Source organism: Sus scrofa, chromosome 4 (assembly GCF_000003025.6).
Source record: "Sus scrofa isolate TJ Tabasco breed Duroc chromosome 4, Sscrofa11.1, whole genome shotgun sequence".
Lineage (NCBI taxonomy): Eukaryota > Metazoa > Chordata > Mammalia > Artiodactyla > Suidae > Sus > Sus scrofa.
Window position 1 is genome coordinate 121,260,564 of NC_010446.5, and position 969,474 is coordinate 122,230,037.

General features: G+C 40.8%; 1 protein-coding gene, 4 long non-coding RNA genes and 1 pseudogene across 11 annotated transcripts; 2 read left to right on the forward strand and 4 right to left on the reverse strand.

The window, feature by feature from the left end:
• Positions 12,781-66,327, reverse strand: LOC106510222. Its single transcript, XR_002343579.1, has 4 exons — positions 65,315-66,327; positions 64,719-64,942; positions 62,817-63,014; positions 12,781-17,473 (listed from the first exon to the last, which is right to left on the reverse strand). It is a non-coding gene; the product is annotated as an uncharacterized LOC106510222 (long non-coding RNA).
• On the forward strand, positions 56,746-75,361 carry LOC110260377. Its single transcript, XR_002343581.1, has 3 exons — positions 56,746-58,100; positions 65,345-65,416; positions 74,395-75,361. It is a non-coding gene; the product is annotated as an uncharacterized LOC110260377 (long non-coding RNA).
• LOC100515376 lies at positions 173,333-178,955 on the forward strand (annotated as a pseudogene).
• LOC110260376 lies at positions 192,050-847,704 on the reverse strand. The gene is made up of 4 exons (XR_002343580.1): positions 847,567-847,704; positions 846,747-846,901; positions 299,515-299,676; positions 192,050-194,241 (listed from the first exon to the last, which is right to left on the reverse strand). It is a non-coding gene; the product is annotated as an uncharacterized LOC110260376 (long non-coding RNA).
• Positions 927,386-942,583, reverse strand: RWDD3 (RWD domain containing 3). Of its 3 annotated transcripts, XR_002343583.1 has the most exons (5): positions 942,453-942,565; positions 931,031-931,341; positions 930,084-930,574; positions 928,152-928,267; positions 927,389-928,052 (listed from the first exon to the last, which is right to left on the reverse strand). XR_002343583.1 is itself a non-coding variant. In XM_013988180.2 (4 exons), exons 1-4 carry the CDS (start codon positions 942,535-942,537, stop codon positions 927,938-927,940), a joined length of 807 nt encoding a protein of 268 aa, XP_013843634.2. In that variant the 5' UTR covers positions 942,538-942,583; the 3' UTR covers positions 927,389-927,937. The 3 variants fall into 3 exon arrangements, 1 of the variants encoding a protein (XP_013843634.2); XM_013988180.2 differs by lacking the exon at positions 931,031-931,341 and having other exon boundaries at positions 942,453-942,583; XR_002343582.1 differs by having other exon boundaries at positions 927,386-928,052; positions 928,152-931,341; positions 942,453-942,562.
• Positions 949,798-964,193, reverse strand: LOC106507459. Of its 5 annotated transcripts, none has more exons than XR_002343587.1 (5): positions 963,392-964,193; positions 960,578-960,779; positions 958,359-958,451; positions 955,737-957,410; positions 949,798-951,112 (listed from the first exon to the last, which is right to left on the reverse strand). It is a non-coding gene; the product is annotated as an uncharacterized LOC106507459 (long non-coding RNA). The 5 variants fall into 5 exon arrangements; XR_002343585.1 differs by having other exon boundaries at positions 949,798-949,986; positions 950,868-951,112; positions 960,578-964,193; XR_002343584.1 differs by having other exon boundaries at positions 960,578-964,193.

Here is a 969,474-nt window from a genome sequence, read left to right on the forward strand (position 1 = left end):
GGCAGCTGCCCGCTGTTCTAACATAGTCCTGCTTATTTCTGCAAACGGCACTGCCCAGTAGATATGCCAGTGTGGCTGTGCAGGTGTTTTGTCCTTCCGACAATCTCTGTCAATTGCTTTATCACGGCAAATAAGCACACGATCTTAGTAATCTTTGTAACAATTAGGTGTTTGCTAGGATAACACATCTCACAGCCACGGAACACACACACACACAAAATAGATACACACACTAAGTAAAAACATTAGCCTTGCCACCCCCTGAAGTTTCAGCCCAAGTTCCCCTCTCCATCCACTTTCCAGCAAATTGCCACCACCCAGGCCTTCCTAATTAGAGATCCTGGAGTTGCTCCAGATCTAGGGTACAAATAAAACAAGTGACGGGAGTCTACCTTGACTTTGTGCCCCTTCCAACAATCTCTGTGCTTTCACCTGCCGTTTCCCTCTCAACTGACAGCCTCAGTCTGAGGCTTTATGGCAGCCACATTCCTATGCCTTTCCCCATTGCAAGACAATTGTCAGAGTGAAAAACTCAGCCCTAGATGATTCTAGCCAGGGGAAGATAACTGTAATTCTTTACATTTTCAGCAAAAGCAGGTGGCAGCGTATCTTGGTCCTTCAAATACCTAAGGCCACGCAAGCCGTCACCTCTCAGCTCGCCTTCTCCAGGACCCAGCATAATGAGTAAGTTGACTGGCGATCACAATTTTGAGAGTAAACTGCCAAACATCCGTCTGCACCTACTGATGCCTGTGTTATCGCCCTGAAGTACTTCTTCAGGTTTTGAAGAGCGGTGTGAGAGGGCCCTGTGTTGTTGGGAGGGACACTTCTCAGTAGGGCAAAGTATTTCATCCCCTGCAGCTAAGGTTTTGCAGATCTCTCCTGATGAAAGCCGCTAAGCCGAGGCTTGAAAATTCACCCAAAGCTATGGAAACAAAGGACAGGTGCTAATTGAAGCAGGAGAGCCTGTGTTTCTATCAAAATTGTGAAATTAAAAAGCAAAAAACAAAAAACAAAGCCTTCAGAATGTGATTGCAGAAATCTCACTAGTGGCCACAGGAGAAAGGATATATGTATTATTTATATATAGCACATATTGCACATTAAACACATATTAAATATATCTATAGTCTTTTATTGATATAAGTGGTTGCACACTATTTGGGGATCCCCCTAGTTTTTGAAAGTTAGCTTCACCCCATTTAGCTTTTACGGAAGACTTACATCAGCAGAGTCGTGCCTTGTTGTTGGGGAGCAATTGGTGCCAGGACCCCTGAGAATACTAAAATCTGTGGCCACTCAAGTCCTTTAAATAAAATGGTGTATTATTTGCCTATAACCTACGCACATCTTAGATTCTATAAATCATTTCTAGAGTACTTCTTATACCTAATGCCATGTAAATGGGATATAAATAGTTGTAAATATAATGTAGATGCTATGTAAATAGTTATTGGTGTGCTGCAAATTCAAGCTTTGTTTTTTGAAACTTTCTGGATTTAAAAAATATAGACTGTTGATTCACGGTTATTTGAATCTGTGGATGTGGAACCCGTGGATATGAAGGGCAGTCTGTACCTGATTTTGCTGATAGAAAGCAATCCAAAGAGGGTTTTCAGGAGTTCCTGTCATGGCACAGTGGTTAACGAATCCGACTGGGAACCATGAGGTTGTGGGTTCGATCCCTGCCCTTGCTCAGTGGGTAAAGGATCCGTTGTTGCCGTGAGCTGTGGTGTAGGTCACAGATGCGGCTCAGATCCCACATTGCTGTGCCTCTGGCGTAGGCCGGTGGCTACGGCTCCAATTGGACCCCTAGCCCGGGAACCTCCATATGCCACGGGAAAAGCGGCCCTAGAAAAGGCAAAAAGACAAAATAAATAAATAAACAAAGAGGGTTTTCATTTTTTATGGAAAACACAAAAGCCGCAACAGCCTTCAGTACCTGTTTTGCAGCCAGCCCCTATACATCAGAGCAGCAAGCGTGGCACCTCCAAGCTTCTTCCCAGGAACTGCACCCAGCATCTCAGCATCCAGCCCCATACCTCTGAACGCTTGTCTGTGAGCATCTATTGTGCTTTATCGCCACTTATTTTGTGTATCTTAATGAGACGTGCCCTTGATAACGGCTTCTTCCGTGTGCAAAAGGTTTCATAGGCACACTTTCCTTTTGGATAGCGGGGGACACCTGCACACCTTTATCACGGCTGTTGAGTTGCTGAACGCCGAATCCTGGGATCCCTCCATGTCTCTCTTATAGAAAAGCCTCGTTCTACATAATATATTTATAACCATGGTCCTTATTGTTATATAAAAAGTTACGTCCTGTACTGGATTCCATTTCTGCAGTATAATCATTGTTCCTGCAGCTAAAAAATCCTAGTGCAGCTTCAAACCAGCCTAGGAACTTTTTTTTTTTTTTGGTCTTTTGTCTTTTTAGGGCCGCACCCGTGGCATATGGAGGTTCCCAGGCTAGGGGTCTAATCGGAGCTGTAGCCGCGGCCTACGCCAGAGCCACAACAACGCCAGAGCCAAGCCATGTTTGTGGCCTACAGCACAGCTCATGGCAATGCCAGGTCCTTAACCCACTGAGCGAGGTCAGGGATCAAACCTGCCACCTTACGATTCCCAGTCGGATTCCTTTCCTCTGCGCCACGACGGGAACTCCAATCCAGCCTAAGAACTTTTAAGCATACCTGTTTTCTAGGGCACCGAAAACTCAAATGTAAGAATTTTAATAGTCAAACTCTAATGTAAAAGACTGATGAAATATAGTGAATCTGGCAAAAGAGATATTTAGAACTCAAATTACCCTGACCATTAATAACATGATTTACAAAACGTTTAGAATTGGTCAACAGCGAGAAATTGCAAATAAAGTGAGATAACATGATTAAGGACATTTCTCTGTAGCTTATTAATAAGCCTTTGTGTTTGCTTAATGTGACTAAGGAGTTTACATTGGAAATGGATGTTATTTACTTGAGAAGACAAATGTAAGCTATCACGTGGAACCAGGATTGCTTTTCCTCTCAACATTTTTTTCTATTCATAGGGTTTCTTGCTATAGGAGAATGAGTTAACCAAAGTTCGGGAGAGTGTGTGACATGGACATTTTAACCATCAAATCTCTCATATGTAAACTGATATCTTATGGTGGAGCAACCTACCAAAGAGACTTCTATTCATATGTGTATGTATGTTTTTTCCTAAAAGAGCCTCAGCCACTGTGAGCCAAAGTGGTGTGTGTTCTTGTCCTCGGTGGATTCGGCCCAGCATCACACCCCAGGTCTTGATATATCACAGAGAGAAAAAGTACAGGCTGGATTGAACCATGCTAAATTAGATATTAAAATCTTTTTTGACGTTTCCGTTACGGCTCAGTGGGTTAAGAAGCCGACTAATATCCATGAGGATGCTTGTTCCACCCCTGGCCTTGCTCAGTGGGTTAAGGATCCTGCGTTGCTGCAAGCTGCAGAGTAGGTCACAGATGAGGCTCAGGTCAGGTGTCGCTGTGGCTGTGGCCAGCAGCTACAGCTCCTATTTGACCCCGGGACTGAGAACTTCCATATGCTGCAGGTGTGGCCCTAAAAAGAAAAAAAAATCATTTTTTATTCATTTCCTCCTCTTGGCTTCAAGGTAACAACAGCGAAAGAAATATTCAACAAAGTTTCCTGCTTGGGGCTCACAATCCATAAGAGTGATGGGAACTGAGTGAAACGTGGTACCAAACAAGGAAACGATCTGAGGGCGATTACCAGGTAGAAGTACCACTTAACCCTTTACATGATTTCTAGGTCTGACTCACTCATTGCTTTTTCAAAGCTGGCAAACTTATTTAAAGATCTGATCTTTCCAATGGACAGCAACTCCTTGGGAAATAATGCAATGACAACTCCTGAGATAACTTTGGCATTGGGAGAAGGCAGGAGGACTTCCTGGGGTCAGGGACCGGGATGGTGGCTGGGGCTTCAAGGGGGCAGAGACTACAGAAGCATCTTTCTGGCTCCAGGACAGAAAAGGATGCTCTGGGGAAGTATAACTGAGGTTATGGAAACAAACTTATCTTTGGTCCTGATTCCTGACTTTCTTGCTCTCTGATCTAGGGAAAATTATTTAGCTGCTCAGTGTCTTTAAGCATAAATGAAGGATAATTATAGCATCTGCTAAGTAATATAATTGTGAGGATTAAATGAAATAATCCATGTGTCCATCTAGCCAATTTAGCACACAGTAGGTGTTCGTTAATGTTAGATACTGTTATTACTGATTCTATGAATTGCACTGGATCAGAGTTCCTGTCGTGGCTCAGCGGTAATGAGCCCAACTAGTATCCATGAGGATGCAGGTTGGATCCCTGGCCCCACTCAGTGGGTTAAGGATCCAGGATTGCCATGAGCTGTGATGTAAGCCACAGATGTGGCTTGGATCCTGTGGATGTGGCATAGGCCAGCAGCTGTGGCTCTGATTCGACCCCTAGCCTGGGAACGTCCAAATGCCCACAAATGAGGCCCTAAAAAGCAAAATAAATAAATAAATACGTATTTAAACCATGCACTGCACAAAAGCAAGTGGGGGAATTGTCCTTTTGAGTATATTCTCAGCTAGACTGTAACAGGGTCTTTTTCTAACCAGCATTCCAGCTACAGATAGAGAATATAGTCGCTCAAACACAAGCCTTAGGGCAGAGAAAGATGAATGATTGCTTTTCTGAAGGGAAATTGGATCCTTCTCTTGTTGATATCACTGAAGCCCAATAAATAATGCCAAGAGGGCCTCCAGTGCCGCCAGTGAAAACAAGAGGTGTATAATGCTAGCTTTGAGATGAGTCATTTGAAAGCGCCATGAAAAAGAGTCATTAGGACCTCTAAAATGAATCTGGAGGCTTCCCAGGGCACGAGGCTGACCTTCTCTGGGAGATCTGGTTCTTAAAAGCAAACACCAACATCTGTTCTACCCTTGTAGAATGGCAGTGAGCAATAACATAAAAGTGATAAACAGCAGTTAAAGCTGCAACCAGTTAAAGCATCTCCTCCATTCTCGTGAATACCCTGGGGCAGATTTTAATGCCCGAGGAAGGAGGGTGCTTTGAGGAGGGGATTGGCCTGAGTCCCCTGGGTCATGCCCCTGGGTCCAGAAAGGCTGCCTACGAGAACACTTCGTGAAAATAGAGGTGCCAAGGCAGCCAAATCGGGGACCATGCCTTACCAACGGAGCTTGAGAATTACCACCTGGGGATTCGAGCTGCTTGGTGATAAGCGCAAGGAGAGGTGGAAGGAGACGGAAAGGGAGCAACAGCGCCTCCTGGCGACGAGGAGCGGCAAGAGCTGCGGCCACAATTACTGAGACTCTCGCACCTGCTTGAGAGAAGGCAGGTCCCAGAAGTGCACCAAGTTGGGCAGAGATGGACTGTCAGAGTGATGCCCCCAAAGTGTGACTACTAGGCAGGTGGATTGGAGGATAGAGGGCCACTCCTTCTCCCTAGAGACTCTGCGAGAATTCGCCCCATCCTGAAAACTTATTCATTCAGACACTTCCCCCTTGGTAAATGAGTGACAGGTATCACACACTGGCAGCTTCACCAGGGCTGGTATCTAGCATGTATCATTTCCTTCTTTCCTCAGTTTTCCATTGTCAAATCATCCATTAAATTGGATTGGGCCCGTGTAAGCCAGCCTGTCATGGAGTGCTCAGGGGAGATTACTCTGAAAGGAACAGGACCCTGGCTGTCAGGCAGGTTAGCAGAAGCTTCTCCACTCAGCTTCTCACCTCACAGGAGTCCTGTGACATCGTGAGGGCAAAGGCGCCCAACAAGCTCCCCCTCCTGGCACAGCACCCTCTCTCCCAGGAGCAGAATCTGTGATTACCCTGTTCTAGTCTCCGACTGTATTTCTTTCTCTTTCTTTCTTTACCCCCCCCCCCCCGCCCCCGCAAAAGGAGAGGGTGGTAGGACACAGATGAGGTAGAAAGCTGGATGTGTGTTTGTGGTCCTTTGTTATTTTAGGTTCAAGTCTCACAGCATAATCTTCTGACAATTTCCCCAACAACTGTTAGATACTTTGGGAGAGAATTTTAACTGTGAAACCTCACCTGGGTTTTCCATCCAAAATCATCTTTTTTTTTTTTTTCTTTTTAGGGTCACACCTGTGGCATATGGAAGTTCCCAGGACGGGGTCCAGTGGAGTTGTAGCTTCTGACCTATGCCACAGGTAGGGCAACGCTGGATCCTTAACCCACTGGGCAAGGCTAGGAATGGAACCCGTGTCCCCATGGATGCCGGGTCAGGTTCCTTATCGCTGAACCACAGCGGGAACACCAAAATCATCTGTTTACATCTTGGAAAAGGAAAGTCCCACCCAAGCAAGCTGAATTAGCTCCCTGCTCTTTAGAAAGAACTGAAATATATTTTTCTTGCACCACTTTCCAGAGGAAGGTGGCCCCTCACCCAGGATGTGATGGCAGCATTGTCGTCAGGAAGCATGAAAAGCAAGCCAACTTCAGAGAAATGGGAAGCTGGCAGCTCTCAGGCTCCGTCCTGGATGACATTTCGTGTGGGTGACAGAGCTTCTGTGTTTCAAACAGGAGCCCCTAGCCATTGGGAACTGACTGTTGGATTTGGAAGCAAATCTTGGGGCAGAAAGTCTCAAACTAAATACATGTGCCCCTTGTCCTAGGCTTGGTCTGGGTCTTAGAAAACCTTATTGGTGAATTCACCTACAGCCAAGTCTTAAAAAAATATATGTCACTGTAGTTGCACAGGCTAAAGAGGCAATGGTTAGCTTCTCTTGTTTCAAATGTAAATTCAGAACTCATAGAAGATACAATCACCCTATACTCTCTTACATTTGCATTGTCTTTCTAAAGGTAGCTTCTACAATCTCCTCTGTAAGCAAAATCTTAATTATATGTTGAATAGGCCCAAATTGTGCATTTGATTATAGCTGCTTTAATCTGTTCCCTCTTCCCCATCCTTAATGCTTGGTTCAAAATGTTGTGATCTTTCTTTTGATTTTGACTTGGTCTTTTCATTCGTGTCTCTATCAATGGACTTGCCCCATCAAACCACCGTCTATAAGGCTGAAGATGCCATCTTCCTCCAAAACAAAGTAGATCATGGTATGTTTCTTTCCCAAATCCTTCACTATCTCCCCTTTGCTTATGACCCACTGCACGAGAGTCCCTTTAAATGAATCCCATATGCCAGTCAAGCCAACTCGGGAATCCCATGAAAAGTCACCGTGAGCTGTTCTCCTTCACCGTATGAATCCTTCCTCAGTGTTCCCTGTTTGGATTTTCTGGATCCTCAGCTCCTTGCTTGGCCCTCCCTCTATTGTGTTGCTGGATGGACCGCTCAGTTTTAGATCTACTAAGCTGGCTTCATTGTTGGCCTTTCCCCAGACATGATTTCCTGGATTCCAACTAGCTTCGTGCACTACAGTATTGCTTTCATTCATTCGTTCATCCATCCATCCATTCATTCACTTAAAAATAGGGACAAGCGCTATCTTTAGTATTGAGCATAGAGTGGTGAATGATTTACCTTGGTTAAAATTGAACTGCTTACCCTGTAGCAGAGGATAAAGATCACTCTTATTGTGTCAAAGGATATTCACAGAGGAGCTGATGTCTAAGCTGAGGACTGGAGGATAAGCAGAAGGTAGAGCGAAGAGAAGGGGAACAGAATACCAATGCCCAAAGAAAGAGCTTTCCAAAGGCAGAAACTAAATCAGAGAGAGTAAATGGCAGGAGATGACAGCTAAGGGTCGGTCCCATCAGGACGGGCCTTGCAGACCATGAAGGGATAGGACTTTGCCCTGAGGCCAATGAGAACGCCAAGGCTATTAGACAAGGAAGATGCTAATTAATGTGAACTGTAGTGAAATGACTCTAGTTTTGTATATAGAAGAATTTGGAGTGGGTAAGACTGGGGCCAGTGATAACAGATAAATGTAACCACTGTCAAAAGTACTAGCAGTGACCTGGACAAGCATGAGGACAATCTCAATGCAAAAATTGCATGGATGTGGCCTGTGTAGGAAGTGATTAAAGCTCTGAATTAAAAGAACTTAAAGATAGAAAGGAAATGGAGAGTTAGCAATAATAATACAAAAATTCCGATGACTAACATTTAAGTTCTTCCACGTACAAAGAACTGTTTAACTGCTTTGCATACATGGTCTTGTCTTGTATAAAGTCTATGGGATGGGTGCTGTGATTATGCTATTGTCAGATGAACAATCTCAGGCACAGAAAGGTTACATCACCTGACCTGGAACTGGGATGCAGGCTCAGGTAGTTTGCTGATGATCCTATGTTCCCAGGCGCTATGCTAGCCTCCCTCAGAGAGAAGAGCCGTACCTGCTCCCAGCCCTGGGGCAGGCAGATCCAGCTTTTTCTCTCTTTTTCTTTTTACAGCTCTACCTGTGGCATACGGAAGTTACCACATAAGGGGTCAAATTGGAGCCCACGCCACAGCCTCAGCAATGCGGGATCTGAGCCACATCCGTGACCTACACTGCATCTTGTGGCAACACCAGATCCTTAAGCCACTAAGAGAGGCCAGGGAATCAAAGCTGCATCCTCACAGGCACTATGCTGGGTTCTTAACCCGCTGAGCCACAATGGGAACTCCCTGGTGAGAGTTTTGAATAATTAAAAATCTTTTCGTATTGAATGCACAACCACCTGTGTTGCTGATAAGAGGAATATGTTCAAGTTTGAGGTGCCCTTGACATTGTCTAGTTCAACCCCTTTACAGGTGACTTTGTAAGTGAGAAATACCATACAGGCTAAGTGATATTTTCTAAGGATACCTAGAGAATGATACCAGAACTGGGACTATTTTTGTTCTCTTAGCTCATTGTCTTTTTTATTACAACAGAGCTGGCTCGAATGCCCTTTTACCTATGAGCTCTTCACCAATCTCCCTTCCAACGAGCCCTCATTGTCAGTGCTCTTGGAGCTTTTCCTTTTATTATGGGCACGGGCACTGGGCTTCCAGATGGGAAGGTCAGTGTTCTTTTTGTAACTTCTTTTGCAAGCCCTTGACAGCTGGCACCGTATGCCCAATATCATCGTGTTTCCCCCAACGTCTAGCACAGGAACAATACACATCAGGCTTCCAAAAGGTAGGCTGATTAGAACAAAGAGTGTGGACCGTGGGAAGCATAGGCTGGTGCTGAACTCGTCTGTAAAGTGGATTAGGTGTGTGACCAGTGCAGTGTCAATGACCTCTCTTTATCTAGAACTCAAGGGCCAGTGACCTTTAGACAGACATTGCTGTTGATCATAAAAACTCAGAGCAAAAATATAGAACAGTTTATTCTTGTCAATATCATTCTAATAATACTGACCATGAGACTCTTTTGACATGTATAGGGTCCTCTTTATAACATGCTTAGCATTGATTCAACCAAGGACAGAGAGATTCAGGTGGAGAAAACTTCAGCTCTCATAAATCCGAGTCCTGAGTTTTTTTATCAAGGGCTTTAAAGAATTAATTTGTCTACATCGTTAAGGATTTTTGCAAGGAAAAGAACATTGGGAATGCTGAATAAATATTTAGTCCTTATTGTGCAGGTTAAGGGTTTAAAATTCTTTGAATTTTTTTGGCACATCCGAGGCATGTGGAAATTCCCAGGACAGGGATCAAATGCACACCACAGCCGTGACAATGCTGAGTCCTTAATCGCTAGGCCGCCAGGGAACTCCAAAATTGAATTTTTAAATGTTAGAATTCAATGGGCACTTGTAAAGAGTAAGTCTGGAACGTCTCTAGCAAAAAAATATACATTTTTGATAGATAATTTTCTCTGTCTCTTACAAGTCTTTCTTCCTGTAGTCTCTTCTTCTTTTAAAAAGTCAGTAAGAGAACACATCCAATAACTAACTAATCCTGAGCTGTGTACACCTCCAGGGCCGTATGTAAGTTATAGGCCATCTTGTCGCAGGAAAGTGGCTCCTTCAGAGCGTCCTGCAAAAGCATGAAGCCCTTTTATTGGATTACATACATCCAGACTGTGTGCAAAGCTCAGCTTTAAAGGAATTCTGTTTAAATCTTACCTTCCTCTCTTGGCAGCAGAAACTGTGTTCATGCCATTGGTTAACGTAGCTGATATTCTGTGGGAAATTTCCCCCTAATTGGCCATTTCTTTTTCCTTTATTTTTTTTTTTTTTCCCTAGGACTGCACCCATGGCATACGGAAGTTCCCAGGCTAGGGGTTGAATGGGAGCCGCAGCTGCTGGTCTACACCACAGCTATAGCAACACCAGATCTGAGATGCGTCTGTGACCCACACCACAGCTCAGGGCAACCCTGGATCCTTAACCTACTGGGCAAGGCCAGGGATTGAACCCCCACCCTCGTGGATACTAGTCAGGTTCTTAACCCCCTGATCCACAATGGGAACTCCATTGGTAGTTTCTTATCTTCAAGCTTTGTTCTGGTGAAGCCTGCATGCCTCTGTTCCAGTCTTAGGGCAGTGGGAAGTTCTGTCCATCTGACAAATACCAACCAAGAATGTTCCAGTTTTGTGTAATGACCCTGTTCTGTCTTCTGTCAACCTCAGCTGTCCTCGGGGATGGGATGTCACAGCAGAGCGGGGGACCCCACACCATGATTTGCGATCACCTTCTCCTCTACAAAAGCAAGTTGACGCATCCATTTTTTTTTGCTCAGTGACTTTATCAGCACCCAGAACTTCATAAAATTCAACCAATCTAAAACAGTGATAGCTAGTGTTTATTGAGTGCTGACCACTTGCACACTTAATAGGAATTGTATATACCTATTTAGTTAAGAAGATGCTATTTTGGTTTTCTTATGCAGCTGAATACAAATTTCTAATTTTGATGAGACTTCAGGTCAATGGAATCCCTTATATTCCATCGTCCAAAATCACACTTATGTTGTAAGGTCCGATTTAGGCAATCTCTTTTTTTAGAGCATTTCCTCAAATTCCTACTACTAAAAGTGGCCTAGTACTCAATTTGTATCTCTCACGTGGCATTTTTTTTTCCCCCACTGTACAGCAAGGGGATCAAGTTATCCTTACATGTATACATTACATTTTTTTTCCCCACCCTTTGTTCTGTTGCAACATGAGTATCTAGACGTAATTCTCAATGCTATTCAGCAGGATCTCCTTGTAAATCTATTCCAAGTTGTGTCTGATAACCCCAAGCTCCCGATCCCTCCCACTCCCTCCCTCTCCCCCCAGGCAGCCCCAAGTCTGTTTTCCAAGTCCATGATTTTCTTTTCTGTGGAGATGTTCATTTGTGCTGGATATTAGATTCCAGTTATAAGTGACATCATATGGTATTTGCCTTTGTCTTTCTGGCTTCTCACGTGGAATTTATAACATATTTGTACACATCTCCTTTTCCAATTTTGCCCATATGAGCCTTAGAGAATCCCAGGGGAAATTGAAGGTGTTGACATTTTATCTGGGTAGTGCAAGTCTATGGCAATAAAGATGAAGAAAAAGAGAAGAGAACCAAGAAAAGATACGTTAATTCAAATCTATTACAATTGGCCTTCTGTATGCAAGTTTTTGCATTTGCGGATTCAACCAACCTTGAATCAAAAATACTTAAAAAAAAAAAAAGAGCAAAACTTGAATTTACCGCGCACTGGCAACTATTTACATACCATTTGCATTGTATTTGCAACTATTTGCATAGCATTTACATTATATTAGATATAAATAATCAAGAGATAATTTAAAGCCTGTGCCTAGGCTATATGCAAATACTACAACGTTTTATGTAAGAGATTGAGCATCCCTGAATTTTGGTCTCTACAGTTGTGGTGGGGGAGTCCTGGAACCAATCCTCTGAGGATTCCGAGGCGTAAATGCACTTCGTGATGAGACATGGCAGGTTTCTCAGCTCCAATGTGTACTTAGCACCGTGGGACTGCCCTAGATTTCAGAGAAGAGTCACACCTCAGAGTGATACAATGTATGGATTAGAGAAGGAAGGGAGAATAAATCTGTCTGACTTTCTCTCACCTCCTGTTTCTTATTGGGCAAGGTTTATCTTATGGGAAATAGTTTTTCATCTGGCTCTGCAGTAGCTAGCTTCTCAGGGAGCCAAATCCTACACTCTCATATGGGGTGTTGCATCTAAGCATGAGAGTGGAGGGAGATTTGATGAAGATGGGTAGTCAACAGAGAGGATGGAGACAGCCAACAGAGTCAAGAAAGCACACAAGGATTGTGTCTATACAGAGACACATTAAAATTGTTTAAAGTTTATTCTTAACTGAAGAAATATTAAGTGTTCGGCATAAAAATATCTAAAGTGTACCAAAAAAACAAAAATAAGAAATAAAATTATTGGAGTTCCCGTTGTGGCACAGTGGAAATGAATCCGACTAGGAACGATGAGGTTGCGGGTTCAATCCCTGGCCTCGCTTAGTAGGTTAAGGATCCGGCATTGCCGTGAGCTGTGGTGTAGCTTGAAGACTCGGCTCAGATCCTACGCTGCTGTGGCTCTGGTGTAGGCTGGAGGCTTCAGCTCTGATTAGATCCCTAGCCTGGGAACCTCCACATGCCGCGGATGTGGCCCTAGAAAAAAGACAAAAAAAAAAAAAGAAAGAAATTATCTATAATCTCAGCGTTCCTGCCATGGTGCAGTGGGTTTCGAATCTGACTGCAGCATCTTGGGTTGCTGTGGAGGTGGGGGTTCAATTCCTGGCCAGGTGCAGTGAGTTAAAGGATCTGACATTGCTGTAGCTGAGGCTTCAGTTGCAGCTGTGGCTCAAATTCAGTCCCTGGCCTGGGAACTTCCATATACTGAGGGAGCAGCCCTAACATTTAAAAAAAAAAAAAATTATAATCTCATTTTCTACTATAACAAGTGCAAACTTTTGGTTTATATCTTACCACTTGGGTTTATATCTTTTTTATAATTTATGCACATGAATTATTTATAATGGCATCCTACTGAACACAATTTTTGTGGGTCTTTTCACTAATTGTATCATAAAATTCTTGATATTATTCACTATTATTTCACTACTTAAGTTTTAAAAGCAACATAGTATTATAAGAATGTGCCATATTTTTGATAAATGTTCCATTTCATGGTACATTGATTAATATATAATTTTTTAGCTCCTAAAAAACTACTAAAAATCATGTGATGGACATTCTACTGCTCCCTTCAGGAGAACTTCAATGGTCTATCTTCTCAGTTGAAACTCCTGGAGGTAGATTTGTGTCATAGAATGCGAATACTTTTATTTCTTTTGATACACGCTGCCAGATAATATTCCAGAAAGAATTTCTAGTTTAGGTTCCGCTAATAATTAATTAGAAGTCCTATTTTTATGTACCAATCTTGTGTCTCATTCCTAGACATTCATTCTAAGTTGCTCGATGAAAAACCATATTTCATTGTGATTTTAAAGTTGCATTTCTTGCTTACTAGTGACGATGAATATTTTGTATATATTTCGAGACAATTAGTTTTTCTTCTTTTGTGAACTGCCTATCTGTGCCCCTCATCATGGTTTTAATTTATGAAGATTATGAAGTTCTTTGGGGGCAGAAACTCCATTTTATTCCTGCTGGAGCTGGTTTCCATCACTGCAGAGCCTTGGATCCAGCCCAGGCTGGGACTTCTAAGTATTTGCAGAATGAAATGATGATCCACCATCATGTTTTTACTTAGTTACTAATAAAAGAGAATTAAATTAATTTCGCACCTTTGTATGTAGGGACCAACAAATGCCATTTTTCTCCACAGAAAAAGTTTTTTTTTTTTTTTTTCCTAAAGAAAATTTCTTAACTTCTTTTCAACAATAACACCATTTTTAGCCTGAATGGATAAATACAAGATTGGACAGATTCAGCTATTTTCAAGTTTTTTTTTTTCCTTTTTTCCTCAGCAACTGTCAGATTTTTCTATTCTTACAAGCTATTTTGGGGATACTCAGACACAAATAGGAATTTATTATCTCATTTCATTATAGAAAATGAAAGCACTAAAATAAAACATCTCAAAAACTCATCTCTGAGAATATTCTACAAACTTGTGCTTTTTCTGGATGATATTACACAACTGAGCCCACCAGGAAGATAATACTCAAACTTATTTTGAGCCTAATTGTTCTTAAACTAACCTGCTTCTTCTTCTTCAGAACATTTTATTTTCAGCAGAACTTCCATTTTCATTGAATCTGGGGTTGAGCAAGTGACAGAGATGTGGAGATTTTTAGAAATATTCTTACAGGTGTTGCATTTGAATACATATGCAGAGGGGTATGTATATGGAGATATACAAATATGCATATATTCTTTTTAGGCAGGTTGTTTTTCTCCTTAACTTTTCTCAAGTGTTCCATGTTGTGCAGAAGAAGCGGGAGCCACCATTTTCCAAGGAAGCTACTAGGTCTCACGTATACACATGTGTATACAACTCTGTGTATAAGACTCTAAAATTCTGGAATCAAATTGTTGTAACACTTTGTTTTCTAAATAAAGTTATAAATGATTAAAGCCATGTGTTGGTTGTGTAATTTGGAAAATAATAAAATCATATCGAAAGCTTGCAAGTCCATCATTTAGAGATAATTGTCAATAACAACGTATTATAGTTCTACCATTTTTTGAATAGAATTTTACCATTTATTTTCTTTAGAGATATACACATCGCATATGTATATATGTTTTATAAGAAAACCATAATAAGAGTTGAAGATAATATGTATTGATATTTTTTCAGTTAAAAAATAATATACGCTCACTACAGAAAGTTTGCTCACCAACTATCACTTAAATGCTATTGCTGACTATGTAAAATTTAAATTGTCTTCTAAATTTTTCTTTTTCCACTGTTATTTTTAAATAACTTTTAAAGATCACTTTTAGATTGAAGGGGACAGGCAATGCTGACTGTAGACATTCAACCTTATTTATTTCCTCCAAATTGTCAAATCTACTGTATTGGATCCATCATTTATTCATTGACTTGAAATACCACCTTTATCATGTACTAAAGTCATATTTGTGTCTGGGATTTTTATCATATTAGTGTTACCATAAATTCATAGTCACTGACTTCAGCCAGTTTCTCATTACTCATTTTTATATCGTCATGCTTGGCTTCCACTTCCATTCCCTTCAGGTATTAGTTTAGGACTTCACTACAGCTCAACGCCGCCTTCTAAACCTTCCTGTTACTCCCTGAACCCCTTCTTCATCAACAAGATAAGGCTACAAGTGTGTTTTTTTTTTTTTCCTGCAACATCCTCCATGAGTTCCTAAGGCTGCCATAACAAAGTATCATAAACGTGGTGGTTTATGACAACAAAAATTTACTGCCTCAGTCCTGGAGACTAGAAGTCTGAAAGGAAGACACGAGCAGGGCCATGCTCCCTCTGAAATCTGTAGAAGAGCATTCCTCTTTGTTCCTTCTGAGCTTCTGGGAATTCTCAGCAATCGTGGCATTCTGTGGCTTGGAGAAGGATCAACTCCAGTCTCTGTTTCGGTTGCCACGGGATTGTCATTTCTCAAGTGTCCTCACGTCTTCTTCCTTCTGGGCATCTGTCTCCAAATTTCCCTCCTTTTATGAGAACCCCAGTTATATTGGATTAAGGACCCACTCTACTCCAGAATGATCTCATCCTAACTCATAATGTCCACTATGGTTCTATTTCTAAATAAGGTCACATTCTTAGGTAGTGGGGCAAAGACTTCAATGTATATGTTTATGACACAACTCATCTCAGTGCCTCCTACATCCACTCTCATCTTATTCCCCTCCCTTTAAATCAGAGGATAAGATTTTATTTCTGTTCAGGTTAATTCAGTGTTTTTTATTCCAACTCCTCCTATCTCCTCTGAGAATTTGGTCCATCAACTAACTCTTCTTTTTGGCACATTTGTCTTCTGCCCTCCCACTAACAACTCTCCTGAAGTCTAAAAACATGCTCAAGTCCTTTATTTCTACTAAAAGTATCTGTCCTTTTAACCTGAACCTTCCTCCCCTTTAATTATAATTACCTCTTTCTTCTTTCCATATCAGATCCGTCCACTTTTATCAGTAGCATTGACTTTTAATTGACAGTGTTCACAAAGAATTGGTATCTTTTTTATTCAGTGTGTGTCATTTGGTGTCCAAGAGTTAAAGGCAATCAAATCTATTTAGCTTAGATCTTTTCTTGTTAAGGAACCTAGTTCTCCCTAAGAGCCTAACTGTGTAGGCCAATAGTCTTGATTAAAAAAAAAATTATGATTGTGTTCTGAATTTTGGAATTGCTCTTAAATTGAAGTAATAGAAAGTTAGACGCATTACATTATAATTAATTGTTTTGTCATCCTTACTAAACTCTAAGATAACTGAGACTTGGGAACATGATTAAATCATCCGTGTATCTCCAGAACCTGGCAGAGAATGTGGAATCAATTAGATGACCAATAAATATTTTGGGAATCAATGGACTCATGGCTAAATCCATAATGTCTTTCCCAAGATAGCAAGGGTTATAAGGTGAAACAAATTTGTCCATTTGAAGACCAGTTTTATGCCCTGATCTCATTAATTTAGTAGTTTAACCAGCAGAACAGACTGGCAGTTATTAAAGCTATTTATAGCAGGAAATAAAACTGCATTTCCCAAACAGGTATTCTATGCAACGTTGTTTTATGGGATTTTACATTAAATGAAGTAAAAATAAATAATTAAAAAATACTTGGGTGCATGTAAGTTTAGGAAAGATTTCTTTATGCAGAAATCCTTGGAACCTACATATTATTTAAATTTGTGTTTGGTTGCACATGCAGAACCCTGACTGTAGGAATAAACAAGTAGGGGTTTATTTTTCTCATGTAGGAAAATGAAATGCTGAAACAGGGATCCACATTACATAACCAAACGTGGGTCCACTCACCCTGGACCCTCCATGACATCGGGGCTGTGGTGAAGGAAAAGCAGTGTTTATGGTAAAGCACTGCACACACGGGTCTGGGACAGGTGCTCAAAAAGCCTGAACTCCCCAGCGGTTTTCAGCAAATCATTTTTAAAGGCCAGGTGAGGGAGGCGGGATCAGCTCGCCCACAGTTCTCTGATTGGTAGATGGTGAGGTAACGGGGGCTGGATCACAGAGGTTAACAGCATTAACCCTTAGGTGCCAGTAGGTCTGGGGGAAATGCGCTCGTGGTCATCAAATAGTTAATTCCTTCCTTTGGATGCGGGCCTTAGCATCTGTCAAAGGACTCAGGAAATGCGCATCTAGGTACCTCAGAGAGGAGCTACAACAGAGTATACGGGAGGGAGGGGTCTGTCCCAGAAAGATGCTTCGGGGTCCTGCTGGGTTCCGTCCTGAGTGGACCAGTAGCTGTCGGAGGCCAGCAGCAGTCAGGCTTCCTCCCTCACTCTCTTGCTCGTTCTTTTGCATACCGTGGGGCTCTCTTCCTCAAGGTCATGCTCATGTGGCAGCTGCGGAACTTCTGTGCATTATATTTGCGTCCTAGGCAGGAAGAATAGGGAAGCGTCAAGAGCAAAAGGTGGATGAGGGCAAAATATGTCCCTTTACTTCAGAGAAGAATGTTTTTACCAGCTGCCCTCCTACCTAACTTGTGCTCCTACCTCATCGGCAGGAAGTAGGTCATGAGGTTATCCCTGCTCCCAGGGAGTCTAGAATAAGGGGTATTTTTAACCAGCACATTGATAATCCCACATGAAATCAAGGATTTCTCAGTAAGAAAAAGAAGAGGGAATGGATGTTGAACTGGCAACCGTCAGTGTCTAAGACTAACATACGCCGGGACCTCCCAAGAGAAAATACGGTCATATGAAGTATTTTATTTTATTTTATTTTATTATTTTTTTTGGTCTTTTCCCATTTCTTGGGCCGCTCCCATGGCATATGGAGGTTCCCAGGCTAGGGGTCCAATTGGAGCTGTAGCCGCTGGCCTGCGCCAGAGCCACAGCAACGTGGGATCCGGCGCATCTGCAACCTACACCACAGCTCACAGCAACACCGGATCCTTAACCCAATGAGCGAGGCCGGGGACCGAACCCGCAACCTCCATGGTTCCCAGTCGGATTCGTTAACCACTGCGCCACCACGGGAACTCCCATATGAAGTATTTTAGCACCATCTTTTCCCGCAGTTCTTTGGTTCATCCCTTCTTGCTGGTTTAAAAAATCCGTTGATCAGACTATCTAGGGACAGGTTTCTGAAGAACAGGGCTTATGTCATTCTTGGGTAATAACACTCTAGAGAGGTCTAGGTCAGCTGATAAAGACATTGACATGTTGAAATTTATCTGAAGTGGGGACACAAAAAATCCCAAGGAAGGAGGTGGTTGAGGTACGAGCTCTGAATGGGTTGGTGTGTGTATGAAAGGAAACCTACGGTCATTTACTATCTCTGGGACTTGGCTTGTTCTGGGTGAGGCCATCTCTCCACCGCAGCAAGGCCTCTGAGGTCAACACGGTAGAAACGCAGAAAATAAAAAGGCATGATTAACACACAGTAGAAATGCAGAAAATAAAAAGGCATGATTAACACAACAGTGCATAGCCATATAAAAGGTATATTGTGTGTATTTTAAAACTTTATGTATCTAACTTTATTTTTTCACTTACCATCATACTTAGTGAAAGAAGGACCGTGCCTGTTAAGACACATATCTTTTACCTAGTTACTCATATTTTTACTGCTGAGCTTTTATATAATATTGCGACTTAAGAATAGTCCTCATTTTACTTATACTTTTCCTATTCTGGACACCTGGATGGTAGGTAAAATGTTTCCATGTTATCAGCAGTGCTGTGATTGCATCCTTGTACTCGCCTCCTTGGGTACCTGTCTTCAGGTACTCTGGGTCCCCTTGCCGTAGACAGACTTCCAAGATGGCGCCCAAATGCCTTGTGCCTTGGTGTACACAGCCTAAATGAGCCTCGCTCCTGGAGTAGGACAAAGATGTGAATACGATGAAGTTCATTCCCACAGTAAGGATACCTGACAAAGATGAGATGTTTTCTTTCAGGTGTAGTTAATGTTTTAAATCCGTTGAAGTTAAGTTAATCAAAAGAGAGGTTCTCTGGGATAGACCTCGTTGAATCAGGTGAGTCCTGAATAGGGACAGGTCCCTTTCTGAAAACAGAAATTTGAAGCATGAAGGAGATTCTTTTACTGGCCTAGAAGAAGCAGGTCACACTGTTGTGACCTGCTTATGGAGGAGGTCATGCGGAAGGACCTGGGAGCAGCCCCTGGACACGGATTGAAGTTTCTGGCCAATAAACAAGGAGAAGATGGAGCTGTAGTCACACAACCACAAGGAAGTCAGTGCTTCCAACAGCCAGTGATCTTGGCAGAGGGACCCCCTGAACCTGAGATCAAGACTGCAGCCCTGCCTGATGCCTTGATGTTAAGCTGATGAGACCTCGAGGGACCCAGGTAACCCAGACCTAGTCTTCTGGTCCATGGAAACTGAGATTACACACTGGTGTTGTTTTAAGGTGGGAACTTTGTGGCAACTTGTTACACAGCAAAAGAAACCTAATACATAGCGTATGCACATTAAATTGTAGAAGATGACTTTGATGAGATAACCAAAGTAATTATGACTGTGTATAATGCACCGTTTTCTTTAAGCAGAAGAAAATGAGAGAAATGAGAGGTCTAGTGTTCTCATACTGTTACTGTCTGGCTTTCATTTAAAAAATTTTCCTATCTGACAGATGATGTTTAAATGTAAAGTTTTCTAATTACTGTTTAGACCTAATACATTCCTGGAGTTTCCCTTATGGCTGGTAGTCAAGAATTTGGCATGTTCACTGCTGTGGAACGGGTTTGATCCCTGGTCGGGGAACTTCTGCAGGCCATGAGTGCGGCCAAAAAATAAAATAATTAAATTAAAATGACAACAAACAACAAAAGAAATAATATCCACATTATTGACTCCTAAAATTTTGAAGGCCATGAGATTCCATTTGCAAGCTAAGAGTTACCCTATCATGGTTTCATTCATATGTAAATATATGTATGTGTAACACACACACACACACACACACACACACACACACATGTGCATATTTCTGTGGGGGGTTCTCTGGTCCAGAGATTTGAACACAAAGAATAGCATCCATGGTTAGGATGGTCGTTCATGCTCCGGTTCCCCGCACGTCACCTAGTGAGGCTCAGACACGCACCACCATGGGCAGAGGTTTTGCACCACAGGCGAGGGATCCCTAATGATGAGACTTGGAGCTTCTGCTGGGCAGTTGGCCATTTACTCCTCTTCCCCTTTTGAGAGACAGACAGACAGACAGACAGACAGACAGACAGAACTTCATGCTTAATGTGAACAGATTCTGGAGGAATTCTGGAGAGAAATGCCCTCGATGGTGTAAGCAAATATCTGGCATGAGAGGGGAACGCTGTCCCTGGGTGGTCTCACTCTTGGAATACAAGCAAATGGCTCTAGAGGGGATCCCTTTCTTTTCTTTTCTTTTTTTTTTTTTTGTCTTTTGTCTCTCTTTGTTGTTGTTGTTGTTGTTGCTATTTCTTGGGCCACTCCCGCAGCATATGGAGGTTCCCAGGCTAGGGGTCGAATCGGAGCTGTAGCCACCGGCCTACGCCAGAGGCACAGCAACGCGGGATCCGAGCCGCGTCTGCAACCTACACCACAGCTCACGGCAACGCTGGATCGTTAACCCACTGAGCAAGGGCAGGGACCGAACCCGCAACCTCATGGTTCCTAGTCGGATTTGTTAACCACTGCGCCACGACGGGAACTCCGAGATCCCTTTCTAAATCTGACCCAGAGCAATTTACTTCCTCTAACTTCCCAGGCATGTTTGCCCTTCAATCCTGAAGTCCAGGCTGTGTAGAAATAGGAGAATATTCATGGAACATTGCCTGCCAACAGCTGTTTAATTCAAATGGTGAAATGACACCATAAGTTACCCGTGTGGGGATGCATGCGTGTGTTTGCGTATAAAACCAGCACTTCTGTGTCACTGCTTCCTGTACCCCAGTACTACTTCAGGGACTAAGTACTTTCAAGTTGTCTGGTTGTTTCTTCGATATTTAAATGCCACATCTCTAAATAGCCCGCATATTCTATCTTTTCAATGTGTCTCCTGACTTCTTGTTATGGTAGATCAAGATAATCAAAGCTCTTACATGCTCCCCCATCTCACTCCCATCTTGTAGCTCTTTCTTTCTTTCTTCTGGAGAATGTGAGTAACATAATTTGATAATATTAAAGTTAATATTAAATTTAATGTATGATCATTGGAGTAAAATAAGTACTCAGTAGGTACATGTCCACAACCACAAGAGTATTGTTCAGGGCTAAGTCACACAGTATACTGTGCCGGTGTCTTCTTTCCGGGATTACTCTTGAATGTTTTGAAGATTACTATTTCCTCAATTTCTCCTTTTCCTTATCGTTTCTTATTTATTTATTTATTTATTTATTTATTATTTATCATTTGTCTTTTGAGGGCTGCACCCGCAGCATATGGAGGTTCCCAGGCTAGGGGTCCAATCAGAGCTGTAGCCGCCGGCCTCCACCACAGCCGCAGCAACGAGGGACCTACACCACAGCTCACGGCAACACCGGATCCTTAACCCACTGAGTGAGGCCAGGGATCGAACCCACAACCTCATGGTTCCTAGTCGGATTTGTTTCCACTGTGCCACGACGGGAACTGCTCTCTATCTTTTTAAAGAGCTATTGGTTTTTAAAGTCTTATTAAGATATAACTGGCGTGCAATAATTTGCATATAAAGTGTACAACTTGATAAGCTTTGAAATATGTATCACAAACCTGTGAAACTATGGCCCCAGTAAAGATAATGAACTTAAGCGTCGACCCCAAGGATTGCCTGGGCCCCCTTTTAATCCCTTCCTCTTCCCGTCTTTGCTTTCTCTCCTTCTCAGGAAACTACTCATCTCCTTTCACTATAGTTCAGATTTTATTTTCTAGAATTTGTATAAATAGAATCTCACAGTCTATATCTTTTTTTGGTCTGCTTTGTGTCACTTGGCGTAATTATTTTGTGACTCATCCATGTGGCATGTCTTGATGGTTCATTTCTTTTACTGTGGAGCAGAGTTCCAGTCTCTCCACATCCGGTTAGTCTTTTAAACTATAACCACTCTAAGAGGTATGCAGTGGTTGCTCTGTGATGCATTTGTATTTTCTTCACGGCCAGTGCTGTCACGCATCTTTCCATGTGCTTATTTGCTCTCCACATGTGTCTGCTGGTGAAGCATCTATTTAAATTTTTACCTATTAAAAATTTTTTGGGAGTTCCCATTGTGGCTCAGTGGGTTAAGGATCCACTGCTGTTTCTGTGAGGATGTATGTTCAATTCCTGGCCTCACTTAGTGGGTTAAGGATCCGGCATTGACACAAGCCGTGGCCTAGGTTACAGATGCGGCTGGGATCTGGTGTTGCTGTACCTGTGGTGGAGTCCTCAGCTTCAGCTCTGATTTGACCCCTGGTCAGGGAACATTCATAGGCCACCAAAAAAAAAAAAAAAAATTATTATAAATCTTTGGTATTCACATATTATGGATATAAGTCCTTTATGAGATAAATGATTTGCAAATACTCTTTATGATTTTCAAGTATTATCTTTCAGTCTATGGCTAGTCTTTTTGCTCTTGACAATGTTTTTCAAAGAGAAGTTCTTAATTTTAGAAAAATCCACTGTGCTGATATTGACTAAGAATTCTTTTCCTAAAACAGGATTACAAATTTTTTTTTATATCTTTTCTTCTAGAAATTCTATTCCTTTCAGGTCTATTATCCATCTTGAGTTACTGTTTGAATATGCAAGTAGAAGCACTTTTTGGGCTATATGGATATCCAGTTGTTCAAGCACCACTTATCAAACAGGCTATTTATTCACCAATGACTTCATCTCACCTTTGTTGAAAATCAATTACTTACATACACATAGCTCTATTTCTTGACTCTCCATTCTTTTCCACTGACCTGTTAATCCATCCATCTTTTTGTCAATATCATGGTGTCTTGATTATTTTTATAGCAAACTTTCTAGCAAGATATTATAAGTCCTTTTTGTACTTTGATAAGTTTCTGGGATTCTCTTATTTTGGGTGTTGCATGCTTCCATTTGACTCACTCTGGTCCAAAGATGGAACTGTTGCAACGCAAATTTTTTTCAAGATTTTGATATAAGAGTGACAGGCTAGAAGATGAATAGTCCTTATATAGCAGTCTTCTTCCAAGTGTCGCCGGTGGAGCATCCATGTTAGAATCAACTTTGATGTGTGCGTGCGTGTGGGCGTGTGCATGCATGTGTATGCGTGCACTATTCCTGTGCTTATGGCTGATCTACCGACTCAGAATCTCTAGGAACAAGGGCCCAAGAATCTGCATATTTAGTAGGCTTTCTGAGTGATGCTTTGGACACTGAGGTTTGATAATCGCTGAGGCAATGATGCCTGAAAAAATCCTTTCCTAACTGTCATCCATTGCACAGATGAGTGAAACAGATGTCATTATTTAGGTGGAAAGGAAGAACATTTATATTTACCTGGTTATTCATTTACTCACTTTTTCATTCATTCATTCATTCACTATGAACAGACAACAAAGACTAAACGTCATGAAGCAGCTTGAAGAATTGGTGGAATCTAGTTCCACAGACAGCTCTCCGACTGTCAGGGGGCGAATCGGCTGCTGATGGTCCCAGCAGTTGGGGAGCAGAGCAACTCTGTGCTGGTAAGGATCCCACAGGCATCCCTACCCCTAGGCTTATGCAGATTTATTTTAAACAGTCCCACACTAAAAGAAAGCTAAGTTATTTAAAGCCTATTTAGGACGGGAAGTTTTGTAGCCTCCTTCATACCATAGTTCTAGTGTTTAGAACTATTTTCTTCCACTACAAGTGCCTGATTGTCAAAAACAGATACAATTTCTTGCCATGGAAAAAGCAGGGATGACCTGGGGCCATGGCGCCCCCTGGAGAAATAGTAAGCCTCTCATGACGGTGGTTCCCTTTGTTTTCAGTCTGGTGTCTTGGTAACTGTTCTCTTGTGCAACAGAACATGTTAAAGTTGGAAGTGGGCTCAGTACACTGGCCTCATTCTACAGGCCAGGAGGCTAGGGTTCAGGGAAGCCAAGTGACATATACCACGTCACACAGATAACAAGTGACGATCTATGTGGAAAGCAGATATAGCAGCCTCTGCATTACTCTGCTGAAATAATTAGCATGGGGCTTACTAACGACCCAGAGCAAGTAAGGATGCTTCTTATCGCAGAAGCATGGCAAGAGCTCTGTAGTAAAAATACAAGATAATGCCCTGAGTCCAATCCTTTGTGTAAATAAATAAGCAAATAAATGGGAAACCTCCAAACTTCCACTCCTAACAATGAAGAGTTTTAATTTTTTTTTAATGAGTACATCCCTAGGGGAACATGTGTATATGGCCTTATATTGTACACTGACTAGGAAAGGATCCACAGTTCCTCAGAAGATCCATTCCCTTGATTAGTGGGAAGTGAGGTGAGTTAATTAAGGTTACCTTAACACTAATTAGTCAAGACCTTAATTATGCTTTCAGGGCAAGAACATAGGCGTACTTTGGTTCTTAGTGACCCAGTTAAACAAAGTGATGGGATTCTTGTCTTCTGTCTAACAGTGATTTGTGATAAGGAACAAAGGGAGAAAATCTAATCCACTGGGGTTGTAGGAACCTTCTTAAAACAGAGTCAACCAGAGAGCAGCAGTGGGCCTAAGATTTCAAAAAGCATCCTCTGTAGCTTCTGAGCTAGCCCTGCAGGAGAAAGGCCAAGGGGTTGAGGCCTGGCTGACTTCGTCCTGGAGAGCTCCAAAGAAATTCACTCATCAGACCAGAAAAATAAATGGATCAGAGTATAAGAAATAACGGAGGGCCTCAAGTTCAAGGGGGAGAGCTGGGGGAAGTCATAACAAATAAGCTGAAGACGAAGTGGGAAAAGCCCTTTCCCAGCCATGGCTGTGTGTTTCGCTGACTGAGGGTCTTCCGCAGGCCAGGCTTTTGGTCTAAGTGGATGGGAAGTTATGTCTGGTTGGACAGACAGGTTTGCAGACAGACAAAGTACACCGCAACATACTAAGGAGGCTGGTTGTAAGTCTGTCTCTCCCACCAGACTGTGTGCAGGCTGGACTGCATCTTGTGATTCACCAAATGCAGCATGAAAATGGGATTAGATTCTTGCCAGCACCAGTATTCTCTTTCCCATAGCTGTAACCTCTCACGTTTCCAGGGTGATGTGTGAACAAAGCCATTCTAACTTGGCTCTACCTAGAAGAATTTTTGTCTTGGGTGGTGTCATTTAGGCATGAGAAAAAGCAATATGCCAGCTCAAGCCTGGCTCAAAAGACTAAATTTGGAGAAAGCTGTTGTATTTGTATGTGTTTCTAGTTTTAATGGATTATATCCATTGTCCTTCTTTGCAAAATACCGCAAACCCCATTTCATAAAGGCATTTCCCTCTATCACAAAAATGTTAATAGGATAATTTATGGAAACATTAATTTGTGCTCTAAGATGCTTCCTTTGGCATGAATTCTCTTTCTTATGTACCAAGATTCAGTGATTCCTTGTCTGAGGGCTTTTTGCATGGTGGATACAAAGGCAAGTCATTTTGTTTTGGAAAATCTGAACTCAATAAGAAGGTGGTCCCGGGTCTTCTTGGAAGAGGGTGGTAATAAAAGTGAATTTGAGGGTGGGCTCGCAGGCTGAAGCATCCTTGTGGGTGTGGGTGGGGATGGTGGGGGAGTGAGAGACCGGGTCGGGGCTTTGCAGTTTCTACAGCTTGCACACACCCTGCCTTGGGTGGCCGTAGATTCTCTGAGCAGAGTCGCTGTCTGGTGCTCCTAGGGACTTGGAGGTTCTGTGCTGTTGGAGTCCCCACTCTTAAGGGACCCAGCTGGCTCAAACCATGAGCACAGAGGCAGTGAACTTCCCATGCAGGAAATCAGAACGCCCTCGGGGGAGCTTGGCCATGAAGGATCTCAGAGTCTTTGCACAGCAGTGGCTTCGATGATAATGAAGACTGAATTTTTGCCAGCTTTTTGGCAAAAAGCATGTATAAAACTTGTTTTGGACAGGGACGAGCAAATGGGACGTTACGCCTGCACTGTGGCTTAAATTTTCACATATTACTGCACTTGTGTTCAGTAACATGCAAATTCAGTCTTTGGTCCTGAATCGGACAGTGTGTTCTCAGCAGCCTCATTTCTGTGTCTTGCAGTTCTTAACACCTTCATGCAGAAAGTGCCCCCATCACTGCTGGAAAAATCTCCTTTATAATCCGGATATCTGACCACAGAGACTCAAACCAGCTTTAGATAATGTGGAATCATTTCAGACATCCTTTGAATATCCACAAATTTAACTCTACCTGTGGTATTTTGGGGTATAGTTTATGGCTTTATCTGATATAACCACAGCAGTCTGTTAATGCTGGAGGAAAATCGGGCTGCTTTGGACTTTATAGGAGATGGGTATCTGAATAGGGTGATACGGAAAGCCATGTATTCTGTTTTATATGAGCGATTTAGGAGATTTTCAAGAATAATTTTTGGTTATTAAAATTTTGCCTTTTGGGGCTCTAGACATTAGTCCCTTAGGAAGGAACTTTACTGTTCTCTAGATATCTTTCCTAAATCACATAAGCATTGCCTTGAGAAAAGAACTGCTGAATTTTTCCAATTCTACCCAGATGATATTACTATAATCACACAATGAGATGCCGTGAAGTTCAAAGACTGGAGATGTTACATCTTCAAGGAAAAGGCAAGTAAGCTATCTGGGAGCCATAAAATCACAAGAAAGGGAAGCCAAAGAAAAAAAAGAACAGATTGAGGCAGATCTGACAACGTTTTCTGGTTTGAATCTTCTGTCCTTTGGGCTTGGTGTTCCATATATCTCCTTCCGTTCTTGGTAGGCATCCCCCAATTAAGTGTCTTTAAGAAACACTAATATCAGCTAACAAATAACATTCCCATAAACGGTTGTGGAACCTCAATTTGCTTCCTCAATTCTCCCCACGTAGTTCTGGAACTGCTCTCATAACTTTAAATATCCAAGATGTTCTGCTGGCTCCTGAACTTAACTTTGCAGCCATGATCACTCTCCTGTCCTCCAGATTGTCTCTCTCTTCCTATTTATTTATTTCTGTATTTATTTTTTGTCTTTTTAGGGTCTTACCCACAGCATCTGGAGGTTCCAGGCTAGGGGTTGATTCGGAGTTGTAGCCACCAGCCTATGCCACAACCACAGCAACGCCAGATCCAAGCCATGTCTGCGACGTACACCACAGCTCACAGCAACGCCAGATCCTTACCCACTGAGTGAGGTCAAGGATCGAACCTGTGTCTCATGGATGCTAGTCAGATTCATTTCTGCTGAGCCATGATGGGAACTCCTCTCTCTTTTTTTAAAATCCAGTTACCTACCTGAAAAATCCCCTGGATTTCTAATAGTCGCAAAACTAATAGGCCATTTCCCTCCTCCAATCTCACTTGCTCCCCATTTCCCCTTCTCAGCAGTCCTTTCTCTCAGAGTTGCTCTAGCCAGAAACCACACCGTGTTTTCTAACTCTGCTCTCTTTTCTATCCTGGCATTTAGTGTGCCAGTCAAGCCTGTCTAGCATATCTGCAAAATACATGCCAAGTCAGCCATGTTTTTCTCATTTTTCTCACTAGTCTCCATCTGAACACCCATTATCATTTGTCTGAAATACCACAATAGCCTCCATACCGGTCCCTCTGCGTCCCCTTCTGCTGCACGTTCCCTCCACATTCCGTCCTCTCCCGGGAAGTTATAGTGAAGCTTCAGAAACAAAATTCAGATCGAGTCCATCCCTAGATAACACCTCCAATCACTTCCCATCACACTCAGAATACAGTCCAAACTCCCAAACATGTTCTGAAAGTTCCTACATGACTCAATGTCTGTTTATCTCCATGATTCATCTCTTACCAATCTCACTTGCTCACTGGTTCCCACAATGACCTTTCTGGTCTTTGAAATGCCAAGCTTAGTATATTAAGGCCTTTGAACTCACTTGTCGGTGTACCTGGAATGTTCTCCCCAAGGTTCCTCACATGGCTGATCCTTTTACATTTTTCAGGTCTCAGCTCAAGTGACATCTCTACCACATCGGTCCCTTTGTGTTTTTTTGTTGCACCTATTGATATCTGAAATAGACTTTTCCTCTCATTGAGGACATATTACCTGGTCTTTGCTGTGTCCTCAGCATCTGGAATGGTGAATGCACACGGCAGACTCTCATGAATAAACATTAAAGAAATGGATGAAATCACCTAAGGTGTATCTTACTTGGGTCCCTCAATATATTTTTTGAGTTCTGTTGTGGCAGTCCTAACTTTTCTCTTGCTTCGGTCCCCTTCAGGGGTACCCTCAGCTGAAATCACTTTTGTCCTCATAGCCCCATGGGATGGGTTTCTGCAGCCCATTCCTTCTCTCCCTCTGCCCACCCCCATCAACCCCTACCACAGAGATGCAGGCAATGCATGCTTCTGGCATTGCCATTTCCCAAGTTCCTTCTAGCTTTCTAGAGTTAGATCAATGAATCCAGAGAGCTTCTTCCACACGATCCTAAGGAAAATGGCTTTGCTTTTCATGGCTAAGATCAAACAATCTGAGCCACGATTTTAGTGGCCCACAGAACCGTCAATGAGTAATCTTGTATTTTATTGCAACCTTCATTCTCAAGGATTTAGATAGGAGTTTAGGGTGGGGGTGGACCGGGGTGGGGGGGGCTGAGAAACAGATCAGTGCTCTGTGCCCATCACACCCCACCCCCTGCAAACTGGATCTGGTCAGTGTCTGGGGTTGACACTTATAAGTCGCTTGGCTCCTCACGCAAAGAGCTTCCACAGATTTTCCTCTCCAAGCTGCCAGCCTTGCCCAGAAATAGCTGGATCCCACCATAAACACAGTTTAAGCTCCAGCTGTTACCCCCAGTTCCATGCCAAAGTACTGTTAGAATTCTGACACGGAACTGATGAGCATGCTCTCAGAGTTAGAAACGATTTCACGAGGGAGATGATATTTCAGCTTGTTTCAGAGGATAGGCTGGGAAGTTTAAAGCCGAGAGAAAAGTGAAGGCAGAGTGAATGGCATGTGCGAAGGCATAGGATTATACAATCACGGACTTAAGGGAAATTGTTTGGGTGAGAATATAAGCAGAGGCGGGAGAATGGGAAGAGATGGGGCTGGTAAGGGAGACTGGCATCAAACTGTGTAGGACTCGGGAATCGTTCTGAGGAACCCAGGTTATAACAAATAGGTGAGCATCCCCGATACATTTTTAAGCCAGGGAGTGATGTTATCGAGATGTTCTTCTAAGAAAGAAACTCTGGGGAGTTCTCATTGTGACTCAGGCGGCTATGGTGGCCCCTATGTAATAAATTAAGAGTGGGGCTTATGGTAAAGGATCAGAGGGATCAGACAGGGTCAGGCCAGAGAAGATACAAGACTGGACTAAGGGGATAACCATGATGGGCGTGGGAAAAGGATAAGAAGAGTCTGGTGTAAAGGTCACTTCAAAGATAGAACAGAGCTGAGAATGGCTCGCAGGAGTCATGGGAAGTAAGTCGCAAGGATGATGGCTCAAATCTTGTTCTTAGGAAACTGAGGGACTCACAATGGTATCAATCAAGATCAGTAATCCCAGAAGAGACAGAACAGAGAGGGCGAGACGAAAAGGGTTTCCAGACTGTCATAACAGGGCCCAGAAGAAAAGTCTTACATTACAGATGTAGCAATAGGGCTGGAGTCAGAGTCCCAGTAGGGGCTGGAAGACTTGCGAGCCGTTGATACTGTTGATGGAATTGAGGGCTGACATGACAGACGCGGCATAAGAGCAGTTTGTCCTAAGGATTTTGATCCATATTGAAAAGGTACGTGGTCCTCAAAGAGTTCCTGATCCTTGTCTGACATCTTCCCACCCTCTGCGGCTTCCCTTAGCAGGCTGCTGGCATCCTCACTCTGATGCCGACAGAGCTCTTTGCCTTTTCAGTCTCATCGCACACACACGGGGTCACCGTTTGTGCTCTGGAAAGAAGATACCAAGGTTTCGAATTTTGATTTTCAAAATGTGTTTGAAGCAGAGCGGGGCTAGAGTGCTGAACTGGGAGTCAAAGATTTTGGTTCTTGTCCTGTACTTTCTTCTCCTTCCTTGCTTCCCTCCTTTTAAAAAAATTTTGGTTTCCTCATCTATAAAATGGCAATGGGTAGTGGTGTCAGATTAATATTTTGGTTACCTTGCAGGAATCAAATATAAGCCTCAGTTGGGATGGTGGTTATAAACTCTGTTCTGTTTCTATGTATGTAAAGCACAGTAGCAGCAAATGTTACCCAGTGGAATTAGCTGGAGTGTTGTGCAGAGTGCTCCATGATGCTTGGATCAGACAAACACACTTCCATCCTGGTCAATTCTGTGTAAAATGGGCAAGTGACTGAGAGCAGAGGCTCTGGAGCACGTTGTTCCAAGGTCAAGTCACATTCACCTGGTTATTGGTGGGATGATCAGAGTCAGGTTATGGGACCTCTTTAAACTTGCTTTCATTATTGATAAGAGAGAGATAGTAATTCTTCCTTCACAAAGTTGATATGATAAAGCAGACGATCTAAGTAGTGAGGATATTGGTCTTCTCTCTAACACACTTAGGTATAAGAAATGTCATATTATATTTCTAAATAAAAATGAAATCTCACACTGAGCAGCCATTCACCAGGATAGTGGGACCATCATTCTCATACATACGTGTCCTTGTCTGCTTCCAGCCTCAGATAAATGTTGCCTAAGAGTCTCAGAGTCTTATTTTGCAGCTGCAAAAACAAACGTCTTAACTCTTGAATTCATTTGTGGTATTATTTAGATGCTTAATGTCTAAGTCCACATGATGCATTCAGCTATGAGAGGCTCTGCTAGATCTGTGTCAAGCTTGGGTGTGTCTTTGCTAAGGCTGGGAGTGTAGGTAAGAGCTTGCACTAGTCTTAGACTGAGAATTGCCCTATCTCGTGATGCTTTCCTTCAACCAGACCCACACCTTTGGTAAATAGCTTCCACTTCATTCTTCCTAATAGAATTCTGATTTTTTTTTTCAAGCATTAAGTTCTCAAGAGCTTCATGGGTCACTTTCCAAACTCAGAGGGATGAATGTTAAGCCAATCATGATGATTTCATTCCCATGTCAGCAAAAGACATGAACACGTGAAAACACTCTAGTCAATGAAATAGAAGAGTTCTGGGAGCACCTTGGAATGTTTTCCTTGTCCTTAAAAAGGGATAAAACTTGTGTTTATTATCTTTAAATATTGTCACGGAAGGATGTGATACTTGGAGCCATTGTAGTCATATAGTGACCAAGAGCAAAATCCCAGGAATCAGAGAGAAAACTGACATCATTGAATTGCTAAATTAAGTCTGGAACTGCCTACTGCCAGATTTTGTTAAGTGATGTCATTCATTTTCTGTAACTTAAATAACTTTAGTTGGAATTTCACGTTACTCTTAGACAAAAAAATCTTGGTTGATAAGCCCCATCACTGTTCATGCTTGTTTACCATGAGTACAGAGTATTATTGATAGAAAAATATAATTCCAAGTGTTCAGTAGCTGCTACTTTTTTCTATTCACAATATATTTTAAAGCTAAGACTGTAAAATAATAAAAGAACATTTAAATCTGTTTAAGGTAAAGACTTCTACGGTATAAGTTTCTGTATCATCTGAGCATGGTACCCTTCTGAAATGAATGTGATAGGAAGTGGGAAAGTCAACAATTTCAACATATATTGAGAATAAAAAACAAAGTAACATCTTTAGGATTAAAGAAAAAAATGCTGCCATGCTTTCTCAGATTTTCAGTTTTACTATGGAAATGACAGAGTCTGGAAAGGGAAAGCTCTTCCCTATAGGTTAAATAAAGAATGGACAATTTTGAAGACTCAGGTAACCGGCAGTAAAAGTCATTCTACCAATGACTAATCTGCAATTTTCCAAGTGCTTGAGATAGTGCCAGTTTTATTATTATCATAATGTAATTGATAATAATTTAATTATCAAATCAAATGTAATTACTTGATTAATATATTTGCTACATGAAAAAGAGAAGTAGAAACAGGGAGTGATATGTATTCATTCTCAGATACAGGTCAGAGGTAATGAAATCAAACAGCTGGATTTTCCAGGAAAGACCCTATTTCTAACCTGGATTGACTCATCCAGTTCTATGTCAGTGACTCAAGTATGACATGGTGTAGACCATAGGTCATGTGACTCATTGTTTCTATGGTTTATTTCCAGAAACTCTATCAGTTGCCCAGAAACAACTACAATTTTATAAATCTCTTACCTTCCCCCAAGTTCTTTGTGATTGATTTCCTTTTCCCAGTGCATTTCCCCTACAAGAGCAAGCAAGGAACAGATACCTGGAGATGGGGAAATTCTACCATTGAAATGTATGGGTTTTTTTTTCCTGCCTTCTGTTTCCTTCCTCTTCACCCCTTATTTTCGATTGTAGGTGCTGACTCAGGTACTGTCCTCCCACAAACCTAGACTGGGCTGGGGAGCCAGGTAGGGGCAGATGTTGGCTCTAAGAAATGGCCACCTTTTCTTCTATGACTCTGATACGAGATATTTATTGATACCAAAGTAAAAACAAAGGACTACACCTATTATCCAATTTCTCTGTGTAAATCCAAAAAGACATTATTATTGACTGGGTTCTATATCAAGTCAGGCAAGTTATCCACAAATGGGCTGAAGATAATAAACTTTTGGAGGCATAGGTATACCACACAGCAATCTCACCATTCCCTAGAGCCACAGAGAAATTCATTTACCTCACATAGGTGAACCTGTCTGTTCCCCAGAGAGCATTTTGTTCATCTCAGCTCGATACAAGATCAGATCCATTGTCAGCAGTAACAATTTGTACTGTGTTTTTTTTCCATTGGGCTCAAACTTAAAGCATCCCTGAGCGGAAAATAAATGGCAATAGCTATATCTCAATTTTTTACACGGGCATGAGAGGAGGAGGGAGGGAGAAGCTTAGAAAGAGAAAGACCTTTACCTGAAGTCATAGGTCTATCCAATCAATGATAAGACAGGAAACTGAAGCTAGGTCTCAAAAAAACTTGTCCATGTATTTCCAAAAATATTCCATTTTCTTACTTGTTGTAGGTAGATGATAATCCTTCCCTCACTATAACTCACACAGAGACAGAGAAGAGCCCCTTGGCATTTGAAAAGAATTTTATTTTTGCTGAATTTGGGGCTGGCTTTGCCTGGTTCTCTAATAATGTGAGAGACAAAGTCAAAAAACATTATTTTTCTATTAAAGCAAAGGTTTCTACATTAACTCTGAACTTCAAGATACCACACAGAGCTGAAGCTAGAAAGAAGTTGGAGTGACAGTGACACAGAAATGAAATGAACTGAAATTGCTACTGACAATAAAGCAGGAAGTGGTGGTAGGCAGTAAAGTCTTGTCCCTGAAAATTTTACAGCATTGCTGATGCTGGAGGGAACAGTAATTTAAGACAGTTATGGACCTAAAAAAAAAAAAAAAAAAAAAAGCAATAATGTTCAAGTCAGACCCAGTCTGTATGGCTGTATGGATGGATATTATTTGGTTTAAAACTGTGCAGAATGTATTTACGACTGGTAAAAAAAAAAAAAAAAAAAAAAAGAGAGAGAGAGAGGCTGACCTTGATGCAGTGAAAATTTGAAATGGGATTAGAGGTCCTTGTACTTGGATTGCTGCTAAAGACAGGGGAGCAACAGTAAAAGAATGTCCTGGTGCTAAATAGGCATATGTGTGTGCAGTTCCATCCACTGAAGGCTTAGAATCAACAGACGCCTGCATTTTCGGGGTAGATTTGAAAAGCTCAAAGGAGGCAGAGGTGGCATTCTGAGAGTTCCATGTGCATGTCCCTAGTGTCACCGAGGGGGGGATGACCTCCTCCATCTGGGGGATCGCTACACAGGAATTTGGCTGCAGAATAAAGAATCTGGATGCATGCAGAAGAGTCTATGCTAAGTGAAATAAATCAAAGACAAATACCGTATGATTTCACTTATACTTTGAATCTAAGAAACCGAAACGAATAGACAAACATAACAAAACTGAGAGTTATAGATGCAGAGAACAAACAGGTGGTTGCCGGAGGAGTGGGGGTGGGAGGAGGTGAGAAGCAGGCAAGGGAGATTAAGAGGTACAAACTTCCAGTTGCAAAACAAGTGAGTCACAGGGATGAAATGTGCAACGTGAGAAATATAGTCAACAACGATGCAATACCTTTGTGTGGTGACACACCACTACTGGCTTCTCGTGGCAAACTTTTTGAAATGAATAGAAATATTGCATCACTACATTGTGCAACAGGAACTGATATTGTTGTAGGTCAATTATACCACAAAAACAAACAAACTTTTAGAAAAAGAGATCAGATTTGTAGTTATCAGGGGCAGGAGGATAGTGGGAGGAGGAACCGGATGAAGGAGTCAAAAGGTACATACACACTTCCAATTACAAGATACATAAGTACTCAGGCTGTAAGGTGCAACATGATAAATATAACTAAGACTGCTGGATGTTACATATGAAGGTGTTAAGGGAGTGAATCCTGGAATTATTTTCTACTTCTTTAATTTGGTTATCTGTATGAGATGATGAATGTCACTAAACCTGTTGTGATAATCATTCCATGGTGTGAGTCAAATCACTATATTGTATACCTTAAACTCATACAGTGCTACATGTCAACTGTATCTCGAAACTGGAAGAAAAAAATTGGTACATCAGGACATCCGTGTGCATCCCAGTCCTGGCTCTTTCTTTTCCTCTCTGTGTTACCCTGGGCAAACTATAGTCCTTTTCTGATTTTCAATCTGCCATCTATAATATGGGATTATGATTATACTTAGTTTATAAGACTTAAGGGGTGAGTGAAAGAAATTGAGGATGTTTGGGCAATATACCAAACACTGTAGAAATGCCAAAAATTGCCCCTATTAGGTAGGCTTCCTTTAAGGGGATGCAGTGTTCTCCCTTCTAAATACATATGGATTTTTCATGTAGGCACTTTATATCAGGGACTTGGATAAAACTGCAAAAGAAGCACAATTTGAATCTTGCTGGTTTCTATGTTAAAATCTTGTCCACTCATTTCTTCCTTCCCCCTGTTGTCCAGAGAGCCAGGTCAGAACAGAGGCAAAGTGAAAGATGATGTGGGTGGGGTGAAGAAAATGACGTGAAGGCCCAGGGTCTAGGGTGTATAAAAATGCAAGAACTATTATCTATTTGAGACCTGAAGAAACAGTTTTGGCTCCAACTTCAGCTCAGCCCAATTTATATGGAATATATCACACATTTATAGTGGGATGTGAGCATATTATCGTATGTTTGATATCATGTCCATTGTATGTGTAGAAACTTAGAGGAGGTTCAAAAGGCCTGGTGGGGAGGTAAGGAATGGTTTGTTCACCACAGTTAAATCAGCATTTGGGAGTTGTGTTAGCAAAGAAAATGGAAAGAAGTGTCCAGCTAGACCACTCTGTGTGTGTGTGTATGTGTGTGTGTGTGTGTGTTTGTGTGTGTGTGTGGTGAGAAAGGAAGTGAGCAGGCATCACTCAGCAGCAGCTGGAGGATGTTTTAGAAATTCACCTACTTCTGTTTGTTATTACAGAACATACAGTGAAAGTGACATTCCAGTGATGGTTTCTGTTCCTCCATGTGTTCCCAGCCTCAGCAAAGGTCCCAGAACATAGGAGGCCCTCAGTAAACACTGACTGAAGAAATGAATGAGGTCTCTAAGTCAGGGAGTACCCAGGGGTTCCAGAGAAGGCAGAGGGAGGGTGGTGTCTGGGTGTCTTGAACCAGGCCATATGCAATGACTGGCCTGAAAGTTACCCTGGCTGAGGTGGGGCAGGAGGGGAAATCGAATTTCTGCCAGGGAGCCTAAATAATAATAATAACATTATCAGCAATGATATTATGAGTTCACTGTCTGCTAATTCATTATCACATTAGCACTATTACCATAGCCATTTTCTGGACAAAGACTTAGAGAAGTCACATTTTTTGCTTAAGGTTTTTGCATGTGGCAGAACTGAGATGTCAACTCGGGTTGACTGGGCTTCAGAATTGACAGCTTTTCATGACTACACTCTTCGAATCTTCAAGGGTTCCCACAAGAGGAAAACAGCCCCAATACAAAAGATCTCCAATGAAAACCTTAATAAAGGCAGGAAAGTGACCCGAAGAGACGATAATAGAAACCAATTTCCTGGAATAGGAGGTTAAGGTAGAGGTTAAGATACGAGGGCAAGAAAGGAGACGGATCTCTTGAACTGGGACACAGAACGTAGGTTGTGCTAGAGCAGGACGGATTGGATGCCCAAGTTCAGACTGGAGGTCCTATTTAGGAGAACAGAGCCACCACTGCAGAGATAAAAGAGCACTGGATCCCGTGTTCCACACACACGTACCCATTGGAGTGGCAGACATTCTCCACCATACTTGAACCCTGCCCTTTCTAAGTCTGGTCACCTCTCTCTCCATAAGGGGAGTCATTCTCTAAATAGGTCTATACGGTGATTTCAGCCATAACAGCTCATCAGAAGCGCCCGAGGAGCTCATGAAACTATCCACACATGGGCTTCACCTCACACCAATATAATCAGACTCCCCGGCATTATTTCTTAAAAAGTCTTACAGTTGATTATACTGTGTGGCCAAGGTTGAGAATCATTGATGTAGATCAACACTTCTGATAAAAGTAACCATTATTCACCTAAATTTGGCTTATTGGTCCTAAGCAATATGAATGTATACATTTGTATGTTTATGTATAGTTTCAATAGCTTTTTGGATTATAAATGAAGATAAGTTTGTAACAGTAAAGATTTGTAAAATGCAAAAATCTAAAAAGAAAATGGGAGTAACCAGTGATAATTAATGTCCATTTTAATAACCTACATGGAATTTAATTTTAATTTAATTTAACAGAAGTAAAACAAATATAACCCAAAGATTTGCTGAGCTGCAAATAAATGCTTCTTCAAAAGAAAAGATACTTATCATTTCTTGACAATGTGATAGAAAACTGAAAGGCTCACAGTACCACAGCTGAAATTTCTAGCTAAAAGCCCTTTTGAATGCAGAGAGAAATGTCTGAGAAATTAATAGAAATCACCAGAAATAAAAAGTGAAAGCAAAGCTGAAAGACACAATTAAAGGCTAATGTTAATGCTAAGGCTGCAGATAGGCCAAAATTGGGTTATAATGACCCAACTTCTAGTGGAGAAAATGTTCTAGGCTTGTGCAAGACTCAGGCTTGGAACTGAGACCCCTAATAAAAAAAAGGTATGTGAGTGCTTTACCCTCAGTGAAAAGGTGAGCTAGAAAAAAATAATTGTCTATGTTAACCTGGATTCAAGGTCAAAGAAATTTTTTGTCTAACAATTTGTATCTAAGACCCAATGCACACAATTTGTGTGCCTTCTCAGATCTGATTGGCCTTTCGCATCTCTGTAGCCCTTAGTTGTTTCCTCATGGCGACACCCTCTGTTGCCTCTATTGTATCAGCTAGAGTTGCCACCACCCAATCTTTTGTTAATGGTTCTTGTACTTTCCATGAGAGCTGCAGGAGTTCCAGAGACCAGGGCCAACCCAGCAGCACTCAAAGAAATGTCCTGGACTCATCCACTTCTGGACTCAGATGAATCAACATGCTTCATCGTTTGGGAAATTGGATTTAAAAAATGATTATAATTTGACTTTTGATTCATAACACTCTGAAAAACCTAATGGAGGCAAAGAACAAACCTTTTAAAAAAAGAACCCATAACCTATATATTGTAAGATTCTCAAAGATAAACCATGCAAGACATAAAGTTACAAGGCAAAAAATAACAAGCAAAATGCACACACACAAGAGAGGAAGAGAGAGAGAGAAAATAAGCTAACAAAAAGCATGGATTAGGAGGGAAAAACAAAAATGAGACAACCCAGTAGATGTGGCCTTCAGAATGAGCATATTAAAAGGTGAATTTACAATAGAATTTTGAGTTTCCCCCAGAAGCAGACTCTATGAGAAGGACTCAAATGAAAGTAGTTCATGTAGTGACAGCCCCAGGATATACCAGTAGAGGACTGGGAAGATTAGATGGAGAGAGGAAAGGAAGCAGTGGGCAAGGTTACTAAACCGGTTTCCACTTTGGACCAGTAGCTCCAGTGTCACCAGGAACTCTGCTAGAAAGTGTAGAACATACCTCAGAATCATCCCAACTGAGAGACAAGGAAGCTGAAGGTATGTAGTCACCAACTTCCTCTTCATCATGAGATGAAAGATGTTTCTGGGACCATTGACTCTCCTATCTTTTGCTTTTTGCATGGGCTGAGTGCACTCCTGGGGTCAAGAGAACATTAATCAGAGAACTGCAGGCACCCAGTAACAGACTCTGCCTTGTAGAGGTGCATGTCAGAGGGTTGCATGAGCAGGATTATCAGGACTTGACTGCTAAGAATGTTTAATGAAATAAAGGCTGTGATAAAAATAGTTAAAATAGGAGTTCCCATTGTGGGTCAGTGGTAATGAACCCAACTAGTATCCACAAGGACGTGGGTTCCATCTCTGGCTTTGCTCAGTGGGTTAAGGATTCGGCATTGCCATGAGCTGTAGGTTGCAGACACGGCTCAGATTCCACGTTGCTGTGGCTGTGGTGTAGGCATGCAGCTGCAGCTCCCATTTGACCCCTAGGCTGGGAATTCCATATGCTGCAGGTGCAGCCCTAAAATAAAAAATAAATAAAGAATCCTACTAGTATCCATGAAGATGTGGGTTTGATCCGTGGTCCTGCTCAGTAGGTTGAGGATCCAGCGTTGCTATGAGCTGCAGTGTAGTTTATAGCCATGGCTCGGATCTGGTGTTGCTGTGGCTGTTGCATAGGCTGGCAGCTTCAGCTCTGATTCGACCTGGGAACTTCCATGTGCCACAGGTGAAGCCCTAAATACATATGTGTGTGTGTGTGTGTATTTAATATTTAAAATAATAGTGTGGTATCATTAAGAAAATGCCCAATAAATAAAATAAACTGAATAGATCTTTGGGGGAAAAAAAAATCGAGATATCAAAATCCAAGCAGATGAGTTAAATAAACTAGAGAGGGCTACAGAGACATTTGGTGAAATCAAATAAATATTAAAAAATTATACAAAATGCAATGCAGAAGAAATTCATGGTAGAAAAATACAAAAAAGTTAGAGTGAAAAATTTTAAATGTATTTAAAAGGAATCCAAAGTAACAGAGAAAATGGGATAGAGGAAGTATTCCAAGAGATAATGGCTGAGAATTTTCCAGAATTATTAAAAGATAAAAAAAAATTCACAGTCAAGAATCCTCCCCAAATCTCAAACAGAAGCAATAAGAAATCCATTTATTAATGCACAATTGGGCATATCCCAGACACTGCAGAGCACCAGAGATAAATGGGAAGTGGTACAGGCGGTCAGAGAGAGAGGAAAACCAGAGCAGATCTCTCAAGAGCCAGGAAGAACAGAAATACAATGTCTTTGAAATGCTTGGAGAACTTGCTGGCAACCTAAAATTGAATTCTCAGCTAAACTATTATTCAAAAAAAAAAAGAATAAAATGAAGATGGTTTCAGAAGAACGAAAATGCGAGTTTACCACCAACAGAGGTGGTTGTACTTCACCAAAGATATTTCCAAAAGACTACATAGATGGAACTAGACCCCAGAATGAAGGTTTTTTAGATCAGAGGTCAAGAAACGGAGGCCTGCCCTCCAAATCCAGCCTGTAATTTGATTTTAGAAGACCTGAGAGCTAAGAATCTGTTTTTAAATAGACTTTGTATTTTAGGAGAGGTTTCGGTTTACAGAGAAATCGGGCAGTTCCCCTTGTGCACTCTATTCTTCCCCACCTTCCCCCAGTCTCCCTCATTATGAAGGTCCTGCATTAGGTTACAACTGAGATAGACAACCAAGTATTGATACGTCGTGTACACACACATACCTATAAACGTAACACATTAGTAGCTGCACACACACACACACACACACACACACACACACATGCATGCAAGCCCATACATATGCAAATGCATGCCCACACTCTAATTGTCATGTCTTCTTAGAAAATTGACCCATTTATCATTATGTAATGTCCTTGTTTGTTCCTGGCAGGGAAGTTTCCCTCCAGGGCAGGGCTTCCTTACAAAAACAGAGCACTCTGGGTGTGTTCAAAATAGTTACTTTCCCCTCTCTCTTCCCAAAACAGGAGGGGATTTTCCCTCTGATATGACTCCCAAAAGTAGAACTCATGAAATTTCAGAGACATTCCTATGACTGGGCCTTTAGGAATTTTTAACTGCAACTAGTCCACACTCAACCTTCAGCAGTTTATCAGTTGCCATTTGCATGCACCTACCAGTTACTGGGTCCAGCTCCTGGTAAGCTGTATTATATTAAGCCACTAATATATGGGGGTTAATTACAAAAGATAATTTAAACTTACTTAAATACGGCCAACTTTCTAGGGATTGGTGGAGGGAAAATGGAAGGTGAAATGCCCAATCGATTCAAGAGCAAACAGGAAAGGAGAAAAGAATAAGAAGCATAGAAAAAATAGGATAAATATATAGCATAAAGCAGTAGAACTAACTCAAAATATAATAGCGAGCACAATGAATGTCAGCTGGGTAAATATGCAGGTCAAAATATGAATGGTTTCCAGTTTGGATAAATATATATGTTCTTTTCAAAATACAACGTGAAACATTTTAGATGCATACTGGTGAAAAGGTAAAGGATAAATGTTAGGCAAATACCAAACAAAATAATCTGGTGTAGGTCAGTAAAGCTATCCAGCTTGCTCTCTACCAGGCAAAATTGAATTTAAAGTAAAAATACTTGGGGGGTAAATAATATCAATAGCCAATGGTATAAGGTACAATTTCTACAGAAAGATGAAGAAAATCTAAGTTTATAAGCACCTGAAACCATAATCATCATATACATATATGTGTAAATTTTTTTTTTTTTTTTTTTTTGTCTTTTTGTCTTTTTGCCATTTCTTGGGCCGCTCCTGCGGCATATGGAGGTTCCCAGGCTAGGAGTCAAATCGGAGCTGTAGCCACCGGCCTACACCACAGCCACAGCAACTCAGGATGCAACCTACACCACAGCTCATGGCAACACCGGATCCTTAACTCACTGAGCAAGGCCAGGGATCGAACCCACAACCTCATGGTTCCTAGTCGGATTCGTTAACCACTGAGCCACAATAGGAACTCCTAAGATATTTTTAATATGTACTGTAAAATTGACAGATATTTTAAAATATATAGTAAAAATGACAAAGTTTTAAAGAGGAATTACTAAAGTAACATTCACTATAGGAAGTTTCTTTTTTTCTTTTTTTAAAATTTTTTTGCTTTTTAGGGCTGCACCCACAGCACATGGAAGTTCCCAGGTTAGGGGGTGAATCGGATCGAACCCGCATCCTCATGGATACTAGTTGGATTTGTTTCTGCTGTGCCACAACAGGAACTCCCTCATTATAGGAAGTCTTTAACTCATTTGTGATGCTCGATGGAAACTGCAGACAAAAGCACTTAGTAAGGACATAGAGGATTTGAACAACACAGTGAGCAAGTCTGATGTAATGGGCACATGACAGCTCTGCAATAAGGAAGAACAAGTCTGACTCTGTACTGGATCCCTGGCCTCGATCAGTGGGTTGGGGATCTGGCGTTGCCGTGAGCTTCGGTGTAGGTCGCAGACGTGGCTTGGATCCTGCATTGCTGTGGCTCTGGTATAGGCTGGTGCTACAGCTCTGATTAGACCCCTAGCCTGGGAACCTCCATGTGCCGAGGGAGCGGCTCAAGAAATGGCAAAAAGACAAAAAACAAACAAAAACCCCCGAAAAACCACATCCCCTCTGGAGTCTGGCATATATATCCACAAGAGCTTCTTGCCTTTTTAATTTTACCTCCTCCCCTCCCCTCTCTTTTTTCTATTAAAGAAACTAGCATCCAACCTGGGCAAGACGGGTCTTTGGGACACAAGTCCACCATCTCTGTCTGCTGACTTTCTAAATAGTCACTCTTCCTTATCCCAACAGCTTGCATTGTGATATACTGGCCCGTCATGCAGTGAGCTGTACCAGCTTCAACCCAGTAACAGCTCTACATCCAACAGTTAGAGAAGGTACAATCTTCACAAATACCCTTGGAACACGTATAAGAAACGTCCACATTCTACGTCATGGAGCAGGTTCTTAAAAAAAAATCAAAGGATTCTTGTTAAACAGATGATCTTTTCTGTTTGAAATATATTAAATGTAGAAGTCATTTAAAAAGTCTATTTTAAAATCCATTTGGAAATTATAATGAAAGACACTTCCAAATAATCTTTGGTTCCAAACAGGAATAATGATGAACATTAGAAAATATTTAGAACTAAAAATTGGTAAAAAAAAAAAAAAATCCATTTTAAAATTACAGAGTTCTCGTCATGGCTCAGAGGTTAATGAACCTGATTAGCATCCAAGAAGATGCAGATTCAATCCCTGGCCTCGCTCAGTGGGTTAAGGATCCAGCGTTTCTGTGAGCTGTGGTGTAGGTCACAGACGCAGCTCGGATCTGGCGTTGTTGTAGCTCTGGCACAGGCCAGTGCCCACAGCTCTGATTCGACCCCTAGCCTGGGAGCCTCCATATGCTATGGGTGTGGCCCTAAAGAGACAAAAAGACAATAAATAAATAAATAAATAAAATTTAGGAGATGTAGGAAAGTATTATTTAAAATAATTTTAACACTTTTATTACTTATGAAGTTTGAAAATGAAGATCCTAAGTTTTCAACTTCAAGCAGCTGAAAACAACGGAAGAAAATCAAAGTAAGTTGAAAGAATGAAATAATAACAATAACAGGGAAATTAATTAAATAGAAAATAAAAGATAAAATAGAGAGGCTCTGCAGAGACTAACACTCACTTTTTGAAAAGTCTAATAAAATAGGCACCCCCGGCAAGACTGAGCAAGGAAAAAAAAAGAAAAAGAAAGAGAGAGAGACTCCATCACAGAAGAATATTATCAGTGAGAAGAGTCCTAACACTATAAACAGAAAGAGCAGATATTTTTTAAAAGAAGATATTATAAACAAGTCATTCCATTTGAAAACTTAAGACAAAATGTTTGATTTTCTAGGGAAATGTAACTAGCCAATAGTGATTCAAGAAATTAAAAACCTGTCATCCTCCATGATTAAAGAAAATAAATCAATAGTTAACATCTAAGCCTCACCCTCTCCACCCCCATCAAACCTAGATATCTGAGCCAGTGAAATAAGGCAAAATTGCCATCAAAATCTTGGCTTTTTTAAAAAAATCTACATGGAACTTGGCAAGATGATTATAAAAAATATATACACATGGAAGTTTAAAGGCTAAAATAGCCCCGATAATTTTTAAGAAACACAATCTAAGGAGACCTCCTTCCATATACAAATACTTAGTATAAACTGTAAATGACATAAAGCTATAAACACTAAAGGCAGTGTGCATTGTTCTAGGAAAGATAGACCCGAGGAACTGAACAGACACTTGAAATAGATCAGCGCATGAATGGAAACCTTCTCCATGGCAGAGGCAGCATGGTCTCGCAATGGAGAAGGATGGCCTAGGGATTAAATAGTATTCAGACCTTTGGTCATCAGTATAGAGAAGAAAATTGAGAATCCCCGTCTCGAACCAAAGACTGTAATTAATTCTATGTTGATTAAAGAGCTAACTGTGATAGCAGCAGTTTAAAATGTTTTGGAGGAATTATAAAAAAAATTTATGTTTCAGAAGAGGGAAAGGTACACATTTTAGTCAATTATTTGTTTACTTGGTCATATGAACCCAAATATTAGGATGGCCTAATAATATTTACTAATGTAATATTTTGTTATTATTTTTTTCTGAACTGGTTTTTCTATGTTACAAATGCAGAGCCTTGGTGGATAACATTTACTCAGACCTTGGAGGGACTACTATTGTTCAAAGAATCAATAACATTTCATAGCTCAAACCAAGTAATTTTAAAACAGAGTTGGAATAGGTGGAATTCTTTAACCCCCAGGTGTAATGTTTTTTTCCTCTAAAGCATGGGGAAAATGAGTCTGAAATACCCCTTAAATCGAGGGACAAGGTTGTAGTATTTAGATATATCTTTTGAAAGAATAATAAAATTCGTTTTAAGTGAGCCATTTAAAAAATTAAATTCATTGATTAAATCATATATAATATCATTTATAATATACCTGTGTCATATTCTAGATTTGAAGCAGAGTTTTACAGACTATTTACTTGATGTCCATTACTCTTAATCCTCTTTGATTTAGTACCTCACATATAAATACAAATTTGAAGATTAGCATGTAATGCTTTTGATATCATATTTTTGTCAACAACATGACTGAATATTTTTATGTAAATATTAATGACAAACTTGATTGCAATAATATTTAAACATAAAGCCTATTTTTTATAGTCTGTAGTTTTACAAACACAGGATTTTCTGTGTATGCATTTTTACATTTGAAGAGACAAAACCAAAATAAGGGTGGGAATCATAATTGCATTCCTCATAAAGGCAATTTCATTAATGTATTTATTTGGAGGTAGCTTTATTCTACTAATAATATTTTGCTAATTAAAAAATGGGAACCCCCCTATCTTTTCACAGGCGAATACAATAGATCACCATATTTTCACGAATGTTTTTAATGTGGCTATCTTAGCAACACTATTTCCTTAAAATACCTGCAGGATACTGGCTGCATAAAGGCAAGCAACTTTAAACGTTATTCATTCATCCAGGCATCGAGGTTTTTTTATAGTGTCCAACCCATAGTTTTTGTTTTTTGATTGACATGGGTGCTTCTGCAAACGCCTTTACTAAGATCTGCAAGGAATGTGAACGGAAGATGGGAAAAGACGATAGATCAGTGTAGTGAATTTTCATGGGAATATTCACCACCACAATTTCAAGATCTGGCTTCATCATGAAGGAGAGGAAAATAAATACACTACTTTTGTTTGTTTGTTGGAAGCCTTTGTTATTTTTTTACTGATGCAAAGGTGAAAACAGTCTCAAGTAATTTTTGAGATATCTGGTCTATTATAAAATGATAGAATAGTGCCTAGAACTGTATTGAAGGATCTTTTTGGTGAACCTTCCTCAAATCTAGTCTCCATTTCTCCCAGTTTTCTTTAAACCAAGAACATCTTTACATTTTGGGGAGGAAATCTGCTCCTTCCACTTTCCCAGCCACACAATCTGGATGAGACTGAGTGTACATCTTGCTTCATGCGTGTGTCTTTGTTGTCTAAGATCAGAGTACAGACATTCCTCCACTTACAACGGTTGGACAAGTTTTTCGATTTTATGATGCTGCAAAAGCTATGCAAGTCCATAGAAACCATATTTGGAATGGTGAATTTTCATCTTTTCCCAGGCCAGTCGTACACCTGTGGTGCGTCTGGTGATGCTGGGAATGTGCCAAGGGGTAAATAACCGATAAACTTAGTGCCATTCTGCACCCTACAATCATTTTGTTTTTCACTCTCAATATAGTATTCAAGTTCCATGAGATATTCAGTACTTTATTATAAAATAGGATTTATGTTAGGTGATTTGGCCCAACTGTAGGCTAATATAAGTGTTCGTCTGAAACAGACTGTCAGATCTATTTCTCAATAAAGACAGCTTTGGGTAAGCAGAGAACTGCAATGGGGAGTCTGCAACCCCTTGCAAGCACCCCCTCATCCCCACCCTTCACCCTTGCGAGGGAGGTAGAACCCTTTTATAGAGAAGATAAAGTTGTGTGTCTGCATTTGCTGGGGGTGCTTTTGTAAATAAAGAATCCTTGACTTTTTTTGGCTGAGTCATTTCCAGGAAAGAAGAAGAGTCTTTCTTCATCCTGTTGGACCCAACTAGAGTCTTGGGGCATGACACCTCCCATGTCTGGGCTCCCAACTCTATTTAAGTGAAGTTTCCATTGCCTACTTTTTTTACATAAGTTTTCTGACCGTATTTAAGGAAGGCTAGGCTAAGCTATGATGTTTCCTACATGAGGTATACTAAATGCATTTCAATTTACGATCTTTTCAATTTATGATGGGTAGGATGTAATCCCGTCGTAAACTAAGGAAGATCTGTACTGGACTCTTGCTGCAGTGCTCAGATTAAGGAAGGACAAATTCAAGGTCAGACCAGTGAAAGGAAATGACGTACAGTAGCTACCAGAAGAGACTCTGGCTTCTCTGAGTGTGAGGATGTGGCCCCTAGAACGGCTGCAAACATTTTGCTGAAACTGTCAGAAGAAGCTGGAACTCTCAGAGGACTACCAGGGCAGCAGAGGCACATAGCCACCAGAGAAGCAGAGTAGAGAGGATGTGAGAAAGAAGATCCTTGGAGATTTGAGGTTGAGATCTAGCCTCATTCTGACTTTGCAGTATTTAAATTAGTAAACCCTTTGATTTTTAAGTCCACCTGAGTTTAGAGTATCATATTTAATTTTTTTTTTGTCTTTTTGCCTTTTCTAGGGCCACACCTGAGGCATATGGAGGTTCCCAGGCTAGGGGTCTAATTGGAGCTGTAGCTGCCAGCCTACACCATAGCCACAGCAACGCGGGATCCAAGCCACGTCTGCAACCTACACCATAGCTCCCAGCAACACCGGATCCTTAACCCACAAGGGCAGGGATCGAACCCACAACCTCATGGTTCCTAGTTGGATTTGTTAACCACTGAGCACAATGGGAATTCCATATTTTATTTTAATTTTTGTCACACATTGCCGAAACATTTCTATTACAAAAGCCACATGGATATTTTGACTCTAAGAGCGAAAAGGAACAAATACCTCGATTCTAATTCAAAGATTCTTTGGTCTTAAGGGACGGAAAGATACAATTAGAGAATCGAAATTACTGGAAAGATGTGGAACCAAACTACTAAGGTAAGTAGAACCAAATGGAACCCAATTGCTAGAGAAAAAAAGCAAAACCTTTTAACCTTACTTGACAGGACTTCCAGTCCTGTCTCTCTCACCTGCCCCCAGATTCATCTCACGTCTCCTGACATATCTGCTTCGACTTCAGCACTTAAATTCAGTAGATTTACTTGTATACCTTGATCGTCTTTCTCCAAACCCTCATCTCCAACCGCCATCTCCTCCAGTGTTCTCTTTCTTGATGTTGAATCAACTATCAATCTTTTTTTTTTTTTTGCCTTTTGTCGTTGCTATTTCTTGGGCCGCTCCCGCGGCATATGGAGGTTCCCAGGCTAGGGGTCGAATCGGAGCTGTAGCCACCGGCCTATGCCAGAGCCACAGCAACTCGGGATCCGAGCCGCGTCTGCAACCTACACCACAGCTCACGGCAACGCTGGATCGTTAACCCACTGAGCAAGGGCAGGGACCGAACCCGCAACCTCATGGTTCCTAGTCGGATTCGTTAACCACTGCGCCACGATGGGAACTCCCAACTATCGATCTTGTTACACTAACCAGAAAACGTGGAGTCATTTTCCTTACCTTTCCCTGGTCTTTAAGCAACATTCAATACATTACCAAACCCAATGCTTTCTGCCTCCAAAATATTTGTCAAATCACTCCATTCTATGTCACAACTGCCCGTCCTCAAGTCCAACTCGCTAATCTTGAATCTTGTCTATTGCAATAGCCTCCTTTTTAATTTTTGCTCTTTTGTTTTTGCTTTTCTTTCTTTTTTTTTTTTTTTTTTTTTTTTGGCCAACCCACAGCATGTAGAAATTCCTGGCCAGGGACTGAACCCATGCTGGAGTTGTGATCTGTGCCACAGCTGCAGCAATGCCAAATCCTTAACAGGGAACTTCCTGATTCCTGCTCTTTCTACCCTCCAATCCATTTTCTACATTGTAATCAGTGGTAATTTTAAAACCTTTTCATAGATTTCTATTATTTAGAATACTAAATGAAACTTCTTTCCATGGCCTAAGGGATTCTGATCTGGTTCTGGCCTTCTTGGGCAATTTTGCACATATGTGTTCCTAAAATAAATTCAAAGTCTTCGTAGTGTCCAGACCATCAGCTTCTTTTTAAACCATAACTTGAAGGAGAACTATTTCTGGTTCTGAGCTTTGCTTTGGGGAAGTTTTTTTTTTTTTTTTTTTTTCTTTTTGCCTTTTCTAGGGCCACTTCCCATGGCATGTGGTTGAATTGGAACTGTAGCCGCCGGCCTACACCAGAGCCACAGCAACGCGGGATCTGAGCCGCATCTGCGACCTACACCACAGCTCATGGCAATGCCAGATCCTTAGTCCACTGAGCAAGGCCAGGGATCGAACCCGCAACCTCATGGTTCCTAGTCGGATTCGTTAACCATTGTGCTACAATGGGAACTTACTGCTGGGGGAAGTTTTTAAATTACTAGTTCATTCTATTTTTTATAGATCTACTCAAATTTTCTATTTCTTCTTGGGTCAGTTTCAGGAATTTTTATTTCTAGGAATTTGTATATTTTACTCTAAATTATCTAATTTGTTGACATATAATTGTTTATAGTAGTTCCATAAGATACTTTTTATTTCTGTAAGTTTGCTAGTGTTACCACCTTTTAATCACTATCCTGTAAAGGTAATCGTTATCATACTTTACAGGGGAAGCTGTTTCTTAAGCCTGTATTCCTGAACACTATAGTTTTAAGTATTCTCTAAATTTCGCACAAATAAAATCATATAGAATGTATTCTTGTCTGGCTTCTCCCCCTTCAATTTTATGTTTGTAAATTTATCCTTGTACCTATAGTTTGTTCATTTCATTGCTGTGTATAATTCCATTGAATAAATATAAACATATCTCATCTTACTGTGCTCTGCAGATATTTTTTGTGGTTTTTAGAAATTAAAGGTTTGTGGCAACCCTGTGTCCAGCAAGTCTACAGGTATTGTTTTTTAACAGCATTTTCTCACTTCATGCCTCTACGTTACATTTTTGATAATTCTCCCAATGTTTCAAATACTCCACTGGCAAAAAATACTATGACTTGCTGAAGGCTCTGATGATGATGGTTTGCATGTTTTAGCAATTAAATGTTTAAAATTAAGGTAGGTACATTATTTCTTCAGACATAATTCTATTGCACACTTAATCAACAAAAGTATATTATAAACAAAACTTTTATATGCACTAGAAAACCATGTGACTTGCTTTGTTGTGATATTCACTCTATTGCAGTGTTCTGGAATCAAACCCACATTATCCCCCAGGTATGCCTGTATACAACAATTTATCTTATTTAGTGACATTTGGTTACTTTCTTGTTTGGGGAATATTAAAAAAAATTGCTGCTGTTAAATGTTCTTGAATGTGTGTTTGGTTGCTTACAAACATGAGATTATGTTGGGTTAGACATAGGAATTATCTGCTGGACATAGGATTTAAGTCTGCTAAACTTTAGTAGATAATGCTAAAAATTTTCCAATGCGGTTATATCAGCACTCCCATCAATAGTATATAGAGATTTCTATTGCTCTATCTCCTCCCAAAACTTAGTATTGTTTTTAAAAAATATCTTTAATCATACCAGTTTGGGTACAGCATCACATTCTGGTTTTAATATGTATTTATCACCAAAGTTGAGCTCTTTTGTATTTGTCATTTAGATTATTTCTTTTGAAAAGTACCTTTTGAGGCCTCTGTTTATTTTTCTTTTGGGTTATCTGTCTTTTTCTTAGATTTGTAAGAGTTTTAATATGCTCAAATGTGTCTTTTATTGTTTATATATGTTCAAAGTGTTTTATCCAACTGTTTAATTTATAATACCTTACCTTTTGATGAACTAAGTTCTTAATTTTAATGCAGTTCAGTATTTGATGTTTCTTTTTGGTTAGTGTTTATTGGTTACTCTGCTAAAAATATATCTCCTTACTTATAGTTTATGATGATATTATATTCTAGATATTAAGTCAGCAACTCATCTAGACTTAATTTTTATGTATGGTTTGAGCTAGGGATCAAGTTTTATTTTTCTCCATATCAACAGTCAATTAATAAAGCACATTTATTAATTGACTGTTGATTCAAAAAGCATCTTTATCACACAATTTAGCAATACTCCACAAGCTTTTTTTTTTTTTTTTTTTCTTTTTTGCAGCTACACATGCAGCAAATGGGAGTTCCTGGCCTAGGGGTCGAATCGGAGCTGCAGCTGAGGCCTACACCACAGTCACCCCAACACCAGATCTGAGCTGCATCTGCAACCTATGCTACACCTTGCAGCAATGTCAGATCCTTAACCCACTGAATGAGTCCAGGGATGGAACCCACATCCTCGCGGACACTGTGTCAGTTCTTAACTCCCTGAGCTACAACAGGAACTCCGGAATACTCCACATGTCTTAAATCAATTGTCCATATATGCGTAAGATTGAATGTGGCCACAGATTTGAAGAAACAAGAGCACTGAGAGATGAACAGAATCTCAAAATGGAAAGACAGCTATAGCCAGAGGAAAAGGCCACAGGGTAAGAATTATGACCTTAAAGAAACACGGGCCCTGAAAAGAAGCCGTACAATAAGGAGTAAGCAGAGAAAAGAAAAATCCCGATTTTTGCCTCCTCTTTGCCCCGAAATCCTGTTCATTTGGAACCTAAATGGAAACCAGAAAAAAAGGAGCTTATGTGATTCATCCTGCTCAGGCAGAATGGTAAAGCAAGAACACAGATGCCAGATGGAGGTTACTTCACACAGCCAAGCACGTTTTCCTCTCAGCATCCTCTCCTTATTTCTCCAGGTGAAGTATTTGTAATCTCTTTCACAGGGGACACCCAATGTATTCTCTCTGAAGGCGTCTTGTCATAGAGTGGGTCAACTCAGGCAAAATCCTACCTGCCAAGTAATCTTTAGCTACCACCAGGCTCTTCATATAAGGTAATGGCAAGAGGGAGTGGTGGTGAGGAGAAAGGAAAGAGCCGTAAGAGAAGCAATCAACTAACATAAAACATAGATACCATGTGCTCTACTTCTATAGCTGGACAGGAGGCTTAAGCTGATCATGATACCTGGCTTTTGCTATAACCCATTCTGTGTTCCCATTATTATCCATCTCACCAGGAGAGGTTTCTTAACCGGATGAGGTGACCCAAACGTCCATATCTGTTAAGATCTGAGTCCTTGGTGATTCCGTATTTATTGCATTGCCATAGTTTTCCCCAGTTCAGAGTTATTGAGCACAGGGAATATGTAGATGCCCTAGTGAATTATCTGGCTCTAGTCAGTTTCTACCCATTGGGCAGCAACACCTCAATTTCAACTTTTAATTGTGATCGGTCATCATGGACTATGTTGTGATACCTTTTTGTCTGTTTGTTGCCTGGCATGGAGGGTTGAAATTTTAGAGGGCAGTTTCAGTTTTTAACGTAACAAGACTAAAATTACGACTCTTGGTTGATACACAGTGTCACTATTGGACACCAGCCTTCCTCTACCATACACCAACATTCGCCAACTGCATTTCCAGGAAAAGAAAAATTCCTTTGGTATTTTATCGCTAGAATACTGAGAGGGCCATTTTCACCTCTACAGCTTGATTCTGGCTGTAGGAGAGTGGCACTAAATACTGGCTGCTGGTTTAAGATTATGCTTCATGGAGTTCCCATTGTAGCTCATTGGAAATGAACCTATTATCCATGAGGACACTGCTTCTGTCCCTGGTCTTGCTCAGTGAGTTAAAGGATTTGGCATTGCCATGAGCTATGGTGTAGGTTGAAGATGAGGCTCAGATCTGGCATTGCTGTGGCTGTGGCGTAGGCTGGCAGCTATAGAATATACTTCATTCTCTATGTTAGACCCCAGCTTCCCATCATCTTGTTTTCTAGCTGACCACCATAACTGTGGGCTTCAGCAGGCTACCACATCATTCTGTTTATCCATCTGCTTTCTGATAGGGAGACACGGTAAAGCTGGTGGATTATGTGGGCATACACCCACTGGCATACATCTTTGGTGGTAATAACTGTCACCCACTGTAACGTTACGTCATGTAGAATGCCATGGCTACAGGTAAGGTATCTGGAAGGACAATATTGGCAAAAGTGCTGTGGACAGGAAAGGGGTTTCTGTATCTGAAATACAGGCCTATGTCTGTGAGGACAAGTCACTCTCTTTTCCATGACAGAAAATCTTACCGCCATCAACTTCCACCAGGAAGCAGGCCAGTCTGCTGAGGATTGGTGTCGTATGGACCTGCGTGTGGCAGGTTGGCCACTTGGCATGTGGTAACAAGATCAGTCTTTATGAGTAGAAATTCATGTTATTGAACACAGGAATAGCCTTCAATCCCACCCCTCAGAAACACTATACTTAGGTCACTTGAGCAAGCACTGGGGGGGGGGGAGCTGCAGAAAGAAACGTACTGATAAGGAAATACTGACTTGTCCATCTGGTTATTGAAAGCATTCTCCACAGTAGATTGGTTCCTGTGGGAAAAAATATTTTCACACTCTTCTTTCTAAAAGAAGATCTATCGGAACTGCTCTCATAAACCACCACTCTAACAACTTATTCCTTTCATGTCCCCAACTGTTTAGACAGCCTGTTGGCTCATGAACCGGGGTGTATCTGCACTTAAGGCAATCTTTCCTTCCATGCAAAGTGGACACACAGCTGTACTACCTCAATTTCTGCCCACAGAAAATGTTTACCATCGTGGCTGTCTTGCAAGGCTACCCCTGAGTTGGGTTATATTTAAGTAACTATCAATTAGCACGCTAACCAGATCTACCTATAAACCTTCATTTTGCTTTTTCTTCCCCTTTGACTGGTCATAGAGAAATCCTGTGCCGTGTCACATGTGGATCATGGGAAAATTGGGAAGCTAAGGAAGCAAGTACCTTGGACATCTAAGCCACCAGCCAATGCAGATGACTTGTGCCTTCCAAATCTATTTGGGCACCAAGTTGAGTATATCATGTTTTTTGTACAATGCAAGGCGGCAGCGCACATCTAAGTTGATGGTTTGAGGAATCAGATAACATCTAGTTTATAGATTACAAATCACTAGGGTCCCTTGGACAAAATTTCAAGCAACACCAGGATTCAGTAGCCAGTCAAGAACTTCTTCACAAAAGAACTGTAGTTAGCATAAGGGCATAGCTCCTTCCCATATCTTAGTGGGCTGAGCTGCAATTTACCTATCGGACTTGTGGAAAGCTTCATAGGATGTCTCTGTCTGCTACAGACACTTTCAGGGCCACTGTGCCCAGAAAGGTGTAATGCAAATGAAAAGGGCAGCTTGGACACAGAAAAACCCGAGAAGCCTCATAAGTTACCAAATAAGTTTCTGTTTCTTCCCAAACACAAGGAAGCTCAGCAAGAGTTGTGCTTCTTTCTTCATGATGGTCACAACCTGCAGCCACTTGCTTTCCATGATAGAGCAGATATCCTGACAGTTCTCAGACCACTGGACCCTCTGAATAGGAGGCACTTCTGAATTGCCATTGTCCTCATTTCCTACCTTCCGGCATGCATTTATCTTACTACAGCATCCAAAGTGCTTGCCACTTTGTGTTCATTAGATGTAGTTAGCATAAAGTCACAAATGTAATGAACCAATGTCACGTTCTGTGGGATGGCAAGATGATCAAGGGAATGCAGGGCTATATCACGACAGCTCAGGAGAGCTGACACAACCCTGGGACAAGACCATGAAGTTATACTGTCGCACCTGTGAAGGCAAACTGCTTCTGATTATCTTTGTTGGAAGGTATGGGGGGGGGGAAGCCAGGTCAGTCAGGTCAATTGCTGCATGCTAGCTGCCGGGGTCTGGGTTGATTTGCTCCATTAAAGATACCACATCCAGAAATGCACTGTGATTGGTATCTCCACCTGATTAAGTCTGTGATAATCGACTTTCATTTTCCACGACCCATTTGGTTTGTGAACTAGACACCCAGCTATAAGAAATTGGGATATTATAGGAATATATAAAGGCTTTTTTGATGGTTTTACTAATCTCCATAATAACCGAGGGAATGCAAAATTGCTTTCGGTTTACTTTTCTTCACCGATGGGGAGGAAGTTAGGGAGTTTGTGGGCTTTCACTGGGCATTTTCTACCATCACAGATTTCACTCAGAGTTTCTCCTCCTTCCCAACTAGTACCCTGATTTTAGCACATGACAGCTGAGCCCTGTCTCCACTGCCACACCGCAGCACTTACAACCAGGCTCTGGGCTTAGTTTTCCCCAATAGGTCCCCAGTGACTATGGAAGATGAGAGACCCTTCTGAGCTATTATTAGGGCTTTGTGACTTTCAGCTCTGATTCAGAATCAGAATTTTTCCCTAGGTAATTTTTATGTGGTCATCTGAAGGATCCAGCTGATCTCATGTTCATTTATTATCATCCTTATTGTTGTCAAGGTTATCAGCATAGCCCATTTGTTCTCCCAATGTCTGTTCTTCTATTGCACCAACTGAAGTTCGGGAGGGCTAGTAGGAGTGGAAGGCTGTTTACTATTCCAGGACTAAAGGGGCAATGGGGGGGAATGGGTACCAGAACTAGAAAGGGTAGTTGCTTGGAGTGGGGTAGCTGACAGGAGCTATGCAGTTTCTGACAGAGGCACACAGTCACCAACTATAGCACAACAGGGAGAAAACTGGGGGAAAAAGTACCTAAACTCATTCTCTCCCATCCTCTATTATCCTACCTCCCATTGGCCAAACCAGATAAGAAGCCAGAGGATAAGGGAGCCCATTAATGCAGTCCCGATGGATTGATCTCTTGATGTACAAACTGAAAAAGAGGAGGGTGGATTTGGCAGGGCAGAGCTCTCTCATACTTCCCAATCCTTCAATTGGTATCTTTTATTTTATTTCTTAGTTCACATGTTATTTCTCCAAAGTTTTCCCTAAAGCCCTAAATACAAAAGTATAAAAAGCCTCAACAGTCCTCACTCTGAGCATATTGTCGTTTTTCTTCCTTCCTTCTTTTCTTTCTTCTTCCTTCCTTCCTTCCTCCCTTCCTCTTTCTCTCTCTCTCCTTCTTTCTGTCTGTCTGTCTTTCTGTCGGTTTAGGGCTGCACTCTCCGAATATGGAAGTTCCCAGGCTAGGGGATGAATCAGAGCTGCAGCTGCCAGCCTGCATCATAGCCATAGCAACATGGGGCCCGGAGCATAGCACATCTGTGACCTACACCACAGCTCACAGCAACACCAGATCCTTAACCCACGGAGCCAGGCCAGACATTGAACCCACGTCCTCATGGATACTAGTTGGGTTCCTTACTGCTGAGCCATGATGGAAACTCCTATTGTTTTCTTGATTGGTCTTTTACACTATGTGTTTATATGTAAAGTAGTTCTATAAGTTAAGTTCTATTAGGTCTATAGGTTAATTTACACAATGGTTTACCATTTCATATTTTTTTTTTTCACATTTGACTACCTGGTGCCTTACACATAATAGACACTCATTCAATGTTTGTTGAAAAAGGTAACCAAAATAATTAGACCCACGTGATCTATGACCTAAATCTCCACAGATACATCATCTCTTTAGAAAATGTGTTCTCAAGTGTAAAATCACTGACATTGGCACAAAAGGCGTAGACCACGGCATGCTTCCAAATCATAACCAATCCATGTGCATAGTCTCCACCCTACCTCACGTGGTAGCTAAAGTACTTGGTGCAATTTGTGTACCCTCCTTGGTTTCTTAAGCTCTTCTGAGAATTGTAATGTGTTTTTCTGACCACTGAATCTTCTCATTGAAGTACTTGGTGTGGCAACTTCTTGGCGTACTAATGAATACGATCCTGAACTACTAATGAGCATTTCTGAAGAAATGAATGAGGGTTTCCAGAATTTTGAAAGGTTTTACAGAGCTAATTGATGCATCATGGGGAGCCCACAGAGAAATGTGGAATAAGAGTGAAACTAAAAAGTAAACATTACAGTGTGTGCCAGACAGAACGTGGGATGCTTTACATATATTAGTTGGTTAAACTTAGGAAATGTATGACTGTTCGTGCGAAAACATCAGGACCTGGGTGCTAAAGCCCATTTCTCTGGGTGTCTCTGTACAACAGATGGGATTGGTGGAGGGCAGTAGGGAAAGCATTGCTCCTTTCCTTTTTTAAATTTACCTCCCAGTGATAAGTGTACACGGGTCCATGTCATTTTGCATTTTTAGTAGGTGTTTGGAGGAAGCTGGATTCCAAAGAACAAATAAACAAATTGAAATAAGTTATTTTAAATACCACTGTTGTGGAGTTCCCATCGTGGCTCAGCAGAAGCGAAAACGATTAGGAACCATGAGGCTGCAGGCTCCATCCCTGGCCTTGCTCAGTGGGTTAAGGATCCAGTGTTGCTGTGAGCTGTGGTGCAGGCTGCAGACGCGGCTTGGGTCCTGCGTTGCTGTGGCTCTTGCGTAAGTCAGCAGCTGCAGCTCCGACTGGACCTCTAGCCTGGGAAGCTCCATATACCAAAGGTGGGCCGTAAAATAAATAAATAAACATTACTGTTTTTAATACATACGTATATGTGTAGGTATATATATTACTCCCTCTCTCTATATATATATACATACATATAAATACACACACACACACACACACACACACACACACATAGATCTTACTACTGAGTGCCTCAGTAGGTTAAGGATCTGGCATTGTCACTGCTGTGGCACGAATTTGATCCCTGGCCCAGGAACCTCCTCATGCCCCAGGCACAGCCAAAAAACAAAAGATGAACGTAAATAAAAAATCTTGTTAATAAATTTTATGAAGTGCCTAATGTCAACAAAATATTAGTAAAATAAATACAGGCAATATAACATTAAATAATATTCAGATGTAAGTAAATCTTATTTCCAAAGGCCATCTTCATATTGTCTCAAGATTCAGCTGCTCGGGTTTAGTAGCTGTACATTTTATGAGCTCTGATTGGTAGTACTTAGATATAACAATAAAAATAGTAATTTCATTCATAGATAAAAGAAGGATCATTCATCTATTCGCTGTGAAACTATTCAGCCCTAACATATGCCAGCAGCAACATATTAGGTATTTAATCAGGAAAGACAAGAGTTGGATTTACAAAAAAGACATATAAAGTCTCTTTCTTGGAGAAGTTAGGACAAATTCAACATTGATTAAACATCATGGATAAATGCCAGGTAATATGAGAAGTAATCACACACACACACACACACACACACACACACACACACACATACACACAAACAATAACCACTGAATAAGAACATATTTTATCTCTGGAACTCTGCTAGATGCTTTATCTATATGATGTCATTTAATCCTCGGAGACCCTGTAAGGTAAGGGTTCTCTCCGTTTTAGTTACAAGGAAATTAAGGCACAAAGAAGTGAATGAAGTAAGTAGCCTGGTGTTACGCAGGTCTGCTGATCCTGGACTTAATCCCTAATCTTCCAGGTTTCAAAGTCCACACAGGTTCTCCCTGGGCTACGGTTCGCTCCCCAGCGCAGGGTAGCACATCAGTAAAATGCCGCACCCAAAACGAAGCACCTTCCAGATGGCAATTTAGGATTAAGCTTTTCTTTGTTTCCAGGCTGTTCTTTGTTTCTGTCACTTCTGAAAGAGGGGATATGTGAACTTCACTTGAAGGAAAATTAGGGATGCGGAATGGAGCTGATGGTAAAGAAGAAAGACATTCCCAGAGAAGATGAGGAAGGAGCAATGCGAGAAGTGAGACATTAAAACAGGGCCTGACGTTAGTGTCAGTACCTGGAGCAATGGATCAAGATTGGAGGGATGCTTGGAGCAAGTAAGGAGCGACCGCCTGGTGGAAGAGGTCGGCGCGCCAACTGTCCTGGAAATAAAGGACGTGGGGGTGGAGGCAGGGGACAGATCTTGTCGTACAGGAAGTACGCGAGGCAACGACCTCAGGGTCAGGGTCAGGAATCAGAGATGAAGCATCGGTGATGGAGGACTGTCCTGGGCCAGAATCAAGGACATGGATGCGAGTCACTCGATTTTCACAGTGAGTCAAGAACTGAGTATAAAGAAGAATCCTAAAAGGGGGGGGGGGGGCTAGAACTAATGCTTATTCAGCACCATCGATCTTAACATTAAGAGATGCTAAGGCACTATTTCACAATTGGTGCTTTTACCTCTGACCACAAACCACCAACCTGCATTTGTTATTCAGAAATGAAGGAAATCAACTTCAGAACCCTTAAGGAACTTGCAGATATGCTTATGTCTGCTAAGGTCAGGACAGACACTCAATCCTGTATGCTTATAATACTCGCGTTTTCCCAAAGAGCAAACAAGTATTTCGCATGGAATATTAGCAAGGGACTTTCTGAGCACTTCAGGGAGTATGAGAATGTGTCAGGTCCTGCCCTCAGAGGATATGCAAACTAAACCACAACTCAAAAGAAAGATGCCAGAAGTTCAGTTTTCCATTTCTCTACCAAGGTCTAAATCACAGTCCTTGTCTTTGAGTAGACCACTGAGCAATATTTGATAAATATTCTATAAAATGCAGTTACGTCCATTGTGGTAGAGGGCTTTCTTTTCTAATGTGCAGCGTCTTCAGTGTAATCTCGTTTGGGGAGGGGAACAGCCTCTGCTCTGTGAAACTGTTCCAGAGGCTTCCCACCCCACTGTCTCCTGGCATTTAGTGATAGGATGGACACGCGTGTCATTGTCATCACTCCATCTTTGGGTAACACCTTTTTTTCACTGCCGGTGATGGACCGTTGTTCCACAAAATAGACTATGGTTGCTTTTTAAATTTATTTTTAAAAATGCTTAATTATTGGGTTTTCTCAAGGCTGTGATAACAGAGGTTTGTGACACAAAGAGCCAAGCAATGTACTTGGCTCACTGTTAAAACCTTCCTTGAAGAAACAGATCAAAATCGACAGCAAATCTAGCCCCACCACCTTTGAATTAAGTCTGCTGTTCACAGAACTGAAGGGAAATAGAATAATTCTCACACATCATGAAATAGAATGTAACCCTACATTGAGCTGTATTTCCACAAAGCCGTAGCTCAGAGAGATATACTTTTAAAATAAAAGGGAATAAATGTAAAATAAATTGTTTGAGCATGATACTTTGCTACTCTAAGAGTGGGGAAGCTTGACTCTTCATGTCTCTTTGAGGTATGACGCATGTGCTGTAAAAATTCACAGTTTTTGTTCAAACACAAATTCCTTTTGCTTTCATCTCTACACATTTACTTTAGAAAAGGGGTCATTAATTCTCTATTTAGAAATTTGAATGTTGACATCAATATAAATTTAAAAATAATCTCCAATAATACCATAATGAAGAAAATGAACTTGAAACTGGTAGAAGATGATAGAAACGTCTCGGCAAAATTTATTGGATCCTAGTCTATTGGAACTAAATAAATACAAAAACGTCATTTTCTCTTATAGTCAACTAACTTTAAGATGAAAACATAAGCTTCCTTCTTTTTACATGGTAACATTTGTCACGTCTTAAGTATCTTCCTACTCAGCGTTGACTTGTAGCCTCATTTTATGACCCAAGGAGGTTAAGTTTTATATGCTCACTGAGCAAGGTCCTCACCATATTTACCCTTCTGACTTTCATGTGCATACACACACACCACACACACACACACCACACACACACACACACACAGAGTATACTCATTCAGAAGAGCCTCATTTCAAAAGAAGTGGTCAGAGAAAATGATCATTTAGCCACAAATCCATTACTTTCCTTTTCCATTATTAAAAAAAAAAAACAACCCTTACCTGTCTCTTTCCCCATCTATAATCCTCTTTCTTTCCCTTGATCATCAAACTCTTAAAGGGGAGTGCGAGCTTGCTATGCCCACTTGTTTAGTCTAATGAAACAGTTATGCCTGAGGTCCCAGATAATCTTTATTTCCCAACCACATGACACGTCTTTCCTTGAATCCTCAGGTTTATTTAACACTTTTAACCAACGCTTCCCTTCTGAAACCCCCTTCTGTCTAAATTTCTACATTAACGCTTTCTCAGCGTTTACGATTGCCCCTGGCTCCTTAGCCTTCTTTGAATCTCCACTTGGACTACTTGTCCTATAAAACGTCAACCTTCTCAAGGGCTGTGCTGCAGCCTTCTGCTATCCTCTCTATGTGATTCCTGCAAGACCTCACCCCTAATATACTCACTCACAACTTATATGTCAAAGACCCCAAATGAATATTCCCAGGCTATAACCAGTCTGCTAAGAGCCAGAGCCACAACTGACTTATTGGGCTTCTCTATCTAGCTGCTCATTTCAAAGTCGCCAAGACCAAAACTGACCCCCAGCAATTCTGTATCATATATTCTCATCATTGCGAAGGTACCATACGTTAGCCTCGTGACGACTAGATAACCTTGGGGAAGTTATTTTTCATCTCTAAGCCTTGGTTTCCCTGATGTAAAATAAAAACAATAGTAATTTCCATAGGTGTTTTTTTTTTTTTTTACAAGGATTTAAAATCAGTTATGTGTAATCCGCAATAATGAATGCTAACCACATAGAAGTTACAATCGAATGCAGTAAGCACTAATACTGTCCCATTTTATAGCAGAGGAACAGGAAACAAAATGAGGTTAAGTAAATGGCCCAAAGTTATCTAGCCAATTTGTGATCAAGCAGGATTTGAATGAAATCTGGGTCCAGAGCCTGGCCTTTTAATTGCTCCATTACCCTATGTGATCTTATACATAAAGTATGTGGCACAATCCTTAGCACTTACTGGATGTATCAAACCCACAAAGATGGAGAGGAGTATTTTAAATGTTCTGGAAATCTGCATTTTAAAGCACTCCCTGGTGAATCTAATATTCAAACGGGGTTAAGAACCAACATAGTAGACTCTCAAAAATGTTTGTTCCTTTTATCCAAATGAAAATAATTGAATCAATTTGACCCTGTGAACATTTTCAGAAATGCTGTAGCCATTAAGCCTAAAGTACCTTTTAGTAGGGCTCTGTTAGAAATTCATTTTTTGAAATGACAATAGAAGAGCAATAATAAAGACACACACATATATAAAAAAGCCCTCAGTATTCATATAACCAGGGGCATTTAATACATGCATTGTGTTTTCATTTGTATTGCATGATTTTATCCTTAGGAACAAGAGCTTTAAAAATATTAGGCTTGTGTGTGACTCAGAAAAATCTCTTTCTTAAGATCATTAGGCTGCTGGGTAGATACTCCATCTGGCCTAAAAATGCTTCATTTTACCTTTCCCCATCTACCAAATCATATGTTTTCTCTCCTAGCTATCAACACTTCCTCCAATTGTTTCTCATATGATGAGAGTAGGATATTTCACCCTTCAGCATGTATATATGCAGAAAAACAAACAGACTGAGGACATACCAAAGAGAAAGCAATGCAGTAAATTCTCTTCTCTTTTCCATGAATCCTATTAGTGGGTCTGAGTGTGTGTGTACATATATCTCTTATACTCGCCTCTAGTACATAATTTATTGTTCAGATATAGCTAGATTTTTGCAAGATATAATGCTTGCTTGAAAGTAACAAGATATAATGCTTCCTACCACAAAGAGAAAGAGAATTTGTTGTAATAATTTGGGCTGTTTCAGTGAAATAAAGAAGCGTGTATAAGATGTATGGTCCAAAAGGAATAGGAATTAGGGATGCTCTGGGGTTGACAGTTTATCAGAAGGCCACCAGGATGAACCCCTGCAACCTTTCCTCTCAACCTGGTGTCATTCTCCTTTGGTTCCAATGTCCCCAAAGAGAACCTCATTGGCTTAACTTAGTTCTCACATCCATCTTTGGGCAGAGTGCCTATGGCAGTTCCACAAAGACGATATACTGTGAAGGAGAGGTTAGTCTATCCAAGAACACTGGGAATGCAGCTCACTAGAAAAAAAACAGCTGGATGAGGGACCCTCCAAAGTATAACTATCCCTTCTTGTTCTTTTTCCCTATACGTTATTACAAAACATTGCGTGTACTCCCCCATACTACAGAGTGAGTCCTTGTTGCTTATTTATTTTATGTATAGTCATGTGTATCAGTTAATCCCAGACTCCTGATTTATCTCTCTCCCGCCCTTTCCTCTTGGGTAACCATAAGTTTGTTTTCTATGTCTGTGGGTCTATTCCGTTTCATAAATAAGTTCATTTGTATCATCATTTTTTAGATTCTACATATAATTGGGGTCCTATCTGGTTCTTAAAGCAAGTTAAAAATATCTCAATTAATGTTGATGTTTTATATTGATTTCGTCTGTGGTGTCTTCTAATTAAGGTTCTTAAGCCTTCACTGAATATCTCCAAGTACGTTTTTGTTTTCGTTTTTGCTTTTTAGGGCCACACCCGCGGCATATGGAGGTTCCCAGAATAGGGCCTGACTTGGAGCTACAGCTGCCAGCCTGTACCACAGCCACAGCAATGCAGGATCAGAGCCATGTCTGTGACCTACACTACAGCTCACAGCAACGCCAGATCCTTAACCCCACTGAGTCAGGCCAGGGATCGAACCCGCAACCTCATGGTTAAGAGTTGGATTCGTTTCCACTGCACCGCAACGGGAATTCCCCCAAGTACCTTTAAATGGAATGTTTATTTGTTCTACTTATTGTATCAGAGGTATCTCTATGGTTTTCCCCTTCACAGTGAATTCCATTTGTTTCAAATATCTCTAAATACCATTAAAACATTCTGATTGCTATGAGGAAAGATAGTTGTTTTCTCAATACCTGTTCTCCTCTTGAACACATGATTTTCAGGCCTCTCAGAAGACTTTATTTCTCAATCCATCCTGCAGCTCGTTGCAGTCTTGTTCTGGTAAAGAGATGCTGCTGTTGAAATTTCTTTTGGATGAAAAGGACATGGCCTTTCTTCTCCCCTTTGTGAGCTGAAGCCACATCTTGGCCCATGAGGGTGAGGGACTCATTCTGGGCGGAGAGAAGCAGAAGGACAGATATTGTCTGGGTCTCAGATGACCGTGGAGCTACCATACAAGCGAGCCATGAACTAATTATATCAGGACTTTTAAGTGAGAGAGGAATAAATGCCTTCCTTGTTTAAACCATTATTATTTGCGGTATCTGTTATATAACTATGTATCCTCACTAATGCAATTAGTATTCCTAATTCCAATGCAGCGTACCTATATACATACATATTAAATATAATACCAAGTGATATTGATTCCAAGAACCATAATATAAATTCAATATAATTTCTTCATTGCACAACACATGTTGGTCTTTGTCTGTGTAAGTGTGTGCTTTCTAGATGTGTGTGTGTGTAACTATATTTTCTAAGCTTGGATTCAAGACTATTTGGAATTTTAGATGACAGAATGTAGAGGTTAGGTATTAATCATTTAAAATAGCAGCGCTTTTGTTCCTTAAGAATTATGTATATTTATTTTTTTCTATTTTTTAGGGCTACACCCATAGCATATGAAAGTTCCCCAGCTAGGGGTCGAATCGGAGCTGCAGCTGCCAGCAGGTTCCACAGCCACGGCAACACCAGATCCGAGCTGCGTCTGTGACCTACACAACAGCTTGGGCCACGCCAGATCCTTAACCCACTGAGTGGGGCCAGGGATAGAACCCTCATCCTCACGGATACTAGTCAGGCTCGTTCCACTGAGCCACAATGAGAATGCCAAGAATTACATTTTAAACCACACTGTTCTTTTTATACGAAAGATCGCCTGAATAGGATTTCTACTTCTGAGACAGAAATCAAAACCCTGGATTTTGCTAAAGAGATTTTAAACCAATGAAAGGAGGACTGTTCTGCATAGCAATATCCGAGAGGCCTTCAGTTTGGATGAGGTTACCACCATGGAGAGTACATTTCACTTCAAAAACACATTCACATGTGTTCCTTAGTTTAATCAGCTACCCTCTGGAGACTGAAGCAGAAACTAAAGGACGGGAAGAGAAACAGGAAAGTTATGGTGACAGGAGAACCCTAAAGAGGAAATGAGTGTTCCACTCAACCTGGATATTTTGATAAAGACATTCGTTTAGACCAAGGTCTGGCAATCTATGGTCTGCTGGCCAAATCCAGCCCAACACCTGTTTCTGTACAGCCCATGAGCTAAAAATGATTTTTATATTTTTAAAAGGTTGAGGAGGAGAAGGAAGATGCAGGATCAGGGGAGAAGGAGAAGAAGGACCAGCAGCATCTGCGAAGAGAGCTGTGTGGTCCATAATGCCCAAGATGCTTACTGCCTGGTCTTTTATAGATAGATGTGCTGATCCCTGTCTTAGACCCGATAACCTCAATGATACAGAATTTGCTGAAGTGGCATATGTAATCACATGGGTTATCCTTGTGTACAGTCAGAATCAGAGTGTGTGCTGAATGGATGCTGTGTTTTCACTGACAATGAGGACAAGGGCTGCACATCACCTATTTACCAGTGGACACTATAATTTGGTGTGTAGTATGGTGAAAGCAGTTGAGGTGAGAAATACTTGGAAGTGGAGTTTTATTTCTCTTTAAAGCTATAAAACTATAGTGCAGGGCTTGTACAATCTCACTCAAAAGCCTTGTTCAATATGCTGATTCGAGCTTGCTATTATGTCTATAGCAAGCTTGGATCAAATTGGCATCATGGCAAGTGTAAATTCACTTACCATTTCCCAGCATCTGGCACATGGCATATTTAATTAATGTTTGTCGAATAGATAAATGAATAATTAGCATTGTTATTAGAGGCATTTATTCAAAGACTGTTGCTTCTCCTGCCTGGTAAAATAGTAACCTCTGTTGGCAGTCAGTCGTTTTATGCCAGATATTTCCTTTCTCTCTTCCTCATCTAAGGAATATCTTTCTCATGTATTTCCTTTGTTTCAAAAACCTGTGAAAAAAGAAAACAACAATCAATTATAATTGACTAAAAAATAATTTTTCTATTGTGTGAGCCACCAAAGCTTCCTTGTCTTAAAGGAAACATGTCAAAAGGTGATCAAGAGGTTAAAGAAAGACCACTGGTGTTGGCGTTTCTCAGGGTGATAACGAGGCGTGTACTGGGGTTTTCTTCTGTGGTGCAATTGTATGGTAGGTACTCCTTTTTGCTGATTTCAGGAGTTGATGTAACACAAACCTCCGTCTCATGGGCAGGCTCTGTTCACAGATTTCTCGTATGTGATAAGCTTTAAACACTCATGATCCCCTTTCCTTTCCCAATGGTATGTCCCACTTTAATCTATAAAGTAAAGGGAGACTATACCTGAAATGGAATTTAAATGTTTTTTTCTAGGACCAAAGCATATCCTAAGAGACACTTCAGTCGATTTCAGGAGTTTGAGCCTAAAGGAGTGCTTTCTTCAAGGTAAGGTCAAGGCTGAGGAAAAAAGGAGCAGCACAGCTGTGTAGTTCTCTGTTGTCCAGATCAAGTCTTTGAACATTTCCTTCTCTTCATCAAAGGACCACTGAGAAGGTAACACAGAGAAAATAAGATCCACAAGACTTTGGCTAATGTCACAAAAAATAAAGATTAGGATCAAAAGTTTAAAAGGACAATCTTGGCTTAAAAGATAAATATAGAAAATCTGTCATTGCCATCCGTAGTAGGTGAGAGGTGTTTAATTTATTTGGTGTGTTGGTCTACGGACATCTGGGCCATACTTGAATTATAAGAGTTCAGCATAAAAGAAATAACACCTGCTTGAGGCAGATTATTTACAAGAAAATTTTTAAAAAGTCAATAGAAAGAACAGGTAATCGAAGGAGAAATAAAACTGACTCTTCAAAGAAAATTGGATTTTTTTTTAATTTTGGAGGAGAAAATCAAAATTTAAATAAATAAGTACCGATCATTTCTTCAGTCACTCAACAAATGCTAATTGAATATCTGTTGTTAAGTGAGAAGTGGGCTAAGTGCTAAAAAAAGGCATGACAAAAACCCAATTTCTGCTTTTAAGGAACTAAATAATATTAAAATGGATATGGGAAATCTACAGATCCTATTCTTATTTGCAATAGCTAAATTTCTTCCTCTCACTGTGGGTCTTTCTAGACAGATTACCATTTGGTTTCATTAAATTAACCAATCTGGGTGCATATAATTAATTTTATATTCATTCACTAACGCAATGGATAGAAATTCCTTGTGGGCATATCTCAAAGTTAGGAAATAAACAAAGATGAAGAAGACATTTTCCAGGAGTTCCCACTGTGATGCAGTGGGTTAAGAATCTGATTGCAGCAGCTCAGGTCACTTTGAAGGCTCAGTTTCAATCCCCAGCCCAACACAGTGGGTTAAGGATCTGATGTTGCCTTAGCTATGGCATAGGTTGCAGCTGCAGCTCAGAGGTGATCCCTGGCTGGGGAGCTTCCATATGCCATGAGTGTGGCCATAAAAAAATTAATTAACTAAAAAAAGAAGAAGACATTTTCCTATCATGGAATGTATAATCTAGTCAAGTACATATGTGCTCAAATAACAAAGTATTTAATGAAAGGTAATATCATATTGCTAATAACATTGCTAACAATATCTAAGATTTATGTAACTCTTACTATATGTTTTACATATATCATTTTATTTGATTTTTGTAACAAGACCATAACAAAAGTATAGATTTTATCTCCATTTTATAAATGAGAAAACTGAAATGAAAGGAAATTAGATAACTTATCCAAACTCAAGGTAGAAGCTGATTCAAGTGGCTCCAGATTCTGTCCCATTAATCATTATATTCATAGGAATTTAGTGGAGGAAGAGATTATTTCTGATTAGAAGATAAAAATGTTTCATGGAGTTATCATTGACATAGATTTAAATATATATATATATATATATATATAATTTCATACTCCAGCTAGGAAGAACTGGTTTGTAGCAGACTACCCTCCCACTGAGAGCAAAAATAAAAGATGGATACAATTTTAAAATTGTTGGAACACACCAGAAAGCAATAAAGGCAACCAAAACTTGGAGACCCTGGATTCCAGAGAGGAGGAAAATTAGTTAAGTGTGTTATTCTTGGCAGCTTTTCCCTTTGAGTCATTCCTTAATGCATATGCAGTGTGGGTGGAAAGGCTCAGAAGCTAAAAGCAGACATATGCAAAGAAGCAGAGAATTACAGTGCTGTTTGAAGGTTAAAAATGGAGTTCAAAGTCTAGCAAGATTTGACTACATCAAATCTTCTAGGCATTTGGTTAAACCTGCTAAAGGAGTATATAGTAGGAATAACAAAAAATTAGAAGACCAAGACCAAAACCAGTTACATGTAGCTCAATCTCTGATTGCATTAAGGTGATCAGCTTTCTCACTAACTGGATACCAAAGCAGCACAAGAAAGAAGATGAATGATTCTGATAGATAAGTCAGTAAAAAGTATTCAAAATGATTGGGAACATAGGAAAGAGAATAAGCAGTATCTCATAGATAGAGAACTTCATATATGTGATGCCAGACTCTCAGGACTAGAAGAAAGACCTGAATAAAAGTTCCAAATTATCTAAAACTGATGAAAGATATTAAGCCACAGATTCAAGAAACACTAGAAGACTAAACAGGATGAAGACAAAGAAAACTACACTCAGACACAGTATAGTAAAACTAATAAAAAGCAGTGACAAAGGGAAAAATCTTAGAAATAGAGGGGAAAAAAACAGATTACTTTCAATAACAACTTTACAGTTCTTATTTCTTAAGCAAAGAAAGTGGAAGCCAAAGGAGATAGTCATGAAAACCATAAATGCTTAAAAAAAGATTGCTGTATTAGAATTCTCCTCCTAGAAGAAATATCCATCAAAATGAGAGCAAAAGAGAGTTCCTTACAAACAGAAAACAATACTGAAAAATGGAATCTCTTAGAAGTAATACTAAAATATTTGCTCCAGCAGAAGGAATATCATCTCATAGGGAAGAATGGAAGTGCAGAAGGGAAGACTAACAATGTACATGGTGAAGATGTGAACCCATTCAAATAAATAGTGACTATAAAAATCAATTATAATGACAAGAGTAACACAAAATAGGAAAGGGTATTGGAGTTAACTTAGATCTAAATAAAGCAGAGTGAGGGGAATAGTAAAGAATAGATTTTAATGAAATAGAAAACACAATAGAGAAAACTCAGCAAAATGTTTTTTTTAAAGGACAAAAATTGGTAAATACTTAGTAAGACTAACCCACCAAAGTAAGTAAAAAGTAACAAATTACCAATATTAGAAATGAAAGCAAGGACCTTATAACAGAGGTTGCAAAACGTTAAAAGATAATCAATAAATACTGTGAACACTTTTTTGCCCCAACATTGGAAATTTATAGAAAAAGAAATCAGAAACCTATATAAAAAACTATTTTCCAAAATAAGAAAGAATAATTTCCAACTGATCTTTGAGGCCACCATAATTGGTGCCAACTTGACAAAACAGAATTTACCATCCAAGATTTGTTATAAACATGGATTAAATGCATTAAATATCTTAAACTGATATTGGTATGTCAAAATTGGCAATATAATATAAAAGATAACAATACATTACTACCATTTTGGATTTTTTACAGGACTACATATTTTGCTTAATTGAAAAGAATTGATGATGGATTTCTAATTTTACAGTGGAAAAATCTGACAGACACAGCTTTAACCAAGTGATCAAAGTTAATATCATCATTTGTGGGCTAGCCTAGTTCCTGGTGCACTGAGGACACAATATTACTTCTGAGGTATTCTCAGCAAAATACACAGCATGGATCTAATCATGGGAAAATATTAGACAACCTCAATTGTGGGATTATTTACAAAATAACTAGTAGGAATTCTTAAAACACTTCAATGTCAAGAAAATCAAAGAAGAACCTAGTTAAATTTGTAAATAAAAAATACAAAGGATACTAGAGATAAATGCAATGCATTTAGGATTTTATACAATAGATAAATAAATAAATTTAAAATGTCATTATTTGGAGAATTGTGCACTGGAAAGTTTACTTGATTATAAAAACATCTTTATTCTTGAGAGATACACTCTGAAAATTTTAGTGATAAAGTGTTATGATGTCTCCAACTTACTCAAATGGATCGAAATATGCATACATTTTAGAGTTAGAATGAGAAAAGCAGAATATGAAATGATTGCAGAAAAATGTAAACAATTGGTGAATCTGGCTAAAGAGTTCTTTGAATTGTTCTTGTTACTTCCTGGTAAGTTTGAAATTTTATAAAATGACAAATTTATGTATTAGTCAATATGCTTCACCACATTAACAAAAGAAAGGAGCAAAGTCTCGAGATTATTTCAATAGGTGGTAAAAATATACTGACAAAATTCAAATTTTATCCATAATAAAAGCTTTTATGAACTAGGGATAGAAAGATGCTTTTTTAAATTTTGATAAAGGCTAGCTACAAATTATTAGAGCAAATATTGCACTTAATGATACATTTAGGAAGATTTTCCCTAAAATGGCTATTACTACTTCTAATCAAAAATACAGAAGGTCTTAGCCAATGAAACAAATCAAGAAATAGAGGTAAGGATTGGAAAGAAAAAAAAAAACTTTTATTATTCTTATATAACATCTGTGTTTACTGTAAAAGGCAAAAACAAACAGATCTATGAATATACTAGTTAAATTAATAAGTGGGTTTGGCAAAGCTTCTAAATATAGTGTCAATATACAAAAATCAATATATCTCCATCTACCATCAACAAAATAATTAGAAAAAAGAAATATTTTAAGTCATATTATTTACATAGCTGGATAATATTTTTTAAAAATTTATTTTATTTATTTATTTTTTGCTTTTTTATAGAGCCGCACCCACAGCATGTGGAGCTTCCCAGGCTAGGGGTCTAATCAGAGCTACAGCTGCTGGCCTATACCACAGCCACAGCAATGCAGGATCCAGACTGCATCTGTGACCTACACCACAGCTCATGGCAACACCAGATCCTTAACCCACTGAGTGAGGCCAGGGATTGAACCCACAACCTCATGGTTCCTAGTCAGATTCGTTTCTGCTTCGCCACGACGAGAACTCCTGGATAATATTTTAAATACCTACAAATAAACCTGAAAATGGTATGAAAGATCTCTAATACAAACTACAGAATACCATTTAGTCATATTAAATAAAACCTAGATAAATGGAGGGATATACCATGTTCATGAACAGTAAGATCCAATATTTTAAGATGTCAATTCTCTGTGCATTGATGTATAAATTAAAATTCCTTCATTGTGTAAAGTGACAATATGATTCTAGAAACTGTGCACAAAGTTAAAGGGCCAAAAATAACATTTTATAGATAATAAAGTTGGGAGATTTACATTACTATACATTACAATTAATATAAAGCCATTTAAATTACACTAGTGTATTAGTGGTACAAGTACTGAAAAACAGATTAGATGATCAGAACAATTCAGAAACAAAATTATACATAGTTTTGGTTACTTGATTTATTACAATATGAACTTGTAGAACTGGGTCTTTTTAATAAATGGTCCTGATCCAATTGAGTGTCTGTTTGAAAAAAACTAAAACCCAACTTCTACCTCACACTTAGATCACAGCTTATATATTCAGAAGGTAAAAAACTGAGATATCTATCTAAAGCTGTGCTGCCCAAAAAGTAGCCCTTAATCATACGTGTCCATTTAAATTAAAATTAATTAAAATTAAATTAAAAACACATTTCCTCAGTTGCACTGGCCATATTTCAGGTGCTTAATAGCTACATGTGGCTGGCAGTCATTACACTGAAAAACAAAAATAAAGAATATGTCCATCATTGCAGAAAGTTCTACTGGTCAGTGGAGGTCAGAAAGTTCTATGGTGTCAGTAAAGGATTACATAAGAAATTATCTTTATTGTAGGGCTAATATACCCACCATAAAGGGAAAGTCGACCTATAACATAAAGAATTCTTAAAAATGAGGTATAATTGGAAAAAAAAGATGGACAAAATCATGAAAAATTTATATGAAATGATATACAAATGACTTCTAAATATATGACAAAAATGTTCAATGTCACTCATAAAGAGAAAAAAAATACATAAAACATACTGATGTATCATTTTTACCTGTCAAATTACTGGCCAAAAGATTGACCATAGTCTCTGTTCAAATGGGCAGAGGAAAAGGACATTCCACACATTACTAGTGGGAATGCAAAATGACACACTTACAATGAAATGGAATTTAGTATTATTTATAAAAATTATATATTTTTTTCTCTTTAAAAATTTGATAATTATATATATTTTAATTGAAATGTAGTTGATTTACAATATTACATTAGTTCCAGACATACAGCTTTGTGATTCAGTATTTTTACTGATCATACTCCATTAAGAGTTATTACAATATAATGGTTATAATTTACTCTCTGACCCAGCAATTCCACTTCTAGGAATTTAGCCTGAAGATGTAACCCGTAAGAATACAAATGAACATATGCACAAGTTTACTCATTATAGCATTAGCAAAAAATCTGAAACAACTAAAATACCATGTAGAAAGTTCAATATGCTCTGGCACATTCACACACAAAGGTACATAATTGTAGTTACTAAAAAGCAAATAAATAAAAATAATGCTAGAGATGTCTTTAAGGTAACATAGAGCTATTCCTGGGCTGTGCTTCTATGCAGAGAAAATGAGGTGCAAATTAATACATATAATACACTACCTTTCCTCTAAGAAACAATAAGAATTTAGAATATATAGGTATCTGATTAATTGTTTTAAGGCAAATACAGTAATAACGAACCAGAAAGTAATGCAATTTATTATCATATGAATTAGGTGGAAGGAGTACAGATGTGACGTGATTTCTATGAGTATATATTTTATAGTTTTGATTTTGAGCTATGTGTTTTGCAAAATAAATAAATAAATCAACGATAGAGATGAAAAGAAACCTCATACTGAAGACAAGCAGAACCAAAGAAATTTAATTTCATATTTCATTGAAAAGATAACCACAAACAAGAAAAAATTAATCTCTGTAACTTTGAAATGCTGTCTTCTGTATCCTCCCTCCGAGGACACATTCTAAGGATAAACTGCTTTGGTTAAAAATAGGAATGCCCAACAAAAAGTGTGAAATAATATTCTATAAATACATATGTATTTTCTTAGAAGTACGCTAAAACTTTGGACTGCAGAGTTAAACTGTGGGCATTTTTATATCTCATGGCCTTTTGAAAAATACATTTTTTTTTTCTTAAAGACTGTTACAGTGACCCTGAGTTTACATGCAGTGCAGAGTCATAATTGACATGTTCCAGGACCGAATATATTTGTGGATCTTAAGAATGTTCAAGAACCATATAGACGGCACCATGGGATGAGAGACTTGCCATAATGCAAATTGGGTTTCCACTGTGGCTCAGCAGGTTGCAAACCCAATTAGTATCCACGAGGATTTGGGTTCAATCCCTGGCCTCGATAAGTGGGTTAAGGATCTGGTGATGCTGTGGGCTGTGGTGTGGGCTGCAAATGCAGCTCAGGTCTGGCGCTGTGGCTGTGGTGTAGGCCAGCAGCTGCAGCTCTGATTCAACTCCCTAGCCTGGGAATTTTCATATGTGCAGGTGCAGCCCTAAAAATAAATGATAGTAATAATGCAAATTTGTGTGTAGAGTAGCATAATTGAAGACTGGCTCCTGTTTTTTGCAATAAGCTCACCTGGGCCACTTCCTTAGCCTCATAATAACATGACTTCATTTCATGTAATTAGTATTTTTCTCATAACATTATGGTAGAATTTTACTGAACATGTGTGTACATGCATTACACAATAAAGTTATTTACTGACTAGCATTAAGCCTTTAACTTCACATCCTCCATGGGTAAAAATATTTATTATTGATGAGATTAAATAGGAAAAATTAATCTGTGCTATGAAGTCCATTTATATTATTTTCTGATTAAGTGAACCATTAGTGAGACTATTTGGATATTCCTAATCAAAATGATAGTTGATGATGACGTGGATTGAGCATGGTATCTACGGATGTCTGATTATACTTTGCATTAGTAGAAAATGACACCTACTTAAAGAAAAACGTCTCAGTTTGATCTCTTCAGAAGCAGAGCCTGAGGAGTTCCCTGGTGGCCTAGATGTTAGGGATCTGTCATTGTCACTGCTGTGGCGTGGGTTTGATCCCTGACCCGGGCCAGGAAACTTCCACATGCCACAGGCACAGTCAAATACATACATACATACATACATACATACATACATACATACATACATACAGCAGAGCCTGAGATGGGAATTCTTACACAAGCAATTTATTGGAGGAGTGCTCTCAGGGATTTACTAAAGGGAGGAAGATAAGGGAAAGGAAACCAAACAAGGACATGGTTTTAGAGGAAATCTACACTCAGTCTGATCTTACTGGAAGTGCTGGAGAGTAAATCACTTTACAGAGTTTGGTCCACCTGGAGGCAGCAGGCTGGGCTTTGAAATACTCTGCCAGTTGTTGGCCATGGATGGGCCAGGCACCTCCTTTGACCAAGGGAAATCAATCCTCTGGAGAAGGTGCAGAGGTGAGCTTCAGCACCCAATGCCTGCATTAGTTAGGGTGCCAACTCATTAGGCCACTAAAAGGAAGCTCAAGGAGCACTAACAACACCTGCTATAGGAAAAAGTGGGGAGTAATTTTAATCATCAGTTTCCTTGACTACATTATGCTATTAGTTAGAAATCAGCTCCCCTCTTGAGTCCTGCTAATTGTCATTCTGAGCTTTGCTCCTTCTGCTCAAAACTTATCTAGAAACACCTAGACTTCTTTTTCTGCATCATGCTCATGGAGCACAAAATAGGAGCTGTTTCACCCACAAATGAGGAGCTGTTTCACCCACAAATGAGGAATTGCTCAGCAATTATATTTTATAGGTAGGTACTCCCCTTTTATACAATGTAAAAATAACACTGGAATATAAAAATTAAGAAATTTTGAATCCATTTGGATCATTCCTCCACTGATAGGAAAACTGTACCTGAGTTTACTATTACTTTGGAAGCCTAGGAATTTTGTGGCTGATAAAATGGAATCTGAGAAATGGAAAGCTCATTATTTATTCAGGCTTTATTGTTAATAAAATGTTATGTTTATTTTCATACATTTTAAGTTCATCCATTCTGAATGGGGAATATAAATTTAAATTATAATGTATTGAGCATGGTGCTACTTATTTCCCCATATCAATTCTTCTCTTTTTCTATTTTAATAGAGCTCCTGAATTTTAGCTAGGTAGATAGCTACCTAGAATAAAGATTGTATTTTCAGTCTTTCTTGGAGTTGATCAAAACATGACTATGTTTTGGTCAACAGGATTTTATTAGAAATGCTATTTCAACCTTGAATCATGACCTTCCAAGGAAGATGAATACTTTTGTCTCCTTCCTCCTCCTTTCTCCTTCTGCCAATTGGAACGTGGATATAGTGGTGATTACCATGGATGAAAGCAAGAGCTAAGGATGGCAGAGCAATAAGATAGAGGAAGTCTTGTTCCTGACACTGTCGAGCCTTCATATCAGCCCTGGGATTCTTCAATCTAGTTTGTTACATCAGAGAGAGGTAAAGTTCCACCATGTTTAAATAAGTTTTATTTTGCCTTTAGTCCAACAACTGAATCTAAACTCTAATTTGATTGGTCCATCAAGTCTTCTTCAGTGATATCATTTTGTATTCTGCCATTCCTAAAGTAGTGGCAACGAGATAGGATGAATCCCCTTCTTTGGAAACAAATAATTTGAATAATTTCAAGGAATATTTTTGATCAGTTGGTTTAATTTAAATAACTATTTATTATGAGTTGGGGATAAACCTATGATCAACAAAAATATTATTTTATCAGCAGAGACAATCAACTAGTTTGAATGAGAACCAACTATTGTTACACTAGGTCACAAGGGGTACAGGTTACTTCATGTTTATAAAAGGCTCTGAGCGTCAAATACATAAAAACACAAGGTATCTTAATGCATGTACTTTGTGACAAAGGTTGTAAAATCAAAGATGACTATAGCAATTATGCAGAAAAAATTCATCTAGAAACAAAGGAAAAGCATATATGTTAGAGGAAATAGAAGTGTGTCTACAAATTACCTCTACCTATCTCAAAGTCACATATTATTATGTGGAAGCATTACAGACTCAAACTTCATGGAATAGGGTATTTGAATACAGAACATCTTATTAAACATCAGTTTGCAAGAATAACAGACTTTTGAAAAAATAATGTTTATGTTTATTGCCCTAATTCTGGGACATGTATCAATCTAGAGAGAGAGAGAGAGAGAGAAAAAAAAAAAGGAGCTTTCCCAGTAGAAACTGCAAGTTTTCCAAAGGACAATATTTCAAAAGATGCCATCAAATCTAGAGGTTACATTATTAATAGGTTGATTTTAAAGTATTTCTTCTTACATAACAACACAATTTCATCCTCAATATACCTGGTTCCAGCGAGGAAAATAAAGTTCTTTGAGGAACCAAGCCATCTTAATGAAACATAAAGTAGGAGGCACGGGGTGATTTAAAAACTGAGCTGAGTCATTGACTTTAAACTATTTTTAACAGGATATAATATAAAATAAATTTTTGTTGAGTCAATAATTCACCCAAAGAAATTTGAGAGAGGAAAGAAAGTAATAGTGATAGTAATTTTTCTAAATTAGAATGTGACCTAAAACAAAATTATTAAGCTTCAAAAGAAAAGAAACTTTAGGGAGTTCCTGTCGTGGCTCAAAGGAAATGAATCTGACTAGTATCTATGAGGATGCAGATTCGATCCCTGGCCTCACTCAGTGGGTTAAGGATCCAGTGTTGCCATGAGCTGTGGTGTAGGTCGCAGATGTGACTCGGATCTGGCAGTGCTGTGGCTGTGGTGCAGGCCAGAGGCTACAGCTCCAATTTGACCCCTAGCCCAGGTACCTCCATATGCCATGGGTGAGGCCCTAAAAACACACACACACACACAAAAAAAAAAAAAAAAAAGAAAAGGAACTTTAGTAATGCTCATTTTTATTTTATGAAAAGTGTTCAAGCAACATTCAAATATTTAAAAACAACTTTTCACATTCTGTGGACTAGATTTTCCAGCTCAAGTTTATAAATGTATTGAGCTAGGACTACACGACAGGTGCTGAGCAAATCATGTGCTAGAAAGACGAATAAGACAAGAAGCTTCCCACTAAGCTTTTGGGGGTAAAAAGATGCACATTGTCGAAGTGTCAACAGGTGCAAGCATTCTAAAGAGCAGTCTGTCAGTAACTTGTTAAATTGGAAATATAAATACAATGTCACCCAGCAATGACCCTCCTATAAGTTTCAGGGAAATCCTGATGTGTCCATTAAAAAACAATCACTAGAGTATTGTTGGACCACACCCCAGAGGCTTGCAAGTCCTGTACTTGCTTCCCACTAGGCTTTTGATCAAAGAAAAATCCCAGAGTCTGTGACAGAGACATTAATGGGTTCATGGATGGGGGATCTTACATGTCTGAAGCAAGGTCTTGGAGCAACACCCCATCCTGTGTATGACAGATGGAGGGCAGGACCCGGCAGGGGTCTTTGTTACCAGGGAGAGAGGGAGGTTGCCAGTTATAGAGGGAACTGACATGGGAGTGACTCATGGGTTACCAGGGAAACCAGCAAAGGAGCAAGCTCCTCACCACCTCTTTGATAAAATATCTTTATGGAGATCTGATCTAAAGATCAGAACAATCACTAGGGGCACGTTTGTAGGCATTTACTGCTTAGACCCTATGACTAAGGAGGAGGGTCCGTCGTGTGCATAGCATGTAGGTAAAGCAGGGACTGACGGAACACAGGATGTACAGAGAGCCCAGTAGCAGCCACTGTGGGTTGCCTGACCATACAAGGATGCCCCACACTATTACCTGTAGTAACAGAACCTTGGGGACAATCTCAGTAACTGCTATTAAGAGTGGCTGCTCGTTCTAAGTGAGCACTCTTTGTAAAAAACTGTCTGGCAATCAGAGGCAAAGAAACTAATATATCGACATAATAGACCATTAAAATAGCTCAGATTGACAGAGTAAAAACAACCAAGTCAATCTAGAGTATAATAACATTAAGGTCAAATAAAAACATATGCATATAAAGTAATATTGCATGTCCACAAGGACACCTAAAAATGAAAGAACATAGTTTAAACGTTTTAGAATGAATGACAGAAAAGAAGAAAATTGAAGTGCAGAATGGGAACAAAAGGGGATGGATAAATTTTTAAAATAAAGGAAAGAAGAATAAATAAATGAGAAAGTCAATAGAGGTTTTTTGTTGGAAAATGATGGTATTGGATTGTTGCTGTGGACAGAATGTTTGTGGCTTCTCCCCAGATTCACATGTTGGAGCCCCAGTCTCCACTGTAATGGTATTTGGGGGTAGGGTCTTTGGAATATAAGAAGGTTTTGAGGTTGGAGCCCTCGAGGATGGAATCAGTACCCTTATACTACGAGACAGGAGAGGGATGATCCTTCTCTCCACCATGTGAGGTCATAACCAGGGAGCGGGGCCTCATCCAGGACCTAACTAACCGTACTGGCCTCCTGATCCAGCCTCCAGAACCATGAAGAATGAAATGTTTGTTGTTTGAGCCATCGAGGCTCTGGACATATTCAAAATTCTGACACTCATCACTAATATACTCATAGTATTGTCTAAGATCTAACAAATCTCTCCTTGTCCTATTTTAAAATACTAATTAGATTTACAAGGAGATCCTGCTGAATAGCATTGAGAACTATATCTAGATACTCATGTTGCAACAGAAGAAAGGGTGGGGGAAAAACTGTAATTGTAATGTATACATGTAAGGATAACCTGACCCCCTTGCTGTACAGTGGGAAAAGAAAAAAAAAAAAAAAAAAGAAAAAGAATGTGTCACTGGGTCACTTTGCTATATAGCAGAAATTGGCACGACAGTGTAAATCAACTATACTGTAATAAATTAGTTAAAAAAGAAAAAAAAGAAAAAAAGAAAATACTAATTAGCACATTTATTGAGAGTTTATTATATGCTAGGTATAATTCTAGGCACTTTACATACACTCAGTCATTGGGCCCTCACATCAGTTGTATAAGGAATATTTTTCTTGAAGGTCAAGGAACAGAATCCCAGGGAAGTTAAGACACACACCTTAAAAATTGTGGAATTGAGATTCAAATCCATGTGAATGTCAGCAGATACTCTTACCAGGGGTGTACTCAACAGGCCCTCAAATATTTGCTGAATGAAGAGCTATTTATCTGCTGAATGAAGTGTTGAGCTGTTGGAGGGCTCAGTGTAGTCAACATGATGACGTGTCCACCAACATAATTCTGGAAACACTTACAATTCATGTTCTTAGTATTTCCACTGCAAGCCTCTCAAAGGTCTCACCATCTTGATTACCCTGTGGTCTGATGACCAGTCTGGCTGGTGCCACTGCATCTAGTAATTAAAAATCCTACCTGGAGTAGCTTTGAGGTATGCATGGGTGCACCTTAGTGTGTCTCCTGGGTCCCTCTCCCTTGCAGTTTAACTCATAATACTCTGTGGAAATGATCTCTATGTCCTCTTCTGGTGATGAGGACAGGTGCATAATTTTTTTCTCCAACCTTCTCTGGTCTTGGGCTGTGTCACTTCAAATGCAAAGTGTGCCATTTTCCCAGCAGAACCATCTTGCCCGAGTTCTCAGGCTAGTCTTTAGTCCTCCTGTCCCATTGCTGTCTGTCCATTAATAGCAAGTCCATTCCTTCCTCCAACTGTATAGAAACCAGGTACCTACTCCCAATTATGGAAACTCCAGGAAGGACTCATATCTGTTTGAAATTCATAAAGTTCATAAAGACCTTCTTGTACCTATTGTTCTTTGCAATCCCCATAGAAAAGCATGGTTTTTATTTTGTTTATATTTTAATTATTGTTACCACAGGAATGAAGGTGTTACAAAACCGTTACACTCTAACCTGATGTTTAAATGTCTTGCTTGTTTTAATGGAAGTACTGACAAAATACAGTCTGGTGACACAATTATAGCCCGATAATTTTTGCTTTTTAATATCTTGCAACTCATATTTTGATTATTTCTCCTCTCTGTGGTCTTTCAAAAGTTTCTCTTCTATAATAAGTTTGATAGTGAAAAAATAGAGAGGTGTTTCCATTGTGGCTCAGTGGTTAATGAATCCGACTAGGAACCAAGAGGTTGCGGGGTTCGATCCCTGGCCTTGCTCAGTGGGTTAAGGATCCAGCGTTGCTGTGAGCTGCGGTGTAGGTTGCAGATGTGACTCGGACCCTGCATTGCTGTGGCTCTGGTGTAGGCCGGCAGCTACAGCTCTGATTAGACCCCTAGCCTGGGAACCTCTGTATGTTGATGCGGCCCTAGAAAAGACCAAAAAAAAAAAAAAAGACCAAAAATGCATATGTTATACTTAAATCAATAAGATATTGTCTTACTAAAAATGAGACAAAATGTTTAGATTTAACCTTTAAAATACCATCTATTTTTGTGGAATTGTTGTCATCATTTACTATAATTACACTTTTAATGTAAATAATTAGTCTTTATGTTGTTCTCCCAGCTCTGTTGCATGCTATTGAAATTTTTCAATAAAATTGCCAAATCAGTGGAATTTTATTTGCCAATTTTTTAAGTCATTGAGATAAAAAGGAAATGATAGGCATATGATGTATATTAACAAATGAAATCAATAGATGTTTATGATACAACATGGATTGTTCTTGAGAAAGAGGACAGAGACAGAGAGAAAGTTTCTGGATCTGACAATCAGAAGGCTATAATCTTTTTAAATATATAAGGAACAGAGAAATAAAAGTGGATTTATTTTTTTTTTTAAGGGTTGCACCTGTGGCATATGGAAGTTCCAAGGCTAGGGGTTTAATGGAGCTGTAGCTGCTGCCTACACGACAGCCACAGCAATGTGAGATCCAGCCACATCTATGACCTACACCACAACTCATAGCAACACTGGATCCTTAACCCACTGAGTGAGGCCAGGGATCAAACCCACATTCTCATGGATACTAGTCGAGTTTATAACCTGCTGAGCCACAAGAGGAACTCCAAAAGTGGATTTTAGAGGATAAATAAATTATTCTTAGAAAGGTTAAATAAGATGCTAAAACCAGTAGGTGCAGGATATGAAATACAGCCCAAATTAAGCTCCGAACTTCTGTGTCATTCTTCTTTCCATATATTTATTAAGGAGCTCAACAGCTATTGGAACAAATTTTGGACCCAGAGATACAGATTTTGTGAGTCATTGGTTTATAGAAGCTAATTGAATTTGAGGTTGTGGATATGCCAATTAAAAATAATTTCAAATTCAAACAAGGTATTAAAGGCATGCCATAATTACGTTAACATGACTCTCATACACAAACCCTAACATTTTTAATAATTTACAGATGACATATCAGTTTTCTTTGATAAGAGGTATTTGGTTGCTGACTCTAATTATTGGATATGAAAGACTCTCTTTTTTCTCCTTTCTTTCCTTTCCCTTTCTCCCCTTCCTCCCTCCCTTCTTTCCTTCCTCCCCTCCTCCTCTCGCCTTTCTTAATATTCTTTTTTTTTTTTTTTGCATTTTAGGACCACACCTGTGGCATATGGAAGTTCCCAGGTTAAGGGTTGAATCAGAGCTACAGCTGCTGGCCTACACCACAGCCACAGCAACTCGGGATCCCCAACCCGCTGAGCAAGGCCAAGTATCAAACCCACATCCTCATGGATACTAGTCGGATTCATTTCTGCTGAGCCACAAGGGGAACTCCTTCCTTTCTTAATATCCTAATAAACAACTATAAAACAAATTCCTGAAACTATAAAACTGACTATTATTTACATTTCTCTGTCTCGTCCTCCTGTACCTGAAGTAACCACTCTCTTGAACCCAGTTCAATCCGTTGCTATCTCTTTTACTCTTAATGGATATTATTAATATTTAGTATTTCAGTTATTTCCAGTTTCAGGCAGGTGTGAATAGTTCTGTGATGAGATTTTGTTACATGTGTGTAGCATTCCTTTGGGGTGCTGTGATGGTTAATTTTTATGGGTCAGTCTGAATGGCCATGGATATCCAGATTGAACAGTGTTTCTGGGTGAGATCAGTATTTGAATCAGTGACTCAGTAAAGGAAGTTGCCCTTCCTAACGTGGGCAGGCATCCTCCAAGCCTTTGAGGACCTGAATAGACCAAAAGGTGCCTCGCTGATTAAGCTGGACATTTTATCTCATCTTCTCCTGCTCTTGGAGTGGGATTTACATTCACTGGCTTTCCTGGTTCCCAGTCCTTTAGACTTGAGCTGAATTATACTATCTCCTTTCTTTGGGTCTTCACTTTGCAGATTGAAGATGATGGGACTTAGCCTTCATAAGTGATTGAGCCAAATCCTTATAATAAATCTCTCTCTCTAAGTATATGTGTATACTAATACAGGCACATACACAGAAGTGGAATTTCTAGATAATAGGGTAAGCTTATGTTAAGGTTTAGTAACTAGAGAGTGTCTTCCCAAGGTAATTGTACTGATTTACATTCTTACTAGTAATGAGAATTCCAATTGCTCCTTCACCTCATCAACTTGTAGTATTATTTGACTAAAATTTCATTTGGCTAAATGTTTAATGATATTGTCTTACAGGTTTTATTTGCATTCTCCTGATGATTAGTGAAGTTAAACATATGTTTTTCTTTTGTATGTTGGACTTTTTGATATGATTTTTGGTGAAGTATCTCTTCAAATTTCTTAATCATTTGCCTATGGTTCATCTTCCTTTTTCTTATGGATTTATAATAGCTTTTTAAAAGAATAATTTAGTGATGAGTCCTTTGTTTTTGTTTTTTTGTCTTTTTTTTTTTTTTTCTTTTCTAGGGCCGCATCAACATAGAGAGGTTCCCAGGCTAGGCGTCTAATCAGAGGTGTAGCTGCCAGCCTACACCACAGCCATAGCAACGCGGGATCTGAGCCGCATCTACAACCTACACCACAGTTCACGGCAACACAGGATCCTCAACCCATTGAGCAAGGCCAGGGATCGAACCCGCAACCTCATGGTTCCTAGTCGGATTCGTTAACCACTGCGCCACAACAGGAACTCTGAGTCCTTCATTTTTATCTAGGATTTTCATTATAAGGAGGCCACAAGTACCAATCTTTTCTATTATAGTTTAGGATGTGTGTGCGTCCTCTATATGACACACTTTCTTCTCCCAAGATCATAACCATATTTCTCATATTTTCTTATAAACTTTGGTTCAAAGAAATCTTCTTTCCAGTTTTGGTTTTCTGTTAATTAACTGGCATGCTTTCTGGTTTTTTTTTTTTTTTTTTTTTTTGGATTTGGTTTGATTAGAAATTGGTTGGTGTCAAGAAGGGTGATATCATTAAAAAATGAACAAAAATATGTATAGAAATTCTCATAGATTTGATACTAATAGTAAGTGATGTTTTTAACTGAAATGTTACTTAAAAATTGTTATTGTCACTTATTATGTCCCAGATCACTGTATAAAATCCTAGGAATGCCATGAAAAATAAACATAAATCCTCATCTTAAAAAAGGGGTGATACCAGGAGTTCCCGTCGTGACACAGTGGTTAACGAATCCGACTAGGAACCATGAGGTTGTGGGTTCGATCCCTGGCCTTGCTCAGTGGGTTAACGATCTGGCGTTGCCGTGAGCTGTGGTGTAGGTTGTAGATGTGGCTCGGATCCCGCGTTGCTGTGGCTCTGGCATAGGCTGGTGGCTACAGATCTGATTTGACCCCTAGCCTGGGAACCTCCATATGCCACGGGAGCAGCCCAAGAAAAAGGCAAAAAGACCAAAAAAAAAAAGGGGGGGGGTGATACCAGGAAGTTCTCACTGGATCACTTTGAATCTAGAAGTTGCATCTTTCTTCCCCGATTCCCTAGTTGATCTCATCTAGTCTTGTGGCTCTAAAACCTCCTCTATGATGATGATTCCCAAATTCATTCCAGATATTCTGCTCAGACTCATCAGGTGAGTTCCAGTCTCACATACTTAACTGTTTTATGACATCTTCAATTTGCTGCAGTGGGGATGCGGTCAGGGGTGTCTAAGGCCTACCGTGAACAATTTACATGTCTCTATTGGCATTGATGTAATTATGTGGAAACCAACCACATTATTTATAGTTCACACAATAAAAGATTTCAAATATTAACTTATCTAAAATTCTGCATTCTCTCCAATGCAAACCTTTCTATTAATATACTGCCTCTGGGTGGGCATCTTCACTCTGTGTGGGTAGATGTCCACGCTCTCTCCTTTCCTGAGGGCTTCACTGAGCACTGCAGTGGGTATGAGGTTTTCACTAGACTCTGGTCCATAGCCTCGGACTAGAGGCTGGAAAGCTTGGTCTTCCTGTATTAGAAGAGTGCAGGGACTTCATGTGTTTCTATAGGAAGAACACGTGCCACTCAGCTGTGACACCTCAAGGTTCCTATAGTGAGTGAACCATTTATGTCAGTTATGTTTGAAAAGTGAACATGATAGGTCTGCTCCTCCCACCCCACTTTTGGAAAATTTACGCATATGTAAGTTAACCAACCCTAGAATGTTCACCAGAGAAGAGACTAGCTCTTCTATCTCTGCCACCCCCAACCGTCTAGCTATCAGTATCATGTATTTTCACATTAAGCAACCTAATATGTCAATCCTCATAAGATGTCGTGTCCTGCACTGACATAGGATGCTCTTGGGGATTCATGCTAAGATTCTAGGGCTGGAAGTGGATCTTAGAATCAATTCATAAACAAATACTCTATGACTGACTGTCCCTTGGAATTTCTAAACCTAATTGCCATTTTAGTGATTTTCATTCTTATTCTCCAATCTGTTTCCTTATCTAGTCTTTCGCATTCCAGTAACTGGCACCCTGCTTCACGAGTCAGATTACAGGAGATATCCCCAAATCTGCAAGATATCTTATATTCCACCCCCTCTCCATCCAACCCACTAGTAAATGTTTTCGATTCATTCTCCTACATGTATTTCAATACGCACCGCCCCCCCCCCCCCGCCGCGCTACTGCCACCCTTTTAATCCAGGCCACCTTCATTTCTCATCTAGATTGTTGTCTTATCTCCACTTTTCCCCACCTGCCCACCATATATTAATTCAGTTTCATACAACCTTCAAAATGGTAGTTTTAAAACGCAAATTAGATAAACCTAGTTTCATACCTAAAACTCTCCCCTGGCTTCGCACGGTATTTAGTGTAAACTCCAAATTCCTAACACAGTCCAGAAAGTCTTTGCTTCTTCACCTCCTGCCACTTTCCCCTTAACTCACTAGGTTTTAGCTGGACTGGTCTTCATTCAAGTGCTTAAAAAAGCCCTACTCTTTTTTTAACCAATGGCATGATGCTATTTCTCTGCCTCCAGTCTGTCCTGATCACTTACTTCTCATCGTGATACCTATTTATTTTATTCATAGTCGTTGGAGACCACAGAACAGAAGAACTCTGCAGAAAGCAAATATCTATGGACTCTAGAGTACAGAGTCTCCTTCAAAGACAAGATAAAGGACTTACGCATTAACCATGTTATTCTCTAAACAGCTGTGCTATGTCCTAAGGATACCCCTTTTGATATCACTAAGAAGATAATTTCATTATTGCCTATGCCTGGCCCTGCCTTCATTAATCCCATTAATAATAATCTCATCACCTTCCTTAATAAAAATCATGTCGGCTAAAGCCTAGGTGCCTTTGTTCTGTGGAACAGAGTGCCTCCTGGTCCCCCACTTTCTAAATCTCAGAGTCTTCTGTGTTCTGTTATACCACACCGTCTCTCTTCCAGGATTCCCTGTTTCCCTGCAGCGCTGGACAGGGCACATAGGATTTAAAGAATCACTAGTTTGGTCAAAAGAACTCAAGCATGCTTGAAGCATGCATTTTAAATTTCATGTCTGTCTTGCTGGGATTAAAGGGGATAGACTTGGTCAATATTCGGGGCCCTTCCCCCTCAGGCTAATGGAAAGATCCAAGGCACTCTGGAGGCACTGTCATCATGGCCCAGGCTGCTCCAGTTCCCCTTCACAGCTGTGACCACCCAGGGACCTCTCCTTTCTGAGGACCAGCATCCTCTCCAGGATGCTGCCAGGTGCAGTTCCACCACCACTTCTTCTGCAGCCTGTATTAATCTCTCCTTCCAACCTCTGAGTATTGCTTTTCTTCTCAAAGAAAGCTTTTCCTTCTTGTTTTTCCAGAGAGACATCCTTTCCACTTTCTTGCTAGAATACCTGGTATAATTTCCTCAATTGCTTTTGGCATTTGGAGCAAAAGCTAGAAGGGGAATGGCACATGGCCTAGTTTTAACTTTTTTCCCTGCCGCAAGCTTGTCCTGGACACTGATAAGGGAAAATACAAGGTTAAAAAGGAGTAAATTAATATTTTAAACTGTTGTGCAAAGTACGGTCACCACCAATGTTGGGGTAATTTGTTTATTGCCTAATTTCCTCAATAGACTGCTAGTATAATGAGGGGTGGGGCCACATCTGTCTTGTATATCATTTGCCTTTAGTGCTTGGTGAATGTAAATTGTAATAAGTAAATAGTTATAGAATGCATGAATTAATATGATAGTCTACTTTATCGACTTCATCAATGGATGGCTAAATCTACAGTGATCTTTTAGGTGGAGCTAGGAAGACTTTGCCCAAATTAAGCCACCTGGAATCCCATCAGATAGACTCATTCTGTTGAATCATGAAAGGTTTGATGGACTTTTATTAAAATGGAAATATTTACAGAAGAATCAAAACCTAAATCTGTTATTAACATTTTAGCAGATTCAATATATGTAGTTCAAGGCAGTGTCCTGCAGAACAATGGCACAGGTTAAGCACCTAGGAGAAAGTGGGTCCCTACAGAGAAGAGAGGGATCTGCATAAAACTAATTCTTTCCAGGAGTGCACTCTTCCTATGCTTGCAGCCAGGGACTATCTATCATCTGAGAAATGTGTGCATGCATGTATACACACACATACACACTACCATCAACCAAGGCAGGAGAGCTCATAAAATAACATCCAAATGTTGGCGGCCCATCTTGTAAGGAGAGCATAATTAAAGGTAGTTATAATATCAATATAAGGTAATCAGAATGACATAGCATAATTAAATGGACCCATAACTGATTATAAATCATTCCTGACCAATATTAATAGCTGACTGATTTCTGATTTATTTTTATTACTGAAAAGCAGTCTACCCAGAATACATAAGCTATTGATTATCAAATCTGAATATCACATAAAGTGAAAAGGATATTTTATTAAGCACTTACTATGTTCTAGGCAGTATGTTTGGAATTTATATATGCCCTGTCATGGAATCCCTTCCACAATCCAAGTCAAAATTTTACTTTCCTTATTCTATAGTTTATGTTCTCACCCAAAGCACAAACTGATTGCTAATGTTCTGTTGAACTGGTACTTTGAGGACTGTTAGCAAAGAGCTAAGCCAAGAAGAAGTGTAATGAGATTAAAATTCAAATTTGACGCATTTGTTCAAAATGAATGCGTGTACAAGATTAGATTAATAGAGACCTAGATTAGAGTCTTTTCATTCAGAAGTGACCAAGGAGATTTAGTCAACTGTCAACTCAGTATAAATCAATAATGTTATGAAGCTGCCAAGAAAAAACGAATGCTCATGTTGTTGCACTCATGGAAGACAGGTGTCCCCTTAAGGGACGAAGTAATTCCACTGGAATCTATGCTGGTCCATCCCCATCTGTTACGGTGTGTACTGCCATGGACGCCAGTATGAGAGGGACTTTGACAAACTTGGGGGGGGGCATCATCAGGAGGACAGGCAGGATGTCGGCGGAAATTTTATGTGATCAATGGTTGAAAGAACCAAGAGAAAGAGAAGGACGTGTAATGGGAATATTGAAGCAATAACAACAACAAAAAAGTCAAAATAGCGTAATAGCTCCTTTTAGCTGCATTACATGTTTCAGTAATATTGTTTGATTCTCACCATAACCCTGTGAGACCGGTGCTGTATGGTTGGTCCCATCGGAAGATTTAAGAAAAAAAAAACAAAAAAGTAACTCTTAGAGAACATAGATAACTTCCCTCGGATCTCAGATCTCAAATATTTTGATCTTTCAAATGTTTGAATTTTTTATGTGCAATTGTGCTCACTTTATTATGTATGCCTGTCCAAGCAAGTCCTAACTCCCAGATTGGAGTAGAAGAGCTAGATTAATAGAGACAAAGATGTTGATTAGACATTTAGAGCACATAAAAACGTCTGAGGATTAGAAGCATTTAAGAATGGGATGGTCATCCTTCCGAGACTGAATTCTTCCTCCTTGGAAATCACTTGTCAAGTGTGTGGGATGTCTGTGTAAAGAAATGTGCTCTTTGGTCTCCATGAATCTGGGGGTGGGGGTGGGAAAGTAGGTATGACATGTGAATTGTGAATTCACTCTGGGAAGACTGTGTACCGAGGGTTCATCTCTTGTAAAAGACGAACCACAGAGCATCTCTGTGGCTACAGCCTTCGGATCTACCTTCTCTCTTCATGACTCCGTCCCTTGGTTACGTCACTCATCACGCTACTGTTTGAGAGCCCCGAGTATTCCAACCGGTCCCTGGCCCCAAGTCGCTCACACTTATGTCTAGAGAAGTAGACAATTATTCTGTGATGCCACGAGTCCTGAGACAGAGACGGGGACCAAATTCTGAGAGAATGTAGAGTTCATTAATATCTCCAGTGAATTCAACCAGAGGAGGAAAAATATTGGCAGAGGAGAGGCTGAGTTCACTAGGGAAGAGGGAGTAAAAATTTGCCAAGTGGCAAAAGAGGAGTGGGGAATTTCAGCCACACTTCAGCTCATACATAAGAAAGTTACAGAGGTAAAAAGAGCTGGAGAACACAGACATACAGAAACATTGGTCACAGACCCCAAAGGGCATGCTACGAATTTTGGACTTTGTCCTATAGCCGATGGGAACAATTAAAGGACTTTTAAGGGGGGCCGCTATGCAAAATTATGAAAGTACATATTCTGGAAAAATATCATAAAAAAGCATGGCTGTGGCTTAGATTTTTTTGCCCCTTTCTCCTCTGTGTTAGTGTGAATAATCAAGAACCGACCTGACTGCCTTTTTGACTCCACAATAATCAGCCTTCTAAAGACCACCTATAATAAGTTATTTCAGAAAAATCCATCATGAACTTATTTTGTGTAGATGCTAATTATAATGCCTGGTGACAGCTAAGAAAGGAAAGAGCCAAGGTGTGTTTAACCAGGTCAAAATTTCAACCTCTGTAAATGTTAGAAATACAACTTCTCCAGAAGGGGGAGAAACTTACAGGCAACCTTTAAAAGTTCTGATGTATATCTTTTCCATGAGGTCTTTGTTCTTGTTGGTCGCAGTCAGTCTGCCCCTTCCGCAGGAACTTTGCCAAACCATCCAACAGGGCTCTGTTTGGTTCACACTCTTGGCCCCGTTCCTAGGAGACTGCTCGACCCGTGGGTCAGAGGGGCCCCCGTGAGCTTATTCCACCCCCCGGCTGGTGAGCTTCCCCGCGACTTGCTGGGCTGAGCTTCATTAAGTGGGGAGAATTTTTGAGACTCCAGTTTTCCATGTCAAAGTCAGAGCAATGTTAACCTTCTCCCAGCAATAATGGATAAGAATGGGTAAGAAGAATATGGCCCTTTCAAAAGAAATTACTACAAAGAAACCTCATAATTAAAAAAAAAAACTTTCTATCACCTAATGCCATTGCCTTCCACCCCCCGCTCCCACCCTCTGTTAGCAATATCAGAAATTGCCCCTCTCTCTTTCCTTATTCCCGACTGACTCCACATTTTTTGCTCTCAGCCTCCTTCGACTGGCTTCCGTATTTACAATACAAAGTTCTGCCCCCCCCCATATGGCCTGTATTCTCCCAATTAAAATCTTGACACGGCACCTGAAAACAACCTGCTCCCGATGTGGGTTTATTCTAACATTTTAGTACTGCTTCGTTTTGGCCATGCCCATGGCATGGGCACGTGGACATTCCCCGGCCAGGGATCTGAACCCCGGTCTCAGCAGAGACCAGAGCCACTGCGATGACAGCACATGATCCTTAACCTGCTGCATCACAGGAGAACTCATTAATATAGCTTTTTTCACATCGATGTCCTCCTGTCTCTTAGAGCTGTGATGCAATTTACATTCATATGATGGTAAAATGTGTGGGGGGGCCTCTACGTTCTTTCTTATTTAGGTAAACCTAATTTCATATGCTCAAATTGGCTTTAGGGCTGCCTCCTATTTGCTTTCCTCTCAAATGTCAGCTCTGTTATTTAGAGGCTAAACAACAACAACTAAAGAGAAACTTTCACTTCCCTTCAAATAAATGGTCTGATTTCATCTTTAGAAAGGTGTGTGACAAGTCTGGAATCAGCAACAGTGAAATCAGTCTTAGAGATGAACTTGTCAGGCCACCTGCTGGGCGGGAGAAGGGAGAAATTTTGGTTGTGTATTTGCTCTCGCCATGGAAAGTGGTCATGAACACTAACCAGCATCATCTCTAATTACTGCTGTGATTAGTATCAAAGAATTGGGTCCCAGGAGGCTTGCTTTCCTGAAGAAAATACGATGCCATATGTTACAAAATTTTTTTTTCGTACAGTTCTCATATGTTATTAAAGTTTTCTCTGTCCCAGAAATGGTCCTATCTAAAATCCTATCTAAAATTTCCCTTTATCTAAAATCTGTTTCTAAAAATAGCAAGTTTTACCAGTTGTTCCGAATTGATCTTTCTGGAAAATAAACTGCCATTTCGCTTTTCAAGAAAATACCCTATTCTTATTTGAGGTGTATGCGTAAGATGTAATTCATTTAAAGACAAAAGAAGAGAAAAAAAGAGGGTTTGATTGATGCCTCAAGGCCTTTTCTCAACATGGAGTCTGCTTGTCAAACAGTGTTTCAGTAATTAATACAGTTTAAACCTGCTGCACTAAATATTTTCTCCTGAATAAAATATTTTCCTTTATGGGAGAGACCAAGGTTTCTTAAATACAAGGCAACACGAATTAGTGAAAGCATACAGTCCTGGAAACTAGTTTTCCTGACAACTATATTGTATACTGGTTGTATCTTTTAAAAAAATAGACCTTATACAATGGACTTGACGTAGTGCCCAGCAAGTGTAAGAATTTACTGCCTATTTCTTCTAGAACCCTGCTTTTGAGAACTATGTCTAGATACTCATGTTGCAACAGAACAAAGGGTGGGAGAAAAAATGTAATTGTAATGTATACATGTAAGGATAACCTGACCCCCTTGCTGTACAGTGGGAAAATAAAAAAAATTAAAAAAATTAAAAAAAATATTACCCATTTTAGACTTCTAGAATCTACTACAACATGTAAAGACCTTAGAAGTAGTCACTCCTATTCTTAAAACAAGAAGTATAATAAACTAAAAATTAATTACTTTTCTTGATTCATCAGAGATACAATGTCGCAGGGCAACCTGCCACCCTGAAACCTGGTGGGACAGGTAAAATTAGAAATTCAGAGCTGAGATTTGCTTACTGAGAGCAGAGGCCACTGGAGCAATACTTTGATGAATTGCTGGAGGCTAAGTATGGGCAAGTATGAGAGTGAGAAATTCTTGGGGAATCCCAGTCTTAGGGGAGCCGCACATTTTCAGAAGTTTCACTTTCTGGAACCCCCCAAGTTCTCACGTAGAAGATCTGAAAGAGATCTCCTTGTGACTCTGGCGAGGTTTGAGCAAGCTTTGGATCATATACCCAGAATCTTCTCCCTGGCAAAGGGCTCTTCTCCAGGGGAAAAGACTTGACCAGCTCCGCATCCCACTAGAAGGAAGAGCATTCTTCTCATTCCAGCCTCCTGTAGCCCTCTTGTTTCATCTAAGAAGGGAAAAATGCCTAAGAAATTATTGTGAGTGCCGCAACCCAAGGACGTAGGCCAACTGAGATTTAATCATACATTAGAGAATGCTTCCCCTCTCCCACCTTCCTGCCACTCCAAAAAGGCTCCAGTAGAGCAGTGGGTTAGAAATGACAGAACGCTCTTTGAGAAGAAGTGCTTAGAGATGACCAAGGTTGGCAGGGGAGACCAAAACAAAGATGCTAGAAGAGGGAGTTCCCTTCGTGGCTCAGCAGTTAACAAACCGGAATAGGATGCATGAGGATGCAGGTACAATCCCTGGCTCCCTGGTCTCACTCAGCCGGTGAAGGATCCAGCGTTGCCATGAGCTGTGAAGGTCGTAGATGTGGCTCAGATCTGGCATTGCTGTGGCTGTGGCTGTGGCTGTGGCAGCAGCTGTGGCTCTGATTCCACCCCTAGGCTGGGAACTTCTATATGCCATGGATGTGGCCCTAAAAAGCAAAAAAAAAAAAAAAAAAGATACTAGAAGAATTTAGAGCCTCAGGACCCAACAGTCACAGACAAATAACACTAAATATCACACTAAAGGCCTATTTACTTCAGTTCCTACTACTCAGTACATTGTGTCTGGTTTTCAATGAGAAATAAAAGGCAGGCTAACAGGCCAAAAAAAAAAAAAAAAAGAAAGAGTTAAATGAGTTTTTAAGTTATGCAGAAAATTGACTTAAATGCATATTTAAGTAAAAGAAGCCAGTCTGAAAGACAACATATTGTATGACTCCAATTAAATCTTATTCTGGAAAAGGCAAAAAACTATATAGACGGTAAAAATTCAGTGGTTGCAACGGATTTAGTGGGGTGGGAGGAAGCATTGAGTAGCTGAGACACAGGAGAATTTTAGGGCAGTGAAGTGATCTTGTATTATACTCCAACAGTGCATGCATGACACCAGGCGCATGCCCCAAGCTGTAGAACTTTACAGCACAGTAAGCAAAATATTAAACAAAATAATAATAGTTTAGGAGGTTTGGGGATCCCAGCATGGAATGCAGAATGTGATAAAATAATCCATCTCCTTCTAAACATAGAAAACTGTCTTAGTGACGTGAGGAAAGGGAAAAGGTGCTGACCTAAGTAACTTTGGCCATGAAAGAAGCTTCTAAGACTGAGAGTGAAAGAAATTAATCATAAGCACTGCACACTCGTTGACAAAGTCATCTCCCCCAGTGGTACAGGTTGACAATTCTGACGCCACTCCATGTGGCCACTGCAAGTCCACAATAAATTTAGTAGATGGTAGATGATGGGAGCCAGTTCTCTTAGGGTTGGAGTGGGAATTTACAGATAAGCAAGGGTTGGAAGCTAGAATAATCCCTGGCTCCAGACCTGGAGACCTCAGTATGAACGCATAGGTAGCTTAATATGGGGCAGATAATGACATACAGAAATATTTGTAGCTGTTTGTGTATTTGCATGTGTTAGCATACACACATGAAATTCCTTGCTCTGTCAGTTGACAGGGCCAAGAATCAAGGACACTCCAGTATCCTTAAGTACAGTTTGCCCCGTGGTCTTGATTTTAAATATTCTCCAACAAAAGATTTTTAAAATTTATTTTCTATTTTTATGTTTATTTTTATTTTTGAGAAATGGCAAATTCTAGAATGGAGCAAAAAATATGCAAGATGAGATCCTAGAACATTTGTAGAGCTAGAAAATAAGTAATATTTTTTAAAATTATTATTAGTAGTAGTCTTTTTAGGGCTGCACCTGTGACATATGGATGTTTCCAGCTACGGGTGAAATAGGAGCTATAGCTGCTGGCCTACACCACAGCCACAGCAACATGGGATCTGAGCCATGTCTGTGACCTACACAGCTCACGGCAACGCTAGATCCTTAATCCACCGAGCAAGGCCAGGGATTGAATCTGAGTCTCATGGAACTAGTCGGGTTTGTTAACCACTGGGCCACGAAGGGAACTCCCCAAAATAACCCCTTAGTATAAAAGTATGTCATGACACAGGGGCCAAATGAAAGAGATCCCAATAGATAAAGCTGAAATGATTGAGCAGTAAAATAGGTAAAACAGTAGTGGTTATAATCTAGACTATAAAATAACTATCCAGGGTCTTTACTGATATGAATAGGAGGTTAAAAAATTAATGAGCAGAAGAGGAAATCTCCCACTCACAAGAATTCAAAATAATGTACGTCTTCTTTCAAGACGAGCATCATTCCCAATTCAGTAGGTGTGTAGCGACTGAGTTTCCTTTTTCAAGGATTAAGAAGGGCAGAAAAGAGTAACTTTAAAGTGGACAAACCCAGAAAGTACAACCTCTGTCAGGTGATCAACCTGAACATCAGTCATGACAAGTCGTGATGATAACATGTCACCATGAGATATGATGAAAATAGCGCTCTATTTTTGGGTCATCTTCCAAAGCGACCATAACTCCAGTCTAATCATTAGAAAAACATCAAATAAACCCCAATGAAGGGAAACCTAAAAAAATACCCAAAACAAGGCAAGTCTGAGAATCTGTGACAGCCAAGAGGAGACTAAATAGACAATGTGATGGAGTATCATGGGTGGGAATCCTCAAATAGACAAAGATACTAGGTTGAAATGAAGGATGTCTGAATGAAGTATGGAAATTAGTTAATAGTGTCAATACTTGTTCATTAAGTGTAACAAATGTACCATACTAATATGAGATATTAACAATAGCAGAAACTGAATACAAGGGTGTATAAAAGCTATGTTCTCAGTCTTCCAGTCTAAAACTAAATGAAATAAAATAGCTAACTAAATAACAAACAGAATAAACTAAAATAAACCAATAAAATAAAGGAAATAACTAAAAATATTTCCCTGTAAGGAGTGCAATACCCAGCCCAAGGAATGAATCCATACTGTGAATTGCAAGCAGCAGTGGGAGATTTCATATCTGTATGGCAATGGCCAAGTCAGAGTGTATTTATGTGGATGTCACGGCATCTGCCACTCAACCATGTGGAAATGGTTTCATAAATGACCTTTGAAAAATAAGTTGCAAATTATGGAGCCTTTGATTGTCTTCCAGTGACACGAGAGGTGCCATGGTTGGGTAAAATGCTCTGGGTAATGTCTTTTTTGCCAGAGCATATCAATTGGATCACATCTCCTTGCCGTTAACATTACAGGGGCACAAGAAGAGGATGGCAAAACAAGCGTGTTAGAATTGATATCTGCAATAAGAGGTTAAATATGGACACTTGTTTTTCCAAATGTAAATACATATCTCGGGTATTTTAATATCTATTAAAACTTTTTTTATGTTTTAATATAAAACTAATTTTATTATATATTTTAGGAAAAAAACCCCAGGGAGCTCCCGTTGTGGCTCAGTAGGTTAAGAACTGGACATAGCGTCCATAAGGATGTGGGTTCGATCACTGGCCTTGCTCAGTGGGCTAAGGATCTAGCGTTGTTACAAGTTGCAGTGTAGTTGCAGATGTGGCTGGGATCTGGCGTTGCTGTGGCTGTGGTGTAGGCCCCAGCTGCAGCTTCGACTTGACCCCTGGGCTGGAAACGTCCATATGCTGCAGGTGCAGCCTTAGAAAGAAAAAGGAAAAGAAAAAAGAAAAAAACAAAGGAAAACCACAGATTACACAGGTGTGTAAAAAAACTGGGGGTTCTTTTCCATTTGCTGTGTTAGAAATTGATGTTTTTGTGTTACTTATTTTGAGCTGGCTCTATTGTCTAAGAATCACACTGCTAATTGTTGCAAATTATGTTTGCATAATGTAAAGAAAGCATCTTCTTCTTTTTTTTTTTTTTTTTCTTGCAGAGAGCAAAATCAATTTATCACCCTGCAAAGGGCAGTAAATGATGCCTGCCTTGTGGACAGAAGGTTGAAATTGCTCACACTACTCTGGTTATTCAAATTAAGCTGCTGGCCTTTGCTACACAGGCAGGTGTTGCCTAGAGGTACAGCCATGTATTCTTGCAAAAATCCACTAAAATACAATAGCTACGTATATTTCCAAAAATGTTTCTTTTGGAAAATAAAAACCTGTGGAATTTAATGATGTCTAATGTGCTGTAAATACGTTTTCTACTTATTCCACTTGGAACTGAAGAAGACCCATGCGAGGAGAATCTTTTTGTCTGCCCTTCACCTGGAATCAGCAGCCCACAGTTTGATAGTTTCAACTATCCACCTCAGCTTCAATCTGCTTCTTCTTGTCCTCTGCCCCACAGAACAAAAATAGACCAAGTACTGTGCATATTAAAGGAAAACTGAATTCATCTGATTTTAGAGATACTGTATAACGACACAGAAAAGCTAAAAGTGATTATTTGAAATTTTGTTTTGAAGACTACAATATTTTCAAATTAACTTTATATCAAGATTTTGTACGTAACCGACAACCATCAACCCATATTATATTTTCCCTGCCCAAGCTCCCAGACCAAGCAATCAATTGTCATTTAAACTAAAACTAGCCAAATACATTTAAATCCATTATTTTACTTCCTGCTAATATATTGATTTTTTTTTTTCGCATTTCCAATGGTTTGCCATTTTTCTATGCACGGATGGGAAAAATGCAGTGAAACTGAAACCTCTTGAGGTTAATAATTTCGTAGCTTCTCACTGACACCAAACACAGAATGATATTTTTATCTTGGAACACTCCTTTGACTTTATGGCCTAGTCACCTTCTATGAAAGACTGAATATGTTTCAACTCTCAAGTCCTACAACCCAAAAGATGCCTCTGCACTGTTTTTCTAGGAGAGAAATTACCTTCTTAAATGCCCTGAATAAATCCTCTCTTCCTGGGCCACACCTTCCCCTGGGATTTTAAGGGCCAAGTTTTAAGTTTAAAATCAATGTTACTGACTTGAGCTCTGAGTCACAGCGTCCGGGTTTTCAATTCCATCAGATTTCCTGAAAGGAAACTGCTGTTCCTACTTCTCTATGAGTAGTAGAGTGAAGTTTTAAACCATCCTATTCATACTGACTCATGAGTATATCACTCTGGGTGACGAATGCTAGGTTAAAAAGAGAATGAATTTTCCCCCTAAACAATTCTCTGCCCATTTTGACACCTGGTTTGTGCTCCCACAGTCAGGTCTCCAAAGCCTCCATGGCCAATATGCGTAAAGGCTCTAAGTGGTGGGATATGGATGGCAAATATGCGCATGGAAATATATACAGCACTAGACATCAAGGAAATACAAATTAAATCACAATGATACGTCATGGCGCACTTCTTCATTAAAAGAACAGACAGTAGCAAGTATTAATAAGAACATGGAGAAACTGTCACTCTCAAACACTGCTGGAGAAAATTTTAGATGATACTTCTATTTAAAAAAGCAGTTTGGCAGTTTTTAAAAAGTTAACCATACGGCTACATATGGTCCAGCTGTTGCACTCTGGACTAGTTATAAAACGAAAGGAAAGTGTATGCTCTTACAAACTCTTGTACGTTAGGAAATAACCCAAATGTCCATCAAAAAGTGAATGGATGACAAGTCATGGTAGATCCTTGCAATGGGATACTACTCAGTAATAATCAGGCTGAGTAAAAGAAGCTTGACTAAAAAGAATACATTCTCTATAATGCTATTTTTTTTTAACATTTGGTAACACTTACGATAATGCCATTTGTGGAAAAGAATAGCCTTTCTCCACTGAATTTCCTTTGGACTTTTATCAAAAATAAGCTGTCCATCTTTGCAGAGTCCATTTCTGTACTCTCTATTATGTTGCATTTCTTTATTTGTTCCTCTTGCCACTAATACCACACTATCTTTATTACTTCAACTTTACGTGTCTTAAAATCGGGTAGTGCTACCTCCCCAACATTGATTTTCTTTTTCAGAGTTTAACTTTTCTAACTCATTTACATTTCAATATGATTTCTAGACTCAATGGCTCAAGTTCTACCTAAAAAATCCTATAATTTAAAGGGATACTTTGAATCATGGCAGCAATTTTAAAAGAGTTGATATTATAATAATACTGAATCTTCTAGTCCTGAACATTTATTTAGATCTTTAATTTATTTTGGCAAAGTTTTATAATTTTCACTGTAGAAATGTCACATATCATTTATCAGATTTATCTCTGTTTTTAAATATTATAAATAATATTTTTATTTTAATGTCTGATCTTTTGCTGATAATGTTTAAATATACAAATGATATATTATTTTGATCTTGTAGCCTCCAAAATTGTCAAACTCACATATTAGTTCTAATAGCTTATATGAAGATTCCATCATATTTTCCAACTAGAGGACAATGTCATCTATAAACAAAAACAATTTTTATTATTTTCCAATCTTCCTTTTCAATCTTTTTTTCCCCTTAACTATTCTACTACTCAGAACTTCCAAACTCAGTGTTGAACAGAAATACTAAGGATGGATAACCTTGTCTAGTTCCCAATTTTAGGGGGAAAGCTTTACATCTTTCACCATTAAGTATGAAGTTAACTATACATTTTTGTCTTTTATAAAGTTTAGAAAGTGTTACTCTCTTAGTTGATGAAAGTATTTATTAGGCATGATGCTGCCTTTTGTCAAATGACCTTTCTGCATTTGTTGAATGATCATATGGTTTTATTTTTTAAACTTATTAATATGGACAATTTCATTGATTATTAAGTGTTAAATAAATCTTTCCTGGAATAAAGCCCATAATTCCTTTTTAAGTATTTTAGGATTTGAATGTCTAAAACTTTGTTCAGATGAAATATTGCTTTGTAAATTCTTTCTCATGTTTTTGTACCAGGAAAATTCTGCCCTCAAAAATTGAGTTGGAAGATCAATCTCTTCATTTTTTTTCCCAATTTGACAATATCTGTCTTTTAATCTGAGCATTAAAACCATTTAAATGTAATATGCTTATTGATATGTTAGGTTTAAATCTATCATCTCGCTGCTGATTTCTATTTGTTCCATTTTGTTCTTTATTCTTTCATTTTAGCCTTCTTTTAGAGTAATTGAATATTTTTAGTCCATTTTATCTCTTCTGTTGGCTTATAGTTATTAACCATAACACTCTGTATCATAGATCTTTAATGTATGTTAGTCTAGGCACGGGAGAGATTATACCACTTCATGTATAAGGATTTTATAATGGCATATTTCTATTTACCCTGTGCGGCTGGCCCTCTATGCATGCTGTTGTATATACAACTAACCAATTATATTAATAAAATAGGTTATTAATACTCATTATAAACTTTCAATGCAATGGTACTATTTTTATTTACATAGTCAATTATCTTAAAAGAGATTTAAATATTAAGAAACCAGCTTTTGTATTTACCCATGTAGTCACTATTTCTGGTGCTCTTCATTTGTTTGTATAAATCAATATTTTGAACTGATGTTAGTTTCTTTCTTTTTATAGTACTTTCTTTAACATATTTTTGGTATGAATTTACTGGTGATAAATTTTTTGTATGGCTGAAAAAAGAATCTCTATTTCACATTGTTTTTGACAGATATTTTTTCTAAGTAGAGAATTCTTGGTTGACAGGTTTCTTTTTTCTTGTGAATATATTAATGATATTGCTGTGCTCTCCTCTATCTTGTGTTATTTTTGATAAGAAGGCTGCCATTATCCTTTTCCCTATTTCTCGGTGTGTAATGTATGTTTTTTCTCTAGTTTTTTTTAAATGTTTTTCATTATCAAGTTTTTCATAATTTGATTATGAATTACATTTATATGGTTTTCTTCAAGTGTGTTGTGCTTAGGGTGCATTGAGCTTTTTGGATCTAAGGATTTATAGGCTTTTTAAAATTAATTTGAAAAATGTTTAGCCATTATTTCTTCAAATATTTTGTTTTGGGAGCTCCAATAACATTCTTAAAGGCTACTGGAAGTTGTTGCACAGATCACCGATATTCTCATAGTTTTCTATCTTGGTTTCATTTTGTGTAGTTTCTACTGCTATATCTTCAAGTTCATTACTATTTTCTTCTGCAATGTCTAGTCTGTAATCAATTCCATCTAGAGTATTGTTCAGATCAGATCTATAGTTTCTATCTTTAGAAATCAAATTTGTATATTTTTAAACTTTTATAATACAATTATAGTTACAGTTTTAATGTCATTAAGGCTAATTCTAATATCTATGTTGATTATGGATTGGCTTTCATCGATTGATTTTTTCCCTCCTCATTATGGATGTTATATTCTGCCTCTTTGCATGTCTAGTAATCTTTGAATTCAAGATGTTGTGACTATTATAATTTTTTTGTTCTATGTTTGTATTCCTAGAGGTATTCATGAGATTTATTCAGAAATACGGTTTGGTTACTAAGAGATAGTTTGATATGTTAGGTATTTTTAAAAAAGATTAATATCCACTAGATGTAAGAACAGAGCTGCTTTTAGTTTAAGGATAATCATTTTCCACTGCTGAGTCGAGAACTTTCTGAACACTCTACCAGTGTGCCCTGAAGAGGTTTTCTACTCTGGGTAATGGAAATAGGCACTATTCCTATTCCAGTGTGAAAACTGAGCATGGGTCCCTCTCTATTCCTCTGAGATGATTCTATCCAGCCTTGGGGAGTTTTCTCTCAGTGTGCACTGATCAGTAAATACTCTGCTCAATATCTGAGAAGGAGCCTCTAAAGTGACTGGAATTTACACTCTGTGTAACTCTCTGTTCTCTGGGATTCTATTTGACAAAATCTTTCCATGCTCTTCTCCCCAAATTTTCAGTTCAGTTTACTCAACTTGGAGAGTTGATAGGCTTTACCTGAGATTTCTTTCTGTGCACTGTAGTCTCAGGATGCTTCAGGCAGTAGGCTGGGGAAATCACAACACGCTTTTCTTGTTTTCCATCTCTCAGGATTTACTGCCCCTTCTTAGCCGGTATCCAGAGTCCTGAAAATGGTTTTATCATGTATTCTGTTCGATTTTGGTTGTTTCAGGCAGGAGCAGAGTACATCTGTTCCTTGGTCTATCATTTTTGATAACAAAATGTGCATCCCTTTTAAAGCATGTAAATTGATAACCTTATGCCACTTTATATGTCAGTACATCAACTATGGCAAGTCAAGCCTGGGTTTTATGATTTGCACACTTTGAGTAAACTCTGTGCAGAACTGGAGCTTCTTACATGCTTTCATATCACTGGTTGAGTGTCTCAATCACATACAAAAAGGGCTAGTCCCCACTTGCAAGAGGCCAAGAACTCCTATTTCAATACATATCAAGTATTCACAATGAGAACTTAATGCAGATTTGAAGGGTATGTTGAATAGCGCAGGTTTTCCAATTTTATGATGGAAAAATTGAAACTACTTCCATTAATTCTCATGAAAAAAATTCTATCAGGTAAATCAGGCCACAAAATTTAAAGGAATAAAAAAATGGGAATGAAAAATTAGGTCATGCCACAGTAGCTATAAATTGTGGAAGAAAAATATCCTGATTGCTCAGCTCAAGTTTGAGCTTTAAATCTTTTACTAGCTTCTTAGCTTGTCTGGCATGTTCTGAGTCCTGGCAGGTGGCTCTCCACAGGGACGAATCTGGGAACATTCAATTGCACAGAGAGCTACTAATCCCTGGAGGTTAATGGTGCGGACTGAACTGATTGTCTGGCATTACCCACAGCCCTAGGGAGCAATGTTTGGGACTCAGGACCAACTCAACAGGATGGAAATGGGGTTGTAGGTATTGTCACCAGCTTTCAACCCCAGAGGCTATCCAAAAAGACCTAATGGACCTTGATAAAAGTTAGAACGGACTACTGCACTTGTTCTTAAAACCCAGAAAACAACCTTACTTGGCCATCATCTTTCTACTCTTCCAATAATAAGTTAAGTAAAAAGCAGGATGCACAGGTACAGGAAAAATAAATTATCTACTAGAGCAATGATATAGTAAACATTTCTCCCAAAGTACCTCTAAGGAGAGCAAACCTGATCTAAGCCCATCTAAGAAGTTTCCTTGCTTCTCTTGCCATTTAGGGAAATAGATTATGCCATCAACCATGGAGGAAATTTATTTGATGCCTCATCTTTTTTTTCATGAAATTTCAAGAGCATTTTGCATTCTGCCCTATAATCTTTGTGTGTGTGCTTTCATATAAAGTCTTCAGTTGCTTACTGTTAAATACTAAGCTTACTCTACCTCCAGAGCATTGGACAAAATTGTTACTCTAGGAAGATGCACTGCATTGATCTTGTGGTGTCATGCACCTAGCACATGACCAAGTGCCCTTACATATACACATAATTCAATCTAAGAAGATCTCTACAAAAATAAAGTACATCAGGCCCAGGAAACATGCTTCCTTATGCTCTGCAAGAGCAGTCTTATGCCTAATCATTAATGAAGATGCACAATAATTATTTTTCAGTTTTCTCACTGATTAAATTTTTCCTGATTTTTAAGCTGTAGAATTCGACTCACAAATACCCATATTTTGCTTAAAAAGAAACAAAATACCAGCACTGTGATCTTTATGTGTATTTAGTTTTTACATACATGTATGTGTATGTATGTGTGTACTTTTTTTTCCCAAGGAAATATACTCAAAGTACGTATATTATCTTGAAGAAAATAACCACTGATATATTACAGAGGTATTTGCTTTATTTATTATTTTCTAAATGCCTTTGTCATTAAAGGTTCTCTCAGCTGTGAACATAGAATTGACTGGAATATTTTTTGAGAATCATTAAAATTGCTTTAGTTAGGCAAATTTCAAGTATATGATTTAGTGTTATCAACTATAGTCACCATTTTATACATTAGATCCTTAGACTTTATTCATTTTATAACTGAAAGTTTATACCCCTTTACCAACCTCTCCCTATTTCCACTACCTCCCCAACCCCAGCCCCAGGCAAACACTTTTCTACTCTCTGTTTCTATGAGTGTGTTTTTGTTTTTAAGATTCCAGGTGTAAGTGAAACAATGGAGTATCTGTCTTTCTTTATCAGTTTTATTTCACTTAGCCTAATGCCCTCCAGGTTCATCCATGTTGTCACATATGACAGGATTTCTTTCTTTTTAAGGCTATTATTCCATTGCTTTATCCATTTTTCTGTTGATGGGCATCTTAAATTGTTTTTGTATCTTGACTATTGTGAATAATGCTATAATAAACATGGAGATACATAGATATCTTTGAGATAATGACTTTGTTTCCTTGAATATATACCCAAATGTAGGATTGCTAGATCATATGGCAGTTCTATTTTTAATTTCTTGAGGAACCACATTATTTATCCTTATTATTATCCGTAATGGCTATACAAATTTGCACCACCAACAGTGTGCTAGAGTTTCCTTATCTCCATATCCTTTAGGGCATATGTTATCACTCGACCTAACAGGTGGGAATATCTCATTATAGTGTTGACTTGCATTTCCTTGGTCATTAGTGATGCTGAGCACATTTTCATGTATTTGCTGGTCATTTGTTATATCTTCTTTAGAAAAATGTCTGTAGGTCCTTTGCTCATTTTTAAATGAGTTGTTTGTTTTTGTGCTATTGAGTTGTATGAGTTTCTTGCATATTTTCAATGTTAACATCTTATTGGATACATGATTTCCAAAATTTTCCATTTTGTTGATAGCTTCCTTTGCTGAGCTGACGATTTTGAATTTGATGTAGTCCCATTTATTAGGTTTTGCTTTGGTTTAGGCTGCTGATTTTTAAATCTACACAGGAGTTTTGTTTGTTTTTGTTTTTATTTTCTCCTGGCCTTCAGAGAAAATGAATATATATATAAATTATATACATGTATATATTTTGTATATAAAATAATATACATCTTGTTGTTGAATTAAAGTAATCTGTATAAAGCCAAAAGTATATTTAACTTTAATAATTCCTTAGTAGGAGTTTTGGGAAAAAGTCATTTAAGATAAGTTTTTAATACCGTGTTGTATTTTCCAACATTGACTTAATATAATAAATTAATCAAAGAGTCCAACTTTAAGTTTGCAAGAGTCTAGTCTTTCTAGACATTTAAATTACCTAAATGCTAGTTTCTTTTCTAATGTATGAATTGGCTGCTCACACCACTCAATGGTGCCAACATGTGTAGATTTCTTCAGGAGGCTTTTGGGAAGATTTTCTATAGGTCTTTATACTTTTTCAATACAAAACTCTAGACATGCTATAAATTCAGGCTGCTCTGCCGCAGCACAGAGGGAGAATACCAGTGTGAGCACTTAGAAACATTTAAAATATGTCTCTTTCCCTCTTTCTTTGTCGCGTATACTTTTGTTAGGACTGTCTCTTAGAAATCAAGTCTTTCAAAGGAAACTATCCAGATAGTGCAAAAAAAAAAAAAAAATAAGGAAGAAGAAAGAAAGTGTAAAGAAAATACAAGGCCAAAGGATGGTGAGAAAAAGAAGCAGGTCATCTGAGAAAATTAGTAAGAAGAGTGATGAGAAAGAGGGAGAAACACAAAGCATTTTGTAGGGGTTGGGAGTCAAGGTCTGAATACTGAAATTACTTTGGAGAAAATGGATAGAAGACTGTTCCAAATAGATATAGAAATTAATTCTCTTTTGAAGAGGGAAATTTATTGCCAGTTTTGGGGAAAAGATCCCTCAGCATTTTTCAGGTTCCATGAAATTTCCCAGCTAACATAATTGTGAGAACCACAAGGCAGGAGGAAGGGAGAGTCTGCTTGGGGTTTGCTTGTTTTTGTTTCAACTGTTTCTAGGGGATGTGAGAAAAGAGCATGTCTTCTGTTTGGACACCATAGACATTAGTAATATGTATTCTCTTAACTTTTATAGGATCATTTCGAAATCGAGGAGGCTAAGAGATTCAAAAAAAGGCGAGGGCTACAATGAATATTTGGGAGAACTATTTTGAACTTGTAAAAGTGATAACATCATCTATTTTTCCCTGGATGGTTCATTTATCTGTGAAGCTCATGAAAGACAACCTGTTCACAGAGAATTCCTTTCTGGTTAGACAGTTCTGGCTTTGCCGAGGGGCAGTGAAAAATTTAAACAAAAACACGACTAAATCTAATCATCAAATCTAAAATTTCATTGACCTTCCATCTTTGGTTTCATCTAGAAATTTTTCCTCCACGTCTCAGTTGTTTACTAAAGGTCTGGAGGTTCACAGGTGTTTTGACCCATCTTGGTACTTGGAGTTTTTAATTCCTTTGTCAAAATGGAAATTTTCTCCTATTTCTTATTTGCAGAATAAAAGGAATAATTTGTTATGACCTGAACTTGTCTTTGTTTAATTCTTCTACCAATATATTATAGTCAAGACTCTTTGGTTGTAAATAACAGCAGGTAGCCAGAGCCACCTTAAACAAACAAGGAAAATTTATTTTAGAAGGATATGGAGGTGATTCAAATAACCCAAGAACAGAAATGCAGGTGGATCTCAATAGATAATGAAAACCAGGAACAGAAAAGTTATCAGACACCTCTCCTTGTCTATTGTTTCTAGTTTTCTGTGCAAATTTTTTTTATTCTCTGCATTAAAAAGTGGCTTTCTCACTGCAAACCATGGCCGTAACAGCATTATTCACAATAGGCAAAAGGCAGGAGCAACCTAAGACAGATGAAAGGATAAACAAAATGTGGCATATACATACAATGGAATATTATTTAGCTTTAGAAAGAAGGAGCATTCTAATATGGTGCAACATGGATGAACCTTAAGAACATTATGCTAAGGGAAATAAGCCAGTCACAAAAGACAAAGACCGTATGGTCCTACTTACATGAGGTTCCTATAGTAGTCGAATCCATAAAGACAGAAAGTAAAATGATGGTTGTGGGGGCTGGGGTCAGGGATGGAGAATGGGGAGCTGCCGTTTTATGGTTACAGAGTTTCACTTTTGCAACATGGAAAGAGTTCTGGAGATTGGTTGCACAACAACGTGAATGTATTCAACACTACTGAACTGTACACTTAAAATGGTTGAGATGATAGATTTTATATGATGTGTATTTTGCCACAATTTAAGTATTTAATTTTTTTTTTTTTAGGGCTGTAGCTGTGGCATATGGAAGTTTCCAGGCTAGGGGTCAAATCAGAGCTGCAACAGTTGGCCTACGCCGCAGCCACAACAATGTGAGATCTGAGCCAGGTCTGCGTCCTACACCATAGCTCGTGGCAACACTGGATCTTTAACCCACTGAGTGAGGCCAGGGATAGAACCCACATCCTCATGGATACTAGCTGGGTTGTTACTGCTGAGTCATGATGGGAATTCCACATTTTGCCACGGTTTTAAAAAGGAGATAATGATTGTGGTAATGAACTGGCAACAGTAAACATGGATTTATTAAATCAGAAAAATTTTGCTAAATTGTGCACACACACCATATACAAACGAATGAGAATCAGCCTCTAGTGGGTAACAATAAATGCCAAATGGCTCAACATGATTTTTTGGTGAAGGAATATTACTAAATAAAGAATACAACATTTTTTTGAGGTAAACAAAAACCAAAACAAAACAAAACAAAAAAGCACACACACACAAAACCTGGTTTTCTCTGATTTACTACTTGACATAATGCAAATGCCTCCCATCTTAGCATCTGACTTTGAAGAGTATATTTTAACCCTTAAGAAGACTATAATCTTCTTCTGAATTCTAGAAATCTGATCAAGTGTTTTCAAGAGCTTACTCATAGTCCAATAAGGTCTGACCAGGAAGTATGGTGTCTCACACAAACATGGTTGCTAATTGGCTCACCTTGTCGGGAAGGTGTAAGAATGTCAGCCCTGCTGGAACCTGGGAGACACATCCCAGAGACCAGAAACCTTGGGTCCTCGTTTGATTACAGGAGCCGGAGGGAACTGAGGGAACCCCTAAGACAGCAGCCTCATTTCCAGAAGGGGAAACTGATAGAAATAACCAGGAGACGAAGCCTCACTGGGCATCTTAGCTGATTTCAGCCCCTCAACATGGAAATGGAGTTAACGAACAAAATGTAAAACAAAAGCAGAAAGCTGAGAACTTGAATTAGTTCTCACTTGGTGCAAATGAAAACCAGGGGACCAGGGACCCAAACCCCAAGATCAGACACAAGCATGGAAGTAAGAACTGAAAAGAAAGACTATGAACCAGGGAGCAAGAAGCTGAGGAGTTGGGGAGAGACTGTCAAAAAATCTGGGTTAAATTCTATCTTGTTTAGAAGCAGCCCCTATACCAGCCCTAGCCACATATATCACTGTTTCTATCTGTTTGCAGCCAATATGGCTGAAAACAACCTGCCTAAAATCAAACTGGTAAAACATAGTTAAACATGACTCTTCTTTGTAATTGGTTATTTATACATTATTAATGTGGAAACTTTGGAGGTGTTTAGGATGTTAATGCTTCATTTTTTCAGTTTTTAGAATTGGGGAGATTTTCCTCCAGTTCTTTGAAATTTTATCTTCAGCTTTTGATGTGTTTTCATCCACTCATGTTTGCTTGTCTTATTTAGCAATACCCCTATGGTTTTGTACAAAATCGCTAGAAACAAACTAGTCTAGAATCTGTTTTAATTAATTATGTGCTCTTTTGTAATTATTGTATATACTAAGGAATCTGCAGGAATAAAGACATGATGTAGTGAAAAGCGGTTGAAAAGAATTAAGACATCGAAGTCTGTCGATCATCTAGAACATTCTGCATTTTTCAATCTTAAAGTCTTTCCATTATCGAAATAATGTAAGGATTAGCTGGGTCAGAAAAGCTGGCATATATTTCTCTTGTCCCCTTTCTATAGTGAAGGTATCAGTAGCTTAGAGTCATCTGCTATCAAGAGTTTTACTTATATATCATTTTATACACCGTTAAGTTGACAAATTTAAGCCTACACTTAGAGCTGTCTGAGAAGCCACTCCGGGACTGTACCTGTTTTTTAGTATAGTTTCAATTCTGACAGTAACATTGAGTAGTAAAAATACTTCTCTGTATAATTTGCTGAAATGCACCAAAAACGTACAATCAAAATGGAACACAAAATATGCTTAAGTAAATGAAGCTAAAAATCACTGGCTAGAAATGAATCTAAACATTGAAAGAGCAAAATTACATAGAAAGAAGAAAAATTTTGTTAAAAATATAAATAAGATTGTGAAAATTATACCAAGGTTCAAAAAAAAATGTCAAAATAATGTTAACTGGTGGTTGGAAGCATTGATTTTAGAACAATTACCTCTTAGACAAATGAGCAGAACAGACACAATTGCCTGTCTATGAATTAGGAAGGAGGAAGAAAAGAAACTTTTGTTCCTTTCCCCCAACTTCTGAAAAAAAATGACAAAAAGGCTTAATGGCTCATGAAAGCTCACAAAACTTCTTCGATTACATAAAAATTACTACGATGAAAAATCTTTATCAGATAATATTTTTTGACCAATTTATCCTTTCCAACAATTTGACTTTGAGAAAATTGTTTTAGGTCAATTTATTTTTGACAGTACACTTAAATTCTTGGTATTCTCAGCAGCCCATTTCCCTCTGGCATTCTCTCTTGTTAAAAGCCATTGATTTAACAGGAAGACTTTCCCATTAGGTTGTTGGAATAAAACTGGGGGAGGAAATTCTTGTAAGAATTCATCAATAGTTAACAGTTAGGAGACACTTGAGATCATCCAGTCCAAATCCTTCACTGTATAACCGAGAAAAAGCAGCCTGGGAATTTGTGGTATCCTGACAAAAGTCACAGGAAAGCAAAGGCCAAAGTGGAACTGGAGACTAGACTTCTTGCATTTCCTACAATTTTTAACGAATGGACAAACTTCACACAATTCAATACTAAGGGAATTCTTTGGCTTGAATTTAAAAATCTGATTGTAACATTGTTGCCCCATGCTAAGAAGGTGGGTGATGTGCTGTTCTGTCTGGTTCAGATATTAGGATAATAATAAAAATGAACACTTATGTAGCTCTGATCATCTGCCCAGCACTCTGCAGAATTCATTTGATCCTCACAATAATAGTATGAGGCAGATAACTGCTGTTATTCCCATTGTGAGAGAGAGAATGCAGAGATGCTCTCACTAAAATAGTCCTTCTCCATTACCACACCCCTTGTAATAGGCATTGCAGATTCTTCCATCAAGCAGTGGCGTCTGAGTTTACCCTGTGATACGCTTTGGCCAATAGAAGGCTGTGGGAGTGATGTGGCAGTTCTTCGCCCAGGACTCAAGATCCTTGGACTTTCCAGCACTCTCTCGCCTAAAACACTGCCACAACTATATGCTCAAGCCTGAGTGATCCCGCTTAAAAGGAGGCACCAAGCAGAGGAGATCTGCCCCAGCCAAAGCCATCCTAGGTTAATTAGCTTTTGTCAAAAATACATGAGACAACCAAGCCCAGATCACGGGCTATATGGTTGATGGTTGTGAAGACACGTGACATACTGTTCCAAGAGCATGGACACTGGAGTCACTCACAAACAAGCCTAGCTGAAATTAGAAGAAGCATCTCATCCAACTGAAAGATTTACCTGTGAGCAGGGATAAATTCTTTATTTTAAGCTGATGAGTTTTGGGTTTGTTATATCACAGAGTAATACATTCACTTCTATAAATGAAGTACTGAGTGATGCAGTAACTGGCTCATAGTTCCAACGCTAGAAGTAGCAGGGCTGGGATTTGAACCTAAGCATTGTGACTCTAGCCTCATGCCCTTATGCTCTTATGCCATAAAGCTTGGCAAGTGTAAAGAATATAATGTGAAGATTAATAGCTGATAAATTGCCATCATCCGTCCATCCATTAATCCTGAACTGTTTAGACTAACAAACTGGAACAAGGAGTTCCCATCTCTTCCCACTTTCAGACTGAAGTTTGTGATCTGTCTTGTCTCACATTGCCTCACTTCAACTCCATTCCAATGAACTGAATGCTTTTCTCAACCATGGTTCAAAGGCTGTCTAAAATCTCTTTCCTCTACATATTTTAGGTTCTCTGACTGGGGCCTTGAGAATTAGACTGACAAAAGATAAATTAACCCCAGAAAGAAAAAACACAATTTATTAACCTGTTCCTTACTCTTACTCATACATGTGGGAGCACTTAGAAATGAGTATTTCAAAGGGGTAGTTAGAATGCTCTTAACAAAGGAACAATGCCATGCTCCTGGATTGAAAAAATTAATATTGTAAAAATGGCCATACTACCCAAAGCAATCTACAGATTCAATGCAATCCCTATCAAATTACCCGTGACATTTTTCAAAGAACTAGAACAAACAATCCAAAAATTTATATGGAGCCACAAAAGACCCAGAATTGCCAAAGCAATTCTGAGGAACAAACGCCAAGCAGGAGACCTAACTCTCCCAGACTTCAGGCAATATTACAAAGACACAGTCATCAAGACAGTGTGGTACTGGTACCAAAATAGACATACAGACCAATGGAACAGAATAGACAACCCAAAAATAAACCCAGACACCTAAGGTCAATTAATCTTTGAAAAAGGAGGCAAGAACTATAACGGGAAAAAGACAGTCTTTTCAGCAAGTATTGCTGGGAAACCTGGACAGCTGCATGCAAATCAATGAAACTAGAACACACCCTCACACCATGCCTGAAAATAAACTCAAAATGGCTTAAAGACTTAAATATAAGATAAGACACCATCAAACTCCTGGAAGAGAACATAGGCAAAACATTCTCTGACATCAACCTTATGAATATTTTCTCAGGTCAGTCTCCCAAAGCAAAGGAAATAAAAGGAGAAATAAGCCAATGGGACCTAATCAAACTGAAAAGATTTTGCACAGCAAAGGAAATCAAAAAGAAAACGAAAAGATAATTTACAGAATGGGAAAAAATAATTTCAAATGATGCAACTGAAAAGGGCTTAATCTCTAGAATACACAAGCAACTTATACAACTCAACAGCAAAAAAGCCAACCACCCAATGGAAAAATGGGCAAAAGACCTGAATAGACCATTCTCCAAGGAAGATATGGCCAACAAGCACATGAAAAAATGCTCAACATCCCTGATTATTAGAGAAATGCAAATCAAAACTACCATGAGACACCACCTCACACCAGTCAGAATGGCCATGATTAGTAAGTCCACAGATAACAACTGCTGGAGAGGGTGTGGAGAAAAGGGAACCCTCCAGCACTGTTGGTGGGAATGTAAGCTGGTACAACCACTATGGAGAACAGTATGGAGTTACCTAAGAAAACTATACGTAGAACTACCATATGTACCAGCAATCCCACCCTTGGACATATATCTGGACAAAACTTCCCTTAGACACATGCACCCACATGTTCATTGCAGCACTATTCACACTAGCCAAGACATGGAAACAACCCAAATGTCCATCGACGGATGACTGGATTAGGAAGATGTGGTATATATACACAATGGAATACTACTCAGCCATAAAAAAGAGTGAAATAATGCCGTTTGCAGCAACATGGATGGAACTAGAGACTCTCATACTGAGTGAAGTAAGTCAGAAAGAGGAAAACAAATACCATATGATATCGCTTATATCTGGAATCTAATATACAACACAAATGAACCTTTCCACAGAATAGAAAATTATGGAATTGGAGAATAGACTTGTGGTTGCGGAGGGGGAGGGAGTGGGATGGTTGGGGAGCTTGGGGTTAATAGATACAAACTATTTCCTTTGGAATGGATTAGCAATGAGATCCTGCTGTGTAGCACTGAGAACTATGTCTAGTCACTTATGACGGAGCATGATGATGGGAGAAAAAGAATGTATACATGTATGTGTAACTGGGTCACCATGCTGAACAGTAGGAAAAAAAACCGTATTCAGGAAATAACAATTTAAAAAATTTAAAAAAAGGAACAACGCATTTTTTCAGATATGACAAAACAAAGGAAAAAGACTTTGAGTTTCTAAGATGCAAATTATGGACCTGCAAATACAGGGAAACAAAAGGAAGACAAAGGCTGCTTAGTAAAGTTGGTCTATAGATTCTTTTGGTTGCTGCCTTTGGGCTGATAAGGATCTAGAGTTGTCTCTGGTGATTGACTTTTGTCCCACCTGGTGGAGAAGGGAGGAGGGAAAACTTTACAAAACTGGGTCCTGCTTTTAGACAAGCAGGGGGTGAGCAGAGATCTTTTCTTGTATCTGCTCCTTCGAAATTACCTTTAGCACAAAATTATCCTTATGCCAAAGTCTCATGCTTGGGGATTGCAGTATTCTGCTACCCTTCACCATTTATGCTGCTATTGGCTGCCAACTGCTTCTCATCCAGGGGAGGATAATGACAAATAATCTGCTATTGATCAGTTCAGAACCATCTTTTCTGACAACTCTACCTGCTCAGGAAGGCTTTTACTATGTGACAGGTGCACTTATTCCCCGTTTCGACTGTAACTTCCTAAGCCGCATCACCTTTCAGTAAGTATCTCACCATTTGTCCTGTTTCTCTAAACCCCTCTGGTTATCGGCCAGTTTTCTTATCTCAGTACTGCATCCTCCATTCACCAATAAGACCCACCAAGATCTTGGGTTAAATTGTTTTTATTTGATTGAAATAACCCAGTTGGCTTAAGCAGAAAGGAATGCACAGCCATCCTCACGAGGTATCTGATGGAGTCCAGTGGGGGACACAGCCTCAGAGGGGACAGAATATGTTTCTTTCTAGTCTGTATTTTCTCTCCACAGACATGGCTTTGACTCTCTGATGCACATTACAGAAGACATGGAGCCAGCTGTTCCCAGTTACATAGTAAAGTCCTGCCACTTTGACTGACTTCACTCAGTGTGGTTCAGAGGCCAATCATCTTTGAAGAAATCAAGCAGGTCAAAAGGGAGAGAGGACACCAATGGTCCCAGATACATCCTGTATCTTTGCTGACTCAGTCAATCCTGGCCAGAGGGAGAGGGGCACCAGGTGCAGAATGGCCAGCAGGGACAACTGATGTTACCATGTGGGTGTGGGAACCCTTTGGCTATTGATAAGGGTTGTTAGACAACTTGGCAGATGTCTAACACACTATCTTTGCTGGATACAATCTTAGCCATTTTCCTGACTAGAGCAGGGAAAGCTGAGTCATAAGGAGGAAAATGAACAAAAGAAAACAACGTTACAGTTGATGATCTCATATGACTTCCAGGTGGTGCATCTGTGTAACAACTGTCGAGTTGGATACTATCCTTGAAACCCAGTTTTACCTATAAAATGGGATTCATGGACTTCCTTGGAGAAGGCACCCCCAGGCTTATCTCACTCTTCCTTTAAAATTCCCCTCCTATGTTCCTCCTAGATCTATGCTCTCTCTGTGGGAAACAGGGCAAAGCCCTGGATGTAAATGGAGAGTCAATACTACACACTCTGGCATGCACTTTAATTTTTTTAATTAAAAAATTGTAGTTTAATTTTTTTTAATAAATTGAGGTTTCTCAGCCCATATTGTCAATCTTTCATTTACAGTTTGGTATTTCTCTGTGGCCTCAGTCCATTAACTATTCCAGCATTACCCTGGACCACCTTACTCTCAAAATATGCCACATCTTTCCACACTCTTAGAAGGAAAGGGCACTTCTCCTTTGGTTCTCACGTTCGTTCCCTGCAACACTTGACCTAGGCTAGCACATAGTAGGCATTCATTAAACATCTGTTGAACCACAATTCCAGTGAGCACCAGCTCTCTGGTATGAACGGGTCCACAAAGGAATCAATTGTGGCGAGTCACAGAATAGGATTATCTTTTCATCAGAGCATAATGTTCATTCTTTGATCAGAGGAGTTTTTTTTTTTTTTTTTTTTTTTTTTTCTTCCCCTGACAAAGATTTAAGCACACTGGGTGCTTTCTTTCAATTAATGCTAATGGCAGGGTTTCCAATGAATGCAGCAAATAAGAAGGATAAGAGACAAAGACAACTTCCAAAGCTACTTTTATTAAAAAGTAATCTGCAGCTTATCTTGGGTCTTTTGACGTTGAATAGCCAATGATGCTATTTGAATATTTTCTCCACCAGTATCTCTAAGGTTTTGAAGCCAGGGGATCACTGAACTTCACCCTCATCTCTGGCCCAGCAAAACATGCAACACATACCACACAGCCCCCCTTCCTCCCCAAAGTCCCTCCTCTGCTGCCCTTTGCCCCTGCTCCATATTTATGAGGGGGGAGGTGGTGGCTGTCACAGCCTTATTATCTGTTTCTGCAGAGTATCCCCTTTGGCTTTTATGATTTCTCTCTTTATTCCTTTTTCTGCAGCCCAAATCTGATTTTTGTGTTATTCTAAGCTAAATCTGCCAAACTATGGGGTGGGCTACCCTAAACTGGAAAAGGGAAATGCCAGCATGTGCCAACACAGCATGTGTAATTGTAAATATCTACCTTTCTGCACCTGAAGCCAATAGCGAGGCTACCTTTGCCAAATGTGGCAGTGGCTTAGCTGTGGGAACTGGGTCAAGTTGCTGACCCTCTCTCAGCCTCAGTTTTTATGTCTATAACATGGGAATAACAGTACCTAGGTAGAATATGAAAATCAAATAATTGTATAAACATCTTATTCTACATCTGTCACATTGTAAATGCTAAAAACATTTCCCTTATTTAATAAAAGTAATTTTCATTTTAAAAGTTATTATTGTTGTTGTTACTGTTATTGTGAATAATTGTATCATGACTTTGCCTTCCGCATAATCCCATTCGATGAACATTTAGTGAGTTTAAGTGTAAAATCCGGTGCTGGGTCCTGCAGGAAATAGGACGATGAGTGAGACGAGGGACCAAGTGAAAGGAGATTGGACTCTGAGGGGGATGAGATAAATATACAAACTAACCAGGTTATTAGGCAGAGGATGGCAAATGCTAGAAAGGAAGTACAATCCAAAATGAATGTGAGCAAGCCATCTCGAATGGCTGACTCTGGTGAGGCCTTATTGAGAAGGTGCTATTCCTTGTCCTTATGCTCCACCTGTGAAAAATAAGATGGGGAGAAGGAAACTAAGGGAGGAAAAGCCCTGCAGTTTGAGAAAACAGCAGGAGGCATAAAATGAATGGTTTATGAGAGAAATGTTAGATAATTGTTTTCCATTCATGTAACACTTGCGAATTAATTAATTAATTAATTAATTTATTTATTTTTGCTTTTTAGGGCCACACTCGTGGCATAGGGAGGTTCCTAGGCTAGGGGTCGAAGTGGAGCTATAGCTGCCAGCCTACCCACAGCCACAGCAATGCTGGATCTGCACGAATCTGCGACCTACACACAGCTCACGGCAATTTGGATCCTTAACCCACTGAGCAAGGCCAGGGATCGAATCTGCATCCTCATGGATGCTGATGGATTTGTTAACCACTAAGCCACGATGGGAATTCCTTATTTACTTATTTTGACAATGATTCACACGCAAATGGGAAGGAAAGGACAAAAGCGAATCCCTTCTGATCAGCGTTTTTCCAAAATATGTTGGCTGATAGGGACTCCAGGCAAAATGATTCTAGAGTCATGTAGGTACTGATGTTGCAAGGCTGTGCCATCCTTTTAGATTCTGGCAATAGTTCCCTTAATATCTGCAACCTGACTACTAACACGTCATATATCTTAGGATTTTCTTACAGAAGCATCCTTTTTTTCTTCCCCCTCAAAATCCTGTATGACATGAGCTAGGCTAAGTTATACTGCAGCAACCACCTGAAAATCTGGCTTCAACAACAAAAAATTGATTTCTCAGTCATGTGCACCAAGCCCACAGCAGGCCAGCGGAGGGGGCGTGCTGCTCACTGCTGTCACTCAGCAATTGCAGGGACTGAATCCTGGTCAAACTCACGCTCCTCTCACAGCCAAGGCGGGAAGGGGAGGTGGCTCTTATGGTTCCACCCGGAAATGTCATGTGTCACTTCATTCACTTTTTTTTTTTTTTTTTTTCTGGTCTAGAGTAAGTCATAGGACCCATCTCATTTCAAAAAATGAGGAAATGAAGCTTTCCTGGGGAAGGAGAGGAAAATGTGGATATTTGCAAACAGGTCTAATAACTACCATACTTAGAGGACACAAAGTGAAAGGAGCCTACAGAATTTCACAGGCTTTAATACATTTATATAAAATACCAATCTCCCAGAAGATGTTACAGAATGCAGACTGTCATTCTTATTTGAATATAGGACTTTTTTTTTTTTCTCAATAATTTCATGGCACTGTTGTTTCATGGAATCCAAGTTAGGAACTTTTTATATACACTAAAGGCTGTTTTTAATTCACTTCATCTAGAAATAGGAACAGAGTTAGGGTTGGTGTTCACAGACCTGCAAAGCAGTCTGCTAATCCAAACTTGTCACCATTTGTAATCACCTGCTCTGGGCCAAATCTTACATCGTTATTTTCACGTGTAGTTTCCCCATTCATTCCCATAAGCAACACCAGAAAGATAAATAACATGATTCCCATTTTATAGTTGGGAAAGTTGGAATCAAAGAGATGGGGAGCTTGCTAGTAAGTGGCAGAGCTGGGGTTTGAATCAGGACCGTGTGGTCCTTGAACCCAGGTCCTTTCTTTTAGTGTTAAGGGGAGGATGTTACCAGAACCTCCCTGGGATGACTGGAGTGTTAAGAGTTCTTCAGTAAACAGAATCAAGAGGAGATCGATCGATCTATCATCTATCATCTATCTATCTATCTATCTATTATCTATCTATCTATCTATCTATCTATCTATCTATCTATATCTATCTATCATCATCTATCTACTTGTAATGGGGGCTACAACTCTGAAATTTATAGGGCAGACCTGCAGGCTGGAAACTCAGGCAGGATTTGTATGTCACTGAGGCAGAATTTCTTCTTCTTCCAAAAACCTCAGTTATTTTCTCTTTGACTAACTGAATGAGACCCACACAACCCACATGGCGGACAGAGGCTGATCTTCTTTAAAGCAACTGATTGTAAATGTTAATCTCATCTACAGAACACCTTCCTGGTCATGTCTGGACCAGCATGTGACCAAACCTCTGGGCATCACAGCCTTGCCAAAGTGACACACAAAATGAACCGTGACCACTCAGAAGATGCCCTTAACAGAAGTTAAACATAAAAATAGGCAAAAACAGCCATCTAAAGTCTTTGCTTGATGTTCCATTCAGGAGAGAGTTGCTTCTGGTGTTGCGGGGTGGGGTTGTGGTTCTATTCCTGTCCCTTGTCATTCAAATTACTCCCATCCTCAAGTCCAGCAAAGCTATCAGGAGGTTCTAACCTGGCTCCCACTTCTCAGAAATGATGCCCCCAGGTTAATCAGACCTCTTTGACCGACTTTGTTTCATTCGCCCTTCATCTTTCTTTTTCTGTTTTTCCAGTATTAACTCTTTCTATTATGTCCATTTTGAAAAAATTTTTTAAAAGTAGTACCTTTTAAACAGAGTCTTGCTCAGAAGCCTGATGTGTAAAACAGATGCTCTGATCTGCTCTGAAGGTGGATAGAGATACTGGAACGCCATCCTTGCCCTGGCCCACCTCCACCCCCCAATTTTACAATCCCATCACCTCTCCACGCCATGTCAGCAAGGAACCAAGTCCACGGTTCCCCTGGCTAAGATCCCATCCCCCCCCCGGCCCCGCCCCGCACGCCTCCGCAAGATCCCCCAGTCCAGCTTCCTGTCCATCCCAAGCCATCACTGTCAACGGGGCTCCTGGCTTCTGCTGGGGCCCATCCTAATGCTCTCTTTCCCCCTGTGCATGTTTGCAGCTTATTACCAGTGACTGCCGCAGAGCTTGTCATCAACTACCCAATATGACTCTGTTATGGAAGAATTTCCAATAGCCGCCCGGAAAATACTGTGCTTCAGATCAATGACTTTTCAAGTGGCTTAGCGCCGCGTCGGCTCCATAACCGTGCGTCAGACAAACACAGCGAGAGCGAGTAGTTTTTGTTTGTTTACAATAGTTATAATTTTCTTGTACTAATAACACATTTACTTCAAAAGAGCCTCACCAAAAGATGATGTTGAAGGGCTGGCGGCCTGTAGGCTGAAACCCCACAGGGAGAACACTGTTATTTTGGAAAACAAAGGCCCCCTTCTCCCTGGCATGAGCAGAAAAGGAGCAGTTCCCAGAGAGCAAGACTGCCTTGCGATGTCATTAAAACATTCATGTTTAAGGTCTAAGGTGGCCCCTCCTCCATAAAAGTTCTACCAACATTTTGGAAATCTCCCTTTTGCAAAATAAACATACATCTTGTCACCCCCTGCCTTCTGAGACTAAATCAGTAAAGCAGGTTTGGTGTCCAGCGTCCCAGTGACTACCCTTCGTTCCTCTTCTGAAAGGGAGCCAAGGTCCTCTGAACCAGGTGTCAATGGTAAGAGTGAAACTGTTGAATTCTTCTCCTTTCCGGTGCTAATACTTGTGTTATGCAGACCGAGCGGTCCCTAGGCAGGCCTCTCACCTATGCGATGTGCTCTCTCCAATGCTGAGTCTTGTCTTTGCTCCTGTTGCTCCAGTTAAAGCAGAGAACAATGCTCTTTTTAATAAAGAGGCTTGTTTTCAACCCATGGCTTGTCAGAGCTGGATTGTGCCAGCAAATTCCTTGCCTGGTCTCCTCTGCCCACTGACTGAGGACAGGCAAGGAGGCCATGGAGTCCCTGCCCCCTTGGTCCCGAGGTCGTGCTTAGTTGATTTGGGCAGGTTGGCCCCTTAGGACCCTGCAGGACAGTCGTCACCTAGGAAATCATACGCTGAAGTCAGATCACAAAGACCAGGTGTCCCCAAAGACTAGATAAAGCCCAGAGCCTATTTTAAAAGTATAGCCAGGTCCCAATCCCTGCGGGAGAGAGCACTGGGCCAGGCAGGGCCCTTGGGCTGGAAGGGGGGACCTGCCACTGTGCATAAGCTGGGGAACTCGGTCTCATTTTTTAGGACTTCTCTGCTTCTTTTGAAACACAGCAGGACCCTATGGTCCTCTCCCCACGCCCCATGTCTTCCCCCTGCCTCTTGTCTATAGAAACACTTTAGTCGAAGAATAAGTTTAATCAGGGAAGTGAAATAATGCAGAAGCAAAGGAAAACAGTCAAATGAGCCCAAATAACAATAGTCATTAAGGAAAGTCAAGGACCTTCACTTCCTTCTCAAGGGCTGTAGATAATATTCTGAGCCATGTCTTGTGAGCTGTCTTACAGATACTGAAACCTCCATCAGAGAGAAAACGTTAACCACATAATGACCAGAGTGTAGCCATGACATAAGCTGCCACAGTTCTGAGAAGAGGCCCTAAAGAAATGGGAACAAAGGGACCCTGGACCTGAAGATTAATGGTACTTAAAACAGTCCAGATGACACTGGTCAGACCAGCGAGTGAGCAGTTTCGAGAAGACGGTAAGAGCTGACTGCAGTTTCTGCACACAGCCCCTCCGTTCACCTATAAAAGGTCTTGCCCACCCATTGCCAGGGTGGGGGGTAGGAGTCAGCCTTTGGACAGGAGTCTGCCCTCCCACTGCCCCCCGCCACCCTAACCCCTGCTGCTGGCATCCGAAATAAAGCCAAGTTTCCTTTCCACCACCTTGCCTCTTTGCTGGCTATAGAAGGGCGAGCAGCAGGACCCCACTTATGGTAATAATTTCATGGACTTTTCTATACCCTTCCAGAAACAATTTTCCATCATTGTTTTTTACTATCAGGTCAACATGTCCACTTATGAAGTTGTTTAATAAATATTGCTTCCCCCCCTTCCCCACCATTTCTGACATATCTGTAGAGGAAACCACAGTCAGGCTACAATGAGAAGACCGTCGAGGACCGTGAGAATAGGTTGATGACAACAGCAAACATTTTTAGAAGGCTCATGGGACTTGTGCCAGCTCTCATTTTAAATGCTTTATGTGAAGAACTAGACATGCAGTTGTGCGCAGTGTTCCCTGAGCGAGGGGATGAGTAGCTGGAATCTGGCAGGAGCATTGCTTGCCGTGTCGTGTACCCTAGAGAGGGGCCGTGTCCACGCGGAAGGGTCCCTTCGTCCCGTTTCCACAATGGGCTGCAGGCAACTCGCAGCTACGGTCCTATGAACTCATCCATTGCATCCCCACAACAGTGCTTTGGAGTTTGGTTTTCAAATATTTTCAAATATGAGGCAACTGAGGCTCAGAGAATTTAATGAAATCCCCAAGAACACCAAGGAATGTGCCAGGATTGGAAAATCCTGGTCCAAGCAGAACCCACAGCCCAGTGACCAGCAGCAGCAGGATCCCTGGCCATGACTGCATCAGAGAGTTGTCCCTTTTTCTCCTGTGATGGCACCTCAAACATCTTCTACAGCACCTGCTTCGTTGTTCATGCTCCCCCTGTGTTTAAGGTAAACGGCCCCTCACAAAAGTTTTATGATATGCTGTAACAGATATTCTAAATGCTTTCTATTCTTAATCTTTAAATTACATTTTTTTTTCAAGGGATGCCAAATCTTATGCAATCAACTACGTCCAGAAAGAAAATGGTCATCAAAAGTGGGGAAAACACAGGTTCTCACAGGCAGCTATGAGTAACCAAAATGTATCTTTTGCTCTTTTATTCAGCAGCCGTAATCTTACCTCTTTTATGCACTGTGCCATATACACTGCCTGGGTGCACCGAAATGCTTTCAAAATCTGGGTGATAAGTGGTTTTTATCTAAATGTAAAAATGATACCTTTGTCCTCAGATAGTTGACATAAAAAGGTTTCTATGGGGAAATCAAGCCGTAAGAAGGACATCAATGTGAGTACGCCACCTTGTGGCAGATGGTTGATTTTCAACCTCTTTGGATCTCTTGGTGGAGAATTTTAAGGGCTTCCTGGCTGTTGATTATCTCCAGCTCTTTCCGGAGGCAAAGGCTCGACATGAATTTAGTCCTGAGAATCAGCCTCTGTCTCTGTGTGTGATCGTGTGTGTGTGTGTGTGTGTGTGTGTGGTGTAGCTTTTAAGGGTGCTCTCCATTCACCAGTTTTGGATGGCATATTAAGCACACCATGCCTCGTGGCCAGGCTTACCCCAGTTCTTCAGCTCTGCTCTCCCAACCTTAGGGGCCACCAACACAATGGAAAGTATAGAAGCAGAAGGAATGTACAAACTTCAGCTCAACACACTAGAACCTGTTTTAGGACACTGTACAGTTGTCACATACTCAAGTATTACTGGCTAAGGAAGTGTGTTACTATTAGAAAGTGGGTCTTGTTCAAGTAACAATTAAGCATTTCCTTTTTTTCCTTTTTTCTTTGATTCAAGTAGTTGATTTACATAGTTGCTTTACAATGTTGGGTTAGTTTCAGGTGTACAGCAAAGCGATTTAGTTATACATACATATATATGCATATACATGTATTTAGTTATACATATATATCCATATACATGTATTTAGTTATACATATATATCCATATATATGCATAGTTATACATATATATGCATATACATGTACAGTTATACATATGTATGCATATACATGTATACAGTTATACATGTATATGCATATATACATGTATACAGTTATACATACATATATGTATATATGTATGAATATATACATATATATTTTTCATTCTTCTCCCTTGTAGGTTTTTATAGGATATTGAGTATAGTCCCCTGTGCTATGCAGTAGGTCCCTGTTTGTCTAAATCTATTTTGTATACAATAGTACATATATACGTTAATCCCAAACTCACAATTAAGCATTTCTATCAAGACTTTCCACCTGCTCCCAGGGCAGCACCCTGAAGTCAGTGCCTTACAGTTACTCAGTCATGTCAAAGCTTGGTAGTAACTCTCAGAAAGAATTGGCAAACATAGCAGTCGCGTCTGCAATTATAAATCCCTAACAGCCTGGGGAGAGACGAGCCCGGGGGAGGAAAATGCCTATAACGGCAGGCAGATTTCTTCCATGAAGGTCTCTGGCAAACACAATCATCTCAAGAAAAGAAAGGGGATTAGCGTTTAAATATATAATAAAAAAAAGAACTGAAAAGTAATAAAACTTCAAAAGCTGCAATGCACGGTGTTAACGCCATGAATGTTTCTAAGATATTTCAAAGTCACGAGAATGAATACTTTGAGTAATTTACTGGAGTCAGAGAGATAAGAGCCTTAAACATACTCATTCTTAGTAAGAACAGGCTGCGGAAGGTGTTGATTTTTCTGATGGGGAAGGAGTATATTTAAATGAGGAGAGTACATTTTTGAAGCCTCACAGATTTATCGTTGTGAGGCTTTTAACGTAAGGTGGGGGGTGTGCCTCTACATTTACGGAAAGGAGAGGAGCTTCAAGAAAAGAAACACCGAGGAAAGGAAAGCAGGTTATCTGAGGGGATTGTCTCACGTCATCCAGAGCGAGAAGAAAATAAATCTTACCCACCTCAGAAGACACGTGCAAACCCCTCCAAGCCCTGGGGCAGAAGGACAGAGCCCTGGATGCTGGACAACTCAAAGCAGGCCTCGGGAACTCTGTGAATAACTTACCTGGGGAGAACCGAGTTTACTCTGACTTAGTGATACATGTGTCACAACAAGGGCCTTTCTAGAACTCACCTTTCCCAAGGCATCACCTGCACCATCTGCAAGCCTGAGAGGGCTTTCCAAAGGAGGCACACCACTTTTTAAGGATGAGAGAAAACTAGCAGGGGAAAGAATAGAAGCTATCACACGCGAGGAATTGAAATGTAGACTCACAGCCAGACACTGCAGACCACAGGAAAAAAAGCCCTCAGGATGTGAAAACCTATTACTGTCTAATAAAATGCTTCTGGCCAGTGAGTCTTAGAATAGATAAAAATGAAGCAATAATTAGCAGGATTTTAAATATCCCTCTAACACAGAGTACAAAGATTTTTCCTCCCTCAGGAGGTCTATAACCAAGGATGGACATAAAACTGGAGGGAAATTCTGAGTTTCCAGTGTCTGAGTGGCAGTCGGAGGAAATTCCCTGGTCTCTGGGAAGAGAAAGGGGAACTGCCCAAATTTTCAGTCAATATTTATCTCTCAGGTTCATAAATCTTGCTCCTGATCTCAGCAGACGTCAATACCTCCCAATTATGATAGGCAGGTACCTCCTGGCCTTTCTATTTACCCAAACTCATCCTGGAGTGAGTTGCCCATTTCCCACGAGCCTCTCTCTTAGGTCATGGGTGTAGACTGAATAACTGCTCGCATACCAAAGGTGTGAGCTGAGTTGCACCCTTGCTGGAGCTCAATGTTTGTTTGAATCACTATTCCCATGTGTTGGCTTTTCCATTTTAGGCTTTGGGGGGCGGGTATTCAGAGGGGAAGTGGGGCTGAGGTATTTCTAGGGAGCATTCAAAGCACAACAAGAGGGAGAGGTGTGGGAGGCAGGAAGAGGCAGAGGAGAGGAAAGTATACAGCAGTTAGAGAGTGAAAAAGGACCTAACTTTGAGTTGCGTTTGTGCCACCCAATGGCTACCAATTAATCACTCGGCTTCTGTGCATTTGAACGGTTGCCTCTGTTAAATCAGACTGAAAACTGGCCTCACAATGTTGTAGCGAGAGTTAAATGAATCCCAAATATGGAAACGATTTGTCAACCAAAGCAAATGAGGCATTGCCATTTGGAGCCTTGGAAAAATATGAGGTTGAATCAGTCCCAGAGATGAACTCATTAAAAAGAAAAAAACAAGGCAGCTTTCTATCTTTTTAGGAAAAAAAGAGAATGACAAAATTTCATTAAAGCTGTACTTATGTGTTAGGGACATGATACTTGAAGAACATTTTTATGTACACATTTATTAGACATCACTTTCCTCTCGGTTTAAGGGCTGAGTGGAAACCACCAAACACCGTGGCCTGGCAGAGTGGATCAAGGTTGCCAATTCTTTCTCCCATCCTCTCCAAAACAAATTTTTCATTTACGAGCTGTAAGGATCCTTATATCTTTAAAGTTCAGTTTGGTGTGTTGAGTTGACTTGAAGAATCTAATTTTACCATGGCAGAGAGAAAATAGAAACATGAGGTGATTAAGCCTCATCATGTGGTTTTCTAGGTAAAAGCTGCAGTTTGCCACGGAAGTGAGGCAGAATTCCAGCTCGGCAGCCTGTTGTCAAAGCGATGGCCATTGGATCTTATGCACATTGTCCCCCAGGATGACAAAAATTACTGATGTCATGTGACCAGATAAAGAGGGTCAGTGTTTGTTGGTTTTATCCCAGCTATGTTTAAATGTACAAACATTTCTTTCGATTCTCTTCATTTCAATTCTGGTAGCAGTCTGCGTTGCTAGGAATAAGAGGTCAGCCGACTGGCACAGAACTGGAGCCATGTGCCCTAGTCTCGGTTTATTCTTAGATAATCCTGGGTGATCCTGTTCACTTTCTTGCAACTGTATTTCTCAGGAATACAAGCTGACCATCATTTGCCCCATCCACATAGAAAGGATGCTTTAAAGATTAACCACTTCATAGACTGAACACGCTCTGCACTAGCCTGATGAAAAGCACCGGAATGAGTTTGACGTTTTAAACAGCACTCTGAGGAGTTCCCGTTGTGGCGCAGGGGAAATGAATCTGACTAGGAACCATAAGGTTGCAGGTTCGATCCCTGGCCTCCCTCAGTGGGTTAAGGATCTGGCGTTGCCGTGAGCTGTGGTGTAGGTTGCAGACGCAGCTCGGATCTGGCGTTGCTGCGGCTGTGGCGTGGGCCAGCAGCTACAGCTCCGATTAGACCCCTAGCCTGGGAACCTCCATATGCCATGGGTGCGACCCTAAAAAGACAAAAGACAAATAAATAAATAAATAAATAAAATAAAAAATAAACAGCACTCTGAGCCAACTTTACAGTCAGGTTTGTGAGTGAAGCTCCATTGAGAACAATGGTTCTTTGTTTCCATTCCAAAGGGTCTTTTATCTTTTCTTTTTTTACTTTTTAAATTTTATGGGTGTCTGGTTGACTTACAAAGTTGTGCTAGTTTCAGGGGTACAGCAGTGTAAGTCCGTTACACACGTATGTATATCCGTTCCTTTTCAGATCCTATTCCTATATAGGTTACTCCACAGAATCGAGTAGACTTTCCAGTGCTATGCAGAAGGTCCTGGTTGCCTATCTATGTTGTATGTAGTAGTGGGCATATGTCAGTCCCAAACTTCTAATTTGTCCCTCTCCCCAACCACACGTCCCCTTTGGTAACCACAAGTTCAGTTTTGACATCTTTGAGTCTGCTTCTGTTCTGTGAGTTCTTCTGTAGCATTTATTTGTTTTTACTAGATTCCACATATTGGGGACCCCTCCTACACTGTTGGTGGGAATGTAAGCTTGTGCAAACACCACGGAGGACAGTATGGAGGTTCCCTAAAGAAACTAAATATAGAACTGCCACATGACCCAACAATCCCATTCCTGGGCGTATATCCAAAGAAAACCAGAATCCAAAAAGATACACGCCTACCAAGGGGTCTTTGACGGTTTACTTTCGATTTTTAAGATTTACTAAAAACATTTTAAAATTAAATGTATCCAATTTATTTATAGTCCATGCAAAAATTAGACACAAAGGAAAGAAAAGGTAAATTTAAAAAATTTTTAAATTCTAGGAGTTCCCATCGTGGCGCAGTGGAAATTAATCCAACTAGGAAGCATGAGGTTGTGGGTTTGATACCTGGCCTGACTCAGTGGGTTAAGAACCTCGCATTGCCGTGGGCTGTGGAGTAGGTCACAGATGAGGCTTGGATCCTGTGTTGCTGTGGCAGTGGTGTAGGCCTGCAGCTGTTGCTCGGATTTGATCCCTAGCCTGGGAACCTCCATATGCCATGGGTGCGCCCTAAAAAGCAAAAAAAAAAAAAAAAAAAAAAAAAAAAAAAAAAAAATTAAAATTCTAGTACTTAGATAAAAACTACTGAGTTTCCCACTTTTCTTTGGTTCAATATATTTTTAAAAATTATAAAAGCAGTACATCCTTTCATATGATGTACACGGTACTAAGGTATTTTAAGAAAAAGCTTATAATTTGCCTTTTCCCACATTCCTGATGTCATCAATATTAGCAGTGTGGTAGAAATCATTTAGCACTTTCCTCTATACTCAAGTATATATAAACAAACACATCATTTTAGGCTTGAGTTAAAAATTGAGTCATACTATAAGCATTATTCTATAATGTTACACTTTTGATACTATTACAGTTAAAATTACCTATATAAATAAGCATGCATATGTATGCATTTAAATCATTCTTTTTCAATTAGCAGTAAAAAGTTTGGTTGTATGTGCACAATTTTTGTAGTGACTTACAACAGCAAGTATTTATTATCTCACGACTTATGATTGTCAGGAGCCTGGGAGCAACTTGGTTGGACTGCTCTGGTTTAGGGTTTCTCATAGGGCTGCAATCAAGCTGTTGGCTGGGTCTCCAGCCATCTGCAGTCTTCTGCAGGCTTGACTGAGGTAGGAAGATCTGTCCCCAAAGCAGCTTACTCATATAGCTAGTGGCCGGTGGCCTCAGTTCCTCGCGGGCAATTGAAAATATGCATCCATCTCTCTTCATGTTCACCTCTGCATAGGGCTGCTGGAGTGTCCCTATGACATGGTGACTGGCTTTCCCCTGGGTAATTGATCCAATAGAGAATAAGGTGGAAGAGTGAGTGTCTTTTATGACCTACTCATGGAGGTTTCACAGTGTCATTTCCAAGGTGCAACTTAAAGAGCCTCTAAGTAGTTCTCCTGTTTTGCTAACATAAAAAAGTGCTAAAAATTACCTTTGTTCATGCTGGCGTTTTTATTTATTTTGACTCCCCAAAGCAGGATTTCTTATCTAACATTTCAACAGAAGCGGTTGCATTACTTTTCTGGTTGGTGTAGCAATTCCTTTATCAGCAAATAATGTAGGGAGAACTTTTTTACACCCTCACAGACACGGATGTTAAAATTTTTACCAACGGTGCATGTAGCCATACCTAGATCATTTCTATGCATTTATATACTCTATAGACACATCTGTACATGTAGATAAAATGGGAGCATGGTCTCTTTTTTAAAACAAAAAATGAATTTTTATGAATAATCTTTGCAACTTGGTTTTAAAATGTATTCATCAACGTATTGTAAACACGTTTTCCTGATAACCTATATAAATTTCCATAATTCAGCTTAATGGCTGAATAGTACACTCATTTATAGATGGATCTGTTTATTTAATTAATCGGCTACCGTTATGAATGTAACTCGACTCTCATTTTTTGTTATAAAAATATTGCATCAAATATTTTTAAAAGTACAATTTTGAGTACCGATATGATGATTTCTCACTTTCTTTTATAATAGGACACTGGGACAGGTGCTACACTAAATAGGTCATAAACTTGTGAAGTGCACTTACAAAACCGTCATTCCTTTGCGGATGAATGGCTAAGAGTTCTTATCAGAGAACAAATAAAAGTTGCTACCGTCGATAAACATAATCATATTTTTACCTTTGATTATTGTGGTTTCTATTCACCAGAAGACAAAGCTGTTCCCTCCTCTCTCTATCACTACCAGGTACCTAACTTTCTAGAAAGGATGTCACTGAATTTGCAATTATCATGCATGTTTCTAAGGCATCTGTTGGAAAACCAGGGTGCGAGCAGTCTTGGAGGAGACAGGACTAGCTAACATCCGTTTAGTCTTTACCTTGATGCCAGGTCCTCTGCTAAGGACTTTGTAAGCACTCTCTCACTCAAGTCTCGCAACAACTTATGACTATGAACTATTGATAGCTCTGGCTTTCTGATCAGGAAAACGCATCTTAGAAAGTGTAGCATTCATCCAGAATCTTGCAGCGGGTACATGGAGCACAAACCACATGGATCTGCCTAGAAGGCCCCAGTTTGTGATCACTACCCACTTCTGCTCCTCAGGTACTAACACTATGAAAATTGCCTGACGTTGAGTTTTGAAGATATTTGCAGTGTGCAATAGTCTTAGGAGGTCTTCACTATCGCAGTAATTTAATGCTTCTCCATCTTCCCACATGCCAGCTTTGTCAATGTCAATTTTTTTCCTTCTTTCAGGCCTGTTTTGCTTTGTCAATGTCAGTATTTTCAAGGGCAGATTTTGTGTACAGGGAAGATTATTCGGAGGTTGAGTATGGTTAAAAATATATTTGAGTTATTAGATGTAAAATTTTGAAAACTTAGCTCCTCTACAATCTTATATTTATAAGTCTAGCAAATTTAGCAATCACTTTTCTGAGACCTTTGATTAATGTTTAGTCCCATTTACAAACTAAGTTAATTAAACTCCTTTGAACATTTTAAACTAAATTTATAAATTAAATATATTTGACTTATTTAGATACTTCAAATGTGTGATTTAAAAACAAACTTTCCAAAATACTTAAAATACCTCTAATGGCGCTGATAAATTAAACCTAGAAATAATGTGAACCTTAAGTTTTCTTAAATGTGCTAATACTTCATACACTTACTGTAATTGCCATAAAAAGTAAATAAAATTTCCAGTCAATTGCCACTTACACATTTTAAGTTGGATCACAAATTTTACCTGTTTTCTAATAGACTAAAATACTTTAAACGTAAAAAAGCCAAGCGTATTTCCTTAACTCATAAATATTAACACTTTGCATTTGATTATCTTAAATGTACCTGTAATTAATTCTCTGTTTCCAAGTTTTTAAAAAATGCTACCAATGAAACAATTACATCATCGTAAGCAGTAACATAGGATAATTTCTTAATCAAGAGTGAGTATGGGGAGATACAGGCTAGCATGCTGAATGAATGATTTCTAGTGACCAGATGGGATACCTAAAGCCTTATTCCCAGCCATTATGTCATGGGCATCAAAACATTAAAAAAAAATTGGTCTCATAACCTGAGTATCCTTCACTGTCATCTCCTCAGGGAAGTCTGTTACTACCTGCTACTTCCTTTGAATGGCTCTGATGTACATGTGTATATGTACACGTAATTACACTCCTCAAAGCAGAGGTATTTAATTTAACTCACCAGTTAAATTCATTGTAATGGTGGCCAGGGGATAACAGCAAAGGATGTCTATAGGGAGAAGAAAAGTAACTATACGTTGCTAGTTAGAGATTCCCGAAGAAGGAAACGTATGAAACCAGAGATTCTCTATTGCCCAAGGAGTTCCTTTCTACTGGGAAGGAGTCCAAGAGCACTGGCCTTTTAGAACAACCCACAAGCAAGTGGTCAGAATCTAAGATTCCAGTTCTGAGAGACTGGAAGGGAGATGAGGACGAAGGAAGATGCGAAAAGCCGGGGCATCAGACCACTGCAGACTGGCTGGGACTAGAGAGAGGTGAAGGAGCTGTCCAAGTCACCAAACAGAAGCTCCATCTTCCGGTTAGGAAAACCAATCAGAATAAGAAGGGATGTATGATGTTTATAACTATATTTGTAATTCTGTCCTATATAACAAATAAGCCGTTCGGTTGTAAGTTCCAAGGCTGATGAATTGCAAGAATATAGCTCAAGTGTTTTCCAGCTTTTCTCATTCATTCATTACTGGCCTTTAAATTCAGGCCTAGTCCCTTATTGTCTCAAGATAGATTTTGAGTCAGAAGGGGCCCCAGGAAGAATACATGACCCTTAAATTAGAATAACTCAAGGAGTTCCCGTCGTGGTACAGTGGTTAACAAATCCGACTAGGAACCAGGAGGTTGTGGGTTCCGGTAAAGGATCCGGCTTTGTCGTGAGCTGTGGTGTAGGTCACAGACGTGGCTCAGATCCTGCATTGCTGTGGCTCTGGCGTAGGCTGGCAGCTACAGCTCCGACTGGACCCCAGCCTGGGAACCTAAATATGCCGCGGGTGTGGCCCTGGGAAGACAAAAAAAAAATAAATAAAAATGAGTAACTCAAGATTATATACAAACATGTGGAAAGATTATAGATAACCCCAGGGATGGTGCTATTTGCCATGGGGCTGGCTGCTGGCGGCAGGGCTCGCCCCATCACTAGGCACACAGGGATAGGCAGACTGGGCAGCTATGAGAACCAGGAAGGAGGAGACCTGTAGAGAAGCTAAGCTGAAAAGAGGTGTGACTTCCAGCCTGAAGACACAGCCCCTGAGGGGATGCTGCAGGAAGGGAAGGAGAGGGACCACGACTTCCCTCGCTGTCCTCTCTTCCTCCAGTACTCAGCCAGAGCTCCTCACTGGTTCAACCCAATAGGGTGTCAGACAACAAGGCAATCCTTGAACTTGTCCCGATTAGCCAGCCTCCCAGAGAGCAGAATGGAGAAGTGAGGAGAGTTTATCTAGACGTTTAAACAGAAGGTAAGCAAAACAGCTATCATGCGTTAAGCATCCTATCCTCACATAATTAACTCTAGTGATGAGAATGAGTGCCTCTCTTGGTGTATCTTTATTGTTATTATATTTATTATACTTTGAGAGGGAGAGAAACCTTTCTCAGAAGCTTTCCAGAAGATTTTCCCATCAATTTCCATCTCTGGCATGTTTTAACCACAAGGGAGAATGCAAAAGTTAGGATCATTCTCTGCATTGCGGCATGGGGCATTCCAGAAATCACCCTTGGGTGAGCAATCAACAGTGTGCATGTTATCAGCAAAATGCATTTCCTTGGCAATTTTAAAAGATCTAATAAATGGCTAAAAGGCTGATATTAAAAAGTGTTTCGGGGTGTGGAACAGCTAGAACCCTCATATACTGTTGGTGGGAGGGTAAAATGATAGAAAATAATATGTGAGTTCTTAGAAAGCTAACGATACTTCTACTACACAATCCAGTCATTCCATTTGTAGCTCTGACCCAAGAGGAAGCGTGTTAGTACAAACTTATATGCCATGTTCATAGCAGCCTTATTTGTAACGCCTCAAACGGGTAACTACATAAATGCTGCTCAACAAATGAATGGATGAACAGATTGTCATATATACGTGCAATGAAATACATCTCAGCACTGACAAAGAATGAAACACTGAAACGCACAACAGGGATGAGTCCCGGTTCTGCTGAATGAAAAAAGACGGACAAACAGGAACACATTGTGAATCTATTTAATATAAAACTCTGGAAAATAAACGCAAACAAATCTATGGTGACCGAAAGCAGCTCTGGGGAGAGGGAGAGACAGGTCGGGGGTTACAAAGGACAAAAAGAAACTCTGGGGCGGGGGGGATTGGATTTGCTCCTCACTGCAATGGTTTCACTGGTCCATATACATGTCAAGACTGATCAAATTGTTCACACTGAAGGCATCAAAGTGTATATATTAGAAAAGCCACATGAGAGGCAGTTGATTATATATTATATCTCGACAACGCTATATTTTTAAAAGAAGTAAATCTGATAAAGGAAAACCTATAAACAAACCCTTAGAAATTTTGAAATGAAAGCGTTTTGTAAGTCAAGGTATTATCTTGTGTAGTCATAAAACTCAGTTCACAGAGATTTGAGTGGATGAGGTCAGTTTCCTCCTTGAAGAATTCTCAGTAAAAAGTCTATGAGTCTTCAGCCCCAGGCCGGCCCTTGTAGTGTCACAGAAACTGGCTGGGGAACAGCACACAAAGGAAAATTAAGAAATATCCTTCCTTCCTTTCTACCTTCCTTTCTTCCTCCCTCCTTCCCTCTCTTCCTCTCTCTCCTCCTTTCGTTTTGGAAAAATTATGTATGCAAGCAGTTTCTACGGTACTTCTTATTAAATCTGAGTGTTGGGCCTCCTGGATTGGGGATTTTTATTTATCTTTTTTATTTTCCATCTTGTTTTCCTTTTGGCTACCTTCCAAGGGATTCCCTCATCTTTATCTTTCGATTCCTCTACTGGGTTTTTGATTCCATCTAAAGTGATTTTATTTTCCACGGGTTTATTTTTCTTTTTTGAATATCTCTTTTTAAAACCAAATCTCAGAGTTCCCGACATGGCTCAGCAGTAACAAATCCAATTAGGATCCACGAGGATGTGGGTTTGATCCCTTGCCTCACTTAGTGAGTTAAGGATCTGGCATTGCCCTGAGCTGTGGTGTACGTCACAGATGTGGCTCGGATCCTACGTTACTGTGGCATAGGCTGGCAGCTGTAGCTCCAATTGGACCCCTAGCCTGGGAACCTCCATAGCCTGCAAGTGCAGCCCTAAAAAAAAAAAAACCCCAAAACAAAAAAACGCAACTCTCTTCTTGTTCTATGACAGTAACAATTTACTTATATTGCTAACGATGATTAATTATAGGGATATTTTTTCTCTTCAAGTTCTTCTATCTTTTCAATGTCTCTGTTTCTTCTAAGTAGTTTCTAAATTTTGCTTGTTTTGGATGTCATATTTCCCTGCAATTTTCCATTGTCTGATAATCTTTGATGACTCACCTTTAAGAATGGCTGTTAAAGGAGTTCCCGTAGTGGCTCAGTGGTAATGAACTTGACTAGTATTCATGAGGAGGAAGGTTTGATTCCTGGCCTTGCTCAGTGGGTTAAGGATCTGGCATTGCTGGGAGCTGTGGTATAGGTTGCAGACACAGCTCGGATCCCATGTTGCTATAGCTCTGATTCAACCTCTAGCCTGGGAGCTTCCATATGCCACAGGTGCAGCCCTGAAAAGCAAAAAAAAAAAAAAAAAAAAAAGAATGGCTGTTAAAGATGGGCTGATCAGAAGTTCACAGTGTGAGATGAGCCCATCAGGGGTATTTGTTGCAGGGGATCTGCCCAGACCGTCCCACTGAGGAACTTCAGACGTACCCTTTGTCTTTCTTTTGGGGCAGTCAAATTCTGCAGGGAAGATGCCCCAGTTTTCTCCCTCTGGCGAAGGTCTGGCTGCCCGTGTTCTGGGAACCACAAAGGGGAATTAGATCAGGGATCCTACAAAGACATTCACATATGCTTTCTATTTTCAAGATAGAACCTCAAGACTCTTCCCCCAGTATGGAGACCCTCTGTTTGACTGTCTCCAAGGAATAAAATTTTGGTCCTTCACTGTGGTGAGAGAGGAGCAGATGTTCAGCTGCATGGGCTTGGGAAGGGGATCTGACTATTAGGTTTTTCAATCAGCCCTTCTTATCAGAGTCTCCCCTCCCTCCTTCCATATTTACAGAAGGGCTGAGCCTTCAGAGGATTCTATAGTATCAAGGGTGTTGGACTTCAGCTTTCTCTGTTGTCAGTTTATAATCCTTTTGTTTTGTTCTGTTTTTTTTCCAGATATCCAAACTCTTTTACCATTTATTCATCTGTTTTCCAACTTGCAAAATATTTTTGCTGCTGTCTCCTCTCCAAATCACCCTATACTTAGGTTTACACCTTAAGAAATGCCTTTTCTGATGATTAGGTTTGGTTTCAGAAGGGAGTGACATCAACTCTGTGAATTTTCAAAAAAAATTTTTTTTTTGAGGCAATGCCTTTTTCACATCTGTGGGCATAATCCTGTCCACCTCCTGTGGCTTGTCAAGTGATGGAAGCCCAACTAGCAGGTATCCCTGGTGGACTTTGACCAGTTAGATGGTAGAATGAATGAGAAAGTTTGGGTGGCTCCTGTAAACCTACAATTACTAAAAGACAAAGGGCTTAGATTGTGTCCTTTTCTCATCTTTACATACTGAATATGCATGAGGCAAAGGGTAAGAGTGCATATTTTAGCAATAATCACTGGCAAGGATTCAAATTGAAATGTCTTAATTTTTGTATAAAATTCATATGTATATGAAATATATATATATGGAATTTGTATAACAGGGTTGGTTATGTTAAAAACAAATTTGGGGTGAGGGCTGGAGCCTGGACTGGAGCCAAGCTCTAACTACATCCTTGCCTCATGTTGCACTTTATGTTTATGGTGAGAATGCACAGATTTTGGTGTATGAATGTGGACTCATTCATAATAAAACATCCATACATGGGAACACGATTAAATGGCTCTTCAGTACCACTTGGGCATGTTCTCATTATTCAACTATTTCCTTCTCACTGAAGACCACAAATCCTAAAACTTAATCCAATTGATTGGTACCTTTAGCTAAGCAAAATCTTGACATATTTTCATGGTTTTAGAATTTATTGCAGCCTAACTACCTATTTGTCTTGAGCTATGATTTATTGTAAAGCTCTTAAAATGAATAGACATATCTTGTAAACAAAGCTGCTATGAAATCGAGGTATATGTATGTCAAATGGATAAAGAATAAGTGATATGAATATATACAAGGGAATACTACTCAGCCATAAAAAAGAATGAAATTTTGCCATTTATGGCAACATAGATGGACTTGGAGGGCATTATACTAAGGGAAATAAGTTGAGGAAAAATACTGTATGATATCACTTTATGTAGAATCTAAAAAAAAAAAAAAAACACAACAAAGTAGCAAATGTAACAAAAAAGAAGCAGACTCACAAATATAGAGAACAAACTAGTGGTTACCAGTGGGGAGAGGTAAGAAGGGAGGGGAACTATAGGAGTAAGAGATTTAGAGGTACAAACAATTATGCATAAAATAATATATAAGGGTATATTTTACAACAGGGAATAAAGCCAACATTTTATAATAACTATAAATGGAGTGTAACCTCTAAAACCTGTGAATCACTATATTGTACACCTGTAGCATATAATATTGGACGTCGACTGCACCTCAATTTAAAAAATAAGAACTAAGCTACTATTAAAAAAAACCTCACATGCCCCCTCCAAACAACAGCAACAACAACAACAACAACAACAAGAGATAGCCAGGACGACCTGTCATTTAATAAGGAGAGTTAGCCGGAAGCCTCTGAGGGCTGCAGAGCTGTTTTGCGAATTTATATAGAGAAACCAAATGAGGTTGTTTATAAGAAACTTGTTCTCAAATTTAGTAAAGATTTTAGGCAGGAACTTGGCTGCTGACGGCACATGCACAAGTAGATGTAAATGTAATTCAACCATTAAAATCGAAACCCACAGAAGCGAGGAAATTCCCAGTTGAGGGAGGAAATGGGGTCTGCAGAGCTTGCTCCAGCCGCGAGGCACCACGGGGTGTACTGCGGACTTGGAGACACCCCGTAGGGTGAGGCATTGAAGGCATCTTTCATGTTGCATCCCTAACTTGCAGATTTCTGAGCATTTATGGATGTGCACACTCCTTGTAAAGTACTATCTTTGGGGAGCTGGTTGAGAAAGAAAAGAAAACTTCTGAGTTGTTCCTTCCGTATTGCAAAGAGGCTGGGGATGAAGGTACGATGGGGAATTCATAATCTCATGAAAGAATTTGGGGTCAGTAATCTGAAACATCAATGTCTTGGCTAAATACTCCTTCAGGATTTCATGCATTCCTGATCCATATGTGCAGATTTCAGTTCAGGCAAAGCTACTGGACAAAGAGGGACGTCGTGTAACCCAGCAAGCTCTGTTCAGCCTGGATGTACAGAGTTTGATTTCTTATTAACATGAGAGCTATTGGGGATGATGGAAAATCATTTTCCACTTCCACTCTTCTCAACTTTGGTAAAATAAAATCGCTATTTGGCTTATGCATGAGTCCATGGTGGTGGTGGTGAATAGAAAAACTCAGAAGTGACCTAGTAACACCACCTTGCATATATTTTGTGGCTAAAAAAAACCCTTAATTTTAAATACACATTTAAAAATTATCTTAATCTTGACATGCTTTTAAAGCTATATAGTACATATAATATCTCCAGTAAAGAGCAGAGGGAAGGGAATGGGCCACCTGGAAGGAAGTCTCACTTTGGCTTGAAAATGAAAGAATGTTGGGTGGACTCACAGAACACATGCGCATGTACCCAAAAATATGCATGCATGTACACACGCAGCTGGAGCAGTATTCAGAGATCTGGAAAGCCCCTGAGCCATACTCAAGGGGAAAAAAATAGTTCTTTTCTACTTTTTTTCCTTCCCACCCCCCAAAAAAATTCATCATATACATTTGGGCATTCCAGATTTCAATTTGAACTTAGTCAGGAGAAGAGTCCTGGTACAGGGAGAAGGATGAGTGACCTCACCACCAATAATCTAGGAATGCTTTTGATGTCACATGAATAAACACATTTTTAGTAAGTCAAGGAGCCCATGTGGCCCCCTCATGATATAAACAAAATGTGACTATATACACTTTAGTTCTTAAAAATGACTCCACCCCTATCATCTACCCTAAAAGAAAAATGTTTATAATAATACGGATATTGACTTCTCCTCTCTGGTCAATAACAAGATTTATTGTCCCACTCTTCAGTCAATTTTAACCTCTTTGGGTCAACAAATCTTGATATTGATCTCAACAGAAGTCAATACCCGCTTATTATTACCTCCACATTTAGTCACCTACCAACAATTCTTATGGGCATTCCTTGACGGGCAGAAGTGAATACTTGCTATCTCCTTTCTATACAAGATACATTTCTGCGGGGGTCATATGTAATGTCCCTTTTACAAGTCTAAGTTCAGATCTAGTTCTAAAAACAAATGAGGAGAAAAGATAGATGGGTTTCAATATCTGTAATTATAAACGAGACAGAGGTTTAGTATTTGCTTATCATTTCCTAAATAACAAAATAATGATCTTTTATGTTAATTATCTCTAGTCACTTCCTACATCAAAGATGATTAGACAAGGTGATATTTTTCACTCACCAAGGAAAGAACACAAAACCTATTTTTAAGAGTGAAATCTTAATCTGACAGTATAGAAAGGTTAAAATACTAGACTATTTAAACGCTTTCAAAAGCAAGAAAAGCAGACAAATCACACATTCCAGCAATTACCCAAATGTCTGCCAAGCTCTAACATCTAAATGTTGAGATATTTGAGATGTGTAACTTCCATCCTAGACAAAGATATTCTAGGTTAGCTATCTAAGCAGTCTTCGGGAAGGGATTTGTGTTTGTTTGTTGGTTTGCCTGCCAACTGGAAAGAAATGAAGATCAAGGAAGCAGCCTTGCCTGGACTTTTTAATGAATGTGATACAAGTTCTACCAAAGGCAATTATTAAACCATTCCCCAAAGTTGTCTGTTCCACTTACAAATGCAGTCCTGGTTCCATAATACCTCTAGGTGTAAAACAGCATCATCAGCTGTCTTGCTAACCTCACCTGCTGAAATATTAAAAAGGAAAAAAAAAAAAAAAAAACACCAGTATGTACAAACCCAGGGGCAGACGAAACTAAATACACTCAGGATTGTAAGGAATTAATTTTTCAAATTCAATAAATAAACCTCTATTGCGTATGTATGCTAAAATGCTCAAAATTAAAATTCAGGAATACTTATCTTTTGTGCTGCCCTAGAAATACTCTGCCTTCTCTAGATTGACTCACAAACATCATAAAGTCTACATTTAAAACCCATGTCTAGCTGCAGGCAAAAGGCCAATAAATAATAACAACAAAAAGGGAAGAAAGGAAAAGACAAATGGAGCGGGTAACACAGATCGCTTTATCACCAGCCCAAGTGTGCTGCTGCCTGGTTCTTTCTATTTTCCAGATAATATAATTGTGAATCAAATGTGAAGAAACTGAAAATGGAACATTAGGAGAAGAAAGAACACTTAAGTTCTTAAACATGTGCTAATTCAGAATTCAGATAAGCTTTCATAATAATTTAAAGCGGTTTTCTAAAAAAATGTGAAAGCGGGTCCTTTCAATAGCCTCTACTAGCTTGTTAATCAATTTTTATAAGCTTCATCTAAGAGAGTTACTTTTTAAAAACTGGGCCACTAATTTCACATGGTGCTTCCCGAATAAATTCATTAGCTTCCCCTACAAGTCTTAGTTTCTACTTGCCAAAACAACCTGCCCCAAAGTGAAAAATGCGGTAGGGAAAAAGAAAAGGAAGCCTGCTCTTTTATTGACTTCAAACTCCTTTTGAAAATGTAACTTAAGCACTTAGTTTGTGAGTTTAAATGTAACTTAAGCACTTAGTTTGTGAGTTTAGTCATCTTGCAGGTCTATTTCTCAATCCCTCTCCCTCCCACTCTGAAATCAGGAAAAACAAGGATGTGTGCCCTGCCACCCCACTCTGCAAGGCTGGACACGAGAGAGAGGGTGGATAAGACAGCCATGAAATGGTTATACAATATGATGTTTTTAAGGCTGATTTGTAATGGACTTAGAAAGCATGGAATAAGAGAAATGATTTATCGAGCATATCGCTACTGACATTTTGGAAGGATAATTCTTTGTCGGAGCTGGGAGGAGTACTCCTATGCCTTGTAGGATATTTAGCAGATTCCCTGGCCTCTGCCCCCACATGATTAGTAGTGTACTACCAGTCTCTTTCCAATTGTGACAATAAAAATGTCTCCAGAGATTGTCAAATGTCTCATGAGAGACAGAATCATCGTGCCAAGATAGACTACTATAGGTAGAACATCAGGAAATATTGCAAAATCATCTACCACTATACTCTTGACAGACTGGCCAAATGGATGGCCATCTTGGACTAGATAAGCAAAGAGGCAATTATTAAACCACCATTCCAGCCAACATGGTTCATTCTGCTTATGAATTGAGTCCTAGTTCTAGAACACCTCTAGATATCAAACAGAATCATCAGCTTCCTAGTAAGTTAAAATACAGAATAACCGATCTTAAAAGCCAAGTTTGCAAGTTCAGAATGAGAATAGAATCCTAGAATTTAGACCTGGAAGCAAACTTGGAGAACATCTATGCAAACATCCTCGACATCCCCCGTTTTAAGGCTGGACAGTGAAGGTCGCAAAGATATGACTGCCCAACATCACATAGCTATTTAGTGGCGGAGATAAGAATCCACATATTTGAACTCTGATTCCAGATTCTTTAAGTTACACATGGAACTTTTCCAGCCCCATTTACATATGTAAATTTAAAAGATGATGATAGTATAAATAAAATGTGCTTCGAATTTTTAAGCAGAAGATCTCATGGCTTTGATTGCCATCTCAGATGATAATTCACCTAGACTTGATCTTCAGTGCTAGGCATGTTCACCTTGAAATCTACTGTAGAGCACTTTGTTGCTTTCTTTTGGAAGATGACTTGGCATAACTAATAAAATATTATTAGACACTTTCACTTAAATATTTATTTAATCTCTTGAAATGTATCTCTTCCCCAAATCTCCATCCAGATTTAACTCTTATGATTCTCCTAGATTAAAAACTCACATTGCCTTTTCTTATTTCTTTTTATTTCTTACTGTTTGTTTTCCAAACAATTTCTAACTCCTCTTCATTCCTTTTCTTCATCAGATTTTGGAAAAACAATTCTTTCTTTTCATAGCCATTGCTAGCACGCTATAGCGTCCCTATCAATATGTATGCAGACTAATGAGCTATGCCAAATATATTTTGCCATAGTTACTCTTTTTTCCATCTACTACCCAACTCACCTTGCAGATGATCACCTGAGGATTCTTCTTACAGTGTTTTATGCTATGAATCTACCAATAAATATTCATTGAGCAATTCCTGAGTCAAGGCAATGTTCTAGGCATAATTGCTCATTGGGCGTAGTGAGGTGTGTCATACGGAGGGGTGATTTGTAGACAAAGAAGTTTTGGATGGGGTCCTTACTTTCAGAATTTATGCTTCAGTTGAAATGCCTGGTGCAATAAAGCAAAAGGCTTAGTGGTAGAGCAAACATATATGCAAATAGGTACATACAGAAACTTGGCATTTTCCATTTCAAATTCCTGAGATAATTTATCCTCCCCAAATTTTGATTTAAGGACAAATCCTAATGATAGCTTGGAAAGACTTTAAATTCCCATTCGTGATCATCTCCACAGTGGTTTTTCCCATGGGTGCTGGGAATCAATTTTGCAATGGCATCAGCCCATGTACAGTCATAGCTGATGTCACCATCTGTTCTTGGCAGGTCAGAAAGGTAATTACATCATGTCCCCAGACTGACCAATGAGCACATGGCTAAGGCCATTTTGAAGGGACCTTTCTAGTTCTTCAGAAACTATTGGCCCAGATCCATATCTATTCAGGGCTATTTCCTCATAAGTCATTTCTCTGCCAGTGTGTTGTGTTTTGGGTTTGCTTTTTGTCTTCACATTAGAGATGAACCCAGGCTCTTAAAGAAAGGACTGCAAAATTCCACCTGGGAACTTACGTGAAAACTCTTTGAGGGAAGAGACCATGCCTTGATGTGGGCTAAACTTTGGATAGTGATTTAGCATTCATGTTTAATAGGTGTCCTTTGAGTTAAAGCTGCACAGTGTATTTAAAATATGGTTGGAGGAGGTCCCGTTGTGGCTCAGCAATAAGGAACCCAACTAGTATCCATGAGGATGTGGGTTCGATCCCTGGCTCAGCTCAGTGGGTTAAGGATCTGGCATTGTCATGAGCTGTTATGGAGGTCACAGACATGGCTCAGATCTGACCTTGCTGTGGCTGTGGCTGTGGCTGTGGCTGTGGCTGTGGTTGGCAGCTGCAGCTCCGATTTGACCCCTAGCCTGGGAACTTCCATATGCTGCAGGTGAGGTCTTAAAAAAATAAAATAAAATAAAATAAAATAAAATAAAATAAAAATATGGTTGGAATTGTCACTCTATGTGTAAGACACATATTTTGGTGTGTGTGGCCTGTCCTAACTTTTCTAGGGATATCCTCTTCATATCCACATGGTTATCATGGGAGTAATTATTTTACACAATATAATTTTACCCCTGGGTTACAGTTGATTGGCTCAGCAGTTAGACTCTGATCCAAACTGGGCTGCTGAATTCTTTCCTTGATATTTCGAGTTTTTGAGTGAGAGTTTTGGCAATCTCTCTTGTAATGGAAGATTTCAAATGTAAATTAACCTGGGAGCTCCGCAGTGGTTACACCACGAAATGGAGCCCACAGGTTTACACAGAGAGAAAGAAAAATGGAACAGATAAATAAAAAGGTATCTTGGCCAGAGATAAAGACACTCTTCTACTCCCTGATAGTTCTGGTCGTATCTGAGGCCCACTGCGTCCCTGATTTTTCCATGGCTTAGAACTTCCTTGTATTCCATGGATGTCCCATTATTCTCCCATTTCTGTAAGCTTTTTAAGTTGAATTTTGTCACCTGCAGTTAAGATATGTATTAGAAATACTTTCTGCCATTTCAAACCCATGGGAGCAAAATGTAGTAGCTTCAAATAAAAAGCAGTTTAAGAGCCAAAAAGGGCAAACTAGCTCTACGCTCCTGTGCTACTGTCCTTTTGCCCCACACATACAGCCCCACAGGCAAAAATACGTAAAGTCCAGATGCTATCTCATTAAAAAGGCCACAAGTATAATGATTATTAAGAAGAGGAAAATTAGCCTTTATCCCTCATTATCTGCTTCAAATTTTGCTTGCATCCCATTATCATTGGGCTATAAACTCATGGGCCTGGTATTTTAGGACCCTTACAAGCAGCCCCTAGCACCTCTGTGGCAGGACTCCACCACTTCTACAAATTTGCTCCCTGCTTACTCTCAGGTTTGTGATGGTTTCCTGCTTAAGAAAGAGGCCCTCTTCCTCTAAGCCCAATGAAACTCTTATCCTTCTAGGCCACTTTTAGTTTCCACCTGCTGGGTATTGATCCCGGAGAGATCTCCTCATTCTCTGAAATCCTGTAGCTCATTATTTCAATTACATCTTTAACATTTACTACATACAGTTAATGAACTGTCTCAGAGGTGTTGATTTTAATTCCACCTGGGAACTTACATGAAAACTCTTTGAGGGACGACACCATGCCTTTTACCTCCTCTTACTACACACTCCTCCTGCCCCGAACCCAGCGAAAGTGAGCATTTGGTCGAGTGTTTCATTTGAATTAACACACACACGAGTAAAAAATATGGTATATTCCCTAAGGGAACCAATTATAAATTTTATACAAAGGGGCATTAAAAAGTTAAATGAAAAAGCTCAGATAGCAGAAGAGAAAAAAGTTTAGCTAACAGCTGCTACAGGAACATTTGAGAATGAATGATAGATATAAATCTTAAAGGAAACAAGCATGTGAGTAAATAGAAGGCATGGTGGCTAAAGACAAGGCCAAAACAGCAAATCCTACTTCACGGTTTTTTTCTTTTCCTAAATCAAGGGACACCCATGCATCCTCCTCACCCTCTAGACTGTAAATTTCACCTGGCCAATGATCACATCTGCTCTCTTCATCACAGTACAGCCAGTCTGTGCACATCAGTCAGGTGGGATTCAGTTAACATTTCTGGAATGAATGAATCATTACATAATCAGAATACATTTTGCAGTAAGTATTTCTGTAGAGGTCACAGGTTCATTCTAGAATTTTCAGAATATGTACCCAAATTCTGTAGTGACGACCAGGGACTAACTGACATAAGTAAAGTATTAGAAATATCACTGATGAAGTGTAGGCAGGGGGGGGGGGGGGGGGGGGGGGGGGGGGGGGGGGGGGGGGGGGGGGGGGAAGCTAAACTAGTGAATAAGAAAAAAAAAAAAAAAAAAAAAAAAAAAAAAAATATCACTGATGAAATGTGTATGGTCAGGGGAGCAAAACCTCTGTGCCATGGAGATTAAATTCACATCAGTTGCAGACAGGAAGACTGACAGCTGCCATTAACAAGGGGCTTTGATAAAAAAAAAAAAAAAAAAAAAGGAGTGATGAAAGCAACAAGGGATAGCTTGGGATTGGACCAATGTAGAAAGCAGAGGACATAGAAGCTGATGTGATGAGTGGCATAGAAGGGACTGGACTAGAACCAGAAGGATGTTCCAGGGCTCCTCCTAGTTAAAGCCTTTATCAGTATCTCAAGGAAGCAGGTATGTTGATTTTATTAATCATAGGTCATGCTTCAGAAACAAATAACCTCCAAGTCTAAGTGGTCAAGACTATAAAGCTTGATCATGTTTCATGTTGTTTGAAAGATCACATAGGTCTTATCTCACCTGCTCTTTATTCTATAACAAAGATCAAAATAGCTACTGCTATATGGAATCCTGCAAAGCTAGCATTGCCAAATATAGCAAATAATGCTACAAAATACTCAGTTGGATTTGAATTTCAGATAAATTATTATTATCATTTTTAGTATAAGTATGTCCCATGCAATACTGGAACTATACTTATACCAACATTTTATTTATGGTTTATCTGATTCACATTTCACTGAAGGTCTTATATTTTTTTATGGTAACTCTTTGCCATACCCATGAGTAAAGAAAAAGGGAAATAATGTGACCTCATGAAGGCTGTTAAATGCTCAGAAGCAACAAATAAGACAAGGATGTCCACTCTCACAAATTTTATTCAATATAGTTTTGGAATTCCTAGCTACAGGAATCAGAGAAGAAAAAGAAATAAAAGGAATCCAAATTGGAAAAGAAACAAAACTATCACTGTTTGCAGATGATATGATACTATACATAGAAAATCCTCAAGAGGCTACCAGAAAATTACTAGAGTTCATCAATGAATTCAATAAAGTTGTAGTTACAAAATTAATACCCAGAAATCACTTGCATTCTATACACTAACAACATTCCCAGGCAATTTACAGGCTTAGTGTAATCCCTATCAAATTGCCAATGGCATTTTTCACAAACTAGAACAAAATTTTTTTAGATATTTATGAAAACACAAAAGACCCTAAATAGCTAAAGCAATCTTGAAAAAGAAAAACAGAGATGGAGGAATCAGGCTCTCTGACTTCAGACTATACTATAAAGCTACAGTCATCAAAACAGTATGGTACTGGCACAAAAACAGAAATATAGATCAACGGACTTGGATAGAAAGCCCAGAAATAAATCTACACACTTATGGTCAACTAATCTATGAAAAGGAAGCAAGAATATACTATGATATACTATGGAGAAAAGACAGTCTCTTCAATGAGTGTGCTGGGAAAATTGGACAGCTCAAGTGAAAGAATAAAATCAGAACATTCTCTAACACCATATGCAAAAATAAACTTAAAATGGATTTAACAACCTACATGTAAGGCTGGATACTATAAAACTCTTAGAGGAAAACATAGGCAGAACATTCTCTGACTCAAATTGTAGCCAGTATTTTCTTGGATCCACCCCTAGAGTAATGAAAACAAAACAAACCAACAAACAAAAAGTGGTGCCTAATTAAACTTAAAAGCTTTTCCACAACAAAGGAAACCATAAAAAAACAGAAAGACAAACCCCAGAATGGGAGAAAGTCTTTGTAAATGAGGCCACTGACAAGGGATTAATCTCTATAGAAACATCTCATACAGCTTTATACAAAACAAACAAAGAAACCAAACAACTCAATTAAAAATGGTCAGAAGATCTAAATAGGCATTTCTCCATAGAAGACATACAGATGGCAAATAGACACATGATAAATACTCATTACCACTAATTATTAGCAAATTGCAAAATCAAAACTATGAGGTATCATTTCACACCAGTTCATCATCAAAAAGTCTACCAACAATAAATGCTGGAGAGAGGGTGGAGAAAAGAGAACCCTCCTACCTGTTGGTAGGAATGTAAGCTGGTGCAACCTCTATGAAGAACAGAATGGAGGTTTCTTAACGAACTAAATATAGAACTACCATATGATCCAGTAACACTACACCTGAGCATACATCCAGAGAAAACTATAATTTGAGAAGATACATGCACCCCAATGTTCATTGCAGCAGTATTTACAATAGCTAAGACATGGAATCAATCTAAATGTCCATTGACCTAGGAATGGATAAAGCATACGTAGTATACAATGGAAGATTAACCATAAATAAGAATGAATGTCACTTGAAACAACATGGATGGACCTAGAGATTATCATACTAAGTGAAGTAAGTCAGACAGAGGAAGACAAACATCATATGAGATCACTAATAAGTGGAATTTAATGGGGAAAAATGATACAAAATAACTTATTCACAAAACAAAAACAGACTCTAAGATTTCAAAACCAAATTTATGGCTACCAAAGGGAAAATATAAGGGGGAAGGTATAAATTAGGAGGCTGGGATTAACATATACACACTACTATATGTAGAATAGATAAGTAATAAGGACCTACTATATAGTAGAGGGAAATCTATTCAATACACTATAATGACCTATTTGAGAAAAGACTCTGAAAAGGAATGGATATAGTTACATGTATAACTGATTCACATTGCTGTGCACCTGAAACTGACACAACATTGTAAGTCAAATATCCTCCAATAAAATTCTTTAAACACATAAATGCTCAGAAGTAATATTTAACATTTCTCCTCTTCACTCATTGCCCAAGAAGACACAGGACACTCTGACATCCTTTGGATAAGAGACAGAATCCTTTCTTAGAGACAGGCTTAGCAAGAAGAAGCATCAGGATTATGACGGTAATAAGAGCTACGACAGTACCAAGTAGGAATGTAAAGTTTATCTAATAGTGTGGGGATGTTAGGGGGTGGGGGGGTTGTACCTCACAGTGATCTCTTTCTCATCTCTGAAGATGAACTAAAACAGCTCTTTCAGTTGTGTTAAGGAGAAGTATCTGGAGCAGGAAGACCTCCTGCTGTTTGCAGTCTCTCCTTCTCTGAGCTTCCAGAGGCACAGCTATTCCTGCCACTCTGCTCATAGTTGAGGAACCACATGAGTTTGACAAAGAGGGCTTGCTTCTGTTAGGGGGATTGTCTTAGCTCCCCCACCCACTTATTTGAGGACAAGTCTCCTGACCTAGTGAGTGAGCAGCGAATGGAGGATGGAATTTTCTAAGAAGGAGAAGGAAGTGGTTAGGCGGAGGCTAACATGCTCTGAGAAGTTGATGTTTGCCTGTGGCCCATGGCCTCTTCCATCTCCTCCTTGGAGATAGCCTTCCTTCTTTATTTATTGCAGGCTCTTCTTTGCAAATATTTTTCCTATTAAAAGCAGTCTTCTTCATATTTCACTACATTTCAAAGGATATTTTGCTAGGGGAGAGGGCAACGGTGGGTGGAGATAAGGGCTGGTGATACACAGGGTTTTCCTGGTCCCTAAAGCCCCTCTAGTTTGGCCCAAGTTTTACATATATTCAAAATTCTCGTTGAAAAGTCAATTTCTAACTTTTCTTGTTCTTTTGTATATCCTAGAAGTCATTGTTTACTTAGTAAGGCATGTGAAAATTCTCCCAGTTGATTTCCAGGGTCAATCAAAATAGAACTAGATCTGAAATAGCACAAAATATGATGAATACGTATCATCTACACTAACTTATGTTTGGCTGGGTTTTTGTTTGTTTGTTTGTTTGCTTTTCCAGTACAAGGCTGTTTCTAATATTATTTTCCTACCACATTATAATGTGCTTCATATTCAGAATTGCCTAAACAAAACATTTAGCCAATAAAGTGAGATAATGGGGAATTAAATGGTTTTCATAGTGATGGGAACAGCATCATTTACAGATTACACTGCCAATTAAAGAAAGAAAATTTTTTTTCTTTTAAAAAGAGCAAGGTGAGGAGTTCCCGTCGTGGCTCAGTGGTTAACAAACCTGACTAGGAACCATGAGGTTGCGGGTTCAATCCCTGGCCTTGCTCAGTGGGTTAGGGATCCGGCATTGCCGTGAGCTGTGGTGTAGGCTGCAGATGTGGCTCGGATCCTGCATTGCTGTGGCTCTGGTGTAGGCCAGTGGCTACAGCTCCGATTGGACCCCTAGCCTGGGAACCTCCATATGCTGTAGGTGCGGCCCTAGAAAAGGCAAAAAGACAAAAAAAAAAAAAAAAAAAAAAAAAGAGAGAGAGAATGACAAGGTGATATTTATAAGTTCTTTAAACACAAAGTCATCCCCAACTTATGATATGGTACAATCTCTTAGGATTTCCTAACTTAATACCAACCACACAATGATAGTCCTTTCATACTGAATATACTGGTACAAAATAAAACTTAACACATTGCCTGTCACAATTTAGTATGAACCTCTGGGTGAAAAGTATAGTTCATCTGAAAACACACAGACTACCTAAAATCCCCAAACTATGTTTTTTTCAGATTGAATTACTTCATCACAGTGTTGTAAGCACTAAGCAAGAGAAATGAACCATATGATTTTTTAAATTTGTGATTACTGGAGATTGACAAAATGATGTAAAATAATGGGACAGAAATTTGCAGATGTTAAAAATATACATATTTAAATAACCTAAGTGCTTCAGGCTACAGTAAAGCTTACCTGACCCTATTGAGAACATGTTTTCGTTTTAAGTGTATCATGTATTGATAATTTCAGCTTTCTTTAAAATGGAATTGATCATTTTCACCTTTATACCTGTGTATAATTTATTTCTGTTTGTGTTTTTTTAATAACAAAAGTAAATTATTCTGTAGTTGAGAATGAAGATTCTAGAACTAGGAGGAGCATTTTAAGATCATCTAGTTCCAAGGTAGTAGAATCTGGTTCAGGTCCTTCCAATCCTGACTTCTTTGCTCTGGCAGATATTGCTGATCAATAGAAGTCTTTTCTGAAGAGCCAGGACTCAGCATGACAGCCCTGACCACAGCAGTTCAGATCATCACTAGCGACAGGTGACTGGCAGAGAAGATGGAACCCCTTGGTATCATTGCTGAATGTCCGGGATCTTTATCTTAAAAAAGAGGACGCTGGGTCTTAGATAGGTTGCAGGATTTGCCAAGGTGGGGCAGAGCCAGGAGGGGGTCTCTTTGGATTTACGGATGAATGTTCACCCACGTTACCCCCTGTTTAGGGAATTTAATTTAATGTAGATATTCTTAGATGGCCTTTTATTTTTGCATTGCTTTATGGATACAGAACCCTACGTAGCCATTCTCTCTCCCAATAATGTTAGAAGAGAAACAAAGCATGAAACAGAACTCTTGTTTATCAGACACAATTAGTGAAAATAGTACTCTTATATCATACACAATTAGAAAAAACATAAAAACAGCATAGAGAAATACTCTTTTGTGAATCATTGTTCTAAGGACTTGTTCTAAGCAGTCTCAGTTGTTTAAAGTGGTTGGGGGAGAGGTGAGAGAGAATGAGACCCGTAGCCTGTGAAATGACAGAGTCTGTCTCTAGAGGACCCAGTGTGGTATTGCCAAGCCTAAGACTGGTTTACTCAGTAATCTGTCATCTGAGGACAAACTGGTCTACCATAGAAAACAGGAGGGAACAGAAGGCACCCACATGCCTGTTCAGTGGAACAAGAAGGGAATCTGTGCTTCCCTCTCTGTTCCTTTCCTCTGTATATTGTCCTACACCATGGACCATGGAAGCAAGCCTAGCACTGATTTCAGTTTTGAGTCAAGTGGAGTGTAAACCCAAGAACAGCTGATCTTAGCAATACCTGTTTCTTGTCTTAGAAATACCTGTTTTATAGTTTTAGCTTCAGGTGGGGAAGCAGAACACACCTCTGTGCAGCTTACCAAGGCATCATTGGTAAGCAAAGAACTGAGGTTTCAGCATCATCAGCTTTCTATTGCTATAACTTTCTCCCGATTCTCTGCTTCCCGTTTCCTCCCCACATCCCCTACCCTCCTAGTTTGGTGACACACTCTTCATTCCTCTGAGATATGCTCTGCATGTGCCTCTGAGAGCCTGTGTACTAAAATTTGTTAGCAGGTATCAACTGTAATGGTATCTGAGAGCACCATGAATGCTGAACTATAAACAAAATATGAATGTTGTCTTCCACAGGCTATTTCGCATTGTAATAAGCATTTGTATCTTAAGCCAAAGGAACCAGAGATGGGGGGTTTGGTCTGGTGACACACATGTTTTAAGGACCACTTCCCTTTGAACGTCCATTACAAGCACAGTCCCACCTTCCTAGCAGGCAACACAGTTAAATGTAAGCTCAATAGTTGTCATCATGTAGGTCAAACAGCCTTGATGGGCTTGGAGAAGAAACGGTCCCAATGAGAGACTCCATTATAAAGGCTGCAGTGAACTCTGTCGCCCGAGAAATAACTTTGCAACTGATCTCGACATGAGAAACCCTATAATTTTGTTTTGTGGGTGAAATGGTTGCTCTGTCCCCTCATCAACCCCACCCTGAGGGATAAAGTCTCTTTTTTGAGACCTTCTGCTTCTGATAACATGATGCTCAACCCCCCACAAAGACCTTTCATCCCCCACCTAAGGCTGAATCTCCGAGCATTGACTCAGCCAAAGGATCACTCACACGTGCTGTTTAATCATGAGTCCTTTGCTCCCCTTCATTCCCAACCAGGCTCTATTTCTTGTGTTCCCAAACACACTTCGGTAAAGTATAAAGTGTGAAACAAAAGTGAATACACGTTATTTCCAAGATCTCATCATCTCAAATTTACATGGAGCCCAGAGAAACTGACTTTAGGTAATCAGATTAGAGTGGAATGGATTATAAAAAGTGAGTCAAGTTGTTTGTGTTTGCCGGAGACATAACCCATAACCACATATTCTGGAGATCCCTGTCATAACATGCTTATATTTCTAACTAGGGATTTAAAATGGCCCTAAGAATAAGATGGAAAAAACAGCAAAAGGAACACATGATGGTTTAAGTTCTGATGATTGTATGACTAAGAATTCAAACAGGATAAACTCTAGCAGTACTGTAAACTGTAGGCAGACTAACAAAATAAAAGGACAGACCGACTCATGTGCTTTACATTTGGCAGAAAGACTGCTGAAGTTAAGAAGCTTACAGTGGGGAGCCCCTGCAGTGGCTCAGTGGGTTAAGACTCCAACTAGTATCTGGGAGGATGGGGGTTTGATCCCCGGCCTTGCTCCGTGGGCTAAGGAACTGGTATTGCTGTGAGCTGTGATATAGTTCGCAGAAGAGGTTTTCAGGTCTGGCTTTGCTGTGGCTGTGGTGCAGGCCAGCAGCTACAGCTCTGATTCAACCCTTAGCCTGGAAACTTCCATATGCTGTGGGTGTGGCCCTAAAAAGAAAAAAAAAAAAAAAAAAAAAAAAAAAGAAGAGGAATAGAGTGGAGTAGAACATGGATGACAGGAAAAAATACAAGGCAGAATTGTCTACATTTCCTCAGTTTAAAAGGGAAGGCGACATCTCCTGTGCGTTGAGAAGGAACTCCTTACTAAGGCGCCGCCGCAGCTCTCTCTCACCGTCCCCTGAGCTGGACAACATCAACTGAGCAGCGGCCACGAGGTGTGTGTCGATGATGCAAGAGACAAGGAAAGTGGACAACGGCGGAGGGACCTCTGCGCTTGTGCCCTTTCCAGCCTCTTCCACACCCTGGGTGTCCAGTGTTAGTAATGCTGATAAAATGGCCTTTCACCAAAATGAAAGTTAAGTCACGGATTTAGGAGACAAAAGGCATTACATTCCGTGTATGTATATTTATTCCTCCTTTAAAAGCAATGTTTGAAAGACAGAGAGCAAAATATTTAAAAATGCAAATTTAAAACGAACATAATAAGGAAAGGAATCAAGTTACAAGGAGAGACTTGGGCCAACGAGACGCTGCCATGTATGTCCCCTCAGGACAGTAGTCTGAGAAAGAAAAATTTTCTCTACGCCTAAGCCTTCATGGACCCAAACTGAACAAGTGCTGGTAGCATTATGCCTTGAGATATTTTATCAAGGAAGTGGTGTTTCCTTCTATACTGAAGAAAACCACATTCTTCCTCACACTCACTTAAAAAAAAAAAAAAAAAAAAAAAAAGAAAGAAAGAAAAAAAATCACACTTCTATTCAGAGCCCAAGTTGTCATCAGAAAGGAAAAGGTTGGAGTTCATTTATCATGTGCATTTCTATGGCTACAGAGATAATTGGGTTGGTCCCATCTAGGCTTCCGCTTCTCTCGCATTTTAATTGAAAAGCCTCCTGAGTGTTAGAAGCAGGGAGCTGGCCAGATTCGAGGAGACGTCACTTCGGCAGCAATGGACCAAAATGACAACCGGAAGACAGGCTACGCAGCAGGTGGGATCAGGAGCCTGTTGTGCGATGGCTGGAAACTGACCAGCGTGGGGGCGGGGGCCGGTACGCGCGTTCTGCGCCTGTTTCTTTTTTTTTTTTTTTTGGCTGGAGAATTCTACTGGGTTTCTTGTCTGGCTGCTTTTAATTTAATATACTTAATCAAGACATTTCCATCTGGGTGGGTACCTGACTGCAGGACCGCTAGCAGCCTGCTCAATTTCAACAGAGTCGGGTTGATTAAAATAAAGGGCTCCAGAGCAAATGGCATGGGAGGCAGCAAAGAGTAAAACCAGCCTGTAACTTTTGGGTGGTGTTAAAATGGGCATCCATTTAATAGCATTTTCATCATCCAGCCCGTCCCTATTAAAACTTCGCAGGTTTGCTTGGTCAAGTTTTATGAGTGAGTGGCCTCACCCAGAAGGCTCAAGGTGTGCTTAGGAGATTAATTCATAAGCTCTTCTAACTCTGAATCTCCAAGGTTTGTTCTGTCTCTGTGCTGTTTGCATAATGCACTTTTGCACAGCTAAAGCGCTCCCTATAAAGGGATTATTTTCATATGCGGCACATTAAAAATCTAGCTCAATTCACAGATCCCATTCTGTGTTTATGCCTGAGATAACAGGTGAGAAGTATTCATTACAAGTGTCCATGAAGCAAACAGAAGAACAAGAAGGTTTGGGGGAGAGAATGTACCCCTACTGAAATTAATTCCCCAATGGTTTTATTAAAGCCTACAAATTGCATTATTTTCCCATCATATTTGAAATATTGCCCTCCCTTAATGCCTGCTCTAACCCAAGCCATGCCATCTTCCCTGGAGTGTCTAGACACGGTGTCTTAGATTTATGTGTATGATCTCAGTGTGTTACAACATCACTCCTGACTAATGCATTATTACAATACTTACAGATATTCCCAAGTGCCACTGTATTGATTAGAAAATCACCAATCTGCATACGCACACCATCTGTGCTGCTGAGAAGCAAAAAAACAAAAACAAAAACGCAGGATGGGATGACATTTGCCTTATTCGAAGGAAGAGTCAGAAACCACTAATAGAACGAAGAGGGAATTCTCTTTGGCAAGAAAGGGATTTGGCTTTTTAGAATTAAAAGAAACAAACAAACGCACACAATATGAATTTTTATAGAAATATCCAGTGTAAATCCAAAGTGTTTATAAAACTTCGTGTCCCTCTCCCCTTTCTGGTTGACGAAAGCCCAGGTCTTGGCATGCAAACAGCATGCTTAACTATTTAGATCCTGAAAATGATAGCATATCAGGACCACTGGTGCCATGAAATTGATAAATCTCAGCTCAGCTGCAGCAGCCCTTTGGTGGAAAAGCTGCCTGGAGTGAGCAGTCGGTTGTGTCTCAGTGGAAAGGCCGAAAGCGTGCCTGCAAAAGATGAATGAGGCACTCACCTACTGGGCTGAAATGCTTTTAAAGGACAGGAATCTGTTTATCTTTGATTGATTGTTCAGTCTGATACTTTCCTTTATAAAGTTTATTGACTACAAGAACATAAATCAAAGAAAAACAAATCACAGGTTCAATTTTGGGGGCATTGACATCCTGCCATCTCGGCAGCAACGGCTCCCACAAGTCAAGGGGCAGGAAGAGGGATGCAAGGAACCAGGAGAAGTCACATGATGGGAATGGGTACCAGCAAAGCCCCGCTCTTAATATTCTCTTAAAGGCCCCTTAGATGGCGAATATCTTGACGCATACAGCAGTGCCAGGCATTTAGGCTGCTGTCGAAATATGAATGGTGAAAAAAGAAAAAGGATATTTTTAAAGAACTAATTGCAAGTGAGTGACACTCGGATCCACCTTTTTTTTTTTTTTTTTTTTGGCTACTCCCATGGCTTTTGAAAGTTCCCTGGCCAGGGATGGAGCCACGCCACAGCAGTGACCCAAGCTGCTGTAGTGACCTCGCCAGATCCTTAGTCTGCTGCGCCACAAGGGAACACCCTCAGATCCACCGTTTTTAATGCCCCCTAGTACTGATCACTTGGTCCCCAGTCTTATTCATTTGAGTATATTTATTTTAATCCCTCCAATTCTTAAGAAAAAAATTAAAAATACTAAAGCAAGCACTTTAATGATCTTTGAGTGAACTGAAAGGATGGCAGCAGGCGGCTCTAACCACTTTGCTGCTCAATCCTGCCCCATCTCAACAGAGGGGACTACGACCTAACCGGCATTGCTCTTGTCTGCAAGGACCATGGGCTAAACTCTAACTACGCCATAACCCAGAAGGGTTTGTGCCAGTGACCCCAAGAAAGCATCACTTTGTGTCTCCCTTTAAACTAAATGTGCAAGAACTAAAAGAGGTACAGAAAGTCCTCTGTTAGTGTGGGCGTGGACCTCTCTCCACAGCATGGTCAGGTCAATAAGCAGCTTTCCATTGTGAAGAGTTCACGGCACCATTCTCAGAAGCGGTCCTTTTGAAATATGCCTGACCTGAAAAATAAAAACAATTGCAATTGCATTCTTCATTCCCTATGCATTTTTCAAGATGATGATTTTCTCTTTTTCACATTTCAGTCAGCTGAAAATGACTTAAGGGACATTTCAGGGTGTTGTAGTCTTTGGGTTCCAGAAGCCTCTCTCTGAACACATTTTCTGTATTTCATGGAAAAAATCTCTGGGAGCGGGGAGGAAGATGGGGGGAGAGGAGGAAACATAGACCAGTTCTAAGTGAGTGTGTGTTAAGAATCGCCACCTACCACCCACCCTAGGCTCTGTAGTAACAACTGAGACTCAGAGAGTGACAGTAACCAAAATGACAGTGGCTGGAGAAAATTGAGAGAAGGAGTTTGCTCCTGGAAAGAGTAGAAAGCGCATCCCTGCTCCTTCTCTGCAGGAACTCTGAGCACCTCACAAAGCATCCCCAAGAGCAAATATCACTTTGCAGTGGTCACCACTGGCAGAGCCACTAATGAGGCCTAATTGGGGCGACAGGGTTTGCCTGTGGACACTAGCATCTCTAAGTCATCCCAATTAAGGAACAAGAGACAGCAGGGTGGGCATTGTTTGGGTACCGGTGCCCTGCCTGTGTATGCTGTGAGGAACAAGGCCAAAGGCTGAATGCCTTCAACCACCCAACGTGTGACCTAATTGCTAATTGATGCACAACCTTGGGTGGCCTGCAGCTTCTTAATGATGTTTCAGACAGTTTGGGGTCCTAAAACAACAAGCTTGTTTTGGAACAAAGCCAACAATTTATCTTCATTTATCTGGTGTTTTACCCTTTTAGGAAAAAAAAAAAAAAATTACATCCTGCAGGATGGCAATAAGAAACACTAGGCTCTAAACTCTAAGTCAAGAAAGCCATTGTAGTTAATAGGTAGAAAGTCTAGGGAATGTGGTGTGTAAAGCAATGACAGAAAAGGTATTTCTGGAGCATCACGAGGTGCAGGGAAATAGAGAAGTGTGTAGCACGTTACAGTTTAAAGATGAGATCACAGCAGGAAACTTTTAAAATTTGTAGAATTTATTTCAGACCCCACCACCTATGAGAATGGCTTCATTATCACACTCACCACAGTTCACTTCCGGTCTTCACATTTTCAGGGAACTGTGGACTGAGTAGAAAAGTTTTAGATGAGTTACAAAGATGGAGAAAAGAGGGCTAATTTTGAAAAGATGAAAATAAGGATGAGTTGAAAGTTTTTATTCACTACCTTTTTCATTTAACAAACATTGTTTAACTGCCTTCTATGCTCCAGAAGGTAGCCAGCTAGGTACCCAGGGCTTGTAGGATGGACCAAACAATATAATCTCTGACTTCACAGAATTTACATATGAGCAGAAAAAAGTCATAAAATGCAAAGTAATAATGAAAATGATAATTAAATTTTATTGTTTCATAGTATATGGTAGGTAAGGAGAGTTTATTAACTAAATCTAGAGGTCAGGGAGTTTCCTGAAGAAGTCGAGTTGAGCCTGATTTTGAGGAGGTTATCCCTCTGGTTCTTGGACTACAATTAACTTATAGTTTCCCTTAAAAGCATATAAAATGATATTTGGATTTCTTTTAAAATCTAGAAGTAACAAACTATTTAACATCATTTAAAAAATTCATTTGATTTCTACATAATGATGGATATAAATGGGAAAAGGTGAAGAATATGAAAAGAAATAAACTAGAAAGAGATAGTAGAGAAACAGCAAAGAGCGACAAAGAAAGATAGAAAGGGAAGGAGGAAATACAGCGAGAGAAGAAATATACCCAGAATACTAGGAATACTCATCAAGAGACAGAAGAAGAAAGTAATTGTCAGACAGATAGGGAAGAAGAACGAAATAGAAGGGAAAAGATATAGACGAGGAAAAGGACAGTGAAAAAAGTATTGTAGCCCTTAGGGCAGTTTCTAGTCTGACATGAACTGATCTGGTCAAATCCTCCTTGTTTCATACATTGTATTTTCTGGTAGTAGTTACAATTCTTCCTTAATGCCTTCCCAAATGCTAAAAAAGCTGGTCAGCTGCTGTTTACAGCTCTTCAACTGAGATAGGCAAATAATGCCCTTCTTAAATTATTTCCAAGAAAATAAAATAACAGTCTGGGAATTACAGACATATTTTTGATGACCTAAATTAATTACTAGCATGCTCATTGGTCAGCTCACTTATTCCGTAAATATTTAGTGAGCATATATTAGTTTGAAATATTAGGCAAGATACTACTATAGAGTAAGCAATAAGCTCCATTAATATTTTAAATATAAGTATCCAGCATATCATATTAAAGACACCCTCTACTTTTGCTCCTTCTCTTCTCCTCACCACTCTATTTTCACTCATATGCTTTAATATCCTCCCTTCTGTTCTGACTGATCTAATTTCCTCCCATCTTTACATGCATCATTCAAGATTCATGTTCTCAAGGGAATTTTTCCATTAGGACTTTTTTTCCTTCAAAACAAAGAGAAACAAAAATAAGACTTGTATCCACTTTTTCTTCAGAAACCATGCAAGCCATGTCTACAGCCATACCACTTTGAATGTGTCCAATCTTGTCTGATCTCCAAAATCATGCAAAACGAGAATGGAGTAAAGTATTCAGAGAATTAAGAGAGAAAACAAACAAACAAACCTAGTATTCTGTACGCTGAAAAATTATCCTTCAAAAGTGGAGAAATAAAATCTTTCTCAAGCAAACAATAATTGAGGGAATTCATTTCCTGTAGACTTGCCTTGAAAAAAATGATTAAAAAGTAAGTTTTTAGAGAAAAGAAAAATAATAAACTTCAGAAACTTGAAACTACATGAAGAAAGGAAAAGCATCAGAAAAAGAATAAGTGAAAATAAAATAAAAATTTTAATTTTTCTTATTCCTTATTGATCTAACTGCGTAATGTTTATATGTAAGTGAAGTGAATGACAACAGTGATCCAAGGGACAGGAAGGAGAAATTAGAATAATTTATATTTTGCTATTATAAGGTACTCATACTGCCTGTGAAGTGCTACAGCATTATTTGAAAGTGCACTTGTATAAGTTGTAAATATGTATTGCAAACTCTAGGGCAACCACTAAAAAGAGCAAAAAAAAAAAAAAAAAAGACATATTACTCATATACTAAAAAAAGGGAGAAAATGGAATAAAACTAGATTATATCATTTTTTTTTTTTTTGTCTTTTTAGGGCCCCACCCATGGCATGTAGAGGTTCCCAGGCTAGGGTTCTAATCAGAGCTATAGCCGCCTGTCTATGCCAGAGCCACAGCAACGCAGGATCCAAGCTGCGTCTGCAAGCTGCACCACAGCTCATGGCAATGCTGGATCCTTAACTCTCTGAGCGGGGCCAGGGATCGAACCCAAAACCTCATGGTTCCTAGTCGGATTCGTTAACCCCTGAGCCATGACGGGAACTCCTATATAATTATTTAATCAGATAAAACCACAAAGGGCAGAAAAAGAGTGGAAGACAAAAATAGGCACAAAGGAGGGCAGCAAAAAGAAAAATGGTAACAGAGGTGGTAGATAGTAATATAACCATATCAATAGTGTTTTGAATATCAATGGTCTCAATGTACCAATTGAAAGGTAGAGATAATCACAGTAATTAAAAAAACAAAACCAAAAAAAAAAAACCTTCCAAAAAAACAAGTCCAAGACCAAACGTCCTCACAGATGAATTCCACCAAACATTTAGAGATGAAGTAACACCTATTCTTCTCAAACTAGTCAAAAATATTTCAGAGGAAGGAGTGCTTCCAAACTGATTCTATGAGACCAGCGTCATCTTGATACCAAAACCAGACAAAGACATCACAAAAAAAAGGAAATTACAGGCCAATAACACTGAGGAACATAGATGCAAATATCCTTGAAAAGTATCAGCAAACTGATTCAATAACACATTCAAAGGATCATGTACAATGATCAAGTGGGATCTATACCAGGAATGCAAGGATGGATCATTACCTGAAAATCAATCAGTGTGATGCACCACATTAACAAATCAAAGCATAAAAATCCTATGATCATCTCAACCAATGTAGAAAAGGCTTTTGACAAAATTCAACAGCCATTTATGATAAAAACTGGATATAGAGGAATTGTACTTCAGCATAACTAAGGATGTGTATGATAAGCCCACAGCTGACATCATACTCAATTGTGAAAAGCTGAAAGCATTTTCTCTAAGATTAGGAGTAAGATAAATATGCCCACTCTCACCACATTTACTGAACATACTATTGGTGGAAATCCTAGCCACAGCTAAGAGGTATGGCACATGAATTATTAAATTGATTCACACACTTCTGACTTTTTATGCTTTTGAAAATTGCAATATTTTAAAACTTTTGTCTTCTGAGAGTTTGTTGCTAGTGTATATACACACAACTTTTGTATATTAGCACATATATATATATATATATATACACACATATAGTATGTATGTGTGTGTGTGTGTATGCACACACACATACCTTTGCCAAGTTCACTTTTTGTGGCTTGTGTATCCTTTTGGAGCTTATTCATACATAATTATATTCTCCAGGAGCAATGAAATTTTATTTCTTTTCCAAATCTATTATCTTTTATTTTATTTTCTTGCCTTATTTCACTGACTAGGACCTCTAGTGTGATATTGAATTGATATGGTGATATTAAGCATCCTTGTCTTATGGCTGTTCTCAGAGGAATTTTTTTTTTCAATAATTCACCATTAAGTATAATGTTTTCTGTAGGTTGTAGATACTATATATTAGATTCAAAGCAGATCATTCTGTATCAAATTTGTAACTTCTAAACTATAAATAGATATTCACTTTTAACAAATGCTTTTTCTTTTTAAATTGATTGTTGGTGTTGCACATACCTATGGACATACCACTGAATTGTATACTTTATTTTTTAATTGATTGTTGGTGTTGTACATCTTTTTTTAATTGATTGTTGGTGTTGCATATACCTTCAGAAACCACTGATTGTATACTTTATTTATTTATGCATTCTGGCTGCATCCTTGGCATAAGCAAGTTCCCAGGCTAGCTATCAAATCCGAGCTGCAGCTGTTACCTATGCCATGGTTGCAGCAATGCCAGATCCTTAACCTGCTGCACCACCAGAGACCTCCTCAAATACTTTTTCTACATCTATTAAGATGATCATGATTTTTTTTTCTCTTAATAAGGTAAGTTATATTTATGAGTTTTTTAATATTAAATCCACATTCAGATCCCTATTTGGGTGAATTATCCTTTTTATGTACTGCTGGATTCATTAGCTAATAATTTACTTATGAACTTTTTGAGCATATGTTATTAGAGAAATTGATCTGAATTTTTTTCTTATAATGTCTTTGTCAGATATTACTGTCAATGTTATCTGGTCTCATTAAATAACCTGCAAAATATTTTCTGTTTTCTGGAAGAGTTTGTATAAAACTGTGGGAATTTTTTGTTTGTTTTATTTTTAAAATTATTTGAAAGTCTGGCTCTGTTGCCCCCAGACCTGAGCACACACACATATAGTCCATCTGGTGTAATTATCAACTTAAAAGTTTGATATGGGTGGCATGTTACTTCCATCTCTTCACTCGCATCCCAGGTTTGTTTCTCTAGCCTTGTGTAAATCAATGAATGCAAACAAGTCTCGGGCATAAGAAAGAATCTGCCCAACATTGCACACTGGACGTGGTCAAATCATAGTACTGCACTCTTGGGATTCCTCAGCATTTTTAATTAATACCACAGAATTCAGCGAACTATCTTATGTTAATCTTTACTTTAGAATGTATGCTGCTGTTCTTTTTCTTGACTGGATTGAAAGTTTCTTTCTACCACAGCCACAGCAACATGGGATCTGAGTCACATCTGTGACCTACACCACAGCTTATGGCAACAATGGATCCTTAACCCACTGAGCGAAGCCAGGGAGGCACCCTGCGTCCTCATAGATCCTAGTTGGGTTCGCTAAGTGCCGAGCCATGAGCCACCAAGTGAATTCCCGCTTTATCACATTTTTGATGTAGCTGAAGATACATGTAAGTCTCTTCATGCATTTTAACGGATGACATTATTACATTGTATGAATTTACAAGAATTCATTGATCTGGTTTCCTTTGGATGGACATTCAGTTTGAAAGCTATGCATCACTGAACATTTTTAGGTTGACATGTATGTGTGTTTCATCCAAAAGAATTGCAAAGGATCCATATTTCAGTATATTCTATGTATTTGTGCTTTAAATATATTTTGGTCAAAACCTTGGAGCAGATTCGATTAATTTGATTTATGGAAATGTTTACTATTTAACTGAAATGGAAAACCAGTCATTGTTGTCAAAACAAACAGTTATCAGACTTATTTTCTGTCAGAAATATGTAACTTTATTTTTCAGTTCAAACAAAAGTGCTTTATACTCATCTCCATGACAACCAGCTCACTTTGGAATTCTATTTCTAAGACAGATGGAAAGGGAAAAGAGTAGATAAACAGATAAAGACACAGGGCTATGCCTTGTTTTGTCACTAGAATGAAATAAGGCCATGCCCCCTTCAAAGTTATTTAACTGTACTTACTGCTTGCAGTCCCAGGACCTACCCTCATGAGCTATGCATTCTTGAATTGTCTCTCTGGGCAAACCACTATTATAAGGTTCGAAAAGGAGAGAGATATTCTTTCTTTTTGAAAAGGATGATTATGGAGGAGGGTAGGATAATTAAAGAAAATGGAACTAGGTAGACCTCTCTTCTAAGGACTCCCATATCTAAAAAGGTACCGTGGAAGTTGAGCACCTTAAATGATGGCTCCCATAAAACTCTCTATGTCTGCTTATTCTTTAGAATGCCGTTGTATCTCCTCGCTGCATGAATCCACCAATGGGAAGAAAACTGCACTCCCATGTACACTGTAAGGTGAATATTTGGGTTGAAAAGTGTCATGTATCTTCAGCACCATGAAGTGTTCTCAAGTAGCTTTCCAGAATGTTTGACCCAATTTTCACTCTATAATTAGAACATGAGAATTGCCATTTCACCTTCTTTTCTACACTGCCAGATTTTAAAATTTGAAATCATATGCTGCATGTACAATTTTGTCACATTGTAATTTAAATTTGTACTTCCCTAGTGAATTATGATGTTGAGGGTTTTTTTTTTAATGTTTATGGTCATTAAGGTTACATATTCTGCAAATTGATGGTTCATATTCTTCGTTTCCTTTTAGATTAAAAGCTTTTTACTCATTGATTTATTGTATGTTTTATATAGCCTTGATATTAATCTTTATCTGTCATACATGTTGCAAACGCTTTCTCTCAGACTGTGGCTATCTTCCTTTTTTTTAGGAAAATTTTTATATGAGAACAGGTTTAGGGTCACAAAAAAGTTGCAATAATTGTACAGAAAATTTCTGCATCCCTCACAGTTTCCCCTATTATCTTATATTAGTGTAAGATACAGCTGTCACAATTAATGAACTAATGTTGTATGTTATTACTAAGTAAATTTCATACTGTATTCAAACTTTCTTAGTAGTGTACTTTTCTGTTCCAAGATCCTATCCAGGATGTCATATTAATTTAAATTGCCATTATTTTTGTTATTATTATTATTATTGATTATTATTGTTATTGTATTATTGTTATTGTTGTTGTTATTACTGTTATTGATAACTGTAATAATTTTGAGGAGTACTGATTCCTCAATTGGAATTCACATGGTGCTTTTCAAGAGGTTATACTGGAGTTAAAGGTTTTAGGGGGACAATTATAGATACAAAGCACCATTCCCAACACATCAAATGAAAGTTATGTACTATCAATGTAACTTATCATTGTTAGTATCAACACCAATCACCTAAGGTGTGTTTTTCAGGTTTCTCTCTTGCAAATGACTTTTTTTTTTTTAAGGGCCTTTCCCACGGCACATGGAGGTTCCCAGGCCAGAGATTGAATCTGAGCTACAGCTACTGGCTAAGACACAGAGACAGCAACATGGGATCCAAGCCACATCTGCGACCTCCACCACAGCTCACAGTGAGGCTTGGATCCCCGACCCACGGAGCAAGGCCTGGAATATCAAACCCGCATTCTCATGGATACTAGTCAGGTTTGTTTCCACTGCGCCACAATGGGAACTCTGTAACTAACTCATTTTTTTTCCTCCCTTTCCATGCACAGCTCTTTGGAAGGAATTCACTATATGCAGTCCACACTTTAGTGGGAGTTATATTCCACCTCGTTAAGGACAGAATTTATACATAAATTACTTGATTTTTCTCCACATATTTATTTATTCAGTTCTTTTTTGGTATGAGTATGGACTTAATGGATATTGATTTTATATTTTATATTATAATCCAATGTTACATTATTTATATTGTTGCTCAGATTGCTCCAGTTTTGGCTGCTATGACTCTCTTTTTTTTTAGTTTGAGGATTTTTATTCCAAACATTTGGAAAAAAGTTAATGTGATCACATTTGTTGATATTTTCTTTCATGGTTTGTGTGATTTCACGTAATGTTTAAGAATTTCTGGGGTTCCCGTCCTAGCGCAGTGGTTAACAAATCTGACTATGAACCATGAGGTTGCGGGTTCGGTCCCTGCCCTTGCTCACTGGGTTAAGGATCTGGTGTTGCCGTGAGCTGTGATGTAAGTTGCAGACGCGGCTCAGATTCAGCGTTGCTGTGGCTCTGGCATAGGGCAGTGGCTACAGCTCTGATTCAACCCCTAGCCTGGGAACCTCCATATGCCACAAGAGCGGCCCAAGAAAATGGCAAAAAGACAAAAAAAAAAAAAAAAAAAAAAAAAAAAAAGAATTTCTATCCAGTCTTATCTTCTTCTAAATATGTAATATTTTGCAAATTGAAATGTATATCAGGAAATTATTAATTTCAGCTTGAATTTTTCTGTATAATGTGAGGCAGTGATCCAATGATTAATTTTTGCATACTTGACAAATTTTCCATGTATTCTGTATTTAATAGGCTATCCTTTTGTTAATTATTTATATCGTCATGACAGATATTATTATTTTTTGTATATGCATAGCTCTGGTTCTGGACTTTCCTATTCAGTTTGTCCATTTGTCTATCACTGTATCAATATTATGTTGTCTTAATTATTACTGAAGTGTAATAAGTTTGTTTACAGTGCACAAGTACTCACACTTTTTCTTCTTTAGAATGGTCTTAGCTGCTATTGGTCCTTTTCTCACACAGATGAATTGAGTACCAGCTTGTCAAAAACTACAAGACACCTTGTTAGGAAGCTAATTTGAAAAGTATTGATTTCTTCTTTTTTTTTCTTTTTGAATAAAATCCTATATTTCTATTAAATATTATCATGGTCATGACTAGGCATAGAAATGCTTTTTGATTTTGTATGTCAACATTATATACAGAATCATGATGAACTTTTTTATTAGTGTAGTGGTTAACTTAATTTATCTAAATTTATCTATATTTATATAATTTCTATCCCTGCCCACAAGGCAGGCACCTGACAACCAGCAATTATTTTCTGTCCTATAGTTTTCTCTTGTCCAGAATATCATACAAATGGAATGATACAGTATGCAGGCTTTTCAGTTGACGTCTTTCACTTAGCATAAAGCATGTCAGAATCAACTAAAAAAATAATAAAATAATCTATGTTTAACCATGTTATTTATAAATAATGACAATTTGGTTTCTTCTAGTCTAATGCACATTTAGTATTTATTTATTTTTATTTTGTTCATTCACTAAGATTTCCAGTACAATATTCAACTGTGGTATTTTACTTGCAAATATTTTGGGATTTTAGAGGTAACTTTCTATAATTTCTGAATTAATTATTTCATGATAAGGGAACGTAATTGGTATTATTTCACTCCTCTAATAATTGAGAGTTGTTTCACAGCCCAGCATATGTTCTATTTTGGGAAATATTCCATGTGTTCTTGAAAAGAATCTGTACTTACCAGCTGTTGGTATAATGTTCCATGAATGACAATTAGGTAAGCTGGTTAAATGTTTTTAAATCATTTCTATTTCTATTGATTTTCTATTTGGGGTTTGTTTGTTTGTTTTGTTTTTTGGCTGCACCTGTGGCATATGGAAGTTCCCTGACCAGGGATCAAATCCAAGCCACAGCTGTGACCTACTCCACAGCTGCAGCCATGCCAGATCCTTAACCCACTGCTCCCGGTCAGGGATTGACCTAGTGCTGCTGCAGAGACGATACAGATCCTTAATCTCCACTGCCACAGTGGGAACTCCCTATTTATCAACTACTGAGTGAGAATGCTGAAATGTCAAGCTACAATCGTGAATATATTTGTTTCTTTCCTCAGTTTTGTCAGGTTTTTATTCAGATATTTGAAGCTCAGGGTTTAAATGCAAACTCATTTAGGATTGTTATGTCCCTATTACTATGAAATATCTCTTGTATGTGTATATTTACCGTTATGAAGTATACATTCAGTGATTTTAATAGTGTCTTATGATGAGTGTGTGCATAACATTTCTCTTTGCATCTATGTCTATGTCTTTATCTATCTACATCTGTATCTATACTTCAAGTCAGGTTCTACAGACAGCATATAGAACCTGGGTCTTGCTTTCTTCTGAGCCTGTCTAACAACCTCTTCCTTTTAACCGCTGCGCTTTTTCCTTTTACATTTAGTGAAAATACAATTGCTGTGGCTAGGTTTAAATCTGCAATCTTGTTACTCTTTTCTATTTGTTCTACTTATATATATTTTTTCCTTTTCTGGTTTTTGTTTTAGTTTGAGCATTGGAATGAATCTCTTACTTCCACTATTGGCTCATCAGCTGTAACTCTTTTATAACCTTAGTGGTTGCTCTAGGATTTAAAAGGTGTATGTTTAGTTGATCATAGCCTACCTTCAAATAGGACTCATTATACAGAATGTAAAATCTTACAATTGCTTTCTGTTATTTCCCCTTCGTATTTCTTTATGCTGTTGCCGTCATATTTTTAAAAATATGTTACAAATTCCACAAGAACATTGGTATTATTTTTTGCTTTAATCAATTACCCAAATGAGAAAATGATTCTTCTACGTTTGCCCACATGTCTACTGGTCCATGTTATTTCTGCTCTCTTCATTCCACTGCGTAGCTCCAATTTTTCCATCAGGTAATACTTGCTTTCCGTTTCAGGAATCTTCTGTAACGTTTTTTGAAGATTTGCTGGCAGGCAGATTCTCTCGGCTTTTGTTTATCTAGAAGTTCTTTATTGTTCAAAAATTTAAAAAATTGTGATTTGGTATTATATTAATACGTTATTATTACTTTTTATTTAGAAATTTTAAAATGCCATTGTTTTCTGAATTGCTGAGATATTTTATCATTTTAATTTTTTTCCTCCGAGTATAATGTTTCTTATTTTTATTTGTCATTTTAAGAGTTTCTCTTTATCAGTGGCTTTTAGGAATCTGATTATGTGTGGTATTGTGTGTTTTTGTTTTTGTACATCCTTCTGAGATGGATCTGTAAGGTTTTCTTTTTAATTGAGATATAGTTGGTGTACAATATTAAATGTCAGGCATACAACATAGCGATTTAAATGTTATATTCTATTTATGGTTATTACAAAATACTGACTGTATTCCCTGGATTGTACAATTTATCCTTTTACTTTATTTATTTTATCCATAATAGTTTGCTCCTCTTAATCCCCTGCTCCATCTTCCTCCTCCCCTCTTTCTTCTCCCCACTGGTAACCACTGGTTTGTTCTCTACATTTGTGAGTCTGTTTCTTTTTTGTTATACTCACTAGTTTGTTTGATTTTTTAGAGGCTACATGTATAAGCAATATTATACAGTATTTGTCTTTCTCCGTTTAACTTATTTCACTTAGCATAATACCCTCCAAATCCACGGGTTTATAAATTTATCTTGTCATTAAACTTGAAAAAATGTTAGCCTCTACTTCAAATACTCTTCCTGTTCCCACATGCTCCTTTTCATTGACAAATTGTACATGTGTTAGAGCAGCTGACATTGTCTCATAGGTTACTGTGGTTATGGGTTCATTGTTGTTGTTCAGGTTTTTTGTTTTTTTTTTAATTTTGAGCTTCACTTGAAAAGTTTCTATTGCTATATTTTCAAGTTCATTGCTGCTTTTTCTTCTGAAGTGCTGTTAATACTGTTTTGTGAAATTTTAATTTGTTATTTTGTATTCCATTTCTAGTAGCTCAATTTGGGCCACTGGAAAATCTTTTTCTCCACATTATGCTTATGGTTTTCTTGAATTATTTGAGCATACTGATCAACATCTTTTGGTCTACTTCCATTATCTCTGTCATTTCTCATTAGGCTTTTATTAATTGATGTATTTCCCAGTTATGAGTCAATTTTTTCTGTACTCCTGATGTCCAGTAATGTTTGGTTGCAAGTCAAACATTGTGAATCTCACATTTTAAAATCCTGGATGTGGTCGTATTTCATTTAAGAAGAGGCAAGTTACTTGAGATTAGTTTGATCTTTTTGAGTCTTGTTTTTATTTTAGGGGAGGCCTAGAGTAGGATTTATTCTTGACCAGGTTCAGCGCTATTAATAAATGGCCACTCTCTGAGTTCTCAATTGAATGAATGTCCTGTACAGTCAGGGAGGTCTCCTCCACCTGGCTTGTGGAGACTTGAGTGATTTCTTGTTTTGCGTGAGCCCTAGGAATTGTTTTGCATCCACTCTGTAGTTTTATTTTTCTAAAATTTGCTTTTTCTGACTTCGCAGAGTTTCTACATAGGGAAGGTGAAGATTAGACTTCTTTCAATATTCAAGAGGGCTATGTGTAGATTTCTGAATCTCTTTCTGTTTATTCCTCCTTGTTTGTACTATGCCTTGAAAATTCTTGTCTCCCTAAAAGCTCATCTCTGTCTTCTCATTTTGGTGAGACTTCTGGTGTCTGAGTTCCCCCTGCCTGCATAATGTCTGGAAATTCTCCAGGCAGAAACCTGAGGTCACCATGAAGCTCTTTTTATTTTGTTTTTTTCTTCTCAGGAATGATAGTCCTGTGATGCTTAGTGTTCAGTTTATAAAAACTATTGTTTTATAAGTTTTGTTCAGATTTTTAGTTATTTATGAGAAAGTAAGCTTGGACCCACTCCTCTCTCATGGCCAGAAGTGGAAGACCACTGGAATAGTGTAAAATTATTTTTTGTTGTTCTCATCGATGTTGCTCCCGTGGACAGCTTGGATACATTCTTCTCATCTCAGCCATAGTCTGTGTGTGATCACTCTTAATAAAAAGATTATGTTTAGCTAAAAAATTATAAAGTGTTTTGTCAGATTTTTTTCTCTATTGTGGGTTTGTGATTAAGCCTCACAAGATAACGAGGGAAGCTAAATAGTGTCAATTTGGAGTTTTTAATTGAATGTCTATATATTGTCATATGAATAGGTTTTGCTCTAATTCTAACTTCTGGAATGAGAAAAAATCAAGAATCAAGTGAGAGACACTCTTTTACATCTGGTCTTCATTGTATTCTACCAGAGAGCTAAAAGCAAATGCAATTTCAACGCCATAGTTGGTACTGGAATTTAAGCACCAAATGGTGCCTCAGTGTCTGAGGAGATGCTGCTTATGCTATTTCTAAAAACATATGAATTTTATTTTGCCTCGCAGAATGTTGAGTTAAAAAAAAAAATTCTGGAGTCTCAATTGCTCCTTAGTAGAAACTCTCGTTTACTGTAACTATTTCAAATAAACTTCCCAAGAGACTAAAAACTATTATAAATAGATGACAATATCTTGTGGCATGATCTTATGCTAGTACAGTTAAAATGAACACTGTCTTTCATAGACAAAAATTTTAAAAATTCTACCCATAAAACACCTGGGGGAGAATTGTAAACATAAGACCATTCTGTTTCTCCCTTGCCATTTAAAAGGTATTATTTTAACAATAAACTTTATTTAGATCCTGAAATAGTTTCAGAAGATGTACACAGTTTTGCTTTCAAGGGCCACGAGCAATTACAGATGCCCATTTTTAGTACAAGAAAAAGCTTTCAATCCTCTTAGTTCAATCTCCCCCATATAACACCAACCTCTTCTAAGGTGGGAAACTAAAGTATATCTAAACATTTCATTTTCTGAAGTAGAACAAAATAGAAAATATTCAAGTGAGATTAATTGTATTCAAAAAAGAAGAGGTGGGGAAAGAACCCTTATTTGCCCTTGGTACCTTGGTGCCATAATTCCACTTCCATTAAGAGGGCTCATATTCCTTCGGATTCAGTCTCTCAGATCCCTTTGCTAACAAAAACCAGAGTCCAGCAAGACCCCAGAAGACGAAGAAGAAAAGAAGGCGGAGGAGGAGGAGAAGGGGGAGGAAGAATAATCCCACAAATACAAATAACAAAACATACAAACAAAAACAAAAACACACCCAGGAGTTCCTGTTGTGGCTCAGTGGTTAACGAATCTGACTGTGAACCATGAGGTTGCGGGTTCGATCCCTGGCCTTGCCAGCGGGTTAAGGATCTGGCGCTGCCGTGAGCTGTGGTGTAGGTCGTAGAGGCGGCTCGGATCCCGCATTGCTGAGGCTGTGGGTAGGGCAGTGGCTACAGCTCCGATTTGACCCCTAGCCTGGGAACCTCCACATGCTGCGGGAGTGGCCCAAGAAATGGCAAAAAGACAAAAAAAAAAAAAAAAAAAAAAAAACAAACCAAACCCAGAAAATGCAATGAAAAGTAAGCAGCAAAAACATCTGAAACAATTTTCTACATTAAACTGTAAATTTCTTTTGACCCCTAGTAATTGTTTTAGTTTCATAACAGTGTTGATGACTAGTGAGTTTGGGGCTTGGCTATGACGGTGGGTCATGGCAGGCGTGAGAGGAAGGCTCAGAAGCATCATAGGTTTATGTACGTGAATACAGAAAAGTGCATTGTGAGCATCCTTAATTTAGGGGAGAATAAAGAATTTGAAGATTACTTCAAAGGGAATTCAAAACTGTGTATTTGAAATCCATGATAAGAAAGTATGTGCTTTCTGAAGGAACAAAGTTTTCAGGTAAAGTTTCTACCATTGAGATTTTCACTGAGAGGTATTTTGAAACTCGATGGCAGAAAATGTGCAGACTAGAGATATGTTCATTCTCTTGCTCCTCTCTATCTAGAGACGAAAGGTAGTATGACTGCTTTCATATTTGGTTGAAATGCCTTGAGAAAGCAAACCTTTTTAAGAGAGCTGCTTATCGGCTGCTTATTTCAACTAGCTTGACCCTCCTATAATCGTTTAGCTTTTAATTTCTTCTCGCAGATATTCCATTCCCATCTGCCTACCAGTCCCTACTAATCCTCCCAGTCTCAGACCACTAGACAGCTCAAAAAAACCCAACGCTGAGTGAGACCCCTGTCGCTGTGTAATTAAAAATGATTGCCACTGTGATTGCACTACACTCATAGGAGGCTCAGGAAGGGTTAGTCACCTGGATTATAGCGTACCTCAGTTTTCTAAAATGGTAACACGGAGATTCAGCCTGAGGCCAAGGTCAACTATTTTCAAAACTAGGCATTATTTTCTCTGAGAGGGGTAATACATAATCACTGAAGAAAATGTGGAAATTCAGAGTTAACTCTTTCTGTCCCATCGAACCTAGTTTTCTCCAATTAAGGCCGGATGGCATACAGACTCTCCAGTTACTGTTCTAATTGGGTCTTTCAGGTTTTAGGGAATGCCAGCATGTACTCTTAGGTAGCAGACGTGACAGACGTCACAGGGGGTGAATCTAGAAACTCACCAGCATTCCCCAGTAGAAACCAGAGAGAACTATACCCCTGCACATGGTTTCTGGAGCCTTAAATGCATGCTGAGAGAAAAGCATATTTATCTAAACTAAATGAGGCTATTTACTTGACTATAGAGGTCAAACAAACGATAGGCTATACATTTTCTAAGATTCCAAGGTTAAAATTCTCTGAGGCTAATTTGATTCTCTTTCATTATTACCACTGACTTTGGAATCAGTAGCCAGATTTGAATAACACAGTCACAGGCAAAGAGAAAAGAATCACCTTATTTAAGCCTCTGATAGAAGACTGCTATTGAGTATGGTAGGCAGCTTTCTTCCTCTTTACATTAACAATGGACTTCTTATATAGCAGAGGAATTTAATTTAGAAGGAAAACTTTGTGACTAAAGAGTAAATTGGACTTTTCAAGAGGATGGCAAGAAGCTTCTTACAAGATGAGGTTTCCAGAACTATTAAGACTTCATATACTAATAAATCTTTTGGAGCTAGAAAAGCTGGAAAATTGATTGCGATGATTGTTGTACAACTATAAATGTACTAAAATTCATTCAGTCAAAGAAATAAATCAATCTTTCGAAAGTACAGGGATTAATATAGACTTTCCAACTCTATTTTCTTCTAGACCAGTACATAAAATAAAGCAAAATGTATTTATTCAAAAGTATTTATTGAGGAAGTTCCCATCATGGCTCAGTGGTTAACGAATCCTACTAGGAACCATGAGGTTGCGGGTTCGATCCCTGGTTGCTCAGTGGGTTAAGGATCCAGTGTTGCCGTGAGCTGTGGTGCAGGTCACAGACGCGGCTCGGATCCCGCGTTGCTGTGGCTCTGGCATAGGCCGGTGGCTACAGCTCCGATTCGACCCCTAGCCTGGGAACCTCCATATGCCATGGGAGCGGCCCTAGAAAAGGCAAAAAGACAAAAAAAAAAAAAGTATTTACTGAGGGTCTCTTCATGGTCAAGCCCTAAGCGAAAATCTGGGGAACAAGGCTGAATATCCCTTCTCATCATCTTACAGTTTGGTTGGGGCGAGGCATTAATCAAACACTAACCAACATGAAGACACAAATGAGATTAGTGCTCCAAAGAATATGCTCATATACAAAATAAGTTTCTTTGGCCATTTACAAACCAGCTCTAAAGGAAAGGCACGTGGCCACCGTCCTCACAGCTCAAGGCTACTGCGACCTTACTCTGCGTCGCACACTGTCCTGAGCATGTCGTATGTATAACATCATCTGATCCCCACCGCAGTTTCTACAAGGTGGGTCATTTTTTATGACTTTGTACTTTTTTATTTTATTTTATTTTTTATTTTTGAATTAAGGTACAATTAATTTACAATGTTGTGTTAGTTTCAAGTAGACACCAAAGTGATTCTGTTATACACAATATAGAGATACAGATATTCCTTTCTCAGATTCTTTTCCATTATAGATTATTACAATATATTGAGTATAGTTCCCTGTGAGGGGGGGTCATTTTTATCCCTAGTCTAAGGGTGTAGAAATTGAGACACAGAGCGATAACTTAACTTGCCCTTATTTTATCGTTTGCCATATAGCCTAAATGAAAGATGGCTTTCATAATTTCCATAAATTCAGTTTTATGCAAATCTTACTACACTGTTCCTATTTTTTTCCCTTTTAGTCGCAGAATGGTAAAAACTTGAGACCAGTGCTACCTGTGGACCAGTGAAGGAAAGCCAGTCTTCGAAGGCGGCTTTTAGGACGAAGACATCCCAGATCAGATGGTTTAACATGACTTTCTTCCCAAAGACAGAGGAAGAGTCTAGACTGCATTTAGAGGACAATTCCAGACTTCTAATACCATAGTTTTAAATGCATTTTCAGTAATAATAATATATGGAACTGACTCTCAGTTCTGACTCTCAAGGTACCGCATTTTGTATTCTTTCAACTTATTATAAACAAACAAAAATAAAAGATCCCAAAGCAAAAGATAACGTATAAGATATATAGAGCATCTCATGGTTCTTCTATACCAAATGGCATTTGGAGTTTTCTTACATATCCCTTGCAGAAAGCATTTGTTCATTTACTTGGGTTGTTTGTGATACGGCAGGTTAAGTAGGAATAATAAAAGGAAATATTCCCTATCACTTGCAGGTTTTACCCACTTTGAATATGGTTACAAAGATGAGAGGATGCTAGAGAGAAGAAAAAGCTCCAACACTTTCCAATAAACTTTTAATTTTACTTTAATGGGAATTATTGATGTGAAGGAAATGAAAATTGATTACCAAATTCCCAAGGATTGAGAACAGTCTGCGAAAAAGACATTCCATTTCTGTGGACCTGGGATGAAAAAGTCCCTGACAGAGCCTTCCTTTGGTAGCCTTCAATTTATCAGACCATGTTTGGGGCCCAACTCCCTTGTCAGTTCCAGGAAGGATGACAGTGATGCAACAGACAAGCCACCGGAATGTCTCCCCACAGTGGGAAGCCACGCCTAAAGTTTCTTCAACAAACCCTCACCAAACCTTGTTTCTGGAAGACCTTATATAAATGACTGCTTTTCCCAACTGAGATTGGCTGCAACAGGAACTGGTGATAATGACATGATAAAGATTGGGATTAGGGACCCAAGGTCCAAACTTACCAAGGGTAACAACACAGGGGGTTCCCTTTGCTTCTGCCCCATGCAGTGAACTTGCAAGTTCATCAGGCGAAGCCAGCCATAGAAGGTAGGCTGGCAGGTCAGATGTATCCTATTGCTAGGATTTCTTTCTCTATTTGTATTTGTTATGGACTATAAACCATGATGACGCAATAAAGGGCTGGGGCCATGAATTCCAATTGGCTGTGCGTTATTATTTCATGGAGGGGCAAGTCCAACTGTAATGAATTCAGACGACAGAATGATTTCAGTTTCACTGCATTGCTCTGCTCCCTGGGAATTTGTGGAAGAAGAGTGAGGGGGCTCCCATCATAAATCCAGACATACATGCAATATGAAAATAGTAGGTGAAGCTTTAAATCAATATAGATGTTAGACCAGTAAAAATGTTGGTCACATTATTTGGTGAAAAATATTAATTAGCTAGGAAAAGTTGATGATAAAATTATTTCTAAAAAAGATGAAACTGCTCAAATACCTTTCTTTGTGCTTATTTGTATCTGCCTGAATATAAAATGCCATTGGTTCCTCATCTTTAATGCCTAGGGGATTTATAAGCATATTGCTTCAATAAAACTTGGTTCATCTGTACAGTACGTGGATCAGATATGCATATTTAATTACTGTGAAAGTAATTTACTTGTACAGATGGTGGTATTAGAGGGTCTTACTTCAATTTAAATTACTTTCATTGGAAAAAAAAAGTGTTCCTTGGAAATGATTTCCAAGTAAAAATTTAACTTTTATAACATATGGAATATACCTGCCTGTAGTAATTATACATGAATAATCCCACACATGCAAAATAAACATTATTGTAAAAATTTGAAACAACTCCCAGGGACTAGTATCACAACAAGATAATTCAAGACTCTTTCAGATGCAAAGCTTAGGGTGCAGTAAACTCTAGACTTGCAGCCAAAGGATATAAACAAGCTTTACGAAAAAGCATGCAGATCTAGTTTGTAGGTGAAAGCAATGAGCAGTCTCCTTAGCAGAGCAATGCAACCTCGCTCATCCATTCATTAAAACCCCTCTCACCCCTCCTTCCTGCATGAAACTTGAAGGAAATTAGGAAATAGTCTGTAAGTTGGATCCCTGGCAGACCTTAGAGAATCACAGGGACCCTTGTGTCCCCTAGCAGGGACTTCAGTCACTTTGTACTCCCCTCCCTAGAAAAGAAAAGGCTACCTTCCCACCGCAGCTTGGTGCCTTCTGAAATGCAACATTCATCCTGTTGAAACAAGCACTCAAATAAAAATCATCGCTTTCAAAGGCAAACCCGTCACGAAGAAAGACAAATGGCTTATAGCAGATTGTATCGATTATCCCACAGTCGCTGGGTATTAAAAATCGGGAAAATATAAATGCTTTTGCAAAAGATATTGTTTTCTATTATGAGATTATAAAAATGTGCCCATGTGTTTGCTCATTCTTCACTGCAAGTATTTCTTTATTAAAGCACTGTATCTCAGCGGCAGCGCATGTACCATCCTCTACTCTGGTTGCTATGGTAAGTAGTCATGTTTTATTGAAAACTAAATGGCCACCACCCACACGAATGGTTCCCAGGTGACCTTAGCTCCCTCCCCCACTTTTTTTTGGAGCTGTCCTGATTTTTTTTTTTTTTAGATAACTGTGAATTTTCTACTTACTTAGAGTTTGACAAAATCTGCTGTCTTCTCTCAAATTTATCTTTTAAACTGATTCTATTCATCATGGGCCATGCAGAACAACAACAACAACAAAGTCCAAGTTGATAACACAGGAAGTAAGGGAAGCAAACACCACAGGCATATGTATGTACTATAGCAAACAAAAAATATTTTATCAACACCTCATATGTTATACACATTATAGTTTACAGTGCTTTTCCATATACTTGATTTTATTTAAGAAACCTATATATTTTTTTGGCCATGCCCATGGCATGTGGAAGTTCCCGGGCTACGGACTGAACGTGCACCATGACAACGCTGGATCTTACCTACTGAGCCACAGGAGAACTCCTGTTTATGAATCTTTGCTTTATTGGTCAAGTCAAATCAGCCTTAAAAATCTTTGTGATTGCACATCTGTACGTATACACAAAAGAAATATATACTATAATGCTTTGGAGATCTTACTGCAAGCGTCATTTACATACTGAAGTGAGAATACAAACAAATTTCGGTGGTGCGCGTGTGCTTGGGGATTCCATTATAAGATATCTCTGCAATGAGAAGCCATATCCATGAAGCAGATATTCAAACATGTCACTAGGCTGTGTGTGCGCATGTGTCTTTTGATATATCTGTCTGTCTATCTATCTAGAGAGAATGTGTCAGATGTTGGTAATCTGACTGATTGCCTGTGTGAAAACTTTAGAGCAAAGTGGGGGTTTAAGTGAGGTCTGTTGGTCTGTTCTTTCTTCATCATGACTATTTGGTGTGGGTGTTACCCCCCCCCCCAAAAAAAAAATTCTACCAGAAATGTTTGGATTATAAAGACAAAACTCTCCAGTGACCATGAAAAAACCAAAAACTCTCCAATTAATCCACACAATCTGTTACTGTAACAAATTCAGCTAACCATTTCTTCCCTCTGCCATGTTTCTAGTTTTGCTTTAACTGCCTCAAATTTGGCCTGACAGTGACTAGGCTAGATTGCACACTTGGGCCACGGACCTATGACTTGCAAAACAAGACTTCCTATTATTTGGGGTTAGCGGAATTGTTATTTTCTCACCCAGGCTGAAAGACGACAACAACCATTTCATAAAGAAGCACAATGCAGGGCGAGGTGAAGAAGAAAAGATAACGGGGAGCCGAGATGAGAAGAGTGTCGCTTCATCACGCTGGTGATTCTCTGATGGGGCCCTGGCCTTCCCCTGCCCTGTACAGAATGAACGGGCCCACAGCGACGGCCACAGACGCCTCAGCAGTGGTAGGTGAGGACAGCGGTGCTGCTGGGACACACGGAGGGGACAGCTCTCATCTTTAAGACGCAAAGGAAGGAAGAAGAAAAGAGCTTGACCCAAGATGGTCAAGAGTTTCAACAATCTTCCCTTCGTTCCTGTTTATTGCATATTTTCAGTTGTAAGGGATGTCTCCCCCCCCCATAAAATTCTCTTTATTGATTTTTCTATTAAAGCAATTGAAAGCAATGCAGTATCATTTTCTGGAATAATAGAGCCATAGAAGCATGACAGCAGGCACCTCACTGGGGAAAATAATATGTAAACGGCTATACAAATTAGCTGCTTCTAATACAGTTAATAAAAGAAAATAAAGAAACACTTGCAGATGGAGTAGAATTAAACAATACATTAGTGCTCCGCGTACAAGTTTACTGGAGTCTTTGCTTTTTAAATAAATGACCATCGCTAAAATGATCCTAAACACCCCATTAAGGAATTGCTAATAGGTGCAGACTAATGAGGCAATAGAAAGTATAATTGGAGAACATGCTACCTCAAACACGGGGCATCATACTAGGATGCACGACCAAATGCCAATGTCTGTTCACAAAATGTAAAACGGTTAACCCTTCCCAGTGAGAAAAGCGTGTTTACTCCATTTAGTCATTTATTTGTGTGTTCAGTCAAATTGGATTTATGACTTCCTGTGTGTAAGGGTTAAGAGCTGTGGAGATTTCAAAACGGGGGGAGGCATCAGTGGAACTAGAGCAACATGAAGAGACAGGATTCTTTCCTTGTCACAAAGAGCAAACGACTTCATTCAGAGCCACAAAAGCATGAGAGGCCCTGGCCTCAGAAAGAGAACAGATAGGAGTTCCCATCATGGCGCAAAGGAAACGAATCTGACTAGGAACCATGAGGTTGCAGGTTCGATCCCTGGCCTCACTCAGTGGGTTGGGGATCTGGCATTGCCATGAGCTGTGGTGTAGGTCACAGACGTGGCTCGGATCCTGTGTTGCTGTGGCTGTGGTGTAGGCCGGCAGCTACAGCTCCAATTAGACCCCTAGCCTGGGAACCTCCATATGCTGCAAGTGAGGGCCTAAAAAGCAAAAAAAAAAAAAAAAAAGAGAGAGAGAGAGAATGGATAAATGGTCATGGGAGTGCATCCCAACCATAAAGCTGCATAGAATAAGTGACGACCATACTTCACATGTGTGACTTTTCATTAGCACACGAATTATTTATTTAATTATATTTAATTATTTGAATTATTTATTTTCATTTTAATTAATTATATGTAATAATTAATAATTCAAAGCTAATTTTAGTTAGTTATTTTAATTATATTTATTTAATTACACATCTGCATAGAATAAGTGAAGACCACCATACTTTGCATGTATGTCTTTTCATTAGCACACTAATTATTTATTTGTCTATTTAGTTATTTATTTAATTAGCACACGCCCACTGTGACCTCATGTTTCCCCTTGGACCTTGCTTGTCACACTTGCCCTACATGGACCTCATGTGTCCTGTTCCATTAGCCACATCTTCAACCCTGCTGTCACCAGAGGAACTGAGTGCAGTTTTGCGTTTTGATAATAATTCTTCAGTGTCCAATTCCTGACCCGCCCCTGATTTTCAGCTTCATTACTCTCACATTTTGCAGACAGGTAGTAGTGATTTGCCCTGAAATGCCATCAAGATAAAATAAATGAAAACAAATGTAATTCAAGAGACAACACGGTAAGTGCCATTAGAGATAGATAAACAGAATGCCATGGGCCTTGGGGCTGGAAAATGCCACTCTCGGGGAACTCCAGGCAAAGGCGATTCAAGACACACAATGACGTCGGAACTTACGTCCAGGAATTTAAAGTGTGGTAGCAAAAAGCCGCCTCAAGTTATTTAAGGGAAAAACTTTGATAAGCCTAACAGAAAATTCTGATCTCCAGAGCACTTTGATAGCTTAAGAATGGTTTATATACTAAGTATAACCTCAAACCCAAGGACACATGTACAGAAAATTCTCAGATTTTGTTCAGAGGATTTTACAAATGTGGAGATGGGCTTTGCGAAGTAAACCAATTGTTTCAGCTTGAGTGCTTTCTTGCATGTAAGCTGAAATTATTCAGTTGGAATTAACCCTCCTAGATCTGGATCTGAAGGGGTTGGGGTATTTTGATATTCACATCAATCAGGGCAAAGCACAGCTTGAATAAACCACGGGGCTGTGTCCTCAGGCATTTGGAAGCCATCTTCAATTTCACCAGTTACATGTTTCTTAGGAACAGGGGTATGAGAATCTTCACTTTTAAATCACTGCAGGTGACTCTCAATCAGGAGGTTGGTGGATTTTCTACAGAGAAGCAGTACATCTGTCTCTGCCTCAGGGACGAAGGCTGGCCGGTCGAGGAAGCGGACAAGGAGAGGCTGTCTGGGACTTCCCTGACTTACCTGGTTTGTCTAGATGTGTCTGAGGAAGAATCCCATCAACAGAGCATTTGCACTAAAAACCCAAGACAGGAGTCCCCTGGTGGCAAGGGGGTTAAGGATCCAGCATTGTCACTGCTGTGGCTCAGGTGGTTGCTCTGGTGTGGGTTTGAGCCCTACTCTGGAACTTCCTGCCTTGGGGGCAGCCAAAAGAAAAAAATTAAAAAATGCCAAGGAACATAGGGTTTAGTGCTCAGTGTAGTGAATGGCCATGAGAACTGGACGTGTGAGGCCAGGAAGGGAGCAGAGAGTCATGCAAGCAATGATTGTTGAAGAGAAAGGGAGCCAGTGGGAGCAAAGGAGAAGGTGTGGTGGAGCAGGTGCAGCAGGACCTCAGGGAGCTTTTTCCTTGAAGGACTCGCCTCCCCCACCTGCACCCCTCTTTTTCTCCGCTATTTCACGGGTCCCCGATCCGCCATCGCCGTGCGTTCTGGAGACTTGAAAAGCCTCGCCAGCCTCCAGATGCTCAACGACTGCCTGGCAGACAAGAGCTACATCAAGAGGTATGTGCCAACACAAGCAGATGTGGCGGGATTCGAAGCAGTGTCCCGCCCACCACCTGCCGCCCTGTGTCATGCCCTACGCTGGAATAATCACATCAAATCTTACGAAAAGGAAACGGCCAGCATGCTGGGAGTGAAGGGAGCTTTGGGCCAGCATGGCCTTGCCGATGAGCAGGATGCCCCAGAAAGCGGAGCTGCAGGTAGTAAAGCTGACTATGCCACTGATCTCCTTGCATCTGATGAGGAGGAGGAAAGTGAAGAAGCCAAGAGGCTAAGCAAAGAACGCCCTGCACAGTATGAGACAAAGAAAGCCCCAAACCAGCACTGGTTGCCACGTCTTCCATCTTATTAGACATGAAACTTTGGGATGATGAGACAGATGTGTGCAAACTAGAGGAGGCGCCAGAAGCATTCCAGCAGACAGCTTGGTCTGGGGCTCTTCCAAACTAGTTCTGGTGGGGTATGGAATTTAAAAACTTCAAATATAGTGTGTAGCTGAAGACGACAAAGTTGCAACACATGTGCTGGAGAAGCAGATCACTGCTTAGGAGGACTGCCTGCAGTCTATGGACGTGGCTGCATTCCACAAGATCTGAAATCCATCGTGCACTGTTGCCCTTCAATAAAGCTTGAAAGACAAATAACAAACCAAACAAAAAAGACCAAAAAAACCCCCAACCAAACAAACAAAAAACCAAAAAAACAAAACCAAACCCCAAAACCCAAACCTCAGGGAGCTAACTCTTCCTTGAGAACAGCTCCTTGTGTGGAGAACCGAGCATCCCCGTGGAAGCCAGACCCTTCTGTTTAAATGAAAATCATGAGCAGAGATCTGAATAAATCCTGGGGGTGGATGGAGACTGATTGACAAGATCTTACTTCATTCTGGGAAAACCTGATGGAATGATTGGCTGAAGCATTCATTCATTCACTCAGCCATCCAGCTCCTTCAGCCCCTATTCTAGGCACCCGGCAAGGCTGCGTGGATTCGTTGGAGGAAAAGACTGGCAAATGAACACATTTTTAGCTGAGGTTCTCTTTGTCATGAGTTATTTTGAAGTATGAAAATAATAAAGCTGATTGGGTGTAAGAGGATGCAGTTTCATTTTGGAAACACATTGACTCGCCAAAACAAAATATTGTTCAACAGTAAACAAGTAGTGTAATTCAGATTTAATTGCCAAATAAGTCAATTATCCATTAACTTTGAAATGAAAGAAATGATGAACATAGGTTATTGATATCTACGGATAGTCCTCAAGTAACTTTGTTTCTCTTTCAACATAATTTTTCTTGGAATTAACTGGTGAAATTACTGCATTGGAAAATTATCATCTACATGATTAGCAAGAAGTAGAAAATCTAAAATTGTGAAACAGTCAAAAGCTAAACGAGTGGAACAGTCCACAGACAGGAAGCAGGAAGATAAAACCTGGATTGTCTTCGGGGATGATGCTCTTAGTTTCTGCCTAAATAATGACTGCTGCTGGTAGCAAGACCCTTGTGGGCCTGTCTCCTGACCCTGACCTTTGCAAGTCAGACAAACCAGGAGTCTTCTCATTTCAGGGGCAGAGAGGACCAGTAGGAACCAGCCCCTCTTAGGGAAGAAGGAGTCAGGTAGCCTAGATTTGCCCAATTACCATCAAATCGGTTGTCGAAGGGATTCTAACTACAGCAGAGTCTGTTGTTCACTTGTTTTTCTTTCCTCATCACTCCCTTTTTTGGTCTTCTTTACTCTAGGCCCCAGTTTCACACCTGGGGCCAAGAGAGAAGGGAGATTGCCAATAAAAACTGAAAAGATGTATGTTCGCTAGAGACTCTTATACATTAGGGAACGAATACCACAACTTGGGTGTCTATTTCAGAAAGGAAGGAAGGAAGGCAGAGGGAGGGAGGAAGGAAGAGTTATACTTCAAGGCAGCCATAAAAACTAAGAAAAACATCTGGTCATTCAGACACCAAAATACACTGCTCATAAGATTTGGTCTTCACCCATGGTTTCTGGCACACATCTCCCAAAACTCTTAGAATTTTCCAGTGAAAAGAGCAATGGGAGCATCTCGTGTTATGATATGTGGTCTCCTGTCCTCAGCTCCTGAAATTCCTTCAGAGCCAAAAAGGTGAAATGAGTCCCGTTATTCCTAACAAGCCCCTTGCACCACAACTGGGTTTATGTTAATGAGATGACTTTGGAAAGCACCTAAGGAGGGAGGCTGTTGCCAGGGGAACCAGCCTTGATTAGAGGGTTGGAACTATCAGTCCCACCACTGATTCCAGGGAGGGGAGAGGGGCTGGAGGTTGAATCAGTCACTAGGGGTCAGCGAGTTAATCAATCATGCTTATATAATGAAGCCTCCTTAAAAACCCAAAAGGATGGGATTTGCAGGGCTTCTGCGCTGGGGAACACTTAGGAGTGCTGGGAGGGTGGGACACGCTCACCGGAACTGAGAGGGCTTGGAAGTTCTGTGTCTGTCCCCCACGCCTTGCCCTTTGCCTCTCGTCCATTTTGGCTGTTCCTGAGTTATACATTCTTTTATAATAAACTAGTGATCAGGTGGAAGAAAGGGGGGAGGGGAGAAATAGAGAGAGAGAGAGAGAAAGAAAGAAAGAAAGAAAGAAAGAAAGAAAGAAAGAAGAAAGAAAGAAAGAAAGAAAGAAAGAAAAAAGAAAGAAAGAAAGAAAGAAAGAAGGAAGGAAGGAAGGAAGGAAGGAAGGAAAGAGAAAGAAAGAAAGAAGAAAGGAGAAAGAAAGAAAGGGAGAGAGAAAGAGTTCCTGTTGTGGCTCAGCGGTTAGAGAACCTGACTAGCATCCATGAGGATGTGTTCAATCCCTGACCTCACCCAGTGGGTTTCGGATCTGGTGTTGCTGTGGCTGTGGTATAGGCCGGTGGCTACAGCTCTGATTGGACCCTAGCTTGGGAACCTCCATATGCCGCAGGTGCAGCCCTAAAAAGACAAAAGACCAAAAAAAAAAAAAAAAAAAAAAAAGAAAGAAAGAAAGAAAGAAAGGTAGATGGGGGAGGGGAGAGGGGGGAGGCAGGAGCAGCCCCAGCAGGTGGCAACTATACCACAGGTGAAGCAGGGGAGCCTGGCTAAGCGCCGGGCTGTACCAGCTTGGACAGGAGAGGATGGAACAGTCTTCCTGCAGGTGTATGAGCCATGCCTGTCAGAAGCCATATTGTGCTTGGCGACCTTATTTCTGAACACATGTGAGAAGCCCTTGGAGAGTTCCAGAAATTCTTTAGCGGTGGGGAAAAGGTTTGTGATGCTTGAGGGCTCTCTAACAGCAGGTGGGAACTGGATCAAACAAGCTAAATATGGGTTTTGAATGTCAAATGATCAGCCCACTGGATCTCAAGACTGGCTGGGAAGCAAAGGTTGCCTGGCACGTACATTCAGGACCTAAAGGGATGAAATGCGAATATTATGGCTCTGCTGAGTAGTGCAGAGAAACTATTTGTGCAAATGTTTTAGAACTAATTCAGCAGAGAGCTGTAGAAGCTCATAAAATAGCGAGACCTTTAGCACAGAAAGTTTTCAGTGGATGCTGTATTTATTTAATATAAAGAAAGAGTAAGAGCCTGAGAACTAAAAGCCATATTAGGCAATAAATGCTAGAGTAAATTAAAAAATAATTCTGGAAGCGAACAAATGTCTAGATAAAAATTTCTGTAGCAGCTAATGTGAAAGAGGCGCTTGGCTAACAGAAATCAAAGACGGGCCTCAACTCGGGGCATTATCCATGACAGAGGCTTTGTCAATAAGAATGTTAGAATTTTATTGGAAAAAAAAAACACCCAGAAAATCAAGTTATTTACTCAGCACTTGATAATATTATATCCTGATATGTTATTTATCTATCTATATATTTATCTATTTGTTTGTCTTTTTGTCTCTTTTAGGGCCGCACCCACAGCACATGGAGGTTCCCAGGCTAGGGGTCGAACCCGAGCTGTCGCTGCCGGCCTACCCCACAGCCACAGCCACATGTGATCTGAGCTGCATCTGCGACCTACACCATGGCTCATGGCAATGCCGGATCCTTAACCCACTGAGTGATGCCAGGGATCAAACCCACGTCCTCATGGATGCTAGTTGGGTTCGTTAACCACTGAGCCACAATGGGAACTCCATGTTATTTATTTTAGATTTTGCCACAATTCGATTATTGTCCTTCCATTTCTACTTTTCTTTTCCCTTTCCTCATCCTCCCTCTTTTTCTTCTTTACCCTTTTCCTTTGCTCTCTCTCTTTCTCCTCCCTCCTCCCTTCCTCCCTCTCTCTCTTCCTTCTCTCAGAAAAGGCTAATCAAAGCCCTGGTTATCTTTCTCAGGAATCCACAGTTTACCCAAGGACTCTTTAAGGGGCAGTTTTACTCCCAAAGTCAGAAAGCTTCTACACACCTAATATGTAGTAAGAGTCATTGACAGGATAGGATCAGGATTTGAAGATAAAGAAGCAATCCCTGGTTGGCCATAGGGGAAAAATTATCCAAGCAAAATGAACATATGTCAGTGATATCTAATCGAAATGGCATTGCAACATAGGCCCTATTTACTGGACTCAAATATCTATTCCTAAAATGCTTAATGTTGTCCTATCAAAAAGACAACTAAGGCGTTCCCGTTGTGGCTCAGCAGTAACAAACCCAACTAGTTTCCATGAGGATGTGGGTTTGATCCCTGGCCTTGCACAGGGGGTTAAGGATCTGGCATTGCCATGAGCCGTGGTGTAGGTCACAGACACAGCTCGGATCTTATGTTGCTGTGGCTGTGGGGTAGGCCGGCAGCGACAGCTCAGGTTCGACCCCTAGCCTGGGAGCTTCCATATGCCTCGGGTGCAGCCCTAAAAAAAAAAAAGAGAGAGAGAGAGAGAGAGAGAACTAATATAAGCAGTTATCTGACTTTTATTTTATTGACTCCAGTGAGCTCCATGGATTACCTTTACCCATGGATGTGATATACTCCTTACTTTTTACCCAAGCTCTTCAAATGCTCTTGGGCCAACTGAAGCATTAAAATATATATGCCCATGCTTTCAGTTCAACTGAGGCTCCATCAGGCTTTGTCCTACAATTTAACAAACCTCAAGATTCTGGAATGACACAAGAAACAGGAACCAAGGTATACACAGGAAAGGTTATGTCATTTGGATTTAGTTTGCCACCGAATTCCAGCATTCTTTCATTCTTTTGTTTTTCTTTATAGTACTTACCACTGTTTAACATACTATCTATCTTACATCTTTTTCTTACTGTGTGACTTTTCCGACTACAAGGTAAGCTCCATGAGCGTGGGGATGTGTGTATTTTAACTGCTATTAACTCTTCAACTTGGGCCTCACACACAGCACGTGATCGGTAATATACATTGAATAAGTCTAGCACACTTTTTTGAAACTTAAGATTATCTGGATGTGTTCAAATACATGATAAGCCAATAAATGAAATTAAAAGAAGAAAGTTGATAATTAGAAATTGCTTTAAAATACTTCAGAGAGAATCATTTTTGTGGGGAAAAAAACTTTGACGTCATTCAATTCGTCATTATGAGTTGTTTAAAAATGTCCGTGTGTGTGTGTGTGTGTGTGTGTGTGGTAGAATATGGGAATATGGACTGGAAAAAAAATGCCCTAGTTGTGGTTATTACAGGTCTTTGCTTAAAAAACATGTCCCGGAATTCAGATGCCTCTCACCATTCCAAACTGACTTCTTCATATCGGAGAGGATTATTAATCCCCAAAGCATCTGTGAGGTCAGATTACCAGGCAGTATTTGTTCACCAAATGTTGAGTGAAAGGCCCTTCAGTTACATATTAAGGGGATAAAACAATGCAAAGGACAGCTACCTCAGGGAGAGTAAAGGAGGAGCAATGAGTTCTCTCTCAAACAGAGTAATAGAGAAAAAGGAGGAGGCAATGATAGAATAACGGGATTCTTCCGTAAGGAGGATGAGCTGGATCTTAACAGAAGGATGGGAAGAGCAAGGACCTACCAGGCTGCCAACCCAGTGTGGACAAAGGCATGGTTTGGTGAACATACACGGAGCTGTTTGGGACCCAGGAACTGTTTGATGTGACTGGAATGGAGAGTGTGTGTGGGCATATGCAGGTTTATTAAAAATGGAATCGTTTTTCCTGAGTGGCCAGGAGATTTGAGCAGAGACTGTGCAACACTCTGCCTCAGAGACTCGGTATAGGAAGAGGTGCATTCTATGTTGCCTTCTTAGTCCAAGGTTTTATGATCCTCTGTAGCAAGTGCATGAGAGAACAAGGCATTCTGAAGTCAGAGGAGAGTGAACGTTGAGGTTTAGAATTCCCATAAGCAGAAGCAATAGATAGAGGCATTTTACAGTTGGTCAGCTTATCAATGATTAAGTCAAGGACCTGAGTTCAGGGATCCAGCAGAGAACCACATGTTAACATGGAGCTCAAAGGAGCGGTAGACTTTTATTCCCAATGCAATTGAAACATCTGAGAACCCCTGAGCTCTGTTATTCTCCAACCCTTCACAATGAGCTTAACATAATGAATACATAATGAAGATGAGTCATTATGTTTCTGTTTTGCATTCTAGAATCAACGATATTATTTTTTCAGCGAAATTAAGTTGCTCTCTTTATAAGGATTCATAATATGCAAAAGGCGTCTCTCAAATTCTCATCTAAAACTAGCGTTCTTATCAAATTTACTGAGAGAAATGGTATACCTTTCTCTGGCTTCTTAAATTATCTTTTTTTCCCCCCAGTAATGACTGTGATAGTAATACATAATGACTGCATCCATTTTTAAGAAATACAAATAAGTACAATAAACTAGAAAAAATATCCCAAAGACCACAGCTGCTATTATTTTGGCATATTATCTTCCTGGCCTTTTTTTTTTAATGCTCAATGAATAGTCAGCATGAAACAAGGGTTAGAATGAATAAACACAGAGGCACATACACACACACAAACATCCCAAGTGCATCAGCTCTACAAATTATTTTTACTTAAAATGTATCATTTTCACATCAATTATGTTTCTTCAGAACATAATTTTGAATTGCCAAATATAATTTTAATGTACACATATGCCATAATTATTTAACCCAGTCTTGAGTCTTTGGTTATGTATTTTTTAAAATTTCCAAATTTTTCCTTATTTTCCACACTAAAAACATAGTAATATAGTCTACATAAATACGTAGTGGAGTTCCCGTCGTGGCTCAGTGGTTAATGAATCAGACTAGGAACCATAAGGTTGCGGGTTCGATCCCTGGCCTTGCTCAGTGGGTTAAGGATCCGGTGTTGCCGTGAGCTGTGGTGAGCAGACGCAGCTTGGATCTGGCACTGCTGTGGCTGTGGCGTAGGCTGGTAGCTACAGCTCTGATTAGACCCCTAGCCTGGGAACCTCCATATGCTGTGGTGTGGCCCTAGAAAATACAATATATATATTTAGCACATTCACTATCATCTCCTGATAAAATAAAAGATTTGCCAAACTTTAAAGGTTTGGACACACTTTGCCAAATCACATTTCAGCTGAGCATGAGTGAGTGTTTCCCTGCAGACCTTCCAACATTGGATATTATAACTAAAAAAAGAAGAAAAAAAAATCTTTTACAATGTGGCATATGATCTTAATGTTTTCTTGACTAGCTATTTTATTATTATTGAGATTAAACATTTTAAATATGTTTATTAGCCATTTATATTTATTCACTGGTAACATAGGTGTTTTTTTAGGAACTTCTGTTTTGTTGATTTCTAAGAGCTCTTTGAACGTCAGAGATAGCAAGCTTTTATATATCACATGTGACAACTTAACTGAGAGTCACGAAAATTCAGTTCTACCCATCATGGATGTGATATAATGTGAATATATTTTGACATTTACATCAAGCAAATTGTTTCTAAAAATGATTTATAGAAATAGGAAGACTTCAGTTTGAAAATAACATATTCCACAATTCTCATGGGAAAAAAAAAAAAGCAGGTCTTAATTATTCTCCTAACAATTTTAATATTAGTCTTTAAGTTATAAATAGCAACAAAAAGGAATTCCTAAAAAGGATAATTAACTTCATAAACCTGCCAGCAATCAAAATGAAAATCAGAGGCAAGATATTGTTCATCAGGAAAGCCATGGCTAGGCGTTCCTGTCATGGCTCAATGGAAGCGAATCTGACTGGTATCCATGAGGACGAAGGTTCGATCCCTGGCCCCGCTCAGTGGGTTAAGGATCCGGCCTTGCTGTGAGCAGTGGTGTAGGTCGCAGTCACAGCTGGGATCTGGAGTTGCTAGGGCTGTGGAGTAGGCCGGAGGTTACAGCTCTGATTCCACCCCTAGCCTGGGAACCTCCACATGCCGTGGGTGCGGCCCTAAAAAGATGAAAAAAAAAACCAAAAAACAAAAAAACAAAAAAAAAAGGAAAGCGATGGCTAGGTTTTTAGTTGTCAAACCAAATTTCATTCAAAACTGTGGGAAAATAGGACTATTAGCACATTGAAAATATGTACAAGAGCAAAAAACCATGACTTTGTGTAGATGTAATTAATTTTATTTTTTTTCCAGACTTTTGATCAAGATTGTATTGTCGGCGTTCCTGTCATGGCTCCGTGGTTAATGAATCCGACTAGGAACCATGGGGTTGTGATTTGATCCCTGGCCTCACTCAGTGGGTTAAGGATCTGGTGTTGCCGTGAGCTGTGGTGTAGGCTGCAGACATGGCTCGGATCCTGCATTGCTGTGGCTCTGGCGTAGGCCAGTGGCTACAGCTCTGATTTGACCCCTAGCCTGGGAACCTCCATATGCCATGGGAGGAGCCCAAGAAATGGAAAAAGACAAAAACAAAAAAAAAGATCTTATTGTTCTAGAAAGAAAGTTATAGATTAAAGATAAATTATTATGATAACTTTATTGGAACATATATATTTAATGATGCACTACCAATATTTTTAAATTAGATTTGGCTGTAGACCTATAAGTTGGGTTTCTTGCTCTGTTTTTCTGCTTGATTGGTCAATTACATGCTTCTTTGGCCACGGTACTTGTGTAAGATTTGACTTTTAGAAACAAGATATTCAAACAGAAAGTCAGGACCTAAGCCATGTTCCAGAAATATCTACTCTACAGCATTTTAAAATTCAATCTGAAAACTGCATTAACCATGCATAGGTTTTTTGTTTGTTTGTTTGTTTTTGTCTTTGTCTTTTTAGGGCGAATCCCCTGTGGCATATGGAGGTTCCCAGGCTAGGGGTTGAATCGGAGCTGTAGCCACTGGCCTAAACCAGAGCCCAGCAACGCAAGATCTGAGCCACGTCTGTGACCTACACCACAGCTCACGGCAACGCTGGATCCTCAACCCACTGAGCGAGGCCAGGGATCGAACCTGAAACCTCATGGTTCCTAGTCGGATTCGTTTCCACTGTGCCACGATGGGCACTCCCACCATGCTTAGTTTTATGTTTTCCCCCCTCAATTACTCCTTCGTAAGAAAAACCTTTGGAGTACCAGAAGAACGCCTTGCAGGTAGACAAGATTTTTCCTCCTGCTTTTTTTTTTTTTTCTGAGTCCAGTTCAGGCCCTCAGTTAAAAACATCTGCCTGGCATAGTTAAACAAACTGTGGTACATTCATTCCATGAAATACCACTCAGCAAAAATGATACACAACTTGACTGCATCTCAAGGTCATTAAGCTGAGTGGAAAAAAGCCAGCGTAAAAGGTCACGAACTGTACGCTTCCATTATTGATATCACATTCTTGAGATGAAAAAATTATAGAGATGGAGAACAAATTAGCCAGAGGTTAAGGATGACAGTGGGAAGGGAGGGGATATGACTCAAGGGGGCATGAGGGGATGGTTCTATATCTGGATTGCTGTCATGGTTACATGAATCTACATACATGATAAAATGGCACGGAACCACGCATACATTACACTAAGGTCATTTTCTGGGTTCTGATGTTACATCATAGTAAAATAGGAGGTAATTATTGGGGAAGATATGTATGCAAGGTCTCTCTCTGTGTACTATTTTTAAAGCTTCTTTTGAATCTATAATTATTTCAACATAAGTATTTTTTTAAAACATCCACCCAAATGGGAAGGGTAGTAGAAGAGACCCCTCCGCAGGTTCAAGGGTGAAGGAATCAACTTTACCAGTCCGAAAGCCAAATCTGTTTTTAAAAGTGAAAACAAAACAAACAGAAAACTGCGTGCAGAAAGTGTTTTGAGTGCTCTTTCAAAAGTATATGTTCCTAATTCTCATTTTTGAGGTTTAAGAAAAAGTATGTGCATGTATAATTTTTCCGAACAATTTTATGATCATATTTTAATGTAAGTATTATATCATACATATTATATTTTGTATTTTAACTTATTGTAGACGTTCTTAGTAAATACACATTATGGACCCTTTATTATATATATTATTTTCCTTAGTAAATGTATCCTTCTAAACTTAGGAAAGATTGTCACGGTAGCCATGAAAGTCCTTCAAAATTCTAAAAGGTTTCTTTCCAATCTCTGAGTGGAATTATCTACTCTAAAATATAACCAAGTCATACATATATATACATATATATATTCTTTTTCTCACATTATCCTCCAGCATGTTCCATTGCAAGTGACTAGATATAGTTCCCTGTGGTATGCAGCAGTTTGCTATACAGCAGAAAGTGATAGAACACTGTAAATCAACTATAATGGAAAAAATAAAAATCATATTAAAAAAATAAATAAAATTGAAAATAAAATAAAATATAACAAAGTATATAAAACTAAAATTTTCATTTTAAGATATAGTTCAGCATGTTAACTTTCAGGTAACTGAATTTAAATAAATTTGAGGGGAGTTCCCATCGTGGCTCAGTGGTTAATGAATCCGACTAGGAACCATAAGGTTGCAGGTTCATTCCCTGGCTTTGCTCAGTGGGTTAAGGATCTGGTGTTGCTGTGAGCTGTGGTTTGGGTTGCAGATGCGGCTAGGATCTGGTGTTGCTGTGGCTCTGGCTTAGGCTGGCAGCTATAGCTCCGATTCGACCCCTATCCTGGGAACCTCCATATGCCAGGGAGTGGCCCTAGAAAAGGCAAAAAGACAATAAATAAATAAATAAATAAATTTGAAATCTTTATTTGAAGATATAGGTTAGACTTTTGCGTAAATTGAACTTATATAAACATGAAGACGATTTAGAAATTCAGTTAAGGATGTCAGTTGGCTTTGGTGTGTGTGTGTGTGTGTTTTGTGTATTTGTGTTTAATTTGCATAATGTGGCCAATTATGCAATTTGCATATTCTATTACTTAATAGTTGGATGACCTGGGGCAAGTAACTGTAAACCCTCTACATTTCGGGAATAATACCTGTTTTACCTTCTTTATAAGATACAACACTAAACAGAGGTTATTGTTGCTAGTAAAAATAACTGTAACAGAGCTCTTCCTTCAACCCGGGGAATGTGATGTGTTAATAAAGAATATATTTCCCACTCTTAAGGAAAAATTTGAATTAAGCACAAACCAAAGTGTCCCCTGATTAGATCCAATTAAATATCATCAAATGAAATACTTAAACAGAGTAGAAATCAACGACAACAAAAAAATCATCCTCTATGTCAATAACTCAGGACATGTATTTTCCTTCTCTTATGCCAGCTGTAATTTCCTGCATCCTGGTTGTGAAATTATTTTCTTCTTTCTAGCATCCAAACTTTCAAGTTACGCTTACTCGTTTAAAACTATTTATTGATGCTAATCTTAGGTTATCCTTATTCATTTGAAACTATTTATTGACTCTAATCTTAGAAAATAATGGTCACAATTTTTTATAATAGCAAAACAAATGTAAACAGACTATGTATTCAACAAGTGGAGAATGGATAAATAATATATTTATTATAATCACATGCATGCTATTTTCAGAAGCATAATTTTTTAAAAAAAGATATGTATACTATCATTTCAACTATATAAATATGGTCCAAAAATTGCGTCAAGATCCATTCTTTTTTTTTGCCTTTTATTAGGGACATATCTATAGCATATGGAAGTTCCCAGGCTAGGGGTCCAATCAGAGCTACAGCTGCTGGCCTAAACCACAGACACAGCAACACTGGATTCAAGCCACAGCTATGACCCACACCACAGCTCGAGGCAATGCCAGATCCCTGGCCCACTGAGCAAGGCCAAGGATTGAACCCATATCTTCCTGGATACTAGTTGGATTCATTTCTACTGTACCACCAGGGAACTCCCCAAGATCCATTCATGATGACAACGCTCAACGAAGTGATTATAGAGAGAACACACCTCAATATAAAAAGAGCCACAGGGGACAAGCCCACAACTAACGTACTCAGTGGTAAAAGCCGAAAGCTTTCCCTCTAAAAATAGGAAGAGGACAAGGACGCCTATTTTTTTCACTATTATTCAACATAGTGTTGGAAGTCCTAACCACAGCAAGCAGTTAGGAAAAAGAAACAAAAACCATCCAAATTGGAAAGAGAGAAGTAAAACTGTCTATATTCACAGAGACATGAAGGCTACACCAAACACTGTTAGAACTAATAAACAAATTTAAAGTTGCAGGATACAAAATCAATCTACAAAAACCTGTTGCATTTTTGTACACTAATATGCACTATCAGAGAAATTAAGAAAATAATCTCATTTATAACTGCATCAAAAGGATAAAATACCTAGGAATAAATTTAACCAAGGAAGTGAAAGATCTGTACAGTAAAACTATTAAATATTGAGGAATTGAAGAGGATATAAAGAAATGGAAAAAGGAGTTCCCATCGTGGCTCAGTAATTAACGAACCTGACTAGCATCCATGAAGATGCGGGTTCAATCCCTGACCTTGCTCAGTGGGTTAAGGATCTGGCATTGCTGTGAGCTGTGGTGAAGGTCGCAGACTCAGCTCAGATCACTCATTGCTGTGGCTCTGGCATGGGCCAGAGGCCACAGCTCCGAGTGGATCCCTAGCCTGGGAACCTCCATATGCTGTGGAAAGATATTCTGTGCTCATGGAATGAAAGAATTAATATTGTGTGTGTGGGGGGGGTGGCTTTTTAGGGCTACACCCCCGGCATATGGAGGTTCCCAGGCTAGGGGTCTAATTGGAGATACAGCACAGCCACAGCAACACAGGATCCGAACTGCCCCTGCAACCTACACCACAGCTCACAGCGATGTCAGATCCTTAACACACTGAATGAGATCAGGGATGAACCCACAACCTCATGGTTCCTAGTCAGATTTGCTTCTGCTGCGCTATGACAGAAACTCCAGAATTAATATTGTTAAAGTATCCATACTACTAACGCAATCTACAGATTCAGTACAATTCCCATCTAAATTCCAGTAGAATTTTTCACAGAAATAGAGAAAAAAATACTAAAATTTGTTGAAACAATAAAAGACCTGGAATAGAGAAAGCAATTTTAAGAAAAAAGGACAAGCTGAACACATCACACTCCCTGATTCCAAACTATATTACAAAGCTAATAGTAACAAAACAGTATGGTACTCGCATAAAAACAGACACAGAGATCAATGGAACAGTAGAGAGAACTCAGAAATAAACCCACACATACATGGTTAGTTAACATACCTTAAAGGATCTGAGAACATTCAATGGAGAAAGGATAATCTGTTCAGTAAATGGTGCTGGGAAAACTGGACAACCACAGCCAAAGAATGAAACTGGACTATCATCTCACACCATACACAAAAATCAACTCAAAATATACTAAAGACTTGAATAGAAGATATGATACTTTAAAATTTCCAGAAGAAAGCATAGGTGGGAAGCTCTTTGACAATGGTCTTAGAAATAATTTTGGATTTGACACCTAAAGCAAAGACAACAAAAGCAAAAATAAACAAGTATAACTTAATTAAACTAAAAAGCTTCTGCCCAGCAAGGGAAACCATCCAAAAAATTAAAAGGTAGCCCTTGAATGGGAGAACTTATTTGCAAACCACGTAACTGATAAGATGTTAATATCCAAAATATACCAGAAATGCAAACAACTCAACAGCACAAAAACAAGTAACCCATTTAAAAATGGGCAAGAGACATAAGTAACCATTTTCCAAAGAAGACATATAAATGGCCTATGGGTATGTAAAAAGTGTTCAGCATCAGTAGTCATCAGAGGAATGCAAATCAAAACCACAATGAGATATCGCCTCATACCCATTAGGATGGCAATTATCAAAAAGATAAAAAGTAACATATACCTGTCAGGATTTGCAGAAAAGGGAACCCCTGTACACTGTTGGTGGGAATAGAAGCTAATAGCCATGATGGCACTATGGAAAATACTATGGAGGTTTCTCAAGAAATTAAACAGAACTACCATGTGATCCAGCAACCCCACTTCTGGGTATCTATCCGAAGGAAATGAAATCATTATTCTTGAAGAATCATTATACTCACTCAATGAGCATTTGAGTATAGATACTCAAGATAAAAATATCTATACCCAAATGCTCATTGCAGCATTATTCACAATAACCAGGGTATATAAACTTAAGTGTCTGTCAACAGCTGAATCAATATCATATATATATATATATATATATGTATAATAGTAATCTCTCTCTCTCTCTATATATATATGTATATACACACATTCCATCTATCATGCACACATACACACACACACACACACACATATAATGTATATATACATTTGAGTTCAGCCTGAAAAAGGAAGAAAGTCCTATTACTGCGACAACTTGGATGAAACTGGAGGGCATTACACTTGGTAATATAAGCTAAACGGAGAAGGAAAATACTGCATGGTTTCATTTCATTTAGATGTAGGAACCAAAAAAAAAAAAAGTCAACCTCATAGAAACAGAAAGTAGAAAAGTAGTTACTAATAGTTACTAGGATGTGGGAGTGAAGCATACAGGGAGAGTTTGGTAAACGGGTACAAACTTTCAGTTATAAGATGAATAAAGATTGCAGAGTCTAATGTAAAACACCGTGACTGTAGTTGATACCCCTGTATTGTATAAATGAAATTTGCTAAGAGAGTAGAACTTAGATGTCCTCACACACACACACACACAGTAAATGTGTGAGGTGATGGATGTGTTAATTAACTCAATGGGAGGAATCCTTTCATGATGTACACATATATCAAATCATCTACACTATAAATATCTAACAATTTTATCTGTCAATTACAGCTCAAGAAAGCTCTGAAGAACTACAAACACAAGCACACCTTTAAGTAATATAGCTATTAAGACTACAGCTGAAACTGAAGGTTGAGAAGAGTTGCTTCGGAGTAGTAAGAATGTGAAGACAACCGGACATAGGAAGACGGTTTCTCAAATTTAGCTCTTCTCTGCCGTAGGATTTTGTAGTCATGCTTACGCACTACCTTGACTAAAAATAAGACCTTTTAAAAGGCAAATGTATTTAAGAAAACATGTGATTTTTTAAAAAGATCCCAGAGTTCCCATCGTGGCGCAGTGGAAATGAATCCAACTAGGAACCATGAAGTTGTGGGTTCAATCCCTGGCCTCACTCAGTGGATTAAGGATCCAGCTGTGAGCTGTAGGGGAAGGTTGCAGACGCGGCTCAGATCTGGCATTGCTGTGGCTGTGGTAGAGGTTGGCAGCTGTAGCTCCGATTTGACCTCTAGCCTGGGAACCTCCATATGCTCTGAGGGTGGCCCCAACAAAGCAAAAATAAATAAATAAATAAATAAAAGATCCACCGAGGCCTAAATCAGTCTTAAAAAGAAGTATTTTGGTAAACAAATCTAATCCCAAAGACTTATTATGATCTGCACAGCTCCTGTACCCTCTTAAAAAATTATCCCACGCTTCCTGTGATTTCTTGCCTGCCTGGACCTCAATGATTCTGCTTTTAGTTCAGCGTGTGAATCTCCATCCTGAACGCTGTCCTTCCATAGCCTCAGCGTGGGTTCTCCTTTGATCCGCTGATCCCTACCCTGTCCCCAGTGCGATGAACTTAAGTCTTGAGCAACTGTGCTGAAGGCTTGCCCTGGCTGGGCTTATTACTCAGTACGTATCATCCTCACCATTCAAGAATTAGGATTAGCTCCTCGTCAAGCCACATCTTTCAGAAAGGACTATGAAATCATGAAGAAATCATGGTTCAGCCTCCACTGACCATCTCGAACTCCTTGCATTAAAATAACCTCTGACCTCATCAACAGAGGAGGGAACCAAATGGGAAGAATTACATCAAGACCATCTCACTGTTTAAACAAAGGAACAGTGACCCATTACAGTTCCTACAGCTCGCCTTACACTACCCATCCCCAGGGAACATCTATTAAGCCAACAGAATGATGGAAAGTGTCAGTAACACAATCTTCTTAAGTTCTACTTTCAACCAGGCCAGAAAAAAGGGCACAGGCTTCTGATTGATATCATTTTAATTACACACTCTTAACATGCCCACTTCTAATAGTTAGCAAGGTAACTTCTGTGTCCATGAAGACTGCAGATGATGCTGCAAAGGTATATCGAAGGGGATGATGCACAGCACAAATATTTACAGCAGGCTAAGCTATTGGTTACAGTACTCATTTCTAAATGAATTACCTTGTGGGTAGTCGTAAAGCTGAAAACTAAGAAATAAAGGTCAGATTCCTCCTGTGAGATCTCCCTTGTAAAATTATCCCAAATGTAATAACACCACATTATTGACTTAAGCACACTTTCCAGTGACATGCCAGAGCTGACCTGTAATTTTTATCCTACATGATGCCAGCCCTAATAAAATGACACTTGTGAATGTAAATTAAGCTCACAAAGGGGACAGATTGCATGATTCTGGTTTCTTTCAGATGCCTGTAGGCTATCACAGGTTCCATATGTGAAGTAATTATGTTCACTGAAGGAAAGAATAAATGCTGTCAAATTGTGTACTGAGAGAGAAAGCAGCTATTATATTTCAGTGGTCGCTAGAGCATTGCCCCCAGACAGTAGCAAGATGTATAAGAAAATAAAAACTGTGCCAGCCGTATATTACACATCTGCCTTTGTGTTTGTAGCTCCCTTTAAATGCATATTATACGAAGCCAATAACTTACCAACGAACGTTTCAGCTGTCTTCTTTGGTATATTTTCTGCGGAGCCATCTTGGAATATGTGGCATGATGCTCATACAGGGATGATGAATATAGATGATTCTTAGTTCTGTTTTCCCTCACGCTGTGCTGCAAAACACCCACCCCGCTGGATCCCTGATGTTCGGACTTTGCTTTTTGCCTTGACCAATGTTTCCAATTCAGCCTCAGACCGGCCCACTGCCGTTTTCTTTACAGCTGATGGGAATGGGTGTGAGATGGTCTACCTTCTAAAGCTTCTTGACCCGCTGAGCGCGTTTTAAAGAATGGATTTAAATAGGATACTAGGTAGCAATGATCTGGTACTCGCTGAGCACCATATAATTTTTTAGATGAACTGTCATACTTTATCTTGGTCAGTAGCTGAAGTAAAGAAGCGAATGATAATTATCTTTTTTTGTTTAAGTATGTGGTTTCCAGCATGGAGTTAATGGAACTTCTCAACCATCCTCCCTTCTTTAGAGGAAAAACACTGAGACCCAAGTGACACAGCCAACATGTGTTAAGGTGGGATAATCGCTAGAGGAGGAAACTTCTATCTTTTTATGGATCCTGTCCCTACCTCTCTAACTTTTGAGAATGGTGACTTCCTACCTCCTCCCCGAAGAGTCTGCTGCCTTCTGTTGGTTCCTAAATGACCAAAGAGGCTCCCAGTCGGGCTTCCAAGCGTGCTCTAAACGACCTCATTCTTCCACTGTCCTCTCTGTTCTCTGAAAACAAAACAAAATCTAGCATAACTCTTCAGAACAGATTTTTTTTTTATAGTTGAGTATGAAAATGACAATAACAACCACCTAAGGCATCCTCTGGTGTTAATGAGTGGGAGGTGGTTATCATTATTTGCACTTTACAAAGGAATATTCAATAAACTAAATGGGTGTCTCCAGGCTGGGCCATAGAATGAATTACGGAATTTCAAGGGGAAAGGATTTTTAACGTCCTTCTACATCCCTCAAGAAACAGGGTTGATCGGTTTCTCTATGAACAGTTCTAGGGCCTCAGGATGTGAGACCTGCAAGGAGGTTCTATTCCATCTACTGACGACTAAAAGAGTGCTTTTTCATAATGAGGTGAAACAAAGAACCGGTATCAATAACATTCACCCTTGGAGACCAGCGTTCTCTTTTAGACTAAAAAGAAACTTAGCTTCCTCTCCAGCACACTTCAAAGTTTGAAGGCATGGGCCACATTCCCACTCCCCCAAGCTCTTCAGTTGAAGGGTCGGCCTTGAATATATTCAGGAAATACAAAGGAGAAAATGTGGGGACACCTTAGTACTTGTTTACATCAGACGATTTATTCCCCTTTCCTCCATCTCTACTATGGTAATACCATTATTTTGTGTTTTTATCTGTCCTGGATTGCCATCGATGAATGCTGAATTCTGTGAGAGTGATATGAAGAAATCGAAATGATTTAAAGTTCCAATAAGTCATGTCTGTTTTCTTTGAGTATCGAGACCTGGACTAGATTCCCATGTTGGGATATGTTTAAAGGAATGGTGACATGGGATGACCAGGAAAATATCTACTCAAAGTCACACAAGAGATCATTGCAGAAAATACACTCTGCCTTGTGGACAAGGCAGAGGCCAGAATCTCTCTTGTTAAAGCAAAATATTTTTCCTAATTAATCAAACACTATATTTCACTTTCTTGAAATTAAAAAAAAAAAAACAACAATAGAATTGTTCGAAGCAGGTGACCATGAAGGTCCTGTGGAGTCTATGAACTTCCAGCCTTTTGTTTCAGGTGAATTTCTAAATATAAGGGACTTCGAATCACCCCGACAAGTCAGATGAATCAGAGGAGGGTGTGAAGAGCCCTACTGAAATGAAGTAAAATTTTACCTAATGATGGTTTTTCATTTACTCTTTAGCAGCAAAATTCAACTTCATGATAACAGAGGAATCAGGGACTAAAGCTTTACTGGGGAAGAAAATTCTCTGCAAAGCCTTTTATGGGGACACAACTAAAGAGAAGGAAATGGAAGCTGGGCATAGGTGTCCCTTAATCTCTTGTACGGACTTTTAAAAACAGTCCACACCATACCGTATTCACATACCATACAACTCACCCATTTAAGTGTATAATCCAATAGTGCTTAGTATACCACAGAGTTGCACAAATATTGTCAGAAATCAGTTTTAAAACATGTTGAAACTGCCCGACCCCCAAAAAACCCTGTACCCATTAGCAGTGGATACTTCCCATTCTCCCTTTACTTTCATCCCTGGAAACCACTAATATAATTCCTGTCTCCATATGTTTAGATTTACCTATTCTGGACACTTCATATAAATAGAATCATATGTAATGCCATGTCATAAAATTGTACAGTGTGGTCTTTTTTACCTGGCTTTTTTCACTTGGCATACTGTTTTCAAGATTCATCCATGCTACAGCACATATGAGCATTCCTATTCTTTTTATTACCAAATAATATTCCACTTTATGGATATACCAATTTTGTTTATCTATTCATTGATTGATAGACATTTGGGTTGTTTCTACTTTTTGGCTCTTTGAATAATATACTATAAAAACACAAGTTTTAAATAACTCTACTCTGAAAACATTAAGACACAGATGAAAGAAATCAACGATGACCAAAACAGATGGAAAGATATACTATGCTTTTGGATTGGCAGACATAATATTGTCAAAATGACTATATTTCCCAAGGCAATCTACAGATTCAATGCTATCCCTATCAAATTGCCAATGGCATTTTTCACAAAACTAGAGCAAAAAATTTTTAAATTTGTATAGAAACTCAAAAGATCCCAAATAGCCAAAACAATTTTGAATAAGAAAAATGGAATTGGATGAATCAGGTCCCCTGACTTCAGACTGTACTACAAAACTACTGTCATTAAAACAGTATGGTGCTGGCACAACAACAGAAATATAAATCAGCAAAACCAGACAGAAAACCAAGAAATAAATCCACCTATGATCAACTAATCTATGACAAAGGAGGCAAGAATATACAATGGAGAAAAGACAGAATCTTCAATAAGTGGTGCTGGAAAAACTGGACAGCTACATGTAAAAGAATGAAATTAGAACATTCTCTGAAGTTCCCGTTGTGGCACCGTGGTTAACAAATTCGACTAGGAGGTTGTGGGTTCATTCCCTGGCCTTGCTCAGTGGGTTAAGGATCTGGCATTGCCGTGACCTGTGGTGTAGGTTGCAGACGTGGCTGGGATCCTGTGTTGCTGTGACTCTGGCGTAGGCTGGTGGCTCCGATTAGACCCCTAGCCTCAGAATCTCCATATGCCGAGAGAGTGGCCAAAGAAAGAGCAAAAAGACAAAAAAAAAAAAAAAAAAGAAGAATGAAATTAGAACATTCTCTAACACCACGCACAAAAATAAACTTAAAGTGAATTAAAGACCTGAATGCCAGATACTATAAAACTCCTAGAGGAAAATATACAAAGAACACTCTTTGACAAATTGCAGCAAGATTTTTTTGTATCCATCCCATAAAGTAATGGAAATAAAAACAAAAATAAACAAATGAGACCTAATTAAACTTAAAAGCTTTTGCACAACAAAGGAAACCATAAACAAAATGAAAAGACAACCACAGAGTAGGAGAAAAATCTTTGCAAACGAAGTGGCTAACAAGAGATTAATCGCCAAAATATGTAAACATCTCATGTAGCTTTATACAAAAAAATCAAACAACCATCAAAAATGGTCAGAAGATCTAAATAGACATTCCTCCACAGAAGACAGACAGATGGTCAAAAAGCATCTGAAAAGATGCTTAAAATCAATAATTGCTAGAGAATTGTAAATCAAAACTACAATGAGGTACCACCTCACACCAGTCAGAATGGCCATCATCAAAAAGTCTACAAGCAATAAATGCTGAGAGGGTGTGGAGAAAAGGGAGCCCTCTACACTGTTGGTGGAAATGTAAATTGATAGAACCACTATGAACAGCAGTATGGAGATTCTCTAACAAATTAAACATAGAACTACCATATGACCCAGTAATCCACTCCTGGGTATATATCCAGAGAAAACCATAATTCAAAAAGATACATGCACCCAATGTCCATTGCAACAATATTTACAATAGCCAAGACATGGAAGCAACCTAAATGTCCATCAAGAGAGGGATGGATAAAGATGTGGTACATCTATACACAGTGGAATATTACTTTGCAGCAACATGGATGGACCTAGAGATTATCATACTAAGTGAAGTAAGTCAGAGAAAGACAAACATCATATACCATTACTTGTATGTGTAATCTAATAAAAATGATACAAAACAACTTATTTATAAAATAGAAACAAACTCACAGATTTTGAAATTAAATTTATGGTTACCAAAGGAAAAAGGTGGGGGGTAGGGATGAATTTGGGGTTTGGGATTAGTATATACATAATAGCATGTATAGAATAGATAATTGGCAAGGGCCTGCTCTATAGCACAGGGAAATCTATTTGATATTCTGTAATAACTTAATGGGAAAAAGTATATGTAGATATATAGATACAGACACAGGTATCTATCTATCTATCTATCTATCTATCTATCTATCTATATATATCATTGTGGTTTGATTTACATTTTTCTATGACTAATGAAGCTGACCATTTTCTCATGTGACTACTAGCCATTTATATATCTTTTCATAGAAATGTCTATTCAAATCAGTTTCCAATGAATTATTTACATTTTTATTATTGAGTTGTAACAGTTATTTATATATTCCAGATCCTAGTTTCTTATAAAATATATAATTTGCAAATATTGTCCCATTTTGTAAGTTATCTTTTTACTTTCTTGATAGTTTCCTTTGATACAAAAAAAAAGTTTTTAATTCTGATGAAGTCTAATTTATCTATTCTCTCTTTCGTCAGTTTAGTTTTTAGTGTCAAATCTAAGAAGCCTTTGCCTAATCCAAGGCACAAAGATTTACTCCTAGGTCTTCATTGAAGAGTTTTGAAGGTTTGGCTCTTAATTTAGGCCTGTGATCCATTTTGAGTTAATTTTTGTGAATGGTGTAAGGAAGCTGTCCATGTGTGAGGATATTCAATTTTTCAGTACTATTTGTTGAAAAGACTGTTCTTCGCTGAAAATTCTTGGCAACCTAGTTGAAAACCAATTGACCATAAATATAGGATATGCACTTCAGACCTCAAATTATGAGAGGCTGTAAAGAACAAGAAAACATTTGCTTAAAAAGCCAAAAACTAAGGTGAGACAAATGAGGTACTTTTTTCAGGCACAAAATTTAAGAGGGTGTCAAAGGCAAATATTTTTAAAAATCAAAACTGCTGCAAAGAACTATGTGATGAACAAACTCAAAATATTAGATACAGACAGGGTCAGTATTATTGCTTCTTCCTTTTGGCCAAGGCTCCCGTATGGCTTGGCACAGCACTGTTCCCAATGCTGTCTTCATTAACGGGTATTCTACTGACAACAGTTGATAATGACTTCACACTCTAAACTCGCTACACAAGTTATCTGCAAACTTGGCGAGCTAACTACAAACAAATGTCCATTCAACTGGTTGACCGAATCCCTCTTTCCCTACCTCATCAGAAATTATTTATGTTGCACAACACTTGTATATATTAAAGTGAGGTTCCATAGTATGAAAACTGATAGTTTTTCTGCCTGAATAAGAATGGATAGTAAGCAAATCAAAATCAAAGTGCTTAATTTCAGCCTTTCAGCTTTGATTAACTGTCTTCTGGAGGACTTTTGTAGTTCCTAATTATCAGCATTGGCTGGTTATCTACTGGTCTACTGACAAGGACACAGAAACGACATAAATGCTCATGACAAGAGACTGATGCTCCTAAGAAGCTGAAATATTTGCCCCAGAATACTATGGATTAGGTAGTTACGGAAGGATTCTACTGTGTTACACATATAATATGGGATGTGGCTAAAGAAATGGTTATGGTTGCAGCGGGGAGAGAAAAGCCTGTGAGTATTAAAAAAGGATAGGAGAAACAGGAATAAAAAGAGATTTTTGGTCTACTAAGGTCTATTCTTCCTCTATGTTCGTAGTGACATTTAAGTTTTCCCATGAAAGATAATTTTGTTTTATATTTGAGCCCAATCTAGCATTCTCTTGTTATTGCTTTGGGGTTGGATGGCTGTGACTGGAATTAACCAAGCCAACTGTATTTTTTAATAGCTGTTAACAATTATATCTGATTACTTTTCAAACAAGAACAACAACTGGCTTAGAGCCAAGAGTTCATAATAAGTTAGTTCAGAAAGAGATTAAAGAGAGAAATTTGATTATTTTTTATTTTTTGTCTTTTTATACGGAGGTTCCCAGGCTAGGGGTCTAATCAGAGCTGTAGCCTCTGGCCTACACCACAGCCACAGCAACACCACATCCAAGCTACGTCTGCAACCTACACCACAGCTCATGGCAGCGCGGGATCCCTAACCCACCGATCGAGGCCAGGGATCGAACCTGCAACCTCATGGTTCTTAGTTGGATTCGTTTCCACTGTGCCACAACGGGAACTCCTAAAGAGAGAAATTTGAAGGAAAAAAACTTATCAAGGAAAAAGTGGTTGTGAGGGTAGGACGAGTGGAGGGGAGTGTGGCTTCTCAGGACAGTACAGTAACACAGGGCACCTGGGGCAGAGCCACAGAGAAAAAATGCGGAGGTTTGAGGCCACTGAAGGTCAAAAATCTAATTTTCTACTCAGGGATGGGTTTGCCAGTCCAGGGTCAAAATAAAACAATATTGATACAAGATTGCAATCTCATCACCCTGAGTCTGGTTTCTTTTTTATCAACTCACATTTAGCAGGTCATCTAGCCTCACTCCCAGGTGAAATTTTTTTTAAAAGACAGAGAAATATTTATACACACAAATAATTACCCCACTTTATGAAGGAGTTCTGAATGGCAAAGTCATGAAGCCCTCTGCTCTCTGAAAAAACTCCTCTTTCCTACTGTCAACTTCGACGTGAGCCACCCTCCACTTGAGACCCCACTTTGTTGAAAAACTCCCTCTTCCCCAGGGTAATGGTGACGCTCAGTTTCCTGTTAACACAGCCTCTGCTCCCCAGACTCTCTGCCATAAGACATCCGAAAGTGTGTTCTTCTGGACTCTGTGATACAGGTTGATCGTCAAATATTTTTTTTTAGGATAGGAAGACTTTTCTTTTCTTTTTTCTTTTTTTCTAAGCAGCCTATGGAGGTTCCCAGGCTAGGGGTCTAATCGGAGCTGCAGCTGTCGGCTTACACCACAGCCACAGCAACATGGGATCCGAGCCGTGTCTGCAATCGACACCACAGCTCACAGCAACACTGGATCCTTAACCCACTGAGCGAGGCCAGGAATTGAACCCGCAACCTCATAGTTCCTAGCCGGATTTGTTAACCACTGAGCCATGACGGGAACTCCTGTTGTTGTTGTTGTTTTTAATTACTATAGGCTGTCTGAGAAATCTGGCACTGTGAACCTTCAGGAATGGGCTGCTAGTGATGGGACTGAGTGAAAAGGGTGGTGATAAGCAGGATCTATTATCAGGTCTGTTGAAAAAAACTGACCACAGAATCTTTCTTCACGATCATCTTGACGAGAGTAGGGATGAAGCTGATCAGATAACGTGATGTTCCTTTAGCACCAGTTTGGGGAAATGGGGTCTGTCTGTTTCCTGTTTCTTCGATTTCAAGAGCGATTGAAGGTTCCGAAGTTTGTGGCGGAACAAAATTCATTTCATGCCTGGCCTCAAAATTTAAGTTTAATACAGGCCGCCCTCTCAAATTTGGTTCCTAAGAAAATATTCTATTTCTCAGCTGTGGCAGGTTCGTCTTGCTGTGTACCAAATTACTGCAAATTTAGTGGCTTAAATTAATACACGTGTATTAGCTCACAGTCTCTGTAGGGCTCGTGTCGAGGCATTATTTAAATTCTTTCCTTCAGAGACTTATCAGTCTGCAATCCTGATGTCAACGGGAGGCTGTGTTCACACCTGGAGCCTGAGGTCTTCTTCCAAGTTCTTGTGGCTGCTGGCAGAATTTTTCTCCTTGCAGCTATAAACTCATGGTGACTTCTTTCCTCAAAGCAGGAGACTCTAAAGTCAGAGAGATTCAGTCCCTTTTTAAAAAATTTCCACCTGATTAAGTCAGGATCACACAGGACAATCTCCCTTTTGATTAACTTACCATCAACTCACTTGGGACCCTAACTACATCTGGAAAATCCCTTTCCATTTGCTATATGCCATTGGCCAGAAGCAAGTCCCAGGTTCTTTCTGCACTTGAGAGCACGAGATTTTACAAAGATGTATCTCACTGGAGTCACCTCAGGGTGTCTGTTTCATCAACCCAAACCCAATTTTTCTTTTAGTGCAATTTTTACTTGTTTCTTGAAAAAAAAAAAAAGTTTTTTACTGTTTAGTTTTACTACGAATAAACTATCAATTGTGGTAAACTTCTAAAGCCATAACTATCAGTAAAACAAAGCCTTATATCAATTCCTATTACTACTACTCAAGAAACTATACTACGACGTGAGTAGGATTATTCAAAAGCTGCAGATTTAAAATTTGTTTGTAAATTTGAGTGTCAGTTCTGAAAGAATTAGTTGTGGAGAAGAACAACAAAGTAAAATATATAATTATGACAAATTTTATTATGTTAATGTTTCTGTTGACTTTTTGTTGTTGTTGTTGTTGTTGTCTTTTTAGGGATGCACCAGTGTATATGGAAGTTCCCAGGCTAGGAGTCAAATTGGAGCTACAGCTGCTGGCCTACACTACAGCCACAGTAATGTGGGACCTACCCCACAGCCCACAGCCCACAACCACACCGGATCCTTAACCCACTGAGCAAGTTTAGGGATCAAACCTGTGTCCTCATGTGTACTAGTCAGTTTTGTTACCACTGGGAACCCACCATGGGAACTCCTCTGTTGACTTCTGATGAAAATTAAAAACACATTGTGGGGAGTTCCCGTCATGGCTCAGTGGTTAACGAATCCGACTAGGAACCATGAGGTTTCAGGTTCGATCCCCGGCCTCACTCAGGGGGTTAAGGATCTGGTGTTGCCGTGAGCTGTGGTGTAGGCTGCAGATGAGGCTTGGATCCTGCGTTGCTGTGGCTCTGGCATAGGCCAGCGACTACAGCTCCAATTAGACCCCTAGCCTGGGAACCTCCATATGCTGCGGGTGCAGCCCTAGAAAAGCAAAAAAACCAAAACAAACAAACAAAAAAAAAAAACAACCCACATTGTGACCTCCAAACTTCAGGCTCCTTTTGGTCAGTTAGCAGCCTGTGAATTGGGAAGTCAAAGCTGAAATGATATAACATTAACTCAAATATTTAAATACAGAAAAATTAGGGCTCAGAAAATTCTGTTGATGGTTGTTCAGCAGTTGGTTGTAATTTTTGGTGTTCTTGTGAGAGAAGTGAGCTTGAGTCCTTCTACTCTATCATCTGGTTTCTGTAATCTTATGGGCTCAAAAAATCCTGGAGCAAATGACCACCGTAGTCCAGCATTTCACTTTACTCGTAGCTCATTTGTCAGGGTGGTGGTTGTTGCTGACCTCAGAAAGAGCTTTACACAAGGGGAGAGGACTTCATTCAGTAAATTCTTAGTAACTGTTTTTAGTTTTAGTTGTAAAAAATAGCTATAGAATAACTATTTAAAATTTTCAGTTCCAAAAATAGAATTACTAAAATACCGTTTTCCCAAAGAGACCCAATTCTGCATATCTATAGAGGTGTCCTTTGGCCAATTCAGGGAACAACTAGTCATAGTTCTACATGCGTGTGTACGTGTGTGTGCGTGCGCGTGTGTGGATTAAGGGTGGGGGGGGGAAGACAAATTGCTTTTTCCTATAATGGTGTTTTGTTTGGTAGGCAAGACAGTTTGTTCAGTTTAAATGGTTGTTATGGTGCTTCCATACAGGTAAAAAGACAAGAGAGACATGGTCCATGGAAGGGAGGCATATTCTGAATTGTCAGATTTTCTGTTTTTTCAAAAAGACTTAGTTCCCTGATTCTATGAGAATTCTTATCTTTGGGATAAAAAGAAAATAATTCAGTTCTTTTGAATTACCGAAAGGGCTGCCATTGGAATATATGTGGTGTTAGGTGTTATTGTACAAAACATAGAGACAACCAGATTATTGTCGCCGGACTGAGAGATACACTTAGCAAAATGGTTTGGACTGAAAAAGAAACACTAGAAGATCAACATGGCAGCACAAATGGTAACAAAGGAGCTACGTAGCCAACCTATTGTTCATCTATTTAGTCAAAACTGTGGGCACTTTAAAGATAATATAGTGAGATTTGAACACCAGTAACTATAGCTCCTCACTCTATTAACTGACCTTTAAATATGATTGTCCCTTTCATTTGCCCAAAGGACATTTACCTCATAAAAGAAGCTATTCATTCACTCTAGAAAACCTATAACATGGGGAAATATGCTAAATTGACATTTAGAATTATCTCACAACACTTTTGTGATAACTTACGTTATTATTTCCGTATGATTTGAATTTGAGATGTTAAAGTGTGTTTTAAATCCATTTAAAATAATAGCCAGATATCAGGTGGCTATTAGGGTTATCTGATAATGATATCAGGATTTTTTTCTTAGCAGCTGAGTAATTGCTTCTTTTCCATGCTGAAGGCAAGTGGAAACCTTTGCCCTCCTCAAGATTTACACCTGTGTTGTATGAGGTAATGGGGCATCAGACTGACATTTTATGTACCACAGCATTGTTTTATAATAAGGAGAAGTGCTTCTCTACATTGTCTTGATAATTTGGGAAACGGTGGGAGCAAAGCAGCAGAGAGTTATCAAGGTTGCAGACATTGGCTGACCCGTGACCCAGAGCTGAAATCTGCTGGCTAGATTTTCTCTCCAGGACATCTTTTTACTGCACAGGAACACATCTTGCCTCTCCGGTTGCCCCCACACTGCTTCCCAGAATCTTGCAAGTCATAGGGAACACATTAAACAAAACCATTACAGCAAGCTTCAGTACCTTGGATAGCGGCCTTAATTTGACATACATAAAAAGACGTTGGACACCTCATGGCTATAATTACATCAAAGAGAGCACAGGCAATTTCACTTTCTGGTCTCATGGAAGTTGAACAGTATAGGCCTTGTTATAAAACAGAACTCAAGGAGGTGTGGTCCTGAATCCTTTATCCCTGGGAGGAATATTTTCCTACATGATTTTAGAATATTTGACACCAGTAATCGAATGGTTTTTCCCACCCAAACAATTGCAGAAATAGAAAGTAAACAAATAGATATACTTAGATTAAATGTATATGAAAAAAGCTCAGATATCCAGGCCCTAGAACCTAATGGGATTTGGGTGTACCAATCACTGCCCTATTTTAGCGCTAAGTATGAAACCTAGGCTAACAAGTACAGCCAAGCTGTCCTGGCAGCACTTTCAATGCACTTTGTTAACCTAACAAAGCCTGGGGGGCTGTTATAAATATATACCTGTGCTACAGGAAGAACTCCTGTTGCTCCTCATGAAAAGAATGCCTAATTTTAAACACCTAATGAGCTTGGTGGGGTGATCCAAGCTTCTAAAGATTTCCATAGACTTAGAGCTAATGAGAGCCAAGTTGTGGGCTGATTTTTATCAGGGGGAAGCTCTCCTTCTTGCTTATCGAAAGGATGGAAGAGAAGTGTATAATGGCTTTTGCCTAGAGGCAATTCTCAGACTAGCTTTTCACTTAAGTAAAGGTCTTCTCTTTGCCCCCAGGGCTTCCTACAGAACAACTATATACAGAGGCCTTCTTAAAGGTAAGATTATTTTTAGAGGCACAACTGCTTGAAAAGAGAGACTTCAGTCAAATCTATTTATTTGGAGACAGATACCCAGAAATTTGCTCAATTTTATTCTCTCCCCTCACTTTTTAAAACTGAATTTAGTCAAATTAGTTAAATTCAAGGACACAAATTTTTTTCATAAACATCACACATATTCAGTTGCTCTTAGTTTTTATCATATTATCCAATTTATGATATATAAATTACTTCTTCCTGCCCTTTGTTGTGAGTTATTTTTGTGAGTTATTTAATATCCAATTGGTGCAAATTGGAACCATGGAGTTTCCATGAAAAATAACCATTGCCTCTCTGTGGGTATTGATATTAAATTTAGTAATATTAACAGCATAATAACAACAGGCACAATCAGAATTACTTTGAGCAGAACATTATCCAACAAGACACTGTGGGATTAAGCTATTTTAGTGGCATTAAATACCTGTCATTTCATTTCCATCACTTTGCAGTGGGTGGTTGATTGGGATTAGTGGGTAGATTAGTCTTTTTATGGAAGTGTTTATATGCATTCAGGAAGCACACCCTAAATGACTGGCTGGATCCTACACTCATTTGTCTTTAATAGTAATGTAGTCCACGGTGCCTACCTTTTAAGGAGGAACATGCTGGGGAAAAGAGACACCTAGGGTTAGGATGCACTTCAGAAAGCTTTGGCTTCAAAAATATGGATTGATCACATGTATTTTCCCACTTCAATTTGTTTCTCCCTCCTCAAACCCTCAGAGAAGGAGATTCTCAGGGGAGAAATGGCAAAAAACAAATTCTGAGAGAAAAGAAGCCGGTGAAGGAATGGTAGCAGAAGAGAGAACTTGCCCTATCTACAGACCCCGAAGAGCTCAAGACTCAGAAATGCCAGGGGTGAGGGAAGTCCACCAGAAAGCAGAGGTGTTAATTACAGTCTGTCTATGGAGCATTTGAACTCCAGCACCAGCACCAGCACCAGCACCACGCGCAGGCATTGCATGGAATGTCTGGTAGTTAGATGCTGTTCCCAAGCAGAGGTTGGGGGTTTCTTCCCAAATAAATAAAATGAGTTGCTTGAAGAGAACTCACGTGACATTAGAACACCAGAGAAAACCCTGGCATTGGGGGTTCCCAGTGATAACACTGGGCCTAGACAGTCATCAAACCCTGTCCATACGTATGATGCTCATACGTGTGTTTTTAAACATCATTGTTAGAGTGAAGCAAAGATCATCATTTTAGAAAAGCTGGTCACATGAAAGTGAAACACCAAAATAAACACCCAGAAAAAAAAAATGTCCCTAAAAAAAAAAAAAAAAAAGCAGTAAAAGTTCCTCCACAGGATAACTCTTCTAATTAGAACTCAAACCCAAAGACAATGGAAAATAAATTGTAAAACAAAACAAAACAAACAAATAAAAAAGAGGTATGACATATTAGGCAAAGAAGCAGAGAAGGAGCGCTCTCTTGGCAAACAAAAATATGACAGAGCAACACAAAATTCAACAGATGTGTTAGGATTGAAATATACATCCCTGCCCCAGAAAACGGAATGAGAAGAAGAAGCACAAAATATATGAGAAAAGGTAAAAGACATAGAGGATCAACCTAATATGGCTAATGACCTGATTAACAGAAGTTACAGAATTAATTAGTAGAAAGAAAATTATCAAAGGAGTAAAACAAGAGAATTTCCTTGAGGAGGAACGTCCACGTCTTGAGACGAAAAGAGGACACTTCATACTCAGCCCACGTAATGTAGAAACATCGAAACCCAAGCAGCATCATTTTAAAGTTTGGTTAACAATGAGAAAGAAGAGAAGATTCTGAAAGTTTCCAGAGAGAACCACTGGATCATCTGCAAAGGAATATTATCAAATTGGTAATACAGCTCTAATGAGCAAAACTGATGACAGGAGAGCTAAGCAAGAGTCCCCCTGCTTCACTTACACAGAGCCAGTCAAGTTGTCAATTAAGTATGAGAAGAAAAAAAAAAGACAGGTTCACACATGCAAGGACACTGAAAATTTGATGCCTCCTATTCTTGGGAAGTTACTTGGGGATGGAAACACGAAAACTGGAGAAAGTACAAAAGCAAAATAAAATGAAACGAACTGACCCTGCTGCTTCCCATGTGAGTTTATGATGTCTTCTCATTATTTATTACGCGTCTTACCTGATCACCCTATTTAATAGAAATTCTTATTATTCCCTTATCCCAAGGATTTTCTTTTCCTTGACATTAATCATCATTTAACATGCTGACATACTTACTGTGTATTTGTTTATTGTATTCCTCATCCCCACTTGCAATACAATAAAAGCTCCATGAAAGCAAGAGCTTTATCAATGGTTGAGCTTCCATACCAGAGAGGCTAAATATTTATTGTAGGAGCAAATGAATGACTAAGTAAAGGCACCTGGGAAATGTAAGAAAAGGCACATGCATTCAAATCTGACTCCAGGAAAATTCACTTTGAGTGCCAACAGATGTGTGTCATTAAATCCGTCAAGGAGGAAATATAATCGCTGCAAACTCCTTGACAATGAAAGGCACACTATTTACACAGCCATATTATAAATGATAATGAATAATCTTCATAGGATCCATTCACATACCAAAAACAAAAGGCTTTCCTGTGGGTAAAAACAGAATCTAAAGGAAAGCCACCTAGACAATGTAAAAGTAAAGCCAGGCTGGAAGAGAGGTTTAGAAAGGAATGGAGAAGGGGAGGTGGAGGAAAGTGTGGGAAGGTTAATGTCTTCATCGTCAAAGTTTAGAATGAAGAGCTGCTGCTATGGGATATGAAAAGGAGGTTAAAAATATGATTTGAAATTACAAGGATGACCGACCAGTGAAGGAACTGAGAACGCTGTTCTAAATATTTTGCAGGATTGAGGAGAAAGAAAGTAAGATGTGGTATAAATGCATTAAATTTACATCCATCAAAGCCCAAGGTAAGAGAAAATACAGTAGGTAAGGAAAAATGTCAGTATGAGAACTCTGTTTAGAGCAGTGGGAGAGAGATGGAAACACCAGGAGGACAAAACCAGAAATGGTTACATATGGAGCCTCTGGAACGCAGAAGTAGGTGTGGGGAGGGATGGGGGGGGGGGCTGGTGTTTTCCATTATCACTTGCCACCATTATGTTTTAAACACTATGCTTGTATTAATTTAACAAACACAAAGACAAAGTGTTATTTTAAAGAAGCTCTTTCTGGAGTTCCCATCATGGCTCAGCGGAAATGAATCCGACTAGGAACCATGAGGTTTCGGGTTCGACCCTTGGCCTCGATCAGAGGGTTAAGGATCTGGCATTGCTGCGAGCTGTGGTGTAGGTCACAGATGTGGCTTGGGGACCTGGTGTGGCTGTGGCTGTGGCGTAGGCCAGCAGCAGCAGCTCTGATTAGACCCCTAGCCTGGGAACCTCCATATGCTGAGGGTGCGGCCCTAAAACGATAGACAAAAGACATAAAAAAAGAGAATCTCTTTCTAAGATAAAAATGATATAATGGAAAACATACAAGTTGGCCCCCCAGATCCACAGTGTTTGGGTGAACCTGCTGCTTAGCTTTTGAAGTGACCAGAGGTGAATTATTTAACAATATGAAGTGTTTCTCAATTGAGAAAAGACTCAGAATTTTTCCCACCTTGATGATTATCTATGATTCTATGATTTGTTGATGAAAAAAAATACAGCCTGGAAGTTGAGAGTTAAGTTTTATTTGGGGCGAAATTAGTACATAAGCCTGGGAGACAACATCTTAGGCAGCCCTGAGAAACTGCTCCGAGGAGGCGAGGAGGGTAGCTAGCATATTTGAGTTTTGCAACAAAGGGAAGGGATTTACCGAAAACCATATTTACAGAAGAAAATGTAAAGGCCTGGGCTTCCTGGAATCACGCCTTTGATCTGCACCTCAGCTGTGGGCCAGTCTCCTTTGTTTCTTTCCTGAGTTCCCTCAGGGCTCACTGGCCCACGCTGGGAGTGGCTATACTCACAGATGACCTTGACATCTTTTGTTTTGCCCACTGACTCCAGCCCAGGAGGAGACAGTATTTCAGAGAAAGCTCGGAAATATTGCTCCCAAAGAGGAAAGGGGGGATAGCGAGATCAAAGCCATGAAGGTGAAGGGGGAGGTGCCTGCAGCCAGGCACACACTTTACAAAGGTTTGGGGCTGGTCTCCTGAAGGGGACAAATAGTCACAGACATTAGGCATCACTGAAGCATGTTAGAGTTTTTCTAGATATGAGGAGATGCAAGAACTGGGCTCATAAAATCTTCTCCTAAAAAGATCTAACTATCTGAAGACCTGTTCTTCCAGTTTTCCCAGAGCACAGAGTGCCTCCCTCCTGGTCTCCACCCTGAGCTCCGCTCAGGGAGTGCTGCAGGTTGGCACCTGCAGTGGCTCATCTTTTACTCCATAAAGAGACGGATGGTAAATGCCAAACTTTGGTTCACAAATTTTTTTTTCCTTGACATAGTACATAAGCAAGGTTTGGAAACTGAAAATGCAGCCCTTTGAAAATTGCAAAGAAAGATAGGCACATCCTTTGACCTCCTTTTATAGTGGCCACAAATACCAGAGGACAATATTTTTGGCAAAGTTTTTTTTTTTTTTTAATAAAATCAACCAAGTTCTTTCATTATTTTTTTACCATTCGGAAATGGTATTCTTCATTATTTGGAGAAAATATGAAGCCCATAGCTCATGTTAATTTATGGCTAAAATTTTGATAAGTGTATTTGCTTATTTTATGAAGGACAAAATCTGTCTGATTTTGCATTTGGCCCTAAAAGAAAAACACAAGCCTGTTTTACTAGAAGTCATAACCCAGAAAGGCAACACCTAACCTAGGCACACTTGGCAACAATTAAGAATTGGACTGGAAATTTGCATTATATAAAAAGGTCAAAATTTCGTGCATATCTAAATATTTGTAATTGTTTGCTAGCTTCCATATTCAAATGCTTGCTTTTTGGTCAGTCTAATAAAGTAAGTTGGAGGTAAATGTTCTTCCTTGCGAAATATTTTTTAGGAAGGAGGCTTTCAAATGGCTCTGTAGTTGAGACCCTTTTCACACCCAACAGCAGAGGTCATGCCACAGTCTAGAGTTTTTCTCTGCATGTTGGAAATTTAAAATTACACTCAAATGTGCTACTTACATTAACTCTACCTCATGTCAACTCTGAAAATGGATGCCTTTGAAATGTTAGGTCCCCAAAACAGTTTTGGCTAAGTAATGCAATGGAACAATGTCACCTGAAAAGAAAGAAACTACTTGAAATAATCAAGCAAAATATCTAAGTTAATTGGTACCAAAAAATACTGAGGTCTAGGTGATGTTCAGCCGCCAGCAGACTCCTTTTTTTATCTATGAGGTCCTGCAATCCATACGCTAGTTACAGAATAAATATCCAGTTCATTTCAAGAATACTTGCTGCCGTGTCTACCATCTGAAGGGCTTGAACGGATGCCATAATCCTGAGACCAGAAGCCACCTTCTGAGGTCTATCAGAAGTAAAATTACTGATGGGGCACAAGGCTTTGGTAATTATTTTTGAGATTAAATAGTAATCGTTTGTAACCTCATGGAAGAAGAGCAGACGGATCTCTCCTATAGGTTTTCAGAACTTCTAGGCATTGTCTTCATCATCGCTTTTCTAGCAAATGGTTGTATTTAAGACATTTGATTAGCAAATGAGCCATTTTGAATTTATAAGGTTATTTCAGATAATTCCACATTCCAAATGGCTGTAACTTGGGATATTTATTATTCGATTGCTAGTTTAACAGCACTTTATATGTAGTATAATACATCATACGGGTAGAAGTACATTGAACATTTAAACGCTTGGTAAATGAAAAAACACTGTTACTGTATTATTACAGTATTAAGAATTGTGTTCATAGGGACAAATAAACTATTCATAAACTCAGTGATGGATGTCCTTTAAAAATGCAATGATAAGCCTGGTGGCAAATTTTCCATTTCCCAAATTAAAACCAGAGGTGGTGATTTAAAAATGCCTTGAGTACATCTGTGGTGAGTTTTTGATTGAAAGCCAATGTAGGTTTTTCACACAGAGACAGGTTTAGGTGGGCCTTTCATTCATTTTTGCTGTTACTCTGAAAAGAACTTGTCACTCTGAGTTTTGTCTGCTCTGCCTCTCACACTGGACATTGGCTGTGGCAGGAAGAGTCAGAAACCCTCCAACCTTTGTACCCAGAGGAGCAGCTGTCGTTAGTTGTTGGAAGTTAGCAGCTCTTGCCCCTTCGGTGTTTCTGAGAGCCCAGGTAGAGAACTTGCTTTATGACTTTGCCTTATTTTCCTTTTTTTTTTTTTTTTTTTTTTTTTTTTTGTCTTTTTGCCTTTTCTTGAGCCACTCCTGCGGCATATGGAGGTTCCCAGGCTAGGGGTCGAATCGGAGCTGTAGCCGCCGGGCTATGCCAGAGCCACAGCAATGCGGGATCCGAGCAGCCGAGTCTGCAACCCACGCCACAGCTCACAGCAATGCCAGATCCTTAACCCACTGAGGTTAAGGATCAGGGAATGAACCCGCAACCTCATGGTTCCTAGTTGGATTCGTTAACCACTGAGCCACGATGGGAACTCCGACTTTGCCTTATTTTCAATTCCGTTGGCTTATCCCAGCAAAATAGCCTCATTATTAAGGATGACATAATGATGGAAAATTATATTAGCCTTTAAAACTCTGCTTTTTTGTTTGTTTGTTTGGTGTTTTTAGGGCCGCACCCAGAGCATATGGAGAGTCCCAGGCTAGGGGTTAAATGGGATCTGTAGCTGCCGGCCTACACCACAGCCATAGCAACACGGGATCGGATCTGTGTCTGCCTGTGACCTACACCACAGCTCACAGCAACTCTGGATCCTTAACTCACTGAGCGAGGGCAGGGATGGAAACTGCATCCTCATAGATGCTAGTCAGATTCGTTTCCACTGAGCCATGATGAGAACTCCTCTTCTTTTTTTTTTTTTTTTTTCCAGTGGGGCTATACACAATGACATCATAGTCATGTGATGGTCTCATCTTCCTCCTCTTTCCACTGAGACAGTGTTACAGCAGGTGGACTAGGTACAGCAGCAGTCAAGCCTCAAGGCTGTGGGAAACTCAAGCAGGTGGCCTGAGATGGTGAGTTTGGGAAACAGCAGGATCTGCATGTGGAAAGAGCAGGAGCAACTTCTAGAGGCAGCAGTGGTGGAGTCAGTGTTTGGCCACTTGATGCCACCCGTCGTAATTCTCTTCTACCCAAAAAGATAAGGATAATCCCACAGGGCTTAAAAATGTGAAGGTGGATGTAAATTTCGTTATTTCTGCATTACAATGTCTCCTTATATTCATAATTAAAATAAAATTGTTTTGGATTATTTTGGGGGGAAAGAAAGTGTAACGTGGAGTCAGGAGGAGCTTAAGTTTGCCTTGTTGCGTATCACAAATATGGGAGTCCACTGCTCCTTATTTATTTATAAATCCACTCAAGTCTGGGTGGAAATCTAAAACTACTCTCCCTCTTAATGCATTTTAGATTCTCAGAAAACAGAAAAAAAAATGTCTGATAATATGACAAAAAAATGGGTATATATGTGTAACGGGGTCACTTTTCCGTACAGCAGAAATTGATGGAACATTGTAAATCAACTATAATAAATTTTTTTTTAAAAAAAGAATACCTTTAGGACTAATATGTGAAAGTCATTTGAATTGTATTTTGTGACTACAGAAATTTAGTCTTTGGGGTTGTTTCCTTAGTCAAAACTAATATTGGTGAAAACTATACATATATAGATAAAATATATGTTCTAGAAAAATTCAAAGATTGAGTATTCACTGGATTAAGTTTCTATCAATTTTTAGTAAAGAGACAATATCTGTCCTCACTTATTTTTTAATATTGACATACACATACTACTATATGTAAAATAGATAACCAACAAAAACCTACTATATTGCACAGGGAACTCTACTCAAATATTCTGTAATAATCTATAATAATCTGTAATCATCTATAGATATTCTTTTGCAAAATGAGCCTCTTTGCTGTACCTCTGAAACCATCTATAATAATCTGTAATCATCTATAGATATTCTTTTGCAAAATGAGCCTCTTTGCTGTACCTCTGAAACCAACTCAACACTGTAAGTCAACTGTACTTGAATTTTTAAAAGAAAAGGGATAAAAAGGTGACACGAGCATAGCAAGGTGCATGTACGTGACCTACTGAACTGTACATGGAAATCTGGTTAATGTGATAAACTTTGTTATGTTTATTTTACCAATTTTTTTTTTAAGTGCAGCCCTTTCTCTCTTGTAGAAAACATATCCCAGGTCTCACCTAGGGCAGGCATTCTGAGGGGTGCTGGCGGAAGACTGGGCTCAACAACACGGGCTCCTTCTTTAGGGTCATGGAAGGAGCAGGTGGAAAGGCATCTCTGGAGACGGCGCAGTCCAGCCTCCTCTTTTCATAGACAGGCAGAGTGACTGAATCACACAGAGCAGAAGTGGACACGTAACCCAGTCACCTCGCTCTTGGTCTTGGCTCATTCTGGTGGACCGCTCAGAAAAATCAGTAAAATCAGCTTCGGTCAGTTTTCTTAAAAACCGTCACTTTGTGTGTTCTACACTGAACCGTGTCAAACCCATCATCTCTGTTTTTCTCTACTTCGTCTCCATTTTCCTTTATTTGCATTCCTCCCACTAACTTCCTGTACATTCCGTTTTTACAAATATTTTCTCCTTCCGTTACTGCTTATCACCAACTTTAGAAAGCCAGGCCTTATAGGAGGGCAAGCTGATTTGTTTTCTGAGATCGGCAAAAGGAAAGTAAAAGCAATTGTCTTCTTAGTATCACTGGCGCAAAATACATAACAGATACATTATCGTTTCTAACAAAACTTCACATCTATTTTCTATTTAATCCTTGAAGCGCAGATAATTTTAGAATGTGCGTATTTGCTCAAGACCATAAATGAGTGGCAGAGGCTGGACTTAAATCAAAAGCACTCCTGATTCCAAACCCAGTGTACCTTGTAAATCAGGAGAGTTAGATTTTCAAGATATGAAGATGTGACATAAAAGAAGAGCAGGTGCCGGAAACTACTATGAATATTGGAGAAAAGACTTAAGAATGTTACATCTTTTGGTCATAATTTTGGAGAGGCCAATGTCGAAGGTTGGTAGTGACAGAAACTGGGCTATTGACTCTGGGTTGAGGACAAGGGGATATTAACAACTCAGGATGGGGGGGTCAGAATTGAGCTTGCAGAACTGTCCCATTCAGATGGACTCAGTAAACTTAAGAAAGGGGCCTGAGTCATCCTTTACCCCTCCCTGTATGATTCCTCCGGAAGAAAGAAAGAAGATACTCAGGCCTAATTTCAACCATAAATGAAGCCTACACAAACAAATAAGGCAAGCAACAAACAATAAAAAAAAAACCCTATATGGCGACAAAATATTTATTTATGAGGCTGCTACATCAATAACACTAATTATACTGTAATTGCCAAGAACTGAAATTAATGCGATCTTGTGGAAATCCACAATCAATCTCAGGCCTAATTTCTGTGAATGAATGCACACTGAACAAAATTTCAGTCTAGAGAGCATATTTCATTCTTAGAGCACTCAGCAAAATGACACCGGGAAGAAGAATGGCAAGATGTCGCAGCATCTTTCAGTCCTAAACTACAGAGGCATCCAAGTCATTCCCTTCAATGCAGCCTGATCAGAAGGCAGCTCAGTGAAACTGGTTCTGAGAATTATCAGACCTCACCTGTAGCCCTGAGAACATCCTCCAGGTAGCAGCTGAAAAGTTCAGTGAGCTCAGCGTCACAGTCACGTGTCCCCAGCCCGGCACAAAGGTGCAGTAAAAAGGGATGCTCTGTTTAGAGAGCGGGCGCGAATGAAGGAGACAAAGGACCCTCTGATCGGCTTTGGGGAAATGACATGCATCTCGCACGTAGCGCCTAACGAGAATGTTGGGTTCTCTACTTTGCAGCTAATTCTGAGCAACCCCGTGGTCTCGCAGAAGGTTTGGAAAACCCATCTTGCTTTCACGTTATGCATGCTCCTTATCGAGAGTGTCGTTCTGATGTTATGGCACGGGGATGGAGCTAGACCTCTTGTTTGCATTACAGAGACTAAACAAGAGCTGCTGAAAATAAGGGACCGTATTCTAAACATTCAATTTGAGCATGGAAAACACTGTTTACACAGTCCACAGTAATGGCAGCTGTTTCAGCTATTTAAATAGTATAATTACACATTTCATTCCAGAGTATAACAGTAACAGTTCGTTTACTAGTAAATCTCAAATTGAATGTACCCCTTCCTATATAAACATGTACAGGTAACCTATCAATAGCTACTGCCAATTATATCTGAACTATAATTTGGCCTTTATTGGAGTTGCTGTGCTTCAAAAGAACACTTTCCTTGGGAAGGCTGAACCTTCCTCCACCCCCCCAAATGATGAAAAAAAAAAAATACAGTTGTCAGCATAATGTCTTGACATTCATGATGCCAGCCTGTCTTTACTGGTGTCAGATGTGAAAATAAATAGATATTAAACTGTCAGTCAATGAAATTGCAAAGTCAAGAACAGCTCTAGCTGTGATCCTGTGTGTTCTATTTGATGGACACAGGTGTTTAAGTGTCATGCATTCAACAGGGCCTGGGAACAAGAGAAACATTTTCCAGCAGTTTTCTATTTGCTAAACCATCTGAGATGAACTTTCCTACATCTCAGGACTTCAGTAGAATCTCAGAGGCCTGAGAAAGTGCCAAGAATTCCCTTCCTGTTTTCAGTGCTAAAATGTGAAACATCAGCCCCAGTTCCTGGCGGTACGTTCTTTTAACCTCTGTGCAGTCAAGGTCTCCAACACCAAATCAAGGGCGGCTCCGCTGGCCCTGAATACGCATCTGTGGCAGACACCAGACACCTGCTCGGTCTATTTATTATTCATAAGATACTTAAAGCCAATCATCTGTCACTAATAAACATTAACACTATTAAACATTAATGATCATTTTCCCTCTGCTTGATGAGTACTGGAGCAAAGTACACCATATTCGTTTGTAACACGTCTGTTTACCTTCTGTTGTTATTATTTTGGTGTTACTATTACTGTCGTTGTTGCTATTAGCAATATAGTGCTGGCCTATGTGAGAGGGCACATCCTCTTGATAATACAAATTTCTCATTTTTCAATAAGTGTCATTAAATTTGTATCTCAACAAGTATCGTTAAATTTTCCTGCCAGAAAATGTTGCCTTATAATGACCTCATAAGCAAAGCCCTGCACTTGGATACTGACTAGCAATGTGAAGAAAGCACTGGAGTCCTATCATTCTGGGACTCAAATGCTACATCACTGGCCAATCAGAGCAGTGTTCTCAAAAATCAAGACACATAACAGATGATTTTTGTGCCAGGAGCTACAACGATCAAATTGAAATGTTGCTCTTGGCAAATAAGACACTACTTATATACCTGTAATAAGTTATTAAATTATATGTAGAAAATTCTAAGTTTAGTGTCTCGCTGGTAATTCCCTTAATAGTTCACTGACAAATTCTGTTTTGGTATCTGCTTCTCTAAGGACCTAAACCAACACCGTCGAAAAGACAGTTCAGCAAGATTACCCCAGTGGAGAACTGGAAAATGGCATGTGACAGAAGTAAGTCCTACCAGATCAGATAAAATGCCTCATTCTGATTTATGTCAACTGAGTATTCGTGTTCAGGCATTTTCAAATTTGAGAGGGGATGATGTTTGCCGTGACTCGTGGCTGAAAGACGGAGCCGAATGATGAGCACAGGCACTGAAAGAGGCTGGAGGTGCCGAAATCAAAAAGGTTTCAACTTAAAAACTTTATTTTCCTGCTTATGGAATAAAAGCTCTACCCCATGTCTCCTCTCTCATTTAGGTTCTGCACTATTTTCTCATCATCACTTAATTGACAAGAAGAGACAATAGCTGTCTGTTTTCACGTCCTCATCTCCTCTCTGTAGTATGCTGCAAAATGGGCTGCAATGCTTTATCCCTCTCTGTATCCTTTTGCGGTAGGTTTGTCATTCCTCCCATCAAGAGTGAAGTCCATTTCCCCCCTTCATCCGGTTGCCCGTGAGATTGGCTTTGGCCAACAGAATGGGGCAGTGTGCCAGTCTGTGCCTGGATCTCAAGGGTCCTTTTGTGCTTCTGCTCACTCTCTAGAGTCCCTTCAGAGCTGCCGTGTGAGCAAATCTGGGATGGTCTGCAGGGCAGGGAGAAACACAGGACCTAGTGTGGCCATCCTCACTCCAGCTGAAACAGAATCCTGAAAAATCACCCCTCTAAGCCTGGTCCAAATGACCGTCCCCTATTACTGCAAACCAACCAGATGGAGGTTGTTTTAAAGCACTACAAAAACTGATACTCCCTTTTTAACTCATTATGATGAATATTTGGTCTTCATCAATGAACTCATCTTGTTATGGCCACTAGCAAGTGAGCACTGTTAAGTTTTTTTACTGTATACTGTTACATACTAGTTAGAAATTATTATCGTTTTTAATTGCCTTTTCTCTGTAGACTCTACGCTCCAGAGGATTAAAAAAAAAACAAAACATGTTTTAAGTCAAATAAACCTGTATTTAAATTCTGGATCAATTGCTTACTTACACTGCAACTTTGGACAGTTATCATTGTGTTTTCTTATCTAAAAAATAAGTGAAATTATAGTAATATTGTGGGATTATTCTATGATTGAATTGCATAACATATGTGGACATTTATCAGTATATCTGGCCGGGGTAATTACTTAATAGGCAGTGGCAAATATATGTTATCCTTTTACTTTAATATCTATGGATTATAATCAACACCCCAATCCTTTTATTAGAAAAAAAATACCTCTTTTACCCCCTCTGTTATAGGTAAAGTTGAGATACTTTAATAAGTATTTCAGAATCAGAGAAGCCTGCTTTAAAGTTCTAGCCTCCCAACTTAATAAATCTCTGACCTTGGAAAACCATGTAGCTTCTCTGCATTTCTACATGTTTTTCTATATGTAGCTTCTCAATTTTTCTATTATAATGTACTTTGAAATCATTCTGGCCACTGAAAGCCATACTTTTTTTTTTTTTTTTTTGGCTTGAAACAAGACAAATTTATTCCCTTACAGTTCTGGAGATGAAAGACATACTCTATATAAGGCTCTTATCAGAAGCAAGGGCACAGAGTGACTGTCGAATAGTCACCTCTAAGTTACTTCCTTGGCGTCATTTCTTGTTACTCCCCCAACCCCCATCTATATTTTTTTCTTCACTTCTGGCCTTGAAATACCTAATACATTGGCCACACTTAATTTAAGACCATTTCCTAAATAGTCATCCTATTTTATTGATTCTAAGATACTTTAAGACATGTCTTACAATTAATGGCATATTAACATTTAATTGGTAGCTTTATGTGTTTTGTTTTGTTTTGGTGGTATTTATAGGAGGTATATGATTAAATGATATATGACATCTGCCTATTGCTTATCTTTGCATGTCCTGTTTATATTCCCTAGCACAATTTTCTTTCCTTAATGTCTAGATAAACTTAGGTTTTCTGAGTTGCTCAGGCATTTCCTTCTTCTCAGTTTCCAATGATTTCTCAGCTCACTTTTTTATAACTCTCTATGTGCTTGGAGTTAGTCAACTGTGCAATGAGAAAAGAGTCCACACAAAAGCACACTCACTTCTGACAATAATTACAGGTTCTAGGGCTTCCCCAAACCACACTCAGCTTCAATAATTCTCCAGGAGTATTCACAGAACTCAGTGAAAGCTGTTACAGTTGTGGTTATGGTTGATTACAAAGAAAGGCTACAGCCAAAGGAAAAAGAGCATAAAACAGAGTCCAGAAAACTATTAAACATGGAACTTCCTTTGGCCTCTAGCCAGGGAGTCAGGTATGTTACTTTCCCGGCGTCAGTGTAAGCTAGTACGCATGACCTCCAGGAAACAAAGACACCGTCATCAGGCATCACATTCCAAAGACTGAGGGATTACTTCCCGGAAGTTAGGTATAACAGCCAGACCTCTTTAGAGATAATGTTAAGGTTTTTTACTGTATACTATTATATACTAGTTAAAATTATTATCGTTTTTAATTGCCTTTTCTCTGTAGACTATATGCTCCAGAGGATTTTAAAAAAAAGTTTTAAGTCAAATAAACCTGCTTTTAAATTCTGCATCAATTGCTTACTTACAGTGGAATTTTGGACAAGTTATAATTGTCATTTTCTGATCTAGAAAATAAGTGAAATTATACTAATATTGTGGGATTATTCTGTGATTGAATTGCATAACATATGTGGACCAGGGTAATTACTTAATAGGCAGTGGCAAATATATGTTATTCTTTTCCTTTAATATCTATGGATTATAATCAACACCCTAATCCTTTTATTAGGAAAAAAATACACAAAAATAACTGTAGGGAAAAAAAACACTTAAGTAGCTCAGAGACGGAATCAAGTCTTACTATGTATGTTATAATCACATCCAATTTTATAGTCTATCCACAAGCTACTAACATATTTTGGATTATTTCTAAGATAAGAGACCTACGATTATTAGCATATTGACAATATTGTGAGAGGAAAACTATAATTAATAGTTGTTTCTTCATTAAAGAAAATGAGTCTTTTAATTAAAGAACATTATAAAAAGCAAACTGAAATTTCAAGATTAGAGATTGAGTCTGAAAAAACAAAATGCCAGATTTAGGTGATCTTGCAAATTATCTCTTCCAATTTCCCCTCAAGGTAGAAATTTAACTCTGCTTGAGTACTCCTAGTGCAGGCAAGAAAAAAGAAGCTTTGTCTCAAGATGGATGTGATTTAAAATATCACCTTAGAAAGTTTATACTGGACTTTCGATTCCAGCAAAATTGTAAACAAGATAATGCGAAATTCTTTCTTACTACCAAACTCCACAAATGCATGGTGAAATATAACAATCATCCTTGTAAAAGCTAAATTCTTAAGAAATCTGGAAAAGCCCCTGGGGACAAGAAATGAAGAAGAAAAACAAAACAAAGATGGAGTCAAAAACAAATGAGGTGATTGATGCTGAAGATACCCTAGTCTTTCTAACACCTAATCTATACACTCTTGCCTTAACTTCTGGGTGGAACTGAGAGACCAACCAGATTATGGACTCACTAAACAGGAAGAGTGGGACGGATCCGATGCCAAGAGAAAATAAAATTAGGGTCTTAGAAGAGTATTTAATAATAGCTTAAAAATTAGAGAAATTAGGAGGAGGAGAGGAGAATCTAATAACACAGTACATGTAGAGGGAAACTTGAAACTTGCCCGTTTTGACCTGAGATCTGGGCAGGGAAAAAGTCTCCTCTGAGATTTTTACCTACAGACCTACCCTCTTTAAGGTTTGGAATTGAATTCAGACTATACTTGGGAGTTTAGGAGTCTCCAAACTTGGAAAAAAATAAAAGGTAAACCAAAAATTATTTTCATACTGATGACACTTCTGTGATATCTATAATATGCACATCCAAATTCGCTCTTGAAGGATGTATATTCCAAGAGATCATGCAGCATTCCCACAGATAAAGTCTGGCTGAATATAACCTCACGATTCAATGTTACCGACACAAAAAGGGAGAGAATTAGCAGGTGTATCAAACATCAGTATTAAATCCTATGAGGAATTCCCGTTGTGGCTCAGGGGTAATGAACCTGACTACTATCCATGAGGATTCGAATTCCATCCCTGGCCTGGCTCAGTGGGTTAAGGATCCAGCATTGCCGTGAGCTGCGGTGTAGGTCGCAGACGCAGCTTGGATCTGGCATTGCTGGGGCTGTGGTGTAGGCCAGCAGCTACAGCTCTGTTTCGACCCCTAGCCTGGGAACTTCTATATGCCAAGGATGTGGCCCTCAAAAGAGACTCAGACACACAAAAAATCCCTATGAACCTCAGATATAAGGCTAAGAAATTATAAGTATGTTTGAAATTTATAAAGTGTAGAAGGACTTATAAACATAAAGATAAAATTGGATGCTATAAAAAAGAGAAAAAAGCTGATAGGATAAAGATTCAAATAGAACACCCAAAAAAGAAAAATATATTCAGTGAAATTAAAAATTGAGTGGGATAATGAAAGAGCATTTTCACATTGCTAAAGAACAGAGAAATGTAAAAAACAGATCTGATAAAAGTCACCTTTGTCACATAAAGTAAAATGCACAGGTTCTGGGGACTGGGACATGGATCACTTTGGGGGGCCATCACTTAGCCTGTCACTCAAGGTAGTAGCTAAGAATTTTCCAGATTTAGTGAAGCATAATGATGAACACCATATAATGTTCTTTTTTTCCATATAAGAAACTACATTTTACTTCTAACATAATGATAATACCATACAATAAATATTATTATCAGAGTAGAAATAAAATAATAAATTAAGTAGTGAATAAATAAATCAACTTATAGACAGATTATAGTAAAACTGCAATACCCCAAATAAAAAGCAACAACAGTCAAAAGACATTAGAATAATAACTTTAAATTCTGAGAGAAAACCAGCTGGTGTTATCAACTTTACATGGTTAAGTTCTCATCTAAGAATTAGTATAACATAAAACACCATTTGACAAAGACTGTTGGGCATTATCTCATTCATATATTCTCATAGAAAGAGATTCTAAAAGAAGTACTTTAGGAAGAAAGACTGCAAAGGAAGCAGTGACATGCAAGCAACAGGAAGAAGAAATTTAGAAAAATACAAAGGAGTGAGTACCAGAAAGAGCAGTAGGTGGATAAACTAGCAAAGCACAGGCATGCCCAAATAATTATCAAAGGCATAAGGAGATAAAATATCAAGCGATACAGGAAAGAGTTTTGAGTTAATACATTATGATCTTTGCATTGTTTGAGAGTAGATAAGGATTATGCTTAAATTAGAGACGTTACTCATGAAGCCATATTAACATTTGAAGGCTAACTACTAATAAAATGTGTAACTTCTAACTCAGTAGAAGCATAAATCTTCAGAAGCTAGAATCCATAAAAGGCAAAAATGAACCTGTCACCCTTAAGTCATGATACATAACAGGAAGCAAAACATAAGATGGCAGAGGCATGTCTAAAGATGTCAATAGACTCGTAATATCAACAAACTAAAGAGTAATTTTTCAGATTGGTCAAAAAAATCTTGCTATCTGCATAAGGCACTTAAAACACATAGGCATGATAAGTTCAAAGTAAAGAGATGGAAAAAAAATGCAACAAGTAAAATCTAATGAAAAAAAGCTTAATAATAAATAGGGTTGAAGACATTGTGGGGATATGAAGGGTGACGGCACAATGAAAAAGGAACAACTTAGCAAGGAATGAAAAATTCTGAACTTTTTAGTACCTGATACTAAATATATTAGGAAACAAATTAACAGCATTACAAGCAGTATTTGACTGACCTAAAATCCTACTGGCCAAGTTGAACAAAGCACTCTCAATAATTGATCATGACACAGAAAACGTACCAGTAAGTATAGAGAATATCTGACCAGTCTAGTTATCAAACTTATTCTAACGGATTTATATATAACCCAAAGTATCATTCTCAGACACAAACAGAACCTTTATGAAAACTGGCATGAGTTCAAGGCAAGTTTCACTGAGAGCAAACAATCAATGAAATACAGATTATGTTCTCTGAAAAGCTACTGAATCATTGCATCATCATTGAAATCAATGACAAAAAAAGTGGCCAAAGCCATTGAATCATCATTTAAATCAACAACAATTATTATACAAACAATCCTGTGGAAATTTAAACAGACATCTGAGTAACCCAAGGGTCTAAAGAATACAATAAATTTTATCTATTTTAAAACTGATGGAAAATAAAAGCATTATCTATCATCCTGTGAGATATCACTAAATAAAGTGATTTAGAGGGAGATTTTCATCTCGTAATGTTTGTTAGAAAAGAAAAAGAAGGACTCAAAATCCCTGACGTGAGCAAACAACTTTAAAAATTGAAAAAAATAAGTCAAACTAAGGATGTATAATAAAGGAAATAATAATTACAAAAGTAGAAACTATTGAGGTAGAAAACAGAAAAAAATAGAGAGGGGACAAAATATTTTACATCTTTTACTTTCCCAGGTAATACTGTTGTTACCATCCACACCAAGGGTCATAATAAAAAATGTCAACTGGGAAAAGAAATGCATTTTATTTTTATTAAACAACTTGACTTTTCCAAGGGTCTTTAACGCAAATCTTAGTTAAGTGGTAAATGGACATTTAAGGAATGGATCCCACTCAGTCAAGGGAATCTACAGATTCATTAAGGACCAAAAAGAAAAGAAAGAAAAATATAGAATGGAAATTCACCAAAATATTCCTGGCACTTACGTGGGGCAACAAGAATACTAGTGATTCTTTTATTTCTGGCTTTATACTTTTCTAGTTTCTCCCAGATTTTCTACAAGGAACATGCATTTGCTTTACAGTCAGAACAAAATGTTATTTTTTTAATTCTGAAAAGCAGGATGCAAAGGTTTATTTTCGATATTATACTAGCCATGTAAAAATGTGCCTAAAAATTTATCAAGGAGGAATTATCCAAAATGTTTGTAATATCTTTTCCTAAGAAAAGGCATTATGATTTTTTTTCTTTATGTTTTTATGTATCTTTTACATTCTCTCTAAGGGGCCTGTACAGGTTTGAAAAACAAAAACAAAAAATAAAGGTGGTCTGTGGAAAATAAAACATTAAAATAAGCTAAATTCTTATGGTTGTAAAAACTAATAGAATTGACTAAAGGTAAGGAAAAAGAAAGGGAAAACAGCACAAGAAATGACAGAAAACTACAGACAGAGTTTTTAAAAAAACCTCTAATATAATGTTATGAAAACTTTAAATTTGAAATGCTTATAAATTCACTTGTAAATTTATAAATTTGATGGCTTGCATAAACGATTTACTAAAAGAATATAACTTGCCAGTCTGAATTAAAGATACGATTAGAGCTATAACTGTTAGGTATATTTAACCACTATTTAAAAATGTGTTCTACCCGTAATCCCCATATTATAGACCTAGAGAGTTAAAAATCATTCTACTAATGCTTTAAATATTCCCAACTTTATGTAAAATGTTTCAGAGTAGAAAAAGAGATAAAATTTCTCAACTCTTTTAAAATGGCTGTTAGAGGAACAAAATTACAGACTGCTGTCAAGTTGATTGTGCCTATGTTTTAATACTGGACAATATACAGTAGTATAATTTCTCATGAGAAATTAAAGATGAAAGAAATCTAACCAAAAGATACAATATATGTGATACATTAGTGATAAAATATAGCTACAATTAAATAGGAATAAAAGGAAAATTCCTTAACCCAACAAAGTGATCTTCACTAAAATTAAGTAAATATTATACTTAATGGTGAAATATTAGAAGTTTTTTATTTCCTAAGTCAGAATCAAGACAGGGTGCTTACTATCACTGGGCCTAATTCATAGTGTCTTGGGACCTCGCTAATAAATAAGAAAAAGTAATAAAATGTACTTGGATAGAAAAAAGGAAATAAAAATCTCATTTTTCAGGGACAATATGACTGTCTGAATAGGAAACCCAAGAAAATTTACAGACAAACTATTAGAATCAATAAGAGCATTAAGCAAGTATTCTGGACACAAATTCAATACACAAAAATGAATTAGAAAATATAATGCCAAATCTTCATTTAAAGGGAGCACAAAGACTGCAATGAGCAGAGTAATAAATTTCACAAAAGATGTTCAACTTGTATGTGCAAAATAATGAAACTATATTGGGAGACATAACGAAGACCAAACAAATAAAGCCATACCATATGTCTGTGGATAGAAAGCCTCAATAATATTAATATTAAAATAATTAGTCTTAATTAATATATTAATTACATGCAAATCTAATTTTAAAAAGAGGGTTTTTCATAGAATATGACAAGTTTGTCCTAGAATTCATATGGAAATACAAAAGCTAATATTGGCCAAGAAAATTTTGAGGAAGTATAAGATAGGAAGTTTTGCCATATCAAGCTTCCAGAAATATTACCACAAAACTATAATTATAAAGTATTGTGGTATTGGTGCAAAAAGTATTTCTGAAACAGAACCGATTGCTTTAAAATAGGCCACAGAAAATTACTCTATTCCAGAGGTGGAATTGCACACCAGAAGGGAATTAATAAAAACTTAGCAAATAGGACAAATGACTTTGCATCAACTATCCCCCTACCTCACATAAATTATAAAAATTATTTATTTGTTCCTCATATGAAAATACATAGTCTCAGAATGATAAAACTTGAAAGTATCTAGAGAATTAAATAACTAAATTATAAAAATGAATTCCAAGTGCATTTAAGATCTAAATGTCCAAGTATAGTTTTAAAAAGAAGATAGTAAAAGAAAAGGTCTTGGCGTTCCTGTCATGGCTCAGTGGAAACAATATGACTAGCATCCATGAGGACGCAGGTTCGATCCCCGGCTTGGCCCAGTGGGTTAAGGATCCCGGCATTGCCCTGAGCCGTGGTGTAGGTCGAAGATCCAGCTTGAATCCGAGTTGCTGTGGCTGAGGCGTAGGCCAGCAGCTACAGCTCTGATTTGATTCGACCCCTAGTCTGGGAACCTCCATATTCCATGGGCGTGGCATTAAAAAGACCAAAAAAAAAAAAAAAAAAAAAGAAGAAGAAGAAGAAAGAAAAGATCTTAGTGAACTTCCAGGAAGGCATAAATGTGTAAGTCATGAAGGGAGAAGAATATCTATTTGATTACATCTAAATTAAAAATGTTTATGTATTAAACGATACTCAGTGAAAAATGTATTTCACCTTCACTATTTATCTGAGAAGTTCTGAATCCTAACTTCTTGCATTTTTTCTTTTATATCAAGCCAAAAACACAAATCAGCTAATACACTGTATAACTTCATTTAAAGTTCTATTTTATTTGTTGAACATAGTCTATACCAAAGGCTTAGTGGCATAACGATTTAGCAGCATCCTAACAAATCTTATCGACACTGCCTTCCACTCAGCTTACTGCCTTTCATGGTTGCAGTTATATCCTCAAGGATGTACCTTACTTCTGAAGATTTAAGTTCTTTAAGGACTTCAGCAAGGGAGTTTTGATTTCAGATCCCTGAGTCTGGAGCTCAGTTTGTGTCTTGAGAATGCGATAAAGTGCTAATTTGTATTTGATGGAAACGTTATTTTATTTAGAATGACCAGTAATACCTGCTCACCAAACCCATAACAGAACAGCTCTATCTAGCAAAAGGTTCCAAACATCTCCACTGTCGTTTGCCGTAAAGTCTATCCTTTTTGTATTTAGCTCATTCTCTTCCCTGGTAATCTTTCCAATTGAGTGTTTTCTTCGTTGGGCAAATTCCCAGCTTGAGTCACATTTGTTATTGTGAAGGAAACTGGTGATTTCCATCTATGTTTATACATGTATGGTTAGCTTTCAAAGCCCAGGGAGCACGCGTGGGGGCGAATGTAAACATGTTTATGTATGTATTTGTGTGGCTGTTCTCACTTACCATCCATATACATAAACAGCTTTGAAAGAAAACCAATAGAGTCTGTCCCTGCTCTCTCCACATGGTAGACTTTCCAATATAATCTTGTTTCCCCCTACAGACCTGGTCCTAATTTGTCTTTTCTTTATCTCAAAATTCCTAGGCTGTCAAGCCAAGTTACACTTAAAAGCACTCTGGGAATTGCAGTCAAGAGAAAGATATATTAAAGCATCATTATTCAAACATAAAAATTTAATAAAAATGTTAACAAGGTTTTCCCCAGGTGGGGGTGTTTACTGCTTACCTTTCTTTTTTCTTTTCTTTCTTTCTTTTTTTTTTTTTAACTGCACAATTACTTCGCTACAGAGAGAGGTCAGGTGTAACTTTAGCACTTGCTCCTGAAGAAAATGTGGGGGAAAGAAAACACGAGACCCCAAACACTATCCACACAACTTTCTTTCCTATGTCATTTTAAACTCTTTTAATTTTTCCCCGGTTTCAAAGGGAAGTTCCAACATGAATGATGGCAGTGGCTTTTTCTTTAATTTGTGACATCTAATCTTTACTTTGGGCTTCGCCAGTCACATCTCACTATGTCTCACTGCCTGTGCCCTGACACAATACATCATGGCCAAGGTGATCCAATATCGTGTGGCATTTTTTAAAAAAAGGATATTAAATGGTGGCAGAAGATATGCCTGAGACATGTCAACGTGGCCCACAGGGCATTGTTCTTCACTAACAGTTTGCTCTCTCGGAGTCTGGCTAGAAGAATTATTACTGTCCTTTATATATAAACACCCTTATCCAAATAGTCTCCTCTTATGCCTAATATATGCATTCCTGTCATATGAAAGCCACTTGCTTAAGCTGCTTTTCTGTCTATTTGTAGTCTGTTCAGGCACACAGTCCCCAGCAGGAGTCCGGCTCCATGATTCATTGCTGCAGATTTCCTATGGAGCTTACATGATGCTCGCTCAGCCCCATACGGTTTTGTATCCATTATAACCAGGGACAAGTAAGCAGGGCTCAGGAGTCTGAGCATCTATCTAAGAATAGCTCCCTGACGCCTTGCTTTCCTCACAATAAATGAACAATGAACTCTTTACATGCTAAACCCGTATGGCGAGGAGAAATTATAGGCGCTTACTTGAGTTAAATAAGGGAAGAAGCATTTAGAATGAAGCTCCTTAAATGAGCAGGTCAATAACTAGTTTACAGAGACCAGGGCACCTGGCTAATAGGAGAGTAAAGAATTATGCTTGTCCCAGAAAAAGAAAGATGCTGTCCTGGTTTAGTGCTAAATAATTACATTCATTATACTGAGAATAGCTCTGCAAGTGGTCGGCTGCACTAGTTAATTCATTAGCAAAACTAATCGGCAAACCACAAACAACAATTGGGGGTAAATTTAACCAATTCTAATAGCAGATTTGGAAAAAAACAGGATTTCCTTTATACTAGAAAGGAAAACTATGCTGGAAAACTGCACACACAATTGTATATTTTCTTACGTGGTCCTGAGTTTCAATGTGCAAGAAGGAAATCAGTGCTAAGGCAGACAGAGAGAGAGCATGGGTACAAAGGATAAGTTCACTGAATTCTTTCAGATGACCTAAAAGATCCTGGTTTCAGTATTAATTCTGACAATGAATAGAAAGAGACTCCAATAACAAGGGGTTTTCTACACTATCTGCTTTCTGAGATTTATGATGGCATACATAAATATAACCTGTATATTGTAGGGAATGTAGCAGCTATAGTTTCTTTCTCCAGGGTTAGTAATATAACTTCAACTCATGTAACCAAGAGAAGCTTGGAGATGTTTTAGTAATTGACCAAACCACTTGAGGATTAAGTGGTTGAGGGAAAACTCCAGAGTAGTTAGAATGGTTTTCATTCGTAATTTATGCAAGTAACCTGCTCGTGTGTGCATTCTGCATGCACCGTAACTTTAGACAAAAGTCCTGCAAGAGAAACAGCAATTTGCCTTGGTGGAGGCAGGAAAAGCTGTTAGATATTATGGGGCACTAAGACGGCTTCTCAAAGTGAATTTCTGTCCTTTATTTCTGGAAGGAAGACATTTTTTTTCCTTTCTATCCTCTAGAAAGGAAGAAAGAATTCAAACAGACAATGCCAGGAATGAAGGTAAGATTGAGGAATAAACTCTAAAGGGTCTGCTGAGCCTGGCGGCTTTATTCTGTGTCACCTCCGAGCAGCACTGTTTGTTTAGAATTAAAAATAAAACCAAACCAAAAAAACCCTGTTCAACTAATCTGTAGAATTCAAGGTACAATCTCTGATTTGATCCATCACAGATATTATAGTCATCGCAGACTTTTACCCAAATATACAACAAGTCCATTATGGCAGGATCTTTGTAGAATCCAAAAACTCTTTGATAGTCAATACAATGAGATAATTGCTTTCACTGTTGACTTATCTCTTCAAAAGCACCACTGCCAACCTAATGTTGAGAGAAACAGTGATATTACAGTTGGGTTTTTCTTGTCTTTTCTTTTTTTCAGACTCTCTAGTCCAAAAATTGGGAGGAGTATGTAGGAGGATCGTGGCCTCTGCTCTTCTCTAGCCCAGGATTTCTCATCCTTGGTACTTCTGACCTTGTGGCCCGAATAACTCTTTGTTACACGGACTGCCCTGTGCTTTGTCATATGTTCAGCAGTGTTCCTGGCTTCTACTCTCTTGATGCCAGGAGCAAGCCCTTCAAGTTGTGACAGTCAAAAGTGTCTCCCCCACATTGCAAAATGTCCCTTGGATGGCAAAATCCCTCCCCTTTCTCCTCACGGCCACCCCCATTAAGAACCATTGCGGGAGCGCCCTCGCCCACTGCTCTCCTAGGCACAGCCCATACTCAGGCCCCCTGGAATGGGCTCTTGTAGATCTAACTTTGTACACTTGCTCCAACTAACTGTTATTCCTCCTACTTCCATCCTCTACACCTGAGTACCTGCCAGCTCTTTACCGGTGGTGCCTCTTCTCTGTATGCCCGCATAAGTATCTCCATGGAAGCGTTTGGGCTCTTTTGAATTGTTGACTTACCTGTTGGTGCTACTAGACTGTAAACTCCTTATGGGCAGGGAACAAATTTTGTGCATCCTTAGATCCTAGCATACTTCCTGATGTACTGGGGGCAAATTCAAAGGAAAGGGGGATAGGAAAAATAACAAGCATGAAAGGAGAAAACTCAGAATGAAAAGTGGCTTATCAAATACTACTGTTAGTGGATACATGTATGGGAAGGCATTTGTAGCCATTAGTAATATGCGACATTAGGCCAAATTAATAGTCAGTGTATATTTGGTTGTTTCATACAACCTCCAAATCACGTTAGTGCAAATCACTTGTTTAGGTAAGTTTGCGATCTGTGCTTTGGGATGTATACATGTGTTTGCCCTTCCCCTCCGTACCTCAGCTAATCCCTAAAGGCCTGGCAGTCTACCTACCACTTGGTTTGAAATTGTGCCAAGTATTCTTTATTGGTATTCAAAATGACTTTAATTTTGAGTAAAGATCCTCAACTTTCATGGAGGTTGATAGTTTTTGCCTTTGTCACTGTAGAAAGTTTTGGGGTTTTTTTCTAATTAAATTTTGCGGTATGTTTGGTTTGGGGTTTCTTAAGCCTCATAGAATGGTTACATGTATAACTAATTCTCATTTTGAATATTGCATTGAGAATTCCGCTTCGTATCTAAAGAAGGCAATATTATAGTTATTGCACCTTCAAAAAGTGATTGCCTTTGGATGGAATGTCTTATAACAACAAGAGAGAAAAGGAGAGAGAGCACCTGGGAGCGTGAAGTTAGAAGAACTCAAATTTACTTCTTACTGGGATCTCTTGTAGAGCAATCATTCTCACCTAGTTACCCCCAAACTGCAGATTAGAATCCATTAGCACTTCCTTTGGCACTGTAGTCTTTCAAGAGAACATCAGTACACTGTTGAGATTTTTCCCTGCTTTCATATGACTTCTTCATACATGTTACAAGGAAGGCAAATGAGGAGAACACTCGTGTGGTAGACTGTACAACCCACAGGTACCCACTGCCCATCTCTGCAAGAGGATGGCACATCCCTGTCCCACTGAGACACGGTCTGGCCAGGCTAATTGCCTTGCCCAAGGGAATGTTGATAGAAGTGGCCTGTGTTTCCAGCCAAAGGTGTAAAATTGGTCCTGAGTTCCGTCATCCATTTTTCTCACTGCAATGAAGCCAGTCTTTCCAAGGGTATGGCTACCTTGTCAGCTAGGTCTGAGAATGAAAGGATCATGAAGCAAAGATGCCTCTAATCCTTGAACTTGGAAAAATTTTGTTGCTGTAAGCCACTGAAAAGTTTTCCCATTCATTTAACGATTTTTGTAAAGTACGTACTGTATGCCAGGGACTGTCCAGACACGGGGGGCGGGGAGAGGCAGGTGCATGAGTGAACTAAGCAGACAAAAATCTTGCCCCCATGGAGCATATTCTACCAGAAAGAGACAGACAATGAAAAAGTAGGTAATGCAGTATGTTAGAAGAAAATCATATAATGAGATGAAAGTAAAGAGCAGGGGTAGAGAGGGCAGCAGGGTTTCATTTTCAAACGTGATGATCAGCGTAGGTCTTATCGAAAGGGAGTTTTTATTCATACATTGTCTTATGTTGCTTTCTAACTTAAAAAAACCACTTTTTTTTCCCCAAAGAGTTCGTAAATTGCTTTGATTTAGGGTTGTTCGTTCTCACAATATAATTGAGTAAACAAACACTGATATATTTAGAATCATACATGTTCCTACAAAAAATGCAATTATATATATTTTTGAGAGTTCGAATTTCCTGTATGTCACCTTAAATATTGACTCTGAACTTAAGAAAATATACGACTCCTTTAAGAACCCTTCCTTAAGGGATACGATGCACTGAAAGAAAGTTGTTTGAGAAAGTGCCGGGCCGGGCACTTTGGTGAGAGTGTGATAACTGACCATGAGGAGAAAGCAAAACAGTGAGAAGAGCTCTCACAGGGCTTTGCACCTTCCTCTTTCAAACTCCTCTCAAAGGACAAGATGAGTATGATGGACCGACAGCACCCCAAATTCCACACCTGAGCTTATGTCTGAAGGAAATGTAGAAGCAGGAGGCATCTTTTCCTAGGACTCTGTAACACTTCCCCAAACCATGACTCGGTCTCACTAAATAGAACAGATAACACAAAGTTACTCAGGCTTGTGTTGAGTTATGTGCCTGAAAGAGTAAGCAATACAGGCATGACTGCTGAATACCGCCAACCAGAGAGGCCACCCAGTAAGGGTGATTACTGGGGCGTAATTTTATACAACCGATATACCAATGGCTAGTGTCATCTAATAACAATATTTACAAGTACTTAAGAAAAACACATACTGGTAACAAATAGGACAAAAGACTAATCCTTATGTATAAAAACATATTAAATTCGATACAAATATTCTAAGGGGTAAATGAAAGAAATGTAATTAGCTAAAAACATTGGCGGAGGGAATAGGTTTTACCAACAATCAAAGAAATGCACATTAAAATAGTGAGAGAGTGTTTTTCTCCCTCATATTATGCAATAAAAATGTTCATATTTACTTCCAGTAAGAATGTAAAATTCTGTGAAGTAAATGAAACATGGCTATAATTGTTTTGAAAAGGTATTTACAAAAAATAATCAAATTTGTCAAATGTGATCAGTAATTATATTTCGAGGGGTATATCTTAAGGAGATAATCTAAAAAATAATTCTATCAGTTGTTCTTTTGTTCATAATAATAAAATAGTGGTAACTAAATATATGCCCCAGGTGTATAGTTAATCATGGCGTGGGGAGAAACACTCATGAAAATTTACCATATATACTTCCTCTATGAAGATGAATAAAGGCACAGGATTATGCAGAGACTATTGGTAATTTATCAAAATCCTCTTTCCTGTCTTTGCAAGAGTAGTAGAATTAAAGCTGATGACCACATGGTCGTCTAGATGCATACTTCTCTGCTTCCCTTGGTTTGAAGTTCTCGCCAACAGAATGTTCAGGAGAGTGGCAGACGTCTAAAGACCTTCCTGCTAGTTGACCCCTGGACATAATGGTGACCCAGCTTGACCACAGAAAGGCCACAGGAGATGGTGGAGCAGATACCTAGAAGAGTGCTGATCCCTTAATGTGAACAGGTATTGAGCTCATCCACCAGGCACCTTGGACTACTTTGAGAGAGACCTGATTTCAGTATTTGATGCAGGAAGGTGGGAGGTTATTGCGGGGTCTCACTAAAACTCATACATAGAAATATAATGTCATTATAATATTCGTTTATTCAGTTATTTGTTATTTGCGTCCTGATTAGAATCAAAGCTACCGAGAGCTGGGACCTGATTTCATTCACGATTGCATCTCGACGTCCAGATTAGTGCCTAGAACACAGTGCGTGCTCTATGAATGAAGAAAGGAATGGTATCATCTATTTTTACAATACGGAAGACAGATGTTGAAAGATGGAAACATCGTGAAAGAGATATAAGCATGATTATCTAGGGGATTATGGTTAATTAATAAAACACCGTTTCACACTGAAAGGGAATTACACTTGCTCACTACTAAGTACTTGGAATTTGCCTCACCTTGATGATGTTTTGTATTTTTGGCATAACTTAGTGTTTGGATTCTTAATAACAAGCAGTTCAATTTCCCTGAATAGAGTCAACGCCGACTTTTCTAAATCTCCATTGCATACTCAAGGCGATGCGATCTGACTTACTTGATTTTTAACTTAAAATACCACAGAGATAAGAAACAGCAAAAGACTCCCAAAGAGCAGATGGTATTAACCACTCTGAAGACTGAATAGTTCTAATAAGCATTATCTGATAAATTTAGTTATACTGCGTTAGAGTAAGAACAAAACAAATAATCAAATGCCTCAAGTACTACAAAATCAAATGAGTCCTTCAGGCATTACCCCTTAAAAGGCACACTGAATTATGCGCATTATCATCCTTCATCAGCTCGCAGCCCCACCGCCTCCAGGCCCTTCATCTGGGACCTGGTGTCATTGGGTGGCCCTGGGGCAGCGGGCCACCATCAAACAGCGCAGGTTCTAAAACCAGGGAAATACATGTGCCTTTTCTTTCTAGCAGCTTTGACTTGAGAAGTCATTTCTCTGAATCTCAGTTTACTCAGTAGGAAGATGAAAATGATACAATAAATACAGGGAATTCTTAGATTTAACATGCATGGTTTCGACTATGAGAAAAAAAATTTTTTTCTTTCTCTTGGATCTTGGACTTGTATTAACCTGTGAGTACCATAACTGTGACTCTGCTTGCTAACCCCTGAGTAATCACACACCTCCACCATCTCCCAACCCAGGAGATTCCTATCACAATCCTTCCTCCTTTCAAAATTGCATTTTTGGGGACTGAAACCTCAGAAAGCAATGCTTCCAAACCAAAACTCAGGAATCACTCTTCTCCCATAGCCAATCAACTCAATGACATGTTGTACTTCTTTCATCTTAGCTCCTTCATCTTGACTCATTTTCACTGCCTTCAATAACAGCTAACAACTTCATGGCGCTTACTCTGTGCCGGTCGGTTTTACAGATGTTAAATCACTTAATATTCTTAACCATAGGAGGCAAGTGTCATTGTTATTATAATTAAATTCATTTTTAAGTGAGATGCAGCGAGGTTAGACAACTGCCCAAGACCGCATAGTTAGAGAATGGCAAATTCAGACCTGGGCAGTCGGCTCCAGAGTCTGTGCTCTTTATCATGACCCTCTGCTGGAACTGTGCTGGTACAAGCTAAGACCATTTCCTAATTTGCATTACAGCAGCAGTCATTTAACTGGCCTCTCTGTATTCACATTTGCCCCCTATAATCCATTTTCCATGCTCAACCAAAAGTATTTTTTAAATTAATCTTCAGTGTCATCACTAGCTTATTAGCATCTTTATACAGCATCTAGATTTTTCTCCCTTTGAAAGAAGTGTTTATGAAGGCATAGACACCCAGTTCTGTGGACTTGAGTCCAATACAGACAGTTTTGCAGAGTAGATGATGACATCAGAGAATGTGTCAAAAGCAGATGCAAGTGGCAAGCCTATAAGGAAAACCTAGGGAACCGTCAAATTCAAGGACTAAGAACAGATGTCCAAAGCCAGAGGATGGAGAACAGCGGGATGAGCATCAAATGGTGGTTGTGAAGATGTGGAGAACGTTTCCGGCCATTAGCCTGAGACAACATCTGTGTTCCTGTGCTGGCTTTTCTCCTCCCTGAGAGGGTGAAAAGCAGAATGAGAGGATGGGGCTGGGTTGGAATTCTGGTTCCAGCACGTAGAGCGATATAGCCTAGAGCAATGATTCAACCTTCCCTTTGATAAATTCACTGGGTGGGTTCAGGAACAAGTCAGAAAATGTCCATTGCCTAGCATAAGATAGACTCAAATTGTAGTTATTAATGACTAGGTTGGAGAGTGTGAGGAAGACAGCTGTACGCAAAGGGCCATGAGCGATGTGGAAAACGGGTGCCCATGCATTTCAATGAAAAGTCCCAACTCTTCCCCACACAGGGCCTTTACGGTCCGACTTACAACATGTGGCAGATTTATAAATGATCTCTAGATTCAACAGTCAAGCTCCGAGCTTATTGGTATCTTTTGTTTCATTCTCCTTTCAAGAGCTAGGGATTTGCAGTTTCCTGGAAGCCAGGTCTAAGCTATTACATGGGGACATATGGCTGGCTGTTTGACTGCTTTACCTCTTAATCTATTATCCATCAATTTGGGCTATTTTCTTTGGCAGAAATTTGAAGTTCTGACCTCTCTTATGCCCAGACTGGGCTAGTTGAGGACTAACCTCCCATGACTTACATAATTGAAATGTACACATTAGTGGCCAGTCTGCGTCCTGAGAATTCCACATAAGTGGCAAAGTTTCATCACACACCTTATGAATCCCTGAAAATCTGGGTGTGGCAGAAAGCATAAACGAGCTTTTCTTTTCTTTTTTTTTTTTTTTTTGTCTTTTCTGGGGCTGCATCCACGGCATATGGAGGTTCCCAGGCTAGGGGTCCAATTGGAGCTGTAGCTGCCGGGCTACGCCACAGCCACAGCAACGCCAGATCTGAGCCAAGTCTGTAACCTACACTACAGCTCACGGCAACACCAGATCCTTAACCCACTGAGCGGGGCCAGGGATTGAACCCGAAACCTTATGGTCCCTAGTCAGATTCGTTAACCACTGAGCCAAGACGGGAACTCCCATAAATGAGCTATTGACTGACTTCTGTTCTAATCTTACACTTATTCTTGATTACTGCGTGCCTTTGGGCAGGTAAATTACTTCATCTGAGCTTCATTTTTTTTTTTTTTTTTACATCCACTAAATAGGACAATGCAACTACTTCAAAATACCACTGATAAAATTAATAAACTTTCATACAGAGCTGTGTTAAAGTCATCTTACTAGAGCATGGATTCAGGGGGTTCTAGATACTTCCATGGTAAGTGTCATTTCTGTAGGTGTCTTTGCTGCAAATATTCACCAAAAAAAAAACAAAAAACATTTTTACCATAGAACAGATTGGTTATAAGGCAATTTTGGTGTAAAAGATAAAATAATAAAAAAAAATAGGAAGGACATTAAAAAGGACATAATGGACATGAGAAGTATATCATTTCTCATAATTTAAAAGGTTTTATTGAAAAATGCAAAATATTTGAATACGTTTAAAATGCATTTTCACTGCACAAATAACTGATTTTGAGTTATAGTGAAGTACCTGTCTTCCAACTCATCCATTCATAGTATTTTATACATTTTTCTTATTGATTTGTCTCTTCATTTGTCATCAAGCTTTTTCTTTTTTGCTAAAATTTCTTCCTTCATTAAGAGCAGTATCAATTTCCAATTACCAGGATGCATATTTGTAAGCTGTGTGTTGTGTGAAAGTCTCTACACTATTTTTGGTTCTTGGCATACTGTCACAAGCTCATTGATAGATGTTACAAAGTTCTATGGGACATGGGAGTTCAACTCTGCACCTTCAAATCACTGATGGATTTGCAAACTATGGTATCTCTTTTCAGTACAATACACAGTCTGGCTTTACCTTCTCTTAGTTCATGCTCCTCGTGAGCTTTATCACCGCATTTTTGATCAAGTCTGTGTACTTAGTTGTCATCAGCCACTATTTTGAGAACAGCATATCTACTCATTGCTGTATGGACCATTACGAGGGCTAAGATTTACGTAATATAAAGTGGGAGTATTGTTTCAATGGAGACGTAAAACCAAACCATCAACCAGTTGAGACCAAACTGTCATCCAGCAGTTTTATTTTTTATGGCAAAATTGCCTTACAGCCAATTAGTGATGTGGCAGAAATGCTTATGGCAAAGATACCTACGGAGAGATGCCTATGGCGAAAATACTGGATATGGATTCTGGGTAGTCCAGGACAGTAGCCTTCAAGGGATAAGCAGTAAGTGCAACCTCTATAATTATTTGGACCCTCGTCCCTCAGGGCCTCTGTTGCACTGTAACATGGTCTTTATGTGCCTTTGAGGTTAGCACTGTGTTATTTCTCAGTTTTACCCCCACTGCTTAAAGAGACATGGGAAGCATAAAAGGATTTTAAATGTCTGTCTAGTTAATGTATTAACCGTGTGCCAGATACTGTGAATTCCCCACTCCACTGTCTTTCAAATTCATTTATTTCTCCTGGTTTAATTTTTCCAGTGTCTCCTCAGTGCTTTCTGAACGGAGACAAACCCCTCAGGATGACTTACAGAAAAGCTTTCATTATGAGTGTGAACATAGTGAGGACAGGGGCTCTGTCTTTTTTGTTTCAGCATCATTGAGACTGTCAACAGAGATGGTCAACATGCCAATCTACAACAGGAATAGAAGAGAGTTTTATTTGAGTCAGACTGAGGACTATAAGCCAGGAGACACAGATTCAAGAAGCACCTGGATTGTGCTGAGAGCCAGATTACAGAATGGAGGAAGTTTATAAAAGTGAAAACCACAGAATTCCACAAATTGTTTCTCAAGAATTTGCTGGGGGTAAGGGAAGCAAAAATTGGTTGGGATCAAACACAAATGAACTTCTCTATGAAACAGAAACAGACTCACAGAGAGAACAAAGTTGTGGTTGCCAAGGGGGAGAGAGAACTGGGGAGGGATGGATTAGGGATTTGGAACTAGCAGATGCAAACTATTATATATAGAATGGATAAACAATAAGGGCCTACTGTGTGGCACAGGCAACTCCATTCGACATCCTGTAATAAGTCATAATGGGAACAAATATAAAAAAATATATATATGTATAATTGATTCACTTTGCCTACAGTAGAAATTAACACAACATTGTAAATCAACTATACTTCAATAAAATACATGTTTAAAAAACTGGTTGGAGTCTGAAATGTGGCAGAGTTACAAGGAGAGACCTTGAAACCTTAAGGTTGCAGCTGCCAGCTGCCAGCAGATACTGTTTTGAGAAGGCTGATAGTATCCTTGTGTCTGATAGAGTTCAGAAAATCCAAGTTCTCGGTGATGCAGGAATGTATCTGAAGTCACATCCACAAGACCCATTAGCTCCAAGTTCATGTCTGGACCACAGTTGCTCCGTTTTGATTTTTAAATGCATTCTTTTCTTTAATAGTTAAAGCAGATGGGCAATGCATCTTTAACAGGCCACAGACAGGCTGTTTCAGTTATCCTAAAGTTTAAGTTGAATCATGGATAAGCCCGATTGACTTCCTCATACCTTAATATGTGAAAATCCTTCTATCAAGGTGTAGTTGACAAAACTGTCTGATATTTAAAGTGCACAGTGTGATGATCTGATATACATATATACATTGTGGAAGGATTCCGGGGGCTGTATCTTGTCATCTCTGTATCCTCACTGTCAGATTGTTAACTACTCAGTAAAAGTTTGCTCGAGTGCTTTGCATAAAACTATGGGGAATCCCTCTTGGGCTAATAAGCCTGTGAGTAATTGGTCAGAGAGTCACGTTCATGATGCTGTGGGCTTGGGTTTGACTCTCATGAGCGCTTCTTCACCTGTCATCTTGATAACCAGAGATGGCACCCCAACCCCTGTACCACTGCCTTAACAGTGGGCAACCAGGAAAAGGTGTAGAATAAATCTTTGTGGGTAGAGATGACATTCTACATGGAAACATTTCAATATCCACAAGAACTGAAAAACAAAAACGATATCTAAAAACTCATCAGAGAATGAAATTCCGAGTCCAGGAAAAAAAAACAAACCCAAACAAAACTTGATGTGACAAAGTACATCGTTGCCCCTGAGCATCTGCGCACCAAGCAGCAAACAAACGTCTGGGACAGGGATGGACGGACACACAGAAGGGCTTAAAACAGACTCGTCAGAAAGAACCCGAGTCTATCCGGTTTTCATTTTGGTTTCCAAATGGTGATTTACTTAAACAAAGTGGCCATTTGACTGGCTGAAGACATGTTAGGCTTTCTCAGATCAGAATGCCCATAAAGCAGGGGTTCCATCTGGACCCAGCACTCAGTACGGTTCACATTCAAGTGGAATTAGCATCTTTTGATAACAATGGAAACATTTTCCAGAGAAAAGCCCATTGAATGCCTATTGGTGGATCAGATTTTCAATTTGACTAATATTTAAGAGCTTCTCTTGCCTCTCTGCAGAAAATCCATGTGGAAGGGAAAAAAATCAAGGACAAAAATAATGTCAGAATGGATAATAAGGAAGGTATTAGACTCATATAGTTAAGCTTCTTCCCTGGGCAAAGCTTGTAAATTCATTAGAGTTCCAAAGAGAGCTCTTCTTGTACAAAAACGTAAAGGATGGTTAGTTTTCAGGTGTTTTATTTAGTGTACATCTCTAATTTTATGCTTCTTTTAATAAGTCTTAAACTCAAGGATCTGAATGAGGGCCCTGTCTGTCTGGCTCTTGTTCTTGGCCAATTGCAGCTTAATTAAAATTTATTTTTATTTCATTTTTTCCTTTCTTTTGTTTTAGGGCCACAGCCATGGCATATGGATGTTCCCAGGCTAGGGGTCCAACCAGAGCTGTAGCCGCTGGCTTACACCCCGGCCACAGCAACGCCAGATCCAAGCTGAGTCTGTGACCTACACCATAGCTCATGGCAATGCTGGATCCTTAACCCACTGAGCGAGGCCGGGGAGCAAACCTCGTCCTCACGGATACTAATCAGATTCATTTCCACTGAGCCACGATGAGAACTCCCATTTAATTAAATTTAAAATGTTAATATATACATTAAATTCTTCTGATAAAATTGGGTAGTAAAGATAAATAGATCGATTGATCGATCAATTGATGAATAGATAGATAACAGACAGACACATAGATATATATGTTTACATATGTGCAGGCTGGCCAAGAAAGAAAGATTGTCACATAATCTTTCTCTTCGGTGGCTTCAACCCTACAAACAAACCTAATAGATGAATTTCTAAGAATATGAAGCTTAATATAGCTGTTCAGAAAGGAATCAACGGCCTGTTTACTGCACTTATCGACAATTTGTGAAAGAAGAGACCAGAAATCAGTCTAATTACCAGAGTGCCAGTTGTGCTTGTTAACACCAGCTTTGTGACCAAATGTTATTCCACAGTTGTCACATCACACGAGGGTTTCATTACTAACATAATAGTGAACAAGATCACATGAAAAGCTATTGATTGATCTGCCACACAAAGGAAGGACACACTCGTCTCTATTATAACATGTTACATCTTAGACTGTAAGCAGCAGATGTAGCCCCGCCATTCCTTTACAAGAGAAGTGTAATTTAGACGCTGTCCTGCTTCTTTAAGCGTTTGCCAATTAGGGCCCCTTTCCTATTTGCATATGTCATCAAGGGGCTGAAGAGACAAGAAATTACCCTGCTCTCGTTCTTCCTGCTCTTTAAGCCAGACTCAATCGATTCTCTTGAATTGAATCCAGGAGATGCTTGGGGTGTGTGCAGTGTTTACTTTATCAATTGTCATTCCTGGCAATAAAAACAAATAGCTGCTGTGTGTTAGGCTGGTTTCATGTGTTTTGCCGGAGCCTCGGCTTATAATTAGGCAATCTGGAAAGGGAAGAGGAAGGAAGCCAACCCCTCTTGGGGCTCTCTCTTCCCTGAACTGTCCGAGTTCCATGGCAGAAAGGTGCCCGTGGTCCCAAGTGAGCCGAAACCATCACCACCACAGTTCTTCAGGCCAGCATGTTCATTGTCTGTCTCGCAAACTCCACAAACCCTTTCACTCCATCTGTGTTTTTCGAGGGAGCAGTCACCTTTATTTTTAAATGAGCTCGAGGAATTTTATAGCTTGGAAGCGGATTCATCGACCTCAGAGCAACCCCCCAAAACAGATGGCTGTCTGCACCGTCTCACCCGAAGATGCGTGATGCATCAGACAGAACGTGGGCTTGCTCCTTACCAGCTCCATTTTCCTGCTTATGCTTACGGAACAGACACAATTGAATGAAAAACATAAAGTACTTAAAATCCATCTACCATTAATAGTTTAATTAAACTGACACATACTTCAAAAACAGAGCGACAGAAAACATTAATTTTGGTTATAAAGGGCATGGCATTATTAAAGTGCAATTAAAAGCAACATTCACTTACAGTTAACCGCTAAAACAATTTAATTATTTAACACCGGATTGTCACTTGTGACTAACTTCCCCTCTTTGATGTGGAGATGGTCTGAGTCCCTGTTGATTGTTATGGTTCGGTCCCTTGAATTCCAAATGCGGTGGCCGCCTCAGAGCAGCGCCGCTTTATTCCATCGCTGCTGGCTGGTACACATGGGAAAGGATGAAAATTGAACCGGCTGTTTTGTAGCGGTAATGGCTCCTCTACAATAATAAGAGAGCCTGTGTGAAAAGTTACACCTCATCTGAACACGGTCCCCAAAGTTATGCTTTCTCTTCAGGCACCCTCAACAGTAAGAGGCCATCAAGTCTCACCACCACGGAAGAGCACAGACTGATGCTGGACCTGCATTGCCTGGTTTCCAGCTGAAGATCCCTGACCTCGTCTCAAGTAACCTCAGGCCCTGTTTCTAAGCTCTACGTGCTGTGTGTCCCGGTCTGAAGATGCAGATAATAATAGCACTTACATGAACAGGATTAGATGAATAAATAGATTTAAAGCACTTAGAAGCTGCTTGACATATATTAAGTGCTCAGAAATGTTAACTTGGATCAATATTATGATCATCAAGTTATGAGAATAAAAATGAAGTCCTATTAAGCATAACCTCGAACAGTCAAGGATTAAGTAGGCATAGGTGAAGGTTCCCTTACAAGGAGTAATCCAGCCGTCAGGAGACCACTAAACTGCATGAGAAAAATTCCCTACTCAATATCAAAACTGCCAAGAACATGACAAAGACACAGCAAATGCCTGTGTAGACATTCCATTTGCGCTTGAATTTGTCCTCATGAGTCTGTATGTTTGTGTACAATTTACAGCCCTTAAAATTTTTCCCTTTAGGGAAAAAGCCAAGATTTTGCAAACATACAGTTGACTACCTGGAACCTTTGTCCATACAGATTGCCTCGCCTCTGTTGCAGATGAGAGCACTGAGGCCAGAGGAGTTACACAAGGGGCAGCACATTCAAGACCAAAGCTGGCAGCAGAGGAAGAATTAGAACTGAGGTCTCTTAGCAACCAAGCTAACATTCTTACATCTACCGGTTCATCTCAGTGAGTGAGAAACGGAGGCAAAAATGGGTTCTAGAACTTGCCTTTACATCAGAGTCAGAGGTCTTAGAATCTTGCATTGAAAGATCTCCAGGGCAGGCAACATGTGTAAGATGTCTGAAGTATCACTGTCCAGCTATCAGGAAGGCCACCCAGAATATTTGAACGGAAGGCATAGTGTCCAATAAGACGCATAGCTCATAGAGGTCATTAAAAGGCTTTACATTCTTTATGGTACCAGAATAGACTTACAGTCTTCCGTAAAATTCAGCAGAGAGCTGAGAAGAGAAATTTAGCAACTAACAAAATCTAGGGTAACCTTTTGAAAGAAGATGCACATAATATTTCTATTCCTGTGACCGGAAATAATGGTCAGTGGTCCTTAGGATAAACATCTGAAAACCTGGCTAGCAGGGGGAAAACAAATGAAAACAAAACAAAACAAAAACAACCAAACAACAACAAAAAAAGCACCTTTAGATTGGTAGACTTTAGGGACATATATGCTAGTAGAGTTTAACTCAAAAATCATCTACTTGTCATAGCTGGAGCTAGCTCCAGGGGCAGAGGAACTGCATTAGTGCCCTTTGGAACAAACATAAGCTAATGATCCAGCATTTGTGAAGCACTCTTTGTGGCTCTGTCAGAACCTGCTAGGCTCCTGCCTCCTCATTCCCCTCTCTGCTCTGCAGATGTTCCCACCTGATTCCAAGTAGCAGTAAAGACCTGCTTATGCTCTGAGATCAGGTTGGAGGCTGATCCTTGTACACGCACATATACAAAGAGAATCTAGACACTCCTTAGTACTTACCAATTTAAAAAAAATTATTTGATTGAAGTAGAATTGATTTACAAATTTGTATTAGTATCTGCTGTACAACAAAGTGATATATATATATATATATATAGTCTATATATAGAGAGAGATATACAGATATATATATTCACAGACTATATACATATAGTTAAGGAAAGAAAGAGGAGCAGGAAGGACAGAGCTGAGACCAAATCAAAAATTAATACTCAGGATACAGGTGAAAGTTGCACTGGGTAAATGGAGCAGGTGAATGACTGACCCTTCTATTTAGTTATCTCCATATCATAATCTAAGAATAAAATAAAAGAAATGAAAGCTCATGACAATTGAGCCACAATCGGGCTTTGGGAATAGCCCAAGGCTATTAACACCTGGGAGTTTCTCCTGCAAGTCTTCTGCCTAATATGTACAGCAAAAGCAATAAATTAAAATAGGAGGCATGTTAGAGAGCTTCCTGGCTGGGCTGTCCTTTCCCCTTTTGCCTTATTGAGTGCACAGAGCTATTACAATGGCAAAACCCAATTTCCAGCAAAAGAGGCTAGGTCAACTGATTTAATTTCACCCAGACAATCTTGCCAGCTCACCCACTGAATCAAACAATAATCCCTTAGTTAGTGGATCAATAGGAAATTAAGAAGCAATTAAAGAGAAATGAAAAAAACTTAAAAATTTACATTGATCTGGCCGTAGGATTTTTTTTTTCCTCTTAGAAAATCAAGATTTAAAAACAATGAGCCCGTTGTACTCTTCTTGCATTCTGTTGGTTTGAAAATTTCGTAGATACAAAGTTAGTGAAAAGAAAACCTGTAAAAATAGAACTTTACATTTTAAAACGCAAACCACGAATAACATAATTACATTTATGTTAGAATAGAAAGTGTCTTCTCTTCCTACTGATTTAACCAAACAGCTAAATGGACACAAACATATTTTATGGAAATAGCTGTGACTATGTAGAGATGCTAGAGAATACGAATCGGTTTTCCACATAATCGTTTCATTTGTAGCACAGAGGCAACATTTCAAAATTAAAACTGTCCCTTTCAACTAAGATCATTGCAGTGCTGACGAAATAACCAAAGCTTAAAAGCACTCATTTCATCCACCAAAACGAAACAAAAGGTTTTTGTTTTTTGTTTTTAAAAAACCAAGAACTCATCATCTGGGGTCCAGTTTTTATCTTTCTCAGGTCTAGTATTATAGCTGCAAGGTGGGAACTAGAAATACATGCTTTGGTATAGTTCTCCAACTACAAAGTTGGCGAGCCTTTGACGAACTGTTGAACCTCACTGTGTCTTTGGATCCCCTTCTATTTAAAAGGTGAGGAAAGTTGCTGCTTATCTATGAAAGAGGTGCAGAGGGTGAGCATAAGTCTATAAAGGCTCAGAACAGAGACATCATAAAATGAGGAAATGGTGTGACTTTTAAAGCAAATCTTTCATTCAAGGATCCAACCTGCTCCTCAGGCTCTTCTAGAAAAAATTCTTGAGGCAAAGGAGAGGGCCCTTTCCTTAAATGGATCGCACATAACAACAAGACAGACAACAGTGCCATACAGGTGCCAAGAAAGTTAAGTGCAAACAACAATGCAGGTGTCCTCCAGCAAAGGACCTCGAAAGAAGCCAGCGGGCCTTCGGCTTTAGGCTCAAGGAGGCACACCCACTGCGCAGGGCCTTCTAATTTCCCTGCTATGGGATAAAACAGCAGACAATTAGAGGCACTGCCTATTTTCCGGGCACTGACTGCTGTGGGGGCATGGACTTCTGAAGGTGCTGATGCTGGATGAAGGGTTGTATACCATAAATGACTGTATTTCCTCGTCTGATTTAAAGGTGTTTTATTAGGCAATATTAGCCATCTTTATGTTTCACACTTCATCCTTCAGATAGAGAGGTATTACGTGAGGAGCTGTGTGGGGCACTTAAAGACCTGCACACCATCAGTGATGCAATTAAAATTGGCATTTATAAAAGTATATTTTGATTCCTAATCCTGTTTTTACAAGTGCAAAATCACATTAGAAAACAATGCGATGCTAATTAAAGCTTTGTCACCCATAAGACCTTGGTGAATTGCATTTGTAATAGGCTCTGATGCAGAAGCAATTTCTGCTGGAGAAACTTAAGCAGAATATGTGACTACATTTCTTGTTACTCTATTAAAATCAATGCTATAGTTGTGTATAGTACTGTCGTGTTTTTATCTCTAAACTGAGCTTGAAATGTCATGTCATCGAAAGTTAAATTCAAAAACTGAAAAACATGTATTGCTTTATATTTGCCTGTGTAAAAACCAGTCCAAAGACCAGAGATACGGTTGACTTTTATTACGTCAACATGCACTTCAGATTATAGATGAATCCAACTTTACAAAACCAAAAGTGACCACTGGAGAAAACAAAAACAAACTGGACCTTGCTCTCATGTTTATATAATAGTTATCTATAAGCTGATAAGATCTGAAAGAAATCACTTTCTTTTTTTTATTCATACACGGTTCTAAGGATATGGGTTTTGCAGGATCCTTGGATCAGCCTTAACCCCACTCACACCACGGTAATTAGTAAAATCCCAGATGTAATGGGCACACTAACATAAATGCAGGCTCAGTTCCTCTTGGCTTCTGAAGCCGTCACTAGGGCTCTGATTATGAAGAGAGAAGGAAACCGCACAGATTGGAATTTGAAAATCACCCAGAGCCTGCCTTGACCTTGACAAACGGCTACTAACGTTACTTAACAACTCTATGAGCCTAAATATCTGCGTGTCTGTGTGTGTAATTTAAATAGTCCTTGGACGGTGCCATTTTTATATTGAAAAATCCTTCCACAGTAACAAGTAACAAAATCCATAGCATTTTTAATGACTTAGCCAAACAGCGGAGTTTCAGCCATCAAGAATTAAACTAATGTGGCCTGGAGGAAGCAAAATGGGCATGGATAATTAATATCTATGAGAGTAATTATAGGGAAGATTTAAACTCTTAAACAATCTCAGAAAGTGGAAGTACATTAAAACTATTTTAAAATATTCAGCAATGAATCCTTGAGGTTTGTTTCAACATGTGGTTATAGACAAATTCGAAGCCATAATAGAACTCCAGTGTGGGGTATCTTCTACCCTTGTCAGAAAAAAAAAAAAAATCTATTTATCTCTGTATATGTAGATCTTGATCTTGATGAGTCAGAAAAATGGATCAATGCAGATACAAGAATTTGAAAGAGACGAAATGTGAAATTTTGACATATACGTGCCCACAGCAAATAGGACAGTGAAAAGGTAACCCCCAAAGAAACTAGAATAAGGAGGAATCACTGAATCCGGACAGTGATGCATTAGGGACTTTGAATCAGAAAGTTGAGCACAAGGCAAATAAAGATAGCCTGAGATTTAATGGAAGTGTATGAACAATAGGTGAAAATGAAAGAAAACATCAAATGAATCCATGTATTTGGAAGAAAGAAATGCTCTATCGTAAGATGAAGGATAGTCAGGGGAAGCAGGCAGGAGACCAAAGGGAAAAAGTGCATATTTCATCTTCCGAGGGAGTGGCGGCCATTGAAAACACAACCCATAATTACAGTAAACCCAATAAACAAAGTAAATATAAAGAGCAGGAGAACTGGAAATAGAAAAAAGGAAATGATGTGGTTATTTTCTTCCCTTTAAAGCTGCATCGCTCTTCCTTTTGTATTCTGCTTTTCTCATCCTTTTATTTCTCTTCAAGAGGAAGAAACAAGCAAAAATAATTTATAATCATAGATTATCAGTACCCACAGTCCATCTGCTTAGTTTAACCACAACAGAATGTGTGAGAGTGTTTGTTTTGGGGGAGAGACAAGCAGGCACTATTATTACCAATGAAACAATCCAATGTATAAAACCCAGATTCTGTTCAGTAATAAATTTCACTGTCTCTGTTATAATCCTGCTTGAAAATGCTCATAGGAATTCAACTTAAAGAATCCCCCTTCCTTTTTTTTTTTTTTTTAAAGAAGTCAATTGTTTCTGCAATGAATATTCACAATACACATCCCCACAAAGGACAGCTAATGCATCCAAAAGTGAAACCGGTAAACAGCCACTGGCAATAGAAATTTATGGAATTAGAAAAACCGGACTGGTTAAAATACATGACTGCATTCATTGTTGCAAAATGATTGGATTCATGTCTCATCAAATTTACATTGTGAAGACTGAATATAGTATGATTAGGCATTATTTTAACAACTACATTAAAATACAATTTAAAATAAAATGGCCCTTCATATCATACTAATATCAGTGTTTTAAATAACAAAGGGAATTTTTTTAAAGGAAAGGATTAGCATCTTGTTTCAATCAGTACAAGCAATGAGATTCCAGTTGGGGTCTCAAAGATTCAGGATTTTATTAATATTCCAGAGATGCATTTGTGTTGCCTCTGGGTACACTGAAAAGCCACTTAAACCGCACTTAAAACAGCACTACAGGATCAAATTGATGTGCATCAACCATTTACAATAAAACTTGATTATTATAAAGGCATACATATTTGCATAATTACATGTTTGATTTTTTGATAATGCAGCATACAGGACAAAATGTTGCTTCATGTAGAAACACATCATCAAAAAGCACCATCTGCTGTAGTATTTAATGCACTGCACACTGATCAAAAACGTTGAAGATGGATTTCCGAGTATCAAAAAGAAGAAAGCCTGAGTTGTATTTACACAGGCAGTATGGCTGGCTGGATCATGTAGAAAGAAGAAATAAAATTCAGGCAAAACATGGTATAAAAAGATAAGAGCCACACATCTTCAAACACAGGGATGAGCACGTTCCCGAATGCGGGATGAGAGGTTTGGGTCTCTGTTTGTATGATGTCATCCTCACATTTAGTAAATTCTCAGATTCTGGATTCTATATTTAGAAACGAAACACTTTAGAATAATTGCTCATGAATAGGGTTATCCTTGGAGAGGCTTCCATTATGTGTAGCCGTGGATTTGGAGAGGAGAAAAAAAAAAAGGAAAAAAAAACCAAAAAAAAAACCCCTCCATTTTTCATTGTGCATGAAAATGAGGGCAGTAACAATGATTATCTTGGATAGGGGATTACACACGATTCTTTTCCTCTTGATGGTTTTTCCTCTCCAATAGTCTTCCTAATTTTTATGGAATATACGTTTAAAAACTACATAAAATTAAAAGGAAAAAAAAACAATAAAAACGTAAAAGCGAGATCTATTTTTGTAAAAGAACTGTTCTTAGGAAGAGAAAGCAAGAGAATACATACAAAAAAAATCACTAACATGCAGAATAAACGTTCAACGTGCGCTTTGCGGAGCACCTAGGAGAAGAGAAGACACACCTGTGGGATGAATAAAAACCATCTGGTCGTGAAGGTGATGGTGTTGTTTTACTACTGGTGAAGTTAAGCTTCAGATCCTAAAGTTCTAGTGTCAAAAATGGAGCTGCACATCTCAAAAGGGAGAAAAGACCTCTTCGTTAGAATTCCATTTATTCGGGGCCTACAAGAATTCTTGAAAACCCCACATATTCTTATTTAGGACTTTTTCTATGTGAGCCTCCAGAGAAGCCTGATTGAAAAAAAAAAGGAATCCTACAGATGAAGAACCCAGGGTAAATTAGGGACTTTGGGAAAGAGTGAACTTACTCAATTGTTTCCTACCGCCAGTTCCAACCTCCCCGCAACGCACACACACAAAACTGAAATATTACTCTAGTCACAGATTTGACATCACAGACAAGAGAAATCCAATCTTGTCTGTACTCTGTACAAATACTGGGAATTCACAAAATAAGAGTTAATTAATACGATGGGTTTTGTCCAGTTAGGAGTGCCCTGGTAAGAGAGGATACGTTCTGAGGGAAAGTCCTAAGAGCTTTCCCAAATGAAAAACCTGGGAATCAAAGGGAGCAAGAACATAAATCAGATACTGGGAAATGCCACTGTTTGGAACTGATTCTGGAAAATTCTAGACCTCGTGCTCCTTTGACATCGGCAGTTTCTAACTCACTCTTCCCTGTGGAAGCTCACTGCAGGAAGTTAGATCCACGCAAACAGAAATGGTCAGGTAGGCAGGATCAAGGGTGGGGCAGGCTGGTGGGCAGAGCAGCCAGCTCTCTGAGGGTGTCCTCCATGGGGACCATGGGCCCTAACACCAGAGAGGCCACCGCACAAAGGCCAGAGTCACAGGTGCCACCCAAGCACATCTTCTATCTTACAGCTCGTCCAAAGATCCGAATCAGCCAGATCAGCTGTCTCGCTAAGAAAGTTTTGAATGACACTCATTTCTTAGCACCTGGAACATGTGTGTGAGTGTGTGTGTGTGTTGGGAGAAAAGCACTTGGAAAATATGCCTTGGCTTACTAGAAAAAGATGAAAATGAAAATGCATTTTTTTTGGCTATAAATATCAGTATTAGGCTCACCATTTATTGTTGAAGATTTTTTCATTTTTAATGTTTCTCATCAAATTATGAAAATAGCATATATTTAAATTAGAAAATCCAGAGTCTATAGAAAAGGACAAAGAAAAAAATTAAAATGATCAGTAATCCTACTTTTTACTTACTTGGATTTTACATTTCCCATAGCAAAAGCTACAAAATATTCTTTAAAAGAGAAACCAAAACCATTGATTTATTTATAACCCTCCTTTTAAAAATTTAGCGAACTTTCATGATAAACTCAATACATGAGAATGGTATGAATTCAGAGAGCATTGGTGAACTATATGGTGCCCATGCTTCTAACAGCCCTTGCCTGGGCTCATGTGGCCAGTGCTCCCCTCCATGGAGTAAGGACCCAGGGAACATACCCCCAGATCACTTGTTCAATGTGCTTGGAGAACCAGGGCCCAGAACACTCTGCTCAGAGGTTCACTGCCAAGGGCTTCACCTCTTCCCCGGGCAGCCCAAGAATGGGCTGGGTACACTTGCAGGTCTACCGGGGAGCCCAGGTCCAGCTGATTGTGGATGATGTCAAGGGGGCTTGGACAGGTAGGCTGAGATGTCCACCTGGGTGCTCCTGGGGCCCTTCGTACTGTGAGATGCAGTTTAAGGTGCTAAGGGAATGGGGTGTGTAACAGGAGGAGAACTGGAGGGGACCTCGACAGAGTCTGAAAATAATGTATTTGAACCTGACCTTCTCCGAGATTGTGAAGATGTATCCGTTAAGGAAGGAGACTAGAACACGTCTCACGTAATGGTTGTGTTGGCTTGATTTAAAATCCTCAAAGTTTTGGCATATGGTAAGATGGCCTACATATGTAATTTTGCTCCTAGAACTGCAAATGCCGGGGAACAAGTCTGATGTCAACAAAGACCGCGTTTAGTGGGATTTCTTGCAGGAAAAGCAGCAGTAGTTTCATTCTGAGTATTTCCATGTTTCCTCTTGGAAAACAAACAGTGAACAAGAGAATGTACAAAAATAGCCACAAATTCTATTTTCACTGACACTAGGAAACAGAAAAGAATTTATAATCTTCCAAATAACTGAGACAAATGGAACTTGCAGGCTGCTCTGCAGAAGACTGAGAAAGAATGGCGAGAAGGTGTCGGCAGGCGGAGGGGCTGAAGGGATGCAGATCTCTGAAATATGCAGAAAGCACACACTGCTGAAGGGCAAGAACTCCACCCTGAGCAGGAACAGCTGGGAGCCAGGATGAGCTCTTACAAGAACTGAATGGTGCCAGAGGCAGCGTGAGAGGTGAGGAAAGTGCCTGGTGGAGCCCAAGGGTAGATCTTGGAATCTACCACAAAACCTAATAAAGGAGAAGTAAATCAGTAACTCAACAAAAGTGCCTTCTAAAAAGAGTGGACGATCAAGGAAGGCAAAGCGTGCACCCTTGTGGGTGTAGGGTGGGGCATCAGCTGGTGTGGGAACCAGGCAAATATAGAATGGGCTGAATAAATCCTCCAGAGTCAAATTAAGTTCTAGAAGAAAAGACGGCAGACTTTAAGAAGATATCTATCTCTGTAGCATCAAAAGGTGTCTGACCTATAAAGTCTTGAAGGATACACTGTGCCTACTCCTTTCTCCAAGTAACTCTGGCTATTAACAAATTCGAAAAAACCAACTCATCCAATCGGACAGAGGATAAGGACAGCACACATACAGCAGCACTGTAAGAAAAAAATGCTTTTGAAAATTAGCAAAATGATTCTACAAGTGAAGAAATTTCAACAGGAAAAAATATCTAGAGAGCAGATTAAAAGTTACATTAAAATAACACTGAAGCGAAAACTGTTCTAAAACACCACACAACAAAGTATGTTGCTTAGACCAAAGGTGTAAAAGATAGAAGGTAAACCAGCTACTGGCAGAACTCAGGAAATAAATGGGTAAAATCAAATTATTTCAGAAATGAAGATTAATGATTAGCACTTGGGGGAGTAGACACCACAGAGAGGAAAAGACAAGATAGAAACAGGAAAAGTAAAGTGAAACAAATAAGGAATTTAAAAAAAAAAATAGAGAAAAAAATAACTATAGAAGACAAAGGAGATTCAATTTGTGCATTACTAAATTTCCCCCAAAGTAAACCAAAACAATAAAACAGAAAAAATTATATATAATTAAAGAAATTTTCCTGAAATGGGAGAATTTCCATCAATTTTAATGTTGAAAGGGCATCAGGAAAACTGACTGCGAATGACCAACAACGACGCTTCCACTCATTCTGTAGGGCTTCTTATCTTAGGTCAGCATCAAAGTTGATTTTTGGCTAATAAGCATAACAAAATAGTGAAGGAAATTTATGTGAAAAGGGGCAATGAAATTTTAATGATATATGCAAAACGACAGCAGCGCCTCTAATAAAGCATGAGTTTGCAGAAATTTTTGGAGAAATAGACACAAGCTGTGGGAGGCTTCAAATTACCACTTTTGATCTGATATATCAAGTGGAATGAACATAAGCAAGGACAGAGAGAACCCAAACAACAATAGTCAACAAGGTAGAAAAAAATTTGTTTATATAACTGGGAATTGTAAATCGTTCATTATCGCAGCATAATCATTCTATTCTTGCTGAAACTCATATCTGACAAGATTATATTCCAGCATTATTGTTAACGATGAGACCATAGAACCACTTCCATCAAAGTCAGGAACATGATATGCCTCTTACCCATTTCCTCTAGTACCTATATTATTTAACATTATATGAGGAAGTATTTACTAATAAACATTTTTAAATAGCGATTGAAGACAAAAATTATAAAGAGATAAATCTGTCTTTATTGATATTTAACTGTTTAGCCCCATCTGCAAGACAATCAACTGAAGACTACAAAATACATATATATATAAATATAAAATAATTTATTATTTAATGTGGATTAAACATTTCTATCTACTTTCATTTTTATGGTTTTCATATAAAGAGATAATCAAATTGAAAATACTTTAAAACATTAAAGCTTCATTAACAACAGCAAGAGACATAAAATATCTTTGGAAAACTTTCCTAGAAATGGAGATAACGTACACAAGGAAAACTCTAAAACCCTCTTGATAAACACAATATAAACTTTCAATTTTAAACCTCATAAATCCATTGTCAACATGCTATGTATTTGTGATGGTTAATTTTGTGTGCCAACCTGACTGGACACAGGGTCCACACATCATTTTGGGTGTGTCCTGAGAGTGTTCTGGATGGAATTAACATTTAAGTAGATAAAATGAGCAAAGCAGATTGTCTCCCCAAATGTGAATTGGTGGGCCTTATCCAATCAGTTGAAGGCTACAATAGAACAAAAGAGCTGACCTTCCTGAATGGAATTCCTTTGGCTTAAGTGATTGAGCTGGGACATCAGTCTTTTTCCTATCTTTGGCTCAAACTGAAACATTGGCTCTTCTTAGGTCTCAAGCCTGCTAGCTTTTGTCCTGGGATTTACACCATCAGCTCTCAAGTGATCAGGCCTTTGGACTTGGACTAAAACTACACATCAGCTCTTTTGGGTCTCTAGCTTGCTAAGTCAGATCTTGAGACATCTTAACACTTTGTAATCATGTGAGCCCATTCTTTATAATAAATCTCTCGATAGGTAGATAGATGGGTAGATAGATAATCTCCTGTTGGTTCTGTTTCTTTGGAGAACACTGAGCATATTCAAAGTAAAATACGATGTTAAAAAATAATCTTTTAGTACAATCAAAGATAAACAAGATCTTATTTTTTTTTGAGGATGAATTTTTAAATGTCAAACTCCAGGTATTCATAGTTCCAAGAACTTTCTATTTTGTTCTTATGCAAAAGGTCAGTAAGTAGAGACAATAACATGCCCACGGAGACCACAGTGGTTATTGGCTTCCTAGTCCTAGGAATGTGGCTATTTCTTGAAGAGTTGCTGAATATGAAAGTTTATCCCAAAGGGGTGCTATCTTCCACTCCTCACACTTTGATCCACATGTCACCTCAGGCCATCTATTTTCAGTCAATCAAAAAACACTTACACGACGTTCTCCTGTAGCACAGTCAGTTAAGAATTCAGTGTTGTGACTACAGCAGTTCAGGTCACTGCCCTGGCACAGGTTTGATCCCTGGCCTGGGAAAATCCACATGCCGCAGGCATGGCCAAAAAAAAAAAAAAAAAAAAAAAAAGGATATATATATGTATGTATACACACACACACACACACACACACACACATATAACTGTAAAAACCACTAAGCTAGTCACCAAATAATTACTTAGTGTTACTAGTGACAAGTACTCTGATAGGCACTAGATATATTTTGGTCAATTAGGCAGAACCCTCTACCAAGTCAAGTAAAAGAAACAGGAAGAAACAAATAGCAACAAAATAAGTAAATAAATATATAATTACAAATTACAGAAACAATCAGGACACAGAGATAAAGAATGGATGGAAGACTGAGGAAGATAAAGTCATCAGGGAACATGTCCCTGCAAAGATGACATTTAGCCAGCACCTAAGGATATGAGTCCCTTATGAGAACGTTAGAGTGAGTGAAGTTCTGAGCAGAAGAAACACCATGTGATGGATTGAGATGAGGAAGAAACTAACCTACCAGAGACAACGTCAGGAGTCAGTGAATCTAGAGTAAGGAGGTAAGGGAATGCCCTGTAAGATGAGCCTGGGGAGCTGGGCAGGAGCTTGACCGGCAAGGCAGCCACAGTGATGTGCCTGGACTTAAGACAAAGGGCAAAGAGAGATTTCAGGTCAGAGAGGGTCATGCCAGGATTTATGTTTCAGGAAAGACAATTTCTGTGGGCATGTACAAAATCAGTTGGGGACGGGATGGCTGTGTTGTGTGTACATGGAGGTATTGCAGTAATTGGGTCTGAAATCGTGATAGCTTGGACCAGACTGTGGCAGTGAAGATGGAGAAGAGTTGGTCACTGTGAAAGGCATTTAGGAGACAGAGATGATTGGACTTAGTGATCAAGTAGATGTAGAGAAAGGGAAACAGAGGAAGTATGGGTGTCACCCAATTTTCGGGTCTGAGCAACTGAGTAGAAGATGATGGGGGTCAAAGAAAGGGAAGATGGGGCAAGGTGCAGAGGGAGCTAAAACTGGGTCTCTGTGTATTTGAGATGGTCATGAAGCATCCACGAGCAGGCGTTACACAGATAAGTATGTAAGTTAGGAGGTCAGAGGAAGGTTAGAACTGGAGCTACAAATGTAGGAATTATTGGACTGAAAATGTTATATTAAGTCATGAGAATAGAGACGTCACTTATGGAAATGTAAGACCTGGGGGCTCTTTCCTCAATATCCGATCCGAATACTGAGGAAACGTAATACTTAGAGATATGATACACAGAGAAGATGCAAAGGAGATGCAGGAGGAACACAGAGACTTAGGGAAATGGGGCAAACCAGGGACACAGGTAACCATGTAATCCAGAACAGAATTTTGAGAGGAGAATGGCGAATTACTGAATGTTCTAATGTGTCTTTGCAACATGGAGGTCATTAGGGACCAACTGGGTTGTGAGGATAAATGCCAGTTTCAAGGAAATTACAAAGTGAATATGAAGTGAAGCAGGGAGGGCACTGTGTACACACAATCACACTTATTTTATGAAGTTTTATTGTGAAAAAAGAAAGAAGAATGGGATGAAACTGGAGGGAGAAGTGGATGGATACTTTTACATTTTTCAGTATGGAATACTAGATTAGGTTTATGTACTGATGGGAGATATTCAGTAGAGAAGATATAACAAAAGCACTGAAGTTCCTGAGACGATGAGGAGAATGAACTCCCAAGCATGACCAAGGGACAGGCCTTTGACTGAAAGAGGACATGCTCAGTTATAAGAGGGAAGGAGACAACAGGAATTAAGGATGGGAGTGTTCCAATTCTGTGGCAGAAAGCTCCTCTTCTACTCAATGAAGTGTGAGGTGAGGAGAATGACAGTGCGGGTGGTACCCTCGAGGGGGAGATGACGGTTGAGCAGAGTCTTCAAAGGAGATGGGCACACGGGAGGAGAAATGGGTAGAGTGAAGGGGGCATACAGAAGGCTGTGCCTAATGAAGGCAATCTGTTGACCAAGTGACCAAGTCACTGAACAAGGATAACAGACAGCTTAGTGTATTAGGCCACATTCAGTAGATTCAACAGATTGATGTAGCTGGAGCAAAGGATGCCAGAGCTAAGGTGGAGGGCCTTGGATGAAATGCTCAGGAGTTTGGACTCTGTCCTATAGGCGGGATAGAGCCATGGAAAGCTGTAAGCAGTCCTAGAAGAATGTCACTCAGACTGCCATGCAGATAATGCATTTGAGGGATGTGGAACTAGCGATAAATCAGATGCCTGGAGTGGTCCAGGTGAGAGAGGGTGATTTCCTGAGTTAAGGCAGTAGCAGCAGGAAGAGAAGGGAAAACACAGATGAGAAAGATATTAGGAAGTTTCCGTCATGGCTCAGCAGTAAGGAACCTGACTATTATCCATGAGGACATGGGTTTGATCCCTGGCCTCGCTCAGTGGTTTAAGGACCCAGTGTTGCTGGGAGATATGGTGTAGGTCACAGACATGGCTCCAATCCCGCGTTGCTGTGGCTGTGGAATGGGCTGGCAGCTGCAGCTCTGACTCAACCCCTAGCCTGGGAACTTCTGTATGTCATGTGTATGGCTCTAAAAAGACCAAAAAAAAAAAAAAAAAAAAGAGAGAGAGAGAGAGAGAAAGATATACAGGCTTATTTGACAGGACCTAGTTATCAAATAGAAATAATTACATAGGGAGACAGTGAGAGGAGATGAAAATTTAGGGCATAATCCTGGCGAGCAGCTAGAATTAAAGTGCAACAGGGAAAAACAGCTAAAAGGTTGGAGAAGAATTAGGAAAAAAGAAGAGAGGTCACAGAGTCAAGGTAAGAGAGAATTATGATTAAGAACGATCATATCAAAGGCACTCACACACGCAAAGACCACAGGACCTGAAACAGAGAACTATCCATTGCGACTATTATTTGCAAAAAGGAAAACAAATTACAAAAGGTTTTTAAGTACTGTACAGAGAAAGAAGGAATTCTAAAGAGTCAATCAAAGTCAGTTTCAAGGGAGAGTTCTCTGGTCGCTCAGCAGGTTAAGGATCTGGTGTTTTCACTGCAATGGTGCGGGTTGGATCCCTGACCCTGGGAATTGTGCATGCCACAGGCGAAGCCAAAAAGAAAAATCAGTTTTAAAAATCAGTTTTAAAGGACTCACTGCTAAAAATTTGTTTATCAAATAGTGTGAATACCAATGGTGCCTGTGTTATTTTAGGTTAATAAATATAAAACAATTATGATAATTTTCTTCAATTCACTTGCTAACTCCCCAAACTCTATTTTCCTCTTAAGGTCATAAGTTCCTCAAACATAATTTATGCTTTTATCACAGGGATTTTCAGGGACATAACCTTCAAGGTTAGAAAGGAAATAACTTACCGTACCTGAGAATAGGTTCTGCCACCAGTCAGGCACGAATCGCCCTAGGCTTTTGTTACCTCACCTGTAAAATGAAGTATTTGAATCAGGTGATTCAGGGTCTCTTCCATGGTGAGACATCTATGAGTCTGTGAATTTAACCATTATCTCCAAAACATTTGAGCAACTCTTGTGATGCTCTTGCAATAAGACTCAGAGGGATGCCTGCCCACCAATTGTTTATGTAAAAGAAGTTTCTTCTTCCTGGGTGTCTCCATTTCCATTTTGTGAAAACAGAGACACATTTGCCAATAAAAAGCCTAGAATTACAGAAACTGAACAAGCAAAGTGCACAAACATCCAGTATTTCTTGACTAGATGAATAGAGAAGTATACACTCAGAGGCTATCTGCCCAAATATACCAGAGGCTACTAGACTTCCTTCTAAATACCCATGACCATCTACCAGTTCTTGAATCTCCAGGTATGAGGAACCCCTAATCTTACAGGAGTGCCAGTGAGTCCTTATTGTTGGCACAAAGAGTGACCGTAGTGCAGCTGAGAATGGAAACCAGTTCCATTCATCTGGGGTAGCGCCAGGCAGCATTGTCAAAGGTCTTAGCTGCAGGAAATACCATCTATGAAGCTGAAGTTCATGGATAAGCAGCTTTCAGGGACACAGATGGAAGGAAGAGTATTCAAACCAATTCTGCTGGAATGTAAAGCAATATCAGAGGGTGTCTTGGGATTTTGCAGGAAAAAGGAAATCTTTTCTTCTCCTTTTTAGGGCAGCACCCATGTTATATGGAAGTTCCCAGGGTAGGGGTTGAATCAGAGCTGCCTACGCCCCAGCCACAGCCACAGCCCACACCAGATCCGAGTCGCATCTGTGACCTTACCACACCTCATGGAAAGGCCAGATCCTTAACCCACTGAGCAAGTCCAGGGATCGAACCCACATCGTCATGGTTCCTAGTCAGACTCTTAACCCCCTGAGCCACAGTGGGAACTCCAGAAATCCTTATTCGTAATGCAGAGACAAGGGAATGCTCGTCTCCACTGTGCTTGGCTGCTCTGGAAGACTCTGAGCTCCTTAGGCATCTAGGAGACACTGCTCATTTTTTCACCCAACTCTCTGAGCCATTTGCAAAGACTGACCTAAAAATTGTCTTCATGATAGTTTTGCTCACAAGTTGTGACACACTCTGCATCATGGACATGCCAGATCTTCGAGGATCTGAAGATGCCAATTATCTCATTCATTTAATTATGAAACATTTCAGGCATCAAAAATGGTTTTGAGTGTGTCAGCACTTATGTACCCTCTGCTCAGCTTAAGGAGCAAACCAATACAGACGACATTCAACATTGTTTTGTACCCCTGGTGCTGTCATTTCTTTTTCTCCCTAAGGTAATGAATTTCCTGAAATATGTCTGTACCATTCTCAAACATATTTTTTATATTTCACTACACATGGCTGATTCCATAAAAGGTATGCTTCACATTTTTGTTTTTAAACTTTATAAGCATGGGTGTTATAAAGTATGCTAATTCTGCAACCTGCCGCTTCTCTTGAAAGTCTGCATTTGAGGTTTATCCATGTGGCTCGAGCACATTCTTTTGTAACTGGTCTAGCCCACTCTATAAATGCATCACAATGTAGTCATCATTTCCCTGGACACTTAGACTGATGAACTGCTGTCCTTGAAAGTGGAAATCTTCCATTGCCAGAATATTCCTGAACCCCAGTGGGTGTTTTCTCACTCCGTAATAGGAAATCTCATCTGCAGCCTCCAGGAAACATAAAGACCATTCGGTGAACAGTCGAGTCAGGAGAGGAGGCATTTTGCCTTTTCCTTACTTTCCTAGGTGGAAAAAATTCAGGGGACTTGGTGAAATGTAATTACAACGCCCTTTAATCCTATTTATCCCATAAGGGGATGTTGCTCTCTAATTCGAACACATAAATTAGAGCCAGAAAGCAGAGTACTTTGAAGAAGGAAGGGAGATTTAAGTAAACGTTTTGCAGACATTGTTCGTTATATCTCAGGGCACTGTGGAAAGGTCAAATATTAGAACTATTAAGAGCAACGGGCCCACTGTTTTCATCTCACTGTCACACGGCATTTCCCACAGGTGCCCTGGAATAGCCATCTGACTTGGTGCTTTGCAAAACTATGGGAATGCTTTTATTTTTGCACATGTTTACCCTTGCTTGGGTATGCATGTACACAGGTGACTGGAAAAATAGCTACCAAGCAACCACTGTGGAAAGCAGTATGGAGATTCCTCAGAAAACTAAACATAGAACTACCATTTGCCCAGCAATCCCACTCCTGGGCATCTATCCAGAGAAAACCACGATTTGCAAAGATACATGTACTCCAGTGTTCATTGCAGCATTATTTGCAGTAGCCAAGACATGGAAACAACCTAAATATCCATCGACAGAGGAGTGGATCAAGAAGATGTGGTACGAGTACACAATGGAATATTACTCAGCCATTAGAAAGAACGAAATACATGCATTTTTAGCAACATGGATGGACCTAGAAACTATCATGCTAAGTGAAGTCAGCCGTACAATGAGACACCAACATCCAATGCTTTCACTGACATGTGGAATCTGAAAAAAGGACAGACGGAACTTCTTTGCAGAACAGATGCTGACTCACAGACATTGAAAAACTTATGGTCTCCGGAGGAGACATTTTGGGGGGTGGGGGGATGTGCCTGGGCTGTGGGATGGAAATCCTGTGAAATCAGATTGTTATGATCATTATACAACTACTGATGGGATAAATTCATTTGAGTAATAATAAAAAAAAGAAGAGAAAAAGAAAAATAGCTACCAAAAAGTAGAGGTCATTATCTCTGGGTTTCCTGGATGGGACAGCTTCCCAGATGCCACACTGACTCTGCACCCTCTGTGCTGGCCCAAAACTGGACCCTGGTGACACCGTGGGCAGCTAGACAGTTGTGAATTTGCCCTGCACTAGAATTTTCGAAAAGCCAGACTCTAAACATGAATTCCTTTTGAAATAAGACAAGACCCATAAGAGTTCCCATTTTAAAAGAATCTATCAGATATGCTTTCTGAATTAAGCTATGAATGGAAAGAGATAATTTGTTTTAATTGCAGCTATTTCACTGACAAGATAAAATTGCATCATTTAAGATGCTACTAATATGGTTAAGTAAATTCTTCTGCTGAGATCACTGTAGCCATTTAAAAAGAGAGAACTGGGGATAGAAGAGCAAAATGGCCACAGCTTCATTTGTCTGGGAACAGCTGGGGCCGGCGGGGGCTGGGGGTGAGCTGAGCAGAGCGTGTGGAATCAACCTGCTGGCCCTCGGTCCCCACGGCCCTCTGCTGCTCATCTTCTCCACAGGTGGTCAGGTCACCCAAACTCATGTCTTTGAGGTCTTTTTCCTCTTAGCATCATTCTCCCTGCCCTGACTCCTCAGCCCTTCAAATTCCATCACAAGCACCCCGAACCCTGAGAGAGAAATTAATTCTAATTCTAACATTATCTGCTATGTTTGCTAAAATTCATTTACCTGGAAGTTTCAGCCCTTTGCCTATGGATGTGTATTTTCAACTTTTTTTTTTTTTTTAATTTCTATGATCAGGACTTCTTGAATCTTTTTTTTTTTTTTTTTTTTTTTTTGCTTTTGCTTTCTTCTAGAATCACACCTGAGGCATAAGGAAGTTCCCAGGCTAGGGGTCAAATCAGAGCCACGGCCACAGCAACACGGGATCCTGAGCCCCATCTATCACCCACACCACAGCTCATGGCATCCCTGGGTCCTTAACCCACCGAGTGAGGCCAGGGATCGAATCCACATCCTCAAGGATACTAGTTGGATTTGTTACTGCTGAGCCACAATGGGAACTCCAGGACATCTGGAATTTTGAAACCCTCTACGGCAACTTCACAGGCACTTGGCCAAGTGAGTCCCACCCAGGCAGGCCTGGAGTAACCTGCAACCCACCACCCATCCATCTCCTCAGGTGGACAGTCCCCTTCTCATTTTGGCCTTCTTCTCTTTCTCTCGCCCTTCCATCTAAACACTAAGCCCTCCCAGGTTTAGACTTGCCTTCCATTTATCTGCTATGGTGAGCAAAGTTCTAGCATGAAGAGCAGACACTTAATGTTACATAGTAAGTCAGCGAGTGGCGGACTGTGTGGGCATTCCGGTGGAAATTCAGGAGATGCCGCAAAGGAAATTTAAACACCAGACACCACATGAGGCTGGAACTCAGTGTGTTTGATTCATTTGTCTTCATGACAGAAAGCACATGCACCCTTGCCTGGTCCTAAAGTAAAGCCAGTGGGCTCGACACTAGACTAAACTTCATCTCCTGGCCAAGGTGATGCCACTCTAGCAAACGATTCTTCATGGCAATGGCTCAGCGCTACATGGAGGTTCCTCCAGCTGCCCAAAGGAGCGTGCCACCCTTCAGCTGGGACTTGCTTACTGGAAAACGCCTTGCATAAACCTGCGTTTGTCACTTTAAAGCCCTCAAGCAGGCAGTTCAGAGCTGGTTCACATGGGGAGAACTGTGAATATTCAGAGGTGTCTTTTCTCTCTATTCCTTAAGCTGAAATCTCTCTTAGGAGTCTCAGATAAAAGCTAGGGCTTTAACGCATTCTATTTTTTTTTTTTTCTCTCCTGCCAAAATCTCATACCAAACAAGTTCAAGATTGACTTTATTGTCTTGCCTTTCTTCTCCCCCATCCCACAGCCAGTCCTCCCAGCTCGGACATCTTTCTTCAGATCATCTAATTGAGCAACGTTGAGATCCCTTGGATTTTTCAAAAACTATTCCTCATTCCTTGTGTTGGTTTGCATCACAGAAGAAGAAACTGGGTGGCTTAGCCTAGAAATTTCTTGTCTCACAGTTCTGGAGGCTGGAAGGCACAGATCAAGGGGACGGCAGAGTTGGTTCCTTCTGCAGGCCCTCTTCTTGGTTGTAGAGGGCTGTCTTCTCCCTGTGTCTCCGTACTGTGAGGGGCTCCAGGGGGCTCACTGGGAAAACGGCTCGTCATGCTGACCCACGAGACAGACCACTTTGATCAAGCGACATCCTGTTTTCGCCACTGGTGCCGACGTTCCCAAGACGACGAGACCTTCCCTCCTCCAGCGTGGGACACCACACACCTCCAGCTTTCTCGGGATTACAAGACCACCCTGCCATGAGACACCTCGCCTTGCTCATGACTACGTGACCACCAGAGTCCAGCTGCAGGTGAAAGACAAACTAAACGCCCCCCGCTGCAGGGAACCATTTCCCATCTGCGGGGTATAAGAAGGACCTGCCAGAAGGGCTGGCTCTTCTCTAGGTCTGTCACCCTCTCCCTTTCCCCTCTAATACATTTTCTTCTCTCTGCCTGAACACGCGGCTCATCCTCTTTTTCTCTGCGCGTACCTTACACATACCTCCCTCCCTCTGGGTTTGGGTCCAGATTTCCTCTTAGAAGGTCACCAGTTGTATTGGAGTAGGGCCCCCCGCCCCGACCCATGACCTCATTTTAATTTAGCTGTCATTTTGAAGACCTAATCTCTAAATACAGTCACATTCTGAGGTACAGGGGCTTCAACCTATAAATTCTGGAGGCACATAATCCAGCCGGAACACTGCTCACCATTCAGTAAGACCTAGTAAAGGCTGGAATCCAGCTCTACTGTTTATATTACATGTGATTAGAGAGGCAGTTACTTAACATTCCGAGTCAGTTTCTTAGTTCCTAGCCACAGACACTAACTCTGGCTAATGTCATCAGAAAACAAATTTATTAAAGCTATCGGTGGCTAGCAGAAACTCCAAGAGGGCCAAGAACCAGCTTGGAGATTATCAGACAAACTCTGTATTACACATCAAGACACAGCACTAAACACACAAAACAGCACCAAATACACCGGAGGGCCCAGGTGCCTCTACGTGATTTCTCACCATCACTGAGAACCTGGCACTGCTGCCACAGTCCCTGGGACCCCTGCCTCCGGAAACGGGGTACAGTTCAAGGATCTTGTGGCTGCTTTCACCGCAGGTGTGTTTCTCGCAAGCCCTCTTTGTGGCTGTAGATTCTGGGTCAACTCTGACACAGGCACATCTGTGAGTGGAGGGTCTTGCAATATCTGTGTTATAGCTATGAGGGAATGTGGGAAAATGAGTATTTGGCATTTTCAGCTTCTGTACTGAAACTGGTTTCTGCCTCTCGGCAAAAGTCACTCACGAAGATGGACATTCCACAAATACAGAAAAGGGTTTAGATGCCGGCCAAGCCAAAAAGCAGGAAAATATACAATACCTCCTCCAATTCTAAGTCACCTTATATATATTATATATATATATTGTATACATATATAGTATGTATAATGTGTAAAATATGTATCTATTATGTATGTATATATGTAGATATTATATTATGTATCTATAATATACACTGTATATAAAATATGTACATGGCATGAAACACTCCTAATACAAGTACCTACTTCTTAGGGCTATTGTGAGCATGAAACGAGACTACATATACGAAAGTCGCATGTTGTACAGCTGAACCCAGTAGTGCACAAACACAAATGTTTTTATTTTGTCTCTACTATTCATTGAGCTGGGTTGTATCTCTCTTTGCCAAGATGTCTTGATAACTTGAGTGGGTCCCATTGCTTTCTAGTCACTTTCTCTTACTTAAAAGAAAAAAATCCAAGTCAAATTCAATTCATTACAGTATAGTCCCATTAAAATTTGGACCTCACGTTCATTTTAATGTGGTTGGAATGACAGAAAATGCCACTTGGTTCAGGTAGAAACTTGGGGGGTAGAAGTTTTAGCAGATGCATGGGTTCACCGTCCTATGGGGGAAATAAGAGGACGTTTGAGGCAGGGCGTTGCCAGGTTCACCTGAGGCTCCATTCCACAAAGGAGGGACCCTCCGTGATAGGAGGGTCGGACAGGTGGCTGCAGATGGACAAATAAACCTTTGGGGCTCAGGCACTAAGCAGTCTTAGCGTTGGTGCCAGGTGTTTAGGGGAGGGCAGGAAATGTCAGTTGCCCTGCACCTGGAGACCTGGGGATCTTCTGGGCCCAAGAAAAGTTGAACTGGAAGGCAATTCTTCCTTGGCGGGTGGGGAGGGAAAATCCTGATACCTGTAGCAGGTGACTCTGAGACCACTTTCAGGATTGTTGAGATCACTGGACACTCCTGCTTTCTTTCTAGAAGCTCGCTAGCACTCACACATGGCTCCTGGCTCAAGGGGCTCTAATGGGAAGGAGGGCATAGGTTGTTCTTATGCTCCTGCTGATTTTTGGTCTTTTAGGTCTTTGATCCTTAGGTGAGTTGAAGCTGAGGTTGGGGAAGAGAAAGCTTTTTTTTTTTTTTTTGTCTTTTTAGGGCCACTCCCACAACATATAGAGATTCCAAGCTAGGGGTCTAATCGGAGCTGCAGCTGCTGGTCTACACCAGAGCCACAGAAACATGGGATCTGAGCCGCATCTTTGACCTACACCACAGCAATGCCAGATCCTTAACCCACTGAGCAAGGCCAGGGATCGAACACATGTCCTTATGGATGCTAGTCAGGTTTGTTACCACTGAGCCATGACAGGAACTCCAAGAAAGGGGCTTTAAAAGCTCTTCCATAAAGGATGCTGCTCTAAGCTCTCTACTGGCTGATGATCCTGGTGCCCAGCAGGCGTTTAACGCTGGCTCCCTGCTGAGGCGCAGAGATGCTCCTGTGACCTCTTTTGACTCCTTCCTTAGTCCCTGCCCCTCGGGGCACCCAATTCAGCCTCTTGGCCAAGAACAGCCTCCTCGGGCTGGTTGAAGGAAAACAGCTCAGGATCCTTCATTCGGCTCATTCTGCCAGACAGAGAGGTCTCCGTCCAGCCCTCTTTCATGGCTGGTCTTTTCTTTCCAGCTTCTTTTGCTTTGCTCAAATAGACACCCAAGGGAGATTAGGAAATCCGTGACCTAAGCAGACATCCAGCTGACAGAGGAGGTGTCACTCCTCTCTTCAGGCTGCCACACAAGGTCACTGGACTGTGTCCCTCAGAATCCACCCTTCCCCCTGGAGAAAAAAATGCTCCTCCAGCCGTGGCTGCTCAGAGATGGGCAGAGAAGCACCTCAGCACCACCCCTCGCCCGCTCCAGGGGTCACGCCTGGGGCTAAGCGCTCCAATTTCACTTGAGACCCTGACTCATGTTCTTTTAACCGGCCTGTCTGCGGTCTGCTCGGGCCTGCAGGCCCAGGCTCCAGGCCGGGACTCTGGTGGGTTCTGCACACAGAATCGGGGCCTGCCCTGCTCCAGCTCTCTCCTTTGAAGGATACAGCCTCAACGGCAAGCAGCTGGAGCTACCCCAGGCTCTGTGCGTTTCTGCTCAGAAAGATGACAATGTCCATTGGAACTTGGGCATCAACCTCCCCTCTATCTCAGGACTGTAGACCACGCTTGGGGGAAAGAGCAGAAGTGTGAAATGTATCCGACGTGGTCCCATTTTTCAGGTTTTGCTCCCTCCCCCCAAATTTACTGCTTTTGTTCTCATTCCGGATCCTTCACAAAGTCATTTTTTTGGGTATAAAATTTCTGTCCACAGATCCTGGTTGTTATCTGGGAGCAGACTGAGCCTCTGATGGCCTCTGAGCATCAAAACGCCCTGATGGAGTTTCTAGCCAGACACCTTCCACCACCCTGCTGTGAACACCACAAAGACTCTATCAGTTCCAGAGAAGGGATTAAGAAAATTGCATCACGGGATTTTCTCCCCCACCCTTACACCATTCTCATTACACTTTTGTTCCCAGATGTATAACCACTAATTAGGGCTCAGAATGTCTATTAACTGCAACTCTCCAGTATCCAGGGAACCTGGCAGAACCCAGCAGAGTGGGAAAGATGAAGAAGATTCTTCTACCCTCTCAGATCTAAGATCTTGGGATCTAGGGCAACCTTGTGTACATCCAGAAGAAGGGCCAAGGGAACAGAGAACCAGAGCCCAGCCCTGGAGGGAGAGGCAAAGACGAGGACTCAGAGGCTGGGGAGTCGGGACTGGGTTTTAGAAAGTGTGTCAGTGTCACACTCAATGGGGGAGCCCAGGAGGGAGGTGTGGAAGATTGAGGGGGGCCAAATCTATCTCTGGTTACTTTTACACTCTTCTAACAGCTTTTTCATCTACATTTCCCCTTTCCTGTGTTCACCTCCTTCCTATTCAATTATATTCTGGAAAGCTCCCTCCAAATCCCAAGTGGCACTTTCCTCAATAACATTCCTTTGAAAATCCTAGTCTCTTCAGAACCCTCTCCTGTCCTGCAGAGTTTTCATTTTTTCTTTATGTCTCTGAGCCACAGGGAGAAAAAAAAAAGTATTTTGTTTTGTTTTGTTTTTTGCTCTTGTTGTCATTGTGTATCTCCTGTCCCAGAGAATAATAGCAATTCATCTATTTTAAAGGAAAATTTGAAGATACCGTCAACTGAAGAGAATAAAAAGGATCCATGCCTTAGAACTCAAGCAATCACCACTATCATTTTAATGTCTATCTGAAGTCCTTTTTCTGTTAAAGCCATTTTTACGATATTGCATTTTTCACTTGATTTTTAAAAAAATTTAAAGCCACATTGTGAATGTGTTTTAGAGCTTTGTATAGTCTTCGAAAACAAGATTCAAAAACAAATCAACTTGGTTTTCTATCTTATTCCTGTACCAGGAGGAGTGTAAACATATGTTAGAGAGCTTTCCCAAAACATGTTCTGATTGAATCATAGTGAAGAAAAGCCATGAATGATTTTGGTCAATTTAAGTTCAATTTGGGCTAAAGAGAATTCCTAACTTATTTCCTCATTGGGTAATTATAGCTGTTGAAAGAAACCTTGTGGAAATTATTCAGGAATCATGTTTACAGAACACTATCAAGACTTGCCAAAACAAGTCATCTTGTTTGAACCACAGAGTATAAGGTCAGAAGTGGAGATTCCAAATGCCTAGACTGGGGGGACTTGGTCCTGTTGAAACGAGAAAACTTGACGAGGAAACACAGGGTTACCGAAAGCTCATATTTCAGTTAGTTAGTTCATCAGGTTTGGAAAGAAAGACTCACATGGTTAGAAAACAAGTATTCTGGAATCGTGTTACCATCAACAACATTGCCCTCTAAGCTTCGGGTAGCTCACTGCGAGTCATGACTGACAGTTAATAAATGTAGTATTTATGTAATAATGCCTGCGGCGACGCTGTTCCAGAAAGCATAGAGGAATTGACCCCAAGGTAAAAGCAATGCTCTCCCCTAAATAAGCCATCACTCACATTCACACTTCAAATGTCACCTCGGGTGATGACAATGATGAGGATAACAGCTAACTTTTAATGAGCACTTACTCTATGCCAGAAAATATTCTGAGTGCCTCAGATACATCATGAAGTCCTTTGAACTGCCTTCAGTTAACATCACGTGACAGCCCAGAAGACTGACACGTGGGGAGGTTAAGAAAATTGCCCAAGGTCATCAGCTGAGGCAGAGGAGCCGGAATTTAAACCCAGGGAGTCTGACTCCAGAGACAGTGCTCTTAACTAATTATTCCACTGTTCTTAGCATATCTACCAGTATTGTGGTTAGCCTAATTTTGAGCAATGCATTCATTATTTTCTTCTCAAACATCTGCAATGCCTGTCACGTAGGCGACTTCGTAGAGCGCTGGAAAGACTTTGGCGCACATTGCCTCATTCGATCCTATGTTTAACCTATGTTCAACGGACGACGAGAGTGGACCTCGGATGAAACAAGTAACGTGTCATTTACTGTACTACGCAAAAAGACAGAGTCAAGAACAAAGCGCATGACTACTGACAGGCCTTCTAACTTCAACTTCATGGCCCTGATCAAACACAGAGGCATCGAACAGGCATCATGCCAATGTCTCAAGTAGGCGCTCAAGACAGAGCTTTTCTCAGCATTGAAATCTGGTGACAAACATTCAGGGCAACCAACGTAAACAACAATTATGACATCCTTGGAAATCTCTGCGGCAGATAAAAACTTAGGCTTTCCTGCTGCTTTTATTGCTCTAGAACCAATAGTACGTATCTTCTTGACATGAAGAGCAGCATCTGTAAGGCTGAGATAGGGTTGATCCTGGGATACACTGGCAGAGAAGTCAGACAAGCCAAAGGGGGCTCATTCTCTCTGAGTTCACTTTCTGGATCATTTTGGTGACAAATTTTGGAAACTTCCAGAGGTGAGCATAGATCACGAAGCCCTTACTAGGAAGGCATCAGCTATAGATGACAGCCATTTCTCCAAAGAGGGGATAACTTTCTTAAAAGGGAACATGGGCTCCTGGACACACTAGCCTTGGGTAAGTTAAAAGCTTCTGGCTCACCTCCTTCTTGGTAGACCTCAGAAACTGCAGGTGATAAAGAAAAAAAATAATAATAAAGTCGTGCAGCAGGGCAATCCACTTTTATAGGTAACATTTCATGATATCCAGTTATGACAGACAGGAAAAAGGTCACATTCTACAGTGAGGGAAAAAAATCTTCGCATTCATGCTCCTGAGGTTGTCTTACTACAAGCGTTGTTATAAATGTTGCAAATGACATCCCTGAGCCTCTAGGCTGATCACATCCGAATGAGAAGTCCCACAAAATCATCTATTCTTGCCTAAGTACCTTGCTGGCTTTTGAGTCTTTTCCCTTGGTGCATCCGAAAGGAGACTAGCACGTGGACTGATGCGTCATTGTGCTGGCTTTTGAGTCTTTTCCCTTGGTGCATCCGAAAGGAGACTAGCATGTGGACTGATGCGTCATTGTACGTACATATGTCCCCAGTTTATTGGCAGAAGAGGATGAGGCCTGATATAGAGTATCAGTCTTGGGAGGGAGGTTCCTTATTTCTTATTACTGGTATTGCTAATCAGTTGTGCCTCACTAGCTGCCTCTCGGGGTGACTCACACCCAAGGAAAATAAATCAAATGCCAAGAACTGAAAAACAGAGGGTCAGAGGCTCCTTTCCTTGAATCTTCATAAGGGGCAGCTTTTGCAGCTGCGTCTGCTGGAGCTGCCCTGCACAGGAGGACTCTTCCCACCAACCCCATGAGGTGGGCAGGATACCTGAGGCCACAGCTCATGTTTGGCTGCCTCTGCGACTCCACCAAGATGTCTTTAGAAAGTTAAGCAATGAGGAACTTGCTGGTGGGGCGGTTTCCTGTAGCAGGGATGGTGGACTTACTGAGAGTGTGATTCCCAGGGGGCTGAGGCTGCTACACTGAGCAGCTTCATATCATCACCAACACTGATTTTTTTTTTTTTTTTTCCTTATGGCCGCACCTGCAGCATCTGGAAGTTCCCAGGCTAGAGGTCAAATCAGAGCTACAGCTGCTGGCGTACACCACAGCCACAGCAACGTGGGATCCTTAACCCACTGAGTGAGGCCAGGGATCGAACCCACATCCTCACGGACGCTATGTCAGGTTCTTAACCTGCTGAGCCACAACGGGAACTCCTGATTTTCTTTTCATTGCGTGGTATCACGGTGATGATGGCTGAGCCATTTATCTTAATAAATCAGAAGCAGGTTTTAAAAGCCCTCCTCCTTTACGATGCCTCATTCAGCAGTTTTGGGAAGTTAAAGGACCCAGGGGGGTTTGGCTTGATTCTGATTTGAGCTTAAGAGGAAAATTATTTATCTTCAAGCTGTTAATTAGGAAAAGGGAAACCCTGTGTTTGACTATTCCAAGGCATCTGGGACATTTCATGATACCACGCTGCCTGGGCTGCTCCATCTTGAGCAAGTCACCCAACCAGCCCACACCATCTAGCCCCGTTCACCTTTCCTTGTGTTTTCTACCGAGGTGCCATCTCATCCGAAGAGGAAGCACTTTGTGCTGTCTCCACAGAGGCAGGTCAGAAAACTGACAGGGGTAGGAGTTCCCAGTCATGGCCCATCAGAAACGAATCTGACTAGGAACCATGAGGTTGTGGGTTCGACCCCTGGCTTCCCTCAGTGGGTTAAGGATTTGGCATTGCCGTGAGCTGTGATGTAGGTCGCAGACACGGCTCAGATCCCACATTGCTGTGGCTGTGGTGTAGGCTGGCAGCTGTAGCTCTGATTGGACCCCTAGCCCGGGAACTTCCATATGCCATGGGTGCGGCCCTAAAAAGCAAAAAAAGAAAAAAGAGGAAACTGACAGATGTAGCCAAAGAAAGAGCTCAAGCCAGGGCTTTCTGTCATTTTTAAAAACTATATCATTCTTGTTTGCATTATTATTCTTCTTGAAAGTACAATCACTCCATTTTCCAGTACATTGAACGGGTACCTAAAGAAACACTTGCTAGAGGGGGTGCAGTCTTCCTCCGCAAGTTTTGATGCTTAGAGGGATTCTGTGCATGCAGATCACACCTACCACTCTCTTCACTGGAAGCTCATCCCACAATTATTTTTAAGCACCACGCAGAGAATGTGCACACACTTCCAGGAAAGGAAGTGGGGCTGCAAAAAATCACTGCCATGATAAAAATGAAGGTATTGTAGCAAGTTCCCAGAGCGAGCGAGGCTGCTATCTTGTGATGCAAATGTCTCTGGCAGAGCCTGGGGAAGACTGCCTATGGACTGGATAGGAGGGAAGAAGGGAAAGAAATTGCTTGAGCCATTGAGAGATATTCCTGAAACTGGCTTCCTTTAGCAGATCACAGCTGGGCTGTCTACCACTTCCATTTCAGCAGTTTACTTCATTATAAAGAGAATAATACTATACTTAGAAGGGACACAGCGAGGTACGCCTTCTTCAGTGTCCCAAAGAAATCTGGACAGGCCCGATGGATGCTGTGTCTCAGGATGTCAGAAAACAGCGCAGGGCAGCTGGACTAAAGGTCGTGTGTTTGGGGGTGTCTTTCTGTGTTTTCTTTTTAGTGGAAATCCGTATTTGTCCCTGACCTCTAGGCTTGCTTTTGGCAGATACTTAACTTTCAAGCGTTCCAAAAGTAAGGAGGAAGTGATTAAAAGGGAAAAGGCTCTATTTCGATTGGGGTCAATAGAGATTTGGAAGAGCCCCCCCAACACTGAAAACCATGATCTCATCATTGCAACAGGACGCACTCTTAGGAAAAATCATCACCTAAGCAAAAACTGAATAAGACGTGTTGATTTCGAATATTTCTGCCTCTCCTTTCCCCTTGCCTCTCCCTTTGTCTCTTCCTCCTCCTTTTTAAATATTCTTTACTATTAAATTCTAATGACATTGATTAAAATACTACAAAAGGGTCTTTGGGAACTGTATTTTCAAATACTTATTACCAAGATGAGATAAACGATTGTATTGATAAACAAGCTTTCTGCAACTCTTCTGCATTTCAAATGACTTTGCTTTTGAAAGCTTTCACTAGAAAGGAATAAAGGAGGTGGTGATGATGGAGCTGCTTCCGTGTGTGAGGTGCTCCTCAGAGGGATCCTATTTAACTCATAGGTAGATATTCTTACACCTGATTGTATCAAAAGACACAAAGGCCCCAGGAGACTTGATACCTAACTCAAATTCACAGTCGTGGAGCCATGATCTGAACCCAGATCGAATTCCTAAATTCCTACTTCTTCTTTTAAAAAATGTCTTACTCCATGATTGTTTATAAAGAATCTTCCCACTAATACTTCAGAAATCCCGGTGATGTCACTAATGGACTAAGAAGCCCTTTTTACAGGTCGGGGAGCACAGCACAGAGATGCATACTGCAACGAGCTGAGGGCAGGCCTCGGAGGCAGAGCAACTTGCAGAAGCCCGAGGCCTCCTTTCTTGCCATCTGTCACAGTGTCCTTAATTCCCTTCCCTCCTCATGCCAGAATTACACCACCGTGTCCCTCAAAAGCCAAGTGGCTGCTCCTCCTGGAAAAAAGTTGTTGACCTTTATACGGTAGAATCTGGCTCCCTTCCTTTGGGTCCTGTTGAGCCCTTGTGTGTAGCGCTATTACCCCAAGTGTGACTGCTGGAATTTGAGCTCCTTGCCAGTAGCCTGTGGGCTTGCACTTCAGGACAGGCGCTGTGCTATGTCCTGTCTCTCTCCTGATTTTAAGCCATCGGACACACACTTTGGTAGTTTCTCCCAGATGTGTGATGAGCGCTGACACTATCTCTTACCGGGTCCCAGACACTATTTTACGTACCATTGGTGATCCAACCTCCTAACCCTGGTGTTACTACTCACTGGAGCTTTTATCAGGCCCCGTTTACAGGTCAGGACCTGAAGTATAGGAAGTCAATTGCTCACGTTCACGGAGTTAAGAAGGGAAGAGTTTCAAACCCATGCAATGGGACACCAGAGCCCAGGCTCGTAACCATTGGACTAGATTAGGACATTCTGCACAGAGCTTCGAAGAAGTTTGCGGAACGAATAAAAGAAAGCAAACCTAGGGAAAAACCCTTCAGAAAACTGGGGCCCTCACAAAGTCAAATGAGGACATAGGGAAGGCTGTATCCAAGGACCTTCACTGCAAGGTCACATCAAGTAAATCACACACCAAGTAAAAACCTCACAGCTAATGAGCGTCCCAGGACAGACCAGCAGCCTCACCCGCTCACACCCTCACAGCAAATTAGAAAGACACCACCAAAGAAAAACACACCAAAAGGGGTCTTGGGTTGTACCCCACTCTTCATTATCTTTTCCTGATGCTTAGAATGCGTTCAGCTTTACACTTCTAGCTGGCCATGGATATTTTTGAAAGACAGGGCTGGCACCTGGCCTCAGACTTTCCCCTGATCCCCAAAGAGGCTGGCTCATAGTTCAATGATTCAGACTTCACTGATTTCTTTTCTGTCTAGAGATTCTGATGTCTCATCACTGTCTGTGTCTCTCCCAGGTGTCAGATGCCAGCTCCTCGTAGGCCCAGGTGTCTTTGCTGTATGATTCACTCTGCTCACACAGCCAACAACAACGAGGCTCCAGGCAGAAGAGGAAGCAGACGTTGGCATGGATTGTTGAAGCTGCCACATTTAATTCTTCTTTTCTGTGTATTCAGTATGACAATGTGCCAGACAGCAGAGGATGTGAAAATAAGTAAAATAGCACTTCCTTTGCCCTCAGGGAGCTTATAATTTAAGGGAGAGGGGAATGGTTGGCTATCATACTCCATTACATTACAAAGCTATATTATACACCTGCTCAAAAGGAAGAGAAAGTCATTTGGAGGGAAGTGGGGCCAGAGCGCTTACAGCTTCAAGATAATGAAAGAGAGGGCAGTTGGAGTGAAAATTAGAGCCGTCTTGTATTAAATGCCATCATTGATGTTCACATGATGGGCAGAAGAATGGATGTGTCGCGCCTGCCTGGAGAGCGACGTGTGAAAACCCTTTAATCTGTAGGTTTTAGAGCTCATTCAACCCCTTATTTTACATTCTGAGGAAGGAGAAACTAATTACTGTAAAGGGGCATGTACTTTAGCATCTGACTTATATATCAAGCACTCACTTATTAAATTGAGTATATTCCTGCATTCTTATACTCATCCATTCATTCATTCAGCCATATTAAGTGCTGACTTCCAACCAGGCACTGTTCTAGACGTTAGGGATTAAACATTAACCACATCTCTGCCTTATGGAGTTGACAGTCAAGTAGAGAGTAAACAAATCCATTTATTTAAATGAAGACATAAATGAATTTTTAGATTGCGAAATGTACTGTGAAAGAAACAAAGAGGCAAGCTAGAAAAAGAAAGGCAGCTGCATAAATGAATGAAAAAACACAGAATGGCATCTTCCTGATTAGATTTTTAAGGGAATTATAATTTCACACCGCAAGGGAACTAAATACACCTTCCGGTCTAACAGAGAACGGTTGGTTGTCAAAACCAATAGTCAACTGGAAGCCAATGTCCCCATCATGAGGGTAATTTGTGGAAGAAAAGGATACATTTAAAGTGATACCAAAAACGTTAAGTAGGACTATGGTTGTTTTCGGAACATTCCTGGTAGTCAAATTTTCAAAGTTTGAAATTATTGCCTAAGAGTGGTAATTTTTAAGAACGATCAGTTGCTAGATTTTATGCACCATTTAATACACTGCATATATGTGACATTAAAATATGCATTGTTTTCAAATACTAATACTAACAAATTTTTTGCATCCAGCAGACAGCAACTCAGAAACATGTTTTTCAGTCATTTCTTTTCTAGAAGAAACTCTCTGCCTCAGATTTATACCTTAGGCAACTTTCAAAAATTATTATTATTTTTTTTTCAGTTACTGAAAAGCATTAGCAGCTTAAAGCAGTGATGTGCATACTATGACACAGCCTTGGATCAGTGAAGGGCTCCTAATAACACCCACTGTGGGTCCCGCGGACGCAGGTGATGCCGACCTGCTGGGTCAGGGACGCCCTTTGAGGACCCCTGGACTGGAAACTTCAATTTGACAAAATTCAACATCGTATTTAACGTCCATAGACTCAAAATCACAAGTAATTGTCTTAAACTTGTCTTGCAATGTCTGCTGCCTTGAAGTTTGATCAGTGGGAACGAAGTACATGGAGTACTTTCTTATTTCCTTCATGTCATTTATTTTGTTTGGATCAAATCCTTATTCTGGGTACTGTTGAAATGACTCAGAAAATTTTCTTTCTCATGAAAAGTTTGAGGTGGTAAAGTTGACATCCTCAAAAATCATGAAAAATTCCAAACAGGAAGTCTTCTTGAAAGAAATCTTGGCATAAGTTGAATTATATAGCTAAATACGAAATATAATACTAAAGTAAAACTTCATTTAATGTTATAAATACTATGTCAAACAATTTTACAAAGATTAAAATCATGATTTATTCAAATCTTAATTATTCTGCCCTTTACTATTTAAATTTTATAAACATGCTAACTCGAAAAAGGATAAGTTCCTCCCAAAGTTATCTAACAACTCATTAATATTCATAAAAACCATCAATTTCTCGGATTCTTTGAAAATGTCAAATAATTGTTTTTGTGATAAAATCCATTATTTTCACGATAAAAATTAGCTATGGCAGCACATTACTTTGGCAGGAATAAATATATATTCCTTCTTTATTCTTAAGACTGTCGTAAATGTTTTATCAGAAAACGAAAGGCTTTTAGCACATAAACTCCATTGGTGTTTGTCATGCATATTATATCAGTATTAAGAGTTGGGTGAAAATTTATGCTGTGGCTAGAAATCTGGCTCGTTCAGGACCTTGGATTTGCTTAAAGTTATGTAAGTCAATTAAATTGTTTGGAAGGAACAATAGACATTAAAAAACCCAGGAAAAGAGAATTATGCCAAGGAGTCAAAATACGAGACCCTAAGGAGTAGGAATACAGGTAGAAACACGATCCCAGAAGAAAGGAAGGCACAGAACATGACAGCCTTTTCCCGAATCTGTGTATTCCACCCCATCTCTCAAAAGAAGTGGACAGGGCCGAACACACCAGGTAAAATTACGTTTATTTCTGAGGAAGGAGCCTTTTGGCACTCAAAATTCACTTCTTCCGTGTGGCTGAAGATCTGTGGGCGCCTAGCAATCATGCATTTTGAGTATCAGACACTAAACCAAGAATTTGCAGAAAACCTCAGTTACGAAAAAATTCTGTCTGCTTAAGCGGCGAGTGATCATTCCTTTCCCTTCACTGAAGATTTCCCGCCTCCTCAAGCATACAAATAGTTTTTAGTTAACAGGCAGGAGAGGGTTAACCAATAATTATACCAACCCATGCCGACCGGCAATTTGGCCATCTTCTGCGCTGATTTCCTGCTTCATCCAATTACCCAGCCTCCCGAACTACATCTGGTAGTCAAGGTCCTGCCTCTGCCGTGCAGGACGCTGGTATGACTGCCCTAAAATACACCTGTTGCGGGCAGATTCCCGCAGGTTAATTTCCACTGCCAGAGAAATTGCTCTAAATTGCATTGACTTTCAATGGGCTCCCACTGGCAAACACCTGGAGGCAATCGCCTGCAGATGACTGCCCAGAGACCCAGGTGTGTTTCTGGAGGCTGCCTTGCCCCAGTTCATCCTGATGAGATGTCTTGGTGCTCAGAGTGCAAAACAACTACCCCAGGTTAATGAGTCGCAAAGACATTAACATTCAAAAAGGCTCACAAAGAAAATGAAGCCTTAAAGGCAACAACCTCAGCCAGTTGGGGGTGGGGGGGAAGAACTTGCTCAAGAGAGAAGCAAAAGCGGGAGGTTTCGTTCTAACAGCCATGCCTGAGCCCCTTCGCAGCCCCTCCCCTTGATGGAAGCAAGTTTTTCAGCACTGGCAGTCCATATGATAACTGTCTTTTCTGGATATCACTTGCTAATGAGTTGAGGGTCTACTTGTACACACAAAGTTATTTTTCTTTTTTTTCTGCAGCATGCAGTTTCTGAATCATCTGATTTGATGAAGACAGATTCTACGAAAATGTAGACAAAAGGTAAAATCCCTAAATGTATCTGAATGCCACAAGCTTTCTGAAAACATATTACTATTATTATTAAATGGAAACATGTCATGTTTGTATTTCTTTCTTTTTTTTTTTTTTTTTTTTGGCCATAACCTCTGCAAGTGGACGTTTCAGGACCAGGGACTGAACCTGCATGACAGCAGCAACCCAAGCCACAGCAGTGACAGTGCTGGACCCTTAACCCAATGAGCCACCAGGGAATGCCCAATTCTTGTATTTTTGATTTTCTCCTAAACTGGCTACAGAGAAGTTAGACTGTGTGCTGGAAATAAGACAACAGACATAAAAGAAATTTAGACTCTATTTGTCTTAAAGGTTGTCTTGTACACAGGCTATCATAATATTTTTGTTCGACGATGATCACAATTGGTATTTGGTTTTCAGCCAAAACCTGGTTCCTTCTGAGAACAGAAAGGTGAAAATTAACAACGACCCTAATGATAACAGCTAACATTTACTGACAATGTGCTCTGTGACCTGCACTATTTTAAAGCCTTTGCAGATGAGCCCATTCAGGTAGGAAGCACTATCCCCAGCATCAGGGCACACTTGATGACAATATAAATGTGGGAAGGAGCTTTTGAGTTACAAGATTGCGAGCCCCTCTGATGTTTTCCTTCCAGAAATGAGCTAGAGGAAACCCCAACACCTGCTCCCTCCTGACAGCTGTTTCAGCACAGGCTTCAGGATCCACACGCTTGGCTTTCCAATGAGTCCCACTTGCTTCTCTATTAGTTGTCTATCTTCTCTACCAGTTTTCTATCTTTCTAGTTTGCTGCGTTGGGCTTTCTTAATTCACAGTCCTTTGCCTCAGCCATGATGTTGTAGCAGAAAGATCCAAGATGGCCAGTGGAGATGAATCATGTGCTACAAACACAACTGTATGTCTGGTTGATGACAGGGAATGAGTGGAGAACCCCAAGGCCACCAGCCCAAACCAGGAACTGTCACTGGCCGTGAGGAATGACTGCCAGTCAGTGAACTTGCCTGGCCCCTGCTTTTTCATGGAGTCCTTTATCCCAACTGTTTTTCATTCTTATTTTCATGTTATAGACCTTAACTTCCTCTCTGGGAGCCAAGGGATGGGGAGGAGTGAGAAAGCCAAACGCAAAATACAGATCCTAACTAGGCAGAAACAATTTGAGACAGTCTTTACATATTTTAATATTGATTAAGGAGCTAACTTTATTGGAGCCACTGTTATTCTAATACAAGTTAACACAGAGTTTACTAACCACTTTTATCACTAGTCCATTCCCCTGAGGAACACAATGTCATGTTAAATCACTGGGCCACATTTTGGCAGTATTTGGAAACGGGGGAAAAAGCCAGTAACCTGAAGAGACTGGTCTATGTCTGACCTTTCTTTAAGAATGGAAACCACTGCTCTAATCCTGGAGACTGAGTTGACTGCATCAGGCCAGATAACAGACCCTAAGGGAGCACAACTACCATAACTAACACCTGAAAATTCCAGAACATAATGATTAGATTCTCAACTGCGCTTCTCACTGTGTCTCGGTAGCAGCCTCTGCAAGTAGTGATCAGTCACCAGCAGTCGTGTATGAGCAGTCCAAAGCACACTCTGCATTCTTGTCACATCCATTGTCATATGCCTATTGTCTGTTGCTAGGACGTAGAAACGAACCTAACCCCTTCTCAAGGACCGAACATTAATAAGAATGGCTACTGAACCTTGTTATTGAAAAAGGAAATCAGCAATTATTTACTCTTTTAATAAAGATTTAGTGAGTATTTATCATGGCCAGTGTCTGTGCTTGGGCTTGGGGGTCAATGGTGAACGAGACAGACCGAATCCTTGACTTCAAGTCATTTATCGTGAAAGACAAAGGAATAAAGGCACTGGTTTTCAGTGCCTATTTAGAATACCAATGCTGCAGAATAAAAATGCAAAGTTACTGCAATAACAGTTTATTGCAATCATATTTATTGCAATAATAATCTAATCAACCATGAAAAACAAAACTTTGTAAAACTAGGTTTTTAATTTTTTTTAACTTTTGTGAAAAAGGAACCTATTTCGGCTGCTTGTTAAGAATTTAATAATAAGGGGAATCGAGGAGGTTCACTTTGACACGGTGAGCATTAGAGATTTCTGGGGCGGAGACTGGGAACTTCTGAGCTGCCGATGGGTCAGGCAGGACCTGAGATCACAGGAGCTATAGCTGCTCATACGGATCCTCAGAAGACAGATGCCATAGAGGTCTTGCATCTACATTAAGCTTGAGGAAAATCTGAATAATGATAGATGAAGATCATTATTTAAGGCTCAATGTAGGACTTAAGCTTTGGAAAGCCTGAGAAAGAACTAAGTTTCAGGAGGGAAATAGGGAATTTATCTTCTGTTCTACGGCTCTGAAGGTGTCTCTTTCACGCAACAATAATTGTAGCATGTTTAGTTAAGAGACAAAAAATAAGGTATATTTCTATATTTTAATATATACTGTAAGAACACGTTTTGCTGTGTCTTCTTGAACAGCGTCTAAGTTAGGGGTAAAGTTTAAGCTGCTGCCACAAGACCTAAAAAAAGTGGCTCAAGAACAAAGGTGCTTATTCTCTTTTACCTCACAAGCTGAGATGAATGTACCATGTTGGAGGGTGGCTGTGTAGTCATTTCCTAAACTAGGGCTGACAGCATCATTGCCATAAAAAAATCCATGGCCATTATGTTTGCTCTGGTCATCCCGATTCCAGTGGCTGGAAGGGCAAAGAGTTGAAGCTTAGGGCCAGAGAGAGAAGTAAAGCAAATTTTTTTCATGCCAATTGTACTCACAGTCCATTGGTAGAAGCTTAGTCTCCTGGTCACACCACGTGCCCAGGTATAAGTCTACCGCATTGAAGATGGAGTGTATCAAATTTGATAGACAACTAAGAATCTCCACAGGTATAGGAAATCAAAGGATAAAGAATTATTAACCTTTAAACTTTAGAAAAGTTTCCAGCAAAACATAGCAATATAAAGGGAACTACAAATTTGGGCTCTCACAATTTAGAATGATCAAGGCTTCTGCTTTTTCTCTTGTCCCAGCTCTTTGAGACTTCACTTAGAAGGTGAGAGAAATAAAGTTGGGCAGAAGGACAACTGTGGGAAACCAAACTATTTCACTATCCAGTGCTTTATCAGTGGTTACACTGGATGTCGAAAGAGAAAGCCAGGGTCTTTCCCTTCAAGGTGTAGAATCGGTTCTTATATTCTCAACCCCATTGAGCAAGAACGTGGTTCCTTTCCTTTTACTCTTCTTTGATTTAAACTCTGATGCCCATAAGAAAAGTCATCGGTCATTGACTTGTATATAATTAATGGCTAAGAATCAAAACTAGACCGATAGCAAAAACTAAAAGTAATATATTAGAGAATTGCAATTATAGTGACACTTCCGCAATGCCAATCACTTACTTAGGTTTACTTAATTCATGGGATGCCTATACATAAGTCAAGAAAATGTGTTCTGATTCCCCAAACCTTTTGTGTCCTGCCAGGAATCCAGGTCTATGCCACACTTTTCTATGTTTTATCCTTAATTGAAACTGCCTTTCGTTTCCAGAGAAGTAAGATTTGATTGGCCTTAGGGCCAAAGTGCCCTCCTGCTGACAGTTCAGGTTTCTGCTCCACTGTCCAGAGCCCGTTGACTTTTATCCCTGCTCAACGAAGGATTGCCTCTTGGGTTTCACATAGCTTTGATTTAAAGAGAAAAGAATGTCTTTTTTTAGGAAATTGGGGCCATGTCACATATCTAGTAACCTCTGATAATGAACTGGAAATGCGTACATAAGAAAACAAATGGGAGAGGTCGAAGTGGCATACATCAAATATTCATGCTGAGCAGGTAAAGCACACCAAGTCAGAGCTTATGGGAGTTACAAAGATTCATCCTCTTCCTTGCCTCTTTTGTTTCCCACTTTATTTCCTTCTTCTTCTGATATTTGGCTGTCTTAGGTTTCTATCCTACTCAGTAAGAGTGGCTCTGGGGATGACTTTTCTGAGTGTGCCCCCTACCCATCTTATTCTATATTACATGTTCAAAGGGGTTTGAAAAATTTCCAAACAGATCTATCCCTTAAGAAACAATCTGAGTTTAAAAGGACGTTTCAGTTAACCAAAATCAACTGGACTGCCACTGATTCTCAGGCGAAGAAGGCAGATCGTTGCAAGGCTCAGCCAACAGTAGGGCACTGGCCTGTGGCATGGGCAGAAGCAGAAGATGTGTGTGTCCTAGAAACATAATCTGTAATTGGACAAAAACATGACCTTGGGAATAGCAGAGTGGTTGTTCAGCCTCCATGTTGACAGTACTGGGATCTTCAACAGAAGGAAAAAAGCCCTACCTGCCTGCCCATCTCTGGGACACTTTGGTGAAGCAGTGAGACACTTTATCAGTAAGAATGTCTTGGTGTTTGAGATACAAGGCTTGGAATACTGTGGGACTATTGGTCTAGCAAAAGTAATGATGGGCAGGGAATGAAAATATAACTTCCCCAATTCTCTCTGATAAAGGAAGAGTTTCATGGCACCCACTTTTCCCTGCAGGGTTCAACTCACTTTTCTGTGATCCAGTCATAATGTCAATTTCATAAAAACATCCCATTCCTCATGTTTTCAAGGTACAATTAATCACTCACTCAATCCAGTCCAACTGCACTTTTAAAATACAATGCTTAACACACACTGCCTTTATTATAGTTAATTCTGTAGACATCAATGCCAGTGGTCAGCAAACTTTTCTGAAAAGGGCCAGATAATAAATATTTTAAGTCTTGCAGGTGTACGGCCCATATTAACCACTCAGTAAATGTTAGCCATTAATATACTTTACAGCATGATTGCTCAGTAGATAGATATTCGTTGAACAAATACAGAATGAGATATTAAATTTATGTTTCAAATTTATCTGTAATGATCAATGTTATTTGAAGATACTGAATATAAAAAATATTTATTAAAATATGTTAATAAAAGATGATGCTTTCAAATATAAATACCTATAGTAATTTAAATTGTCTATTATTGTCTTGAACCACAAAAGCTGTTTTTGAAAGAATATGGAATGCAGATATGAAAGGGGAGATAGATGGCAGGGAAAGCCAGTGCTTAATTTCATGGGAGTAAACAAAATCAATTCTGGAAATTTGTCATTTTTCAAAAAAATTGAAATATCAATAAGTTAATCCAATCAGAAAGAATAAATACAATTTTTAAAGAACAAATCAATGCCAGAATTTTTGATTATTTAATAAAGTTAAAAGATTAGTAGATGAGTAGGTCTACCAAATCAATGTCTATGTTTATTTTAATAAAATGTTGATATTTAGTCATAATTATTATTTATATTCAGCATTATGTCTCACCAAATTAATAAAAATTGGTATACACAAAAGCGTGCTACATACAAGGGAAACCAGATGCAAACATTCACATCATATTCCATTTGGGATTTTTAAATGAGAATTGTTCCCATTTCCCATCACGCACACCCCCCACACACACACACATACACACACACCCCCACACCCCCCCCACAACTTATATGCGTGTAAACTAAGTTAGTAAAATGTATGAAGCATCCGACCTTAAGAAATACCACAGGAGTTCCCATCGTGGCTCAGTGGGCAACGAATCCGACTAGGAACCATGAGGTTGCGGGTTTGATCCCTGGCCTCGCTCAGTGGGTTAAGGATCCGGTGTTGCCGTGAGCTGTGGTGTAGGTCGCAGATATGGCTCAGATCCCATGCTACTGTGGCTCTGGCGTAGGCCAGCAGCTGCAGCTCCAATTAGACCTCTAGCCTGGGAACCTCCATATGCTGCGGGCGCAGCCCAAGAAAAGACAAAAAAACCAGAAATGCCACAGATGACTAGGCTCCCTTTGTCTGCCTCCCTAAACATTCTCCACTCTTCTCTGCTCTGTTGTAAGCCTGGGAGCTCAGCCTCCTGTGACCATACGACTGCTCCCATGGGCTCCCTTGCCTGCTGGCTTCCAGTGTGTGGGGCCAGTCAGAGGCCCCAGGAGGAAGTCAAAACGTGGGAGGAGAGAGAGGCCAGACTGTTTCCTGGTCACTGCTCCTGCATCCCCCGTCTGGGAGCTGCATGCCTGGTAGGTCCTACACCCCATCACAGCTCTGAGGTTCAATGCTGCAGTGCTACAGCCCCCCTCAGGCCTCTGCTCTCATGATACATTGGTTATGCTCTTCCCCGCTCTTCCCTCAGGCTTAGGACAAGCAACAGCTCCCTCTGCTGCAGGACTCTTGGTACCTCAATCTTCCTTATTTATTCCCTTACCCTACCACCTCTGTGGGGAGTCTTTCACCAGCATCCTCTCTCCTGATACAAGAAAAATGTCCTAAGAATGCCAGTAATCTAGCAAAGGCAAAATCTAGAGAAGGGTAAGAAGGAAATTAATGATAAATGTACTCCAAGTTAGGATGCTGTGAAATGTTCACTTGGGGAGGTAATATAATGGGGAAATAAAGAAACAAAAAACCCTAGAAAGTAGTAGTAACAACCTTTTTGAATGCAGGCCTGGTAAAATGAAGCTGCAGGCTTGGATAAGCCAGAGATTCATTATTATATAGGAGCTGATAAGGAAAGCAATTTCTAAACATTCTACTCTACACTTTGGTCTCAGACATACCCTCATCAGCCAAGGCTCTTAATCAGTCTCTCTGTGTCCTTGGACAAGAGCCAAGCTTCCCACCAAAACGTGGCCCCTCCCACTGATCAAACCATTACTTGTAGTTTGGTCTCTATCTCTGGTTTGCATCTCCACCATGGGGTTGCACATCCTGTCCCACTTAGGCTGCCCCTAGACGTTCCCAGACTGTCTTAGTCCAAGTCTCTGTTTTGAATTCGAGTTTCCTCTGTGCTCTGAAGCACAGGACTCTCCTCTCCACTGTCCCAGCCCCAGCTCTGGCTCCCGTTCTCCAGCCTCGCCTGCAAGCAAGATGCGCACCCCCCCACACACACACACACACTACCCACTCACCAGGAAGGAATTTCAAATAACTCATTTTAAGACATGTATTCACAAAAATGTGAGTACAAATGTTCTTCTCATTTCTCAGAGGGAGAAGTCATAAATCAAAGGGTTTCAGGGAGCAAACCTGAAATAGAAACCGTATCTTCTCAATGATTTACTTCCCTAGATTCCATTTGTTAGAACAGAAGTCAAATTCTTTGGCTCATGTAGTTTCTACAATAATTTTTGGAAAAAAAAAAAAACAAAAACCTATATACGCTCTTGCCCATTTTAAATTTGACATCTCAAATTTTTCATCATAAGTTTTAAATAAGTTCATTTCTGGTGAACAGTGAGAATTCACTGTAACTGTAATAAATATTTCTTAATGTAATTCAATAAAATATATATTAACTATCTCATTAAATAAAGCTCACCAAGTCTGACAGAAATCTCATAACATTTTATCTGCTTTATTCAATGCATTGTCAAATAAAGACAAATCTGGACTCATGAAAGGATAGACGGAAAAAGACTATGGCAATGGCAAGAAGGCTCAGACCACAGCAACAAGCTCTCCAGGGTCAGGTGAGACAGGGCTTTCTTTCACAGAGAGGAGTAAACAAGACTCCAAGAACCCAACTGGACAGGTGAGCAGGGAATGTTGCTAGTTGTCAGTTTGGGGAAGAGGCCATTAAAAGAAACTGCTCTTTACTCTGATGTTGGCTTGGGCTGAGGGTGAGTCCACGTTCAAGGTCAAATGGGGAGAAAGCTTAACTAGAGAAGTGGGTCAGTCAGGTTAATAAGCATCTTGTTCTGATGGTTCAAGTGGGGACTAAAAGTTCAGCTGGCCATTTATGAGGCAAAGAATGGAAATTTGGAGGTTCCGTGTCTGGCTTGTTCTAGGAAAACAAGGAATTATCCCCATCATTTATCTCGGTCATATGAGCAAGGGCGGTTCTTTGCAGTAAGCCATTTCCCAGAATTCAAAGGAAGGGGGGATGTCTTTAATCATAGCCGATTTCCAGAATCCCAAGGCTCAGATGAAGTTCAACATTTTCTGTAAAATCTTCCTATTGTATTAATAAGACTAAATGTCACTAACCTATACTATTCCATCTATTCCGAACTCAGAGGGACCCCATATGGGTCAACACACCCCACGGAAATTACAGGAAGTGCTATGTACTTAAGGTTCCTTGAGTTGTAATGAAGGGGCATCCACTAACCAGTGTTGCCATATATCTCACTGTTGGGGCTCTGGGTGGTTTCACACCACATGGCAACGTACCACAGTACTTTCTAGAATGGAGGCTGCTCTGCCTCCTTTCTGTAACGGGGGAGAACTGCTTAAAGCTATTCTGCCTGGAACACCCTGGGGAAGTCTTTGCATAACTCTCCCTTAGTGTAAAAAACACCATTTAGACTACCTGCGGTTTCTGCCAAGTAAAATTTAGCTGATATTTTTGTTGTATTCTTTAAATTGTAAAGTATCAGATAAAGCACTAGCAATAATGTTTCCTGTAACTATGTCTCCTTCTTCTCCTGGGTCATTTGAGATGTGTCTTGTACTGTGAAAACCTCTGTTAGATCTTATCAAGACCTTAGAAGATAGTTATGAGTAAGTTTTAGAAAATCTAAATTTATATATTCACTGTTGCGGGAATGGAAACAGGAGAGCAAGGGTCAGTGATGTGTATTTCTGCTTAACTAGTTAAATTTTTCATTGGCGATCTTACCTAACACTCAACATTCTCCCTTGGAAGTATAGAATATTCCGTCTATTTTCAAATGAGAAAATTCAGGTTCACAAAGGTTACTCAATTTGCTCCCGGTAACGAGAGTCAATGGAAGAGCCAAGGCTCTGAACAGTTTTGCATTACCCCAAATCCTGTCCCCAATCTTTTATGCCAGGCTTCCTATTTTAAAAATTGCTAAATTTAGAAGCAACAGAGCTTGGTAAGATATGGGTCTGCCATTGCCCTCTGTACTATCCAGTAAAAACCCATGAAACTCTCTGCTTTTGGTTTTCTTTGTCATAAGCTAGAAATAGTATAATATACCTCATATAGAGTTGAGAGGGCAAAATGAGATAAAGTATGTAAGACACTTTGTAAACTCTAAATATTAAATATAATTAATCACGGATGTTGTCCAATTCCAATGATTTTGACTCCATCTGGTTTCCAAAATATTTCCATAAAGATTTCCAATCCTCTCCCTTCTACACACACACACACACACACACAGAGAAAATTTTATTTGGCTTTACTAAAAAATATATATATCTATATATCTAGTATAGGGCAGCTGCCTTTGGAGTACTATGTAATGTACAATCATTGGATTTATACATAATTTACCAGGAAATCATCTACTCACATAAAGTGAAAAAACATATTATTTAAGGCAAAAAAAAAAAAAAGAAAGAATTCTTTCTATAGCCAACCTGGACACAGTGAAATAGTGTTTCATTCTGGATGCCCTATTATCTGAACAAGTAGACACATTAGAAAGAGTTAAAGACACACATAAAGAAGGATGGAGGGTGACTGATTCATGAAAAGAGATGAACAGAATTAAATGTACCCGAGTCGGTCAGGCAACGACTACAGAAGGACAAGATAACTGCCTACTGTTATCTGATGGTATAAGCACCAAAACAGAAGAGAAATTATTTAGCTATCTACAAGATAATATGACTATGAGTAATGTGGTCTCTGCACACAGGTGTACAAAGAATTTTCCAGATGCAAAGCAAGGTGAAGAAAACACAAGTTTATGTAGGCAAGAGACACTGTTAACACAGTGGGCTGACTTCCTGATAATCAGGGAGGGCTGACCCCGATGCAGGGTCATGTCTGTTTTTATAGCCCAGAGATGAAAGAGAGAGGGAGAGGTCTTACCATGCACCTGTCACCTGCTGATCGGTTGGGTAAATGGGGTGTTCTGATATACTTGCTGGTTGGTTGGGGGTATATATTCCCCTATACAGGCGGATGGGGTAAGGAATGGGCCACGTGCATTTCCTAGTAGGGGCAGGAAGTGGGCCAGGTTTCTGGGCTGGGAAGGTCCTCAGAAACACTAACAATTACAGCGAGTCAGGTGGGATGACAAGGTCTGGTCATTCTTATCTCGGCCGGAGGCTTTTTGAGTTTCATCTCCTTGAAGGGGCCTTGAAGTCCCACAAGTAACAGGGTGAAATTTTAAAAAGAAAAGTGAAAATTCAACTAAATTACCTGAAAAAAAAAAAAAAAAGATCCTGGCAGTGAAATCTCTTAGCCTGTGGAAGTCTCTTATAAAAAAGGTGTTACAGGGGTTTAAGAATTTCAAGAGGTCAAAAGAAGTGCAGCCCCTAGAAACACTTAAAACAAAGGAAACTTTATTATAAGAAAAAAATAGACAAAACTGAGAGGGAAGACCTAATAACGTAACATACATCCTTGCTATACTTGATGGTCCTGTTTGGTGCTTGCAATGGTCAAATCCAAAAGTTTTAAAGTGTGTGTTTTATTAAGGAATGATCTGTTATATATCAGGCTGTCTTCAACTATCATTCTTATTTATAACACTCAGTTCCAATGGTGCTATTGATGTTGAACTGAAAAAATCCTTTATGTAACCAAACGCAACATGATTTCAAAGTGTAGGCATTACAATGTCAAAGTTACTTTAAAAAGTGTATTCTAAAGAAAGAATATAAAACAGTGGGTATTTAAATTTTATTATATTTAAAACTATTTTTTGGCATTTAGTCTATTTCACACAGGGAGAACAAAATAATTTTAAGAACATATTGTTCTATCATGGTTACAGTGCAAGGATTTTTTATATTTATTTGCTGTATTCAAACTTTTGCAGTTTAAAAAAAAAATTCTTGCAGCTAGCACAGTGAAAAGGAGCTAAATTTGGAGTCAACACGCTTAACTTAAATCTGACTTTATCGCATCTCTCTGATCTTCAAATTTTTTTCTTTTATAAACTATGGGTTACATTAAGCTGGCCCTGAAGTAATTGCAAATAAGAAAAATAATGTTGCCTCTGAGAATATGACACTTTAAAACCAACACACTATGTCTGAGAGCAAAGACCCTCACGACATCTGGAGACACAGAATGATTTCCCTGGTAAATTCACCAACTGGTGCTGGGGGGGTTATACTTCAGCATCTTATGAATTAGGTTATTCTATGCGGAGTCTTCCTAGCTCAAGATCTATGAAATTGACTGTCAAACACTTAATCATGATAAATTTAGCAAACTAAGGATGCGTGGAGGGTCTCTTGGGTGGCCACCCATTGGCAACCCTTTCTGCATGTCATACTTAATTTGCTCTCCATAACTGAGGGGGAAGTATCTTTCACTAATCACTGGAGATATACACAGCCTACAGAAGGCCTCTTCACCCTCTTCTGTCCCACTGTACGGCCACATGCACACTTCAAATCTTCATTCCTCATCTGCTCTTCTCCTCCGCTTTGCAACTGGTAATGTCTCTTCATCATAAGCATAAAGATCTGGCGCATTTGCAAGTCTTCCCAATCTGTACAGTGGTGAGGGATTTCCTAGGTTTCTAGCACAGATAGGAACCTTAAAAATAATTCAGTTGCAGCTTCTCATGTTATATGTGACATGGAAAGAGACTAGAAGGAACATTTAAAATCTAGTTATTATAGAAATAAATGCATCTCTTTCTTTCCAGTTGGGGAGGAAGAAACAGGCCTGGAACAAAGGGACCATTGGTAGGAAGAAAATATGATCAAGGTTTTGAATATCCCACAGGATGGTGAGTTTAAGTTGTGAGTAGGTCTGATTTAAAAAAAAAAGAAAGAAGATGTTTGGCTTCTTGGCAGGCAGGGACAAGGTGGATTGAAGAAAGGGAGGAATATTGCCACGAGCTGAAACTCAGATGGCATAAATGGCTGCTGAGGGATTTAAGGATAGGAAGGCCCGATAATCCATCTTAAATTGTGTGTGTGTGGCTGAAACACAAGTCCTCTATCTCGAAAGTAGTCACTAAATTCTGCTCCCACAAAACGTCTTTTTTTTTTCCTTTGAGAACATTTTTTATTATAATTGGATTTACAATATTCTGTCAATTTCTGCTGTACAGTACCCAGTTTTATATACACACACACACACATTCTTTTTCTCACATTATCCTCCATCATGTTCCATCACAAGTGATTAGATATAGTTCCCTATGCTATACAGCAGGATCTCATTGCATATCACTCCAAATGCAATAGTTTGCATCTACTAACCCAAACTCCAGTCATCCCACTCCCGCCCCTCTTGGCAACCACAAGTCTATTTCCACATCCATGAGTTTGTTTCTTTTCTCTTGATAGGTTCTTTGTGCCGTATATCAGATTCCATATATGTGATATCATGCGGTATTTGTCTTTCTCTTTCTGATTTAGTATGAGAGTCTCTAGTTCCATCCACGTTGCTATAAATGACATTATTTTGTCCTTTTTTATGGTTGAGTAGTATTCTATTGTGTATATGTACCACATCTTCTTAATCCATTCATTTGTTGTTGGATATTTAGGTTGTTTCCATGTCTTGGCTATTGTGAATAGTGTTGCAGTGAACTTAGGGGTGTGTGTACCTTTTTCAATGAAAGCTTTGTCTGGATATATGCCCAGGAGTGGGACTGCTGGATCATATAGTAGTTCTATATTTAGTTTTCTGAGGTACCTCCATACTGTTTTCCATAGTGGTTGTACCAATTTATATTCCCACCAACAGAGTGGGAGGGTTCCCTTTTCTCCACACCCTCTCCAGCATTTGCTATTTGTAGACTTGCTAATGAAGGCCATTCTGACCAGTGTGAAGTGGTACCTCACAGTAGTTTTAATTTGCAAAAAGGTCTTAGAATGTTTACTTTTGTTTACATTATTTTGGAGAGGCCATCATTGTTTAATAGTCTTTATTTTGTTAGATTGTGATATGGTTATTTTGTGGAAGAAAAGGCCAAGGGGCAGAATTTCATGTCAGTTTCCATATAGAACAGTGACAGCTCGGATGAGTGGGGGAACAGACAGCCAGTTAAGCAGGGTTTGAAAGATGATGCAAGCTCCTCTCCCCTCTCGTAAATCTTAGTGAAGATTGATAGAAACAGGCTTAGAAGAGCCCTGTCTTAGTCCATATGTGCTAAATACTACAGACGGTTAGCTTATAAACTACAGAAATGTATTTCTCATAGTTCTGGACTTGGACAGCCCAAGACCAGGGTGCCAGCATAGCCATGCAAGAGCCCTCTCCCAAGTCACACACTTCTTGTGTCCTCATACCAGGAAGGGCCTCTTCAGTTCTCTGAGGTCTCTTTTATCAGGGCACCACCCTCATGACCTAATCACCTCCCAAAGGTCCCACATGCTAATATTACCCCCGTTGGGCTTTAGCATTTCAACATATGGAATGCGGGAAGGGGGACCCATAAACATTCAGACCATAGTAAACCTGATTTGACCATATTTCATTTGCACTCTAAAGGCTAAGTGGCTCCTATAGGCATCTGCATTGCATAAAATGGAGAAACTGAGATCCGAATTGTTCACGTGACTTCCTAGGACTGCCCAGCACAATTCAAGTGTGCTGATTCTCACGGCTTTCCTCCATTAGCAGAGGCTAAATTCAAACCTCACACTGGTCACTTGTAGCCTCTGGAGTACAGTCTCCTGCGTGCATATGACTCCCGGGTTTTTGACATTTTAGCTTAAAATGTTATTGAGGCCCCAGGATTGAGACAAAGCCAGAGGCTCTGAATCGTTCCCTTCCTTCAACCTCTGAGCCATGGAAATGGCAGATCTACAAGGTTATGGGCCATTGAAATGACCATGGCCTGAGGAACCTGGCTGACGAGCCTTGCTGCTCAACTCTAACTCCTTCCTCTGATGGGCAGGTGTGTGGTAGGGAGCTCTTAGGGTGGCAGTGAACACCAAGAGAAGACCGGCTCTCCTCTCCCCTCACTGCTCTGATGCCAGGCATTCTTTTCCTCTAACCCTTGCACAACCACTTCCACCAAACCTGTGGGCACTCTGGCCTTGCACTAGGCTCGTTTCTAGGTTCAAGTTTAGTTGATGGATACCAATTCATTATTTCTAGAATTACAGGGATTTTTGTTTGGTACATACGTCTCTCATAATGCATACAGCTGCCCCGAGAAAATATAATAAGTGAAGAACTCAAGTGAGTGCTTGCTGTGTGATAGTTTGGCCCTCTCCTGGGGCTAGGAAGGCAAGAGCCAGCATCCTGGAACTGAAGTTCCATAGCAGGGGAGAGTTTGTTTCCTGGATCAAGGAGTTCCAGAACTGAGGACACATTTGTTTCCCAGATCAAGGACCAGCACTGTGGGTGTTCGGGAGTCAAATTCTACAAAGCTGGGACTCTCAGGCCTCCTACTGCCTACCTCTGTATATTGAGCTTTAAAGGAATACAGAAAAAAGCTAAACACATTTTATTGGGTAGAATTTACACCAAGCTCCTGAGAATTGAAAAAGAGAGTAAATAACATTTTCCTTCTTTATCATGTTGGCTGCCTCTTATGAATTACCTCGTAGACTGCGAGGTAAGTACACAATCAAGTTCCAAGTAAATAACATCATTAATTCAGATGGAATAAAATGTGGAACACGACCCGATCTCAACTATATTTTTTTTTTTAAAAATAGAATGATCTCCTGAGAAAAGGATAGGAATGTGTCATAATTTAGAAATAGATGAATCACCCAATGTTCCCTGGATAACATTTTTATGTACTGACGAGATCTATGTAATATATCTTCTTAAAAAAATAATCATCTACCCATAAAATACCTTTATTAGAGTTTACTGAGTTTAGTAGAAATGGCAGCTAATGTCTGGAGTGCCTATTAAAGCTCAGGTCATTTGCTCGATAGTGATTATAGAGCGTATTATTAAAAATGTGTATTCACCAAATGTTAACAATTCTCGCTTTATACAGGTCCACACAGAAAATAAAACTTCTAACTTGTGAAGATTAAATACCCAGTAAAATATTTATCGTTGCACAATGTATCATTAACTGTGTTGGCTGCTTTTCAGTAAGGTGCTACATAAATGAAAAATTAACCACTGTAGAATAGCAAAGAGTTTAAAATCCTGAAGCAAGTTCCTATGCATACAAAATAGCTGTGTCCTGGGCCATGTAATGTGGAAACATGTCAGTGAAGAAGACACCATAGTAGAACACTTGACAGCAAAACAAAACCAAGACCAGCAGAGGAATGGCTAAAGTAAGGAGCTGCATGCAAACGTGGGCTGGTCTGAATTAACGCTGTTGAAGAGAGCACATGCAGAGTTTGGGAGATGATGAAATTTCACTGATACTGTAACTGCATCGCAGCAATCAGAGGCACAAGCTTGCCACTGTTGTGTTGTGAAATTCGAGAGAGATAATAAACTTCCAGAATAAAATTTCATTTCATATTTAGAGAATTAAAAAAAAAAATGATTGCCTTACTCACGCAATGCTTTAGAAACCCCTCTGGTAAAATCACCCTCCAGTCTGAAATGTTAGTGTATAGTGGATTACATTTTTAGTGTTAATCAGAACACTTCACTCAAACAGTCATCTCAGAATTCTCTCTCCTCATTGATTTTGCTTCTTTCTCCCTTTAAAACTCTGTGTTAGCAGACTTCCTTCTAGACTTTTCAGAAATGACAATTTCTCTCTTGTGTGTTCTGGAAATGATTTTAAAAAAACAAAAAACAAAAACAGCTACCTTACTCTGCTGTCTGCCTAAAACACTTAAGTGGGAGTCAAAGGTACCAAATTTTCATTCTCTGCTCCTGAAGTAGCCTAAAACACTGATGTCAGAACCCAACCAGGAAGGAAATCTCACTGCCCAGAAATTGCCTAGTTTGGATGTGCTCTCCTGTGAGGGCTTAATTAAGTTGCTGAATCAGTTTTCTGAGTTCCTGCAAGAGCACAGTACTTGACAGCGCCGCTAATCGAGGTAAGGTAACTTTTTTCTTGAGTTTTAAAACAAGTTTGGAATTAAGGATTTGTCTAGGGTCTTTTGTGGTCAGCCTCATTCTCGTAGATGCCTCCCAATATGTAAACTCCATTCATATGGGAGCCTAGTGCTAGTTAGCCACTACTGTAAGCTGAATTAACTTTGAATACCCCCATTCTTCATTCAAAACATTCCAAAACTATAAACTGTCTGGTATCTTAGAGGATTTGAAAGGATGACTACTGTGGATGAAAAATGTCACCTGCCGTATCAGTAAACAAAGGCTGTTGTGGCCATCAAGCCATCAGCCGCTGCATCTGCCCTCACCTGCGCACCCCAAGGGGATTCGAGATGAAGAAAAACAGGATGCTGGCCCTGGATATTTAAGGTGCATATCAAAGGTATGAGTTCAGTGAGCCCAGACTCTTGCATCTTCTCATGTATAGAAAAAGCACTAAATTCATTAACTTGAAATGTCTATTCTTTCTTAACTGACAGTAATCTTTTGATGTTCTGACTGCCTGGTTTTTGTTGCAAAAACTCCTCTATATCCTGGCTCTTCCCTTCCACTTCAGAGCTGTCCCTCAGAGCTACATGAGCGTCTGTGTCCCGAGATTAAGTCCTCAGCAAGTCTGCCACAGAAAACATAATTCTCAATTTGTAGGTTGTACATTTTTTCAATTGACACTACCCATATAGTCTTCTTAGTTCAAAAGGTATCTTTTTTTATTACTCAGTGAATTTATTACACTTATAGTTGTACACCGATCATCACAATCCAGTTTTACAGTATTTGCATCCCACAACCCCAGCGCATCCTCCATTCCCCAACCTCACTCCATTGGAAACCATAAGTTTTTCAAAGTCTCGAGTCAGTATCTGTTCTGCAAGAAGTTCAGTCTGTCCTTTTTTCAGATTCCGCATGTCAGTGATAGCATTCGATATTGGTGTCTCATTGTCTGACTGACTTCACTTAGCATGATAATTTCTAGGTCCATCCATGTTGCTAAAATGCTGTTATTTCATTCCTTCTAAGGGCTGAGTAAAATATTCCATTGGGTATATGTACCACATCTTCTGATCCACTCCTCTGTTGATGGACATTTAGGTTGTTTCCATGTCTCGGCTATTGCAAACAGTGCTGCAATGAACATTGGAGTACATGTGTCTTTTTGAGTCATGGTTTTCTCTGGATAGATGCCCAGAGTGGGATTGCTGGTCAAATGGTAGTTCTATTTTTAGTCTTCTGAGGCATCTCCCCACTCTTCCACAGTGGTTGCACCAATTTACAATCCTACCAATTTACAGTGTAATAGGGTTCCTTTTTCTCCATGCCCTCTCCAGCACTTATTGTTTATAGACTTTTTGAGATGGCCATTCTAGCTGGTGTAAGGTGGTACCTCATAGTGATTTTAATTTGCATTTCTCTAATAATGAGTGATTTTGAACATCTTTCATGTGTTTTTGGCCATCCATATGTCTTCTTTGGAGAACGGTCTATTTAGATCTTCTACCCATTTTTTGCTGGGGCTGTTTGTTTTTTTGGTATTGAGCAGTAGGAGGTGTTTATAAATTTTGGAGATTAATCCCTTGTCAGTCGATTCATTTGCAAATATCCTCTCCCATTCTATGAGTTGTCTTTTCATTTCATTTAGGGTTTCCTTTGCTGTGCAGAAACTTTAAAGTTTAATTAAGTCCTATTTGTTTATTTTTGTTTCATTGTCATTAAGAGGTGGATCTGACAAAATGCTGCTGTCGTTTATGTTGGAGAGTGTTTGGCCTATGTTTTCCTCTAAGAATTTTATGGTATCTGGTCTTATATCTAGGTCTTTAATACATTTTGAGTTTACTTTTGTGGATGGTGTAGGGAGTGTTCTAATTTCATCTTTTACATGTGGCTATCCAGTTTTCCCAGCACCACTTATTGAACAGGCTGTCTTTTCTCAAAAAGGTATCATTTTTTACTGTAAAATCATACAGAGTCAAGATAAAGCATATTTTTAAAAAGCATCCTCTCAGTGCCTATTTTTTGGAGTTAATTACACATATACTGGACTTTGAGCTGCTTGAGTGCAGGGAACGTATTTTAATTCATTTATCCTGAATGTGCCTGGTGAATAGTAGGCACTCAAATATTTGCTGAAATAACAGAGAATGAGTGGATAAATATACACTGCTACCGCCTTCTACATGCTCCTAGTTAATACTGCGGTTGAGAATATTATCTTGGGAGTGTGACATTGTATGGGAGGAGGAAGGGGTTAGGATAAACAGTAGCTCATATCTCCTTTTGGAGAAAAGCTTAAAAGAATTTCCATTGTTCTAGAAACGGGGTCAAGAGAGTTTATGGATGATAATGTGTCTGAACAAAATAACTGCTTTATTCTTGAAACACATGAAAGAGCTTGTGGAAAATATGATTCTAAGGGCTTGTGAAATTTGGTATTTTGCCAAATGCTGATCATTTTTTTAATTAATTAATTTTTAATGTAAGTATAGCTGATTTATGACATCATGTTAGGTATACAGCCCAGAGTTGCATATTTATATATGAAACACACACATACACACATATATAACTTTTATTCATGGTCTTTTACCTTATAGGTATTGGGTGTAGTCCTCTGTGCTATACAGTAGGTCCACATTGTTTATTTATTTTATTTATAGTAGTGTGTATATGTTAATCTCAAACTCCTAGTTTATCCCTCTTTCCCCTTAATAAGTTTGTTTTCTGTCTGTGACAAATGCTCATCATCTTTAGCTATTTTTTTTTTGTCTTGAAAAGTGGGCATTCTCTTCCTCAGCATTACAAAAATTGCAGTTCAAATGGCCTACTTAGGTTTATCAGTCAATAGGCAAACTTCCTGCAGAGACTATATATAGTCTAATATATATATATTATATATATACACATATATTTTTTTTTCCTAATAATATAACCAGAATCTCCTTTTCACTCAAACTACAGTGAAAAGAATTAGAGCCCTGGAGGAAACTTCCACATTTTAGACTTTCCAGAAACCTAGAAAGGATACTCTATCTTTCTTTTTAAAACAAAAGAAAATATAAAACAACCTAGCAGTGGGAAATCATTTCCTTGACTCATTGCTGCAATAGACATTCCTAAGAAATTTCCAATAAACGAAGAAACCAAGCTTAAACCTGGCTTCTTAATGAATCTGTAACAGTTGATGACAAGCTTTCTGATGTAATACATTACACAGAAACAGTGGTTGCTATTATCAGCCTGTCCTGCAGGGAACAATAATGGGATTACTTGCTAAAACATCAGTCGCACAAAGCTTCTGATAAATGCTATCATAAGCTACAGATGTAGAAACTTAAGCATAAGTAAAAAGAAACTGGGGTAAGGAGCTAGGTTACCATTCCATTGCAAGCCCAATTCATCATTGTTTTCTACTTTTTGAAGAAAGGATTCAGTAAATCATTGCTTTTGCCCTATTTTAAAAACTGGTATTAGGCATTCCATATTATGAAGAAAAACATATTTGCATTTTGTAAAATAAGAGACATGCCCTAGATTCACTCTTAGTGTCTAATTATTTTCTGTGATTCTATAGATTCACATAAAAATCTATAGATTCACTTAAAAATTATTTTTTTGTGATTCTATAGATTCACTTAAAAATCAACTTCCTTTTCCAAACGAGTTATCTGTGATAATAGTGCCCAGTCTTGTTCCTAGAACAGCATGTGTCATATATTTTTGTTGTTGCATCGAATCCACAGCAAGTCTTTCAAAAAGAAGACAGCTAACTACATTCCCAGCATTTTAGAATGTGATCCTGCCTTTAAGAAGAAAAATCAGGGACCAATACATATCTTGTACCTTTAGATCTCCTTTTTTCAAACATCATGGTGTAACAATGAGAATGCAAAATGGCTGGTGGGACTGAGTTTTAAGCTTCTGCTTCTACAATAGTCTTTAATCATGAAGAAAAATTATGTTAAAAATGTCCTTCTAATATTGACTAACAGCTGTGCTACACATTCTGCTCCTACTCGCAATTCATAAATTAAAATAACTGGCAACTTTGTACTAAATTTATGTCAGCAAACGCCTGGTCCGTGTAGGATAGGATGTTAAATCATAAACATTAAATAAGTTTTCCTAAACAAAAGACCAGCCCCATTAATTTCAATGGTTTAAATAATGGTTAAATAAACCATCCAATGTGTTCTGAGAGACTGTATTTTTTCTCCTTAAGAAATCTGAACAGATTAGCTTTAATTCACAATTGAAATTCTCCTGACTATGGGATGATAGTCAGAGGGCAACAATATATCTCAAAACTAGACGAGGTCCTGCCTGTCCCAGATACAATTGCTTCAGAGGCTCTGCTTTTAAGAGGCTGCTATAAATGAAAGCAACCACTGATTTATGTGTTTACTTCTAAATGTGTGGTATTCCCTAAAAGTAATGTCCTCTATTATGCTCTATTTACACAATTCTCCAGTAGCATTAATTTCCCCCAAAAAGATCAGCACCCCTCCCATTTTTTCTGTGATTACAACTGTAAAAGAAGGTATGACAAAAGTTTGCACACACAAATAGTCTAATTTTGATGAAAGGGGGGAAAAAGTAAATGGGTGTGTGGAGGCTGGAGAGGAAAGTGTTAGAAATACAGCAGAAATGACCTGATTTGCAAGGACAAATCCTTGACAAAGAACCATCCACTGAGACAGATTCTGATTGTCACTGAAATACAAAAGGAAAGCAGTCTTCAGTAATTCCAGTTAAAGTGACACATTAAATTCAAGCAGGAAAGAGTTTAGGCTAACTTCAGACTTCCTCAAAGCCACACTCACTGTCAGAAGACAAAGGAGCAATTTCTACAAGGTTCTGAGGGAATGCGCAGACCCAAATATTAGACCCAGATGAGATTCAGGTCCAGAGAAGTGGCAACCAAAAAAATATTCTCAAATATGCTTCTGTATCATAGAAGAAAACACAAAAGTCAGAACTCCCGTAGTCTCCATACACATCTGATCTGAAACTCTCCACATGAAAACTCCTCAAAACTCAAGAGTTAAAAAAACCTTGGAATGGAGAAGCGACTGCAAAAGAACTGGAACAGGAACCATTTGAATAAAACCAAGATTATTTCCTGCAGTAATTACGGTAAATGTAAGCTTAATCACAAAGACATAGTAGACGATTTTCATAGGTGTTAAATCTTACATAACTAATAAAAAACTAAGAAGTGGAGATGAAAGTTGGGAGCAAATATAAAGTGCTAATATCATCGTCTCTCACAGCAGAGATTATTACTGAGGAAGGTTTAAACATGTTAAAAATAGCAACTCCAATGCAATATTGTTCACAATTTCTTAGGATTAGGGGACTCTGCTATGAAACAATAGTTTTGGGGACAAAGAAATATTTTGTTGGCATTCAGCAATCCTTTTATTTCTTAGGAAACTCTTCTTTGCTAAACTCAAACAAATGAAACAATTATTTTGCTTAAAACAGAAATAATTTTTCATGCTGTTTTGAAAAGATTTTGTCTTTATTTGTTTATCAGCCATCCAACCTAATAGCAATAGCTCATAAAGCTGTTGACTCAGGATAATGTCTGTGATGGAGAAAGAATTAGAAAGAATATTCCACATTTTTCTCAGTAATTTTCTTTTGGATTTTTTTATAATAAGCATACGCCATTTCTATTAAAACTATAGTCATTCTCCTAACAAAAAAGAAGAGGTTAAAAAAAAATGAGCCATTCAACACCTCCTTTATATCAAAGTCCCTTTCTTTCTACAACCCAAGATGACTTAATTGGCCATTGTCTGTCAGGACAGAGCTCAACTTAATGCACATTCTCCACCTGGGTACTGTGTTTTAACTTTAAGCAATTTGCTTTTTAACTTACCAGTTAATGTTTTCAAAAGGTTTTACCATAGTAAGATATACAAAGGACTAACGCGATATAATAAAAAGCAGCCATCTCCCACCTCACGTCTCCCACTTCCAATCTGGGTGCCTAGTCAGTTCCTTTTAACCTTTATCTTTTAGGATTTTCCTTCTTATCCCCGGCCCCCACCGCACACACACTTTTATTTTGTAGTTTTTGAAATGTCAATTGGTTTATTTCAATAATCATGACAAATTAGTTCATAGATACTACTTGCTAATTTTCCTAATTAACCACTGACCTATACAGTTTTTTATCATTTTGAGTTCCTCCATCGGTTGCATTTTTACCCTTGAACAATATAATTTAGAGTTTATTTCCACTCCATTTCCCCAGAAGTTTAACCATACAATTAATTTTTAATTTCAGGTTTTAGATTTTCTAGTTCTAAAATGTCCATTTTATTCTCTTTTGCAGATTCCGTTGCTCTGTTCAAATTCTACATCCCTTTGTCTATTGTTCACCTGCTCTTCCAACATATCTGTGAGGGCTACTTTAGTGTTCTATCTACTAATTCCAACCCCTGAGCCTATTTCTACGACCGCTTTGTCTATTGAGGAGTATTTGCTTTATCTTACATATCTCTGAATTAATTGCTTACTGTACTCCAGAGATAATATTTAAAAGAGCCTTACAAACAGAATAAAATGTTTCCCAGATGGGAATTTAGCAACTCGGTAACTGGTGCAAAAAAAAAAAAAAAAATGATTACTTCCATCTAAACAGTAGTTGAGCTAGTTTGGGACTAGGTTGCCACTTTAGTTGGTTTCAACTTACCTCTTATTTCAAGTGTCTTCAGGGTGAGATCGTTCCTGGATGTGTTGCAATCTCTTCCCTCTTGCAAGATTCAAGAACTGTGAGACTGCAGAGAGCTCTTCTTGCTTTCCAGCCAAAACTTTTTTCTTCTATGCTGTCACCGCCAAACAGTCAACAAAAGTCCTACAGGGGGAAAAAGCAGCAAGCAGAGAGAATCAGCTTTGGGTTCAGGGGTCTAGAGATCCATTACGTTAACCCACAATGTCATCACCTGCCTCGTTTCTCCTTACCCCAGGAAGGTGTTCCTGTCTTTGTTGGGCCTAATTTTTAACCTGCCTATACCCAGAGGGGAAAGTGAAAGATCATTCCTGTAACTGGGAAATGCCATGTCCTCCGGATATAATTCCTTTAGCCGTTCTTATGTCTACTGTTCTCAAGAGTGTTAAAAAAAAATAGATAATTTTGGAGTTCCTGTCGTGGCGCAGCAGTAACAAACCCAACTACTATCGATGAAGATTCAGGTTCGATCCCTGGGCTCACTCAGTGGGTTAAGGATCCGGTGTCACCGTGAGCTGTGGTGTAAGCCAGTAGCTGCTGCTCCAATTAGACCCCTAGCCTGGGAACCTCCGGATGCCACAGGTGTGGCAAAAAAAAACCAGTTTAATTTTTAATTTTTATATTATCTCAATTTTTTGCTTTCCAGGTGATCTTCCTTGACTTTCTTTTCTTTTCTTCTTCTTTTCTTTCTTTTTTTTCAAACTCAGGTATTCTTTCTTGCTTATATTTGGTATTTCTTCCTTTCCTGCTGCTCTCATTTTATTAAGGTACTATTTTCCAAATCCCTCTAGGAACACTAATTAGAATATCTTCTATTCTTAAAAAATATATCATTTCCCATGGGAAGGATTTTTTTCTCTCTCATTTTTTTAAAAGTATTTGAGACTTTATCCTTTGCATTGAAAATTTTCTCTGATGTTCAGAGATGCTTGTTCTTCATTTAATTAAGAGACTACAGCAAATCTGACTGTGAACACTGTGTAGGGCTTGGCATATTTTGTTTAATATGAGTGGGCAAAGAGCTGGCAGTTAAGTTTTCAGATCCTTAAGACAGAATATGCATCACTTAATTCTGGGGTGTTCTCTCTCCCACTAACTACCTTAGTTAACCCTGCCCCAAAGATGGTTTAGTTTATTTGATAGGAAATACTTGAATTGTTTTGCCATTTTGCCTTTCTTCATGTAGGTTAAACCCCTTTATGCCAGGCAGTCTGTGTGCAGATATAGGAGAGAGGTAGAGAGAGCAACTCTTTCTTCTATAGACTTTTAAAAATACTTCATTTCTACTTTTTGCAGCCAGAGTATTTCCAACTTCCAAGCCCTACAGAGTTCCTGCAGAGAAAATCTGTTTCATCCTTGGCTGCAAATCTTCTAAAGTGTCCTTGGTTTTATTATTCTTGTTCCTACCTTATTGGTTACCAACCCCCAATATACTTTTATGTTGTCTTTTTTGTGTGTTTCCAGAAGGGATAGTTCTACAGAGCACCCGGGTGATGCATACTTGCCTCACCCATTTTTGTTTGTTTGTTTTCGGTTTATACCTTTACATGCCCATTTTGTTTTATTTGAAGTCATGTCAATAGGGAGAAGGAAGAAAAAGAGATAGGCACTCTGCCATCTTGAAAGGGATTGCCTGTTTTAAATTCCTCATTTAATAAAAATGATAGAGTTAGGTTGTAATGATATAGTTTCATCTTGGCTATAATCAAATATGACTCTTCTTGGAAGCATGAGAAGACAGGGTCACTCATTTTAACCAAAGAAGAACTCACAGTATATAAAAACAAATCCGTCCACTTATAGCTTTGGGAAACAAAATGAAGTTTGCCCGAATGGTGTCTTCTCCTTCCATTGCTTTAAAAATATTTTAATGCACTAGACACGAAAAATTTTAAATGTACCTTAAGAAAGGTTTTAAAGAAATACTTAGATGGAGCTAAAAGTATTCCTGTAACTCAAATACAAATACATTCCCTCAACGAAAATTAAAACTGCTTCAAAAAGCTAGAGACCATTAGATAGAAGAGAGTAAATTATCTGATGACAAACTGATTCTGCTGAAATTAAACCATGGAAGAGAAAAAAAGAATCAGTAAAAGGAATTTTAATTCCCATCTTGACTGTGCATTTTTACTTTGTTATTATCGGTGAAAGTCTTTCCACCTTTATGTAAGAGAATATGACATCTCACTGGCCTTCAAAAACAAGGGGTATGCATTATCTCAAAAAGCAAGAAGTTCATGAGTAGGAGGTTTCCTTGCTTGGTGAATTGTATAGGTTATTAATGTCTTTAGAACCCAGATTGTTTCCAAGCTTTCTCAGCATATGAGCTTATCTCTTCCTGTGGGGGAAGGTTCCTGTCATCACATGAACATAAGACGATGGCCAGTAGAAGATGAGCTATTTGTTATGTGGCACATTTGGTCTTCAATTCTAGCTTTGCACATGCATGAATAAGAGGAATGAACAGGACGGGTGGCAGAGTGTGAGTGAGAAGATGATGAGACACCAGCAACCCTGCACTCATATGCATATGGGAGCGCACAACACTGAAAAGGAGAAAGGAACCTGTTATTCTCCTTTGTGCACAAACAGCCACCTGAGCATTGAGGGTTGCAGGCAGGTCTCTGCTACCTGTGATCTTTCAAGAATGCTTAAGACATCAGCAACGGCAGCTTCTGAGGACAAGGGTAGGGTCACCAGTGCCAGTGGAAGATAGTACATAGCAAAAAAAGCTAATGTGTAAACAGTAGAGCAAGAAGTGAAGGATCTTCATATCATCACCATATATATATATTTGTCTTTTTAGAGCCAAACCCAAGGCATATGGAAGTTCCCAGGCTATGGGTCAAATCAGAGCTGTAGCCGCTGGCCTAAACCACTGCCACAGCAATGCAGGGTCCAAGCTGAGTCTGCGACCTACACCACAGCTCATGGCAACGCCAGATCCTTAACCCACTGAGCAAGGCCAGGGATGGAACCTGTGTCCTCAGGGATGCTAGTCAGATTCATTTCCGCTGAGCCTTGATGGGAACTCCTATCATCACCATATTAAAGGCACTGAAGACAGACAACCCTAGAGCTGCTGCAGAAGATGAAGGGAAGAAAACAGCAGAGGTCACGGTGAAGCTAGTGGCTCACTTTCGAGTAGATGTTAAGTATCATCTCAAGATTCCTTTGTGGGAGCTGAGGTCCGAATTAAAAGTGAAACAGAGTTCATGCCCATCTTAGAGATGAGATTTCCTATGTTCTCTGTCTTCAGGGGGAAGTTTGCTTCTTCTCCCTTTTGTGAACGTTTTTCAATCAACTCTTACGTTGACGCTGCGGCAGGATGAACATTAAATCTAGTTTTCCCTTCCTTTGTTGCCTATTACATAGCTTGTGATTTCAACTGTAAGTAGGAAGTTTGAAGCGATGAGGGACCAGGTAGTCAAAGATAAGAACATGCACAGCCTCCACTTTCAGGTAAAACATAGAGTATATCGACCAAAAAAGGGAGGGTGGAATGAATTTCCAGCTGATAGTGATCTATCTTCTATAGAAAGACCCTCATGAAAAGGGTGGGTCCTGGTAGCCACGCCTGTGCTACTTGGCCCTGGACTCCGAGACTTGTGAGGACAGACAGTTGACTAAAAATGAGCTATTCAGACCCTCTCTCTGCATATCTGAAGCACGAAGGCAGAGAAGTAGAATCTAAAAGTCACTGGAATTGAATCGTATTAATGGCAGTGCCTAGTGACAGACTAAGCATCTGCTTAGAGCACCAGCAAAGCAGAGGTAGCGAAAAATGAAAAAGAGATGTGACATTGCACAGAAACGACAAAGCATTAAATATTTTAAAAAATTACTTTTCCAAAAATCAAGGTAGTAACCAAAAAAATGGGAAATTTGTTGGGCTTCTTTAAAATCTTTTACTGATAAAGCTCTACTACATTTTTTCAGAGCATAAGTGCCTACAACCACCTTGATCCCTCATTTTCCTGAGGTGAGGTTGTCTTCTTTTTTCTTTTGGTTCTTTGAATTCAGCTATATCCTTCCAAACATCCAATTTTTTGAAGGTTTTGGAGTGCAGTTTTTAGGCTATAAAATTAAAAGTTAGGAAATATAAATACCTTATACCTGTTCAATGTCCTACTATTTAAAAAGTGCTTTCATACCACTATTTCAGTCTTTCAAGAATCCTAAGAGATACAGGTATTATTCACTTTGTTGAGCAGATAAATAAATGGATACTTAAAATATCAATAATTGTGTGCCTAGTAAATTTCACAGGTCACATGAGAAAACTGGTTCCACATTCTCTATGTCAAGTCAAACCAGCTGGGTTGGAAAAGTGATTGAAACTGAATATAGATATACAAGAGGAAGAAAGATATACATACATTCCAGAGACCAACACAGATGAAGCTAAACATCCAGTATTTTAATTAAATTAATGAGTCCATCTCTGCTGTTTGCAACCAAAAGGATAAATTTGCATCTAAATTTTATTACTGGAGTTCCCGTCCTGGCGCAGCGTAAACAAATCTGACTAGGAACCATGAGGTTGCGGTTCGATCCCTGGCCTCACTCAGTGGGTTGAGGATCCGGCACTGCCATGAGCTGTGGTGTAGGCCGGCAGCTACAGCTCGGATTAGACCCCCTAGCCTGGGAACCTCCATATGCCGTGGGTGCAGCCCTAAAAAGACAAAAAGACAAAAAGACAAAAAATAAAATAAAACTTATTATCATGTTTATCAACTACAGACATTATCCAAAATGGTACCAGTACAATACTTTAATAATGGTAAACATTACACAAATTGTGATATTGGAACCACAAGCCTGGTTGGTGTTTGGTTCTGTCTCAATGCTTTTGATAAAGTGGTGAGATGTATTCTGGAGAGGTATATATTTATACTTCTGGAAATACTTTGTACTCTTCAGTTAATATAATACGAAGGCTTTCTGTTGTTCTTTGATCCTAATCAACAGACATCACATAATGTGTAGAATATTTGCTGATTTTTAGCCATTTTCATTTTGACAAATTAAGTGCTGTTTTATTTTTTCCATGTTTAAATTAAAAATTATTTGGAGTTCCTGCTGTGGCACAATGGGTTAGGAGTCTGACTACAGCATCTCAGGTCACTGTAGAGGCACAGGTTCAATCCCCAGCCTTGCACAGTGGATTAAAAGATCTGGCTTTGCCACAGCTGTAGTGTAGTTCGCAGCTGTGGCTTGGATTCATTCCCTGGCCCAGGAACATCCATATGCTACAGGTGCAGCCATTAAACAACAACAACAACCAACAACAACAACAAAAACTATTCACTGTTTGTCCATTCTCTCCCAGTATTCCACAACCACAAACCCCATAAGCCAAAAGGTGACTATTTTCACTGGATGATAAAGAGGGAAGTGTGCAATTGTAGGTGAAAAAAGGCAGCAGAGAGAATCAATAGCCCCATTCGATCATATCTGTCCCATCCTAGGGACCATAAACAGACCTTCCAAAAGGTAAAACCTAATCTATGTTGAGCTGTTGGCCTTCCTCTGAATCTGAAATGCCTCTAATTTCCAGAAACGCCATTTCCAGGAATTGAATATCTCAGATTTTTTCTTGTATCATCCAAACCATAATACCGTGGAAACACACCACAAATAATCCTAAATAATTGTTGCCTTTCTCTTTCTCCCTAGGAAACATCTTCCTGCTGTTAATAATGCAAACTGCTCCTGATTTATAGCTTCAAATACTTTACGTAATACCAATAACTTCAGGGTCAGCGGTGCCTGCAGAGCACAGCCTTGTTAATCAGTCAAAATGATTTCATGTGTTTTCTTAGAAGCATCAGAAAGGGCCAAGGATTTATGGGTGATACCATTTTATGTGCCACTGTGGTGTACAAAATTGTCATCCTGTGTTAAAACCAGCAATGGTCTTCATTGATTTTAATCATAGGCATAACCATCTCATTCTCCCAGTCCCCCAACACACAAAGAGAAAAGACATCTGAAGGCATGTTATGTGGTGACTTAAAATACTTTTGGTCATTATCAGTTTTTTTAATGCTTTCATAGCCAAGCAAAATAAAATACCACTTCTCACAGATCATATGTCTTCCTCACTAAAATTCCAACTAGAAACACTCAGGGCTATTGAAATGAGAACATCTGAAAGGTGGAGGGGTTCTTATAAATAACCACCCACTGAAGAGACTTATAAGCCTCATTTTTCCACGAGTATTTTGTTTGTGTAATTTTATTCAAGAAAGAGCTTACATTTTACATGGTGATTCATTCACATATCAGAAATTCAATAAAAATCCCATCGCCGAGAAGATAGACTTCACAGCAAAGGAGCAAAGGAAGGATAAGCCTAAATGGAAACATGTCAGAGTAGATCAGAAGCCCCTCCATCACCCTCCCAGTGAGCCAGGTTCACTTCTCCAACAGGGGCGCTTTAGGAAAGGAGGAAGTTAGGCCCCCATGTATAGTTTGTCTTGGTTTGAAAGAAAGACTTTCATTCACGTGTTCGGTCAATCATTTGTTCTTTTACTCTCTCAACACTGAGTCAGTAGACATACATGGAGTCCCATCTACATGCCAGGCACAGGACCAGTGTAAGAGTCCAGAGGCTTCCATTTTAAGGTGTTCAGAGTCTTCAGAGGAGGATACATACAAACAATAGCAACATCAGTGGGGCGTGCAAATGGGTAGCCCAGAAGAGAAGAGGAGGCGGTGGTGGGCACTGCTGCGATGAGTGGGTGTGACTGCATCAGATTTCACAGCAAAGTCTTCCCAGAGACACTGCCTTGATCGAGGCAGTATTCTCAGCACTTAGCCTGGTGCTGCATATGCATCACATCGCATATGCTGCAAATTTCTGTCTGCGAGACATCCCCCTGGTAGCCACATCATGACTTTCTCCTACCTTTTCTCCACTATTTCTTCCTTAGCTGACTGATCTAAATGTATAAACATCTTATCCCCACTGGGTCAATTATAATGCCCTATCCACTGCTTGGTTCAGGAAGAAGCATATGACCCAAACTGGAAAAACGAGGGTCCTTCTTCCCTATTACTCATTTATTCTTTTTTGTTTGTTTGTTTTTACTTTAGTTGGAAGAAGAGATCCCTTTCCTTTCAGGAACATTTAATGGGTTCTCAATATATATTTGTTGAAAAAAAATGACTGCATGCTTGTGAAGCAGTTAGGGTGCAAATCTGAACTTTTAGGAATTCGTTCCTGTGCTTCGTGAAAGCTCATTCTAGAAACAGTATGTTGAGAGACAGGAAAAGTGTGAAGAAGAGAGAGTCCAAAGGCATCTCTAAGCCTATGTTTTGCATCTCGAATGCCTACTCAGCTCCTTGCTGCCCCACTAATGCCTTTCAATAAACCAATTCAAGTTATTGGCACCTGGGAGAGCCCTAACAATTATTCACTAAGTATTTGTTGAAAGATTGATGGGCTAATGACGAATGAATGAATGAATAAATGAATGAATGAACAGATGAAGCACATAGGTACAACAGGCAGATATGCCATAATAGGGCAGGCCGGCTATGGTATCCTAGCCCACAGCATATTTTTATCTTCTTACAGGTGTTGCAAAGGGTCAAAAAGTGATAAATGACATTTCCCAAACTTCCGTGAAGCTAGAAGTCTGTTTGTGAATTAGGTTCAGTCAATGAGTGATATAACGGTTATGTGGGGCTTGAAAGGATAAAGTGTGACTGGGTATATTGTTGCTTCTGCTGGTAATTAAGGTGGGAAGAAATATGTGTTCTGAATCCTGAGTTTGGTCAGAAGCTCCCTGGGTATGAGAGGCAGCTGTGGCAATGTAGGGGCTAGTAGCAGTTTCCTATTCTGACAGTTTGAAGGAGCATACCCTTAAAACTCTACAGTCTGATGGGGTCACCCTGAACACCTCTCCTAGGATTGCAAATACTAAGCTGCTTTCTGTTAAAACACCTAAAAAGTACATTGAATCCTGACATGCTCATCATATATCTACAGGGAATTATGAAAGGTGAAGTGGGGTGGTAGTGCAGTTGTTCTCCAATGGAAGGTGGGAACTTCGCCCCCTAGGGAACATCTGGCTGTGCCTGGAGACATTTTTTTTGGTCATAAGTCATGAGAGTGGTACTACTAACATCTGGCATCTAATGGGGAAAGGCCAAGGATGCTGCTGAACATCATATAATGCACAAGATACGGGGCCACACAACAAAACCATCTAACACTAAATATCAATATAGCAATGTCAGGAGATCCTGTACTAAAGTTTCAACAGGCTGTAGCTAGAGGATTAGAGTTTTCATTATTGGGCAAGACCAGAAGGTAAAGAGTCACATATGGTGTTCAAAAGCATGAACAGATCTCTCTGACACCTCTCAATTGGTCTTTTACCAAGTTAAGAAGGTTTAAGACTCTAAATTCTGCATATAATGTGTAAAACTGAAAAGGTTGCACTATCATGAATTTTCAGTATAGAGAGACAAGTTCCTAAGAATTCCCTGGACTTAAGACTAGCAACAGCCATTGACTTTAGTAAAAATTGTTTATAGGTATACTATAATCATCCCACTATCTGCAAATGTCTCCACTCTGGAAGACCTATAGAAAGGGTTTATGCATGCTATCACTTTGGGTGTGTTTAGAATTGATATTAAACAATCTCTGAAAGGACATTAACTCATCACATGGCTACAATGATCTGAAAAATGAAATGGTATAAAGCACACAAAACCAATAAAATCAAGAAGAAGAAAGCATAAAATACCTCTTGAATGCTTACTCCAGACCCAATAGTTTTTAGTGAACACAAATGAACAAATCTTGAAGGAATTTGAGACTGTCTTAATTATTTACCATGAAAATCATTCAAGGGTTAAAAGAAGGCTCCTGTTCAATAATCTACAATCCCTGATCCTACTAAGCAGGATATAGAATGATGCCAGCACATGAGACACAGAACAGCTGGGATCAAGAGATGTAAGAAGCTTTAAATGAAAACTAAAACAAAACCAAAAAAAAGCATGTCAAAAGTGAACTTTTAAATATTCATTTTGAACAATGGAGTTTGCAGTACTTTCTGTGTGGTGCAGATGGCTCAGGGATTCAGGGCAAACAAAGTAACAATTTCTTCATACTCCCAGCTACTCAGCCATAATAGCCAGAGAAACTCCAGGGCTTTGAAATGATTCAACTAGGTCTCTTTACCAGCCAGATCCCATGGATCTCTGGAGCCTCCATCAGAAAAACGGGGGTGAAAGGATTGTAGGAGAGGTGGGGGGTGGTTTTGGCTTTAACGTCCACATGGTGTTTATCACTGGAGAATGACCTTCTAAATTCTGATTACAGATTCATTTATGATGAAAAATGTTTTTGAAGGAAAGGAGGGATATACCAAATTTCTCAGATAGTTTGATCCAAAAATTTAAATTAAAAAAATGAAGCAAAGGGAAAATTGTGTCCATTGTAATCAAGCAGAAATTGTTAACTGATTACAGGGAATGGTCTGAGATGTTTAACTCTAAGAGGCAACCTGTTTCTTTGTTAGAGACAGGGGTATGACCTCATCACACAGAGCTTATTCTCTGTATAATAGCTTGGAGAGAAGAAAGAGCCAAACTGCATCACTTACTGCCTGTCTTACTGTCAAGGGAAAGCTAATACTCATACAGTATAATAAAAAACAGTATTAAACTGCATCTTTGAACAATCAAAAATAACACACAAAATGGAATCCAAATAAAAGGCTAACAGCTTTTTCTGTAACAGGAGATAATTTTGCCATTTACAATGTATCAGAATGACAAACCAGGCTTTTTATTCCATAGACATTTTATTGAGCGCCTACCATGTGCAGGCACTGTTTTGGTGCTCCAGAAACATGCAGAAGTCAGTAAGAGAATGCCTTTGTTCTAAGTTCAGTTAAATAAGAAAAAATAAGAAACAATATCATAAAAGACTGTATAGGGCATCATATGAAAGAGTTTCAAGCAAAATTTCAGAGACTGTATCACCATGAGTTGGTCAGTGTCAGGAAGGGCTGGATGGAGTGGGTAAAAAGGAAAGGAATCTTAAAGAACTGGAAATATTTTGAACTGACAGAAGCAGAAGAGAAACTTTTGTAAAAATAAGTCAAAGAGAATAGAAACTAGAAAACAGCTGGACGTGAGCACAGATCAGTATGCAGTCTGGTTTACATCAGTATGTAGTCTGGAACTAATGAAGCGAAGGCAACCACATAAAAAATGCATTTGCAAGGGTTAAGTCAGATACCTGTGGACTTTCAGGGCTACAGCAGACTTTAGAGACCCCAGAGTTTAAATGTAGTTCATTGTACAGTTGGGATAACAAAGGCTCAGACGAGATGATATCACTTATGCCAGGTGATGCCACAAGGTAATGATCCCAGTAGCCAGGGATGAATGAACATGTGTCTCCTAAATGTCCACTTCCATTGTTTTTGCTGTGGCATCTTACAGGGTAATCTGGGTTTCTGAAACACCAAAATAAGAACATTGTACTAATTAACTTGGTAAATCTTAAAGGAACACTAAAGATCTTTGAGAATGAAAATGATGTCATTGAGACTGAATCTTGGGAAACAGAGAAAGGAGAGCAGAAGAAGCGTTCTGTAGAGATGTGAAGAATGGATTTGAAAAACAAACAAACAGAAAACAAGATTAACCTCCCAAAGGTCTACTTAGATTGCACATAGACACAAAAATCACCTTTCACATGTTCTTGAACATAGCTCTGGCCAGTGTTTAATACAGCTTAGAGAATGTGCACTGGAAATCAAAGACATTTAGATAAAAGAGGCATAGCCCAATTGGTTAGGAAGTTTTTTGCTTAAATACAGCTTGGTTTTCATAATTCCTGATTCAGTCATAAGCACGTGAAAGCCTTGGGTAAACAAATCACTCAAGAGAATTATGGGGGAACTCCACATTTATTAAAAGAGTCGTATCTCACAAACTGTAGGTTTGGGGAACAGAAAACAATATTTTTAGTGTAGTTTAAAAAGAATCTTCATTGTGAATCCATATTACTCTCCAAAGCTTAATGGCACACCTGGTATATATGTACCAATACAAAAACATACATGTAATTTCTCTCTAATTTAAATAGCAATGAAAGAAATGTATTACCTAATTCAAAACTGGACCAGTTAAATAAAATCATGTCAGTCTAGTCAAAATCACCCTCAAATATAATTTAATATATATTTTGATTTTAATCTTAGAAATTACCTAATTTCTCTTGTCTTACACACACACACACACACACACAAAACAGATGAATAAATGTTTCATGTGAGGCCTTTCCCCTTAGAAGCCCCTGAAGAAGTTCTCTTTGCTTATATAGTAGGTTCAGTTACTGACATGCATGTTCTGCTTCTCTTCTGAAGGTATGATATTCAAGGAAATATATTAGTGAGTATTTATTTTAGGTATAAATGAAATGAACATTAAAAGCTTGAGAAACTTTTAGACCATGATTTGAGCAAAGAACCTTGAAACTAGAATAAAAGTATTCATCATTTTAATAATAGATGCCACTGATTAAGTGCATGTTAAGTGTTCTGCATGCATCATCTCAGGAAGTCCTTAAAACAATCATGTGAAGTACACATAGCTAGCACTTCCTTCAAAAGGGTAAGTTGCCCAAAGTCCCTCTTATTGTAGCCAGGTTTTACCTGGCTTCAAGCTCATTCTCTACTCAAACCATAGCTACCCTGCCTTCTCTCAAGATGTTAATCATCGGGGCTGATTCAGGTGCAAGAAGAAACACTCTCCAGGCAGCTCAGGTAGAAGGGATTTACATGGGAGGAGATGAGAAAACTTTATGCAAAGGCTCGATGGTGAGGAAGATCATGGACTGTTCACAGAATGAGTGAGGCATAGCATGGCTCAAAAAGAGAGAAGGAGGAATATGGGAGAAGCCTGGAGAGTGGACAGAGGCCACATCAAGGGGAGCCGTGTCAGGCATGCATTCAGAACACACATTTGGTGGGGAGTTAGGTACACAGAATAGTGATGAAGATCATAGACTCTGGAAGCAAGCAGATCCAGATTCAAAACCCAGGGTCCCTCTAAACGGGCTGTGTAATGTTGGAAAGTTACCTAATTGTGCAAGCAGTACTTCCTTATGTAAAATGGACACGGAGCAGCTTTCTTAAAGGCTGTGTGATGCGTACATAAGATAGTGCAGATGAAGCACTCATCATAAGGTTCACCTAATAGAGGCTTATGTTGCTGATTATTATTGCGTAGTCTTTTCATTATACTTGATCTCATGTCAGACCTTCCATGATACACTCAAAAACCTCTTTCACAATCGTATCTCTCCTATTTCTCAAGAAGAAATTTCCACCAGGAGAAAACTGGTATCACCACCATCAAACACTTCTTCTACAGGGACTTTTCTATGTCATAACTTGTGCTAATTTCCATGTTCGGTCAACAATAATTTACTGAACGTACACTGTTTCAGATACTATGTTAGGCATTATGGATGTACAGATAATTAAAGCGTATTTTCTAACCTGTAGGGGCTTGCATGATACAGGAAGCATTTTCTTTCTTGGAATACTACGTCCCAGACTCTGAGGACTTCTCTTTTGCTGCTTATCTTTTAAATGTTAGGGTTATAGGTACCCTGAATGCACGTTCCAGGGGGATGACTTCACCTGAGCCCCATGTGAAATCTTACTTCATCTTCACAGCAGTGTTTTGAGACAGTTGTCATGGACTCCATTTTAACTGATAGGGGGAAAACAACACAAAAAAAACCCCCCAAAAAACCTCTGAAAACTCAGAGGAGGTGCATTCATACAGGTTATAAGTGATGGATATAGGATTGGGACAAAGGCCTATCTAACAGCAAAGGTCATAATATACTTTCTACCAAACCATATCTTCAGGAGCTCTTCATGCATGAGTTTAGACAAGGGCAGCTACTTGAGATTTTTAGTGAGATTCGGGCTGGTTCTCGTCCTCTGCATTTCCCCTCTACAGGTCATGGAAAGTTAGTCCTAAATCGGCGTTGTCTAAATATTAGGGGAGGTCAGAACTTTGGGAATTTCTTCTCAGGCTAGTCCTGGAACTAGTCAAAATTTATAGAGATTAAATTAAGAGCCAAATCTAAATAGCCAGCAGTTTAATCTCCACATAATAGCTTAGATCTGGCTTCCAGGCAACTGCAGATTCTTAACTCTCCAGAAGGGAAAGAAACTAGACACCAAAGTGCTCCTGCTTGACGGTTGAATCTAAACCTCATTTAGAAATCAGCCACATATTATAAATCTGACCATAAACTGTTCAAAGTTACTTTTGAAGATGAAGAAAAAAAAAATGACCAATTCATCCAAATGTCTGACCAGCCTCACCCAATCTCCTCATTGGTAATAAATTACTAAAATCTGAACTATATTGCTCTGGGTCACACGTGTCTCATGGTGCTGACAATAAAGCCTCCTCTACCTCCTGCGTTCTTCCCACAGATATTACCTATAGAAAAATTTTAAATAATACATTGTATTTAACCCAATGTATGTAAACACATATATTACTTTCGATTTGCAAAGGCACGAGGGGTTCAGTGAAATCGCACATCAGTAGAAGTGGGTTTCTACAATGGGCTGTTTTAGAAGCTTTAATTTTTCTTGCCTTTCTTGGTTTCTGCGGTGAAATGATTAGAATAAAACAGGGACACTTTTCAGTGATAGAATTAAGACCTCTCTTCAGAGTAAATCCTTCTTTACTTTGCCTCCTTTCAAGTACACGAGAAGAGCTGCTAGACAAGTTTATTTAATCACTTGGAATACGTCATGTTAACTCAAGGAAAAAGCAAAGTGCCTGAAAAGCCAGGATAAACTGTGCATAACTTTTTTCCCCCTCACAAAATCTAGTTCCAATAAAAACCATCTTTACTGCCTGAGGCTAATGTGTAAGTTAGTGAAAGATTATGGTCTGGTTTTTATAGCATTTTATGTAGTATTTGACAATCCATAGGGACCTTGCCTGTTAGTCCTTTACAAATACAAAATGTAATTTCAAATTTCACTTCATCATGGTAATAGGGTATATCAGCTTCCTTTCTAAAGCCTACAGACCATCCTGTCACCTTAGGGAGCCTCAAACAACCTGACTTAATCATTTCTCAGTGACTCATTGCACACTGCCCACTCTTGTGAAAATATATAAATCCTAATTATTTTTAAAGCTCTTTTCTAAAAAATGAACTTGGTTTCTTGTAGGCACTCCAGCTAAGCATACACAGAAAAAATAGATATGAAGAGATTCTTTGTCTCTGAAGGATTGGATTCGTTTATACATTCGCTCCTGAGCAGAAAAAAGCCTCTGATATTGAGAACCTTACTGCAGGAAGGCAGCCAATCAAAATCCCTAACGGGGAAAAGAAATGGAGACAATTGCTCATAGCGTGATGCTAATTGTACATACAGAGTAGCTGCCACGGCACACAACCCTCCCAAGCAGGAGTGAAGTTGGTTAGTCATTTGCAAGATAGATGAAACTATGTTTCTCAACATCTTGCAGATGAGAGAGGAGAAACTCAGAGACACTGACTTGTCAAGATCTCAAGGCTAATTCTTGACTAGAGTTGACACTGGGTCTTCCAGTATTCAGTTAATTTATCCCTCCAAAATATCTCACTGCCATTTACGTTGTTAAATAAGTTTCATACCTTCTACACAGGTCATGTCTTGCCCCGATTAGTTATTTCTTATTTAACCAAACAGTTCAGTTAACCAGGACAGGGTCTTTGCTATTTAGCAGTTCATATGGAGGTGTTTGTTATTTCTTCCTGCGTGATACTCAGGCTGGGCCCTCCTCCCACAGGGAGCTGAACACTAAGAAGAGATGGGCCCGTTGCAACTCTGATTGCTCACAATCCTAATGGGCCAGGAGTGTGATGATCTTAAGCTAGATTCCTCTCAGGAGCCTGTGGATTCCACAGCCCAATCCTCGAGCCCAGATAAGCCACTTTAGAGACAAACATCGTTCCACCATCTTGAAACCAAGGTTTACTGGTCCAGCATGTGCCCCATCATCATACCACAATTTCCAGGGCTATCTATGCTGAGCATCACTTTATCAATTTACAGATGGCAAAATGAGAATTCTACCCCATCTAGCCAACCTAACTTACAGAATGTCAATACCTCAAAATCCATCTTGAGCTATATTCCAAAGTTTCTATAACAGAATTCTAATAGACACCTAAGAGGCTGACGGAAGAAGCTCTCTCTTCTTTCCAATTTGCTTTTTAAAATGTGAATGCATTGTAACTTGCAGCTGAATACTTCCGTAAAGATAATTACATATGGCAAGACAGAAAAACTTTTTGAAAAAAAATATTCCCTTGAATATGTGCCTGAATTCATTTACAACTGTTGCTGCTTTAAACACTTCAGGCAGAATAAGTGGATGGCACTAAACAGCTTAGCTGCAATTATTATGGAATGTCTGAGGTATAATTTCCCCTGCGGTTTTGTTAGGCGTACAAAATTCATAATTCTGATTTGTGGCAGGTACTTATTACCCATCACAGGTGGGGATATGCAAATATTATTCTAGTAGGGGTGAACAGCCTTTATTTCAGTATTCAGCTATTAACGAGATTTGTGAGTCTGGTACTCTGGGGCCATTTAATTAATTAGATGGTACAGATAAAATATAAATTGTTTGGTAGGCTACACAATTCCTGTCCTAGGAGGTGTAAAACTGAGGCTAAATGAACTTCGTGCAGATTGATTTGTTGTTTTTTTTTCTATAGCTCTCAGTAAATGTAAATCCTGCTCATTATTTTACTGTATTAATTCCACTCATAATCCTCATATTCTCTGAGTTTCATTAAAATAGATGTTGCGCATTTGACTGTTTTGTCAAGTGACTTTATCACTTAATCTCCATGTCCTTGCAGTGAGCACGTCCTTTAGATATATAGAAAGAATGAATCTACAGAAAACTTTGAAAATTTTTCATGTTCTTGAATAAGAATTTTTTAATTAACTTATACTATTGTGTATGCAGATATAACATTTACTAAAATAAATCCTGAGAAATTGCATGGTATTTAATAAGAGCTTTGTTGGGGTCAATCAAAAAGTAATGCAGCCTACACAAATAACCTGCACTTAAGGAGAATAATTTCCCATGCTTTTGATACCTCAAGGAGGTGAGAAGGTTGCGGCTATATGGCCAATGGCAAGTGAGTTTAACTGCTACTTTGCCTCTATTTGTTCGGCACTGGATGCCTAGCAATGCCATGAGATGGATTTGGGATCTTTCCCTGACATAACGGGGAAAGTCGCTGTGATGGATTGTCCTGCCTGGCATGGGTGTGTCATCATAGAGTGGTGGTCTTCATGCTAGATATTTGCCAGTTGGGATTTACATCCTTGGTGATAACTCAAAAGGTTTTAATCATCTTGTTGATGACCCTTACTTTGGCAATGAAGAACAAAAACTCACACCTTTTGTTTCATTCAGAAGATACTCGACTGATTTATTATTAAACAGCATAGCAATTCCCAGCTTCTAATACAAGATTTGGACATGTTTACATCAATTTTATTTTGAAACTAGAAACTAAGTACTTAGATAAACGAATTTTTTTCCTGAGTTAAAGTTGGGTTCAGAGTTGCCATTGTGGCTTAGCAGTTAACGAGCCCGACAGGCATCAGGCGTGGGTTCGATCCCTGGCCTCCCTCAGCGGGTTAAGGATCCAGTGTTGCTGTGACCTGTGGTGTGGGTCACAGATGCGGCTCAGATCTGGTGTTGCTGTGGCTGTGGTGTAGGCCGGCAGCTGCGGCTCTGGTTGGAACCCTGGCCTGGGAGGCTCCGTGTGCCGTAGGTGCGGCCCTAGAAAGACAAAAAGACCAAAAAAAAAAAAAAAAGTTGGGTTCATCTTACACTGTACTTTGGGGTGAAATGCTAATTTCTTCTAACCTACAAGACATCTAAAGTTGAAATTTGGGCTAACCATAATCGTTTCTCCTCTGAGCGCGGTTCACAATCTTCTGCCAGCCTCCCTGCACTCCCCAACTCTTTTCATTTCTTAATGAAAAGCAAGTATGTTTCTCAAAAGAAACATTCTTTTAACACCTTGAATAAATAAAAGGAGGGGCACTTAGGAAAATGCAAGAACTGGAGAACAATTTCCCGAAGGGATTTAATAACCACATTTCAAATAATTGCAAGGCAGAAGCCCACATATCATGTTGACAACTTTGAACGCAATGAAAATACTTAAATGTGCAGATCTGAGAGTTCTGCGTTCCAGGTCAGCATTCAGAGTATGTATTTTCAAGGATCTTCTGTTAATCTCCATAAAAAGCCATGAAAAGATCATTTTTATTAATTTGAAAAGAGATTTATAAGGTGTTACAACCATGCATTCTACACCTCCAAGGGAAAAAAAATTAAACGAAGAGTGCTAATTATTCAGATTCAAGATATGTTATAGAAGCCAAGACAGAATTAAACAATTAGAAAAATATTATTTGCAAAAAAAATAACAAGGGAATTATGTACGGAAAAGATTGTTCAAGACAAAACTACTGAACTACTGAAGTGGTTTACACTGATAATAATGAGAAGCACCATTAACGGTGTGTTTTCTGTGAAATTGCCTTCTTTTGAATTTGCAAACTTCAAGAGTTAAGTTGGCTATAAATAATAGAACCTAGATTATCATTATGGCAACAATTTGAGATCTATTATTAATCCTAATTTGATAAATATATTTTATTTATAAGGAGGAAAACAGAGAAAATAAAGATGGAACCAATGCACACAATAGTAAATGTGCAGATTGGTTTTTGCTTTTTTCTTTTATATTATATTCATGAAAATATTTCAAGCACATACATAATATTCTGTATTGTGCAGCTTTCTCCAGGTTTCAGACCTTTGGTACCACAACCACTTAATACCCGTGCAGTTGGGGTGTTTGGAGAACATGGAAGAATCGCTTCCAAACTGATTCTTTGGAGAGCAATTGAGGGGGTGGTGACATGAAAGGCAGTTGATGTGTGAATAGGAGATAATGAGGGATGCTCTTATGGCAGAACCTCTCGGTGGAGATCAAGACCTAAACTTACCCTTCTGAGTTCAGAAAGGAGTTGAACTGAGTGGCAAATAAGTGGCTCTGTGCATACGTCAAAAAAGGGTAAACCTTAATATAGGCAAACTAAGAAAAAAAAAGCATCATCTCAGGATGCTGAAGGTCACGTTGATTAAACCTTGTTACAAACATAAGACATGTCTACTGAAAGAGATAAGGGAATAAGGAAGCTGACCTATGTAGCTTTGGAAAACCATGTTTAGCTCTAAAGCTAAACTGTCCATAAACACTGTACTCTAGTTGGTAATTTTTTTTTCCCTCATGGAAGTTCAAGGTAGCAATTAACATGTGTACTGAGGTTGAGTAATTAAGTCAAAAGAAGGTGGATAGTGGTGCCAGGTTTCTCACTGTTGGAGGAAGAAGTTACAGATAAGCTAGGGGGAACGCTAGAATAAACTCCATGGTACTGGGTCAGAGTTGGAGACATCAGTGTGAACTCATATTTAGCTTAACACTGATACAAATTGTAAAAACAGAAACAGCCACAGAAACATGTATACACATCACTTAATATCTCTACATGCATCACTTCGTTTTTTTTGTCGAGAGGATTACCCTAGTATCAGGGAGCACACACAGCGCCTAGATCTTAGTTTCTAAATACCAGTTTAATCAAAGTAACAATGGGTCCTGGGAAAAATAATAGATTCTAGGGATGGGGCAGGAAAAATACAAGATGTGCCTCAAATACATAACAGTGGCAGAAAGCAAGAAAGTGAGCAGAAAACCAGTTACGTCAAAGGGACAGAGAAGCCCTCCAAAAGAGTGCTCAAAAGCTGGAACAACTTTTAAGTAACCAAAGAAAGAATACAAAATAATATAAATATGTATGAGTCCATACTGATACAAATAAGTGAAGACTAATCTTCCTTACATGACAATTACAAATATTCAAGCTGAATTATCCCCTCAAATGGATCTTCATCAAGAGACGGAACATAATCCCCCCTATTGCTGTTCTTTCCCCTTGAGAGTGGGCTAGGTTTCCAAAGGTTAGTGCATGGAGAAAGAAAGACAGTATTAAAAAAACCCAAAAAACCCCTGACCAACATTACCTCAGCCAGGTGATTCGACAACTGACCAGTGGTGTTGCGGGTACAGCCAGGACCTGGGGATGTGTGGACATGTGTGATAAACACTTGGCCCCTTTGGTATTCCTCCAGCAACCCATGACCCTCGTCCAATCATGAGGAAACCAGCAGATAAAAACCAAACTGAGGTATGATAAGAAACACATGGTTTTTGTCTCTAGGTTCTGGCACAGAGGCCCTAAAACCCTTGGAGTTTCCTAAGTGATAGGAATACCTTTTGCCATTCACTTGGAGTCCCTTTTGAGTAGACTGGAGTTTAGGCTAATGAGGTATGTTAGGATGAGGTTCCTAAATAGCCTGAAATGGGCTGGTCACAAGAAAGACCAAGTATTTAGAGGGTTGGAACTTTTAGTCCCAGCTCTCTGACCTCTGGGGAGAGGAGAGAGGCTGGAGATTAAATTAATCACCGACGGGCAGGTGGTGATTTCAACTATCACGTCTATGTAATGAAGCCCTAAAAGGATGAGGGTCAGGAGCTTCCAGTTTGGTGAAAGTGTGCAAACGCAGGAAGGGCAGCGGGCCTAGAGAGCATGGAAGTCCTGTGCCCTTTCCCCACAGCTCTGCCTAGGTATCTCTTCCATTTGGCTGTTCCCGAATCACATCCTTTTGCTTTCTGGGACCATATCTGGGGCATATGGAGGTTCCCAGACTAGGGGTTGAATCTGAGCTGCAGCTGCCAACCTACGCCCCAGCCACAGCAACACAGGATCGAGCCGCATCTTTGACTTACACCACAGTTCATGGCAATGCCAGGTCCTTAACCCACTGAGCACGGCAAGGGATTGAACCCGCATCCTCATGGTTACTAGTCAGGTTTGTTACCAGTGAGGCACAATGGGAAGTCCTACATCCCTTTTTTAATAAGCAACTGTGAAAAAAGTCTTACTAAGAGAGGTCTGTAAAACGGAGCTGGAGGCCATCAGCCTGGATAGATGAAATCTGACCTTCTGACCTGATGAAATCAGCCAGAACATCTGCCAGAAACTCATGACAGCCTAGCTACCTACAGAACCCAAACCCTAAAACAAATCCTAACTCCTTAAGCACAAATATTTTTTGACGCGTGTCAGAGTCAATCACAACCCTTGCCAGGCAACGTTTAACAACCTCATGGCTTTTTGTCTTTATAAACTCCTGACTCTTTCTCTTACCCCAAAATACTCTTTGGGGCTTACTGGAACCTGTGTTTCCTTAATTGCAATTCTTAAGACCCCCCCAAAGCTTTGTAGTATTTGCAGACTCCTACGTCCTTTTGTTGGTTGGTATAATCTAGTAAGTAAATGTTTCTCTGAGTTCTGTCAGGCACTCTAGCAAATTAATGGGACTCAAGGAGGAGGATCAGGATTGTGGAAACTGCCAATCTATGGTTCTTGGGTTGAAGGCACAGGTGACAACTTAGACCTCAAACGGCATCTGAAGTGGATGAGTTGGGGGGAGTGTTGTCAGACTGAGCTCTTCATCTGTGGGATCTGATGTTCTTTCCAGGTAGATAGTGCTGGAATTGAGTTAATTACTTGATGTGTTGTTGGAAAAAACACACATTGGAATACTTGACTTGCGCCCCTCAAAACTGTCACAGTCATGAAAAATGAGGAAAGACAATAACCTGTCACAGATAGACCCTGGGGAGAGAGGACAACTAAGTCCAAGGCAGTACAATTTAAACAAAAAAACAAATGATGTAGTTTTATGCAGTCATTTGATTGGGTCCCGAACAAGAAAAAAAAAAAAAAAAAAAACATGATTCACACAACTTTGAAGAAAAAGTTTGTGTATATTATATATTAAATTCATGACCAGTTATTTGTAATGCTATGTACATTTCTAGGAGTTTTGATGATTTTTGAAAAATCTCTTTCAAGCTCTTTGATATACAAGCTGTACAATTTCAGGACACGTTTAAGTGTTCTTGAGCATCGACTAATCTTACATACTCTTGTAAACATTTAAAAGTTGAATTTTAAAGCATTAGAAGCATTCTTAGAAGTCATTTTTGCTCTGGGACAGCTAGCAATAAATGAATTATACAAGGAGGTAACTACAAACTTCATAAATATACACAAACTCAGAAAAACAAACTAAGTGTTTCTTCAATTTTCTTGGAGTTAGATGTCCCCACAATGCCCAAAGGGACATGAAGGGCTAAGTATTTTATGGGGAAATGTGTTGACGGTGGGGAGGAGAGTGGACAGTCAATAAGGAAAGACACTGATTACAGCTAAAGTTTCATACTTTTGCAAATTTTGAGAAAATATATGACAATACAAAGATGATGTTAAGTTCCTTCCAAGCCCTAACATTCTACTAAGATACTTAGATTTAAACTTGGACTTAAGAGTCGTGAGGAACTTCTGGAGGCCTTGAGGCTAAGCAGCAGAGCCAGAAAGCCCACCCCAGGGAATAATCAATTGGTAAGCTGTGCCTCCTTTGCCTCTTTGTATGTGTAGGTTTCTTGTATGCCTCTCCCTGAGGAACTCAGGTCAGGGAAGGAATGGAGACGGGCAGAAAAAAGAAGTTTAAGGAAATAGCATTGAGAACTATGTCTAGATACTCATGTTGCAACAGAAGAAGGGGTGGGGGAAAAACTGTAATTGCAATGTATACATGTAAGGATAACCTGACCCCCTTGCTGTACAGTGGGAAAAAAAAAAAAAAAAAGTTTAAGAAGATCTGGACTGACTACCCGGCCATAGTAAAATCTAATACTTATTTTTAAAACAGTTAAAGTAGTATATACGTGTTCTAGATACTATTCCCAGTGCTTTCTAAGTATTAATTCATGTGATCTGCATAACAACTCAGTGGTTAACTGCTGCTATCATTCCTTTTTTTAGATGAGGAAACTGAGGTGCACAAGGATTAATCTGCCCTCTGCACAAAGTAAGACAGAATCAGAATTCAAAGATTATAAACCCCACCCTCATGCTGTAAAATTTTTTTAGAAAGATGAAAGAAAAAAAAAAGGAATATGAATGAAACAGAGTAGCAGCTGCAAAGTGATGAGCTGGGAAGAGAACCTGGCACCTTGATTTTGCTTATTAGTCAATACATTCCCACGAAAATATAATCAGCTTTGGACGGGTCACGCATTTCAGTTTGTTGAGTCTTCATGAGGTTGTGATGTACTGACCTGTCACTTAGAATATTTAGACTGTTTGTCTGGTCTCTGAAAGTGCTTGAGTTCTGTACAAAGAAAATGAAATAAAAGGTTAGAATGAGAGAGCAATGGAAATAAAAAGAGAAATCAGAGAGTCCCAAAAAATGGGAAAAGAAGAAGGAAATACGGAATAGCACATAATGAGAAGAGGATGATAGAGATGCAGGCCTGAACTAGATGGCTAACCACATATTTCAGTACAAAAATGTTAAAGCAAAAGAGAATGAGAGCACATTTGTGTAGTGCTTTATTTAAAAAAGAATAGAAAGCGTGACGAAAGAACCAAAGATGGACTCTGCCCTCTTCTTGGTCTCCCTCAGTTTGGAATAACAGCTAGACAGATGCTGGAGACGCATTTCCTGCAACTGAAATAATTCCCTCCAACCTTTATCCAATCCTCTCAGAGACCCTCATTCAGACTTTAGACCAATTGAGTCTTTTTGTGCTTTGGACCAGACTAAGTCATCTGGAAAGGATTCTCTGAGCCACAATTACTAATTGGTTGGTCTGAAATCAAACCTTCTTCCAAGTGACAAAGAAGAGAGCCCAGCCTTTCATCTGCTAGAGCACATCTTTTTTAAAATGGCAAGCAGCTCCCCCTTCAAGGCCCATCAGAAGTGGAGCAAGTGAAGGAAGAGAAACAAAAATAAGTTAGAAAGAAGATTTAGGTTCCATATCCACGTTGAAACATGAAGAAATGCTGATCTTGGACATAGCACATATTTGGCATGAGAACTTGGATTGCTTCTTTTACTGATGTTTATTCAGTCTTATGAAATGACAAACATGAGAAAGCCTTGGTAAATGAGTTTATTTTGGAGATTTGTTAAGAGCCTGTTCACTGATGGAACAGTACACAGAAAAAAAATTTTTAAATCATGAACAGTCACTCCCCCAAATAAGCAACTCTCAGCACTGACATCTTTAGCAAAGCTACGAAAGAAAAGACAAGTGCTTTCACCATTCTCTGAGGCGAGACAAATCAGGAAGCAGTCAAAGGAATAAGGGGATATGCATCATGCATACAATTGATTCTGCCTTTGGCTTATTTGGAGAGCTGAGTAAAAGGCTCTTTGGAAAAGATACCTGTGGAAGTTCAAATCCTAGCTAATTCATGGGCTAAGTCATGGTTTTTCTGCTCTCTAAAGTTCAACACAGACAATCTCTCAATTTTTTCAATATCTTCAAAATCAGAATAACAGAATATTATAAGGTGTTGTGCTGGGTCACTATGAAAATAACTAGTTGTTAATAGAGAAAATAGTTGTGACATTCTTGCCTCAGAAAGCTAAATTGAAAATAAACATCAACCACCTTGGTTGCAAATAATATTTTAATTCACTGGGTTCTCCTTTAATCAGGGTTGCTTTCTACCTCCTGGATTCCTGCATTAAAAACCAAGGAAGCTAGATTTTATATGAACAGCTAGATTTTGTATGAACTATATGAATAATTTTTCCTATTGTTCTTATCTTTGCCAGCATTTTCTGTGGTTAGTGTTCTGAATTTTTGCCATTCTAATAGATTTTAGTGGTATTTCATTGTTGTTCTAATTTACACATTTTTCCTATTCACTTATGATATGGAGCTCTGTTATAAGCTTATTTATCACCTGTATATATTTTTCAGTTCAGGTTGGTGGTCAGTTTTTTAGCCTGGTTATTTATTTTATCATTGTTGAGTTTTAAGATATCTTTGTATATTTCAGATAACCGTCCTTTATCAGATATCTTTTGCAAATAGTTTATCCCAAACTGTGGATTGCCCTCTAATTTTCTTAACAGTGTATTTTGCAGAGCAGGCATTTTTAATTTTGACAAAGTAAAGATTATCAATTTACTCTTTCATGGATCCTGCCTTCACTGCTGTTTCTAAAAGTTATCACCAAACCCAAAGACATCCAAGTTTTCTCCTTTGTTAAATTCTAGGGGTTTTATGGTTCCATGTTTTACATTTAGTTCTATGATCTACTCTGAGTTAATTTTTGAGAATGGTATAAATTTGTGTCTAGATTCATTTTTTCACATGTGGATGTCTAGCTGTTTCAGAACTATTTGGTGAAAATACTCTTTATTGTCCATTGTACTGCCTTTACTTCTTTGTCAAAGATCAATTAACTATATTTATGTAGATCTATTTCTAGTTCTCTGTTTTGTTCCATTGATCTGTCTGTTCTTCCACTGATAACACACTGTCTTGATTATTGTAGCTTTATAGTATGTCTTGAAGTTGAGTAGTGTCAATTTTCTCATTTTATTTTTCTCCTTTGATCTTGTGTCAGCTATTCTGGTTCTTTTGCTTTTTCAGACTTTAGAATCACTTTGTTGATATCCACAAAATAACTTATTGGCATTTTGAATGGGATTGAATATATAAACCAATTTGGGAAGAACTGAAATCTTGATAATATTGAGTCTTCCTGTCCATGAACATGGGATATCTCTCCATTTATTTAGCACTTTTTAAAATGTCTTTTAGGAGTTCCTGTCATGGTGCAGTGGTTAACGAATCCGACTAGGAACCATGAGGTTGCGGGTTCGGTCCCTGCCCTTGCTGAGTGGGTTAAGGATCTGGCGTTGCCGTGAGCTGTGGTGTAGGTTGCAGACACGGCTCGGATCTCGCGTTGCTGTGGCTCTGGCGTAGGCTGGTGGCTACAGCTCCGATTGGACCCCTAGCCTGGGAACCTCCATATGCTGCGGGAGCGGCCCAAGAAATAGCAAAAAGACAAAAAAATAAAAAAAATAAAATAAAATAAAATAAAATGTCTTTTAACAGAGTTTGCGGTTTTCCTTTTATAGAACTTGTATACATGTTTTGTTAGATTCTATCTTAGTAGTTCATTTATATCCTAGTATTTCATCCCATTACATTTTATAATGTAAATAGTACTTTGCTTTTAATTTCAAATTCCATTTGCTCACTGCTGATACATAGGGAAGTGTTTATTTCTTTATATTAACCATGTATTCTGCAAACTTGCTATAATTGTTTATTAGTTTGAAGAGATTTTTTTTGGTCAGTTCTTTCAGATTTTCAGCATAGAATCATGTCAGCAGCAAGCAGACAGTTCTATTTCTTCCTCCTCAATCTGTATACTTTTTATTTCCTGTTCTTGTTTTATTGCATTAGATAGGGCTTCCAGCATAATGCTGAAAGGAGTGGTGAAAGGGGACAAATTTACCTTGCTCTTAATCTTAGTAGAAAAGCTTCTAGCTTCTCATCACTAACTGTGATGTTAGCCAGATGGTTTTTATAAATATTACGTATCAAGTTGAGGAAGTTGCCCTCTATTTCTAGTGTCCTGAGAGTTTTTGTTGTGAATGTTAGATTGTCAAATGTTTTTTGGCAGACATTAATATGATCATGTGATTTTCTTCTTTAGCCTGTGTGATGGAATACATTAATATATATTTTTTTGTCTTTTGTCTTTCTAGGGATACACCCAGGGCATATGGAGGTTCCCAGGCTAGGGGTCCAATCAGAGCTGTAGCTGCTGGCCTACATCAGAGCCATGACAACATCGGATCCTTAACCCATTGAGCGAGGCCAGGGATCGAACCCACGTCCTCATGGATGCTAGTCAGGTTTGTTAACCCCTGAGCCATGACAGGAACTCCCCATTAATATATTTTTTAGTGTGAAACAGCTTTGCATATCTGGGATGAATTTCACTTCATTGTGGCATATAATTGTTTCTATATATTGGTGGATTTGATTTGCCAATATTTTGTTGAGAAATTCTACATCTATGTTTATGACAGATATTTGTCTATAGTTTTATTTTATTATAATATCTTCGACTAGTTTTGCCATTAGAGTAATGCTTGTTTCATAGAATGAGTTAAGAATATTGCCTCTATTTCTATCTTCTATCTGCATAATTTCTTCTTTAAACATTTGGTAGAATTCATCAGTGAACCCATCTGAGTTTGAGAATATGTTTTGGAAGGTTATTTATTATTGATTCAATCATTAATAGATATAACTGTATTCAGATTTTTTTTTCTTCTTGTGTGAGTTTTAGCAGATTGTGTCTTTCAAGAAATTGGCTCATTTCCTCTAAGCTTTCAAATTTGTGGGCTTAGATTTGTTCACAGTATTCTTTATCATTCTTTTAATGTCCACGGGATTTGTAATGATGACCCTTTTTTCACTTCTGATATCAGAAATTTGTGTCTTCTTTTTTTTCTTAGAAAGTCTAGCTAAAGACTTACCAGTCTTATTAGTTTATTCAAAGAATCAGATTTTGGTTTTGCTGATCCTCTCTTTTGATTTCCTGTTTTCAAATTCATTGATTTCTACTCTAATTTTAATTATTTTTGGCCTTTTGCTTATTTTAAATTAAATTTGCCTTCTTTTTATAGTTTACTGAAATGAAATTTTGATTATTAATTTTAATGTTTTCTTCTTTTCTAATATATGCTCTTAATGCTATAAATTTACCTCTGAACACTGATTTTTCTGCATCCCACAAATTCTGATGATGCATTTTAATTTTAATTTAGCTAAAAATATTTTCAACTTCCTCTTGAGACTTCTTTGTTGAGCCCTGTGTTATTTAGAAATGTGTTGTTTAATCTCTGAGTATCTCCAGCTATCTTTCCATTATTGATCTCTGTTCTAATTCCATTATGGTATAAGAGCAGACAGGTTGCTCTATTTTTTCAATGTGCTATATATTTGCCTTCCCTTTCCACTCTTGCACACATGAAACATCCTTTTGATCATTTTGACCTCTATTTTGAGTCTTGTGTCATGTTCTAGAGGACATCATTTTTTTATTCCAGGTCTTCCCATTCAATCACTCCTCTGTTATCCCATTTTATCCCTACATTTTTTTTCCAGAGTGGCTATTAACATAAAAAATGATTTAAAAAGAAAAAGAAAGAACACAAGGACAAAGTATTAAAAATATATGTGTACAAGGATCTTCCTATGTCTGAAAGTTGTCTTAGATCCTTAGCTATAGGACTGACAACATTAATGAGGTGGCCCATAGATTATTATTGCAAATGGTCACTTATTTTCCCTAGACTAAAGTAAATAAGCAAGTGAAACAGCACACATTTCTTCAACCACACTTGTTATACCATGATCACGAAGACCAACATCACTCTGAAAATGTCTTAACACTTTCATTTGGAGAAAGGGACTGGAAAAGCAAAAGGCTAAGGATGCTTTTAACTAGTCCTGATGAATGGAAAAGTCTTTTTACTACATTCTGGAGGATTTTTGTCTAAGCCAAATTTAATCACCCAACTGGCCATATTCATTGAACAAAGCTAAATGCGAAGGTATACAGCTCTTGTTCCAATTAGACTCGGTCCCATGAGTTAGCCCCTTTTAGAGGAATTATTTCTAAGAAAAGAATGTGTCGATTTCTTAGATTAGAAAATTTCTGTGAAAAACAATATATCTTACATAAATAGTATACTCTCACCAATACATGGCTCATCACCACATGGATTTCAACAAAATGTGCCACAGTCAAGTGTCCTGAAATATAACAAATCCATATGGAAAAAAAAAATCAGCTCTAGATAATTAGCATTTCAAATGAAGCCAGCCTATGAAATCCACACACTGCAAAGAACTCTGACTTAGCCATTTAACAATTAGTATATTTTTGTAGATGTGCCAAATTTGGCTAAATAAATTGAAATTCCCATCTCATAGATTTGAAGGACATAGGATGCTCAACTGTTCCAAGTATCTTTGGAAAACTGGACTCACGCAGGCGATATTTAGATCAGATATAAGAAAGCTATTCTCTCTTGTCAAAGGCTTCCTCTTAGGAAAGAGTGAATACAGGCTTCAACTTTCAAACTTTATCTTATTTTTTATGAGACATTTTCTTATTCTTTTACAAACTGAAGTGACAGCTCCCCCAGTGTCATCCCTTTTCTAATATTTCCTGGAGATTTTGCAATGTCCTTAATATTTTATAACTGAACTAATAAATAATCCTCTCTTTTCTTCCTTTTTTTTTCCCTAGTAGGACCTACAAATGTCTACACACTTATTTAATGCTGAATTTACAGTAAACTCTAGTCTACATTTATTTATTTGGGTGCTGGTTTCCTGGTAAGGGCATCCCTGAAATCCTACAGAAGATAAATAGCATTATATGTACAGAATGTGCACAACAGCACAGAAAAATTGTTTTAGTCCAAAAATGACTTCATTTCAATTTTTATTAAAATTCAAAAACCTCTTTCATGGGAGTTCCCATTGTGGTGCAGCAGAAACAAACATGACTAGTATCCATGAAGATGTGGGTTCAATCCCCGGCCTCACTCAGTGGGTTGGGGATGTGGCATTGCCGTGAGCTGTGATGTAGGTCTCAGACTCGGCTTGGACCCCACGTTGCTGTGGCTGTGGTATAGGCTGGCAGCTGTAGCTCTGATTTGACTCCTAGCCTGGGAACTTCCATATGCCAGAGGTGTGGCACTACAAAGAAAAAAAAAAAGCCTCCTTCATGATATTTAGTCAACATACTCTCACGTAAAGACACATCTCAATGTTTTAAACTAAAATTATCATCAGGATTTCCACTCACAGCCCATTATTCTCTTCTCCTTGTGGACCCTGGCATGTTTCTTTCCTGGGGTGTCCCCCATGTGTCAGGCCGCAGTGCCCTCACCTTCTTGTGTCATCTCCAGAGATGGTCTAATCCACACTCATGGTTTTTACCACACTTTATATGTTAATGACACCCCACATGTCCAAGTTTGACCTTTCTCTAAGATTCCATCTTACATCCAATGCGCTGCTGAACAGTTAAGCCACCTCAAAATCACAGGGAAACTACAAGATTTACTTCACCTCTGAAGAATACACACCAGGTGGTAACTTGAGTTATCTCTGGGGCATATGAGAGAGGAGAGACACTTCACTATATTGTTTTCTATTTTATTTCACTTTTTAGAGCAAGTGCGTTTGCATTTTCAAAATTACCAAACAGACGAAGGAGAGGAAGGAGGGTTCTAGTCACTCCTCTGCTCTAGCAGAATACTATAGACTGGGTGGCTTACGCAACAGGAATTTATTTCTCACATTCTAGAGGCTGCAAAGTGGAAGGTCAAGGTGTTGGCGGATGCAGCATCTGCTGGGGATCCGCTTCCTGGTTCATGGATGGCCATCTTCTTGTTATGTCCTCTTTTTCTGCATCCTTTCATGGTGGAAGGGGAAGGGAGCTCTCCGGAGGATCTCTTATGTGGGTTCCACTCTCATGACCTAACCGCCTCCCAAAAGTCTAACCTCCAAATACCGACACGTTGGAGATTAGGGTTTCAACTTAAGAACTCTGGGAGGACATAAACATTTAGCTCATTGCAAGAAGAACCATCCTCTGAACTTGGTCTCCCTGCTTCCAATTTTAACCTCTTCAAATCTATGCTTCATACAAGTGATCTTTCTACAATGCAAATCTGACAGTTCCACTCTTGTCCTTAAAACTTAGCTTCTTTTGGCCAAAGGATAAAAATCTAGGATCTTTAATGTGACGCATTTTTCTTTTGATGCAATACTTTCCTACCTGTCCAGTTTTATCTGACACTTCCTGCCTTGCCTTGGTCTTGATACTGTAGCATCACCAGCTTATGGCAGTTCCTACCCACTCTACGCTATTACCTTGCCTACAAGCCTTTGCTTATATTTTCTGCCAGTTACAGGCCAATTAATTCTCTTTTAGATCCAGATCAGGTATCTTTTCTCTAATAAGTCTTCTCTGCCTCCAATTCATACATCCTTTTTGGGGTAGGTGCAATTTTTTTGTGCTCTCATGACAGTGGTTGTCAAAGTGCAGTTCACAGATTTTAGGGGTTTTTAAAACCCTTTTAGGGGCTCTTTGAGTTTGAAACTATTTTTATAATAATGCTAAGCTGCCTTGTTCACTGTGTTGACATTTGAACAAATGGTACAAAAGCAATTCTGGGTTTAACTGCCAGCTCCTTAGCACAAACTAAGGCAGACAAACCAACAGTACCAGAAGTTATTGCATATACCACAGCCACAGGTTTGGAAAGAAAAAATATATGCTTTTAAAAATATATAGATATAAATAACATAAAATTTACTGTTTTAACCATTTTTGCATGTACACTTCAGTGGGCATGAGGAACTTTCACATTGCGCTAAAACTATTTTCTTCTTAAACTGTATTAAGGTTGTTTTTGTCCATTGTAATCAAAGACATGGTTTTTCCCCCCTCTTCTTATTGTTCTATTTTAAGAGTTCTCTATATATTCTGAGTGTCAGTTCTTTATCAGAGAAAAAAATACTTTTAAGAATTTTCTCTATAAAGCAAAAAATTACTTTTATTTAATATTGACCCTCGAGTACGTATCTTTTTAATATTTGGTGTAATGAAATGAAAAGCACACATAAAATACATGTGCTGCAAGCTCAGTTTATTGTTTTTTTATTGTTTTTTTAAATGGAGTACTATTTATATTTGAAAGAAAACTAAATATTATGTTTATTTAGACTTGGTTATTTGGCAGACATTTTTCTAAAAATGAATGGAGTCTGTCACTTCAAGAAAAACAGCTAAAGTATTTGTAGTTACAATAAAACTTGCTCTTGTGAGTGAAATTAGAATTTTGGAAAGTTTTAGCAGCCATTGTGAGCTTGGTATCTATCCCAATACTTAAAATATTTCCTTAATGAGATGGGTGATGATGTTGACAAACATGAGGGTTTTGTATTATATAATAAATCTGTCAACTTTTGTAGAATTTATGTAATTTCATGAATCAATATTTTTCAAATGATCAAAGATGATATTATAAAGCTATTCCCTAGTAGGAGATCCATTCATATGTAAGACGGATGAATGAATATTTATGTATAATAGAAAAGTTTATTCATATTATTTCATATTCCACTTAATCCTAACCTTCAAGAAACTGCTTGTTGGAGTTCCTGTTGTGGCTCAGAGGTAATGAACCTGACTAGCATCCATGAGGACACAGGTTCAATCCCTGGCCTCGCTCAGTGGGTTAAGGATCCACCATTGCCATGAGCTGTGGTGTAGGTTGCGAACACTGCTGGGATCTGGTGTTGCTGTGGCTGTGGCATAGGCTGGCAGTTGCAGCTCCAATTCAACCCCTAGTCTGGGAACTTCCATATACTGCAGGTGCACCCCCAAAACAGCAAGCAAGCAAACAAACAAACAAAAAAACTAAAAAACTGCGTAAGTTTTGGTGTAATATAAAAGAATTGCCTTAAAAGGTTATTAAAATTCCCTTTCCGTTTCTCACAATATACCAGTTTAAGGCCATATATTCTTCAGAAACACAACCAAAATAACGCATTGCAAGAGATTAAGTACAAAGCAGATGACAATCCATGTACCTCCTCCTAAACTAGACACTAAATAAATTTGCAAAGATATAATATAAACCATTATCCTCACTAAAACTTGTGTTTTAGAACATATAGCTGTATTTTATAAAAAAATGTGTTATGTTAACATTTAAAGGGTTTATAACTTTTAAATAATTAATACATATTTTTAATGCCTCACTTTTTTTGTTGTTGTTGTTAGGGCTGCACCCATGGCATATGGAAGTTCCCAGGCAGGGGTCAAGTCGGAACTACAGCTGCCAGCCTACACCACAGCTTCAGCAACACCAGATCCCCTACCCACTGAGCGAGGCCAGGGATAGAACCTGCATCCTCATGGATACTAGTCAGATTTGTTTCTGCTGAACCACAACAGGAACTCCATTAAATGTCTCACTTTTAATTTTTAGTAAACCTTGGTAGATTTAGCACACATAAATGAAATCTGCCTGAGACCTCAGTATTGAAGAGGATAAAGTGTTCTGAAATCAAACATATGAGAATTATTTCCCTAACACGTGTCTCAGTTTTATGACTATCTTGCCTTGTAAGTACGTGCTGATGTGTCTCCACAATCCTGCTCTTAGATCCTGGAAGACAAGGCTGTTTTTTATTCAGCTTTGTATTTGATTCTTAAGTATCCAAGGGGCTTTTACAGGAAGAGGAATACATGCCTCCCTTTGTAATTTAATGTTCAGTGTATTAAATTTATAACTAAAAAATAAAACTATGGAAGTTAGTTTTCTTAAACCCATAAACATCAGCAATGATTTTGACCTGTCTCTCACATAACTTGTATGGCAAGAACACATTTACAAGAATCTTAAACAACAGACAAAATATAAACAATTGCAATAATTCCAAAATTTATGTCATTCACATTTAAATTCTAGTCTAAAAGAATCAACTCCATAGATTTATTTCATTATCCCTTATTTCTGCGCCATTTGGAATACCTTCCTAGGTTTTTTATTTTTTAATACTTCTTTTGATATTTTCCTATGGTTTCAGAAAGTATTACATTAATTGTTTCCCAGAATTTTATTAAAATTTACAGATCCCCTTTCCCCTCAGAACAGCTGATGTTGCAGGACCTAGCTTTTCAATCAGTTCCTAAGGCTCTTCTCTGACCCTACAATTCAAGGGAATTAAACTCTAGTGATGTATTATTTGGCGAGTCCCTTTTAATACATTTGGTTGTTATATATTTGGACTTTTCTCCTTCTCCCTCCCCCTCTGCCACTCTCTGTTATATATTTTCATTTCTGTAAGTTGTTGTCCTTCCAATAAATTGTTTCCAAGCCCTGTAATACTTAACTCATTGAAATGTCTCTGCAGCACAGTAACCCATTCTGACATCATGAATTTCTCATTAGTATTTCATTTTAACTCAAAAGGCCATTTAGAGTTTCCATCTCCCAGGAGATAAGGGACTGAGGTTGAACTATTAGCTCTCCTCTTTAGTTCTTTGGCTAACTAATCATTTTTAAATGCTGTAGAACCTTCTTGCCACTTGGATTTTTCTCTGGAGCCACACATTAGGATTAATTAGAGCCGCTTTCTCTCTGGTTGTTAGGAGTGACCATCAGTGTTCATCAAACCTTTCTGTTCTTGGTATACAGCTATGTTTTCTGGGATGACTCGAATGGCATGCAGAGAAACTTTATAAATAATGATATCATTTTGAAAATCTCAAAAAAATATATCACCAACTTCTTTATCAACATCCTTAAAAACTATACAGCTCATTGTTTTTCACTCTTCTTTATTGTTGCAGTCACCTCTGAAACCCTGTCTCACTTGAATTCCAGGATGACACTTTCATGGTTCTTTCTGACCATGTTTGTTTTCCTTCCTTTCTCCAACTCCTTTCTTTTTCCTTTCTTTTCTTTCTTCCTTCCTTCCTTTCTTTCTTTTCCTTCCTTCCTTCCTTCCTTCCTTCCTTCCTTTCTTTTCCTTCCTTCCTTCTGCAATGTTCAGCATCTTGATGAGGAATCTCAGTTCCCAGACCAGGGATTAAACCTGAGCCACAGGGGTGAAAGCACAGAATCCTAACCACTAGACCACCAGGGAACTCCTCAAGACCATCTTTCTTCATCTCTTCTACTAGTTTTTTCCTCCTTTCTGCCTTATCTCAATCTGTACACGCCCCCATGTACACATGTACACACACACACACATATACACACACAAACTAACAAACTTACGTCATCAGCTCAGTCCTCCCAGACCTCTAGCCTCACGTTTCTACTGTCTATTCTTCCTCTCTTGAATGCCTAACAGGAACTCAGACTGAGCATCCTCAGCATCATACTTTTGGTCCTCTTCCCTAAACCCGCTCCTCCAACATTCCTTCCCAACCCCATAAATACCAGTTCCATTCTTCCAGTTCTTCAAACCACAAACACAACCCTACTTTTGACACCTTTCTTTCTCACTTACCCTACATCGAATCCTTTAGATAATCTCCCTGGTGTTAACTTGGAAATACACGAGGATCTGATTACATTTCGAGTCAACTCAGATGACTGCATAGCCTCCCAAGTGGTATCTCACATCTGCTCTTGCTCCACCTGCAAGCCACTGCTACAGAGCTGCAGATGGCTGCCCATTTCACTCAGGGAAGATGCAAACTCAACTGGCCCACAAGGCTCTCCACGAGTGTACTTTCTCGACCTTTCTGACCTCAGATCCAACATTGTTTACTCTGCCTGGACCATTCTTACCATAGACAACCTCCTAGTTCTCTGACTCTTTTTAGCAACTTCTCCTCTCTGGAATTTCTTAGTCTTCTTCTCTGATTTATTTCTCTCTATAGAACTCATCACCACTAACATAACAATATTTTGCTTACTTATTTGTTTATCCTATTTGCTTATCTTTCTAGAGGAGGCAAGCTCTAGTAACTGTCCCAGAGTAGGCACTCAATAAATACAGGTTGGATACATAAAATGAATACATACAAGGACTGGATTTAAATACATAGCATTTAAATTTGAATATAAATAAGAATCCCTAGCCTTTCACAAATTCAACTTATTCAAACTAGCTGTGGTATTACTACAATTTTTATTAGCTAATCAAAGGGCCTCACCATGGACATCTGGAGTTCCTTTCAATTTTGCCTTTTCTCCTTCATGTCACTGTTTCTGTTACCCTTGAAAAAATTCTTGATGAATGGCCAAAACAGAATATCCAGGTGCATTATAATTTCTTCCTGATTTAAAGAAAGGAAGTAGCTCCCATCCGGGCAGTCCTGGTTTTTTATGGTGGAGAACAGTATTAGACCAAAATCTTGATCTAGGAGTGCCCTTAAAAATTGGCAATATGTAAATCCTAGTACTATTGCTACAATTGAGAAGCTTTAGTAGTGTTAAACTCTTTAAAAATTCATTTTAAGGTCAGGATGTCACACTGACGTTTCTAATTTCTATTTTCTTCCTATGTGATTTACTTCATTGTCTACCAAGACTTTTCCTTACTTTGATCATTGTAGTACCTTTAGAATCTAGTTCAGTGGCAAACAGCAAATGCTCAGTATTTGATACCTTAATCAATGGTTTGAATGTGACACTGTGACCAAGTATACCCTTATATGCTCTGTTTCTAACAGAAGGAGGCTAGTGTGGGAGGCCTGATCAGAAAGCAAGTTCAAAAGAGCAGGTATGCCTTAACAGTTCTTTTTGTCTTTCATGCTACAGCACGCATTATTTTTCCCAACACAACAGTAGTGGGGCCTCTAACAGAATAGATTCTATGCATTGCATATTATCCACTTGTTTTAAAATTTTACTCAATATCAAGTCTTTCTCCAAGGAATTGAAAGTGCTTTACACAGATTAGGAAGGGTGACAAGTCACTTGTGAAGTAAATAATAATGCTTTGAAATAACATAGCACTCACCATCAGTGGAGCCCAAAGCACTTCAGATGATTAATCTTATTTATTCTCACAATGTTCCTGTGAGAAAAGCAGATATTATTTCCCCTTGCAGATAAAATCCATCACAAATTGTTCATGAAGTATGTCAGAGGGAATGTTAGAAACAGTGAAGGAATGGAGTCTGGGGGTGGGGGCAGGGGGGGGCAGATTTGACCAACACACTTATCAGTAAGACATCCTTTTCTGCATAAAGACTTTAGTGGAACGGTCTTTCCAAAGAACCATAAAAGTAGTCTCACCAATGACATAGTCATCCAGTTATCATGTACCGAGTGTGGTGACAATAGCGCCCTCTGAGTAAGTTCAGGAAACTACTGAAAAAATGTCAAATTTAGGGTACATGGTCTTTTGTGAGAGAGAAGATTCCAGAGATTTCATTAGATTGTCAAAGGTTTTTTTGGTTTTTTTTCAAAAACATGTTATGAAATGTAGTAAAAGCAATTTACAAAATGTAAAGGAAGATTGCAATAAAGTGCCATTTATTGCATGTCTACTGGGTACCAGATATTTTATTGCCTGATGTATGTATCTAATTTAATCCTCTTATTACAGCACTAGTTACTGCCTGTCAACAGCTAACAAGTGGCAATGAGAGCTAAACCTAATACCAAAGTCCCTATTCATGGTATAGCACTACCTTGCTTTTTGCTGCTAGCCCACACACCATTGCCTGCTATTGAAAGCCAGCTCCATCTCCTTCCTATTTTATTTCTCGTTGATCATTTATAAAATAAGTGTTCTATGTATTCTAACTAAGCCTAATGCTAAAGCTTTGCTTTCAAAAGCTGAAATTACGTAGGTATTCCCACTGGTGTCAACGAACATTTAATCGAATGACCCTTGAGTGAAGCAGGACTGGCGGGTCAAAGTGCACTGGGCTGAAAGACCGTGTCATCCCCAATAACCACTATGCTGCCAGCATCCCTGCTGAGATAACTGCTCCCTTTCTGGCTGCTGACTCAGCGTAGAAACTGCACCAAGCAACAGGCATTTGCCTTTGGAGGATGCAAAGCTGATGAGGTGGTGCGATGGTGGTGTTGGAAGGACTCCCATTTGTGTATTCCCAGAAAAAGCTATCCTTGCTGGAAGCCTCAAGGGAATAATCATGTGGGGTGAACAGAACCTTTTTCCTACAAGAAATCCAGGATTTTCCTAATACATGATGTGGAACAAAAACGCAACTTGATTGCTATTTTGTCTGTGCTCACCCATCTACCTGTGGGAATGGTCTGGAAGCAGAAGGCAGGCTACTGATAGACAAATAGCTGCATCATGAATGGGTTAAGTTCCAAAACATTACCACATATCCCTGTGCTTAGACAGTTATTATTTTACATACCAAATGCAAACATTCCTAGAAAGAGTACTCAGATGCATTAAATGTAGTGGTTTTTCACCCCATTTCCTCTGGGAGACTGAAGGCCTAGGAAAATGAGTCTGAATATCAGAGAAGGGGAGGGGAGCTTGAGGAACAGAAAGGGATTTCTAAGAGGAGAAACGTCACAGAAATAAGAGGGAAAGTGAAAATCAGATTTCCTAACTTAAACTAGAATCACAAGTAAACCTGTCAATTTTGGTGACTAAGTTTAGGACATTTTTGATAAGCAAATACAGTGAAGTTTTGGGGAGGAAGAAATTTCCTCTACCCTTCTAGGCTCTCTCTGGCTGGTCTGATAATCAAGTTAACATACGACAAAGTGATGGGAGAAAAACACATTTAATTATGTACTTACAAGGGTCCCACGAAGACAATGAGACCCAAGGACAAGACAGGGCAGCTGAGACATAAGCACTTTTCTTTTTTTTTTTTTGTTTTGTTTTTGTTTTTGTTTTGGCCACCCCAGAGCATATGGAGTTCCCAGTCCAGGGATCAGATCTGAGCCACAACTGAGCCTATGCCACAGCCTAACCCTGACTCTAACCCTAACCCTAATCCAAACCTGCACCCTGGCACTGCAGCGATGCCACCATTCTGCGGCAGGACACTGGGAACTCTATTCCTTTTTTTTTTTTTTTAATTTCAAATTTGATTGGAGTATAGTTGACTTACAACGTTGTGTTAGCTTCAGGTGTACAGCACAGTGAGTCAGTTATATACATATATATATCCATTCTTTTTCAGATTCCTTTCCCACATAAGCCATCACAGAGTACTGAGGAGAGTTCCCTGTGCCCTACGTAGGTCCTTGTTACTCACTGATTTGTGTATAGTGGTGGGTATATGCCAGTCCAGACCTCCCAATGTAGCCCTCCCCTCAACGTTTCCGTTTGGTAACCCTAAGTTTGGTTTCAAAGTATGTGCTACTCTGAGCTAAGGACTGGGATGGGGGCCTGGGGCTTCAAAGACAACACGGGTAATTTATAGGACAATTAGTAGAGCAGCTGTCTGGTAATGAGATGTTTGCCCTGCCATCCGGACAGGTCCTTCAGACGGAAAGTTCTCTCTCTTTCTGGACCAGAATGGTTTTCTAAATTCTTTTAAGTAATCAAGGGACCAGCAAAAGTTTTTCTTAAGTCGGCTAGGTTTTGTCCAACGTAGGACATTGTGGCAAAGCTCATTCTGAACCCCTTTAGAAGTTCACTCTATTGTTGTTTAATGCCCTGCATTCTATTGATATTACAGAAACTTCTCTCTGTGAGACTCTTCTATAAGATTTGGCTAGTGGAGCATTTAATTCTGTTTCCTCATTTAGGAAGTCCAATTTCCCTTTGGCTTTAAAACATATTTTAATTGGATACCATCTAGTTATCTATATTACACATATTCTATATATGTGTGTATATAATATACATATACACACACACATGCACATTGTATACTATATATACTATACATAGTTACTATATATACTATACATATTACTATGTAACTATATATACTATACATATAACTATATATGCTATATGTATAACTATATATGCTATAGTTTTATATATACACACACACACATTATATTTTACTGCTGTTTTAAGGATTTTTTTTTTTTTAATGGCCACAGGAGCAGCGTATGGAAGCTCCCAGGCTAGGGGTCAAATCAGAGCTGCAGCTGCCTGCCTACACCACACAGCAACATGGGATCTGAGCCATGTCTGCAGCCTACATCACAGCTCATGGCAATGCCAGATCCTTAGCCCACTGGCAAGGCCAGGGATCAAAGCGTGTCCTCATGGATACTGGTCAGGTTGTTACCACTGAGCCACAATGGGAACTCTTTTAAGGATTTTTATTAGTGGTCATTTTTGCCTTTTTTGCTGGGAATACACATGCTCATATCTTCAACTTATTTACACTAATTTATTGAATTTGCAGTTGCTGCTAGTGGTGGTTCATGTTACACAAAATGTTATGGTCAAGGAGAGCCTCTCTTGAAAACTGAATTTGTAATAAAATCCTTGGTGATTCCATACCAAATTGTCTCTGACTTGGCCAGTTTACTCATCCGAAAGCCAGTTGATGAGCTGCAAGCCATCTTGATCCTAGTTTCATGAAAGCTAGGAAAAGAAAACTGTATTTTCTAAAACAAAAAAGTCAAACAGCCTGAGGTCTCACCTTTCCTAGTAAAATGTATGTCTATGGGGAACAAAGGCTTTCTGAAACTTGGAATCTTCAGTAGGGTTTGGTGTTATCAAGCTGAAGAGACAAATTGAATCCCTAGAAAGAATCACTCAAGACAATATAACACATCAGTACAAAGTGTCAGTACTAGAGCAGAACTAAATTTGCATTTAAAATGCATGTGTTTTTCTAGATATCACAAAAGGAAAGGAAAAATCAGCCGTTGTTTATAACATCACCCTTTCCCCCTGTTCCTCATCTGCTATTCCATCTCTGTCGTCCCTGATAGCCCAACTCCTCCTACTTTACACACCCAAAGTCTCTTTGTGAAATCAAAATGCCACAGGAAAGATCTGATTATGCCAACTGATATTTTAATGAGAAGTTAATTTAGTATACGGCCACCACCTTAAGTTTTACCATCTTGTTCCTAAATTACACGATGGAAAAAATTTACCAACAGCTAAAGAAACCCATCTCATCATGACAGTGTGTACATAACATCTGTCTTACTTTCTACCCTAGAAAAAAACATGACCTGTAACTTCCCACCTCTGTGCCTTTCCTTAAGTTCATCCCTTTACCTAGAATGACCTTGTCGTACCCATCCTTCAAAGTCTGATTCAAAACTACATCTCCTATGAAGCTTTCCTGGCTGCAGATAGTTCTCTCTGGATTCCCACTACAATTTACTTATTCTTACTTATAATCCATCACTTTCTAATTTGCCTCAAAATTAATTATGCTCATGTCACATAACCCTGCAATAAACTAAATGTCTTAATTGGATTATCCTGCATCATTTTAAAAATATTTCAGTGCCTAGCAGAGTACAAGGCACAGAGTAGAAGTTTAATAAATGCTTGTCAAATAAATTAAAATGAATATGAATTTAGTTATAGAAGTTAAGTGACAGAGTATAGATCCAAAGAGTATTGACAGATTTTTTTTGTGCCAGTATTTTTTGATCAAATGTGAAAACATGTGTTTCAATCTCTAAAAAATTATTTCCAGAACTGAGAGACAAGACTTTACTGATTTTAGTTTAAAATAAAACTAGATCTTGATATACTGTCAACATATACAGCAGTGAAGTTGGATTCAGATTATATAATTTTTGTAGTCTCTGGGTTTCCATTCCTCAAGAAATGTGATGTTATGTTAAATAAAGTGTAAGAAAAGGTTGTGAACAACTTGAAGAAAATTATAACTTAGCAGATAACTAAAAAACGGAAAGAAGAAAAAGAAAAGTTTAGACAGAAACTATTGAAATTGTCTCTGAACCAGCAGAATAATCCACACCTGTTACCAAAAAGTAAATCACAAACTTACTGAGTTTCAGTGTTTCTGTATCTAGAGCCCAGCATTAGGGAACTGCTGAGATATAGGAAAAGTGATAGGACATAAAACCCTCTAGTGATTTAAGATATGACAAAAGATGTAGTTACCTTCAAAAGAAATAAAGCCTACCATCACCAATATTTGCTGAAACCAGCTTATAATTTGGAGGGTCTGGGGGCTGCTAAAGACTGTGTTCCACTACTCATTTTAAAGAGGCTAGTGCCCCTTCTGGCTCCCAATCTCCAAAGTTAGTTCCTGTTTCATTTCCTGGATGATAGAAGTTTTAGTTCTGCTCCTCTGTCTTCTGCTTGCCAGAAAGAAACTTCCACCAGCATGCTATGGATTTGCCCACGTTCCATTCCTTTCCAGGCTTTTTCTTCATTATCCATGGTTGCACGTTTGCCCCAGGCAAAGCCATGGGGAAAGCTGAATTTTGATTCAGCCCAACTCTAAGTTCTCCCAGACAAAACGTGTCTAGCTCACACTCCCCAGCAGAGAGTGACTCCCTAACGCAGTCACTGGTATCACCTAGTTGATGGCATCATCTGCCTTACTCAGCTCAAACAGCATCCTTTATGCTAATCCACACAGCCCCTCTCCAAAAGGGGCCCCTGCCTCACCTAAGGGCAGCATGCGTGCTGTTGGGGAACAGAGATGATGCAATCATCTCCTTTTCCTCTGATGAAGTATTTAAGATGACCTTGGTCGAATCGCCAAATAAATTATTTCCCCTTCTAATGGCCAAAATTGTCCAGACAAGCTTAAGTAGCAATAAATTTCATAAATTATTACAGGTCAGAAAGTGCTCCTGAGTGACTCTAGTTGGGAATAGCCCATGGAAAAATGCTATAAAACCCTGCTTCCTTCTGTCCGGGCAAGGCAGAAATTGGTTCACATAAAGTTGAGTTATCAAATCTTCCGTTCACTCATCTGCTCACGGAAGCATACAAGTAATAAACGATTTCATATATTCAGCAGACAAATAGATGGTGGGGCGCTCTCCGTTACGAGGATAAAAACGATGGTGCTTTGTTTTCTTCTTACACAAATGGCCGGCTGAGATTCATGTGGTTTTCATTTTCAGAATAAAACTGTCATTTCTGGTGTGACCTAAATGCACCACCAAAATACAGTATTCATACATTCTTAGAGAAGAATATTTGATTCTTTTCGGTAAAGAAGACTGCATTAGGAGACCCTCTGGCTTCACAAGATATTATTCAGCCATTGTGCCTTTGCACCTAAGACAGCTTCGTATTAAATTTCCTTTTTGGTTTAAGTGTTCACTTTTTGTCAACAACCTCTGCTAATATACCCGGGAGAGGAAAAACAGAGAATCAAATCCACTTTGGCCTCTAGGCATGACCCTTCTGAATTTCATTTTATGAATCACTTCGATTTCTTTTAGCAAAAGCAAATTTGCTAACAATCAAGTATTCTCAAAGCCAGAGCATCATGCAAAACAGAGCTCCTGACGGTTCAACTACCTGATCATTGATACTAGTGAGCCTTCCTGTGTTCCACTCTCGTCAGATGCAAAGTTGTTATTACAGAATAATATATGAAGTTCAAGGTAGCTTAGGACCCATCAGAGAGTGTAATGAATACTTCCCAAGGCCTGAGCAGCAGGTTCTTTCCCCTGACTAAAACAAATGCCATCACAGAAATGGCTCTTAGAAAACTGGTGAGCTTTCAGAGGCTCTTCTCTGAAAGGAAGAGAAATCTCCAGTTCCTGGGAAATGGTGACAGAATAATATGCAGAGAAGTATATGGCTGTGAAAATCAGCACTTGCCTCGACAATTTCTAGATTGTGAATAGCAACCTTCTGCTGTGTTGGCTGGAAATTTGTATTTTCCATGATGCACCAGCAAACATTGACCAGAGTGTGAACTGCTGCCGTGGACAGCAGTGCTATCAAATACTAGACGAGGGAAAAAGAAACACTTGAGTCTCTTTCTCAATGGCTAATCCGAGGGGAGGCAGTGTCAGATGTGAGTTTTAAATGAAGTTTTCCATCTTTACGTGAAGGAGATGGGGAAATTAAAATGAAAAGAGAGTTGAGCGGGAAACAAGAATCTATTTTTATACATTTTATTTGTTTCCTCCATACTGCGCACACACACACACACACACACACACACACACACACACACAAATGCCTTCTTAAAAATAACATTCTTTGCCTGCTTAATAAAATCCATCCCAGAGTCCTGCAGACCCATCATTATCTGGCCCCTCTGTTCCTTTCAACCTCATCTCCGGACCCTTTTCCCTCTCAGTTTTATTCACCCCCTCAACATCTAGCAGTTGCCTATCTTTATTCTGCATTGCCCAGCTTTATAATGCTCCCATGTCTTTGAACATGCTGCTGTTGCTCTCTTAGGAGATGCTTGTCTATCACATTCTACTCCAGAAAACTCCTTCCACTCCTTTAAGATCCAGTGGAAATGCCCCTTTCCCTGGGGGCACATTCCCGACCTCTGGGAAGACTTAAGCACCTGTCTTGAATCTCCAAAGCACTGTGTACATTCTTCTTTCAGCGCAGCCATGTCATTATATTGGAAGTATGAGTTTAAAAATCTACTTCTTCTATTGGCCAAGGCGTTTCTCCAGGGCAGGATCATACTTTCTTAAAGCATAATAAAAATCCTGGCACACAGAAGGTGCTCAGTTCATGCACCAACATGAACTAAAGAATGACGGCGGCTGATTCAGTGTCCTCTAGGCAACAGGATTTGTATGAAATTTCTGTGCATCAAATTCTCCAGGCTCTCCAGCTTCAAGGAACATCATGGGTGAAAAGATCAACTGGAGGTGAATCATGCAGAATGTACAGTTGCTGAAGCCACATTATTGCCCTACTCCTTTCCATTTAATTTTAAAATTTTTCCTGAAAACACTTACCACATTTGGTTTGGTTAGTTTTTCCCCAACTAGAATATTTGCTATGTGTTCTCATTATTAGAACATAAGCTCCATGAGGACAGAAAATATATTTACATGTATCACTATTTCCTTGGTGCTTAGAACAACACTTGGGACATGAATGGAGATCAAATTATTTGTTGAAAGATTGCTAAATAAATGTTGGAAGACTGACCATTGGCTTCATTTCTTAAACAGATACATATCAAGTGCTCAGCTACTAAGGAGAAAACAGTCAACAAAACAGGCAATCTCCCTTTTTGAGGTTACATGCATTCCTAGAGGTAGTGCTACAGTCACTTTTCCATGGTGAACTCCGGATGACCCAGCTATACTTAAGGTCTTAAATGCATATGGACTATTTTGATAATGGAATAATAAATTTTCCCTATTTGATACGCTTTTTTTTTTTTGTCTTTTTAGGACTGCACCCCTGGCATAAGGAGGTTCTCGAATTTTAATTTCTAAAATTTTTCCTTAAAACACTTTAAGAGTTTGAATCATATAGCTGCCATCCTATACCACAGCCACAGCAATGCAGGATCCAGACAGCATCTGTGACCTACACCACAACTCATGGCAATGCCGGATCCTTAACCCACTGAGCAAGGCCAGGGCTCAAACCCAAGTCCTCATGGATCCCAGTCAGGTTCGTTAACCACTGAGCCACGATGGGACTCTTGTTATTATATTTTCTATATAAAACACTCAAACTCACTTTTAAGTGCATTGTCTTCACTATGAGACTCCATGGTCGTCATGTGCAAATACAAATAAATTAGTCTACAAATAGAAATGAAATACTTATATAAATGTTAATGCAAACACTGTTCAGAAGAAACTTGGAAGAGCTGTATTAATGCCAGAAGAGGTAAACTTCAGAACCAGGGACAAAGGGGGACACTTCACAAGGTTACAAAGGTTAACTCATCAAGAAGATGTTAATACCTTAAATGAGAGGTTAAAAACCTACAAAAGAGACTAATGAATAGAACGAAAGGAAAGAAAAGACAAATCCCAAGTCATGACTATGATGGTAACAAAGAGATCTTGGAAAGCCCTGTCGACCAACATGATCTGCTGATATTTACAGAACATTTCCAGCCAACTACAGTAGGACACACAGGCTTTCAAGTGGGCGTAGGACATTCACCAACATAAAAACCACACTCATCATCAATGAAAATAAATCTTACTAAAAATGAAAGGACTAAAATAACGCAAAGTCTGTCCTCTTAATACAAACATTTAAAAACATTAAACAACAGACTTTCAAATAACCCAAGACTCAAAGAAAAATATCACAAGGGAAATTGAAAAATATTTTAAACTGAATGAAAATGAAAACAATGTCACAAAAACTTTAGGATGCAAATTAAGCAACAATTAGAGAAGATACGTGGTATTACAATTCTTGAATGAATGAGAAAGTCTTCAAATCAGTGATTTAAATTTCCTTCTTAAGAAAGAAGAAAATGAAGAGAAAGTTAACCCAAAGTGAGTAGAAAGAAGAAAATAATAAACACTAGAGCAGAGTTTCAAGAAATTCAATGCAGAAAATGCTTTGAGAAAATCTATACAATCTATGCAATTGAAAGATAGTTCTTCAACAAGATAAATAAAACTGATAAGCCACGAGCGAGAATGATAGTGAGGAAAAAAAGAGACATATTTCTAATATCAGGAATAAAAGAGGGAGGACAATCACTACAGAACATCTAAGCACTGAAAGCTTAATGAGAAGATATTAGAAATATCTCATTTCAATAAATTGGATTACCTAGATGAAAAAGACCAATTTCTTGAATGACGCAAATTACCAAAACTCACTTAAAAAGACACTGAAAACCTAAATACCCCATATCTATTAAGTAACTTGAATTCATTGGTAAAGTCTACTAAACACTTAAGTATATATAGGTCAATGTCTTCTGAGATTCTGAACTTAGAGGCAAAAAATCATGAACAAAATATTAGCAATTCAAGTCCAGCAATATGTAAAATAAATAATGCATCATGACCAAGTGAGGTTTATATAAGGATTGCAAGGTTGGTTCATGGATGTGATTCATGTAATATCATGTCACTCAAAATATTGGTGTATTTCATTTAAGCTATCAAATTTATTGAAATAAGATGTTTCAAATATTTCCTCATTAAGCTTTCAGTGTTTGTAGGTTCTATGGTGATGTCCTCTCTCTCTTTTCACCATGGTTGGTAATGGATGTTAACTGGACTTATTGTGTGGTCATTCTGCAATATATACACATATCAGATTATTATGTTTGTTATACATCTGAAACTAATGTAATGTCACATGTCATCTGTATCTCAATTTTAAAAAATCAGTGTAATTTATCACATCAACAGATTAAAGCATAAAAAACATACGATCCTTTCCATAAATGCAGAAAAGCAATATATAAATTTAACATATATACATACATTTTAAAAAGATCTTCCACAAACCTGAAGGAAGTTTCTCAACCTCATAAAGGATGTCTGTGCCAAATCTACATTTCACATTATACTTCCTGGTAAAAGAAGGCAAAAATGTCTGTTCTTATCACTTCCATTAAAAATTGTACTGGGATTGAAGCCATGCGAAGAGCCAAGAAAAAGAAATATAAAGCATACAAATTTAAAAAGGAAGAAGTAAAACTTTCAATTTGCAACGAACTGATTGGCTATGTAGAAATTACAGGGAGACACAGAGCTACATGCAAAAGTCCACTGTATTTGTTTCATACATTGACACCCAAAATTAGAAATTTTAAAATCCTTCAATGTTATTTACAGAAGCAGCAAAAATCAAGAACTACTTAGGGATAAACTTAAAATATTTTCAAAAGACCTGTATGACGAAAACTACAAAACAATGCTTCGAGAAATTAAAGACAAATAGAGAAATGGAAAAGTAAATGAATTACATTAGTGGATCAGAAGACTCATTGTTAAGATGGCACTTTTTCCTCATTGATCTATAGATTCAATGCGGTCTCAATCAAAATCATATTATGACATTTTATGGAAATTGATGAGTTAATTTTAAAATTACTAGGTAAATGACCAGAAGAGCCAAAACAATTTTGAGAAAGAAAAATAAATTTGGAAGATTCTCTAATTTTAATACTTATTATAAAGTTGAGTTACCACTGTGGCTCAGCAGGTTAAGAACCCAATTAGTATCCATGAGGATGTAGGTTCGATCCCTGGCCTCATTCAGTGGGTTAAGAATACAGCATTGCCGCAAGCTGTGGTGTGGTCATGGGTTGCAGATGTGGCTCAGGTTCTGCATCGCGGTGACTGTGGCACAGCACAGTGAGCTGCAGCTCAGATTCAACCCCTAGCCTGGGAACTTCCATATGCTGCAAATGCAGCCCTAAAAACAATTTTAAAATATTAAAATAATTAAGCTAACATATTCAAGAAAATTTAACATTGAATAAAGGTTGATCAATGAACAGTAATTAGAAAAATTAACTCACACAAACAATGTATATTGATTTTTTACTGTATCTTACAATAATCTAATAAATAACAGATAGTCTTTGCCACGAGTAGTACTCGAACAATTGGACCTCTATATGTTGAAGAAGAAGAGGAAGAGAAAGGGATGAGGAGGAAGAGGCAAAAGGGGGATGGAGGAGAATGAGCCTTCATAAAACAAAACAAAACAAAACAAAACAAAGAAAAACACAAAGAAATCTTTGACGTTTACCTCACGGCACACACAAAATAAAATCAAAACGCAATACTGAAGGACTTATAAAAAGTAAAGCAATAAAAACTCGGTAGGAAACTTGGGATAAAATAATTGCAATCTTAAGGAAGTCAAACACTCAGCAATCACTAAATAAACATAAAAAGCCAAAAGCATTTAGAAATATTATAAAATGTATTCCATCAAAATTAGTATTTTCTGCTCTTTGAATGCCATTGTTAAAAAAAAATGAAATGGCAAGCCATAGATTGGGAGAAAACATTCATATTACATAAATATGAAAAAGGACGTAGGCTTGTATCCAGAATATACAGAGAATTATTACAATTCAATAAGAATAAGAGCAACGACCTAATGAAAAATGGATAAAATATTTGAACAGATAATTCACAAAAGAAGACATACAAAGAGCCACTAAGTATACCCTAAAATGCTGAACGTCAGCTGTCTTTAGAGACATGCAAATTTAAACTATACCCATCGGAATGGCTGCAATTTTAAAAATGGATAAAACCAGCATTAATGAGGATGTGGGACAGCTGTAACTTTCATGTGTTTCTGGTGGGTATACAATGGTGATACTTTTTTGAAAAAATGGTTTGGCATTTTCTTATAAAGTTAAATGTGCACTTACCATATAATCTAGCAATTCCATCCTATGTTATTTACCCAAGATAGATAAGAGCATGTTCATGCAAAGCCTTGTGCACAAACATTCACAGAAACTTTTTCAGAACAGTATTAACTCTAGAAACAACTCCCGTGTCCATCAATCGGTACGTGGATAAACAAGTGGTGGTGCATCTGTACGATGGAATACTACCTAGCATTGAAAGAAAGGCATTACTAATAAACATAACAACATGTAAGAATCTCAAAACATTATACTGAGCAAAAGAATACAGACACGCACAAACATATCCTGCGTGATTCTATTGCTAAGAAACGTTAGGAAAGATAAATTGAAGTTGTTACATGGAAAGCAGATCACTGGCTGCCTGGGTCAGGGAGGAGGGAGAAGGGGCTGACTGAGTGAGTAGAAGCATAAGTGAATTTCAGGGAGGGTGATGAAAAAAGTTTTTTAATTTCAACTGTGGTGGCAACTACATGAGAGTATATATTTGTCAAAATTCTTCAAACTGTGCAATTACAATGGGAGCAATTTATTAGTTTTCAATTATGACTCAATCAAATTGATTAAAAGGAAATGGAATGTGAGCCGGCTAAGTGGGCTTCTTCCTTAGTTACCGGAAGCAATTTCTTAGTCTGCGAATGGAGAAGAATGCACGTGTGGTTTCTGAATTTTCTGCTTAAGGCAACTGACATGTTCCTCTTTGATTGCTCGGAAAATGGGCAACTTCCCAAGAGTCTCCTCTTTATTCTAGAACCAATGGAAAATGACGACATCCTACAATTTCTAATTTTCCACATTTCAAAGATATATAGCCACCTCCCCAAGTCCAAGTCATCTGGATTTGTGATGTTTCATCATGCAAAAAAATTAAACGCAAATATTTGAATACAACAAACCACATCTGATGGTGCTTTAAAGCAAAGGGTAATGCAAATGCAAAGTGCCAGGTCAGATTCACCAAAAGAGCTCAGGAAACTCCCTTAATCGAATTCAGTGTTGCACACCAGGTGTGTTTGGCTCAGTCACAAAACTGAAATTAATCTTAGTCCCTGGAAAGCAGTTACTATCTGGTCCAGAGTCCAACCCTCTGCCTTTGGAAAGAAGTGAAGAGGGATTTGGCAGCAGGAGAAAAATCTGGCAGGAGAAACTGGGGAGTGGTCAATATTTGATATATGTTGCTTTGGAAAATATTATAGGATTGGAATTAAGTAGATAGAAGTGATGATGAGTAAAATGATAGAAAAGCTGGTTGAGAAGATTTTGCTGTATTTTTAGGTCTAGTGAGATGAGGAATACTTTTTGAGCCATGTTATTTTAAAATTCAAAACAATATTTGAGGATGTCTGATCCAATTCCATATTTCAGATAATAAAATAAAGAGAAAAATGTTAAATAACATGTTTTTAGTTTATCTAATGAGTAGAAGAATCGAGAAGAAAAACCAGGCTTTCTGAGGTTGAGTTTCATGCTTTTTCTATATTACACTGTTGCCTCTTAAACATATCCTGGAAAGTCATAAAGGTCACTGTCTAACCTAGAAGGGCATAAATAGCTATTTCCAAAGTCATGTATTTGGTGATGGTGACATGAATTTTAGGGTGAAAGTTTTTCACTGGTAATAAAGGAATTCTATTTTATAAAGTGGGACACTAAAGAAATTTCTCCATTTCAACCTAATATTTAAAAACAGTATGAATCCACCTCCAACGCTAGAAAACAACACTTTGTGTCACAATTTGATGCATAGAAATACAACTTGAAACATCAAAATTTAATACTTTATACCTGAGCTGTATTCCCCTAAAAGCAGGTAATGTGAATTATTTAAGGGTAATTTCGATCTGAGAAAAATTCTTCAGCATCATTTGCCTTTGGGAATGCAGAGAGCTTACCTTGTAATTCACTTTATAGGTCTATAGCTTTGTTTTCTGTCTTATGGTGCAACACTCTTTTGGTTAATTTGTTTTTACAATTGCACAATTTAGGAACGTAGCATCAAAACTAACTGCTGGAGGAACATTCTTTTTAGTCTTTAAAAATTATTGTTCTTTTTTTTTTTTCCCAACCAATCCATGCTAAAAATTAAGAAACACAAAATAAAAATGGGAGGTCACAGGGACAATTTGAAACATCTTATATGGAATTGTGATTTTATGTTATTCTAAACTAGTGCACCAGGTAAATGTTACGTCGCTTTCTTTTCCTTTTAAAACTAATAATACTGTAACCACAGTCTAGAGGGTCATTGGCAAGTGCTCCTCTGCTGTGTTTGATTCTGAAAAAGAAAAAGAAATTTACGATAGATGGAAAAAAGATTTTGCTGAAACGCAGTGAAAAAAAGGTGAATGTTTGAATTCTTCTCGGTGGCAGTACTTATCTGAGAGGGGAAAAAAAAAAAGTTCAGTTTTAGGTAAGAGGGCACTGAGGATGAAACAGGAGAAAAGTTTGTGCAAGAAGAAAATAGGAAGGGAGATTTGAAGGGCTGGAGGGCAAAACTCACAAGTCTATGTTTACAAGGGGATCTAAGACCTCAAACAGCAGGACACACACCAGAAAGTAGTGTCTGAATTCTTAAGAAGAATATTCCCTGTATAATGTTTGGCCTTTTAAGAAACAATTTCCCCACTTTGGCCTGTTTGAATTTTTTTAGAATGTCAGTTTCCTGTCCAAGTATTAATGAGGCATTCAACTTGAGGGGATGTTTCTAAAGGGTCATGTTTTGGTTCTGCTTTTACTTTTCTCCTTAAAAATAAGTGAAAATTATTTGAGGCATACACTTAAAAGTATGGATTTGTTTTAAAAATTCTTTGAACAGTCTGTTTCCCTCCCACATAATCTGATAGGGCCTGAGTTCCGAGGGAACAGCCACAAGACAAGTAAATGTGGGATCAACAAGACTCACCAGATCTTTGCCAAAGCAAATGAGGTGTGTGATCAGTCCTAAATCTATAGCAAGATTTTTTTCAAACTGACCTTAATTACTGACAGAGTTATCCAGTCATGTAAACTTTGCAGACACTTCTAACTGTGTATTAAGATTCTCTAAGACTTCCTGTTGTGGTTCAGCAGGTTGAGAACCTGACACGGTGTCTGTGAAGGTGTGGGTTCAATCCCTGGCCTTGTTCGATGGTTAAGGATGGACCCAAGCTGCAGTGTAGGCTGCAGATGCAACTCAGATCTGGTGTTGCCCTGGCTATGGTGTAGGTCTGAGCTGCAGCTCCAGTCTAACCCTTAGCCTGGGAACTTCCATAGGCCACAGGTGCAACTGTAAAAAGAAAAAGAAAAAAAAATACTGTTGGAACCATTTAAATGAAGTTAGGAGTTTAAAGAAATTGCATGAGAACATGCTCATGGATAATTCTTATGAACAATAAAACAGACATCACCAAATGTTATTATAACTTTGTTGATATGTTTATAGCTTAGATATTACTCACAATGACATGGTAAAAGACTGAATATGAATGACTTTATAAGGAGGATTGCTCAAAGTATTTTGGTTGGCAAAGCAGACAGTAGTGCATTCAAATATATATGCATTGTGCTAAATAAATCCAAATCAGTTATAATTTCAAGTAAATTAATCATGGTGTTAACTTAGACTGCTGGCTGGAAAAAGATAAAAAACATGTAGCAGAAAGCATTTTGTATTTAGAGGTGGTTGTAAATTAAACATGTAATAACTCAAAGGACAGCTTTCTACATGAAAATAATTTTGGAATTATATTCCCAAATGAAATTTTAAAACCAAGCATCAGAAACTATAAGAACGTTTATCATAGACAGAGCTGATCACTCTGAAGTTGAATATTCCCCATAGAAATGAAAGGACAAAATAATCAAAGGAGAACAAATTTTCTTAGAACATAGATAATGTGGTATGAAAGATTATTTTACCAAAAGTTGAAAGAAACAGAAACACAGAGATAAATTTGTAAGATGATAAATGAAAGCATTCCAAAGACACAGAGCTGTTTTCTCACTCATCTTCATATAAATTCAGATGAGAAACCACCAGTGCATTACATCAATTATGAGCAGAGCATATATGATAAATGCATTAATTGTCAAATACCCTGCATCACGTAGTTATAAACTTGGAAAGTGTTCGTGAATAAAATACTATTTCCGGTTTGGAGTATCCAATACAAGCATTTGATTGCACCTTTACATACATCATTCGTTCTGACTGACTTAAGCAGCACCTCTATTTCCTTTTCTTGAATTTGGGAGATAAGCCTTATACAATGGGTTAAAAAAAAAAAAATCACTGAATTCTAATTCTGCATTTACCCCCCAATCAGGAGTGGCTCTGGGAAAGTCCTAACAACTCATGGAACTTTGGTTTCACCTTCTATAAATCAAGGTGGGGAAGGGAATAGAACTTTCGTAAACTCTAGAAAATTCATGATTTTTGTGTCACACACCAACTACTTGGTTATGGACCATTTTGAATTATTCAGTAGTCTTCTCAGCTAGATTTTAAGTGCCCTAGATATATTTTCCGTTACCTAGCGCAGTGCTGGGTGTTAACCAGATGTTGTAAAAACACTTCCTGATGGGATGGCTATTCGCTGGAAAAATATCAGAGGCCAAGAAAAGGCCTATTCACTTACTTGGATATTCGCTACTCTAGAACTGCCCCTCTCACCATTGTGAAACCAGATGGTTAAAGAGTTTGTTTGAAAAGAAAGCCTTTTCATCATCAGCTTAAAATACACTATCTTCCGATTGTTAGGTTACATTATCTATAACCTCGAAGACTTGTTCATGCATAATTCTGTCACGCATCTGAAAGTAAAATGAGTTAATGTGTGACCTACCTACAGAAATAGCAGAAAGTCATTTTAAGACAGCCTGGGAAAGGAAGTGAAAGAACTTTCAAATCACATTCTTCTTTAGCTGGCATTTGTATAACTTTATGTCTGTCCTTGTCAATTCTAATGATAAACATATATATTAGGAGAAAAAGGGATACTCCCCAATTAGCTTCCTTCTAGGCCCTGATAAAGCGATTATATAGTCTCAAGTGAGTTTTTTTCACAAGGTCCTTCACTGAGGATGGTTGTGTTGTGATTGTGATACAGACACCGGACGCCCCAGCTACATGGCTTAGCAGCGAACCTCAAACCTTACAGCGACAGTTACAGGGAAAATACATTCAAAGTACTAAAAGGTTTAGCAGGGTTTTCAGAAACATGCTATTTTTAAGTTTTCCCGAATGCAACAGGGGCTCTGCGGATTCCTTAAGGAAAGAAAAACGATGAAGGCAAAATGCGAGTGAGAGGAAACATTTTATTTCATGAGCCTTTTTCCTCTCACCCTGTCTGCTTTGACCAAATCACACTTGGATGTATCGAAACTGTCTACAGAAGTCACATTTATTTTTGAAATTCTTTAGGCCACGCCCCTGGCAAGCAGAAGTTCCTGGGCCAGGGACTGAACTTGTACTACAGCAGTGGCCAGAGCCACAGCAGCTCCAACGCTGAAATTTGAAGGAATGAGTGTGTTTCATATCACATAAAGTCATTCTTTTGCATGAAGTGTTTTCAAGGGGCAAGGGACAGTCTTCATTTGTGGACAGTGAGGTGCATATTTTTTTTTGTTGCATGCTCTCTCTTCTCAGAAGAAACCATCTCCTCCTTTTCTGCAAGGTCATGTACAGCCAGGCACTTTCCAACTGTGGAGCTTTTTCATTGCTCCTCTATTCATATTCTTCTCCAGTAATTCCCTATTGTTTTCCTTCTGCCTCCAAAATACCCACCTCCTGTCTTGGGAAAACCTGTACAAAACTTCTAACTCTGAAAGCCTTCTTAATCATTTGTTGCCTGTCAAAAGATCTCAAAGGAGTTGTCAACTCATGCCCACACTGGCTTCCTTCTGCCCCACTCGACTGAAGCTGCATTCACACTTTTCATATCCCCAGCTTGCATGTAAGCTTTTTGAGGGAAGAAACTGTATCATGTAGTTTTGGGGTTTTCTTACCACTGATAAGCTCAGGGCAGGCTGCCCCCAGATGTACCACTTTGGCAGCACATTATTTTGCGCTGAAAATAATCGAGGCCCAAAAGACTAAAGAAGAACGTTTCACCTTCCCCCTTATTGCCTAAAAGAATGTAAGATAGGAGGCCAGTCCCAGGCAGGAGCTATCACCGCATACAAGCAGAGTAAAGGGTCAGGTGTGGTGGACAGGGAGGAAGCCAGCAAAGCCCTCTCTGTGCACCGTTATCTTTGGATGGCTCAGCAAACATTTGTTTACCAAACATTAACTCTTTTTATCTTCCTGTGAATTACCTCACTTCCCCTTGAAGCCTCAGTCCCTCCCCTTCTTCTTCTTACTCCAGAATATCCATGTATATAGAGTTCACCTTGCCTTCTTGTCTTCGGAATTTTTCATACATGGATCCCCTAGGGCAAGGAGTAAATGTAATCTCCTATTAATCTGCCTTGTGTCTTTTGATTTGCAGCCAAAAGAACTAAGAGGGGAAAGGGGGGAATGTCCCCTCCCCTACGCCGCTGTAAACTGAAAAATAAGAGATGAGTGAATCAAACTGGGCCATGGCCTTTGCATGCCCAATTGAATCCACATGACTGCGAGGATAAGCAAATCACCCTCCATTACCCTGAGCCCCTCTCTGTCCTGGGAGATCTCCCCCCCCCCCCCCGCCTTGCCGACTCCCCACCTGCCCTTTTTCTCTGGTGGAAAAAGAGTCAACAGTCTTTCTTCTTTACATATTTACTGTTGATTCCTAGGAGTTCAAGCCAGGAAATTACAAAGTAGCGAGTGTGTGGTAGTGAGTTTCTAATAAAATGGGAAAACAGGTTGGAACCAGGAGAGAAACTCCGACTTTCCAGATTTCTATCAAACAGTATTTATTAAGCGCCCAGAACACGCTGTCCAGCTCTGAGAAGGCGACAGAAGATATATTTGGATATGGACCTTGATCTGAAGGACCTCACATGTTCATAAAACACACAGAAATATGGGATGTAATTTTAAAATAACTTTCAAGTAATTTTAAAATAACTTTAAGACAGACTGCCAGATCCTTTCCAAAAATGGGAAGACTGTTAGTTGCCCTACACAGTTTACAATGTTTCTCTAAAGGTCAAAGGTATGATGGAGTCCCACTCTGGGGCAGCAGAATTGGTGGCATCTCTGCAGTGCCAGGACACAGGTTCAATCCCTGGCCTGGCACAGAGGGTTAAAGGATCCATGTGGCAGAGGTTCCAACTACAGCTTGGATCTGATCCCTGGCCCAGAACTCCATATGCCACAGGGAAGCCAAAAAAGGAGAAAAAAAAAAATACGTGAAAATAATTGAAAATATAAAACTACAAACTAAACATTTCCAATTAACTTCTGGCATCATGTCACACTTTTTTTTTTTAATTTACTGAATTCCTATCTCTTCAAATAGATATAGACTTTTATAAATGCAGAGTTCCCTGGTGGCCCAGTGGGTTAAGGATCCAGCACTGTCACTACTGTGGCTCAGGTTGCTGTAAAAATGTCATCACCGAAATTAAAGATCAAGAATTTGAAGTTCAAAAAAAAAAAAAAAAAAAAAAAAAAAAAGATCCAGTTAATCAAGACTTTGTCATAATGCACTGTTACAAATACTTCTAGTTAATAAAAAAAAAAAAAAAAAAAAAAAAAAAAAAAAAAAAAAAAAAAAAAAAAAAAAAAAAAAAAAAAAAAAAAAAAAAAAAAAAAAAAAAAAAAAAAAAAAAAAAAAAAAAAAAAATACATATTTGTTTAATGCTCTTTACTAAAAATTCTAAGATGTATTTTCAACTAACTTAAAATATACTTTTAACCTGCACAGACTCTCAAGAGTTTAACCCCGTTTCTTATTTAATAGATAGTAGGGGTGCCGCCATAGTCACGGTGACTAAAGAGATGGATCTAAATTATTCCAGAGACTTGACTACTTTAAATTACACAGTAGTGACCAGTCATTTCAAGTCCATTTACACACACACATTTCAAGTCCATTTACAAGGTACAGAACTTATCTTTAACATATTTTTCTAACATCATTAGATGGTATGTACATGACCTTTAAGCACTAGAAAGAATTTGAAAAGTAAAATAAAACATAGAATCACAAATCCTAGAGTCAGAAAAGACCTTATAGGTGCTCTAGTTTAATCACATTCCAAATAGGCAATGACCCAAGGAGTTTTGCACATCCGTAGTGTAACAATAATAGCCTCGCTCGCCCACTGCTCTATGATCTTCTATACAACAGATGGATTCTTTTAAAAGTTAAGTCATTCTTCTACCCAGCCTCCTTCCCTTCTTACTCAAGTAATCCTCAATTCTTACCTAGAAGGCCCTACACAATCTACCAGGCCTTCTTCCCTCACCAGTCCCAACCTCTCTTCCCCTTCTGCCACGTTTCCTTTTGCTCACTTCCGCCCAGCCACTGGCCACTTGATAGTCTTCAAATCTACAAAGTGCGTGTAATGCAAGTCCTTTGTACTTGCTCTTCCCTTTGCCTGTGTTACTCTCCCCGCTAAAAGTGCAAGGTTCTGTTCCCCACTTTCATGAGGATTCTGCTCAAATGTTACCTTAATTAGATGTTTTGATTAAATTCACCACAAATTTGCACTCCTCTTAAAACACGCTAATTTTTTTTTTTTTTTTTTTTACTTTTCTTCATGGCATTTGTCAAAGTGTAGCAATGTCATTTATATATTTATATTTATTATCTGTCTCGCTCCACTAAAATGGAAATTCCATGAGTGCACAGAACTTGTCTACTGTGTTCACCAATGGCTGTATCCTAGAAACGTGCCTCTGATCTGGTTCCCTATCCAAAATTACTGATTGAAAGGAGAATTCATAACCTCATGGTCAAACCCATCTGTCTTTTTCGACAAGTGTAATGATAAGATTATTTATAATACTAAGTAAAAAGGTACTGCCTTCTCTTTCCTACCTATAGAATTGGTCCTACCTTCTAAGTCACAGGGACCATCCCCTCTCACAGCAACACAATCCTTCAAATATTTGAAGAAAGTTGCAAATCACTCATGAGTTAGCATTACGAGTTTCTTTCATCAGTCTCCAAATGCTGTGGATTCTAATCATCTCGCTCATCATCTCTGTCACCCCTTCCCTGGATGTGTTCCAGTTCACTAATTTTTCAAACTCTAGGTCATGACCCTAGAGTAGTTCATGGAATAAATATGGCCCACTTGGAGGAGTGATAGAGTGATACAGCTTAGAGTACGGTCAGTGTAGCCAGACAGTCCTGGGTCAGGTAAGTTCAGTCACTTATTGATGGCCAAGTGACTTTACCACTTCTCACCTCAGATCTTCATCTTCAAAATGAGGATCATAACTATGTCTAGATACTCATGTTGCAACAGAAGAAAGGGTGGGGAAAAAACTGTAACTGCAATGTATACATGCAAGGATAACCTGACCCCCTTGCTGTACAGTGGGAAAAAAAAAAATGAGGATCATGAGAGTAATATTTACCTCAAAAGGTTATTACGAGGACTAAGACTTAATACGCTAAACAGCAAGCTCTTCAAAGCCCGTTACATAGTGGGAGAAGAATATGACTCCAAAAAGAAAGAGAAGGTGCGAAAGAGGAAAGAAGGAGTCTTCTTTCCAGGGAGCAGGTAGTAGGCCATGCTTTTCCACCCTGGGTCCAAGGCAGGAAGGAAACGAGAAAGAAGAGAGCAGAACAGGCTGGTATCCTTTCACCTCGAGAGAGTGGCCAGCTCTCCTCACCACTCTGCCTCTGTGGAAGCAGGAAAAACCAAGCTATCTGAAAACTAAAACTAAAGCATTTGGCATTGAAAATGAAACAACTTTGGAACATTTCACCATCAAAATCAGTTGAAAATACCATGCATAAAGTCTTAAGCATTCAGCTCCATTATCACTCATATTACAAATGATGTCTGTCTAGACTACAAGGCAGGACTTGTAAAGGGAGAAGTATCAAGTAAATGCAATAATATCACCCCTAATGGATTTCAGAGAAGTGGATTCCAGTTTTTAAATTTCAGTGCCATGAAGTTGGCATATTAGATAATCTTTCTTTTAAAGACGAGTTTTAAAGAAGTCTCACTATCGCAATTTATCATTAACCTCTTCCAAACTCCAAACCCAGTAAATAGCAATCATTGCACTATTTTTAAATGAAGTTAAAATGGTCAGAGTGCTCTGTGATAGGCTTGTACAGGTACTAGTTTTCTCCTTGGAGTAGAACGTTTTAGGATAACTCTAGACTGCTCCCTGAAGACAGGGCTTCTTTCATGGCTATTAAGTCAGGTTTGGATGAAGCGTTGTAAACTGAATTAAGACCCAGCTTTTCAAGAGCAACATTGCTGGGAAATGAAACAAGGAAAGTCATTTCCTTTTGCCAAGATGTGTACAACCTGAGAAAATATGCCAGAGTGCTCTCTGAAGGCTTAAACCCTATTCACTCTAATACTGATTTTCATACTTTCAAGAGCAACTCATGAAGAAATTCCAGAAATACTGCCCTTGATATATCATTTTTTTAGAGTCCTGATGTCCTTACTTTTTTTTTTTTCACTACATTTTCATAACAAAATGGTGAAGCATTTTTATATCTATTGTTTTGGCATTATTACATTTAACTCTTCTACTAGATCACTGCTATTTAAAAAGCCTTTTAAGTTTCCCACCTGCATTATTTTGGAGTCTTCCTAACTTGTCATTTCAATTCAAGCCTCTCTTTTATTCTCTGCAAACTGCACAGTACTGCCAGATTAATCATCTGCTAATCACACTCCAATAGACAAAAATCTTTCAATAATTTCCCTTCATAATCTGAAAATATACCAACTTTTAGATGTTCTATATCTGTCATTAAACAATGGTATCCCCTACTATCTTTTACCTCCTCATCCATTTAGATCAGTTTCTGAAACATGAATTTCATGGCTTTGCTCATGTTGTTCCCTTCATCTAAATCCCTTTCTGTCCCCCCCCAAATGATTTTAGTTTAAATTCTACAGATCCTCCTAATGTTGTCTTTTCCGCAAAATTTCCCTTGCCACCAACTCCTTAAGCTTGAAATTACTCTCCTCTCGACTTCCCAGCATTTTATTTGTATCTCCCTTTATAACGCATTTTATATTTAACCTCAATTAAGACAAGAGGTGTACACAAGTGTCTCTTTCACCAACTGAAACTGCCTTGGGAAGAGGAACCATGTCTCACTTAATTCGACATCCTTCACTGTGTCTAACACAATTTCTTGCCATATGGTTGAGTTCCTGTCCCAGAAATAAACAAACCTGTCTTTTATCCATTAGACACTAGACTGTGATCTACCTGAGGGCAAGGGAAACATGCCTACAACCACGAATCATCATTTTAACCAGCTACCTAACAGTGTGCCCGGAACGCAGTAAGGCTTCAGAAAGCTCTGCTGACTCAAACAACAAAACGTTGCCGCCTCACGGACTTGGAGAAAAGACAGAAAAGACCTGCGGATGCCTGATGGGAGAGGGAGGGAGTGGGAGGGATCGGGAGCTTGGGCTTATCAGACACAACTTAGAATAGATTTACAAGGAGATCCTGCTGAGTAGCATTGAGAACTTTGTCTAGATACTCATGTTGCAACAGAACAAAGGGTGGGGAAAAAAAATGTAATTGTAATGTATACATGTAAGGATAACCTGACCCCCTTGCTGTATAGTGGGAAAATAAAAAAAAAATAAAATAAAAAAAAACATTGCCACCATACCCAGTGACTTTTTGAATGAACGACTGGAAAATAGTATGTTCAAGAGATAGAAATCAGATCTTAGCCCTTATTATGTTATTTATGTCGGAGGAAAATCATCCACAAAAGAAAAGGCCTCCATTCTTCATTTTCTTCATACAGAAAACTGTGATCTTTCTTTTCAAGGCTCAAGGAAATGTCAGGGGTATTTTTGTTCAAGATAGCTTGGATGCTATCTTTTTATAAGCTTCTTATATATTTATACATTTATTAAAATTATTATATATTTATTAAATATATGTATTATATGTTTTTATATATTTATATATAAAATACGATTTTTTAATAAACTTCTTAACTTACTCATAAACATTTTGGCAGGAACTATGACGCCCACTAGCACAAAAGATTGGGGTAATAAACAAAACAGGAAAGAAGGTAGAGTTTTGAAAGATAAGTGTTTCTTCGTGTTTCTTCCAAGCTGTTGCGGATACAGGCTTCACTCAAGACGACCAAGGTGACTGTCAGTCTGCCACCAAGTTACCCCCCGTTTCTATTTTTATTACTTGCTACTGTATTTTCCTAGGCAGCTGTATTTATGCTTAAGAAAAAAAAAATCAATTCTTCCCCTTTTATTGAAAAATTATGTACAACAAATTGTAACTCTAACCTAATCTACAAGGTTTAATGTAGGCGGCTTTGATTTACTGGCCCATTCATAATCTGCTCCTGATGAGCTTCCCTGGAAACAATCCACTCACTTGTCTAAGTGATATGAGGTGTTTGTTTTTAATCTGTCCAAAGTCATCCTATGGACAAATGCATTACTGAAGAATTATGTTTTAATTTATCTTCATGCAGTGCTTTTGATGGGCATTTGCATTAACACAATATGATTTGCTTCTTTACACTAGTATCTATTCAAATCAGAAATTACCTGAGCACATAGTCTCAGATGGTGGTCAAAAATTGTACAAAGAAGTAAGAATAGGACTTCTTAATATCACACAGCCCTGCTGCTCATCAATGAGGCTTTTTCTGTTCTAATGCTTTTGTCATGTATATGAAAGTCATTATGTAGTTTAGAAAACAGAAGATGAAGTGAAAGAGGAAGATCAGGGACCTAGGATGCATTAATATTCCACCAGCATCAAAGATATTTCCCTCGAGGGGCTCCTACAGGCCACGCTGTTATTACAGTGCCTATCCATTATCTTGTGCTGTTCTTGGTATTAAGACAATAATGGAGAGAATAGGATTATGTGCAGATGATAGGAAATGTGAAGGCAATTCAGCAAGATAGGAAATGAATGGAGACATGATTCTTTCATCGAAGCCAGGATGGTTTAGCATAGGGTAAAGGAGAAGATAAATGAAGCAAAATGGAATCTTTACAGGTTAGCCGGGGTAAAAACAAGTGTTTTCATAGAATCCTGTGAGTTTAACCTTCTTGATAGAAAAATGCCGTGGTGTCTTTCTTTAAAATCCAAGTATATGTGCCTGAAGAGATGATGTGTTTGGTTCTAAAAATTCACTTGTTGTTGGAAAAGATGTCCAGGGCATTCGCGGTCAGAAGGTGACCTGAAGGAGTGCCACAACCTTTTAATTCACTCCCATCGCTGAGAAATTCGAGCTGTTATGTAAGATTCTCGGGTGGTAATAAGGAGCCTAGCAACTCTCCCAAACCGTGCCTCACCAAACAATGCACCGTAATCAGGAGCGCGGTAAACTGAGAGCCCCGACAGGAGTGTTCCATTAGGAAAAATGCTTAATCCAGTTTGTTGGAGCCCCGTTGTCTTTTGACACTAACCCTCCCTGTCTGTACACACACACAGATCACACAGAGGCAATCACCCAGCCAGACTTTGAAAACAGGAAAGAAAAACCCTGGCTTTTTGCAACGATCACCTGTATTGGATGCCTAAGGCGAATGGGACTCAAAGGTTGGCATTTCATGATGACGGCAGAAAAACAAGAGCGGCAGATTGTGTCATTTGCAGACAGGGCACTGGCATAAATAAATGTTTCTGTTTATATCTAAAAAAGGAACATTTAATTAAATGAAGGCGCACTCGTCTACAGATAGTATGACAGGGCCAGAGAGAGTGCTTTCTTTCTGTGTTCACATATGCTGCCTACTCTTCAAACATTGCATTTGATCCTGACTTAAATTGGATAGAAATTTAACCAAACTGAGATCAACAATATAATAACGTCCTCTAAACTCAAAGAGTTACCAAGGGGAATTGAAGAGAAAATATTAGAGGAAATCAGCATGTAGATACACTGTATCTATAAGCTTGTCTACGAATATGAAAGCTGTGGATGTCCAGGCTGCATGTGAAATGTAGATTAATATATCCTGCCTGGAATTGCACTGCAGCCATTACAACTTAGTTCAAAATACATTTTTTTTTCCTAAACAGGGTTAAGGAATAGAACCTCACACACACACACACACAAACACACACACACATACACATAACATATACACAGACAGGACTAAAGAAAAAGCCAGCAGGAAGAGCAGGAAAAAATATATATACATAAATTTTTTATCCAAAGCGTGGATCCAACTATTTGTATGGGGGGAAAAAAAGTATATAGAAAGAGCAAAATGTAATCAGGATTTTGGACAGCATCTGGTCGGTTTCTTGCCCCTCCCCCAGCCCTTTCTGGGCTCTTTGGTGCATCTTCCTGGTCCCCTGGTTTTAAAAATGGCTCCATACTGCTCTCTGCTGCTGGTTTAGAATTTTCTACTTGGAAATCTTAGAGCTTGCTGCTCTGGCTATACGTCAGGTCCTGATTGGAGCTCATAACTCATAGGACTGGCTCCTAATTTAAAACAAGGCAGGTTGGCATTTTGCAGATTTGGACTGTTGAATCCAGCTTCCTGGCTCTTCTTTTTTTTTTTTCCCCCGCTAAATTATTTGGACTCTTTAACTTTAAGAAGCTCTCACACTAGCCACAAGAATCATTTAAATTTAAGACTGTCCTCTTAAGGAAATTATGTATTATCAAAAAATCCCACTGGAGATGCCTATCTTTAAGAAAGTGAGGTGGAAAGGAGAGGACATTCTGGAGATGGATGTGGAGACTAATTAATATTACTCCTTAATATCCACATCACATTGAACTCAATTTCAAACAAGGAAATTAATAAAATAACGCATGTATGATAGAGCACAGTGCAAGGTATGCACTCAATAAATGTGAGATTTGAATCAAATCCAAGCAATTGAAATATCAGATAAAGAACTGCAATTTAGGGAAAAATTAACCTCAGGAAAAATATATTTCAAACATTAGATAAAGTATTCAAAGTTCATTTTACTCTCCTTTGAAAACATAAGATGGAGGAAAGAGTGATTTTTTAAAATCTGTCTTAATATAAAATACCAGAATATTAGGATTTTTGCCCCAAAGCATATTATTTTACAGAGGCTAACAAATTCGAGCATAAAGTGTTTACTAGGGGGCTTGTTCAGTGATAAAATATTTCCCCCTCGGAAATAAAAATGATTATGAAAGGCAGTTAAGAGCTGTAATTGGATGCTGTAATGTGTGGCAACATGACCACATGACTTAATCCAAGAGCATATGGTCAATTGTGTGACCCTGCTTGACAGACAGGAAGTTGTTATAATCCATGTCATTATTTGGAACTGCATCTAAAGCACACAACCCTATTACCCTGCTCAACAGAAACATGAAAGAAGGAAATGAAAAGGATGGTGGGAACTAATACATAAAATTAGTGAGTATCATTTACCAGGGCTTTTGCCCTTGAAATTTACTGTAACCTAGAGAGATTCTGTTGTGTGAACGGCCCACAGGATGGGGGAGGGATTCAGGGCAGACTTCCACCCAAAGCTTCGAGACTGATAATGCCACACACACATCAAGAAGATACGAAAAGGTTTATTAGCACATCGTGAGGCTTTCTGGAGAAAGCAAAGTGGCCCCCGAGCAACTCCAAGCATGGCTTGAAAAAGCAGGGGAAAAGCCATGTGCTGGAACCTTCAGCCTGACAGAACCTCTTAGACATCATAAAAACTCTTGAGTCTTGGTGTTTCAGAGGTCCAGCCAGGCCGAGTGTTCAAGCACACAGTTTAAATTTCCCACAGATGCCAAAGGAAGGATGGCCTGAACTTTCTCATGAGCTCACCCAGAGGTGGAGCAGAAAGGAAAAGAAGTGAGGCTTAAAAGCTGTCAGCAACCACACACGTGTGTTTAAAAAAAGGAGTCAGACACTTTATTGCAAAAGCTTTCAATTTATATTAGCAGCAGTTCGAATTTAGGTAGATGATGGTGAAAAGCTCTTTAAATATCTTCTAAGACACCTCTCTGAATCCAACGGATAATCTCTAAAGTCAGGTCATTTCCAAAAGGTAGTAAAGGCAGTTCACTCTACTCCTAGACACTGAAGGCTTCAGATGTCGTTTTTGAAGTGAAGAAACGGAGAGACAGAGAGAGAACAGTTTGTTTTATGAACACCATTATCCAAGAAATTTTTTCAATAAGCATGGATTGGAGTGTCTGGCTGTTTCAGGTGAGGCTGATGAATAATACACTGGCCCTGTCCTCAAGGAGTTTTTAGTCGACAGGTGGAGAGTACATTCATAAATAAATAATATCCGTACCGGCAGTGTTAGGAGCAGAAACGAAGGACAGAAGGAGCAGGCAGTTATTCACTCTGTCCTGAGGGCTGAAGAAATCATAAGAGGAATTCTTGAAAGCAAGATTTTCAATGATGAATGCAAGATTACCAGGCAAATAAGAAAGCAAAAGGATTTGAGGCAAAGAAAAAAAACACCATCATCAGGCGATGAAGGTATAAAATGCCCTGGCATTTTCAGGCAAGTATAGGCAGTTCAGTAGCACTGACGCATAAAATATAAAACATGTGGTGACCAAAGATGAGACTCAAAGTGCCAGAATGTGGAGGAAATGGCCTGTCGTGGGAAAATCCTTGCACTTTATCCAATAGTTCAAAAGCTTTCAACTTCTTTGATCGCAAATTCCTAGACATGCAAAAAATTTGATGATTTTTTCCCAGAGTAGATATGAAATTTCCTAAATGATTTACAGGTATTAATAATGCCTTTCACAGATATTAAGGTATAGTAAACAGCTACGACAAGTTTATCATTAATGATATTCCTGAGTTAATTCAACTCAGTGTGGCTATCACCAAGACAAACTACCAATTTCCATTCGGTGAAAAAAAATCACCTGAAAACAGGAAATAATTAATGGAACCGAAAGTTTAAAACAGAAGATCTAGCCGACCATTAAAATGGCAATTTCAGGAGCTTGAAAATTCTCCTGGAAACAACCTGAACATTTTTATAGGTTTATTAACCCTTGATAATAATTTTTATTTCTTTTCCCGTACAACTTGTGTGATGGTTAATTTTATCTATCAAGGTGACCAGGCCATAGGGGCGCCTGGATTAAATGTTACATCTGGATATCTCAGCATCACACAATCCGTCCACTGAGGGCCGGAAGAGAACAGGGATTCTACTCCCTTCCTGCCCGCCTGCTTGAGCTGGGACATGGGTCTCCTGTTCTTGGACTTGGATTTAAACCATCAGCTCCCCTGGTCCTCGGGCTTTGGCACTCAGACTGGACTTATACCACTAGCTTTCCTGGGTCTCTAGTTTGCAAATGGCAGATCATAGGACTTCTCAGCTTCCATAACAGTCTGAGCCGATTCCTCATAATAAATCAATCTTTCATATATGCTATTGATTCTATTTCTCTGAAGAACGCTAATACAAACCTATACGAGCAAACTACCTTCCCCGACAGAGAGAAGAAAATCTGCCTTATGCATCTAAGTAGATATGGGTCTTATAAGGCTTGGGGCTTATACAATTTAGAGAGCACTTTTAATGAAAAAGCAGACAAAAATGCTATTTCTACAAATTTTACAATATGATCATGTAACACTTTGCCAGGACCACACTCCTGGTCTTTGCGAATAATTCCATCTCTGGTGCTGCCTGTATCCTGAACTCTTTGGAGTGATGGCCACCTGCCCCCTGGTTGATCATCCAATTTAAATTCATGAGGAAGTTGAGTTCTTTGAAGATCTAGATCATCAGTACAGTGAAAATTCTCCTGTCACTAAAAGAAGAAATAAAACACTTAAAAAATAAGTAACAAAAAATATCTGGGCTATACTTTATTTTTAGGACTATTTTAACAGCATTGCCCAAGGATTAAAAATGAAAACGTCAGAGATGGTGTCAGCAGCAGGTCTAACAACACCAGTGTGGATTTCCTAAATGTACTGCAGCATTGCACCATACAGTTGGGATCTAAGGTCATATTAGAAAACTGCTTAGAAGCCATTTCTCCTCCAACTGTTTGCAAGTAATGAATGTTTGGGTACATACAATATATTAAATTTGCAAATAAATATTTGCTGCCAACTCTATGCACCGGTTCCACGCAATATGTTCAATAGCATTTAAGGCTAAACCCACAGCAGGAGAGTTTGGCATCTGGTTCACTCCATCTAAAGCAATCCTAGAGAGGAGAGCTTTCCAGCTTAGACATGAATGAGCAACATAATATAAACTTCCACTTAAAAACAAAGCATGCAGCATTTGAGCATGTATATATCGAGCTTTGTATAATATATTTTTTGAATTTCCATTTTGTTCCACACTTGCACTAGATATGTGGTGCTTAAAGAAACTTCTGCATGACTATGCTTTTTGCTTAAATAAATGATAAATGACATGTCTGTGGTGTTACTTTTTCCCTACCAAAATCACTTAATAACTGCTATTTTACCAAATGTCCATGTTAACAGCTGCTGTTCCCCTCCCCCCTGCCATGTGGTATCGGTAACCAAGAAGCGTAGCCAAACACAAGCACATACTTACTATGTGAAAGATTGTTTCTACACTAAACCCGGATTTGCCATCCAGTCCACTACTGTAAAATTATTCACACCTCTGGGTTGAAAGACAAAGACAAGGGACAGGACTTATTGTAACATCTAAGTGTGAATTATCCTAGAGCAAATTGGAAGCAAAATTTACATCGTACCATAATTACTAATGGGCACGCTCAAGTACTAACAAGATTCTTGGCTTTACTGGACAATTGTCTTCCTCTGGGACTTATCAAAGCAAAGGAGAATAAGCTATGTCATGGTTCCACTTTTACCCAAGGGCCACTATGAAAAAGAAACTACTATGAGTGCATGCTGATGCTTGTTGGGTAAACACTCTGCTTATTCATTAATGAAAGTGATGTCACCAATGAGCAAATAACCTGCTTTATGGAAAACTACTTTTCTATTGATCAAAGAGGTTACAACCTTTTGGTGTTATTTCGACTTAACAAAGAGTTCCAATGGCTTTATTTCTACATAGAAACAAGTAAAGCCTCATAAATGTTAGTTTCACGTGACTCTCCAATCTTAAAGAGCGCTCATTTCACCTTACAACATCACCAATAGGATTCCTTCTTTCGTCTTGCTTGCTCCTTTATTATCTAGGTTTTTATCAAATTCTATTTTCCCCTTTTTAACAATGATACTCATCTCTTAATTTTCCTTCAGATAGGTTTTCTCTTTCCATGACATTAATTTTTATTACTTCCATCTTATTTTGTGCATGTATTTTAATTGATTTCAATCCCCACCCCCACACTGTAGGGGTATCTAACCACCTAAATCTTTTTTTATCTTCCACCAAGTCAGCTTTCTTTGAAAGTGTCAATGATTGACAGCAAAGACTGCTGAGGGTGGTACTGAGTCAGCAGAACCATCGTAAGATGAATAAACCACGGGAATGTCAAACGTGGAAGGAAGAGGATGCTGAAATAATGGACTAAGCTAAATAACAAAAAATGTAGTTGATTAAAGCTGAGTTTTCTGAATTCTAGGTAGTCATAGCTATGTTTCGAAGAAACAAATATTCTCTTTAAAATCGTACACTTAAAACATGGCTCTATATTATGTTACAAGTTGTTAGTTCAACTCATATGCCACCTGAAACCTGCAACTTTGTACTTTTAAAATTTTTGCATATGCAACGTGTATTAGTCCTGTTTTAGCCTCATGGCAATCTAACATATGTCTGAGCAGATCCTTCAAAGAAAAGATAGATTTAAGCGAAAAGACTCTTTTGAAAGCCTTGTGCTTATTCAGGTGATGAAACAACGTCATGAATGTCACATTGTTCATGACCGATTGAACATGGCAGAGCTCTTGCAGGGATTAAATGCAAACTTTTCCTATTTACCTATGTCCCTAATCTATAGGATTACACAGAAGGCTATTGTTTTCTTTAACAAAAGTATACAGAAAGTTCTTGTACAGAAAGGTGATAGAAGAAATATTTAAGAAACTTTGACATGTGCCCTAATCGCCTATCTACTAAAAACATCAGAGAAGCTTTAATAATACATCAGTCACTTTATATTTTATGTTAGATCCTAAAATTGGATCCTGAAATTCAATGGAGACAGCTTTCATTTACTGAAAAAAAAAAAAAAAGTATAACTGAGGCAAAGTTTTTAGGTATTCTAAATACGCAAATCTAATATAACATGACAAAATGGTCTATCACTTAAATTTTATTATCCCATATTATAGATGAGGAAACTAAGGCTAAGCAAGGCTAATTAATATATCTGAATGAAAATTAATAGTAAATAATGGAAAAAAGAGCAAGTAAAGTTTCAATGACATATTCAGTTAATATCTACTAGATTGAAAATATTGTCCCGTTTAAAGCCAATTTAAACTTTTTATCTTGAAATTTAATCTTGGAGTCTGTGTCAGATTGGATTACTCCTGAGAAATTGGTCCTGTCAAATTTGTCTGGCTAAATCATGCAGTAGGAACACAGAGTACCGGACCCACCACCCAGGCAATGTGACTATGTTCTGGCAGTCCTTGACCAATCCAAACAAATAAATTTTTCAGCACTGGCCAAATGGATGCAGGTTTAACATGTCTGTTAATCACAACAGGAGCTTTACCAGTGAAACATAAATTTTGTTTTACTATCACAGAGACTTTTACATGTAAGCTGTTCAGCAGGGAACTCATTTTAGATTCTAATCTCTGTGGGAAATGCAGGCAAAGTCCAAAGAGAAACCAACCAAGCACAAGTTAAGGACTGTATAAGTGGATCCTGCTAGGCCAGGAAGCAGGTGTCCAAAGGGTTTGGGTAGCCTGATAAGGAGTGGGTGGATTTGTGAGGAGATCAATTAATTGAAGAAAAAGTCCCGAGACCACCTACTGCTTGCATTCTTAATACCTAAATCTATCCAGAGTTGCCATTCATCAAAAAAGGTAGGCATTTGCCATGCTGTACAGTGGAAAAATAAATTAATTAATTAAAAAAAAAAGGTAGGCATTTGACGTTTGCAGCCATACGGACGGACCTAGAGATTATCATATTAAGTGAAGTAAGTCAGCGAGAGAAAGACAAATATCATATGATGTCATTTATATGTAGAATCTAAAATATGATACAAATGAACTTATTTACAAAACAGAAACAGACTCGCTGACAAAACAAACTTATGGTTACCTAAGGGGAAAGCTGGGTGGGAGGGATAAATGAGGAGTTTGAGATTAGCGGACACAAACTAGTATATATAAAAGAGATAAACAGGAAGTCCCCATTGCTGATCACAGATAACGAGTCCAACTAGTATCCATGATCACGCAGGTTCGATCCCTGGCCTTGCTCAGTGGGTTAAAGGATCCGTGTTGCTGTGACCTGTGGTATAGATCCCAGAAGCAGCTCGGATCCTGTGTTGGTGTGGCTGTGCCTGTAGCTCTGATTCAATCCCTAGCCAGGGAACTTTCATATGCTGCAGGTACGACCCTAAAAAGCAAAAAACATAAATAAATAAAAGAGATAAATAGTAAGGACCTACTGTATAGCACAGGGAACTATATGCAATATCTGTAATAAACCATAATGGAAAATAATATGAAAAAGAATATGCATACACATGCATAACTGAATCTCTTCACTATACATCAGAAACTAATGCAACATTATAAATCAGCCAAGCTTTGATTAAAACAAAATTAGGCATTTTAATATATAAAAACTAACTTAGATATTAAAAAATAAAAGTAAACAATATTTTAATGACAAAAATACGAGTTAATTCACAAAAGGAAAACTATAAGAATCATTTATGAATTAAGAACAATATTGCTTCACTGGCCATTAAAGAAATGCAGATCAATTCACTGCAGCACTATTCACAATAGCCAAGACATGGAAGCAACCTAAATGTCATCAACAGATGAATGGATTAAGATGTGTTATATATATGCAAGTAAATACTACTCAGCCATAAAAGAATAAAATAATGCCATTTGTAGCAACATGGATGGAACCAGACATTCTCATACTATGTGATGTAAGTCAGAAAGAGAAAGGCAAATACCATATTATATAACTTTACCTGGAATCTAATATATGGCACAAATGAACCGATCTACAGAAGAGAAACAAACTCATGGACACGGAGAACAGACTTGCCAAGGGGCAGGGGGGAGGGAGTGGGATGGAGTGGGAGTCTGGGGTTAGTAGATGCAAACTATTACATTTGGAGTGGATAAGCAATGAGATCCCGCTGTATAGCACAGGGAACTGTATCTAATCCCTTGCGATGGAACATGATGGAGGATAATGAGAGAAAAAGAGTGCATGTGTGTATATATATGTATGTATGTATGCATAACTGGGTCACTTTGTTGTACAGCAGAAATTGATAGACATTGTAAATCAACTATAATAAAATAAGAGCTAGAAGGGAAGAAAAGAAATGCAGATCAAACAATGGCATACCAATTGTTGCTTATCACACCAAAAAAAAAAAATAAACAATTCTCAATGTTAGTCATACATTTCAAATTGAAAAAGGCATGACTTCTTGTAAATAATTGGACACCTGCAGCAGCGATTTCTCTTGCTATTTAGCCAAAGAAAATAACTAAATGAATAGGCAAATGTGTATGTGTACACATCTTCAGCTAGCATTGTTTATAAAAGAGATTTCTAAATATCCAACAGTTTAGGATTAGTTCAATACATTTTAGAGCATCTGGATAGTTATCATGTAGCCATTAAAAATGATCATGAAAATCATTTCCACGAATATACATAGAAAGATGACCCAATGCACTATTAAGTAAACACATTTTCAGAAATATGTGGATTATGATCCATTAAAAAAAACTTATCTATGTAATATGCACTTTACAGAAAAGAATCTGGAATGACTTAGCCAAACATTTCAGTGATTATCTCTGAAGACTGAAGTTATTCACAAAATATCCTTTCTTTGATTATCTGTGTCATCTAAGTTTCTGCAAAAAATACCTATGGAATTTATAATAAAAACTATTTATTGAACATTTAAAAATCAGAGTCATTTATGAAGTTACATGTATACAAAGGGTTTAGGAGTAAATACCTAGGATTAAGCAATAATTAAAAAAAAAAAACAAAACTATATGGTAAAGGTGTTCCAAGTTAGAATTTTTATATTCTAGTCCAACTTTCCAACGGAAGAAACTTTTCTTGTAAGCAGAAGATATAAACTAAGGTCTAACATTCATTTTCAAAATCATTGAAAGAAAAGGTAAAATATAATCCATATCCTAAAACCCAATGAGATTCATATGCTTCAGATACACAAATTCACCTAGCTTTGGGGAGTGTCTGCTGTTTGTCGCACATGCTTCTTTTGTGAATATATTTAAAGCCCTGAGAGAAGAGGTAGAATTATCATCCCTAATTTCTTAATGAGAAAAAAACCCAGCTGTATCAGAGTAACTACTGAATATACCGTACAGCAGTATCTTAAAGGAAGTGGCCCTTTACTGCTTCAGCAATTCACAGAACAGTCTTTGAAGGTATTCAAAACCAGATTCCTCAGTCCTACCTACCTCAGACCTACTGCATCTGCATCACCTGTGCTATTTGAATTTTTAAAGACATAAGGTAGAAATATCTCTCTAATCTAGATTTTTCTTTCCTGAGACACTGATTATCTTTAAGCAAGTGTGGTCATTAAATCTAGCAAGAGGGGTCTGGACTCTGAGCCCCACCTTTAGTGGGCCCTGCATTTCTCTACCCAAAATTAAATTTCTTAGGGAATATCCCAATTTACAGCTCTGGAAAAATGCAAGAAATTAGCAGGCTATTCACAACTGTTGCATACGGTGGCTCAGAATACTTTTTGATATAAATAATTCAATAGAAATCTTCTCTTTTCTCATTTGGAAAGTATTTTTGTCAAATTAGAGGGGCATAATTTATTTAAAATGCGAATTGATTTGAACTTTTAGATATTTGGACATGTATGAGCTTCCATGTGTAGGCTTGCCCTGGAATCTATAAATGCTAGAGTTGGGTTTGCTCTTATATACAATGTAAATCTGATCATGCTTCCAGTTTTTTCAGCAACCCAAATCTAATTTTGTGATGTCCAACCTTAATCAGAATGAAGGCTATCAACCTACCCTTCTGAACACTGACTTTCTTATCTTGCCTAACTATCCTAACTTGATTTTTCTATTCCCCCCTTAGAAAACTTCTGCACTGATTTATCTATTGATATATTGACATAGTGAGTCATAATCTTACTGAATTCTACGTATTTTTGTGAGCAACTATAAAAATTTTTAGAAATGAAATTGGTTAAAAAGAAAAGGAGGGGAAGCAGAAAGGATAGGAAAAAAAGGAGAAAGGAGAATTTATCTAAGGTCCGTTCTCCATAAAGTAAGAGAGGACAAATGTGAATGCAGTTCTATCTGCAATTTCAATTCCAACATATCATATTGTCAGTGAGTTTTTATAAGCAAACGTAATTATCAAAGGATATACTGCAGTATGATATGAAGTTATTTTTCCAGATAAAGTGAAATGCTAATTCTTAAAACAGACATTCTGGGAGTTCCTGTGTAGCTCAGCAGGCTCCTGTGAACCTGACTAGTATCCATGAGGATGCAGGTTTAAACTCTGGCCTCCATCAGTGGGTTAAGGATCTGGCATTGGTGGTGGTGTAGGTCGCAAACTCAGCTCAGATCCCACATTGCTATGGCTGTAACAGGCCAGCAACTGCAGCTCTGACTTGACACCTAGCCTGCAAACTTCCATATGCCACAGGTATGGCCCTAAAAAGGAAAAAAAAAAAAGTGAGACATTTTATGAAAAAATAATTTCCAAAACCTGTAAGCATTCATATGCTTTAGGATCATCATTATAAACATCAATTATTGTTTATAATTATATGCAGGTGATTTTAGCCTTTCAAACATTTGATTTTTTCATAGAACTATCAAATTCACAACTTCATTCATGGATTAATTCAACAAAATACTTATTGAGCACTTAATGGTACTTAGAATGCAGCAATGAACAGTAAAAGGCAACAATCCTTGTTCTCATTTGGTTGATTTCCTGTTTCCCTAAGGGGAATACAGACATTAAGAAAAAAACATTTGGAAAATAAGTACATATAGTACACTACATGGCAGTTAGTATATATAAAAAAAAAAAAAAAAAAAAAGCAGAGAGAGGTAGGAAAGACCAAGAGTCCTGCGGTAGCCAAATAGGAATTCGCATTTTAAGTAGAGTGGTTGGGTAGGTCTCACTGAGAAGGTAAGAGCTGAACAAAGCCTTGATGAAGGTGATGTAATTATCCAAGTGGATCTCTGGGAAAAGAACATTCTAGACAAAAGTAACAGATGACGGACAAGGCAGGAACAGAAGGGAGCCATGGAATAAGCATCAAATGGGCTCTTTTATTCACCAGCTGATCAGGGATGATATTTATCCTCAGCAAGGTGTTGCTTTCTGGCTTACACGTGCGGTAACACAGGCGAGGGGGTCTGCAGTGTGACCACTCACGTACCGTGGCCGTGCCATGCGTGCCACTCTTCCAGAAGCCAGCGGATGATGGGGCTCCGTGAGCTTGCCTACCCAGCCCAGCCTCAGTCCCGGTGAATTCTTTTTTTTTTTTTTTTTTTTTTTGTCGTTTTGCCTTTTCTTGGGCCACTCCCGCGGCATATGGAGGTTCCCAGGCCAGGGGTCCAATCGGAGCTGTAGCCGCCAGCCTATGCCAGAGCCACAGCAACGCGGGATCCGAGCCGCATCTGGAATCCACACCACAGCTCATGGCAACGCCAGATCCTAAACCCACTGAGCAAGGCCAGGGATCAAACCCACAACCTCATGGTTCCTAGTCGGATTCGTTAACCACTGCGTCACGATGGGAACTCCAGTCCCAGGGAATTCTGCTCTGCAGCCCCAACCTCTCTGAAGTCTTCATCGCCCAGTTTCTCTGTAGGCAGCTGGGGGGGGGGGGGGGGGGGGGGCGCAGAGCCAGCAACAGAGTTGCATGCAGATGAGGAGGCTTATACATACACTCTGAAAGGATTTTCTTTTTTCTTTTTTGGCCTCACCTTGGGCACATGGAAGTTCCTGGGCTAGGGACTGAATCCGAGCTGGAGCTGTAACCGACACCATAGCTGCAGAAACACCAGATCCACTGCACTGGGCTGGAGATGGAACCCAAACTCCACAGAAACAAGCGGATCGTTAACTCCCTGTGCCACAGCGGGAACTCCTGAATGATTTTCAAGGTCTTCTCACTCATGTTTTCAGGTAAGTAGGCTCTTGAGGAAGAGGTTTAAATGTGATGGCTGTCCTCCAGTTTTTCTGACACATCTCTGTATTTTTCATGTCCAACGAGAGAAGTACTGGAACACCGTGATCATCATTTCAGAATCCCTGGAACGTCTGTAACCTCTCTCTCTGGTTGCTTGGAACAGAAGGAGGCACTTCATAATTGCAACTTTGTACATTATCCTATGGCTCTCTGGGAACAGAACTCTACCTTGCACCCTGAAGGTCTGTTTCGCAACACTGAGTCATCAAGAGTGGACGAAATTTTCCGAAATACATTCATGAATTGGGAGACTGTCTATAATTTTTATTTCTCATGAGAATGTTTTATTGTTTGTTCCTATGCTAGCAAAACTGCTGCCACCTACAGCCTTCTCTCTTCTCTTTCCTTCTTTGTTACTTGCTGTTTATAATATGGGGAGAGTTTTAGACAGGAAGGCAGGAGACCTGCTTGTGGTTTATTTTTGTTTTTAATTCATTTTTTAATCTCAGACAAACCGCTAAACTTCTAAAAGACATCAGACTCTGCCACCATCAAATATGCAACTTGGGCATATTAACTTTGGTATCTGAGATTAGTTTAAGCAGAGGACATTTGAAATTGGGAGAAACCAAAAGAAGGGGGAGGAGGTGGGAAGAGAGTGAGACGAGAAGAAGAAGAAAAGAGAGAGAGAGAGAAAGGGGGGGAGGGAGGAGGGAGGAAGGGAAGAAAGAAATCCTCTTAGACTTTTAGAATTTCCCTTATCTGACTAGGAACATCAGCTTCTGCAAAGTAGGGCTGCCATAAATTCCTCTTCAGGACAGATCTACCCGCAAAGGGAGAACATGAAGAAAACCTACCCGAATCCTTTCTCCAGGGGAATTTTATGGCTGTGAAGGAGATGGAGAAAGGCTGCTTGTATTTGTGTGGGCAAACAGTATCACCAACTCTTATCTCCTGTTTGTCCTCCGTTTTTCTTAACAACAACCCAAATATTTTGGTTTGCCTTTCTGCTTGCTCTTCTTCACCTTTTAAGACGGTGTGTAAGCCCGAAATTTTAACCATCCCTCTGACTTACTCATCAGTGGGTTCCCTCCTGTGTGAGTTGCTTGTAGCAAGGGCTTTTCTTCGATTAATCTGTCTTGTCAGTTTAATTTGCAGCATCCTAAAATGAACCTAGGACAGGAAGGACAAGTTTTTTCTCCTCCAACCGTTCTTTAAACCTTAGTTCCTGTAAACCTATAATGGGATAATAACTAACTCGCTAAATTATTTTGAGTACTACAGAGATTTACAGGAAATGATTGAGAATGATTCAGTCTGTACCGAACAGGTAGCTAGTTTATTAAAGACACGAGTTTTAGAAAAATGAAATGTGATGCGGGAGTTTTTATGGTCCTTGGAAAAAGATCTAATTTGATCATAAAATAGCATTATTAATTGCCATTAGATTAGTATTCTTGCTCCTAGAAAATGCCTGGTTTCAGATACTGTTCTAAAGACCAAACGCAGAGTGATAATATGTAGTCCAAACTGGGCATCCCTGAGTAAGTATTATTAGTAAAACAAAAATACAGGAGAAATTTAGTGCCTCCAAGTTTGTTCTCATCACAGCGGGACTACTGTGGGAAATCTTCTAGCCGCTCTCCCTAAGATGCAAAACCTTGGTGATTACAAAGGGAATAGCTGAACTCCACAAAACTGTTGTGTGTTTACCCTGTAATAAAACATTCTGGTTGTTAAGGAATTGTCTTTCTCTCCCATCCTTTCTCAGCTTGTCGCTACCTCTGGAATAAAATCATAGAGCAGCACAGTCTCCTGGTGGAATCTTTGAATTTTCACATCAGTGTTGAAAATTATATATAAGACGTCATCAGTTAATAGGCTTATCCCCCCCACCCCAATTTTGCATTCCTCTTTGACTTATTTTAAAATAATTCTTTGGTTTGCCCTGGGAAGAAGGCTTTTTCGGGGGTGGGAATTTGTTTCATCTGTCTAGGAAGGCCTGCAAGAGCTCACTGGTGTTTCACATGTCAAAGTGAGGCATTTGCAAACCTCTCTCAGGATGAAAAGAGGGAACTATCCACAAAGGTACTGGGCTCCATCTGGTGTCAACTACTGACCGTGAGAAAGATAAGACATCTATTGTTGAAACTAGAGACTTTTTTTGTTTGTTTTTACCTTTCTTTCGGTATTTCCTGCAAACACAGCAGTATGGAGGATGGTGGAAAAAAGAAAAGGATGATCAGAGAAGGGAGGAAGGCAAGGGGGTAAGAGTGAGGGGACCTGTCAAGGCTGGAAAGATAATCTCGGGACACATCTTAGGGGAAATCCTCCTTTTGAGTCCAAGTAAGCTGATAAAACGCCACGCTTTCTGGGCTGAGGGAGGGGGAGAGGCAGAAACGCTGCTCTTTTGCCTTGGGAGTGATGGAACCTGAGGCTCTCAGGTGAAAAACTAATGAGTGAATCAAGTGAAATGCATGATTACATCCTCCACCACTTTGATTTGAGGGCAGTCTTTATTAAATCACAACCGCGATTATTGCTCATCCCCAAGCAAAGAGTAGGAAAGTGGAGAGCTTGTCCCCCAAGGAAAGCAAAACAGCAAAACCAATACAGCATCTTTTTTTCAGTGGGCACTGACTACTGCTGTCTACTTTCCAAAAACAGCATCAGTAGTTTAATATATATATAACTCTATATACATATATATATATGTATGTATAATAGTTTAGACTTAGATGTAGCTTTATGCCGATTTACATAAAGGTAATTCATTTCTTTGGTTCCAGAGCCCTCTCATACCTCTATCATATAAAGAAACACTTCTATTTGTTTTATACACATATGTGCATAGACATTCAAATACAAATATGAAAAACCCATTTGAAAGGATACAGAAACAAATGATTTGTAGCATCTGAGCACAAAAGCAGCATTTCATAGAGTACTATCCAGGGACAAGCTACAGTAGAATTACCTGGATATGTCTATTAAAATGCAAATTTTAGGTGGCTACAGAACCAGTGAATCAGAATTTCTGCCCTGGGTCCTAGTTTGTGCCAAGGTAGGGCCTGAGGGACATTTTTAGCAAGCAAACCAGGTTATTCCTGTGTGCTTTCAAGTTTGTGAACCACTATCCATACGTATCTTGTATCCTGGGATCTAAGTGTAGTGTTAGTTGCTGTGTACAAATCAGCACACATTGATTAAGCACTGCATTAACTCTTACAAGTGACAAATGACAAATTCAGGCAGCCACAGGGAAAGAAGAATGCATACGTCTCAGAAGAGAATTCCTATCCTTGGTGTAGATGTTGCTGGTATTGAGTTGTAGTCTGTGTTCCGTTATCACTGCACAGAGGAGATGAAGCAAGCTAGTGTGAATTCAGCTACAATGCACTGGTCTGAAATACCTAGGTTGGAGTTCCCGTCGTGGCTCAGTGGTTAATGAACCCGACTAAGAACCACAAGGTTTCGGGTTCAGTCCCTGGCCTTGCTCAGTGGGTTGAGGATCCAGCGTTGCCGTGAGCTGTGGTGTAGATTGCAGATACGGCTGGGATCCCGCATTGCTGTGGCTCTGGCATAGGCCGGCGGCTACAGCTCCCATTAGACCCCTGGCCTGGGAACCTCCATATGCCGCGGGATCGGCCCTAGAAAAGGCAAAAACACAAAAAAAAATAAAATAATGAAATACCTAGGTCGAAAATCGCACAAAATTGTCCCCCAGAATCAAAGCATCTGAGCTCTACTGCTGAATGCATTGCTACCTCTTGCATTTATGAAGTACCTCTTGCATACGAGGCTTGTTTCGGAAGATTTGTGTCTTCTATCCCCATAGGCATAAATCATAGTATTTTCTTTTGGTAAATCCGTCCCCAATCTGATTCTGGCACTAGGACTACAGGAGAAGTAACAGAAAACTTGACCTTGGCTTTGTCAGAAAAGGAAGCTGCATGAATATAATCAGGATTATCTACAGGTTTTCTAAACTTTTCATTTTATGGGTGATGATAAATAATGAGATATATACTTATTAACCCAGCTGTAGATTCATGAGTATGTCCATTCCTTCCAAATCTTTTAAACGATGTGAGTTAACATATTTAAAATAGGCATGTCTGAAAAATACCCCTCCAGCATAAAAGAAATTGCATGGTGATTATCTGGCAGTATGTTACACATACACACAGAATACATGTACAATATTATTGAAAGTCCAGGGCAAAAGGTCTAATTATATGCCATTATTAGATCAATAACTTCACTCAGTTTGACTTTAGGCACAAAGAGAATAGGCAAACACCTGAAATTCTGTGAGTTTTAAAGGAGAAAACTGATCATTCTGGAGGTTGAAAATGGTAAATGATGGCAGTGAGTAAAAATGGGAAATGCGAGACGGTAAAAGAATGAGCCATGGCCAGCTGAAGAGTGTTGAATGATTACATTACGCATATTTGAATTTACACTCTCTCCTCAGTTATTCCTGCCACCCCATCCATTGTTCTCCTACCTTCCAGGAAAACAGAAATGAATAGCCAGACTCCTTCAAGAAGTGGCTTCTGTCCCCTTGTTCCTCAGTGCCATCTGCCTCATCAGGAAAGCAGATGTCTGATAAGGCAGCTATTCTGAGCACGTGGCAAGAGCAGGAAGACGCCTCTCCCCACCGGAGGATTTTTCCAGAAATCTCTCGAAACCACTCTCCTTTGCCCTTCCACCTGCCACAATTGCATGAGTTCGGGTTTCTGCACTAAAGCCAACTTAGAGCATCCAATGAGCAAGTAGAATCACTAGGTTTAAATTCATCACTGGGGCTGGACCCAGAATGGAAAGGAAATTTCCATTTTGTTTGGCATCCATTCAGTACTGCAGAGAAAGAGGGATGTGAAAGCTTTTCTGCAGTTCAGCCTATCTCTAAGAATATCTAGAGATAAGGCTATGTTTAAATTACACAGAACTCAGTTTCCTTTTAACCAATGCCTGCTGAACACAGACACCAGCCCGTGAGAGAGAAATGATATGATCGCATGAATATTCTGAAGGGAGATGCCATATTTCAACTTTCTCTGCAATACTTTCAAATGCATCACACCGGTGGGGGGGAGGGAGGCTAACAGAGATGTATGTTCGAGTACATCCTATTGATATCAGACCTGAATAGAATCCTCAAGAGAAATGTTTTTCTTTAAGAGGAGGCTAATAAAAAAAGTGAGACAATTGGATGCCTTCTTATGGAAAAATCTAGTAGGTGCCTGTCTTGTTCCCAGGGCACCCATTCATTTCAAAGAAGACCTAAAAGGAAGAGACTCAAAAGTCTGCATATACATGAAAAGAATTTGTGTGACCAGTCAGAGTACATTGTATTTCACTCAAACCTGTGTTCATTCCAAATGTTATTTTTCATTCCTTCCGGAATCTGAAGTTCAAGAGCGCTGAGTTAAGAACTAGCAGTTCTGCTATGTAGCTTTGGTGAAACTATGCACACATGCACACATACACACACACATGCACATACACTCAAATGTACTAGATGCTAAGGGATATGGTTAATGGGATCCTTGGTTTATTTCTATTTGACTCATCAGTTTATTCTACACCAACAGTTCTATTCTTATTTATTACTATTGTTTGTATCTCTTCAAAACTGATTGCTCTTTCTTCCCAAGAAATTGTTTCCAAATGAACATTGGCCTTGCTTTAGCTTCTGCGACATTTTCTTCCAGTGGCTTGGATGGATTAGCCATAAGGATGCCTCTGACCTAGGAACATCTTAGAACATTTGCGTACAGGGCAAAATGTCCACAGGTGCAGTTAGTTATAACTTGTTGGCTAAGATTATAGCCATAGAATTCACACCCAGGTTCCAGAAGCTTTTCATTTCTAAACTTCTGGCATTGGTGAATGAGAACCTCTAGACAAATATGTAGTCCTAACAGCCTCATCAAAGTTTCCAGCTAAAGCAGTTTCCAGATACAGAACTGATTTTGACACCTTTTTGTTCTAGCAGTTGAAAAGTATCAGGCTAACTAGATAGGAGAGTAAAATAAGGTCCACAATTGTTTGTCTGCAATTCCTGAATCCCCCACAGCTCTACAGACTAAATAAGCTGGGCTCAAATTTTGGCATTAAAGCTCAAATTTTGGCATTAAGCCTAACTGAGAAGAGACTATTCATGGATTTTGTTTATACTACTTAATGTGAGTATTCATATGTTTCTCCACAGAGATATTTATGCAATTGGTAATAGATGTTACCTCAGAACCTGGTAAGGCTATCATACAACATAGCATGTGATAGGATAGGATAGGATATAACATTGCATAACATAATTATTACCATAAATAAATTAATTCCTAGACCCTTCTGGTCCTACACGTTTCAGATAAGGAGTTGGGAACTTGTACCTACTTTAAACACATTTTCCACATAAAGAAATTAGACAACTTCCTGTAAGGTTCAATACTTCCCCCAGTGAACATGAATAACACAGAGTTAAAGACAAAACAATCATAAAAGAGTTACTGATTCATCCATGTCTCATAGCCCATCTCTCTCAAATTTCTCCTGATTTTAAGCTGAGATGTTGGCCACGATGTGGTGGGGGGTGGAGAAGAGTTTCGCTCTCTTTGAACAGTATGGACTCCTGGATCAACATGCCTGACAGAGATGCTACAGAGGGTTCCAGCAAGAGGGGTAGTATAGGATACTATCAAGACAAATTCTAAATGTACACCCCCAACTAGACTGGACAGGAGCAGTCAGAGGCATGTCCATGAAGGGTTTTGTAAAAAAATTATTATTGGGATATAGTTGATTTGCAATATTGTATTAGCTTCAGGAGTACAGCAAAGTGAGTCGGTTATACATATGTATGTACCCATTCTATTTTCCCATATAGTTTATTCCAGAACACTGAGCAGACCTCCCTGTGATAGACAGCAGGGCCTTCTTAGTTATCTATTTTATATAGTAATGTGTATGCTAATCTTACATTCGCAATTTATTCCTCCCCATCCTTCCCCTTTCATAACCCTAAGTTTGATTTTGGTGTTTGTGCACTCGTTTCTGTTTTGATACAATAAGTACTTTTGTATCATTTTCAGTAGATTCCACATATAAGTTATATCATATGATATTTGTCTTTGACTTATTTCACTTCACATGATAATCTCTAGGTCCATCCATGTTGCTGCAAATGGCACTATATTGTTCTTTGTTATGGCTGAGTAATATTCCATTGTCTATAGGTACCACATCTTCTTTATCCAGTCCTCTATTGAGACATTTAGGTTGCTTCCATGACTTTCATAATAGTGCTACAATTAACAATGTGGTGCATGTATCTTTTCAAATTATGGTTTTCTCTAGATGCCCAGGAGTGGGGTTGCTGGTTCATGTGGTAGTTCTATATTTAGTTTTTTGAGGAACCTCCATAATGTTTTCCAAGGGGGTTTCGCCAATTTACCTTCCCACCAACAAGTGTAGGAGAGTCCCCTTCTCTCCACACCCTCTCCAGCATTTATTGTTTGTAGATGCTTTGATAATGGCCATTCTGATTCTAAGGAAATACCTCAATGTACTTTTGATTTGCATTTCTCTAATAATTAGCAATGTGGAGCACGTTTTCATGTGCTTTTTGGCCATCTGTCTGTCTTCTTTGGAGAAATGTCTATTTAGATCTTCTCACCATTTTTGACTGGGCTATTTTTTATTTTTGGCATAAAGGTGTATGCATATTTTGGAGTTGTTTCATTTGCAACAATTTTCTCCCATTCTGTGGGTTGTCCTTTCATTATTATTTTTTTTAATGGTTTCCTTTGCTGTGCAGAAGATTTTAAGTTTAATTAGGTCCTATTGTTTATTTTTGTTTCTATTTTCTTTACTCTAGGAGATGGATCAAAAAAGACACTCTTGCGATTATGTCAAAGAGTGTTCCACCTATGTTTTTTTTATAGTATCCAGTCTTGTTTATGTTTTTAATCCATTTGGAGTTTATTTTTGTGTATGTTGTTAGAGAATGTTCTAATTTTATTCTTTCACAGCTAGCTATCCAGTTTTTCCTGCACCACTTATTGAAGAAGCTCTCTTTTCTCCCTTGTATATTCTTGCCTCCTTTGTCATAGATAGTTGACCATTTATGCATCAGTTTACCTCTGGCCTTTCTATCCTGTTCCCTTGATCTATATTTCTGGTTTTGTGCCAGTACCATAGTATTTTAATGGCTGTAGCTTTGTAGTATAGTCTGGAGTCTGGGAGCCTGATTCTTCCAGCTTTGTTTTTCTTTTTTAAGATTTGGCTATTTGAGGTCTTTTGTGTTTTATACAAATTTTAGCATAGGCACATAGGAACATAGGTAACATAGGCACATAGACATGGGTGAGGGGTTCTAACACAGTTCTTTTCTGAGCTACCTTTTGTTTTTCCATCCAATATTATCATGCTAAGAATTACCACCCTCAACTGAACCACACTTTTCAAATAGAAACTCACAGAAAATTTTACAAAAAAAAAAAAAATCTATAGGAACCTGCGATTCATCCCATCTTCCTTCCTCCTCTGCACCATATTTAGTTAATCTTTTTCTTTTTAAAATTTTCTTAAATTATACTTGATTTGAAATGTTGTACCAATTTCTGCTGTACAGCAATGTGACCCAGTCATACATATATATACATTCCCTTTCTTATATTACCTTCCATCATGGTCTATCCCAAGAGACTGGATAGTTTCCTGTGCTATACCGTAGGACCTCATTGCTTATCCATTCCAAGTGTAATAGTTTGCATCTCTAGTTAATCTTTTTCAATACATCCCCTCCTCTGCCCTGCTCTGCTCGCACCATTTATTCTTTAGCTATCCTCTGCACTGCTGACAAGTTTATCTTCATAAAACAAAAACAGGATCATTTGCCCAGAACCCCTCACCCATGTCTATGTGCCTATGTTACCAACTGACACTTCAGCTGACACACAAGTCCCTCAGCCCACAAACTCCATGTGCTTCTTTAGCCTCTTGCTTTTGCCTTGCTCCTGAAAGCAGTCCTGCAGGCATCCTCAACTCCAGGTCCTCTGGACCACTTGCTCATCCAGGTGGACCCCATGCTCTCTCACATGGAGTGTCCAGCGCTTTCTTCTGGTTGCAATGTCCTGTCCCTACTTCTCCACTTGGTAAACCTCTACTCACCCTTCAAGACTCAGACCCCAGAACTTACTTGCAGGCCTTTGTAGAAGACCCTGGCATAGTGAACAAGCCATTCTATTGTGGTCCTACATCATCTTCTACATAAGATCACTTATTCCATAATATTGTACTTGCATGTCAGTCTCCCATAAGCTCTGAACTCCTTGAGAATAAGACAGAAATTTCTTCATCTTTACAGTCTCAGTGTCTATTGATAGAGTTCTTAGTTCAAGATGTGAGAACATTAAATACCTCTTGAAAAAAAATCATTCATGAATATCACACTCAAAACAAAAATGAAAACAAAAACAGAACAAATTCTTCCACCAAGAAACTTCTAAGAACCGATAACTACACCTTTGTAAGGCACAGATTTACCTAGCAGGCTGATAACTAGCCTTCCATGTTTCAATTTTAAATATTATTTTACCAATCTATAATTGCTAAATGCAAATGTGCCAATGGCACAGTTTAACAGAAGATATTTTGCATGGAGCATGATTGATAAGTGAACTAAGGAAATTGCACATTCCACAACTCTCTCCTTCCTACACCCCACCATCCACTTCTAAATCCTAGCAAGGTAAGTGGGTTCTTATAAATGCCAGTCCCTTTGAGACTAACCTGAAGAGAGTCTCATTTTAGAACACACATCGCCAGAAGTTGAAAGAATCTTAATAATGCTTCATCACTCCCGATCCACCTTCTGTGCTTTCATTGCCCTAAAAAAAATTCATTGCATTTTATTTTAACTTGAAATACTCATATCTATGCATGTATATTGTGTACATTATACTAGAATGGCTGGAACTGCCTATATAATTGGGCTAAGGCTTTTCCTCGGGGAAATCCTGTAAAATATCTTCCATTACATTTTTAAAACACTACTCATTAAAAGCAGAAATAAACTTTTACACTCATGGCTAACAATGCAGAAAAGAGTCTCCACCCTGCAGCTTATCTCAATTTCAGAAAGGAGGAGGTATTTTCCAGATGGGTTGCTCTTTGATTTGATTTTCACTCACAATTACCATCAAGATCTTTTCCCCCCCAGCTTGTTTGGTGGTAGTTTTATGCTTTTTCTTGTACCCCATTTTCTGAATCAATGTTTTCTAAAAACACTACCCAATTTACTGCTCATTTGCAGTTCAGAAGCATTTGCAATTTTTCTCCCTCTGATAAACTTTCACTATTGCTAGTCATGGATGCCAAAAGAGAGAAAGAAAGGAGGAAAGAAGAAATTGCCCTTCTTCACAGCCCTCTGCGTCCTTCTTTCCTGCTGCTGAATTCACTGTTTTGATTCCTTCATGCGCTGGCGAACCTTCCAGCATGACATATGAGAATTTTTAAAACGAAGCTCTCAATTAGGAGGCACATAGTGGTGATATACACACAGAGCTTCAATTTAAACCATTACTGCATACCATCTTTTTCCTTTTATAATAATCCATTAAATGCTTTCAAGTATGGAGAAGGAATAGCAACCTGTAGATCCAAATGGAACCCCGATGACCTATAAAATACATCCTGCCTCCCTGCCTGAGTTGTTGGAGCTCCCTTCTCTAATGGATGGCGTTGTTATTTTACCATCCTGACAACCACACACATCAATTATACATTCTCCAGTGTTTATGAATCACTTTTTGAAGGCAACCTGTCTTTCGGTTGTTATATACGTCATTTTTTCTTAACCTCTGAACAAAACCTTGTGTGTGTGTGTGTGTGTGTGTGTGTGTGTGTGAAGATGATGCTCCTGTTTTAAATATATTGACTGAGAATTGGCAAATACCATGGGGGACATTTAACGTTTACCCTTCCAAGCTTAAACTGCACTAATATTTGTTCAGTAATTTTCTATGACAACAATAGCAATACACGCGAGTATAATGTGTACTACGATATTTTCTTCCTGAAAAAATGCCATTTGCATTGCTTTGTATGTGTGAGTTAAGGCTTAATTTCCCATTTATACATACATACACATATATGCTTACCTGTCTACTTTTTAAAATTCATTTAAACTAATATTGCTAGTCAAGACATGTAGTCTTATAAGTAGTAACACAAAGACAAAACAATTATGAGAGAGTCAATCTTTAGTTTTAAAACTATTTCTCTAAATGATTTATATCTCCAAATGGATGAAATATTGTATCAAAACTTTTAACCAGCAGTTCCCTTCATGGCTCAGTGGTGAATGAACCCAACTAGGATCCATGAGGATGCAGGTTTGATCCCTGGCTTTGCTCAGTGGGTTAAGGATCTGATGTTGCCATGAGCTGTGGTGTAGTTCTCATACATGGTTCGAATCCCATGTTGCTGTGGCTGGGGCGTAGGCTGGCAGCTGTAGCTCTGATTGGACCCCTAGCCTAGGAACTTCCATATGCTACATGTGTGGCCCTAAAAAGCAAAACGAAAAAACGAACAAGCAAAAAGAAAACAAAAAAAAAATTTTAGCCTTCATTTGCAACATAATCACCCAAAGTTTCCAAATCATCTTCTTACCCTAAATCAACATGTTATTGTAATACCCACCAAAAAAATGAACTTAGAGAAAGCCTGGGGCTATCTGAAACCCTCAGGAAGACGAACACATAACAAGAGCAGCTGGTTATCAGTGCCGTTCCTTAAAAATATTTGAGACAGAAATTGTTCTTTATCTTTTTTTTTTTTTTGGATTTTTAGGGCTGCACCCACGACATATGGAGGTTCCCAGGCAAGGGGTCGAATCAGAGCTACAGCTGCTGGCCTATGCCACAGCCACAGCAGTGCCAGATGCAAGCTGTATCTGTGACCTACACCACAGCTCACAGCAATACTGTGAGCAAGCACTGAGCAAGGCCAGGGATCGAACCTCAACCTCATAGTTCTTAGTCGATTCTTAGTCGGTTTCTGCTGTGCCATGACGAGAACTCCGTTCTTTCTCTTTTTTTAATGGCCTATACTACTTTAAACTAAGATTTCTTGTTGGTTAGATGCTGCCTGTGTTGTTTTGTGTTGTTTGGATTGTTTTTTCATTTTTGCCTTAAGAGGATCTTAGTAAGTTTAAAATATTCTCTTAATTGTCCAGTCTCAAAGAGAATCAAGGATATGTGTTTGCCATCTTACAATGCATACCACCCCTACTAATAATACTATAATATCAAACTCTTACTACGATACAAGAAATGTAATAAGTTCTTTACAATCATTATCTCATTTAACCATCCCCAAAATCCTAGGTTTTAGCATTCCATTTCACAGATGACAGTTCCTTTACAACTATAAAGACTAAACCCCAAACCTTTTAAACTTTTCTCCCTAGGTTATATTAAATAACAGTCGTTTTATGTAGAACAGCTAACAATCAGTGAGAGTGACAAAGTTTATTGCTAAGAAACGTTATAAACTCTATATTACAGGAAGCTTTGAAATTGGGGGAAATTCTAGAACATTAGGCATTGTCTTGCTGTCTTGTTATCAAGTGCTTTTCAGACCTTTTCTCCTCTTTCAATTCTTGCCTCTGGGAACATCATAAATTTCTTCAAAAGGCCCAATGTTTCTCCAAAGTTCCAGCTGCACGTTTCCAACCACTTGTTATACCTCTCCACGAGAATATCCTACCAATTCTTTATGCCCCAAATATCCAGTTTCTCTAGACTTCCCAGCTTCCATAAGTGGCATTCATTCAGTACACCTGTATCACAGCTCTGCTCGTCCCTTCCTTCTCCTTAGGCATTACAATCTGTAATCATTCATTTAGTTGTCAATCATCCATGTGGTTGTCAAGCCCACCTTGGAAATGCCTTTCATAGGTAGCCTGGCCCTCCTTCTCATTTCTGCAACCACCACCCCATACAACATCTCCTTTATTTTTCATGTAGGACTCTGTATAGGCCCCTATTTGGTTTCCCAGCTCCCACCATATTCTAAATATCTCTCCCAATTGTGATGTATCATATATCTGATAGGGATAGAGTAGGATAGTTACACAGGCAGTTGTAGAAGTCCCAGTAGGGGACCACAGACAGAGCTATAGCTGCCACCCAACACCGCAGCTACAGCAACGCCAGATCTGAGCCATGTCTGTGACCTGCACCACAGCTCACAGCAATGCAATGCCTCAACCCACTAAGCGAGGCCATGGATCAAACCAGCGTATTCCATGGACACTAGTCAGATTCATTCCCGCTGAGCCACAAAGGGACCCCCCTTCACTCTTCTGATAAGGACACTAATTTCATCATGGGCCCCACCCTCATGACCTCATCTAAACCTAATTAACCTCTAAAGACACCATCTTCAAATATCATCACTTTGGGGGGTTAGGGCTTCAACACACGAATTTAGTGGGGGACACGCACATTCCATCAACAACATGTCTGCTCCACTTATGTGCTTTAATCACATTTGGAATGTTCTCTCTCTCTTCTGCTCCCTATCAAGACTGCCCATTCTTCAAACCTCAATAAAGCTTCCTCCTCTGTAAAGCCCTTTAGATCTTTCGGAAGCAGTTTTAATACCTCCTCCTTTTCAACTCCCTTTTGAACACTCTGCTTTTCTTAACAGACTTGCTTTTACTTGAGGTATAACCAGTCTTGTACTTGTTTAAGTTGTCCTGCTAGATTATCAGTGCTTTATGGAGAAGAAACTGTATTTTAATCATATTTTTATCCCCTGCAGCACTTAGCAAAATGTTTAGCATCCAAAGAGAACTCAAGAATGTTTATGAAATCAGATTGCAAAAATTGTTAAACCTGGAGAGGGACTTGGGGAAAAAAGCATAACATTATTTCTGGGAAAAAAAGAATTATCAGCAAAGTATAATCTAACATCCCAGTTATTTAAGAATCAAAAATCATGCCAAGTGAATACTATTTTTAAAACAAAGGTAGAGAGGCATAAAAACCACATTTTTGTATTGTTAGCTCAATGTTGGGAGTCAACTGGACCAGAAGAATTTTTTTTTTTTTGAGGGTCCTTGCCCATGGCATGAGGAAGTTCCCAGGCCAGGGACTGAACCTATACCACAGCAGTGACCCAAGCTGATGCACTGAAAAATGCCAGATTCTTAACCCGCTGCACCACAAGGGAACTCCAAGTCTGGAAGAATTTCTTATTCTCATTTGTGGCAATCAGGAGAGAAGCAGATTTGAACTTATGTTGGAAAGGGTTAGGGAGGAGCCATGCATGGAACTCCTTTCGCTTGGAATACTTTTTCTCTTTTTTTAAATCCAATTCTCCTCGATCCCCCAAATGATGTAGATACTGCTTCCTCTTACCCTCATCCCCAGATCTGTGTTAAATATCTAAGAATCCATTAGTATCCTTATTGATTTGAATGTTTCTCTGCAAGCTGTGAATTTCTTGAGAGCAGGAATTTTATAAATCATTACATATTCAACTCAACTCAGTGCCTGGCACAGACTGGATGCTTAGTAAGTATGTGTTAACTGAGTTAATTGATCAATTACACTGTTTTCACTATTTGCTGACTTTTGATCCCGGATCTGTCAACAATCTTTGAACCTCGCTCTCCACAACCGGAGGTCAAGACTGAGATGAGGCTAAGGTTGTGACGAGGCTCAGTCAAGATAATGCATGATCTAAAATACATGGTACATTATACATTATTAATGTATATATGGTACATATATACATGATTGTCTATAAAGTACGGACTATTATAACATCTATAAAAAATCAATTTTTAAATGAATTATGACACTTTAATTTCGTTTCTGCCAAGGATGCTTTTGGAACACTCTCCCTACAAATTATTCAGCATCCAGAATTATCACTAGGGCGTAAATGCAATACTGTTGCATATTTCTTGGTACATACTTATTTCATAAACATAGTATTTTTATTATATAAGTCATTCCTCCACCCGTTATCATAGTTAATTAAAAACTGACACATGAATTTACACTTCTATCCAGTGCTTCACTGTCAAAAAAATATGCTCTCCCTGCAAACAGCAAGGCATTAGGCAACAGGAAACCCAGGACTGTGATCCTGAGAGAAAGTAAACAAAGTGAGCCCTATAATTGCACCAGTTGGATGCCTAGAGGCAGTTTACAGAGCGCAGCAGAGAGTGAGGGGCCCGCACAGAGCCCAGAAGTCTCAGTGAGCTGAGGATGCAGACAGCCCAGTTCATGAACTGGCAGGTGGGAAAGGGAGCCAAGAGGGAGCTGCACACAGAGGCCCCTCTGGAGAACTGCTTGGTGATCCTACACCATTTCACTGAATTTCCACATTAGGTGGAAATAGCCACAGGCTGAGAAGAGAAACTCCAAGAGGCAGCATGCCAAAATACATTGAGAGTTCACACAAATCTGGCAATAGTTTGTAGTCCCATCAACCAGAAGAGAGACTTCATATTACATGAGATCACTGGGCAGAGTCCTCAGCATGTGTGGGTTTTAAAATATTGTTTAAAAGTATCAAAATGATTCCTTCTATTTTAACGACTAGGTGTTTTACTGAAGAGAAATAAAAACACACATCCACACAAAGATGCGTACATGAACGGTCAGAGCAGCTTGACTCAATTTAGCCAGACAAGCCAATGTCATCAACTGGTGAAGAGATGACGTAATTGTGGTATGTCCATACATTGAAATACCCTCCAAAACAAAAAGAAAGAAAGAAAGAACAATGAGAAAAGAACTACGGATACACACACACAAAAAGGAGATGAATCTCAACAGTGTTATGCTAAGGGTAGAAAGCTAGAACCAGAGATTACATTCTATATGATTTTATATGTATATAAAATTCAAAAAAACAAAGTGCAGTGAAAGAAAGCAGATCAGTGTTTGGAAATGGCAAAGTATAAAGAAAGAAATTTTTCTGCGTAGTTTGAGGGGATGATATAAATACTCTATTTTTTTGTAGGGGTGATCACTTGAGTATGTATATTTTTTATTTTCTTGTCTTTCGTCTTTTTTTAGGGCCACAACCGCGGCATATGGAGATTCCAGGCTGGGGTCTAATCAGAGCTGTTGCCGCTGGCCTATGCCAGAGCCACAGCAACCCCAGATCCGAGCCACATCTGGGACCTACACCACAGTTCATGGCAACGCCGTATCCTTAACTCACTGAACGAGGCCAGGGATTGAACCCACAACCTCATGGTTCCTAGTTGGATTCGTTTCTGCTGCACTATGATGGGAACTCCATACATTTTTTAAAATTCATCAAATTGTGCACCAAAACTGATGAAATGTAGTGTATGTTAATCATATTCTAATAGCTTATTTATTAAATCGACCATGTGTCTGAAAAAGCATTATTAGGCTATGATTTATGAATCTTTAGTCCTCCGCAGAACCCATTTTCAAGCTTTACAGGTGGGCTTCAGTGCTCGATATGTGCTCTGTAGCCACCTTTAGTTTCAGAAAAGACTAAGAAAGTGAATAGGAAAAGTGCAATCCTTTTCTACTCTCCGTGGTAGAAAGGGCCAAGGCCAAAGAGAACTGGGAAGGCCATTGAGTTATCCAGTCAACAGGGTCTACACTGCCTCACATTAATTTTAAAATATAAAACAGAATATTATTAATATACTCGGGATATCAAGTTTTCTCAGACCAACTTGGTTGGAATTGTCAAAGCATGTTGCATCCTAGTTAACTGTATTTCCTAATTAACTAGAAGAGTATTTTGTTTATAGTTTTGTCACAAATCTTTTTTAGACAATTTAAGGTCTTTTTTTCCTTATTAAGTACAACATAAGGACGGTATTTAAATTTTGGTTTTATTAATAATGACTCTTCCAGTGCTCAGATTCATCACTGTGAGCATAAGGTTTCGTTTGCAGATGCAGGCAGAGATGGATATAGCGCGCTGTTTCTCACTGGGTTCCACAGAAGGCAGGTCCTGCAAAATCTCTCCCCTCTAAGTGTTACCTAATTAATTATGTTAGATAATGTTGCCCATTACGGCCACCTCTGACAATGCCATAGAGCATATTATTAACATTTCTGAAGTATCCTACCAAAAACAGAAAACAAAACAACACAAAAAAACCTTGTTAATTCTGTCGTAACTTCTCTGAGTAGAGGAGTTATTGTTCTTCTAACTTGTTTACATCAACCTCCTAAGAACTGGAATCCCAATGGGGGAGGCTGCAGCTTCTGGAGAAAGACCACAAACAATGGAGCTAGACAGACTGGGTTTGAATCCTGACTTGCCTCAAAGATGACCACAAATACGTTTTCATATCTTTGATTCTCAGTATTTCATCTAGAGAGCGTTCTTAGAAGAATTAGAAGTCATGTCTCGAAACCATCTAACAGTGCCTGGTGGAGTGCGGAGCTCCAGAATTCTAATTCATCACCAATTTATCACCATTATCCTCCTCCTCATCATCCTGTGGCTTTCTTCCCAGAAACGCTAGAATTGAAATTGGCTTATTTAATTTCTCCCAAAATTACTGATAAATCCTTTAAAAAAAAAAACGCACTGCTTCTGCTCTTAACGAGGGTAGGGGAGTCTGACTGAGGTTGCAGCTTTAGTGTTTTCTACTTGGTCGAAGTCTTACTTATTCTACTTCAGACAATAGTATCCCATTGTTTCAGCAGGGTTATTGGACTCTAACCCAGCTCTCCAATGCATCTTAGGCTGAAATCAAATCCATAGTTTTATTTAGCTGTCCTTTATTCTTGTGTAGCTCAGGAGAGTCTTAGGTATCACTCGACACTTATCATAATCACCTACAGAGGTTTCAGGATGGCTGAGTTAATTGGAGGGTTGTCAAAAGGTATTAATGGTTTACCTGGTTATACTTTTGAAGATCCTACCTTGCCCATAACTGTGGGTCTTTTGCATTTTTCCAGCGGTAATAATAGCAATAATAATTGATGACAGCAAGAGTAATAAAACTAGTCAATATTTTATACTGTAAACCACTGGTTGTTTAAGCATGTCAAGACCTTTTCTAAATAAATGTTTTCAAAAAGCAATAACCAGGATTTCTGAACCATTACGTAATGCCAGGGAGAAGGTCATATAACTTTCCTATGAAACTCCTTACTCCTTTTTTTTCTTTTCTTTTTTTTTGCATCAGGTAAAATGCTCCTCCACAATAATTGTATTGGCTGTCCATCACAGCACTTCAGGGAAGCATGCTGTTAACGGGGTCATTTCTCCTTCACAGTGGAGGATACGGAAGCATAGACACATTAGTGGTAACTTGTCCAAATCAACACCGTGAACTAGTGAACCAAATCACTGTGTGACAACGACACCACTCAGAGGCAGGCGCCACACAGGAAGTGGCATCGTGAAGGTTAATTCCAGATTAAGCTGGGGCGGCATGCACATTGGGTCATTCTGGGAAGATGTGCTAAAAGGCACAGAGACAAGGTTAGTCATGGTTCATAAACCCTACCTGAGAGTGCTCTCCAATGTACATTTAGGCATTCAACTTTATTGCCACAAAATCGTTGTGGCAGGACGACTGTCTTTTATTATCAAAGTGGAGAGAGAACTCAATGCTTTTTCTTCTTCCTAATAAGTATCAACAGCTTCATCCACCTTGGGCTGCCGGAGTTAAGTCTATTCTGTTCATAAAAAATGCTTTGCAAAGAATGTTTTACTAAAATCATACGAAGTAATAAAGTTATGCCTGCTGGTTACACACTCAAGAGCTGTTTCCAGTAGCAGAGGTTCACAGCAGCTGGACTCACTCAGCCAGCGCAGTTAATTGCAGAGATCAAGCCAAGCCTTTCTTCGCAGACCCATCCAGAAAGAAGCAAGGTGCAAGCTGCCCCACATAGATTCCCTAGAGTGCCATGAATCCCAGATTAATCTCCATCCCTCTTTCTCTCTTTCTCTCCTCACCCCCTCTCTTCCTCTCCCCTCCCTTCTTTAACATCCTATCCAGTCTCAAAAAGGAAAGCTCGAGTGCAACAAGGGTAAATTCTTTCATAATCATTCCACATTGAGGAGATGCTTGTCTCTTCATTTTCCAGGTCTCCAGACTTGCAAAATCTAAGACATTGAGCACAACAAATATGGAGACAATGATGGGTATTTCTAGGCTCAATATTAATTCCAGAGGCACTTATAGTATCAGCATTCTACGAGGTAATACTCATTTTAGCAAGCTAAAATCAATTCATGATATTTCATTGAGGTAATGGGAATATATACACTGATTTATCAAAGGAAGGAAGGATGAATGCCAATGAAATTCATTTTGTTGTATGATGAATACTAATTTTGGAGGGCATGGCTCTACATTTATACCTTGTAATAATGCTTTGACTCCTACCAGTGCAATGTGAATGTTTGTGCACAGCTTTAATTTTGAATGCTTTCTCTCTCAAATTGTCTTGTCTTTAGGTTAAAATGTATAACTTTAACTAGCAATACTAAATGATGGTGAGGATTTAAAGCAACCAGAACTCTCATACATTGCTGGTGGAGACATAAATGGTGCATCCAATTAGGAACATAATTTGGCAGGTAAAGTTAAACATATATACTTGTCCATCAGTTTCAGTCCTAGGTATTTATCCAAGAGAAATAAAAACATGTGTCCACAAAAAGAATTATATAAGAATGCTCATAGCAGTTTTATTCATAAGAGCCCCCTCTTTCCAAATAGAAATAACTCAAGTATTCACCAATTAGAGAAGGAGTAAGCAAATTATGGTATGTGCATATATTATATAGAACATTTCTCCAGGATACAAAGGAATGGATTTTTGATGTGGCCAATAGCAGAAATGAATCTCAAAAATGTTGAGTGAAGGAGTTCTCTTGTGGTGCAGTGGGTTAAGGATCTGGCATTGTCACTGCAGCAGCTTTGGGCCAGGAACCTCCACATGCCCCCGGTGCAGCAACAACAACAACAAAAAATGTTGAGTTAAAGAAGCTGGACATGAACATGCATAATTGTATAATGTATGACTTTAGCGATACAAATTCAAAAACATACAAAAGTAACTCTTGGTAATGGAAAGTCAAATATTGGTAGGGAATGATTTTGTTTGGAAAGTACAGACAACTTCCTATGATAATGGAAATGTTCTAGATTTTACTAGAGGTGTCATTTATATGGACTTGTGTATTTGTCTACGTTTGTTGAACTACATACTTTAAAGACCTGTGCATTTCACCACATATAAAGTACAACTCTGACCACCGCTGCCCCACCCTCAATACAGGTCCCGCTCTGCTGCTGAATTCTCTTATCATCAGGGTTTCCTCGTGGCCTCTCACACCTCGCCTCCATCTCTGGAGTCTTTCCCTGGGTTTCCACAAGAGCCTCCTGTGAACTCCGTGACCTTACCATACAGCCTGAACTGCCCATGTGTGCTTCCCATCTAGCTACGTTTTCCTTATAACCTAAATGTTTCCTTCCAGGGATTCTGATTCCTTTTCATCATCATAAATAAATCAATATTAAAGCTCCTTTTTTTTTTCTTTTCAACGTAGGCTCCAGGTCCTCACATCTGCTACAATCTACCTCCAAGAAGAGTTCATTTCAACGTGGCAGTTAGCAGGTTAGCCTAATCCTCTGAGGCTTTAAAAAGAGAAGGGTCACTACATGTATGTGTTTTATAAAGCAATGTGTGAGAACTAGGGACTTAATTGATGTATTATGATGTTATGATGAAGGTAACACTAAGACAGGTGCATGTCATTTATCTGGGGCTTGTCCACTCCAATAGCCCTGGACAATGTCTTCTGTGGCACAAAGGCGGGAGACAGCTAAGAGTCTACTCTTCATTGTTTGCATACCAAGAATGCCAACTGCAGTCAACATTGGCCCTTTCTAGGTTACTTCAGTGAGGAGGGGAGAGCTCTCAGGGTGAGCACCACGGTGCAGTCATCGGTGTTAATCTCATCACCCCAGCTGGCACTTCGGGGGGTGTAAGCAGTAATAATTTTTCTGGGGTTTTGAGCTTGTCAAAATGAGCACAAAGCGAATAGGAAAAAAAATCACGAGATTCTTTACAAATGCTGACCTACATGGTGTTTTACAGTCTTGTCTGGCAATTACTCTACTGTCCCAGGACGTAAAGTCACGTCACGTTTCCGACATGAGCTTTGATCTCCATAGAACGATTGCACTGAATCTAGTGGTGTGGATTAGCAAATCCCATCCCACACTCCATAAATTTGGGGCTACTATTCCTTTAGTGTGGCTTCTTTATATTCCACTTTATTATGACTGTATCTCTATAAATGCAGACACTGTTTCTGTGGATATAATTTCATAAAGCAAAACTATCTTCTACCTCTAGTAGTGAAATTCAAGTGGCAACTATGACAAGCAAAGAAAAATGAATGCAGTTAACTTCAACCATCCCTGCTCATCTGAAAGCTTATGTCAGTTTCTAAATAAGCTTTTCATTTTTCTATTCAGTCTGCTGATCTTTGTTGATTTACGGCATGAATGAGCATGGCACATTGCAACTTGTAGAGTGTATTTTTCCTAAATAATAAAACATTTATTGCAGACACATCAAGCTAACTAGTGGCTCTAAATTATTGTGGCAATGAAGTGCCATGTTAACAACTCATTTACATCTGTCTGGTGACTCTCCATTACCAAGGTAAGTAATTTAATTCCATCTAGGAACATGACTTTGTGAAGTGTATTTACTGCAATTTGGAAAAATATATATTTAAATCAGAGTAGAAATTATGATTAGATCATTCTAACTAAATGCAAACAAAATAAAGTATTTAGTCAGGATAGACTGAATTGCCTCTCATAAAATTTTTGGTAAAGATGAGTTCGGATATCTTCAGAAAGCTTTATAATGTTACACTCAGCCATCTAGGTTCAACATATGCTACTTGTGAATGTCTATGCTTTGTAATTCAGTTTGATCGTCTCTTACTAGTTTTAGTTTTCAGTTCTCACTTTGAGTAAGTTACAAAAGGGTGAGTTAGTTGTATGCCTCATGATCGGGGCCACAGCTCATCACAAACTGTGTCCTCCTTACTGCCCATGCAGGGCCCTGAGTGTATATGAGCAAATGGTCATGCTGATGTGAGGCCCTTCTCCTGTTTGTTCCCTTCCTCCTTCATCCTAGATCCTGATGCCCATTCATCTTCCTGTACCCCACTAAGCACCTATTCTAACTATTTAGATATATCCTTATGCATATGTTCTTTTCAAATATAGTGTCTTTGTATGTGTCTTGAGTTTATATTAACGATATTGCTCTATTTCTTTCTTTATTCCTTCAATACAATTTCTATTAGCATCCATTAATTTGTGGCTTCCACCTGCAGCTTCCACATTTACTTAGGTATTCTCCAACTAGATTGCCTCCAACTCCCTGCTATGCTAGGTGATGAATACCTTCACATGCCCTCTTATGAACCTATGAAAGAATTTCTCTGTGCTGTAGCAGAAGTGAGCTTCCTGGGTCCCATTCAGCAGGCACACATGCTTAGCAAGGATGAACACATGGCATTAAGGATGGATCCAGGCTCATAAGCACGTATACATACACAGCATGTACACATACTTACATACAGAGAGGGACACAGAGCTAAGGACCAATGAAGACTTACTCATTAAGGATGTACTCAGAGTGGGCGGGGACAAACACACTCTTAAATCAAGGTGTCCAAAGACACAGGACACACGCACAGGATGTACATACAATCAGCATGTACCTACACTCAGCATATACACACACTCAGTGCAGATGGTCCCTTCTGAAGTTTGTACAGGTACCTAATTTCATAAGCTCTGCAGAATGTTGCTGAGAATAGCTGTAATCTTACCAACCATGCCAGCATTCCCATCTCCTCATATTGCTTACAACTTTTGCTGTAATTTCCTTTTGCTTAGCTCATGTATGTAAATTATTATTTTGTTTTCATTGTATTTATCATATTTTTAATGAGTTTGAGCATCTTTAAGATACCCAAGATCAGGGAGTTCCCATTGGCTCAGTGGTTAACGAATCTGACTAGGAACCATGAGGTTGCAGGTTCAATCCCTGGCCTCGCTCAGTGGGTTAAGGATTTGGCGTTGCCGGGAGCTGTGGTGTAGGTCGCAGACGCCGCCAGATCCCACGTTGCTGTGCCTGTGGTGTAGGCTGGCAGCTGTAGCTCCGATTGGACCCCTAGCCTGGGAACCTCTATATGCCATGGGTGGGCCCTAAAAAGACAAAAAGACAAACAAAAAAAAATATACCTGAGATCAGTTTGGGCTTACCTTTCTGATAATTATAAATGTGAAACATTTGCATATATATATATATTTTTTTTTGCCTTTTTTTTTGGGGGGGGGCCACACTTGCAGCATATGGAGGTTCCCAAGGTAGGCGCTGAATCGGAGCTGTAGCCATCAGGCTATGCCAGAGCCACAGCAATGCCAGATTCGTGCCGCGTCTGCAACCTACCCCAAGCTCATGGCAACATCGGATCCTTAATCCACTGAGCGAGGCCTGGGATCGAACACGCAACCTCATGGTTCCTAGTAGGATTCATTTCCGCTGCACCACAAGGGGAACTCCCATTTGCGCATTTTGAATTGATTTTGTCATATTTTGGTTGTGATTTCAGGAATTCCTTCCATATATATATTATTATACATTATTATATTATATATAAATGTAACACATACTATATTATTAGATAATATGTACTATATGCTGTCATTCTTCATTACATAGCAATAGATAATTCCATATAGTAAAAATCATTTATTGTTTTGCACCATGGTTTTTGCTTTTAGAAAGTAGACTTTCTCTACTCATGCTCCAGGTTACAAGACAGTTTTCCTCCTTTTCTTCCAATAGTTTCATAGTTTATCTTTTACACTTAGATTAAACATCAGAACTGCTCTTTCGTATGCAAAGTAAATTTGTCACCCAGGTGTATTTCTTTTTTAATAATTAGTAAGCAGTTTCCAAACACACTTTGCTAAATAATACATATTGCACTTGTGGTGCTATATTTATCATTTTTGCCACATACAAATGATACCTCTTCCTGACTGCTGTTCCTTGGTACACTTATTCTTATAAACCCATGCTGCTTTTACTAAATAGTTTTGAGGTTTTCTAAGTATCTGAAAGGGAGACTGCCTCTCCACTCTTCTTTTAGGGATCGTTATTCTCCAATATATAGTTTAGAAGGAGTTTACCAAGTTCCTAAAAATATTCATCAGTAATTTTGAGATTGCATTGACTTTAAAGGTTAAAGAAAATTTGTGTCTTCTGATAAGTTGCTTCATCCATAAATCTGGACTCCTTTCCTATTTAGTTAGATCTGTTTTTAAATCCTTAAATAAAGGCATTAATTACTTCATCAAGGTGATGTTCTCCTTTGTTAGGTTATTTTGTTACTTTTGTAAATTGCACATTATCAATTGTATTTTTTATTTATTGTTGCTATAAAGCAGGGGTTAGCAAGTTTTGTTCTGTAAAAGACCAGTAGCAATAATCTAGGCTATGCGGGCCAGACAGTCTCTGTTGTGAGAATTCAACTCTGCCATAGAATCAAGAAAGAAGCCCTAGACAATGTCCAAACAAACGGCCATGGCTCTGTCCAATAAGTTTATTTATTTACCAAACAAGGGATGGCCAGATTTGACCAGCAGGCAATGGTTTGTCAATCCCTTCTACAGAAGAACAGCGTTACTTTGTTTTTGAAGTAAATTTGCTGAACTCTCTAATAATTGGAATAATTATTGATCATATGTATTTCTTAAATATTGATAAAATATTACCTATAGATAATGGCAGTTTATCTGTTCATTTTCAATGACTAAAATTTATTTCCTTTTCCCTAATTAAAAAGTTAGCTGTTCATTATTGCATTAAATAATAGCAGTGATGGGGGCATCCTTGTCTTGATCCTAGCCTTTTGGGAAACACCTCTAGAGTTTCTTGATTAAATATGATATGTCATATAGTTTGGGTTTCGTTAATTTTTATCATTTGATAAAGTTAAGGACATTCTTTTCTATTTCTGGTATAATGATGTTTTATGAGAAACAGATGGTCTATTATTAACTATCATTTCATTTTTATAATATGCTTCATTAGAGCATGATGTATTCCTTTAATTTTTTAATTTTTTAATATTTTTACTAAGGTATAGTTGATTTACAAGGTTTCAATTTCTGTTGTACAGCAAAGTGACCCAATCATACACAGTTCCCCGTGCTGTGCAGCGGGGCCCCATTGCCCATCTATTCCAAATGTAACAGTCTGCGTCCACCAACCCCAAACTCCCTTTTCTTTATGTCAGCTTTTTTTGAGATAAAAATTACATACCATAAGTGCATCCATTTTAAGTGTACAGTGCAATGAGTTCTAACAAATATTTACACCCATGTACATTCCACCCAAGTTAAGATAGGGCCAATTTCCCTCAAATACACACACAAATAAAGGAGTTTATACTTTTGCACTCATTGCATTTCCATTCCTAAAGTCAGTAAATAATTAATCTGCCTGCATCACCACAGACTAGTTTTGCGCCTTTTTAGATTTCATATAAATTAGATCATATACTATGTTCACTTTTGTGTATGCTTTCTTTTGATGACCATGGTTTTAATTTAATTTATGTTGCTGAAACTATAAGTATTTCATTTTTTTTATTGCTGGGTACAATTTATTTTCTCAATCTAGTGAAATTTGTACACATATGTTTCAGTTAGAATGTACTTTTCAGCTCCGGAAGTTCCACTTGGTATATTGCTACGTTTTCTGTTTCTCTTCTCATTTTGAAATGCTTTTACTACATTTTTTTTAAGTATATGGAACATATGAGGTTGGCTCCTTTAATTTTTTCCAGATAACTTTATTATTTCTCTCCTGTGCCTATTTCTAATAATTTGCGTTTATCCATTTTATGAGTCATAGTTTCTTGCATTTTTGCATGCCTGATAACATTTTTTGGATGCTGAACATAGTTAATTTTATATTGTTACTGGATTTTTTGGAACAAATATTGGAAAATGTTCTGAATGCCTGCAATTTAGCAGGAATCGGTTTAATCTTTGCAATGCTTGCTCTCACGTTAGTTTGGATCAGTCCAAAGTAAGGCTAATTTAGCCCCTAATTCAGACCCATTACTAAAGGAATCTACCTTTTTCTCCATGTTTGCTGAGATAACTGTGCCTAATGGGAGCAGAAATATTCTCAGCACTGGATGAGCTCTGAGAATTGTTTGCTTTCCAGTGGCTCTCTCCCGGCATTATGGAGTTGCATCCACACATCTGCCTCTCAAGGCTCAGTCTGGAAGGCATCGCTCTGCAGATGCCATGAGTTCTCTCTCTGGGAACCCTTCCCCACCCTCCCCTGACTCAGGGATCTTAGCCTTGTTTTATTCTACTCACAGCCAATGTCTAAAATAGTTTTCCATACACTTTATCCAGTTTTTTTTTTCTTCTTTGTTTAGGATGCCATATAAACCCACCATTTCTAGTCAATTCAGTTTCCTCAAATTCAAAAGGACTTTCTGAATTTCTCCTGAATTCAAAGAAATCTATGTTTTCTGCTTGGGTTAATTCCCCATGCACTAATCTAGAAAGTGCCCCCCCAGGAAGACAGAAGGGAAGATGGTGGGGTTTACTTCATTTGTTTACCTTTTCCCTGAGATCATATGTTGTACAGCCTATTGCTAAATCTGGAGAAAAAAGAAAAAGAAAAAGAAGGGCTGTTTCTTTTCTTTTTCTTGGTCACACCAGAATTGTCATTCTAGTACCATTTACTCTGTCAGGGCTGCTTGGATGTCCAATGTAGTCTCAGGTAAGGCACTGCTATGTTTAGTTAACTAATGTGTGATTTAGGATTTTCACATCAGTGGTATTTCTGTGAGATGGAACTTTTCTCTGTTTGAGTTATCCCACCTTGTAGTATAATCAATGTTATACTAGTCTCAGCAGTGAATTAAACAACATTTCTTTTTCTACATTTTGGGGAAAACATGGCAGAAGGAGATATCTTTCTGTAAAACTTGTTTACGACTTACTTTTTTTCTCTTTTTTACAGTTGCGCCTGTACCTGCAGCCTATGGAGGTTCCCAGGCTAGGGGTCCAACTGGAGGTGCAGCTGCCAGCCTACATCATAGCAGCAGCAACACGGGGATCCAAGCTGCCATCCGAGACCTACACCACAGCTCAAGGCAATGCCAGATCCTTAACCCACTGATCAAGGCCAGGGATTGAACCCACATCCTCAAGGATACTAGTTGGGTTTGTTACCGCTGAGCCACAACGGGAACTCCCACAACTTACTTTTAAAGGAGTCTGAGTCAGGAGCATTTAGGGTGAAGGTTTTCAGATAAAACATTTTATTTTCTTTGGTAGGTTTCAATGTGGGCAAATTTCCCCATTTTGTGATAATTTTGGCATTTTCTAATTTTGCAGGTATTATTCTACTTTGTCTAGATTTTCAAATCTATTTATTTATTATATTATTTTTAAAAAATCCCTATTGTATTGTATTATTTTCCCCCTCTTCATTCTGTATCTTTAACGTTTACATCTCACCAATCAACCACATGGACACAAATTTCCATTTCAGAATCTGTTTCCTAGGAAATCCAACATAACACAATTGGTTATTCCCATAGCTTAAAAATAAAGTGAATTTCAATCTAATACTATGAACAAAAATAAGCTCGAGGTAATTAGAAACAAAGTAAATTTGTTTTAAAGAAAGTGGAGAATGTTATGAACTCAGGGTGGAGAAGTCTTCCTTGGACAAAGCACATTATTAAATATGTGAGGAAAAGATTGACAAATATCTATATGTCAAAATAAAATGCTATGTGCATTAAGTGTAACTATTTTAAAAGTGGATCAAGCCACCAACTGTGGGAGGTTCTTTGAGATGCATATAGCCAATAAAATGTTGGCATCCAGAATATATAAAGAACTCTTAAAAATCAACAAGAAAAAGATGAAGCAGCGTAAGAGAAAATTGAACAGAGTATATAAACAGGCAATTCAGGAAAAGGGAGCATATATATGTGAAACAACATATATATATGAAATATATACATGAGAAAATATATTCAAATCCACTCTAGTTAGGAAAATTAAAACTGCAATATTATACTACCACTTTATACCCATCAGATTGGCAAAAATATCTAAGTGTGACAATATCAAATATAGATGAAGAAGTAGACACTGTTAGCAAAAGTCTGAATTTGTAAAGTCATTCTGGAGAACAACTCTGTAATTATATGCTCCTAAGAATATAAGTCAGATAATTATTTCTTATATACACAAAGACATAAGACGTGTTCATAAAAGTTGCCGTTTATAACAGAAAATTACCAAGAAATTATCCATAAACATTTGAATAGATAAATTAATTGCAATATAATTGTACAAAAGGGGCATTGTCAATAATGGGAATGAATGATGCAGAGCTCCGTGCTCCTCCAGGGATGACTTATAAGTATAATACAGTAACGTTGTATGTCTTAACTAAGACAGAGGGACAAAGATGTTCATTATACTATTCTTCCAACCTTTTTGTTCAACTTAAATGTTATCATAATTCTTGCAAAGACATAAAATATAAATTGCCTTAAATTCAAAATAAAGAGAGACCACATCTGGCAATAAGAAAAAGAAAATCAGAAAGTATTTTGTTAAAGGCAAAAAAGACTTCAATAGTGGAATTAAGAAGAAGGATAATGGAGTTCCCTTGTAGCACAGCAGGTTAAGGCTCGCATTGTCACTGCAGTGGCTAGGGTCTGCTGTAGAGAGGGTTTGATCCCTACCTGGGAACTTCCACATGCCTTGGGAGGTAAACAAAAACAAAAAGAAAAAACAAAACAAAACAAAACAAAAAATAACTAAGAGGAAAGATGAGATTCCCAAGGAAAGTTACAATGAACTAAATCATGAGGTATAAAACAAAGGATATGTATGGAAATTAAAATGTGGTCCAGTTCTTATATAATAATGTCAGAAACAGTAAAATTTACCATGTCTTACAGAAAAAAACAGTTAAGGTACAAAGATGTTAATTAACACACCCAACTTAGCGTATGCTAGTCAAGATTTGAAAACAGTTTCTCTGATTTGGAAACGTTTTTCTCAACTACTATGCTATACTGAGCGAGGTTTTTTTTTGCAGTTAACCATTTCACAAAATTTACGGATTTTGCGAGGTCAAGTTATCAGCCTAAGTTTACAAATCAAATCAGTGGTTGATTAAAATGATAATAAAGTGATTTCAAAGTCTGTGATTTTAACTAATGTCACGTGTTCCAGATATATAAAGTTAGATATGGGGCATAGAAATTAGGAGATTAATTAAAACACTACTCCATAAGTAAACTTCACAATTTTAGAGAATTCTTGCCTATTGTAACTAAAGTGAGGAGTTACAGATAACTTCAGGTTTCTAGCTAGAATAATGTAACATACTTATGCACTATTAGCTTTTCCAACACTCTTACATTTAGTATTTTATTTGCTTCTGATAAATAACCCGCGATGTAAATAAAGCAAATACATTACTTTATCATTATTTGACAGATGAGAAAAGAAAACACACAATGTTAAGTGCTTTGTCCAGTAAACTAGCAGCAATACCAATATCAGGACTGTAACTTCTATTCCCCAGGCATCTGCCTGTCTCACTTGCTACTTCTGCTATCAACAATTTCAAAAGGAAGAAAAAATTCAAGAAAGAAGGAAGGAAAAATGGACGGAAGCTAGGGAAAGAGGAAAGAAGAAGGAAAAAAGGGAAATAAAAAAAGGGTGAAGGAAAGAAAGGAGGAATGGAAGAAGGAAACACATTTATTGATTTACAATGTATAAACTAAGGAGTGCACATAAGTGTGCAGTTCCATGAATTATCAAAAAGTGAACACTCCCGTGTGACCAGGTGAGGAAGTAGAATATTACCAGCAAAACAGAAGACTGCTGTCCTTCATGTCCTAAGGCAATCACCCTGATTCCATCAATACAGATTATTTTCTTCTAATTTTGAAATTTATATGAATAGAATCATGTAGTATATATTCCTACATGTCTGGCTTATTTCCATTATCATTATGTGACAGAGATTTATTCATGCTATCGTATGTAACAGCAGTTGATGGATTTTCATTATGATACAGAATTACATACATTTTATGAATATGTCACACATCATTTTCATTCTACTCTTGATAAGCAATGAATTGGTTCCAATATTTGGCTACTGCCAATAATGCTTCTATGAATATTCTTGGGCATGCCTTTTGGGTATGTTGGATGCATACCTAAAAGTAAAATTTCTGGGTCACAGAATATGTATATTGGTATTTATCAGCCTTTAGTAGGTGCTGCCAAATAATTTTTTAAAGTAGTTTTATCAGTTTCCCCCCTCATCATAATGTATGTGTTTCCTTTCTATCTCAGCGCTGTTTCCTTTCATCACTCTTTTTCGTTTTAGCACTTCTGGTGGGTATATAATAATAGTATGATCACAGACATAATTTTCTTTTTCATTTCTCTGATGAGTATTGTGGTTGGATATCTGCTCACAAGTTAACTAGCTGTTTTTACACCAACATTGTGAAATGCTTGTCAAAAATATATTTCCCCTTTTTATTTATTGGGTTACTATTTTCTTATTGATTTGTTCTTTTTAAATGGTTGATAGAAACATTTTACTTGTTAATATATTGTTATTTTCTCCCACTTCATGGTTTGGTTTTTCACTCTCTTAAGAGAATGATTTTTTTTTTTTTTTTTGGTAATGAACAGAGTTCTTGAATTCAATATAGTTCAATATATCAATCTAATTATTTATGATTAATGTTGTTTGTGTCCTATTTAAGAATTCATCACCATACCAAGTTCATGAAAATATTCTCTAATGTTTTATTATAGGTTTCATTCTTTTATCTTTTATATTTTAATCTACAATTGACTTTGATAAAGTTTTTGAGTAGCATGTGACGTACAGATCTGATTTTATACTTCTTAGTACACCTGTATATCTATTCTTACATTAATATTCCACTAGCTTATTAGGGGCTTTACATTGTCTTGATATCTGATAAGAAAGTCTCCAATAATATTTCTTTCAGTATTGCCTTGTTTGTTCTTGGCTCTTTATATTGTTATATAAACTTTAGAATTACTTCACTAATTTTCACCAAAAAAAGTTCTGCATTGAATAAGTAGAACTGCAAAGTATAGATCAGTTTCTGGAGAAGCGTTGTCCTTAAAGTGTTGCATAGAATATATCCCACCTTTATTTAAATTGTCTTTAATTTTCTCATTAACATTTCAAAATTTTGAGTGTAGAGTCCTAGTTCATCCTTTATTACATATATCTCAAAGTGATGTTTGTTTTACAACTAAAAGTGGTTTCATTTGAAACTTTCATTGAATAATGCTGTTTTCCTTGTATATGAAAATACAAATGATTTTGAGTTATTTCCAGGCATGCTGTTGAAATCACACATTTTTTATAATTAATTGTAATTAATCCTAATTATAATAAATATGTAGTCCCTTTTGATTTCTAAATGCATAATTCATGGCATCTGCAATGATATTTTTAAATCCCTATTCCTTTTGTTTATTTTTCTTGCCTTATTGCCTTGGCTAGGATGTCTAGAAAATGTTTAGTAGAACTAGGTATCAAGATAATCATATGGATTATTTCTTCATTTGGTTAATATGACAGATTAAAATGGATTTATTTTTGAATGATAAGCCAACAGTATATTCCTAGAAAAAACTCTATCTAGTTTTTAAATATACATACAGAGAGAAACATTTTTGTTAATACTTTGTTTAAATGTTTGAGAATTTTCTAATTTTCTGTTATTCTGTTACTTTTTCTAGCTTAAATGCACCATAATGTTCAGAATGATTTCAATACTTCAAGTTGTGTTGAGAATTGTTTTAAAGTTCAACACACAGTCAGCTTTGGTAGGTTGTTTACGTGCACTAGAAAATAATATGTATTCTGCAGATGTTATGTGAAGCATTTTTATAAAAGTTTACTTATCTTTTAATTATGCTGTTTAAATTTTCTACAGCTTTAGTAACAATTTCAGTTAGCCTGGTTTATTCATTACCAACTGAGGCAAGTTAAAACTTTACACTATGATTTTTGATTTGTTTACTTATTTTATTATTAGGTTTCTAACCTTAAAGTTATCATTGTCTAATATTGATATAAGTACAAAAACTTTATTTACTTAGTATTTGAATATTTTCCATGTTTTACTTCAATCTTTAAAAAAATTATAATTAAGATGTAATTCTTTAATATATAATGCTAGTATTTTAATGCAATTACTTTTAATTAGCTTATTTGGTAATACATATTTAATAAAATTACAGATACATTTAGATTTCAATTATGATTTACTGTTTGTTTTTCTACTTGTTCCACCTTTTCAATAGTCCTTTTTCCTTCACATTTGATTTCTTTGGAAGAAATGTTTGTTATTATTCCATTTTTAATTATCAAGTTCACTACTTATACATTTTTAACTTCTTTTCTAGTGGCTACCCTAGAAATTAAAACATACACCTTTGACTAGTTGATATAAATTACTACTTTTTCCTTTTTCAAAAGAATATAATAAACTTAGAACAATCTAACTCTATTCACATACCCCTCTCTCCTTTTTTGATGTTACTGAACATTTTAATCTTACCTTAAAATATCATAGGTTATAATTATTATTGTTGTTCTATATAATCAATATTCATCTAGATTTACCAAATGGCCTTTTTTTTTTTTTTTTTTTTTTTTTTGTCTTTTTGCCTTTTCTTGGGCTGCTCCCATGGCATATGGAGGTTCCCAGGCTAGGGGTCCAATTGGAGCTGTAGCCACCGGCCTACACCAAAGCCACAGCAACATGGGGATCCGAGCCACGTCTGCAACCTACATCATAGCTCATGGCAATGCCTGATCCCTAACCCAGTGAGCAAGGCCAGGGATCGAACCTGCAACTTTGTGGTTCCTGGTCAGATTCGTTAACCACTGAGCCACAATGGGAACTAGATTTACCAAATGGCGCTTATTCTTTCCTGCTTTATCTGAGATAATTTTTCTTCTGTCAGAATTACTCCCTTTAATGATTCCTTAGTATACTTACGTTTGTGGAAGGCTACTCTCTGATTCAATTATCTGAAATGTCCTTAATTTTTCTCTGCTTGTAAGGGATGTTTTCAGAGTACTGAATTCTATATTGGTAGTTGTTTTTAATTCATTACTTTTAATAAGTCATTCCAATGTCTTTTTGCTTCTTGACTTTCTTAAGAAATCAGATGTCAACTGCATTACCGTTCTAGTAAAGATTATGGGTCTTTTTCTCTGGCTGCCGTTCAATGTTTTCTTTGCTTTGGTTTTCAGTATTTGCCTTATTATGCCTTCATATGGTTTTCTTTGGGGAAGTATCATTTCTTCAATATATAGCTTGATATCTATTATCACTTTTCAAATATTTTCAGTGATAGCTCCTTAACAATTTTTTCTCCTCCATTATTTGCCTAGTTTTCTGTTGAATCCTTCTATGAGGTCTTATTTTCATTACTGTTTTTCAGTCCTAGATTTTGCATTTACTTTTTTCATAATTCCCATTTTCTTTATATAGAGTTACAGAGAGAAAGGAAAGAGGAGAGAAGAGAGAGCAATATTTCTAGTTGTTCCCAGTAGAAGATGTATCTGCAATAAGTATTTCTGCTATTGTTGGAATCACAGTCAACTTTTAAGTATGCGAAAAGATGCCTAACCACCCTTGTAATAAAAAGTACATGTTATAACTACAATGCAATACCACCTTTCACATCAAATAGATGAAAATCTAGTTTAATAATCTTCTGTGTAGGAGACTGTATAGGGAAACCAGTAATCTCATGCATTCTTTGTGGGAATAAAAATCAATTACATAGTGCAATTTGACTCTGTCAATCAAAATTAAAATGCACATATCTCATGATCTAACAAATATATCTACACAATGGCTTCTACCTGTGAGCAGGAATGTCTATGGCTACAGTATTTATATTAACAATGATTTGAAATAATCTAAATTTTCCAAATGAGGGACTGGTCAAATAAATTTTTTAACTAGCCAAAGAACTGAAATAATCTAAGTCCATTCATTGTGAACTGGTTAAACAAAACTGGGGGGAAAACTTCAATACAATAATAACATGGTTTTAATTAAAGATAAATTTTACTAAAATAAAGAAGTAATGATGAATTACGGTACATAGTGGACATAATTTTTTATAAACTGGATTTCTATGTATTTACTTTGAACTATTTCTGTTAAGTTTTGAAAAAAGGCACAAAAGAGAACATTTGCACACTTGAATATGCAGAAAAGATATATAAAAGTGGCTTTATAACATAGAACAAAATAATCATATCCCTATACCTATCTCTACTAGTCTAAATCCTATCTGGCTGCAACAGCCAATTCTCCAAGAAGTTCTCTTGATCTTCCCTTCAAAGGTAAACTCATATTCCTCTGAACCTCAAAGGACTTGTTTGTGTTAAAAAATATTAATCCAGTCAACCTTTAAAGGAAGAGTTTGTGTGCTTGGCTAAAACTGCTACTATGCAGTAAAATCCTCAATAACAAAGTTTTCATTTCGTTTTTACAAATCTTTAAATTCCAGAGCAATATATTTTAACTTATCATATATTAAGAGAACAAATAATATTAGTTGAATTGAGTGAAGTTCTTATTAAGTGAATGAAAGCAATCAAAGAATGATATTTTACTGCATGTGAAAGATTTTCTACCTCACAGGCTGTGAAGAACAGGCTCAATCGAGAGCATTAAATGAGTTCCAAGCTTATGAACATCATTTACAATATCTGATTGCACCTAAGATTTGAAGAAATCATTGAAGCTTGGGTCTTTATGATCAGCATATTTAGTGTAAATTGCAATTGCTTCATAATATGGAAAGAACTTCATATCAAGGTTCCCCCAAGCCTCTTGTTAATAAAATTAAATACAGGTTTAGATTTTTCTAAAAAACAGTGTGTTGTGCTAAATTTGATTCTACTGCTTAATGAAGACTGCTTCATCTGATTCTTTGAAGCAGTACAAAGAGAGGAGGCAGACAATTTAGGGATATCATTTACTCAAATTTACAGCCATTCACCCTGAAAACACAATTAGGTGTACTAGACTACAGGAGGGAAAAAAAAAAAAAAAAAACGCCTTCTTATTAAAATTTAGCTGGTAAAATGCAGCATGAGGAAGTCCTCACTCTTGTCTCTACTTTGAGCCTCTAGGATAGATACTGAATAAGAAATAAGAGACAGAACTTGAAATCTATCTCACCATCTAAATTAAAATAAGAAGGGGAGGGGCTCCTTAGTCCAGTCTTCTAGGATGAATGACTAAAAAAATAAAACAATAGCTTAAAATGCTTTTCAAGTTTGAGACGCCTTCTCTTTGAGACAGTAATGTGCATGCACACGGCACACAAACCAAATAGTACACATTGCTACTCCAAGTAAGCTCCAAAGTGGGCTCGCTTTACCTCTGAGAGAAGAGGGGTATTGATGGGCGTCAGGGTCAAGATCAAGGTTTAGGTCAAGACATCAGTAGTTGGGTCACACTTGTAAGAACTAAAACCCTTGCCTGGCAAGATGGATATCCGAGAGCTACTGCGACTCTGTACGAGAGAGTGTCTTTTTGAATCTCCTCTTTGGTCATCTCCAAGACCACATTCTTTTCTGGACTGTCTCTAAGTAAACCCTCCTGGCTGGTCCTGTAAAGGAGACCCGGAGCTACCTGTACTTCTCTTTTGCGGAACTCCTTACTCTAGGAAAGGCAGTAGACCAGAGAGAGAAACATCACCTACCTTCTAGAACTGTCTCTAATCTGGGCTAAAGATCTGTGGCTCATACCTTCCCAGGAAACCATCTTGATTTTCAGCTCAATGTAACAGAATGTTGTCACTCATTAGTCTTTCTCATACTGCTGATAAGGTAGATTACTTAATCTGATTAAGCAAATATTTGGGGCATTACCCAATGCAGGGGCACCAAACATCGACTTTATTTATTTATTTATTTTACAGGAATAGACTATTTCCTCGAGAGAAACCTACTATCATTGTGGGAAAAAATGAGGAAACATGCTAAATTTCTTAGGCTTAATTTAGAGCCACAAAATTTGGAAATAACAATCACCAAGGAAAGAAGACAGTAACCTCTTCGGTTTTGTCCTAAAGAAAGCCCTGATCCCAGGGGCACTGCTACAGATTAATACGGTCCTCCTGAACTGATTAGTGAGAACCTTGTCCCCAAGAGGATGACCGTATTGGAGGAGAAACGTTGGGAGATGGGTCAGCACCCTAATAAAAGAGACCCCGGAGAAATCCTTCGATCCTTCTGCCATGTAAGACGGCACTGAAAAAAAAAAAAAGAAGAAAAAAAACAAACAAAAAAATCCAGTCCTCTCTGAACTAAGAAATGAGCGTTCACCAGACACCGAATCTGCTGGCACCTTGATTTTGGATTTCCCAGGCTCCAGAACTGCGCGAAATCAATGTGTTGTTTGTAAGGTACTCAGTCTATGTTTCTGTTATAGCAGCCTCTGCAAACGAAGACAGGTTTCTTAGCAGTATTTGGACCTCATAGCACGGCTGGACTCTTCGCAGTTTTTAAAATTCTATTCAAATTTGTGTGTGCAGCTAGGTCACATGTGCTCTCGAAGCTGGCATATTTTCTCATTCATCTCTAAACTGAAGGACTTTGTTCCCCTGCCTGTCTCCCCCATAAATACTCTGGGTAGTTCAGATGATGTCTTAGGAATTTGATTTTGTGAATAGCCATTCCCATATTCTATCTGCAGGATAACTAACTTTCTAAAAGTAAAATGGTTATTTGGGCTCCATCCTTTATTAGATGTCACTGAATGAGTTACTTCACCTCATTATGTCTCAGTTTTCTCAAATCAGACAAATAGGGTAATATACTACCTACTGCACAGGACTGTTGGGGATTAAATGAGATAATGCATCGAGATCAGCACCGGATTCATAATAAAGACCTAATAAATATTAGCCGTTATTATTTCTATTTTTCAGTGGCTTGTTGCATTGTCACAGGTAGAGCCTTTTTGCCAGATAGAAAGTTCAAAAGCACGAATCTCAGAGATACCACTTCTGACAATAACAAAGCCCCAGTGCCAGGAAGAAGTAGAATTAAAGAGACATTTGGAAAAGAACAAGAAGGAACTGTTCCACTCCTGAGGTGGCAAGAAGCAAGCTCCAAAGAAGAGGGAAGGTGACGGTAGGGACACTGTGAGAATGCAGCAGGGCCAGGAGAGGTGAGGATGAGAGAAGGGTGGCAGATACACGAACTGAATATTTCTGGTGCCTTTGTGGGAATCGGCTTTGAATGTCATGAGGTAAGATGGGAGAATTTTAAGAAGAGATGTTGAGTATGATGCATCAGGGTAGGGCTGAATTTAGAAAAAAAAGTAAGAAAAACTGTAGTAAAAAAAAACTTGATATGACCTGAACATCAGCTTGCATTAGAATGATAACTCCCCACAAATCAGTGGGACAGCTGACAAGTGTAGAATAAAAAAAAAAAAAATAGAAGAATTAAAGAGGATATGTTATAAAAGAACAGTAAGGAGAGAGGTGAGCAAAACTTTAAAAGAGTAATATATCTGTAATGAAATTCACAATACTAGAGAACCAGCATTACTACCTAAAGTTAATGAAATTCAAAAACAAATATCATTTCATAATGCAAAACAAAAACAAAACAACAAAACCACAGGAGCAGCTACTCCCCCCAGCCTTAATAAGAAAATGTTACTGCAAATAAGAACACGTTAGCTGTTACAAAAGCCTTCATTATGAAGTGTCAGTTCTGGATTCTGCCACTTAAACAGAACAAAACAACAATTTTTAAATTATTCTCTTTACTGCCACTGGGTGAGTTATGAACCAAAGAAATTAACAAAGGCAAATAAAAAAATGAAAGCAGGAATTCCTGTTGCGGCTCAGTAGAATCCAACTAGTATGCACAAGGATGTGGGTTTGATCCTTGGTCTCACTCAGTGTATCCAGCACTGCTGTGAGCTGTGGTGTAGGTCACAGTGGTGGCTGGGATCCCACGTTGCTGTGGTGGTGTAGGCCAGCAGCTGCAGCAGTGACAATGCCGGATCCCTAACCCTCTGAGCCACCAGGGAGCTCCCTCAGTCTTTAGTTTAAATTCTGTCTGCCACGCCTCAGCCCAGAAAGAAAGAACACAAAACAAAACAAAAGGCAGGGTCCTTCATCCTTCAATTGCTGCAACATAATCAAGTCCACAGAAATGAGGGCTTTACCTTTTTTTCATCTTTCCGCATTTAATTCTTTCCTACTCAAAGGCCTCACTTGTCTTTTGAACTGACTCTTCCACACTCCACTCCTTCATGAAGGGGTGGAACATCCTGTTTCTCACAGCATTCTTGGTTATTAATTTTAGAAGTTCAACCAAAAGGAGACCATGCCAAGAAAAAAAAAAAATGCTGTAACTCTCTGAAATAAATGTAATATTCTCGGACCTAAGAGACAGTGACTGGCAGACCTTGTATTGATGCATCTCTTGAGAGAGGGGTTCGAGGGGTTGTGAACTAAGAAGAAACACGGTCTAACTCTTTAAAATTACAAAGTGTATGATCTGAGTGAACACAGATTTGTTCAACATAAAGTAGAAGTTTTTAGAACTTGGGTAATAAACTTTGATGCAATAAAAGAAGAATTACTGTGGTCCTACTCTAAAAGCATACAGAGTGACTGCTACATATCCTATATTGTTCCAGATACTGGAGACATATTACTCTTAATTTTAAAGATTTTGTTCTCACCTGTAGAAAAGTTATGACCTAAGAGAAGACATACATACAGAATTGGATAATTTTATTCAAAGTAATAAATGCTATGTTAGGATCTTGCCCAAGGTGTAATGGATACACTGAAGTGAATGAAAGGAGGGCCAGGAAGACACATCCAGTGAGTCATGCATAAGCTGAGCCCAGAAGAATGAGTAGGAATGAACCAGTAGGAAACGGAATGAAAGGTGAGAAATGCATTTCCATGCAGAAATGTCAGGAGCAAAGGCAGGGAGGCATGAAACAGCTTGGTGTGAACAGCCAAGAACAAGCAGTTTGCTGTTGCTGGAGCATAAAATGCGAAGAGGAGAGGAGGCCTGAGCAGTAGGTAGAAATGGTTTGAGTTGTATCTTACAGTATAAGAGATAATAAAAAGGTTTTAGGAAAAGGAGTGACATGCAGTTTTACTTTTCACCAAGATCTCTTTGGGAGTCATGACAGAAGGAAGATTGAGTATGACTGATCAGACTATTAGACTATATTAACTCTTCATTCAATCCCTGTAACGAGATTACACACCACATCTGAATTGCAGCGCCTCCTACTACAGTTCATAGAATCCACAGAGATCAGGCTTGTGTTTAGCCAATGGGACATGGGCAAGAATTACAGTACATCAGTTCCCATCTGAGGCTTTATGAAGCTTTGCAAGTTTTCTCCTCTGTCTTCTTGAAAAGAATAGGTACCAGTCAGCCATTCTTTTTTCAGTCTGAATTCCAGACTGATGAACATGATCCAAGCCTGAAACCAATCCAAGCTCTGCTAAACTGCTGCAGATCTATGTATAAGTTAATACGCACGAAATACATGTTTGTTACTTAAATCACACTATATCACTGAGACTTAGAGGTTATTTTTTATGCAGCATTAGCACAAATGAAATCAGATTAATACAGGGAGAAAAACAAAACATAGGAAGATCAGTCAGGAGACCGTGGATACAGACTAGGAGAAGGACAACCACTTAGAATTTAGCAGTAATAGGAGGTCCCACAGTGGTTCAGCAGTTAATGAACCCGACTAGCATCCATGAGGATGCAGGTTCGATCCCTGGCCTCGCTCAGTGGGTTAAGGATCTGGCGTTGCCATGAGCTGTGTTGTAGGTGGCAGATGCGGCTCGGATCCCATGTTGCTGTGGCTGTGGCGTGGGCTGGCGGCTACAGCTCCGATTGGACCCCTAGCCTGGGAACCTCCATATGCCGCAGGAGCGGCCCTAGAAATGGCAAAAAGACACACACAAAAAAACAAAAAAGGGGATGTAATTTTTAAACAGTAGCTTAATGAGTAGAGGGGGGCTCCTCACAGGGCGGTCAGTCAAGGACCCTTTTAAGAAGTGTCCTCTGAGCTGAGGCTTGATGGATGAGCATGAACTGCTTCAGGCAGATGTACTGTTTTCTAGGACGAAGGAATAGTGGCGACAAAAAGGCCTCAAGGCAGGACAGGGCTTGGTGTTCCTTTTTTTTTTTTTTTTTTTTTGCTCTTTCTTGGGCTGCTCCCGCGGTATATGGAGGTTCCCAGGCTAGGGGTCTAATCGGAGCCGTAGCCACCGGCCTACACCAGAGCCACAGCAACGCGGGATCCGAGCCGCGTCTGCAACCTACACCACAGCTCACGGCAACGCCGGATCATTGACCCACTGAGCAAGGGCAGGGACCGAACCCGCAACCTCATGGTTCCTAGTCGGATTCGTTAACCACTGCGCCACGACGGGAACTCCCTTGGTGTTCATTTTTGAGGTTCATTCCTGAACAGCGAGTGGGGCGAAACATGTCTTTGGTTGCAGAACCCTTTACTCTGTGTTCTCCATAAGACGTCCAGGAAAAGATATCCAGCTAAAAAAAAAAAAACAAAAAAACAAAAAAAAACAGGCAGGCACAGGCAGGTAAGAGATTATTAAAAACCTTGAGTCATCACATTGCAGGTGATATTTTTAAAGGTAAGAGTGACTGAGACTGTCCAGGATAATTTAAAAGAGTGAAAAGTAATGTTTTCCTAAGAATAAATCCTAAGGGTCAAAGATATTTTTAGGATTTTTAGAGGGAGACACATCCAAAAGAGAGGCTGAGCAGGAAATCCATGGACTAAGAAAAGGTGAGGTAACAGAAAATCAAATACATTTGTCAGTTTTTGTTGCTATTTTCCTGTATAACAATCACACAATCTTACAATGAAACAAGTTGATTGTTATGTTCATAGGTCTGCAGGATGGCTGTACCTCCATCCATCTAGGCCGTGCAGACTGCACCAGGCTGGACCCCAGGCCACTTGATGGATGCAGATCTACTGCACATGTTCTGATTCTAGAGCTCAGGATGAAGGTTTAGCAGCTGCCTCTAGTAAGCTTTTCTAGTGGAAAATCACAGGAACTCAAGGATGTGAGAAGAAACACACATTCCCTCCAAAGACTTTGACTTAGAAATGGCACATTTTCACTCTGCCACTATTTCACTGGCCAAAGCAAGTCACATAGTCCCTCCCAACATCAGCACGGCGGGAAGCATATTTTGTCCATTCTAGAGGGCAGTTCTGTGAGGTCACGTGATACAGGGCTCAGACAGATGCTTCTAATTCTAGGGAAAAGGATCGAAGTGGGAGCAATGATCTATCTAATCTGCCACATCAAGGAGATAGACAGGTTGTTTGTTTTTGCTTTTTAGAGCCACATCTGGGGCACATGGAAGTCCCTGGGCTAGGGGTCAAATCAGCCTACACCACAGCTCATGGCAACGCCGGACCCCTGACTCACTGAGCGAGGCCAGGGATCGAACCCACATCTTCATGGATACTAGTCGGATTCGTTTCCACTGCACCACAATGGGAATTCCCGATCGACAGCTTTAAGAAGAGAGAGATCAATGGGGCAATTATTACAAAGATGTCTAATAACACAAGAACTGAACAGACTCCACCACGCTGGTCTAACAGGATCACTGCTGCTGATGCTAATCGGAGCACATGTTTGGGAGTGGCAAGGACAGAAGCTAAGGAATAAAGAGTAACAAGAAATTCAGAGAATGGTAATAAGCTGCTCTTTTAAACCTGGATACTAAAAGAAGAGAAATCAAAATGAAATGATTCTGTTTGCTGGTCTGTAGGTATAATTGCTTTTTAGAATGTGAGAAATGGAAGCCTGCTTTTCTATCACATTATCATCAGTAACTTTTATTGAGGGTTTACTATGCAGCATGTACAGTTTTAAGAACTTTGTATGTACTATTTTATTTAGCCCTACAGTAAAGCAGTGGAGCTATTATTAACTTACCCATTTCATAGATGAGATGTATGCAACACAGAGATTACATATATTGCCCAAGATCAGGAAGCTGATAAACGACTATCAAGCCTTGGTACTCGACAAGGGCTCACAGGCCATCAGCCTTGGTGTTATTTGGAAATGTATATGAAATTCAGAATTCAAGCCCACTGAAACCTATAAAAGCAGAATTTGTTTACACCAAGATACCTTGGCAATTTTTACTCATTAAAATTTAAGAAACACTCTTTAATATAACTATTTACTTTTATTTATTTAAAATCTATTACCTAATTTTATGATAAGAGCACCTGGTTATTCTAGAAACTTCTGACCTTAATTCTTCCTATTCTTCAAAGCAATGCATCTACAATACATTTAAGAACTCATCGAGTAGGGGAGAGGATTCCATTTTCGTGAATTTATCGACTTGCTACAATTTACACGTAACCTCCAAATCAACACTTGCTTCATGTGCGTGGTCATCTGTGAACGAGCACAAGGTTATAAAAGATTTGAGCTGTTGACACACATTCCCAGCAAGGTCCAGCTAAACAATACTCTGCCTTCTTGTTTCAGTTTTCAAAATGTACGTTATGTTTTTCATATTCTGTGTTTTTCATTAGTAATTTTGGCATTTAAAAGGGTGTAAAGTGCAGTACTGAAGTATTGCCTGGTGTTCCTAAGGGAAGACCGTTTCCATGTACCTTTATAGAGAACATGCATATTAGACAGGGCTTCATTCAAGCATGAGCTACAGCATTGTTGGCATGAGTTCAATGTTAGTGAGTCAACAACATAGTAACATCCAGAAAAAGGAGGAAGTTTGTCTACCTGTATATAAGGCAAAGTTGCTCCATGAAGTCCTAAGTTACGTAACAGGTATCATGCAGGATGAAGCCATGGAAAAGTAGTGTAAGGGAGGAAAACTTGCCTTCCCAAAACGTCTCTTTGGCATGCAGATTATTTTGTGCTGAAAACAATCACGGTCCAAAGACTAAAGAAAAGACTTTGACCTTCCCCCAACTGCCTAATAAATAAATTTAGATAGAGGGCCTGTTACTGGGATAGAGCTATCCTCAGAGATACCTGCAAAGAATACGGATGGGCTTGAGGTGGTAGGAAAAACTCAGCAGAGCCTAGAGATCAGTTCACTCTTTGCCTTGCTGTCTCTGCTTGGCCCAGCAAACACAAGTTTATCAAACACTTGCTTTGTTCTCTTCATGTGAATTTTTTGACGTCCCAAATCCCTACCCCCACCATCCTCTTTTGTCCTTAGCTGAAGATTGTATGTAAAGCAAGGGGTTTGGCAATTCGGTGAGTTGCTCAGGTTTTCTGGGCCTCTCTCATGTGCACATGTTATTAAAGTTTGATTTTCTCCTGTTAATCTGTCTCGGTTCACTTTAATTCTTAGATCAGTCAGAAGAACCTAGAAGGGTAGCGGAAAAGGTCTTCCTCCCTTCCTGCTAAACACGTGGATTCCTACATGAAACTAAATTTTTTTAAAAAGTAGTGAGCAGCATTATCATGAGACTGAAAGACAGAAAATTTATGGCCACATTACTCAGAGTTAGTAAAATATTAAACCTTTCATTTAAAAAAAAATACAAGTAAGGGGTATCTTTAACCGCTTCTATGTCAATTTTGTTATGACATCTTTTCACTACTGCCATTTCCAGGGAGCGAATGTAAGGACATGAGTTGACTGCAGATCCCAGAATCTTTGTGTCCAAAGCTAACTTTGCCATTAAGAATTAGGCAGGAAGGACTAGGGCCAACTAGCACAGAACTATGTTGACTGAGGCGAAACACACAACCTAAAAATGGCGAGTGATGTTTTATTCAGGGACCTTACTGAGGACTATGGTGTGGGAGACAGCCTCTCAGGCGGCTCTGAGGAACTGCTCCAAAGACACGGGGAGGAGCCAGAACATATATGGGTTCTTTATGAAAAACAAAAAACAAAAAATAGAAACACCCCTCAAAATCATGTAGTCACACATCAAAAGATTACTGCTAATCGCAAAAAACATACATCTCAAATTGACAAATTTATTGCTTTTCTATCTATATACAGGAAGATGCAAGAGTCTGGGCTCACGGAAATCATTCCTTAGGTATGCATCTTAACTAGGTAAGGTCAGTATCCTGTTTTTCTCCATCCCGAATTTTCCTGAGGGTGCAGACACTTTACAGGGTGGCTGCAGTAGCTGATGGCTGATGGCTTGGTGGCAAGGAACATTCGCTGTTTACTGGAATGTCAGGCAACATTTTTTGGTCCACAATCAACAGAATGGGGCTTTGGCCTGAACAATGGACTTTGGCCTGTGAGAGCAGCAGCAATGTAGCAAGGCTGAGTAACCCACAAGATGGTCTGTAGGCACATTCCTCCACCTCTCCAGAGTCGACGGAAAGCAGCATGGAGCACCAGCCCAACTCCCTGAACAACAAAGGGCTACTTTTGCAAGGTGGTTTGAGACAAGTTGCTAGAAAGTAGTGTAGACCACTAACCAAGCAGTATTGATTCAGTGATGCTTGTTAATGTCGTTCTATGTGTTGCTCCTATTTCTGCATTTCCAATTACTCCCCAGGTACTGCAAAAGCAACTCCATTGGAAAACTCCATTAGGACACAAGGCTGTCTCCACTTGGTTTTAATATGTAAACGTGGCACAATTTAAATATTTTGTCTGCACAGATACTTTTTTCTCTTTATTACAAATAAATTAGCACACAAAATTATCTGAACAGTAAGGCACAAATAAGTGAGCATTACTGTTTGCTGGTTGAAGAGATAAGCAGTTAAACATCTAGAGGTGAAGTGGAGGACAATTAACATCCCAGCCCACTCAATTATCATACAATGCCCACTTCGCAGGGAATTAGAGCTATTACAATCTGCTACTATGAATAAATGAGTATTTTAGCTCTCAGAGGGTAATGCAATAGTCTTGAAAATAATCTTTTTATGAGATTGTGGCTTTATCAGTTATAGTTTAGAGTCAGGATAAACACTGATTATGTATCGCATTATAATGACTGCTGGAGGGTGCTTGCGTTTGGGTTTTCAATGTTATTAATTTTGCAATTTTACTCTTCTTGTCTAATAGGCTTTGTGAAATCAGTCTTGGCAAAGAGACTCCAGCTCACTTTTAATACTATCTTCCTTAGTGAATTTCAGCAGGGAAAAAAAAAAAATTAAGTTGCAGAAAAGGAAATGTTTTCTCAGGACTTGTGGCCCAGTGTTTTCAATGTAAATGGGTGGCTGGGACAGCATGGTCTTGCTGACACTTAACCATGCTGGAAACACTTAAGAACAGCTTAGGCACAGCTTCAAAGTGAAAGAAAAACAAAAGAGAACACTGTGTCTGTGTGTGTGCTCTCTCTCTCTCATGCAATGTAGAGAAGCATTTGGTTTGTTTGCAGTGTTCAACGAAAATCTTTTTCCTGGGACATTTTGACCCAGTTCTTTGACTCTTTATCAACTGAGTTGCTGTTATCCTGGGCAGCTGCCAAGGTTCAGAGGTTTTTGTTTTTCTGTTTTTCTCCTCATTTGACCAGCAGACAAAAGCAAAACTAAAGACATGATAGCTTTAGAGAAGACTTAACTACAAAAGAAAGCCTTAGAGGGCCTCCCCGTAGTGGACCATATATGAAATTAAATGGGCCAGCCATTGCATCAGCTGTGAACAAATTGTACCAACTGGGAATGAAAATAAAACACTCAACTGCCAACTGTTAGAATCTGTAAATAATAAAACTAATTCCCGTGGGCTCCAAAAATACATGCAAAGGGTGTTTATCAGGACCCCATTGTCCTATTCACAGGTAAAGTGGCTTATTTGTTTCTCAAAAAACAAGTAGAGCTGGAAAGACTGGATACAAAAAAAAAAGTCCATGTGGTTTAAAAAAACTCCAGGGATTAAGGAAACTGTATCCAAAGATTACCAACTGAGGATCATGAAAGGGTAGTGAATTTCAATCTAACTTTTCAGCACATACATATCCGAGCCTAAAATTCCCTACGGTTGAAAACTGGCAATGAACCCCAGAAACTATATAGACAAAGCTCAGGTGAATTTGGTTTGCAGCTGGTACGTGTTCACCTACCTTCTAGTTGCCTCCCGTTTAATAACGTATGTTAGAAACAGATGGACAGAGTATTCCGAGGTGGTCTTGACTCTCTCCAGTATCGGTAGCAATGGAAAACCGGACTTTGAATATTTAACAGCAGAAATGAACTAAGTCCCAAGAAGAAATTAGATGCTATACATGCAATCTACAGCACTGCTTTAATGCACTTGTTTAATCTTAAAGCATGTGTTTCATCCAACGAAACATAAGAAGAATCCTCAAATGCTTGAAAAGCACATATACACACATTCGTGTTTCCTTAAAGCAAACACTTTAGATCAATTAAAATAACATACATGTGTTAGGGATTAGTACTAATTACATTAATACTTATCTGTTCCTTGGGGAGCAAAAAAAAAAAACCCCAAAACAAAAACATTTGAACGAGTTAAATGCCAACTACTTATTCATCTCTCAGCACGAAATAGGGAGACTTAGCCACTTTCTTGCTGAAGGACCTTGAGCAAACATCTGTAAATACAGATGATGTCGACTTAAAAAAAATGCATAACCTCAAAGTTGAGAGTTAAGTTTAATTTGGGGCAAAATGAGGATTAAGCCTGGGAGACAGCATCTCAGGTAGCCCTGAGAAACCACTCTGAGGAGGTGAGGGAGGAGCTAGGATACATTGGAGTTTTCGCAACAAAGGGCAGGTGGCAGAAACAAAAAAGAGGTCTGGGCTCACTGAAACCATTCCTTTGACATGCACCTCAGCTATCTGGGCCAGTTCTGGAGTTTTCACAGCCCTCCGGGCTCACCCATGGAGGTGACTGCGAAATGTTGCCCCAAAGAGGCAGGGGGAAAAGTGTCAGTATATGTGATACAGGTGAAGGGGGAGGTACCTGCAGCCATGCACACGTTTTACAAAAGCTTGTTGCTGGTCTTGTGAGGGTCACTACTAGTCATAAGGAGCAGACCTCACCATGAAGGAGTTTGGTGTTTTTCTAGATATGAGGAGATGCAAGAACTGGGCACATAAAATCTTCTAAGAATATCTAACTATCTGAAGACCTGATGTTCCAGTTTTCCCAGAGCACAGAGTGCTTCACTCCTGATCTCCAGCCTGAGCTCCTTCCTGGGGTGCTGCAGGTCAACTGCTGCAGGGGCTCATGATTTAATCCAAGGAGAGGCTGATGGCAAGTGTCAAACTCCAGTTCATAGTGAAAACATGCACCCTGCATGCTCAGACGGTTCTGGTGGGAAAGACACTGGATGCATTTAAACTATAAAGCACAATCCAACATGCTTTCATTGTGCCTGGCACCACCCTGGCAATAGAACACAGCACTCTTCCTTATGGACTTCTCAGATGAGTGGAAGACAGGACACACATATTTATCAGTGTAACACAGTGTGCTAAATGAAGAAATATACTATGAGATAGACTCATAATGTTCAGTAGGCACAGAGCCTGAGGTGAAGAGAGCATTGAAGGAAATGTTGGCGAGAATGACAACTGAGTTAGATCTTAAAGAAACTATAAAGCTGTATATACACATTAGGATGTTCTATTAAAATAAATTTTATGATTGCTAAGGAAAAATAATATATTAACATATATAGATAATACTACAATATAAAACAAAAATATAAATAGTAACAAATAATAAAATATAAATTTGTTCATATAGATTTTAATAATGTTAAGAAGATACATATTTCAATTAAGATATTAAACCCAACTACATACTGTCTAAAGGAGATGCACTTAAAATATAAAGATACAGATAGACTTGAAAAGATCAGAAAAAGATAGCCATACAAATAGCAATCCTAAAATAGTTGGAGTGGCTACATTAGTATCAGACAAAACAGACTTGAAGATGAAGAATATCGTATGTTGGAGAGGAAACAATTTTATCCTACCCGTCTACATTCTTCCAGCTGGCCTATGACTTAGGTAGGCATGAGACAGATAAACAGGAGAAAGACCAATTTAATTTCTTACACACAGGAAATCATGAAAATGATGCTCGCAGAATGACCCAAAGCAGGCTTTCCCATTTTTTGACATTAAAACAACCACCACCACAAATTTGAGAGAATCTGACAGGACAAGGGAGCTTAAATTTGAAGTTTAATTAGTGAGAAATTTAAGGGAACTCTGCGCTGGGGTAGTAAAGTAGTAATGAAGTAACAAGGTTTGTGTATATCGGCTTCTCAGCTACGAAGTCCCTTTCCCTGGTGATAAGATGTCTCTTGTTAACGGCATGGTGCAGCGAAAGTATTCTTCTTGCAGGAGATTTATTTCCTGCTTAAGGAGACAAAGGAGGGTCAAAATGTGCTTGTGCTGGCTGCTTTTCAAGTAACTTTGATTCAAAATAATCGATATGCCACTTAGGCATATTTTAAGATAGCCTTCTCTGGCCCCAACATGGACACAGTGATAATTTCCAAATGATGAAAGGGTAAATTTATCCACAAGACATAAATCATAAATCAAAACATATAAATCAAAAATTTCCAGATTTAAGGAGAAAAAATAGACAATGCCAATATCATAAGTGAAGGAGTTTAACATTCTTCTCTTGGTTGTACAACTAAACTAAAATTTAATAAAGGCATAAATGACCTGGAAAATACTGTCAACTGCCCCGATTTATTTGATATTTGACACTGTAACCTACAACTGGAGAATGCAAACTATTTTCAGTTACACATGGTGTGTGCATTCACGTATGTCATCATGGTGCCTTAGAGAAAAGAGGTGTAGCAGATAAATTTCACTGAGACATGAGTTACAGGGTAGTTGGCAGAGTTCAGTGTTAATGAATCAGCAATATATATTAAATGTCTTTAACAGAAACAAACATAACAAGTTTATATATATTGATTGGCAGATGAAAATGTTGTGACCAGAGGCTTGCAGGAACCTAACACTTTATTTCCCCTAGGAGCAATGGTTCCGTCTTCACTAAGTCAGTGTTTGAAGTGGCTTTAAAGAACACAACCACCACCGATAATAAGAACTGATTGTATATGAAAGGATATAAGCACAGGAGAGTGAGAGTCATCAGGGAAAAACAAATATAAACTATCATGAAAAAATTATGATAAACCAAGTCAAAATGACACAAATTAAAGACTGACAACAAAATTAATGGTGCGGTTGTAGAGTATCTAGAATTCATACATTTTATTGGCACTAGATAATGAAACACAATGTTAAGGCAGGTTGTTATAAAACTCAACCTACATCTATACAATAACTCAGAAATTCTACTTCAAGGTATTTATACTCAAGAGATACAGAACTTCTTCATATAGTAGCATTATTCATACTAGGCAAAACCTAAAAATAGAAAATGTGTCAACAAAGTAGATAAAGAACTGTGATATAATTATAGAATGGAATGATACTTAACAGCTTATAAGAAAAAAATTACTGTATACACAGCTCATAAGATGGATCTCAAAAACATGGTGAAAGAAAATTTATACAAAAAATAAACACTATTATTTCTTTTACATGAAATTCTGAAACAAGTAAAAATAACCTGTATTGGGGAAAAAAATCAGAAGAGCTTCCAGGTGCAAGGACTGGGGTTGAGTGTGCAGATTAACTGGGAACGGATATTAGGGAACTTTCTCGGGTTATGGTTCTGTTCTCCAAAGGGATTTGGCTTTCGTGAGGGTATACAATTATCAAAACTCAGCGACTTTACACTATGTGCATTTTCACGTAAATTTCACGACAAAAGAAAAAATTAGAAATAATTGAATTCTAATTAATCACATGTATGTTGAAGTGTTTAGAAGGACGTGTAATAATGTCTGAGATTTACTGTGAAAAGTGTCAAAATTAAGTGAATTTATGGATAGACATATGGACATTTAAATTAATGGATATGTGACAAGCAGATAAAATAAATGGTAATAATGATAACGACAGAGTCGAGGTAGTAGGCATACAGATACTCAATGTAGAATTCTTTCACATTTTCTGTGTGTTTACAATTTTTCATAATAAAATACTGAAAAAAAAGAATGATTTAATAATGTACCAAAATTTATGCCTACAAATGAATATTTATCTCTAAAATAATGACCCCAAGAATCTATGCACTTAATCCAGTTTTATGTCATTTGCTAAAATAAATAAATAATTATGTTTTGTGACTCCTCTTTTAGTTGCCTTCAGGAAACAGTTTATAAAGGAGAGAAGAAAATCAGTGTTGTTACCTTAGTCACACCTAATATTCTAATCTCACACATTATTATTGAAAAGAATAATCCTATTTTTTCTATAGACTTGAATGCAACTAAGTTCTGAGTATTACTAAAGCAAATCCAGACCTAAAAGATAAAACTATTCTGCCACTGATAATTTTTTTAAATCCTTAAGTTTTTAAGGCAATCTCCAAAGAAATTCCCCAGAACGTTCTCAATAATGCAGCAACATTCAAATGACTGTGTGACCCCACAGGATAACTACTTTAAATCGAATGACCCATTCCCTCCTCCCTTATTCCCCCTTCCCCTATTTTCTATCTCATTCTGTCTTTAATCAATCAATGTCTGAACGTGAGTGTAGGTGCTAAAGAGAAAATTTTGGTATTATTCAGGCATTCAAGAACTCAGTTAAGTGGAAGAATTAAGCATTTGGAAAAAGATAAATTACCATTCAACAGACTATGGACAAAATACTATGTTTACATATGTAAATTCCGATGTTTATTTAAACTCTATCACATTACTTTATATTCCTATATAGTAAATACAGGTCAACCTCTCATATTTATTATCTTTAACTTTCTTTATATTTTTGTCCTACTTTTTCATTATTTCTCAAATATTCTATCCACTAGTCACTATTTTGTGGATAGTTGAGATTTGACACTTGCCTTATTCTTCTCTTCCTTCTAAATTAATGGATATTTCTTACATCGTCCCCATAATTGTCACTGCAATCACCCCAACCCCATCCTCGGGTAATGTTTTTTTTTGTCTTTTTGTCTTTTTAGGGTTGCACCTGCATCATACAGAGATTCCCAGGCTAGGGGTCTAATCAGAGCTGTAGCCACCAACCTATGCCACAGCCACAGCAACATGGGATCCGAATCTGCAACCTACACCACAGCTCACTCACGGCAACACTGGATCCTTAACCCACTGAGCGAAGCCAGGGATAGAACCCCCAACCTCACGGTTCCTAGTCGGATTTGTTTCTGCTGTGCCACGACATGAACTCCAGGTAATATTTTTTTATTTTTCCTTCCTTTACATCTCACATGTAGTTAATAAGAAAGATAAATATTCTCTTCACCATGTGAGTTATAATTTCCATTACAAATATAATACCAGTTAATACCCATAGAGATTACACATTGACAACAAAAATGGCCAAATTTCCTTGCATTTTGAAATCTAAAAGTACTCTCTTAAACAATTAATGTGTTAACAGGAAGATTTTTAGAAAGGAAATGATAAAAGCAGGCAAAGTTTGGAGAAAAAATGGTGACAGTCAGAACTCTACCCATGGCAGGAGGCCATGGAGCTGAGGAAGGACATCTGAGGCTACGTCACTTCCCCCAACAGAAAAAAGAATGGAAGCAAATATATCTAAATATTAACAATGATTAATTCTGAGGTGGAGGTATAGGTTACTGCTATTTTTTTTCCTTTGGATTAATTTGTATTTTTCGAATCCCCAAAAGTGAAAGAATGAAAGAGGTGATAGAAGGAGGAAGAGGACACAGAGGGAAAGAGGAAAAGAGGAAGGGAGGAAAGAAGGGGGAAGGAGAGAAGGAGGGTAGGAGAAGAGAAAGATCCAAACACCTTCACTGACACAGTGGAAATGAAGATGGAGAGAAGGAGTTACGGACCAGGGCGAATCAACAGCATTCAACACCTGCTCAAATAGGAGTGCAAAGAGAGAAAGCGGCTTTTAACTCGGTTATTGGTCCATGTGTTTTTGCCATGAATTTAGCCTCTCAGGAAGACAGAAGAAATAGCCATTTATGAAGAGAACAGCCAGGTTAGTGTTAAACATATTGAGTCTGTGCCTACAGGATGGCCAGATGGAGTCTCTGGAACTAACCTTCTGAAGTTAATGTTCAAGCGTTATATTGATGTTAAGAACGTGAGAATTATCAGAAGTAGTGGTAGCTGCAGCCTAACTCTAGATGACATTCTCCAGAAAGCCGTTGAGAGAAACAGCTCCTAAATTAAATGTGATGCATAGCTCTGGGGAAATACAAAGCAACTACAATCAAGTAAAACCAAAATAATACGGTGTGATCCAGTATGGCTCTTGATGTTCAAACTCTAACTCCACCTTTTATTAGCTTCTGACCTAAGACATAAGGAACCCAGTTTTGTCCCAGTAGTCTTGTCTATAAATGCGATAATAACGGTGCCTAATACATAGTGTTCTTAGGATTCAGTGAGTTAACATACGCATATCACTTAGAACTTTGCCTGGCATGTCCAAGCACTTAACGCATGTGAAATATTATCACTAACTTAGAAATCACAGACCCTTTCAACCTGAAGGAGGCCATTTACTTCCTCCCCCGAGAAAACTCATATATGATTCAATTAAGAGGCTGATTGGTCCCCTGGAGTCCACCGGTGGAATCCAAGTCAAGTGCTCTTGATGCAGAGTAAGGAGGCAACAAGGCCAAGAATGGGACCCTCATGGAAACCCAACATTACTGAGTAGGCAGAAAAATTAAGACGATCCTCCTACACTATGACTTCCATCCGTTTCATCCATCTCTCTCCTGTAAAGGAATCGCCACCTAATATGGCAAGTTAATTCTGCAGCCAATTCAAAGGATCCTACCAGTGTGTTCCTCTTTATACCCAGCAGTCATCAGACTCATCTTTCTTGTCGCTCCGCTTCTGGGAAGGTAGGCGGTTTGCCAGTCTCCTCACTTTTGATTTTGAGTTTCTGACCCGTATTTTTTTTTTCTCCAGAGTCCAAATTTTTCTGCTCTTTTAAATCTAAAGCATTCTCCAGAGTCCACCTGTGCTAAGAAGCATTTCCTAATTAACCCTACCCCTTTGCTGATCATGCATTGATACCTTCCCAAATTGATGGGCAGATCTATTACCACTTTCTCTTATGTTCTTCATTAGTTCTTAGGAAAGAGCAATTGGGTCTATTTAAACAGACTTCAATAAACACTCAATCTGTGTCCACTTACATCTATTTTAAAATATATTTAACAAACGAAGGAGTCAGAGGAAAAGGAGCACCTTGATAATATGATGCCCCGAGTCTTTCCTAGTATGAGAAGATAAAACTAAGTCAATACAGAAAGTTTTTCTTTTCCAATTGTCTCAGCAAAAGCCCCTTTCTGCTTTAATCTATGTCCTAGAGTCATGATACTACACTATCAAAGATCTCATTTATTTCAGGTTTAAGAAAGCCAGCTGACCTAGATACTAGGTCCTTCTAAAGGAGCTATATCAGAACTCCCTGACACAAAAGACACTTCCATTTTACATTTCACATGAAAAGCAAATTACCATAGCAATTGACCTCAAAGAGTGCATAATGAATACGACGGTCAAAATCCAACATTAAGTAACACATGCATTTTTTTTTTTTTTTTTTGCTTCTACAAAGTCACTTTTGAAACAAGCCTTCCTTTAAATTGGTTACTTTAAAAAATCCTAATGTATGCAATAAAAATACCTTGCACGTAGCATTTTGGAATTCATCCTCCCTATTCTCTCTGTGGTCATGGTAGAGCAGATCCTATATTCACAGAAATAGAGAAAATTATCTGAACTAATAGAGGGGAACAGAGGTGGGAATGTTTTTTGAAAAAACAACTCTCTGCCTCTGTCTTTAGACCATGTATACTTACATATAACCACACTCTTACTCTAGGTGGGGAAGGCTTACCTATGGTGTTCACAGTTATCGGGGATGCCTGGGGCGATAATGCTCGCAGAGGACTTTTAATTAAGAAGAGGAGGTATTTATGTCAACAGGAAATGAAGAGCAAGACGTGCCAAGGCAGGTTGAGAGCTTACACATGTTTCCCATTGCAGATTGCTGACTTCTCACCCAAATCAGGAGATATTTAAGGAAATTGTCATGACCACTGAATACATGTCATCTGAAAAGGATACAATATTCAGATTGTTCAGTATTTTCAGGTATTTAAAACTAAGTGAAGCTAACCTCTGTTTAGACTTTCTTTGACTTCTAGAACATCCATAAATCTGCTACAGTAACTCAACTGCTTGTTTTTCAATCTGAGTGTTTGTCCTGGTGCCTTCTTAGTACGCCACGTTTTTCTCTCTGATGCTGGCGACCTTTTCCTCCCCTTCCTCTTACTAAATCCCACGTTCCGTGAGGAGAGGCAGAGCTTTCTGCGGAGTCTTTCTGTGCCCTACTTCTGCAGCTGGCACCTCATCCCCTGTCACACTAAATCGACACTTCTGGAAGTAGCAGCTTCAGAGTGACTGACAAGAGCCACTGCTGGCCCAAGTGTCAATTTAGTGCAGCAGGGGATGGAGCTGCAGCTGCAGCAGGAGAGAGACCTTGTTTCATACTTAGAAAACAACTGCAAAATTGCCAGAGGGAGGGGAAGCCGGCTGGAGAATAGAAAGAATGAGACTAAGAAAGGGAAGGAAAACAAACAGATGTTGGGTGTGGGAAGAGAAAATAAATGCTTTCATAGAAAAATAAAAGTCAAAAGAAGAAAAAGTGAAGGGAACTGCCAAGAAGAAAAAATAAAAGTTATTTTATCCTAAGGTTATGTATTTCATTTTTCTACATTTAGAAATACATGCTACATAATAAACATATATCCTCTACAATATGGAGCTATTTATTGTCTGTTTATACCTTCCAAGAGGAAAACAAATAAGCTAATAATTAAACCAACAGATTCTAAGCTAAGTGTTTACTACCCAATGGGTCCAGTGCTTGAGAAGGACTGATCCAGTGCTGTGTCTCAGTAAGAATATGAGAAAAAAAGCAAAGAAAAGACCCTGAGATGTATAACTTGGGGACCAATGTGCATTGTCAACCCAGAAAAAATTGAGTTGAAAATGAGAGAATTCACTATAAATAAGCTTCATTAAGATAATATCAATTCTTCCATTTTCTTTTAGACTTTAATATCTTAGGGACATTTCTAGCCATATTCACACACAGGGACATGCTGGAAGAGACAGTTCACACAGACTCTACACTCTTGGTCGTGGCTGCTAATGTTTCGGACTTGAACACAGATATTTCTAGAAGCTCATTAAAAAGGATTATAAGTTGCTACACACATACACAAACACACACATATGTGTAACATGTGGGCATATACACATATTAATCCATCATCTAATTTGAACACTCCGGTTTCTCTACAATATTATAGTTGTAGCAACCTCTAACACCCCCCAAAAACAGAACAGAATATGCTTTCTGGTCTCTTAAAGAACTAGACACAAAACTTCAAGTCAGTCCAATATTAATAATAATGCCCAGGTGGCTGAATCAACCATTATGGTATTTAAACCAGGTTGGTTTGCACATAACACCTGCAGATGATCCTGATTTTACACCTGCAGATTTTACTAGAGTACAGGGAATTAATTAAATAAGGGTTTCTAAAGTGTATTCCACAGATACTAGGTCAATGTCAAATCACTTAGAGAAAGTCTGTGTATTCTGTAATCCATATGCTGGTGGCCAGAATGCAAAGGAAACTATCCATATATATTTTCATTTAAAAAGGCAGTAACAAATTAATATGAGAGAAGATCAAATTATTCTCATATATAAATAAAGATATATTGAGACATAGAGAGGATCAAAAGCTATCACTACTGTGCTGTGTCTGGGAAAAAAAAATTAGATAAAACCTGAATACATGCTCCAGCCAATCAAGAGACTAATTGAAGTACATAAATAAAAATTACTATGATAATGGCAGCTTGTCTTGTAGCCATTTTAAATCTATTTAAATCTAAAAATATTTTAAATATTTTATCAAAGAATACGAACATCAAAATTAAATTGGAAAAAATACAAAGATAATAATAATAAAAATCTAAAATTTCAGATTGTATGCACTTTAACAAAAAAGTTAACAGTTCAAATAGAAATGAAATAGGTAAATAAAAATATGTAAATGGTGAGAGCAAGTATGGGGAAGGCGCACAGAGGGACTAAAAGATACTGTTTTATTATTGAAAATGATAGAGAATTATAAACTAAAATACATTGGAAAAATGAAATGAGAATGTAAAAATTTAGAAACAGGACAAATCATTAAAGTAAAAATAAGCAGCTCACATCGCAGGAGATTTTAATAGACTGAAAATGGCAAGGACACATGGTTTTGAAAACTCTAAATGTCAAAAATAGAGCGAAATCAGCGAGTAAAAGCAAAACAAAACTAAGTGAGTTAATAAACAACTATATAAAAAGTCGTCTCTCTGGTTAAGGTAAAATCAAAATCCCGCTCTGTCCTGTGACAGTAACTCCTACAACAGAAACGAAAAGGGAGACTATGGGAACGCCTCATCAAACACACATCGAGGAAGGCATCAAAATGAAGGAGGAGGAGGAAATAAAAAGACGGGGAAGGACAAGAATGCTGTGGTTATAATAATGAAAGAAAGACTTTAAGGACTGATGGCAAAAGCACTGAATGGGATTCCGAGGATCAATTCTGTCAGAAGCAAACCCTCACCATTTTATACCACACAGTTTTGAAACTTTAAAATTCGCCGGCAGAACTGGAGGCTAAAAACCATGGGTTGCCAAACAGCACTGCATTGGTAATCTAAAACTAAGTTTAATCATCTCTCACTGTGTAGAAACATCCGCATCATCCCAGAATTATTTTGTTGTTCTCGTGTGGTGTCATCTTGAATAGCACTGTGCTTTTTAACACGCTCACACAACAGAGTTTCACCTGTTCCAGCAAAGCCCAAGTCATCTCCTCCTCACAGCAAATTGTACCCACAGTCTAGCATCCTGTCCAATCTGCTCAGCTCAGGTTCCTAGTATAAAAACTAATAACATACATTGAATGCCCACCATGTGCCAAGCACTGTTTGAAGAATTTTGCAGAGTTCCTTTTGCGGCTCAGCAGGTTAAGAATCTGAGGTGTCTGTGGGGATGCAGGTTCGACCCCTGGCTTTGCTCAGTAGGTTAAGGATCTGGTGTTGCTGCAATCGATGGCAGCACAGATCACAGATGCATGCGGCTTGGATCTGGTGTTGCCATGGCTGTGGCATAGGCCACCAGCTACAGCTCTGATTCAACCCCTAGCCTGGGAACATCCATATGCTGCAAGTATAGTCATAAAAAGAAAAAAAAATATTGATGACAGAAGCTTATATTTGTGGAACTTCTACGAGTTTCAAAACACATATTCAATCGATAGCTATTGACATGAAGTTCTTTTTTATTTAGAAAAAGGCATGAATACACTCAACTTATAGGTGAATTTAAATTATTTATTCAAAAATCACTTAATGAACACCTATTCACCCACTATTTTGCCAAATGCTGAACTTAGCGGATGAAAGAAAAAAGTTATAAAATGTGGTGTTTCCTGAAAGATTGGAAGGGAAAGGAAGATATAAACAAAATACAAGTTAGAAAGTGGCAAATGCCATACAAGAAATTAGTCTCTTGAAGGCTGAGGATCAGTTTGACCAGAGATTTATCAGGGAAAGCTTAGAGAAAGAGGTTGATCTTGAGCTAGAACTTATACATGGCTAGGGTTTAGAGGTGCAGAAATGGGGGGAGTGGAGGATGGAGGCACACAGAAAAAGTTAACTTCTATGGCTTTACTTACATTTTGGAACATTAAAGATAAATAAATTGGTCCATGAAAAATCTGATTATCATCAGCCTTCCCATTACATGGAATAAACGCATTTTGCAAAGCCGTCGCAAAATTCTCCCATCTCTTGTCCTGGTAAGCTGACCACCATGTTTGTATAGGTTTAAGTTAGAAAAGAGATGATCCAGATACCAGATGAAAGGAAATCAATAAACAGGTAAAGTGAAGTGAAATCTAAGATCCAAAGAGAGAAAACAGAATTTTTTGTGGTTAACATTCAGAGTAGATACTGTCTTAATATAATATTTCAGCTCGGTAACTTGTTCAACATGATAGCGAGTTTCTCCGGTCTTCAAAAAGCCCAGAACTGGTGTGGTACTATTTATTCTTACGGTTTTCCTGATGGTCTAGTGTAATAGATTGTTTTCTAGACATTGCTTGGCAGTCTTTGCTTTACTTCTCAAATCAAAAATGTAAATAATGGTCACATTTCCCTAAGGTTATTATTTGGTACATTTCAAAAGAGTTTTCTATTGAAAAGTCCAGTATTTAAATGCAATGCCACCTATACTGTCTTCTTCAAAGGAGCTGGCATCATTGCCTCCGAGGCTGTCAGTGACCCAGCTGGACAGAGACGGGGCACAAGTCACTATCCCGGTTTTATAGGCACCTTCAAGCTTATCGACTTCCTTCAGATCAGGCAATTTGTCACAAGTCCAATCTTAGAATTCAGTCTTCTAACTTAAAGTCCAGTGGGTTTTCTATCAGACTCCGCTGACTGGTATGAACCTTTATATATAGAAAAATCATAAGGAACAATTTCTCAGAGCATTGAACGATTTATCCCGGACTATTGTCCTATCTAAGCCCTTGGGCCCCACTTCCCTCCCTCGCTGCCTTTCCTCCTCTCCTCGGGGCTTAAGATTTCCCCTTTGAAACTTAAATTCACTGTACTCTACTCTGGAAAGGAAACTTTGCTTCTTCATACTCTCTTTTTCTGTGTATTAAGAGAACTAATACCTTTCTGAAAAGAGCTGTGCTTCCATCAAAGGCAGCTGAACCCCTTTCTTCGACAGTGCATCTCACTATCACACCATTAATAGTTTCTGTCTCTGAGAGAGCACAGACACTATCATCCTAAATTCTCTATATTTTAGAGAAATGGAAACAAACCCTCAAATTTCAAAGCCCGTTGTTTTTCAGAAAGATATGGCCCCAGGCTTACTGGACATCACAGTATTCACCTGGAATGCTGCAATTATAATAGCACACATTCCTGACTTCAATGTAAGAGGTGAACTTGACCGATCCATGCCTGAAAAATTTAAAAATCCTTAGTAAGACAGGATCCTAGAATGAGGAACCATTCTATTACTATTTTATTCTTTCGCTGTATTTATGATGAATACTATTGGTAATTTATGACATATAAACATATATTATTTTCCTATTTATTTATTTTGACCCAAAAGTGATTCAGTTTTAATAGGTTATTTTGTATGATTTCTATTAGCATTATAGAAGATATATTAGGTCTTTTGCTGTCTTATATGGTCTCTTTCATTATTGTTTGGTTTGCTTTTCCAGGGTTTCTTGCTCTTTTGTTTGTTCTTACTCTTTTGGACTTGGATATATTTTCCTTGTTAAATAAATCAGCAATGGGAATTCCCACTGTGGCTCAGCAGGTTAAGAACCTAACATAATATCCATGAGGATTTGAGTTTGATCCCCGGTCTTGCTCAATGGGCTAAGGATCTGGCTGCAAGCTGCAGAGTAGGTCATGGATGCAGCTTGGATCTGGTGTTGCCGTGGCTGTGGCATAGGCCTGCAGCTGCAGCTCTGATTCTTTCCCTAGACTGGAAACTTCCATATGCTGCAGGTGTGGCAAAAAAAAAAAAAAAAAATCAACAATATTTTGAGTTTGTTTTTAATTTTAATGGAATGCCATTTAGAATTTTAGATTATAATCTACTTCTCTGTGTCTTACGGGACAATAGTTACTGACTGTCCTAAATAAATACGACGAAATAAGCATATTCATATTTCCTACTTCTTCACCACACTTTGGTCTTTTCCTTGATTTCTAGTTCCACACCTTTAGATTCTGTATCAATTATTGTTGTAGTTTGATGTAAACTTGTACTTAAATAATTAACCAGAGCTTTTATCCCATTACTTATTCCTGATTCTTTAAACTTTAATTCCTTGCTGAGTTGTTCAGTATTACATTTTTAAGTAGGATTTTCAGAAACATCACATGAGCAAAGCAAGGCTTAGGCCCCTGTTTTCTAAGAATGCTGTTTCCAAATCAAACTTCGGTCAGCTAGCCCAGCTCCCAATAAAACCAATCAACTGACATGGGGCTGTGGTGAAGGAAGGTACAGCATTTACTGCAAGGTGCCAAGCAAAGAGCAGCTCCCAGTCAAAAGTCAAAGGAATTCCCCAAGGGCTTTCAGAGAAGGGTTTTTAAAGACAATGAGGAAGACGGTCACAGGATGCAGGATCAGCCCCTGTGCAAGTCTCTGATTGGCTGGTGAGGAGTCAACAGGGTGACATTTGGGGAATTTAAATCATTGGTCTTCCAGCTCCAACCAGTCTGGGGTCTACATGCTGGTGGTTGGCAGTTTCCATCTGGTGGGGCCATGGTTTCTGTAGAAACAGCTCAGGAATGTGCATCATCAGATTGCTATCTATATTCCTCAGAGAGGAACCAAGGATCCTGTGACTGTTTAATGGTCAGCTTATGGTTTAAGTTACTACTACTTTTCTTGCTTGCCTGTCTTTCCTTTGTCTCTGCATTTCCCCCATTTCTCTAAGTATTAGCTTCTTGAGCCTGCTCTTGGAAACTCAGGGAAGGCCTAGGAGACCAAAGCTTTTCCTACAAACAAGAAGCAGGGGTCTATCACCAGGAGGTCTCCACAGGGTCCTCCTCAGTTTCCTTTCTTTTTTTTTATGAGAGTTGCAATGTTTATTTCAGGTTCTCTCTTTTTTGCTTTGCTTTGTTTGTTTTTTTCTTTCTTTTTTTGCCACATAGGCAGTATGGAGGAGTTCCTGGCCAGGAATCAAACCTACACCACACGGCAGCAACCAGAGCCACAGCAGTAAGTATGCAGGAGCCTCAACCCACGAGGCCATCAGAGAACTCCCCTACTCAGGTTCACTGCCTTCCTGTCACCTTTATTTTTTACTGCATTCTGGAGACTGGTGGGGAATAGTGGTGTCCTAAGTCTATTTCTCCTCAAAACTTCATAGGTAGTTTCACAGCTCTGTGTCACTGAAAACTGCTGAGGATCTCAAACTAGGCTGATTCCTTTTTATGCTTTGATCCTTATATATTCTTTAGCTTCCTTTGACTATTAACATTTAAACACATATCTTCATGGTACTTCTTGGAATATAGAGCTCTTAAGATCTGAAGATGCTAATGTTCTTTTAGTTCAAAACTGTTTTCTTTTAGAAATGTATATAAACAACTTATGTATATTTTAGATCTCTATTTCTCTCCATCTAAATCTATGATATTCTGTCAATACATTATCTCATAGTCTTTTATTTTTTATTGTATGTGTACCCATGCCCATTTTCCATGTTGCTCTTTACTATCTCTGTAATAGCCCTAAAGAAAGGCAGGATAATACAGGGAGTGGCCCCACAGCAAAGCAGTTATGGTAGTCATTAGGCTTATTTACAAATATTCTGATTTTCCTCTTACTTCCACAAAATGGTAAGACTGCATTTCTCCATCCCACTCCTAATGCTTGGCCAAAATATTGAGCCTGGGTGGCATGTGACACTTCTGAGCAGGATCATTTCACTGCCAGTGCAGGACCCTGAATGTTTCTTAACCCTTGTATGATGATCTTGGAAGGATGAATCAAGATAGAGCCTCCCAGGAGTTCCTGCCATAGCTCGTGGGTTAAGAATCCAACTGCAATCACTCAGGTCAGTGCAAAGGTGCAGAATCAATCCCCAGCCCAGCGCAGTGGGTTAAAGGATCCTGCATTGCTGCAGGTGAGGTTCAGATTCAATCCCTGGCCTGGGAACTTCTATATGTCTTGAGAGCAGCTATTTAAAAAAAAAAAAAAAAAAAAAAAGTCTTTCGCATCACCGTGAACAAGGATTTTTTTCTTCTTCTTCGTCTTTGACATTGTCATCGTTGTCATCGTTGTCTTCTTCTTCTTCTTCATCTTCGTCTTCGTCTTCTTCTTCTCCTTCTTTTTCGTCTTTTTAGGGTTGCACCCATGGCATATGGAGGTTCCCAGGCTAAGGGTCAAATCGGAGCTATAGCTGCCGGCTTACACCACAGCCACAGCAACACCAGATCTGAGCCGCGTCTGTGACCTACACCATAGCTCATGGCAATGCCGGATCCTTAACCCACTGAGTAAGGCCAGGGATCAAACCCGTGTCCTCATGGACGCTAGTGGAAGATTTGCTTCCACTAAGCCATAATGGGAACTTCCCGAACAAGGATTTTCAATAGTCAAATGGTTTATATTACTTTGTTTATATTACTGGTTTATATTACTTTGTAGTTATTTAGCTGTCTGAGGTGGAAGACAGCCTTATGCTGTGCTCCACCTCTTCTTATGGCCTGACAGCTCATTTCTCTTTCTCACTGAATATTATTTCCAGTGTATGGATGCACCTAAGCGTGTTTATCAATCCACTTATTGAAGGTGACTTGTCACTTCCAAGTTTTGGCAATCATAAAGAAAGCTACTATAAACATTTGTATACAGGGTTTCTGTGCACACAAAATTTTCCTCTACGGATGTATTTTTACCACTTCTTCCCTGGATTTGTACAGCTGCTGAGAAATGGAAGAAAGAATGTTCTTGAGGGTGAACCAGTCACTTTGATAAGAACCATGGGTTTGAAGAGTTTTATATTCTCTCTGATTAGTTGACATTTAGTACCAGCTGCAGAGCTGACTCCTGTGAAACTATGTTCCATTTCTCCTTCATGTTAGTATTTTTTTTTCAGATATTTTCTTTCTTGGCTAGCTGGAAATGTGTATCAAAAAAGAAACTGTATTAGAAGAATACAAATACAAGCCACAGTCTGAGAGGAAATATTGGCAAAACACATTATCTGATAATCTGATAAAAACTGGTAATGAAAGTATACAAAGTACTCTTAAAACTCAGCAATGACAAAAATGTTTTAACTGGGTAATGATCTGAGCGGACACCTTACCAAAGCAGATCTACAGTGGGCAAATAAGCATAGAAAAATACGCTCAGCATCATGTGTCATTAAGGGATTGCAGATTAAAACAATGAGCTATCATTACGCACTTAGAATGGATAAAATCCAAAGTATCAACAACACCAAATGCTGCCGAGGATGTGGAGCAACAGGAGCCTCATTCATTGCTGGTGGGAACGCAAATGGGTGCAGCCACTTTGGATGACAGTTTGGCAGTGCCTTACAAAATTAAACATATTTTTCCCATGTGATCCAGCAATCACCCTTTTTGGTATTTACCCACATGAATCAAAAACTTATGTTCACACAGAAACCCTGCACACAAATGTTTACAGTAGCTTTCTTTATGATTGCCAAAACTCGGAAGTGCCAAGACGTCCTTCAATAGGTGGATTGATAAACACGCTTTGGTGCATCCATACATTGGAAATAATATTCAGTGAGAAAAAGAAATGAGCTATCAAGCCATAAGAAGACATGGAGAAACCCAAAATACATATTGCTAAGTGAAATAAGCCAATTTACAGAGCCGTAATACTGCATGAATCCAACTATATGACAACCTGGAGAAAGAAAAACTATGGAGGCAAAAAAGACAATAAAAATATTGGTGGTTGCCAGGGGCTGGGGGAGAGGGAGGGAGGAAAGAAGAGATGGAGCACAGCGTAAGGCAGTGAAAGTCTTCTGCAAGATACATTAGTGATGGATACGTGTTTGTATGCATTCGTCAAAACCCATAGAAAGTACTGCACAAAGAGTGAAGCCTAAGGTAAATTTTAGACATTAGAATGACAAAGATTTTGTTCTATTTAGCAAGGCCTTACCTCAAGAGAAGCTATTTTACCAAAACTGACTTACTGGCTTTTTATCAGAGCCAGTAAGGGAAATGTCCAACTCCAGCCCTCTCCAGCCCTCCTGTACCACCTAAGGGAGTGGGGTAAAAACTGGAGAACCATTTTGTAAAATTCACAGCCAGGGTCACAGGCTCATTATTAAAGGCTGAAACCTAATCAGAAAACTATAGAAAATTCCTCCCCACCTGCAAACATCTTACTACTACCCTAGTAAAGGCCTCCTCACCACAGTTTCTTTTACCTAATAAGTCATTTCCACCTTTTGACAAAAAAATTACAAAGCATACTAAAAGGCAAAAAAAAAAAAAAAAAAAAAAAAGTCTAAAGAGACTGAGAAAGCAAGGCAGTGTCCTTGATGATCTCTGAGTCACCTTCAGATCATTTTGTCCTCTTCTTGAAGAAGAGCCCATGTTTCCTGCTGCCTAGCTCTGTGGCCTTGCTCTGTAGGATCTAAGAAGTCCAACACACTTTTCTGTATTTCATCCTGCCTCTGCCCCCTTCAGTTCAGAATGGCAGTGTTTATAGTCCTAAAACCTCATACATAATCTCTTTTCTCAAGTGACAGCCCGTCTACCACCTTCTTGCTCTCTTCCAAACATGCTTTATCACTTCCTGTAATATGGACAAGCCAAAACTTTTCCAATTCTCTGCTACTTTACCACAAGAATTACCTTTCTTCTAGTTTCCAATAACATGTTCCTCATTTCCCAATCTTAACTCATTCTAGCATCAACTCCAAAGTCTACAGGTCTAAGACCTCACTAAAATGACCTTGTACGTCTATATTTCTACCAACATTTGTTCGTGATTATTTATGTAATCTCTAATAAGATAGGAGCATTTTCTTTAGCTCTCCTTGTTTCTTTCAGATTCCTCACCAGAATCACTTTTAATGCACCTCAAACTCTTCTAGCCTCTACCCATTACCCAGGTCCAAAGCCACTTTCACATGTATTGATACTCGTTACAGCAGAATCAAAATCTGTGTAAGTCGAGGTTCTCAGAATCAAAATCTGTGTAAGTCAGGGTTCTCCAAAGAAACAGAACCAATATGTATGATATGTTTGTAGCTGGCTAATCATCCCTGGAAATGGTGCCATATTAGGGTTGCAGGACTGGTCTCTGCTTCTGGCAGATTGGGCACTGAGCACTGGCTGTAGCCAGGTCAACCTTGTGGCATGGACGGCCACATTGTGGAGCCCATGCAGGACCTCCATCCCTGCCAACACTGCCACTTTGTTCAGGAGCCCACTGGGCAAGACAAAGGTGACTGAGAAAAGAGGCTGACTATCCACAGAACCAATCATTCTATCCACTTGATAATTAAACTCCTCCACTGCTGAGGTCACCTTTTGGGGAGAATTCACATATCTTCATTTTTGCCCATTCATTGAGGTCTATCCTTATACTTCCTCCCCAAATTTCCTTATCACCAATTTTCCTACTCTTTCCTAAAAAATGCCCACACTTTAACAGGAGACACCTTGCAATGCTGGGAGTTCAACTCATTTTGTAATTCAGTCAATTGCAAAGTAAGATTCCACATTTGATCTTCAGCAATCTAGCCTATATTTTCAATGATAGGAGACAAAGTTCTCCTTTAAGACACACACAGATGCTTTCAGGTCATTTATGTAGAGCTTGACCTGGAAATTTAAATCCCGAACTTATCCTTTTCTAGTATCGCTTTGTCCAGCAATATTAGGAGGAACAAGCCAGTATCATTATACTTGTTAGATTTCCAAAAATGTTGGAAAATATCATATACACAGCCACGCAGCTCTGTGCTTCTTCTGAATGGTTGATTAGGAGTAAACAGTGGAGATAGTTTACATGTCTATTGCCAGATCACAGCATGGACAATCAGTGCTATCTTTATTACCAGAAGTAGAGTCATTACAGTTTTTAAATCTAATCCTATTAGAGATCCCATTTCAGAAACCCCAGAATCAAATCAGAAAATTTATCCTAAAGCTCTCTTCTTCAAGAATCATTCTTGGCACCAAAATCCATACAGTCAGCTCAGTCTGCCATAACAAAATATCATAGACTGGGTCCCTTAAACAAGGAGAATTTATTTTTTACAGTTTCAGAGGCGGGGAAGTCTGAGATCAGGGTACCAGCTTGATCCTGGCCATTTCAATGCAGACATCCACCTTCTCACTATGTCCTCACATGGTCGAGAGAGAAAATGAAGCTCTGTGCTATGTCTTATAAATGCACTACTCCCATCAGGAGGGCCCCACTTTCATAGCCTCATCTAAATAAAACTAAATATGGTCCAAAGGTCCCATCTCCACACATCAACACTCTGAGGGTCAGGGTTTCAACATATGAATTTGGGAGGACACAATTCAATCCACAGTACCAATATTCAAAAAGGAAAGGAATCATCACTATAGAAACTACAAACATTAGAAGAAGAATAAATAAGTACTATGAATACATTTGTGTTAAGGTTATCAGAAAATTTAGATAAAGTACACACATTTTTTTGAAGGACGCAAATTACCAAATCTGACGCATGAAAAAAAATAGAAAACCTGAGTAATGTTATATTAATTAAATTGAATTTGCCATTAAAAATTTTCACTCTAAGAAAATTTTAGGCCCAAAGACCCACCAATGAATTCTATCAATCATGTAATACTTTACAAATTATTTTAGAAAATAGGAAAAGAGGGAACATTTACCTATTCATTTTATTAGGTTTAGTGTATCAGGTATCCATTACTACATAACAAATTTTCCCCAGTTTTTTTTTTCTTTTTTTTATAGCCACACCTGTGACATATTGAAGTTCCTGGGCTAGGGGTGGAATTGGAGCTACAGCTTCAGTCCTACACCACAGCCACAGCAGCACTGGATGTGAGCCACATCTGTGACCTACACCTATAGCTTGTGGCAATGCCAGGTCCTTAACCCACTGAGCGAGGCCAGGGATCAAACCTGCCTCCTCACAGAGACAACATCAGGTCCCTAGTCCTCTGAGCCACAATGGGAACTCCCTCAAAATTTAATGTATGGAAAAAAATATTTATTATTTTACAGGAATTCAAGAGAAGCTTAGTTGGATGTTTCTGGCTTAAAAGAATCTCGCGTAAGACTGTACGATGTTGGTCATGTTGGCAGGCATTTCAAGACTCAACCAAGAGAGGATTTTTTTGACAAAGATGCTAAAATAATTCCAGAAAGAAAACAGTCTTTTAAACATATGGTGCTGGATCAAGTGCATTTCCACACACACAAATAAATTCTACCTCATACCATTCACAAAAATTAACTCAAAATGGACCACTGACTTAGATGAAAAGTTAAACTTTAATACTTCTAAAAGAAAATACAAGAGAAACAATTTGTAATCAGAGTAGAGGGGAAAATAATTTTCTTCAATAGGATATTTTAAAGTATGAACTATAAAAACATTAACAAACCAAAAAATTAAAAGTGTACACTCTTCAAAAGACTCCATAATGAAATACAAAGGCAAAGATCAGGCAAAGAGAAAATATCTGCAATACAGACATACGACAAAGATCTTGGCTCATTGCATATTTCTTACAATTTAATAATTTAAATACATCCACCTAAAATGAACAGGAGATTTGAACAGACACTATACAAAACAAGATATATGAAAAGCCAATAAAAACGCAAAAGATGATCAATATTATTATTAGGTCAGTGCAAATTAAAACTGCAATTAAGTAAAATTACACACACACAAGAATGACTGAAATTAAAAATACGGACAATACCACTGTTAATAAGGATGTGGAACTGGAATTCTCAGACATATTTGGTAGAAATGGGAATAGTACAACTACCTTTACTTTGGGAAACAGCTTGGCAGGTTCATGTGGCACTGAATATACACTAAAGATACCAGGCAGCCACTCTCTCAGGTGTACACTGAAGATAAATGAAAATACATGCCCACACAAAGACTTGTATGAGAATGGTCACGGCAGTACTGCCTTTCTTTGGGACTGCCCAAACCATTGCCCTGGGCCTGGAATTGTCCTCCGTGTGGGAGTCACGTGCCATGTGCCAAGTGTGGCTTGGCTCCAGATTCTCCTTCCTTATTAGAAGGAGATGTTCCCTTATGCGGCGAACACAGAGAACTGCCTTGTGCTATTTAAGCACATGCATCAGATGGCACCTGGCCAGCCGCACGATATATCTGGCCCCTGGGGAAGGAACCGGGTCAGACCGTGTCCAGGACCCTCTGGCCATGTGGGACCACCACACCCTACGGTCACTGATCATACTGCCTCTCTTCTCCTTTCTGTGGGTAAACTCTGTTACAGTTAGTGTCTGGGGTGAGAGCCCTCCCTGGTGACTCCAAAGAAGTCACACACTGGCCTGGGTGTGTGGGCTCCCACTTCAGTGGGACATCTCTGGGGTCCCTCGAAAGGTGGGAATACTCACTTGCTATTGGTAGCTGGGTCTTTGTGCTCGTGGGAGTTTATTCATATCAGCCCAGGCTAGAAACCACCCAGCTTTCCATCATTAGGTGAAAAGAAAATAAATTGTAGTCTATCTATAAAATGGAATCTTACCATAAAAGGAATGAACTGCTAAGACCTCCCAAAATTTATTTTCGTTTATTTACTTTTTTGTCTTTTTAGGGCTGCACCGTGGCATATGGAGGTTCCTAGGCTAGGGGTTGAATCAGAGCTGTAGCTGCTGGTCTACAGCACAGCCACAGCAATGCCAGATCTGAGCCACGTCTGTGACCTACATCACAGCTCACGGCAACGCTGGATTCTAACCCACCGAGCAAAGCCAGGGATTGAATCTGCATCCTCATGGATGCTAGGTGGATTCATTTCTCCTGAGCCATCATGGGAACTCCCTGAAATTTAAATAAGCCTCAAAAGATTATGTGAGCAAAAATGAGCCAGACGCAAGAGTACATTTACATGATTTCACTTATAGAAAATACTAAAGAAAGGCAATTCTTTTTTTTTTTTTTTCTTTCTTTTTTAGGGCCACATCCATAGCATATGGAAGTTCCCAGGCTAGGGATCAAATGGGAGTTGCAGCTGCCAGCCTACACCGCAGCCACAGCAATGGATCCATGCCATGTCTGCAAGCTACACCACAGCTCATGGCAGTGCCAGATCTTTCACCCACTGAGAGAGGCCAGGATCAAACCCACATTTGGGTTTGTTTCCACTGAGGCACAACGGAAACTCCTGAAAGGCAAACTTAACATACAGGGGTTTAATGGGTTTGGGTTGGAGTAGGTAGAGCTGGCCAGGCAGGGGGCAAGGGAATCTCGGGATGATAGAAATGGTTTATCCAGATTGTGCTGGTGGCTGGATGGTCTGTGGCACTTGCTGAACTGTATACGTAAAACATGTCCATTTTATGTATTATAAATTACACCTCAATGAAGTTGATTTCAAAAATTAAATACATGTAAATTGACTAAATGCTCCAATGAAAAACCAAAGACTGTCAGATTAAATTTTAAAAATTCATTATATGCTATTTTAAAGTGACACTGCTAAACCCAGACGATTCAGAAACCATTAAAGGAATACTCAGAGGAACACATAACAGACAAAAGTCAACAACAACAACAACCAAAGCTGTTGTAAACAATGAGTGAAAGATTTAACTGCTGACTGAGAAAGATGTCCATGATGGGTTAAGAGCCCAGCGTGTAGCATAGATGGGTGTGCGTATGAGTCAGGGACTCGGTGGGGAAGAGCCCATTGGTAAGGCTTAAATGAGGAGCATGAGATGAGGGACCAGGAGGGAGGGCAGGGGTGAGGGAGCCGACAAAGGATGCTGAGGCACCCGGGAGAGCAGCAACAGGAAGGCACTGCCACCCCGCTCTGAGAGGGGACCAGGGACACAGCCAGCCTGGCAGCAACGGAGGAGGGGCTCTGGCTGGGAGAAGAGGAACAAAGGGCCATGAACTCTCCTCTCTTTCTCGGAGGTTCTTCCAACGCCCCTCGCAAGCCAAACCCTAGAAAAGCAATCAGTGTCATCAGCACAGATCAGCCTCTGTGCATAAAATGGACAGAGGATAAAATGGAAGAATGTGTGAGCAGCTCGAGGGACAAGTGTAAAATCATCAAAACCCAAACACACGAAAGTACCAAAGCAGAGCAAACAAATCACCTGAAATCGCCCTCACGCACGCTCTCTCGACCTCATCTCTGTACCTATCTTAATATGCTTTTTGGAACCTGAAGAAATGACTAGAAAACACAAGATAATTGATATTGACTTAAACAGGAAGCATGAGAATTTCAGAGAGGTTGGGGAGGGAAGTATCTTAACTTTTATAAATTTATATCATTTTATTTATTTCAATGTGCAGTTGTATTTTATGAATATACACTGACACAAAGTGGCATTATTATAAACGACCAACATATAAACTTGCATGGAAAATTACATTTCACAAGAACTGTAAATATTAATAGTGGTGACTTGTTCCTTTCTATGAGTTCTCAAAATGTTTTCAAAATATTCTCAGGTTAGCGTCCTTTTTTTCATCAAGATTAAACTGACAATAAAACAGCTTCAAACAGAACAAACAGGCTGTAGACTAACAAACGCATCATGACTGAACCGGAAGTGATAATCCTTGACCACTGAAACCATCTGTGTGGGGCTGATGTGCCAGAACACTTAAGCGTCATGGTTACTCTCTTTGAAAGTTACTAAATTTGGGAGTCATTGTGCCTCAGCAGTAACCAATCCGACTTGTGTCCATGAGGATGCAGGTTCGATCCCCGGCCTCACTCAGTGGGTTAAAGATCCGATGTTGCTGTGAGCTGTGGGGTAGGTCGCAGATGCAACTTGGATCTGGCATTGCTGTGACTGTGGTGTAGGCCAGCGGCTGTAGCTCCAATTTGACCCCTGGCCTGGGAGCTTCCATGTGCCATGGGTGTGGCCCTAAAAAGCAAAAAAAAAAAGGAAGAAAAAGAAAGTTACTAAATTTAGAATTCATAGGCACATGAGTGAGTGATTATCTGTTTGCACGTGTGTATGTCTCTGTGGCTATGGTCTAATATATGGATGTTTTTATAAAAAATGGAAGTTTGCAATATAAAAGTACAGCAAGAAATCCCTCCTCCACTAAACCCTGATTCCACGCTCCAGACACCCTCGTCCATGACTCTCCACCGTTCCTGGCTCCACGTGCTTCTGTGCAGTCTTCCTCGTCTGCATGCTCCTTGGCTACATCTGAAGTGAATGGTGGGGAGCACGCCCTCTGGGGACGGAATGGCTTGTACACCCGCTTTCAGCTGAAGCAAGCTTGGGAGCCAGCAGCCTGTTTCAGTCTGGCTTGGGGCAGGGGGAGGGGGCTAGCGATACAATTCAATTCAAAACATGGCACGTTTCCACCCATTTGTTCACTCAAGATACAATGAACATCCCTAAACCGAACATCCGATCCTAGACTTAAAACATAAAAATTAAATTCCATCAGCATGTTCTTTCTCTGTACCTTCTCCCGTCTTACTCAGAGTGCGAACCACTATGCTAAACTCCGGGTTTTTCAATTTTTTGCCAAACGCGCATACCAGCACACACGTATAGGCTTAAAAAATGATTTTGAAATTGAAATTGTTTTTAATTTACCCCGAACGTAACCTTCTGTGGCCCACTTCTTGAGCTCAAGCCCAGCCTAACCATGCTGCTGCAGGTATCTGCAGCAGTTTCCTACATCACGTCATATTTCATCACGTAAATATACCAGTTTTCTCTCTTTTCTAGTCTTTTCTAGTTCTGATTTCCTGCTATTCCTAATAATACTTTTGTGTCCATTTCTGTACTTCTCTCCTGGCATAAAGGTGCAAGAGTGTCTCTCTAACACATACCTAGGAATATAATTGCTGGGTATTAGGCTATGCTCAACTTTACGAGCAAAAACCAAACTGTCTTCCAATTTACGCTCCTAGCAGCCGTGTGTATGATATTCTTCCAGCCCTCATCATCCCCAGTAGTTTCATAAGACTTCTAAATATTTGCCACACAAATGAATGTAAAATGGTATTTAATTCTGGTGACAATTTTATTATTTATTTACTACTCGATAACCTATTATCTACATTCTTCCACTAGAATATAATCTTCATAAAGCCGGGGGGGCGGGGAGGGGAACTTAGTAGACTTCTGATCTATTTGCTTTTCGTCAATTTCAAGCGCCAGGAAGTATAATAAGCAAAGCCGGGCTGAGACCTAATTCTGAAAACCAAGAGGACTTCCCTGGCCTCTCTTTTAGTCGAATGATGAGTACCTTTAGGCTATCGGAAACTAGAGGTGGAAGGATCACACTCTATCTGATCTCTTTTGTAGGACTAAATCTCTTTGTTCTCTGAGAAGTTTTACTGAGACTTTCATGCTCAAAGTGGTTTTCAAACTTATCTCTTACTGTCTGAAGTCCAGGAGCGATTCACCTTTCCCCAGTTTTGGATCCTCCAAAAATATATATATATAGATCTTCTCTATTCCCTCGTATTTCCGTCTCTGCACCAGTCAGTCCTTCCTTGAGTTGATTTATTTTACTACTTTGCCAAAGGCAGTGGGTAGTGACCAAGATAAACCGTCTTCTTTCCAGTCACTTCTAAAGCAGCGGGTTCTCAACTGGGGGCAGTTTACCCCCTCTGAGGGCATTCTGACAATGTTTCCAAACATCTTTGATTGGCATGACCAGGAAGATACAGTGGCATCCAGTGGGAAGAGACCAGGGATGCTGTAGACCATTCTACCACCCACAGGACAGCCTCCCCCGAGAAAGAATTATCTGGTCTAAAGTGTCCACTGCACCTCTGTCGAGAAATCCTCGTCTAGAAAAACATGGTCCACCGAGGTGAGAGTATTATGAGATGTTTTACCATTGTATAACATGAGCTGCCATCTTTCTAACTTTTTCCAACTATGTTTTTGCTGCCTAGTGCTAAGCTAATGTCATAAATCTTAGGGACCTTCTTAATATTGATACCTCACATTGAGGTAACAATTGCTATGTCCAGGTTGGTCTAAGGGCTGTAAGAAAAATACCTAAATGTCAGTGACTTACCGCAATAACAAAGGGTATAATGGGTCTGTTTATGTTTGGTTAGCTTTCTTCCAAGGTGTGACTCAAAGACTCATGTTGCTTGCTTTTCTCGGTATTTCAGAATATTCTACTAGGAAGGTGGGAAGAGAGAAAAAGCGGAAAAGAACACGGGAGGATTTTTAGACCTGAAATGGTATTCATGGTTTCCATTTACTTACTTAGATTGTTTTGTTTTGTTTTATTAGATCCACATCCTCGGAGTATGGAAGTTCCCAGGCTAGGGGTCAAATTGGAGCGACAACGGCCAGCCTACACCACAGCCACAGCAACGTGGAATCCGAGCCGCATCTGAGACCTGCTCCGCAGCTCACGGCGGCCATTTACTTTCTTTGACCTGCCACATGGTCTGTCTTGGTTTTAGTTTTGATGTTCATAGAAATGTCTCTTGTATTAAGCTCTTTTTTATTTATTTGTTTGGTTTCTCAAGAAGGAAATACATGAGACTCTCCTTATTTCAGAAGTACCAGGCTTTTGGGAGAAAAACGCCCATTAATCAAAAAAGAAAATCAAATTGCCTCTACTGGTTTGGTTATTGCCCAACTTTGATGTAAGACTGCCTATATTTCTGTTTTCATAACTCTTCAGCATATTACTTTTTTTAGGTATGTTAACACTTTTATTCACTAGCCTGTGAATTAGGTAATTCTGCTTACCTCTACTCAACTTGTTTGTAGGATTTAAAGCTGAGAATTCAGAGGATACACTTATTCTCATTATTGCTGAGTCTTGCTAGTCAGGCATTGTCTCTCCAGGTCGTCATTATTTCAGAAAAATTATATTATTTCTTTATTGACTTAAGGGAGGAGGGTGCAAAGGTTTATGAATTTCTGTGTCTAGAAAGAAGCCAGACTGGCACTGTCACAAAAGGATTTTGCCCAATTCACCAGATAAGTCAATCCACAGCTGCAGATGGTGACTTTAGGGGTTTCTAATGGTGGGGGTCTGTAAAAAGCCCACAAAAGCACTCCAGGAGAGAAAGAACCAATTGTTGGACATTTTCCACCTAGAAGGCATCAGACAGGAAAGAGAAACAGTAACAACATCAGCAACTGAAACGGTCCACAACCCCCTTCTCGTTCACTTCTTCACTTGCTCAGACAGACTTGGTTTGAGCACCACAGGTGACTTGGTTTGAGCACCACAGGTGCCAGGCACCATTCTAAGATCCAGGGATACACATAAAACAAAGATAGTTGCTCTCTTGGAACTTACATTGTAATGGGAGAAAGACAGACAATTAACATACTAGGTAAATTCTTTAAGACATTTGAAGATGAACTTAGACATCAACAATGATCTTGACTGGAAGATAAAGTCTGTTTTCACTGAATGAAAACGTGGAAGCAGAGAGCAATTCTTGGAGAAAAGTGACTGCAAAAGGGAGATACAAGCCATGAGGGCAAGGACAAAGATACTGCTCTTTGTTTATGTGCTAAGGGGAAGAGTTTGAATATACAGAGGAGAACTGGTCACGAGAGAGTGAGGGTCCAGAAGAAGCGACAGGGGGTAAAATTCATACGAGAAGGTTGAACTGTTTCACCTGAAAGAAGGGTTTTTATACCAGTCGCTTTCCAAATCTCTCTCTCTCACATGTACACACACACAAACCCACATGTACATAGTGACGAGGCCCTTCTATGTGTACAGATCATATTATGTTCCCATATCTGCTAATAACATCCAAAGGATGGTTGATCTTTTTGATCCCATGCCTCATCTGATAATGCAATAGGATAAAACCTCCTGACAAACACAGCTTCCAGTTTTGTTTTGTTTTTTTTTTCTTTTTACAGCTGCAACTGTGGCACATGGAAGTTCCCAGGCTAGGGGTGGAGTCTAAGCCACAGCTGAAGCCTACACCACAGCCATAGCAATGCCAGATCTGAGCCATACCTGCAACTTACGCTGCAGCTTGTGGCAACACCGGATCCTTAACCCACGAGGCAAGGCCAGGTATCAAACCTGTATCCCTCACAAGACAACGTTGGGTTCTTAACCTACTGAGCCACACGGGAACTCCCAGCTTCCACTTTTGTACTCTCTTTGACTCCTGTGGTTTGCAGAAAGTGATATATAATTCAGAGAGTCTTATTAAGGGCCGATAGATAGATAGATAGATAGATAGACAGACAGATCATTCTGCAAGCATATTCTCTTGCATGACATTACAGGAAAATATTTTCTGAATTAAATGTGAGGATTTCAGGATATTTTCATTTTCTAAGTCTTCCTCAGACGTTTAGAAGGCCAGCTCCCTCTTGTCTTTTCGCATGTGGCTGACTTAGAAACGACAGTAAGTGACAATAAGAATTTAAACAATCTATCTAAATCTCTTTTGAATCTTGAGCATATGGTGTAGCTGATCCTGTTTCTAAAAATCTAGCCCACTAAGCCTTTGTCGATGTTCACGCTGCCTCATTTTCTTTCCTTCGCAAATGGCACCCATCGCATGAAAGGAAAATAGCAAAGGTTATCCTACTCTGCAAATAAGGTACCTCATCGAATTCTAATAACTATGGTCTAATCTTGGCTCTTCCAATAATACTAAAATAATTGAAAACCACACCATGAACAAGTCTGAAAGCACCAACGTGACATAAAACTAATTAATCACTATCAATTTAATATGTGCCCTATCCGTTCAAGCAGCTCAGCTCCTCTTGACTTTATGGATGATATTCACTCAGCTCACTGTGCACATCAATCCTCCAGAAAGCGGAGTTCTGTCTCACCTCCACTTACAAAAGTAGTTTAATACTGTGAACTCTTTCTGTCGTAATTCTCCAGGTCAATCCTATCATCTTTCAGAGACTACTCTTCCTCAAAGGAGTGCATGAACCAGAGCGGTGAATTTGCATTGCAGCGTTTTGAAAGTATTTCTGGGACCCCTTTCCTTTCTGAAAGGGTTCATCTTCTTTCAAGATCCCAGGGGAGACGTCTCCACTGGCATTTCTCTTTCTCTTGAAGCACCACGAAGGTCAATGGTAATTTTTCCCCTTTATTTATGTGTCGTAGGTGGTATTATGTACAAAATGGAGTGAATCTATTGTAATAAAAACATGTCCATCATCCTCAATGCTAAGCCTCAGTGTTATTCACATACAGACGAGCACATTATCTCTTATTTATATCTCGAATTAAAAACTATAAGCACTCTTTAGCTTTTTATGAAACAAAGCCCACTATGTGGTCTCAGGCAGAGTTGCTGAAATGTTCAAAGCAGCTATTTTTTATCTGTTATAAGTAGGAAACAATACCATTTATCCCATGTGCCTAAAGTGTTGGATAAATGTTATCTATTATTTTTTTCCTTACTCTTACTATCATTTCTCAATTGCTGTATGGCCTGAAATGCGGCCCCAAGCACGGCAGGTGGGCTCTGCAGGAGGAAACCATAAGGTGAATCTAGACCAGATGTTCCAGGGTCACTGTATCTGCAGTGACAGGACACGGGCTGTGTAAGAGGCTGGTGAGCAGAGGGGAGGATATTTTTATAGGACAAGGACAAAGCTCCTTATGAAGGGATCACCTAGGCCAGGAACTGTCAGAAGTCCCGTCAGCACAGCAAAAGCATAAGATTTGGGAGTCCTTTTCTCCTTAGACTTGCTCCCTACTCTTCATGATATTTGCACACTTCTATGATGGTGAGCTTATTTTCCCAGCCAGATCTTTCCAGCACAAAGATCTGGAAATGTACATCCACCTTGAAAGTAGCATCGCTAAGATCTCTTCCCTTGAAGCTGGGACTCTGCCGTTGGTGTCCGTCATTCGGTAATTTCCATTGAAATTTCATCCTGAGCAGGACAGCAGGTTTTGTTTTTCTCCCATGGTGTTTAAAATAGACATTTATTAAGAATACAAAGTTAGGGAGTTCCCGTAGTGCCTCAGCAGTAAAGAACCCGACTAGTATCCACGAGGTTGCAGGGTTGGTCCCTGGCCTCACTCAGTGGGTTCAGGGTCCTGCATTGCTGTGGCTGTGGTGTAGGCCGGCAGCTGCAGCTCTGATTCGACCCCTAGCCTGGGAACTTCCATATGCCACAGGTGTGGCCCTAAAGAACCGCCCCCTCCAAACAAAAAAAAAGAATACAAGGTTAGAATAGGAGGCCACCCTTATATCACTGTTTTCAAACATGTGGTGAAGTTAGTGCTATGTCATTCAGGGTACGCTAGAGCAGTCAACATTTTCCAGTCGTCATACGCGAAGCTGGTGGGAAGACTGTGGCAGGTTTAGGTTAGTCTTCAAACAGGTTCACCCTGTGGGGGGATTTATTTCTCAGCCTCCTTAATTCTGCACTTGGTTGCAGGGTTTACTCTGGCCAGCGGGATGGGTGGAGGCATGATGGCAAGAGCAGAGGCTTGAGGAGAGCTCTCAGCCGGGGGCTCACTCTGTTGCACCCCAGCCTTTGCCCTGGAAGAACTGGCCTGGGATTGCTTGCTGACCCCTGTAGGAGGAGGAGAAACAGCTGGAGTTCAGCACAGTTCCCAGCGTAAGCCTGACTAATCAGCTGCCCACAGACACCTGAGAATAAGTGATTACTGCCTTAATCCACTAATGGGCTCTGTGGCATTTTTTGGCATACAACAGCAGTTGACACAGTGGTCACAGCATGTCACATTGCACCATGTTGCACAACTTATGCTGGTTTCTATTCTTACTTTATTGAATATTTAATTAAGCTCAACCCAGATACCAAAGAACCATCATAGGAAACTGTGACATCATAGGGAAAAGAGTACATAAAAGAAAGACATTGAAAAACCAGCTAGATGGCTCCCACTGTCTTTCTCTAACACATAACTCTTTTTATTTTCTTTTAGGACCACACCTGGGGCATAAGGAAGTTCCCGGACTAAGGGTTGAATTGGAGCTGTAGCTGCCAACCTACACCACAGCCACAACAATGCCAGATCAGACCCGTGTCTGCAACCTACGTCACCGCTCACAGCAACACTGGATCCTTAGCCCACTGAGCAAGGCCAGGGATTGAACCCCTGTCCTCATGGATACTAGTCAGGTTCATAACCACTGAGTCCCCATGGGAACACCACACTATTATCGTTTAAGACATTATTTTTAAAAATGAATACATCAATCATACCACAGTGCTTTCAGCACATTCTTTGAGAGACACTGTTGGTACCCTAGCCCAGCCCCACCTACAGCACTTTCTTCCAAGTCAATTTCAGTAGTTGTTTAAGGATGTCCTTGAGACCCAGGTATAGCTAATCAAGATATAAAAGCAGAAATATGTGTGTGTGTGGGGGGGGGGGTTCTAAGATACTTTTTAAAATAAAAAGACCTAGGTGGCATGCCCTTTCAGCCACTACCTCCTGCATAGAACATAAATACCATAAGGATGGATGGAAATACAGCCGCCATTTTTGTGACCTTGAGTTGACATATGGGAAAAAGGCCAAGAGATACAGAGAGAGGGTAGTTCTACCATCACTAAGCTTCTGAGCTAACACTGGCAGCACCGTTTTCCAGGCTCCTACTTATATCTGGAAAATAACATCTTTCTTAAGTCAATCCTCTATTCCTTGCAGTATTTGAAAGCCTCTCCACTGCACTTTATACAAGTAAAAAGAAAAGCCATGATGTACAGCGGCCCAGAGTCCACATGTTAAGCTCATTAGTCTAGCTGTTCTCAGAAACCAAAATCATCATTATATACTATCTACCACTATCAAATCCCTCAACACGTTTATTACCTGAAAATAAAGGCATTAATCCTTGAATTAAATTGATTAATTTCTAAGTTTTTACCATATTCAAAGAAACAAAAGATGCTTTAAGATTAGGATCTATCCCCTTGGTGAATGAACAAAAGAAAATTTTCTGGAGTGATTAAAGACAAAATGCTTTTGAAAAGGTTATCCATATATCAAAAGCTCAAAACATCAATATCAAATAGTTAGTAAAATTTAGGCGTACTGTAAGATACAATTAACTTGTCTTCCGAGTATTACAGGTTCTGCTGTAAGCCTAATTGTGCACTCTTTCCATGGCTTTCTTGTATTCACAGTAGAGATTAGGAAATCGTTAGCTTAGTCATTAATTGGTAAAGATTTCTTTCCACTGGTGAATTTTCATTGAATATTAACACATGATTAACCCCACCTCACATATCAAGAGAAATGATGTGAAACCATGTGAAACCTTGGAAATATTCTGTGTCTACTGAAACTTGCTAAATAATTCTAGATCTTGGATCCAATGCCTTAGTTCCAATATTAAAATAATGCCCTTCCATAAATCATGGAAGAAATACAAGTGGTGCAATTATAGGATTTATAAACCTCACTTCAAGAAAAGGTCAGTAGAAATCAACTTGACCTAAGAATTCAAGTTACATATACCATGCATATTTGATTGACCCATAAGGTTTTCATCTGCGTTCGAAACCTAACTCTGGATACCGGTGAACCTTTTTATTGCACTTAGTCCTAAGACTTGAATTCAGATCAGCTAGAATGTGTGATGTGGCTGGCTACTTCTGAAATGAGTTTGATTTGATAATCCAAAAATAAAAGTTGGGGGGAGGGCAGTAAAGCCTATTTGGCTTGAGTTCTGTTGTGATATAAAATCAAAACCATCAAAAGGAAAAAACTCCCTTCCACGCAAATATAACTTGCAAGCTATTCTAGATATACAGGGGGACTAGAGAGCAGCTAAAATAGACAGATAAAGCCAAGCGAAGGAGCTAGAAGCAAAAGGAAACTAGTGGTGGAAAAGAATGGAGACCAGCGGGCCGCCCTGGGGGCTCAGGGAAACCGTGAACAAGGACCTCGAGGAACCAACCTCCAGTCACGGCTGCCCGCTGCGCAGACGGCTGTCTCGTCCTTAATGTGCTCGGAAAACAAGGAGGTGTGCTTGTCCCATGTCCGGGAGATCTGAGAGGAATCCCTCATCAAGGAAGTCACTGCTTTTTCTTTTCTTTTAAAGAGAATAGTCTGGCTTGATGGTGGGGAGGAAGAAGGGGGGAAAGAGGCACTCTTGGCTGGATCTGTGTCAGGGAGCAACTGGGAATATGAAAGGCAAAAACTTCCGTTGTTGTCCGGAATCTGTGCCCTTTACTAAATCCCCGAATGATGACACACCTGACACATCGAGGCAGGGGACGGAGGTGGCGGTATTAACAACAGAGAACATCCCAGGCCTCGTGCATGGCGTGTGGAGAGCAGTTACTACTGTGTTATTCCTGGAGCCAAATCTAAAAGACGGTCCCTCTGTCATGTCCCTTTCTGTGGGTTCACATTCTTAAGGCCACGTGCTCAAAAGATGCTGTTCCTTCCTCTCCCCAGGCACAGCTGCTGGATATTGAAGCTCTGTGTGAAACTCAGAGCATTAAAATGTCACTTCAGGATTAGTTCTTGGCGGGGGGGGGGGGCTTTCAGGAGAGGAGGATGGGGAAATAATTGGTGTATAGCTTTCCTTCACTTTGTGCTTCTTGTGACAATCTAAGCTCTTTGAATGAAGAAAAGTCAGGAGCTCAAGAAGCACGTGGTCACAGACCAGGGTCTCCATGTGGAGACAGAAACGGAAATCTGAGCCTTGAATGGCTACAAGGCTGGGATGATGTGGCCACCAAATATTTTTATTCAGTTTCATTTTTCTCCCCATCCTTAGCCCCCAGAATTCTAGCCAACCGAACCCTCTGCTCTTCTCTGAAATCCACCTGATCTCGCCTGTTGGGCACTCACTGGTCTCCGAGAAAACCTGTGCCTTGCCCTCTATCCTGCCACGTCACACTTCTGGTCCTCTGTCAACGCTCCAGAAAACTCCCCCCCACCCAGGCAGACTCTCTCCTCTGTGCTTCTTTGGGATCTTGAGAATGCATTAATTTGAGCAATTTCACAACTTGGCTTACTCGGCTATTTTTCAAAAGACCATAAACAACCTGAAGACAAAAACTTTATTGTGTTCATCTTTTTATGCTGTACGGCAGGCACATAATAGGTGCTCTAAAATATCCACGTTTCAGTGAACTAAGAGTTGCTTTTTCCTCTTTTTATGTTATGCTTGGTATCAGTTCTCTTCTTAGCCGAAGGAAGAAAAAAAAAGCTTGTTGATTAAATCCAATTGATAGAACCCATTCTTCACCCCTGACGTTAACGTGGTAAGTTCTCCACCTGTGTTAAGATTATAGAAATAGATGTTGTAATAGTTCAGTATAATTTTCCAGATGATGGGTTGCTGGGGACAGGCTCTGACTTATCAATTTGTCTCTTTGTATTGAAATCATGTTTTTCCTCACTAAAAGAGCTGTGGGCTGGGCTCAGGGATGTCACAGAAACCAGTGCTTACAGAAGGAGAGCTGCCAAGTGAAGCCACAGAACAGGCATATTTGCTCTGATTGGTCTTGGGCAGGATCCTTTATTTGCATGGGGAATAGGTTATCTGGAGGCGGGGTGAGGAGTGGGCCACTTTCCTTCCCTACGGGCTGTTCCTCGGGGGGAAGGAGCATTACAAATGAGACAGGGCCAGAGGCTTTGGGGTTTAATCTTGAAGGGGACTTGAAGCCTGTCATGCACCACAGGGGGGGTGGCCCTGTTATTTCCTGGGGTGTTGATGATGTCACTGGCTCTTCCAGTCTGGAGCAGTAGATCTGACCACCCAGAGAAAAGAGTCCGAGTGCATGCTCGCTGCAGTCTGGGCTCCTCCAAAGCAGCCAGTTCTCAAGTCTCCAGAACACTGATTCCCTGGGGGGAAAAGGATGCAGTTTGGTAGCCCTCAGATTATCACTGCTGTGACCAGGAAGCCTCCTAAGGGTCAGTGTGATTCTCATTCTACTGTTTCCCTTCTGGGGAAAACAAAAGGAAAAAGGTTTTTAATCATGCCCCCATTTACATCACACAAGATCCTCCTGGGGGTGCCTCTTCTCTTCCTTTTTCTTGCTTTCATTGAGCAGCAGTTCCATTTTTTTTCATCTGGATCAAGAAGCAGCCCGGGAGAATAAGGATTTTCATTTGAATCAAATACATTAAATCGAGGCAGCTAATATTAAGCCAATGCTCAGTGAAACCAGTGCCAGGAAAATCTGGTGTTTGGCGCCTCGTCACATTTCGTGTGAACGAGTAAGACAGAAATCTTTCAGTTCCATGGAATGAAGGCGGCTTTTCCACAGGAAGAAGCCTGGGGGATGACGTGGTCACTTCTGATGACATCCAGTCCCCAAGAGAAACTAATGAAGATGGCTCCGCAGCAGAGCAGGCTCCAAAGTCTCAGTTACGCCCTTTCCCGGCTCCTCCAGCTCCAGTAGAAGTGTCGGAAAAGTAGCAGCCCCTCTTCCTAAGAGCAAGGCTAACAGACACATTTTTTAACTGAAATATGTTGCGAATTAACGCTCTGTAACCCTCCTTCTTCCAAGCCTAAAATAAAAATAATGACCAGTTTACCGTAAGGAAGTATTGGCCTAATCCGTACATACTGGTCTGAGCATAACTAAGTGAAATGGGGTTGAAGTGGGGGCTGCGAGGAGAGGTCTCCATAAATAGCCAGGGGGTGCCCCCCAAGCCATTACCTAAAAGAAAAAAACCCACCTTCGGATTTCACAGATTCCCTTCCTCCTCCACGTCGAGCAGAGCAGAGTTTATGGGGAGCAGATGGTCCCATGCACACACCCGACACGGACGGTCGTGCCAAGCTTATGCTTCCCTCACGTTCTTCGTGAAAACAGGCATGCTGAAAATATGTTTGCGGGTGGCATGGACATGCTGTGCACATTTTAGCCGTCATGTCAAAGCAGGAAAAATTCAGAGCCATAACAAGGAAAAACAAAAACCACTGAAAAAGTATTTTTTCTCCACCAGGCAACAGTCATTTCCATGCCGGAACATGTGAGTCATAAACGCATTGTGTTGAGTTCCATTCAAAGAAAAGAGGGCTGGGTGTGATGGGCACCCAGACAGAAGATCGTGGAATAGGACCAGGCATCACCGGCTGTAACAAAGGGTTTTCAGTTCCTGCCAGTTTCAGAGCGAGGGCCCCTGCTTCCGCGGTGAGGGAAGCCGGAAAGGAAGAAGAAAATGAGCAGGCTGATTAAATGTCACGTCATTTTGCACCTTCGGTGTCTCTACAGAACATTGCCCTTTGCCTCTTTTTGGCTCTAGTGTTTTATATCATGCGAAGGGCCACCTATTTGGCATGAATTAAGTAGCTATTATAAATGACAAAGCAAATATTAACATATTTAAAACAATAATAGCTGCTGAGCCCTCAAGCTGTTATTTAGCTTGCCAAACCAGGTCATCAATGAGTCCATCCTTGCATTCTGGGTTTTTCTGCAGTTAAGGATAAGGGTCTTAAAAAAAAATCAGGAATCTGTATTCTCTGTCTTACATGGTAAACACTGGCTCAGAGGAAGCCTTGTCCTAGACAGTGTATCAGCAAAGCCCACACATCAAGTCCTTACTTATAAGTCATTTCATCCCATGGATCATAATAACCTATCATAATATTTAGACTGGAAGAAATCTTAGAGATCAATTCATTTATTTTTTCTCAAATATGGAATTGATTCCACTGAATTTTAAGCAACAGTCTTATACCCACACCATAAAGCCTAACACTTCCAGAGACCGTCAACCCTTCACCACCTTGGATTTTTGACAAGTGCAAGTTTTCTTTCATTAGTTCGAGAAATATCCACTCATCACCTTCTGAGACCCAAATCCTTTTTGAGCACTAAAAATATAAAGAGAAATAAGGAAGAAGTCTGTGCCCTCAAGGTAGCTCACAGCCTAGTTAGGGAGCTTGACAAATAAACACTTTCAAGGCGATGTGATAATTATCGTGGGAGACGAAACTGTATTGGAGTCATTGTTCTGCATACTTGTTTCTTTATAACCTTCGCCTAAGCTTATAATTATATATATACATAAGCAGAATTATCTGTTTAATTACTCTCTCCTCTGTTAAAATGTAAGCTTCATGAGAGAAGGGACAAAACCTGCTCAGCAATTATCTCCAGAGCTCAGTGTCTCAAACCCATAAGAAATATGTGTTGGATAAATGTGAATGAATGACCGATCACCTTCAGGAGGGCACTTTAGGCAAGTGAAACACAAGTGGGATAAGAACGCTCCCAGCGGACAAGCAGCATCTGAAGAGGCAGGAGATGAGAGAGGAGCATGGAAAGGGTTGCCAGAGTTTCAGCTTGGAAGGAACTTTGAGCTGAAACACAAGGATGCCAAGACGTAAGGCTGAACAGGAAGTGGTATGGATTATGAAGAGCTTCTACACTGTGCTAAGGAATTTGCATTTCCTTATTATTATGACAGGATCTACTAACAGATTTCAAGCAAGGGAATGACACCATCAATTCATGTTTTAGAGGGACTGGGCTGGCCAGTCTGTGGAGCGTGGGTGGGAGGTGGGTGAACTAGAAGCTACCTCGGTGTTCATGCACCGATAGAGGTGAGCGTAGAGCGAGGAGGGTTTGTCAACAAGTAAGAATGATCTTATGGAGGAGATGCAAGGATCCATTACTGCCTCCCAGATTTCTGGCTGGAGAGATTTGTAGGACTAAAACTGTGACATAACATACCGCAGGAAGTTACTGTGTTTCTTGGGGAGGGTGTTATATTGAAGTTCTCTTTGAACACCTAGGTGGTTGGCAAACTATATAAATCTGAGTTCAATAAACAGATTTGGGAGTGATCAATATATGGATAATAGTTAAAACCTGAGCAGGAATGACTTCCCAAAAAAAGCATGCGTGGAAAGAGAAGATAAGAGTGCCAAAGAAAGAAGAAGACAACTGTTAGGAAACTAAGAAGAAGCAGTCAGAGAAGTAGAGAAAAACAAACAAGCAAACAATGGAGCAACACCACGGAAATCATGAAAGGAAAGGATTTCCAAAGACAGGCTTCAAGAACAAAGAGTTACCTGTGTCAACATGACAGTGGAAATGTAAGACCAGGGCTGAACCGTCTTTATCATTATATTTAGAATGTAGGTCATAGGTGATTTGGATGAGAGTCATTGAGAGGAGTGAGAAAAGTGGAAGCTAGGAAGCTGGCTTTCATTTCGCGGCCAACTCTTTATAGTGTAATGTCATCTATTTATTATTCTGAATCGAGTTTCCCTTCACATAGATGGTTAATTATCTGGGGAGAAAGGAGTGCAAATTTTCCAAGTTTCAAGGAAGAACTATAGTAAATATTTTATTTTGTTTCAACAAATATTTATCAAGCATCTGCTATGTGTCAAGCTCTGCGCAAGGTGTTACAGACACAAAGATGAACAAGCCATGATCCCTGTCCCCAAGGGGTTCAAAATATATTTAGGGAGCGCTAAATACAACTCAACATTGTAAGTGCTACAGTAAAGGTATGCACAGATGCTGAGATAACGTGAAAGATGAAATCGCAGGTTTTGCCTAGGCTACTTGGGAATGGAGGTTGCAGTGAAGAAAGGATACTTTTAACAGGACCGTGAAGAACTGATAAGATGATATGGTCGTATCTCCGTTTAGCGCAGGGTGTACTTTCTGAGAATGAACAAACTAATGAATGATTAAGTAATATGAGCTGTCTTTGTGGCGTCGTCTCTGTGGAACTGGATACCAAGCATCATACACTAAACCAGCTGTGGAATTCTCTTTAATTTCCCTCAAGCATGGTAAGTTCCCACCGATAATTTCATTCACATGCTGTTCGTACAATAGCAGATCAATCCTCCCAGCTGCAGGATCTATATGATGCCCTTTATAAGGTAAAAAATACTTCCCATCTCCAAGTGCTGATCTGCGCTTTCTGATTGTTGACGATTACCTTGAACGTGCCCTACAAGATACAAAACTTCATGGTGTAGTTTCTCGGCAACTTTGCGGTACCTCCAAAAACATTGCTTCTACTCATCTTGTCAGCGATGAAGGGTCAAAGCTAGGAGACTGGAGACGTCTCTCCAAGCACCAAAAGCGCTCGTGCACACACACACCTCAAAAAGGTCAAGCTTCAACTGTAGATGAGTTGGAGAGCTCATACAAGCTGGCCGTGACAGTCTCAATCCAGTAGAGCACTGCTTCCCTCCCTCTTGCCACCCACAGGGACCATTCAAGCCTAGCAAATCCAGAAGCACCGCAGGGAGGCAGGGAAGAAGAGAGGAAGCTCTAGCTGGATAACTATAAGAAGTCTGCACATCTCACTCACTTTCTGGAGGAGACCAAGCCAAAGAAGGCCCTCTCAAGGGAAGGAAGATGCTTTTACTCTACGTAAAGTCAGGTGTTTTATTATTAGACTGAACTAGATATACCAATCAATAAAGGGCCATTTTTTGGAACTAGAAGAAACAAGAAAATGTTTTCTCTGTGACCAGGAAAGTCTTGGCACTCACCTTAGCTTTTACCCTAAGAGCAGAGGAAAATGAGCCCTCAAGTGCAGGTTTGAATAGGCAGAGGCAGGAGAAAGGGATTTTAGGAGTAATCTTCCAGCCGTTCTTTGCTCATATAAAGCAAGCAGCATCAAGTTTAATAAACACTTACTACTAAATGCTTCATGCCCTCTGAGTTTCCTTCCTCTTCTCCTTTCTCTTTCTCCACCAGATATAACCTCTTGAATTGGTGTTTATCATTGAATTTATTCTTTTACTATGTATGTTAATTGCTCAAGAATGTATACTATTATTTTTTTGCAATTTTCAGTACTTTATATTAGTGGTGTCATTCTCTCTATATTCCTAAGCTACTGGGTTGTTTTGTTTTGTTTTGTTTTGAGGAAATCATAATCCTGGATTCTATAATTGTAATTTGTTTGTTTTCACTGGTATAGAGTATTCCATTATTTAAACATAGCATATTGTAGGTATTCTCCTGTTTATGGACACTTAAATTGTTTCTCGTGTCTTACTATTATGAATAATGCTGATCTGAATATTCTTGTACTTATTTTCTTTTTTATAATCAAGAATTTCTTTAGAATGTATACCTAAGAGTGAAATTGCTAGTTTGTTTTTTCAACTTATACTGTATAGAATGTGATTGATCACATCCTTGGTTAATGATACACTGTCATCATTTATTCTTAGTCTATGTTTGGCTGTTTCTATTTGGTTACTTTTTTTTTTTTTTTTTGCTTTTTAGAGTGGCACCTGCAGCACATGGAAGTTCCCAGGCTAGGGGTCGAATTGGAGCTACAGCTGCTAGCCACAGCCACAGCCACAGCAACACTAGATCCTAGCCACATCTGCGACCTACACCTCAGCTCCCAGCAATGCCAGATCTTTAACCCACTGAGCAAGGCCAGGGATCAAAGCCACATCCTCACTGATACTAGTTAGGTTCGTTACCACTGAGCCACTACAGAAACTCCCTACATTGATTGATTTTTAAATGCTAGGTTAAAGCAACTCTTATTCCTGGGGAAAATGCAACTTGATCATGATGTAATCAACTTTTTATGTAGGATTCAATTTGCTACAATTTTGCAAGGATGTCTGCCTCCGTGTTTATTTATAAGGGATATTAGCCTGTAGTTTCTTTTGTTGTCTTTGTCTGGATTTGGTATGAGAGGAATACTGGCCTTGTAAGAAGTGTTCCCTCTTATTTGGTTGTCTGTCAAAGATTGTGTAGAATTCGTATTATTTCCTCATGTTTGGTAAAATTTACCAGTAAAGTCATCTTCAGTTTTCTTTGTAGGAAGGGTTTTAACTAAAAATTCACTTTAAAAATACATAGAAAGCCATCAGGTTATTTATTTATCCTTGAGTTTGGTGGTTTGTGCCTTTCAAGGAATTAGTCCATTGCTAAGTGATTGCATTTATTGGCACAAAATCGTTCATGTTATTCTCTCATTGGTGTATTAAAATTTGTAATTATGTCACTTCCCATTTCTGATACTGGTAATTTTTGCCTTCTTTCTTTTTTCCTGGGCAGAGGATAATCAATTTTATTGGTTTTCTAAAATACAAAATAACCCCCACGAATCCCAAGATTTTGGTTTTACCCATTTGCCCTATTGTTTTTCTTTTTTCTATTTTGTTGATTTCTGCTCTGATCTGTATGATCTCTTTCTTCAGATAACTTTAGGTTTCATTTGCCCTTTTTTTTTTTTGAGTCTGTTTAGGTGAAACTGAGGTCATTTGTTTTAGGCTTTTCTTTTTACTAATATAAGACATAGAGTGCTATACATTTTCCTCTTGGTACTACTTTAGCTGTATCTTGCAAATTTTGATATCCCATTTTCTCATTTTCATTGTTAAAAATATAATCCATTTTAAATTACTTTTTTGTGTATGTGTGTTATAAGGGTTAATACTCATGCATTTCTTTTGATAAAGTTAAAAATAAATTAAAAAATACTAGAAATACTTATAAAATGATAGTAAAAAGAAAACAAGGAAACAATAAACATAAGATTCATACTGATGATTACTCTGAGGTAATGAGAGGTAAGGCACGAGATGAGGGAACCATGTTGTCTATATATAAGGTATCGGAAAGTACGAGTTGAAAATAGGGAGTTCCCATAGTGGCGCAGCAGAAATGAATCCCACTAGTATCTATGAATATGTGGGTTCAATCCTTGGCCTCACTCAATGGGTTAAGGATTCCATGTTGCCTTGAGCTGTGGTATAGGTTGCAGATGTGGCTCGGATCTAACATGCTGTGGCTGTGACCCCTAGCCTGCAAACTTCCATATGCCACATGTATGGCTCTAAAAAAAGAAAAAACAAAAACAAAAAACCAATCAATGTAATATAGTATCAGATGAAAAAGGAAAACCAATATGACTAGCTGAATAGACGCAAAATATGTATTTGACAAAATTCATACACATTTTTAAAAAAATGAAATACTTAGGAATAGATATGACAAAAATACAAAAGACATACAATAAAAATCATAAAATATTACTAGGAGAAATTACAAACCTAAAATAATAGAATATAATGTATTATTTGTATGGATGCAAACTTTGAATATTGTTAAGGTGTTAGTTCTCCCCACGTTGGTCTATAGGTTAAATGCAATCCCAATCAATACCCTACCAGTTTTTTGGTAGAAACTGACAAGTTGATTTAAAAAGTCCCACGAATGGAGAGTCCTGTGTAATAAATCAATGACGTTAGAACATTCCCTCACACCATACTCATGATACACATGATCTGCTGATACTCACAGCAGAAAAAGAGAAGCTCAATCTGCACCTCACATCATATAGAAAAACAAACTCAAAATGAATTTTAGACCACAATGCAAAAACTAAAACTATAAACCTTCTAGAAAAAAACCTGAACAATCCTTGTGGTCTTATTTAGGCAAAGATTTCTTAAATAATACCAAAAGCAAGATTCGCAAAAGAAAAAAAAGCTAATAAACAAAATTCATCAAATTTAAAAGATGTTCTCCAAAAACTCTATTGAAAGAATGAGAAGTTAAGATATAAAATACTTGCAATATCTGCAATATCTGATAAAGAACTTGTATCCAGAATATACAAAGAACTCTCAAAACCCAAGAAGAAAGAAAACAACCTAAAAAATGAGTTAAACATTTGAACAGACACTTCAATAAGCAAGATATACGATGGCCATTAAGCACTGATTGTTGTAAAATGACATAACCCCTCTGGAAAACAGGATTTCAGTTTCCTGTGGAGTTGAATATAGTCATACATACTGTTTGTTTTGATTATATAAAACTATGAAATGAAGGCTAATTTATATTGACAGAAAGCAGATTAATGGCTGCCTGAGTTAGGGTCATGGATGTGGGGAGTGACAGGAACAGAAGGAATATTTGGGGGGGGTGACGGATATGTTTATCTTGATTGTGATGATGGTTTCATGGAATGCGTATGCACCTAAACTTAGCAAATCGTGAACTTTAAACATCCACTATTTGTTGTATGCAAATTAATCCTTAAGAAAGCTCTTAATTAGACAACTCCCATTATGAGGTATATTGGTCCCCATTATGAAGGTGCATCCATTCATCTATCTTTCTCGTTTTCTTAAATTTTCCATTATATATTTATAAGCCATGGGATTCGTTGCATAGTTGAAAATTATTATGTAGTCCTGCTTAATTGGACTCTACATCATGATTCAGTATGGCTGCGGTGTGCAGGGATTGGCAGAGGTCCTTGAAGACCAATACCGCCTTTCCGCCACAGAAACAGAGTATAGAGCTTGGCGTATGGCTGCCCAGAATAAAGAATACATTTCCCAACCTCTTTTCACTTTTGAGTGTGGCTATTTGACAAAGTTGTGACAGACGGGTGTGAGTGCAAATAAAGTGTATACCTTCCCTTTTTACTTTGAGATGATATTCTTATTTCCTCCTTTCTGACATACTACTGTTTAAAAGGCTACTTGGGGCCAACAGTTTTGCACCCAGATGGTAGGAGAGCAACAGGATGGGGGAGTTTGGATGCCTGCACCTCCTTGTGGATCAAAGCTGTCACATTAGCCCTAGAATGCCTCCCTCCAGATTGTTATAAAAGAAACATATACTACCGTTCTGTCCACACCACTGTGATTCCAGGTCTCTGTCTTCCGTCAAACTTGCTTTCTAATATCACAGATTTTTTTTTTTATCTTTTTGTCCTGTTAGGGCCACACCCGTGGCACATGGAGGTTCCCAGGCTAGGGGTCTAATTGGAGCTGTAGCCACCAGCCTATGCCAGAGCCGCAGCAACGCCAGATCCAAGCCGCATCTGAGACCTACACCACAGCTCACAGCAACGCTGGATCATTAACCCACTGAGCGAGGCCAGGGATCGAACTCACAACCTCATGGTTCCTAGTCAGATTCGTTTCCACTGCATCACGACGGGAACTCCCCTCATAGAATTTGATACCTGTACCAGGGTAGCTCCCATACTAAACCCTAAAATAAAAGGTGATCGGAAGAGTTCAAATATCAGAATCTAGAAAGGTGATGAGTCTTTTGCTCCTAAAAAACTGTTTAAACTCCAGCCTATGTTTAGAAAGCAGACAAGTTCCTCAAGGAAGTAGCAATAGGGAGAAATGTAGGGAAAATTCAAAATGGTGGGATGCAATGATTATTTCTCACTTTCAGTAAATCTCTATCCAAGAGAGATACAGGCTTACGCAGTGTTGCCAGCGGGGATGAGGAAGAACAGAGCTCTGGAAAAAGGAGACGTTCTTTTTGCCAATGGCCTTCAATAAAAGTAGACTTTGAATCTGTCTATTTACAATCTTTCATGGCCCTAAAATCCAATCACTCTTTGTTCCCCAGATATTACAAGTGATAGAATTAAAACTGAAATGTGTATGCCTTATAAGTTGATTTTCAACTTATCTAGTATTTGAGGCAAGTACAGGTCAGAGCAACAAAAAGCTGTTTTCATGAAATATAAGAATCGGGAATAACCTTACAGAAAACACCTATTTTCTTCACAATTTCTGTACAACCAAACAAAGGGAAAAGCTAAAATTAAAACATCGACAGAACGTTGTAAACCAGCTATAATGGAAAAAATAAAAATCACTATAAAACATTTATGAAGTAAAATCCTTCGTTAATTTCAAAAAGATCTAAAAAAATGAAGCAAGTAGATAATATTGAGAGGAATTCATGCGGTGGTTGTCCATGTAGTATTAACTTATTTAATATTTTAATTTAACTGAGGAGTTTGTTATATTAATGCATTGTGTTTGGAGCCCAGCAGTATAAGTTGTAACATTTTACAATACCCGAACTCTAATGAAATTATTCAAGTGTCATAACAAGTCGAGTAGAAAAATCATAGAGAGCCGATTAACGAAGTAATAGTTGTAGTTCATAGGGGGCTGCTAATCCCACTGAAGTACAGAAGTTATGGTTATCATGATCGGCGACATAGGAGAAGAGAAATAGGAAATGTGAAATTCATATTAAAACTATGACATAACAAGCAATTATATAAATTGACAGTGAGTCATGCAGTTAAATTTAAGCTGACTTTCCTAGGAAACCATTACCTGCTGAAGCTGAACCTTTATATGGATATTTGTCCCATGGGGAGAGTACCCAACACCTGTTTTGATTAAACTTACATTCCCGGAGTTCCCGTCGTGGCGCAGTGGTTGACGAATCCGACTAGGAACCATGAGGTTGTGGGTTCGGTCCCTGCCCTTGCCCAGTGGGTTGACGACCCGGCGTTGCCCTGAGCTGTGGTGTAGGTTGCAGACGCGGCTCGGATCCTGCGTTGCTGTGGCTCTGGCGTAGGCCGGTGGCTACAGCTCCGATTAACCCCTAGCCTGGGAACCTCCATATGCCGCGGGAGCAGCCCAAGAAATGGCAAAAAGACAAAAAAAAAAAATTACATTCCTGTATGTGCCTACTTCACGATGAAGGACGCTCTGTCAGGGATCCTTCTCGATCTTCTCTGAACCTTCTTCCCATTTGGGGGAGCCTCCCTCTGCCTTCCCTCTGTTTCTCTTCCTCCTTTGCGAGGATTTCTCATGCAACCGGAGTAGCTTTGTTCACAGGCTCAGCCGGCAGGGGTGCTAGGATTGTATGACTTTAATGATGGCGAACAAGGGGCTCTTAGCCAGTGACTGACCTGAGAGGGCAGGTAAAGGTCCATCCTCCTGGTGGTGCAATGGGATCCCTCGAATGCATAACTTACACCTGAGAGAAGCCCCCGCCAGATGAGGAGGAAGCGACCCCGCAGCAGGTGGCCTGGGATTACCTCCTTAAGGCTACTGCCCCCGTCTCTTATTTTCCAACTCCTACCTTGCTGGCTTCTCCTAGGAGCCCCTCCTCAATAAGCCGCTTCCACAAGAACTACGTTTCAGGGAGTGTATGGGGGGAAACAGGATGTAGAAAAAAGAGCTTATTAATAGACTTACCATAGACAACATCAGAACAAGTAAAGTGTGCGGGTAGGTTATGTTCTAACATTACAATAATCATGTAAAATTTAAATTACTAATCCAAGAAAAGCTAATGGGTGGAATAATTCAATAGAATTGATTCTAGGAGTTCCCGTCGTGGCTCAGTGGTTGACGAATCCGACTAGGAACCATGAGGTTGCGAGTTCCATCCCTGGCCTTGCTTAGTGGGTTAAGGATCCGGTGTTGCCGTGAGCTGTGGTGGAGGTTGCAGATGCGGCTCGGATCCCTCATTGCTGTGGCTCTGGTGTAGGCTGGCAGATAAAGCTCTGATTAGACCCTTAGCCTGGGAACCTCCATATGCTGGGAGAGTGGCCCTAAAAATGGCAAAAAGACAAAAAAAAAAAAAAGAATTGATTCTAAAGCACTTTTAGAAAAAAATGGTTATAACACTGAAAAAGAAAGATTTAGCAGAAAACTATAGTACAGCCTTTAGGTAAACAGCCCTTTCTTTGCACTGGAAAGTAACTGAGCACATTGTGCTATAGGTTAGTACTTACTCCTAAGAAAATTTACATTTGTTTTTTTGTTTGTTTTTTTGGTTTTTTTTTTTTTTTTTTTGGCCATGCCTATAGCAAGCAGAAGTTCAAGAGCCAGGGATCAAACCCAAGCCACAGCAATGACTTAAGCCACAACAGTGACAACTCTGGGTCCTTCATCCACTGAGCTGTGAGAGACTCCGAAAGTTTCTATTTTACGAGATAGCACAGATGTGGCTATTAGTGTGGCATTTCACAAAGCAGTTCACAATAACCAGGCACCTCTAAGGTCAAGTTTCTCCTCGTCTACACCATGGACATTTTTACCAGGTACACTTTTGTTGTCAGAAGGTGTTATGTGCATCACAGGATGTTTGGAAGCATCCCTGGTCTCTACCCACTGGATACCAGGAGCACCTCCTATGTAGTCATGACAACCAAGAATGTTTCCAGACTTTACCAAAATGTCCCCCGTGAGCCACATCGCTGCTCTCAAGTTATCTTCTTCCTCAAAAAGAGCTATCAACTCCTTTGTGAGGAAGAAGTAGATACATATTTGAAGTAAGAAACATAAAACAGGGTTTTTTAATGCCTACTACCTTCTAAATTTGTAAGCCATTCACTTTTTAGAAAATCACATTGTAAATGAAGGTATAATAATCTTTATGACTTTATTGGTTTACAAGACTAGACTGTCTTTTGAAACATCCTAAATTACTCAATGGCAAAGCAACCCTACCCAAAATTACAGAATTAATCACATAGAGCTAACGGTGAACAATTTTCAAATGAAACTCTTGCCAACATGTATTGAAACTCTGACCAAAAACATACAAATATTTGTTCATTGGTTGCCAGTTATTTAAGTGGACATAATTCCTAACAAATGATCTTTTCAGATAGAAAGAGAGATATAAATAAGTTCTTCACAGTTGTCTATAAGAACATTATAGTATATGAATGATTTATTTTGCACACAGCGTCATCAGATTACAGATTTTTCAGGAGAGGTGGGGATTAAGGGATGGAGAAAGGGTTACAAAAGCCACAGTTATCTGAATTCCAGCAAGGCATTGATAGGAAAGGGAATATGGGCTGGAAAACACTACAGTTAATTGGTCTAAATTCAAAAAGTTTATACTATGGAATCAAAAGGGTCTCACACAGTATAAAACAGATCAGTATGAGACGGAAGGGAAGGGGGCAAGGCACAACCTTTAAAAAGGTGACAGCCCTTGAGGACATGACAAAAACTGGCTGGCATCAATAAATCCAAGACGGTGGAAATCAGACTTCCAGGGGACCTTGAGTCTCATTATACGCTCGTTGTAATATACATTAGGATGGTAAGTGACACTAGCCAATTCCTGGAAATCCACACCGCTTCCCCAAAACAGTTGGAATAATCCTACCACTTATTAGCCCATACGTTACCCAGCCCATAAAAACGAACCGTCCCACATTCCGGGCAGCTCTCTCATCTTTTGAGATGGACTGCATTCTGCGGAATGTGTTTCTGCCAGGGCCACTCTCTATCCTTTTGAGATGGTCCACACTTAGTTCTCTCAATAAATCTACTTTTTGCCCATCATTTTGCCTCTCACTGAACTCCTTCTGCGCTGAGATGTAAAGAACCTGAACGTCAGTAAGTCCTGGGACCAAGTGTGTGATTTAATTAAAAGACAGTGGGTTCAAGTCCCAATCTGGGTTTTGGCTGGGTTGGGTCCTAGCACATGGGTTCAAGTCCCAACCTGAGTTGTGCGGTTTCAAGCATGCACGTAGCTTCCTTCATTCAGTGATTTATCAGTGCTCTGAATGAGACCTAGAAAGCATATATGCCTATCAAGTTTGCAGATGGCAATGTTTAAATATATGTGGATATATTAGACAACAGAATAAAATTTTCACATCTGAAGAAAAGTTTCTAATTTAACAAAATGAAAAGAAAGGAATAAAGGAAGAAGTCAGTATACTAGCTTCAAAATGAAATGCAATTGCTCCTCTTAACACTTTTCTCTGTCAATGGCAGATCCACCCCCACAACCCCTGTACTGCATCCGGTTAGTCACCAGGGTCTCCAGTCTGGTCAGGAAGCATGGCTGGAATCTGTGACCTCCACTCCACAGGTAGCATCATTACCTGAATTCAGACCTCATTATTGCTGCCTGACTGCAAAAGGTGCCTGGTACAACCTTTTCTCACTTATGCCCATGGGGGATTTATCCTAGCATGGCAGCCAGAGCATTCTCTCTAAAACGTGCATTGGACCAGCTCTGTCTTTGCTGAAAACCCAGATCCAGTCTCCAGCAGCTTAGAGGACAACCCTCTATCAGTTGCCTCTACATTCTTCCCAGGCCGTCCTGTTACTCCTGTCTCACTCCTTACTCTCTGTTAATATTCAGTTACAGATACTCTGTTATTCAAACACCACGTTACTTCTTGGTTCCACGGGTTTGTTATCAAACACAAGTTCCTGAGCCCAATGCACAGTGAGGCCAAACAAAACGTTGGAATGTGAAGCAGGAAAAGGTTTACGGCAGGGCCAATCAATGAGAATGGGCGGCTCATGCTCAAAAACCCTGTACTTTTGGATGGTTTTCCGGGAAAGGTTTTTATAGACAAGATTTGGGGTGAGGGCTGCAGGATGTGTGACTTTCTTCTGATTGGTTGGTGGTGAGATAATAGGGCCTGTTCTGGGAATCTGTGCTCAGCCCTAAGTTAGCATCCTCCACCTGCATGAGGACCTTCGCTCCTGGAGAAGAACTTAAAGATACTGTTCTGCGTATCCCTCGAGGAGGAACCAGGACCCAGCTCTGCGTCGTTGCTTGCTGCTGCTTGATCGCACCTCCTTTGTTTCTGCATTCCATCACTTCCTCGAGCAGCAACTGTTTGAATCTGCTCTTTGGTATTCAGGGAAATCTAAGAGGCTGAAGCCTTTTTTCCTACAAAGAAAGAAACGCTGGGCACACAAACACTTGGCTTCAAGTTCACTGGGGTAGCTCTCTCTGTTTATAATGCTATTTCCAAATCTACTCTATCATCATTCAATTCAGGCATGAGTTCCTCTAGAAGGCCTCTTTCCCCAGCCTTAGGCTAGTGTTCTTACAGCACCCTGCCTATGGTATTCAGAAAAGAAAGACAGACAACCTGTCTCATGGCAAGTTAATTCTTAGACCAGCCAGAAGAACCGAGAAGGGTAGAGGAAAATTTCTTCCTTCCCAACAGTGAAAAACTGATAACACGAGCTGACAATTCATTCAATGTCTACTCTTAACAGCTCTGCTGTGCTAATGTGATTATCTCCATGTTACAGAGAAGGAAACCGAGACCATGGAAGATGCCGATTTTCCAAGACCACACGCCCATGAGGGGCAGCCTTGAGATTTGAACCACTTAATCCCAAGGTCTGAACTCCTTGTGGTATGTCATAGTCATGCTAACTCCCTGATACCCACAAAGTCCTTACATGTTTCTCACTGAATTGAGAATTACATCAACAGCTGTGTGGTTCTTCCTAAATTTATCTGATCCTAAACAAAATAACATATTTGTACTTTAAATAAAATAACTTTGATTACAAATAAAATAAAAATAACAGATCGTAAAATCTTGGTAGACATATATACTTAGATTTTAAAATAATCTCTAGAATGGATTGTTATTAGAAATTCATTTATTTTTTTGTTTTGATGCAATATAGAAAATTAATCACTTTTATATTAGAGCAAAAATGAACAAAATAAAGCAAAATAAAAATGAGGTAAATCATTTATTTCATGCTTATTATAAAATTTGTTTAAAAAATATGAATAGCATTTTAAGTCACTCTTTCTCCTCCTACTTCTTTTGCAAAAACCTTCTTAACGTGAGGAACAAGATTGCTGAACCAGATCCTCACACTATCAGGTGTAGCACCAAGTACATTCTTGTATTTTGTTTTCTCTGCAAAATGTTTGAAATGCATCTATAGGAAAACTGATTTATCGCAGTCATCCTATCACCGCTAGGTCGCCAAACTTGACTTGGGTCTCCTCACCTGCCTCAGAGCAAAGCTAATTTACTGACACCAGGCTGAGGTGACGGGAAGTACGGCATGGATTTGCAGGGCGCCAAGCAAGGAGTACCGGTGGCCTCAACTCCCCGATGTCTTTCAGGGAAGGATTTTTAAAGGCAACATTTGGCGTTGAGGGCTACAGAGGGCATGACTTTCTTCTGATTGGTTGTTGGTGAGGTAACAAGGTGGTGTTTAAGGAATCTTAATCGGCCGTCTGGTTCCAACCAGTCTGGGGTGTCTGTGTTTGTGCCCAGCATATAATCACTCTCTTCCACCTGGGTTGGAGGGCAGGTCTTAGTTCTGGAGAGAACAACTCAGAGATATGTGTCAGATTGTCCTGTGTATCCCTTGAGGATGAGCTAGAACTCTGTTTCATCAATGAATTATTCTCAATACTTTTCTTGTTTAGCTGCTTTTCCTTTGTTTCTGCATTTTCTCACTCTCTTAATTAGTAATTGCGCCTGCTCTCTGGAGCTTGGGAAGAACTGGGAGACTAACGCTCTTTTTACACAAACAAGAAACAGGGGACACCAAGGGGCTTTTTTACTCTAGAGGACCCCATGGGCACCTGCTTGGTTTCAACCCCTTGCCCCCCAACTTCCTTGATCCTCCTCAATACTGGGGGGAACAGAGGCAGGGCAAGAAAGGAAATGGAGCTTGGGATACAGAGGCTAAACATAAACTTGGAGGGGGAACTTGGTTTTAGGGGGACTGAGCTTCAGTAAGAATACAAACTGCCTATTTGCCACATTCTGTAAAACTTAAATTAGAATGCTCCAAACATCATTAATTGCTTCATCCTGGATAGCTCATTTCTTCGTTTGTTTAGCATCCAAAAGCTGAAATAATGTCCAAACACACTACTTATTGAGAGCTGAAAAGCGGCGAGATCCTGTTTTAAAATTATCTTCTTTATAAATAAGTATTTAATAATATCACAAATACATCTCTTAAAAACATGAGACATGGATCAGCAATAATCAAACAATTGCATAAAACACCAATCCACAACTCACACTAAGTAGAAGATGGAAAAGAGATCCCCACCCCACCCCTTCTGTGTGTGTGTGTCTTTTTAGGGCCTCATATAGAAGTTACCAGGCTAGAAGTTGAATCAGAGCTACAGCTGCTGGCTTATACCACAGCCACAGCAACACCAAATCCGAGCCGTGTCTGCAACCTCCACCATAGCTCATGGCAATGCCGGATCCTTAAGCCACTGATCAGGCCAGGGATCAAACCCACATCCTCATGGATACTAGTCGGGTTCATCATTGCTGAGCCACAACGGCAACTCTCGAGATCGTACATTTTTATATCAGGTCTCATGCAATTACCTAGATCCTAAGGGTATAGGAAACACCATTCCTTAAAGGCAAATGAATGCATGATAACAAGAATAATTTTATATAAATGGGTATATAAGTCTTAGAAAAATTTATTGTCAGCATAGGTTTTCTATTTTTTAATCCCCCCTTGGAATACTATGAAAATTTTCTCAGGGAAAACTGAATTACTGGCTTGGAGGGTAGTCAGCTATGTTAATAGTTTAGTTCTTTCAATTTCCTCTGAATCCTTAATAGGGAAACCTGTCAGAGAGTTGAAGATAATTTCCACAAATGAGACTACAGAAAGATGCTTGAAACAAAGCAAATATAACAGCAAATAAGAACACAGAATTTCAACTGTGAATGGACTTATTATTAAGCTTCCATTCACAGGTGCTTGTTCTCTCTCTTTCTCTCTCTTTCAGCCCCACACATTGCAGCACACACAGTAATACTGTTATCTATTTAGATCCCCAGCTCAGATCTTACTAAGACAAAAAGTGTTACTGAACTGAGCGCCTAGAGTCATGCCTGGGGCCCTCGCCTGGGCCGAAACCCCTCGTCTCAGCCAGGGAAGTTCTTTTTCTGCTCAGATTTGCACTGTCAGTAACTAAACCAATACTGAGACTGGAACAGCCCAAGCTTAATTCAATGGCCAAAAGAATGAAGAGTGGAGAATGGAGTTCGCAAATCAATTTCTCAGCCCAATTTGTGGCAGAGACACCACATATGTGAGAGGGTCAAGGTAAAAGGAAGAGAATTGGAAAGAGTGGGAGGAATGCTTATGCCTTCTCCAGGAACAGGAGAGTGTCCGGGACCCAGAACTGATGCAAGACTCCTTTTCAGGCCTTTCCAGTTGTCTTCACCGACAGCAGTAAACTGTGGGGAGCTGGTGGGGGTCATTTAGCGGACGAATTACAAGGAGCGCAAGGGCTGCTGGGAGGCAAGCCCTGCACCGTTTTGGGGTCTAACCGGCTGGAAAGCGGTCCCCATCTTGGCATGGAGATCATTTTTTCTCTGTCTGTACCTCAAGGCTGATTTGTTCTCTGTGGGGAATGGATTCCTTTGGCCTTCAAAGTTCTTCATTCTAATCAAGTTGTGCTCATCTGCATTGAAAGAGCTGCTAATTGAGGTTCCCACTGGTCGCTGCACACTCGCACCCTCTCCTTGCTTTCTCTTTGTGACAGAAGGTGAATTGTGAATTTTCTGTTTTCACATTGGCTCCTGTTTAATCTACACCTGCCCGCTGTGTCACGTAGTAATCACTGGTCAAGCTCGCTCTTTCGTTTTGCCACAATGATACAATACTGGCTGTTAATTTTTTGTTTTTTGAACAACGGAAATCTTTAGATCTAGGAAGATTTTCTCAAGGTTGAATTTGAATTTGTAGCCAAAGGGTAAGAGACCTTGAGCTGTTACCCCATGGGAAGGAAGGGAGAAAAAAAGGAGACTTACCAAAAGTTTTATTTAAAATTCTAGACTTTTAACTTATGCTCCTGAATTTAAGAACATAGGAAATACATCTTGTGTCTGAATGAATTAAGAGCTGAAGCCATTCCAAATTGTTTTGAGCCATGTTTTCACAATGTTAATTTATTTAAGCTGTTCAGACCTCATCTCAAATCACATCCATCATAATAATGCTAACACTTTTAGATCTAGGACACAATTTGTCATTTAAAAGAAATGCATAGAATGCTATATTTGAGACACCTTATTTTAAATTACAACAAATCTCTAAAGCAAATATGCCCTGCCCTGGAGCTACATTTGTTAATTCTCCATTAAAATGCATCCTTTTCTCACAGTTCTAATGAGCATACTCACCCATTTACCATGAAATCATTATTAAATATTGATCAGAACCCTTGCTTCCTCCAAAGGTATAGTATGTAGTTAATCATAGCTTCAAAGAGCAGCTTTTGTATTTTAAACACATTTTGGAACTTTCTAAGGCAAATCATGTAAAGATTAGTCCTTAGATTTTAAACTCTGCCTTTAAACTATGCCATTAGCAAAATGAGGCTTATTTAACCATGATTTGTGCTAGCAACACATGAAAATGAGACAACTCCAAGAATATATAAAAACGAACACTGGAGTAAAATTTTTTCTCCTTGTAATTGTTAGAGAAAAAAATTTATTCCTGACACTTGTTAAAGACAGTGCTGAAGAATGTATGCAACAGGGGACTGTGGTGACAGGTGCAGAGACCACTGCAGTGGGGTCTGCAAGTGACCATTTGAAACACCGCTGACTCAAACCCAGACTAAAACCCAGATTGAGACTTGAACCCACACGCCTGGACTCAAACTCTGCCAAAAGCCAGACCTGAACCCACCGTTTTTTAATTAGAATCATTCACCTGGTGTCTGGCCTTACTGAGGCTAAGGGTCTTCGTGTCTTAGCATAGTAGGAATTCAGCGAGACACAAAGTAGCAAGAGAGAGATTTATTAAGACAGGATGCTTGTGAGGGATACAAGTGGGCAGGCGAGGAGGCTCCACCCTGAGGATGAGTGGCTACACTGTTAGAATCCTTGTTCTTGGAGTAGATCTCAGGCTTACATCACCAGCTCCTCCTTTGTAATGGGAAAAGGTATTTAACCCTATGAGGTCAAACTAGGACTGTCCTGGTGCTTATTCAAATCAGCAGAAGGGCGGTCGCGTGTGCTAAAATATGTTGAATCATCTCAGGCTTCTGTATAATTGGTTTCCTACTCTGGAATGTTATCTTTCCCTTGACTTCCTGTCCTCGGTCCTAAAGATCAATATCGTGCTGAACTTGAAGGCAGGCCCCATTTTATCTTTCACTGAATGACCCGAGGCATATCTCGTGCTTTTCCTTACGGTTTCACCGTTAAGCAAGACCTCCCTCGTTCCATGACATTCTGATGGCTTTCTTGAGCGATTATCAACTTACAGTGGTCTCCCAAAGTTCCCTAGGTCTCCCTCTCTGTCTGTGGTCCCCTCCCGGGACCTGTACAACTGCCATACAAGTATCCTACTCCAGCTCTGAATACAACAAGATAAAGGAGGGATTTATAACTAAGAGGTGGATGTGGGGCATGTTGGTGGACGGAAAATCACCACGAGGAAATATGGGGGTTGAGGGGGCATTCTGGTGAAAGCGACCTAACAGGATTCTTGCTGAAAGCAGGCCAGGATGATCAGACATGACCAAGGGTGGCAGAAGATGAGAAACCAATCAGATATCAAGGATGGCTAAAGTGGCCAAATAGGATGCTTGCTAAAATTGGACAATGGAGAGATGAAATTGTAGGAAATTGTAGGAAGACAGATTAGCCCCAGCTCTAAGACATAAAGCTGGAATAGGCTGCCTTGGAGGGTGTAGTACACTTGCTATCTCCTGTGATTTTTTAGGCTCGGCTGGAGAGCCACATGATGGCGAGGTGAAGGGGAGAATGGACGAGCTAAATTTTAAATCCCTTCCGAGCCTGAATTTCTCCCTTCAGGCAACTGCTGTCATCTAACAAGCTTTACTGCTCACAGTGTACACACTTTGTACCCTGATGAATATACCTCCTTCCTCCTCCTGATGGTGAGGTCACTGTCAGATTCATCATCGCTTCCCTTTAAAAAAATATTTTAGCTAATTAACACCTTATACACAGCAGGGGCTCAATGGTCTGTGTTTAAAGAATTAAACATACAGTCCTGTACTCACTGGTACGTTGTTTTCCAAAGTCATCCAGCCTACCTGTCCTTGCTGGTCAAGCCTTCCTGTCTGGCCTTCTTGAGGTGATCAATGAGGCAGGTGACACTGATACCATTTAATATTTACATGTATGAGTTGCTACTAGCAGTTGGCAGATGGGTTTTACACAATGATTTTGGAGAAGTTAATCCAGAAAGATAGATGCTTGCACAACCACTGGTGGAACCCAGAGTATTTAACCTCGAGTGCGGTTTTCTCATTTAGAAACCTGATCAAAACTTAGAGAGGCGGCCAAACGACATCATTGAGTGCAAAAAGCCAAAATCAGAGAAAACGCTAGTTACTACATACACTAAGGCAGAAAGGGAGAAATACACAGGGGTTCACTTCCCTAGAAAAAGTAGATGCTCCCTAATCTTGTGGGATAAAACGGTCAAAGCCAAAGCAGGGAGAGAGAAAGTCAGAAACAGAAGGTGTCAGGGAGGAAGGAAGTTTCCTCTACCCTTCTCGGTTCTTCCGGCTGCTCTACGAACTAAATCGACCTGAGACAGACTAACAGGAGAAAACGACACAAAAGTTGAAAAACATGGATACGTGGAAGAGACCCAGGAAAACGGAGTAAATTGCCAAAGGACCCAAACACCCTTACTTCAATACCATCCTTAGTTCAAGACGAAAGAGGGTGTTGGGGGTCGTGCTTTGAACCGTCCAAGGGGAGGAAGGTAACTGACACGGAGATGGAAGGGCAAGTTGGTAAACAAGTGGTCGCTGGGCGCCGTGCAGACTATGGGATACAGAAAACTGACAGATTTGGCTAGATTCCTCCCTGACACACCTGGTCCATACGGTTGTTTCCTATGGTGATGGCCCCCTTCCTAGAACAGGTCCTCTACCTGATATTTTTTAGGCAGTTAGTGGGGAAGCTCAAAGTATTTTTCTCACTCATCTGAGCCTTGATTTTTTTTTTTTTTTAAAGCTGGAAATAGTCTGAAGGCAAATTAGAGATATTTGAGGGTGGCAAATTTTGTTCCCCTGCAGGAGGCAGGATATGGGGCTTAGATAAGAAGGAGACTTTTGGAGAAGTCGGTAGGTCATCTGCATGGAGGTGGTGGTGCTAGGGAGTCCAAAAACATATGCAGATGGTTTAGCAGGATGGCAGGTGATTTGGCGAGTGGAGCCCGGCTATCTGCAAAGAGTATTCAAAATTAAAATTAATCATCAAAGCTTCACTGTGTTCCTGGCTTTAAGAATGCTAGACACTCCAGCAAGGAGCTTTTACAAAGTAAAATGGATACACATACTTCTTTTAGTATCTAAAAATATGTCTTAGAGTTCGGCCATGCTCATTCTCTGGCTGGCTAGAAAGATGTCAAGAGAAAGGAAACTTCAAGTGGCTGGTCTGCAGAGCATTAGAGGCAGGAAGCAAACGAGAGAGCAGAAGACACTGAACGTGGAGCAATCATACTCTCTAAAAATACGGCCTGATTAAGGTATTGGATTCTGGGTATCAGTTCGTTCACTCATGCATTCATTCACATAGCCTGTGTTTCATTAAGCCCCTTCCATGTGGCGTGTGCTCCCGGTGAAGAAGACACACATGCAAAGTACACTGACCTCGTCAAGCTTAGAGTCCAGTGGGGAAAGTGACCAAGACAGGGTGTAAAATTCAGCGCCCACTGATATCCACCTGCCTTTACTGCGGCTGCTTAGTAGCCCTGCGGTGATGGATCTGAACGAAGAGATCAACTCTAAGTACTTCCAGAGGTAGCCTGGCTCTTACCTGTAACACTACTGATGCTTTCAAACCCTTAACTACAGCTCATCAAGACGGACCGAAGTGATGCCCAAAACTTTCTAAACCTTTACTGAAATTGTTTAGGGCCTCTCCAAGAGGCAGTAGGAACAGTGGTAAAATTATAAGTAGTTTTCTTTATAACCTGTAACTAAATGCAGACTGTAACAATGATTAATTTTTTTAATATTCTTAGTGTTTCAGGACTATTATATTAATAAGGCCATCATGCATCACTGTTGTATTCCAACAGAACTATTAGTCTCTGTACCAAGTTAGAATAATTACAGTCTAATGATTTACACCATTATGAAAGCACTAAATATTTTACTAAACTGAGTACAGTATATAAAAATTAATTTAAATGGCTTCAGGCTTGAAACAATAGAATCAATGATGAAAAAAATGTCTTTCATTTTGAAGATGAAAACAAAGGTACCGAGGGGAAATGGTTTGTAAAAGTAAAATCTGAACTGTAATAAAAATATCAAGGTTTTAAGATAAAAGTATGGACAGCATCTTGTGTTATTTTGATTTTGTCTTATAAAGTCATCTTCTTGGTTAACTTGGGGGAAAGGATAACATTTCTAAAACTGCAGACTTGAGCATCTTCTTCCTTTCATGTGGCTGTGATAACTCCAGGGATGAGAGGAAACGTGTATACACTGATGGGGAGATGCACCCTGAAATACATACGAACGCACACCTCACAAACAGAGCACACTACTGCAACCCAGCAGGGCCCTAAGGGGCCTTCCTCAGGCAGGTCCTTCCCCCATATCCTCTGTGAAGGACCTAGATCACAGCATCTGGTGCACATTTACAGATCTGAAACTTCCCCAGGAGTTCCCTGGTGGCTCAGTGGGTTAAGGACCTGGTGTCACTTGTGACAGGTTTGATCTCTGGCTTGGTTACCTCTGCATGCTGTAGGCATGGCAATAAATTCAAAAATAAATAAATAAATAAGGCATTGGGCATCCCTCTATCTGAAAAGCCCCACCAAATGGAGAAATGGAAGGTGTTAGCTCCTTGATGACCTGAGCACACAGCCCCCAGACCTACTGGCACCTAAGCCTGGGCACTGTTAACCCCGTGACACTGCCCTGTTACCTCACCATCAGCCAGTCCGAGAACTGTGCGTGAGCTGATCACATACTCTGCGTATCTCCTACTGTTTCTGCTTCACACACCGACTAACACACGGTACAGTCTCACCTTATCGAAAATCTCCTTCTCATTTATTTTGAGGAATTTAACAAAAGTCAGCTCAATATGTTCATTTGCAAATGTGCCACCTGTGTGGTCCAAGAGGTTTCGAATCAGAAATCCATCTTTAATTATTTAATTATTATTTTTTAAATGTTTCTGCGAATTCAAAATAGCCCCCACAGTAGGAATGGATGCCAGATGCCAGAAATTACAGATTGCAGTTGCTTTTTTTTTTTTTTTTGTCTTTTTTTAGGACCGCACTTGCGGCATATGGAGGTTCCCAGGCTAGGGGTCGAATCACAGCTACAGCTGCCGGCCTACACCGCAGCCACAGCAACACCAGCTCTGAGCCGAATCTGCAATCTACACCACAGCTCATGGCAGCACCGGATCCTTAACCCGCTGAGGGAGGCCAGGGATCAAACCGGCAACCTCAGGGTTCCTAGTCAGGTTCCTTTCTGCTGTGCCACAAAGGGAACTCCTAGTTTTTGTTTTTTTGTTTTTTCAATGGCCTCACCTGCAGCATATGGATGTTTCCAGGTCAGGGGTCAAATCAGAGCTGCAGCTGGGGCCTGAGCCGCAGCCACGGCAACACCAGATCCGAATCACATCTGCGACCTGTGCTGCAGTTTGCAGCAACGCCAGATCCTTAACCCATTGAGTGAAGCCAGGGATCCAACCCACATCCTCACAGAGACTACATCAGGTTCTTAACCCACTGAGCTACAATGGGAACTCTCCAATTGCTTTTTTTTATACCTAATAAATTGCTAAGCCCCTCTATAGAGGCAGCTGGTTCTGGAGCGCCACAGGCAGTGTATTCTTTGCTGCATTAACAAGTTAAAATTTGTTTTTTAAAGAGTAGCTTCAGCTCCCCAGCACAGAACTGGGAGGAAAATTTCAGGACCTTCAGGCCCAGTTAGGCCTCTCCTGGGCCCCTTAGAGAAAGAACTCTGGGAGCTTTTTAGAAGTTGACTCCAAGAGCTTGCACGAAGCACCTCGGACAAGTACAAAAATTCTTTCCCAAGACGGGACGTGAGACAGAGCATTCCTGGGGTTCTCCCAGATCTAATGAGCAAAAGATGACCCTCTGCAGTTGCTGCTGAAGGGATGGCGCTGGGTGGCAGGAAACTCGAGGCCGGAGGAGCCCCCCTGCTGAGTTCTCAGCCCTGCCCTGCCCCGACCAGCGACCAGCGCAGGGCCCTGGAGGATGCCTCACCCTTGAAGCAGAGCTCAGAGAGCGAGCGCGAGGATGGAGCGCCCCTCCCAATGACACCGGAAAGGGGGTGGGAAGGCGAGCCTAGCTGAGTGTAACTGCCCGCTTTTATTATTTTCACTGGAAACCAGTGTCGACTGAGAAAAATGCACTAGGTGAAAGCTGTGCGTTAGGGTTTATTGGGGGCAAAATGAGGACTATAGGCCGGGAGACGGCCTCTCAGAGGTCGGGGGGGGGGTTAGTATCATTACCTCCAGTCTCCGTGGAGGGGGGTCTGTGTAGCCAGGCACACACCTTGGCGGAGGCTCACTGCTGGTCACGAGGAGCAGTTGTCACCATGAATGATTTTCGTGCTCTTCTAGATATGAGGAGAGGTAGGACTTGGGCTCACAAAATCTCCTGAACAGACCTAGCAAAAGGCCCGTTCTGCCAGTTTTCCCGGAGCAGAGTGCCTCATCCTGATCCTCGCCCTGAACTTTCAGGATGTGTCAGTGGCTGCAGTGGCTCATGATTTAATCCTCGTGGAGGGAGATGGCAAATGCCAATTTTTAGTTGGTAGGAATAAATCAAAACTGACTCTCATATTAATCATGTATTTTACGCTTTCACATTGTGAAAGCTCAGGGTAGAGCATAATGTTGATTTTTAAAAATCACTTAATGATCTGAGATTTTTTTTGGATCTTTCTCATTCCTCAAAAATAAATTAGACCTTATTTTACCAAAAAAAAAAAGATAAACAAAAATGCTTTTTTGATAGAAATAAATAAATACCTATACAAAACCAAATCCTATTGAATGAGTCAAAACTTAATTATCACAGAACTGGAATCATAAAGTTGAATTTAGGAGTTCCCATTGTGGCACAGCAGAAACGAATCCGAATCTGACTGGTATCCATAAGGACGAAGGTTCAATTCCTGGCCTTGCTCAGTGAGTGAAGGATCCTGCATTGCCAGCAGCTATAGCTCCCATTCGACCCCTAGCCTGGGCTCCATAGGTGCGGCCCTGAAAAGCAAAAAAAAAAAAAAAAGGTGAATTTATTCATATTTATTTTAAGAAAAATATTTGAATGGCAGCGTCTCGCACTGCCCTGGCACCCATTCTGATTCCCTGTTAGAGTGCTTCCCAGCCCAGCAGATGGGGCAGGATGGGGACACAGCCCGCTGAAGCCAAGATCGGGCTTCAAGACAGAGGTTGAACCACTCAAGACCAGTGTTTGTTGATCAGACGAGAAAGAACTTTATACAGTAGATGAGAGAAAGGTGTTTCAACACCTGAATTCACCCCCAGGTCTTTAAAGCAAGGGTCTAATTTTTCGCAGCAGCAGCTCTTTCACAGGTGTAGGAAGAATGTTTACTTCCGTTGCACTAATTTGTTCTAAATTGAGAAAACATTTAGGAACGGAAAAAACAAGGAGACTCCTGTTTTCCCAGGACAGGAATAAAAAGGAAAAGGAGAAGAAAACTAGACCATGAAGCTTCATATTTCAACTTTTTCTCCACTGGATTGACTCAATGATGCCTATTTTATTGTGGTGTTTCAAAAGCGCATTTCACAGGTGTGGCTAAAATAATAAATACACTTGCTTCTTTCGCTAACGAGTAATTAAAGAGGTCGTTGGCAGACAAAAATAAATGTATGCCTAATACATAAAGCTTGTTATTTGGGGTTAAATAAAATTTTCTGCACGCCTTATTTTGGGAGATGGTGGTCGTCTTAGAACATGGGGAAAGAAAACTATCTTTGAATTAAGAGAAAACTTGCTTTTCCTCCAAAATAGTTTAAAATTTTCTGCTTCCATCAATCTTAACAACTCCTCGGAAAAAAAAAAGAAAAAGCACTCCATTTTTTTTGGTAACTGCAACAGTGAGGTGAAAAAAATAAATAAACTACTTCCTTAGACTGTAAAGCACATCCCTTCCAAGGAAAAAAAACCCAGCATCTAGGCATCCACCTGCATAATAAACAACATGGCTTGCAGAAGTGGGCTCTTCCTGAGAAGCACAGTTTAAAGTGCAGTTTTTGTGCTTAATGATTCAAATCAAAATTTAAATAAAATCCACCACGTTCACATTTTCCCAACCCCTCTCTCCACCTCCCTCGACACTTTTCTTCATGTGAAATAACCCAAATCTCTTTAGCTTTTCCTCCAAGGACCCATTTTCTAAACTAATCATTTTCAGTCACTCTCTTTTGAACTTTCTCCAAGTTTTCTACATCTTGCTTCAAACAAAGGACTTCAAATTGGACCCTGTGCACCCATAAAAGCCTGATGAATGCTGATCACAAAAGTAGCTCCTCCTCACAGAAGAAAAGAATCTTTTTTTTTTTTTTTTTTTTTGGCAGCACCTGGGCATGTGGAAGTCCTGGGCCAGGCAGCAAACCTGTGCCACAGCAGTGACCTGAGCTGCTGCAGTGACATCATTAGATCCTTAGCCCGCTGCACCATAAGGGAACTCCAAAGAAAATAATCTTGATCTCTTCCTAACTGTTGGCAGCTAATGCCACCTCTGACTCAAGGGGTACAGTTCTAATTTTCTGCCTCTCCATTTAAACTCCTAGGTCATAACATCGTGCAGCTATTCCTGAAACACCCCCTGTGTGCCAGGCTCTGTGCTAGATACTTTAACTGCCTTTTAAACGATGAAAATATTGCTGTTATCCTGGTTTTGCAGAAGAGGTTCAATAAGCTCCCCAAGGTCACCGAACCTATTTGCGGGAAGATGAGGTTCCATTCTAGGTGTAACTGATCCTAAAGTCCAGCGACAACAAAGATTCTTTATGAACTCCCAGGTTTAGTAACATAAAAATCATACCGGAAGTCCTGAAAACTGAGAGCGAGTGCTGAAAACACTCCACAGGGCAGAGTTTCTGTGCTGCGATGCCCCAGACCACACACCAGGAGAGGCACCAGCAGGGAGGCCGAGCACCTGAGCCCTGAGGAGCATTTCCAAAGGCAGGGCAGAACCAGGGCTATCTGGCGCCCTCCTGTGGACAGTGTTAGGTGACGCGACAAAGAAGCCTAACCATCTAACAGTGATTCAACAAACAGCTGAAATACAGGCACAAAGAACGCAATGAGACATTTCAGCCAAGGACAGCAGACTAGCTGGTTAACCTGGTCAACCAGTTAGTCCCCAATTAGGTACACATATTGCTGTTTATTGCACATTTTAAGAATATGTATTAATATAATGAAAATGAAATTCAAAATGTGAAGAATCTCTGAAGTACCTGGGATAAAACCTGAGAACCAGAATTTGGCTCCTTTATTTATTTATTTATTTACTTGCTTTTTAGAGCCGCACCCGCGGCATATGGAAGTTCCCAGGCTAGGGGTCAAACTGCCAGCCAAGGGTCCAAGCCACGACTGCGACCTACACCACAGCTCACAGCAATGCCAGATCCTTGACCCACTGAGCGAGGCCAGGACTCGATCCCGCATCCTCATGGATACTAGTCGTACTCATTTTCACTACACCACAACAGGAACTCCCCGCCTCCTTTAAACAAAAAGGCCTTCGATCACTTATTGCCCAGTGTTTTACCTGTGGCTCATGAAATTTTGAGGTGTATATAATAAAGGTAAAAGATACTTATGCAAGAAACATAAGTTAACAGTATTTTAGATCAGAAAGAAAAATACAGACATACTTGTTTTCCTGGGCTTTGCTTTCCAGCACGTGGCAGATATTTCATTTTTTACAAACTGAGGTAGGTGGGGACTCTCCACTGAACAAGCCTACGACAGCTCACTTTGTCTCTGCTCATTTGGGTACTTCTTATGATATTGCAAACGTTTCCTTATTATTATATTGGTTATACTGATTTGTGATCAGTGATATTTGATGTTACTACTACAACTCCCTGAAGACTCAGATGATGGTTGGCATTTATTAGCAACGAAGTATTTTTAAATTAAAGTAGAAGACACAATGTTTTTTGCACACTTAACGGACTACAATACAATGAAAACATAACTTTTGTATGCACTGGGAATCCAAAAAAATTGTGTGACTCCCTTTATTTCGATTTTAGCTTTATTTTGGTGGTTTGTAACTCAGCTCTCAACATCTGTGAAGTATTCCTGGATCAGCCACTTGATTTTACCAACAAGCTAATAACTATATTAGAGAGATTTTAATTCATTATTCATTCTTCATGTACACATGGATATATTTTTCACTCATTTTATTTAGGGCCATATAAACAAATGACACCTAAGTCAATTTCAAGAGGAAATCAACATAGTGCATACTTTTCTTTATGCTATAAATGATTTTAAGGTTGTCATAGAGCAGTTATCTTTTTTTTTTCTTTTTTTAGGGCTGCACTCGGGACAATATGGAGGTTCCCAGGCTAGGGGACTAATCAGAGCTACAGCTGCCAGTCTACACCACAGCCACAGAAATGCCAGATCCTTAACCCCCTGAGCAAGGCTAGGGATGGAAACTGCAACCTCATGGTTCCTGGTGGGATTCAGTTCTGCTGCACCATGATGGAAACTCCCAGTTATCTTCTGTTTTTAATAAACTAAAAGTGTCACTGATAATTAAACACCTTAGTTCTTTTTTTTTTTTAAATCATTTAAATTTCCAAGAACAGCAGACACATTTCCAGGTTCCTATCTTTCCTGCATGATAGATGGAAATGTAACACACACATTTATGACTCATCTACTTTGTTGTATATGCAACATCACTGCACTGATGTTCATTGTGTTAACACGGCTAAGCAGCATTCTCCAAACTCTGGTTTCTTACTACATTTCTTTAGTATGTTATGCTTTGTTCTCTGAAAATTCCTAGACTCCTTGCATCCGAGGTTACTGTTTTCAATACCTGAACTGGATGGAATCAATGACTCATGACGGAGGAGAAAGCAACTTTCAGTTTCTCCGGTTCACAAATTTCCCCTGATGTAGAAACCACCGCCAGAAGCACCCCTTGTGTTGCCATTCTCAACTCTACAGACCCTGCTGCCTTCTAGCCCTTGATTGTCTCTCCGAACCCTTTCCCTTGCATCCCTCTTTTCCTTAAATGGCTTCTGTGCACGCTCCAGTGATACTCTTTTCCCGACTTAGGATTGTTCTCCTTTCTTCATGGCAGGAGAGCTTGTGGTTTAAAATGCAGCCCCTGGGAATAAATCGGTCTAGACTTGCATTTAGCGTCTACCACACTCTCTAACTCTACGACCTGGAAACATTCCTTCAATCTCGCTTTGCTTCATTTTCTCACTTGAAAACAGACACAATAATAGCACTCACCTTACATTACTGGGACAACGACACGATTTAATACATCTAAAAGAAGAATATTGGCATATGCTCACTGTTTGGTAATTAGATTGATTATTATTGTTATTATTCTTCTTTTCTCACTTATTCCTTCTCATATAATCAAGAAGTTTATTTTTATCCACCGATTCAAACTTCTGTAATCCCAAGTAAGAGAGGCCTCATGTGTTCTATGCATGATATAAATAAAAGAATACCAATCTTAAGAGGAAAAAAAAAAACTTAAAAGGAATTCTGCCTTTTACTTAGATTTTTGAAAAACCACTGGAGGATTTGGGTTTACAAAATGGAATATGTTATTGCTGCCGAGAAAAATATCTTAAAACTCCTTCCTCTCCGGCTCTACCATTCCCAGGGTCATCCCTACAGATGGAAATGCTCCCATGAACCTTGTCTCTTTACCACGGAACTCTTTCAATCTGCAAAATTCCTTGAGCCTAAATTACAAAGGTGTTCATTCCACCAGTCCTGTCCTCCCCCCTTTTTTTACGTCTTGTGTTCCTTCTGTTTATCTAGTTGTTCTCAAACAAAGGAGAAACTTGGAAATACACAGACATGCTTTAAAAACACCTATGTGTTAGACCAACCCCAGACATCCTGAAGTAATTGGTCACGGCGTTACCCAGGAATTGCTATTTTTCAAAGTTCCCTGGGTGATCCCAATGCCCAGCCAGGGTGAGGAGCCACTGGTCATCCTTTCTCCAGCGTGAATCTTCCAGATTCTCCCTTTCTCCCCGTGCCGAAGCTCATGACGAAGTCCAGGAGCTGGAAGTGAGAAAGCTCAAGGTACAAGTGTCCACGGCCAGAAACTCCATCAGGGAGAATGCGACGAGAAAGGCCTCTAGATACTTGTGATTTCTGTCACTGCTTTCCTTCTCTCCTCTGCTCCCGGAGCACTTTTTTCTTTCCGTATCTCTGTCACCTCCTTCCATGGGCTGTGGCCCTCACGCAAGCATTTATTAGCTGAAGTATTGTTTGGATTTCTGTGGGGAACCTTATCCTGGCCGCCTCGTGGGTAAAGGGACCCGCATTTATAATGATGCTCAGCTTTCTTCAGGCAATATGAAAAACCGACGTGTACGTTTTGAGAAGCAGCTGATGTGCAAGGCTGAACACTCTGTACGGGGTGAGGCCGGGATCATGACTCACTGTCTTCCATTTATTATCCATGTGACCTCGGATGTCGTATGTAAAACAGGGCTGATGACATTTTATCTACGATACCACTGTATGGCAGAGGTAAATTAAATCATCGCTTCCTGTCTTTTTCAGTCTTATTATGTACTACTTTGTGTCTTCCATAATAATTTACTGCAAACTTAGATTGGCATTTACAGTAAATTCACAGACTTGAATTTGCATCAGGTAAACTTTAAAAAAAAAAAAATCTCTTCTGCACAGGGTTGCAATTCTGTAATTTTTTAACACATTTTTTGAGGAGAATATGGACACCAAATGGAATTCTATGTTATTTTGGTTGCTAAGCACTCAGAGCACGGCCAGCCTGGGGAGTCAGGGAAATGGCATGACGTTCTAGAAACATCTGTGCCATGTCTGTGTCCTGCTGCCACCATGCCCCTCCTGCTACCTCCAATCTTCATACCCTTCCTCGTGCTCTAGGAAGTGTTAGGCACACATGGTTTTACTAAACGTCTTTGCTCAAATGCCACCTCCTTCAACAGGACGCCTGTGACCGGCTTCCTAAAACAAAGGTTCCTTCCGCCCTCTACCTCCTTCGCCAATTTCGCTTTTCTTGGGAGACCTGGTGACACCTGACTTAGCCTGCAGGGTCGCCTAAGCCTTCCTCCCTAGGAAGGCAGGCTCAGTCTTCCACCACTGAGAGCTCCTGCATGCCAACATTCATGCAGCACCCGGTGCATAATAAACCCTCTCTTGGATAGAAAAATAGTTTTAAATTGGAAAGGTAACTACTAGAGTTCCGTGGTGGCTCAGTGGTAACAGTATCCACGAGGATGTGGGTTCCATCCCTGGCCCAGCTCAGGGGGTTCAGGATCTGGCATTGCTGTGGCTGTAGTATAGGCCGGCAGCTGTCGCTCTGATTGGACCCCTAGCCTGGGAACTTCCATATGCCATGGTGTGGCTCTTAAAATACAGAAAAATAAAAAATAAAATAATAAATAAAAATGTAACTATCATTCTGATAGTCTGAGTGTCTGCCTTTCATTTGAAGCAGAGGAACCGAGGCCCCGAGATGTAAAATGACTTCCCGCTTCAGCTGGAAGAGCCAGTGCTCCTGGGACTGTGGCAGGTTGTCACCTACAGCCCTCAACCCCATGCTCCACCAGAGTGCCTGTTTGTATCTCTTCGTGGAGACCTGATCCCATGAGCTATGCAAGCACGTCTAAAAAGGATTCAGTTCTGAAAAATAATATGTATTGGGGGGAAATTTTAGCTAAAAAAAAAATCCCTGAACAAAAATGAAAATTAATCTAATTAAATGTCTGTGAGATGTAGCATGTCAACTACTCATTCGGCTCCTTGTTCAACTGCTCCTCAACACGAGTCTTATTTTTCAGAGAGAAACTAAACCGAGCTGGGGATGTGAGTACATTAAAATACGTTTGATATGAGGAAGGGTGGAGAGATTTCTGAAAAATGCCTAAAACCACTCTTGCCTGTTAAGATATTCAAAGGATGGGAGAATAACAGCTATTGCTAGATATTACATCAAAACAACTGTGAAGAACGTTTTCTGAGGCTTTTGGAGGAAAGTTATCACAATCCGATAGCATGGACTTCTAAATCCTGGTATAAATCTTTTTACAGAAAAAAAGAAATTTTTTTCTAGCAAAATCCTCCTGTGAACTAACTGGGCAAATAGCAGTGATCATTAGCAGATGAGAAAATCACGTTCACGAGCTCAGGTTCTGCCGTCCAATTTGCGTCACTGCTACATCACATATTTACTGTGGGTGAGCATGTTGAGACCTCCAAAACACATTTTCCCTGTAAGTGGAGACCCTAACAGCCATGAACTGCAAAGTCTTTTTGTAAGAATTCTGTAAAATAATAGATGTAACATATTTAGCATTACTGTGGGCACAGAGAAGCTTCAATGGAGTTAGGCATTATTAGCTATTCTAGGATTGCTGTTCGTTATTATTGTTATTCTTATTATTGTTTAAGGTATCAGAGTCCCCCTCAAGTTGTGAGAGCTCTTGACACAGTTCCTAACCCCAGTCTCTCAGAGAAATTTCACAGATGCAGATTTCGCAGATGCCAACCCCCAGTCTGAATGGGGCAGGATGGCCGCAGTTCACAGTCTGTCTCCTGACTGAGAGAAGGGACCCTCTCAGGGCATCTACCTCCAACAGGTCTCTGGAAGGGGAATGGTCACGTGCCTGGCTCTTAAGGACTACCCCCCACCTGGCAGCCTCATGCCCCTCAGGGCAGCATTGAGGGAACAGGAAGAAAAGGAATCGAAACAGAAGACTCGCTCCTCTCCAAGTCCCCAGCCCCATTTCTTTAATACCTTTCAGTTTATGAGATTTGACAAGGAAATAAAGGCATTGCCTCAGGCCGTTCCAATCTCACAATGTAAGTATTCTCTTAAATTGCCACATCTAGGAAAGCCTTTATATCCATGTCATTCCTCAAGGAAAATTGGGAGGATATGGGCCAGGGTGTGGGGAAAATCTTATTAAAACGTTCACACACGTGCACTCAAAGTCCCCTACCTCTCCATCTGAAAAACTCCTCTTTCTACTCACTTTGCATCACTCATCAAAAATGTCACGAGAAGCCGAGTGAATAGGATCCTTCCAAACGCTCTGAAAAAGTACGGCCCACAAAGGGAAGGAAAAACAGAGCGTCTCGCCAGGCGTAGTGTTAGAGTCATGAAATACATATTGAAATATGAGTGTACGGTAAACCCACCAGGGTAGGCAGCTAGAGAGAATCGAAGATGAAGGCGTGATTTGATTTAGAAGAGTACGTGAAGCCAGGAATGGGAACAGTCTTCTGGAACTGGATCTCACTAAAAGAAAACTTTCCTGAATATTTTATGCTACTCGACAGAAGAAAAAAAAAAAAAAACCATGCATGTGTGTGTGTATATATCCACTTCAAGCTCTTTAGGCAAAATAATGTTTAAAAATACACAGAAACCTAAACATCTCTCAAGATCAAACAGGAAAAATTACATTGGCTGAAAACATATCAGGGTGGAAGGGTGGGAAGGCCACAGAAACAAAGCGATTTTGAAGGGACGGTTGTCTTGGTGATCTTATCGGCAGTGATGAATTAAGGCCTCCTCAGTTCTAGAGGAAAATGCTACATTTAGATTTCATTCTTATTCAAAGTGCCAGTTAAAGGGGAGGGTGGTGGTGAAAATAAACTTTTTAAGCTAGCCAAGGAATAAGAGACTCTTTCCTCCAAGTGCCTGTCCTAAAATATTACCTGGAGAGAGATTCCAGCAGAATGAAAAGCAAGATAAAATGTAGCGACAAAAGTGTAAGCAACCAACCAACCGACAGACGAGTCGTCTGAACGAATCCAGATGAACTTCAAAACGCAACTCCGGGAAGCCGCCCAGCACACTTGGAACAGGACAGACTCCTCCCCGGGACTGGAAGGCAGGGGTCTGTGACCACCATCCCCTCGTGAAGAGCAAAAATGGATCCCATTCAGCAGACTGTTCTTTTTAAAAGCAGCAAGATTGGAAGGAGAGCTTGAGGAAGAAGGGCATATGCGTCTTCGGCAACAAAGAAAAAGAAAGACTGTCAGAAATTCCAAAACCAAAACCAAAAAATTCGAGCAATAAAATGATTTTCCACATATGAAAAAAAAAAAAAAGGAAAATTAACCTACAGAGAAAATGATCTTCGTCCTGCAAATACCAAGGAACAACTGTGATACTCATGTTCGCTCCCTAGAGATGGCACGCCACTGGTTAAGACGGTGCCGCTCGATGGGGGTTTGTTCATCGAAGAAATGTGTTTCCTGAAGCATCGAAGTCAAAAGCAGGCCATCTGTCTTTCTCAGGGGTCATTCAATGATATATCCATTCCACTCAGTTCTCAAGGTTGTAGCACAACAGGACAACCACTTAAATGTAAGGAGACGTATTTAAGTCAAATTTAATTCTCCGAGGTAGAATCTGACTTGGTAATTCGCACCACTGGATTGGTAGATACCATACATTCTGCAGTCTTCGAATGGCTGCTCATATGGGAGCTGGCTCAAGGACATGGCCTTTCCTCCTGTGATGCTCTCTGGGGAACCATGCGGGGCTGGCAGATGAAGGATGCAGCCTTGGGGAACAGGAGACCCAAGTGCAAGATGTCTCAACTTCCTCCTCACAGGGTCCAGCTACTGAATTGCCTCTAGCACAAGACGGCAGAGGCAGAAAATCCCTGAGGGAGGCAGGACAGAGAGCCGTGCCGCAGACGGACGATCACAGCAGTGTTCCCAGATTCTGCTAGATGCGTCTTCTGCCTCGTAACTTGCCCGCATCCACTGCTGCTCCACTCCAAACTCGTCTCACGACAGCCAGAGAGACCGTTTTAAATGGGCCTAAATGCGAACTTGGAACTCACCTGCCTAAATGTCACAGGCTTTCTATTGCCTCTGTGGTTTAAATATGCAAGACTTGCAAAGGCTTTAAGTGCTCAGAAGACCAAGATTTGTTCAGAGTGACTGCAAGGGGCATCATCCGCCCGAATTCCCTCCCAGTCTTGTCTCAGGCTGCTCTGCTCCTTGCTCCCCACACAGCAGTGACAAAGGCCTTCTTTCCATTCTCTCTCTCTTGCGGGGTTTCCGTGTAAGCTCTTCCTGGTTGACTTTGCCCACCCACCCTCTCTAAATTCCTAGGCTCTTCTTAGGGAAGGTTTTACTGCCTCTACAGATCAAGTGAAATTGCATAAAACGTTCTTTTGGAATGAAGAACTATCACTAATGTTTCTACACCATGTAAAATCTGTGGCCTCTCAAAGCACTCTGCAACTCCTTCACCGCCTTTGGTTTGCGCGACTCGAATGCCGGAGTCATTTGTGAACTGTTGACTATTTGTCTACTGTGATACATTTCAATTTGATGAGAATCGACCACATGTATTTTGTTCATTATTGAATCCTCAGTGCCAGGCATATAGCGCCCCCAAAGTATTTGTTAAATTAATGAATATGCACTAAAAAAGGGGGACAGAGGGACAGTCATTTTGTGCCCCTTTACCAGGAGCCAATGGTGATCCCATGTCATCACCTGAAAACACAACCTTTCTCTTGAGGCACCTTTTGCAGCTTTTGGAGACCTGATGGGATATTTCCTCCTAAAGGCACTGATGCTGACGTATCTGAAACTCGATGACACAGACATTTCCCCAAAAGGAGGGAGACTCAGGCAGCCCCCCCCCCCGCCCCGCTCTCCATGATAGGACATCACTTGCAAGAGTACACACCTCCTCAGAACCATTCATGAATAGAGCTTCACCCTGCTCACTCAGCAGAGAAGCTGGGACCCTACCTCCCAGCATTTCCAAGTGAAAGGCAGACCTGGTCCTCAAAGAGCTTCCTGTTAAGTGGGAGCAAGGGGGACATTAAGCCAATGACAGCCACACGGGGTGGGAACTCTGAGAGAGGACCTCAGAAGAGCACCACCTAGGACACCAGGAAAGGTTATCAGAAAACCAAGTCTCAGAAGGTGGGTCTCGTGAGAAGACGGTGCCCTGAGAACACATGGCAAAATGCTGCTTGTGTAACGGCCAAGCCAGAGAAGAAAAGGCAGGTCAGAAGAATCCCAATCGCAGGGTTGGGTGCTGAGTGATGGACAGACCAGGGCAGGGCACGGAGCAAGGAGGACATTTAGGAGCAAGGTGACAGAAGCTGTGATGGCTTTTAAGCCTGGAAGTGGGAGTGGGGAATCAGATTTGCTTCTCAGAAAGAGCAGGTCCAAACAGTGGTACCGATGAGAAGAAGGGGAACTGGACAGAGGTCCTCAAAGAATTTCACAAAATATTTTCCACACTTTGAGATGGGCATTGAGATGAACAAAGGTAATGATTTATGCATATTGAAATATGGATATACTCTCCTACTAGTTGAGAAAATGTTTACATACATCATTTCCCTGGAAATAAATTAGGAAATGAGGATAATGGTTCTGCAAAGCCTAAAGACTGCTGGTACTCATTATCCAATTAATTGATATGAATAAATTGGGTCAATCAAGCTAAATGAGAGTCAGTCACTGCATACAAGTAGAGAGAGAGAGAGAGTGCTAAGTGCTTATTATTTTTTTTTGGTTGGTATTTTTTTAACAATAAAATACTGAGTATAGTACAGGAGACTATACCCGATATTTTGTAATAACCTATAAGGGAAAAGACTCTGAAAAAGAATATATGTATTTATTATAACATATATAATCACTTTGTGTGCACCTGATTCAATACAAGATTGTAAGCAACTATATTTCAATAAAAGCAAATAATAATAGTAAAGGCAGGGATTCTTATCTCTACTCAATATTTTGTAATAACCTATAAGGGAGAAGAATCTGAAAAAGAACATAAATATTCTTTATATATATATATAAATCCATAAATATATATATAAAACTGAACCACTGTGCTGAACACTTGAGTCAATACAACATTGGAAATCAGCTATATTTCAATAACATAATAACAAAAGCCAGGATCCTGCGTCTTATTGAGGAGCACTAGGTCAGGCGTGTCTACTGATCCCCTGACCCTCAGCATAGGGCTCGGCACAGGGTGGATGGCGTGGCCCTAATTAGAGGGACAGGGGGTCGGGCTGGGCTGCAGAAGCCTCAACCAGCATCTCGAGGCCACTGCTGTATTATTTCTAAAACCTTGAGGGTTTCTTACATGTCAATGTATAATCCACACCACTAGATAAAAGCACACCCACAAATCTTTTTCAGAAAAGGCCCCTCTCTCCCTGGGCCTTCCCTGAAGCTGCTGTAGAGCAACGGCCTTGAGGCGCTCAGCGGTCCTGTTGTTGAACGGAGATGGGCACAAGGCACAGGCTTAGACCCTTGGGAGACACCTTGTCCAGCAGAAGGGTCTTTGATGCGCTGACTTAAATGGTTCTGAGATCTCATCAGGGGTCTTTCCAGCCATATTCTTGGCTTTCTCTTTTCCTGAGGACGCCCTGAAGAAAATGATGGTTTCCACAGGCTCTTGGTTTGAGAACCTTCTACTGGCTCTTAAGTTTATCTGGAATCTCATCTTACTTGGACACTGAATAGTTCATTCATCTCTCTCCTCTCACATTTGCAGTCTAAGCATCTGGAAGAAGCCCCGCAGGGCCTTCAACACTGCGTGGCGATCTGCTCGCCCGGGCCGTGGACCTCATCGGGTGGACTTGCTACCTTCCACGCTACCGCAGGGGACAGTTTCTGCCAAGAGTTTCCTGCCTTCACATCCTCACTGGCAACCTCCTTAAGTGCTGCCAGGCTCTTGCCTGCCACCTACTCACAAAATCAGTGCCACATGTTTAAGGATTTATTATAGGAGCACCCTTCTTCCTGGACTCAAATTCTCTTTCAGCAGTTCTCTACTGCTGTTTGATAAGCCACTCCAAGACTCAGGGGCACAAAAGCACATCCGCTCATGTTCACGAGCCCCGGTCATCACCATGGTCGCCTTGCTCAGGGGCTTGTGGCCACCAGCTGTGCTCATGCTGGGCAAGGGGGACCCTGACTCCCCCACTTCCTGCTCACTGCCTCCTTCGGTCTCCTTGATGCAGGGTGGGGGTGGAGGCTCAGCTCCCACTGGGACCCAGTGACACTGGGGTGGGGTGGGGAATGCGGGTGCCGACCAGCCCTGCTTCACGCCACCTTCTTTACTCTTGCTTTGTGGGGCCTTCAACTCTACCCGTGGGTGTGGAAATTGAAGGCCCAAAAGAGGCCAGGAACATGGGAGGTGGGGTGACAGTGGAGGGCTAACTGCACTCCCCAATTCGTGTCGCTTTGTTTAGTCTCACAGGAGAGGGTGGAAGCTGGCTTGGCTGGACCCGCTGCCCATGGCGGTGGGTGGTGAACCATAGCAGGGACTAGCTTGGCCTTGCACCTTCTCACTGTGTCCCAGCTCTGCCCTGGACACCCCTGGAAATCAGAGCACTGCCCACTTCTGCCAGACAGAGGGCAGAAGACAAGCTCCCGCTCAGTCCCTTCTGCAGGGGAACTGGAGCACTGCAACTTCCTTCCACCTGCAAAGGGCTAGATTAGTTTCCCCTTGGTCTGCTCATACCCTGAGCAGAGGACTCAAAATAACACTTGCTTCATCTGGGGGGGAGGATAACACAAATGACAACTCTCTGCTATCGTTTCTGAAACTGCAGTGGAACGACGTGATTTTTCTTGCTGGTATTTGTTGGGTTTAGAGCAGGACCTGCCAAAAAGGTTTTGCGTTAGGCTACCTTTCTCCTGATCTTCTGGCTGGGGGCAGCAGACTTTTCTTGGAGTCATTTTGTCTGTGCCTGACGATGGTTCTGAGTTGGAAGCTCTTGGAACTTCCCACATGAGAGAGATAAGAGGCAATGCGGAGGCCCAGGTGACAGCTGCCATGTCGTGTCTCAAGCACAGCTGTCTCTAGACTATACCCCTTCTCCTTTTCACCTTTCAGAGTCTTCTTTCATTGAGTAATGTCTGTTTTTTCGGTTGTAAGGAGGTCCTATAAGGAATGGAGCTACCCTATCTTTGCCAGAAAAACATACCTGGAAATGCCCAGGTATATCTTTCACTCTCCATGAAGAGACGAGTGGGCATTAACTATCTTGGGCTAAAGACGATAAAGAAAGCAGAACCCAGGCCTACAAATGGAAAAACAAAGGTATGGCCTCAAGGACACCAAAGACAAGACAAATGGTTTTTATACCACAAAGGAAACAAAGAGGAAAGGATTATTTTATTTAGGGTCATGAAGTCTTAATTGAATTTATATTCTTTCCTATTGGGGTTTATTGTCTGAATGGTTCAAAGAACGACAGAGCTGGGACTAGATATGCTCGCTCCTCTCTCTAGCAGACTTTCAACTACTGATTTTAGTCTCTTGGTTTCTCATTTTGAACAATACTACACAAGTTGGAATAGAGATTTATATGGGTCAGTCTGAAGCTCAACGAGTTTGGCATCAATAATCATGCCAACATATGCAGTTGTGGTTTTGTTTTATCACAAGTAGCCCTATATCTTGAGAAAATTTTCACTTAGGACTATAATTAAAATGCAGAATTACCAATATGTCAATACTTACATTAGCTATTATCTGATTATAAGTGGGACAGGACTCAGGATTTAAGAATGAGGCAAAAGAGTAAGCTATTTAATCTAAAAATCCATTTACCCACTGACCCCTCCTAATTCAGCTCACAGGTATGACGTCTCAGAGGAGGGAGAAAAATGCTCTTCAGTTAAAAGTCAAGGGGAGGGTTCCAGCCTGAGATGAAGGAATACCCGGAGATTATTACCTTCTTGACTCTTAGAGAAACAGTGTGTGGACGGTGGCACAATTTGTGGTATCAAACAATTTGACAGGCTGTCTTTTAATATTTGCAGAAATTCTTTCATGTGAATTTGAGGGGAAAACGGGACAACGAACACTCGAGTTGTCCTTTGGGAGCACTGTCACTGTCCATCCAGTTGCAATGGTTTCCTCCAGTTTCTTAACGAGCACAATTCAATTAATTCTTCATTGTTCTTTCTGCTGACGTCGTGTACAGGTGTCTTTATCAAATAAACCCCTTCCCAAGTTTTTGTGATTAAGGTGGGGAAGTTCAAGGGCTTTATCTGAAAGACCACTGATTTATTCTAGACTTTATTCTCATTTTGTTTTATGGCTATTTTAAGATCTATAGTGACTTGTTGGAGACCTGGCAACAGAGATATTTCTCATTCCTGTTTTTGCTTTCATATTAAATCCCCTGGTTCTGGCTTACGGCTGTTCAAAGAAAAGTGAAGCGTTGAGGTCACATCTGCTGCAGGATCTATCCCGAATGCTGTCGAAAGGTGTTAAAGAGCCTATTCCGGACGCTGCGATGGACTCATCTTTTCTTTGCTTGGAGGACAAGATTACAGTGCAATCTATTTTCACAGACCAGACTTTGAGGATGGCATCTTACAGCTCTTGCTCAACTTCTACAGCCTTTCTAACCCCTCTAATCTCTGCAGGTCAGGGTCTACTCGTTCGTCCTCGGCGTCTTTTCACTCTGACTTTTCCATCCAGTTTCTTGTTTGTTTGCTTCTTGCATCAGAGATTTCTATTGACATATGGGCCAAGTGATACAAATCTGGGATTCCCAAATTACCTGTTCTTAGAACACCTAATTTTTTTGTAAATTTCTGTCTATACGGTACATGTAGGCTTTAGAAAGTGGCTCTCAATTAAAACACCAGGGTTTAAAATCCATCACAACAGAACTTGATCCATTCCGAAGTAGATTTAATTTTAAGAAACATTTGAGATTTGGGAGTTTCTTGTTGGCCAGAAGGGAAGGAAGAGATGTCTGGAAGAATAGGAGTGAGAGGTCACGTAGAAGCCTGGGAACAAGGAGGAACTGAGGCAGTTATAGTCAGATTGCCATTCAAGAGGACCTACAAAAGATGGTTTCAAGGTTTTTTTTTTTCTTTTTCTTTTTTAAACATTTTTCATTTGCCTTGGGTAAGGAATCTTTTGAAAGCATTAATTTTGGAAACTGGATTTTTTTTTTTGTCTCTTTTTGCCTTTTCTTGAGCCACCCCTGTGGCACATGGGGGTTCCCAGGCTAGGGGTCTAATCAGAGCTGTAGCCGCCGGCCGATGCCAGAGCTACAGCAATGTGGGATCCAAGCCACATCTGCAACCCACACCACAGCTCATGGCAACGCCGGATCGTTAACCCACTGAGCAAGGGCAGGGATCGAACCCTCAACCTCATGGTTCCTAGTCAGAGTGGTTAACCACTGCGCCACGATGGGAACTCAGGGAAACTGGATTTCTCTCGGAAGTTTTTTATGTGAATGAAAGATGCAAACCATTTCTTTCTAAAATGCCTCTCAAATTGAAAGTTCTCCAAAATCACTCCTGAAATAATGCCACCTAAGTGGATTAATAAATTATAGTGAAAATACATGTTAGAAGCAAAATCCCCAAAGTTCTGCTGAGATCCAGGAGCTCAAAGATCTTGACTCAAAGAGTGTTCTCCCCTGTGGTCCTTGGTCCCGTCACTCTGAGGTCTCTCTGAGGATGAGGAGGTGTGAGCAGACTGAGACAACATCACTGCAGCAACAGTCTTCTGAATATGTTGCTTATGCACTTTGTGTTTTAGGCTCCTGTATGAATCAGCTCAGGCTGCCATAATAGAATACTGCAGATGGGGTGGCTTACACAACCCAAATGTATTTTCCCACAGTTCTGGAGGCTAGAAAGTCCAAGATCCAGGTGCCAGCCAATCTGGTTCCTGGTGAGAGCCTTTTGCTGGCTGCAGACAGCTGCCTTCTCACCATGTCTTTATGGCACACACACAGAGAGAGGGCAACTCCGTGTCTCTTCTCATAAGGACACCAATCCTATGGGATCAGGGCCTCATCCTTATGACCTCATTTAACCTTAATTACCTCCAAAAAATCCATTATCTCCAAATATAGTCACATTCAGGGTTAAGACTTCAAGGTATGAATTTTGGAGTGACACAAACATGCAGTCCATTGAAGCCTCCAATCTAACCATCCGCTGTCTCAGATGTTCGTGGGAGTTTGGACTAAAGCCCTAGCCTTGCACCAGACTCTCATGGATAAAACAAGACAAGATCCCATATGACTTTAACAGGTGACCCAAGATAAAGTTTTTCCCATAAGGAGCCCAGTATGAGAAAACTCTCTGAATCCCCCAAGAGATAGGCACATCACACCCAATGCCATTCTCCTCCTTTAATCATCTTATTTATTTTTTTCTTTTTAGGGCCCCACCTACGGCATATGGAAGTTCCTAGCTAGGGGTCGAACTGGAGCTGCAGTTGCCAGCCTACACCATAGCCACAGCAACTCCAGGTCTGCAACCTACACCATAGCACAAGGCAATGCCAGATCCTTAACCCACTCAGTGAGGCCAGGGATCAAACCTGCATCCTCACGGATACTAGTCAGGTTCTTAACCCACTGAGCCACAATCGGAACTCCTGAGCATCTTCTTAGATATTTTCCACAGAAAGTGCTGAGGACAGACAAAGAGATAAAAAGATAGTGTTTCTAATCACAAGATGCCTTTTCTCCAAGGAAAAGAGTTCCAAATCTGCTCAGAAAAATCAAAGGATTCCTAAACAAGGAGTTCTTATTTCAAGGAGACGTTTGGATGCGGAACATAAAGGAATCACAAGCTCTGACTCACTTGAGGAACCTATTATTATTCACCGCAGTCAGAGAGACCCAAGACAGAAAGGTCAAGGCGTCTCCCCCAGGAGTATGCTCTTCCAATTCCAGGGTCTTGAGACACCATATTTTGGTATATTCTTGAGGACTTTCCACTGCTGAATCGCCAAAAGACCACCGGAAAAACCTGCTGATAAAGCAAAACTAAATCTACTGGGTGTAACACAGTGAAGACGACCATTCTTTGATAGAGTCTTAATCACGTCTGAGCTGAGAAGGCTGGTGTCAGGAAAGGATATTTCTAAGTTCGGGGGGATAGTTTAAAGGGAAGTTTTGCAAGGAGGCATATTAGTGGGGATTTTGAAGATTTTACGATACAACAGTCTTGGATTGGTGGGCATAGTGAGGTAAGAGTTTTAAAACAGGTTCTGGTGAGGCAAGCTGTTAGTCTTGATAAGTAATCTCTTTCAGTTGGTTCAAGTCTTATCTTCCAGGAGCAGGTATTTCCTAGAGCAAGTAGCTAAATTATTTTTGCCTGGCCCTGGTATTGTTTGGCATGAAAATAGGAAAGTAAGCTTGGTCAAAGATTTGTTTAGCACAGGGAAGCAAGGGAGGTTGTCTCAGCATTCACTGAGACAGAGAATAATTCTGGAGTATTACATTTGAAGATCTTTCTTGATGGATATCTTTGAATAAAATTTAACCAAAACGGCAAATTGCCTCTCCTTATATTTTTATTTTATAGGATTAACAAACTGAGTTACAAACAAAAATGTGTTTACACTACTAAAATAATAACAACAACAACAAAAGTAGCTCTCAAAAAAAGAAAAGTGCTCTCAATCTTAAGAACACACGATAATGTCAAATACAGCCGCATTCAGGGTTAGGACTTCAAAGTATGAATTTTGGTCACATCCAGGGATGTGAGGTCTATTTGTCACTCGAAGAGTAAGAAGGTCTGCATTTGACTTACAAAGGGATAAAGATCATAATTTAATATCTCTGCAAACATACTGTTCGATTTGGAAGCATATATATATACACATTAAATTATATATATATATATATTTGGGTGTGCGCCTACATGTCCCATCACACATGAGAAAAAGCAGTGTGTGAACTCAAGCCCTCTTTGCACATGGAGAGGAGAGTGCACCAAATAGTTGTAGAGGGCGCAGGCTACAGACCGGACTCTATGACAAACACTACTACTGCTGAGAGGAACGAGGACTCCCTGGCTTCACAGAGCTTACAGCAGAGGAGGCTATGGACCCATGTAAAGGAATGATTCTAAACAAATGTGGAGAGTGGAGGGGGAACCCGGAGGCGTGAGTGGAAGTCTAGACAGAGGAATGGGGACCGCTGGCATTGGCACCAAGCCTTGAAAGGGGCGTGAGCCACGCAGAGGAGAGGCGGGTATGCGGGCAGCTGTGACACACCACGTGGCCACGCAGCAGGGGTATGTGTGGGAATCAGCGGGCTCTCCTCCAACACATGGAGGGTCTAGAATGGAGGGTGGTCCCTGCTTCTACGTGTTTAAAAGTTACCCATCGAGCTCCAGAAAGTGTGAAATAAAAAATATTTTATCTCCTACCTTGAATATATACTTTTATGACAAGAAAATTGAAATATACATGGAAAGCTATGGTTATATATAACTAAAAGTTGGCGAAATAGCAAAGGCAACCTAATTTAATTATTATTGAATGTTTCTGAGATGAACCAGCACTGTTTGGATGAACAAAAATATTAAGACAGACAAGTTCATAAATTATTCTATATCTGTTTCGTGACATTTTCTTGCTTTTAATTCAGCAAAATCACCGTGTTGTTCTAAACAGGATTTTTTATATACTTGTGTTCCATTAATAAAACCTACAGAATGAAACAATAAAGTGCAATTGTGTATACTTTCATTGAAAACACAAAGTCAATGTAAAAAATAAAAATTATTTAACGAGTGTTTCCAAACTATTTCTTTTTAAAACATTACAAATAGAGATTTAACAAAAATAGTGGCTACTCTACCAAAAGTAAAAGACAAAAATTAGAGTTAGTCAATATCAGATTTTTAATCAAAATAAAGTTGAAAATTTTATTTGATTTTTAAAAATATTTTAATGAAATATATTTCATGCAAATTAAAATACATTAAATTGATTTTAATGAAAATTAATAATTTTAACTTTTAAGTAATTTTTAATTTTATAAGTATTATTAAACATTTTTACAAAAATGAAACTATCTAGAAGCTTAGTTTCCATGTCCACCCATTTGCCAGTGCAAAGAACTGGCACCATGCTTCATGAATGCTACATGTGCTCCTACATTTAACAAGTTTAAGAGTAAAGTGAATTGTTTAACACCGAAAAATGTTCCCTGACAACCACGTACAGCGTACTGAAAATAGCCCTAATTCTTGTTAGTGCTTATAGAATAATAAAATGGAACACAAAAAGAAGCAGGAAAACAGATGCTCAGAACTCCTGGGAAAGAGTACTTTATTACAGAAGAATCTATTGCATTTGTGCTATGTGGATGGACTGATTTTACAAATTTAACACGTGGAGCCTTCTAAACAGAGGTTCCAAATAGGGGGTGGGGGTGGGAGTGGGGGTCCCTGGATAACAGGGCAGTTCTAGAATCAAATGGCCAAGTGAAAGGAAATGATGACCAGATCGTCAAGCGCCATGCTAGGGAGGGTCAATGACATTGTCCACTATTCCGGAACAGAACAAATATAAAACACGGCTCCCGCACTGTGTTCCTCCTACTGAGAAATCTGGGTACTGGCTCTAGAGATGAGGAATCCATTTGGGGAGTTCTCTTGTGGCACAGCTGGTTAAAGATTGGGCATTGTCCCTACAGTGGCTCGGGTCACTGCTTTGGTGCAGGTTCAGTCCCTGGCTCAGGAACTTCCCACATGCCATGGGCACAGCCAAAAAAAAAAAAAAAAAAAAATCCATTTTGGAAATATTCTGTGGAGCCCTGACCCGAGAAAGAAGTCAAAAGGACAGCTTACAATGTCTTTTGAGAGTCCTCTGTGTTCCAGGAAGAAATTTACATTTGGGACGAGAAGATACATACTTAGAATCACCCATACAGATTTACGTTTACACATAACACATTGAAAAAAAAAATTCCTGACAAGTGATTTTCTGTAACTTTAATAAAGTAATATATCTAAATCCCAGATTTCAGCACACAACTTACCAAGAAACTAGAGATTCCATCACCTGCAGGGGAAAGCCCCAGATGCTCACCTTGGCACTGACCCCCGCGCATCTCTTAGACCATGAACCAGAGCCTCCTTGAGGGCCTCCCACCTTCTCCTGCCCTGTAAGCCATTCTCTCCTACACAGCCTGAGAGAAATGAAAAGACGCCTCTCCCTGATTCAAAAGCTGGTTACTGGCTTTGCACACAGGAGAACACATAACTTCCACCCCATGAACGGCAAGAGGCTGCAAGATTTGACTTTGCCTACATCTCAAACTGAACCATCTGCACGATCCTTGTTCATTAGGCTGCAGCCTCATCAGCTTTCATGAACTCTCATTAAGCTCCTTTCTGCCTCCAGGCTTTTATACTTGCTATCCTTCTACCTGCAAGGTTCTTCTGTTAGTCTTCATGTGACTGGTGCTCAAAGACTCCTTCCCTGACCGCCTCACGTAAAAACATCCCTGGTTGTTGTTTGTTCAGGACCCATTCTCATGGGCTTTTCTACTCTTTATGAGCATATCACCATCACTTATCTGTGTCCTTTTAAAAGGCAGAAACGGTACTTTATAGTATTTTTTTTTAAACTCCAGATTGAATGCTACACAGCTGGGGCAACACCGGATCCTTTAACCCACTGTGCCAGGCCGGGGATCAAATCTGCACCTCTGCAGCGACTCAAGCTGCCACAGGAGGATTCTCAACCCACTGTGCCACAGCAAGAAACTCCGAGTGTTATATTTTATCTTCACAAATTGAAGATGCAGGCTTCAGTATACTGCGAGTGCTAAGTAATGGTAGTTAGATGGAATTGAAAATTTTCTCCTCACTTCTAACAGGGAAGGATACATACATAAACTCCAGGGACAGAGTGCCTGGCATCAAAGCTGAGCACGGCTGCTTACTTAATCACGTCAGGGAAGTCACCTGCATTTATGCCTCAGTTTCTTAATCTAGAAAATGGGGCTGAAGACATGGGATAACCCAATGGATCACTGTAAACATTCAATTACTTAACACATGTCAAATATTTAGCAGAGCTTCCGCTCCTGGTCAATATTCAAAAAATGTCACTTGTTTACCTGAAGTGCGTTTCTCATAAACATTTTTCTTTTCTTTTCTTTTTTTTTTCTAGAACAACTGGAACCAATAAAAGAAGCTCTTCCAGTATCTGTTCTCATGTAACAGTAATAAACCTTAGTTTATGGCAAATTTGTGATTATCTTGGCACTAGCCTCTTTTCTAATTGGGCACACACATAAATTGTGACTTGAGCGGCTTGACTGTTGTGTAACTTCAGGAGTATGTATATTGCCAGTCTGTGCCACTTGGCAGCTTGAAAATTTTTCATTTAATTTAATTTAAAAAGGGAGAAATGCAGTACATGTGAGATTAGTACTATGTAAATCTGCTTAAATCTATATACCCATATGTTTTGTTCAAAATGTTTTACACTCTTCAGAAGAAAAAGAAAACAGATCTGATTATGCATCACCTCCCTGCTCAAAAATTTTCTATAGGTCTCAGGGTAGGGAAGAAAAGTGAAATATCTCAACAGGCACGCAAAAGAAATAAAATGAACAAAGGCAATGAAACACTAACTGGAATACAAATAAATAAAAAGACAAATAATCATATAAAAATCAAGCTTACGGTAACCAAAGAAAATCAAACCAAAGCCAAGGTGTAACTTTTATCTAGCAAATAGAAAGATTTAAAAAATGAATATTTGAAGTTCCCCTGTGTACAGTGGGTTAAGGATCTGGCATTGCTGCAGCTGTGGCACAGGTCACAACTGCAGTGTGGGTTTGATCCCCGGCCCAGGAACGTCCATATGTTGTGGGTGTGGCCAAAATAAATAAATAACTAAAAAATAAAAATTAAAAATGAATATTCAATGTTGGCAAGAATGCGAGGAAATACACCCTTGTACATAGTACTGCTGGGAAGGAAATTTGGTTCAACCTTTCAGAAAAATTTGCAAATAGGCACTAAAAGTCTAAAAATGTCATAGTCTGTGAACTTAAAATATTTTCCCCATAAATAGTATAAGAATCAGAAATTTTGACAAAGTTTTAGTACAGATTTTCATTATGTTACAACTTACAGTAATGAAATGTTAGAAATAAGCTAAGGTCCATCTAAAGTAATTTATGTGACAGCCACACAATGAAGTAGTACTTATGCAAGTACATAAACAGTGCTTTTGAACATATATTGTGACATTAGAAAATATTATGTTTTATACCGATTATAGAAGGTAGTATATAAATGAATAATTTGTACAATAATGCTGATTACACAACATATATATTTGTGTATATGTTGTGTGTGTGAAAGAAAACATTAAAATGATATCAATGGCTTACTTATAGGTATTACAGCAAAAAAGCTGCCTTGTTTTTATTGATGTTAGTGCCTGCTTCGACATTTATAAAATTTTCCATCATGGACATGAGGTATGGTTCTCTAATCAGGTAAATAATTCCATTAGAGTTAATAAGAAAAATTTCATGTTGGCATTAAAAGCTCTGTGCAGTTCAACACAACCTACCACAGTATAATACTGAATTCTAGCTACTAGAAAAACAGGATTAGACGACAGGTACCCAGGATTCTCCATAGATTCTGCTCTGACTTGGGAGAAGATCACTTAGCCACTTTGAGCCTCGGTTTCCTCAACTGGAAGGGAGATTAGCAATCTCTGCCTATTCCACTAAAGTGCCTGTGATTCTTCAGTGACATAGCACACTGTACTTACTCAATGATACCTGTAAGTCAGTGGAGTGTTTTAATATGTCAGAGAGATGAGGTATAGAAATATGAATAGCCATTACAGGTCTTAACCAAAATAAGAATAAACAGATACTAAAAATGAAGCAAAAATATGCTACAACTAGGTGATTCATACTTTGGTCACCGAAACCAAAAGCTGTGATTTGACCTTCCCACCCTTTCTGTCCATTCGATCATAAACGACCACTCTTGGTAAATTTAGTGAACGAAAACTTACAATTCCTTTCAGGAAAGCTAAAAATGTCTCCCATTCTATTTTCCAGTAGATGAGAGAAATTCCAGGTATCAAATTTTCTCTTGTGTGTATGGAGCAGGGAGAAGTCAAATTTTTGTTTCAATTTGATCCATACTTTTTTTCCCTGAAGAGCCAAAACTAAATATTTGCTTCTTAGCATACTTGAATTAGGCCTTTTGATCATTATTCTCAGTAGAATATATTGCATTTATTTAGCACCTTTACATGTGTCAAAATATTTTTACTTAAACTATCTTCACTGACTCTCACAACCACCCAGGGAGGTGCCATTAGCAGTTTTCCTTTAATTCAGCAGTGTCCCCAGTCGTCTACTAGAACCCTCTTATATCAGCTAGCAAGAGCCAACTGCACATTTTTTTTTCTGGAATTTTGCAAGCTGGTTGTCAAGCACAGACAAGATTAAAAACTAAATTATATAAATTGGATGTATACCCTAGATATAGTTAAATAAATTATATTTAAATGGTTTTAAATACTTAAAATTCACTACTTCCTAATTATTTTGTTACACTTTAGTATTATCGATGCTCTTGTATTTATTTGTGCCCAATGGATCTCTGTAGCAGAAATAGTATATAATGGTATGCTGCCAAATCTGTTTTCAGGGACATCACAGTGGGAGCCTGAAATCAGCCAGAATGGGAGTGCTTACACCACTGAAATTGGCAAACAGTATAAATCATGGCTTGACTTATTGCTATGCGGATTGTCTAGACCTAAGAACATGGTGGAGTGGATGTCGCTAATGAAGATCAAACTTAAACGTATACTGTGTCTACAGCCAGTATGCTATGAATTGCACAAAAATTTGAGGAAATATTCGTCCAGTACTTGAAAGCTGCTACCCACTTAGTGAAGAAGTCACCTGTGTCATTGATAAACGAACAAGTTTCAACTTATTTTTCATTTTTGTCTTACCCATTGAAATGAATGAAAATAGCTAACATTTCAAGTTAGAACAACTCATTCATCGATTGCAACTGTAAATTAGCTACTCTAACAAGAGCAGGCAAAAATCAAAGAAATCATTCTGCAAGAATCAACTGGCTATGTGGAATTTATACTAAAGAGTTTATGTAATTATTACTTGTGAATTATGTCCTATGCATCCTTCATAACAGTAAAACTTATTATAAAGTCATGCATGTATAGATGTTTATATATTTTGGAAAAGAGCTAGGTGTTAAACATTTATTGGCACACCAGTATCATACAAAGACAATGACCTGGTAACACTCAGAACAGATAAATAGGAAAACAATGCAAGTTGAATGATGACCTCTATCAATTAATGACTTTATTTTTATTTAATGCCTCATCATGCTGGAACACATCCTAAATATACACCTTTCTCAGACCCCCCCACCGAAACATCAGATACACCCCAATTGTCTATCACTTTCCATGCACTCATCAGTTTGTCCCTGGTGTCAGAGAGAGTATCAGGCACAATGTACTCCTCAAATGTCTTCTTCTCTCTCTGAGACCCAGGCCCCCACAACCACCAGCCATCAAGGCCATCACCTCTCCAAACCGAAATGTCTAGTCTGAATGGCTTTGGGGCCTCCATGCCAAGCCTGTGGATACTGATTTGCCCCTATACTTGTGGACATGAGTAAAATACCACCCCACGTGGTGGAGTGTAGGATCTGCTTCCCTAAACCATCACTAATGGGTTGGATCAGTCAACTCAGAGCTGAGTTGTTGCCAGTGAACTCTGGCCATAAGAAATAAGAGATGGGATGGATCCAGGCAGATAAATTTTCCTCCTTTCACGTTTTCATGAACTACTATTAAGTTCCTCCTTGCAGCTTTGCAAAGAAGTCCAAATGTTGATCTGATACACTTGCTGAGCAACATAGTTACAATGGCTACTCCTAAGCTACTCCATGGCCAGTATGGTAACTGATCATCTTCCACTGCTCCACATTCTTCCTTACCCGGCTTCCATGTCCTACACCGGCATCCACACCTTACTCCTTACCTTAGGATCTGTTTTCTAGAGAATCCAGGCTAAGACACAAAACCTTAGCTAACAATGATGTGTTTATTTTAGAAATCCAACGGTGTGGGTTTCCTGGGGCTGCTTTTTTACAAAGTATAATTTCTTCGCAAATCACAATTTTACAAACCGAGTGTCTTAAAACAACAGAAGTATATTCTCTCTCAGCTCTTGAGGCCAGAAATCCAGAGTGGATGTGTCAGCATGGCTGCACCCTCTCGGAAGGCCCTAGGAGAGGGTCCCTTCTTTGCCTCTTCCAGTGGCTTCCGGAGTTCCGGGGCTTGTAGCCACATCACTCTGATGGCCTCCTTCTCTTCAAAGACCCCTCTGCCTCTCTTGTAAAATGCACGGGACTGCTCTCAGAGCCCCTCTACATAATCCAGGGTTAGCTCCTCCTCGCAAGAGTCTTAACTGAATCACAGTTTGTCCATATGAGGGTAATAGTCACAAATCCAGAGATTAGGACCTGGACTATCTTTTTGGAGGGCAAAACTGACTCACCACACCAAGAAAAAAAATTTTTTTGCTCATAGTCACAAATCAATTATATTTTAGGAAGTGGAAGTATTTTTCTATACTAGACCCTTTTTGTAAATGATGCAGAACATGGTACTCATGTGATAGTATAATTAGATATACATGTATTCAAACAAAATGCAAAAATCAAGCACAAGAGAGTAGAGATTAAACAATGCAAAAGTTTTTATCCTGTTATTCATCTGCTTAAACATTAGGGTCATATCAACTGCTCTGGCATACACAGAAGACAATGACAGCCTTTGAAATGCAGAATAAGTGTTTTGAAGTGGTACTGGTTTGGAGGGAAAGAATTTCTAATTATTAAAGCAAAATCTTTTTTAAAAAAATAACTGCTTAGAGTTTGCCTTTCTGCTTTACAGCTTTTTTTTTTTTTTTCTTTACACAAAAGATTTTTGGCTCCATTTCTGCCTTTTCTTAAAAAAAAAGAAGAAAGCTAGTATGAAGGGTTACTGGAGGGGAAGGGACCGGAGAAGAGGCAGGCTCTGCAAAGTGAACAGCTGGGGTGTGGCTGATCTGAAGGTGTCTGCTAACATCACATTGAATAAGATCCCAGCGTGAATTCCAGCTGTGATCATGTACTCTGTTCTTTTCCATCTACAGTGTGTACAAAAGGAAGAGTCGTCATTTGCATATTTGAATTCCACATGCATTTTTATTCATTTGTGAGTGTCTTCAATTTTTCTTCTTCAATTTGCTTTATAAGAATAGGCTCCTTTCTCTGGGCTGGGGGGAAAAAATCCTGGCACAAAATAATATGATGTGTTTATATTTGAGTTTCTAAATATAATTCTTACCATACTCATCTATCATTGTCTCATTTATCATTTATTCTTTGTACTGTAGTTACAATTACGACATCCAGGAGAAAGGCAGGTTTTCTGATTTCTAAATGCCCCTGGGTCTTTCCTTGCTCACTGAGCAGTTATAAATGAAATACATTTAACTCACTGGGTTGTAGGTTTCTGCAATGCAATTTTCAGTTTACAGGTAAAACAAGTTATCATTAGAAGCTGATAACAAACTATACAATCAGAGTCATTGGGGAAAGAAATGCTTCTCCTTTGGTCATCTTTATATTAATTCATAATTTGATAAATAGATTTTATGACTTGGGTATCTTGCATTCCCTAAAATGACTCTGCTTATAAATATCTCACCCTTTCCTAATGCCTAGAGCTCAAGTGTCAATGTTTGATTTTATAAAACAGGCATATCTTTGTCTCTTCTTTCATTAATTGCTATGTAAAAGCCCCACTGCCTATTTATTGGGAGTAAGCTTCAGTGCCCTGGACCAAACTCACGCAGGCCACTATGATCAGCTTTCCTGAATTCTGCTTGTTACAGTCCCATACATCTTTAGCAAATGGTCACATTTTGATTATTATAATATTTCCACCTTCAAAGAAAGTTCTGGATTTCTTTGGTAATATTCCTTGATATATCTACACATCTATAGATACAGATACAGAGAGCTGGATAGATCCTCTCCAAGAAAAATGAAAGCCTTTGGAAGACAAAGATTAAATCTTATTCAACTTTGCATTTGCCACAATATTCTCCATACATACGTTACTGGCTTGGGAGACACAGTGAAGACTGGCTAGCAACAGCAACTGGATGTTCAATGAGTTCCTTACAAAAGATATCAGCTCAGGAGATCCAAATTCATAAACCATTTTTGGAAGAAAACTTCTGACAACATGACTCAAAACCTAAAATTGTTTCTATTCTTTATGTAAAAAGTATACACGTATTCCAGGAAAATTAAGAGTGTGGCAAAAGTGTAAGGATGTTCAGTTCAGCATTGTTATGAACATATAAAAATTAGACAAAGAAACCCTAAAAGTCCAACGATAAGGGACTATTTAAAATATGGTGTGTGTCATCAACGAACTCCTATGGACTCAAAAAATGATTAATACTCCTTAATGGGCAAAGCAATTTAAAATTTAAGTGTAGGAGTTCCCATCATGGCACAGTGGTTAACGAATCCGACTAGGAACCATGAGGTTGTGGGTTCGATCCCTGGCCTTGCTCAGTGGGTTAAGGATCCATGAACTGTGGTGTAGGTCACAGACTCGGCTTGGATCCCGCAAAGTTGCCGTGGCTGTGGCGTAGGTTGGCGACTACAAGCTCTGATTCAACCCCTAGCCTGGGAATCTCCATATGCTGCGGGAGCGGCCCAAGAAATAGCGAAAAGACCAAAAAAAAAAAAAAAAAAAGACTTTGTATGTGAATGATAGATTAGTTAAATCAATTAATATAACCTATCACACCCACAGCCTAAAGAAGAATCATATGATCTACAGATGGGAAAAACACGCTTGACAAAATCATTACCCTCCATGACTAAAAAAAACTCTCAGATAACTAGGAATATACAGGAATTTCCTCAACTTGATAAAGAACATCTACAAATAATCTATAGCTAGCATCATGGTTAATGGTAAGAAATTAGTATCAGGAAAAAGGCAAGAAATGAGATCTCTTGTCTCTCTTATTTGACATCTAGTTAATACAATAAGGCAAGAAAAGGAAATAAAAGGTATATAGATTGGAAAGGAAAAAATAAACCTGTCTTTGTTCACAGATGGATGATATCATTGTCTATGCAGAAAATCCCAAAGAATCAACAAAAAAACTTGTGAACTGATAAATGATTAGAACATTGCAAGATTAAAGGTTAATATACAAAAGGTACTTGCTTTCCTATATGCCTGCAAAGAACAATTGGAATTTGAAATTAATAATACATCCTACTTCCATCCATGTTGCTGCAAATGGCATTATTTCACTCTTTTTTATGGCTGAGTAGTATTTCATTGTGTATATATACCACATTTCCTAATCCAATCATCTATCAATGGACATTTGGGTTGCTTCCATGAGATCCTGCTGTGTAGCACTGAGAACTATGTCTAGATACTTATAACGGAGCATGACAATGGGAGAAAAAATTATGTATACATGTATGTGTAGCTGGGTCCCCATGCTGTGTAGTGGAAGAAAAAATTGTGTTGGGGAAAATAACAATAAAAATAAATAAAATAAAATAAAATATATCTTTGAAAAAATACATCCTATACATTAATAAAAAATTAAATACTTAGATGCAAATTTTAAAAATATGTACACATTCTATATAAGGAAAACTATGAAACACTGAGGAAATAAACCAAAGATGTTCTAAATAAATGGAGACATAGTCCATGCTCATGGTTAGGAAGACTCAATGTTGTTGAGATATCAGTTCTTCCCATTTTAATCTAGAGATTCAACATAACCTCAATTAAAATCTCAGTGAGTTATTTTGTGAGTTAGCTGATTCTACGGTTTAAATGGAAAGGTGAAAAAGCCCACTAGAGCCAACACAATAATAAATAAGAGGAAATAATTTGGAGGCCTGGAAGTAATATTTGTATTATTCATGTACATATTAACTATAAAGCTAAAGCTATAAACCACATTAACAAAAGAAGGAAAAAAACTGTATGCTCATGTCAGTAGATACAGAAAAAGCATCTGACAAAATTCAACACCCTTTCAATGACAGAAAATCTCAACAAACTGGGTGGAGAAGGCATGTACCTCAATATAATAAAGGCCATATACGCAATCCACAGCTCACAACATATTAAACGGTGAAAAGCTGACAGCTTTCCACCTAAGATCAGGAACAAGCCAAGGTGTGCTCTCACCACTTTTGTTCAGCCTATACTGTTAGTCCAAGCCAGAGGAAGTCAGACAGGAAAAAGAAATAAAATATATTCAGCTGGAAAAGAAGAGTTAAATTATCTGCTTTGCTGATGACATGATCTCATATATAGAAAAAACCAAAGACTCCCTCAAAAAAAAAAAGAAAAACTGTTAAAACTAATAAAACTATCCAGTAAAGTTGTGAGAAACAAAATCAGCATACAACACACAAAGTGTACTAACCACAATTCATCCAATAAACAAATTAAGAAAACAATACCATTTACAATAGCATAACAAGAAATGAAAAATTTAGGAATGAATTTAACCAAGGAAGTGACAGATCTGTACAGTGACAACTATAAATCACTGATGAAAGAAACTGAAGGAAAAAAAATGGAAAGCTATCTTGAAGTGGGTGTGTGTGTATATATATATATATATATATACTTGATATGTACAATAAAATATTAGTTCTGCCATAAAAAGGAAGGAAATCTTGCCATTTGCTACAACATGGATCAAACTGGGGGACATTCCGCCAAGTGAAATGAGCCAAAAGCAGAAAGACAAATACTGCGTGATCTCACTTTACACGTGGACTTTTAAAAGTTGGAAACTCGGAACCAGGGAGGAGCATGGTGGTTTCCGGGGGAAAAGAGGGGGAGAAGGGAGGGGAGGGGCTGGTCAAAGGGTAGAGTTTCAGTTGCAGGAGGAATTAGTTTTGGGGAGCTAATGTGGAGCATGGTGATTTCAGTTAATACTACTGTATTTTATGCTTGAAATTCACTAAAAAGGAAGGTCTTAAGTGTATTCATCCCAAAAGGACAAAAAAAGGCAACTAGGTGAAGGGATGGATATATGAATTACCTTGATTGTAATAACCACGTCATAAAATTTATCTATAGTATTACAGCATCACATCATACACTTGGAAAAATCACATTGCACAACCTCTAGATATATAATTTTTCTTTGCCAATTATACCTCAATAAAGCTGGAAAGTACTTGAGTAAACAAAAATGTCAGAAATTAGACCCATTTGTTGCTGGGCATAGAGAGAAAATAGACAGCAAATGAATATGAGAAAATGTTGGGGGCAATAGATATATCCATTATCTTATTGTGATCATGGCTTGTATATATTTATAAATAGATAAAATATAGTACATAATATGTTCATAAATATATCAAATATATACTTGATATATATAAGTGGTATTATATATTTTTATATTTATAAATATAAACTATGATCACAACATAATGAACACATCTATATATACGCCAATCCCAACACGTTGTGTACTCTCTCTGTATGTGTGCAGCTTATTGTACAGGACTTATACTTCATAAAACTACAACAAAGTAAAAAGGAACAGTGAAACAGCTAATCTTGAGGAAATGCATGCTTCTCCTGTGCAACTGGAAATACTCTGTTCCTAAAATAGTTCACTACACTATTCTAATGTCATGGCAACCTGGGAATGGACAATAGGGTTACTGACGCATTACCATCTGGTTTTTAAGATCTAGAGCAATCATTGTCAAGTGGAAACTGCCACCACGTGTGGCTAAATTCAGTCTGTTCTCACTTTGCTCGAGCTCCTGGCAGCACCTGACGAGTTGATCACCCCTCTCCCTGGAAAAGTCATCTTCTTGTCTTCTGCATTCACCTCTACTTCACTGGCTACTTCTCAAAATGTTTTGCTTTTGTCTTCCCGGTATCAAATGGTGGCGTGCCCTGGTTCTTGGACCTCTTCTCTATATCTAAATCCATGTGTATGGTTGTCTCATCAGTATTACTGCTAGCAATATCATCCAAATGCTGCATTCCAGAGGTATATTCCCAATGAACATTCTACATTTCCATCTGTATGTTCAATAGCGATTTCAAACCGAATGGGCCCCCAATAAAACCCCCGGTGTCTCTTCCAAACTGCTCTACTCAGTTTCCTCACTTAATATAGTGGCTACATCATTCTTTCAGTTGCTTATGCCAAATATTTTGCTTTATCTTGCATCTGCTCTGTCAGGAAATCCTGCTGGCTCCACTGTCAGATACATTCTTTATCCACCTTCTCAACCACCTCTCTTACTAGCATCATCACCCATCACCCAGCCTCCCAAGTATCTTCCCTGCTTTCACCACTACACCTCCAATCTATTATTAAGGCAAAGAGGGTAAAAATGTGCACAATCTGTTTTACTTCTCTCACCTGGTCTCCTATTCTTCCAAAATTCCATTCTGATCACACTGACTAACTAGCAGTTTTTCAAACACATTAGAATCACTAACTTCAGTAGATCTGTTTTTCCTCCGGATATCTACACGGTTTGCTCTTTTATCTTCTTCTTTAACCAAATCTTTTTGGAGGCCTTTCCACAGTCTCTGTCTAAAACTGAAGGCAGATCCAAGCCCCTTCCAAGCCCTAAGGACTCTCATTTTAGTTCTTTCCAAACACTTACAACTTTCGAACATATTTTTCCATTTACCTATTTCATTTATTACTTGCTTCTTTACCTTCTAAAATGTAAACTCCATTATTTCAGGGATTTTTCTCCCCCTGTTTTCTTCACTGCTGTATCTTTGGCACCCTGAAGAGTAGTTCATTGTACACATTCAATAAATAAATAAATGCATGAGTGGATGAAGATATTGCTCACAATATAAAATGAAATTGTTTTTAATCCTTAATACATACTCTAAATGGATAGATTTATATTTTAGTTATCATATCATTGCAAAATGATTTAAAGTGGATTTTTTGTTAAGATTTGAGGATGTCACCTGTGTGATTGCTGGGTTTTAAATTCTGAATAAAGATAAAGCAACGTGTCACTGCTGAGCTCAACACTTAACAAAAAATACAAAACTTTCTAGTGGAATCACCACTGGTACACAAACCATTAGAATACAAGTGAGCTTTGCTACAGTAAAACAATATAACTCTTCCTTGTCAAGTCAGATGCCAGTAACTTTTTTCCTATATTTTCAACCTGGCATAGAAAGTAAAACACGGCTCAAGGGATTTTTCCATGAGTACATAGCAGACGTAAGTGTAACAGGACAGAAAGCATACAGACGGGTAATAGTCAAGGGAAGTTTCTTTGCCTTACAGACTTAATTTTTTACCTCAAAAACTGTATTTAGAGATGTACTTTCGATTCTGTAAAACGAAAATCCCTTTACAAACAAAAGCATATGTCAATATTCTACAGATTGTTTTAATGATTTACGTTGTCACAGCAATATCTTCTCATGGACCCTCCGTTTAACGTATGTTGGAAGTCAAAGAACTAACTTCCGGGTGGTGAGCTAGATTCATTTTGGAATTTAAATGCACAATCATACTTTTCTTAGACTCCCTAAGAGACGTGATAACATTTGTATTTGCCGATGGTATAGCGGGCACGATTAAATCGGCGACTTTCCTCTTACCCACGGTAACGAAGCTGTTCCACTCTTATGGTGTAGACAGGCTGGGTTCAGAATGTCCTCTTTGTACCTCAGAGCTTCCTACTCAAGAGCTAACCTCTTGATTATTTGGCTTCTTACAAAGCTCATTTTCTCATTGTCCCAATAGATCTGCCTTTACGCTTCAAAAATTTTAAACAAAATGGCCTGTCTTAAATATATCTATTCTATTTGAATACCTTCAATAGGCTACATTTTCTTTCTTTTTTTTTTTTTTTTAGTTTTATGTTTTCTCTAGAATTTAAAGCTTTCTTTTATTCTGAGTATAAACCTGGTCTCTCTGAAGATAATTAAGAAAATGACACCTAGAAAGGTTATACGCCAGGCTTTTCACCTTCATGGATCCATGTTTAAGCCCCCTGGCTCATTTCTTTTATGTCTGTTTCTTCTGAAGAAAGTAGTTTTTGGGCTAAAGGAGGAGTGTAATGTCATATGTCTACAGTATCGGTAGCAGTAAAGTTCCAGGTTATCAATCTGTTAATCAACTGGATTGCATTAAATTCATTTTTAAAAAGATTATTGGTGGAATCTGCATTAAGATAAATGTTCATGTACTTATGGCATTAAGTATCCAGACAACAAAAATTGAACCTTCCCTTCCCCACACAGGCCTGCTTATTAGAACTGGCTTTCAGACCCGGTCTCCAGTCTCTTGATGCTGATCAGTTGCCCTGTGACAGTCCTCGCCTTCTTCTCCGCAACTGAATTCCAGTTGGTTGAGATGCGGGAATCCTGCCTAATCATCGCTAAGTTCCCCAGAGATAGATCTTGTTCCTGCAGCCTCGGTTTTCTGCTAGGGTTTCTGCTACGTGTGGATGAAATTGCCAAGGATGGTTACTAGGTCACCTGACTCCCAAATATTAACTGATACTGGTTGCTCTTCTGTCTTCATTAATTTCACAGATTAAACACCTGTTCAGAATTAGCATGGAGAACACTGCACTCCTCAGATACTACATCTAACATACCCTGCCATCCTCTCTAGAACTCTCCATGAGAGCTGAGTGAGTGCTCCCACTTTTCCCCCTGCCTTGGTGAGGAGCTCTTAGCCTCCCCCCTCCTCCCTCTGTTGCTAGGATACAGCATTCCAGATTCGCCCCCGTACAGTAATGGCCCCACATCTCATTTCTCCCCAGACACGTGCCCCGCTTGGTACTCTTCCTACAGCCATTCTTCATAGATCTTTTGGTTGGCTTCTGTTCCCAGTACATTGGTGGTTTTGAGGCTTCTGCCTTTGGACTCTTTTCTTCTCATTCTTCTTTGGTGACTGCATCTACTCCCATGATTTTCACGGCTTCTTAGCTGCCAGCTCTTCACGTTGAGTCTAGATCTCTCTCGTGTGCTTTAGGTGTATATGTCCAGTTCGCTGAAGACGTCTCTGCCTGGATTTCTACTCCACCAGGGCAGTTCCCTGAATTCAGTGCTCTTTCATTCTTCTGAGCCATGTACATGTTGGTTTTTATATGACACATGCATCCCTCCATTGTTTCGACACACAAGTCAAAGGCCATGTCTTCTGTAAAAGCTTTCCTAAGCGTTATGGTGCCACCCTTATGTCCAAGCTGGTAAGGAATACTGAGGTGGAGGGGCAGTAGTTTTAAGCAGTCACAGGATGGGGAGGAATTCCTACAGAACAAATAGAAATTGAGTGTGGACAACCTTGGGGAACTATTAGGTACGCTGTGGTCAAAATAATCTTGCTCATCTTTCACCATTGCTTTTGGTAATAGTTCTTAGAGCTTAGTATTAACATTAGTAATAAATAAGAATTTATCCAGCTGAATTATAGGAAATAGAAGGATTAGAAACCCAATTCGCTGCCAATATTTTTAAAGCGGGATTGTTATACTGCAACCTATAGATGTACAATGTTTTCCTTTACTGTTTATGAAAATATAAATTTACCAAAAATGAAAAAAATTATTGTAAACATATACGATAAAAACACTGCTAGAAAAATAGCTATACATAAAAAAAAAATCACCCATTTTGTAAACTGCAAAAATGTCCAATCATATTCTGTGTAACATTGAGGACAATGACAGACCTGATTTGGCCAGCTAGTTCTAATTTGACAAAATTATATCTTCATATTCAGCTCTAGTAACAATAAACACTGTTTTCTCAAAACATGTCATTTTACTACTAACAGAAACCTGGAATCCTTAATAACAATCATGGCCCAAAGTAACAACACAAGGATGTGACAACAGAACACAGGTCCAGCTTCGATATCCTCTTTGGAAATGACAGCACCTGGCACCAGGGTACCTGATCATGATGCAGTTGTTTGTGATTTTACAGTAATGTCTAAGGTCAGTGAATATACATATTGGTAATAAACATACATGAAACAACGAATCCAAGCTGGCAGCCTGGTATGGTGGAATGAGCCAGACCTGAGAATTAGGAATCCCAGAAGCCAACATCAAGTGTGCTGCTAAATATATCCTAGGCCAAGTTATGTATTTCCTTAGCCCTCAGTTTTTCTATCTATAAAAATGTCTGGTCCAAAACTTTAAGTCCCCTCTAGTCCTGAGATTCTTCTATTTTTAGACAACATAAATATGGGGCCAAGACATGAAGCTGCTGGAAAGTGGAAGGCAAATTTAAGGTAATTTTATAAATGTACCTGTTTCTTCTGGCATTTTTTTTTATAATCCCCTCAGAGATCAGGAACATAAGAAAATCAGAGAAGGAGAAACTCAAGAGAGGGGATTTATATGTTCTTTTAAGTATTTGGAGCTTCACGACTGAACCACATTTGACTGGGCACATTTATGGGAAGTTATCATCACTGCCACAATAAGGAGATGAGTGGGCTCCAGACACTCTGCCATCCTTCCTTCTCCATCAGGGACAGACTACTTATGACCACAGGCCTGAGATTATAAACAGCTACTTTATAAAACCACCATGGGCTAGTTATTCAACTACTGCCTCTCCACTCTAGATGCACCCTTCCAGACTCTTTTTGGTGATGCGGGGTGTGGGACTGTGAAAACTGTTTCTTCTTTGCCAGTAAGGAGCACAAGACAGAGAAGGGGTAGAGGGATTCTTTTCCTGTGTTTTTGCTGTTCTCAACAGCATTCCCTCATCAATACACTTTGTTCCAGCAGTAGCAATTGGTTCCATCTCTAGGTTCTTTTGGTAATCTCAGAACCAGCCCCCTACAGCTACTTCCTAGGTACCTTTGGCAGCTAGGCATATTTGTTCTCAGGGCTTTGAGCTCCTGTTCTTCAAAGCTGCTAGTTCTGCCAATTCTATACCCTTTTCTTTGGCCCCCAAGCCCACGCAGAGATGCTTCCTAAGGTTGCCTTACATTTCCTCAGTGTTTCATTCTGTTCTTTTAACCTTTCAACACTTGTGTAGGACACCCTCGCATTCAATTCCCACCCTAGTATGGTTTTAGTGTTCCAGATTTGGTTCTTGCCCATATACCATCCGTGATTTGAAAACTATCTTTATGTGACAGCTATTGTGCCCCACAACCAGCACTTTCAATAGAGATGAATGAATGGACATTCATCAACCAACTTCAGAAGATTCATAAAGGGTGTCAACTGAAAAAAATGCACAACCTAAAAGTTGAGAGTTACATTTTACTTGGTGGACAAAACTGGGGACTTAAGCCCAGGACATGCAGCCTCTCAGCTCCGAGCTCCCAAGAGGTTAGGGAAGAGTCAGAATTTATAGGAGTTTTGCAACTAAGATGAGGTAGCAAGAACATCAAAGGATTACTGTTAATTAAAGAAAACCACATGTCTCAAGTGAAGAAATTTTGACCCCTTCTGTGTATGGGAAGATGCAAGAATATGCGATCACTGAAATCACTGCTTTGATGTGCACCTCAGCTATCTTGGGCCGTATCCTCTGCTTTCTCATCCTCTGTCTCCTCAGGGTGCACCGTTAAGGGGTGGCCGCAGTGACTGAGGGCTTGGCAGCAGTCTCCATCCTGAGTTCCCTCGGGGCACATCTTTGGGGTGACTGCAGTGGCTTGACAGTGCTAATATCCTTTGTTTAGTGATATGGCAGGGAACACTTTTTCACTGACAAGGGTCAATGATCAACCCCTTTTCATCATCACTCATAACACTTGTTAGTATCGTTATTCCAAACTATGAACGTCCATGACTAATAGATTCAGACCTCTTCAAACGTCATCTCTCAAAACCTACTGCAGCCACCATAGTTCAGGAGAGGACAAAGGAAGGACTGATTGTACTGAGTGGAAAGGGAAGGACACAGAAGTGTAGGCTTGTCTAAGGCTTCAGAGCAATGGCGTGTAAGAGTGAGAAATCTAACTCAAGTTTCTGGAATCTTAGATTAGACCTTATTAGATTGCTTCGAAAAGCTAATTCTTAAGAATTTTATAACAAAGTTGAAGGAAGCATTTTTCAAGTCTTCCTGACACTATGAGAACAAATTCCAGTGGAAATATGAAGTGACATTAACTTGCACATATACAGTACTATGTAATTAACAAGGCACTTTTACAACTATTCCGTTGGGTTCATCTCACCACTCTACGGCACTGACAATGGAGAACTGTTATCTGCATTGACAGGAACTGAGATTACCAGAGGTTCAAATGATTTACTCAAGATCACCCATCTAATAAGTAGATAAATGCCAACTCTTATAAAGTAAATAGCTCTATCTGTCCCCAGCCCAGTAATCTCTACTGTGTTAATCTGCCTAGTGATTACCATATATGTTCATGCCAACATTAATGTAACTCATTTCATTCTCTATAAACAAAAAAATACCCATCAACAATTAACAGGAGCCATCAGAAGATGACTATATTCTTCACTGAGTTATTTCATAATGGATAATATTTTAAAGTTACCAAAAGCAGAAAAACATCAAATGAGTCAAAACTACCGTAATGGATAGGAAGGGGAAAAAGCTACTCTGTTACTGTATGAAATCCTTATTAAGCAAAACAACGACTGAAGCCAACCAAGTCTTACCAAATCCCTTTTAGAAAGGAACCCTCCTTTGCCTGGGCAATACGTTATTAGCATCTGAAAGAAAACCAGGATTTTGCTCTAAGCAGCAGATTCAAAGTTAATGTGCTAAGGATACTGCCTCTTTGTGTTTCATTCAATAATACAATACTTTATTGAATAAAGAGAGCCATTTAGTCTTTACATATTGAGCAATTGTTCATCTGCAAAAATGTCAGAATGCCAAAAAAAGCAAAGGAGCAAGTTACAAAGGATTTTCAGTTTCTTAGATGAGACCTTAAAGCAATACATAATATCATTCAGAAATTATATATATATAATTTAAAGAGAGAGAGAAAGGGAGTCATACTGTTCCCAATCCAACAGTAAATGCTAAATCCAGAAGACTTCTCAGTTTGCATTTTCAGGAATTCAATATGACTGTTTAAAATTACATTTAGGTCAAGTATCAGCCATGATATTTTATTTCAAGCCATAGTCTATCATAAGAAATAGCAATAGGAAGAAAAAAAATTTTATTATTTTAAACCATGTTGACAGACTAAATAAAATTAACAGTCAACAACTATAGTAACTACAAGCGCATTGGAGAGTGTGACTTAACATTGTGTATTGTGTCTGCTGTAACTGATCCTGTGATTCAGAGACAGGGTGGACTATGCTCAAGAGATCCAAGGCCCACGGCGGCCCAAGGTCTTCCAGGTCAAGTCTTTGCTAGGGCATGTTCAAGCTTCTACCACTGTATATCCTGCCTCTCCATGCCACAAGCTCACTGCAATATTGGAGGGTCCCTGTCAACTCTCAATGTAGGAAGATGCCCATGAGAAAGCCACCTCGTCCTCCCTCAGGCATGCCTTTCTCATCTTGGAGAGGCAGCAGTGAGTGACGGTTTGGAGCGAGAGCCTAACACTCTGCTCAGGAATGGAACCTGGGCAGCCTGGGTGAAAACCAGGCATCCTAGCCACTAGACTAGCTAGAGGCTAAAAGCAGAATTGCCTTGATTTTTACCCCCTGTTGAAAGCAAGAATGTTTCAAGGAGGCAAAGACAGTAAAAACAGGTATACATTCTACTGATAGAAACACAGGCAAACATGTGGGAGAATATGCACAGGGAAGCAGTCCATTGATCTAAGGCAGAAGCAGAGCAGTAAGACACGCCCAAAGGAGCAGTGAGGGTGAGGCCGTCCCCTGAATGAGGAGCATGCCAGAGAGTCACTAAGATAGGACAGTTCTTCCAGGCCTTTGTCTTCCTCTGCCAATTATCTTGTTAACGTCTCCACCTGGCCAGACCCTGGGCCCTCCCCGGTCTCCGTGCTCATCTGTAGGCCAAGACGGAGTCCAAAGCAGAGCACGGTGGGAAGGTTATCTAGACTTATTATGGCCGGGAGCCCCCTCCCTTTCTGACCCAGAGGGGTCTCTCTGCATGTGTAGTTGGGGTCTCCCTGCTCTGAGGATGGGGTGTACCTGAGCTCTCAGTCTTTTGTCCAAGCAGGGTTCAGCCCTTCTCTCGATCCTGTCATTACCATTGATTAACAGGTTCCCAGAAGACAAGTACCAGTTATTTGTCTTGTGCCTTTGTTACTTCTATCCCAGAGTAAAGACAGGTGGATGGTTACAAATGTCTGTCCTGGAGCCCACCTATCTCCTGCCTCAGGAGGGGTAAAAAAGAGCCTAGTTGTACTTATCTTCTGCCTCGAGAAGTGTAAATAAGTGGAATAAGTGTAAAGAAGAGGCTAGTTGTAAATGTCTATTCTGGAGCCCATCTATTTCCTGCCTCACTACCGTGTTAAAACCCTCTGCTAACGGTAAAACCAGAATCAGCTCCTCCCTTCCAGCTCTGTTGGTAAGGTGACACTGCTGGGGAAAAAGTGGAAATCTCCCATAAGATTCTAATAAATCTACCTGGTATGGGCTTTGGAAATAACCATAAGTATTGTTAAAAAAAAAAAAAAAAAAAAAAGGCCCAAAATGGAGTCACTTGTGTTAAACTCCATGTCAGCAAATCAAGACTTAATACCTAATCTAATTGTCCTTTTAGCATCTCCCAGGAATGTGACCTTTAATCAGTCGTACGGAATTACATGATTAACACTAGAAGACACCCATGATAGACAGCCACCTTCCCCAACAAGACTGGAGCATTTAAAAAAAGAAAAAAAAATAGGCAACATAGTGACCGGATTAGAGTTAATGAGAAAAATGTTAAAGTTAGACCAGGCAATTCACAAGAAATGAATAGAGGGATAACATTTGTAATTTGCTTGCCTCACACCAAACTCTAGGACAGGCCTTCACAGCTTTATCCCTAGGCTCCCAAGAAAGCAGAATGAGGCTATCCTTCAAAGTATATCCAACTCTCAAATCCTAGGTCTTAGAAGAAGGCCCATGGTGCTAAGTTCTTGGTATGAACCTGTGGGCACTGGAGGAGGTAAGCAGGGATTAGCGTGGGGAGCAGGTTCTTCATTACTTAGTTTACCAGTAAAGCCTTTAGGTGAGCCAGTCATAACTTTGGAATGTCTGCCTGCACTAAGGGATGCAAAATGTACTGCCCCAAGATTCAGCAACTTGACATTTACCTCTTCACCTTGGCATTGGAGTTTTCTTTCTGAAGATGAATTTTTATCAACTGAAAATTTTTAAGGTGTCTATGAACTATTTCCCTGTTGCCAGGCTGGGAATCCCAAAGGTTGTGGACTTGGAGGCTCTGTGATAAGGTTATATCACCTAGACTTGGGTAGAACAAGAGAAAGAACATGAAAAGAGAGGTTTGGGAATCCTGTGCTAATGGTGAGAAGGATAAAAACATCTGATCTCCCTGCTCTTTAAGTTCTGTTCTGTCCTAGGCACGGGGCCAAGTACTTTATGTACATTTACTGTATCATTCAATCGTCACGACCGTCAGGGAAAAATCTTTATAGATGAAAAAGCAGTGGCACGAACTCTTCAAAGTCACAGGAATCGCAAGTTGCAGAGCTGCACTTGAACCCACTTATCACCAGCCAATGTCCTTAACCTATACCTCTACTGCAGTCCCTGTCACCTCTGAGAGGGTATCAGGACAAAATGGGGGTGGGTGGATGCTGCTGAGAAGAAAGTCGAGGTCATAAATTGGGGCAGCTGAGAGTGACAATGACAGCTGAACTAGTAGCAACATACACAATCAGGGCTTGGGATAAAGGAAAGGGAACCAAATATAAGATGCATATGGGGGGGGGGAGGATACACTAATTTGGCAAAGCTTGATCTCGAGGAAGGAATGAGCCCTGTTTTATGCAAAGCCCTTATGGACCCACCGTGGGCTCTTGGAAGCCGCCTCTCTAAACTAGATATTAGGAAGCAATATTCACAACTACTTAAAATTGCTGATGAAAATGTTGCAGCCAGAAAGACCTAGATCATAAAGCGGTATTTCTAAGTTCCTCAGGACTTGATGTGCAAATAATTGTCCTGAGATACTTAATGAGGGCGAGTCTAATTTTTCCCATTTGTATAAATCTGCAGATGGTAAAAAATATTAGTGGTTCTTTCTGTTCAAGCTCTTCAGACTTACATTCTTAAGGGAAAATTAAAGTATATCAGCTCCTTCTGTACCAGGTATTTTGTATTGCCATTAATGCTAGCGACCTCCTACTGAGAGGAAATCTTATAATCACACGCCGTGAAGAGATGAAGTCACTGACTTTTTTCTTGTTTGGGATATTTTAATGTTTGGAAGCCTAACAACTTTTTGAGGTATTATTTATTTTAGCTTTATTTATTATAGCTTCTGGATTTATTTTTCATTCTTCCATTTCATTAGCTTTTGACACGACTTGCCATGTGTCTTATTTTAATCATCCATCCATGTCAAGTACATTTGGGGGGTGGGTTCAGTAAAACTGCAACTCCTAACACCTGGAATTTTCAAACATGAAAAAAATATCTGTATCGGAAGCCACCGCTATTTCAAGATGAATTCTATCCTTTCTTCTCTGCTGACCCCTAAGGCCTTGGGGTTATGTATTGTTATGAAGAAGTTTAAGGGACAGGCAGCTCTAAGGACCACGTTCAGAATGTGATTCACTCAGGGTAGAAGGTAATATTTACTCCAGGTATTAAGTCACAATCCACAAAAGCAAAAACTGGTTCCACTCTACCTCTCCTCCGATATAACACACAAAAATGACTGGCGAAGCGCGCCACTTTCTAATAACAGCTTCCAGAGGTCACAGAGAGGCGAAATTGACACTGCGTTGTGCAAACTGTTGGGCGGAGGCCCCTCTCAAAGACACTTGTGTTTTTTCTTGATATTATGACGGAAAACTGCCAGCCACCGACATTCCAGCTGAAAGCTTCTCCAAAGAACCCAATTTCTCTGTGACTCGAGTAAACACAGGAAAACAATATTATACATTCCGGGACTACACCTGTCAGAAGCATTGCTTTGGCTCACAATCTGAATTTTCTCTGGTGCTGCAACTATTTACTCTGTTAACTTGGGTATAAGTGAGATAACCACCTATTTGTGCCCTTCCCTGAGAGTGCTCACAAGAGTATCAGGGACAAAACAGGGTAGCAACCACGTCCAAAGAGTCCTGAGCTTGCTCTCTTGAATACAGCTGTTTTCAGGAAGCAGCCTGGTGAACCCAGATGGGAAGGAAAGAGTCCGGTGTAGAAACTGTGACACTGGTCCACAATCAAATTTCTATTTGGACCAGCCTCAGGCCAGCAGAGCACAGCCAGCTTCACAGCATGAAAGAGCAACATGATTTACGGCAAACTTTTTTGGTGCGTGGAAACGCGAGAATGATGCTTGAGTTGCCATTTGCGCTTGACACTTAAGCTGGAAAGGAAGGGGGCTGGGACCAGAGAACTCCATGGAGTAAGGTTCAGAGCTCTTTAACTTTGGGGTAGAGGAAGCTCCAGTAGCGAATGGGGTAAGACAGCAAAATAATCATTCTAGAATATGGATCCCAGGTGAGGAAATGCTAGGAATGAAACTTTACTGATGTGAAGAAAGAATTCTTCTGGGCCCGTAATGGTGCATGAGAAAATCCTGGGAATTGCGAAGCCAGGGGTAGAGTGCATAGGACGGAGAGATCCCCAGGCCTGGTTCTGGAGAAGACTTCTATACGGCCCGTCAGCTCTTCCCTGAAAGCACATGCAGTATGGCTCTCCTGCCTGTTTTCTAACTTAAGTCTGCTTTAAGAAAGGAGTTAGAATTCACTTGTAATTAAAAGTAATATAATAACCTAAGGACCTCTCTCTCAGACACACATATACTCAAATACACAGCATTTGTTTAGGTAAAGCTATGAGCTACAGCAATAAAACTCTTATGCTAGAAGCCACAGCGATAAAACTTTTATGGTACAATCAGGTATTGAAAAGAAATAACAGGAATTCCCTAGTGGCCTAGCAGTTAAGGACTCAGTACTGTCACTACTGTGGCTTGGGTTCGATTTCTGGCAGGGGAGCTTCTGCATGCTACAGAGGGACCACTGAAATTATATTATATTACACTTCAGAAGCATAAATGCAGAAAAAGTTTATTTCAGCCTTGACGCTTCTGTCTTCCCTTAGCAAGCATCTGTTGCAATGTCTTTTATTCCTGACCTATAAAATCCTGAGGACGAGGAAATGGATCTGTCGTTTTCCCTATACCCCCAACGAGCAGGACGCTATCAGAACAAAAGTAGGCCATAGTAAAATTCTGTTGCATAAAAGGGTAAAGGACCAAATTAAATTTTCAACCAGAAATCTAACTATCATCAAAAGTCATAAGAAGGAAAGCATTCTCAAGCTTAGGGGATAAGGAAGGGTGACGGCCTTCTGTATTTTCTTTCTTTGTTTTGTTTTTATTTTAAGGGCCAAGATCTAGCTTCTCACACTTACCATTATGTTGTTGGCACAGGAGAAAGGAAGAGGCAAAAAGGCCCTGAGGGGACGGCCACCGCAGATCAGAGAGTAGACAGAAGGAAGGCAGAGCTTCCCTGTTTCATTCATATGTGAACCATCTCTGGTCTCCCTACATCTGACAAAAGAGCACAATGCTCATTCATCCAGGAGGACAGCCAGTTCTCCACAAGTACATTACGGGTAGGTATACACCCAGAGGTCCAAGCTGTGTGCTCACAGCAACACACATGCCACTGTGGTGAGCTGTCTGCATCAGTGTATTTCTAAAAAACAAAAATCATGGCTCAACACAGCATCGAATAGGAGAAAGAAAGAAAATTAATCCAGATGCAAGTAAGAAAATAATGCCATCGACTCACATTTGAAGAACTACTTTGTCTGATTAAAACTGAGTAAGGCACTGAAAGTCAGGGACACGAGCCGCTCGCTTCAGGAGTCCCAACTGTCTGTCCTCCTTATTTCAATTCCCACTTCCTCTCTGCAAAGACAAGCTACTGGGAACTTCCGTTTTTATTCCCTGCGGTTTGAAACACTTGGAAAGCTGTGGGTTTGAAACTTCAGTGTAAAATATTGACGTTCACCACAGCACAACTCATCTTTTGACAGCCTTGTAACTGAGTAACACTGACATAAAAGCATGTGTTGGATATTGCACTTCATTTATATCTGAGCTCATTATCATCTTGCTCTTTTGGAAAAGATTGTCGGCATCTATTCTGATGCAGACAGTGGCTCTGGCTATGGAGGCAGATGCACCAGAGCTCTAGAGATGAACATCGACTGGCATTCAGCAGGTGGCTCTGCCAATGAAAGGACATCACGAGAGGGTCTAGCTTTCCTCTGCGGGAGCAATGAGCCTTTCCCTGAGGTGCTGCTGGAGCAGGCTCAGGCTCTCCAGGCCTGGGCCACACAGAGGACAACACTGCAGCTACCAGACTCCCGGGTTCCTGACTCAGCGAAGAGATTCCACCACCAGAGAGCCTCGGCTCTGTTTGATCTAAGCAGCTTAAATAGAAGCAACAAGAGTCTCTGTGCCTCCTTATGTTTGCGGGAAATGAACCTTGCTGTAAAGGACAATGAGATTCATCGTACCCCAGAATAAGCCCAGAGACAACTGAACTGCTGAAGGAACATCCTCCCTATCTGTACACAGGGAGGCTTACGGATTTAATATCAGTGCAGAAGCTCTGTCAATGTGGCATTTTCCTGCTCAAACCCATGGGGGGGAAAAAAAAAACATGGGGAAAATGATGTTCTGTGTTGGCCTAAGACTCAAAGATACCCCTCCGTATAATTCCTACAGAAAATAGAGAGGTCTCTTTTCCTGGACTGCAGATCTGCTTTCCAGCCATCGTGTACGGAGTGGAGGGACCCACAGAACTGTCAGTGGAAGGAGGGCGCAACACAGGCAAGTGACATGATCTCAGCTGATTCCAGAGTTTCTTGGTCATGGTCTTAAATCTTCCATGAGATACAAGCCCAGAAATCATTGAAAAATTAAACTGTATCGAGTTCACATAACTTTAGGTATACTATCACTTTTTAATAAAATAGAAAATGATGGCACCGTTGTTAAAAATGATGGTGACGGGGGAGATGGCTAAGGTTTCGTGTGTCTGGGACGTATGCGGACGGTACTGTGTTCTTTCAGTGGATTGTCTTAACTAGTCTAACCAACCAGCCTATGGAGCAGACTCTTATTAACCTTCCTCTTTAGTAGATGAAGAAACTGAGACCTTCTGAGGTTAAGTGACTTGCCTAAGGCCACTCAGCTGGTCAGCGGTGGAGCTATGTTTATAACTTAGAGCCAGAAATAATCTTAGAGATCATCAAATCAGGGCTCGGCAAACTTGGTCTGTGAAGGACCAGATCATGGGAATTTCAGGCTTTGTGTTGTAACTACTGCACTCTGTTGCGAAGTATGAAAGGAGCCATAACCTCCCCCCCCAACACACACACAAATGGGAACAGCTGCGTCGCAATATGTCCAAAACAGGTGGGGATCTGGACTTGGATGCTACAGTTTGATGACTCCTAATCTAGCTCATCACCCACTTTATACATGAGAAAATCAAGGTACATAAGATGAGATCCTCTTTATTTATTAGAAACAGGATAAAAGGTGGGCCTCAGTCCTATCATCTTTTCATTATACCAAATCCAAGAGATTTCACCAATTAATATGGTAATAAATTGTAAGATCCTATATTAAAACAAAGGCAAAATTAACTTGAAACTGTGGCAGTCTCTTATAGATCTTTTGTTCAATAAAGGCTGATTTTGAACCGAGACTTGTCGACTTTACTTGGTTTGTATTGATGTGGTTTGCACAGCTCAAAGACCAAGCAGAAAAATCCAAAACACATCTCATTAAGTCAAATCAGGAATTAAGGGAGGCCAGTGCTCAAATTGTGACAGACAAGATGATGAAGCTAGCTGCAGAGTCTCGCCAGTATGTATGCAAAAATTCAATTGTGAGGAAAGCAAGGCACAGGCCCTTAGCTCAGCTCCTTACCCCTGCAGCTGCTGTCTAGAATTTTCTCTGAGGCTTCATGTAAACCTGTTAATACATTCCCTAATTGAAAAAGGCACATTTCCCGCCCACTATCTCTATTGTCAAAATCCACAGCCTCCGAAATTTCACTTGAAATGCAATTCATCACAAAACTGAGACACGATTGTTGCAAGTTCCGACTTCTCGGAACATTTTTTTCATTAAACTGAACTTTAAAATGTTTTAAATAATAAAGTCACCAGGAAAAAAAAAGATTGGGTTATATCAAAGAGGCAATAAAGATTTGATCTTTGACTAATGAAATGAAAGGAACCGGTAACAATAACATTAACTGGTAAGATGAACATTAACAGCTAACATTTACCGAGTCTTTATGCCAGACTCTAGCCTAAGGATTTTATATTTATTTCTAAACCACATATGAAGGCACAGAGGATAAGAGGTAGAGTAAACTGTCTCCCCACAGCTGTACGAGTTGCAAGTTGGCAAGACTACAATCCAGGCAGCTGACCTGGGGGGCCAAGAACTGATCCATCGCCAGTGCCTGCGCCCTTGAGTCTGGTTGCTGAGATTCATGCCCTGTGCATCCCCCACCCCTGTGGGGGTGACTGCGTGACTTTGAGCTGGTCAGATTCTCTGAGTCTAGGTTTCCTCATCCATGAGACCAGCATGATTCAGGGACCTCCTACAGTATTTGTGCATATACCATGCTTAGCAATGCACCAACTTAAATTTCTGGAGTTATTAAGTATCAACATGATTACATTTCTTTAAATAGATAAATAAACACTCCTCTAAACCCTTAGGGCCAAGCACATCTGGATCTGAATTCTAACTGCACAGTTGACCAGCAACGTGATGTCAAGTCAGATGGGTAAATGTTCCGATCCCTGGTTTCTTCTTCTTTAAAATGGGGATTAAAAGCACTGACTTCGCAGAGGTCGCATAAAGACACACAGAGATGCTGCCTTCAGATCCTTCTCACAGGACCCAGGAGGGTGTTAGGAAAATGGCCCTTATGTTCGGCCCTGCCCCAGCCCTTCCAGCTCCTTTCTAGCTGTGAGAATCTCAGTGCCTCAAAGCTCTGCCAGACCTCAGGCACTGTCCTGGGAATGAACTTGAAACAGCTGTCGGGGTGCTCCCCTCTCACTGAGCACAGAGTCTAGTGGGAGAGAAACACAAGGAAATAGCGGTAACTACAGTAAAGTAAATACGGGATGACGAAGCACGAACAGGAGTTCGGTACAAGATCGACAGAATGTCTCAGAAATGATCTGATCTGAGAATTACGAAGAATTAGCAAGACAAGAGAAATTTTGTAAATGCCTTAGGCAGAGGAGAGCATAAGAGAAAGCTCTGAGGCATACAATGTCGAACATTCCAGAAAATGAGATCAATTTTCAGTATGGCTGGAGGCGCAAGTTCTAGAGAGAAAGGCCTCCGATGAGGCTGCAGAAGCAGGGCCTGGAAACATCACTGATTCCCTGAGGGGATTTTCAGGAGGGTGGGACAGATGGGTGTTTTAGAGAGATTATTCCAGGTCTATCTTCTTGGGTCCTACTCCACTCTACATTCTTATATCCTCTCTCTGGATAACCACAACTCGGAACATTCATGCCATTCACTTAACATACAGTCAGGTAGAGCTTATCATTTTAATCATAAGCATTCTTCGTATATTTGGGGCTTTACTGCTTAGTATCTTTCACAGGACCCTGCAAACTAAGTGCTCAAAACTGGTGCCCTGTCCCCATCACTCCCGAAATCCAGGGCCACATCTCATAGTCCTTTTCTAGCTCCCAGAGTAGCAGGCAGAGTTGTGCATAGTTGAGTAATGAATAGTTTCACACTTAACTGGGGAAAAATAATAGTGTGCTTGTCTTCGTCATTCAAAGCTGCCCTCAACCCACTTTGTTGTCTGCTGTTCTAAATACATAACCTCAAATGGAAACCCAACTAAATAGACAACACACATTCCTCACGCGTAAACTATCTTCACTGCCAGTTAAGATGACCTTCTTATTCAATTATTTGTCATCATTGTGATTCAGAAATTCACAAAAATCGGAAGCCCGTTACCACAGAATGTGATCAAAGAAAGAGGGGAGGTGTGCCCGCAGGACATCCAGAGGTGGGCAGGCAAGCTTTGTAACAAAAACCGAGGGTGGGACCAGTCACAGTCTGCCAACGAACCTGCATGGAGGCAGCCACCCTGAGCAGAGCAGGCGCCTCTGACAGCTCAGGGAATAAGATGACCAATTTCATCACATGTCAGAGAAATACTGCCCACGAGAGTAGGTGAAAGGGTTGGTCAGGTACCAATGAAGGGTTAATTAAAACAGTCCACAGAGATGGTGACAGAAGTTGGCATTTGGTTGCTTGCTTGAAACTGTATAGATTCGATGCTGAAGAACAGAACTTCATCCTGTATGAGAGCCAGGAATTGCCCAATTGTGCTGCCCTGGTGACACTTCCTAAAGCAGTTACAGAGTAAACAGAAGTGACGCTTTTATAAGTCGACTCTTTAATGAGGTATAAAATTCCTATTTTCCCCCCAATGGTCCTCTGATTTAATAGGTGGCTTGGATTTCTCTTCCATGACTCCTAAGAAAGCTGAAAGTAAGTCACTCTGAGCATCAGCTGGAGAGGCAGAAGCTTAGCCCTGAGGACACACCAGCTACAGATGGTGAGATACAGCCAGGTAAGAAACGCACTCCAACTTTTGTGTTAAAAAAGGAAGAAATTCATTAAGCTGCCTCAAGCTAACATCATCGTGGCCATGAGGAAACGGGATTCCTTTTAGAGGGTCACAAAACATTTTATGAAGATTTTTAACAAGGACACCCCTTAAAAAACCACATTCCTGGCGCGATCAACAGTCAGTGAGAACTCTGTGACCATAAATCAAAATTGTTGGTAAAACCATATCAGTCTCAAAGTGATCACCCTTGGAGCAGCGGTCTGTCAGGGAGTCAGCCGGGGTGTCCTGGAGTCCAGGAGTCGCTTCTGGAAGAGGAGAAGGACTAACCTTGTTCATCATCTTCATAGATTTACAGTCACCAGAACACAGGTTCAGTTTTCAGTTACCTAGCAAACGAGGGAGAGTGAAGACAGCGTTGCCTGGTGAAGACAAGGCCGTAGTCCTTGAGAGCACCTTTGAGTACAGACTTTACACCAGGCACTGAGCCCATTTAACGGAGGTGGGATTTGAGGATGTCACATCACGACACGGACACTGAGAAGAATGATCACGGTGGAAGCAGCCATCACTTCCTGCTTCTCTCTTCCGAGCCAGGCCCTCTGCATCTTATTATATGACCTCTTATTCTCCCAAGACACTTCATTTGAATGACATCACCTTCACTGAGAGCTACAAAGGGCAGGAACCATCAATTTCTCTTTCTGACAAATTTCTTTCTAAAAACATATACTCTGAAAATGGCAAGGGTATTTGACAGAGTTGGTGGAGAGCTAAATACCCTCATGCAATACCGAGAAGACCTCCGTGGTATCTTTCAGGTATTGATCAGTTCTATTAAGACACCTTGCTGGGTGAACCTTCCATCGGCAGATTAAAGGTCAGCATCATAAATCGTTTCCATTCTCAGGGATACCACTGTTTTTTTAGTGCCTTGTCCACAGTTGAAGGTAAGGTGAGAATCTGTTCATCCCGTTGGGATTTGGCTAGTACATAAATCCTGTTCACTTCCCGTAAAAGTTTGAGCTCTGGGTATCTCTAAGTTTCTGAATGAGCTAAATCCATCAAATACTCTCTCTTTTGAAGTCGCCCTATTCTGAATCCCACCAGTTAAGATTTTTTGTTTGCTTTGGTTTTTTACAAATTGTATCTAGCCTTTAATGTCAAAGTTCCTGCCATTTCCTCCTTCTGGCTATTGATTTTCATTTTTTCTGTCTGGAGTCCCAAGGCACATATTATCTATATCTGTTTTGTCCAGCTCAAAGCCACCAGCTTCCATATGGCTATCAAGCACTTGAAATGTGGTTAGTCTGAACTGAGAGGTTCTGTAAGTGAAAATCATACACTGGATTTGAAAAATGAATGTAGAATATTTCAATAATTTATATGTATTAATATATCCATACCATTGACATGTTAAGGTGATAATATTTTAATACATTGGATTAAATGGAAATAGTACTAAGTTAAATTCAGCTATTTCTTTTTATGTTTTAATATGCACACTAGAAAAGTTAAAGTTACATGTATGGCTGACATCTCTAGTTCAAGTTATAGTTCTATTGGACAACGTTGATCTATATCCTTCCATTTCAAAGTGTGATTCATAGGCCAGAATCATTTGACCTTGGAGTCTGTTATAAATGCAGAATCTCAGGCCCTATCCCTAACCAACTAGTGGAATGCTACTAATTTTGACAGCATTGTAGTCATAACATGTATACGTGTTACATCTCAACAAGACTCATTTTGGAGCAAAGACAACAATTTGTATTTCTTGCATAATTCTCCTAGTACCTATAAGAGAAGGAGACACCTAAGAGACATTGAATAAATTATTTGACAATTTAAAATTATCCTCTATGAGGGAACCCTCCTGCACTGTTGGTGGGAATGTCAACTGGTACAGCCACTATGGAGAACAGTTTGGAGATACCTTAGAAATCTATACATAGAACTTCCATATGACCCCGCAATCCCACTCTTGGGCATCTATCCGGACAAAACTCTACTTAAAAGAGACACATGCACCCGCATGTTCACTGCAGCACTATTCACAATAGCCAGGACATGGAAACAATCCAAATGTCCATCGACAGAGGATTGGATTCGGAAGATGTGGTATATATACACAATGGAATACTACTCAGCCATAAAAAAGAATGACATAATGCCATTTGCAGCAACATGGATGGAAGCAGAGAATCTCATACAGAGTGAAATGAGCCAGAAAGACAAAGACAAATACCATATGATATCACTTATAACTGGAATCTAATATCCAGCACAAATGAACATCCTCACAGAAAAGAAAATCATGGACTTGGAAAATAGACTTGTGGCTGCCTGATGGGAGAGGGAGGGAGTGGGAGGGATCGGGAGCTTGGGCTTATCAGACACAACTTAGAACAGATTTACAAGGAGATCCTGCTGAGTAGCATTGAGAACTTTGTCTAGATACTCAATGTTGCAACAGAACAAAGGGTGGGAAAAAAAAATGTAATTGTAATGTATACATGTAAGGATAACTTGATCCCCTTGCTGTACAGTGGGAAATTAAAAAATAAAAATAAAAAAAATAAATAAAATAAAATAAAATAAAATAAAATAAAATAAAATAATCCTTTATGAAGTCAGACGGTTCCATCATTTTCCATATCAATTCATACATGTGTTAAATTTTAATTTGTGTTCAAAAATGGTTTAAAAGATGGCAAATTGTCTTCAAATAAAAATGAAGAGAAAATGTAACGGCTTAATTATGGTATTAAGTTCATTTATATACTTTGTAGCTCTGCCCCAAAATAAACTTTGAAGAAGCAAAGGATTTATGAAAATCTTGTAATGCTAAAATTGACTTATCCACATGGGATGTTTCATAAAGCATCAAGTTATTACATTCTTCCTTTCTTAGAGTTTCCAACTGAGGTTAAATCCACCCCCTTATTATCAATAAGCAAATCATTATAGAAATGCATATTCCAAAATTTAGAAACACCTTTTGCAGCTTAATAACCAAAAAAAAAAAAAAAAACCATCAAAAAATGGGCAGAAGATCTAAATAGACAATTCTCCAAAGACATATGGATGGCCAAAAAACACATGAAAAGATGTTCAGCATCACTCATTATTAGAAAAATGCAAATCAAAACCACGATGAGGTACCACCTTACACCAGCCAGAATGGCCATCATCCAAAAGTCTACAAACAATAAACACTGGAAAGAGTGTGGAGAAAGGGGAACCCTATTACACTGTTGGTGGGAATGTAAACTGGTGCAACCACTGTGGAAAACAGTATGGAGATTCCTCGGAAAACTAAAAACAGAATTACCATTTGATCCAGCAATCCCATTCCTGGGCATCTATCCATGACTCAAAAAGACACATGTATTCTAATGTTCACTGCGGAACTATTTACAATAGTCAAGACATGGAAATGACCTAAATGTCCATCAACAGAGGAGTGGATAAAGAAGGTATGGTACCTACACACAATGGAATATTACTCAGCTGTTAAAAGGAAAGAAATAATGGCATTTTTAGCAGCATGGATGGACCTAGGAATTATCATGCTAAGTGAAGCCAGTCAAACAGTGAGACACCAACATCAAATGCGATCACTCACATGTGGAATCTAAAAAAAGGTCACAATGAACTTCTTTGCAGAAGAGATACTGACTCACAGACTTTGAAAAACTTATGGTTTCCAAATGAGACAGGCTGGGGGGAGGGTGGATGAGCAGGGGGTTTGGGATGGATTTCCATCCCATAAAATTGGGTTGTGACGACCACTGCACAACTATAAATAAATTAAAAAAAAGAAATGCATATTAAAACCTAGAACTTTAGGTGCTCATGTAGTAGGCATACATGACCAGAAAATAATTTGATCATAATAACTTTTTTAAAAGGGTGGAAGAGAGGAAGCTAGATATGGGGGGCATATTCAGTGCAATTCCCCAAAAGGTTAAGGTCTACTTCGGGGCCATAAAGAGCTGTCCTAGTCTCAGTGACAAGCAAATGAGATAGACGATGTAAATACTCTTTAAAAAGATTAAGAACTACACATCTATATTATTCCCAGTGAAGAATGATGTTCAGAAGGATGACCTCGAGACCTTGGCACAATTAATCATCAAGATCCTATTACAGACACTAAAACCACCAAGGAAAGAAGCTCAACAATTTATGTTTGAAATGGTAGTGAAAACTGAATTATTCCAATTAAATGGGCCAGAGTACCTCTGTTCTCTGAGCACTCTAGTTTTGAGGTTTTTAAGGTCCCCCAAGTAGGGCTTCAGATCCTTCCAGGGACTAGGTAGTCTGGGATTTTATATTTAAAGATTCCATGTTACTATTGTTCCGAAGTAAGCCTTTGAAGCTAACCTCGAAAGTAGTTTTGGTGCAGGGTTATAACTGTTGTTCAATCTCAAAACAACAAAAATCTCCATTAGCCGATAATGCATCAACTAAAATTTCCATTAGATTGTAATGTGTCACTGTAAGTCCTACATTTGTTAGTTATTTCCTATGATGTCAGGATAATGTTATAAAGATAGCCAAATTTTTTGCTGAAAAGAAACAACAGTGGTTCCGAAACATTTTACTACCTCACAATTCCCACTGGGACCACAAGGGCAAGGCTTCTAACATCCTGAGCCCCGCTTACAAAAGGAAACTCTTCCTGAGATCCATAAAGGCAAAGATGGTTCCTCCGGGTATACACTACCTCAGTTCCCCCAACGATGCAAGAGAGAGATAAAATGAGGGGTGAGAGGAGGGGGAGCTTGGTAATCCTTTTTATGGGAACCATACATTCTTTCTGTGGGCTACAGCCATCAAAATATTTCTCTATAAATATTTCCGAGTGGAAGCAAGTTATCTAAGTCCTTGGTGCTAGGAATACCATTTACATCTGTATGTATCTACACCTGGTAGAGTAAGACAAGCAAAAATAGTTTATATACTCATTTAGCCAATAGATAGAAAGCCAAGAAACAGTCTCAAATACTCAGCTATACGCTAACCACAATGGAGCCTGTCAAGTTCCCTGAAACAAGAGGAAATGCAGATTGCAAGCAGCTGGCTCTGCCTTAGCTGAATAAACGCTGGATGGGAGAGAAGGTGCTATTTGCCACCTTCTACCCAGGGCACAAAAACAAAGCAGAACGCAAAATAATCAAGTTTAGACTGTCCAATGCCCCAAACACAATTTCTCCTTAAAAGTTACTCCAATTGTATTTTCATGTTCACCATTTAGAACTTTTCAACAAAATAAAGATTGAAAAGAAGAGCTGGGACGGGATCATCATCTCAGAGAATCTGGAAAATGGAGTTGGGTGCACCCCACTTAGAGGAGCGAGAGAAGGCGAATGCACTGGAGCTGAAGCAGGATGAGCGAGACCAAGCACGGGACAATCAGAACCCAGGTAATACGGATGGGAAGGGATAAGGAAGCAGTATGGTTTAGTCAGCATTCTGCTTTCTTCAAGGTTCTTGGCACACTAAAGCCAACAATTTGGGGCATGTTTTGCAGCTTATAAATACCAACTGCCACCGTGGCAGTACCAGCGGCAGGCAGAGAGTTGTGGACCCACATTATCTGTTTTAATGTTGACTGTAATTCTGGTCTTTCGTAATTATTGGGTTTTTTTCCCCCTTAAACTGTCTTGTTTTTAGCAGCACTGTGCATAATTTATTGCCAGTGGCATATCAATTGGAAGAAAGCGAAAACTTTAAATACTGGCTAACAAAATAAAAGGCATTTTATTACAAAGAAGAAATTAACAACAACAACAAAACAAATACAATTTATAAGGCCAGTTTTCCCTTTTGTGTTCTATGTTTGCAAACTACTTTCAGCGGCTCAGGAAAGATTTGGAAGAGCAGGAGCCCTGCACAATTTCTATCTCTGACCTTGATAATAACAAGGAATCTACAAGCTTTAGTTTTCTACCCTACTAATACCTCGCAAATATGTGAGCCTGGGAAGTCGCAGCCCAGCATGCTGACTGCTTTTCCAACTTTTGATTTATCAAAGCCAATTAAGTAGTTAAAGAACATTTGCACAGCCCAAATCTTAGCTAAATAAACAGCATTTCCACGGCCCATTTCAGCCAGAATGTGTAAGAAGAAAATATCCCAAGGATAAATATTCTCTTGTATCTAGTATTATGAATACAAACAAGATAGTAGATAAAATATCCAATTTTTTGGATGATAGCCTTCAAAATGCATAGATTATGCTGGCCTTTCCACATGGATACTCCAAGGTAGGTTACTAGCAAGTCCAATTAGTAATGAGAACTTGTTCTCGGAGCATTCTTTCACAGTCTCACTCTAACTAGAATCTGGGGCTCTTCCTGGGGGACCCTGCTTCCCAGAAAGCCCACTCAGAGGGGGTCAACGTTTCTCTCCCACAACTCTTGTCCTACTGCACATGCATAAATGTCTCTAAACTCTTCCTTGCAGCTATGGGACCATTCTCCCTGCCCTCTTCTCAGAACCCCCGCCCCCTGGGCCTGCTTTGACTCTCATCTCGGCCAACTGTGTCATTTTACTCTTCATTCAATGGCAACCCCTGCCCGCCCCCCAACACACACACACACACACACACACACACACACACACACACACACACACACACACACACACACACACAGCCAGGTCATTTCTTCTTATTTGAATGCCTGGCTCTTACTCACTCTAGAACTTGGGCTGCCCTTCTTTTTGGTGATTATGTAAGTGACCCTCTAACCAGCTGACAGCTCAGTGCTTTGGGCAGCTTTCCTCCACTGAGCTCGTACTCCACCTGTCTCACCACTTTCTCTTGATGGTCATACTCTAAACCCTATCATCAGCAATAACAAAATCTTTCCCTCATCTCAGTTTCACTCCCCTCACTCTGCTGACTACCTCCAATCTTCCCAGTTCATTCCTTTTCGTATCCCCACCCCAACAATTTTTTAACCCTATCGGGACCTCTAATGGTGACAACCGTACAACCCTTCAATAATTTTCGACTCTTTATGTCTTCACATCCCTCCTTATTCACTTTAAACTCCCTCGATCACTGCTCTGTTGTAAATCTACTGGACTCTTTTGCTTCTCACGTCTTGCTGTGATAGATTCCCTTAACAAAACTACTATCCTGTTTAAAGTCAACTCTCCTCCTACCCCACCCCTGCAATTATGCAGATGAATGGGCTGGAGCAAAATATACTACTGCTCTGGTGAATCTCACCATTAATTCATGAATTTCAAGTGGCTTCTTAGCACTGCCATACAATCATATTATACATGATTATATTATATATTACATTGTATATCATAGCCCATCATAAATTCTCTCTCTCACTGTTTTTTTTGTTTTTGTTTTTTTTTTTTGTCTTTCTGTCTTTTCTAGAGCCGCACCCACAGCATATGGAGGTTCCAGACTAGGGGTCCAATCGGAGCTGTAGCCGCCGGCCTACGCCAGAGCCACAGCAACATGGGATCCAAGCCGCGTCTGCAACCTACACCACAGCTCACAGCAACGCCGGATCGTTAACCCACTGAGCAAGGCCAGGGACTGAACCTGCAACCTCATGGTTCCTAGTCAGATTCATTAACCACTGAGCCACGACGGGAACTCCCTAAATTCTCTTTTTGAAAGTGTATATCTCAATCGCATTGCATATCCCTCGTTCATTCACTCAGCCACTCCTCCCTGACCATTTTATACCCGCTTTTACCTGGAAACCCCAATGTCTCCTTCACTATTTTCATTCACAACTGATGACTCTTGTTTCCTGCTTCACTGTAAAGTCAAATCCATCAGGGGGTCTTCTTCCAAGTACATGCAGCTGTTGGCAGAATCTATTTGCTTTCAGCTGTAAAACGCTCGTCAGCTTGGCCCTTCAAGGCCGGCAAGAGGGTGTTTCTATCTTCTAGACTCTTTCTCATTCCATCTGTCTCACTCAGGATGATCTCCCTTTGATTAACCCAAAGTCAACTGATAAGGGACCCACAAGTACATTTACAAAATCCCCTCACCTTTGCCAAATAAAGCAACCAAGTTGTGGAGTGAAATCCCATCACTTTCATAGGTTCTGCTCACACTCAAGGCGAGGTGTCTATGCAGGGAGTATACAGCAGGCAGCAGGGATTTTGAGGGCCATCCTAGAATTCTGCTTACCTCACTAAACAATTCAACAGATTAGAATAATGGCCTCTCCTTGTCCTAAGCAAATAAGAAAAACAAAAATTGATAGTGGTGCTCCTGTATCCATGGGGGATGTGTTCCAAGACCCCCAGTGAATTCCGGAAGCTGCAGATAGTACCAGACCCTTTATACACTATGTTTTTTCCTATACATATACACCTATGATAAGGTTCAATGTATAAATTAGGTACAGCAAGAGATTAAAGAAATAATAACTACTAATAAAATAGAGCAATTATCACAATGTACAGTTGGCCCTTAAACAATGTGGGTTTGAACTGTACGGCCCACTGATATGTCGATATTTTTCAACAGTAAATACTACATGGTCTGTGTCTGGTTGAATTTGTGGGTGCAGAGGAACCTTGGATATGAAGAGCTAACTATAAATTACATGCAAATTAATGCCCATGTCTTTCAAGAGTCAGTTGTACTGTAATAAAAATTGTGTGACTGCGATCTTTCTCAAAATATTTTATTGTACCACAGTCACCCTTGTTGTGCTGATATGAGATGACAAAATATCTACGTGATGAGATAAGTGAGTGACAGAGGAATCGTGATGCAGAGCTAGGCTACTACTGACCTTCTGATAATGGGTCAAAAGGAGAATCATCTGCCTCGGGTAACCCTGGACCATTGAGGTGGGTGTTGATGGTTGGACGTCAGAAGCAGACGATGTTGATGGTTGGGGATCCCAGGTGGGAGGAAGCAGAAAGGAGCATGATTTCACATGCTACTCACAACGATGCACAACTTAAAGTTTATGAATTGTTTGTTTCCAGAATTTTCCATTTAATATTATTGGACCATGGTTGACTCTTCTAACTGAAACCATGGGACGTGAAACCATGGATAAGGATGGACTACCGTATTTAAACAAAAAATGGTCTTTGGATCTATTCCTGCCACAGAGATTCAAAAATTCTTGGAAGTTACTAAAGAGCAGAAATGCCTTTGTTAAGCTAGTGAGGTGACTCTGAGTAGGACCCCCTAGAAAGACTCTGGAGTATATTAGGGGATGGGAATTGAGTTTAATCAGTCATGATTAGTAATTAAATCAACTGTGCCTATGCACTAAAACCAGATAGAAACTCTCGCACAGTGAGGTTAGAGAAGTTCCCGTGCTGGTGACCATACACTGACGTGCTGGGAGAGTGGCATTTCCTAAGAGGGGCCACACCTCCTCACACTTTGCCTTCAGTGTTTCTTTCCTTTGTTTTGGCTCTTGCTGAGTTACATCTGCTATAACAAAACTATGATTTTAAGTATAGCACTTTCCTGAGTATTGTGAGTCATTCTAGTGAATTATCAAGTCTGAGAGAGGGTTCTGGGAACCCCCAAATGTGTAATCAACTAAACAAAATCGTGGGTGCCTTGGGGGCACCTGGGGCTTGCAGGTGGAATCTAAAATGGGTCTGTCCAGTGGTACAGACCCCCTTAGCCTGGAGGGTCTGCACTACTTCAGGCAGTTATTGTCAGGACTGAATTGAATCATATGACACCAAGTTGGTGTCCAAGAATTAATGATGGAAAAACAAAAGAAATAGATTCAGATAGCTAATTAACTTTTAACTATCACCTACAATTAGAGTTTCAGAATTATCTGGAAGTAATAATAAAGACAATGAAACAAAGAGACAATAAATTCCAGCAAGATATATATAAAGGTACGCTGAGAAAAGGCCATCAAAATCTAGAAGAAGAATCACAAACTGAACCAACACCACTTATTCCCTTAGTTGCAAAGGATAACGTTTCTTACTAGATTTCCCATGAGAAGCATTTTCCTTTTTCAGTTTGTTGTATACAGTTGTGCCTGATTTAGCTGGACAGCAACATGGCACCATTTCTGATTTTAGCACATGAGTCCTGCTGCTCTCAGAATCATTTCATAATTTTCACAAAGCCATGAATTTGAGAGTCCCCTCCAAGCGGGTATCAAACAGAAGTGAATGAAGAAAGGGAGTGGCTACTATAGAAGTCTCTTATCCTTGAGCCAAGAAAAGTGAGCATTTGAGGGAAGGTGTGATCAAAATTGCCAAAACTTTAAGGAGGCAAAGCGAAGAACCACTGATTGATTATTACAAAGCCCTTTTCAGGGGGCATTTTATCAGGGCTTGTCTTCAAATGGAAATCGAGACAGTCACACTATTTCAGGAGCTGTGGGCTCACTGCAGAGTGTGCAGAACTAGTTATGCCCTTCAGTGGCCTGGCTGACTGCTTCTAATATTTACTCTTAAGCAGATTTCCCACGTGTATCCCACCAGAAGCCCCCCATACTCTTCTCAAGAGCTCACTGGGCTATTTTCCAACAAAGGAAACACAGATGGAACAAAAGGAGTTTCTGATTAGCTACATCTATTGAACAGCCTAAAGAGCAGGAGATCTGAAATTCGCAGGCAGTCAGAGATACTGGCTGTTAATACGGCCTCTTGTTTCAGGTTCGGCTTCCCCAGGATGGGGAAGTTGCAGAGGCGAAAGTCATCAAGTGGCTCCCAGGTGAGGGGACAAAAGAACAGGAGCAACCCTGTGTAGCATAACTGTCTCATAACATAAAACTGATATCTTTGACCTTCCTAGTTGGGTTCTATAACCTCAGGTCCACTAGATTAGAAAACAGAAGTTAATAATTCCGGGGCTCGACTCGACTATGCTGTGTCACTTTGAACAAGATACTTGACTTTTGGCTGCACATTTTTGCTCCTCTATAAAACGATAATAATAACATTTTGCCACCTACCTCTTAGCAAGTTTGTTATTTCTGATAGATAGATAGATAGATTTTGCATTTCCACAGTGTGCTGGTGAGTGTACAGCACTGTTCTCCAGAGTTTCAGGTCACGAGGCACAAGCATCGCAGTTTTTGTACGGCTGTCCACATCCACAGAGCTCATATTCCTAGAGCCGCTGTTGCCACTTAACAGCTCTGTCTACATCACACACAGCAGCACTGGCTAACAGTTAGTGACACACCGTATGTTCTTTTTTAGTTTTTCATACTGAACAGTTAAAAACCTACTCCCAGAAAGTGGCTGAAAGAGAAATTTCTGTCCCTTGTGTGGCCTGGGTGAGCATTCTTGTCTTGGTCTGCTCAGGCTGCCATGACAAAATACCATAGGCTGGGGGGCTTGCAGAACAGAGAGGTTGATTTTCTCACAGTTCTGGAGGCTGGAAGTCCAAGATCCAGCCGACTCAGTTTCTGAGAGAACTCTCTCCCGGGCTTGCAGCCTCTGTTATGTCCTCACACAGCCATTCCAAGGGTGTGCTCTCGGGCAGAGCGACAGAGGAAGCGCTCCGGTACTTCTTCTTCTAAGGACACAAATCCTACTGGATCAAGGTTAGAACCTCATTTACCTTTAATTACCTCCTAAAAGTTCCATCTCCAGATTCAGTCACCTGGGGGTTTGGGGCCTCAATATAGGGATTGTGGGGGGAAACACAATTCAGACGACAGCCATCCTGCAGGAAGCATGCTCGTGGGAGGTTTGGACCAAGAACCATCTTGGTGACGTGGAGGGTGGGAGGCTGGGCCAGTGCGTCCAACACCATGAGAAATGGGACCGACTAAACCAAAGGCTCTCAAACTTTTAGAGAAGTAGACTCTTACCTTCAAATTACGTTTGACAAGGGAGCCCAGTATGCGAATAGCTAAAAATGGAGTTGTTCTCTTTAAGGCTGAGAGGCTCTTCACTCCTCTCCAGAACTTCCACTCCACACCAGCTCTTCAAAGAGGACCATGAAAGGTTCATCAGAGCACTTTATGGAAAATAGCCCTGCCTATTGTAATCATACATCACATTTTCCAGCACCAACCAAGCACTCCATCTCTTTTCAATTTTTTTCTGGGAAAACACTTAGGTTTAACTAAGAGTAGACTCTTACTTGTCTTTTCGTGTGTCTATATCCCTTTTCTCTCAAACGTGTTGTGCTCTCTTGCTGGGCAGATGATATACCTCAGATCTCTTTGATCTTCAAAATCATACCCAATGTTTTACACCCCAAATACTGGAGTTTGAAATTTTTTGATGGATAATGGATTTCCACCGGGTCATATATTAGTACAGACTCATAGAATCTTAGAAAAGGACAAGATCTTGGATATCACCTCGTTAAATTCACTTATTTTACAGAGCAGACTAAGGCCAAGGTTCTCTCTTAGCCAGTCAGTGTCTGAACGGTGAAGAGGGTCAACATCCCTGCGTCCCCAGAACAGCGGTCCTTTCGTCAGGCCTGTGCACGCTCAGAATTGATTACGTGCAACTCCTAGTGTTGAACAGAGACTCGTGTTTGGGAAATTTTGTGCATTAAATTTTACTGGAAGTCCAGAACCTCAGCAAATTCAAAGTAAACCAGGGATGCTCAGCCAGTGATTTTCATTAAACATCTGACATTTATCTTATAGAGGTGAGTTTATCTTACCACAATTCTTCACTGCAGGCATGGGAAAATAGCAGCACTTACTGCGTGAAGGTAAATATTATGGCAAGACAAATATTAACTTTTGAAAGAAACCACTCTAGCTGGTTAAAAATCACAAATGACATCAGTTATTTAAGGGGTATGCTTTCATCGTGTCTCCATGGACAATAGAGTTTCTTGAACTAAATCAGATTTTCACACAGATTTAATATTGGGGTAAGGGTATCAGATACTCTGCTCAATACAAAGGAGCTTCCAGGAGCAACCGACAGCGTGTGGTACAGAAGGGATTCACCCAGGGGCATCTGACCTCTCTCTACATGGCTACACACCTCTCCTCACTGCGCTGATCCCTTCCGTGCCTACAAGTATTGAATCTGGGACCTAGCCATCCCTCCGGACTCAATCTCTGGCTCAGCAGCGTCTAAGACATCCAAAGATTTTCAAACAGTTTCAGTCAGACGGTGACTTGGCAATGCCTTCCAATCATGTCCTCCTGGTGTGCTCCTCCCTGTCGCTTAGGGAGGGAGGGTTGTGCTAGAATAAATAATTAATCTGCCCAACCTCCCTCACCAGAGTTTGGAGGGAAAAAAATAGAGGGAGGTCATCTTATACTTTCTGCAGCAGCTGAAACAGCCTGTTAACTATTTGGAGTGGGCCTTGGAAGCTGTTGCTTCACACAATAAAATTTACTTCTTCTTGTTCTTCTTCAAAGAAAGAGTATCTTGTCCAGTCTTCAAGCTAGCACCTGATAAAATGGCCCATGGAAAGACTTAAAAGATGATAAAGAACCATCCCACGGATGCTTACACCAGGATCCCAGAACAAAAGAGACCATTCCAGGGATGGATAAATGTCCCCTGATGGATTGCCACTTTCTACACATACATGGAGGTGGCCTTGGGCAATACAGTGAGGGGGGAGCCACAGGGAAAGAACTGTTTTGAATGGAAGACACAGGGCTCAGCGACACGAATATACAGAAATTAGCTTAAAAGGTTTTGAAGAGTTTGTTAATGAAAGAAATGTTTCTGACGTGTGTGTGTGTTCACGTGGGTGGGTCCATGGATGCGTTTTTTCACCTGAGCTTACTTAAGGAATAACTGCTTCATGGAAAACACTGCCAATGGACCTGAGAACACTAGGTACGCTGTAACACTGCCAGCTCTGAGTGCTCACCACAAGACAAAAATAAAAATGGTCAACCAAGGAAAAAAGATTATACTGCGAATATGGTGTCGTTGTATTATTAAATGAATATGCAACGCTTAGCTAAATAGTTCACACAATTTTAGACTCACAGAAGACCCTGGGAGCTAATTCACTTATTTTGGTGATGGTCTCATAGATTAAGATAATTTTGTATCTCTTTTTTCAGAACTGTGTCTAAAGACAGGGATTCATTCCATCTCTCCACAACAGTATAATTCTTCTTTTTATGACAGATTTTATTGTTAGAAATGGCCACCTGGAGTCGATCCTATAACCAGATAATTAATAGAAAAAATAATACTCTCACCAGCAAACAATGGTAGAAGCCTACATATTATGAGTTGATAACTTAAACACCAATGAAATGTTTTCTTATAAATTGTCCCCTGACTCCAAAGAAGATTCAAGTGGAGAAGTCTGAACTGGTATATAGCTTCCAAAAGAGATTTTTCTTAAGAGGCAATATTTAATTGAAGGAAAAATGCTAGCTATTAAAAAGTAAAAAGACCCATAGCTTTATGGTATTACCTTTGCAAGCGACTAAATAACACAGCAAAGCAATGACGATTTCACAGACTCTTGAAAGAGATCCGTTCATAGAAAGACCTTGTGGCCATAATGTGGTAAAAGCTATTGTTTATGTAGAGTATTGCAAAAAATCCAGCTACACAAAAGAAATGCAAAAAGAAGGAAAGTGCTTGTCCCCGAGGCAAAGCTGCTGGAAAGTGGGAATAATAGGAGACATGGGTCTCCCGAGATTAATGACTCCAGGAGGGTCCACTTTTGCTATGAACTGCAAATCGGTCCTCCTGGGAGGTAGTTTCAGGTCTGGGATTTAGGGTTCCCCAAGGCTTCTATTTCAAAGACCAAACCATCTATGATGACAAATGGTGGAGGTACCACATCAAATCATATCTTTACGTGCATGGTTGGGTTTTCAATCACTCTTTCTTGAGGAGAAAAATACAATGACAAATTTGAATTCAACGCCACAGGAAATGTTAAATAGTAGTACCAATAAAAATAAAGCAGGCACAAAAAGGGAGAGGGAACATGCACTTGCGTTTTAGTTCAGGGCATGTGGGCAAAATACACGACACCCCAGGTACAAGCAACCCTGCGCAGGAAAGAGAGACTTTTGCCAACTTGGGCTTGCGAACGTGTTCATACTTCACTTCATTGTTGACGCTTCTGTCCCGCTGATAAAACAAAACTCTCGAGTTTGTTTTGTAGAAGTAGTTCAAATTAAACTCAACGTAACCAAAGACCACCCAGGCTGGCTAAGCGTGAGATCCTGCTGTATGGCACCGGGAACTATCTCTCATCACTTATGATGGAGGATGATAATGTGAGAAAAAAGAATGTATACACGTATGTGTAGCTGGGTCACCATGCTGTATAGGAAAAAACTGACCGAACACTGTAAACCAGCTATAATGGAAAAAATCAAAATCATCATAAAAAAAATAAAAAGAGCTCTTAGCAATAAAATGGTGGGGTGTTAACTCTAGCTTGACAAGGTGGATGTTACCTCAGAGCATCCACGCTGAAGGAAGCTGGAGGGGCTTGCCAGCCAGGGGAATGCAGAACAGCTAGAGTCTAACCTAGAACAGGGACAAAGAAACTTAAAAGACACCTGGGTTTTCCTATTCAATTTAGCAAGTCAACACATCTGAATGAGTTTACACATCTTCAACTTCATTGGTTTTCAACTTTTTTCTCATTAGACAAAGTGATGCAACACTATTTGTTCTTTGATTAGAAAAATCCCTAAACTATGGCATACTGAACTGTGTGCTCAAAAAAAAAAAAAAAAAAATACTGGTTAGTTGGATTTGTTTGAAATATTCTGGGAAATATTGGCTAGGGGAAAATAAAATGACAAAAGAGACTATGTTTGTTTGTTTTTTAAATCATCTCCTCCCCCAAAGAAATCAGACTTCTCTTCTGAAATCTTCCCAGTAGGAACCATGGAAAAATGACAGGGAACTGCTGGTTGGTTTTTCTTGCTGCTAAAACATATGTTGTTGTGTCATGTCCTAAACAGAAAACTGAAGCATCCCTTTCAAATTCTCAGCACCACTGACACTTCCAACAAGTGCTTTCGTATTGGTTTTGGTCTTATCTGTTTCTAACAGACAGCCTCATGCCTTGGAAATTTGACCTGAAATAAAAATTCAGCCCCAAGTATCTGCTGTCAATTGCGCAGAAAATAGGAGATGACAGCAAAGTCACTTCTGCATGCTGAATTAGATCTCTTTCCAACATCTTCTAATGTCATTATTAGCACTCAAATACACTGTGTCAAAATGTGTCTGCGTAGGGAGATGGACCAAGCAACATCGCATTTCCCTCTCAGTCATTCTGACAAGCCATTTTTAACACATACCTCTGCACAGGGAATTATTTAGGAAAGGTACCTAGCTCGTCATAGAGACTGGTAGACGAAGGCATTCAAAATGGACATACACAGTCAATCCAGTTATAATTAACCACCTCCAAAGGCAGGGCAAGGCAATGTAAACCCGGCCTTCTGAATCTAGATTCCAAGACGTCAGCTCAACTTGAAATCCAAAGAATTCAATGGCTCAGAAGTGAGAGCTGATTTTGATTCAGGGTGTTCCGTGGTGGTTCCAACAAGAATGAAGTTTCCATCCCCCCATGAATTTTTACCATGTATATAATAGCATTATGCTGAAGTAATGAGACTAATTCTAAAATTAGCCAGTAATCCTTAATTTTTCAAAAGGTATCCTGCATACCTGGTCGGGGATGAATGAACTTTGAGTTTTTATGAAATTTCCTCTACCTCATCCTCAAAGCTCTACTTGAAATATTTTGAGAAAGTAAAGTTGATGAAATTATCTAACAGGTTATGTATTATATAGTTTCCATACAAGAGAACCAGATTTGTTCTCCTGACTTAGGATATCTAGGGTGAATGAATAGAAAGAGGAGGTCAATGGAATTATATGCAAGCTAAAATGGAGCATTCTCATGTTCCTTCGGAGTCTGAGAAATTGAAAAGAGTTCATTTCAAGAGAAGTGAGTTTTCCTGTTGTAGAGTTAGTCACTTGTTTGGATGCTCACACATAGATTGAATATTGGCAATAGTTCTAGTAACTGAATTCGAATTCCTCTCCTTCAACCCCTGGAGAGCAATGATTCAATTACTCTTTAATTCAAAATAAATCAAAGCCATTTCCATTCAAGCAACATACTTGTGCCATTTCCAAAATTCCAGAGAAAGCATTCTGAAACTGTAGTTATTTAGGAACTATAAGTCTTTCTAGGTTCCTGACACTTGCTTAAAATAATAAAATTATAACTGGACATCTACTTTCCTAACTGTCTCTGAGGCCCTCAGCTCTTCTTGACTTTTGTCTACTCTTCATTGTCCTGTGCATGTCGCTGGAACTGACACCTCATACTTGTTCCTGGATACTAACCTTAGCTTCTACTCTGGATTACAACACGAGCTCACTCTGTGAATTATGTCTCCTGGCTGCCTTGGGGAAATATACCAATGAGTCCCTTCCTGGAGTCAGGAGTTGACCTCATTCCAGTTCATGCAAGGCCAGTGCTTCTCACAGGCCTATAAACTACACATCAGGGCAAGAACTTAAATATCCTCTAGTTTATGCAAGATGTATTTTAGCAAAAATGTTTAACAGATATAAAGATAATTTTAAAATACTGCTAATATCCAAATACCAAATATTCTATTGTGCTCTGGCCTAAAGCACACAGAAATTCTGAGGGTTATCAGCATCATTCTTTATCCCCCTCCCTTTTTTTTGGCTCTGCCTCACCAGATACTTCACACACACACACACACACACACACACACACACAGAGGAATACATGCACATACATTTCAAAGTAAGAATTCTCAGTCCCAAAAGATTTAATCAGCAGAGAATACAACAGCTCTGGACATAAAATGCGATTGTCCAAACCAGCCTTGGAACAGACCCTTGCTCAGGCACATGTTAGGAGAGGTGGGAAGTGGCAATTAAGCCAAATACTCATGAAATCATCAAAAAGTTTTCAGTTACAATTGGGCCAGTTTTCCGGGTAATGTTCTGGAAGCCAGCTCTGAACATACCTGAGGAAGGAGCCTCCTCTGGGTTCTACTGGAGACAACAGAACTTCTCTGACAGAAGCTGCCTATCAAATGGGCACAGAAAGAAAAGAAACACTTCTTGAATACCTCCTGTGTGCCATCAATGTCCTGGGCATACATGAGTACGCTCTTTCTTTCTATCTCACTATGCCCAGAAATTAGGTATAAGCATCCTCACTACTACTGATCAAGTAAAGTACAAAATCCTGAAACTCTTCCCCCATTGCTCCTCTATTTGCTCAGAATTCCTTCTTGGCCTCCCCTCAGACTGAGGTCCTTGAGATTTTCTCCTCTCCCCTCATCGCCAGACAGAAGAGTGATGCTGGTCACTTCAGCAAAATGCAGGAGCATCTAAACCTGCAGACATGGTGAGCGGAGTGAGAGAATAAGAGTAGCAAAGGGGGGAAGCTGAGGTTGGAGTAAGAAACTATGATTCCCAGGTGACGTCTGGAAAGAAGTCCGAGATGAGCTTTGAGAGCTGAAATGGCAGCAACAGGTCGTGGACACAAGAGTGAAGATCTCCAGGTCAGAATGATTGAAGTGGTCATTGGTCCAGACAGATTCTGGGCACGTGGCCATCCCATACGACTGCCACACAGCTGTGGTCCTCACCCTGGTTTGTGTGGTTCCACTTGGAATGGATGGCAGAGGGACAAGCAGACCACTCACCCTTCAGCAGTTGCCTTCTCTCCAAAGAACCCCAACCCCACCCCAGCCCAGGCCATTTGTCACCACATACGTGCTGTTGTAGCATCCCTTTGTATCTATCACTGCAATGCAACTGCTCATCTCTATCTAAAAACTCAGAACACTTGCTCGCATGGACCATGTCTTAACCCACCTCATGCACGGCCCTGAAGATTATATACTAAGCACCCAATGAACACCTGCTGAATGAAGGGATGCGTGCCTGAGGGAACTGCAGGGTTACTCTGTACTTGGGTGCAGTTCATCCTCCTGGCTTCTCTATCATGCATGATACTTCTTTAATTCTTAGGTGTGCATTGACGTTAAACAGCTTAACATTTTTGAAATCAGAATATTTTTAGCAAAGTGATATATTCGCTAGTGTAATGGGTTCTCCAGCTTTCTCTCTGCCACAAACACTGCTATTAAAACAATGGTATGCCTTCTATATGGTAAAATCAAGGAAACAGAGAGCATATTTTATGAGCAGAGCAAAGATTCTTAGAGGTGCTGAGTCTTAGTCCGGAGAATGATGCCTTTCAATGGTGGAATCCTGGGCCGTAGTTGGGGGGATATAACCTGAGCTTGTCCAAGTCCCCCTGGCCCCACCACCTTCCTAAAGCAGAGCAGCACTGTCGGAGGAGCTACAGAAAGAGTTGGTTCTGCACCCTAACCCTCAAGGATGCTCCAGGGAGAATCCGTTCCTGTGCATCTTATGGAAAAGGAGTAGGACGTGATATAAAGCTATCAGGAAGGGGCTATTAGACCACTGCACAAAGATTGGTAGTACAAATACCAAGTAGAAAACATGCAGATGAACCTACTGAATTTCCAGACTCGTTTCTGTGCTGCTTTCACGACAATATCGCTTTTCTTTCCTGCATAACAGTGTTGTGAATGAACCTCACCTCCCTTTCCAAGCTGTTTTTCTCAAGGGCTGGGACCATGCCTAATTCATTTTTTCCAGCATTGTCAGGTAATTATTAGAATAGCAGGTAATATTAGAGTGCTTATTACACATGAAAACACTGTGCTAAGACTTTGCATGTTTTCTTTCAATTAATTTAATAAGTCTTTACACAGCCTGATTATTATCTCCATTTTATTGATGAAAAAACTGTGATTTAGAGGAGTCAAGTGTCTAGCTCCAAATCGCAAAGCTAGTAAGTGGCAGATTAGGGGCACCCACTCGAGGTGGAGGGACTCCACAGCTTCACTTTAGTGTAAGAGGTATCATGCAGGTTCATGTGAGAAGCTGTACCCTGAATACATCTGTCTTGAAATATGAGGTGCTGGTGCTATTGGGTTTTACAGGTATCTTTCAAAAACAATTCATAGAGGACTTAACTCACAAACATTACATGAAGTAAGAACCTACATGGTATTCCATTTCAAACTTCTCTATATACTAGGAACCCATTTTATTCAGTTTTTTCTGCCCTGCCCTGCCCTGCCCCCCAGCATATGGAGTTCCCGGGCCACGGACCAGATCTGAGCGACAGTGGTGGCAACACTGGATCTGTGCCAGGCTGGGGATCAAACCTGCATTCTTAGTGCTGCCAAAATGCTGCCTACCCCATTGTGTCACAGCGGGAACTCCTAGGAATCCAGGTGAGGCCACAGACAACAGTGAGACAAATTCGCATCATTTTTACGGATTAAAAAAAAATACAGGTCCTAGTCAAACAGCTAGTTAGTAGAAGAACCACCCAGACAGAGAGTCACCTCCAGTTTTTTTATCTGAAATAAAACTTGGTTTTCATTCTGATATCTTGTTGCCTTTCTGAAAAGATTTCTGTGTGTGAAGGAACATTTGGGTTCAATACAAAAATATCTCTGCACTCTGATTTTGTGATGCATTGCTAAAAATAAACAGTGCTTGCAAATGACTACTTATTCATCACAAAGTATTAGTGGTTGTAAATCATTTAGAAAGTGTAAAATGCAATTAAAATATGAACTAATACAACAAAGCCCATCTTTCACAGTTTTAGGGGTGCTAGGAGGAAATGCAGAAAATAATGGAAAAGTTTAAGTTGAGAGGGTCGAATAAATTACTTTGGAAAATGCTTGTCATATTTTAATCCTAACGCCAATAATAAGAAAGCGAGCTAGGATGCCAGAATACGCGGTCATCATCCTAGGAGCTTGGCTATTTGTGCTGTCATCTTGCTGACATGGAGGTTTCAAAGTTTTTCTACCCTCTACGTGCAAAGGACAATCTGCCTTGATTGCTCATCAGATGTTACCCCATCTTACATCATCCTGGTTTGGGGTCCTCAAACTTCAGATGGCCCTTTCGCTGCCCCCCACAAAGAGAATAGGACCCCATTTCCTGGCCCTGGGGGACAAGGCCCTCCCTGGCTGACTGTCCGCTGACCTCTGCGAGTGCGTTTCCCAGAGCACCTTGTTTCTGCCCTCCCTTATTGCTCTGGCTTTTGTTCTGGTTGTTTTCTCTCCCTGACATGGCTTTTCATGATGTTTGCCATCAATATGGAGCTGTATTTCATGCTCACTTAAAACCTACCCTGTCCATTAAGGCGACGGAGCTTCCTCAGCTGGAATTAATGTCTCGCTCTACGGTACTCTCACAGCATCTTGGTGATGCAGCATCTTGGTGATTCGGTGAGAGCTCAGTTACATTATACCCCAGATGAGCAGCATTTTGTCAGTAGACTTCTGCTTCATCACACTGGTGGATACTTAGTTATTGTTACTTGTGGACCCCTCCCAGCACCTAGAACAGTGTGTGTGCCAGAAAGGACACTAACAGGCGGGGGAAAGAGAGGGAAAGTGAAACAAGAGGAATAATCTGGATAACCTTGAGCAAAGGCTTTGCGAATGTGGACCCTGAAAAGAGTCGAGCTTCCGCATGGGCACCCCCGGACTGCGCTCTGGGAAATGAGCCCTCCTTCAGGAACAGAGAGAGCCAGAGCTTCCCAACCAGCTTGCCAGTGATCAGAGCCCAGGGGTTATATGTGTGCCAAGAGCCTATGGGTCCTCAGGCAGGACCTAGAGTATAAGAGGTAGAGCAGGTGGTGTAGACAACCCCGAAGAGGATCATTTTCTCTGTGGGCCTTGCCATGAAAGTCGGAGATGCTCTTGGGTCGCCCAAGCAAACTTGGGTCTGCTCTGCTGCAGGCAGTAATGCTGACCTGTGGACCCCGGGCTGAGGTGAGGGAAAGTGCAGAGTTTACTGGGGGCACCAAGCAAGGAGTCGAGGCAGCTGGTCCGCAAAAGACCTGAAATCCCCGACGACTTTTAAGAAAGGATTTTTAAAGGTCGGGTGAGGCAGCGGAGTCGCAGAGTACAAGATCCACCCCAGGCACAATTCTCTGATGGGCTGATGGTGAGGCTGCCGCGTGGTGTCACGTTATCGTGACTCAAGCCCCAGCAGGTCTGGGGGCTGAGTGCTCATGGTCACCAGGGAGTTAAGTTCTTCCATTTGGTGGGGGTTTTATTAGCATCTGCAAAACGACTCAGGAAATGTGCATCAGACATTATTACCTGATATCTCAGAGAGGAGGATATGGGGGAGGGTCTCTCCTGGGAAGATTCCATAGGGTCCTGCTCGGTCATACTTGCCCAGATAAAAAGGAAAAAAAAAATCTTTGCAATGTGCAGATACACATTAGATATCACTAAAGCTTTTAGACATCAAGACCTTCCTTGGACATCTTGGAAAAAATTACCTGTTTGCATATAGTCTAACATACCAGTGTTTCAGGACCCATTTGAAAAGAATGAGCCAAATACCCCTTTCCCCCAGTGAAAAAATGGTGACTGAAAAACTTTTCGGACAGAGAAAAGCAGAAAGAGAACATGACTCAGATACGAAATGCAGTTTAGTTAACATTTCCCTCATCCACGTGAGTGCAGTCAGGATAGCTTCTCTAATCTTATACAAATGATCTTTTAAGATTTAATATCCTTTTTCTTGTTTAAATATGTATCAAACCCTACAATGGACTTACCTTAAAAATAAATCAAGCTACATAATGTCAGAAAATAACACTTTATGCATATGAAGTTCCAGGGCCATGGAAACAGTAATATAAACCCTCAGTGTAATGCCTGTTTTATCAGCCCAGTGAGATTTAAAACCATGACCTTCACGGACCTGAAGCACTCAGCATCATTGTGGATACATACTGAACTAACGGGCTGGCCTGGAATCTGCCCTATGGGTAAAGCATCAAAATTCACTAAGTCTTAGTTTCTACATCTGTGAAATGGGCATAATATATATACTTGGGTGTCTTCCTGAGAAGGTGAAATGCAATAACGTTAATAAGTTTCCTGACACCAGGGCTGGCAGCATGTAGGTAGTACTCAAAAAGAGTAGCATTAATAAAAATAACTTGAAAAAATCCTCTAGATCTATTAAAATCTTGCTATACTTGAAAAATGGAGACGTAGAATTTTCGTTTCAAAAATTTCCTCACATTTTAAAATTTAGCAAAACACGTCAATGTGAAAATTCTATTTTTCCACTGAATTCAATGAATGAAAGAAGAATTCATGAAGTTGTCTACGAAACTAGCTTTTGGTGATGACTAAACCACCCACACACGTCAGAACAAAACATATTTCCACTGTGAAATAAACTGCCACCGAAGTTACTTGGACATCAGCCTTCATAGGAACTGGTTTTGTTCTGCTTTGTTTTGTTTGCTTGGATTTGTAGAGTGTTCTGTCTTCAATAGCAGATGTGAGTCTGCTGCAGAAGAAGTTGAAATAAACCACACGACAAAGAACTTTAATGGGAAGCGCCAAGTGTTGGCAACACTATGTGATCTATATCTCAAAAAACAAATTAACACCACACACTTTCAGGACGTATAGACAGAGATCAATGAAAAGATGTTCTTGCAAATGGAATATTGAAAGGCAAGCAATTGTACACCTCTGCCTTCAGCATCTTTCCAAAGAAAAGCAAGTTGCAATATAGCAGAGGCTGCTTTTTCTTTCTTTTTTAATGTAGAGCTAGTTCAACTTAGAGGTATCGCACAAACCTCTCTTGAAAAAAATTGTTAGGAATTACATCCATGAATGCGGTGATTTAAAAAAAAAAAAGGACTTGTCTCCAGCTGGTCCATTCCGAAAAAGGAAGGGTACACTTACCCTCTATCTCAAACACCCTCTTCCCACTTTTCTTTGTGTGTGTGCGTGCCACGTGTGCATGCCTGACCTCACGAGCATCTCCGGCTCTCTATGGGAGGAAAACGGTTTCCACACTGGGGTATGTGAATCCTAGTGGGTTCTGGGTGGGGGCTGCTGTCCCCTCTGCAGACACATGAGACGTGGTGCCGAGCCAGAGTGGATGGGTTAGGGGGCTGCGGAGGGGGATGGGAGAGGTGACAGGAGGACAGAGATTCGTGCTTTGTGTACCTTTTTTAAAAAAAAATCCCCATCATGCTACAAAGAGGGCTAATTTATGCTTCATTTCAGTTCATTACATGTTTTGTATCCTTTTCCTGTCATTTGAAGAAAGATTATGCAATTTAGAAAATTCATAGGGATGCTATTTTTTCATCAGAACACAGTGCTGCGTCCCACGCCTGCTTCGTTGTTGGAAACAGGGTCTCCTCCCAGCAGTTTCTGGCTCTCCTGCAGGTGCAGCCGCCAGATACAGGAGGCTCTGGAAACCGAGAAGAAGCTTTGGTGGAGTGACGGGGACCTCTCTCCGACAGTGAAAGATGTGACTCTGGTCTGGTTTATTGGTCCCTTCTATTAGTCAAAATCTGTGTTCCTGTGAAATGCAATGTTTTTAAACCACCATCTAATTAGCTGAAATAGAAAAAAAAAAAAAGAGAGAGGGAAGAAAAGCTCTATTGGATAAATTGATAAGTCACACTTTTCTAAAAATCTAAATTGCCTTTTGATTGGTTTTCTGGTAATTGCTATAGGGTAATCGGAAGCTTTCAGCACATTTTTCCTCTTGTCAAACGCAAAACAAAACTACAGAATGAAAGCAGCCATTATAAGCAGTTGCAGGGTTGGTTTTTTTTTTTTTTTTTTTTTTTTTTTTTTAGCCAGTTATAATTAAAGGGTTTGTAGCTGCTGTTATTTTGCTCTGGCCATTACCAATGTGATCAATTTTGTATCCCCTCAAGTCAGTTGTATCCCCCCCCCCGAGTTTTGTTTTGTTTTGTTTTCCGATCATCAAAGGTTTATAGTATGTGTAAGTGATATGTCTTCAGAAGGAAAAGTTCATGAATCAAATGAAACTAAATTCTGATGATGCTGAGCATGAAAACTGTCCTTTTTCTTATCAAATTTCTCCTTGCATGCATCTGTCCTTGGGGCATTGTCCTGTTTTCTCTCACTTTCTCACTCTGTAATCAGCCAACATCAAAAATTTCTTTAATTACAGAAGATAATTATAGAATCCATTTTTTCTGGTTCTAGACACCATTCGAATTTTCCAACTTATGAGGCCTCTTATTTGAAAGTCCCTTGATGACACTTTATTCTTTGAATCAAGAGATGGTCCCTTTGATATATTCTCTAACTACAGAAAGATGATTCATCTTTCCATTTTATCAGGCATGCACTTTTGACTCCATTGATATCAGCCTGGATGAGATCTCTAAATGTTTGGTGTTAGATTTTTTTTTTTCCCAAAAACATAATGAGCATGAGCAGAGAAATTAGTTAATTGCTGAAATCCCCCAGCAGGATATTAGACATGGAGCCACGGTGTTTCCACCTTCTGAGTTAAGTTCTGCACTTTGCAGAACTTAACTGATGAGTTTGAAGTGATAGTGGAAGATGCAAAAAGGGTCTGTGATTATTGGGATAAAGTGCTAGTCTCTACCCCAGAACCTGCCGCATCCATCCCTAACATTTACTCTAAAAGGCTTTCAGCTTTTAAATCCACCCTCCAAAATTAGTAGGGGGTTAAAGTAGAACCCATTGGGAGGTTACATTTATTTAATATTCAGTCCTTTCTTGGATGAAATATTGCAGTCTATCCTCATAGGCATTTGTCAAACCATTAGAGTAATGGTTTATAGCTATTAAATGAAATTGCAGTTCTGTTTGTAAGTTCCATTTACACAGGATAAGCAAAGTGCCTTCATTTAGATTTAAAATACCTGAAATCTTAGCTGCAGCACATGAAGATTATGTAGGCTGTTAACCAGTTCATCCCCGAGATGTGAACACATCACAGATGCTGCTCCAGGTGTTTGTGGCTCACCAAAACATCAGCCAGCACCAAGTCACAGGGTCATGTACTGTGTCATTCATCCCTTTAGGGCTGGAAGGCCTGGCACTGGATGATTTTTTTTTTTTTTCTTTTTTGAACAGCTTACACACTTTTGTTTTTTTGAATCAAACGAAAAGGTGCTTTTAATCATTGTTTCCAGCACAGGAATATTTGATAGAGTTCCCTCTGATAATACATGGAGAATCATGCCTGGTGTTAAAATACAGCTTTTCTCAGGAACTTTCTATGTGCCTTCCCCCCGTGCTTTTCACTTTCTAAGCAATTTGCACAGACACCGCTGAGTACAAAGGGACCGAGATAAATGAAGTCTTTGGAACTTCGCCCTTCTCACGAGGTGATGAGTTCGATTGCTTTCAACAGCAGAGACACTCTTATGTTCAAATGATTAATTACCAAAACTCACATTTTGGGTTGTAAAGATCCTCCAGATCTCGCCCCTTCCTCCAGAGAATAAGCTAATGCTATGCCAATGGGCCTCCCAGTTTACCCTGAGTTCCCAATGGATTCTCAGGGCGTGCCCACTCCTACACACTCTCTGAGGCCCATGTGCGTGCACACGTGCTTCTCTTCTCAAAGCTCCATGTTTTAAGGCGGCGTGACATGCCTCGGTCCGACTCCCTGTCCACACACACCTTTGTGTGGAAGAGACAAAGGCGCCCCTCCATGTCCACCTGCTCTGTAGGTGTACGGCTCAGCAGTTGCAGCAGGATTTGAACTTCAGGCCCCTCTGCCCTCCTTGACCACTTCTCTTGTGCGGGGCCCAGTCCGCACAACTGTCTAAGGCAGCTCTGACCCATCCTAAATAACAGCAAACACGGCTGGGATGGCCGTGGAAAGATACTGCTCAGACCTCAGCCCACAACAGGCGTGGTGATTGGCAAAGATACTGCCCCTTTGACGCCACCATCACATTTGTGCCAAGGCCACCCTTCCCCAAGCTGCTCCAATGAATAAGCATGGGAGAAAAGTCAAATGCTCCCTTTGTCCTGAGAAAATCACCTGAATCGCCCATTTAGTAACCCAAACGTAATGCAATTGATACGTATCATTCCAGGAGAAAATGCTGTGGTAACAATTATGTAGAATTCAAATACTTCCAGACTGAGAAACTAAGGCTTTTGCTTGGTACTCATGATCATTTTAGAAGTTGGAGTCAAGGGTGCAGCAGAGGGAGGCAAGCCTCTCCCTCCACCATTCAGAGCTGCTGGGAAGGGCAAGAGGTTGCCCAGGCCCCAGGTCTCAGACATCTCGCTGAGGCTGGCTTCTACTCAATCACAAACAAAGAAAAATGACAATTACAGAAAAGGTTGGATCCCTTCTGAGTGAAGATCCTCAGGAGTTCCGCAAAAGTCTGGGACAGCTGTGGCCCTCGACAGGAATAAACTCCTGAACTTGCGGGCTTCCCGGACTGCGGCACGCCTGTGGCGAACTTTCTTTTCTGGAGATCGACCAGGATATCTCAGGTGTTGTTTAGACTGCGAGGAGGGCGTCCCCGTTATAATATAACCACCATCTGAATGAAAACGCACTTGCTCAACAAGCACTGAACTGTTTTGCTCAGTTACATACGCAGCATTTCATCCTTTTCACAGCCTAGAAGGCTGCTGCCATCGTGGTGTCAAAACTGATGAGACCAAGACATGGTGGAACCGGGTGGAACTAGGACCCTCAGACCCCAGATTATCACGCGCCAGAGTTCACCCGGGAAAATTCTTTGCCAAAAGGGAAGGACCGATCCCTTGTGTGTAGCACTCGCCCTGAGGCAGGACGGGGACTGCCTATCTGTAATAATGTTGCTTTGAACGAGCATGACTTTGAGATATAAGAAGGGTGCACCACTGAGCGGCCTGTGGTATTTCTGTCTCTTTGCCTGGGGAAAGTTTCCACCATGTCCCCCGGAGTCTCTGGACACTCTTGCTATTAAGATGGTCACTGGGCATGTTCAACTCCAGGATGTCTCCCATCAATAATCAAATCACCAAGTAGCAGGCCATGTACTTGGTCATTTCCAAACTCTACATGCACTCAGGTTGCCGGTTTCTCCCCGTCCCCCAGCTCAGCTCTGCTTCAGGGTAGAAGCCTGCAACGAACGGAGGGGATGCAAGTGACCTAGAAATTCAATTCCTTCTCCCCCACTGCAATGGCATTCCCAGGGCTGAAGGGGTCACAGACGCCTTCAGAGGCGATGTGATGCAGGAAACCTCACTTAACTCACACCCCTGTGGCCTGCGCTGCTTTCCTCCGCCCCCGGCTAGTGTTTGAAGCCCTCTCTCCCGTGCACTTGATGGAACACGTCATGTAGACAGTGTCTTTCCTTTGGCTTGTGGCTTGTGGTCCCCCTCACTCTGCACCTGAGCGGACCATGGGAGCCTGTGTTGGCTGGGGTTCCTTTAGTCCCTGCTGGAAGCCATCCTGGACTTCACTTGTAAATGACCCTAGGCAGACATGTCTGGCCCCTAAAAGCCCCTAACCTGCTGTCAGGGGAAGGTGGTCCCTTCTCAAATGCAGCCCCCCACAGGCCATTTCAGCTGGTCCCCAATCTGCAGATTTTTTTTTTTTCAAGTTTGAATCAAATATACCAGGCTCCCAGATTCCAGGAACCACTTATAAAGCTAAGTAATGTCTTTGAAACTTTTCTTTCTTTTTTTTTTTTTTTTGCCTCTAGACTTTCAGAAAAGGGGATATTTAAAGTTAGCATTACACAGCCACACAAATCGAAGCTGTCTCATAGGCTACTATGAAAGCCCTCCCTTTGCTAAACTGACAAAATTACCCACCAGTCACGGCCAGTAACACGATCCTTGAGTAGCTCAGTAAGACGGCAGGTGTGGGAGCACACAGCGGTGAGCAGATGGAATCACTAAGACAAAGGGACTTGGTGATATTGCAGAGTTTACTCCCGAGGGACCAGTGCTGGCTTGAAATCTCGAGTAAGTGTGGAAAACAACAGTTTCCTATCTTGCCAGTCGTTAGAGCGATTTTGCTTTTCTTCCACGGCGATGGAGCAAGCTTAATAAACAACACAGTGTTCTTAGGTTTTAAAGAATCAGGGCTATGAACTAGAGGACAGAGTAGTTTTCTTCTCCAGGATAGCTGAGGAAACACACAAGGTCACCCCTCCTCCTCTGCAAAATTTCAATGAAATCACAGAATAAACAGGCAACTGAAGCCTAAAAGGCATTGGGAAGCTCAGGGAACATGCGGGGTAGAGGGAGTGAAGGTGTCACAAAAACAGGGTGAGGAATTTGTAGAAGATATGAGAACTAAAACAAGTGGGCCAAAGTGTCAACAAAAGCCACAGAGATAAAAGAGAGGGTGGTGTTGAGTCTGCCAGCAAACTGTGGATTTTTGCAAGATTCCAGGGAGAACTGGCAGAAGGGTAATTCTGGCTACCTTGCAAGGTGGGAACAGCCCTGCCCACACATCCACCTGCTCTCAGGGAACAGATCTCATTTGGTTACTGAAAGTGAGACTTCTGACACCAAAACTGTCAGAGATGGTTCTGTGACTAGCAACCAGTGTCCTTGTTAGGGCAACCAGGAGGAAAAACGGGGTGCCCCTGTCCCAGAAGACAAACTCCCATCACACCCCACCACAAATCCCACCCAGCAACATGTCAGCTCTTGGGCTAAACAAACCGTGGGTTAAAGAGGAAAGCAAAGCTTACAATACAGACAACTTAGAAAGCAATGATAGTAACCACATAGCAACATCTATGGGAGGCTTCTGCGCCCTATCCTAAAATCAGAGCCTGGACTTTCTCCTCAGTTGATCCTGCAGCCCAGTTTGGGTTTCTTCGACATACAAACGACGTAGGTCCCAACTTTAGCCCTTATAATGAAGCACCTCTATGGATAAGGGGGCTTCACGTGCCACACCACTCTGAGGTCCTTCTTCATCCCTGGCACTACAGATTCCCTTTCCTGCTACTGTACTCAGAAAGGTACTTTGAGAATGAGGGCAATCTGCCTGTGACATCCGTCACCCCACTGATCGCCAGGGTTGATGCGGCTGACCCGCTGGCGAGCCGGGTTTTCCCCTCGCCCCAACTCCACGAGCATCCCTCCCGAAGCTGCATCCTCAACCATGGACACCCTTCCCCGAGCCGGGAGGACCGTTCTTCAATCAAAGGTATGTGAGTAGCTGCACCCTCCTGCTAGAACCTCCACACACGCTCTCAAGAGAGATACTTTTACACTCCATTTATTCAGCTAGGATGGGGAATCTCCTGGACATCAGCTCGTTCTGCCGTCTTACAAAGAATCTCCGAATTAATTTCTATTTAAAAATGTGCCTTCATGTGACTTGATTATTTACTTCTCCCGGCCTCATTTCGTGCCGCAAGCACTCCAACTACACTGTTGGTTGCTGTTTCCCAAATCATGCTTTTATTTGTTGTCGCTATTTCTCCAGCTTTTACATATGAAAAACAGAAGTGCATCTTTCACAAAACTGTCCAGGTGTCATCTTACCTGTGAAGTCTTTTGGGGACGCTTCAGAGGGAGTGAGTAACCCCTTCCTCCGTACTCCCACGCCCTTCTTCATCTCAACGGTATGACGGCACTTCTTCTTTTGTTCTGCAGTTACTTAGATGTCTGTGCTCTTTCTACGCTATGAGGTTCTTCTTGAGATCACTGGAATCTTAATAACTTTCTGGTACCACCAGCACCCAGCAGGGCAGAAAAAAGTAGGTAGCCACCAACTTGTGTAGAATAAACGAATGAGTCCCCAGGAGAAGGGGTCAGTAGTTATGCAAAGGAAAGGCACACCTTGTCTACTTGGCAGGAGGAGACACTGCTAGCAAGTGAGGAAAACTGGTTGGAAAAAACTCAGCTGCCTGGGGTCAAATGCACAGTGTACTGAGGAGTCATTTCAATATCTCAGTCCAAAGAGAAGCTTGGTACTATGACTTCCTACAGAAACACTTAAAATTAATTGGAAGGAAGAAAAGGCTAAAGGTTAAAGGGGTCAGTGAGGAGTAAATGGCAAACCTCAGAGTCCCTGAGAACGGTGTGTAGGACAGTCTTTAGGATACTTAATAAACCGAATAATCCTTCCAACCTTCTCCCACAAGCTCCACAGGATACAATTACCTTTCTGCCAGTTCTGCCTGGAATCACTGAAATATCCACAGTTTGCCCATGGGCTGGCAGGTTTTAAAGTGTGTAGCAATGACTTATAAAATAGCCCAAGAACAGTTACTAAGAGTGAGCTTCCTCCTTGCTTTTGGGCTTACTTGCCTTTTCCATGAATCCCCCTGACTGCTCCTGACACATTATTCTCAATGACATTTACTGGGAAGTCCCAATAAATAGAGGCGTTGTTCTCGTCAATACAAATAAAAATGCACTGCTTTTCTATAAAGAGAATTACCAGCCTGCTGCTCAAAATGCAGCAATTAGTTCATTGTTCTCTACCTAACTTCTAGATGTTGACATGTGTAAAGACCTCTGGCTAACATGGTGATCAGAAAACTTACAGGTGCTCCACAAATGTTACTGAATGAGTGATTTATTAATATATTTTAAAGGTGTGCAATGATCTCAAATTTTAGTTTAAGACATTCTGAATCACAGACCCTATTTATCCTTTAATAAAAGTCAGATACAATAAATACCCAACTTCTAAGAAACAGCTGCTTACAGCTATAAACAACCAGTTCAATCAATGATTTTAGCTGTATCTTTTGAAAACTCAAAAATCATTTACCTTACTCCATATTCAAGCAAATTAACATGATCAAAGATATCATACATTTCAGCAGCTAAAAATAGATTCTAAAAGCACACACATTAAATGATTCTATGAGCAAAATAATCCAACCATCTTTTTCACCTTTAAAGTTATAAATAATACACATTAACCTGTAAATACTTCTATGCTAAATCCTTGAATTTCCAGATTCTTTGATAACCAGAATGTTCTGGCTCACTGGCTATCCTAACGAATAAAAAAGAACTATAACCACACTATAACCCAATTATCAATTTTCAAAGAAAGATAATAAAATGCACCTAGGCTTGGCTTAAAATAATTTGATTGGTGGATTCAGACCATGGTAGGGCATCATGGTACCTCAAGCCTGTTAATATAAACTTTAGCTGTAGAAGAATTACGTTTTAGAAAGAGCTTCATTGTCTTAGCATTTCAGAATGAACCCTATTTTATGAACTATTCACCAGCCCAAGTCGGACTTCACCCCAAATACAACCTGACCAGGCAATTTGCAATGCGGGAGCCAGAAACATACGTATTTGGGAGCTGAAAAGAAGGTGAGGTGATGGGGATTTTTCTGCACCATACAAGTTTAAAATGGTGGGGCGTGTCTGTCATCTTAGAAGACGTACTATGTCTCTAACAACCCACACGATAAAGTGATTTAACATGTGCGTTCAGTAGGCTTCCCGGGGTCACCATATTGCTAAAGTCAACTCTACTTGAGCCTGGTGTTTCTAATCTTATTTTCTTGGTATTTTCTGCCTGGTTCTGTCTTTCCACCTCCCTGATTGGCTTTCATCTTCTTGACTCTTCTCTTACCAGGTGGTAAACAATTCCCTGCTGAGTGATAAACAAACCTCGAGGCTAGACGGACCTCTGGGAGTTGCAGCTGCCACAGTTAAAAGAAGAAGCCTAAACTCTTAAGAGATGAAGAACCTTTAAAGGAGGTGGAGAGCAAAGCCTTGAAGTTTTTCCCCAGTTTCACCATTTGTACTAAAGATGGCTGAAAAGAAGTCACTAAGAGAGAAAGATAGCTATAGGCGACAGAACATGGGAAGAGCTATTCAAAGCAATGATCTTCAAACACCTTTTCTCAGAAAGAAATAACAAAGCCCTAAGTCAAATATTATTTCAATGGCAACCACCATGGTTTCTGCTATTGTAATAGTATTTTCTCATATTTCTGTGCTGCTTTGACGTTTACAAAGCTCTTTCCCATAGGTTATCTCATTTGCTGATCACAATCTGGCCCCAAACTGCCTTTGCAGGCTTCCCCTCAACACACCCTCTGCCTCGCTCAGGGTCTCTGATCAGACCCCACACACTTTTATCTCTAGGCATTCACCACGACCCTCATGCTTACGCATTCAAGTTTCCCCTTCCAGTTGGCCTATCCAAATCTTATTCCGCATCTAAGACCAAGCTCATACTACTACTTCCTGGAAAGACCCCCTGGAGGAATCTCACCTTCTTGTACACTATGACAATCCATGTCTAGGCCCGTCGCTTAATAGCAATCATGGTCTGTGTCTCATTAGATCTGTTCTATCACTGTCATTTTGAAATCTCCTGTTATTTAAACTTTTCCCACCAAGTCTTGCTTCTTAGGTAAACTCTGCATCTCATGAAATCGGGTCTGCGAACCTGAGCCGTTAGTTTGCACAGGTGCAGTTACCCGCTCTTCCCACAGTGGTGGAGTAGCAGGCATGTTGCTGACTTGTGGACAGTTAGTGTGTCCAGGGAGCAGGGAGCAGCATGTAGCCTGTGCATTCCGCTGTCACATGTGCTGTTCTACCTAATTATAAGCTTCTTAAAGGTGGAGGCCCAGCTTTATTAATAGAATGTCTGTCAGTGAAGTAAACTAGAAATAAGAGCACTAAGGAGGAAGGAGGTCAACCAGTAACTAAGAAACCAGAGGCGATTACAGAGCATGCCGACAGTAAGCACTAGGAAGACAGAACTAAGCAAACAAGGAAGAGAAATTTTGGAAACAAAAAAGTAGTCATGTGGCAGGGCAACTGTAAATGCTTAGATCAAATATCCATCAAATGGCTTTAGACCTAAGTGGGAAGAATTCAGAGAGCTACGAGTCCACTGAATGGCAGAGGGTTTGGGTAGCAGGGATGTGAGGGCTTCCGTCCAGGATTATTTGACACGTCTTAAAGGTCGGGGATCAGATGGGGCAGAAGTAGAATCTGTGTTTCCCCATCAGCTGGAATTCACAGCAGAGTGGACTGCATACAGCAAGGGCTCAAGAGGCATGTTCTCAGTTGGGTTATTGAGATATGTACATTCTTGTGTGTGTGTGGTGTGTGTGTGTGTGTGTGTATTTGTAAGGCCACATCTAGGTTTTCCGTTTATTCTTAAGGTTGACAGGTCTGGAGTTCCCGTCGTGGCGCAGTGGTTAACGAATCCGACTAGGAACCATGAGGTTGCGGGTTCGATCCCTGCCCTTGCTCAGTGGGTTAAGGATCTGGTGTTGCCGGGATCTGTGGTGTAGGTTGCAGACGCGGCTCGGATCCCGTGTTGCTGTGGCTCTGGCGTAGGGCGGCAGCTACAGCTCCAATGGACCCCTAGCCTGGGAACCTCCATATGCCACAGGAGCGGCCCAAGAAATGACAAAAAAAAAAAAAAAAAAAAAAGGTTGACAGGTCAACCTGATCCGGAAAAAAAAAAGCTTTAGTCAGTGTGAGAAAAGTCCAATCTGGGAAGCAAACACGACTCACCACATCCTACCCTCCCTATATCACAATTCTTGGGAGAGCCTCTCATTTGTGGTTCCTTTTTCTCCAACTCACTTGTCGGGAATTCGTTATTGTCTCTAGAGAACAGACTCGTGGTTGCCAAGGAGCAGGGGAGGGAGTGGGATGGACTGGGAGTAAGAACGTGTATGGGTGTATATAAATGTATATAATACACACATATGTATGGATACACACACATATATGCGACTGAGTCGCTTTGCTGTACAGCGGAAACTGGCACAACATTATACGTCAACTACCCTTTAAATCTTTTTTTAAAAAAAGAGTAAAAACAACATCAAAAAAGACTTAGCTGTCTCTAAGGACCCCTGGAGTCGTGGCTTACACTCTGATTATTATTAAAACGTTAAGGCGAAAATACTTGCATTAACTAAGGGGTAGATCCATGTCAGCAGACCCAGAGGGGGTTTTGACCTTCGCAACTAATGATGTACGAGGAGCAATGATTATACTTGTTGGCAACAAAAAAAAGAAAAAGAAAAAGAAAAAGAAAAATTAATTACTGATAAAATAGAAATAGTGCAATTTTACAATCCACTAGTCTCAAAGTTACTCTCATCGTCAGGATGGTTTTATAAAATTCTATTTATGTATGAAATCTAAGTTTTCACATTTTTAAAGGCTTTCTCCAGTATTAGGCTATTTTGTATCACATACATAATAACCCCCAAGTTATTTTTTAATTGCATACATAATAACCCTCAGCAATTTGCAGCTGAGAACAATGGCATATATGTGTTATCTCTCAGCGTTTCCATGGGTCAGGAATCTGAGCACAGTTTAGCTGGGTGGTTGGCTCAGGATCTTTTATGAGTAGGCATGACATTGGCCAGGGCCACTGTTATCAGAAGTTCTGACTGGGGATGGAGCATCCACTTCTAAGATGTCTCGTTTTCTGGCTGGCAAATTGGTGCTGGTTGTGGATGCTTCACTCAGTTCACTGCCACATGGGCTTTGCCCAGGTAGGAACATTGGAGTGTCCTTCTAATGCGGTAAGTGACTAAGAGAACGAGCAAGACTGGCAATGTCTTCCGTGGTCTAACTCAGAAGTCACAACCTTCACCTCTGCTGGGTACTGCTGATCACAAAGGCCAACTGACACAATGTGGGTGAGGACTCAGCTCCAGGCAGGAAGATCTCTGGGGCCCACCACGAAGGCTGCCTACCGCAAGTGTGGTACAAACTGATGGGCCAAAAACATCACCTTTCGGGGCGGTACACTCTTCAGAGATACTGAGTTAAAAACAGTGTCAGCTATGTCCTCCCTAATCAATATGGTGCTATTATTCTCAAAGACCCAGGAGGAAAGAATTTACAGCAAGTCATTTTTTAAGTCATGTGATGACTTTGAAAACTTATTGGAGAAGAACAAATAGAGCGAGGCAATGAGGTTTTCACCAGGAAATGCGGTGGGAAAACTGGTCAGCCTCGTATATTTACCATGGGAGCAACACGAATTTCAGCGGCCTGCCACAAACGGCCCTGGTCAGAGCAAGACAATGCTCGTGTGTCCTCAATGGAACAAATGGAAATCTTCCTCGTTTTCTTCTATAAAAATGGAAATCTGCGATTTTGTAACATAAACCACATCCATTAACAGTAAGAGAGAATTACTTCAAACTAACCGAACTTTCAACAAATACTCCGTCCAGTATATGGAACATTATAGCTAAGATGGATTGAGCTCAGAGAGTAAACCAGAATCTTAAGGGTTAAAAATATTTAGCATTCAACTGCTAGTTCACTTCTTGCCCTCTGATAACCAGGAACAAAATTGCTTTTCTGTTGCATAAAGTATCTTTCAAATTCAATTGCTTATCTCCTCATTCATTCAAGAAAGGGAGACCTCAGATTTACAGGAACCAGAGCCCATAATACAAATATAGTATATTAAACATACAGCAGACATCTTCTGAAAAATAACCAAAACACAGTCTATTGATTTTAACCTTCTATATCAAGGTATCCTCCAGTGGTCTCAACTGGATGCTGGCTATGAGAAATTCCAATTATTTGAATTTCTATATATAGGATAAGCATTTAGTTATCAACACACACCATAAAACATATTTTCATCTGTTATTAAAGGACTATTACTATGTGGAATTGAATGTATTTCTACTGTGAACTCAAATGCCAGTGAAGCGGGAGAGGCAGCATTTTCTGCAAGATTCCCTTAGCAGACCCGTTGTACGAGCACTGTCTCGTGGCAACCTTTGGATTTGCCTTTGGATACATAACATAAAACATCATGGAGAGATTTCTGATAGTCCTCTTCATCCCTCATTTTTTTCTCCTCCTCTCATATGCAAGTATTCATTGCCTTGGTTTTAACAAACTGATTGGTTGTTAAGAATTGTTTTTCCATAGTATCTCTATGCCCGATGCCTGCAAGCTTATAGAAACACTTCTGGTGCAGGGAGATCTCTTACAGAATCCAGAGTTCACTTAATTTCAGCAAAATGCCAAACAGTGGGGCTGAGACGTACATGACTTCTTATTGCATTGATTCCAATTTTGATTAAAACAAGTTTGCAGACTAGGAAATGGAGCCAAATTAAATGTATTTTTAGAATGGCATGGAACTTGGTGATATCCGTGTTTGCTAGAATCTCCTAAAGAGCATCACTGCTCTTCATGGTTCAGAGACCAGCAAAATTAGAGCAGGATGGAAAGGGGAGATGAGGGAGAGAGCCAGAGGAGAGCTGGTTTCATCAGGAAGGTAAAAAAAAATAAATCTAATTCGCATCCTCTATCAGCAAGAACTGGGCAGCTGATTTCTGAGGTTTGGTAGGTTTCCCATGTACGTTTCTACATGATTCCCATAGGGGAGGGGTCATAGCAGGGAAAAGAAAGCAGGTTCTGGGCTTTACTAGGTTTAACTCTCATTTTACTGTACACTTTATAACTCTAAATGACTTATTTCAGATAAAAGGAGTAAGTAAAAATGCATAAAATAAAATTTTAGAATAAAAGTCGTCCACCGTCCTAGAATGACCGCTACCAACAACCCAGTGCATGTCTGTCCAGAGCTCTCCATTCCCATATTAAGTTCACGGATGGACTCGTGTTATCTGCGCAAGTCCATATCCTAGGATGTGCATGAACATAGTTAATATTATTACTCTTTCCTCGCCGTGTGACAGCGTTTAATATTTTTAGCTATGAAATAATTCATCATACAAGTGCACCACAATTTCTTGTCCATTTTGGTTTCATTTTTAACTTCTCACCTTTAAATATAACATTAAATACAGCAAACAGTAACTTTGCATATACATTTTGGTCTGTGCTTCTAATTGCATCAGAAAAGATTTCTAAATTAGGAACATGTAATTGCAATTTATTTACGTAAAGACCTTTTCCAATACGATCCGTCACGCAGCAAATAATTTAAAGGAAAAGAGTATAAAATCAAGCTCTGAAGCACCTGAATCCAAATTTTGATAAAGTCTTTGGTCACTTGCTTTATTTTTTTAGCCCCTCTTTTATTCAAGTATAATTTGTATACAGTGAATCCTCTGGTTTTAAGTTTGATGAATTTGGACAAGTGAATGCACCCATATAACTGTGGTCATGTATATGCCCATTTAACTATCAATATAGAGAGAATATTTCCACCACCCCAGGAAGCTCACAAGCGCTCCTTCTCAGTTAACTCCATTCTCAGCAGAAACCCACTATTGCTATCTTTTCACTATAGATTAGTTGCACCTGTTCTAGAGCTTCATATGAAATGTGTCCTTGTGTCTTGCTTCCTTCATTCAGCATAATGGTTTTGAGGTTCATCCACATTGCTGCATGTGTCAGTATCGAGTGCCTTTTTATTCTTGAGTAGTATTGGAGGGCTATACTAAACTGCTGCTCTTATTGGTGGAACTTCAGTTCTTCCCAGTTTGGGGGCTACTATGAATAAAGCTGCTATGAAATTCTCTTTACATGTATTATTTCACTTTTCTTGGGTAAGTACCTAGGAGCAGAATTTCTGGGTTATAAGATAGGTTATGTTTAACTTCATATGAACCTGCCAAACTATATTCTAGGTGGTTGTACCATTTTATTTATTCTCCCCCAGCATACTTATGAGTCAGGGTTGCGCTATCTCCTCATCAACATTTACTGTTCAAAGACTTAAAATTTCAGCCATTCTAGTAGGTGTGACATGGTATCTAACTCTGACTATATTTGGATTTCTCGTGTGACTAATAATGTTAAGCTCTTTTGCTTTGTCTTGCTTTTTCAGCCATACTTAAGGCATGCATAACCTTCTGGGCCAGGGATTGAACTTGCGCCACAGCAGTGACCAAGTCACAGCAGTGACAATGTTGGATCCTTAAAGTACAAGGCCACCAGGGAACTCCCCAAGCCATTTTTTTAATGTACTTATTTACTATATATCCTTGTGAAGTCTCTGAACAGTTAAACTCTTTTGCCACTTTTTTATTATTGAATAGAAGAAAGTTTTTCATACAGAAGGGTTTGAGGTCTTTATTTAATATGTATATTTATTTTGTTAAACATTAAATAAATAATATAAATTTTAACACATAACTATAATATCTTATTACCATCTGTGTCTCACCTAATTATTTTTTTTTACTATTTTCTTTTCATGAGCAGAAGTTTTTCATTTTACACAGTATATATTATCATTTAAAAAATTATTACTGGGAGTTCCTGTCGTGACTCATTGGTAACGAACCTGATAGGATCCATGAGGATGCGGGTTCCATTCCTGACCTCACTCAGTGGGTTAAGGACCCGGCGTTGCCATGAGCTATGGTGTAAGTCAAAGATGGGGTTCAGATTCCGCTTTGTTGTGGCTGTGCAGCTATAGCTCCAATTAGACCCCTAGCCAGGGAATTTCCATATGCCATGGGAGTGGCCCTAAAAAGCAAAAAACAAAAACAAAAAAAAAAAAAAAAAAAAAAAACACAAAAACAATGTTATATATATAACACACATACATGTATATATATATACACATACATGTATATATATATATATATACATACACATGATTTGTTTATTTTGTTTATAACATCTTTGCTTATCGTAAGTTCTTCTTAAGCGTTGCCATTTTAAATTTTACATTAAAGATTAAGATTCATATTGGATTAATACTTGTGTATGCTATGAAATAGGACCAAAGTATATGATTATCCATGTGAATTTCTAGGTGTTCCAAAACCAGTTTTTTGTTTGTTTTTTATAATTTTTTTATTAGTTGCCTTGGCACCTTTGGTGAAAACCTATTGACTTCTAAGTGCAGGTCTATTCCTGGATATCTGCTCTGCCCCACGGATTAAATGATAAACAGTTCCAAGCAACAGCTATCTGATTCCACAGCCTATGATGACCATGTCCCACTTACCTCTCAAATCCCTCAGATACTGCACCAGCCAAGGCATTCCCTTCCACTGTACCCATCACAGTTCATCATCCTTTTCAACAATGGCACCAAAATAGCAAGTCAAGGGCAACCAGGACTCTACCTACCACCTGTGCAGTCTTTATTGCCACCTGGTCAGAGGATGCTCCAGCTCCAAAATCTCATTTTAAAGTCAGCTTCCTAGGACCAACCCTGGCACCAACTGGATACAGACACTCAAACAGAGATTTGTATGCAGGAGGTTTATCGGGAAGTACACTTGGGAATGACGGCTGTGGGGAGCGGGGCGGGGGGGTGGAGAGGCAGGAATGGACAGAATGAGGAGTTGAACCATAATGCAGTTGTACAGCCACCCCAACTCAATGGGTGGCTAGGAAACTGAGAATCCCCTTCAGAGGTATATCAAATTGAAACAAGGGAGCGCCACACTTTGAAACGCTGCATCCATTAGTTATTTGATGTGGGCTGCCCCTGGAGGCGTAATAATCTTAGGTACAGCAGCTCCCTTCCACTGAGACAACAACCCTGTCCAAATAAAAGCACTGGCCATGGGTATCATGGTTAGCATCTGGAATTAAGGGGGGGGGGAATCCTTAAAATTTACTACCAGTTTATCAACATAAGTATAGATGCCAACCATGGTACCCATGGCCCACAAACTGGGTTAAAAAAAAAAAGGCATAAATATAGGTTGATCTACTGTCTGAGTTTATCACCCTCAAAAGCAGGGCCTGAGAAAGAGCCTGGAGTTCAGGCAGTCTTTTGGGGATTTTACCCAAGGGCGTGTAAGTGAGGGAGGAGGGATGGGGAGACGAAAGCAGGGGAAAACCCAGTAAACGACAGGTCAATGAACAGGTTATCACGGTAGGAAACTGGGGCCCAGCTGTGCGGGAATCTAGTAGAATACTCCTCAGAATGTCTTGTGGAGAGATGAGGAAGCCAGAGTCCTAATCCTCGAACTCCCGTCTCTCTGGGCTTGAGGACTGCCCCAGAGGCCAGCGCTCCCCTGCCAACAAGCCTCCATGGTTCCAGAAAAATCCTCAGGCTGAAAGAGAGATGTTCAACTGTCCGAGGTGGAACGTTTTCTATGAGTAGGAACCTCACACATGGGCCTAGGGGATACCAGCCAGATTATCAAAGGGTACCTTCCCCAGCCACAAATCCTACATTCTTTATTCTTTTTTTTTTGGTCTTTTCAGGGCTACACCTGCATCATATGGAAGTTCCCAGGCTAGGGGTCGAATCGGAGCTACAGCTGTCAGTCTACATCACAACCACAGAAACGCCATATCCAAGCTGCATGTGTGACCCACACCACAGCTCACATCAACATTAGATCCTTAACCCACTCAGCTGGGCCAGGGATTGAACCCGCATCCTCATGATGCTAGTCAGGTTCGTTACAGCTGAGCCACAATGGGAACTCCCTACATTCTTGATCTCCTCTGGAGGTAGCAGGCATAGGCAGAAGAGCTAAGAATGAAGAGACCCACTACCCATCACCCATCAAGAGGCCCATCCTCCCAGCAAGAACCTGGGGAGTTGGAGGAGAAGTGTAACCAGCGGTGATGAGTGCAGCTCTCATTGTGTTGGCTTGTACTCCTCCTCCACTGGCAAGTTTTACTCTGTTACACTGAGATGATTTAAGGACAATGACGCCTTTATTTGTGTGCTTACTTTAGGGAAACTATGGTTCACTAAATAATAATACATAAAACGGATGACATAATTTTCTACAATGTGACAATGTTCTAAACATGCTACATATATCAGCATGAATCTTCAAACATTATGGAAGTAAGTCTAGTACAAATATTACCTCATGTTATAGATTAGGCATCTGAAGCACAGAGAAACTGTATTAGTCAGCTGTTGTTATGATAATACTGCAGAACAAACAACACAAAATCTCAATGACTTATAACAACAAACTTTTTTTTTTTCTCTAATAGTTTATGAGTCTTCTAGGAAGGTTCTGTGGACTAAATTGGGATTAGCTGACTAGGCTCCAGGTTGCAAGTGTGGTTTGACTCCAAGCTGCAATTTGAGTTAGTTCTGTTCAAAATTTCTCTCTTCTGGGATCAGCAGCTACCCAGAGAATAGTCTTCTCACAGCTGACAACAGAAGCACAAGAGACCAGAATCATTTAACTGTGGTACTCTACGCTGGTAATGTTCTGATCAAAGCCTCCTCTTGATATCTTTAACAAAATAAACGACATAGCCAAAACTAACATCATTGGAGTGGAAAAATATAGACTCCCATGGAAGAGATGAAAGAAAGTGAAACTTTGCAGGACACTAATATGATCCATCACCAATATTAAATAACTTGCTTTGGTCACTAATAAATGGTAGAATAAGACCAAAACCCAATTTTTTTTAAACCCCTCCTCTAAACTTTATAATAGTCTGACTCATCGAGAAGGGCTAAAGGGAGCTAGTGGTAATTTGGGGAAACTTAAAAGCTAATCTTTTAGAAATATATTTCTAAAATTAATCTATATATGACAAATCACTGGTGGGCAAGTAGGAGAATGGGAAAAATGATTCTACTCTTAGTATTTGGGAGGGCATGACTCAACAAGTTAACTGTAAATTGCTGGGTAGTTAAGACAAATGATCCAAGAAAGTCCAATAAAACTGAATTCAAAGAGCTAATTTCAAATTTTTATATTACTACTTTTAAACAAGTAGCTTGAATATGGTTTCTGGTCTGTTCCAATCCTCAGCCTCCTCCACTAAAAAATTAGGGCCAGTACTTAGTGCACTTGAACTCTGTGCTTTTAATTAGCCCTTTAGGCTGATTTGGAGAGCTTTTGAAAGAGGTCCCCTCCCACTCTGCCTCCATAGTACGTAGGTAGCTAGATAGAAATGCAAAGTTGGAGTGAGCACCAACTACTTTCAATTAGTAATAATAATTTAAAAATCAGTTTGGATATCCAAAACATATAAAGAGCTCGTACAACCATAGCAAAACCATACAAACAAACAATAACAACAACAAACACCAAATAACTGAAATTAGAAAAAATGGGAAAAGGACCCGAATAAACATTTCTCCAAAGAAGATAGTCGGATGGCTAATAGGTACCTTAAAAGATACTTATCACTACTCAACATCACTACTCATTAAGGAAATGCAAATCAAAACCACAATGAGCTATCACCTCACACCTGTGAGAACGGCTAGCATGAAAAAGAGGTGACAAATGCTGGCAAGGATATAAAGAAAAGGGAACCCTCGTACACTGTTAGTAGGAATGTAAACTGGTGTAGCCACTATGGGAAACAATATGGAGGTTTCTCAAAAAATTAAAAATGGCACTAATATGATCCAGCAATTCCACTACTGAGTATATTGGAAGGAAATAAAATCACTCTCTCAGATATCTGCATCCCCACATGCACAGATGAATATATAAAGAAAACAGGGCAATGAATATCATTCCAAGAATATCTCAAATATCAAAGAAAGGAAAGGTCCAGTTGACTTTTTTTTTTTTTCTGAAGCTGATTAAGAACTATTAGGATTGTTCCATGTACACTGATTTAGGTGGCTGTATAAGGCCAAGTATCTCACAGCCTGTACACCACACTGTGACTTCTCTGAAGTCTTGAAACATTTATTCTCATGTGTATTTCTTAAAGTACCTAGACATGCTTTGCATATTGAAAGCTTCAAATAAAGTTTTGTTGTATTAATGAATTAACAATAAATGAATCTCAATGATTGATTCATTCTTTGTATCCACATAAATCACAGTGGATGTAGAGTGGATACAATGTGGCAAGATATGGCTCATGCTCCTTAAACCTAACGATCAGATATTTACAAGGTCAGAGAGAATAAAAGAGTGATTACATACGTATAGAGCACTATCAGTCTGCTGTGCATAAAACCCACAATTGTCCCCGCAAGAACAGCCAGGACGAATCCCAAGATGGAGATTCAGGCATGGGAGAAAGTCTCTTTAGCAAGTGATGTTGGGAAAAATGGGCAAAAGACCTGAAGAGACATTCCTCCAAAGAAGATATACAGATGGCCAACAAGCACATGAAAAAATGCTCAGCATCACTGATTATTAGAGAAATGTAAATCAAAGCTACAATGAGGTACCACCTCATACTGGTCAGAATGGCCATCATTAAAAAGTCTACAAATAAATGCTGGAGAGGGTGTGGAGAAAAGGGTACCCTCCTACACTGTTGGTGGGAATGTAATTTGGTAGAACCACTATGGAAAACAGTACGGAGGTTCTTCGGAAAATGAAATACAGAACTACCATATAATCCAGCAATCGCACTCCTGGGCATATATCTGGACAAAACATAATTCAAAAGGATACATGCACCCCTATGTTCACAGCAGCACTAGTCACAATAGCCAAGACATGGAAACAACCTAAATGTCCATCAACAGATGAATGGATAAAGAAGATGTGGTACATATATACAGTGGAATGCTACTTGGTCACAAAAAATGCCATTTGCAGCTACATGGATACAACTAGAGATTATGATGCTAAGCAAAGTAAGTCAGAAAGAGAAAGACAAATACCATATGATATCACTAATATGTGAAATCTAAATATGACACAATGACACTATTTATGAAACAGACTCACAGACATAGAGTTGCCACGGGGAGGGTGGGGCCAGGGGGAATGGCTGACTGGGAGATTAGGGTTAGTAGATGCAAACTATTACACATAAAATGGATAAAAAACAAGGTCCCGTTGTATAGCAAGGGTATAGCCACATTCTGGGATAAACCATAATGGAAAAGAATGTATGTGAATAACGGAGCCACTTTGCTATGCAGCAGAAATTAAGGTGACTTTGTAATTAAGCTGTAATTTAAAAAATTTTTAAAAGAACTTCTTGCATAATTTTCATGTTCAAAGTATGTTAAATAAAATTTTGGTTATTTGAAGAAAGGCTAGTTAATCTGGTGTGAGGATGGCCCACTTCTGTCTTCTCAGGCCAAACCAGAACTCAGGATTTTATTCATTTGCCTCAAAGTAAAACTTAAGCTTTTTTAAGGACAAAACATCCTAAAACTCTGCTCTTATGGTCACAGCTACCATTTATACACTAAATGCTAGACTCTCTCTTTCTTTCTCTCTCTCTCGTTTATGTGTATTTTCCACAGTAGCGATAAATGTCATTAAGAATGCTTACCTTCATTTTATAGATGAGGAAACTCACCCTCAGATCAATACTCTGCCCTTGTCCATACAGGTGGCAAGCAGCAGAGGCAGCAGAGCAGGGTTCAGACCAAGGTCTGACTGACTCCCAAGTCCATGTTCTTTGTAATAGTCCATAGCATCCAGTGGTCAAAACAAATCTCTCTCCATCAGAAGCTTTCCTGAATCCTCAGCTGGAAGAGGACCTGGCTTGTGTCTTCTGCATCTCTTACCATGTTTTACCCTTACACTCAATCGATAATATGTTGTCTGTCTTTGCCTTTGCTTCCATTTCCTGACTACGGCTCCCCTTCCTCAGCAGCTCTTTGACGTCCAGTCACTTAGACATAGTATTTATACCCCTGCCAATCATTCACACTTTCTTCCTATTAGTGGGCATCTCTTGTTCAGTTCCTTCAGTTCTGCCTTCTCCAGCTTCTATCTTCAGTCAGCATGCATCAACCAGCCACCAAAAGGTGCCTCGCTGCCTCCCACAGTGTTGACCAAACTGCCTGCCATTCCGTCCTCCTCTAGGACTGGAGTCTAACACAGAGCCGAGCCCAGGGTATTTTTCTTGTTAAAAAACATGCCATGACTTGGTCATTTAAAAGGCCCACTATCTCTACTTTGTGTTATCTTCGGGCAACAGAGTGCTTCCTGAAACAACCCCATAAATTACGTAAGCAGCTCCAATTACAATTTGGCTTTTCCACTGCTTGGTAGGTCTCCTGTCACCTCTCACTGAAATCCTGGTTCATGATCTGAAATGCATATTCTAAACCTTGTCCTCAGTCTTCAGCTACCAGTTCTCTCTCCCCAGGCCCCAGACTTTCCCACCTCCCATTCTGTTTTTTTTTTTTTTTTTTGTCTTTTTGCCTCTTCTAAAGGGCTGCACCAGCAGCACATGGAGGTTACCACGCTAGGGGTCTAATCAGAGCTGTAGCCGCCGGCCTTCACCAGAGCCACAACAACACGGGATCCGAGCCACGTTTTCCACCCACACCACAGCTCATGGCATCAGGGCAATGCCGGATCCTTAACCCACTGAGCGAGGCCAGGGATCGAACCTGCAAGCTCATGGTTCCTAGTCGGATTCGTTAGCCACTGAGCCACCACGGGAACTCCCCACCTCCCTTTCTGATGCTACCTCCTGATTCAAGTTGATGGTCCTGAGGTTAACATCTCAAAGGAGAGAGCTTCCCTTTTCATTTCCACATATATCTGCTCATAGGGGCTAGGCTTTGGAACCAAAGGACATGAGTTCCTATCTCGGCTTTACAATGTTATCTGTAGCTATAGACCCTTGACCAAATTTCTTAACTTTCCCAAGGTCTGGTTTCCATATCACTGAAATGGAAACAATAAAGCCTAGTGTGGAGAGTTTATGAGATTGTTGTGGGCATGTCTGGGGAGGGTTGTTTGGGCCTTTCCCCATTTTCTAGCCATAGAACCACACTCTCCCTTTGGCTTGTTGAGTCTGATTGTTTCCAGTGGGATGGGCCAGAAGGCCCTGGCCTGACCAATAAGAGAACCAATGCTCTTGGCGGCGGCAACTGTCTCATGGACATCATCCAAGAGGGGCCAACTGGGGCCCACCTGATAAGGACAGCGACAGACACTTCTCACAATTGCTGGGATTGCTGACTACAAGGTACATGCCCACCTGGAGTTGTTGGTGGTTATTTCTGCCATAGAGAAAGGGGAGCCTGCCTAAGAATGGAGTTAAAACAGAAGAAAGTAGAGCTGAGGAATTTAAATAGGCAGAGTTCTCACACTGTTATTGCACTCAATTCCTGGACTTTCTAGTATAGCAGGGTAATGCATTCCATGTTTCTTAAGCCTGAGTTGGATTCATGTCACATGCAACCAGAGCCTCTGACTAAGAAGCACCTGCAGCCTCCGGCATGATGCTGACACGTGCAGTCCTTCCTGCGCATGATGTGCAGCAGTAACTTCTCGCCGCCCTCCTCTCTACCCACAATCCCCTCAATAATATGACGCCCGCAACGATCACTTTGCTCTCCAACATCCTGAGTTTCTCTGCTGACTTGAGTACTGCTTCCAGTATGTCCAATAGTAAAGATTCATTGTTTATGTTCTGTTTTTTTAAACACTTCATAGTTTATAAGGCGCTTTGATCACAACTAACCCTATGGGACTGGTCACCATAACCTGCCTCTTCTTCCTTCAAAGTGTCTCCTCTCTTTCCCCTCCTGTAGCTCTAGCGTAGGCCCACCTTCCCTAGACAACCACACTCATTCAAAATTACTCCCCCTATGAATCCTGCCACTAAATTCAGCTCCTTAAAATACCACTCTCAGAAAGCATGCCTCTTCTCGACTAAAGAGTCAAAAATATTCCAAGTAGCTTTTCAAATACAACCAATTCACTTCTCCCAATTAATCTAATATTGCCTCCTAATTGGCCCCACCTCACTTATCTAGTCTTACCTTGTAGCCAGATTGTTCTACCCTTTACCAGCTTCTACCTCTTACCAGCTGAGTGACTTTGATCAATTTATTTCCCTGCTGAAGACTCTGGCCTCATCACTACAACCATGTCAATTTCCTTACCATTCCTTACTCATACTAGACTCATTTTTTTCGGTTGTTTCTCTTTATAAAACATTTTAACAAGTTTCCTAGCAGTTAAGCGTTAAGGATCCAGGTTTGTCACTGCTGTGGCTAGGGTTGGCCCAAGAACTTTTGCATGCCATGGGCATGGCCAAAAAAAAAAAAAAAAAATTAAAGCATAATTTATATAACACAAAATTCACCCACATGAAGTTTCTAAATCATTTTTAGTAAGTTTACCCAGTTGTGCGACCATCACCATAACAGAGTCCTGGAATATTTTCATCACCCCAGAAAGAGCCTTCCCGCTCATTTACAGTTAATCTCATTTCCACCTGCAGCCCCGTTTTCTGTCTCCATAGACATGCCTGCTCTGGACATTTGATATAAGTGGAATCGTAAAATGCGTGTTCTTTGGCATTTGGCTTCTTTCACGTAACCAATAAACCAGACTCATTCCTGCCTTCATCCTTTGTAGGCTCTCTCTTATTTCTTCTCCCTTCCTTTCCATCCACCCAAATCCTCCTCGTTATTGACGTTGTCATTTTGAGGTATGATTTGAGACATACCACTTTTATAACATCACCTTAGTTTCATTTCAGTCTACAATTTCTATCTTCTTTACTGTGATTCTTCATGGGATCTCTAGGCTTGGGTTCCTTAGTTGCTCTGCACAGTTATTTTTCTCGCCAAGAAAAATGAAAACTCTTTATAAAAAATGTTAGACACATTTGGGAACAAAATAAATGTTCCTTTAAAAAAATAATGAATTAGGTATGCCTGCACACACTTTCCTTTACCAAGATCAGTTGCCAAGAATCATGCTCGTGTAGGGTTTACTTTAAGAGATCACTTGATTCAGCTTTAGGAAGGAAGGACCTGGATGCATGACTTACTGATATCCAGGTATCTTATGACCAAATAGCCACTGAGAGACAGCCCAAGGGTTTTAGAAACCCTATTCTCCTCTTATCATCAGTTCCCCCTTAAGCCCCCAAATATTAGGAACTGTCAGTTCCTTAAGGATAGACTCAATGCATCTGATCAGTCTTTGTTCCACCTTAATGCATAGCTACTATCTTGCAGAGAGCAGGTACTGAATCAACATGTGTCTAATGAATGAATACAGGAGTGCACACACGAGCCAGACCTTCAAGTGAGCAAGCAGGATGTGGTCACTCACGGCAGTCTCTGATGTCCTAAACAGTCAGAAGTTAGTACAGCTGCAGTTAAGAATTTTAGTTTGCACGCTGCAGATGCCAGGTAAAGATCTGTAATTACTGCATGTCAATTTGTCAAACGCAAATTTTAAAACGTAAGAATTTAGCCATAGAGACATCACAGAAAAAGGACAGACCCCAGATCTAAAGCAAGTGAAAAGTGGATCTCTCATACTCACAAAATCAAACTGCCTACTTTCTCAGGCTAATCCATTCATGCTTCCAGGAGCTACTATATGCCATTTCCTCTGGTGAAGATTCTCTTATATCTAAGCCTTGGTTATATTCCTATTGTGCTCTTACCATATTTAACCTTTCAATAAAATTTATTGAATACCTTCTTTGTGCAGGCATTACTGGAAGGGCTTGTAATACAGCAGTGAACAAAAGAGAACAAAACATCAACTTATATTCTTAGAACTTCCATTCCAGTTGGTCACGTGTTATCATATTTTCCTGCTTTAGTATCTATATGCTAAATCCCCAAGTGCCAGAAATCAATCCTCTATTGGTTGAATACATGGTAAATGCACTACCACTTATTGAGCATGTCAATATCTCATTTAATTTTGACTACTGCCCTAAGAGGTACACACACACCTTTGTATCAATAACGTTTTGCTGCTCTGGTTCAGAGAAGTCCGTTAACTTGACCAAGACCACAAAGTCAATAAGTGAGAGATTCAGAATTCAATACAATTATTTAACCCCCAAACTAGGTCCTGTTTTATCAAGGCAAAAGGATAATAGGAAAAAAGTCATTAGGATGAGAAGCCAGTTTAACTGGATTTGCATGGACCAGATGAAAACTCCACATCATACCTAAAGCATCTGGAACTTAATTTCAGGAGGAACCAACTTTATTGAAAAAGGATAACTATATTGAAATCAATAACAAAAGAAGAACATAACTTGTTAAACCTTGAAAATTAATGAGATAGTATCTCAAAAAGTCATTCACTATATCTACCTAAACCAGTACATTTTCTCCTAAAATGTCCTGCTTTCTCTAGTCCTAAGAATAAAAGTGGTAGAAAAAAGTATTGTTTAATACATAACATCTATATTATTTGCCCCCAAACCTAAAAATGTTGGCATTATCTCACAACAATTTGTTTTGATTATTCACACTGTTATATTGTTTTTTAATTATTACATATGTCTGAGTATCATTCCCCCAAGGCTGCAGAAAATGCAAGGTCCCTGAGAGAATCCATTTCTTTTATGCACCACAGCATTTAACATGATGCTGAGTACAGACTTAGCTCCGAATCTAAGAATGGAGATAAATTTAGAAAACCTGGCCCAGGGCTGCCTCTTTTCCCTGTCAAATTTTGCCTCCGAGATTTTGTCCTCTTAATCCACGTCACTGAGAACGACGCCAGCTTTTGTTACCTTTCCGCGTCGTTCCGAAAGGCCACATCAGTGATTATTTGTCTTATCACATAATAGGGAGAAAGGGAGATTTTATTTTAAAACGAGCACTGCTCCCTTTAGCGAATTTCTTAAACAATGCGCCCAAATTCCCATGAATGGTGGGATGAATCTGTGCCTGCGAGCGAGGGAGCGAGCGAGAGCGGAGGCAAGAGTGCGCGCACTCGTGGGTGGGTGAGCATCTTCATAAGCCCCCCGGCTTCTCCGGAGGAGCTTACAGTACGTGCCATGGAAACAGTGGTTACCATGGAAAGAGTGCACCATGGGGATGAGCTGAAGAAATGCCTACGTAAAACCATCTTACCATGTAACCTTACACTTTCCGGCGTTTGAAAAAATATGACAGGATTAGAGCACAGGACTCTGGGGAGTCTCAGCCCTCTCCGTGATCTTCCAAAACAATCTAGAAAGCGAGGTGATAAACTGCAGAGCGCTGTGTACCTTGCTAAAGGGCTTGACAAGCAGTTAGGCAGAGAAATTGCCAGCATCGTTTATCTATGGACTGCACTGCACACTATTAAATATTTTCTGTTAAAACCCACAAAGTATTACAAATGAAGAGAAAACATGGATAAAATTAACTTAAAGGGAACGGTGTCCCGACTTACTGAGATCAGAATTGATGTGTTTCATCTAACTTATCTGTTAATAGGCTTTCTTGATGCCCTCGTGTTACCACCATCTCCAAAGCACTGGACAAACCAGTACATTTGTTTATCTTTATCACTCTTTGCTTACTAAAGAACTTGCTTTTATTAAAGAGATCAATCACCTGCACACAGTTTAATAGCCTGCGCTGTACACACAAGGTAAAAAAAAATTTTTTTTAAGTGAAAAAGGGTAAAGGGTGAGAGCCCTGTTTTAACAAAGCCCTCGAAGCATTAAAGAGGCAATAAAATACACTTTCAATAACATATAGTGTGTACATATATAATAATCTTAGAGGTAGAAAACTTGATATCGAGATTAGTCATCTAAAAATTTCTAAAAAGGAACATGAAGGCTTAAAAGCCAGACATTTATGCCTCCCAGCCCAGCGCCCAAACCAGGAGTCAGTCCATCCTGGTTCAGCAAGGATGTTGCCTCCAAGGGTCCCAGCTTTAAGCCCCAGTTCCGAGGGCATCGCTGAGACACCGGGGAGAGCTCACTGTCCACACTGTAGTGTGAGGGAGACAGCGGCAGCTTTGCTCCTGAAGCTGCTCTCCTACCACGCTGAAAAACAACCCAGCCGCAATCTCTCAGCGCAAGGAACATAATATCATATTTTATCTAGTCTTCTGGGATTAAAAATATTGATTGAAATTTTCATTGGAAGCTTTTCTTAAAAGACACTTTCTTCCAAACCTCTTCTTTCTACTCCATTGCAAGTCAGCTATTTTTCTTGCCAAAATGCAGGAAAGCAATTAGGCTCAAGGGTTTTCTAAGCCGCACCAGTTCAGGGCAAATCTATTGAACTCTGCTGAGAAATTCTGGTTCATTCACTGTGAAAATTCTGATGGTTTTATCTGCTTTCTTCATAGCCACTTAGTTGTAGAGACCCATGTAACGGGTGTAGTGCAGGATTTAGGGAGAGGCCGTCCTAATTAAAGTGCTGCCATGTTAAACAGGGAGGCACTAAATACATTCCTTTAATAACGGCAATTTCAAGTTCAAATACATGTTGGAAAGAACTGAAGCTAAAACTCAAAGGAAATTTAGCAGAAACAGTGATGGCTGAGAGAAAATATGAAGCTGATCAGCAAAGTGCCTCCCAGGTTTTGAGAATAACGCAGGAGGAAGCGCGGGCTGAGGCTTCCTCTCCCATCAGCTATTCCTGCTGCCGGTGATTGCAGCCGTATTTCACAGAGAACATATGGCCGTGTTTACAGCCATCAGGCAGCATTTCACAGAGCTACGACACCATGTGTCCACCAACTAGCCTTCCTGATTGCAGTTAATTAGAGAGGGGGGAGGGAGGCATTCAAAAAATAATTCTAAGGCACAAGGCTGCTCAAAGTTCCAAGGATGCTCAAAGTTCCCAGGCCTATTTGCAAGAGCAGGGGATGAGAAAGACTGTTTATAAAATTATAAGAAGCCCAGAGAAGTGGACATTGTGCTCAAGCAGTTCCCTAAGAAGCAGGCCAAAGACAACAACAACAACAAACCAAAGAAAAAGTAAGTGTGTGAACACCAAAATGGGCAGGCAGCACGTGCACTATGCAAGGTGTTGCTTGGCAAACCTGCGACGGCAAGAAAACACCTGAACAATCCCTAAAGCACCTTCTTTATGGAAAGATTCTAAATCAAAACTATCATAACATCTCCAAGAGTCACTTGATAGTCAGCAAATCCATGATGCAGTGATCTCAGTATTACATGCCATTGAATTTGCGTTTTCAACCAATTTTGTGGTCTAGCAATGCTTTCTTCTTCCCTTGGACCCCAAAGTAAAGTACAAGGTAACACAGGTCACCAGGTAAAAACCCTACATGATTTAAGGGCCTCAGCTTTTCAAAACTCCATCTTTTGAATTTGCAAAATTTCTTCCATAAGCCCCTGGAAAAAAGACTTGGCTGTAGAGGATTCCAGAGAGAGTAAACTGGGCTCACATCCAAATGAAGCTTTAGTTTAGTAATTCTCTTCCTCCTAGAGTTGACAAACTTTCCCTGCGAAGGGTGGCTCTGTGTGTGTGTGTGTGTGTGTTTGCACCGTTCCATCTCCTACAGACACGTGTACCTTCAGGCTCTTTTGAAAGTCTGAGAACACATACATTGGTAATTGAGTCATTTTTTTTTCTTTTATTTCTCTGCTTCTCCAGAACTGGACTATAATGACATTAGATAGGTCGCATGATGGCAATTTAATGGCCTGAACTCAATCCACAGGTACATCGTTGTGGTTGCCTTGGGATCTGTTCCCATTGCTATGACACGACAGAAAATACCAGCAGAGTCAGGATGGATGGCCACCTGCAGTGGTGGAGATGGTGTCAGCCAGCACAGAAGACGTGACTCTGAAACCCCAGGGCAGCCTGGCAGCTGCGAATTCACCCTCACTGCCCCCTTGCCACCCCACCCCTGCTATTAACACAGACACCTCACTCAGCAACATGCGTCTATTATGCTCTCTGCTCAGCCCTCAGGGCACAGGAACAAATAAAACACGCAGAGGCCTGACCCTCAAGCAGCTTCTCGAGGAGGAGGACATAAGCATTTAAATAAGCAAATGCACTCACTGAAACACCACAGCTGCCAAATGATAGACTCATGTGCTTGGTAACATGGAAGCGTGTAGTGACAGTGGAGCTGAGCAGCCTTTAAAGGCCAATGCAGTTGGAAGGGGACTTGGAGGGAGGGATTTAAGGGCTAGAAACTTAAGAGCCGCACACTAAATCCAAAATATATGCAATTTGGGGGTGTAGCTCAGTGGTAGAGCATTTGATCGCAAGATACATGCAATGCCTTCAAAGGCCTGTGTGGATAACTGGTCCGATTGCAGCCTCCCTCAAAGAATAAACATGACAACTACATTGAAGAAATTATCTGAGCACACTGGAGAGAAATACGTATAAATTCAAAGCATTATAATATTTAGATAATTAACTAAATGTAATATCCAGAGCCCTGGTGAATGCTTTCATTTCTTAGAGAAATTTAGAGCATGATAATCTAATTTTTTCAGGAAGCCACACAAGAGTGATCATCTTTTGCATGGGTCAGAAATCAGAAGAGATTATGTATGTGTATATACTTAACATTTTATATTATATATGTGTAAATATATTTATATCAAATATAAAAATATAAGGATGAATTTCTATTAAAATCTTTTGTAGAATGTAGGCATCATCAATACATGAGTAGGTTATGTTGTGGCTGTATCTCTTTCATCTTGTTTTGTTGTGGCTAACTCTAAAACGAAGTCAACAGGCACAAGGCATCCAGCACAGGGCCAATCCACTGACATCCTGTCCCACATGTTTGTACTCTGAGAGCAGCTGGGTAGTTGGTCAGGGACAGTGCAGATTGTAGACCCCAAAATGCTGACCATCTTGTCCATCACAGAAAGGTTTGCTGATCCCTCCTCTGAAATATGTAATCACACAATATCAACCTACTTTTTCCTTTTTTTTTTTTGGATTTGGATTTTTGGCAGAAAATTGATTCCTGGGAGAAGAAGTTCTGTAACCAGATGAGTGGAAAACATCACATATTCTATTTCCCTCTGGAATATTTAAAATGTGTCTTGGTGTATTAAGGGCTTTACAAAGTCCTATGTAAAAGAAACCTATTTAGATTTATTTCCCAAATATAATTGGCCTTTTTTTCCTCCATGAATATGTGTTAACAAATACAGCAAACGCAATGGACTAGTCACTCATGAGTAACTCAGAGCCCATTTTCCCGTGCCTTCTGTAATAGCAAGGCTGGCACATTCTGTACTTTATAGTGAAGCTAAAATGAAGCAAGACCCTATCATCCTTCCCCCACGTCCATGTCTTTCCACCTGCCTTTTGTCTGTGGGAAAACTTCAGCCAAAGAATAAGTTAAATCAGAGAAGTGAGAAAATGCAGAAGCAACGGAAAGCAGTCAAACAGGACAAAATAATAATTTAGTCATTAAGCAAAGTGAAGGATCTTTAGTTCCTCCTCAAGAGCTATAGATAATACTCTGAGCCATATCCTTTGAGCTGTTTTCTAGATACTTAAACCCCCACCAGGTGGAAGAAATTAACTACACGATGCTCAGACTGTAGCCATGACATAAAGCTGCCACAATTCCATGAAACAGGCTCAAGGAAATAGGAACAAACCACCCCTGGAAGTGAAGACTAACATTACTTAAAACAATCAAGATGACGCTCATCAGACGACTGCAGGACCAATTTCAACCGTCAAAGCTGACCGTGCTGCTTCTGCATGTCGCCTCCTCTCTCTACCTACAAAAGCTCTTGCTCACTGATTATCAGGCAGGGGCAGGGGAGTTGGCCCTTGAACATGAATCTGCCCTCCCCTGCCATAGTTGCTAGCTGAAATAAAGCAAACTTTCCACCAGCCTTGCTTCTTCACTGGCTTTAGAGTGGCAAGAGCAGCCAGATCCCACCTTTGGTAACACAGCCTGCCTTGTACCTAACCTTGGCCAGGTATTAGGGTTATAGACAGGAAAAGGTAGAGACCCTCAAGTTAGGCACCTTCCAGAATCTACAAGCAAGCTTTCCCCTCTATCCTTTCCTGGTGGTCTTTGCCTTTCCTCTACCCTCTTGGCCATAAGTCAGTGGGGGCAGTAGCCACCCTGTGTTCTAAGACCTACGGATGAGGGCAAAGCCCTACATGATGACGAAGGCAGAACAGAAAGTTGGCCAAAGCCTGGGTGCCCAACTGCATCACTGAGAGACCACGCTTAGCCACAACTAAACACTCCTGGACTTCTTACCACATTAAATAAGTAAACACTTCCGTTTATGGCAGTGTCGTCAGAAGGAAAGTGGTTCTCAGACTTTAGTATGTAAATGAATCCACTGGGATTTCTTACAGTGCAAGTTCTGGTTCAGCAGATCTGGGCTAGGACCCCCTTCTCTCCCTGGCGATGCAGAATCATTACCCTGGTGATCCATGAATCACATGTTGAGTAGCAAGATAATAAGCTTTCTGTTCTTTGCAGTGAAACACCATAAGTAATAGCTCCTCTGAATTCATTTCCTAGGGAGCACACTTCAGGAAATTCAAGGATTCTCATTGTCATGCTCCCTATTACCACGCAACATTTAGACGTAGGTTCCACGTAGGGAAACATTCAGAAGATCTGGACTTTGCTCCTACATCATTTCTCATTCAGTGTAGCTTTGCATTATGGCCCATGAGGCTGTGCACAGCCGCAGTGCACCCTGGGCACAAAGGGCAAAAATTTCACCTTGACATCCGCCTGTTTGATTTCTTCAGGATAACAACAAATGTGATACAGAGATTATTGCTTTAACATCGTAAAATGACAGATTCCTTAAAGAGTCACCCAAGCCCTTATTTATAGGTCAGGAATCTACGGACAAGAAGGGCCAACAGATCCCCTAAGTCACCTGGGGAAATGGAGGTGGGAAAGCAGGGCTGACTGGGGCTGCTACCTGTGAGCTCAGGTCTTGGGGCACCAATCTGACCAATACTATCTCCTGCTTTAAACAGGAAAACCTTCCACAAGAAAAGGTGGGCGCCTCAAAAAAGGCATGTCCCTGACACCACAGATACACAGCAAGAGGAAAACAGCACAGCCTTGTTCCCAAACGCTCCTGCTTCCTGTGTATGAAGCGACAGCAAAAGCGGACATTTCCCTTCTCATCACGATTAACCCAGAGCTTCAGCAAATCCCCGATCTATTTAGAGATACAGATCCGTGAAGAAGGTTTTCCTGATTCTGTCGAAAATACAGTTCCACTTGACCTAATTGCAGTTTGGGGAGATTCCAAGTCTCACTTTTTTCCACTTTTCCAAGTTAAACTCTAGGTTTGACAATGGGGTGTGTGAATTTGCTGAAGCATTTCAGGCAACCTTTATTAATTAAAGAAAAAAGGTTTCCTCTTAGGGTCTTGAGAGTTTTAAGAGAAAATGAAGAGGAAAGGCAGGCAGGGCTAAAATAGCTGAAATGTTCTGTTTTGCTTTTTTTTTTTTTTTTTTTTCTTTTTAATAATTGGTGCTAAAGAAGGAGCGTGGGCTTTGGATTTTAAGTGCTATCATCGGAGGAAGGAGCTGACTTCTAAGTGTTTTGACATGTAGAGGAAGGGGTCGGGCCGGTGGCTGGCAATAACTTTGTCCTGATCTCTGTTTGATCACACGCCCACACTTCTGTCCACCAGCGGGCTTTTAACACCAAGTACCGCTCTTTCCTTCTGAGTCTCTCCCTGCTCATTTAGTTTGTTACGATGCTTTAATTAGTCATCAGCCAATTTCATTTTAAGTTTCTATGATAATCCTGTTTCAAAGCTCATGGACCCAAGGTCAAATTTAAAAGGTGATTTCCTCAAGGTGGTGAGGCCAGGCCACTGGATGCCCCCAAAATAGCCATGGAAATTCCTAAATCTTTGCCCTGCTCAATGATTCTAACACCATTTCTGTGAATTTCCACCCAAGGACTCGTTATTTGAGACACCATCTAAGCACTTACTTCCTCAAACTGAAGTTGCGAAGGCCAGAGGGCCCAGAGATCTAGATTCTAGACTCAGCTCAGTCCATCCCTGGGAACTGAGGCAAGACCTTTATGCTCGGGGATACTGACTCTTACCACTGCCACTTAGGAATGCATGGTGGCTGACTGAGTGATGGTCCCTTGAAGTGACTTAGGCCCCAAGCCCTGGAATCTGTGGTTACCTGCCGTGGTGTCGTGGGTTGGATCCTGTCCCCTCGACAGGCATATTGAAGCCCCCCCCCCAGCCTATGAACATAACCTTATTTGGAAAGAGGGACTTTGTAGATGGGATCAACTTAAGACAAGGTCCTGATGGTGGGTCCTAATCCATTAGGACTGGTGTCTCCGTGAGAAGAAAATGCCAGGTGAAGACAGAGACACAGACGGAACACCTGTGCCCACAGCGGCAGAGCGGGGAGAGAGGGACCTGCTCACCAAAGACTGCCCAGGGCTGAGGCTGCCTCCAGAAGCTAGGAAGAGGTGAGGGAGCATCTATGGGGAGCCTCAGGAGGAACATGGCTTTGTGACACTTGGTTGGATCTCTAGCTTCCAGAACTGCGAGACAGTAAGCTACTGCTGTTTTAGGGCATCAGATTTGCGGTATTACCTTCCAGTTTGCAGTCAATGGGAATGAAAGAAGGGTGTCACATAAGTTCTTCACTAGATCCTGCCAACACCCCTTCAATCCTCACCCTGTGGGGACATCACTGGGTTTGGCAAGTGTGGCCGGTGTCCTTTGGGGGAGCTTTACCTCTTTGAATCACTCCTGGCAACTCATTAATAGTCAGACGCCTCCTTATAAATAGCCATGTTTTCTGTGCATTAGGGTACTTCCCCTTTAAGGACTGGAGACAACTGTTCAAAGGATGATCCTAGCTGACAGGGCAACATCTGTCACTTAGGGTCTTGCTGTGACTGACTGTGTGATCACCCCAAAGTGAGGTGCAGCAGGGCCCTGGCATGCACACTGGTTCCTGCAGGCCAGTGCTCCCAGGGAGAGGGGAGACACTCCATGTGAAGACTTAGATGCTGGGGCAGAGGGGAGGAAAAAAAAAAAAAGAAGTTGTAGTACAAAAAGTAAACAACCAACACACAAAATGTGCAGAAGACATAAACAGGTGCTTCTCCAAAGACATACGGATATGGATGGCCAACAGTCACATGAAAAGATGCTCAGCATCACTAATTACCAGAGAAATGCAAATCAAAACCACAATGAGGTACCACTTCACACCAGATGGGATGGCCGTCCTTAAAAAAGTCTACAAATAACAAATGCTAGAGACGGTGTGGAGAAAGGGGAGCCCTCCTACACTGTTGGTGGTAATGTAAGTTGGTGCGGCCACTGGGGAAAGCAGTATGGACGTTCCTCAGAAAACTAAAAATAGAACTACCATATGATCTAGCAATCCTACTCCTGGGTATATAGCCAGGCGAAAGTATAATTCAGAAAGATACATGCACCCCCATATTCATAGCAGCACTATTTATAGCAGCCAAGCTATGGAAACAATCTAAAGGTACACGGACAGATGAATGGATAAAGATGTGGTGTATATATATATAAAATATTTCACTTTATATATGTATGTAATATATGTATATTATATATAATGAAACATTACTCAGCCATCAAAAATAATGAAATAATGCCATTTGCAGCAACATGGATGGACTCAAGATTATCATACTAAATTAGGTCAGAAAGACATACACCATGTGTTATCACTTATCTGCAGAATCTAAAACACAACACAAATGAACATATCTACAAAACAGAAACAGACTCACAGACGTAGAGAACAGATCTGTGGTTGCCAAGGAGAAGGGGAGATGGGAGAGGGAAGGAGTAAGAATTTGGGACTAGCAGACACAAACTAGTACATATAGGATGGATAAACAACAAGGTCCTTCTGAACAGCACAGGAACTATACTCAATATCCTGTGATAAACCATAATGGAAAGGAACATGAAAAAGAATGTATATGTATACCTGAGTCACTCTGCTGTGCAGTAGAAATTAGCATGACATTGTAAGTCAACCATTCTTCACAATTTTTGAAAAAAAGAAGTTGTAGTAAATCATGATCAATTTCATAACCCCAGAAGCCGACCCCAAATAAGCATAAAAAAGATTACATGGAGCCATTTGAGAGATCCAGGAAATGTAAAAGGCTTTCATGAAAATATGCATCTATTTAGGACAGTGATTTCTCAAAACAGCTACAGTGGTCTGTCTATTGGGCTTATGGTCAAAACCACAGGTTGGGGGATTCAAGAGGCAAAAGGGCTTGTGTTCCAATACAGCCACTAACAGGTGTCACATATGTCATAGGCAACTTAGTGCTCAAATATGAAAAAGTGGGTTCATCACTAACTTATTAGATGGCCATGAAAACTTTTGGAAATAACCTATATAAAATGCTAGCATAGCATCTGGCAGAGAGTTACACTCTTAAAAGATGAAATTTAGTGATCAGTTACCAATGCCGAGCACTGTGCTGAGAGCGCGGGTTACATCACTGAAGGCAAGAGAGTGTAGCAGTTCCTAAAGTGACTGCTGGATTCATATCCCAGCTCCACCACTTAAGCTTTACATAGCCTTGGGAAGTTAAATAGTATCTGCAGGCCTCAGCTTCCCCACCTCTAAGAGCAGAGAGTGGTACCTGCTTTGCGGATTTACAGTCAGAAATTCACAAGTAGCTATGGCCAAAGAACTCAGAAACAGTGCCTGGCACATAATAAGCATTTGTAAGTGTTCATAAGTGTTATTACTGCCCCTTCAATCTTTACAACCCTTTGCTGAAGATACTGTTATTAGCTACATTTTCTCAACAAAGCAGCTGAGTCAAGAGTCTAAGTGAGCGGTGGCGCCAGGATTCAAGTACAAGCAGTCTTAAACTGCTCCAAATTGGATTACTGCTGATATAGAGGCCACCCAATCTCTCTTGACCTTTCACCTGCCCTTTCCAAAATGAACTGGCTTTGTGACTGTGGGAAATTCCTTAAGCACTCGGTGTTGCATTTGTATACTGGGGGAGGTAAGACTGACGCCCTGTCACAGGTGAGGCTATAATGAGATACATGGTAAGTTCCGTATTGCAGAGCCTGGCAAAGAGAAAGCTCTCAAGATGTTAGCTACTGTGATAAGTATCATTAGAAAAAGCCCTAAAAACAACGAATCATTTAGTGCCATACCACCTTTTAAAAAAATGAGACCAAGTTGCATTTATTTTTTTCTTCCAGTTTTACTGGGACATAACTGACACACAGCACTGCATGCGTTTAAGGTGCGCAGCACAAGGATTTGACTCACATACATTATGAAATATATGACATCCATTATGTCGTACAGACCCAAAATTAAATAGAAAAATATATTTTTCCTTGTGATAAAAACTCTTAGGATTTACTCTCATATATATTTATCCTGTTGCACATTAAACCTCTAGGACTTATTTATCTTGTAACTGGAAGTTTATACCTTGCGACCGCCTTCATCAACTACCCTTCCACCCCCGCCCCCTCTAGTAACCACAAATCGAACCCCTTTTGCTGTGAGTTTGTTTGCTTGTTTTTAAAATATAATTGATAGGAGTTCCCGTCGTGGCGTAGTGGTTAACGAATCCGACTAGGAACCGTGAGGTCGCTGGTTCGATCCCTGCCCTTGCTCAGTGGGTTAACGATCCGGCGTTGCCGTGAGCTGTGGTGTAGGTTGCAGACGCGGCTCGGATCCCGCGTTGCTGTGGCTCTGGCATAGGCTGGCAGCTACAGCTCTGATTTGACCCCTAGCCTGGGAAACTCCATATGCCGCGGGAGCGGTCCAAGAAATAGCAAAAAGACAAAAAAAAAAAAAATATATATATATATATATATATATATAATTGACCTGCAGCCCTGTTAGTTCCTAGCGCACATCATAGTGACTGGGTATTTCTATACATTTCCAAATGACCACCACGATAAGTCTAGTTACCATCTGTCACCGCAAAGAGATATTTTATTCCCCACATTGTACCCTTCATCGCCATGACACATTAGTCTGTAACCGAAAGGCTGTGCCTCCTAATCCCCCTCGCCTATTCTCATCACTGATCCAAGACGTTTTCCTCATGTTGTGACACTGTCCTAGGACTTTTCTGAAATAGCAGTGCGACTGATCCTGGAGAAAACACCTGGCCATTTTTCCAACCTTCAGAACCAGTCTTTGTGTTTTTTGATGATGGACAGGGCCCTACTTTGGACTGGACTTGATGATGAGCAAAGTGCCAGCTGGTCAAGGCAGCTGAGAGCGAGCTGGCAAACAAATGACTTCACTGGCCCTGGAGTACTCACTAGCGCAGACCCAGGGTACAGAAACTAAAACGTAGCGAGTGACATCATGGCACTGGGACACTGGTCCGAAAAGGAAAATCATTCAAGGTTAAGTGCAGGGTGAGAACTATCAGTGATAAAGCAGCACAGCTTCCAGAGGGGCCGAGCGTATTCTCTGAACCATTAGTGTAACTCTTCTCACACAGTGTGGAAAATGAGGGTGGGATAATTGATTTTGCATTAGCAATTTCAAGCATAGTATGTAAGAAGTATTACAAGCCGACTCCCTCGTTGCTTGCCAAAGCAAGCTTAAGAAACTGGGAAGAAAAGAGATTCTTTTTTAAGCACAGCGAAGGCCTTTATATTCCAGGTGCCGAGGAGCAGGACCACGGGCCCGATCAGCTCCGAGGTGTCGGCAGTACGTGATCAGGTGTCCAGTAGATTTGTCAGGTGCAGGGATCCTCAAAGCCTAGGTGCGGGGAGCAGCTCTAGGTAAACACAAGTGTGGCTGAAGCAGAGTTCTGGTGTGTCTGTGACAAACGGGGCCCTGTGGCAAGCATCCAGCAAGGCCTTTGCTAACCGTCACAATGGCCATGCAGAGAGCCACAGCCCAGGGTGACGGGAGCCTCGGCACATCTCACCAGGGGTTCAGTGGGGAAGGAGAAAGAGCCCTCTGATGACTCAAAATAAGCTTGTAAAGAAAGCAGACAACTGGCCTCAAAGGAACATTTCTTCCTAAGCCCCTTTCTGTGAGGGCTTCAACAATCTCTCCATAGGATTCTGCAGGAGACTCCTGTTTCTGACTCCAGCTTACAGGCATTCCTTTCAAGTCCTGATGGGAGAAGCAGTGGCCAGCAAGATGGCCAAGGTCAGGCTACTGATGAGCTACAACGCTGTGAGGAGACAAGGCCTGATGCAAACGGAGTTTTCAACACAGGAAGAAGTAATTAAACAAGAGTTTAAAAGACCTGGGTTCATCAATAGCTAAGTATGTCCGCGAAGGCCATGAAATGCTGTGACCGTTCTCTAGCAAGGCCTATTTCTAACAAAATCACAGCAATGACCACAATAATTTTAGTGATGGTCGGGTAAATGCTTTAAGCTAATCATGATAACAAACTGAACCACATGTGAGAGGATCCTAGTTTTGCGTGGTATACACAATTTGGACTCTTTCTGCGAGACGAACATAACACCACCAGTGTGTAATTTCTAGGCCACCTCAGGTAGGGTTACCAGATAAAATATAGGAACCTTGGTCAAATGTGAACTGAAGATAAACAATGAATAATTTTTATTCAAAATACGTGCCGGGCAAAATTTGGGACATACTTGAATTAAAAAAAAAAAAAAAAAAAAAAAAAAACTTGGGAGTTCCCGTCGTGGCGCAGTGGTTAACGAATCCGACTAGGAACCATGAGGTTGCGGGTTCGGTCCCTGCCCTTGCTCAGTGGGTTAACGATCCGGCGTTGACGTGAGCTGTGGTGTAGGTTGCAGACTCGGCTCGGATCCCGCGTTGCTGTGGCTCTGGCGTAGGCTGGTGGCTACAGCTCTGATTTGACCCCTAGCCTGGGAACCTCCATATGCCGCGGGAGCGGCCCAAGAAATAGCAAAAAAAAAAGACAAAAAAAAATCTTGTTTTTTATTATCTGAAATTCACATTTATTACTGAGCATCCTGTATTTTTTTACTTCCTAAATCTGGCAACCTTACATAGAAGGCCTTGGAAGAAGCCCAGAGAAACTGAGAGGAGCCCAGAGGTGAAGCATCCTTAATTTCACAGTTACTGTGTCCCTATACATGTGTTGTCAATCACTGCTTTTCACAGATGCAGAAACTGGGGCCATGCTCAGTCTTACAGTACCCGATGTAGGGAAAATACCCACTTAAAAGATTTGTAACTACTGTAAGGATTTTACAGGCGTGTGTAAAAAAAGAAAAATATCTTGTACATCCTATGAGATAGTGTGAAAGGAATTAGAGTTGCTCTGTCAAAATAAGAGCACGGGAAACTTGTGATTATCGGTTTCACGAATCAAGAAACTATAGCAACTCAGAATTGAGAGGGACCATGTAACTTAAACTTGTCCAGCCAGGCTTCAACACTCCAGCAACTCCTCACAGACTTTCCTTTGTCAAGGTATAGCCGGTCCAAACCTCAGCCTCTTTAGTATGTGTAGGATGTGTGCAAGGTGCCGTTTGGGGGGCTTTTTTTTTTCTTTAAGTGAAATGTGACCCTCGTGCAATCTGAGCCATGCCTGTGGGGCTGGAAGGAGATTCTCTGCCCGTTTCTGAGATCCCGCCCCACTCCCAGGCTCACTTAGGAATTCAGGAGGCTTAAAGCGTAGAAGCCACTACCATCCAGCCCTTCCCAATTATCCCAAGATCCCAACTTCCCAAGCCACCAGAGGTCCCCGTGAGACTGGTGCCCTTTTTTTTAAGCACCCCGCTTGGAACGATGCAGTGGGACTGAAATAGAAAACGCTCTGCCTGGGATCCAGGCTTCCTGGGTGCGTCATCCCCCTTGAGGCTCCGCTAGAGAGCGGCCCTCACGACCCCAAGGTCCCGCTCATCTCTGACCTGGGGTTTCTCAGAGACAGGCTCTCTTGCCTTCTTCCCATAAGGCATCACAAAAATGTATCGTTTTTCCCCAAATTATGTCTCTGAAAACGTCTCACGTAGGAAACCTACTACCTCTTGGGGCAACTTGCTCTATCACTGATCAGCTCTGATAGTTTTCTTTTTTTTGAGTCCAGAGCTTTTACCCCCGGTCTCAGTTCAACCTATCTGAGGTAGGCCCTGAATGTTGTCAGTTCTGTTGGGGATTTTACTCGTGGCTGTGACTAAAAAAGAAGACTGACCGTGAAGGGGCCTGTGAAGGTGACGGCAGTTCACCCCCATGTTTTCACAGAAGGGGGCAGCCAGACGTAACCGTTTCCCAGACAGGCAGGGGGCTGGGTGCTGCCCGAGCAAGGGCCAGTGTGACAGGCAGGGGTCCTCACACGGCAAGCATCAGCAACAATCTGAACCCTTCAGGCAGGGTCAGTGCCTGGTGTCCCTGTGAACAGTTAGATCTGCTGGCCCGTCCTGCATTTGTCTGGCTCTTTCTCAGCTCTGAAACGAACCTGTAACATGCCCACTGTTCCCTAACAGCTGAAAGGTCAGGGATCAGAAGACCGGAGCAGCCAGATAGGAAAGGGAAGATCCACCAGACAGACCAGAATGAGGGATGCACCTGGAGCTGAAATCTGAAAAGGTTTGTGTAGTCTTTTCCCCAAGTGCATCTTTTCGCTGCAGACTCCACCTGGAGTGGAAATGCCAGGTTGCTCGGAGAGGAGGCTGTCCTTGTCGTGAGTCCTGGCCAATTGGAAGTTGGCAGCACCTGTGCTCTCTTGAGCGCTTGCTCTTGCCCAAGCTTCTAGGACATCCCCCCAGACCAAGGGGACTGGCCCATTGGGCAACATTCCGCCAAGCACACAAACTTCACACAGAGCGACCCCGACTTTCCAGAACCGCTCTTAGCAAAACAGACAAAAATCACCGCGTTTCACTCCTCCCTGCTCAGATTCTTCAGAATGTCACCATCACGGGCTCCCTAAAAGTGAAGGATAGCCCAAATTTGTTCTAAGGTAAGGCTAATTAAGCAACACGCCTAAATTGAGAGGAAAAACAAAAACACAGATGAAACCACTTTTGACAGATTACATTCAATTGCGGCCCTACTAGAACTTAACCTTTGGTTCAGGATCAGTTATAATATCATTAACTTTATCTAAAGAAATATATTTATCCTGGGCACAGAACAGAAAAGGTCAGGGACAAGATTCCAAAACTTTAAAAGAGAAAGACAAATCTCTAAATTACTAAGTGAATTCAACCTTTTGGAAAAACATTTTATATTCATTAAGAACCTTTTTACTGTAAGGGGAAAAATTACTAAATCCTTGGCTGAGGACCAATGGTGGGAACTATGCGAATGCCCACTTCACTCGAACTCTTGTGTAATTAAAAACATCCTACATACTCTACATATTCTGCAACGGGGACCATTAAATAAATTACACAAATTACGAATTTTCAAATGCTCTGTAAATTAAATATAAGTACCCCAAACAAATCCAAATCCAATCACAGCTGTTTGGAAGAGTTTGTTGCTTAAAACTTCACTTATCATCAAATAATAGAATTAGTCAATTACCAGTGACAATGGAGGGATGATTAGAGCATCAAAGCAAAAGGGCAGAAGGCTTAGGCTCCCAGAAAAGTCACAGACTGCAATAAACCAAAAAGGGTATTCTTGCCAAATTTCATTTGACTTGCTGCTCAGCAATAGCTTTTTGCCAAATGGTGCCAAGACCCACTATCAAAATATGCATGAGACACACTAGGCATACGACCCTAGGCTCATGATTCTTCTAAGGACCTATGAAAATATTTTTATTTATTTTAAAAGTATGGAGAGGAGCTCCCTAGTGGTTCAGGGGGTTAAAGAGCCAGCACTGTCACTGCTGTGGCTTGCTCACTGCTGTGGCGTGGGTTCAATCCTTGTCCCGTAAACTCCCATGTGACGCAAATGTGACTAAAGAAAATATGAGTGTAAAGAAAAACACAAACTTTTAGATCAAAGAAAATGTTATATTTTGTTATACTTAATGTAATATTATTACCTTCATCTCAAGGCCATGCAGTTATAAAATACAACTTTTATTTCTAATGGAGGAGAAAGGGCCAATGAAGACAGAGCACCTGGGCCTCCTGAATTCAACATGCGGCCCTGCCTAGACCTTTCCCAGGACCACAAGGCGAGGATGCTGCCTTGGGGAATGGCAGGAGCCGGCTGGATGTCAAGAGGAAGATGGAAGAAAGGCAGGTTGGATGGGGGGAGTAAAGAGTGGGGTGGGTTTAGAGGTCCAAGAGAGGTGCGGCTGCGGCTGCAGGCCGCAGGAAGAGCTCTGTTTCCCCAGAGGGTAGCAGGGCTGGGCTTACGTGAATAAGGTCAACAGCTCTATGGTCTTCACCGCTGTATCCCGAGTTCAGGAAAGACACCTGACTCATAACAGACACACATATCTGAGAACATATAAATGAGTCCAAGGGGTGATGCAGAAACTATGGGCAGAAACATGTCCCTGTCAAATTCGTCATCCCACTTCTACAGCTACTTGCACCAGCCTGTGTTCATTCCTCAACAATATCCTTACATTTTCAATGCCCATCTCTATCAGCACCGAGAATAAATCCCCACTGGGACAGCCTGGGCAGTGGCTAAAGCATGCATCTTGGTTAAGTCTTGACTCCTTCACGAACCAGCTCTATAACTTTGAGAAAGTTCTTTAGCCTCTATAACTTTCATTGCTTCATGAATTATCAGTTCCTACACCATGCAGTCATAAAGATGAAATGAGGTAATTAATGCCTATCATGTGCTAAGCCCAAGGAGTCCTACACAATATAAAACCTCCTTTTGTGTCAACTCTGCATTAATGAAATTTAATGAAATCTTTTTCCTAATGCTCTCAAAATCTACCCTCAAGTATTTGCAGTTAACTCATTTTCCATACAACTCTTAACTAAAGCCATTACTAAGTTCAAGAGTAAGGATGACTGGAAGCAAAACAGCTGCTTGAGAACCCAGCTGACAGTGAGCCCTGCATCACTAGTGGGATAGTGAGACGCCAGGAGTATGGTCTGTGGTTGGCGGACATTTCAATGCGCTACTTGAGATGAAAGGTGGGGAGACATGGGGAGAAGGCGAGAAGACCAAGTGGCCTTATCAAGCCACCTTCAGAGTGGGCTGGACCTCAGATCCCATGATTCATGAGGAGGCAAGTCTGGGCTAAGAGCCGGGCAGAGGACATTTAAAGGCTGCCACCAAGGTCACAACCTCTTCTCCATCCTTCCACTACCACGTCCTTAGCCTGGCTTCCAAACAGATACAAAATGCACATTTAATGATTTGATCTGAAAGGGTAACACATATTTACTGGCTGGGACAGTCTCGGCCTCAACTCATCTGGAGGGAGAAATGCATGATAACACGCACTGCCTGCTCTTCTCATTAGCTCCCCCCCCGCCATGGTTCCTTCAGTTTCACACAAACAATTATTTTCCCTTCTTCTTGTATCCCTCCTGACCCCCTTTAATTCCTCCTTTAATTTTTCATCCTCGATAAATTTGTTCAAACACATTAATATGTTTGAGCATCTATTATTTAATAGTTATAACACTACAATTTGCTAGGCAGTAAAAACAGATGCTCTTATTTTTTTGTTGTTAAATTTCCCTTTATATTCTTTCAACAGTTTTTTAAAAATTGAGATATAATTGATACATAACATTTCATTAGTTTCCGCTGTACGACGTCACGATTCCGCGTACAGAGACATTGCAAAATGATCACCACAATGTCTAGTTAACATCCAGCACCATCAAATATATATTATCTGTATTTCTTTCTTTTCTTTACTTTTCTTTTTGTCTTTTTGCCTTTTCTGGGGCCGCTCCTGCGGCATATGGAGGTTCCCAGGCTAGGGGTCCAGTCGGAGCTGCAGCCACCGGCCTACGCCAGAGCCACAGCAACTCGGGATCCGAGCCGCGTCTGCAACCTACACCACAGCTCACGGCAACGCCGGATCGTTAACCCACTGAGCAAGGGCAGGGACCGAACCCGCAACCTCATGGTTTCTAGTCGGATTCATTAACCACTGCGCCACGACGGGAACTCCTAGATGATCTGTATTTCTGAAACAAGGTTGAAATTCTTTTGCCAACAGAGTTACAACCATAACCTAAAAGCATGGAAGCCACTGTCCTTTCTGAGATCTGATGTCAGCTATCTAATTCCTTCACTCATTCATTTATCCAAAAAAACAGCCCCACATTTATTAAGCACCTGCTAAGGGTCAGTCACTGCTCTAGGCTCTGCACATAGGGCAATGGGACTTGTGAGCTCAGCAATCGTCTAGCTCTGTCTTGGGGACATGGGGAGAATAAAAATGTTTGACTCTATAACAGGGGTTCCAGTGAACATCGAGCCCAGCCCCTTCGTAGTAGTAAGTGCCAGTTTACTAAAAGAAAACTACTTGGAAGAGAGGCCAAGAATTATCTACATTATTTTTGAAATAAATGTCTATTCACCGAAGAGTTAATAATGTGGGAGGTTTTGCATATTTTATAGCTGTGTAGTCACTCCTCTTCTATCCTGAAATAGCAAGTGTTCTCTCTCCCACCTCTCAAGATATCAGTGTGACTAGTATCCAAATAGTAAACATTCATCGGCTTAAACGTGAAGCTATCCTTTAAAAAATTTAGTTTTAAATTCTATCCCTCTAATCTGAAGTTTTCCCAGAAACATTCCTAAAATGAAGGGGCAACGAAAAAAGGCGACTCAATGCCAAGGGGCTTGCAAACATAACACGGAGTTGCTTCAACACGTCGAAAAGCAGGAGTTAGGTATTCAAGCAGACATCATGTAGCTAAATGCCACCTATTGGCCCCAGAGGCCTTCTATCTTCCGGCCCCAGAGGCCTTCTCTCTTCCAGCCCCATCCCCTGTTTGGGCAGGGATGATGTCTACTGATTATACTAAGCACATGGAATAATGTGACTTGGGGGCCTTGTAAGTCAGGTTTTAGGTGGGTTTCAACTCTTCCGTTTAATGTATGCAATTACAGTAAATTTACTCATTTTACAGAGTGTCCGACAGTGTCCATTTGAACCTTTTAAACGAGGTCCTATTTGCATTGTTATTTCTGTTAGAGACAAATGGTTGGATTTTGTCAATCGCTCCCTAACGGCCAAACCCTCCATGCAGCTATCAGACTTAAAAGCGTGCCTCTCCTCTTGTTCTACCTTCAGCCTCTTCTCGGCTCTTCCCAGGTACCAGTGACAAATACGTTCAAAAACACAGACGAGGAAATAGGCATCTCTATTCCAACAATGTTTTTACTTTGGCGCATTTATAAGTAATCTTTTCTCCCTTAGGTATATTCCATATATTTAATCCATAGATTAACTGGGTTTATTTTCACACGTATTCTCCACTTACTCTGGTGATACAGAATCTGACCCTGAAAGACCATCTTAATGCTCCCTGGACCAGTCACTCCACTTGCAGATAAAGACTTCTGCGTTATCATTTTGCTTAATAACTAACCAAGAACACAGAGGTTAACCTATTTATGTGCCCCCTTCTCTGCCCAGCAGAAAGTTCCAGAAAATAGAAACACATGGCATCAAGCAGAAACGGTTCCATTATGATATGCCAGTTATTTTCCCAAGTCATTGAATTCTGTTTGGCCTTCTCCTCCAGCTCTAAGTCTCCTGAAACCCCCACTCACTTTCAACCTTCTCATTTTCTTTTACACACTGTCACACCTGACCGTCCTCTCTGTCATTTTTACTTCCCAAGAGCAACTTCTGTTAGTCCCCAGGTCTCGTCTCTGTGCCTTCCTTTGGGCTGCCTCCCTGTCTAATCCTCCAAGTTCATCCTCAACGAGCTTCTGAAGGCCCACTGCTACCTGGAGCCGTATTATGCTGATTTTTCTCTCAGATGCACTCTTCAGGCCTCACTCCCATGAATGCTGTCCTGGCCAAATCAAAGTGCCAGCGTTTTAGAAGAAAGACACTATCTGTTTCCATTCCTCTTAAAGTACCATGTTTGATTCTAAAAATAGTATCTCCCATCAAAATAATCATCTTGAACTCAGTGTCGGAGCCTATCAGCCAGCCCATGGGCAGATCTGCAAAGTCAGCTTCCATTGTTCCTTTTCTGCAAGTTTCCTAGACGATCTAGGGCCAAAAGTCCCCCAGAAGGTGAAAAGGAAGGAGAGATATTTCTTATAATAAAAGGATAAGAAAATCCATTGCACACATCATATGGGTCATTTTGTGCTGGCAGCAAAAGGGCTGACGATTCTTAAGATACAGAAATGAAAAGATGGGTGATTTAATAAAAGTTCTGAGGCTTCACTGGTCTTATCTCCCATTTCTTTTTATTTTCAGAGATGGTTTGAAGGGAGTTCACACAATAGTAACAATCTGTCATCAGTTTGGTGCTCTAAAAGCTCCAGTTATCCAAAAATGTTTCTATCGGCACTTCCTCTTCAAGAAGAGTAATTACTCCAATTATTCCCCAAATTTCTGATCATTCTGTAGTATGTGCACAAAACCTAAAGTGGTATATTTTACACGTTCAAACATGTATACATAGACATACATATATACACATATATACGTGTAGGAAGACTTTCATTGCATCCATATTCAGGAAGGAAAAGTTCTCTCCATTCTCAGGGCTTATCGACAGTATTTTGTTTTTATGGAAACACCAGAAAGAAGGAGCCGATTATGCAAGACTCCATTTAGTTTTGATCACCTTAAAGTATGGCCTGCCGAGGTTTACAGGCTCACATGAAAAAAAAATATGGAGTCGTGGCGCAGTGGTACGATCGACTAGGATGAGGTGCGGGTCGTCCTGCCTGCTCAGTGGGTTACGATCTGGTGTGCGTGAGCTGTGTGTAGTGCAGACGGTCGGACCGCGTTGTGGCTCTGGCGTAGGCGGTGGCTACAGCTCGATTGATAGCTGGAACTCATATGCCGGAGGCCAAAATAGCAACAATAAAAAAAAAAAAAAAACAAAAAAAAAAAAAAAAAAAGAAAAATATGTACCACCTAATTCCAGATATCTTGTGTCTTATGAACCACAAGACATAAAATCATCAAGTCTCCAGGGCAAGAAAGAACCTGGTGTGGAAATAAGGAAATCAAAACAACCAATAATAAAGATCAAAAATAAAAATGTCCATTCCTGAATAAGCCTTTTTTAAAAAAGAAAGTATCTGCTACATTCCCCATGTTGTACAATACATCCTTGCAGCTCACTTTGCATCGAATAGTTCGTACCTCCTAATTCCCTACCCCTATCGGCCCCTCCCCCTGCCCTCTCCCTACAGGTAACCACGAGTTTTTCTTTATCTATGAGAGTCTGCTTTGGGGGGGGGGGTAAATTCACCAGTTTGTTGTACTTTTAGATTCTGCATATAAGTGATATCATACAGTACCTGTCTTTCTCTAACTTATTTTACTTAGCATGATGCATTTTTTGAAGTTTTACATTTTGCTCTGTCTTACTTATTTGTTTTGGGTCTACATACATCTGATCAGAATCTTCCTGTTGTTTGTTTATAGCGGTTTTCATAATCCAGCCAACATTTAAGGTACATTATTTACCAGGCAATGATAGGATATGATTTGTTAAAAATGGTGACGTGTTATTTATTTACTTAAACAAAGGTCACCCACTCAGGTGTCTTTAGGACAAGCTACTGAGTAAGTCCAATGCACTAGCCACTCATACTGCATCCATATCAGTGGGAGACTGGGAATTATAGCTAAATTAAGCTGGAAAACCAGTGCTATTACCACAAGTAAAGTCAACACACGACTCTGGACAAAAATGATGAAAAGGGAGAGAGTGGGATGGATGGGGAATTTGGGATTAGCAGATGCAAACAATTAGATTTAGAATGCATGAGCAATGAGGTCCTGCTGTATAGCACAGGGAGCTATATCCAGTCTCTTGGGATAGACCATGATGGAAGATAATATGAGAAAAAGAGTGTATATAATATGTATGACTGGTCACTTTGCTGTACAGCAGAAATTGGCACAACACTGTAAATCAACTATAATAAAAAAAAAGATAGCATTCTATAATTATTTTAAGGAAATATTTATCTATGGAACAATGAACTATATCTCTTACTAAAATTATTAGATTTCAGAATTGTGTCTATTTGAGGGATTTAAAAATTTTTTTTATTCTCTCTTAATTAGCTGATTTCAAGGAGAAATTCAAAATCAAAAGGTGGTACAGCAGCAAGGTCCATCCTATAACCAAAGCAAATGAATAACTACTTATTTTTTTATTGTTATAGAAATATACTCTCTGTTCCCACAGCAACACAGGATGATAAATGAAGTTATTTAGCATAAAATGTCCAATGCTTCTTTTGCATCTTCCTTTGGTCCATACCTGCTCAGTCATGGTTCAATAAAATACGATCTTGCTCAATCAGTGGGGAAGGCATTTGCAAGGTGGGCGACCCCTGCCTAGAGAAAGCTTATAGGTTGGAGACGTAACATACACATGCACAAAGGGTTATAATAAAAGAAATGTGGAATTGCTACACATGAGTTGTTTCTGAAGTGTGGTAATAGCTACAAAGAAAAGAGAGAAGATTGGGGATCTAACAAGGCATTCCAAATGGTCCCTGAAGATGGACCAGGACAATGTCTTGTCAGAAAAGAGCTAGCTGGCGTCATGCTGCTCATAGGAATGACGATAGTGAGGATTCAGAGGAAGGAAAGCTGTGAGCAGTTCGCATCGTGTGGGGGACATGGAACCATGGAGGAGCAAAGTGGATGAAAAGATTATCAGACACTTGGGTTGAGCCCTTTCCTTACTGGCTGCTCCTTTCCCACTCCTGGGCTTTTCTTCCTCATTTTCGCCCACATCTCAGTCCTTGGACCTCTTCCATTTTCTCCGTACACACAAAGTTTTCATGATCTATCCCGACTCTCGTGGTCTTAAGCACCATGCTTACCCTGATGACTTCAATGCTTATCTTGACCTCTAGACTTACACCTCCCATTGCCTACAGAGCACCTAGACTGAGAAGCCCAATAGGTGTCCCAGTACTATGAGTACAAAGACTGCCTGGTGTTCTCTGCTGAAACTGCTCCTCCAAGCTTCTTCAGTCGAACTGATTTCCTTCCAGGTGCTCAGGCCAAAAAATCTTGGGAATCCTCATGGATGCCTCTCTCTCACACCCACACACAATTGCGAAAAAGTCCTGTTGACTCGACTTGCAAAATAGAACCAGAATTTGACCACTTCTCACCCCCTCTGCTGCTGCCCCCTGGACTAAGCCATGTCATCCCACCTGGATTTTTTCTTCTTCTACACCTGCCTTCCAGGTCCTTCTTGCACTTACCCTCCCCTCCTGCACACAAAATTCTCAACACCAGAGCTGCAGTAATTCTGTCCAAATGCACGTCAGAGCATGGCTTTCCCCGGCTCACACTGCTGAAAGGGCATTCATTTTGCTCACGGGAAAGCTCCAATCCTTTCAGGGGCGGCTCACACATTTGTTCACTCAGCTTCAGCCCAGGTGGCCTCTTTGCTGCTCTCATCATTTGCTCAGCCTTGGCGGCTCTTCCTCTTGAGAGCCACCAAGCTCCCTCCCTTTCTCCTGCTGTTGCCTCCATGTCCCTGCCTACTGAGGCCTACTCCGGCCACCTTGTCAAGAACTGCACCCTCCCCGGCCCCCCCAAGCCCCTTCTTTAGTCTTCTACTTTGTACTTTTCATGGTCTGACACATGTTTGTTTATATGTTCATCCTGTTTATTTTCAGCCTCCCTCTTTGACGTAAGCTCTAAGAGGGCAGGGATGTTTGCAGCTTTTGTTCACTGCTGCATCTCCAGCATTCAAAATGGTATCTTGGAGGGAACAGGAAGGGAATGACTATTCTGTGACTGAACGTACAAAGCCTCTTAAATGTTTTCAGACAATTAGAAACCACTGAAGATGTGTGAATTGAGTCTGAAGGAAGAGGAACAAAGCACCAATTCTGTGCCAAAAATTTGCACTGTATATCTGAGGTGGAAATGGCATTTCAGGGGCAAATGTTCAAAAATAGAACGAAAGAAAAAATACCACGACCTCTCTCCCAACCCCATGATAATTTCATCAAGCCAGCTTGGCATTATATATAAAATAAGGACATCAGAGCAAAAACATACCAAAGCTAAAGTTCTGATTCTAATAGGGAAAGTCAGTATCATCTATAAAATGGATATTATAATCAAAATTCTCTTTTGTGGATTATCAGAATAATAATTAATATACAAAAAAGATCTATAAAGATTTTTCACAATGTATCAAATCTTAGTCGCTTTTCAAAATAGTTAATCTGGAAAGAGAGAACACATCCAGTCTCTTAAATATATCTACCTGTCTTTCCATTGTTTATTTATTAAAATTCTTGCCAATGTTATGGGTAGAAACTATCAACCAACATTTGACTAACATGCTCAGCAATAAAATCTGCCTGCCACACAATTCCTTCTGCCCTGAACTATTAGTTTTTCTATAATCCACTCTTTCAAATTCTGCTGTCATCTCTGACTATTCCATCAATGCCCAATCTTTTTCAGTCCTCTAAAAATACTTTTTTTTTTTTTTTTTTTTTGTCTTTTTGCTATTTCTTTGGGCCGCTTCCGCGGCATATGGAGGTTCCCAGGCTAGGGGTCGAATCGGAGTTGTAGCCTCCGGCCTACGCCAGAGCCACAGCAACGCGGGATCCGATCCGCGTCTGCAACCTACACCACAGTTCACGGCAACGCCAGATCATTAACCCACTGAGCAAGGCCAGGAACCGAACCCGCAACCTCATGGTTCCTAGTCGGATTCGTTAACCACTGCGCCACGACGGGAACTCCTAAAAATACTTTTATTTTATAAAGTCTTATTGACTGGAAAATGCACTCATCTTTTGTTCTGTACTTCCTCCATAAAGAAGACTTTAAAATTAAATTTAAGAACAAAGGAGATTGGGACCACCACATCCCACTCCAAACTGCCCATTAATTTCTGTATTAGGCAAAGGAAGTTAATTCAGTGGTCTTTAAACTCTTTGGTTTCAGGACCCCTTTGCATTCTTAAAGAGCTTTGGTTTATGTGAGTTATACCTCTCAATACTCACCACATCAGAAATTCAAAAAGAGAGACATCTTAAAACAGAAGAATACACAAAGACATGTTCCGTTAGACATCTGATCAATGACATTATCGGAAAATAAGTAGCAAGTGGAAAACTCTGCTATATGATCATAAGAGAACGAGAGTAAAAAGGGCAAATAACATCCTAGCATTATCATGAAAATTGTTTTTACTTACCAACCCCCTTGAAAGGGTCTCAGAGCCAACTAGAAGCTCCTGGGACACACTTTGAGAACCACATGGCCAGTCTTTGTTCAGTAACTAATAAATCCCCAATTCTCAGTGACTTAACACAATGAGGATTTATGTTTTGCTCACATAACGTCCACTGTGGACTGGTGGATAGGACCTCTGGATCTTACAGCTACACCTTCTGGAACACATGGCCTCGTCTCAACAAGGGAAGAGACGGATGAAGAGGCACCTAAGCTGGCTCCAAACCGCTCTGATCCAGAAGCACACATGACACTTCTGGTCATGGGGCAAGCGCCAGAAGCAGTCACATGGCCCCAACTCATGGCAAGGGAGCCTGGAAAACTGGAAGGCCACTGCACTGACCTCCATTAAAACTTCTGCAGGAAAGCCCCTTCACCAAGCATAGCATTCAGAACTTTATGTTCCATTCAGTCTGCTGAGCAGAACCTAGGTTTGAGGCATTCAGCCAGGCAGTGGCCAGCAGAGAAGTGGCAGACAACTTTAGCATAACATTCTCTAAGAAAATAAAGTGAATGAATCCAGCCACATCATCACAATCTAGGACTTGTCTGATTTAATGGGCACGCCAGAGGTTCATTTTATGTCTCATTTAATCCTTACAAAAACCTTATGTGTTATGCTATGATTTATGCCAACGTTTCAGCTGAGAAAACTGAGACAGAGAGGTCCAGGGTCATATGGGTAACACGGGGCAGGCGGGGAAGGGGCTAGATTTGAGCTGCTGGACTCGGGACCCCACTTTTAACTACTTGGCCCCAGTACTGCTCCATCAGGTGTCTTTTCCTTGAGAAAATCCTTCCCTATGTGTGGACATGATGGTGTTTCAGCAGATTAATATTCTCCCCCAAACTGGGTAAGGGCCATGTGATCTAACTGCTGCAATCCAACTGCATCAGTGTCACTTGGCAAATCAAAAGACCAATAAAGGCTGCCCTGGTTAAATCTCATTTATTCCGACTTAACTCCCTCCGTTGAGAGGTCCAAGCACAGAGGGAAAGTGCAGGGGGTACGGGGATCTAGACCCATCTTTGCGGGGGGTAAGTCAGGTCAACTCTCCGCGTTGTTTTCCCCATGTTTACGGGAAAGAAGTTCAGAAACGTTGGAATCCGACAGATCTAGGATAGGACCCCAGCAATGCCACAAACTGTTTCCACAACCTCAGGCAAGGTAATTAAGTGTGCCAAGCACGGTTTCTTTACCCATGAAATGAAATCAGGATTGAGAGTCTTTAAACACTGAAGAAAGGTGATATATGGGAAGCGCCATTGAGGGCACACGCATCAGTCAGGTACATGCCGCCCAACCCCACCCACTCCACCTCTTCCCTGCGTGTGTGCTCCAAACAGCATGCCAAGCTCTGTGCCCACACAAAACTCTGAATGATTCCATTTAAGTCTTTTACTCAAATTCCCACATCTGCCACCCCTCACCAGAGCAGGCACCTTGATTAACATATGAAAAACTCATTTATATACTACTACTATCTAATGTGAATTCTATAGTTTCTATAAGGCTGTCTTCCTTTATACTCTTCAAACAATGTGACACATACATCTAGGCAGGTTTTTTTCCCTAAGATGAAAATGCACAAAATTTAGACTGTAGAATTTCATTTTGATTTGCTTAGACTGTTTGCATTCTTTATTTGGGAAACAAGAATAGTCTATACATATAGTGTTTTAAAAGAGACAAAATGTTGAGAATTGGTGGAAATTTTGTAAAGCTTTTTATTAATATGTGTCAGGACCCTAAGTTATCACAGAAAGATCTATCCTGAGTAAAGAAAATAATCATAAATATGGAAAAGGCTTTAGGTGCAAAGATGTTCAACACAGGATTATTTAAAGTACTTAAAATGGTGTGCTCTAAATTATCCAAAATTGAACACTAGATATGTAAATTAGCATAAATCTCCATTATGGTATTTCATGATATATGTGAAAATTTATAATGATATAGTATATAATTTCGGAATACATTTAGCTGCCAATAAGAGAAAAACCTGACCAACAACAGATTTAACAAAAAGATCTTCTTTTTTTATATATATAAACTCTTATTTTTACATAACAAGAGTCCGGAGGGCAATGGCTGCTGTTCTGAATGCAGCTGCTCCTCGATAACCTAGAACTTTCAGGCTCTGCCACTTGGTGCCCCCAGTCACTGGCCACCCTTGGCCTTTCCTCCTTATGCTCACTGCCTCATGGTGGCAAGGGGACTGCTGCGGCCTCAAGTATCACATCAGGTTTCAGAGCAGGGACGAGGGGGAAATAGTGGTACTTGGATCTTTCCTCAGGAAGTGAAAGATTGTTCCTGGAAAACCCCCCTTTGTGTCCCTTGGTTCAGAGCTGCTATCACGGCCACCTCAAGCTTTCGGGGAGGTGGAGCAGTGGCTGTTTGGCTCTGCCTTGTCTACAGTGGAGGCAGTAATGGCAGACGAAGTGGCCAATCGGGAGTGTGCAAGGGAGCAGCTGCCAGCAGGTAGGAGGGAGGATGCAGAATTGCAGCAGCTGAGAGGGGCTGAAGCAGCCACCTGGCAGTGTGTTGGGGAGGGTGACCTCGTCATCCCATCCCAGCTAGAAGGGCAATGTCAGCCTTCTCCCCAAGCTGGAGGCTGGAGAGTAGGCTGCCTGGAGGGAATCTTTAAATGCAGACAGGGCAGTGAAGCTGATGGAAGACCATTTCTGGTGCCAAAAAGGTTCTTTCATTTTATAGAATGTTCAGCTAAATAGCTCACGGGACTGAATCGCTCCCTTCTGCGAGGTATCCTGGAAGTGTGATTCATGGTATAATACAGTGGTTAGGACTATAATACAGGCATTAAAGCCTGACAGACTTAGAATCAAATCCTATCTGAGCCATTTTCCGTATGAACTTGGGCAAGTTATACAATTTCTCTGATCTTCAGTTTCCTCATCTTTAAAATGTGAAAATAACAATTATTGTCATATATTAATAACATTATATATTTTATGTATCATACACTGGTAATATTAATGTTATCTATATTAATCAATATTAAATAATACATAATTAACAGTAACTGTCAAAGAGTCACTGTTGGTGTTGTTATAGTGATAACTGCCTTACTCTTTTGTTCTGAGGATAAATACAATCAGGAGTGTAAAGCACACGGCTACACAACACAGGCCAGTCAATCTTCTTTGATCTGGACCTGAATTTAGCAGATGTCAAAGGAAAAGCAAGAGAGCAGTCCGAGCAGAAGAACAATTATTAGCAAATAATGATAATAATGCTAATACCACTAGTCAGACCATCCTGGCATCAGGTGATGCCCAGGATGGTCTGACTTGCATCACCTCACTGAATCCCCACAGCAGTTGGTGTGGCGGTACATTAGCGAGGCTAAGCGGGGTTATGCTGTGGTAGGAGTAAGTCCCAAATCTTGGTGGCTCAATACAACAAAAGTGTGTTTCTCCCTCACGCAGGGTCGTGCGGTACACACAAGCCCCTTGCAACAGATCTCCAAGTGCCTGGAACGTCTGCCACCTCCTTCTCAGCACCTGCAGCCACACGCACTGAGGGCTGGGGTGCATCACGCGTGCGTCTAGCTTCTGTAAGTGGGTGTCGTAACATTCTCCTGACAAGCACACGCTGACCACGCCTTGTTCACACAGCCCAGGTAATACGCCTGTCGCCTTGCTTTGGCACTCTGCACTGTACCCCCCCACCCCCCCGGAAGAGTCCTCCTCATGAGGGCACACTTTCAAATACAAAGCAACCAACCCAGAGCCCACACCCCCAACTACCCCTTCTGCTGGGCTCTTGTTATTCGCCCTCATCAATAGGTACCAGACAACATGGCCCCTATGCCCCAGGGTCTGCTGAAATCATTCAGGCTAGCCTGGCTGCCCTGCTTCACCAGGAAAGGTCTTGCCCACAGTTCCTTCCTCTGCCTCTGCCTCATGACCCATCCCGGGGCTTCCTTTGTGATGCCTACCCCCCCATGCCACGATGTGCCTCTTTCTCCTGGGAACTGAGACTAGGAAACTGTCTTTTCAATGGCAACTGTTCCATTATCTTTGGCCTCAAATTTTCTGTTGATACAGTACATCTTGAGATGCAGGGGTAGAAAGAACATAGAGAATCACACCCTGGCCTCTGAATGTTTTCATCCAGACCAGTCGGTGCCCATCTGCACAGGGATGAGGAGGACCAACCAGTTGCACAGGGATGAGGAGGACCAGTCCTCCCAGAGTGTGCAGAAGAACCCGAAACACTGGTGAACAGAGCAGGTGTCTACACAGGTGGATGTGTATCCAGCTTGGGAGCAATAAACAGAGAGATTGCACACGATGGGCGGGGAGGAGGGGACTGCTGTCCATCTGACCAGAGCCCTTGGAGGCCAACACTGGAGCCAGTGGAAAAGTTGGCTGTGCATTTATCATTTAGCCATTTTATTAGTTTCACCAAAAGTTTACGTGGGTAGCCAGGGAGCCCACTGTATCCACGAATTCTCTGTGACCCACTTTAACACACTCTTGTCGCGCCGTAAAAGTAAAAATTTTGTGCCTTTCCCTTTTCAAATTCCTAGGAACCTAATGGTCTTCCATGAGATTTCAAAAATAATTGCCAGGCCTGCACTACTTCCATTCTCTGCTTTTGTGCTCTGCAGTGATTTTCCTGTCCTGGATACTCGGAAACACACTGCTTCTCAGCACTGCCTTTCCTCATCAACTATTATTACCTGAAGTATTCCTTCTGCTATTACCCTTTGTCACCAGGCCTGGCTCATGAGACAAGACAAGCCTTCCTTCTCTTTTCTGTCATTTCCCATTTGCTCTCTTTCCCTATTAAGAAGCCAGTCCACCTTTTCCCTTTGTCACCTTTCTCTTTCTTGCATGCTTTCAAAATGTTATTTTTCTCTCCTGTGACTTTTTTCGTGTTACCAACAGCATCTATTGTATGGACCTGCCTTTACCAACTTTGTCCTTCCCTGTCCTGTTCCCATCCCTGCCACGGTAAATTCTCACAAACATCTTTCCCGTGGTCCACTTTCCATTTTTATGTCTTTCCATTTTATCACTCCTCTCCTCATGTTTCTATTAGAAATTATTATAGCATTATGTCATTAAAATCTATATCACTTAGCGGTGTCATTTTCCTGCCACCCTGTCCGAGGCCTTTGGTTCTCACAATATAATGGAAAGCTACTCGTACGCATTTCATAAAAGAGAGCGAGAGGAAGTGATAGAACCTAAAGGTAAATTACAAAGATCTGCACAGAGTGAACAGAAGAATGGGCCTGTCCACCGATGCATCTCCTCAAGGTAGGATGGTCAGTTCGAAACATCGTGGTGGGAAGAGGCAAGAAGGAAGCTAGAAACCGTTCCCTGTCTTTTTCCTCCTCATGTCATTTTCTTCCTAAATTATTTGTCTCAGTTCATCTGAGGCTTATTTATTTATGTCATAAATACTTACCGTGAGTTTAGTGCGTGCTGAGGGTAAATGAAATACACTCTCGGAAACCCTGGGGTCAGGACTTGGTCCTGTCGCTTGGCGGTTATACGCGCAATGAGGTCAGTTTTTCATTCAACTGAAATTTCCAAAAATGATTTCTTGCTAGGAAAGGCGCCAGCGCGCATGCAGCACTGCATTTCGCGGTGGGCTCCGGGCGCTTCCCCCCGGAGCGGGTGCCGAGGTCCAGGCTGGTGGGGTCGGGGCTACGGTTTCCTGGTCACCGGCCCCCCCACAGCGCGGCCCCCTCCACAGCGGCCGGAGGGTGGTTTAACCCAGGTAGAGGGTTTCTGGGAGACACTTACGAAGGGGGATGGGAGGAAAGGAGAGTCTGTGAAATATGCCGGGAAGGCAGTGGAAGGAAAAGAGGGCTTGAGCCATTTCTTCTTTTTTTTTTTTTTTTTTTTTTGTCTTTTGTCTTTTTGTTGTTGTTGTTGTTGCTATTTCTTGGGCCGCTCCCGCGGCATATGGAGATTCCCAGGCTAGGGGTCTAATCGGAGCTGTAGCCACCAGCCTACACCAGAGCCACAGCAACACGGGATCCGAGCCGCATCTGCGACCTACACCACAGCTCACGGCAACGCCGGATCGTCAACCCACTGAGCAAGGGCAGGGACCGAACCCGCAACCTCATGGTTCCTAGTCGGATTCGTTAACCACTGCGTCACGACGGGAACTCCTTGAGCCATTTCTTAAGCATCCACTTTGCTCTTTGTCATTTCCTTGGAGGACTAACAAAAGATTCAAAATGTGCGTAATTATGTGGGGTGTCCAGGCTGGGCTTTTTTGCGTGGGACAACATGCAAAGTTGGGATCAGTGGGGCTCCAGAATTTATCTGGATTATCTATGACCTTCAGCAAGTCGCTCACTCACCTCCCTCAGAAAAAGTCTGCTCACCTGGAGAAACAGACGAAGAGATGACGTGTGAAAACTCTTAAAACTGACCATTTAATCCACAGACGGTGGAAGGCAGCCAGAGGCTGAAATCACAGCTCCCACAGGCGGCTCCTGGCACGGGGCTGACCCAGTGGGCTCACGGCCAGCCTCCTCTGAGCCCGAGCTCACCCCGCCTGCCCCCTGCCTCCGACGGTCCGTCCCCAAGCTGGCACCCTGGCAGCGCGAAGCGGCCCTCTGTCTCAGCGTCGAGGACTGTGACCAGAGCACCACACAGGCAGAGCCTTTACATAATCAGCACGGTGAGGCTGCTGTCTGCCGGGAGGGTCACCTTCCTGCAGGCACCCAGATTTCAGGTGTAGGGTCAGGGAGCCCAGAGAAGAGGCCTCTGTGTGCAAGGACTAGATGAAAGGGGGGGACGCTTTCTAGGGGGTGGTGTCCCGAATCCTTTGTTCCGACCGCAGAGGAGGAGGAACCCGTCATGGTACTGGAGGGAAACCACTGTATGATTCCCGGGGCCCCTCTGACAGGCCACCAGGCCAGGCGGAACTGCAAGGTAGCCAGAGTCCTCAGCAATCAAAACACCCTGAGCAGGCGTCAGAGTCCCAAGGCCTCGGGAACGTCAGCCTGTCTCTTGGAGCACAGATAGGATTTTTTGCCCCTCTTCCGACCAGACACTGTACCCAGCAGGGCCCTTCCCCATTTGGGCCTTTGTTTCACGCTTTGCTTTGAACCTTGAAGAAACTGTTTGGATGGTTCGTGAGCCAGGCTGACCAGGCTGACCAGACACTGAAAAGAGAAGTGGATTTTACCCTAAACCGAGGAAAACATCCAGTTGACATAAGACTTAAAATTGTCCTGAGAGGCTTAAAGGTGCATGCTTCTAGGTCCCCAACGGGCACTTTAGGTGGCCAGCAGAGAGGTCCTCCTTCAAGCCCAGAACGATCCTGGCTGCTTGAAGCAGAGTTACAGCCTACAGGAATCAGGCCTTTTTATAACCACCAGTCTTGTTCCCAAGCAAGTAATGGGGTCTCAGAGCCCAAGCAACCCATCTTTCTGTGGCTGGTGTTACTGTCGCCTGCCTACAGGAACACAGCAACCTGCAGGTACAGAAGCCCCTTGAGCCTTATTTCCAATTGTCAAAAACCAGGCCAATCAAACTGCCTTAGTAAATGGCCAGAAAGTATCTGACTAGATTCCACCATTCATTTTTCACTCCATTCATTTATTTAACGAAAACGTATTGATCACCTACATGCCGTTCACTAAGTGCTTGGAGAAACCTCAGTGAACATAACAAACCACAAGCACAAATGTTCATGTTCCTGGACAGCTGCATGCAAAGCAATGAAACTAGAACACACCCTCACACCATGCACAAAAATAAACTCCAAATGGCTGAAAGACTTAAATATACGACAGGACACCATCAAACTCCTAGAAGAAAACATAGGCAAAACACTCTCTGACATCAACATCATGAATATTTTCTCAGGTCAGTCTCCCAAAGCAATAGAAATTAGAGCAAAAATAAACCCATGGGACCTCATCAAACTGAAAAGCTTTTGCACAGCAAAGGAAACCAAAAAGAAAACAAAAAGACAACTTACAGAATGGGAGAAAATAGTTTCAAATGATGCAACTGACAAGGGCTTAATCTCTAGAATATATAAGCAACTTATACAACTCAACAGCAAAAAAACCAATCAATCAATGGAAAAATGGGCAAAAGACCTGAATAGGCATTTCTCCAAAGAAGATACACAGATGGCCAGCAAACACATGAAAAAATGCTCAACATCGCTGATTATAAGAGAAATGCAAATCAAAACTACCATGAGATACCACCTCACACCAGTCAGAATGGCCATCATTAATAAATCCACAAATAACAAGTGCTGGAGGGGCTGTGGAGAAAAGGGAACCCTCCTGCACTGCTGGTGGGAATGTAAACTGGTACAGCCACTATGGAGAACAGTTTGGAGAAACCTTAGAAATCTATACATAGAACTTCCATATGACCCTGCAGTCCCACTCTTGGGCATCTATCCGGACAAAGCTCTACTTAAAAGAGACACATGCACCCGCATGTTCATTGCAGCACTATTCACAATAGCCAGGACATGGAAACAATCCAAATGTCCATCGACAGATGATTGGATTCGGAAGATGTGGTATATATACACAATGGAATACTACTCAGCCATAAAAAAGGATGACATCATGCCATTTGCAGCAACATGGATGGAACTAGAGAATCTCATACTGAGTGAAATGAGCCAGAAAGACAAAGACAAATACCATATGATATCACTTATAACTGGAATCTAATATCCAGCACAAATGAACATCTCCTCAGAAAAGAAAATCATGGACTTGGAGAAGAGACTTGTGGTTGCCTGATGGGAGGGGGAGGGAGTGGGAGGGATCGGGAGCTTGGGCTTATCAGTCACAACTTAGAATAGATATACAAGGAGATCCTGCTGAATAGCATTGAGAACTATGTCTAGATACTCATGTTGCAACAGAACAAAGGGGGAAAAAATGTAATTGTAATGTATACATGTAAGGATAACCTGACCCCCTTGCTGTACAGTGGGAAAATAAAATAAAAAATAAAAATAAAAATAAAATAAAGTAGGAAACAAACAAACAAAAAAAAAATGTTCATGTTCCTGCTCGGTGAAGGTGCTCAATGCTATGGGAGAAAGAAAAAGGAGAGAAAGACAAGACGATGGGATTAGGAGGGTAGGCTGTGATATTACATAGGGTTAAACTGAGAAGGTTAACTTGTGAGTAGGAAAAAAATATAAGAGGGCACCCTAACCAACATCTCTCTTGCAAACGTGAGATCTGATTTGGAATGACTGGATTCACATCTAAATAGAGATACACAGAGGCTGGGCACCTGGAAAGTATGGTCTGAGAGTCAGGGTTCAAGCATGAGTTAACCCTTTACAGTGGACGGTGACGGCTCCCTCAGCATCCACCCATTCTTCTCTTTGTAACTTCCCCCGATTTTATATTGATATCCTTACCTCTGCCATGCAGCCCATATGCTTTGGAAGAAACTGACCCCACTGTAACCCAGGAATAAAACCTGCGCCTCAGGCCCAAAGCCAATCAAGCACCTGTGTCCTGCCCAGTTACTGACTCAGTGGGGTGCCCCTGACCCAATCAGAAGAGTAGAGTGGAGAAACTATTTGGCAAAGAATCCTGGAAGGGCGTCCCCATTTCCTTGCTCTTGTGTAACAGGCTTATATAATCTGGGTAACTGCTTCAGGCATTTTGCTACAGCGGAGCAGTAGGCCTTTGGACTATATATTAGAACACAGAGGTCACGGTCAAGAAAATCCCAAAAGAACAGACCCAGAGCCCAGATCAGACCATGCCTGTGGACCCTTTGGGGACAATGAAGTCACGTTCTTATACAGACCAATAAAAGTGAAGTTTTTTGTTACTTGCAACCCACAGCACTTTAAATCAAACAAAAGAAGGCTGTGGACGGGGCCCCAGCTTGTAACTTCGTGTGAAATGTCTCATCCCAGTAATCCATCCGGCCCTAAATTTAACCTCTCTGTTAAAGACACGATTTATGGACCAAATCAACAATTTTTTGTGAGTCACAGAGAAACAGGTTCTGAAATCGGTAAAAGAGAGACTTCTAGAAAACTAAAAATAGTAGAACATACTGAATTAGAAATGAAAGGTGCAGATGTTAAGGCAGGCTCAGGAAGATCAATTCTAAGGTAATTTAGGGGAAGGAAATGACAGACGCTCTCAACCTCCAGCATAGTAAATTGTTTCTTGATTCCCTCTTAATGAAAATATTGCATTCTTTTTTTCTTTTCTGCAATACCCTCAATGGATTTTCTTGCCCTCTTTTTTTGCTTTTACTTTTTGCATAGATTCGGTATTTTTGTTTTTAATAAAAGTGGAGGTGTTTCTGAGAATTTCTATTGCAACAGCAGGGCTTGAACTTCAGGTCAGCTGAAAGGAAGAGTGTGTGCTGTTTCCATGGAAACCATAGCAGTATAATGTCAGGTACTAAGAGACATCAAGAATGAAGGGATAAAATCCCTGCATCATTTTAATAAACACGTCCTACTTACCATTATTTAACCACAGTCTGCACACATACGCTCTATCTCTTAATAGCCACTCTTCATAAATTTCTTTTGACCACATCTAACCTTTCTAAGTTGGTCCTGATTATGCTGCTGAGTAAATAAAGATGAAAAGAATGCTTTCCATTAGATTATTATAAATGCCTTATTATTCTGAAAACGCATTAGACATATATATGTTTTAATTAGAAAATAATGTATGAGGACTCAATAATAAGGGTTAACTTAAACCCACAACGACAAACGGGTAAATTAAACAGGGCTTACGTTCTGTCCTTAGTTCTTCATCTAATATTTCAGGCTTCAATCTGGGTCATTTGCAGTAAAAAAAATTGAAATGGTTTTTACCCAACACCCCTCTTCTACTCATGTCTCTCCCCTCAAGTTTATGTTCCCAAAGTACCATGTCTGGGGGAGCAAGAACACTGCCTCCACGCCTCCAGTCTCCCAGGCAGCAAGGGACGTAGACAAATGCTCGCTGGCTCTCATGGGGGAGAGGCGTGAGCAGCCCTGTGAAGGAAGAGTCTGTCCACACTTCTTTGTACCTTCCTGATCTTAGCGTCCCCACGACCACTGCCGACCCCCTCCCACCAGTGATCAGATGTCCACTGTTTCCTCAAGGTCTCCACCACACCTATGAGTCATCAAGAGGGAAGGACAGAGAAGGAAAGAAGGAACAGGGGAGGCAGAAGAGGAGAAGGAAGAAAAGGAAGGAGGAGAGGGGGGGAGGGAGGAGGGAGCTGGAAAGTGCCGTAAATCAGCTTGAGCAAAGAGAGAGTCAGGGCTTTTCCACGTGTCAAGGACCCTGTAAAGGTCACTGGCTGGAGGAACAATCTGTGCAGAGCAGCACACAAAATCCTTTTGTTTGTCTCCCAAAGTCAGTTAAGGGAAATTGTGCCCAATTCCAGAAAAAGTGAAAGCATGTCCCATTAGGAGCAGTGACTAGAACTCAGGGAGCAGGGCCTAAGAAATTATAAACACTAAAGAGAACGAGAACCTTTCTCCCTTCAGTAGGTGATAATCAGAAAGAGGTCAACTCCTGGTGTGCTCGGTGACTTCACAAATCCATTCAGGAGAAGAGCCACAGCCAGAGGGCTGAGGGCCTTGTGACAACCAGTGAGTCACAGAGTGAGAGGCTGGTGCAGGAGCAGGAGCGGAAGGGAGAAGAAGGTCCCTGACAATAACAGCCACTCGGTGCTCAGAGAACCCCCCAGGGATGCATGAGCCAGAAAGGGGATGCGTGGAGCTGAGGACCAGCAAGCCCATGATTAAGGAACAGGAGCCCGAGACTTTGGATCCCCTGTTCGTAAGTGGATCCCTCCTGTTGGGTTCAACTGCAATCAAGAAAAAAACAGCAGGCCCATCACGAAATCATCAACAAGTCGAAGAAAACCAAAAGACCAAGAAGCACAATCTTGCCTCTAGGAGGTCACAGTTAAGATGCTAACAGGGACATTTCTTGCCTGATCTAGTCATCACCATCATCATGACACACACACACACACACACACACACACACACACACACACACACACACACACACACACACACACACACCCCTGGTCTGAAACGTAAGTGCTTCAGATTTTAGGTTTATATGTGGCAAACAAAAATCCCAAAGGATGACCTGACATCTTGGTAATAATCTCACAACGTGTTAAGGAATCATTGAGCCTACATTTTATATAATCATCTGATTCTATACAAAATTTTCATATGCAATACCAAGTACCGTTTTGAGTTTATTGCTTTGGTGATTCTTGATCACAATGCCAGGAAATTCAGATGTCAATAATCTGTTCTTTTGATCTTCAACATCAACTACGGGTTTGGGATCCACAACTGACCTTGAGACGAATTTCCCTCTCCACCCTACTGAAGACCCTCCCATAAAGCAAAAGGTGACAATAGCAGAGTGTGGTTACTATTCCTCGAACGGAAAAAAGAAAAGAGATAGTATTCCAGAAGAGACAGAGCCAGCTAATTAACTATACCAACATGCTTTTAAAATGGCAAAACTTCATTAGAGTTGAATATCGCAGTGGGTGCTTGTGTACTGACTATTTCCAAATCTAATATGCTTCGGGCCCAATAGCACAGTTTCACTATCTGAAGGTAGGTTCTATGGGAGAAAACGGTTCATCTCATTGACCACAACCCCAGAGACTCTTAAATATTTTAGGTGAAGCAGGATGAGACAGGTTTCCTGGTCCTTCCTGAGTCTTAGAGAATGGAAGAATAGGAGAAAATATAATCAGTATCTATATTTATACAGTTCAGTCTGGAAGATAATTTAGGGAGCATCTAGTTCAAGTGTGGTCAAATCTTGCCTAGAAACATGCTGGCCTCTAAAATTTAAAATACACAAGTGAAGTTACTTGAATAGGCTTTCTTGAGATATACACTATTGAGTTTGTCATAGGCCTTTAGAGTCCAGCTGTGCCCACATATTATTATCTGCCTCGATTTTGAAATTTTTCACCCAGCCCTAAGAGAACCAGAAAATGGAGCCCCAGGAGCATTAAATAACTTGCTCAAGATCACAGTGTGACAGAATTAACAAAGCACATGTCTGTAAGGATAAGGATGGAGATGGGTGAAAACAGGACTCATTCAATTTCTTCCTAGTCCACAGATGATGGGAGTTAACTAGAGATGAGCCAGGGAAGTCACAGCCAAAGGAAAAAGTCCTTCTCTTTCTTCCTTCTCTCTATTGCCATGGCCGGAATCATGTCCCCTGCCCTGGATTCATATGTTGAAACCCTAACCCCCAAAGTGATAGACAGTATTTAGAAGTGGGCCTTTAAAGGGTCAAGAGGTCATGAGGATGAGGCCTTTCTAAAGGGATTAGTGCCCTTATACGAAGACATACCATAGAGCTAGCTCTCTCCCTCCACCACGGGAGGACATAGGGAGAAGACGGCCATCTATCTGCAAGGCAGGAAGAGGACTCTCACCAGGGAACTGAATCTGTTGACACCTTGATCTTTGACTCCCATCCTCCAGGACTTTAAAAGTAAATGTCTATTGTCTAGCCACCTATTCTACACTATTTTATTATAGCAGGCCTAGCTAAGACAGACAGATTTTTGGCACCCAGAAGTGGAATGCTGCTGTAACAAACCATGTGAGAAGAGCTTTGGAACTGGTCAATGAGTAGAGGCTGGAAGATGTTGGAGGTGCATGCTAAAGTACGGACAATTAAGGGCAATTTTGGTGAGATCTCAGATGGAAATGATGAACATGCTACTGCTAACAGGAGGAAAGGTTGTCCTAACTGTAAAGCGGCAAAGAACTTGACTGAATTGTGTTCTAATGTTCTGCGGAAGGCAGAATTTACAAGCGATGAAATCAGATATTTACTTGAGATTTCTAAGCAAAGCGCTGAAGGAGCAGCTTGGAGCCTCCTGACTTCTTATAGTAAAATGTGGGAAAAGAGAAATGAATTGAATAAGAAAGTATGAAGCAAAAAGCAACCAGAACTTGAAGACTTAGAAAATTCTTGGTATGTCCATATTACAAAAAATGAGAAAGCATGTTCAGAAGAGAATAGCAACAGTGTGGCTCAGTAAAGAGGAGACAGGATCACACCAGCAAAGACACTTACAGCTTGAACTCAGGGAGACAGAGAAAGTGGCACAGATAAAGGAAGACAACCAGACATGGCTTGTACAAGATGGGACCATAAAGCTATTCAGCTGCAAATTAGCATAATTCCTGACGGAAAGGATGAATGACCCGAAAGACCATTCAGAGACATTATGTTGCTTCTCCCCTCGGAGACCCAGGGGGCAGCACTGGTTCCTCCCAGGTTTCAAAGGATAGGGCTGCCTTTCCAGTTTCTGAAGCCAGGATTCCCCCCATCCAGTGCCTCAAGGTTGAACCCCACCAAGCCAAAGCGCAGGGCTGCCCCACAGAGCTATGGAGTAAAGTTGTGACCCCAGTCAATCTGAAAGGTGCAATATCAAGCCAGAGAGGGTTATTCTCCAGCCTTAAGATCCAGTGGAATTTGCCTTGCTAGATTTTGAACTTCCTTGGGATTTATTGCCCCTTTCTTCCTTCCAACTTCTCCCTTCTGGAAGGGGAAGATCTACTTTATGCCTGTTTCACCATGGTACTTTGAAAGCACATAACTTGTCTGGCTTCCCAGGTTCCTAACTGGGGAGGCATTCTGTCTCAGGATGTGTATCCCCCACAAGTCTCACCCGTATCTATTTTAGAAGAGATGATGGATATAGACTTTAGAGTTGATGCTGGAAGGCTGGGATGGAATGAATTCTACAAATACAAAGTATACTTTGTTGGGTCAGGGGCAGAATGCTATGAACTGAATCATCACAAACTAAGACATCTACCATCCATCTCCAAGACCCACATCCTAGGGTGTGCCCAGAGCCAAACCAGTCTATCACTTGAAGATTCCAGGAGAAATTCTATTGGTGACATTAGGGTCTTCATTTTCTCCAAAGGGGTATTTTCAACTGCAAACATGTCCATTCACATCTGAATCCTTCTTTCATATTGAAATCAATGGAGGTTCAGTGTAATAAGATCTTATTCTTAGCCATTAGTCATTATATTTATTTTTACAACTCAGCTTTTTTTCCCAATATAGGAATTTCTTGGATCATAGATCATTTTATAGATTTTCAAACTTAGGACGAAAAAACTGGTTTAAAAGAAATCTTCTCTAAGTACAACCTTAATGGAATTTACACTTCTGACCTTTGAAATATGAATCCAAAGTGACCTATCTGACTACACTATTATTTCTCATTCTCCATATGCCTGCCCACATACTGAAATCAGTTCTCAGACTGTTCTCTCAGAGAGTTCTCCAGGGTCAACAAAACCCAAGATTACAAATAAGAAATTAATTTAAGAAATCAAATAACAAGTATCACTAGGGTCAGGACAGACTCCTTCAGTGGTCTGGTCAACATGCAGGGCAAATGGCATGCAAAGCAGTCTCTATCTACCATTAATTTAATTGTGTGTATGTGTGTGTGTGAGAGACAGAGAGACGGGGCTGGGGGGGGGGGAGATTAGGGGGAGAGAGGGAATGTTTGGATTGAAAGAGAAAGGAAAGATTTAAATTCACCTACAAACTGCACAATCAGTAAGGCACTCTTTTTTAAAAATTTTATTGGAGTATAGTTGACTTATAATGCTGTTTTAAGATGTACAGCAAAGTGAATTGGTTATATACATACATACATACACATACACATATATACATTTTTTCACACATAGGTTATTATAAACTATTGACTAGATTTCTCTGAGCTATACAGTAGGTTCTTGTTAATCATCTATTTTATACAGTAAGGAACCTTTAGAATAAGATGCATTTGCAAACCTTTAAGGGCAGAAAGAATAGGCATGTAATACTGGAGAACAGAAAATCAGGAGCTACGGACTTTTATTCCTCATTGAACAGTATAAATTCTGTATTGCTTTGGGTTGTAGCTGGCCTCTCTCACCTCAGTAATCAGTCTCCCTCCAAAAGGAACAACTTAACCTTATTTTTAATGCTCTGTAAGATGTTTTGATTAGAGAAAAATTCCAAAATTAAAACTTCAATGAAGACTGGGTCAAGCAAGAAGAAAATCTTTAAGAAGAAACCTCACTGCTAATGGCCAGACAGCCCTTCCCTACAGTGGCTCCTGCTCTTGAACAGGTGTTGGACAGAGCCCCTGTTTCTCTGATCATAACTCACCTCACCAGTGCTTATTTTCAGCTAAGGGTGTGTCCTTATCCTTATTACATGTCCTTCTTAATAAAAACTAAAATGACAAGTGAATCTTGGGCTTCTTGAATCAGCCTAGGGCTTCCCTTACAAAAATGTTTTTTAATAGGTGAAGTAACTCATAAAAGGCCATGTTTTCATCTTTTTTAATGTTCCTCATTCAGTGCATAACTGAAACCCAAATGTAAAATTATTTTATGACTTTTTTTTTCCATAATGATGAGTCACGACTAAAAAAAGCCTACAAAGGAGATGTAGGTACAGTAGGCAGAAACAACAAAGGAGGGCTCCTTGGGCTTCCTCCGGACACAGGGTCACTGCAGAAACAAGCAGGTCACTGACCTTTGAGCCGAATTAAGCATCAGTCTACACTGTGGGAAACATCAGGGAGATGGCACAAGTTTGGTACTAGGCTTCACCATTTAGTATTAAAGATAGGCAGTACTGGAGTTTCCCATCTTGGCTCAGCGGAAACAAATCTGACTAGTATCCATGAGGATGCAGATTCGATCCCTGGCCTCGCTCAGTGGGTTAAGGATCCAGCATTGCTGTGGCTGTGGCGCAGGCCAGCAGCTATAGCTCCAATTCAATGCTTAGCCTGGGAACCTCCATATGCCATGGTGTGGCCCTAAAAAGAAAAAGAAAAGAAAAAAGAAACACAGTATCTTGAGTCATAAGCCAATTTTATTCGCAATACTTTGTGTCAGCATCAGAATTCTCATCAACTCTGTCTTTGAAATGTTTGACGTTCAATTATTGGTTCTAATACTGCTCAGTTCTTATTCATATTTTTCTCATAATTCTATATTAGTGATTTTTTTTAAAAAAAGATTTAGGCAGCAGTCTGATCAATGGTTTTGAGATCATTCCCATGAGACTTCAGATCCTAGCTCTGCCACATACTTACCTATGTGACCTTGGGAGTAATATTTTCCTCTCCTAGTTTACTTATCTGAAGAGATGGTTAGTGATTTAAAAAAATTATTAGGAAGTTTAAATCCTTAACAAACTAGAGGGCATCACTGCCCAGTAACTTCTCCTCCAAAGATGCAAGCTTTTAAATGTTGCTCTACCTAAGCGTCAACCTAAGGTCTTCTTTTAGTCCATGTAGACTCCTGATGGTGACTATAATGCACTTCATCTTGATCACCCAGCATCCCTTCAAATTTCCTCTGTCACCGGTTTTTCCTCTGCCAGTGGAAGACCACTCTAGCTATTTTCTAGTTACTCTTAGCTAACAAAAAGTCCCAAAGTCACCGACGTAGAAAAACTAGCAAGCTCTGTAATGAAAATATCCAGTATTGTCTGCTACTATTTGGTGCTCCTAACTCAATTTAGAGTTGCCATTTCTCACCTCTCTTAGCTAAGGCGTGGTGTAATTCTGAAGCAAAAGGAGTCCTGTGGCCAGCCTTTTCTCTCATCCCACCTGTGATGCTCTAACCCCTCCTCCCTGGACTTTGACCCGGTCGGTCCTGGAGCAGGGGGAACAGAAAGCAGGAGAGCACTTGACTGACTGGCGCTGTGTGCTGGGATAAGCTCCCTGTTTAGGGTTCAGTTTAGGCAGATGTTTAGAGTCCCCAGCTGACTCTTGGAATTCGATATACCCCCAAACGAACCCTTTACTGTGCCCCACCACATGCTCCTCTTAACAGCCTTGAGCGCCAGCCATCAATTGGGTAACACGATGCATCCAGATTCCTTCTTGTCTTTTCTCTCTCCCTCACCTCATACCAAATTCGTCATCACTTTCTACTGAATATATTTACTGGCAACATCTCCAGTGTGTTCCCCCTTCTGCAGCCTCACTACCACTGCCCCGTTCAGGCTCCTGGCATCTCTTCTCCAGGTCACCCTCAGGCAGTCATAGCTGGCCATCCATCACTTCTTGGATATCACAAAGCGATATTTCCTCCTATTTCATACTGACGCCTTTCTCTCTATAAAGTGATCTTCGTAACATTACCCTGATCGTGCCACGCTCCTGTGCGCAAACCTGCCAGAACTCCCTCTGCCAAGGAGGCGGTCCAGACTGATGTAAGTTTTTGTAAATTTCTGTCTCTTCTTTACTCCTCCAGTACTTTCCTCACACGTCTCCAGTGGAAACTGATTAGGCAGGACAGCTTCCTGTTTGCATCTTTCTCCTCCATTAGACAGTGGGTTCTTGATTTGGGGAACAACAGAAAAATTCAAGAAAACCTGATAAATAAGTGAATATATGGATGAACTAAACAGTTGGGAATTAAAGAAGCAGAGAGAATACACAACATGAACAGGTTGGTTGTTCTTTAAATATGAATTTTCTCCTAAGATAAACAAAGTAAGACTGTTCAATCATGAGCTATTTTTTGTAGAAGGACTTTCTGTTTCTAATACCTTATAAAAATTCTGTTTTTTTTCTTTTTAGGGCCACACCTGTAGCATATGGAAATTCCCAGGCTAGGGGTGGCATCAGAGCTGCAGCTGCCGGCCTATGCCATAGCCACATCAATGCAGGATCTGAACTACATCTGCAACCTACACCACAGCTCGCAGCAATGCCAGATCCTTAACCCACTGAACGAGTCCAGAGATCAAACCCATGTCCTCATGGGGTTCTGATCTGCAGCTTGGGTTCTTATCCTGCTGAGCCACAATGAGAACTCCAAAAATTTTGTTTTTAAATACTTCTGCTTATGATCTTTGGGGTGAAGGGTGACGTGTTCTACATAGTCTTTGCTGCTAATTTCTGGAAGGAGAAGGAGGAATTGTACTTATTGCTTTGCAAACAAATGTGCTGTGAGCCTGTGGTGTGAAGTCCTGGAGGACAAAAACCACATTTTGTTCACTCTGTCCTCCACACAAAGCTCCTGGTTCACTGGAGGGGCCCGACAATTTTTTGGAAAACACAAGCAAATCCTATATCCTTGAGAATAAATTTATAAATATACTCATCTTCAAACTTAGAGCTTTGGGACACATATAGGATAAAACCTAAGAATTAAATAAAAAGCTTCTGAAAGAAATGGGTCTAAGATAAACAGTGAATCTGACTCACTGGATCCACATCAGAATACGGTTGTTGTGGATGAGCAGGCTTTTTCAAGTTTTCTGTCTGCCAAAGGTTTCTTTCAAGAGCGCACGTGGAGGGAGGTAGAGGAGGATGAGAGGGGTGGGGGTGATAGGGAGGTGGGCAATCTCATTCTCACCCTGGAACATACAGAGCAGGAAGCGAAAAGGACGTCCCCAGGCACGAGAACTGTTGGACAGCAGAGGCTGCTCCCAGACTTAACCATCAGGTTTTGCAGAATCATATTTTCCCCCAAGTGACATTAAGCCCTCTAACCATGTGGCACTCGAGAGGTTAACACGATGGGCAAAGTAGCCCTGGTTCCTCCCGCAAGGACGTCCTGGCATTGTCAGCTAATGTTCTACATTCTGCTAATGTGAATGACAACTGCAGAATTTCCCAGTGCCCAAGAAGGAAAGGGATATCATCAAACATTCCAACATCTCCCAATTCTCCCTCCCGGCTCACTGTCTGTATCCCTGTATAAACGGCCTCATTTTTAACAGAAGTATGACAAACACAACAATAGCAACATTTTACAGCAGCACTAAAGCGCATTTTTAAGATGCATTTCATTTCAAAGCCACTCTAATTTAAGCCTTTTGGAGTCTTTATTCTCCTTCTTTCCAGAAGCAGCCTCTGTTTCCGAATGCCACCGGGAGAGCTGCGGAATGTGGATAGCATCTGCCAGGGACAAGATGCTGCCTCCCAAGTCTTTAGTGATTCACAGGTTGTAAATGTACTTGATTGTGTGGCTGTGCATTTATACCAGGAATTCATAAATCGGCGTTTGCAACTTTCAAATGGTTAGCAGTTAATATCACTCCGTCTCTAATATACTCACAAATGCCAAAATCACACTCTCTACCACATCAATTCTGATAGGTACAATTCCAATTTTTTTCCTTAGTGCTTCCTTTTATCTAGAATATAAGAAATAAACAGCATTTTGCTTACTTTTACTTTTCCCCAAATCAATCTTAAATAAATCCTCCCATTACAAATACAGATTTTCAGACTATGTTAAATTACCCTGAAACACTTCTCCTCTAATGGATATATTTACTTTACAAAACATGCAGCTTTATCCCAATTCTGTATGTGATTTGGTCAAGCTGACAGTACGGAGAAAAATGCTACACAGAGGTTGCTGATGGTTGTCCCCTAGGACCAAAAAGCTACTATGCACAGCCTAAAGTATCATAAGGATTAAAGCTCAAACTGCCGGGTTCTGTTTTTAAAATATCTCAGGGCAGAAGGACAAGCTGACCTAATCAGGAGGTCATTTGAATAGATTTCACAGTGCAAGGCACAGCTTACGCCTGATTGACATTCCAAACCAGAGAATTTTTTTCATCTGGGATTAATGGACTTGACATCCATTTTCCCACTGCTTTTGCCAAACATGTAGCTCAGAATTTATTGTTAAATACCACTGAGCTCATAGGAAACTCAACTCTTACGACTATGAAAATATTGTGCCAGAGGCCAGAGTTTCTCCAAAGAGTTTGGATCATACTAAGAAGTATAAAATGGTCCATGGTCTTGGTTCATTGGATATCACAATTTCTCCAATGTGAGATGCCTTTTTGAATGGATAATGGATTGCATGAGTTAGTGACATGATACATCCATAGTTCGGTGATAAGATTTTAAATGTATCTTAAAAGAGCCGCAGAACAAGGAGGGAATAAGTCAGAGGAGGAGGTTTCCCTCTAGTGTCATAAATGGCTGACTGTTTCACTTGCCCGGCTTCTACACGCATTCCAGTAGTAAGAACTGATAAGAGTAAAAGTGTGAAAATCCAAAACGCCCATCTATCGTTTCACTGATTTAAATGATCTAGAATTTCGCTAGTATAGACGTGAGACATATCCTCCTAGTCAGTCTGCCACTATCAGAACATAATGTCAGACCCTTAAAAGGTTGCATACTCTTTTTAATTATTAAACAGTCTTCTGGTGCATAGACTAAGAACATCTGCCATTCATATCTCTAAAGAGAGCATATGGTACAGCAACCAACCGTCATGGCTAAACTATCTGGGTCTGCAATCCTGCTCTATGTGACTTCAGGCAAGTTATTCAACCTAATCTCGGATTCCCCACATGCAGGACATGGATAATTATAGTAATTTCTCCATAGGGTTGTTGAAAATATTAAAAAGAACAAAGCATAAAAGGCTTTAGGACCTCACCAAAAAGGAAATCTCATCAAATGTTACTATTTTTATATTGTATACACAAATATATTATATATTATTTTATATAGTTATTTTCAAGTAAGTAAAATAGTTGATTTTTAAAATCACTTTTTTTGTGTGTGTTTTTTAGGGCCACACCCGCAGCATAAGGAGATTCCCAGGCTAGGGGTCCAATCAGAGCTACAGCTGTCGGCCTACGCCAGAGCCACAGCAATTCGGGATCCGAGCCGCGTCTGTGACCTACACCACAGCTCACGGCAACGCCGGATCGTTAACCCACTGAGCAAGGGCAGGGATCGAACCTGCAACCTCATGGTTCCTAGTCGGATTCGTTAACCATTGAGCCATGACGGGAACTCCCCAAATCACTTTTAAAGTAACATATTTCTGTTCACAAGCCACATGAACTAATAAATATGATTTACCAAATGGGTCTTTAATATAACAACACAAATGACCCTGTGACATGCATCCAAAAACAAATTCCCAGTGAGTTGAGAACAACAGCAATCCTCACAACAGTGCTAAGGGGAAAAGTGACACTTGCAACATTTTTGCTCATTTGCTATATTGTATAATTGGAGTCGAAGTCCTGGATGAAGCCTAAATGCGGGTTAACAGTGACAGCAAAGGATGAACAATGGACCAGTCCATGAAGCTGAATTCAGGTGATTGTTTTATTATGAAAGAAAATCAACTGTTACCAAATTAAACCAGCACGTGTGAGTTACAGGTGTCACCACATGAAGGTGTGGACTGACTGGGGCTCTGCTGCGAAACGCAACATGCCCAATTTAAGCCTACTTTTGGAACAATAAACACATTTTCATTTAATGCTTTTGTGAAAGCATAACATCTTACTTTGAGCATTTAAATGCTTAGTTTCACCATGAGCCATCTAAACCCAAGGTGAGTTCATTAGTTGTTCATTATCCCTGCCTGCTGCAGACGTTAGCCCTGTCACTAGGCTCTGGCTGCAGCCCCCCTGACATGCCCACCGCACTGGCCCTTCTCTCTCGTTCTGTCCTAGGCTAGGAGTCCAGAGGGGGGGCCCGCTGGCCAGTCCTAATAGAGGATCTAATTCCTACTTAGAAGCAAACAGTAAGAAAGCAAATCAATTCGATCTAAAAACATACAGTGGCAATGCCATTTCGCAAGGGATGCTGTTTAAACAGTTAACTCTGAGTGAACTCTTCCTGCTCTTTGATTGGGAAGCGTTGCAGACCTTAATTACTGTGTTCTGTGAGCCTATGACAGATCGTCCCTTTTTTACAGGATTCTTGCCAGGATAAAGCAGGACTTTTTTTTTTTTTTTTTTTTTTTAAGACTACACTTAATTAGAGCTAGAGTAATTAACTCTTTGTGGGTTTGATCCTGTTGCACCATTAAACTTTGATTCTGGCTGGAATCATCTGTTCCTATTGTCTTAATAGAAATTTTTTAAATAAAAACAATTTGGAGCTAAATGTATCAAAAGTAAAACCAAGCTGGTTTCTCCAGATGTGCAAAGAAACGGGTAACACCCAACTCACAGGGTTGCTATGACCATGCCTGGCACACATGAGGTGCTCAATAATTGTGAACCAACTTCTCCAGTCTTTGCCATCTTCAATAATAAAATACAGCACTCTGCATTTTAATTCTTTGACTCTATTGTAGTACATAGCAGAATGGCTGTCAATCTGACGAGCTTTCAAACCACTAGCACCCCACTGCCATCCTGCTCCTCAGAGAGTGTCCTTTTGGGTGACACTGTCTGTTCATAGATCTAAGAAGAAGAGATGACAGACCTGACTTAAAACAGGGAAGGCTGGGATATGAAAGGTTATACTGAATGATAGAGAATGCTGGGAGTAGCAGAGGAAAAGAATTTCACTCTTCATTAGTGATACCCAAATAAAAATTGATCACATTAGGCTCACCATGACAAAGAATAATTCAATCAGCAGCATCTTTTAAGATAAAATATAAAGTTTCTCCTGAAAAGTAATTTAGAAAAAGGTGAGAAAAATTCATCTAACTAAAGATAGCTCTATTGCTGTCTCTTTTTTTTTCAGAAAAATGACTTTATAGATTTTGTAAAAAAAAATGATATGTGTTCATTATAAGATAAAGAAAAGTCAAGTAATAAGGAAGAGAACAAGGGAAGGGGGGAGGGGATTATCAAAAGCCTACCACCCTCCAAAAAGCCATGGTTAACAACTAGAGACCACTGTTTTAGGCATCTCTTTCCTCATACACGCAGTGGTAAATGTGATTATATTTGAATTAACTCAATAAGAAGTCAAAAAATCTCACTCAGATTAAATAAAAGCATTGTGAAAAATGCTGGGAGGTTGGAATTACTATATATTACAAACTAAATGTTTTAATTTTAGGTGAAATCCATTGATTTCCTGCTATAACAGAGCAGGAAGTTGACACACCTGGACTTCCTCTCCTGATTATTTTATGTGTTATCTGTTCAGGTTTGTAACATTTACATTCCATTAATTGAGGCAGATTTCTAATTTTAGTTATATATTTAGCTGGTATAGAAACTGATCACTCCTATTTTTAGCTGTATGTTCATCATTTCAGATTTTTTTGGTTTTGATTCACTTCTAGGTGAGCTGGATTAGGTCATCCAGTTAAATTTAGATTGTTTGTTTTGTGAGTTCCGTATTCCCAAAGTTCTTGAACACAAACACGTTGGACTGTTAGGCTTCAGGGACATCTTGCCTGTGTAAAAATCCCTGTGGCCCACATTCCCCAAGAATGCAACAGATACTGGTTTCTAACACTGAGGGTACAGGGAGGAATGCAATGTTAACCTGGTATCTTCACCCCTGTTCAGATGCTGGAGTTTTGTCTTGACGTCCATTTATTTTCGTAACACGCAGGTTCGCTACTTCACTAGGATATGTCCTGGAACTGATTTTCACTCTGCTAGGGTGTCCTGGCAGTATGAGACCAGCTGATGTGCTGATTCAAGTCTTTATACTAGGAAGAGTCTTTATACTTTATTTCTGTGTAATTATTTCTGGAATCAGAATTAATGCCGGAATCACATGTAAGGCCAAGGGAATGTAGGACAGTGCCCAAGGGGTACCCAATACACCATGCAATCGCTCACCAACAAAGGCTAACATCAGTGAGACCAACACCAGCCAAGGCAGGTTTACCGCAAGAAGGATTATTAAGGATAAAGAGGGACATTTCTTAATGTTAAAAAGGTCTACCCCTCAGAAAAATAATATAAGTCTATAACTGCACATATTTAATAATGGGGAAGAGCTAAACAAAGACTAACGGAATGAAAAGAGCTGGACAGATCCATAATCACGGTAGATTTTAACATACCTCTTTCAATACTGGATTGAATAAGTAGATACTAAAATATCATCGAGATACAGGAGATGCGAACACCACGATTAACAAACTAAATATATTTGACATATGCAGAACACTATAACTAAAAAATGAACATCTTTTTAAGGCAAAATGGACATTTACCAAAATTGACAATATGCTTGTCTATAAAGCACATCTCAACACATTTCAAAGAACCGAAATCAAAGAGAATATGTACCCTAACTACAGTGAGATTAATCTAGAAATACTAAAAAGATAAGTAGGAAATTCTCAAATACTTGGAAATTAAGCAATGTACTTCTAAATCCTCCCTGGGTGAAAGAAAAAGAAAGTAAATTAGAAAATGTTTTTAACTGAGTGAAACAAAAAGAACCCCAAAATTTGTGATTCGTAGCAGAAGTGCTTAGACAGATGTTTAGTGTTAAAATGCATGTGTACTAGAGAATAAATAAAGACTAAAATAATATGTAATTAAGTATCACTTTTCAAAAATCAGCAAGTTAAATGCAGAGAAATTAAATGAAAGGAAATTATAAAGACAAGAGCAAAAAAATTAATGAAATGGTTGTACCAGCTTACATTCCCACCAACAGTGCAGGAGGGTTCCCTTTTCTCCACACTCTCTCCAGCACTTGTTATTTGTGGATTTATTAATGATGGCCATTCTGACTGTTGTGAGGTGGTATCTCATGGTAGTTTTGATTTGCATTTCTCTAATCATCAGGGATGTTGAGCATTTTTTCATGTGCTTGTTGGCCATCTACTGTACATCTTCCTTGGAGAAACGTCTATTCAGGTCTTTTGCCCATTTTTCCACTGGGTTGTTGGCTTTTTTGCTGTTGAGTTGTATAAGTTGCTTGTATATTCTAGAGATTAAGCCCTTGTTGATTGCATCAGTCGAAACTATTTTCTCCCATTCTGTAAATTGTCTTTTTGTTTTCCTTTGCTGTGCAAAAGCTTGTCAATTTTCAGCAACGTGGATGGAACTAGAGACTCTCATACTGAGTGAAGTAGTCAGAAAGAGAAAGACAAATACCATATGATATCACTTGTATTTGGAATCTAATATAGGGCACAAATGAACCTTTCCACAGAAAAGAAAATCATGGACTTGGAGAATAGCTTTGTGGTTGCCAAGGGGAAGGGGGAGGGAGTGGGGTGTATTGGGAGCTTGGGGTTAATGGATGCAAACTATTGCCTTTGGAACGGATTAGCAATGAGATTCTGCTCTGCAGCACTGGGAACTATGTCTAGTCACTTATGATGGAGCATGATGATGTGGGAAATAGAATGTGTACATGTATGTGTAACTGGGTCACCATGCTGTACATTAGAAAAAAATTATATTGGGGAAATAATTCTTTTAAAAATTAAAAAAAAATAATGAAATGGAAAATGTACACAATAGAGGAAATCAAAAAAAGCCAAAATTTTATCATCTAAGTTAAAATTAACAAATTTCTAGCAAAACTCATCAAGACAAGACAAAAAAGAGAGAGAAGGCAAATGCTACCATTCGGGAGTGAAAAGAGGGCATCACTACAATGTCTACAAACATTTTAAAAAGAAAATACTATAAGCAAATTTATGCAAATAAATCTGAAAATTTAAAAGACATTTTCCTTGAAAGAGTACAGGAAATAATACACATTTGATACAGGTTATCAAAGTTACAATAGGAAAAACCTTTAATACAGGTATCAAATAACCTTTGATACAAGTTAACAAAGTTAAAACAGGAAAAAATAGAAAATCTGAATAATCCTATATCTAAGCAAATTAAATTCTTTAAAAAATCTTATCAGAAAGAAAACTCCATATGGCTTCACTGGTAAATTTTGCCAGTTAAGAAACAAATAATAATAATCTTATATGTACTTTACGAGAGCATGAAAAAGAGGCACCACATCCCAAAGTGATTTTAATTTGGTCAGCAAAATCTTGTTACCAAAACATGACAAGGCTATTGCAAGAAAGGAAGATTAAGTGAACTTGCCGACTAGGAGCACAGAGGCAAAATGCTAAACAAACCCAACAAACCACTCATATCCAGAGCATATCACCAAGCTCTACAAGTCAAAAATACAGACCCAATAGAAATATGGGCAAAAGACTGGAAGACACACATGCTAATTTCCTCTACTGCCATCATAACAAATTACCACAAAACTGGTGGATAAAAACAATACAAATTTAGTACCTTACAGCCCTACAGTTTCGAAGTTGGAAACGGGTCTCACTGTGCTAAAGTCAAGGTGTTAGCATGGCTGCATCCCTGCTGTAGGTTCTAGGGCAAAATCTGTTCCCTTGCCTTTTCCAGCTTCTAAAGGCTGCCAAGCGCTCCTTGGACCACGGCCCCATTCTTCCATCTTCAAGGTCCGCAGCACTGAGCCGAGTCTCTCTCACGCTGCCATCTCTGGTTCTCAATTCTGATTCCTGTTCTACTCAAAGATTCTTGTGATTACACTGGGTTCACCTAGGTAATCCAGAATAATCTCCCTGTTTTGAGATCAGCTGATTAATAACCATAATTCTATCTGCAGCTTTAATTCTCCTTTGCCACGTAACCTAACATATTCACGGTTTCCGGGATATTAGGACACAGACATCTAGGGAGACATTTTTCTACCTACTACAAAACACATCACAAAAGAGGATCTAGAATAAACATAAATAAAGACATGAAAAAATATTCAACCTCACTAGTAACTAGGAAAATGTAAACTTAAGCCACAGGATATGTCACTATATTCACCCGGGATGGATAATATTTAAAAGTCTGGTAAGAACGTAGAACGCTAGGAATTCTCATATATTGCTGGTGAGATGTTCTAATTAGTGCAATTGTTACTTAACTCAGACTTGTCTACCACCGCACGACAGGCCAGTAAGTCGGGTAACCAGGTGTCCAGCCAAGGAAAGCCGCTGATGGAGAAGGCGGTGGACTAGTGTCCTTAAAAGCCATCTCAGTATCTGGGTGCCGGCCAAGGGCGTTTGGACGTTTAAAGGCAGTGTGAGGGAGGAGGCTGCAGGGGCAAGAGCAGCTCAGGCACAGTTCTCGGAGTGGCTGGCATCAAGGTGAAGTTTCGAGCATCACCAATCTTCTGTTTCAACCAATGTAGGGTCTGCCCGCCTGCAGTCAGTTCTCATCTGGTGGGGGTCTGCTTCCTACAAAACAACTTAGGAATGTGTGTCAGGCCTTGATCTACATCTCTCAGAGAACTGAGAATCTGGTGACTCTGCTGTGTGGCTGATTTATAGTCTACATTATAGTCTAAACTGTTAACCAGTTTCCTGGACCAGTGGCTCTTTTTTGTTTCTACATCTTCACATTTCCTAAGCGTTAACTCCTCAGCCAGCCTTTTGAGACTCAGGGGAGGACTGGGAGCCGAAAGCAAAAGCCTTTCACTTCAAAGGACAGGGACAAGGGCTTGAGCGCAGACTCACAACAACTTTGGGAAACTAGGGGTATCTACTCAAGCATAAAATATTAATGCTCAAACCCAGCCATTCTAACCGCTAAGTGTACATCCATGAGAAGTGGGTACATACACGCACCGAATGCCATATACACAAATATTCAAAGCAGCAGTAATTTTAATAGCCACAAACCAGAAACTACTGAAATGCCTATCTAAAGTGGAATGAATAAGAAATAAACTGTGGCCTATTCCTATAATGGACCGTGACACAGCCTTAAGGATGGATGACCGTTCACTACACAGAACAATATGGATGAATCCCACAAACTTAATACTGAGTGAATGAGGCCAGATACCAAAAAAGTACATATTATAGGATGCCTTCATTATAAAGTTGAAAAGCAGACAAGACTAATTTCTTGTAACAGTTATCTCAGAATAGTGGTTACCTTTGGGTATAGAAGCCTTGAGAGACAGCATGCATGAGGCTCTTTTGGAGACTCATAAGGGTCTATTTTGTAAAAAATATACTTCTCGTTTTTACAACTTTCTATGTATTATATACCTCAATTAAGGTTTCAATAAAGCTACTGAAATAGTGTTATGTGTACTTTGTCTCAAAAAATGTGGGGCTTTATTTAGTGTTGATGGATATATGAAAACAGACTCCTGGTTAAAGCAGCCTATAGTCCTAAAACATAGCTCACAGTAGACAGATGCTTCCTGTCAGGAGAGCCAAATACCAAAAGGCAAGAGGTTAAAATGAATTAAAATTTATCCATTTTTGAATCAAATGAAAATGTTACAGACTTCAGAGACTATATTCTTTCTTATATTTGGATTTTTTTCAGTGACCTAAAAGTAGCCATTTGAAATTAGCCAAGTAACATTATATTCAACCTTTTGAAATGAGAGTTTTTGCCTTTTTATGAGAAATTGGCATTTTCATCATCAAGGAGGTACACAACCTCCCTGACACAGTGATTCTCCCATGAAAACATTTCCATTTTCTTTTTTTAAATAATGTGCTTACCAAGAGCCCAGCCATGATCTGCAGACAGAAAAAGAACAGCAGCAATGTGTGCCCACAGGGGGAAAAGAGAAGAGAAATTTCAGACTGTAAAACCAGGACTCTAAAGCATCATAATGAGAATCCATCCCCATAGTAACATGACTAAACCCACTTCCCGTTTTCATTTTGATCTGTTTTTACAGCATATCACATGGATATGGATAACAATAATAATAAACAGTATTTTTTATATGGCGCTTTATGTTTTTAAAGAACTTCCATAATGACAGGTTTTATTGGAAGATTAGAGTCATTTGAATGAGAGTCACCTTGCTTCAAATCCCTATCAGGCCCCTTCCAAGTCACCTGACTTTGGACAAGTTTCTTCATTGACCTTCAGCTGCCTCACGTGTTCAGGGGAGGAAGAACCACTGATGTTTAAGGGAGGCCAACAGGTGATGCATGTGAGTCTCTGGTACGCAGTTTAGTAGGACGATAATGAGGAGACTGCGGTACATAGTAGCCACTTGATAAACGGGAGCACTTGCTACGACTTCCTCATTTGACCCGTATGACCACCTACGAAGGCAGATTCAGTAAGTGTTTGTTTGCCTACCAAAATGCCCACCCCATACTGGGCATTCAGGAGCAGTGAGGAATTCATAAGTGACCAAACACAAGCAAGTAATAAGGGAGGATCCGCTGTCCTAATTTTGTATGAGGAAATTGAGGCTCAGGTTTACCTGTGGTCCCACTGCTACTAATTAGAAAAGTTGGGTTGTTGCAAACCCAGTTTTTCTTACTCCAAGCCCAATGTTCGTTCCTCTATTCCAGCAGTGCTCATGACAATATTTACTTGCCTTGCCTGGATGTTGGCATTTTATCTTAATTTTGAGTGTGCGATTTGTTCTAAGTTAAGGAGTGTCTGGACTCGGCTCAGGAAGAAATTTGGTAAACAAGTTTCACGCTTCTGCTGATAGCATGTGATATTTTAAATACACCTAAACTATGATAAAATGTGGAAGCACTGAATTTATATAGTACGTATGTTTAATATAAAATAAAAATATCACCACAGAAAGTATTAAGCAAATAAATCCTCCCTGGGTTTCTTCTGGAAGCTATTGCCTTAGAAAATTAAACACAGCCAGATAAATGTCTTTCCCAAAGGCATTATGGTAATTCCAACGTAGCGTGTTAGGTCATTTAACTAAGGTTTAGAGAGTATCTTCCACCAGCTAACATCTGGGCCATCCACATCCCTTGCCTTTACTGATGAAAATGCGTTTATTGGGGCCAGCATGCTGGGAAACTTCTGTACATGTCCATAAAATCATAAAACTGCATTTTAAAATGTCAATATGTTATCCAGTACAGTACGTGCAGAATGGAAACCATCCAGAAGCACTGGGAAGTAAATGAGCTTTTCAGTGGGGAGAACTCTGAAAAGCAAGATGAAGGCAGGTAAGAAAAGAATACTCAGGAAAGGAAACCTCAGTGAAATTAAGGACAGGGCCATCAGGACAGCACCCAGACTTGGGCAGCCACTGTCCTTCCCCACGCACTGAGGCTGGAAGGCCCCAGCCTGAGGAGCCCCATGCAGACTGCTCATCTCCAGCCTGCCCACTGGCAGGTGCATAACTAAATGCTTGTCCCCCTATTGCAACTGGAGCGAAAGTGGACTGAGAAGCCTAGTGGGAGAGGAAACATTTCAACAGAGATAGCCGTTGCACAGTGAAGTTTCTAGAACAGTACAGTGCCCTAAAGAGCACTGAAGTAGGACATGTAGGGTCAACTGGGGGCCTCAGAGGAGAGGCTCTGGCACCAGGCGTAGCATTTCCCATGGATTTGCCACCACCAGCAAAATCACTGTTGACACCTGTGGTTCACGATTACATTTTCAATGATTACTGCTAATATATACGAAATCCATCAATTTCTTTATATTTATAGCCAGTAATTTCACTGAATGATCTCAAGTGTTTCTTCCCAGTGCTCTTAGGGTATCCAAGCTCCTTAACAGGCATATCTCAAAACATTGCAGGTTGAGTTCTAGACCACAGGAATGAAACAAATATAGCATTTAAGCAAGTCACATGAATTTTCTGGTTTTCCAGTGCATATAAAAGCTGTGTTTTCACTACAGTGCAGTCTGTTAAGTGTGCAATAGCATTATGTCTCAGAAAACAATGTACATATCTTAACTGACAAGTACTATATTATTAAAAAAATGCTAACCATACCTGACAACTCAGGGTTGCCACAAACCTTCAATTTGTTTACAAAAAAACCCAAAAAAACCACAGTATCTGCAAAGCACAATAAAATGAGGTATGCCTGCATTCTTTTGCCATATAGAAACTTTTTCATTGTCTTCAGATGAGGCACATTCTTTCTGGCATCCAGCAATTTGCACATCCTATGCTTATAACCCCGCTACCCTCCATCTTCTCTCTTCATTCCTAATAATGCTTTGGGTTTAACAGTAAACACCATTTATTCTGGAACATCTTTCTTAAGTGCCCAGCTACCACCATCACCACCACCCCTATTGATGAAATCTGAATAAGCGCCTCTACCATGTGTCTGCACAGCAACCATGTGTTAGCACAGCTGCCCTACCACAGAATTTTTCATGTTTTATTGAAACTGCTTTTTCCTTTTTCTCTCTGGATAGACTATTGAGTTCTGTGTGTGTAGAAGATACATCTATCTTTATGTTTTGTGATTAGCACAGGATTAGCTAAAGATTGTATTGAATGGATGAATAAATGGCTGAATGAATGAATAAGTTAGATCTAAATTTCTCCATAAGACTTATAAGGACCTGAATCCCCTCCTGCTTACTTCTGTCATCTCATAGCTTGCCATTCAGTATATAACCATCTACTCATCAGCCATTTTGAGTTTATTTCAGATCTTTTTTTTTTTTTTTTTTAATAGGGCTGCACCATGACATATGGAAATTCCCAGGCTTGGGGTTGAATTGGAGCTGCAGCCGCCAGCTTACACCACAGCAATGCAGATCCGAGCCACATCTGCAGCCTACACCACAGCTCACGGCAGCACCAGATCCTTAACCAACTGAGCAAAGCCAGGGGTCAAACCCGAATCCCCCCGGATACTAGTCAGATTCATTTCCACGGAGCTACGACAGGCACTCTTCCTTTTTCACTCTCCTGAAGCGTTCCCTCTCCTGAACAACTCCGACTTGTCTGTGAAGCCTCAGTCCCGTTGATCCTTCCCCTCCGTTCCTTTGCACCCCACTTGGGTTGGGTGCTCCCCCGGAGCACTTCACCTGGACCCTCAATTCCTCTTATGACAATTCAAATTTTTCAGGAGTTTCCTGGTCACTAATTAGTATCTTCTTCTAGACTATAAGCTCACAGAATTTAATAGTCATTGAATGCCTGAACAAATGAAATAGTTAAATGATCTTTAAAAACATGAACAAAATGTGTGGTATCATTCCGGCATTGCTTTCCTATCCCTTCCCACTACAAAACGAATCAGTCTGAAAGGACATTGTGGACGTTCTGATTCTGTCTGGAGCCTTTTACTTTCTTCATTTTTCAAAATCATCCACAGAGCCTCCTCTGCATCCTATACTCTCAAAAACTGCCATTGCTGTTTTCTTTCATCTGAGCTTTTATATCAGCTCTAAAGACTTCTCAGCCCCTCTGTTAGCAACTGCTCAAAGTTTACACTTGAGGTGCCAAGTCTTTAATAACTGTATCTCTATAGCTTTGGCACATCTCATTCCCACCAGCTATTGTTCAGATTCCCACAAGTGCTGAAACATGAGAGCTCCTCTCCTCTGTCTCTCTTCAGAATGACTGTTGCCTTTTTCATGACACATGGAGTTTGTCCATTTTCACTGAGACACACCTCTTTGTTGAGTCTGTCTGGCCTGTCTTAGAGGAATGAAAACACCTGTTCGTCAGTGGCCCCTTCGGCTCCCATGTGATTAGAATGAAGACAGCATCAGCTAGACTGAGCAGAATACCTGGTGTTTCACACTTTTGATCATCACTCCTTGGATACAGGCACTTGGGCTTAAAACTATTTGTTTCATGTCCATTATGGATGGGTTACATTGCACCTTTACAAAATAAGGACCGAGGAAGGAGTCATCAGTGCAGATCAGCCACCATTCTGCAGATGCTCTCCAAGATGCGAGATGACAGTTACCTCATCTCTGGTACCGAAAAGATTATGTATCGTCATGCATCAAATGGCATCTACCCGGATTCCCACTCTCGGTCATCTGTTCCCGTGTCTTCTCAAATAAATTCACCCCCTTTCTCTTGCTCTGCTCTGAGTCACAGCAAACCATCTTTCTCAGACTCCTTCAGATAACGTCAGGGACGAAGTCTTTTCTGTGACTCCAGAGAAGCCAGGTGCTGCTAGAGAGCACTTTTATCTGCTGTACTTTCATCTCCCACCAGAGCCCAGCTTCTGGATTCTGACATCAACTTCTCCTGTTATTCCAGCACTAGGAACAGTATGGCTTCCTGTCATGACTGACTGGGATGCTGCCTCATGCCCTATGTGGCTTTTGAGCCCTTCCATCACCTCTGAAGCAATTTTCAATATTAATTTCTCTCTGTTAAAACACCCAGAGAGAATGATTTTTTCCCTGAGTGAACCCTAACAACCAGGAAAAATCTAAAATGTTCAACCAAGAAATCCTATAGTGCAAATAATATTTTCAACATCCTAAGTCTTCAATGCAAAGTAACTATAAATCACTGATAATATTTATCTCCTACTCCACCCCCTCAATGATAATATTTATTTGGCATTCCATTTCCGTACATTTTTCATTAAAAATGTGAAAGAAAACTAGTCCCAGTTCACGTTTTAATAAAATTCGCACTGAAAACTGAAATCTTAAAATGGAAGTCACAAGGTTAATAAGGAGGAGAATTTAAGAGTAAACTGAAAAGCCCAGAGTTAAGACCCTATTACATCTTATTTCAGAGACACTAAAATATATTTTAAGTAGAAAGTGATGAGGCATTGTCCAAATGTTCTGAGAAATTTCAAATACTGTGGATTCAGTAGCAAAAAATATTTTCCCCCCCAAAATTTTCTGAATATTTAAGAATCCAGATTTGTTAAAAAAAATTCTGTATAGCTCAAATTTTATGTTAAAAATTTAATCTCAATATCAATATATATAAATATTGAATCATTATGTTGTATAATGCTGATATCGATTAATATAATGCTGTATATCAATTACATACCAATAAAAAACTTAATCTCTTCTGTAGAGAACCTGGAGTCTTAAGTTCCTTAACCAACTTTAAAGCATCATCATTTAAAAGGCAGTTACCTTCTCTAGCACTGAAAACACATCTAACAGAATCTTAGTGATATTAAGCCAACAGCCCCACAGCTTAGAGTCTAGAGCACCCGGAGCACTGAAATTAGCAAAACATTGTTCTTCAAACTTCAGAGACAACATAGCTTTCTTTCCACATCATACACAAACAGTCAAAAGTCCTCAAAGGGGGAGTCACCTTGAACCCCACATCAGAGGACTTTTGCTGGGAGTACCCTCAGATACCGCCAACGGCACAGCTACTGCAGAGGAATTGACAATGCACGGGAGCACTGGGAATCATTCATCTGCTCTCCGGCTTTCTCTCTCAATCTTCCCCGAATAACCGCTCACTCTGCCCAGGGTTTCCTGTGGCGGCTGAAAGACCACACACTTCTTGGTGACTTCCTCTCCGGAAGACCCTCGCTAGCTGTCTGATGGCAGACAGAATCCTAGAAGTCAGGGGGCCACGAGGACAAAGCGGAAGTGTGACATCCCAGGCTCCCTAGGCCTCTGTGCTCCAGCTTCTCCTAGCCTAGCCTGGACAGGCGGGGCAGAAAACGTCACTCTAAAAGGAGCACCCCTCAACCTGGTCTCCCCCCTCTGGAGGCAGCTTCTTGTCTGCTGAGCCTACCAACATCATATATTTACCTTGGAAACTAACAGGAAGTACTTCTTTTAATTCCAGTGTTTTTATTAAAAGAAGTTTGGGTGAGAATTACCAAACTCTTCGTACAGTTTATTAAACTGGAGTTTCCTAGTGGTGCAGTGGGTGAAGGATCAGCATTGTCACCGCTGTGGCTCTGGCTTCAGTGGTGGCTTAGGTTAGATCCCTAGCCTGGAAACTTTGGTATGCCGCAGGCACAGTGTCCCCACCCCTCCAAAAAAAAAAAAAATGCAGAAATCTACATTGTATAGAAATTCCCTTTATTATATCCCAAGAAGATAGTGATCCAGCCTTGTTTTCAGTGCCTCCAATGACATGGAGCTCACCAACCCACAAGGCACCCATTTCATTGTTAGAGCTAACATCTAGAATGGACTTTCTTAGGTTGAACTCAATGCTCTCTCTTATTTTAATAGCTCCCATTTATAAAGCCATCATGATGTGCCAGGAACTATTACTTTATATAACACTTTTAACTAAACCTCACAAAAAACCGACACGGTAGACATTATCCCACTTCCTAGTTGAGGAAAAGAAAGCTCAGAAAGTTTAAATGTACCTGCCTAAGATCACAGCAAAGCATCTGCACTCACAGTGGCTTTCCCTAATAAACCACACTGTTTTCAATGACAAAGAAATTAAATTATTGGAAATCAAAACATAAACTATTAAATAAAATGTCATCCTTTAAAGTGCCATACCTTTGGGATATTTACATGTGTCCTCTCTCCAAACAGCTGGAACAGCTGCTGTTAGGCAAGAGAACAATGATATATTATTTTTCCTCCCAGTAAAACTGGGTGGTTTTAAAGAAATAGATAAGTGCCTGGGTATTAAAATCTGTCTCTGTGAGGAGACACATGAATATGAACGGGGCCACCATGTGTCCCTCTTCTCGTCTGTGTACAAACTTGGTCACATGTGCTCATGCATGTTCACGCGCGCGCACACAGACACAGACACACACACACACACACACACACACACACACACGAATCGAGAAGACCTGATCTGTCATCCCGTGTAAATGAATGAGGCCTCCCCACTTCCCACAGGAGAGAGTCTGAGTAAACTCCAGAGGTGGTGGCAGGTAGAAGACGACGAAAAAGAGGAGAAGACAGGAAGAAAGAAGTGCAGAGGTGGCGTTTTAGATACCAGAATTACTGCCAAATGAGGAGGCAGCCTCGACAAAGCCAAGAGACGACCCATCCCACAGAGGGCTGGGGAGATGATATGGCTGAAAAAGGTCAGATCCTGCCCCTCAGGATGTCATGAGCTACTGGGAAAATACCAATTAATAACTCCACTAATAGTAAGCACACTGCAGTTAATGCCCTTAATCTCTGTCAACCACAGCAGGGCAGCTAGAAGCAAGGAGTCTGGGAGGCACGCCTGGCCCCACCAGTGGAGCTGTCGGATCCTCTGTGGAAGAGCACTGCTGACCCAACTCTGCTAAAAAGCCGTGGTCTCTACGCCAGGCCCTTCTCGGGAACTGACACTCCGTGTGGTTGGTGAGTCTGCATGGAGCTTAATAAAATCCCCAGGTGAGTGACTTCTCATCGGTGTAACTATTATCTTCCTATGATTATTATTATCGGAAAATCATGAAAAGTATCACAGTCCTTCTCAATCTTCAAACGGATGTCACTTCCAGCATTCACCCGAAACCCACGGCATAAAGGCCAAAGACGCGACACCTCACGTACCAAATCTACGGTGGCCAACTGTCCCTCTCTGCCTGCGACTGAGGGGTTTCCCAGGATGTGGGCCCTTCGCTGCTAAAACTGGGACCGTCTTGGGCAGAACCGAACAGCAGGGCAACCTCACGAGGCCATCCCTTGATCAAGCAGCAGACCCCCGTGTGTGCTGAGCCACGCCTCCCACCCAGTAGGTTTACAAAAGAGGACCGGGGACCCACTCAGGGACACGAAGAAATAAACCAACCGATCAAATAAGGGGGAAGTGGAGGAGGAGGAGGAGAGTAATACTGGTGCCAGGGGACATGTCAGAAGGAACTTTTATTGCCGGTGCCTCCCACACGCAGAAGAGGGAGCCCTGTCATGGGACCTGATTGATGTGGTGACAGTCCCTTAGCTTCAATACGCAGCGGCAATACATTTTTACAAAGCTGCAACCTTCTCCTCCAAAAGGAAAATACAATAATAAATTACGGAAAAGTTAAGCATATATATCACTACGGCTCTGTTCTGTGTCCAGAGCACACCGCAAAGGCAAATTAAATAACTGTCCAAAGTGAATACATACGTATTCATTCCTTCAGCAAAACGTCTACTGAGGACCCACCGCACACCGGGCTCCACGCGGGGCTCTGGGGACCCACAGGCACGCGAGGGGCTCCGTTCGCTTCTGTTAGGCACCTCATTTAAAGCCTCCACTGTGTTCATCACATCCACCTCCTAGTTCGGGGCTCTTCTAGCCTACCCAGACGTTCTCCAGGGCTTGGGCCAGGCACAGAAAACACTCAGTAATTCAATTGCCTCATTTACCACTGTTCCCTTAAGAAGAAACCATAGCGGATGAATTTTTAATACACTCAGCTTACATTTTCTTCGTTGGGAGCCTATTTCTGTCCACCAGCATAGCGTCGCATCGGGTAGCGCAGACATATTAAAGACAAATGAAGGTGGAAACCCCAACAGGAGGGAAATTATTGTTCTGGCCATTACCTACCACTCTTTGCAGTGAGTCCCTTCCGAAACCACTTTCCCCTCCTAATTCATTATCATTACCGTAGCTCTAGAGTCTTTATGGCTCTATCCTGCACCTGGAGCAGCAACCACCCTTCGAGAATTCAGGCCAGAAAACACAAGCAGACCCAGCCCCAGTGATCAGAATAACACATTCCTATCTGTGATGTGACATCGCCCTCTCCTCTGCTAAGCTCAGACACGGCTCCATTGTTTCAGCTGATGATGCCTGACAGGGGGGATGACGGATTCAAGTGACAGACAGGGTTTCAATAGAGAGAGAAGCCTGTTTAAGCGCGGGCCTGTCTGCTCCAGTAAATCTCCAGTTTTATCAGCTGGGTGCAACTGGCTCATTTCGCCTCGATCAGTGGCAGTCCATCTTTTTACAGCCCCTTGTCAGGGACAGGCTTCAGGTGCCTCAGCGTGCCAGGTCTGATATGAGTCAAGCCCAGTGTGAACAAGGATTAACCTCTCAGATGGCGGAGATTCCCTTTAAGTGTATTCCAGGCAGAGACCAGAGAAACTATAAACTCGATTAAACAAGGTAAACTTTCCTGCCTTCCTGGGCAGCAGGCAGCTCATCTGCATTCCTTCAGCGGTGTGGATAAACATAACCGCTGACCTGGGCAGCGCTCAGCCGGGCGAGCCCGCAGCCCGCGCCGCGAGGTGCGAGGAGGAATATTTGAACGTCGTCCTGGCAAAACCGGACAGCCTGTCAGAAACATGAAAACGGCTTTTGAAATCTGCATGTCTGGGCGAGGGTATAAAATATTCATGCCTCAGATTAAAATATTTTATTGAATTAATATTGACTTACGATTAATTTTTAAATAGATTCATATTTCATGAGGCACTCACAATGAACCTACCAATTGGGCCTCGGCGAGTGAAACCAATTACACAAATCGTTAAGGAAGCAACCAAGAAAGCAACTCTCAACGCCTGGGGAGAGACGAAAAGAATGTGAAAATCCGTCTTTATGATAAACAGCGTCCATATAGCGACTGGAAAACAAACAAAAAAACAAAACAAAAACACACCTCATTGCCCTGCTCACTTTGATACAGGAGCTTCTTTTTAAGGCAAGCCTGTGGGGCACGCCCTCTATCAGTTTGGGTTTTTTTGGTGTTTTAAGAAAAATATCTATGTTTGGCCTCACATCGGGAAACCTCACTGCAGTGACTTTTGTTTTTAATTGCAATTAATTCTCCCGTTCCAAGAGGAAGGGTAATAATAACAGCAACCAAAAAGCGAGGCCGGCTGAAGGGCTCGTCCCTCCAGTACTGGGCAGAGCCTCGCAGCCAAGTGCTGACAGCCGAAAACAAAAGACATTGATTGCTGCGCCCAAGGAGCATCCTCAGACACAAAGCGATGGTGGTGAGACAGGCTCCCAAGTGCTTTGCCACATGTTCTATTTCCATCCGAGTCCAGGAAATCAACTTTCCACCTCCTCCGTTTTCCTAGTATTCTTTCCATAACCTGGACTGTTGTCTGAAAACCCCCAGCCCATCACGTCACTGAGCTCCCTGGGGAAAGGAAAATGTCCTTTAATTTATACAAGATAGTTTTACAGTCCGTCTAAGCAACAGACCCCTTCGTCTTTATTCACCCTTCTCTTCTTTCTAGGTTCATTCACGGTTTCCTTCGCGTATCGAACCCTGCTAAACTGGACCACCCTCGCTCAGTCCTCTTCTGGCACAAAACACCAGTACGGAAAGTCACAGGACAAAATGAGGATAGGCTTCACTTTGTGATGAAGGGTTTTAATGTGAGCAAGAAGGTTTTCAAAGCCATGGGAAATCTGTAGGCGCTGCTAGACGGGGTAGAAGAGCCACATGGGGCTAAGCGATGCCCAGGGTCTCCTAATTAGACAGAGCCATTGTTTAGATTCAGACAATACCTGTTTACAGTTCAATAAACAACTTGTCACAGTTGCTTGCTCAAAGCAGACCTAGATGTCAATGCAAACAGTTAGTACAGAGGTAGTGAAATAAATTGGTCTCCTGAGTAAATAAATTGAGCAGCAATGTGAAACTGCCTCATCAGGACTGAGGAAGATAATCATTTATAAAGGTTTAAAATGGCGTTTCATAAGTATTGACATTTAGAAAAATGTCTTTCCCCATCTAAATGGCTACCCCCACCTTTTCCTATTTTCAACAGCCACTGCAAAAGAAAATAATAATAAAACAAAAAGAGAGAATAAAGTATTTCTGGAGTCATTTCATTGCAGTTTCAAAATGTGTCACATATAAAATTTACTCAATATCCAAAAGATGCCAGGGCTTGAAGAAAAATTATGGGTAAGAACAGCACCTGCCTTCAAGGATTTTCCATTCTGTCATCACAGGATGGAACCAGACAAGAAGATAAGACGGCGGAAAGGTCAGGCAGCCCAACACCCAGCTGTGTGTGGTTAATGTTGTTTCTTGTTGAGGAGTGACTGAACGAATGCCAAAGGGAGGAGCAAGCAAAGAAAGAACAGAGCTGAGGCCTGTGCTTAGAAACCAGAGCCCGGGTGAGGAAGGAAGCGGGAGAAGAAGTGAGGTGACACTGGCTGGTGACTTCTTTTTCTGGGGATAACGACCGCACGTAGTGGCATTCCCTGTCTCAAAGATCTTTGAGAGAAGATGCCTGTACTTGGAGATACAGCTAAACAACCGAATGCAAGGTGTTAGCAACAAATTGCTATGCGTGCATATAGAGAAATCACAGGGGCCCTGTCAAGACTCCTGTGCACGTGTAAACATCAGGAAGCAGAGCAGCAAATTCCAATTCTTTAGGTGCCGTGAGAAAATTGGGCAGCGATGTTTGTTCGCTGTCATCTTTAAACTCCAGCTACAATATACAGTGTCCGCCGGCCACTGCAGGGACAGAGGGGAATAATCCAAAAGCCTTCAGTCAACAGTATTTGGGGGCGGGGGGCGGGGGAAAAGGCGAGGAAGATGAAGTTCTATATGTTTAATGGAGAGCACTTCTCATTCCCACAACATTTTTTCACTCTTTCCCCTTTTTCTTTTTTTTAACCTGGCCTCTGTGGACCATCCCCACAGAGCCCCCTGAGTGAAAGCGCTCCTGCCCCCAGAATGGTAGAGGGACTCCGCCTATTCGACCGATTTAACCACCACAACTCTGACTTTTTCTAAGAACCCACTTAACCTGCCCATTATTGACAGTAAACTAAATTCTGCCACCACGAGCAACATTCATTTCCCCTAAACACGGAAGTTTAAAAACTTGCACTTGGCGTTTACAGTAGCAGGAGGCTTTTTCCAAACCAAGAAAGTAAAACTAGAGTGCAGTCAATACTATTACAAATCCCAATGATCCTTTCTTGAGATGAATATTTAACATCTGCCCTGGTAACGCACACTCCCCGTGTTCCTAGCTCTCTCAACCACACCTGCACTTTCAAGTGAGGTTCACAAACTGGCGGTAAGATTTCTTTCACTGGCATTTGTGTTGTGGTCACAGGCCTGAGAGCACATAATGCCGGGATTACTGCTGACCTGCCCTGCGTGGAAATCTGAGCTCAGTGGTGTCTTTATAAAATGTTCGCTTTCGAGGCTACTCTAGACAAAATTGGCAGTGGATGTAGTTTTTCACCTCTATTCCCAGCTTCCGTGTTGAGACAAAAATCTCATTTACTCCCTACTTCTCCAGAGGGCCCAGTCATCTTTGTTCCCCCTCCCCTTTTTAGGCCTCTTCTTGAGAAGGCTCGGGAACTCAGAGAGAAAAGAGAAGGAACAGGGATAGGAAAACCTAGGTTCGAGTCCCATCTCTTCCTGGCTGTGTAACCTGTTCAAGCCACTTTACCTTGCATTCCTCACGCGTAAAACAGGGACAGCAGAATCACTTGTTTCCCAAAGAGGGCGCACGTGGTAGGAAAAGTTACAAAACAAACAGATGAAAGTGCTTTGAGGCTTGGCCAATGAGTGCTATTTCCATAAATGACTATTTATACACTCAAAAAATTTAGCTGAACATCTAGAGTGATTGGTGTTGGATCCGGAGTGGATATGATAGTCTCTGTCCTTGGAGACCGTCTAATGGAGAGGGTCGTGGAAAAGCAACACTCATAGCATTAGATTAGAATCATTGTCGAGTGTTATGGGGCCACTAATATGGAAGCAATCAAAAATTCTGGACACAGGTCATCAAAATTTTGTTATTATTAATATATATGTGTAATTTAATACATTATATATTATATATAAAATAGGCAAAGGTTAAGCACTCCCTCTTAGGAAGGGTGACTAGATTTTAACTGTAGTTGGTCTAAAGCTCAGGGAATGGAGTTCTAACACCTCGAATCTTTAAGGCTTAGGAAGCAACGAGGGAAGCGGAAAGGGGCCTCAGGACCAGGTCAGCTACTGTCGGGTGCCTGCAAGTCACATGGAAGTGAGCACTTCAGTTACAGCAAACTCTCCCGATTTTAACCATCTTAAGTCATTTTACACCATTTTCCTTCGCCTGCACTTTTTGGATCTTGACTCAGATATGATAACTGGAAAAAACAACAATGACGACAATGACACTTCAGGCGATGAACCTACTTCTGGCTTAGAGGTTTGGGAGTCCTGCAGGGCAGGCGTCTGCACACGCTCTTCCCCGGTTCGCCCTCACAGGCTGGCGATCCCCGAATTTGTTTCATCTACAGACACCTCTGAATGAGGTGTAACCTGAATGTGCAACCTGTTCAAGCCACTTTACCTCTTCCTGCCAACTCCTGCTGGTGGATGCCATGCATGGACCTCTAGCCAGTCCACCGTCAACTCCAAAACCAGACTCACCTCTCAGACTAAGAACCTGCTCCCCTCCTGAGTTTCTTGTCTCCGCGTAGACACCACCACTTACTCCTTGACTCACGTAAGAAAGCGGGAGCTCCTCCTTTGCTCTTCCTTTTGTCTTATCTCCCCCTGGTCCCTCGCTCCACTGAGCAGGCCTTGTCATGTCACGTCCTTGCCATGTTTAGACCTACACCCTTCTCTCCTTCCCTCTTCGATTACCAGAGTTCAGCCTGTATCACCCTTTACCTCAAATCAGAAATACCCCTCACTCGCTCCCTAATCTCACTTCCTATAATTCACTCTCCAGATGCTACCAAAGTGAGAGTGATCTTCAAAAACCTAGAAAGAGCTCGGAGCCCTCCTTCTTAAAATCCTTCAAAGGCTCTCCGCAGTTTACAAAACAAAAAGAAAAACTCTCAAAATGACATCAAAGACGCTAAATTGTCTGCCCTTGCAGTTGTCTTGACTTCAAAATTTTTCTAAGTCCCTGACTCTCCCTTTGCTTTTACCAAATCCCTTTGCCTGCGAAGGCTGCCTCTCATCCCCAACCTCCCGTCCTCACAAACATCTAGGCATTTGCCAAGACTCAATCCAGACCGCCCCTTCTCCAGGAATTCTTCACCGTCCTAGAACTCTGAGGCAGAATGAACCACCTCCTCCTTTGTGCCCTCCCCTGGTGCCCTGCCCAGACATCCACGACACATCTCCCTTCTCCTGGAAAGAAAGCACCCAGTGACAAGGTCCTTACCAACTTATTTTGTATACCCAGAACCCAGTACCCTATCCAGCACACATCTGTCAGCCAATCAATGCTGAGTGAATAAATGAATGAAATATGCAACCCATTCCAATAAAAGGAGTTTCACGTATCGCATGTCTAAGAAAAGTGGCTGGCATGTACTAAGCGCGCAATGAAATTTTCTTGAATGAATGAATGAATGAATGAACAAGAAAACAAACAAATCACATTATATTTTCCCAGTGAACCGGAGATCTGGTCACCATTTTCTACATACACCTTTTACATATATTTTTTCTGTAACATAACAACGCCCACAGCAGGCTAAGGCAGTGTGCATTATGCCACTACTAAATGCTGATGCGACTGGACATGGCCTTGCTGGCTAATTGTTTCATTACTGGAAGTTCCTTGAGGGCTTCCTTCTTAGCACCAACCTTCTCAAATATACTCCTAAGGACTCAAAAACTAAACACCGCTTTGTTTTTCCACTCCACTGCTGAACAACAACTAAGCCAAGCCAGGGAAAATTCTACTAAGCCAAGGAGAGAACATAAACACAAATTCTATTCCTAGTATGTTTAGATCGCTGAGATTTACATAAAAATTCAGAGTTAACCTTACGAGTGTACAAAATAGACACTTTCTAGAGGTGAGATGAACCGTCAAATATTTCCTACCACCGTCACACTAGAATGCTGAGATTTCTATTACAAAATGATAACCTCTGGCTTCTCAATCTTCGAGAGAATCCTTTTAAAATTCAGATACTCTTGGGGAGAAGCAGGGTTGGTATCTAGCCTATATGCACAATCAGTAAAGCCAGGGTGCTTTTTTATGGCTGGCAACAGTTTTGATTATTCAGTGCTAGTCTATTATCGGATGTTAAGTGTACAGGCCCAGAAGGAGCCTCACCCTGAGCCCGCTTTCCTAGATTTAGAAATGAAAGGGCTTTATAAATCATCTAGCGCTCCTTACATTACATTTAAGAGATTTATTTTTTCATGGACATTTTTATACATTCATTCATTCAACCAGCATTTGTTGAAGGCCTACTATGTGCCAACATTCCTCTAAGAACTCAGATCACAGGAGTGAAGAAAACAGACAAAAATCTAAGCACTCGTGTGGTTTACATTATACTGGGGAGAAACAGATGATCAACAATACATAAGTAAAATTTTCTACTTGGCTTCTTGGGTTTGTCCAATGATGATTATCGTTATGAATGAAGATAGAACAGAGGCGAGAAACAGAACATGCCAGGCAAGCCAAGGTGACTTCAATTTTAAATTCAATTATCAAATATCTGAGCAAGAAGGGGGAAAGCTAGTCCAAACTCATGGAGAGAAATGTGTACGATTTGTTAAAAGACAAACAAAACAAAGAGAACGGTGGGGTTAGTACGGAGAGAACAAAGGGAGGAGAAGCAGAGGATGAGGTGCAGAGGGTTGGTGATCCTTTGTCAATATTTTAAAGACTTAGATCTTTGCTCTGAGAGAGATGGGGAGCAATTGGAGAGTTTCAAGCAGAAGAGAGGCACGCTCTGACTTTCATTCTTAAAGGATCACGTTATTACTATGTTGAGAAGAGACTGAAATATAACAACAAAAGAAGCAGATAAGCTAGCTAGGAGGTGACTGCACTGAGCAGGGAGAGAGACGACAGTGGTGTGGATGGACTAGGACGGCAGTGGCAGTAGATGGTAAGAAGCGGACAGACTGTGGCAACGGAGCCAATAGGATTTGCTAACAGATTGATTGTGAGGAGTAAGAGAAGGAAAAAAGAGTAACTCTGAGGGATTTTGGCCTGAGCAACTGGAAGGATGGTATTTTCGTCAACTGAAACGGCAGGACTGTGGAAACCGAAGTTGTGGGGGATCTGTAACAATCAGGAGCCCCGTTTGGGGCATGCCGTATGTGAGGTATAAATCGGACATCCCAAGAGCGGGGTAAAGTAGTCCGTCGAATAAGCAGATGAGGAAATGGACACACAGAGAAGGTGTGAATTGTATCGGGTCATCCAACTACAAAGGCACCATCAGAGCAGGACAAAATATCACGCCTGGGTGCGAAGAAGAAGATTCCTAAAAGAAAAAGCAAGACAGAGACAAAGGTGAGGTCAACCTTCTTCACTGTTTGGCCAGGAAGTGGGAAGCCAAACCAGACAAAAGCTCATCAGCCAGAGAATGTTACCCAACTGATAGTTTCTAATGTTCATTTTTCCATTAAAGTCCTGGTTCTAGCTACTAAATTTGTTCCAGCATCAAGTACCCCTTAAAGGGTGCAGTGAGAACGTGCATAGAGAATGGGTGTGAGCTAATATGGCAGAAATCTATCTGAACTTCTCTGCCCACATGGACTGCAGACACTCCCTGGACACCAAAAACCAGAGCAACTTAGAATTCCTGGAGACAGGTCCCAGAGTTCAGATTGGTAACAAAACCTGTGTAAGAATTCCAAATCAGCTGAGATTGGATGAATGCCGGCAGAAGACGTAGAAAGGATCTGACCACTTGAGGCTCCTTGTTCAAAGAATGCCTGGAAAGGGTTCCCGACTACTCATGTGATGATACTATTCTTTGGCAAAGATTCAGAAGAGTGCCCAATTCACAGCCTTCTCGAAAGCTGCAAATCTCTAGGAGGTCACTGGGTCCGGCAATGGCTGAAACAAACCTTATAGAACCACCATAACCTGGGGCACAGTTACCAGACTGCCTAAGATAACATGGCAGAGGAGAAGGAAGAGAAAGCGAACCATCTCCTCGTGATTGGGGGCTGGGCTTAGTGACTTCCTTCAGATGAGTGGGATATGACAGAAATGATGGTGTGTGGCTCGGTCACGAGAGGTACCATGGCCTCCCCCTGCTCTCTCTGAGCTCACTCTCTGAGGGAAGCTAACTGCTACGTCAGGAGGACATGCTAACAGCCTTGTGGGGAGCTCCATGAGAAGGCCAGTGAGAAGCCGAGGCCTCCTGCTGGTAACTACATAATTACACCGTCTCAGAAGCAGATCCTCCATCCCCAGCCAAGCCTTCAGAGAACTAAAATCCCACTTGACAGTTTGACTAAAACCTCATGAGAGACCCTAAGCTCTTCCTGGATTCCTCAACCTCAGAAACTATGCTCAATTCTTTAAGCCATTAAATATTGAGGTAATTTGTTATGCGACAACAGGTAACGACTACACCATGTAATCAGTTCCTTGAAGTCCTTCACTTGAAAGAGCTATCACGGTTTATTTCTGGATCTCTTGACTGATAGAGGTCTGGGTGACAAGAGTGGACTCCAGAACTGACCCGCAAAGATAGAATTCCGTAATGGGGTTACTTACCTCCTTAACTCTGAACACAGTGACAATCTTCTTGCCAGTGGCAAAGGGGAGGCTGGTAACCTGTCTCAGGAAAGAGCACCAAGACAGCTTAAAACCAGTGGCCGCTCAGGATGAATTTTCTACTGAGGGCAAGGCTTTGAGTAACAGAACCGCTAAGGAACTTGACAGTTATAGTAAATGACTGTAACGTCGAGAACCAGAACGAGCTTTCTCTGACATCAAGCCTTAGAGGACCAGGAATGTTCTTTGGTGTCCATAAAAAAGCCTTTTATTTCTTGGAGTCATAAGACAGATATGAACAATCAAAATCTAATTTTGTGAGTTGCAGAATTATAAGATGACTTTAGAGTCAAAGTTTTTACATGAAAGTTTAGGTATTCTTTGGAAGCTATGGATGACTGACATTTGGAAGGAAGAAATTTTGTTCAACTTAGACACAGCTGTGTATTTTTAATTTAATATCCCTGAGCCTCGCTTGCCAGCAGAAGCCCCTTTCCATATTTGGGGTAGAAATATTCTCATTTTACTTGAAGGCCCTACGATAACCTCCTCTATGGCTGATGCCTTCAAAAAACAACATGCATTCTTCTCACCACCTCTCACTGCCTCAAGACTAAAGTCAGATCTCAACACGCTCCAAGAAGGCAAGTGCCAAGTCATATTCAGGAAAAGAGAGTTCACAAGCCAAATGAATAGCAAGATTTTACAAATACACATTTGCAGCAACTTGGAGAATCAATGTGGGAGTAGATCCTAAGGTTATTAACCCAGAGAGATAAAATATAACATTAGATCAAAGCTGTATTATTGTGGTTTAAATTAAAAGAGAATTAAGTAAATATGAGAGGTTCCATCAGTTTGTTTGAATGCTTACTGAAATACGAACTCCAAGGTGACCTTACTTCAATCAGGATGAGACACCAGAACCTATTTGGCATAAAACAGAAGAAAGTACTGAAAGGCTTAGAAAGACAAGAACACTGGAGTGAACTGATTAGCCTTCACACCCCGTCCCGGAGAGAGTCGAGCGTACACTCCCCTCACTAAAGCATTGAGAAAGGCATTAATGAGGGGCCCCGATCTCCTGGGAGAGCTCTGCAGTGAGTGGCTATCATCTGCAAGCCAGGGATGATGGTGAGATACGCCACCACTGAAAAGGGCTTGCTGATTGTAAAGCGGATAGGGGAATTCTGGAATGTTAGAATCCAGGTAGGATCACTAAACCACTAAAGGCAAGGTAGGCATAATTACCATACAAAGCAATTATGTTTGGCCTGCAGGTATCGTCAACAGCGGCTAATTGATTACAAGGTTTCAATAAAACTAATAGGCTACTAAATAATTTCGTATGTAATATAATTATAGCAAGAAAAACTCTCCATCGAGTGAGCAGAAATCTGACTTGACCATCACATGACGAAGCACGTCTTCTCACGCAGGGCAAGTTCACAGGCTCAGAGTTCTTGGTCCCTTTGCAGATGGTTCACTCACCACTGGCATAATTATATTCTGGAGTATTCTTCTAAATAAGCCGTCCACAAGGGTGCTTCTAAAGGGGGATCGCACTCAGGAAAGAAAAGCCTTCGGGCCTATCTTGAGATGGCTAGTTCCCACCTCTGTTGACAGGCTAACTCATAATGCCACGGTGACCCACTAGTCAGTGAGGGGACTATGGGGGTCAACTAATAAAAATGGATTTTTGGACCTCTGGTAACAGCCCCACCTCCTAAAGATGTAATTAGAAAAGTCATTCTTGTGAGTGAAACTCGCCATATGAACTCTCTTGCAGAGGGAGGACTATTAAGATGTAAAGGTGAGGTCTCTGGAACTTCCTCTCCCAACCAGAGCAGTAAACCACATCTGATCCCTGATGAAATTCTAGAGATCACTGCCTTCATCACAAGTTTAAAAGGTGAAAAATGATTATTCTTATAATATTCCAAATGTAATTCTCCTTTCTTGGCCTATGTAAAAGGCAGATGGATCATGGGTTGTTCTAAAGTTATTGAAGACTCTAATTTAGCAGCTCCTCCTCATACAGTACCTTTAAAGGGGCAAATTAATATAACCTCCGGATCCTAGTATGTAACTACTAACCCAGCAAATGCCTTTTTATCTATACCACATAGTAAGGCCTGCCACAACTAGTTTATTCTCACCTAGCAGGGACAGCAGGAAAACGTCACTCCTGGCTTCAGGGCTAGGTCAACTTTTCCATTGCCTGACATAACCTAGTACCTAGAACTTGATCATCTTGACGTTTCACAGAAGATCACACCAACCACACTGACGACATCAGGCTTACTGGGCCTTACGAATGAAAACTGGCAGGAGTTTTAAATGCCTTAGTAACATGTATTCCAGAAAGTGGGAAACAAACCCCACAAATTTTTAGGGACCTGCAACTTCACTGAGTCTTTTAGATACCCAGTGTGCCTGCTGATACGACTGGCCATAGCCAATCCATGAAGCAGAAGATCTGATAAAGAAATCCCCAGCATTTTCAGCTATTCAAGGCTTCATCCCATTAAAATTCATACATCGCAAATCGGCATATCTTGAGTATCCTCTAGACACAGTAATCAGTGCCTCCCAAATAGCAAACATTTGTTGAGCTTTGGTAGCCCAGGGACTTTGAGCATGATTTGCTTTGTGTTGCAATTCATGGGATTAAGGAGGGTAGGTCTGAATGGGAGGGTGGGGGTGGCGGATGCTTTGCATCATCCATGGGCATCAACAGTACAGACAGTGAGGTCCTGCTACAAGCACTATTTCCTTCCATTGTCTCACCACTAATTAATCCCAAGATGCTCTCCTCCCAACCTGGACTTAGTCTCAGAATCCTTCCAAACGCAGTATACCAAATAATCTCCACCAACTCATTGCAAGAAATAAAACTCTCTCTTAAAACAGAGTGAATCCAGGTATATGGCCATTGGATAGAACCCACAAAAACTGACCAAGGGGAAGAGGGAGCAAAGTGAAGGCTGAGAAGTGAAATCTATATATATCTGAGTAAAAAAGTGAAGAACCACAGTATTTAGTGTTGTCAGGGATAGAACTATCACTGATACCTATTAGGTCTGACAGTGAATGCAAAAAAAAATTCCTTCTGAAGAAAGTTTATTTGCTTGACACCACACTAGCTCTGGGCTAGAGGAAGCGTGCTCTGAAGTTTCATGGGAGCTGTGCTTCAGTCTGCCTGCTCTGCAGGTGCAAAGTGGCTCTCTCTAAGCATCCACAGCCAAGAATGTACAGGCATTTAAGGACAAACACTGGGAAGCTCTCTTCTATTCTGCCAAAAAATGAGGATAGTATTTAATATGTATCTACTTCGCAGATGTACATTTCTTTATTAAGAAATCAGCTTGCAAGCAAGTTAAGCAAGACCCTCAGAGCAAAGTCATGGATGAATGCAACAGTATTATTATGACAGATTATTAAGCTCTTTTCTTAAAGAGCCCTGGAATTAGGGAAGTTGTAGTCCATGGCTTTCTTGCTTGTCACATCCCAAAAAGGAACCAGAAACAAACATTTTGCATTAAAGGATCTCAATAAATGTTTGTTGAAATAAATTGGAATTGACAAAATATCAATTCTAAAATTTTATTTTTTTTGTTCTTCTTTCTAAATTTTAGCTCATTCAATTAATTTAATCAAGACATTGGAGATTTTTGCTTCCCCCAAATCCTTTCTTCAGTCAAAGCCAAGGAATAGACTGACTGATAATTCCATTCGAATTCATTCAGAAACAACACTTTCTCTTAGATGTGAGACGTGAGCAACACCAAATGCTGACAAGGACGTAAAGCAACAGCAACTGCCATACGTCGCTGGTACAAGTATAAAATGGTAGAGTCACTTTGGAAGACAGTTTGGCAGTTTCTCAGAAAACGAAACATGTTCTTATCATGTGATCCAGCAGTCACACTCCTTGGCATTTACCCAAAGGAACGGAAAATTTATGTTCACACGGAAACCTCCACACAGATGTTTATAGCAGCTTTATACATAAGCGCCAAGACTCGGAAGCAACCAAGATGTCCTTGAGGAGGTGAATGGATAAGTAACCTGTGGTACATCCACATCATGGGACAGTCCTCAGCACTAAAAGAAATGAGCTTTCAAGCCATGAAAAGACATGAAGGAACCTTACGTGCACATTACTAAATGAAAGAAAGCACTCTGAAAAGGCTATCTACTGTATGATTCCAACCACATGACATTCTGGAAAAGGCAAAGCTATAGAGACAGTGAAAAAAAAAATCAGTGCTTCAGAGAGGAGGGGAACATACAGGAATTTGGGGGCAGTGAAAATACTCTACATGGTGTTGTAATAATGGGTATACGTCATTATACATTTGCCCATACTCAGAATGTATAACACCAAGAGTGAATTCAAGGTAAATACGGAATTTGAGTAATTAAGATGTATCAATGTATGTTCGCCCTTGATTGAAAAAAAAGGTACCATTCTGGTGCATGGTGTTGACACAGGAGAAGAGAGGCACATTTGGGTACAGCGAGTATGTGGGAAATCTCTCTGCCTCCCTCTCAATTTTAAGTATACCTAGAACAGCTCCCCCGAAACAGTCTTTAAAAATAAACATATAAAAACTAAATACTATAGCTTACATTGTTTTCATTTGGCCTAGATCTAGAACCACTCATGAATGGTAGGCAAACATTACTAGTTAGACCCACAGCTTCCTACAGTCACATGGGCAGAGGAGGAAGGTCAACGGGTACTCCAGTCATACTGCCATCCTTCTCTTCTGCCACATACCAAACATACCAAACCAAACGCATTCCTACTTGAGAGTTTTACATTTACGCTTTCCTCTGCCTCAAGCATTCTTTCCCTAGTAACCACATGGCTTGCTCTCTTATTCCTCTAAATCTCTATTCCAAGTCACTTTTTCACTGAAGCCTCCCTGGTCATCTTATTTAAAAGTTCAATTCCAACCTCCCATGATTCGAGGAAATCTGTTCAATACTCTGTGATAAGCTATATGGGGAAAGAATCCAAAAAGAATGGATATATATGTTTATATACGGCTGACTCACTTTGCTGTACATCTGAAACTAACACGACATTGTAAGTCACCTATACACCAGTAAAATTTATTTTTTTAAAAAAGTTCCACCCCTTCCTTGTTTTGTTTTGCCTCAGTGTATATTGCCTTCTAATGCATCATGTGTTTTGCCTTTTTATTCCACTAGCACATCACTTCGGACATCAACTCCATCAGGATAAGAATAGTTTTTCATTACTATATCTTCAGCCTTTAGAATGTTATCTGGTACACAGCAGGTCAATAAATATTTGTTGAGTGACTAAATGGATATGCAAACATGTTAATAAAAAAAAGTGACTTGAAAAACGGCATGGATCGTAGCACTGGGAACTATATCTAGTCACTTATGATGGAGAATGACAATGTGAGAAAAAAGAATCTATACATGTATGTGTAACTGGGTCATCATGCTGTACAGTAGAAAATTGACAGAACACTGTAAACCAGCTATAATGGAAAAAAATAAGTCATTATATAAAAAGTTAAAAAAAATGGCATGGAAAGTGGTGGATAGCCTTCAAATCTTCTCTTTTTTTCCTAAACCCAGGCAACCTTTCACCTAGATCTTGAATACACTCTATTTCATAATCTTATTCCAAAAATACTGAGCTGTTTTGGGAAAAGACAGACGGCACTGATAAATTATGAATGCCCTAGGAAATTTCAAAAAGTTCTATTCCCCACATTGTTCATAATACATTATACTTTGACATTTATAAAAATGAAAAACAAATAGAAATTAATCTCATCTTTAAAATATGAATCTAATGTTACTGGATTATATTTACATCACATATTTTAAAAGTTTATATAATATTTAGCTTTAAAATCCATCACTATTTCACAATTTAGAATTTTTATATCAATAAATATTTATTTTTAATAGTTATTAATATTTCTGCAACCAATACCTTTGCTAATCCAACAATACTCTTTTTTATTCTTTGTCTGCATTATAAAAAAAATTTAATCCTCAATTGTTAACCTTCTTTCAAAGGCTACTTTTTTTTTTTTTTTTTTGGTCTTTTTTTGCTATTTCTTTGGGCCGCTTCTGCGGCATGTGGAGGTTCCCAGGCTAGGGTCCAATCGGAGCTGTAGCGCCGGCCTACGCCAGAGCCACAGCAACGCGTGATCCGAGCTGCGTCTGCAACCTACACCACAGCTCACGGCAACGCCAGATCCTTAACCCAATGAGCAAGGGCAGGGACCGAACCCGAAACCTCATGGTTCCTAGTCGGATTCGTTAACCACTGCGCCACGACGGGAACTCCTCAAAGGCTACTTTTTGAAAGAAGGCTATATACCATAGGACATGGAAGCAAGCTATTGGGGGGTACGATTAGACAAGTTGGAGAATATTTAAAAATGGAAATGATCAAAACTATATGATTCTGGTAAGCATAGCTTCTGAACCAAAAGTTTTACCTGTGCCCACTGGCCACCTGCGGTTAACAGGCCTTTACGGACAAACGTCCTGAGAAGAGACTAAGATAAAATTGCCAAAAAGAGGTCCATTCATATGCCCCATTTGGAGGGGATTCTTGAAAAGGAGGACAGGGAAAGGAGTATTTTAAGATTTCAGACTGAAGCTTTTAGGAGAGTGGGGATGGGGGTGGGGGGTCTGGGCAGAAAGCAATGACCACAATGGGCTTACCCCAAGCAATCCAAGGCACAAACATTCTGTCCTGATTATATGTTGATTTAGAGTCATGAGCAAAACTTCCACTTCAGCAGTTTTCAGGGATACATTAAATGAACTTCTGTGGCAGAGATAATTCAGAGCAAGTTAGAAGACCGTACTCATTTTTTGCAAACGACTCCACATTGAAGCAAATACAGTAATATTCTTTCCCTTGCAACCCACATAGTTCTTCATTGTTTTAAGACAGATCATAGAATCTAAACAGAAACAGAAGATATGGCCAATGTCTTTTACAAAAGTTTGAGGACCTGATAATTACATTTTAATTAAGCTGTTGAATTCCTTTTCTCCTCCTTCAAATTTGAAGCTCCTGCTTTACATATGGCTACTTAACATACGCTACAGTCTATTTATTAAATTGTTCTTGTCTGTCAACCCCAAAAAACATAGGCTCAAGAAAGTCAGGAATAGAAGGGCAAAAGGAGTGAAGAGGAGCAAAGGGTACAGATTTCTAGCTGTAAAATGCCTAAGTCATGGGGACATGATGTACAATATGATGCCTATGGTTAAAAATAGTGTATCTCATATTTGAAAGCTGCTATAAGAGAGCAGATTTTAACAGTCTTTATCACAAGATAAAAAAGAAAAAAAACCCATGGAACTATATATATGGTGATGATTTATTGTGATGCTCATTTTGTAATATATACAAATATTGAATCATCATGTTGTACACTTGAAACTAATATGTTATATGACCACTACATCCCAATTTTTAAAAAATAAAGTTTTAAAAGGTCAGAGATTTTTTGTTTTTATTGTCATAGTTATTCACTTACATATCCTCAGTACCTATGGCAGTGCCTAGTATACGGAAGACACTTAATAAATATTTATGTAATGAAGACATAAATGAATGATGCTGTGAAAGTAGCCTCCTGTATGTGTAGATACATCTAAAAAGACAATTCCAAAGTCTTTATATATTTCCATGAAACTAAGTATTATAAGATTTTTCTTAAATATCTAAGTGACACTCTTCTTAGCATATATAAAAGGGAATCCTAGCTTGAAGAGCTTACCAGTTTGTTAGGGAGAAAAAACTCTACCATGAAATAATTAGAGAATAAAAAAGTATAAAATGAACTATGAAACTGTCACTTGGATCATCTACACAAAGTTCACAGGCAGAACAAGGTAATGCGATCTTCACAGAAAGCTTCACAACGAAAGTGATTTGAATGAGGCTTGAGGGATAAGGATAACTTCAGGCTGCAGAAAGAAAAACCAAGGGCATATACAAGTTGCGAAATCATAATTCATGGAAAGATACCATAAGAATATAAGCTTGAAGGGCATCCAAGGATTCACACTAGAGAAGTGAAGGCCCACCACATTATGACACATTCTGAGTGTCAGGTTGAACATTCAAGCATGTATTGTTTCATCAGAAATATTTACTGCAGTGTTTTCCAAGTGCTAGGAGCTGTGCTAGATTCTGGGGATCATAACGTGAACAAAATGGAGTCCCTGCCCTTTGAAGCTCACACGCTGGGGGACAGATAAAAACCAAGCGCCTTGTGAGACATAAATTGGGTCAATCCTAGGAAAGTTTAATATTGAAAAAGGTAGTCAAAGAAGGCCATTTGAGTTGAGTCCTTCATAAGCATAGGAAAGGAACAATTAACAGACAAAGATTTCAATTATTTCTTGCATATGAATATGGAAGGGTATGGAGAAGCGATTGCTGAGAAAAAGGCACCAGAAAGGCACTCATAGAACATGCACAGAGCCGGTGACAGACAGACAAAGAGCTGACTGCCCTGCAGAGGTCTGGAGAGGCCTAACACACAGACGCGGCAAGTATGAGGACAACAAAGCATAAGAGATGGATAAAAACCATGGGGAGTAAAGAAAATTTGGGATAATCAACACCAACAATTCCAGATAAAAATAATAGTTAAATTTTTTCTGAATTTGTTGAAAACCCTAGACCCATAGATCCAAGAAGCTCAACAAAAGCAATGCAGAAGAAACATGAAAAAAAAACCACGCTAGGACACATCATGATCAAGTTGCTGAAAACTAGTATTAAAGAGAAAGTCATGAGTAGTGGGAAGAAAAAAGATACATTTTGTACAATGAAGGAAAGATAAGAACAACAGAGCACTGCTCACCAGGAATTTTTCAAGCTAAAAGACATGGAGAGTTCTTTCATAACACTAAAAAGAGAAAGGGAAAAAAAAAAAAAAAAAAAAACTGCCAACCTAAAGTCTTTACTCACTCAATTATCATCCAGAAATAGTGACAAAATAAATACTTTTTCAGACAAACTTAAGTAAATACATTTTACATTTTAGACAAAATGCATAAAAGATCCATTTCACCAAAGTTCCTTGAAGAAGAAACAGAGTAAGTGAATAGCCTGATATGCATTTTAAAGTGTTATAGATAAAACCCTTCCCATAAAGACAAACCAGGGCCCAGATGCCTTCCTTGGTGAATTCTACCCATTATTTGTGGAAGAAAAAATTATTCTATACAAACTCTCCTAGAACAATACAAAAGAACACTACCCGATTCATTTTATGAAGCCATTGTTACCCTAGTACCCAAACCAGAAAAAGACATTTTAAGAAAATGGCAGTAAATATACATTTTATGAACATAGATATAAAAATCCTAAACATAATTTTAACACATTCAACTTAGCAATATATGAGTAGAAAATACATGAAAACCAAGAGGTTTTCATCCTAACAATGCAAGATTGTTTTAATGTTCAAAAATCCAATTAAGTAATTAACCATATTAATCAATCAAGAAAGAATAACAATATAATCACCCCAATAATTGCAAGAAAAGCATTTGACAAAATTCTACACCTACTTATGATAAAAATTCTCAGCATTCTACAAACAGAAGGGAACTTCTGCCACCTGATAAAAGCATCTACCAAAAAACCCTACAGGTAGCATTGTTTTAATGAAAGACTGCATTACTGCCCCTTGTAATCAGGAACAAGAGAAGTATGTCCATTCTCAATGATCATAGTCTTATACTTGTAAGTATTATTATGCTTATATGTACTGAAGGCACTAGATAGTGTATTAAGGCAAGAAAAAGTGAGAAATTCTTGAAAATATAAAAACTAAACTCTAATTTTACATAAATGATAGGCTCTCTCCTGTAGAAAGTCCAAAGCAAATAATGAAACAGTGAATTTATTAAGTTCTCAAGATATAAAATTAATATACCATTAATTGCATTTATATATGCTAGCATAAAATAATTAGAAATTTAAATTTAAAGAACCACTACTTTTGGCACTAGCTTTAAAAATATGATATACTTGTGGATACATTAAAAAATACATACAAGACCCACGCACCTACAGCCAACTAATCTATGACAAAGGAGGCAAGAATATACAATGGAAAAAGGACAGCTTGTTCAATAAGTGGTGCTGGGAAAACTGGACAGCCACATGGAAAAGAATGAAATTAGAACACTCCCTAACACCATACACAAAAATAAACTCCAGATGGATTAAAGACCTAGATATAAGACCAGACACTATAAAACTCTTAGAGGAAAACATAGGCTAAACACTCTGACATAAACGACAGAAACTTCTTCTCAGATCCACCTCTTAGAGTATTGACAATAAAAACAAAAATAAACAAATGGGACCTAATCAAACTTCAAAGTTTCTGCACAGCAAAGGAAACCCTAAACAACACAGAATGGGAGAAAATCTTTGCAAGTGAATCGACTGATAAGGGATTCATCTCCAAAATTTATAAACAACTTCTGCAGCTCCAAACCAAAAAAACAAACAAGCCTATCCAAAGCTGGGCAGAAGATCTAAACAGACAGTTCTCCAAAGAAGACATACAGATGGCCGAGAAACACATGAAAGGATGTTCAACATCACTCATGAGAAATGCAAATCAAAACCACTTTGAGGTACACCTTACACCAGCCAGAATGGCCATCATCAAAAAGTCTACAAACAATAAGTGCTGGAGAGGGTGTGGAGAAAAAGGAACCCTATGACACTGTTGGTGGGATTGTAAATTGGTGCAACTACTCTGGAAAGCAGTATGGAGATTCCTCAGAAAACTAAACATAGAGCGACCATTTGATCCAGCAATCCCACTCCTGGGCATCTATCCAGAGAAAACCACAACTCGCAAAGACACATGTACTCCAATGTTCATTGCAGCACTATTTGCAATAGCCAAGACATGGAAACAACCTAAATGTCCATCAACAGAGGAGTGGATCCAGAAGATGTGGTACATATACACAATGGAATATTACTCAGCCATTAAAAAGAACGAAATACCAGCAATTTTTGCAACATGGATGGACCTAGAAACTATCATGCTAAGTGAAGTCAGCCATACAATGAGACACCAACATCCAATGCTTTCACTGACAGGCGGAATCTGAAAAAAGGACAAACGGAACTTCTTTGTAGAACAGATGCTGACTCACAGACATTGAAAAACTTATGGTCTCCAGAGGAGACAGTTTGGGGGGTGGGGGGATGTGCTTGGGCTGTGGGATGGAAATCCTGTGAAATCAAATTGTTATGATCATTATATAACTACAGATGTGATAAATTCATTTGAGTAATAAAAAAATAAGTAAATAAATAAAATAAAAAATAAAAAGATTTTGATATAACCATAAAAAAAAATACATACAAGAGATGTGGACTGAAAACAACAAAACTTTGCTGAGATAAATTAAAATGACCTAAGTAAGTGGAAAGGGATACCATGTTTATGGATCAGAAGACTGAATATCATTAACATGTCAGTTCTCCCCAAACTGAGCTATAGATTCAAAACAGTATCAATCAAAATATCAGTGGACTTTTTGTGGAAATTGTCAAGCTTTTTCTTTTTCTTTTTTTTTTCTTTTTTTTTATGGCCACAGTCACAGCAACACCAAATCCAAAGTGCATCTGCGACCTATGCCACATCTTGTGGCAACACTGGATCCTTAACCCACTGATCCAAGACAGGGATTGAACCTAAATCCAATGGACACTATGTCAGGTTCTTAACCTACTGAGCCACAACAGGAACTCCTTGACAAGCTTTTTCTCAAACTTAGGCAGAAAATCAAAGGACCTAGAATTGCCAAAACAATTTTGAAAAGAAGAACAAAGATGCAGGAATCACACTACCTGATTTCAATATTTAATTTAAAACTACAGTAATCAAAACAATATAGCAGTGGTAGAGACAGACATACAGATCAAAGAAATGAAATAATGTCCAGAAATCAACCTACACATATATGGTCAACTGATTTTTAACAAAGGTGATAAAGTAACTCAATGGGGAAAAGCTTCTTCTCAACAAACGGTGCTAAAAGAATGATATCTATGTGCAAGAAAAAAATAAATAAACCTTGAGCTATACTTCATATCATTCAAAAAAATTAACTAGAATTGGGTGATTGACCTTAATGCGAAAGCTAAAACTATACAATTCTAAATAACAAATTTAAGAGAAAAATCTTTGTAACCATGGATTAGAATGAACATTTGTTTTTACAAAGGACCAAAAATGGATGAATCATAAGAGAGAATTGATATATTGGACTTCACCAAAATGAAAAACATGTGGTCCTCAAAAGTCAAGAAAATAAAAAGTCAAATCATGAAATAGGAGAAAGTATTTGTAAAACATATATCTGATAAAGGACTTTTAACCAGAATATGTAAAGCACTCTTACAACTCAATAATAAAAAGAGACACAACCTCACTTTAAAAAAAAAAAAAAAAAGAATGAAAGATTTGAAAGAATACTTCCACAAAAAAGACATCAAATGACAAACAAGCGCATTAAAAAGTCAATATAATTAGTCACCAGGAAAATGTAATGTAAAATAAGAATGAGATACAATATAAATCCACTAAATGGAACCGTAGCAAATATTAGCAAGAGTAAGGACACACTGGAATTCTCATATATTGGCAAACATGTAAAGTAGTATTGAAACTCTTATGTTTAAAAAGTGGTTTGGCAGTTTCTTATAAAATTAAACATTTATCCAAACTCCCAGAAATTATTACTCCTAGTATTTTACCCCTCAAAAGTGAAAACATCATGTTCACACAAAGACCCAAACCTTAATGCTGTTCACGGCGTTACTCGTAAGAGCTCAGAGCTGGAAACAACCCTAATGTTATCAGCTGATGAACGGACGGACACACTTTGGTACATCTGTTCACGCGATACTGCTTTTCAATAAATTTAAAAAAACTAATGATGTTTGCAATAAAATTATGAACCGAAAATACTATGCTAAGTGCAATAAGCCAGACAAGAAGACTATGTACAGTAATATTTCATTTATATGAAATTCTGGATAAAACAAAACTATTGCGAGGAAAAGTTGAGCAGCAACTGCACGGGCACGTGGGGGAGGACTGACTATGGAGGAAACAGGGAGCTTTTCACCAACAGTGTGACTGCCAATCGCATACATTTGTCGGCCCGTGTTGTACGCTGTAGTTGCTGAATTTTATCTTACAGAGATAATCTCTCAAAAACCACAAAAAATAAATTGGTATGTCTTCTGTACAACACTATGGACCCCTTGATTATCAGAACTGTGTCTCGCTAAAGCCTGCAGCAGGCCCCAAAACATAATAGAAAGATAATAAATGAAGAAACAAGTGAATGAATGAGTAATTGGTACAGAACTTAATATCCTATAAGAAGTCATAAAGGAATGCTTTACAGACCTTCTGTCTGCCTTAAATCCCGAAAACACTTTGGTTCTAGAGTTACTGAGGGTCTTGGAAGATATTTGGGACTTCTCAATACATGCTTCTGTGTCTGACTGCCCTTTATTTTATTTTATTTTTATTTTTAGGGCTACACCTGCAGCACATGGAAGTTCCTGGGCTAAGGGTCGAATTAGGGCTGCAGCTGCCAGCCTATGCCACAGCCACAGCAACACCAGATCTGAGCTGCACCTGTGACCTACGCTGCAGTCTGCACCAATGCTGGATCCTTAACCCACTGAGTGAGGCCATGGGAGTGAACCCGCGTGGATACTAGTCGGGTTCTTAACAAGGGAACCTGTCAGCCCTTTTAGAAGACACTGTGCTTCCTGGCGGCAGGCTTCTGTCCAGTAAAGATTCCTGGCGAGATTTTACATAACCTCGAGTATACTGATATCTTTATCACTGCTCTAATCCTAAAATTTTATTTATTGTTCACTTTTCCAAACAACACTCTCTAAGAACCTGTATCACTGCATTTCTTTGGCAATTTCAGATAGTTGTTTGGATGACCTGGGAATAAAGTTTGATCCCAAGGTGAATCACTTCATATATAATTCAATTTTTAATAATCACAAATAGAGCCTTTTAGCTACTCTCCCCTCAAAAAACTAATTTCACTTGTCAACAAAGTCTGGGTCAGCAACACAGATTTGGAATTCGGACTTGACTTTGCTTTTTATTTATATAAAAAAAAAAAAAGAAACAAAACTTTGAAGGCTTACATCTTCGCCAGAACAATACATTGTGCAAATATAAATCAGTTCCAAATGAGCAGCCTGCTTGGACCTACTACACTCTGCCTTCCACTCTGCCTTCCGAGAGTGAGACCAGCACACAAGGCACCGAGGCTCCTTCGGTCACTGACCACAGCAAGTGCTAAGGAAGAACTAAGCTGCTGCTGGAAGACCATGCATTAGCAGTCATCGTATTTCTGCAGCCATGCTCACTGTCTCCCCACGGGCTGTGGCTGAGTAGGCCCCTTCTCAAAACCTTGGGGAGACAGGGCTGTGATTCCTGTGGTTACACTTTGGAAGAATGACTCACTAACATGCGGAAGTGTCAGTTAAAGGGTTAAGTTATCTTGCCAGAAAAATTTGTGATTAGAAAGTGTCTTCTGCGGCTTAAAGGAGTAGAAAGTCTGACACAGACGCAGGAGGCCCACTCTGGCACTCACTCTTACACCGGCTGTCGCAAACGATGCTGAGTGGACCCCCAGAGACTTAGAGTGTTCCATCGAGTGACGGAGATCTTGGATTTACACCGGAAAAGCTGCACACAGATACAAGGCAGGATGATACACTCAGATGTAATTATCAGAAGGGAGTGATACCGGCTCACCAAAAGCACCGATATAAATAGAATGGTTATGAATGACAGAAGATAAAAAAAAATAAGCAAGAAGACAAAAGGAGAAAATATGACAAAAAATAAGAAATATGGTCAGCAAGCCCAGAAAATCCAAGAACTATTTAAGGGCAGTTACAAAAAAAAGAAAACCATGGCAATAAATGAATAGAGAGGAAAAGGGTCTTGAAATGATAAGACAGTTTTTCCTTGAGCGTAAACGTGCGTACACACACACACACACACACACACACACACACATACACACACACACACTTAAATTTTCATATTGAAAATGCCATCTTAATGCCAGGCACAAAGAGTAAAGGTCCACGCTTGGAAATATTCTGATAGAGTTTCAGAACTTCAAATACAAAGAGAAAATCTAAAATTTGTGAATTTGGGAGAGGTGGCAGCTTTCTTTACATAAACTCTGAATGTTTAAAGAATGTTCCAATTCCTTTGAGATTCCTAAGGAAAATTATTTTGAACATATATTTCTATAACCAAATGTAAGGACAAAATCAAGATATTTTGTGACATGCAAAAATTAAAAAGCTTCCCTCCTACATAAACTCTTTTAAAAAATATTTGCATATGTATTTCTGTTAAAATATGCCACAATGAAAGCATATGTCTCTTCTGTCAATAACCAAAAAAAAAAAAAAGGAGAACAGTTAGGAACTCAGAAAAGGAAACAAAATGCTTTATCAAAAAGTCATTCAAGTATGAATAAAATTATAATGTAGCATGATTTCGAGTTATTGCCCGAGTTTAAGAAAAGACATGCCACTTTTACTTGATATTTGCAGCATTTTCCATTAAACGTCACACGTTTAAATACATAGGATTATATTTTCCTCTTTTGGGATAAAATCAAACTAACATGGACTTAATAATAAATAATATGGACCGAATAATGAACTTGTGAATGTTATTTGGGGTTATTTAGGTTTTCAAGTCGACGTATATACAGCACATAGAAAAATTAATTATAGTTATAGAACAGAAGGTAAATGTTTAAAGATCCTAACAATGTAAAAGTAATACAGAAGCCCAGAGACCAGGAGGAGGAAATAGGGTCAGATGGGGCCTGGCAATGATGTGTATTTAATTAAGCATTCTTTAAATCATTGATTTAAAGCTCATTAATCCCATCCTCCCTGGCAAAGACTAAGGACAGCCAAGAGGAGATCCAGATGCCAGGGAACCCTATCAGTGGGTATCTGAACATGCAGAAATGGCATCACAGAAATAATCTGCCACACCTCTAATGCGCCCATCCCCTCCCAAGGCTCTTCTGCGACCCCACTCCCTTTTCCTTTGTTTCATAGTCTCTAGTAAACAACAGCAAGTAATCTGTGATTCCTAAATTTCATGGCAGTCTTCCATTGGACAACCAAGTCCATACTTAGCTTTCATAATAATGACTCTCAAATATATTTTGAGTCTCCTTTTTTCCACAAGATGAAAATACAGTCTTGACTCTGATGAGCAGGATCGCTTTTTAAATGCATTAGGATATTAATTACTGAAACTCTAGAATTTGTACAGATAAACCTTGTAATCTTATGGGCTTAACATAGAAATTTATTTTTTGTTCAGCAGGGAGTGATAGTGGAGACAGTTCGGCTTAATTCAGGGACCTAAACTAACAGAGGCTCTGCCGTCTTCAATGCATGACTTCACATAGCTTCAGGTATAGACACCCAGCCAGCAGATGGCATAAAAGAGAAAATAAAGGGTTGTGTGGCCATTTCATGGGACGGATTTAAAAGTGGGTTCATCACGTCTGTCTACATTCTATTAGCCAGGACACAGTCATACATCCACACCTACTTGCCAGGGAAACTGGAAAACATGGTCTAGCCAATTGTCCAGGAGAGGGAGGAACACCGGTCTGGTGAACAGCTAGCCAGTCTGCTGCAATAATGTTTTCAGGACAAAAATATGAAATGCTTTCAGTGTGGTTAACCACTGGTTCAGCCCTTTTTTGTCATTTAGTTTACAAGTAGCTCTAGAACAGGAAATAAGGCTTAAACATCTTTGCTTTCTTAGCACCTTCACTTGCACAAGAGGTGTTTGAGAAAATCTTGAAGGAATTAATTTACTTAATTATATTCTAGTAGCAAAGGCAAATTAATGCAGCAACCAGAGTGAAAAATAACCTTCTTTCTCAATGAAAAGATCAAGTCAAGTATTTGTGAACTGATTATATTTTTATTAAAATATCTACAATACAATGAACCCATAATTGGTTATTCCAAATAATAGTTGAGTTAGTGAATTTCAATATTTGTTTTATTACTGAATGTGAAAGCAATGGTAAGGGCTGCAAAACATACATATTCTCTCATTTTTCTTAAGAGAACAAAAACATGCAGGAAATGTTTAATGATACAATGAATTGGTAATTTCCTAATTTGCTACAAAAGAAGGAGCATTTATCAGGTGATGTTTACATGTGTATGCTGCAACAAACCATTAAAGTAATAGACTCAAATCCCATAAATCAAGCAAAGGAGTCTGCAACGATAGCAACCATTATAAGGGTCCCTCAATCTCCAATTCCCAGAGTTCAAGGAAAGGAGGAATGAGGGACAATAACTGACGGAGGTCAAACTTCAAATAACAGGAATAAGAAAGTCTGTAAAACAAACGGCTGAGCTTGTGTTACTCAACAAACAAGTGGGGACTGGGGTGGAACTGGAGAGAAAGAGATGCAAAAAGGTCTCAGAAGACATTCACTGTCTTCTGCAATTTAATCATAAGCCTTTACCGTATCTCTTAAAAATAACCAAAGAACAGCAACAGAAAAGATTTATGTAAGTATGTGAGTACAAAAAATTAGGTTTCCTAGATCCATAAAACAAATACCCTTTATCCAATTGAGATTACTTAAATAAGAATATCATGAAGCAGATACCAAAAGTGTGGGTCAGGGAGTGGGCTGTTTAAAACTGAGATTGTGGGAATTTGCACACAGAATAGATTTTGGGTTCTCACCCCACACACATGCATACACACACATACACACAAACGCACTATGTGCAATGATGGATGCATTAATTAACTTGTGTTAATCATTTCACAATGTAAATGTGTATCAAGCCATCACATCGTGCAGTTTAAACATATACAACTTGTGCTTGTCCACTGTACCTCAGTAAAGCTGGTGGACATCTGTGGTGGTGGAGGGTCAGAGTTCCTTGTAAAGATAAGGTCTAGAAAGGAATCCTGGGGTGAGTGGCTGAGATGACCAGACCGACAGCACCCGACGGCTGGAGGAGGGCAGAACAGGAACTGAGAGGTCAGTTGACTGGGGAATATATATGCACAGAAGCCAAGGATGACAAGAGTGGTGCTGAGAGACTGACAGGGAGTCAGGAGCTAAAACCTATAAGACACCAGGGACCCAGGGCTCAGTAGATAACCACAACCCAGAGAGATGGGGTGCGGGTAGCAGAATGTGATGACATGAGATGCAAAGCTTGCTCTTCTTTTTATGGAGAGGTCGCCATGGTGTGCAGACAGCAATGAAAATACACGGAGATGGGAAATGTATGTGAGAGGAACAGACATCAAACGACAGAGCTGCAAGGAAAGCAGTGTCTTCACGGAAAAGTCAGGGAAATTCAGTAGACTTGGCTATGGCAGATTATTGCGTGTCTTCTGTGTGAAGACCCTTTCATGAACTGGCCTGGTGTCATCACTAAATAGTGCTTCCCGATGCTTTCTGCAGCAGAGCAGTGCATTCAAAAGGGCTAAAAGACTGAAAAACCACTTTGAGGCTTCTGTTCATACATGCTTCAGACTCTGAGATAGAGAAGCCATGGAAAATGTGAAGCCCGAAGATACAGCCTTGTAAGTACAGAGGAGCTCACTGCCCTTCAGGGATCAATTGCAACACATCACTTCTTTTGCGGGGGGGGGGCTGCACCCATCACATACGGAGGTTCCCAGGCTAGGGGTCCAACTGGAGCTGCAGCTGCCGGCCTACACCACAGCCACAGCAACGCCGGATCCTTAACCCACTGAGAGAGGCCAGGGATCAAACCCGCAACCTCATGGTTCCTAGTCCGATTCATTTCCACTATGCCACAGTGTGTAACTCCATAACACATCACTTCTTAATTTCATTTGCTTCTGTTTTATATTGGGGAAGGGCTTAGCTTGTTAAAATGGAAGCCTGGGTTCCAGTAGTGCTCAGGACACCCAACGAAGAAAGCTGAGGAGGTCAGCACACTGGCTGTACTGCTAGGCCAAGGTTTACATGTTAAGGTAGATTTTACTAGGATTTCACGCTCTGTTTTTTTAAGTTTTATTGAAATGCAGCTGATTTCCAATGCTGTGATAATTTCTGCTGTACAACAAAGTGATTCAGCCATAAATCTAAACACATCCATTCTTTTTCAGATTCTTTTCCCACGTAGACCATCACAGAATACTGGGTAGAGGGAGTTCCCATCGTGGCTCAGTGGTAACAAACCTGACTAGTATCCATGAGGATGCAGGTTCGACCCCTGCCTCGCTCAGTAGGGTAAGGATCTGGCATTGCCATGAGCTGCAGTGTAGGCTGCAGACACAGCTCGAATCCCAAGTTGCCGTGGCTGTGGCCGTGGTATAGGCCAGAAGCTGCAGCTCTGATTCAACCCTAGCCTAGGAACTTCCATATGCCACAGGTATGGCCCAAAAGGCAAAAAAAATAAAAAAGAATACTGGGTGTAGAGTTCCCTGTGCCATACAGCAGGTCCCTGTTGGCCGACTATTCCATATACCATCGTGAACATAGGCCAGTCCCCAAACCCCAGTCCATCCCTCCCATTACCACCTGTTCCCTTTCAAACCCCTTTGTTGTCAAAGTCTGTGAGTCTGCTTCTGTTCTGCAAATAAGTTCGTTTGTATCCCTTTTTGCTTTTTTAGATTCCACATATAAGTGAAATCATGTGTTGTCTTTCACTAACTTCACTTAGTATAATAATCTCTAGGTCCATCTGCACTGTTGCAAATTACATTATTTCATTCTTTTTTATGGCTTAGTAATATTCCGTTGTATATATGTACCACATTTTCCTTATCCATTTCTCCATCAACATTCTCACATTTGAAATATGCTTTAGTTTGCACTGTCATAACGGAAACCTAACTGGATTTGGGGATGTGAAAGGGGATAGGGAGAAAAGTTCTCAACCCATTACTTTTTTTAACCCCCAAAAAAATCCTATGAAAAAATAATAAGCAGAAAATGTTTAGAAAATCATCCTCAAGAGGAATTCAGGCATACCTTGGTGTCTTTGATGAACTGAGATCCATATACATTTACTTAGAATTAAGACTTTCTGGCTTTGTGACCACATCCAAGAGTTAGACAAACAGTTTACATTTTAACTCAGCATAAATACACATTAACAAAGGCATATACTACACACATGAAAATGTTCAAGAAAAAGTATTCGTTCTTAAACATCAAATGCACTCTCATATTTCTATTCTATTTCCTACTTTAAATGCTGATCATGACTTCTTAAACTAACTATATACCCACAAATCTTAGCTGGAAAAACACTGATTTTTGAGTGGCAATATGAAAGTATCTCATTCTTCTTTTTTTTCTACCAAAATGTAAAATGTTTATTTCTTCAGTCTCTGAAATAAAACAAATACCACTATCTTAAAAAAAAAAAAAAACACTAATAACCAGCATAAGAAGAAAACTGTATAATAATCGTAACAGCTCTCATTTATTGAATTCTGGGCACGGAGCTAAATTCTTTGTATTCATTATCTTATTTAATCATCACATCAACCCTGTGAGGTAGGTACTTTTCCAAGGTATATTCTCTGTTATACAAATGAGGGAATCGAGGGTTTTAACCCTACAACACACTATGTTGTCCACACTGCCTAGTTTTTCTTATCACAATTTACCAACTACTAATGGACCCAAGAAGGGACAAGACATGATAGACATCTTTGGAGATTTCTAGTCACACTATGGTTACCCTCCCACACGAAGCACAATTAAAAGACCATACAATACATAACACTTTCCCTGTGTTCATTATCTTTACAACTGAGCTTCTTAAGGTATTACAGCTTGAACTTCAAAAAACTCACAAATAGTTTTCAGGATTCTGATGCCTTTCTCTGTTTCTATTTTCTATTCCCTGGTATCAGATGGCTTCCATCTTCTCAAAACGCTGCTGCTAGTTACCTAATTTAACATTGTTAGTGGCAGCCAGAGAAACTCTGAGATATAGCCATTTCATCAATTATCTCCAGCTGGAAGGATTTAGTGCTTTTTAAATAGGGCCACAATATCAAGTTCATCTACACTATTAGTGAGGTCTTTATCACTGCCAAGCTCAGAAAAGCGCTAAAGCACTTAAAATGTTTCTCTGCCTTTGTATTTGGGTACAGTTTCTTTTCTTGCTTTTTCAGAGCTTTAGGCTTCATCTCCAAGAGAACCACCATTCAAAACCAAGTCAAGGCAGAAGTGTGGAATGAATATACCTTAGGTCAAGCAAAGAGTTAACCAGCATTTACTGGTTCCCCCTATGTGCAAAGCTTTGTACTAGAACCTACACAATCTTCAAAAGGAAGAGCTGTCTTACATGATCATTAGAGCTGCCCATCAAAGATCTCTCCTGTTCCCAGGTATGCAGTAACATCACATTTCTCCACCCCTTGCAGTTAGGTGTGCTAAAATGACTTGCTTAACAAATGAGCAGTGTCACTTCCAGGTGACAAGTTTTAAGAGCCAGTGTGCAACCTGCTGTGCTCTCTTTCCCTCTGCTATGCTGCACATAAATAATCCAAATAGTAGCTGCTCCTTCAGCTTGAGTCTAGAACTAAAACAAAGCCGAATAAAGTCCTAAATTGACCCACAATAAATATATGGTATGAATGATTTTTTTTAAAGAAGCCTTCTGCTTTAAGTCAGTGCATTTTGAAAACTGCATCTTGACTTATATAGCTCGCTCTGACCCCTGGTAATTTTCAGAGATTTTAGGGAGTTCCCATGGCGGCACAGCAGAAACAAATCCAACTAGTGTCCATGAGGATGCAGGTTCGACCCCTGGTCTTGCTCAGTGGGTCGGGGATCTGGCATTGCCATGAGCTGTGGTATATAGGTTGCAGATGCGACTTGGATCCCGAGTTACTGTGGCTGTGGTGCAGGCTGGCGACTGTAGCTCTGATTCAACCCTCAGCCTGAGAACTTCCACATGTTGTGGGTATGGCCATAAAAAGCAAAAAAAAAAAAAAAAAATCTCTGAGGAGATTTTAAAACCCTTTGTAAAACACACCAGGAGGAAGAGGTTCAAGATGACAGTGTAGGGAGATCCTAAGCTTACCTCCTCCCACAGATACCCTGAAGCTAAAACTACATATAGAACAATTCTCTCTGAAAAGGACCGGAAGACTAGCACAGCAGATCTTCCATAGCAAATGACAGGAGAAAGGCCTCATCAATTTGGGAGAAGGTACAGAGACATGATCTTGCCAGGAACCTACCGTCGGTGCTGTGACCCACAGCGGGAGGGTATGCCACAAACACATAGTTCCTCCCTGGATCCCACATCAGGGCCTTGGCACCTGCACCAGAAAGACACGCTCCCAAAACATTTGGCTTTGAACACCAGCAGAGCTTACATCCAGGAGAACCAAAGGGCTGTAGGAAACTGAGGCTCCACTCTCAAAGCGTTCATGCACAGACTCATTTGCTCTGAGTTCCAGCACAAACACAGCAGCCTGAAAAATGCCTGGGCCATCTGTGAAGAAAATTCACTGACTGGTCTCAGGGCATACAACGGAGGGGCAGAGATTGCTGGAACTCTCTCTGTAAATGGAGCTGCCGGTAGGAACCATTTGTTTTCTTCTGCTGCTTTCCCAGCCTAGAGTTGGTGTAAACCATTTCTGGCACTCTCTACCTGCCTCACTGAAGCCACCTGCCCCACCCTGGGATTCTCCTTCAGCCCCACCACACCCAGCTCAGCAGGCAGGGTCCACCTTGCACTCTTCCATGCAACCCTGACCTGGCACTCCTCCAGCATGGCTCCCATGCCACTGATCTCAATGGGAGGACCGACCCTGGCCGAGCTCTTCTTCACCACAGTCCCTGTCCCACCAGGCCCAGAGGGTACACTCACTCCACGCAGGGGACACCCCTTGAACACCTGGCACTGGTGGCCAAAGGGGCTTGCATTTCTGGGCTCCACAATACTAAAACGATCAAACAGTTATTGGAAGGCTATTATCCCCAGGACACTGCACAGACAGGAGACTGAAACACATCCTCTCCCAGTGACCACTCCTTCAAGAATGGGAGAGACAGCTGTTCTGCTAAGAAACAAACATAGAAAGTCAAGAAAAATGGGGAAACAGAAAGAAATACATTCCAAATGAGAGAACAAAATAGGATCCCAAGAAAAAAGCCTAATGAAACAGAGATAAGTAAGTTACCTGATACAGAGTTCAAAGTAATGATCATAGAGACGCTTACCAATCTCAGGAAAAGAATGGATGAACACGGAGAGAACTTACCAAAGGGTCAGAAAATATACGAAAATACCAAACAGAAGTCAGAGAAGTGAAGAACACAGTAAACGAATTGAAAAATATATTAGAGGGGTTCAACAGTAGACTAAATGAAGCAGAAAAACCAGTGACCTGGAAGCTAAGACAGTGGAATTCACACAGACAATGCAATAAAAGGAAGTAAAAAAAAAAAAATGTGAAGGTGGCTTAATGAATGTATGGAAAAACACTGAGTGGAATCTACTGGTATTAAAAGGAGTCCCAGAAGGAAAAGAGAGGAAGAAAAGGACAGAAAACTTATTTGAAGAAATACTGGTTGAAAACTTCCCTAACTTGGGGAAGGAAAGAGACATCTAGGTTCAGGGGGAACAGAAAGTTCCACATAAAATGAACCCAAAGATATCCACATTAAGATACATTACAATGAAAACATCAAAAGTTAATTTTAAAAGCATCCAGAGAAAAATACCATGTTACATACAAGGAAAGTCCCAAAAGACTATCAAGTTTTTTTTTAGCAGAAACTATGCAGGCCAAAAAGGAGTGACATGATATATTCAAAGCACCGGAAGCAAAAAACTTCCAACCAAGAATACTTTACCTGGCACGGCTATCATTCAGAATGGAAGGAGAGAGAAAGAATTTTCTAGACAAGCCAAAACTAAGGTACTTTACTACCACTAGACTGGACTTCAAAGAAATATTAAAAAGACTTCTCTAAGCTTAAAAGAAAGGTCATTAATTAGTAACAAAAAAGCAAAAGAAAGTAAAAATCTCACTGGTAAAAGGTAAATATATGTAAAGGTAGCAGATTAATCAATTATTACTCAAAACTATTACGAAGGTTAAAGGACAAAAGTAAAAATAACTACAACAATTAGTGAAGGGACACACAAATTATAAAATGTGACATTAAAGACAAACAATGGGAGTTCCCCTCTTGGTGCAGCAGAAACAAATCCAGCTAGGAACCATGAGGTTGTGGGTTTGACCCCTGACCTCACTCAGTGGGTTAAGGATCCAGCATTGCCATGAGCTGTGGTGTAGGTCACAGGTGCAGCTACAGCTCCAATTAGCCCCCTAGCCTGGTAACCGCCATATGCTGCAGATGTGGCCCTAAAAAGACAAAAATAATAATAATAATAATAATAATGTAAGAAGAGGGAGTAAAAATGTGGAGTTTCATAATGTGTTCAAACTTAATTTGCAATCAACTTAAAATAGACCAGTATATACACAGACTGATATTACGTGAGCCTCATGGTAACTGTATAGCAAAAACCTATAATGAAAACAAAAAAATAACAAGAATTGAATCTAAACATAACACTGAAGAAAGTCATCAAACCACACAGGGGATAGAGTAGGAAAAGAAGAAAGTAACATAGCATAACAACAAAACATCCAGAAAACAATTAGCAAAATGAAAGTAAGTACATACTTATCTGTAATTACTTTAAATGTAAATGGACTAAATTCATCAATCAAAAAACATAGCTGCTTAAGAGTTAAAGAAAAAGACTCATCTATTTGTTGTCTATAAGAGACTCACTTCAGATTTAAAGACATACACAGACTAAAAGTGAAGGTATGAAAGAAAATCATTCATGCAAATTAAAACCAAAAGAAAGCTGGAATAGCTAAACTCACATCAGACAAAATAAACATTATTTTATTATAGTCTTATAACAACAAAGCAGACTATAATAAAAGACAAAAGATAGACATTAGCTGATAAAGGGATCAATTCAACAAGAAGATATAACATCTTTAAATACTCACATATTCAACACAGGGACATCTAAATATATAAAGTCCTAAAACACCTAAATATATAACAGTCCTAAAAGGAGAAATCAATAGCAATGCAATAACAGTAGGGGGCTTTAATACCCCACTTACATCAATGAACAGATCATCCAGACAGAAAATTAAAGAGGAAACATTTGCCTTAAATGATACATTAGATCAGATAGACTTAATAGATATACACAAAATATACCATCCAAATGCTGCAGAATACACACTCTTCTCACATACACATGGAATATTCCTAGGCTAGATCAAGTCTCAATAAATTTAAGAAGACTGAAATCATGTCAAGCATTTTTTCAGACAACAACAGTATGAAACTAGAAATCAAGCACAAAAAGAAACCTGGAAAAATCACAAATATACAGATATTAAACAACATGGTACTTGACAACCAATGGGCCAATGAGGAAATGACAGAGGAAATTAAAAAATAGCTTGAAACAATAAAAATGAAAACACTATCTTACACCATACACACACAAAAATTCAAAATGTATTAGACACTTGAATGGAAAACCTGAAACCATAAAATTCCTAGAAGAAAACATAGGCAGTAACCTTTTTATATCAGTCTTAGTGATGTTTTATCTGATCTGGCTCCAAAGGAAAGAAAAACAAAATCAATAATAAATAGATAAGGCTATATCAAACTAAAAAGCTTCTGCACAGCAAAGAATACCATTAACAAAACAAACGGAAACTGACTAAATGGGACAGATATTTGCAAATCATCTATCTTATAAGCAGTTAATGTCCAAAATATATTTTTTAAAAACCCATACAAATCAACAACAATAAAAACAACAAATAGGCAGACATCCGAAGAGGCATTTTTTCAAAGACATACAAATGGCCAACAGACACATGCAAAGATTTTCAGCACCACTAATTATCATGAAAATGTAAATCGAAATCACAGTGAGATATCATCTCAGGCCTGTTAGAATGGCTATTATCAAAAAGACAAGAAACTACAGTCATTGAAGAGGATGTGAAGAAAAGGGAACCTTCATATACTGTTGGTATGGTACAGTTGGTGAACTGGTACAGTTACTATGAAAAAGAATATAGAATCTTCAAAAAATTAAGAATAGAACTGCTATTGATCCAGCTATTCCGCTTCTGGGTATTTACATTAAAAAAATGAAAACACTAATTTGAAAATACACATGCATACTTGTATTATTGCAGCATTATTTACAATAGCCCAGATATGGAACCAACCTAAGTTGTCTATAAATTCCTGAATGGATAAAGAGTATATAAGATATACATGGAAATGGAATATTATGCAGCTATAAAAAAGCAACACATCTTGCCATTTGCAACATGGAGTGACCTTAAGGGTACTATGCTAAGTGGAATAAGTCAAAGAGACACTGTTTTCTTATTTGTGGAATCTAAAAAACAAGTGAACAAACAAAAACTCATAAATGCAGAGAACAGACTGGTGGTTACCAGAGGGAAAGGGAGTTAGGGGAACAGAAGAATGGATAAAGAGGATCAATGTACAGTGATGGATGGTAGCCACACTTATGGGTGATCCTTTTGTTGTGTATATAAATATTGATTTATAAAGCTGAATACCTGAAATTTATATAATGTTATATACCAATTCTACCTCAATTTTAACAAATAGAAAGTAAAGAAGCACTAACTATAAATGGAAAATCTTAATTTTGTAAATAGAGGATAAAAGAGCAAAGGAATCACTAAATAAATGAATAAACCATAAACGTCAGAGGTTTAAGATGGGTAGGAATTTCAGCTTGGGCTGTGCAGGAGGCATAGGGAATGTGTGTAAAGGTTCAGAGAAGAAAATTAACAAGTCACGTGAGCAAAGTCACATTTGATTTGCTATTGGAAAAAAGAAGAAAGAATTGAAATACTTGAGAGAAGAAAAAAAAAGACAACTAGAAAGGGGCTGCAAAGATCAGAGAGGAGTTTAGGCATCGATATTCACTCATTCATTCTTCACTCATTCATTGACTGATTGATTCATTCACGTATTCAGTAGGTTCTCTTGTAGCCAGACTCTTGGAGACCAAAGATAATGAGTTATAACCTCATAGTTTTGTAGGGTTCTCGTCTTAGATCTCATCACTTTGCAGGGTCGACAGAAACAAATAATCCTAATACATTATAGTGTTTAGAAGATGTTTATATTACCAGAAACGCAAAGCCAGGAAGGAGATAATTTGCATGTAGGGAAGGGTATAAATGAGGAAAAGAAGGAGGAATCCAATAAGATTTTAAAACAAAACATGACTTTTGATCAGATTCTTCAAGGAACTTTTTTTTTACCACACAGGCAAAGGAAGGAAAGACATTTCGGTCAAGGAGAAGAATATTGATTCATTAGTCACTGGTTCAACATCTGTTTTTATGAGTCATTGGTTCTACATCAGGCGTTTCCTTAAAGTACTCAGTGTTTGTCTCACCACGAGGCTAATTAGTGTATACTCACCAAACATGTGCCACCTACCAGGCACTGTGCTGGGCCTGGGACACACAATGAGCAAAGACAGCCTCCCTCACCTCGCTTTCTAGCTGGGGAAACATGAGATACTTAGTTAAACAAGCCATTACAGTCAGTTATGGTCAATGTTCTAACAGGGGAAGGCAGGCTGCTATGACAGAACGCAGAACTTTCTCACGGAAGCAAGAGAAAGCGTGTCATGTTAAAGGCAAGGAGTTCGGCATGGCCAGCCATGGAAGACAGAAGGCCAGAGGGAAAGCTGGGGAAAAGTCAGGAGCCAGTTTCAGTCTAGCTTTTATCCTAAATCTGTGGAGAGTCTTTGAAAGGTTTTTAAAAAGGGGGCATGGCAAACTGCGCACAGTAGGAGCTCCTGTGGCAGACAGAAGGATGGAAATGAAGCAGGCTCAGAGGCAGAGAGATCAAGGCAGAAACCTTTGTAGGAATCTGGGAGAAAGACAATGTTCGTTTATTAGGTTCCTGACTGTAGAGAAGGAAAGTCTTGGGCACATTTGAGCAGTATCTGGGGTAATGATAGGGATGAAAGAGCAGAGCTAAGGATTACCGTGAGGCCTTTGGTTTCCAGTTTTGACAAAAGGACAAACAGTAAAGCTGTTCTGTGAAAGAGAAAGTACAGGATTTGTAAAATCATTGTGAATTTAAAAAAAATCACATGTAAGGAACCAGACTCGCTTAACACAGTAAAAAATGGAGCTCTACCTGGAGTTCTGACGTTTGGTTTAAATTGAGATTGCATATGCCTTTCAATGTCAGTGCTAAAGCAGCAGATTGAAAGGCAGAATCTGCCAGATTCTGAGCAAGAGATTGAAGGAGATTTCATGTAGAAAGATAATCCTGGAGACAGTCTGGGTGGAGGATTGAAAGAGAAAATGGCTAAGGATAAAACAGGAGATGACTTCACTTGTCCAGGAAAGCAGTAAGGTCATAAACTAAGCCATCGTGGGGTTCCAGGGAAAAGAACAAACAGAGAGTTAGCAGAAAGAACCAAGAGATTTTAATGATAATTGTAAATGAAGGGTAAAGGAGAGAGAGGTACTGAAGACCAGCAGATACTCAGTTTGGGAGACAACAGGAGTGGCAATTCTATGAATGGAGGGATGCTCTTCCAGAAGGGGAGGAGTTATAGAGAAAAAAATTACATGCTAGGTCAGGAAACGTTAAGTAGGACATACCTGTGGATCACAGAAAGCACTCAACAGCATTTTTGTAATCATGTCTGGAGTTTAGGAGGAAGGTTGGGAATGGGAGATAGGGTAGCAAGAGTCTTCAGCATCTATTACAGCCCAGGGAATGGGTGGTAATTGCCCATGGAGGAAAAATGGAAATTCGAGTAGAAAGAGGGGACGTCTTGGGAAGTCTGGTGTCTAAGACGTTGCTGGGTAAAGGCAGATGCTTGAAACGGCAGCCACTAGAGCCTCTGAAGCTGGAGACCTACTGAGAGACAAAAGATTCCATAATGCTTGACATGTATCTATGCGTTAGAAGAACTGAAAACTGACAAGCTGGTGAAAGGAAGACCAACTCAAGAACTCAAAGAGCAGATCAGCCCCAATATATGGTCAGTTTCAACTCCATCATAAATAACACTTAATGAGGAGATAAATGATGATAAGAAGTCTTTGACCATCATGGATAATGACTATGTCAGTTTTTGGTTTCTTTCTTCACACAGTCTTTTTTCCTCTAAGTTGGACTGGTTTTTATTGAATAAAAAAATACTAGATAAAAAGTGACTGTTCAGTCAGCCACTGGTACAGTCAAGAACAACAGTAACTATTATTAGTTGAGCAAATGGCCCAGAAAGAATAGAAAAAGAACTTATAGTAAATTTGGCTGTTTGACTACTCAACTGAGAACCTGTCATAAGGCATCAATTTAAGGGTGCCTGCAGCAATGTTCAGCTCCAAACAAGGTCTGTAAAAAATGGCAAGTGCACAAGCAAAGAGGCTCCACCTATTCATGCATAATACTCGTTCCATAGCTATTTGGGAACTCTAGGGACAGCTCTGCTGCTTAGTTTACAAGTCCTGGCTAGCACAGGTACGACATGACGACACGTCAGTACATACCAAACGCCAGTGCAAAATATTAGTTTTGAATTTAACCAGGCGTCTCATTAAAATGAAAAAATATGCTGTAAACTTTCTAAAACACATAAGCCTCTGTCTGATTTCTTATATTTCAAGAAAAGCCATAAACCAGGTCCCCAGCTAAGTGCTGTATAAGGGAGTGAGTCATTTCCTTGCAGGCAATGATTTCAATTATGCTGTAATTACCAACCTGATCGTGTAGCAAGGAGAAAACAAAACATCTGAGTAATAGCACTGTACCTTACAAACTGCCAAACGTTCATCAATGATTTCATCAAACACTGGCAATGGCCATTCGGTGCTTTTGTAATAACAGACCTGCCAGCTTGATTTGAACAGAAGAAACTTAGAAAGCTTAAGCGCTGAGTTCATAATTAGCTTTATCACTACAATCCAGGCAAAACCCAGACATCCATATTTTAATTGGGTTGCTAACATATTTGAAAACAGTATTTCTAATGAGATTGTTTTTTTCCAAATTCAGAAATAATGAGAGAAACAAAAGCCAGTTATATTTCAAAATATCTTAATACTTAGTATTGGGAGGTTAAAAAACTATTATCTATTTAGCATAAGTCAACATTCTCCTAAAACTAAGATTTTCTTCAGCGAAAAAGTACTTGGAAGATATGACAGAAAGAGCTGGATTAACAAACTGGAATAGAATAAATGGTTGTTTTAACTTTCTAATGCTGCTGTAACAAAATACCACAAACAAGGGGCTTAGTGACAAAAACGTATTGTCTCACAGTCAATGGCGGCTAGTAATCCCAAATCAAGGTGGCAGCAGGACTGGTTCCTTCTGAGGGTTGTGAGGGAGGGATCAGCTCCAGGCCTCTCTCCTTGACTTATAGATGCACCTCTCCCTGTGTCTCTCCACGTCCTCTCCCCTTTAGGAATGTATCTGTGTCCAAAGTTCCCTTTTTATGAAGACACCAGTCAAAGTGGCTTAAGGCCCACCCTAATAACTCATGTTAACTTGACTCCCTCTGTAAGGACCATCTCAGATAAGGTCATATATTAACCTTATGTGGGCCAAGAAACAAGTCAATCTGTAGCAATGGTTAAAATATGCTTTGGGGGAGAGTAAAGGAATGGCCTTAAGTCCATCTGTTGACTGGCTGTCCATGATCCCCAGGTATAAGGTAAAAACAAGACAAATAGAGATGCATTACCAGAGAGCTTGTTACTGAGAGAAGTAGATTGATATGCCAGTCCAGAGCCTTCTGTACAAAAATATCAACAGGTGGTTTTTTGCAGACTCATCCCATTATTGCCTCAGTAAAGCTGAGTAGGATGAATAGCTGGCCTATATCACTTATGATCATTACAATTCACCAAATTTTTAGAGTTCTAGTAGTGTGGAACCATTGAATTTGACATTTAAATTTCTCTATTAGTGACACTCTTAGGCATTCTAAGAAATACCATCTCTAGAAAAATGTTTTCCTCTCTAAAGCTGAACAACAGAATGATACCCCAAGGCATCAAATTAAGGTGAATTTGGCTTTGCATCTGAGAAACTCTAAAGAGACTTAGACTCCTTCACCCACTCACCTAGGCTCACAAAGAGGTTTAGTCTGAGGAAAGGAAATAACCTTACCAGAATGGTGCCAATTATAGAGGCCTGGGTATAAAAAGGTATCAATTTGTGAATTACTTCTTGTGGTAGAACTTTAACTGCATACCCAATATCAATCATTAACTATGTTATACTCACTCTACGAAGGATTATTTAATTATGGAAAGGATTATTTAATTATGAAAACATAAAGATTATATGGTGGCCTCACTTTGTGATACTACAGTGAAACACAGATGACAACTCCACTCACGTACACAGGGTTTTAACTTTTGAGGGTCCTTAAGGAGACAACCAAGGTGACATAGAAAATTTTCTAACATAAAATGCATAGCTCAACATAAAGTAAAGGAAAAAACTTTTTGAAGGAAAGAGACTCTGGAAGAAGACAACTTCAAATAAAAGCTATCATTTATGTCCCAGGTGAGGTGAAGGATAACAGTATCCACAAAATATAAATATCACTGTAAAAATTTAAAGAAAAAAAATGAGTTCAAAAATCTTGAAATTAAATTTTAAGGTTGAAGAGACAACAAACTCAATAGAAAAATATGAAAATCTCCAAAAAGTAAAGCAAAAACATAGAGGTGGATAAAAGTAGAAAATATTAAGAAAATGAGAGGAGGCGTTCCCATCGTGACACAGTGGTTAACGAATCTGACTAGGAACCATGAGGTTCAGGTTCGATCCCTGGCCTTGCTCAGTGGGTTAAGGATCCAGCGTTGCCGTGAGCTATGGTGTAGGTCGCAGACGCAGCTCGGATCCCGCGTTGCTGTGGCTCTGGCGTAGGCCGGTGGCTACGGCTCCAATTAGACCCCTAGCCTGGGAACCTCCATATGCTGCGGGAGTGGCCCAAGAAATGGCAAAAAGACAAAAAAAAAAAAAAAAAAAAAAAGGAAAATTAGAGGAGAGTTGAAGAGATCAAACAACAGATAATAAGAGTTCCATACCAAGATGACAGAGAAAATGAGGTGAAAATATTACTTTAAAAAATCAGAAAAATATCCCAGATTTGAAGGGTAGTAATTTCAAAAATTAAAAGTTCATCAAAAAAAAAAAGTTCCCATCGTGGCTCAGTGGTAACGAACCCAACTAATATCCATGAGGATATTGGTTCAATCCCTGGCCCACTCAGTGGGTTAAGGATCTGGTGTTGCCCTGAGCTGTGGTGTAGGTCGCAAATGCGGCTGGGATCCTGCATTGCTGTGGCTGTGGTGAGGCCAGCAGTTATAGCTCTGATTTGACCCATAGCCCGGGAACTTCCATATGCCATGGGTGCAGCCCTAAAAAGACAAAAAAAAAAAAAAAGTTCATCCAGTACCCACCACAATTAAAGAAAATGGACTTACAGTAGAGTAGAGCATATTATTATAAAATTTTGGAACACTAAAGACAAAAAGAAAGACCTAAAAGTTCCAGAGAGAGAAGAAATCAAGTTACATGCAAAGGATCAGGAGTCAGAATGGCTTTCCCATATTCTGCAGTCACACCTGTTTGATTTTTTAAAAACAAGAGAAACTGAAATATAATGAAGCAATAACTTCAAATTTCAGAAGATGATTTCCAACCTATGATTCTCTATCTAGGGAAAAACAGCAAAAAAGCATAGGGATCAACTATCTAGGGAAAAATAGCAAGAAAGCCTAAGGATCAACTTTCAAGATCATTTCAGGCATGCAAGTCTCTAACTTGTGTTCCCTCAGAAACAATCCCTAAGATGAGGACTTCAGTGCAAAGAGTTTATTTGCAGGTGATCCCAGGGAGCACCGGTAGGGAAATGGAGGATGGAGAGGAGGAAGAGAGGGAGCAAAAAGGATGTTTTATTGGCGAGGTCCCCTCTATGCACAACTGGAACTCACTCCTGAGGAACCGCATGAAACAGACAGAATATGCATCTGAATCACTCTTACCAACGGGTGAAAAAACGGATCCACTGTGATTGCCTGAGGGCCTCGCCTGTTTACACACACAGAGAAACCGTCAGCTAGAGAGCCGGGGTGCTGGCAGTCATCTCCAACAACATACACGGAGTTCTGCCTGTCAAAGTAACCCAGGAAGGGCACCAACACCTGCTACAGGCTGCAAACACTTTCTCGGGAAGTTACAGAAGGAGGCACTTTGTCAGAGTGATGGCCTGCATGCTCCAGAAAGGAGAAGGGCATTGTGGGCGGGAGACAAAGGATGCAACTTGGGAGACAGGCGAAGGGTCCCCTTTGGGATGATGGTAAGTGGAGCTCAAGATGACGACTGGACAGCAATCAGCAGAGAACTGAGGAGGTCAGTAAACTTCAGGACAGATGTCCCCAAGGACATGAAATTGATACACTAGCCAATGTTTCATCAAAAGAGATTGAGAAAATTGAGGGAGACATTGAAGGTAAATAAGGGTTAAGTATATAAGAGACTAAACAAAAGAGCAAGGTAACTGCTAACCTAAGGGAAAAGCAAAAAGTTGTGAAAAAAAAAAAAAAAAGTACAGCGTACTGTATGAACGAGGAACTGGCCCGCATTTGTCCTCCTGACCCTTTACCACATCTGCATTGACCTCACTTTGTAAAGCCATTTACCCTTCATAAGAATGCATTATAATTCATGTAACACCCCCCTAATAATCAATATTTCAATATCTGGTTTTTTTCTATTGCAAATAATGCTGGAATGAACATCTTTGAAATTTTCCATAGGATAACTGAAATTTTCTATATGATACATTACTACTAAGATGAAATTTATGGGTTAAATGGCATGCACATTTAAAATTTTGATGGCTTTTTTTGTCGAATTCTTCTCCCCCCCAATTTCTTAATCAATTTATACTCCCACCAACAGTACCCAGTCCCTTTTTTCATATCCTCTGCTACAGTGGATATATTATCAATCTTTCTGTAGATTTTTTTTTCTGTTTGACACTTAAAATGAAAAGGACAAGAAAGGGGAATTTCTCTTTTTTTCTTAATTATACCCATATATTATTTTAATTTTGCTTCAATGCACTATTTTTAAAGTTAAACTTACACAAATAAGCAAACACAATTAATTAAACTGAATCTTCATACTATACAGGCAACGTTTTCAAAATAAATACTGTTCTAAAGACAGGAAACATTATAGTTATCCTTAATGATGAATTATTTCCCTCTGTTACAATTCACAATCTATTCTGTCATCTGTAAGAGAGCTGCCAAATAACCAATATAGTTGTCAAGAGATTACCTTTGATATTTTAAAGGATCCATATATCTTACACTGTTCATTAATCTCTTAAGTACTCAATGTTGTAAATTCCAGGACCTTCAACCAAGAAGGATACGGATGTAAGGAGAAGAAAAATATATAATTCCCACTTCTCAAATGAAATATAGGACGATTAATGAAAATTAGTGACAGTAAATGGGAAAGTATATTAAATTCTGTGGATTGATGCTCACTCCTTAACCTGTCCAGTCTCTTAGTTCTATACTAAAGATCCTGGCATCCACAAGTATAGACCCAGTTTGTGGCACAGGATTTTATACACTGTCACCTAAATTTCTAAGAACCTCTAGTCCACTTTCTCTGGTATTAAAAATCTTCTTAAGACAAGTTTGTTTATTTGTTTGACCTAGGTATTTTTCTGAAAGGATCTGAAGCTAATTATTTTGTCCTAGGTATACAAAGATAGATCTAGTGTTTTATCACTTTCACAAAACCATGGACCACCCCCTGCCAAAAAATAAAATAAAAAACTTAAAAGAGTAACTTAGCAGAATCTCATAATCACAAAATAAGAGGTTAAACATTAGTTCTTTTAAATAACTATTAGCTATCAAGCTAAATAATTTTTTTAAATTTTTTTTATTTTTTTTCTCTCTCTCTTTTTAGGGCCACACCCACGGCACATGGAGGTTCCCAGGTTAGGAGTCCAACTGCAGCTGCAGCCGCCAGCCTACACCACAGCCACAGCAATGCAGGATCCGAGCCACGTCTGTGACCTACACCACGGCTCACAGCAATGCCAGATCCTTAACCCACTGAGTAAGGCCAGGGATCGAACCTGCATCCTCATGGATGCCAGTCAGGTTTATTAACTGCTGAGTCATGACGGGAACTCCAAGCTAAATAATTTAAGTAAAAATAAATCACATATATTTGGCCATTTTCCCCCAAATTAACTACTGCAAATTTGAAAATTTCAAAAATCCTAAAAGAGACTCTGATTTCATGACCATCCCAATTGTGGCTTTAGAAAGGCTGTGGTTCCAGTCATTGTTTTGAAGTGTGTTTGTAGAGAATCTCTTTAACAAGATTCAAAATACAATCTGGGCACTGTTTGCATTTGGTACACGTAGGGAAGAGAGCAGAGCACCTCCCCTCTCTGCCTGCCCAGCGAACCTTGCATACTTTCATTATTAAAGGGATCTTGGTGAACTCAAATGCCATGGGTACAGAAGACAGAGGCATGGGATGCGTATGAACCAGAAAGCTGGATACTGCAAAGCATCACATAGTACGCGAGGGCCAGAGAGCTTTCCCATTCTCTGCGGTCAGACCCATACTGGAATAGTCATTCCATCCTGGGCTCCACAGGAATATAGAGATGTTGAAGAGAGCGGGGAGGCGAGCCCTCACAATGGTTAAAGGGTTGGACTAAGAAAGACGTGAACAGACTGCTAAACCTGGAAAAGGTGGGAGCTCTATTTAAAAATGGTTTCCAAGTAATGGGACCGATTAATAGACAAAAATAGAAACTCGGCTGCTTTTCATTCCCACTGTGAGCAGAACAAGAGAAAACAGGTGGAACTAAATATGAGGGCGAAGGCTGCCAAGAGTTTAGCAAGTTAGGAGCGACAGTGTGTATAGCAACCAGTTATATTTCAATCCACACAATCTGTAAAGTGAGGCGATGGCGGAGGTAAATGTGCCATCACCACCAGCAGCTAAAACAATGAGCGGGTGTTGGAGGGAGGAGGAAATAATTCTAAAATCACCACGCCTAAATCCCATTCCAGATCATGATAACTTGTGTGGCAATCTTGACTATAAAGCAGCCCTGCGGCTAAGCTGCCTGGGTTTGAATCCTGGCGCTTCCATACTAGCTTTGTGTCCTTAGACAAGCTGCTTAATCTGTCTGTTCTTCCATTTCCTCATCTGTAAAAAGAGGGAATTCTACTGTTTGCCTTATGGAGTTGTTGAGAAGACTGACAGGTTTGACTGGGAGCAAGGCCGCTCTTGTGATTGTTACTATTATTGCTCCTCAATCAGAAGGCATGTGAGTTGGAGGAATGCATTCTGGGTGCGGATTAATCTGTTCAGAATTCTTTCTTCACTGGGATCGCAGCAAGAACACTAACTCTAGATATTTATGCTGCTGACGACCCTGAGGCAGGCGCTATGAGACCCTCAGGCATGGGTCATGCAAAACACATTTCATGTATATCAAAGACTTTAGCTACCTAATTCTCTAGGAGTGGTGACCTACGTTTATTTTATATAATAATTCTTTCTTTATAAGGTATTATATTGACTACAACATTAATTTCTAGTCATAATGCATAATAAAGATCACTTACTACATAATATATATCACTTAATTAATTAATCAAAGACTGACTACAGATCCAGAGTAGGCAGGCCTGGCCTTTGGCCAACTACCCTGCATATTCCTGTCTGCTGCCTTGTAACTGATGCCAAAGCAGTTTTTCTTGCCCACCCACAATTTTGACCAGGTTACCTAATGCAAAAATTGGTTAAGGAAAACCACACCCAATATTAAAGGGCTATTTGTTTGGGAAAATAAATCTTTGATACATTTATTAAAAAGCTATGGATTGGCACAGCTTGCAAGGGGAACTTGCAATAATTTTGTGTTACACCTCTAAAAGAATATTCATAGCTAATGTAAAATGGTAGGACTATGTTGGGTAATTAAAACTACTTAAGACTCTTGATATTTAAGTCATTAACAACAACTAAATAACATGATCTACGTTCCTATTGTCTGTCAGTTTGCTATGTCATTATGTCACTTGCCCAATCCAAATTTAAAGTAAATAAACCATGTTTTACTGTGCACCTATTCTGCACACAGAAATGCTGTATCTGTACCTTTACGGTAATGATTTAAAAACTGTTCCAGTCATAGGTACAAATACACAAACACGTCTCTGTACAATTTTCCTTTTCACAATCCCATGAAGAAATAAGTTTAAGAAAAGTGACTTAAACACGGTTAGGCAAAAAATGCTACATATTTGAAATAATTTCTGTAGACTGATGACCTAATAAACCCAGAATCTTTATTTTTAAGCAGAAAACAGTCCTTGGCTTCTGTTGGTTACCCAAAGTGGTGGAGATGAGCCATGCCAATAACAGATAACCCCTCATGGATGAAGGGAGCCGAGCCCAGCTCTCTCCCTGAATACCTCAGAGCCATGGGACAGCCTGGGTGGCACCCATTTATACACCTAAATCATGTAACTCTGAATACGAACGTTCTAAACACACTTAGAGAGAGAAACGATACTTTCAACAATACTTTCACCCAACTCTCTCAGGCCAGAGAGACTGAGATTTATTTCTACATTTAGAAAGACTCCTTTGGAGGCCTCTACATATGCTCTCCTCTAATGTAGTAAATGATACCATGACTGAGGTCAACAGACAAAAAGTGATGGAAATATTTTCAATAGACGTGATGGACAAAAGATTAGCATCCCTACTACACTCAGAGCTTCGATACATACCATAAGTAACACAACAGAAAAATGCGCAAATGATATAAAGTGATATTTCATCTAAGAATAAACATGTAGGAATTCCCGTTGTGGCTCCGCAGCTTAAGGACCCATGTTGTCTTTGTGAGGATGCAGGTTCAATCCCTGGCCTTGCTCAGTGGGTTAAGGATTTGGAGTGGCCACAAGCTGTGGCATAGGTACCAGATGCATCTCAGATCTAGTGGACTCGGCTGTGGCTCAGATTTGACCCCTGACCCAGGGAACTTCCACACGCCCTTAGGTGCAGCCATAAGAGGAAAAAACAAGAACAAACATGTATTACCAATAATAAAGTAATGGAAAGATAATCTCAGGAGCTCTCATTAAAATGTAAATGAAAGCTATGAGATGCCATTTTTCAGACATCAGATCTATTAAAAAAAAAATGTGCCACCATAACCAGTGCAGCTGACAATACATAAAACCTAACTCTCAGGAATCACTGAAGATTGACTATGATCAATTACAACATACCTTCTATAAAGTACTCCTGCAATATTTACTGAACTTCTTAAAGTACAAATATCTGACGCAGCAAAGCCTTTTGGGAAATCTGTGCTTGGAGCCGGTATTTGTGGACTCAAGCTCCTGTGCCCCAATAACCTCACGGGTAACCACACTTCATTTTCTATCCACGTGTTTTGGTAAGACTGGCCTCCTGCTCAGGTCCAGAGGGGAGCACGTGGCCTCTGCTCAGCCACGGAACACTGGCCCCTGCCCACAGTTGAGGAAGGTGCTGCCAAGTCAAAAGTCCCACCCAGGAGTTCTGATAAAGCTACTGGGAAAGAAAAGTTCTCTTAGAAACAAAGAATGTAGTTTAAGACTGAAACTGATAATGGCTATTTTGTCGGTAAAAGAGGAAAGAGTGCCTGAGAACTAAGCTTAGAGAAGAGAAAGCTGAAATAAAGAACCAGAGAGAAACAGGCCCCTACAGACATGGTTTCGGTCCCTGGATCCAAGACAAGAACACCTAAAGCCAAGAGTCACCTGGACTTTCCAACGACCTGAGCCAACTGAGTTGGCCTCAAGAGGTGGGGCGCCTCGTGGAAGTCACAGGGCTCATTAGCGGCAGAGCGTCGCCGGGCAATGAGGCCTTCAGACTACCAGCCAGCTTCTTCTTTCCTCAGGTATTACAGGTCCACAGATGCTGCTAACCTTTCTCATCTGAGAGTAACGCAGAGAAAACAGATGCCTCTCCAAACAAAACATCATGAATATGTTTATAACATCCCGCTCCGAGCAGCTCTGCCTTCAAAGATTTTTGCACCACAGTCAGATTTTCTCTTCGGTAAATTGTTAGCACTATTTTTAGGAGGCCTTTTCTCTGGCAGATCCAGGCGCTCCCGCATTTGAGCCTGTCATCTCCTCAGTGTGTATTTAGTAGTTTCAGCGCTCTGCTCACTGTTTGCATATCATGACACCGGGCAGAGTTCAGCAATACAGAATGTCTTATCCATTTCCTCTTAATCCATTTTAAATTCATCCTGAGCCCATCAGAGCAGGAGATGGAATGAGAGTTTTATAATTACCTTTTGCAAACAGAACATTAAATTATTACACAGTGGAATCCTCTAGTTTCTTGGACATAAGATGGCTATCACTTGCTGGTGAATGCAAGTGCCTGCCTCTGTGAGTACACACATGTACTCTGGAAATCAGCCCTGTTAGCTTGAAGTTATTGATCGATTTGGGTAGATTACTGCAATAGATTCTTAGAGTGCTTTAAGATTAAGAGATGTGCTTGGCTTTCTTCTGTCATGTATCTCAAAGGAAAACCACGAGACGAGACACACAATGAAAAACAGCAGGTAATACCATATGAGACTCCTTATTAAAAACATAAAGTGCCTTTCACTCCTGCTTTTATTAAGTCTACTTTTCAAGCTAAATGGGGGTTAGGTGAGGCGATTATAATACAAGTCACATCTAACTATTTCATTATCCATGTCCTACAGCAAGAGAGCCCCCAGAATACCTTTGAAAGCTCCAGAGTGATGGCAGCAGGTTGAATATAATGAACAATGTTACAAATGGGGACATGAGACGGCTGGTCTGGTGGGGATGGAATCTCCTAGAAATTGCAAGGCTGTAATTACGGAACACCGGCTCGGTCTCAGTTGACTTTGAACACTGGAAACCACCCTTGGCGGATTACATTTTTCTCAGCTAGTTAAAATGATGCTAGTCAGAGGCTGAAATTTATAAAGCATAATAGTACATGCCTTACCCAGCCAAGGCATGGTTGGATTTGATTACTCTAATTTTTGTCTAGTTTCTAAGACCATTCCACTGGGCACCGCGCATCGGAATTAAAATTGCGTCATCTTCTATCCTAGGGTTAAATTGCCATAAGTTATATTTTTAAAGAAGTGGGCAGTCTAATTTTTGGTGGAGGGGACTCTAAGCTTTATGGGTCAGCACTTTTTCTGAATATCTTATTTGAAATGATCACTAGATTAAGGACGGAAAGAAGGAAAGTACATGGAGAAAGAGACAAGGAAGGAGGGAGAAAGGGGGAAAAGTATCAATGGTAGTGATGACGAAACAGTGGGACTGAAACCAGCATATTCGGTTCCATTTCCTTGATGCACCTTATCCACGCGGCCCAAAACAACAAGAAAAAACGAACACGCTGATAAGGTCCACTTTAATCTGTTTTGATTCCCAGCCCACATTTGGGGGCAGGGGAGTTAGTACAAATTTATTAAAGCGCTTGAATCAGCTCTGTTCGCTGACCTCCCACATGGATAAGTCAGAATCCAGGGGAGCATAACCCTCTTTTCCTGCCCTGGAACTACAGATAAAATGCAGTTCACTTCAACTCAGAGAACACAGCGCAGACAGGACCACGCCCAGCAGGGCAAATGGAGGGCTGCTGTAAACCACAAAACAGCCCCTAGCTTTCTCCCTCATCCTCGGCAGCACGGGAATCTGGTTAAAGAGACCGATGAAGCATGGAGAGCAATGCCACAAAGGGCACAGCCTAAGGCGGACGTGTGGAGAGGGTGCTGTTGGCAGGGAGTTAGCCCCGGCCACCAATCCCTCACTGGCACCTGTGAGCAGCATAGAAAGACAATTCGCCATCTCCATCCACGGCCTTCGCTTTGGCATCCCCTGATGGTGTCACCACCACCTCTTCCCCCACCTTCTGTCCCCTCACCCCTGCCCTAAAGCCCTAGGGCCCTAGAGCCCCTAGGACCACACTGCAGCAGTTCGGCCCCACCGCAGTCAGCTGCTATCAGTCTCCAGCCCCACAATGAGGCCAAGGGCATGGGAGCGCCAGCAGGTGAGGGTTCTCTCTCACTCACGGGGTCTTAGACATGGTGTCAGTGCCCACACGCCTTCAGCCCATGCCAGACGTCCTCTGCGACGGTCACCACACAGGCCAACGCCTTCCTGCATCTCTACCTGGCGGGGTGGCGGGGGTATCCGCTGGCCAAGGAGCATGCTTAGCCTGGGCTTAGAAGGAGACCAGAATGTTCAGCAGTGACCCTCAAGATGGGGGGGCAGGATTCGGGGGGTAACCATGCAAGTTTCCTCAGAGCTCTTCAGTCTCCCACGGGATCCCTCATGGGAGGGCCCAGCAATGACTCTTTCTCAGCTTTCCTGTCTTGCCTCATCATGTCCTAGGTCACTTCCTAAATAAACTACTTGACTTAAACCACTGTCCCCAGGAGTCCTTTGAGGGGAAGACCATCTGAGAGCCTTGGCATTACAGCTACATCCTACCCAAACCAGAGCTGTTCCTGGACCCAAAGAGCCATCTCTGATCTCCAAGGAAGCAAAAGATGTCCTTTATTAATCAAATTGCTACTTCTTCCAGGACAAAGCCAAATGCGCCACCAGACCGGATATGGGGGAAACTGCAGCCAGCTGGGGTGGAGCAGGCTCCTCCAAAGTGTTCTCTTAGGAGAGCGGGGCCCTTGGGCCCTTGCCCTCGTGCTGGCATTCCACCCTGGGTGATGTAATCCAAAATTCACTGCCCTCAGAGGGGAGCAATGGACTCAGAGTGCGCAGCACTAGATTTTACTACACTGGGAAATAATGGAAAAAGATTCATTTTAAGCCTGAATATACGATATGAATGATGTAACTGCAGTTTACCACAATTCTATTACGGTACCACGGTAGCAGTCAAAAATAAATACATGAGACCCTGCCGCCTCCCGGGGCCTCCAGCAATCCAGTTATTAGTGAAGTCCAAATGTAGCATTCTCAGAAGCAGCACGCTGTGTGTGCAGGACCGGATGGATGGCCACGGGTCTCTGTCTGACGGCAGCACACGGTGAAATGGGCTACGGAGACAGGCTCTGCTGGGATGTGTCTGGGTCCGGTCCAGCAGGCTGACCACCAGCTAGAAGCTCTGCCTGTGGGAGACAAGCGTGTCCAAGGGGATGTGCGGCGGGAGCAGAAGCACCAGAGCAGCAAGCACGAGGAGCGGAGGCTGCAAGGTGTCTGGCTGGGTTACAGGAGTCAATTCAGGAGCTAGACCCAGGCACGTTCAAAGACTCTCTCCCCTGGGGATCTGCAGAGGCTTGAGGGGAGCCAGGCAGAGCTGCACCCTGTGTTAATCAGGCTAAGAGGGGAGAGGCCCTCTTCCCAGCTTCATCTTTTTCTAGAGCGAAGAAAGATTCTCACCTCCTATGTTGCTAAAGCTCTGAATGGGATGAGGGATCCAACAACGGGATTAAAGAACTACCAGAACCACTACCGTTCTGAGGCTTCCATTGCTGAGGTCGCCTGAAAATCTGGGAAGCGGGCCGGTCTCGTCCTCAGCTTCCCCACCTACTCTTCTTTAAGGTCCCCTCCTCAAGCCTTGGCACACTCGGTGCCCCTCTAACCCAATCCACTCCCTGAGCTTCTGGATCAGGATCATAGAATTTTAGAGCTATTCCTCAAGCACCTACTAAGTTCTGTGTCAACAAAAACACATAGTCCCCGACTTGACAGAACTTCTGTGGATTGGGGGATACGGCATAATCAAAGGCTCACACTGATACCTGCTACTCAGCACCTGTGGAAGAGGTTGTGAAGCGTGTACAGTCATGAGACGTATACCACGAAGACAGGGCTTAAGAGAAAGGTCAGAGAGAACTGAGCAGGTGGAGGCCAAACGGAACTCTCAAAGAAAATTAGATATTAACAAGTGAAGGGCTGGGAACAGGATGGGGCTTAGAGGAAACTGCATGTGCAAAGGTGCTGTGGCCAGAGAGAGAGAGCAGCGGGAAGCCACAGAAGGGTAAGAAGTCGCCAGACAGAGGAGAGAGTTGGGTGGAGAAAGAACCTAATCAGATTTGTGTTAATAAAGACTACACTGGCTGAAATATGAGAAACGGCTGGAAAGAACAAGAAGGGAAGCAGACAAACCAAGAGGCAGGCTACTCTGGTGGCCTGGAAGAGGGGTTCGTGGGATGACGTGGGGGTGGGCAAAAGGGATAGAGCAGAAAGAGCAGTTTTGAGATGGATTAAGGAGGTAAATCATTGGGACTTGGTGATGGATCAGAAATGAGGACTGAATAGAATGTGTATATATATGTATGTATGACTGGGTCACTTTGCTGTACAGGAGAACTTGGCACGATATTGTAAATTAACGATAACAATTAAAAAAATAAAAAGAAACGAGGGCTGAAGAAGAAGCAACAGAAAGGATTCAGGCTTGCAGAAGAGGGTAGACGGTGGTGTCACTCAGAGAAGACCAGGTTTGAAGGGGAAATTCATGAGTTGATGCAGATATGACGAGTTTGAGTTTGAGGTGCCTTCTGGACACAGAGAGATGACAACTTGGCAGTGAACTGATGAATCGGGAAATCCTCTCAACACGAGAGTCTCTTGTACCACATTCCCCGTGGATGACTGTCCAACCTCACCTTGAACACCCACTCCCACAAGGCATCTCAGGCCATGGCGAGATGGTTTGAACAGAAGGGGAGCTGTTCTCGCGCTCATTCCAAATCTACAAATCCCACTCCCGCCTGATTCCGCCCTTTTCAGACACCCAGAGTAAAAATGGTCCAGCTTCTCGTCCGCAGGATGTGTAAAGAGGTTAGCGTGACTCCCCTGACCCAGCTGCCCCCCACAAAGCCTTACTGCCTCCAGAAGTTCTCTGCTCTTTCATGTTTATCCTGCTCCATAATTTCTAGACCTTCCACCATCTCAGCTGCTATTCTCCGACTGGATTCTGTTTTGCTGACCTGCCTCGTAAACGCTTTCTCTCTTCTCACCTGACTTTGCTCCCCAGTAAGTCTGTCCCTTAAGGCTCTGTCCTGAAGGTCATGATGTCAGCACAAGATGAAGAGGGCACAACTGTACGCAAAGGCCCAGATGGGCCACGAAGATCCACACAGATTTGTTATAATCATCCATAAGGAATCCTAGGGACTTGACCCCTTAAATTTTCCAAAGCCATTAGAACATACCTGCTAAGCCCAGTCCCTTGATTTCAAGGTTCTAATTCTTTGAGGAGCCTTGGACTCACTTGAAAATCTGATGAAAGCTGTGTGGCTACCCACAAAATGCATACTGGCACATCCACAAAGAATTCTGCATGAGAGGTGGGGGTTCAGTGTCCTCCTGAAGTCCAACTCTGGAACCAGGCGTAGAGCCCATGTTTCCATTTAAACTCCTCCTCGAGTGCCCTCTCCCCCAGCCCCTAGCACGTTTCCTCCATTTCTCTTAAGCTGAGGATCCAAGCACAAAATTAAATTCATGACGATTATACAGCTGGGACTTGAGCGACAACTTCATTAACTCTAAGAAAAGACTCTGCCTTGCAGAGCACCATGCGACTGAAGCCTAAATCCTCCTCATGAAGATGCTAAAGCAAAATCACCTTTTTGTTTCTCGCCCTGTGACAGGAAACCACACAGCTAAAACACCTTGCTACATTAAGTGACCTTCCCACAACACCTTCAAAGGGGTTGGATTTCTTTGGGAACTTTCCAAAGGTCTGGGTGGAGTAGAAGAGGTTTTAATTACTGAGAAATGGGTAAACACGTCTTCAAAAAAAAGCTGTCTCCAGATAGAATCATTCAGCTAGAATGAAGGCTTATTACGACCGTGGCTACAGCTCCATTTCTTTTACAGCACGAAGAAACCAGCTGATTTCAATCTCCACCACCTCGATCAGATATCCAAAGAAGTGACAAAGGAGGCTGAAATCATTCTGGCTCTCTGTGAAGCATGTGTGCCACGCATGATTACATAATGTTGGAGCAACCTACATTCACAGCTGCTTCTCCGCTCAGACTGGAGGAGACTGAGAAGCTATGATTAGGGCCAATGGCTTGTCTTTTTTGTTGCTGTTTTCTGCAGAACGTTGTACGAGCACGTGCGTATGTGCATGTCCTTTCTTTCTTTACCATTTATTAAAGGTCTACTGTGCGCAATGTAAGGAACTCAGAGATGAATTAGACCTGTCATTAATGATAATTTTTTTATCCTCTAGTTGGGGAGATAAGACTCAAATGAAGGACAGTTGTTCCAGATCACATGCTACAGGTATTCCGAAAAGGAGAAGCGGTCTTTCACAGATTTACCTAATGTTCGAAAAGCAGATATTCTTTCATGCAATTTGAATTGCCCATGTTCTTTTTATATCAATCAAAAGCTGGGGGAGGGAGGAGCAAAAAAAAACGTTTAGTAAAATACCATCTGAAGTTAACATCCCTCAGCTAAATCAACCAAAAATTGAAAATAAGTAAAATCTACATATATAATAACCATCTACAGACATGAGCTGAAAATATATGGGAACCAAAGTCTAGAACTATTCATGTTAGTAGAGGGTGCAGTTTTTGCCAAATTCATTCCTAATGACATTTCACTGAAAATAACAAAACTGCAGCAAGACCCCACACTAATAGGCCCCCCAACAAGGACAATTCGAATGAGATGCAATTGACTTCTTCCCTCTACCTAACCCTGCTCTCGGATCTCACACAGGCTACAGAGGAGGGAAGGAATGGAGCAGAATGGGAAGAGGAAGGTGGTCTGATGGGAGGGCCAGGCAGCCTCTCCTCGGAGGAAGGAGGAGCGTGGCTCCCTGGATCCCTGGCTCTTGGCTCAGTCTCCCCAGATGAGGCCAATAAAATGAGCACAAATTAACCAGGAACTGCTGCTGCAGCCAGAGAATGCCCAACCTTTCACAGGACGCTGGATCACTGCCGGCGATCCTGCCCAAGTCAGGAAGGACAGCCATCGCTAGGTGGCGTCATGCTGCAGCTGGGATCCAGCAGATCCGGAGCCCTCGGCCCTTCGCGGGAACTCGGTGGCAGCAAGATGAACAGACTTGTTCATTTTATTAAACTCAAGATATCTCGAACCTTCACTTTATAGAATTGGGTTTTTTTGGACCCAGTTATTTTGGCAGGGTTTTACTTGGTGAAGTATCTCCTAGGTCATCGCTTTTATCCAAAAACAAATTTATGAAAAGGTCAGCTATAGTTTGTAGGAATGATGGACAACTCAAACGGAAACTGAAATCTGCAATATTTTATGACGGATATGTGGTGGCAAGAAAAAATATTGAATGAGAGGTGTACAAATATGAAAGTTTCCTCAGTTTATTCAGGTTTTTAAACCATTATCTAGGTACTTCAAAAATCTGCCATTATAACCTCAAAAAAATTCAGAAGCATCCACTATCTAAAAACACAAAATGAGGGGGAAAAAACACTAAAATCATGGGGCCAATTCAACAAAACCAAGAGCCCAGATATTCCAGAGACTGTACCCAGGGGTACACACACACACACACACACACACACACACACACACACACACCCTCATGCCAGAATTCATGTGATCATGAAGAGATTTCTTTTGAAATTCCAAAGTGTATATTTTACCTTAATGGTAGAACTGGTTAATCCAATAAATATTTAATAGCATCAGCCCAACCATTGACACATTGTAATCAGGGTTTTTTATATAAAGATTTTAAAAACTGAAAGAAAATAAAAGATCATCACCCACGTAAATCCTGCTCTGCCTACTGACTGCACTGTATCTGATCTACAGATTGGGTCTCCATACCCGCGTCCCCTCAACACACACAACCGCAACACAGCTTGGTGCGACAGGCAAAGCAACAAAGGAATATCCCAGAACAGGCATGAAATGTGACGAGAGTTCTTGATTTATTTTAAGAAAACCTCTTCTTTTATCAAACGATGAGGCATCTGAGGTGTAAAGAAGGGCTGCCAGTCTACCATGAAGGAACCTATTAATGTACGGATGAGACCTTTGACGCGGCTAATGTAGACATCACCACTTTAACAGATAGAAACACTTCTTGTTAGCATGTAAAATGAGCGTTTGGGGTCACTATCACACCTGTACCTCCCCCTAGCCTCCTTGGCTCTTGTGACTATGACACTCGGTCAAGAGCACTGCAAGAACTCTGTGGCTCCGCTTTTTGCACCATCTGGTACACTGCACTTCTGAAAAAGCGGAGTTAATTGGCTATATCTGAGCAGTCACAAGATTTATAGGTTTGATTATCCAAAATAGATGCTTTTACCCTGATATATGTGGCATTTTCACTGTTGTATTAATAATAATAAAAGCATGCCAAATGAATGAAAAAGCATCATTGTAAAAGGGATTTGTGGGTGCAATGAAACAGTATGGGTGCCCCGTGGTTCCCACAATGAAGATGTAACTATTTTCATATACAAGTTATTAGCTCAAGTTGTTCTTTATTATACCATAACTTTGCTCCTATAGCAACATGGTTGCAGCAGAAAAATAATTACGCCTGGGTGTTAGATGCCAGATGTTTTTAAAACAAAGGTGGCAGTTTAATTCTAAGCAAGTTTAAATGGTTACATATAAGCAGTCCCAAGGAAAAAAAAATAAAATATTTCTTCTAAACCAGCCCTATGGAATAGAAACATATGCAAGCACATATGCAATCTTAAATTTTCTAGGAGCTATGTTTTTAAAAAGTAAAAAGGAACAAGGGAGCTTGATTTTAACAGTATATCTTAGCTCAACAGATCCAAAATATTGTTTCGACAAGAAATTAGTGTAAGAATTTATTAATGATAATATATTAGGAGTTCCCTTCGTGGCTCAGCAGTTAACAAACCTGACTAGGATCCATGAGGATGCGGGTTCGATCCCTGGCCATGCTCAGGGGGTTACACATCCGCCCTTGCCATGAGCTGTGGTGCAGGTCGCAGACACAGCTTGGATTTGGTGTGGCTGTGGCTGTGGCGTAGGCCAGCAGCTGTAGCTCTGATTCAACCCCTAGCCTGGGAACTTCTATATGCCGTGGTGTAGCCCTAAAAAGAAAAGAAAGAAAGAAAGAAAGAAATACGTTACATCATTTTTTCCTGTTAAGTTTTCTAAACCTGGTGTGTGTTTTACACTTACGACACACCTCAATTCAGACGAGCCAAATTCCAAGTATCCCATGGCTACAAACGGCTAGCGGCTATCGTAATGAACAGCACAGTTCCAGATTTTTCCCTTGCTTACATTTTAGGACTACAGTTAATCCTTTCCATGCAGCATATAAAAATATTCAGGTAAGATGACGCTGGGAAGGCTCTCCACAATTTGCTAATCAGTGTAAAATATCTACATACGTCCCCTTCTCAGAGGGTGGCGAAGTACTGTCACTCAATCAAGATGATGAGTTTTAAGTTCAACCTATAAAACATATTTTTAAAAATCACCTTCTTTAAAAATCCTGCAGTCCCATAACTATGCCCTGGTAACTCTGCCTGTCTCTAGGACGGAGGCAAGCCCAGAGATCAGAGGTGAGTGACAAAGCTCTAGGTGACATGTTCCACGTTCTCACCTAGCTGTGGGAGCAGGTGCTGCATGCACTTGTAGTGAAAATTAAAGGGAATAATGTGTGAAGAACATCAGGGCAGCAAATATTGGCCTAGCTGGGAATTACCAAAGAAAGAGAAGCCTCTGTACTTGCCTTCAAGCTCTAGGTTTGAATGAATCCAGGTAACAGGACAGAAGCCATGACACTGGAAGAACCCAACAGAGCCCAAGGAAGCAGAAGGCTGCGTTCAGCTAGAGGATGTTTCCGAGGGTGGATGTGCGTGGTGTCGCCTAGTCTGCCCATCCAACCTTCCCTGAAACACGTGCTTATGGACGAAATTAAGTGGGTTTTATTCACGTGTTTGTTTTCAAGTAAACATCAGCCTCAAAAGAGGAAGTCATAAAAGAGCAACTTGTAGTCTGAGAAGGAAGGAGAGGAAGTCTGGAGGAGGAACTGTCCCATTGTCTCTGGCTAAGAGGTGGTACTCAGTTCACCCAACGTGTGGGTACGTTTTTTCTTTTTACTTTACCTGAAAGGCTTCTCTTACTCCCCATCCACCACCTGTTGCCAGCTATGGGGGCAGCATACAGAACTCAGGCCTGGGGAAATGGCCCAGCTTTGCTTGCCCTGAAGTCCAGTCCACCGGTGAGGCAGTGCAGAATAAAGGGAATTCGTAAATTCTGCATGTTTGCTGGTATGAATGGTCAGGTGAGTTAATAATAAAAGGCTGCGAAAGAGATGAGTCAGACGGGGTTGGAAAGAAGCTTTGGGATAATGCTCAGGCTCTCTTCCGTCATTACGGTATTTCTCCCTGCTACCTGTGTCCTGGAGTTGGGTCACAACCAGCAGCTTTTATGGTCTCCCCACAAGAGAGAGCTCACAGGAGAAAGAATTCAACCGATTCCAACTAGACACATGGAAAATGGGGTGCTATCAGTGTCTTCGTCAGTTCAGGCTGCTATGACAAAAATATCAGGGACTGAGTGGCTCAAACAACAGACATTTATTTCTCACTGTTCTGGAAGCAGGAAGTCCTAGACGGAGATGCCAGCAGATTCAGTGTCTGATGAGAGCCCACTTCTAGGCTGGAGATTGCCAACTTCACACTGTGTCCTCACATGGCAGAAAGAGCGCTAGAAAGCTCTCTGGGTTCTCTTGTAATGAGGACACTAACCCCACTTATGAGGGCTCTGCCTTCATGACCTAATCACCTCCCGAAGGCCCCATCTCCTAATATCATCACCCTGTGGGTTTGGATTTCAACATAGGAATATCACGAGGACACATTCAGTCCACAATTATCACTAATCCTCAAGGATATAAGCTCCCTGAAGAGAGAGCTTCTGTTTGTCTTGATACCCAGTGCCTAGACTTAAAAAATACTTAAAAGGTGCTTAACAGTAAGTGCTTAAATATTGAGGGAAGGAAGAAAAGGAGACCAGCAAGTGTGGGTTTGTCGTATCATGGCTGTCCCCTTGTAATGTCCCCAGAGGCAAGACAAAGGACCAGTTAAAACCTACTAAAGCCAAGTCCAAGTATGAGAGCAGATGGGAGAGCGGTCCAGGCAGGCACTGCAGAAAGATATGCAGACTAGAAGATTTGGGAGCTACCACTCCCAGCTTTTAAACACAAGCAAAATCATCTCACTTGTGGATCAACTTTTTACATTTCTCTCTATTGATTTATCACTAAAGAATCTACCCTGAAATCTAATGACTTTGTTTTTAGAAGTCTAATCTTAAATTCAGCCCAGAGGTCATTTTTAGTTATTCTTAATCATACCATCACCTAACGAGCTGAATAATTTCCCTCCACCTTTGATATTTACGGTGTTCAAATATCTGCAGTACATTATCATATCTCCCATTAGTTGTTGCTGAGTGAGGTTTTAAGGATTAGACACACTTAGACCCTTCAAAGGTGGAAAATGCCTCCAATCAATGCCCCCATTACTCCAACCATTTCTGTCACTCTTCCTGAGAGTGTCTTCAGCATCGCTGCACCTCTCTACACTAAGTCTGTACCTCAACTTGATGTTCCAATGTCATACAGTGACATATTTTTCTTGATTCATCTTCATCAAAATACCCCAAGGGTGATTATTTAAAATCAGATTCTTAGATCATACAACCAAACCTAATGTATCAGATCGTCTGGGAGGTGAGTCCAGAAATGCAAAGTGTTAAGTTAACAAGGACCTAGGTTTTTCTCGGACACATGAAAACTACAAAAAGTCATTACTGAGAAATCCTCAATATGAAGCTTGAAAACCTTTTCTATACAGGTGCTAGGTCATGAAAAAGTAAACATTTTTTTAATCACACACTATTATTTGTGATCATTCTACAAATAAAGGCAGCAAGGGGAGGGCAGAAGGGATCTCAGACACTCAAGAGAGGAGACAAGCAGTATTGGGTATATTACCTGCGGTCTTTTTCTCCGTTACACTACAACCTTCGGAATCGCCTGTGTCTATTTCCGGTTCATGGAATTGCATTTATCATACTCTTGCTTTTTTTTTTTTTTGTCTTTTTGCTATTTCTTTGGGCCAATCCCGTGGCATATGGAGGTTCCCAGGCTAGGGATCAAATCGGAGCTGTAGCTACTGGCCTACGCCAGAGCCACAGCAACGTGGGATCCGAGCCGCGTCTGCAACCTACACCACAGCTCACGGCAACGCCAGATCCTTAACCCACTGAGCAAGGGCAGGGACCGAACCCGCAACCTCATGGTTCCTAGTCGGATTCGTTAACCACTGCGCCATGACGGGAACTCCATACTCTTGCTTTTTATGGCATACTTCCATTGCTGGTTCATGCGGTGCTCATTTATTTGTTTGTTTGTTTGCTTGCTTATTTAAAATAGACTACACACCAGTGATTCCACAGCCTAACACAGAAACTAGAATATTTACAATAACTTACATCTTCCTGTGTGATCTTTTATTTCTTGTCTTTCTACCCAGCTCTCCTTACTACATAGTCTACAAGTGCAAATTCTGGACTGGCAAGGGATATACTAAGATTTTTAATAAGGTTCTTCTTTCCTACTGAAAAAATAATAATTTGGAAAAAATGCCTAAGTTATTCAATTCAGATAGAAAATAGAGGCTTTAAAAGGAGAGGAAGCCTGAAAAATAAGTGTAAAGTCAGATTATCAAGAACTCTGAGGGCTATATGAATAAATTTGGACTGTTATTTTATTAATTTTATTAAGGGTGTATTTTTGGTTCTTCAGGAAGATTCATCAATCAGTGGTACATAGCCTAGAGATGAGGAGAAATAAGAAACAGGAGCAATGGCTAAAAGCTATTTATTCAGCAAATATGTATTAAGTGCTTGGCACACTGTGTGCCAGGCGCAATGTCAGGGCTCCAGGGAAACAAAGATAGTTCTTCCATGGAGTTCCCATTGTAACTCAGTGGGTTAAGAACCCAACTAGTATCCATGAGGATGCAGCTTCAATCCCTGGCCCCGCACAGTGGGTTAAAGATCTGGTGTTGCCACGAGCTGCTGTGTAGGTCACAGACATGGCTCAGATCTGGCGTTGCTATGCTATGGTGTAGGCTGGCAGCTGAAGCTCTGATTCGACCCCTAGGATGGGAATTTCCATCTGCTGTGGGTATGGTCCTAAAAGAGAAAAAAAAAGAAAAAGAGATGCTTTCTTCCCCCAAGGTCTCAGAGTCAATTGGAGAAACAAATAAATTCAGCCACGTGCCATAGGTAAAAAGAGAGAAATCTGTACCACGGAGAAGAGAGATCCAGAGAATAGAGAGTTAATTCTCTTAACTCTCAGGGACTATACAGGAGAGTTTTCACAGAGAAGGTCATGTTGAAGCTGAGTCTTCAAAGATGACTTTGAAAGAACTCTAAATAAAATAAAAATTTGAGTCTCAGAAGTAGAACAGGAAAAGGACTAGCGTCAGTACCTTTAAATCGAAATTCTACCTAGTGTTCGCTTGGTTTCCAGAGCTTCACTGTCATACATGTAACCATGCTGAAGCCAGGCCGTGTGACTCAGTCTCAACAGTACACAGTCGATGAGCCTCTGTTCGAGCAGCCAGAGGATGTCCCAAGTCACTCAAGCGCTTTGGACTGCATCTGAAGAGGAACTACAATCCACAGTTACATGTTTTCTAAACTTTAATGTACTCTCCCATTTGCTTTCCCTACGCTTTGGCACACTTTTCATGCCACTCTCCTAGAAACTCTGTAAAAATAGCTCCTTCAGCACACCAAGTCTGAGCACTCTGGTTGTGCTACCCTTTTGTGCCTATCTTTCTCACTTTGCATCACAAAACCAAAAATTCTGGTCTAGTGATAGCAGAACAATCCTCAGGCAGCAAGAGAGGCAGAGAAACTGCAGGCAAAGGCAAAGCCAAAACCCTTTTTTGAAGCTTAAGGGATGGGAAAAGCTGAAAATACTGCTTACTTTTGTCTATAATTATCATAATATCCAAACACTTATTCTTCTAAAACACTGAATTTATCAATAATATGTAAAACTTGGTTCTCCCAGAACTCCCTGAGATTTCTGAAATTTTGGAAGACTTAAAAAAAAAAAAAAAAAAAAGAAACAAAGAAAGAACAGGGTAGAAAGACAGGTGAAAACCAGATTGAGGGAGGCTACAAATCCAAGCCAAGAAGCTTAAATGTATACCCCTATCAATGGAGAGTGAGACATCAAGGGTTTCTGGCAGGAGATCATCTTAAGAGGACATCAAATAGTTGGAGGAAAAAGAGTTATCAGGTCACTGACAATCCCTTATTATCTCAGTACAGACATGACTCTACATATTTAAGGATACGAACATAGTTTCTTCTCTTAAAATCCTTTATCACTCGCTACAAAGAAAGGCTGGCTTGTAGTATCCCTTGTTTTCCTAGCGTCTAAAGCCATTTTCTGCTCATATCCGTTTTACCTTCTCCTCATACCAAGAATATCCTTTTTTCCTTTCAAGTCAAGCAACCAAACTCCCTTTCATCAAAGGCAACCTCAAAGCCCTTTTTTTTCTACATTCTAAGTAAATAACTGGCATGTACAAACACTGAATCTTTTCCTTTGCTCTTATTTATTTCCATTAATTTCAAGACGTCAAATCTTCCTTATCAGGATATCTCCTCCATAGACTCAAATATCAATTATCCTAACTCTGCTGCTGCAGTTTTTAGAAATATAACCTTTAGAGTTGGCAGTAAAAAATCCTTTTCTTCTTCCTTTAAAAAAAAAAAAAAAATCAGCCCAAACTTAACACCCTATGTAGCTTAGCCCCTAATCTAAGAGATTTCCATTTGTCAAAAATACAAAGGTAGAATTTTTCAATTTTGTTAAGTTTCAAGTATAAGTAAAACTGATGATCTTGAATGAATTACAATTTAATCACTGACATGAGTCTCTCTCTTCTGAATAGGCCCAGGTGCTCACCTCACTTCTGCATGTGTTCTACAGCTGGACCTCAGTTCTATGTATGTTCTAGATGTGTATATCATTTCTTCATGTGCTACAGATTCTTACTGTTACAAAGTACATGTTTAGACATTGTGAGCCCATTAACATAGATGAATAATTAATATTTTATGTATTTGTCTTTTAAATCATATAGGAAACCAAAAAAAAAAGTTACAAACCAAAAATACAATAATACTAGCTTTTATATTTACCTATGTAGTTGTCTTTATTGAAGTTCTTTATCTCTTTGTCTGGCTTCAAATCACTGTCTCATTTCAGCTTGAAGGACACCTTAGCATTTTTTACAGGGCAGGTCCACTGGCAATGAACTTCTTCAGCTTTTGTTTATTAGAGAATGTCTTAATTTCTTTTTCATATTTGAATAATAGTTTTGCCAAATGCAGAATTCTTGGTTGGCCTTAATTTTGCCACTGGCACTTTAAACATACCACTCACTGCTTTCTCTCCTCTGTACTTTCTTATGTGAAGACAGCTGTTAATCTTGTATGTGATGAACTGCTTTAATTTTGCTGCTCTCAAAATTCTCCCTGTGCTTAGCTTTTGATAATTTAATAACAAGGTGTCTTGGTATAGATCTCTTGGAGTTTATCCTCCTTCAAGTTTGTTGAGCTCCTTGGATATGGAGATTCATGTCTTTCATCTAATTGGGAAAATTTTCAGCCATCATTTCTTCAAATGTTACTTTTTCCCCTTTCTCTCTTTTCCTTCTGCAATTCCCATAATGTGTATGTTGGAATACTTGATGAAGTGCCACAAATTCTTTAAAATATGTTTCTTTTCCTTCACTCTTTTCTCTTTCTGCACTTCAAACTGTTTGATTTCAATTGTACTATCCTCAAGTTTGCTGTTCTTTCTTCTACCTGCTCTGCTGTTGAATCCTTCTAGTGAATTTCTTGTTCAGCTGTTGTACTTTTCAGCTCTAGAGTTTATATTCAGTTCTTTTTTATACTGTTAGTGTCTGACTGATACACTTTATTTTTTAATTCATTGTCCTCCCTGTTTTAATTTCTTTTGGGGGGGGTATTTCTTTATCCACAGTTTCATTTAGATCTTTGATTTCAAGTCTTTGTCTAGTAAATCCAATGTCTGCACTGGCTCATGGATGTTTGCTATCAATTTAGTTCCTGTGACTATGTCATCCTTTCTTGCGTCTTTGTATGTCTTGTGATTTTTGTTAAAATTTTTAGTGATACTTTGAACATCATAATGTAAACATGGCTTGATGTTATTAATTGCTGAGAGCTTTGGTCATCTATTTGTTAAGTGACTTTTCTAAACTATTTTTGCAAAGATAGTATTTTTGGTCATATGCAATCTCCTAAGTCTCTGTTTTGTTCTTAGCAGACAAACAGTGATTTGACAGAGATTTCCATAAATGCTGACATTCAGCAATTTCTTTTTCATTAAACTCTCCTCTTGTTGCTGTAAGGTTTTTGCTAGATTTGAGTTCTGAAAAACTCATGTTTCCATCATCTTTTACCAGCTTAATATCTGCTTCAGTGGAGGGACAAATTCTTGGAGCTCCCTACTTCACCAATTTCCATGATATCCTTCATGTACCTCACTTGTGCAGATGCCTTCTATGTACTAATCACTTTCAAATGTCCTCTAAACACATGCTTCCATGTGACTAATTATTTGAAATTATTTATAGCCTTACAAGGCTATAAGTAAGAAGACTGACTTTTCCTAGCTTGTTTATCATTCACTCTGTGGAAGAGCAATTCCTTTCATAACTACATATGTTTTTTCCTTTCCATGTGATTCTCAGAATAGGCCTTAATCATTGCTCTTTACCAATTTTCCTCTAAACCTACAGACTAGAATTTGTAAAGTATTCCAAAAAGCCGTGCTGACAAAAAAGCACCAACATTCCTTTTTGTTCTGGCCTTCCAGTAGTTCCCTATAAGGAATAATGAGTTAATGCTCCTAAACCCCTCTGAAGTATTAGGATATTACATATTACTGAGAAGAGGCAAGAGCCGTATGTTAAAAATTAATTGGAGGAAACCACTTGCAGATTGTAATAATGAAACATCCCAAGTTCCAAGGGCACAGGGGACTTCAAGTAAACAAGCCCTCATTAATTTGGCTAATTAGTCACTTGCTGTATTTGCTCGTTTATAAGCAGCACCCTCTTAAGCAGAAAATTGAGCTGTAAAGTGCTAAGAGCCATATGTGTGGTAAAGATGGCATCAGTATCCTACACCTAGGATTCAAAGCACATCTCGTACATTCAAAAATGTATTTAGGAGATGTGGACATTTCAGGCCTATCCACATAACCTGGAGGGAAGATAAGAAAACAGGCCCTATTCTGCTGGATGGCAGGAAAGAGGAAAGGTTAGGAAGAAATTGATGGAAAACAGTGTTAATTTTTTTTCCCATGAGGAGGCCAATGGCTCTTTCAGACTAGACCTCACACACAAGGATAGTACCTTGTTACTGGTCAACATAGAGGCAAGTTTGATTCCTGCGAATGGCAAATATGCAACCCCATATACTCCAGCTACTAGAAATCTTGTCTCATAATGGGTTTACATGATAAACATGTAAACTAGGCAAAGCCTGGAGAACTATTCTGCCATCCAAAGAGAGCCTCCGTCTATTGAGATGAATGTTTTGTCTGCCAGATGCAGTGTCTCTCTTTCTCTGACTGAGATAAAAGATTTTGTTCAAGTCTTACTTTCCATTTCCTGTTTATAACAACTTACAATAGCACCATCACTCCCTTGGCTTCCTGATTAGCAACTGGAGTCTATCTGGTTCTGATAGCATTACATTTATAAGCCAGCTCTCAGGCTAAGTCAGACCTAATGCAATCCATCATGGGTTCAATTTTGTCTCAATCATTGAAAAATTGTCTTGATCTTGTTCTTAAACTCTAGCAATCTATTAATTCCATTAAAAATTACTACATACACATAATGTACAAAAGCACTAATTTGTAGAAAATACAAAGATGAATAAGATTTTTCCTATTTCAACTCCTTTCCCTTTAAGATAAGGGCTTAAAATTTGCCTCTGTAATGACTATCATCTGCAGGACAAAGAACATGTTAACTGGTAGTAGAATATAATAGCTAACTTCCTGTCATCTAGAAACCTGAAATAGCTTCCAAATTCCGACTCACTTAGAAATGCACGATTCTAAATACATTCATTTAAAAGTCTCATATAGCCCTAAACAAGATTTCACCACTGAATCTGTCCCAGGACAGTGCTCTACCTGCTTTCCAAACACAGCCTAGGTGGGCCAGGGTGGCAGAGAAACTGGGAACAAACAGGGCTTATTTAGTTGGTGCAAAGAGCAAATGTAAATATCCTTATTAGCAGACAAAGAGCTAGAATATATTTTTGAGTGTTGCTAATGAGTGGAAGAAGCAAGCTGCTTTTATCATGCAGTGGTGCAAATTAGATATTTATGGGTTTCCTGTGGTGTTGAAGGTGTTGCTCCTTTCCAGTATTTTAGGAAGAAAAGCTTTGTGTTCTAAGAATAGTTTCATTGATGATTTTCCCTTGGGCACAAAGCTATTCTGATCTGGACTAGTAAATTTTATCTGAAGCGCCAGAAACTCTCAGGGAGTGCGAAGTGTACCCTGAGGCTTTGGGGAGTTTTAGCATTTGTCTACAAAGCTTTACTGAGATATAATTCACATACTATACATTTCAAATGCACAATTCAGTGGTTTGCCGTATATTCGCAGATACGTACAACCTTCTCCACCGTCGATTCTAGAACATTTTTATCACCTTGGAAAGAAACCCTGCACCCTTTAGCTCTCATTCTTGATGCTTCCCATTCCCCCCCACAACAATTACTAATCTACTTTCTGTCTCTATAAATTTCCCTGTTCTAGAAATTTAATACAAATAGATTTATATAATACGTAGTCCTTTGTGACTGCCTTCTTTCATTTAGCATAATGTTTTAAATGTTTCATCCATGTTGTAGCATATATCAGAACTTCATTCCTTTTAATGGTCAAATAAAATTCCATTGTAGGACTACATCATATTTTGTTTATTCATTTGTCAGTGGATGGACATTTGGGTTGTTTCTACTGGTTTGGAATTATGAATAATGCCAATAAAAACATTTGTATGTTAAGTTTTTACGTGGACATACGCTTTCATCTCTCTTGGATATATACCTAGGAACAGAGTTGCTGAGACATACAGGGTCTCTATGTTTAATCATTGGAGGAACTGCCAGACTGTTTACCAAAGTGACTGCATCATTTAACAATCCCATTTGCAGCCCCAGAAGTAGATGAGGATTCTGATTTCTCTACATCCTTGCCAACACTTGTTATAATTTGACTTTTTCTTTCTAGTCATCCTAGTATGTATGAAGGAGTATTTCATGATTTTGATTTGCATTTCTGTGATGACTAATGTTGCCAGAATTCAGCTTCGGTCTGCAGGTGCTGAACTGAAACACAGAGACAGAATTTTGGATAAAGGGGGGAAAAAAATAGCTTTGCCAGGCAAAGGCGGGTCACAGTAGACTAATGCTTTAAAGACTGGGTCCCCCCTTAAAAAGAACTGTGAGGGGGAGTTCCCGTCATGGCCCAGTGGTTAACAAATCCGACTAGGAACCATGAGGTTACGGGTTCGATCCCTGGCCTTGCTCAGTGGGTTAAGGATCTGGCGTTGCCGTGAGCTATGGTGTAGGTTGCAGACATGGCTTGGATCCCGAGTTGCCGTGGCTGTGGTGTAGGCCGGCGGCTACAGCTCCGATTTGACCCCTAGCCTGGGAACCTTCATGTGCCACAGGAGCGGCGCTAGAAAAGGCAAAAAGAAAAAAAAAAAAAAAAGAACTGTGAGGAGTTTTAGAGTAAAAATGAGAAAACCGGGTTTTCAGATAGGAATCAAGATTGGGACAAACATGCATTCTTCTTTCTTTGGGGGACTCTTGGTCACCAAAGCTGGAGTCAGGAGGTGTTCACGACGGTGGTCTTCCGGGTTATGGCCTCGAGTAACAGGACTTGCCAAAAGGGCACATTGATCAGAGATTAGAACTAGGAAAGTTCCTGCAAAACATCATGTGCCAATCATCTTTAACCCACAGGCAATTTTGCTCAGGGTTCCTAATCTTCACCTTACAGGTGATTGTGTTTAGGGTACAATTAAGTCAGGAAGAAGGATAAGGATGGACTCAAAGCTGTTTAACTTCAAAGTATTCATTTCTAAGGAAGCATGAGGAATATAGCTTTTCTCTTAGGTGTATAAGATGCCTAAATTATTGGGTGTATCCCTTGACAGAGAACCAGGATCCTGCCCCAAGGCTGTACTATTGTTTCTTGACTGTTCCTCCCTTGTGTTTGCATCCCCTTCCTTCTCTGACCAGCAACTGTCTGAACCTGTCCCTAGGAACTCAGGGAAGGTCACGGAGGCTAAATGAGACCCATTTCCTAAGAACAAGAAATGGGGGCACAGACAGACCGTTGCACCCAGGTGCCCCACAGGGCCGTGTCTGGTTTCACCAATGATGCCAAGCATCTTTTCCTTTGCTTCTTGGCTGTTAGAAAAAATGTCTACTCAGATCCTTTGCCTAGTTTTTAATTGGGTTATTTGCCATTTTATTATTGACTTGTAAGAGCCCTTCATATATTCTGGATATAAGTCCCTTACCAGAACACACGATTTGCCAATGTTTTTCCCATTCTGCGGTTTGTCTTTTCACTTTCTTGATGTTTTGGAGCACCTTCGCAGCACGGTGTGACCTTGCAGCATGACCCCAGCAGCATGGGTCAGTTTTTATCACTGCCTAACTCTTGCACCTCCTTCTCTGACGTGACCACCTCTGAGCCCTCCCACTCATCTCCACACCCCTTCTTTCTTCTTGCCTCAAGCCACACTGTCCTTCTTTCTATCTTTCAAACATATCTTTTTCCTACATTTGAATCCTGACGTTCACATATCAAATCAAATGTCCCTTCCTCAAGGAGGCCTCCCCCTCCACCCATCTGTATCACCCCTATCTAATTGTTATCAAATCCTCTGCTTAATTTTCCTCACTACATGTCTTAGTTGCTTATTTAATTACATAAATACTAAAGTATTCCACCAAAGTATAAGCTCTATTAGTGCAGGAATCTTATCTGTTTTGTTCATTGTTGTATCCTAAGTTCCTAGAATAGTGCCTGCCATATAGCAGTAGGTGCTCAATAAATATTTAGCCCCAACACTGTGCCAGGAACTAGGGGCAAAAAAGTAAATAAGACAGATCCCCAAACAGGGGCAGTGTTTCTTTAGATATAAACTTTGTGGTCAGTGTTCCTGGTGGAGGTATATGACTGTTAGCAGACAACTCATTTGGCAGGATAAGTTAATTTTTAACTGTTTATTTTTAAATAAACTGTCTTAAATATGAAACTACTCAAAACTACCTTATTCAACTTTATTCTGCTCACACACACACTCTTCCTTGCATTTTATCCCCTGCTAATTCACACTCTAAAATTTTTCACATTTTCACTGTGAGTAAAGAGAAATGAAAGGACTTGACTGTACTCTTCTTCCACAACCCATGACTAATAATTAATAACCGTAATCATAATCACATCTATGCTTTTTAGAAAAAGTTTGCTTCTCTGGCCTCTGAGAAAGGAGGGAAAAACTATCTCCCCCTTCTGATCTAGTTGAAAGGCCTGGCTGGCCACCAGGAGGCTGGGTTTCAGTCCCATTTACCTAGAAATAGCTATAACCTTAAGTCTTGTATGGTTTTTTAGGCTCCAATTTCCTCCCCTGTAATTTTCAGTTGATGAGATTTTTCCTACCTAACTTATGGAATGTGTGTGATGATTGAATAAGGCAGATGTGAAAATATTTCCAGCTCTACCAGGGCAGGGGATGTGTCCTAATCAACTCGGTTATCTCCAGGGATTCCCAATTTAATCAGGTGCAAAAACACTTCCTAGGAGAATCCACACTGTGTGTCTCCACATCCTGGCCTAACCGGTTTCCTCTGTCTCTGGACTGTCCTTCCCCTTCCCTTTTCTCCCTAACTCCCTTCCAGGCCTCGATGTGTGTGTAACATGCTTCCATTCTAAGGCATGCTGGCTCTGAGTATTCCCAACTGAGAAACTTCGATGCTGCAACCACGTAGGGACCAACGGCTTCAAGATTACATGAAAATGACAGAAGATACACTGTATAATAAGAACCACACAAGCATACTCTATATAACAAACTAGAAAGGACATACATTGTGTTTCTGAGTCTCCAAGTCCTAAGAAACTCAGCATGGCCAAGAGGTAAAGTATCTGCTGAGGTGATCTAGAGCTCTCTTCTGCAGGCTCCGGGATGCTTTTCTCTGCCCACGCTGCTCACCTCCTCTTCCATCTGCATACTGTATTCACTCCTTGCTTCAAAGTGTTTCAGAAGTTGAGAATCCAGCGTATGCAGATCTTCAAACCATGTGCAGTTGTGCAGATGGTGCCCTAACAAGAAGCACTCTGCTTGGTGGGGGCGGGGTGGAGGGGGAAGAGTAGGGGCTGAAATCCACTCTGTCCTCCGTTAGCCATACCAGGAAGAAGAGGGGTCTTTTGTAATCTCTTCACCCAGGGGCAGTGACATTTGGCAACGCACAGCATAAGAGCTAGCAGCAGCTCTCTTTCAAAATACCAAGTGAAGATGCAGTCTTTGTCAGTTCACTTCCACAGAAGACTGCACCCCCCCTAAAACCCTGGGTAAAGGGGTCAGCTCCTGGATGTGGCTTTGCCTCTCTCTAACCTCAGTGTGTCTGGTCCAGGGCATGGTTTCTGCGTGATGTGCACTCTCTCCTCTTAATCAGTGCTCACCATCCTGAAAGAGGAAGCAGCTTTTAAAGCTTTTGGTAAAATACTCACTTCTTGATTGGAGTCTGAACTGAGAACTAGTTACTCTCTAGGATAACTCTTCTATTTCCAGTCACTCACCCAGTGGTAGCAACTCAGGTTAAGGGCAGTTAACTTATATAATGCTTAGTATCCTGTGGGGCACACACACACACACACACACACACACGAGCTGAAATTCAGCATCTAGTGAGGAGAGCCACTTGATCTATCAATCCTGCCCCCATTCCCTTTCCTCAGAAATGTTTATGATACATTTCACAATACCGAGGTAAGGAGTAAAGATAACTATAAAACATCTGACTGAATACCAAGGAAGGATGAAAGCACTTGCCCTATTTTATTCAACATTTCATAAGACCTTAATGAAACTTTAAGTTTAAAGGCGCTCCACATGATTTGAAAACATATTTAAATTGTTCTATAAAAAACTTTCATAGGAGTTCCCATCGTGGCTCAGTGGTTAACACACCCAATTAGCATCCATGAGGACGTGGGTTCGATCCCTGGCTTCGCTCAGTGAGTTAAGGATCCGGCGTTGCCATGAGCTGTGGTGTAGGTCGCAAACGTGGCTTGGATCCGGCATTGCTGTGGCTGTGGTGTAGGCCGGAGGCTCTAGCTCCAATTCGACCCCTAGCCTGGGAACCTCCACATGCCGTGAAAGACAAAAAGACAAAAAGTCAAAAAAAAAATTTTTCATAGACACCCCGAACTCCATCATCAGTAAAATAAACATGCTGTCATTAAAAGAAGTGGGCTTCTTTTAAATGTTCTAAAATGTAAAAATATTACTTCAAAGTTAAGTCCAACACGCCACAAAGGGAAGAGGAGAAAGCTGTTGAAAGGATTAATAATGAGAAATGACTGAACTGTTTCATATCCCTCTCTCTCTGTTTTCCCCTTTCTTGTTAAAAGCAAAGATACTATAACAAATAAAAGTTTAATAAGTAAAAAATACATTTTAAATGAAAAACCATGATTAACTTATTAAGAACCATTAAGTATATAATTACAAGGATTCTATTACATTAAGATACCAATTTCTTTAAAGCCAGAAATAATACCTACTGAAACTTTAATTATTTAAATGAGAAGAGAAAGAGGCATGTTATCTTCCCTGACAAAGATTAAAATCAATTTAATTGCTTCTCTGCTGCCTTGACATGATTCTTGCTGTGAGTCAAGCAACCAAAAAGGGAAATTAATACCGCAGCTGTTAATCAAGTGATATCCATGCACTCTGTTTGATTACATCAGGGAGAGAAGGGCTGCTTGGCTGACGGTGTGGCCACACCAGTCGGTGGTCGGGAGCCGGGTTAGCCCAGCTCTGAGAGGGGCTGAGGCTGGACTCCACTTTCAGAGCCCGTGATGGTGCGAGGTGAGGCACGGCCTCAGGAAATTGCAGGTTGCTGTGTCTGAGCCTCAGTAAAGGCAGTTCCATCAAGACAGAGGTCTGTTCCAAATTAAATTCACCCTTCAGCGCCTGACACTACTGGCCCCCGTGTGAAGTACAAAGAAACACAAGGGCATCGTCAGGGCTGGAGAACGAGAAAGAATACGAGAACGTGGCTAAGATGGATGCTTTTTGCCTGTAGAGCATAACCATATATTTTTCAGGAGAGACAGCAGCAGTTTCTGGAGGTCAAACACCAACTCTCTTGCCCGAATTAGAACATGCATTTGAAAGCAAGGTACAGTGGCGCGCGAGGCGCACCTCAAGGCCCCGTATCTGCTGATTTAAAAGCAGGGCTTTTGTTAAACACCCGCACTGGGTGAACATCCAGCAGCTTCCACCCGTGGCAAACTAATGTATCTGATTGTAAGGAAATGGTATTTTGAAATATTGATGAGACTGGAAATACAAAGCAGCACCCAGCCTCATCCTGCCTTATCAGCCCTTGTTAGCTGCACAGATGACAGAGGCACCAGAATAACTGGGGTTGTCAAAACTAAAGGATCTCAGGCGCTCTGCACCCACGGAGTTCAGATTCATCAAGGGCCCCCTTTTCAGGAACTTTTAACCTTCCCCTGCCTGTTTGTCTTCTCTTGGCAGAGACAGAGAGGATAATATATACATTCCAGGGGAAAAAATTCTTCTGAGAACCTGAGCTTTTCCTCACGTAGGAGAAAACCTGCAGGTAAGAACTGAGAAATTCTTTCACATGAAAAGTTTTGTATTCGAGCTTTCGTATTGTAACACTCCTACCGGGGGTGTGAAAAGATCATGGGGAAAAGCTCCCAGCCAGACCAGCTGGAGGAGAGTCTTAGATTTAGCGGGATACCCAGAGAGGAAAAACAAAACAAACAAAAACCCATGCTGCTCTCAAAAGAGAACTCAACATTTTTTTTTAATATTTCAAAAAAAATAATCACTGGCCCGACTCAGCCCCTGGGATGGGTTAAGATGGCCATCAGCGCTTATTTTATCTGAGCCCAGTTCACCTGTCCCCGGGATCTGTGGGTGACTCTGCCTGGCTCTTTTTCATCAAATACAGCTCATCCTCCTATATTGGATCACCTTGCTGTTAGGCTGGCACTGTCCCTCCCCACTTCAATTTGACCAAATTGAAACAGATGCCCAGAGGCCGTGGAGATCAAGACTGGTATAACAAAATTTGGAGCCAGTTTCCAAGCTTAAATCAATATTTAACGGTAAGCCTGCTTTTATTTATTTATTTTTTGGCAGGCTTTTACTGGCAAATATCATTTTAAACTGAAAGCCAGAAGCCTTAATTATAGAGGATGCTGCTCAGGCTATATTTTGAAAAACAATAACTCATTTGACAAGACAACCTGGTAGTTTAAGGGATTGTACTTCCCCAGAATAAGGCGAAAAGGAGACTGTTATTGTTTTCTATATCCTTCAAGGATGTATTTAATTACCTCATCTTCAAGCATGCAGAGACAATCCCAACGGGGGTAGGGAGCAGGGAGCCGGCAGGGGGTGGTGAGAGCCATTCTGCGTCTTGGTCAAACCAAGCAGAAGCCCCCAGGCCCACGTGACACCAGAGGCACAAACAGTCCAGGACGGAGCAGGGGTGGGAGCCCAGGAAAGAGTGCAGAGGAAAACGTTTACCGAGGCGGGGAAAGGTCACCCGCAAAACTTACACAGGTGGACCTGGCAGACTCGTCCAGATGCGCTTTTGGGTGGCAAATCTCTGAATGAACCCACACAAATGCTAGCTAGGGAAGACGTGACTCTAGGTCACAAACCTAAGCCCACTGGGCTTGCTGAGCCAAGCAAGAGGCTTTATTTCCTTAGCATAATTGTTAGAATGAGTGGCAGGTGCCAAAATACTCTTTTCACCTTGCCTACTTTGAACAGTGATAAAACAAAATAAAAACAAACGATCCATGTAAGTTATTATTAAAGTTTAAGAAAAAAAATCAATGCACACGCAAGATGTACAAAATGAATCCACATCCATCTTAGCGAGCACCCTTCCGCAGCTAATAATTATTTACTAATCTCAAGGAATCTATTCCAAAATGTGCAGTCAAAAATTAGCAAGCACTAGCATATGTTCCACAGCTACAGACCCCACAAGCCTATCCTTGTAATGCTGCCATTTACCTTCAAGAGTATTTTGAGATTTTTCTAAAGAGGGAAGTTGTCATTCACGTGAATACGTGGAACTAAGCCTGCTGGGTTTGGGGGAGAGAGACTATTATTCACCAAGAAACAGAAGGGACTCGAAGCCACCACGTAAAGCAGAAAAGCAGTCTCTGCATGGGCACCAAGCCTCCTTCTCCCCTGTCTGCCAGCACATGTCATCAGGAATGGCAGTCTTTCTCTATGTTGCCCCTTTCTATATGTTATGTCGTTTTAGAAACGCAGGCCAGCCTCCAGGTACAGTTGTCTTTCTCCTGGAAGGTAAAAAAAAAAATCCCCAAAAGCTGCTCTTCCCCAGAACACCCCCCATCCCCACCCCACCCCCTACCCCCCACGCGGGCCTTCCAAGACACTTAACACTTGCCTGTTGCTTCTCCTCCAGCTTCTGGGCAAAATGACTTTCCCAGGACTTCTTCCAGACATCCCCATAGGGTCTCACGCCCACCTCCGTGAGCAGACCGAGGTGGGGGAGCCCCCTCTACACCAACACACACACAGTTGTAGGGCTTTAATTTCACTCCTTCCACTTCCCTTTGCAGCTTGTCTGTCTCTCCCAGGTCTGCCACCCGCAGCAGGAGATTAAAAGAACCGAGGACGTAGGAGCTCTTGTGAGAACCACGGGAATTTGGCAGAACCTTTATAGGAACCATATGGCAGCAACTTTGCAGTTACAGGAAACACTTCTAAGGGAGAAGATATTATTCCCAAGGAATTTTTCTCATCCATCTCAAATGGACTGAGCAGCGCTGCCAAAGGACAGGAATACTATTTTCTGGAAATACTGCCTGAACGTAGGTTACACAAGACCATAATGTATCGAGTGATAACAGGTCGTCAACAGATCCCATACGTCACTGATCTTAAAAAAGGAGAAAGACAATACGTGGTATTTCTGATATTCCTTGGCTATTCAAACCTGCTTACCGCACATTTTACTCATCTGTGTAGTGAAGGGACTGAACAAGATAAAAGGTTTTCAACTTGTTATTTTATAGCAGACTCCTTTTTGCAATGAAAATGTTATTCAGAGGAACCTTCAGAACATAAAGATAAGGCCGGAGCAGATCTGGGTGAAGCAAAGGTAGAAGGTCTGGGCCCACTTTCTTATTAACCTCCTTGCTTTTTTTTTTTTTTTTTTTGTCTTCTCTCTCTGTTTCTTTTTTGAAAGGGTCTTTCTGAATATTTCTCTTTGTTAATTTTAAACAAGCGGAACAAGGAGAGAAACCCATCCCGCCAGCTGTACCAGAACCACATGTGCTTTACCTTCTGGTTGAGAAAGGCAAGCTACGCGCCCACCGCCTTCAGTGGGTCTGGGACTGCCACCAGCCCTGCAGGCCGCATGCATGTCACGTTAACAATCCAGGGGCAGGACTCAGCTAACAGCCAGGACCAGCCCTCCTAGAGGAGGTCCCAGGACGCTGCCTCTGAACCAGGCAGCCAAGGCGTTGCCGCAAACAGATGCAGCCAAGGGAAGAAGAGACCGACTGAAGGGCACCACTACGCCCAAGCCACTCCTGACGTCAAGGATGCTCTGGTGACAATGGAGCAGAACTTTCACACCACAGAAGTGCATGTATACGGAATGAAATTTTTTCAACATGTTTAAACTCAAGTTCACTTCTGGAGTAATACCTATGTTTTATTCCCTAGGTGATCTTTATTTCCTCCTCCCTCAACTTTTTAGAAGCTTATAATGTCTTAAGCCAAAGAACAGCTCAGACACTTTAACAGAAATGCTCCTGAAGCAAGAGAACCGAGCCCAACTCCTGGTCAGCTGGAGGCACATGCTGGCTGTGCCCTGCCAAGAAAGAACATGAAAGACTTTCAGTGTGGTCGCTAAAGATGCATATGTGTTTCTTATCCTTCATTAAGAACATGCTGTAGAACAAAAGGCAAGCACTGATATGCTTTCCTTCCTCTGGGCATAAGTTACGATAGGATACTGCATGTTTAAGAAGTCAGCATTCCCAACATACGAGGAAGCAATGCAAAGGAAACACGTGCAACTCGTTCCAGTTCTCTGACGACTGTCTGACACAGGTTTGTGAAGCAGTAGTCATTCCCCTGGTGTAGCTGCAGAAGCCATCACTTTGTCCCGGACGCATGACTTTGAATACTTCCCTTAGCTTTTCAGAGCCCCTCAGGTGAAACTGTGATGATGATGATGATACCCAGGTCCCGTCTGGATCTACTTCACAAGCAGGAAAGGGCTGGTACTCGAGTACGAGACAAAGAGCCTATTTCTAGCATCTAGGTACCAAGACTGGTGGAGTCAGTGTCACACTGAGACATGCTGGTAGCCCAGCAAGCCAACACTGGGTGGTCCTTCATCAGGCAGGTTTTTATTTCGTTTTGTTTTAATATCTGTTCAGCATTATCCAGAGGACATGTAAGGGCTGAAACGAGAAAGAGCAGCATGGGCTATAGGCCACCGTTGTCTATCTTCTCTATTTTTTCTTAGCAAAATTTAGCTCTTGCCAACTATTGCTACCCAAACAATTTATTTACCTGGGGCGTCCTAGAACCCTCCATCCCAAAGCTGCTTGTCTGCGTTTTTCTTGTATTATGTATACAGTACTCTCCATGAGAGGAGTTCCAAAAATACCATTTTCTCCATCCTTTCATATTTCCAAAGATAGTTAGACTCTAAGGGTCTTCCAGGACTCTGAATTACGGACGCTCTAGGAAATGACCCAGCTGGCCTCCCACTTTCAGCCGAGTCTGGGGTAGGGTTTCCTCCCTGACGACTGCCCAGCTAAGCTGACCTTCCAATTTAATTTAGTTCTGAACAGCCATCCTATCAGATCAGCCAAATAACAGCAGAGTAAATGACAACCAAAAGGTTTGGTGGTGTGGGTCAGGCTGGGAAAAACAACAGTAGTTAACAAATCACAAAGACAAAAAAAAAAAAAAGGGTGAAAGTGGAAGAGGCTCTCCTTTGGAGTTGGAACCAGGGACTGGAAGCAAGTAGAAGTAGGGCAGGAACAAAGGAAAGCTGCCTTGGTCCCTGAGAAGGACATTCTTGGGCAACTGCAGTCGGTGACTTCGCAGTGTCCTGACACTTACCACTTGCTGGTTAGGGTGACTCAGCCATGGTCAAGGTCAAGAAAGACATGCTCCAGACTTGTGAGAACTAAGTAAGAGAAGGCATTATAAAGGCTCTTGTAATTAGTAAGGCTCTGCTCTGTAATTAGTAAGCAAATGCTATGATCACTATCTCTACCATCCTAATTACTCACGCCTCTCAACCACGATTTGCTCAATATTCTTAGTCCTCCCAGCGAATGCAATTAACTCGAGAGAAAGACATTAATAAGGATTGTGAGATTTGGATTCAGAGAGAGCTGAGTTCAAATTCCAACCCAATCACTCACCGGCTGTATGAGCATAAGCAACTCACTTAACCTTGAGCCTCAGTTTTCTATTCTTCAAAATGGGGATAACAATAACAGCTTGAAGGGATATCATGGGACTGAAGGCAGCATTTCCCAAAGGAAATGGCCTGTGATAAGCAGTCAATAAACGGCATTAGTTGTTATTATCATTAGTTATTGAATTGAACTATCAGCCCAGGCTCTTTGATGGACAGGATTTCCTCCTATAAAGAGAGGACAATTCCTCAGGCACTCCAGCCAGAGGAAGAGGCACTCAGCTTAAACTCATTAACATTTTCAAATATTCGGATGGCAGCAAGAAAACTCCAGGGTCACCACAAAGTACCTTCAGTTTATATTTCTGTGTCTTAGGATAGGGCGGGTGGGTAGAAAAAAGGGAGGCTCAAATGTTCAGAGAACACAATTAATGGATGTCTTTGACTGAAGGAAAACTCTTCTATTGACTTGGGATGTGGGGATTTTCAAGTTCTAAATTGACTATCAGTGTCTTCAAAGATTAGAGAAGAATATGTGAACTCCCCAGATTGTGTGAAAAATTGTAGGAGCATTTCACATTTCCGTGGAATGGAAGGAAAAAAACATCTCAGCAAAGATTCACTCCTGAGAGATTCACTGAAACATGCTGGAAAGTCTGGTTGAAATCCACAGACCCCAGGCGGTCCAGAGACACAGACGGCTTCCGGCTTCTGGGAGAAGCACTAGAGCAGGTTTTGAGTCGATTTTCTCCTGGATGGAAGCAGTGTGCTTTGTGGAGAGGCCGAAGTATTCTTGAGCCAAAGGCCAGCAATTCCACAGGTGTTGGCCGCACACACCCCCTGCCTCCAGGAAGGGTTAAGCTGGAGAGGCTGGCGGAGCGCACCGCGCAGATGCTGGTTGGGTGTGGTTTCCTGCGGTGCGCATGCGCCCCAGTCCAGTGCTCCCGCTGCCCCAGGTGATACCAGCTGCCTGCCAGCCTCTCATGTCTCCATCAGGTGTCCATGAGCCTCACGGCCGCATCCCTACCCTCACGCTCCTCTCTCAGAAAGAATAAGTATTAGAAAAAAATTTGGTGTCATTTCCCTGCCCGTGCCGCCCTGTGTCATCTGCGATAACTTGGGAAAATCTGAGATTTCACTTCTCTGAGAAAAGAGCGCACATTGTGATAAAGAAGGTATGTGAGGTCTCCCAGGAGCTCCTCATCACGTTCCTAGCACACAGGAAACTGAGTTTACTATTCAATCCTCTACTTGCAGCAGCGAACAGATGTCTCCCCTGCCCCCTCTGCTAAAAACCTAGAGCACTGTATCCCAGGAACAGATTAAAGTAGTAGCTGGAAGCATACCCAGGCTGAGGATTTACAGATGTTCAATAAAACCTGCAAACAGCCCATCAAAATCCCTGCACAGAGCTGGAAAGGGCACCGGTCCAGCTCCGTTGGAAATGGGTCCATAGTGAGGGAAAGAAACAAGAATCAGAGCTGTTCCAGAGATGCCTGTCACAAAGGATGCTGAGGAGCTCAAGTGCATCCTTCAAGAATAGCAACTTTTCAATCCATCGCCGTCTGATTTTGAACTTCGGAATTCTCACTTCGCCATTGAAAATGTGCAGCTTAGTCAGAGGGTGTAACATATCGTACTGCCAAAAAACGGTAAGATGTACCAGCTGAGCTGAGCTGGATGTGAGGCAGAGAACACAAATGCCCTAAGAAGCCACTGAGTAGCCGGCCAGAGGGCTCGGCACTGGAACGGGCATCCGCGTCTTGATACCCTTGTCTTGAGTGCCCTATTTGTACATATTTGTAAAAAGCACTGCTCACCCCGCCCTTTATTCCCCAAATACGGCAGATGGCTTCAGTGTGGTGTTTCAAATCAGATGTTAGGCAGAGACCAAGCCGAAGCCCAGAGCATCTGGGTTTTCAAGAAGCAGAACACAGAGCATGCGAGAGGACTCAGAGACAGAGGGGAGAAACTGTGCAGGGTGTTTACCGGCCACTTTTAGCCAGAGGGAAAATAACCGCCCAAATCCTGTCATTATTCTTTCTTTACACTTAGCGGGAACAAAAGGCTTGCAATGCAAAGTAAATAGATCAGCTCCTTTAAGGAGGTAGACATTTTGGGTAAATTCCTTTCTTCAGTATACAGACACACACACACACACACACACAATGCTATCCCAATTTTTCTGTCTAAAACTTTTAAATACAGTACTAAAACTTTTAAATACAAATGTACAAAAAAGAATAATTCGGTTTCATGCAATATTCATGTTTTTCAAAAACCTAGGTGGGTTGAGCTCATAATACACGAAGCATAGGATTCTGTTTCTGAAAATTATACGTTGTCTTTTTAAAGGGTCATCACGTACAACACACAAGGTGAGGCAAACAACACACAAGGTGCAGAAATTGCTTGTTGTGTCAACAACTAAAGAAAGACTGAGGAACCAGAGTGCATGCAGAGTATCCAGCTGGAAACTCATCAGCCTTGTCACAGGGCCAGCCTGTTATTAACAATAACCTATGAGATCTCATGCAAGCCGTCTAGTATTTTCCACGGCTCCAGTTTGCTCTTTTGTAAAGTAAGGCAGCTGGATCACAACAACTCCAGGACCCCGTCTTGTCACCAATATTCTTCAGATATGCAAAATTCCACCTAATTAAATAATCCATGTAAAGTCCTTAATAGAATGTCTTGCACATAAGTGATGGTTATTATTCCTAAATATAAATTCTCATATCTGCCACAGTTGTTCTATCAGTTGTCCTTTGAACACTGTCCACTGTCTGCTTTAACTTAAGGAAAAAAGCAACACCGCACAGCTCAGACCTAGAAAGTGACTCCAGCTGGGTCCAGGGAGAAATGGAGGAAGCAGTGTTCTCATCCCGACCTTATTTCTAGCAAGTCAGTAAGCCGAGAATTATCCCAGACTTCTCTTTTCCAACTTCTGCCTCCTCCTTCCTCCTTTCCTCCTCACACTTCATTCAGTAGTTACGCACTGCCTGGCCATTATATATATTTGATGAATATCTGTAGAGTCAACACCACTGATAACTGAAAGTCACAAGTGTTTACCACCTGACAGGTACTCTTCTAAACATGCTATGTGTACTCACTCATGTAACTTTTTCAACAACTCCGTCATCACCATTTAAGAGATGATGAGACTGAGTTAGAGATTAACTGGTTTGCTCAGAGACACATGGCTAGTAAATGGCAGAACTGCTTCTCAAATTTAATCAATGTAGCATCAGAGTCCATGTGTTTGCCCCCCCCTTTTTTTTGTCTTTTGCCATTTCTTGGGCCACTCCCACAGCATATGGAGGTTCCCAGGCTAGGGGTTTAATCGGAGCTGTAGCCACCAGCCTACACCAGAGCCACAGCAACTCGGGATCCAAGCCCCGTCTGCAACCTACACCACAGCTCATGGCAACGCCAGATCCTTAACCCACTGAGCAAGGCCAGGGATCGAACCTGCAACCTCATGGTTCCTAGTCAGATTCGTTAACCACTGAACCACGACAGGAACTCCCTTGCCCATATTTTTTATTGTCTCTATCATGGGACACTTAGGTTTGAGCCTGCCCCCCAGAGTCAAAGCATACTCAGTCCAAGTTGGATTCAACAGGTGGTATATTGCTTGTGCTTAGCTCAGTTGGTCCTACAGATACTGGTTTTTAAATTTGTTTCACCATCCCCATTGAACAGGTGTGTCCTGGAGCTCTAGAGTGACATGGACACCACTCCAGAGATGTAGAAAGTAACTCCCCTGCCCCTCTCTGGCAGCCAGAGGGCAACCCAGTTTTGTGCAGGCACATAAGCCAACAGGATGGGGGGCAGCAGGAGAGAAGATTCAAAGGGTAGACCGAGAGCAGCGTGAGAAGGGAAAGGAATACAGACTGGATTCAGTGACGATTGGGAAGAAATAGGAGTCCATAAGCAGGGTGCAAGGTGACTCAAGCTGCATTTCAGGAAAGCCAACCTGGCAGCAGTGCAAGGCGCAGGGAGGTTCGGGGACAGGCAGGAAGCAGGGGTATCGGTTTGTCAACTCACTTCCCCAGCCAGCTCTGCTGAGCCACCACAAGAGCTGCAAGCTGAGCCCTGGGAACGGAATGTTGAGATCCAGCTGAGAGACATTGTGGAGGCAGAACTGGCCTTTGTGCCTCATTAGATGAAGCGGTCGAGGGAGAGAGGAGATCAAGGCATCCTCAGGGACCAGGAGAATGGTCCTGGTTACAATGGTTATAATGGTAATATCACTGGGTCGTAACGGTGAACAAGAAAGACGTGGGCTTTGCCTTCCTGCAGCTTAGAGTCTAGTGGAGACACAAAATAAATAAGCTAATCAAACATGCCAAGTTCTAGAAAAGAAACCAATAAATAGGGTACAAAGTTTAGAGGAAGAAAAAATGTCTACATGGAAGTAAGGAAATGAACAGTGAAGTCTCGTGTCACCAAGAATCAGCAAACCTCAATAAGGAACAGCACACAATACCAGACCCTAGGAGGTTATGCAATTTCATATTAGGTGGCCACTCATGGCTTTGGAGAGCAGGATCTGTAGAGTGGATGGGACAGAAAATTGTAGTCAGTTGATTCAAGGTGACGGAGGCAAGAAGCAGCAGTGAAAATCAACTCATACCCCACTTTTTGAAAGTTTGTAAAGCAAGGTGATAAACAGGTGGTGAGCTTAAAACGGGAGCAGCTCAAAGAGGACCTCTCTAAGGTCAGAGAAAGCGTAGCTTCTTTGCAGACCAAGGGAGAGGTTAAAGATTCAGGAGAAGGGCTCAGGTGCAGGAGGGAGCCCAGAGGAAAGAGACGGAGATGTCACAGCAGAAGTGCAGGAGCGAGCCTTGGAAGAAAGCAGGAAGAATGCTTCCTCCAGAGGGGAGATGCATCACGTGGGGCCAGGAAGGTCAGATAACCAGGTGTCCTTTTCTCAATGTTGAATGGGGCCAGGAAGCAGCTGAGGACATGCTTCCCCCTCCAGGTGGGCTGCATCTGCGAGGCACCACCACCACGTTGGAGAGAGAGAGAGAGAGAGCTGTAGGCCAGGAGAGGATCCTGAAATAGTCTGTTATTACAAATTCAATACACAAACGGTATTTGCAAAGTCACACCAGCATTTATCTCAGGAAATCAATAAAAAGTATTAAGTGGCTCTGATTTTCCTTCTGCCATCAGAAAACAGGAAAAACTAGTAAGCTGTTTGGACAGACATCACTTAAATCAATTACCTACAAATAATTGAATTTATTTTCAAGTACAACAAAATAGGAAAATCATTTCAATTGCCTCTTTTAAATGGATGTGTTTCCATGGCCGGCCATGCAGAGGCAGGAAGGAAAGAAAGGAGAGACAAGAGCCTTCGCTGAGTCCCTACTGGGCGCCAGCTGTCTTGGACTCCGTATAAGACACCTTCCCTCACTTAATCCTAATACCCGATTAAGGTAGACATTGCCATCTTTTTATGGATGAAACCGAGGCTCAAACAAGTTAGAGAGCTATTCTCCTGAAAATTCATCCCTTGAAATAACTCCCATCTGATGTTTACATCTGGAGGCTGGCTTGGCACCAACCTCAAGAGCACTGTGTCTGGCATTCCTGCTGCCATGGTAGCCCTGGGCACAAGACAATCCTCTTCTGAGGATTTATAATCAAAAAGGCCTGGCCAGTGCATCAGTTTATCACAACCCTTTGCAGCACACATGGTCTCAGATGCCTTTTGTGCCCAGAGTCCTATCTCTGATAACTGCCTGGCCCCCAGCCCCCTCCAAAGGGGCAGGCCCCAGGGGTCTTACTGTGACCCTTCTCCCTTTGGGTCACAGCTAAGGGGTGTCCCAGGGTGGAGCATCTCCCCCAGTCAGCTACTATCTACCAGGAGTCCAACAAGACCCTGAGAATGCACCTCTTTGTGACGGACTTGGGAACTAAAACCACAGAGATGTGGGGTGAGGCTGGTGCCAAGCCAGAGAGATGAGTAAATTCTAGTTCGGCCATGGGATTAGAATGACGTGAACAGGCAGAAGGAGCCGGTCTCAGAAGAGAATGCACAGAAACGCAGAGGATTAGGGGTAAGAAACCACATGGCCCTGGGGAGAGAGACCATGTCTGTTCCTGACTGCTGTCTCTTTGGGGCCCATCCACGCACACTGCATCTCGGGCCCTCTTTGCCCATGACATTGTCTAATGCGGCCTTAAACTAAACCCTGCTCTTTGAGACGATGTCTGCTGCTTATGAAAAAGGTTGTTGACTAAAAACGCATTCATTAACAATATAATAACATACGCTGACACTTAGCGTTGTGCCTTCTATGCGCTATGCATTCATTAACTCTTCTGACCTATACCACGACGTGTTAATTCTATTCTCATTTTACAGGTATGCAGAAAAGTTAACTCCACTGTAAATTCATTGCCCAGCACAAGCGGGACGCTACTCCCACCCCCAAATAAACTCCACTTTGCCTGTGTTTCAACTCAGAGTTAACTCAGGTCTTAAATCCAAGAGGGTTTTCTAACCAGTTTAATTGGTAGGATGGGAGTAATTCATTTCTTTTTCAACTATAGAACAAGTTGAAAATAGCAACAGAAAACAAAATTTATTCCTGAACCCAAAATTAAAACTTAATAATGTGCAAGCAAATTGCATTGAGCTTTTATCACATTTTGCCCTTGCTGAACATTTTTGGCTTCAGCAGCTGCTCCATGAAATGTAACTGTCACTACAGTGAATAAATAAGCAACTATTGCTGTGATACAGCTGCCCCTTATAACAGCATTAGGGGAAAGGCATGCAGGCCGCAACAGAGCCACATTCTTGCTGAATACGGATGGGATTTCATGCAATCTGTAGCCACCCCCTGAGAGTCCAGGGAATGCACAAGGGCAAATGAGCTTCAGAGGAGGCATCTGCTCTTCGGCCTGCCCAGCAGACCTCCTTCTCCTGGGCATGCTTCCAAACCTAACTCCACTCCAACTAAGCGGTGCCCAGGGGAGAGCTGCCATCTTTCCACATGACCCGGCCTACTTGGCCACAGCCAATCGGTCCAAGCCAGGCCAACCAGAGCCATCCCTCGTGATTTTGTGTCCTGGAACCGAGAAAGAGAATCAGAATCTAGGAATGGGACGTTTTAAAGGTAAAACTCAGGAGTCCCAGCAAGCCTTGCTTTCTACCACGTCTACCACACAGAGGAAGGCATCCTGCAGAGAAAGAATGAAGGCAACACTGAGAGACAAAAGAAGACTCTTAGCAGCCTCGAAAACCCAGTTACAGAAGTTCCTGGGCTCAACTGGATCTCTGTCACCCCTCACTACCCTGCTCAATCCTTTCTCGGATTATGTAGGCCATTAAATGCTCCTGTTGTCTCAAATGCCTTGATTTAGGTCTCCGTCACAGTATACGAGAGTCCTGGTACGGTCTGGTCATTTATTCTCAATTTCTTGGCCTCCTGTAAGAAAGGATCACGTTCTCTTTTCCACAAAAACATGAATGGCCAAAGATATATTTCTTTTCTTCCCCTCGTCTTTCCTCTCATCAACATTTCCCTACTATCCAGACCAGCCTCCCAATTCCAAGTGTCTTAGAAATCAGAGAATGTTTCAGAATCAGAGCCACACTGCAGAACCTCAGGAGAGCCATTTACCAACGTGAACCACCATCCCTGGAGCTGTGCATACACAGTCATACTGAGCAGCCCTGCTGATACCTCGCAAGGATTCTTCCAGGCTGAAGAGATCGTGACTGGCCTGTTCACTCAGCAACGTTAGCAAGCAGCTTCTGGGGGGCAAAATGGCGGGTGTGGTCTCCAAAACCACCAGTGTGCCGTACAAGAACAAAGCATCATGTTCCTGGACCACAGACTCAGACATGGCAGCAGGGCCCAGCCATCTCGAACGTGGGGTATCAGGAGCAAACAGTGCTGGCAAGGCCAAGGGGAAGATGAAGGGCACGGAAGGCTGGGAAAGTCATAGCAGAGAGCGTCCAATGCCTCATTCAGGGTCTCAGTCCTGGTCAGCAGGAGAGATGAGAAGAGAACCTTCATCTTCACTCTACAAATGATTCCGCTTATTAGCAACCGTCCATTCAAACTTCCAGTTGCGACACAATGCCAGGGGCCCTGGGGTCACGCTGGATGTGGCGCCCCAGCACGGTCTGCTGAGTTAGAAAGGAAATGGACGCTAGAACTTCCACTATCACTGGTATCTTATGAAGAAGTCTTCTGAGTTTTACAAGCCTCAGATTACACCTCAACAAAAGAGCATCCAGAAGGCCTCCTGCCAGGAGTCCCGGCCTGGCCTTCCCAGCAAGGGCTTGGAGGAGGCTGTTCCTACAGCCTCTGTCTCCGTCAGAACTTGCTCAGGAATCAGGGTAGAATAATGTGGAAGTGACCAATAGATAAAACTTTATAAAGCAGAAGAAAGAGGGGCAGGGGCAGGGCTCCACATAGAGGATGGCACATTCTCTTTCTAAAGGATTCTCCTTTTAGGGAAAGTCTCTTTCTATCCTCAGCGCCCCATTCTAGGTCAGTTCAGTGGCCCTCACACTCAAGCATCAAAGAAGATCTCTAGAGCCTCGCTAGTCAAGCGGCGGCCACAGACTGTTGCAGAATCTCACCTCCACCCCAACCCACTGAATCAGCCTCTGTACTATAATACTATGCTCAGTCTAAGAAGTACTGACTTAGGGAAGTTATTTAAAATGCAGATTCCCATGCATTACTTCCAAAGATTCTAATTCTGCAGGTCTAGGGAAGAGCTAAGAAATCTACACTTCACAGAGTTCCCGTCATGGCTACTTCTGCCAAGCACATTGGGTAATTCTTTTTATTTCAGAGTTTCCTGGATCATATTTTGCAAAATACTTGTTTAGTTGATCCCCTCGAATTCAAATTTCCTTTAATTCTGGATAGAGCAATATCTCATTCTTTCAGCATCTTTGAAGGAGTAAGGGAAGGAAACATAGAAAAGGGTAGTTTCATCTCTTCATAGGAAGCTGATGGTCGGGGAAAAGCAAACTACCAACTCCCCATTCTACCTCTCCACCAAGTAATATGTTTCCCTTCTAAGCTGGAACAAGCAGCAGAAAGCAAATGGGAAAACCAAGAAACCAGGAGCCAGATTATGGGAAAACGGTACAGAGGAGAGGCAGCCAAGTGGAGCACACATGGGAGGCAGAAGGGAAGCAAAACAGATCACTGCCCTGAGCTCGGGATTAGTGGTTATAATTCAAGTAATAGGAAACAAGCAGGACCTCTTTGAAGGAAACTTAAAGCTATCCTGAGAGACTTAAAGAAGACATGAATAAACAGAAAGTATATATTATTCTTGGATTGGAAGAGAGTATTATAAACATATCAGTTTTCTCTAAATTAATGTAGAAATATTATGTTTTCCAAATTGACAAAACGATACATAAGCTCATCTGCAAAAATAAATATGTGAGAACGGTTAGAGGAGAACAGGGGGTGCGGAGAGGGAGGAGCTACAGCTTTACCAAATATGGAAATATACCATAAAGATACACTACTTGGAAAGTTTGCCACTGATGCTTGTATAATCAGACCCTAGTTGCCAAAGACGTCTGGTATGAGCTAAATAATAAATGATATACTAAATAGTATTATTTATTAAACTGAATAAATACTGTAAAAAATATTTAATAATGTTGAACCAGTTGAACAGTCATTTGCAAAAAAAATGTTGTTTATACAAAAATAAACTGTAAATGGAGCAAAAATTCAAATATAAATATACATAAACAGGAAACCCCAAAGGTACTAAAATCATACTTCGGTGAATGGGAAAGGCCATTCTAAACATAAAATAATGCTCAGTAACTATGAAGAGATTACTAAATCTGAATACATTGTCTAATAAAAAAATGCACAAACTAAAAGTTGAGAGTTAACTGAGGACTTAAGCCTGGAATACAGCCTCTCAGATGCTCTGAGAGACTGCTCCAGAGAGGTAAGAGAGAAGCCAGGATATACGGGAGTTTTTGCAACAAAGACCAAGTAGCTGGAACAGATTTCTGTTAATTAAAGCAAACCCAGAAAACTCAAGTTAAGGAATTCAGTGCTTTTCTACGTGTGGGACGATGCAAGCGTCTGGGCTCAGTGAAGTCACTCCCTTGATATGCACCTCAGCCGTATGGGACCAGGACCCTGTGATTTCTCATTCTGAGCTTCCTCAGGGTACATGGTTAGGCGTGGCTGCAGTGTGATGGCTGCATGGTGACAACGTCTTTTGTTTACTGATATGGCGGGCAACATTTTTTCACTGACAACTTAAAACCTAAAATGTTCTTTCTGACAAAGGTCAAGATAGAAATTTTTAAACTAGAAAAAAAATTGCAGTACATATAACAGACTAATAATACGAAAAAAGAATTCAACAGAAAAATAGGAAAAAGATATAGGCTAGCAATTTATATTAAAAGAAATATAAATGACCAGTAAATACATGAAAAGATACTTAATGTTACGCGTAATTAATAAATGTAAATTTTAAAATGGGATACCATATTTTATAGATGAGCAAAGGTTTTAATCGTCTCATAATACCTCATGTTGAATCTCATGCACTATGGGCAAGATTACAAGTCAGTACTAACTGTTTGGAGGTCAACTTGGCAAGATTAATCCAAGTCAGAAATGCTATATATTCTCTTCAATCAACAAGTTCTACCTATAGGGATTTATTTTATAAAAACAGTTGGATACCTGTGTAAAGGCATCTGCAGATGAACATTTGTAAAACATCAAAGACCACTGTCAACTGCGAACTAGATAAGTGATTATAGCACATCCAAACCATCATGCAAACATGAGACAGCACAAGGCAGATCTATATTTACTTCCAAAGGAGGATGACTAAGAAACACTAAATGGTGGAGCTCCCTCGCAGTGCCGTGGGTTAAGGATCCAGCGCTGTCGCTGCAGCGTCTCAGAGGTTGCTGCTGTAGCATGGGTTTGATCCCTGCCGTGGGAACTGCCACACGCTGTGAGTGTGACCAAAAAAAGAAAAAAACAAGAAATACTAAATGGTAAGGGGCTGCTCATTTCAGAGCAAGACAGACAGTATAATCCTTAATTACAAGCATGACATCTGAAAAACAGTGCCATTTTGCAACCAGGTCTCTTAGTAATGACCTCCATGACATTAAATGAAATACTTAACCTCTCTGTGCCTTACTTTTTACAGATTTAAAATGGAATAATACGAGTTCCCGTTGTGGTGCAGTGGTCAACGAATCCCACCAGGAACCATGAGGTTGTGGGTTTGATCCCTGGCCTCAGTCAGTGGGTTAAGGGTCCGGTGTTGCTGTGGCTGTGGTGTAGGCCAGCAGCTACAGCTCCGATTCGACCCCTAGCCTGGGAACCTCCATATGCTGAGGGAAGCGGCCCTAGAAAAAGGCACAAAGACAGTAAATAAATAAATAAAATGGGAAGGATAATAATATGCACATCATAGGGTTGTTGTGAGGCCTAAATGAGACGGTCGTGGACAATGCTTAGCACGGCTCAGAGTTAGCACTGCACCCAAGAAACCATCGCTGTGGCCGTCTCTGGGAAGTAGGGCCAGGCATGGGACTTTTACGTTACACTTTTCCATACAGTTTGACTTTCTGCAATTCAAACCTATCATTACTTTTAAAAAAAAAAAAATTCTCAGTTGACATTTCTGGTTAAAGAATCATAACAGAAATTGATAGGCAGAAATAAATGCCTATACTCTGGCCTCAAATAATAAAACTAAATAGCAGCTCTCTAGCATCCGTAAATCTCACACTAGCTATCCAGACATGAGGGCTGCATTTGCCTGCTGACAGATAACAGCAGTGAGTCATGAGGCTTAGTTGACTTATTTGTTGTTATAATGTACCATTATTCATTCATTCTCCAAAGTACAGAAGACAGACTGACCTTGGCAGCATTCTTTAGGAGTGCGAAGTCTATAAGCCAAATATCTAATCATCAGAATCAAAATCTGATTTCTGGATCATCAGAAAAATCGGCCTCTTCTGCTGCCAAATGATCCTCCTGCTGACCATATTTTCAGTCAATCAGACTATAATCCTATCACGGCCAGTGAGCGAGTGTGAGGATTGCATTTTGTTTCATAGCTGGTCTAAACATGATTACTGCTTTCATCACACAGCCATATCATCAAGTCAATAAGGGTTTTCTGTACTGGCTTTTCATGTTGCACAGACTGGATAGAGGAACTTGGGTAAATCCAATTTGCTGCACAAACCCCAGCTCTGCAGCGAATAGTTTCATACCTGTTCACCTTGGCTTCTCCAAGATAAACCATGGTCCATTAGTACATTTCTCGTATTCCAAACATATAAAAAAAACTCATCAACCCCAAGTCCACCCCAAAATAGACTTTTAAGACATTGCTATTACTCAAGGCATGGGTGCTGTGAAAATTACACTATCACATTTCATTCTTCGCACATCCCTAAGTAGTTTTTAAATCATACAACAGTCTTCCCTTTTGAAGCCTACAGTTTCTGAACACAGTAACTACTAGTGAAACAAGATTTTGTGGGCAGAAACCAGCAGCATTCGACCGTCAATATATTCTTCTGGCCTCAAACTTAAGTTCAGTCCCCAAAGGACCTGGAATCCCACCTTTCTACTCCAAGTTCCATGGGCCCAGAGCTGGCTATGAAGAGAAGGTCCAGTATTGCAAGCAAATGTTTCCTTGAAAAGTCTTGTAACTGGTCATGAGAGGTGGAAAACATCTTAAAGATTTCTAGAAAGAGGAGAAAAAGCTTATCTCATAGTTATCCTTGTAAAATAGGTAATTAGTTATTCAAGGAAAAAAATATCTGGAAAAGAAGAAAAACAGACCAGGAGTCAGCTCAAGGACGCCTACCACCAATGTCTCCCTTGCTCCAAGAAACATATTAATTTCACCAGGAAGAATGCAACTCTTCCACACTGAATAACAAAGACAACCTCCCACCGATTCCATGTTTCTGTCCAGCTACTATATCCATTCCACAGTAAAACATCTGGAGCTATTAATAGTCCCCTCTTCACTTCCTCACCTCCCAAGCTCTCTTCACTCCACCATAAGCAGACTTCCGTTCCCACCGCACACAGGAACTGCCCTTCTCAAGGTCACTAGTGAACTCAGTGTTGCCAAAAATAGGGATCATTTTCCAAACTCATCCAACTCAACTTCTCAACCACCACCTCATTGAAAGCTCTCATCTTTTGTCATTGATGATCCCACAGTATCCTGATTTTCCTACTACACGCAAGTCTCTCCACCTCAGTCTCATTTGCCAGGTCATCATCTTCTACTTTCCTCTGAAACCTGGAGTGTCCCACACCGGGTCCGAACACTCTTCCTTTCTATCTTGTCTTCCTTCCTGGGATCTCATCCAGTTACATGACTTCAACTACCATCCACATCTACGGATTTCCAAGGGAGACCTCCACTACAAATACTTCCCTTACACTCGAGCGGGCCATCCCAATGCCTTACTGATGTTGCTACATTGAGGCCTAGTAGAGGTCTCAAACAGAGCTCTAATTTTCTCCCCCAATCCTGTTCCTCCTTCTGTCTTCTCCATTTGAGTAATGGCATTATCATATACCCAGTTTCAAAGCCAAAATCCACAATACTTTCTTAACCTGTTTCTCTCATCACCACCAATATCTAATTATCAAGTCCATCAACTCAAATTCCACCCTACCAGTCCCTCCACCCTAACTCAGAACACATCCATCTCTCACGTGACCTCACACGATAGCCTCTTTATTATTCCTCTGGCTAGCAAGACATTTTTTTCAGTATTAATCAGATCATGCTCCTCCCTGCTTAAAGTTTCCCAAAGGTTCTCCATCATCCTTAGAGCAATAATATCCAAACTTCTTACATTGCCTTCTTAAGCCCTGCATGATTTGGACCCTAACTTGCCTCACTCACTGTGATCCAGGCAGGCTGACTTTCTTTCTATTCCTTGAACACACTGAGCTTTAGTTCACTTCAAATGTTTGCACGATGTATTCCTCCTGCAAGGTTCTTCCCCTGAATCTTCATGGGGCTGGTTTCTTCTGCCTATAATGGATCATGAGTTACATGTAGCTACTTCAGAGTAATTCCTCTAACCATCTACCTAAAACAGCCCACCAATCCCATCTCCTTCTGTCATTCTCTTTAACAACCTCCTACTTCCATTCCTTCATAACATTCATAGCTGCCTGAAATTAGTATTTTTTCAATCATTTGTCTATTGTCTATCCCCCCGCAATAGAATATACACTCCATGCATATTCAACAAGGACCATGGGTATTTTTCTCCCCCATCATCCAGAAGAGTGTTTGGCACATACTAAGAACCCAATAAAATGTGTGAGAAGAATTAATAAATGAATGAATAACACCAATAGTGCATGTGTGGGCTTTGCATTCCTTCTTGTAACCATTCCAAATACTTATCAGCTGCTTCACTGTGGTGTTCACTTTGGATACAAAAATATGCAAGGGTGCCTCTGCTCTTGAGAAGGGGCATCCCCAAAACCAAGTTCATCCAAAGGATTACCAAAGAGAAGCCGAAGATAGGAGACAAACTAGCAAGAAAGTGTACCAACCCTTGTATTTGTTGCATCAAATAATTACCTGTGGATACACAGAGCTGAAAGAGGCAGCTTTCAAAGAATATCAAAGATAAAATCAGACTGGACTAATCAGGAGATAATTATTATAGAAAATAAAATTATCATGGCAACAAAGTAAGCCAATGGTTTAGAAACTAGACAGAGGAAAAAGAAGAACAAAAGTAATAAAATCAAGAAATATTTTTTAGCATGGTGATGACATAAACCGGGCACGTGTGAAAGGAGGAAAGGAAAAAAAAAAAAGAGAGAGAGAGAACCAGGGATAAAGAAAAGAATGGAAAATAAAAAGAAAGATGAAGAATGGGAGAAGATAAGAATAGCATGGAGAAGATGACAAAAGAAAAAATTAAATGAAAACGACTTGAGTCAATAATCAGAGAGGTAGAAAATTGGGGTGACCGTGAAGGCTGATGAGGCACATGAATCAGGCCCATGAATTGCAAGTTGCACTAGACCTTGAGCTTCTCAAAGGACTAGAACGCAGCTTAGTTTTTATTCCCAGCTCCTGGTGTAATTGCTAAAGTGAAAGTTCTGAATGAGGTTCTATGCTATGATGGAAAACTCCAAAGTAAGGTATCTGATCACAGAACAGAAATTTCAAAGCAATGCCAACACTAGTCTGCTCAGACTGCCGTAACAAAATACCAGAGACTGGGTTCTTTAAACAACAGAAATTTACTGTCTCACAGTTCTGGTGGCTAGAAGTTTAAGATCAAGGCAGCACTGGTTTCTGATGAGATCTCTTTTCCTGTGTCCTCACAAGGCTTTTCCTCCATGCACATGTGGAATGAGAAAGAACTCTCTAGAGTTTCTCCCTCTCCTTACAAGGACTCAAGTCCTAATGGATTAGGGCCCTAACCTTATCACCTCATTTAACCTTAATTAAACCCTTAAAGGCCCTGTCTGCAAATACAGTCACATTGGGAGAAGAGGCTAAAACATATGAATTTGGGGAAGGGACATAGTTCAATCCCCAAGAGGTGCCAAGAAAGAGTTAGAGGGCTCTACAAGTCTCACGGAGGATACAAACGCATTAAGAAAGTGGGAAGGGTGGGATGGGGCAAGCCAGTCACACCTAGAAAGGGGATTTTAAAAATCAAGTAAAATATCAGATTTGCCACTGATCTTATAAAATGTGCTTTTAATGGAAAGAGAGCTGACAGAGGTTAAAATGTGATATGCTTCATGTCACATGCTTTAAGAACTGATGTCAACACTTACTCAACTAAGGGGAGGAAGGAACTCCCACGTGCCACACCCCTTCCCCACCAGTGGGCAGAGCCCGGGATGGGGGAAGGCCTGGGCCTAAGCATTTAGCAACCCCTCGAGAGCGCCTGTTGGGTCTCTGCACTGCAGAAGCCAGGCAAGAATCCACAAAGAGTACATGGCTCCCAGGTAACTCTTTCTTTTTAGGGGGCAAAAAGAAACACCGTTTGAAGGTAAGAGAAGAGAAACAGGGAGAAGAGGGAGATGAATTAAATTGCTGTTACGCTGCATAAAAAAGCAAGGGTGCCACTGTGGGAGCACCAGCACGCGGACACTGGGGCTGATTCACACCTGTGTGCGTGCGTGCGTGCGTGCGTGTATCTGCAAGTTTCAATGGTCTGAATTTTGAGAACAATAAAGAAGTGTGTTTACCTCTCACTTCTATGGGACAACCTCCTAGGTGACCGGACGTGGTGTCCAGGTCCCCTCGGGATTATCTACACAGACTCAGAATTCTGGGCATATGGAGCTAGGGGTCTGGGCTGGGGAGATCTTTCTGGAGGATGTTACTCCAGAACGAGCAACTCATATTGAAAACCTCAGGATGGGGAATACGATGTACCTCTGTGAAGAGAAGAGTCATAGAGAGCCACGTGGTGGAGGCTGGAAGAAGGACACCCTTGCTGAAAGGGCTGACTTGGAAGTGAGCACAAAATCACAAGCAGGGCATCTGCAAGGGGATCCCCCCCACGGTGGGTTTGCCAGGGACAACGGGGAAAGTCGTACTTCGAGCATAGTTTAAACACCCCCACCCTAAGATTCCTTTTAGTTAATAATATCCCCAAATATACAGCCTTGTAAAAAGGCACTGTGGGAACAAGAGATGAGCCAGCAAAGGAAGTGCAACTGACCACATTCGTGGTACCCCGACGGCTGCGTGGAGGGACCTGCACCCCAGGCAGGTACTGCAGAGATGGGATCCTGAGCGGGAATTTCAGACAGGGCAGCTCGGGGAGCACTGATGATGGGGAGGGCAAGTGGGAGCAGGTGTGAAACAACCCTCCTTTTCTAAGTCTTCAGAAGAAGGAAAGCTATAGGGAAGGAAAGGTGGACACTTGAGTCGCCCCTGCGCGTATCTCAAACACCTACTGAGGCCCCTCAGGCCAGGGTGGCTGCTCCTTTGACTAGAGTTCTCTGCTAAGAAGTCACATACTTCAGCCCACGTCTTCCCAGGGAGAAAAAGCCCTGCTCGGGCCTCCAGCATGGGCCACTGGCTGGAGGAGCCCCCTGGGGGAGAGGGACAAGGTGGCCTGAGGAGGTTTCCCTCTCTCAAGGCACCTCTTCCTCGTATTCGGACAGGAAGCAGGCCAAGGACGGACAGTTTTCCCTTCTGTGGCATGTCTGCGCATGTGTGTTTCTCCCACTGCTCACTCCTCTCCCATCAAGAACATAACAGACTCAGACCAGGGGCTTTGGAGGCTTGTGGCGCTGACGTACACACTTTTCATTATTTGCCGATGGTGTGGCAACCACTGTGTGACCAATACGTCCCTATTTCCTAAGAATGGGCCCAGTTCCTGCAAAAACATATTAACAAAGTTAAAATAACTATTCACTGAGCCTAGTAGCAAAACCTGAATAATCTGGAAGTTGAGCAAATTAAGACTTCTATATATTAGTATTATTCTGTGATCTACAAAGGATTCACATTTACGTTCTGACATCTTGAAGGTTCGCCCTCAGCCTCCTTTTTCAAATCAAACCCTGTCACACGCTACCTAAAGCCCTCCACCCTCAGCCTCAGGGCCTGTGGGTCCTGCTGCGTCCCCCATGGCGCCAAGTGCTCTGGTGGCATTCAGCACAAAACATCACAGTCTTAACAGTTAGGCTTTAATTCCATTACTGTGGACTTGAACCTGACCTCTAATTAGACAATGAACAGAGGAAAATCTAATCGCTTTTCTCATATTTCTTCACGTGGCATTCGTGATTACTGTCAGGTCACATTCGAACTCACAGAGGTTCCCCAAATGTGGATAACAACCGTACCTTTCTAAACAAAAGCTGAAGAAATGCCCTTAATCAGAGTGGAGGGGTTTCCGTCTTTGCTGCGCCTGCTTCCTCCCTTTACAGAATTGGCTGTGGAGGTCTCACCCCTTCCATGAGATTAGTCAAGGTTAGGCTACTCAAGTAGCCAGAGGCATTTGCAACAGGCTACAATTGGTCTCGGTCTTGTAACACTTTTCTTTAGTTTTACAAGACAGACATATGACCTTTCCTTCAGCCAGGAACAAGGGGGTAAATGGATTACTTGACTGACTAGGTATGACACTGCTGTTGAGAAATGTGCTTTTTTATTTTTTTGGCTGTGCCCGTGGCATACCAAAGTTCCTGGGCCAGGGATCAAACCCGAGCCACAGCAGTGATAACGGCGGATCCTTAACCCACTGAGCCACCAAGGAACTCTGAGACATGTACTTAAAACATATGTGGCAAGCTGAATGTGGTGTGGCCACTAGGACACTATTTTGTTAATTTGGGCTGTCACCTGCCTAGGGAAGTAGTTCTGTTTTAATGATACATATAAAGAATAGCCTGGTCCTTGGCGTGGAAAAGGCCTTGTGCTGAGAACGGCTAGATGATGTGGAACCAGAGACAACATCCGTGGGCCACGCTACTTACTCATCCCCTGGGACTGCGTGCATGAGGAGGCGAGAAAGGGGACTGGCGCCCCCGCCTGTTGCTTCATGAACTACCACTGGCCTTGGCGAGACAGACAAACGAGGGAAACAAGGAAATCAACAGCTCAGGTCCAAGCTCTTACCCTCTGCCTCCCAGCTAAGTGTCCCCTACTCAAACCCACCAACGTCACCACCACCAACAGAATGAAAACTAAGGTCCTTGTGCATCTTTGCATCAGAGTTCTGGGACAGATTTCATAAAGAACCAAAGAGACACTATCAATTAATACGGAAGGCAAACACTATTAGCCCCCAACTGAGAATTTTAATGGCAACCCGGGGAGCAAAACAACAACCAAAAGAACAAAATTTCTCACCAAATGTTGACAGACATTTCACAGCCCCAATATCTCATTTGTATTAAACTATTTAATGTCCTGGATTTACTTTCAGAGTAGCAGGTATGAAATGCCATGCGTCTGATGCACCTACAGAGACCGTCACCGAATCTTGCGCAGGAGAGGAACACTGCAAGCGGGGAGGCCTTCCCGCCTGGCGGGTCAAAGAGCCTCCCCTTCTCTGCTTCTCCTGAGAGAGAAGGTGACTCTTCTGCTTCTGCGGAGGTGGAAACACAAGAGAGGAAGCAAGTCCAGAGGAAGGATTACCTTGGATACGTACTCTTTCCCGGGACCCTGGATAATCCAAAGTGCAAGCTGGTACAGGACAGCTAAGCCTTAGTCCAGCTCCCCTTTGTGTCTGTGAATGTAACTCCGTGCTAGTGGCATGAAAGAATGAAACCACAAAATCCCAGCAAGACAAAGTGCAGACAGCTTACAACCCAGATAGTACAGCTAAGGAGAGATCGAATTACAAACTGTAAGCTAAGAAGCAATTGCAAATAAAAAAGCTTCTGGGCGGTGGAGAATTTTTTTCGGGAAGCACTCAGTCGGGAAGTTTTTCACCAAAAAGCAGAGAGACTTATAAGACGTCTTTGAGGGCTGAAGCAAGCCTATTTGCAAAACTGGAGGAGAGCACGTTTCCAGAGTTCACAGGGACCTGTACAGTAGGAACAACTATCTAGAGCTAACAACACAAGGTGGATAAGTCTCGGTGCCCCCTTGAGGTCCTTAGCCACGAGACAGCCTAGCGAGCGCCAAGGCCGGTGGTTTAAAAGGCAGACCACTAAGCCGGGCATCTCCTGTTACTACCTCTAAGATTTGGGGGCCCGTCTTTTAACCTCTCCCGGCCTCAGCCTCCTCAGAGGAAAGGAATATCTGCACCCAGAATTATCAGGAGCCGGTTCATAGCAGGTGCTCAACAAACATGTCCCTGGTCCTTTTCTGCACAACTATAGACTAAAAATGAGAACTGTACAATTTCCCTTCCTCTCTACAAGGCCGGTCATGATGGAAACCAACAAGAGAGACCCTCATGTTGTTGAGAAGACAGTGTCCTGGGAAGCCAAAGACCCGAATTCAACTCCCCGCTCTGCCCGTTTCTCCCTCTGTGCTTCTGACCTTCCGTCTCTCTGAGCCCCCAGTTTTTCACCTGAAAACTGAGAATATGTGACTAGATAGTTGATCCCTATGGCTTCTTCCAAACTGAAATTCTTGGATTTCACCAATGGTTGTTATTGCTGGTAACCGTCTAAGCCACTGAAGAGATATTTAAAGTCCAGTACTTTTGTGTTAGAAGCAGCAACATGCAATAGAAACCCGTGGGCTTGGGGTTTGAGTTCCAGATTTGCCATCGACGAGTTCAGAGACCTCTGAACATTGCTCCCTTGTCTGAAAAATGGGGGAAGCAACAGTTACGACATCACACACTGGGTGTAAAGGTTTAGTGTGTCCGTCCGTGGAAGTGCTGAACAGGATCTGACACAGAGGAAGCACTCAATAAATGTTAGCTGCTCTCGTTACTGCTGCTATTATTGTGTTATTATTATTACTACCATTTTCTATTGAGGGGAGCTGCAATAAGCACTAAGTACAGTGGTTTTACCCACTATGAATTTAAAACATCATGGTTGTGTCTCTGTATAAATAAATTTGTAATTGTCTTCTTATGTGCTCTGGTGCCTTCCAGCTGCACTTGTGTCATTATGAGCACCCAGAGCCAGGACTGCCCACACACCTGTAGCCCAACTGGAAGGTTCAGGAGGGGGGTCTGAGTGTGACGGAGATCCCAATATGTGGAGAAGACCAAGCTCAAAAAAGCGAACCGAAGCACTACCATAATTTGTGAAAAGATGAGGGCAGTTATGCAAGCATTTTGCTGAGGTCTGAGAAAACCAAGCGAAGGCATACACAAATGAAAAAAGACATACGACTTCAAAGCAACAGACACTTTGAACACTTGTTAAAGAGTCACTTTCTGAATACTGTGACATGAGAAATACGCATCAGTATATATAGGAGGGCAACATTATTTCCCAAACAGATAAAACTGATGATTGAGAGCAGATTTTTATGCCAACTAACCTCATTTAGATTAGTAGCAGATGCCTTCTAGAAGTTTACTTACTTTTAAAATACATTTAATGGCATTTTGTTTAGTGCCTATGAAAGTTCAGTCTCACCAACCATGATCAGCCAGAGTACAAGGTGAACACCAGGGATTATTACCGCAATAAGATACAGTTGCTGCCCTCAAGGAACTTACAGTCTAACGTATGAGCAATTAGAACCCAGCCCAGGAGGCAGAGCTACCCTGTATGGTTCAGACATTAAGAAATCAGTAAGGGCTTGTGTACACAGGATAAATTCTTTGTGAAGGTGCTTCAGGTATTTATATATTGATAATGTTTTATCCTTTCAGTTTCCCCTAAACTTGACTTTTAACTCTACTTTTAGGTGTCTCAGCAAATTCTTCTCATCTTAGCTGGCACTAAGTCCAGATGTAAAAGCAGCTTGCTAGTGATTCAGAGAAATGACTTCAACTCTCTCCTAGATTTTTATTGACCTTCAACACTCAACCAAATTTCTTAAGCTTAATTATTAGAATATTATCATTTAAAACAATTTCCTGGAGTTCCCGTCATGGCACAGTGGAAACAAATCCGACTAGCAACCATAAGGTTGCAGGTTCGATCCCTGACCTTGCTCAGTGGGTTAAGGATGCAGCGTTGCTGTGAGCTATGGTGTAAGTCACAGACACGGCTTGGATCTGGCGTTGCTATGGCTGTGGCATAGACCAGCAGCAACAGCTCCGATTCCACCCCTAGCCTGGGAATCTCCATGTGCCATGGGTGTGGCCCTAAAAAGACAAAAAAAAAAAAAAAAAAATTCCAAATGTAACCTTTCCCTATCTCCTATACAATATTCTTGAAGATGACAGAGAAAATCCAAACTATCTACAAAATAATTATAATCAAAACACAGTGAATGAGACCCTATGGAAAAGAGCCAAAAAAAAAACTCGGAGGAAAAGTACTAGCCTCTGAATATTAAAAGCGAGTGAGAGAGAGAAATGTAAAAAGCAGGACAATGAAATTAAGAAGGATAAGGAAAAATGAATTAATCAGAAAAAAGGAATGAATGAATGGGGCTAAAAATTAATTTTAAAAGTGGTTAAAAACACCAAAATATAAATAATTATTAACATTAATAAATAAAACAGACTAAAAGCAAATAAACATACAAAATAAGAAATAAGAAAGGGAAAACATCTCAGACTCAAAGAGAATTTGAAGAATCGTAAAAGATTTTTTTTTCCAATTTCATATACTGGATGATTTTCTAGGAAAAAAATAACATACTAAGACTTACCAGCAGAGCATCCCTGATGGTCTGAAAAAAAATTAGGAAGATATGTCATTTTCCCCCTCTATCTGCTACCCCCAAGCTCAGAAATGGATGATCTGTATCAACATAAAAATCCATGGACTTTCTAAAAGCACAGCTGCTTCTATAGCACGCCAAGTAGCCAGAGCAGTATCTTTCTACCTAGCCTTTCTAGCCATATGGAGACTATATCTTCAAGATGATGTTGCAAGTCTAAGATACTGAAAAGGGGGAAAGGTAGCAGTGGTTCATTGCATTCTTCTGAGCAAAAACCTTTAGATGGTGTGGCCACAAAAAGAACCCTGGCAGAAGTTCCTGTTTAGATTTTTATTTTATAAATTTCATCATTTCAAAGAATAAGAAAACCAGGAAGATCAGGTACAAAAGGACTCCATCCTTAGACTGCAGTGACATGTTACTCCTGGGTCAAGTGAAATTTCCCCCTTTGCACTGATCTGAGAAGCTGCCATCACCACTTAGAAGAAGAGCATAGTAGGTCAAGGACACCCCAAATACTGTACTGGAGTTCCCGTTGTGGTGCAGTGGAAATGAATCCAACTAGTATCCATGAGGATGCAGGTTCAATCCCTGGCCTCGGTCAGCAGTCGGGGATCCAGTGTCGCTGTGAGCTGTGGCATAGGTCCCAGATGTGGCTCAGATCCTGTGTTGCTGTGGCTGTGTCCAGCAGCTGTAGCTCCAATTGGACCCCTAGCCTGGAAACTTCCATATGCCACAAGTGAGGCCCTAAAAACCAACAACCAAAAAAAACCACTGTCACTGTGCTGACAAACATCAGATACAAGCGCCAATCTCAGAAAGCCTCTAGCTCAACTCCCATAGGTCTTGCACTAGGATCAGGCTGAGATGAAGGAGATGGATTGAAGTTCTGATCCCTAAACAAGAGAACTAAATCATAGCCTGTACTTACCTCTAGAAAATCTAAGTGTTTAAACGCTCCAAATGTCCCATCTCTCCTCAGTACAGCCTCTAGAACTTTATTTACTGATTCTTGTAATAAAGTCACTAGCAATTTTTATTTGTATCTGAAAGAATACCACTCCTACTTACTTCTGTTATGTGTTTCACCAGGTTAAGTAACTACACTTGTTCCACTTCAGGACCTGGGCCTTAAAATCCAACTAGTCTTACCCTGTTATACACTCACTACAGATAACTTCTGCGGCATATTAATGGAGGATGGCATCAGATTCACCCAAAGCTGGAAGGCCCTCTGATCCATTTCTAAGTCCAGTACACAAGTAAAAGCAGTTTCCGGTGTCGAGCCTTCTCAAAACGCATGGAAGCCACAGGTAAGCTTCGGACAATGCAGATCTGCTGTGCGGAATACTTCCCACTCGCCCTGCCAATCACCCTCCTGCCTTCTTCACCCTGGTCTCTGCCCTGGAAGCTGGTCTGTGCAGACCACATCAACTGGTGCCTGTGCCCTCTGGCTTTCACCTGGGTTGAGCCAATGTGGAGCACCTGTAAGAGATGGACAGGAGGACAGTGGTGACTCTTTCCCTACAGAGTCACTGACAGGTGGCTGTGTCTCTTTACCAAAGGTCACTGTTCCATGCAAGAAGGCTGACTCTGTGAAAACCTCCCTGCCTTGGTAACTTTGGGTCTCAGCGTGGTGACAGCTTAGGTGCCACCAAGACATTGAGGCACTGTACCATTTCTTATGGTTTCCTTATACCTGCACCATTGTAAACAGTTTCTTGGTAAGTAGATCTTTTTAATTATTTTATACGAAGGGTGCCATCTCTTCATCCCCATGAAGATGGACAGATACACAGTCTTGGTTGGGGAGCTTCTAAAATCAGACATAGGCAAATTTTACCCATCAAAATGCAAGTCATCACCTGCCTGGCCCAAGCAAAGTGTAGGCAGAATGCATTTACTCCTAGATCAAAACAGATCTTCTTTAAAGAAGCTGAACAGAAGGGACAGCAAATGTTCACAGCATGTTTTCTGATGTCCCTGAGAAAAGACTTCACTCTGGCATCTGGGAGCTGCCTTCCCCTGCCTCATCAGAGTGTGACCACATAGTGACACCCCATCACACCCACCCTACACAGAGCTCCCCTTAGAATTCCCACTCAGAGAAGAGACCTCAAGAGGAAGACTCCTACCTCTACAACACGATATGGAATCCAACCCAGGACCTAATCCTACTTTTCTAGAGATTAAGAAACAGCCATGGGTGACCAGCAACATGAGAACAAAAAGCATGAAAGAGAAATTTTAAATTTTACTTTTTAAAAAAGCCAGAGAAAAGAAGATATGTTTTAAAGTCTAAGTAATGTAAACAGAAAGAGTCTAAAATGTCTATCACATTCACAAAACAAAATCAGGCTGCTATCCGAAAGTAATCATTACTAAAAATTACAAATTAAGATACTAGAAATCTTAAATTATTCTTGAAATAAAATTCTTAGAAGAAAATTAGAAAATTCAATCAAAGAAATTTCCTAAAATTGAAGCAAATGAATAAAGACATGAAAAAATGGAGAAAAAGATTCAAAAGGTACCAACATCCTAAATTAATGTCTTCCATAAGAGAAAATCCAAAACTAAAAGGGAGGAAATTACCAAAGAAATAATACAAGAAAATTCCCCAGTGCTAAAGAAAGACATGTATTTTCAGATTAAAAGTACAAACAAAATGCCTAGTGTGATGAATTAAAAAAAAAAAAAAAAAAAAAAACAAGAACCCACCCATACCGAAACATCACTGTGAAATGCCAAAACCCTGACAAAACAAGAAACCCAAAAGACCAACAAATGTACAAAGCTATTTTTTAAATCAGCAAAGAGAAATTCAAATTAAGATATCAAGGAGATATTATTTTATATCTATTAGACTGTCAACAATTATAGAGTTGGTGAGAGTGTAGACTGATGCAGACATTCTAGAGAACAATCCAGCAATCAAAATGATTATAAGCGTGACTCGGCAATTTCACCCTGCGCCTATACCCCAAAGAAATTCTCACAGGTCCTTAGGGGTAGGAAATGAGAACACGGATTTTGGTTTTCTTGTAGAGTGCAGAACTGGAAGAAATCTGGGTGTCTAGACGTGAGAAAGGCTATGCTCAACGTGGCGGAGGTGCACCGCGGAGTAGTGCACAGCAGCCAGAGGCAGTGGATCAGATGTGCCCATAACAACATGAATGGATTTAACAAATACGCCCACTGGGGGAAAAAAACCTTAAGAAACAAAATGAAACAAACATATGACAGTAAGCACCCTTCCAAGAAAGAAGAACTTATACCAGGTAGCTAAATTGAGGGGATTTAGCATGGAAGTTAATTTAAAACTTTAGAAGAGCTGGGAAAGAAAACAGGAAATATAAGACAATGCAGAAATCAATAACTTTTGCAGTGTTTCTTCTTTTTTCAGCCACACCCATGGCATGTGGAAGCCCCCAGGCCAGGGATCGGATCCCAGCTGCAGCTGCATATACCGCAGCCATAGCAACTCTGGATCCCTAACCCGATGCACCAGGTCAGGGATCGAACCTGCGCCACTACAGAGACAACAGAGACAGCGTCAGATCATTAACCCACTGCACCACAGCGGGAACTCCCTGTAGTGTTTCTTGACATTTTTTTCCATGACTACTCCTCTGAAAAGACTTTAGATATATTTTTCCTAACCGTCCCCACTAGGACACACTGTCTATCTGTTTAATGCACTGTATATATCTGTGCTTTCCACATTTAAAAGCAAGACTCCTCTCCCCCAAGACTCCTTCCCCTAAGGGAAAAATAGCTCCTGTGGGGGCAATACTTCCTCCATTGAAATGCACCTGCTAGAGAAACAAAAAGGAAAGGTGTTAAGGGAAAATTACTAGGAGCCTTAAAGCCAGGACCACCTGGCTATGCTGGAAGCACAGTGGTGATGCTGCCACTGTCAAAGCCACTACCAGAAGCGAAGGCTGGAGTGGGCGGAATACACTGACTTCTCCCTTCCTCCTTTCCGCTACCTTCACACCAATGCCTCCCTCTGGCGAAACCTAACCAGAAGCCAGCCAAGTCTGGGAAACGCACTTTGCAGAGATCATCCCCTTGCGTATGGCAGAGAACAGCACAACAACAAATTTCAAGGGATGGATCTGAGAGGGAATAGGCGAATGACCAACAGAGTAACGCAATGCTGTACACTTATGCGAGAAACAAAAGGATGCAAACAAAAGAACATATACTTGCAAAAAGATGCACATTGAGCACATTAAAATGACTGCTTGAGTGAGGAAGGAAGATAGAAGGGGAACAGAGAACAAAGATTAAAAGGATTCAAAAAATAAGAGAAAGGTTACCTTTGGGGAATTTTCATGAGGAGATATTCCAGCAAAACAAGGATATAAGGAAAAAAAAAAAAAAGGACGACACAGAAACCAGGAAATACTGCTACAGGGTAGCACTAATGGGTTCCAGGATGACAGCTATGCAGGATGACTCAGGAAAAGACAAGTCCAGATTAGAGTAGGCAAACAGCAGGTTGTAGAAGGAAGGATTTCAAAAATTTAACATGAGTCCTCAATAGTAGTAAAGGCACATTAAGAATTTTTTAAAGGAAGTGAAGCTATCTCAAAAGAAAATAGTACAAGAGCAATAGAAAGCAAGCAGAACTCCAGAAAAACAACAAAAAAGTACAGGTGAAAGTGAGGCTCCCAATACAAAGTAAAACGCATCACTAGGAGTAATTCATGGAATGAAAGAAAGGGGATACATTTGCCTTTGACCTTAGTGCTAAGAAGAGTCTGCACCGAGCGGCTTAGACCTGTACTAAGGAGATCAAGGTGCTATGCCATCCTAGCACGCTGCGACCTATGGTTGGCTAATACTAACTAAAGCTGACCAGTCCTCAACAGAACAATAATATGTAAACCTTAATCCCCTTGACGAATAAAGCAAAAAAAACCCAAAAAACAAAAAAACAGTACAGGACACATAAAAGATGCTCCATAAATGCTTACTTAGTGAACACGTCCATAGATAAAGGACAAACGAATGAATGAAAATAATGGAATATTTTAGAGAAAGTTGCTCTATAATATCTTGATTTTATGTTTTCTTATACATACACATATATATATATATATAAAACTATGCATGAATACCCTTCCAACAAAAATTTTATGGTATTTATTTATTATATCCACGTTTATTTATTTATAGTCCTTCTTTCCAAAAGATGGGTTTCTGAGAGGCCAACCACATAAATCACCTTTATAGCATGCTCATTTTAAATCAATCTAACATTTAATCAATTTAAGCATTCATCCATTTAAGCTGGGTGTTTTTAGGTTAATATCTTCCTTATCAAGAAAACCCCTCATTTCCAGGTTTTTACTTGTTTCAGAAGCAAAAGAGTCAGCATTTTTTAATAGTCTGAAATAACAAAGTTTTCTTCTTGCTACTTCTTTGAAGACAGTGGTCTAAATGGGGGCCAGGACGTTGGAACGCTCCATCTGCCCTCTGGCTGAGCAAGGAAGGGACACCTTCTTTCTGGGCTCTTCTTCTCTGAGTGGCACATCTTTCCCACAGCTCCGAGCGAGCGGCTGGAATGCTGGCTTCAGGAGGGGGATGGGGAACAGATGTCACTCACTGACTCTGGGTAATGAGATTTCATATTCCGTCGAAATCCTGAATAGGACAGGAGAGGCCTCATTAGTGGCTTCACGACTGAACAGGTGTAGAGGTCCCACGTGCACAACAAGCAGGGAGAGGCCACTGCAGCTCCACAGGCGGGTGCATCTAGGAAACTGGAGAGGGGCAGAGTGCTCCACCACGCCTGCCACCTCAGGGAAACTGCAGCTTTGAGGAGCCAGGCCGGTGTTAATTCTGACCACTGTACAGACCTCATCCAGGGGCCAGAAAAATGGCTGAAGGCAGGAGATGGGGCATATTCGGAACGAATGATACCACACAAAGGAGGTCACGTCCTTATGTCTTTCGTTCCACATGGCATGTCGTAAAATTTCAGTGCTCCATAGCCAACACCACAATATCCCTCTTAAGGCCACCAGTCAGAAAATGCGACTGCAGGGTAGAATGAAATCCTGCCTCCAAAACTAATGGCAAAAAGCTCTTTAGAAGACAAGTCGCACTGGAAACAGCGTGTGAATAAAGGCTGGCAATTTGGCAGCTGTCTCCCGGCCGAGTGGCCTTCACTGGAAGTAACAACCAAAAAACCCACCCTGCTGCCTGTTTGTTCAAAGACATCCACGCCTTCCGAGATCCCGGTGACTCAGAGGCGTATCCCACCCAGGTCTGTTGCCTGGTACTTGACGGCAACAAAGAGCTCAGCACGGTTAAATGCGGAATACGCTTACCTGAGGAGGCTTCGGAGGCCTTCAAATAGTGGCAGGGATTCAAGACCTCCCCACCTAAATTCCCCAGGTCTTTCTAAGAAGCCCGCACCGTGGAACAGCTTACATGTGCCAGAATCCCCCGCTTAATTCTTCTTCCATCAACTTCATTAAATTCCACTCCATAGTAATCTCAGTTGTTTAGGATAACTGAAGGGCAGGTCAAGCACACAATCATTCTACGACTTGGCAGTCCCGCTCTGCAAACAGCCTGGTTTCTCCAGTCTTCGAGGGGTCACATGTATATGATGAAACCACCACATGCCAGTCACTGTGCTAGGCGCTCAATACGCATTGTCTCATCTGTCCTCACATCAGCATTACCAAGGGCTGAGGATTTGAAAGGCGAAATCACATGATCGAGGTCACGGGCTCATGCGGCTGAGTCACAGTAGAAATATCAGTCTCTGGCACCAAAGCCCAGGCTCGTTTCACGGCATCCTGCTGCCTCTTACCGTCACAGAAACCTGACTCCAAAAATGTTGAATCAATGCCAAATATTGTCAAGTGAGGCTCTTGCTGGACCTGTTTTAATAAATGACTGGGAACCATTATATAATAATTATTATTAGCACATCGTTGCCATGGAAGTGGCTGATGCTAAAGTGGTTTGGGAACCACTGGAAAATGATTCATTGCCTTCAATAGACGAAGTATGGCCTCTGTAAACTGATCTGTGCTCTGCTACAGCACCTTCTGCCTCAAGGAGTGCAGAAGGCAAGTTTCAACCCAACCCACGTTCACATGATCTCAAAATCTGTACTGCTGAAGTAGTAAATGTGACTTTTACTGGTTCTCACCTTCCATTTACTAGTGTATCAAATAATCTACGTATGTGGTCTGACTTCCTGACTGGCCTGGGCTTCTCAGAGCCCGCTCTACGCACGTTAGCCCCTATTGCTCTCCCTCCCTCACTGCCCACCCAGGCCACGTGGAGCCCTGAGCGAACAAGGCTCTCTCAACATGCTGTCAACTAAACATGAGTCCTATTTGGAGTTTGTGGTGTTAGTATATTACAAAAGCAAGCAAAAAATAGAACCCCTGGAAGCAAATGTACCACTGTGTGTGGTGTAGGATGCTGGTAGTAGGGAGGCTGGGGGGGGGGAAGGGCACAGGGCACATGGGAATTCTGGTGCATTCTGTTCAGTGCTTCCTGTGAACCTAAAACTGCTCTTCTCTTACTGCACTAACCGAAACACGGAGAACTCAAGGAAGCCTCTGCCCCTTCCTCATTCACAGACAATTTCTGAGCAGCGTTTCCAACTCATTGCACCTCATCCCTGCCAGGCAGAGCCTTAACCCCAATGGAGGAACCCGTTTGTGCATCGTAAGATCATCGTATTTGGACTGGACATTAGCAGGAGCAGCCACCTTTGAAAAGGTGGCAGGAACCCCGCCCTAGGGAGCTTTTCAGTTTTGAATGTACTTAAGCCACCCAACCAGAGTGGCAGGGTCATGCAGAGATAAACAGGCCATTCTGTTCAAAGACTGTGGGGCAAGGGAGGTAGTTAAGAGTTTAGGATAATGAAAAACAGGCACAATTTAGTATACATAAATGATACAATTTGTGTTTTTAAAAATGAGGGAATATATACTCATATTTGTTCATATATGCATTAAAAAACTCCAGGCAAGGAGTTCCTGTTGTGGCTCACTGGTAATGAACCTGACTAGTATCCATGGGAACATGGGTTTGATCCCTCAGTGGGTTAAGGGATCCAGCATTGCCATGAGCTACGGTGTAGGTCACAGATACGGCTTGGATCCCGTGTTCCTGTGGCTGTGGTGTAGGTCAGAAGCTGCAGCTCTGATCCAACCCCTAGCCTGGGAACTTCCATACGCCACAAGTATAGCCCTAAAAAGAAAAAAAAAAAAATTTCTGAGGTGATGATAAAGAAACCAATAAAAGGGTTTAACCGTTTGAAAGGGTTGGTTGTGGCAAATAAAGTGGGGATAGAAAGCCTTTTATGTTAATTTTTTGAGTTAGTGAATGCCTCACTAACCATTTAAAAGTTTCTATACGCCCAATACACAAAAATATCTCAAGACCTAGATTTAATCTATCCAGAGTCTCATCCCCACTTTTAAATCCTGTGAACTTGGACAATCACTTAATTTCCCTAAGTCACCATCACCTGTAAAATGAAGTAATACATAGTTTACAGAGTACCCTTTAGGATTTAATTACATAATCCCCGCAGCATGCATAGCACATTAGTACTCATTATTAGCTATTAACATTATCACTGTTATTGATAGATTATTAGTATTTAAGAAACTTACTGCACATCACAGAGTCTAGGAAGATACACATGAGAGAACTTCCTCTTATATTCAAGTTATTGATCTATCCTTCGAATAATCTCCTACTACTGAGTCAATAAATGAGTATTTATTCTTGTAATTTCTAAGACCTAACCACTGGGACATATATGCTCTTTACAAAAGTCATACTATTACACATCCCAGTAGTAAGACTAATAATACTAACTTCTTAAGAATAACAATCTATATGATTTCCAAAATTTCATCTGATATCCATCAAAAATACCCATTTCATTTTTATTTCCCTTAGATAAAATTTTGGTAAAAAATGGCAAAGGTAACAAAACAAAATATGTGGTTTTTGAGAGGTGGGGAAAACGGTCAGATTTTACCAAGAAAGAATTAAGGCAACAGAAAATCTTCCGAATTAGATTTTAGAGGCCCTTATAGGAGGTAAAAGGTTTGCTCACGAGAACTAACCAACCAACCAACCAAAAAAACGAACAAACCAAAAAACCCAACAGGGTGAGAAGAAGCAAAACTGGAAAAATCTGCGAACTCCCATAAGGAAATTAAAAATATACAAGATTAAGTGCTTAAATATACTATTCAGTAGTTAGCTTTCTTCACCTTTTTTGTAAAGCTCCATATGGCACTCCTCATTTAAGAGCCTGTAATATGTATTTAAATCCTCCCAATCAGTCATATTTTGGGAAAACAAAAGGTGGATTCCAGGTCATGACATGTCACCTGGGCCTGAAGTTGTCCAGCCTAAGGGACTGAGGCAACAAACCTTCCAGCCCGGGCTAGGAATCCTTCCGTACTTTCTCACCTGGTCAGGTCAGAGCGAGGTGAGCAAATGTCTTGGGAAAGAATTTTAAAGCCTCACTAACAAATCCTTCCTATGCCATCCCCCTCAATATACTCTAAATAAATGGCATCGACTCCAACCTACAATCTGATGGACGGTAGCAAATAAAAGAAAAGCAATGGATGATCTAGTTGCCCGAATTCTAGCAGACGATTGATTCAATACGCACAAGAGTTTATTCTGGAAAACCGTTCAGGAGTGATTAGTTGATCTCACCTTTATTCGGCAGGCCACTAAAAATAAAGAAGGCACGGCACGTATAAATAAGCACATGAATTAAGTCAGGAAGGGAGTCAAAATAAGAGTGGTTATGTTTAGGCTTTATTTACTAAATATCAAGAGTAAATTTTCAATCCAGGACAATAAATATGTAGCCACTGTTTTATTACAAACATCTGAGCTACAAAAGGTCAATCCAAGGAACCATTAGCAAGATTTTCACCCACTCTCAGTTCCCTGGAGGCACACTTTGGGAACAATCTTAGACTGGCTTTTCTGGATGTTTTCCAATTTGTTTATGGGATTAATTTAATTATTTGATGTCAATTTTTTCTAACCACCTGACTGGCACTCTAATAATCTTCTTTTGGAACAATCAAATTTGGCAATTTTTTTAATATAAAATGATTTAATTCCAGGGGTGGCAATCAAATTAAACAGAATCCTTATTAACCAGTAATCAAATTGTACACTAGGCGATATTGAAGTTACAATGTGAAATATTAGTAACACTTCATAGTGACAGTCCCTGTCTAAGGGCTTAGAAAGCCTTGCTGGGATTGCTTACGGTCTCAGGGCAGGGTCTTAAAGGTTTAGGAGTTACCAAAAAGAAACTGAGGCACCGGTCAGGGTAAACCATGTGACAGATGAGGCCAAGTACCACACACATAAAACACTTTATTCTCCATCGGGAGTTAAAATAATTGGAGGTCGGGCGTCATTCTCTCTGTAAATCCAATTCAAGTGAGGCTGTGTGACTGCAAGGCACTGAAAAACTAAAGTAACTCAACAACTGACCCTGGGGCATTGATTCATTCAAAACTCGTCCAGTCCACCAGTGCATTTCCCGCCCCCTCTCTCCTGTGCACCCCCTCCCCCGCTGGCTCTATTTCACTAAGACCTCCCTGTGACCCAGCTACCATCATCCATAGCTCACGGTTCAGATTTACGCCGTCTCTAGGCTTAAAACGAAGGTTAAACTTCAAATGGTTGATGGAAATTTATAAGGAAATATCTACTTTCCCAGCACAGGGAAAATGTTGTGATTTGTTGAAATCTGTACAAATCAAATGAAGTCATTACACATGACCCTGATCTTCCTCAGATGCTGCCACTTTAGCAGTAACTAGGACATGATTTTTGATCAATCTAATCTCACAATCTTTCACCACAACTTTAATCAATGAAAATCGGTCTGTGTTCTTACAATGATGATCAGAACTAGATCTAACTCTGCAGGCACCCTCAGCACTCTTTACATAGAACAAACACATCTGCCCTTCTGCACCGACAGACTCACACTACACCTCAGCTTTCTACTCTCTGGGATTAAGGGGGAGTTTTCTACAGCATTCTGAGCGAACTCTTAAGAAGCCTCCAACACCTTTCCGAAGTCTGCTCAAATTTGCCCTCACTTTTGAGACGACACGTGGGTGGCAGCTGTCCTCCTCCTGTCATCAAAAATAAAACACACACACACACACACACACACGTCTTCCAAAGAGTACACAAATAAAACACCAAATGATCCTTTAACCTTACGCTTATGGTAGAAAACACAGGAAAAAAAACAAAACTTCAAACTCAGAGACCCACAGTTGTAAACCTTCCTGCAATTCTCATCGGTGCAAAATGACAAACGGTGAAGGACTCAGCCACGAGCAGTGCTTCACACAGCTTATTGGCTTTCAATAAAGCCATTTACACCTTTTTGCTTGGCCTGCTAGTAGCATGCTGCTTTCCCAAAGGCTCTGCGCTGGATTAAAAAGTGTGGACAATGTCCCCACTTGCCATGCAGAGTTGTTTCTGGAAATACTCTTGAGGAGGAGAATGCCCCTGCCGGAGGCCTGCCGGCGGCCAGGGCATGTACACTTTCCCGAAGAAGATGGACGGACGTCGGCTTTTGCATCGGAGACAGCCTCTTTGTCCCTTCTTTCAGGGCGCTGGACTGCTCACACTTTATTGGCAACAGTGCTTGATTGTATAGACAGTTTTTCACTACAGATTACATCACAGTGTTAAAAGTCCATTGGTTAACTATTACCTGGTATAGCAGCCATGCATCCTGTTTTAAGATCTCTATCTTAACTAAACTTAGTACTTTGAAGAGGCCATAGACACAAGAATTTGGCATTTACAAATTTTGTTTGTAGACTGGTGTTTATCTTCAAAGCCTTATGGCAGGGAGACAGTGTAAGTAAATATAAACCGACTTAATTAAACTAGCTATCACTAAAAAGCTTTTAAAATCAAAGACAAAACTCACAGCTAGGTTTTTTGGATAAGATATGGCTAACTTCTATGGACCTCATTAAAATCCTAACTCTAAAGTTCACTATATAACTAGTTAATAGATAAACACTATGTTTTAACAAAGTTGGATTTAAATAGGGGAAAAGTCCTTCAGGATGAAATTTTTATTATTCTATTATTGTAATTTTGTTAAGTCACAAATCACCACAGGAAATATAAGAATGGGAAATAAGAGTAATAAGTAAATAATCAGGAAAGACTGAGGAAAACTGAATAACAAAACAACAGGAAAGACTAGGTCACCCGAGAAACAATCCATGTTCTCCGGCGCAAACATGGACATTGTTTTCCCAGGAAAGCCCCAGTTCTCCCCATCAACATCAACGTGAGAGCTGTGTAACCTGAGGCCTGCCCTCGGCCTGTACCGTGCAGGCAGGCTTTCATCTGACCAGAGGCCCACCTTCGGCTTGTACCGTTCAGGTGAGCTCCCTTCCTTGGTTAAGAACCTGCCTTCAGGTTTTTCTGCCATCAGGCAAGGTCCTTTTTTTGAGTCCCTGCATATTCTCGGCTCCCCGCATGTCCCAACTCTGATCAGAAAGGAATAAGGAAACAAAAATGAGCAAAATGACATTTGATGTCTTTCCCTGACTGGTTTAATTACTTGGAAAAGAAAAAAAAAAAAAAAAAACCACAGTCCTCCAGAACAAAAAGGCATTTGGTTGAAATATAGCATAGTTCATATTTGCTTTGCACCAGTGCGCCTTCCAACAGAGAGAACACAGGAAATTAAGAAGAGGCTGCCTTAGGAAAGTATTTTACATCCTAAGTGAAGGGTGATTGTTTTTATTGCAGCCTCCACAGTAACACCTCAGTGTCCACTGAAAAATGAGAGATTGTTTTATGAGGAAATTAAACTGAAGCCAGAGCTAATATGATTCACTCTGTTGCTGGCCTTCCTTCTGTCTTACTACAGTTTTAATGTCACAAACCATTGACCCTCCAATATAAAAAATAAATAAAATAATGACTGGGGAGGAGGAAAATATGACAATCGAAAGGCAGAAGGAAGAAAGAAGAAACTTTGCGTGACATGACATTGATCTGATGGCAGCCGACCTCCAGCGTCAACCACGTCCCTCTCTTTGTGCTTCGTGCGCGTCGGTACTTTGAGTTGCAGGAACTGACGCCAAGATGGGCCAGGACTGTTATAACCAATCATGGCAGAGCCACCCCCCTTGACAGTGACTGGTTTACAAACCAAGGCCAATCCATCAACTGACGAAAGGATGAATAAAATGTATCATATACCATACTCTACAATATTATTCAGCAATAAAAATACAGAGTACTGACAGATGCTACAACAAAGAAAAAAACCTGAAAACATGTGAGTGAAGAAGGCAGTCAGTCACAAAGGATCACATACTGTATGATCCCGTTTATACGAAATGTCCAGAAAGGGCAAATCCATAGTAGATGAGTGGCTTTCCAGGGCTGAGGATGATGGAGGACCTGGGGGAAAATGGGTAGCAGGTGGGAGTTTTTTGGAAATAAGGAAAATACTCTAAAAGTAATTGTAGTAATGGATGCACAATATACCAAAATACACCAAAAGCTAGTGAGTTGTACACTTTAAAATGAATTGTATGGTGTATAAACTTTATTTCAATAAAGCTGTTAAAAAGGCCAAATCCAAGAGTCCCATGAAATCCCCCGGCCATGTTCATTCATTTATTCAATCAATAAATATGTACTAGAGGACCCTGAAGTCAGGCACTGTTCTAGACACAAAACAGACAAAACCTCTGCACCGAGATTAGGAAAAATAAGCAAACAAAGGAAAAGCTAAGTAAAATGCATGGTTAGTTAGATGATAATAAGTGAACTAGAGAGAAATAAAGATGCACAGTTGGGGTTGGAATTTTAGACAAAATGGTCAGGAAGGCCTTACAGAAAGATGCATTTGAATAAAAGCCAGAGGGAGTTATTAGTTCAGACATGGGCATGTGACCCAGGCTGGCCCAATCTGATAAAAGAGAAAGAAGGAGCTTTTGTTAAATAGCTGAGGGAGAAGGACTTTATTTCTCCTTCTCTCTCTCTCTCACACACACACATACACACCCAGATGTGGAAGAGGAAGTATGTAGTCCCCAACTACAACCACAAGGAGCTTCAGGGTGAAGCCACCACAGGATGGCAGAGTGGAGGCACAGGAAGAACTTGGATTTTTATTGCATCATTGATGACTAACACGGAAACCTTTCCCTGCCTCGCCACTTTCAGGTGTGTGACCCAATACAGTTTCTTACTGTTTGGACCACATTAAATGTGTAGGCATAGCTTCAATAAGAAAACTATCAAGTGTCCTTTTGAAGAGATGTCTCACTCTTTATCTCAGGCCCCTATGGAGACACTGCTGTGGCACACAGGTGCCAGTGGCAAGGCAGGAGCAGAGCAGGGCACCCTGTGAAACTCCCTGCATCGACCAAACACCAGTGACTACGAGGAAACAGGAAAACATGCAGTGTCAGAACATCCACAAGGCCTGGCCTCTCTCGGCAGTTAATTCAACCAAAAATTATTGGGTATCTCCTCCTTGCAAAGCACTGCACTATATGCCAGGAATACAACAGTTTAAACCCTGGGGAAGGGTCGAGTGCAGAAGGAGAGACAGAGAAGTAAGCAGGTATCTGCTGAACGAGGCATGAAAGAAAAAAACTAGGAAGTGAGAAACAGAATAGGAAGGAAAACTACTTCGCAGCACCTGATGAGAAAGGGCCTCTCCAAGGAGGTGACGCAGCAGCTCTGTTAGCATCCCCGCTGCCCATGGACCCCTGTCTCCATGAGCAAAGACGAGCATTACCCCGTGGGAAGAGTGGGAGCGAGATGCAGCGTTGCAAGAATATATCTTCAGGACCCTTTCAGGAATATATCAGAGAGAATCGAATTCTCCTTTTCAGAAAGTTTTAAGTTAGTTCTAGTCCTGCTGAATAGACAAATATCTCACCACAGAAGCAGGCCAATTTTTGACAGGACACCTTGCCAAATGTGAGGGGCCAAAGAGGGATAACAGTAGGATGGAGGCTGCCTTAAGGAACCTCATGGTTCCTAGTCGGATTCGTTAACCACTGAGCCAAGACAGGAGCTCTCCCAGTCACAATTTTTTAAAAAGACTCTCAGACAAACTAGGAATAGAGCTCTATAATCCCATAAAAGCTCACACTAAAAATATAGCACGTATGACACATAAATATGAAACACTGAAAACTTTCCCTCTGATAATAGAGAATAAGACATGAAAAGATTACTTCTATTCAATATTGGCCTAGACAATCTATTAAGACCAATATGAGGGTCTAGACAGTATATTAAGAAAATTTTTAAAAATTACCAAGATTGGAAAGAAAAAAATAAAATTCTCATTGTTTGAAGATATGTTTTGCACTGAAAAACAAATGTGTGAATAAACTATTAGAATTAATAAATGAATGTATCAGATTTTCTGAATAAAGTTCAATATTTTAAAATCAATTTTATTTACATGCATTAGTCACAAACAGTTTGAAAAGGGCATATTAAAAAGATACCATTTATAATACCATCAAAAATATAATCAATATGAATAGCTAACAAAAGGTCTGCAAGACTGCTACACAGCAAACTATAAAACATTACTTAGAAAAATTAAAGAAAATCTAAATAAATAGACACATCCATCAATGAATTAGAAAACCCAACACTGTAAAAATAATTCTCCTCAAACTTACATGGATTTAATGCAAACTTCCAAAAGATATGTTTTGTCGAAACTGGCAAGAGAATTCCAACTTTCACATGGAAATGCCATGGATAAAGACTAGCAAAGAAAGACACTGTAGAAGAAGAAAAAAATTAGGAGAACTTGCTTTCCCAGCTACTAAGACTCATTCTTAAAGCTACACTAAGACAGTGTGGTATTCGTGCAAAAATAGAAAAGCAAACCAAAGGAACACCACAGAGAGCCCAGAAACATAACCACACACATAGGGTCACGTAGTTTACAATCAAGTTTGGCACTGCCTCACAGTAGGATAAGGATGTTCTTTTCAGTAAATGACAATGAGTCAATTAAACATCCAATTTAAAAAATCTTAACCTCTACCTTATACCACATACATGCGAGAAAATTCTAAATTTATCAGAGACCTAAGTGTGAAAAGGCAAAATAATAAGTCTTCTAGAAGGAAAAAAACAGAATATCCCCATGAGCTTCAGATTAGATAAATATTCCTTAAGAAGGATACTAAAGGCATTATCCATAAAAAGTTAATAAATTTGACCACATTAAAATTAAGAATTCTGTCTACCAAGGCACACCATCATAAGAGTGAAGAGGCAAGTAAAAAATAAAAGATTTTGCAACACATGTAACCAATAAAAGGTTAATATTGACAGTAATTAAAAAGACCCTATAAATCATTTTTTTTAGTATGACAGACATCAAAGAGATTAACTCCTATTTTTTCTTCTGGGAACTCTACTGTTTCAGGTCTTACATTCAAGCCTTTATTCCATTTTGAGTTGATTTTTACATATAGTGTAAGAATGTGGTCCAGTTTGATTCTTTTGCATGTGGCCATTCATTTTCCCAACATCATTTATTGTAGGGACTATACTATCCTTTCCCCATCAGGGTACATTCTTGGCGCCCTGATCATAAATTAATTGACATATATGCATGGGTTTATTTCTGGCTCTCTACTCTATCACCTTGATCTAGTCTTCTTTTGTATCAGAACCATTATGTTTTGATAGCAACAACTTTGTACTATGGTTTGAAATCAAGAAATGTGATAATGCCTCTACCTTTGTTCTTTTCTCAAAGTGCTTTATCTATGCAGGGTTATGGCTGTACACAGATTTAAAGACTTTTTGTTCTCTTTCTGTGAGGACTGCTGTTGAAATGTTGATAGGGATTATACTGAATCTGCAGATTCCTCCGAGAAGTATGGGCATTTTAACAACATTAATCCTTCCAATTCTTGAGCATTAAATATCTTCCCATTTATTTCTGTCTTCGATTTATTTCATCAATGTCTTATGGTACAATGTATAGGTCTTTCAACACCTTGGTTAAATTTATTTCTAAGTATTTCATTATTTTAATGCAATGGTATATGGGATCGTTTTCTGAATTTCTCTTTCCGACAGTTCGTAACCAGTCTATGAAAATGCAACTGATTTTTGTATATTGATTTTAAATCCTGAAACTTTACTGAAATTGTTTATTAATTTTAACAGGTGCTTTTTTGTTTTTTTGGTGGAGTCTTCAAGGTTTCCTTTTTTTTTTTCTTTAAGTTTTATTGAAGTATAGTTGATTTACAAAGTTGTGTTAATTTCTGCTGTATAACAAAGAGAATCAGATATACATATACACATATCCATTCTTTTTGAGATTCTTTTCCCATATAGGTTGCCACAAACTATTGAGTAGTTACCTGTGCTATAGAGCAGGTCCCCACTGACAAGTCATTCCATATACAATAATTTTCACATGTCAAGCCCAAAGCCCAATCCATCGCTCCTCCCACCTTGCCCCTTTGGTAAACATAAGTTTGTTTTTGAGGTCTATGAGTCTGTTTCTGTTTTGGAAGTAAGTTCATTTGTATCATAAGCGTGATATCATATGATGTTTGTCTCTCTCTTTCTGACTTAGTTCACTTAGTATGATAAGGTCCATCCAGGTTGCTGCAAACGGCATTAGCAATTTTTTTTTATGGCTGAGTAATATACCATTGTATATATGAATCATACCTTCTTTATTTACTCCTCTGTCAATGGACATTTAGGTTGCTTCCATGTCTTGGCTATTGAAAATAGTGCTGGAGTTCCTGTCGTGGCGCAGTGGTTAACGAATCCGACTAGGAACCATGAGGTTGCGGGTTCGGTCCCTGCTCTTGCTCAGTGGGTTAACGATCCGGCATTGCCGTGAGCTGTGGTGTAGGTTGCAGATGTGGCTCGGATCCCGCGTTGCTGTGGCTCTGGCGTAGGCCGGTGGCTACAGCTCCGATTAGACCCCTAGCCTGGGAACCTCCATATGCCGCGGGAGCGGCCCAAGAAATAGCAACAACAACAACAACAACAACAAAGACAAAAGACAAAAAAATTAAAAAAAAAAAGATACTTGATATTATTTCAATTTTCTTAAATTTGCCGAAGCTTGAATTGTGGTCCAGCATGTGATCTATGTTGAAGAATGTTCCATGTGCACTTGAGAATGTATTATGCTGCTTTTGGGTGAAATGTTCTATAAATATCATTAAAGTCCAGCTGGTCTAACACATCATTTAAGGTCTGTGTTTCATTATTGAATTTCTGTCTGGATTATCTGTAAGTAGAGTGTTGAAGTCTCCCACTATTACTGTGTTTTTGTCTATTTCTCCTTCTACTCCTATTAGCATTTGCCTGATATACTGAGGTGTTCCCATACTGGGTGCATACATATTTACAATTATTATATCTTCTTTTTGGATTGATTCTGTGATCATTATGTAGTGTCCTTCTTTATCTCCTATAACTGTCTTTATTTTAAAGTATATTTTGTCTGGTGTGAGTATTGCTTTTCCAGGTTTCTTTTGATTTCCATTAGCATGGAATAACTTTTTCCATCCCCTCACTTTCAGTTTCTATGTGTCCCTAGATCTGAAGTGGGTTTCTTGTAGACAGCATATATATGGGTCTTCTTTCTGCATTCATTCAGCCAGTCTATGTCTTTTGGTTGGATCATTTAATGTGTTTACATTTAAGGTAGTTATCAATATGTATGTTCTTATTTTCATTTTGTTAATTTTTTTTTTTTTTTGCTGGTCTTTTTTCTTCCCTTATTTATTTATCTTCTCTTGTGGTTGATGATTTTTTCATGTTGTGTCTGAATTGCTTTTTCTTTTTTGTGTGTGTCTGTTGTAGGTTTTTGGTTTGTTGTTCCCATGAGGTTTTGATGTAATGATCTACATATATACAGAATTGTTTTAAGTTGCTGTTATCTTAATTTCAACCACCTTTCCAATATCCTGCAATCATACTCTCCTCTTCTCATGATTGTTGGCTTTGATATCCTACTTGTGTGTGGATGATTTCCTACTTTACCATATGTTTGCCTTTACTGGCGAGCCTTTTCATTTGAAACTTTCTTGTTTCTAGTTGTGGCCTTTTCTTTTCTGCCTGAAGTTCCTTTACCATTTGTTGAAAAGCTGATTTGATGGTGCTGAAGTCTCTTAGCTTTTACTTGTCTGTAAAGCTGGAATCTGAATGAGGGCCTTTCTGGATAGAGTATTCTTTTTTCCTTTCTTTTTTTTTTTCTTTTTTTTTTTTTCTTTTTTAGGACCACACCTGTGGCATATGGAAGTTCCTGGCTAGGGGTCGGATTGGAGCTGCAGTTTCAGGCCAATGCCACAGCAACAAGGCCAGATCTGCAACCTGTGCCACAGCTTGTGGCAATGCTGGATCCTTAACCCACTGAGCGAGGCTAGGGATAGAAACCACATCCTCAAAAACATTACGTCAGGTTCTTAACCCACTGAGCCACAATGGGAATTTCTGGGTACAGTATCCTAGGTTGTAGGTTTTTCCCTTTCCTCACTTTATTACATCATGCCACTCCCTTCTGGCTTGCAGTTTCTACTGAAAAATCAGCTGATAATCTTATAAGGATTCCCTTGTATGTATTTATTGCTTTTCCCTTGTTTTTAATATTTTTTCTTGGTCTTTGATTTTGTTCAGTTTGATTAACATACGTCTCAGCAGGTTCCTCCTCCAGTTTATTCTGTATGCAACCTGCTGTGCTTCTTGGACTTGAGTGTTTCTTTTTCCATGTTAGGGATGTTTTTGGCTATTATCTCTTCAAATAACTTCTCAGGCCTTTTCTCTCTCTTCCCTTTCTGGGACCCCTATAACGTGAATGTTGGAGCATTTAATGTTGTCCCAGAGGTCTCTTAGACTGTCCTCATTTCTTTTCATTCTTTTTTCTTTATTCTGTTCCAAGGCAGTGATTTCCACGAATATGTCTTCCATTTCACTTATTCATTCTTCTGCATCATGTATTCTGCTGTCGACCCTTCTGGTGTACTTTTCACTTCAGCTATTGTATTGCTTATATCTGTCTGTTCTTTTAAATCTTCTAGCTCTTTGTTAAACATTTCTTGTAATCTCTCATTCTGTGCCTCCATTTTTTCCCACAATCTTAGATCATTTTTACTACCATTACTCTGAATTATTTTTCAAGTAGGTTACCTATCTCCACTTCACTTATATGTTCTTCTGGGGTTTTATCTTCTTCCTTCATCTGGAACACATTCCTCTGCCAGCTCATTTTGTTCAGCTTTCTGTGCTCAGGGTCTCCTTTCTGCAGACTGCAGGGTTATAGCTCCTCTTGCTTGTGATTTCTGCCTCCTGGTGGGTGAAGCTGATCCAGGGGTTTATGTAGGCTTCCTTGTAAAAGAACTAGTGCCTGCTCAATGGTGAACGGAGCTGTGTCTTGTCTCCCTGGTGGGCAGGGCCATGTCAAGGAGTGTGATTAGAGATGACTTAGGCAGCCAGTATGCTGTTGTGTATGGCTGTTTTCCCACTCTGTTGGTTGTTTGGCCTGAGGCTTCCAACCACTGGAGCCTACAGGCTGTAGAGTAGGGCCAGATCTTATTTCCAAAACAGCAGCCTCCAGGGGTGCCCAATAGATGACTCTTCCCTTGGGCCTCTTCCTCCACTGTCCTGCCCCCACAGTGAGTCACAGCCAACCCCTGCCCACCCAGGAGACCCTCCAAGAGCTATAGATAGGTCTGTCCCAGATTCTTATGGAGTCCCTGCTTTGCACTGGGATCCAATGCATGTGTAGCCTTGTGTGAGTCCTCCAAGAGTGGAGTCTCTGTTTCCCCCAGTCCTGTGGAGCTTCTGCACTCAAGCTCCACTGGGCTTCAAAGCCAAATGCTCTGGCAGCTTCTCCTCCTAATGTCAGATCCTCAGGCTGAGAACCTTATGTGGGGTTCAGAATTCTCACTCCTATGGGATAACCTCTGTGATTACAGTTATTTTCCATTTTGTGGGTCATCTACACAGCAGGAATGGGATTTGCTTATATTGCGAAATCACCCCCCTACCATCTTTTGTGGCTTTTTCTTTGTCTTTGGGTGTGGAACATCTTTTTTGATAGTTTCCAGTCTTTTTTGTCAATGGTCATTTAGCAGTTAGTTGTGATTTGGTGTCATCATGAGAGGAGGTGAGCTTCAGTCCTTCTACTTCACCACCTGTCTCTTTCTCTCCTTCAGGGTTTTCTGTGTCATGTCATCTGCAAATGGAAAGAGTTTTACTTCTTCATTTCAATTTGAATGTCTTCTATTTCTTTTTCTTACCTAATTGCTCTGGCTAGAACTTCCAATACTACGTTGAACAAAAGTGCTAAAAGTGGGCATCCTTGTCTTGTTTCTCATCTTAGAGGAAAGCTTTCAGTTTCTCATTGTAGAGCATGACGTTAACTATTGGTTTGTCCCATATGGCCTTTATTAGGTTGATGCATTTTTCCTCTACACCTACTTTATTCAGTTTTTAATCATAAAAAGATGCTGAATTTTATCCAATGCTTTTTTCCACTATTGAGATTATCATATGATTTTTAACCTTCATTTCGTTAATACAGTGTATCACACTGACAGATTCAAAGATGCTGAAACACCTCTGCTTCATTGGAATAAATCCCCTTTGATCATGGTGTATGATTCTTGTTTTTAAATTTTTTATTACAGTTGTTTTGCAATGTTCTGTCAATTCCTGCTGCACAGCAAAGTGATCCAGTCATACATATATACATACACTCTTTTTCTCATATTATCTTCCATGATTCTTTTCATGCATCACTGCATTCAGTTTGCTAAAAAAAAAAAAAATTTAAGATTTTTACATCTATATTCATCAGGAATATCTGCCTATAGTTTTGGGTGGGTCTTTTTTTTTGTAGTGTTTTTGTCTGATTTTGATATCAAAAATGCTGTAATGCTGACCCCATAAAGAGAGTTTGGGAGTGCTCCCACCTCATCTACTTTTCAGATGAGTCTAAGAAGTGTTTTCTTATTTCCTCTTTAAATATATAGTAGAATTCACCAGTAAAGCCATCTGTTCCTGGACTTTATTTTGCAGGGATTTTTTTTTTTTATTACTACTTCAATCTCCTCACTAGTAATTAGTCTGTTCAGATTTTCTAGTTCTTCATGATTCAGTCTTCGCAGGTTATATGCTGCCAAGAATTTATTTCTTCTGGGTTGTCTAATTTGTTTGTGTATAATTGTTCAGAGTAGTCTCTTGCGATCCTTTGTATTTCTGTGGTAATAGCTGTAACATCTCTTTCATTTCTGAATTAATTTGTTTGCGTTATTTCAGCAGTTATTCTAGAAGTTGCTAGTCTATAAAACATGACTGCACTATAGCTGTTCCCATATCCTATATGAACCATTTGAAGTAGCAGTCTTGTCAACTTATTCAAGAATACAAGCCTGTTCCCTAGATAATTTCATGTGAAAATCCCTGAACAAGAGATTTAAATGCCTCCACAATGACAGAGGACTCTTCAGGAATATCTAAGTTACATACATAGCTATTTGAACAGAGATGTTATGTGAGATTCAGTGAGGCAATATATGCAAATAAGCTTTGAAAAGTGTAGCCCACTGAATTAAATACAAGAATTTGTTAATTAAAACAACCTACAAATTTATTGATAGAAAGAGAAGAAGCTGGATACAATTTCTCAAATAAGATTCAACTTACAATTAGCAAATAAATAAGATATAGCACAGCATGATTTAGCAACAATAAAATTTAAAGTATTCTGCTTAATACAAGTGAAAGGTTCATACTACTCATCCCCGTTTGCCCTGGGCCCCAGGGCAACCAGATTCCTGCTAGTCAGTGACTCAGAGAAAGACAAAGGAAATAGGAGCCTTCAAGCTGTACTGAAACACATCTGAGACTGTCCCAAGAACAAGCAATCAAGCCTTAAGTCCATCAACAACACCACATAAAGGTTAGAGAACCACTCTACCTCCTTGGATCACTATATTATATCTCTTTCTTCTGGGTTTATCCTTGATAAATCTTTTGCTTTCTTTTACCCTCAGAATATTCCAGAGCATCTTTGGTATCCAAAGATATGGAGACTAAAGGGAACTGTAAGATTCATAGCCATCTGATTCATCCAAATAATTTAACTGAAATAAACACATCAAAAATAGTACCACTTCCACAAAAACAAATCTATCTCCACAATACATGGGCATTTGTCATGGGCTTGCTATACTTATTTTGAAATAACAGCACAGTACCAACATGTAGATTACTGTGGAAGTTAGGTGCCTGACTTTTAGTTTTATCTACCTTGAGATGAAAAACATAATTGTTCAATGCTTCAGTTTCCCACATTGTGAAAGAAGTTATTTTGTTTATGCTCCATAGCCCTCAGAGCAGAGGCCATTGTTGACCAAAACTTTTGAATATGGAGGAAGATAACAGATTCATTCAAAAGGGTACTGACTGACCCCTCTAGAGCATACACAGCTGTGAATGCTAAAAGAACCAGGCTGTGAGAACAATTTGCGACATCCACGTGTGACATCTGTTTCTCCCATTGATTGCCAAGGTCAGTTCTCTCACACTGACCAAAAAGGCAAGTGCCAACATCCTCTCCTATAATTCCTGGAGCTACAAGGTAGAACCAAGAAGACCTTCCCAAAAAAGCAGGAATGCCTTCCGATAAATATCTGAGAGTGGCCGCATTTTCCTTGTTCAAAAGAAGTTAATAATGTACAAACACCATGTTAAAATATAAATAACTAAAAGTGAATTAAAGTTAAAAAGGGTCAAACAGCTTTCTTCCATTTTTGCTGAAAATAAATTTAGGTTCACTCCCTTGACTCTATCCAAGACTTATCCCTTACTCTCCATTTTCTCCCTAAGTGGAAAAATTTGTCAAAAGAAAAGCTAAACTGCAAAAATTCCATTCCCAAACATTCTTTTTTGTTCTCAGGGCTGATTTTCTGGGCTAGTTTGTGCCAGCATCTAAGACACACCAAGAAAGGGATTCAAACAGTTTTGGGTTAGTTAGCTATATCCTATCCCTCTATTAGAAGCGGTGATGAGGCAAGCTAGGATTGGTAAAAAAAAAAAGAGAGAAAAAATTAGTGTTTGCTAAATGAAGGTGTACCCAATGACACCAGCAAAAGCCCCAATATTAAACAGTTATATATGATATTTCTAGATCTCAGAGAGGAGTCAACTGGCAAACTCAAGAGTGCTACTAATAAGAGTAACCACTGCTTACTGAACATGTAATTCTGTGTCATTTATATGTACTATCTTAGTACCTAAGACAGTTTTATTCTTCTCATATTGCCAGTGAGAAAACTGGGCCATTGACCCTTTATCAACAGGGGTTTGAACTGCATGGGTCTATTTACACACAGATATTTTTCGGAGTAAATACCGCAGTCCTACATAGTCCGTGGTAGTTTGCATCCAAGGATATGGAGGAACCGTGAATTCAGAGGGCTAACTATAAATTATACTGGGATTAACTGCTGCATTGTTCAAGGGTCAACTATTTTAGTTATCTATTACTGCATAACAAGTTATACCCCAAATTTAGCAACTTAAACAGCAAACATACTATTTCACACAGTGTCTGAGGGTCAGAACTCTAGGAACAGCTTTGCTAGGTACTCTGACCTGGGATCTCACAAGGTTGCAGTTAAGATGTTGGCTGGGGCTGCAGTCATGTGAAGATCTGGCGGGGACTGAAGGAGCTTCAACCAAGTGCACTCATGTGGCTTTTGGTGGGAGACCTGAGGTCTCTGCCATGTGGGTCTCACTGTAGGGTTTCCTGGCATCTCCCAGAATAAGTGATCTAAAAATGTGGGAGCCACCAAAACAGAAGCCTTCATATTCTATAGCTTATTCTCAGAAGTGACATACCATCGTTTCTTCAGATTTTATTGTTCACACAAACCAACATGAGCGGTGATGACACAAGGGTGTCAATACCAGAAGGTGGGAAACACTGGGGCCTCTCCTGGAAGCTGGCTACCACAGAAGAGTAAAGTTAGTACTTAACTTTTGTCATGAACAAAGAGGAAAGTTAGTATTGGAAAAAGGAAGATTTATGCCCATATTTTTATTATTTGGAGCCCTAGTCCTTCAGAATGACTAAGATATTACAGAGCCAGTATGGAGAAAAACAGACTTGATGGACCATTCTTCTTGTCTGAAAGCTCACCCATAATGACTTTAACCAGAAAGTTTCTACCCAGTGTGACTCCAGCATGGCTGGAAGTCTTATCAGGATACTGCTGTAATTTAGTGCAGGATGCTCAACCTGTTTGCTTATTCTTCTTCCTTCTACCATTGTTACAAAGTTCTGTCCAAATCCAAATCTCTGCCAAAAACAAAGACATGGAATGGAGCACAGGATACAACTCAAGAAGTTGAACTCATTTTGCAGATTTAAATAGTAAAACAGAATATTGTTTTCTTAAGGTTTCTTGTAATTCCCCTCCTTGAGAATAGATTCATATGCTCAGTTCTGCAAACATCAGGGGAAGAAATAAGTTTTCAGTGACTTTTTAAAAGATTAGTAGCCATATTTCTTTAACAGACATTCATTTCCTGGATTAGACACTAAGGAATTTATGTTATCATTCTATTTTATTTATTCTACGCATCTGTGGATTATAGAGTAGATCATGTTACGTATAATGCTTTGAAAGGACCCTTCAGAGAAAGAACTAAATGAATTTTCCCATCTATCCTTAATATTTCCCCTACTGAATGCAGACAGCAACAGGAAAATTCAAAGCTATTATTTTTAATGTCAAATGCCTTACTAGTCCAATAAAAGAGGGAAAGATATTAAACTTTTTTATACAACAAGAACCAGATAGCACATATCTTCAAGAAACACATCTTAATCAAACTGAACATAGGAAATTAAAAAGAGGATAGATGAGTGAAGGTATCCACCCTCATTTAATTAAAAAAAAGCACTAGCAATTCTTATGAACAAGAGAGCATGTATTTTCCCCTCTGTTCCTTTCACAGGAATAGTGTGGATTAATTTTGGTTCAGAAGGTTCTGAAAAGAACACCTGAGAACTGCTGTACTTGTAGTCCTCAGACGAAAATGAAGAGCCTTTCTTTGAGGCAAGCTCATCTAACACTGGCAAGTAACACCAAAAAAGAGAAGGAGGTGTAGCTCCATAGCGTTGGCCAAGGGGATGAACTGCCTTTCTGATGACCTGACAGAGTGGCTGTAGATGAGATGACCCTTTTAAAGCTGCTGAGAAACAAAAGGCTCCATCCAAGTAGAAGGTGGGGAAAGTAGCAGTGTGTCTGCTAAAGTTATCTCCATAAAATGTGTCAAAACTGAGTTCAAAATGAATGCAGCCAAACCAGCATACCCTAAGGAAAAGCCACTACGCAAACATTTAGGGAGCACTCCCTGCAAGCAAGGCACTGTGCATTTGCACACTTAATCCCCACAACCCTGAACCCTATGTTGGGTGCCACTTTACAGGTGACCCAACAAGTTTCAAAAAGTCTAGCAACTTCCCCAAGATCATGCAGCTCTAACAGAGGCAAAACCTGAATTTGAAGGCAAATATGTCTGGTTCCCAGCCAAGGTGTCAGCCTGTACCATGCCGTCTCTGTAATTCTACAGGTGCTTCGTTCTCCAGAGCTAAGAATTTCTCTACTCATCTTCAGAGCATGGAACACAAAACAGAGCCTCACTCTGAAAACACACACACAAACACACACACCATATCCTCACATGCACAGCTTTTGACATTATGTTCTGCAAGTCAGAAATACTCAACACAAAACGTGGTTTAATTACATTATTACACAGCTAAGCCAGGACTGAAAATATGTGGAAACATGTATGATTTTTCATGTCACACTTAAGCATCGGTAGAGAAGAATTCAAATGAAAATGTTACTGGCTTGACATGCATCTTAGTCCTGTCAAGCCGCTATAACAAAAATGCCATGAACTGAATGGCTTACAAATAACAGACTTTTGTTTCTCACACTTCTGGAATCTGGGAAGTCCACGATCAAAGAGCCAGCAGGGTCAATGACTGGTGAAAGCCCACTTCCCAGTTCACAGCAAACCATCTGCTGTGTCCTCACAAGGCAGGAAGGACGAGGTGAGGAAGCCTTGGGGTCCCTTTTATAAGAAAGGGTCTTACCTGGAGACCAGCTTTTTAGCCTTGTCCCCATGGAGCGCTGGCCACGCACTGCACCACAGCGCCCCCTAGGGGCAAGGGGGTGAACAATCGCTCTGGTTTAAGGGACTGAGGGGCTTCCGAGGGCACAGGACATTCATCGCTAAAACTAGGAAGGTCCTAAGCAAACCAGAATTTGGTCACTTAATAGGATAACCGGTTTTGGCCTCAATCGGGATAAGGCAGAGAGTTGGTGGTGAGTCAGAGAGCACGTCTCTCAAGAAGGGAAAGCTGTAAGCATGAGAAGTGGGGAATGGGCTCACCAGCAGGCAAAGAGGATCCAGGCAGGACACCCCAAACCCACTACTGATCCTGACTGACGTGGCTTCCTCGGGCTCCACATCCTGGCTGTTGCGTGTGAAAAGTCCCCCACTATGTTTACAGCCTAAAAACGACAACCAATTTTCTCATTCAACTAAAAGATTAAATTACCTTCAATAATTCATCACCCTTCTTTTTTTGTTGTCATTGTTCATTATCTGCTTTCATTCCCTTTGCATGAGATGAAAAAGAAGAGAGCCTGTAACGAGTGAAAGTTAAATTTGATGTTTTGCAATACCTCTGAGTTTCCAGGGAAGCTAAACTCTCTAAACAACATTGCAGATGTGTATCAGTCCCACAACAGTGGCTTCTTAGCCAGTGGGCGATGCAGGCTCTGGGGTCAGTGGCAATGGACTTCTATTCTCTTGCTTAGTCTTTCCGAGCCACAGCCACTGCTTCTTAAAATGGGGCACAAATTCTGGCCTCACAGAATAGTTGGGAGGATTAATTACAGAGTAAATGTTCCACAAGTGGTGGCTTTTACTGATAACTGTTGAACACAATCTGAAAGCTTGATTTCTAAACCAATCAGCACTGTAAAGTGCATGAGAGACTTTCACTAATTAAAATCTAGGTGGTGGCCAGAACAGAGTTCCCCATCTGCAGAAAATGTAGAAATACTTATTCATCCTAGAGTGCATTCGACAGCCACTCAGAAAGATTTATATCTTGGACTTTTATCAAATGATTCTAAAACATTCACTAATTACTTTAGAGACAGTCAAAGGCCATTAAAAAATTTTAAACCTAAAGCAAATGCTGAATTACGTGACTTTATTGTTAGCGCGTGTTTGTATGTGGGTGTGGGTATTTAAATAAAGCTACGGTATGTAATTCAATTTGGGAGCAGGAATGAGGGGGTGAAAACTATTCCAGCTGCATCTCAACCAGGCTCTTTACACTGTGAACATGGTTCAGTAACTGCACTTACACACAAATGGGTTTATCCTTGTAATTCAAATAATTGCTTTAATATTTTCAGCACCAACCATGTAGGAAGGCGCTGGGTAAAGCTGTAGAAGATTCCCGAGGAAGGAAAGTATCTACAGATCAGCATGTGAAACTGTATCCTCCCCCCACTTTCTTCACCTGTATAAAAGGGAAAAACAGACATGCTAAATAATACCCATTTCATGGTTTATCAGAATAAACTAAGATCAATATGCCAAGCCTTTGGTAAACTGTACAGGCTCTTATATGACAGTTTTACTATCCTAAGTATTGCGAAACTCAGAATACCATTATGCACACACACACACACACACACACAGAGTTACAGCCAAATGTGCAAACCGTAAGAGTGGGAGGGGAAGCTGCTTTTCTTCTCAGCTTTTTGACAAGAAGGCAAATTTTCTTCCCTAAAATAAACTTAGTTTGAGATAGAACTGAAAAGATTTGGCAAATGCAAATATCCACTGGTAACTAGAAGTGGATTATAAACAATACCTACTCAGGGTTATAAGCATTAATGGGGTTAAGTGGAATTTCACACTTGAGGAATTTCATATGCTCAATCCTGACCCAACTTCAGAAAATATGCAGCTCTACTGTATAATGCCCTAGAGACTCAGGAGGCATGCTGTTAGTTTGTGGGCAACAAGCAGCAGAATTTCAATCAGAAGGGAAAATTAAACACATGGCACTCTCCCCTGGCCTTCTGTTTCTCTCCGAGTGGGAAAGAATCTCGCATGACTCCCCCAACCCTCAGAGCCAGTGAGTCTCCTCTGGCCACTCCCCCCTCTCCACCCCACCCCTCCCTCTTCACCCCACTCGCCCCTCCACCCCACCCCACCCCACCCCAACCCACTCCCCCCCTCCACCCCACCCCACCCCACCCCAACCCACTCCCCCCCTCCACCCCACCCCACCCCACCCCAACCCACTCCCCCCCTCCACCCCACCCCACCCCACCCCAACCCACTCCCCCCTCCACCCCACCCCACCCCACCCCAACCCACTCCCCCTCTCCACCCCACCCCTCCGCCTGAAGGCTCAGCTCCCAGACATTTCCCTGCATCATGCCTTCCAGACTCAGGCCCCGGGAATCTCCCAGCTGCAGGCTTCCCCCAAATCACCTCATCACCTGTCTGCCACCAGCTTGATTCTCCTAAAACATTGGTTCCAAAGAATAACAGGCCTACCAAACACTCCTAGAAAATCCAAAGTTCAGCAGTCAGGCCTGGTTGGAAGTGCCACTTACCGTATCTCCTTCCTAGAGACTCACTTGAGCAAATTAAAGCCCCTGAGAAGTCCTAAATGTCCCTGATGATCTTTATTTTCTCTGGGCTCGTCAAGCTGATCAATTATAGCTATAATTAATTCATTATACTAGTACTATTGCCACTTTACAGATGAGGAAACTGAGGCCATGCAAGGTGAGATAACTCACCAAAGCCACACAGTTACTGAATGGTAGAGCTGGGCTTCAAACCAGTGAGGCTGACTCCTAAGCTAAACACTCGCATGTCCTACAGAACTATAAATTGAGAAACACTCTCTTGGAGCGCACGATCAAAGATATGCACCGAGTCTCCCTACACACCATGTATATCCTCTGACCACAGCGCCTTGCTTCTCAGAGTAGGGCCCAAGGACCAGCAGCCCTGGCATCACAGGGCTGCTAGTGGAACGTGGAATCTCAGCACATCCCCCACCAACTGCCACCAGCCCTACCGAGTAAGGATCTGCATTAAATAACACAGAATTGCCAGTTTGAGAACCACGGCCCTCAAAGCATTCAAGTCTCTAGAGCATAATCTAACCTCGAAAATGTTTTCAGCCTCTTCTACTATTCCGCCACAAGCACGTTTTCTGGACTCCCCCCCCCAGCCAGGCAGAACAAGGGGGCAGCACACCGCAGCGCTCTGCCTCAGCCCCCACCTGCCTGTCTCTACCCGAAGGTTCTTCCAGGTGGTTCTGGGCTTCCCCTGCATGCACCTCACACGTGCCCTAGAGTCTGGAATCCACTCTCTTCCTCCTCCCTCAGTCTGTGGCCATCTCCATTCTCTGCTGACACCAAAGCTGATACCAAAAGCCACTGGGGCAGTGCCTGAGCTGCTGCCTAAAGCCAGCCCCAGATCCTCAGCTCCTTGTGGACGCAGCACCACATGGAGCCCAGAGCCTGCGCGCTCAAGACAGAGAAAGAGGCAGAGCAGGCTGGGAAATCCATCCAGCAGGACAGAAGGAATGTTTGCTTTACAAAATGATTCCTTACAAGGGGGCTCAAAGTAGATACATTTCCAAATATCTACAATGATTTGATGGACAAGAGTGTTTTCCACACATCCTTCCAGAGCTGTAACCGGGGCCAAAAGTGAGATGCACGCACACACACTTTCGGAGAAAGGCATGCGCTGTGGGGAGCACAGAGAGGAAGGCAAGGGCAAAGTCGTACAGCCTAACCCCGGCCGGGCCAGGGCTTAAGCAGCACGTTCTCCTGCAAGAGTCACGTTAATGGGTCCAGTCTGCAGAGATGAACGCAGGTGTCTCCCACACTGGAGAAAGGGCTCAGGGGGTAAAAGAAAGTGACCGAAGATCTGACCGGTGACAGCCCGAAAACCCAGCAGACGAAGCTATGGGTGGCCTTTCTTCCCTAGTTGTCCAAACGCGGAAGGCAGCCGGGACAGGGAGCATCCAGCGAACTCGAAGACGTTCCGCTCTCATGCTGCACAAAGAGCAAAGCAGGTGAGATGTGCGCAGCAACCACGCGGGCCAGAGACAGGACACCCGACCAAGGCTCTGGGCTCCCCTGCACGCCGGGCTCGGCCTCGCCCGCCCACCCAACCAATCTCAGGGTCCAGACGGATTTTTATGTGGTCATCCACTTCCCCCACCTTTGCCACAGCCCTCCCTGACCAGACCATCTGGTATCTGGTCTCCTATCTGGTTCCCCTGTACTTACTCCTGCCTGTCCCCAGCTCACTCTCCGCCCTGAGGCTGGGTCCATCTCCGAAGGGCACCAGCTGGCCCTGCCACACTCCTATGTGAAGTCTTCCCCACTCCCCAGTGCTCCCCAGATGCCACACAGCCTCTTACGGGACCCGAGCAAGGAGAGCCCACGTGACCTGGCCCTCTAACCGCCCAGTTCTCACAACTGCTCCTCTCCGCCTGGCCCTCTTCGCCCCCTTTCCACTCCTCGGACACACCAAGCTTTGTCCCACTCACAGGCTAGTACTAGTCTCAAACTTAAAACAGGGTCTTAAGCTGGTCAGTTGGCAGTTCCTCAGTTTCTTCATCTGTAAAATGGGATGATTCAGTGCTCCCACTTATTTCCAATGGAACTATGAGCTGTTTTCCCCAAAATACAGTTTTGATGTAGTTTAAAACACAGTCTCAGAAACTAACAAAAAAAAAAATTAAGTACACATTCTTTAGGGACTAAATTTAATGAACTAAGCCTGGTTGTCAGTAAGTAGTATTATTTTGAATTTTACCAGATAGTTCACACCTGAAAGCAAATTCTTAAGTAGGCTAAACATGCCTACCTTGGGTTTTGGTACGGGGATGACTTCGCTCTCCTAACAAACAATGCTCCACCAAGCGGGCTGCCCGGTCGAAGCGCACACCTCCATAGGGTTCCTCACTCACTCTCCCCATCCTTACCCACTCTGCCCCAGGGATGCTCGGTGCTCACGATCTGTAGGGTGACTGTGGGAATGAGGGTCAGGCTTGGCACCACCTGCCACCCACTGTTTCACTTGCTTCCATGTCCCACTCCCTGATGCAAGCACCTCCCCCAACCACCTTCGTCAGCAGGTACGTTTACTTCATGACACAGGAGTTCTCTAAGGGTGAATTTCCCCTGTTTGGTTAATAAAAAGGGAATCCATGTGAATCACGGAGCAGAGATTCCTCCACCCGACCACAGGTTAGTGCTGAAAGGCTAAGTCCGTCTACTCATAAGCAGGAAGGAGCAACGCTCCTGTTTCCCTTTTTTGTGACGTCCACGTGTGACCACTAACGGCAGCGGGCTGGCAAAGCTGGAACATCTTCTGAGACAAATTTTGATCTCCATTTCTCTTGAACGTTCCTAAAAATCCCTATGAGTTTGTAAGTAGGGAAGTTTCTGGACTCAAAGTCCTGTTTTACTCTATTTTCTGGCTTCTAATATTTTGGCAGATGGGATGTTTCCATTATTTCCATACGTGTGTTCTAATAAGTGGTCTCTCCTAAGGGTTACTCATTCTCTGTTGCACTTGATGCCTTGCCTCTGCTCTTTCTACACCCTCGGCCTTTAGGCTGACCACGCCTTTCAGCCCACAAAGTGCCCAAAAACAGGATCTGAAGAACCGAAAAGGAAGATGTCCCGCAGCATGCTCTATACATCTAAAAGCAAGGTGTGCCGACTGTGTTCAGGGGGCACTTCCGAGTTCTCCCTTGTGGTTTGTTTTCTATAGAACTTCAGACAAACAGATGAATAATTCACAGAGAGTCTACGTTTATTTTAGAATTAAATTGGGCATTTTTCTAGAAAATAGCGTCTGTCCTTTAGCTGTAATGATATCTGAAACAGTAGCCATTATTTGTGAGCGCTCACTACGTGCCCGGCACTGTGCCAAGCGCTTTTCCGACACGTCGTGTTTAATCCTCCAAACCGCCATACAAGATAGAGACTGTCATTCCCGCTTTCAGGTAAAGAAATTGAGACTTAAAGAAATGAAATAACGTGCCCAAGTGACAGGTATAAGTGATAGCATTAAAACGCTCTATCTGACTCCACCGTACGTGCTCTTAATGAACACACTCTATTGTTTCTCAGGGGCTGCGAAAGGTTTTTACTGACCATCGACAAATGTATTTACCTTCCACTTCATGCTACTGCATCAGTCTACCAACAAGTCTTCTTGGTTCTAAGCTTTTCCCTCTCTAGTCCCCTACCCATCTAGCCATCAGAAGAGTGTCTCCCAAGAAGTGATTCAGAAACCACCTGCATCAGAATCAGCTGGAGGCCTATGAAGACTGCAGCTCCCAAGACCCACCCCAGAGATGCTGAATCTGAATCAGTTGCAACGTTCCAGGTGACTTTCAGAAGCACTCTATCAATATAGTATCTGCCACTGTCTTCAAATGGTTTCCGAAAAACTGCGATAATACCATCTGCAGAGGGCTAAATAATAACCTCCCAAAGATACCTACATCCTAATCTTTGAAATCTGTGAATATGTAACTTTACAAGACAAAGCGACTCTGCAGATATGATTAAGTTAGGATCTTAAGATGGGGAGAGTACTATCCTGAATTATTCAGGTAGGTCCAGTGTAATCACCAGGGTGATTATAAGAGAGAAGTAGGAGAGTCAGAGTCAGAGAGAGTAAGTGACAATGGAACCAGACACTGAAATGACAGGGGGCAGGGGTGCACAGGGCAGCCAGGCAGCCTCTAGAAGCTGGAAACGGCAAGGAAACAGAGTCTTCCCTGGAGCCGCCGAAAGCAACAAAGACCTGCCAACCCACTGCAGACGCTTTACTTTCAGACTATAAGAGCATGTATTTGTTACTCTAAGCCGCTAAAGTTAGTGCCCACTTCTGCAGCACATACACTCAGCCACTAAATTCATGGTAACCTGTTACAGCAGCAAAGTCCTCCATAGGTCTACCATGAGCCAACTCCTACTTAGCTTCTTCCCTTATACCTCTCGAATCTCCACCTGGAACTTCATGCTCCAGCAAAGCCAAACCACGTCTACCCCTCCAAACACATCAAGCTCCTTAACAGCCACACTCGTGTTTCCTCCCCCGAAACTTGTTGGTTTCAGGAACACCAATTTACCCTGGAAAGAAGCCCAGGTATGTCACTCCTTAGCACCTAGAGATGCAACTAATCACTTCCCCTCTGTAATGGAACTTGGAAAACATATCAACTATAGGCACACACACACACAACGCTGTCTGCATTGTACTCTGCTATAAATATCTGAACCCAGCAACAACCACCCACTCATCTTTATACCCCAGGCCCATTCACAGTGCCTGGTCCTGGGTCAATGCCCAAAGTTGGCTGAATTGAACTAAACCCAGAGTAGCTGCCTGGAAAGCTAGAGATCTATTCCCAAATCCTGCCTTTAAAGAAAGTACTTACGAAAGTCCTATTTTATAACTTCCCTCAGATTCTGCATCACTGCTCTCTACCCACATATCCTCAGTGGTAACATTCCTATCCTTTTGAGAGGTTTGGATTTGGAGGTCAAAAAACAAATACTGAACTCAATACCTACTGACAGGGAAGATGATCGAGCCATAAAGTATTATTTTAGATCAAAATGAATCTGAACTATCAAATGTTTACGGCCCATAAACTAGCTCTGATGACTCTATGGGTATACAAGTTCTGGTATTTTGGTTTTTTAAAGCCTATAAAGAATTTATGATATTATCAAAGTATACTGTTCCCCAAAAAAGCCAAAAACATGACTCTCATACAAAATAAAGTGAACCCATGTGAATGAATTTATTGTGCTCACAAATTAGTGAGGAAAACAGTAAGATGGGAAACTAATTTAAAGAGCATCTGTGGAAATTTTTTATAAAGAAATGATAAAGAATGTTAAAACACGATTGTTAAATTAGATACAAATGGGTTAGAGTCCTCTAAGGCACTAAATCAAAACCTTTTGGTTACCTTACCTGCAGAACCAAAACAATTTCCATCAACACAACACACACACATGCATGAGTCAATAAAGAACTTCATATAGTTCAAAGCCTTTATCGTAGATAATGTATAAAACTGGTAAACAGAAACCTCAGCTAAACTGAGTCAGGAGACCAGAAGGGGTGCTCCCACACCGTGTGACAACAGCGGAGCCCAAAAGGAAGAAGGACCCCTCTTCTTCCCTGGCAATGACTCAGCCAGTGGAAAGGCCATGGACTCTCTGTTCACTCCAGCCCTCCCAGCTCCCCGTTCCCCTCTGTAAAAGAGGTCTCCTTTCCTTGCTGGGAGGGGACATCCACATGGCTTCCCATGGTTGCCGACCCCGAGTTATAATTCTCTGCCGATCCCCAGTAAGCCCATCTTTGCTGGAGAAATATCTGGCAGTCTACCTGTTTCAGGACAATAATAACAAATCAATGAACAGCACATTCTCTCAGAAAAGTAAATAAACCTAGAATGAATGTGTGGTTATCCTCCTAAGTCTAATTTACAGATTCTGGATAATTTTTCCTAATATTAAAAAAATTACAAAGACGGCATCTAGTACCACAAAACTTCAGAGAAAACACAGCTCACTGGGAAATTTGGAGATTCACATGGAACTGGGAGGAAAAAGACAAGCTGATACCAGTAGACTTTAAGTATTATTTCCTAATACATTTGGAGCAAATCTCTCTCCAAAGATATAACTCTAATGTTTTTCATAAAAAAACAACTAAAAGAGATTTCGAAATTCACTTTTCTTTTGCATAACATGCCTATTCTGAAAATTAATGTGTGGTTATAGCGCCTGTTCGCATACTGAATCCAGAATCCTTCAATCCAGCTCCTTTGGGGCTCCATTACCTGTACTACTCCCTGTATACCTCCTACCCTTTTCTCCCCCACTGCCCCTGTGTTGCGACCACACACCAAACGACGCTGCACTGTCTACACACACCGTGGCCTCCTTACCACTGCGTGGGGGTGTGTGTGTTGGGGGAGGGGGCTCGGGCCCGTGGTCTGGCCACGAGAAACCCTAGAAGAAATGATGCCTGAGTAGAGCAGGGATCAAGCAGACGGTAACGCTGAAATAAAGCTCCAGGTAAATGAAGACAGACAGAAAAAACAAAAGAACGATGGAGACTGGGTGTAGAAGGGAGGTCAGTACTGAAGGGTCATCACTCATATGGATGCACAGGCTGTAAACAGTCGCCAGGCTGTGATCCACACGGAGGAACCCAGAGGAGGAGAGACATGCTGCTGGGCCGTGACCCTGTGTACTGTCCTCACACTCGGCACCTTCCTTCTATGTGAGCTGACTGACTTGCGTAACTACGGTAAGATCGTTTTCTATTTGGTCGCCTTCTCAATAACCACAAAGTCATAGGGATGGCCTTTTGACAGTATTCGCTGACAGCTTTTGAAAACCAAATGAGTGCGCACAACTGTGCATTGTTCTCTTATGGAGTCAGTCAAGTCAGATTCATTAGGTATAAACTCTGAGAAAGAATGTTAGTTGTATTTACAATGAATCATGTAAATAGATAAAGCGCATTAATGTTTTATTAAGAACTATTACAATCTACAAAAATGGTAGAAAATATGCTTTGTTTAGCTTGAAATATTAGTTTTCAACATTCATGTTTTCTGTCTTTCCCACTGAGTGATAATCTAGTTACCTGAGTTTGAAGATAAGGAGACTTCTTATTCACTTTTACCTTCCCGCTGTGAACGTTAACGTTTGAGGACGTAAGTAGAAACATGCAGGAACTGACAGGTGAAGCATGCTGCATACACCGGGTGAGTAGGAGACTTGAGGAGAGTCACACCTATACATTATAATTTTGAGTCACTATAAATATTGACAGGAACATGCTGACAAAAGATACCAGGACATGCCACTCCAAAAGGTGCCACTTTGGTATATGACTTACTCTGAGTTAAAGGCAACTGAGAACCAGCAACTTCAGGGGGAGCTCTTTACCTTCCCCTAACTGCCTAAAACACCTCCCATTTGTAAAGCTACCTAGATAAGGAGCTTCTGCTGGAGACAATTCTTATCCCCGGACAGACTCTCATCTGCATAAGAAGATAACAGTTGTTTACCATCTACTTCTTCCAGTCATCCTTCCTAAACTCTCTTCTCCTGCTGAGAAGCTCAAAATCCATTTCTCCTTCATTTAGCCTAAGATGGTGTATAAACATCAATCTCTGGCCACCTCCTGGAGCTATATTATTCTTTGTGAACTCCTGTGCATACATATGTAATTAAAACTGTTTTTTCGGAGTTCCCGTCGTGGCGCAGTGGTTAACGAATCCGACTAGGAACCATGAGGTTGCGGGTTCGGTCCCTGCCCTTGCTCAGTGGGTTAACGATCCGGCGTTGCCGTGAGCTGTGGTGTAGGTTGCAGACGCGGCTCGGATCCCGTGTTGCTGTGGCTCTGGCGTAGGCCGGTGGCTACAGCTCCGATTAGACCCCTAGCCTGGGAACCTCCATATGCCGCGGGAGCGGCCCAAGAAATAACAACAAGAAAAGACAAAAGACAAAAAATAAATAAATTAAAAAAAAAAAAAAACCTTTTTTTTCCCTTATTAACCTCCCTTTATCAGTTTGATTGGTGAGCCCTCACCATTGAACTTAGGAGTGTAGAGGGGGAAATATTTTTCTTCCCCTATACAGGAGTTGGGAAAGAAGAAGGGATAAGAGAAGAGGAAGCAAAACTGGTACAGGAAAAGAAAAAATTATATCAGTACAAGGCGAGAGTAACAGCATACAATACAATGCCACAGTGGTAATAAGTGAGAAAAGTGACAAAAACAAAAATTACAAATCTAAAAGTACCAAAAAAATACAAGGAAATTTCCTAATCAAAGTCTAAATACTTAGAAGGAAAACAAAACATTAGATTTTCCAAATATTTGTTAAGCTTATCTGATATCCTCAAAGAAATTTGCTGGAAGTTGAAGGAGTTCCTATGACAAAAAAGGAATTAGCATTGTTGAGCACCCCTGTGCTAGAATTTATCTGTGTTACTTCTTATCTGATATTTCATTTAAAGATAATGGAGACCTAGTCTCTCAATTTAAGAACAACAACCAGGGGAGGAAACAGACCTGGTCACGGACGAAAGAGGTAAGAGTAGACTAAGGAGAATGGAGCACAGGAAGAAACCAAGTCAACTTGAAGGGTAAGGAAAGACTTCACAAAAGAGAGACACGTGAGCAGAAACTGAAGACAGAACAAGGGCAGCAGCCGGCTGCCCAAAGAACCAACACCCCGGAAGTGAGCTAACATGGCCCAGAGAGGGCGGCAGGCCAGGAGAGGTACACAGGGCCCCAGCAGAGGAGGGGCCCCGACGGCCCTCCCAGTCCTACTGTGCTCAGAGCCAATTCCGGAACCATAAACTACAGGCTGAGGGATGAACAGGGAAGGGGAGAAAAAAACTGCCACCCTAAAATGTGTCTCTCTGGCAGGAACATTCACTTAGGCTGATTATTTTAAAGCCCAAAAGACTCCGGAAAAAAACCTCTGACCTCCTCGCTAACTGCCTAAAGAACACAGCTAGGGGAACCTGTTCCAGGAAGGGGGCTATCCCCATAAATATGGTAGGAACTAGATGTGTAGGCAGGGAGGGACCTAGCAAAACAAAGTTCATTGGTTAAATTTCCTGTGTCCCATTGTCCCTGCCTGACCCAGCAAACACTTGTGCATCTAACACCTGCTTTCCATCTCCATGTCAGCTGCCTTCCTCCTCTTTGAAATCCCAAAGGACCACCTCCTGAGAGGTTCCTAGGAGGAGGGAGACAGACTCCCCACCCCCCAGTGTGGCTCTTCACATTGCAGACATGGGTAGGGCCCGCACAAGACCTACACCCTTTCCCAGAATATGGGGGCTCAAGTTGGGCCACAAGAGACAGTGGCCCGTGGAAAACCACTGCCAGCACAGACTCACCACCTACAAGGATGCACTGCCCTCTGTCATGGGCCTCGATCCCCTACCCATCCCTTGACCTTCCTCTCCTCCTTCTTCATTGTTCCCGCCATGAACTCCAGCCAGAGTCCCACCACGGACCCTTTATAAGTCTAGCATCTCCTCACAGTCGGGGCTGGCACTATTGTGAGCTCAGTCCATAGCCCTTGGATGTCTTAAGCTCTCCTGCTTTATCAACTTGGTGCCCCTTCCTTCCTTGGCAAATCTAACATCTCCAACACCCTCTTTTGTCTTTAGTTGAAGACAGTACTTCAAGGTGAAGATTTCAGCCATTTGGGCAAGTTACTGAGTTTTCCTGGGTCTCTTCCATGTATACAGGTTATTAAAGTTTTGTGTGATTTTTTTTTTTTCCTGTTAATCTGTCTCATGCTAACTCAACTGTTAGACCGGCGTAAAAATCTAGAAGGGCAGAGGAAAATTTCTTCCTCCCTAACAACAGTAAATGGTGTTCTTTGATTTTCTCACTTCTTTTTGAAAAATGGATCTGCTTTAAAAATATATATACACAAAATCCTAAAATCCTAACTAGAGAAGAGATGAAAGTGGAGTGGCTCTGAGAGAAGCAGAACAATAGGGTGGGCATAGATCTCTTCCCATTTCCTCCACCTCCCACCAACTTGGCTCAGCAAAAAAAAAAAAAAAAAAAAAAAAAAAAAAAAAAAAAAGCATCATCAGAAACATCTTCCTGACAGACCAAGGTAGAAAGTGACTGCTATAAAAAATTAGCTCCAAAGCCTTTTCATACTTTTTTTTATACTTCCATAACAACTTTTAACAAAGTAAAGCAAGACTGTATATCATCTCAAATTTTGTTTGCCAGGTCTATGATCTCTCATGAAAATGTGTCAGAAGTTGTCAATCACTTTTGAAGTGAAAAGTTCAACCGATAACATATTGCAGGGTTCTTTTCCTTTTTTCCTTTTTTTTTTTTTTAATCATTGAAATGCTCTAAAAATCATTCTTCTATTTCACAGGCATCTGTGATGGAGCAAAAGTACTGAGTTCTGTCAAGTTCACATGAAACGGAAATTCACAGAAGTCAACACTTCCAATCGATGCAAATGATCTTGATGGAGAAATTGACAAGATTCACTGAGGGCTGCATCCTCACTCCTACTCTCATCAAGCCAGAGAAGCCTGAAGCCCTGCTGTCTGTCATTAAACTAATTGGGAAACTTGGGAAGGAGTACAGGGGGCAAGAGCTGAAGCAGAAGTCAAAAAAAAAAAAGTAAGACAGGATAAAAGGGCAATTTTAAAATCATTACTTTTTAACAAGGAACACAGCTATTGTTCTGAACCCCAAATCACGGATGTGATAGTCAAAAAGACAAAAGAATAGCGGGGTAAATTGTTGAAACAAATCTCTTTGTAGTCGGTAGTAAAAACCTCATTGCAATTCAAAAGATAAATGGCAATTAAGTAGTTTCTGTTAAGTGTTTATTGTTCACCTTTTATGTGGGTGGCCTTTTAAGTGATTTTCCTTTTAAAGGAACAGGGAAAGTTTGTTCTCTTCCACATTTGAACTAAACATGATGCAAATGCATGCAACCATCAATTTTAAAATAATAATCGTCTTGATTTTCTAAGCCGATAAACCAACTACTATACACCACTTCCTTTTCAGGCTGTTGTTTGCTTGGCTTATCACAGTTAACTATCGCACTGTGACTCTGCGTGAAGACGGTAATGTAATTAAATCCTATTAACACATCAGGAATAAAGCCCTTTAATGGGCACACAAGGCTTTGAGAGGCGGCTCGTTCCTGAGCAGATTTAATATCCTTAAATTAAGCAAGTGTGAATGGGAAGATGAATCTTATTAAAAACTTAAATCTGATTATATTTGAAAATTATTGGTTTCTTAATGTAATAAATTATCCAATACAGACTAGAACAAATAATCTGTCCTAGCTTCACATAACTCCACTCTATAACGAGTGACAAAAGAAATTATGTGTGACTGTGGGGCAAAAAGAAAGGTCTTTTTATAAAAGTCATTTTGCATAATGAAATACCTAAATCATTTTAATAAACATTTGGGGGGAAAAAAGTGCAAATGACACAGTTGGAGAGGGAATCATTTACCCTATTCAGAAAGGGAATGTGGAAATAGTGAAGCTAATGGTTTTTTTTAAATTGCCATTCTGGCCAATTTGTTGTAAATTCTGAAAAGAAAAGCTGCAGCTTATGTTGTTGGTAGCGAATTCCTTCTCCAGAAGGCGAGTGCAAATGTGAGCCATCTGCCAGGCATTCTGCTGAGAAGGCTGGAGTCTCCAGCAAGGGGCCAACAGGCTCCGCCTGCTAGCACGCACACCCACTGCACAGGCCGAGAAGTCTGCGTTTTCCCCAAAGGTGGGCTCTGCGCTGCCTCCTTCCCCATCATCACGGGGACCACCGGGCGCCCACCCGCTCTCCTCCGATCCAGCTGGCACCAGGCAGGCTTCCACATGATGAGTCTGATGATGTTCGCAAGGAGAACCCCCAGAGAAGCGTTTTCTGTGGAAACTGACTGAAGCAGAAATGCAAGACCTGTTCAATTATTTAACCAGACAAATGCTTCACAGTGTGCGTTTCTTAACTTAATCCTATTTTAGCAAAACCTGGCGTCGCCCACTGCACTGCGCATCAGAACCCTGGGCGGGTGTTATCCTTTTGCAACTGGACCCTTGGGGAGGGCCAGGAAATGTCCTCAGCCTCACCTGCAAGCCACCATCTCACCAGTAGACAGGCATGCTCAACAGGACACACTGGGCAAGCAGGCACCGCAGGGCTGTCATCTCTGAAGCCAAGGTCTGCTCCCACACGGGCAAGTACTTCCTCCTGCTCCGCTCCAGGAAACTGGAAGGCTCAACTGTTTGGCACGTGTGCCCAAATGGCTCATTCAACCACATGACGAAGCACATTAAATACCGCTTGGCGCCGGGTGATGGGGCAGAGGGCGAGGTCACCTCCGGTGAAAAGCCATCCTAGGAAATCCGGCTTCACTTCTCCCCAGAGGCGGCACCTGCCGGCCCAAGGCCTTCCGGCTCTGATTACCATGTCCCCACAGGCCTCTTGCTGGAGGTCCTCAAACCTGCCAGCCGGTATCTGATCTTCCTGCTGGAGTACGGCTGCTCTCACCGCCTAGGATGCCTTCTCCAAAACCCCTCTGCTCACACATCATCCCAGTGGAGTCTTGCAGATGCTCCAGAGTCTGATTTCCTGGGTTCAAATCCCGACTTCCTCACCTACCACCTGTATGCCTGTGGACACGCTGCTTAACTTCTCCAGGCCTCAGCTGACTCACGTGTAAGACAAGCACAGTAGTAATATAACCTTGACCAAAGACTAACGAGGATGGGACATCTAAAGCTTTCAGCATAGGAGTTCCTGTTGTGGCTTGGCAGTAATGAACCCAACTAGTGTCTGTGAGGATGCGGGTGCCATTCCTTGCCTCGCTCAGTGGGTTAAGGATCCGGCATTGCCGTGAGCTACGGTGTAGGTTGCAGATGAGGCTTGGATCCCACATTGCTGTGGCTGTGGTTTAGACCAGCAGCTGCAGCTCCGATTCACCCCTAGCCTGGGAACATCCATGTGCTGCAGGTACAGCCCTAAAAAGACAAAATAGTAACAATAAAGCTTTTATCAGAGTACCTAGGATGACATGTATTCGACGGATGTAATTGGATGTAATTATGATATATCGTCTCTACTGTGGGACTCAAGGCTCTTGTTTGCCACCCTCTCTCGCTCACTGTCCAGTGTTAGTCACTCTTTCTCTGTATGGCCGAGTATTTCTGCACATTCATCCCACTGCCATCTAGAAACTGGCACTTGCCATCTGCCTCTTCAAGGATGAAGTCACTAAACCACTGCAGCCACTGACCTTCAACACATCCTGAAAGGGGTTCAGGGCCAAGATGAGGAACGAGGTACTCGATGCTCCATGAAAAACTGGCACAACAGGCCTTCAGGTAGATGTTTTCAGGAGAAGATTTTATGAGCCAAATTCTTGCATCTCCTCATATCCAGAAAAGCACTAAAATCCTTAATGGTGACACCTGCTCATTGTGACTACACGTACCCCCTCTTTCCTAACATAATACTGACCCCCCCCACACACACGCCTCTTTGGAGTGTACCTCACAGCTACTGAGACCCTAACTTCCAAGCCACAGTCCTCATTTTGCCCCAAACAAAACCTAACTCACAACTCTCACATTATGCTTTTTTTTTCAGTTGACAAGACATTTTAATTGGGTGCTTATTTATATCTGTCTTTTCTACTAGACAGTAAGTTCCTGAAGAACTTGTTCTTACTATCTTTGTATCCATAAGGCATAATACAATACCAGGAACACAGTAATTCCTTATGTGAAATAAAATCCATATTCTATGACAAGACAAATTGAAACCTAAATTCTCCTCTGCCCTGCGCCCTCCCCTCTCCCCCAACTGAGCACTGTGTATCTACATGATGCATCAACCACGCACCCCACTGGCAGGGATACCTGCTCAACCATAAAGAGCCACACTCTTCTAGCATCAGCAAGACAGCTCCTCAAAAACTAACATTCCTTCCTGAGCGGGTAAGAGGTCACATGACCTACCAGATGACGCTTTGACCTGGATGATGAAAACTCTCAATAATACGCTATTTGATGTACAGCCTCTGTCTCAAAAACTTATATAACTGTACCTTGACTTCTAAGAGACAGAACAGTTCCCAGGTCATAAATCCTTAACTTTGGCTCAAATAAAATTTTCCATTTCTTTCACAGATTGAGTGATTAATATTTCATTGATACTTGATAAATATTTACTAACTAAATATAAGAACTAATGAATGAATGAGTTTAGTAAAAGCTGCATTTAGCATATAACCCAAGATAGGGAGAGGGTAAATATTTCCCACCATAAATATAGGAGGACGGCTGCAGATGACTAGAAAAGGACTTTCGGGTATTGAGGAACAGGAACTTTTGGTACATTGCTAAGTATAAATTAGTACACTGAAAGTGTAAATTGCCTCAATAACTATAGAAAACTCTTTAGCAGCATCTAATAAATCTAAATATATACCTACCCTGCAGCCCAACATTTCCTCTATTTAATAGTATGCAGCAGAAATGAATAAATACCTTCACAAAAAGACATGTAGAACAAGGTCTAAAGCAACATGATCTATAAGAGCCTCAAATTTGAAACAACACAGACATTCATCAGCAAGAGAATGGATTAAAAGTGCCTATGACTTATTTACACAACGAAGTATATACGTCCCCCAAATTTTTAAAAGAGGAATACTGATATAGGCAACAATAGGAATAAAACCCCAAAACCAAAATATTACGCTCAGCAAAAGAAGTCAGACATATGAAAGTATGCATTATATGGTTCCATTTAATGAAGTTCAAGAACAAGGCTAATTTATGACAGCAAAAGTCAGAACAGTAGCTCCCTCAAGGAGGATCTTTCTGGGGGGAAAGTAACTATTCTATATCTTGATCCCAATGGTGATTTCACAGGTACATACATTTGTAAAAATTCATTGAGCAATACACTTCAGGTTTGTACACTTTATATAAATTATTCCTCAAAAAAATCGTCGTAATGACAGGCATGAAAATTGGTACAACCTTTCCAAAGTGCCATTTGGCAATGTAGGTTAAAAGCATCCCAACCACTGACTCAGAAATCACACTTCTAGGAATTTATCCAAATAAAATAATTAAACAAATGCACCAAGATATACATATAAAGTTATCTGTCAACCTAATATTTATAATAGGAAAAACTGAAAATAATATAAGCATTTAATGATGTGGAATGATGCACGATGAAATGGTCAGAAAAGAGGAAATTTCCCTGCACTTCTAGGTTCTACTGGCTGCTCTAAGAATTAAATTAGCATGAGACAGATGCATAGGAGAAAATCACACAAAAGGTTAAAAATGTGTTTCCATGAGAGACCCAGGAAAGGTCAGTAACTCACCACAATGGCTGAAACCCTGACCTTAAATATCATCATTAGCTAAGAACAAAAGAGGACCCAACACAGAGTTGAATTTTTACAGTTTTTGCCAGATTCCTCCCTGTTTACATGCCTAGTTCATATTATAGTTATTTATGGTGACAGCTCCCTGCCTGAACAGGTCCTCTATCTACATTCTTTAGGTGGCTGGAGGGAAGGTCAAAGGTTCTTCCTAAGTCTTTTGGGCCATAATTATTTTCAGCTCAAAGCCATCTGTATGCCAAAGAGATATTTTGGGGTAGCAAATTTTTTTTGTCTTTTTTACTTTAGGGCCACACCAGTGGCATATGGAGGTTCCCAGGCTAGGGGTTGAATCAGAGCTGTAGCTGCTAGCCTATGCCACAGCCACAGCAATGTAGGATCCCAGCGGCGTCTGCAACCTACACCACAGCTCATGGCAACACCGGATCCTTAACCCACTGAGGGAGGCCAGGGATCGAAGCTGCATCCTCATGGATGCTAGTCAGATTCGTTTCCGCTGAGCCACAATGGGAACTCCTAGGGTAGCAAAGTTTGTTCCCCTGCAAAATTCCAGTCTGATATTAAAAAAGAAGATGTAGGTCTACAGTTACTAAAAAAGGAAGATAACCAAAAAATATTATTAAGTGAAAAAAAAAAGATTACAGAGCAAGATTTTGGTATGATCTTATTCTGTTAACATACAAATACACATATATACACAAATATATATATATATATATACATACACACATGCATGCTTATATTTGTCCAGGAAAAGGTCTCCAAGTAGATGCAATAAGGTACCACAGGGGTTCTTTCTGGATGGAATTTCAGATGATTTGGTTGTTTTGTTTTCGTCTTTTTCTTTTCTTTCTTTTTTTATGATCATTTACCAGTTGTGAGATTTAAATAAAAACATAGATACGTGATAGCTGGATATATACAAATGTGTGTGTGTAGACATCCCTTTGGAGGAAATGAGTCAATGAGACCTAAGGCCATAAGTGATAAAAGAAGGCCACACTCTCCTAAGGAAAATGCTCTCCTCATGAGGCAAAGAGACTACAGGTACATTCTCCGCAAGACAAAAGTAAGTCCCGCCTGACTGCCCAAAACAGAAACAATCCCTGATGAACGACTTTGAAAAGACTTGCTATGCCGGAAAAACTCAAGTGGGAGACTGTCTCTCTTTGGGCCCCCTGGTGTACCATGTTTAAGTAAATCATGACCTGCCAGAATCCAAAATGAGTATCCACTTAGACTCTTGAATTTATTGGATGACCCAATTCAAGAATGTGGTTTATATATATACCAGAGAATTCTTTTAACATCAGATTTTAGAAAACAAAAGTTGGCAAGAGGGAATTTAGAGACAGACAGAGAGACAGGGACAGAAATGGAGAGGAGACAAAGATGGCCATCTCTGGCCACTGCCTGTGAAAGGTGGTCTCATTTCTGGCATTTCCATGAGACAGTGCTTTATACTGATTTACTTCTTTTTCTTTTTCTTCCTCTTAGATTTTCTATTGATTCTCAATGGTTGGATGTAGAGAAAACTAAGATTCCTTCTGCATTTTTCTCAATGTGTAATTATTATAACTCGAGGAATTCAAATCTGTCCAAGATTCCAACCCACTTAAGCAGCCTTGCTCCATCCCACACGTCCCACACGACACACCAGTCTCTTCTACTCTCTTTTCAGACCTAAATGTCCTGGTCCAAAACACATTACACTTTTTATATAATTATTATCTATTTTGGGGAAAAAAATCTGAAACTTACAGAAGAATTGAAAATACAAAGAACTTTTTCCTTGAATGATTTTTTTTTTTTTTTTTTTGTCTTTTGTTGTTGTTGTTGCTATTTCTTGGGCCGCTCCCTCGGCATATCGAGGTTCCCAGGCTAGGGGTTGAATCGGAGCTGTAGCCACCGGCCTACGCCAGAGCCACAGCAACGCGGGATCCGAGCCGCGTCTGCAACCTACACCACAGGTAGGTTCCCAGGCTAGGGGTTGAATCGGAGCTGCAGCCACCGGCCTACACCAGAGCCACAGCATCGCGGGATCCGAGCCACGTCTGCAACCTACACCACAGCTCACGGCAACGCCGGATCGTTAACCCACTGAGCAAGGGCAGGGACCGAACCCGCAACCTCATGGTTCCTAGTCGGATTCGTTAACCACTGCGCCACAACGGGAACTCCCCTTGAATGATTTTAAAGTAGCTGACCTGATGCTCTATCACCCCCAGGAAATTTTAACATGTGTTTCCTACAAACACATTCTCTCCCATAGCCACAATCAGGAAATGAACACCGATACATCACCACCATCTAATCCTCAGAACCCCCATCAGGTTGCAGCAATTGCCCAAACAATGTCCTGTAGATGAGAAAGATGCAGTTCAGAATCATACATGGCATTGCATTTAGTTTTCACATCTTACCTAGCTCCTTAAATCTGGAGATAGGTTAAGTGTCAGTCTTTCCTTGACACTTATGACTTCAACATTTGTGAAGAGTGTAGGCAAATTATTTAGCAAATGTTCCTCAAGTTGGATTTTTCTGTTGTTTCTCATGAAGCGGTTATGCATCTTTGATAGGAAACCACAGGAATGATGCTGTGTTCATCTCTTACATCCTATCAGGCGGCACACAATTTTGATTTGTCAGTAATGTTGTTTACTTTGATCACTTAAGCTGGTATCTGCTAGGCTTCTCCACTGAAGTTACTCTTTCTCCCTTTGTAATTAATAAATTGCTGAATAAAACAATATTTAAAAGCAGTCAAAGAAAGAAACAAAACCAGAAGTAATAAGCAAAAGAAGACATACAGGTGGCCAGTATGCACATGAAAAGATGGTCAACATAACTAATGACTGGAGAAAAGCAAGTCACGATTACAATGAGGTACCACCTCGCACACATCGGATTGGCAATCATTAATAAGTCTACAAATAACAAATGTTTGAGAGGGTGTGGGGAAAAGAGAACCCGCTTACACTGTTGGTGGGAATGTAAATTGGTGCAGCCACCATGGAAAACAGTATGGAGGTTCCTCAGAAAACTAAAAATAGAATGACCATACGATTCAGCAGTCCCACTCCTGAGCATATATACAAACAAAATCATAATTCAAAAAGATACATGCACCCCTATGTTCACTGCAACATTATTTAGAGTAGCCAAGACATGGAAGCAACCTAAATGTCCACTGACAGATGAATGGGTTAAGAAGATGTGATACACATACACAATGGAATATGACTCAGCCATAAAAAAGAATAAAATAATGCCATTTGCAGCAACATGGATGGAACTAGAGATTCTCATATTAAGTGATATCACTTATACACGGAATCTAAAAGATGGCACAATTGAACCATCTACAGAAAAGAAACAGACTCACAGACATGGAAAAAAGGCTTATGGCTGCCAAGGGGTAAAGGGGAGGCAGTGGATGAACTGGGAGTTTGGGGTTAATAGATGCAAACGATTACATTTAGAATAGATGAGCAGTGGGGTCCTGCACAGGGATCTATCTCTTGGGATAGAACATGATGGAGAATGATGATATGAGAAAAAGAATGTCTGTATATATATATGATTCAGTATATATATACAGTTGATCTGTTAATTACAAAGTGGAGAAGCCCAGCAGATACCAGCTTAAGTGATCAAAGTAAACATCATTACTGACAAATCAACCATACTTTAATTAAAATTTTTTAAAAAGGAAAAGAGGTGATTTTCTTTAAATAGGCCCTTTGCTGCTAGACCAACTTCTCATCTTAGGAATCCCCATGTTCACCACGTTCCTCGTAGTCACACTCCAGGCCCTTCCTGACTTCTCTGGGTACTCTCGCCCCTTGTCACTCTCCCAACTCCCTGCAGGCTGGAGATGGCTCCAGAGGGATAGCTGAGCCTGGGGTCTGCACTCTCGTCGCCTCCCAGGCGCTGCAGATCTCTGGGCTCCATCTCTCAGCGGCTTATCTTGCCCCATTGTTCTGTGCAAGCAGGAACAGCTTCCAGGCATTGGACTCCTGGAGACTCTACAGCGTTTCCTGTATCAACTTTAAAAATCTTTCTTTTTGGTGGAATCATATCTAATGTCCACACATAATGAAAGGCTCTACTACTGGCAGCCAAAGAAAATCCTCACCAATTTTAAATCCACTAGCATTTCTTCCTTTCACCCCTACTTCCATACATACATAGATACACGCGCACGCGTGTGGGTGCGTGTATGCGTGTGTGTGTGCATGCACGCATGTTTTATCATTTCTTCCAGACCTGCTGATGGGTTTGTGCTGTTTCTCTCATAGTGAGCAATCTGATTACCAACCCTGCATATTTATAAACAATTAACTAACCAAGAATTAGAGTCGGATTAACTAGTACAACTGAAGATTAAAATATTACATAGTCTCAAAGTGGCTACTCCTGTGCCCTAAACACTTAGCTCTTGGCCACAGTATCTGAGCACATCGGTCACACACATTCAGCTCTATCAAGGTCAAATCCCCTTGTGACCTTTAAATGATGTCTGAAAATGCTTATTAAATCTTGTCCTTTCAGAAATACTTCTATATCCAGTGTCATGACAGAGACTTCTTGGAACATATTTGCATACACTGGACACCTTTAACCAGCCGTAGATTCTGGGACATGGCTCACTGTATGAGCCAGAGATCCTTTATTTGTGGCAGAAACTAAAAACCTCTATAGGACAATAACAGGCCAGAAAAGGAGCTTTTGGAACATAGTAATTTACACATATATCTTCAGAGCAGGCCACAAACATAATCTATGGGAACCCTCAGGTCTCTGGCCTTTAATAAGACAAGCAACAAGTCAAGTTTTATGTGAGAAATTTTCAGTTTTAAAATGTTGATCAGAGATGCTGTTCTGTATAGCGAGCACCCCACAGAAACACGACGTGCAGAGGTACCCACAGTTTGCCAACTAGCAGGGCTGGGTCTGCAAGTTTTCTCTCAGCTGTAAAGAATTCTGGGAATTAAAGTCCATTGGCCATAAAACTTGTTCCGGTCAGAGCCAACTACAACTGTCGCTAATTAGTTATGGTTTGTAGCTTCCAGACACAAGTATCCAAACAAGTATCCACAAGCAGCCCAGTTTTCCAACCGGTTCTGGAAAATGCAATGCCATGACCACCTATGCTGATAAGAGGAGGCAAGTGCACATACGTACACATAAACACACATACACCCTATCTCCCTTGAAGGAAGAAGACACATTTTCCCACAACAGTAAAATCTACTCAGGGCTTTATTCCAGTTTTATAGCACTCAAACCCTAAGAAAACAGTTGCTAAAAGAAAAACTCCAAAGGAACAGAGAAAAGTTACTATTCTCATTATAAACACAAGTGCAGGCTATGCTTTGGCCATCTCAGTGAGTTTAGATCATGATGTCATATGGAGTAGTCATTTGGGCATATTTAAAGGGTTAATAGATGCAGATGATTGCCTTTGGAATGGATTAGCTATGAGATCCTGCTCTGTGGAACTGGGAACTATGTCTAGTCACTTGTGATGGAGCATGATAATGTGAGAAAAAACAATGTATACATATATGTGCAATTGGGTCATCATGCTGTACAGTAGGAAAAAAATTATGTATTGGGGAAATAAGAGAAAGAAAGAAAGACAGACAGACAGACAGACAGACTATCTGCTTTTAATATGTGTTCCTTAACCACTCTCATCTCTTCAAGACCACACTCCTGTGCTTCTCAAACACCCCATTTTACCTACTTTCACCCACTGCCTATGCAGAGCTACCACTGGGGGCAGGATTCCCCAGGTCCTGCACCTTGGAGGGATGCAGAGCCACGGCAGAAAGAGAGAGAGATGCAGAACTAGTGTCTGGCAGCTAAGACCTCAGCATGCAACGATAACCCCTCACTGTCCTCCAACCTAAAGAAGACCTACTCCTGGCCCTTCCAGCCCCTACCAAATGCTTTCCTTGATCCTTTTATACCTGTCGATCAAAAATAACCTTTGTGTTCACTTCAACCAAATTTCACCTGCATAAAAAAAATGTGAGGATAATGGGAACAAACTTGGCTCTGTCCCAGGCTCCACGCCTCCTGCACATGAACATGAGTCTCTTCCCTGTGTCCTTCCAACTTCCCCTTTGTAAGGCTGACAGCTGGGGTCTCTCAGATGTGCCTGCAACACGATAAACTCCCACGCTCATCTACCTTTAAGTCTGAAATCTGAAAATCAAAAAGAACAGGTTCCCCCAACATGCCAGCTTTATTTAACACATAAATCAATAAATGCCCTCCCTCTCCTTATCGAATACATTTGAATTATTTAATTATATGCCTGTTTTTAGATTATATGGAGAGCACAGTTTCTGTTGTGTAGACACGTAATAAGTGTTAGGAGAAAGAACACATAAAGGAAATGAAGAGTCGCCCAGATTGGCTACAGTGCACCTGTCCGTGCTGAGAAGCTTTTCACTCCTGGCCAGTGAACTTCCCTCCACTCCTCACATCTTACGCCTCCTTCCGCACCTTTTTCTTTGCAAGTCCCCACCCTCGCTCCAATAAATTCAACAACTGAAATTGAAAATTTCAAAACCCTTCACATGCCCTCTCTCACTTGTCTATCTCTTGATCAACATGTTTTAGTCATGCTGACTTCCTTTCAACTCCCTACCCATACCTTTGTGCCTACTGCCTTCCATACCCAAACACAACTTCTCCACTCCAATGCCATTTCTTCTGTCCAACATGATTCACCCTTCATGTCTCAGCTTAAACGTCCTTTCTTTAGTGACTTCCAAGACTAAGTTAGGAACCCTACTGCTATAATGCCTCCATAGTACTTATCATAACTATATTTGAAATAGTTTAATTAGTTATTACTAGTTTATCCCATTAGACTATAAGCTGCTTGAGGAAATTCCAGGGACATGATCATCTGAGCGGATATGGACAATCCCTACAGCTATAAACTACAGAATTGCTGGATTAAATCTTCACTATTTATTCCAACTCAAAAAAGAGAAAAAGAAATCCATGAGCATAAGAAGAAAATAGATGTTAAAGAAGAGAAAAAAATCAGAGCATTGAGCAAGAGTTAACTCCTCCATGTAGATGTAAAATTATGACAACAAAAGCATGAGACCTGGGAGGGAAGAAGTGCAAGTGTACTGTTATAAGGGTCTTACATTATACATGAGTTAGTATAACATCATTTAAGCTAGACTATGATAAACACTATAAATCACAAATCAGCTATTTAAAAAAATGAAGAGTTGCAACCTTAAGCATGCTTTTTTAATGCCAATAAATTTGACAGTAGAGATAAAATGAACCTATTTCTTGAGAGACACAAATTACCAGAGTTCATTCAAGAAAAAATAGATAATCCAAATAGCTTTATGTCTGTTAAAGAAATTGAATTTGTCATTAAAAACTTTCCCACAATGAAAACTCAAGGCCCAGAAAGGTTCATTGGTAAATTGCATCAAGCATTTAAGGAGTAAATAAAACCAATTCTGCATATACTTATCCAGAAAACTGAAGAGGAGGAAATACTTCCTATCTCATCTTATCAGCAATATGCTGATAAAAAAACCAAAGATATTATGAGAAGGAAAAAAAAAAACCTACTCACCAACTCATAATGTAGATGAAATTCTTCAGAAAATTTTATAAAATCAAGCTCAACAATAAAATATTATAAAGAAATCTCACTGATTATAAACCAATGATATTTAACCCAGGCATGCAAGGTTGGTTTAACATGAGAAAATCAATCAATGTAATTCACCATACCAACAGAGTAAAGAAGAAAAACCATATGATCATCTAAATAGATATAGAAAAAGCCTTCGACAAAATTCAATAGCCATTTTTTTAAATTCCCAATACATTAGGACCAAAAGACATTTATTCAACCTGATAAAGGACATCTATGGAAAACATAATGTAACATCATACTTAATAGTGAGATACCAAATGCTTTCTTCCTAAGGTCAGGAACAAAACAAAGATATCCTTTCTCATCACTCCTATTCAAAGTGCTGAATGTTATGATAAGTTGAAGAAGGCAAGGGGAAAAAAGACATTGAGGTTGGAAAGATGAAAGTAAAACTGTGTCTATTCTCAGAGAACATAACTGCCTGTATAGAAATTCCAAAGAACTACAAAAAGATACCATTAATACTAATACTTGAATTTTTATACAGTTGTAGGATATAAGATCAAACTAAAAAGTCAACTGTATTTCTATATGCTAATGTGAACTCTCAAAAATCAATATTTTTAAGTGATATAGTTCTCAATAACATCACCAAAACAAAATACATAGGAATAAATTTGATAGAAGATATACAAAATCTGATATATAAATTCTGTATACTGAGAACACTAGAACATCTCTTAGAGAAATCAAGGAATATCTAAATAAACAGATATGTCATGTTCATGAGTCATATAACTGAATGTTGTTAAGATGTCAATTTTTCTGGAAATTGATATACAGATTCAGTATATACCAAATAAGCTCCAGGAAGTTTTTAGAAGAAATCAACAAGCTGATTCTAAAATTTATATGGCAATACAAAAAAACATGTAGTAACTAAAAGAACTTAGAAAATGAACAAAGTTGGAGAAGTTATACTAACAAACTTCAAAATTTATTATAAAACTACAACAATCAAAACAGTCTGGCCCTGGCATCAAGACAGACAAATAGGGAGTTCCTGTTGTGATTCAGTGGGTTAAGAACCCGACTAGTATCCATGAGGATGTGTGTTCAATCCCTCGCCTCACTCAGTAGGTTAAGGATCTGGCATTGCTGCAAACTGCATAGGTCGCAGGTGTGGTTTGGACCTGGCAAGCCGTGGCTGTGGAGTAGGCCAGCAGCTGCAGCTCCAATTCAACTCCTAGCCTGGGAACTTTCATATGCCACAGATGAGGCCCTAAAAAGAGAAGAAAAAAAGAAAAAAAGAGAGCAATAGGACAGAATAGTCCAGAAATAACCCCACACACATATAATCACTTGCTTTTTTTAAATCTTCATTTTGAACTCATTATGGATTCACAGGAAGTTGAAAAAATTGTATAGGAAGATCCTATGAACCCTTCACTCAGCGCCCCTAATGCTAACGACTTGCGTGTTAAAGTACAATATCACAATCAGGAAAATGACATTACCACAATCCACAGGACTTGTTTAGATATCCTTAGTTTCACAATCATTATGCAATTTAATCACATATGTACTTTCATGTAATCACACCATACCAAGTGACACAACTGTTCATCACCATAAGGCTCCCTCTTGCTACCTCTCTACACCCACACCCTGTTTCTTCATCTCCCACTTCCTAACCTCTGGGAACCACTAATATTTTTTCCATTCCCTATAATTTTTCTTTCAAAAATCCTACATAATTTTAATCATACAGTGCATAATATTTTAATAATAATTTTTTTTCCACTGAGAATATAATTTCCTTATAAGCCACCCAAATTGTTCCACATAGGATCAATTTGTTTTTGACAAAGGTATAAAAACAATTAATTAGAAAAAAAAATGAGAACCTGTTTAACAAATGATTTGGAATCAAGTGATACCTTCATGCAAAAAAAAAGTTCAAGCCATACTTTATATAATATGTAAAAATTATTTCAAAATGGATCATAGATTTAAATGTAAAACCAAAATCATAAAACTTCTAGAAGACAATACAGGTGAAAATATTCATGATCTTGAGTTAGGTAAAGATTTCCTTGATATGACACCAAAAGAATGACCCATAAAAGAATATACCAATAAACTGAATTCATCAAAATTAAGAACTTCTGCTTTTTTTTAATGAAACACAATTTTTTTTTTTGGCCAAGCCTGTGGCATGCAAAAGTTCTCAGGCCAGGTATCAACCCACACAATAGTAGTGACCTGAGCCACAGCAGTGACAATGCCAGATCCTTAACTGCTAAGCCACCAGGGAACTCTGAAATACACGATTTTTAATATGTCCTCAACCAGAAGAGTGATTATCCTTTTAATGAGCCCCTATAATATCCAGCAGCAAATTAGAAATAATAATAGAATCTGATTTAAAATAGCCTCCTATGAAAATACAGCCTTATGATAATTTCAAAAAAAAATCCCTTTTCTCCCCTCTAACCTCAATTCCAATGAAACTCTATTCCCAAATTCTCCTTATAAGGACATATTGGAATTGCCACTGATTTTTCTTTGGAGTTGTACATTTTTAAGGCGCTTCTCACTCCTTGACAAAGGTAATCAAGAGTTCGAAAGTTTAGGTCCTGCTGTATAGCACAGAGAATGATATCGAATCACTTGTGATTGAACACGATGGAGGATAATATGAGAAAAGAATGTATATATGTATGTATAATTGGATCACTCTGCCGTACAGCAGAAATTGACAGAACATTGTCCACAACTATAACAAAAAAAAATTTTTTTTTTAAGTTCAAAAGTCTAAAGACAAAGAGATGCTGACTGAGTGGACCAGAGAATATCTCAGTTCAGAACTGGTTCTCAGCTGTGGAATGAAGATTACAAACCTGGCAAATGGATTCAATCTTCCCAGATGAGAATACAGATCTGTCTTATTAGCCATGTGACCTTAAATAAGTTACACAGTCTCTCTGAGCCTTGAGGTTTTCTCATCTGAACAATGGGATGACAGTAACACTTTGTTGATGGAGTCCTGAGGATTGAATGAGACAACTGATATAAGTCACTTACTACAAATAAATTATGATAGTGAGGCTCTGGCGAGTAGAATTATGGTATATAATTCTTCTTTCAATCACTTATTCATTCAATAATAGACAACTTGTTGTATTCAAGGAATGTTCTGAGAGCTACAAAAAGATAAAGCAGTTACAAACCTTGACCTTTTAGCCTTGAAATGAAACTAACAATGAACATAAATCGTTCTGGGATATAAAGTGACAAATAGCATAAAGTTAAGACTATAGATTCTATATTTAGTCTCTTGTATGTTCAAATATTAACTTCATTACTAGCTACCTGTATAACCTAAGATCAGTTGCTTAACCTCATTACATTTTTCCTCTTCTCATCTGTGAAAAAAAAATAGAGATAATATCAGTATTCACCTCATGGTGGTGTTGTCAGGATCAGATGAGAAAATGTATTAAAGTGCTTAGCACTTCGGCTGGCACGTGGAAACTAAGGTCCCCTATTTCCATAAAAGAGATCCAGAAGAAGCACTACGGGAATTCGGGGGATGGGGAATACTCTTTTTCCTCTTTGGGGAAGGGAAGGCCTCACGCACATGGCTGCCAGATCACAAAGCCAATTTATACATTTACCAGAGGATACACACTGAGTATTACCTACCATGAGGCTGGTCCAACCACCCTTGGGGTAGGTTTTATAAGGATACGAAACTCCCATCCTCCAGATAAGAAAACTGAAATTCAGAGAACTGGGGTTTTTTCATGGGAATAATACAAAGATTTATTAACTGAAAAGCAGCAAAAGGAACACTGGCATCCTGGGGATAATAACTGCAGGAAACAACTACCATCCTTATTTCTGGGGAAACACAGGGGAGATTTTTTGTTTTGCTTCTCGCTATTTTTTAAATTTAATTTAATTTTTATTTTATGTTGGAGTATAGCTGGTTTATAATGTTGTGTTAGTTTCAGGTGTAAAGCAAAGTAATTCAGTTTTACATATACATATGTCCATTCTTTTTCAGATTCTTTTCTCATATAGGTTATTACAGAATATTAAGCAGAGTTCCCTATGCTGTACAGTAGGTTCTTATTGATTATTTATTTTATAGAACACACACTTTTCAAAATATACTGTTAAAGGAATGAAAGCACAAGACAAAGACAAGAAGAGAATATCTGCAAAGCATACATGTGTTAAAGCACTTGTATCCAGGATACATAAATTACTCTTTAAAGAAAAAAATAAGAAAACAAACAACTCAATTTTTAAAATGGAAAAAGATTTGAACAGACATTTCACCAAAAATATAACAATGATGGGGAGAGGGATACATCAGGAGTCTGGTATTGACACATACACACTACTGTAATATAAAACAGATTAACACACAAAGACCTACTGCAGAGCACAGGGAACTATACTCAATATTTTGTGATAACCTATAAGGGGAGAGAATCTGAAAAAAAGATATATTGCATGTATACTGAATCTCTTTGCTGTACACCTGAAACTAATACAACATTGTAAATGAACTATACTTCAATTTTTTTCAAAAGCATCCCCCAAAAATATATTTATTAAAAAAATATGTAAAAAATTATTTTTAAAAAACTAAGGACACATATATCAAATCATCCCATTACACACCTTAAACTAACACAATGTTCTATATCAATTATATTGCAATAAAGGTGAAAAAAACTAGATATCAAAAAATATATATAGCAATGATGAATAAGCTCATAAAAATGTTCATCATCATTAAGTCATTAGGGAAGTGCAAATTAAAACACAATACATCCCTACATAGCTGTTAGAATGTCCAAAATTAAATTGACTACCCATACCAACTGTTGGTGAGAATCTTAAATAACTGGAACGCTCATACATTTCTGGTGGGTAAGAAAACTATTTCTATTACTTTAGAAAACAATGATGTGGTTTCTTAAAATTATTAAATACACCCACCACAGAATTCCACTCATAAGCTATTCACCCAAGAAAAAAGCAATCATATTTCTCTACAAAGACTGGTACATGAATGTTCATAGCAGTTTTATTTGTAACAGCCAGGCATTGGAAACAACACAGATGTTCACCAACAGATAAAGAGATAAATAAATTGTAGTAGGTACATATGTATTAGGATTCTCTAGAGAAACAGAACCAATTGAATGTAAAAGGAGATTTATTATGAAGAAATGCCTCATATGATTATGAAGTCTGAGAAGTCCCAAAGTCTGCAAGCTGGACACCCAGGAAAGCCAGCAGTATTAATTCAATCTAAGTCCAGAGGCCTGATAACCAAAGGAATTGATGATATAAATCCCAGTCTGAGAACACAAGACGCGATGAGATGTCCCAACTCAAGCAATGAGCCAGAAAAAAAAAAAAAAAAAAAAAAAAAGGTGAAAATCTTCTTCCAACACACTTTTGTTCTATTCAAGCCCTCAAAAGACTGGATGATACCCACCTACCCAAGGAAGGGCAACCTACTTTCCTAACGCCACCAGCTGGAATGCTTATCTCATCTGGGACACCCTCACAGACACACCTAGAAATAATGTCCCATCAGATCTCTGAGCACCCCCCGATCCAGTCAAGTTAACACCTAAAATTAGCTATCACACCATACAATGGAATACGACTCAGCAACAGCAGTAATAAGCTATCGATACATTCAAAAACATGGACAGATCTCAAAATTATTTTGCTGAATGAAAGAAGCCAGACAAAAAGAGTATGCATTGTATAATTCTATTTATATAAAACTTTGGAAAATATATTCTATAGTGACAGAAAGCAAAGCAGTAGTAACCTAGGGATGGTGAGGGTGGGGAGTGAGAGAGATGAAAAGTTCTGGGGATATAACATGACTACAGTTAGCAGTACCGCATTGCATATTTGAAAGTTGCTAAAACTGATAAAGTTCTCACCACAAAAAAATGTAATTACATGAGTGACGGACGTGTTAACTAACCTTACTGCAGTAACCATTTCACAATACATATGTATGTGTATTAAAGCATGACACGGAATACCTTAAACTAACATACCATTATATGTCAACTATATCTCAATAAAGCTAGGAAGAAAGTATTGAGAGGAAAATAACTGTCAATTTAGAAGATTTATATCCAGCTAAATTATCATTAAAAATGAAGATCAAAGAAAATATTCCAGACCAAGATTAAGAAAAAGGTTTTGATGAGAGAACTACTAAAGGCTGTCCTTCAGTAAAAAGGAAATCAAACCCAGAGGAAATTAGTGATATAAGAAACAATGATGAGCAAAGAAACCGGCAAATGTGGCAGAAATTCTAAATAAGCACTGACTGTAAAAGAATAAAAACTCAAAACAATCACTAATACTGGACAGTTAAATACGACAATTAAAACACTAGGTAACAATAACATGGAAACTAGTAGGTCAAAGGCCACTGGAATACTTACTATTCTAAATTCCATATGCTATTCAGAAGGATCACAAGATGTTGGTTAACTCTGACTTAGTTAAGCACTGATATTAAAATTTAAAGACAACTGCCATAGGAACAACCACGCAGAAGCAAAGTCTGATTTCCACAGAAGCAACACAGAGAAAGTGTATACTGAAAAGGTTAAACAAACAGTTTGTTACTTTCTTCATCCCACAGAGCACACCTGTATGCTCTTAATGTAATGTTATATCTATTACTGATCTTTGTAACTACAAAGATTCTCCCCAAAAACAGAACCACTAGAATATATAACTGTATTCCTTAAGTCTTGGGACTAAATCCACAAGAGGTGCTGAGGCAGTATAAGTGTAAGATTAGGAGCTGGGCCTCATGGGTATAAATTCCAGCTCTGTCACTGATTAGCTGAATGATCTTGAGTAGGTTAATCTCTGATTATCTCTGTTGCCTTACCTACAACGCTATTGTACTGTGTTGCAATCAATTATTGATGTATAAAGTGCTTATAAGGTATTCGACTCAAAGTAAGCATTCAATAAATAGTATTATTTCTGCATCTCTTTGTCTTTCTCAGGACATGTTGTTAACCTATGAAAATAAGGCCTGATCAGCTGGTGACAAGTGTTAGCTTGCCCAAGACTGATCCCTTTCATTCTGGCTTCTTAGAAAAAGAATCTAGCTCCCACTATTCTATGGGGGCTAGCTACGGCCTCGGGTTTAAGACAATCAAACCTAGTCAACCCCAAGCTTCCTGGCTCCTCACGGGAGAGCCTGGCTCTCCCTCCACCATTAACACTGAGCTGGCAAGATAAGGCTGGAGCCAGGGTTCTACCACGTCATGGTACTGTGACATCCACGCCATTGATTTTGCCAAAGGAGGGCCCAGTGCTTCCCTACCCAAGGATTTTATGAGTCTGACAGCCCTCGCTCTCACCTGACCCTGCTGGCTCTCTATGTGCTTCCAGGAATGCAATGGACAGTGGGAGACCTGCACTCAGCTGCTGCTCCAGCTCAGAAAGCTCTCCCCACTAACACTGCTCCAGCAAGCTTTGTGTGCATACTGCTTGGCCATTTGCCCTCCTCCACAGGACAATCAGCTAATCAGACATAAGATATAGCAACAGGTATCAAACTTCAGTTGATCCTTGAATAACACAGGTTTGAACTGCACAGGCTCCACTTATACACAAATATTTTTTCAATAGTAAATGTTACAGTACTACACACTCAACTGGATGACTCCAAGGATGGAGAAGTGCATACACAGAGGAAGCACAGATGAGGAGGGCCCACTATAAATTATACTCAGATCTTCGAGTGTTTGGAGGGTCGGTGCCCCTAACTACCTTGCATTTTCAAGGGTCAACCGTACATGGATCCCATTCTACTGTCTCTAACTGACCTTCCCTGACACACTGCAGGCATCCGTAGCCCTTGTGATCTCTTCAGGGATCAGCCCGGATGTCTTCTTTGTTCTATCTTCTCCTTGAGCATAAAGTCGTTGATCCCTCTTCTCTCATCTATTCTGCAGCTGCCCAGTCTGTCATTTACTGCTTCCTTTCCCTGGCCAGTTTCACTGGTAACTTATACTCCAATTGAGACTAAGGTCTCATCCAGTATTGAGCAAACAAACTGAGCTCCAGCTCTCTGGTTGGGGAGGTTACGATGCAGTGGTCGAGGTGGGTAAAGAGACTGAAGTCCCTAGAAGGACTCCCTAACAATGCCAACCCTGGATTGGTTACTGTCTGATCCCTACACAGCTGTTTGAGGAAACCACTGTGGAAAGCCAGGAAAGATTATCAACTTCAACCGGCTAGCCTCTATGTACCCACTATGGCTAGGAGATGAACTGATTTCTGAGAAAGCAATAAATACAAAGTGGTAGTTGGAAACAATGAAATAAGAAATTGTTAGAAATACAAGATTCATTTTTGCAACAACCTAGATGATTTAAATAATAGGCTAATCAACCCTCTTTTTTTTTTAACCCTGGATGGCACATTTATTTTTTTTTTTTGGTTTTTTTTTTTTTTTTTTTTTTTTTTTTTTGCCTTTTCTAGGGCTGCTCCAGCGTCATATGGAGGTTCCCAGGCTAGGGGTCCAATTGGAGCTATAGCCACTGGCCTACACCAGAGCCACAGCAACGCAGGATCCAAGCCGCGTCTGCAACCTACACCACAGCTCATGGCAACACCGGATCCTTAACCCACTGAGCAAGGGCAGGGATCGAACCCGCAACCTCATGGTTCCTAGTCGGATCCGTTAACCACTGAGCCACGACGGGAACTCCAGATTTATTTTTTCAATCAAGAGGCTAAATGTACATAGCAAATTTAATGCTGATTAAAAGAACATCAGAGATCACTAGATAGATGTGGGTTTCGTTCCTCTCTACCTCCGTCTTTCATGCATTCAATAAATACGTCAGACATTAGACTGACTCACATACACAGGATGGAAACTCCAGGATAGTGTTTGAATCTCTGTGTGCTTCCATATAAGAAACAACAATATCGGTATTACTACAAGAGAAACTTGCCCTGGAACTGGTGACTTCAGAGAAGGATTTAGCATAAGGCATGTCTAAGGGGGTTTCATTAGGGAGGTAGCAGGAGGTGCCTAGTTGCAGCAGTCTCAGCCCAAGGCAGCTCGGGGCTGTGGCCCCAAAGGCAGGGTTACAGCAGGGTTCTGCTGAAGAACTGCCTGGAAGGTCACCCTTCTTCCCACTTGAACCTGAGTGCAAAGAAACCTGGTGGCTATTTCTTCAACTTGAACAAATCTTTGACCTGAAGGCAAGGGAGACTCTCTCTGTAAATCTTCACACCTAAACAAAATCTGTCAACTTTTAGGGGAAACAAATACAAAAACCAAAATGTGCTTTTAAAAAAAAAAACAAAAAAAAAAAACTAATCCATATCCTGAGAAAGATCTCACCTTGACTTCTTTGAGGACTCATCTATTCAACTCCCCAACCCGTTCTATGCTCCTTATTAATTATCAAAATCACTTATGCACTGGTTATTTAGTAGTCTTCTAAGTTCTTAGGGAAACAAACACATTTTTTTTTAATTTGCCAAAATCTGCTCTTCTCTTTCCCTCAGAAGCACACAGTGAGTTCTTGTGGTTTCTTAGATGGATGACAGATTTTGATCTAATTAATCCAGAGCCCTGTGTATAGAAATGACTGTAAAGCAAACATGTCTATTAACAAAAAGCAGTGATTACTGGTTGGCACTGGGCCAGTAACTCTACATAAGCAATGAACGGATGCCTACAACTGTCTCTGTGCCATATGGGTTCTGCTGTAGCAATGAATTCGATCCAATGCAAGGTTAAGAGATGTCAGCTTTAACTGGGGTTTAATTGATACTGGTAAGAGGTTCTAAATAAAGAAACAGTGTGTGCACCATCAGAAACAGGCAAGATGGCAGGTTCTACCCTCCCAGTTTTTTGGCAACTCTGTCACAGTCAGACATTCAGATTAGTTTTCAAACTCAACTTTTTTGAAGATGACTTTTTTTTTTTTTTTTGGGGAAGCTGGGTTAACGGGCTTATTAGCAGCTAACTGAAGAGGAATACTCGCTCGGTCATTAGTCTGTGGTTACTTTCTCTCTTCACCGCAAAGTTACTGAATGCACAAACCACGTAGAAAATTCAAACTCAACATGTCCAGCATGAACTCATTATCTTTCCCCAGCACACTCTTGCATCTACATTCCTTGATCAGATAGCAGCCCCTCTGATTACCCAAGTGAGAGATCTTAAAGTCATCTTGATTCCTCCAACTTCCTCATGCTCCACAGCCAGTAAGTTCCATAAATTCAACGTCTCAATGGCTCTCGCAGGTGTCTACTTCTCCCCCACTGCCAGCTGCTCAGCCTTCCTCCTCCCTCACCGTATTCACAACAGCCTCCCAGCTAGAATGCCTACCTCTCTCCTCCCAGCTGCTGGACACTGTCTTGCTAAAACCCCCTGATGTTTCCTTTTCCGCCTGTCCCAAAACAGAATTCAGACTTTGCTCTAGCCACCGTGGAGTCCTCATCCTCCCCCAGGGGTGTGCACGCATCTTTGTCTGTGCTGCTCCCTTTGCTTAAAATACCCTCACCGCCTCATCCTAAATTTTTACCTGAAAATTCAGAGCGAAAAGCTCAAATCTTACTTTTCTGAGCCTTTCCCACCCTCAAGCAGAACTCACCTCTTCTTTCTCCCACAGCCCTTGGTTCATAACTTTATTACAGCGCGGATCTGATGCATTAGAGTGGTGTTTATGTCTATCTATCCATCTCAATTATGATTCCCTATGATTCCTATCCATCTCAGTTATGGAAAATCAAGCCATTTATCTTGATACAGCTGAGTTCCCCACAGTGTTGGGCCTGACTCTCTCGGCGGAGTGAGGAACACACAGAAGAGCCTATTCAAGCCATGCGGATGGTCTTACCGAACCCACGTTAACAACAGCACTCAGCATCTCACCCATGACATGACAGGAGGAGATAGCCCTTCTGCAGGAGACGGACTCAAGTTCAACCAGGTGCATCTCCCTCTCATTTAGCAATGACAACAACTGATGTTTGAGCGTTACATTTTGCCAAACACTTTACAATCATTGTTTCATTTATTATTCAGAACGTTCTATAGAGTAAGGATTTTTCTCTGCCTTTTTTTTTTCTCTTGGGTTTGGCACTTATTGAATAAACAATGCATACTGTCCATGAATAAATAATATCCTCATTATATTATTACCCTCAGTTTACTGATAAAGAAATTGAAATGTAGCGAAGTTAAAGAACTTGTTCCACTTTATATACTGAATTATTTCCTTCTAAAATCCATATACTGAAGCCCTAACCTCCAATATGACTCAATTTGGAGACGCGGATTTTAAGGAGGCAATTAGGGTTAAATGGGGTCTAAGAGTCCCGTAGGATTGGCGGCCTTATAAGAAGAGGAAGAGTGAGATCTCTCTCCATGCTCATGCACAAAGAAGGACCGTGTGAGGACATAGCAATGAAGCAGCTGTCTGCAAGCCAGGAAGAGAGTCCTCACAAAAACCCAGCCTTGCTGGCACCCTGATCTCAGATTTCCAGGCTGCAGAATGGTGAGAAAATAAATTTCTGATGCTTAAGCCACACAGTCCACGACATTTTGTTATGAAATCCCAACTGACTCATATATCAAGTTATTTAGTGCAAGTAGTAAATGGAAGGATCAAGATCTGAACCTAGATTAACAAATTCCAGAACCTTTACTCAACTGCTTTGCAGTACTTATCAAATGACGTGATTCCTTAGTGGGCCTGAATTCAATCAAAGGTTCACAAGCAGCCTTTTTTTTTTAGGAAAAAGAATCCTATAGAATAGAACTGAACGGAGACTACCAGAGCATGTCACATTTAGAAAGGATAAAGATTATTTTACAAAGCATTTCCTCCAGGTGAGTGTGGGGAAACGGGGAAGCGTATAAGAACCCCAGTGTAAAACAGAGTTCTTACTGGGAGTTACAGTCAAAAATATTTTCAAAAACTAAATGTATGTAAAATGAATTCAATTAATTGATCCAATAAAGAAGATAATATCCACTGGAGAGTTTTCATAGCAGACATCAGTGACCCAACCATGAAAGCCTGGAGATTACAGGCAGGAATTCAGGAAATTCAATTACAAGGGAAAAAGCAGGCATTAATTCTGTTTCTGGAAAACTTGGATGGATTTTCAAGCCTACAGTCACACCATCAATATTTTTTTAAATGCTGAGACAGTGTAACATTCGTAATTTTCTTTCAGGCTCTCTCTTGATTTCTGCATGGGGGTCAGGCCCCTTGACTACAGTGGGAGGAGAGTCTGGGATATTGATCCAAGTGTGAAAGAATTAATAGCACAGGCTACCATCATCTCAGGGACCATATCCGGGTGGAGGCCAAGCGGGTAGCTGTCACCACGAAATGATCTGTCTGGAGCCTGAGCATCAAAGCCAGACATGCTCCAGAAAGACAGATATAGCACATGCTGTCCTCGGGTCAGCCCCATGAACCGTTCTAAGGTGCACCTATCTGACTGTGAAGAGTGGGAAGCCTTTTATTCTGGGGTCAGCACAAGCATCCTTGGCTTGGTGCCTCTCCAAAGTGCAGCTGACCCCAAAAGGGGGCCTCAAACTGAGAGCATGTGTCCCAGTGACAGAGGCCAAGCAATTCTCTACCAAGGACTCTCCTCTACCAATTTCTAGAGATGATACCTTTTCCTCGGGGTGGATATGGTCCTTCATGTGGGGTAGGGAGAGTAGGTGAGGTGGGTTCAGCTCTCTCTTCACTCCTGTTTCAGCAGCAACCTTATTCAAGGCCCTATTCCCTCTGTGACCCAGGTCAGAACCTAACACAGGTTTGACTTGTGGAACTCTAATGTAAAGTGCATTTGTGGGTTTTTTTTTGGGGGGGGGGTTCTGACTGCCCAACACCTAGTCCAACATAATTTAGTAACAGATCCCAGTGTCTGACAATATCTCTCCTCTTGCAGTGTATGATATCTGTTTATCAAGAAGCCCCATCATCCCCAGCCAAGGGGGAAGGCATGTGACCCTAACTGGCCAATCGGATACTCCTTTCCTGGAATTTGAGTTGTGAGCATAATAATAAAATAGTTAAAATTCTGTTATTACTGAGGCAGTACTTCATTCTGACAGGAGAGTTGGGTAGTTGCTTCTATCCAGACCTACTGGAGCTACATGTTTGCTGTCTGTTCCAAGAACACCTGCATATCTTTCTATAAATATCCCTTTTGCTTCAATTAGCTAGCATTGGCATCTATTGCTTATAACAAAAAATTCCTAATAGCTTCATGTACTAAAGACAAAGACCAGGCCTAGAGTTTAGGGATTGGGGGATGGAGGGTAGGGAGGATACTAAACCTATAAGTGGCAGAGAACTAAGCCCAACCAAGAGACTACGAGCCAGACTCCAAATGACTTATTTCTAAATCCTTACACACCTTAGTACGTGCTTTATACATAGCTTGTACTCAAAATACGCCTATTGCCTTGTAGATAAAATTTACAACAAAGTGAGTATGGCTAGGAGAGAAAGATAAATGGTGGTGAACCCTTATTGTGAACAGTGTAAGTTTTGAAGGAAAGAAATTGCTCTCAAAGAAGTTACTGTTACCTCTTAGCCTCCCTCTCTCTTTCTCTCCACATTCCCCACCATTTTCGACAACAAATAAAAATTTCAAAGTCCTATCTTAGCCCTCTCATTTGTTAGTGCAGAAAAGGCAGTGTCTGTCATACCATGGAGTAAAGCATCGATGCAATGTAAAATAAAACCAATGTAAAATAAAGGCTTTTCAAAGAATTCCTAAATTCTGATCTTTTCTGATATTCCCCTGACTCCAGTTAATAAAAATAGCTGCAGTTAATAAAACATTCTATCCACTCCTTTTCAATGCTGCCTATTATTCTTGAATGCTCAAAAGCCCCAGGCTCCCAGCCAGGTCAAAAGGTCTCACAAAACATCCACGAATTATTTCGAAGCAGTGAGCCTCCCACAGCATGTCTCCCCGGAAGCTGTAAGGCAAGAAAATCCATCCTTTCTGATCGAAAGTCAGAATTCACTGGAGGAGAGATAAAGAAACCACCAGATAAAGGTTTATTCTCATTTTGCACCTTCACCTGTAATCCCAGGTACGTTCCTCACCTAGTGGGAGCCTTCTTTCCCAGGCGAAGAACCCCACGCACTTTCTATGACAATGTATTTCCAATTCCTTTTGATAGCCACTACAAATTTGGTTTAAAAAAACAAAACCAATTCCATTCTCCAGTATGCTGGAAGGCACTAGCAGTTTTCTCTCCCAAGCACAGAAGGGAAAAAATGCTGCCACCTTTAGCCCTCTTGTCTTTTCTCTTTCAATCAGATTTTGGCAGGTTCAAGTTGAGCCGCTGAAGAGGAGCCTCTGTTCCCTCCCCTGTCACACTAAACCTGTGCATACAACCTTTTGGCTTTGCTGGATGTTGTCATAACACTGCGGTCCTTGCAAGCCACACAGTACTTAGAGCATGAGCCATCCACTTTTGATTTCTTATCCACAATCTTCTTCGTGTGCAGACTGTGGCTTTAGAATGAGGCCCCCCCTAAACCTCAAACTCCTGTAGCTACTCCAATACATAAGCCCATCCTGATCCGGTCCCCACCCACCAGCAATCAGCTGGGCTGAGGTTCAGCATCACAGGCCCTGCTGACACTGCCAACGGCCAAAAGGCTTTGAAAGTCAAAAGGTAACAGGTTCCAAGGAAGGTGACCAGAGACATGCAAATAACCCTGCTGTAATGGTCGCATTTTTTACAAATCAAATCGCGCTCTTCGGTAAACAGAATCCATACTCTCCCAATAATTCAAAACACTGAATTCTTAGTGTATCTTCTCCCTCTGCTACAACGCCTTCAACGAGGATGTGATCGTTCTGTCAGAATCAAGGGTCCAGAATCTATTCACTTTAAGAATTCCTCAAATTATTCTTCATGCTTGTTTAGAACAACTTAAAAGTTGGAGGAGATAGTGGGGTATTTTTTTACTTTGTTTCTATTGCATAATCTTAGTACCTGACAATAAACAATTTTAAGCTGAGTAAATATTACAAGTACCACTTCCTGAGCCTATAACACTTCATATTCACTCATTCGAGAGATATTTCTTGAGCACCTACTTTTTGCTGGGCTTAGTGCTGGGCACAATACAGGAAGCAGTAAAGTGGACGGCAGGTTTTTAAATTTTAGCATTTGGAATGTGCCATGGGCCAGCTTCCCCTGTTGAAACAACCCCCTTCATTAGCATAGAGTCTTTTTTGTAGAAATTGCTTTGCGGTCCCATTTCTAGGCAAAATTAGAACTTCTGGTGGAGCCTGCACTTCCACTTAGGCTTCTATCAGATTTGAGATTTTAAAAATCATGACATTTTATTGCAGCAAAATGGAGTCCTCAGGCCAAAGCGTTCTGCAGCAACACATTTAGAACAAAAGATTTATTCTAACAGAAAATATTCCAAAGTCCTGCTGATGGTGCACAGAGAGGGTGCTGGGTGGACTTCTGAAGGTCTTCCCCCCGGCAGTGACCAGGGGCCATGTCAGCAGGTGGATCTGCGTGGCAGATTGTGTGGCTGCTGTCCCCTTTCCTCACCATGGCAACTTGCAGGGTTCTCCTCCTCGAGAGAGTTTTACAGTGACTTCCATCCTCTGTAAGCCCCACCCAATTTCCTCTTCGGGGTGATCGAAGACATCGGGGAACTGAACACCAGCTCTCCTTAAGCAAAAATAAAGGAGACGGGGCTTCTCAACTCTTCCAACACAGCCAGGCCTCCTTCGCTGGGTAATCAGGGTGCTGCTACATCAGGCCCTAAGCAACCTGCCCACCTCCTCCTCCGTAATGGAGAATCCTGTCAAATGCTCGTTCAGCACCGTCTGAATGGGCCCCACGCTTTCTCATATGATTCCTTCGCTCAAAACACCTTCCCCACCTAGAATCCCCTTCAAAGTTCTCACTATGTTTTAATAACTAAGTCATACCCCACCCCCTCAAAAAAGCCTTCTCTTGACTGATCCAGACTGAAGCCACCACACGCACCTTTGCACATATTCCAGGAATTACACAGCTGAAAGATCTCGGGGTTCTGGATTAGACAACGGGGTAGCAGGAACGCACACCAAAGACGAGATTCAAAATCTCAAACGGGGCTCAAATGATCAGGGCTGGACGGCTGACGATGGATGTAATTACGATGCTTCTTGCCAGAAAATTGCTTGGGAATGAGGCAAGGGCCACGGGGAGAACCTGAGCCTTTTTCCATACAATCGCTACTAAGGTACACTATTTAGAGTCCGAGGCAGAAATGACAATTGGTCTGACCTAATGGGAAAATTCTGAAGATTTTGTATTTTCCCAAAGGAAGTAGGAAGTAAAGAAACATCTTCATAGCACGGAGATCGGCTGCTGACTCTAATTACAATAATCGCTCATTCTGAAATTACTTTTTTTCCCCTCACTGGTTCTTTTATCGCAGACACCCAATTTGAAATCAAAGATAACTGACGTCACCCCTGAATTTTTCATTACTTGGAGTACGGGAAATGGAGGATCCATATCTCCCAGGCCCCCGGAGCCACGCATGTGCACGGCTCGGTCTGTCTTGCCTGAAATAAATTTGCTACAATCACTGTTTTTACAATATGCTAAAGATATATTACCAAAATAAGCCTGCTCCTCCACAGAATAAGTGAGCCGAAGGCATTGTGTTCCATCTTTACAATGAAATGCAGATTTCTCATTGAAAGACTAATCTTCACTTTCAAAAGATTGAACAAAATGGTGCTTAAGAAGAATTATAGCTGGTTAAATATAAGCTGCTAAAAACATCGAGGCCAAGAATATTCTTTAAGTGCCAAAGCAGTTTCATCTGCTTATGATTTAAACCAAATTTTTTCCAGCAGATCTTGCACCAGTATTTTCTTCTGAGATGAGCAAACAAAAATCGGTACATACGCTGACCCGGAGCCTTCTTTAGCCTAAAGAATCTTATTTCTCCATAATTGCGTCTCTAAGCCATTGCTCCATACTGTCCAGTCTGGCCCCCTCCCCTTGACATCTCGCTGGCAGGACCGAAGGGCCCCTGGCCAAAAGCCCCTCCCCAGGCCTGGGCCCACTAACAGCAGAGCTGAAGGGCATCCAGGTGTGACAGTCATGCTCCTGGGGTGACATCCGTGCTCACATTCACTCCGGATTTCCTCTCAGACCACTGCTTACTCACGGAGACCAGTTCCAGGAGACTTTTCTTAAAATTAATTATCCACCCCTTCCTCAGAAGGCTCAGAACCCACTTCAATGTCTGTCATTCCTGTCACCTGCTCAGCTGCATACAGTTCTCTCTATCCGCCACCTACCCCATCCTTCCCCTTCCCCACCTGCCAAGCCCTTCCCGGGGCCTCTGGAGCTCAGGGTCTGTCAGGAGGAAACACAGCTATCTACTCAACCTCTCTGAATACGTGAAGTTCTCAGTCCAGCTGAAGTCGCAAGGCACTGCTTCCTCTGCAGCCCTCCCACGTGGTGCGGGTTTGCTCTCTGATGCCATCTGTCCCGAAGGAGCGGCAGTTCTCCCCATTTCTCAGGGCCACTTCCAGACCAGCACTCCTGATTCTGCCCCGCAGGCTTCCGCTCCAGTGCCCAGAGCGCTGCCATGACCGACCTTCCCTTTGGTCAACCGCTCTCATTCGATGAAAGAATTTGTCCCTTGCTCACTGCCTTTCTCTCCACATCTGTTTCTGTAATAATTTGGGGGGGGGGGTTCAATGGCCACAAAGATGTGTCAGGTCCTTGACCTTTTCACTTGCCACTGAAACCATCCTGTATCCTCCGAAGCCACGTTCAGTGTCAAACCCAGCCTCTTCTCATTAGCAGTAATTTCCCTTCTTCGAATGTTCCGTTTCCAGTCATCTCTCTATTTACAAACCAGGATCTTTCAGCTTTTCTTTTACCTCAACTCCAGCAATGCCTTGCCCCCCCCCCGCCCCCGGACACCCAAATCCTTGGTCTCACCACTCCTATACCACCTGTCCATCAGGTTCTCACGGCCCCTCCCTGAGATTAAATTCCATTTCTAAAATCACTGCCTCGCATCCACTCGCACCTCTCCTGCTCGGCTCTCTCAGCACGTGCTCAGCTGACAAAACTGCAATCCTGGTTCCTGGAGGCTTTCTGCCTACTCTGTGCCCGCACCCAAACTGCCACTAAATGCTAAAGAAACACACTCAATGCATCTGGTGACTCCCATTTTCAAATCACGACCACAAACTTCAACTACGTCCTCAACAGTCACCAGGAATCCCAGCCTGATGTCCTCGCCAAGTCACTCTGCTGCCTCCGAGACAAGCGTATCTCACACACTCTGTGCTCCGAACTCCTGCATCTCCTCCCTGCGGGGGCAGCATCCTTCTCATTTTAGGAATTAAAGAGGAACACTCGGAAGAGAGCTTCCCATCCTGCGACCAAGTCTGGCTTCCTATCAGCTGCTGCGTCCACTCTCGGGCTGCCCTCCCATCCCGGTGACTGAGCTGAGGGTCCTTCCGGAGGCCACCCCTTCCCGTTAGGTGCGGGCCAACCCCTCTCGCCTGCTCAAGGACTTTGGCACAGCGACAAAGCCCATGCTCCTGCGTAAGCGTCCTGGGCTTCTGCTACCAGACGGCACACATCAGCAAACACACTGTAACATTCTCCTTTGGGGAGAAGAGCCTTCCGGGACCCCACATCGTCCTCCTCTTCCTGTCAACACCCCTCTCCATTTCTGGTCACATTCTTAAGGACGAGTGGATAGGACTTCAACATAGAGATTTGTGGGCAGACACACTTCCACCTGTAACACTCACACATGCTCACAAAGTCACACATCCATGTACTCCCATGCACACGCAGAAGCACACATATACACACATTTACACACAAACTCACACACACACACCCATATATACCTGCACACTCAGATACTCCCACATGCTCACGCTCCTTCCTGAAGTGCACCTGCACACCCAGATTATGCCTCCGCGTGCACACACGTCTCACATCTGCAGGGGATCCGCCCTCCCTCCAACTCTGCCTCCCGTGGACCCTGTGTCCTCAGGCAGAAAGGTGACCGAAGCCAAGGGAAGCGGAGCCTTCACCCAGGCTGAGTCAAACTGGAGCTAGGGAGCAATCCCTTCACTCTCTGGTGGCAAACTGGGGAAGATGCACCCCAGGCTGTGGTCGGCAGCGCTGTCCCAGGTCATCCAGGGAAGAAGCCTGACCGCATGAGGAATGCGAAGGTGACCCATGGGACAGGAGAAAGTGAGCCTCGGCGACCCCTCCTCCCAGGTCCAGCCTCCCGAGAGGTCAGCCGCACTCGGACTTCCTCACAGCTCGAACCTGCCCTCATTAGTTGGTTTGGCTTTTCTGTCCTTGTAATTTAAAGAAGCCAGATTCCTTAAAAGGGGGTTCCAAAGGGAGCCTAGGAGGCCTGAAAGGTACCATGATGACAAAAGGCAAGTAAGTGACCAAAAGGCAAGTAAGTGACCAAAAGGGAACTTGTCATTTCTTTTTTTCAAATTGAAGTACAGCTTTAGATGAACGATACAGCGATTCAACGGTTAAACACACTATGAAGTGACGGATCACCAAGGTAAGTCTCGTAACCCTCTGTTGCCAAAGTTTTGTTCCATTTTGTCTCCTTGTTCCCGTGCTGTCCTTTCTCCATTCACGCGGCCTTCTTTCAACACCTCACCAATCTCTCTCCCCTGAAAACACTGAAATCTTCCCTTCTTACAAGAAGGGTCTCTATTTGTATGCCAGTTTCTTCAGAAGCATAAAACGCCCACCCTATGAAAGACAGTTGACCATTTTATCCTGTAACTCAGAATGGTGATTGTTTTTTCACTGCACTTTCTCACAATTTAGAATGATTTTACTTGTGTGCATTTTCTGGGGTTTCTCTCTCCTCCCCATGAGCCTAAGGCCCAGAGGACAGAACGTGGGTGTCTACTGTTCCCACTTTACCCCTGGAACCCTGCACCCTGGAACAGCGTGGTGGCCCTCGAGGATGCGTGGGGGAGGAGAGAGGAGGCGGGGAGGGAGGTGGACGCCACTCCCGGTAACTTCCCAGCTGGGCCCCCAAACCCAGCCTTCTGAGAAGACGATGGCCAACTGGCAACTTCACCTCTGCTGTCGACGCCTCTTGTCACGTTCGGCTCCTCCGTGACCCTCCCTTAGCTCCCCTGGCCGCCCCCCAGGAACGGCCCTGGTGTGTGAGCTGCAGCTTTGAGGGCTGGTGCCCAGGCCCCTTAGGTTTTAGCGCAGCCCCAGGTGGGTCACTCACCAGGCATGACCTTGCTCTGCTTTCCGCCAATGAAAAAACATGTGAAGAATCTGAAGGTTACCAAACAAGTCTTAATCACCCACCCCTGCATTTTCATAATTTCTTAACCCCTAAGGCTGCGGACAATAATGGATTTCTCGAGGCAGAGCAGCGAAAAGCAACGCCTCGCTCAGAAACAGGCACGGGGACCAGTACCGACCTCGGCCTGGGGAGCCTCTCTGGGGCTGAGGGTGAAGAGCTGCTTGAAGGCTCGGCCACAAAATCTGACGGGGGGTGGGGGGTGGGGCGACTGCTTTTCAACGGAACACACGTGGGGCAAATGACTGTGCTTTGTGAACATTCCAGAGTCTTCGATACCAAAGCTCTCCTGCCCCACAAGCAGTCCTCCAGGGGAGAAAAGTAAGCGGCTGTGGTGTTTTCAATGCCCTGAAAACCACATCACTGCTTCCCTCTCTTCAGATTCTCAGCCTCTGGAAAACCAAACTGGCAAGTTGCTGGCAATTCCTGTCCACAAAGCATCGCGTGGCAGAAATCTGCAGGGAACGCTACGCTCGCTTTGCCTGTACCTCTGCAGCCTTTAAATCACCCTCTCTCTCTACCCAAGCTCCTCGAACAGTATTTCCATGTGAGGGCATCCATCAGACAGCGTCGCCCTCGGATGTCAAAACGCTCCAGTCAGACCACGCGAATAAATCCTGGTTACTTCTATGTTCCAGAGAGAAAGCGTACCTTTTTAGGTCATGGTCAAGAGCTGTGAGCGGCACTTGGTAAGACACCGACTTCTCACGTGCAGGTGGCTGGTGTTAAACGTAGTGCACTTTGCTAACAGAGCGACCCTGGGCCGGTAGCTCCTCCTCGACGGCGGCCCTAATGCTTTAAACTGCTTTGCCGAATCCCTAAGTCTAAGCAACCCTCCTGCCCCGGTTTAGGGTGTGGATTAAAAACATGCACCGGTTTAGACTCCACTGTTCAGGTCTGATGGCCGTGGGACACACAGGCTCATGAATCTTCGCTAGGCTACTCGTAGCCAGGGAGAAGCCGCTTTCTTCAGTCAACGTCCCCTGCTTCTCAGCAATAGGGTGCCTTCCATCACCCAGAGGTTTCTTCCTTTTAATTGCGTGTTGGTTGAAGCATGACTCTGAGACAGGAGGCCTATTCAGGAATAGAAACTGCAGCCCGACGTGCCCATTACTTACCTGAGACAGGGCCTGAGAACAGCTGTGCCTTCCGGAGCCCAGACACTGTGGCAGGTGGATTTGGGCTGCTGGGCCGGCTGGCAATGTTGCCAAAAAGCCATGGGGGTGCAGGGAGACGAGGGGAGGCTGGGTCTGGGGACTCTCTCCTCCCCCCAACCCTGGAAAAGCTGAAGGGGAAATAATGCAGCCACTCTGTCTTTGCTCTCTACTTCAAAAAAATTAAAAATAAAAAAAAAGAAGACAGGAAAATTCAACGTCTCTGCACACCAGAACAACACATCTGGAGTTTTCCAACCCACTTTTCCTCTCTCCGAGTCAGGAGTCTATTTTCAAAGCCATCCCTGCTCTTTGAAAGAAAACTAATTTTTTTTTTTTTTTTTGAATCTCCATTTTGAGCCCGGCATGCTATTAGCTGCTTTCAGTGCATCATTGCCTTAATTCTTCCCAGGCAGCTGACCTGGTCCATGTGTCATGCACGACCTTGGGGGAAGACCTCTGCTCTGTCTCAGCCTCCCGAGTCCTGACCTCCCGGGCCCCTTTTTTCCTAACCCAGCTCTGCTTACGCATCGACAAGGATGATGTTTCACTCTGAGGTGTTCATCCTTCCAGGAATGACAGATGTCGGATTAAACTGCAAACGCCCCCAACTTTACATTCACTGCCTTGACCTCCAGTCAATAAATGCATTCTGGGGCTCCACCGTGGGAGACTCCTTATTGCCGCCTCCTCAGCAACGCCAGAACGGCTGCTCCTGGCCCCGCAGAGCTTGCACTACTTTGCACGTACATGTCTCACCCCTGATGTGAGGCAGGAGAGTGTCTTCAAATGGGATTTCCTTGAATGCTAGCAGAAGCATCTGAGGGACCTCTGGGCGGTCCCCTGTCCCGAGCCAAACCTTGCCGTGCTACAGAAATGGGTTATTACCCATCCCTAGAAGAGCCATGGCTTCTCTCTTGGCTGGAACATTTACAGCGACCTCCCCGTGGGACCCAGCATGCACGGGGCCCTCTGCCTTCAGACAAAACGGTGCCATCATCGCGAGTAACTTCCTGGCAGAAGCACCTGAAGGTCGTTCTTCCCTCTATCACCCAACAGAGCAAAACCCCAGCTTCGACCCTGTCCTCGCTGCCCTATCCCTTTGCCCACCCTGTCTCCTCCACTGGGCTCCCGAAAGTCCCTGCCCTTCTCACGATCACCCGTACACTCTCCAATAAAGCTTCAGACCCTCCCAAGAAGGGGGTGGCTGCTGAGCTGGATTCCCAGAGAACAGGAACACGGGGCGCACTGCCCGCCCAAATGTGTCTGGGGACACCCTGATCGGGGATTATTTGTCTGCAAGAAACAGACCCTAACTCTAAGGAGCTCTAGTGGAAAGGAAGCTTACTGGTATTTCAGGGAATAGTGAGGAAGCAAATTTCAGGCACTGATGCCAGGAACTAGTGCTGCACAACCGCGGAGCTCCAACCCCAACTTCTGCTCCATTCTCCTCTCTGGCCATCAGCTCCCTCTGCCTGTCTTGGTGTGAAATCATTTTAAAATATTTTTATATTTTTTCAACCCTTTTAAAATTAGATTTCACTGGTCTTTTCCCCCACTGCTTAAAAACGCTATCGACTGACTGGTGTCTCGGGTGGTGGAAAAAAAGACTCCTATCAAGCCTTTCCTCTCAAGCATTTCCCAATGCCTAGAGCAGGACTTCTCCGCCTATTCAAGATATTTTTGTCAGTATTCTCTGTGCCAAATATCCAGCAATTTCATGTAGTCTTTTTCTACTTATCTGTACCACAGCTTCAACCACTGGTTTATACAGTGTGTCTTCAATTCCCGAACTAGATTACACACTATTAAATATTAAAACCTGCTATTTTTATTTTCTTGCTTCTGTATTTCCTTGACTCTCATATCGCGTAGTTAAATACTCATTGGAGATTGATTCTTTGCATATCTATTATGATAGGCCTTCAACATCTTATTCAATAAATAACCTCCTAGGATATGTATCAGCCACTACTCTTTCGGGGATGAACTGCAGAAATCCACCCAAACTAGGTTAGGCCAAAAAAAAGGAAAGAAGAAGAAAGGAATGTATTAGAAGCTGTTGGAGAACGCCACACCTGAATCACAGAAACGAATGGCAGAGGTCTCGGGCAGGTCAAAGGTCAGGGGACTGGGAGACTCAGAATGTTTTCTCCCTCTCCTCTCCTCTCTCCCTCTTCCTCGCCCCTCCCTCCGACTTTCTCTGTCTTGGTTTTTGCTCCCACTCTCACTCTTGATGGTTCCTGAGCTTCACGCTGACATCTTCCACTGCTGGAGAAGACCTGGCTGGCTTTCCTGGCTTCAGTTTTAAAACCTGTGGCTAGTTGCCCAGTTTGAGTCAGGTGCCACCCTTGAATCAATAAAGTGTTTCTGGGGATGTGGATGCGCTGTGGGCTTCGCCTAAGTGAACGGAGGAGAAAAGCACACCTCAAACTAAAGAGGTGATACTACCTACTGCAAATGAATAAGCCCCCAGACCCCCATGGTTTAACATGATAGTTTATTCCTCCTTCACGACACAGCTCTGGTCAGGTAACACCGGGGAAGACTAGGAAACAGGTTCTGGCGGGCGGGCGCCAGGCGTCCTGCTTCCTGGTCTCCCAAACAACAGGTGCCCACCACGCTGGACGCAGACGGCAGCCCATAACCCAACTGCTGAGGGGCAATTATCTATGGGAAAAAATCTACAAACAAAAAGATGTAGATACACAGCAAAACTGAACATGACATTATGAAAGCCACTCAAGGAACACAGGAAAAACGAGGGTTTTAAGAAAATGTTTCATACACTCTGATGGACTACCCCGAGGAGTGTTCTCGTGCTGGATGATCTTACAGTCTTAGGAAGAAGCAGGGTTTTGCTTCCTCCTCCACTACCCCAGAAAATGATACAAATCTTTTATCTGTATACCTATCCCCCAAAGGTCCAAGGCGCCAGAGACTATAAGGCACTAACGCAGTAAAAGCTGGACTCAAGATCTTTCCTTGCTCCAGCTCCTTGATGCCAGGCTTGACTTCGGTTCCTCATAGGATCTTATTTGCCACAAAGAGTCTGCAGCTGGGTCTTTCCCCTTTCCAGCCTTGACCTCATCATTTCCATTAGGCAGCCTCTGCGAACAAACCACACCACAATCTTTATCCATCTCTCTCGGTCAACTCCAGGTCAAAGGCTGCCCCAGATTCTCACCAGCGGGTTTCTAGGATGCCTCTGGGCCCTGCTCCCCTCCACCTTCTTCTGCTTCTCCTCCTCCGATGTAAGACCAACCAGCTCTACCACCTCCCTGTGTCACTACTGAGAATCCATTCCATACACAATCCAGGCGGGCTACTGGCTGCCTCTCTCATCTTTTATTTTTCTTATTCCCCACACCAAAGTAACTGTTGGGCCAGAACTTGGAGAGGTGGTGAGAGAACAGGACAATCATGGAGGAAGCTAAAAACTGCAGGAGAGGGAGTTCCCATCGTGGCTCAGCGGTTAGCGAACCTGACTAGCATCCGTGAGGACACAGGTTCGATCCCTGGTCTCACTCAGCGGGTTAAGGATCTGGCGTTGCCGTGAGCTATGGTATAGGTCACAGTCGCGGCTGAGATCCCGCATTGCTGTGGCTGTGGTGTAGGCCAGTGGCTGAAGCTCCAATTCGACTACTAGCCTGGGAACCTCCGTATACCACCTAAAAGAGAGACAAAAAAAAAAAATCAAAAATTAAATAAAAAATAAAAACTGCAGGACAGAAAGAAAATCTACCCATGTACAATAAGAGCTCCAAGGAAGTTTTCCAAATGGATGAATGGATACAAATATTTGTAATTTAGGGAGAATCCCAAGTCAAAGCTTGAAGCTCACAAAAGCACCCCAAATCACTGTCTTTAAGTCATCATCAGGACTCCCGGAACTTGAGCCCAATCTGAGAGAGCACAGCAAGCATCAAGCAGCGTTCCCCTGTAATCCTCCCGTTCCCACAATGCCTTTATGAAAGCACCTGCCAGACAAATCGCTGGTCTCCTCACCTGTCCTTGACTGGAAACACTGAAGCGGGGCAGAGGTGGGGCAACCCACCCTCCACGGGACAGAGCAGCAGCGAGAGTTCAGAGAATGAAACTCCGGATTTCAGCCCTGGTGCCTCTCTGAGCGTGCAGCCATTCTGCTGCACGTGTTTTTCATAATGTACCTCGGGGGAGGGTGAATGATTGCTGGGTTTTGCTTTTTTAGGTGGATAGGGAGAATTCAGGTGGAGAACACTAGTAAAATGCAAGAAGTTAAAGCATTATTGGTATAACAAATAGGGAATGTTTTGTTCCAGTTGAAAGAGCTCCAATATTTCATCCCAAAGTCATCTTCTGGGAAAACCGAAATGTACGGAGTCTGACACACACTGAATAAGATTTAGTGGGCGCATTTCCAGGGTGTGCACAGGGCTTGGGTTTTGCTGATTTTACACTTGCTCTTTAACCGCAAGTCTACCTGGCCAAGTATCTACGGTGACTCATGAGAGCAAACTTTCAGAGCAATGTCATCTACAGAAGACAACATTTTTATTATCCATGAGTTTCTCTTTTCAGACGCCTGCATTTGCAAGACATAATCGCTAATCATAGTCAGCTTTCTCCTGTAAAATCAAATTATGCAAAAACAGTTTCATAAACAGTTTTTTTCCCATCGTAAAAAAGACTGAAAGAAAAAATGCCCAGGTATTAACAATGATTCCTAGACGAAGGCATTACGATGTGTGATTTTTTTTCTTCTACTTCTATTTTCTCTTCTGTCTGAAATCTCTGCCATCGGTTCAGATTACTTTTTTTAATCAGAAATGAAAAATAAAGCTAAAATCAAGAGAGGAAGAAACGTTCGGTTCTCTGTGCGTCCGTGTCACCTCTAGAAAGCGGGTCAAGGCCCCAGAGCTGCAGGAGGGAGGCAGCGGAGAGGCAGTGGGGGGGGGTCAACCTGATCACCCGCCTGCTGTAAACCCAGGACAGCTTGACCTTTAAACCCGTGTCTGCGTGACCTTTGGCATTTGCTTCAGGCCTCCCTGCCTCAGATTTCTCCTTGCCCATCTTTAAACCGGGGCGAATAAGCATAATACCTACTCATAGAGCTGAGTGCATTGAAAGGACTAAGTGAGGTGAAATTTTAAAAAATGAAATCAGTGTCTGGTACATGCTAGTAACTTAATAAACATGAGGTATTGCGTTACCAAGAAAGAAGAAACTCCTCGAGCTATTTTAAGCAAAGGACATTTGACATAGGGAGATGACTCACGGAAGGTGACTGGAGAGATGGGAGGCGGAGGGGCTTGGTGATGAGCCCCAGTGGGAAGCTGCCACCCCCTCTAGTTTGAAGGGAAGAGACAGGACGACTTGGCAGAAAGTGGGACCGCGGTGGATGCGCTGAGTGTGGACCTGAGCCACAGAGGAGGCCCAGCTGCCACCAGAGAAGCACCCGAAGCAGAAGGAAGGGGAGAGATCCTGGCTGCTCCCTCTTCCCGCCCTCCAGCCTCCTGCAGGTGTCTCCCGCCGCCACACCTCTCTTCAAGCTCCACAGCACAGGAGCCTGGGAAATGTAGTTTCTGCCAATATAGGTCAGGCTTCGGAAGGACAGGGAATGAGGTTGACGTGGCATGGCCATTACCCCGATTTTCCAAGAAACAGCTCTTTAAGGAACTTCACATTTGCTTGAAACCATGTTAAGAGGCGTTCCACCCTGCCACTGTTTTTAGCTTCCTCCTAAGCAAATTCTAACACCAAGCAACAGGTGCAGTGACTAGCCCCAAACAAAGAACAAGCTCTTCCATCCTCACACCAAGACTCAAGCCTCTCACTCCCTGGAAGTGCTGTAAAGTACAGCGACCCCTCCTGGAAGGCCGCTCAAGGCAAGTTTCTAATTTCTCCATGTGGCCTTCAAGGCACACACAACACGGACATTCTCCTGGAGAGTGAGACTTCCTGCACTTCAGCTTTCTCTATCTGGGTAATGGAGCGCTATTACCTATCATTCCCGGAGCCAAATGCTGCTCAGGTATATTACAAACTGTGAAGCACTTCGCACAGATGACTCATCATTACCTTCTGATTCCTGCTCTTTTTGCTACTCCATGCCACTCCTCTACCAAGGACAATTTGGTCATTGTGATATGTGAAAATACATCATGAACACGTATCCAGAAAGAGAAGCCACCAACTCAAATTGCTTCTGCTAAATTTCCATGTGGTCCCAAAACAAAGCAGCCTTAAGGGACGCTGACACAGAAAATGAACTTGGTCACATGTTAGAGTGCTCAGCCAGGCCTGAGTGTACAAATGCAGTCATATTGGGGGCCGGATTCTGAAACATGATGGTACATCTAAAAGCAGGCTTTTGTTATTTCAAAAGCAAATGTAAGCACATTTCCAAACACAAGGTATTGAGCAAACAAAAAATCCAGCCAACCCTAAAACAGGGTCACAAACATCGCCCATGGTGGGATGTCGCTCCCAGGCAGGCATCGTACCAGCCGTCACCTGGTCCTACCCTCACGGCATCCTGCAAGACGAGTACATCCATCCCCAATCCCCTGATGGGGAAACTCAGGTCCAGCGATCCCAAGTACCTTCCTCAAGGCCATGCGGCCAGTAAACAGCAGAGCTGAAAGGGGGATCCGTCCTAAAGCCGCGACCCTCCTTCACCCACTGCAGCCACAGCAGGATGTGAGCGTCTGCAGAGATCCCGATTCCCTTCACCCTCCTTGGGCTACTCCAAGCACCGCTGAACCCCCAGCAGCTCCAGTCCCCGCCACATGGCCCACACCCAGAAAGAGTGCCCAGCGGGCTCCCCTGTCTGTAGGAAACATGGCCTGACGATGCCCTCAGGCCTCTGCTGACTGTCGAGGCGCGTGTCACCCCACTGCCACTCTCTGCCCTTAATCCCCACAACCCCACCTGCTCCCACCCAAGGATGGACCATGGCAGGGACACGGAGACAGGGCCATGCCTGGAAAATGGGCTGACAGGCACGCGCAGCGCCTCATCCACCGAAACTCTTCCACCCAAATTTCCTTCCTCCTCTCTGGAGTTCACTCGGGTCGGACCTGCACGGTGGCGACCACACGGCTCGCCAGCACCCTCCGCCTGCTCTCTTAGAGGAGAGGGTTCCTCTAACACACCTCTGGTCTGATGCACCAGCCTGGCAGGTGCTTCTCAGAGGACCCCGCCAGCCAGCAGCCCTCTCGAGCTCTCCTGCCGTCTCTCTCCTCACTCGTCCTGATCCCAGGACTCAGATCCAGGGTCCCAGGCCCAACTTCAGCATCAGCGCACCTGGCCCATCAGCCTATTCCACCCACAGCCCTACTCCCAGGCCCAGAGTGGAGATGGGACTAAATATTTTCCCATTTTCAACACCCCTGCCCCCATGCATCAATTCAGTACCCGCCTCCCAGGAACCCCTCCCCTCGCCCCGCTTGAAAGGCGCCCCTCATCAGGAAAGAAAAAGAAAGTTATAAATCTACTGCCTTTAAGGTGTAAATATTAACAGCTTAATATGCTAGCTCTCCAGGCAGTCTGCATTTTAAAGAGGCCAAATCGAGAGGGCAATCACTTAACCCAAAGAAATGAATAAATCTACAGATATTTCCTAAGTACCCAACTCCGAGAGCTCAAGAGAAGCTGGATTCAAATTTAAAGAGTAGAGCTCCTGGGTGGAATTTAAATGGTGCTGCCATTGGCTGGGAGATCTTTTTCTCATCAGACCACACACACCCCCTACCCCCGCAGCTGCCTCCCACCCCCGCCATGCCCCAACACTTTGAAGGCAATCCTGCACAAAACCTGCTCTCTCCCAAACACTGCCTTCCCTTTTAAAGGGTGACCAGACCTGCTCTTGTTCATGCCAGGGACAGAGGAGTCTCCGTTCAGCCTGAGGCCACCCAAACCCCTGCAGGTAGGGGGGCGTCTCTGGATCATTCTCTACCCTTGCCTTCCCTGGTTTCCTTCAATTGGCAGCAGCCTTTTAGGTACTGCCAGCGGGAAAACCCTGGTGTGGCATGCCCTCTCACAGAGGGGCTCAGCGTGGGTCTTACAAAGCACTGGCCAGGCCCTGCCCCGAGGCCCTCGGGCTAGCAGTCTCCTTCACCCGGGCTCCTTCACCCGGGCTCGCTCCCCTACACATAAGAAAACAAGCAACAGCTATTGGAGATATTCCTTTATCTTCCTAAAAACTGAGACGGAAGAGTAAGTTACTAATGCCTTCAGAGTACTTCAAGATACATGACGCAATAAGTAATTTCCTCTTGTTGGCTAGAAGGTGTCATGGGTGTTCGAATAATAAAGCAAAATAAAAACCTCAAACCATTTAATATTGTGGGTGATTATGGAGGCATTCAAATGAACGCTCTCGGTGTGTGGCCTCTAAGACAAGCCTATGACATGCATGCAGATCTCTTTTCACTCGAAAAAAAAAAAAAACCCTCACACATACACACACATGCACATATGCAAAAGTAACACGAAAATTAACCACGTAATACAAAGTTAATGCACCATTACTTTTCTTGTTTTAACACAAAAGTCTAGAAATGTGCAGTTATTGTAAATCAAGGGCTTCGGTTCCATGGGATCCAGGAGTCTGGCAGACAGTGGCCCCCAAGTTATTAGTCTGCAGATCTGCTTCCACTTTGGTCAATGACCAGGGGACACTCACAGAGGCATTTAGCCAACGTGCAACTCCATTTTTCATCTATTAGAGCAAATCAATGCATTCAAAGAACTTCAAGGTCCCCAGTTACCTTCTCAGGAAGCCTGTGAATATTCATGCCAGGTAGCTCCAAAATCTTCCTCACCCTCAAGCAAAAATCCCACTGCGAACCAAAGACATTCCCAAACCAGAGGGATGCCATGTGCCCCTTGAGTCAGACTGCTGAAGCACTGGTTGAATACTGGGTCACCTACTGGTTGAATAGAAAAGGACACTCCACCCAAGGAAAAAGGAACTAAGCCAAGAAAGGGCTGAATCTGGTGACCACGTCCTCCCAGCGATGGGAACCCGGGCTGCTACAGCCAGGGCTACTCACAAAGGCCTCAGCAGCTTTAAGGAGCCTCATTCACAGTAGCCAAGATCTGGAAGCAACCTACGTGTCCACTGAAAGAGGAGTGGATAAAGATGTGGTGTGTGGGTGTGCATGCAATGAATATTACTCAGCCATAAAAGAAAGAATGAAATCTTGCCATTTGGGACAACATGGATGGACCGAGCGGGTACTATGCTAAATGAAATAAGTCAGACAGACATAAATACTGAATGATTTCACTTACATGTGGAATCTAAAAAACAAAACAAGTGAACAAACATAACAAAACAAACAGACTCATAGAAAGAGAGATCAAACAGGTATCTGCCAAAGGGGAGGGGGGTAGAGGGCTAAAAAAAAAAAAAAAAAGAGGTAATTATGTGGGCTAACGAATGCTAATTAGCTTGACTGTGGTGACCATTTAACAAGGTATATTTATACAAAACCATTACATTGTACACCTTATGTACATATTTTGTCAATACCTCAATAAAACTGAAATTTTTTTCTTTAATTTTTAATATAAATTTAAAAACAAGAGTAAAAGCTAAGGGGCTGCACCTTCCCCACACACCCCATAACCCTTACTCTGCAGGAAAGAGTCACCTCAAAATGCCTAACTCCTCGACTAAAGAAAGCTTCTCCAGTGGGTGCTAGTTACAGCTCAAGGCACCAAATGCACCTTGTCTACGTGGTATCCTCTCCTTCCGAGCTGTCCCTGATGACACCTGTCCCCATCTAGTTCCCCGAGTCCACGCCTCTCTCCATGCCCCAGTAATACCTTTGATATTATGCTGTAAATACTGTTCTACCCTATGTCTTCCTATAAATGATGAACTCCTGAGGTAGAGGATTGTCGAGAAGGAAAACTAATTTTTCCTCTACCCTCCTGAGTTCTTGGCTGAGACCCCGTCAATAAAAGAGAGATGGGACAGAGATGGGATGGCAAGAAAGTTTTGTTAACATGTAGTTCCCGTGTAAACACGGGAGACGCCCAGGGAAAACGAGTAACTCAGAGGCGGCTTAGAACTCAGGCCCGAATACCATTAATACCACCTGAACGGGGAAAGGGGAGGAGGGATGTAGACAAAACAGGGGGCAGCCAATAATTTCCAGGGAAGACGAATGGCCCTTCGAAGAACACACGGGAGGTGCAATAGTTTGCAACCGTTTATCTGGGTGTGGTGTCAGCTTCTCTTCGCCTCTCTTGTGATAGAGTCGACTTCCCTGGACGATGAAACTCCTGAGGGGACTGGTAACGGCCGTGTTCCTTTTGGAGGATCTGACGTGAGGCAGACAAGGGAAGGTCAGAGAAAGCTTCTCTGGCATTTGCTGCTTTTCAAGTGCCTACAGCTCAACAGAATCGACATGCCAAAGAGGCACGTTTGGGGGTGGCCTACTTTAGGATGGCATAGCCTTCGGGATTATGCTCTTCCGTAAGGACTAGCACAGGTCCTGGAACAGAGCTGTGCTCAATCAACTGCGGAGGAATAACTGAATGAAGGAGATTCAATACAGCTGTGCCCTTAAACAGCTAAAAATTCAGGAAGGTGGGTAAGACTAGAAGCCAAGGCTTTAAAACAAAGCAGAATATAAAAAGCTAAAACCAAACGCTATAGGATTTTTAAATGAAGACATTCATTTAAAATCTCAGGAGGGAAAGACAAAAAGAGGAGGCTTTAAAGGGGATTTTTTTTTTTTTTTTTTTTTTGTCTTTTGTTGTTGTTGTTGTTGCTATTTCTTGGGCCGCTCCCGCGGCATATGGAGGTTCCCAGGCTAGGGGTCGAATCGGAGCTGTAGCCTCCGGCCTACGCCAGAGCCATGGCAACATGGGATCCGAGCCGCGTCTGCAACCTACACCACAGCTCACGGCAACGCCGGATCGTTAACCCCCTGGGCAAGGGCAGGGACCGAACCCACAACCTCACGGTTCCTAGTCGGATTCGTTAACCACTGCGCCACGACGGGAACTCCTAAAGGGATTTTAAACGAGGCATGACACCGAGTAGAGGACGGACCTCTGCAGTCCCCACAGCAGCCCTACCAAACCCTCACTCCCTCCACGTCAGCCGCACCAACCTCTTGCTTTTCTCTCAAACTCTCTGCCTCAGGGCATTTGCACATTCGAGTCCCTCTCCCTGGAATGCTGTTCCCCCAGATATTCACACGGTGAACTCCACGTCTGCCATGTCGCTACTTGAAGTGACCTGCTCAGTGAGGCTAAAGTGCATTCTAAACTGCCACCACAGACACCCCACCGAGGCTGCCACACGCCCTCACCCTTCCTGTTTGGGTGTTTAAAAACAGTTCTTATCAAAGACATGGTAAAGCAACTTCTCAGACTCAGTAATTATAAACGTGGGTTCCTGTTTTTACTTCAAACTTGCCCAGAGGAAAAAGGCTCCTGAGAAAACCAATTCCAAAAATTCTCTCTTGTTAGCGGGGGGAAAGGGTCAGTGTTACAGACGTCATACAATCAAGGACGGCTGGTTAAAAGTTATTAGGCCTGTCGCAAGACATGCAATTAGCTGGGCAGAAACATCTAACTTCCAAAGGGGAATCTTAATCTTCTTCAAGTCCAGTGACGCAACTAGCGTGTCTGACACTCGGAGCAGGCCATTTTTTTCTCTCTTCCCCTTTCAACAGAAGTGGCTTTAAGAATAACTGGGAAATTAATAATAAAAATAGCCAGAGGAGAATCAGAAATGTAAACATTTTCTTTAATTGATTTTCCTATACATAAGAATGCCAGTAATAAAACTTAACAATAAACACAGAAAAAATAAACGAAATATTACATTACGAAAAAGAAATAAAAGTGATGGGTTAATAATTTTCATCAAATTTATGTATTTTGTGGAAAAAAAGAAAAACTTAAACCTATATAACTTTTGCCTCAGAAGTGAATAAATGGCGGTTCAGTGACAATTAAATAATAAGAACTTTCTAAAGGTGCATTTCTATTTTAAAGATATTGTTCAAATGCCGAAAAATATCTCTTCTATAAACTAAAATTTTTACTTGCCAAACAAACCTCTGACACCCCGTTCTTCACACTCTGTTTTATGGCTTTAAGTGGAAAACATAAATGAATTCTCAGGTGGTCATACAGTGACAGACCTCATAGAACCTAAATCCCACTTCTTTGCCTCTACAATGACTCTGCTGTTATTATTTACGTCAAACCTCCTATTTAAGCACAAGCACAGCTACTAAGCCAGGGACAGGAGGCAGGCGTGCTCCTGAGGCAAATTCTAAGGATCGTGAACTTCCTAGGAGGCGGAAGTTGGAGTGGGGTGGGCAGGGGAGGGCATTTCACAATCTAAATTCATTTTCCTGCAGACCACAATGTTTACTAAAGAGCAAGTAATACAATGTGCTAACTGGAAGCTTATATATATCAAAACTCACTAGTAACTATGGTAATTGTTTAGACTTAGACAAAAAAAAAAAAAAAAAAAAAAACCTCTTCCAGGGAGGAATACTCTATGACACACACTGTTTAAAAGTTCCAATCCACAGTGACAATTACAAGCAGATGAGCGTGTTGTTGTTTTCTGACCAATCTGTACTTCTCTCCAGACAGTGAATGAATGCTTGCACCAAGGAGTCTTCCCATGGCCTTGCCTTCGATAAGCCTCCGCTCTCATCTAAAGGAGTATTTTGAAACATTCTATCAGAAATCTCAGGAGTTCCCGTTGTGGCTCAGCAGTAACAAACCCAACTAATATCCATGAGGTTGCGGGCTTGACCCCTGGCCTCACTCAGTGGGTTAAGGATCCAGCATTGCCGTGAGCTGTGGTGCAGGTCGCAGACACGGCTCGGATCCCACATTGCTATAGCTGTGGCTGGAGCATCGGGCAGCAGCTGCAGCTCTGATTTGATCCCTAGCCTGGAAATTCCATATGCCACAGGTGTGGCCCTAAAATGGAAAAAAAAAAAAAAAAGGAAATCTCAAAATTTGGGTTTGAGGCCATTCTCTTTCTTGTATAAAAGATAATTACTCATCACTTTTATTGTGTCTCTCCTCCGTAAGGGGAGAACACATGCCTGTTTCACTCACTGCTGTGTCCCAAACATCTAGAACAGCATCGGGCACACAGGAAGTGCTCAGTGTTTACTGGATTAAATCGAAAAATCTCTCCTAGTTCTCAGCTATTATCACTTTATGGATAGATTCTCATATGTGCTGAATTAACTACAGTTCTCCCCAAAGAGCTATGCCAAGGATCCAGCACACTGCTTCTTCAGTTTTCAAAGCATCCGAATTAAGAATTCCTGTCCCCAACCGCAGCCCCATGTCCTTTCCCAGAGCTTGGGGCTTAGCAGCTAATTCTCCAAGTCTGTTCCAAGAACACTACTCCTAGGTTTAGTAATAACTGTTCTGCAAGAGAAGGCACAGTCAAGAGCCCCTGTGTGATTAAATTATTTTAGGAAATTTTTTATTAAACAAAATTAAGGGAGGAAGGAATATTTTGCTTCTTTTCCCCACTGCTACACTTTCCAGGGCCTGTATTATACTGTCATTGTGACTCCCCAGTACGGCATAATATGCAGACTTTGCAGAACTTATTTGATCATAATTAGGAGAGTCTCTGAAAACCAGGGAAGTGGTCTCCTGACTTGCAAGTGCTGTGGACTCTTCATCTAAACATGGGCATGATAAAAGCGTCATAGGACAGTTGTGAGAACTAAAAAAATCATCCACAGGCAGCACATCAAACAGCACCTGACACGTGATCCACACTCAGCAAATGCTGGCTACTGTCCATGTAACTTGATGTATGGTTACCTAGATCTGAAGAGCCCCCAGGAACTTTCTCATCTTATTTCATAATCGGATAAACCAAGGCAGAGAAAAAAAAAATTGGTTTTAAAAAGTCCTAGGAGTTTCCTTGTGGCACAGCACGCTAAGCATCCAGCACTGTCACTGCAGTGGCTTGGGTTACTGTCGTGGCGCAGGTTCGATCCCAGCCCCAGGAACTTCCACATGCCATAGGATTGGCAAAAAAAAAAAAAAAAAAACCCGACCTAAATCTGTTGTAAGATACACAAAAGAAATATTAAGCCAATGAAGCAGTGAAAATATAGTTTCCCACAAGTTTAACATGATACCTTATAGTTATGTTTATCACTCTTGTGTTCCCATCGACCTAGAGAAATGTCATAAAATGCCAGAATAAACAAGGTTCATCTTCTCTGGAGTATCAATTTTGCTTCAAGATGTTGAGATAAAAAAATGAAGTAATTTAACTTGTAAGCAAATGTAAATATATATCTTTTAAAGAAAATTACTCCAGAATAAAATGGTAACTCTTATGAAATTTAAAGAAAAACAAACATTCAAAATATTTCTGCCTGCAGGAGGCAGCCTTGAGCAAAGTCCGGAGCCCTTGAGCCCTCTTTCCCTTCCTCTGACGCAAGGGTTCTCTGACAGGAGCTCCAAGAGCCAGTGCCCAGGATTGAGCCCTGTGCATAAACGAAGCAAGGAGAAAAGAACATGTGTCATCAAATATGATTCACAATTCAAATATATTTTAATATCATATTATTTTCACGCTCCAAGAAGCCAGCTGATAACGTGATTGTTTTGTAAAAGAGTAAAACTCTTCAGATAATGTAAATATTTTATAGCTATTGCACGGATTTAATAAGCAAAAGACTTGCTAGCATGAGCTAGGTTCAACCCAAACCACTGTACAATTTAATTCAACACAATATTCCTCTGTTTAAAGTGCATGTAATTGCCAATTTATATAGTCACCAAGACCAAAGGTTTGCTAAATGAAGTTCTGCAAACAAATACAGTATGGAAATCTTTATCCCCAAGTACCATACACCAAGAAAGAATGAAACTAATCACTAATCAATTAGGTATCTATTCATTCCCAAGGACTTCTTTCAACTGTAGAAATATTCAGTGAGTGAAATCAAACCCACCTATGTAAGTATTTCTCTAGATTTTATCACCGTAAAGTTTTAGAAAATCCCTACAAACTCAAGAGAATGCGTAAAATGAAACTGACATTATCTTAAACAGTATTAGATCGTCATTCCCTCCTCTTTGATAAAGATTTCCTTTATGGAGAGTTATTCTTAAATGGAACTGGTTCTTCCAGAACTTCCCCCAAGTGCTCTCGTTCACTCGATGAACTTCTTATTTAATGGAGGAACAACATATATACAGAGCTGCTTTATGGGGAGATGTTTCAATTAAAGACATTATGTTGTAAAAACTCATTCTGCAACTTTCCTTTTCCCAAGCTGAGATGTTTGAGATGCACATTGCTACCTGTAGAGAGATCTATTTCCACTCACGGAAAGAAAACACTCGACATTCATGGTAGAGCTTGTTTCTGGGGAGCTGGGAAGGAGACCAAGGACAAAAAATTAATTGATCAAATTCAAATAAATTGATTAAAGGTTTAAAAATACATTATTTTCTCACCCAAGTAAACAAAGACAAATTTCCTCTTTTTTTTAACATAAGAAGCTGTGGGTTTCCTAGATGGCAGAGCCCTTGACTCTGCTCCCTCCTTCCTTCTTTAGCAACTATTTTTAAGGACCTGCTCTAGGGCAGGCGCTGTCCTAGGTGCTGGAGATACAGTCGTGAAAAGACAAAGATCCAGCTTCAGAGTTTACACTCCAGAGTGCGCAGGCTGTCAGTGAACATATTAAATAATTGCCTGGATTTTTCAAGATGATAAACACCATAGAAAGTAGCAGAGACAGAGCCCCAGGGGTGGGGATGGTCGAGGAGGCGTCACTGCAGAGATACCATCCGACAGGCTGAGAAAGAAAAGGGGGTGTGAGCCACGTGGCTACTTAGGAATCAAAACATTCCAGGCAGAAGGAAAAGCGAGTACAAAGGCCCTGAGGTGCGAGTGTGCAGGGCCTGCTCACAAAACAGCAGGGAGCCCCGTGTGGCTGCAGTGGAGTAGGCAAGGCTGTGTAGCAGGAAATGACGTCGGGTGTGTCATTCGGGGGCTGGGGGAGCTGGCTGCAGGGAAGCCCAGCTGCACAGGAAACTGTACCATCTGCTCCGACCCCGGTGTCAGTGCCCCTCAACACGCGGCCAGCAGACGGCAGCATCAGCATCACCCGGGAGTTTGCAGAAATACACATTCTTGGATGTGTCCCCTGAATCAGAATGTCTGGGGGCATGTGACCTCTCCAAGTGATGCTTACGCGTGCCACACTTTGAGAAACACTCCCTGTAATGATAAAACAAAAACAAAAACAAAAACACCCCATCAATCTTAGCTTGAGAAATCCTGAGCTGAGAGTTCATTCTGTCCCTTACGAATATTAAGTCTAATATTAAACTAACTGCACAATCTGTCCAGGCCTCAGCTTCCCTCGTCTGCAAAGCAGACAGGCTTGTGTCTGTCCTGTTTTAACAGGAGACTTCCTTTTGAAATGTTTTCAGTCAAATTTGATGTTACTGTTAAAGAAATGTGGTTGTAAATCTCTGGACAAACATGAGTTTTGTTATTACGACCGTCAGCCTCCAGGTCTACCCACCCCAGAGGGTTGCTCTCTTCTGCGGGGGCCCCAGGGCCAATGGGTGGGTTAAGACTTGCGCACGAAACGTGTACAGAGAGCCTGGTCGGGGTTTATGACGCCTGGCACGGAGCCGCAACACTTGAGGCTGCAGCTGGCGCGGTGCTGTTCCCATACAGATGGTCCCTGACCTCACTGTGGCAGGCGAGAGCCTCTCAGCCACGCATTTCAGACCACGATAATGGGACAAGGGGGATGCTGTGGGGTACTCAGCCCAGAACATTCCACCACTCTTTCTACCCCAAAGGATCTGCTAGGTTCTATGCAAACAACACTTGTCTGCTGAGACTTGGGAGAGGGCTGGGGAGGACAGTGAATTTGGAGTCAAGAGAGATGGGCTCAAACCCCCAGGTTTACGAGCAATAAGCCAGGTGACACAGAGAGCGCACATCGCCAGGCAGGCCTGCCCGCCTTCCCTGAATGCCCTCCAAGACGCTGGGCGGGCAAGCACGATGACGTCCCGGAAACTCTCGGTAAAAAAATTAAGCAGCATAAAAAAAGAGAATAGGGTCTAAGCCAGTCAGTCCCTCAGTCTGCCAGTCAGTGAACATTTAGCAACTATGTACCAAGACCGCAGTGTACTTGGCTCCGTGCGAGGCCCTGGAGCAACGAATACGAGAGACTAAAATCACACCCCATGTGGCACTTCCATTCTGGGGTAGGAGCAGGGAGAATGAAGCACAACATAAAAAAATATAGTCTGTCAAATGGTGATAAGCGCATTCGAGAACAATCAAGCAGGAAAGGGGCAGGGGGAGGCTGGGGGAGGGTCGCAGAGTCAGAAGGGGCGGCTCCTCCCTGCCAGGGTGGATTTGACCAAAGGCCTGGAGGAGGGGGCTCCGTTCCTCCCACCACAGAATCCGCCTTAACCCCATGCACCATCCGCTTCCACAGAGCAGTGAATGGAAGCAGGTCTCCGCACACAGGGGCTTGCTTTGCGGCCACTTTACAACTACACACCTCCCCCCAAAGCAAGGACCCTCGGAAACTCAAAGGGATGAAAAAAATCCACTACTTTCAAATGGCAGCATCCCAGTTAACACATATCTATGCAAATCAGTACACATCATGTGGGAATAAAAATCAGGCAGAGTTAAGAGGCAGGGGTCTAAAGAGCTCACAGTGAAGGGCTATCACGGCAGATGAACCCCCCCCACACACACACTTCTGCGTTATTTCCAAATCCAAACACCTTTCCATTTTCAGGATATGACGCAGTTTCCTAAGACACCTCCAAAGGATCCGGGTGCTCTCCTGTCTCTCTTTCCCCTGAGAAAGCCACCCATGCAGTTCATCTGAAATGTCACCAAGGTTTTAGACTGACTACAGCCAACCCACTCTCAGCCCCAGAGGAGTTCTAAGAGCACGTCTCATTTCCCTTATTTTCCACCATCTCCCTGTTCTTCTCTCACCAATAACACCCTTGGTCCCGTCCATCTCGCCTCACAGTCCGTGTGTCTGGCTCTGTGCACGTCCACCTGCTTGCTTCTATCTCACTTTCATCCGGTCCTTAGACCCTCCTGGGGCGGCTCAGCCTTCAATCAGACAAACGTCGCTCCACTTCTCTGATCTGTGAAAATCAAGTGGCTCCAAACTAGAGTTAACTGCAAAGAATTTAGGTTTGTGACAAGTTGACTCCTTAGGACAGATGACGTCGTGGCACGTTCCCGAGCAAGCACGTACTCTGATGGCCTCAGGTTCCAGGGAAGCCCATCCAGTCGTAAGTCACGATCTGGGACACGCCATCCCGCAGAGACAGGAGGCGCTAGCAGTGATGACCGCAAAGGGGCAACCCCTTCTCCTCGGCTAGCTCTCAGTCGCTCCTACCCCGCCCAAAAAAATAAGAGTACCAGATCTTACAAAAACTCTGATGCCTGTTTTTTGGTGGGGAAAAAAAAAATCTGTTCTTGAAAGTTTGTTTCCCCAGTTAATATCTGCAACTTAAAAAAAAAGAACAGGAGGGAAGGATGTTTTCCTTTTCTTTCACACGGTGGCTGTTCTCGGCATTAATAGTCCAAGCCACGCAGCTCCCTCCATACCAGGGGACCCTTCTGGGCACCCTGATCACCTGCACAGATCTCTCCTACGTTAGTTCAAGGTGACAGAGAAGTCACTCTACCCCTCTGCGGACTATTCTCCACTGGAGCTGCCGGGTGAAAAATACAAGCAGCACTTTAGAGGCTGAGAGCGTTCCTGTCCCCAGAAGTTACGGGCCCTCTCTCCTGTGGAGGGCACTGGTCCCGGGGCTCCTCAGAACTCGCGGTGGGCAGACCCGTCAGGAACCAAAGTGCTTGAGGAAAAAGAAATGTGTTGGGTTGCGCGACGAGAAGCCCAGGGTAGCTCTGGACGGCCAAGGCTGGATTCAGCTGCTCCCACGTTGTCGTCAGAAAGGTGCCCCTCTAAACCCATCACTCCACTGCGTGGCAAGAAGGCTGCCAGCAGCTCCACGTCCGTTTTCTGGTATCTCATAGATGGCAGCAAACCTGGAGGAAAAGGCCTCTTCCGAATTTCAAAGAAAACCTTAGGGTTGTATTTCTTTCCTTTTTTTTAGAGGATGACCTGAGGGGGTGAAATGGGTAGACCACGTGCCCAGCCTGGAGCGGACAGTGAGGCTGAAGCACAGAAAGAGTGACGCAGGAAGAAGCGCTCCCAAATGAAATGCGATTGCGACCAGAAAAGGCATGAGCAGGTCCGGGGCAGACAAAGACAACAATCCGCCTCAGGCAGATGAATCAAGGGGAACATCAGCCCGCCTGCGAGCACGCGCTCATCTCCAGCGGACCTAGACCGTGTCCAGGGCCCAATGCTCAGGGTGCTGGAGGATCTTCGAACCCGATGGTGAAGGGGGGACGCAAACAGTGCATGTGACGCAGCGGCGTTAGGGGAGAACGGACCCCCCCTTGCTGAGGACACAGTCACACTCCCAGCCCGAGGCCCACACCTTCCCCAGAAAACCAGGGGCAACACCTGGCTCCTGCCGAGGCTGCAGAGTAGGGCTTTCCTGGTGCTGCTTTCTCTTCTCTTCCAAGTTGGCCTCGATGATTCTCCCAGGCTAACCTTCTTGGAAAGTACATCCCCTCTTTACTGAGGGTGGGGCCACAAGACCATGGGCAACTGCACCAATAACTAACAGAATTTTAAATCCAGAACTATAAACACCTGATACCAGTCATGTCAAAACAAATTCAGCAGCACCAGAGCAAAGATTACAAATCAGCCAGGAAGCCAGCTTTCTCACCGTCTAAAATTGAGGGAGGCAGGGAGAAAAACTGCACTTTGCCCCAGACGTTGCATCTCCTTAAAGAGGCTGTCAGGTCCCTCGGTCAGTGAGGGACAGCCCCCGGGTCCAGCGCTGCGTGGACAAAAAAAAGGACCAGAAGGGAGTTCCCGTCGTGACTCAGTGGTTAACGAATCCGACTAGGAACCATGAGGTGGCGGGTTCGGTCCCTGCCCTTGCTCAGTGGGTTAATGATCCAGCGTTGCCGTGAGCTGTGGTGTAGGTTGCAGACGCGGCTCGGATCCCGCGTTGCTGTGGCTCTGGCGTAGGCTGGCAGCTACAGCTCCGATTGGACCCCTAGCCTAGGAACCTCCATACGCCGCGAGAACAGCCCAAGAAAATGGCAAAAAGACAAAAAGACAAAAAAAAAAAAAAAAAAGGACCAGAAGATATGATTCCACTCATACACTTGTGGAGTGGTTACGGAGAGAACCAAAGCCGAAACTGATGGAACCCAGAGGTGGCAATGACGGTGAGTATTCCAGGAACCTCTGGCAGTCCACGAAGGAAGGGATATTTTCGGGATCCTCCAGGTGACTGAGGAAGGTGTGTCACACAACATGGGAAGAATGTCACTGTTATTAATTATATCTGACAGGATTCTTTGGCTATAAACTCTGGAAAGCCACTCGAGCTTGCTTAAGCAAGAAGAGGGTGTATCCAAAGCAGCTCGCAGAACTGAAAGGGGAGCAAAAAAATAAATAAATAAAATGGATGCAGGACAGGCAAGAATAAAGGTCGCTCTGGGATCAAGGCATCAGCAGCAAATTGATGACCTGACAGGGCGCAGCTTGGGGGAACCGTCTCCAGCTGCTTTTCCACTCAGGTGTTAGTCTGATCAAGCTTAGTGTCTCCAGAGAAAAGCTGGTTGGCCCTGATAGGGTCACATGTCACTGCCAGGCCGCAGTGGGTGACAGCATGGGGGGAGGTGTGGAAGGCCCCCCAATTAGCTTTCCCACCGAGGCTGCACCCAATTGGAAAAGGCAGCTCTGAATGGGAAAAATGGGAGGTGGGGAAAAAATCCTGCAATGCTGTAGTCCTTTATTCCTACTCGATAACCACTCTGTTCATTTTCTCCACCTCCTTAACACAGAGATAAGAACAGTCTCCCAAGCACTGCAGAATTAAATGAGGTGATACATGGCATGTAGGCAGAATCCTATAAATGTTATCCTTTTAAATTCTTATTATTACCTGTATTTATTAACCATGTGAGGTTCAGTTCACAACCGAGCAACGCCTTGGAGGAGAAAGGGGACTCGGGCGAGGAGAGTGGAGGGAGCCTCTGGGCACGAGCACAGGGTGGGAATGCACCCGGCGCGTGTTGAGAACCAGGGGGTGTGATCCGGCTGCAGTGACGGGGGGGGGGGGTGCCCAGAATCCTCTGCGCTTCAACATTCTCTGATGGCTGCTGTTGAGCGCTGCTGCCTCCACGCAAACCCTCCAGGGGATCTCAGGGAGCTCCAGAGCCATCAGGCGTGGATGATGAAAACACCAAGTGAATCAGCTTTTGTCTAGAATGGCTACCACCGCGTCACAGTCAACAGCATGGTGTTGGGGGTCAAACCCCAGCCTGAATCCAAGCTCCACCCCTAACTGGCTGTGAGTCCTTGGGGACATTAGCAAATCTCTTTAGTTTCCTCAATGGTCAAATGGAAAAACACGAGTAACTTTCCCACAGGTTACTGTGAGAATTAAATGAGACAAAGCGGATACTGTGTTAGCCTTGATGAGCAGTACTATTGATAGGCTATCTCCTGCTATAAAGAAGGTAGGAACCCCCAACCAACCCTTAGAAAGGAGAATGGGAGTTCCCTAGTAGCCTAGAGGTTAAGGATTTGACATTGTCACTGCTGTGTCTCAGATTTGATCCCTGGCCTGGGAACTTCCACATGCCATGCACATGATCAGAAGAAGGAGAAGGAGGAGGAGGAGGAAAAAGGGGAGAGGGAGAGGAGGAGGAGGAGAGGAGCGGAGAGGGAAGAATGCCAACACAGCTAACTCCCAAGTCTGGGAACTCCAACTTGCGCTCAATTTGCTATGCTTCTGTTGGCCCTGAGACATTCTCATTCTTTAGTTTAATTTGCCTTTGAGTGGGTGTAATGCACACCCATTACCTTCTATAAGCTGCACGTGGGCCTGGGCAGCGGAGATACAAGGATGAGCACACATACCCTTTGTTCTCAGGCAGCATCATATGACAAATTATAAAGACACTGAGTATTCAGAGGAGGACCAAGGGAGGTCTGGGACATTGGAGAAGCCCCACCATAGGAAATGACCCCGAGCTGAGTCTCAGCGGAGGACTAAGCTGGCCAGGCACCACTGTCGAGAGAGGATGCTCCGGGCTAGAGAAGCAAAGGCCCAGCCACAGAGGCGTGACAGTGCACGCGGCCTGGGGAGCCACAGGCAGTTAAGCATCGTGTCAAGCACAAACCACCACATACGGAGGCAGAAGAGACAGGACGCTTTGATGTCCTCCCTGAAGACACTTTCATGCCACAAAGCCCCACTCACCTCCCGGCTCTCACCTCTCGTCGCCTCCCCTCCACTCCGCACACTCACACACTGACCTGCCTGTGGTCTCTAAACACTGCGTTTATGTCCCCACCCACGGCCTCTGCCTCCGCAGTTTGCTCTTTCCTCCCATGTCTGTGGCTCCCTCTCATGAAGGTCCAAGTTCAAATACCAGCTCCCGAGAGAGACTTAACACCTAAATCAGAATCTAATACACTGAAAGCATTTGAAAAACATTTGCTGTGCCTGATGAATGCCAAGGTACAGGTTAAGAACTCAGACTCTAGGATCAAAAGGCTTGGAGCTGCATCTCTCTCTACCACTGGCCGTGGTGTGACCTTAGACAGGTCACTCAGCCTCTCTGTACCTTAGTTTCCTTCTATAGAATGGAGATAATTATTGCATCTACCTCATATGAGTGTTATGAGAGCCATGTAAAGTGCTTAGCCCAGTGCCTGAAATACAGTAAATGCTCGCTACATTTTAGGCATTTATCCTGGATGGGAAGCCACTTAAGGAACTATGATCAAGATAAAACAGAAGACATCTGCTTTTCTGAGATAATTGCTAAATTCTCTGTATAGACTTAAAATAATCAAACGATCAATCATCCCAGATAAACAGCGGAGCGATGGAAAGAGAAGCATGAGGCAGGATCCCCAAAACGGAAACCCTCAGGCGTGCCAAGGCGTACAGGGAACCGAAGTCGTCAGGCCACTGTCTAACCACGAAGCTGGGAGTTATTCACAAGGTCCTGAATCTGAGATTTCAGCAAGCATGGTAAGGCGCTGGCGCACACGCGGTCCTGGAGAAAGGTCCCAGATGACAGACGCCCCATCCCGGATGCATTCGATGAGCAGGTGCACATTTCAGCACCACGTCAGCTCTGCACTGCCCGTGAATGCGCCTCCTACCTGCGATGCCAGCACAAGTTTCCCAGATCTGCCACACCTGGCTTCTGCCTAAGTCAGCTTCGAATGGAGACAATCAGGGGCCCTCACTGCCCAGCCACCCATTCCTCACAGCTGAGCTAAAGGAAACCCCGAGCAGAGTCAAACCAGCCCTCAATGCGCCGTGTTCTTCGATGTCAATTACTCACAACCCAGAGTCCACTCTGACCAGGTGAAAGGAAGGACATTTCCGGTAAGAACGCTGAAATAAATACACCCTGCAAGGGAGCAAGCTGTCACTCCAGGAATTGTGTGCCTATGCTGGTATGGCACATAAGTGACACAGACTGTCAACCAGCCAGTCTATTCAATACACAAACATATGCACAGACATAACAGCACTGAGTTTCTGATGGGCATTTCTCAGCGAGTGAGTGTATTACTGAAAAAACAGAGATTGGGGGTGAGGTGAAATGGGAAAGAGGGGGACACCCCCATCAGCCTGCTATGTTTTCATCACGAGTATCAGCTGCTCTGTTCCATCCTAAAAGGGAACTACTCTCTTTCCCATCATCATGTCATTTTTATTATGCCAACAAATGATAAGGCAAAAACCCATCATCACAAACCAGCCTGTGAAAAACCCACTAACAATATGAAGTTGAAAATCAAGAAGAAAGTCTTGCATTTCCTTTCACCTGCAGGGGGAAAAAATGATGAAGCCCAAGGCAAGCCCCCATCACCATTCAGCAGTCCATCTTACTTTAAAATACACGGCACACAGACTGAACAGGAAGATTTCTGCTATGCGCGGCAATTGTTCCATTTTCTGTATTTCATAACCTGCAATTTTGAAGCCATGCTTGGTACACATGCTTGTAAAATAGTCATATCAGATAAAAGCAGAGGGATGCTAAACTATTGGAAAATAAATCAAATTCTCAGCAAGCAGTTATATCCATCATGTTGCAGCGAGCACACGTATAGTTTAAGCTCCGCGCACAGTCTATCCATTGTAATGATTTGGGGTCAGGATCCTGCCACATGCGTTTAGCATTCACTAAGAAGTAAGCCCAAGAGTGCAGCAGGGAAGAGAGTGGAGCTGTGGCTCGTGGGCCGGGAAGTTGCCCTCAATGCATCTCTCTGAGTACAGCCATTGCCTCGAAGTACAAGGCAGAGAAGAATTAGCACATGCATAGAACCTGACCGTTTCGAGGTGCTTACAGGAGCATTATCTCGCTTGATCCTCCAAAGAACCTCGAGAGGCAAACAGAGGAGAGCATTGCCATGTTACAGCAGCAAAAAGAGATCTGGAAACATCTGCAAAACGCTGAGAAAAAAATCTGAACACCCACCCACATGCACTTCCTCTCAAAACTGGAGTGGAGGAGATGTGCGAAGGATTCCAGCACCATCTTTGCCCCAAACCCAACATATGAGCAACTGATTACAACGACCAGTCCCTGTCTTGGACTTTTTTCCTTTTAATGCAAATAGGCTATTTCGTTAAATTCATTACAAAAGGTTAGTTTATGAGACAACTGCCCAACACTCTGTGACCCCTCATTTAAGCACCAAATAGGAAAATTATTCAGAGAAAGGAACCAGAGCTTATTAACGCCATTAAAGAACAATGTCTTGTCATGAGGTTTAAAAAATAATTTATAATATTCTATTGTAAAAAGTAAAGAGATTGAAAAATCCTTGCACTTTACTTGGGGAAAAAACAAAAACAAAAAAACAAAAATGAAACACATCAAGCTTCAAATTCCAAATCGGAATATCACAGTGCAGCCAGGTTTGTTCAGTGTTACACAGCAACAGCCTTAACCTTGTCCACACGGGGGCGCTAACAGAGATGAAGGTGCAACGGGGAGCCTCCAGGTCCCTCCCAGGATGAGCTCTTCCGGGCTCCTTCCTGCCCCACCAGCTTAGACTCCAAACTAATCACCGGAATCTTCAACTTCACAGGACACTGGTCCTTCCACTTCAGGAAGGTGGCAAACTCAACTCTGGAGCCCTGTGACAATTCCCATCTCTCACCCCTAAAGAAGGTCATAGAAACCCATAAATTGGCCCCTGTATTAGTCTTCTCATGCTGCTGTAACAAAACACAACAGACTGGGCGGCACTATTCCCCACCCTCGTGACCTCAACTAAACCTAATTATCTCCCCAAAGCCCCATCTCCAAATACCATCACATTTGGAGGTTAGGGCTTCCACGTAGGAAACTGGCGGGGGCGGGGGTGTCACAACTGAGTCCACAGCAGCCCCATTTATAATTCTTGATGTATATGCTCTGACCTGCTCAACAGCAATTCCTTTACTCATTCTCGTCATACCCCCCCTCTTAAATTCATACGTGAAGCCAAAGAATTGCCCTGGTTATAGCTAAGGTTGTATATATAAGAATGCTACCATACACTGTATAAAAGAATAGAAAAACAAACACCAATGCATTAAAGACCTTTTCATGGTCCTGAAAACCCTTTCAAGTGTTCCCCTAAAGTTTTAGAAACTCTCTGATGATCAAATTTTCTTATCCCAGCATTAGGCAATTAATAGAAATAAATATCGGTTTCATTCTCAGTCTTCACGTTTTTAGTCTTATTTGCTATTTTAGCAATTGTTTTTCTCTCGACTTTTCAAAATAAACATAAACTATTTCAGGTGCATTACAGATGAAAAGTTGTGTAAGAAACTAAACATTTCATAATATTTCTTTGGGAAAAGTGCTTTCTAAGTGCCAAATAAGCTTTTTTTTTTTTTTTTTTTTTTTTTTTTTGAAAAATATACTGATGGGGAAGTAATAACCTGTAAGTTGGAGACTATTCTGTAAAAGACATCACATTTACCAACATAACATTTAAGATTTGAAGCAATATAATTAAATTTAGAAATTTTTTAAAAAGGAGAGAGACATACACATGGGTCAGATGACAGCAAAGGTATAATTACTGATTCACATGAAAGTAGAAAACTTAATTGCAATGCCAGGGTTTCCACATATGAATTGAAGAATAAATCTATCCAACTTATTAGAAAAGCTGACGCCAATTCAAAACAACTTTGTAAAAAATATATTCTAGGAACCAAGACTATTTCTGTCGCATTTCAAACAGAGAAGGCACAACCAATCAAAACAAGAAACAACCAGAGAAAACAACCAAGAAACCAACCAGAGAGATCTAGAGACACCTGCCGCTGTGGGCAGCTCAAAAACCCCCAGTTCTCAATCTGAAATGACGCGGCAATTGCAAGGACTCCCAGACTCCTCCAGGCCTAGAGCAGACTGCCTTGGCCCAAGCTCGCCAAGATACGCCGTGAACCCACACTTCAAAACCAAAGGACACATCAGGTCCTGCTGAAGAGGAGGTTCAGCTAAATCTGTTACTGTTTCCAACACCCTATTCCTTCCAACGCCTCTTCCCAGTTCTTAAAAACCACTAAGACATCTTTGGAGGAAGCGCCCAGCAATGATCAATGAATGATACCGGATCACTACTCACCATGGTGTCTATTTCTGCACATTTGAGCGCCGAGGTCTAGAGACGAGCAGATCCAGGGTCGGGGGTGCCAGGAACGGCGTCTTCCCAGGATCCCGATGAATTTTTATCACCCATTTTGAAATCATCTTTCCCAAAAGCTTCATGTGTAAAGGTCACTGAACCGGGAGGAAAAGAAATCAAAAGTCTGAGAGGCAGGACCAGCAGAAGATGTCCAGCCCCTTCCTGCTACTCCATCATTTCAAAGCACTGCCCTACTGGGCTCGGTACATCCCGACTTCCTGGGGCTTTTGTTCCATTAAGAGGGTGAGAATCAGTTACCACCGCGCTTTTAAAAGGACATCAGACATGGTAATGCTAACAGTAAGTTAGTTTACACAGCAGCTTCAGTCCAGTGGGTTCCAGGACTCTATCACATATCATTGAATTTTAGAGTTTGGGGATTACTAACTTTATTCCTTGGTGCGGTTTCTTTTTTGCAAAAACTGTGGGGCATTTTTAATGTTATATCGAGCAAAGTAAACCATTAACCACTAGCACCGGGGCCCCAATACACCATATATCTACGTTGTCGGAAGGCACCTGCCCAGGGTGCCCAGGCGTCCAGCCGCACACCCAGTGGCCGGCGCGGCGAGGAGTCCCCGCGTGGAGCCGGGAGGGCCAGCATCCAGGGCCCGGCCAGGACGCCCCCAGCCCCAAGACCAGGCCCCGGACAGCCCCGCCCCACGCCCCGCACCAAGTCCGCCAGCCCCGCGGGCCTCCCTCCACCCACCCACTCCCCAGCCCGGCCACCACCCACCCGCCCCAGCAAGCCGAGCCTCACCCTACAGGCCCAGGGCCGCCCGGGCACCCGGGGCCGCCGCCCCCGAGCCGGGCCGCAGTCCCGGGCCTTCGCGGGAAACCTCCCCGCCCGCGGCGGCTTCTGGACGCTAAACCCCGGAGGCCCGGATGTACGATCCGGCTGTGACCCCCGCGAGGAGCCCGCCAGGGGGCGCGCGTCCGCTCCCGCCGCCCACCTGCCCCGACCCCGCCCCGACCCCGCCGCCGCACCGGCTCTGGGGGGCGGGGATTCACGCGAATGGGAAATATTTCGCCTACACACTTAAAAATATGCCCTATACACTATGCTAAAAACTTAAAGTAAATTACTGGAAGGAAAATTCTGTTCTCAAAGAAATGAATGGCTACAACTTGGGCGGGAATGAATAAATACATGTCGACTGAATGAATGGTTATTTAGAGAGCATTAATTTGTGCCAAACTTACTGCTGTGCCCATGCTCATTATCTCATCAGTTTGGTGGTGGTCCTATTTGATGAATGGGGAAGGAACAGAGCTGATCAATGGTGGCAATGGACCTCGGCGAGTTCTGTGTGAGGTTTGGAAAGTCAATACAGGACTGGTGGCCAGGAAACCAGGTTCTAACACTGGCCAGGCCACTACCTTGGTGTGATCTTGACTACGATTCTTAATTCTTTTGGTCCTCGGGTTCCTCGGGTTCCCTTCTCTAAAATCCTAGGATTCTATAAATGCATGCCAACCTGCACCTGCAGTTCGGTTAAAGATTCTTTCAGACGAGTGGCTGGATGAAATTCTCCCAGATGTGATGTAAAACCGCACAGTTCTGTAAGTGCAACACTCTCGTATTAGTCATGCTTTGAGTGCACTACCTCGATTTTCTAATCTATGCAAGTGCTTAATTTGTTGTATGTAATTTGTTCCCTTTCAAGTTAATATCCCTGTATTATAAAAATCAATAAACACACATTGAAAATAATTACAAAGATATAAACCTCTTACTTTGCAAAAATATGTGGTAATGCATGCATTTTTCTACCCAGCAACATTTACTATGGGTTAAAATGATGTTCTATGCAATCTTAGGCAGAAGAAAATATTTCCTAGGGAAATTTCAAACATCCACACCAAAAAAGAATACACATAATCAACATAACGATCTCAAGAATGGAATGCACAGAAATAAAATTGCCTCCTTTGGTTCTTCAGAGAGAATAGCTAGTTAAAGATAAAAATCAATGCTAGCGAGAGGGGTGGCTTTATTAGCCAGGATCAACTTACTGATGTTCAGTGGGTGCCTTTGTTTATGGTTTTGCTACTAAAGCGTTGCAGGATCAATGAAGTTGCCCTGGATTTCTTAGTCTCTACAACTATTAGTGCCAGCACCACGCGGGCCAGCGAGGCAGGCAGCGTGGAAACACAGGCCCACGTGGCAGGAGCTTTGTTTCCTGGCTCTGACCACTGCTTCCTAGAAGACCTTAAAGCTAGAATCCAATGGATTATGCATGAGGATTCAGTATTTTCCAAAGTGTGCTTTACAAGATACTCATTCGAGTCAATAAAAATTTAGAAATACTGCATGTGTACCTCCTTCTTCAAGAGTGAGAAGGCATATCAGCATATTAAATTCTCCAAGAAGTCTCTTGTAGAGATAGATGCCTAAACTGGTTTAGCCATTATCTCCAGATTTATTTGCCCATAAAATCCCCCTCACCTTGATACCTAGTAACACCTGACAAAGCATTCCAGGGGACGCACTCTCTCTAGCCACTTCTCTGAAGATTAAAGGCAAGCGAGGGACGAGGGACACCATGGACCTCCCACTATAGGCCTGACTTTGCTCCCTGGGCTTTGCAGGCACAGTTTCATTTCATCTCTACAACAGTCCTGTGAAATAATATCTTATCACCCCCATCTAACAGGTAAAGGAACTAAAAATTATGTGGAAGACTGACTGAGAAGGATGCTCACAAATAAGCAAAAAAAAGCAGATTACAGATATTTATAAATATATACATATATTTATTACATCGTCTAGAAAAAAGATTAACTAACAGACTATGGGTTTTTTAAATTAAAAAAAAAAAAGCATTAGTTGCCAGTATTTGAAATCCAGGAGGTTTCAAAGTTAAGAAAAAATCAGAAGCTTTAGCAATGAGAGGTCACTTCCTCTGGGTAACGGTCCCCTGATGCGAAGCAGGAGCTGCCCCTGAGGTGAGGCCTGCAGTCTCCACTTCCCCACGTTCCCATCTGGCTGGCTTGACTCACATATGTGATTGTCTGCTTCAGGCAAACATTCAGGTGTGTGACGTCTGGTCTAGAAGGATATGCAGAAAAGAGCTCTTTTTTTAAAAAGTGCTATCCGAGTTCCCATCGTGGCTCAGCAGTAATGAACCTCGCTGGTCTCCATGAGGATGTGAGTTCAGTCACTGGCCTCACTCAGTGGGTTAAGGATCCGGCATTGCCATGAGCTGCGGTGCAGGTTGCAGATGCGGCTCAGATATGGATTTGCCGTGGCTGTGACGTAGGCCAGCAGCTGTAGCTCTGATTCGACCCCTAGCCTGGGAACGTCCATGTGCAGCAGGTGGGGCCCTAAGAAGAAAAGAAAAATGCTATGGGAGTTCCCTGATGGCCTAGGGGTGGAGGATCTGATGTCACTGCTGTCGTGAGGGTTCAATCCTTGGCCTGGGAACTTCCACACGCCTCGGTCGAGGCTTAAAAAGATAAAAATAAAATACAGCACTATGATTGGTTTTAGGTTACAACCAGTCAGAATAGCTCCTTCCCTCTCGGCGCTCGTACTCTAGCAGGAGAGACATATTTAAACAAGGAATCTTATAACGCCTTTCAAAGTATTAAATTGGAAAGCATTACAATGAGAAAACAAAGGGAAAGCTTGGGGACTCGGGACAGGAGCACACGGAAGAAGTGACCTTTAGGCAGAGGACTGAAAGATTAATAGGACGTTTCCAAGAGACAAAAAGGGCAAAATGTTTTATAGGCAGACGCCTGTCAATAAATATTTATTGAGCAACTTCCACAAGGTTATAATCATTTGGGGAGACAAGACCACAGGCCACCAATAAGAGCACAGGTGTCAGGGTTAATAACTTGATCTGGGTCCTAAGGCAAGGAGGTGTTCTTCCATCACAAAGTCTCTCCGACGGGCAAGAAGAAGGCTGAAAAGCTGTGTACTATGATAATGAGAACAGACTGTTCCCAAATGCAGTACCAATTCTGTGTCCATCGTGCACTGGACCCCTGTGTCCAAGCCTCATATCTACAGGGATCTCATGTAGAAGGAATGGGCCAGTGAGCGGGGGAGGGGGTGTCACTGGGCCAGGGGGACAGGTAGGCCAGGGCTTTGGTATGAGAGCAAGTGCTGTATCCGTACAAAGGCTGTATCTGCTGTGAATAAACCGCAGCATCTGAAAAGTAGGATCTTCTGATCTTTCAGTCGTGCCAGATCTCATCCTCCCAACCATGTGTGGCATATTAGCATATTAAATGCTCCGAGAAGTCTCTCGTAGAGATAGATGCCTAAACTGGTTTAACCATACTCTCCAGATTTATTTGCCCATAAAATCCCCCTCACCTTGATACCTATTAACACCTCACAAAGCATTCCAGGGAACACACTCTCTCTAGCCACTTCATATATATATGCATATAACCCATATAAAAAAATAAATTATGGATTTCCTGTCATGGCACAGCGGAAACAAATCCGACTAGGAACCAAGAGGTTGCAGGTTCTATCTCTGACCATGCTCAGTGCGTTAAGGATCCAGCGTTGCTGTGGCTGTGGTGTGGGCCAGCAGCTATAGCTCTGATTCAGCCCCTTGTCTGGGAACTTCCATATGCCACAGGTGCAGGCCTAAAAATGACATCTTTATAATATTGAGTATTTCTATCCATTTGTTCGGGGTTTTTCAATAGACTTCTTTTGTGTTAATTAGGCATGTTTTAAAGTTTGTTGTTTAAATAGATCATTCACGTTTCATCTAACATGTGCCCTTAGGTATTTAATATTATGAGTTGCTACTCTATGAAGAGTATTGGCTTCCATCCTATCATCTGTTTGTATATGAAAGCTATTAATTCCCACTAATTACCAAATTCTTTCTTTGTAGTGTTTTTAAACTAATTCTCTTGCAAATTCCAGATAAAAATTATATTGTCTACAAATAATGTCTGTTTTATTCTCTCCTTTTCAGGTACCTACTTTGGCTACTACCTCTCAAAAAATGTTAAATAGTACCACTGGTAATGTATATCCATACCTTTTTTCTTGTCTTTAGAAGGAATGCTTGTACTCGCCATTAAACTTGACTCTAGCTTTTCCACTGAGCCAATATATCTTACCATGTTAAGGAACTATTCATCTATTCCCATCAAGTACATTGATGTCCATAAATGCTTTTTTAGACTATAATTTGGATCCTATAACACAGTGGCAGGTATTAAAATGGAGCCATAAATTTCTTCTACATCCTGCCCTTAGAGAAGTGGGACCTCTGCCTCCTATTCTGAATCAGGGTGGACGTGAGACAACTTCAACCAACAGGACACAGCACAAGGGATGCTATGTGACTCCAGAGCTAGTTCATAACAGGCCAGGCAGCTTTCTCCTTGCTCCCTGTACACTGGCTCTTGGATTCCCATTGCAAGAAGTCTGATGATCCCGGAACTGCCATACTATGAGGAAGCCCAAGCAGCACAGAGATCACACCTAAGGGCTCCAGTTAATAGTCCAGCTGAGCTCAGCCTTCAGTCGTCCAGCCCATGCACCAGCCTGTGAATGAAGACCCTCCTAAATGGCTCTCATTCTCAGTCACTCAGATGAGGCCCCAGATATTCTGAAGCAAGGACAAGCTGTCTCTTCTATGTCTTGTCTGAACTCCCACAGACTCTAAGAATTTAATATAATGGTTATTTTATACCACTAAGTACAGTACATTTGCGTATGATGCAATAGATAACCAGAGCAAATGTAAAACACTTTTCTTTGTCTTGTTTTATATTTTTTGGCCTGAATTCAACTCTGTCTGATATTTAGATGCAACCCTTAATTTCTCTTGTTTGAATTTGCCCCTTTTGTTCATCCTGTTACTTTCAACTTTTCTAAATCATTTAAAATACAGCATACAGTTAGGTTTTTCTTTATACTCCAGTCTAAACATCTTTCTCACTCAATAGTTGAGCCAAACTTATTTATAATTTTAATGACAGATAAGTTTGGTTTCCATTCACTTATATTCCTTCTTTCTTTCTCCCTCTTTCTTTCTTTCTTGCCACTGCATTCAGCAAACTTGACATGGGATCTCAGTTCCCAGACCAGGGATTAAACCCCGTGCTGCAGCGATGAAAGCACTGAATGCTAACCGTGAGACCAGCAGGGAACCCCCACCGCCACCCTCCGCCACCTCTTATTTTTTCAAGTTTAGCATAGTTTTTCACTATGTGGTCAACTTTGAGAGACAGAAAAAGAGATGGCATGTGTTTATGTGTGTATAGTTATTCTGCTTTTCAGAAAAGTTTATGTTTTTATTCTATAGGTTATAGCTATAATTACAATGTTACAAAATAGCCTCAGTCTTCTACTTTTAAATAGTATCTATTCATTTCTAATTCTTTCTCTCTCTCTCCTCCACCCTATTATTCTTTCTCTCTCTCCTCTTTCTTCCCCCCTCTACCATCTAATGTTATATCATTATCTTTCTAAGTGTTGTCTTTGTACTGCTAAGTCAGCATTTCACTTTTATTACTTCATTCCATTTGGCAAATTTAAATGAAATCATTTGTCGGCTATTACCAGTGAGGATTCGGCAAACTTATTCTACCTCCGACTTTTACCCCCCTCTTTACTGCACTGTGGTTAGTTGTATCACTCCTGCATTACCATGAATATAATATTTGCATTCTGTTCTTTCAGCCTAATTTCCTTCTTTTTTTTCTTTTTTTTTTTTTAATGGTCTTTTTAGGGCCACACCTGTGGCATATGGAAGTTCCCAGGTCTAATGGGAGCTACAGCTGCCAGCCTGCACCACAGCCACAGCAACACAGGATCTGAGCTGCATCTGCGACCTACACCACAGCACACGGCTACACCAGATCCTTAACCCACTGAGCGAGGCCAGGGGTCAAACCCGTGTCCTCATGGATGCTAGTTGGGTTCATTACTGCTGAGGCACAATGAGAACTCCTCTCATCCTAATTTCCATAGTTGCCTTAGTCTTCACTTCATTTAAACTTCATTTAAATACATTTAAACCTACTACAACAAAAAAATGAAGACCCCTTATCTTATATCGCATATAAAAAATAACTCAAAATGAATAAAGACCTACAGTAAAAGCTAAAAACTCTAGACCTCTTAAAAGAAAACGTAAGGGAAAAGCTTTACAGCATTGGTTTTGGCAATAATTCATTATATATGATACCAAAAGCATGGACAACAAAAGAAAAAAAATAGATAAATTGGATTATATCAAAATTTAAAACTATGCATCAAAGACAATCAATAATGTAAAAAAAAAAGACAAGTGCTTTAATGAGAGAAAGTATCTGCACATCAAATATATATGATAAAAAGTTGACATCCAGATATATAAAGGACTCATAATGACAACAAAATCTTTTAATGGGCAAAGGATTTGGATAGACATTCTCCAAAAAGACATAAAAATGGTCAATTTTGAAGACATACATAAAAAGATGCTCAACATTACTAATCATTAAGGAAATGAAAATCAAAACCACAATGAGATCCTACCTCATACATATTATGACGGCTACTATGAATAAAAACAGAAAATAACAAGTGTTGGTGACAATGTGAGAATTTGGAATCCTTGTGCCCTTTGGGTGGGAATGTAAAACAGTAACACGACTGTGGAAAAGAGTATGGCATTGCCTCAAAAAATGAAAAGTAGAACTACCATGTGATCCAGCAATTTCTCTTATGGTGTATCCCCAAGGAGTTGAAACCCATATTGCTAAAAGATGTTTGTAGATCCACTTTCATAGCAGCTTTATTATTTATCACAATAGCCAAAAGGTGCACATAATCCAAGTGCTTATCTGTAGATGAACGGTTCTTAAAAAAGGCGGCCTATACACACAAGGCAATAAAGTCATATCCTAGAGCCACTGCAGGTGTGGTTCCAAGACCACTGCAATAAAGTGGATGATGCAATGAGTGACACGCAAGAAGTTTTTGTTTTCCCCGTGTATATAAAGTTATATGTACACTATACCGTCATCTAAGTCTGCAATACCATGTGCCTAAAAAATAACATACATACCTTAATTTAAAAATACTTTATCTGTAAAAATAATGCCAAAGCAATTGTAATCATAGCATCGAAAATCACTGATCACAGGTGACCATAACAAACAAAATAAAGAAAAAGTCACAGGAAGACATGAAGTGAGAGAATGCTGTCAGGAAAAGAGTCCCCTAGACTTGCTCATCACAGAAGTGCCACAAACCTTCAATGTGTAAGAAACACAGTATCTGCAAAGCACAATAAAACAAGGCACGCCTGTATTATTCAGTCTTAAAAAGAAAGAAAATTCTAACCCATACTATGCCATGGATGAACACAGTCTGCCATCCAGGACGGCTCATTCTACATTCCTGGGCACTTTATTGCTGCTCTGGGTTCTGCCCCTGGACCTGAAAGCCCTCAGCAAGGAGTATGTGAAGGATGAAGTTAGGAGGCATAAGACCTTTGGTGTGACAAGGCCCAGGGTTTATTGCAGGAATGGGAGGTACATGCAGCAGTGCTATGGCAACTAGCTAATGAAAACAGAAGAAATTCAACTGAAAAAGCATGTTTTGGAACCATCCTCCCAGAAGAAAAACTTAATGACTTTTGTGGTGAACAAATTGGACAGTTCCACAAGCTGATGCAAGAAGCCACTAAACCCAATGGCCAATTTAGTAACACTGACTCTATGAAACCAAAAATCTAGTCTATTACAATAAAGCTTAACAAAGCATTTAAAGTTCCAAAGGATTATTATGCTCAGTGAAATAAGCCAGTCACAAAAAGACAAATATGGTATATGATCCACTTAAAGAGTGTCCCTAGACTAGTCAGTTTCACACAGACAGAAAGTAGAATAATGGTGGGTGCCAGGAATGAGGGAGAGAGAAATGGGGAGTCATTTAGTGGGTAGAGGAAAGGAGTCCGAAATTGGTTGTACACCAATGTAAACCTACTTAATACTACTGAACTGTAAATTTTTTTAATGGTTAAGATTGTACACTTTATGTTATGTGTATTCTACCAGAACTAAAAATAAATTTTTTAAGAGAGGAAAAAAATGTATGTTAAAAGAACCTCAAAGACATACCGATTGCAAAGCACAGCCATTCTTTGGAGCTCAATTTGAACAAACCAAGATCAAAAAAATTGATTAGGGGTTCTAGGGTGGCTCAGTGGGCTAAGGATCTGACATTGTCACTGGCGTGGCTCGGGTCAGTGCTGTGGCATGGGTTCGATCCTATGCCACAGGTGCATCAAAAAAAAGAAAGTATAAGATATTCACAAAATGTGAACACTGGATATTTGATGGTATTAAAGAAATAATGTCATTTATTTTTAGGTGTGATAATGATACTGGGGTTGTATTTTTTTAAATATCCCTTATATCTCTTTTGCTTTAAAGTTACATGTGAGCATTTTTATGGATGAAATGACATCATGGATGAATTCTCAGTGAAGGAGAGGGAGAAAAATGACAAGGGGAATGAATGAGACAAGAGTGGCCGTGATAATGGTTGAAGCTGGATAACAGGTACAAGGAAGGTCATTATACTATTCACTCTACTTTTGCAACTTGGAAATTTTTCCTAATAAAAAATTTCAGTTTCAGGAAGAAAAAAAGTTCACTGCCAATTTTTTTGGCCCCAGACATGCAAGGCATCTCAGAACTGGCAGAACTTTTCTCCCCAGGAGTCGTTTGTTCACGAAAGCCTCGCGGTAAGTCTTCTCTGACATCTTCCGGTCTCACCGGGCTCACACTTTCCCCGAGAATCTGAGCGGTACAGCTCCCCAGGCTCCTGGAATCGAAGGTTGCTGTGGGAATGATTATGACGTCAGCCCGATGGTTTTCCCAAGTTACTTCCGGTTTTACCGCCCAGAGAATTCTTCATTTTCAGAGTTCACTCCCACCAGGGTATTTCTTGTTATGATGGACTGGGTGAATTTTCCCTGGTATGCACACTGTATTTTCGGTTTGTAGAATCACATTTTATTATCAGAAAGTTTCCCTGAAATAAATCTTTAAATGTTTGAGTGTTCTTTCATTGTTTATGTTTTTCTCTTAGAACTCAGTTGATGTCTCCAGGACGTCCTGGTCTTGTCATTTATGTCCATTATTTTTGGCATTGTTTTTATGATGTCTCTTTTCCTTATGTTTCTTCTGGCTGTGTCTTCACTCTGTGATTATTTATTCCTCGCATTTCGGGTCATCTTCTATATTTTTCACTTACTCCCCACCACTCCTCTGCATTCTTCTGTTTTTGCTCAGTGGTCTTCATTCATCAAGGTAAGCACTCCACTGAGTATACTTTTATTTTAATTCATAGCAAATTGCTGGGATGAGATTTTCGTCTGGTTGGGAATGTTCTCTATCGGCAAGATAGTTTTGCTGCTCCTTTGTTCCTGTAGGATCTTTCTATCAATGCCTTTTTTTTTTTTTAACTTATCATTGAATGAGTTGCACTTTCTCAAACCACCTATTTTTCCAGAAGTTCTCTGATTGGGGAGGGGCCAGGGTGGCCTTTCAGACTGTCTTTGCCATCTCTGCTGCCCCGGAATGAGGCTGTTCCCTGCAAATACAGCTCATTTCCAGGTTCTTGGTTCAGCGCCACACTGTATTTCTTGGAGCCAAGCCAGGGGATACGCACTCCTGCACCAGCCCTGCCAACCTGAATTCCTGGGCAACTTTTCCCCTTCAGGATGGTATTTTTGCTGGCACTTCCTTCGATCTGTCATCCCTAATCCTCTGGGCTCTTTCTTTTTTTTCTTTCCTCCTCTGCAGCTACTACACAACTTCAGCCTCTCTTGGCAGTTCTTACAGGTGCTGCAGGGTCTGTGGTTTATATTTGCCTCCTAGTTTTTCTGAAAATGACAAAGACTCTTCTATTTTTTTCCCCTTTGTATGCTCCCTAGGACACAAAGACGGGGAATGCTGTCATGCAGTGCCTCATGCATCCCAGAAGCCTGACGACATTATTAGGGAGACACTCTTGAGAAGCCTTATGCCCCCCATTTTATTGTGGTTGACTTTGGTTTTGTTACTCTGATTTTAATGAATTTACCCGCCATAAAAATGGTTCACTTTCTTCTCACTCAGTGTGTGTATAAAACTTGTTTAGTCCGTTGGAGGCTTTCTGAGCCAGAGAAAACCATCTCATCTGGGAAAGCATAAAAATAAGGTAAAGGGAATGATAAGCCCAGCTGCAATAGAATTCTTCCACTCAGTCAATCCTGAAATGGAGGCAGGATTATTGCAAACCAACTTATGGTGCCTCACCAGCTGCTGAATTGGATCCCCCTTTAACTCTGCAAGATGACAGGGTGAACTTATTTTCTTTCATGCAATGAAACCAGGATCTTTCATGGTCAGTAAGAGTGCAGAAGCATCTGGATTCATTGACTGCAACAGACCTTAATAGTGTGTAACTCGCTGGGGGAAAATTGTGTGTATCATATTGTCATTTTGCATCTGTTACTCTGATTAGGATCATTGTAATACATTCACATTCATTAATGGTGGCTACTTTGGATCCCTAAATAATTAATGGAATCATAGGTGTCTCCCTAAGCAACCACCTGATGGCACTGTGTATGAGGCAGTGCTGTGAGCTCTGAATAAACAGCTCTGACACAGCTCCATCTGTTTTGCTAGGCACCTCCTCTTGCTCCAGCTTTCTTAGCCAAGTCGGGAAAAACAGGCAGAGCTAAGAGTAGAAACCAAAGCAGACTCCGTGCATCACGGTGGTTTTAAATACAAGACGCCAGGCCCCAGCTCATCTAAGTGAATCAGAATCCCTGAATGCTGGGTCCTGGGAATCAGCATTCCAATAGATGTCCCAGGGTTTCTTTGGTGCCTTAAAGACTGTGAAGCTCTGGATTGAGACCTCTGGCTCAGAAAAAATCAGCAAGAGAGAGGAAAAATATCATGTTCTGAATCCCAGTCCACTGGAAGGCCACCACATTGTGTGTGAATTTCCCAAATGCCTAATATGGTTCCAGGGCTGGAAGGAAAGAATTTCTCCTACTTTAAATTACAAAATAAATAAAGAAATAAAAATACTCATCCTCCTCCACCTGATTTTGTGGATTGCTTAGCCCAGTTCAACACGTACGCTGAGGGTGACCACATGCGAAGCAAAAATGTTACTATTCTGAGATTTTTCTGAGAGCAAATCTAAAGGAATAAAAAAAGAAAAGCCAATTTATTAGGCTACAATTAAAAACACATACACAATTAACTGTGGAAGTGCTTGCTTTCCAATATCCCGAGGACAACAATTCCTGGCAGACTTTTCAATTTATCTGCATTTCATCAAAGTGGAAGACTATACACATAAATGGCAGTGGCATATCCTGAGCATTACAGAGGTCATGAAAAGATCTATAATCCACACAAATTGCAAACATTAATAAAGATAATGCCCTAGTCAGGAACTGCGGAGTTAATGTATATTTGTAAACGTCTCAAGACTAGATGGAAAGAGGAGTAGGAGGGGGAAAAAAATGAAAGTAGAAAATGAGGGTGGGGGAGGGGACCAAGAGAAAAGGCCAAGGAACTCTGATGCAATTTCTGTCCCAGAAGACATTCTGCTGGGGTGGAGGGAAGCCAGCCTGGCCTGGCTCTCTTCCAGGCGGCACCTCGAAAAGTCCTCCAGAAAGTCCCTACAGATGAGTTCCAAAGCCCCACCCACAATGACCATTAGAAAATCAAACAACGAATGGCATATCAAAGTAATCAAAAGAGGTCAGAGGATTCTTGCAAACTCCACATGCCTAAGTTATAGCTCAAAACGGCAAGTGCACATTGGGGCTAATACAGTCACATCGGACTGTAATTTACATGTAGACGATAGACATTCGTTACATGAATTCCTCAATTTCGACTTTGTTAATCCATATTCCCAGGGTTAAACACGGTATGGCCTGGCCTCATAGTAAGTGCCCAATAAACACCTGATGGAATGAATAAATAGATACGTGAAATGGTGAATGGATGCATCAGTTTTCAAAGAAATACCCATCTCCACATTCACCTGTTAGGAAATCATTGCACACAGAACAGCACATAGACCCCATCGTCATCAATCCTTTTGGCCAGACATTGGTCCCCAAGCTTCTGCACAAGTTAGAGAGGTGTAGTCATGATCATATCTGCTTATAAGAGACTGTACCAAGAGCTGTAATAAATGAGGCTCCGGCCACGAGCACTTCCAGGCTGAAGGCTTACACACCACGAGGGGTTTTGTCCATGGTCATTATTTTTTTAGCATTTCTTTGTAATATCATTTTACTACAAGAATTAATCTCAACTTTTAATCATTTGCTCTTTGACCTACAGCATATGGATTTATAGCACACTTTTTTCAAGGCTAAAGGATCTTTATCTTGGATTTCCCATAGTTTAAAAGATCCGTCTTAGCTAATCGGAGCTAATTTGAGATCAACAAAACCTTCCAGTCTCTATCGAGGGCCTATAAAAGTATTTTTAAAAACCAATACGATTTTCCAACTGGGTCAAAATTCATTTCATGGCAAGCATAGGAAGGACCCACCTTTAATAAACAGATTCTTTAATCTGCAGCTTCAGTTGACAGATGTCTTAATGATGGAGAAAACGAAGAACGAGACTTAGACCTCCTGGCTTTAAAACATGTTTTCACCACTATTAGGTGTGTGACCTTGAACCAATCATGAAGTCACACTAGATCTGTTTGCCCCACTGAAAAATGAAGGGTTGAACCCTCTGTTACATCTGTAAACATACTCGTGTCATTTATCATAGTCCATTTATTCCATAAGTTTGCCTTCTTGATCAACAAGGTTGTGCGTTACCTGAGGATGTGTTATAAACATTCTTCTTTCACCTCTTCTATTGCTTCCAGACACTGCTAAACACAGAGAGCTAAGCAGCACTCGACTGGACTGAAGTAAATCAAGCTTCCCCACATTTGAAAGCCTTCCCGAATTTAAGGAAAGCAAGCTCTGGACAATCAAAACAATAGGCTGCATTTGGGAGTTTTTCCCTATTCTTTTATTAATCTCACACATGTGTGTCCCCGTGGTGTGTGTGTGTGTGTGTGTGTGTGTGTGTGTGTGTGTGTTTACAATAATCCATGCCTCTTTCACTCTTGGTTAAAAACTGTATGGTTTTGTACATGATTTGTACATGATTTACCCAAGTGAAATTTCCATGGAAATTGAAAAAATACTCAATTTCTCTTTTCACTAAATGGCTTAAAATGCATGACAATTAACAAATGAGTCACAGGCAGCCTCTTCCTCTAACTAATGCACTGCAAGCCGGAGTCATCAATTACAGCAAGGATACAATATCCGCTTTACCAAAACCCCAGGTTTCCTAAACTTTGTGCCTCTTCTGTTTGTTTGTTTGCCTTCCTATCCTCTTTCTTCTTGTTTTATTCATAAATTGTCTCCTGCAAATTATAGCAAAGGTGTCTCCCTTCTCTATTGTCACTCTTGCGATCTATACTTAACCGCAGGGTAACAGCAATAGAAGCCATAACTAACAGCACCAACTCCAGCCTTCTGAATCTGCAAGCTTGGGAAGAATCTCATATTGGGGTGTTCCGTGCTAGATTGAATGTGGATGTTGTTGTCTGAAGCGAAGAGAATTATTTGTACAGCTGGAATATAACATTTGCATAAGTTACAATTAAAAGGGAAAATATAATTACAAATTTTCAACTTAATTTGAATGGTTTTTAAAATGCTCACTTGGCATAGGCAACAGCTTGCAGGCAAACAGAACGCACTCTGAGAGTCGCACTCCTTTGTTTGAGCATCACTCGTGAACTCATTGTGAAGGGTTTGCTTTAACCCCTGAATCCCAACCGAAACCAGCACGGAGAACCTAAGGCACAAGACCCTGTTTGTTTTCAGAACAGGATTACAACATGCACAGCGATTCATAAATATTTGCATCTTTTAATTGTTTCTAAAAATGAAATAGCAAGTGACATCCAACGGCAATGTTATTTCTTCCGTGGAGCGAACGAGCAGTGGAATTTTAACTAGTTTCCTTCCCTTTCAGCTCTCAGATCTGCGCTCTTTGGTCACATCTGAACAAAGTTTTCCTCATATCACAGTCTCTTTAATGGCTCCAGTTTCGGATTTTTTTTTCCCCTCCTTAATTGCATGTCTTTTTCTTGTAGCTACTTCATGCTGAAGGCATGTCATTCTTCTCAGATACAGGCTCGGCTAGGTGTCCACACATCGAGTCCATTTCTTTGTTTGTTTTTCAGGATTTCTTCGCTAAGAAGCAAACGAATCCTTCTGTTATCCTCAAACGTAAGAATCAAAATGTTCATAAAATACTTTGTCCAGCATATTTACTTGAAACCCTGCTTTTCCAGAGTCATGACGAATGTGATTATTATGTAACATGCGTTGTGTGGCATCAATGAGTTTTGAAAAAGAGAGAAAAGAGAGAACATTATTCCATTCAAACTTTCTCAGGAAAAAAAAATGGATTAAAAAACGTAAATGGGAAAAAATGCTATTATTATGAATTACATAATTAACTATGCCTTTCTATTTTCTTGATCCTTCTTTTTGTAGCTATCTTCGAAGAATGAGACACCAGAACATACTCTTGGCGGGGGGAAAGAAACGTATTATAAAAACTGATCCTTTGTTCTATTTGCCCTGGAATCTGAAAAGGAAATTTTATGGGAAAGAGAAAAATATAAAGTAATAATATAACCTTACTTCATCTTTTTCTAAGAAACCACAAAAGTGCTCGTGTGATTGGAGAGTATTATTAAGTAGCATGATTTTTTTTTAAATCATAGAAACCCTGTTTATTTATAGAATAACAAATATAGGACAAAGAGAGAACAACCATGCCTCCTTCAGGAAAATGCACTGCTGCTTAGAATGCCGTGTGGGAACCAGGAAGGAAAGTACCTAAATGGGGGCCTTGCAGGTGGTCGTTTTTTGTGCAACAGACTTCCAATAACTTTATTACTCAAAACCAGGATATAAATTGAATACATATATGTGATAAATACATATACATTTTATTTATATTAAAAAACTTCCAAGATTTTAACAAGCTTTACCTCTTGGCCCACCGGCTTTGTCTTTTCTCATCAATGCATTATGGATAATTGTATCAGACCCGAGGTTGACATTCAAAGTCATAGCCAGGGAGTTCCCATTGTGGCTCAGTGGTAATGAACCCAACCAGTATCCATAAGGATGTGAGTTCAATACTTAGGCCCGCTCAGTGGGTTAAGGAGCTGGTGTTGCTGCCACAAGCTGCAGCATAGGTCACAGAGGAGGCTGGGATCCAGCATTGCATTGCTAATGGTTGTGGTATAGGCCAGCAGATGCAGCTCAGATTCCACCCTTAGCCTGGGAATTTCCATATGCCACAGGTGTGGCCCTAAAAAGCAAAACAAAAACAAACAAACAAAAAAAAAACAAGCAAACAACAACAACGTCAGAGCCAAAGGTGGATCATTTCCTAAAATAAATGGTATTCCTCAGACAATGGAACATTTTTACCACCGAGATAATTTCAGTTGCCACATATCCAAATATTTTCATTGCTACCTATTTATTTTTAAAATTATAACATCACACCAAACTTGTGCTTTCACTGATTTTATTACTTAGAGTTATTCTTCGAAATGGATTTGAAGAGAAATATGGAGAAAAATATCACAGATGGTATGAGGCATAGCAAAGCCATAAAAGGGGTACAGAAATGACAAAAGTTTAGGAAATAGTATCCCAGAAAGTCACTTCTCCATCACGGACTGGGTTCTTTTTTTTTTTTTTTTTCTTTTTTTCTTCCAAGATTTTATTTTATTTTATTTTTGGTCCTCAGGTCAATAGAATTTTCCAAGCAAGAATATCAGCATTGCATACAAATTGGGTTTTGTTTGTTTGTTTTGTTTGCTTCCTAATTCCCAAAGTTCATTAATGTCTCAGAACTGTCCAAATTTTCATGTTAAGCCATGAAATCCAAACTTTTTACTTTCTAAAATGATGGATTTTATACTGAAAGAGATAAGGATACCACAGAATACTATTTTAAAGTGATTTCAATTTTCTGGAAAAGGGATATAAAATATTGTATATTTTCTTTTTTTATAATTTATTTTTTTCCCACTGTACAGCAAGGGGATCAAGTTATCCTTACATGTATACATTTTCCCCCCATCCTTTGTTCTGTTGCAATATTAGTATCTAGACATAGTTCTCAATGCTACTCAGTAGGATCTCCTTGTAAATCTATTCCAAGTTGTGTCTGATAAGCCCAAGCTCCCAATCCCTCCTACTCCCTCCCTCTCCCATCAGGCAGCCCCAAGTCTATTTTCCAAGTCCATGATTTTCTTTTCTGAGGAGATGTTCATTTGTGCTGGATATTAGATTCCAGTTATAAGTGATGTCATATGGTATTTGTCTTTGTCTTTCTGGCTCATTTCACTCAGTATGAGATTCTCTAGTTCCATCCATGTTGCTGCAAATGGCATTATGTCATTCTTTTTTATGGCTGAGTAGTATTCTATTGTGTATATATACCACATCTTCCTAATCCAATCATCTGGTTTTTTTTGTTGTTGTTTTTGTTTTGTTTTGTTTTGTTTTGTCTTTTTTTGCTGTTTCTTTGGGCCGCTCCCGCGGCATATGGAGGTTCCCAGGCTAGGGGTCCAATCGGAGCTGTAGCCACTGGCCTACGCCAGAGCCACAGCAACTCAGGATCTGAGCCACGTCTGCGACCTACACCACAGCTCACGGCCACGCCAGATCGTTAACCCACTGAGCAAGGGCAGGGATCAAGCCTGCAACCTCATGGTTCCTAGTCGGATTCGTTAACCACTGCGCCATGGCGGGAACTCCGAAATCTGGTTTTTCATTACTGAGTGTCTTTAGAGAGAACTTTTTGTTTTCTCTTGAGTTTTAAATTTGTGTCATTTCAAAATTTTATATTTCCAGTTCTCCAAAAAGGCTAGAATCAGGCTAAAAATAGCCCTAAGTCAGTGTTCACTTATCTGTGGTTCTAAGATAGATCATTTATCTGATGTTATTAATCATAGATAGTATGATTTGGTGCCCACTCCCATCACAGGCATTGAAAGTAGAGTGACCATCAGAGCTGAAGCAAAAGGACTGGCTTTCCCATTTTGGTGGGAAGAGTAATACAAGTAATAACTAATGGAGTGGAAGGACCATTGCGTTTTGTTGCTCTTTGTAGGATCCCGAAGAAGTCATGCCATTTGGAACAATAATCTAGGGAAGTCTAGAGTAAGAGACGCTTTACTATTAAGAGAAAATCGATCATCCTTAAAGCTGTTTCTTTACATCCTTTTTCATATAAACTATACCTCCTAGAGCAAATGCCAGCATGAATAGGTGGGATGGAGCAGGTGTTTTCACACCAAATTCCTGGGAGGGGGGGCTGTAGGGTGAAGGGCAGTGGGTGTGGGAAGCTCTCCAGGCTCCACCAGCCCTCACCCACGGCAACTCCACTCTTACCTGTGTGATATATGGGAATCACTGAAGATTTCATTAAAAAAAAAAAAAAAGATTCCACTGTTTTTAAATCTTGGAAAAGCATGAGAATAAAAGTGGGAGTTCCCGTGGAGTGGTTCGTCCTAGGATGGGTGCGGGTTGGTGGTGGGGTCGGGGGTGGTGTGGTGTGGGGATCGGTGGTGCGTTGCTGTGGTTGGGGGGTGGCTAAGTCGATTCTTGGGAATATATGCCGATGCAGAATAGCAAAACAAAAAGACAAAAAAAAAAAAAAAAAAAAAAAAAAAAGCCTCGTGTGCTTGGATTGACCCTGGGAAAATGGAAAAGGTTTCTAAGGATGGTGACTGTTTTTTTAGACTAATAGTTTCTTTCGAATTCTTCAAAAGGCTCATTAAGTCATATCCTGCTCTTCTGTGACCTTGGAAATCATTCCCAACTCCCCCTACCTCCTACTTGTTGGAGGGGAAGGAGCATCACATAGATCAGATTGGTTCCGTTACTCTCCCTCTACAGTTTTACATAAATTGGCCAAATGACTAGGCTCTCTATTCTGACAACAGTCAGGCAAGTCTAAATAGTTCTTACAGACAGAGCTGACAACATTCAAAAGTAGTTTGGGTAAAAGAGCTCAAGAATTTGAGTCCCAAAGGGAAGACATACATCCTTGGTCAGAGCATGGTGATATCAAGAGAAACTTTGTTCATGTGCCAGTTAGAAGCGTCATGAGACTTAAGTACAGTGACATGTAAATAACTGATTAATTAAGAATCCATGGAAACTGGAGCATCTCCAAGAGATAACCATGCTGACCATGCTTGCCTGGCAGCTTCTTAGACTGAGGGTGAGTGCTGTCATAACCATCCATAACAGCTCGAAGGTGGCCAGAAGATTCCACAAAGGTCCCTAGAAGATGAGTTGACCTGAATGAAGCATGCAAGACAATCAGCTGTGACTCTGTCCCCATGGCTGGGTCCTCTAGAGCAGTCGTTCTAGAACTTCTTGGGGCCATGCCAGTAGAATAGCATATTCAGGAATCACCTCTACTTCTGCTGAGGCAGGGTAGGAGCAGGCATAGAGAGAGAAAACTATATCAAAAGGAGTGAGGAAACTGGACAGCTACAGGTCAGACAATGAAATTATAATATCTCCTCACACCATATGTGAAAATAAACTCAAAATGGATTAAAGACCTAAATGTAAGACCTGAAACTATAAAACTTCCAGAAGAGAACACAGGCAGAACACTCCTTGACATAAATTGTAGCAATATTTTTTGGGATCTGTCTCCAAAGGCAAAAGAAATAAAAGCAAAAATAAGCAAATGTGACCTTACTAAACTTTAAAACATTTGCACAGGAAAGGAGGCCATCAACAAAACAAGACAACGTACAAGATGGAAGAATATTATTTACAAATGATATGACCAACAAGGGGTTAATGTCCAAACTATATAATTTAAACAGCTTATACAACCCAATATCAAAAAGCCCCAAACAACCCCATTAAAAATGGGCAGAAGGCCTAAATAGATTTTTTTTTCAAAGAAGATATACAGATGGCTAATAGGCGCATGAAAAGATGCTCAACATCTCTAATTATTAGAAAATTCCAATCAAAACTACAAAGAGATATTGCCTCACACCGGTCAGAATGACCATCATCAAAAAAGTCAACAAATAAGAGTTCCCTGATGGCTCAGCAGGTTAAGGATCTGGTGTTGCCACTGGCTCAGGTCACTCCTGTGGTGTGGGTTTGATCCCTGGCCCAGGAACTTCCACATGCTGAGCAGCTCCCCCCCTCAAAAAAAAAGTCTACAAATAACAAGTGCTGGAGAGGGTATGGAGAAAAGAATACCCTTGTACACTGTTGTTGGGAATGTGAATTGATGCAGCCTCTATAGAAAACAGTACGGAGGTCTCCCAAAAAACTAAAAATAGAACTAACATATGATCTAGCAATTCCACTCCTGGGCATATAACAACAACAACAACAACAACAACAACAACAAAAACAAAAAAACCCTCAGGAGTTCCCATTGTGGCTCAGTGGCTTATGAACCCAACTAGTATCCATGAGGATGCGGGTTTGATCCCTGGCCTTGCTCAGTAGGTTAAAGATCTGGTGTTGCCCTGAGCTGCAGTGTGGGTCACAGACATGGCTTGGGTCCCACATTGCTGTGGCTGTGGCGTAGGCTGGAAGCTGCAGCTCCAATTTGACCCCTAGCATGGGAACTTCCATACGCAATAGGTGCATCCCTAAAAAGCAAAAACAAAACAAAACAAACAAAAAACCAAAAAAAAAAAAAAAAAGCCCAAAACCACTAATTCAAAAAAGATAAATGCACCCCAATGTTCATAGCAGCATTATTTACAATAGCCAAGATATGGAAGCAACCCAAGTTTTCATTAACAGACAAATGCATAAAAAAGATGTGTAAATATTACTCAGCCTAAGAAGGAGTGAAATTCTGCCATTTGCAGCAACATGAATGAACCTAGAGAATATTATGCTTATTGGGAAGTAAGACAGAGAAAGATAAATACTGTATGATATTAATTATATGTGGACTCTAAAAAATAATACAAATGAATGTATATACAAAACAAAAACAGACTCATGGATATAGAAAACAAACCAGTGGTTCATGAATGGGCAGGTATAAATTAGGGGTATGGGATTATGCGATACGAACTACAACGTATAAAATAGGTAAGCAAACGGAGTTCCCGTCGTGGCGCAGTGGTTAACGAATCTGACTAGGAACCCTGAGGTTGCGGGTTCGGTCCCTGCCCTTGCTCAGTGGGTTAACGATCCGGCGTTGCCCTGAGCTGTGGTGTAGGTTGCAGACGCGGCTCGGATCCCGCGTTGCTGTGGCTCTGGTGTAGGCCAGTGGCTACAGCTCCGATTGGACCCCTAGCCTGGGAACCTCCATATGCCGGGGAGCGGCCAAAGAAATAGCAAAAAGACAAAAAAAAAAAAAAAAATAGGTAAGCAACAAGGAGATATTATAGGGGCTATCCCCTAATAACTTATAATGGAGTGTAATCTGTAAACATACTGAATCACTCTGCTATATACCTGAAACTAACTATACTTTAGTTTTTTGGTTTTTGGTGGGTTTTTTTTTGTTTTGTTTTTTGGGTTTTTTTGCTTTTTAAGTCCACACCTGTAGCATATGGAAGTTCCCAGGCTCGGGGTCAAATCTGAGCTACAGCTGCCACCCTACACCACAGCTACAGCAATGTGGGATCTGAGCTGCATTTGCAACCTACACCATAACTCAGAGCAACATGGGATACTTAACCCACTGAGCGAGGCCAGGGTTCGAACACGCATCCTCATGGATACTAATTGGATTCATTTCAATTGTGCCACAATGGGAACTCCTATACTTTAGTTTTAAAAAAAAAGTAATAAGGAAAGAGAAACTTATTTTGATAGAAAGCATTGTAAGTATTAGTTCACATTAGAACCATGAAGACAGGATCTTGTCCTCATCAGTATTATAAGAAGTTGTCCACAAAATACCCACAGACTAAGCTGAGTTTGAACCACAGATTGAAAATCTCTACTTGACAGGAACATTGGAAAGCTGCTTCTGTCTAGCTCTCACATGTTCAAGATGCTGTGGGTTCCCCCCACCCTTCCACCCCGACCCCTGCCTACAAAAAAATGTCCCAATTCCCTAACATGCATCAAGGCCTTCGAGATCCAGAGGATGAGGGTTTGATCCCTGGCCTTGCCCAGTGGGTTAAGGACCTGGAGTAGCCACAAGCTGCAGTGTAGGTCACAGATGTAGCTTGGATCTGGCATCGCTGTGGCTGTGGCATAGGCCTCAGCTGCAGCTCCGATTCGACTTCTGGTACCCAGGAACATCCATACGCTGCAGGTGCAGAAAAGAAACAAACAAAACAAAACAGAACCCTCATTCCCCGAAGAATTCATGATTCCTCCTTTGTGTTAGATATTGTTCAAGCACCTGCTTTAGCATCTAACTTGGGAGAGAGTGTGGGGGAAGTGGTTCTCCCTGCACCTGGGGTTGGACATACCTGCACAGATCTAGAAAACCAATGCTGTGCGTCCAGGGCTCTGCACAGCTCTGAGGGGGCAGCTGATAAGTCCCCTGAAGCCAGAGGAGGGGAGGTATGGCGTACCATATGGTTATTAGTTTCTTGCACCTGTCCCCAGTCCAACCCCATGGACATATGTCCAGATCCTTATAGACTGATGACTAAGAGCATGAATTCTAAAGCAAAGTTTCTGGATTCAAATCTCAGTTCTGTCACTTACTAGTTGCCTTGAGCGAGTCAGTTTACCTCTCTAGCCTTGGTGGAGATGATAATAAGATAGTTCTTGCCTCCTGAGTCCATCATGAAGATCATACAAATCAGGGGATAGAAAGCTCCCCAGAAGTACCTGTCACACAATAAAGCGTCATATAATAAGCCTCAGCTGTTATACTTAGAAAGTGATATCACTTATAACTGGAATCTAATATCCAGCACAAATGAACATCTCCTCAGAAAAGAAAATCATGGACTTGGAGAAAAGACTTGTGGCTGCCTGATGGGAGGGGGAGGGAGTGGGAGGGATCGGGAGCTTGGGCTTATCAGACACAACTTAGAATAGATTTACAAGGAGATCCTGCTGAATAGCTTTGAGAACTTTGTCTAGATACTCATGTTGCAACAGAACAAAGGGTGGGGGAAAAAATGTAATTGTAATGTATACAAGTAAGGATAACTTGATCCCCTTGCTGTATAGTGGGAAAATAAAAAAATTATAAAAAAAAAAGAAAGTGAGATGGCATTTAAGTAAAAACTGAAAATGCTGGAAGGTCTTAGGCACACAGGGCACTAAGAACCCCTAGGTTAAGAGAAAATAAAAAGAGGGCGCTCTTCCCAAATCCATCGACCAGAGGTGGTGTCGGACTTTGAGATGATGGCATCTAGCGGAACCAGAAGCAACTGGAGTCCCAGCAGAAGCCTTGGACTCTGGACAGAGGCAGTAGCACTCAGATCCATCCTCCACAGAGAGGCCGTGGGAACAATGGCCTTGGCTGTGCCATCTCTGTGGTACCCAGAGGTGGTGTTGCAAGACATCCAAGGTGCCAGAGAGTGCACAGCAATGCAGTAGAAGTGACAGAGGAGCCTGGGCCAAGTGCAGACACCACTGGACACAGTCACAGTCAGCAAAGGCAGTGATGACAGCATGGGGAGGGGAGTGTATCTATACTCAGTGGACACCACCAGCTGAGACGTCAGCCCAACTCACATGCGGGTGAACACATTCCCTGAGGTCAACCAGGGGTAAGTGGAGGGGTCGCTTTGCCAGAGTGCCAAGGCCCCTAGGAGTCCAATGTGATGAATCCATCCAATTGTCATCGGTGTGACCACGTTTTTTCCAGAAGGGGAATCCTGAGACATTTTGAAGAGCATAAACTTTGGTTTCAGTCATCCTTACACTCCACTCAACTGAAGATACTCCCTGAGCATCTGTTCTCTGCTCCAGGTTCTACTCTATTGGTGGAAATTCCACACTGAGCAGGTGAAAAAATTCCTCCACACATAGAGCTTACCCTCTAGAGGGGCCACAGACAAAAAAAAAAAAAAAAGAAAAGAAATCATGTTTTCTTTACTTTTTGAGAGGTCTTTTCTTTTTGAGAGCTGTGAAGCCAGCAAGCCAGGTGACCTGATGTACAGGTGGGTAGAGGGAGCTATTTCAATATGGCAGCCAAGCAAAGCCTCTCATTCATGGTGAGGGCTGATGGCCAGGTGGCGGTGCAGGGAAGGGCTGGAGACAGAGAGTGGGACCCTAAGGTTTGGACACTTGACTTATTGGAGGAACAAAAAGAATAATGCTAAGTCCAAAACAGGGGTCAGCAAATTCTGGTCTGTGGGTCAAATTCCATCTGCTGCCTGTTTATATAAATAAAGTTTTATCCCAACATTTGCTCATCTGTTACCTCATCTGTAGCTGCATTCTTACTGTAGTAGCAGAGGTGAGTAGATGCAACACAGACTGTATGGCCTGAAAAACCTTGAAGATTGACCACCTGGCCCTTTACAGAAAAAGTATGCTGATCTCTGGTCTAAAGCCTAGTGAATGCACTTGGGTGGCAGCAGTGGGAACTGAAGTTTAAGGGGTGCTATGAGGTGAGCAAATGGCAGGACACCATCAACAATGGCAAAGAACTTGGGTTTTATTCTACACATAATGGAAAGCCATTGAGGGGACCGAGCATGGGAGACTCGGAATCTGATTTTTCATCTGCCACTGTAGAAGCGTGTGCAGATGGAGCGTGGGGACAACATGGTGGCAGGGACACCAACCAGAGAGCCCAGGGAGAGAGGAAGGTGCCGAGGCTGAGGATGGCAGCGGCGCAGATGGGGACAAGCAGTCAAGATACATTATCTCAGGTGTAACAGGTTTGAGAATCCCAACTCAGCTGTATCACCTTAGGCAAGTTACTCGAACTCTTTAAGCCTCTGTGCCTTGTGAGTCAAACCCTCAGAGCACTATTGTGCGGATTAAATTTCAAAATACACCTGAGGTGCCTGTCAAAAAATAAGGGCTCAATAAATGTTGGCTGTTATTGTTGCTGTTGTTGTTGCTGTTGACAGGTGAGGCCCACGCAAAACTAGGTCACAGCATGCACCCTGTGCTCGTGGTGTTCGTGGTTCGTGGCCCTCTTCCCTCCAACCAGATGGGTGCATGCCTAGGAGACAGGGAAGAATTTATTCATTTTTATATCCCCAAAACTGTGCCTGGCACATGGTAGATGTTGAATAAATGTTTATTGATTTAACTATTAAGGGCTTTTTTTTTTTTGAACAAAAGAAAGGTATTATTCATTCTGCCATTTTTCACCAGAAGTGTTTTGTTTTTCAGATTGACACGGTACATTTTTACGACATACATCGTCCTGGAGATACAGACGTAGTTGTCGCTAATGAGAGCTAGTGCCCAGCATCCTGTCCATGGCAGAGGAACTTGGATACGGCTCCCCAGGAAATCTCTAACCTGATAACATATGTCAATGATTGCAATTATATAAATCAGGACTGAAAAGTCGCCGTGCACAAGAAATTCAATCATGTCAGATGCTTCTACATATGACACATCTCTGGATTGTTTGAAAGTGTCAACTTGTTTTTAGACATTTATTTCAAAGTAGCTGGACACTTCAATTGTCTGTCCAGACACACCGACATCTAACCCTGTTTTTTCTTATTACCTTGTTTCTTGCACTGATTCGTTATTCTGCCTCGAATTGAGATTTCCGAATTTTCCCCAAATTTCTTATTCTTTGACACTGCCATTCACAAAGAAGGCTTCCCTTCATCAAAGTGTTAAATTTTCTCACCATAAAATGATCAAGACTGTCTACGCCATGATTTAATGATTTAAAATGAAATTAAATATGACATGCAAATTTTAAGTGAAATATGGCATCTATAAATTGGTATATATTTGGTGACATTTCACTTTTCAAAAAGGGGTTAAATACCATAATGGTTTTATAATAAAATTGTTAACCCCCAAATGGGCTCTCTCAAATAAACTACTACTAGATACTTTACCTGTGCTATTCACAGTAGCTACTTGTGTCCTTTCTATGCACTTGTTGCCGTATCTAAAAAATTAATTAGAAATTCTTTAAAATTAAAATCAGACTAGATGAAGAACTATCTCAACCATGATCACCAAACCACAGCAGTACTGTGCAAACTTATCACTTTAGCTGACAAACTCGAAAAGTATGGGAATCTGAAAAATAAAAATATTTAAAATAACAGGACATGAAAGAAGAGAATCCCTTATTATAGTAAAGAAAAGGTAGAAATCCCTGAAACAGCAGCAAGCAGCCATGAGGAGGAAGATTTTTTTTTTAACACGAAGCCTGGCATCTCACAAATAACGTATGTTCCATATTATGTGGCAGTTGCTATGGTAACAACCTTTATTTTCTGAAACAGTACACAGATGTGTACAACATACTAACTTGCTGGTTATAAATTACAGCTTTTCCCATAGTTCAATAACTTAAGAATTCTACGTTTTTGAAATCTCAGAAGTTCTGTTGTTATTAAATTTCTTTTATGAGATAATTTTCCTTGTACTTTCAAAATGAGTGTTCCCAAACAGGCCAAAAGAACGGAGGGATGAGAAAATGGGGCATATCAGAGAGGAGTGGCACACGGAGTACTGTTTTCTACAAAGAGTCTGGATGAAACCCACTGAAAGGAGGGGAAAATTATTGTAATTAATTAGGCATCGTGTACAATAGCGAGGAGAAATAAGTCGCAAGCAAAATGATGTTACAAATAAAATTAGGAACTGATTTCTTAATACAAGGTGCCATATTTGCAGTTTTAAACTAAATGAAGATAATCTCTTAGAAATGGTACAAGTATTAATATAATCTTACAAGCTACAACGGTGTGGGTGTGGGGAGGGACTCAGCCAGGTTTCTTGACTTCAAACGAAGTTTTCTGAATCTCAAAAAGGCCTGAGTCTGGGAGAGAGTTTATATTATTCTGTTTAAGAAGGCATTAGCATCCCTTTGTTAGGTTACAAAACAAAAGACAGATTTACTGATTGGGATTTTATCTCTTTATACTTTAACCTTAATCAACAAATATTTATTAAATGCCTTGTACGTGCAGAGAGCTGACTCTCCGCTCTTAGATGCGTGTAGGTGTGTCTAGAAACAGAAATTACGGGAAAATTGAGCTCTGTAGATGATTTTTTTCCTACTCTGAAATTTGACATTACCTTTTCTATGGGCTGGATCTGAATATTTTCTTTAAATAGACAGCTCACTTTGTAGATTTTTAAACCTTATCAAAAAGAGTCATCTCTGCAGCATGGATCAGGCTGAAGTGTATTACCTGAGGAACATGTTTGTAAACAAGGTTATATATTTAGCCTTTACAGTTAAAAATCCATGTATATGAAACAAGAAAAATATTTCTCATGATAAGAAAGGGTGTACGTATCCTTACAGAAAAAGTAACAAAGCACCTCTAATTTAGAAAGGCCAGAAATTACTCCAATGAGGGATTTTCTTCACAAACATAAAACACTTAGAACTGCTATTTCGAGTCACAAAACAGTTACGTTCAAATTCAGAAGTGTCTCATAGCAGCAAAAACAGGATGAGAAACACCTGAACACCGTGCAGAGGCGGACAAATCATTTTGAAAAACTTGCACCGTTAAGTGGCTGGGAAAGTTTTTTTCGAAGGCTTTCCGCACATGCTCCTTTCTGTGTCTTCCCTGTGGCTATATTAAAAACAGGACCATGACTAATCCATTCCAATTCTTATGTTATCAGAGAAGAGTTAAGTTACCACCTAATGGGGCCTCAGAGGCTAGAACTCGGAACCCGGTAGAAAAAGAGTACTTCACCGCTAGATGCATTTTAAAAGTATTGCTTAAATTACATTTAAGTCATCAGATAATTATGAACTTTCTTCTCCCTTATATTTATATGGCATATTTATTGAATTGCACAGTATGCTTTTACAATAAAGTGCTTTTTACGTTGCCGCCTTTGTTCATCCAAAATAAAACTGACAGTTATCCTTTTATAAGCTATTCCGAGAACATTTTCTCTTCTTTGAAGCTGATTGATGCACTACTTTAAATGTTCCTGCAAATATCTTTTCAATTCAAGTTTTTGCATAATGTAATAAGAAGATAAAAGAATTCCATACTTCAACAAGAGACATTACAATGCAAGGAGAGACATTATCAAGAGCATTAACATGTTCCTAATAGCAATAAAACCTTTTAACTGTCTGCTGTAGAACACGCTCCCACCAAACCACCACATCTTATGGTAATTGGCTCCAATTGCTGAATCTTACATTGTAAAGTTACAAAGAGTTAGGCAGAACTGAAAAACAAATCTAGAATACTCATCTTGTTAGCGTTTGCATTATCAAATGTTTGCTTTCTACCCCCAAAAGAGGACTGGTCTGGTCCACTCCCCGGTTCTTCCCTGTGCTCTGGTAGTTTTGCATCCTGTCTCATTTTTATTCCTACTCACGCTGATATACATACGTCTTTTCCCCAAATAATCCTTTTCTACCTCCAAAACATCACCGTAACACAAATAGCCTTTTCCTCCGAATTTCAGTGTAACAGATGTGTTCCCTGTGCATGCCTGTGTCGCTGCTCATGCACTTCATGTGTTCTCTCATCACAGGAGGATAGGATGGGGGAAACTAGTCCATGAGGACGCTTTGATTTTTCTTTACAACACACCACTACTAAATTCCATGAGTAGCCTCTCCATGCTGGCTGAGAGGAAATAGAATTTCAAACTCAAGTCGAGCCCAGATTCTGCTAAATTAAATAGCAAAGAAAAAAAATAGGTCTAGGCTTTATTCCTCTTAGATGGGGAGCAGGGCGATGGGGAATTGACACAAGTCGGTCCTTGGTGATTAACCTGCAGTTTATGGTTGTGTTTCCAGGTGACGTGCCCATCATGCAGGCAGCTTCTCGGGGGCTGTCGAGAGCAGCCTGTCTGCTTGGAGCAGTGCGAATCTATCAGGATCCAGAACCGGGCTCTGAAAAGCCTGTCATTTCATGTCTTTAAAACAGCCTCTGATTTAATGTACAAGATGTCAAGAAGTAAAGGACAATAAAATAAAAGCCAAAAAAGAGAACTATTTCAATTAAGAAGCGTTTCTATACCAATTCTTGGAAATCACGTAAAATAAAAGCTGTCAGAATCAATCTGTGTTTAAAGGTTGATTTTTGCAGTGCTTACATGCAACCTGCAAGGCAGGGAAAAATACAAATTATTAACAGAGCAATTGAACCTAAGAATGTCCTTCTCACCAGATAGATATTAAACGTTCCTAATGGATCTAGGAAAAGCATTTGTATGGTGGGGGCTGCATCTTAGAGAGAGAAGGCAAAAAACAAACCCTCATACATAAAAAAAGTCACAAAGATATCTCCAGTCCTATAAGAAGAAGGAGTTTCCTGCATTTCCAAGAATTTAATATTTTGATTGCCAATAATTAAAAGCCTCACGTATGACTCTAGGAATTTACTTTCATTGTCATGATTTTCCAATGGTGTCTGAGTGTCCTTTCCCAAGAATGACAAATATTTCTTCAAGGACTGCCCTATAACCCCAATAATCAAATATCTTAAAGGGGAATTGAGAAAAAAATCTTTATGAAATTCAAGGCACCCTTTTATCTAAGAGTATAATAATATTAAAGAAAGATATAAGCATTGCCCCAAATAAATAAAATCTCCCCGATGTGACTTCTTATAGAAGACGTAACTTTCATTTCATTTGTTTAAAAGATATGCTGTTTAAGAAACAGACCTTATAACTTCAACTTACTCCCGTCCTTAGAATTTTTAATGATGTTCTGCTTTTCATTCCACATTTTCTATTAAGAAGGATGGTGGACAAGGGAAGAAGAGAGTCATGTGCTGTGCTGTCCCTAACGGCTTTGTAAATTTCAGGGACATCCTGCTTCCAACAGCCTAATTCTGCTTCCTTTATATACAAAGATTAAGTTTCTCAGAAGAGAATACTTTAAAGAAGAAAATTCACTCCCTCATCATCAAATTGAGAAGTCTTCTTAAGGGGACTGTTCCACAAGCAATAAGAGAAACAGTCTCAGCATTGCCTCCAATCAAAAGAAGAAAAATTACAAAATCAGCTCACTCGTGATTTCCTTAATATACTTAAAAGAGATAAAATCCCATCGATGCCTCTAAAAATAAAAATGGAAGAAAAGGCAACTTTATTGATTCCCTCCCACCCACGAACATGTAGCTTATTGATAACACTAAACACCATCTAAGCCTTTAGCGATTTTCCACCAAAAGTCTGCCTCCAAATGAAGGTTTAAATCATTGTATTAATATATTAGTGGGGAAATTATCACGGGAGACACTGGAAATTAATTAAAAACCCTGCACTCAGTTTGTTTGTGAGAGAAGATAAATATCACACATGGGAAAAGATGCCTGACAGCCGCCATAGTTTTCAGATCCAAAATTAGACCCTGACAGCTATGTCTTTGTATGGCTTTCCTTGGGGTATGATATGCAGAGATTTAGAATATGAAGATTTCTGATCGAAGTATTTATTACTGACACTTTCGAAACATTCCATGTGTGGCATCAGCAAAGCATGCTCCACCTCAGACAGAAATGTCAGGTTTTCTTCCAAGATTTTTTTTCTCCTATTTCTCTTCCCCATTCCCATCCCTCCCTCCCCATCCGCCACCACCCCCCTTCTCCTTGCAAATACGGTCTTTTTCAGAAGTTCAACAGCAGCCCCTGGTGGAACTCAGCAGTTGCTTCAGCCTGAGCGCAGTTTTTCAAGTAACTCCATCCATCCAGTGAATAAAAAGAAAACTATATCCCTGTGTATGCTACCACATGCCACGTGCTGTTCCTACAGGTCAGAGATCAGAATACAACCCCGAATGTACAAAGGCTGTGTGTTGTGATGGTATGGTAATTTCGGCCAATTTCAGTAGCTGGAGTTTTGCAAAATATATATAAATGTCACAAACAATAAACATCTGTCTCAAATGTCACATTCATTTTATGCATGAAGACCAGTAATTAACTGCTAGCGAATAATGCTTTTACCACAGAGTGTGTGCAGTGAAGAAGCTCCACACACGTGAGCCGGCAATCACCATTTTGTTTGGCTCATGTTGTGACAGATTCAGCTTTGTCACTTAGCAAAATGAGCTATACAAAGTGACAGTTCCATGCAAAGAACGGATTTCTCTGGTCAGGGCGCAGAAAGCACCCAAGAATGCCATGGTCTGGGCCCATCAAAACGGCAAACTGGGCTGAAGAAAGGCCACAAATTCCTTTTCAGAGAGACCATGACCGGCCTTTTCGTGCTTAAAGGACAGCCACAGATTATCACGGGGGGTGGGGTGGTACAGGGTGGGGTATGTCGCTCTTTGCAGCAGCAGGGTAAGCCTGCCTTCGCAAAGGTGCCTGCCTGCCAGAGGGGCTCCAGTCCAGCTCCCTTCCCATGAGACCATCTGCCCGGAGCTGTCACTTTCTCATAGCACAAAGGCCTGGCTGTGTTGCTCAGCCTGGTGCCTTTGGGGTTGCATCACTGCAGACAGGTTGCTTTTGCCTAATTCACACAAAGGGGTCCTTTAGGCTAGAGGGGGTCCAGGGGCTGGGCAAGAAGGGCGAGAACTCCACCCCTAAGAAGTTTGCTTTCCTGGCTCAGAGTCTCAAGTGTGCTGGGGCTGGGGAAGTGGGGGAGCATTTGCCCTCCATGGGGCTCATGTTAGGACAAAGGAACAACTGGAAATTGACTCAAAAGTCCCCAAAGGTATACTTGAGTAAATGCACACAACATCTTTCACTTGTGTATTTTGGCCTTTCTCTTTTTAAACGATGCCATTTATTAAAAGGAAAAGCAAATTGTATTTTTAAATTTAAGCTTAAAATAGCCTGATGATAAATACTGGAATAGAATAAATATGAATTTATATGAAAAAGTGGTTTTTAAAGATTCCAAGTATTGTACCTCACATCAGCCCTCCACTTGGCCCTCACGTCACTTGGCGCTCTTGACTGGCCTCAGGGGAAACTGAGTCAGTGAGCTCATGTGTTGAGACCACAGATTATCCCATGAAAGGTCCTTAATGAGTACCGTGGCTTAACCTGTACTGACGCTGGAAAATAAAGAATAGACTGGTCCCATGATCATCTATGGAGATGATCATTTAAATAGCAGCACACAAAAAACACCAGCTGGCTTTCTTTAGGAATGACACCTGCACAAAGTCTTACAGAAATACTAGAAATTAGCTACAGAAAAGAGGGTTAGCGATCAACGTTTGAGGAGAATCACTATGACCAAAAGGGGTGAATGTGTAAAGTGACATGGTGTACCCAAAGATCTGGGGGCAGGTGGATACGGCCAGAGGGTAAAGCACCAGATGATGACTGACAGGAGAGGCGGGAGAGGTGGGCAGGGGCAGGCATGGAGAGCCTTGTCTGCCCTCCTAAGGAGACTGTCATTGCCCTACAAGCCATGGGAAACGATGCAAAGACTCACATAAGGGAGAGACATTGCTGGGGAAAGAATGAGACCGCGGGAGTTTGTCATGATTGCCCAAGAGAAAGAAGATGAAGACTTGAAGCCTGGAGGTGGAGATGGGGCTGGAGAGGAACATTTCAGCGACGGTCAGAGGCAAAAACAGAGAGCAGTGAGTGACTCCCTGGATGTGGGCAGTGCAGGGCGAGGCTTGCATAAGTCCCACGGTTCAGGGCTAGGAGACCACGCAGACCGAGGCCACCAGGTGAGTTAGAGACTACGGGGGCCAGGACAGCTTTGAGGGGAGAGGAGGACGCTAAAGAAGCCCTACCCAAATACATCCTCCAATAGGTGCCACTGGCCTCCAGATGCTCCTTCAAACCCTGAATATTAAAACGTCCCGGCTGGAAAGGACCTCACAGATCATTCAGTCCAATCGCTTCCACACTGTGTGCTGGGGGGGTCCTGGGGCAGCAGAGGAGGCAGGGCTCCACACCGCATGCCCCGACTCAATCTAATACACCTACTGTAGATATTACAATCCTTCAGAAGACTTAGTTTGAGACAAGAAAGCCAAAGATTGAAAACCACTGATGGGAGTTCCCATCGTGGCTCAGCAGAAACAAATCTGACTAGCATCCACGAGGATGCAGATTCGAGCCCTGGCCTCGCTCAATGGGTTAAGGATCCAGTGTTGCCATGAGCTGTGGTGTAGGATGCAGACTCAGCTTGGATCCTGCGTTGCTGTGGCTGTGGCTGTGGTGTAGGCCGGCAGCTACAGTTCCCATTCGACCCCCAGCCTGGGAGCTTCCATATGCCGCAAGTGCGGCCCTAAAGAGACCAAAAAAAAAAAAAAAAACCTGACAACCTCTTCCTTTTAGAGAGAGGAGGTGGAATAACTTGTCTGCAGAGACAAGCTCACCACAGAGGCTGTGCTGGTCTGCGACGCTCAGTTCACCCCACGTGGAGTCCCCACGTCCCCTGTGCTGAGCTTTCCTGCATAAGGAATTGTGCGCTTTGGCTGTGCTTTATGGGGTTCACGTCACAGACCTCAGCTCCGGCATTCAGCAGTTTCTTCAGTTTTATTCTGCCAATAAATACTTACGGAGCCTCTTCTGCGGGCCGAGACTTCTCTCACGGAGGCCACCCGTGCGTTTCTACTTGGACCTCCGGCTGCAGCTTCTGATTCTTTGGCAGCGTTCTAATGGTGTCCCCGACTGGCACTCAACTGTGACTGGATGTCCTCTGACCCAAGATGTAGCTGGGTATATCAGGGGTTATTTTAGTCCCAAGCAAACAGTACGACTATCAAAGGCCTGCATTCCCTAGTTTACTGGAGGGATATAGCTAATTTATTATATATATATTTTTTGTCTTTTGTTGTTGTTGTTATTGTTGTTGTTGTTTTTTGCTATTTTTTTTTTTTTTTTTTTTTTGTTATTGTTGTTGTTGTTGTTGCTATTTCTTCGGCCGCTCCCAAGGCATATGGAGGTTCCCAGGCTAGGGGTTGAATAGGAGCTGTAGCCACCAGCCTACGCCAGAGCCACAGCAACGTGGGATCCGAGCCGCATCTGCAACCTACAGCACAGCTCACGGCAACGCCGGATCGTTAACCCACTGAGCAAGGGCAGGGACCGAACCCGCAACCTCATGGTTCCTAGTCGGATTCGTTAACCACTGCGCCACGACGGGAACTCCTAATTTATATTTTTAATCTATTTTTTAATCCACTTTTTACAATCCATGAAGCTCCTAAAGTACAGTAAAGTGCTATTCACTGTTTTTCAGGAATCCTTTCAGATATTACATTAATTTTTCCATCCACATTTCAGTGCTCACTGGAAACAATGACCCCGAACTCACTGATATATGAAATAATTACAGGATAGATAGCTCCTTTCAAAAACACTGAGATACACAGATTTTGACAGATTGCTTTCAAAAAGTGAGCATTCAAGCCAATAAACTCAACAACCCCTCCTCGTCGTCTTCGTCGTCGTTGTCATCATGCTGACTCACCATGAGGTAATTCCTAAAACAAGGAAAAGCAAATCTTTGTTCCATCTAGAGGAATAAACAAATGTTACCTGCGGGATGATGGCAGCCTGGTAAGCTCTTTCTCAAACATCATCTCGTCTTGAAAATCTGGTCCCAACCCCTAGAAGGAAGCAATGAGCTGCCCCTTTGTCAAGTGTGAGTGTGGAGAACAGGAGCCAGTGGGGACGCCCTCCTGCTCAAGGGCTGCCAGAGATGAGAGGCACACAGGCCTTTTCTGAACGGCATTTGAGGTCTTAGATACAGACACAAAACCATGGCCCTGTCTCTCCCAGAGGGGAGGGGAATGCATTCTTCATCTTATTAACTCCTTAAAATAAGGCCCCAGGGAATCAAGTCTTTCTTCAACTGCCTCTTGACACTTCACCACCCAGTCAATCCCTCATTTTCTTTCTCTACTCCTCTCATTTGCAGACAATTTTAAAATCAGAAACTCTGTATACACCGATACATATAAAATCCAGTTAGTGGAGGTGGGTTGCAGGTGACAGAGAAGGAGGGGAAAAAAAGGAAGAACATCCAGATTATAGCTCCGATTTCGAGGCTCACCTGTTACAACCCATTTCTTTCCAGATGAAAAATCCCAATCAAACGGCTCATCTAAGCTTATCCCACTGTCCTCATACAATGTGATCCGCAGGCCCCCGTTGTTACCAGCCTCCTTTAGGTTGAAAACTGGACGCACTGAATCTCAGAGGGAGCAAACCTTCCATTAGCCCTTGTCCCTGCTGACCTCCCACTTCTCATTTGCATGAGTAAATCCAGAGTTAATGTTCTCTTCAGATGATTGTGTTTGTGGTATTTTGGTCCAGTGTCCTGAAAAATCTCCCTCTAGCAATTTCTTTTCTTTTGCTTTTTTTTTTTTTCTTTTTAGGGGTGTACCCGAGGCATACAGAGGTTCCCAGGCTAGGGGTCAAATAGGAGCTGTAGCTGCAGACCTACACCACAGCCACAGCAATGCCAGATCTGAGCTGCATCTGCAACCTACACCACAACTCACAGTAACTCCAGATCTTAACCCACTGAAAGAGGCCAGGGATAGAACCTGCATCCTCATACATGCTAGTCAGATTCGTTTCCTCTGAGCCACGATGGGAACTCCAGCAATTTCTTTAATTCACTCAACAAAAGTTTGTTGGAAGCTCATTTAGCCCTCGGCAGTACTAAGAAAGTGTTCTTTTGCTCTCTTGCATATCTGCTCACAACCTTGTCACTGTGTGGTCATGATGTGGGAACCGTATTTCTTTCCCAAATCCAATCAATTTACCTATCAGCTTTTTCACACAAAGAGGTTTAAAATGGTCTAAATATCCCTTTCAGCCCAGCCTCTCTGTGACATTAACAATACTGGTTTATTACTTCTATGTGCCTCCTTTGGGTGTTCTAGCTTCTTTCTTTCTGTGAATTCCCCAGACTGCCCTCTGGACTGGCCCTGTCTGCATGCAATGCCATCACATTCCAAATTAAAGGGATCCCACATTGCTCAGGAAGGCTCGCTGGGAGTATTTAACAAAATGAAGTGCCTTGATGAGCTCTTCAAATTCCTCGGAGTCCAATGACTGAAGGAGTCCTGGAACGCAGAACTGAATGTGGCTTAGAAACACGATGAAGATGGAGCAGAGAATTTTCTGGCAGATCCTTGGAAGCATGTGATGAAATGCTATTAAAAGATCTAAAACCATTCATGTGACTATGACAATTACCATAGGCCTACCCACTGAGGATTGAAAGAAATTACCTGGACAGCTTATAAGAGAGCAAATCATGTGAAAGAAATGGAAAATGTGGGAGCTACCATTCTGGCTCAGTGGTAATGAAGCCCACTGGTACCCATGAGGACATGAGTTCTACCCCTGGCCTTGCTCAATGGATTAAGGATCTGGCATTGCCATGAGCTGCAGTGTAGGTCGCAGACTCAACTCAGATCCCACATTGCTGTAGCTGTGGTGTAGGCCAGCAGTTGCAGCTCTGATTAAATCCCTAGCCTGGGAACTTCCATGTGCTGCAGGTGTGGCCATTAAAAAAAAAAAAAAAAAAAAAAAAAAAAAAAAGGGAGAAAAAAAAAAGGAAAATGTGATCCAGCTCTAAAAGGTAGTATTTCCAGTGGGTAAGACCCAGCTTATCTAAGTATTCAATAAACAGTAGTTATTATTACTTTTTCTCATCTGAGCATTTCAATTTGCTGCTTATTACTATGACTAAAAATATTACACAAAGCTTCCAGTAAGTCTGTGAAAATTTGCTTTAATTACCATGTTAGATATAATTTTACTTTTGGAAATAATAATGCATTATATGCTAAAAAAATTTTTTTTAATCTTAAAAAAAAAGTTTTAATCTTATTCTTGCTCCCCTGCTTCCCAGACCTTTTATTAAATTTAGTCAGGGTAGGGTCAAAAGCCAAAGCAAACATTCGGTTAGTCGGTAGCATCCTACTGACACTAGGAAAGTCCTACTGTTACGAGAAATCAACTGTAAGTAAAACAGCCTAATGACTGCTTGAAAAAAAATCCATCGTTTTCAAAACCATCAGAATGCTCTAGAATATCTGAGAAGTACTTTTCCAAGCCATATAAATCACTAGATTTAATCACACATTGGCTGAACATTACTTTTGCACTAAGGATTGCGCATGCGGCTCTGAGAGAAGTTAGGGAGGCGCCTGTCCTCAAGGAGCTTGCTGTCCTGAAGAAAAGTTCACTTCCTTAGGGTTTGATTCTACTCCTCAGACTATTCTGAACAAAAATGAGGAGAACCAATTTTTTCTCTGAACTGTTAGCAACCTTTGGTTGAATCACTATGTCTTATACCATAGCTTAAAGAATATATTTTCCTTGTGCACTTTGATATTTGAGAATAATGAATTCAAAAATCAATGGGAAAAAAAAAAAAGAAAAAAAAAAAAAGGAGTTCCCATTATGGCTCAGCAGAAACGAATCTGACTAGTATTCATGAGGATGCAGGTTCAATTCCTGGCCCTGCTCAGTGGGTTAAGGATCCGGCGTCGCCGTGAGCTGTGGTGTAGGTCACAGACGTAGCTTGGATCTGGCGTTGCTGTGGCTGTGGCTGTGGCTGGGGTGCAGGCCAGCAGCTACATCTCTGATTCAACCCCTAGCCTGGGAACCTCCATGTGCCGCAGGGGCGTCCATAAAAAGCAAAAAAAAAAAAAAAAATATTGGGAAAAGGAGGTCTGTACTGACCACCTAGGGAAAATATGCAAAATCCCTTCAAAATTCCCACCAGGAATAGAAGAGAAGTGGCTTCAGATACAAGCACTCTGAAACCTTCCCAAGCTTTCTCCACTGGAATTCTAATTAGTAAGACCCCTTTAAGCAATTTTAAAGCTGCTTAATTTAAATACAGGGAGTGTTTCCTTGGGCTCTCTAATACTTTGGCAGAGCTGATCCTATTTCCTGAGATTAAATAGAAGAAAATTCTTTCCTCAGGAGATTGAACTACACACAATAAGATCATTCATTAGAATGTTCATATAAATTCAAAATATACCATGGAAAGAATAAATGTCTTCTTCATAAAAAGGAACATTCCAGAAATGCTAAGTGGAGCCATGACTGGTTTTACTCTTGAGTTTTGGCCTTTGTGGGTTACAAGTTCTTCAGGAAGAATTACTGAGGTGATAATTCATTTTGACAACGAAACCAAGTACAGAATAACTAAAAATACAAAATCCTTTTTTCCTAAAAAAAAAAAACAAAAAAATCAATAATATTTGCTCCCTCAAAGTTTTGCTTCCATGCATGAATATAAAGCTATCCCTTTTGTAATCTCATTTATTCCACTTTGTACCACCCAAGACTTAGCAACAGGAAAATCTCAGAAGCCTTATACCAAAACCTGCCGTTCAAATGTCCGCTTGGTAAGGCGAGTGGGGGAAGGCTGTGCTTCTACAACTTTTTTGTTGTCCGAGAAAACAAAGGGAAGACTTTTCAATCCCTTGCCATCCTTCTGTACATTTACATCACCTCCCTAAATTTGACAGCTAAATAGTGTTCTGACAGGGTAGTTGAGACTTGTGTGTCAGATTTAGAAATGTTATTGGGGAGGCTTACTTTGATGCTGAGATTTGAGAAGCCTATTTCCCTGCTAAACAAATGTATTATAGAGTGATGGATAACTGAGATTCAAAGGATTACAATGAGAGATCAAGGAGTTCACCTGTAATATCTATTGCATTGACAGCCGACTTTATTGAAGTTTCACAATATTAACTGCCTCTCTGTGGACTGGCTTAGCTGGCTAGGTGATTATCAATTTATCACCAGTCAAAACATAGATTGCTTCATGTACAGTGTCTGTGGCATAATCATGTACCTTGAATCCGATCAAACTGGAATGATCCTACCAGGTTGATTCTGTAAGAGTGAGGGTGAAACATCAGTTCGGAACTTCTCTAATGAAATTGTGTCTAATTCGCGGTTGATAGAACGTTTTTCTTGGATCCTAGATCAAGGATGCACACTCTAAAAAGAGATAAAGCAGAGCCTGAGAGATAGGATAGGGAGAATATTAGAGGATATTTACTCCCTCTTCCTGAGCTTTGCTTCCTCTAACCACCCCTCACGTCCACTCCAGAGCAGCAAGTAGGAAACGGACTGGTTCTTGAAATAGACTTGTACCTGGAAACTCTGCCTAGCATTATGGGGATTGACTGAATTACATGAAGGAAATTATCTGGAATAGCCATAGAGCAACACTGAGATGCTTACATTGCCTCTCTGACTCTGTTTTCAATATAGCAAGAGTTTTAAAGGGTTTAATCATTCCACCCTATTTCCTTCTCCACATATTTAGTTCCATCAGTAGCCACTCCAATTAATATTTGCTAAACGCAGGAACAGAGGAATAAGATTTTGGCCTTAGGCAAAAGTTAATAGCTACACCAGCAAACACTTAATGATCACTTACTATGTGTTGGATACTAGCACTTCTCACATATTATTAACTTATTTAATCTTCTTAATTATCCTGTGAGGAAAGCGCTATTATTTTCCCTGTGCTATCAACAAGAAAAATTGATGGACAGAAATATTAAGTAACTTGCCTAAGATTATCCAGCCTGAAAGTTGAACCCAGGCAGATGACTCTAGAATCTTACAGATTCTGAAACCCAGACTCTTGTCAGTCATACATTGATTGGATTGAGTGAATCTGTTCCTATTCTAGCTGCTTACCATTATATAAAATGAAACTTCTCCAGAGAAAAATAGCATCATCCATATCCTCTACAATTTTTCATACAAAATGTCTGGCATTCAACAAAAAATTATCAGATATACCAAGAAATCATATCTGAAAGAAAGAAAGAAAGAGCATAGATAATTCAGGTATTAGAGTTATCAAACACAGGCAAGTATGTTCAAAACATAGATGAAAAGATAACCTTACCAGAGAAATAGAATCCATAAAAAAGGAATAAAGCAGAAATTCTAAAACTGAAAAATACAATAATTAAAATTAAGAACTCAATAGATGAATTTAACTGCAGATTAAACACAGGTAAGAACAGGGTTAGTATTATAAGACAGCTCAGTAGAGAATATTCATACCAAAAGACAAAAAAAAAAAAAAGGAATAGAAAATTAGAAATGATTGATTTAAAGAGACACACGAGAGAGGGCAAAGTTCTAACTGAGTATGACTGGAGCTCCAGAAGTACAGAAATAGAGTAGAGAGGAAATGGAGACAAAAACATTGTTTGAACAGATAATGTCTGAGAATTTTCCAAAACGGATGAACAATATCAAGCCCCAAGTAGGTTAAAGAATTACTAGTCACATCATAGTAAAACTGCAAAATAAAAAAGAATAAGCCATAAGAACATCCAGATTAAAAAAAAAAAAAAGTAGTACCTTAAAAGGAACTACAATGACTACTAATTTCTCACAGAAACTATAGGAGCCTGAAGAAAATAGAATGATATATCAAAGTGCTGAAAGAAAGTATTGACAACTTAGAAGTCTATACACAAAGAAAATATCCTTCAAACATAAAGACATCAAAAAATAAAAAGCTTTTGTTGTCAGAAGACAAAAAAGAAATGCTAAAGGGAATTGTTTAGACAAGAGGAAAATGATACCAGATGGAAAGACAGTAAAGAATGAAATGTAAAAGAAGGTGCAAACAAGCATAAATATAAAAGACCATTGACTAGAACACAATAATAACATGAGGTGAATTTAAATACATGTATAATTAAAATGAAAGCAATAACTCAAACAGCAGAAAGAAATAAATGGATTCAAAGTGTTCTTAAATCCTACCATTGTCTGGGAAATGGTAAAGCTACTAATTTATATTAAACTCTAAAATAAGTTAAATATACTAAATATATTAATACATATATAAATTATATAATGTATAAATATATATATTTAACTTATATTCATTGGCTATAACAGACTCTAATCCATATTAAAGTCTAATTATAAATTAGAGTTTGTTATATCCAGTAAATATAATTTCAAATATATCAGTGTTATACTAAATGTAAATAGACTAAATAGTTCAACTGAAAGACAAGGCTCAACTCAACAGCAACAACAAACAAAAGACAAAATTGAAAAATGGACAGAAGACCTAAATAGACATTTCTCCAAAGAAGACTTAGGATGGCCAGTAGGTACATGAAAAGATGCTCAGCATTGCTAATTATTGGAGAAATGCAAATCGAAACTAACTAAATTGGTACAACCACTATGGAAAACAGTATGGAGGTTCCTGAAAAAATAAAAATAGAATTACCATATGATCCAGCAATTCCATTCCTGGGTATATATCCAGATAAAACTATTAATTCAAAAAAGATATATGCACCCCTATTGTGAATAGCAGCACTATTCACAAGCGCCAATACATGGGAATAAACTATATATCCAGCAACAGATGAATGGATTAAGAAGATGTGATACACAAACACACAATGGTACACTACTCAGCCATAAAATAGAACAAATGAATGCCATTTGCAGCAACATGGATAGAAATAGAGATTCTCATAAGTGAAGTAAGTCAGAAAGGGAAAGACAAGAACATATGATATCACTTATATGTGGAATCTAAAATATGGCACAAGTGAATTTATCTAAAAAATAGAAACAGACTCAGACATGGGGAGAGGGAGGTGCGAGAGAGTGGGATGGGCTGGGGAGTTTTGGGTTAGTAGATGCAAACTGTTACATTTAGAATGAAAAACAACAAGATCCTACTGTATAGCACAGGGAACTGGGATAGACCATGATGGGAAAAAAAAAAAAAAAATATATATATATATATATATATATATATATGACAGAATCACTTTGTTGTACAGCAGAAATTGGCACAACATCGTAAATCAACTATATTTCAATAAAAACAGAAAGACAAAGCTTGTCCAACTAGATGAAAAAAATGAAAATTTAATTACATGTTGCTTAAATAAGCACATCTTAACTATAAGGATACCGAAAGGGTGATAGTAAAAGAATGGAGACATATGTAAATACCATTATTAATCATAAAAAGGACATTTTAAACAGATGCATAAAAGTTAATATACTAGATATGGAGATGAAAAATGGATAAAACTAAACGACAACTTAGGGATGGCTATATAAATGAAAAAACTATTTTTAAAACACACATGATTAACAAAAAATCCAGGAGAGAAGCTTGAGAGTAGACTAGGCAGCAACATAAATGAGGAGATCAAGGGGCTTCTGTGTCTCTAAGCTGCACAGCGTTTATTTTTCTATTATTCTTTAAATTGTAAACATATGTGATACATTATCTCTCTTCAGTATATATGCTTTATTTTACAATAAAATCACGTTTAAATAGTAAAAAAAAAAGTAATCAGAAATATATAATTCTATTTATCTATTTATTTATTTTGCTTTGTAAGCCACATCTAGGGCACATGAAAGTTCCCAGGCTAGGGGTCAAATTGGAGCTACAGCTGCTGGCCTACACTACAGCCATAGCAAAGCCAGTTCTAAGCTGTGTTTGCGACCTACACCACAGTTCACGGCAGTGCAGGATCCTTAACCCACTGAGTGAGGCAGGGATTGAACCCACATCCTCATGGATCCTAGTTGGCGTCATTACCACTGAGCCATGATGGGAACTCCAGAAAGATATATTTTAAATTCATATTCTCTCAAGTAAAGCAAAAACTGACCCAACTAAAGGGAGAATGAGATAAGCTCAAGATGATTACAGGAGATTTTAATAAACGTTTCTCAATTACTCACTGAACAATGAGACAAAATGATATATTAATAAATTTGCCTGAATGGATGCATATAAAGCTCTACTTCTAATAAAGGAACTTGAGACATTTATCAAAGCTGACTATATAGCGGACCATGAAACAAGTCCCCTAGTCCCCCCAAATTCCAAAATATTGAAACTATTAATGTATTCTCTGATCCCAGTAGAATTAAGCCAGAAATCAGTAACAATGCAACTAGAATATCCTCCAGATATTTGGAAATTGGTTACAGAAGAAATCAAAATAGAAATTAGAAAATATTTTGAACTCAAAAATAATGGAAGTTTGACATATCCACACTTGTGAATCCAGGTTCAGCTGTGCTTAGTGGGAAAAGTCAGTGACAGAGGTTACACTGAGAATGAGGATAACGACTGAGAGGCAGCATAAAAGGTCCTCTCGGGGATTGTGACTGTTCTAGGTCTTGCTGGAGACGCGGTGACTTCCTGAGTCTTATCCCTTTGTGAAAGATTCACCAAGCTGTACACTTATGATTTGGGCATTCTCCTATATGTCTGTTATTTGAAAGAAAATTTTTACTTAAAAAAAATCTAGAAATTATTCCTGACTCCTCTTTTTCGTGGACTTTATAGCTAGATCATCAACATTTCCTGTTGGCTTTAATTCAAAATTTTTACCTGATCCGGCCACTTCGCACTACCTTCCAGGCGCCAATCTTAGCTAAACCAGTAGTGTCTCTTTCTGGATTTATTTTTGTCACATCTGGTCTTCCTGTATCCTTCCTCTCCCCCATTAGTCTATTATCAACACAGTCACCACAGTGAGCCGTTCAAGCTGAATCAATCAGGTCGAGTCCCACTGGAGTTCCTACTGTGCACAGCAGGTTAAGGATCTGGACTGTCTTTGCAGTGGCTGGGTCGCTGCTGAGGTGCTGATTCAATCCCCTGCAGGGGGTTAAGGATCCGGCATTGCCGCAGCCGTGGCACAGGTCGCAGCTGTGGCGATCCCTGGCCAGGGAACTTCTAGATGCCGAGGATGCAGCCAAAAAAACAATAATAATAATAATCATGTCACCACCCTCCACCAAATGGACCAGCTGGCTTCTCACCTCATTCACAATAAAAGCCAAATAATTCCCACGACTCTTACCTGAATGATCTGGATTACCATCTTCTCGCTTCATCTCCTACCCTCCACCTCTGATTTACTCTGCTCCAGTCTTACTGCTTCCTTATTCTTCACAGAACACACCTGTCCCAGGACTCAGTCCTGCCCATGGCATTTGCACTCACCAGGTCCTCTGCAGGCTGGTTTCGTCCCCTAGAATCACACAGCTCATTCTTTTACTTCCTTCAGGTCTCTGCATAAAAATCACCTTTGTCCCTGACCATTATCATTGCAAGTCCCTCCACCAATAACAGCTTCCAATCCCACTTCAGTTCAATTCACCAAATGGGTACCCAGGGTCAGTAAGAACAGGCGCTGGCCTAGTGCTCAGGACAAATGAGCAAACAAAACAGGCAAGAGCCCCTGCCTTCACGGGGCTTCATTACAGCAGGAGGAGGCCATGGTGTCGGATGGCCAATCCAGAAAGGTGAAACTGGTTCTTGAGGTGAAAATATCTTAGATGTTACAAAGGTCTGTTATCCTTCGAAAGGCTGTTAGCACATAAACAGCAGTACACTTTGTCTATGGTACTAAAAGTAACACCAGAGGATGGGCAGTGAGCACAGGGAAGGGCAGGGAGTGTTTTAAAAATGCCTGAAAAGGCTACTTGGGGAGGCTGGAACTTAAAAAAAAAGATAAACACTGAAGCAGAACAAAGCTCTGCTTGAGAGATGGAGACTTAGCAGGGTTTAAAAAATGTGTTCTTCTGGAAGAAGAGAGACTGGGGCAGAGACAGAAGGAGCAGGAAAGGACAGCATTGTGGGTGGTAGAAACAAGGTATCACAGGCTCCAGAAAGAGGAAAAGGCAAATGACGCAAACCGCAGCAGAGGCCAAGCAAGATGAGGTCTGGGCAAGCTCTATTGGATTTAGCAATTAGGGGGTCACTGATCATTTAGCCTCTTTGTGCTTTAGTCTCCATACTTGTTCAATTGAGTCGGAAAATAACCTCCAAGGCAACTTAACAGCTCTAAAGACTCTCTCACCTGGGCTGGGTCTCTTTACACACGGAGGGGCACAGAAAACATCCACATATTATACACACTCCCAACCCACATGCTAATCTCTTTCTTTCATCTAATTTTCCTCTCTCTCTGTAGCTGTATTCACCTTCGGCGAATTCCAGTTATCTTTGTTTAATTACAACAGTGCCTTTTAAATACCAGCCGTGAAAGTCTATAGTGCCCTGATAAGCTGAGCCACTGGATAATAAACTGGTTAATATCACTTCCCATAAACATTCCTACTGCCTAGTAAATACCTTTTATAATGCAATAAACTCTTTAGAATGTGGATACCAGATTTTGTTTCATGTTTAAAAAATGACTTTATAACACAAATGAACTTATTTACAAAACAGAAACAGACTCGCAGACATAGAAAACAAATTTATGTTTACCAAGGAGAAAAGGAGGGGGGATACATTACGAGTTTGGGATTAACAGATACACACGACTTCCTATATGTAAAATAGATAAACAAGGATTTACTACAGCACAGGGAATTATATATATATTTACGTAATATATTTAATATATACACATGTAATATATATAACTGATCACTTTGCTGTACACCTGAATTTAACAAATATTGTAAATCAAAATATAGTTCAATTAAAATCAATCAATAAATATTTTAAAACCCAGATTCATTCAAATGGGGCAAAAAAAAAGATCTCCTCTTGAACTATCATTCATTCATTAAATATTTACTAAGTGCCTACTGTGTGCAAACAATGCAGGATGTGCTTGGGGAAATTATCAGTGAATAAGACAAAAAGGTCATAGTTCCAGCAGCCTAGGGAGAAAAGCAGGGGAGTCCCTGAGAAGGTGACAGTGTTAGCACCACTCAGTCACTGCCATCATCCTGCCACGTGGGTAATGTCCTTGGATTGGACCTGTTCCTGACAGTAGAGACATAGGACTAGGTGAAGGATCTATTTATCAGGGGAAAGAAGGCAGCAGAGACAGCAGTCACTCAAAACTGGGGGTTCTTAACCTTTTGGGGGCCATAGACCCCTTCTCAGAATCATGGCTGAAATAAGATTATATATTGCTTCTCAGCATTTCTAAGATCAATATGGTATCTGTCCTAATCAGTTTAAAATAAGATTACAAATGAAACCAATTATATTAAAACACAGTTACCATTTTTTTTTTTTTTTTTGTCTTTTTAGGGCTGTACCCACAGCATATGGAGGTTCCCAGGCTAGGGGTTGAATCGGAGCTGTAGCCTACACCACAGCCACAGCAACACCAGATCCGAGCTGCGTCTGCAACCTACACCACTGCTCATGGCAACGCCGGATCCTTAACCCACTGAAGATCAAACCTGCATCCTCATGGATAGTAGTCAGATTTGCTTCCACTGAGCCACAAGGGGAGCTCCCCAGTTACCATTTTTGTAATGATGTGAATGATTATATCTTTATTTGTGATATAGTAATATATGTACTTCTTTACTAACACAGCAAATAATCAGGTAGAGTAGCTATCTTAATAACGACTATAATTTTGAAACACTGAGGCGCATAAATGACATGTTGAGGTCCTTACCGCCCTATAATGTGTTATGAAAATACCCATGATTTCTATTGAAAAAGCCACAGACACTATTAAAAATGCTGTGGTCTGCTGCCTATGCTTATAATGGAACAGAATGTTAAACTTCAGTTAGAGGTTAATGAAAGTACAGATTTTTTTTTTTTTTCTTTTTAGGGCCATACCTGTGGCATACGGAGGTTCCCAGGATAGAGGTTGAATCAGAGCTATAGCTGCTGGCCTACACCACAGCCACAGCAACATGGGATCCGAGCTGCATCTGTGACCTACACCGTAGCTCACAGCAATGCCATGTCCTCAACCCACTGAGCGAGGCCAGGGATCAAACCTGCATCCTCATGGATACTAGTTGGGTTTGTTTCTGCTGAGCCACGATGGAACTCCCAGAATTTTTTTCCTGTACGAATTTACAGAGTCCCCTGAATTCCACCCAGAGACCCTTGCAGACACTGGCGCCCTCCTCTAGAGCAGAAAGCTACATCAGGATTCCCTCTTTCAATCACAAGGCTCCACAGTCAGGAGAGCTCCATCCCTGGGCTTTCCCGGAGGAGGATGCCCATTACTGGAGGACACTGCCATCCCACGGCCCCTCCTGAAGAGGCTGGCATTAATAACAGCCACGACAAAGAGGACTTGTGGGGCATCAGAACAAACCTGCAAATTAATGCACTGGCTCATCACAATTCATTAATCAAACTCAGACTGGATTAAACAACAGATTATTAAAGACTCAAAATTATACCTACAGAAAAAAAAAAAAAAGCAGCTCCCAGAGGGTCAAATGTAATGTGAATGGTTTTGCATAAAACCATAAACCTGCTATTAAATTAAAAACAGGAAAAATTATGTCCACTGCTTATCTCCAGTCCTCTTTATATACATACATAAAGAATGCTACGCTAATTTATGTCTTTGCTGTTCCTGGTTACACGGTAAAAGACTAAAAGGTTAAAATGCAGTGGTTCTTTTGATGTTTGGGTGAGCAACTTACACTAACATGTCCTGACGGACGGAAAGAAATTAATGAAATTACTCCCATAATTCATTACTAATGGAACACTGTCAGGGCTTTCAACTGACAGTTCACACACATCCGCCACAGGCACCGAGACACCTGGCGGTGACTGACCGTAAGGCTCACTCCTGATGATGCTCAACAAAGCAGAACTTCGCTGCCTTGTCCCACAGGTTCCTGACCCCTCACCTCTGTGCTGCTGCTCTTGATGAACAGGCCTGTTCTCTCTGTGAACAAAAGCAGGAAGGGGGAAACAAGGATTTGAATTGTACTCTCTCTTCAGGAAATTTAGGTAGACCTGCTGGGGATTCCTAAAGACACACACACACTCAGAGAAGGCTATGACTGGGCAGATCACAGTGCTGCAACCAACTGTGCAACAAATTTTTTTAAAAGGTTAATATTTTAGAGCAGCGATCCGAGATGAAGAGCATGACGATAATAAGAAGTAGGAGAAAAAATTTAAAGAACTGTATGATTTTGTGACATCTTTGCTCTTTCCCCATTAGGACTAAATCATTAGTTCTTCCTGTTTTTGCAGAAACAGAAGCAAAAATTACTAGCACACATGCTGATGACGGTAGGAAAGTGACAGTTCTGGAAATACAAAATGTTTTATTCAGTATAGGTACCTGCTTGATATTTATAGGGTATTCTGGTCTTAGTGTCTATTTTAAACCCTAAATTCCTAAAGGGGAGGGACGAGGCCTTTGTTTTACACTTGAAGATAATTAATAACTTCTCTTTGAAGTGACACCAAGATGATACAGACTCTTACGGCAAAATAGGCCAAATGATCATATCATATATGTAAAATACATTATAATATGCATATGTAGCAAAGTCCAAAATAGTCACCCTATTCAAAACATTTTATACACACAAGGAGAGTCTAACACAATGGGACACAAGACTGGATTTTGCTTATATTCTTGCAGTTAAGGTCCTAAGCAGCAAGTACACAGTCCAATTTTGTTGTCCCCTCTCAAACCCTGGCAATCTTTTCTGCCAGTTCAAGATCATAATCCACCTTAACACAGCAGTAGAAAGGGCCTCCATCAACTGCTCAGTGACCACTTCAAAGGAAATCTATTCGCTCCACCCAGGTAGAGTATCTGGCACATAGGAAGGACCCCATAAATATTTACTGAAATGAAAAAATGCAGCTCCCTCTCCTCTTTCCGAATGAAAACATACTATGTTAGGACGGTTCTTCCAAAATCAATTTAACCACTATTAAGTCCCACAAAGTGTTATCATAGAGATTAACTGCAAATAAATGCTTTATAAAAATACTTTCTATTTTTGCAGTGAGCCTCCAATCTCAGGCAAATGCTTATTACTCTCTCATGTGGGATACACCAGAAAAAAAAGCTGTATTTATTTGAAAACACAATTATAAAACCCGTATCATAGAAACTAGGGACATTGTAGGCCACCAAAATTAACGAAAATGGAGCAGACCTTAACTTTTGAACAGGAGTACTTTGGGCAGAAGAGTCCTACTGAGATTCCTTACTTCTCTAAGGTGAAATAAGTAGGCAAATTACAGTAACTGCTACAGTGTAGACAGCCCTTGCTCTGGCCAGGCATCTGCTTGGTGGGTGACTCCTGCAACAACGATCCTATCATGTACACATGAGCATCACCAGTGTACCGAACAGGAAATTCAGAGAGCTTCAGCAGCTCACCTGGGGCCACATGAGGGAGTTGAAGAGCCAACGCAAAACGTCCCATCTGACTCCACAGCCCCGGGACAGGACTATGCTCTATGCTGCTGCTCTTGTTCCAGACCTTTCCCATGTGTGCCCTCTATTAGCACTGCCTCAAACCTACAAAGTAATCACCAGGAGCTCCCTTCCTGGCTCAGCAGAAATGAACTCAACTAGTGTCCATGAGGACACAGGTTCAACCCCTGGCCTCACTCAGTGGGTTAAGGATTGGGCGTCGCCATGAGCTGTGGTATAGCTCAGAGACATGGCTCAGATGCCGCCTTGCTGTGGCTTAGTTGTAGGCCAGCAGCTGCAGCTCCGATTTGACCCCTAGCCTGCGAACCTCCATATGCCTCAGGTGCAGCCCTAAAAAGCATAAAAAAAAAAGTAATCACTGGAGGAAAGATCTGGGCCCCCCACCATCCTTCACCAATTCTCCTTGGCCCACAAAATATAAGTGGCAGAAAAACAAAGTGGTTAGCAGTCTGAGCCATGGCGTCCGGTGGCCTAGACTAAACCCCAGATCTATGACTTTCCTGAACAGGCAATTTTCCTAACTTCCCTGTGCCTTGGCTTTCTCCTAAACACAACAGAAGTGGTAATAAGGCTAATGTTGAGAGGCCGTTGTGATAATTAAATGTGTCAATAAATGTGAAGTGTTTGGTGCCTGACACATTGAAAGGGCTGAATAATGCTGAATGTTCTTTTTAGCTCTTTGGGCTATAATGGAACGGAGATTTGGTTATCCACAATTCAGCAAGTTAGTTGACCAGCTTCCAAACACTCGGATTTACTAAGCACCTCATATAATGCAACCTAGACAACAAAATAGCCTGAAAGCAGTTCTTATTCAAGACATTGGGTTGTACATGCTTTGACACAGTGGACAACTGGGCAAGTCCCAGGGCTATAACTCTGTGCTCCACCCCACTCAGGAGCACCTGGTTCATCCCCATGGTTGAGTGACACAGATGAGCTGGTCTACATCTACTGCTCAGTTTTATTTCTAAATTGTTTAATATTTGATCCATATCCACCATTTTATCTTTCTGCCCTTAATTTTTCAGCTCTTACATAATAGCAAGGGATAGAGATGAGCACGTATTAGTGAAAGTAGAATGGGAAGGAATACTTGTCATATATTTTGTCCATAAAATCATTAAATCTATCAATTTAATCTATTCTCTTAACATTGAGGAAAGAGGGAATGCATACTTAAGCTTGCAACCTAATTTCTAACGTACAAATACAGAAATTAAGGATCAAAATCACCCAGTCAATAATTACAATTTTGAGATTTGAACACACAACAAACTGCCTTCAGGCACCTGCTATTTCTACAGCTTTAACTTCCCTTCTAATGAAAGGAAGAATTCAAACAACCTCTTTCAGTGTTATTATTTCTTAGATACAACTCATTTTAACAAATTATGACTATTTGATTTTTTTTAATGGCCACACCTGCAGCACATGGAAGTTCCCAGGCTAGTAACTGAATCCGAGCCACAGCTACAACCTACACTGCAGCAATGGCAATGCTGGATCCTTTAACTCACTGTGCTGAGCCAGGGATCAAACCCATGCCTCTGCAGTGACCTGAGCTACTGCAGTCAGATTCTTAAACCAATGTGTCACAGCAGGAACGCCCACTACCTCATTCTTTTAGCCAATTACATAATAATAATAAAAATATATTGAAAAGAAACTCAAAATTGATTAAAGACCTAAATGTAAGGCCAGATACTATAAAACTCCTAGTGGAAAATGTAGGCAGAACATTCTCTGACAGAAATCGTAGCAATATCTTGTTAGATCCACCTCCTAGAAAAATAAACCAATGGGACCTAAATAAACTTAAAGCTTTTGCACAGCACAGTAAACCATTAAAAAAAAAAAAAAAAAAAAAGACAATCCACAGAATGGGAGAAAATCTTCACAAACAAAGCAACCGACAAGAATTAATCTCCAAAATGTACAAATATCTCGTGGAGCTTTGTCTAAAAAAACCCAAAAACCCAGTCAAAAAACGGGCAGAAGATTTTTTTTTGTCCTTTTTTTTTCCTTCTTTTCCAGGGCCACACCCGCGGCATATGGAGTTCCCAGGCTAGGGGTCTAATTGGAGCTGTTGCTACCGGCCTACGCCAGAGCCACAGCAGTGCCAAATCCAAGCTGCCTCTTCGACCTACACCACAGCTCATGGCAACGCCAGATCCTTAACCCACTGAGCAAGGCCAGGGATCAAACCTGCAGCCTCATGGTTCCTAGTCAGATTCGTTAACCACTGAGCCACGACGGGAACTCCTAGGCAGAAGATTTAAACAGACATTTCTCCAAAGACATACAGATGGGAAAAAAAAAAATGAAAAGATGCTCAACCTCACTAATTATTGGAGAAATGCAAGTCGAAACTACAATGAGATATCATCTCACATGAGTCCAAATGGCCATCATCAAAAAAGTCTACAAACAAAATGAGAGTTCCCTTCATGGCACAAGTGGTTAAAGAGAACAGCTATGATCTACAAGGAAGCAGGTTCAGTTCCTGGCCTCGATTAGTGGGTTAAGGATCCCGCATTGCTGTGGCTGTGATGTAGGCCAGCAGCATATAGCTCTGATTCGACCCCTAGCCTGGGAACTTCCATATGCCACAGGTGTGGCCCCAACAACAACAAAAAAAGTCTACAAACAATAAATGCTGGAGAGGGTATGGAGAAAAGGGGACCCTCCTACACTCTTGGTGGGAATTGGTACAACCACTATGGAGAACAGTATGGGGGGTCCTTAAAAAACTAAATATAGAACTACCATATGATCTAGCAATCCCATTCCTGGTCATATATGCAGAGAAACTCTAATTTGAAAAGATATGTGCACCCCACTGTTCACTGCAGCACTATTTAAAGACATGGATGCAACCTAAATGTCCACCAACAGAGGAATGGATAAAGAAGCTGTGGTGCATATATACAGTGGAATATTAGCCATAAAAAAAAAAAGAAAGAAAGAATGCCATTTGCAGCGGCATGGATGGACTTAGAGATTATCACACTGAGTGAAGTAAGTCAGACTGAGAAAGATAAATATTACGATATCACTTATATGTGGAATCTAATAAAAATGATACAAAAGAACTTATTTATAAAACAGAAACAAACCCAGATTTCAAAACCAATCTTACAGTTACCACAGGTGAAACCTTTGTGGGGAGGGAAGAATGGGGAGGGTGGGAATGACATTTTACTGTATAAATAGATGATTAATGAGAACCTACTATATATATAACACAGGAAAATCTACTCAATAGTTTGTAATAACCTATATGGGAAACAAGAACGGATATTTATATGTAAGATGATTCATTTTTGCTGTACACCTGAAATACCACATTGTAAGTCAACTATACCCCAATAAAATTAAATTATATATATTGATAGCAATGAAGGTGTTAAATTATGAGAATAGCTTGAAACACCACCTTCCCTATTGGTGCCAAAATGTGATAAAACTAAGTATCTCAGTATTTTATAATTTTTATTACAACTGATGCAATGCTGAATTAAAATCATGTCGTACACCTTAAAAAAAAAAACCAAACAATCATGGGTCATACAATGCACACACCCGTATAACCTGAATTAATCCTTTGGAACATGATACTCATTAAATGAAGGTTGAAAAACCACTGACATTCCCTGGCAAGGGGAAACTGTAAAATTACTGCAAGTTAGAGGAGCGAATGAACTCTGCAGATTCTGCCGACAAACCCTCTCTAGACTCTTTCGTCTTAATCAGAAAAAGCCAAGGGATCCAGTTAATTTTTGGAAGAAGATAATAAGGACACAGCAAGCTAAGGTAAACTGAATCAACATTCCTTCTGTTCTGAAGAGCCCCACTCTTCATATCCTAAGTCACCCCCTAGTGAAAAGGTCGAAGTGACACTCTGACCACAAGTCAAAAATCCATACAACCACAGGTGAACTGGGCTGTTGAGCCTTATCCTAAGTTATATTTCATAAAATCACTCTCTGTGGATCAATGAAATGCAAATGCTAAAATTATCTTGTAGTGCCATCAAAATAAAAGGAACCTTGAGAATAAAGTTGTCATTCTTAATTAAAATGAGCTTAATTCCTTTACTCTAACTCAAGTAGATATTAATGCTATACGCACTTAACTGACTAAAGGAAGATTCTACCCATACCCCCAATGAGAGAACACTTAATTTATATATGATGCAATTTATAACTATTTAGCAGTGTGGTAAAGTTAAGTCTCTTTGGCCTACTTTTTAAATGATTAAATACTCCCCATCCAACTAAATAGATGTCTTCAGAGTTGCATTTTGCATGCTAAAACATTCTTTAAACACATAAGCCATCGCTCAAGGTTTAAGAGGAAAAAAATCCAAGTGACAGTACATTCATTACGTCTTTATTAAAGACAGATTTTTCCATAGGGTTATGCACAGCTGAAAATGAGGCTCAGTTTAATAACAAAGCAGCTTTCCTAGTACTACAAAAATTATAAAATTTTAATGTTTAATGTGTTCCTTAATTATATAAAACTGCAAAGAATAACATCCTTGAAATTTACTATGCAAATGCTCTTAATTTATGACAAATTGCTCCTTAAAACGCAAGTATTAAATCTCTATTAGATTTGTTGAGGTAATGTACTAATATGCATCACTAAGGTCTTAAATTTCTAAGTAGCGATGCTGTTTGTTAGATGCAAATAAGGATTTCCTTAATTAAAATACACTATCTCCAGCCTCTCAGCAGATTTAGCTCAGTCTTTATATAGGACAGGTTCATTATCTACCTCAAGTTAATAAAAGTATGACCTACAGTGGTTATTTCCTTTAAAATTTAATTTTAATTACTATTTTGTTAATGGAAATAAAGCACTAAAGAATTGTGAAGATGATCCAAAAGCAATTTTGAAAACTTAATTAAAATACCTCTTGAAGGCTTCAAAGGAATTTAGCACTTACATGGTTTGATAACTGTTGGCCTTACAAATATAGCATTAGATACTAACACTATAAAAAAAAACTTCGGATGAAGCATACTTTAGAATTATAGTGCTTCCTTAGTCTGCATCGTGAACTAATGGTCCAACAAAACAGACGTAAACATAAAACTTTTAATTCAGAATTCCAACATTAGGCGAAGGTTCTCAACAAAGAAATGAAATGAATATCCATCACACAATGCCTTCACAATACATAAACCTTAAATGCATTCAGAGTTTTTGCATAAAACCATCGTGGTTTAATCCAGATAATTGCAGATGTGTTCGGTTTGTCTTCTGGTCCTTCGGGACCTGAATATAAAATTAAAAGGCTGGTAAGATGTCATATAAAATTCAGTACCAGAGTTTTATTAGACCGCTTCCTCTCCAATCTAAATTTCAAAGGTTTACATATATATTATTGATCTTATCTGTGAAAATATTGGTTCAGTAAGTAGACTTTAAACATAACACAATCCATAGAATTTATTGAGATTCACCACTCCTCATGAAATAGATAAGAATATGAGATGCAGGGTATAACAAAGAGTGTGCTCCAGGCAAGAAACACAGTCTTTGTGATGTTCAAAATACATTTAGCAGCTCTTATATTACAAACCTTGCAATGTTATGGTTCGGAATGCAATGTGCATTTTTGTACCAGACTACTTGACTACTTCCAGCAAGTAAAATCCCTGAATTCATTTGCAATAATGACTTTTTCTTATTATTAATCATTTAATGGAAAAGGCATTTTGCCAGACACTACCCCCTACCCTGTCCAAAAAAATAAAAAATTAAAAAATCCAATATGCTATTCCATTAGTCTAAAGTCATGGATCTATTCTTTTAAACATAGGAATTCTAACCTCAGAAATTAAAGAAATTCATTAAAAATGAAAAATAAACATATAACTGAATGATGGGATAACAGTTAAGTTACCACTGCATTCCTATAATACCCTGTATTAACTTAGAAATGTGATTTGAATTCATATCTCCAAAATTTGACCTAATTGAACTAATTAAAGAAATTCTATGAAAACAGGAGTCCATCTTTTGGTTTTGCTTTATCTTGTTTTTATTATTTTTTATTATTTATTTTATTTACTTTTTTTTTTTTTTTTTTGTCTTTTTGCCTTTTGAGGTCCACTCCCACGGCATATGGAGGTTCCCAGGCTAGCGGTCTAATCGGAGCTATAGCCACCAGCCTAAGCCAGAGCCACAGCAACTCGGGATCTGAGCCGCACTGCGACCCACATCACAGGTCATGGCAACACTGGGTCCTTAACCCACTGAGCAAGGCCAGGGATTGAACCCACAACCTCATGGTTCCTAGTCAGATTCGTTAACCACTGAGCCACGACAGGAACTCCAGCTTTAGCTTGTTTTTTTTTTTTTTTTTTTTTTTTTTTTTTTTTTTTTTTTTTTTGTCTTTTGTTGTTGTTGTTGTTGTTGCTATTTCTTGGACTGTTCCTGCGGCATATGGAGGTTCCCAGGCTAGGGGTCCAATCGGAGCTGTAGCCATCAGCCTACGCCAGAGCCACAGCAACGCGGGATCCGAGCCGCGTCTGCAACCTACACCACAGCACACGGCAATGCCGGATCGTTAACCCACTGAGCAAGGGCAGGGACCGAACCCGCAACCTCATGGTTCCTAGTCGGATTCGTTAACCACTGCGCCACGACGGGAACTCCTATCTTGTTTTTAATTCACCACACAGGAACTGCCGATTGATAACTGAGCTATTTCTAAGACTTTATTTACATGTCAGGTTTTTAAAACTTAAGATGAATATTACTCTAGAAGCAATAAATAGGGATAGAATTTATCCTAAAAAAAAATCTATAAAAGCCTAATTTAGCCTTATGGCATTGCTGAAAGACTTACAATGAAATATAGCAGGAAGCAAAACTGTTTCAGTACTAGTAATTAAAGAAAATGGAAAGTTAAATTGAATAAAAGATAGTTTATTATTCTTAAATGCTCTGGGAATAATAGATTTAATTCGAAGAGAAAGTAAATGTAGATGAGACATTTGTTTGAATTCTGAAGGGGACTTCTGAGCTTTTTCAAAGTCTTTGGAGGTTGTTGCCATCAATTCTCTATTAGGGCTTAATTTCATGTGAATACTTATAACAACATGTACTACTTTTGCAGTTAAGGTAAGTTTTAAAATGAGTGCCTTTTCCTTCTTTTGTTGCAGATATTTGTTAATATTAACTTTATTTTTATCAACAATGACATGAGTAACTTTTTTGTTTGTTTTCTGGGGCTGCACCCATAGCATATGGAGGTTCCCAGGCTAGGGGTCAAATTGGAGCTGTAGCTGCCAGCCTACACCACAGTCACAGCAATAACCAGATCCAAGCTATGTCTGCGACCTACGCCACAACTCATGGCAACACCAGATCCTTAATCCACTGAGCGAGGCCAGGGATCGAACATGCATCCTCATGGACACTGTTCAGATTTGTTTCCACCAAGCCATGATGGTAACTCCTGGTATAAGTAATTTTAACTGATAATCAAAATGGAGAAAGAGCAATGATGGAGAAAGATTTTTCTGCAAATAACTAAATATGCACTGCAAAAAAAAAGAAAGGGGGGTGTAAGGACCAATGGAAAAATATTAGAGAGAAGGGGATAGGGAGTTAATAAAAAAGCATGAACATTGCAAAAAATGGTAACTTGGGGTTTGTGGGTCCTTGGAATTTTTTTATCTAGTTGTTTGTGTGTGTGTGTAAAACAGAGAAGAAGGAGAGGGAGAAAGTATGATTTAATGACATCTGTCCTTCCACTGAAGTTAATTTTTAAAATCTCAGTTGTTCCTTTTGGAAGCAAAACATGCCAAAGCGGTAGATGATTCACATGATCCCTTAAATACAAAATACAGCAGCTGATGTTTCTACATTAACGAGCACTGAGAAGAGACATAACAGACAAGTCTTAGAATAATTCAGAGTTTTTACATAAAACCACAGTGGTTTAGCTGTATTATTACAAAACATTTTGTTTGTATTTTGGCTCTCCAGGACCTATGCAAATTATTGAGCTGATAATGAAATTCACAAATTCAGTACCAGGGCTATATTAAGCAAGAACCAAAACCAGAAAAAGAAAAGAAAAAGAAAACAAAAAACCCGCGGAGCCTTTAACATGCGCATAGGCGCTGGGACTCTCTAAGAGTGTGTACAGTGCTGCCTGCATGAATCTGAAGTTTCTTCAGGGGGTACCCATCAGTTTTAGCGTTCCTTGAAAACACTCAGGGTTAGTGTAAGGAATAAGACAGAGATTCCCACTACCACCCTTACTGTCCCATATGTTTTGGAGGATCTAGCCAAGGTAGTAAAACAGGAGAAAGAAGTGAGGAGCTAGCATTATCATTCTTTGCCAATGACATCAGAAAATCCAAAAGAATCAACTAGAATCTATTGAAAGAGCGCAGAGGAATGGCAAAATACAAAAGCAATAATTTTCACTTACACGAACAACAATCAGTTGGAAAATATAATAGGGAAAAATATACCACGCAAAATAAGAATTTAAAAGAGAGGGGTGGGGAAAGAGAGAGCGAGATCACCCAAAAGAAAGATGGGCAGAGAATATTAACAAGCAATTAGGAGAAATATGCAAATAGCCAATTAACATATGAACAGATGTTCAAACTCAATAATAATCAAAAAAATATAAATGAAAGCAAGATACCATTTTCCCTTTATGAGAACTGAAATGATTAAAAACATGGTAATGCCCTATCTTGACATGAAATGTGGAAGGAAAAGACACTCGTATACGAGTAGTATTACTCAAGAGTCTACGTAGGAAATAAAGAGCGCATTCAAGTCGGGTAATTTGAAGAGCATTTAATAAAAGGCCTATTCACAAGGAAGTTGGCGATGTGGAGGGAACCCAAAAGGGATGGGGAGGTCTCCAAGGCTAGAGCAACAGAGCTCAGCAGAGAGGCTCCTGGACCAGAACTGTGCCTGGGTCTAGGGAGGCAGGCAGCCCTTAGCAGCCCCATCGGCCTCGAAGAGCACCAAACAAGGTAGAGGAAGGCAGCGGGTGCACTCCAAAGGGTAAGAGAAGATACCTCACATCAGTGTTCAGGGGAATACAAATCAGCAAGGCCAAATCAGATGATAATTTGGCAGCACATAATGTAAATTTAAATATTCGCACATACGGGAGTTCCCACTGTGGCTCAGTGGAAATGAACCCAACTAGTATCCATGAGAACTCAGGTTCCATCCCTGGCCTAACTCAGTGGGTTAAGAACCGGCATTGCCATGAGCTATGCTGTAGGTCATAGACACGGCTCAGATCCCCAGTTGCTGTGGCTGTGGTGTAGGCTGGCAACTACAGCTCCGATTCGACTCCTGGCCTGGGAACCTCCATATGCCACAGGTGTGGCCCTAAAAAAAAAAGCAAATAAATAAATAAATAATTATTCACACATACAACAAAGGAAGCAAGAACGTACAGTGGAGAAAAGACAAGTCTCTTCCATAACTGGTGCTGGGAAAATTAGACAGCTACATGTAAAAAGAATGAAATTAGAAAATTCTGGAGTTCCCGTCATGGCGCAGTGGTTAATGAATCCGACTAGGAACCATGAGGTTGCGGGTTCGGTCCCTGCCCTTGCTCAGTGGGTTAACGATCCGGCGTTGCCGTGAGCTGTGGTGTAGGTTGCAGACGCGGCTCGGATCCCGCGTTGCTGTGGCTCTGGCGTAGGCTGGTGGCTACAGCTCCGATTCGACCCCTAGCCTGGGAACCTCCATATGCCACGGGAGCGGCCCAAGAAATAGCAACAACAACAACAACAAAAAGACAAAAAAAGACAAAAAGACAAAAAAAAAAAAAAAAAAAAAAGAAAATTCTCTGACACTGCACACAAAAATAAACTCAAAATGGATTAAAGAGCTAAATGTAAGACTGGAAACCATAAAATTCCTAGACACATAGGCAGAATAGTCTTTAACATAAATCATAGCAATATTTTTTCATCTGTCCACTAAAGTAAAGGAAATAAAAGGAAAAAATAAACAAGTGGAACCTAATTAAGTGTGAAAGCTTTTTGTGTGTGGGTGTGCTGCACCGTGGCATATGGAAGTTCCCAGGGCAGGGACTGAATCCGAGCCATAGCTGTGACCTGTGCCATAGCTATGGCAATGCCAGAGCCTCAACCCATTGCACCACAATGGGAACTCCCAATTTAAAAGCTTTTGTAGGGAGTTCCCGTCGTGGCGCAGTGGTTAACGAATCCGACTAGGAACCATGAGGTTGCGGGTTCGGTCCCTGCCCTTGCTCAGTGGGTTAACAATCCGGCGTTGCCGTGAGCTGTGGTGTAGGTTGCAGACACGGCTCGGATCCCCCGTTGCTGTGGCTCTGGCGTAGGCCCGGTGGCTGCAGCTCCGATTCGACCCCTAGCCTGGGAACCTCCATATGCCGAGGGAGTGGCCCAAGAAATAGCAAAAAAAGACAAAAAATTAAAAATAAATAAATAAATAAAAGCTTTTGTACAGCAAAGGAAACCATTGCAAAACAAAAACACAAACTACTAAATGGGAAAAAAATATTTTCAGATGATATGACTGATAAGGGCTTAATATCCAACATACATAAACAGCTCAAACAACTCAACATTAAACACACACACACACACACACACACACACACACACACACTCACACAATTAAAAATGGGCAGAAGACCTGAATTGACATTTTTCCAAAGAGGACATGTTACAGTTGACCAACAGGCACATGAAAAGATACTCAACATCACAAATTATCAGGGAAATGCAAATCAAAACCACAATGAGATATCATCTCATGCTTGTCAGAATGGTTATGCTAGAAAAGAATATGAACAACAAACATTGGTGAAAAATGTGGAGAAAAGGGAACTCTCATATACTGTTGGTGGGAATGTAAATTGATACAGCCACTGTGGAAAACAGTACGTAGATTTCTCAAAAACTAAAAATGGAACAACCATGGGATCCAGGAATTTCACTCCTGGGTACATGTCTGAAAGAAACAAAAACACTATTTCAAAAAGATGCCTGTACCCCAATGTTCATAACAGCATTGTTTACAATTGCCAAGATACAGAAGCAAGCTAAGTGTCCATCAACATGGATAAAGAAGATATGGTGTATATACAATGCAATACTACTCAGCCATAAAAAAGGAATGAAATTTTGCCATTTGTAGCAACATGGATGGACTTGAAGGACATTATGCTAAGTGAAATAAGTCAGAGAAAGACAAATACTATACGACATGACATATGTAAAATCTAGAATACAACAGACTAGTGTGTATAACAAAAAAAAAACTGACTCGCAGATATAGGGAACAAACAAATAGTGACCAGTGGGGAGAGGGGAGGAGGGGGCAAGATAGAGGGAGAAAATTAAGAGGTACCAATTATTATGTACAAAATAAGCTACAAGGATATATTGTACAATACAGGGAATATAGCCAATATTTTACAATAACTATAAATGGAATATAACCTTTTAAAAATTGTGAATCACTATAATGTACACTTGTAACTCACATAACATTGTACATTCACTATATTTCAATTAAAAAATAAAGAAATATATATATATTCACATATACCATAATATTTGTTTAGTCATAAAAGAAAAAAAAGTAAGAAAAATTCAAACTACTATCTCTGAAGAGGGTTGAGAGAGAGCTCAGGGCTCTAGGGTCAGCCAGATATGGGTTTGCATCCTGATTTAGCTGCTGTCAGTATTCTTTCAATTGCAAAACAGAGAGAAAATCAAATTGACCTGAGAAAAACATTTTGGTCAAGGATCACACCACCAAACCATGAGGAAGCCTTTGGAAACACCTGGACGCAGGGACTAGAACCTCATTAGGTTCTTTCTTCCTCTCCCCCTCACCTAATGACTCTCCCCTCCCAGAGTCCACGAGCTCTGCTCCCCACAGTTGATTTCATCTCAGGCCTGCTGTTACCACAAGTTCAAGCCATGGCCACAGGCAATACTAAAAATAAACTCTTCAAGACTCAGGGCCTGAGAGAAAAGAGTTCCTGGTGCTTCAACTGTCCCAGGAAATGGCACTGATCAGACAAGTTAGGGCCACAGGGCCAACCACGAAAGAATCATATGGCAAGCCAGGGCAACAGGGCATGACAATTGGCCCTTCCTGGCACAAATGTCCACTCTGTGGCCACTGGGCAACAGGGCATGACAATTGGTCCTTCCTGGCACAAATGTCCACTCTGTGGCCACTGGGCAACAGGGCATGACAATTGGTCCTTCCTGGCACAAATGTCCACTCTGTGGCCACTGGGCAACAGGGCATGACAATTGGTCCTTCCTGGCACAAATGTCCACTCTGTGGCCATTGGGCAACAGGGCATGACAATTGGTCCTTCCTGGCACAAATGTCCACTCTGTGGCCAGAGGACATGAGCATTTTGTTTGTCCCCCTCCCCAACTAGAGGTTTATGATAGAGGAAACACAGTCTCCCCTAAAGAGAAATTTTCCTCTGGATAATAAAGAAGTAAATAAACACTATCTGTATAGTGACCTTGAACAAATTACCCAACATCTCTGAGCCCCAGTTTCTTTATAAAATGAAGGAGGTGATAGTACCTAAATCATAGGTTTGTTGTGGGATTAACCTTATAGGTTAATCTTATTATCTTATTATTTTTGCATTTTCATATTATTATTTTTTAATTTTTTAATTTTTTTTAGGGCTGCACTGTGGCATATGGAGGTACCCAGGCTAGGGGTCAAATCGGAGCTGAGGTGCAGGTGCCAGACTACGCCACAGCCATAGCAACAGGAGATCCGAGCCATGCCTGCAACGTACACCAGAGCTCATGGCAACGCCAGATCCTTAACCCACTGAGCAAGGCCAGGGATCGAACCTGCAGCCTCATGGTTACTAGTTGGATTCGTTTCGGCTGCTCCACAATAGGAACTCCCATATTATTTTATTTTTTAAAAGAATATGTATTATTTTATTCATGAATACAAAAGTTATTTCCATTTTGAGAAGAAAAAGAGTCCAACAACATTGAGGAAAAGCCAACAGGCAAGTTAATCATTAATTATTTAAAATCTGCATTAGTTTTATATTTACTGCTTACAACACACCTATTACTAAGTTGCCACATTGCGGGGTTTACATGTGCTATCAAGTTTAATCCTCACAGTTACTTCATGAAGGAAGTGCAATTCCTATTTTACTGACAAAACAGAAACGCAGAGAAGTAAACTAACTTCCTCAGGGACACAGAGCCGGTAGTAAAGAAAGCTGTTGTGTATGGAGTTCCTGCTGTGGCTCCACAGGTTAGGAACTCGACTAGTCTCCAAGAGGATATGGTTTTGATCCCTGGCCTCACTCAGTGGGTTAAGGATCCAGCATTGCCATGAGCTGCAGCATAGGTCGCAGATGCGGCTCAGATCCAGTGTTACTGTGGTTAGGCCTGCAGCTGCAGCTCCAATTTGAGGGAGCCCAGGAACTTCTATAACTTCCATGTGAGGCACGTGCAGCCCTAAAAGGGAAAAAAAAAAAAAAAAAAAAAAAAGCTGCTTAGGTATGTCTAAAGAAGCCTGCAAACTATAAGCTATGGGGCGAATCCCATGTACCTCATGTTTTTCTCTGGCCCAGATGCTGAGGATAGCTTTTTCACCTTTTAATTGTTGGAACAAATGAAGAGAATACTTTGTGACACATGCAAATTAAATAAACTTCAAATTTCAATGTCCATAAGTACTGTTTTGCTGGAACAAAGTCATACCCACCTGTTTACATCTCTCTACGGCTGTTCTAGTACTGAAGTGGCAGACGGAAGAAGCTGGGACAGAGCTCACAGGACTGGCAAAGCCTGGAATATTTACTGTCTGCTCCTTTACAGCAAAGTTGCCAACTCTGGTCTAAATCCAGAACCCATTATGCTGCAAGTGCATCTCACTGCCTCTTCTAGATACTGCTTAAAAATGATCTCTTGGGTGCTGTCTTTAGGAGTCTCTCGCTGCCCAAGCAAGAGAATTTCAGTGCAAGAAAAGAGAAGACATGTGCCAGTTCACCTTGGAGGAATGCAGAGAGAGAAAGGAGGCAAAAAATGTCTGCAGCCATCACCTCAATGCATCTGACCTCCAAAAATAAGCAAGGTTGGGGCAGTTAGCACTTGGACGGGAGAGGACAACCGCACTGAACGATGACATCTGCCCAGAGTCGCAGAAGCAAAACACGGTTGCGGGTTGTCACTTGGCACATGGAGTGACCACTCATGGACACAACACACTGTTAGGATGAACACCTGAACTTATTCACAACTAGTGGGACAGGAAACTTTTTGTAATAAAAAATTTAGATATAAAACCTGCACTAGATTCTAAATTTATACTCCTTAAAACAACAACAACAAAAAAGGGTTGGGGTAAGAAATGACGTATAAAAATTCTTGTGATTGAAACTACAAAACCTTGAATCAGTTTGTAAATGATCCACAGATAGTCTGCTTTTCACTGTACGTAAAAAATATGGACTCCAGTGAGTTCCTGTCGTGGCTCAGTGGTTAACGAATCTGACTAGGAACCACGAGGTTGCGGGTTCGATCCCTGGTCTTGCCCAGTGGGTTAAGGATCCGGTGCTGCCGTGAGCTGTGGTGTAGGTCGCAGATGCAGCTTGAATCCTGCGTTGCTGTGGCTCTGTCGTAGGCCGGCAGTTACAGCTCCGATTGGACCCCTAGCCTGGGAACATCCATATGCCGTGGGAAGCGGCCCAAGAAAAGGCAAAAAGACAAAAGAAGAAAAAAAAAAGTGGACTCCAGATTCAAAGCAATCCTAGGGGGTTTCGAGAATAGTCCCTGCTTCATTATACCAGTGCCACATTTACACCATGCTTGGAAAATAAGTATCTACGATTTTGTCAGAAATCTCTTAAGGCTGTACAACCATGTGTTCATACAGTCCTTTCCCGTAATCTTTATACTTAAATGATGCTTCTGATAAAATAAAAACATCAACATTAATTTTTAATCAGAAGTTCCTATTGTGGCTTGGCCGTAATGAACCTGAATAGTATCTGTGAGGATGCAGGTTTAATACCTGGCCCCGCTCAGTGGCTTAAGGATCTGATGTTGCCAAGAGCTCTGGTGTAGGTGTCCCAGACACAGCCTGGATCCCTTGTCGCCGTGGCTGTGGCGTAGGCTGGCAATTGCAGCTCCTGGATCCCTTGTCGCCATGGCTGTGGCGTAGGCTGGCAATTGCAGCTCGACCCCTAGCCTGAGAACTTCCCTATGCCATGGGTGTGGTCCTAAAAAGACAAAAAAAAAAAAAAAAAGTAATTTTTAATGAGAGGTGGAATAGTAAATCCATGACTTCATTTTACTTTATCACAGATTTAGTGTATAGCTTAAATTTATATATGAATCTTACCCAAGCTCTAAGTTCTTTATCTATGAATCTAAGCTAATGTGGGATATTTTAAAAATGAGGCTTAGAAATTATATGAATTCCCTTGCAGTCTCTCACAATACTTGTCAAGTAAACACAAGCCATTATCATCATGGTATCACTAGACTCTTCCTCACAGTTAAAAGTCTGAGTTCCCCAAGAATTAAGGGGCCCCGGGCCCGCAGAGGGCTAGACTGAAGACACAGTGAGAGTGCCGACCGCCTCTTGTTCACGGCATGATCTTAAGCTAGTAACTTCATTGTCTCTTAGCCTCCACTTTCCTTACTGTTGAACAGTTGTGTATATGACTGTCTATTAAAGCCCTTTGTTCACCGCCAAGGGCTATAAGAAAGGTGAGTTCTGATTCCTTGTTCCTAGGATCTCAAAGACTGCTGATTTAGAAACACGATACACTTCAGAGATAGAGCCAAATCATTTTTAAGTTTCCGATGACTGCTTAGGGTTAAGAAAGCGCGACATACGTTTCATGGGCAGCATAACAAGTAGGAATTAAATAGGGAAAGGCGGATGTGTTGAGAGAAATAGAGAAAATCTTATTGAACCAGCGCCGAGTTTCTTTGTCTCATGGGCTGGATAAAGCTACGTGAAGTCTTGATTAGAGATTGCATGTTACCTGGCAGCTTAACCATTCTCTACGACAGGCTTCGGGTTCCAAAGCTGATGACAAAACCACTGTGTGTCTAAAAACTGATCTTTTCAGTTCCACCGTGTGGGCAGGTTGAGAAGGCGATGCCTGTTAATGAACATCTGAGTCCCGTCACGGTAATTGAGGCATAAACTTAAGATTTATATGGCAGATAATGTCAAGAATTCCAGAGCATGCTTTTCCCACCCTGTGCCCCTTCCCACCTCAGTGTGACAAGGAGAAGAGTCCACAGCCTTAGCCCAGGTCCACTGCGAAATAAAGTGAAATGTGACACCTCAGACAATATTGGCAAATGTATACTTTATAGAGGTCTGGTCTTACAGAATTTTCTTGTTCTCCTTGTGTGTGTTTTTGTGTAGGGAAAGGAGAAACAGACTCCATTGTTTTTTCTCATCTGGTTAAACGTTGTAATATTAGGCCAATGATAAGATATCAACTACTTTTACTTCGAAATTATTTTAGTTACAGATAATGATCTGTTTGGCTTTGTTCAAAATCAGCTCCAGGACGATCCTTCTTATATTTCCATTAACTATGAAATTAAATAGAGGAGGCAATTTTTAAAAGAGAAATATTGCTTTTAGCCTGAAACCTAAGTGTTGAGTTTCTGCCTGCAGTGGGTTTTTTTCAATTAAATTATAAACCATGGGTAATAGAGATTTATAATGGGAGTGCTGATACAATCTTAACTATAGGGAAACCATTCGACAGGCTCTATGCAGTATATGGATGGATTATTTGCATTAAATTATTTTTAGGAAATGCAAACAAAACAAAGAAAAATGTAAAGCTTGTTGCATTATTAGCATAAAATTAAAGTCCTTGAATGCATAATTGTTCCATACCCAAAGCATTAACGGATTTTATTCTTAGAGTTCAAAGACCTCCTGATTAATATGCAAAACAGTCTCACTTTATAAGCAGGCTTTTTTTTTCTCTCCTCTCAGAAGAGAGACAGTTCCTTGCTAGAGGAAAATACTATGAAGTTTAGAAAACACTAATATTGATATAAAAGCTCACACAGCTACATAGCGGAAAATAATAACAACTAGACACTATTAGAATATTTATATTTTTTCAGTCTGTGTATAACTATAAATACTATGTTTAACCATATAATAGCTAGCTTAAGGAGATTAAGCTTACAAAATAAAAATAGAAAACACTGTCTTTCTAGAAAGGTTTACCTATTTGTACAGTGTTTTTTTTTTAATTATTAGAAAGAAAATTGAATAGAAAGAGAAATTCTGGATCTAGCAACTCCAAATCTTATTTTACAAAGCAGGCTCCCTCCAATTTACCTGGCCCCAGTCACCAAGATTTATTAATAAGAAAACACAATAATAAAGTTTAAATTGCACGATTTTTAAAAAGCATGTTAACAAATAAATGACTCTCCAAAATTTTTTTTCTTATTTTTCTAAATAAATAGCACAATACTTGAATCCTTGGAAGTGATTTACTGGGTTATTTTCTTTAATAAATTACTATTCAGTGTGGACAGTACACAACAACTGATTTTTATTCTGAACATTGATGTATTTTTAAATAATTTATGCTCTTTAGAATATTTGACATGTTGCAAATCAAAGTGTAACCACCACAACACATTGTCAAGTTTGAGAAAGTGGAGCAATTTCTTTTGTCCAAGACAGAATGTTTCTAAAAAAGAGATATGAGGTCTTAAAATACAGTGCAGTCCCAAATGTGTCTCCTTCATTTGAACAATGGCGCATCAATCTAGTAGGACCCAACCTCCAGCTGGAATACCAGGTTCGCTACCTGATTAGGAATAATATTCCCTTAATATCCAGTATTCATATGGCAAGTATTGATTAAGAATTTACTAGTACCAGGGAGTGTGTTGGGCTCCACAGAGTTATGGTTATTCCACTTGGGCCTCATATTTATATTTCACATTCACAATCACCAACTATAACCTGATACAGCTAGCTTTGAGATTGTTCTATCCAGTACTGTGTTAAATTCTTAGCATGCTCAGGGTGTAAAACCATGCCAAGCACAGCAGATAAAAAGTTATTTTTTTCAAAAACTCTTCTAGAGTTAGTAAAAGAAGAAGGATAAAATATTCATCTGTCTTGGATTTTGAGTCCTTAACATGTGGTCGATCTTCAATAAGCAATTGAGAATAGATGAATGGTTAGATGACAATATTAAACCATATTCCCATTCTACTCAAAATTAATATGATTCAGAAATGTCTAAAAGAATACCTTGATATCGAAGGAATACAGATTACATATTTAAAAACTGCTTTGAATGTGAAAATGGTTGTCTTATCAATGGGAGACTCAACATGCATCACATGTGTCAACAAGAAGGATGCTCCAAAGACGACTAGATGATTTTAAACTTGTTCAACTCAGAAAGGGTCCAGGACACCAACATAATGGCTGAGATTTAAATTGTTTTTCTATTTTTGCCAAGGAAAAAAGCACTAGTCTTTTTGCTAACTCTGCTAATTTTGCTAACCCTGAGGTTGAAATCAGCATTGTTATTGGCAGAAAAAAAAAAAAATTCTTTCGTTATTTTTGTACTCTCTAAAGCTTTAAAATGGAATATAACAAAAGTGTTTCATTTGTAAAGTACTTTACAATTTACCAAGTGTTTCCATATAAGCCACCTCCTCTTAAAGGACTTCTGAGGCCTCCCTAACAAATTACTATCCACGGATCATTACCTGTGACAGTTCTATTGTATTTCTTGCTAGTTAAACCACACCTATAATATAGAATTCATTTCTGGGTGCCACATTTTCAGAGGGACATTGACCAATTAGAGTGTAATGAAAGGCAAATGTCCAAGTGAATAGGAGAAGCTGTAATTTTTGATAAATTATTCAAGCAACTTGGGAAGTGAAGAATAAGGAAAGGCATAATATCAGCTTTCAAATATGGGAAGGGCTGTCGTGGAGAGATGAGTACACTAATTCTGTGTTGCTCCGGAGGCCAGAACCAGGATAAAAAGCTGGGAGTTAAAAAGGCAGATTCTGATTCAAGGCAAGAAAATAACTTTTTACCCACTCGTGCTGTCCAGTAACAAAAACAACTGCCTCACAAGGGCGGTACCAGTCTCTGGAGGTTTTCGAGCAGAAGGTGGATGTCTGTCAGAGTTATAATTTTTAAAAATTACTGTACCAGGTGGAGAATTCGACCAAAAACCTCTCGGTTTCTAAGTCTGAGATTCTAATTTTCTAGATAAAATGAATTACATAAATGCAGTACAAAGCGAGATACTGTGTTCATTTCTCTAAGAGCAAAATATTTTCAGTTGAGGTTTTAAAAGTAACTGTAAGATTCTGTGATCTGCAGAATGATTCCTTTCAATCAAAAAGAGTTATTCGGGGAGTTCCCGCTGTGGTGCAGTGGGTTAAGAATCCAACTGCAGCAGCTCAGGTTGCTGCAGAGGTGCAGGTCTGTTCCCTACCCAGCACAGTAGGTTAAAGGATCTGGTGTAGCTGCAGCTGAGGCTCAGATGCAATATGCTTCAGGTGTGGCCATAAAATTTAAAACATTTTTTTTTAATTAAAAAAAAAAAGAGTCATTTGGCCATTTAAAACATCCTATGTATGAAACAAGAAGTATAGGGAGTTTCAGGCAATGGGCCCTGTATGTCCTATTCATACATAAATAATTGAAATCATAAGAAAACATTTTATTTATAAGGAAACCATATAAAACTTACTGTAAGTATGAATTTAAGGATGATTTAATACATCAAGAATAAAGGGAATTCTCTCTCCTCTCTAACATGCCAGAACAGAGTGGAGCAGATATTTCCTAGAAGGTTGTAACTATTGAACAATAATTGTTCCCTTGGCTCATGAGTCTTCCTTGATTATATATGGGACTAAAGAGCTAATGCAATTCTCTTTAAAAGTAGGTTTACAGACCTAGGTCCTAGTCTTGGTTTTGCTACCAGATGTATTCATGGCCTTAGGTAAGTAACATGCTTCAGTATTATGCTCTTAAAAAAAAAAAAAAAAAAAAGCCGTTGGAGTAAAGCATCATTTTAGTTTTCTTCTGGTTCTAAGGTCCATGACTTTACATATATGATAACCCACTTAAGCAGTCTAGCATTGCCGATATTCAGGAACAAATTTTTAAAGCCTGTAATTGTGAATACCAATGGAAATAACAAGAAGAAAAAAAGAGGTGAAGAAGACACACTGCGATTGGCTAACTTACAGCTGAAAGAAAATACACTTTCATTGGGTGATGATGGCTATAAAAGCTAAGCCCTGTTACCCCAAGGTCATAAAACTTGGGAGAACTGGCAAGAAAGGGAGAGAAACCACAAAGAAGAAAAAGGGCAAAAAAAGAGGGAAGAGAGGACAGGAATGAAATCAATAAGCACCCAGTCTCTGCAATGGCAGGATTTTCAAAAGCATCAGAAAATGGTGAGTGGGAAAAAGAGAGAAAGAAATAGAGAAGACAGAGCAAAAAGAAAAGAGAGCAACAAACACCTGCTGGAGACTGAAACCATGTGGGCAGCTCAGCAGGGGTGGAAGCAGAGCTTCATTCACCTCCACAGGCCTGGACCAGGCTTCCTTCTCCCACCACAAGTGGAGCCATAGCTGTTGTGACAACCTGGACGCAGTGAGCTTAGACGGAATGCGTTCAATCCATTTTGCCTATCAGATGAGTTTAAAACATCTTTAAAATAATTTCATCACTAAAATGTTTCCAAGAGACTTGCTAATTAAGGAAATGAACTTTGGATCATGAGGAACCTCATTCATCCGAAGTTAACTGAGATGCTCCCTGGTACCTGGAGTGAATTTATACATATATATATATGATTTATAAATAGATATAAATAACTTCATACTTGAGGGCCTTGAACAAATCTCTAGCCATAAAGAAATCAAATATATTCTGCTCTTCTCTCTTTCTCCTTCTACTCGGATTTCTTGGGAATTCACGTGTGTGGGCTGACGATGTAAATCCAGCAGTGGGCTTAATGAAAACCACGAGTGCACATAAGTTAAATTCACAGCAGATTTTTCTCCATTTCTTTCCCCTGTGTGTTATTTTCATAGGAATATGTGTCTTCAAAAGAATTCTAAGCAAAAAGCTTAATGTCATCCTAGGTCTACTGGCTATCTTAACACCATGCAACTTTCCAATAATCCTAAGCAATGATTCTGGGAAACAGAAAGATTATTATAAAAAAAGTAAAAGCACACCACATTAGCTTGTAATTAATTAGAAGCATGAGAACATCAACTAAGAACATGATAAGATGATATCTCCTTACAAAGAGTCAAGGAAATATTTATCTTAAGAATATGATGCAGATTGGTGTTTGAAAATACTAACTTACCTGTCTTCTCCCCTGCATTTCCTTGTATCCTTCTCTCAGCCCAAACAATTAGAGTTTCTCTCCAATAAGGAAGCCCTGTTGAAGCCAAACATGGTTAAACAAAATAATTCAATTCTTTGACAATATGTTTCAAAAGCTTACTTTTTTTTTTTTCAATTTTTTTTGGCTGCACCCGCAGCATATGGAAGTTCCCAAGAGGGAACCTACACCACGGCTGTGGCAATGCCAGATTCTTAATCCATTGCACCACAGTAGGAACTCCCTGGAAGCTTACTTTGAATTAAGAAAATATAGATTTCTAAGAACTCCAAACAAAAGTTCAAGCCATAAAAAACAGATGTGGGATAATTCACAGTCATATTTTAGCATCTACTATTTATACTAGGTATCAAACTTCATATCTATCAGGACTAGACTTAATGACATGATGGAACACTTCAAACATGGCTTAAAGCCACAAAGGTATAATCTTTTACCAAAAAAAAAAAAAAAAAAAATCAGAAGGCAATTCGTGTTTTCTGCTCCACTTTTGCCCTCAAGCTCGCCTCATAATTCGAGATTACCACTGGCAGTTCTGCCATCCTGTCCACATTCCCGGCAGGAGATGGGAAGACTCCCGGTGAGGCCACACCTTCTGAAAGTCACACATGGTACCTCCATTTACCCAGAATTTAGGTCTCTGATCACACTGAGCTTCAAGGAAAGCTGCAAAGGGCAGTTTTTATTCTAGACAGCAATGTACCCAGGTAAGAAACTACTAGGAAAATTGTGAAGGAAAAAACTACTAAGAAAGGCTAGAATGGAAATTAGTAAACACCTCGTGGTCTCTATCCCATGAGGCTTCTCTCCCCAGAGGACATACTATTCTCTGGGCTGGGGATTAAAGGGGCTTCGAGGAGATATTCTGAGTGAGATTATAGAGCCTGAAGATAAGTGGAACCAACCTAAAGGACCAAGTAAGCAAAGGGGGTGTTCAGAGACCCCTAGAGGGAGGGAGCCCAGGAACAGCCCAGTGAGCAGAGTCAGGGCCCTCACGCTATGGGCTCTGAGCAAGGGAGCATCACAGCTCAGCAGTGCAGAGAGAGGAGTGGGGCTAGAAATCCTGGCCCCTGGATTCTGGCAAGAACCTCCCAACAGCACAGTGGCCTATTAATGCATCAGAAAAAAAATGGGCTCCTCTAGGCCCTGAGGCGTGCCACCATGGGCACTCTCCCTCATCGCAGCCTAGGATATTCAGAAGCGCACTGAAGCAGAGATCATGAAACTAAACATCAAGATGGGTCCTATGATCAGAGGTTTGGTTTGAGATTTTTTTTCCAATATAAAAAAAAAACTTTTAATTGTGACATAATTGCATACAACATCATATTAGTTTCAGGTGAACAACTTGATGGTTTTGTAAGAAACATAGTAAGTCTAGTTAACATCCATAATCACATAATTACAATTTTTTTCTTGTGTTGAGAACTTTTAGGATCTAGCAACTTTCAAATATACAACACAGAATTTTTTTATTAAACTATGGCTGATTTACAATGTTGTGCCAATTTCTACTGTATAGCAAAATGACTCAGTCATACATATATATACACATTCCTTTTTTTTTTTTTTTAGTATTCGTTTCCATTAAGGTCTATCCCAGGAGATTCGATATAGTTCCTTGTGTGATATAGTAGGATTTTATATTCATATGTACACAAAGCATTCGTTCCAGAATTCAGAGAGAGAGTTGAAATTCTTCTAATTTTCCATTTGTATTCATTTCACCTAAATGAGTGTTTGCTGAGCTTCCAATAAGCAAGGTTCTACCCTCAAAAAATGCTTGTCTAGTAGTGGGGACAATAAAAGTACATCTAAAACTAGAACATAAAGTACAGTATACCCTGAGAAAGAGAAAAGAGGACAGGAAAAGGAAAGAACTTAGCTCAATTAACTTCCTACCATGAGGTTCACAGCGTGCGGGCTATATTGGTACATTATTTAATCCAGTGACAAGTCTAAAAAGTAAGGGGCATTATTCTTTTTTTTTTTTCTTTGCTTTTTAGGACCACACTTGTGGCATAGAGAAGTTCCTAGACTAGGAGTTGAATCGGAGCTGCAGCTGCTAGCCTACACCACAGCATATGGCAATGCCAGATCCTCAACCCACTGAAGGCGGCCAGGGATCGAACCTGCATTCTCACGGACAGTGGTCAGGTTCGTAACCCACTGAGGCACCGTGGAAACTCGTGTAAGTAGTATTATTCTCACTTTACATATGGTACAATTGAAGCTGGCTACAAGAATTTAGACCAGAGAAGAATTATTGATCCCAGAGTGGAAAGCAAACACTTTATAGAGGAAAAAGTTCTGGAAACAGGAAAAAAAAAACTATCAACAGATAGCTGACAGAAGAATGGACAAGAGGAAAGGTCATTTCAGGGAGAAAGATGAACCTGAGCAGACGCAGAAGGAAAAATAAGAAGTATTTATCCAGTTTTACAAAGGCAAAGGAATATGCAGAGGATGAATGGAAGATAAATCCAGCAATACAGGTTTGTCATCAAGTTGAGAAGGTATTTGAAAGTAGCAGAGTGAAGAGTTTACACCTAATCCAGTAGGAAATGGGTGTGATTTGATTATCTGAGGAAGGTTTATCAAATTCAGGTCTACCCATCCTTATCCACAGTTCTAATACACAAAAGTTCTAAAGAGCAAAAGCTATGGGGTTTTTTAATAATGTATTTGGAGACAAAAGCCAGTTTGATCTGAATGTAGTTGGTATCATGGTTTAACATGAACAATGAGAGACTATTTATTTCTTTATACCATTTGTACCACTATTTACCTTACTTAGTTGTGAATATTCATACATTTCACTGAAGAAATAACAATGTTTGATTACAGCATGCTGCCCAGTCCCCACTATGAGGACTTTGTAATATATAGCATTTTCTCCGTATTACCTTTCCAAAACTCCCAGAATTAACAAGAAAAATATGCACTCTAAAATATGTCTGACCCCAAGAGGTTAATATGAGATATTATTAACTACAGCAATATATAGGAGGGGACAGGTGGAAACAGAGGTGAGAAGACTGGTTTGGACACTTCCAAAAGTCCTGGTCAGAAAAAAAAAGAAAGTACGGTGGCTATGAGAATGGAAAAGACAGGTAAATGGAAGAATCACTGAGAACTGGATTTGGTGGCTAATTGAATGCAGCGGAGTGAGGAAGCAGGCAAAGGAAACGCCTGGGAGCCTAGTGACAGTTTCAGTAACAATATCAACAATGACAAAATGGAATCGTCAATGCGTTTGGTCTACTTCTACTGGATTTACAGTGTTGGCAGAACATCTAGGTTGTGATGTCAGGCAGAGTTAGAAATGGGTGTTTAGCAGTCAGTATGCGAGAAGTGTAACTCTGAGACTCAGCTACAGAGAGGGGATAATGAAAGCTACGGAAATGGATGAAATTCCCAAGAAACAAAGAAGTGAAAGAATATACACAGAATTTGGGGAAACCGCTAGCAGTTTACAACATAGTTTTCTTAGTTGCAGGAAAGTTCGACTGTTTAAGATTAGCAGAGGCTCATCACCTCTTAATGATGGAGAAGCAGCGTTGTGCGTTGACGGACCTATCAGGTTCCTATGAAACAGAGCACAATGCCAGAATTCCCTCCTAATAACACTTCAGGGGGTCTGTTGCCAACCGTGAACTGAGCAAACATCATTTTGAGATGCCCCAAAGCAGATGAGTTCACTTTTTTTCTAAAATCAATGTGTCCTTGAGTCTACATTTTTTATACTCACAGGCCAGGGGGAAATGTAGCTTTCTGTGGAGTCTATTATTGCGGCCTGCTCAGTCTCAAGAGGGGCCATTCAAGCCAAAGTAAACTACAGTTTGTCAAGTTGTAAACTTATTTTGAAAATGGTATCTTTTTTACCCATGCTGCTACAGATTCAGATCAGTATTTAATGCTCTGCAGCAGTGAAAACATGGTAGGAAGAGACTCCAATGCGTTAAGCAGATATGAGTGGAAAGCCACACGCCTCACCTTGAAAAGCAAAGCTACAGGTGGGTTTTTTCTTGAGAGCTGTGATGGCAACTTTTATGTGTCACCTTGGCTGGATCCCATTGCCCGGAGACTGTGGTCAAACGTTATTGTGGATGTTTCTGTGAGGGTGTCTGGGGTGAGATTTACATTTAAATTGGTGGACTTCATAGTAGAGTCCCCTCTATACCGTGGGTGGACCTCATGCAATCAGGTGAAAACACGAACAGAACAAAACGACTAACCTCCTCCGGGCCTCTGGACTTCCAGCCTCGGCCTCCAGACTTGACCTGCAGCACTGACGCTCCCGTCTCACAGCTCTGGGACTTGAACTCTAACATGGGTGCTTCCTGGGCCTGCTGGCCCACTCTGCAAATTTTGGATTTGCCAGTGTCCGTAACTGCTTGAGCCAATTCCTTAAAATAAAAAATATACATCCTATTGATTCTGTTTCTCTGGAAAATCCTGACTGAAACAAGAGGGAAGGAAGGAATAACGCTGCCTAACACCAACTGAAGAAACTAGAGAAACTGAAACCTGTGATCCAGGTTATTCAGGAAAAAAGCAATCTAGTCAAAATCCAAATGGTGAAAAGCAAACCAACGGGGGCATTAGATTAGTTGAGATGACAAACTGATCAAAAAAAAAAAAAAGGATGCCACTTCCCAACAAACATTTCTAAAATACTCTGTTGATGGTTCATCAAAATTATTACTAGATGAAAAACCAGTAACTGAGAGTACTCAACCCAAACAATTGATTTTCAAGCCAATTTCTGAAATCCAATCTGATTTTGGAGAAGTTATTTTAAAGTATATCATGGGCGGCCAAAACTTACATCCATTACCTTGTCGGTTTACAACTTGGCCGTCATGCATGGAGGGCAGGGGAGAGACCCAAGAAAGAGGCAGACCACTCCAGACTGGTAGGTGATGGCTTTAATAAGCAAATGAACTTACAAACAAGGCTTGCCTTGGATGGTCACGGATGAGTCGATCTCTGCACCTGCCAGAATCGTGAATGTTTCCACAGAGGCCTGAACTGGTTTGGTCAGTTTTTCAGTTCAGGTGCTCTCAGCCACACCTTACTCTCTCAAGGCTGCATCCTCGATGGCTTCTAGCATGGGCACAGTGGGCAGGATGTACACTCCAAGGACAGGGCGGGGTGAGGAGCCTCTGAATCCCCAGGTCTAGCTCTCAGGTCACCTGGGGTTCACATTCTCTCAACAACCTCCTCCAACACTCAAATTCATTTTATTATTAAGTCTTCGTTCCAACAGACCTATAATGACAGCAGAGAAGAAGCAAGGAAATATAATGACTTCCTCTCAATTAGGCTCCTTCTTCAGACGTCCTTAATTCCTAAGTCAATGGTACCATCTTTCACCGAGCTATGAAGGACAAAAACCTAAATATCAGCTTTCTTTCTCCTTCATCTTCTACATCTAGTCTGGCATCAAGTCTGCTCAGCTTTGTCTCCAGAATGTATCTACTATCCGACTGCTTTTCTCCAATGCCATTACAACCAGACACCATCCCCCTCAGCTGGGTCACTGCAACAGGCTCCTAACTGGCCTTCTATCTTCCACTGTTGCTCTTCTATTGCTCATTTACTCTGTAACAGCCTGATGATCTTATTAAAGGGTACATCAGATATCACACCTGTTTCCAGTGCAATGCATTCCCACTGCACTTACCAAAGGAAAAAAAAGCAGGGGGGGGCAGGCGGGGGGAAGAAGGCTTATATTGGGTTTTAAGACTCAACAGGAGCTGTTGGCTCCTACATCTGTCTTGCTCCAAACTACTCACTGCGCATGTACATGGTAGACTTTACGCCACACACCATCCCTCGGGCCTCAGCTCTTTATGTACTCTTCCTGCCACCTGGAATTCCAGCGGCCTCCTTTTCCTACACTTGGTCCCTTTCATCCAGGTATTGGTTCCGATGCCATCCCCTTTCAGATTTGCCTAACCATGCTACTTAAAATAACTTACCTTTCTGCACTCATCTTACTATTTTGTCCGTGGCAGAGCCAGACTTTAGGATTGGACAAGTTGCTATTAGTTACACATATTTAAGAATCATCTCTAATATTTTTCTTATTTACCAAAATGTTGTAATAACTCTGGCATTTTTTAAAGCCAAGCCACCTTTCACTGGGGAAGAAGTACTTGGTCCAAGGGAAGCACTGCAGAGAATGCCTTCACTGGTCAAATGGACAGGCCGAGTCCTCCTCTGGAAGTCAGTCATCCCAGGGCTTGCTCAGCGGGTCTGCGTACAAAGTAAAAATGGCAGCAGGGATGGAGGTTATACATGGACCCAGAAACGTGAAATTCTTCCCACCAATACTGGTCTTACTATTGTCACTGCTGAATGTCTAATTGGCTAGGAACAGAGACTAATGCTGAGCTGTCACTAGGGCTTCACTTCCTGGGAGACACCAGTTAACAGGTGGCTAATGACACTGGATCTCTTCTCTAGTGGGAGGGCCAGCAATGTGTCCTCATGAAAATACATAGTCTAGATATGTACCCTAAGTTCCTTCCTATAACACTATTCATCACAACCTTTACAAAAATGGTCATCTCTCACAACATAACTCCTAAATGAGAAATGCATTTCACAACAAAAGAAATGCAGCAATGGGCTTGAAACTATGAAATTCCTAGTTTTTCCATGTACCAAATTACCCAGAAGTGGCTGGTTTGGTAGAATAATAGAATGACTCACTAAGACCAAGTCATTAGGCCAGCTGGGAGGCAAAACCCTAAGAGAACCGAGGTGCCACCTTATAAGATGCAGATAACTTTGAACCCGTGATCAATGTACGAGTTATTTCTTCCACTGCCAGAATACATGGGTCCGGGAATCATGGAATAAAAATAAGACAAATTTCTCTCAGTATTATGTTTAATAACCCACTCATGTTTTTTTCTTCCCATCCCTATAAACGGGCTATGCTGATTTGGCAGTCTTAGTTCCCACGGGGCGCGGGGGGGGATGAAAACTACCAGGACACACACAATGGTTCAGGTTGGAAGTTGACAGGATGGGCTCAAGAGAGAGGAGGAGCAGAACAGGGAGCTCACCTCCTCCCGCAAAACCATTAAAAATACATTTACAAGTGGAGCAACTCACGCAGGACATCTGAACACCGGCAGAAAACCTCAGACTTCTAAAAGGACCAGAAAACCTCCATGTAACTGGGTAGGGCAAAAGGCAAAAGAAAAAAAGGAGAGAGAGAGACAAAGGAACTGGGGACAGGACTTGCGCCCCAGAGAGTGAGCGGTGAAGGAGGAAACATTCCCACACCCTGGGAAGCCCCCTCACTGGGGAGAGTGGCCTGGATGGAGAGGGAGCTTGGGCGCGTAGGAGGAGAACACAGCAGCCTGTCTGCCGAAGGCGAAACAGAGAGACTCTGCCCTGAAGGTCAGCACCACCGCCCTGTGCTCCCCAGCCTAAGACGCTTGTCTGTTGGTGCAGGTGGGGGCTGGTGCTGTAGATCAGGCTTCAGAGATCAGACCCGGGGAGAGGACCAGGGCTGGCTGTGCAGAGACAGGCTGAAGAGGCTAACCTGTGGTAACTGAGGGTGTACTCAGGAAACCTGGGCCCACCAGAGAGGCAAGGCACCACTGTTGAGGGCCATGAGAGGAGAAGGGCACGAGTGCCATCAGAGCTTCTTTCTCCGTGAGCACCATCAGGCAAAAGGACGTGCCAACAAGAGCTCCAAGGGTGGACATGAGCCACCACTGCCACTGCAGGCCCATCAAAACTACAATGTGGTATCACTACACATAGTCAGAATGGCCATCATCAAAAAGTCTACGAGCAATAAATGCTGGAGAGGGTGTGGAGAAAAGGGAACCCTCCTACACTGTGGGTGGGAATGTCAATTAGTACAGCCACTATGGAGAACCGTATGGAGGTTCCTTAAAAACTGAAAATAGAACTACCATATGATTCAGCAATCCCACTCCTGGGCATCTATGCAGATAAAACGATGATTCAAAGGGATACAAGCACCCCAATATTCACTGCAGCATCATTTCCAATAGCCAAGACACAGAAGCAACCTAAATGTCCAGTGACAGAGAAGTGGATAAAAGATATGGTAAATGTACACAATGGAATATTACTCTGCTCTAAAAATAATGAAATAATGCCATCTGCAGCCATATGGCTGGTCCTAGATATTATCTTAGTATGATGTAAGTCAGACAAAGAAAGACAAATATCATATAATATCAATTATTTATGGAACTCAATAAAAATGACACAAATGAATTGATTTACAAAACAGAAACAGACACGCAGATTTCAAAAACCAACTACGGTTACCAAGGGGAAACATGGAGGGCAGGGATAAATTGGGAGTTTGGGATTAACATATACACCCTATTCTATATAAAATAAAGACCCGCTGTATAGCAGTGGGAACGCTACTCAATATTCTGAATAACCTATGTGAGAAAAGCATCTGAACAAGAGTGGATATCCATGTATGTATAACTGAATCACACTGCTGTGCACCTGAAACAGACACAACACTGCACATTAACCATATACTCCATCTGTACAAGACAGTCAAGTCTGCACAGAGAGAAGCATAAAAGTGTTGTTGTACAGAAATTTCCATGTGGGTGGAAGGGCGTGTGTGGATGCTTAAGGGCTAAAAGGGAGCTGGTTCCCTGCCCAGGCATCCCAAGCTCTCCCCTCACCCCACGCAGGCACACCATCCTCCTCATATTCTGCTCTCTTCTCCTGGGGCTGGGACATGCAAATCGCATTTGCCAGGCTTCTTTGCCAACTGGGTTCCTGTTAGGTTTGGTCAATGGGAGGCACCCCTGGGAAGGGAGAGGCAGCGAAGGTTCCGACACCACGGTAGTTGCTGGCAGTGGCGGCGGCGGCAGCAGGGGTGGAGTGATTCTGAACTCCAGCAGACCAGAGCACCTATCTGCGATGTTAGCTCCGGTCCAGGCAGTGCCCTGGGAGCAGATCTAGGATCAATTACAACAGTCTCCAAGAACACAGCGGCGGGCACAAGGCGGGAGGGGCGGTTCGAGCAGTTCCAAACTCCGCGACTCCCACCCTTCCACAGCATAACCTGACCTCATTTACCGGCTCTCCAGGAAAACAATCACCAACACCCTAGAATGAGATAAAAGGAACCGAAAATCCCCTCTCATTAACGGAGCCCCATAGAATGATCAACAGGTAGTTATAATTTAATGACAACGGTGCCTGAAAGTGAGACTCTCGGATCCAAATGCTGTAGCCACAGAGCAGCCCTGTCAGGACAGACTACTCAGCATGCTGCAATGCCTCCTTAGTTCTCTCCCATCACTTACAATTTTACAATGACATGGCTGAACTTCATAAAGTGCAGTAAGAGGGCTCTGCCTGGCTCTTCTCCCATCTCGCCGCCTCTTACTTTAGCAACACATATCCTTTCTCAAACATAAAGACCTGTTTATACTTTTGGTACAGATTTTAAGACAAGGTTTTATTTTATGGCTTCTCTCCTCAGGTCATCATAAAAATATTTTGAGATGATCATACTTCAACGAATTTCATAAGAAAAAAAAATAAGATCTCTACATAATTTCTTCCATCTGGTAAGCTAATTTGGTGTGAAACATTTCTTACCTGTTAAAACTAGAAGAGAATTTTAACTTGACTCTCCAGTCCTATAACTGGAAAGTACTGTACTATTCCGGGACCCCAAAGAAAGCAATGGTAAATCAAGTTCCATAGAGCTTGTTTAGTTTTTATTTAAACTAACCATTTATGCAACTCCACAAAAAAAATCAATGTTATATTTTTCTTAACATTCAACTTAAAACATTAGACACAATAAGCTGAATGGGGAAAAATCGTGATCCAACACCAAAAATGTAAACATGACAAAAGCCAATATGAAACAAATCTCTTTTTGAAATTCATTTAATTACACGAAAATTAGCCAGAAAATTGCACAGTTCCAAACAAATCCTCTGTACAAACACAAGGGCTCATTTACCATCATCTTTTTATATTTATCTTTCAAATAACGTTCCATCTATTGAACCTAGCTTTTACTGGCAAAACTTAGAATATATGGGTATCCTTACTGTTTAATATTCCATAAACAGAATTGGCTTTTGTTCTGAAACGATGATGGTGTCTGTCATTTTGCTTCAGAGAAACTCTTGAAATTGTTCCCTTATGAGTATTTAAATCAGCCACTCCCCAAATCCGATGCAAAAAACAAAAACAAGAACACTGCTTTTTCACTAAAAGATTCCTATCTTCTTTCATGTCATTTTACCAGCCCAAGCACAAATTCAGAGAAAAGCTGCTCAAGTCCTGCAGTTTCAAATTCCTTTTGTAACTCATCCAACGATGAATACTCTTTGACTTCAAACGCCAGAAACCTGCATTATACAAGAGAAACTCATGAATATGCCCAGATTTGTCAGAGTATAATTATCGATTCAGTTTTTTTTTCCATCTGCAATAGTCCTAAATTATACCTTTTGTGTTCTGTCTGTACTTTTGTTTCAAACAGTACACGAATCATTTTCTCTTTGCATTTCTTTCCACTTGAGTCCACATCTACTTTGGAAGTTTTCTGAAGAATCAGGTACTCCTAAATGATAAATCAGTATGTTACACACATATCTTACCCTGAATCTCAAAGTTCTAGTTTTAAAGAAACCACAAACCGGCAGGCTTATTTTCATGCTTACAGAGTACTCACTCTCTAAACCAAGCAGTAAAAGAATTACACAGTGCTTTTACATAGTCGGAAGCGTAACAGTCTGGTGAACGGTGGGGTAAAGAAGGATGCACTTGAACTAGGTAGGATCAAATCTGGACTGGACAGCCGGCTAGGTCTGGGGCTAGCTACCTAACCCCCTGTGCCTCAGGAAGCTCTCCATAAAATGGTGCCCATAACAACACCTACCTTATGGGGAAGCTGCGATGACTGAGTTAATACATGGAAAGCACTCAGAGGAGTGCCTGGCACACAGCGCTTACGATACCGGCCACTGTCATTATTATCACTACTTCAAGGTCCAAATTAACAGGCACATAGCACCGAACAGTCCCAATTGATGCCATCTATAAATAGGTACCTGAAATTCTCAATCCTGATGTATGATCTTATAAAAATTTAACAGACATTTACATTAAATGGCATTTTAGGGACAGCTAATAAAAAAAGAGAAAAAAAAACTCTTTAAAGAGGACTCTGCATTAGCGGTGCTCTAGCCATATGATTCTATACATGTTAATTAATCGATGGATCCAATCTGAGTAACAACATCTGCAAAACAGCTGCACTTACCGTAATATGCCTGAGCTGGTTTAAAGGAAGAGCTGAGCCTTTGGGGGAAATGCGAGCAAGGAAATTAATTTGTATTCATTTTGTCAGCCAGTATTTTATCCAAAAGGCTCAGACATCAGAGATATACTATAAATCACCCTAAAATGTGTGGTTCCTTGGTCACACCCCCTAACCCAGGATCCATATTCAATCTGGATTTTTCATTGCACCTATATACTATAACCGAGCACTACTCTGGTCAACTGAAGTTAATAACCAACAAGTTTTGTGGTTAAGAGCCCATCCTGAAAAAGCTAGGCAGTTATCCTGCAAATCTTTAAGATGACATGCTAAGCAAGATAAATCTGTTTTGAATAAATTCCATTGTAATTATTCTTGACCCAACCCACCTGAAAGTATAAAACCTATTAAGTGATTTGTAGCTCTTTTATGATTTAAAACATAATAAGCAGCTTTCCTTGTCTGGTCCCACATAAAACAGGTTAGATGAGTTGAGAACGAGAACTTGAAAAATGTGAAGATGATGACTTTGAAAGCAGCTGCTGAGACAAGTCAGGTGGAAAGCAAAAGTTAGGGAGGAGGTGACAGGCTGACAGCCCTAATTCTACTTCCACTCTCACTAAATCCTGGTTAGGACAGACTCGCTACTCTTTCCAGGTATTAGAGATACCCATTTCAAGTGTCAGAATGTATCTTTAGCTGCCAAAAAGTTAAAAGTTTGGCAGACTACCCACAAATTCACTTTTTTTGTTGTGCCTAAGGAAAGAAACAGAAATATGCACAGACGTTTAGTGCAAAGTTATAAAGTTGAGGCTCAAAGCTAACTACAGAAACACTCATGTGCCACAGAGATTTTTTTAATAGCCTATCACTTTCATTAAGCGACTTGACTTTTAAAACATAATCTCCTACATATTTTTCAAACTTCACAAGTCTGCAGTGTAATTAAAATCTAGTCTTTTGAAAGAAAATAAACATCCATTAACATGGCAAAAGAGTGAAAGCAGGAACATCTGAATGATTAATCTGTCCCATTGTTATAAAACACACTTAGAGACACACCGTTTTAGCAAAAAATAGCCAAATGCACATTTAACATTAAACTTTTTGGCACCTTGATGTTGTTTCTGTCTCCCTGCAGTAAAATCAGTATTATTTTACCCAGGAACATCAGTCTTCCTGTCAGCCTTAAATCGGAAGCCCACTTCTCCACAGTTCTGACATATTTAGTCTTTGCTCTCATGTGATCTAAATGCAAAAGAGTTATCCACCATCCATCATCCACAGCCGGGCGTGCTGCAGGAGGGCATGTCGCACTAATGTCACCTCTGGTTTCTGGTCGCCTGAGGATGTGTCTGAGATTTTGCTGAATCCAGAGAACCAGCTCATGAACCATAGGTTCCGACAAAAGAGTCTCTGCTTGCTTCAGTAATGTCTCTTTCACAGCCGCACACTGGGCCCTGGTCAGGCAGTCGGAGTTAACCACGATGCCAGGCAGACACGACGGGTAATCGACCGGCAAATGGAAGACCAGCTGTAAAGGAATATCTGCATCCAGACGCCCTTCGGCTTTTGTGAGAATTCTGAACACAGTCCCATCTGTCTCTGGAAAGCAGCCAAAAATAATGATTAGCGGTACATAATTCAACGGGAACGGAACACTAACAAGTTAAAATTTTTGTTTCAAGTGTCGATTTATTTTTCACGTGGAAACTCAGTTATTTTAGGAAGGGACACCTCACCCTAAGAAAGCCATGATTTACGGATTATTTCCTTTAGCCACACATATATATTCATAGATCCGTGCACACCCGCACCGAGGATTTCACTGGCATTTACAACAGCTATTATCTCATTTTTATTAAGGTCACCAGAAAGGTTTCTCATCATACGATTTCTTTTCCGAACCCAAACTTAGTGGGTAATTCCAGAAATTTCTAATACACTCACATGAACATTTAAAGAACCAGTATCATGTATTTATTAAATCAGTAATTTGTTTAAAAATTATATACAAAATCCAGTGACAGTCATGTTGTAGCAAACCCAAGTTGGACAAACCCTACATCTCGTGTGGCTGTCGGGGTGCAGAGAAAACCATGAGGGCGCACGATACAGGAACTGCCCGGACCACTCTTTTCCGACGTCAGGTGCATCAGTATCGGTATAACATGAAGGCAGCGGGAGGAACTAAAATGGGGCAGACAGCAATTCCGTGCCTGACTCCACAAGGAGGAGGGGGCGAGCACACACAGGACAGGAGATGAAACACTCTGCTCTCTTTCAGATTTGCTCCGCTTCACCCCTCTGATGCGTTCCACACCACTTCACCCCACTTTTCAAAAGTTGATAAAACGTCAGGCTGATTCATTCTGCAGGGGGCAGAAGCACACAGATCAGAAGAGCAGAGGAGAAGAGAACTGGGTGCAGATGAGGCTCTTTGAAGCTAACTTGCCTCCGACGACCCCGCTTCCTTCTGCGCAGCCCGGGTTTCATTCTCCTTCACAAGACGGCCGGTCAGATGGTTCTCATTTTCATACCTGGATTGCTGCTCAACAGCCTCAGCAACGGAAACCTGAATGCGTCCCCATTTTAAAGAACCTAACAGAACATGAAAATGGCTCTCTAGCCATCCAATTCCATTTATATGAAAGCCCTTGTTACAGACATTGATTCAGACAGGACCAAACACATCTGTTACACACGGTTTTTCTTTAATAGAACCTTCAGTAACGGCTGCAAAGCACTGCTATTTTGGGACACGGCCCTGAAACCTGGGCAGTAACAATTATAAAGATCATATTAAAATGACATAACTTCAAATTGTATTACATAAGTAAAATATATGCTCCAGAAAGATTTCCCAAACCTTACTTAGCACATTCCTCTAAAATCCCATCACCAGTTTCTCAAAACCTTTCTTTCATCCTGTTACTTATCCTTAAAAAAATAACTTATTATCAGAGTAGGTGCGCTATATAGTTAAATCCTTATAAATGGACCTACACACACCATGTGACCCCGGCTAAATAAAGCCTCCAGAAATCATCTGGGGGTCCCCTTTCCCTCTCAAGGGGGAGGCCTAACTTGTAAAGCTCTTCCTTCATTGGTCATTCAACAAACATTCACTGAGCAGGGACGCGGCCCAAGGCCCTGTGCTGGTCTGAGAGAAGATAACAGCTAAGACACAGATCCCATCATCTGAACTCAATCCAGCTTCCCAACAGGAAAGATTGGACCAAAAGCCAAAGCAACCTTCCTCCACGTCTCGTCTACACCTAAAAATGTCTACTTATAAACACATGTACAGATAATCCCTATAAACTGCACTATTTTTTTTTTTTTTTTTAATCTGCACAGAGATACCCCTCCATGGGAATGGCATCTGTGAAGGTTTTCTGAGCAAAGGGCTCTGAGAACTCTGGTCAGGGCATTTGCACAACAGGCAGCCTTCGAAGCGCATGGGCTGCTCCCTCGCATTTGCGACTTTGTTTCCAGACCGGAACAACAAATAAAGCTCGTTCAAGATGAAGAGCCCTCTTATAAAATTGGGGACTACGTGTTCCTCAGCTGTAACAAAGACCCTTGTACCTACAGCAGGGCCCACGTCCACGGGAACCCACCCGCAGGGCCCCATGGAACTCAGGACGCGGGGAACTGATGTGGACATGCAGCTGCCTGCCATGCCGGGAGTAATAAGCTGTCTAAATGCACTTGAGCTCGGTGACAAATTACACATTCCTGCCCCCAACACGCAGGGCCAGGCTAGCCCTCCACGCCCTCTCCTTCCTCCTCATTTTACACTAGGTTCTGGGCCTCGCACCTGCGCTGAACTCTCCACCTGCTGCCCCTGGAGCTTTGTTCAACCACCAAAGCACCTCTCTAAAGCCTGAGATTTCCATCATACTTTGAACTTACTGTATGGTGTTTTCATACCCAGAATGGTCATGGTTGAACCAAATTAACTATTATTTTCACCACTGGAAGATCTCAGTTTTCTTTTTAGACAACAACCTAAAAATAGTTTTCTACTTTATAAAAGAAAAACCTTGCAATTTTAGTACCCAGCTCTGAGCATTATGCCACTAGCTTGGAATCATGATCTCACAAGTGTCTTTGGCCCCTGTGTGGGAGGCTAACTAAACCACGGCCCAAAGATGTCTGTCCTGATGCTCAGAATTTGTCAGTATGTCACTTTACTTGGTAAAAGGCTTCTGCAGACGGGATTAAGTTAAGGACCTCAGATGGGAGGTTACCTGGATTATCCAGGAGGCACTAAATGGGATCACAAGTGTCCTTACAGGAGGGAGACGGGAGGGAGATTTTACAGAAGGAGGCAATGTAATCACTGGAGCCAGATGCTCTGCTGCTGGCCTTGAATCAGGGGAAGGGGCCGTGGGCCAAGGAGTATAAAGACCAGAGCTCTCTAAGCCGGAAACGCGAGGAAACAGATGCCCCCAGGGGCCCCCACAGGGGGTGCAGTCCCCCAGACAATTTGACTGCAGACTCTGGAACGGATTTTACACTTCTGACCTCCAGAGACAATAAATATGCATTAAGACACCACGTTAGTGGTTATTTGTTACAGCATCCGCTTGACACAAACACAGCATCTGTGCCCACAAGGCAAGCTTTTCTCTTCAAGCAAGACTCCCTTCCTGGTCAAAACCCTAAACCCACAGGTCTCCACTCTCTGCCACAGAAACACCCACCTATTCCTCCCCAGTGCAGTGACCTCACTGACAGAAACAGGCAGTCCAGGGAGAAAGGCTTGAAAGGCTATTGCACTGGCCATTCAAATCCTTACTGACTTTCACTTGTTCTTAGTAATTTTCTGGCCCTACTCAGGGCAAATAGAAAAGCAATGGGAGAAAATCCTGACTTTTCCTTTAGAAAATTGTGAACTTGGAGTTCCCGCCGTGGCACAGTGGTTAATGAATCCGACTGGGAACCACGAGGTTGCGGGTTCCATCACGAGGTTGCGGGTTCCATCCCTGGCCTTGCTCAGTGGGTTGATGATCCGGCGTTGCCATGAGCTGTGGTGTAGGTTGCAGATGTGGCTCGGATCCCGCGTTGCTGTGGCTCTGGCGTAGGCCAGTGGCTACAGCTCCGATTCGACCCCTAGCCTGGGAACCTCCATATGCCGCGGGAGCAGCCCAAGAAATGGCAAAAAGACAAAAAAAAAAAAAAAAAAAAAAAAAAAAATTGTGAACTTGTTAGTTATACGTTTAGAAGAAAAACTGCTTTAATTCTACCAAGAATCGGAGAGGATTAACAATATTCCTACTTGGTCTTCTCTGCAACGTCCTCTGCACACTCACATGCGCGCACACGTGTGCACACACACACACAGGCGATGCAAACTGAAATTACACAAAACGATGCTATCTCTGTAAGAAAGTGAAAAGCCCAATAGCATACCCCATTCTGCTGATACTTACATGTGGTAATAAAATTATACAGTCTTTTAAAGACCCATTTTCTTCCCCAAACTCCAGAAGTATGTATATTACCATCCCTTTTTTTATGTGCCTTGGTTTTTACATGTTAAACTGGCTTTTTTTTTGCCTCAGAATTTTTCACATAATCACATGTAGTGTCAGTCTGATTTGGGATTCGTTTGTGTTTCATTAAAGAAAGAAAACAAGGCTGTCCCTATCTACTTTAAGTTTATTAACAGCTTAGAAACAGAGTGATTAACAGAAAAATAATGGTGCTCTATTTCTAATGCTAATCTCTGGCTTCCCCTGGCACCAAAACACTGGGTCATTAAGTTTCACTCACCAACTCATCATTCTCAATAAACATCTTTGCCCTAGAAAACGTATGCCTACCCTAGCAATCTAAAAAAAAAATTTTAATTCCAGGAGTTCCCGTCATGGCACAGCGGAAACAAATCCGACTAGGAACCTTGAGGTTGCAGGTTCCACCCCTGGCCCCCCTCAGTGGGTTAAGGATCCGGTGTTGCTGTGGTGTAGGTCGAAGACGCGGCTTGGCTCTGACGTTGGCCGGTGGCTACAGCTCTGATTAGACCCCTAGCCTGGGAACCTCCATATGCCGTGGGTGTGGCCCTAAAAAAGACAAAAGACAAAAATAAATAAATAAAAATTTTAAGTTCCAACACTATTTCCATTTATTTTGAAGACCCTACCAAAAGATCTAAGTCTTGCCCCTGGCTTAATTCTGCATACATATTCCCTAGTTTGGGTGTTTTTTTCAGTAAGTCATTTTGTCTTAAAATAAGTACATGAATTTAATAACTAAAACATAAACTAAAATAGGGGTTTCAAACTGTATTCTTCTTTACAAGTACATGAAAGAAATTATGCTCCTGAATCACACTTCAAACAAGAGAAAATTCAAACTAGAGAAACTGCACTGAACCCTAAATACCACACTAATGTTATTTTTTAAGAATTCACCCTACTCCATAATCATACACAATAGAAACTCAATAAATGCTGTCCAATAAGAAAATATAGTGGAAAGTGCAAACAAAATTTAAGAGAATGAGTTCTTCGAGATTCATTAAGAGCCTATTAAAAGAAAGTTTATTTATATACCACATACACCTGGCTTTCCCTATACTTGCTTTTTTTTTTTTTTTTTTTGCAGTGTTAAGAGTGATATCATGAAAACAACTAAAAAGCCCCACCAAGACTCTCTTTTACTTTGCTGCACAGGATTTTCTTTCCTCTTGCTGCCAGGTGGCTCCGCACAAGTATCTTCTTTTCATGTCACAGCTAGATTTTTGCAAATGTTTAAAATGTGGTTACAGGAAAAAAACAAAAAACAAAAAACAAAACCCTAAAAATAAATGAAGTCAAGGATGGTTCACATACTTAAATCAATCAATATACCACATTAACAAAAGAAAAGTCAAAAACCACATGATCATCTCAATAGAAGCAGAAAAAGCATTTGACAAAATTCAACATCCATTCATAATAAAAACTCTTACCAAAGTGGTTACAGACGGAACATACCTCAACATAATAAAAGCCATTTATGACCAACCCACAGACAATATAATACTCAGTGGAGAAAGGCTGAAAGCCTTTCTGCTAAAATCTGGAACAAGACAAGGATGCCCACTCTCCCACTTTTATTCAACACAGTATTGGAAATCCTAGCCACAGCAATGAGACAAACAAAAGGAATTCAAATTGAAAGAGAAGAGGTAAAACTGTCACTATATGCAGATAACATGATACTATACATAGAAATCCCTAAGGATCCACACAAAAACTATTCAAACTGATAAACAAATTCAGCAAAGTAGCAGGATACAAGATTAACATTCAGAAGTTGGTTGCATTTCTGCATACTAACAATGAAATATTAGAAAAGGAATATAAAAAAAAGCAATATCTTTTAAAATCACACCCCAGAAAATTAAATGACCAAGGAGGTGAAAAACTTAGAGAACTGTAAAACATGAATAAAGGAAATAAAACAGGATTCCAAGAAATGGAAAGATATCCCATGCTCCTGGATTGGAAGAATTAATATTATTAAAATGGCCATACTACCCAAAGCAATCTATAGATTTAATGTGATCCCTATGAAATTACCCATGATATTTTTCACAGAACTAGAATAAATAATCCAAAAATGTATATGGAACCATAAAAGACCCAAAATCCTGAGGGGAAAAAAAAAAAAGCAGAAGGCGTAACTCTTTCAGACTTCAGACAATATTACAAAGCTAGAGTAATCAAGATGGTGTGGTACTGGTACAAAAAGAGACATACAGACCAATGGGACAGAATAGAGATCCCAGAAGTAAACTCAGACACCTACGCTCAATTAATCTTCAACAAGTGAGGCACGAATATAAAATGGGAAAAAGTCTCTTTAGCAAGTGGTGCTGGGAAAACTGGACAGCTGTACGTGAATCAATGAAACTAGAACACACTCTCACACCATCACAACAATAAACTCAAAATGGCTTAAAGACTTAAATATAAGACATGACACCATAAAATTCCTAGAAGAGAACATAGGCAAAACATTCTCTGACATAAACTGTACAAATATTTTCTTAGGTTAGTCTCCCAAGGCAAGAGAATTAAAACCAAAGTAAACAAATGGGACGTAATCAAACTTACAAGCTGCTGCACAGCAAAAGAAACCACACACACACAAAAAGACAATCTACAGAATAGGAGGAAATAGTTGTAAATGATGCTGACAAGGGCTTAATCTCCAAAATATACAACTTATACAACTCAACAACAACAACAAAAAACACAACCCAATTGAAAAAAGGGCAGAAGGCATAAGGATGGCAAACAAGCACATGAAAAGATGCTCAGGAGTTCCCGTCGTGGCGCAGTGGTTAATGAATCCGACTAGGAACCATGAGGTTGCGGGTTCCATCCCTGGCCTTGCTCAGCGGGTTGATGATCTGACATTGCTGTGAGCTGTGGTGTAGGCTGCAGACACGGCTTGGATTCCACATTGCTGTGGCTCTGGCGTAGGCTGGTGGCTACAGCTCCAATTGGACCCCTAGCCTGGGAACCTCCATATGCTGTGGGAGCGGCCCAAGAAACGGCAAAAAGACAAAAAAAGATGCTCAACATCACTAATTATTAGAGAAGTTCAAATCAAAACTATAATGAGGTACCACCTCACACCTGTCAGAATGGCTATCTCTAAGAAGTCTACAAACAACAAATGCTGGAGAGGGTGTGGAGAAAAGGGAGCCCTCCTGCACTGTTGGTGGGAATGTAAAGTGGTACAACCACTATGGAAAACAGTATGGAGGTTCCTCAGAGAACTAAATATAGAACTACCATATGATCCAGCAATCCCACTCCCGGGCAATATATCTGAACAAAACTTTCTTTCAAAAAGATACATGCACCTGTATTTTCATAGCAGCTCTATTCACAACAGCCAAGACATGGAAGCAACCTAAATGGCCATTGACAGATGAATGAATGAAGAAGATATGGTGCATATACACAATGGAATATTACCCAGCCATAAAAAGAACAAAATATGGAGTTCCTGTCGTGGCGCAGTGGTTAACGGATCCGACTAGGAACCATGGGGTTGCGGGTTTGGTCCCTGCCTTGCTCAGTGGGTTAACGATCCGGCGTTGCTGTGAGCTGTGGTGTAGGTTGCAGACGCGGCTCGGATCCTGCGTTGCTGTGGCTCTGGCGTAGGCTGGCGGCCACAGCTCCGATTAGACCCCTAGCCTGGGAACCTCCATATGCTGCAGGAGCAGCCCAAGAAATGGCAAAAAAGACAAAAAAAAAAAAAAAAAGAAGAAGAACAAAATAATGCCATTTGCAGCAACATGGATGCAGCTAAAGATTCTCATATTAGATGTAGTAAGTTAGAAGGAGAAAGACAACTACCATGTATTATTTATGCATAGAATCTAAAATTTGGCACAGATGAACCCATCTATAGAACAGAAACAGACTGACAGACATGGAGAACAGACTTGTGGTTGCCAAGGGGGTTAAGAGTGGGATGAACTGGGAGTTTGGGATTAATAGATGCAAACTATTACATTTAGAATGGATAAGCAATGAGGTCCTACTGCATAGCACAGGGAGCTATATCCAGTCTCTTGGTATAGACCATGATGGAAGATAATATGAGAAAGGGAATGTATATTTATGTATGACTAGGTCACTTTGCTGTACTGCAGAAATTGGCACAACACTGTAAATCAACTATACGTTAATTTTTTTAAGTTTTACTATTTTCTTAAAAAAATAAAAACTAAAAATAAATGAATTAAAAATAAATGAATTCTTAACGAGTGGCAATCCCAGAGTTTCCATCATGGCTCAGTGGTTAATGAACCCGATTAGTATCCATGAGGACATGGGTTCAATTCCGGCTGTGGCTATGGCTGTGGCCGGCAGCTGTAGCTCTGATTTGATCTCTAGCCTGGGAATCTCCATGTGCCTCAGGTGCGGCCCTAAAGAGGCAAAAGACAAAAAAAAAAAAAAAAAAAAAGACCTGTAATCCCATCCCTTAGAAGTGAAGTTCAAGGAGTTCCCATCGTGGCTCAGTGGTTGACGAATCCGACTAGGAACCATTAGGTTGTGGGTTCAATCCCTGGCCTCACTCAGTGGGTTAAGGATCTGGCGTTGCCGTGAGCTGTGGTGTAGGTCACAGACGCGACTCGGATCCCGTATTGCTGAGGCTGTGGCATAGGCCGGTGGCTACAGCTCCACTTAGACCCCTAGCCTGGAAACCTCCATGTGCCATGGGTGCGGCCCAAGAAGAGACAAAAAAAAAAAGGAAGTGAAGTTCAAGGCTGATCTGGTTTTAGAAGTGACCTCAGTGCTGACAATCAGCAGGAAACAGGGCTGAATAGATTTAGAGAGGTCAGTATGTGACAGTCAGGATTCATTCTGCAAGAGGGCCCAATGCAATCGGAACATTAGTGTTAACAGAACACAAAAATGTACACTGAAGCTACTGTGCGAACATGGTACATGATACTGAGTCTTATAAACCTCCCATTTTACAACTTTTTGACCTATGATTTCCAGAAACACAACTCCTCATATAATGAGCACCAACTATGGCAACAGAATCTCTGTGACCGTCAATGCCCTCTTCAGGAAAATGAAGATTTGTAACAATGCCCACCTCATCTACCTCAGGCACATGCACACAGGCTTGCACACACACTCCCCTTCAGAGGTATCCTGAACGTGAGCTGGGTCACACCCATTTCTTCCCACACTCTTGTTGCTCTCTCGTTGGACAAGTGCTGTCCCTGCCTTGATGCCCAGCCCCATCTCTGTTAAGGAGCATGATGCCCTGCCAGGGTCCCTCCATATGTTCTGGAGCCTGAAGCCTAGTAGCTACTCACCCAGCCTGAGCAGCTGATATCCTCTGTTAGTTAAAAATTCTCATCAGCTAAGACGCATTCCAAGTACCAGGAACAGGGTAGGTGACCCCATTAAACCTGGCACCTTGCCTGTCTGCACTGCACAGGAAGACAAAGAATACCCGGGATCTGGTCTACCTACAGCCCTCTCTAGTAGGCAGGAGTGGGAACGTACATAATTTGCACCCATAAGAGATAGTTACGCTTGATGCCCCTTACCATGAGCTTACTATAACCATCCCGAAGAGGCCACCATGTATGCAAGTCCCCTGAAAGACTCTGCATAAATCAGTCCAGCTACAAGAATCCAACTATTCAGACTTTTCAATCTCACAGCCTTCATAGTTGACCCTGGGGTTGACCCTGAGCCTTCCTGGGCTATCTCGTACCCCAAGTGCAGCCCTACCCAAGGTTAACCTGATTCCAGTGGCAAAAGGAGATGCTTGTTGAAGGGTGTTCAGAGTGTTCTGGTGTTAGGCTTATATCTTCCAATCCAAGCTGACAGTGATCATGAGAGTGGTAGCCAGCAGCCCACTCTATGTTTACTGGGGTCTATTAAAGGAGTCCTTATCTTACCCTTAAGCCCCAATTGTGAACATCAAACACCCCTATTTCAATCACTGAATTGTTCTATCCTCCAATGAACCTTTCAGCAACAAAATGCCCCAAGTTGTTACACTGAATTCCTTTATAATTCAATTACTTATTGATGCCAGAACACTGAATTAAATTAATTAAGAGGCATGGCTTGAAAGTCATGCTCAATTTAACAGCAGATAAAGGGTCCACAGTGTTCTTCATATTAAAAAAAACTGCTCTCCTTTCTACGTTCATTTTTTTGGCTTTTCTCTGACCTGTCAGCAGCTCAACCATGCACTCATGACCAGGCCACTACCACGCCATCCTTTCAGGTCTAATGGGAAGTCACAGGCTCACTTTTCCAGCACAGGTTCCCTCCCAGCTGAGCCAGATAAAGGAATTTAAGAAAACTGATGATCACTTCAACTGGCCTGCCTCTGGCAGAAGTAATTATCAATAAAGACAGCAGTAGAGACGGTAAATAAGATGATGAAGAATTATATATGCTATCCAGTCAGAAGAGGGGTGACAAGAAAATATTAAGATGAGTAAATCCTTTCATATGGATTTTAAACAACAATTTCTGGAAGCTATACAGCAGCCTAGGCACTAAAAAGCAAGCAGCTTCATTGGGGTTCCTGTTGTGTCTTAGCAGGTTAGGAACCTGACTAGTATCCATGAGGATGCGGGTTTGATCCCTGGCCTGGATCAATGGGTTAAGGATCCAGCGTTGTAGTGAGCTGTGGTGTAGGTCGAAGATGAGGCTCATCTAGCATTGCTGTGGCTGCAGCTTCGATATACGACCCTTAGCCTGGGAACTTCCATATGCCACAGGTGCAGCCCTTAAAAAGCAAAAAAAAAAAAAAAAGATAGAAAGAAGCTACATTACACCAATTGGTTCACAGTGCTCAGAACATAAGAGTGCTCAGTGACCGTTGTAAATGGGTGATCAAGAGAGAATAAATTAAAAGGAGCCAACTCCTGCTCTATGTGTGAATAACACACCACATGGACACCAGGAACAGATCCTAACCCTCGAAGGCTTTCTCACAACACCGGCACATTTTAGGCTACCTTCCTAAAGGTCAACCAATTTATGATCAGAAAGACAATTGTAATAGTAGCTGAAACAACAGAAGTTTAAATCCCATGCCAAAAACTTTACATAATGTATCTGAAGACTAAATGAAAACTGAAAATCTTCTGCATCCCTGCACTTTTTCATAAACTGCAGTTTGGGTTTTAACTTAATAGCAGCCACAGGGCGTAACTCTTAACTGTCATCAAAACATAGCCTGAAGAACCTTTCTAGACCGTAAGCTCCTTGAGGACACGGGCAGTGTCTCTGAAACCTTGTCAACGTCTCAGTAAATGTGAGTCAAATGATTAATACGCCCCCAAAAGCTTGCAACTGGCAACCACCTTTCCGCGGACTAGAAACAGCTTGAGAAAAGCAGTCAACCTGGAAACGTGACTGAGAAAAGAGTCTGACTGAGCACTGGTCGAACTCAAAAAGTCATTCAACAAACATTTACTGAACACCTACCATGTGCCTGGCACTGTCCTAGGTGCAAAAGAGACTGGGTCTCTGCCCTCTCGCCACTTGAGACAACCAAAAGCCCATCTAGTTAAAACTGTGGTGGCTGCTCTGAAGAGCACAATGCATAGTGCTTACAAAGGACATAATGTAACCTCGGGAAGCTGGATTTAAACTACGGGTGTCAGGAGAGGCCACATTTTAAGGTGAGATCTGCAGAATAGGTACAGGATAGGCAGGAAAAGGATGAGGGAGCGCTTTCCAGCTGGCTGGTAGGGAGAAGCGCTCAGTGAGTTGGAAAGGGGGGCACACAGGCGAGTTGCGGGCGGGGGGAGGGGGATAGGCATCGGGGCGACGAGTGGGTCAAAGGGCGCGGGAGGCAGGGACCCCTCACTCCGTCTTCAACTACCCGGGTCCCCGAGTGTGTGCCCAGAGCAGGGAACCCCGCCTCGGTGGTAGGAGGAGAGGGCGCCCGGTCCCTCTGGCGCGGGGATAGTCACCTGAGCGACTCAGTACTTCCCACTCGCCCGGCCCGCAGAAGATCGCGGCCAGAGCCGAGAGCTCCTCCCGCACACGCTCCGCCATGGCCGCGTCGCGCCTGCGCCACGTCGCCGCCTCAGCTCCTCCCCTTCCGCCGCAGGCCCCGCCCCCGCCCGCCGAGCACCGCGTCAGGTGGCCACCGGGGGGCGCCCCGCGTCTCCGCAGCGCGCGATGGGCGGGAGGCCGGCAGAAGTCCCGCCCACAAGCTCCTGCTCCCAGTTCCCTACCCGAGGGTCACGCCCTGTGGGGGGCTCTTCTCCGAGGGTGAAGGCTGGGGTCCAGGAAGGCTGGGGTCCCCGGCAGGGTGACGGCCAAAGGCTCGCCCGTTGCTTTCCTTACAGCAGGAGGCCTCCCAGTCAAGCCCGAAATTCTCTCTTTAGCCCAGGCCTTGAACCCTGGCCATTCCCGCCCAGACTTGGCCTTGAAAGGAACTTAGGGTCAGGAAGAAAAACAAGCAGCGAAGTGACGAGAAGAGGTTAGCCCTTGTCTGGCTCAGAATTGAACTCGGTGTTGGGATACTGCAGTTAACAAAACATTTTTTTCGCCCTCGTGGAAAGTGGGATGAGGACACCTGGACCCAGGACACCTGGAAACCGTCCTGGACATAAGAACCTCCAGATGCTGAGCTGTAACTGGCTGTGGACCAGGACGGGACTCTTGGGACTTCTTTCTCTTAAGGGATGCAAGGGGGAGGGTTGGACCTGCCAAGCCCTGGCCTTCTAAGGATGTTACTTGGGTGAGGGGTGGGGGGCAGAACCTTGCCAGGAGCTATGCGCCCAGGTTCAGGGAGCAACATCATAACATTCCATTTGTCTCCTGCCTCCGCAGGGGACAGCCCTGCTGAAATCGCCAGTGGGACCCCTGGGCTTTTATGGTTACAATCAAGTATGTAATGTAACAAACGTCAGTTTTTCGGTATTAGTTTATGATATTCCATGCATACAAAACAGTGTGATTCTTGAAGCTTAGTAATGAAATGCCCATCCTTGAACTCAGATCTTGAATTTAAGAGTTTGAGCAACACTAATGGGGTAACAATTATCAGTGCATTCTGGTTCATCTTTGATTTCATGAACAAGATTACAGTGATTCTATGTATTAGTTCTGTCTGTCAGCATGTTTGGTTTGTCCTTTTGTTTTTCAAGTAACAATTGAAAATTTTGCACAAGTAGCTGGTCTCTTGCATGAAGGTCCCACAGTTTTTGTTTATATCAAAAATAACATTTGGGGAGATAAATCCGGGACATTGGATGGCTACCTGGGACTCCTGTGATTGACCTACAGGAGTCAGAACAAATGGGGCTGATTTTAAAACTGAATTCATATTACCGTTGCCAAAACTCAGCCTCTATCCACCAGTGCCAAATTGAAACGTGGAGACCAAGTTTTGGGTGAAGGAGAAAAAAGTAGCCTTTATTGTTTTGCCTGGCAAAGGAGGTCACAGCAGGCTGATGCCGTAAAGACTGTGCTCTCCCTTGGGGAAGACTTGCAGGGAGTTTCATAGACTAAAAGGAGAAAAAGAGGGTTTCAGAGAGGAACCAGGATTGGGAGAGACCTGCATTCTTCTTTCTTTGGGGGAGTCTTAGTCATCAAAGCTGGCATCAGGAGATCTGGGCATGACCCTGGTAGAGGTCTTCTGGGTTACTGCCCAGAATAGTCGTACTTGGAAAGCGCTAATTGATCAGAGATTAGAACAAACTAGGAAAGTTCCTGAAAAACACCACGTGCTACTACTAATCTTTAACCCACAGGCAATTGTACTAATCTTTCACTCACAGGTAACTGTTTAGGATGTAATCCAACTAGGGAGAAGCACAAGGAAGGGCTCCAAGCTGCTCAGTTTTGAAGCATTCATTTCTAAAAGAAGCGTAAGGAATATACCTTTTCTCTTAAGTGTATACGATGCCTGTATTATTACGTGGGAACCAGGATCCTGCCCCAAGGCTGTACTATTGTTGCTCGACCGTTCCCCCCTTGTCTTTGCATCCCCTCCCTTCCCTGATCAGCATCTGTCTGAACCTGCCCCTTGGAACTCAGGGAGGTCCCTGAGGCTGAGTGAGGCCCATTTCTTCAAGAAGTGGGCAGCACAGAAAGGCTTTTGTGCCCAGGAGCCCCTCAGGGCCAAGCGTGGCCACAATACTATCATTAACATCATTCCCATTGTTGCTAAAAAAAAAAAAGGATTTTCAAAAGGAAAAGATACTGGCTACCAAGAACAGAAAGGAAATCTCACAAGATAAACTGCAGGAGAAATGCTTTTCAGAGGATGCCATGGGGTTTCAGTGACCCCAAGTAATTAAGAGCATTGCTGTGTACATAACTGGAAGGACAAAAGTTTATTTCAATGCATAATTATCTCTGATGTGGCCAATGTGTTTAACAGTAATAATAACAATCACTCCTTTGAGTGATTTCCAAAATAGCAGCAGTTCACTCTGTTCATAACTAGCTGCTAAAGAGTATGGTGGACGAAAGCATACGTTTTTAATGTAAAGTATCATTAAATTCTCTTTGAGTTAAGCTTGAAGTCCAAAGGTAGTATGAAAAGTGGTAGGAAAATATTAATTTAGGTGTTTAACTTATTAAAGATAATGTGCAAAAAAATTGAATGGTCCATATCTTATTGTTCATTTCCCCAATTCAGTACGAGTGATAGGAGTGAAGAAATAGGAACAGTAAGACTACAGCTGTCAGAAATATGGGATGTCAGCAAGGTGTCCATGAAATTGATGTAAGAGTACATCGCTCTATTTAAAAATCTCCTTGTCAATAGGTTTCTTCTTTGCGCTTCCTTTCTTCTTTGATTTCCTAACCTGCTTTCCATACTCCATTTAGCATGTTTAAATTAAAAAAGGAGTCGATGTGACTGTCTTTTAAATTGACACTATCCTAGGGCCCTGATGTCCCACGAATAAGGGTCTCCTCTCTGACATTTGCAAGTAATCATCACAGAGGAAGCATAATGTCAGCTTGATATTTCTCACACTGTGAAAATACCAGCTACATGTCAAATATCTAAAGCCTACCGTAATGCAATAAATTTTCTTGTATTCATACGCTCCTGAAAATGCTAAATATTTAAATGTGGAATGAATGTCTAGACAGGTGGATAAGTGTCTAGTGAGAGCATCATCTCTTTCGGTCTCTCTCCACTCTCCTGCCGCCAACAGTGCGTGGTTTCCCAGAATAATATTATTTGTACAAGCGACTTCTCTAAAGAGTTGCTTGCCCAAAACCGTACCAAGGAGAAGCTTTAAATCTCACACCCCCAGTTGACACCACTAGCCCAAGAGAGAGTTCTTTTAACTTTTCTGGGAAAACACCTCTAGTCACTTTTTGATGAGTAGTATGCAGACTTAAACACCCAACTCTGTGTCTGCCAATTTTAAGTCAAACCTCATAGAACTGGGCACAGAAATGAGAACACAATTTTAAGAGTGTCGAGAGAGGTTCAGTGTTAGTATCACGTCAAAAAAACTGAGAATCCTGAGTCTGGAGTGGGGCTGTGATAAGTAAAATGACCATATGAAGACTATGAGACCAGTAAAATTCTTTCAAGTACCACTAAGAGTAAACAATGAAGGCGACATTAAATGCCAACTTGCTAAATGAACCTGAACTCCAATAAGCTGTACTACTGGTTTCATCTAAAGGCTTTCTGTAATTACTCACTATAGAAATGTTCTCAGGCACTCGTTGACCATTGGCTGGCTCTACCAGCTGCATGCTGGGATGCGGAGATGAAAGCAGCAAGCAGTCTTTGGTCTAAACCCAACATGCAACAATGCCAAGTTCTTTCATCATGCTGAGGCTACAAGAATTGCCACATTTCCAAACTGGTGTGAAGTTCACTATCGTGGTACAGGTGAGAGCAGTGGGGTGCAAGGTAGCACATACCTGCCACCACTTCCCAGAGGACAAGTATGTCTGCAACGCTAAGGCACAGAGCAGGTTTCCCAAAAGGCGTCAAGTCCGTGGTGTTGATGGGCCCTCGTTCTTTTAGTTCTGTGACCATGAGTAAAAGCAAAAGTCAAGAGAATTTGAGACTGACTCTGTAATCATATCCTTTTGTGGAAAAATCTGCCTCCACCTCGTCCAAGTATCTGTACCCTCGCCAAAAAACTGGTCACATCCTGCCTGCGAGAAATGTGCAGAACCTCACACACCTGTGAGAGCAAAATAGTTCCAGCTTTGTGGGAACCTAGCCCCGCAGCCCAGGTCCCCTGACACAGAAGTTCAATGCCTTATCAATGTTACAGAAACAAGTCTTCAGTATCATGCGCATGTCCAGTTAAAGTAACGCCCCATACTTAATTGTGGTGACTACTTTAAGTGGAGTCTTTTTCTTTTTCTTTTCTTTTTAGGCCAACACCCATGGCTAGGGGTTGAATCAGAGCTACAGCTGCGGGCCTACCCCACAGCCACAGCAACGCAGGAGCCAAGCCGCATCTGTGACCTACACCGAAACTCATGGCAATGCCAGATCCTTAACCCGCTGAGTGAGGCCAGGGATTGAACCCGCATCCTCATGGATACTAGTCAGGTTCATAACCCGCTGAGCCATGTTGGGAACTCCTATAAGTGGATTCTTTTTATTCATTATATTTTCCCAGCGTGGTCTAGCCAGTTTTTTATTATGGGGGGAGGAGTGGCTGGAGACTGTGAATGTTATAAAAATCCTTTTCTCCAAACTTATAAAGGGACTCAGTGAGTAAGTGCTGTCCTTTTGGCAAAATAGGTTCTCTGTGGTTGAAAACTGAAAGAGAGAATATACCAAAGAATCACTGGTATGACTGCAAAAATTAAACTTGAATCTCCTTAAAAGAAAAAAAGGGGGGGACTCTACAGGCAGCAGATGTATTGGGGGGAGGGAGAAGAGGAAAGAGGAGAAGAGGAAAGAGGGAGAAAGGGAGGGGGGCAAGAGGAGACAGTGAAAGGAAGCTTTAGAGGTGGTGTAAAAAGGATGGTTTTTATGAAGGAAGCCATGAGTCAGGAATTGGGCTTTAATTCTAGAATGAGATTGATTTATCAGCTTCTTACACATAGAGAGGCCTGAAACTTTATTCAGTAATAATATGAGGTCTGAGGTTTGCCTCAAAATAATGCAGGAAGTGGGAAGAGGCTGGGACACAGATGGCACTGAGTTGACCCTAGGTTAATAACTCATGAGGCAGAGTTGTGTGTCCAGAAGGATTTGGTATTTTATCCTATCTACTTTTGTGTAGTTTTTCCCTTGATAATAAAAGTCCATTTTTAAATGCTTTAGTTAGCGAATATATCAAGAGACTGGAATTTTGCAAAATACTCAATTAAGAGAAAAAGGCATGAAATAAAAGGGGAAAATAGGAGGGAAGGGAGAAGAAGAAAAGAGAGAAGAGAGTTGGGAAAAAACATTAAGAGAGAAGATAACAGATTGTAAAGTGATGTGTTCACCAAACATGTGCTCGGCCAGAAGAGCACAGAGCCTAAAACTTCAAGGTATTTGGAGTTCCTGTCCTCCCCCAGTGGTTAACGAAGCCGACTAGGAACCATGAGGTTGCAGGTTCGATCCCTGACCTTGCTCAGTGGGTTAACGATCCAGCGTTGCCGTGAGCTGTGGTGTAGGTTATGCGGCTCAGATCCTGCGTTGCTGTGGCTGTGGTGTAGGCCGGTGGCTACATCTCCGATTCGACCCCTAGCTGGGAACCTCCATATGCCGCAGGTGCGGCCCTAGAAAAGACAAAAAAAAGACCAAAAAAAAAAAAAAAAAAAACAAAAACCCAAAAAAAACACTTCAAGGTCTTTAATAGGATACAAGTGGTTTTATCTCTGACCTTCAAGGAGGAGGAGGCAGGCAGAGATGTGGGGCTACTCCAGATGCCTCTCCTGTGGCTCTGCTCTGCACAGCTTGGATCCCAGGGGCAGGCCGCGGTCCACTGTAGCACTGGAGCCCCAACCAACGAGTTACGTGTGATTGGGAGAAGGGCTCAGGCACAGCCTGCTGGCCAGAATTTAGTCCCAGGACCCGTCCCAGCTAAAAAAAAATAAATAAATGGGAAATATTTTTATTCTGGGAGGCCATGTTCTCAGCTAAAAGCAGAGGAAGTCATGCTATATTAGTGTCGTTATCCCTTTCTTATTATGGGGGGAGGAAAACGGCTCTGATGGACCGCCAGTGGTCCCATGCCAAGTTGAGTTTGGGCCAAGAGTGAAGTGGTCACGTGCCATAATTCTGTAGAGCTCCCCCTTCCCCATCCTCAACCCCCTGCCACCCCGTACTCTATCTGCTGGTCCCATTTCACTTTTCCCATGATGTGTAACCATTTCCTGAAACGCCCTTGTTCATCCGTCTACGTGTGTCTGGAGGTTGCCCCACAGAGCAACCCCCATCCCCAGTACTACCCGCCTGGCTCAGGTTTCTAAGGGAATGAGGACACGCAAGCCCCAAGAGGCTCTAAAAGGGTTTGTTGCTCGCAAGCTGAGACTTTCCATTCAAAAAGGGCGTGAAGGCAGGCAGGGGCCAGGGGCTCTGGAGCTCATCTTATTAAAGGGTGGAGCCAGGTGGTAGGTCTCCTCGCACCTCGGGGTGTCTGTGGTCTGACTCAGGGAGGGAGCGCCCTGACTTTCTGACCACTTTCCCAGAGGCGGGACAGAAGGGAAAAAGGTAGGGCTCGAAAGCCGTGGGCGAACCTCAAAAAACAGAACCAGACATGTTCACTGTCTGTCTGCACTGGAATTCCAACTTGCATGAAGCCAGGGGCCAACCAGTCCCATCACCTCTGTAACTCCATGTCGAAATCAGTGCCTGGAAAATTAGGAATGCAGTGGACATGTGTTCATACAAATAACAAAGGTTATAAACCCTTCATAAGGAGTTCCCACTGTGGAGCAGTGAGTTAAGTACCCAACTGCAGTGGCTTGGGTCGTTGCAGAGGCGCGGGTTCAATTCCCTCCCCACACAGGGGGTTAAAGGATCTGGCATCGCAACAGCTGCAGTGTTGTTGCAGCAGTGGCTCAGATTCCATCCCTGGCCTGGGAACTTCCATATGATGCAGGTGGAGCCATAAAAATAAAAATAAACCCTTCAGGAGTTCCCGCTGTGGCTCAGCAGATTAAGAACCAGACTAGTCTCTGTGAGGATGTGGGTTCCATCCCTGGCCCCGCTCAGTGGGTTAAGGATCCAGCATTACCACAAGCTGCAAGGTAGGACACAGACGTGGCTTGGATCTGGTGTTGCTGAGGCTATGGCACAGGCCGGCAGCTGCAGCTCTGATTCGACCCCTAAACCAGGAACTTCCATATGCCGCAGGTTTGGCCTTAAAAATAAATAAATAAATAAAATAAACCCTTCATGCAGTCGCTTAATCAGTAGGATTGTGGAGCACTTACTAAGCACAGTGACTTCGTGAGGCCCCAGGCCTTCCGTGGCTAAGACACATCCCTGCCCTGCAAGAGCTGTCCACTCAGTCTGGGAGAGGCATCAGCCTTTCCTGGGATGGGGTGATGGGTGACCTGCTGGGTAAACGGAGGGCCATTGTGTTAGCGCTTCGGCCTCAGAGGCAAGGGCAGGGAGGAGAGATATGGGAAAGGATGGCTGGAGAGGGAGCATTCTTAAGATTTCATTCTTAACAAGGATATATTGGGCCCCTTATGCGCCAACGATCACACTGGGTCCGGGGAAACTGTGGTTGTAGTGAAGTGGGGGGGACGGGTCTTAGGAGATTCACACTTGCTAACAGGCAGCCTGTTGAAATCACAGGATCGATGAGATCACCTGCCTGCATCTCAAGAATTTCACAGTGAAGGTGGCGTATGTCCCAGCAGCTGGAACAGAGAAGCCCTGCCTTGCCAGTTTCTCACACAATCTGGATCAAGCCAATCGTCCCTTTGTGGTGTGTCTCTGTATTTCCCTGTGGCTGTCAGGTATTTGTCTCCTGCTGTGTTTAATGAGGAGAAAAATCAAGCCGAGAAAACAGGAAAAAATTTCCTTTGCAGCACTGTTACCTATTGGAAGAGTCTCTCTGTCTCTGCCTCTTTGGACACATAAAAACTAAGCATAAAAGACTGGGCTAAAACACTTTCTCTGTTGTTTTTAAGATAAAACTCTGCTATATCCAGTGATTCTTCTTGCCATTTGGAACATGGATTGGCCAGTAATGTCTTCACTGAGAGCTTCAATAGTATTAAAAAGAACATCATCCTTCTAGAAGAAGCATCGCCAGGGCTGCTGCTGTTGGGATCATATTACCAAATACTTTGCCCTTAGATCCTTTCCCACCTTTCTGCCTGGTGAATTCTTATTCACTCCTCAGGGGTGAGTCTCACCCCTCTCCTTCAGAGTCTGAGTTGAGGACCCCTCCTCTGCTCCCTGCCCGCCCCCCATCATATCCACACACCTGTCAAGGCTGTGCTGTAAATGCATCTGTGACCTTGGTAGAGAACGACTTTCCTGAGATGAGAGAGTGTTTCTATTCCATCTTTGGAAGTTTCCCCAACTCTTAGCACAGTGACGGGCATACAACAGACGCTCCACATTTGTAGAAGAAATCAAAATGAGTGAAGGCATGGTTGTCGTGTTACAGTCAATGGACTGTGCTTTGTTCTTCTCGTTTTCTCTGATTTCCACCAGGTCGTATTCACCCTTGAATTCGGGGGGGATAACATCAGCGTCAGACGAGCACATCACTAACCATGTCTTTACTTGAATCCCATGCAGGGGAGTGAGGAAAGCGCAAAGGGCAAAGGAAACAGGGGCTTTTACTCCTAATGAAGCCCCATGTTTTCATCCGGGGAGTGACAAGGGAGAAGGACATTGTCACCTGTACGGTCACTTTTTATATGTACCTTAGTGGCCTGCAGTTACCCCTTAACTGTGTTATGAACAAATCAGAAATGAATTTTAGAGTATTAGTACAGCAAACGCACAATTCTAAGTCAGGGAGTCACTGGTAGGTAAGTCTATCCGGTGTCTGTGTCCCAAGCTGACATGGAGCACCGTGTGGCCCATGAGCCAGGCTGGCTAGAAATAGATCACATTTCCACCTGAATGTGTGACTAGGGGATATATTTTATTACTATTCAGTTAATATTAATTATTTTAAAAATAAATCACTTGAAGTCAGGGTATTATGATGCAGCCGTAATAATTAATGCGAGGTTACAAGACTCGGATTTTCCACTGTGTAACCCACGATCACTTCAGAAGTTTCTTTTCTTCTCTCGCTGCTTTTTCTGATGCTTCAAAAATACCTTGTGGATTCATGACTGAAGTTAAAAGATGGATGATGTTAAGAGGGATGCGGGGTTGACTGGAGAGAGGCCCAGGAACCTTTTTATCGGGATAGAAATGTTCTATTTATTCCCCCCCCCATTTTGAAATTTTTTATTACGGCAGAGTTGGTTTATAATATTGTGATAATTTCTGTACATCAAAGTGATTCAGTTATAAACATACACGTGTCCATTCTTTTTCAGACTCTCTCACATATAGGTTATCACAGAATACTGGGAGAGTTCCCTGTGCTATACAGCAGGTCCGCAATGACCATCCATTCTAAATACAAACCCAAACCCCAATCTATTTTTTTCTTTTCTTTTTTTTTTTTTTTTTTTGCTTTTTAGGGCCACACCCGAGACATATGGAGATTCCCAGGCTAGAGGTCCAATCAGAGCTGCAGCCGCCGGCTTACACCACAGCCACAGCAACGCAGGATCCAAGCTGCATCTGTGACCTACACCACAGTTCACGGCAACGCCAGATCCTTAACCCACTGAGCAAGACCAGGGATCAAACCCGCAACTGCATGGTTCCTAGTCGGATTCGTTTCCACTGTGCCACGACAGGAACTCCCCAATTCTATTTTTTGATTGGGGTGGTATTTACATGAGTTTATGCCATTTAACTGTATCTTTAAGAACTGTGCATTTTACCTTATGTATAGTATATCACAATTTTTAAAAAAGAGTATTGGTGGGAAAAGAAAGTATGTTTATAATACTTTCATAAGATTTTTTTTTTTTAATTTGAGCTGAGTATGCCCTCAGCTTGAAAATTCAAGCGAATTATTCTCTTAAAAAAATCTTTGGGTGTCTCCTGGTGGCTCAGCAAGTTAAGGATCCTTGTCATTGCTGTGGCCCTGAGTCACCACTATGGCTCAGGTTTGATCCCTGGCCCTGGAACTTCCACATGCCAGAGGCAGGGCCAAAAAAAAAAAAAAAAAAGGTATATAGATATATCTTTAAGCATTGCTGCTGCTCGATTTTTGTGTATAACAATAAATCTTAGCAAGAAAAAGCTGCAGGTTTCAAATATCTTCAAATGGCACTGACTTGTCTCTCTTTCCATAGGATGTTAATTTTAATACAAATGAAGAAAACCATTCCTTCACTCAGGGCTAGCTGTTTTTAGCCTAAAATCTCAGCCTACCATTGTCTCTTGATGTGAAAACAATGTGATTGATACAAGTACACCTCATTTTATGCAGACTAAACAATAGTTACTCAAATATCTTTAATGCAGTAATGAGCTTACTATTACAAATGATTTTATGATTTTTTTTTTTTTTTTTTTTTTTTTGCTGAGTGAGGAACCTGTAGCCCATCTACCATTTGTATCAATTCTTAGGTGCGTATACTTTTTACATTTTAACATCTCTCAAATTGAAAATCTTTACACCATGGGTAGCACCTTCCATTAGCCAGGCAGCAGACAAGATTGATGTGGCCTGCATATGCATTAATTTGGATGTTTTCTTTGATGGCTTGATTTCTGGTGAGGTCATGAAAGTCACAGCATCGAAACCTTGCAGAATGGCAGAATGGATATTAGCAACTTGGAAAAAAAATCCTAGAAATCTAGCATTTGTGGAGCATTTTTTTTTTCTTTTAAGAAATGCTGTCTCACTGATGCTTTTGTTGGAACAAAGGATGACATATGTGGAGACACAGACACCGATGCCTCTGAGTTGATATATGATTCACAGTCGACAGACACAATGTGAAGTTGTTTTAGGAACACTTGAACCAGTTATTTTGGTTATATCTCCCTGTTTATGGACGCACAAAAGTGATATTTGATAATGTAGGTCTAAACAGGTCTAAAAAAAGCTTTTTCAAGTGTAAAATAGAAACTTCAAGTGTTAACCAAGTGGGCCACAGTACGATTGGCAGCATATTTTCTTTTGCAGTGGTGCATAAAATAATGGCCCATCTTACAACTGATGGCATCTTAGAGTCTATTAAAGCTGATCGTTGCACTTTTTGTATGTTGGCTTTTCAGCCAAGGGGATGATGGAAGAGCAGCAAGACAGACTTGTCATCAAATAATATCTTAAACATATAACAATACTATGTATTGAGTAACTACTATAGGCCAACTGCTATGCTTAGTGCCTTATGTATATCATTACATTTAATTCTCTGAGAATTAAAGCCTGAGAGAGTTATTATTGAAAGACTTTTATCCCTTCCGAGCCTTTAAATCACCTGCCAAGTTAATTTTGCAAAGCTGAATTTGAACTTGGTTTTGACTGACTCCTAAAGGTTTTGATCTCTGTGCAGTGTTCGTCCCCTGTCTTTCCCTCCACCCCACCATCCCCACAAGTTCAAAGTGAAAGTTTACAGAAGGCAGAGAGAGCTCAATGAAAACCCCACAGGCTTCACTTTCTGTTCAGGTTGTTCTTAAAGGCAGCTTCATCCTAGATTCGGTGAGGTAGTTCTTCCTTCAGTTATGTGCGGGTCTCAAGAATCCAAACATCAAACCACCTCTTTGGTTTTTCAACCTTAGCTAGTTCTATTTGGGATTTTATCACTTGCAACAACAAAAAAAGATATGACTTAATCAATCACAGTTTTAATACACGTATACACTTTACTTGTAATAATAAAATATTACTTCTAACACAGCCAGCATTTGATCTCTGCAGGTTCACTTCATTAAGCTGCACAAGGAATGGAGCTGGCTGTGTCCATTAGAGCTGGTGGCCATGGAAGCACCTGCTTCTCTTGGGGATTAAACAATGCCCTCATCAGCACAGATAAGCAGCAGTGACAATGGCACCAAGAACACAGGATGCTGAGCCCATTTGGCTTTCCTCTGAGCAGGTATGTGTTTCATTTACGCTTACCTCTGGAACTCAATTTCCTTGAGTGTAAAAGGATGCGAATTACAAAATGATTTCCTTTTATTCACTTTTTTTTTTTTTTTTTTTTTTTGGCCAGTCTCATGACATGCAGAAGTTCCTGGGCCAGGGATCAAACCTGCGCCACAGCAGTGACTGAGCCACAGCAGTGACAACACTGGATCCTTAACCTGCTGAGCCACCAGGGAACTCTCAATTTCTTTTTTTTTTTAATTTTTATTGAACTCTAGTTGATTTACAATGTTGTGTTTATTTCAGGTGTACAGCAAAGTCTTTCCCATCATAGGAACGTGATGATTTCTAAGAACATCTCTAGTTGCAAAATTTTGGCTCCTGAACAGTTTAAAGACATCCAGATAATGCACGGGTTACTCTGTGTAAACAAATCTGGTGGAGTTCATGGCCACTTCACCTCCAACTCCTTTGGTAATATGTATTTTTTAATAGAATTCAAATTCAATACTATTGCATTTTTAACATTAATGTTAAAATGTTAACGTTAAATTTTTAACATTAAAAAATCCTAGTGTATCTTTAACATTAAGCAATAAGAAGGATGTGGAAATCTTTTTTTCCTTATTGATTATTGATTTCAAATTTTAAAACCAAAATACAGTATATGATGTATATTGTATTTTAAGTGATGACTTTAAAAAAACCACATTAGTAAGTGATTTGCAATTGTTTAAATGTTGATGTAGTCAATCTTAGACAAAGGATACAATTTTACAGGTCGAAAACTAAAATCTCTAGCCAAAATTTGACTTGCAAAACCAAAACTAGAATGTGATTGGAAAAGTATGCTGTTATTAAATATGCCTTTCAAAAGCACTGAGAATTTTCTCCACCAAAAATGGAATTGGTTCAATAAACTGACTTCAAGTTATATATAATGTCTTTGAGGCGATAGTCCTGAATATTTTTTAATTTGCTGGTGTCATGCAATTCCCCAGAGCAGCTTTTTTCCCGACTCAGCTCAAATATAGGTTGGAGTTTTTCATAGCTTTCTGTGATATCTAACCTGCTTATATTCAAGACATTATTCAGGGGTATAATTTTCCTCTTGGGTTCAGCACTTTGGGTAACATTTTAATTAGAAGAAATCAAGGAAAGGAACAGACCTACCGTTACTGAATGCGAAATACATCCACTGCCTTAACTGTTCCATCGGGAGTCCACAGACCCCCACACCGGGAAGAGCTGGACCACCTGCGCTTGCTGCCTCAGCCACTGCAAGTACACATTCTGCCAGAGGAAAGAAGGCCTCTCAGTCCCCACCCCCAGATCTCCAGGCATCACAGCATCTTAACTATTCACTTGTAGTGAGGCCCAGATAACTGTGCTAGTCCCAACAGCACAAGAGAAATGACTTGAGGAGGAAGCAGGCTCTGGGCAGCTCATAAGCAGCTGGCAGCAGCGATCGCTAAAACATTAAATACCAACGCGGCTTGGCCTCTGACCAGCCTAACAACAATTAGGCCTAAAGATTCCTACTAGCTGCAGCAGTTCACCCTAGCTGAGTGTCAGCCCCAGCAATTAGTAGCTTGAGACTGGGGCTGCTGTAGAAGTTACAGATAGATCTGGAAACGCATCAACTCACTTAATGCTTAAAATTCTGTTATGCAAGCATTATTATTTTTCCAATTTATAGGTGAGAAAATTGAGGTTTACAGAGGTTGAGTAATTTGCCGTAGCTCACACAATTAGTAGGTGGTAGAACCTGGATAAACTCTGTCCGGCGGCTTAAGATAAGCAGCTTGTTTTGTTCTGTGGTTTCCCTTTTTCATTCGCAGGGCTAATTATAAGGACTTGAAACTCACTGACTTTGATTTTTTAAACTGTTCTATCTATTTAGAAATTAGAAAGGAAAAGTGACAAAAATGTCGATTCAGTACTACAGCGTCCTGTTATTCAGATCACTCACTTCTTAGCAGTTAAATGACTTTTTTCTTGGCCTGTGGACATGTTAATGAGTAGCACAGAAATCTGGGAATAAGACACTTTCAGTACTTTTCTGTGAGGCTCTTCTTCACTGCTCTCAACTTCTACTACTGTCCGCAGGCTCATCTGTATTGAAAAATATGACCCGAATAGCTCACTTCCTGGATGAAATTTATCCTACAAGCTTAATCTTAGAAAGCAAGACAGGAAGACTTTCAAAGGAGGATTTGAAAAAGCCAGTAGAAGGAAAATCCCCCTCGTCCGGACTCGGAAGAGGCGACACCCCAAATCACTCACGAGAAGCGGTCTTGATGCAAACAGCAAGAGGATTTCTATTCCAAGCGCACTGGGGCCCACAGTCGTACACCACGCAGGGGTAGAGGACTGCGGCGGCAAGTGCGGAATCGGGACAGCTTTTATGGGGTTCACAACAAAGCCTGCGTCCAAACCAATCATTTTAAAATATCGAGAGCCCGCGCTCCGTGGACCCATCATTTTTTCTACAGTTCCGGAGGTCCGCATTTGCACGGGCTACCTGGGCAGAGTGACAGATTGCAGTTGAGATAGGTCACTAGGGCTTTCAATGTGTAATCAATTCTTCTATGGTGCCAGCAGTTTTATAGAATCCAGATAAGTGATTAGTCAACTCATTTCCTGTTATCTTACTTAGGCCAGGATAGCAGGCCCTGGAACAGCAAGAAGTGTGACCTTCTACTATTGACTGGCAGGGAGCAGGGTCTGGAATTCGGGGGCACCTAGGGCTTTTTAGGAAGCTGGAGTTAGGGCTCTTTACTACCTTTTGGGGTCTTGGAGGGTTAGGCTGCATTTTCATCCTTTCAGATTCAACATTCACCGACCCTGGAAAGAAGAGAACAGCTCTGGTTCAGAAGCTTTCCACATAATCCAGGCAGATACTCGCCCTCCCGGTTCCTTGAATGCGCAGTGATTTCCATCCAGAGAGCTGTTTAGGGAGTGGTGGGGCAGGGGTGGGGGTGGGGGGAACGTACAACTTTACAGGGGAGAAGCCGGACAAATAGCACTTCATCCAGGCGGTCAAGGGCACCAATCATAGTAAATACCATCAATACCTTTGATACGATGTGATTAAAATGGCCTTCTGGAGGAGTTCCCGCTGTGACTCAGTAGTAAAGAACCCGACTGGTATCCGTGGGGATGCGGGTTCGATCCCTGGCCTCATTCCGTGGGGTAAGGATCCAGCATTGCCATGAGCTGTGGTGTAGGTCGCAGACGCTGCTTGGATCCCATGTGGCTTGTGGCTGTGGCATAGGCTGGCAGTTGTAGCTCGGACTCGATCCCTAGTCCTGGAACTTCCACAGGCCCCAGGTGTGGCCATTACAAAAAAATAATTCTGGAGTCTTCCTCTCCAAAATTCATAATGCCAGTCTTATCTGAGAAAAGCATTAGACAACTCCCAGTTGAAGGACATTATAAAAATATCAGACCAGTACTGCTCAAAACTGCCAGTCATCAAAATCTAGGGAAGGCTGAGAAATTGTTGGAGAGGAGCCAAAGGAGATGTGATGACGAAATGTTCTTCCTGGGATCCTGTCACCAGAAAAGGATATTCGGTTGAAGCTCAGGAACTGAATACTGTATGAACTTTAGTTAATAATGTATGAATATTGGTTCGTTAATTGTAACAAATATGCCAATACTAATGTAAGGTGTTAACAACAGGGAAATCATGTGAGGTATATGGAAAATTTCTGTCCCATCTTCGTACTTTTTAAATAAATCTGAAATTACTCTTAAAAAGCGAAGTTTACTAAAAATAAATAAACAAACCTTTCTGTGTCCCCATTTCTTGTTTTTAGGAAAAGGGCCTCATTCAGCTTCCGTGGTCTTCCCTGAGTTCCAAGGGCCAGGTTCAGACAGATGCTGATCAGAGAAGGGAGGGGATGCAAAGACCAGGGAGGAGCAGTTGAGCAACAATAGCACAGCCTCTCAAGGGAGGCATTGTTTACAGTAAGAGAAGTTCTAGTCCTTAGGCTTCTTTTAGAAATGAATACTTCCTGACACCCTAAACACAGTCACCTGTGAGCTAAAGATTACAAGTGCCTGAGTACAATTTCCTGAGCACAACTGCCTGTGGGTTAAAGACTATCAGCACATGATGGTTTTCAGGAACTCCCCTTGCTTGTTCCAATCTCTGATCAATAAGCCCTTTCACAAGTCCTGACGTTCCAGGCAATAACCCAGAAGACCACCTCCAGGGTCGTGACGAGATCGCCGGAGGCCAGCTTGAGGACTAAGACGCCCCCAGAGAAAGAAGAATGCATGTCTGTCCCAATCCTGATTCCTCTCTGAAACCCTCTTTTTCTCCTTTCAGACTATAAAACTCCCTGCAGTTCTTCCCTAAGGCACTAGCCCGCTGTGGCCTCCTTCGCCTGGCAAAGCTTAAAAGCTACCTTTTTCTCCTTCACCCCAAACTCTGTCTCCACATTCTATTTGGCACCGGTGCACAGAGGCTGAGTTTTAGCAACACCATTGTGGCATTTCAGGTTGATCGCACTGCCCCGGGCCCTCAGTTAACTATCCCTAAAGAAGCCGGTAATGAAAGCGAGGCTGGAATTCCTCCCAACTACCCTTGCTGGTTCTCACTAACCATACCTCCAACACCGCCACCACCCCTACTCTAACCTCTCTCACTTTGGATTCACAGCCAACGCTTTTTTTTTTTTTTTTTGTCTTTTTGCCTTTTCTAGGGCTGCACCCACAGCATATGGAGGTTCCCAGGCTATGGGTCGAACCGGAGCTGTAGCCACGGGCCTACGCCAGAGCCATAGCAAAGCGGGATCCGAGCAGCATCTGCAACCTACACCACAGCTCATGGCAATGCTGGATCCTTAACCCACTGAGCAAGGGCAGGGATCGAACCTGCAACCTCATGGTTCCTAGTCGGATTCATTAACCACTGAGCCACGATGGGAACTCCACAGCCAAGGCTCTGTAAGCAAAGTGTAGACTTAGTCTCTACTTCACCGCTCATTCACCTTTCCTCTCACTCGCTCTTCAAGCCATTGCCGTCGTGTCTACCCAACAAGGACACCACGTCCAAATCCAGGGGGTCCTTCACTTATTCAACCTGATAAAGATTGAAAGTCTTGATCATTCACTTCTTTAAAACTCCCAGTTTCCTTACTACCATCTCTCCTGTTCTCTTTCCTTCTCCTTTGCTAACATAGCAGATATCCACCCTCCACTTTTTTTTTTTTTTTTTTTTTTTGCCTTTTCTAGGGCCACTCCCACGGCATATGGAGGTTCCCAGGCTAGGGGTCTAATCGGAGCTTTGCTGCTGGCCTATGCAGGATCTAAGCACATCTGTGACCTACACCACAGCTCTCGGCAACGCCAGATCCTTAACTTGCTGAGCGAGGCCAGGGATTGAACCCGCAACCTCATGGTTCCTAGTCGGATTCGTTAACCATTGCGCCACGATGGGAAATCCACCCTCCACTCATTTTTATCTTTGCCTTTTTTGATTTGATAGAAGCTGAGCTTCTGGGCCTGGAGAAAGGTCAGTTGGCTATGCAAATATAGGGCAAGCAGACATGCCTCATTCTGGAATAAAGGACGTACTTTTTTGTCGGCAAAAATTGTCTCTCACATTGGTGCGCAGAGCTGGTCACTGGGGAGGAAGTTACTCAGCCCCTGCAAGGAGCTCAGTGCCTTCCCGAAGAGGAGATATCAGAGCTCCAAACTCCATGATTCAAAGTCAGGAAAAGCTGCAAGAGTCCAGCAAGGAGTCCTGACTATAATTTGCCAGAGGAGATGGAACAAGGATTACAAGAGCAAAAGGCCCAGGAAAATAAGCCATATCCTCACAGAGACCCCAGAATTCATGTAGATGGAAGGTGAGTACATTATTTTTAGCAGAATGTCCTCCCCAAGCATCCTGCCGTTGCTCTTGCACACTGGAGAAAAATTGCTGAGCATAACTCTGAATTAAGAGTAGCTGTGCCCCCAGCCTCCCAAAAAAGAGTAGCTGTGACCCGAACACCTACCATTGTGGTCTGCACACCATCTATCAGGCCAGCTTGGGCATCCCAACATCATCCATCAAACTGCAGGATTCATCTTCAACGCTTATACACTGGGGACTTGAGAAACAAAGGCAGTGGACTTATCAGACTCCAGTGCGCTCTCCACTTGATGCTTGGAATGGACTGACCCACAAAGCTCCCTCTCCTTGGGCTGAATCAGCACCTACCATTAGTGGAAATTTTTGAGGAAGAAAATCATGGAAACTTTGCAAAGTATGGACACAACTTGCTAAACAAGAGATGGGATCATACTTGAACCCCAACTTGTGAAGGTCACACCAGTCACACAAGTTTTGTACACTCTACCTAACCCTTAAATATTGCTATTTTTGAAAATTTTGCCCTTCACTTAGATAATTCCATCCTTTGGCTTTGTTATCTCCTTTTGTTCTATGTCTCCTGTATCTGTATCTGGAACAAAAACTTCTGAGCTATTACCTGCAAATGCCTTCTTAACTTCACCTGGATCTTCCACCGGACCTCAAACGCAGCCAGTCCAAAAATGATTGCATTTCTCCAAAATGCACCACACCCGCAAGAAAATCCTCCCCCACCCTACCAGTGGCATTGCCCCGGGCCAAACACGAGCATCTCCATCACCTCCCATGTCTAATCTCTCCCCGCTCACCACCTTCTCGGGTTTGCCATCTTCTTGGCCCTAATCCAGACCCTCCTTGCTTCTCGCCTTGGCCTGGCAATTGCCTCCTAACAACTTAGACTTCCCCAAACATGCTACTTCCTCTCACTGAAACACGCTTCCCATTTTCCCACTCCTTGCATCTGTCTTTTCCATCTCATGTTTGCCTTCTCCAAAGGCTTCCTTCACTTCCCGATCAGGGTTGGCGGCCTCTCCTGTGAGAGGCCCTATCTCAGGGCTGGTGTCGCTGTGTCCATTCTGCTTCCCATCCCTGGGGAACCCGGGGCTTTTAAGGGAAGGGCTGTCCATTCACCACTGCCGCCTCGCAGTCCGGCACGGCGCCTGACGCCGCGTGGCATTAAATAATCCTTTGACAAAGAAATAAATAACGGTGACTGTTGGCTCCTTCCTTTTAGTCTTTCCCCCTCCTGTCCCTCTGCCACAGTCCATTCTTCATATGTGATTCTGATCACATGAGAACTAATTTCATATGCGGTTGAACTCCTCCAACCAATTTTTTAACATAAGTACTAGCATGGCTAAAGCAGTGCATGAAATCATCTTTTTTTATTACTTAACTAATTTGATATAAAAACGCTGCCAGCCTGGACCTAAAAGTAAGGGCATCAATATTTTCTCTTTATTAGCTACCCAGATTACATTGCAGTTTTATATTATTTTCTTTGATTTGTTTATGTTTTTAAGGTGGTGGTGTCCTTGTTGTCATTAATATTCTCTACCAGAGTTGAGTATCAATTTTCTTTCTTCTTCTTCTTGTTTTTTTTTTTTTTTTTTGGTAGGAAGTAAGTTGTCAAATATAAGCTGTATTCAGTCAATATGCAACTTTATCCTTTGGGCTCCCTTAAAATTATGACCTAAAATGATAACCACCCTCCAAATTTTTTTCTCGGGCTGAGTATAATTAAAGAAATGCTGGAGGTCACAATGGCATTTTATAATGAAGCTTGTGCAGAAATAATCTTGTTGATAGAAGCAATTTGAGAATTCTAAGTACTGTGCTGGCTCTCATCCTCCTTAGCAAAGATAAGAGAAAGTTGGAAGTGCTTGTATTCCAGTGACCTCAAGAAATGAATCAACAAGGAGCATTAGCCTGGAGGGCTGAAGACCTATTTAAATTTAATTGCAGTTCTCCTCAATGTTGGCTGAAGAGCAAGACGGTCCCCCAAGATATTCAACTATTAACTATAAAGAGTTCCTTAGTGACTCAGCAGGCTAGGGAATCCGGCAGTTGTCATTTCAGACACCTGCTGTGTCTCAGGTTCGATCCACGGTCCAGGAATCTCCACATGCTGAGGGTGTGGCCCAGAAAAAAATTACAAATTTTTGTTTCTTTGCAGGAAATCAAAAATTATATGAGGATCACATATCTTAGAAATCATATTTGCTATAGGAAATTATTTTTTTCCATGGAGTCTATAGTACATTTATTATTTACCTGTTTATGATTTAAAACATCTCATTTATAGATGGTTTAATACTGAAATTTAAATTGTTCACCATTCTAGAACTGAACTCAAGAAGGGGCTTGTTGGTTACACTCTAGACTGAGCTTTCCACCTTCAGCCTCCTCAAAAGAAAAGGTGCCCTGTGGGGATACATACACCACATACACCAGAAAGCCCTTTTTTTTTTAAGTCAGGGAGGGTTTGTTGGCTTTGCTTTGGGGCAATGGATCCAAGAAGCCCCAGCAGGGGGTGGGGGTGTTGCTCATTATATTCCCTCTAAGAGCTCTTAGTCTTTCTGTCAAGCTTTCGTTAAAACAACCATGGGGACCACACGTTGAGAGTTTTAAGTGAGTTTTGCACTGATGGACAGCATACAGAAGTCTGTCTGAATCTTACGTTTTCACAAAGTGACGTCACCCACGTAGCCAGGACTGAGATCCAGAAACAGAACACGGCCAGCCTCTCTCAAGCCTCCATCCTGCCTGCCCCTTCTTGTCGTTAATCCAGACCCTCACCCCTCTCCGTAGCACAGCATAGATCTAGCTTTGCCTGTTCCTGAACTTTATGTAAATAGAATCATATGGTATTAACTTTTTGCTTCAAGTTCTTTTGCTCGACCATAACATGAGTTCCTGGGATTCATTCGTATTTCCTTATGATTGTAGTTCATACCTTCCCATGGCTGTGCCGTATTTCATTGTGGGAAAATACACAAGAGCTGGTTTTCCTTTCTATTACTGGTGACATTTGGGTTGTCTTCAGTCTGGGGCTGTTATGAATTGTGCTGCTACGTTTTAGCTTCTAGTGAAAAGTAATACAATCACATCGAATAAGGAAAAGTTTGGTGATATTTTTTTCCATCTCATCATTATTTTCCTCTAGCAAAAAACAAACAAACAAACAAACAAATGAAAAGAGGCTATTGCATTGAAAAGAGCAGAGGTGAACCTTAGAGTCTCATAATCTATCAGCATATAAACTTGATAATCTTCCTTTCATGAAAAGTACATAGCCAGTTTAGCAACGTTGTTGGTTTCTATTGCTGCTGTAACAAATCATCACAAACTTACTGACTTACAGTGTTCTCATGGCTCTGGAAGGTGGAGTTCAGAAGGGGTCTTAAAGAGCTAAAGTCAAACATTGGCAGGTCTGTGGAGGCCTTTGTCTGATTCTTGCCTTTTCCAGGCTCTAGAGGCTACGCCTCTTCTTCCCCTCTCGGCCTCCAGCAGAAGCTCTTGTTGCATCTCTGATTCTCACACCCCTCTCTCGCTCTTTCCCTCTGTTATAAGGGATGTTGTGATTACATTGGGCCCACCTGAATAATCAAGATCCTTTATCACATCTGCAGAGTCCCCTTTGCTATGTAAGGAACAGGGAGTTCCTGTTGTGGCTCAGTGGCAATGAACCTGACGAGTGTCTAGTATCCCTGAGGACGTGGGTTCGATCCCTGGCCCTGCTCAGGGGGTTGGGGATCTGGCACTGTACAGCTGCTGCAACCAGCTGTGGTGTTGGTTGCAGACATGGCTTGGATCCTGCATTACTGTGGCTGTGGTGTAGGCCGGCAGCTGCAGGTCTGATTCAAACCCTAGCCTGGGAACTTCCATATGCCGGAGGCATGACCCTAAAAAGACTAAATAAATAAATAAATAAGTAACCATGGTCATATTTTGTGGCTAGACTGTGGATCACATTTCTTTCCCTTTTATCTTAGTAAGCAGGTCTTATTTCTATGATAAAAAATAAAATTAGCATTTTAAAAGTATTTCTAATTTTGAGTTCACATAAAAAGATTTTCTATTGTTGACTTATAATTTGAGCAATTAATATTACAAATCTCTATGCATATGAACATTTAATCAGATTTTTTTTTTCTTTTTAGGGCTACATCCACGGCACATGGAGGTTCCCAGGCTAGGGGTCGAATCGGAGCTACAGCTGCTGGCCTACACCACAGCTCACAGCAAAGCCGGATCCTTAACTCACTGAGCGAGGCCAGGGATCGAACACACAGCCTCATGGTTACTAGTCAGATTCGTTTGCCGCTGCACCAAAATGGGAACTCCTCTAATCAGAATTTTTTGTCTTAATAGATTTCTCCATTTCCTCTCCACCCCTCAAACATTGGTTTTCCCCATCTTAAAATATAGGACCACTATTCTCCCATTTGTTCAAGCCAAAGTCATAGAAAATCATCATTTACCACGTGTTTCCCCTTACCTTCCACAAGCCCATCAACAACCGCTGTCCACTCTGCTTTGAAAATACACCCTGAATCGGTTTGTTGCTCTCCCTCTCTCCTGTCAACACTTTAGTCTGAACCTGCATTTTGCAAACTGTGAATTACAACCCACTGGTGAGTTGTGAAATCAGGCCAATGGGTGACAACCAGTATTTCTTCTTTTATAGTGAAATTGAACAGAAAACCTCCGCGTGCATCGCTCATGGTAAGAGTATTGTCTCCTGAAATTTTTGTTTATGAATATGTGTTTATGCACTGAGTCACCCCACAAATATGTTTCTTCTTGTGGATTGTGGTTTTTCTTAAAAAAATTTGAAAGCCTCTATTTAAGCCCCATCATTTCTCACCTGGATGGCTTAAAACCTGGAACACTTCTAAGCATGATGAGCAGCCAAACACTTTGCAGTGGCCTAAAGGCCTGGCATGGTTTGGCACCTGCTTACCTCTCTACCTCATCTCCTCCTCGTCACTAACCCTGCTCCCATCACACCAGCTTCCTTTTCCCTGAACATACCACAGCGTCCCCACCTCACTGTGTTTGTACCAGCTGCTTCCTCTGCCTGGGATGCTCTTCACAATACTTGCAGATTCTGCCTGGTCTTAGTGCACGGGTCACCTGCACAAAATGACCCTTTCTAAAGTGCCCTCCAATCCCCACTGTCCTTTCTTTCTTTCTTAGCACTTATTCCTACCTGAAGTTACCCCGTAACTTGTTTCTTTTCTTTCGACAGGCTTCCTGCCATTTTTCAACAGCTGAAATGTAAATTCTAAGAGGGCAGAGCCTTCCTTGTCTGCCCTGATTCCTGATGGGCCTCCAGAACCCCAACTAAAGCCCGGTACATAGGAAGAGCTGATGAAATGGTTTTTGATCGAGTGCCTCGCTCTCTGTGAAAGCCTGCGCTAGGTCTGAGATCAAACAGGGAGCACGCTCTGCAGAGTCACTCACAGACCCCGTGCACTCCTGTTCCTGGCTTCTCTGTTCCCTCTCAGCTCTCTGTGGACAAGGCCCCCAACAGAGCTGTTTACCATTTAAACCCTCTGCCTTGCGCGGTGCCTGGACCAGAGACTCCTCCATCTGTTTTTAAGTGACTGGCTGAGATCATGAATTTGTGGTGGCTCCAATTCCCCAGGGCTGGATGATTGTTCAGCAGGTCTCTGGAGCCATGGGTAAGCACAGAAAATGCATGTATTTGGTTAGATCCAGGATAAGGATATTTAAGAGTTGAAGGTAATGTTTGGAGAGTCATGAAAAGAAGAGACAATGGAGTGTAGACATTGTCCCTCTAACATCATGTTTTGAATTAAAAGCTTACATCCCTTTTTTTAAAAGAATAGTCTCAAGTTATAGAAGTTTTCCTCTTAGTCCCTTTTAAAGAAAAAAATCAACATACTGTCACATCCATTTTCTCCTCCACTCTTTAGAACATAAATCCAATTAGTGTTTATTTTTACTCATCACAATGCTAAGTCATCATTCATATTTTCCCCATGAGCAACATAGATTTACTTCCTACACTGCTTTTCTTCATGATCAGAGAATCTATCTACTGATTATAAAAATGTGGACTGAATTTTTACTAGATAATTCTGTCGCCAGTCCGGCGAGACCAATCAAGTTGCAGGAAGCAATGAAAGGTACCACCTAACCAAGTCACGGATAATAAACATTGTCAGAATTATTCCCCATCAGAGTTCTTCCTGGCCTTGACTTGGCACAACGCCCACCTGCCCACCAGACAACCACGGCAGCCCACATTTAGGCTCATTAAGAACATAGAAATCTGGAGTCCTGTGTGGCTTAGTGGGTCAAGGATCCAGTGTTGTCACTGCTGTGGCATAGGTTCCATCCCTGGAACTTCCTCATGCGGTGTGCATGCCCCCCCCCCCCGCAAAAAAATAACACAGAAATCTTAGGGCAACTCTGATTACTCAATATGGAGTCAATCAAGGTAAAGACCCATTAGTGGTAGACTGGCTTCTCAAGATAACTGGAGCATTCGGGCGTTTTGTCTTGGAGAGAGAGGAATAAGTAAGTCACTGCCCACATTTTCATTAGTCCTCTATTTCCTTGCTGATGATTTCTTAGTGTGGGAAACAAAGAACACAGAGCCCGTGTTTGGATGCCATGATCAAGATGTGTGTATATCGTCCAAAGGTTAACACGAGGAAGAGTACTTTAAAAAATTAAATTGGCTTCAGATACAGTGGGAAAGTACATCATTAAAACTTCATCTCTTTGCCCTTAGAATGCTGACACACTCAGCAAATGGTACTCCCAGCCTTTCTGGCTCATCGATCGCAGGTGATACCACCTCCTCCTGCAAGTGAGGAAGATGGAGGCAGGAGCAAGGGGCCGCCCTCAAGGGCACACAGCCGCAATCAAACAGCACTTAAGCCCTGTCCCAGACCTTACGCAAACCTAAACCAATATACCAGAATTGCTGCCCACCCTGGGCTAAACCCTAACCCTGATTCTAATTACCATTATCGTAAATGAAGGAATGTGAACTAAACAGGGGCTTCAATGCACCCAATCCAACTCCGCAACTCACAGAGGAAAAAGCAAATGCCAGCGCGGTGAAAGCACTTGGCTAAGAGGGTTACTGGTCGGTGGCAGAGCCAGAAGTGGAATCTACGTTTCCAGACTCCCAGATGATAAGCCTTTCCACCACGTCACTCAAAAACATCAAAGTCTGTGCAAAAGCCGGAAGCAGGCTGAGCTCCCACTACGTGTCCCAGTCAGTGGGGGTGGATGAACTAATTTCTCTGACCTTTAGGCTGAGAGAAAACATAACAGCCTGGCTATGGCTTAGCGGCTTCCCCAGGACAGGAAGTTCTGAGATCCAGGCTCAGGAAAGAATGAGTTCCTTGATCCTGGATGTTCCAGGAACTCACTTGGCAGTCTAGCCAGTGCTTAACAAGTATTAAAATGAGTCCATGAACTTACTCCTCTCTCAGTGCTAGCTGGATGCATTTGTCTGTTTTGTTTTCAGAGGGGAAAAAAGAACCACTTCCCTTAATAGGTATCTTGATGATGAGTAGGTGACGGGCCTGTGAGAGGAAAGAGGCACAGCAGGTAGAAAGGCTTGTGGCTGGATGAGCAGGTGGTGGCATGGGACCCAGCTGCCGGGGCTTGAGAAAAATCGCTGGAAACCTTAGAGTCGGTTTAAGGAAGGTGGACCTGGGAGCAGGGAGAGCAGGGCTGTGGCACAAACTGAAGGTGTGATTTTAAAGGCAGTCAGGGGCAGGTGTGACAGATGAGCAGGGCGTGCGTGGAGTGGGAGAGCCAATCAGGAGACGAGGCAGTGGGCGAGGGCGGGCTTCTCCATTGCCCCTCTCAGCAGCTCCCAACCCAAGACGGGTGGCCCCACAGTCACTGTAGCCGCCCCAGCCCTGCTCCAGGACACACTGGCTTCTGCTCACCTCAGGACTTTCCTCTCTTTCACCATCCAAGACCACCTCACCCGGGGGGGGGGGGGGGTTCAACCCCACTGCAAGGCCGCACCCTCTCCAGGGACCTGCAGCCTTGTTTCTTGGGCCTCTTAGCATCACCTCTAGACCCTTCCCAAGCTCTTGGATGGACAGCGCTGGGCGGACACCATGAAGAGCCCTGATTCAGAGTGGAGAGCCTGAGTCGGGCCAGTCAGGAAGCTGAGACGCACAGACACGGGGGTCAAGGGGCGGCAGTGGGTCCGAAGTGAGAAAAGCAACTACCACCAGGACAAGGAGGCGCTTTGAGGGACATTTCCTTCCCCCAGATGGAATTCTTTAAGTGGCCCCTAGGTGACACAGGCCACATTCTGCCCTTCCAACTTCTGCACCTTCTCTTTCCACGGCAGAGACCCAACGCCCCTCTTTCCTCTGTCCCACGACGTCCCCTCAGAGTTGCCTGCTCTCCACCCTCCCTCCAAGTCCATGGCCTTTTTTTCTTAGGGCCGCACCTGCAGCACATGGAGGTTCCCAGGCTAGGGGTCGAATCAGAGCTGCAGCTGCCGGCCTACACCACAGCCACAGCCACAGCCGCACAGGATCCGAGGTGCATCTGTGACCTACCCCACTTTTCACGGCAACACCGGATCCTTAACCCAGTGTGCGAGGCCAGGGATCCAACCCACATTCTCACGGACACTGTGTCAGGTTCTTAACCTGCTGAGCCACAACGGGGCACTCCATGGCTATTTTTATTCCTTGTCTCAGGCACACATCGGGCTTACCTCACCGCTTTGCAGTTGGTGGCTGGCTTCTCCGTCGCGAGTCCAGCTCTGTCCCCCCCATTCATCAGACACGGAGGATCCCCCGCGGAGGTGACCTCAGCCGTGTTTCCAAAGCCTCACAGCTCCCTTTGCTCCTCCCTAGTTGCTTCGTTCAATTTAAAGCTCTTACCAATTGGATTGTTATGATCATTATACAACTACAGATGTGATAAATTCGAGTAATAAAAATTAATTAATTAAAAATAAATTAATAAATAAATAAAGCTCTTACCAATGGATGCGAGCGTTGGAAGGAAGGTCAG

What these genes read in the sequence shown, in the direction of transcription:
- RWDD3 (XM_013988180.2), bottom strand. Translation starts at nt 942,537, where the DNA reads ATGGCGGAGCGTGTGCGGGAGGAGCTCTCGGCTCTGGCCGCGATCTTC. An exon ending in GGAAGTACTGAGTCGCTCAG is followed by an intron (nt 930,575 to 942,452) that starts GTGACTATCCCC and finishes GCTGCTTTCCAG; the next exon opens with AGACAGATGGGACTGTGTTC. An exon ending in GTACAGACAGAACACAAAAG is followed by an intron (nt 928,053 to 928,151) that starts GTATAATTTAGG and finishes TGTATAATGCAG; the next exon opens with GTTTCTGGCGTTTGAAGTCA.